General features: G+C 40.4%; 28 protein-coding genes, 4 long non-coding RNA genes and 1 pseudogene across 78 annotated transcripts; 14 read left to right on the plus strand and 19 right to left on the minus strand.

Moving 5' to 3' along the window:
• The first annotated feature begins 2,046 nt into the window (after positions 1-2,046).
• Positions 2,047-9,190, plus strand: LOC122975128 (NXPE family member 3-like). Its single transcript, XM_044343363.1, has 6 exons — positions 2,047-2,563; positions 3,484-3,915; positions 5,957-6,252; positions 7,429-7,499; positions 7,841-8,047; positions 8,141-9,190. The coding sequence occupies exons 1-6, from the start codon at positions 2,441-2,443 to the stop codon at positions 8,692-8,694; spliced, it is 1,683 nt and encodes a 560-aa protein (XP_044199298.1). The 5' UTR covers positions 2,047-2,440; the 3' UTR covers positions 8,695-9,190.
• Positions 9,191-16,886: 7,696 nt separating this feature from the next.
• LOC122975374 lies at positions 16,887-18,399 on the minus strand. Its single transcript, XR_006400641.1, has 3 exons — positions 18,362-18,399; positions 18,199-18,275; positions 16,887-17,509 (listed from the first exon to the last, which is right to left on the minus strand). It is a non-coding gene; the product is annotated as an uncharacterized LOC122975374 (long non-coding RNA).
• A 16,129-nt stretch (positions 18,400-34,528) lies between these two features.
• On the minus strand, positions 34,529-44,356 carry LOC122974850 (putative nuclease HARBI1). Of its 11 annotated transcripts, none has more exons than XR_006400462.1 (7): positions 44,219-44,356; positions 41,103-41,145; positions 38,058-38,086; positions 37,746-37,947; positions 37,078-37,620; positions 35,761-35,800; positions 35,376-35,487 (listed from the first exon to the last, which is right to left on the minus strand). XR_006400462.1 is itself a non-coding variant. In XM_044342862.1 (3 exons), the coding sequence occupies exons 1-3, from the start codon at positions 37,800-37,802 to the stop codon at positions 34,769-34,771; spliced, it is 504 nt and encodes a 167-aa protein (XP_044198797.1). In that variant the 5' UTR covers positions 37,803-38,049; the 3' UTR covers positions 34,529-34,768. The 11 variants fall into 11 exon arrangements, 1 of the variants encoding a protein (XP_044198797.1); XR_006400456.1 differs by lacking the exons at positions 38,058-38,086; positions 44,219-44,356 and adding an exon at positions 43,637-44,206 and having other exon boundaries at positions 37,078-37,168; positions 37,497-37,620; XR_006400464.1 differs by lacking the exons at positions 38,058-38,086; positions 44,219-44,356 and adding an exon at positions 43,637-44,206 and having other exon boundaries at positions 37,078-37,168; positions 37,456-37,620.
• On the plus strand, positions 43,480-65,056 carry LOC122974849 (NXPE family member 3-like). 6 transcript variants are annotated; one of them, XM_044342860.1, is made up of 10 exons: positions 43,480-43,651; positions 51,976-53,249; positions 53,305-53,431; positions 57,919-58,008; positions 58,721-58,869; positions 60,586-61,017; positions 62,178-62,473; positions 63,628-63,698; positions 64,028-64,234; positions 64,317-65,056. In XM_044342860.1, the coding sequence occupies exons 5-10, from the start codon at positions 58,747-58,749 to the stop codon at positions 64,868-64,870; spliced, it is 1,683 nt and encodes a 560-aa protein (XP_044198795.1). In that variant the 5' UTR covers positions 43,480-43,651; positions 51,976-53,249; positions 53,305-53,431; positions 57,919-58,008; positions 58,721-58,746; the 3' UTR covers positions 64,871-65,056. The 6 variants fall into 6 exon arrangements, with proteins under 6 accessions (XP_044198795.1, XP_044198791.1, XP_044198796.1 ...); XM_044342856.1 differs by lacking the exons at positions 43,480-43,651; positions 51,976-53,249 and having other exon boundaries at positions 53,268-53,431; XM_044342859.1 differs by lacking the exons at positions 43,480-43,651; positions 51,976-53,249; positions 53,305-53,431 and adding an exon at positions 53,438-57,513.
• On the plus strand, positions 45,775-47,722 carry LOC122974709 (annotated as a pseudogene).
• Positions 65,057-66,564: 1,508 nt separating the features above from the next.
• LOC122974851 (angiopoietin-related protein 5-like) lies at positions 66,565-71,181 on the minus strand. The gene is made up of 7 exons (XM_044342864.1): positions 70,710-71,181; positions 70,421-70,495; positions 70,211-70,238; positions 69,970-70,061; positions 68,357-68,474; positions 67,662-67,847; positions 66,565-67,036 (listed from the first exon to the last, which is right to left on the minus strand). Exons 1-7 carry the CDS (start codon positions 70,713-70,715, stop codon positions 66,738-66,740), a joined length of 804 nt encoding a protein of 267 aa, XP_044198799.1. The 5' UTR covers positions 70,716-71,181; the 3' UTR covers positions 66,565-66,737.
• A 2,534-nt stretch (positions 71,182-73,715) lies between these two features.
• Positions 73,716-81,779, minus strand: LOC122974710 (NACHT, LRR and PYD domains-containing protein 12-like). The gene is made up of 11 exons (XM_044342596.1): positions 81,509-81,779; positions 81,381-81,404; positions 79,466-81,233; positions 79,126-79,299; positions 78,743-78,916; positions 78,432-78,605; positions 77,191-77,364; positions 76,925-77,092; positions 76,456-76,629; positions 75,770-75,816; positions 73,716-75,094 (listed from the first exon to the last, which is right to left on the minus strand). Exons 1-11 carry the CDS (start codon positions 81,777-81,779, stop codon positions 74,502-74,504), a joined length of 3,741 nt encoding a protein of 1,246 aa, XP_044198531.1. The 3' UTR covers positions 73,716-74,501.
• Positions 81,780-82,807: 1,028 nt separating this feature from the next.
• Positions 82,808-90,048, minus strand: selenoo2 (selenoprotein O2). The gene is made up of 9 exons (XM_044342640.1): positions 89,017-90,048; positions 87,764-87,967; positions 87,388-87,565; positions 87,108-87,238; positions 86,552-86,829; positions 86,308-86,470; positions 85,765-85,950; positions 84,835-84,991; positions 82,808-83,763 (listed from the first exon to the last, which is right to left on the minus strand). The coding sequence occupies exons 1-9, from the start codon at positions 89,448-89,450 to the stop codon at positions 83,596-83,598; spliced, it is 1,899 nt and encodes a 632-aa protein (XP_044198575.1). The 5' UTR covers positions 89,451-90,048; the 3' UTR covers positions 82,808-83,595.
• Positions 90,049-90,245: 197 nt separating this feature from the next.
• LOC122974768 (zinc finger protein 132-like) lies at positions 90,246-98,606 on the plus strand. Its single transcript, XM_044342694.1, has 9 exons — positions 90,246-90,570; positions 91,802-92,004; positions 92,196-92,294; positions 92,454-92,549; positions 92,748-92,858; positions 94,542-94,665; positions 94,751-95,849; positions 96,368-96,420; positions 96,658-98,606. The coding sequence occupies exons 1-9, from the start codon at positions 90,537-90,539 to the stop codon at positions 97,923-97,925; spliced, it is 3,087 nt and encodes a 1,028-aa protein (XP_044198629.1). The 5' UTR covers positions 90,246-90,536; the 3' UTR covers positions 97,926-98,606.
• Positions 98,219-102,416, minus strand: apex1 (APEX nuclease (multifunctional DNA repair enzyme) 1). 2 transcript variants are annotated; one of them, XM_044342697.1, is made up of 5 exons: positions 102,335-102,416; positions 100,662-100,793; positions 100,374-100,537; positions 100,091-100,283; positions 98,219-99,282 (listed from the first exon to the last, which is right to left on the minus strand). In XM_044342697.1, exons 2-5 carry the CDS (start codon positions 100,720-100,722, stop codon positions 98,768-98,770), a joined length of 933 nt encoding a protein of 310 aa, XP_044198632.1. In that variant the 5' UTR covers positions 100,723-100,793; positions 102,335-102,416; the 3' UTR covers positions 98,219-98,767. The 2 variants fall into 2 exon arrangements, with proteins under 2 accessions (XP_044198632.1, XP_044198631.1); XM_044342696.1 differs by lacking the exon at positions 102,335-102,416 and adding an exon at positions 102,181-102,288.
• Positions 102,417-102,731: 315 nt separating this feature from the next.
• Positions 102,732-113,949, plus strand: LOC122974769 (O-sialoglycoprotein endopeptidase). Its single transcript, XM_044342695.1, has 12 exons — positions 102,732-102,883; positions 104,620-104,739; positions 104,849-104,968; positions 107,821-107,996; positions 108,171-108,266; positions 108,345-108,394; positions 108,533-108,611; positions 108,817-108,882; positions 109,171-109,261; positions 110,537-110,612; positions 111,442-111,540; positions 112,909-113,949. Exons 2-12 carry the CDS (start codon positions 104,625-104,627, stop codon positions 112,946-112,948), a joined length of 1,008 nt encoding a protein of 335 aa, XP_044198630.1. The 5' UTR covers positions 102,732-102,883; positions 104,620-104,624; the 3' UTR covers positions 112,949-113,949.
• si:ch211-214j24.10 (uncharacterized protein LOC558894 homolog) lies at positions 113,429-118,708 on the minus strand. Its single transcript, XM_044342698.1, has 4 exons — positions 118,564-118,708; positions 114,892-115,689; positions 114,734-114,766; positions 113,429-114,314 (listed from the first exon to the last, which is right to left on the minus strand). Exons 1-4 carry the CDS (start codon positions 118,577-118,579, stop codon positions 114,265-114,267), a joined length of 897 nt encoding a protein of 298 aa, XP_044198633.1. The 5' UTR covers positions 118,580-118,708; the 3' UTR covers positions 113,429-114,264.
• A 1,796-nt stretch (positions 118,709-120,504) lies between these two features.
• On the minus strand, positions 120,505-126,427 carry LOC122975211 (zinc finger protein 2 homolog). Its single transcript, XM_044343525.1, has 7 exons — positions 126,120-126,427; positions 124,562-124,764; positions 124,349-124,441; positions 124,078-124,173; positions 123,799-123,909; positions 123,308-123,431; positions 120,505-122,067 (listed from the first exon to the last, which is right to left on the minus strand). The coding sequence occupies exons 1-7, from the start codon at positions 126,160-126,162 to the stop codon at positions 120,581-120,583; spliced, it is 2,157 nt and encodes a 718-aa protein (XP_044199460.1). The 5' UTR covers positions 126,163-126,427; the 3' UTR covers positions 120,505-120,580.
• Positions 126,428-126,947: 520 nt separating this feature from the next.
• On the minus strand, positions 126,948-129,138 carry LOC122975212. Its single transcript, XR_006400596.1, has 2 exons — positions 128,854-129,138; positions 126,948-127,926 (listed from the first exon to the last, which is right to left on the minus strand). It is a non-coding gene; the product is annotated as an uncharacterized LOC122975212 (long non-coding RNA).
• A 4,465-nt stretch (positions 129,139-133,603) lies between these two features.
• Positions 133,604-553,948, minus strand: nav3 (neuron navigator 3). Of its 13 annotated transcripts, XM_044342745.1 has the most exons (46): positions 553,639-553,948; positions 544,713-544,769; positions 505,715-505,783; positions 503,929-503,991; positions 475,190-475,249; positions 468,518-468,597; positions 447,888-448,352; positions 269,918-270,035; positions 267,335-267,387; positions 250,788-250,860; positions 243,636-243,810; positions 233,924-233,992; positions 226,855-226,997; positions 218,968-220,108; positions 215,253-215,368; positions 205,346-205,454; positions 193,930-194,337; positions 192,138-192,257; positions 171,901-172,024; positions 169,707-170,016; positions 167,797-168,526; positions 166,060-166,485; positions 165,120-165,161; positions 163,259-163,416; positions 162,430-162,624; positions 161,871-161,923; positions 160,661-160,684; positions 158,972-158,995; positions 158,677-158,754; positions 153,533-153,616; positions 152,374-152,485; positions 151,852-151,976; positions 149,075-149,098; positions 148,432-148,598; positions 146,971-147,124; positions 143,797-143,983; positions 140,789-140,886; positions 140,600-140,695; positions 139,491-139,659; positions 138,980-139,215; positions 138,148-138,302; positions 137,914-137,985; positions 137,081-137,277; positions 136,507-136,625; positions 135,602-135,805; positions 133,604-134,187 (listed from the first exon to the last, which is right to left on the minus strand). In XM_044342745.1, exons 7-46 carry the CDS (start codon positions 447,954-447,956, stop codon positions 134,068-134,070), a joined length of 7,077 nt encoding a protein of 2,358 aa, XP_044198680.1. In that variant the 5' UTR covers positions 447,957-448,352; positions 468,518-468,597; positions 475,190-475,249; positions 503,929-503,991; positions 505,715-505,783; positions 544,713-544,769; positions 553,639-553,948; the 3' UTR covers positions 133,604-134,067. The 13 variants fall into 13 exon arrangements, with proteins under 13 accessions (XP_044198680.1, XP_044198675.1, XP_044198677.1 ...); XM_044342740.1 differs by lacking the exon at positions 544,713-544,769; XM_044342742.1 differs by lacking the exons at positions 503,929-503,991; positions 544,713-544,769.
• A 15,106-nt stretch (positions 553,949-569,054) lies between these two features.
• On the minus strand, positions 569,055-580,870 carry LOC122975520 (fish-egg lectin-like). 5 transcript variants are annotated; one of them, XM_044343993.1, is made up of 8 exons: positions 580,756-580,842; positions 575,789-575,868; positions 573,352-573,550; positions 571,207-572,877; positions 570,889-571,125; positions 570,419-570,639; positions 570,169-570,296; positions 569,055-569,658 (listed from the first exon to the last, which is right to left on the minus strand). In XM_044343993.1, exons 4-8 carry the CDS (start codon positions 571,259-571,261, stop codon positions 569,517-569,519), a joined length of 783 nt encoding a protein of 260 aa, XP_044199928.1. In that variant the 5' UTR covers positions 571,262-572,877; positions 573,352-573,550; positions 575,789-575,868; positions 580,756-580,842; the 3' UTR covers positions 569,055-569,516. The 5 variants fall into 5 exon arrangements, with proteins under 5 accessions (XP_044199928.1, XP_044199930.1, XP_044199926.1 ...); XM_044343995.1 differs by lacking the exon at positions 573,352-573,550 and having other exon boundaries at positions 572,741-572,877; XM_044343991.1 differs by lacking the exon at positions 573,352-573,550.
• On the plus strand, positions 577,703-585,914 carry LOC122975521. Its single transcript, XR_006400695.1, has 3 exons — positions 577,703-580,505; positions 585,442-585,648; positions 585,833-585,914. It is a non-coding gene; the product is annotated as an uncharacterized LOC122975521 (long non-coding RNA).
• A 16,446-nt stretch (positions 585,915-602,360) lies between these two features.
• On the minus strand, positions 602,361-604,739 carry LOC122974751 (fish-egg lectin-like). Its single transcript, XM_044342662.1, has 5 exons — positions 604,600-604,739; positions 604,228-604,464; positions 603,916-604,136; positions 603,691-603,818; positions 602,361-602,811 (listed from the first exon to the last, which is right to left on the minus strand). The coding sequence occupies exons 1-5, from the start codon at positions 604,652-604,654 to the stop codon at positions 602,670-602,672; spliced, it is 783 nt and encodes a 260-aa protein (XP_044198597.1). The 5' UTR covers positions 604,655-604,739; the 3' UTR covers positions 602,361-602,669.
• Positions 604,740-614,281: 9,542 nt separating this feature from the next.
• On the minus strand, positions 614,282-649,426 carry LOC122975392 (fish-egg lectin-like). Of its 3 annotated transcripts, none has more exons than XM_044343814.1 (7): positions 649,198-649,426; positions 634,069-634,175; positions 617,118-617,331; positions 616,744-616,980; positions 616,435-616,652; positions 616,211-616,338; positions 614,282-614,733 (listed from the first exon to the last, which is right to left on the minus strand). In XM_044343814.1, exons 3-7 carry the CDS (start codon positions 617,170-617,172, stop codon positions 614,592-614,594), a joined length of 780 nt encoding a protein of 259 aa, XP_044199749.1. In that variant the 5' UTR covers positions 617,173-617,331; positions 634,069-634,175; positions 649,198-649,426; the 3' UTR covers positions 614,282-614,591. The 3 variants fall into 3 exon arrangements, 2 of the variants coding, with proteins under 2 accessions (XP_044199749.1, XP_044199748.1); XM_044343813.1 differs by lacking the exon at positions 649,198-649,426 and adding an exon at positions 639,024-639,262; XR_006400654.1 differs by lacking the exons at positions 614,282-614,733; positions 616,211-616,338; positions 616,435-616,652; ... (1 more) ...; positions 617,118-617,331; positions 649,198-649,426 and adding exons at positions 621,127-621,870; positions 639,024-639,257.
• On the plus strand, positions 641,261-652,267 carry e2f7 (E2F transcription factor 7). The gene is made up of 13 exons (XM_044343812.1): positions 641,261-641,511; positions 642,056-642,160; positions 642,736-643,044; positions 643,422-643,581; positions 643,899-644,138; positions 644,934-645,089; positions 645,293-645,427; positions 645,559-645,735; positions 645,868-645,952; positions 647,417-647,720; positions 648,296-648,473; positions 649,461-649,825; positions 650,384-652,267. The coding sequence occupies exons 2-13, from the start codon at positions 642,065-642,067 to the stop codon at positions 650,537-650,539; spliced, it is 2,361 nt and encodes a 786-aa protein (XP_044199747.1). The 5' UTR covers positions 641,261-641,511; positions 642,056-642,064; the 3' UTR covers positions 650,540-652,267.
• Positions 652,268-660,975: 8,708 nt separating this feature from the next.
• csrp2 (cysteine and glycine-rich protein 2) lies at positions 660,976-675,234 on the plus strand. Its single transcript, XM_044343349.1, has 6 exons — positions 660,976-661,109; positions 663,346-663,468; positions 666,255-666,423; positions 667,668-667,797; positions 669,222-669,315; positions 673,447-675,234. Exons 2-6 carry the CDS (start codon positions 663,357-663,359, stop codon positions 673,521-673,523), a joined length of 582 nt encoding a protein of 193 aa, XP_044199284.1. The 5' UTR covers positions 660,976-661,109; positions 663,346-663,356; the 3' UTR covers positions 673,524-675,234.
• Positions 675,235-675,468: 234 nt separating this feature from the next.
• zdhhc17 (zinc finger DHHC-type palmitoyltransferase 17) lies at positions 675,469-708,980 on the minus strand. The gene is made up of 17 exons (XM_044343348.1): positions 708,863-708,980; positions 696,661-696,764; positions 695,917-696,039; positions 693,922-693,999; positions 691,942-692,086; positions 691,468-691,532; positions 689,796-689,958; positions 689,498-689,623; positions 688,114-688,256; positions 686,584-686,684; positions 679,868-679,992; positions 678,974-679,036; positions 678,777-678,870; positions 677,949-678,032; positions 677,699-677,856; positions 677,423-677,517; positions 675,469-676,801 (listed from the first exon to the last, which is right to left on the minus strand). Exons 1-17 carry the CDS (start codon positions 708,923-708,925, stop codon positions 676,663-676,665), a joined length of 1,869 nt encoding a protein of 622 aa, XP_044199283.1. The 5' UTR covers positions 708,926-708,980; the 3' UTR covers positions 675,469-676,662.
• Positions 708,981-718,440: 9,460 nt separating this feature from the next.
• Positions 718,441-818,209, plus strand: osbpl8 (oxysterol binding protein-like 8). Of its 6 annotated transcripts, XM_044342869.1 has the most exons (25): positions 718,441-718,768; positions 733,838-733,882; positions 744,496-744,593; positions 772,434-772,470; positions 775,528-775,698; positions 797,965-798,038; positions 799,267-799,347; positions 799,732-799,833; positions 800,045-800,248; positions 801,806-801,890; positions 803,438-803,603; positions 803,707-803,932; positions 804,562-804,746; positions 806,151-806,232; positions 806,362-806,460; positions 806,633-806,729; positions 806,893-806,991; positions 807,497-807,594; positions 808,648-808,737; positions 809,295-809,431; positions 809,597-809,782; positions 811,220-811,373; positions 813,436-813,538; positions 814,028-814,133; positions 814,222-818,209. In XM_044342869.1, the coding sequence occupies exons 3-25, from the start codon at positions 744,549-744,551 to the stop codon at positions 814,349-814,351; spliced, it is 2,757 nt and encodes a 918-aa protein (XP_044198804.1). In that variant the 5' UTR covers positions 718,441-718,768; positions 733,838-733,882; positions 744,496-744,548; the 3' UTR covers positions 814,352-818,209. The 6 variants fall into 6 exon arrangements, with proteins under 6 accessions (XP_044198804.1, XP_044198806.1, XP_044198803.1 ...); XM_044342871.1 differs by lacking the exon at positions 772,434-772,470; XM_044342868.1 differs by lacking the exon at positions 733,838-733,882.
• Positions 818,210-824,684: 6,475 nt separating this feature from the next.
• LOC122975197 (E3 ubiquitin-protein ligase TRIM39-like) lies at positions 824,685-828,271 on the minus strand. The gene is made up of 2 exons (XM_044343491.1): positions 826,958-828,271; positions 824,685-826,836 (listed from the first exon to the last, which is right to left on the minus strand). The coding sequence occupies exon 2, from the start codon at positions 826,825-826,827 to the stop codon at positions 825,181-825,183; it is 1,647 nt and encodes a 548-aa protein (XP_044199426.1). The 5' UTR covers positions 826,828-826,836; positions 826,958-828,271; the 3' UTR covers positions 824,685-825,180.
• A 37,642-nt stretch (positions 828,272-865,913) lies between these two features.
• Positions 865,914-890,315, plus strand: nap1l1 (nucleosome assembly protein 1-like 1). Of its 3 annotated transcripts, XM_044342708.1 has the most exons (16): positions 865,914-866,039; positions 870,699-870,737; positions 871,670-871,758; positions 875,196-875,298; positions 878,542-878,683; positions 880,100-880,192; positions 880,628-880,756; positions 880,979-881,050; positions 881,142-881,281; positions 882,054-882,199; positions 882,331-882,350; positions 883,105-883,227; positions 883,608-883,640; positions 883,798-883,848; positions 885,211-885,247; positions 888,399-890,315. In XM_044342708.1, exons 2-15 carry the CDS (start codon positions 870,721-870,723, stop codon positions 885,214-885,216), a joined length of 1,164 nt encoding a protein of 387 aa, XP_044198643.1. In that variant the 5' UTR covers positions 865,914-866,039; positions 870,699-870,720; the 3' UTR covers positions 885,217-885,247; positions 888,399-890,315. The 3 variants fall into 3 exon arrangements, with proteins under 3 accessions (XP_044198643.1, XP_044198640.1, XP_044198641.1); XM_044342705.1 differs by lacking the exon at positions 885,211-885,247; XM_044342706.1 differs by lacking the exon at positions 885,211-885,247 and having other exon boundaries at positions 880,100-880,180.
• Positions 890,316-891,290: 975 nt separating this feature from the next.
• On the plus strand, positions 891,291-896,854 carry phlda1 (pleckstrin homology-like domain, family A, member 1). Its single transcript, XM_044342709.1, has 2 exons — positions 891,291-892,346; positions 894,363-896,854. Exon 1 carries the CDS (start codon positions 891,846-891,848, stop codon positions 892,305-892,307), a length of 462 nt encoding a protein of 153 aa, XP_044198644.1. The 5' UTR covers positions 891,291-891,845; the 3' UTR covers positions 892,308-892,346; positions 894,363-896,854.
• Positions 896,855-900,748: 3,894 nt separating this feature from the next.
• Positions 900,749-931,724, plus strand: LOC122975203. The gene is made up of 3 exons (XR_006400595.1): positions 900,749-900,923; positions 930,442-930,525; positions 931,565-931,724. It is a non-coding gene; the product is annotated as an uncharacterized LOC122975203 (long non-coding RNA).
• LOC122975202 (protein NYNRIN-like) lies at positions 909,635-914,158 on the minus strand. 4 transcript variants are annotated; one of them, XM_044343502.1, is made up of 3 exons: positions 910,452-914,158; positions 910,128-910,362; positions 909,635-909,937 (listed from the first exon to the last, which is right to left on the minus strand). In XM_044343502.1, exons 1-3 carry the CDS (start codon positions 914,033-914,035, stop codon positions 909,746-909,748), a joined length of 4,011 nt encoding a protein of 1,336 aa, XP_044199437.1. In that variant the 5' UTR covers positions 914,036-914,158; the 3' UTR covers positions 909,635-909,745. The 4 variants fall into 4 exon arrangements, with proteins under 4 accessions (XP_044199437.1, XP_044199436.1, XP_044199435.1 ...); XM_044343503.1 differs by having other exon boundaries at positions 909,810-909,918; XM_044343501.1 differs by having other exon boundaries at positions 909,635-910,359.
• Positions 931,725-1,026,219: 94,495 nt separating the features above from the next.
• On the minus strand, positions 1,026,220-1,044,543 carry LOC122975500 (cAMP-regulated D2 protein). Its single transcript, XM_044343954.1, has 8 exons — positions 1,043,548-1,044,543; positions 1,039,233-1,039,434; positions 1,038,666-1,038,799; positions 1,037,119-1,037,246; positions 1,036,772-1,036,890; positions 1,036,088-1,036,228; positions 1,034,208-1,034,380; positions 1,026,220-1,027,159 (listed from the first exon to the last, which is right to left on the minus strand). Exons 1-8 carry the CDS (start codon positions 1,044,031-1,044,033, stop codon positions 1,026,707-1,026,709), a joined length of 1,836 nt encoding a protein of 611 aa, XP_044199889.1. The 5' UTR covers positions 1,044,034-1,044,543; the 3' UTR covers positions 1,026,220-1,026,706.
• A 941-nt stretch (positions 1,044,544-1,045,484) lies between these two features.
• Positions 1,045,485-1,058,778, plus strand: LOC122975499. 2 transcript variants are annotated; one of them, XM_044343951.1, is made up of 19 exons: positions 1,045,485-1,045,721; positions 1,045,918-1,045,976; positions 1,046,079-1,046,139; positions 1,046,763-1,046,917; positions 1,047,012-1,047,076; positions 1,047,189-1,047,282; positions 1,048,083-1,048,346; positions 1,048,663-1,048,956; positions 1,050,459-1,050,710; positions 1,051,748-1,052,062; positions 1,052,613-1,052,734; positions 1,053,235-1,053,454; positions 1,053,611-1,053,766; positions 1,054,819-1,055,009; positions 1,055,778-1,055,929; positions 1,056,078-1,056,335; positions 1,056,747-1,056,900; positions 1,058,151-1,058,280; positions 1,058,638-1,058,778. In XM_044343951.1, the coding sequence occupies exons 1-19, from the start codon at positions 1,045,651-1,045,653 to the stop codon at positions 1,058,760-1,058,762; spliced, it is 3,138 nt and encodes a 1,045-aa protein (XP_044199886.1). In that variant the 5' UTR covers positions 1,045,485-1,045,650; the 3' UTR covers positions 1,058,763-1,058,778. The 2 variants fall into 2 exon arrangements, with proteins under 2 accessions (XP_044199886.1, XP_044199888.1); XM_044343953.1 differs by lacking the exon at positions 1,045,485-1,045,721 and adding an exon at positions 1,045,728-1,045,831.
• A 1,689-nt stretch (positions 1,058,779-1,060,467) lies between these two features.
• On the plus strand, positions 1,060,468-1,066,703 carry krr1 (KRR1 small subunit processome component homolog). The gene is made up of 10 exons (XM_044343187.1): positions 1,060,468-1,060,575; positions 1,062,012-1,062,187; positions 1,062,640-1,062,774; positions 1,063,010-1,063,135; positions 1,063,492-1,063,575; positions 1,064,108-1,064,164; positions 1,065,608-1,065,778; positions 1,066,047-1,066,124; positions 1,066,358-1,066,454; positions 1,066,540-1,066,703. The coding sequence occupies exons 1-10, from the start codon at positions 1,060,500-1,060,502 to the stop codon at positions 1,066,692-1,066,694; spliced, it is 1,155 nt and encodes a 384-aa protein (XP_044199122.1). The 5' UTR covers positions 1,060,468-1,060,499; the 3' UTR covers positions 1,066,695-1,066,703.
• Positions 1,066,704-1,067,163: 460 nt separating this feature from the next.
• Positions 1,067,164-1,071,233, minus strand: glipr1a (GLI pathogenesis-related 1a). Its single transcript, XM_044343188.1, has 6 exons — positions 1,070,859-1,071,233; positions 1,069,467-1,069,715; positions 1,069,200-1,069,318; positions 1,068,743-1,068,828; positions 1,068,276-1,068,302; positions 1,067,164-1,068,080 (listed from the first exon to the last, which is right to left on the minus strand). Exons 1-6 carry the CDS (start codon positions 1,071,027-1,071,029, stop codon positions 1,067,935-1,067,937), a joined length of 798 nt encoding a protein of 265 aa, XP_044199123.1. The 5' UTR covers positions 1,071,030-1,071,233; the 3' UTR covers positions 1,067,164-1,067,934.
• Positions 1,071,234-1,077,118: 5,885 nt separating this feature from the next.
• cmah (cytidine monophospho-N-acetylneuraminic acid hydroxylase) lies at positions 1,077,119-1,095,231 on the minus strand. 2 transcript variants are annotated; one of them, XM_044343185.1, is made up of 15 exons: positions 1,094,991-1,095,231; positions 1,092,709-1,092,920; positions 1,092,532-1,092,623; positions 1,090,961-1,091,070; positions 1,090,214-1,090,404; positions 1,087,835-1,087,915; positions 1,087,651-1,087,717; positions 1,085,022-1,085,103; positions 1,084,796-1,084,933; positions 1,084,180-1,084,315; positions 1,083,693-1,083,863; positions 1,081,706-1,081,880; positions 1,079,317-1,079,433; positions 1,078,452-1,078,567; positions 1,077,119-1,078,117 (listed from the first exon to the last, which is right to left on the minus strand). In XM_044343185.1, the coding sequence occupies exons 2-15, from the start codon at positions 1,092,912-1,092,914 to the stop codon at positions 1,077,979-1,077,981; spliced, it is 1,821 nt and encodes a 606-aa protein (XP_044199120.1). In that variant the 5' UTR covers positions 1,092,915-1,092,920; positions 1,094,991-1,095,231; the 3' UTR covers positions 1,077,119-1,077,978. The 2 variants fall into 2 exon arrangements, with proteins under 2 accessions (XP_044199120.1, XP_044199121.1); XM_044343186.1 differs by having other exon boundaries at positions 1,077,120-1,078,117; positions 1,083,720-1,083,863; positions 1,094,991-1,095,230.
• Positions 1,095,232-1,120,972: the final 25,741 nt, after the last annotated feature.

Here is a 1,120,972-nt window from a genome sequence, read left to right on the forward strand (position 1 = left end):
CACTGTTGTATTGTTAAATATTCCTGCTCTTTCACTGCAGTGGGAAAGAAATGAATAAATCCCTGTTTTTGTTACAACAAAATGTTCTAAATAAATAACAATGTTTAAATTGAGAAGTTTGTATGGAGCCCCTAAAGTCCCAAAAGGTGATATTTTTTTATCTTGTGCCCACAATATATTATCTTGTGCATACAAGATAATTATCTTGTAGGAACGGGTTAATATCTGTACAGTAAAGGCATGCTAGGCCTATGCTTTGAAGACCACAGGGGTAAGTTGCATTGATAGCTTTTAATAGTTTGTTGATTTCTCAAGTATGTTTGAAACATGGTGGCATTCATTGCTTTATTTGAATAATCAATTTGCTGTAACGGAGTCCCTTAAGTCCCAAAAGGTGGTTGTTTTTTTTATCCTGTGCACACAAGTTAATATGATGTGGGAACAAGTTTTTATCTTGTGTGCACAAGATGATTATCTAATTAAGTTTATACAGTGTGAACATTGTGTACCCTGCAATTCCTGTTCCCAAGCCACATACTCCCAGACACACCTGGCAGAAATCTGCATTCTATTGAGTGCTCTCTTCTACAACAATTACTACTACAAACAGGCGTTTCTACAGGCAGGCTGACAAACACAAAAATAGAGACATTGTAAAGGAGAACAGGAACAGGTAAAACAGGATTCAATGTATGTATATTTGCATACTTAGCATTTCACAGGCAGATAAGCGAGAACAACTGAGTGGAGGACATTTGGCGAGCAGGTGAAGATCGACAGAATACTCATACTGGGCCATGAATGGGCCAGGGGGAAGTAAACAGTGGCTGGATATAAGGACAAAAGGGGCAGATTTATGAAAATCAAAACCACTAAGGCAACTGTTGCGACAAAAAGAAGAATCAGATTTCCTGCAAACCAGCAAAATACACTCCTAGACCAACACTGGCTTTACTGTGTTCCTTAAAAATGAATCTCTGCTGAGGTAAGACACATGATATGCTTAAATGTTGATTATTAAATGTTTGTATGCTTAGATTGAATTTGATGACATTTGAAGCTTTAATCCATACACATTGTGAAAACTAAATATGGCTGCTAACCATTTTCATAGTTTTAACAAGTTTAACCACTGTAACTTGCAGCAGAAACCCTTTGTTCCTGGCATATTTCTGTACTTTCATGTTATTTACATATTTCAGATTCAACTCAGAACTGTGCATAAAAAGATGCAGAAGCATACAGCACATTAGATCAAATATATTATCAGATCTCTCTCTCATCATGGCTGTACTCTTTCAGATAAGTAAAAAAAAGTAAAAAACCTGAAACCTGAAACTCAGACTTTGAATTTGACTGTTTACTATATTTGTTTACAGCTGGCAAACGTTCGGCATGCAGTATCAGTCCAAAAGACAAACGTATTTAAAGCCTCCCAACAGGCTCAGTACCCAACCAATCAATTATATAATAAAGTCTAAAGATGTTCACAGACAACTAAAAATTCTGGTGATTTTGATACGGCTGACACATCCTGATTCACAGATCTTCTCTGCTGATAAGATAACTTATGTGTAAATTTAGACTACAACTGCAGTCATTTAGTAGTAATTTATTATGTATTTATTTATCATTTATTTGTTATTTATTAGTGATACAAAAGCTGAAAATAAAATTAACAAAATATTTTTGTCTGTTTAATACTCTACATGTGGGCTGCCACGTCAGGCCAAAGATTTTTTCCCACACCACACCTAATGTGCAATTATTTTCTGGTTAAACCTGTATAACAATAAACATTTGAGTGACAGATACAACCTGGGCATGTATCTGCAGTGGCATTATAACAGTTTAAGTCTATGACCTAAATGTCACTGCAACTTTTGATTGAATGTTTACATTAGACGTTGTAGATGTTCAAATTGTAGATTGACTGCAGCAGTATTTACTTGATAAGTGTTTACATTATAGTGCAACGGGTAAATGACTTGGCCACTTGGGGATGAATCCTCATGTTAAACTGCAAAGGGAGTAATGCTGCTGACTTTGATTGTGGCCTTGTCCTGGGTGACTGGATTAAGTTAGTAGAAATGATTGAAAGGCAAACATACCACACTATTTGCATAGAGATCATGTCAAGTATATGCTTTTACGGTCCACCGGCACAAAAACAGACAGCTAGCGCGGGAATGGCGCCCTGGACATGAGATGTAAAAACTCTACACTGTGACATACAGACAGATTAATCTGGTGGTGATAGGTTTAATCAGCATTGTGTGAACTCGTTTGGCAAGGGCTTGAATGTAATGAGCGTTCATTTAAAGTTCCGCACTGTGGGTTTAAGTTTTTGCAAGTTATCATTACAAAAATACAGCTAAACAAAGTGTCACTTAACACTGTTTGTCATACTGTGGTCACAGATCAGGACTGATCACCAATCATGAAGATCAGAGGTCATAGAGAAACGGTGGTCAGCTTTTGCTGTCCGAAGTTTGCTGCCATCTTCCTTTTCCTGGCTGTGTTTGTCTTCATCTTTTTGCTTTTTAACATGGACGTCCTGGAGGTGAGAATTTGGTCTTGAGTGGGATTGCTTGAAGGGTGGACCCTGTTTGAAATAGTCTCATTTCAGGATATTATTTTCATATGCAGTGTGGCTTTGGATAACAGTAATGTTCTTCATCAGTATTTGCAAACAATGCCCATGATAATGGTAATAAAAAAACATGTCACTCAGTGCAACAGTTTGGCCACTGATTTTTTTTTTCGGGCCACAGTTGAGCTCTATTGCACAGAGCAACGATCCACATATAACAGACCTTTGCTACAAAGATAATACTTGTTAGTAGGATCAATTCATTGTTGGCTTTTCATGGGTTCAGTGCAGAAATGTTTTTTTTTTTGTTTTGCACCATTCTGGAATGGAAACAAATAATTCCACAATGAAAACCCAATGCATAGAAAGAGTATTGTACCAGTATTAGACCAATTTAACATTATATTTGTACCTTCACTTTTAAGATTTATATGAAGAGGAAAATTAACTACATTAGTCTTTCACCAGAATAACTAGTATGAACACTTCAGTTGTGTTAAATATTAACATCATAATTGAACTGTAACATTGTCCGCATCTAAAAATTCATTAAGAAGGATTTTTTTTTTAAAAAAAGGAGGAAAAATGAACCTTAAATTCATCAACCTGTGTAACTGTCGACAGCAATATGAAAAGTAATATTTAAATTATTGCTACAGTTGTTACTGAAATGGAATGTAAGGATATTCTGACTGCAGTTTTCCTCCCTTTAGCTTTTACATCTTTTTTCAGTCTTTGATCAGCTTCTCTCATCAAACCCTTCAAATATTCAGATATTTTCTGGTGTGGGGCAGGAAAAAAAATCCTTTTGTTTCATTTAGTTCATTTGTCTTACATTATAAAGTTTTTTATATATCTTTGTCACATCACTCTCTTGGCCTCCCTGCCAGTTTCAGCATAAGGTGATCACCACCTTCCCTGCTCCAAGACCTCACCTGCAACGCCGCTTCTGCAGCTTCCAGCCGCGGTCCCCTGAAGATGCTCTGGAGGAACGCCTCCTATTAGACTCCATTGCTTGGCCTGAAACTCCATCCTTGCCAGTTCCTCTTTCCCTGGAGCAGACCACTGATCCTGGCCACAGCACCTTTACTATTCTCCCTGAGAAGGGTGGACGACAGTGGCATGTAGGGGATCAGCTGGAAGTTCTGATCAAAACGTATGACTTCAAGGGCCGTCCGAAGAAGTCTGGGGGAGATGTCTTACTTGCCCGTCTGCACAACCGAGCACTTGGTGCAGGTGTGGCTGGGAAAGTGCTGGATCATCTCAATGGCTCCTACTCTGCTGTATTTTCTTTACTCTGGGAGGGAAGCGCACAGGTTGAGGTGATGCTAAAACTATTGTATTAAATGTGATTGTGACATTAGTCTATCTTCTCATTGATCGTTAGCTAAGCCCCACCCCCCTCAGTTACTGTTGCTAAGCCTGTCAACTTTTGGCTCTTGCATGACACATATGCAGCAATTTTCAAAACAGTGGGTCCTTTATTTTCATACAGTGGTTGGATTATTCTGTATGCTGTCAATAATTCTTATCAAAATCAAGATAACTACTCTACCATGGTCCAGATTCGATTGCTAGCACAGGATTGAGAAGTGCTAAACCAATTCAGCAATCAAAGATTTGATCTGGTCTCTAGCACTATCTAGAAAAGAAATATTATCTTGTTTAACATCATTTAATATGGCAGTGGAACTTTTGAAATTCAGTATATCCAAGAGTGTTGAGTTACACTGACATATTGAGACATCCGTCTCTTCCATCGAGTGTCAACCAATTTATTGACAGCATATAAACTAACTAACATAATACAGCAAAGAGAAACAGATGCATCTAAACCTGTACCATCATTTAAAAAAAAGCAGAGCAGGAGAAAAGGACATTTTTATTGACAAGGATTGTTAGGGCAGATGCCATTGAGTACTAAAAGGTGTAGACTTCTTAGAACTCCTTGCACTGCCACATCATATCTGTGTTCCTGGAGTTCCCTCAGGGCAATTTGAGCAATTTGGGCAAAAGTATGCCAGCTTTTGTGCCATACTCTGGATCAACTGATATGAAATAGATTCTAGTCTTTGATAAATATTACACATAGTAAAATTTGGAAACAAGTTCATCATTCATTTTAGAGCCCTGGGTACTCCATAAGCATTACATGAGGATCTCAGTTGAAGGTAAAAGAGAAAGGCAGAACCGAGCAGACCATAAGCATCTTTTATGTCCTGGTATGCTTGGAGTCTGTTTCATGTATAATGTTGTTGAGAACATGAGTACCTCTCTCTGACCAGTGGGGAAAGGTTAAAGTCTTACCACCCCACAGTGATGGCATAACTGTTAAAAAGAGGAATACTTAGGTGACATTTACAAGGATATTCTGATATTCTGTCAACATCACAAGGAACAATCAGGATTTCTCAGGATTAAGCCATGAGTTCAAAGCTCTTGTGAAAGCCCAGAAATAAAATTTGAGATTAGTTCAGATTAGTTCTGACCACCTGCATTCCTTGTAGTATTTGATTCTGGATAATTTCTTTCCCAAACAAGGTTATTGATAGTGTTGTGTAATCTATTCCAATACCCAGCTGGTGGTAAGAGATATAGAGCAGCATTATGTGTCTAGATTTTAAGATATCTCTCTCTGAGATTTCTGCAAATTTGATCCTAGTCAAGATTTTCTTTTTAAGAGTCAATTCCCGCCTAGTTATATCTGCTAGTATGTTATTAAGTCTAGTGCCATAATTGTCTGTGGTGAATATGGAATTTGCAGGCAAAATATTCAAACTAAGATATTGAAATTACTAAATATCAGTGGGAGGCTTTGCTACAGCCAGCATCTCATTCAGTGGACTTTTTTAATGTAACCTGTAATCCCCAAAAATAATGTAGTATGAAATGCTCCTTGTCCTTGGAGGTAACATTGGATTACTTCTGTAGGTAGTAGCCAGACATGCTAACATTTGCAGATTATGTTAGAGCACACAAACACACTAAAACTTACACTTTTGCTCTTCATATTTTTGTGTTTGGAGAGGCTAAAAAAGAGAACACCCTGCAAACTCTTTAAATGTCAAGTATTGATCTTACTTCAACCCTATGCACACCACTTCACGATGTGGAGAAAACTAAAGATTGACAGACCTGCTGTGCCTAGTTATGGTTACTAAACTATAATTGGACAATCGCTGCTCAGGGAGGGGTTTAGTTAATGATCAGTTCTCTAAACATGAGTATCTGGAGATCAATCTGGTTTACACCTGAAACAAAGTGTGCAAATTTTAGTGGTGTTCACTCTTTTTGTTTTTATTGCTTTGACAAAGGCCAAGTAATGGGGGTTGAACTTTGAACTCTGGTTTTCTGTCCTATCAGGTGACGCTGGTTCACCCCAGTGAGGCTGTCACAGTGTTGCACAGGCTGACCAGAGAACAGCCAGATAGGATTTATTTCGGGAGTGTCTTTCGCTCAGGCTCAGTCTCTGAAACTACCACCTGCAATGTCTGCCTGCGTCCGACCCAGCAGCCACTGTGCAACTACACTGACCTCATTACAGGTGAGCCGTGGTTCTGCTACAAGCCAAAGAAGCTGAGCTGTGACGCCAGGATCACCAACTACAATGGTGGGTTTCATAAACAGCTCAAGGCTCAGGAGGAGAAGCTCTTTCGAGGGTGAGTGGGCAGAAAGACAAGACTGGCTTTTTTTTTTTTTTTTCAAAGTGTTACTTATGTATCTCCTTGGTGGAAAATTGTGTAACTAGAAGCTGTAAAGATTGAATCTAGAGATGTTTACAGTCTAAGATAACACAAAGTGAAATAGAATGGATGTGTTTTTCCCCATTCTGTATTTCAGTATTTACATTGGTCACTGCCAGATAAATGAAGGATCCTATAGGTTTAAGTTATGGCCACCAATTTTAGTTTCTGAGAAATAATGTTTTGTCCATCATTTCTGCATAGTGGACGACTCAGAATAGTACAATACCCATGACCCACTATTGCAGCTGCTATGGAGAAGAAGCCAGTCAGAAGTGTAAATCAGAGTGATAGCCAATTTGAAACACTTTGTCATTGCACTTGAAATAACATAGTGGCACAGTTCCTGAATTTATCAACAATTGACCCAAAATTTAAAGCTGAACTGATTTAAGCTGCAGATTGTCTTTTCAGGTTTCTGAACCTTGCAATCATTTGATTCCATCCACTTTTAGCCCCGTACATAATAGAATCGGTGACTGGATGTTTCTTGCTGAAATGCACCTTAGAAGTTGTAGTTAGGGCTTGTGCCTTTGACTTTTTATCAAAGGACCAGATATTTTCTAACTCTGTTTTTTACTGATTATTTAACCAGGAGAGTTTCATTCCAATCCAAGCTGTAGAAGTGCTCCAACTGTGAATCACATAATGTTGTCTTTGGGAAAAATTAATGGGACTTCTACTTCCAAACCAGTTCAGACTGGATCACATTAGTTGACTTTCTTTTTTTTTAATGGATAGCATTTGTAATGATTCATTTGTTTTTTGTAAATGTATACATTTTATTTTGGGTGTGGTCTTTTCAGAAAAAAGTGCAAAGTGAAATACATTTTCACTTTGGACCCATTGTTCGTATGATGACATGAATTACAACAGCTTTAACTCACTTCTAAAAAAATGGATTTTTATGGGCTAGGTTTTATGTAATGTTGAATATTTACTTCCAAGTAATTGTTTCCCATATTAGTGCTTGATTGTTCTAGTTGTAACTTCATGAAATGATTTTAAAATGGTGTATTCTTTTCTTGTGTTTTATGTTGTTAGTGTTATAATGTGTGCAAGAGATATTTTATTCTGCATGCTTTTCTTCAGTGGTGTCAACATGAAAGTCTACATTCGAGCTTCAGGATCTGCTAGTGTCACCGTGTTGCCAAAAAATAAAGGTAATGCACAATTCTTACTTCTACCACCACCACAGCCTATATTATTAGTAATAATAATTCAAAATTGAATGTTGTACAGATTATTAGAAGTAAACCAGTCAGAGAAATGAACATTTGTAAAAACAAAAAACAAAAAAAACAACAACTTACCACTCTGTTCTAGATCGCATTCTCCTATAGAGATGTATTCAGACCAGTTTTTGAAGAGCGATGGGAGCACAAAGTACTAGGCCAAAAGTGTTAGCTGATAGCAGTACATCTAGTCATTATGGAAAGAAGATAATCCATAAGTGTTTTCTTATACCACATATTTCCCCCCTTATCCTCTAACTTCTTCTCAGATCAACCAGAGGTGAAGAGCAGCATTGTGCATTCTGGACCTGTTGGCTATTACTACCAGGGTGCATGGCAAGCATTAAGTGGCACCAAAGTCCACCATTTCAACACATCGTCTGCCATCAGTCAGTGTCTGAAAGGCAAGGTCGTCCACCTGTATGGAGACTCTACCATCAGGCAGTGGTTTGAACATCTCAATGCAGTACTGCCAGGTAGTTCATCAACAGAAATCTCTAGCAAAGGTTTGATTTTGTTCATACTGCAGCTTAATGTGTCCTAATTCTTTCCTTTTGTAATACTTTTAGATCTCAAGCAGTTTAATCTGCACAGTTCAGTTCGAGTTGGACCTTTCATGGCTTTAGACTACGCAAACAACATTTTGGTGAATTTCCGATTCCACGGTCCCCCTGTCCGTTCTATTAGTGTCCCAGCCATCGAGCTGCACTACATTGCCAATGAACTAGACCATTTAGTTGGAGGCACCAACACCATTGTAGTTTTTGGCATCTGGGCACACTTCAGCACTTTCCCCATCGAGCTCTACATCCAGCGGCTGCAGAGCATCCGCAGGGCGGTAGTGCGGCTGCTGGACAGGGCTCCAGGCACATTGGTTTTAATCCGGACTGCAAACCCCAAAACTATGACGCTTGATGCAGCACTGACCAATAGCGACTGGTACTCGCTGCAGCGTGACAAGGTGCTCAGAGCCATGTTCAAAGGACTGAATGTTCATCTGCTGGACGTCTGGGAGATGGTCTTGGCCCACCACCTGCCACACAACCTCCATCCACAACCTCCCATTATTAAGAATATCATTGATGTTGTTTTGTCCTACATCTGCCCTCAAAAGGGCAGCTAGATGTGTATTTGTTGGGGGAAAGGAATGTGAATTCACATACTTGTGCTGAGTCTACATGTTTCTGTGTTTCTGCCAGGTGCTCAAATTCACCTACTATTTTCTACCATTTTTCTATTTTTCACCAATATTGATACAGAGGTCTGGTTCTAAATTAGTTTGTCTATGATAAATGGTATAGTTTAGTTGTAATAGTTTAATAGTAAAAGTTTAGCTTAGCAGAAATAATGGAAACACTTGGAAACACAGCTAGCTTGGCTCTGTCCAAAGGTAACTAAAGCCGCCTATAAGCACCTCTAAAGCTTACTAACACACATTGTATATTGTTTATTTCCGTACAAAAACAAAAGTATAAAAATGACAGTTTGTATTTCTTGGCCCATCACAGAGACTTTCTGGAGTCTCTGCTGGTTGCCTGGCAACCCCAAATTGTCATTAAGTGTACCTTGATTTCTGTACAGATGAGATATAACATGTTAATAAATTAACGTTAGAGGTTCTGGTTGGCCAATTTTGTTACCTTTTGTAGGAGCCAAGCTAGCTGTTTCAAGTCTTAATGCTGAGCAAAGCTAATTGGCTGCTGGCTCCCATAATGTATATATACAAATACAATGTATATATACAATACATTTTCATTAAATAATAATAGTACTGCAAAAAGCAGTAAAAATTAGTAATTGAAAAATGCAGATCAAAACTTGTTAAGACAGGAGAATAAATTAATATAAGTTAAAATAAAATACATACATAAAATGCAATAATCATTCATTGAATGGCAGCTCAATTTTTAAAACTCAAATATGTTCATGGTATGATGAGGAAAAAATTAATAGACATGAATATTCAAGAATCATCCTATGTTTACAACACGATCTTAATTGAATAGATTTGTTAGACACAATAACATTTCAGTAAAAGTTAATAACACATTATCCCAATAACAAATGAATATTTGTCCCCCTTTGTTATAGCCATAATACTCTCCTAACCTTTGCCTAAGCTTCTACATACATGGTTCCTTAAGAGCTGAGGAGTATTGATATTTGCAAACAAGGGCCAAAAGGTCAAAGTAGGCTGTATCCTATTTCAGCACAAGCAGACATAGTCTAGCCTGCACTATTTCAGCTAATTGTAGCTTAGTGAGCAGCTACGCAGCTAAGGGTTCGTTCTTTCTGACAGAAAGTTTAACAAAACAAGTAAATTTGACTCAAAATGACTCATGGGATGGTTTATACACCATAAACTGATGTTAACCAGCAGGGTGAGATACTTCTTTCACTTGACAGTCACTCAAGTAAGAATAAAACTGCAAGTGGATGAATTTTTTAGGAATGTATAATAACAGCCTTGATATTAAACAACATCTACTTTTATCTCAATAGCAGAAACAAAGACATTTTTTTATGTAGTTTATGAGTGTTGATGCTATACTGATAAATTAAATCTCATTTAAACAAGATGTTATTGCTGACATAATTATGGATATCATATGAAATGTTTCCTGGGATATCTTACTGGTTGTGGGTTCATGGAATGTGAGGAAATGTAATTTCTTAGTTGTTGCACTTTTCTTTATTTTTTGTTATATATACAAACTACAACTGGAACAACCATATGGAATGTGGTGTATTTTGCTTAAGTTATATTTATGTAATAGTAGATCAAATGAATTGTCAGATCTCTCGAACATCATGGCTGTACTCTTTCAGATAAAAGTAGCCAACCTGTGACCTGAAACTCAGTAGACTTAATAGGACTCATTTTACTTTAACAATAGACAAACCAGACTAACCACTACTGCATGTCTGTTTACATCTCGCAAACACTCAGCATCCACTATTATTAAAAGGCAAACATATTTACAGCCTCATAAGGGCTGATTACCCAACCAAGCTTATGAATCAATTTTACAAACATGTCCACAGAAAACTAAAAATCCTGGTTATTTTGATACGGCTGACACATCCTCATTCAGTTTGTGAATTTCTCTCTGTTATTTGAATACATAAGATACATTAAGCGTAAATTTAGGAGAGAATTAAGGGGGAAACAAGGTACTCTCCAAAACCAAAGCCAGAAGCTAAGTATTTATCCAGACCTAACTGCTGACCAACGACAGCAACATGCCACCTTCAATGAAATCAAAGACCTGCTACGGAAGACCAAGCTGAAGTATGGGGTGAGGCATCCAGTGAAGATGCTGATTACTTTAATAATGAAGCACAGTCTGTTACGCGCCCATCTGAAGACATGGACTTCTATATGAAAGTCAATAGGGGTATGGACGTTATTAACAGACTGCACCTGATTCACCAAGATGAGACAATTTGGACACAGAAAATGAAGTTTCTTTTCCTTTTTCAACTGGATGGACAATGACTACACTCATTAAAGAAGAACCTATTGGGATTTATAAGATCTACATTCAGTTCAGCTTATAAAATCTACATTCAAGGAAATTTTCCCCATGGCTTTATTGAGAATATGGCATAAGTATGTACAATTATCATATGTATAATGGGGAGCACAAGGAAGGATAAAGAGGGGGAAAGAAAGAAAGACAAGGAAGGAAAAGAGATGAAAAATGGGAGAAAGAAAGAAAAGAAAAACATATTTATAATCATGGTAATGTTGTGATCCCTTAATTTATTTGAAAAAGTTACTAAGTATAGTCATTTAAATAGTTTACACTGGTTTAACACCTCTATTATTAACACTAAGGGGTATAATAGAAACTATAAAAGGGGGACGCTGACAAAGCTGTCATGTCACTGCTTTGTAAACAGAAGCCAGATATGGGGAAGCAGAAAGGAAGAGTCTTAGAATTAAGAAAAATGTTTTGAATAATTGTGAACAGTTGACTCTTCCTGGTGAGCTCAGGGGAAAGCTGGGGGGAATGATATGGGGACGTGGCCTAGGGGTGGGTTTCATTTCTCTTTTTTTAAACTGGGTGGCTTCAGGTTATTGGCAGAAAAGGTGCTCATTTTGCATTACCTCAAAAAATCCAAATAATGCATCAAGATATTCACAAAATAGGAAATAATATGTATGAAGTAGTTGCTTCCTCTTCTGCCAATAACAAAACAAAGCAATAATAGTATTGGTGCATAACAATCTTAAACTACATATTATTGATAAAGGGAAAGATGGAGAAGGGAAAAGAATAGCATTTCTGTAAGTACACGCACCAAATATGTACAAACCGACATTCTTTGCCAAATTATCTAGAATCTTGGATGGTATGACAGATTATCAATTAATTATTGGAGGTGATATGAATACCGTATTTGACCCATTAATGAATAGATGAAAAATCAGTAGTAGCGGCTCAGCCTCTACTTTAGCATTTTCTAATGTGGCAAGTAATTATGCTATGGTGGATATCTAGAGAGTGTATCATCCAAACAGGAAGCACTTTACCTCTTTCTCAGCTAGACACCAAACATACTACCGAATGATTATGTCCTGATATCATCTAAGAGTACTTATCTGGTGCAGATGACAAAAACTATCTACATGTCTATGTCCCACCATCATGCAAGTCTATGTACATTAGGATTTCCTAATACTCCAAACCAGGCTCCAAGATGAAGATTCAATTTAACACTCTTACAGAATGGAAGGTATTGTGAGCAATTTTGATCAGCTTTACAGGAATTATTGCATTTCCATGAGAATTCTGTAAAGGATATGACGTTAAGGTATTTATGGGATGCTATCAAAGAGTTCATTTGAAATAACACTATAGCATTTTCTTAATTTGGTTTTAATAAGACTTACCTCAAATACATAACAAATCTAGAGCATACTTAGGCTAGATTAATTGCAGAACAACAGTCATTTTGATCCTGAAAATGAAAATGAATGAAGTCGAAGTTAAGTTAAATACCTTACTTTCACAAATAGAGTACCTGGATGGTAATTTATCCAGTTTTCTGCGGGACATTGTGGTCGGAGATGGGATTACATCCACAGTGTTAATGACTTGGAAACGTTTAAGAGACTTAAGCTGTACTATTGAACTGTGCACTGTGAACAAAACTTGGCATGTACATTCAAGACTTAGTGCTGGATGTCTCAGGCACGTTCAGAAATATATAAAAATACCTCATAAAAAACATTGTTTCTGCTTCTTCTTCTGAACATGGATTCAACAAGCTGAAAGACGGACAGCCACTCTGTCATTGCAACCCACATTGGTTGGAGGTGGGATTACATCTGTAATAATACAAACTACCATAGAGAATGAACTGAAAAAAAAAGTTAAGAATTAAACTCTATTCCCATTCCTAACAGATGGGAACTTTGTATTTATGTTCAAGACATAGTGCAGGATGTCTCAGGCATGTTTTGAATGGGCACTACAGTTCATCTGATCAACTTCAGCTCAACTCAAAATTGTAGTCTCCAGATATTCTGTGTGTGAGGTGTTTAGGGAGCATCAGTAAATTGTAGTGTCTACCAATAGCCTGCATGTGAGGTGTTTGTTGAACATGGGTAAATTATAGCATTTACAGATAGCCTGCATTTTAGGCATTTACACTGTTAAAAAAAATCATAATTTTTTTTTTTTAACTTAATTTTTACAGTGGTTTTCTGTTTTTCTTTTAATTGTATACAACTCTAAAATTACAGACATTATCTGTAAATTAACAACCCAACGTTATTTTAAGAATTATGCCAATAATGACAAATGACATTTATTTCTCATTTTTATACAGAAAAAATACTATATTTATTTATACTGTATTTTTTCTGCTTTCTTAAATTACATACAAATTTATGTAAAATGACAATAATTATCTGTAATTAGGGCCTAAGCACCGAAGGGCGCCACCTATGTAACTAAAATGACCGCCACAGGCCATAGGAATGTCGTAAAGAGATCAAAACAACTCAATTATTCGTCTCAACGAGACCTATGAATCATACACTGACACCCCTAACCAAAATCCAACAGGAAGTCCACAATTAGCCTTTCAAAACAGACTTGCCATTTTGGCCCCCGAACAGACGCTATCTCCTCCGAGGGCATTAATGGTATCGGCTTCAAACTTTAATAGACGACTTATGACGAAAAAAAGTTGACAAAAGTTGTAAAACTTTGTAATAACTCGAACGGTTTGGATTTTATAAGCCCTCAAAGTTGCAGTGCCACATCACACCTTACAATGTAAAACAATGGGGGGGCATGACCTTTGTGTCAAACAGAGGCTTCTGATGTCTAAACTATAAGTCTGACCACTTTTAAACCTGTATCAATGGATTCGCCACAAAATGTCCTACTAAAATATGATTTTTAATGTAAGATTTGGCAAAAGTCATGGGATTTATGAGGAGATTTCACAAGAAGCGTAATCTAAAATCCTCCTCTCCAACTGCTCCTGGTGATGTCACTCCCTCAGTGCTGTGAAACATTCTGCAATACACACTCATTATAAAATCACAGGAGAAGCAAGAAAAGACTTAAAAACTCATACTCTAATATCTCAAAAACAGTAAAAGATAGAAAAAACATGTAAATTCAAGATTTGTAGGTCAAAGTCTCGTGACACATTTAAAGTTCAAATGAAGTCTGTATCTAAAACTATGTGGAAGCAGTAAATGTTCAAAAAGGTGTGGGTTCACTCACACTCTCCATTCAAATATATGAGTATTTTTCTGTGTCCAGCTGCAGTTACTTATTGTCTCTACACACCTGACAGTACACATTTCAATCAAACTTTGACCAGGTCATGTGGGTTAAAAGTCTTCACTTTTCTCAAAATAGACTTGATGAAAATTAGGAAATTAGTTTGTTTTACACACAAACTCATCAAGAGTTTTCAATTTACTGATTGAAATTCAAGTGAATGGGCCCAAAACTTGCATAATTTTGATGACACAGGTGTGAGCAAGACAGACATGTCTCGCCCTGCAGAAAATTCTCATCCTCACACCGTTGAGATTTGATGTTTCGCCATGACAGATGAAGTTGCTGTAACTTTATTGTAAATGCTCCAGTCTGCACCAAACTTTACATGTTTGATAAGACTCCCAGCCTGAACACATGTACATGACAATATTCCATCAGTGATGCAAACTGGCTGAATAGCGCCCCCTTCAAAATTTCAGCAAAGCAGCCCCAGCAGCAGGCAAAATAGTGGACAAAGGAAGTGATGTTTATCTCCTTCTTGCACTGTCTGAAAACATCAGCCCTTCAACTGCGCCGCAGCCTGACGTCCGCCGAGGTGCGAGGGCTGGTTCAATGCTGCTTGCAGCTTCATTAAATATGTAGCTCTTCATATAAAGGTTTATGTCCATACTAACAACTTAATGTTTTTCTTTGTAATTTTAAAAGGTTAATCTTATTAGTTTTATATGTATGTGTACTTTTACATTCAAACTGTAATTCTGGACACAAATTTAACAAACTTTTCTTTTTTTAAAGAGTGTCTACACAAAGCTGCACTGCGCTCATGGTTGAAACTTTCAGGCATGTTGCACCTCTGGCCACAATAAATAAGTGATATCACAGTGAGTAAAAGCACTTACAAGCCAATGAATCTGACAAAAGTAAGTAAAGGCAAAGTCAGGAAAACAATGCGTTGCAATAGTCCAGGCAGGACGAAGCAAGAACGATAAGCTTTAAGTCCTTTAGAGCAGCAACATGCTTCAGAGTTTCAGCCTCAGAATTTTTTTTTCCATATGTGATTTAGTGTGGACTTACTATTAAAAGTGTTTACAATAGGCAAGGCTTCAGAACAGAGAATAACACAAAACACCCTTTATTTTTTGTGAAAACCTTTATTTTAAGTCCAAGTCTTGGTGTTAAGACTCCTGGACAAACCAGGGAAAATTCAAAGAACATGGACAAACAGAAATAGCTCTCGTGCCGTTAATACTCCTGGCTAAACTTGGGAGGACGTCAAGGAGCATCAAAAAACAAAAACAGCTCTCATGTTTAATACTGAAACGATGGAATGGCTCAAAGTTATGCCCTATGCATGGAGGAAGGCCTGGCTGACATACATTTAAATATTTCAGAGAATTAAAGACAGAGTCACAATATATGCCTTTTACATCATCCACATCACTCTCCTGCAATAACTGCACTGCTTCTTTGTAGGTATCAACTGTTCGTACTATGTCAGGACACAGTGTTTCCTAGAATGCTGTAAGACCTGAGACAGCTTGAACAACATGGACTTGTGACCACTTCTGGTCATGTGGTTCAAGCAACAATAACATCTATTGTAGGTGACAATTTGGGGTCACACTGCATTGGTAGCTACACACAGAATTTCAGCACTCCCAAGTACTTGCAGTACTGCAGGCACTAACTGCATACTGTCAATACTAATAATGGAATGGCTCAAAGTCAGCAAGTGTGAAGACTGCAAACTGAATCACTCTCGGTATCTGACATTTTAGTAGGGCTGTAGTCTGCTGGTCGACTTGTCGATTAGTTGGTTGATATGCTCTCATCCGACTAAATTCTCATTGGTCGAATAATCTCCTTGTTATTTTCATAAGGAGAAAAGTGCTACATCAATAGCTTTCCAGGAGTAATCCATTATTTCCTGCGGCGGGAGGGACAGACTAACAAATTACCTGTGAAAACGGGTGTATTCAAAACACCCCCGTTGTTTTCACAACTTTGAACTTGCCCAACCTAATGGAGACTGCTGGGTCTAACCATACTCAACGTTTACTGAACATACTGAATGTTTACTGAATCTGTATTTCTCCTATAATGATAACCAGAACCCCAGCCAGGCCAAAAATTTTTCTTTTTAATATTTGATAGCATTTGGGAGTCTCTGTGCAGCGCTGTTCCGGTACGTGAGTCAACCTCTGTGTCATTGCCTGGGAAACCACTGGTAGCGTGGCTCCATTAAGGAGTATGTTTGCGTAGTGAGTGGGAAAGAGCGAGGGGCAGAGAAGTAACGGTGGATGCAAGCAGGGCAGAGGAAAAGGTCAGTAGTAAGTTGTCAGTCTGGCAGTAAATGTACAGTACAGACTACAGTGTGTCAGTTAATAAATGCTAAAAAGTCACGTCTGTTATTTCCCTAAATGCTGGAAAAGTAAAGGGGGTTAACTCCAAAGTTAGCAACAATTTGTTAGCCTAACCTGAAGACACAGAACAGAGAAATGTGTGTCTGCCGAGTTTACTGTTCACTCTGTCCCGGTACCCCACCCCACCCCCCCGACTAATCAATTAGTTGAAGATTATGTACGATTTTAATCGACCAAGATTTTCTTTGGTTGACTACAGCCCTACATTTTAGTATTATGTAACCCTGGTTACAATGTAATAACAGAGCACAGGTACATAATAGTCAATAGTAATAACTGGACCAGTAACAGAGGACACTAAGCTTTTAGAAGCCAGTATTTTGAACATCAATGCTGACACAGACAGCAATGGTTTGAATGTTTGTGGCCACTTGTTATTTCAAGCTGAAAGGTCAACATGTAATACAACAGCTTTTTGGAAAGAACAATGTATGAAAAATAATAAACTAAAATAATAAAGCCGCAAAATAAAAATAAAAGATACCCTTTGTTCTCAAAGTTGGTCCTTATTGCGTTGGGGCCCTTTCCTGACCAAATGTCAGTGTATCGCTGTTTATTTTAGTTCTACCGCACAGTCCGTGTGAAAGGAGAAACCAAGGAACCCTGCACGCATCTCAGGTTCAAAACCAGTGGTTCGGTTCACTCACCACCGAGTTCACACTGGGAATCTCTGGGTCTAGGGATCTGAAGCCTTGCAGGAGTCTGGCAGGAAGTACTGGCTGCGTCCCCTTTTTCTTTATGGTATCACCAAAAGCCTGACCTAGAGACAGGCCAGAAGAGATCCAAATATCTCATTACATTCATACTGTCTGCATAAATCATGTTCATGTTCTAATCTCCCATGAATTATTACCAATTAATAATAATATTTTGTATTGATTAGTTCAAATCATGTTCTCAAAAAGGTTTAATTGTACAACAGAAATATATCTTTAGTTTCAAGTGTTCATTTGTAGTTGTGTAACTACAAAAACATTCAAAGTGCTTCTTGTAATCATATTCAAATACACATTAATAACCATTTACAAATACTCAAAATTATGTGGTTACATAAGTAACTGACAAAAGTACATTTTACAAAAATAAAATAAAATACCATGGAGTACCCCTTTAATTTGGTCAAAATTGCATCAAATGCAGTAAACATTAATAGTAATGTGAGGCATTAAGGCTCAGTAATTGTCTCTCCTTGCACCGGTAACAGTGAGAAATTGCACTAAATATTAACCTCTTTAATTACCATAAACATAAAAGAAACATAAATTGCACATAACACCAAATAATCATGCCAGCTAAGTGGCTAGGCTCAAGTTAACACACTATTAGCATAACAAAACACAGTCTCAGATAGAGCACTATTAGCACCTTTTAATGGCTATCAGCGCCAATTAACATAAATATCAGCTGCCTTACAATCATCTTAACAGGTTTTATAGTGTTTTCACTCACCGCTGAGTCAAAGTATGAATGAGCTTTATAGCATTTCACCTCGGCAAATCATCTGGTCTCTCACGCTGCTTTACAATCTTAAATGTAACAGTATAGCAGTCAGCAACTGTTTAACATCATCGAGAATTAATATTACTTCGTTCAGAAGATCAGAAGTTCTTACCCAACGGATGACAAAAGATTTTATTTTCTCTATGTCCCAACAGCGCTCAAAAGTACCTTGAGGTGTGCAAGAAGATCTCTCAGATCTATGCATTGCTTCTTACAATGATCATCATCATCACATACAAATGACCTTTGCGTGTCATCCAACTGTGAAACAGGACTGTTGTGGGAATGATAAACATTAGCTTTTAAGGCGGGTTACTTAGTGAATTTTTGTTTGCAGTCTGAAAAACAACATGGATAGTGACTATATGCCTCATGTCTGTGCAGAATCTGATGATCAACATAGCTTTTAATTCTTTTCAGGGACATACCACATGAGCGGCATGTAAACTTCGGCATAACATATGCCATTGTAGCCCACTGTTGGAAAATCTCTCGACTACTCTACCCAGCACAAAGGAAAATAACAACTAGAACAAGCCTAAGAACTCTGTAAGTAATAATATAACTCTGTAAATAATAACTGAACTCTGTGAGTAAAAGCTCTACAGACCAACAGTGCACACACTCACAAACAGCCTCAAACTGAGGTTGCAAGTGTGAGATGTGACATACCAAAGGCTGTGGTCGACCAACTGTCTTGGTGGTCGAAGGCAAGACGTGTTCTGAAGAGTGGCCCACTGAGTAGTTTGTCACCTGTAGCCAGTGGGGAAAAAATACAGAACATGCAATTGTAGTCATCTGTATGAACTTAAAATGCAGCAAACAACTCGGCAAAACAAGAAATGCCTAATTATTACATTAAAAAAATCATTGATAAGCCATAAACTAAGACGTTTACTTTACACTACTGACACTTGATACTAAGGTTACGTGTGTGAGATGTGACATACCAAGGGCTGTGGTCAACCAGCTCTCTTGGTCGTCTAGGCAAGACGTGTTCTGAAGATTGGCCCACTGTGTAGTTAATATCGTCACCTGCAGCCAGTAAGAAAAAATACAGAACATGCAATTGTATCAGGGATTAAAAAAAAAAAAAAGTATTTTCAGATGTTTTCCAAGAGAGAGGCAGTGTGTGACTGTGCTGCTGCTGAGCGCGCGCCCACACACACACACACACACACACACACACACACACACACACACACACACACACACAGGAACAAGCGAGAGGACGTGCACCGTTTGGTATTTTACAAAGTAGTTTTTTTTACTTGATGAACGTCGGCACTGATACCGAAAATGAACTGAATGGGGTTTACTTCTATAAAAAAAGCAAAATTACGGTGAGGGTGGTGGGCGAGTAATGTAATCAGTGTATGTATGCCTGAACACCGTGTAACACCCTTACATATGTAATCACATTTCGTGTGCGCCCCCCCTGAAAAAAACACACCTTAACATGTTTTGCTCAGCCAAGCCCCACCCATCACCACACCCTGCAGCCTTCTGCAGATTTCTGACGGAAACCCTGTGTAATCATCTGTGTGAACTCGAAATGCAGCAAACTCGCCTAATGCCTAATTATTACGTAAAAAAATCGTTGATAAACTTAGACATTTACTTTAAACTAAGTTACAACACTTGGCGCAAATGGTCAAAATGTGCTGATGACGAGCTAACAAGCTAAAACAAGCTAACTTAGCTAGCGAGCTAGCTTTATGAAGCCACTGTCGATAAACATTTCCAGTCTTATATGCCTATTTCTTACCTTCTTCTCCACTTCGGGAAGTACCAAAGAATGTGAAAACAGCAAAAAAAAAAAGTTCAGGCTGTAGAAGAAGGAAGGGGGGGGGGCAGCGCAGCGACAGATTCAATTCCTATTGGTCAGCTTGTTGATGGGTAAAACATTATTACCAGTGAACCAATTTGGATGATGCTGAAAAACAATGACCATTGCACAATAAAAAGTTATGAGTGGGTTCACATTTATAAATTCCAATGTAGATAGAAAAAAATTCTATTCATTGTGTTACATTAAACTGGAATGGGCCTTTATCTGCTGTTCAGAAAATTGAAAATGACAATGCTTTCAAAAACCATATGATTTCCACATTCTGTGCATTTAAAAAATATTGATACTTTTGATATTTTGTTAAGTCAATTACACTTTATTTGTATAGTGCTTTAAACACAACACAGTTGATCCAAAGTGTTTTACAGAGAAAATGGTGAACAGAGATGAGAAAAGCACATATCCTTACACACTCAAACTCTCCACAAACCACTCATCCACATTCACAAACACACTCATATGGCATTGAACTAGCTTAAAGTGTTTGTTATTATGTTAACTGATCAGAATGTGAATTTGTTATGCTGTGATGCTTTGCGGTGTTGTTAGTTTCAACAACTTCACCTCAGGCCTTCATTCAGCCTTGCAGGTAGCACCCTTTTCCTCTTCTCACACACATCCAAACACAAATATTGACACATGATGGAAAATACAAGCTAAAAAAATAACAAACCACAACCCCTCAATTCAACAGCACAATATGATGCTTTCTCCAACTGTTTCAACAGGCAAGATAGACACATGGAGAAATGCCATTTTTACTTTTTCAATTCCTCCTGGGGGACTTTGAAGAACTGTTGTAAATTTATATCTGAATACATTAAATAAAAGTGTTTTACAATCAAAAGTGGTGTGTACTTTATTTATGATTAAGTTTCCAACCCCACTTTAATTGAAACAGTGAAAATGTTATAGAAGTACCAATTTACTGTGAAATATCCTCAACTGAGGAAATACAAAATAATCTTAAAGCTTACATTATGAGAATTTGAAGAAACTTTTCTACTGTTCATCAGTAAAGTAGTTTAAATATTAAATGTTGTATTAATTTTAAGGTTTTTACTGTAATTCTACAAAACCTGAATTGTTTAATATTGTATTTGATCATAATAATTTAGGATAAACAGTATTTCTCTGCAGAACTATTAGTGCTATCACTTTACTGAAGGTAGTTGGTCATAATAATTTAGGAAAAGTCTGTAAAATAACAGTTTTTATCTACGAAACCTTTACTGAAAATTTCTGTAAACGTATTGTTTTTGTGCTTTATTTGAATTAGGATATTTTACTTTAATTTTACAGTTTTTGTTTGGCAGCCCCTGCTGCCAGTCATTTAACCTTTTTTTTTACGATTTTTTTTTACAGTGTAGGGAGAATCAGTAAATTGTAGCATCTACCAATAGTCTGCATGAGAGGTGTTTAGGGGAGGGGCACATCTCTCTTAAGGTATTGAGAAATCGGCTGTTCCAAACAGGCATGTTTGGAAAGGGCACTGCACTGGTATGATACAAACAGCCATACAAAAAAATTCACAGAGACGGTAACTTGCAATTATATGAATTGTGATATTAATTAGTATGCAAAGGTTTATCCCTTTTCACAGGTAGGATACTCCCAGCACTCTACCAGTGGGTGATTGGTTCCCCGACTGTGATATACCTGTCTGTCCTCTCCTCTTCTTCCCTTGTTAGAGGTATTAATTCCTGTTTTTAATAAACAGCCACTTATGGCAGCTAACCCACACTGACTGTTGTGGGCTCTTCACTAAAGCCCGTGTGTCTCAGTCCAGTTGAAAGTTCCATTTACATTAAGATGCTTTTCAGACAGCGAGCCTCTATTGTTTTCAATATAAACACAATGGGGGCCGTACTGCAGAGGTCAATAGCTTTGCAGTAATATGGTCATAAACAAAAGTATTAAATAAAATTCAATTTTGACCAGATGGTCCTAGATGAAAAGTCAGTGATTACAGTTCAGCCTGAAAGGTATATGATATACCAAATGTCATAGCAATCTGTCCAATATTCATCAATATATTTCACGCTGCTAGCATGGCTAATATGTAAGGAAAAGCAGAAATCATTAAAAGTTCAGTTGTGATCATTACATCACTGCATTTGCAGTTTGACAGAAATATGAGCAATGAAAAACTGTGATTAGCAGAAGGAAACAGATGTCTCTGATTTGTGTAATGAGAATGAAAACAGATTTGTGGAGTTTCTAGTGAGGGTAATTTTGCAGAGCGTGGTGGCAATCACAGAGACAGTGGTTATGGTCTTGGTTGATGGTTGATCAATCTGAAGAATTTCCTGCATGACTGGATTAAGTTTAGTAGAAATGATTGAAAGGCAAATGTGTCACACAGATGAATGAGAATGTGGCACAGAGATAATTTCACAGCTCAGGTTAAGATTTTGCAAGTTATAACTAACATAAAGCTAAAAAGGGTATCAGTTAACCCTGTTACTTTTGTTTGTGTCATGCTATAGCCACAGGGGAAGAGTGACTGTCGATCATGAAGGTCAGAGCTTGTAGAGAAACAGTGGTCAACTGGTCCAGATGCAGTCTTTATGCAACTTTCCTGAGGCACAAGTCTACTTTTTGTGTGTCTGTGCCTGTTTCCGGGGACTAAAGGTGCGCACTTGCGCTGACGTGGGAGGAGAGGTGCAGCTGAGGCTGTGTTTATGCAGATTAAGCTGCGCAGTGCAATTTTGGTGCTTATTGTGGTACAAAACTGTGTTTGTGATAAAACCTGCCCAGACCACCACTTATCACACATGTAGAAGCAGGACAATTTTTGTGGCTTCAGTTGACAGAGAAGCATGCCTCTGACATCTGACACGGATGTCTTCAAAATCACAAAACACCTTTCATTTACATTAAGTTTTTCCCCTTTAAGTTTACTACATGTTTATTCATTTACTGCAGATTGACATGAGTATCAAAACACAATTTTTAGAAAGATTCTTACCAATAATATCATCCACAGGAGTCTAGTCCAATTGTAACAGGGTAAACCCCCTAGTTTGTTTCTTTTTCCTGATCTACTGGGGAGCACTCTGTCAAAACAGCACACAGGTTTGAGTCTTTGCAAAAATAAACTTCATCAAAAACAATTGATAAAGAAAATGATTAAAATAGTCCAGGCCCAGAGTTGTGCGCAGAGCTGAGCTGTGCTATCAATCTATCTGTCTGTCTGTCTGTCTGTCTGTCTGTCTGTCTGTTCGTTCATCTATCCATCCATCCATCCATCTAACCACGCTACAGCAAGCATTGCCAATGACAATGTTTTTGTAGAGATGCAGTAGTGGCAGATAATATAGATATAACAAAAGCGAAAAACAAGTTGTTTTCTGGTTTTGGTTTAATTTCTATTCCAACTGCCGATTTGGAGATGAAAATAGGAAAACCATATGGACTTCATTTTTTTAATTCACATGACAAACAGAAAAGCAAAATAGTGCATTGTATATTTGTTTATCCTGTTATCAAACAGGTTGAATACAGCTTTGGACGGAGGGTATATGGACCAATGTGTAATATTAAACCACATGTAATCAACTACTCTTGCTAACATTCTTCCATAAGTCCAGGTTTATTTATTTATTTTTCATTATGTGTTTGCATAACGTTATACAATGGGAATTCTGTCCTCTTGGCTTTTATTTTCATACATTTACTTTTAGTTCTGGGTCACCTGTCTTGCTTTTCTAACACTGTGTCCTAACAGCAAGCACGCATCTGACTATCACGTGGCATCACATGACATTGGCCGCTTCCTGATCACATTGAATCCGTTAAATATGTAGTTCTGTTACATAATGTAAACAAACCACGTAGGCCTATCTATCAGCTGTGTACTCAAGATCAGACTGGAGATGTAACCTCCGAGGTTGAATGAGTACTTGCTATCTTCCTACATTTGTACTTTTCAAACAGAAAACACACGTTTTATATTGTGATATGTTTCTTTACTGGAAATGACATAGAATATAGCCAACAGCAACCTAACCGGAAACTTCCAGCTCCCTGGCAATCTCCCTCCAGCCAGCTCCTACCTTATTTAAGTTTTTGTAGTGAAATGAGTATGTATCTCTACAATACCTCCTCATTTCAACTAAATGAATCAGCTGTTCCTCGACCATGACACTGTCCTACAGCGATTTCAACGCGAGTGACAAGAAGTAAATTCAAACAGAACGCCTAACAAAAGTTCAGCTCAAAACAGCACACCACACCACACTGCATTGCTTGCAGCCAGTTAGGACATTCCAATAGAAAACACCCACACACACTTCACCCTGTTCCACAATGACAGAAATAAAATAAAACAAATAAATGTGACATGAGTTCAGAAATATGTTCAGCTGGATGAGTGAGATTCCCACAACAACTTGTAGAATGTCGGATCTTTACCATGTTTATTAAACAGCTGTAGCTATCCTCAGGCTGAAGAGCAACACCAGTTTACCAAGATATTTGTAAATTTTTAAATAAACAAAGACTAAATGCTGTTCTTGCCTGTTTACTTTTGAACAAATCAAGCAGCACACAAGTATCAGACACAGCACAGACTTTGCTCTTTTAATTTAGAAAATGTTCGGCAACAGTTCATTCATCCATTAAACTTAAAATAAAGACTGTATAGTTGTCACGGGTATTTGCATGGGGCAAATGGGAGGAGGACCCAAATTCAGGCACCGAAGACAAAGGCCTCATTTACACCTGGTATTAACATGTGATCTGTATCTGGATACATTATCTTGATAGTGATAACAATAGGTCTCAGTTATTTACACCCAGAATTAAAATACATTGTCATTTTCTCAGCTGTGCCTGCATTTCAATTGGATCTCAATATGTAAATTAGCTAGATGGAGCTGGCTGGACTTGTCAACAAACATGTCGCATCCCAGGTCAAGGAAACTGCTGCCACAAACACCTTGCATTGACATGTGTTTTTCCTTATCCAGATACTATATCCTAATACAGATCGCATTTTCATGGCAGGTGTAAATGGGGTAATAAGGACAGGTAAGGAGAAAAGTAGCTTTAATAATCAGAATCTGAAAAAATAGTCTTACAGGTCGGTAACTGGAAGGCAGTCCAAAACAGGCAAATGAGTCCAAAAGGGCAAGACAGGCAGGTCACAAACGGGCAGAGGGTCAAAACCACAGGTAACAACACGGACAGGTAATAGATACCTGGGCATCTGGTGGACAGGTGGAGAATGGCAAAGCCAAGAGAAGAGAGTACGGGGCTGATGGCAGGGACAGAGGAAAAGTAAACGCAAACAGGACTGAGGCAGGAATCGTAATAACAGTAAACCAAGGACGTAAAATCACAATTACTAATCATGTCAAGGTAATTTCTTAAGCAATTCTTTCACTTTATTGTTTTAGGTCACTATACCAGCTTCAAAAACACAAAAGGCCTAAACCAGCTCCTGCTATGGAATATAGCGAGCTGGGAACATGTGTACCACAAAAGCATTTGTGAGAAGCTCATGGTAACTTCCCCCTCCACACAGAGAGGTAACATGGAATCCTGTGATTTTGATTACAAGTTCTGTAAATGTTCTGGTTTGTTCCCTTTGGCCTCCTTCAATTACACTCTGAAGGGTGGGGGATCTCAGACCATCATGGATGGAGGTATTTATATCAGTCATAAAAAAGGAGGTAAAAGATAAAATGGACTGCAAAGGATATAGACCAATCAGTGTAATGGGTATAGGATGGACCCAATAGCAGCACAAATGACACTGGTATAAACTTTGCAGTTTTTATTTCACACGATGTCAAGGCAATATTAGCACGGTCGGAGAAACACAGTTCTAATGAGTATGACTCCACCGGAAATTGAACCCCGATCTTCCACTCCCACAGCGGACAAAGACCAGGGAACAGGCAGGCAGAACTCAGAGTCAGGGACAGAAGGCTGGTGAGTTTACCGGGGCAGAGACGAGGAGCGATGGTCGAAGACAAGCTGATCAGAAACCAGGAAGGCAGTCCAGTGAAGAAAGCAAGATGACTTAGCATAGTAGCGTAGACAATCTGACAAGGAGGGAGTGGGCCGAGGCAGCTTATATACTGGCTTGATTGCAGATGATGAGCAGGTGGGAGCGCCAGGTGAAGGTGGTTGAACTAATGAGGGGTGTGGCAGAGCAGAGAGTGAGACTGAATGATTGGATAATTCCCACAGCAACAGGTGAGGGGGAGAGCAGACTCTGACAAATCAGTGTCTTGAACAGAGATTATAAACAGTATGCTGGCATAAACCAGGGGACTACTCTATGCTAAATGAGGCCTGCTCTCTTGGCTATAGTTATATGGAAAAAGCCTGCGGCTGTGGCCATGGTGGTGGTTTAGCAATCATTCACCGCACTGAACTGAAATTTCCTTCCCTGCCAATGCCTGATCTTTCTTCTATTGAATGCCTTGCTCTAAAATGTAAACCTCCATACTCCATGATGGTGCTGGGAGTGTCCGACCACAAGGTGGCTGTGGTGGAGACAGATGTCCCCAACAATCAGTTATGCTAGTAACTGTGCAACATGTTAGTAACTGTGCAAAGATAACATTTACGTCAATAAGAGACAGTTCCCTGGGGAATTGGGAAGGGGATGATCAGTAATGTCACATTTTGATTCTCTGTGTGCAATGGTTAAAGGCTGCTAGGCCATTTGTATTGTGAGAAGTGTGGAAAATGCGGAGACAGTATTACTTCTAGGCCAGGTGCAACTGATACATATTAGAGAAGTCTGAGACACTTTTTTTTTCTTAGATGAATCATGTCTGGATTATTATCAAAGTGTCAAGGTCAAGCGAGGTGGAGTTTAGAAAATAAGCTCTGCATTAGGAAGGGTTATGAGAGGTATATAATTTAATGTTTTATGATTTTGCATTAGGTTCATAACCCCGGGATCAAGGCCTCGGTTCGCTTTGTATTGTTCTTTATGCACAGTAAACCTATTCACATTGAACTCTACCAGCTTCCAGTAAATTTCTTTGAGTCTTTCTCTTATAAGTTTTGAGTTTAATGCTAAGTTGTGGGTGACCTGAAGATTTATTGGCCCATCTGAAGATTTCCCATGACAGATGGCGAGCTGTGCCAGGAGAGTGTCAGAGGCGACTGAGGTTCAGGTGGGGCATCTGTTGACCAGAACCAACAGTGGCCACCAATAGAGGTAAGCAGATCCTTTTACCAAACCTGCTAAATTGTTGTTTCTGGCTTCAGATTGTGTCTGCCAGGCCTGCAGGTAACTAACGCCTCTCCTCTAAAGAATCTAATATTATGAAGTTGTGTTTTAAGCAGGGTTATTAATAAAATACCAATAAAATTGACAGAAGTAATCAATTGAAGGACTGATTAATCAGAATCACACATCCTGGACCATTCATTGAGTTGAATCTGGTAGATTGGAATACTGTGGGATTTAACTGATTTAACAGTCTAAGTGTCAATTGCACAGTGTCTTCATCCTGGACCATTCATTAAGTTGAATCTGGAAGACTGAAACATTGTGTGATTTTTTACATAATAGTGGAAAAGAGTTCAATGTGGAGTATGTATGATGTGTGAGTGGAGCTTTACTAACACTTTTGTACATGCAGAATGAGGCTATGTTATGACTAGGTAATAATAGCGAGTTATAAGGTTTTCTTGAGGTATAATAGGAAATGTGTTGTCTTTGTCGAATTGTGTTGTGTAAAAAGTAAGCAAAGTACACTATGAGTATTTAACTGCAACACTGTTTGGTATAAGTTGCAGACCAGTTGGACACAGCTAAATTAAAGTGGAGAAAAATGGCTAGGGAGCCCAGGGGGACGGCAATTTTAGTGTACATTCTGAGGTACCGCTATTTATGGGGCTGCTTCCAGTAAAAAGAGAAAACTGAGATACTGCCATTTATAGGGCTGCACTCAGAAGTCTAAGATACCGCTGATTTCAGGGCCGAATTTGGTAATGAGTCCGCAATACCACTGTTATCAGGGCCGCATCTAGACAAAAGTATATGTGTTGTCAGTGTCTTGTGATGTCAGTAGTAAAGTGCACTATTGTATGGTTTTGTAAATAATATGTTGAGCTCAGTGTAAATAATGTTTGTTGTTGCAATTGTGCATAGAATAAAAGTGATCAAATGCTTATTCATTTATTTGGTGATATTGGTTGTATGCATTATCAATGGCTTGGTGAAAATATTCCAGATCAAAGTGCCTATACCATAACCATACCATGGGCGTGTAGAGGCGGGGTGATAACATTGCTGAGATAGAGGATACACAGACACAAGGTATTAGAACCCATTTTTCTTTTTGCAAGAAATAATATAAATAGACAATAGAAGAATGGAGTGTCACCAAGGGGCTTTATTTAAAATTTAATAAATTTAAAATTGTGATAAATTATTAAGTGGACTAATTTGAGACAGGTTAAGACTGATTCTCCTAATATTTCATGGGGATAATTTGTGTGTGTCAGAGTCAGATGGGAGCTAGGTAAGTGGGGAGATATTATTATTATATATATCAGGGCTTTAAAGGAGGCTCTCAGCGATCGCAGCTACAGGTTGATTCACCAAGAAAATATAAAGCTTCTATAACTGTTGGCAAAATAATTGTTTTAATTCGGACAAGAGCCAGAAATTAGTAGATCAGAACCAAGGAGTGCAAGGCAAGGATATATGGGAGAGAGTGTGGGAAAAATGAGGAGTAGGATATTTTTGTGTGTGTTTGGAGTGGTTTTTGTGATATTATGGACATTAATCATATGAAGGATACTTTTAAGTGAGTGACACAGTAACACATTACTAGTCAAAAGAATAAAGATAAGTTTAAAGAACTAATCTTTGGGGGCTGCCACTGACAATGCCAAAGGTTAATTGGCAACAAAGACAAAATTAAAACAAATATTGTAAGCAAAAAAGTGTAATGGATATTTTTTACTCTTGTGTTATGTAAGCAACTTTTGTTTCTCATTAGACAGAGGCAGAGAAGGAAAGTCCAGGGAGAAGAGGCAGATATGGACTCGGCCTTCAACTAAAATAAACTCCCTAGAGATATGGTGAATGAATTAAAAATAACAGCTAGGATGATTAATATGGGATGATTGCGACACATGCGACTGTATGTACAAGCACCAACATTAAACTTCATACAGTATTTCTTCAGTCTGACAAACTGGAAGATCCACATTTGCAAATAGGGACACTGGGGCTTTAACATGATTATGACAGCAAACAATTACAGAGTGGTACTCCTGGAATGCTGTTTGGCCTTTGCATACTGTTCAGAGTCACATCTGACCCACTTTTACATTTGAGAGATGTGAAACATTGAGAATGCTGTGTTCTTTTAGCCGGATAATTTGCACAGCTGATACACACTCTTTGGGTGTTCTGAGCTAAATTTGACCCATATTATTCAAAGGCACCATTTAAAATTGTTCTTGCTTTTTTCACAGTCAATGAAATTTCTGTGGCTGTTGTAGGTGACCGCGGACTACAGTGATATAGTATGTTCTGAAATAGATAGAAGTGAGAGTTGGTGTGTGTAGCATGTGTGAAAGAGGAAAAAAGGAGAGGGAAAGGGCAGGATGGCTTGGATCAACAATTCAATAAGAAAACATTCAAAATTTAATGAATATCAATGGATTTGATTTTATACAACACTACTCTACTCATTCTTTTAATAAAAGGGAAGGGGTGCTCATAGCAGACTGTTCTCTTGTACATGTTCTCTTGTAGACTGTTCTGTGTGTGTGTGTGTGTGTGTGTGTGTGTGTGTGTGTGTGTGTGTGTGTGTGTGTGTGCCCCCGCCCTCTGCGGCGCACACATGCAGGAGCTGTAGCAGAGTTTTTCTCTTTTCATTCCTCCTCCTCTTCCCACTCGCAGACACAGGCACTGCTACAAGCAGCAGAGTTTTTTTTCTCTCTTCTCTGTTCATTTAGCTTGGGTGCTGTAAACCAAAGCTTTATTAAGGATTAAATCACCTGGTTATTAATAACTGATCTTCCCTGTGGAGACAGGCTGCAGTGACTATGCTAACAATGAAACTGAGAAAAATGGCCTCAAAGTTCTGGCTCTCCAGCCAAATGTGTTATAGGTAGAATAGCGGTTATGTGCTTATTCGACATTTATTCTTAAAGTAATTTTCATGGCTTAAAAATCATGACCAGTTATTTGACCTATGACCCCAATTACCATAAATAGATATGTGGGTGGTGCAGAGTGCAGTAACTACAATCTCAGTGTCTTCTTCCTGAGAGAATCTAAATCCTAATTTGATTTCTCATTACATTATATCTGTATTTAATTATTTACTGTTTGCATGTTTAAAAAAAGTTGAAATAGATGAGTAATTAAGAAAAATTCAAGCAATCCTCAACTAGTATTTGGTGAGGATTAACCTATAAAGATGGTTTGACATATTTAATTGTAAAATTTATGTAAACCCATTTTTAGAATTAGATATATGCTCTCATAGAATATAATCAAGTTCCTGTCTTAATAGAAATAAATTATACCAGTCAAATCGAGGTTAATAAACGTCAAACTTGTTGTAATGCTGTATAGATTACAAGCAGAGGTTATATAAATTATGATTTATGATTTAACTGCAACACCGTTTGGCATAAGTTGCAGACTACTTGGACACAGCTAAATTAAAGTGGAGAAAAATTACTAGGGAGCCCAGGGGGACTGCAATTTTAGTGTACATTCTGAGGTACCGCTATTTATGGGGCTGCTTCCAGTAAAAAGAGAAAACTGAGATACCGCCATTTATAGGGCTGCACCCAGAAGTCTAAGATACCGCTGATTTCAGGACCGAATTTGGTAATGAGTCCTCAATACCGCTGTTATCAGGGCGGAATCTAGACAAAAGTATATGTGTTGTCAGTGTCTTGTGATGTCGGTAGTAAAGTGCACTATTGTATGGTTTTGTAAATAACATGTTGAGCTCAGTGTAAATAATGTTTGTTGTTGCAATTGTGCGTAGAATAAAAGTGATCAAATGCTTATTCATTTATTTGGTGATATTAATTGTATGCATTATCAATGGCTTGGTGAAAATATTCCAGATCAACATGCCTATACCATAACCATACCATGGGAGAAGAATAGTGAAAAGAAGAGAAAAAAGTCGAGTGAAGTATGGTAAGAGTTGTTTAATCTGTTATTGTATGAATGAATGCTGTAACTGTGAAACACTGCAGCAGAGAGAGCTACACAGAAAGAGGGAGTTGGATTTTTTTCATCAACTTGCTGCAGCCTCTGTGTGAGTGTAGAGGCAGGGTGATAACATTGTTGAGATAGAGGATACACAGACACAAGGTATTAGAACCCATTTTTCTTTTTGCAAGAAATAATATAAATAGACAATAGAGGAGTGGAGTGTCACTAAGGGGCTTTATTTAAAATTAAATAAATTTAAAATTCTGATAAATTATTAAGTGGACTAATTTGAGACAGGTTAAGACTGATTCTCCTAATATTTCATGGGGATAATTTTTGCAATGATTGTGGACAGCTGACACACTAGAGTTGATGTTGGGGCAACTCTGCTATGACCCAGAGGGAATAGCAACTCTACCACTTAATCCATCTTTTTGGGGTGCCAGATGATTTTGCAATAGAGGGTGAAAATAAACTACTAGTTAATCCTAGATTGGCAATTTCTATAGATCCCAGGAAAGTCAGATGGGAGCTAGGTAAGTGGGGAGATATTATTATTATATATATCAGGGCTTTAAAGGAGGCCCTAGACACGGATAGTACGCAGAGTCTCCGTGGAGAATTCTGACAAGACAAAGGAAAGTCACTAGTATATATTGACGGCCTTGATGCTCTGGGGAGGCACCTCTAGTTGTTTACAGATTCCTTCTAACAGACCTAGACAAAGCTTTACAGAGCTCTCACTTTAACATGATGACCATGATGTCCATATGTCTATTATAGTGTTCCCCTCAAGGCCCTGCCGCCAAATATATACATACATATGACCATACCTACTTAACTAATACATGGATTTTTCTATCACCTGACATGCACAAAGAACTGATTGAAGCTGAGTTTATTTTGGCAGAAGAACAGAGCCCAACATCTAACTCATCCTCTCTAATCCTCAACCTCAAGAAGCAGCCAGCATTTATAAAAAGTGTTTGGTTAAAAAGGGGGGAAATTAAGACTCAAGAAGGGCTCCACACAGGCCTCTGGTGAGGTCCTGTTGCTCGTTTTCTGACTCCAACCTCTACAGAAGATCCAGGGAGTTAGGAGACAAGGGAATTAGTAGTCACCATATTTGACAGCTATAGTTTGATTTTTGGCAGTTTGTCCAATATGTGCTGTGCATAATTGAAGAAAAGCGTTTTCTAATGCTGTTTGTTTTGTTTGTTTTACCAAGTGTCCACATCAACCAAAAATGTAATAATAATCCATGATGACAAGTCGACTGGCCTTGTATTACATTGGCTTTAATGTTGTTACTGTACATTACATTCGAACAATTAGATGTGTAATACAACTTTTCACATTAATACTGAGAAAAAGAGAGAGCCAGGTCTGCTCAGGTAACAAGTATATTAATAAAATATGAATGATTTCTGTGAATGTTCAAACTTCTGTCTCTACATTTCTTTCGAAGACTGAAAGAGTGGACATGAGTAATATAGGGTCTGCTTTCCAGGCTGGAGGTGTCTTCATATCCTGCACTGTACTGTGACACAGACTGCTTCTGTAAATACAATACAATCATATGTGTAAATTAATTGTATGTAGATCAGTTTGAGCTCAATGTAAGTATATGTGACCACCAAAATACAAAAGATACCTACCTTTCCTCTTTTGTTCAGTATGATTATTATTGTCATTTCACAATAAGTTTAACTAAAGTTCAGATAATTATTGTTCTTCACGCTGAACAGAAGCTTCATTGCTGTCTTTTGACTGTGTAGTAAGTTTTGTATTTTGTTTCATGTCATAGATGTTTCCCTGCTCCAAACACCTGATTGAAATGAATGGGTCATTATCAGGCTTCTGCAGAGCTTGATGATGAGATGATCATTTGAATCAGGTGTGCTGGAAGAGGGAAACATTTAAAACATGTGGGGCATGGGTGCCCCAGGACCAGAGGGGTATTCCATTAACACAGCTAAAGTGAGCTGTGTCTACGTGATATAGCCTGGCTTGTATTAGCGTCAACTTTCACTTAAGCCTCAACCCATTCGATTCACACGAGCTGCGTCTAGTCAACGATAATTCTAGCCACGCTTGAACAAGCGTCATGTGTGCGTGTGCATGGGGTACATAAGCAGCCCAGAACAGTCAATTGTCGAAAAGAAGACACTATGTCGCAAAAAGAGGGGAAAAGGAGAGCAGTGTCCTTTACAGTAGACGCTGCTGATGGAATTATATAAGGAATGCAAAGGCATCATCACTAAAAAGGCAATACTGTTGCAATCAATAAAGCCAGGGAGATGGCTTGGCAAAAGATTGCAGACAGATTAAATGCATAAGTTATACATGCCTAAATATTGTTTTATTTCTATTTTTTTATAATTGAACATTCAGATCACTAGATACTGCAAGACTGTGGCTATATTATCAGTAGGCTAGATAATATCAGATGTATGTTTAAAATAATGATATAGGCTATCTTAGGAGAACCGACATAACTACAATGCATTCACTTCTACATCTCAATGGAAGCAATCTTAATAGCGAAAAAAGAACCGGCCATCAAGTGAAAATAATATACAAAAATATTTTGAGCTGTAAATACGTACCATTGTAGTCACCAGAAAAAAATTGGAAGCCACCTCTACTGGTGGGGGTCCTCCACCTAAGGACCTCACACCTGCAGAGGAGCTGGGACGGAGCTGCAATCAGGGGCGCCTACTGATAGAGGGAATGGGGGAGGCGTCCTCAGATGTCATTCCCCAAGGAGCACAGGAGCCAAGGTATTGTCTGCTACCTTCCCTCCACAGGTATCAGTCTCTCAATGATAATAGCTAACAGTTGGCCTATATCTTTCAGTGAGTGGTGACACAATTTGGCTGTTGGATCCCCCACTTAACATGCTGAAGGCATACCTGACCCATGTGTGATTATTATTTTGTCAAAACACTGCATCTTATGTAAGTCTGTCTCCTTTCACATTAACAACTGCAATGTTCATCTATCTGCAGGTAGATGGCACCAGTACATTGAGGACCCTTGATGAGGACGCAATATCTGCAGATACAGAAATGTCAGAGGTAGGTACTTTTTCTCTTTCACAGGATATCTGTTCAATTTACAAGCACCATCTGATTAACAATGGTGAGGGGCACCACTGAAAATCAGAAACTCGACACACAATACAAAAAGCTCAAAATAAAGAAGTTGAAGCTGGAAATTAAAACTGGAGAAGGAACTAAATATAAATTTAAACACAGCAGAAAGCCATGGTTTGGACTGCAATGCTTTTATTCTTTATTGTTTTCACAGCTTGAACAAAATATAATGAATATTAATTGAATGATTAACATATGACTTCAATACAACTTAGGCACACTCTTCTTTCTGAAATTATACATGCAACGCTTCCAAATAAAAGGGATCATTCCAAAACAGGGGTGACCATGATTAAAATGGGGATCAACTGAATCAGGTGTTCTAGTAAAGGTCCCTCACTGTTCTTCCATCCATGTGTTCCTGAAGGGCTGGGACAATGTCCTCCCATTGCTCCTCCAGCAACATTGTGGACAGCCTCTCGTGACGCAGAGTGGCAATGTTGTGAGAGACTGCACAGGCAATAATAATGTCACAGGCCCTGTCAGGAGTAACCCTGAGCACTGAAACCTTGATTTCAGCTGGCCAAACACCATCTCTATCCGTGTCCTCGTTCTTGTGTGGGTACCGTTGACAGCCCTCTCTGCGTCTGTTGCTGGTTCATGGTAAAGTGTCAGCAGGTACAGCATGCAAGCATATCCTCTGTCCCCAAGAAGGACTCCATTTAACTCCCCTGCAGAATACAATACATTTGTTCAGTATACATGACATTCTTATGGTAAACAGATTAATGATCCCCTCCACACATGTATTTATGACTTATAATAATTGGAACAATGATGTGTACCTGATACAGTTTTCCAGAAAAGAACTATAATTACCACTTTGAATTCCTAAAAATGACTACACCTTCTCCCTCATTTCAAAGTCCCACATTTATGAGTGTGCAACATATATATTACTCCAAAAGTAAAAACCCTTTGGGCAGTAACAACATTCTCTTGCCTTGTGCAAACCTCTGGGACAGTGATGATGTACGAAAGATCCTGGAATCATGGACAGAACCTGGCCATTTTGCCTCAATGTTTGATATCAGGCAACTTCCATCGCAGACCATCTGACAGCATAGAGGGTGACCGTCAATAATGTTGCACACTTTGCTTTTGCAGAGCATTGATTTAAGATTACTCAGCATGACTAAGAAAGGTTGATGCAGTGGTGTCATTCATAATGTAAAATCCAGTTTAGAATCATCTGAACATTTGTCTCACATTCCAGAATAATATTTTGGACATTGGGTCTGACATTGTGTATGAGTTCATATCAGGTCTTGCATAAGCCTGCTGCAGCAGTCAGTGCTATGACATATTTAGATAGGAAAGGAAAATACCTGATTTGTTCTCTGTACTCATGAGATTCATTGATCTGTGCTGATAAGGAAAAGTGAAACAATATCTCTGTACAGTACAGGTGCTTCTTTGTGTAAGGCTGACATTGATTTACATAATTGATTGATGTCTTCTTCAAAAATAGCACTATGGGTACTGTGAGTTTGGTCTGGTGTAAATAAAAATAAATAAAATATTACATACAAAATTTCAAAATAATGATATATCTTAATTATGTATGTTAGTGAATGTAAAAGAGTATGTAAGCACATGTTAATTAGTTTTAGACAGAGAGAGAATGTAACTTTCCATTTACTTCAAGTACAATTTTGGGGTACTTGTACTTTACTTAAATATTTTCACTTTATGGTACTTCTACTTAACTACATTTCAGAGAGAAATATTGTACTTTTTACTCAACTACTACATTTGTTTAACAGCTATAGCTACCAGGTCCTTTACTAATCACTGCTATTCTGCACTAATTGATTTTTTTCACTTATTTTAAGAAAGCATTCGTTTTGATGTCTCACTGTAGCCCCCCTTGTGTAGTCACAGAAGCACTAGTCTGTCAAAATCTGCTCCTCACTCCCTCCCTTCAGCCATATTCACATCCCAAGCCCTCTGCAGTGCTTTCTGTCTCTGTCTACAGCCCCTGCTCACTTCTCAAAGGCCTTGTACTTTCCTCCAACTTCCCAGACCTGCCATCCTTGAGCTGTCCACCAGATGCCCTCTGACTTTCCCTCCTTTCCCCATCACCTGACTAACCCACCCATCTACACACCTGCACCCCTCTCATCAGCCCTGCAGTATTTAACCGGCCCTTTCCCACTCACTCCTTGCCAGATTGTTGGCTTTTCTTTCTAGCCTCTATCTTCTGTTTATCTGTATTCTGTTCACCTGAAACCTGGAACGCTGTGTTAGTCATATATATAAAGGCGCATTGCCCTGACACAGACGTCATGATTTCCAGCCACTCAGGGCTGCTGTAATGGTATACTGTGAGTACTTCTGTGAATATGCGAGGGGGTGTATCCCTATAGTGAGACATCTCACTCATGCTACAGACAACTACTTACAACTGAGCTATCTCCACCTCAACACAACATTCACAATAGTTGTAAACAGTAAAAGGCTGCTTACACATTGATGTTATAGTAATAACAATCGAATAATATAATGTAATTTTGAATGCAGGACTTTAACTTGTTATTTGTTTTTACATTGTTGTATTATTACTTTTACTTAAGTAAAGGATCTGAGTACTTCCTCGACCAGTGTTTGCTTTAAATAATCAATGCGAAAACAAAGAAACTCACTGATTATACTTCCCAGCATGCTGTCACTTTCATAATTGAGATGAGAAGTTGTCTAGCCTTTTTGGCTTTCATCTGGTGTTCTCATAATCCACTGTAGAAGAAGGAAAATATGCACAGTTTCAGGGTTGCTTTGATTGGCAAATCAAACATGATGAACTGAACTTTTATTTTCACGTTTTTACAAATGAAAAATTCTTCAGGTAGTCTTAGATACTTTAAGGTAGAGCAAGGTGAAACTGCATTTTAAAAGATAACAAATGGTTAGAATAGGTCATACAACACATCTATCATTGATGAACTATAGTAAATAGATGTCTGTGGACCCCATGACTGTGTACCCTAACAGCTGCTCTGTAGTTTGGCACATATAACACTCACAATGTATGATCAGAGGCCTCTGTTGTGAGTTAAACAAACACCTGTTTTGTGCAGGCTCTGGCCTCTATCGAGCTACAGGTTAATCCCATAGTGCTCCACCTCAGCACCCTGACACAACTTCATGCACCTGTTGTCGTCACCAATCAGATGGGAGCATGTCCATACCTAATTTAACAAATGGTAGGGGTAAAAATTGAGTTTGCAAGACATGGCACAGGCACTACTTCAAAATGGTACAGCTGCAGTGAGTGCACCCCGAATGTAACAGCAACATTTTCTAAATGACTTACGTGTTTTGTAGCGTGAGTGCACATTGCATGTTTCCCAGTCAGCTCCTGGGTTCTCATGCTACAGCTGAGCTCACTTTATATCATTGGGGAATTTATACTGATGTTAAGAGCAGGCATCCTCTCCAGCCATCCACATAGTGCTGACCACTTCCACCTCTCCCCGTCCCATGAAATCCACAACATGGAAGAAAGATGAGGTCATCTTATTTATTGAAGAAAAAAGATAAGACATTGTTAATTAGAATGATTATTTAATAATATACATTAAAAAAAAAGAATTTAAAAGTAGAATAACTTCTGATAAATACTAACTTGAGTTTTAAACCAGCATAGTTTGGCATCTTGTGTGGATAGATGAGTTGAGTCATCGAGATTTATGTGAGTAGATGGTTTGTTAAGTCAGAAGTAGGGGAGATCAGTCAGGATTTAGCTGAGTGAAGTGTAGGCTACATGTTTTTAAAACAAAATAATGTAAAATGAATTAATTTAAATATTTATTACGCATTTATATAGAATCTGTGTAGTCATTTCTGTTTCTCAGTCTATTTAATAATTTTATCTTTTTATTTATTTATTTGCACATAATCAGGTGAGGTCTAATGTACAGTTTAATTGAAAATTGAATTACATGGCATTTGGTTGTGATTCAAACAAAGATCAGACACACAACTAACAAAAGCATAAGCTTTAGTGCTTATTAACAAAACGGCTGTACCCTGACCACCTGCCAAGTTGCTGACACTCATCATGACAGCTTAAGCCAGCTACTGTCTCCCTTTACCCCTTACAATAATACAAAGCAGTTAACTACCACCTAGGAGATTTGATAGCAGGCTATGGGTGATGAGCAAACCCCAGTTCCTCACAGGATACTGCCTTAATCTTGACTGTCTTCTTTGAGGCGTGCCAGGCTCGAGGCAATTTTAAACACAGCACAGCACCATCAGCCTGAGACTGGGCCAAAGGCACTGAACAGTGTACCCCCAACAAAGACTGTAATCTCCAACCAGGATTCACTTGGCGCCTACCTTACCCTTACCAGGATTTACTCCTAACCCCTAAAATAACAATTTACTGTAAATAGCTACTGTTGAAAAAAACAAAAGAAGCAAAATGCTACTTAAACACACCACTGAGAGAACCAAACAAACTCTTCCTAGGGGAATAACCAAAACAATCATTAAGGAGGGCTCAAAAGTAAATACTCCATATTTATTATTGAAAGTAAAAGGAGGGAAAAGTGCATAAGACTGTTGTGAGGAGACAATACTCATGCAGGCTGGGAAAAATTGGGCGAGGCAGCATATGGGCTTTTAAAGGCTCTAATCTAGTGTCAATCATAGGGTTGATTGGAATAATTGTACTCCAGCAATTTAGAATTGCACTTCCACATTGTTGGGGGACTCAAAAGAGACATATTAAAAGAGACAGACTAAAAAGAATGGTTAAAATCGGCGCAACAGAGGCCAAGATATCCTGACTTTGGATCAAGCTCCAAAAATGCTGGATCCTACATTCCCCATAATGCAACTGGATGGCATATTTAAACAGAAATCCCTTGCCTCCTAAATTGTCACCTCTTAAAAACCCCACTTCTCCAGTTTGTAACACAGATTGTTACAAATCTTTTCTCAAGCCCAAACTGAGATGATATAATCAGGGTTGTTTTTTCAAACTTTGGAAAGCTTCCTTCCTCCAGAGCCACAGATGATACTGAACAACTGTTTTACAGGCTGAGTGGTACTCCTCCTAATGAGTAAACTGAACTTTTTGTGTACAATAGGTTAAATGAAGTCGTCTTGGTTGGCAGATGATTGTACTGCAACTTCCTGAAGAAGGGATCAAAAACAGGCAGGCACACAGACACATATAATACATTCTAATACAAATAAAGCAAAGGAGTTGTTGCCCATCCAATCCAAGTGGCAGCAGAACACATTTTGTCTCGATATCAGAAAGCTTGTACACTTTGACCTCTGCATCAAGCTCACAAGCTGTGTGGATGCCAGCGTCTTGTGAGTTAATTGGTTCTGTGTACAGTGGGACCAGACCTAAAAATCGTCTCAACAGAATGAAAGTTTCCTCTGTGGTGGTGTCATACAAGATGTTCTTAACCAAGCCAAACTGTCCACCAATCATCACACAGTTGTCTCCTGTACTACATTTTGTTACAGCATTTTCAAGTGTGGTCCTCTTGTATTGTGTGGCTTAAGCAACATTTGGCACTGTTGGTCCATTTGAGTTTTTTCCACCAAGTTTAGCTGGGCAGTAAGATGATTTCTTCTGTGTGGACTACCTCTCTACAACATTTGGTATCTGCTGGAGAATGTGTTGTGACTTACTAACCTTTCTCTTAAAGCGGCCTAGGAAGTTTTCAAAAGGAAATGTAGACACACAATCTAATGGACCAAACCTTCTCACATCTGCCAGATAACACAGACAGTAAACATTGTACACCATCTCCTCAACCCCACAGGAAAAACCTCATCAGAAGCCAAAGTCATGCAGGTATTGATTGGGATTGTGTGGTTTGCTGCTGTTTCCACAGAAAATACCTATCACAAATGGATCCTTTTCAAAAGGGAATTTACTCAAAATTGCTTTGGAGAACTTTTAAATATAGGCAGTCCATCTATGTTCACCTGTAACATGACTGTGTCAGTTTGTGACAGTAGTCCTTCTTTGTTTTGGAGCAAATGTTCCAATATGCCAAAGTGGACATACTCCCCACTGTCAGTTGTTTTAACTTCATGTGAATGTAATGTTTTCTTCTTGAGCATTTTTGAAGTATGGGGATGTGTTTATTTAAAATTTTAAGTAGGCTATCAACTGCATTTTGTGTCACTCCAGACTGTTACACCCACTGGCACAGTTTATCAGGCACGTTATCAAAGTTGCAACTGTCATGAGCGTCACAGAAAAAATCTTCCTCCTCCCTAAAGCTGCTGAGACATTCACCAAATCTGTCATTGCCATTGTCATCAATGTCATTGCATTTGTTGCCTTCAGTTACTGAGATGGTATCACAAGTCATTTCTTCATCATGCGTTTCTTCATAATTTGCCCCACGAGATTAATTGGGAATGGCGACATTGGGGTCAGGGTCGCATTTTTGTGGAGTTTCGAACTCACAAAGAACATTCTGGACACGCCTCTGTTTGGTAACTGAACTCAAACCTTCAAATTGTGCAATGTTCTCTACAAGAATTGAAGCAAAAAAACAGGAAGCATAAAGCCAAACTTTGCACACTCAAAACCGCAAAGGGGAGAGGTAATGTGTGGCTATCTTTCATTGTAAGAGGATGTGTTTTACATCACTTAATAAATATAGACAGACTAATATTGAGTAATACTTACTCTTTAACCGATGGCACACAACAGAACACACCAAGAAAATGATCTGGGGAAAAAAAGACAACTATAATAATATTATAACACAGTTACTTGTAACTTGTAATAGAAATATTATGTAAATCCATAAAATTAAACTATAGATAGAGCAGATACTAAGACCTGCAACACCTGACCATGGCGTTTTCATCACTTTATGAAGTGATCTAAAATCAGTTTGATACCACTTACTGTGATATATTGATATTATAAATACATATAGGAGCCGTCACATTTATTCTATTAGAAATAAACCTTCATTGTACAAAATGGATTTAAATCAAGATATAACTCATTATAATTAACATAATGTTTATGATCACACATCTGAGCCAATACACTGTTAGATCAAGGGAGAGTCAGGCATTTATTTCGATTAATCAAGACTGGTGATGAGTCTGTGTCTGTTGGGAAAAGGGAGGTTCTGTTTGCTTATGGCTTCAGAGACCTAGGTGCCGATTTACATATTGTGTACACATGGTGAAATACTTTCTGAGTTTTCGCTTATTAAGTCTCAAATTACCATCACTGAAGTACACATTCTATGTATAGTATTTTCACTTTATTTTATCTTATTTTGATTTAATGTTATCAAGTGGGTTTTATTTTCCACGATGGAGTAAGTATTCAGGCCTTTTACTGAAGTAGAAGTAGCAATACCTTTAGGTACAATTACTCCACTACAAGTTAAGTCTGGTGTTCAAAATCTTACCTAGGTTAAAGTACAGAAGTATAGCAGCAAAATATACTTAAAATATCTAAAGTAAAATTAGTCAACTGGCAGCAGAATGACCCCTGTTAGTGTCACATTATATTACTAGATAATTGTTACAAATGCATTATGTAACATTTTATGTTGTGGCTGTGAAGAAAAGCTATATTTAACTACTTTATATACTGTTAGGTAATTTAATCTTTTAAAATTGCATCGTACTCTGTAAACTGAAAATATCTTTTGTATATAAAACCTTGATCTCTGAAGTACAATATTTACAGTGGATAAACAAGTGGATTCTTTTTACTGTCCGTTGAGTAACTTACTGTAAAGGACAAGCTGTAAGCTCCAAGTTTTGAACTGTAAGTAATGGATTATTAATGTTTCTTAGTAAACTATAAGGCCATGATTGTTGTAGGGTACAGCATTAAAACGTCATGGCACCATGGCACCACAGCGGAAACCTGCAATCACACAATATTAAATACACTAAACAAGAGCCCAGTAATAAAAGGGAGCCTTATAAAATGCAAATGAGTTGTGCTTGCACTGAAAAAAGCTGTTTGCCTAAAATACATGCCTGTGCTATAAAAAAAAAAATGCTGTTTGTAAAGCCTGCTTATAACATTACAGACCCAGTGTAGAAATCTGACAGCTGAAACAAGAGGGTGTCATCCTGTAGTTGAAAATAACCTTAAATGTACAGGTTTTCCAGGAAGCACAGGAAAACAAGGTATTTTTACAACTTTAAAACTTTAAAACAGCTACACAGTTTATTAAGCTGCCCACAGAAACCAACTTCAACCAGTAACTATCTGGACACAGCATTCAGCTGCTGGATGTTGGAGTATTTCTGTTTGGACACCCTGCAAACTGCAAGAAATATAGCAGAAACAGCAGCAGCCTGGATAATAATACAGAGGCAGAAAATCACAGGTTTAACTCCTCCAACTGGCCTGAAATTATGTGTGAAAAAAACAGTAAATGCACTGCACACACACGGCAAGTGACAGACAGAGAGATGGTATGTGACTTGTAAAAAGGGAAGCGAGACGAAACGAGAATGGTGAGCTTTCAAGTTTCATCAGGGGTCACCATTATCACCATCAAGCACATCGTGTTTAATTAGGGAGGTGGTTTTAAAACAGGCAGTTATAAAGTGAGAACAATCAGCCACCGTCAGTAATCAATACAAACGCACATTATTAGACTGTAACCCATTAATCAAACCAATAACTTACAGCAGTCGACGTCAGCCAACCGTATCATAATGTAGGAGTTACCTGATGTTTCTGTAGTGGTGGCAAAGCGTTTAAAAATACACATATTAGCAGCTTGAATTAAACGGAAGCTCCCTGCGCTTTCCGGGGTAATATTACGCCAAACTCCCTTTAAGAAATGACATATTAACAATTCCTTACATGTCCACAAAAACACATAACTCTAGAAACACAAGATAGAAGACGTCATATGTCGATAGTCTTCTTGCCAATCCGGCATCAATATAATCCATACAGACCAAATGTATTTCAGTACAGACTTAACATTTTGAATTTTGTCGTCTCAACTTGCTACCAGCCTTTTTCGTGGGAGATGACCGTAGGAATGCGAGGCGAACCGTTTCAAAAGTTACGATTTCTCACTTAAATAAGTGCTGGTTGGTGGATCAGATACACGCCGAATTAATCTCCGACTCATAACACTGTTAATTTACTGTCTATCGTGTGTGTGTGTGTGTGTGTGTGTGTGTGTGTGTCGGTATTTGAGGAGTTTTTTCGGCCGTTACCTTAGTAACTACCAGGTTTGCTGATCCCATTTGGTGCTGGAGAGAGTCAAAAAACTTCTGATATTTAACATGTTTGATTTTATCAGAACGTCGAGACGAGAAAAAGACTGACTTAAGACAGCTCAGACTGAGATTTATGACCACCTTAAATCAAACGATCGAGATGACAGGAGCTCGCCACAACTCTAGCAAAACTCTCATTTTATTTCGACATTGGAAATTTGCAATCTAAAATACATGCCTGTGCTATAAAAAAAAAACATGCTGTTTGTAAAGCCTGCTTACAACATTACAGACCCAATGTAGAAATCTGACAGCTGAAACAAGAGGGTGTCATCCTGTAGTTGAAAATAACCTTAAATGTACAGGTTTTCCAGGAAGCACAGGAAAACAAGGTATTTTTACAACTTATGAAGTTTATAGATTTATAAACAAAGTTCGGGAACCAAAGACCACGCCTTGTACGCAACCCATTTCCGCACCACAGGGTATTTAGACACACCATATCCGCTCCTCTCCCCTTTGTCTCAGCTTGCAAGCACCCTGTGACACACCAGCATAAACTTAAAACTTCTTTCTCACATCATGGACCTCGAACTGCTCCTCAACGCTTCGGACGAGGACTCGTTCGAAGTCCCGGAGTCCCCCGGCGTCCGATCTTTCCGGCAGCCTCGCCTGCGCTCCTCGGTTTCCCTCATCCCGGCCTCTCGGCCCTCATCCTCCGTCCCCAGCGGCTCCAGGGGAAGGAAGCTACTTATTCCCGACGCTCACTCCAGCCTCGCTCGAGATCCCGGAGCCCGCCCAAGAGGAGCAGCCACCGCGCGCAGCGCTCTCCTCGCCACCGATGTACGGACCGCTCCTCGGCCCCAAACACGTCCGAGCGGACCGTCGCTCGCTTAAAGCATTTCCTCAGCCAAAATAACATTCCCTTCCACCGCACCGACAACAAGGCAAGACTGTTTCAATTATACACAAACTCCCTGCAGGACAGCACTCTCTCCCGTCCATCTTCCCACGATCTTCCGGGTTCCCGACGTCGCGTGTGCGACGACGTCCGTGACGTCATGGCACGTCGCTCCGCCACACGCACACCTTCCTCCTCAGCAACCTCAGCCTCCCCAGTACAGTCTGCTTCTAACCCTATGCAGGCTCTCTCTGCTCCACAGCCATTTCCTCCTCCTACTTTCTCTTCAGCCGCACTTACATCCCATGCATATACATTCCATCACCCCAGCATCCCTTCCTCCTCTCTGGCTCCTATCTCTGCTGCTCCTTCCCTCCCGGCCGTCTCAGCTGCTCCTCCACCCGCACCAACCACGGCAGCCGCTCAGACAGCACAAACAACAGCGGGCCCCAGCAGCTCCACGAGTTACACCCAACCTGTTCCTCCTCTTTCTTCTTTTCACCCTCCCTGTCTCCTCCCCTACCCCCCGGCTCCCCACGACCCGCACTCTAGCATTACCCGTACTACAGCACCTGCACCTCCTTATCCTACAGCCTTACACACGGCCAGCCTCAGCCTTTTCCTGGCTCCCACATCTCCATCCAGCAGCTACACCCTGGCCGCCGCCCAGCCACCAGTGCGCCCCCTAGCATCCGCCCGGCCCTCCCCCGTGTCTCCCACCCTCAGGCAGCAGATCCTAACCGGTAATTACATTGATCTCGCTCAACTCATTCACCCTACATCAATTAATCCTCACATCCCCAGGGAACTGCTCACCTCATCCGGCCCCTCGGAACTTAAACAGCCACTTCCTGCTCGCTCCAAGGACCTCACAGTCGCCGAGTTCGCTTTTGCGTTCTCATTGTATAGAGACATAATTTGTTCAGCCTTCCCCGACCGCAGGTCCGAGCTCGATGATTACTTGTCATTAATTCTTGACCTGGCCTTGCGTTTCGGCGGCAACGGTTTCTATACCTATCATATCCTCTTCGCCTCCCAAGCCGCCGGTCGCCTCCAACAGTTCAACCAGAGCACGTACTGGTGAACATTGGACCACGAGCTATACTGCCAAGTTTTCGCAGCTCGCGCTTCTCTGCACTGCGAAACGTGCGGCGCCCCTTCCCATCCCGCTGCAGCATGCACCCTCTCCGCCCCCCTGCCCCGCGCCTCGGTAACAGACAAGCGAAGCCCAGCCATGCCACACTACTTGCCATCGGTGGCTCCCCCACCATCTATCACCCCCAAACCTGCCTTAGATCACCCGTCCATCCTCGGCCCCCTCCCCAAAGGCACGGACAGGAGAGGGAGACCTGTCCTCTACCAGGGAGGACGGATGATCTGCAATAACTTCAACGACCTCAGTTGCAGCTCCTCCAGCTGCAAATTCCTCCACACTTGTTCATTCTGCGGGGGAGCCCACGCCAGAGCCGCATGCCCACACAACCCGACAAAGCAACAGCTGTGTAAGCATCTCAATACCCCCGTTAACATCAACGCCCTAGCCACCGCCCTACAAAACCATCCAGACACCCAGTTCGTCAACTTCCTCATTCAGGGCTTCACTTACGGTTTCCATCCGGGTCTGCAGGCTACGCCTGAGTCCACTCACATATGCAACAACTTGCAATCAGCCCTGTCTGAACCCACCACAGTTGACAGACTACTGCAAAAAGAAGTTGATGACGCCTTCATGATTGGCCCTTTCTCCAGCCCCCCTTTCCCGTCTTTCAGAGTCAGCCCAATCGGAGTGGCAACCAGGAAGTACTCTGGGAAAAAGAGGCTCATCATCGACCTCTTGTCCCCCCACGGTTCCACTGTTCCAAGCATTAACAGCCTGATTCCCAGCCTGGACTTTTCCATGCAATACGCCACCATAGACCACGCCATTTCCCTCATCCGACTCGCGGGCCAGGGAGCATGGTTGTCCAAGGCGGATATCACAAGTGCTTTCAAAGTCCTCCCCATCCACCCCGACTACTGGCACCTCTTCGGGGTCTCCTGGAAGAGCGCATACTATTTTGCCGTGCGTCTAACCTTCGGCTGCAAGAGCAGCCCAAAAATTTTCGACTCATTGTCCGAAGCCCTCTGCTGGATTCTTTCCAACAATTATAAACTCCCATACGTCATCCACCTACTTGACGACTTCCTCACGGTCACGCCACCGTCCTCGCCCCCGTCATACGGTCTCACCACAACGATTTCCGCATTCACTGATCTCGGCGTTCCCGTCTCCAGAGAAAACAGAAGGCCCAAGCACATCCTTGGAATTCCTCGGCATCACCCTCAACTCCATTACACTCCAAGCATCTCTGCCTACTGAGAAACTCCACCGCATTTCTCTACTCATTCAAAACTTTCTCATGGCCAACACATGCACCAAACGTCAATTACTCTCTCTGCTGGGCCATTTCAACTACACCACCCGCATCATCCCTCAGGGCCGATCTTTCTTGTCACACCTTCTCTCCATAGCCACCGCCGTCCCATCCATCCACGACCACGTCACGCTAGACAGCGCGTGCAAGATGGAACTAAAAATGTGGCACCAGTTCCTCTCTTCCTGGAACGGCATCTCCTTCTTTTACGACGTCCACGTTACAGATGCCAATGACATCCAGCTATACACCGACGCCGCCCCTTCAGTCGGCTTTGGTGGTTACTACGGCGGCAGATGGTTCTCTGCCGAATGGCCACCCGACTTCTCTTCCCTGGCCCCTTCCTCCACCATTTCAGAAATGTACCCGATTGTCATCGCTGCCATTCTTTGGGGGCATGAATGGTCCAAAAAGACCATCACCATCCACTCTGACAACAGCGCCGTCGTCGACATCCTCAACAAAGGCCGGTCACACAATCTGGACATCATGCAGTTTGTGCGCAAGCTCACATTGGTTTCAGCCCAGCACCAGTTCATCATCCGAGAACTCCACATTCCAGGCCACAAAAACGCAATCGCCGATTCACTCTCTCGTTTCATGTTTCAGAAATTCAGACAACTAGCTCCAGCCTCCAACCCTCTTCCAACTCCAGTCCCACCGTTTTCAGCCACAATCTACAACTGAACCCGCAACTGGAACAACTGGTCACCACTTCACGGGACAACATCATCAACAGCGTCACCCCTCGAACACTATCTCCATACTTCACCGACTGGAATTCCTTTAAAACCTTTCACGTCTCCCACGGACTCCCATTCCCTTCACCGGACATTCTTACTCTCTCCTGCTTCATTACATTCTCCCACACTCAACTCAAGATCAAGTCTTCCACCATACAGACCTACCTCAGCGGAATCAATTTCCCGGATTCCCGGAGCACCATGCCCAGCCTCGTCCCACTCTCATACCTACATCCATCACGACCCGGATAACATTAAGAAATCCCATTCTCGCCTCTCTGGTTGAAGTCTCTTTGGGGGCCTCGTACAGATGCCAGATCATCGAGACAGCACCCCCACCCTGAGTTTCAACCCCTGTTCCCACTTACCTCCCCGACGTCGACGCATCTCCTCCTTTCGTCTATCACTCTCCTATCCACGCCCTCCTTCCCCTCTTTCCCGCCTGCTCTTCTTTCTCCCCATCCCTCGACCCTCATCCCTTCGACCCCTACCCCCTCATCCCGCATCCCACGACCTCGACCCTCACCCCCGCATCCTCACACCCCCGACCCTCTCCCTTCCCCCATCCATCCTTCCCTCTTCAACCATCCCTCTAACTATCCTTCCTCCTTTTCACCCTGCTCTTCCATCACACTCCCAATAAACCATTAAATCCATATTCTAGAAGGAGTGGTCTTGGTTAGTGAATAAAACTTTAAAACAGCTACACAGTTTATTAAGCTGCCCACAGAAACCAATTTCAACCAGTAACTATCTGGACACAGCATTCAGCTGCTGGATGTTGGAGTATTTCTGTTTGGACACCCTGCAAACTGCAAGAAATATAGCAGAAACAGCAGCAGCCTGGATAATAATACAGAGGCAGAAAATCACAGGTTTAACTCCTCCAACTGGCCTGAAATTATGTGTGAAAAAAACAGTAAATGCACTGCACACACACGACAAGTGACAGACAGAGAGATGGTAGCTTTTTCTAGATGAATAAATTATGATGTGACTTGTAAAAGGGGAAGCGAGACGAAACGAGAATGGTGAGCTCTCGAGTTTCATCAGGGGTCACCATTATCACCATCAAGCACATCATGTTTAATTAGGGAGGTGGTTTTAAAACAGGCAGTTGTAAAGTGAGAACAATCAGCCACCGTCAGTAATCAATACAAACGCACATTATTAGACTGTAACCCATTAATCAAACCAATAACTTACAGCAGTCGACGTCAGCCAACCGTATCATAATGTAGGAGTTACCTGGTGTTTCTGTAGTGGTGGCAAAGCGTTTAAAAATACACATATTAGCAGCTTGATTTAAACGGAAGCTCCCTGCACTTTCCGGGGTAATCCCAGATAGCAACTGACTCTGGACCGGATCCGCCTCCAAACCGGCAGATCCGTGTTACAGTCTCACAGGTTTTACATCCCCGTGCCAGATACGGACCGCATACAGGCTGACGAGTGGGTGTGTCAGTTAGACTCGCAATCAGTCAGCAGAGTCAAAGTAGTTACGGGCCAGATCCGTGGAAACGAGCGCGCGATTTTTTTTCTTTTTCCTTTTGTTCAGTTGTATCAGAACAGACCAAGGAAAAGCAGGAGACCGTTGGCGGCTTTTCTTCCAGCGTTGGAAAAATTTTTATTACGGTAAGGCGAACAATGTTGTGACAAAACAGTATTTAAAGTGGTTTTATGCCTCTTAACATAATTTCAGAAGGTTTTGACTTCCCATTTAAGCTTGCTAATAATATTATATCGGCAACGGCTAGCTTTTTAGCCGGGCTAGCTTACTTAACTAGCTAAGTTAGTTAGAATTAATAATGAATAAACAACTCTGTGTTTGTTATTAGTGATGTTACAACCAATGTCGCCCACAACTTGCTTTTCATCCGCATCTTACTGTCTGTTAACGTTACGTTAGCTGCTCATATAGCCAGTAGCATATAGGCTAACAGCTAACCTTAAGGCTAACTGCTAACATCCCTAGCTGTTGCATAATCTGTTTATCACTTAATTGACCCATTGGCCACTTTTTTCACCCCTCTAAAGCAGCTATCAAAACAGTGGGTTATTAGAATGGCTAAGTGGAAAATGGAGAATTTCGGTCGCTAACAGCTTATCTGTCTTACAAAGTGATGGACATTCTCTCTCAACAGGGGCTGTAAGGAAGAACCAATCTGCGAGCAGCGCTCCAGATAGTGAGATAGACTCACATACCATCAGGGGGTTTACCCTGATGGTATGTGAGTCTATCTCACTATCTTGGCATCTGACCGGGGAGGTGGCCGCAAAGACCGTGCCAAGACTAAAGAAGCATTAACCACGGTAAATTTCAGATAAAGCATTGTGCTAGTCTTTTGCAGCAGCACTTATGTTTTGTGTTTTTAACTTCACAATTGGTTGTTTATAGGCATCACAACATTCCACTTAGCAGCAGTGGCTGACTTCATAAAGGTACTGTATATTTTACATATATTTTGCATTCTTGATTACTGTGGTAGCCGCACTAAACACCGATACTGAGTGTCAGTTTTTTTCTTTTTAGCACCGTTAACATACAAACATTTTAAGTGGTGACAGTACACATAGCCTTTTGTTTTTCCTACAGCACACACTTTATTTTTTGACAGTTTGCTAATTTGTATGCACACATTTTAGTTAACATTCTGTCATTTCTTGCTTGCTTTAAATTATGTTCTAACTTTTTGTTTTTCATGGATCCAACAAAAGAAGTGGCACGAAGAAGTGGAAGGGACAGCAGGCAGTGGGAGAGGTCAAACTTAATTATTTGAAGTTTTGTTGGGTTTTTTTTTGGGGGGGGGGGGGGGGGGGGGGGTGTCACAGTTTGGTTGTGAATAATGTTGGTATTGTTGCTATTAAGGTTAAGGTTGTTAGTTAATTGTTTATTCCTGTTAATTGTTCATTATGCTGTTTTACTTTTCTCTTGTGATCTTTGTATTTTGAATTTGAATTTTAAGATTAAATTAATTTGTAAATAAATAACAACGTTTTATGCTACACACCTGGTGTTCTTGAGCCTTACTGCTTGGTCCCTGACAATTACATTAATTATGCTTCTGTTACACTCTAAATTACGGGTTTAAAAGGACTTCGTCTCTTCTTCATATGCCATATGCTATTGTCATATGACATAATTACACTATTTTATATTTACTCAGTTTACACTCAACATGCACAGGTAAACCCAAGTGATGTCATGTCACGCTTCATTCACTTTTTTCTGGAGTTAATCCACCATGAGTAGAGTACACTTCATTACAGATTTTGACTGATGAGTGTACAGTGAACGACCAACAAAGCAGCATCTCCTGTCATAACTTATGATTTCTGTTTTTTTTTTTTTTTTAAACAACCAGTTATGATGATGCAACCATAGTTCTAGAAATTTATATCCAGAGATACTTTTTTTAGTTTGAATTTAGTTATGGAAAAGATAAAGGTTAGCCCAGAACTAATTCAGATACAGCAAATATTTGAACAAAATGGCTAGAAAGTGATCCGATCTGGAGCTGGCCGAGTGCCGGCCCAGATAAGAAAGGACGCCGGCCCGGGTCCATTTTACAGATCTGGCCCAGAACTTATGGAAGCTCTGGGCCGGATCCAGTACAGAACTGAACCGGATCTGGCCCACCTTCGGACAAATGACTACAAAATAATCTCATCCGTTCTGGAGCTGGCCCGGTGCCGGCCCAGAAGTGAAAAAACGGATCCGCACCGTTATTGGCCCGTTGTGCCAAAGGACACCGGCCCGGGTCCGTTTTACATATCTGGCCCACAACTTATGGAGGCTCTGGGCCGGATCTGGGCCATATCATTTTTGCTATCTGGGATATTACGCCAAACTCCCTTTAAGAAATGACATATTAACAATTCCTTACATGTCCACAAAAACACATAACTCTAGAAACACAAGATAGAAGACGTCATATGTCGATAGTCTTCTTGCCAATCCGATATCAATATAATCCATACAGACCAAATGTATTTCAGTACAGACTTAACATTTTGAATTTTGTCGTCTCAACTTGCTACCAGCCTTTTTCGTGGGAGATGACCGTAGGAATGAGAGGCGAACCGTTTCAAAAGTTACGATTTCTCACTTAAATAAGTGCTGGTTGGTGGATCAGATACACGCCGAATTAATCTCCGACTCATAACACTGTTAATTTACCGTCTATCGTGTGTGTGTGTGTGTGTGTGTGTGTGTGTGTGTGTGTGTGTGTGTGTGTGTGTCGGTATTTGAGGAGTTTTTTCGGCCGTTACTACCAGGTTTGCTGATCCCGTTTGGTGCTGGAGAGAGTCAAAAAACTTCCGATATTAAACATGTTTGATCTTATCGGAACGTCGAGACGAGAAAAAGACTGACTTAAGACAGCTCAGACTGAGATTTATGACCACCTTTAATCAAACGATCGAGATGACAGGAGCTCGCCACAACTCTAGCAAAACTCTCATTTTATTTCGACATTGGAAATTTGTCAGCGACAGTGATATCACTTCAGAGTCGTTTGGTGTAAGCATCAACGTCGCCAGGCAATTTTGCCGACTTCAGCCCCGAACGTTTTGAGTGTAGCAGGATATAATTTTACATGTAAGCCTATGTGAAGCTCGAAAAAAAATGTCTAATGTGTGTGACGTCGTTTAGCCACCTCCCTAATAGAGAAATACCGCAGACTTACTTTATTTGCCGAGACTGGCTTCCCACCGCAGTTTCTTTTGTATGTTTTTGTCGCGTTCGTTTTGTTTTCTGTCTAGACACCTGTGTCCTTGTATGAGACACAGGGACAGCTCAATCTTTGGGGAAACGCAACCCGACGTCACTGCGGCCGAAGGCTGCGGTGGCCAGCTGGAGATCAGACTGATCAGAGCTGTAAACTCTGGGATTAAGAGAGTGAACGAGCGAGCTAAAGAGTGAATGAAGAGAGGGAGCGCTGGTAGTGAGAAAGCCGGTGAATGAGATCAATAAAACGTGATTTTCTGATTGTTTCACATCAGTTATATGCCCAAATGCCCGCACTGCCTGGTTTGGTCTGAATACGGTCTTAAAAGTATACTCTCTTACTAACAAACCACCACCGGCTCCTGGTACGCTGCTGTTTAAAATAAACAAACCCTCCGTGCTGAAGCTAGCAGGCAGATTGAAGATGTTTTCATGGAACAGACAAATGAGTTCAAACGTGTGCGGCATCAAATAATAATATTACACAAAATACAACGAAGTAAGTAGCTAGGAAAACTCTTCAGTGGAGCTTAAGTTTGTTAAATTGACATTAGTGTTGTTTTAACCGTCCAGTTTATCTGCTGCTGCTTTACATTACAGTTATGTTAATGTAACTTAATAGTTTAGATAACTTGACTGCTGATTTCAACACCATAGGCTACAAGTTACAGTTCTGCCTCATGCTTTGTCAGAATTTGAAAGGGGGGGCGTTTTACATTTCCGCAGCGTGTGAGACACAAAAGCCAGTAGTGAGGAAAGAGGGTGTAACGATACTGGTGTTCACAGGGAAGCCAAGTAGAAAAGTATTTCAGGAAGGAAGAAGGTACGTACAACTTGTTCACAGGGAAGCCAAGTAGAAAAGTATTTCAGGAAGGAAGAAGGTACGTACAACTTATTCAGGATCGAAAGAAAAAAGTTTAAGGAGGAAAGAGAAAAACACAGGGACAGCCCAGGCGTCGGGTGATGGAAAGACATCAAATTCAAAGCAAGTGGCTGAAAAAACTGGTAAGGTCTGACTTCCACCTGTTTCTAGATGACTTACTGTTCTGTAAACATTTTTAAAGATGCAATCTGTTATCCAAACTACAGGACATCCTAACAAACAAAAGTCAAAGCACAAGATTGAAACCTGCTACAAAAGGACTTACAGATCTTTAAATACATGCACTAACAATACACAATAACTCTATTAACATGATGTTTTCTTAAGCTAAAAGGTTGTCAACCTCAGTAACTGTTGTAAACAGCACTGACAGTTAGTTTCAGTTATTAGGAAACAATATGCTATTTCATCATTCATCTGACTGATTCAAAGTCAAACTTTTGTCTTGATGTAGCGTTAGGTTTGAGCAAATTAATTCCCCATTAATCAATGTTTAGTTATATTACAAGCACTGATCTATATTAAGGACCATATAGACGGTGTGAGAATCAAGATTTGTTTTAAGACTGAAATGAACAAGTGTGTGTGTGTGTGTGTGTGTGTGTGTTTCTCTCTAGACTGGTGCTGTAGCTTGTCAATATATGTTTGATAGCAGTTGTGAAGTATTCTGCTTCTACTCAATACTAATACTAATTACTAGCATCTACTAATATTTTTACCATCACCATTCATAATTAATCCGGAAAGTAACAGTGAGGTACACATTTGAATTTTTCAGTGATTAAGACATGTACTTTGAATGTAAACGAAATGAGTGCACAAAAAAGCATCAAAATAGAGATGTCCTAACATCATGTTTTGTTTTGCTTTGTTTTGTTTTGTTTGTAGCTATGATGCATCATACTGAGCCACAGCCATGGATGCATGGCCACAGTATATTGCCTGGGTTTATTATATTAATTAATTAATTGCTCATACGAATCAATTCATTAAAATTTTAATTGATTCATATTTCTTGAATAAATAGAATTTAAAGAAAAAAGAAAAACAGGTTCATAGGACATTATGAAATCACACAGTTATCTAAAATGAATAAATTATAATGATAATAATAATAATGAAATAGATAAATAATGAACAGGAAATTGACAGGGGAGAAAGTTTAAAATTAGATCTTCTCAAAGTAGTTTTTAATAAAAGATCATTAAATTTAAATTAAAAATCTGTTTCATTTTTGTCTTGAAAAATATTAAGAATTGACTTAAAACAGTCATTTTTTATTTTTAAAAATCGATTTTCTTAATTTATATTCATTCTTCTATATTAAATCTTTTAAGGAGTAAGGAAATACAACTATTACTGTAAAAGTCTATGATTTTAAAAGTCTATAATTATTCCAGTGGCATAAGGACATTTTGCTGTTGTAGTCGTTCATCCTTGATATTTAATGAGTTTTATGTTCTGAGATGCTTTTGTGCACCCAACTGTGTGACTATTTGAGTTGCTGTCACCTTCCTGCCAGTTTAAATCAGCCTGGCCACTCTGCTCTCACCTCTTGTGCTTCTGCCCCACAGAACTGCTGTTTACTGGACTTTTTTGTTTGTTTTTCGCAATATTCTCTGTGTGCTCTAGAAACTGTTATGCATCACAATACTAGGAGAGCAGCTGTTTCCAAAAACTCGAATCATTCTCTCTGACACCAGCAAAGAGTCCACAGTAGATAATATTTCTTCCCAATTCTGATGTATGATCTGAACATTAACTGAGGCTCTACACCATTGTCTGCATATTGACTTGCTGCCTCATGACTGATGAGATATTCGGATTAGTGTTCAGGTAAACTAGGGCTCCTAATAGTGTCCACTGGGTGTTATTTAAGTAGGCTACACTCCAACCTTGTCCACTCTGCCACTGAAAAGAAAAGTCTGCACTGTAAAAATAAACCTGAACACAAAACACAATATGCTAAAAGAATGAAATTGCACTTTATTATTCTGTACTCCTGTATTTTATCGTTAATATACAAATATGCTGCACAGTACCCATAGCAGCAATATAAACCTGTAATAATAATGCCCTAAAAATTAATGTAAAGTAATAGAAACAAAAAATATTTGTTTATATGCTTCAAACACATTTATAACATATAATAATAACTGAAAATTCCACCTCCTGCACCAACAATAAAACCTTCTGTAGCCAATTGGGTGAGAGATTGACAAAAGGCAATGTTCTAACCTATTTACTCTTTATTTTATTGAATATAAATTAATAATAAATGTAATATGTGAATCTAATTCCAAAGATCCAAAATTCATTTAACAGCATAAATCTTGTAGACAACTGATTTTTCTAAAATAACTTCAGCTTGTCAGAACTTTTTTTCTTCTTTGTTTGTTTGTAGCTTATGCACCGGTTTGTTTTACCTCTTTGTTCTCCTTTTTCTTCAACTTGTTCTTCGCAGTGATACACAGTTTACATTCTCCACTTCCTCAAAACACACCGTTTTCCCCCATGGTGATTGTGACGTACCACATGATCACAGTTGATACCACATACACTCAGGTGCAATCGGATCCACTTGGGTATTGAACATATTGATATTCAGACGTTAGACCCGTGGCAGTAAAAGGAGACCTGACCTGATCCAAATAGACTGATCCTAATAGACTTTAGTCAAACTGGAGGGAAGCTGTGTTCAAAAATGGCTGTGGCCTGCAACAAGAGGTGTATTCATCCAAGAGTCTGGCTTCTATCTTAATTTTGATCAAAATGTAAAATTGGCTGTTCAGAGTGCCACCATGCGGTTACGTTTTTGTTATCTGAACATGTGATACTTTGAATGTCTGATGTGTGTACGTGTTTGGCTTCTGAGCTCGAGGCTCTTTTAAAGGCAGAAGCGTAATAACTACAACAACTATTCAAAGACGGGTGCCTGCAGGCAGGCAGGCTGAAAAACAAGCTGAACAAGGAAACAGAAAAAAAACAAACATGGTATTTAAGACAGGGGCACGTATAGAAGGACTCCACATAGGTTGTTAGGCAAATAGCATTTGACAGGCAGAGTGAGAACAGGTGAGTAGGTGTGTGTGGGAGTCAAGACAGCATTTGGTGGGCAATCGACAGAATACATGAATGGGCCGGGGGGAGAGTAGTAAGGGCAGATTGAGGAAAATCAAAACCACTGAGACAACTGTTGTGACAAAAAGAAAAGCACCATGTCGGGGCGGTGCGATGTGGGAGTGGTTAAGAAGAACAGGCTTCAACAAGAATCATTTCCCAATGTAAAGCAAAGAAAACCAGCAAACCAGCAAGATACACTCCACGATCAATCTGAGTTTACTGTGTTCCTTAAAAATGAATCTCTGCTGAGGTAAGACACATGATATGCTTAAATGTTGATTATTAAATGTTTGTATGCTTAGATTGAATTTGATGACATTTGAAGCTTTAATCCATACACATTGTGAAAACTAAATGTGGCTTCTAACCATTTTCATAGTTTTAACAAGTTTAACTACTGTAACTTGCAGCAGAAACCCTTTGTTCCTGGCATATTTCTGTACTTTCATGTTATTTACATATTTCAGATTCAACCCAGATCTGTGCATAAAAAGATGCAGAAGCATACAGCACATTAGATCAAATATATTATCAGATCTCTCTCTCATCATGGCTGTACTCTTTCAGATAAGTAAAAAAAATTTAAAAACCTGAAACCTGAAACTCAGACTTTGAATTTGACTGTTTACTATATTTTTTTACACCTGGCAAACGTTCGGCATGCAGTATCAGTCCAAAAGACAAACGTATTAAAGCCTCCCAACAGGCTCAGTACCCAACCAAGTTTATGAATCAATTATGTTATAAAGTCTGAAGATGTTCACAGACAACTAAAAATTCTGGTGATTTTGATACAGATGACACATCCTGATTCACAGATCTTCTCTGTTGTTAAGATAAATTAAGTGTAAATTTAGCCTACAACTGCAGTCATTTATTAGTGATACAAAAACTGAAAATAAAATTAAAAGATATTTTTGTCTGTTTAATACTCCACATATGGGCTGCCAACTCAGGCCAAAGATTTTCACCCACACAACACCTACTGAGTAATTATTTTCTTGTTAGTAAACCTTGAAAACAAATAACATTTGAGTTACAGACACAACCTGGACGTGTATCTGCAGTGACATCATAAGAGGTTAAGTCTATGATCTGAATATAACTGCAACTGTTGATTGAATGTTTAGATTAGACGTTGTAGATGTTCACACCTCACACTCACACACCATTTCCTATTGTAGCAAGGGGGCACTATGACCTATGCAGTGGTGATGTAAGGGTAATGGTAGGGGTTCAAACACAGTGAGATAAAAGATACCTGGTACAAGGTATATAATGTAAATGTAAATATCGCAATTTAATCTTTACGCTGCACCTAATTTGTAACAGTGCTCTAGTGGTTATTTTAGTATTGTTTTGCTATGACTCATAGCAGTTTTTCACAGGTGTAGTCTGTATACTGGGAGTCCTGTCACTGTTGTTAGTAGTATGGTTTGTTAGCATTGTGTTTTTATTTGAATTTTTTTTTTATCCCTTTTCACAGTTAGGATACTCCCAGCACTCTACCAGTGGGTGCTTGGTATCTCGGCCGTGGTCCACCTGTCTGTCCTCTCCTCTTCCTCCCTTTTTTGAGGTATTAGCTCCTGTTTTTAATAAATAGCCATTTAAGGCAGCTTACCCACAGACACGGTGTCAGATTGCAAAAGACTGTAGTAGTATTTACTTTATAAGTATTTACATTATGGTGCAATGGGTAAATGACTTGGCCACTTGGGGATGAATCCTCATGTTAAACTGCAAGGGGAGTGACTCTGCTTACTTTGGTTATAGCCTTGGTTGATGGTCAGTCAATCAGAGGAATGTCCTGGGTGACTGGATTAAGTTAGTAGAAATGATTTAAAGGCAAACATACCACACTATTTGCATAGAGATAATATCATTGCTCAGGTTAAAGCTGGAGTGCGGGACTTTTGTCTTCCCCCTCTGGCAGTGAGAGTGAAGGGAGGCACTCGGCTGTGATTGCCTGACACAGGCATGCAGCACACTTTCATGCACACCCTGAATGACAGGCACACAGAGAGGGCCAATAAAAACGTATATGCTTTTACGGTCCACTGGCACAAAAACAGACAGCTAGCACGAGAATGTCGCCACGGACATGAGATGTAAAAACTCTACACTGTGACATACAGACAGATTAATCTGGTGGTGATAGGTTTAATCAGCATTGTGTGAACTCGTTTGGCAAGGGCTTGAATGTAATGAGCGTTTTTGCAAGTAATCACTAACATAAATAAAACTAAACTAGGTGTCAATTAACACTGTTTGTTTGTGTCATTTTATAGCCACAGATGAAGACTGATCCTCAATCATGAAGGCCAGAGCTTGTAGAGAAACAGTGGTCAGCTTTTGCCGTCCAAAGTTTGCCGCCATCTTCCTTTTCCTGGCTCTGTTTATCTTCATCTTTGTGTATTTTAACATGGACATCCTGGAGGTGAGAATTAGGTCTTGAGTGGGACTGCTTGAAGGGTGGACCCTGTTTGAAATAGTCAGATTTCAGGATATTGTTTTCATATGCAGTGTGGCTTTGGATGGCAGTAATGTTCTTCATCAATATTTGTAAACAAATGACATTTTAGGAAAATAGTTCTTTTGCTAACAATCATGCATTTGAGTGTCAGCAGAAACTCCTAATTCAAATATTTATATTTTTATATATTTTCATTTTATTATTTTCATTTTATTATTTTCTTATCGTCAATAAATCCCTTGAAAAGACCAAAACCAACAATGTGTTAGTCCATCTCTCAATACATTCCCTACCCTGTCTGTGGATCTCAGCCCTAAGCCCATTAGTACTGAAGATGTACCTGTAAATCTTTAAAAACAGGTCAAAAATATGTACAACTTTTACCTTACCTGTTTGGAGGGTGTATGGAGTCGCGTTGAGCTAAGGCTGATACTGTGACTCTTAAATGCCCTTCTCTATCGAACCTGGCATATAACAACATATTTTTAAGCCAGTCAGGTGCTGATGACATGGCTCTGTTGGTGGGAGTTGCTGCCCTGGTAGAATGCAGGACCAAAGTGGCACAGCTAGCCCCTGCTGTGAGGGTGTAGTGGAAATGTGTATCATCCTGGTGCAGCTAAAGTGTAGCAACCTGGGCCCACTGAAATACTGCTTTAGCTTCCTTTTCTTTAAAAGCCAAGTAATTTATTGAAACAGTTGGCTACTGTAGTTTTTAGTCAACATTAGTCAACCAGTTGAAAATAGTGAATTTGTTGGGGACTTTTCCCAACCACAGATAAATATGCATTTGCTGAATGTTTATGGCAGTGGAACAATGTATGTGGGCTTACCTCAACATAAACTACAATGACCATGTTAATAGTAATAAAAGAACATGTCACCCAGTGCAACAGTGTGGATCACTGATGTGTTTTTAATCATTTTTGGGCAACATTAGAGCTCTATGGCACAGAGGAATAATCCACATATATCAGGCTTGGGCTACACAGACAATACTTGTTAGTAGGATCAATTCATTGTTGGGTTTGGTCTTTTCATGAGTTCAGTGCAGAAATGTTTTTTGCTACATTCTTTAGCGGAAACAAATACAGTACTTCCACAATGAAAACGCAATGCATAGAAAGAGTACTGTTACAAACAGACATTTTAGACCGATTTAACATTATATTTGTACCTTCACTTTTGAGATGTATATGAAGAGGAAAATCAAAACTACATTAGATTTCCACCAGAATAACTAGTATGAACACTTAAGTTGTGTAAAATATTAACATCATAATCAAATTGTAAGATTGTCCTCATTTGAAAATTCATTAAGAAGGATTTAGAAAAAGGAGAAAAATTGCTCTCTGATAAATAGTGCACCTTAAATTCATCAACCTGTATAATTGTAGACACACAATATGAAAAGCAACATTTAAATTATTACAACAGTTGTTACTGAACAGTAAGGACTGTAAGGATATTCTGACTGTAGTTTTCCTCCCTTTCTCTTTTTCATGTTGCTGTTATCACTGAGACTTTGATCAGCTACTTTCATCAACCCCTACAAATATTCAGTGATTTTCTGATGTGGGGCAGGAAGATTCTTCCTTTTGTGTCATTTAGTTCATCTGTCTTACATTATAAAGTTTTTTTATATATATATCTTTGTCACATCACTCTCTTGACCCCTGCCAGCTTCCGCATGAAGTGATCTCCACCTTCCCTGCTCCAAGACCTCACCTGCAACACCACTTCTGCAGCTTCCAGCCACGGTCCCCTGAAGATGCTCTGGAGGAACGCCTCCTATTAGACTCCATTGCTTGGCCTGAAACTCCATCCTTGCCAGATCCTCTTTCCCTGGAGCAGACCACCGATCCTGCCCACAGCACCTTCACTATTCTCCCAGAGAAGGGTGGACGACAGTGGCATGTAGGGGATCAGCTGGAAGTTATGATCAAAATGTATGACTTCCAGGGGCGTCCTAAGAAGTCTGGCGGAGACGTCTTACTTGCCCGTCTGCACAACCAAGCACTTAGTGCAGGTGTGTCTGGACAAGTGCTGGATCATCTCAATGGCTCCTACTCTGCTGTATTTTCTTTACTCTGGGAGGGAAGCGCACAGGTTGAGGTGATGCTAAAAACTATGATGTAAAATGTGATTGTGTCAATCTTCTAACAGACTGTTAGCTAAGCCCCAACCCCCTCAGTTACTGTTGCTAGGCCTGTCAACTTTTCGTTTTCACACGGCACATATGCAGTTTACAATGATAACGGGGGCAGATTTACTACTTAAAATCCTTTGTAATTTAACAGTGGATCCTTTATTTCATACAGTGGTTGGATTATTCTGTATGCTGTCATCACTCTTACCAAAATCAAAATCCACTCTACCATAATCCAGATTTGATTGCTAGAGTCAGATTGAGAAGTGCTAAACTAATTCAGCAATCAAAGATTTAGTATAATTTGATGTGGCAGTGGAACTTTTGAAATTCAGTATGTCCAAGAGTGACAAATTCCACTGACATATTGAGACATTGTTTTTTTCCATCAAGTGGCAACTTATTTCCTGACATCATATAAAGCTGGTAACATAATGCAACCAATTTATTGACATATAAAACAACTAACATAATACAGCAAAGAGAAACAGATGTATCTAAACCTGTACCATCATTTCAAAAAAGCAGAGCAGGAGAAAAGGACATTTTTATTGACAATAATTGTTTTGGCAGATGCCACTGAGTACTAAAAGGTGTAGACCTCCTAGCACTGCCTAGCACTGCCACATCATATCTGTGTTCCTGGAGTTCCCTCATTGCAATTTGAGCCTTTACAAGAATATGTCAGCTTGATGTTGTGCCATGCTCTGGACCAACAATATTAACAAGATTCAAGTCTTTTTGACAAATATTACACACTACACATTGAGTTATATTACAAAGCAGCAACATTTGGAAACAAGGTTGTCATTTATCTTAGAGCCCTGGGCACTCGATAAGTATTGCATGAGCCATGCACACAACTTCACCATGTGGAGAAATCCAAAGATTGACAGGTCTGCTGTGTCTAGTTATGGTTGCTAAATTATAATTGGACAATCGTTGCTCGGGGGAGGGTTTTAGTGAATGATCAGTTCTCTAGACATGAGTATCTGGAAATCAATCTGGTTTACACCTGAAATGAAGTGTGCAACTTTTAGTAGTGTTCACTTTATTTGTTTTTACTGCTATGACAGAGGCCAAGTAATGGGGTTGAACTTTGAACTCTGGTTTTCTGTCCTATCAGGTGACACTGGTTCACCCCAGTGAGGCTGTCACGGTGCTGCACAGGCTGACCAGAGAACAGCCAGATAGGATTTATTTCGGGAGTGTCTTCCACTCAGGCTCAGTCTCTGAAGATACCACTTGTAATGTCTGCCTGCGTCCGACCCAGCAGCCACTGTGCAACTACACTGACCTCATTACAGGCGAGCCGTGGTTCTGCTACAAGCCGAAGACACTGAGCTGTGATACCAGGGTCAGCAACTACAATGCTGGGTTTAATAAACAGCTCAAGGCTGAGGAGGAGAAGCTTTTTCAAAAGTGAGTGAGCAAAAAGACAAGTCTGGCTTTTAATAAAAACATAGTGTTACTTATATATCTCCTTGGTGGGAAATTGTGTAACTTGAGACTGTAATGATTGAATCTAGAGATGTTTACAGTCTAAGATAACACAAAGTGAAAAAGATTTGCCAAGTGGCAGGAACTGCTGATTCTGAAGGTGTTTTTTCCCCATTCTATATTCCCATTTCAATTTTTTTTTAGCGATATCCTCAAAATTACTTAACATAGAATCATGGGACACTGCTGGATAAAGGAAGAATCCTATAGGTTTAAGTTGTGGCCATCAATTTTCTGCAAGGTGGACAACTCAAAATACTACATTACCCATCAGCCTCTATTGCAGCTGCTATGGAGAAAGAGCCAGTCAGAGGTGTAAATCAGACTGACAGCCAACTCAAAACACTTTGTTGTTGCAGTTGAAATAACACAGCGACACAGTTTCTGAATGACAGTTGACATGACAGTTGACCCAAAATTTAAAGCTGAATTGATTTAAGCTATAGATTGTCTTTTCAAGTTTCTCAACATCATAATCGTTAGCTTCCACATTATTTATATATATTTATATATATTTTTTATATATTTTCTAACACAATTTTTTTCTATGTTTTGTACTGATGATTCAACTAGGAGAGTTTCATGCCAATCCAAGTCATAGAAGTGCTCACACTTTGAATCACATAATGTTGTCTTTGGGAAAAATTAATGGGAATTTTACTTCCAAAACCAGTCCAGACTGGATCATGTTAGTTGACTTTTTTTCAATGGATAGTGTTTGCAATGATTCATTTATGTTTTTTTGTAAATGTATACGTTTTATTTTGGGTGTGGTCTTTTCAGAAAGAAGTGAAATGAAGTGAAGTGAAGTGAAGTGAAATAAATTTTCACTTTGGACCCCATCGCTTTAACTCACTTCTAAAAAAATTGATTTTTATGGGCTAGGTTTTATGTAATGTTGAATATTTTCTTCAAAGCAGTTGTACCCCATATTAATGCTTATTATTCTAATTTTAACTTCATGAAATTATTTTAAAATGTAGACTGCCTTTCTTGTGTTTTATGTTGTTAAGAGTTGTAAGAGTATGTGTATTTTAGTGTAGTAAGTGTATTTTATTCTGCATGCTTTTCTTCAGTGGTGTCAACATGAAAGTCTACATTCAAGCTTCAGGATCTGCTAGTGTCACCGTGTTGCCAAAACATAAAGGTAATGCACAATTCTTACTTCTACCACCACCACAGCCTATATTATTAGTAATAATAATTCAAAATTGAATGTTGTACAGATTATTAGAAGTAAACCAGTCAGAGAAATGAACATTTGTATAAAATTTACCACTACGTTCTAGACAGCGTTCTCCTGTAGAGATGTAGTCAGACCAGTTTTTGAAGAGCGATTAGAGCATGAAATACCAGACTAAAAGTGTTAACTGTTAGCAGTATATCTAGTCATTACAGAATGAAGATAAGACATAAGTGGCTTTTAAATGACTTTATACCAGATGTTTCCTCCCTTATCATTTAACTCCTCCTCAGATCAAGCAGAGGTGAAGAGCAGCATTGTGCATTCTGGACCTGTTGGCTATTACTACCAGGGTGCGTGGCGAGCACTAAGTGGCACCACAGTCCGCCAGTTCAACACTCCTTCTGTCATCAACCAATGTCTGAAAGGCAAGGTGGTCCACCTGTATGGCGACTCTACCATCAGGCAGTGGTTTGAACATCTCAACACAGTACTACCAGGTAGTTAATCAACAGAAATTCTTTAGCAAAGGTTTGATTTTGTTTATACTGTCCTAATTCTTTCCTTCTGTAACACTTTTAGATCTCAAGCAGTTTGACCTGCACAGTTCAGTTCGAGTTGGACCTTTCATGGCTTTAGACTACGCAAACAACATTTTGGTGAATTTCCGATTCCACGGTCCCCCTGTCCGTTCTATTAGTGTCCCAGCCATCGAGCTGCACTACATTGCCAATGAACTAGACCGTTTAGTTGGAGGCACCAACACCATTGTAGTTTTTGGCATCTGGGCACACTTCAGCACTTTCCCCATCGAGGTCTACATCCGGCGGCTGCAGAGCATCCGCAGGGCGGTGGTGCGGCTGCTGGACAGGGCTCCAGGCACGCTGGTTTTAATCCGGACTGCAAACCCCAAAACTATGACGCTTGATGCAGCGCTAACCAACAGCGACTGGTACTCACTGCAGCGTGACAAGGTACTCAGGGCCATGTTCAAAGGACTGAATGTTCATCTGCTGGACATCTGGGAGATGGTCTTGGCCCACCACCTGCCACACGACCTCCATCCACCACCTCCCATTATTACTAATATCATTAATGTTGTTTTGTCCTACATATGCCCTCAAAAGGGCAGCTAGATGAGTATTTGTTGGGTATCTGCTAGTTGCTGAAATACACCTACTATTTTTCTATTTTTAACCAGGGAAGTTGACAGAGCATAATATACCTCAAAAAAAAAGAAACAGATCAGGATGAAAAGCTGCTGCAGGTTGGATCTTGAGTAGTTGTTGAGACTCCTTACATGAAACTACTGCTGAATGAAATAGCTTAACATATACAACATCATGCTTTGTGACTTGGGATTGTAAAGCACCATCCTGGGAGATGCAGGATCACTTAACTGTAGAGGCTCAGTCCGTAATTAGCTTGTCTATGATAAATAGTATAGTTTAGTTATAATATAGTTTAGCTTAGCAGAATGAATGGAAACACTGGGAAAAGCAGCTAGCTTGGCTCTGTCCAAAGGTAATAAAAGGTACAAGCACCATAAGCACCTCTAAAGCTCACTAACACACATACAATATGTTGTTTGTTTCCGTACAAAAACAAAAGTATAAAAATGACAGTTTGTGCTAGTGTATTTCTTGGCCCATCACAGAGACTTCCTGGAGTCTCTACTGGTTGCCTGGCAACCCCAAAGTCATTAAGAGCACCTTGATTTTTGTACATATGAGATATAACATTAGTAAACAAAACAAGTAAATTTGACTCAAAATGACTCCTGGGATGGTTTATGCACCATAAACTGATGTTAACCAGCAGTGTGAGATTTTTCTCTCAGTTGACAGTCACTCAAGTAAGAATATAACTGCAAGTCAATCAATTTTTCAGGAATGTATAATAACAGCCTTAGTATTAAATAATATCAAACTTTATCTCAACAGCAGAAACAAAGACTATTTTCATGTAGTTTATCAGAGTTTTGATGCAATATTAATAAATTAAATCTAATTTAAATAAGATGCTGTGAAATGTTTGCTGGGTTATGTTGATGGAACGTGGAAAAATGTAATTTCTTAGGTGTCATACATTTCTTTACTTTTATTTTATATATACAAAACCTATGTAAAAACCAACTCGAACAACCGTATTGAATGTGGTGTATTTTTGTTGTATTTATGTAATAACAGTTTTCAGATTAAATCACTGAAGTGAAATCACTATTAATCACATGGTATATTCTCTTAACAGAAATTTAAAAAAAAAAAACATTTGCAAAAAATATTTGTTCTGCAAAAAAATTAATTAATGAATATTTATTTTTTTTCATACTGAAATAAATGCCCTTTGTATATTATTAGTGTTAGCAGTGCAAACTCCATACATACTGTTTCATTAAATGTACCAAAATTCTTACAAAAGTTACTTAGTACAAGTAAAATAATATATTAAAATTTTAAAAAACAAATTATCCCAAAAAAGTGTTTTACCCTCCAGCAACAACTGGCCTCCAGACCATCAAGAATTAACTCCAAATGCAATAATATCCTGCAAGTGTGAAATATACAGCAAAACCAATGTCTTCTTAAATTTAAGAATCCTCTTCAGACATCTTATATGTCTATATTATTATTTGTGTCTGCTATGGTTTTTCCACAACCAAGTTTCACTACCTAATTATTATTATTATAATAATTATTATTCCAATAGTTAAGCTGCTGGACAGAAGACATGGCCTACTGTACTTTACTGTGAAGTCCATTTTCAGTGTATTTGGTTTCAAGCTTTCACGTCACATATTTTGACATATTGGAACATGATTGGAACAGAGAAACTTTCCCCTCTCAGCAGACAAATGTGAAAACAGCCTTCTAGTGTGAAACTGTACATACATTCACACATTTTTTGAAGGGGACCTTAAAAAAGCATGTAAATATAATTTCACATATGCAGTAAATGCCTAAATGTTGTGCTGCTAGAAGAGAACACATGGTTGGGGTCCTCTCACAGAGACTTGATCATCATCCTTGTGGCCTTGGCGGAGTAAGGGGCATGTGTTTTCCAGGTTTGCCAGTGGAGGCCTGACGCCCAACCAATGTGGTCACCAGCAGGATGCCAGTCGCCATTCAGACTGGCAGAGCCACAACGACTGTACCACCAACCTCCACCTTCTGAAGAGGTACATTCCCTTTGAGCAATGTCGCCAAAGATGCATGGGGAGCAGCCATCATTGTCCCGATCGATGGTGCTGAAACCATAGCCGTTCTGGTCAATGCCTGGATAGGCACCACGGATGGCATCACCTTTGAACAGAGTTGTAAATCATTAAAGGAAGTCTGGGGTTTAAAGCTGCCATGTGTAGGATTTCATCATGAATAAATTAACACCTCATTCATTTAGACACATTACAAATGAGCTTTACACTTCATTATCAAGTCAAGTCAAGTTCAGCTGCTGGATGGCTTTACACCACAAAACAAGAAAGAGGGCACTGTTGTTTCAGAACAAACAGAGCTACATGTGAAACTTTCAGAGTTTGTGCTGACAGCAGATAGTGGAAGAAGTGAAAGTTACTTTCAAAGTGACTGAAAGATCAAAGATCTTTATGGGAAATGTCTGTTTTTGAGAAACATGTACTGAGGTTCCCTAAAAGCAACAAGACACTGTTGAATATGTAGCAACAATAAACAGTAAAACTTCTGTCATAGTCTTATGTTTTGCATTAATAAGGCTTCACAGTTATTTTATAATGATGTTCTGATGTTTAAAATTGCTGCACTGAGCAGCTTTAATTTACATTTATTAAAATAATAAAGCACAGAAGTGGAAAAAGTCAACAAGTAAGGCAAAAAGATTATTTTTGTGTCTATAAAAAGCGAAGGAAAGTGATTAAAGCTAAAAAGCAGCTGTCAGAAGGGCCTGCAATACCTGCGTTTCCGCTGTATGTCCCAACATGCAGTCTGAAAGCTGTTTTCTCATTGCCTAATCTGAAGTTTCTGTACTCTGCGAAAGCAGTGCCACTTTCATGGTCCCACAGGTCCACCCTCATACTCCATCTTTTGGTTTTGTTCTTGGTCAAACAGAAAACCTTTTGCAGACCAAGCCAGTGGTCCTCTGAGGGAATCAGCAGAGCACAAAGAAAGAATTTATGTTTTTCTGACAAATTTTAACCACTTGGCTGATGCTTTTATTCAAAACATGTTTCAAAGCCATTAAATCACATTAGGTTTGCATTGCCCCAAGTGTGGCTCTTTACAACAGCAACTGTCTGCTTGCTGCAAGATGCAGGTATTTTAGGCTGCCTGCAGGTAAGTTAGTCAATGATTCAAGCTCAGCTAAAAGTTAAAAGTCACATTTTGTGCTTGTATATGGAAATGAAGTATCTATTTGTCTGCACAGTTCTCTCCTTGGCACCACAACCTTATTTGCATAGATTTTTATTAAACAAAAACCTTGGGATATTTATAATCACCCTGTGTTTAGTAAGGTCTGTCAGTCATCTAAACTTAGACTGAACCTCACAAGCCTCAACAAACCCAACCAGTTTTAAACAGTCATAGGATTCATAATGACTAACAATGACACACACAGCAGTTAACACAAGAGTTGAGTACTTAACTTACGTGTCAGGCATCCAAAACCATTTTTATATGCTGCCCATTTCCTGTTAAAGGAAACCAATCCACCACTGCGTTTCTGAAACACTGTCCAGCCTCCATCTGACCGCATCTCACAGTACACCTAAGCAGGAAGTCAAGAAAACACATGTTAAGATGACAAGCTGCCGGGCTTTTTTATACATTTTCTAAAGACTGAGACATGTCCTACAAAGCTATGGAAAAGATTACATTATGGGTTCAATTTGAAAAAGTGAGATACAACTCCAAAAAAAATAAAACATTTTTTTACAAATTCTGTCCTAGCTGACAGTTTGACTTTATTTATTTTAGTGGATAATAATCACGCATATGATTTAAGTAAACCTGAGTAAAATTAGGGACACGTACACAGAAGTACAACATTTTAAGCTTAAATGTACTCAGATTTTTAAATCTATGATAACATATCTTTTTTTATTTGGTATTATCTACCTTTACCAAGTGGATTTTAGATCTATAATGTTACTTTTATTCAATGAAAATAAAGACACTCTTTGATTTTCTTTAGTGTACAACAGTGCCTAAATCCAAAATTTCCCAACTGTTGATGTTCTAAATTGTTTGTGTTTGTGATTGTTTATTCATAGCTTAGCAACCATGCTGTAGCTAGGCTCAGCAGGTCTGTAAAGCTTTCTTGTAGCAGTGTGTATGTGGCTGTAGTAAGAGCAATATTCTGTATTTAAAGTGTTTGGGGGTTGGTCTGGCTTTTTAGCCTTTTCCAAAACCAGACACACAAGAGCAAAGTAAGGAATGGATTAAACAGTGTGTTTGTTGGCTCTAATGTAAACTAAGATATTAAGGGTTACTTCCAAGCCCAGAGTTTAAAAAAAAAATTGTTCACGAATAGTACATCCACTGTGTAGTATTTCCCCAGCGTGGGAATCAGTCCTGGATGCTTCTTATCAGAATCTGGGTGTGTTGTCACATAAAATGTGTTATCGTAATAGAAAGATCAGGTCTATGCCACTCAGCTCATTGTATAAGCAGTAGTCATCTCTCCCCTTGACTACTGGCAGGGCTGCCAGCATGTACAGTAAAATCTCAGCAGATGGGCCAAAATGTGGAGGCATTTCTGGTCTGCAACCAGCTAAAAACAGCTCATGTCACCCCACTTTGCACTACTCTCCACCGGCTCCCTGTTGTCTTTCGCATTAAGTTGAAGTTGCTAATATTCGCCAAAGGAGTGGCCACTAGCATAGCACCCACCTACCTGAACTAAATCATTCAGGTTAAGAACCTTCACATCCACAAAGATCTGTAAATGAACATTGACTACTCCTGCTTTCACTGCGAGGCTGGAACTCTCAATCCAAACTTCTCTTCCATCTCTGTGTAAGAAAATGTCATTTGCTATGCACTTATATGTTACTACATGAACTGAAAATTGAGGCACTATTCTCAAGTCTTCTTCCTTGTCTATTGTGGCAAGGATTGTACCTCATTTTGAAGTCACTTTGGATAAAAGCCTCTGCCAATGGAATGAATGTATACTAAGGGATGCGGGTTTAGCAAACAGTCAGTTACAAGCAAGAATTGCTTTGCACATTACATACCATGTTTAATGCATATTGTCATACCTTGAAGGGAGTCTTCACTCCGGCAGGCTGGATTACATAAACCCCACTGGATGCTTGTGGTAAGAGAGCCTTAATCTGTGTGCAGTCTGTTCCTGAGGTTTACATGACAAGAGACAGAGAAGAACAACAAGAATAGGATGAACAAAAGTTATATTTAAATAAATGGTGCCTTGTACCTCCATAACTTGTTCATTATATGAAATGGTTGGCATACTGGAAGCAATAATAACATGCTCCGTACCTTGAGGAGAAACTGCCCTCTGCTGGTTCTAGCAATACCACAGAAACAGTTTTAAGTGAGACTTGAGGTAGTTTAAATGTGCAATGTAAAAAATACAGACATAACAGCCTGAGCTGAGAATAAACTTGTTGTTGTCTAAAACATATTAGAGAAAGTAGGCGAAAGATATTAGAGAGAAGTAGTGTGGTAGTGTAGTTTTATATTCTTTACCTCAGCCTGCACTGGGCAGCTCAAGAGAAAGGCCAAGATCAGCCCATAGCCCCCAACCCTACTCTTCATTTTGTTCTGATATTCAGAGGTCAAAAGTGACATGTTAGCCATAATATAGCCATAACATTTTCTAAATAATTAAACAGCCATGACAGGTAAGGCACAGCTGTACTTAAATGAATGTTAAATGAAAACTGAAGCTTTCAATTCATAGGTGACAGACTTTCAGAAGACTAAAGAGTAAAATACTACCAGTAATAATCAATCATTTCTTTCTCCACACACTTACCTGCATGTTGGATGAACCTTGTATCCCAGCTCAAATTCCACAACAGAAGGAGCACTTTTTCCCACTCACTAAACTACCACACCTTCTTGTCTGCAATAAATGCAGTCACTTCTTGTAATGCAGACAAGTTTGTTTGACTAACAGAGCCAGTCATCTAACTTCACCTATTCCTCTGAAGTAACATACTCTTTTTGCAAAGTATGTCACATAACTTTGACATTTTAACACTGCTGCAGTAAAATATGACCAGAGGTGTTTACAGTCCAGTTTCTCTGACTTTTCCCATCTGGCCCCACCCCTCAAGGCAAACAACAGTCCAAGACTGACTCAGACAAGAAATGCCTGCTGTGGGTTGTTGAAGCCAATATTCCATTTCTGCCACGTCCGTTCTGCTAGATGCCGCTAAATTCTACAAACTTCACCTTTAAGTCAGTGACAGGAGATGTTTTGTGTATTTTGCATGCCTCTTAAAGGCATTCTCTGTTTCCTTGTGCCTGTGCAACAGCATGGAATACAAACATTTTTAAATCCGCAGCTATGAAATGAGCAGCTCCTTCAGGACTCAATGAATTGTGACACTACGGAGCCCCTAAAATCTGGAAAGATGATCATTTTTTACCTTATTATATTGTGCGCACAAGATAGCTTACTATAAATTCATATTTATAGTTAATATGAAAAACCACATAGAGCCTGCCAACAGATGCACATATAGCCACCATGTAATAGAGAGAATGCAGCTAATCACATTTTATTTTCACCTCGGAATGACATACACTGAAATTTTGCAGTGTAGAAAGAAAGGGCTGCAGAGCATCAAGACAAAAATCTGTTTATTAACTATTTATTAACATTTATAACTATAGACTTTATTCATTCTCATTAATTACTTATTAAATATAACTGCAGACCTGATGACTTAGAACATGTGAAACACTAACCCATGGACTTATAATAATTTATAACTGGAGTCAGACCTGATGACTTATCAGAAAGTGCGAAGCACTTAACCCTTTACTAATGATTCATAATCATTAAAGCTTTGGAATGGTCGGTCTGGCTTTGCTCTAAACATCCCTATAGTCTACTTGGTCATTTGTTCAGGGGTATACACAAAGTCTGTGTAGCGTGAATCCTGTCCCAGAAAAGTTTAAAAAAAGATTTATAATTGTTGTGGTAATACAGATACAGATACAGATGTTTTATTTTATCCTGCTGAAACATTTGATGTGCTATTTTGCCTTTTTGTCCTCTAGCTTCACCTAAAAGAAGATTTTATAATAAGCTCTTTGGTGTTGTAAGTAGTAAATAATGGCTTAATAGCCGCAGTCACTGATAAGTCATCAGGCCTGCAGTTATAAATGTTTATGAATTATTAATAAAGGGTTAAATGTTTCACACATTAATTCATTGTAAATAATCTTGTGTGCACAAGATAATAACTTGTTCGCACAAGATAAAAAAGTATCACCTTTCGGGACTTTAGGGGCTCTGGCTGACAGTGTTTGCTTCTTGCACCTTTTAATGATGCTCCAGGACCATTGTGCCTGTTTTCAGCCATGCTACAGATGTGGACCTCAGGGATGGCATGTCGGTCTGTTGTTCAGTTCACCACTATAGTCCAGATTGAAGAACTATTTGATGGATTGCCATGAAATTTTGAACAGATATCCATGGTCCCCAGAGCATGAATCTTAAAGTCTTTGGTGATTCCCTGACTTTGACTCTTTAGTGGGTCAAAATTTTCAGTCATCCAGTGAAATATGTTTATCTCTACAGACATATTTCACTCTCCAATATGTCTATATCTACCAGATGGATTGGCACAAACTTTTGTGCTGACATTCACGGTTCATTGACAATGAGTCCAAATGACTTTAGTGATCCCTTGACCTCTAGCTGCACCATGAGGTTGACATTCATGGTTTCGTGTGAAATAGCTATTAATTTGATTCAGTTAATAACTATTGAATGGATTGTTCAATTAGGTGCATACATTTGTGTCCCATCAGCCTTAGTTGTACTTAGTTGTAGTTGTTAGTTGTACTTTCTGTTTAGTGCTAATTATCAAATTATTACATTATCAAAATGATCATTGTGAGCATGTCAGCATACTGACATTAGCCTTCAGCTCAAAGTACTGCTGTACCTATACAGCCTCCAGGAACCACTAGCATGGCTGGAGACTCTTCGTCTTGTTGGATGATTTTGCCCTTGCTCATTATCAACAATTGATTGGAGAAGTATGTCAGTATGTTGTAATGCGGTGTATTTATGTGCAGGCTTGAAGACATCACAGTCACAGTTTGGCATTTGTGTTTTTTGATTGGCTGCCAGCTGTCAAGAGGGCAGGTCTTACTTAATATGAGCCAGACAGAGGAGTTAGAGACTTGAGGTGAAAATCACTAAGCTGATTCAAATCACTTTGTTTAGTTCAGTTCAAAGATTCATAGTCACTGACTATGTAGGCCTAGTTTGGTCAGTTTTTTTCTGAGCTAAGCAGTCGCATCCCATGCACCTCAGTACATACAACAGTGACATTGAGTGATCACATCATCGTTCATATGGCCCAACGCCCAGTGCTGATTCTGAATATCTTCAGTTCAGTAGTACATTCAGTCTGTTGCTAGTCCAAGTCATGTTCAGTTCAGTACAAAAATAGCCCATAAAAGCACTGCACATATGTTTAATAGCTCAGCAGATGACCATTTACAGAGTTTTCAGATTATGGTTATTTCTGTAGCTTTGGTGGTATTTTAATGTGCTTTAACTAGGAAGTAATGCACTATGTGAATCATGGCTGAGCTGACAACAGTGCTCTCAGTCACCAGTGGGGAGCTCCACTGCTAAAAGCTACTAATTCAGTCAGTGAATGGGGTTTCATTATAGTCACTACACTTTGAATATTCGTTGATGAAGATTTGATCATAGATGTACTGAACACCTCTAACAGAGATAGAGTAGAGATATAAATGCATTAAAGTGGCGTGCTGCTGCTAGCTAGCAATTTTTGTGGAGACTGTGCTAATAATAAAGTTTATTTATATAGCACATATTACAATCAGCAATTACAAAGTATTTTACAAAGGCCAGATATAAAATGAAAAAAGGATAAAATACAATATTCCAAATACACATACATTCCCACATACATAACACTACAAACACATGAATGGATTTATTTATATATGAAGTGGAGAATGAATGATAATCCTCATCCCCTGAAGAATTTCAGTTTTGTGTCTGCCTGCATCTATTTGTTAACCTAAATCAAATGAAATCAGTGGTGAGCTCAGTACACAGTTGGTGACACGAGAAGCAGACCAGAGCACGCTGACCCCAGTGATATAGTGAGTGTGACCGGCACTGCGAAGGATGAGTGGAGTAACTGTGGACTGCAAGTAGAGGTCACCGGAGTTCAGGCAGGGCCTGTATCCTTTTTTTGCTCTTTGCAACCAAGTCTTTCATTCTGTGTTTAGGCCTTACAGTAAGGCGTAGTGGTATTAAATGTCCTAGATAAAACAACAGATCATTTGCCAGTACTACCTGGGCCATGACAGACAATGATAGATTAAAGTTTACAGTTGGCTGTTTAACACACCTTTGTTTAACACACCATGTTTTCATGGTAATATTTTGTCTTCCAAGTTTGACAACTGCAAAACAAGTTTTAAACCCATAAGTGTAACCCTAACCCTGTATGAAAATTTAGGATGCTTTTTCTTCCAGTTTGACTCTTCAGCATTATCACCACCCTCTGTGAGCAGGAACAACACCATTTAATCTCCTCACTCAAAACTCCTCAATTCTTTCAGCACTATCTGACCGAGAAATGAGTTCTTGCACACCCTCCACTGTACAAATAGTTACAGAGCAGTCATCCTTTTCCATCCCAAATCCAGCAAAGAGGGGCTGAGTGAAAGTGCTGTTGAATGTTTGAAGGTGGCTGAGGGTCCCAGAGGAGATGCTGTAAAAGGACAGGGTGCCACCAGGCCAGTCCAAATACACTCCAACCCTGCGGGATCGAGACAGAGGCACTGGTATTTCCACAGACTGGTGGTCATGCTGAGCGCTGTAATGGTCCTCAGAGCAGTACAGACTCCAGGATTGGTCTGTGTAACCAAACCCACAGAGATTATAGCCCGCCCTCCGACGGATCCCCCTCATTGTCACAGCGATATCCACCCATTGTCCTCGCCACTCAACCTCCCAGTAGTGGCGCTGGGTGAGGCTTTGGTGACACAGCACCTGAGACACACTCTCGAACCTCTCGGGGTGGTCTGGGTACTGCTGTTGCTCCCTGATCCACGTTACCTGCTTTCCACCGTCGTACAGGAAGAGAGACTTGGCAGCTGTGTTTGTGTCCAATGTCAGGGTACATGCATCTATACAGGACAAAAATGTTTTCTCATGAAATCATTCTAATACTTTTTCAAATGAAGGCAAAAGCTCTGTGTCTAATAAAAAAAATCACCATACAAAACAGTCATAGCCCTTAACCAATGAGGGTAGAATGAAAGAAGGAAACGCAAGAGGGAAACACTCCAAAATGGTATAGATAATGAAAAGGTGTGTGGGAGTTTAATTGCTTTGTGGTTCCTACATTTGTATCAGACTTGCACAGATTGTCTAACCCCCATTTTTACTATCTTGGATCAGCTTCATTGTGCTGATTTTAAGTGTGACTGGATTATTTTGTTCCACATAACATCAGCTCAAAATCACAGAATCCACACTGCCAGACTGTAGAATACAGCTGGACAAATGACACAACAACATGTTGTTAGGCCAGAAACAACTGAAAAGGCGGAAGAAAAGCAAGTGCATATAGTGTATGTCACATCTACACACAAACAAAACTAAACTCAGATGGCAGGTGAAAGAAATAATTAAAAACAAAACTTAACCTTTCTGGTCAAAAAGTTTTGCTTTGTTAATTCAGGAATCCTTTTGTTATAAAAAAAAAAGTCCTTTATTCAAAAGGTGCAACTGTTTTTGACACATCAAATACATATATTAAAAGTATATGAAAATGATACAAATTGTAGAAGATCACTTACATTTCTTAAGTGTTGATTTCAAGTAGCACTCCGCATTATGGTCCGTACTGCAGTGTTGGGGGATATATCAATGATATTAATCATTAACTGACACACTGAAATTAAGTGGAGTTTTACAGTCATTTATTTATGGCTTTTGTAAAGATATTTTTTATATCTGCCTTTGAATTAATATAGTTTATAACTGACTTTTGAAACCAATATCTTATATATTATGCATGTATATAAAATGTGATTATATGTACTCTAGTGCACGTGACCTTGTTCCACATTGATTCCTTTGTTTATTGTGCTTACTATTTACTGTAATTTATCATGTGTGGTCAGTGTCAGCTCATGTGCTTCTGCTCTGAATTGCCAGATAAGTGTGTGAAAATAAAACAACTCAATAAAGGGAACTTGAACATTTAATGAACCTTTGAACCACAAGACATGTTGCATGTTCTAAGAAATACCCATCTTAACAAGCCATGTGGTATAATGATGTTTTTAACTTTTTTCTTTTCCAAAAATATTCTTGAATCTATTTTCATGGCATTTTTGCTCTTTGTATTGTTGATATTAAAGAACTGATGGTACCATAAGAGATTCAAACCTAGGAAACATACAGTGGTGGATGGTGGTGGGGGTGGGGCCACAACAACATCCCAGAAAGATTTCAAAATCTGTATGATAAATTGTTTTACCTGAGTTCTTCTAGTTTACAGAGAGGATTGTCCCGATGAACAGAGATCAGCTTCACTCCAGAGTCCTGCAGGTAGTTGTAGCTGAGATCCAGCTGCCTCAGGTGGGAAGGGTTGGAGTTCAAGGCTGAAGCCAAATAAGTGCAGCCTTTCTCTGTGACTCCGCAGAATGAAAGCCTGGGTGGAGGCAGGGTATTCACATTTCATCCAAAAACATATTATTCACCTCTTTGAGAGATACAGTCTACATGTTTTATAAAAAGTTTACACAAATAATATTAAAATCAACAACTCTGTTTCTTTTCTAACTTTCTACCTTTACTTTTTGGGTGTTTCTTTACCTTTCTTACAGAGATTGTTTTTATTTTCTTATGATTATACTGTGTTATTAAAATTCTGATTATTCTAATTCTTTATTCTGTTTATTCTATTCTAATTATTATTAAACTGGCAAAATACAACACAGGCTAACCTTAATGTCTCCAGTGTACAGTCTGGACTTGCCAGTCCAACAGAGAGCTGCTTCACCTCTGAGTCCTGCAGGTCATTTCCACTCAGTTCAAGCTCTTTCAGAGAGGTGTCAGAGCTGAGAACTGAGGCCAAATCGGCACAGCATTTCCGGAGATTGCATTCATTTAACCTGCAGGTGAGAATATGTTTGTTCCAATAAGGTGAATGCTATATTACTGGTGATACTCGAAAAAGTTTAAAGTGATAGGCTGAACTGAGTGACCTGACCTTAATGTCTTCAGTTCACAGTTTGGATGTCTCAATCTCATAGAGAGCAGCTGTATGCCTGGTCCTTGCAGGTTGTTTCCACTAAGGTCCAGCTCTCTGAGGTGAGCAGAGTCAGAGCTGAGAGCTGCGCCAATCTGGTCACAGCATTTCTGTGTGAGGCCACAACAGCTGAGCCTGACAGGAGAAGGAAAATTTCAAATAAAGTTACAGCACACTACATGTGACATAGTGATAGTGAACACATGATTAGTTCTCATTAAAAGACTCCACAAACATTATGTAATAATATAATGTTGTAATAATTTTGTCAAATATTCCAGATTAGGTTGTTAAACCAAAATCAATTGACTGATTTTTCACTAATTGAGGGCAAGCTGTAAACACAATGAGATATTATCATGTTTTAAAGTTGATATAACAAAGTGTTAGCAAACAGTTGCCTATTTATACATTTAGCACATAACATTAGCATTAATTTGGAGTGGTGTTTCTGTACATGGTGAACGGAAGTACAACATTAATTATCTTTTTGGTGCTTTTTGGTCTCCAGCAACTCTTAAGTGAAATATCTATCTTTTTAGCCACTGAATGCTCCATTATGTTCATCAGCTAATTGTTAACTTCAACTGTCTGCTCTTTGGTGCTGGTCAGGTAGTGTATAGTGAGTTTATCAAAGGATTTTTACGAAAATAGCTGCCTGCGGAGTTTGGAAATGAGGTTGATAAAAGTAGTCGGTGTAAACCAAAACAGTAAAGTTGTGGGCTGACACTATAAAGTTTGCTAGAGCCTCTGTCACTATGAGCAGCCCCTGAACTGAATGCAGAACGGCAGACACGCAAATTGACGACTAGCTGGAGAATAAAATCAATCATCTAGCAAGCTAAACAGCCAGATAGTCCTCTCAGGAGTTAGTAGCAAGGCCAGTGAATATTGGCCAGAAACATGACTCCAGTAGGATCATAATGTTGCTTTATTTATGTCTACTACATGTTTAACTTAATAAGGTGATGATATATCAGACTGTGTGTCAGCTAGTGTTGAAATTTGTCTGCCTCACAGAAGTCAAAAAGTGATGATTGCAGCAATTATTACATATGGACTTTAGTACAGTATGTCTTTGAGTGGCAGTTATCTATTAACCTTTAAACCATGAGATTGCCAGAATTGGCAGGCACTATACACTCTAGCTTTAATGGTGTAGACAGGACCACCACAGTCATTGTTTCAGAGGACGCACTGACCTGAGCATTTCCAGTCTACAGTGTGTACTGCTCAGTCCAGCAGCCAGCAGAGAAACACCAGAATCCTTCAGGTTATTGTTGCTCAGCTCAAGATTTTTTATGTGAGATGAGCCTGAGCTTAAAACTGAAGCCAAATCTGCACAGCAAGTCTCTTTCAGCTTGCAATGATTCAACCTGCATAAGAATAGATAATTAAGTCATACTTTTCCACCCAATATCCATTAAAAGTGCATGAAGAAATTGGACTTTTCCTCCATGTCTAAAGGAATTATGAAATAGAATAAGTGAAGAAAGCAAGAAACAGGCCCAACCTCAGTGTTTCCAGTTTGCAGAGTTGGCTGCACAGTCCCACACACAGAGCCTTCACTCCTGCTTCCTGGAAGTCATTAGCACTCAGGTCCAGTTCTCTGAGTTGAGTACACTCTGAGCTGAGAGCACCAGCCAGTGCTTCACAGCAGTGTCCTTCCAGTTTACACTTCTGTAATCTAAACAAAAGGGAAACGTGTGCATTTATTTCATGACAATACAAAAAAAATTTAAATACTTTTCCTACAACTAGTTTTTATTACAGTAAACAGCAGAAAACCTAAACCACAAGTCTTTCAGCTACAAGAAGTAGGCTTAGCTGCTGTTTGCAGGGGTGTATTGCTCAATAGTTCGGATGCTAAAGAATGGCTAACAAATTGTTACAGACCTTAAACTCTTCAGTTTGCAATAAGGGCTCCATAATCCAACAGAAAGCAGCTTCACCCCTGAATCTTTCAGGTTGTTGTCACTCAAGTCCAGCTCTGTCAGGTGAGAAGAGGTTGAGCTTAGCGCAGAGGCCAAAACTTCACAGCAGTTCTCAGTGAGGTTGCAGCGATTTAGCCTTGAAAAAACGACACATACAAATGTCCTGTTCATCAAGGGATGAAAAAGTGAACAATAAATCCAAGAACAGCTGCAATAACACACAGAAACTGAATTAGCATTTGGCTTGAGGGCAATGTCAATCAACCAAGCAGAACATTGTGTTATCATGTGGGTAAACTCACAGAGCACGTGTGGCGGAAGTGATGACGGTCAGCAGCTTCACTACCCCTTGTTCTGATCTTATGTACTTCTTCAGGTCAAACTCCTCCTCTGTTGCCTCTGATGTCATCAGTTCAAAAGTGAGTGCAGACCACTGGACTGGTGACAGATTTTTGTTTGCAAGCCTCCCAGAGCTCACAAGGTTCTGGATCTCAAGCACCAAAGACTCCTCTTTGAGCTCACTCAGGCAGTGGAACAGGTTGAGCTTGGCCTCTGGTTCCTCTTTGATCTTCTCCTTGATAAACCGAATGGTTTTCAATAAATCTTCTTCTCCTTTCTTCTCTGCTCCATCTGTTTCCAAGTGCAGTAGTCTACCAAGGAGCTCCTGGTTTGATTTCAGCGACAGTCCCAGGAGAAAACGAAGAAAGACATCCCAGTGGCCATCCTGACTCTCCAAGGCTTTTTCAATTGCAGTCTTGTGAAAACTGAACATAGATTTGGGGAGAAATCTTGTAGATATCCTTTTCAGGTATCCAAGAAGGACATTTTCTTTCCTTTGCGTGTAGGAGTGGTGGGCGTACACAGCTGCCAGAAACTCTTGGATGGTCAAATGTACAAAGCTGAAAACTTCCCTCCTTCTTCTGCCCTCCATCATGAAGACCTCTGTGCAAACACCTGAGTAGATGGTCGCCTCCTTCACATCCATACCACACTCTTTCAGGTCAGCCTCATAGAAGATCAGGTTGCCTTTCTCTAGCTGATGGAACGCCAGCTTTGCTAGCTTCAAAACAACATTGCCACTTTCCATTGGATTGTGCCCTTCTACCATCCTGTCTGTCTGGCAGAGAAGGAGATATGCATACATCTCAGTCAAGGTGTTGGGCATGGCTCCTGTCACATTGTCACGTAACATTTTCTTCATCACCCTGACTGTGATCCAGCAGAAAACTGGTATTTGACACATGATGTAGAGGCTTCTTGATGACTTGACATGATTGATGATCCTGATGGCGAGGTTATCATCACACAAGTGCCTCTTGAAGTATTCCTCCCTTTGTTCATTAACAAACCCCTTTACCTCCGTCCACTGGTGGATGTACTTTCGAGGGATTCGGCTGGCCGCTACAGGTCGAGAAGTGATCCAAATGAGAGCGTTTCCCAGCAGATCCCCTGTTATTAGGTTTGTGATCAGCACATCAAGTGAGGCTGGCTCTGTTTCATCTCTCAATACCTTGTTGTGTTTGAAGTTCAAGGGGAGGAGAGTCTCATCTAGGCCATCAAAGATGAACACGACTTTGCATTCTGTTCCCAGTATCTCAAGAGGTTTCATCTCAGGAAAAAACTGATGGAGCAGTTGCATAAGACTGCAGTCCTTCTCGCCTATGTTAGGATTCAGTTCACGGAAAGGAAATGGGAAGAGAAAGGTGATGTCCTTATTTTCCTCCCCTTCTGCCCAGCTCAGGGTATACTTCTGTGCACAAACAGTTTTACCCATTCCAGGTATACCCAGGGTTAGCACAGTTCTGATGTGCTTCTCTTGGTTAGGGCAGGGTTTGAAAATGTCACTAGCTTTAATGGAGATTTCCTCTGTTGTCACATGCTTGGACCTTTGTTGTCTGACCTCATGTTCCTCACTGAAGCCTCCCCATGCTCCTTTGATCACATGCAGCTCAGTGTAGATTTTCTTCAGATAGATGGTGTCCCCTTCATCTGCATTCCCCTCATAAATGTTTTGGTATTTTTCCCTCAAAGTGGATTTCAGTTTTTCTCGGATTGTATGGTGGTCAATCTCTGTTCAAACAATAAATTAAAAACCTTAATTCAATTTCAGTTTTGTACAGTTCAACCTTCAATCTTGTCCATATACATGGCTATGAGTTTGAACTTAACATGACTCTGCATTTCTATTTGTGTCAGTATCTTTTTTTTACAACTTACCTTTGCCTACTTGAGTGCTTGGAACTGATAAAGAAACAAAGAGGAGAGATAGCTGTTATGTGACAAGACTATTTTGCCTAACAAACTGACTAAACAGTCAAATTCTGTACTTTTAAAACATGTTTTACCTTCATCATATTTGCTCTTAAGTGTTTCAGCCCAGAGTTTAAGTTTCATCTTGTTCAGTATGTCCACTGTGACAGCAACAGCACCCTCATACCCATATGTCTGCACCAAAAGATCCACTGTGCCTGGTCTGTCAACGCCATCAATCCGAGACTTTGGAATATGAGGGAATGCTTCGAGAACATTACTATAAAGAAACCACTGGAAAGTCCTCAGCTCTTTATCAACCAGCTCCTCCAAAGTGGCCAAGAGAAGCTCTGGGACACAAGCCATACCTGTTCTCCGAGCTAGTCATGCGTTCATCCTCTCCTTTTGTTGTATGTCCATCTCCCAGCAGAAGCAAGCGTCAAATGTAGCAACAGTTTCAGTTTTGAGCTGATTGTTGCTGTTTTCATCTCACCCGTCACTTCCTGTTGAGCTCATTAAAGATTTACAACTACATAATGAGCACAGGTAGCACTGTCACTGTGCATGCTGAACAACCCTACTTTACAGTAAGTGCGTTTGTTTACATGCCATACATGGTAAAACAAGTTGAGCCAGTCCAGTCAAGTTGGTGATAAGTGGGAATGGGGGCAGCTTATGAAAGGCATAATAGTGAAGTAAAACTTCTCTCAAATAACTGTGATGCTGAAAGAGGAGACTCTGGGCAGTTCATTAGGCAGTATTATTAGTTTCATTCTGTGTCACATCCACATTAAGGTTCTTGTTTTGGCAACCAGATAAACCAGCAGTAAAGGGAACCCACATGTCCTCCCATCCCTGAAGTGAAGCATGCAGGAGGAATATGACACTTCAGGAATGTTAACATGTATTTCGACAGGTTGCTACTGTTGTAATGTAGTATGCAGAATCTGTCACCAGCGCAAAGTCATTAGTTTTCAATAAGCATATTTACTTCCTGAAATGTCTTTGAAGTGGTTTCACTGTTAGCAAATAGTTTATTGCACACTAAAATGTAGTTGTAAGCAGATATGTGTTTATTAATGTATTTGTCCATAACTATAACTGTAATATATAAACATATAATGAATGACAATATAACAAAACACAGTTAGTAATAAATATGTCTACATAAGAGATGTTGTAATTGCTGATGACGACTGTACAGTGATAAACACTTTAAGATGTCCTTATATCTGCTCATGACTACATTATAATGTGCAATAAGGTTTTACCATTTATCAACAGGTGTTAATGAGTGTATACTACCATATATAGACAGCCGTTGTGAAGTTGATGTAGGTTTTCAGTGGATAAATAGTGACAGAAAATAAAAATAAGGGATATTATCGATGTAGTAAGATATTGGAAAATCATTTATTCCGATATTGAGAAAATGCTGGAATGTACATATGTCTTCTTATAGGTTTAAACAAACATCTACAGTTATTTAACAGACTTTATTGAGAAACTGTTACAAAGATATATGACCAATCATATCATATTCCTACAGTAGGTTTCAGTTACTAACAGTAGCATGTTTGAGCTCATTTGTGATACAGCTATGTTAAACTAACTGAATTTAATTTGACATAATTCTGCTTCTATACAATTGAAGATGCTGACCTTATATATTCATTAAGTACATGAGTGTTCTATGAGTGTGTTCTTGGTGTTTCAGACCCAGACAGGTCATTATGTGACTGGTCATCTGAGCCATCATACTTCATCACCTAAATGCATTGACTTCTTGTCGGTGTGACAAAACTTGCCTGCTTTTTACTATCACCAATCTTTTTAATTGTTCTTTGTTGATTGCACCAATTGTTTTGAAATTTGATGCTGTTGTATTATTAGTTACAGGATGAAATGACCACACAAATCAAAATCTATGCCAATCCTGATGAACACTGGAACACACTGGTTTACAAACTGTAACATCCTCCTTCAGCTAGGAGAGAAACCAAGTCAGACGTGGGAACAATGGGAGTGGAGAGAAAAACTGACATGTTAGTGCCAAATCATTAATTTCCCTTCACACCGACAACCCAGATCTTGTTTGCGCTGACAACTGTGGTCTACTGTATGTGGTCCAACAGTGAAAGCAGACCTCTCTCCTTCTGCCACCTGGGAGGCTCTATGAGGATCAAGTGACGCAATTTTTTTGTGCCCAGGAAGGAGACTTCCTGTTGTAGCCAACAGTCAGTTCCCTGCCTTTCTGCTCGTTTTCACTACATGCATTAGATCCATCCAAAGGCTCCAGCCCAAATGCATCAGAATATGGTTTCTCCAGAACTCTGAGGACCCTGTTGACCTGCAAACCAAGGTACAGATAAGATGACTACTACCAATTCTTAGGAAAGAAAATAAGAAGAAATACTACTAAATAAAAAAAGAAATTGGGTTTAAACTGCATAAAACAAAAATCAAAGTACATAAAAATACAAACTTCATTAAGACAACTAAGTCTATTACAGGAGCTGCTGGTCTCACAGCAACATGGAGTTTACTGATGTCTGTGTATCTGTACCAATGATGGCCATTTGTTTCCACCTACTGGTGGATTCATTGACTCAACTCATTGACTCAAGACAACAATACAATAAACTGATAAACACTGTATGTTTCTAAAGGAATATTAGAGAACTATCATGAAATATTATATGATACCGTAATTAATAGAGGTGGTGCTCTGCATTGCTTGAAATAAAGAAAGCCTCCACTAATGTCAGAAGAAATTATTACATTTTGAGGAAATACAAAATTAGACTTAAATAAGATTTGGCTACATTGATACGCAACCACAGATCTGACCTAAATTCTGCATGAAATTTGGAAATATCTATATGTATGGCTGTCAAAAACCAATCTCTCCAAAGACAACACAACAATCTTTCCAAATAACACAAGACATGTAACACTAGCATTAGCACTTCCAACTGGCCCTAAGCTCCTCCTGGTTACTGAAGCCATGTGCTGTTTTATTCACAGGGACACCCATGTACAGCGTTATTGAAAATACTAACTTTAGAAGGATGACACTGACACAGGAACTGAGGTTAACAATACCCAGTGAGCAGCGTTTTAGTGTAAAATTCATCCTCTTTAGGTACTAGCTTAAAAGTTATCCAGTGTATCACTGCCTGTGTTTTCTATTGATTGTGTGACTGAAGACACCATTTGGTGGGATGTTTTTAATTTAGTATTTGAAATAAAAATTGAGGACATTGGGGGGAGGTAAGAGTGCTTAAACCTCTGCTTAACCAGTTTCCCAAGGGAACCCTGTGATACACTAGTGAACTAGTGCAGACCAGCAGCTGCTTAGGCCTGTGTGGCAATAGTGATTTTGAAAAGGAAAGAAAAGAATTTTCAATGGTCTCTTGACCTCAGAGAAGTCTCCCTTTTCAGCAGCCTGAATTGCATTCTGGGCGATGTAGTTGCGTAAGACGACACGGGGGTTGGTGCTGTTCATCACATTGAGTCTCTCCTTTATGATGAGGGACAAGTCACTTGTGCCGTCACACTCCCTGGTTAAACGCCTCCTGGTATTGCAGCAAAAGAAAAATTACAAAAAGAGTCTTCGCTCTTTGTTCAATGATACCAGCAGATACTATGTTTAAAGCAGCAACAATTTATTTTTGTCAGCCTCATGGGGCAGTGCAACAAGCTGTAAACACAACACTGATATATTATCACCTGATAAAGTGGGCATTGCGAACGTGTTAGCAAACAGTTGCCTAGTTACACATATTAGCACATATGGAGCAACATTAACATTAAATTGTAGATTAAATCACAAATGTAACTGCAAATCTAAGTGATTCTCCTTTTAGCTCTGTTTTGGCTTTTTTGCTCAAAAATCAGCCTGTTGCTGCTTGAAATTAGTTTGATGCAAGCAGTGAGACTGTACTAATACATTTAAGTTGCAGGCCGTAAAACTAAAACAAGTAAGCTAGGGGAACTGCAGAGTTGGGTAATCATTTTCTGTGGGTTCACCACTATGAGTGACGTTTAAGAAGTAGCCATTTAATCCATTATTAATGTAAAAAATGTAATTAGTGCAACTTTAAATTGCAGCCAGCAACAGGAAGTAAGCGTGTTCCATCCTTTGAAACTGGACTGACAAATGTAGGAATAAGGTCAAATCTTAAACATTATGTAAATATAATCATTATCATTATAATCATTACATAAAGGTCATTTTCAGCCTTAACCCAAGAAACAAGCCAAATACTGCCTGTTATTTATCAATCACATTATATGAATATGCAACTTTTTAGTGCACCTCTTTGTACCCGTGTTTTTCTTTTCTTACCTGTATCGGCTAACCCAGCGAATCCAGTCATCATGATGCTTTTCCTTGAGCTCATCCTGATCCGTCTCAAGCAGCTCCTTTAGTCGGCACATTAGGTCCAGCTGGTGGGACACACCTGGCCTGTCTGCCACCATGCCAAACATGACTGGGTTGGTTTGTGCCATGGACAAAATCATCGCCAACTCACTAAAAACAAGGCAGATGCTAAAGATGATTGGGGAAAAGGAAAAATGCTTGATGTTGTCCATAAATCTAGCTCTAGTTCTACATGCTGTTCCATGTATGTCTGCCTCACTTGTATGGATAAGTCTTTCCAAATACCACAAAACACATTTAACTTACATATTTTCTTGGTAAGATTTTTTCCCAAAATGCTTGCATATAAAAGGAAAAACAGATTAGATGGTGAAAGATATTTGCTCAGGTAGGACTAAATGTATGTTCATTGGGAGTATATGGTGGGGTAGCTAGAGACTTTATGTTCTCATTATAGCTGCTCTATAAAAAAGCATACATATACCCAACCACCATACACCCCCTCACCGGTTCTCCATAGTTGGCTTATTAGCCACCTTTAGCTCCTCAATAGAGGCACACTGCTCTAGGATGAGGTCCACTACTGGCCCGACTGTCGCCCTCTCACTCTCACCCTCCTCAGGCCAGGGCACACGGCTCAGCAGGTGGAAGGTGTTGGTATAATCTGCACCTGAAAAAAAACCCAAAATAACTATACTGTTGTATATATTGTTCCCTGACATCTCCATCTATCTTACATAACTCCTTGTACCAGTATTGTGCATGAGATGCAGCAGGTCTGATATGAGCTCTCTGTCCTCTGCCTCTTCTTTCCTCACAAGGCCCAATTTCTTCCTCATGATAGACAGGTAGAAGGTTTCATATGTGGGCATAAATTCATCCAGGATAGCTCTGGCCTTGGCTGCATCCAGCTCAGAGCCCAATGCCTCCACCAGGCGAGCCAGGTTCCAGCAGCACATGGACGGCTGGGCTTGGTATGAGTATCGCCCTCTTTTGTCTGAGGCGTTGCAAACAAAATCTGGATCAAATCTGACACAAGGTGGGAGAGTTTTCATGTAGAATATGACGCAACACATTGCATTAAATATTGTTTTTATGTAAATTCTTATCTTCTTTTTAGACACTGAATGGAACAGATTATAATCTCACTTTTAGAGCAATGTTACTGAGGCAGAGCTGAAATATATATTTATTTTTAACCTCACTTATAGCTGAAGAACCAGTTTTTCAGATTACAAGTAATCTAACTGGCAAACTTAAATGTAAAGATGTGCACATGACACTTATTTGTGCTTTCAGCAGCCTACCTGTCCATGAAACCAAAGGGGCCATAATCCAGAGTCAGACCCAGGATGCTCATATTGTCTGTGTTTAGCACGCCATGGCAAAACCCAACACACTGCCACTGGGCCACTAGTTTAGCAGTTCGCACCATCACCTGGGCAAAAACAAGTCCAATTTAATGATCAAAATGCTAAAACACCAGCATGAATTAAATCCTATACCATGTTTGCCATGTTCAGCACTCAGTTCATTATTGTATCCTACATCCTTACATCCTCTGAGAGAAACATTTAAGCTTTTCACCTCTCTGAAAAAAGCCAAATTCCTGTTTTTCCTGTTGCTATAAGCCTGTTGAATAGAAGGAAAGAAAGTCTCGATGACATAATCCAGCAGCTGAGCGCGAATGTCATGCCGCCCTGTGCTGGGACCCTGCAGGCCTGAGAATCCATCTCGGCCCAGAAATATCTCAAAAGATCCAAACCTAAACAAAGGAAAGAGAGATGTCTGTTTCTGGAATGGTTTCATATGATTTTTCACAAAGTACAAATCATTACTCATGGGTTTTTCTGTATGAGGTCAGATTTTCATCTTAGTTGCATTTTAGTTCAATTTTACACTTTGATCCATATTTTTTACAGACATCACTATGGCAAAAGTGATAAACTCAAGAAAAACTTGCCTGATGAAGGAAGGGGCGAGACGCAGGACAACTGAGCAGCGCTCATCAATGCGCTGGCCACTGTTCAGAGGATCCCTGCTGACATAGAGGTCAGAGGTCACAAGGGAGGCTGCACGGGTGCTGGGTATCCCCAGGGCGGCCATGGCCTCGCTGCACAAGAACTCTCTGATGCTGGAGCGAAGCACCTTCCTGCCATCACCATCTCTGAGAAAATTGCAATGTGTCCAGCTCTGATTAACCAGTGCATAAGTTGAAAATATTGAAAATTGCTGGTACTGGAAATATGTTGAATGTTGTTCAACAAATCTTCAAAATATAACAGTGTTGTTTTTGTGAGCCACGTAAACTAAATCAGTTATTCCATCAATATATATGGTATTGTATTACATTTATAGTAGTTTTTCTTTAATTGACTGTCTCCCACAAGAAGTCTAGGCAAAAAAGCACAAATTATAAACAATATAAAACTTAACATAACTTAGGACAGAGATCCAACACATTATGTAAATTCAATGCATATGAATTCACACATCAGTGGATGAGTGTGAAATTTAATGTAAAAAAAAATTTTTCTAGAGCTTTAAGTTTGACAGCTGTACAAACTCCATCCACTGGGAGGACTATGAAAAGTGGTTGACAGGTCGGGAAAAATCTAGTAAGGGGACCTTTTTTTGTCAAACTGCTAGGTCTGGGATGAACATGCTCGATGCCAGTGATGTTTCATGTTACAAATTTCCCAAGTGTTTATGGAAAAACATACAGTACAGTAGCAAAATGTTGACTCAAATGTGTTTTGCCATTACTGGGATTGTGAAGAGAGGTGATACTGGTCAGATATGCTGTATGTCATGAATTAGAAAATGTCTCTAACATTCCTTATACTACATGTGTTCAAACGAATAAATCGGCTGGGGAAATTGGTTTTATGGAGCGCTATTGTGAGTTAAGCAAAGGGATGCATTTGATGTGTGCCAAGCAGTTAAGCTCATAAGCAGCTCTCCCTGGGATAAGTGCATTCACATGCCTCTAGTGAGGAAGACTTATGGAGGATCTGCTGTGTCACTTGCTCAAAGTGTCTCATTTACATTTGATGAGAGAAAAATGCATCAAACATTATAGATATTTTGTCCCAGACCAGATTGTTGTGATGGTTAAACTGCACCAAATATGTGGTCTTCAAGATGAGATGGTAAATACATGAAAGAAAACAACAAATACCTGAGCTGTCAGCACATCAGAATAGCAAAAATTACCTGGAGTAAGGTGTGATTCCTGCACCTTTCACCTGAATCTCCCATCGCCCATGGGTGACGGACTCTACCTCCCCCAGGTACATCACCGCTCCATCTCCCAGCTGACCCGCAAACAGCCCAAACTGGTGACCGCTGTAACAGTGCGCAGCCGGCTGGGAGCCCGGCAGCAGCCGGGAGCCACTCAAATACTCCGGGCCCAGAGGATCACTCAGCACATCCTGCACTCCCAGGCCGAGCAGAGCCAGCGCTGACTGGGATAGAGCCACGAAGGTCGGGCGCGCTAGCGGCTGAAGAGCTCGAATTCGGGAGAAACACGCCGCCGGGACGGTCCGGGAACCGGGCTCCTCCGAGTCATCCACCGGCAGCCTGTTCAGTGCGGTGTTGTTGAAAGGTAAGCGCTCCAGAGCCGAGGACTCGCACTGAGAGGGCTCCATGAATCCTGGAGCTTATGCGACCCAGTCCTGATGAACAAGACTATGTGGTGGCGTCAGTGTGTGGCACTTTTCAGTAGCCTACGAGAGACAGTGCTCAGTGGTGAAAAAAGTATTCAGACCCTTTACTCAATTATAAGTGTCAATACCACAATGTAAAAGTGCTCAACAGAAATATAAGTCCCGCATTCAAAATGTTACTTATCAGCTAAATGTAGGTCAAAGCAATATTCTCCTCTGGAATGTAGTGGGGTGGAAGTAAAAGTAGCAGAAAATGGAAATACTCAAGTAAAGCCTACAAAACCATCAAATTTGTACTAGCTGAATCAGATATATTGCCATGTAAGTTTGCACATATAAGAAATTTACCTTGTTGTTGTGGTGCATGACAATAAAAAAACAGAAGACAAGAGAAAAAACAAGTATCAAAGTAAGAAAAATACAACTACTGCAAAAGACAGGCGGTACAAATATATAAATAACATTTTACAGACAATAACATTTTACAGAAGAGAGCAGTTGAGTTCAGAAATAATGTGCAAGATATTGACTGGGAATGTGAAAATGTATAAACAGTATATGTAATGTGCGTATATGTAATGTGCATGTACTTAGTTGTGAAATAAGCAATATTCACATATCTGTGTTTTTATGTATTTTGCTTCTGATCACACCAAGGATCAAGAGTGAAAACTACTCTGTATTACAGGGTAATACATAATAGGGTATAGTGTAATACAGAGAGGGATATAGGGTAAGCAGTGCTCGGGGTGATGCAAAGAATCTCCAGCAGGTGGCAGTAACGCAACAAGAAGAACGCCATGTGTCGGATAATCTAAATAGTGAAGAAGTCTCCGACAACAAATCAATTCACCATGTAACAGTTTGTTTTGACAGTGCTCGCGGTTATTTGGAGTTCGTCTCCTAAGTTAGAGGGGAGGTTTTGCACTTAAAGTCGAATAGCTGCCCCAGTCTGTGTCATCCATTAACTGCCAATATCAGTAAACCGTGCCTGGGTAAAGTAGCTAGCTAGCCGGCTAAAAGCAGCTAACCGCAGTCAAACTTTCATCAGCACCGGTGTGAGAGAAGATGGACTCAAATGTTTTCGCGACCGTTTCTAAAGGTTGGTTTGTTGGGAAAGCAAGAACGAATATAAGCCAATTTGTTGGAAAACTTGGAGTTGGCGATAGTTCAGCTAACTTTAACTTTTCTCAGTGCTTCGACTCAAGCTAAATTAGCTTATTAAGCTAGTTTGTTGGCTTATTTTCAGGTTGTATCTTGACAGGTTTTAGTTTGCGTCACAAATCACTTTGCATGCATATCGTCTTATGAATGCTGCATTTCCATGAATAATTCGTACAAGCATGGCAAAAGTGTAGCTGACTTGGTTTTAGGAACATTGTCGTTATTGAACATGCACTCAGTGTTTTCAGCAAGGTTGCATTCAAAACAGATCTCTGTTCTTGTGTCGCTATAAATATAGGTAACAGACAAAAGCAAAGGAGAGGAAAGATCCTCCTTCTGAGCTAGAATTAGAGACGGGAAATATAGCAATTTTAAAGATCCCCTCCAGACATGTTTTAAGATGTATTAAATACTCTACTTTGAATAATGATTTCTGTCTGATATGGTTTTTCCATAAAATAGATCAATTATCTTGCTAAAATTCTAAAAATTGCATCTCCTCCTTCTCCCTCATTAAAAATTTCACAATCTATGAATATACAAATATTCTTCAATTCAAAAGTTTAACTGCTGGACACAAAATGTCCACTTCACTTCATCAAAAAGTCAATTTTCAGTGTTTGTGCACTTGAGGCTTCAAGTTGGGTAAATTGAATATTGCACCAGGATTGGCTCCAAACTAGTTGTGAAGTCACAAATCATTTTCATGGGCCCACCCCTTAAAATCAGATTTTCAGTGATCACAGAGAAACTTTCCACTTTCAGCAGATGAATGTGAAAACACACTCTGCACGTACATCATTCTGCTCAGTGAAGCTCAAACATCCAACTGAAGGAACAAGAAGAAAAAATATTTGTGAGTGGAGGAGAACTTTAATATTTTATGTCTATATGCAAATGGTGTTTTTGTAAATATAAGAATCATTGTACATAATTGTATTGTGTGATTGAAAAACATTAAAAATCAAGTGTTAGAAAAATGTCAAATCAGCTGAAAATAACTGCCCCAGTTTGACTTCCCATCATCACACAGTCCAGTGTTCTGATAATAGGGTTGACAACTTATAGACAGATATCGTGTCTGACAAGGAAAATGTTAGTGATTAAATTAGGATAATAAGTGGGACAGACAGGTCTGCTTCATTCACCTGTGCATTTCTGTTTTTCAGGCAACCCTTTACCTCTGGCGTCACTGCGCCTCCTGGTCCCACCTTTTCAGCTCATGACCGCTTCTATGTGGCAGGTGCTGAAGAAACAAGATGTCATGAACTACTGGAAAGTGGCAGAGTTTGTCTCTTTGGTGAATGACATGGTCCCAGAGCTGCTGATGTACAAGCACAGGACACAACTTAACCTGGGGTTAAGAGCTAGGGTGGGTGTCAGTGGAGGACATGAGAGGTTATCCTCATTTATCAGCTGATTCAAAGCTAATGTTAAATGTTGTTATGTAAGATGGAGGCTAGGATATAGTATATAGTTACATTTACAGACAACTAATGATGTATGTACTGTATTGTGAACACAGTAGTATTTTGATGCAGTGTTTGTTTTTCTCCTCTACAGTATATTCTTGAGTTGTGCCGAAGTGAACAGCATGTGGAACCTGACTTCATATTGTGTCACTTGGACAAGATTAAATCACAACACCCTTCCCTGGTAGATGTAAGTGTCTACAGTATAGATTAATTGATTTTTCAAAATCCAACTGCTCTGTTAAGCTCACTTTTTGTTAATGTAAACATATTCCGTTGCTGGCCGGGCAACAAATTGATCAACACCACTCCAGCGACTATCCAGTAGTGAACTTCTGTGATATTGCAGATAAAAGAATCAGAAGAGGAGGAAGTAGTGGTTCACTTTCTGGGGTTAATTCAGACTCTGCTCAAAGATCCTGAAGAGAGACAAGACTTTTTCATGGTAAGTCACTTATCATTTAGACCTCTGTTGAGCCAAACACACCTGTAAATTTTACCTGTCTTTATAGCTTATTGTTAATGGTTGTAGTTTGTATGAAGATGGGTTCTGTTAGTTGCACACATTCAGTTAGTTGTTGAATCGCTTTAGTATTTATGATGCAGTGAAAGAGTTATGACAGTCTTTTATTGTCTTTTAAAGGAGGTCTTCCCTGCTGAGTATGGACCACAGTATGACCGTGATTTGCAGACTCTGTTTTGGGAGTTCCTCTGTCGACTTGCTCAGCTGTTGCCGGTTCCTGACCTTGAGCAGGTGAGCGGTGTCGTTATGTCATTTGGATAAAAAGGTAACAATGAGTATCACATGTAAAAACAAAGAAAGACTAACTGAAATAGTCAACTACTTTACTACTACTACTACTACAGACTTATATAACAGGGGAAATGTTATATTACAGTTAGAGGCTTACCACAGCATTACCAAGACCACTAGAGGGAGTATGTAGCACGTAAATGAGCTCCAGCCATATTACAGGTTAATCATATATGCTTGCCAGTACATCACACTGTACTGTATGTATTAACTATGAATGATAACAATTATCCCATAAGAAGTGAATGATGGAACTGAAGTTGTGTCAACATCTCCCCTCTGGTAGGCGCTACAGAACACTGTACATCTATACAACAGCTTCTTTCCCCACAACATCACACTCACTAAACAGTTCAATCAGACATGTGAGGTCCAAAAGCAATTGTGAGATAGCTGCAATGTTAAGTCACCTCACTACTTACAGTGGTCTAGCACAAAAATCTGAGCATATGAAGCTTCAGTGGGGCCCCCTCCCCTTTTAGTACTTCCATCTTCTCATCTGAACAAATAACTGAAGGACCAAGTGTACACATGCATATAAGTAATATGCATGTAATCAGTAATCAAGTGTTTAATACATTTTTAGTCATCTTTTCTCACTATACTGTAATTGCTGTGTGAAGCTTTCACTATGAGGTTTTAGAACATTATATTTCCATCACATTTTTAAAAGATGTTCATTATACCCTGAGACAAAGGTGGAAAACCATCTTACTCTGGGCCCCTACACCGAGTAATTATTAATGTGTGACTGTATTCCATAATAAGACAACAGAAGAAGAGTTCACTGGAATCATGTTTTATATGCCGAACTAAGATGAAGAAGTGCTAGCCCAGTCTGCTGCAACATAAAAGTATAATAAAACTTTAGAGACTTTAAAGGCACATTCTTAATATACACAGAAAGGTAGACCCAGTATTAAGACTGAATACACAGGATTGGAAGCTGCTGTTGCTCTCAAACTGATTGACCTGTCTTAATACAGGAAGTGATGTTAAATAATAATACCTCAGTTTAAATTACTTTACTAGTAAAGTAAGTGCTGCAAATGACTACTTGATATAAGTCTAATTTAAAAACCTGCAGGGAAAAAAATGCTTTTTGTCAGCCCTTCCCATGTTGGGGCCATGGGTAGTTGCTCTCTCTGCTTTATCCTGTGTGTATATACTATATCTCATGCATAGACTATGTACAGTGTAATAGAAACAAGGTACAATAACACACTAACAGCTTTCATTGGAAGCCCTTAAAAATTATGATCTTTTAATGGCTACTGTGATCATTAGGAATGATTACAGTAAGCAAAATCTGTTTTAGTGTTTACATGGGCACCTGGCTATTGTTTTAAGACAAACGTTAAAAACTGTGAACCTATCCTTCAATGATGTGCAGCGCTACTCTCGTCTCATCAAAAGTAGTAACACTTTAAATCCGAGATAACCAGACAAAATAAATTCTAAATATTATTAACCAGTAATTTGTCCTACAGGTGTTCAATCTGCAATTCTGGTGTCTCAGTGTCCTGCTTTAGAAATTTAAATCTTTGTTTATTTCATTAAGGCTTTATCATTTTTGATGATATTGGATCTGTGGTGATGTGTGCTGTCATACATTACTCGCAGACTGTTTCCTGGCTTGGAGCTGAAGGTTCTGTGTTGGAGGATTGTGTGTGTTCAGTCTCTGAACCTACAGACCTGAAGACTTTGCTCCAGCACCACAAACACCTCCAGCATTTAGAGCAACATGGTAAGTAACTTCCCATAACCACTGCTATTGCATTTCAAGTTTGAGGACAAGATAATAACTTTAGTTTCACTCGTTTTTTGCGCAGTTCCACCCTCGAGTATGGGCGACAGCATCCTCTCCTCCCTCTCTGCAGTTCCCACCAGCAGAATGGCAAAGCCAAAAGAACAAGCCAACCAGTCAGATCCGCTGCAAGACCTCAACGATGACACACACACCACTGTTTCATTCGTGGATGACGTAGCAGTTGAAATCATCACAGTGACAGATTATGCAGAGGTTGAACTAGGCGCGAGCACCGACGTAGAGGTGGTGCTGGGAGAAAACTGCTTTGAAGGAACAGACAGTAGCACAGCGGCTGAAGATTCACTGGTAGTGCTCACAGAAGAGACGGCCAGGGAGGAGGAAGTAGGAGAAGCAGGGCAGGAAACAACACAAGAAAAGCCTGCAAGTGGTTTGATAAACATCGGTCATGCAAAAGTTAACTATGACTCAGCATCCTCTCAGCATCAGATCTCTTTGGGACCTCATGACTGCCCAGACTGTGAGAAGAAATTTAAGTTTGCTTCTTCGCTAACCGCACACAGGGTCATCCACACTGGTGAACGCCCCCACCGATGCAACGAGTGCGGCCGCTGCTTCTCTTTCAGACAGTCCCTCGACAGGCACAGAAACACTCACAAAACCGGACGCAAGTACAACTGCGTTGTCTGCGGGGAGACCTTCCACTCCTTGTTGGCCCGCACGGAGCACAAGCAAACACACATGGAAGAAGGTGTTTACACATGCCAGCAGTGCAGCAAAAAATTCAACTGGGAGCTGGCACTTGCGAGGCACCTGAAAACTCACACTGATGACCACAACGCAAACAAGACTCCAGGGAGCCGTGAAGAAGGAAAAGAGGTTGTTGCACTCACTGAACCTGACTGCCAGGTGCAAGCAGATGATAACTCTGATCATGATCCAGAGAATGCAGAGGTTCAGAGCAGCAAGTGTCCCACCTCGGAGCCTGGAGGCATGCTCCCTGAACAAGTCATTTCCCTGATCAAAGTGCGCACAAGTGGGCGCAAACGCAAACCCACCATGAAGATCCAGGTGATAAATTTGCAGAAGCGCATGACCACTAAGAGAAAGAAGGAGATCACCAGGGCGAATCCTCCAGCGCTGAAGCCTTTGCCTTTCAATTGGTAAAATCATCTGGCCTCATTAACCACTTCTTATTTGTTTCTGTCTCACAAATGGTTTCCTTCAGTAATGTTTTTGTTGTTCTTGCACAATGATACAGAGTTGCAGTTTTGTGTGTCATTATGATGACATATGTCTGTGTCAATATGTTGTTTTAAACTTGGTAAATTTGAGAACAGCCCATGATTAAAACTTAATAGTTCAGTTTTTATAACAGACTTAGTACATAGACTTAAATACTTTATTATCAAAATTGCACCAGGCCAATATACACTTGTGCATTTTACTACCTATAGTACAAATATTTTATCTTTCATTTTAATTCTTTATAATTCTTATTTTTACTTATATTCGGTTTCTTAATTTTTATTTGCACACTGACCTGTTAGCACAGCCTAGTGTGCCACCATGCATTTCACTGCACATATCGAATGACAAATTAAATCTTGAAATTGTTATGTATGGTGAGACATCCAACAACTCGTGTGCCTCTTGGTGACTTTTCCTTTCTTTTTAACAGTGCAGAACACTCCTATGGGTCAACCGCGGTCTCATCAAAGGACGGCGATGAAAGTGAGTGTTCATTTTTAGAAATATAATCTTTTGATCTTCCTCACCAAAATTACATATTTAGAGAGATAAGAGAACTGACACTATTTAAAATTGTGTTAACCTGTAAATTACAAGCAGAATGTGAATCCATGTGTCCATAAGTAAATTAAGTTATAAGCAATAAATTTCAAAAAAGTTGAACATTTTCCTTCTTTAATTTCTTGCTGTAGTCTTAAAATAGCTTTGTTTCTCCATAAGGTTCTGTTGCAAATGGACCATCGGAGGCTTTCTCCTGTCCTAACTGCTCCTTCCACCATTCAGAAGAAGCGCAGGTCCAGCAGCACATTGACAATGTTCACTCTGTTGAGGTTGAGGATGACAAGCTGTCCCTTCAGTCCCTCACAGAGGAGGAGGGACGTTTTAGTTGTCCAGACTGTGAGAAGAGCTTCAAGTTCCAGTCCTTACTAAAAGCCCACCAGCGAATCCACACAGGCGAGCAGCCCTTCCTTTGTTCTCAGTGTGGACGGCGTTTCTCCTTCAAACAATCACTGGAGAGGCACAAGCAGACGCACAAGTCCGGACGCAAGTACGAGTGCCTGATCTGCGGGGAGTTCTTCAAGTCCTTGGTGGCTCAGAGGGAGCATAAGAGCACCCACATGGAGAATGGCGAGTACCTGTGTTCGGAGTGTGGCCGGGCGTTTGCCTGGAAGTCTGCACTGGTGAGGCACCTGAAGACCCATGGCGAAGATGCCAACAAGGTGGAGCGTTCTCACAAATGCCCTCGCTGTGACCTGGGCTTCAGCTGTGTCAGCTACCTCAACAGGCACCTCCAGACTCATCATGAAGAGAGAGTGCACACCTGCAACTGCGGGAAGAGCTTCGCCTACCGAGCAGCTCTCACAGCGCACCAACGCATCCATCAAAAAGAGCGGCCACACACATGTACACAGTGTGGCAAAGGATTCCTCTACAAGGGCGGTTTGGTGAGCCACATGAAGATCCACTCAGAGGAAATGCCCTTCATGTGTTCCTACTGTGGCAAGTGCTTCAAAAGGGAACGCAACATGAAGAAACACGAGCGCTGCCACACCAGGGAAAATGTTTTCAGCTGCTCACAGTGCGACAAGAGTTTTGTCTATAAGGCAACTTTAATCAGACACGAGCTGACGCATTCAGGCGAGAGGCCGTACCTGTGCTCCGACTGCGGGAAGGGTTTCTTTTCCCATGCAGAGCTTCTGAAGCACGAGCGTTTCCACACAGGCCACAAGCCCTTTCAGTGTCCCCACTGTGGCAAGAAATTCACACAGTCTTGCTACCTGACCATTCACCTGCGCTACCACACTGGAGTCCGCCCGTATTCCTGTGCCGAGTGTGACAAGAGCTTCCTCAGTGCCAATCGGCTGAAAAGACACCAGCAAACACATACGGGGGAAAAACCGTACCTATGTGTAGAATGTGGGAAAGGCTTTAGGCAATCATATCATCTTAAAATGCATCAACGAACACATATCATGAAGTTAACATAGACAGTCAAGACTTAAACTTCTCTGAAAATGTATATTTGGAAATTAAAATGGTATAATTCCATATAGTTTAGACTGGGACAAAGACAACTCTAGATGCATTACTGTGGCTTTATCTCCAATGAACTGCTGTAAATCTACTTCTAGCAAGAACAGGTTCATGTTGAATATCCCCTATTTTCATAGACTGAATGCATTTGATTTCATGGTTGTGTTGTAATTAAACCACACTGAGCAGAGGAATATGTAAAGTTAACATCTTGGCTCTATGTCTTCAAATAACGAACACAAGAAAGTTCTACAGAAATCCAGTCTTTATTCAGAAGTGTGGGCATGTTTTACAACAGAAAATTTAACACTGGTTTGGAATAAAAGCGTTAACCTTTTTGTGCCAGAACAAGTTACAAGAGCAGTGGTTTCATTTCAAACAGTAACAAAAAACATCCCGCAGGTTGTGTGGCAGAGACTTTTGTTTCTGGTCAGCAGTAGTACAGACAGGAGCCACTTTGTGAGAGTTCTACAACTGGTCTTAAATCATTGTTGAATATGAGCTTACATATCTTTGAGTATTTAGTGTTGGATCATCAGACAGGACAGCCAAGAGGAATTTAGTTTTGCATTGTTGTGTTTTACTGACAAACATCAATTACAGAAAGGACAAATGGGCATTATGTTGATTAAAGTTTCATGTGAAAAAAGATAAAGGTAATAGACAATGAAGCTACTGCTGAATTTACTGAGAACTTCACCTTTGAGAAATTTCAACAGATGCAAGACTTCCCAAGTAGGTGATGCTTCACTCTAACAGAGCTCTGCAAAGCAGTAGGCTTGCTGACCAGAGTAACCTACACTGTTATGTGCAGAGTGATGGGGCAGTGGTCGCTTCCCATCACCTTGTTGCGGATCTTACTGTCGCAAAGGCCTGGCAGCAGAGCGGACGACAGCACAAAGTAATCAAGTCGCCAGCCCACGTTCTTTGAGCGGGCGTTCATCATGTAGGTCCAGAAGGTGTAGGCGTTGGTCTGCTCAGGGTAGAGCTCACGAAAGCTGTCGGTGAAACCGGCCGCCAGCAGCTGGCTGAAGCCCTCACGCTCCTCAGGGGTGAAGCCTGCGTTTTTCTTGTTCCCCTTCGGGTTCTTCAGGTCGATCTCCTGGTGTGCCACATTGAGGTCGCCGCACAACACCAGGGGTTTCTGCTTGTCCAGGTTGCACAGGTATGCCCGGAAGTCTACATCCCAGGTTTTGCGGTAATCTAGGCGCACAAGACCTCTGCTAGCATTTGGTATATATGCTGTCACCAGGAAGAAGCTGGGGAACTCTGCAGTAATGACACGGCCCTCCTTGTCATGCTCCTCTTTGCCTGGGGGGGATTGGTAGAGGAGGTTCAGTTAAAAATTGAATGTAGATACTTAATCATCACTTAAACACAGGTTCAGTTTTAAAATTACTTTGCTTTAGTACTTTAATTTCAAGTGTAGTGTGTTCACAATTAATATGAAGATAAAGACTGTCAAGCAAGGCCAAATCACTGTTCAGCCTGACAGTCTACTTAACAACTAGTACCATAATATGTAAATGTTAACCACATCAAAAAGGTGTACAAACATGCTCACAATGACGATGCTAATATTTAGCAGGTATATACCATGTTGACCATAGCAGAAGCTAATGGGAATGTCAATAGGTTTGAAGGTGTGTTGTTGTAAGTCAAAGTGCCGGTGCTACCAAATTACATTTTTGACTTGATGATGGCACTATATGGACGGAGAAAGAATCACCAAAGATTAGTTATCCTGAGAGAAACTTCAATGCCTGTAAAAGAAAAATTTATGACAATCCAATAGAGACATTAAACTCAAAACCACAAATGTCAACTTCATGGTGGTGCTAAAGGAAACATCATGGGATCACCAAAGTTATTAGGATTCATCCTCTGGGGATAATGAATGTCTATACAAAATTTCACAGCAGTCAGCCCAATAGTTGTGGAGATATTTTAGTCTAGTGGTGGACCAACCAACTGACATTACCGTCCCTTGAGTCCAACTGCTAGCATAAAAAGGTGATCAACTTAGAACCTACTACTAAGACTTATTTTTGCCATTTCCAGGCACCAGTGAAGGTTTAGACCTCCAATGAATGATTGGACAGCATAAGACACCACTCACCAATGCCATAGGTCACTTTGAGGGGTTCAGTCTTGCAGAGCATGGCCACACCACTGTAACCGTCCTTTTCATCTGACGTGGCCCAGTACTTGTGCGGGTACTCGGGCATTGAGGTAATGTCAGCGGGCAGGTCTTTCTCAGCACACTTGGTCTCCTGCAGGCACAAAACATCCGGAGCCTCCTCACGCACCCACTGGAACAGAGGGACACAAGCATTAAAACCAGCCACAGCTTGGCAAATAATTGGTGTTGCTTATGTTTCTTAAGTTAACTGCAAACTCACATCCAGGCCCTTCTTTTTCACCCAGGCCCTCAGCCCATCAACGTTCCAGGAAGTGATCTTCATGTTGGCGTTGCGTCCATCTTTGCTGGTCATCTTGTCAGGAGGATCATCATACAGTACTGGGGCCTCTGGCTCCTTAGCCTTCTTTGCTTTCTTTGCAGAAGCTATAAGGCCATGATGTAAGCAGCAAATCAGATATGTGTTGTTAGGGAAAGAAGGTATTGGAATATGTAAAGAATGTAGGGAACTGCATGTATGTGAAAAGTGCATTAATGCCTGCTGTAGTACCGGAGCCTGTGTCATTTTCCCCGTCTGCAGCCGCCTCCTCTGCCTTCTTGCCTCTCTTCATGCTTGAACTCGCTCTGACTGCAAACACACTTCTCAGACACACAACACGCACACACAACAGCACACACGCCGCTGGAAAAACAGAAAAAGAAATTTTAGTGTTCATCAGAAATGGAGACTTTTACCACAGTGGTTCTCAACTGTGTGCTATTACACCTGGAGAATCTACAGATTTTTATTCAAGTTTTTACATTTTTTTTATCTGACTAGACTGTTTAGCATAATAAAGCTCTGTGATGTTACCACCAGATTTTATGTTTCTTTTTACTCTTTGGTTGCTTTATCCGATCACTGGTTTTTATATGACACTGTCTTTTAATACTGTTGTTTTTTCAATGTGTGATTGTCTTTTTTCTTCTGTCCATCTACAGCATAAAAAAAGACACACGGACAATTGAAAAGTACTATACAAATCAAATTATTATTATTGTCCAAAACACTGGTTAATGACTTGTGTCTGAAATGAAAATTAGTATCTGAATCAATATTTTTTTTTTCATCTACTAGATACAAATACTGGATTACTGGAAGTATGAAAGATATCAATAAAAACCATGGATGATATGGCCAGTATTTAACATTCATTCCCAATAATACAACTAATAACTCATGAATCATGACCTGGACGTGGATAAGCATCAGATAAAGAATGGATGATATTTATATACAGCCAATGGGATAAACCAACAAAAATAACTCATTCATTTAAGGTCAGGGGACTAGAACAATAGAATTTGGGATTTTCCAGACAAGTTTTGCTTAAATTCCATTAAGAAACATTTTATAATAAACGTTACTACTGATGGCAGGCTTGAACAATGTTTAAGACCTTAGTGAATGAAACTTAAGACCTCCTAAGGCCTTTTTTCCCCAAAGAAAACCTTTTAAGACTTTAAGACCCGCAGATAGACTGAACGGATGTCTGTATTCCCCAAAGACTACATCCTGTTACCAAACGCCTCAGTTTAAAACATATGCATGTGTTTTACAAATGGTGCTTGTTAGCTTGGCAAAAGTAAAGTGAGTTTTGGGATGTTTAAAAAAGGAACTTTCTGACAAAAGGGGGAAAACACGCTGAGCGTTAAGTTGGATGCGAGTCCTTCATGTGGATGAGCACATAGCTAAACACACCAACTGCAAGATATTTAATGAGATCCACTGGGTGCAAAATTGACAGCCTGCATACAGAAGACGAAGAAAAAAACTACTACGACAGAAGCTTTTGAAGGTTTTACGAAGCAGGATTAGAGGCTAGCGTTAGCATAGCTAGCATCTCCTGTGTGACAAAGAGCACACATGCAGCAGCAGCAGCAGGAGGCCTCCTCGGAGGATGTTATGGGGAAAAGCAGCTAACTTAGCTTCTTTCACGGTTTATAGGATTCACTTACGAATGCAAATGCTGTTAAATAACGTTAAACTAGCTACACATTTCAGGGAAAAGACATGCAAATAACCTTACTTGTACTTTCACAACAGGATGCAACGAGCAGACAAGTGTTCCTCCACAGTCACTCCCCCCAAACACACATACACACATTTACACACACACTGAATTTACTTAGGTTAGTTTTGGGGACATTAAATAGATTTACATTAATTTTCTGGAGACTTACCCAAACCCTAACCATAACCACTGACCCAAATATCAGCGTTTATCAACTGGGGACTTGTCCACTTGGGGATTTTGTCTCCAAGTGGACAAGCTGCCCCCAATTAATTGATCTTTAGTCTAAAATGTGTCCCCGAAAGTAGGCTAAGTCGGACACAAACACACACACACACACACACACACACACAAAGCACAGCAAAGATTTCTGGCCACGTGCTGGCTGCACTAAGTGACTGCCTGACTAAAATGACGTTATAAACATAACGTCTCATGTTTTTACTCACTTAAAAAAGGTTTTACTGAAAAGACTGAAAGTCTAATTAAGTGAAATATCAGTTAGCGTTAGATTAGCGTTAGCGTTAGACACGACTTTTTTTATGTTTGTTTTGTTTTGTAAGGCGAACTCTACAGGTCCCAGTGTTTGGGTCCTCAGAGCTGCATATGGAGTAGTTGGGTTGGAGAAGTTAGCTGAGACAGTAAAATAATTACGTTTAACTCATATCTGGCATGAATTTGGATTAATGTGAGCCAAGAAAGGAAAGTAACAAGCAAGGTAGTCTTATCTTATTGTTTATTGCAGCGTCACAACCATGGGTTGTTTCTGGAAATCTGTCTGCTTTCACTGCTAGCATAACAGCTGCACGTTACAGATGGCTATGTTTAGGTTTAGATTAATATGGACAACATGCACGCAGTATTTTCTGTTTGAAATTTTAAATATATATATATATATATATATATATATATATATTTGAAGTTTCAAACTAAATTGACCATGCAGGATGACCACTGCTCCACCCGGCTAAATCTTTGTAAGGTGCTGGAAGCATCAAAGAGTCCAAACTTGATAAAAGACATTTCTGTACACATATATTTATGCAGTATTTCACTTTATTTTGAGCTTTCGGTCTATCAGACCTTCATGTATGCTCTGTTGAAGGTCTGATACTAATACTAAACAGAATTGACCAAAAAGCGCCGCCTTAGGGAAAATCACATTCTAAGGTGACCGTCCTCTACTGGAATGGAACTTTATTTTCGCTAGACTTTAAAAAAAAAAAGAAAAAAGGCTTAAAGGTGCAGTGTGTAGAATTTAGTGGCATCTAGCAGAACAGACTTGGCAGAAATGGAATAAAATGTTCAGAAGTATGTTTTAATTAGTGTATAATACCATGAAAACAAGAATAATGGTTTTTGTTGGCTTAAAATGAGCCCTCTATATCTACATAGGGAGCAGGTCCTCTTCCACGGAGCCTGTCATGTTGCACCGCCATGTTTCTGCAGTAGCCCAGAACGGACAAACCAAACACTGGCTCTAGAGAGGGTCTTTTATGCTTTTCTCGGCCACTGTAGGATCTCCTACACGCTTGGAAGGGGGTGAGGAGGGGGGTATTCAGTTGGTTGCAATCTGCAGCCTCATCGCTAGATGTCACTAAATCTTACACACTGGACCTTTAAATTGATGCTTAGACATTAAAATTAAAATAATTAAAAAACATTAAAATATTCATGGTAAATTTAAATCATGGGACACTAAATAAGATTATGAGTCAATAAGTCAAAATTAAGATTTAATTTAAATCAAAATCATGAAATATGATGACTCATAATTTTGACTTAGCCCATCATCATTTTGAATTGGTATCAGTTTGGATTTAGTATGGAAAAAATTTGACTTGGCATCTCATGATTTTAACTTAGTGTTAGTATGTCAACTCTCTCATACTTTTGACTTAGTAATTCGATACATCACGATAGGGCTGAAACTAATGATTGTTTCATTATCAATTATCCAGAAAATGTCAGAAAATGTTGATCACCGTCTTCCCAAAGCTCAAGATGTCATCTTTTGCCCTGACCAGCAGTCCGCAATCCAAAGATATTCAGTTTACTGTCATAGAAACCAGGAAATATTCACATTTGAGAAGCTGGAATCAGAGAATTTGGACATTTTTTCTTAAAGAATGACTCCAAATGATTAATTGAGTATCAAAATAGTTGCCGATTATTTAATAGTTGGTAATTAATCAACTAATCGTTGCAGTTCTATACATTGAGTATCTATTTATTTATCTGTACCATACTTAATTCTTCATGTATTCTTTTTTTCTTGGCAGAAATGGGCTTCCATACACAACGGTTCATTTTGATTGAAACAATTTATTGAAAAATACACCTTATACAGATTATACTGTCTTGTTTTTGAAATGAGCTTCTCGTCTTTCACACTGAGAGAAGTCATCACTCCTAACTTCACATTGCTTTTCTTTTTCCTGATTGTTTTTTTAGTTGCCATGACTGTAGTAATTGGGTTTGAGGGCAGTGCCAATAAGATCGGCATAGGAATAATCAGGGATGGTGAAGTGCTGTCCAACCCTAGGCGGACCTACATTACCCCTCCTGGTCAAGGCAAGTCAGACTTTTGATAAAACACTAATGTTAGCTTCTCTAAACAAGTGATGTGTTAATGTTTAATAAACTAAAACTAATGTTGACACCATGTTATTTTACCCATCAGGCTTTCTGCCAAGTGACACAGCCAGACACCATCGTGCTGTCATACTGACTGTCTTGAAGGAGGCTCTGGAGCAAGCAGGGCTGAAGCCTGCAGACATTGACTGCGTGGCTTACACCAAAGGTAACATAAGCTCCTGCGAGTTCATCATGCAGTAAAATAAGAGTTAGATTAGATATGTTGTGCATCACATTTTACTGTAAATTTTCTTCAAATTAAGCTCAGTATGTTTGATATCTATGAAGAACCTTCTGATCTTAATCTTGACCAGAATGTTTTAAAAAGTAGGCTGAGTTTGAACAATGCTTGTCCTCACGACATTAGTCTGTAATGATGGACCGAGGACATTATGTTAAAGAGGCTGTCCTGTTTTCCTCTAAAGCCCCTTTCACACATGCAGTCAATCCCTGAAATGTTCAGGAACATTTTCTGCATGCGGTCATGTGTGAATGGGAGCAAGGATGAACATTTTGGAAAATCTGTACCGCCAATTTCCCACCTCAAGACCTCGTAACATTTCAGGGAAAATGCTGGTACGGCTGTGTTGTGAATGAAAGCAGTAATAGTGCAGGGACAAGCACATAAAAGTTCCGTCTGACGAAAGACACTTTCACGTGGAGTTAGCGAACCAAACACAAGACTTGACTTGTGGCTGATGTACTGCAAGTTGGTTGGTGCTTGGTTTTGGCTTTGTTTTCAACATGGCGGCTGCATCACAAACTTTGTCATATTACGGATAAACAGTACACTAAAATATGTTTCTGGAAACATTTGATATGAGAAATAGGCAATGCAGTAACATAATCTTGATTCACATTTGATTAGGATTGCCTAGATTGAAAGTTTGATCTGATGAAAGATGCTGTCACATGGCGTGAGCAAACCAATCACAAGACTCCGCTGATGACATGTTTGAATCCACGGCTTTTTTACGGTATGCCAATGCTTTCGTGGGTGATTTGTCTTGCAAATTTGTTGAATATTAAATACATTATAAGAACATTGGCACTGGACAAAAACAGCTCCTTGCCCGCCATGATCCTGAAAATAATAAGAGATGTCTTTCATTGCATATATTCGAGTATCTTCTTCTTCTGTGGAGTTTTATGGCAGTTGGCATCCATAAGTGTTGCATTACCACCATCTGCTGGACGGTCCCTTGTCCCATCTATTCCAGCACTGCCATGGCATTTGTGAAAAGGGGCAAGATGGAAATGTTCCTGACTGTAGTTGCATGTGTGAATAGTGAAAATCACTAGCCTGAAATGTTATCCCAGTAATTTACCGGGAACTATGTGTGAAAGAGGCTGAAGTTTAGTTTTTGTTATTTGCATGGGTAGAGAATTGCATTTTAAACTTCATGGTTGGGACTTTACTTTTGCTGCACATGATAATTTTGGTAGCAGCATGGCTTAATGGATGGCAATGCCATTCTGCTGATTGGTTGGTCCACCTCTTTGGTCTAGACAAAAATATCACAACAACTATTGAATGAATTGCCATGAAATTTTGTACAGATATTAATGGTTCCTAGAGGATGAATCTTACTGACTTCAGTGAACCCTTGACCTTACTTCTAGTGCCACCAGCAGACATTTTTGGCTTATACGACATTCATGTCCCCCTCAGGGTGCATTGTAATCAGTTTAGTGATCCCCTAAATTTTCATCTAGCATCTCCATCAGGTCAGAATTTATATTTGTCCAATGCTTTGGTTTATAACCAAATAACGGCCAAACGAATGACTTTCCCATCAACCTCAGCTGTACAGATTATTGAAAATAATTTGCAAATGCTAGAATGCTAACACCATGATAGTGAATGCAGGCATGGCGCCAGGATTTCAATTTTGGATGGGCCAAAGTAATTTTGGCTGGGCCTTTTAATTATAGAGGTTAATATTGTTTGCCTTCCTTTGACAATTTCCAACTGGTAGTCTCGCTAAAACAGAAATGACTGATATGCTGTGAATGGCGACTAGTTTTCTAAAACATTTTCAATGCCAAGATTGCTTATTATTTACCCACGACACTTTGTATTTATTACAAGTGGCACACACAGGTATATTGCTCAAATTGTGCAAAAATGAAACATAGTATCATATCTATCATGTTTTTGTTGCTGTGGATTGTGTAGGCCAATACATCCATTCATTTAGAACACTGACATTTTAATGCTATTGAAGGAAATACCATCTTGTTTAGATGATCTGGCTGGATTATTATTTGTTTAAGTTGATTGCAAAAAGAGAGAGAGATCGACTGCTGGGTGAGCTAGATTGACTTTTAACAAGAGAGAGCAGTGCACTGTGCTGTCAATTCATAAGCTTGTGTCAACAAGCTATGCTTCCAAGGCAATATAGAGACAATCAAGTCAGGCAGGAATTTCCAGCTCTACATCCCGTTTTGCCCACATTGTTTTCTAGGTTCTTCAGGTCTCAATAGGAAATGCATTTGCAAATATGAATTAGACACTGACTGCATCTGCATTGTAAACCGCTGATACACTCATTCTACACAGCTGGAAACTGATGTTTTACTATAATTGTTGATTGTATAATTGTAATAAATGTTGTGTTTCCCTTTTAGAAAGGGCTACGTTTTTTGTCTTTATTGTGTATTTAAATGTTAATTTTAATAATTAAAAATAAAAGTTAAGAAAATATATGTTTTTCGAGTCATTTAGGATGGGTCAGTTGTACTAGTGGCCAGGCCAGTTAGGCCCACCCACAATGTGCCTGTTTGAATGTGGTAAACATACTTGCTAAACATGAGCATGTTGCCATGCTAGCGTTTGCATGTCACTCAAAGCACCACTGTGCTAAGCCTCAAAGAGCAGTTAGCATAGCAAAAAAAAAAAAAACTACCAGCTGCTAACAATTTGTGCTGCTTTAAATGACATATTCTTTCTCAAACAAAGAGATAAATATATTTTAACTTTTAACACTCCATCATGACAAATTCCTCCTCTTGCAGGTCCTGGAATGGGTGCACCCTTGGTGACAGTGGCCCTTGTGGCTCGTACAGTCGCTCAGCTTTGGGGGAAGCCACTCCTCGGTGTCAACCACTGTATTGGACACATTGAGATGGGTCGACTTATCACCAAAGCTAACAACCCCACTGTGCTTTATGTTAGTGGAGGGAACACACAGGTTAGTTTCTGTATATAAGCCTCATTCTTGCAGAAAAACTACTTGATTTGTTGATTGATTTTTGCTTTTAGTCATTTAGAACAGAGCTTCTGGAGTTGGTGAATCTGTAACGTACAGTGAGTTACGTTTTATTTGGTGCAAATGTCATTAGACCATTGTCCATTTCTTGTGAAGGTTATCGCGTACTCTGAGCGGCGGTACAGAATATTTGGGGAGACCATTGACATCGCAGTAGGCAACTGTTTGGACAGGTTCGCCAGGGTTATTAAGGTTTGTCCCATTATTATAGTTATTATAGCAAATATTTGCCTTTTATTGTGTGTTAATATGTTGTGTTTCTCCACTCAGATTTCCAATGACCCCAGTCCAGGCTACAACATAGAGCAGATGGCCAAGAAGTGAGTTATGCCACATTAATAAATACATGCACACTTGCAGTCACTGCTGACCATCAAGCAGCTTCACTGGACTGGTGGTGTGTGCTTAAAGTTTGTAATTTGATTCTGCTTAACATTGCTTCTTGTACGTGCTGCCAGGGGGCGTGAGTATGTGGAGCTGCCATATACAGTAAAAGGAATGGATGTCTCATTTTCTGGGATTTTATCCTACATTGAGGTGAGTGGTTGCAAAAAGCTGTAATATATAAATAATGATTAAATAATGATTTGATTCTCTCTATTATATTCTCATGTGATGTAGATGTTGATGAGGAAAATCCAGAAACTTATACTGAAGGCCAAAGTTTGATTTCTACCATTTCATCATTTTTCTGCTTTTTACTGCAGGCCTGCTTCATGTGTTTTTTGTTTTTCTTTCATAGGAAGCTGCTCATAAGATGCTGAGCTCTGGTCAGTGTACAGCAGAGGACCTGTGTTTCTCACTGCAGGTCAGAATAACGCTACTAGACTGCACAGTTAAAGGCTTTAATTGGGCCCAGTCATGAAAATAAACAGTTTCCACCAGCACTCCAGATTAAAGCTTCATTCACAAGTTGCATCTTAGGATTAGCTGATATCAACGCTTAAAAATAAATATCAGTGTCTTGCAGCAAAACAAAAAATGTTAAGATTGGCATTTCTGGAAATCTTGTTCCTCCTTTGATGTTGAGATATTTGGTCAAAAAAATATTTATCTTTGACCGCATTGCCCAGCTCTAATGTCTCCCTTCCTGCAGGAGACTGTGTTCTCTATGCTGGTGGAGATCACAGAGAGAGCCATGGCTCACTGCGGCTCCCAAGAGGTCCTCATTGTTGGGGGAGTTGGCTGTAAGTACATCAAGAACCCTTTGGATGTTGAAAGGAAGAATCCAATCTAAAATACTTTAACCCAGTTCAAAACACCTATTGTTGATGTACTTTTATTGTTGATGTACTTTTGTGCATTATGTTCTGTCTTTTTTAGTGTGTTCTACATCGTCCAGTGGCCAGTGATATATTCTGTAGATACAATGATACAGCGAAAATGTCTCAATAACTTAAAATATCAACAGTAAATGTTCAGAGGTACCAAAGAGGGAGTTTCTAGAACTGCCATTTAGCTAGTTCACTGATCGCATGTTGTGGAACCTTATTCTGCGAAACATTAGAAATCATTTATACTCTGAATTATAAGTAGATGAGGCAGGTTGAACACAGTGTAACAATAAAAGGTGAATTAACACTGGAACATATAACATCAAATATTCATATGTGTAACAGAAAGTTGTAGAATGCACTAAAATCAACAATAAAAGTAAAAGGTTGTTTTTCCTTTTAAAGTCTGAAAACTTGGTTTCAGATTTTGAATATTTCACTATAACATTAAATATTTATGAAATACTATGTATAGTGAGCAACAATCAAAGTTAAATGAAAAAAACATGATTAGTTATTATTTATGAAGGTTTAACACTGAAAACATTCAGCTAATCAGCTTCATCAGGACAGTGTGGGTGTGGTTTGATCAGATTTGATTGGCGGTGACCTTTTTAACATAAACAACAACTACTGTCAGGTTTTGATAAAAATATTGGAAAATCCTGATTGGTGCATTGAAGTATGTGTGTGAACTCACCTTTTGCTAACTGAGCCCCGTCTACAGAGTAAAACACAAATACAGAAAGTTGTGTGTTCATGTAGGACCACATCACCTCATATTAAGAAGCTGATGAAGATTTTCAGGGTCTTTAAATGAACAGCTTACCCATTTTTGTTCTGTACAAGACCATTTGGGAAAAATACTTCCCACAAGAACAAAAGTATCTACGTTCCTGGTAATCACCAAACTGTGCAGAGATTCTGCAACAACCCAAAAAATAAAAGAAAATGTCCATGCAGTGCCAGTGGAACAGTTTTTATAGTGTTCTCTAAATGTGAAAAAAAGATAATCTAATGGTATTCAAGGGCTTTTTTTTTCTCTGATAATTTGGTCTCCTGAGCTCAGACAGCCTCTTCACTATAAAGAACCTTATATTTATAGCTTCAAATACATTGGTTCAGCTTGAAAACATATTTCAGGAGTTCCTGTCTTACTAGAATCTGATCTTTGCATTTCCTCTGCAGGTAATCTGCGTCTGCAGGAGATGATGGGGGTTATGTGTAAGGAGAGAGGAGCCAAACTGTTTGCCACAGATGAACGGTAAACCTGTTTGTTCACTCAGACTTACATTAAAATAACATCAAGTGTTGCTTGATGAGCAGTGGGTTGGAGTCCCAGGGCGGAGACTTCAATGGCTCCCCTTTTTGTATATGTGTATCTTTAATGTATTGATATGGGGGTTGGTTGGGTGTTAATATACGTTTCTACAGTCAGGTGTTACTTAGTATAATTCTCTTAGTTTGAGAGATAACCATGCTAAATGTAATTGTATTTATAATCCCATTTAGTACAAACCACAAATAGTGTTGACCATATTTCATTGCTTGCCATGTGTTAGATTTTTGTTTTTCTTTAACTCAATGCTCATTATTTACATTCACTTCACTAAAATACTTTGAAGTTAAATAATTTATTGAAACATGTCTGTTAAGATATTGCTGGATAGTAATGTAGTTTTTAAGTAGAGAGTCATCCAAAAAGGTTGCCTGTGTTGAATTACCTGTCAGGCAGGTTTCAGCTCTTTACATGATAATTTTCAAACACTTTCATCTAAAAAACAATGGCATGCCTTGCAAAATGCTTAGCAGTAATGTAAGTGATTTGTAGTAAATGGACTGAACATGGAAAAGCACTGACATAGTACTAAAATGTTAGCGTTCAGGGCAACAGGTCTTCTATGAAAAGCTTGAATACAACAATGTCCATATCAATCTCTTGTATGAATATGTGAAAAGAGCAAACTGTCGTCTTTTCTTTCCATCACATGCTTTCACTGCTGAGTTCCTAAAATAAACTGGGATTTCAGTCTGCCAGGAACATTGTGTTCCTGGTCCAGTCCAGATAACACTCTGTTCACTTTGTGCCATAGATTCTGCATAGACAACGGAGCAATGATTGCTCAAGCCGGCTGGGAGATGTTTAGGTCTGGTCATTTGACTGAGCTGGAAGACTCATGGATTACTCAAAGGTAAACTTCAGTTTTTGTCTTTACACTTTCCTCATCTGTCTGTATTGAGAATCTCCATCTGTGCCTTTGTGGCAAATGATGGCCATTCTTATAAATGGTTGCTTGTGATGTTGATGATCCAACATATTGATACACAAAATTGGATCCAAGGTGCTTTCAGGGCCGCCCCAGCTAAAGATGCCAGTACTATAGACTTTACTATCACCCTTAAAAGGGAACTCCACTGATTTTACACATCAGTGTGTTTCCAGGTGTTGGGGAATACTACTGCGTATGTGAAATTTGGAGTCAGAAAGTCAGAAGTGACGTCACCAGACCTCTGTAGCCTGATCCTCATCTCTGCTTGAGGCTACATTAGCCGCTACAAGCATGTCAACCAGATCTCCAATTAAGTTGAGAAGTAAAAGGGGCTGCTGGTTCTGAAATTGTATTTGCCCCATTCTGTATTCCCATTTCAAAATCTTTTTTAAATGATCTTCTCAATGTTACTAAGCATAGAAACTCAGGACTCTCCTGGATAATGTAACGATCCTATAGGTTTATATTATGACCACCAGTTTCAATTGTCAACTTAGTTTCTGAGAAATCACATTTTGGCGGACAATTAAGAAAAACAGTACCCATGAGCCTCGGCCGCTGTTGCAATGGAGGAAAAAAACTTCACCATTGAAGTTGTAAACAATAGACGTAGTTGCTGAATTCACTCAAGAGACCCAGAAATTAAAAATTGACTTTGTAGATTGTAAAATTTCTCAACACTGTAGTCTTTAGCTTCTACCCACAACCACATTTTAAGCCCAGTGATTGGCTAGGTGTAGTTAATTTGTACCCCGAAATGTTTAGGTAGTCTTGTACCTTCAACTTTTTACAAAGGAACCAGATATTTTTGAAACACAGTTCATCTTTTGTATTGATGATTTAACCGAGAGTTTCATGTTGATCCAAGCCATGGAAGAATTTGAACTATGAGTAACATATCATTGACTTTGGGGAAAAATTAATGAGATTTTAACTTCCGGAACCAGAAGTGCCTGTAAAAGGTCCTACCACTTTGAAACTCTATTGAACTGTTGGCAGACAAGTTGCATCGTGGATTTAAAAAGATGATTCTGTTGCATCAATTTGATCCTTTTTTAAAAACTGGCCATTGTGTAGGAGTGCAAGATTAAATCGGTGTACTTTTTAAAATTGTTGGTAAATAGGTTTTACTTGATACTGAAACACTATCAAAAAGTCTTCACCAATGCTATGAAAAAAATGTTGGGAATCCTGGATCTAAGTACTCCCAAAATTAAAGGGAATTTTTGGGATCACAACTTTGCTCTCATTCCCTGTCCATGTCAGCCATGAACTTTTCTCCTGTTGTAGGTACAGAACAGATGAAGTGGAAGTGACATGGAGAGACTGATTGATGGACTAAGCATCACCTCAGTGCTAAACATGTTGTTGCAGCAGGTCTGTTATGGGGTAAATGTACAGATGAACTACAGTCCTTTCTTGTGGTCTGTCGAGGTGGGGGAGAAATTCCTGTTAAGAGCACATTTTGTCCCTTCCTGCGCATTAAGAGTTCTCTGGTGTTTAACACCAGAAACAAAGTTGAATAAGGAGGTCAGATTATGCAAGATTAGGACACTTTCAGTGTCATTTTTAAATTCAGATGTCTGTACTACATTAAAGTCTCCCAGTATGATTTGGTGTTACAGATTTACATTGTATCCTGTTTTATGTTCAGTTACAAATTGCTAATCCTAAATTATCATGCACTTGTATTTGCCAAGGAGAGAAACACTGACAAATGTGATTTCTTTTTTTGTACTTTTTGTCTCCGGTTTGTCACGCAATAATTCTGAATTTATGTTGAAATAAAAAGAACTAATATGGGAACAGGTCAAGTTTATTCATTTTTATTAAGCAATACTGTTCACTTACATTCCTCCTCCAGTGTAATTTTTTTTTTTAAATTCAATAAATTTTCCTTTTCAAAAAAAAAAACAAAACAAAACATACTGAACACGGTGAGATCCCTTATGGATTCATGAGCAACATTCACCCGATTAGGGGACCAAATAAAAACAAAGAAAGGAAAACAGCATTAAGATCCGACAGGGGTAAAGGGTGAACTCTACTGTGCCTTTGACTACACCCTTCTGTAAACTGAAGACACGGATACAGAGGTCCTCTGCAAACATTAACAGTTAAACTCAAGCAGATTACAAGACATTCTTCTGTTTATAATTGAGAAGGGGGAAAAAAATAAATCACTCTGGTGAGGGTTTCTCGCACACAGGGATTGGTCACAACAGATTTTTTTTTTTAACAAAGTGCTTGATTGACCACTCGCTTTACAGAGGACAAAAAAAAAAAAAAAAAAAAAAAAAAAGATAAAACTGCAGCTTTCAAAAAAAAGGGGAAAAAAAACTGAATTACAGCTCCTCAGATTGTTTTAAAAAAGACCAGCTCTACACATAGAAGCTAAAAATCGTAATGAGGTGATGAAAACAGGTCTGATTAATTAAGGCAGGCTTTCTGTAAGGCGTTAAAAAAGTCCATTGCTGTAAGATCTCAAAGGAGTTAGTCCAAAGTGTCTCAGTGTGGCTTTGCGTGAAGACATCATCCTGAGTGCAGTGTGTGAAGGGGACTCAAAAAACTGTCCATCTTTATGTGTTTTAATGTGCATGTAGGTGTTGTGTATGTGTTTATATATGCTTTGGGTTTCTCACACTGCTAGGCTGGGTGCTCCTGGGTGTCCTTGTACCAGACAACCCTTTTTGGATCTGAAACACAGAAAAATAACACAATGATGTCAAACAAACATTTCTAATGGCTGTAATATATAATATTTGTGTCAGATACATTAATAAGAATTGCCCGTCACACTACATGATCATAAGCTGATCAAATTGAAGTGCCTCATTGTATACAATCTTGGCCTGTTCTTCAGTGTTGTCTGTGTCAACCACCACACATTCTGAGCAATTAAAGCAATAAGCAGGTAATTACTAAATCAGCCTCCTGGTTGGCTTCATGTACTGTTAACTGGAAAAACACTATGTCTTATTTTACATTATTAAAATGTTTTTTCATATGGTTAGAGTAAAACCCTGCCACAACTTGTTTTTAAAACTGGTGGAAGCCAATTTCACAACATTTCAAAACATCACTGTGTCAGAGGTAACGTGGGGAGTCAACTTACCTTTTTTCTGTTTGTTACAGATAGCGTTCCATTCTATGGAGAGAAAAAAAAGAAAAAAAAAAGTCAGTTTGAACACATGCACTGAAATGACAGTTTTCAGAATTAAAAAAAAAAAAACATATACACAATGCGTCTTCAGTGCTTCTTGCAGCTCTCACCTCTACTGTGATAGTTTAGAGCCTCCATTAGATGGCGACAACTAAGCAGCAGCTTCCCGTTGCTCTCGTCTACCTCAGGGCGTGTGGTGGGGGTGACGGAGGTAGCGACTGGAACAGGCGTTTCTTCGGGGGGCTGGACTGTGAGAACTGTCTCGAGCTGTGGGTCTGCTGACTGTTGTGTGTCTGTGGGCTGAGATGCGAGGGCGTTGGCAGCGGGGCGAAGGCCGGAGCCCTCTGTGGCTGGTCTCGCCTCGCTGATGAAACTGAGACCCCACTGGTTCTGTAGCAGCACACCAATGGCGGGGCGGTCCTCCTCCAGCGCTCCACTTGCTGCGCCCGCCTTCACCTTGGAGGCGTAACTGACGGCAGGCTGCAGCTTGGCGGGGCTGTCCTGCACTGGGAAGGCAGGCGGGGGCTTGAGCAGTGACAGACTGTCCTCCACCCACCTCTCCTTTTGGTTAACCTTTTGGGGCCGGTCGCTCACTCGGCTGACCCCCTTTTGGCTTTCCCTACGGAGGCTGCGGCCTTTGTGTTGCTGGCCCTTGCGTTCTTTCTCCCTGCGAAAGCTGAAGGGGTGTGTGTGGCTGGGTCCGATCAGTTCGCCCTCGGGTGAAAGCTGTCGGGGCTGCTGGTTTCCTCCAGAGATACAACCTCCACCCCCACCTCCTCCACAGTTGCCTGAGCCAGGTGACAGGCGTCGGTTGCGAATGTGTGGCTCGGAGTTGGTGGCTGAAACGAGGACTGCTGGATCACACAAGGTATCTGACTCACATACAGTGTTGTTGGCTTCCCATGTACCTGAAACAAAGCGTTGACATGTAGGTCAAATATGTGGTATTGTCATTTGCAGTTAATTTTTCTAAACATGCTGAGCTAAAATAAACACTGATATGCAAGCATCACGTCAACCAAAAACAAGTTCCAGTTTTTGATGACTAGTCTAGCATGTGAAACAGTCAACTGGAGAACATGAAACTTTGGTCATAGCCTTAGGAAACTTAAAGAAACTAAAAGTCTGTGTACTGCTCTCAATAAACAACCTTCTTGTCTGGTGTTGAGTCTTAACTAGCACACTAAATGTGTCCATGTGGGAGTTCCACACTACAAGACTCTTCCCTTGGCATTGGTTCACAAAGGATCTTTACACTTGGCTGTTTTATATAAAGAAACATCAGGGGTGCATGACACATAAAGTCATGTGACTTTACTGTGCTAGTTGAGTTTTGGCAGAACAACAGTTCCCTGTATTGTTGCCTATTTGCCAAGTTGTGTAGAAAAGAACAAGTGGACCATATTCTGAATTAAGTGGCATCTTTTATGTCTTGAGCGTTGTACAGAGTGTACTGAAATTAAATTTTAAAATTGTCCAGAGAGTGAGAGTGAAAGAAAGTTTTGATAATTGCAATGTGTCCATTAATAAAGTTGTTATTCCATTTATCATCAAACACATCTGAGAAATCATTGGTTCCAACTACAGCTGGGCGATAAGACCGAAATCTCATATCCTGATATAGGTAATTTCATTTCAACGATACCTATCCCCATATATCCGCACATTTTCATTCAATGAATAAATAGTTGGTCTGTGCCAAATGATGAAAAATATTGCAGTAAAGAGTGTGATTTGTGTCACAATGAAATAAATGATAGAGCATAATATGAAATGGTAGACTTTTTTTATATCGTCACATGATATATAGTCATATTGCACAGCTCTAGTTCCAACTTCTCAGATTGTGGGTATTTGCTTATTTTCCATTGTTTAGATCACTGTAAATATGTTTAGGTTGGACAGAACAAGCAACAAGAAGACTCCACCTCAGGTTTTCCCACACAACTTAGTAACGGACAAATTGATCCGTTAGGGGGAAAAAAATAGAATTTATCAATGATGAAAATCATCATTAGTTGCAACCCTACAAGTCACTTGTTTGTGTATATATATTATATATACATACACACACACACACACACACACACATACATATAAATAAATAAACAGCACCAGAAAATGCCAATCTAAGCAATCATTTTATAAGAAACACCTGTTTGACATCTTCCTAGTCTTCAACTGGCTACAGTCTATTGCAGCTCTCAGCACCTGTCACCATACTCCTCACTGCTTGTTGGGAATCTTACCATTACGACAGACCGAGCCATAATGCAGTGGTGGAAGAAGTATTCAGAACCCTTACTTACTAAGTACAAGTACCAACACAGCAATGTAAATATACAAGTAAAAGTCAAGTACGTAAGCATTATGAGCTTGATGTAGTTAAAGTATTGCAGTAAAAGTAGTGGTTTGGTCCCTCTCATTAATATATTATTATATATGACATCATTAGATTATTAATAGTGACGCATCAGTGTTAGAGCAGCATGTTACTGTTGTAGCTGCTGGAGGTGGAGCTAGTTTACACTACTTTATATACAGTTAGCTAGTTTAGTCCAGTGGTTCCCAAATTAGGGGTTGGGCGCCTCCAAAGGGTCATCAAATAAATCTGAGGGGTCGTGAGATGATTAATGGGAGAGGAAAGAAGAAAAAACAAGTTCACTCTGTATAGTTTTGGTGAAATATTGGATCATTTATTGAAAGGAAGCCATGTGAGAAGTTTAGAGGGAAAAAAAAAATCACTATTTGGTGGAGCTATTAACAACTCAGACATCTGAAATGTGACCCCGACTACACACTGCTTTGATAAAACGTCAAAAGCCAAAAAGGTTGAAAACCACTGGTTTCATCTTTAATGTGTTGTATTTTAAAAGCTTGTTATATTATCCATTGAGTCAAATCTTCAACTGAAGAGTAACTAAAGCTGTCAAATGTAGTTGAGTAGAAAGTACAATATTTCCCTCTTAAATGTAGTGGAGTGGAGGTATAACGTAGCATCAAATTAAAAACTAAAGTAAAACACAGGTACCTAAAAACTGAACTTCAGTAATCGTACTTAGTTACTTTCCACCACTGTTGTAACGTTTCATTGCTTGTAATTGTTTTCAGTATCAACTGACAAAGTATGTCAGCGGGATATATTTTCCGCGGCAGCAAAATAAAGGACGAAACTCCCCACAGGAGCTCTGCATGGTTACAGACCCTGAGTCACATAACGCTCAGTACGGAGCACACCCGGCCGGAGCAGCGTGTCCGCTCCTCAGCGCCACATCTCAAAGAAACTGGTACCAATTCACCAACCCAATAAGCCCGCCTCGAACATTGTGACAAATGTCCAGAAACTGACTGACTGAAAAAACTCTCCAGTCGCTGATTTAAAGAGTAACAGCTTCATCAGAAGCTCACTGAATACATGTTATGTTTCTACGGTGCTTGAGGCTAAAAAGAGCCCGCACCGGTGTTAGCAGACTTTAATTAGCAGTGTCATGGTACAGTGAGGTCACTCGACGGTTTTTATATGTCTTACGTTACAGGACGGTGGATCAAGTTCAACAGTGTGTCGACAACAACTGTCGTCGAGGAAATGGCTTCACTTTTCACCATTTTTGAGTAATGCCTTGCTAGCTAACTAAGTTTCGTAACCCTCCATTCAAAGCGGCGAGCAGGCTGCTATCGATACCGCTAGCACCCCTGCTAACACCGTCGGCAAGACAACAAAGTAACACCGCTTAAAAGTGAGGAATTTCGGTCAGATATGTCGAAAAGTTGGACAAACTTACCTGTTTTGATATGCATGTCTTGTTGCTGAATGTGTCGTCGGGTCTAAACCGTTGAGTAACTTTTGTTTACAGCGGAAAGAAAACGTCGGCTCGCTGGAGGAGTCTTGTGCTGCCACCCGGAAGCGACACGAGAATGTGGGTGGGACAGGAAGTCCTCGCAGATAAGCGGTCCGGCGGGAAACTTGGGAGGGAAATTTTAATATTCATCCCGTTTTATAATAACCACGTGGCAACAACGATCTATCTAGTTTGACAACGTGTAAATGTCATTTCAGATGCTTTAAAAGTCAATTTAAGTTTTGCTATTTTAATACTGCAAATACAGCCAAATATGGTGTTACTCTTGTAAAACACTTAACAGTCAAGATTTTCAGTTGCTATGGAGGGCCAAAAGGAGACTGATCAGACTTTTAGACAGACCACATGAAGCCTACATTTGTCATAAACTGTACAGCAAATGTTCTGTTACACTGATTACATGGCCACGTAAAGAAAAAATATGCTAAAAATTTAAAAAGCAAACAAACAATAGATGGGCTGGGGATTTAAAATAAGCTCTACCAAAATTACTTTTTTGCAGAATGAAATAAAATATGTGTAATATGAGTCTAAGATACAATTTTATTGGAAATCTTGATCATCTTAAAAACATCCCGAGTGATGCATCACTGTGACTGTATACTACAGTAGTTCCTTGTGCCAAGAGTAGCAGAAATGGCCATAAATGGCTCACAAAACTGGTCCAAGGGGGGTAAATACTTCTGGTATTTGTATTGGCAAAATGAGACTGTAGACAGCACAAACGTTTCAGCCTCAAGCCTTCTTCACTCTGCTGTGTCTTAACTCTGGCAATCTTTATTTACTATACAGTATGACTGAGCCTAGCCTGACTGAGAATACAACAGAGCAGTAATTTATTCTACAAGATCAGACGAAGTAATCATCAAGTCATCATGGATAGAACTAGAGATAGTATGTCAGTCTTGAGTGGATTACAGACATCCTGCCCTTTTACCCCCCTTCATTGTTTTCATGCTTTGATCATTTACATCCAAGTCCTTACTATGACCCTAAATGTTATCTATCATCTGTCCTTTGCCCCTTGTTTCATTTCATCAGCTGCATATCCCTGCTGTCCTGCTCAGATAGCTTTTCTTTGTTGTCGTTGTTGTTGTTATAAAGTGTGGAATTACTGGAATATTTCTGTCTTCACCTCCTAAAAATGACCTAAATCATGAATTTTTGGTTGATTAGGTTATAATCCATAGACATATGCAACCTTTGACAATGGGTCTTAAGTAGACATTGCTTTATTTTGGGGGGTCACAAGCGAATAAGGCTGGGAAATACTGACATACAGCATCTCGTCACTTTGGTTATAGAAAATGGATGGATGGCTAGACTAACATTTTCCACTAGACAACCACAAGTGCTAGAAAGGGTCCCTTTTGACCCTTTAAACACTTGAACTGTAGCTCTAAACACGCTCTTATTTGCTTGTTTGGGAGAGATGCACTTATAATTTTTGACAACATCTAGCTCTTCTCCCTATGGGGGTTGAATACACCTATTGTAAGTTACTTTGGAAAACAGCATCTGTTAAATAAATGTCATGTATCTGTCTGTCTGACTCATATTTGGATTATATTCATCAGTTAACACCCAAAATACTTTACATTTCCATGTTAAGAAAACCAAACAACTATATTTTTCCAAACATGATTTCCATATAACAGAGCATGACCACACATCAGAAAATGCCTGGGTGGTTGTCAGTTACTCCTTAGATTTCTAAACAGAGCGTTCATCATTTGAAGGGGACAATATATTGACTTGACAACTGTTTTCACCTAAAAAATATGTAATAAGGTACAATTATATCCTCCTGTATTGTAAGGAAATTCGCAAGCAAGCGTATTTGAAAAAAAAAAAACTCTTAAACTGATTGAACAGTTTTTATTTCTAATGTCAAAGTAACAATTATCTACAAGAAAATACATTATTAGCTTCTGTCAGGTCAAAGACTTAATGACTGAACAACTATGCTCTTCTCCATGTGTGTGCGTAAGTGTCTCTTCAGCCTCGTAGACGTGGAGAAGCTCTTTTTACAAAGCAGGCAGCTGTGCGGCTTCTCCCCGGTATGCGTTCGGATATGCATGTTGAGGTCGGAGGAGCACCTGAACCTCCTCTCACAGTGGGAGCAGGGATAAGGCCTTTCCCCTGTGTGGATCCGTCTGTGGAGAAGGAGCTCACCAGACGTGAGGAATGTCTTCCCGCACTGAGAGCACTGGTGGGGCCGTTCCCCTGTGTGAGTCAGGTTATGCCGGACGAGCGAGGTCGACTTGGCAAACTTCTTTCCACAACGGGTGCATGCAAAGGGACGCTCTCCTGTGTGGGTATTGAGGTGTTCACTTTGAGCACGCTTGGTTTTAAAGCTCTTTGGGCACTGGGGGCAACTGAATGGCCGAAAGTTGCTGTGGCTGCGCTGGTGCCTGACCAGCTCTCCATGTGTGAGGAACGTCTTATCACAAGTGGTGCAGAGGTACGGCCTCTCGCCTGTGTGGATTCTTTCATGTCGCGTAAGGCTCGCCATCTGGGTGAAGCTCTTCTCACAGTAAGAGCACTGGAAAGGTCGCTGGCCATTGTGAGTCAGCAGGTGCCGGTTAAGAATCTGGAGCTGTGTGAAGCTCTTTCTGCACTCTGTACAGGGGTACGGACGCTCCTTGGTGTGGATCTGCTGGTGCTTATTCAGGAGCCACACGTGCGTGAAGCTTTTACCGCACTCACAGGCAAATGGCCGCTCACCGGTGTGTTTCATCTGATGTCTCTTAAGGTCTGACGCTCGGCTGTAGATCTTCTCACACAGGGAGCATTTGTACTGACGCCTCACCACATGCCTCTGCCTGTGCTTCAGCCGCTCCAGGATGCTACTGAAGCTCTCGCCACACTTCTGGCATTTGTACTGACCACTCGCGTTCTCTGATGCATCTTCTGCCGCCACCACCACCTCTGTCGTTATGTCGAGGGGAGGGTCGCAAGTCTGGCCGCAAGTGGTTCGTTCAAAATGCAGCTTTAGCAACCCCATCTGAGTGAAACGTTTGCCGCACTGGGAGCAGAGGAAGGGTCGTTCTCCAGTGTGAATGCGCTGATGTCTGGTTAGATCCCAAGAGTTCTTGAAGCCCTTTTTACATTCCTCGCAGGTGTAGGGGCGCTCACCTGTGTGGGTCCGCTGGTGACGGGTCACGTCTGAGGCACGCGTGAAGGTTTTGCCACACTCTTGGCACATGTGAGGGTCCGGCCGGTCATGGATGGGGAAAGGCTTTGGGAACACCGGGCGCTGGATCGTCTTCTTGGGGGCCACAGCTGTCTCTGTAGCTCTCTGGAGTTTGCTGTACTGCTCAGGATGACTGTGCTCAATGTGCTGCAGCAGGTAGGACTCCTGCATGTGGAAGAATGGACACTCAGAGCAGGCAAAGACCTGAGTGGACATCTCCACAGTGGTACCTACGCAGAATAAAGAAAAAAATACGATTGATGATTGTTGTTTCCCTTCAATATGAGAACTGTTTGTTGCCTTTAAATTTAAAGCCACTTTCACCTGTAACATTTCTGGGTTCAAATACGTGGTTGAGGTTGTGGTTTCTGATGCTCACATCTAGGTTCCCTTTATGCCTTCTGCTGACTAGTATGACCACAATAAGTTGGCTGAATATGAAGACACACATTTGCACTATAATTATCAGGTCATTTTTGTAAGGATGGCCAACAACACTAGAACACGGGGGGAAAAAAACACAAGAGCAAAAATGTCTTCTTCTATTTCGGTTGCCAAAGAACAAAACAGGGACAGTCTTGTGTCTCTGCTGAGTCTCCGCTGGTTAAACCATGTTCTGTATCGTCCTGCTGCTCACCATCATCACCCACACTGAGTTTTAATACATCCAAACATACAAATTAGAGTATTAAACAGTATTTGATTTCAGTTTCCTATTAACTAGGCAAACAGTATTTCCTACACTGCTACACTGAGACATTTATCAAACCACTATTTCAAGATTTCAAAGTCGTTTGACAAAATAAACAGAAATACTGGTGAATGGCAACAGCTGTACTGTGTGATTAGCTTAACTGTCTGGGCAGGCTGAAGACGTCATTTTCCAAAAGCTACATCTTCACTCTCTACACTGTAAAACAACTGCAGCATTTTCACATTCATCCACTCTTGAGAATGTTTTCGAAAGTGTACGTTTTAAAGTGAGAACACTGTACAAAGTGTGAACAAAGGGACACAACTGAGAGAAAAAGAAATGTTTTTGAATTTTGCTGGCTTGGAGTGGATATACTCTGGGAAACATTTTGTCTGAAACCTCATTGCCATTTCCAGAATGTTATTTACATGTAGCAGTTCTTTTCTGATTGCAGTTAAGGAGAAGATGAATTCAGTAGCACTCTGGTGGTGACAGACACCACTGCAATGTCATTGACCATTCTCACCCATCTGGCAAAGCTTTGCAAATATCAAACATATTGGATTCAGATAGGAATCCCGAGAGACCACAGGGCCATCCTCACAGCAGTTTAGTGATGCAAAATGTCTATTCCAAACATTTAACTTCAACCACCACATTAAGAGATGGACAATATGTTATAAAGTTAGATTCTGGCTCTTATTTTATCTATATTTTGCTCACATACTGTTGATTTTGAAGCTTTAACTCTTCAACATGACCAACATCCGGTTTACCTTGGGTGCCAAGGTGCTCAAGGCATTTGTGGTGTTGCAGGAGAGATCTCAGGTCATCAGGACTGGAGAGCGCTTGCAAGCAGTCCGTTAGTACAGAGGGGGCAGAGGTCAGCCACGAAACAGCCTGTTTATGAACAAAAGCAAACCAGTCAGCATGAATGATGATATATGGTCCAAAGTGTGATCATACAGTCTGTTAAGAGAGTGAACAAAATAAAGTGTATTTGACTTTCACAGTTGGGACTTTTATAATCAGTGAATGATTAAAAAAACCAAACACATCCACTCATCCACCACCGCTCTTACTTATTGCATATTTCTACACTTGCCTGTTTAACTTCACTATAACCCTTCTATATTGAACAGACATAGCAAGATGAACTCTCAACTAAAATCATTTTAGTTAAAAAGTTTGCATCTCAGCCCACCAGAGTCTCCAAATATACATCCTTGAACTTATATTCCGTAGCAGCTGTGATGTGTTGTCCTACCTGACCCAGGTCTGGTACTGGCAGGAGTTTCTCCAGTTTGGAAAGAAACTCCCAAACAAGGAGCTGCATGTCTGTGTCATAGCTGATACCGTATTCTGTTGGAAAAACCTCCTGAGCAGGACAAAGGGTAACAGTTACTCAAAGTCCAATTGTAAGGGGTCATAATTCCCCAAAAACAAAAGAAAAAAAAAAGAAAAAAAAAAAAAAAAACACAACAAAAACTGAATGCATGAATAATTCTCTCATTAGCCAGTTGGGCTACATGTGAAGCTGCCTTGCCTGGTAAAAATGCTCCCTCTCTGCTGGGTCTTTCAGGAGCGTTTGGACAAGTTCCAGGAAAATTGCCTCCTCTGCATCCACCTCTGCATCTCCACTCTGGAAGAAACTATCATTGTTACTGGGACCATCTTAAACAATGCCCCATCAGACCAGTAATTACAAGGGGAAGGCCACTGTTCTGTACATGTGACAATGACAGAAACATGTTGTAAGTTTTTTTTTTTTTTGGTGAACTGTAATGAGACAATGGTGAAAACACGCTCTCACTTACTCCTGTGTATCCTGGTGGGCGGATTCGTTCTAGGTGAGGCTGTATAGACGAAACGTTGGCTGTTTCCTCATTTCTGCACAACTCAAGAATGATCTGGAGAGAAATGTTTGGTAAAGACAAATTGCAAGATGCTCTAAAATGTAGAAATGTGTCACATGTGGATGACAGTGTTAATTTTTGTAACCTGATTTTATCTGAAACACACTGACTCACTTTGGCTCTCAGTCGCAGCAGCAGTTTGCCCCGTTGCTTTGGACTGAGCAGGTCTGGAACTGTTGCTGTCACCAGCGTCACAAACTCATCCAGCTTTTCATAATCAAGAACATCTCTCCGCTGAGCCACTTGCCACAACGCTGCAGAAAGCAGCCGCAGAGGAGGAATCAGCAGCCTTAATGATGTCAATGGCAGGAATATATCTGTTCAAATAGACATGAGGTGGACAGGGTCATTACTGTATGCCTTTCTGAAGTGTCTTCTTGACACAGCATTTACAGGCCAGTGTACCATAATTATTTATCTTTGTTCTATAGCAAACACACAAATTAGTGGAGCCTGGCTCCAATGTCTGTACATTTGCCAATAACCATTCACAAGTGCTGAGGGTCTGGTGTGACTATTTAGAACAGTAGATTAAAGATCCTCTTTCAGACATGTTTTAATATATATATAAAATACTCTACATTGAATAATAATTTCTCTCTGATGTGCTTTATCCTCAAAAAGTTCAATGATCTTGTTAAAATCCATACAATGTACAACTCCTCCTTCTCTCTTATTAAAAAGTTCAGAATAAATATACAAATATATTTAATTTCAAAAGTTTAACTGCAGGACACAAGATGTCTTCTACTTCACTGAGAAGTCCATTTTCAGTGTTTGTGCACTGGAGGCTTCAAGATTCCACATCATACTTGTGTAAATTGCATACTTGACCATGATTGGCTCCAAACTAGTTTTGATGTCACAAATCATGCTTGTAGGCCCGCCCCTTAAAATAAGATTTTCAATGATCACAGAGAAACTTTAAACTTTCAGCAGATAAATGTGAAAACAAACTGCACATACATCATTCTGCACAGTGAAGCTCAAACATCCAACTGTAGGAACAAGAAGGAAAACATATTCTTGAGCAGAGGAGGACTCCTAAGTATCGAAAAAATGAGGGTCTATGAGCAAGTAATTGATTGGCCATTGGGGGAACCTCCTCAATCAAATAAAATAGACCCACCACACTTCCAACAGTGCTCATCAGTAAGTGTGCAGATTAGGAAGCTAAATGAAGAGTAAAAACATGCAAATTACACAACAGGTGACAGGCAGAGCTTGTTGGCTGAAAGCTGTTATATTAAAAAGACTATACAGGCTCCTACTATAGCTGCAACTGACAACACAACATAAACACATTAAAATATGATGCTATCTTGTGCCAGTGTATTTTAAATGAATGCTGAAAACTGTAGTGAGGATTTCCACCACCTCTCCTCACAGTTTTGTGTTTAGCTTGATGTTTTCTACTCGTTGTTCAAACCCCTTAATGTGTCATATTGCAACAGGACAAAGACATAAACCCTCTCTGTGGCACATCATGAGCTCATTTTTTATAGAGCAAATCAGCAAACCAGGCAAAATGCGCCGTTAAAACTTTTATCAAGCACAGCTAACAACAAAACTGTAAGAAACCAAACGCTATCACCGCAAGCTAAAGGCACTATGCGAGTAGGTTAGCTCACTGTTAGCTGTGACACTTGTTCGACAGTGTAGAAAAACGGACCTGTGTTTTCCAACTGACATGAACTGGCAGTCGTTTCCATCATGAAGACGATGTGAAGTCACTTTTAGGTCACTAACTTTAGCAACACACTAGCATAAGGTGGAAAGTCAGATTTCAGTTTCCTAGGATGGTGACGGAAGACCCGCCCTATTCTGCCTCTGATTGGCTTATCCTGGAATTCTTACCCTAACCCCAACCAATCTTACTCCTCGTGCCTAAATTTTACCAACCCAACCAACGAAGATAACGAGTACTGGCCAATGAGAGGCAGAGTACAGCGGGTCATGACCTCGCCATCCTAGAAAAGAATAATGTCTCCCGGTGGAAAGCCATTTGTTGTTACTTCCCAATAAAGCGGAAATACGTATGGTAACTTGCTTTCAAAATAAAAGTATGGGTTTCAAAAATACATATCTAAATGGCACCAACTGATAAATACAGGAGAGGTTCAACATTTCAGTCCAGTTACTAAATGAAATACACTAACTAGTTGTAAACTTACTTTAGGATATGAAACAATACAGTGCAGAAATAACTTTACAAGGCAAAGTTACACAGCATTCATAAAATAGACAGATTTTATGAATGCTGTGTAACTGCTGTGATGAGCAAATTCACAACTTTATCCCACACACTGTAAATCCATTTATATTTTCCTACCGAGTCAGACTGAACACAATCAAGACTTTGCGGGAACATAGTATTTTCTGACTCTGAAAAACTAAGACTAATGTTGTACTAAGTTATAATAACAGACATAATAGAGACAGATAGAGATTTGACATGTGTGTAAATGAAGACTGCCAAACCACAAACAAATAGTAACCATTTAGAAGGTAGGCAAAACACTTTATTTGCAGTATTTTTCATGTGCAAACTCACAAAGTTTTAGTGTGCTGACATCAGACTCCAGACCACGTCACATTCTTCTTCATAGGGTTGAAGTAAAGTCTTGTTTCTCTGGTGTCTTCACTCTCCACTGACCCACTCAAATGATCAAATGGCTTCAATATGATAAAACACTCAAACCTGCTCTGCTGGGTAACACTTACAATGACAACACTTGAAGGACCAGTGTGTAGGATTTAGTGGCATCCAGTGATGAGGTTGCAGATTACAATCAACTCTATACCCCTCCCCCTCCCCTTCCCCTTCCAAGTGTGTAGGAGAACCTACAGTGGCCACAAACTTGCGAAAAATGCAACAGGCCATTCTTAGAGCGTTTGGTTCGTCTGTTTTGGGCTACTATAGAGACATGTGGTGACACATAGCTGGCTCCGTGGAAGAGGACTTACTCCCAATGTAGATATAAAGGGCTCATTCTCAGGTAACGAAAACACAACAGTTCTTATTTTCAGTGATTATGCACTAATTAAAAAATACTTACGAGTATAATATTCAATTTCTGCCAATAGATGCCCCTATATCTTACACACTGGTCCTTTAAAATAGTTTCTTAGTGACATTAGGTACAAAATCCTGATGGCAACGTTGTCACTTTTCAATGATACAATTAATTACTTGAAAATGTTCCTCTTCCACATGGCAACAAGATGAATCCATCCATGTAGAAACACAGCAGCAGCTGGCAACAGGTCACCATGAGGAGTTCTGTTGTTCAAATCTTTGATATGAAAGCAGGACGCCAGTGTATAAGACTTGCAGTCACATGGTCTGAGTCCTGGAAACTTGGGATGAGACATCCAATAAAGCTGCGTTAAATTCAGCCGAAGCTGGGTTAGCGTTCCTGACAGCTGGGCAGGACCAGCACTCCATGTCTTCTCGCTCCAGAGTCCAGAGGACAAACCTTTAACACAAACAATCATATTTCAGACGAAGCAAAACGCAAGACGATCAATTTAGAGAAAAAGGTTGTTGCCTGGTTTAAGTGTAAGGTGTATCAAAGTGCGGTCAGTGGTTATAAGGGCTCACTCAATGCATTCAAAGAAAGCAGTTTATACAAATGTCAGCACCCATATTACTGATATATACTGTAAAAACACACTATGACTACAAAAAGTATTCACCTCAGCCCTCCTTGGAAGTGTTTATAATTTATGTACAGTCACTGTTTGGTCAATTTCCTGATAAAAACCCATCATGAAGACAAAGAAACACTCCAAACTAATCTGCAACAAGGTCTTTAAAAAGTCCCAATCAGGCAAACGCTGCATAAAAATGTCCAAGGCACTGAATAGGAGTGTGCATTATGACACTATTTATCATGAGACGATATAAATGATCAACTGTTAGAGATTTTGCTCTACTGTTTATCTGTAGTTGATATCCACATCTCTGTATGAGCAGTGGTGGAAGTATTAAGCTCTGACCATTTCATTCTATGATTTATTCTCATTTCATCTTCCCCCTGTTTGATACGTTTTGCAGTTCATGAATTAGCTTGTAAATGACTGAACAGCGTCATCTACAGACATTATGCCACTTTTAACGTGGACCGGAAATTTCCAATCAGAAGCTGTGAGGCGTCGTCAGGATGTCAAATATTTGAACAGGTGAACTCAGAGAACAGGCGACACTAGTTAGTGGTTAGGATGTGTCATTAATGGATAAAAGCTTCCATATATAGTAAAGTTCTATTGCTGACACACAGAAAACTGACATATTAAACTCTCTAACATCTATCATATGGCGGTAACAAGACGTGCTCATTAGTTTAGCATCTTCCGTAGCCGCCTTCTGAGTTACAAGACGTTAGTTAGCAGAAACTTCTCACCTTTTACGGGACCAGGAGATAAATGACGAGAAAAAACGCAATGTCAAAGACAACGAACACCCAAAAGTCAAACCAATATGAGTGTTTCGGTAAAGAAACTTGAGTTCCTTTAGATTTGAACATTTTAAGATCTTCTTGTTTAGACTCCGTCACGGGAGTTGCAGCAGGTCCCATGATTGCTGTGTCCGGAAGTGATGACGAAACGACGACGTCTTCTTCTTCTTCTTCTTCTTGAGGTTTATTGACAAACAACGAATTGCTGCATTATTGCCACCAACTGGTATGGAGTATGGATCAAAATGTCTAGTATTTACAATATTGATTAAAAAAAAAACCTCATATCCTCTCATCAAGTCAGGTAGTCTAAGACACTGAAATAGGATTCGTTAACACTCATTTCTTGAGGTATTTTGTTGAATATCTATTAGATCAAAGTGTACTTTTATTTTTCTGAGGTTTTGAATCAGATGTCCTCTTTCTGCCTCATATTTCTGACAGTAACATTAACATGTTCTACTGTTTCTTCATGAGGAAATTTCAAGTAAAATCACCTGACACTTGCTTCATGTTCATGTGTCTTAAAAGCTGTATATTCTTTGTACTTTATTTCCATTGAATACAGGACTTTGGACATTAAACAATACATTTCAGTTTATTTCAGACAATATATGGGTTGTTAATATTCTTTCATTGGGTTTGCATTTAAATAAATACTAGATGTCAGAAAGACATCACAAAAAGCCAGGTGGCCTTTGGGATCTAGCAGTCAGTGTCTATATATGACTACACACGACAAAGTTACCCCATCTCTTACTGTACTGCAGGTAAACTTAGCTATTTTTCTACAGAAACATGACTAATTTAGCTCACATTTGAGATACAGTATTACATGTTTGCTTCTGTTGACAGTCCTATAATTCAGTAGTTTGAGCTTCATTTTGAAAGATCAAGCTCCAGATTCAGTGAGAAGCAAGTTTTTCTGCTGATACTGAAGAATCAAATGTCATCAGCAGCACATAAACTGGCTAAACAGAGTGAATTTAAAACATTTAAAACTCACTTTGGCAGAAATATCACTTGGGACCATCTCTATTGCACTCAGATATGTTCAGTGTCATGTTTACTTAAACTCTTCTAGATATTAAACATTTAAGACTTGATTTGTCATTAAATTGTTTTTGGGGTTTTCTCAAAGTACAAGAACACTAACATTTTGACTCTCTATTTTCACTACTATTTTTAAATAGATTTTTTTCTTACAAAGTTACACACTTCTGGTTTTCAATAGATCTTGTATACTGTGACTCAAGCTGCTTTTAATTCTCCTTATAAAGCAACAGTACTTTAAATTGAGAAAACTTCCAAAAAATACATCCGTCCTCAAGATGGCCACAGAGCACAAAAACATTACAAAAGGACAAAGACAAAAACTCAGCATGTTGTTTGCTTGTGTGACACCAAATACCATTTATTAGGGCTTTACAAAGACTACAAAATCCTCCAGATGAGTTAAATCACTGTCTCTGTCTATTTACATGATATGTTACATACAAATGTACAAAATATAAAACATTTAAGGACAAATGTTTCACCCAAAAAGAAGAAAACTTTCTCTCAAACCAGAGTAAATGCTATGGTTTTCAACTGAGATGTAACTGCAGGTGTACGTGGAAAAATTACCAGTTGATCATCAACACTATGGTGTACACTGTTAACGGTGTCAAAGTTCTGCTAGCTCGGGAACTAATGGCCTACAGCAGGAGTGTAGTGTAGCTGAGAGGGTGAAACGGGGTGTGTTTGCGCTCTGAATTGTGGGAGATCTAAGCTCAGGTTTGATACATGGGTATAAGTCTGTAACCATGGTGACTACCCCCTTAGCATGCAACCACACACCCTTGCAGACAGAAAGCTGGCCAAGTTGGCCAGAAATATGTGCAAACCATCAGAAGCTTGGCTGCAGAGACACGTGTGAAGCCGAACACAGGTAGGATTGTAGAGGATAGGATTGTCCTGAGGTTGTGACAACGTGACGTCTTGGTCTCTGATGGGCTTTGACTGACCAGTAGCACCTGTTGGTTGTGGGTAAATGTATACAGTACGGTGTCAGGTCAGCTTCGGTGCCTCTGGCAAGCCTAACGTGGCGTTAAGTTTGGGTTTAAATGTCCAGAGAAGAAGTGCTTCTAAGGAATAACTGGCATTCCTAAGGACGGAGAGGATCCAGAGAGTATTATGGCAGAATGGGAGAATACTGGAAAAGTGCCTATTTTTTGTTCTGTGATTTTAGTGAGTTAAAAAACTGTTTCTTACTGTACACCGTATGCCTCCTGCATAGGCAAAACATCCAATCACCACAAGACACACACCTGTTTCTGACAGCGTGTTGAGTTTTTGCATTTCTTTTTTTTTTTTCTCTCTGTCTTCAAAGTACAATAATTTACTCAGCGGGTTAAGCATATTGTAACATCAACAGGGCAGAATGCATCTTTGATTCACTGTGCAAGACTTAAGTATTTACAACCCACCCCGACCTCAAGTGTGCAAAACCAACCCACTCGTTAAACAAAGAGAGGACAATCAAAATTCAAAATGGCTTCCGTCCAATACACGCATACATAAAGGTAAAGGTCTCTTCTCAATGCATCCCCTTTAAAAAAACTCAAAACATGCTCGTCAGGCTAGAAAACCCAAACAGTTTGGTTGTGCTCCTGTCAGTTCAAGTGAGCCCAGCTCAACTGGGCGAAAAAACTAAAACTAAAAAATACCCCACCCCTTTTTAAATGTTTGTACAATATTGGTCAGTTTTAAATTCAAATACAGCATCAACTCTTGTGTACTTTTAACTGTCAGAAACAAGAAAGGGCGGTTTGGAGGAAGAGGGAGCGACGACAAACAGAACAGGCTGTTTTTCCAACTGCAAGCAGCGTCTTTGACATAGCAGGAAGCAGGTCATCATCATCATCATCATCCAACGTTAACATCTCTTCTCACTATAGCCAATGGGAGCAGGGGATGCCTCCCGAACTTTTGCACATTTAAGGCAGTGAGAAAGCACCAGTATCATTGTTCCCTGGTAATGTGTACTTAAAAATACTTTAGGTTCTTTTTTGGTACCTTATGGATGCCAGATGGGTGCGGATGCTGACTTTCTAATGAGTGCTAGAAAGTCCTGTAAGCTTGCATCATTCAATTTATTATTACTGATATTTTGTTAATTGATCAAACAGTGTCAAGGTTGTCTTTTCTGTCAGTGTCTGAATTTCCTCGCTACAGGAAACTCTACTGAAATTGTTCTCCATGCAGGTTAAAGCAAAATGCTGAAGTAATCAGGCAACTTGCAACATTTGCAAAGCTAAAGGGTGGCAACAAGCTTCAAGGGAATTCCAAGAACAACTTAATCTAAGTTTATAACCATGGTCAGCTGTAAAGTCTGTGTGTGTGTGTGTGTGTGTGTGTGTGTATGTGTGTGCACATTTGGCAGTAAATCAAAGGGAAACATTGGCACTTGTCCATTTTCTTCACAGTAGCAATGTGGCTAGATGACACACAGACAATGCGCTTTCGTTGTGCTTGTTGTTGGCATACAGGGCAGCGAGGAGCGGCTTGGCAGTGCCTGACACTGAGGAGGTTCAGGGCGGGAGACCAGCACCACAAGGCTCAACTGAGGGGCAGGAGGGGTGTGTGCTGTGTGTGTGTGTGTGTGTGTGTCTGTCTCAGTTTGCTATGAAAATGTAATTCTTTAGTGATCCCAGTTAGGCTGTAGAGGTTTTGCAAATGTGTCAACCGCGTCTGGTGCCGTCATGGAGGTGCAGCATTGTCTGCAGACAATTTATGCTCAGAAAAAGTACAGACACCCAAAAAAGGTGATATAGATATACAGTAGATACAGAGACAAAAAAGGTGTCCTTTAGCCCTGGACTCTACTTTAGAACAGTAACTTGTGAGGAGCAGTTTAGTTAACCAGAACAAACAGCTGTTTTTTTTTTAACTTTATCAGACATTATTAAAACACAGAATCAATCAGATGGATCTGCAATGAATCTCATTTGTATGTAAGGAAACAATCAGCTGTTCAGAGCAACTCTTTTAAGAGTTAAGAGCCTCCAATATGGCCACCAGAGAGCACTACATCACCTAAAACATTCTACAGCAGTGGTTCTCATCCATAAGTAACACAATGACAGAATGTGTGACTATCTCGGTCATGTGTTTCATACACTTTCTCTAATAAAACATCTAAAAGCAAAAATCTTATCAGATGAGGGACCCTGGGACAAAATCTTATCAAATGAGGGTCTGTGGTCTAATTTGTGTCAGTTTAGGGGTCCTTGATGTGAAAAAGTTTGAGAACCACTGTTCTACAGTATTCTCCTCTTACTTGCCTCCCTCAGTGGGGGAGGGGGAGGGGTCAGAGGTGGTAGAGATACGGTGCCTTGCTCAAGGACACTTTGGCAGGCTGGATTGTTGGTCACGTGGGGGCTTGAACCAATTAAAGCCTCTGATTAAAGGAGTGTCTCCTCCTGCTGCCTGTGTATAAGTGCATTTGTGTACATGAGTATATGTGTGTCTGTGAGAAGCACCTCTGTAAACAAGGAAAGACATAAACAACAGAACCTGCCCCCCTATTGTAAACATCTGAAGATATAACTGGGATTGAACAAAAAAAAATCCAGTTTTGTCAAACCCTCTGCTTTCTCTCGTTTCTCTGACACTTTGGAGATTGACGCCCAAAGTTAGAAATAATAGAGTGAACTGTAGCTCATCATGGCTGAGCACAAATATGATTTACTCCTTACAAGTCAACTTCAGAGAGACTACTGTCCCTTATCAGACACGCCCAGCCTACACATATATGAAAAGTTGTATCCTAAAATGTTATACACCAATTAAAAATGAGCTAATTTCACTATTTCAGGTCTGTAAAATATAAATGAGCTAACTTGTATGATTGTTTATCATTTGACCACTGAAGATGCTTGATGGCTACTGCCCTTTAAAACATATGATAATTTGATTTAATATTGCACCATTGTTATGTAAAAATATGTGGGGGTTTTTTCAAATGGTGGGTATATCATTTTGGATAATAAAACTTTTCATATATCATACATCTGTGCGCTATAGGGGTGTCTGGTAATGAAGGAGGTCCAAAGGTTCCCGTGGTCCAGGGGTCCAGGGATTCCAAGGATCCGATGTCTCCCAGCAAAGCTCTTGGTCTCATAGCGCCGACTCCAGCGAGGAGTCCAGCTGGTCGTCATGGTGACTGGTGCTGTCGCTGTCGCAGCTCTGTGTGCTGGAGTAGTTAGCAGCCTCCTGCAGCCTTAGGAGCATGTTCATCTGCAAACGCAACAGAAAAGACATGTAAGCATGAGGACTAGTTAAGTTGTTAAGGAGGCGATCTCTTTCCTTGGTGTAAAACTGAGTGAAAATTGTAGTATGTTGCATTTTTGTATGTGGTTTGCTTAGACTGGAAAAACTTCACATCCTCAGGCTTGTTCAAGTGAAACACGTGAGAGGTTTAGAGGGAGAAAAAACACTTTAATTGAACTTCTCACAACTCAGACGCTGCCAAAAAGGTTGTAAACCACTGGTTGAGGCTAATGTCATACAATTAAAACTAAAACATTAGCCTCATGTGTGATGATGTCTGTACTCTTTAGTGTAATTTCCTTTTTCTAAGGAAGAACTAATGTTCAGCTTTTAAAGTATGAGGAAGTGCCGTAGCTCTTCCTCTGAACTTAAATCCTGTTTGCACAGAAAGAAAAGCCATGGGGAGCAGACCGACCAGACCATCATACTTAAAAACACCTAAGTCTAATGACTCACAAACTTTGTTTTTTATATTTTACATGTGATAAAATACACTTTGAAAACATTGCTGTAAATCACCACAATAAAACTGCAAACTTCTCATCTCTGCAACAGAGCTAATGGTCTAAATAATGCAGAAGTGCTGCTGCAATCTGGCACATTGCTTCAAGTGTTCCTACAATGAGCCTTGGCACACCTGCACTAAAACTGGTCGCACCTGGGGACACACACGCACACGCACACGCACACACACACACACAAACACACACACACACACTTGCTAAATCAAGCCAGTCATTTTTGGATGACTACCCTTTAATTCCTCCTGGGCTGCAATAACCCAACAAATGGAAATTAATTCTCTCTCTCTATTCTGCCTCACTTTGCCTCATTCTCTCTCTACCCTCCCTGAGTAGTTCATCCTCCACTCTGTGTATTTGTGTGTGTGTGGCAAGATTATGTTTAGGAGCTTGTTCCACCTCGCTACTTTCTTCTTCTACCTACTGCTTTCCTAATTTGTTGCATTTTTCACTTGGCGAAAGCCGACGTAACACACGAGAAGTTTCTATGGAAACCAGCAACCTTGAATTGAGTAACTATGAAAATTGCATGACATATATAGATACATATTTGAATGACTCAATTAAAACATTCAGCTCAGGTGTTCACATGTGGAGGTCAGGTATTGATCTTTAAATCATGTTCTTTCCTGTTGATGTTTTTTGAGTATTTGTGTAATCATCTGCTTGAACATGCACTCCTCATATTCTTCCTCTGCTGATTCATTTCTTGCATTGGGGCTATTTTAATGAATTGGTTTAAATTCCATTTTGTTTTTAAAAATCTTTTATCCACTTTTGTCGCATCTTTCCTAGTCTTAAATGCTCTAAATACACAAATATCATCTCTGTAATTTCTATGTGTTTTACGTCTTCCTTACCAGTGGGTCTCCCTCTGTGTCACTCTGAGACACCTGCTTGGATGAAGCTCCCTCCTTGGACGAGCTGTAGCCGTCGTATCCCACGTCCTCCGGCCTCAGCTGGAGCAGCGATTGGCCGTCCTGCTGCAGTGAGGCGGCGTTCCACGGATACGTGTCGTTCACCCACTTGGATGGATCCTCCCACGCAGCTCTTTTGCCGTACAGCTGCAGGAGTGTCAAAAAGGAAGAAGACACGAGTAAAGAAGAAACCCTACGTAAGTGCCTTTACGTATAGGGAGACATTTAAGGTTGAAAGATTTCTCTTCATTTTCATGGAAACCTGTTTGTTTGTCAGAGAATGTGTCCGGCGGCTTTCTGAATCGAATTCTGATGATCTAATCTAGTTTTAATCACATACTGTATGTGCATCTTGTGACTTGCAGTGAGTCGTGTGCGGTGAAATAAAAATCAGAGGGTGTGGTGATTATCATTATCTTCTCAGTTTCATTACTTGTCTCATAATATTTAAACACCTGTGACAGACACAGTGGTGCATGGCAAGAATGTCTAAGTGAAAGGAGAGCAGAGTGCCAACCAACTATAGTAGTTTTTCACCTGAAGGTGGCCTTTTATACTTAAGAGATTCATAAAGTTTTGTTTTAGATTATGTTACATTGACATGCTACATTTCTGCTATTATTTAAAAATTTGAAAAATCTACAATAAGTCATTTCAAGATTTATGTTCCTTCTCTCTCACAGTGATACTGTACACACAGTATATTTATTGATTGAACAGTAGAGATTTAACACCATGTTTTGCCTTTTTTTTTATTAATCATGGTGAAATGGATTATCGATTCAATTAAAACTTGTGATTACTTTGGCTGGTGATCTAGAAATTCAATTTAAGGCTGTGTCACTTACCTGAAGTCCTTCCCTGACAGCCTCCAGCAGGTAGGGCACCAAGGAGTAGTTCCACAGGTCAGTGAACCAAACCCGGGAGCCTTCTACATCCATGGGACAGGACAGGAAGAGGCGAGGGCCTGTAGGGATGAAGAGCCCAGATGATGAGTGTTTGGTGGATGGAAGATGGATGGTAGACTTTAAGCATCAGACACTCACTTAGACTTTTAATTAAAGGAACATTCAATGACTCTGAATGTTTTATTCACTAATATTCAAAGACTAATAGACAGTGGCTACACCACACAGGTTGCAGTATTGGATGTACAGAACAGAATTTAGAGAGTGTGTGTGTGTGTGTGTGTGTATGTGTGTGTGGACCAGGTATTCCTCATTTTGTGGGCACGCCTCCCGCCTTATGGGGACAAAAAGCAAGTCCTCTTAGTGTAAATCATTCATTTTAGGGTGAAGACTTGGTTTAAAGTTTAGGTTTATGTTAAGGTTAGGGCAAGTCTCCAGGAAATGGATGTAAATCAATGTACTGTCCTCTGAAGTGATGGAAACATGACTGTGTGTGTGTGTGTGTGTGACTGACCTATGGTGACATCAGATGAGCTGTGTGCCTCCAGGAAGCTGTTGAGGTGCTGCCAGGTCTTGGGGATCCAGTCAATGATCTTAATCAGGTCATTGCTGCGCATGTTCTTATTGATCTCCGTCTCTATCAGCTTCCGCCGCAGGAAACGACCCAGGAAACCTTTGACCGGTTCGGTGTGGTTGGTGCACAGCACCCACCTACGACAGGACAGATGATCAATGGTGTAACTAAAGCAGCAGGAGCTAATAAAACAACTCACCGTTCCATCAGATTTCTCATCACAGCAGCTCATATTACACATGATGTGACTTGTGCCATTTCAGTATAAAGAGTTTTTGGCTTATTTCACTTCACTATGATGATTCACATTAAATTAATGTCTGGCCCATGATAAGCTTTCACTAATGACTTTGTATTTGCCAAATCATCAGCTAGTCAAACAAGCCAAGCAGAAATGATCCTCACTTATTGTCTATTCATTTTCATTTAACAAGGCTAATTATCCAAGAGATGTAATTACAGCACTCCCTCTGGAAAAAAGGCTTTTGGTTTATAATCTGTGAGATATTACATGCAGGCAGAGAGCTAAAATCAAACACATTATCATACAGGTGAGATGATGCAAAGCAAATAAAACTAAATGTGCTTTCTCTGCGGAACAGATAACATTTGTAAATATTACAAACAATATAATATCATAACATGAAGAGTATTTTAAACTCAGTATGAAGAGTAACTTACAGAAAATAACAATATTTTGAGATAAATTATAAGGGTTCAAAGAGAGACATTCCAATATAAGTCAAGGTTGTGGTTAAAGTGTCGTCACAAACCTGAAGTTGTGGTGTAGCTCAAGGTTAGGAGAGGAGGAGACTCCCTGGTTCATGGTCCCGATAACGTAAGGGCTAATGAAGACAAAGACGACAAGATCAATGAGTACTCAGTCACATCATTTACTTTTAGTCTAATGCATTTCTGCCCCAGTTCTAAGTACTAGTCATCAATAGTAAGAATAAACTTCCAAATGCGAGTACTAATTTGCCAGCTTGGAAGAGAGGAAGACTCACCATTTGTGGTACTTGCAGTTGAGGAAGCCGTTGAATATGTCACTGAGGGAGCCAATATGGTGGAGGTTGTCCAGGATGACCACAGTGGGGAGCTCTGTGTCCGTCTCCTCTGAGTTACACTGTTCTGCCAGGTTAGACAGGTACTGACGCAGGTCCTGGACAAGGAAGCATTAACAGGTTATAATGTGGATGATTTGGATGCGACATTTTAAGCGTAAAGGGTTTTAAATGTAAGTTTGATAAATAATATATGATCTGAGACCCTACTACTTTTTTATGTTTAACTCCAATTATTAAAATTGAAGCTAAAAGCAAATGAAAAAGCAGCTATTGGCGATGCATCTCACATGCTGGGGCCCTAATGCCAGTATATTTTTCCTCATGCTCAAGGATGATCAAAAACATCAGAGGCAAATCTGAGGTTGTAGAGTCAGTCCCTCAGAATCAACGCCTTTTTTCTAGAGCTGCAATTTTGTACTGAACACTGCACAGCTGAAGAGGGAGAGAGCCCAGTCTCTACACACACAGTAGCAGAAAACAGACCAAAATGCAACCTGCTATCTTTGAAGATCTCTAAATATCTGCATGTGATATACATAAATCTGTACGGTAGAATGTGATGCAAGACTGGTTTTCCCTTCATTTGTCACAAGGAAAGAAAGAGAAATGGCTATGTCCAGCTACATGCATACGTCATGAGAAGTAGATGAGGCAGGCTGAGTAAGAGTGAACATATCAAACTGTAGAATGAAAGCAAATCTCTCCCACACTGCAATGAAAATCCTGCCAATGTTTGAATTCCTGTTCAGCGACATTAAACATCTCTTCCTACCTTGCTGGAATTCTGGTCCACGTTGAAGCTGGCCAGGTTGTGCTCAGTCACCTTCTGCCCCATTTGGGTAATGATGAACTCGGCCAGCTTGGCGGCCATGAAGGACTTGCCGGTGCCGCTGGGTCCTGAGAGGATGATACGACGGTGCTCCATCAACAGGTTGAGGTACCGCTGGATGATGGGCTTTGGAATGAGCGTGTCAAACACCAGGCTGTCTATACTGTTCTCCTTCAAGCCTAGGAAGATGTAGGAAGGGGTTTAAGAAGAGCACGACAAGAAAGGACAGAATGAAAATCAAATGTAAAAATTAAAATGTGAATATTTCAAATTAGATGGTCAAATGAGGTTTAGGGTCAGACCAGTTAGTGTCCTTACAGATAAGCAATAAACCACTCACTATATATACACACTCATATATTCCCCTTGTCCCAGACACTTTCCTTGAAAATCTAAACCAGGTTTCTACATCAGCTCTAATCCTGAAATAGAAACTGTGTCCTTGCTACCATACCTTTGAGGTTGACCTTGATGACGTTGTTGTCGCCTACCAGGTAGCCGCATGGCAACAGCTCAGGCACTTCAGAGGCGTGGGAGCGAACCACCTCGCCCATCTTGTAGCAGACTATGCTGTCTGAGCTCAGACCCAGGCTGGTCAAGGGGTCCACCCGAAACACATACTCCTGCAGGTGCGGGAGGGAGGGGTTATACTTAGATATAAGCTGTGATTCTATTTTGTTGTCCAACATACATTTAAATTGACTGTGGATGGAGGAGTGATGCAGCTTTGCACACTGTTAGAGTGACACTGTACCAACAAAGTAGCTGAATATGGTGCAAAACTGAAATGCTCTGTTCTTGTTTTACAATTTCAGAACTGGTAGGTTTATAATACCCTTAAGTTTAACTTCAGAATACTCTGTGTGGTTAATTTTAAAGAGGAAAAAAGATGCCCTCATTCATGGGTAGGGAGTGACTTACAAAATACAATGCAAGGACTCAAGTGGATAGTTAGGCCTTTAATAAATATTTTTTACAGTTTTGTGGCTGTATGCATGCAGCATTTGTAATAAGAGTGCATGCATTGCTCCTATTTTTTCATATTTTTCATCTTTAAAAAAATCTGTTGTAGCAGACAAGACAAATCTGAAGCATGAACACATGTCAAATCATCTACAGCACATAGAGATTTGCTGGATAAGACTGCTGATTATTCAGTTGTTATGTGGGCACAAAATGCTACACCATTTGCAAAATGACTCATAACTGATTAACCGGTCACCTATCACGCCATCTTGCATGTTTGATGCTTGTACTCACGATTCAACTACCATAACATATTTGGACATTTCTCATGGCAGACGTTTTAAGTAGTTAAACACAGATGTAGTAAAACATTAACAGTTCCATTCTATTTAGATGAGCCAGTTCCACAGCCGTGGTGTTGTACATGCTGGCTCACTCGCATGGCTTATTGACAAACCTAAATGGAACGGAGCCATTGTTAATGTTAATGGTTGCACCTGTGATGTTCCTGCTAAGACAAGTCAAAACATCTACTGTGGAAAAAATCTGTTTTGTGCCTAAATGACTGACCTGCACCTACAACCATAGTCTGTTTACCTTGAAGAGGCGTCGGATGACCCCATCCAGGACGTCCCACTTGGTTTTCCCACTCACACCTATAGAGCCAATCAGGTACTGCTGGCTTTGTGTACCCTGAAGAGTAGTAAAATCAATCAAAATACAGGAGTCAGGATAAATAAGATTACTGTGGAAGAAGACAAAATAATGTGAAATTCATCCACTAACCTTAGTGGTATTTGGCCCGCTGTTGATGGTAACCACTATTCGCACACTCCGGCCTTCTTTGCGCAGATTGCCCTCGTAGCTATCATCTAGCAGAATATCTAAAAACAGAAACAAAACCAACTTTAATCATTCAGAGACTTGATTCATTATAAACAAACTCTCACTCTGCCTGCTGGCAAATAATCATAGCTGGAAATGGACAAACAGTCCACAGTAAAAGACAGCTAATGGTTTTCTTTCATGTGATAATTACCTCCACATTTAATCAATGTTCTCATACAGAGCGAGTGAGTGCACAGAACGATAATGTAAGAATAACTGTGTGAGGAAATGAAAGAGCCTTCAGTATGAAGAGAGACAGAACTTTTAGACATAGAAAAAAAGTAAAGATGGGAAATCATTCAACAGCAAGAGATTCATTTGAGGTATTTGGTGAAGAGTTGAATGTTCAGTCATTCATGCTATCATGGGATAAAATCTCTACGTAATCAAAAGATGTCTGATATTAGCTCAGAAATCTCCCCAAAACAAATACCTTGGTGGTTACTGCAAAGTGAGGAGTGCAGTTATTGCTTTTAGGAATCAGGCAAAAGAACCACCCAAAGCCTCCTATTGGATGTTTACTAGCAAGAAATATTGCTCAATTAAAAACAAAAAATATCAATAAAGAAGTTATAAAAAAAATATCAGATTTTCCAGCACTGAAAAGGGCTTGGGTCAGGGATCTAAGATGTGATATAACAAATGATGAATGGAATGAGGTCTGGAGAACAGCTTGGTCTATCTCCACGAATGTCTCACTGAAACTAACTCAGCTCAGAACATTACACTGGTATCACTGGACTTCCAGTAGGTTTTGGAGGGTGGGGTTAATGCCAGACAGCACTTGCTGGAGCCGCTTGTCTAATAAAGGGTCATGTCTTCATATGTTATGGGAATCAAAAAGTTTTGGATTGAAGTTTTCCAGAAAATCTGTGCTGTGACAAAAGTTTGTATTCAGCCTGATCCCGTACTCCGTACGTTCTATCAAGACTGCCTGATCATCAACATTATAAGTGTCTGTCTGTAGCTTTTGCTGTTGCCAAAACATTGATTTTTTTGTAAATGGAGAGACAGCAGTGGTCCACACATTCAAGACTGGACTGATGCACTATTGAAAATAGCCAAACTTGAAAAAGTAATTTACATGAATACAGGCTCTGTAGATAAGTGTAACTCCATATGGTCACCCTGCTTAGCAACCATGTCCTGAAGACTACAGATGGAATAGTTACTAAATTAATGTGATGCATTTTAATAAAACATGTAGTTAGACTAATGCACATCTATCCACTTGCTACAGTAAGGCAGTCATTTTATGACCTGCAGAGACTATTTATTGTCTTTTCCTAAATTAATTAGATACTTATTTTATCATTGATTTTTTTTATTTGTTTTTCTGTTGTTTTTCTGTTTTTTTTATTACCACTTTTATTTGTCTGCCAGTTCATTTGCTGGCTCTTTGGAATTGTCTGACTGGTTGTCTGTATAAGATACAAACTATTGCTGTACTGTCTGATTTTCATTCATATTAGTTAATAAAATAAAAGAAGTAAGTAACCAAGAGAAAAGTCAGAACAATTTTCTAAAGAAATAAATGACAACAAGTGTAAAGACGTAGAAAACACTAACATCACCTTAAAGCAGCATGACACCATATATTTTAACCATCAGACCCAACACATTTTATATCAAGCCATTCTTCACAATTTTAGGAAACCCAAGTGTTGAGTGGGCACAAGAAAGCAACCAGAGAGAGTCTAAGGTCCACTGCTTTCTTGCCACAAAAACAAATACAGGAAGTGTCACATGGGCATCAAACTCTTCTGTGTATACAATACAAATTGTCACAACAAGCAACATCTTTCACATAAAAGTAGTCATGTAATCTATTTCCTTTAATTATTAGGGACAACTAATACCACAAAAATAAACAAAAAAAAAATAGCGAACAGCAGCAAATACAGTACACTTCAATTTTATGCAGCTGTGTTTCTACTTTGGGCAAGTTTGATGCCACCTTTAACCTTTGGCAACAAGTCCCTGACACACCACTAACAATTCCCATCCTAAGTCTCTCCTCGTTCTCTTTTTCCCATTCTCCATTTTGGAAAGGAAAGGGGGTACTTTGTATTCGTCTGGCTTCCCTTTGCTGCGGGCTCTGTGTTGGGGTGATAACGGCCCGTTGGCCCACTTGTCTTCCCACGCGTCACTGCTCTCGGCTCATCCCTCCATCAATTAACGAGGGCCCATGTCCTCGGAGAGAGCAGCGCCTTCTATGTTAATTACAGGACAAGTGAGAGGGACAAACTCTTTCACTTCTCAAACGGAGCAGCCCTGGAGAGATTTTCGGCATGTCCGTATGTGTGTGTGTGTGTGTGTGGGCTTGCAACACAGCAGGCTACTGCTGTGTTGCAAGCCCTCGCAGTAGAGAGAGCAGCTATTTCATCATGTCATGCAGCTCCTCTGGATCATTTCTCTCTGCAAACACTATTCTCTCACATTTATTGAGGCAAATATGGAGGGAGCTAATCCAACTTGATGCCACAGAAAAAAAAAACTTCTGCCCTGAGAGTTACTGCAGACCATAAACTGTGTCCTACGGCTTAACAAAACATAAGAACATGGCACTTACAATGCCATGGTTGGAAGTTTAATTCTCAATGGCTGAATATACCTTTCTGAAAGAAAAAAAAGAAACAACTTGTCCTCCTAAAAACCCTAAAATGCCTATGGGGGGTTGTTACACAGTTTTGTTGAATACCCGGTCCTGATTGGCCAGTGAAGGCATTCTGAGCTGTATTATATTTGGTTTGTGGGGACATAAAGTCCATTTCACTCACCTCCACCACGCTCACAGTTACTGCTCTTACTGCTCAGAACAGACTGCAGGCCGTTAACACTGATTTACACTGATTTGACACTTCAGATCGACACACTGCAGACACCAGCTCTGACACTGAACTGACCTGACATGATGGTGTCGGTGATGTTGAGGTTATTGAGCGACAGCCCCAAGGACTGACGCGAGGAGGATGAGGACGTGCTGGAGGTCTCGGAGGGCGGCCGGGCTGTCTTGACGGGTGTGGCTGTCGGCGTGGCGTTACCGCTGGACTTGAGACGATCGTTCTCCGCTTTCAGTGTCTCGATCTCGTTCTGTTCAGTGAGAAAAAGATTAGAAATTAAAGTTGAAGAAATTTAAAGGATACAGGGGAACTCTGTGAGTGCTTTCTGTTGTTAAGTAGTGGAGTGGAGAATGCTTTCATTTTACAACCACAGATGAATATAATGGACCCAAATTCTCAGTGTACTTGAGATTTCCCTTAAAATTTCCAAATCTGCCCTTAAACAGAGTGTTAGGAGCAGGGTCAAAATGACGAGATTCAAAGTAAAAGCAGCCTAAGAAATTGCCCTTACAAAAGCTTTACATTAGTGCAGTTATCATTCTGTGTAATATAATATATATGCCTTTATTGATTAACATTTTATATTGAGCACAGCAGCAGAAAAATATGCCAAAACAACACAAACCACCACATAAAAATGATTAAAGTAACCAGTTATGTAATTTAGATACTCGACTAAACAGCATTATCTTCATTCACTAAGTACATCTAGTGTAATAAAAGACCCTAGGTGATATTTGTGCAGTAAAACTGCTCCTATAGTTGAGATCGATTCAGCATAAGATAAATAATGCATAATTGTGCACAATCACACCACGCTGGAATCAACAGATTCTAATAGAAACAACATTCAAAGTCTCTGATAGCACAGAGTAGTTCAAACAGAGTTCAAACAGCAAACGGTCATTTTCCTGCGTTCAGACTGGCCACTGGTGTTATTCTCAATCAGTATTATTGGAATTATGGGCTGTAAGCAGCTGTTTGATCTCTAAGGCTCTCTTTGTAGTGAAGGTTAAGTCCAGATAAGGAGCCTTACATGATCCCAAGATCTGAGGGGAGACTATAGGCTTCTACAGACGAGGCAGTCCACATCCACAAAAATCCACTTAACTGAGGCATTTATGGTGATAAATGATATTCTTTGAACATGTGTTTCTTTTAAGAATGAAATGACGCAGCATCTCTGAACATTATACTCTGAACTGAGGGGTGGCTTTTCATTACACTACATCAATAGGAATAAAATAATGAAATAAAAACCATTTATTTGCAGGGAGAAAACTTCTCTTTGTATATTTTTATTCAGCTTCATGGACAATTAAACAATTTCACTCCACCTACTTGGAGTGTGCTCTCCCTTGGAGGATATTCCAAACTGAGAATAAAAACTCAGTTATTAATTGCCAATTTTGCAGTTGACACAGCATGCTGGTTCAGTGTGCTTTGTAATAGGTGGAAATCTAGTGAGCAAGCTACACAATCCTACTTTCTCATGATTTTTTTGTGTTTATTATCATGTATTGCCCAAAAGTTTTCCAACTGTGGGACCTAAAGGTGTCCTGTGGAATGTTCTTTAAAACGAGCCTGCCCTCCTGAGAAAAACAACACTATAGGTTGTAAATGCAATCACTAAAAACAACCTATAGTTACATTTGAGTGACAGACACCATCTAACGGCAGTGGTAATTATGACCAGGAGAAGTGACGCAGTTCAGATGACGTCTGTATAAGGTGACAAATTTCCACATTCAGAGGTGGCAGATTAGATCCTAATTTGCATAAAGTGGAGTTAGTGGACTTTGCTGCAGGAGACTGCTGTTAGCTTCCCATTTCCAACTGCGAGTGTCATGTTTCCAACTGTGACTAAGGATAGTTTTTTAAAAACCTTAACTACGATTATCATGGTGTTTACTGTTACCATGATGATAGAGGTTGCCCAATTTTAAGGAAGTAGTAACCATGTTACAAGTGATCATTTTAACCAAAACAATGATCTTTCCCTAACCATTACCAAGTGGTTTTGTGTCTAAACCTAACCAGACCTGAACCACAGTGCTGCCACACCATAAAACATCATTATTCTTTAACAGTGATTTATAACAGTTTTGGAAAGCACAGACAAATTATGTTGTCCTGCCAATTACTGATGATAGAGGCGCCATATTAGAAAACACCCCTATGGGTTGTTCTAGAGTGCATGGTACAAATGACCTATGTGGCCGTTTAATTTGGAGGACTTGTTTAAAACAAATATGTTAAGTTTCTGTTAACATTCATAATAATAATAATACTATAGGAAAGGGTTTTAAAACAAAGTAAATTACTGTGGCAGCAATTGTTTCGTGAGGTAAATAATAGAAATACAGTGTTCACAGGATTCTACCAGGAATGTCTGCCTGCACTTATTTGAATGGCCAACGTAGCATCTTGCCAAATGTCATTGTGTTTTGGTCTGGGAAAAGTTGAGCCAGGTTCAACTTGTTTGCCAGGCATTCCTGGAATTTTTTTCACTTTCTCCGTTGGCACCATCACTTTCTTCTGCTTAAAACATTTACAAAGCTGAATTTCTGAGTATTTTAAGTTGCGCAATGTTTGCTAGCTTGCAGTCTTCTTCCCTGCCTTTGATGGAGTATTATTACTGCATTTGTTTGTGTGTTACTGGGGACATCCTTGTAAAAACATTGCTCTATGGTACCACTAGTGGTTAAAAACTCCCTAGTGTACCTTTAATATTATCAGTAACACTGATTTCTCTACTGCTATGACATGTTAAATCTCAATTCTTGAGTGTGGAAATGAAATATCTTTAGTGTGATTAGAGGTGACTGGGAACATCATATACTGTAATTAACCACCAACGGAGAATGAAGGCCTGCAACAATTTCTTAAACTACAATTTAATAGCTAACCTGCAAGAGTGCTAGGCTGTGTATAGATATAGCATCAGAGTGCTCTGTCTGCCATCCACTCAATGCATTGTTATCTTTCTAACTGGTAGCTGACACACTATAAAGTGGACACACAGAATGAAGTTTTGCCTGTCTGAGCCTTGGCTAAAAACAAAACCAGCTGTAGTGATATTTAGATTTGAGGTCTTCACCACATGTTCACCTGACAAATGGGCAATCCTACATGCTGCTCTATTTATGTTTGACCTAAAATGTCAAACATAAATAGACGCCCGCAGGTCAGTCAGCACAAGCTTGACCTGCGTTTAGCCAGTGACCGTAACCTCACCTGCATGCGGTTCATGGCCTCTCGGATCTGGTCTAGGTGGTGGGCGGAGCTAAGCGCCTCCAGGCGGATGTCTGTCAACTTGAGCTCCTTCTCCCTCAGCTCGTTCTTCAGCTGGAGGATGATTTCAGCCTCGGCCTCGGTGCATTCACACAGCCTGCAACCGGGATTACACACAGGGAGGAGGAGGAGGAGGAGGAGGGTCATCTCGAGGGTTATAACAAACACATACACACACACGTAATCTGGAGCAAAAAGTACACACTTAGAGGAAACAAGAGAGCTGAAGTTCAGAGGGAAGCTGGAGTCAGTGAAGAAAACTGCAGAGGCACGTACAATATTGAAGTGAATGGGGAAGTGGGGCATTTGGGACAGCGAATCCTTCCCATTTACAATACTCCTTCAGGTGGAAAATATTTTTCGGCAAATCTGATACTGTAGGTCAAAGATATGTTCCTCTTGTGGTTGCATTTGCATAACTGAAGACCATGTGTAATATGGGATCTTCAGTAGGTGCTGTGGTAGCATCATTACAATAGAGATTCAGTTATTTCCATAATAAGCAGGCAGATATTTAAAACAATAACTTGAATGAGATGCAATTTTTGTCAAGTCATGTAGTTCATTGTGTCATCTCAAATTCAAAAAATCCACATGCTTTGCCCCTGAGAAAACCACAGACTCCTTAAAACAGTATTCATCTCACCAGCTGCCACACAGCACAGCAGATGTGCACAGAACATACTTGCATGCTTCAAATAGCTACTTCCTGTCCCTTCTGCAGTGCCATACAGCCAATTTGCTCTGGCATGAGTGAGAAAATGATTACTGCTTGTCCTTTTCATACTTTGTTTAGCCTAGCGTTACTTTTCATAAAACTGAGAACTGGGCACTTTTGAGGTCCTGGTTCAGTTTATGTGCTAGGGACGATCCATCACCTCTGACATGCCAGGGTTTTAAAGGCATTAAGATGCAGAATAACGTCACACCAACACACCCCACACCCCTACACACACACTCCCTCGGAGCATGCCAGGTGCCACCACACAGTGCCTGTTACCGAGATCTGTGCTTGTAGACCACATGACCGTTTTGCTTTTTCTTTGGCGTCCAAATGGGGGAGGACTTGCTATCGCAAACGCACTTGCTACAGCAGGTGGAGAGACGTTAAAGAAAAGGATGAACAGGGAGGTCGGAAGAGAGATTAAAGAAAAGTGAGGTGAGGATTTAAAGACATTTGTGAAAACAAAATAAAAGAATAACAGTGAAAAGAATTTAGACTTACAGAAGGAAAATGAACAAAACAGCAAACTGTGCACAGTATGTGTATTTCTATGCGTGCATGTGTGTGTGTGTTAAGGATTCACAGGGGGATGAGAATTACCTGTCTTTATATGTATGTACGTGTGTGTGGGAGTGGATGCATGCGTATATATATATATATTTGTGTGTGTAGAAACTCACTCTGTGGTGGAGGGCGATGAGCGCAGCGTGGCGATGCTGCCTTGCCTGTTGTCGTGCTGCAGTTTTGGCGAGGACGGCAGCGAGTCGGTCATCTCCTCCATCTCATCATGTGCTGATTGAGATTTGGTTTTCTTCTTGCTGAAGGCCTGTTTGAAGGAGCTGCGTAACTGCAAGACAGATAACACAGATACACAGAGGCAAAGACATCAATATCGCCACCAATCAACCTTCCCAATTTACATCAGAGACAATATCTGGTGACATCACATCCTGCCAGATCAGGAAGTCACTCCTTGCTGTTTCCAAGCAATGGTCACTGTCTGGTTTAGGTAAAGAGGAAGGCAAAAAGCAAGGCCGTAAGTACAGATGGATATGACAGAGGGAGATTTGAAGATCAGGCTTTTTAATGGCCCTAAAAATTAGGGGTTGAACAGGCAGTCAAAATGAGCAAGGGAGGAGGAGGAGGAGGGAGGAATGAAGGGGCAGGGGGGAGGGTTGCTGTATCCATGCCGACGTTTCCAGAAAAGGTAAAGGAGAGGTTGCTCTGAGAGGGGAAAAAGGAGGAATACAGAAGGGGGCGAAAGAAGGGAGGATGGGGAATAACCACTGCACACATACAGAAGACACTCTGGGAGCCACTGACCTGAGCCGGGATGGAATCAGCCACCTGAAGATGCAGAACACACCCAGCGTTAAGCCACACCAACACACACTCCTGCTCGCTTCACCCATCTACAGCAAACTCTCTGCTGATTAAAGCTAATGACTGCTAAAGTGTTTTAATGAGCACTTTGCTTTAAGCAAATACAGTTATTGCTGGTGCAAGAATGATGATAACAACTGTGATTGGTATTATGATTACATTCAGAGCATCCTGATGATGTTTATCTTCCTGTTATGTGATAGATGATTGCTCGAATGATAGGGAAGTACATTAAGAGTTATTAAACTTACTGTATGAGACATCCAAAAACTCTAATCAATGTTAAATGACAGTGGTTCCAAATGGCAAGGACAAACTTTAACAACAATAAGTGATTGATTGAGATGAATTGCAGCATGAGGGAGCTAGATATTTGGAGTAAGGGCATTTTTGCACAGTAAGAAAAGTTTGGTTGTAACTCACAGTTGTAATTTACTGCCTCTAAAATTGAAATTAGATTAACTTAAGTAAAAATATGATTTAGACAAACATTTTTCATATTGTTTGTTTACAAGATGTAAAGCATAGTTATACAGTATGTGGTACCAAACAAGCATATATATATATATATATATGTAACACACAGCATGTAGTGAATGATGCTGCATGAAGCCATTATGAAAAGGAGCATAATCATGTTTGACAGAATACACAAATACAGTACATTTATTCAATGTAAGTTCAAGTAAATATATGAAACATTCTATAGCAGGATAGAAAAAGGATGGATAGACAGATTTTCTCATATATGACTTGGCATGTAATGTTAGTTGGTGGACATTTCTCACAGTTTTATAACAAAAAAATGTGAGGATTAGTTATACAAATGTGTGTTATGTATTCATACTCTAACATGCATGAGGAGCACACTTTGGATTACAGGTGTGTGTGTGGAATAATAACACTTTATCAATCTCTGTGTGGAATTTTTTCTCCACAGGGAGGACAGAGGTTACATATCAATTACATAGAAACGAACTGGAGTCAGAGTCATAACCAGGACACTTCAGCAGGGCGGATGCATGCTGGGAGAAAGTCGTTGCCTTATTGAAGGGCGATCTACCTATTTATACAACCATCCTTCTGCTTTTCTGCTCACTCCTCACTTACATCTCAGTAACCTCACTTCAACTCCATCCTTGTCTCTACCTGTACATGCGGCGAGGCAGAATTTATGCAAATGAATAATTAATTGCTGCTTAAATAAGGCATTGATTTGCATTCATGAGCCTGACTTGAATTTTTTGGGAGGGATTTCACTTAACATGGCGGGATAGGTTGTCACACTCAGTGATGAACTTTTGGGCTGTTAGCATGCATTTCATTTCAAGGGCAGGAGTTTTGCATTGCAGTATGAGACTGAAAACTGGCTTTGGCTGTGTGCTCTTTGGCTCAGAGAGAACTTCTAATATGTCATCTGTCTGACTCAGGGGGCTGCAGCAAATAACAGCTCTCAGCCAAGGACACTGAGCGTGAAGCAAAGAACAGAAAAATCACAGAGAAGGGCAGAGGGAGAGGAGAGAGCTTTATGGTTGTGGATGTGCGTTTTTAGATTATTTAATTTCCTTTAGGATAGATTTCAACCCTAATCCATGTACATCTTGGACACTTGGTGAACTGAACCACCAAGTAAATATATTTATTTTCTGTTTTCTCTTAATGAGACACCAGTCAAATAAAAATCTGTTGTTTCAGACCTCTAAACTTGACCAAGTGCATTCAAGTACCTGGGGAATTAAGAGGCTATTCAAAAGCACTCTGACAGTACATTTTGAGAGTGTTTCTCTTTCACCACTTCTGCTCAAACTTTCCCACTTGTAACAGGGATTCAGGCAGCACTTCTCTAACCTCTGAGCAGCCATTGCCCTGTTTTCAAGTTGAACTTCAGTATCTGTGACGTAAGTGGCCACTTTGTGGCTGCATATGGAAATTCCAAGTGCATCTCAAACAGTAATTGCAGGGTGGTTGACTCCTCTGCTTGACCCTCTGTTAGCCCTCACCACTGAATGGTACCTCAGCCACTCAGGTGAAACCATCTCAGCATTGTAACCTAGCAACGGTGATGGAGAGGTGAATGTGGCTTAAGGATTTCGCAGATGACCTACGGGACTCTGAACACGCTGTGCCAGTCTTCCTGATGATTTTGAAGCTCTTACAACAGGTGCAACAGCACAAAAAAAGCTTTCCAGGATTTCATGGATCCACAAAATCCTTTCTTCTATGCAAAGAAGACATTTAATCTTTTAATGCAGGCATACAGAATACATTTGATCTCGCTTAACCGCCACTGAATAATGCACATGTTTATGAATTAGGAGTCTTTCACTGCCAAATGCACCTCTTAAACAATGATTAGATAAATCAATGCAAAAACCTTAAGCTTCTGATGTCTTATGCAGCTGAATGAATGTGCTGGAGGTGAAGACACTTGTGTTGCGTCACCTTGAGGTACCTTGAAATCCAATTCAATCCTGATAGCCTTTTATACTTTCTGGCATTTCGTATAGAGGAGCAAATACTAGTTGAGCAGGTCATGTCTGAGATGTACAGTAAGATGTGAATCTTGAGTATGAAAGTGAGCATGAAGTTGAGCCTTGCATATGTTCTTCTACTATATTAAGTTGACCAGATGTGTTGTATATTGTTTTTTTAGACTTAACATCGCTTTCCAGTTTTAGTCTCACAGTGATGCCTGGGTGTCTGTTTTTTCCACCTACCCAACTCTTCTTCTTCTTCTTCTTGTCTTCTGTGTCCTTGCCCAGGCTGCCCATGCTGGAGTGACTGGCCGCGCTGTTGATACTAGACATACTCTCAGATGAGTGCTGTCGTCTAATCCGCAGGTCTGGAAATAACAGACAAAGTCCTCCTTAGTGCACTGAAAAGATGAGAGACTACCTGTATATAGTACCTACAGTGCTGATCAGCGTACCAATTTGTTGGTTGGTATGATTTTTTCTTTAATATTCAGCTATGCTACTCAGCTCGGCCTGAATAAGCAGCTATGAGGAGGTTGGATTGAAAAAGGTCATTTCTGATTCAGGTTGCTTTCATGACTAGTCAAGGCTTTCCAAGACTGACCTATACAGCACAAACACTTCCACCATTAGGGCTTCAATTCCCTCTGGGGCAAATCAGGCTCCAGTCATGGCGCAGTGAGGTATTTTGGGTAAAAGCCACCTCAAAATGTCAGATTATTTGTGAGAAGTTTGGTCCAGTGCTCCTGCTGGTTTCTTCATTACCTTTGTGTAGGTGGTCCGGGCCGTTGAGCGCCACCTGGATGGCCGTCTGGGCATCGGTGTTCTGGGTCTTCAGCGTCTCTATTGTCTCTCTCAGCTCAGCCAACTCAGACTCCTGAGAGAGAGAGAGAGAGTTTTTTTTTAAGTAAGGATGACACACCAAAAACAACAACACAACAACACACAAGCTTTGTTACAAATTTCATGTGGCTTTCAGTGGAAGGGAATGAGAGGCAAAAAGTGGGGGAGGGCATTTTACAGAAGATAAGAGTCTCACAGTGGATTTGCCTCGACCCCAACACCACCTGCTTAGAATAAAAAAAAGCTCTACTCTCTGTTGAACCAACACAATCAGATAGAGGGAGTCTCCTATTTTGCCTTTCCCGAAAACCCACTGAGGGCTGCAGATAGGATTTCTGCTTTAATTAAAAGTTGGGATGGCCTTGTTTGACAAAGACATCCCACCAGATCCCAGTCTGCTTTAATTTATAGAGGATTAAAAAGCTGCCAGGGCTCGTCAGCCCTCTGAGTGTGTGTGGATGTTTGAACAGAGGGAAGCATTCATAATTTGTGTTAGGGATATATCTTTGAACATATTGCTGCTGCTGTGTGATCAGTGTTTTGGTGTCATTCGAGCTTCTGAAATCGCTAAAGAAGTTGACTTGTAGGAAAACAGAGAGAGAAATAGACCTGGAAGCAGATAAATGATGGAGTTTTTTTTGAAGGATGCACTACTTTTAAATGGATTGTTGGGCCATAAGTTCACTGACTGTGCTGAACCTTTGCATGTCTGTGCAGGTCTGTACACTTATATCTGCCTGTAATGCAAAAAAGGTTTGCAATTTAAGCAAGTCAACCATCTTTGGTTAAGGTTAGGAGTGAAGTGAGAGAAATATTCAGACAATAACTGAAACTTTAATAAGAAAAAGCTCCAATGAAAATGAAAACTTCAGTAAGAAACCTTTCACATGAGTCAGGAAGTGAAGCTTAAAAGATAAAAATATCCATTAATTCACACCTGTCGACCTCCACATTGTTACTTTCCACTGCACTATTTCAATGTCAAACCACTGCCTGTCTCTAATCATTTCTCCTCCCTGTAATCCCTTTGCCATGGAGTTCACATACAGTATATTTCAAATTCAGGACTAAGCTCTTGTACCTTTTGTTCAGCAGTCATGGTGAGGCTCTGCAGGCGGCAGGTCATGTTACTCAGGCTCTTCTCGAAAGCCGCCACCAGGTGAGACTGCAGACACAGAAAGACACACAAATACAAAGTTCAGTGTTTGCAAAAGTCTATTATAACTTTTCATTTGGTTTTTGTTCAGGTAAACAAGAGTATACTATAGGATGTAAATTACTATGCTTTATTCTCTTTGGAATATGAAAGCTTAAACATAAAAGTGACCACAAGGTTGATTTGGACTTTCCACAGAAAAATAAGGTCCAACACAAATTATGTACGAGTCAATATTCATGTTAAAAGTTTTGAAGAAAGAGCCCACACAGGTCGGTGATAGCTTTGAAATGAGTTTTCGCTTGAGCCAAAGAGGATGAAGGACTGAACAATACTCGGATAACGTTGCCCTTCACTTTTAGTCGGTCCCAGATTTCAAGGGAAACTTTACACCAAGTATCTTCAGAGCAATTCTGCTTTGTGAGGAGCATTTTGTATGACTTTACTGTTGCATCCACTATGCATTTGAGCATGCTCCAAAAGTTAAATACCACCAAGTCCTGTCATCTGTCCTGTCCATCTACGGAAAATGTGATTATCCTTTGGAAAAATACAAATGACACATATAAACGCACGGACAGCCGAGAGAAAGCTGTGGATATCACAGATCAGAGAGGGCTGCCCTCCCTGACTTCATCTGTCACTTGAAGATACAGTGGCGACACGCTGAAGGATGGCAAATGTTTAGCGACGTCACGCCATCTGCTCTGCTGAACCTGTGGTTTGTGTATGTGTGTGTCTCTGGATATATCTGTGCATGTGTTTTTTTGTATGTATGTTTATGTCCGGATGTCTGCTGAAGCCTCATGTTCATGACTGTGTGTGAGTCTGTAAAATCTGTGTATGTGTGTGTGTGTGTGTGTGTGTGTGCACTGCCAGCTTATCCTCCCATCCTAAGCTAGAGACCCTGAGACACCTGTCAGGCCTGGTGGATCACAGAGAGGTGGGCAGCATGCCCAGACAGATCAGACACATGCGCACACACACACACACACATACACACACACATACATCATCATGTATGATTATATTTCTGAAGACTTACTGAATCTAATTCAAGTATTTGTTCCCAAAATGAGCAATCTAGCTGTAAAAAAGCAAAGACAAAATGAGCATATTCTTCATCTGGCTATGCTTGTAAGGAAACCTGAGCCTCACAAATCTAGAAATAAACTCACACACACCCACACACACATGCACACATACACACACACAGTAGCACCCCGTGCTGCCTCTCCTCCTCTGTGTCTCTGGCTGAATCAGCAAAGGTCTTGACCTTTAGAAATGCCAACTGTTCCAACTCATCTCTCCAACTCCACCATCTCTTTCCAACTCCACCTGTGAGTTCCAACTCAACACCCCCTGCCCACCTGTCCGCCCTGAAGGAGGCGCTCATCAGACTCTAACACGTCCCATGGCTGAACCATCTGTCTTGCTCCCGGGACCCGGCCCCGGTGGCCACGATTGGCCCCTGAACCCCCATTTTTCAGACCATCGTCCTGATCCTGGTGTCTGGGGTAGAGGTTGACGGTAGGCCAAACCAGTGAACTGGACGAGGAGAAGCTGTCTGTGTTTATGCTGCCCGACGCTACCGCTAAAGACGTAGACGACATCTCAAGGGCGATGTGTGTCGGGGGGGAAGACAGGCGACGCACCGTCACGACTACTGTACGGAGCCAGACCTACTACTGGGCTGAATTCTTTTAACTCTACCGCAAGAAGGGGAGGGGACGAAAGTAGGAAGGGAAGGGGATGATAATGAAGAAAACGACCAAAAGTGAGAGGGAGGGGCTCAGCAGGGGAGGGAGAAAAGGAAAGGCGACAAGGTCAGGTTGGCAAAGTGAAGGGTGAGTAGAAAGAGGAAGGAGACTGAGAGGGGAGGAGGGGTGCCTGTATGAACTCTTAAACCCAATTTAATTTAACGTCAGCCAAGACAGAACAACTTATCCCCTTCACAGGCTGAAAACATACTGAGTGGTACAATACATCACCAGCTTGGCAGCATTTGTTGATCTTAATCCTTTCAACAGGATGTTGGTTTTACTAATTCTGCTCTATTTTGATCAAATAAAACCTAAAACAAATGTGCTGTTAATTAAAATGACGCCCATGGAGTGTACTTAATCCAACATGACAATGCAGCAGCAAATATGTTTATAATGTGGGAGTCATTTCTACGAGAGCACGCATAGTGACCGAGGGTAACGACACACCCATAAAGACCCAAATTCAATTTCCTGAACAAAACAAACCCAGATAAAGATAATAATAATTATGTATGCAGTGGCACAGTGAAAGAGGGGAGATCAAGATCAGATGACCTCAATCACTGCACATTTCCTCTGTGGCTCTCTCATGAGATGACAGGAGATGAAACGGAAATGCAACCAGTCACTGGAGGTTAATATGACTGTTGAGCAAGTGTTTTTCCTAAATATACTTTTTGTCATCATTACAGCTCCAATTTTGGTGATTCTCGTGGGTTAAGGATTATATTGTTTTTTTGTAAATTGAGAAAATTCTTCAACATGTGGATGCTTTGGATCTTTTCTAAACATCCAGGATAATGTCAAAGTTTAAGTCACAACCAAATAGAAATTACCTTTTATTATATGAACCATAACATATATCTATTAAAGAAGAAATTAGTGTTACATAACATCATTAAGGAAGCAAGATGTCCTCAAAATGCTGTTTCAAAGTAACCTTAAAGACAAGTCAGCGCTGTCTTTCTACCAAGAAGCTGACATTTTGAAAATTCCAGTTTTCACTCATTGGTAACAACATGCAGCGTTGATTTGCACATCACAACCTGTAGGTGTGCGAGAAGTATTTACATGTGCTATGAAAGTATTTGTTACATTATGTGCTTACATGTTTAAGTGTCTCTGACTATAAATTTGCATCTGCACATGTGTGGGTTTGTGCAGGAGTGGAGATGATGAAGTGATGTCTCTGACAGGTCTTGTGCATGGCGCAGCGAGCGTCTGGTTTTAGACTGTGGGTGGAGAACATGTGAGGGGCTGCTGAGGCTGACATTTCCATAGAGTCACACTCCCCACTGGGAGGATAAGATAGCTTACAGCACCAACAGCCCACCACGCTGTCATGTAGACAGAGTGTGATGCAGCCCCAGTACAACACGGCCAGAGATTCAAATCCCAAGGAAGGCTCAGACAGTAGAGTGGGAGTTGAAAAGGACATATGGGTTTCTGTTGTACAAGTGTTTGCATATGGCTTGGCACAGTAAGACATAAGACTGGTAGCCTTTTCCATTGCTGTTTTGATGTTCAGTGACCATGTTGAGGGTCAGGAAATATCAACTACAGATATGGCGAGACACTAAAGTCTCAGATTGTGTCTTGGGTTAAGCTATGGCAACATTAGATGTAAAACATATGTCACAAATGTAAAAGAGATGCATTTTCTCATCTATCTATACTGCTCTTGAATGTTTTTTCTTTGTCCAGTTGTTGCAGTGTCACAGCGTCTCTTTCTCGTTTCTGTTGACTTTCCCTGTCAGCTGCTTGTTGCGTGATGATAACAATCCTGCCAGTAGCTTTCGAAAGCAGCTAGCATCAAATCCTGCCCATGAGGATGCTGCATCAGCAGGTTTTTACTTTACTTCAACAAAAGTGAACTGTGAAGAAAATGCAAGGATTCTCTGTGTTCTTGAAAAACTCAAGTCAATCAGAGGTGGGTGTGCTGAGAGACACTCACTCCAAATATTGACTTCATACTAAAAGCTGCACAATGGTCAAAGTTTGTGCATTAATTTGAATAATTACAGACATGACACCAATGACAGTGACTCATCTTTGGTTCAAGGCTCTTAAGTGGCTTCATTGCCAGTGTCCTGGGGTGGTTACACATCATAAAGCCTGTAACTGTACCTCACTGTGAAGTACAGCCAAAGCTGAGTGTCTAAGGTTTGAGTCATGGCCAGCTACACTGGCAGCCTCTGTACCACAAACACACACTTGTGCACTTCTAAATTAAAAGTAAAATCCACCCTAAATCACCTCAACATTGCTGCAAATGTACTTTGTTTTTCTGAGATTTTCTATTCTGTTATTTGCTGTACTTTTCCAGTTCCAATGGATGCCAGACCCAACATACTGTAGTTAGTGTGATTTCATGTCCATAGGTTATGTTTTAGTGTTCTGACACAGCAACAGCATCCAAACCATAACCATGGAGAACACGCAGGAGACATGACAGACCTCATAGATATATCTAATTGTGGCTGATTCCTTTGAGACTATTCTGTAAATGCAAGGCTGTACACAGTTTAAATGAAGCTCTCTTTGTACAACCAAAACATAAAATGAAAGTGGTTTGACTGTCCCTAACTCATCTATAAAGTCATCTCCTCCTCTTCCATTCGTCAAGTTTGCTAGTAGTTTAGCCTTCAGTTTCAGCTCCGCACAACTTTGTGATCAAAGCGTCGGACCGAAGCGGAGACCCTGTCTGCCTCCACGCTTGATCAGGCGCTTGGCATTGAGGGTTGAGGGGGGCTGAGCCGAGTCAGACGCTGGAGTTTGTCGATCTATCTGCATCTCAGCACAAAGACAGCTTCCTCTGGGGGGTTGGAGGTCTCTGTATCTCTCCACGTTTCACCCACGCATGACGCGCTTGAGTCTAGATTCACTCATCCTCATCTCCCTGCTCTCTTTCCTCGTGCGTCTATCTCTATTTGATTCTCTCTGCTTGGTTGAATTCGGGAGAGGCTCCTGTTCTTGTTGAAACCCCACCGGCTGAGACAAAAGCAAAGAGACAATCCTTCCTGTACGGCAGACACACAAACACACGCGAGAAAACATCCCATCTGAGGACAAGCACTCAAACACGCACGCAAACACGCACCATAAAAAATCAAACAAGCAAAAGCCTAAATACACGCACAGCAGCTTCAAACACAGAGAAGAGGAATTAGTGGGTGTCTTAAAGATTTATATTCCTTCCAGAGCTCCGATAGGAAACGCTCCTTATAAAAGCTTTCTGACAGCGGGTTATCATGCAAATGAGCCGCCTGTTTTGACGGCGTCTTTTGAAGTAAACAAACTCACATTGGCAGCCAGCTGAGACGTCAGGGTCGCCACCTTCTCCTGAGAGGCGTCCAGCTCCCGACGCAGCTTTCTGATTTGCTGGTTTGGGAAGAAAGCACAGAGGTAAATTTACGGATAATGCTCCCGCTTAAAAAAGCCATTAACAAAATAAGAGTGATTGTACTGCAAAGAGGCGTTGAACTTGCAACTCCCATTTTGATAGCTTTGATGTAAAAAAACTGTGCACACTGTTACATGGTAGCACTGTGTGAAAAAAGACTGGGGTGAAGTGTGAACATAAAGTGAGGGGGATTACCGTGGAATTTTGGACTGTTTGGCCCTTGATTGAAAAGAGAAGAGTAAAAATTAACACTATGTTGCATGCCTCCATCAAACAGCATCTACTGATGTGGCTGGAGAGACAGAGGTTATCACAACCCACAGCACTGGTTCTCTCATGGTTAGACTTTGAGCAACAAAACAAAATATACAGGTAAGTATCACACAGGTCATATAGTATTTGCAAATACCTGATAGGATTTACTGTGCAAAGATATGGAAGTTTACCAGACTTTGCAACACAAGTGCACACTGAATATCTTAATACTTAGTTCCAAATCTGACTAATATCTGACTTGGACTGATGATCATGTCTGCTTTTGGATATAATCCATATCTGATACCAGGATGAACTGACAGTGATGTTGACAAGACATTTGCATAGATATTGACAAAGCTTTGATGTTTTAATTTGAACTCAGGTGAGAATTCTCCAAAAGCAAACATCAAGACTTGTTTTGCTTTCTTGTGATTGCTGTATCTCATCCTCCATGCCAATGCCGCTTTGCCAAGTTGCTGTTGTGCCAATAATACAACAAATGTCTCATTTAGATGATGACATATTCAAGACATGTGTAGGTCGCCTGCCTTACAATCTGAATTTGCAGCACATATCAACATGGTTCATATTGGGCACTTTTTTTTAATGCCACTCTGTGGAGGTTTTTGCTTTTGCATGCTAAGTAGTAAACATCAAATGTGTGTCAGTTATGAGAATGAAAGGATCAGAATTGGGTCACTTGTTTTACTTCACAGTGACTGTAATCCATGATTGTCAGTTTGAACTGAATTAGCAGCTCTAAAATCCTTGACTCTACCCACCTGGCATGGGTTAAAATAAACATCACAATGTATTTGCCACTACTGTTTGATCCAAACTTGAATATTTTAGAGCTTACAACACAAATAAAATAGGGACAGAGAAAAGAAAGATTAGAACAGAAATCAGAAAATCAAAACTTAAAATTGGAAAATCAAAGAAGAATCAGTGATAAACTGAACAGGATTGTTGAATGAAGCCAAACAAAAAGAGCCAAAAGGCAGGGCATGCATTACACTTGTGTAGTGAGATTTTTTTGTAATGAGTAAAGTATATAAGTTACGTATCACAATAAGTATGTGTGGTTGTTTATGATCCAGATTAAATAAATGCAAAAGACTTTTTCATAATAAAAAGCAATGCAACATAGAGTTAAACTGCTTAATCATAGGACGTGGTTTTTTTGGTTCAAATGGATCATCTATAAGCGTCCAAGTGGCTTTAAATTGAGATGAACAAATATCACTGTTTTGCTTTGATTGACTCAGACACACAGTCTCTGAATACAGATGCAGTGCAAAAAGACTGAAAGACACACAAACATACACACTCAGAAAAAGAGCCAGCAGTCTCCTAAAGAGCGATGAAACATGCAAGGAGTTTGTTGGATTGAATCTCACATTAAGCAAAAGACATATCCAGTAAGTGAAAAGCTATCTTTGAGATGCCCATGAGCAAGGCACTTAACCCCCGCATGCAGAGCTGCTCAGTGGCCAGCGGTGCAGCGCTGTGGCTGCACTGCTTCAGGGTGTGAACGTCTGTAACTGTATGAATGTGAAGCATGGAGGCGCCAAAGAGAAAAATGCATGCAGACAAACAGACGGACTCGATGTTTCCCCTCCTTACCTCTGAGTGCGCTTTCTCCTCAGTCTGTAAGGAAGAAGCAAACAGAGTTAGCAAAAATTTAAATCATCTGCTGTGTGTGTGTGTGTTGTGTTTAGTCAAGTAACTTTTACAAACTGAATTAGAATATCAAGCATGAGATGCATTCTAATGCCAAAGATTAAAAGAAATGATGAAATGGCCAAACCAAACTTTAATTAAAATGAGATTAAAGTGAGAGAGAATATTACTAGCATTGAAGTGGATAAAATCAGACAGGAAACTTAATGGGACATGGTTTATGATAACCACGAAACAAACAAATTATTTTGACCTGAAGGAAAACTTTGCAAACAAAATGATCTCCATCATTCATCCAGGCCTCTCCTCTGCAAGTGCAATTGGAAACAGGCGGAGGTGGGTAGTAATCGATTCGCCTCCCTAAAACTAATCTGCTGCCTCACTGAACGTGACGACTGGAGCGCTGCCTGTGCTATTAGAGACCAAACACTTGTCCAAAGTCTTATCTGCCAAAGTTACTTTGGAAGCATGCAACTATGGAAAGTTATTTTTTGTCCCTACAAAAACAGAAGGGAGAAGACAGAAAAAGAAGGACAGTGTTCAAGTAAGATTTTATGCTACACTGCATCACTGAGAAGAGCTGAAGGCTTTAAATTTAAGAGTTTTCCAACTTTAAAAATCAGGATGATATCAGCCTAAAAGTGTTTGTCTTTAGTATGGAAATGTTTTCGACTGGGAAAGAAATGTGCACCAGCAATCACTGTTTTGTTTTTTTCAAATGATAAAAAAAATCTAATTACATTTGGAAAAAAGGATTAGAAAGCCAACTTGATTGCTTCATCAGTCTGGAACTCTCAAAAGTGAAGGGGAAAGAAATTTATAAAGTTTATAAAGATACTGATTTCTGTTATAGTGTCTAATATTTGATATTTATATTCATATTCAAATTTCCTCCCAGTCCTCTCAGTTTCAAAACTGAGTGCTATGTGAGAGGATATTTGAGGATTTGGGGGTGTTGGATGCTACAACAAAATAAGGCTATGCAGCTTTAAGGACCATGATGCACTAGTTTTAAATTTATACATTGACTATAACTCTAATTCTGAAAAGGAGTAAATATTACAGAAATATCTGGTGCTTTCCCATTTATCCCTAACAACCAACATGCTACTGTTTCTGTAAGTTTAGGAGGAAAAACTGGCCAGCTACTTACCGCAGAGTACAGTGAAGACGTGCTGGAGACCAGAGACAGTGAAGAGCCATGGACTGTAAGCACAGAGAGAGAGTAATGAGTGATTAATAACTGGCAGGAAAGCAACAGATAAGGTTAGAATTAATGTGAACATACAATACAATAATAATTTTGTAATGTATTTGATCTTTGAACTTAATTTCAATTGTTTTACTATTTATTCTTCATTACTCTGCTACCTAAAAGCACTTGTTAGCAGTGCTAACACAGATGATGTAAGCTGTGCACAGCTATAAGAAGGCAGTGAAAAACTTGATTTGCCTTTTAAAAAGCTGACCTCTATGTGGATACAATACAAAACCCACACAAAAAGCAGAACAGAGCCAAGTCGCTCCCAGCATGAACACACAGTGAGGGGTCATTAAATCTGGTATTAAAGAACTTGATGACTGATGGAACATTGCTTTGGTGAATGCGGCCCTTATATTATTTCTAATGGCTTAAAAAAGTTGGATAATTTTTGGAACACAGTTCATTGAAGGAGTGTGTTAAAGAGCTCAGGTTTGTGAGTGTGTCCTACCTTCGTCAGTGCTGTCCCTGAAGGAGCCGGAGCGGCTAATGGCCCGTGGGCGATCCTCTAGGGAGGTTGCACTGCCACCCAGTGGGTGACCCTCTCCATACAGGTCAAAGGAGTCCTGGGCAGGGATGCTGTTGGAGCGGCTCATGCTGCTGCTGCCTGGTGGCAGGTTATACTGGCTGATGTTAGTGGGGCTCACTGCACAGAGGAAAAAAAATGACACAGTGATCAAGATCAGTGTTGATATTTTGATCCAGTAACATTTACATAGAAAGTTTGCTTTAATGCATGTGTAAAATGCATCATGATGACGTTGCAAATGTAGTAAGTTATTTCTTTATTTCCACATAAAAGAATGTTTTATGAAATTATACAGCACAGTATCATACATATTACTTTCAAGTCCATTTGTGCACTGTGTGTTATATCTTGTTTCATTTTTTTATACACATTTTAGGCACATACAAAAATGTGACAGTTATATTATTCCTAATAAGTCATTGTGGCATCATGAAGAATGACAATGTAAAAATAGTGTAATATGCATGTACAGTATATATCATGAAAGAGAAACACAATAATATTTTAATAATTTTAATGCACACAAATTGTACAAATATAAACAGACTACAAAATAAGTGAGTTATTTTGCACTGATTTTTTTATTTTGTACAGAAACTGCACAAATCCATTTGGCTTTAGATGACTGTATCTACACATTCTGGGCCCTTGTTGGTGTTTTGTGCCCGTAAATTGAGACCCTTGATTCTGAATTATTTCAACCATCCTACAAGTAGCATTCATTCCTTCAGTTAGAGTTGTATAGACTTACACAGGTTGGAGTAGTGGTATTTTCCCGTGGTGGTGCAGGAGGCTCCTGGAGGAGACAGCGGGGATTGGCTGCCGGTGTCCTGAAGCCCTCCTGTTGAATGGGACCTCAACCACTCCTTCCCTTCCTCATGGGATGTCTGCCGTGAGGACGGAGGGTACCTGAAGCCCACAGAGACACTGTAAACTCAATGCTAAGATGCTTTCTGACAGGCAACAATTTTAACAACACATATTTGGGAATCCAGGTAATGACTTTCTGTAGTGATGAAATGAGTGTGGAGCTACACAGCAGAAGCATTTGAGCAGATGGCAAAAAAAACAAAAAAAAAAACATGCAGCCTCATCACACAGACGTTCACATGCATACACACACTCAGTCATATACACACACACACACACACACACACACGCTGCTCAGGCTCAAAGCTTCCAAACACACTGCCACCGCCGTTCATCTCTTCTCCTCCCAGCTCCAAAGTGGCTCAGCAGCAGAAGGCCCCCTTATCGCATGCGTGACAATCGGCCATATTTAATCCTCTGAGGATGATAATTGAGTTTGCACTCATCCCTTTTCAGCACCGTCTTCCTTCCAACGCCCCCATTACTACGCTTGTCACATCTGACCTCGCTCTAGTCCCCCATGCCTGGGCTTCATATTCTCTGCGCCAGGGATTGGGTGTCTAAAGAGTGTGTTGAATGGTGTGACACAGCAGCATTTGCCTCTCACTGGAGTTGAAAGGGAACAACTGAAATATCCAAGGGTCAGTGTTTGACTCAGTGTACTTAGTGCTTACAAAATGCACATGAGCAGGACCAGCACGCTTATTTATATGACTAGAGGGGGTAATTATCAGTCTAAGCTCCTCATGTAGGAAATGTAAAGATCAGGCAAACGAAATGCTGTCTGGTTTGAGATGTGATCAGACGGGCATAAAATCTGTGGTCAGTAAAAAACTGCATATTTCACTGAACATCACATCCAGCAGGCATGAAGTGTAAAGTGCTTTTTAGGCCTGAAAAGAGCTTGAGCTCCAAAAGCCAATGAAATGAAAGAATGGTTTGAAACCAGCATCCAACCTCTCAGCTTCTCACCAGCAGTACTGTATAATTGCCTAGAGAGGCTGTTCCCTGCAGAGGTTGTGCCACTGTGATGAATGGGTTATGGTATTTCTGTCTCTCTCCCAGTAGCCCCAGCTACATTCAAAATATCTATTTTTTAAAATACCCCCCACCCCCAGTCATTTCAGGGAGCTGAAGAAGAACTGCTCTGTCATTGCCGCATTTACTAACGGTGCATGAGATGAGATTCGGATGAGGATGCACACAGAGAGGCAGACATGCAAACAGACAAACACACTCCTGCCCGATCATCTGAGGCTGCATTCATACTGCTTCTGATGCTTTGTCTCATGAAGAGACTCTGAAGAGTAAGAATCTGATCTGGGCTTCAGGATCTCTACAAAATCAGATCCTCACTGTTGTGCAACAGCAGTTTGGTTGAGGGAAAAAAACACTGACAAAGAACTGGAAAGAATTGAAAAAAGTGACTTATTGGGGTTTGGGAAGACAGCTCAGTTCAAAAAGGACAAACAAGGTACCAAACTTTATCTGATATGTCTTACAACAAAGGTGTCTGCATCTGATAGCGACAATTTGGAGCTGAGCACTGAATGCTGCGTAAGATAATCACAAAATTTGGTAATCTACAGATGGTGCCACACCATGCCACACATCCACCAACATGAAAAGAAAACATGGTAGACTCTGAGCGATTATTTCCATGCAAATGTATAATTATGATCGATGCGCATGAATAAAAGAAAAACAGCTGAGAATGAGATCTGGCTGCAGATGTGTTGTACCTCAGTCTCTTTTTGGGAAGCGTGTTTCTGTCAAGAGGCATGCTGTTAAAACACAGAGGATGAGTGAATTAGATGAACACCAGAGAACATTTGTTTTTGTGACATATGAGAAAGAGACTTTCTTCACATTTTACAAACTCGACCTTTGACACATATACACGTATGCGGACACACACACACACACATTCAATGAAGAAAACATTAAAGACATTCACTAATGCATCACAGCACAACAAACAACAGACAACAAATATAAAACACAGGCAACATTTAAATCAATTGTTTCATTTTTGAGACATACAGCTACACTAGGAAGGGGCGATAAACTGGTGCCCTGTTTATTCTTTGTTCTGTGGTATATGGCATGCACGGTGTGTGGACAAAACAATGGACACACCCTAATAAAGACTTCTCATGGGAATGAGCATCTGAAATGATCTGAACCTAATGTGGTACTTTTTCTGGCATGGCAGTGGGTCCGTGAGTAACACTGTCTCTCATTAAGCTCCCATAAACACCAAGATAAGCTAAGTGAAGTCAGTGCAATGACTATCTGGTAAAACATTAGCAGGTTAAATGGGTTGAAGGATAGTGAAAGGGTTAGACTCTGGAAAACTGCTTGTCATTAGCTGAATGTTGTGATATTATATGGGGAAACTTCCATTAAGACAGCTGCACATCTGTTTGGCTACACCCAATATGTGCATTTTTAAACAGGATTATATTTTTGATAATACCAAAACCATGCCAGGAAAAGAAACTTAAATTCAAAAAACTGTGTGCTGGATGACTTTGTTTATAATCATTATGATTATTATAATTTAGGCTTCCTCTGCATTGTGTGTCTATGTCTTAGGGTAGGGAGGTGCATTCTTTTTGTCTGTGTTCTCAAATGAAACAATGAATACGATTCTGCCCAATCGTATTCCCTGTTACTCACCCCTCAGACAGGGTGGACTTGACACTGCCGGTTCGTGTAACCTTGGGCCCATGGTGGCCCAGCGGCAGATCAATGGACTCAGAGCTGGTGTGCAGACTGGTCATGCTTTGGCAGCTCAGTGTGTCCTTGCTGCCAGCTGATGAGCTACAGGCAGGCCAGGGCCGAGCGTTGGAGGGCAAGGAGAGGCCAGAGGCCGGGCTGGAGGCCAGGGAGTCAGTGCACAGGTCTGGGGTTTTACCGTACAGTGGGCTGCTGCCACCGCTCAGGCCGCCAGCGCTGCCCAGGCTCCCCGTGCCAGAGGAGGGCGAGTCCAGACTGGCCTGCCTCGCCAGCGTGCCGTGGGGGCTGCCCAGTAATGAGGGGCACTTGCCAGAGTCGGGCGTGCCCGGAGAGCTGGCCTTGCTGCTGGCTTTGGTGCCAAACAATCTGAGGGTAGAGAGGTGGGTGCAGTCATTTAGAAATGCTCAAAGAACATGTGCTGAGCATCTGCAGGATCCATACTGAAAAATGAAGGGCTTTGCTATACTTTGGGGTTGAGAAAGTAGATTAAATTGTGGTTATCTCACAGACCTGCTGTATAGTACATATAAAATGTTACTGGATTGGTCACAAGCATCAAGAAGTAAATGCTCAAGGATCAGTCAAGTGAAAAACAGCTACTAAAACATCCACACATCTTATTGTAACACCAACTTCTCACTGCAGATGAAAATACTGAGTGCACTTCCCAACACATTCATCCCTTGCAGCAAACTCCACCTCATTTCAGCTGCGGACTCTCAGTAATTTACATCGACACATCTGCTTTCACAGCTTTGGCGTTGCAACCCCGTGACTTTAAATAACCCAATCTGTTAGGCCACTCAACCCTGTTTGCCTCCCACATATGCTCAAACAGCCTGCTACTCAGCTTGCGCCTGTCCCAGTCTGTCATCGCAATCACACAAAATATATAGGTGACGCTCTCTTGAGGAGAAAAAAAAAAAAAAGCTTGAAGACATGCAGATGAAACAGGTCAGCTTGACTGATCGGATGGGACGGATGTTTGGACACGCCTGCCGAACGCATGCTTCTAATGAGCCAGGACTGGCGTGCAGAGAAACTCCTGTCTCCTGCCTGTTCTGATCAAGACTGCTCAACTAGATTTGTCTGACCTGAATGAATGAAAAGCCATCAGATGTTCATCTTCAGGGAAAAGATATGTTTCGTCTGCAGTGGCTTATCACCTACACCAGGGAACAATCTTTGCAGCCGAGTAAACTCACTCAATCAATTTTCCTATGAAGGTGTTGAAATATGATTTATTGTGTCTTATATTCATTTTGCGCATCCAGAGGTATCTAAAGTTGATAGAGGTGACAGACTGTTTTTTAAGCCATGGTGAAAGTTTGTGGATGACAACTTCAATAAATGCCCCTATCTGTTACAGGAGTCTGGGAAACAGCCTGCATCAGAAAAACATTGCAGAGTATCACAAACATCAGTTTATCATCATAAATAAATAAAAAAACAACTCAAATTATGGTTCTGAACTACTTGTTTCGATGACATTGGATGAATCTCTTTAAAATATAACCTAAAGTTCCATTTGCATGCTTGCTGTACTGTAAAGACATCACTTTTGGCTAATAGTCAAGGGACTGAAAATAAATGTGGTGAAATGCTTGATTCACGTCATCATGTATGATGAAGGACAAAGACAGAATGAAAGCAATAGGCATGTTTTGTGTGTCTGACCTGCGGAAGGTAGGAGAAGCAATATCAGGGTACTTGGAGCCCGGCTGCCTGAGGCCTGACTGGCCTGCTGAAGTGGAGGTGGGGCTGGACTTGGGGGAGGTGGATAGTCCTGCTGCTGGGTCCTGGTCTGACACTGCCACTTTCTCCTTGTCTGTCTGGTTGATGGTGATGGGACTGGAGCGGTCTGAGCCCACTTTTCCTGCGTCCCTGCGTTTGGCGCCCGCTGGCGTCGCTGCCCCTCCAGCTGACTTGCCACTGACGTTTGAGTCGATGCTGCTGGAGCTGGAGCGGTGCCCGCTGCGCCCTGCCGCCACCCCACTGGAGGATTTGGCTGGTCTGGGGAGAGAGCGATACTGCAGGGGCACTTTGGAGCCTCCGCAGCTGAGCAAAATGCCATCATCCTGGGGCTGTGAGCCATCCAGGCTGGTCTTACGCACACCACCAATGCCTGCACCTTTGCCGAGGGCAGCTGAGGATTTGGGTGCCTTGCCCAGGGTGGCTGAGCCACTGGTGAGTGTTGCACCACTGGAGGTGATTAGGGTGCCACTGGGACCAGGGATCTTCTTGTATCCAAAAGAACCTGTGGTGGGTGGGCGTCCAATGCCAGAGGGGGGTTTCTTGCCTTCATCTCCACTACTCTTCCCAGCATCTGAGGGTGAGCGCTGGATGCCAGCTGAACTCTTGGAAGGCGCCTTGCCCTTCTCTGAGGCTTTAGCATCATCAGTTTTGCCTGTCAATTTGCATAAACACTTATTAGCACAAATACAAAAACATTACCCTCAGCAGATTCTTGGCCCAGCACTTGTTTTTATCATCTGTGATGCCACAGAGCAGGAAAAGCCAAATTACTGTAAATACTGGCCAACAGCCAGAACCCTGTTTATCACAGCTCAGCTACATTGAAAACCAATACTTATCTGCAACAAAGCTGCTAAACCTGCTGAATGGACTGAAAACTTAAGTTTCTAAGTATACGTATCAGTGAAAAGAATCATTAAATATCTTTTGGGCAGAGGCAACAAATCTGTTGCAGCTTATAACTTTCCATTCCAATCATGTTCTTTCAAAATCCTTATTGTTATGAAGGTGAAGCAAATTATTGCTAGGTCACTTTAATGAATTGTAAGTGAATTTTACTGTGTTAAAGCATTTTAGCGATTACAGAGCTTATGAAAAAAGGTCTAAAGCATAATTTGAGATGCATCTGTTGGTGTCAATGTAGATAGTCCAGGTTTCTTTAAAGTCCCACTGAAATGAAAAATACATTTTTCCCAGTTTTAATCTCATGTCCCTGTGTTGATTGATCAATTATCTCTTGTTATATGCCAAATGTGTGTCAAAAAAAACAGTATCTGAGAATTTCACATCAAAATCCCTGTCTTTTCTCTTCCTGTGAAACAGTTTCAAATGTTTGATGACTCATCCTGCACTCAGGGTTTACAAAAGTTCATCCACTCAAATGTGACTTTGGGCGAGTAGCTAGCCACACCGGTCACATAAAGCACACACGGATTGTGGGTCAATATGGACAAATAGGAAGAGATGTCTGTTTGGATATCAGTGGGCAAATACTTTGTTTTCATTTCCAAAACAATGTGGCTGAGGTCTAATTCACCCATCTCTCCCTCTTCCTCCTAATCTAACAACAGGTGAGGAGGTGTGTGTGTGGAGCCAACAGTCCTCTGTAGCTCCGTTTCTCTCTGCAGCTACGTATCGCACTTAACTCTAAACCCCACCCACTTTTTAAAGCAGTCCAATCAAATGCGAAGGATTTGACTGAAATCCCTCTTGTAACTGTACACAAATCAAATATTCAGTTCCACTGGGAAATACATAATGCACTTCATTTCCACTGACAAATAAAGATTAAAAATTGGTCAAGGATGAAGACAATGTGTTGAGTCTCCTACCAGGTGTTTTGAGGGAGGCAGAGGTACTCTTTGTCCTGGGTGGCGTGATGCCCACCTGGGCCGTCATGCCCCTCCTCAACGAGCCAGTCTGGGACATCTGGGCCAGTGCAGCGGCCTTCTGACCAGCATCCTCATACTGGCCCTGGGCTTGGGAGGAAGATGAGGATGAGGAAGGCTTCCAGCGGGAGGAGCCGCTGCTGGGGTCCATGCTTGCATCCAGCTCCTCCTCCACCTTCTTCAAGTCCTCGGCTCCGGCCCAGCTGCTGCTCACCTCCTGCTCTGCATGCTTGGACCTGCTTCCTCTCTGGGACTGGGGGGTGGGGGTGGGTGTCAGAGGAAGAATATGAAGAGATGAATAGATAGTTCAGTAAAATAATGACACTATGATATCCTGAGTTTGAATCTGTCCTGGCAGCCAACTCTTAAAACCCGAATGTTGTAGTTTGCTTGATTGTACTGGTGGTCAGAGTTTTAAAATAGTACCTGCTCACCACTGCAGTACCATGTAATGAAAGTGCAATATCTGCAATAAATAAGGAGGTAAAGGCAACACACTTGCACAGTAATTACCAGTTTCAAGCATTCAGTTATTCTCACAGTACACTGAAAATAACTAAGGCATATCTGGTAGGTAGGAAGTCAATCTAAAAGTTATAGTATTCCTTAGAAAATGGTCAGAAATGATTTAAAGTACTATTAATAGTTAATAGTCAAAAACATTGTGAAACTCTGGTATGGTCCTTTAAGAAGTGTTATTTAATATCACATAGCCAGCACAAAGAAATGTAAGTCTATAGATAAACAGAGCAGCGGGGTGTGTGTCTGTGTGTGAAGTCGTAGCTATCTTTGGAATCACCCATGTCCAGATCTCCTCTTTTGGGATGCACACAAACACACCCACCCACACAAACACACACCCACGGCAGTGATAACCAGCCTACCTTGACAGATGGCCAGTCTCCCTAGCAACGCCAGAGTCTCTTAAGAGCCCAGTCTGTTGAGTATTTCATGAGGGGCCAAAGATACTTGGCAGAATACAGCAAAAGCCTCTGAGGAGAGCTGAGCAGTGGCCGTCAGTCCGCGGCTAATTCTCTCAGCTGTGATTTCAGAGCTTGCACACAGACCGCTCTTGGTTTCATGCTAAACCAGCTGGCTTGTAACTCAGCATTTGAATGGGGAGTTAAGTTAAATCTGTTTTTTCAAAAAAACTTTTTTTTTTTAATCTTTCAATGAAACTTTTATATAATTGTTTCTATCAGTGTTTTATGCTATCCCTTGTTATTTAAATTAGTCATAAGTGTTTTTATATCATGTTTTTATTAAAGTGCTTAAGATTTTCATCAAATCAACCCCAGTTTTTGATGCTATTAACCACTCAATGTATTTACACTCTATGATTACCTCTCTATATAGTTAGTTTTTATTGTTAGTGGCAGAGTGCGCCATTCCCTACAAGAGATTCCCACGTACTGTAAAGATGTGTGTCATCCAGCATTATCATTTGTAATTTTGTCTCAGTGATATTAGTCTTACCGGTTATTGTTCACTTTCCTAATACCATATCACAGCTGTACTGAGTTTCTGCTAATGCTGAGTGAACATTTCCTACTGCTGCTAGTTCATACTAAAAGCATTCAATGTTGAAACCAAGGAGAGCTTTTACTGTGAAGCAATCTACTATATTTGTCACTGAGTTTAGTATTAACAGCTATAATGCGTCTTCAAAACAATGGTCATTCTCAGCACATTTTAACAGTGAATCATCATTAATTTTTTAGGGGGGTAATGGAACACGAAGGAGCAGCCACAGCGAGCTGTTAGATGATGCAGAGTGAAATCATATTGCAGTTGCTCACAGGATCAAAGGGGAAAAAAAAGAATATTATCGACTGAGTTCTTTAATAAAACAATTGTTTGGCTGCACTGTAAACAGGTACACCAGTTGCTCCTCTGTTGTATTTCTGACACATTAATTGCTCAATGAGTGTTTGCTGTAGTATTAAACCACAGGTGTCCCCAAATCAACCAGGACTAAAATCTTAAGGATTATAACTTTAAAATGTAAAGTTAACTAAACAAGCCAAAAAATAAGTTCCCATCATCTTGTAAAAAGACTAACTAATCCTGCGTAACATCAGCTGCAGATTCTAGGTGCCAAGGACGGATACTAAACAATCGGCGCTCGTGTCCTTACCTGTGCTCCCTTGCTTTTGCGTGACGAGCTGACGGCGGAGTAGGCTGGTGTGTTCAGATCATCAGTGCTGATGTTGTCCAGCGTGTCGCTCAGCCCGCTGCTCACTGAGCTGCTGTCGTCCCAGCTGCGTGAGGAGAGGAACGGAAGAGAAGGAAGAGTAGATCGGGTGAGACTGAGATTGACAGAGGAAGAGAATAACAGCAGGCGGATCAAAGTTCATTTTTGTTTTGAAGCCTCTTGGTATTAATAGTAGAATTCTGAACACACACACAGCAGTTCTCTGTGCTTTACTAACAAGCACACTGGCTGCATGCTCATCATCTCTCGACACTATTTAAATCTTTATTTAAAATGTCACTGAAGGATTGCAGCCAAAAAAAATTGTGCTGTAATGAAGTCATATTCACTTTCTCACTGTCCAATCACCAGCTACACCATCAGACTCGCAGATGCTCAATTTGTCTCATCAAACAGCTGTGCTCCTTTTTGGGCACCATTGACTTGTGGGTATTTGAGTTCTTTTTTTTTTTGTTTAAAAAAAAAAGGATTTGGCTCATTAATTGTTAAGCTCCTCATTAACTCTGAGAGTGAGGAGGAATAAAAGGATATTCATTAACACCGTAATTATTTAAGGCTGACAGACACCCAGACCTCCCCAAGTGAGGAGTGTATGGATCAAACAACAATCATTTCCACACACTCTGTTTAATTACAACACAATTACATGTCTGAAAACTCCTGAAATGTGTTTCTGTAATTTGCAAACCCATTTTCTGCTATCAGCATCAATAAATCACCTTTAATAATAATATATTAACTCTACTTCACTTTCATTGTGCCATTTCTCTCTCTCTCTGTCTCTCTCTCTCTCTCTTTCTCACACACACACACACACACACACACACACACACATACACAGACACACACAAAGAATGACAGTCAGCCAGCACCACAGCTGTTACAGCACACATTCACATGTAGAGTAGACACACAGAGTCCTTGCTCATACAAGTTGGTTTCCATGCCAACCTGCCAAGTCTCATCTGCATGTGTGTTTGCTTTTGTTTGTGTGCATGTGTATGTGTGTATGTGTGTGTGTGTGTGTGTGTATGAGACCCCACCCTAACTAATAGGACCAAATATCCTGAAGAGTTTAATTTAAATCTGGAAGGAAAAATGAATGGATCCACCATAGTGTAGCAGACACACACACACACACACACACACACACACACACACACACACACACACACACACACACAGATGACAATCAATACAAACAAAATGACTGTTCACACAACCACGCACTGTGATCCCCATCAGTGGCAGATAACAACAAAGAGTTTTATTCATACAGCCCACAATTTACTTTACCAACAGATCCAAAAGCACTTTCATCTGACGTGAATTTTCAGTCTGACTGATCCCAAACACACCCTGTATTCAAAATGATTTTTTAAATAAAAAATGAAAACAACTTCCAGAAGGTAATTACACTTTTTCGACAAGTCAATTCAGACTCGCCATCTATAATTCATCAGAGATGAGGATGAAACCCGAAGGCAGGCTGAAAATGAGAGAATAATGACTCAATTTTAAAAGGATCACAAAGAGGGAAGGGAGGGAAGAAAAATGTGGGCGAGCTGGTGATGTGCGGATGTGTAGCTGTCTGGGGAAGATAATGGCGTTATTGATTTTTTTGAAGTTTGTTCAGAAAATCAATAACCATAAAAGTTATGCATAAAACACGCATGCCATTCATTATCTACAAAGCATCCTTTTAATAAATACTTAGTGTTAATAGGCATGAAAATAAAGAAACAAATGTCTTAACATTAAACAATCTCGCTACCTGTAGCAACCTGTAAAAGGCTGTTGCCTTGGTGCCTGCCCATGGTGGCATTATTTTCCCGCTCATCTGCCGACAAGTGCAGCATTACAGCGGTAGTGAAAAGGTAGGATAGCTAGCCAGTGTTCTTTTTTGCTTTATTTCAAGAACAACTGACAATGGCAGAAGCGAAAAACGTAGGTTGTCTTGTATTCGCCTCTTTCAGCCATCTTCGACAAACAAATTTGGTTTTTTTCTTCAAAAAAGAACCAAGCAGTGTGCACTCACTGCTTCCAAAATGTTGTGTTCCGAACTTCAAGTGTAAAACATAATTTTGAAACAAGGCACGAGAAAAACTTCAAAGATAAGGCTGATAAAGTTGAATCAATCAAGAGGGCAGGAGTGTGTTTACAACCCTATGTACCGCCAAAAACTGAGAGCAGCTATAAAGTCATGCAGTGCATTGCTAAACGTGGGAAGCCATTCTCCGATGGAGAGTATATAAACAAGGCTTCATCAACAGGATCAAAGAAATGCCAGTTTCTGCAAGAACTGTAGAGGAACATTACCAACATGGCTGAAAACATAAGGCACCAGCAAACTCTTGCATTGAAAGATGCTTCAGTATTCAACATAGCTCTTGACAAGAGTGTGGATGTAAACGACAGTCCACTTCTAGCAATGGTTACCAGATATTGCGACAGAGTTATTGGACAGTATTCACATGGATTTACCACTCCATGGCAGTGTCAGGTGGCTGAGTGGCTGTAAGGTTAGCGACCCTCTGGTCCATGCATATTCACCTGACACCTGTAAAAGATTTGTAATGAATGTAGCGCAGAGCTGACACCTTGCGACCCAGTTGTCCACTGATGCAGTGGGAAATTGATTTGAGCTTATGACAGCTAGAATGAGCAGCATTTATCTTCACAGCCAAAATCTGACCAGGTCTATGACTCATAACTGCAGGTTTTGTTTTAGAAACATTATAGCCATATATAATATGTTCGAACGATGCAGAATTTTAGCCTGAGAAAATAAAACATCCCATTTCTCTAAGTTTTTTGTGTTGTCATGAGGATAAATTTAAAAAAAAAACTCGATTGGATTCTGTTTACACCAGCACAAACCATAAAAAAGAAAACAGGCAAAATAAAACAGGTAATGGGCCTTTCTGTTATTGAATGTCAATGCCACTTTCTCATTTTGCCATCCTTAATCTATCATTTTGAGGTTTCATTTTTCTTCAATTCAAATCCATTATCGGAGAAGCATCTCAGAGATGGATGTTTAAACCACAGAGTAGCTGGTCATACAAAAAAATAAATTGCATCGCGCCTGTCAATCTGAGCTTTGGGGCTATGTGTCTACAGCTTAACCACAGTTCCTCAATAAAAAAAGAGGTGCGGAGCAGCGTGAGCGGAGCTCTGATATCAAACAGAAGTCGAACCCTGTCTTTGCTGAGTGGGTTTCTGCACACACTAGGCTTTTGCAAACAAAGCCTGTGGAAGTCGATGGCTTTGAAACATGCCTGGCTTGTTTCCCTTTAATCATTTCCTCTCATCTGCACTTAAGCCTGCCTTCGCTGATACTGTGGCTTTGTTTTGAGTTGTAGGCAGCATCATTTGACAGCAGCTGAGACTCCCTCAAAGAAGACAACAGCATCAAGGTTAAATGGGCAGTTGGTGCAGGGCGGGGCTTTTAAGTTTTGGCAGCGACAGGGCCTGCCAGGTCACCTTGACAATCTGATTTAAAGTTACCCCTCTGCTCGGCACTGCTTGTCAAAGCCTCAGAAGTGTCAGGAGAGTTGCAGTGTACTGCTGCTTCCTCTGAGACCAGCCTTCAGTGCGTGACAGATAGCAGGGGCAGACAAATTTAATGCTCTCAACAAAATGAGCCAGTCCAAAGTCACTTGGCTACACTCCAAAAGTCAGCGTTTGCCAGCAGATATACAAAAAGCTCCATTCTATGTTATTATATTTATTTGGTCTAAAAATACTGGTCCAAAGAGCATATATGCATCACATTCTCAGAGAAACACTCTTTAAGCAGAGATCAAAGACACAGATGGTCTTTTACCAGTGCTGATTGCTCCTCATGCCTAATTGCACACCTCAAATATCATTCAAGCTTTCTTAAAGTGAGAAAAGGTTCATTTTGTCCACATCACTATTCATTTCCTCCAAACCGAGACAAATTAAACTTGATAACATGAAGTGCTGCACATTTACTTGGGTAATACAAAAAGGGGAATGTTAAAGCAGCAGTGAGAAGACGCTTACTGTTGGAGTCTATCATCATAATGTGCAAAGCGGAGGCAGATGGCTGCAGAGGAGCTCACTGACTTCCAATTCTTATCTAAACATGAGAATAATTTTGCGCTGGCTGCAGCATATCACTCTTTCCTCCTGGGGTGGTCTCTCTGATACAGTGCTGAAAATCTTCTTTCTAGAGAATGAGTATGAACTGTGGGCAATACAATTAAAACTATTTCTCAGTTCATTTTTGATTAATTAACATAATGAGTTGTAGTGAATGGCCTTTGTAAAGATGTCCTTTGGCTTTCGGACTTACACCTGTAAATGTAATTCTTGAAGCTAATTTAAGCTCAATAATTGAAGCTAATTTAGTTAATTACCAATCTGAGTTACTATAATGGGACACAAAAAAGCAGAACCAAGTTGCTGAATGGGAATGCAAACAATGGACAGATTCTCTAGAATTAATCAGGTGACATATCCTCAATGTTCACAACTTTTTGTGAAGATTTCTTCCAGGCTGCCTGGAAAGTCTGATAATGCTGTAGCAATAATTACAGGACTAGAAGGCAAAATACATGTGGATTGGCTGGTGCTCTCTCCCACAGCAACCATTGAGGTCCTCTTGAACAGGGCAATTTAAGAAGCCTCAAGTATACTATCTTTGATTTTGATTTACTGACAACATCCTAATATATTCATAAAAACACAACATATTGGACTTTGTCAGGGATAAAAAGATAAAGTCCTGGACTTATTTCCATCATTGTCCCTGGTGTTTACACAGTCCACCAACCTTTATAAAGATGGAAACATTCAGCATTCAGTGTCTGTCTTTAAGATACAGAATATTAGATAATAAATACTAGAAGACTAACTATTGATATAATCCTTGTGTAAAGCAGGCAAGGTAAAAAAAAGTTCCAGACACCACAAAAATAAATCATATCATAAAAGAAAACGGCTGTAAAACAAGTTCAAGTTGCAAATATAAATGATGTATAATGTAGATTATAAATATGATATAGTATAAAATCATATTATTGTTTAGCCTTTGCTTTAAAGGCAGGAGGATCTGACTCCTCATTAATTAAAGGAAGTAGCTTATTCCATTCCATAATTGCACATAATCCATAATTCAATAATCTCCCTTCAAGTATAGGGAGCATCTTGAAACTCCAATCCCAAATGAGAGAAAGCTACAGAAATTGATTTCTAAAAGTCAGATAACTCATCACACAGTGAGGTAATAGTTGAGTCATCAGTACTGATCAACATCACTATAAACCCTGTAGATAGAGAAGGGAAAACCTTTATTATTACTGCGGCTTCAATGCCCCAGCTGCTCCTCTGAAGCTGCTGAATGAACACTAATAGATGACTGTTTTGTCTGTGTGAATGGGAAGCTGGGGACTGCTGAAGAAGAGCACGCTCAGTGGACTTTCCTGGGATAAAGGGTTGACAAAACAAAAAGAAAACAAAAATAAATAGCACTCCTCCTCCTGAGAGCCCGCCTGACTGTAATGGGCTGAATATTTTATATTTCCGCTCCCTGGATCAGCTACGATTGCTCTGACAGAACCGTGGCTAATGAAAGCTCCTCCCCTCAGACCTGCACGCTTTCAGATGCACGTCACCACATCTCCTACAGGGAGGAGGAGGGGGGGGGCGGCATCCTCAAAAATGGCACAGCTGAACTCAATAACCCTTCGGTGAGGGCGGGCGAGTCGGACTTTTGTGTCATAACTTCTTAAATTAACAATGAGCAACAATGTACAGAGAGGAATGCTTGAGAGGATATAGACTTCTCTCCCATGTTTCATAAGCGAGGCAGTGAAATGGGCAGATGGCGCGAAACAAGTCATATTCTCCCCCTAAAATCCATCTGAAAACACACTGTATTCCCCTTGTGGAGATTCTGTTCATTAGACAAACACAACTGCAAAGCCTTGTACTGTAACACCCTACATAGTGCAATGTTTTACCAGTCTGTTTGTAGCAGGATTGGTACGGAATTGTATGCTAACTGGCACTATAAAGGCATGAAAGGTAAATCTCAGTGGCGAAAGTCTGTAAGAAAGACTCTCCTCTTCCTTATCAGCTGCCAACATGCCTTTAGCAAGGCACCCAAAAACCTTGAGCAAAGCCGCTCTGGAGCCGACTGATGTTGTACAGGGCTGCTCTCGGGTGGGAGGATGTGACCCCCAGCACAGGAAAGACTAAAACAAATGAGGATGGATCCATATGTTTTTATTTTGTTGCAGATTCAGTCACAGATCCTTGATTTTTGCCTGCTGCGTTACAACACATAGCTGCACCAATGCATGCATCACTGTGACTCCACTCAACCATGCAAACATTACCTCATGCAATATTCAATACACTAAGTCTTGTTCTTTCAACGGCCCAAGAGGAGGAAATGCTATTAGCCGCATGAACAAAGGATAACGCCGGTGATTACACTATATCATCAAGATTCTGTAAATGAGATTCTGATGATGGGATTTGTAAATATTTGGGGGGAAATACTGTTAAGGGTGTAAAGGTGGGATGTCTACAGATGGGAGAAGGCATCACTTCCTCAGAGGACCTCTTACATAACAAAGGCAAGAAAAATCTCACATGTAATGGCATTGGAAGACGTGCTGTGGGACCAGTTTGGATTCATGAATGATTTCCCTCACACTGAATCGAGGATGCATCTGACATATTGTCTTATGAAACTGATTCAAATAAGTATTTTTTTTCCTTTAACATTCAGGAAAGATATAGCTCTGATCTGACAGAGATTAAAAGTAAAAAGCACCTTGTGATTGAATTCCTATTTCCTCATCGCTTGATCAGCTACACTTTTATTTGAATTTGCCTACAAAAAAATAACTCTTTCTCCAAGCTGGAGTGCAGAGACGGTTTTGCTGCTGCTTGATTGACAGTAAATGGAAGGCTGAATGTGTGGGCTGAGATTGTTTATACAGTATAAACAAATAAGTTTGATTTACAACAAAGATATAACCTCTGAACTAAAAGACACAGTGAGGTCCAATGAAAAGCCCCTCAACACATTCATTGTGTTATATCAATTACGAGACCAAAGAAATAAATGTCACTCTGTTCATACTTAAACATGCAGTTATTTCTTTAGAAGTATTTCTATTGGCTGATTACTGGGCATCACTGGCCCTCCCGTTGCTTGTTTGTGATGGTCCACTTGAGCGCATTCATTTTCAATAGCCCTTAATCACTGATGCAGTCTACAAAGACTTCATTGCACCCACATCATAATAAATAGAGCCACAGATGATCAAAGAGTACAATAAAAATTTTCCAAGACAAAAATCAAAGCTTGTTCAACAGCGTGTGAGTTGGTTTGAATTAAAGCAACAGATAAAACACCTACAATCATTGACAATTTTTTTGTTGTGTGGATGCTTGCTTCAAGTACAATAGTAAATCACCAACTGCACACGCAGCCAGCTCAAGTGTTCAGAGGAGACAACAGCAAAGCCACAACAAAGATGTCCTCTTTCAAACCACCGTAACAACTATCTGTTGCACACAAAACTTTGAAATGCATGAGTATTTCTGAATTTACACTCCCTCCCACACATATATATAGACACACATAGAAAACAGGGCTCTGTATTGTAAATGGAGAGCACTCATCCTCATTTGCCTGTGCCATAATCCGAGTTAATGCCACTGAGCTCCTACAATTACACTTTAGAAAACACCAACACCACAAACTTGACTTTACTCTTCTTCTCCTGCTTTTTAGTCAGCTGCCAACCTGCTGTTAGGCTCACTTTCTCCTTGAAGAAGAAAAGAGTAAAACTATAAGCTGTCCTATCAGAACAAACTAGACAGTGACTCAACTCAAACACACAGCACAAAGGAGCGTCAATCAGCTGTTCAGAGGTTCCAAACAGGAGTTATGTGTGTAGTAGTAGTTTCTAGCTTTTCTGTCAACTCACCTCTAATGGGATGGACGTTGCCTGTCGTGTTGTCACAGAAGTGTTTTTGCTTTGGTCTGTCTGTTTCCCTGCCGCGCCTACTACCACAGGAGGCAAAGCCCCACCTAGCAGAGAAGCTAGAAGCTGTGAGTCGACTGGGAGTCCAGAGAGGAAATGGGAACGAGAGAGAAAGGAGGAAAGGACTACCTCACTCTTTCACTTTCACCCCCTGCTGCTGCTGCTGCTGCTGCTGCTGGCTCCCCCTCCTCTCTCTTCATCTCCCCTCCCCTCCCTATCAGGATGGGCCTGTCAGCCCTTGGAGAGGCAATCAGACATGCCGTCATGAGCGGGTTACCAAGGGTTAATTAAAGGAGGATGACAATGCAGAATCGAGCCAAATCAAGGAGGAAGCTGGATGGGAGCAGTACTCCGACTGTGCCCCGTCTTTGCCGAATGTCTCTGACTGGAAGTGATCTCATGCATAATACGTGAGACGGCTCTGAAAAGTCTGTCCGTACAGCCTCGTGTTGGGACATTATTCATGACTCTCCTCTCTCAAGCACTGAAAGAGCCTAATGGCGGGCAGTTCATCGAGGAGAAAAGGATGATGAGCTTTACTGAGGACTAAATTGAGAATCCTCATCAGATCCTAATTTACTGTCACACAAAGCTTCCCAGTATTACATGTTCTTTTGTTGGAGTCCGGTGTCAGAGGACTGTACACGCCACCTGGATATCCAGAGATCTCTTTCCAGAGACGCCAAAGATAAATCAAACAGTGTAAGCCATCCTGCTTCATCCTGCTTGTGTTCACTGCTAACACTATTATATCTATTACAATCAAACTTTTGTCTCTGATGCTGGTAATGTAAAATAAAATATATAATAATATTTTTTTTCCCTCGGAATAGAGCTACTGTATATTAAAAGGTTTACATGAACTGGATACAAGTTCTGTGTAATAAGACAGGGTGATAGGGAAAAGCAAAGCAGGCATTTGTACACATGAAAAAGCCTTGGATTCTTATTTCAAGATGTTGTGTCACAGGAAGAGAAATGTTGGCAAAAAAAACTACGAATCGGACTCGTCATTGACTGTGGAATTCAATTCAGCCCGGCACAATTCAATTAAAGAAAGGAACAGAGTGACCTTGGAGGGACGGCCTGGAAATGTATCTGTTGCCAAGCAGTGACAGACAGCAGGACGTCAGCGCTGCCTGGCAGGGCTGGTAAAGACGTCTCGGCTTCCTACTGCAGTGCAGTTAAAGATGACAACAAAATCTTTAGCCGCTCAGCAGCGAAGGGGTTTCCAGCAGGCTAATACAAGCCGGCAGGGGTTTGTTCAAGTCTATGGCAAAGTGCTGGCAAATGTGCAAACAAACAGCCCACATAAGTGCTCGCAGCCCACCGCCAGCCCAACCACCAACCTCCCTCCTCCTCCTCTGGCCTGGAAGGAGGTACACTGACTAAACCATATTCTCAACCTCAAGACAAATACCTTGTACTAAGAGGGGGTTGATCAGGATTTCTTTATTTTCTTCAGAAGTAAGGAACAAACACTACAATGAAGTCTTATCTATAAAGTCCAAATACCAGAAAACATGAATAGGACATAAGCTTGAAAGATTCGTTGAACAATCGATTAGTTGAAAGATCTAAAGAAGAGTCTGTAAGAATTTTTATTAATAGTTTAAGTCATTTATAAAGCTAAATGCCAAAAATTCAGTGTTTTCAATGTCTAAAATGTGTATATTTGTTAATATTCTTACTCTTGTGTGATAGTAAATTGAATATCTTTGGGTTTTGGACTGATGGTCGGACAAAACAAGCCATTTGAACACGTCATCTTGGGGTCAGGGAAAATGTGATCAGCATGTGATCAACCCTGGCATGGGGGTGGGGAGTTGGAGGGGACGGGTGAGTTAGCGGGCGTCAGTGGGTCACTTGGCCATTTGCCTTTGCTTTGTGCGGCAGATGACTTGGCAAACTGTTCACCACCAAACCTTGCATCATCTACTGCTCTGGCACAGGAGAGACCTAAATCCTTTATCTTTCTAGGATTATGGCATTACTACTTGATGGACAGTGGCAGCACAGTGGCAGATCTCCAAAGCCCCTCAGCCAAGGTTTGAATCCGACCACCAGTGATCTTGGCGTGTGTCCAGAGTCGATGATGAGCAACCAACATCCGACTGTATCTCTATGGGAGACTGACTTAACAGGTTTGCTACAATTGACTACTGTATGTCTGTCCTGACACTAGAAACTTTACAGCTAAATCAGAGAGTTGTCTAGTACAATAAAGACTCAAATGAAGCTAAATCGTATTAACAAATGTCTTTATGGAGCAACAAATACTGTCAATGCTTTTAGAAACACTGCACTGTACAGACATTGCAAAGTCCTGGATTATATTAATGTTTTGTTTGGGTCATTACTGATCAAAAAGAGGAACATAAACATTGATAAGTTCCTTATAGCTTCATAAAATGCTGTAATTATACCACAACACTCGTCATTTAACAAGATTACATTTTCATAATCCACAACAGAGTTGGGCTCCATGGCAGTTAAGTGAATTAGTAACGATAGGAGCTTTGTCGATTATTATCTTCACAAACTCATTAGGCCTGTCAGATGATGAATGGAGTCATATCCTCAGAAATCTTCACCCAAATGAATTGATGAGGCTGTAGCAGGAGCCCTTTGGTTCATTTATCCTAAAAATCTATCCTACATCAGAACCATATGACTACTCCGGTGTCTCAGTCCATCAGGAGTACTACAAACAAATCTTTTTTATTTCATATTTCTAAACAGAATGATAACGAGCTGCACTATAAGCCTTAAATGACAGGAAGACTACTAACAACCCACTCTCTTACCCAATGCAGGCACTAGATGCCCTTAAAATGATAAGAGCTAAATGTGATGCTTTGATTCCAAGGTTGTTTTTTCTTTTTATCACAATCTGCTGCCAACTGAATAACAAAGAAGACGATTCTCCCTGCAGTGATTCTGAACTTTAATAAAAACAAGCAGACAATTCAATCTTTTAAATGAATCCCTGATCATAGTAAACTCTCAAGGGCACAAGCTCTGCATCAACAATCAAATCTTTCTCCTCTGTAAACACTCGGCCTTTTAACTAGACAAACTTATTCGATTAAAAGTTTTAAATCACCGGAGCTTTAAGACTGGAGATATATTGGAATCATTGCTGCTAATGGAGGGAATCACTCTCTTTCTAATACAGCACTACATCACTGCACAGTTAATATCCATAGGTCACCTTCCTGTTCTCTTACATCACGTTACTTGTAATGTAGCTTTGTGGTACAACACGGACATTTAGCTATTTCATGTTTTATTTATGGAGAACAGTTCATCTTGAGTGCATTTACATTTGGATTATAAACCTTATAAGGAGACCCAAATATAATCCTTATACTCATAATGCCAGGTAGAATGTCTTTGAATGCCATACTAGTGTGAGTCACCAACATGCCATCTCTGTTTCCCTTTAGAAAAATATATTACCGAGAATAAATCTGACTACTATATGGTCTGGACAATACACATTAATTCACATGGGGTGTCACATTCTTCACGTATAACCTCTTTAGCACATGCATTATGCACTGGGGAGGGATGATAAATATCTTATTAGCATCTTATGTCATCTATATGTCACTTTAAGGTGACTCATCATTAATGCATCACTGTTTCCCATACATCACGTGCAGTCAGACCTGAGACCTTTGAATGGGAAATTCGCATAAACGGAGGGGACAATGTATATTTTTCAAAGATTTTGATGCCTAAAATTTGTGTCACATTTCTATCATGGAGAAGTTAGCTTCTGAGAGATTTCTTATTAATGTGATATTTCCACTATTCTTTAAAAAGCTGGAAAAAAAAGTTGGAACTGATATTTAATATGCTAACAGTTGGCTATAGAAAGTTAACTCCCATACAAAGAAAAGAGGGCAGGTATGGACACTGAGATGACCCGTGTGAGCTGATCTAGAGCTTGACCATATGGGACTTGTCATCAATCAGAGAGACAGACAGGCAGGTCTGACCTCACCCAGCACTATCCCTTCAGCCTCACCCCTGAGTCCAACATGATGAGTCCAGGTGGATAAATCACCTATGAGAGTTGAGGGCATCTCCAGTGTGTGTCTGCTGCCATCAGCGTGTGTGTTTCTGTTTTATGTGGTCATACCTTGCCAGAGGATGACCCTGTCTGCACATGAATGTCTTTAATCAAGTTGAATCTCTTCTATATTTTAATAACTTGTGAATTATTATTCATAGCAGTGGCTGCTGCTGGTTCTTCATAATTCACAAAGTGGTTTTTAATGGTGTTCTCTTCTATAGGGTTTCTATATTTTTAAAATTAAGTTTCATATATGAAGTGGAAAATCTTTGTTAGTGTAACAAAAAACTGCATTTTCAACTGCATGAAAGTCAATGAGGACATGTTACATAAAAGACATGTTGCTCAGAAGAAACCAATTTGTAATTCTTAAGGCTGCTAGGGGGATTTGCCATTTGAATGTAAACACATGTTGTTTTGGGGCATTCGCTGAAATGACTGATGCTGTTGTTTTTTTGTAGGGGGACAGTCTCCACTCACAACAAAATATAGAGGGTATAGAACTATATCAGATGTACTGTCTTGTGAATCTTGTAAATGCTATGTGTAGCTTTGGTGCAACAATGGTATTAAATTGGATTTATATTGTGAAATTTAAAAGTTCTACATACTACATTGGAACATAAAGTAGTTCTTTACTTGTTATTCCTTGTGTTATTACATCCTTCCCTCATGGCTTACATTGTAAAATAAAGTAAAGTAGTGTCATTGTTTGCAGTATTTGTGCTAATGTCTCAAAATTAAAGTGGTAACAATCTTCCACAGAGACACTGATGGCAATGCTGTCTTTCACCTCTCAGTCTGAGCGGATGAATAACCTGTCCCTGACTGAAAGAGCTGTGCTTCACAGTCACAGAGGCATATGGCCAAAATATCATGCTGAGAGCTGCTTCAGGCAGGCTCAGTGCAGGAAAAGGGACTGTAACAGAATACACTTACTGCACTCAGTCAACACAGAAAGTCAGACCTTATCCACTAAGAGTGATGTAAATATACAGCTATTAAAAAGACCAATATACTAGACATCCTGATATCTATGCAGTATGCCAAGTTTTGGTTGACAGTGGAAATTGAGGTTTTTTTGGACTCAAAATCTCACATTCAGTAAAATGAAGTAGGGCAGGATGTCCGTTCTGTAACTACTTGACTTCACTCATTAATTCAGTGAGTATGGTTATTAATGAGAATACCAAGCTTCCCCTGGAGGAAATTATGACAAATATTCAGATGAATGATAAATAGAGAGTGCAGCATCCAGAATGGAAGACACAGTTAAATCAATGCAAGAGAATAAGAAATGAGGGGAAAACTCGGCTTCCAAATAATGGAAACTTTTCCTTGAGCTTCTCTGAATGAATAGATGGTTAATAAGTGTGTTTGTGTGGGCCACAGTTTTCCTGTTTTTGAGAAAATATACACTATGCAAGAACCTGCACAAGTGAGGACACATATTTGCATGAACACACACACACACAAGAACCAGACACAGCTGGGTACTCAGATCGGCAATAAAACTTCTTCCAATTATCATCACAGTTTGCTAAGTTTAGTCTGTGTGCCTGTGTGCTTTTCATTAAGGTGGAAAGGCTGAAAAAAGACAAACGTCTGAGAAACAGAAAGAGACTGACAAGTGCCAGAAAAATTCAGAAAACTAGAAAGAAGAAATGTTGAAGCACTGCAGTTTCAGGTGTGATGTGAAAGAGGATATTTTCCTCCTAAGTGGCGCCTCCGGCAGAGAGGAACTACACAGGAACTTATATAACGACCGGCGTTGTCATTGATGGCAAAAACCTTCTCCTCCAAATCTTCTCGCTGCTTACGGCAGCACTGATGAGCCATGCAGCCTCCCCACGACTGTCACAGCTCTGCAGAGTGACAGCCGTGATCCTGCTGCTCAGCAACACACATACATACGCAGAAGTCTGCACACACACACACACACTTTAAATATAATACAGGACAAGCGCACAAAAAAGCTCTCTTTTTGTCAAGCATGGACAACACAACACACATTCACACACACAAACATGTCTCCAATCCCCCGAAGCTTACTTTTCAAGCAGCAGAAAGAGAAAAAAAATGCAGAGCCAGCTGCCATGGTCCAGCCTTCAAACAAGAGGGCGATAGAGAGAGAGAGAGAGAGAGAGAGAGACAGTACCACACACACAAGGCACCGGGATGCTAAAAGCGAGGCCCTTTTACTTATTCATCACTCTGCTGAGAACGGGGAGCCTGTTGGTGTCAAAACACTTTCCTTGGGCATCTTTTCTTGACAGTGGAGCCACGAGCATGCGCTCATCTATGTTGCATGACAGAAGAGTATTTTTAGAGCGGGGCTTTTACCCAAGGCTGAATTCACTATTGTTTTCAAATGAACTGATGAGAAGAGGAATCTGAGCTCTTGGTGTTCAGCTGCTCCGGAGTAGATGGTCAGTTCCAGGAAATTCTATTCTTAGCACAAACAAAAAAATCATTTTGATGCTCAGTACTTTTGTATCTTGTCACAAATCACTTTTGGTTTTGTGCACACTGGTGGTGTGTCACAAAGACACTATGTAAACCTGAGTCACCCACGTATCTGATTTCACCAGCAAATGTGCGCAACATCTAACACCACCTATAGTCACATCAAGCACACATATGCGGTTTACTGCAGCAGACATAAGCCCACACTGTTCTCGCTCCAGATGGTCTTAGTCACCTGCTGGCCATGAGTCTCGATCTGATGAGTCATTAAATGAATTTCCTCAGGGGCTCTGTTGGTTTGGGATAAAGCTGCCATGGGAAGCAGCTAGAGGAGTCGTTATGGACGGAGAAAACCATGAAGCATAATGAGCCTCATGGGAGAACAGTTTATGTACACAGACTGACTCCCTCTTTCTGCCTCCCAGGAACTCTCTCTACTACTGCCAGTGTACCGGGAGAACTGGGAAGTAAGTGCTGTGTATTTGCGTAATGCTTGATTGAGGTAAAGCATAAGAAAGTGTCTGCATGTGTGTATCTTCCCATTTATTGTTCATAACTGAGAGAAAATCCAAGTGAAAGAGGGGTAGAGAGGGGAGATAGGAGTGAAAACATTTTAACACTCAGTAATATTCTCTTTACTGATAAAACAACAATGATTATACAGCTGTACTTGGTGAACAAACGTTTTGTTTCAAACTACATTTCATAGTCAGATATCACTAAAAAACAGCTTGAATCCCCTGCTCTGCCTTCATAATTTCACACTTACTGTAGGTACCAGAGCCAAAATAGAAAAGTAGATTTGTTGTCTGAAAAACACAACTACTAAGAGGGTGTTGTAAAGTATGTATCTACAGTGATAGCAATTGCAGATGTTCCTGTTCAGCACAGTTGAGGAAGTCAATACCAATACTTATGTTATACAGTACAATCAAGCATTGTATGTGTAACACAAACACTAACTTCTTCATCCACAGAGATAACCTTAAATCTCAAGTTTAATTAAGGAAAATAGTTTAAGAACATCAACAGTAAAAGTTAGGTTTAGGTTTTAGAGGGAGAGATTTTGTCTTAGCCATTTCTTAGTCACCAGCACATTAGCATGCTAACATGCTCACAATAATGCAAGTATATTGATGCTAAACAGGTGTAATGTTTACCACATTTACCGTGTTGGTTTAGTGTGTCAGCAAGCAAACATTTGCTAATTAGCTCTAAACACAAAGCGCGGCTGAGGCTGATGGGAATGAAAGAATGTCTGCAACAAATTTCACAACAATCCATCCATCAGTGGTTGAGATGTTTCAGTAACAACCAAGAATGTCAACCTCATGGTGGCGCTAAAGAGGAAAAGTCAGGGGATCACCAAAGTCATTAGGAATCTTCTTGTCTGAATCGTCTTGGAACAATGAATGTCTGTACAAAATCTCACAGCGATCCATCAAACAAACACTGAGCTATATGAAACCTTCGACCTGCTGGTGGCACTAGAGGAAAAGTCAGAGGATCACAAAACTTAGAATGTATCTTCTAGAGACCCTGACTATCTGTTGTAAATTTCATGGCAATCCCTCAAATAGTTGTTGAGATATTTCACTCTAAAACACAAATGTCAACCTGCTGTTCATCAAAGTCAGTAGTTCAGTCTGTACTTTACCAACCAATCGACCAACGCTGCCGTCCCAGGAGCCACACTGCTAGGATGGATAAAAATCTCTAACTCTGATAATCCTCAGCTGAATGCAACAAGTTTATTTTCCTTTTCTAGGGATTGGTAAAAGATTGATTGGGGATATTTTCCCTTCAGTCAACTCCTTACTGCTCTATTTCTTGTATCTTCCAAAGGCAGAAAGGTTTCCTGGATAAAGAAATCGAAATGAGGCAGGAATTGAGCAGCCGTGCAAGAAAAAAAAAAAAAAAAAAACTACGTGCCAGTCACTGAGGCATAGAAAATGTGTGAAAATTTATTGTTTCCTACTGTGGTTTGTTTACAGTAACTATAAAGAAATGGGTGATTGTATTTGTTGTTCCTAGAATGCCAGTATGTGCATTGGTGGGGATGAAATGTTCTTCAAAGTCAGGGAACAGATTGTTTGAACTTGAGCCTTATCCGCTACTTATTTCAGTTAAAGCCAGGGGGTTATGAGGAAAAGAAGAAGAATGCTTTGGGGTAGAAGAAGGAACCAATCCTGGAAGGTATATCCTGTACTACAGAGGGAGGTAAAGCCGGGCTAAGGTGTGAAGCCCGGTGAGCAATTGCTTCGGAAATGAATTTCCCCCCTGAGCTTTGTCATATGTCAGCGGGAAGTGACAGCTCAGCTTCTGACAATCACATGTCAGAGGGAGGCTGGGGGAGGCATTAAAGCTATGTGAGTTTTAGTGGGTGTGTCCATGGTTTTGTGAAGGAAAAGGGAAGAAGGAAGGAAGGAAAACAAGGTTACAGAGTTCAGATTCTGATCCTATCAGGAGTCTCTTGCCTGCAGGTTTCTTAAGGGGAAGAAGGCATCAATATTTCCTCATCACCCCTGAGGCCCAAAGCACTAACACAGACTTTAGCTGAGAAAAGCTGCAATTTTCTGGATTTATGTCAAGGCCAGGTGAGAGATACTTTAGGCAAATTATTCAAATGCAGAGATAAAACATATGTAGGGTGATGCTGAGACTTGGCAAATGGAAGAGACAGTTCACAGGGTTCATATATATTTTCATCCTATCAGTGTCTTTGCCTGAGTGTCAAATCTGACAGGCAGATCAGTTTGAGACTGACAGGGGGCAGGTTAATCGCCTATTCTGAACCTCCGGTCAGGTCTAGCATGTTTTGACGCTCGGCCGGTCAGAGATATGATCAGACTCGCCCTCGGCTGACTAGCTTGACTGGCGGTTGTGACGCTTGTGAGACCGAGCACGTAACCCCCAGAAACAGCAGGATCATCTGGACTGTGAAAGAATTGGATTTATCTATAGAAATGTAGCAAACACAAAGACACAGACACAGCAGTACTTCACCCTGTTTATATTCGACTAATGCAACCATGCACATTTAGCACATTTCCATCTCCTTGAATAGAATCCCTAAACCCACTTAAGTCCCAGACATCCACACAACAATCTGAATATCTAGCTGAAATAATGTTGCTTTATATCCGTTTTTTTGTTACTTTAATTTAATTACTTGCTTTCGGGTTGGCTTAGAGTGTCTTTAACATAACTTTACTCATTTAAAGCACTAAAACAAAAGCCAACTGAGTCTTGAGAGCCATATCTGATTGCTTTTCAAGCCTCCCACTCCTCTAAACACTGCCACTCATTAAAATCTTGGCAGAAGACGAAGTTGCGACGCTGGGAAATGTCACAGCATCAGTCGATTCCCAGCAACCTCTCTGAAGGCATGTCATCACAATCTTAGCTTGACAGCTTTAAATCGATAGCACGTCTCTCCTTTTCACCTCGGTTAGTCTCGGATGTCCCTGCAGTACGGGGGTGCCCTGACTATCACCTCTGAAGGACATGAACTTATTTTTTACTTTATGCTAGAGGCTTGCTTTTTGTTTTTGGTTTCATTATTCTTTTATTGGGTAAACAAACATCCATGATAAGCAAGCCAGACATGTTTGGTGCAAAGCAGTTTGCTTCCTATCAGTCGCTGAATGAAAGCTCTCAACCCATGCCATTTTTTCAGCGCTGAATCATTTCCTCTTGGCCATATCTTCATATACCCTCGGCTTGTATCTTGAAGTAAAAAAAATCCCATTTCTTCTCCTAATACCATGTAAATAAAGTCTCTGGTACTGACCCCTGTTCACCTTAAGATAAGAAGAGGTTTTGTGTAATGTCAGTGCTTTAAAGCTACTTCCAGAGAGCAAATATGAATATAATACACTAATCTATGCAATATGCAGTTTTCACAGGGTGGTAGGCAGACAATATTTTCAAGTGGATAAATGTGGGTTTTTGTAACAATATAAACACAAAACCATGCAGTGTCCGTCACAAAAAACATGTACAGTGATTGATTATTCTTCTACTGTGTTACCGTAGCAAATGTACCGACTCGTTTACATTGATTGCTAAAGCTTCTTCTGCTTGTTTGCATGCTAAGTTGTAAGGTAGGTAGCGGGCAGTTACATCACCTCAACTCATCTGGCTCTAAGAAGATGTGTCTGCAGTTTCTGCTTGGCAAAGTTGATACGCTTTTAACCTTTCTGCCATTCTCACCATAGCGATTCACTTTTCTCACGCACACGCATCACTGGCTGCAAAACACAATCTGGTGGATTTGCCATTGCAAACATCCACCTGGCTGCAGCTGGAAGTGAATGGCAACGAGCAAAGCCACGGAGGCTTATGCTGCTGAACTCACAGCCAAATGCCAATGATGATAAGTGAAATGTAAAATGTCATCTATCTATCCAGTGTGTCTTTGGATTGATCTCAACTTCAATGAGACCTAGGACCTATACCATGGGGCAAGATTAGTGGGTTAGCTAGCTTTTTTGGAGCTTAACTCAGGTTTTCTGGTATCACAAAGCTGGCTCACTTTTAACCAGGATAGATCACCTCAGTAACCTAAGCTGCACGACTATCCTGCTCAACAGCCCGACTACAGACCAATGATATATCTGCAAAAATTGAGACGTCATTCCAACAGGATCTCGATAGGAACAATAGAGCAACAGATATTTTTTATAGGTCTATAGAATAACGCTGCTGTTCCAATCTTTCCATACCAACTCAGAATTTGAAATAGAACTTCTAACAAAAAACAGCAGTAAAGAAATACTTTACCACACTAAATACTGTGCAAAATATAGTGATAACAGCTACACTACATTTGCAGTATATAGAGTTTCTTTCATGCCCAACAGGATTCCTCACAGTGTCGATACTTTGACACTCTTATTTCATCACTGCAGGTCAGAATAACATAACTGAAAATAAAAACTATACTCTCTGTTGTCTTTTATTAGAAAAATAATCCACACAATGTAATTAGCTCCCAGTGAATTATAAATGCAACATTTTGGTCGGGTAGAAACTTTTTCTCTTCTTCTCTCTGCTTTGGCGGCAGAAACTTACATAACTTTTAACTTTTTTTGTGTATCACATATAACAGTTTGTATATCATTAGCTAAAAAGCAAAAATACTCTTTAAGATAATATATTTAATAATAAATCCAATACTTATTTATAGTGTTAGCTTTAACTTTAATATTTGGAGATTATTTCTAGTGTTTCTCCTGCAACTACATTTCACCTCACTGAATATCCCTTTGTGCTGCTGCAATAATCAGATTTCCTTGCAAGATGAATCACTGTTTCATCTTATATCACATTAACTACTCCATTCATGGTTCTGACAGTGTCTTATAATTAACTGTCTGAGCACTTTCTTTTGAACATGCTCAGAGCAGGATAGTGAAACCCAGAGTTAAGTGGGCAAGTTGATAACTAGCTTTGTGTTACCAGTTTTCCAGCTGAACTTGCTTCATGATATAGTCCCCTGAGTGCGGTCCAAATCAAACACACATCAGCAAAACAAGCAGCACCATTTGACTGACGGACTCCATCCTTACCTGTCTATGTCGCCCTGCATCTCTTTGCCTCCTCTCTGAGATATTTCTCGAGAAGAAGCCACGTCTGAGGCTCGGCCTGTGTTCCGTGCATACAGATGGAGGCCGCCGTCTGTAAGGTATCTGTGAGAGAAGAAATCATTAGAGGAAGCAGACATCCCACCTCGGGTTGGCACAAAAATTTGAACTTTTTAAAAATTCATAAACAGCCATAGGTTAAGTAGAAAATAAAGCAGAGAAAGTGCATTGGCTTATTAATGAGCTTTGGTTACAACGTGTATTTGTGAGATGCAGCAGAAGTACGTATGAGCACATTTATGAACATGCAACTGTATATTCGAATGCACGATTAAGTAAATGTTCACACTCTGTAAATCTGTGGATGTGCATGTGGCAGTGAATAATTGGTTAGGATTCGAGGCTACTGCCAGATAGCTATCAGACACGGCTGATAGGACATAGGGATCATTAGTGTTGAGCTAATTAGGCTAATAATTCAGCTAATCACCTTTCCCTCCTGACGTGTTGTTACATTTTCTGATCAGACACGTCTTTAATCCTACGCGTGTTTTACTCCATCACTCCTCGCTTAACTTCCCTCACAGTTTTCCCTGCCCCCGAATGCTTTTAGGGAAATCTTAAGTGCACGGATGCCGAGTGGGAGTGTGTGTTCGTGTGGGTGCATGTGTGGAATGTGAACTGCTTTTCTAAAACACCTCCCGCTTGCTCAAGGCGTTTATTTCTATAGAGTGAATGAAGGTCGGAAGCCCAGACACACATGTTGCTGTGCTGTATTGTGGAAGACACTGACTTATTTTTTCTCATTCAAGCAATCTGTCAGTGTATCGAGTGCCCACAGAAATGTATTATTTGAGCCTTCCCTTTCAATGCATGACAAACCTTTGATAGCCTTGGTGGATGTCTGCAGGCTGTTTATATTAATCCACTCAGAGAGATTGGTGAGGCCTTGGTGACTGTATGAATACACAGCTAACTGTGAATTTCAGTGATTTTTGGACTACTATGCACAGTGACATTGAATGTGTCACTTGTATTCATAATCATACAAAAAAGAAATGGCCTTCGAAGCAGATTGTAGTATGAATGATGTAGAGAGTGAATCTACTGTATCTTAAAGCTGGTATATACTACAGCAAAGCATATTGACCTCACAAAATGTCATGAACATGAGCGTGTTTTAATATAAATATACAATAAGTTATGTGTTTAATGCATTAAAAGGCGAAGACACTCAAGGATTATGATTATTAAGTCATAACTAGAAACATTGACTTGTATTACATTATAGCACAATAACAGTATCATGAGCAAATACTTACCCAAACTTCAACCAAACCAAATTGTTTGCAAAATGTTTTCAGTCATATAAATCTAATTTTAAAAAAAGGGTTCACATGATATGTGAATTGGTAGGTTCATTTCGAGTTCATGGCTATTTGACTCAAATATCAACAAGAGACTCCACCACCAAACTGAAAAACATATGTATGAAACCTGCTATAACTCCCAAATTGATTGATGTTTTAATAATTTAATTTCTACAGTGCACAATGAGCTTACATGTTTGCTACAATGTTGTTAAATGTCTGTTTAAATCAGTTAACATGAGGTAAAACTGACTATATTTTCAGGTACAATCAATTGAGAAACACACAAAATGCTCAAAAGTCAAACTCTTATTATGGTCAAAACATTATTGATTGGGCCTTTAAAGCAGGAAATTAGAATTAGTCAGTGTGTTAGAAGAAGCTAACATGCTTGGCGCTAGTCATACCCGCTGGTGATCTCATCCATCCGGCCGTTCTTTCCTAGGATGTCCCCATCACTCATGTACCCTGCCACCTCCATCTGCTTCCCTCCTTCCAGCCCTCCTCCTCCCTTCTCCCCCTGCTCCGCCCCCCTCGCCCCTGCTGCTGCTCCTCGCCTCAGGGGGGCGCTGTACACAAACCTGGAGGGGTCCGAGTGCCCACTGTAGCGGCCTGTGGTGGTGCCAGCGCCTGTCGTGCTCGCCCTGGGCGCAGCATAGCTGCTGGGCATTGAGGGGGCGTCGCCTGCCTGGAGACGTGGGGTTTGGGATTGGCCCAGACGCCAGGCCATGGGGGAGGAGCGTGCGGTGAGGGCTGGGAGACTCCGCCCGTTGACCTCAGTGGTTACCGTGGTATCAAAGGTTGTCTCTAGTGTACTGTGGAGACAGAGGAGTAGAGAGAGAGATGTATGGAAATTTATTCTGGCTTTCAACATGATACAGCAAAAACTCACTAAGCTTGGTATTTGTCAAACATTTGCTCAACATTCTTTAAGGCTCACTAAAGAGGGTCTTTGCAAAAGTGCCTCAAATGGACTGAAACCACCAGTCCAAGACATTGTAGCTATCATATCAAGAGCACTCTTGTGCGAAGGGCAAATCATTCAGGTGAAAAGATCAGTCATACAGAGCTGTCTACATCAGTTGAGTGTCACTTCCTTCAAATCACATGCTGCTTCTTCTTCTAACATTGTGTATGTGTGTGTTTGTGTGTGTGTGTGTGTGTCTGTGTGTGTGTGTGTTTGTGTGCTGGTGAGTGTGTGACCTTCCTAAAGTGCTGTTTCTTCCAGTGTGTTAACTTAAAGGGGGAAGAGAGAAGCGAGTGTCTCACATGAGAACATATGTCAGACCATCACAGTACATCACATTGGAGGAAGACATCTATGTTTCCATCCAACTATCAAGTAAATTTTACAAAACACTTTTGAAATGTCACAAAAAGTAAAATCTGGATTAGGTGCATTTGCATCAGCAGAGTAAATAACCCCCCTGAACAGCAGAACCCAAAGTTGTCAATGCATTTTTGAAAAACAGTTGGCAAGTGTTGTTGTTCTTTATGGAGTTATACAAGAACAAAAACTATGAAATAATGCAAAACAATGGTCACACAAGGACAATGGACATTACAGTATATCACATTAAAGGACCAGTGTGTAGGATTTAGTGGCATCTAGTGGTGACGTTGCAGATTGCAACCAAATGAATACACCTCCCCTCACCCTCACCCTCACCGTTCAAGCGTGTAGGAGAACCTATGGTGGCTGTTAAACTTGTGAAAAAAACGTGAAAGGCCCTCTCTAGAGCCAGTGTTTGGTTTGTCTGTTCTGGGCTACTGTAGAAACACGGCGGTGCAACATGACAGGCTCGGTGGAAGAGGACCTGCTCCCTATGTAGATTTAAAGGGCTCATTCTAAGTAATGAAAACACAATGATTCTTATTTTCAGGTGATTATACGCTAATTAAAACATACTTATGAATATTATATTCCATTTCTGCCAAGTCTGCTCTGTTAGATGCCACTAAATTCTACATACTGGTCCTTCAGTACCACGTTCTACTACAGAATATTCTCTCAGGGAAATTATACAAAGCCTACATAATGACACACAAGTTGTAGCCTTTGTTAAAAAGCTTGGAAGCTTTATAGAGACACTGAGGAATCTTAATTGACTTGTGTCATTTTTGTCATTTTTTTGTCATTTTAGTTGAAAATGCATCTAAAGAGAGAAAGAGATCTTGTGGAAGACATAAAAGAGAAAGAAAAAGAGGCAGTGTAAACAAAAGCAGCCAAGACAAGGAATGAAACCTGATGGATGGAGACAAAAAGAACTGACTCACTATCCTGACTATCCTCTATTAGCCCTGCAACAGCTACTGCTGTCAATTTTTCCCTTAATGCTGTAGAGGGCTTTGAATATGTCAACTGCAACACACTACTTTTATCTTTCAATGAATGCCTTGCAGGGACATTTTTTGAAACAAAAGGGATCAAAACCCAAATTGACTGTGACAACGACATAATAAAGATGCAGCAGGTGAGATAAAGACAACATCTGTAGACTGTGAACACAAATATAACATACTCATGGCCACTCACACACCAAGCCCTGCAACATGATGCGTCTGGACACGTAAAGCCAAGCATGGCAGCAGTGGTACCTAGCTTGAGCTCTCTCTGCTGGGAAAAACAGTGCACTGCATTCACATAGTGAGGCAAAGAAGAAACCTGACATTAAACCAGGCAAGCTGCTCTGCTTTGTGTTTTTAAGGATAAGTTGCTAATATACATACATTCTAGCCACAAATATCCCTGTGTAAACACGTGTGTTGTATTATATCTATTACCATAGAAACAGGACTCACACATGTAGCAAAAACCAACAGTGGAAACAGGATTAAGCTTTACATGTATGTCATATTTGATTTTCAAAATATCAGGATATGATGTTTGTACGCTCATACATAAAAATGTATCATTATCAGTATATGTACTGTATATAAGAATTCTTTACATGTTTGCTGCACAAATGCTGCAGTGTTGTTTTACCTTTGCTGAATTCTATTTAGATTAAAAAGATTATAATTTTAAGCAGAAAAAATGACTGTAGCAGAAGATGCAGTTGAGGTGAGGACAGCAGCTGGATAGGTGGGATGAGATACCTATTTGGATGCCTACCTCTGTGTGTGAGCCTTCATTAGGTGACAGAAGCAATGACATCTTAAAGCAATGTCTCACACATAGCAGTGAGAGAGGTGTGAGAACATCCTTGTGAGTGTGTGTGTGTGTGTGCTTGGTGAGAAAAGGCAGGGAAGACTGCACCCCTGTGATGCCAAGTGCCAAAATGAGAAGGGCAGCGATGCCAGCCATATTCACAACGCATCTCTATCAACACCTCTCCTGAGATCAACACACACACACACACAAGAGAAATGACACACGCAATGCCAAATGAAAAAAAGAAAAAAGAAACAACTGCTTATCTGACAAGAGATCACAGCCGAATATGGATAAACAGAAATCAATTTGCCACAGTATAGAAATCAAAATCATTTAAACATTCGTACACAATGTAGCTTGCTAAATCAGCTTATCTTTATCTCCATGCAGCAGAGAGGAAAAAGGAGAGAGACTGATAAACCGAGTGAGGCTGTACAGCGTGTGTGTGTAGGTGTTGAGATAAAGGGGCGTGGAATCGAAGAATATGGCTGAGCAGCAAACAGAGGAAAGATGACGTGATATTTTTTTAAAAACCTAACCTACCACATGCAGACATACAATATATGTTAAGTTATTATATTACATTCTCTTTTTTTTTCCACTTTATTGTCAATAGGTCACACCTCATCTTTCACATGTCAAGTGGCACAAAATCAATACACTCTAAAATGTATGATAGGCTACAGAGAGAATTTTTAAAAATATATATATCGCATTTTTAATGTCAACATATTGTTGCTGACATTTCAGATACTGAATAATTATTATCAAGGACCAGAAGTCTCTAACTATAACCAGCAGTACTCTGTATGTTGTTTTTTAAAATTAAAACCACATTTCCCATAAACCCCGTTTGTTTTAAGGAGGATCTTTGCTTCCTCAGTTTAAAATGGATGAAATTCAAGTACAAAAAGAGACACTTTAAACCAATAACATAATGTTACTGAGGATATGTGAAATCAAAAACCAACTTGGAGCTAATTTCAGAGGTGATTGATCAAGTAGATGCCTCCAAAGGTGTCAATATCCAGATATTTTTTAACCTCTGTGAACTTGGTGACACTTTCATCTGGGTATGTAAGATTATAAAATAAAATAAGCACACGGTATATGACTTTTCCAACAGTTCTTCAACCTCAACATTTTAAAAAGTTTTGGTGTTTTAAGTGCTACAAGCATCCTGTTGTTTGGCCATGAGATAATCCAGTGGGACATGACAACTAAATCTTTTTGGACATATGTTCATCTAAAGCTTGGAGGTGAAGAGAAAGCTGGCTAGAAATCAAACGATGAAAAAAAGGACAGACGTGGAGGCCATCACTGTCGTCATTGTGTTGTGTTTTGAAACAATTTTTTGTTCATCACTTCAACAGTATTCAACTCTCTGTCTGCTATTCAATGTCTGGAATAAAACTGAGCTACATCCAAAATAAATCCTAATACAAGGAGATTATTTTATGTTTAGCCAAGAGCTCAGTGGGAGAAGAATTCCATGCTGACAGCAGGGAACTGCTTATTGCTGAGTAATGCTAGATATAAATACACTGTAACTTTCTCTTACTGCTGAGAGTTTAACAGTTAAACATCTCTTTCTTATGGAGGTTAATTCACTGATCTTGGTAAAAATGTAATTGTGCAGAATCTCCTCAAAGGCACTCCACAAATGTCATGTTTAGTATTAGCCACATTTTTTTTTTTAAATAAAAGCTGTTCCATCCAATTTGGAGTCATATAGTCAAGTTTCTAATATACACGCAATAGCAGCAATTGGGATTCTCTGTAAGCTTGCAAGAAAATTTAAAGTGGAGATCAAATCTACCCTGTGAAGGAAAACAGTGGAATCAGTCATTGTGAGTCAAAGGCCACAACAGGAGCAAAACATTTTAAGCCTCCAGTCTACTTTTGGATTAATAATTATTTTAGTTTTTATGCCAGGGTCGAGTTTTCTTTTTAATTTTCAAGCAGTTATTTGCTGTCTAGAAAGTAATGATCCAAATTAGATCACCACCACCACCTTTGTTGAGATGAATATATATTGCAAGAATATTCTAAGTTTTGGTTTTCCAGTTAAAGGGGTTCAGATGCTCTGAGCACCTGGTGGTTTTCTTCAGACTGAACTAGTGTTGCTCAAGTCACCATCATCCCTTTAAAGGAGCTGGTATGAACTTGATTTGGCTCTGCAACATAAGCTGAAAAACTAAGGCTGTGTCTGAAATGACTCCCATGTTCACTCACTTACAACTCCTCATGTTCTAGACACTCAATACTTAACTCTATAGTGAGCAGTAAATCAATATTTCAGGCTCTTATGAATCATTTTGCATCATTACTGACAGGTGTGGTGTTGCACAACTGTAATTCTAACATCCATTAAATGTGACATTGGGGCAATGTGGGATTGCTAGCAGAGTTATATACGAAATACTATATAATGGTCTATATTTACTGTCTGCCATTAGGGAGTGATTTCTAACACAGGATTGTATTCTATTGAGTTGCATTAGTTCAAATGTAAAGACTCCAGTTTTTCTTTTGCTGGGCTCAACATCAACACAAACCTTGTACTTACAACAACAGCTTGAAACTAATAAGTATGCAAATTCTTATTGGCCCACATTAGTGGACAGACTTAAACTGGCATATTTGGCATGTTGTAAATCTATCTGTAACTTATCATTTTTTTATTGAAAATTTTTACCTATTCAACCAGCTATGATTTATCAGTTGTAGTCAGTGGTCTAGTTTCATGAGATATATTTATGTAAAAACACTGAAGTTACATTATTAGGATGGTGCCATCACTGGGTATTTCACTACTGAAGATATTCCAACCTCCTTGCAGAACTAGATATCAAACTGATACACTTTGTAACTCAGCAACTCTTGTGTAGTGGGTACACAGTTACTGCTCACTGGCTTTTAAGGACAGAAAATGATGTCATCTAACATTTCCATGTGATGTGCATGTGTGTGTGAATCTGCGTGTATATGCTGTGTGTAGGAGTGAGGTTAGCTTTAGTACTGGCAGATGTTAAACCCTCTTAGGATGCGAGCAATTCAGAGCAATTGCTCACTGTCATCACAGGTCTGATCTTCAATCTGGACCCTGAGAAAGGGGCCCCGCCCCACTGATAACACAACCATCTTTCACACACATGCACACACACACTCCAGTCACTTTCCATCTCCCATTACAGACTGAAAACTCATTTTGCCAAGAAAAGCCTTGTATTACCTTCCTCCAGCTGAATCATGTCATTTCTCTACTCAGTTGGACTGCTCTCAAGAACACTGTCAGGGATTGAAAACTGTCTCTGGCTTTGATTCCTCATTAATGTTAAGTATTTGTAATTTGGGTAGTTCAGGAATTCACTTTTATCGTACTGTTGCAATCATAGCAAATAGCCTGGTATTGGTGTGTCAGCTAAAAGCCTAAAATGCACATTTAACAAGAAAAAGCGTGCTTGCCTCTGAATCCTGGACATGCACTCAAATAGGACCAACGGCTATCTCCTCAATTCCAAAGCAATGAATAATTTAGCCGGCCCCCGTTGTCTCCATACTCCAAGTGTAAACACAAACTAAACAAACCCGACCGGGTGAGGCTATTATGTACCAAATGTCATCTGGCCGTTGCTGAATCCCCAAAGGACTAGACAGGGATCCCTCAGGCCCAAGCAGACGGGTAGACAAGAGGAGGGGAGATTTCCCTTTCCTGGATGCTCTGCCAGGTTTGTCCTTGAAGATCACAGCATTTCTTCACACATGGAGCTGTTTCTTATCCTTTCAAATGCCAATCAATAGCACATGTCATTGACTGGGTTGAACAAAAAAAACAATAGGGGGAAATTAAACGTGTTTTTTGATCAATCCTCATTGTCCCGTGGAGGCCCCAAACACATCTTGATCTCTGATGAATGCTGTGGATGTGACCTGAGCTGCCATGATGGCTGCAGCATCAAAACGGCAAGGTCAGTTCAATGAGAAAGGGAGAAGGTTGCAGGATCTCTGAAACTGTAGCTCAACCCCACAAAATATTTGTAGAAGAGCTTTTTCTAGTGGGTCAATAATTATAGGTAACATTAGCTGTCTGACTTCCAGGCAAGCTGCACCTCTCTGTGGTTGGGTCACATTTTCTATCTGAATTTTCGTGATGTGAAGTCTAGAGCAGGGAAATGGATCAGAGAGCTGCAACACATTACGATGAACACTAATGGTGAGAAGAGCAGATATTCAGTATACTACTTCAGTCAGTAGTATATTTTTTACTCTTAGTATATCTAATGTGGCTGCAGACTGTATGATCACAGGTGTGCTGCCATCAAACCAACCCAGTAAACTTGTTTTTTAGCCCACAGTAATGTGGTTAAATGTAGTTACAACATTTGTGTTCGGGGGTGCACTCAGATTGAGCTAGTTTTCAGTGCAGTTGTAGGACAGATGGGTAAAACATCTGTCTTGAATGTATGCCATAACAGAAGTTGCCAAAATGCATACAGCGGCAATGCCATACACATTTTGTTCACACTTGTTATGTGACAAGTAATGGCATCTAGATGTAACAGCAGGCCCACATTTCACTGAAATCTTGCTGCAGTACCACTGCTCCACCCCTGAGAGGAAATGTTTAATACATTCCTTTTTTTTTTTTTAGCCAGCTGATGAAGCTACTGTATTCTGCTCCACCGGTTTTAAAAGAATAAGCACACCTGTCCAGCATATGAAAAGAAAAAAGCTCTACATGGCTATGTGTGTGTGTGACACGATGATGGAGTTGTGGGGGGATGTGGGGATAAGACGGACAAAGCACAGCAAAGACGGCAAAGAAACAAAAGCCACTCAAAATTGCAAAATAATGAATGTAAAACACCACTCTTTACATAAACTTTAACAACCGTAACTTACTGATCAATTCTATGCTTTAATGCTGGCTTATAACTTTCTTTTAATAAAACTTTGACGAAGAATCGACTTGGATCAAAGCGTCTATTTGAAGAAATTTTGTGGCTTGGAGTAACTGTGCGGGCGCTCCTTTTTTTTATTGATGATATTTTTTTGAATAGCCTTGCACCAACGTGATGTATGTATACTTACATCACTTCAAATTTAACTTTCTCCCTTTAAGACATAGCTCACTACAATTGTAACTGTATGAACAAGCATCTTGAAATGAATGCCTTCTGCTACTTTTATCCATTGTATGGTACACTGAGCCAGATATTTTGAGGCAAATACTTTCACAGGCACATGCTGACGTAATGACTATTGTTTTATTTCATCCGTGACAAGTAGTGTGTTAATCAAAAGAAGACGTTTCCTGTAGTTATGTGTAATAAAGAAGAAATTCTGTTGGCTGTGGCAGTGCTGGTGGATGAAACTTTTACGTTTTGATGTTTCCTGCTGTGCGTCTGAACACCCGGGCGTCAGGGCTGGAGTATGAACATTTATGGAGAGAGAATCCCAAAGTGGGAGCAAGAGAGGAAGACTGAGTGATGAGTATGACAGTCATGTCCAGCCGAGCGTAACAGTGATTAATTACTAAAGGTGCTTCAAAGCTTCATGGTGATTACAGCCATTTCTTATCCAGGAGAGAGATTAGGATGGTCTGGCCAGGCTTTTGTCATGGACAGAATTCTCACTCCAAGGCTGTTGTCACATTCAGAATATTAACATGTAGAGAATATACACACACACTGGCAAACGCTCATGAACTGACTTCATTTTTTCCATTAAACCTAATGGCTAAAAACTGCGTAGTAGTAGCCCATACACTATTTCACAGTGGCTGCTGCCATCTTAGACCGGTGTTTACTGCTTTGCTGTTCCGCTGCTCCGACACACACAAACACACACATGCAGACACGCCGTATATGATGCTAATGTGGAGGTACGACGATGCATTTTCCATGTATTTCATGCTGACTGTCCTTGCGCGTCTGATGAATGTGAATGAGACTTGTGTTCTAATCAAATATACCTCAGACCCCAACCCTGTGAGTCCCATTGGATTAAATGTGGTGGTAAGACAATGCCACTGTATTGATTGTGCCTGGCTGAGACTCCTCTGAGGAAAAAAAAAAAAAAAAGTAGAAAACAAACACACCCATGCGCGCACACACACACATACAGACAGACTGCCATCTGTCATGGCTGTCGGCAGCCTGGCCACCATCTTCCTCTGTAAATGGGGCAAAACACACAAAATAATAGACTGAGAGAGAAGCACGGAGACGAGTGGGGAGCCGTTGCCCGGAGAGCTGACATAAACCAATGGTTATCATTTTGTCTTCGCCTGAGCCGCAGTCTCTTCACTGTGTGTTGTTAGATTCTCAATGTTGCCCATGGCTCACAGATGGGACAGTCTTTTAAGGTGCTGGTTGTCCATCAACTCCTGAATGTCATTACATGTGTGCCAGCTGGTGAGGAAGGTGACGCTGCTTTTTTAATTAAATCCAGGAAATGTGGAGGAGAAGATGGCGTGGAAATAGAGGGAACGTCATTAATAGTTGGTGACATATCTCCCTGTTGGATCGGTGTGATAAACTGCGTAGGGTGAGCCTGAGATACAGTATCAAAATCAGAACTGCTTTTATTTGCCAAGGACACCGGATGCACAAGGAAAGTGACTTGGATAATTGGTGCTAAGACATGAAGCTGTGATCACAAAGGAAGCCTTTTTCCTTCTCTTTGGTTATTTTCAGTGGTTTTGTCGCGACATGTGTGGGTCTTCGCAGTGTGTGTCTTTTGTTTTGGCTGTGACGCATTTTGCGGGAGTTGAAGCTTCAGACTCGCCACGCATTACGTCAGTGTGAAAATAGCAGTTGAGGGGGGGGCTCTGTATAAACTGCAGCTCTCAGATGAGACGATAAAACTCTGGTTGCTCTGTTGTTCCTGCAAGGAAAATGAAACCTCCACACAGGAAGGACCAGGGCTTGAATAAAAACTCGGGACATTACTGCAGAGAGGTGACAGTACGTACTGCCCTCAATTGTTTATATTTGTTTTCAACATTGTTCCTTAAAGCTGCTATGACCAATATTTTTATATTAACAATGGATCAAATAACTACCTGTATCTGAATCTACCTACAATCATGTGTCGATTGTAGCGATGGATATAAAAGAGAATTATCACTAATTCTGCAGTTCTCCTCAGCTCTTCGTAGCGTTTTCACATCTTTTGACTCACTGTTTTGGTTTCATTGCCAGAAACGTATCGCTTTGTTCTCATGAACATTGTTTCTAGATGCAGCAGGCAGCCATTTTGACCAAAAAAGCTCCAAAAACCCACTGTACATAACTTGCTGAGCATCAAATGGCGCACAGACAAAGTTGGCTACTAGCTGGATTTAACAGCAAAAAAGGTTTCTTACAAGTTGGTGGAGACCAAAACAGAGTTAGAAGGAGAGTGAAGATTGGACTTTCATTCATCATGTGTCTGCATCTGCTTGATGTGTAATTAAGTCGCTGTTTACTGACACATATTAACTTTATAAGGCAATAACATGTCAGCACTGTGTTTATAGCTTGTTGTTCTGACCCCAAGTGGCCAAAAAAATGAATCAATGCAGGTTTAAGGTTAACCAGCTATTAATTAATTACATAGCTGGTGAGAGCTTGACTTGTTTATGACTTTCAGTGACCTTAATATGAAGCCCTCATATGTTTGTAATTGAGCATAATCAACCCAAACAAACCAAATACGATCAACTCTTCTAATTTTCTTCAGGCAAAAAAAAAGGCGAACTGTAGATGTGAATCATGAGTCTCTCAAACCTGGCTGGGTGCTAGAGCCACTGAAGGTGTGGGTGTCTTAAAATAACCACTGGCAAACCAAGCCAGCTTTCTCTGCATTTGATTTATTTCGAAAACAGTGTATGATTGAAACTGGATGATACCTGCAGAGAGCCAGGTGGGGGGTCGAATCTTTAAAGCTTTGAAACTAAGCTAATGTTGCAGTAGTGGTCAGGCTGGGCGGACTAACACTAATCTAATGCCAGTGAAAGTAGAAATAATTAAGTCAACCATCTCAGGAGCAGATGGGAACATTTTTATATTCTTATGTTTGAGTGATGAGATATAAATGATCTTATTTGAGGTGTTACATTACACTTTAGTCTTAGTTAAATAATATGGCAGCTTAAAGTTAAACTGTGCAGAATAATTCACTTCAACCCTGAAACAAGTCATTTGAGTTATATTCTAAAATTGTTTTAAAAATGTACTTTGATTGGAGGAGCTCATGTACAGTAAGACCCCTGACTTCACACTTAAAGTGACATCAGGCTATGTTTTAGGAGTGAATTACAGGGGCTGTTCAATTTTGCATGTGCTGTAGCTGCAGCCTTGACAGTACAGCAAGGTTTATATGACTGGAGGGTTGGTAGACTGAATCTAGGACTGTTTGGGAAAATTTGGACTGGGGATATGGATGGGAAATGACCATACTGTTGTATCTCTAAGACCAGAATCAGTTGTCCCTTTTAATATATGTATATGGGTTTTACACACACACACACACACTCCCATTTCAATACTCACTGTTCAACAAAGTCATTTTCTGCATTTTTTTAATAATTTTTCTTAACTTAAACTAAACCGTACAAAAGAAATCAGAGTCATTCGCCATTACCAGTAACTGATGGGCAGTACCATCTGTATGCCTACCTGTGGCTGATCTGTGTCCCCCGTAAACTGGACATGGTTTCTTCCAGGTTCTGCCGCAGGTCAGCGATGTTCTTCACCGTCCTCATGCGTCTTGTCTCAGGGTCCTCTCCTGGGGACACACATTTTATATGATTTACTAAGATGTCTGGACCTGTACCCACACACACACACACACACACACACAAAACCACAGAGCACTCCTCCAAGTGATGAGGACATCTGACATACAGTTTTTCATTAGATGTCACTGAACGTCTCAGTAGGAAAACAGAATGATTACCAATCACGATGACAGCAACATGGATGAACATCCCTAAACCCCATGCTGACAAGTTGGAAGCCATACAATAAATGAGCCTGTCAGCCAAACAGGCTGCACCGCATACAGTTCTTTTACTCTAAAAAAGGGATACATTAAAAAAAAGGGATACATTAAAATGTCAATACGCAGTATTGACATTTTTCCTTCAGGCCAACGTAGACATGTCATGCCATGACACGGTACGCTCTGTCAGTTAGTTTGGGACACAATCATGCCAGCGAAAGCAAACTCTGTCATATCTCCTCTCCTTTTCTGTCAGGCACGTCGGAAAAACGCTGCCACTTCAGTCCACTGTCTTCCTAGCCCGCCCTCCAGCACCTTGAAGCATACATCTATGAAAGCATTTCAAGTGTTTTATGCACTTCTCAGTGCCTCCTGTACAGATGAAAAACTTGTTTCACTGAGGCATTAGGCCTATTCTGAAGGAGTGCTGCTAATAAGCAAAGGGTGGGCAACATTTCAGAACTGTGAGCTGTGGGTGCACACCAAAGTATCTGCTTGTCTGCTCCAATTAAGCCTCTCTGTTAGCTCGTCAAGCTAGCCTAAATCTGCAGGCGGGTACCAAAGAATGGGTAATTAACAAGTGGCAGAGACACAGAATAGATGGTGGTCACACTGCTTTCAAGTTTTAAGGTGCTTTCAGAAGAAAACAGTCTCCACGGTGGAAATGAATGAGCCAGCAGATCTCGTACAACAAGGCGACAATGCAGCATGATGGTAAGATGAGTGGGAGAAGCTGTGTTCTGTCAGTGTACACTGATTTCAGTGCTCCGAGCAAACATACTGACAGCAAGCTACTGTGATTACAGTGACTCGGGTAAATGAGGGCAGATGGGAGCAGTAGTAGGTTGGCGGTTTGAAAAGGCCCCCAGCGATTCCTGTGGCGCAGCTCAGCACCAGCAGGAGAAAAACAGTTGAGGTGTTTATATGAAGGAATATGAAGCAGGTCAGTATTAAAAACAAGCAGAAACCCTAAAACAGGTTCCTTGGATAACTATATATTTATAAAAATCAATTTATAGTTGACTTCAGGGCATTTGGTTTCTGCTCCTTTCAAAAAGAAATGCACACTGTGCAGGAAGAGCTCCATATGTTTCTTTTTTGCCACATTGCAAAAAATGATTTCAACAGACTATCACAACATTAATAGTACATAGCTGATCTTGTACACTGGCACTGATCTTCTTGTTTTGGTGTATGCTGTGTGACAATACACATTGTTATGGCCAGTTTAGATCAAAGATTCATGAGGAGATGAGTTGAAACTTGCAACCACTTGCAATGCGCCGGTGTGCAACGTTCTGAAACCTGCCAGTTTACACCAACATGACTAGACGACAGGGTGTATCATTTCCATAGCAACAACTCTCTGTACCTCTGTTCTAACTGCCGGCTTTTCAGGCTTTTTTGTGGCTGGATACTTTGTAGCGTCTTAAACTATGAATAAGGATAGTGATAGTGAGTTACTTGCTGCAGTTGCAGTTCTAGCATTGATGAAATGGTGAAAACATAAAAAAACAAGAGGGTCGAGAATTTGTATTGCACGTTTATTGCAAATTTGTCATACAGACACGGCTGTTCCTCAAACAAACTGATGAGATGATCCTCTCTTTCCTCCGTCCAAAATTCTGCCATTTCTACTAGCTGACAGTTTGTAACTGTTGACCGGCTAACCAGCTGACTCCGCTATGAGCTGACTGGCTGTTGAAACAGGTCACTCGCTAAAACCAGCCAGTGGCGACTTGACAAACTGAGTCGCAGGCGACGCCACCAGGCAGCTTGAGCTGAGTTGAGATGAGCTAGTTTACAAGTAGCAACTTTTCCCTGCAACTTTCTAAAACGGTTTCGTCTTGTTGTGAATCTTTGGTCTAAACTGTCTTTTAGAGTCACTTGGTTCACCAGTTAGAATATTGACTTGGTGATACTGACACTGGATTTATCAAAGTCTTTTTAATAGAAAAGGAATCTCTTCTTCTGAGTTAAACAGACATGATTCATTATTGTTGTATATATTCTATATGGTCTGTTTAAGAATGTTTTACATACTGTGATTGTTATAGTTGGTGCAGCTATCTCGGCAATATAGAGAAACTTTGTTAAATAAAGATTAAATCAATGACTCACAATAGCACACAGCACAGGGACAACTGATTCTCATTTTCATTCATTACAGTTCTCTTGGTGAAAATGTTCTGGTACCCTTGGACTGAAAACTCCAGTGAATAAGCTGAAAAATGAATGCACGGACATCAAAACTGTTGAAAAGAGAATGAGTCATAGGTTTTACCCTGCCGCCAATTACAGGATTCAGTACAGGCTAACGTCAATCTCATTGTCCAACTGCAAGACCTCCAGAAAAACTCAAATATATTCATATTCAAAAAATATTTTTCTGAATGAAGTCGACATTTGACCTCAATTATACTGTACTATCACCTCACAGGGTAAAGAGCAGTCTGGTATAATTGAGATCATGTTTTGTCTTAGCAGAGCAAACAGACTGAAAGTTGTGTGAGGTTGAGGTGGTGCTACATGTTTCTGACCTCTGACCCCTTATCAGATGTCCACTCTGTGGCTAATAATTAGAAATCTGTGAGATACGTATGATCTTACACTAACCCTCAATAGAAAAAGGAAAACATGCTGTCACACTGACAAAATGTGTTCATAGCTGATGCACAGAAGCTTCTGTGCCCTGAGTTTATTCCTGTCTCTCTCTTTTGAAGACCAGCTTGGTATGCGTTAGTCATTTTTTCAGTAGGGTGCAGCTCCTTATGGAAGGCAGATCCAGCTCACCTCAAAGCATCACCGTTATCAGAGTTTCTCTCTCCCTGTAATAATTCTTCTTCTTCTCTTTCTCATGTCCTCCCTGTTCCTCTCCTCTCCTCCTCTCACCAGGGCCCCTTGGAGAAAGATCCAATTACAATCCCATTATAAAGTGACATGAGGAGATCTGGCCCTGGAGTCTCCATCGTGAACGGACACTTCATGCAACACTGAGAAGCAGCCCGAGGTTTGTGTGCGCATTTAGTTTTTTTTTTGTGCGTGTGTGTGTGTGTGTTTGAGCAATTCACTGCAGTAGAGGAGCAGAGGGCTCACCTGCACACAGTAGATGCAAGCTGCAACACAGCAGGCAAACCAACAAAGTACACACACACACACACACATGCATACACTCATTGGAGCCTCTCTGAATTAGAAAAGTAATATTGATTCCACAGCACAATACCTAAAAGCAGACTTTCAGGTATTTAGGTAACTCAGCACCCGTTTGTGGATCAAAAAGAATAGCAGAGTAAATCCCTTTCTCCTAGCTGCTTATACGCATGTATAGCTGGTCTTTTCACTTCAGTGTCTAACACTGCAGAGAGGTGAGAGGCCAGAGGCAGAGAAACCCACAAAACATTCATTTGGATTCAAGCTGCTGTCCAGCTCTTGGCCCGGTGAGGCTGTGAAGCAGCCAAACTGATACCAGGCCAGAGGGGGGGAGTCGAAAAGGGCACAGAAGAAATGAAGGTATACACACACACTCACACACACACACACACACACACGCACAAAACCACACACTTAAAGGGTGCAGAACAAACGCTGCTCCAGATAGAGTTGACACAACATAATGCAAATGACTACCGTTTGGGACTGACACATTTATACACACACTCCAGCACACATACACACACTGTACCAGTGGGTGCTCCAGTGCCAGTTCACTCTCTCTCCCCCTCTCCTTCAATAATGCATGTTAGCTTGGTACTGATGCCCCTCGCTCCAGCTGAATACTATTAGGGTACCATCCCAAGCATCTAATTATAATACACACACGGACGCCAACCCACTTTCACACAGAGAGACACACACACACAACTAGACATAACTGTATCCTAGTTTTACCCTTGTTGCAGCATTTTGTCAGCTTTAATGAAGCTTTGGCTGTCAGTCACTGGTGCACCAGTGTGGCAGCTCTCACAAGCGCACACAGATAGACGTATCCACGTGCAATTTTATGGCCCTGTTGCTGAATGTGTTTCCTAACAGGCGTTGCAGCACATTGAGAGCTTGTTAATATGTATCAACGACAACTGCTCCCCGAGGCTAAAAGCGCAAACTGCCACGACAGCAGCTGGATATTTTGAAAGCCAAATTCGACAGGGTGAAAGAGTTCTTTAAAGATGGTTATGGTTTCTCAACTATCTGGATTGATCTGGCTCACACACACATGTGCATGAGCGTACGCGCCGAGGCAAGCGTGTGCACGAAAAGAAAAAAAAAGCACCTGTGTAGTACTCACACACAGTGTAGATAGGCATGCATGCGGCACGCACACACGGTGAAAGGTGTAATAATAAGCTATTGATCTTATTGTGATTCTCAGGCAGTGAAGGGGGTGTGAGTAATAAGATCCGTGCTTTTTCAGTGGAGGATGTGTTGATTTTCCATCATCTGTATCTCAAGGTAAGTCTGCTTTATGCTGTATCATTCCTCGACCTGCTTAAAGGAAATCTGTGAGAATCAGCAATAAGCTGCTCATTGCTAAAGCTCACCCTGCTGTGCTGTACGTTTTACTTTGCTTTCACCGTAGAGTCACAATAATCGTCTCTGCTGTCACAACTACGTGAAAAAAAAAACGGTCCGTCTTATCGGCTGAACCTCCCACTCCCACTTGTCTTTCCTCTGACATCAAAGCAAGGTTTGGAGATAGGTGCTCATTCCAAAAACACAAAGCCCATCGTACCGTACAAGGGGAAATTTCACATCAAGCATACTGCATGGCGAACTCTCCCTAACTACACATTATTAGAGCTACTGACGAGGTACAGTGTGGTACTTTAACAATGCTGCGCTCACTGCACACAGAGCGCCTCATTTGCAGACTGTGACAGTGCGTGTGTGCAAGTGTCAAAAATGGATGTGTATGTGTTGGAGAGTTCTTTTTATCTGTCTGTGTCCAAGAATTCAAACTACTGCTGCTTGTGTAAACCTTTTGTGGATGTGGATGCATGAAAAACATCTGTGGGTGAGCGTGTGACTTGCATGAGGGAGGGTGTGTGCGCTCATACAGCCCGGCCTCACAAATTTCTTTTTAATGATGTCTTAAAATGCTAATAGTATGCTCTGAAAAATGTGCTTCCCCACCATGAGGATTAAGAAAATAACCAGCTTATTGAGGGCATTTTCTGCTATGATATTCTCATATTCTGTTAAATTTTGCTTCTTTAAATCTAACCAAAACGTTAGTCGCGTGAACACAACATACATTCTTTTACTTCCTGTTTAAAGTTTCCAGTTTGTGGTGATGTCATAGTAATCCTTTCATGTTAAAGAAATTTAATCCTGAAATAATTTGTGTCTAATCCACAGTTCATGCTAATTTCCTGGAATTTGCTGAGACTATGTTGACTTACGTGGGCGAGGTTGAGTGTGCAGCACCTGCTCCAGGTCGCCCAGCATGGTGAGGATCACCTCTTTATCCAGCTGAGCCGTTCCCTCGCGAGGACCTCCCCCTGAAACCTCCTCCTCTGCCCAATACCCGCCGTCCTTCTCCCTGCCTCCCCGCTTCCCGCTGCCCCTGCTTGCTGCCGACTCCTCGTCCGAACGCTCGCTGCTGCCCTCTTCATCTGTTCCCGCCTCTTCCCTGGACTTCTGCAATGGCTCGGTCCGTGGGTGGCCGCTGTATGATGCCCGCTGTGGCCGCCCACCTGCCGCTGTGCATCGCCAAGGGACAGGGATGAGGGAGTGCTCTGACTGAGACAGCACCTTGGTGAGGGAGAGCGACAAGGATCGAGCCCTGGTGCCCCGCACGCCTCCGCCCCTCGTGACCACCTCCTTCCTAGGGCTTCCTTGCAGGCTGCCTCCTGCCCGCTGCGCGGAAGATGAGTACGACGAAGAGTTCTGAGGTTGAGAGAGGCGAGGCGGCGGCTCGTCGAGCTCAAAAGAGTAGACCCGTTGCTCGCCGTCGCTGAGGAGGGTCAGGTTTGTGAGCGAGCGCTGTTTGATCCGCAGGTTGAGGTTGTCAGGAAGAGGCTGGGGAGGCCGTCGAGCTGGGCTGCCGCCCTGATACACCGAAAACTCTGCACCTCTCTTCATGTCTGCTCACTGCTCCCCTCCCTTGTTTTTGGCTTACCTCTTCGCCTCCTGTGGCTCAGTGAGTAAAACTATGCGTGCAAGTGGATCTACCTGTGCGTCCCTCTCTGTTTCTCATCTTGGTTGCGCTGTCACTGATGGAGCGGATGGAGGGAAGGGGGAACCGGAGGACGGAGGAGGCAGAGAGATGTGTCCCCACGTCCCACGCCTCCCGACTGAGGACCCGGCTTCAGAGGGCTGGAGGGAAAGCAAGCACAGGGCGAAGAGCGGAGAGAAAACCTCCCTCTCAGGCATATAGGTGGAATCCAGATCCATCCTTGAGCCAGCCCATACTCTTGGTCAAACGCTGAGCCAGACACAAACACTTATTTCTTCCACTCGTTCTCCTGTCCTCATGCTGTCTTTCTGTCTTCTCGGCTCCTCTCTCTTCCTTCACCACAGTCAGGGGCGTGGATGAATGAGTCGCTACATCTCCCTTTCCTCACTAACACGTTCTCTTTTGCTTCCTCCCTCTTGCGCTCGCACTCTCTTTATCTTTTACCCTATGAAACGACAGTCTCTTTTCATTCACTCTTATCTCTCTCCCTCCACCTTCTGTCTCTCCTTTAATTACCACTCCTCACCGCCACATTTCTCCTGCCTCCCCTCTGACTCTCTGACAGTCCCTCTCTCCTCACAGCGCAGAATGAACGAGTGGTGAAGCCGGCGAGCGGGCTCACATAGCTCTCAGTCTGCCTGTTCATTCCAGCATGCAGCCTGCAGTCCTCTCTCTCTCTCTCTCTCCCTCTCTCTGTTTCTCTCTCTTAGCCCTCCTTCTCGCTGTTCATCATCCTTTCTTTCTCTTAATCCCTCTCATTCTCTCACTTTCTGTTCAGTCCCCTCCTATTACCAAACCTTATCTTTTCTCCCTCACTCTCTCTCTCTCTCTGTCTCTCCATCTCTCTCCCTCACAGTGTGACAGTGAGTTGTTTGGACAGTGCACCTGTAAGCCTGCAGCCCCTGCTGCACCGCGCTGGCCGCCTGACTTAATTAAATGCTATCTTAAGGAGCTAAACAGCGAGACGCAGCTTATCGTAGATCAACAATGAGCCCATAGAACCAACATATTCCCATCAATCAGTGCAAGCTTTATTAGCCCTGTCGCAATTAGTCACAGCTGTCCTCCACACATGTTCTAATCCTCGTTACCAGTGGCAAGTACACACTGGAAGCTGTTGCCTCAGAAACCATAATCAAGGTAATCATATGTTTACACTGCCAGTGACTTGGGTTGCTATGTTCTGAGTGAGTGAGTGAGTGGTTCTGATGTTATCTACATATTTGTCTACAGCTACACAGTTGAGAACAGAAGAATCAGGTGTTTCTGTGCTGTTATCAAAGCCTAAATGGCTCAAAATCCATCAATAATTTCCCAGTTTGCAATCAGCGTTAACACTAATGTAACAGTTTTTATATTGCTTATCTATAAACCATTTAATGAACGGATAAATCAACACAAAAACAAAGATTTTATATATGTCCGTGCAGCTTCGATGTTCAGATATCATAACTACTGACACTGGCTCAGCTGCTATATGTGAAATGAGCAGGTCTTGTCATGTGGTATTCGTGGGTTCGCATACACTTGAATTTCCTTCTCAAAGACACATTTCTGTCCCTCTATGGAGAAAGAGTAATTAAGGATGAGAAACGACCATCAAACGTGTGACAACAAAAAGCAAGTGTTTGAAATGGACACCAAACAAAGGGGACGGTCAGTGCTGCAGTCTAATTTTATCTTTTAAATGACGGCCTTCGGAAAAGCCGCGACCGAAGCAAGACGTCTGGAATGTTGCTACTGACCTGACATCCCCAAACCTGTAATCACACGCTGTTGTTTGTGCATGCTGCGCTTTGTCGAGGCTTTCAGTTCCTCTGGATTCAGTCTGAACTTGACATCTTATTTTTCACTGAGTTAGTGTTTTGTTTGACCTCGATTATTCATATTATTATAACAAGGGAGTTTCATTCCAGGTTAAGATATCCACCGTTTGAAACCTAATTTACAATCTGAATCAGTTAAATCATTGATAAAAAAAAAAAGCACTAAAAGACTACTATATACACTGTGTATATACACGGTAGATGTGGACTAATGAATGTCAAGCAATGCAAAGATCTTCTATGTAAAACAGAATGCATGGTGTTGTGACACTGAAGGCTTCATTTGCAAAAAAGGCAAGATGCAATTGAAGCCATGTCAGTTCTCTGTGCCAGTGGAGTGTGTTTTGATGGTGCGGTGGCTGGTTTAACCTCTCATGCTGCTCCTTGTCAGGAATTTAACTTTGTGGTTAGCAGCTCCTTCAAACTAGACAAATGTCCCTCCATCCTAAACCCTCAGCTGCAGGAGCTCCAGTGCACAGATGTACACTGTCTGTAATTAAAGGACAATGAAGACATTTGCGGTCTTTTCCTTCTTGCAAACAAACACTATGTTTTGATTTTAATCAGTTGTTTTCAGCCATATGGGTTTCATGACAATAATACTTCAATAGGATTGTAAACTTAAATATACTGAGCAGGAACATATTCCTGTTGGTAAGTGATTTCAGCCTCTTATCCTGAGGACCATTCCCTTTCCGAGGCTTAAAACCCTTCTTTTACCCAGTTTTCATGCTCCTGTGCAGCTCACTGTGTGAAGTCCAGCACTCATACATGCTCTCCACCGTGGATGTGACTCAAATATCTGAAGTAATGGAACTGTCTCCAACAAACGCCACATACGAAATAACACTTTGCAAGAGCCATCCTCTTATGAGACTGAAAATGATTAATGACATATATGTTCTGATGATTACGTGTCAAATAACCGGTCGTAGTGTAGAGCAGGGATTGTAAGAGACGATGGTAGCCTGCAGGGATGTAAACAAAGGGCCACAGATGCTCCCTGTGTCCGGCTGTCAGCACTGACCTTTTCCCTTCGCTACATGAAACCAGCGCAGAGCAGGGATCTCCCAGTAAACAAAAATAGACACCCGTTAGCACATACACACCCATCGCAAACACACTCTCGTACCAACTGCACAACAGTAGAGTACATTGTGCTAGCCACAGCAGTAGCCATCCTGCAGCTACCCTTTAACCATCCTCCTTTAATGCTGCAGCAGACCCTGCATCCCGCTCTTAATCAAATGTTACAAAGAACAGCTAATCCATAATGTAATACAACGGTTTTAATCTGGGTTCGATTTTTTCCATTTCCTAAAGAAGGAGAATGCATTACCTAAACAGCTGCTTTCATATGTAGAGCAGCATTGCAGCAGCAGTGAGGTCAACATTAAATAAATATAGATGCCGAACAGCAGATGAGGGTTACGACCGATATTACAAGGGACAAATATTAATGCACAGAAGCACACACACACACGCGCTCTCTCTCTCTCTCTCACACACACACACACACACAGAGATAGAGAAATATCATATCCGCAGAGCTGCAGCGTGTGTGTTGACCTGCTATACCTGATATCTCCTCCAGGCACTGTTTGGCTGTCTTGCTGTAAACCAGCTCTCCCTTGGTGGGGCTGAGGCAGGGGTCGGCTGGGGCCACCATGGTGCAGTCATTTTCTGAGAATGTCCTAAAGGCACAGAGAACAAATAATACACAGCTGTTATAAAGACAGAGAGAAAGTAGCGAAATCTGAAAGCTATTTCTGTCCACTTCAGAGGAGACGGTTTGAAACGCTCATCATTTTTTCAACTGAAGGACGAGAGTTATCACCATTTGGTTTCAGTTTAGTACGGCATTAAAAGAAATTACTATCACATTAAATTCAGTATCACATAAATATATTATGATCTGTGGAGTGGTTGGTTGTTGGTTGTGTTTAAGGGTGATGAACCCCAGTCACGGAATGAGTTTAGAATTTGATTCTATCCTAGTATCTTTCAGTCTGTTGTCTGTGTTTCTGTGATGTTTAAACAAGAAAAGAATTTGAATTTCTGAGTTTATGTTTTAGTCTCAGTCAGATATTCAACAGATGGACACCTCAAAAGGGAGGAGAGCATGGTCTGGGATGAAACGTTTTCTGTGAGTGCCTCTCTGAGTATGTGCGGGAGCGTGCAGGAAATATGTGTTTGTGTATATCTGTCTCTCTTCCTCAATCCAGAGCTGCATCACGCTCCACTGTTTGTTTGCTGATCTGAAGAAACAAGGATAGAGTCCAACACCCTTTAAGAGATAACAGCACTACACACACACACACACGCGTAGACGTGCACAGCGAACAGCAAGAAAACACAAAACCACGCATGTACAAACTGTCAAAGAAAAGAGTAACAGCGACACAAACAAACGCAGTTAAACACAGTGGAAGATGACGCACATATAAACACAGTGAAATATGCACATACACATGATATGCAAACTAACACTTTTAACCAAACGCACCTGAAAATACTGAAACGCACACAGCAAAACTTGCATACACAAACACAGCTAAAACAAGCATGCACACGCACACACACACAAACACGAGACAAATCTGAGCACAAGCTAGTGTATAGCATTCATGCCCTCTCATATACACAGCACACACAGTAGGGAGAACCACCACCTGCAGAGCTGCAGATAAAAATTGGCTCCCAATTGCGGCAGCAGCATCAGCTTGTGACTTCAGCTCATGAGAAAAAGCTTTTTTTTTTTTTTTTGATGCAAGCTTCCCTCACCTCAGTGGATTTACAGAGACGGATATATTCTCTACCACTGATACACAGAACAATTTGGACCCCAAATATAGATCAGATATTTGGGGAAAAAAGGTGCTGCAGTAACAAATTATTAATATTTTGTTGATGTTGATTCTGCTACTTTTAAAAGGAGAAAGACTTCAGTCTTGGGCTCAAATGTCTGTATTTATGATTAAATAAACTTCAGGTGAGGCATTTTTCAAGATGATAGATAGATAAACTGTGACATTTTACTTGAACCAGTGTTTTTGTTATTTATTCCTGACTGATATAACAAAGAGTGATTCAGATTGTAGCTTGTTCTTGTGCTATCTACTAAATATTACTCACCACCTTCAGAGGTCATTACAGCACAGGTGATCTCAGGAAAAAGAATCAGCTTTGAGCCCAAAGCAAACCTTGTGTATATCTATCACTGTATTTCTATAATTCCTGATTTTTTTTTCCTGAACTGCTCAGGTCATCTTAGGTCAGGGGAGCAGGGCAGGATGCAGAAGAGTCAGTTACTGACACAGCAAAGCAGCCTCCTGTGTCAGTGTGGGTGGGGCATGAATCAATCCTGCACACCAACTGCAGCCAAGTCCTATACAACCACTCTGGTCTGTTAAGCTTGGCAGAGACAAGGACTTCAAGTGGGCGGAGAAAGAGAACCCAAACAAGAGATGATGGCTAATTGGACTGAAAATGATGGAAAATTGTGGTACAGCAGGAGGCCTTTACGCTACGTCAGCCTGCTGATGGCTGCTGGTGAGGGGGAACATTTATAGCAAGAGGAGAAGAAGATGGAGACTACAGGAACCCGAATATCTTGGCACAGGGGAAAAAGATAAAGGGGTGGCATGTGAGTCTGCACTGTACCTAAAAAACATACCCTGTTTGATTCAGCAGTGCACCACAGATGATTAGTTCAAATGTATTACAATTTCATGTGTGGAACTGATCAGCATTCACAATGACAACATTTTGTGACAGAACAGTGGATTTGCTTTGCATTTGCAATTTGCGTCGTTCGCATATACATCAATTTTGGAAAACGTTAACATGCGGCTGGAAGTTAGCAAGTTTGCTAACTCTCACAGATTCTTTTCCCCCTTCAATAAAACTCTTTATTGAATGATATGATACACAATACAATCCTGAGAAGCAAATGCCAAGTGGGAGTAAATGGAATACCACAGACAAAATAGAAAGAAGTTCAGAGAGCTATTGTCTCTTACAAGCTGTGGAATGTTCCTGGCTCGCTAGTGTATCAGCTGTTAGCTCGCCAGCTACTGTACTTCACCAGCTAACACTGCAAGCAATCTCTCTGTCACCAAGTCTCACACTTTTTGATTCTGATGGCCCCTAGAAACACAAACTTTACTGAAATCAATAAGAAAAATTCAAGCTTCTCTCACCAAATGCAGTCAGTAAATTGGTTTTCCAAGAAGTGGTAATAATACTCATATAATAATAATAGTAATAATAATGTACTAATGATCTTAATAGCTAATGTGTTTCTTTTAGTGATGATTTTAGAAAAAAAACAAAAGAGAAAAAAGTATGTTTGAGAGCAGCTCTAGTGGTTATAACTTGCATGTTCCACATCAACTTCGCTCACTGTGGCCAAATTTGGAATTTCTAGTGGTAAACTCAAAATGTTCTGTCAGAAACCTGCAAGTGACATCACACATGATGCATCCACCCACTTCCACACACATTACATTTTGCTCATTGAGTGGGCTGTCTGTGTTTTTACAGTTTCAGTTTTGGAACCCTCCCTCGTAACTGACTATCACTCACTATCTGCCCAGGAACAACAGCTGCAGCATTTTTAACTTGTTAAATGTGTGGGATTAAAATAACGCTCGAAAGAGGAACCACTGAATATGGCAAAGCTGACTCTGCACGACGGAGGAGGTAGACGAGAGAGGGAGTGAAGGGGTGAGGGATTAAGCCTTGTTTAATGGGATTCCTAACTCTCTTTCTCTCTGCGCACAAAGGCATCCCAGAGACTTTGGCGGCTCCTCCATTTTTTTCCCCTGGATTACCTCTGCTGTCGTAAGAGAAAATCAGCCCTGCTGGGCAGATTTACCCACTTCCTGCACCTCTGACGGCTGGAACGTCAAGGAACTACGCGCCAGCTGCATGCATCACAACAACACTGGTTGAATGAAGAGAAGGGGAAAGGGTTCCTGAATGCTGCCAATGTCTGGTTTCTCACATCAAAGATGAAACCCAGACAGTTAAATAATAGGCTTTGGAAAGCAAGCAGTGGATGTTAATTTGTTCCATAATGACTGTGAAGCGATGTGGAGGTGAGCAAGATGCACAATGGGGAACGCCAGCTGATCACTGGGAGTGCTCCAAGGTTTCATGGAGCGTGTGCAAGTGAATGATTCTGAATGTGTGCAGGTACGACTTTGAGAAACAGTGTCAATGTTTTGACCTTCCTGGAAAGAAAAAAAAAAACATTATATACACACAAACTCACAAACACTAATCTCACCTGTACATGAAGGGAGCCACAGTGGCAGTATTGGGGTGGTTGTGCTGCTGTTGCTGAGGAAGCTGAACAACTCCATTCCCTCCAAGAGCTCCTCCTCCTCCTCCTCCTCCTCCTCCTCCACCTCCTCCTACCAGCACCCCACTGGACCCGGACAGGGCTGAGGTGCTGGTGGAGGAGGTCATGCTGGTCCGTTTGGCCTCTGGGCCCCCAATGGAGCGCTGTATGTAGAAACTCCCGCCCTGTCCACTTTTTGTCAGCTTGGCTCTCTCTCCCTCTCCTCCCCGCAGGTTGCCACTGCTGTTTAAGGTAGCCTGGCTTTGAGTCTGGGACTGACTCTGAGGCTTGGCCGTCGTGGTGGAGGGAGTTTTAAGTCCTGGCTTAGGGATGCCGCTGGAAGCATCTTTCTTTCCCGATGACGGCTTCCCTCCCTTGGGGATGAGGCTGGCGATTTTGGAGGTCTTCTTTGTGGAGTCAGCAAACGACTCACGCTCCTCTTTGGGTGGAGAACTGTCCTTAGAAGATTTCCCAGACTTGCTTTTGTCCTCCTTGTCTTTGGACGAGGCCATGGACCTGCTACCATTAGCAGAACCCTTTGAAAATGAAGAGGAAGGGGAGGAAGAGGAGGAGGTCTTGCTTGATGCATTGAGGGAGGATGTGGGTGTCTTTGTAGGCATTTGTTTGGCTGTAGCACTGCTACTGCTGCTGCTGCACACGGACCCCATGGGCGTCAATCCATCCTCTCCGTACTCTGACAGATCATCCTCTTCCTGCAGCGCCATCTCCGCCACAGACGGTGACGTTCGCGAAGCTGATCGAGGGTTGATAAGACGGAACTTCTCCAGCATGGACCTCTGGGGTCCCCCGCCGACAGCTGACCCTACTTTTGACCCGTCGCTTCCATGTGGCTGGAGGCCTTCCGGGGTCTGGGGTGAAGGGGTGGACGAGGGCGAGTGCGTGGGACTGGCCAGCATGGACGAGGTGGCGCTGTGCTTGAGATTCATAGACTTGCTTCGCCATGACTTGCCAGAGGAGGGGGAGGGGATAGCAGAGGCCAGCTGCTGCCCACTGAGGCTGGTGGGAACCGTCCCACCGATACCGCTCCCGTTCATCCCGCCGGGTACTGGGATGCCCCTCACCGCCTCTGAACCAGGGAAGAAGAGAGAAAGACATAAACAAAGATTAATTTGATTTATTTATCGTCTGTATCCATATACTACATATCCACTTTGGTTCATTAAACTATGGAGGATCCAACATGTGCATTTTTAAAATTCATTCACATAATATTGGGGACTTCTCCTTTTTGAACCTTTTATTTTCCATTGTAGTATTCAGTGTAGTGACTAAGAAACACTGGATTCTCCTAGCAAACCTAATAATTAATACTCAAGTTTCGATTATGGCAAATTTTCAGTCTTCCTGGATTTATCTGACATGAGAAACAGCATATTCAGAAGTCACAGCTGCGTGCTGTGCTCTCTCCTTTATGGTTTTACACATATTCAGCTCAAAAGCCAAGCAAAGAGTGGGAAATTTTTTAGAGGATTTCAGTGTTGTGTAATGTAAAAATTTGAGCGCTTATTCCCAAATCACAGAGTATCAACAGCAGGTTGGATCGAGAGAAAAGATTTCACCGTTATTATTACTTTCATGTCTCGAAGGAGTGTGCGCTCAAGTCTGCTGTACCTTCCTCCTCAGGCTTCCACCCCCTGATTTACACTTCTATAGAGGCCTGTCACAGCATGTTTGCAGGTGGATAATAGCTGTTATAAGGTACAAACCACCAAGTTGTAGCCGTGACAACAAAAGAGATCAGACCGCCTGTGTTAACATGGACGGAGAATTTCAATCTGAGGGGGAAACCATCCACTCTCTGATTCACTGTTCAACGTCATCAGTCTGTGATGCTCAATAAGTTCTCAGAGTTATTTTTAATTTACTGTTTTGGTGCAACTTTCCCTGAACCTACCTACTTTAATGTTGGTAATTTTATGCCTTTCCTTGAATAATTCTCAACAACCCTCAAAGAAGATTGTATTGCATTCCTCCATGTTACACATGCAGATAAGGGTTGCACTAGCAAGAGCAGAGTGAGCTTTTCCAGTTGGGAAAATGTGAGCAGTGCAAACTCAACTCAAAAAATGACTGAAGCCAAATATATTGAGGCTTCAGCTGGTGTAGAAATTGGTGTCTATGCCTCTGATCCAGGGATTTCTTCCTGTATGATTGTTCAACATTGGTAGAAAATGGCAGCTCTAGAAGAAAGCCCTTGCTTTCTCAGGGACGTGCATGAAAACCAAAATCGCTGGAATATTTCCTGCTGTCAAATTCATAGCTGCTGAGAATATCTGGATATCACATTGACTACATTTAGCCACTTATATACACGTATAAGAAGATCTGCACACATTACAGTGGGTGGATCTTTGGTTAAATTTGACACCCTAACACTTCTGTTTGTTTATCAGAAAACTCAACAGGGCGCCTTTAACTCAAGTGTCATAATTGTGTGAAGAGCAGACATTCACCCATATTAAGTATAAATATATGGATGAATTTAAGTCAGCAGTAGCAGCACTCACTGTGAAATGTATATGTAAAGATTTATGAAAACTACAATGATACACACTGGTAATATTTCAAGCCCTTACAGACTTTATATAAAGTAGTCAATGCTGCATTATGTAAGAGCCGTTCAAGTATTAATTATGTGTTATTTTTTTCAGATTGATTTTGTAATATGTCTGTGTCTTAATACCAGGAGGCAGATGTTTTTTTCTTCATCATATTTTCAAACAATCTCTAGAGACATTATTTTATATTTTATACACTTATTACATTCACTGGTGTTTATTCCATTACAGGCCTGAATGCTGAGCTATGATGCATTAGTGCTTACTTATAGCATGTTTTCAGTAAAATGGTGCTGGGCCAAACCACACACACACACACAAACACACAGAGCACCTAAACATCCATCATGTGTGTAAAATAAATGTTCTAGCGTCTGCCACTGAGCGTTGACCTTTACACACTCCTCACTTTATTGCTGGTTGATACTCAGACCATCAGCACTTCTTTACCTCACTCCCCTCTCTCTCTCTTCTCCTCAAACACACACATACACACAGTAACTGACAGATAAACATAGTCCTTGCTTCAAATTGAGAGAGGAAGACAGACACAACAGAAAAATTGCATCTCCCTCCGGATATGAGTTGGAGGCTACTTCAGAAACAAAGAGAGGCAGACAAATAGAAAAAAAAAAAAGAAAAGGCAGAACGAGATGGGGTGAGAAAAAAAGAAGATGAAGAAGGAGACGCAGTGACAGCATGAAGTTATGTGCCATTAGAGTGTCTGGCTGTCAGTCAGCTCAGTGAGCAGGGTTCAGCTGGTTGTGAGTCACCTCCAGTTTGCAGTTTAAAACCCCTTCAGGCAGGCGCAAGAGTGGTTCGGCTTTAACTGTGGTCAGAGCCGAGACACTTCAACCGGCTTATGCATCTGACAACATCCTGTAAAAACATGCCTGAAAAGGCCTCAGTTCACTGTTGAAGCTCCGGAGTGAAAAGTGCAATTTGTCAGGCTTTAACATGTTTTTTTTTTTTTTTTACATGGTACTTTATAAAATGGAATTTGGCACCCAACAGTAAAATGTCCAATATTGGCCGGGGCATATATTTACCTCCACATCCACATTTACCTCCTCGTTCAAGACAAGCTGATGTATCGATTTATATGCCTGCCTTTAGGTCTGTGGTCACTGCTGGTAGTCAACATGTTTGAGATAAAACTGCTGCTGCTAATGCTCATGATAATCATGACTATGTTGCAGAAATCATTCCAGACAACAAAACCAGCTGGCTAGTGGAACATACTGGTCGTCACTTTTGCAAACAAGGCATCGAATCAACTGACTTCTGATAAATATGATGTTAAATATGATAAATATGATGTTTTGCAACCAACATTTACATACCACTCCTCGGCTATCTGTAAAAATGTGTATTGTGTTTGATAAGATCTTACTTGGTAAACAATCTGCCAACTCAAAACTCTTGGCCCAAGAAAACTTATTATGGTCTTCTAATTGTGAAGACTGGTTCTAAAGAGTAGGTGTGTGCACCATATGTTTGTGTTTAAGAGTACGTATCTGAAATGTTGGACTGTTGGTGCGTGCATGTGTGGGTACTGTATATGTGGGTGTGTATTTGCATATCTGTACCTGTACATGTTTAATATGCAGGTGAGTGGGGGTTAGTCTTGACCAGTACACCTTCACCAGGTAAACTCACAAATCAATTGGTGTCAAGAAATGACAGCCTTATTTTGTATTTCTTTGTGTGTGTGTGTGTGTGTGTGTGTGTGTGTCCAGGCATCCATCTGATGATGATTTAAACGTGCATGAGAGAGCAAACAGTACATTCTTGTGTTTATGTGTGTGTGAGTGTGTGTGTATGTGTGTCCTCTGTATTACCCCTCATCTTTAGAGACAGTGGCCCTCAAGGCACTTTATGAATGTGAACGAAAGAGGTTACAAGCAGTTGTGTAATTCTGTGTGTGTCTGTGTGTGTTTCTGTTTGTGTGTCCAGTCAATTAACCCCGTCTTTAGAGAATCCCCCCCCCTCTCCCACCCCTCACCCCCCAACCCCACACCCCCCCGCCACCTCCTCCCTGTTCCTACTTCCCCTCCCGAGGGCTGTTTCGCAGCGTCACCACACTTTTCACCGTGCAGTGACTTTGCCGTTGCCATGGCAACAGACTTTTCTTTTTTGCCTCAGCGGCCAAGGAATGAAATGTCACTTCTTGTGGGCGGTGGTGGACCCACAAATACACACATACATGCTGTTTGCAACTACATGACAAATGATACACTGAAACTGAAAGGCTGGAAGTGAGTATTATGCATGTTTGAAATGACACATCAACACACACATGGACATAAACTTAAGGTCTACTGGTCAGTTCAAGCCTGCAGCTACTTATGCAGTAGTGACCTTTATATGTTTCTCTTCCTAACTCTGTAGCTCTTGTTCTGGATGCATTTCACCACACTGTAGATTGAATGCTTTTTAACTTTAGCTGCTCTCCACATTACATCACTGTCAGACAGATTATAAATTATCGCCTTGCTAGATGAAGTCAGCAGCTTTCCCACTCAGCTGTGACTGCATCTCCTGTTTCTCAATCGCCTCCTCATCCTCATCTTTAACAACAAGCAGAGCAATCAGCAACTTTCCTCAGTCCAATTTTACTCACAACAGAGAACTCATGCCCTTTAATGCTTCAATTTAGTTGGCTGAAGCTAATTAGATAGTTGCATGGCAACAGGAATGATGCAATGCTCCTTGTGCCCTTTGAGCTCTTGTTCTGTCTGGTCAGAGCTTCGCTGTGCGTGAGCAGAGACACAAAACAACACTCTAATGGGTTCACTTCATCCCCGTGAGGCCAAACACGCATTTATATAAAAAAAAAGTTATAGAAACAAACAAAAAAAACAAAACAAAAACATGACTTTCATCCATGTGCAGACCAGTTAATGTTTAAATGGCTTCAGAAACTCCCTCTTATATCTCTCTGATGTCGGTGTTTAGGGGGTGCTGGTTACTTTATCCTAGTCTACAATATTTACATAAGAACATATAATAATTTCAATAGTGATAATGCATGATGAAAGTAAAACAAGAAAAAAAAAATACATGTAATGCCTGGAAAACAAAAAGCAAAAAAAAAAAAAGATAAAAGGGTGTAAGATGAAACGAGAGGGTATGTGACATGAAAGGAGCAAATGAAACTTGCTGTAAGAGGAAGAATGAAGTTAAGAAGATGTATGGAATGACTTGTGGCAGAGACTTCCTGTATCTGTTTCTCTGTCTTCAGCTCTCTCTCTCTCTACCTGCTTTCGCCCAGAAGGTTCTGGCTGCAGTACTGACATTTCCTGACAATTGATTTTTTCTTTTTTCTCTTTTACTTGAGACCAAAATACTATTTCATCACCCCCTGCAGTGAAGCTCCAATGCCTGGTGTCTTATCTCTGCAAAGTGAAGGTTTGTCTTCTAGCAGGGCTCAGCAGCGGCATGTGACTCATGGATGTATAAAGAAAACTGGATACAGTATCAGAGGCGGGGCCCCGTTCATGTCTATTAAAGTTGCTCATGAAGCAAACAAAGTTCTGACTTCTGGGTATAAAATCACTTGGATCTTCTGGGATTGTGTGGCCCATACAGCAGGTGCGCCAGACACTTCCGCTGACCAAGCCGACTAACTTCCAGTTCAGCCCTCCACTAACTTGAACGGGGTTAAAATAATTCAATCGTATGGCTCTTCTAGACTTTCTAAATGTTATCAGACCAAATGAATCAAATTCTGATAGTGTAAAGAGTCATTTTGTAGTGGGTTGTAATGCTCAAAAACATGTATCCACTGATTTACAGACGTCTCTTTGCAATGTAATTCTGTGGGGAAAAGGGTTTTTGGGTGTGCATCATGTGACGGATGCAGACGTTGTAATTAAATGGTTTGGCCAATATGTCAAATTGGCTTCAAAGCCTGGCGCAGTTCCTGGGGGCCGGAAATGGGCTGGAATGAGCCGGAAAAGAACATATCAGCCCTTTTAAAAAACAGTACCAGCCATTTTCACAGAATAATAAAAAGAAACATTGATTGACTGAATCCTTTATAAACCTAAACAAATGATTGATATTTAAATGAAAGCACAATGTTATTACAATACACCGATTTCTCCGTCATTGCTCTGTTTTCAGCTACACGCTACACTTGGTCACACGCTGCCCGTCCACCCTCCCGCTACTGTCCGCTCGCCATCTCTCGCCATGTCTTCCTTCTTCCTCTCGTTAAAGAGTTTGAACTTTTTAAGATTGGAAGCCAGAGAAAAAGACAGATTCAAAAAGAAGAAGAATTTACTGGAGGCTTTTCCCTGCTCTGTATCTGACACCACTCGCTGCATCTCTCCTCCACCCCCGACACCTCCTACTGATCCTCTCTCAACTCTACAGACTTGATCCTGTAGTGTTTTTTTCCTCAGCGACTGGGAAAGGCTTTAAGATTTAAAGCATGATCTCATTAGTTAGGAAACATTTTTATGATTACATATATTGTGAGCCAAAGCAAAAGGTTTGTCATTATAACGTCATATAAACATGTCAATAATCCTTAATTATTAAAATGACTATGACCCTTGGGAAAGGTTTTAATTATTATCACTGTGTCAGCCAATAAGGCATAAATCTCCTGAACGAGCCAAAGGAAAATCTTAAAGCCATTACAAACACTGTCAGCGAGCCAAATTCAAAGATTTTCAGTAATCAAAAACATTGTGAGCTGATATATTTACTTCCCACGACAGAATTAGGATCTTAAAACAACTATTAACTTGTGAATAATCAATGTTGTGTTAAATAAAAAGATCTCTAACTCTCAGCTACTGAGAGACCTTATATTTCAAAAACATGATCACTCTCATTAGCTTCATCATGCTTGACAGAGCGACTGCCTGAATTTCCCTCTTTGGTCATCTCTCGAACGGCTTTTGCCATGCTGTGAAAATGTGTCACCGCCTCCACCTAATGGCATCCATTATAACTCGCATGGAATAAAGAGCCGGGGATGATTCAGCAGACTGGTTACGACTGGTAAAGTGAGCGACTGTTTCAGCTCCTCTGCGGCTCCTCTGCTTGTCTGTCTTGAGTCAGTGGTGCCATCATGTGGCTGGGATGGAGAATGTAAAAAAAAAAAAAAAAGTCTGCCCCCACCTACCGTAAAAACCTCTACCCTCTCAATCTCTTTAACATCATCAGAAGAATGTCAGCCTCTGTAAACAGCTTTGTGTGTTGCGTTCCCACTGTCAATAACGCTTCGAGCCGTTCTTACCTCTGTCGTTGCCGCTTGCATACTGGAGAGGTTTGCTCTTGTCGATGCTGTTGAAGCTCTGGCTGCGACGGTTAAGGTTGGAAGAGCCCAGGTTCCTGGAGGCCCCGCTGCCTGCAGCAGGTACCCTGGAGGGTCCCGGTAACCTGCAGGGGTTGGTGCAGAGAGAGAGAGAGAGAGAGGAAGGTTTAGATGTTAAGATGATGTGCTGGAGTTTGATCCTTATATAAAAATTTCCTTGAGGATAGAAATATATCAATTGACAAGTTGGGTGGTTTTCATTCATGATCATTACATGATAATGTAGCCAGAAACATTGTGGTTTCTTTGTCTCCGCCCACCTAAGATTGAACTTATTTCTGGTTTTAGAGCAGCTTTTCTTGGACAAGGTTTTGAATAACTAAAGACACATTTTTTTTTTCTGCACTAAAGTTGTAGAAAAATCTGTGCTGAATTATGCCCATGCTTTAAATTTGAACCCTGGATTGTGGGAAACCCTGGCAATAAAAGTGTGGATTCAAGAAGACAGATAGAAGACCACAAGTTAGGCCTGGGGCTGAACTGTATGGACTCTATACAGCACAGACAGTGAGGCAAAGAAAGCTTGGCTCGCTATAAAGAGTCCTGTCATTAACTCATGAATTCTGATCCTGGACTGAGATGAAGAGAGATCAAGAAGAGTGCTGTAAGACAGACCGTGTGTGTTCTCTTGTGGGATGAGGAGGAAGGGTGAGGATGAGGTGAACTTAAGAATTTTGATGAAAGCGCATGATAGAGATGTGCCAATATACAGTTTTTACTATACGCCGTGTTGAAACATCCTGACAGCATAAATACCGCAAACCATTTCCATTACAGTCATTACCCTGATAACCACTGCTCTCAGAGGACGGTGTGAACACAGAGAGCCCAGTAACTGTTATTATTTCCTACTAATTTCTCTTCCTTTTAGACATTAATTTAACTGTTAACATCCAGCAGATAACACTTATTACTCAAGAAATCAATCAATCAATTTCATCAGGAAATGTGTGTGTGTGGAATCTAAGAGACGCAGACACTGAGCTGCATTTAAAGTGATTTCCGGTCAACTGTCTTCAACGTTGAACCTACTTTTGTTTACATTGGTCAAACTGTTTTTGATGGTATTTCTTATGCAGAGTACAACTAAACTGAGACATACAGATTTCTGTTCAGTGAATGAAATCTAAAGCAATCATGGTGTGAAGTAATTTAACCATATTTTAGCAGTAATAGCAGGATTTCAGGAAACTTTGATGACTGTCATGATAACACTGTTTACTGTGATATTTTACTTACGATAATGTGAACATTTGACACCAGCACATCCCTGGTACGTGACAGAAAGAGAGATACAGAAGTTTGCCTCATGACAGCATGACTGAGATGTGTCAGCACCTGTTACTGGAGGATAAATAAAGCTGATGTAAAGAGAAGTTGGAGGCTCTTTATTGTGACCTCGCTCTCTTTTATCCTCCTACATGTACAGTACAGTCATATACTGCAACTTCTGCCTCTACTGACACCATATAGAGGAACAAATGCTCACATAAACATACCCACCGGGAGGTTTGCTTTTTCAGTCAGTCTCTCTACCCTCTTATATACACACACACACACACACACATAATCTTTTTCTCTTGACACAGTCAAAGCTGCGAGTGTCAAATGTTGATTTGCCATGCTGCAGCTGGGGGATTTTAACGGCTCCCAGGAGGCAGCTAAAATAATTATCTCATCAAAAACCTGTTGTTATTGTAAAACAACTTTACATTGCATCTTTTATGCACTTTGACAGATGCGTTCACACATCTGTTAGTTGGTATGATATTTCAAAAACAGATTTGGCGAGGAACCGTTGATCCATTTTCATGGTAATCTGGTCTTAATCTGGACTATAACGCTGTGGTTATACACTGGTGAGCTCACACATTCACGCTTCTAAACCGGCTGCTAATTATTACACACTTCTATCGGTGAATGAATCGCAGCAGACGGCATTTTAGTGTGATTGAATCTAATCACATCAGTACCTGGTTTGAAAATGCATATGATTTACACCCTGCTACTTTAATTCTTCAAATCTGTCATCACATTTACATCGCTCCTTTATTGTTACTAGACTGCATCCAGCATGTCTGACGAGGGATAAAAAGATAACCAACACATTCACACATACAGTACATTACAAACTCTCAGAGCTGACACAGCAGGGAAGTCAAAAGAACAAAAAAAAAAAAGCAGGCGAGGTGGGTGTTAAGGTTGGTTATGCTGAAAAAAAAAAAAAAGTCATTGAATGAAGACCTCGCTCCACAGCACTGTGGGTGTTTCCATTCATAGCCTGATCTTTGTCAATTTAAAAGCAAGAAAGAAGAAGAAAAAAAAAAAAAACCTTGAAGAGATTCTAACAACTTGGTGTCTTTCTGTCTCCCTGCCCGAAAGCTGTCGTGATGTCCTCTAACAAAGATAATCGATTTGCTACGCTGAATATGTCACTCGGGTCTGTATCGCAGATGGAGCCGAGATGTCGGAAGGGAAAGTTTTTCTACTGGTGGAATCCTGAAGTGGTCAAAACCCCCAGTAGGAAAAAAACTTCTCATATGTTCCATTTTGTCGTTAAAGCCTTAACTTAATAAAAAAATAAACAAACAGAGGGACAGACCGACATGTAGCGCGGATAAAAAACATCTTGATTATTAATATTCATCTCCCTACACCGCCTGCAGTACTGTTTTATTCCTTTGGTAAACGAGAACATAAAAAGATGAACCACATCTGCAAAAACTTCACTTCTCCCGTTCTGTACTTACAATCAAACATACCAGAAAGGTCAACTTTATTTCTATTTGTTAATTTGTGAGATGTGTGAGAGGTTTATAGTAGCATCAGTCAAAAACTGATAAGAAGGACCACTGAGAAACCAAAACAACAGCAGAATAGTATTTGGACAGGGAGCGAGCAACACTTGGTCTTTTATTTCCCCTGCAGAAATTGCTTTAACACTGTTTAAAATGTGAGCAACGTAGCAGAATTAAAAGCTGGTGATAGACCCTTTGGCTGAGCAATCATCATTGGATCTGGAATCTATTTTATACTGGTGACAAGCCCAAAAAAAAAAAAAAAAAAAAAAAAAAAAAAGAGCTGGCTAAGGATGGTTGTTTAAAAAAAAATGCTGTGCTGCAACTACTCTGCATGTTCCCTACATGCACTCTGACATGCATTAGATTCATCTCATCTATGAAAAGTGTTTCCTCTTTTGAATATTCTGTTAATAATCATAATGACTTGATTAGATTTGCTTCTAAACACAACAACACAGTGTTCAATCCCCTAAAACAAAAAAAAACCCAATAAGAACCTGTTACTGAAAACACTTGTTTACTCTGTTGTCACATGGCACACAAAACTGAATAAAAACAATTATGTCCCTGCTAAACGAATTCTCCCGGTTCACCTTTTAACATCACTTGAGTAGGACAGCTTGTGATTTGCAGGGGATGGCAGCTCCACAGTTTAATACCAGTGAAGCAAATTAGGCTTTGAGCTGCAGGGCTTTTTAGACTCACTAACCATCCGCTGCGTTTTCTGACGCAACAAGCAACACAAAAAAGCATTTCAAAAATCAGCCCTTCTACTATTGCACCAAACTTGAACTGTATCCAGTTGCAAAAAAAGTGAAGTTTACTTTGGGTGCCGCTCTTGAAAAATAGAACAAGTCTCAGTGATTAGGGAATCTGCACAGCATGAAGTCAGAGCAAAAGTGCCTAATAAGTCAGTCCATGTGCTGAGCAATGCAAACATTGTTTTACACAGACAATTGTGCAAAAATAAGCTAGTGCAAAAGAACTGACATCAAGATGCAGTAAATGTGCCATTCCTTTACACTCAGTTCTTTTGAATTTTTCAGATCCTGCCTTCACATCCTCCTCCTGTGTGTCTAAAGTGGCAACGCCGACTGTTTAGAGATGCTGATCCAGGCCTGAGAGCAAAGAACTGGTGCTCTGCCTGAGTGATTGTACTGAGCTGCAGCCAGAGGTGGTCCTTAGCCCGCAGCTGAGGCAGTCACTCACTGGGCTGAAACAGACGGACTAGCTCTGTAGCAACTACACAAGGCGGAGAAAAAACAGAGGGAGCATAGAAAATGACAGGGAGGAAGACAGAGACTTTGAATTTTGATGTTTGAATGAAATATCTCACAATAAAACAAAATTAAAAGCACACCAATGACCCCTAAACATACACACACACAATGAGAGCGATAGTGCCTGGAGTTCTACCAACAAGGGAATGAATGAAAGGTAATAAAAACTGAAAGAAAAAAGAACTGAGAGGAATGAAAAACGAACAAAACAAAGAAGTGAGAGAACGGGGAGTGAAAGAGAAAAAGATGCACAGAGGGAGAGAAAACACAGAAAGGATATTGTTGCTGCAAACCCCAGACAAGAGAAAATGAGAGATAAACAACACGGAAATGAGCGAGAGAGAGAGATTGAGGCAATTCAGATGGAAATCAGACTCCCTTTTATCATGAGATTCTTTCATCTTCCAAAATACATATTTGTTAATGCATCAGCAGAATGGAGCTCGAGAGGGAAATGTGATGTCAATTCTGGACAGTGAAGTTGTATATACTGTATGACACTGAAAGGATGAGGTGAAGAGGAGAACATTATGCAGCCTGTCAGTCACCGGCTAAAGGAAAAGGCCTTCGATTACACGGGTAGATACATATACATACAGTCTGATTCATGTCAAATGTAGAGTATTCAGTGTATAAATGGCATGAAACTACATTAAGATTTCTTTTGGAGCTCTTCAGTGCGACCACATTTTTCTACTGTTGGCCACTGACTTCTAACTCCTAGTAGGTGCCTTGCCCAAGAGCACCTTGACAATGTTTCATGTTTATATCTTAGCTATCCATCTATGTTTTTAAATGTATTTTCTGTACTGTTACAGGGAACTACAGATGTGCATTCGTTTCCATATTTTATGAAAATCAATTAGCAATCTCAGAAATGAATGCAGACTTTCATTGTGATGAATTACACAACAAGTCTATTTAGTGATTTTGTACAGGAATGAGTGGAAATCAGTTACTGGAAATGTAGGAAAAATACAATCACAAATCTGACATTGAATAGCATGCACTAAAAATGGTCAGCAAAAATGTAAAGCACAGAATATTTGTAGAAAAAAACTTGCTATAACACTGATGATCAACCAACAAAATGACAAAATGCATAAGTACTAGTAGTATCTTGGACCTATGCTCATATTTAGCTATTTCTTTCCATATTCTTAACTTTTTTTTAATAACAGGAGAAAGGCAGGTATATAAAAATGAAAGGGAACGGTGAGTCTGTAAAAAGAAAGAGACAGGCCATAGAATTGAGTAGATGTGAAAAGTGCAGTGGTTGTAAAGAGGTAGTTCCTTTAGGACCAGCCAACAAGCAGAATGTCGCATAAAGAGCAAGAAAAATACTAAAACCTAGCGCCTTGAGGGAAACACTTTTCAACACATTCAGCAGAGTATCTGAGAGAGACATCTATTGTTTTCCCATTTTAGAATTGCTAAAGCTTTCTTGCTTTAGGGATAGGAGAGGAGACAACCCGTGGTGATTAAAAATAACTTCTCAGATGGCAAGAGAGCAATTAAATGTGGTAATCATACTTGTATGAATGAGAATCAGATGGCAGCAGAGGAAAACCTATACTGTCACTGCTCACTAACCTCGAATTAAGGGTTTTGTATGTATTGTGTGACTGTAGTTTTCGTGTGTGTGTGAAGCATGTGCGGGAATTAAAGTGCTATTTCTGAAAAGCAGCAGTGGTGAGGTTTGTTGTCAGTGATGTGAGAGGGTAGGTTACCACCCATAGGGCTGGAGCTGCTGGCTGCAGCATTTTTGCCATTGCTCAGTGGCGGATGGAGAGGAATTATTTGCCAACACGCTGGTTCCCACTGCCTCTGGGCTGGAACAAATGCTGCAAGCATCAGACAACTGGACTCTAGGGTGTGTATATACAGTATGCGTGTGTAGATTTGTGGGTGCATATGTATATAAGCGTATAGCAAGTTTTTGTGATACTGCACATACTGTACTCATATCTCTGCGCACGAGTGTGAGTGCCTAAACGCTAATGTTTATGGAACAGTAGGAGGGTCAACGGTTTGCCAGCTTACGCATGACACCTTAAGAGTGGTTGAAGCCTGTGGTTCCCTGACTGCTAGCTACAGTCTACAGCTTGGCAACACAAAGAGTGTCATTATATCGTCTGGTAGATTATTTAGCAGCAGCTTCTTTGCCAAGATGTGTAAAAGGGCTATTCCCAAAGGACATATCACATTGAATAGCACTTCTCAAGTAGTAAAAGTGCTGGACTGAGGACAGAGGTTATAGACTTTTACTGTAAAGAAATGACTTGTGTAAAAAAACTTGCTGTGGTGGTTTAAAGTTTCTTATTTTGTGCTTCTGGCGACCTTTCTGTGGCACTACTGTGTTTATGTACTGAACTCTACACGTTACTACTCAGTCAGTTTTGGTGTGATTCATTTCAAATAAGACATCCCCTCTCATTATCAACTGAATATTTACTTACTTGAACATTACTCAAACGAACTACACAAACCTAGCATTTTCATACACTACAGGTGTTCTGAACTGAAGCGGCATGTTTTAATTAGGCTGAATCAACAGTGGTAAGAGGGAATATAATGAACATTTAGCACATTAAGAAAGACTATCCTTTAGCTGTGAGGCACATCGCCACCCTACTGAAGCATCCTGGAGTAAAACACTGAATCCCTACCAGCTGTTCTCAAGCTGACCCTGACCTGTCAGGTTAGAGGTCAACTCTAACCTCCATATGGTGGTATCAGAGTATCACAAAAACTCAAGAACACTAACCAAAATGAATGTGAAGGCACGGGTGCAGCCAAAAAACACTACAGCACTTTGTGAAATATGAATGCTCTGTATGTTGAACTTTAAAGAAGAATCAGCTAACCCAATAACACAATAAAGTGATCTTAAGTATTTGCTATATTTACCTTGTGTTTTTCTTCTGTGGTGACCCTATTCCACTGTGGCCCGGAGGACTTGCATATCGTGCTGTGAGACTGAGGAGAGAGCAGAGCAGATGATGGACAGACTGTTAACAGTTAAATGAGGAATGAGACCGGCGTCTTACTGGAATTTTCTTAATCCATGTCTTAATGCAATAATGTGAGTGAGAAGAGCCATTCATATAGAGGCAGAGAGAAAAAGGAAGAGAGATGACCAGAGAGAGAGAGAGAGAGAGAGAGAGAGAGAAAAAGAAGCACATGGTAGATAATGTAGCATGCCAGTGCACATTTCTTTGATTTTTCACATGATGGCTCACATATGTTTATTACCACATTCGAATGACTAAACCAATAACATCTCGGTCCGTTTATTGGGCTGCTGACCTAAAACGGCCAAAAACCTTTCACAATCACTTCTGCGGTGGCATCGTATGAAAGGAAACCTCAAAACACACAACACACGAGGCAGAGGCGAAGGAAATGCCCACAGCACCAGTCACAGTTTATAACCCAACACTCACTGTTAGTCATTCGCGGAGATGGGAATCAACACTGGCTGTTACAGTCGGGCCTCTCCATTCATGTTTGACAGGAAGTAGTTAAGCTACTTGTAGAGCGCTTTATGAACAAAGAGGTGCCTTTAATCATCATACGTGCACCCTGTAAACAATGAAAAGTCAAACACCAGGTGGTGGGGCTGTTGTTTATTCCTGTGTGTAATGTCCTGTGTGTACTGTATCACTGCATACCATGTAAATGTTTCCCACTGGTTTTCATAAACTGGATGAACAGAGTCTTTATTGAAAGTTAGCCCTGCTATCCACTGGACATATCTACTTTTTTTAAATGGTATCGCTAACTGCCTGGGGAAATTATTATTTGTGGCTGTTGTATTGTTAAACAAGCAGGTGAAAACCCACTCAAAGCAACAGGTATCATTTTAACATCTGCCATTGAGAAAAGAGAGGTTCTTATAGCTCCTTAGCTAGCTGTAACATACAAATGGCCACTTCTTCTTCTTTTTCACTCTGTTTACAAGGAAAATGTATTTTTAATGAGTTAGTTATGGACAAAACTACATTAAAATACTGAAAAAAGCAACAAATGAAGCTACATATAGGATAAGTGTTACAAATTTAACCAATATTATATTGTATTGTAGGCAGTGTTGGGGCAGGCTTGGCTAATCTCTGCTAACGTTATTAGCTCAATGGAGTTCCAGTTTAAAATATAGCTAGCTGTCACCTATTTTTGAATCTCAGTTATTTACAGAAATATGAACCATTTGACTGTGTACATCTGACATTTGACATATATGAAATAAAATGATACAAATGGGAAAGGACTAATGGTTGCTAACAAAGACTGTAGTAGTGGATGCTGTAAACTTACCAGACAGTTCAATTACAATGGCAATGTCTGTTTGGTCCCAGTAGCCTCACATGTCAGTTTTTAAATTAAAGAAACTATTCTGAACAAGATGATGACTGCACATCAAAACAAATAAAGTAACTTTACTAAAGCATACTAGCAACTAACAAAGCCCCTGTTCAAGTAGTTACAAATACTACAAACAACTCTTTCTTGACTATTACACATTACAAATGAAACAGCATGAAATTCCAGCCTTTACTCACACCTTCCACAGGCTGAACAGAGATCAGAACTTGAGTTATCCTAACAGTTCCTCTTGAGGAGGGGGCTACAGAGCAGCAGCAGTTCCACAAGAAGTTTAACAAAACTGTCTTCTACAATGACCAGAGCTGCTGAGCTCCACTTCAGCTGGAGGACAGAGGAAGCAACAACACCAGCAGTCTGTTTAGACGGCCTTCTCTTCTGACAACGGGGAACAACTTGTTCTCTGTTTTGTGTTTGTGGGCTGCTGGTTTGGCGTTGGTGAGTGAAAGTGGACAGAGACAATAAAGTACCTATATACTGGGTGGCTGAATGACGCACGGCAGTCATCACTTCTCTTTCTGCCTTTAGTGTGCAGCTCTCAACTTTGCATAAAACTGAATATACAACCAATGCCAACAGCTTCGAAATTAGACTTTTACATTTTAACATTTCATGCAGTTAGATGACACCCTGAACCAAACTGAATAAAAATGAGTTCAGTTCAACTACAGAACCAGCACTGAAATTATTGCTGTGACTATAAAATGATATTGCAAGAGAAACGTACTAGAACAAGAGATGAGAAACTTCATCAATTATTATATTAAGGTAATTATACACTCCAAATTAAACCATAAACCACCAAGACCATTAAAAACGGTTTTACAAGGAATAAGGTTCAGTACAAGACCATAACTTTTAAAATTTGTTGCTGATGAATATTGTGGCAGCCTCTTATTCATGGATCATTTCCTCTCAAACTGGGCTCAGACAACTGGAGTTTTGAAATCCTAACAAAATTTGAAATCGGGTTGCATCACGCACATAAGGAGAAACTTCACAGATGTTCTTCTTTCTAATCTCAAACATGCACATACTACAAGATTTGAGGGAGCAGTACACCACCATATGTGATCTCAGGTGATCTCATGGGGAGGCAGATGTAAACAAAATGGAGATTGACATGGTGCAACAACTTGCTATTTAGTAAAGCTCTTCTCTTCGTCCGTATAGTTATAATATGTCTTGGAAGATATATATATAGGCAGTTATATAGGCAGTCTTGCAGTTCTTGGCACATAACGACAAGCCTTTTCTTCATCTCAGCTGTCCAACGCACCTGTACACCAGCTTGTTATTGTTTCTTTGCTGCCGCTGTTTCAAAAGTCCTCTCATTCACTTCCGTCTCCTTGTAGACTTGTCTCTCTCATTGGCTTTTGTGGTCCTGCTCAGACTGGGAATCGGTCCCACACAGCATCGGTAGTAAAGCCGGGCTCAGACTATAGGTGTTAGGGGTCGATTTATCCCAAGTTCACCTCTCCTGACAATGGGAGGAGAAATCTGGTCTTGGACCTTGGTTGGTATCGATGTTCAGCCCAGATTATCTGGTAATGTGAGGTGTTTACAGATCCAATCTTAAACCTCCAGAGCTGCTCCCAGACTCAGTGGGGCCGCCCCGATAATTTCAAACATGTTTGATATCTAGGATTTAAAATTAGGATGATTATGTCACCATTTTCCAAGCAGGACCACAATAGCCGTTGAGAGAGAGCTGACGGTGTTGTCAAGCAATGTGAAACATTCTAGCCCTTGTGGCTAACATTAGCTAGCATATTACTGTTGACAGATATTAAAATCTCACCTCCAGTTCTGGCTGAAGAACAGACAACCTGTGTTGACTGCGTCTCCCCAATTTTTCATCCAGACTAGTTTAACCTTCTGCTTTTGTTTTTTTTTCTCATTGCAAAGCATTTTGTTTACATCTGCTTCCCCATGAGATCACATGAGATCACGTGAGGTGCTGCATTGCTCCCTCTGGCATGATAATCTTAATAATATCCTGTCGTGTGTGATGCGCCATCACTTTCAAATCTTGTAGTGTGTGCATGTTTGAGATTAGAGAGAAGAACAGGCTTTATGCTGGTGTACAGCAGAAGGAGGAATGGTACAGAAGTTTCAGGCCTTGCTGCTGTGATTTTCAGTCTATGTCCTGAATAAATTCGATCATTTTATCATTTTATCAAGTGACAAAGATGTGATATTTAATGCTTTGTTGGGTGAGGTTGAACTGTGAAAGACGAGGATCTTTTAAGGTGGTGTGCAGAATTCTAATTAGCTGTCTAACTTTCTAACAGTGTGTCTCCAGGTTCCCTCTCTGACTCACACACACGCATTCACATTTCTCATCTGCCTCTCGCACATATTATAGATCCACACTCTCTCACACACACACACACAGTCTTTCTCTATTTACACTTCCCCCTGTGGACAATTAACCTCACTCCTGAACCACCTGTGATGAAGTGCCGAGTCACTGTACATTTCTAATTGACCTTGCAGGTTTTCATGATGCGGTGTTATGCTAACGAGTTCTGGAGCAGACAGTAGCTCGCAGGGGAAGCGAGTTCAGGCCTGTGTTCCATTACAGTGGCTAGCACCTTTGTATCATGTTATTAATAAACTATATGATACGTGACACGTCGAGTAAGGATGTCTAGTTACTAAATATGTTCCCCTTTACTCCCCCAACTCTCATACCACATTTTGTCTTCCATTAGTATGTTTTGTGCTCTACTGAATACCCTAAATGGCACTTAGCACACACAAAAGATAAGCTGAGACAGAGATTAATGGAGGCTGTCGCATTCTGAAATGCTTTTTCAGTGTTTGGATGGAAAAAAAAGGGCTGAGCTTGAATTTGTCACATTCCTCTCAAAGTAAGTAAGTAAGTAAAGCTTTTGCCCTTTGCGTTCCTTCTGTATTTTCTGTCTTTTTGTTAACATTCGCAGTGGGAGTGCAGAGCAGGGAAGAACAGAGGTTATCTATAAAGGCAACAGAGACTACAGAAGTCTGACAAGAGGCAATGTAAGTGCAGCTCATGAACTATAGGAGCAGCCCACAGTTGTATGACAGTAAAATATAAGGGGTGCTGTGGTGCACATTTTTCCACCACAAGACCCATCCTGAGCTCCCCCCCCCCCCCACGTCCAACTTTATAAAATGCCATGAAACATAATGGCAATGGTATAGAATCCCCAGCCTGGATTGCTTATCCAACCCACAACATCTAAGATCTTTCCAGTGTGGAAAAAGAGACACCAGAGAATATGAGGGTAGGATCTAGGAGCGGGGGGGAAAGGCGACGGGGTGCTGGTGGTGAAGAGATGGAGAGAGGAGTTACAGTCTGTCACTCTTGATCGAATACAACATACATCAGCGAGGCCTCCGTCTAATAGTCCACGACACTGCGGTGCGCATACAAGCAATTTTGGATGCCATCGCCGTCGTATTAAATGCGAGGAATATCACTTTCAGCTTAATTGTAGCTGCAGCTCTGAGGTCAGACACACGCTGGTGGGTTTCGGATCAAAATGGCGGGCGCTGGGGCACGCGGGTCAGTGTGGTGACAGACGGACTGAGATGTCACACGACCTTCGCGGGAGAGAGGAATCCTTCAAACGTGGCCCTTTCAAAACCCAATCAACACTCACGTCACCTTCTAGTATTGCTGCTCTAATGTAGATGCACACAAAGTCTTGTATGCTAACTCTGTCTGGCAACATGTAACCTCAATGGAAATCAGTCACTAGTCCCACTTCTTTTTTCTGCTATCTCTTGGTATATGTCAAACACTTGAAAAAAAAATCTTTCAGTGTTCATATAATCCCTGTCTTTTCTCTTCTTGTAAAATATTAAAATATTTTCTCATCCTGCGCTCTATGGAATCAACATAAATGTATTCAATAAAATGCAAATTGAATGATCAGCTAATCCCTCCCATCGTATACACACACTTGACTTTGTTGTAGTAGCAAACGGAGCAATATCAGAGGTATATGTTTGAATGTATCCTGCTTCATAGAGCTATCGTTCTCCAGAGACTCCACGCTTGCAAAATCATGCCCGTTTCAAGCAAAGAAATCTCTGAACTATTTTATCAAATTATAACATCTCACATATTTTGTTTCACTCTGACATACGTCATGTTACTGAGGCTAAAGATGCTCCAATTGCCATTTCACTGGGACTTGGTGTACACAGAAGAATCCACAACACACTGTTAAACTCTTGCATTGATCACCTATCATGTATTGCACAATGGAGCAAATTAGTGTAACATAAAGGCAATACTAAATGGTGCTTTTTACTTTTTAGCACTCTGCTATTCATTCATTCATATCCATGTCTATCCAATAACAACCTCTTGCAAACACCTACATCATTAACACCAATCCATGATATATGACAGGACAACAAAATCATTTACCAGTTCATGATGCTACTGACACTAATCCATCTTCCTCATGTCACTGTGTCTTGTACAGAAAGATCCAAACCCTGTCGCCTGGACACTAACACACACACACACACACACCGAGCGTACAAGCTGAAACTGTACCTAGGAGACGAGTCAGGCTTGGCCAGGCTGTTGGCTCTCCCATATGGCAAACGGCTCTTCCTGTCGCGAGACACGGCAGTAGGCAGGCGAGAGGAGCGCCAGACCAGGGGGTCAACTTGTTCGCCCCGGGACATGGTGAGTTAAAGAGGGAGGGTTTGCTGTGCCCTGCCAGGCCTGGGCCCCCCTGCCTTCTAGAGCACAGTAAACCTCCCGTGGCTCCGGGCTGTCGCACTTTGTCCAATGGGGAGTTCCCCTCAGACACACACACACACACACACACACAGTGTCACACACATCCCATCCCCTGCCCCAGAGACACCAGTTAGGCCAGCAGGTGCTGTCTATAGAAAGCACCACCATACCACAACTGTAGATGTGCAGTAGGCCAAATGTGTGAGAATGTGAGAGCGTGTGTGTGTCAGTCTGTGTAAATCTGCGAGACAGATAATTTGATAATTCAAAAAGCTTAACATTTTTAATTTAAAACACTCACTCTTCTGGTTGATCTTATATTTTTATGACGTTACTCAGACATGCTAAATCTTCAGGGTCGGCTGGAGCTTACAGCTATTCATCACTGCGGAAAATTAGAATTAGAAAAGATCTTTATGAATAGATAAATGAATTATATTTCAGTGTTTTGAATTGTGAGCGAAAAGGAACCGGCACACCAGCCAGACATATGAAGCCTCAAACAAAAGAACATTTGAAGTTGAGATGGTATAAGATGAAAAAGGGCAGAGAAAGCAAACTCAAATATCAGATTATCACCAGTGTGTGCTCTGGTGAATTATTCAAATAAATTCATGCTGTCAAGATGCGACAAGCAAGACACATCCATAAATGTGATGCAGTTTGAGTGAAGTGTCAGTTCTTTGAGGTAAAAAACAAATCTACCTTCAGATAGATATCATTCATTTGTGAATGGAATTTCAGATGTATTTGTAACTTTCTGGTGTACTTTAAGTGTAGAATTTAGCCTCTCTCTGCGTTGAACAGACTTCTCCCTTTATGATTACTGAACGTTGGTGGAGAAAAACTCCTTGGTTCTGAGGGATCGACATTAAATTTGACATTTTCTGGTATCAAACTATATTTCAGTTGCCTTGGAAATATCTTGGCATGACATATCATCACATTATCATCCAGTTTCCTCTAGGCAGTCCACCACTGAACAACAAAAAAGGGTAAAAAAAATCTTTTCTTTTCAAATGAAAAGAGCACAGAAATAACATTGTATGAAAATGGCTTCCAATATAAAAATTATTTAAAAAACCAAGTGGACATTGTTTTTTTGTTTTGTTTTTGTTGTTGTTGTTGTTGTTGTGTTAAAGGAGAGCACGGGATGCTACACTCTGATACTCAGTGGAATTTGGTTCAGCAGCAACACATGGTGGCAAATCATCTGTGTGTGACGTTTGACTCACACACTCATGATCATCTGGCTCATTTGCACTCCGTGTTTCCCTCCACTACTCACTCTGCACAACTTCAGCTCACACACACACACACAATCCACCAGCAAATTCTCTCTTTATAACCTTTTTACACTTCACGTTTACAGGCTCGTCAGCGTCAACTTGGCCAAATTACTTTCTTGTTCATCATACAATATGTGTGATAATCGAGTGTGTGAGCGACTTTTTTCCAATTTCTCTCCGCTTAGAAATGATCAAATTCATTCTCCACACCTTTCTAGACTCTCTTGAGCTACAGAGGGAAGCTGAATAGTCCAGATTAATGGCTTACTTTATCACTGACAGACATGGATTGATCCTCTGACCTCCACTTTGGCCTTCAGCATTCAAACGTGATTAAATTATCAGCCCAAGGGAGTGAGACGTTACTGGGGCTGTGAACAGTGAGGGCAGAGGGTCTGTTTGCTAATTAACTGTGTCTTCATGAAATCATATGTTCTCTTTCTTGTTGGTGGAGAAACCTCAGGTATACTGTATGTGTGTGGGGGTTGGCATGGTTGCCCGGATGGACTGATGCAGCGGTGTGTTTCGAACTTTGCTGTTCGGTGTGTAAGTCTGTGAGAGCGTTTTCCACCTGTTGTAAGGGGGAGGCAGTAGGGTGGGAATGGGAGGCAGCTGTGCCCCTAATAACCCCCACACACATACACACACACACACACACACACACACACACAATACACTGATCCCACCACTACCGCCTCCTAACTCTTCCAAAGTGAGTGTGGCTAAAGCTCTTGACAATATCGTCTTACTCACATGCCCTCTCCTCAAGTGCTGAGACTAACTGCTCTCATTGCACTGATTTTACGCACATACGGTGCCACGGGCTCTCACACACACACACACACACACACACAGACACACACAGAGCACAGCCAAACAGAGCAGCGATGCAGTAACTTGATCTGGTCGAGGGGAATGCTGCTCATGTGTGGCATGTCAGGCCTGCCTTTAGATGCTCTTCTAAAGCCTGCTCTGTCTATTTACATCACACAGGGCCAAGCCTTCTTTGCTTTTACTGCCTTTTACTGCCTGTATGCCAACACGTCTACTGTACACTGCCTGTCGTCATATTATTTTGTGCCTCCACATAAACATGAGCATATTTCTATTAAAAACATATAACTGCTTAACTGTGGAAAACTCACCATCCCTTAAATTGTGTAAAATGTCCAATATTAGCCTATGTAATGTGTACACTCTGTTATACCACTGTTTCTTAACTCTTTCATGAACCAGTCACTTCTCTATCCAGTACCTGTCAGCTTCTGTACTGAAAAGCTATGTATTTTTTGTAAAGTAAGCATACTTGCTTTTTAGGCTGCTATTTTTTAGATGATAATTACATCTACATGGCCAATTTTAAAGCAAAAGTTTGCCATTTTGGGAAATACATTTACAATTAGATGAGGGGATCGATACCACTCTCTTAGCTTAGCTTAGCATGAAGACTGGAACAAAGGAAAACAGCTAGCTTGGCTCTAACAGTATCCCTCTACCAGCACCTCTAAAGCTTATTAATTAAAACAATATATATTGTTTGTTTAGTTCATACAGAAACCAGATGTAAAAATGACATTTCCTAATGTGTGCCAGACTATCTATTTTAGTTCATTAATAAGCTTTACAGGTGATGGTAGGCAGATTTTGTTACCTTTGCACAGAGCCAGGCTAGCTGTTTCCCTTGTTCCTGTCTGTATGCTATGAGGTTGGTATCAGTCTTCTTATATGACTCTCCAAATGTATTTAACAAAATGTCAAACTATTCCTTTAATGCGTATTGATACAGTCTGAGGCTAGGATTTCCTTAAAAATGTAAATCTAATGTAACTACTCTCCTCTGCTGTCAGCCAAACGACACATCCCTGTCAAAACTTGCTTGTGGAGCTGACACAGCAAAACTTCTCTCAGTATTTAATGAGAAACATCTTCTATGAAGGCTGCTATTAATTTTCAACACCACTTAAAGGCGGCCATATCCATTAATTTCCTGTTTACAAAACTTCTAACTGGACCTAATTAAGCATCCAAAAGCGAAAAACCCGTTGTCCTCTTTTCCAACATGCTTCCTAAAAAAATAATTGGTCCACTAATTCAAACCAGTGGCATTAGCTTGCTCCTCTGACCTCTGGGTGACCTCCTCTGCCACAAAGGAAACCACTGCAATACGACCATGTGAAGCATCTATACCAGTATAACGTACCTGGACTGCATCTCCTGCGTCTTGAGGCTGCTGGCGGACGATGCGGTGCTGCTGGTCTGCTGGCTGAGCTCCACCAGGGACTGGTAATACTGCTGCTGTTGCTGCTGCTGCTGCTTGTAGCGTGACAGGATGAAGAAGAGGCCCAGGATGCTCTTTAAGTTGCCATTCCTGATCTCTGGAGGGACAAAACGAAGGGCAGGGAATAAGTCTATACAGTTTGAGAATCTAGTTATTGTGCAAATCCCCCATCATATAAATTCATCCTACATCCATCATGTCTTACTGCACACATCCAACTTTCCCTGCATCTGCCCTCCAGTAGAACCAATGTATTTTCTTGGAAGTCATTTCTGCAAATGAAAGTAGTTCAGAGCTTGTTTTTCATTTGTCTTGAATCAAAGCAATGTCCTGTGACGCTACAAATGAATATTTTCCAGACCATTTATTGTATCTTTCAAACACTGAAAAGTGAACATATGTTGACTAAAAAAACACACACACTTGGGGATAGAGCTCAAGTGCTGTTGTGCAGCAAGCATAAGAGTTTTATAAGGGTAATTATAAACTGGCTTTACCTGCATTTATTGATATACTGCATACAGTAGAGTTATAGCCATTATAGTTCAGTCAGAAAATTGTATTTTGCATGAACTAAAACTTTGTATAGGAATAATTTAAGCCATTGCTCAAACGAAGATCCAGTTGTCATAGATCCAGACTAAAGCATCTGCACACATACATGAGCTAATACACAGCTGCTTAATTTAGGATCAAAGCTCAGCATGGGTCTGGTGATAGGGAAAGTCCGGGTAAGGGCGTCCAAACAGCAAAAAATATATGAAATAACATTTACAGTTCTGCTTTTGCCTTAATATAAGGAACTGATTTTATAGTTGCTGTTGTTGTTAGGATACTGACAGAAGTGACACATTTCTGCTGTGTATAGATAATATAGTGAAATTATTCAAATGGATGAGATAAAAATGAAAACAACAAAGTTTATCTAAATGACAAGCGAAACACTGCAGCACTGATAAGAACACACAAAAGATAAAACAAAATCATCCAAAACAAATTGATATTGAAAATTAACTCAAAGGACGTAAAACATATGAGAATGAAAAAGAGATTATATTCGTGTTTGGGGTATCAGATCTCCTAGAGAGTGCAGCCCTGCAAACAAAGCTACTCCTTAAATATGCTGAGCTGGCGAAAGCAAAAAAAAAAAAAAGCTCCTAATCAATGAGTAACTTTGTCTGGAGTGTTAATCTTATCCTGAACACGTCCTGAGCAAAACTTAAACAGACTCCTACACACAGCCAGGATGGGATTCAGCAGTCACAGAGGAGGAAGAATTGATCACTGTGGCTAACGCACCCATTTGTGAAATGGACTTTTCATATCAAACCCTCAGTGAGAGCTGGCACACAGAGGCACAGGAAGGATAGCATTGGCTGACGCAGAGGTTTTTACTCGATTTTTCAATCTGGTGAGGCTCAAACAGTCTCCCCAGCCATCCATGGCTACGCTGTTTGGAGACAGTGAAAGTTGTAGAAGATTAATCTCTTGGGGGTGTTTTCCATTTTCTAATACCCTGAGGCGGTAATTTATACTGGGCCTTTGAGATAGCCTGAACAGTGTTTTCTGTGCTTTAGGGAGAGACAATGTTGCAGATTCAGCCAACCAAGGAGCTGCTGTGGACCGAAACTTTTGGCGACTGCTAAAAGTAATTGAAATGATAATGGTGAGGACAAGAGGAAGAACATTTCATTGATTCCAAAGGGAGACTGTTTGTTTTGTTTTGTTGTCCGTTTTTGCTGGCCTTGTCATCGAGGTCAGGTCAGGTCAGGGTCAGATATACAGTAGAACAGGCCATTTGTATATTTCATATATTACTCAAGGAAACTTTAGCAAGGTGGAAGCTTGACCCAAGGCTTCCAATCAGCTCTCTGGGCGACTGTCCTTGGGTCCTAGGGTTCCAGGATTACTGTGTGTCCACTGCTTTGAGCTTATTTATTTGAAAATTTGTTTGAGATTATGCACCACTGAAGCACAGTATCAAGTGACATTATAAGGATCTTAAGGTGCTTGTTCAATTTAGAAATTTTGCTCAATTTCTGTCCCAATGGCCAGGTCACTTCCAGTCATAGATACATATAAAGAGCTTGAACCAAGGTCCAGTGATTAAACCATGGGCTCCATTATGGCATGAATTTGGTGTAGCATCATGTGGAAAGTGTGTATTTATTTACATTTATTATATACTGATATAATATATATTTTATTCATCAACCAAGATCTCTTTTTTATGCTGTAAAATCATTACAGGGAGCAAAAGAACAGGTTAGGTTGTCTTGATGCGCCTTGTCTTATAAACTACACTAAAATTCATAGATTCAGCTCTCCAGAGGCCTTCCAGCAATAGTACAAATGTATTTTCATGAATGGGTCATTTGACCATATGCATATCTGCTCAATATTAAATACTGAATACAATTATTGTGAGTGACTTATCATTAGAAAAAGGTAAAAGAGCAAGAACACCTTTCTACAACAAGTAAAAGTAAGGAGATTTTGGTCTTGACAACCAGCTCATGGGAGACAGCTCAACCATGATATAACCTCTTCTAACATCAGTTTTTCCATTAGGTTGGCTTGGATCAAGAAATCTCAATTTCACTGGACACAGTGTTGAACAAATGTTGCACTTTGGCTCCATCCAAAAGAGGAACTGTTGGGAATTTGAGCATTGTCCTCTTCTCAGGTGTTGGAGATGACAAGGTAACGGATATCTCTTGACAACTCTGTCTCCTACGAATATCTTTTAAACTAATCTGCAATGACAAAAATGTTTTGGAGCACATGTAACTGCCACGTTTATTATGTTCACTAGCAACATTTTATTGCCGTGCAGTGTGCAGTTATTATAAAAGTCAGTCAAGAACGCCAAGTGTGGTTAGTCTTAAGCAACAAAAACATTTGGTTAAAGTTAGGGAAAGAGCTTGGTCTTGGTTAAATTTGGAAAAAGTCAACCCAATGATACAGTAAAATCGCAATGTGTCCTGAATTTTGCAGATACGTTCTATATAAATGTTTTGTCATTTGGGCAGCGTTATATGGCCTCCAAAATGCATCAGGTGATGCAAATTAGTTATATATGAAGATCAATTTAAGAAACGGGGTTGTTCTGACCCAACGGCTGTTTTGTCTTGTGATTACTTTGGTGTTGCTGTATAATTTTCAAGACAGCATCATCTGCAAGTAGGACAGGATTTATGCATGAAAGGGACTTTCAGCAGTTGCCACTGAGCAGCATAAAGTGACTTTCTGCACAAACTCCTAGCGCTCTCTCTGGCACCAGAGACAAAGGAGCGCTTTCTTCCAAAATGATGTCGGAGAGATATGAGCACTTCAGAGCTTTTCTGCTTGATCATAAATTGTCTGCAGCTCAGCTTGTCATCTGGCCAAAGCGCAGTGTGTCTGCTACAAATTTATTGTAAAACTCTCACAAGGTGTCAGCTTTTACTTGTTTTTTTGTGGCACCTTTTTCAAGTTTCTGAAAGTTTTTGAAGAAATTGTGATAGAGGAACGGATAGCTGGATTCTATGAGACAGTGACAGGACATTAGACGTTTTTGTCAGCAACACATAGCTTTTTCATCTACTGTACTAGCAGGAGGGCTCTTGCTGCTCTGGCGCAGTGCAGGAGAGAAGTGTTGCAGCCTGGCCCACGCTCAATGAAAATGTGCCTTTGCTTCTGGAGGCCTTTTAAGTGGGTGATGCGGTTTCATTCAATCTTTTTTTCTTCGTTATTTAATAAGTCACAGAAGACTTTGGAGGAGGTGAAGGAAAGGTTCTACCACAGCTGGGTAATAGCAAAAAGAAGACAAATACAGTCTGAGCTCTATATATTCTGTCTTTACCTACTTAATCAATCTTTCATTGGTTTAATACCCAGACAATATATCCAGTTAGGATCCCTCCTCACAACTCCACAGCTGGTTATGTCTTTGCTTCAGTGAGTGACCTCCTTTGTCCTTGTGCAATCTTGTTTTTACTTCCTTTGTTTGACTTCCATTTATTTGTAAGATCCTGATTTAGTTGTGGAATAAAAAATGTTCCACTGTTTTCTTCTATAGCCAAGTTATAATTACATACTATAAAGAGTTGACATGACCTTAAACTTTAACTTAAAACCATATCCTCGCCTGAGGCCTCACCTTCTGGTCAGAGAACAAGTGTTTACCCCTTACTGACCCAACTCAGAGGAGTGTTTAAGTAGACTAATGAAAACTGCCTTTCTTTAAAAATCTGCGCCCACTGAGATCAAGGGGGAGGGATTTTACTGTGGTGAGCAGGTCATAGCACTACAACCAATAAGAGCCAGTTCTGCGTAGGTTTCAGTTGCACAGCCTCCGCAATGGAAAGAGGCTTTAATGACCTGTTGTAAGGACCCCTCACTGTAACCCATTATCAACTGCAGGAAATGTGTATTTCGGAGGCTTTACACCTGCTTTTTATGGCTGGAAATGGTGGACTGAACTTCCTGTAGATAATTATCACATTTCAAGCAGTAAAAGACTTTTTTGCTTTTGATAGTTTTGTTTGAGCTGAGGGGTCAAGTGTGAGTTTGAGTTTGAGGAGGTGGAACCTTTTTTCTTTGTAAAAAATGTGGTGAAAAGTAAGAACATGTTCTGGATTGTCCAGGATTTAGGGTCAGTAGAGTCTCTTAAACTTTCCCCTATTAGTTTCTGATGATAGGGATTTTGATCTGTATACGTACTGGCCTCACTAGCCCCTTGTCACTGTTGTACTACTCTGCAGCATTATTTTCTTTTCTTGCATGGAAAAAAAAGTCTCCAGACTTGTTTTCATTATGGCCAAAACATCTCTTAGCAGAAACGTCTAAGGGGGAACCAGAACACTCAGCAAGATGAGTTTTTCTGGAACTTTGGTTTACAGCCTTCCACCAGAGAGATGCAGGGGGATTTCTAGAGAGGTTATTACAATAAGTACATTTTCTCAAACTGCAGTGCCTGTATACACATCAAACATCCCACTTTATTTTACTCCCATGCTTGTAAAAAGATGATAAAGACTGCCTATGCCCGCCAACAAACCCTGGAAAGCACTTGGCTGATTCAATTAGACTGGAGAGGGCAGACATGGCCACCTAATTCAACTCACAAACACACAAACCACATGCCCAGCAAGCCTTGAGAACAGGGTTGACAATTGAGAGATTGAGAGAGAGAAAGATGGACTGTGGTGAAGGAAATGATGAAACACAGCAGCAACAGCAATGGGCAGGGTAACCCAATAGCCCATATATTTACAGACCCACTTTGAAATTCCAGGCCTAGCGAGTCACTTTGCTGTTTTTAGTGTTGAGGGTGGGCACAGAATTTAGAGCTGTCGGTCAGTGTGTCAGGCTGTCAGACTATTTCTGCTGCTGCAGAGGTCAAGGGCACGCTCACCTCTTTAATGTTTAAAGAGGAGCAGACACAACATGGGGTCTAGGCAAGCACAGGTCCTAAATAACAGCTGGAGACACATTCTGCTGGAATAATTGAGATGAGATGGTACCTGTTTCTATGGGACTCCACAGAAAACCCCAATCAGAAAGAATTAGTACTGGTTTTCTTTCATGTATATACTCTGCACCTACCCTGGAATAACACTGTACTGTACAGTGTATGAACATATCTTTACAGATAATGCAGGTATTTTCTTCAACACTGCAAACAGGAGTCACACCAAAAAGTTTGGGTAAATCTCTTCTGTTAGTGTTGTCACTGTTGGGTGCAAACTTTTAAGAAAGTGACATTGATTTTCATTTTAAATCAAGACTAGAGAATTTATGGTGTGAAGCAGATCTTTTTTCCTGTTTTCACATTTTGTCGCTGTCCAGTAAAGACCATGCATCTCCAATTTTGATTTTTCTGATTTTTTCAGACAAACCATCAAATTATGAGCTGAGAAGAATCTCCCTTCTCTGATGAATAAATTGCTACAAAGTTGTAAACAAAGCTGTTTTTCTTAGCTCATGAAAAGTCAAAGTGTTTTGAGCTACATGCTGGACAGCAACAATTTGCTCCCCAGATTGGGACATGTTACCATAGCTACTGTATCTTGACTACTTCTGAATGTACAGCATGTCCAGAAGGCCCCTGTGAGTGTTATATTATTATTTATTATATTATAGTTCATTATCAATGAATTAGCCAATTATATTCTTGATTAATCAATTCATTGTTTGGTCTACAAAATGTCCAAAATTAGTGGGGAATATTCATCACACATTTCCAGAGCTCATGCTGACGTCTTTATGTTGCTTGTTTTGTGCAAACAACAGTCCAAAAAACAAAAGGAAGCCACAGTATACCCACTTATCATTACACCTCTAAACCACTGAGCATGGCAGGCGTGAGCCCGGGCATCAAGTGTCTTCTACATCATTCTTCTGCATTCTGCGGCACCAACACACCTGGGGTCTTCTACCCTTAAAACTTAATACAAGCTCTTTGCATGCAGTGACAAAAAGTGAATCCATTTACAAACTTTGAAGGAAGTTTGGGCTCCTCCTGCTGCCTCATAATCAAGTGCAAAACACAATCACAACACATAGTTTGGAACTGAACTGTAATTTCAACCCTGGCCTTGTGAGACAATTTTAGCTTATCGTTCAAATTGGCAAGCAGTCATGCAGCGCAGAGTGCCGCTGTAGTCATGACTGTCATATAAGCCATGTACTGTATACCCTGATAGTCAGGAGCTGAATCCCTCTCTGCAGTTTTTATCCTCCCACAATCCACTTTGATGCCCTAATGATTGCCTACATTGCCATAGTGAGAGCTTGAGATGGAGAAACTGCACCCTGCCATGATACCGACGTGGTAAATTCCATTGCTGTGAAGTATAATAGTATGTCTTGGAAATACGTTTTAACTCCCTTTTTGAAGATTTTTGGTACTGTGGAGAAATGGAAAGCTACCCGCAGGAGGTTGGGTGCTGCTGGAGCCAAATTAATTTTCCACGTCTAGAAATTAGAAATACAACAGGGAGATCCGTCTTCTGCTGGTCGACTGATTCAATTAAGAGGTTAATCAGTCCAGATCCCGGCCTTGAATTGTGTATTGTTTATTCTTCTTACCTTCTGCTGAGAGCCCTTGTACATTCACTCCTCTGGCGTCCAGGAAACTGAGGCAGGCGTCCACATTCTCGATCTGCCGGCAAAAAAAAAAGACGACGAGGAGACGTCAGACAGTCAGCACAAAGGACAGACACAGCAAGAATGTGACAATACTTAACATTCAATGAGCCTAAATGTCTCGGGGCAGAGGGCTCAGAGGACGGGGACGATCAGCGTTATTACCCATAAAGCACGTCATTGTGTGGTTATTACCCGACCCCTGCTCAACCCTGGGACCCGCCTGTGTGACATACTGACCGCAGTGTATCGCCACCTACACAGCCCGGGGTGCAGCCTGCCCTGGCATGTCACACACACGCATTCAGTAAACACACATTGGCACCAGGCGATAGACACACATACCCGCTCATGAACAGGCAGTAACAAGCAAATATGTAGTAAACGCACACACACACACACACAGGGACACACAGACATGCACACACACACACAAAAATGTACACATACAAATGTTCACACACATACACACATATATTGGCACATAAACACAGGATGTGTGGGTCACTGTGGCCCACTTGAGGCTTTTAACAACAGCCGACAACCGTCACCTCTGCACGCTGGTTTCAGTTTCACAAAGGCTCACTGCGGTTGTAGTTATTGGGGGGATTTTTGCATTCCTTGACAGCGGCTAATGGGTGGCTTCATTAACATAGTGGCCGGCCGCCAACGCCCCTCAGGAGAGCTTTTATGACGAGGTCAGAGGTCAGAGCGCACAGCTTCAGCGCAGTGTGCCAAGGCCACACAAAGGGCAGGCTGGGCTACTCAGCCTGACGTCCAGCGGGCGATGATGATTCATGAGCTGTAACTCCCCTCAGCTCTCTCTCTCTCTTTTTCTGTTTAATGCTCTCTCAACCAGTCTCCCTTTTCTCTCTTGATTAGTTAGATGGAGACTTTGTAGGACCAGGATAATGAGTCATATCTGCACACAGGCCACTTGGATACTTACTCAGCTGAACTCCATTGTGCTCCACTGGCTTAGTAATGTGTATTTCTGTGATATTTCATTCAGCTGAGAAAATCAGCCCTGTCATTGTGGCATGGAAGGCCAGACACGACTTTCAACTTCTTGATTGAGGTCAAAAATTATATGATTTTTTTTCATGTCTGCACTACAGACTGAAATTTGAACGTCTACTTTTTCATGGTAAGTGGGGAAACTCCATGCAAAGTCACTTTTGTTTATTATGTTTTTATAAGTAATTCACAGAGAAAGATGACTGACCTTGCATGCTCTCTTTCATCACATTTACACTGAGCTGCCCAGTACAACTACATCCTATACTACTCCCCTATAGCTGCACTACGGGTCAAGAGCTTTCCTCAGGGGCACCTCAAAAGCAGTCGTTGAAGTAGTACATCTCCCTCCCAGTCACTTTCTCTCCGCAGACTGAGATGTTTACACTGGATATATCCATAGGGAGCCCTGCGGGACAACAAGACACACAGAGCTTCTCCATCTGCCCGACACAACTTACAACCTCCCACTTCCCAACACCACACACATTCTCCCAGCAGGCACGAAACCCCCTTACATGTGGGCTTCCATATTTTTTTCCGCACATGCTGCACACGCAGACAGACACATGTGTGCCCGGGTGCTAGTTTGTTTGATTATCCCACACACGCACACACACACACACTCAGACGTTTGTATGTGGAGAGACATGTGCGGAGCAGCGTTTGTGAAGGCTCATTACTAGTACAGTCTTAATTAGACTGAGCACCAGGACGGCGTGAGTTGTAGGACTTCTAAAAGTGTAATTTTCTGCCAGAATAAATGGCGTATAGGCACAGATGATACGTAATCAACAATAATTGCATGATAACAGCCGTTTTTAAGGAACTTCTAAATCATTCTCCAGTCTTTCAGCTTCAGATATTTTACGGGGACAAAAAGCTTGGAAGGCCTTGGTGCGCTGCTTTCCATCTGTTCAACAGGCAATGTGTGTGTTTGAAGGCTGGTTTAATAGCTGATAAAGACAAAAAGGAGTGAACTAATAAACACACAGTAAATCTCTTTAGGTGGAGACAGATCTCTGTCTTTTATAACGGTTTCGAAAGGAGGACAGGAATCAACGATGAGACCCGTGCCTTCTTCCTGTGAGCCTTCGACACTGCACCCAGAAAATTCTGAGGCTTTTAGATGAAACCGCTGTTTGTTTTTAGTCGGCCTTAACTCTAAAATGACGTAAACAAGCGGAATAATGATTGAAGGCGTTGATGACGGCTGGGGCATTCTGGCGATGTTTAACTGCTAGTTTGGTGGGCGGTTTGGCTTTGTGGCATCCTGTAACAGCTTCTCAAGGAACCAACATCATTTATTTTTCCGACGCAGGCTGGCATCAGACGGATCCGCATAAGCCATTAAAAGCAATTTGGAAAAGGGCATTTTGATGAGGCACACCTCGCCCAATCATGCAGTGCTTAAAGCAGGAAAAAAGGGAGCACATTTTGCGGAGTGACAGGAGGGCACATGTGCAACACGCACTGCGGGAAGGAAACTTGCCACTAAGCCTGGAAGAATAATGAGGGGGAGCTGTTAAGTTTGTGAGATAATCAGTTTCAATTAAGCTATGTTTCATTTACAGAGCCACACTACAAATCAAAATATCACGTTCCAGTTGATGCAGGCAGGCCGGGCAGAGAGAAGCTTGTACCATGGCTGGATGACACGAGGCTTGCTCAGTATGAAACCGCAAGGCCTGGTTCAAACTGCCCTCAGCAGTGACCTCTGAAGTCACTGGACGCTGACGAGTGAGCTCTAATATTAGTAAGACACAGAGAACAACAGGGAAAGATTGAGGAGGACACTCATCTTGTGTCCTTTATCATCCTGTACATCGCATAGTTCTTGAAAGATAGATTAAAATGACCTCACGTTGTTGAAATGACTAGAAAACCTGAATTTTGGCACAGTTCTGGTCATGTGATAACTCATATATGAGGTTCCAAGAAACCATTTTTATTAATTAGCAAAGAATCAATACTTGCTTCAGCTGTGTATCACAGTAAAAACCAAGTCTGTACTGTATTCATTTTTGTCATACTTATTTTACTTGTGTGTGTTAATGCAGTGCTGATACTTCAAATCAATCTGCACTTACACTGTATTTAGGTGACAGTATTTTTAACAGATATGACTATGGACTTGACGTTCACTTGATTACACACAAGTTTCACTAGTGTGTTCAGGGATTTTCATACCATACAGAAATGAATGGAAATCAATGGCTGCCTAGAAAAGACAGCATTGTTTGTAAAATGTTTAACTTGTATACATCTTAGTATTTTCAACATGCAATTTCACATGTACTTAAATATATTGACTTTAATTTGTTTATGAACTTAACTTTAAGTCTTTTTCTTCCATTAAAAGACAGGTGTGAACTACATTTTGTATTAAAACTGCACTGAAAAGATGACATGGAATTGAGTTCTTTGTAAAAAAAAAAAAAAAAGAAAAAAAGAAAAAAAAAGTGACTCATCTTTTTCTCTGCATGCACTTTAATTTACTTTTACTTCAGTGAATCTTTACAGCTGCAATTACTTCCACTAAAGCTACATTTCAGGAAGATTATAGCATTTATACAGTACTTCGGTATATTTTCTGACTCTTTCCACTCCAATGAGACTCGGTGAGTGAGATACAAAATGAGACACTGCTACATCTGCATGTTTACAGCTTAATTTCCTCGTGGCCTTTCTTGCCTACATAATGTGTGGGCACGTTGGGCCTCTCTAAAGGTATCAAGTGACTGATGTATGATGGCTGGAATTGGAAAGTGTTATCCCTTCGATGCAACTGTCAAATACAAATGGGCCAACACCTCAATTACCACTTCCTACGGGACAGAAAACAACCTCCTTCAAGACCGGACTGGAAAACCAGGCGTTAGCGCTTTATAGCACATGAGCACAGCTCAATAATTGAGGGGTTTTACTCCAAAATGCTACATATCCACTGGAAAATACATGCCACCTAAAATCCCTAAGTCAGTATTTCAAAAACACAGATGACTCAAGCTCATGAGTAAGTCTCAGGATGACTCAGATGACCTCTGGTTTTTCTTTACATTTGGTTTTACTTTGTGAATATTTTCTGAATGTTGTCAGTGTTTATTAATTTTTTACATCCTCATCAAAATAGAGTTAAAAAATCTTATCCTGGGGGTTGGAACCTGATTCACCAGAGTGTTCAGGGGGCATGGAAACCCAGTAGAGGATGTGACTTCTTTGTACTCTTTTCAACAAACAGCTGATTGGCTTTTGTAGCATCTTCTTTAGTCTAGTGATGACTCAGGTGAATCCAAAGAAATCTGATCAAATCGATGTACAAACCGCTGTGTCATCATTTAAAGCCTTTCTCTCAGCAGCTCAAAATCGATATCAGCTAAAGCTTACGAAATTACTTTTGCCTCAGAGTCCACTGTGTCAAAGTTTGCATTTCTCTTCTATTCAGATGTTGAGAAGATGAATACATGCTTTTTGTACCTATTAATTCCTCTTGGCACTTGAAACCTATTGAGGCAGAGCACATCATTCACACTCAAGTGACACATTACTGGGATGCTTTTCACAGCCAGAATATACTTTATTAATCATTGCGTTGAGCTGAGCTGTTTTGAAATCCAAACGTTCAGATGCAGTCGGAGCCAAACCCTTCTGCTTTCTGCAGCTGAGTTGTAGCCCAAAGGGAAGAATTATTTGTGTGTTTTTTTCCCCATGAGTAGCCAATTACAGCAGACCTGAAGCTGCTCCGAGTACCTCACTGTCAGAATGTGGAGCCACTCAGCCCTCCCTCTACCCAAACAAACCACTTCTCTCTGTTTATCACTTCTACATCAGCTCTTCTCTCCAGATCAGCGGTCTGACACTTGTGCTTCCACTGGTCTCGTCCCAAACAGTCCATTGATTCCTCTTTCACCCTGCCCTATCACTCTGAGTGTGTCCAAAGCAGACAGCTGCTGACAGACGAAGAATCAAAATGGGACAGAGCTTAGAGCAGCTGATGGGCAGAAGGGAGGCTGGGTTAAAGGATCCTGTCTCATAATCCAGGGATCATTGCTCATCATGTCAAAATCCGAAGTAAAGAAACTTTTTTCTCATCTGCCATCAGCTGAAAAACTGATGGCAGATCAAGTTTTATTCAATATTGATCATGGTGGCAGTTCCCATAATCCCTTACCCTGACTGAAATCTTTCACACAGATCCTCAGACAGCTGAGGATCTGTCTTTCCTAAAATCTTTTTCAAAAGGGGGTTACTGCTCATTTTTAGAAACTCCATCAGTTTGAACCTCATGTTGAACTGACACATTCAGATTAATTCTGCCTACTCAGGCTTACAGTCCATGTTTGCATTCATAGCAGCCTAAATGTTATGAAACTGTATGTCATAAAACTATTTCTAACACAAGAAAACCAAACTAAAATGATTCAACTTAAGTAGCTGAGGCTTCAGAGACAAAACAAGCTCCTAGCTGATTTTTATCACATCATACCTCATATTCTTATAAATAAAACAATAATTTCCTTTGAGGATTTTACTGGCTGTGACGTTTCTGGTTCTTTAAAAAACTACTGTTCCAGCCCAGTCAGCACATAAACACACATGATGTATAATCAACAGGATCTGCATGGCAACACAAGACTATATCCATGGATGTCTCAATTATATATGGTGGTTCATTTTCAAATGTTTACAGCATCAAATAACTTGGAGGGCCTCCATGTGGCTTTGCGCATCTGCTGCACAGACAGGGTGTGTGTCCACATGTGTGTGTACGCCGTGTGTGAGCGAGCGGCAGAAACAGAGGGAGACAGAGACAGACAGTCAAACAGAGATGTTTCATGGATGACAAAGACGAGCAAGTCACCACATCCATCTCTGGGTTCATCTCTTTAGAAACCCTTCTTCGCTGCTGGAGTCAGATCTCATTAACACTTCAGTTGATGATGCATTCTCAAAAAGTTGTGATGCAATGCATGTGCAAAGACCGCATATGTTGTCATCTTCTTCAGTCTCTGTTCTCAGTTTTGTTTTCTTTCTTAGATGCATTTCAGTCTGAGCTACAGCAACATCAGCAACAGAAGCCATGCAGTGTCACTGCAAATATCCTAGCAACCATGAGTAATCACGAAGGTCACTTTCAGAAGCGGCTGTGTAAATAAGAGTAGTCCAGCACTTCTTTAAAGTTGGACCATTTACAGGAGAAAGATTTTTACAAGAAATGGTCAAAACCGATCCAGAGGATGAAATATCCTGACTTTTAGACTTTTCCTTGCGTGGGTCAAGTTTCAAAACCACTTGATCCTACACTTCCCATAATGCAACTCAATCTTGTCTTTCGTAAGAACCTCCTTGCCTTGTAAATGCCCGCAAAAGCCCCAAAAGTTTGTACTTCCTCAAACCCAAAACTAGATTACTTTGGTGATGTCACTTGAGTCATTTTCTCTGACTCAACAAAGCTCCTCCAGAGCCACAGAAGACATCATGCAAGCGTTTTCACAGAGTGGATCGTACTCCCTGTGACTAGTAAATGGACTAAAATTAACAACCACCACCCTGGTTCCAGACCTCTGGGTCACTGTCCACATCTCAATTCAAAAAGGTCTGGTGTTTTGTTTTCATTGACAGCTATTCCTCCTGATTGGAAAGATGACAAAACAACAAACAAAAAAAAATATTAGACAGGATTAAGAATAAGTATATCATCTTCTAAATAGCTAGTTGCCTACCTTGCCGAATTCTTTAAAAAGTAGTGACCAAAAACATGAATGAGATTGACGCAGCTTTACAAGTTGTTCAATCGACTTATAGAAATGATATCTCTTAAACCACTACTGACTGATTAGGACAAAACAAAGTACCCCCCAACATGAAATTAAAATAAAAATAGAACATAAAACTGTAAACCAGGCTGGTAAAGAGGCTAAAAGGCTGGAAAACTCCAAAAAGGCTTAAGCGTTAGTTTCTAGTCTAAAACACTAAAAACTAATCTTGGTTAACCTAATCTCAGTTAATGGCTTTGCAGGTAAATATATAATAAAACATATGAAAGAAGATGAAGAGGCGTAATTATTAATCTTTACACCAGAGCACATTAAAGTAAGTAGCAGAGGAGGATAAATGAGCGGAGGATGCTTTTCAGGGACGAGAACGACGACGTTAAGTATTTCTTGATGGCTTTTAAGCTCTCACCAGCCGGTGGGGAATGACTCCACCGTCTCCTGCCTCTTTCTCACGTATACGCTGTTACAGTGCTGTTCTGCGTAGGTAAACATCTGCACACATGATGGATAGTATTACTGTTTGCTGTTGACAGCCAACAAATTCAGCTGTCAGTCCTGTCTGAGGCTGTTTCTCCTAAAAGGGTCAATGAGGTTAAGCCGCTGGCTCTTCAAGCATCTGTTTGCATAACCTGCTGACCGGTAATGATACAAGGTGAGAAATACCTTCACGGTTCTGCTGCTGCCTGTCGATTCTCAGCCTTTTTGTCTTACTAATCTGGATAAAAACAAACCTTCTTATGATGTTTTTCTATGGTGTAGACTGTAAAGTATTGAGAACGCTGATGAAACGTGACTTTCATTTTCTATTTTCTGGCTCTAGGGGCTGCAAAAACGTGACTAGAGAAAAAAAAAGTACATTTTGTTGTATGTCATTGGAGGTCATCTCCTACATGGCCAGAAATACAGATCATAACTCCTGACTAACAGCAATGGCCAACAATGTTAAGCAGTGAGACTTAAAGCAAACATTTTACTAGTTTATCTTCACCATTAAAAGTAGTAATGATCAGAAAGTTAAATGTATACATTTTAAGGACGATTCAGCCCAAATCACAATGCATATTCATCTTATTTATCTAAATCAGGTATGGTTAGCTGTAGGAAACGAAGACTCGAAACAAACTCTCTTCTAAAGGGCCATGAGCGAGCGCTGTATCCAGAAATAGCAGCACTCACACAAGATCTTCTGCTTCTTTTGTCCCTTTGGTTTAGAATACGACTGGGATCATAAACAAGAGCGTTCTGTGTGCATTTACTGTCTAACGTCTGGAGAGTGAAGTTCTGTTTTCAAAAGAGGCGACGTCGCTTAGCGCAACTAAGCAGCTTCATCTACATTTTTTGGGAGTAAGTGTCAAAAACAAATCAAAGCTACAACCATGAACTTTGCCTTTTAGAACACACAAAACACAGTTGTAGCTTTTCTTTCATTTGTAAAGCAGAGCAAACGACAAGCCTCTTTTTGTTTTCGGGCAGAGAGGAATGAGAGTGACACTCAGCGATCGCTTGAAGCCGTGACACTTGCCATGTCACGCCGCGGGTGGCTGAGGAGAGTGCCAGGCGGGGTCGAGTTCACTAAGCGCGGGGAGGCGGGAGAGGGAAGCTAACAGCATGATTCAAGGTGGCCTGGTTGTAAATAAGCTAATGAGTCCTTGAGCTGAGCAATATCTTGGGCGGGAGACGGACAGAGGCTAAAAAAGATAAATGAACTTAAGAAAAAGGGGGCAGGAAGCTGGATCCTGATTTCTGTTCTGGGAAGACAATTAAATGTTCCTCGCTTAATTTAGGAGCAAAGGATGGAGGGAATTAATGGAAAGACTGATTGATTTATACTTCATTACTCCTAAATTGCAACATTCACATTGAATACGAGAAGGTGCGGAGTATGCTGGAGAGGCTGCAGCTGGTGCATTGCAGTCAAGAGAACTGAACTAGATCAAAGGTTACTAGTCCTTCACTGCAGCCTTAGCAAGCCAGCTCTTTGCTCCCTTAACAGAACATCTGCCCATGTCGTTCAGTTATAATGAGTGATTAAAAGCTTCCAATTGAGCTACAAGCAAGCCTGTAACGAGCCCCTGGGTGCTCTGTTCATTCTGCTAAACTGACTAACATAAGAGAGGGTCAACCTCTGCACCAGAACACCTTTTACAGTAATAAACAGGCTCTTGCAGAGGAGCAAAGAAAAAAGGAGACGACCCCCGAAGAATCTTCTCAAGAGTTCGAGAATGAAGGTAACGATGTTCACGCCGCGCAACAGCTGCTGAGGCATTTGAGGAAGCATACGTTACAAACAGGATCACACTCTCACTCCTTGGTACCGCATCTAGGTTTTCATCACTCCAACGTCCCAATTTGAGACATCACACATTCATCACGCACTCCTCTCAGTACTTCTGGCAGTAGTAGTGAAAAGAACTGACACAAGATATCTTGTTCTTTGACATAATGTGTTCTGAGCTGAAAGCAAGATAAACGCGTGTTGGCACCAGACGTAACACATGAATGCACTGAAAATAATCTCCATTTCAAAATGTGGATGAAATATGAAGATTGATTAACACCAAATGTTCCCTTTGAAATTACACGCCTGCGGTGTACAAACTCACTCCAGGATCCTGCCTTAAAACGCGGTTTTGAAAGGTTTCAAGTGAACTTATTTGTGGAAGACAGCAGCTAATGCTGTTCACCATTAACCCTATCTCATCGTGAAAAAAAAAAAAAAAGCATCAAAACATCCATGGAAAGTTGTGTAACTCACTCCTGCAGCATATTCCATTTCTCTGATGTCCGTAAATGACGTTGTAAAAAGTGTGTGTGCGTAAAATGTTCCAAACACACAGCTTGCATCTGTGGCTTTATTTAGCCACTTGGAGGTTAGTGGAAACAAGCTGTAGACACACTGTTGACATATTATTACCTTTTAAGATGATAGGAAAAACTTGTTAGTAAAGCTGTCTATTTACACATCCAGCAGGTATGGAGGAATATTAGTAGTCATTCACTGGAGTCATGTTTCCGCCCACCCAACGAATATGTCCAATATTCACTCTCCTTAACGCTCTGCTCTTTAGCCGCTAAATGCTTCATGCGTTCAATAGCTAGTTGTTAGCTTTGTCTGTCTGAAAACAGCTGCTGCGTATGGAAACAACACTGATGAGAGTGAACTAAAAGAAAACAGTGTGCTTCTTTGTGCCTTCACTTTTTTTCTCCGTCATGGCAATAAATGTTTTGGACAAATGTTTATCACAGCTTAAAACCTGCCATAAAAGCATAAAAGGAAGATGTTTCTTGCCTCAACCTTTAACAGAGAGGACAACATCTCTCACTCTTTTCTTTGCCAGATTTTCTAGATAACACAGGATTTGACTTACAACCTTCTGGTCACAAGCTCACCTCTCTACCATGAAGGCATCCAGACTGTGAACAAGAAAAGAGAATGAATTACACCCCCTGAATAGCTATCGTTTCAGCAGTCTAAACCGGCCATCTGTCTCTGCCCTCTTTAGACCACTCGCTGCCAATCGCCAGGCATGCAAAATGACATCAGGGATGTTTCAGAAGCCCTGAGTTCCCATCATCCATTTGTCAGTGTATTTCCAGACCGACTGATTCTCATAATAGGTAAGTTGCCCGACAGCCAGGCTGGTGTAATCAAATTAACGGCCTGAGGAATAGTGTCACATAGATGCCAGTTGGTTTGGCCTTGCAGGAACTCGAGCCTAGGACTCAAATTAGTAACATGATCAATTAGCGCCAAAGATTAATAGCGAGCTGTGCTGGTGACGAAGCATCAGGCCAGTCAGGATGACACCACTGAATGGCTCGTGCCGTTTGTCCCGTTGTCTGGCTGGAGCGCAGGCTGCCAACAGATGGGGCCCAGATGAGACTGAGTGGGCTTTTATAGTCTCCAAGAAACACTAGACTCAATTAGGCCTCAAAGGCAGCACACCAAGCCCAAACCTGCTGCTCGGACCACAATACGCATTATGACTTTTCCAGTAGAAGTGGAAATTACAAATCACTTTGCAGCGTCAGTAAGCAGTCACTTTACCGTACATGATGCCTGACCTTACGCTGTACTTTTGACCGTATTTAACCGTAAGTCTGTTTCTGATTTGAGCTGTTTCGTTCAGTTAAGTACAATACTGAGCCAACATAAGCATTGTTTATAAGGTTAGCTTAGCAACAGCTTGACTGCAACACAGTTATCGCATCATGATTGTCTCTGTGGATTTTGCAGTCTTCAATAAACTTTTAAACAGGAAGTAATATACTGTAGATCCTGGCTGAACTGACAATTGTCCTTTCAGTTTGCAGTGAGGGAAACTCCAATGCTGATTTGATCAGTGAAACTGATGATTCAGTACACTCACTGAAACAAAGCATTCTGTGTTAAACATTTGTTCATCAAAGGTCTGAACAATATTTTCTACCCACACAGAATCACTCATCATTAATTGTTTTTTTTATATATTTCTGTCATAACACCTATTTAGATTTTTTTACTTAACTTGAAAAAATCTTACTACTAAAACCACTACAGTTAATTAAAAACAAATGCAGAAATGATCTTTTATGTGCTGAAAGTCACATATGATTTTCTGTTCCTCCAACAGAACATGAAGATGTAAACTTAATCTTGAAAGCCAGGCATAGTGCATCTCCTAGAATGGGTCCAATAACCTAAAATTTGACAAACTATATCACAATTTAACACAAACATTTCATCAAATAATCACCAGCCAAAGAAATTACATTGTCAGATCAAACTAAATTGGATGACAGCTAAGCCTGAGGGTAGCTGATCTAAATATGATCCATGACACTTTAAAATCCAATACTCCAAATTGTAAGCAACAAGAAAGGCTTGACTTTAAAGCAGCGAGTTGTTTGATGTAAATCTTTCCTACCCCGACCTGTACAGCCTTCTGCTGACAAATGTTGCATCTTTGCATCTACATGCTCAGATTTTGACAAGTGTTTGTTTTTTTTTTCTTCACACCCTTTGCTGAGGTCGCTAGAAACTATAAAACACACGCATACACACACACACCGAGAAAGTCAAACTGCACAGTCATCCGTATTCTAGGGAAGCGCTCTGTGGTTTGCTAATGATGTCTGTCTATAATGAGGAGGATTAGTGTTGTGAGGCTGTAATATTTTCTGCTGAATGGACCTCTTCTGCCGTCCCCTGCCTGCCGTTCTTGTGTTTGAGCGTGATTCTTCTGAGAAATGAAAAAAAAAAAAAAAAATTCTCTTTTCAAAAATCTGCGTGTGCATTTAATTCCATTGGATGCCTGCACAATTGTGAGAAACTGCACTCAGAGGGCATGAGGTTTTACATGGGAGAGGGATTGCAGAGTGTGCCGTGAAGTGAGTGAAGCGTATGAAAAGCTGCGGTTTGGAGGCTTCATACAAACGCTGGGTGAGATTCTTAATCCGCAGAATGCATTTATAGTTGTATATCACATGCATTTAGATGAAGCTTTTATCCACAATCACACATTACTAAAAAAATTCAAATCAAATACAAGAAATCCAGCAGACACCCAAAAACATGAACAATGATTTGAGGAGAGAAAAAGCACAGGAAAAAAGTTTTTGGGTGTAGTATTATCACAAAGCTGAAAAACTGTGAAAAGAAATGTATTCCCAGTGGGGGGAAAAAAATGAATCAGACTACATCTCCATGAGTTGAAAGCCCCTTTTGTACCATGCTCCTGTCGTTCCTCCTCCTCCTCATCATCATCTTCACTGGCTCGCTCAGTGGTTGCAGATGATTCCTTCCGGAACCAAATGTGTGGTCAAGGGTATGGTGCCGTACAATCCCAAATTCAGGAAGAAATTCCCAGCAATCATTAGTTCCTACACCAATAAATCCAACCAAAACTATTTCCCCGACTACACAAGCAGCGAGCTCTACCGGGAAAAACAAGCATGTTCGCAAATTTTGACCAATCTGACCACTGAAAACGCCAGGCCTCAGATGTCAGGAATGCCATTTGCGTTTACAATGTCGATGTTTCACTGGCCTACAGGAAATACAAAAGAAAAATATGCCTTCATTACTGCGAGCAACAACCGTACAGCACAGATATGGCCACAGTAGATGTCTGAGAAGCCTGAAAAGGGGGGAAAAGGAAATAACTGCTGTATTAAACGATCAGGGATTTGTGGGATCTATGAGAGGATCAACAAGCTTTTAGTTAAAGGCTCTAAGTGTAACAACTATTACTGCATCATCTTGAAAATCTGTCAGAGCTGAGAGCTTCCACAGCAAATATGTCTACGTGAAGTTATGGGAGAGAATTTTAAAAGCTGTGACAATCCAATCGTTAATTTCACATTATCAATCAAGTGACCAAAATTTGACCTTTTAGTATTAATGCAGGGTGGCTGCATGATATAAATGCATGCTTTTATTATACACTGTGACAGGCAGGAGATCAAAGGTCAGACTCATTTACATATTGTTCTTGATGAGAGCAAATTAGAGTAAGTAGAGGGGGGAGAACTAGAAACAGGGCTATTAATTCATAATTCCACTGTTCTTCACTGTGCTATCCCATAAGCCCTCTGGGCAGTCAGAGGTGAGACCCTTTCAGCCTTGTAATCATGAGGAATAAGAATTTAGAGGCCAATTGAAGACATTGCAGTAGCTGGCAGGCTGAGTTTGAATACATTTACCAGCAAATGTAGAGATTAAGTAACGTGATCTGATTAGATATCAAAAATAAATAGAATATACTTTAAATTTAACCATTCACTCCTTTGATGGCAGCGGCTTGAGTATCTCCTCTTACAACTAAATAACTTTGTAAGAAAAAAAAAAGGAGTGAAAGGGAATGGCTTTCTTGGCCGTGTTTTTTACTGACCGGCCAAGTTTTTCAGTTGGATAATCTCTACAGGAAATGATGAGACTTCAGCTGACTTGTGGATCTACTCGCAGCGTGAACACGGCTTAGAGAAAAAGAGTGTATTATGTACAGTATGTAGATTAGCTGAGAAGCTTGCAGATGCTGATGCCGTGCTGGTCTCCGCTTGTGAGTTTCCAGCAGCTGCTCAGTTGGCCTCGGTCCATTCCCCCGGACCGGCAGCGACCTACCAGTTAGAGAAACAGGCTTGTGACTTGAGGATCACTGTTTCAAGTCCCAAATGGGGGGAAAAAAAAAAAAAAAATCCGTGCAGAGGAAGTAAATCAGACTCATCCGCACCTCCACTGACAGCAGCTGCTGCTACTGTGATGTCTCTGGCCAAGGCGTTTAAGCTCCAGGTGCTAGGTGGCCAGTGGCAGTTTTCCAAAATTCACAGCTCTGGTTGTCAATATGCAGCCAAAAGTTAAAAAATAGCTCTAGTTTTTCTCTGGATGGGGGGGGAGGGAAGGTTGTCAGTAAATAACTTAAGTTTCAGATTGATATCAAGTGTTCAAGCTCATGGGATAAACAAGCCAAAGCAAATACTTTCGCATTTGAACAGCCGTATGTTCACGTGTCATCACTTCCATTTCTCAGTCTTCCTCCTTCTACATTATGCGGATAGCTCAGATGTTTAAAATTGCATTAAAATGGTTTACTAAATGTATTTATAGTACAGTAGGAATTAGTCGCGCATCTGTTTTAGAAGCCAACTTTATGCTGTTGATTTTTCGTCTCCAATATCCTGATGCAAACTCAGCATAAGTCTCCAAATCGGCCAGTTAGAAAACAGTTCTTTTTCCCTGCTGTGGTGTAAAACTTGATAATTCCACACAGTAGTTCTGCAAGATGGCTGAATCTTTGTGGATGTTATTGTCTGTGTTTGAGTGAGTGTGTGTGTGTGTCTGTGTCAGTTGTTTCCTTCCCTTTGCACCCACACTTTAAGCAACCGTGCTTCCTTAAAGTTGAGTTTCCCAAGCTGGCTGGACCCTCTGTAGTCAGAGCAGGTGCGGGATCAATAGGCTTAGTAAGTGACTGAGACAAAGAGCTAACTGCACACACACACACACACACACACACACACACACACACACACACAAACATGGACAGAGGTTGCTGCCATATCGAGCCACATGCTTGTGCGCTGCAGCAGCTCGCCCTTAGTGACCAGTGTGTCACAGTCTGGACTCAGCTGTTTCTAGCTGTGACCGGAATCGCCTCATGTGACAAGAGAAATAAACCTACAAGAGTTATTCTTTCCAGAACTGGTTTTGACAGATTTAACTCACACGGTCACATTAAGGGGTTACTAGAGTTCATGTTAAAATGTTCTTCCTTCCTGGTTCTTTAATGTTGTTTTTCTAACAAAGTGCACTGTCTGCTTCCACTACAGCTGGCCTCACCATGGAGGAAAAAATAAAAACAGCTGAAAACTGCGCTGAACGTTGTGAAACCAGTTGTAAAACACGTTCTGACACATTCCAATGTTGATTGTTTTAGAAAGATTCTCTGATTTTCCTCAACACCCTCAGAGAACGTATCAAATCCATTGACTTCTCACGTCCAGAGGTCCTGCGTTAAAACTAACCAACGCAAATATCGAAATACTGGAACGTGTTGGGAAAATGTACATGGAGGAGAGACAGACTGGTACAATAAATACAAAGCTTTACAGTAAACTATACATATTAAAACAAACAGCTCAAATCACAAAGACACACAATGACCGACACACACACACACACACACACAAAAAAAACCCTCACTGCCAGGACCAAACTCACTCTTCACCCACACTGTCTTACTAAGAAAGCGCGCCGAAGCGGCTAAACAGCTTTAGTCACTTTTAATGGCAGGAGCGCAGATGCCAGGGCAAACCGACACTGCATAAACACTTAGTCAACTCTAGTTAAAGTGAGGGGTAATTATCTCACAGTGACGACAATCAGCGGTTATACAGCCCGTCATCTCATTAACAGAGGGAAAAACGACACCGCCAGCATCGCTCAGCCGCATGGCAGCCAGAAATACAGATTATTGAAAATGGCACAGTAAGTCAAATATGTGAAGGTTTGAACTTTTCAGGGCTCTACTACGTGTTTGGGCAAGTGGCGATGTGGTTACTCCAGGCATCTCCTTGTTCCTGAATAGTAAAGATGGTTATGGTTTGTGAATGGCTCTGATCAGAATAATTACTATTGGCTGCTTGAAATCACTTTCTGACATTAAAAATTCAAGTGACAGGTAAACTTTGTCTTTGGCGGATGATCAGTTGCGACTATGACACTCCATGTGAGGGTGCGTGGTGAGTGTAGAACCACCAAAAAGATGAGAACAGGTGAGAAAGAATTGTATCTAAATGATTTTGGCTGGTAAAAATGGAATTTCCTCAACGGATTCCTTTTTACTTCCCAGCTCTTAGCAGGTGATTGAGAAATGCTACTTCAATCACAGCTTTGTAATTTTGGCGGTCAAGCGATGTCGTGCTGTTGTCAGTAGCTGCGGAGGAGAGCATCACTTGAGAAACCGTCGAATGTAATGTGATCTTTATTTTTCTTAACATGATCCAACTGGCTGCTTGCAATCCCCCAAAGTTCACATAACAGTTGCTTCGTGTTAGCTTCAGTGAAAAAGTACAAAATTGGGGATATGAAAACTTGATTTCAGTCTAGTAGCAGAGACGTGAAAAGTGAGCACATATTTTTCTGTCTTTCCTATAAAACAACAAGGCATTAAAGGATGGATGCAGTTCAATATAAAAGCGAGGAGGATAAAACGGACTCACCATTTGCGACTGACTCCTGGGGCTGCCATTGATATCCTCCACCTTCTCATTCGCTGCGTGAGAAAGGAAATGAAGAAATAAGATTTTTTTTTTTTTTTACTGTCGTCCCATACTGAACTTTAACATCCCGATGTCCAATGACTTTTGAGTTCAGGTGTATAAATCCAGCAGGAAACCTCTGGTGAGGTTAGCATAGAACTGTGTGTGTGTGTGTGTGTGTGTGTGTATGTGCATGTGTGTATGTGCATGTGTGTGTGTGTGTGTTTGTATTGAGGTGCAGAGCGACGCAGGAGAGGTCTGGGAAGCAAAGCTGCCTAATTCGTCAGCTGCCGCCAGAGAATTACTGACAGGCCGACTTGGCCTCATTGTCTGTTTGGGCGAACAGGGAGGGTAAAGTTTCAATCCAGCAGTGAGAGAGAGAGAGAGAGAGAGAGAGAGAGAGAGAGAGAGAAGTCGGAGAGAGTGAGAGAGTGAGGAAGTAAGGCAGACAGCATCAGTGAGAAAGGCAGCATATGTACGGTAATATGTAATAGAGAGGAAAATGTGTTTGTGTGTGTGTGTGTGTGGTTAACAGAGAGAGAGAGACAGAAAAAGAAAAGTTGAGAACAGTGATAGAGACATAAAGAAAGAGAAAGAGAGCAAAAACAGTAGATGTAAGAAGAAGAAAAAGAATGAGGGATAGAAATATGTCTCAAAGTGTAAAAAAAAAAAAAAGAGACTGAATTGCATAACAGTGTTGGATAAGTTACTTGAAAAATCAATTACCTATCACCATGAACAAAGTCATTTATACTCCATAGCAGTTAGATTACTCATAGGCTACATTACTCTCTGATGCACAGCCCAGCTCTGTCGAAGGCTCCAACTCCAAATCCTCCACACCCACACATCACATCAGCTGTATTTAACATGTGTAGAAGTAGAAAACAAGACACTGAGGTAAGAAGAGCAACAAGTCTCCTGTGTGGATGTATTTACTGATCGTTAACAGCTAGATTACTCACAGTGAAGCCGCGGGGTCCACGCACCTTTCAATTGTGAACAAAGCCAGGTGATTCTTGCAGCATAGAGCATACAGCTGTCACAAAAACGACTAATCTGACACCTCTCTTTAGGCACAAAAACTACTTAGAACCTAAGTTAGGGAAAGACTGTGGTCAGGATTGAAAGAAACCATCAGTAAGAGCTAACAGGTTCTACGCAGCTAAAACATCACATTACTTCCACTTTTGCTATCTGAGACACTCTGTTAGAATTTGCACAACCACAAGAAGTCTTGGTCAGGTAAACGTAACCATCTGAACAAATGACTAAATGATATTTCCCTGCATAGCTGAGAGTCAGCATGACAAACTTTTTTAATCTGCTCATGTCTGCGATGGTCTGCGTAGAGGCATGCAGCTCGAAATTTATGACCACGTGGACCCTATGTGCGGATCATATATGCCAATAAACATGTCATCACTCCTGTCCACGCAGACACTCAACGTAGAATAAACTGCGTGCGTTTCCGGCCTTTAATTCTGTTGTTTTTCTGCCGGGACGTTCTCATGCTTTCCAGTGGCTAGCCACCTAAGATGTAACATGCAAATACGACAACTCTTGAGTCAGTGAAAGGCATATTCTTCTCTTTTGGCAGAAGCTAGCCTTGACCAGTGTGTCCAATGAACTCACAGGGACAAACTCTTCAAACAACAAACATCCCATCCAACTCCTGGTGAGATAGCAAACAAGCGGATCCCCAGAATGCCAAGGTAAAGGAGCACTACTGAGATTAGTAACTGTAGCGTAATACTATTGAATTTTGCCTGTAATCCCTTACTCTTTGCTGAAAAAAAGGAATCACATTACAAGCTCAATACACAGAAAGATGAGGAGAGGAAAAGAAAAAGGGAAAGTGAGATCACAGAGGGAAATGAAAGAGAGAGACCTAGAAAAAGTGCAGATGCGATGGAGACAGAGACTAGAGACATGATAAGTAGAGCGCCAGAGAGGAAGAGACACATAGACATAAAACCAGATAGAGAGAAAGGCAGACAGAGAGAGAGAGAGAGAGAGAGAGAGATGTAAAGACTCTCTGGGCTCCGAGGGGTGACACATGCCTCTGCACCCCTGGGTGCCAGAGTCATAGATCTCTTCTACTGCAGCTCACCCAACACCCAAAACAAGGGAGAGCTGTTACGATTTGGCCCAAATATCAGACTGAGGCACAGCTTCCCTCCAACTCACCACAACAAAGACCAAACACACTGTGTATGTGTGTGACTGCGTGTGTGTGTGTGTGTGTGTGTGTGTGTGTGAGTGTGTGAGTGGGTGGTCGCTTCATCTGCCAGACAGAATGAATTATAGACACACGCAGTGTTTTAATACTGCTGATGATACGTGGATTTATTCTTCTTTGTTTTATTATTTTTTAAATATCAAAAGTTATTTCTGAAGTGAGACAATAAAATGCTTTTGTAATAAAATGTTCTATCCTGTCATTAACATTATAATTAAGCAGAGAATTGAGAATAGATATAATTCATGCACAGGGAGTGTGTGTGTGTTTGTGTGTGTGTGTGTGTGTGTATGGATGCCTACCTATGATCTGGATGATCTGTGCCAGCAGGACTCCATCAGTGACGTCCTGGCTCAGGTCCTTGATGAGGCGCGGACAGCCAGACTTGGCCAGGTAGTGATTGGCCCAGTCTGTGTAAATCTGCAACAACAGAACAAACACTCTGTCAGTGTGTGTGTGTGTGAAGGAGAAGCGAAGGAGTGTGTGTGTGTGAGATTGTACAGTTTTTGGTAGGGTAGATGAAGATAGTATCTCATGTATTCGCAGCAGATCACTGACTAAAGAGGTCATGAAACCATGTCAGTGACATGTTGCCACAAGCATTATTCAAAGTTGAATGTCAAATACTTGGATGATCTGATCATGAATGCACTGAGACAATAGTCCATTAAGTAGTACTTCTGAGTGCATTAAATAGTATCACATTAAAAAGCTGTATGGAAATTTGCTAAATCTGATAAAACGTTAATTATTGCAATGCAGCAACTTGAGTGGTTTGTGCTTTTATCAGTTTCTGCATTATAGGAGTGATGGAAGCCAGTTTGTAAACCAAATTATGAGCTAGTTAAGAGTAAACTCACAGTCAGCATCTGACAAAGACCTACGACAATTTAGTAATTTGCAAACAATGCTGTTTTATGACATTCTTTCCTTTCTGACAGAATGTCACTTCTTCTGTCCAACTTAACATAGCATTTATTAAGCTGGTGCTACATTGGCTGCCAAAAAGCACCGCCTTGTTAGAAGCTTTCAGGACATTAAACTTCAAACATGGATGACGGCAATGTTCTCATCACTTTAGGGGCCAAGTACCCTTATTTAACAAACGGTATTGTCACACAGCACATTACAGAAGACATCAAGATGCATAGAAACCAAAAGAACACCAGACAACATACTGTACAAGGAAGGAAAGCTATGCTTGGGCCATAAGGCTACTTCAGCCCTATGGTCATAGCTAACCTTCCACCAGACGTTCTCACCATGCCGCCTATCTCAACAGCACACTGACTGCTCTGCCTCCCAGTCTTCTGTACAGTGGAGTGGTAAATGTCCTGCCAGGCAGTGCTGTCCAAACACTCGGGCTCACTGCACATCTCCGCTACTCAAACACAAATATTTCATCAAGCTTTGGCACTCGGGAGCGCGAGGAGAACTCAACACTGTTTATGATCTTTCACCACGAGATTTGTAAATGATCCCAGCAAACAATCTGACATTAAATAGACATTAATATGAGGATGGCCTGGACGGACAATGTGCAATCCATCAGGTGTTTGGTTGACGTTTAGTCTAACAAAATTATATAGAAATTAAAATGCCATTATCTCCATTATGGAATACTTGAGAAGACTCAAATACGGATAAAAAACTAAACAAAAGAGTGAATATTCAAGCACAAGGCCATCTTCACACAAAGCACCACCGGATAACAAAAGCTAAGACTTGACAGGAAAACATAAATCCCTTTAAATGATTTTAAATGAATCCTGTTATGAATAAGGTCCTGATTAAGATATTTTGCTGTAACATATAGATATGTTTCTCAACAGGAACAAGAGCAGCATGTTGGTTAATCTTTCGTATTGTCACCTAAACCTCTTAACAGCCGCTTTGTCTTTCAACGGAGCCCATAAGCCGACTGATAAGCGATGCTTTGTCCGGCGATCGACAGACTGATCTCGACAGCTGCTGCGGTTTCACCGGGCACCGAAGACGAAAGATGTGAATCACATTTGGCCTCCAAGTGCTTGGCTCCACAATCCCTCACATACACTGAAAGTTTCTTTTGTGTACAAATGGTTAGGTTTTCCATACAGTAAGTAGAGGACAGAAGTCGCTATAGGGGAGAAGAACTGTCCTTTATCACAGAAATGCTGCTTCAAGCGCCCAATCGGTTTTATACACCAAAGCAAAAATTCACCAAACTTTCTAACATTTCCTCCTGGACGCCTCTGATTGAGAGGCAGAAAGCACCTGAGAAGTTACAACAACTTGTAAGTGAAAAAGAGGTAAGGATCTTCCCACTGTGCCAGGGGTGCGTTTGATACAAACTTCCACAGACAGCTATGGAGGAACATCTTTCTTACCGCCAGACTTGAATTGAGAAAAAAAAAAACCTGTAGCTGCCCACATATAGACACTGACTGCTGCACTGCTACCTAAAACTTTTCTTGTTATCCCCAGATTTAAAAAAAAACCCCAATAATACAGGCCTGAACAGCATGAGGAACTTTTAAAAATCCCCTTAGAAATGTAAGATCTTCCATGAGGGTGGGGAGTCTACCACCTAAAGAGATCTTTAATGTCAAAAAGTAGAATGAAGTCAGATATAAAGTGGTGTAACTGTATTTTTACATGTTTTTTTTCTGCGCTGCACTTCCTGTCAGTCAAACAGTGTGTCAGATCCCCAACGTCTTCGCCTTTTCATTTTCTGCTGATGATGTTTGAGCTTCTATAAGTAGAACGAGCCTCTCAGCGTCTCGAATGGTAGACATTTCCCAAGGAATTCCCTCATAAAGTACAATGTTTCTCATGATGAAATCATCCTTTTTTCCCCTCATTTACCTCACACACCGCTCTCAATTACAAGCGTTTCTCTCCTGCTCTTTTCTTTTTCTTGGAAATGAGACATTTGCTCCTTTTAAAGACGCCGCCTCTCAGAAGTGTGTATCGGTTGTGGTTTCCTTCAGCGACTTTCTTCATGATGAGAAGTCGTAAAAGCGCAAACCCAAAGAACCGAGAGCCGTCATAGGGACACACGTTTAAATGCACGCGCGGGCATACACACATCCACTACAAGACTTGCTCGTAGCGTGTATGCACACAAACACACGTAAGCGCTCACTTAGACACACACACACACACAAAAACACGCACTACACATGCAAGCCACATCTCATCGGGGGGCAAGTAAACAAACAGGAGAGCAGGAAGATGGAGAAAGTGCGAGTGAAAAGAGAGAAATTAAGAGTGTATGTGCTGCTTGTGCCGCCAACACATCAGGCTGCAGGAACTTTCACCAAGGCTTGAACACAAGCTGCTGGACATCTACCTTCATCTGAGCTATAAGCTTAAAGTGGAGACCTGGTTACATTGTGTTTCTCTCCTCTCTTTACCCTTGAAAGGGAGCTGGGACAGAGAGATTAACACTTCTGCAGAGAAACACCAGGAGAGAGACAGGCAGAGTAAAGACTCAACTCTGCTGCCAACAATATTTCTGGGAAAAATCAAGAGCCCTTCAATCATTTCCTTGACACTGACCTTGCATTTGATTTTGAAAGTTTGTTTTATGCTGCATAGAGTAGTGGAGCTCTGTTTACCACAGCAGGACAATTCAGCTTCACAAGAATACAGGGACTTTCAGATCCTGCTCTGTGCAAACACTCTTTTCTGTCTGCAAAGACTTGTCTTGCTGAACGGGATAAAAAAACTCCATATATGAATCTACAAGAGATCAAACAAGCCACTGAAGGTATCCATAAATAAAAATTTTGACTCATGCTTGGACTAAAACCAGTCAAATCCTCTTGAAATGTATCAAACAAGTATATGGCTTTAGAATCAGCATCGATTTGTGACTTTATTAGAGCAGGCTGACGGCCTGCAGTTTAAACTTAAATCCCATGATGAAATAAACGAGTTGTAAACTGGAGTGAAAGTGATTATAAAGCACTCTGGATATATGATCTAATAAAAATGGTTAGGATGTCCCCTCAAGGTTAAACAGGTTTATTTTTTTGCTTTTTTTTTTTACTTGAGTGCTACTAGATCTGCTTGTATGACAGTTTCACTGGAACTTACAAAAACAACAGTAAGCTGCTTATCCTTGGAAAATAGCCTATTTTTATTCCAGCAGAACATTAAAATTCCATCACTGATTTTTAAAGTTATTCAATCACATAAAAAAACCCACAAATTTTAAGGCTTGTACACTTTTCCTAAGAAGCCATGGTTATCAGAATATATTCATTTTGATGAAGCTAGAGTCTTTGTGACAGCTCACAATAATGCAGGGTCACTTTCTATGTTTGTATTGGTCCAAGCGGCCCTCTTTGGAACAGTGTGTGCTCGAAAATTCAGATTTAAACTGAAATATGTCAACTCGTGGAAGCAAAAGCCGTCACTTTTTTTAGCACTTCCACAGGGACATAATTAAGTTTCTCGCCAAAACCTTTTTTTGGTTACTTTACTGCTATATAAATTGAGTGTGTAAAAATGATTGATTCACATTTTCTCTGGTAAACACAGAAAGTGAAAAGGGATCAAAAGATGACTGACTGATTGACTGGCTGACTTGCTGCTCAACAAAAGCTGAAATCAAGATCTTTACATTTTTCTGAAGAACCTCCTTCAATGCAGTTGACATTTCAGGCATTTGTCACAAACAAAACTGGCTCAGACTCAGCAACAAAAAAGTGAATCACACATGAATAAAGTTTCTAAAATGACATTTATTGTCAACTTAAAATGGAATATAATAACATGTTAGTCAGCTAGGTCAGTAATGAATGCAGTGTGTGGATGAGTGAAGCGTGTGTGATGCGTGCAAGCAAAATACAAAAGCCTAACCTATCTGGCTGGTGGAGGTCTGAGAGGAAGAGAAGAGAAAGAGGTTAACAAGGAAGCCACCCAAATAGGCTGAAGCCTAAACAAACCAGAAGCAGGTAGTTTCCTGACGCCATCTCCAACCCCAACTGGCTCCTGAGCCAGGAAGCCAGGGACGTCACACCGTGACCTTTAAAAAACTTCTAGGTTCACCATCCAACTTAGACCACCATCTCAGCCAAGTACTTATGACATTAAGAACAGCCATCTTAAAAACACTAATGGATTTTTGCAGGAAACATGGGAACAGTGAGAATTTCTGGTCAGTGATAATATTAACTCCTTGACCCAAAGTATGCTTGAGTGTCCAACAAGGTTGTCTGCAACTAGACAATGCCTTTCCCTTACAAATCCCAGCTATTAAAACCACAAAACTGGAATTGAAGACACCAAACCAACATAGCAGTACAAAAGATTCCTCTAACCAAAAGCACCAAGGCTTACAAACCACCACAAACAAAGCCAAACAAAAGCATGGACTATAGCATCTTCTACCAAAGCTGTCAGACTTAAAGTTGTGACACTCAACTTTCCAAAACTATCTCACTGCAATACAACGTCCAGTTCCCCACTTCCAAACCAAATAGGGTACCTGATCATCCTGAGGCACACCTGACTCATTTAACACCAAACCATGTTCAGTGGGCCAGTTCCTTCAATTTACCACTTTACAATATGAAACATATATCATTGTCTTTTCATTGATTTTGGAAAGCAGCACCCCAACCACGGCATTGTGATTCACGTGGCCCAACACTTACCTGATTTAAAGCACCTCAACTAAAACAGGCAAAATAAAGTTAGGTAAATAAAACCAAAAAAACAATTCTTACCCCAAATTCTGAATCCAGGGAAAATAACATACAATTTCATGCATGAAACCCCTCCACATTGGCAACAAAAGGCATGCTACTAAGGCTTATGCAAATTCCATGTGGATCCCACAACATACCCAAGGTTTTAAACAAGACAAGCTAACAAATAATCCTACAAAAATCCAATTTGACTCAAATTTACAAAAGATTAAGTTTATCAAAGAAAAAGCCCTCATTTGTCACACTCAGCCTAGGCTTTAACCTTACCAAAAAGTTTGGATGAGCTCATATAACCACACTAAAACTAGATTAGACTTTACCAAATGGATTTAGATATCCTGGACAAGCCCCCATTTGTCACAGACTGGCTCAGAGTCAGTGACAAACAAGGGAATCACACATGAATAAAGTTTCTAAAATGACATTTATTGTCAACTTAAGATAAAATATGATAATAATGTTAGTCAGCTAAGTCAGTAATGAATGCAGTGTGTGGATGAGTGAAGTGTGTGTGATGCGGGCAAACAAAACGCAAAACCCTAACCTATCTGGCTGGTGGAGGGCTGGGAGGAAGAGAAGAGAAAGAGGTTAACAAGGAAGCCACCCAAAAGACATGCTTCCACTACATGGTACCGGCTCGGCTTGACTCTGCTCGCTTTTGGCACCAGGTACTTTTCTGGATTTTGTTTTCCACTGCAGATAGTACCCCCTCAATGCAGCTGGTCGTCATAGCGATGCCGCGTGAAACTGCCGTGACATCATCTTTAATGCTCGCTTGAAACCTCGACGGAGGTGATATTTAAAAAAAAAAAAAAGTACCAGATACCAGGTACTATCCACAACTTTTGTCCATGGAAAACCAAAAAAAAGAGCTGGGACCTCTGTCACCTGTCACCTCCCTCTCTCGTTCCCTCCTCTCTTCTCTCCTCTCCGAGCTGTTTGACAAAGCACAAACATCAAAGAAAGACTTTTTAAGAAGCCTGCCTCCTGTCTCCGCGTGAGCGCCGACTCACTGATCCGCTCACTTCATGACTCCTCAGTAGCACTCAGAGTTCAGTCTGTTAGGCTCCTGCACTCATTAGCCTCTCCTCTCTGAATCCCAATCGTTTTGGGAAGCAGAGCCGGTGCTACGACAGAGGCAAAGCATCAGCAATAACGCCACCTTCAATGGTGCTGACTGAGACTACTGACATCATAGAGACACACATGCTGGATGAGACAACACACACACACACACACACACACACACACACATATATATATATACATGCACATACAACCTGCTAATTCCCCAGTTACTCATACACAAGCACATACACACACTGAATCCCCGTCCCCTTGCCCACCCTCCTTCCTCTTTCTTTCTTTCGGCAGCCAGCATCAATCAGCAGAAGTCCAGTCTCTCTGGTGATCTTATCCTTATTGATGGCACATGAAGTATCTTTCTTCTCTCTCTCTCTTCTCTTCCTCTCTACCTGCTCTGCATATCGGTCCCCTCAGCGCCAGGGATCCTGCACACCGCTAACAAACAGCCGGCTCTTACCCTGGAGCAGATAAACTGCCTTCAACAGTCCTGATCACAATGCAGTGACTACAGCTACGCAGGTATTATTGGCAGAGGCTGCAGTGGTGCCTAATGGCCTCAGGGGGGAGCTAGGTAAAAGGAGAAAGGACATGGAGCCGGAGTGAGAAGGGATGCAAGTATATCCAGCTGCAGCCGCAGCACGGACGTGCAGTATCTACATGACACACCCACTTTGCTACATTACACACACCCACTTAGGTTAGGTTTAGGCATGAGGAGGATAGTTAGGGTTAGGGGTCAGGGGGTGTGTCCTGTAACATGCCCTTAGGGTGACAACATGGGGGGTAGGGGGGTGTGTCATATAGTAAAGTGGGTGTGTCATATAGGGTAAGGGTGAGTCTGCAAGACTGCTCTAGAACCTTCTCAGGGGAAGGGGCAGAGAGGAAATCAAACTATGCAGGACTCACTATAGTTTCCCTGTTTATTAACATGCTTCATTATATGACTGTTAACGTATGAGCTCTTTAATCAGGGCATCATTCCAAAGCTGTCTAATAAATTAAGAGTTTAATTGCATTCAAGAGGTTTGAGTATATATACAATTACTGGGAAGACATTTAGCTGTGTAATGCTGTTTGAAACAGGCTAGCCAGGAGAGATGTCTCCTCTGTGGCTACACTGGCTTGAAAACCTCAACTTGGCACCGGCGCCGTTCCTGCATGGTTCCTAAATGTAATTAAACACAATATAAAGCCGCATTAACTAAACGAGCGATGAGTCAGTGAAATCGATAGCGCTCTGATGTGATGAAGCTTTCTCCGTGATTCTCTGCCTCGTCCCCGTCTCTGGTTTATGACAAACCAAGGAGGGACGGAGGGATGGAAACAGCACAGATCAGATGGTTACTTCGCCGTCAAGTAAGTTTATGGAACGTGTGAGAAAGAAAGAAAAAAAAAAGCCACCCGCAGAAACCCAAAATCAACAGAAAGTCTGCTCAGTTGACAGGTGACCTCTGGGAAGAGCAGTGTGCTGCTGATACACCACAGAACCAAAAATGTCAAAGTGGCTACTTTTTCCCTCTGGATGTGTGAAAGAACAGCTAGAGGAGAGTACATGTAGACATATATACATACAGTATGATGTCTGACTGCAAAATATTTTCAAGTTTCCAGCTAATTTCATTTGTAATGTGGTTAAAGTCCCCTTCCACTCAAAGATGTGTTTTTCTTCCTGTTACTTCAGTTGAATATTTGAGCTTCACTGTGCAGAATGATGCATGTGCAGAGTTTTTTTTTTTTAATACATTCATCTGCTAAAGGAGGAAAGTTTCTCTGTTCTCACTGAAAATCTGAGTTTAAGGAGTCAACCTACAATGATTTGTGACATCACAAATAGTTTGGGGCCGGTTGTGGGCCAGTATACAACTTACACAAATGTGATGTGGAAACTTGAAGCCTCCAGTGCACAAACACTGAGACTGGACTTTACAGTAAAGTAAGACACATCTTGTGCCAAGCAGTTAAACTTTTGAGATTAAATATACGCATATTTATAGATTCTGGAATTTGTAATGAGGGAGAAGGATGAGATGTAATTTTAAGGATTTTAATTAAATCCTAAATATTAGGCACAACTTATTATTGAAAGAAGAGTATTTTATATACATCATGAAACATGTCTGGAGGGGATCTTTAAACGAAATTTGCAAGGCAGAAAGTTGGGTAAATCAGTGATATTCAAGCTCAAGTCTCAATGGAAGACTGTCTTAATATGGTCATAAATTCTGGCTCAGTCAGGCTCCTGAGTTTCAAATAAGTTGGACTTAAAAGTAAAATGAGGACAGCAGGACAGCTGTGTATTCAATAGCAAATTCTCCAGGAAGTAAATGCATGCATACCTTTTTCTAGGGTCAGTAAAAGAGATGAATTGCCTAATTGAAGAATGAGAGATAACCATTGGAGGATTCAGATAGAATCCTTTGGTGCAGATGGCCGCAGTCGGTGTCCAACTACATTATCAAAGCACCTGGAAGTCATTTCCACTGTATAAACCTTTTTTGGGGTTTCCTGGGATAAGTCTGACGCATCTCCATTCCTTCTGAAACCATCATTATCTTGTCCTGAGAGCAGAATAGAGAGGCCTCCTTCAGACCCACCTAATCCTGAGGTAATGGCAGGAGGCAGCTTTCCAACGTGACTTTACTCCAATCTCGCAAACACCCGAGGGGGGAGTTTACGCCGGCAATATACAAATTGTAGACTCAAAGTTTCCTTGCGGCTTGCCACTAGTGATGAGGGATCAAAAATAATGACTTTATTTACGTGACAGTGTTCTCCACAACAATTTTTAGAAGCAGAAATGGACAGTAATCTGGAGGCTATAAATGGGATGAGCGGGGAGCACCTTTGTTGCCGAGCCAAACTGTCGATCACAACGCAGTCAGGGCGTGTTCGCTGAGATATGTGGCTGAGAAAAGGGTCTGTCCAGCTGTGTTTACAAGACTGATAAGGCAGCTTATCGCCCAGTGATGATACTAACCAAATGCTATAAAAGTGAAAAAAATTGTTGATCAGGTTGATGCATGAGCCATTTCCTGAGAGCCTCTAAAACCTACATAGACAAAGAATCGCCTGGACATGGTTTTATACTTTTGCCAATTCTGAGCTTATTCTTTCAGTGAGTATCAAGTGTTATACATCATATGATTCAGGGGAACCTGCCCTTTCTTCACCGTCATGCATTACCTTTGTGTGAGCGTAGCATATTTGACAAAAAAGTTAAAGTTATTTAACGTTTTGCAGAACCTGTAGCGTAGTGCCGATGCTACACTCGGTTTCAGAGGGTTAAATGTGCAACACTGTTTCTTTTGCTTTATTTTTCCAAGGAAAACCAAATAAGTATGCAAAGTCCTGCTTCATATTCATCCAACTGCATACAGTTATAACATTGATAAAGCCATTGAGCAGCTCCTTCAAAAAGTTGGGCATATCTTGCTCAAGAGGTGACTTCAGCAGCTGCTGAAGTGGATTTTATTTATTTTTCCAAGCTAGTGTGGAAGATTCGAACTTCCAGGCAGCCACCAACCGAGTGACTTCACTATGATCAGCAGATAACAGAATAGAAGTGAAGAGCGTGCTGCCAAAAACTGAAACATTCAGTCATCTTTTTTGTCATGCCACGATCTGCCAAGCCACTTTGTCATATCAGAGGAAATCCTGAGCAGAAAATGACATAATTGCACGGCTGGGAGAAGTTTGGACACAGAATCCATGTTGGATGCGTTCGCACGCGTCAGTCAACTCTGATCTCTTGTAGCGCAGCGGGGACTGAGGGCCAAAGAGTGAAGAGAGGGAGGGAAGATGGTCAGAGAAAAAGGAAAAGAAATGACAGCTCCAAAACAGCTTGAAGACAGATGAGCACAAACACAATTTAGAGACAGACAGCGGCAGGCAGACAGGGATAAAAAGCAGACTGATGCAACAGAAAAAAAGAACCAGTATCAATCCGTTTCATCAAGCCAGTCTGACACATAACAGATGCTTCAAATCATTGATCTCCATTAATAATGATTGTCGATATCCAATAAACACTGACCTTTAACCTGCACAAAGGAACGTATGAAACTGTTTGCTTGGGGAGAACTTTTTTGTTACTGTACCAAGAACAAACCAACACGACTTGCAGCTGATTCATGTTGATTGGAGCAATTTTATACAACTTTATCACACACAACCTCAAACACAAACACACTTCCTCTCTACTGCCAGCAGCCTTGACCCCAAAACAGCAGACAGAGGAGTAGATTTACACTGTGTCTCTCTTCCCCTCGCAGCCCAGGCAGTTCATTACGTTTGCACATCTATAAAACACAGAGGAGAAGTGGTGAAAAGAAAAAAAAAAAAAAATCTATGTTGTAAAATACAAAAATAATTCAGGAGAATATGAGAGATGTTTTTTCTTAATCTTACAGTCGTGTTATAAAATCCACAGCTCTCGTTCCATGCAGAAATGCAAAGCTGAGGCTAATATGTGGCTTCGGCGATGGGGGAAGACTATTTCATGATTACTCTATTTAGAGTTTTTCCTTTCCTGCTTCCAACTCAATCCACTGACTGAGGGCGTTCACCCTTTTCACTTTGACCAATCGCATTTTAGCCATTCATCTCATTTGAAGCTGTTCCTTTCTCTTCTGCTGTCAGCTGTCATTTCAGGGTCGAATCGACGCGACCCGTCCTCCAGCTGTCCAGTGGGTCCTTCCAGCGAGCACATATCATTCATTTCTTCATAAATCTTTAAGATCTTCTTTCAATTCTTTAGTCTCTCATTTCATTTCACATTGTCCTGGTAATCACATGTAGCTTCAGCAGAACTTTGGGATGAGTTTTTGCACAGACAGAGAGCTGTGGATCCCGTCATTTTCTACAGTGTAATTAGCTGAGTTGGGAAGGGATAGCTTGGTCAGTATGGACAGGAGGGATGATAACTTTATTATCATATATTAAGTCTGAATGAATGAAACAAGACACAACAAAACAGTCCTCACTGAGGCAGAATAAAAGGGTGAAAGCCCTTATTACATATATATATTACATCACACTAAAGAGAGTAAAAACTGAGTACTTCACTGTCAGTATGGGACACATAATGCAATACATTATATTGAAGTTGTGTGACTGATGTCTATTATCTTTAGAGACAGAATTTAAATATTAGATACTACTTGAGAAATATGGTTATTTCATAAGGAAAGTTCTTGTGATGATTGATGACCTCAGTGTTACTCAAACACTGCTTCGCTGGCATGCCAGCAATAGTTTTATTGGCCCGATTACAACATAAAATATCAATCATGAAGTGATATTTACAATGTAAAGTTCAAGTTCAAGCATGACTAACTCTTTGAAATTCCTTCATTTTGGAGAAATGAAGGAATTTGGTTATGTGCTGTCCACATGACATGGATGGTTTTAATCTTCCTGTGTTCTTTAAATAAAGACACTTCATATATATTTTATTATGGGTATAAACTTGAGTCATATAATTGTAAGTTTTTAAAATAATTTTATCACCGTTATTTAAAGTTCTCCCATCCATGTTTTATTACTGAGATAAAAATAATAGAAATCTCATAAATAAACTCAACCAAAGCAGTGTGTTCAAACCATCATCTCTGCCCTTAATGTACAGACACGTAGTGGACTGCAACAGATGCTGAAGTGGTCAGAAACCCACACACACACACACACACACACACACAGAGTGCATCCTCAAAGCAAGCTTTATTGCACACGCAGACACAAGCAGTATCTGACCTTACTTTGGTAACCATGTGAGGCAGCGTCTGGCTCATATGCCACAGAACCAGCAAGCCAGACGCTGCCACCATCGTGTAGCTGAAGGACACACACACACACACACACACACACACAGGCAGCCACACGCAACCTCTGTAACATTTTGGGCTCTCCACGCCTCTCATCTCCCTCTCACACCCATTCCGTGCTTTACAAAAATGGCTATCGAAAAACAAAGAAACAATTAAAACCGACACTTATCACCTGTGATCCAGGTCGGCTCTGGCCGGTTGAGATAATGCATGAGAACCCCTGACATGTGGCTGCAGCCAGCTATTATAAATAGCTGGCAGATTTGTGTGACATTCAAACTCTCAGAGGAGCCTGTGGAGAGCCCTGTGTTAATTAGCTGTTTAGCTGCTAGCTCACAAGATGAGCGTCTTCTGAAGCTTATGTCACTGCGTCTCCTCACTGTAGTGGTAACAACCCTAATTAAGGGCCTGTTTTAAACGGCGGGTAAACTTTTCCTGCTCGGAGGCGGCGGATGGAGGCCTTAACAAGTGTCCCGGGGCTTCCGGCTGACACTCGTCTATTCCGGGATGCCGCGGGGCTCTGTGATCATTCCTTCAGACCTCCGCATGCTCCGCCCACTCCAAAACACACAAATAAATCAGGAGAGGCTACTGTGTCATTAGTTACCCTTGCAGCGAGAAGCTCTGCCAGAAATATACAGTTACACACACACACACACACACACACACACACACACACACACGAACAGATCCGTATCATGATAACCAGACTGCCATGATCCCGTCACATTGTTCCCCCAGAGGGTTCGAATTATCTTCCAAAGTGATTCCAACAAAAACCAAATCATGAGGACATGATCTGTGTTGGTGTGACTCACCGCTGGCCTGCGTAGATTAGTCACGCTTCCTCACTGCATGTGATTGGCTTACTGTTCATTAAATCAAGATGAGTCATCTGCTGAGTTTGACTAGTTGTGGGTTGGTTGACAGCACTGAGCCGGCTCCAATCGGGCTCTGTTTAGAAGCGGTTTCACTTACAGCAACTGTTACTTTTACCACTATAAGCAGTGTCATTCTCTTGAACAATGATGGCGATAAAATAGATTTTATTTGCAGTAAAACAGGCTTTTTTTTTTATGAAAGGCAAATGACAAGGAAACACAGAAATAAGAACACAAGGGGCTTATTATCAGGCCTGTGCAGACGGGAGGTCAAAAGGTTGAGGAGTTTTGTAGACAAATACTCATATTTAAAGCCCTAAGCTCACTGTAAACATGGTTTTCTAAGCCTACAAAGCTATCAGCAGCCCACCAACTGCTAAAATCTTGTTCAGGTATCAGCCTCATTGGATGTATCTGGCCTTTGTTTGTTTAAAAAGCCCATTTATATGCAGTACACAACACATGTCTGTTTGCTTTCAATCGGGACTGCCGTCTGCTTGTTGAGAAACAAATTAATGTAGATGGCTAGATTAATGGGTTTTTGATTGGGTGCCGGTCAGACTGCCAGGAGCCCAGGCCGGATTTTATTAGGCTCTCAGAGGATGAGGACAGAACAGCGACACTACGCCCGGCCATTTAGCAAACTGTTCAGACCACTGAACAGACCACTGATTGTGTTGTACACTGTTAACTCTGAGAATATGAGCAAAGTCTTCAGACGTGTCATCACTTTCATAATAACCCACAACGCTGCTTCAATAGAAGTGGCTATCTTTTCTTTCTAATGCTTGGTTTTACTTTTGATAGAGCTTGTTTTTTTTAAAGAGAGAGTGGAAACAATCTGGGTTTTTTTTGCCATATTAAGACATTTTTCTTGCTTTACCAATGACCAGCAAGAGAAGTTTCTGGTATTAAGACTTTTTTTTCAATTCTACTCTATATTTTTAAAAGATAGTAAAAGATGGTTTCAATAAAACATGAGTTGATTGATGTTAAAGAGTCATTCCAGTTTATTACAACTTATTTTAAATAGGTTTGGCAATTATTTCTATCAGTTATGACAACATACTCACAAAAGTAATTGCTGAGATCTGGGGATACAAACTACTATAGGGCAAGAAAATCGGTCAGAAAAGTTGTAAACAAGTAAACAATTAAGGCGTATTATCTAAACAACTATAATTGGAGCTAAAACTTTAAGTGAGTGCACGCAAAATGCCAATAACACCTAATTGCACAAGAAAACCATCTGTAAACCCTGATAAAAGTTTACAACTTTTACTGTTCGCCTTTGTCCGCAATTACTTTGATTGCCGTTGATTACTTTAATGAATATATATTAAAGTATATATTCTCATTTGTCAAGTTCAACTTGTCGAGAACAACGTCAGCTGATAAACAGAATAACTGTAAAGCTAATTTTCCAGAAATGCCCCGGGCTGCATGTTCAAAGGCATCCTAAAAGTCACATTGGACAGTGCCTCATTATCATCTGATGCTATTTTAATGATACAGAATTGAAAATGGATTTTATGTCAGTTTAGACAAATGTGCAGAACTCTTCCCTGAAATAATTTGTTCACAAGTCAGTTGAAATATCCAATGAAATCTACTTCAGTCATAAGAGAAAGGCTGAGGCAGAATAAAGCATCACTACATGTTCATCCTCTCTGAATAACGTGTGATACGCAGATACACCAGCAGAGGGCTCCACCGCACTAATCCTCTACATCCAGCAGTAGAGTCAACCCCGATCTGCCTGTTTGTGGAGCTGCTGCTGCTGTTGTTGCTGAAACGCAGTCGGGGGTCGGGTACGAATGAACTTAATGAGTCATTCAAGGCTCATCTGAATCACTGTTACAGATCGAAAGCCAGAATGGCCGGCCACTTCAAAAGCAGAGTGGCTTTGGCTCTTTGGTTAGTAATGAGGCATATTTCCCTGTGTTCTATGCAGCCATAACCTATAAACCAGATTCCCCTTGTCCAGACCTTAGAGGAGCAGATCAGCGAGCACTGACTACATGGAATGTCCCTTTAAAACTCTTTTTTTATGACTATTGCAGGCAGGATACAAGTGAAATAAGTTACTGTAGATGATGGTTTCATTTTCAGAATAAAATCCCTAAACATACATGTTGTAACTTATTACGAGTGGTGGTTTGTCTTATGATGATCTCAGATTGAGGTTTATTTATCACTTAATCAATCTCTGGTGAAGGCAAATTGTTCCTGAACAGACATAATACAGCAGAACAGAGCTGAATACAGCTGTATAGAAAATTCAACTAAAGTCAAAAGTTAAAGGGTCAGTCCACTGATTTAACACATCAAGATCATCTGACTAATAAGTAATAATGAGTGTCAACTTTGCATCACAAACTTGGGTCATGTGGTTTGGAAGATGTGGCAAAGAGGATATAACAAAGACACAATATTGAGTTGCATTGTGGGAAATGTAGGATCTAGCCATTGTGGAGCATGACTGGTATCTTGATTTTGACCTTTTTTAAGAAAAATCCATCTCTCACAAATCCCCCAACTTCATGTTAGTACAGCAGTAAATCACTGGAGCGCCTCTTTGCTCTATTAGCTCAGCTAATGAATTTCAACAGTGACAGTGAAGGGCAGAGAGAGGTTGGACAGTTTTGCTCTACTTCATGGAGTGAATTTCAAGCAACAATTGTTATACATACTTAATGATGTTGCTAATCAATGGAAATTGTATTATGGACCAACAGGAAAAGTAATACAGCATTTAACCATTATTATATTGAAGTAAAAATAAAAAAATCTTTAATCGACTGAGGCACACAATTATTCTGAGTTTATGACGACACCTGATACATTTAAATCTTCAAACCCAATAAAGCCTAAAAAACACCAACTTACTTTTAGCAATACAGTGTTTAAGCATCATATTTCTTCCACATATTGAGGTCAATGAATGATTCTCCCAATATCAGCGACCAAATCATTTATTTTGCTAATCACTTCATAGAAGCATCACACTCTTGTGTCCTCTACAGTTCATTTCACTGTGTGAAACAGACACTTGACACCGTCTGCACTCTAAAGACTTCTACGACCTCTACGCCCTCCTCACACCCATCTATAGTCATTAATTAATGTTCAAGCATATAGCCGAACAAGGGTGGTGTGTTGCTGCGTATTGGGAGATTGGGGTCATGACCCTCAGGCGCTGAGGGACTGAATGAACCTCATTGGCCGTCTAATAGTGCTGTCAGCAGGGACAAGTAGGCCGGATGACTTCACTTGACTGCAGCTCCTCCTTCATTGTCCTGTGTGTACAGAACTTTCCTACACTTTTTTGTACTATTAAGTAACTTTAAAAAGGTTTTAGACACGTAAACTTGAGGGTGGATTGAGAATGCAACAACACATCATTAAGTATGCAGCACAAAGTAAAGCCTCTGCAATCACTTTCTAGTGCAGCATGGTTTGCCAGTTCAGTGCTGGCACCAGTAGAGGGACCTGCAGACCAGAAAAAAACACTCTTGATCATTAATTGCCTCATTCCAGTGATAGTGCTACTAATCCCCATGGTGTTTAGTGTCCATCCACCAGTCAGACCTGAGCCCTGTCTCTTCCTGAACAGAATCCCTCATGAATCTGATGTCACTGTGCATGACAGCAGCACAATCAGCGGCTAATTGTAGGTTTATAATGAGCAGGATAAATGCAAAATCCTCATCTGCGTTATGTCCTGTCTGTGGTATTCTTATTTATATGCTTTTTCTTTGTTGTTGCAGCAACCGAGTTTTTATGATGGAAATAATTAAAGTTTCCTCTAATCTCCTATTTTATGCGATTAACCTTAGTTTGAACATAAGTAAAGGGAAAATTAAAAGTTGGATTTCTTCAAGGGAGATTTGGCAAGAAAACACCACAATAAAGAAACATTTAAATGCAACTTCTAGTGGCAGAAAACAGACTAAAACTTGATTTTTTCCAAATAATGTCATCCTGGAGATCATGCATCAGGTCATCAACCAGAACATATGGCCTCACTCTTTACACTGACTCGTCATCGCCTACAAATAAGAAAAACCATCCCAGAACATGATGCCCCAGACTTAACTTCACTAGCAGACAGGGAGTTCCAGTAACAGACCGGCTTATGCAACCTGCAGCCATCAAAGACTCACACCGACACACCGCAAAAACACCGGTTAAACAGCGGTGCGGTTAGCTGAGCTGATTGAACCCCTCAGCCCTGACATTTACTGTAAATGCAGCGTGGATGTTCTAAACATCTGGGACCGGGGGTCTGTGACTCGGCCCTGAATCACAGGTGACTGCTGCTGAGTCAGAGTCCGGAGAGTGTGTTTTTTTCACTCACCCCTGCTGGATGCGTCTTCTCCTTTCACTCGCTAACAGACTGTGAGTCGTTCATTCTTGCCTCGTGTGTCACTGTTGCCATTAGCCTTCTGTTGTTTTTTTTTTCCCCTCCTATCGTTTCCTCTCTTGCCTCTTGACTGATCGCGCATATGTGATGGTTGTTTTTTGTGTTTTGATGACAAAGAGACTTCTGACTGAGGATATCAATCAAGGACTACTACTGTTTCTGCTACTATGACTACTATTGCTTCTCTTTTTTTTTGATCAATCAATCATTTTTTGGTCAATAAAAATGAAAAATTGTGAAAAATACTGTATTATTGCTTCATTAAACACAAATTCAGCTTTCTTTTTTTTCTAGACTATCTGGGCCATAATAAGCAGCTGTTACAACAGAGGTTAGAGTTCACCCAGTCTGCACTCTGTCAGGATTTCCTCCTTTTGCTTTTCTAAAAGAAACGACCTGAGAAGCTGCCTCAGCCAAGTGGGAAATAGCTCGGTCTTGACAGACACACGGAGACTGGACACAGCCAGAACCACGCACGCACTTCCACCAACACTGTGTTTAGGATTTCCTCACTGTCTTCCCCGTCAGTGTTTCTTCACCGATGGCCGGTGACACGAAGCAACAAGAGGTGTCCCGTTCTCTCGTGTGCCTCTCTGTCTCTGTCACAATCTCTCTCACACACACACATGTGCACAAACAGCCTTCCACTCTTTTCCCCGCACAGCTACGAAAACAAAAGTCCAGACAAGGGAGAGGGAGTGTGCGTGCATATGTGTGTTCAAGAGAGAGAAAATGAGGCAAGAGGTAAGCAAAGAAGAGCCAGCGAGAATGCTTAAAAAAGAGAACGGTCAAAGAGATCGTTAAAAAGTCTCCCTTCATGGTCATATTCTTCTTGCATTTATGTTTTGTTAGCCCTGCAGTCAAAGTTTTATAGACTGTTATACAATAAAAAATGCATTCATATTTGATCTTAAACTTCAAAGTTCAATCTCAAAGTTCAAACTATACTGCTGGAGATTCAGGAGCCAAGGTGCAGCAGCAGAAAGGAAAAAGTTGGGATTTTGGAAACGTCTGTAGGAACGTCACTCGGGACAAACACCTGCTGTCACACTCTGACCGTTGTGTCGTGCTGAGGAGGGAACAAAATGAGAGAAAACAAAGGGAAACATGTTTTTTTTTTTTTTTTTTTTTTTATGAGGGAACCTGCAGGACTTCCAGCCAGGGCGAAAAGAAAACATGAACAGCTATTTTTGACCTGAGACAAGTTGACTAATGGCCCGGACTTTCCAATTCCCCGTGATTTTGTTCCTTACGCTCCTGAGTTCTATTGTTTGGCACTGACATGAGGCAGAAAAAAAAAAACATAACAACACAGCCATTGCTTCAGGACACTGGGGCTCACCAGTCGCTGCGAGGTCGAGGAGAACCCTGCCAATTTGCTCTCATGCAACTTCCAGCGCGATTCAAAGGAGCTCAGTGTGCGAGCGACGTACCCCGAAGACAAGTCAAGATCAGTGAAGGGATGGAACCCTTTTTTTTCCCTCTCTTTCCTCTTCAGACTTGTTGGGAGGGGAATTTGAGATGCTGTGTTGAAGGAGAGGCTGGAGGAACTTTTTTTTAAAGATCATATACTGCTTTCAAATCAGGGGTCTTCTTCAAAACACTTTTAAAAAAGCTGAGCGTTAACAGCATCCCTCTTCTCTGCCGTTTCCCTGTTTAAGCTAGGCACCTATTAGCTTCCCTAATTACCGCAGATCTTCCAGGGAGGTGGGAGGTGGGGGGGGGGGGGTCTGTAGATGAGACTCCAGGGAAAGGGACGGTGTGATCGGGTTACAAGAACCCAGCGGCTGACAACATTATTTATGACCCATTCCTAATGGATTTAGAGTGACAGCAGTTTCAGGCCGCTGGCAAGGTCAAAGGCAGAGACAACAGAGCGCTAATGCCCATGAGGGTGACGGACAGCTTTGTAACTGACCCCCTCTTGGGAGAGGGCGGGTGGAGGGTGAGCTCCGAAAACTGGGAAAGAAGCGAACACGGAGAAGGAAGGGTCAGGGGAAGCGGCGCAGGGAAACTTTTCTTCTCTCAGAGGAGTGAGAGTGATGGAGAGAGATGTGTCTGGGACCAGACAGCGAGCGTTTTTCCAGTCTATTTGCCCCGCGTCTAGACCCAGAGTCAACGGGACAGGCCCAATAAAAAGGGTGGATATTGCAGTGCAGAGACTGGGTTAGACAGAGTCCAAAAATACTGATGAAAGGCTGCACTGTGGAGTAGCTGAGGACACTGAACTCTAGTGATAGTCATCAAAAAAAAAACTCCCCCATCCTCAATCTATCTTCAGATGACTCTCCACCAGCACTGCATCCGATACTTCCACCAATTCTGCAGATAAAGCTGAATAGGCTTATTGTAAAATGGGATACTTCTGGCCAGAGCTTTCTTTGTACCTTAAGAAAAGGAAACAGGAATTTGAATTTTGGCAGGATGCACCATTGGAGTTGGATTTGAGTATTGAGAGCTAATGCTAGCTACAGTACAGTAAACAATCTCCCTCTTTTCTATTAGCTTCCATTAAATAGGGCAATTAGAAGTCTTGAGCAGTAGAGAGAAGAAACTTGACAGTTTCCTGAATCCTTTCCAAGGGATAAATACATAAATTAAACATCAAATTTGGGGGCTGAGGATCAAAGTATACAGTAGGAGTGTTTGATGTAGGCACGGATTGAAATGTGCATATTTAAAAGGAAGTACAGTCTGTGTATTCTGACGCTGATTAACGCATATTAAGTCTCGGCCCGGTGTTTGATTCTCAGTGTCCAGTGATCAAAGGCATGGCTGGACTAGAGCTTTCTGCACTACCAAAAAGCATGACCACGGGCGTCCTGTTCACTGACTTTACCTCCCCCCCCCCCCCCCCCCGGAGATCAGGGAGCTGAGCAAGGCACAGACGCTACCAGAGTGAAGGGTTCAGTTCCCTCTGGGGCCGCTCATGTATGCCTTCAATATATCACATACGTTTCAACTTGGTAAATAACCTTGCAAGAACCAACCAACTGATTTTCATGACACGTCAAAAGAAGTGTGTCCCTCAGGGTTGAGAAATTACCCAAACCTCCTGAGCTATTATAAAAAAGCTCTTTCCACTGGTTAAACTTAAAAAAAAAAAAAAAGCATTGTCATCAAGGCTCTGAAAGGTGAACGGTGTAATGAAGAGAAAAGTTACAAGCGCACACCTGCCAGGTCACCGTTCTTCTGACTTGCAGTCAGCACAGTTGGAATGAGTCCCTGCGTTTAACACTGATTGATTTGTTTTCCCTTATTTAGCTGAAAAAAAGCCCCAAGAGGTGCGGCGATCCGACCAGAATCCGACTAAGCAATCTCGCTTCACGCTCACAGAATGCACCGCGGCGCACGCCAGCGCACACCGTCTGGAGAGCCCAGGGGTTTGGCATTGTTGTAGATCGATTGTTTGCCTTGCAGAAAGAACAAATTATAAAAAATGACTGTGTGTGTGTGTGACTGTGTGTGTGTAAATGGCAATGTGATGTGGCAACTGTGTGTGCTGCATTTTTTTTACTGTTTTTAAGATTTTTTTCTTTAACAACTACAGACCATTCTTACATTTTAAAACGTTTTTTACATTCACAACGTGCAGCAGCAGCTTGTCTACAATAGCTTCATCTGTGTTTCCACACAGACAAACACACACACACACTTAACGTGCCTGCCAAAGCCACTGTGGAGGTTTTTCAACATCAATATGCAGCGTAAAGCCTTAACAAACATAAGACCTTGGGGGGAGAAACAAAATCCATCCCTGAAAAGACAAGACCTTGGAAGGCGTGTGGGTAAAATCAACTTTTCCAGCATAGTGTATGACTGTGCTGTTAGCAGAGCCTTTAGCAGAGCATTCTGCCCAGCACTTTTCCACTCAAAAACAGGCTTTTTTTGTTTATCAGACATTAGAGGAAGTCATGAAAACGAGAAGGGTTCAGTTTTCCAATGTGGGCGGCAGATGGAGATGAGAGATGAAGAGGCAAGAGTAGTAAAGCAAAGAAAATATGTGACAGCCTTTGCTGTCTACAACAGGTTTATGTGACTGGTTTTTAGTTTTTATGTGCACAGTGCATCATTTCAGCATCTCCAGAGCTGAAGGAATTCAAACTGACTCCAGACCCGCTATAACAAGAGATGAGACTTGACTTGGACTTGCCCTAAAAGACCCAGGGGAGTATTCAAAGTATGCGCACACATACATGCTGTAACAGTCCAGAAACAATGGAAAATGAAATGTAGAGAAAAGCGGAGGGATGAGAGGAGAACAGGCAGAAGCAGAGATAAGGACAGGAAGCAATGAATCCTTTATCGTCACGCTCATCTTATCGGCCAGAGCAGAGGAGAGCTGGTGATAGCGAGTGTTAAGTATCTAGTCAAGTGATGCTACCTACGGTGAATAACAAGCAGGTGATGCAGCCACATCTGCAGCCCACTGGAGGAGGAATAATGCAGAGACAACCAATAAGTGTCTGTTCTGAGGTAATAACCTACCTCTTTAAGTAGCCTGCGGTTTAGCAGATGAAGTGTGCTATTCACAAGTGCTTCAAGAGTAAAAAAAAAAAAAAATCATTATCTCAAGTTTATTATTCATTGAAGTGAAAAATATCCAGCTGGTGCAAGTGATGTGGTTTTGTCTACTTTGAAGTAAAGAGTGTTTTAATCCAACAGAAGGCTTCAAACAAATGCTGTGTGAAAAAGACAGGAGTAAATGAGTTTATCAAGCAAACAAGTTGATACATAATCTCCTTCTCATAAACGGCCTGTCCTCCGTGGCTGCTTTGAATTCGAGGACTGACCTTTTCACGGCAGAGTCTCAACAGCAGAGTCAATCACCGCTGTTCTGTCGTCAGCTGAAAGCTCAGGGTCGGGAGCCTTTTTGACGGGAGTAAATGAAAATGACTTGCAGGAGGACTGGATTAGCCTTTCACCGCTTCTCATTTTGTTTTGATGGATGTCATTGGTTTAGATTTTTAAGTTCGCTGGGAAAATAATGGGTGGAATTGGTTTCTTATTGGTTTTAGATTCTATTCAGATAAAGATTTCACGCTTCAACTGCGGTCAACTGTGTGTCGGTTGGTTTGTTGTAATTTGACGAGTGAAAACGTGTCTGGAATGCGTGAATACATGTCTGTTAAATAAAATGTATTTGATATGAAAGTGTTGTGCACCAAAGATGCAGTTAAAGTATAAAAGAAGGTTTTTGAGTATAACCACCTATTAGAAAATACAATGATTTTTGTATTCTGGTGTCACATAGTGAGAGATGTTCCAAAAATATATTGCAGCTTCATAGGCTGTTGAAAAATGCTGCAGAACTCCGCTTTGATCTTGTACCATTACAAGAGCAACTCCATCTCTTCCTCTCTGCTTTCAACAGCCACTGCTGGCTGGCTGTTAATATTCACCCTCTCTCTTTCCTTATCTCACACGCCTCCCACTCATTCTTCTGCCTCCACCTCTCCTCACTTTTCTCTCCCCATTTTCGCCCTTACTCCTCATATTTTCTCGCCCATTCATCTTGCCTTACTATTACATCTTCCTCTGTCTTCTCTTTATCCCCTCCTTTTCCTCCCATTTCTCATCTTTCTCCAGACAAGTGATCACAAAGCCATTCGTGTACCCTGGTGGGATATACTGTAGAGGGATGGAGGGAGGGGAGAGAAGTCTAGTCTCGCCTCTGAGACGGAGGGAGATGATGAGAGAATCAGGTGCTTTGTCTGGATGACATAATGTGACTGAATAAGCAAAGGTTCACAGTCGGGTTCTGGTCTTAAAACTCGTAATATACAATTCTCTGCCTCTATTTCTTCATGTCAAAGTCTCTTTTCCTTTTTTTTCCCCCCACCCGATCTTCTTCTTTTCTTTATCTTCTCTTTAGCTCTACACTTTTTCCCCTCGTCTCTCCGCTCAGGCGAACGTAAATGAAAAGCAAATTGCGCTCAGGAGTTTTCGGTTTCGACGACTCGAGAAAAATAAGAACCCAACGAGAAGCAACAGGGGAGATCCCAGGGTGTGTTTCTGATTTACCTCCTCAATATAACCTGGCCGCCCCCAGAGGCCAGCCAGCCGACGCTTATGGGAAGAGATAGCAATTCATTTCATTCACGGATGGATTCTCAATCGAGACCCTGAGCTCCCCTCGCTGCAGCTGTAGATTTGACATATTAATATACAGTAAAACTTATGCCATTTCTTGGAGGCTATAATCTTAAGTGCTTTTCAGTATGGAGGGTGGGGATTCCAGTGGGAATCAAACCTCTAACACTGTAAATCAGCGAGCAGTTTGGATTTCTCAAAATGAAAACCACCTTTCCTATAAACTCTTCGCTATGCTCGGTTTGTTTTAAAGAGCAAAAAAGAAACAGTGGGGATGAGCAGCGTATGCATTCTGATCAGGTCAGCTGATCAGAAGTTGACAGCGTGCGGTTAGAAAAGTGCCATACAAGCAATAAAGAAGCCTGTGGCTCACAGAGTAAAATGCTAATTAGATGCTTCACAGAGTACATACACCTGTTTCAATAGGCTGAGTGGTACTCTTCATAGCTTGTGTTCATGATGTGTAAAATGAGTTAAGCTTAAGCAGCTTTCCATCTCTTGAGGGGAAACTTTGCTGAGAAATAACTTGTAGCTTGTAAAACTAAACTTTCAAAGTATTCTAGCAGTGTCATGCTCAACACGCTGAGCTGCACCAGACACCTTGTGGTTTTCCTGCAGCTGATCGGATCCCACGTCACACACTCACCGCTTTTTGGACGCGAGCGCGCTCTCCGCGTCTGTTAAGGTACCTCGCCACTTTCGGGTCACTGTACGAACAGCAGCCCAATGTGTCTGCGGCTACGCCGATGTGGGTGGAAATGGGACTTTGAGTGTGAGACTGAGTTCCCGCAGTGTCTGGCTCTGCAGCAGTTAATTCTAACAGCCATGGTGTGTGTGCCAGTCACTTGCAATTTGCAGTGAGTGGCTTCATGCAGTATAGTAGCAGAGTGTGCTATTCTTGTGTTGTTAAAAAAGGTTTTTCATGTGCAAAATGTTTAATAGAAGAATATTTATGCCAAGGTTTTTAGAGATTCGTAACCTCATTTCATTCTGAGATAGTAACTGAATTAGTGCAGAAACTGATTTAATATTATCTAATTAAGAAATTCTGAGACAAAATCAAGACTATTTACAAAGCTATTCTTGTCCTGACTGACATGTAGACGACATGTGTATGCTATTTTTTAGGAATATTTCCATGTCTCTGCCGTCTCCAAACTGAATTACTTTTTATGAAGTGGATGTTTTTCTATAAGCACTTCTTCGTCCTTGTCCTTCTCTTTCTCTCTGTGCCTTTTCCATGCCATCCATCATCCGCTGAGGTCACCGCAACCTTTTAGCTGAAGTATTCTTGGCATGATGGAAAAAAAACAAAACAAAAAAAAACATTCATCAGAGCAAAAATTGAACTAGCTTTGATGGGGATATGAAGGAGGGAAAAAATATGTGCGTTTGCAAAACTGTGATGACTTTCTTTTTTTTTTTTCTCTCTCTTTAAGAAAGTGGGCAACCCCCTAATTATCACTAAAACCCAAAATGTTCCACACGGCTTTGAGGCCACGTGACATTGAGACGTCTCTCTCTTCAAAATGAGACTAAATCACGAAAAAACAGTGAGTCATTTGCGCCGATAAAAACTGCTATCCCAGTAGAAGGCTTTGTAAACGATACACTCCTCGTGAATGGAGGGTTTTGAATCTGCGGGCCCCTGAAACCTTAGACCAGGGGCCACTTGGTTTTGTGGTGCGTGTCAGTAATTCCTCCCCCCCAACAGGGAGAAAGTGATATTTTTCAGCCATGGGGGAATTGCCCTCTTCACCACAAACCTCATCTTACTACCCCTAATATACAGAGGATTTTCCAAGAGAGGAGGGTGAGGGGGGCATAAAAAAGGGAGATGAAGTGAGTTATATCAAATGAAGCAACTCAATATACAGTCAAAGAGCTTCAAAAGCAGCTCACAGATGAGTTTGTAAGGACAGAGGGAGTGTGTGTGTGTGTGTGCGCAGCCAGCTGGTGCACGCACACTATAGGGTACGGAGATTTCTAATTTCTCCCTCCCCCCCCTGTGCTTTTTCTCCAGGGTGAGTGACTCTGATTGAAGTGGAATTGGAGCCACGCTGCTCTGTCTGGTGACCAGTGCCCCCGCTGGAAGCAACATCTGGCAGGATTGCTTTTAACCTTCAATGCCCTTTGCCTTTCTGTCCTGCTACAGTGAGAAACAACACTTCTGGAATAACTGCTATTACAAATGTTGTACTACTTTGTGCTACTGCTATTGCCACCATGTCTACTACCACTACTACCACACTTTCTCTACTGCAAATATTGTAGTAACTCACTCTAAGCAGCTGCTGCTACTCCCTCTACTACTACAGGGACAACACTACTAATACTAGTACACATTCACAGCAGCCCTGATGTTACCCTGCTTTCACAGCACACTCACAAAAGTGTGACATTTTGCAGAGCAAGGCTGCTATTCTCAAAGGAGAGTGTGACTCAAAGCACTCAAAGCAAGGTACTTGACACTTAACTGTTCAAATATGCACCAGTAGTTAGTGTCTTGCATTTGCAAAACATTCAATGTTAAGTGGATAAAAATGTAACTTACAGCAAACCAGCTCATGCATCACATTTACACTGTAATTTTTCATATAAGGTTCACAGCATCGGTGCACTGAGTGCCAGCTTACCTTTGTGTCAACATTAGTCTACATTACATCAGGTACATCACACCCCTATGAAAAAACTCTGCAGTGCTTCAACATGTCACATTGTACAATGTTAATCCAGAGGCCTGGTAAACATGTCCGCTCACACTGCGCTACATGCCTCCAAACGCGGACACTGCCAGGAATGTGTGTCACCTCTAGTTCCTACAATACCTAACTATTGGTGGAGGTGGTTCCCACAGACAGAGTGACCTCAGACTGGTCAGGTAAACACACACTGACCTTCGGTTAACAAAGCCAGCTATTTGGTAAACACAAGGCTTGTCAGTGCCGTCCTTATCTCGAAAAACTGCCCCATTTGAAAAGCCCATGGAAATGCTCTTCTCATAGTTGGTAGTACAAATGCATGAGTACACTCCTCAAATTGAACCTTTGGCAGTAATCAATATGGCTTTCTAATTGAAGCTAATGATATCCAGAGTCTCCTGTGAAATGTGTTTCCAGAAGGTTAAGGAAGCATTTGAAACAGCAATTGGATCACCAAAGAATGCTAAAGCTTCTTTGAAAGCTGATACAATACAAGTAAGAGTCTGGTTCAAGTTTTATCACCTAAAATCAATAAACTAAGAAAGTTGGGGAAAGCTTCAGTCTCCATTCTAATCTTTCTAATCTTATCTAATCTAGTCTTTTTATTTAGTTTTGTAAAGACTGGTGTACCAGAGGACCTTGTCTCTAATATAAAAACGTAACTGGAATGATTTATCAATTCAGTCATCTGAAAAGAAAGTAAAACTTTTGTCTCCATTGTATCAGAAATCATAAAAAATGTGTTTGTTACTTTTTAAAAAGTCCAATTTCTCGCCAGTATATGAAACCATTCTATGTTGCACCATCCCACACACCTCTACATTGAAATCAGCTGTCAGTTTTGTGTGGATCAAACTCACAGTCCACTGCTACAACACAGACAATCTGTCAGTCAAGGGTTTGTCTAAAAGTGTTGTCTGGAAGCTTCTTCAAGCCCTGCCAGCATGAAGTCCTCAGGGGTCGACCTTTCGCCCCCCGACCATTTGTCAAACAAACTAGCAGTAATGCATATCTGGGACTGGAAAGGTGCCTCACCTTACCCTGAGCCTCAGAGGAATGTGGCATTTAGCATGTTGGAAGGTTGTGCAACAGTGAAGCACATCAAAAGCTGATATGGTCAATTACTTCTGTAAAGCCCTAAAGACTGCGGGAGAATGAGAGTGCTGGTTGTTGCAACAGGGGCTTGGTGGCATTTTGGAGGATAATAGTGAGAATTCGAAAACAGACAGTCATTGTCCAAGTGCTAATATCAGTCACATGAACGGAACTGTGCAACAAAAGCCGTTTGATGATCATCATATCAATCACAAATAAGGAAGAATGAGGAAAAGAGATGGAGAAAAAAAAAGACTTTTTTCTATAAATTGCTTGATAGCCTACCATCTCTTACAGAGTCATTGCTTTGCATTTATTTTTCTTTCTTACAGTGATTTGGCCACTTTTGAAAGGCAATTTACTTCCAGTGGCACAAAATGACCACAATATATCTGCAGGGAGTTAAAGGGACTGTTGATCGATACCAATGACCCAGTGATTGAGAAGCAAAGAAAGAGGCAGGAAGAGAGTCTCTGAACAACAGCGCATCCTTTTAAATCCACACTGCCAGTCAGATTCATTCAGTGTTCAATCCCAAACTACGTTCAGTCACAGAGGGTTCATACCTTTCCTTGCTCACTCCCAACTTTACACTTTCCAAGGCATTTAAGGTAACAGAGGACAAGGGAGAGGGGAGTTCAGGAGGAAGAAAGGAAAGGGCATTACATGAGGATTTATTTTGCCTTTGGGGAGATGCACAGCAGGGGTCTGTTGGCTCTTCAGAGAGTACCGTGTGTTGAAGTCCACTTGAGGTTTAACCTTAATCAGACTTACTAAACTAGACTTACTAAAGGTGACATTGTCTTTGCTGGTGTCGGTACGAAAACATTTAGAATGTAATTTTGTAGGAGAAAATGGTTGAAATTCGATTCAAGCTATCCCAGTTTTCATCTGATAGAACCTTCTGATCTGTGAACTACATTCCCAACAGCACCTGTTGTCTGTTTGCTGCCAACGGCCATTTCTGGTACCAAGCATCACTCCCAGATCTTTGGCTCTTTTCTATCTTGTACTTGCGTTTGATGATGTAGTTTGATGGCAAAAAATTTTTGGCAGTGTGAGGACTGCTCCCTGCGTTTAGCTCTTTTTCAGGGATTGAAACGGAGATCATACCACCAGCTGGCCTGTGTGTGCAGTGACAGGAGGACAAAAGCTGAGCGCATGTCTTGTGTTCGAGTGACGATAGCCAACAAACAAGCCTCCGTGACCGCCGGTAAACACAATTAGCATGCCATAAAAGATGAATGCTGTGTCTGTGTAATTGTCAAAAGAAATTATGCGCTGAGAACAAGCTGGAGAAATCTCATCTTTGCAGAGGCAACGCTGTCAAGCAAATTGAGGTTTAACAATATTCATGCCTTGCATATTGAACAAAGCAGAAGCAAGGGTAAGCACGTTTGTTTCACATCATTAACCACTGTATCATGTTACATTGCCACTAATGCTCTGAGACTAATCTCCTTCCCTCCAATGTCACTGATAAGCTCCCTCTATCTCTTATCTCTTATCTCGACTCCTAAACAGAATCAAACATATGCCTCCGATCCCTTCTCATTAGGATATCAAAGTCTTAATAAAGGCTGTTTATCTCTTCCCAACCAGACCCAGCTAATTGAATCCAGAGCTAGATAGTGATCTAGCAAGTGTGTCAGTGGATTAGTAGGGCCTGTCACCACGGTAACCCAGGAGGAGGGCTGAGAGTAGCTTCCTGGGTTTTGTTGCTTCCAAATGACTCTGCAGAGCATCCTCGCTCAATATCCGCTGATAACGCTTCCTTCCTGAGGCGAGCGACTCCGTGCCGCGATCCTTCATCTCTCTCAATCTGTGTCAAGCAGGAAATGAGACCAGATGTAAAACATGACATTCACTGACTTGAGACCTCCTTGTTGCCAGGCCATTGTCAGCTTGTATATCTGATGAAAGCAAGAAACTTTTTAATTAGAAAAAAAGATAAGGCCACAGGGGTCTCCTTATTTCTTTGTGAAGCTTTCATATCCTTTTTTTTATTTTGTTTGGTTTCCTCCTCTAATTTGCCGATCTCAACTCCCTCTCCTTTTGTTTATATGTCTTACATTCTTGTTTTCCTTCCTCTTATTTGCTCCTCTGTCCTGCATTGGATGATGTGAAAGCAAAGCATCCGCCTCTCTGCAGCGGTTGCTGGCAGCCTCAGCTTGCCAAAGACCTTGAAATGTGGGGAGAGTAACTTTGACACAAAGTCATGTGGCCTGCCAAGATCAGGACCTTGAAAATCAGGCTGTTGCGGTGAGACGCAACACGACCGCTCTCGAAGGTTCCTGATCCGAGGCGGTGCGGCGGTCTTGTCTGGGGTGTCGCTCTAAACTGACCACAACACCACTGGCCTTGTCAGGAAGATTGTCATCCCAAACTGCCCTATGGAAGGCAAACAGCAGTGTCTGCAATCTCATTCTTTATACATTAGTGACGTACAGTATGAACCCAATGCTATGGTTTTTGAGCCATGCATTTCCTATACATCACCTGTCAATCAGTAAGTAAAACACTCTCTTAACCTGCACTCTCTGTTTTTGAGTTTCCATTGGTGGTTCTCCTTTTCTGTTATGCTAACAACCCAAAACTTTTCCTAAAAGTTTCTTGGACAACACAGGATTGTTCTACCTAGTGGACACTTTACGGCTTTTAAAAACTAAAGGCACATATTGACCTTTTATTGTGTTGTAGTAAAATTTAAGCACATGGCCAAGAAGATCCATGTATGAGAATATCACTAACCGACTGGGAGAAATATATATTTTGAACATATGTATATTTTTGTGCTTTTACTTTTCATGGTGCTTTGATTCTGGAGTTCTGATTGGCTAGACAAAAACCACGGATCACAAAAAGGACCCCATGGATCATTAACACTCTGATCTTTGCCAGTCCTCTCTCTTCCCAGCGTTTCCGTTCTCATGAACTCCAACAGTGTCAACTGCTGCTTCTCCCTGGAGCATCTTCCTCCTCTTCCTCCTCCTCCTTTCTCTTGTGAGAAATGGGCTTTGCATACTCAGAGAAAGTTGCAACACAGGAACTCCTGCTGGCCGAGGCAATCCCTCCTGGATTTCGTCTCAGTGCTAGCGAGAGCCCGACGGTGGAAGTGCATCTTGGGAATGTGCTTAACGGCCGAAGCTTGAGGCCCAGAGAGGGTGTGCAAGGTAACGGGGGCGAGATGAAGGCTGATTTGCAGTCTTTAGGCTAAGAAGAGGATTTAATGCAACACACTGAAAGCATGTTTCAAAGATACCCAATTAGTGCTCATTTCCTCTTTTGAAACATGCTAAAGAGAGCTGAATTCAACAAAACGCAAACTGTTGGATTGCATATTCAGCCGAAACAAGTGTGCAGTGAGTGCCTTCAAATTCAAGTGCCTTATCTTCAAATACTATCTACCCTCAGCTGCTGTGTTGAGCCGCCGGGTGTAAAACCTGTCTTAACCGGGATAAGCACACAACAACAAGCCTGGTTTGCTCAGCACTGAACTGGATACAAGGCTGTAAAATACATGAAAAGGCTACAGTGAGGAGGTGATTTGAAATGAGGCGGGTGGAGCTGGAGCATTTCCAAACAGGTGCTGCTGTGTCGCTGTCCCAACAGGAGGCTGTAGGCAAGGCAGACAGTGTGTGTGTGTGTGTGTGTGTGTGTGTGTGTGTGTGTGTGGGAAGCGGGGGTTGATGGGGGGTTTTTATGGTTATTGTATTATCTTATCCTCTTGGGAACTGGTCCTGATCTGCAGCTTCCTGCTTGGGGGGAAAAGATGGGACAGAGTTGGAGAGATAAATGAAGGCTATAGTCTAAACGAGTGTGTGCACGTGTGTGTGTATGTAGATGAGAGAGAGAGAAATGGACAACAAGAGAAATAGAACTCTTGTTTCCATGCAGTTGTTGTGTAAGTTTTAAGGGTGAATCCGTGTGTGTTTCCATCAGCTACATTTATGGGGTGAAGAGAATGTGACAAAATGACATAATTGATCGAATATTATAATGAAGAACTCTGAGACATCATGGCATTTCACTGCTGTTTCCTACCTAAGACGACATTTGTGTTTCCTCACTGATTTTGTTTTTTTCAAGCGACCCACATGCATCCTGTCGTGTTTTGGTCAGCCGCTGTGGTGACAGAGAGGTGAGTGATATTCAACAAGGGTTGGAAATTAAACAGGGGACGTTGCATTTAAAGTATATGCAGCCCTGATAACCCCAATCTTTTTACTGAAAAAATTACAGTAAAAATGAAATTACAGGTGTGAATCCTCCCTTGGACCGAGGTACTGGGGGAGGTTTCACACCTTTAACAAAAAGAGGTGGTCTCAGTCCATGATCAATTTGAACCATGGTTCGGTTCATTTCGGACTTTCGGACCAATTATAGGAAGTTCCAGCAGGCTATCGTCAGAACCGGAAAAAGGAAAAATGAGCTGCAATAGGGAGAGGAGGAGACCAAGTTTTTAATTGAAATATGGTCCAACGATGAAGTCAACTGGAAAAAACTAAAAAAGCCGACACTTTCGAGGTATTTTTGGAGAGGATGAGAGAGAGAGGATATGAGAGGATGGGAGAGCAATGCAACCTGGAGATAAAGTAATACCATAATAATATAGCGGCAACAAAATGAATCTGTTTATTCATTTTTCTCCATCAACTGACAACATGCCAACGCACGCCCGTCTACAGACCAATCAATGTCAAGTATAGGGGGACACAGCCCCCCTATACTTGACATTGGTGACATTGGTTAGGTGATGACAACAGGACATAAGTATGTCATGTAAAGTTCTTTAGTGCGCTTGCATAATTGCAATGTGAAACCAAAACTAACGGGATCAAATGTATACAATGTAACAAAAACATGAACCTTGGTTCGGACTTTCAGGTGTGAATCATTTGAATCTTTGGGGCTTTTTTGTGAGGCATGTGAGAGGCAGCATTACACAAATATAAAATAAGCAGACGTCAAGTTCCATTTAAAACAACTCTTCCCCTCAGGCTTTATTGCATCTTCTTTCTTTCAGTATGCTAATTTTTCCACCTCAGCCAAGTGTAAAAACTTTTTTTTTTTTGCTATATTTTGTCGTTTTTCCATATTTCTGGTGATTTCACTCACTATTTTAGGCACAAATTGAAAATAAGAATTAAAAAAGCAGATGAAAACTCAACCAAGTGCACAGAAGACCACTTTTGTTGCCAGATTGGAATCTGGTCAAGAAACACACACTTGGAGAAACACACACTTCAAAGCTAGGAGGCAGGTCGAGCGGTACAGAAGTTTGAGGCATCTGAAGCCAACTGACAGGTATGGATGGGTCAGTTATTGTCGGAGGGTTTTGCCTCTAGAGCGCAGGTGGGATTCTGAGGAATCCAAGCCGACCGCTGGAGGAGACTTCAGAGGAGAAGGCTGCGAGGAGAATGTCAACATCGACAGCTTCCCAGGAACACACACACAAGCGATAACCACAAATGTTACGCTCGCCTTTGAGGTTTAACAGGTTTCTTTGGCTGCCAGCACACTCACACACCGACAATAACTCCAAGTGCCGGGATTGTCTTTGAGGTGGATCTTATTTTGTCTGCTAGCGCATAGACACACACACACACACACACACACACACACACACACACACACACACACACACACACACACACACACGATAAATCCAAGTGACACGGTTGTCTTTGTGGAATATCTTATTTCACCTGTTAGCGCACACACAGCTTCCACCGCTATGTTTGCCTTTGTGGCATATCTTATTTCGTCTGCTAGCTCACACACACCTAGATGTCTTAGAGGTATACGATTGTATTTCATCTGCGAGCATACAGGCGCGCACACACACACACACACACACACACATGCACACACACTCCAGAGGCTACGGCTGTTTTTAAGATACACCTCCAGACTCTTCTCAGAAAAAGACAAAAAAGTCTTTTCTGAGAGTTTTGGGTTGAGAACGGCGGCCTGTAAACTCGGGTAGCATCACAGTGTCACTTCAAACAGAGACGTTAGACAGCTCTCTGTCTGTCAGAGCGCGCCGTGTTCAGACTGAAGCTCCAGAGGAAAGATTCTCCGTGACACCGCGTCGGCTCACACGCACGCACGCACACCTACACACACAGATGATAACCACAAATGATATAGCTGTCTCAGTTTTCTTTCAAGCTTTGAGACTTTTCCTTTTTTCAGCTTCCAGCCACACTTCCGGCTTCTTTTTTGTTTCTGAATTGTGCAAAAAAGTATCACGAATATGTGAATACTAGGAAAACAATTCTAACTGAAAACCTTCTGCAATCATGTAAATTCGTCCTCTACATTTATTTGAATGTCTGCTGTACAGCAATAGCGGTTGACTTTTCCTCCTTCCTCTCTCCCTCCTCTGATAACAGAGCCAGTTAGAAGGTTATCTTCCCGCTGAATCTGACTTGAAAAGATAATGCAGGTGAACATTGCTCACTTCTAGTTGTGTCTGTGTTCTCTGTGAGTTCAGACAGACGTCGGGCCGGCCAGACGAGGTCCTCTTGACAGGCGAGTTATTCCTGTCGCTTCCTGCTGGGACGGGCCTCGACCCTCGCGACATCAAAGCAGAGCCGAGCTCCTGTACGGCTGGGGCAAAACCCACTGAGGCGAATCCGCCAGCTCCCAGACACACACGATAAAAGTCTAGATAGAGACTGATACTACAACACACACACACATAAGCAGCTTTATTTTGCCAGCATACTGTATCTTTATTGTTCAGTGGTGTTGGTAGCAGATGAAGGCAGTGGGAGTCATGCTCCTTTTCACAGGATGATGGAGTAAGCAAAGGGCCGAGAAGTTCTACTTTTACATGGCAACAGTTATGAGACTTTGTTCAAAAGTGCAGCTGCTTGATCGCACTGAAGTAATCTTTGATGCTCAGCTGGCCACTTCTCATTGACTCTGTGCTGTTTGTTTATAAGTGAGATTTCCTCTCCCCAGCTGCTCAAGGAATCGTCTGATAACTGATTAGTTGAGATTTTTTTTAGACAAATTTATGTTTAAAAGCACAAATTCGGTCCAGATGTATGAAATTTATCATACATTGGCGTTTGCATTTAAAAAGTCTGATGAAACGCATGAAGGGATGTTTACACTGGTGGTTGCTCTCACTCGAAAACCCTGCGATACATAAAGTAAGAGTGAGAAACGCTTCTCTAATCACTGAAAAGGGGAGAATTGATCAGAAAAGTAATAGAAAGACAGAAACAAAGTAATAAAATCTAATAAGAGAGAAGCAGAAAATACTTTTCTCATTAGAGCAACCAGTGGAGGGAGATATGGAAAAATAGAATGCAATTTCACAGAAAGAAAAACATGAAAACACTACATTAAACAGGAGCCTTCTCTGGCTGCGCGGTAGAACAAAATAGGCTGCTATTATCATGATGAAATGCTGAGCTTGTGAATCTCATAAGCATGTGCAAATATCAAACCACCAAACAGCACAGATATTGAGACTGGGGAAAAACTACCTTAATTATACATTTTTTATTCCTCACTGAGACAGGATTAGGGAATGTTTTGTTGCCAGGGTGACACGAGCCACAGAACAGCCTGGGTCTTGGTGATTGTCCAGTGTCTCCCCATTGGTCTGTTTACACCTTTTATCAACAAGCTTAGAGTGATAAGTAATAGTCATGAAAATCTGCATGTGAGATGTTAACTACAAAGACACAAAATACTTCATAAGCAAGCAGTATCAATAAACATGAGCCTTAATGAACCCATTAACTTTTTTTGTTATTTTCCAGTAAGCACAATCGCACGCGCCTCCATTTTTTCTGTCCTTTCTCTCGTCACCATTCCAACTTGCACTTCCAGGTTATTTTCCTTCTATTTACTTAAAGTAGTAGTTTGACATTTTGGGAAATATGCTTATCTGCTTTATCGCTGAGAATCAGCTTAGCATAAAGACTGTAAACAAAGGGAAACAGCTAGCTAGTATGCTAAGCTAAGCTAACCAGCTGCTGGCTCCAGCTACATGTTTACTATACAAACATGAGAGCGGTTACCAATCTCCTCATCTAACAATCAATCTTCTAAATAAATGTGCAGAATTCCCCAAATGTCAAACTATTCCTTTAATGTGATGGGGACATCTGTTGCTGTGAGGCAGACAGAGGTTTCCCCCCCCCCCTACATAGTCTGCCCCACCATGGAGAACAGCTGGAACAAATGCGTACACTCAACAGTAAAACTATTTTTCACGTTAAAGTTTGCTTAATTTGCATAGAAAACCATGCAGGCCATGTGTGTGCATATTAACTCAATACTGCGCAAGGGAGAGTAATGCTTTACTGCTGTAATGTTTGTGTGGTATGTTGTGATTTGCTGCATGTTTTTATTGAGATTTTTACTGCATTCTTTTATTAAATCATATTTACTAACTAATGTTCCTCATTCTGCGCTCAAGTGAACTGTGAAGGGGATCAGACCTGGTCAGACAGCCAAGTTTAAAAAGTTGATTTCTCTCCATGTAAAATATCTGCTAACTGGCAACCAAAGTCATCATACATTCCCACTATAAAAACTGACCACTGAAACAATTATGACCACATCTAAATTAGCCCCACTGCACTCTTCCTAAAAACACAATCCATCAAGAATTGTGAGGGAGAGTTGTGGTTTGCATTTCCTCACTGCTTAAAATGAAATGCCTGGATACAGTTTGAAGTGGCTCCAGGCTCTGAGAGGAAAACGAGAAAAGGCTATCAAACAGAGGTCACTTAGCCTTGCGAAATCTCCCCACATCAGTGACATCTCCTCATTGATGCCAAGATGTCTTTCCCAAATATTCCAATTAAAATCACACAAATCAATGTCCTTGTCTTCATCTTATTATACAACAGGCCTGTGAGAAACTCCTTCCACATTCTTGGATGGTCTGCAAAGTCACAGAACATGTGAATACGTGTCATATGCTTTATGAACTCAGAAGTTGTTACTGTTTATTAGGATGTTATGAAAGTGTTTCCAAGTAAGTGCTGTGTGAAATCTGCCTCTGCCTCTGTGATAACAGTCCTTTGAGGTGTCGGATTTTATTAGCTTAAGTGCATAATAAGGATATAACCAATGTCAGCTAACGTCCTCCTCGCTGATGTGTCCTTGAAAGTGACAGTAAATCCCACTCAGGGAGGCGTTCGGGGAGGCTGCAGTTGACCTTACCCTGATCCAGGATCTCTTTCCTATGCATCACAGCCCTGGATGGCTAACAGATGGAACCTGAACATTTCAGTTGCTTAAAATACAAACTCACTAGATAGTAGACAACCTTCTTAGCAACTAATAAGGCAGGACAAATAATAAATCAATGTCAGGCCAGTGTAAAGGAACCAAAAATACAATTTACTCCAACAGAGACAGTGACTTCTGTTAAAGTCAATGCAAATGCTGCCGCTGGTAGCCATAAACTATATAAATGAGACTACTGTTGTAATGTGTATAGCTGTGATGTAGCTTCTGTTCTGAATGTTAAGGTTCTAACTTCTACCAGACCCTTGGTATGCAGTATGACGGTCATGGATCAAAGCTACGGGTGACCTTGACCTTGAACTTCACTTTGAGAGAGTCAAGCAAAATAAGAAAACGGGAGCTGTGAACATTTTAAAGTTTAATAATCTATCAATTCTAGCATCTAGCCTTCATAGCTTCTACTGAGAACTGTATACAATCCTCTCCTATACTTGTTTGAGTTGCTTCATCGGCCCCTTTAAGTTCACAGCATCCTTTGATGGATGTGAGTTTTCAGTTTAGTACCCAAAGTAGACATTTCAGAAGTCCTACTGTCTTCTCTAAGGGTGTTTTCAAACCGATAGTTGGTTTGCTCTGGTTTGAATCAGTAGATGAGTTGGTAAACTTGGTTTTGCTTCTTTTCACACAGAGAAAAATCCGAGCGAACCAAAATGCATCACTACAAGCCACATGAGAAGGTTCATTCTGCTCATTGGTCAGAAGTATCTGGGGCAGGAGGGAGAACATGAACACTGGCAAAAGGTCCTCTGGCCAAATACAACCATTCTACGTTGCATTAGTCAAGGTCAGACCTCAATTAATTCTCCAGCTATTGCAAAGTGCACCTGACTACAGGAGCCGTGTGGCTCAAACTCACAGTGTATGCCTAGTTGGGTCAGATCAAGATTGGATCACTTTCCCACCACAAACAAACTGCTCCAGAGTTCATTCAGGACCAGACCTAGACCACATCCTCTAAAGGGTGTTGGTACGGTTGTTATGGTCCGCACCCGGGTATGACTGCTGTGTTCAGATCTGCCCAAACGAATCGTACCAAGAAGGAAAATAAACCAGAGTCTGATTCAACCGGAATAAAAAGTGCAGGTCTAAAAACTCTCTGATTCATTTCTAATGACTCTTAACCTACTTGTTTCCAGATTGTCCCTTTTGACATTTAAAAGGAGAGCTAATTTCCTCCAATTCCTCTGGTGAATGGAGCAAAAGAGCAGCATGTGTTTTAATGTAGAAAAATAGGGATTTCATCAACATCTACATTTTGAGCATGTGTGTTTACAACATGTGTGGAGTGTGAGGTCGTGAAGCTAATCCATAGCAGACCACCCCTGCATGTGCCTGTCTCTCTCTTTCCGATTGTCTCTCATGCTCTCTCACTCATTCTTTCAGCACTTCATTGTCTCAGTTCCACGCTTAACAGCTTCAATTCTGTGTTTAGCTCACTGAATTGAGCGTGACCTAAAGGCTGCAAATGTTTCATATAACTATCTGCCCTTTCCAAACTCATAGTGTCTCGTCTGTGTGAGTTTGTGTTTTTCTATGAATCACTAGGTCAGAATGTTGGAAATTCTGACTTCCTAAAATGAATAATACAATGGTCTGAGAGAAGGGAAGATTCCAGGTAGGAAAATTAAAACCTTGCCCTGACGTTTCCTGAAATCTCACTTCAACACCTGTAAAGGAAACACAGCATTATTAATACCATGTTTATATTCCTAAAAGTAACTGTATTATACACTGTGCGGTGCAATTAAGCTAGCCAGTGTTCCCAGATATCATTGGCATAATGTGAGCGATGGCGTCAGTTGAAGAAATTACGTTTCCCCACTTGTTTTTCTGAACTGGTCTAATAGAAAATACAGGGGTTGCAATTATGAGCTACTTGCTGAAAATTTCCAGCTTCTGTCTCAAAATGGAAAGCAACAAGACACAAAACAGAGGCTTCTCTAATAACTGAAGCAAACTCAGGATGAGGCAGCAGCGGCTGGCGGTCACTGTGGTGGGCAGACAGCAGGAGAGATCAATTCCAGATAACTTGTGCAGTGTTTACATGGCTGAACGCAGGGGTCTGAAGCTCCCAGCAGCTGACCGGTGTAAACAATCCCCATCAGCTGGCCCTGGCCTGTTAGTGCACAGAGCAGGCGACCACCTCTGAGTATTTTATGATCCTCTGACCATTCTAAATTCCAGAAGTTTGGAAAAGCCCAACGCTTTGTGTTTGTGTCTCTGAGCGTGAGATAAATTCAAAAAACATTACTGAAAAAGACAGGGCTTTTGAATTTTTGTGATTTACAACAAAAATACTTTGCACCATAAAAAGTGTGTCTTGGGTCTTGATGTGTTTGCAGTGGGTCGTGAGGAAGACTGGACCTAAAATCTCTTTTTTTCTTTTAGTTTTTATTTATCCAGGGAAGGTTGACTGACTGACTTTGCATGCATTTGCAACAGTGCCTTACTTCATACTCACAGTGTTCCACACTTTCGTGTCTGGAAGTCTTCATCTGTTGGCTGCTGAGCAGCTGCAGCAGAAGACTTAGAGGCCTGCTGCCTTGCTCAAGGGCACTTCTACAGACTAAAGAGCTTTTTTATTCAAATTCTCCATCCCAGATTGAAACCACAGTACTTCTATGACCTCTGGACTGCCTTTTTCTCAAAGCTTCAGTTGCTGAATATAGAGACTAGCTGTGGAAACTGTGTGTGTGAGTGTGATGATGGCTGTGTGGTGGAAACTGTAGGTGGAAAGGAGGACAAACAGAGACAGATATAGTGGAAAAAAGAAAGAAAGCCGCTCTTTCACTGTAAACTCTTTAAGTTTAAAGCAAAAGACAAAGGTGTTGACTGATGCCGCTGAACAAAAACAGAAGAAACGCCAACTTCTGACTGCCTCCGGATGAGTGCGACTTATCGAAACCTGCAAAGAGTATTGATACAGGAACACGTGCAGTCGGCTTTGCTGACAGAGTTAATGCGATTTTTCCAGTGGGGACAGATGGAGGCTCGCCGCTAAATAGAACTTACTGGGAAGCCTGTGCGGTCCTGACGCAAGAGGGGCATAATTCCACATGTCACACAGCATCAATAAATATGTTAAAATATTTAAACAGATTTCCCCTAATTACACCCCTCCTGACCTCTGGATGCGATACTGCCTCTGGGCCCACCACTTCAGGCTTGTGTTGAAACAACCACAGATGTAATTCCTCACTTTAGGCATCCAACTTCGCCCGGCACGGTATAATACGGTGTACCACTTGACATGGATGGCAGTGCTCACCGGCCCTGCTGCCACTTCCAAGGCAAACATACTTTTACCCAATGCGGCTAATGCTCCAGCCCAAAACATTAGCTAAAGTGTCTTATGCTGAGGACAGACAGAGTGCAGCCACTAAGTAAGCTGGCTCGGTGCTTGGGTTTGGCAGGTTTGAGGACAGCGGTGGAAAATGTACCCATAATTCCCTAATGTTCCTCCCACCTCTTAATACACCGACTGTCTGCTGACAAAATGACTCATTTAGACTAAAGTGCCCCTCTTTCCTCTTACTACCTTGACTCCTCAGAGGGTGACGACTAATGCTAACACTTATATAACACTTACATAATAATGTTAAACATTACTTATTTAGTTATTATAGATTAAAATGTATTCATTTTGACATAATGATCTCTTACGCTGTTTCCGATAAGGATAAATGGAAAAACTCAGCTTGGATGCATATTCAGTAGAGGCAACACCTTGAGATGGTGAAATGCAATTTTACATCCCTGCTTTTAACCCTAATCTGATTTTTTTTTTTTTTTAATCAAACTACAGGGAAACACTACAAGGCTAACAAAATTACACTTCCATGCAAACTAAGAAGTGGTTTTAATAAATTATCTTTGATTGTCCAAGATTCTTCACAGTAAAACAAAAAAGGACCAACAACTTCAGAAAAACTGCAGTTGTAAATATTATGCTACAACACACACACATATACACACAACCCCCATCAAACTGATCAGTTTATTCCTCCCATCACAGACCTGAGTCATTTTCCCACTGCTCCATTTGGAACCGTTACTCCTTCACAAGATGAAAAGTGTGCGTGCAATGCGAGGCCTGCCGCTGCAGCCAAATATTGAAAATGTCAACTTCCTGGCAAGCACTGATCACCTTTAATCATCATATTGTAACGGCAACCCCCACCCCTCCCCACAGGCTGGAGCAGAATAATTGTAGTGTTGGTTATGCCTTCATGGCTGTTTGCAGCTGTGATATTAATACAATGCATGTAGTAATACCTTGTGGGTAAACCCTTCACGTGCTGCTCTCCAGATAAGCTAACAAATTCACTGTGTTACTCACTGCTAGGGTCTGGGGACCTATTCCCAATGGGGCCATCCATGCAAACACTACAGTATGCTCCCACAGTGCTACAAGGTGCTGCTTTGACATTTTCACTGGAACATCTGTGAAAATGTCAGATGTTAAATGGGATAATCTCCAAATCCTCTGGAATGTTTGCACCTACTCTTTTGAAGGTTAATGGTGGTTCCAGTGATGACTTTGTGGGGTTGTTTGCAGCAGTATATATGTGGGCTAATACACAGCAGGAATGGTCATTATATACTGACCACTTGGAGCTTATTTGCAATAATAACTGGCTTACTGGACATTGTCCGGCTTATACACAGCTACTGACTAAAGACATCTGGTAAGAAACTCTTCTTTATTGATGATTTTCTTATATGATAAAGTAATGCCAAAAAATTGCTTAGTAGAACTGCAAAATCTGGAGCTAGCACCCATAGGTAACACTATAAAATAAGTTAAGCATAGGAAAATAAGCACATATACATATACTCACTGTATATACACACTGTCAGCAACCTGTTGAGTTTACAGAAGACACTTCGTACTACAATCAAGCATTTGGCTGTTCAAGCATTCTTAAATTTTGATTGCATAACCTGCAGTTATTATAAAAACATACATACACACACACACGCACACACACACACACACACACTCAAAGCATTGGGTCATAAAATCCTTTAGCAAGATGGTGTTGAGCATACTAAACTGTAAAAATGTCTACATGCTGCTATGCCAAAGGCAGAGGAACCCTCCTGAAATGGGGGTGAAGTGGGTTGGTATAAAGAGTAAACAACTCAGCTATTAAAGTGTTACAGCCCGGGACTTCAGTGCCAAGTGCTACTCTGGAGTGGAGACCGGGGAAAACGAGGCTAACACACACCCACGCATAAAGGCTCACACTCATTCCTCTCTCTTTCACATGCTCGCAATTTACTCAGTCTCTGCACTTGCACACACGCATATGTACACATAACATGTGTTTGTGTGTTTGCACACATTCAAACACACATGTACAGTACATGAATGTATGCATGCTAATTGGTAGCACTGTATAAAAGCTAAAAGCTGCAGTCCAAGTTCCCTCTTACAGGGCAGAAAACCTGCAGTAACCACAAAGTGTAAGATTCCTGCTCATGTTGAAACACATGTAAATATTGAAACTATAGTGTGTTTGCTTCATACATATTGAGGCCTTGCCTGAATTCTATGAAAACTGAGTCACCGAAAGAGGCCCTCCAAAAAGAGACCAACAATGAGAAGCAGCAGAATAACTCCACTGTGGAATGGGATGCCACTTGTTTCTTGCACCCATTAGCTTGCATCTGGTATAAACTTGAGCTACTAAGAAGGTGTTGGAGGTAGTCCTCCATGCCAAGTGTGGTAGTGAAAAAAAATCTGCTTAGGGGCAAAGGGGTAGGACTCACCAACTCTGTTTGGGTCCAGTCAGAGCAACACGCATCCTGTTAAATTTAGCCCTGCACCTTTATGTTAAGCTTGTCACACAGTTTGTCAATATCAAGTCAATCCTGCTAAACACCATTTTTACTCTGTGTATTCCTGCAACCTTCATTATAAGAGAGAGAGAGGAAGTGACTGCCGGGTGGGAGTGTAACTGCTGCTGGACTAATCCAGATATCAGTCATCGAGTAGGGGTTTGTTGGATGTGGGAGAGGACATTACCTTTCAACCCCAAGGCTCTCTCTTCCTCTCATTCGCTCTTGTGTACCGGGGGAAACTCTGAATGGGATTGACCAGCAGAAGGCCAGAAGGCCCCCTGAGACCAACCCTTCCTCCTCCTTCTCATTCAACACATCTGGGGAGCAGCACAGCAATCACAAGGTGAACTCAAACATCCTGGTGAACAGCACATTCAGCATAAAGGAGGGACCCTACAACTTTAGTCAGTGTAGATTCAGTCAGTCTTGGGTCTGCTGGTACACAATACCTAGGTTTTCCTCCTGGTGTCTCATCCAAACAGCCTCAGGTATATGGACAAATAAAACCACGGTTACTTAGGACTATCTTAGCTTTTATAAAGCATCAAGTCCTCTACAATATTCAACACTGGAGACAGATGCAGTGCTCCACAGTGGACATCTATATATGTCTAAATCCAACATGATAACATGCTTAGCTAATAGAAGATGAGAAATATTCACATTTAAAGCCACTGAAAAACTCCTCTACTCTAAAAGGGAATGACCGGAAGCAGGTCACTACATTACAGTATCCGCCAGTATTCAGGGTGGACTGACTGTGAAAGACATTTCATCTTTCCCACACTTCTAATACTATCCAACGGCTTCTCCCTCTCTCCCTGTCCTCCTCTCTGTGGTCTGGGCTATTGTATAACACATACTGTATATACTGCTGCCTGCACCAGAGGATCCTTACCCCCTAAACGCTGTAACTCAAGCCTCCTCCCCAAGACTAATGGCCCCTGTCAAGCTCACGGAAATTAATATCAGCCAGGGCCGATCTGGTGACATCTAGGGAAGAAGGGGAGATGTTTGCTGGTCTCCATACTTCCATGAACCTTCTCATGCTCGTCCTGAGACTTCTGTGTGATTCAGCCTACATATATAGATGGATGAATCGAGGGGAATGAGAGGGTTTTATCAAATGATGGACAAAAAGGAAAATGTGCCAAGTCAGTGGCGCCCATGGACCCTTAAGAAAGTTTCACCTTTGGCAGATAACGTGGAGGTGATTTTTTGACAGAGGAAGAAAAATTTCATTAGATTGGATTTTGTTGGGTATTCCTTGACATGACGCACCTGGCCCACAGTGCACCCACCTCCCAATCCCATTGGATCAGCCTGGCATATGGTTTAAGACCTCCACCCTAAATCCACTTCCTCTCCTTCTTCTTCTGCTCTCACGCCCTTTCACAGCTTAATTCAAATGGCCTGACTCCAACTGTAACCTACAAAGTAATATTTAGTTCCTTAAATCATGGCACGAGGCAATGTCCCTGACACAGCTAACACTATTTCTCCACTCCCTTCAGACTCACACTTTGCCTTCCCACCCTCCTGATTTCCTTCCCCCACATCCTCAACCCCCGCCCTCTAGGTATCTTACCTTCAGCTGTTCCCTCCACAAGGCCAAAAAGAGGGAGCCAGATGCAAAGACCGATTAAGGTTTTAAACCTGAATGAGGTGCCTGCATCTGCTTCCAATCCAGCAGCAAGTTAACTCCTACCATCCACATCTTCTTTGAATAAGGACTGAATGATAAAAGAAACAGTGCTGCCACTACTACCTCCTTTACTCTGACAGGTTGTCCCTTGTACTTCCTTGGGTGGAATGACCTTCCCTCTCAAGTCAAGATAGCAGAGTCACACGCCAGGGTCAACTCATCTTTTTGTGGAGTACCTCACTTTAGCCTCCTCACATAAATCATGTCCTCTCGACTCACTCTAATTGCACTCAAATTAAAAAAAAAATGTCTTCAAATTATCATTCAGTGTGGACAATCAACTGAAGCTCCAAACACTGCACTGATTAGTATTGTTTGTAATGTTGTTGAGTTTGGGATTCAATCATATTTTGCTTTTCATTTAAAATGGAAAGAGGCTGACCTGTTGATAGTGTTGCCCAATGTCTTCAAATCTCCAAACTACACATTTACAGATGCAATATAGAAAAAATACAAAGGAAATAAATCAAGCATCCTCTGCCTTTGTCGTACAATGGATAGAAAGGCTTCAGGCTACACTTTGTGGATCCTTGAAGGCGACTGCATTGGAAAGTAGTATGGGCGATACAAAAGTCTCTTGTCCTTTATCTCTGAAGGGGCAGCTGACTTTGGTTGGGCAAGCTATTGGAAAGTGGCCCGCAAACACGTGAACCCTGGTAGCTGCTACAAGGAACCTCTTGTCCTCTCATTACTCCAATAATGAGTCTCTTCAGTCCAAGATGGCCGACGGCCCTTCCTCATCATTAAGGGATTATGAGGGAAAATGTTTGCTCGTTTGCCTAAGCTTTCTAGAACCACCACACATCTCCCTCATGGTCTAATGTATGACCTGAACTCTCAACCTATGAACCCATCATTAAGACAATGACCTTCCAATGTTAACAGAGACAAAGATTCCCTGTGTATGCAATTCACCTCTCCTTTAGTATGTGAGGAGGGCTATTACGCCATTAAGAAGATTATGCTGAAAAATATGAGTGTTAAGAGTGAGTGCTATTCATCAACAAGAATAAAGAAGAAATTGTTCCTTGTTTGGGAAAGGATAAATGATCGCAGATTAACAGACTCCCATTAGGTGTAAGCTTTGGCAAAGCCACTGTCCTCACTACAGATGCACTGCATCAAAAGCTTGCTTAAGTGACAACAATCAAGGCCGTTAGGGTTGGGAGAGGAAATGAGCAGAGCTCCAAAAAAGCCTCAGAGGATGCATCAACAAAAAACCCAGGGTTGTTAAAAGCCAGTATGAGCTTTCACGTAGGAGTAACAACAACAGCAGCCAGTAAATAAAACCAAACTCCAATGTGTGTCAGGAGACTTATCCTGTGAGAAAACTCACTCCGGCCCAAACAGCAGAGCTTTGTTGGCCATGTGGGGAGGCCAATGTAGGGAGGAGGAGAGAGGGAAAAGAGAAAGCGAAAGGGGAGGGTGGAATTAGAATTCAGCTCCCCATCTCTGGAGACACTGTAAGGGCCGGCAGTTCATGTTTAACATTCATTAATGGCAGAGTTAACACACTTTATGGGCAAACTTAATACACTGGTATGGCGGAGGTAATAATGCTGTGATGTTGAGGTGGAAATGGCTTTTTTAAATAGAAAGGTGCTTTGCACTTTGGTGGAAAAGAAGCCGACCTGGAGTCCAGAGTAAGAGCGATATCAGAACAGCAGAAGGCCAATAGAGCAGCCCTGACAGTGAAGTATAGTGGGATAGATGTAGATCATTAAGAGCTGGCTTCCCAACACATGGACTCAAGACCTCACATATGGTCAACTAATATTCTAAAGGAGTGCATTAAAAATCAAACATTCATTTCATCTGTCCAGACCCATCATAGATTGCCATTAAGTGTGATGTATAGTCAGTGATTAAGGCCTCATTTGGTTATCTCCACTTACAGTAACCATGGACTGCAGGAGGCAACACACATGTGAACATACAAACCACATACAACAAGAACTCAGGCCAAATACTGAGTCAAAGTTCTTTTTGCTGTGAGACAGCAGCATTAAAAACTGAACCACCGAGCCTCCCACTACTGAAAAACTGCTTTATAATTTATATTACTGTAAAAGACCTCATTTCATTTCATTTCATTTTTTATTGACGCAGACGCACAGACATAGACACGCACCCACAAGGCTCCAGTTGCAGCTTCGCAACATGCAGTTTCACACTCCATTTACTGTTACCAAAAGGCCATGGACACATCAAATGCTGCCACAGTGCTCTACAGACTGGCCAGAGGCTTGAGGGGTCATGCACCACTGAGTCAGCCCATGACCTCATGACTGCTTGGGGATCACAGAGTCTGCCTCAACCTGCATTATCTGTCTGTAACTGTAAACCTCAGAGAACTGCATGTGTATCTCAGTTTGTCTAGCATCGCACCAACACTGCCAGGATGACACTAAAATGACAGCTGTTTTGAATTTCAAAATGGAAATTCCCCCATGTTTTAAATACATACAAGGGAATAGTTCTTATAATTAATTTCGTTGTGAAGAGCCAAAAATCTGACATTAATATGATAAATATAATCTCAGTCTGTTTCTCAAGTTGTTTTTATGTCTTTCTGAGCTGGTTTAGTTGTTATTTTAGTGTTAGTTACTTCTTTTTTTTTTGATTCGGACCTGATAATGACCTGATTACCTTTTCTTAGACAACTAAAATTCACTGTGAGGGTCAGATGTTTGATTCTATCAAGGCCACCCATGTTAAACAGGCATGCACACATTATTGTGACGCAATATGAATAAAAAAACCACCAAAAGCATGTAAGAAAATCCCTCATATTAAACATACAGAAATATATGAGAAAGAGTAATGATTTCCATTTGGCATTTTATTGGTCCTTCCATAAGCCTTGCACAGACACAAATGTAGAAAATAAGAAAAAATGACATGTCTGGATTGAAAAAAGTGGAAAAATAATGAGAACATAGATGCTGGTTGTGGGTAATGATGAGTCTAAATGTGAGGGCTAACCGCTTAAAAAAAACATGTGTGCTTGCTCTGTTAAGCGCCCTGTAAAAGCTCGTGCCAAGGGAGGGTACGGCAATGAACCACCACCCACTATCCGACCAGAGCAAGCTTTTCATCCAAACATCTGCATCTGAGTTGGTTTGTGTTTTCTATTTATTTGAAGAAAACATCCAATAGTCGAACCATAAATGTAACTCTGGGACGGATGATTGATGCTCTTTCAGTGACATTCTGTTTCACATTAATACTGTTATAAACATTCACACCTGGGAGCTGCCAAGTGTAAACGCAGTAGTTTACTGAGGAGCTTAACTGGAGCAACTGGAGATGAGGTTTACTAGAATGTATCCATGCAGTGGGAGATCAATGTTTCTCATTCACTTTCACCTGTCTGGTTGTTCCCACATGGCCTGAGGTTCAAAGTAGAAAACATCTGAACATGTCCAAGCTGTTGCCATCCCCTGAAATGCAAAATATCCCCTATTTTTTGTCCAGATAGGTAAACCATGGTGCTTAAGTTCTGAAATACTTAATACTTGACAGACTACTCTACATGACTTGAATATATGACAAACAGAAAGTACAGCTGAGGCTGATGGGAAGGCCATTAGTTCTGCAGGTATTTGTTCATAAACCAAAGTAGTGGACATAATTAGATTTTGACCTGATGGTGGCACCAGAGCAAAAGTCAGAGGATCACCAAAGTGATTAAATGCATTCTGAGGGGAACATGAATGTGTGCATCAAATTTCATGCCAATCTATCCAACAGTTAAGACATTTCACTAAAAAGCACAAATGTGAACCTCATGGTGGCCTGATGTCTGGAGATCACCAGAGTTATTATGTTTAATCCTCTGTGGACGATGAATGTCTATATGTCTGACCAACACTGACACTCTACTAGCATGGCTAAAAATCAATATTTAGTCATCTGAGGAGGGAATCTGATTGAAAATTTGCAGAGCAAAAGTTGTATATTATCTTCTCTTTTTGCTGTTGTTGTTTTTGCTTTGAGGGACAGTGGTGCATAATCAGCAGCTCATTTGTGTTTTGCCTCCATTTCTCTCTTCATTTTTTATTACCAGAAGCACATTTTGCTGTGCTTGCAGCATGAGGACCTTGTTTACTCTAAACTGCGGTAAACAACGTTTTCTTACAGCAGGGACACACAGGGACATAACATTCGGTTAACAAGCAGTTTAACACAATCAGCTCTTTTAAAATAATCTAGGTACTTACCAACCGTATACCTATACCCCCCCCCCACCACCACCCCCACCCACAAGTACCTCGGAAGTGCCAAGTAAGCCAGTAATTGTGTTGATAGTTTGTGATCTACTGCTGCTGCTGCGTAAGCTGTGAGTCAACACCACAGAGACTGCTAGCTTGACTCATAATATCAGCAATCATTCTCCCTGCATACTTAAAAACACCACACACACACACACACACACACACACACACACACACACACACACGTACACACAGAGCGCTAGCCCTTGTTAGCATGTGTTATGACATGTGTTAGGATGTTTGCTCCTTGTCCATGCTTGGTCGGACACTTTTGACACCGGTTGTTGTGGCTTTCCCAGATGTTTCCCTGCAGCTGGCCAGGTCACAGTTAGACACGCTGCAGTGATAAAGATAAAAAGGTACTGAAAAACTGGAGAAGGTGAGGAGAGGAGAGAAGAGAAGAGAAGAGAAGAGAAGAGAAGAGAAGAGAAGAGAAGAGAAGAGAAGAGAAGAGAAGAGAAGAGAAGAGAAAGAGAAAGAGAAAGAGAAAGAGAAAGAGAAAGAGAAAGAGAAGAGAGAGTGACCGATTCGTTCGGCAGAGGAAAGGTTATCTGTGACAGCTGGAGAGACAGAACTGGGCCAGGTGTGTGTTAACTCTCTCTTGCTGCTTTTCTCATTATAAATATCACAGAGGAAAAGATTGACAGAGGAAGAAGAGAGAGAAAGAAAGAAAGGTAGATGGGAAACTAGTATGGAAAAAAAATATGACAAAAAGAGGAGTGGGGGGAGGGGGGGGGGGGGAGGGGGGTAAAGGTCAAAGGAAAATACCAGTAAGTGAGTTTGAGGGAGTGGAATAAAGAAAGGCTCCAGTCGGGAGAGACAGAAAAAAGACGCCAGGGAAGGACTCAGAGAGGAATGCTGGGAATGGGAAAGAGCAGAAAGACAGTGACAGGAGACGGAGTGGAAAAAAAGAAGTGCTGGGAAGATGTGAAAAGGAGGGATTGAGGGAGAATAAAGGAAGGGCTGAAGAGGACGCTAAGAAAACAGAGCAGACAGAGAGACCGCTGACAGACAGCTGAAGAGAGACAAATGGAGGAAATCTGAGGTGGAGGTAAAAATGATCTACCACCACTACACACTAAAACCTCCTCTCTCTCTCTCTGTGTGTGTGTGTGTGTGTGTGTGAGTTTCTCTCTACTGACCTTACAGTAACCTGAGTATGGAGGGGAGGAGAATCCTGTGTCAGGACAGTTCAGACACAATTGTTTTAAGGAAGGCTGACACAAGGCAATATATATATGTATTTTCATATGGCACGAGGGGTCACTGAATGGTTTGATGAGTGTGAAAATGATGTGAATCATATTTCCACCACCATCATAAAAACACCAAATGAGGGAATATCTTTTTGAAGAATGGTGTTCATCCCTCCGGTAGAGTTCATCCATCTGCGTATATATGACTATATTTATTTTAAGTCATTATGTTATGTTTTGGTTTCTCTTTAGCTTTCTTTTTGTCCACTCTCTCTCTCTCTCTCGCACAATCCCTTTTCACCCTCTCTCTGTCATTTTCTAACTCATATCAAGGCTTATGTGTGTGTAGGAACCAAAAGTTATTTTCCTGTCTGCAAGTTTGCAATATACTGCACAGTAAAAACTGTATGAGGTGTGTTGGGAACCCCTGTTTTAACACATATACAATAATTTATAGTTGTGTATGACTGTGAACATGCTGGTTTTTGTATTAGAATGGCTAGTGAGCAATGTTGTTTGGAGACAAAGTCCTGGAACAGCTTTCCACCTGTAGTCGAATATTCCGCTTGAGGATTCTTCATCATAAATAATAGCATCAGATACTATAAATGCATATAATAATATGTAAAAACGTGTCTTTCTTTTTATATGGCAATAAACGACTGTTCCTCTCTTGGATCATTCAGCAAGCCTACTGTGGAACTAGCAGAAAGGGCCTGTTGGTTGTGTGCATTAGCGTGTGTGTGCGTTATTGCTGTACCAGCCTTCGCATGAGAGCGGGGAAACTTTCTTCCACGCACGCACACGTACACATTTCCCTGCATCCAATCAGTGCCGCGATGCCTCACACAGAAAAAAGAAACATCAGAGAGAAACCTCAGAATATGATGAGACAATAACAGGGCAGGGGGAGGCTTTGTTTGCTTTAATCTCAGTTATTTGTTGAATTATGGAGCCTAAGGCCTGAGAGAGTGTGCGGAGACCCACAAACTCAGGTGCAAGTTTCTGTGACAGCAACTGTCCAGCCTGCTTAAGTGTCCTTGAACAAGGCACTTTCAATATATTACTGCAATATGTTAAAATATAAAAAAATAAACTGGTAAGAAAAAAAGTTGCATGTTCTCTTCAAATCCATAGCCCTGATAAGCAAAAAATGAACCCTCGTACATCATGTGCTTCATGGATTTTTTTAGCTAAAAACGCTCCGCTGCCCTACTCACATACTTTAACTTGCTTTGCAGTGAGTCTTATTTTTCTGAGTGTTTGGGAGTGAACACTCTGACTGTACTTCCAGGGGAGGGTATTTTTAACTGGTGTGGCTGTACTGTAAACACCAGCCGCTCTGTGTGTTCTCACTCCAAGATTTAAACACCACGGCCGACAGCAGACTCCCCGCTGCATGAAAGGCAATGAAATACAGTGTGTAAGACTGAAAGAGCAGGGGAGAAGGAGGGAGAAACAGCACCGGAGAGGATAATATAGTCTAAAATATTTTCCCTATTTCGACCCGGGGGTCAGGAGGAACCTCTGCGGTGGAGGGACGCCGCAGGAGTGGACAGACCAATGCAAAAGTTGTGAGAGAATCACATTAGAGGTGGTTATTAATCTTAAACATGTGTTAACCTAGTCTGACTTTTCACATTTATTGGTTTACTTTGATAATCTTGTGGTTCAAAATCGTGTGTGAGACCAAAAATCATTCCAACTTGGATCAGGAGCTGAGAGGGACTCCGCTGTTCACACATTATTTCTGATTGGCTGACCTTCATACTGTAAAATGCTGCTAAAGTTGCAGGGACAAACTACAGCCCAACATCTGTAAGAACATGGAGATCATAACAAACACGGCCTGCATCCTTTTCCTATGCGTGTCGGTGGTTTCAATCGAGGCAATTTTCATGCCATCTCTCATGTCATTCTGCGCTGACACTGAAGGAGTTGCGGGTTTTCTTTTTCAAGAACGCCGACTTGTTTTGATGAGGGAACAACCATCCCGGCCTCATGGCAGTGTGTGTGTGTGTGTTTGAAAAGATCCACTCCCCGACCTTGTTGGCTGCAAGAAAAGTGCAAATATAGCAGTGCTGCTCTTCCCGCTCGTTAGCGTTCACACCTCCCTCACGACGACAACTTCTCTTCCAGATATGGAGTCCGGCGCACGGCGAGTCAGACCACCCATGACTAGGACACGTTCAGATATCCCCCCCCCCACCCTCCTCTCTCAGCCCATCTCTCTCTCTCTCCCCCCCCCCCAACCTCCCTCTGCTGGAACAAGCTGGCCCCCTCTCACTCCCTCTGTTCTGTCTGTTGTTTCAGCAGTGTCTAACGTTTTTAATAGGTTAAGTAGGCCAGTGCACAGCTGCTAAATCTTTAAATTGGGGAAAAACAATGATTCAGATGTTTCAACTACAACTGCACATCTTATATCCTACAGGTCTCCTAATTCTCCTTCATGTCACTACATATGCAAATACCACTGTCATGAGGCAAACTGATGTACATGACTTGATCATAAGTAACTGTGATGGCAGTGCTAAGTGCAAATCATTTTGTTATCTCTATTACAGTTAAATACCTATTATACGTACATGTATAAACTGGATCACTGGGGAGATATCACTCTATGAAAGCATGCAAACAGCTTGATCGCCCTATGGAGTATTAGCGATGATTCCAACATTGTGTGCATGCAAATGAAGCCACCGCAGAGTAAAAGCCTCGCAGACAAACACAAGCAGGAAAACAGAAGACGAGTGAGAATGATACAAAACACAAACAGAGAGAGAGAGAGAGAGAGAGAGAGAGAGAGAGAGAGAGAGCAAGAGGACAGCATCAGGCCCACCCAGAGAAAGACGGAGGCAGGGAGATGTTTGTTTACATTCTACTCACTCACTCAAACTCACTGGACCCTGACATTATTCCCTGAGGCACTCCACCTCACTTTCTTACTTTGAACCCACCCATACTCTTGCCTGGAGGTTTATCAGGCCGGAGCAGGAGATGCACCAAACAAGAAAAATATGCGACAACAGACCCTGATTATTTTTCCTCCATCCTCAGTGTGTACACAACACACAGAAAGAGAGAGAGGGAGAGAAAGAGAAAGAGAGAGAAAATCAACAGGATGTTTTTTGTTCTGTAAGTGGGTGAGTGTGTCTGGCACTCGTCCGCACTTCCGCCAAACACTTGTGTACTCATTCGCGAGGAGCAACATTCCAGGATAACACTTCACCGACATCGGAGGCCAACGAAAATAGCAGCCTGCAACGGTCGTGCCTCATGTATACAATGAGCTGCTTCTCTGAGATAAAGACGCATTATCATATACAGTTTGACTCTATTCTGTTGACACAAGAGAGAGGGCATATCAGGGTAGACGAGCAGAGAGATATAACTTTAGAATCAGTTTACAGTAGGTACTTGTGGTGTTGTAAATATTCACCATCATGCATTTATCCTCTCCCGAATGTTTCTTTAAGGTTATATACAGTTGAGTATATAACTTTCAAGCCTCTATGTCTGGGATATTTAAGACCTTTCAGAGTCACTGGTTTTTGTTTAAATGGAGGGATAATTTGAGTTTTGCTCTTTGGGATGGAGCAAAATTGCAGTAAGTACCCAATAAAAAAAAGTGGGATTTCTGTGGTGACTGTAAATGCTAAACTGTTTGGAAGCAGACCTGACCAAGGCTTCATCATAGTGGTGAGCTTGATTCAGTAATTGCTGGTATTCTCAGGGTCACACCGACAGCCTAGAGGCCTACAGGTTAGAGAAGCTGGTGTGTCACTGAACCCGTATAACCTTGCAAAGCAGGCTGCTACTAAACTATTCATCTCAAATAAAAGGGACACTTAAGACGTTATTTTTTAAGCAGCCTCGAGGAGTGAATAGACACAAATCTCATAAGCACTCCGGCAATTCTTCAAGGATGAATAACAATGAATCCAATCAACATCATTTGTTCATTTGTCATACTATTGATTTAATAAAAAAAAAGGTGTGATGGCAATTTTCAGTTCCACCTCAAAAGAAAAACTGCAAATTACCCACTAAATAAGTCCCTGGGCGTTGTGATTTGGACAGCTGCCAAAAAATCTTGATGCACAAGATAATTTCCTATCAGTGGTGGCGCTGACACTTCATTAAAGCCCAGCCGACTCAGATAAGAGCTTCATTCCGGCTCGTCATCCTGCGGCGCCGGAGGCAGTGACTGATGTGAGCTGTCAGAGGAGACGGTACGACAGGAAGGGCCAACGTCCCGCCTTGTTCTCGACTCCGTCGCGGCGAAGAAACGGGAGCCCTTGACAGTCAAAAATCCTACATGGGTTGAGATGGGAACCCTCGGCGGAGCGCAGGTGTAGCACAATACTACTGAAAAAAACAGACATGACTTGAGGACACTCCTATGAAACTAGCTGTAGTGTATTGTGTGGTAGATCCGTGAGGGATTATCTATACACAATACATACAGATTGTATTAATACTGCTGAGATTAGCCACGATTAACGCTGAATGGTGTCCAAAACGAACCTTGTCTGGGCGGCTTAACCGCGCCCTTTGCACACCGTCAGACGCCCCCGATAGCGTCCGCCCATCAGCTCTGTGCAGATCCGCAGATAAACCCAAAAGTGCAGCAGACGTTTAGTGAGAAATGGCGTTTCTACAGCAGTAACATCTGTGAAATGTGGAACTTCTGAATCCAAACTCGGTGGCTGAGCTGCAGATCAGATTTGTTACAGCAGTACTCGTCTTAAGATTCACTTGGACTTCCTCCTTGGCTTTGTGCGAAACAACATCAGGCCTGCCGTCTTCTGCAAACACCACACCAAAGAAAAAACAAATCCCTTCTTCCTCTCTGCTTAGCACTTAACCCTCTTATTTATATTTCTAGCACTCGTGTCATAAGCATTCTGCAGGCACAGGAATATTGTCAAGGCACCGTGATGCTGATTCTTGCACTTCTGGCTGCTATAATGTTGGTGATCTAGAAATTTCAATCTTTTTTCCACTGTTGTGCTGACTCCATGTTGTTCTGCATAACAGCAAAAATAAAATAACACAGTATAAATGCGTCAAATGCTCTTTTTTTTATTAATTTCTTTATTAACCTGACAGGTGGAATTTTCCACCGTGAGTTAATTCAGTCTCACACTTAAAATAAAGGCTCCAACTCGGGCAAACAGCATCCAGCTGAGGATGTGTTTAACTTCAGGCAAACAAGACAATACATGCTGGCACCACTACTGTATATACGGGAGGTTGCGTGTGCACAAACAAGCATACAGTCATGCACTGCACACACACACACACACACACACACACACAGTCCGACGCTTGATCCTGCTTGATAATAGGACTCCAAACTAAACAAGGAGTTAATGTGAAGGCGTAATGACAACGTTCACTCCATCTTCTCTCCCTTTTTTCCTCCAAAAGCCTGGAGAGTGAAGCTCTTAAGGGACTGCACAACACAATTAGACAGACTAATTACCCCCTCCATACCACCCATTCCTTACCCACACTGACAGGCTGGGGCAGGCAAGAGATTTCTGCCTGCCTCCAAGCTTCCAAAGGACAGGGACTTTGGGGGAATTTAACTGGTGCTCTATCTTAGAACACTTAAACAAGGCTCAAGTCTAACAAACTGCCAACAACAAGAAGAGCAATGCTCAGAGTCACAGCGCAGGCAGAGTTCCTGTTATAGAAGAGCTTGAAGAGCTTGAGCGCTAAATAAATTAAGCAAGCAAACAAACAGTGTGAGGGCAAAAGATGCGGGGAAGCCAGCATGAAGGGTTGAATTTTCAGAATATGATGGGAAATAAATGCTGGCGTAATGCAGCCTTCAGCTTCATCTTTTTTCAAACTGAGACCAAAAACAAACTCTAATAGCTGCCTTTAAGGGTTTTTAGGAACCCAGTTGTGTTAACAAGCTGAAAGTCAAGCTGAAGTTGCCAGTTCAGCAGCAGGTTAATGATGAAACATCCCCCCCCCCCCTCTCCTCCTCTAAAACTACCCCCCCCTTGCAGTGGCCCTGCAGGCTCAGACTCAGTCACGGACACGCTGTGAGGATTTAGAGGCAGGGGAGCGCTGACCCACGCTTTGATGTCTCCTGCCCACGTTTCCTCTAGGTCACGAGGAAAATCAGCAGCTTTGTTCAGTATCACAAGTCTGAGAGCCAGAAAAAGAATCAGGGTCAGGGAGTCTTTTCATTTTCTTTTTTTTTTTTTTTTTTTTTTTTTGGGTCTCTGTCGGGAAGTCGTGTAACGGTAGAAAGAGGCTGCGGAGGGGAGGAGGAGGACAGTTCAACTGGCCAAACAGGAAAGTTTCAGTTTGTGCTCTGACAGCTCTGGATGTGGGACGGGACGAGGTGCTGCTGAAACTATTTGGCGGGGAGTTTTGAAAATCCTCTTCCTCCTCAGCGCAGACTGATCCCGCCTTCTCTGTCGCAGCCTGAGAAACTGAGCCAAACATTTCTGCAAAAAGGAAAGAACTTGGCACTGCCTGAGTTCAGTATGGTGAAGCACTTAGCAGTGATTTCTGTGCGTCTATTAAAGCATCTGCTACATTTTGACGCTGTTGGGGGTACAGAGAATATGCTCTGGGTCGAGGGGGCAGCACCGGTAATCTACCTAAAATATTACTCTGCACGGGGAGACAGAACAGGGAGGGAAAAAAAAAAGTATTCAGACCATGTTCCTCTCATCTCGGGCGCTTCTCAAGTAGCACCCATTACCCATGTATTAGTTTTCCGCCCCATAGAGAAGCAGACATGGTTCACTTCACTATGGATCTTAATAGTCTTGGCTAAATATATAACCACACACAATCAAATCCCTAAACTCCTCTGTTCTACCACTATCACACACACACACACACACACACACACTGATTTATAGTACGTGCAGGCAGAATGGGCAGCAGGATGAGGTAATACAGATCTAGTGAAACATTACTCATCTAGTTTCCCCTCATCGCTGCTGACCAAAACCAGCGACATCATCCTACCATAGCATACATGACTCATCACCATGTGCTCAAAACTGTTTAAGTGCTAGACAGGCACCTGCTGGAGCCAAGATGGAAAAGAGAGCATGACAGATACTGTGAGAGAGAGAGTTGACTCTTTCATCCCTGACACCTGTGGAGCTTCACCACGCCGCTTGCAGGCACAGACACATCAGAGCAACACACAGCGAGAGTCTGTCCACTAACCTTGCAGATCTTGCTCTCCTCAGTCTCCGCTCTGGACTTTCCTTCAGGCGTCCTCGCCTGCTGGTACTCGGATTTGATTGACAGCTGGCAGGAGAGCCCCGGGGCGCCCTCACCTGCTTTGAGCTCCTGCTGCCGGGCCATGTAGCCCTGCGAGGTGGCTGCCCTGACCGCGTTGGGGATGGGGAGAGCTGTGTGCACCGGCTTGGTGCCCACTGTGGAGGGTTGCCTGAGCTTGGAGGCTACGCCAACCACCGGCATGGTACTTCCCAGGCACAAAAATAACAACACGGGAGCGGGAGAGAGGTCCAAAAAGTCCCGTGAGGACAGGGAAGCAAGACTAGTGTCTCCTACTGATGTCTGGCACGGGACAGGAAGGGAAAAAATTTAAAAAAAAAAAAAAAAAAAGAAAAGAAAAATAAAAAAAAAAACAGCAGTTGCCTCTCAGACTGAGAGGAAAGCAACTGCGCTCATTCTGTAGCCTACAGCAAGCAGGACTCACAGAAACTGAGAAGACTTCTCCTTCCTCCAGTTCACTCCCTCCTCCTTCTCCTCCCACAAGCAACACTCCTCCCTCCCCTTCCCTCTCTCTCCTTTTCCCTCTCTCTCTCTCTCTCTCACTCTCGCTGTCAGAAGTGTACCACAAAGTCAGCCAAAACAGTTCAAGGGGGCGTGAACTCCTCTGGAAGGTACAACCACCAGTCGGCGAAATCGTGATTACAGAGACCTGGTTGAGTGCGTGTGTGTGTGTGTGTGTGTATGTGTTCAGCGCTCCCCAACACAACTGTCAAAACAGCTCTCTCTCTGTCCCTCTCTCTCTCGCTCTCTCTCCTCACGCTAACACTGAACACTGGAAATAGACGCGCACTCGCTCCGTCTACATCTGGAGCTGTCCCTCCCTTTGATGAGAGAAATAGTAAAAATGTGAGACGGGGAAAAAAGACCTTAGAGTTTATACGTAATAAGGAAATCTAAAATAAGACCATTTGAGGCTTGCAATAAGAAAAGGAGAATTCCACTATTAACAGCTGCTGAAAGCTGTTAAAGATGTCTTTGTGAGAAAAACCTTCTTTTTTTCATGTAGTTTTGATTGAGTACCTCTCTGAAGTATTGTTGCTCAACTGGTTTCCACTGCTAAGCTGGTTGCTCTTTGCCTTAGATTTCAGTGTACTCTCTCACACACAAACCCATTCTTGGACACTCCTTTCTCTTTTATTCTACCAGAATAGAAACAATGAAATATATAAAAAAAATAGCCTCATACGTGAGGATTTAGTGCATATTGTAAAAATGAACTGTATTTAAACGGTCATTTTTAGTCTTCTTTTTTTTATAGTGCTTGTGAGTAAACACGTCGTGTATACAGCTATTCTTCAGCGTGATATTGAGTCACCACCACTTCAGCTGGTGCCAGAAGGTTTCAAACATTAACAGGAACACATACTGAAACATTTGGTCAAATCCAGACACATACTTTGATGTTTAAAATGGGATTTTTAGCCTTTTCTTACCGTTCCCTACATTATATCTATGTAATATAACAGTGTATAGCTGGACTGATGTTAGATTTTTGAGGCAAACACTGATATCAATATTTGAGATCAGCACATAACATTAACAAACATATTTGGTGAGGATTTATCAATTATTATTATTTTTTAATATTGTGACTATCATAGTGATATATTTTACTTTTGAACATAAACTTTTAAGCAATGTCTGGTGGATAAACTCCATAATGGAAACATATCTTTAGTAAATCTGTATTACAGTTTCTTCTACTTTTACTTGATACCTCTGCAATAGGCTATTAATGGTCAATATATTGATACAGGCTATTTATTGGTGCAGCTCTACTACAGTATTTAAATTTGGTGATGCCAAAATATTGTGATAAAGGGTTGAGAACAGCATCAAATTATATTGGGGACTGTTTACCACCATGGTAATGTGAGGTTTCACATGCTGATTGGTGGATTTCTTTGCACAGTTAAATGAGTTTAATCCTTTGTTGATTGTTAAATGTTGGCACAGAAAGCTATGATTAGTGTATTTTTAATCCCTCTTCAGGATTAAGTCTTGACTTAACAGATTAATAATGATTAGTGGAGTGTCTACAAGATATTGATTTGAACAACCAACTTTCTAACAGTATAGCAGGGAAAAAACTGCAACAGAGCAGCTGAGAGAAGGAGCCACGAAAATTTGTCTCAAGCTGCTTTTCTGTAACAAGAAACAGAGGCTGCATCACAGTCCAGTGTATATCACTGGTGTGGACAGCAGGAGGCTGACAGCCTGTCTGACATATATGACAAGCACTGGAAAAAAAATGACTCCAACATTTAGACCTCTTGAATATTAAATCAATGCAAGTGTTTCTTTTGATCAGTGAAGTTTAAAGCGCTGTTCTCTAACCAGTTGCCTATAGCAAGAGTTTTGTGTTCCAGTGTATTAATTGGGTATACTGTATAACATTACAATAAGGACTGACAGGAAGGTTAATGCAGGACAACTATAAATATGTGAGAGAGGAATTCTTCAAAGAATTTTACACAGCATTAGGGACTGTGTGTATTCTATCAAACGCTTTGTTGGTTGGTGAAAGACAGATGAGCCATCTGCACTTGGATTGTATTAACTGGACACAATATGACATGTAGCTGTTTTTTTCCCCCCCCATTTCTAAGGGCTCCCTGCTCTGTGCGAGACATAAAAGGGAGTGAAAGTTTTATATGGAAAGGCTCCATCTGGTTCAGTTTAGAGAGGCGAGGAGATGTGCTGGAGTCAAGGGGGGGGCACGCTGCAGTGTCACGGCAAACCGGAACTTTTTAACATAGCATCATCCAATAAAAAGAGCACGAGAAGCGAGAAAAAAAAAATCAAACACAGCGCTTGTCTCACAAATGTGACCCTACCACAAATCTAATTACAACATCTAAAATCGGTCTTCTTTTTTGGATTGTAAGGCATGGACTATTAAATTTGCACGTGTAAAGTTTGAATGTGCTGTTTTGTTGTTTTGTAGCTGAGCTTAGCCTCTGACCTTTATGAAAAGAAAGGTCACGTGTCAGGGTTAAAAATTCTGTTTGAGTTTGACATGGTTATTTTACACACCGCTGCTTCCTCTTCTCACTTTCATACGGCCTTCAGTGCCTTTGACAGTCAATTGCCTTAATAGGGACACTGCTTCCCCCAGCCCAGAATAGCACCAGCTACTCCAACATGTTTTCAATCATGCACCAGGGGCTATCATGACAAGCCTAAAACAACAGGATACCACGTGAATGAATGGCGGGAGTCCAACACCGACTCCCGACTGCTGCTGCCCGCCGAGCTGCATGAATTGGAGCGCACTTGGCGAGCGTTCAACTTCCCAGGAACGCCTGGAACTGTCGGGAAACCCGTCTCTGATGAGGTCCCGTCCCAGGGGTGCTAAGACGAAACACCTAACGTCGGAGAGATCTTAAGAAAACCTCCACTGTCCCCTAGTTTTTCGTCAGTTTCTGGAGATAATCACCTTATGCAGCAACATAACTGACCAGTCAGAATGAGATGGTCTCCGCTACCTGCACGGTAAAAAGACCGGTGTTGTAATACGGAGCTGAAAGTTCTTCGTTTAACAGCAGCGAAGCGTTCCAAAGTCAACATCAGCAAAGCACATCTCAGGTTCACTTCCATCCACACAAACCGAGCAGAGCAGGTCAGCACCCTTGTGTTTGGCTACCAGGGCCGACCACTTCTCTAAAAATAGTGTAATGGCCAACTGTGTCATGGTTGAAATGTTGAGAGAACAGGGTGAGGTGAAAAATGGAATAGTGTTCAATGGGAGAGAGATGTTGACAAAAGGAGATTAAATGCTCATACTGTATGCTGAATTGCTCAACTTTTGCTATCATCTTTGAGTAATATTTCAAAATATGTGGCAGCCAGACTGCAAAACCATCAGTAGAGCTGTAGTCAAGACCACCTTAGTTGAGCCGGAGTCCATTTGGAGACCTGATCCAGTCGAAGTTCAGGAAAAATGAGTCTGAACAAGGGCTCGACCAAGTTCAGAAAAACACGAGAGGAAATCAAATTATACACTGTTCAAGACCGCAACTAAAAGAGGAAGTAGACAAAGAACATACTTTCCTCTACAAATGTAAAGTTAATTATAATGAACAAAGACGCAGCTCACATATTTGAAGAAACGACACTAATCCCTCAATATCCATCTTCTCCATATGTAGGATTCAATTCCTTGACGGCCCGAGCGTGTGCCTCCACAGGTTTTTATGAGCAAATTGCCTCAAACTGTGATGATGCCAGATGCCAGAAAATAAGCCAAATCTAAAAACAAATAACACAAAAGCACATTTGTGTATTGGTAAATAGACTGCATTTATATCATGCTTTTATCCAAAGCGCCTTACAAGGATATTTGGACATGTGGACACAAGGATCAGGGTACCAAATTGCCAAGCATTGTTAGGTGCACAATCCAAAGTCCAAATCCATCTTAGGATAAAAATAACAATCAGCCTGAGACTAAAACAACTAAAAGCTGTTGAAAAAAGGTCTGAAGACTTCACTCAAAATGAAGGGTCTCTATGAATGATCAGCAGCTGAATTGCTTTGCCCCAGCTTGAGTCATCGTTTTCCTGTGAAGAGAAAAATGATGCTGAAACTTGCTACAGCACTACCTTTGCCATTGTGTGGCTTTGTTGTGATCTTTCACTGCACAACCTACAAGGTGACAGTGATCTGTCTGTGTCATAACCCAAGAGGGTTGAATGGTTGAAAAGGACAAAAAAAGGTTTCAAATCCCTTTTCCATTGCTGGAATCGTACCCATCTACTTCTCTGGATTATTGCCAGTTCTTTTGTGTTAAACTCAAATACACAATTCACAAAAGGTATTTGCTAGACTCACTGTTTCATCTTTCTTTGCCACTCTGATCTGTGCGCCATGCTGTGAGCACAACTCGTACCATTGATCATGTCTAAAGAGCCGAAAACTGGACCAAAGAGTTAAAGTCACCTTCATCTGTGTGCATCTGAAAGATGGAGACAAAGGACTTTCCACATGAACTATAGATAGTCTGTTGTTAAAATACCTTCATCTTATTTGGCAGACACATAAAAAAGACTTAACTGCAAACTAAATTAAGCTTCTGTGACTATTCCTGTGTAGGCTGCTGAGCGAAGCTTCTCTATTCGTGGTTTCCACCAAAAGTACCACTAAATATCTGGTGGAGAGGGAACGCATTCCAGCTGAAGAGAGGCGGAAGGTGGAGGTGGCGGTTATGAAGGGAGTGATAAAAGCTGGGAGGTTGACTGTACTTACTGTCTCCGCACACCATGAGATGCAGCTGAGAGCAGCATCATGTTATTAACCCACACTCAGTAGGTGCTGCTCTCCAAAGGCAGCTCCTGATGCAAATAATTCAGCGCTGTGTATAATTATGTACACTCAGTCCAACTTCAAAATAGCTTTATCTGTGCCTCAACTTACAGCTTTAGTTTGCAGGTTTACAGTTTCCTCCTGATTCAAACCTGTAGAGCCTGATTTTGACGTTCACTTATACGTTCTGTGATTGAGCTGCTGCTGCTGGAAAACAAAACACGTCTAATATTCCAGTCAGTAAGAACAGCGCTGATATTTTGAGGTTATGGAATCAATAATATCATGTGTTTATTATCTGTTCCAGGCAGTGGGTGGATGGTTGGTAACCAGCAGTGGTGAATGTGTGTGTGGTTCATATGAAAGACACCGCCCAGGGTCACATGACGTCAGCACTGAGGTTGTGCTGTAGCTGTGAAAACAAACACACCGGGGTGCTGGAGATAAGAGGGGTCAAACACCTTCCACCCTCCCGGCACACACACACATGTACAAACACACACATAATCACACACAGAGCCTAAACACATCCCCCCAGGGAGGCTAGATAGATAGTCACGCACCTGGCCCTGTCGGGACTCTGAATGCTATCAGTCAACCGCACGTCAGACAACATGGAAAATAAAACAAACACACGCTCTCGCCGGCGCATACACAACAAAGAGGTGCCTGAGCGTACGGAGGCATGTAGAGCGGCTGGGTGAACACAGGCATGTGTCGTTACCGTACGTCAAGCGTGACGCGGGAGGACGTAAACATACCTTCACTTTCATCCTCTCTCTCTGTCTTCCAGGTTCAGGATTCACAGATAGATTCCTGCTCCTCAGTCAACCTTCGGCTTTCTCCGTGGTCAACCGCCCACGCAAATAACACGCACTCAAGCAAAAACAGCGGAGCATCATGGGAAATCTCTCCTTATTCCATATAGCAGACTTTTATGTTATTTCTGAATCGCTGCCCATATTAAATGTGTTTGATGACTTATTATTTCTATCCTGGCATGTAAAGAATGTAATATTCATATGAAGATCTATCAGGATGTCAACATAAAATATATCACATGCACTACTCAGAGAATAAGGATTATATTAGTAAAGTTATGGTACATGACTTTAAATTGCTCATTATTTAATCATTTATATTTCTGAGTCGAGCAAATCTTGTTTTCTGAGTTAAGTAAACAGTTAAATAATACACCAAAACACTTAAATATGGTACTTCAGTATAGTGATTGAGTAACTGTCCCACTCTGTCATCTACACACTCTCAGTTGAAGTTCTCCTGCGTCCTCAGTCGCTCATGTGTAAAACATAAAGCTTGTGAGGTTTTCGGGCAGGGAGTGGGCATGTTTGAGGGATGGTGGAATTTGAAAAATGCCCTGTTCCAGGGCTCCAGTTATAAACACAACATTAAGTGCGAGTTTGATTAATTTAGAGTAATTAAGGCTTCCTGAATTCCTCTCTCAGTCGCGCTGTTTGAAATGCCATGTGGTGGGCTAACAGCTCCTCTACAATGAATCAAAGGAGGTATTTGGATCGACTCTGGCAGCAGGATTTCCCCAGCGCTCTGGTCGGGACAATTCTGCCTCTTCCTGTTCTTCCAGTCCTCCCCTCGGATGGAGGCTTAGCTTATAGCAACTACATAATCCATTCATTCATTCCCTCCTTTATTTGCTCGCTCACTCTATTAATATTGACTGATATGCTATAGCTGGTTTATCTAAGCCAAAGATCTTTATTGCACAGTTGAGAGCTGGTGTTCTTCCTCTGGATATTGAGGTTGGTAGATTAAAAAATATTCAGGAGGGAAAACTGATGACTGATGAAAAACTGGATTGTTTGGGTTTAGTCCTGCCTTATATGAGCTTATAGTGTCTTGTAAGCCTTTGCAGAATGGGCATGGTTATATACATGACACGTTTCATTCATTCATTCATTCATTCTCTCACCCTTTCACTCAGATATTTTCTCCATTGTTTCCTCTTTTCTTCAAAGCCTCCTTGCTCATGTTACATAGCCTGTAGGGGTCAAGTAAAACACCACCGCTAGGGTCAGGACTTGGATCCAGAATTATGACCGGAATGTTGTGGGATATATAGAGTCGTGGACACGAGTTTGGATTTCCATTCCATTGTGTTGGAGGAGTGAAAGCAAAACAAAACACATCATTCCTGTGCGATGACACAGTATTGAAATAATACTACAAAAGGGATGAGGGAGGAAAAGACGATAACACTACATCATTGTATTCTAGTGTCTCCAACATGCTGGGATGCTTTGCAGTGGTAACTGCTCTCCTCTATGTCAATGACAGACTTTTATTATATAAGGAGAAGATCTACAATATAGAAAAGACCTTTGGGTGACATTTTAAGCAGCAGAGTACCTCAGAGTCAGCAGTATCAGCATCCCTCTGTTCCTCATCCTGTCAAACACAAACACCAAGCTCACCCCTCCATCACTAAACCATCACCTTCTAGGCTCCACTGTCAAAACTTTCCTCACATCCCCTCAGTTCAAAAAAACAAAAAAAAAAAACAAAACAAAAACTGCACTTTTACACTTGACAAATTGCAAAGACTTTCATTCCTTGTGACCGAGTCAGAGTAAATCAATCCCATTTACGACCATCACATTCTTTTCCCTTGTGTTTCGTTACGGTCTTCCCCACATCCACCCCGCATCTCGATGTTTCCCTGCTTGTGAAAGAGTTGTGTCCTCGGCGAATCTTGGATTTCACAGCTGGAGTTGATAAAGCCCTGAAGTGCTGAATGGGACTCTTCCCTCAAAAACAACAAGCGGGAGGGGAGGGGATGCGGAGTCGTACCAAAGTTTGGGTAACACGGACACTGTGCTGGGGGGGTGTAGGAGGAACGTGCTGCCCAATGAAGGGCAATACCCCACACAGACTAATTGAAAAGAAGAATCTACAATTAATAATTAATGTTTAATGCAATTTAATATAAGGAGTGGAGCAGTTACTCCATTCAGTCATGTTCTGACTCAACGGAGAGGACCTCGGTGATGCAACCCTCCCAGCTGCTCCTGAACTTGAAACTTGAACTTGAAAACATATATTGAAATGACAATGAACATCAATATCTCATTAAATTACAAAGCTTTTCTGTCTAAATAGATTGGAATGGAAAAAGGAAAATGCAGTTAAATGACTAAAACAAACCCCACTGAGACCATCTGGCATCATCCTTCATTGTTGTAAAAATTGTTGCCAAACACAACAGCAAACTGATATGACATGGTTAACCATATCCAGGTTTCTGATTGTTTGGATGCAGGTGTGTCTCCATTATTTATGCATCGATTATTACCTCAACACTGAGGGTGAACTCGCTTTGGGTTCTGGTTGCCTGGACACTGTTTTACAAACAGAACCAAGATATTCCGAAAACCTGATCATAACTTAAACACACTCATTGTTTCATTGATAATCATAGCACGAAGAGTGTCACAACTTTTCTGAGTCTTTCCATCCAATGCTTCCTGTATTATGGCATTTATCTAGGTGGCTAAGCAGAAATAAGTTTACCGTGCCCGAAATGATTTTTTTTCTGGCCTTTTAAAAGTCAGCAGAGATGCAGTTCAAATGTGGATTGATTGTACAGTCAGCTGGAAAAGTGCCTTTATCTGCAATAATACACGCTAGCTTATTCCTAAATGCCGAAGCCTCCCAACGAAACAAAAGAAAACTTCACATGCTCCCCCTACTGTGTCATTGACCACAAACAAATACTTCTCCTGTGGGAAACACACCTGGTTGTTATGCCAGACTTCAAGTCTACAAACTCTCTGTATATCAACTGATCAAAGACTTTTCCCTTCAACCTGCCCCACAGGTGTCTGCACAGACGGTACCAGTCACAGTTTGAACATACTTTCCTTTTCCCTTGAATGAGAAAGTGTGTCCAAACTTTTGACTAGTACTTTATGTGATATTCTTTCCAGAAGAAGAAACACTACTGAAAAGGAGACCAATTACAAATCTGATGTTTTTATAACTTCAAGTTGAGCTGAACATCAGCCACTGTAAGGAGATGAACTCAACTCCAGGGTCACGACCATTCTGCTTCTCAAGACACAGACTGCACTTATCAACAGTCCTCTCGCCCTTCTAGTATCTTGGCACAAATGTATCACGCTGCATTCATACAGTGGTAGCAAGTTTTATCAAGCATGACAACAAAAGCATGTGTGCAAAGTCTAGACTGAATGCAGTCATTTAATTAAAACCTTCCAACCATTGCTTCTACCACTTCACTTCTACCAGTCTGTTGTGGCCAGTTCACCGTACTTCGCTCTAGTCTGCTGGGGGAACAGCATTGACGTCGATGACACCAACAGACTTAATGAACTGATTAAGAAGGCCGGCTACGTAACTGAACAAACTGTTATCCATTAAGTATAATTCTGACCACCCTCTCCACCACCTACTGGACAGACAGCGGAGCACTTTCTCTAACAGACTGGTTCAGCTTCGCTGTCACAAGGACCAACACAGGAAATCTTTCCTGCCCAAAGCAATAACTCTCTACAACACCTCACCTCTGTCTACCAGAGAACTCTCCGAACTCTCAGCTTTATAGTTTCTGTTTTTCTCCTTCAGTAACTTTGCTCATGGTGAATTTGCACATCTTTATACTCCTACTCTACCTTATTGCATTTTTAAAACTTCAACAACTCTGCACACTTGTCTAACGTATAGAATATGTTATCCTATGATAATGTTTCATATTTTCTTACAGTTTTACTCCACTCACAACACTCTAAACACAAATGCATAACTGCACGCTCACGTAAATGTAATGTAAAAACATGCAACTGATAAAGAACGCAGAATCAATACTGTAAAATAATTTCTATGTATTTACCAATATAAACCAATGAAAACAAAAGAAACAGTTTGTACGTAAAGAAATAAATCACATTTATTCTGCCTCCGGTCTTTGTGGATCCACTGTTCCGAAACAAGTGAACTGACCCATGGCCTTGTTATCTATCCTGATACTCTGATTGGTGTGTGAACAATTTGGACTCTTAGTGTTTCCACCTGGGGAATGGTGTGTTAATTGGGTTCCAGCTGTGATGACTTGAGTTAATGATTGAATGCCGGTGCTTTCTAAACGAGCACATGAGTGAAAACAGGAGAATAGTGTTTATAGTTTTGGGAAATGAGTCTGTCTTTTGGTAGATGGCGTCATGGTTTGGGATTTTTAGTTAATAGGCCCAGTTACAGTGTCCAAGCAACTGAGAAAAACTGAATATTTATAGTGTATGCTCAGGTTTTATTCTTATATTCTTGTATTGAGTTCTTTTATTTGGGATCAGTGAAGTACATCTATCTATCTATCTATCTATCCATCCATCCATATAATGGTTTATTTTGACTGGGATGCAGGTGAAACCTCTTCACATCACTCAGGGAGATCTAATGAAACACATGTGCTACTGAAGAATGTTGCTCCTATGATCACAGCAAAGGACTCCCACTAATATATTATCACTACAGTCAACACCTTCATAACATCAACAAAGCCGGTCTGTTTGAACCTCATAAGCTCTTACCAAACAGCAGACAAGTGTACTACATCCCTTGAGTAACTATAGCTTAAGCCTCATTACTTTCAAATGTGTTGCTGCAGCACACAGCGCTTTTAACCTCCATCTCCTGGGCTGTAAATAGGGAAAGCTTGTTGTTTGCTCATCTGATAAACACATATTGGTGTCATCTGTGTTTGGCCTGGGGTTGCTTTGACTCGCCCTCATTAGCACTGAGGCTCATATAACGGCTGTTTTAACACTGTCTGAGAGCACCGTCTGATTAAAGAAGAGGGTTAAAAGCTGCTGCCTTCAGACATACCCCTGGAAGCTGGCATGGTGTCAACAGGCCCCAGATGTGAGTACAGGCCCTCACATATACAGTGCATACAGTAATGTGTCCGCTAACATGAAAAAAAAAAACACCAACATCGCATGAAAACACACATATATACAGACCACAAAAAAGCAGACTGAACCAGCCTGCATTCACTGTACAACATCCCATTATGTTTAATGTCTACTCAACAGCACTAGCTTGTTAAAGATACCTTTAAACACGGCCCACAGCGCTGTACTGTACACGCTCACTGTCTTGTAAACTACACACACGGTCTTTACATACGTTTCTAAGAAAAAGCAGCTGGCAGGCGTTTCTGCTTCGTGTTGATTTATGATGCACTGAGGAAGGGGGGGGGGGGAGGGTAGAGCGAGGACAGTCATCTAATTGGTACACTCTGACCCACGAAGCAACAATTCAGGGGTTTTCTGAAAGATTCAGGTCCACCTCCACAGCTGATGTGGAATAAGCAGGAAGCGTGTTTACCTATGACTGTGTATGAGCGTGACAAGACAATGTCGGCGGTGGGAGTTCCTCTCCTCTGACACAAATGTGTCGGCTGTACATCCTGTTGACTGGAGCAGCCCCCCCTGCCTCAGACTGCTGTTCTTGCTGCACAATCATTTGTATAAACATATTCTTCATTTAGAAATCTAACCTAACAGTGTCTCCTGACATGATAACAATGGGTTTCACTGGAGAGTTTTAGGACTAAGTGTTGTTTCAGAGAATAAACTCCTGTTGCAAACACTCAATGTTTGTATGAAATGCAGTTTTAATGTAATGTTTGGATATTTTAGGGTTCTTATCCATTTTCTGCGGGTATGTTTTGCAAGTGTGGCCGGTGTTGAGCCACTTGTAACTACTAGTATGAAGTCTGAACAACACCAGTAGTGGAAATCAGTAAGAAACAAAAAGAAACAAAGCCAGCAGATGAGGATGGAACAACTTCCATACTGTGCAACTCAATAAAAAATACATTTCAGAATTACTTCTAGACGGTTACATACGTTGTTTTCTTCTGCGGGTAATCATGAACTTGTTAGTATCAAATCGTTGAGTGGAATCATTGCAGACACCAACCATCTCTGCATTAACAGAGAGCTTAAATCTCTGCTGTTCCTCTTTGCCGCTTATCTTCCTTCCCCTGCTGTCTCCATCAATCAGTGAAATGCTACCAAAGCCCTGTAGGCAATTCAGTGTGAAGTGTGTGTGTGTGTGTGTGTGTGTCTGACAGAACAGGGAATAGAAAAAGTAAGAGGCTGTTTGTCTCTGCATTTGTGTGGATTTGTATAAGTAGTAGTAAAAGAGGAGCCAGCATCCATCACTCTGTGTGTGTGTTTGCGTGAGTGAGTGTGTGTATCTAAGGGTGGTCCAGTGTGTTTAAACTTGAGGCTCTTGTCTATGTTTCCAGTGTTTGATGACAGCTGCTGAAAGCTTGATGACGTCTGTCTTGCATGGACCCTGATTATTACAGGATTCTCTTACAGTTTAACAGCAAGACACACACACACACACACATACACACACACTCACACATACACACACTGAAAACACACCATCTGATCTTTTGGACCAAATTTGTGACTAACCGGTATGGCCAGAGGTTATATGAAGTCATATTCTTTGGATTGTCAATTGAAAGCATAGATTAGACTTGTATTCATGTCTTGTTAGGATTAATGTCAGTTTAATTGAGCGGATGGAGCAGCAAGTAGTAACAAGGTGTATTAACAAAGAAAACTGGAAGTTAAAGCACATTGACATGTTAAAAGAAAAGTGTACCCTTTAACATGATTAGACTTTTAATATGCTGGCATGTGTTTTTGTCCATTTCCTGCGAACTAACTAATTATTGTTAATGTTACTGACAAGAAAAGAATAGTTTAATAAATCAAATTCCAAATATTGAGAAAAATATGAGTATAACATGAATATGATAAATATAAGAAAGACTAGAATGCAACACTGGTCTGCTGGAAGTTGCAAGAAGTCTTTGCAGATACAGAGAGGGCACACAGGCTAAGTGAGTTGACCATTGGGGGTGAATAAGGTCTGAAACGCAACCAAATTTCTGTAGGGTTCAGAAATCATGACATAGCGTCTGTCAAACCTTCAGATGAGTCACTTCTAAGCTGTTATATTTGGCGATATGCAGCAATCTGAGACAAGAATGGATTGAAAACCATTGAAGTTAATTGTTTCTCCTGTTGCCGAGAGGTTAAAGAGGTGAGGATTTGACTGGAAGCTGCTGCTATGAATGCATTTGGAAAAGTTTTGAATTGGATGGAGCATGTAAATGATGAGGTGCTCGTGCTATACTCTTGTGGAAAGCACATAAACTTCTGTTCCAGAGGAGTTTTGGAATGCCTTATAGTGAGACAAACATGAACTGATTGCAGTTGCAGAAGTCCAACCACCTGCATCTGTGCTGTATTGAGTGGTTAATGGTTTTATTATGCATTATTTCTGCAGAAACTACTTCCTGGTATGTTTTACAGAAAAACTTAATTAGTGTATTGTTACATCATCAGGTTCAAAGCACCATCTGGATGCTTAAAGTTCTTTATGAGTGCTGGATGTGGTATTAATAGGCAGCTGTTGACAAGCTCTAAGACTTACTGTCAGCTGTCAGATATCTGTTGCTCAGGCAACAGGTAAGACATGCTAATTTCACTCATCGGTCTATCTCTCTGCTGATTAATTAGGTTCTTTTTAGCTGCATAATCACAACTACAAAACCAGGCACATGCATGCACATGCAATCACCTGTTACACACGTGGCATAAAGCCTGCCTGTGTATCTGGGCCAACAGGCAGGTGGTCTCAAGGTTAGAGAAGCAGGAGGTTGGGATAAAGCAGGGAGACCTTGGATGGGAAAAATGAATAAGTAGTGATTTCCCCTCCCTGATGAACCACCGCTGAGTTGCCCTTCAGCAAAACATTTGACCCCACATTGTATGAATGGAGCTCTACAAGTGTCAACAAGTATGACTGTGTCGCATCTGTGCGAGAATGAATCTGCTGCTGGATAATAGCATCCGTGCTCAGAATACACTTGATTAATAATGGTCAAATGTAATATACCGTACAGTGTGCAAGAAATTATATTATATTACCTCTTACATATTTTACATCTTATATTGATGACCTAATGAGAAAACTAATTCCCTAAAGATTAACTAAAGATTAAACTAAGTCAGGATCAGCTTCTGTTTTTACTGCTAATATCAGTATTATGACGTAACTACATAATTATCACTATTTTCATTGCAGTGCCTGGTTGGTGGAATTTGGATTACACATTATTTGATCCCTAAACGGGGTACTAAAGCTGTCCTCACACCCAAATTTTTGTTTAACTAAATAGTATCACACATTGGCCAACCAATCGGGGAAACTTGCAACCACAAAGAGGAATGTTCAACTTCTCTCCCAGTTTTGGTACCTTAACAGGAGACAGTTGTGCTGCTTTCTATCTGTCATCCATCTCCAGATATTTCTTACTTTTTATGATATTAAAAAAGTGCTTATTATTTTTATTTTTATTCTTTACTGAGTCCTACAGTTTTGCTACCAAACATGAATGCAATGTGTCCTGACAGAGTATTTGGGTTTTGAGTTGGATATGAGCCTTTTTGTTGCATAACGCTTCAGGCTTAAGTCCAGTTCTGGTTTGTTTTTGTTTTTTTTTAAAACATTATTTATCAAGAATGTCTCTATTTCTGTCTGACTATGCCAGTTGTCTGTATCCATACTGTATTTGTCACATGTTGCAAAGAGACAGGCAGTGCCCAGTGAGACAAGGAAAAGAGACGTGATTTAGCCTGTGTTACATTAACCTGGTGAATTAATGGTCTCAGATGGGGTTCAGTTTTCAAATTTGGAAGAACCAGTTGGGTTGGGTGCTAAAGACATGGTACAGGCAGGCTTTTTGTCTCAGTTTCAGGCCTGCATAATCTCTAATGAGCCCCTGTTCATTTATGAAACTGGTGTGTTGACACCTCAGGTCCTGCAGCTCAAAAGGTGGCGCATGAAATCAAAGGCTTAAACATCCAATGTGTAAGAATTTGCCAGAGCTTTAGTTTAAAACATTCCAAAATTAACTAAAGTTATCAAAAGAATGTGAAGAAATAACAGTTGTGACGTTATGTCAAATAACTTGATATGTTTGGATCAGGTGGCCAATTCACACCAGAAACTTCCGCCGGCTGAGCGGCTAACTTGCAGTTAGCTTTCTGCTAACTTGAATTGGGATAAAACAACTGATTCATGCGGCTCTTCTAGACTTTTCAAATGTTATTGGACTGAATGGATCAAATTCTGATAGTGAAATGAGTCATTTTGTGGGGGTTGTGTGGCGCTCAAAACAATTTATCCACCATTTTACAGCCATAACAATAGTAACAGAGTAGACTATGGCGTAGCCTATGATGTAAGCACATGTTGACAGTGTTTTTGTAATGACTCTCACTGCCAGAGGGGGGAGACAAAAGTCCTGCACTCCAGCTTTAATGCATTTTTCCATTTATGTCACCATAGAAATAAAGCTTCTGAAGAAACACTTGAAACTTGCCAGGAGAGCAAGTTATAATAACACCTGGGAGGAACAGGATTATACACTAGTCACATCATTCATGCAATAGGTTGAACTGTCTGAGAACTTAGTGAAAAAAAAACAAAAGCAAGCAAAACACTACCTATAACTGACATGACTGAATGTGTTCTTGACGCAGTTCAGATGGTGATGACCTCTTGTAGCAGCATGTACAGATGTCAAGTGATCTGCGCATGCTGCATGTCGAGGCCAGTAATCAGTCATAAGAAACTGAGTTTCTTGAAATCCTGCTCTCAACATTGCGGTGGGCTAGCTGAGGAGCAGTAGCAGTGGAGAAGTCATTTAGTCAAAGTGATATTGCAGTGGGGAAGCGGTGATTTAGCAGTAGAGTAGCAGTTGGCGCTACAATGTCCCAACACTCACGTCCTGAACACTACTGTGGATAACCATTGGCAAGAATCTGTATCGACACTTTTCCTTTACACAGATCCGGCAGCCACTTATATGTAAAAGTCATTTGCAGTACTGTTACTGGTACCACAATGTGATTAAAGGGCTAAATTGACTTTGAAATCATACCCCAGAGTAACGCAGACTTTATTTTTTTCTTGTAGCAGTGAAAGTAAATCAAATTGAGGAGGAAAGAGCGAATTGCGCAGCTGCCAAAAACTCCTAATTCCTTCCTACTTCCCTTTATTGGCTCCTTGCCTCCAGACAAACAGTCGAAACAGAAATCGCCATGTGCAGATCTGTCGGTTTGGCTCTGACAGAGTTTAGACCTTGATTATACAGGGAGTTAAGTATTTCTTTTCAGGGAGGACATATCTGAGTGTGCAGTCAGCTGGCTCGCGTCCAATCTCAGGTTGTGATTGGCAAGAAAGTACCAATGCAACAAAATGAATACAAACAGACTTTAGTCCGTTTCCAGTCATCCATATACAAATACACTGACAGACACACTCATCTTTATCACAGCTTCAGAGAAGAGACATGCGATGTACTGTGATTCACTCACAAGACTTTACTGTAAGTTAACACAACAGTGACTCAGGAATTGCGGGTTCTTTTAGTCAGTTTTTTTATTCAAGCGCTTCCTTTAGAACAGAGAAAAGATGAAAGGAAGGAAGGTTTTGCTGAAACAAACCTCTGCTTTCCAGAGGTGATGGTGGTTACTGGTCAATCACTTCCAGATGATTATACAGCTAACAACATTCAAAGGGCTAGTCGGACTGTTGCAACGTAATGAAATTGGGATATTGTTCCCAGTTGATCTGAATTAATAGACTTGTGTTGTAGGATAATACCAGTAACCACTAATTCACTTATTTCCTGCTGACAATGTAATCTGTAATAACTACCTCTTAACTCAACAATAGGCCTAAGTGAAAGTAAGGAGCAGCATTTCCCTCTTTTATCTATGCTTGTGAGGAATTTTGGATACAAATAAAAGAAAATGCATACATTAGCACATACATAAATCACTGTAACTGGACACTTTATGTGATCAGTGCAATGAGGATGAGGCTTTAGTCTCTCTGTGGCTGCATTCAGGCTTTATTAAAAAGCTGAACATGTGGCTAAGTGCTGAGAGCCTCTAGCATGAAGCCCATTTCTCTTGCTCAAATCGCTCTGATGAAAACCAAACGGGGGCTGAGAGAGGCCAACGGCCAGTCAGCTAGTCAGTACACCCCCCCTCACCCACTACTACCCACCCTTCACCACCACATGCGCATTGTCCAATTAAGGTCTTCTACTCCCTGCTCTGTGCCCAGGCAGACTGCCACAGGCTGCCAAGCCCCAAACAGTCTGGTCAGGGGAGTTAATCTGGCTTTCTGGGCCTGACAGGCCATGGTGTGTGATGCTGCCCGCCTGACACTTCATCATCAGTGGGTGGGCACTGGCGCGTGCGCACAGGGCTATAAAAGGCCTGGAGGAGTCAGATGTATGCCCCCCTACCCCTCCTACAACCGTGTTTGGACCAACTGCCAGTCTGAGGAGAGTGAGTGTGTGTATGTGTTTGTGTGTGTGTGCCCTGGAGCGAGGTGGCTAGACTTTACACTTGCTGCAGGACTGTGAGCAGTGTTATAACATATAGGTCCTGCCAGAGACCCATAACATTGGGCTGTAACTTCACTTTAAATGAAATGTCACTCTGCTGTGAAAATGGCTGTGCTATAGCTAACAGGCTGGTATGTTCACTGCTGCATAATGACATGACTGCTACTCAAACCTTTTCTGTAAAAACAGTTGTATATTGTCCCAAAAGTGTTGAGTTAAGGTGTAGAGTTTACCAGACACGGAGGCTCCAATGAGAAGGTGCTATCAAGTTGCATTGTGGGAAGTGTAGGATCCAATGTTTTTGGAGCTTGACCCATACTAGGGACAAAAACATCAGGATATCTCAGCCTGTGCTTCTTGAAATCCAGCTATTCTTTTTTTAAAATCGGTCACTTGTGATTTCCCCAACTTCATTAGAGTACGATACAAAATCTCTGAAGTTGCCCTTTAATGCTTTGGCTTAGTTATGCTAGATAGAAAATAGCCTCTGGTATGAAGACATTCACAAAAATGTGCATGTTTGAGTTCTCATGTACTGCCTGATGTTTGAGCCAAGCCCTGAACTGCCACTATGCGGTGCTTTGGACCTCTCCAGTCTAAAGAGTCTGCAATGTGATCAACATTCAAAAAGAAAGAAATAATTCCAGCACCCCAGTGATACTCCCAATGTTTTTTGAATGTTTCAATTATTCTAACCTTTCCATAATTAGATGCAGGGCTTTCAGAACTACCAGTTAACTTTCATAAATGTTATACATGTTCTTGTGCTTTATTGCCCTGCCAATAAACTCCATGCTGACAGCAGTGAAAACAGCACCGCAGCATTTTAGGAGGAAAAGTGTTGCTCCATTGCAGAGTGATTGATACTGCTCAAGGGCTGACCTGATGGAACAAATCACTCTTCCATTCTTCCAACAGACCAGATGCACGTGCTATCTCCACATCAGTGGCCGAGGGCCCAGTCAAAGTGCACAATTTGCAGATCACTTTGCAACCTTATAGAAAATTAGGCTGTCTGAAGAGCTAGATGATGATGATTGAGTGACCTAACAAGGAGTCACGTTAACCTGCGTGCCATTGCACATATAGATGAACTACTTTGCTCTCTTAAACCTACGATCTCAACTTGATTTTATAGCTAAAACACATATTAAAAAAAAGTCTTCAAACTCTTGCAAGTTCAGTCAGAAAGACACAAGCTCCTACCCTGACCTGTTTGGGATGGAATGGAAAGGAACCACATTCTCAGGTTTGGTTTGACCACAACACTGGCTCCAAGCTAATGAGAATAAAAGAAGCTGGCCTCAAGCCTGACAAACATAGTCAGCATCACTGTGTTCTATCTCATCTCGCTGCTGCAAATCGTTGAGATGCTGTCAGATACAACATCGATCTCTGAGAACAGACTGAGGACATCTTCTGTCCCCCAGGCCATATGGCTATTCAACTCCTCCCAGCGATGGCATAGTGAAATTGACTATTAGGCATGATGCTGCCTCTCTGTTGTTACCCCATGCTCACCTGCATTCTGTCATTAGGCAGCTGGACTGGCGGTTACTGACCATCTCCATCCATCCATCCATCCATCTATATCTGCCTTATTGGTTTGCAGAGTTCCCTTAAACCCTCGGAGAAACCAAAAACGAGCTAGAGCCGCCAAGACCAGCCTGGAGCAGAAATACAGGATGAAAGCCAGCCACAGGCTTGCTTCCTATAACTTCTCAGCTACTGCTGTCTTTTCATATTCATCAAGGGAAACGGCGGTGTGCTGCAGGAAAGAGCTTTCCAGAAGTGACAGTGGTTACTGGTAAGTCACAGTTGGGTGCTACAGTTTCCTATAGTCACTGTAATTTGATTAACAGCAGAGATGACAGGTATTCGCATGTGTATGGATGCACACACAGATATTAGTATTACAATATCTTCCATCAACGTTAATGCCCTAACCGTAACTATAGGTCTGGATTCCACAAGGCCTGAGGAAGTCATTACTGGACTGCTTGCTGTCTCTAACCATAGCATGCTGGTGATTTTGTCTTTTTATATGGAAAGAGATGGTGGAACAGGTTCTCCTATCAGGGTTTTCTGTAAATCTGTAGTTAAAAGGGGACATTAGCGGTGGTGGTGGTGGTGGTGTAGGGTTTGAGGAAGCGACTTTGTCAAGAAGACGAGAAGCAATGGAACTAACTGGTGGTTGAGCCCAGTGTCTGCTCTGCTCTAGTGCTGAGCTCCTTTTTTCCACCCAAACAAATAACGTCACAGCACCTGTCAGAACAAATAGCACAGAGCTGAGAGAGAGAGCGGTGTAGCCTAATAAAGTACATACACTTTATACGTCTACTCTGCACACTCAATAAAGCTGAAATGGAGAGAGTCAATGGGGCTGAAAGAGGACAGTTACTCAAGAAAAGGAGAGGAAATAAGATGCAAATTATCTATGTGTTTCTATCAGATTGACTGACACAAATAAGCCTCCTCAATGGCATACAACACATGAATGTAAGTAATTGTATCAATAGTATCAAACCACCACTGTCATACTTTCACCCAAAGAGGAAAACAAAGAGTACTGGATGATATACAAAGCCACTTTTGAATAGTTGGACAATAAAACTGAACTATTTTTCTATTCAGGCAAATGTAGTAGAGCCAAAATCATCCTTGATCCATCAACTGCTTCTTCAGCTCAGAGTAAGAGGGAAGAGAATTAAATTTTGCTTCTGACATGAGGAATAAACACTTGTAATAAAAGAAATGGAAATGCAGCTATTGAACCAGCCAGACTGTAAGGAGATGAATCGAAGCCCGAGTCTGAGTTGGTGATGAGCTGCTCTGTAGATTATTGAGCCTCCTGGAGTGGAATTAAGTGCTTCACATGGTAGTTTATGAAATTGAACATCCTCGCAGCTGAGTCATGGTAAGGCCTGAGTGACGGTTCAGTGACTTGTAAAGAATGTGTGTTTGTGAGTGAGTGCAGGCATTTCTGAGGGGAGGTTTTGTGTGTGTTTGTGTTAAGGCCTTTATGTGTTTATGTCTATATTTGTGCAAGTGTAAGGACTTTTTTTTTTTTTTTTTTGTCTCCTGTGGGGTTACTTACCAGTTCATAACCTTTAATGGATCTGTAATGACTCTGTGCACCGCCGCGGAAAGGAAAAGTCGAGCTGAATCCAAACAGTGGTGGAGAGAGGGAGTCACATCCTCCCATAATTCATAAAAAAACATTTGTTGTATTACCCGCTTTGAGAACCAGGATAAACATTCATCGCAAGATCTTTGTCAAATTTAATACAATCAGACTTTAGCATTAAGAGCAGATTGGAGTTTTACCTCAGAGGCAGAGCTGCTGTAGGAGGGGAAATAATCTCATTGGCTAAGTTTAACCTCAGTGGGTGGAGCAAAACAGTGATTAAGTGTAGTTTGCCTCTTTTCTCATTAGATATATGGGGTTTAATGAGTTCTGCCTCCAGTAGAAACGTGATTGGCTGAAAAAGGACAAGAGAAACATCCCAGTAGCAGGGGCCGCAGCATCCCGCCCGCCGAGCTGGAGTGTGCTCCCACGACTACTGGACTGTGAAATTACCACAAACACGAAAACAGAAAAAAAAAAAAGAAAAAGCATATTTCATCGCTTCTATATCGAGGGCCAGGAATGTTAATTTCATAAACAAATGCCCCCTCCGGATTCTGCAGCGGAGAGATTGGGGCATTAGCCTTTCTGTGGTTTGTGAGCAGGGACAGAAAACAAATAAATAAACTCCCCCGCCCTTGAAAAAATGAATTAGAGAGGGCAATTAGCAAACACAACTGGAGCCTGATGGAGATACCAGAGGAGAGAGAGAGAGAGAGGTGGGAAGGTGTGAGAGAATATCAGCCAGTCACCAGGAGCTAGGAGCTGTCAATCAGAATCAAAAAAAAAAGAAAATAGAAGGCAATGAATAAATACACAAGCTAGATAATGCAGTTTGTCAGTAAGCAGAGCTTTGTGGAATAAACTGTGGACAACTGGAAGTTTTAAACTAACACACCAGCTGTAATTAAATACACATACAGATTTTTATTCCCCCTTCTGGGGGTTTTTAACGCTGTTGTTTTTTCTTCGTGCTCCAAGACATATTCTTTGCACGCCCACTTGAGCGTGAGGTCAGGCGGTGAAAGAGGCCAGGTTTGGCTGAGTGTTTGCTGTGGGGATGGTGGGAAACCATCTCTCCTCCTCATGGCTAATACCCACTGGAGCCACTGTGCACAGCCACTGTGAAATGGGCCTAATAGCCCAGATGAGGTTTGGGGGGGGGGGGGGGGGGGGGGGGGGGGTGGAGGGGGGTGGGGGTGGGGGTTTGCGGGATACAAAAAAACGGATGCTATTGGCCTGAAGCAGCGGGCGATAGGCTGCCGAATATTTGCAAAAGTGGGTCTGGAGCACACCTACTCATTATGGTAATAGCCAGCTCTTAAAGGCTGACGTATGGACAAATGGCTGTGGTGAAAGAGCGCCGGGACGGGCGAAGGTCACAGAGTACGTCCGCAGGATCAAGGAATCTTCTGCGTGTCCTGGTATGACTTCTTTATTCCATAGCAGTCATTTTGGTTTCCTTCTAATAATTTTACAAATCACCTGATTTACAGGGATTACATTTCCACTAATTTTGTTTACCTAAGCGGGTTGAGTCTGGCAGCATGTCTTGGGTCATAAATAAAAATCGAATCAGCGCTCTCTCTTCTTTTATTCAATCTTTCGTCATCATTGCAGCAAAAGAGGGTGATCCCCTAAAGACATGATGGGTATCACAGCTGAAGCAAAGGCACAGCTGAGCACCCCAATCCTCTTAATCACTGTTTAGAATGCACATTTTCTCAAAAGCACTACATATACATATGAATAAAAAAGGCAAGAATGATCTCTAATCAGCTCCCTGGTTACCACACAAACCAACATGGAGACCTATAAAGCACTGCTCAATGTAGATGTAATCAAGACTGCTATCAACCATTTCCTTTACAACTTATTCATTTTAATCTTTACTTTGCATTGTTTAGTTTTTAAAATGTAAAAATCCTCATCACCAGATCCAAGAGCCCAAGGTGACATCTTTGAATTACTTGTTTTGTCAGACCAACAGTCCAAAACTCCAAAATATTCTATTTCCAGTGACATGAAACATACATTTAAGAAGCTGGAAGCAGCAAATGATTGGCATTTTACCATCATTTATAGTAGTTAAATCAATTAATGTTCTCTCAGTTGCTTAAAAATCCATTTTTTAAGCACAACTTGCAGTACCTCTGAAGCAATAGCTGCAAAATCATCCTTTCAAATCCATAAGAAAAAGTTGAGTACAAGTGAAATAAATAAAGGCTACTAATCATTTTAACCATGATCTCATATTGTTAATATACCTAAACCTATGTAATTAATGTGGCAATAGTAATGAAAAATGCTCCACCTAGCGCCTCTGAATGTGACACGTGGGGGCTAAAGTAGAAAATTCTCTCACACAAGCTGAAAATCTACACCATCTGGGACTCTCCCAGAAGTTACAAGTCAGGCACAAGCTCAGCAGACTTGAAATAACTGTCAGTGCTGCAGAGCTCTGGGCCTGAAGCGCAGCCTGCATGGAAAAACACAACTCTCTCGGGTCCATGTTAGCGGCTCTCAGTGGCCTGCCGAGGTGTCGCAGATTTGTGAGAGCTGCTGCTCGCGGGGGCGGGAGGGGGTGGGGGGGGGGGGTGGGCTGGAAGAAGCCGGGGGCTGTCCACAGTGGGACCAGCAGTGGAGTTCGCACATCAAAGTAGTGCTGCTGTAACCTGCCTTTTTTTTTTTTTTTTTTTTAAAGTCACTCTCTGCACACACTGTCCCTCTGCTCCCTGGACTGTGTGGTTTTTGTTCTTCATGCTGCCTTTCTTCCTCTCTCACTTCTATTCCCTCTCTTCTTATTTAAGACGAGAGGAGAGAAAAGAGGGAGGGGGGGGGGCGTAAGGCGAGAAAAAGAAGCTTCAGCGGGGCACAGCAGCAGATCAATGAAAAACCTGCAGAAGAGAAAGCTACAAAGGCAGCCCCCAAAGGAAAGTGAAATTCTGTCAGTGCGTGTGGTATTCATCTTTAGAAGTCAATAGGCCTTTTGGTAGCTTCTGACAACAGTTTGCTTGCATTTCTTTTTAAATTGCCATTATCCATAATGGCAAAGAAAAGACAAGGATGCCCACTTTGTCCCTCAGAGTTTTCCCTGTCAGGTTGGAAAAGTCTTTGAAATAGCATTCAGACCATCGTGGGACACTTCAACTCTTTGTTAAAACCAGACCAAGGTCAGCAGCTCAAGTCACCAAACATGATTTATTCACACAAGTAAAAGCTTTATTATGCGTAGGAGGAAAAAAATGAAATTGATATGAGATTTGACTGAGCTGGTTATCAAACTTTAATATTTTTTTGTGTTTAAATCATAATTTGGACAATATTTGGCAGCATTTGAACTCTTTACGACTGCTTATATTAAGACAGCATTTAACATTTTTTCTAATAATACCCAGGCTTTGATTTGACTATTCTTGACCCCATGGTGAGGTCAGAACCTCCTTCATACTGTCAAAGGATCACATTTAATATGGGCCTGTCTGCTACTAGCATGGTTTGGTGCAAGTGAAGGAGAGTCTGATGCCATCTAGAGAACTGTATCTGTTCTATGGAGTGTCACAGCGTAGACACAGCACCAGTGGGACCAATAACCGGAGGGCTGAAAGCCAAAAAGACCACAGAGGAGAAGGGAAGTTCCACATAAAAAAAAAAGTGCATTCATTTGTGACTTCCTCTATGTTTATTATACACAAAAGATAGAGAGACGTTTGGACAAGCGAAATCCATGTGGTTTAAGCATCTAGAAATGTGAAATCATGTCTGTAACTCAGGGACAGAAATACTAACCTAGCTGATTCTGCTGCTTTTTTTTTTTTTTTTTTTTTTCTTAACACGCACATATTTGAACTGAAAAGGCCTGAGCTGAGATGAAATACCAAGAAAAGGAAAATTAAATAAATTCAATGAAACTTGAAGAAATAAAACGCACATGTTGATGTTTCCCTACTTGGCCCAGACGGGGGCAGCTGTAGCAGACAGACTCAGATTTAGTGATGAGGAGGGAGTAAATGGATTAGTCTCAACTGGATGCTTTTGGATCAGCATGGAATTATTATTATGGAAGCTATTCTCATGGAGAAGAAAAAAAAAAAAAAAAGACATCATACATGTCATTTATCCTTCAGCATGTCTAACAGTGATTATAGCCTATGTTGTGCTTCAATGGTTACGCAACTTATTTATAATCTAGTTGTGGGACTGTGTGTGTGTGTGTGTGTGTGTGTGTTGGGGAGGATCTACAGTAATGAGCCAAAAACAAATTAGGATGCAAGTTCGATGCCTTGCTGCATTTTCCTTCATTTACATTTCTATCACATACAGACAAAAATGTATTTTTTTTTTTTTCTCACACGAGCAAAGTAATTACCATCGACTGAGAGGAGATGAGGCAAATGACCTTTCTGTAGTGACGCCGAGTCAGGCTGAGTTTCACCGTCTCCGTCTGTCGGGCAGATGATGTGTTTTCTGTTATCTCATTGTGGACGGTTAAAGGACAACGTGGCCGCATTTTAAATGCATAAATCACTCAGCCATAAAACTCATTACTGCATGCATGAGGAGGGTGTGTGTGTGTGTGTGTCTGAATGTGAGCAGGCTGGAAGTGTGTGTGTGTGTGTGGACGTTGTGGTGGTTTGGGCCCTGACTCCTGATTCTTCCCTAAGATTGGAATATGTTCTTTGACAGGAAAATTATTAGCCTGGTCACCAGAAATAACTGATGGAAACAATTTAGAAATTCAAATCTATTGGACGTTAAAATCTGTGAATTGATTTCCAAAGAGGTGATATGTGTTAATTTATCTTACACGTGTAAAGTATATTTTGACTCAAACATACAGTCAAATAGATCTCTCTGCACACACATGCATATAATATAGAACAAAGTTTTCTTGTAGCTCCTCCTCGGGTGTGTTCGAAATGCTACCGACCGACATCTTAAAGCTCTATCCCCATTTTCTTAGGTCAAAGGTCATGAGCAGGGTTCAGGTTTGTCATCAACAAAAATATACTCGTAGTTGCCTTTAAATGACAGACGGTCTACTTCTGCCCTTCAGCAAATCTGTCAGAGCAGGAGACAAAGCTTTAAGTGATTTTTCTTGTTCTTTGGCTTCGTCCGGGACACTCCGCTCCAAGTATCTTATAATGACCGGTTGGCCAACTTGTATATGATTCTGATTATGGTGCTTGGACGCCGCTCTGTGTTTTGCTGTTTATCCTGGCCAACCCTGTGTGTACCAGCTCAAATAATGTCCACTCTGGTTGAGCATGAGAAAGTCCAGCGTTTCAGCTCGGCAATGACTGATGTGTCTCCTGCTGCTCTTTTTTTTTTTTTCCCTCTTCCTTTTGGCCCTCGTCCTTCTAAATGTAAATGTACATTTTTACATTTTAAGGATTGAGCTGACAGGCTTTCCTCAGAGTGCTTTGCAATAATTATATACCGCTACTGTTATTTAAAGGTTAATTCAGGTCTCTTACAACTTGGGTCTTATTTCTGTAGTTTTAGCCATCGTTTATATTGGTTATGATAACACTGAAGTCACTGAAGTAATGGCTGAGATCTGGAAATTGCTAGAAAGAAGTAAGGCAGGGCGAGAGACAAACAGTCAGACCATCATACATGTTCTGAATGTTATTTAACCACTTTATTTAGAGGAAAAATGAAAGTCATCACACCCAAAACTTGCTCATATCAATTGTAATTGACCTCAGAAATCCAGTATGGTTCAGGTTATAGTGCAAGCACAACTATAGTAAGTTAATGGAAGTTAGTTTGGGTAATAATTTACTGCAAATAACTGCAGGTTTATTTAGAACCTGTCTGACCATCTAACTGTCTGTTTCTAGCCTTGTGTTCCTGTGACTTATCATTGATGAATAAAATAAAAAAATATATAAATATATAATATAAATTCTAAAGACATAGCCACATACAGAGGAGTAAAAAGTCTCAGCCTTCAGCTGACTTCTGCTCTTCAAGACCAATGCGGAAAAAATGAGAGTTAACAGAGAGGAAAGGTTTTTCAAGGTAAGGAGCAAATTAGAGCGAGCACAGGAGGAGAATATGGAGGAGAGAGATATGATTCAGCAGTAAGACGGTGATGTGAGGAACTGCATAGAGTTCTCTCTGACACACACACACACATACACACACACATACACACACACACACACACACATATACACACCAACGCCAGTTTACCAATCAAGTAAGGGTGGGAGATACTGCACGTATACGGCTCTCTCACAGGCTCCCAGCATTGTATTAACACATGAGTGAGGCAATTTTTTTCAGCAATCCCAAAAATAACACATTGCGTAACACTCCACCTCCCCCCCCCCTCCCTCCCTCCCCCCTCCTCTCTCTCTCTCTCTCTCTCTCCCGCTACTTTTCTCTGATATTTTGCTATGAGTCTCCCTCATTCTGTCTCTTAATCCGTTTCTCCTTGAAGCGGATACAGTAGGTGGGATACGCTGTTTCCCAGCTTTTGATGAAATTTGGGAGCGCTACTTTTTTGCTCTTGGCCAAGTTTGAGAAGGAGAGGTTATTGAGGCCAGAGTGTTGGCTAGACCGGCTGTAACGAATGAAGGGAGGAACAAAGAAAGAGAGAACACTGGACACAAACAGTAAACTCTAATTTTACTCAGCTCTGAGAGTGTTATCTGGGGCGTATCCAGTACTAGAGGGACACCTGAGAAAGACGTACAACCTGGCCGTCGAGACCGGCGGACACAGTCGACCTGGTGTCCTTGAGAAAACAGACTGTGACAGAGGAACACATCCTGCTAGGCCGAAGCCAAAGAATCCAGTTCTTTACTGAAAATAAAACTCAAACCCAGACTTCTACACACTCTCAGCAAGACAAACATTAAACATTTACATTGAGAATAAACCTGCGCCGCCACTGAAGCAGCCACATGTGTCAGAGGATGTCTTTGCTTTCTACTGTTTGTTATTGTGCTGTTATATGTTTTAATTGGGACCTGCCAAAGAGACTGAAAAATAAGCTTTAAGCTAACTGTGGTACAGTACATCAAACGCTAACATTTATGTTTAACACTGTACATGATCCCAACAAACAGGCTCCTTCAAAAAAGGACTCATACTTGATTTTTCGTGAATTTGAATTGGGAAAAAAAAAAGCTTCCACAGTATCTTCAAGGCCAAAGTAACAGGAAATGAGACCGCGTGTGTGTGTGTCAGTGAGTGTTTATTCATGCGAGCTCATGTGTCTGAGTGACTGAGCACCAGCGTGTGGCTTTCGACTGCGTGTGTTCAACGTGCGGAGCGGTCACACCGGCGGCTCTGATACGGCCGCCGAGGAAGCCGGACTGATAGGCGCGGAGAGGAGGCTCAGAGAGCGATCGGCACCACGCAGCTGTGAGGAGACGAAGAGTTGTCGGACTTGACACGCAGAGGAAGGGAGGGAGGGGAAAGTGGTGGAGAAATAAAAAAAAGAGGAGCCAATAAAAGGGGAAGGGGGGGGGGGGGGGGGGGGGACGTGATGATTGAAATAACGAGAGAAAGAAATAGGTTAATGGACATGTCAGTGAGGCTTTACAGCGCCAGAGCAGTCACTTCAGAAAGAGGGCGAGAGCCAGAGTGGGATATATATCAGCGGAACACTTGAGGGAGAGTGAGAAAAACTGAGAGAGAGATTAAGATAGAAAGAGTGACAGTCAATGAGCTGTTGGCATTGCAGGACTTCAGGAAGTGAGTGAGAGGGTGAGAGTGAGGAGTCACATAAGGGAGATATAGAAAGAGAGAGAGAATAGGAATATATATATAGAAAGAGTATACAGAGGATAAACTTCCTCCTGTCACAATCAGTTTGGTATTTTTTTTTTTTAGGAGAAATACGTCTTGATATCACATTCGGCTTTTTACAAAATCATTTCATTAGTAAAAGAAGGAGACAGGGTGGCAGAAACAGCTCCAGTTAATGAAGTGAGAGAGACAGAGTAAGCACAAGAGCAATGGAGGTCGTAAGCCTTTTGAGAAAGTGGAAACATTAGTTCAGGGTGATTTGAGCAATTACTATAAGAGGCAGGGCGTGCCTCTGAACAGTGGAAGATAAGTCATCCTTCCATTGGTTGGCTTCACACGTCCATCACATGACCGAATGACCTTCAAATATGTTATAAGTTAATGGTATTTTAATAACGGCGTTTAAGGGAGATTGAGAAATGTTTTCATACTTATCAGCGGTCAGACAAACACATAAATGCCTTTTGAATGTCACTAAAGGCAGTTTGGAGTAAGATAACGTGGTGGTTAGTTGAGCTGGATTCCTGGAAAAACAAAATGGAATCACATTCTCCAAAAAAATAAACGAAACAAAAAAAAACTGCAGGGTTTCTAAACTTCTCCAGAGACTACATGTTGCAAATTATATATCTGTAAAGACGACAATTTCACTATTAATAAAAGTCAGATTCTAACAACAACAACTTGATTGACTCTTCTTGTGTGCACGGTTGCAGTGGCAGAAACTGCTTCTAAGCTAACTGAGTGAAACAGGCTAATCTATACATTTCATCAGACTGCACAGACATCCAAAAGGTATCTATGAATTTGTCTCACCCTGGGTTCATAAGATCAACCCAGCCCCCCCACCCATAATGCTACCAAGGTCACCATCGCATATCATATTAGCCATAAACTAAAGTTGGAAAAATTCAAATTCTGACCTGATAATGGTGCCAGACCTTATCATGAGGGGGCAGTTGATGGAGACATTTGTGTTTGAACTACAGCTGGATAGACCAACACACTGATGTCGCCATCTCTAGAGCCACATGTCTCTCAGCAACACCACACAGGCACACAATAAACCGTAAGAAGCTTCCCACTCCAATCATACCGGGGTGTTTCTATATACATCTGAGAGGTCTAAAGAGAAGGCTGAGAAGAGGATTAAGCAAAGGTAGGTCTATCACTGGAAAAGGCTGATAGCAGTAAGTGATTCATAGCACATGTATCCACTGATAAAACAAAAGCTGCTCTCTCTCTAACCGGCACACAGCTGTTGGAAACACTTCCCTTCTTATCTGCCAGTGACCTGATAAAGAAATCAAAGGGGCAACTCAAGGTCGAACAGTTGTTAACTCTCTTCCCTTCTGAAGCCTGTTTCTCCTTTTTCCCTTCTCTCCCTCTCCCTCTCTCTCCCTCTCTCTCTCTGAGAGATGAGTGTTTAATTTTTAACTGCGAGATAGTTTTACCCCTTTGCCTGCTGGGTGGTTTCAATTTGTTTCCATCTGCTTTATGTGGTTCCTATTGAAATTACAAAGATCCCCCAGAAATCACATTCCTCTCTTTGAGCCAACTAAAGTCCTGCACTCTCCAGTCTCTGCTTTTCACTTATTGTTTTCACTGTTCACCTTCTTCATTTTGCCATCTACTCTAGAAGAAGTCATCCCAGTTCCTATTTTAGGGGCACTGACTCTGACTCTTTGACTCCTAACTGCTTGTAATCTTGAGTGCTTCAACGTAAACGCCTAAAACATGAGCAGAACATGTTTCTACCTGGCGCCCCCCCCTCCTCTTCATCTCCTCGGCTTGTTTTATCTGTCACCGTCTGCGGTTGTTTGAGAAAAGACACAACATCGCAACCCGACTCACTGGCTCTCTGTGATTTCGTAAAGACTGGATGATTGGGGCGCAACCCGCTCATCAATCACCAAGCCTCAGTCAGAGACATTCCTGCTGGAAATATTAGGTGATTCAATATTACTCTGCCCTCATTATCTGCTATTAGGCTGGAGGAAAGGAACACACAAATTCTGACTCTGTGGCCCCAAATCCCGTCTGGGCCCTAGATGAGGAAGTAATCGCTCCTCTACATCGTCTGAACATTTTCAATACGAGTGAGGGCAGCTAACCGCCAAAGCCCAAACAGAATGAAAAGGAACAAGTAATGGGCAAAGTCATTTGAGTTTGATAGTTGCTTTCAGCTGTTCCTATGCTTTTGTACCACCCAAAGGCTCTGGAACCATTATAGATGAGGAGACATGCTCCCTCCACATTTCAAAAATCTACGATTTGTATGAGTGTCAATTTGCACTCAAATGTACCTCCTGTTCCTTTTGATAAGCTCAACTTTCCAAGCGTAAGTAACTGATGGATACCATGTAAACATCGTTAAACACACAAACTCCTGCACTTTCCCTGATCTTTTCCTGTAATCGCTTTTTTATTCTCCTAACAAGCTGCACCGCAGTTCCCTTTGAAGAGGACTGAGCGGTTTGCATTTTTCAGGCGTCTCAAGTTATTCGGTGCCGCTTGAGATTCACGTGACATCGTTCTAATGTGACAAAATCGGAACAAACTAAAGGTGTGAATGCTCCAGAGGTGAATAAATACACTAAGTATGAAACACAGTCCCGGTCTGCTCTGAAGATTGTTCAGTCGACATCAGTTTACTGGAGTTCAGATCGAATGAGTCCAAATGGTCTGAACGGCAACAGAAGCAGATGTGAAATAGAAAGCAGAGAAATGCTACATATACAGATAAGCAAACCCACACGGTTGTACTTGGGTGGTGGTGCAGAAGGAATGACTTGCAATACATTTTGATAAAGACTAGTGCAACATGATCTAGCCTGCAGCCGCCACCACACACACACACACACACACACACACACACACACACGCACCAATGAAGACATGTCTAGGGGTCATTCATCGGTGTGTAATGAGTTTGCTGCCCCCCGGTGCTTTCTGAATGGAGCAGTCCTCACTCATTAATATTCATGACAAATTGAAGCTAGTAGCATCCCCAACTGTGTGTGTATGTATGTGTGTGTGTGTGTGTGTGTGGTTGAAAGAAGGCTAAAGGCACCCTCAGATGTAGCAATTATTTCTTGTGCACCTCTGCTAAACTGCTGCTCCGCCTCTTTAGATTTTTTTTTTTTTTTAGCTTGAAGTGCGTTATATTCAGTATCCAACAATATTCAGTTTGAGTGTCATTGTCAGAGAGGGATCAGGCAGCAGGAGCTTGTAGTGTTATTGGAGGATAGTTGTAGGATCAGTGCAGCATGGGGTCAGGGTGAGGGATTAATACCACTACTGTTGTTTCTCACACAAACACAAACACACATGACCTATTATTCTCCCAAGTTGCCGTGCACTTCCTTTCCAACTATACATCCGCAAGTTTATGAGGAGACCTTGAGAACATGTAGTTGATTGTATTTTTATTATGTTTGGACATAATGGGAGCTTTCTTGTTTTTTTTTTACAGGAAGGAGTGTATAGCTTTTTCCATACAATAGCGCGGCAGACCACTGAATCAGACTCCCTGCGAGCAAAGGGAAGCAGGAGATCCAAGCAAAACAAACTCATTTGTGGCTTCTTGTATGCATTCCTGGACATTGATTTTGTGCAGGTCGGATACAGAGACACACAATACCGTCTTGTCTAAACAGCCCAAGACTCACTTTCATCTGATTACAATCCAAGTGCAATTAGACCGATTGTAAAAAAAAAAAAATCACTAAACATGAGCTCGAACAGCCGATCCAGAAAAAGCTAGAAAAAGCCTTCTGAGATGCATAGAAACAGTATTCAGCTCACAGGATAGATTGTGAAACCCTCAAGCAAGCAGAGAAACTAAGTCAACAGTGAAGTTACAGTTAAAATAACCTACATCAACTCTCTCCTCATGAGTTTTTAACCATTACCCTTGAATACTTTGCTTTCTCAGGTCCCCGTTCAGATTTTGCAGCTTACCTGTTTGGCGTGCAGATCTGCCTTGGAGGGCATGTTAGGGCTGGCAGCAGGGGTCACGGGAGCACTACGGCTGCCCCCGGGCAACATCGCACGTACAGATGCCAACCACTTCATGGTGAGGCGTGGGAATTTCACTCTGACGTGCCCCAGAAAGTGTCCGGAAGTGTCAAACGGAGCCCCTGAGGTGTAAGGGAGCTAAGAAGAGACTATACACTACGACTGGTGTGTGTGTGTGTGTGCTGCAGCGTTTTTTGTTTAACCGCAACGTTTCTGTCATCGGAGCATCACAGAGGCTCTGGCGAGGGGTGTGTCCGCTCGGCTTCCACCTCACGCAGCCCATTCAGTCTCACTGATCCCCCCCTAACACACATACATACCGTTACGCGCTGACACAGATCCAAGCGTGCACGCTTACAGTACATGCAGCAGGCATACGAATACACACTAATCCGACATGCGTGCACACACACTTGGATACAAGCACACTGCCCCCAACCTCCTACTACCCTACTGACACAAAATCCCCTCTTCCCCCCCCCCATTGCTCCGTCACCATCTGTCACTTTCCCAGTTTCTCTGCTATTCAGCCCCATTACTTTACCCTACACATAAACACACACACACATGCACACACACAAACCTCCCGCTGTGTCACATGGCTATCAGACGGACCAGAGATAGATGGCTGGCATTAGTCCATCGTTAGTGCTTGATATGAAGGTCTGTGATGGAATGAGAGATGGACAGATGGAGGGATTGATGGAAGCACACACAGAATTACTGCTGATCAATTTATGGATGGATGGAGGGATTTACACTGATGCCTTTAGATGTACAGTAGATTTATTGTTATATTGGGATGACTTGGATGCATACATGCGTATGTACAGTAGAATTAGTACAGTACACAGTTGACCTCTGAATAACCAGTGAAATGCCAGCAGAAGCCTTGAGCCAATTAAACCATGAGCAGCTGATTGGTTGAGTGACTAACAGACAAATTAATCTCCATGGTTTGCTAATACGCATTATCGGTGTTTTCAAGGGGAAAACACATCAACGGAAGCTGGGAATTTTCAAATTCTCCATGTAGCGGCTTTAATGTTCACCAGGAAAGTGCTACCTGGAGTAACTGGGTTAAATCTCTCAAAATTAAAGGCTCAAAAACTACTTTGCAAGCAAAATCGCATAGGAGTAAAACTTTAAAATGTTAAACAAACTTTTTAATAATACAGCAAGAAAACAATAGTAGTCAGATTTCACTTCTTTTTCTCATTCTAGACTGGAAATATGAACTTCTCAAATACATCTGTACATGCTCAAGCACAAATTAGATCCAGAATATGCAAGTGGACGACATGAACAACCCCTGGAACAACCTTAGCAAAAAGACTATGGAACCGACGGCCGTTTATGGACATTTGCGGTGAGCTGACATCAGCTCGTTGGGAAAGTAGAAAAACTGTTGCAAATTAATCATTCAGGGCAGGTTGGAGCCTGGGCTTTTGTCTTACAGGGAGCTTTTTTTTTTTTTCTTTTGGAACTTTGACCATGTTTAACATAGACATCCAACATCGTAACAGTATGTAAATCACAAAAAGCATAATATGTCGCTTTAAAAAAATGTTTCTACTTAATACCAAGATGGAACTGACTGGTGGTCAACATCCATACAGTAAAAAAGTGTACACCTTGCTTTTCCTGGTCCTACACAGACTGTTACTGTCAAGATGCTGTTCTGTTCTATTATAACAGTAACACCAGAGAGGGTGTTTCTCATGACACTGACTATGACCGTGATGTGGCTGCATCAAACTAGCCACAACAATGTAAAAAATGTCCTCACTGATATCATCGCTTTTATACAGCGCTGTCCAATGCATGTGTACAGAATAAATTGATCCCTTGCCAAGGAGCACAAATATACAAGAATAGAAACAGGAGGAAATAGCGGTCTGGTTTACATAAGAATTGCTTTTGAAAGCAGTGGGAATAATCAGTACAAATGGAATGCGTGTTTGTTTGGAGTTAACTGTGTGCTTACTTACTGTATTTCCGCAAATAAAAGACGGTAGTCCATTAAAAGCCGGAGGCGTGGTCAATACAAACAAATAAAGGCTGGCCCCGAAAACAGGCAGGGGAAAAAACAAGGGTGGATTAACTCCTGCTGTCTGTTGTATGTGCATGACAGTTATAGTAGTCACCTGGATGTAACTCCAGTCCTATGAGTATAGGCGTAGGCTTCTAGCCAACCGTCAAAGAGAAAGGAGGGGAATGGAGGAGATGCAACATCGTTTAAACACAGGGATAGCATGGGTAACCAGGGTAATCAGGTTAATTGGCTAAGGCGGCGAGCATATATCATGGATGTATGAAGGGAACTGGATACAGCGTTGGTGGCCGGGCCCTGTTCATTCCTATGAAAGTTACTCAGTTGCTCAATTCAATCGTACGGCTCTTCTAGACTTTCGAAATGTGATCCGCCCAAATGGATCATATTCTGATAGTGAAACGAGGGGGGTTGTGGGGGTTGTGACTCTCAAAAAAATGTATCCAACATTTTATAGCTGCTCCTTTTCCCATGATTGTGTGCAGAAAAAATGCTTTTTGGGCCCCTGTTGGACCGGGATGTTCCACAGATTGACCACTACGTCAAATTAGCTTCAAAGCTTCAAATCCATGTGCATGCTACCCACATGCTACAGCTAAGTGGTGCACTGCCAAAACTTTCCAGGTGGGACTCAAAACACTAGAATTATTGTCCCACATGTTGGAGTAAATGGATTACCGGTAATGCATTAACAAAAATATAACAGAGCAAACAGAAGCAGATAAGAAAACAAGGAGGCTTTGTACTAAAATATGAGCAAATATACTTATCAAACAGAGGGAATTAGAAATAAAAGTCTTCTCTCTAATATAAGCCTGTTTGTAATAAAAGCCGGGTACCCTATTCACTTGCGGTAAATAAAGACCCCAGCCACTATATGAGGAAATACGGTATTTAAATCCATATGGCTGGGCCTTTATGAAAACCACACTCTGATCCCATAAGACAGTGCTGCATGTTTTTGAAGTAACAATCCTATAGATCATAGCAGCACATGAACAAATGTCACAGTGTTGTACATTTTGAAAGAGGATAATCCCCTGCAGGGCTTTACAAGAGGTTGGGCGGTATTATTGCTGGCTGGAAGACACCCTCCAGACGAAACATAGAGGGGGGAAAGTGTGTGGCTGTGTGTAACCGGTTGTAGATGTGTGTGTTAGTGTGTGTCCGGCTCGGCCTAATGCCCTGGCTGAGAGGGACATGGCCATATGCGGAGGCCAGGCGACCGTCTCTGCTGGTGTCTGTGTGATACTGGTGAGGATGTGGCCAAAGCTTCGACTTAATTCATCTCTTAATCCCTAGTCTCAGTGTGGCACCGCATATGGCACGGTGCGGATGGGGTGTGACGGAAACGATGCAATTGACCGCGCCTTCAGTCTCGACTGTCAAGAAGACAAAAGCGAGGTTTGTGAAAGAGGAGGAGGGAGAATGAATACATCGAAGCGGATACTGATATCCGAAGTGACAAGCACAGCCTACTTTTGACGGTTGGTGAATCATGGGTACGTGTGTATGCATCTCTGTGTGTGTATAAGAGTGTGTGTGCATGTATCTATCTCCAAACAAGGAACTTTGCCTTCAGGGAGGCATCATCTCTGTCTAATCTCCGACTGCGAGACATTTCCAGTAACAAACACTGAATCATGAGCCAGGGTACAGCCTCATCTGCAATGCACTCTGCTTTCATGCCTTGATTCGTAATGAAAGTTCCCTGTCGCTGTAATGACTTCAATATTACACTGGGAAGGATGCAATTAAAGCTCAGATGAAGCAAAAACCCAACAATGGCGGTGACATGAACACAGCCGGAGGGAGAGCGGGATACGACAAGTGGGTAGCCTGTTTCAGTGGATGGCAAAATGGGAAATAAAAGTAGTGTCAGTTGTGGTTTGTGAATAAAGATATTATTTAAGTATATGGAGACTAAAGAGAAACAGAAAAAGCACACATGTTCAAGATTAAGAACCCCCCCCCCAAAACAGCAAATAATATAATTTAAAGACATTGTCAACTACATTTCAAAATATGCAGTAAATTAGATGATTTTTACTGTTTGCAGCTTTAGGTCAGCCTGTATGTAGCCTGAGAGGCGAAATCCAGGGCAACAAACCGAAGCTAAAACTTGATACATACCGAGAGACAATGTTGCATTTGTATCTATACTAAACACATGTCTTAGCTTTGATTGATTTTCAATTCTACATTTTATGCAGGAAAATATTATCATTACACGTCAACTGTAAGTCAAAACGTAGATTAAATTATTTTGTCCTCAAAAGACATGCACATGTTTCTATTTCAGCTCTGAGTAGTGTCTGCAGGGTTGTATGTAGCCTGAGAGGCAAAACCCAGGGAAAAATACTTCTAAACCACTTGTTCCTGCTTGTAAAGCTTATTGCTGGGAGCACACTGTAATAAGCCAAGGCGACCTGTACGAGTGTATTAACATTTTTATCAACTCAGAGCTTCTCTTATCTGGATTATGTCAGCTGGACCTTTAAGACACTTCTTTGGGAGATTTAGTGAGTAAATCAAACTGAAACTGTAGAGGGGGCCTGCAAATATAGGATTTAGAAGACTGAAGGGGACATATTTGACATGTTTCCCAGTGGAAACTGTGTGTTTGACAGAGTGGCTGGGGTGAATGGCTCTGCAGGGTTGCTGCAATTCAAAATTTAAATCAAATGGTACTTGGACTAATCTTAAAGGACCAGTGTGTAGGATTTAGGGGGATATATCGGCAGAAATGAAATATCATATTCATAAGTATGTTTTAATTAGTGTATAATCACCTGAAACTAAGAATCACTGTGTTTTCGTTAGCTTAGAATGAGCCCTTTATATCTACATAGAGAGCGGGTCCTCTTCCATGGAGCCTGCCATGTTGCACCGCCATGTTTCTACAGTAGCCCAGAAAAGACAAACCAAACACTGGCTCTAGAGAGGGTCTTTCATGTTTTACATAGAAGTGGCAGCCACTGTAGGTTCTCCTACATGTTTGGAAAGGGAGAGGTGAGGGGAGGGGTATTCAGTTGGTCGCAATCTGCAACCTCACCACTAGATGCCACTAAATCCTACACACAGGTCCTTAAAGAGTTGATTGTATACGCCTTCCAAATCAAAGCTCTACCTCTCTATATAGCCTGCAGCTAAATTCTGTCTAAGACAGGCTGACTGAAAGCCGCATTTCATCTTTTACAAAAACACTTAATCAGCCACCACAGTGCTGGACTACAGAATGGAGAGCTGCAACTTTGTTCCAAACTTATAAACATCACGCTTCAGTGTAAACCACAACCCACCCCCCTCCCTACCACAACGGGGGGTGAGGAAGATGATGGAAGGGGAGAGGATGCAGGCAACGAACGGGTTTCAAATATAGCCTTTTATCTTGATGTCTAGCTATGGCTATAGTGGTATTTAATGTCATGCCACTAACTTTTACTTCCTTATTCTCTTCATCCCGGCTGTAACATAAGGCCCCAATCATATGCCGCCACTGAACCCTGTCTCATGCTTTGGCCTGTGCTTCATCCCATGAGAGACCCATCTCTTCCAGTTCCGTCATCGCTGTCCTTCACCAGGTGGTTTTTGGTCTACCTCGCTTTCTCCTCCCAGTCAGGTTCCATCTCAAGGAAACTTTAGGTATACTTTCATTGGGCAGCCTCAGGACATGACCGAGCCAATCAAGCTGCGTTTCTTCATCTCAAGTGACATATTCATGCTGGTCTGTCTTCCTATACAGTTCCTCATTTGAGATCTTGTTAGGCCGATAGATATTGCAGATTTTACATAAGCAGGTATTGTGGGCCCGACTTTTCTCCTGTCATTTTTCATTACTCTTCAGCACTCAGAGCCATACAGTAGAACAGCCTTAACACTGCTGTTTTAAAGCCTGATCTTAGTTTTGAGGCTGTATTGCTTGGATTTTGCAGATGTTACAAAGTCGACTAAAAGCATCTTTGTTCAGACAGGACTTGATGTCTTTTTGGGTGCTGCTTTCACTGTTTATGAGACTTCCGAGGTATGTGAAATCTTCAACGCATTCTAGTGCCTCTCCATCGATGATGATTGGGAGTACTGTTGGGGCATCGATGCACATCACCTGGGTCTTTTTCTAGTTGATGTGCAGACCAGTTTGCTTTGCATATTTGCTTAGCCAGTCAGACTTTTCCTGGAGATGAATACCAGCGGATGACATGATTGCCAGATCGTTGGCAAAGTCAAGGTCTTCCGAATATGTGAATAAGGTCCATTGGATTCCATGCGGACGGGCTGATGTTGTTTGACGCATCACCCAGTCTATGGTGATTAGAAACAGAATTGGGGAGAGAATGTAGCCTTGTCTTACTCCAGACTTCACGGAGAATGACTGTCAGCGTGTGCCAATACAGCACAGCGAATTTAATTGAAATTGAGAGAGAATAATGCAGAAAGAGGCGGAGGGAGGGGAATAAGGCGGAGTTATGACTGTTTGAACGGCAAGTGTTGGAACTCCTCCGCATTCCTTCCTGCTCCCACAACCCTCCCACGTTTTCAGCGCTCGCTCTGTGCTGAAATACCCCAGTGAAGACGGCTGCTTTCATCCAGCTCCAAGCAGCCCAGGAGAAAATTAAGAGGGCTGTAAATGTCTCGGCGTGAGAGAGGCATTAAAACAAATTCCCTGAAGACAGAAAAGGGCTTTTCCAAAGCAGGCGGGACAGAGCCCGAACTCCACCCTTAGACACAGCATGGCTGCATATGGAGAAAGTTGTCAAAGAGATGGTTGCATCTCAGCGTCAGTCGTGCTATAGCTGTGTTTCAAAGACCTTAATCGAACACAAAACATTGCATACTTGAACAGTGAACAGTGAATTTAATGCCAAGGACTTTCAATTGTTTTAAAACCAACCTTTGCAGAATTGCCCATACTTCTGTCATCTGTCCATCCTCTCCTTCACCAACTATCAAAAAGCACAAATCCAAAAATCTAAAAATAACATCAAGACTCTCAGACTGGGAGCTGTTTTCGTCTGAGCTGACATGTGTGAAGTGGAGCCTGCTGCAGACTGTTGTCATTAGTACCTGTCAGGCTGTGAAGCAACCACACTACAACTCTGAGAAGCTGAAAAGAAACAAAAAAGAACAAAGTCAAGAAAACCCAGAGGGGGCTAAGATACACAGAGTTGTTAGTGGGCCTCGATGCCCAGTTTCCCTTCTTGTGAGGTCTCTGAACTTGTTTCCTTTTGCTGAGAATCTTGTCACCATTACTGAAATGTGGTATGGCTATGCTGGCCATGTTGGTATGATATACATATTTTAAAATTATGCCATGATATTATTAGTAGTTATTGCAGGGTGCTTTACAAAGTTGGACTACATAAACATAGAAATAATTAAGATAAGACATTGCTGTGTGCCGTTTCTCACTAGAGCTGACATTCTCATAACAGAGTAAACTCATCTTGTGTCTGTCTGTGTTTTCAGGGAGACATTCATCACCTGTGTACCACACTTTGCATTGCAAGAGTAAACAGCGTCTTCTTCTAACAAAACTAATTTCCCGGTTCCTTTAATAGACAATAAATCAACCGTGTCACCTAAAGTAAAATGCAACCAGTCATATCCTCCACATGTTCATACAAACACCTTCTGTATATTTATGGCTGAAGAGCAGTGATAAACAACCCTTGGCTCCCCATGCAGCATGACTGGTTGAAAACTAATTGGAGGATGACATATAGCAGGGTTGGGACAGGCCACTGTTGCACATAAATGTCAATACGGTGAAATAGAAGGCTTCAACAGAACTTTCGAAAATAACTGGTGACCTTGATGAGACAACTTCATTTAGAGGGAGAGGACTGGTGTTGCTGCAGTGCAGTGCAGCTTGGCTAGAGTTTTGGACGGCCTCTCTTATCCTCTGCCAAAGGATCCAGGGGCCAGCGGGGACTTGAGACGTTTTTGGAGGGCTTTTTTTTTTCCCAGCAACAGCTTTTTTGGAATGGGGCAGATGTAAACAATTACTGAGCAAAACGCTCATGACGGGGAGGAAACAGAGGGGGATTAGCTGAGTTTCATCTCTAGAGTTATGGCATTAATTGACACAAATGCAAAAGCAGGGGCATATTTTTTTATACATAAGAGGGTAAGGACCCCCTTCACACCCTTGCTTCAACTTTGTAACCCACAGGTTTTGGCTTGGTCACAGTAGCAGTGCTGTGTTTTGAGACCTCCCCCAGTGAAAACGGAATCAGCGGTTTCTCCTCACATGGGGAACTGTGTCAATCAAAGTGTTAAAAAAAAAGTGAGATCTTCAGTTGAGAATGTCATGGATGGAAAATTCAGCATTTGTGGAAAAACACTGGGGATCCAGTAGCACAGGTCCAACTGTAAACCCTTCTCCATGCTTTTACACTTGATGAGAGGGATTGAGTGTGTGGGCAGGAAGAGAGAGAGAGAGACAGAATGAGAGACAACGAGAGAAGTGAGAAGGAAGGAGTGTAAAAGGAGAAGTAAGAAAAAAGAGAAAAAACGACACACGTGTGATGTGTGACCTCCAGTGATACAAGCCCACCTTAAAATTTCCCTTAATCAGGATATCAAATTCAGTTAAGCCTATCATACATACTATAACATTCATACAATGATACACCTTTGGGATCAGTGGAGAGGTTAGAGAAACAGGCAGGTTGCCAGCAGGTTGCCAGTTAAACCAGCAAAACACTGTGGTTGTACTGAGCAAGTCGCTGTAGCTGTGAAATAGAAGAAGAGTGCCTTTCCTGATTTATACATACTTGGTCAACATTCCCTGAATACACAGAAGTTATGAAAATACAGAAAAAAAAAAACACAGATTTCTTTCATCTCCTTAAGTGGTTGCTGAGCACAACACACTCCCAGAATAGATTTGGGTAACGACTCCCCACGCTGACTGAATAATTTATCCCTACTTTTCCCTAGAATAAGGCTGGGAAGTTTCTGCCAAAAATAAAATCTCTAGTAAACAGCTCTTTCATATGTGTGTGTTAAAAAACAGAATAAGTAGGCATTACAGGGTAGAAATGCTGCCTGGCATTTTGGCAACTAGATGTCGGGTTTATGACACGATAGCGAGAGGGAGGCGAGGCAGGAGGTCACGAGGTACGTCGGCGGACAACGGGCAGCATTAGAACTGACACAGTATGTTTTGTACTGTAGGCATGTTGGCAGGGTTCACATTCACAGAGAGACACATACAGAAGAAGGTGTGTGTATCAACCTACAAAACCACACAAACATACTGTAGGAGTTGTAGGCGACTCTGTGAGTGGCAACAGAAGGTGTTGTGTCAAAACAGAAGATGAAAAAACACTATTGCATTGTTTGGCTGCCAAATTGGACCGAAGCCACGTGTCTTTTTATAACTCATAATGCTCTGATTGTAAATCTTGCCTGATTGCGAAGGCTACGTCTTGTCAAACAGGTCTTCCCTTTTGTTGCGCTGCGGAAATTGCAAAAAAATGCACTGTGGGATTCAGTTGGAATCTGACTGTCACAACATACAATCATGAAACTGCTTCCTGTGTGATTGAAACGTAATAAGACTGAGAAACAAAATGAGTTTCGGGTTCAAAAGTTCAGAAACTACGATGATGAACCAATCTGCTTTGTTTTGCCTGTAATCTTAGTACTCAAATCCCCTCCATTGTCTCCTTCAGGACACATTTAATTTGAAAAATCCACTGAGTAAGTTCTTCTGTCATTTAAATTTTGTTATCCAATTAAGTTGTGTCTCTACTTGTCGTCTTGTTTTTTTTGGTTCTTACATGTTGTTCTGTGACATCTCCGTTATTCTCTGTTTTCAGAAACACTCTGTCTCCTCTGCATTAACTGTGGAAGTATCACAGTCAGTGTTTCAAATATTCAGATTCTGGTCAGAGACAGTCTCAAGGTGGACTGGGACGTCTGAGCAGGCACTGAATGTTTGACTAGTGTTTCTATATAGTACAGCACAGGGATTAGACTGTCTATCTCTGTGCTGTGCATTACAGTCTAATTAGTCATCATGCAGCCTGACGATTCAATTATTGTTCAGCTTGTCTCTTCATCTTCTTATTTGTTCCAGAAGACTCAGTGTCATTGTTTAGTGAAAAGGTGTTTTGAAGTTACCATACATACTCTTTTCAGTAATGCCCTGATTCACATTCAAACATCAAGGTCGGAAAACAGGGGAAACACTTACTTTTAAGGTCCATTACTTCCTGTCAAATTATAAATGAATGCAACTCTTCTCACCACACAAACCACTGTATGTGATTTGTGGGAGCATGTGACCCAGGGCTCTTTCCATTGTATTGTGGGTGAGAAAAAACTGAGTGGTTTTTTGATCAGATAACCACTGAATATGCAGCCTCAAGCACTAGTAACTGGCACCATGCGACAGAACCGAAAAATGCCAACATAATACAAACCACTGCATCAAAAAAACATTGAAGCAACCAATGTCAAAAATGATATTTACCAATAACTGATGAGTGAATGATGAAGTGTTTGGGGGCAGAGGGAGGAAAACAGAACCATCTTCCTTTGTAAGGCCCGCTGCCAGTTTCCAGAAGTGGGAGAAAAGAAGCATGAATTGATTTAAAATAAATCTGCAGTTGTTCTTTGTGCTTTATTTGCTCAAATGCAATGCAACTGTATTATTTCATTGCCCCTGAACGTGTCAAAAACTGTACAAAAATACAAAAGAAAGGTCATTTCTATACTTAAATGTGTGAAAATGAAGAACTTTGCTCAAAAATACTTCCCAAACAAGTTCTTTTCAAACACTGTTATAAGCCACAGGCTACCACCCCTCTTTGAAATTTTGAGGATGGACATATTACTGTATCTTTCACTTTTACTTCTTTACTTCTGGGGCCCACAAAGCAGCTGCAGAGAACCAGTCAGGTGCCTTGCTCAATGGTTCAAACTCTTAACTATTAACAGATTGAAGGACATTCAAAACCTTCCAACCAGTCTGAGGGATTTACCAGGAATCTTTTGTAGCATCTCACCACAGAGACACACAGGTCTTGTACTGGCAGGCGTAATACGTTTTCCATGGCACGCTCACAAACAGACACCAATATAGCCTCATACACAAACATGTGTGGTCCTCAGTTGACTTCCTTTGTGTGTTGCTTTTTTCCTTCGAGGTAAAGCGGGCATCTGTAGAAGTGAATGAGTTTTTAAGTGGCTCTGGTGACTTTGTGGGACAAACAAGCAGCGAGGTCCCATCCCAGCACCCAAAACCTCAGACTGAGCTCCACACACGGCAGGAATTTGAGTGAATGAGAGTGTCTAAGTCAGCGTGTGCATTTTGTTTTGCGTGTGACTCTTTGGTATGTGTGTGTGTGTCCTTTTCTTTCGTGTGGGTTTGTGTGTGAGCGCACCAAAGACTTAATCAAGCCATTGTTCCTGGATCGACCATTGAGGTTTTCTACTGTTGATATCACCAGAACAGCAGAAATATATTACTTTTATTCAAAACATAATTTTTCTGTTTCCCCTGCTGACATGAGGAACAAAATCCTCACCATTTACTTAATTAGAGGGGTGAGCTTTCACTCACGCATTGTGTCTCTGAAACGTTCAGGCAGCCCTGTGCGCCGGGCAGCTGCCAATCGGTAATGAAGAACAAAAGCGGCACATCTGCTGTGGCTTTGGCGAGAGAGCACCAAGAGGGCCTCAAAGCAAACTCCAACCTTTTATAGTAACCATAAAAAGACCGCACTCAGTGCTGGGATAGAAAACAAGAGGGAAAAAATCATAATAATAATCTGGGTAAACAAAATCTGCTGGCTGTACAGAAACATGTTCAGATGGAAAGTCGATGGTTCTCCGAGGCAACTAGAGGACAACTATCAACGGGGCTAATCCACGGGAACCTAGAACTCATAATTCTTCCAACTGAGGAAACTGGACACCATCATTATATCTGCCATATCTGCAGTTTTGGAGAGCAGAGAAACACGCAAACTAGACAAAAGTCTTAGCATTTGAAAGCTCCAACATGTCAAACTGATATCGAGGGATGAGCCGGTCCAAGGCATAGCAGCACATGAGGTATTTTCTTAGAGATGTGGGTTTGGCTTGTGATTAGAGTTGGAAGGTCATGACATGATGCTACCCTTATTGTTAGAGAGAAATTGAGGAATTGAGAAAGTTTCTTTATAAAACTGTTCAATGGTTAGGTTAGGTATGGAGAAAAAGGATTGGAACAGACAGAGCAACAGTTTGGCTCTTTACAGATTAAAGAAATCAGGGTCAAATAAGTGGGAACACAGGAAAAGTCAAGTCAAAAGTCTTGAAGTTGATCCCAGTCTGCTTAAACCGGTTGACAAACTGGTGTCATAAGGTCACAGACTCAACAAGGACGAACAAATAACATCCAAACCACTGAGCTAAAATTACTAAAACATGTCCAAATGTGGTAGCTAGGAAAAGCATCTGTTGTTTTGCGATACTGCTTGGTGGTTTGTCTTATTTGTATTGCGATAGTATCAACTTTTAGATGCTGAGTGAAGCTCTGAGGTCAAACTCTGAATTTTGGTATCACAGCAAAGCTGTTGGGGAAGTTTCCAAGCTGTGAGCTGGAGCCGTCAGCTCAACACTACAGTTTGGGGCTGCTGATTGGAACACCATTAAAGCACCGTTTCCAGGGTCACGTCTGGGAAACAGGCGAGCTCCATCCATCACGTTCCGATGAAGACATTCACAGGAAACACGTGATCAATATGCATTTTTCACTGTCAGCACTCATCTGCTCACACAATATGTACTCGCCTCCTTCAATATTCTGTCCTCTCATGCTTCTAAGTTGTGATAAAGACTTTGCTACCTGCTTTTCTGAGTCCCTGAATAGGTTGGTAAGAGGTCAGGATCTGGTCAGGATCTGCCACAGAGCACCATCACCAACCATGGAGGTAATTTGCAAGCCGTTGTCATGGTTAAAGACAACAGCAACAGTATAAAAGTGAAAATATTTCAACACCAAATATAGCTACATTTGGTATTGAAACCTTTATACATTTATAGCTACATTTTGTTTACAACTTGATGGTTAGACACAATGTTCTGAAAGCTAAAGGTTTTAAGTTTGAACCCCAAAATACCCACTGTGGTCATTGAGCCCTTAAGCACTCACTTATATGCAAGTCACTTAGTTTTTAGTAGATTTAGTTAAATGACTGAAATGTTATCCTGAATATGCTGAAGTTCCACATCAAAACGCACATTTATGTTTCTAGTCATGATTATGGGTATGTTGGTAATGTGACGGGTGGAAAGTATAAAGCAGCGCACCCATACTGGTAATCACTGTCGAAAATATCCTCAATGGCATTAAGGCTTTCCTTCAAAGGTTACAACAGCATGAAATGTTTTCTTCTTAGTAGTGTGCATACATGAGAACAAAAACAATATAAAAGCATGACTAATTGGGCTTAATGGGATTTATCAACACAGTTGGAACTAATCTCTGCCCAGACTGTTTGGTTGAGAATAACTAGTGTATAAAATACATTAGAACATGCCATAACAAGTCAGTTCTGGCAATTATGCGCAACCAAAGAATTTGCTGCGTCATATAAAAGTTAGGCCTAAGTAATTTGCCAAACAATCGTGTTTGGCAGTTGAAAGAAGCATACAGCCTCTCTGGGAACACTACCACCCCCCAAACACCCCGTCTTGTTAAGGCAGGGCACCACGTGAAAGTTTTTGGTTTGGCAGTGCAGCAGGCGAAGCCAAGAGCTGGAAAAGCAGAGCTGAATCCGGGCACGCCGCTGCCTCCATCCCATGCTGCATTAGGGGAACAACAGGCCTGCAACAACAAATCCTATCCCCAAGCGGGAGCAGCTCTCCATTCCTCATCCCTGCTTCAAATGGGATACCACAGTCCTTTCCCTCCTAGAATGACATGCTAATGCTGCAGAAGGCTGAGCTGCTGTTGTTGTTATCTGGTGTCACTAACGCTAGGTCACGCTTCTGCAGGCTATATGCTAGGTTAGTCTCTTCTCCAGCACAACACTAAACTCTAACTTGCAAGGGCTGCAGAGAAACAGCAGTGGGTGGTGAGTTAGTTACATGGCACCCCAGTTCATAACACTCAACGAATGAGTTTCTTCTCCAGACATCCCAAATAACCACAAAGTGTATTCAAATGTACTGTAAATACTGTACATGTCTATGCTTAGTGTTGTTTAAAAAAGAGACAAAAAAAGTTGTAAAAACCAAATTTTACTCCAAACCTATTCAAGGAGGTTCTATATTACAGTGTTTTCCCTATAATCATACAAACCTGGCATAGCAGCACTGAAGAGTGAATCAACCCATGTGTCGTTGCCTGGGAAACTCTTGGTAGAGTAGCACCTTTTAAGGTATAGGGCAGTAAGGTGTCAATCTGGCAGTAAATGTACAGTACAGGCTACAGTGTGTGAGTTCATAAATGCTGCAGCTTCTCAAGATCAAGAAAAGTTGTTTCCTCAACTGCTAGAAAAGTGAAAGGGGTTAGCAATAATGGGTTAGCCTAACCGGATGATGCTAAACGGAGAAATAGAGAAAGTGAAAATGTGTGCTGCTGAGTCTCCCGAGTTTTGCTCAGTGCAGCTGCTGAGGTGGGTGAGCTGTGGAAACTGCAAGCTAACAATGCTTTGCTATCTCCTTGTAGCCTTCCACTGCATTGTGGGCATCAATAACTCATTTCATCAGAGACTTACACAGCTGCTTAGAGGAACCAATGGTTGCTGAGTGTTTGCACAAGGTTTGAAGAGTCAGAGTATTTGTAAAGCTTTAATATTGGCGCCTGCTGACATTTCCTAACACCAATTGTTGACATGCCTCAGGTCTAACGAGCTGATTAAGGTCTGAGACTTAGAAACTCTTAGGGTGCCCAAACCTTTGCACATGCCCTAATGATTTTATTTATTTATTCATTTATTGATCAATTTATGGCATAAATGGTAACTATGCATTAATGTTTGCTGAAAATATTGTGTTTAATGTTCCGTACACTAGAGAGGCTGTGTTTACATCTTTTAAATTAGAAAATCATCAAATATGTTATTTGTCAAGGGGTGGCCAAAGTTTTGCATTCAACTGTAATTTGAAAATCCCAAGCCAACTGTTTGGTTGGCCGTGAGTTCGGAAATGGCTGGCTCAGGAGACAGCACCTCTTTGGTTTTTGGATGAATACAAACTAGTTCTTTGTACCATAATTTTATTGGCCTTAAATCACAACAGCCCACTGTGTCCAACCAAATGTGTGTTTTGAGACCAATGAGCCTGATGAAACAAAATTGGCTGAACTTAACGAAAGCTTTTGATTTCCCAAAAGCAACCTTTACAAATTTGTTTTACTCATGATTATAAGGTATTGATACAAATCTGACAAAAGTAAATTATAGATATTGAATATCTGAGTAAGGGTTAGGTGAGGTTAGGGTTGCATTCACTCTAGAGATACGGCGAATTTGGCAAGAGACACTTCTGCTATTGTCTATTCACAGTGTTCTCACATAATACTTTCACAATTTGATTCATGTCCAAAGAATGCAATCTGCTTGAGAGTTCACACTTGGTTGTGACTGCACTGGGGTATTACTGTCTGCAGGACTGCAATGGCTACTAATGTATCACTAAACACAGGCCAGCGGTAATCACTGGTATCAACTGTGTCTGACAGCAGCACTGTGTGACTGACCGCTGTATGATACACTCTGAGACACATCTATGGATTAGTTGCCAACCCACAGATCAATTAGTTTGAATTAATGGGAATCTCCAACTGAGAGGAGACTTTATCTGGGGCATGGAGGGAGTTCTTGGTCATGACTGTCGATACTCCATGACCCAGAGAGCCACACTGTGCTTGTCTGTAAATATAGTGTGTATTTCCTAGAGGGTTAAATTTCCTTAACAGGGCCAAGAAGTCGATTTTCTTTCCGAATACTGAGCAACCATGGAAGTCCATGTTATAAACGACAGTTCAATCACTGTTCTACCATTTGTTCCTGTTAAAACTACACTCATTTAACTCCTCATCACAGCCCCATGTCTGTCTGTTAAATCTAAACATTTTAGGTTTATAGACTGTGTTTGTAATATGGACACAAACACATGTACTTAAATGTATTAATACAGGGAAAGAATTTCTAGGAAGTATTGAATAGCGATGCACACAGATGCTTATATTTAGTCTCAAAAACACAAAAATATGGTGTTTTTGAAAATGCCAAAACTGTCTTGGTCTACCAGAGAGGCAGATTACAACCCTCCACCTCTGTCTGTCTTTTTTTTTACTACCTCCAGTAAACAAGTTCAATAATTCATCAGCTTCAGCTGATACCTGCTGAGTCCCAGGACAAACATTCATCTTGTGGTGTGCAGCAGGAAAAAGGAATAACAAGCACATTATTGATGCTGTAATGTTTGCAGGGACCACCTGAGATGCGAGCTGGCTGGCCAAGAGACCTTCTACTGAGAAACAGCCAAACTCATGTGTTCGGCATTTAGATTTGGGCTGTTTTCATGACTGCACCTTAGTGTTCAGTGGATAGACACCTGTGATGAGAGACAGCGTTCTGGGTGACAGTTAAGCCCTCTGATCACAGATGTGATATGGAGGGAGTCAAATAGAAGACAGGCAGACAGTGAGGTGTTTGGCCTCTGAGGCAACAGTCTATTTCTCTCTGTATTTACTCTTGTTCTGTTTGTATCACTCTGCTGCCGCATTGCACACGTTAAAACATCAACATCTACAGTCACTTGTTGCTTTCGTGGTGATGTATAATGGGAGTCACGTGAAGAGAAGGAGAGTCGATGGTGACCCTGAGGTGCCTTGGAAATGGGCCATCTGGGATTCTTTTATGCCAAAAATCACACACGTATTTCCTTTAAAAATACTTAACCTGTACACCCAAACACTACCTCAGCAACACACAAACAAATGGAAAAGCCATCAGGGGTCCTAAATGTTTACAATTCTATTTTGGCTGCCGGCGGTCTGACACACGTCGGGGAGACTCCGTCCAGTGAAGAATAATCTACATCGGCCTGCTTCCCCTCTGGCTTCCTCCGCTTTTTTCATCAGCGCTTCCAAGAGTACAGGCCTTCCACTTGTTATCTGTGGTTTGTTACTTGCTCATTTTGCGGCTGTCCTTCACTTGGCTGCTTTGCTAATCTGGTGTTTGGACCCGGCTGGCTTTGGTCTTAATGAAGGGCTGTGAAAATGTCTACAAAACGCTGTCCAGAGGCCTTCCTGTTGGGGCTGAGGAAAGAGGCTGAGCATTGAAAAATAATTGTCTTCTGAGAAATGAAGCGAAAGAAGTTATTTTTGTTTAGTTTTTCTTTGAATTCGAGTATGACGGTTTTTCATTAGTCCCTTGGGCTTTTTCAGACCTAGAGCTTAGAAAAAAAATCCTTAATTGAACCACTATAAATTTTTTACAAGCGTGGGAATTATGTTCAGATGTCGGCTACTTCACATTCAGGCAAAACACTGCAACTGTCCTATTTTCGAAGCTAAGTGTCACTCCCTGTCTACCTGCGGCCCTCTCAGGGTACCACAGTTACACAACAACAACGCTTCTGAGTAATTATGTTAAATAGTGTATTTGTACTAACAAGCAAAGAGTCTTCTCCACCTCATCATTAAATCAATTACCAAAGCACTATTTGGCAGCAAAGCCAGACACCATGATTAGAAAAATTAAAGACATTTAGGAGGTTATTAAGAGAGTGGGAGGGGGAATTAGTGAGAAGAGAACGGAGCATATTCTTTCATTATATTTTCTCATTACTGTCTTCATTGCTTTTGTTTTCTCTTTGCCTCCTATAAATCAAACAAATGTGTTTGAACGGAACTAATCTTTTTAGCTGTCATCCCTTACAAAGAGATTTGCATACCCAGAAAACAGAAGAAATTACAGAAAAGCCAACCAGCCCAGGACCCATGGAATCCACTGAATATAAATGTTTATTAATCTTTTGCAAACTTTCAAACAGTGAGTTCAATGTCGAGGCAAATCCTAAAAGTCTATTTCTTTTTTTTAATATTTACAACATAAAGTTCCTCATTATTCCTCGATATTTTAATGTGAGATGGGTCACTCAGAGACAAACCCACATAATTATCACCCAACTCTGCAGTTCCCCTCAGCTCCTTGGAGCGTTTTAGTGTCTTTCAGCTCATTGTCTTGGTTTTAGGGCCTGTTCAGGTCCTGTAACGTTACTGTTTCAGTTCAGTCTCTCCACTTCCAGCTGTTTTCAGTGAAAAAGCTCTGATGAATGCACTGTACACTACCTCATCAGCAGCAAACAGCAGACAGACAAAGTTAGAAAATTCCACAGAGCTGAAAGACTTCTATTCATTGAATTGCTAGAAATATAACAGCAAATGAATTATAATTTTGCACTGCTTGCTGAATGTGTAAATGAGCAACTGTTTACTGACAACATTCACCATAACTACATAAGGTGATAATATGTCAGTGTTGTGTTTACAGCTTGTTCTGCTGCCCCCAGGTCACCCAAAAAAATCAATGAATGCAGCTTTAAGTTTTGGTGTCGGGTACAGTGACTGATGAGAAAATCAGTCTGCATGAGCTTTCCTTACAGAGAGGCCTGAACTCAGCAAAATTTAATGTTACGCTTCTTAAGTCAATTTGGTTCAATGCAAACATGAGCTTGCTGTCAAAGTGTTAACTTTGACTGATGGCCTCGTTCTTTATTCTCAAGTTCAAACAAGTGTTTTGAAAGCTCACACATGTCCACTTAGCTTCCTTTTGAAGGACAGGACAGTTGCAGGACAGATGTAGTGTGGGAGACGGGCTGCTTTGATAGCCGCTGCTAAGTGATACACTTCTCACAGACTCTGTGGTTAGTCTGTTGATACGAAGACGCTCACTGTTGTCATCTCCTCTGATAGTCTCCGTGGCACCATCATTAGGCAGCGACGTAACTCAAACCAACACAGGAGGAGCCTGTGATTCTGCTGTCTGCTCCTGAGCTCAGAGAGAAAACTCACAGTTTAGCAGGATCAGGGAGACGAGCGAGAACTGAGAGCTGCCTGGATGAAGCGGTTTGATGAGGAAGGGCAGAGCATACAAACTGCTGCAAATGGATGATGACTGATTTAAACATGTGCTCCACACATTTGACACCACATTTCAAAGCAAGACTGCATGAATATAGCTGGTTTTGGCAATTTTCAGTTGTAAAAACTACATTATTTTGTGCACTTTAGGGATCTAATATGTGGATTTTTACATGCCAATTCATTTCACATTTTACCAGTCCCACATTGGAGTCAGAGGCAGCTGTAATATGTCAGTAAGCTGTGCACACAGATATCTTCTTGGTTTCTGGCGGTGGTGAAGTTGTCCTTGAGACACGCAGGACTAAGTACAGTAAAACTCTCAACTTCTAAAGCCTTACAAAATGCTTGTGTAGTGTGTCTGGACACACTCAGTACCAGTCCCTGAAGCATAACGGGATCCAAAGCCATGTCTGCTGCAGAAAAAGGTTTGTGCAGAAATGCGTGTGTACTGTAAGTGTAGCTTCACATGCAAAGTGGTGTGGAGATCCTCAGCACATCATCGCTTAGGACAGCTGTTTGTTGCCGCAAGCTGCCTGAATCTCAAAGAAAAACAAATCAGAGTAACAAGGTATTGGTTTAGGGCCTGCAAACACACTATGATGTATAAACACTAACGGATATCTTGCAAAAGAACAAGAGTTTGACCTGCTCTGTGCTCACACAGGCAGATGATTAACACTAGGGGTGGGAATATTTGGGAATCTCACGATTCTATTCGATTCTGATTCTTGGGTGTCTAATTTAATTCAGAATTGATTCTCTGTTCAAAACCAATTCTCCATTAAATGACTAGAAAAGGGAGCACTATTTTCAGTCTCTTGCTCCAGTATACTGTGTGCCAAACCATTTACTGGTGTCCTTATTCCACTGAAATACAATATGAAACATAACTGGCAATTAAGATAAATGGGCCACAACCTATTTATTTTAAAAAGTTAACTGCATGAATTAATTGATTAATTAGACAGCACCGTACAGTATCCTGTCTGTATGAGAATAACAAACTGAGGAGGAGGAGGAGGAGTGCTCCGCTGTGTTGTTATTAACGTCATGTCTCCAGCAGTGGAGAGCAGCCTCTCTGCTGCACCGTTAGCTCCGGGGAAAGCCATCGCTGTCCAACACGCTGAGTGGGTGCAGGGTTTCTGAGGTGAAACAGACTGAGCACTGAGCTATTTTCTTCACCTCAGAGTTGGTTTTAAAGCTGCAGTGTGTGTGTGTTGGTCAGCCGGTCTGGTTTATTACTGCTGGAGTTTGCTGCTCCGCTCCGCTAACGTTAGTCTAGCGTAGAAAGTTCACAATATACTTCACATTCGTCTCGCAAAGGTAATTATTTAGTCAACCGCTGCCTTTTTTGAAGCTGAACTACAAGATAACTCGTGTGTGTGCGCTGTAGACCGCCCTCGCAGTTGAGTTCCGCCTTTTTCGTTCTGTCAACATCACGTTATTAACATTTAGAAGATCGATTTTTTTACATTTGTGAATCAATTCAGAATTGTAGAAGATAAGAATTGATATTCTCATGTAAATCAATTTTTTCTAATAAACACAGTCATAAAGAAAATGAAAAATAAATCTACCGGTAAAGACAGGTAAATAAAGAGAAACTCTGTCTCTGTCGTTCTCTCTCTCTCTCTCACACACACACACACACACATGTCCTGACCCTGTTTTACATGCAGGGCTCAACCAGTTGTTTGCACTGAGCCTGCTGTAAGTGAGCCAGAGCCAGACTGCCACACGCTTCCAGGATAACAATGTGCTGTCAGCCTGGGGGGGTTAAGGGGGAGATGTGAGAAGTCCCTCACCAGCATGCAGCTGCCCCGAGGTCTCTGGTATTATGTAATAAGTTGGCATCAAGACCCACATGTGTATTTATTGATAGCCGAGGCCTTTTGAACTGATCCCATCTGGACTCTGGAATCAGCCAGCGACTTCTCTAAGAAGATGGTACAATAATATGCAGTGAGAGGCGTTTGGCCCCGCAGTCTGGGTTTCATTAAAAAGAGGAAAGCCTGTTCCATTATCGTACAAGCATACAAGCATTCTCTCTGACTCTAACCGATGCTGGAAGAAAAAAAAAAAAATGGCTGCTGGGAGCTTAACTCATTCACAGTGTTCAAAGTCAGTGAGGGATGGGAAACGGCACAAAGGGGAGGGACACGAGTTTGCTGAAGGCAGAAGAAACGGAGGCAAAGACAGAAACATAAGCACAGCTCAATTTCTTCCATCACATACACACATCTTACTTACATGTAGATAAATACTAATTATCTGTAAGTAGACTCATATCTTGACTGAAAACAATTGAGCATAAATCAAAAAAGTCCACTGAAAACTGGACTTAACATCCTTTGTTTTGACTGTAGTTGGTATAAGGCATCACAGACGGGCGAGGTGGTAAACATGACTGTGCTGTGTGAAGTTGACCAGTGAGTTTAAGTCAAACACACTTACATTATACGGAAAGATGCTTCATGCAGCTTAAAGTGACTACAAGTGATATTCTTTGATTGAGTGACCATGTGTGAAGAGGATTGTTTGTACTGATGAACCAACAGATAAATATCTCTGGACTGTGACACTTCTCTTCAGCTCTACAGAGCTTTAAAAATTCTTTCAGCTCGTTGTTTCGTGGGCAGCTTTATTCCAGATGAATGCTAAAGGTTTGCTCCATCGGTCGTCAGTTCACCGTATCAATTTACAAGCTGATAATGTGTCAGTGTTGTTTTTACAGCTTGTTTCCTCTACCCACAAGTGGCTAAAAAAAAAAATCAGTTCATGCAAATTTGAGTCAGGATGACAATCAATACCAGTACAATGGCTGTGACAACTGCCTGAGTTGCATTATAGTGTCATTTTCTCTCAGAATTAACAAAGCAGTCGGATTAAAACTCAATACTGCACCTGTAGTAAGAAAAGGTGGTCTGACTGTTTGAATCAAACTTGAATGGGAGAAACTTAAAGGTGTTTTGAGTTATTATTCCCTTGGTTTTGCATTTCATTAAAAGAACTTTAAGAGTTAAAGTCTCTCTCGCTCACACACTGCAGCTACACATACACACACACACGCATGTCCTGACCTACATACTGCACTGGCCACTCTTTGTTCTTCATGGCCGGCAGCAAACTGTGAAGCTCCAAATCAACTCGCGCTGCAGCAGTCTGGCTTGTCTCATTCACAAAAATTATCACCGTGCTCTACCTGAAAAACACTCGCATGAGAAGCTCATAAATCACCCGCACCTGTCACACACACACAACACCCTTCAGCCACGACCGGCTTCACAACACCTCCCCATCCATATGTTTCTAGCTGTGGAAGCTCGAGTCTGCCTCCCTGGAACGGTCACACAGGAGAAGCTGTTGCTGATTTTTTTTCTCTCATAGAGATCCAGCGGACGGTGTTATGACCCAATTTGGCTTCCGAGCCGCGATTTTTACAACTGTCACATTCTTTTGCTGTAGCTTCGAGAAAAACTTTTGGAAACATGAATTCTTGAGTGAAGGGTTTTTAGAGCGAACCGTTAAACGCTGTCAAGGATTCAGTATCGGTAGGATGGGTCCTGACTCTGCTAGTGTTCTCAATGCTTTTTCAACCGCTGACCCAATTGGATATTTACTGTCTCACTTTGTAGTGTGTGTCTCCAGAAATGCAGCTGTGACTTTTGTCGCATGTGCACCACATGGAGGAGGCCTGCAACTCATTTACATCTTGACCCATATTTTCACAAGACTTTCATTTGTTTCTACTTTTTTTTTGAGGGGGGGGGGTTTGGAACGATTCTTGGTGATGGCAGATGAGGGATTTTGTTCCAAAGTGCAGTATTAATTTATTATACGTAAACAATGAAAGTGATTGTCGAAATTCCAAATACACAGATGGATTTTATCATCAAGAATCTGACTATTAGTGTTACTATTACTCATTACCTCAAAATTACTCCTACAACTTTGTTTTTACTACCAGCTGTTATTTTTTCAGTGGTCACATTTCAAAAGGGTAATAATCTCCTCTTAGATAAATAAACTTTTTTTTTAATACATGGAATAGATGATCATCCTCCTGTATTTCAACCGTTTAACAAGCTCCTTGAGGGCTGACATTTTTCACCATTAACCTACTGACAGAAAACAAGATTTACTTAGAGGATTCTGCCTCTTCATATCTTGCTGATCATTCGCTCAAATTCAGTCTTCAAACTCACTGAAAATCCAACCGAAGAAGATATAAAGACACACAGAAAAGTGGAGACACACCGCTCTCTGATCCCTCCGCTGTCGTAGCTTTGTTCGACAAGGTTAACTGAAATCACAGCATCTGTCAAACATCAGTAATCCCTTTGATCTAATACAGGCAGAGTGTAGCTGTCTTCCACCCAGACTGACCGGTGCCCCTCTCTCTACGTCCCCCTCTTGTGGTTACATGATGTTTGAGGTCAGGTTGTCAGTGCGTGCTGGGAGGAGATAAGCTTACACTCCACAGTGAAACCTGAATTATTAAAGTGATCCATGTGCTTTCTGTGTAGCCTGGTCCTGAAGCTCACAGAGCAGGTTGTGACACCGCTGCTGCCGGGGGTTCAGGGTTTAATCCACGCTGGAGCCACACATACACACACACACACACACACACACACACACACACACACACACACACACTCCAGCTATTGTAAGTCATCTGTCATATGTCATCTTCCTGCTGTGACCCTCAGTTTCAGTCTTGAGACATCACATTTGTCTCGTTTTGGCAGCTGCAAATTGTAAAATTAAGGATTAAAGTTTGCAAAGTTTTTTTTTTCTTGAGTTTCAAGAATTAGCAAGATTTGTTCATTTTGTCCAATATTCAAGAAAAAAGTATCTGCACTAGAAATGACGGATTAATTCAAAGAGGGGGGGGAACACACTTGTGAGCAGACACACACCATTATAAAAAGATTACAGAGCTTGGGGAGCTCTGTCCCCGAGAAAATAGCTTCTAGGCTGCTAGTCCGCTCCGGCTCAGCTTCTTCTTCCACAGCCACAGATAGCAGAGTCAAATAAAAAAAAAAAAAAAAAAAAAGAAAGAAGAGGAAACGAAAAAAGTAGCAGCCAGAAGTGCAGAGGAAGAGTAGTTGTTTGATGGAGGGGAACGGTCGGGGAAATTAAGTTGAGGCAGGTGAAGAAGAAGTGTCAGAACAGAATTAATGTTGCACCCCAAAGCTTAAAGGAGAGATAATAGAAGATACAAGCTGCAGCCTTAAAGTTTGACCTCAAACTTCACACAGGAGAGAAAAAAAAAAAAAAAAAAAATGTTCGGTCTTCAGCTGCTGGCTGTGATTCTGTACAGATGTAGCAGTTGGTAATCTAACTTTCATATTACATGGTTGGTGAGCCGCTGCTGCATTTTAGCTTCATGAGAAAGATACTGTAGGTCTGTGGGATGTGACTGAAATCAATATCATAATATATTTAGGTTTCGCTTTAATTTGTCACCTATATATCAATATGTCAAAAGGGTATACAAGATCCATATGTAAAATAATGATGTTCAATGCAGTGTTATTCTTTACCTCACACAAACCCTAACCCTAACACTAGAATTAGTTTTTAATTGCCTTTTACTTGGAATCATTGATTAAGACAACATAACAATGATATGATACCAATATTTAATTACTGTGCAGCCCTGCAGCCATTTATCAAAAGTTCAAATGGATTGCAGCAGGTATTGGAGCACCTTGTAGTGGATGATATCACATCCAACGTATCAGCAGCTTATCGAATCTAAAGCCTGGACAGAATTAGACTCTTCTCATTTTCTCGACAGGCTCAATCCAGGATCATCTGGATTACGCTATAAAAACCTATTCCAAATCAAAATCAGATCTTGTATTTCTTCCCATCTTACATTGCCAATATCAGTGTGAATAACAACTGCGGGTGAGGAGATAATCCTTCATTCTCCGGGGTCCCGGACAGGCTGACGGCGTAGGAGACGTGGATCGCTGCTCGCTGAGTGACATGCGTGTGATGAGAGTGGGAGGAAATCTGATAGGGAAAGGGTTGTGACCTGTGCCAGGCCTCCACACACACACACACACACACACACACACACACACACACACACACACGCACTGTAAACAGTTGAAGTTTTATCTCCTAGCGACTTCATTCTGGCACACCTCACTGAATTAGCTTACAGTTCAAGGCTCATCCCATCCCACTGGAGATAATAAACCTGAATCTCAAATTTAATTTCCTACCTATCTCTGTTTTTTTTGTACCGTGTTCCCTCGTGCATCTCCCCCTCGTTTTGTCCTGCTTCCAATCCAATTAACTAACCCAAAGTTCAAGCATTTAAAAGCTGATAAATGCAGCTAAAAGAATGACTCATTTGATTTTGATCAAAAACAAACAAGCTCTTGCTGAAGCATAATTTTTCACTCCGTTCATTCCGACCAGATCAGATCGGGATCGGAGCTCACACACCACGGCGGGGTGGGGGAGACTAAGAGGTGTGTGTTTGTCGTGTAGCTCATGTGTTATCACATCACTTCACACACACACACACACATGAAGCCCCGTGTCTCATTTCAACATGAGGCTGATAAAAATCAGCACACTGATGGCGTGTTGGTCCTCCCCGATCTGACCGTATGGACCGATTCCAAAATGTACACACACGCAGCACAAGGAGCAGCGGTATGCACACGCACACACACACGCCTGCACGCACCCTGAGGCAGCGTCTTTTGACAGAGGGCACCTTGAATGAAAACCTCAATGAGTCACCGTCGAAAAAAAAAAGAAACACAAACAACTCGTAAAATACACCATCAATTTTCTTTGTTATTCACCTGAACGCGAATAAAAGTGTCATCACGACAGTAGCGCCTGCCCCCTAATGCTATGTTTCACTCCACTAATACATGTGTTTAGCAGAGCGACAGATTGACCTCGCCTCACCATTCGAAAATGGTAGCAATTATGCATGACAAAAAAAAAAAAAAAACTGAAGTGAGGGCCTGCTTTCCAAGCCACTTTGATAAATAGCATCCGTGTCTGGCGTGGTACAGTGCCGATTGGATTTACAACGGCGTAATTGATGGGTGAACTCCTACTGTGAGACAAACGTCAAGACAGGATTTCCTCCGAGCTGCGAGCGTGAAAATTCCCAGCGTGTGAGGACGGGGAGAAGTCATACGGAATGAGAGCCAAACCATCTGCTGGTAAAATGAGCGGAAGATTTGTGGAGATTTGTGAGAGGTGAATCTCAGGTCCCCCCTTTTTTCCTCTGAGCGGCTCTCAGATTGGAATACAGATTGTAGACGGAGCTGAGTGAGAGAAGAAGGAAGTGAGAGCGTTTAATGGGGAGGACAATGGCTCCATAGAGTGTGAACAAAGAGTCTTTCACACACCTGAATGTGTGCGTTGAGTTGAGATGAGATCATAAATGAGGAGATAGAGGGGAACATAGGTGAGGATTGAAGGACAAGGGGTTGGCATGATGGGGGAAAGGGGGTCTTATAGGGTGGGGGGTGGGGGGGGTTGGGGGGGGTTGATGGAGAGAATGGAGAAACGGTTGTGTTTGCCTTCGGGGGTGTTGTTGACACCATCCGATAGCAGCAAGCGGAGTAACTTGTGTGGACAGGAAATACCCTGAGGGTCGGACATGTGTTCCTGCTGAGAACACGGAGTTCAGGTGAAAGAAATGCAGTGGGGGGAGAAAAATGAACAGAGATGCACAGATAGTACCTGATGTACTGTGCCATCACCTTCCTGGAAGGTGTTAGCCACATGCTAAGTGTTAAAGAAATGAACGTTCTGCCCTGTTGATTTTGATTTTTACAGATATTTCAATCCTGGGGGCTGCAATGGTTTCATTTTTTTTTTTATTATTATGGATGAAGAAATTCTCAATTTGACACTGTAGCCTGCTGCTGTGGAGTTGTAAATTATAGTGTTAACTTCAAATAGAACTGATTCAACCGACTGACGCAATGACTGCACCGCCGGACTGTCCAATTTCATGCTTAAACTGTACAGAACACACTGGAAAGAGTCGTCTGCTTATAGATTCCCATAATTTACCTACAGTAGCCTGCAGTCATGGACGTTTAACAACTCAATGAAGACAGCACGACCGGAGAGAAAAGCAAAAAAAAAGAAGTGGCATGCCTAATAAATCACATTATATGAACGTTAAACAGTTTTGCTTAAGGCACGTCGTGTTTATTTCTAACCAAGAATGCTGGTCCTCTACTACCGAGAGCTGTGCATTGTTGGCACCAGTGGGGACTAAGCTCCTACTCCTGGCAGTGTTGTGCCATATTTAAATCACAATGGACCACAGACACATTTTGTGATTCCTGCTCTTCTTGAACCAAGTCCAACAGTGATGCATTCTGTGTTTTGTAGAGGTTCCACTTTTCACTGTCAGTTGTTTGCTTGTAAAGTTCCCATCGACAGTCCAAAGTCACATGACCGTGACATCCAAGGTTTGATTCTAGCCAGGGACCTTTCTTGCATGTCATACTCCTTTATCCTTATTTCCTGTCTGCTTCCTAACTATTGATTGTCAAATAAAGGCAAGCCAAAACAATACATTTTTAAAAAACGCAAAAAACAGTCCAAATCTCCAAGGAATCTATTCTGGTCTACTGGCTTCTTAAAAGACAGCAGTTCTGCTATATTATACTAATTTGGTTCTAAAGGAAAGCATTAAAAACAAAATGTCAACAGTATTAAAATGAATTATAAGCAAGTGAAATGCATGAAGGGGGACTTGTAAAACTGCTACTACTTTATGAATGAAGCTTTCTTGGACATTTCCTCCATTACGGGAATACCTGTCAGGATATGTTTCTGGGAGAGCTGCTGTTTTTCTTTTTTTTTTTTTGTTGAGAGCAGCAGACAGATTCTTTCTGACAAGCTTTGGTCTACTGGGACGTCTCTTTCTCTCTCAGATGGCAAACAGCCGATTTAGGCCTATCCAGGACTGTTTGTAGAGTCGTTACCAATGGTTACGAGATGCCAACCCCTCGGGAGAGTGACGAGAATTGGGGACGTTATTTTCTTTCCATCTTTGATTCATAACCCCTGACTAATTCGTCAAAATGTTCCTGCCAAAAAAGGAAAAGATCAGGGGTGAGTGTGATAACGCTGCAGTCGATTCTTAACATGGTGCTGTGTCCTTTGTAACTCGTGCTCACCTCTTTTAAAACACTCCCAGTTTGGTTAAAGACATTCTAATTGTGTGAGGCCCTGGTAATCCAACCATTTATTTGAAACGGAGGTTTTTCCAGACCTGCATTTGACCCCGACTCTGGAGGTAAACATTAAGCTAGACTGCTGTCTGCTGACATGCCTCACTAACCTTTACCTGTGTACCTTAGTGAAGTACAGCCTTCCTAAAGCAGAGGCTTACACACTTTTTCCAAATCTAAGAGCCCCACCTGGAAGACCATACACCAGTTTGATAAATGCTTAGTCACAGAAGCCTCAATATGAAAGATTTTCTGTTTATAAAGCACAATTTTGCTGATTTTTGAACGTATCAATGTACTGTTGTAGTATGGCACGCCTATAAACCATCACACTTTTCAATACTCTCTATATTCATAACAAGGCTCTGTTTATTCTCACTTAATCCTACACCTGATGCTGCGTGATTGGCCAAGCAGACTTATTTCGGACTATTAGGACCAAAAGATAAAATTGAGAAACCATGATGCCACTATTTAAAAAAACAAAGTTACACCAGGTTTAGGTTCTCACATCTACAGTGAGTAGATTTGGTTCAAGGTTGTCTGTTTTCAAGTTTACTTTGTAACAAAATGAGCTTGAAAACTCACAAGGCAACACAATACAAAGCAATGATTGTCTGTGAAGGTGACAGCAAATAAATGCTGGTCTCAGGCGGTTGTGACACGACGCTCACTGCATGATAAATACATATTAGAACATTGCCGCTAATTATACCAAAGTCGGAGCAGGTGGGATCAAAGAGCACAGAAATCACATCAATCCTCAGATGGCCACAGATTACTAAAGCCTCTTTGCCCTTTTTCTAAATACAGCCACTCTCTGCCACTGTAACCTGGAATAAAATAACACCAGAGACTGAAATGACAGAACAAAGGAGAGCAACACACAGAGGGAAGGAGAGAGTATTATCAAGCACGCGTTTTGTTCTGTGTGGAGAGTGACAGGATAACAGAGAACAAAGCGTGAGGAGGAGCATGAGGAGAGGAGAGGCAGGGAGGAACACAGTCAGACTAAGACAGAAGCTATGTTTCCATACAACTGTCAGACACATTTTACTCAAACTTTTCACTTGTCACAAAAAATAAAATCCAAACTTTTCCCAATTATCCAGATACACAGCGTACGGGAGTCTGAGGGAAATAAATTGGCTTCCAAATGTCTTTAAACTAACCGAATCTACCTGAAAGCTCGGAATAACTAATGGCCTGATATGTCAGACTTAAAGACGGGAAAATGCATTTAGCAATTTGCTAAAGCTTCAACTAACTGCTGTACGGCTCATATGCAGAGACAGACAGAAATTCAGTTTTTTGGAGGTTTTCCTGAAGTTCAAAAGGTACAGCCTACTGTACCATGGATGACCCCAACCCGACCCTGAACACAGCTAGGGCCAGCATGGGGCCACTGTCAGGGCTGGGAGGGCTGGAGAGGTAGGGAGGTAATCAGAAGGAGACCACGAGGGGCCACAGTAAGGGCAGAAGAGAGGAGAAGGAGGAGGGAGTGCAGGGTGGTAGAGCGGGGTGGAAAGAGAGTGGATGGCAGTCACGTCCAACGAAAGAGAAGTAAAGCAGAGTAGAAGTTTAGGTAAAAGCCAAAACGGGCAAGCGAATCTTCTGTCTGTGTGAACATACAGCACTTTACATACTGATCCTCACGGTCAGTCGGAGGGAGAAAACACACACACACAACTACGCCTGCATGCAAACCCACAAGCTGGGAGGTCACGGCCGCTGAATAAAAAGACTGGATTGTATGCCACTGCTGGCATCGTTCTAAAGCTACAACTTTAAAAAATTGAAGTGGAATAATAAAACTTGGGAGTCAAGCCTCTCTCCGGACCATTATTCCTCTAGCCGTGGCATGAAAAATACCCAGAATATGCTTGCGCTGCGGTGCGGGCTGAGTGAAACCGGATCGGGAGCTGAAGCAGCAGCACGGCGGGGGGACGATGTGTGGGTTCGGAAGCCGGGGTCTTTAACGAGGTGTCGGAGTGATCGGCTCAGGACCGGCCAAACTGATACACCCACCCACCCTCCCGCCCAAACTCTGTGTGGCCCGAACGGCACCCAGGACAAACCACTAGGGACCATCAAACAAGAGGCCGCAGCCCTGCCAGAGCTGCTCACAGCCCATTATCGGCCTGGAATTAGAACATTTGTCTCGTGCCAAAGCCTTTTAATATCAACAGCCCATGTTTTACACGAAAGGATTTCGCTGACGTGCTTATTCACAGTGACTTGCAACGATTCTTTGAGCAGAGGAAGTTAGACTAAGAGGAGTAGGAGTCATGAATCACGCTGCCTGGAAAACATATGCAACAACTATTCCCAAGTGTTTTAGAAGAGAGAAACAAAAAGTACTGTGTAATCTCAAAGATAAAGAGCTTATCAGGAAGAGTGGAACAGAAAGGGCTCTGATCCACTGGGGAGACGATGGTCTAACATCTCTTGAAAAAAAAAAAAAAAAAAAAAATGTTTTAAGCCTACATTGGAGTGTCACCATATTCAAAACACAAGTCAAAATTTGCATTCCTTACTCATTAAGTTATCTGCTGAGCTGTAGCTGGTTGCTACTGTAATTTACTGTACTGAAAACAGCTTTCAAGAGTCTGTGAAAACAGACTCTTACAGCATTACTGTAGGAGTCTGTTTTCACAGCAGGCAGTGACATTATTCCCATTATTTTCTCAGAGACTCGTTTAACACATTTGTTTGAAAATTGAATTTAAAGATTGGGTCACTTTTTTTACGACTGACAGCTTCCTCAGATAGCTAAGTGCTTTCGTTTTTCGTGCAAATCAGACTCGGGTGGTTATTCCAGTGACTCATTATCCCGCCTCCATAAAGTTGAAGGACTACAGATTATATCTTGACTTTGAGGCCAAAGTGTGGGTCAAACTCCAAAAACACTGAATCCTACAATTCTCTTAATGCAACATAATGATGGCTTTCATTAGACCCTCTTTGCCTGGTTAACAGCCACATCTTTCCAACTCCATGCCCTCAGTTTGAAATGCTGGCTTTCTGTTATTAATTTGAAATAAACTTTTTACAGACTGGGTGGTAGTACTGCTCAGGACGAATAAACTGAACATGTAAAAATGTTGCAGCGGTGGCCTAAAGGTTAGAGAAGTGAGGACTGACAGGATAAATCTGTGTGGGGAAAGTGAAATGACTCTTCCTCATTACCACCACTGAGGTGCCCTTGAGCAAGGCCCTTAACCCCAACTGCTCCAGTGGAGCCGCTCAGTGGCCGGCACATCAGACTGTGGTTGTACTGGGCAGCTTCCAGGTGTGAATGCACTGTCCAATGTAACATTTTTTCCTCACTGGCCCACTTCGCCAGTAGATCAGAGTTTTACTGGCCCCTTGTATATTTTCACTGGCCCGGCAGCCAAAAAATCAAAATAACTCTTTTTCTACATAATTTTGGTGATTTATTCATTGTATACATAACATGTACAACAGTCAAGTTTTAGATTTGATTTGGTTGTTTTCCTTTAGTTATTGATATGTAATGCTGATATATTACACAAATATGCAGAATATTATACTAGGCTTATACTGGATCAGTAAATGACTGGTGTATAAATGTAAGTTTCTCTATATTTTGTCCTCCTCCCTCTGCTGCTCAAGATACTTAGCTAATTCGACTCATTACATACAATGAATGTCTGTTTTGAGCTTGTTCATAACAGTTCACTATTAGCATAAGGAGCTCCTGTGGCTGTAAAATATACTGGCTGTGGATAAGAGGGGACCCAGCAAACATTGTTCAGGCGGTGATGTTGTGTCCCTGGCCAAAAATGGCTCCAATCAGACGGAACGCAAATCAAGAAACTGCAGTCAAATTGCTTTTTGGGGTCATGTGCATATATCTGGAATACAGATATGTGTGTAAGTGTCAGTTTCTCTTTTTAATGAATATTTGGTTCAGACCATTTTTGGTTTAACAACGGCTGTAGGCAGACAGTTACAGGGTGTCGTTCTTTCCACATTCAATAAAGGTCCACCTGGACCTGACTTCAAAGACACTCCGAATACTTCTCAAAGTTTCGCTGTGCAACAAATCTTTGGGTGTTTTGTTCTGTATTTTTCATGCAAAAACTTTTATTATTATTCATTAATTGGTTGAGAGCAGATTGTCCAAGAGGGACGTCCTCTGCCCACACAATGAACATCACTGAGCATTCAACATTTTTAATATTTTAGTAATGATGTTGGCTTTTCTGGGTTAATAAAAGTTACAAAGGGTTTATTATTGAGTCACACATCTTCATACTTTTGGTCATTCATGTTTAATATGAAGCGACTATCATCAAGTTCAGCACGAGAGTTGAAAGCTGAGTTTGAAAAGCAACAGTAACAAGAGGACAGAAACGATGCAGAAATAACGTTGTTGGGAAAGTTTGCTTTTAAAGTTTGCTTTTCTGTTGGTGTGTATATTCTATAATGCTCATGTTGATGAAGGGATTTAGAGCTTCCGTTTCCCTCACAGAGTTCCGACAAGGACTTTAGGCAGCTGTTTACATCCTGGAGCATTAGCATTATCCTGCAATGCCTCAGTGGAAACTAGAGAAAAGTGCATCAGATGGAATCAAAAGAGTTAAGAATTCAAACTGTTAGACTATCTACAAGAAGCTGTACTTTTGATACGCATATTTTCTGCGTTGTTTATCCAAACAAAATACTGTTGCACGTTAATATTGGCTAAGTTCATTTCTGTAAAAATGATGCATATGTCTTGTATTAACTAAGATACTGTGTTTGCTTATATATTATTTATTATCAGGATTATCTTGAAAGTGACACATTGTTAAGATGTATAACAGATGTTCTGGTCAGACAGGATGTTGGTTAGACCATTCAGAATGTAAAGCATATTAAGGATGTATAAAGCTGCAGAATGCACACTGATATAAACTTTAGCAGAATAGCTGAACAGGCCTGTTGATGATGGTAACGGCATATTTCGATGTTGCTAGAATGCCCATGAAGGACGCCCAGCAGACGGCCAGGTAACGTCCTGTACGTCGGCACAACTTCCTCTTTAGAACTATTTTTGAACCATAACAGGACGTCTTCAATCAGCTGCCTGAAGTGGAAAAAGTGCACCTGGTTTGTGTTTGTTGTGATTATTATGTATAATGTGAATTTTCAGCAGTGGCGGCAGTGTTGTGCCACACAGTGATGTTAACCTGGCCCTCCGCTGTCATTCCAAATTATTTATCAGCTGCCTGGCCGGTGACCCCAATTTATTTGTCCGCCATGACTCTGATTGGCCTGCCAATCAACTTACCCTGCATAAACTTTTACTGGCCCCGGGCCGTCGGTTATGTCAAACCCTGTGAATGTATGTAACTGTGTGAATGTGATCAGTGTGTTCTTGCAAAAGACGCTTCATCTCAGTTAAACTTCACTGAATAAATAAAGGGAAAACAAAAAAAACAAACAACAAGAAAAACCCTACTGACCCGCAACTCAAGCTGTGCAGCCAAACATTGTTCAAACCTACAGAACATTAATTAACATTCCAGCGGAGATCCCAAAGTTTCCAAAGATACTACATGTCAGATTGAATTATGGGGAATGGTACAGCAAATACATATTTCAGCCAGTATGAACTTTATATAGCTTCAATAAAGAGATACAACAAGCAGAAACAGAATATATACTGTATGATATTGTCAGACACTGACATGAAATAAGATGATTTTCAGAAATCAGAAGTTTTACATCACTGGGAATAAATGAGAAAATGTGATTTTTTTGTGATTTTAGTGAATTGGCCCTTTAAAAACAGTTCTTAACTCTTTAAGGACCCTGTGTTTCAGCTTATATCTCCTACATCAGCCTAACTGCAGTGACCCCAGACGTGTAATTGCCCCACCCATCAACAGATGGCAGTGTTCTGTCTGTGATGGTGAGGGGAGGAGAGGCAGGAGCAGCACAGCAGACCCCTGCAAAGAGAGAGGCTGCTGTAATGATGGATCTAACCTTGGGAGACGATTGTTAGGCTGCAAATGAGCTGCTGTTGACAGCGGGATGTACAGATTGGGTGGAGCTGAGCTTTCTCCCCACAGAACCGAAGATTAACATCATTTTACATTTATATTACAGCCGTTTAGCAGATGCTTTCATCCTCTGTCACAAGTGTAGCGGGATAAGCTTCAGCTGGTAGTTCACCAACTAATGGAAAAGAGGAAAAAATGTAAAAAACGATCACACACAGATTTAACAGGCGATGTTCTCCACTAATGTTGTAATTTTTGTCCATTTCTCTTATTTCGATTCATGAGGCAGAAGGAAAAAAAAAAAAAACAACCTTGTTAACTTCTCTGCATGCTGCCACTGGAGAGACAAATGAGAGAGTAGAGTGGAACAGAAGGGGCTCGGGAAAAGAGGAAAGAGATGGGAGTGAATAAGACAGGGTGAAGAGATAGGGGAGAGAAGAAAAAAAAAAAAGAAGGAGGATGAGAAAATGGGAGCAGAAGAAAAAAGAAAGAGACAGAGCGGGAAGCAAAGAGGGAGGATGGCGTGGATTGGGAACGCCGGGGAAAAGGTCAGCTGCCTCTTCGGCACTTCTCCTTGATAAACCGAGGGAAACGGTGGCCTGGATAAATCCTCTTGTCTTTATTTACTGAGATGTCGAGCATTTCATCGCCAGGTCTATAAACGGGCTCCTGTGGGGCAGAGGCTGTCGGGCTGAAGTGGAGATGGCCGAGTAACTCAGCAGCAAGAGTTGATGTGCAGAGAGTGTAGAGAGCAAGTGCAAGGCAAAGGTTATCTACAGGCATGAAATGTAAGACTTCCTTTTTTGGATTTAATTTAGTTTAAAGCATCTAAACATGAACAAGAATACATTTTCCCGAGAAGGAAACAGTTACTGAACCACCACTTTGTCCCTGATGATTTATTTTAATTGTCTTATGGATGCATCGATCAATTAAAACAAGATTATACCATCTTTTTATAGGACATGTTAATTGTTTAGGGGACATTATACACACACAACAGCAGGCTGTGTAGCACGACTTAAAAAGCAAGACGTTTATTGGTATCCATGGTGACAGCTGTTTCCCAGCTAAGGCGGAGAGTGATGATTGCATCTCGGCAATATTTTTAACTTTTTCCACAATGCCCGTTGTGTCTGCCCCACAGGAACAATAAAATGTTCGGTACGCTTGACCGGCCTTCGGAATAAAAGCAGAGCTGGAATTTAAAACATCATGCCTTACCTTTTTAGAGCCAACATAGCAACTGCAGTATGTCATGCATAAATGCTATAATATAGGGCTGAAAGGAATAGCTGATAAATCAATTGATTTGATTGACAGATAAATAATTAATCGTTGTGTTTTTCCCACTCGAAAATGGTAAACACTTAGGGTTTCCAGGTTTTCCAGTGTGGGGATTTACTGGTTTTCTCTGTTTTATATCACTGTATACTGGATAGTATTTTTGGGTTTTGGACAGTTAGTCAAACAAAACAAGCAATTTGAAGATGACAACGTGAGCTCTGGGAAATTGTGCATCAATCACTCTTTTCTGACATTTTATCGGCTGCACAATAAATCCATTGTTATTTATTGCAGCCCTACGACAATATGCATCATTTTTAACAGCAGAGGCTCCACATGACAGGCTGTTGATAAAGCTGAGTGACAGTATTTATTATTACACAGCAACAGTGATAATGTGAACAAGTCCGGATCATGAGGAGTACTTAGATAAAAAAAAAAAAAATTCTGAGAGGTTGATTTTTGATGCTTTTTCCCTGAAGGATTGATAAAGTCTCACTGTTGCTGCTGCTGGTGGGACACAAGCAAATCATTTCTAGAGCTAATACAATAGTTCTCTCAGGATAACACAAAAGATATAAAACGTATTTTACTTCGTGTCCCTTCTTCCGCTCCAAAGTAATTCACCGATCATGAAGAAACAGTGAGATAAACAACGACTACATCTTTGTCTTTTCTGTGAAATGATTTGAATCAATTACTGACCGGACTTTATCTCTCTGCACTCCCTGATCCTCCTTCACAACTGGCTACCTCCTTCCTCCTGCTGCTGCTGTTCAGACTCAACAGTACCCTCCACTATCAGCAGCACCCACTCACCACATACTGAAAGCTGATAGTAAATATTTGGGTTATTCCAGCAGTAACCGCAGTCCAATCCCCCCCAGTACGATAACATAATGCTGAAAAATGCTTATGATAGGGTCTCCTAGTGGCTCAGACGCCCACTGCCAAAACCACATACTCAAACCTTGGCACAAAAAGATACAGCTTACACTTAAGCTTTCGAAGAGCTTTTCTGCTGACTTTCCGTTTCACGACAAATTCATAAATATCGGCTGTCGTGAAAGGTGACAACGGGTCTGAGAGGGTTGACGCTTCCTGCTCATCTCTGCTGTGACTGCATGGTAATGAGGATGGAAGTTGGCTTAGCTCAGGAATAACAAATCGTCAATCAAAAGTCACAATAAACCAAACAAGCTGGGATCAGTGCATCAGTATGTGCGGAGTGTTGAAAGAATTGACAGGCGTTCAAATGGAAAAATGTTTGATGACTGAAGCTACGCCATTCATCATGTCAGTTGGTGAAAAATTGTTGTACCGCATACCAAAACAAACAAACTTAATATGTATTTATATGAGCACGACTACTGACAACAGGTTTTACGAGTGGGTGCCTGTTTTGTTTATCATGTGCACGCACGCACACTACCTACAGGTGGTTGTAATGTGCCAGGGAACGCAGCGATGCACTATCAAAAGCAGAGAAGAAGAAGACTGCAAGCTAGTACACATCAATGAAAACAATGCAGGATTTTAGATACTCCATATAAATCAACTTTGGAAATGTTTATGAGGGAGGGAATGTATTTAATATTTAATATTTTTTTATATTAGACCTCAAGGACAAACACAATGTGTTTTATTGAGTAGCAATCAATGTAAACATACCTTTTGTTTGTTTACAAGAAAACTCCACAGAGCCCCTTAATCTGTATGTTATCTGAAGATTTGTGATTTTATGAAAGCTTCCTTTTAAGAAAAAAATGTTTTGTACTGGAAAAGATCACATAGTCTTTTCCAATTCTGCGCCTGACTAGGTTTGACGCATTGAGTGACACATCTCATTATTATGATTGCAGTTACTGTTGAAGGATGACAACAAAATCTAACATAAACACCTTCTTTCAAAAGCGAAGGAAATGCTTCATTTATTTTCTGCAGAGCTGAAATTCTTCTGGGAAAGCAAAACCAGGGCAATCGTCGACTCATTGCCACCTACGCTAACCAGAAGCTTCTTGTCTAAAGATAGATATCTTTTTAGAGTTCAAGGAAAACACTTCCTGAATGGTTTTAATTGGAGGTGCACTGAGCACAGACCTGCTGCATTAAGCCCTGCTGAGCCCCTCGAGCCAGAAGCCCCTCTCAGGGGGCTCAGTGACCTCACTTATTCCCAGTTCATGCTGTCTGAAATGGGCTTAACGCCACCACACAGCCAGGATAATGCCTGGAAGACTCCACTATATATATATATGAGTGTGTGTGTGTGTGTGTGTGGTGCAGCAGCTAGAGGTTATTTTACCCAGACGTGATGTGTGAGGATGTATGCCTGATTGACTCAGTGTCACAGCAGTGCACACACAGACATACACACACATTACATACTCACACATTGCTGATGAAAAGGATTGGAAGGGGTTTTACGTAATTAACCCTGAGAGGTGAGCTGGTAATGGCCTAATGTGACTCATGTCGCTTATGAGACTTTTAACTGCAATGTAACAATGGGGTTACAACCGCCTGATCTCACTGTCGCCAAGGAGACACACAAGACTATGGATGAATTATGAAATATGAAAAACGCCTTCTGCCAAAAACACACACACACACACACACACAGAGTTGCAGCACACTTCCCCTCCCTGCAGCCGAGCGTCTTGCTCCATGCTGGGTCAGGGGTCAGAGGTTACAATAGCCAAGCAATCGCTCCATTTCAGACCGCCTCGAGACTGATGGCGAAATCCTCATACGCTACATTTGCCCTGAAGGTATTACAGAGAGGAGTGTGTGAGGAGGAAAAGTACAGATAGAGTTAGAAGGAATAAAGAGTTTTCCAGTCCAGTCAGATGTGAGCCTGCGGCTGCACCGCTGCTGCTCCTCCTCTGGCGGTGTGGTCAGATGCTATTAAGGACACATAAGAGAGACGGATGGCCGCTGACAGGCTGAAGAAAGACCCGAGCGTATTTCTCTTGGTTTCTTTGACGTCTTGGTGTTTTAGGAAGGTGGTGGAGAGAACGGGAGGGGGGGGGTTTACACGGGTAGAATTTACGCTGTGGTCTGAGTCCGGATCCTGAGTTCATGACCCCCCTCCCTCCTTTCTCAACAAGCGCGTCTTTGTGTTGCCTTTAAATTGACAGGTTTTCCCCCTACTGTTTGGCCACGCTTTCAGCTTTTCTTTCTGCTGTTATTTCAGTAGTACTATTACAACAGAGAGCCAACAAAACACATACTTAACTTGTCAGGATTATTAGGCTTTCACAGCTACAATCAAGCAAAAAAAAAAAAAAAAAAAAGCCTGAAAATCGTGAAAAGCGCAGTTTGATTAAGATTGCAGAGAGCTGCCTGGTAAGAGAGAAGAGAAATTCAGTATGTATAATTTATAGCAGCTCCATGCCATTGGAAAAAAAAAACTCAAATAGCATACCAATTAAGTTATTTTCTCTGGTTTTTGGAGGCCCAGTGATTATTTGGGATGGAGGAGGTGCAGGGAGGCATAGAGATCCTCTCCTTTGGTCCTCGTGACCGCTGACATCTCGGGTTACGTAGTGTAGAGCTGCCTCCCTTCCTGCGTCGCTTATTCTGAGACCCACTTTACCGTCTGTTTGTTTGTGTTTCTGGGTGTGTGTGACTCTTGAGTTTGCTTGTGTATCTTCTAATGAGTACGTTCAAAGTGCTGAGACGGACCAACGTTTTTTCTGTCCAAACACAGTTTTGCGACCAGTCTCCATCAATTAGTATAGCGAGTCCGTTCCATTATCTGTTCAGCTTCTGACTGACGGTGATTGACAGGCGCTTACATATTACCTGACACATCTGGACTATCCAGATGTGGTAAAAACCTCACCCGTATGGCTACCACAAGTGAATCAAGGGCTTAGGAAGATCAACAGCAAGTATTCCATCGTGTTCTGGTGGGATTCAATACAATCATCATTTTCATTTTAGTCATTCCTGCTCTGGAGCAGTGTCATAAACACCATTCTTGTGAACTCAACATGATTGTGAAAGAAAGCAAACTAACAGCCAGTGTAGATGGGATTCAGCTGTGTCACAAGCATTATCTTTTCCATCTTTTTAAAGATCTATTGAATTTCACAATACAAAATTACAAATAAAGTATACAGTATATAATACAGTATATTAAGCAATACTGTAAAGAGCAACCAAAGTGCAAAGATCCATTAAGTGCATAGAGTTCAGTGATCCTGTATTAAGAGCTGTCAGTTCATAAGTCCAGTATGTTCCATGGAAGGCGCTGAGATTGGTCCAGTCTCCTCCTCTGGAAGTCAGCGCGTGTCTGTTTGATTACTGTGTCCCTGTCGATTACACTCTGCTGTATTATCATGGCACTTCTTGTTGTTCTTGCTGGCGATGTATCTTCTATAATGCAATGCATGACAGATTTATAACATAGATCAAATTGTATATCAAATGCTTTTAATTCATCCCAGACGTCTGAGCTCTGTAACTGTCCATTAGAAGATGCTGCTGTGTCTCATCATCACTGCAGTGAATCACTGGACATTCTTTTGTTGTTACATAACGACTCCGCGACACAAAATCTCTAACAGGAAGACTTCCCACAAACATCAGCCACCGAACATCCCTAATGCTCCGGCACATTCTTATTTTTTATATATTTTTTTATCACTTCTATGCCTTCATTATAAGTGCTTATAATTAATTAAACCCCCATATTTAAAATCATTTATTTCATTATAAATAATTTTGCAGGGTAAACCACAGTCTATTTGTAAATGTTATAATCATTTATAATAAGAGCCATGTCTTGTTTTGCCTCTTCTTTTTTTCCACTTTGAAACATCTCCAACCCAGAGAGAACTTCTGGTGATGGCAGCAAATACGTTTTTTACAAATGCAACTTTTATTGTGTCACTGAGCTCTATAGCACCCAAATCACCATATTCTGTTTTTGTACATTAATTCCCTTTTAGTGACTTCCCTGGTTGTTCCTCAAGATTACGTTGACACACTGTTTGTTTAGTTGGATTATTATGTAGTTGGGTGGAGGAAAAATATTTGCTAGAAAAAGGAGCTTGGATAGGATGAAGGTTTTGACAATATTTACTCTTGTTATGTAATTAGTATCTTTGTTTTCCCATTTCTGTATTTCTTCTTCAATTTCACAGCTGAATTAACATATTGTTGCTCTTATTTAAATATTTTTTCTGTTTCCGTTGTCAGATAATGGAACGAGTATAAAATGTGATAATGGCTCATAAATACCCTGTTGACCAATCATTTTTTTTATTGATAAAACAAAACACTACAATACAGATTAAAGACAACAGCTGCTGCAAGATCTAAAATGAAAGATCACAGATAAAGTCAGTAGCAGCAAAAAAGGTTGCCATACTCAAGTACAGCCACAAAGCATCTGTATATGCACTGCAGACTTTTTTTAAGCTTTTAAATGACCTCTACACAATATTAGAAATGTGGCTGCTGAAGAATAGATTCTCACAAAGTCACTTCAGGGTGCCACAGGAAAGATGAGCTAAGTGGCTGACGGTGAAAGAACACAAAGGACAGTCTAGCATTTAGATCCAGACCATGGTCTAAAGGCATAGCAGCACAGCTACCTTAGCAGCTGTGTGTACCAGCACACGCATTTTGAATTCGACATGAGCAGAGGGACAGATATACGTTTTTTGTTTCTACTCCAATCTGCTCGCTTCCGTTTTCCTGGAAAAAGAATGCCGGAGGGGAAAGCGACAGACTGCCGCCCCACGTGACGCTTGGCGCCATCGTTTGGCGACTAGCACTACCAATCTGGGCCCCGTCACGAGACCCACCTTGAGAAAGAAGCCACCCCGCTGGGCGGCACAGATGGGATGCCATTCAGTTGGCATGCTCCTTTAGTTCATTGATTCATGTTGACCTCATGATATTTTTACAACAGGAGGGGAATGAAACTATAATTCATTCACAAGAAACCTTTCATATTGACAGCACATAAAACTGAAGTTGTAAAGTTCTTTTCTGCAGCCAGAAGTGAGAATGAATGGCCTGTTGAGACTCTGTAACAGTACTCGAGCTTGGTTCTAATATGAACTGCATGCAGAATAAATGCTCTATAGCTTAGGACAGATGCATCAGAAGGAAATACTGTGGCTGCAACTACTCCTTATGCTGAAGGGAGAATCGATTCCAGATCTGCATTATGTCACGTACAGGAAGGAGGTTGTTTATTCCCCTCCAACGTGGTTATTTTTGGTACATGGACGTTTCACACACAAGGTGCCTGAGTTCATGTTGCACAAAGCTGCAGGGAACCAAAACAGGATGAAACTTCTCCTTTTTCCCAAAAAACAAAAAATTCCAAAAAAGAAACAGATGACTGAAGTGATACAAGGGGCAGATTCTGACAAAGAGATGAGCTCTATAAATCAGACTCAGCTTGAAATGAAAACACAATGGCACACAAGGTGGAAAAGCTTGAAAACAAGCATTTCCAATTTTACCCCAAACAAAGCATTTTTTAAACAAGACATAATCACCCTGATGTAACAGGATGATGGCGATTGATACAGAGAGAACGTCAGGCTTCGGAGCTTCCCCTCAGACAAATGTGGATGATGTTGTAGAGGCTTGTGGTTAGTATCCTGAGCCAATCAGCAGTCCTACTAGGCAGCTAATTGGTATGAGAGAGCATAACAGCAGTGTTGCCGAAAAAAGCATCAATGCTCAGTAAAAATCCTCGTGAATAAATTGGTGTTAAAATACATCAGTATGTTCAGGAACAAGGAGCCTGCCAAACCTCTGTACAGCAGCATCTGAACCTCTGTTAATAGTTAGCAAGCATCCAAAATGCATTTGGATACAATTTGCACAGCACCTTCTGTTTAAACAGCACTGAAAGTTCATTTTTTTCAAGGGAAGAGGTGAATAATGAATCAAAGTGAAATTTTAATTCAGGATGAGCATCAGGGTTTTTTTTTTTTTTTTTTTGCGCTGGCAAAAATACACACATTCGTTCTCAGCTCTGAGAAGAGAGGCTGTATGGAAATAGACACTGAAATCTAGTTTGTTAAATGGGAGCTTTAAATAAATCTATACTGTATAATCAGTGGGATTATACAGCATACATTCATTTAAAGCTCCCTTACATACTCCTCAGCACCATCTCTCAGTCCCTCAGTGGACGACTGCAGCTTCATTCCTGCACAAGAGTCTGGAAAAAAGTCAAGGTTTTCACAGGTATTCCAGGATGAATGATGGTGTATCAGGATTTTATTTTGCTCTGGTTGCTTTTGCTGTTTAATATTTTCCTATATAGCTACTGCAGGGCGAAGTGCATTGAGGGTCAGTGGGTATATTATGGCTACCAATCTTTACAGTGCTCCCAAACCTGAAAACATAAAAAAAAGAAAGCTCACATCAAGGTCTTTCAGCTGAGGTTGGGATACTAACTCATGTGATGGGAACATAGAACTTTCCAATGTCAGGTTTGCTAAAAAGACAACAAAAAAAGCAGCGGGTTCAACTGGTCACCGACAGAATTTATCCATTATATACGAACACTTTGCCCGGCGAGACAGAAAATGAGGAACGACTGATCGTTTTACGCAGCGTTTCCGAGGGGAAAGGGGGCAAAAAAAAGTGGGAGGACAGGCGGAGTGAGCTGCAGGAAATGCCCGACCGCAATCCTGTCCTCCTCCTGATTTATCCTCCTCTCCCTTCTGCAGGACTATTAAGGGTAAGACAATATTTTCATATTGTTTTATTAAACACTATGTGGCCTTATTTATTGCTGTCTCCCCAGACAGCTATAGCATACCTGCAGTGGCAGTTTGCACAGCCCCTGACCGGACTGAAAAGGCCCATTGAAGTTCCATTAGATGAAATATGGAGCTGTCAGAGAGTGTGACCCCCACTGAGAGACACCGCACGCAACTGTGTGTGTGTTAGTGTGTGTGTGTGTGTGTGTTAGATAAATGACCAAATGTGATTCTTAGCGATGTATTATATCGTCTGTGTTTCCATGAGTGTGTTGTGTCAGGTTACAACAAGTGTGTTTTTGTACCTACAGTGCCTCAGACTTTTTATGTGTCAGTACTTTCACATTGTTGTCTTTCTATAGAGTGTGTGTTTGTGTCATTTGGCCACTAGACTCCTCTGTGAATTGATCGTTTCCAGTAGCAGCGCTGTCCTGACTTCTTTTAACATATGGCAATCTGTGGCCAAGAAGGACTTTTATTTTCAGCAACATCTAGTGTGCATGCTCCACGGCCGGTTAAGATCATTTTGACCTTGATGGTTCAGGTGGAACACAGACTCAAAGTGGCACTGATCATGGCACTTTAAAGATTAGAGATTCACCGACTGGATCCACCGGACCGGTATTGGCGCCGTTAGTGACCTGACTAAACGGATTGGGTATTGGCCAGATGTCACTGATCACATTAACTGTATTATAAAATGAAGTTTGTCCACCATCAAGAACATTCATTTAGTCATGGCGGTCCACCAACTCTGTTTGTGCCAGCAATCCCTGGTGTTATGTTACCTTCTAGAAAAATGATTCCAAAGTTCCTTCATGCAGTGAGGTATACAAAATTTAAGTTCAAAAAGAATAACCTGTATTGGTTGATAAAGGGGAGTTTTTCCTTGCCGCTGTTGCCAAGTTCTGCTCAAGGGGGGATGTTGTGTCTCTGTAAATTTAAGAGTACAGTCTAGACCTGCTCTATGTGAAAAGTGCCCTTAGATAACTTCTGTTATGATTAGGCGCTATATAAATAAAATTGACTTGACTTGATTTGACATGATTGTCCCTCATCTGGTGTTTTGATGATACGTAGTGACGGAGAGTGCTAACACATCACTCCAAAACCTCTAATAGGTGTTCAGTTGGGTTGAGATCTGGAGACTGAAGACCACAGCATGTGATTCACATCATTGTCATGCTCATCAACTCATTGGATGAGCCCTCATGCCCTGTATGTTTCTCCACTCTTTATTTAGATTTGTTCTTTCATTTGTATCTTGTCTGGACCCAGCAGCAAAGCTCAGCATGCAGAGTGAAAAAGTGGGCGATCAAGAGTTCAAAAAATAAAGAGAATTTTAAAAAAATAAGACTTGCTCAAAAACTGAGACGATGATTGATACTTTTTGGCCTTTCACTTATTTACCTTTTGATACTTGTGATTTCTTCTGCAGCTAAAATAATCAGATATTCATGAGGACAAACAGTCGATAACATTTTATTTCTGCTCTGTTATCCCCTCAGGCCTGGATATGCTGTTGATGACTGGGCCCTTGCATGTGGACTTAAGTCAGCCTTGAGGCCATGGATTGAGTCCCAATGGAGATTTTGCAGAGAAATGAGACCAAAACAAGATGAGTGATTGGGAATAAAAATTACAACCCATAAAGACTTAAGTGATATCACATAACATATGTTTGGATGGTTGACATCTGGATCTTTAAAAATGAAATAATAGATTCCTCCATCGAGGCTTAAAATGCCATGAGAACACACATTGGAAACATGTGTGGTCCCAGTGGGAATCAAACCTCCAACCCTGGCGGAGTATAAGCACCATTCAATAGAGTTTTATAGTCGGAGAACCAATCCACCGACTTTTAAAGCAACAAATGGTACGAGAGTGAGAGCTGCAGTGTGCAGACAATGTTCCCTGTGTGAAAGGACTTCTGTCACCAGCTGAATCAACATTGTTTACTACAGTGAGAGAAGACAAAATGATAACTTTGTGTTTGTGTGTGTGTGTGTGTGTCGCAAATGGCGAATCTACCATTCACAGCAGCAGTGTGTGAGGCTTTAGAGAGCTTATATCAGATCAAAGAAGAGTGAGTCGGTAGGGGTTGTTGATACTTACTCATTAGATAGCTGGAGAGCAGGAGATGAAAAGGAAGGATGGAGGCAAAAAGAGAAGATGGGAGAAAATGGAAGAAGTAGCTAAAGTTTGAGGGACAGATAATGCCGGACAGTCGCTAATGTCTGAAAAAATGTGCGTGCGTGTGTGTGTGTGTAAATAACAGACAGACAGTAAGACAGAGGGAGGGAGGCAGCTTTCTACACATATCTAGAGACTAGAGAGTGAAAGTTGAAGCTTTGTAAGAAAAAATACAGAAAACACTGAATCTACAAAACAATAAAAAACATTCTCTGCATGCTCACACATTCAAAAACACACAAACATGTTTTAACATTGACTTGACTTACACTGATTCCCCGGAGACTTACTCTAACATTAACATGGCGAACAACATCCTTTAAAGTAACCACAACGTAACCTAAAACAACTTTTAACCCCAACATGAAGTGGTGGTCAGCAGCTTTTTATGCTGAGTTCCCCACAATGTAAGGTGAAAAAGGTATTGTAAAACTGATACAAGAGTCATAGATTGGGCTACATCAATATAGAACCATAGATCTCACCTAAATTCTACATTCAAATGAGTAAAAATGTCCAATGGCTGTATTCTAGACATTTCTTTCATTGCATTTAGTCTGCAAAACGCACAGCGGTATCATAAAGTCTGCCGGTGGCACCACACAGCTCACTACTCATTTAATAAGCCGATGTGTGCAACGCTGACGGTAAAGTAAGTGAGACACACCGCAGGGTGAGTAAGTGTAGCATTAGTAGCTAATGCTGCGTCCAGCTGACCCCAGCTCCTCCCGTGGTTACTGAAACCATGAGCTGTTTTATTTTCGGGGACATGAACAGACAGAACGTTGAAAATTCCAAACTCAGAGTTACAACAGCAACACAAGAACTGAGGAACGGACTGGCTAAAATATTATCCAGTGTTAAACTTCTAGTGCTTACTACTGTTTGGAGAGCAGAGGACATTTACTTCTGGGGTATCTGTGAATAAGTTTTCAAAAAAAAAAGTTAAATTGAGGAAATACATTTATTTTAGTCACATTATTGTTAAAAATGTAAAGAAATAATCCTAATCATATAAAATACGCTTTGAATCACAGCATATTGTATTGTTATGAATTTAGCTGCATTGTTTCTGTGTCAGATTGTGGATTGTAAATCTAGATACATATCAAATCGTCTAAAAGGTATGGACACACACCCCTGCCACGATGTAATTAACAGAGGCACACACACACACACACACACTAAGAAGAATGTCCTGTACTGTAGTTGAACATATTAGGTAGATTAGGTGTGATGTGATGGAAAAGATGAGTGAGACAAAATGAGAGAGAGTGAGAGAGACTAGTGAGAAGCACAGGGAGCTAAGGAGGAGGAGGAGAGGGGGAGGCTTGTCTCACTTTGGCTCTGTCTCTACAGATCAAGAGATGCAGACAGCAGGGCAACCAGGGGAAGCAATAACCCTGTCAGAACCACTAACTCTCATCTGGTCAAAGGATGGAGAGAGGGGGGAAAAAAGAAACACTTGTACATGGAAAATGAACTCCTCTGTGACATGGGGTATATTCAAGTTACAGAATGCAACGTTTAAGCCATACGAATACTTTTTAATGCCACAAGTAATTGAAGTTAAGGCCAATTTAACAGCCAAAATATGAAACTGAGCTTGCCAGTGCTAATGAAAGTTGTGATTCTTGTCATTACATGCTGAAGAAATAAGCTCTATTATGAGTGTATTTATTTCATTTCACAAGCTGTCTTTAACATTAAAAGTACAACTTTTTTTTTTTTCAATGTTTTAGACCCTAAAAACACTCTGTGACAGAATGAGGGATGAGGTTAGGGGTTAGGTAGCTGCAGCTGTGATTGAAGGAAACTGACTTTGTGCCTGGTAGCCCTAAAAGACAAGAATTGGTTTCTGTTCTCATCCATCAGCTCGCCTATATGTCTGATCTTCTGTATGTTTATCTTTCTGTCTTCGCTGCTGTCTTCTCTGTCTGCTTGTCTTTTTCTTTCACGCATTCTAACACACATGCCCTACACTGCACACGCGACTACACACGCACGCGCACAAAAATAAATGCCAAGGCGGCTCACCTTCATGCTGCCCACAGGTGATGTGTGCATGGCATTTTGTCAAAATGACAGCTGAAGAAAGCCATCATAAACTCTTTCTGACAGCGGCAGCCAGTCCTACGGCTCACCATTGGACACACTACGCTGAATCACACTGCAATTTTCTATACTCTGTCAGTCTGCCCAGCACTCCGCTGTGATTGCAGCGAAGGCTGTAAAGTGTTGGTTGTCAGCTGGCATGTTGTATGCGGTCATGCTAAATCATGCAGGTTTATGTATATTGCTGTCTGGTTCCGTGTCGCTCACGAGGAACAGAACGTACTAACACTGTCAGATTTAGTGGTTTCATTTTATTCCATATGTGGTGTTGCAATCTGGTCTGCTGAGGCTGGTATTTCTTCTTCTATGATGCATTTCTCCTTGATGATTGTAAGCAGCCCTTCCTTTTTCAGTGTTGATGTTTTGAATCTAACCCCGCATGCGAGCTGGATCACCAGTAACTGTGAATATTTACTTTGAGAGCAAACCTAACTATCTATTAAACAAGAAGTCCAATGCTCCAGTCGTCTCTAGAGGCTGCAATGTTCATTTATTTTCATAGTGAGAAAGTGTTAGACAGAACCAACAAGCTCTGAGGCTAAAAAAAGAAAGTTTGTCTTGCGGGCGGCCCTAGAGGAAGGCCTTGGGTCATCAAAATCAAAAGAGACACAAGTGTGCCTAGCAATTTCATGGCATCATTAGTTTGCTCTGCTCAATATGTTATTAGAGATTTTGTGTCTGATGTTGACATATTGAGCTTTGGGTCATGATGAACCAATAAAATTGAAACTATTCATTCTCTGGGGAGCTTGAATAGGAATTTACCCATTCGATTTTCAATTCATAGGTGCAAATGGAAATTTGGCAGAATGGTGGCACTGGAGGACACATTAGCAGTGACCAAAATAATCAAAAATCATCCTGTGGGGAACTTGAATATCATACCTACATTATCTTGCTGTAAACCGAGGTGCTTACTAGGAATGCAACTTTTTCTGCCTCCCGATACCAATTCCAATTCTTCAATTAATCCAATCTGATATCAGTTTTGATGTATTCGCAAATGTAGAACTAAAGAATAATCTTCATGTGAGGTAACATGAGGCCAGGTCTTGCTGTGGCACTGAGTCAGTGGCCTGCTGTGACTGAATTATTGTAAGTGATAGCAGAAACACTGAATTCTTATAATGACATTTGCAAAGAAACCTTATTGTGGATTGGTCTTGCCATGACCAATTCCCCATCTGCTTAATGACACCAATCCAGCGTATCTGTATCAGTGCATCCCCAGTGGTGACAGAACAACTGACCAACAGACATAATGACCAACCAACCCAACGTACAGGCCATAGTACTTACCAGGACTTAATTTGCTCCATAAACCCTTAAATCGACCTCAATCATTTCACTTTTGAGGACATTACTTTAATCATTCTGTCTTTTATTGACTCATTTGGACACTTGGACTTCATAAGCACCTGAGCACAAGAGACATATACACACATGCAGTGGACTTGCTGATGGACTACCATAGCACTAATCCTATGTCTCACAGAGGAGTAACTACTCCTATGGATTTACTAATATATGTGACAAAGTAATTAACAGCAGGGGCGGGAGTCTATTCACTACCACAGCATGCTTTAACCTTGACAGGCTCCTCTGCTAATGAACTGCACTGAGAAGAAGACTAACGACTTCTTACTACCAGTCTTGGGATCACTCCAAAAACCCTTTTTCAAACGACACCGCTTACCCAAGGTCTGGTCTCTAAACCTGCAAAATCTGGGATTGAGTTTTTCAAACAGCTGACTCCCAGGACAGAGAGAAGAGAGGGATTCTTTGAAGGACACAATGGAATGAGGACTGTCCCAGGATAATGAATGAGATTTGACTTGTAAGGGATGAAGTTAGGGCTGGTGAAGATGGGACAGTCAAGACAGGGGAGGGATTTACGCTTATTGATTGGTGGAAGGTTCAGCTACAGGTCAGCGTGTGGTACTTGGGGAAAATCTGATAAAGAGTAGATAGGATATAACTACATGCCCCTCTGAGGCCCCCAAATCTACTTGGAGCAACACTCATATGAACTACAGCCTGACAGAGGTGTTTCATCATAGTGCTTTTAAGAGGTAAGTTAGATTGGCTCAGTCATGGTTCAGAAGTGATTTCTCAAAGCCATTATTGCTGCAATGTGGATGCCAATGAGGGGATTGACAAGCAAATGAGACGAGGAGAATTCTTAAGCTTTAAAAGCGCTTTGATACCTTTGATATTGCTACTTACAGTGAGTATAATTAATCCGAGATTTATCCAGTGTCTTACAATACCATGAGTATTTATCTTTTTTTTGTGGGAATCTGTCCGTTTAATATGGTGTTCACTTTCTGTTGTGCATGGTGAGCTGCACCATAGGTAAACTCCTAATTCTGGTGGACTATTACTTTAATTCACACTGACCAGAAATAACCAGGACAAGGTAATAGTTTGATTAAAGCATGACTACAGTTGGCAGCAACCTGAGTTTACTTTTTATATTTGATAGTTGGGTAACCACCTTTTTGTTGTCATTTTACTTACTCTATTTCATACCACTGACAGTGGACGGTGCATACCTAAATACGATACACTGAGTGAATGATGGCAGTTCAGGGCCTTAGTGGTCGCCTTGAAGTAGGAAGGTCCTGTGATCGAGTGACTGGGGTTGTTTGTCTCTTCTGTGTCAGTCCTGTGATAGACTTACAACCTTGGTGTAACTTGCCTCTCACGCAAAGTGTGTTGGAATAAGCTCCTATCCCCCACAACCCTGCTCAGGATAAGCGGGTTAAAAAATTTTTTTTAAAAAAATTGATGGATCTATGAAAGAAATTAGGCTTTGCATTTACATGCCCTAATAATATTGCATGAATGCGCAAAACTCTGGGTGTGTTAATTGGGTTATGCACATACTGATTAAGAGCTTAATTTAATAATTGAGTCAGACTACACTTTACATGACAGTTTTCATAGCTGGAAAATTATCTTAATCCAATTATAATCAAATTATTACTCTGCATTAAAATGCAAATTACTGCAATGGCTTTAATTCACTCAAAGAACACCTGTTTTCAGATAAGCAGATATTAATGGACATGGGTGGTCACGATAGCAACAACAACCAATACAATGCACTGCAATAAATAACACCTAAACTGAATAGGACTGCATTTCAAGAATTCCCCCTTATTTCAAAATGAATTCTTCTAAGGAATATATCACTCCCAGAGATTTCTTGCCACAAATGAAATTTTGATCATAACCACAGATCTGCAGGAAATTCATTATATAATGTTTGCTCAGATTTTCAGATGTTTTTCCTCCATATTCATTAGTTTATGTTGTAGTAGAACATCAATTCCTTTCAAAAGTAGACCACATCTCTAAGATGGAAAAAAAAACACTGTTTGCATGATTTTCTGCTGAAAATAAAAATGCCCAGACAGCTCTGACAGAGCTCAAGACTCATCTCAAGCTGCATGTTACATATAATTTCAGTGTTAAACTTGGAATCTGCATCATACCCATCTGGCATTAATTAGATCCTCGGTAATACTGTCACTTTGTCAGAAGACTTAAGTAATTGATGTAATAATAATTGACATATATAAAAATGTGCACAGAACATCTTTCAGTTTGGAGACACACATATCTATGGTTCCGTGTGATGACTGCAAGTATTTAACAAACTCTAGGGAAACAATGCTACATACAAATAGTCGTGGGCAACAAAAGGAACATTGGTACTGACGTTTCTGCAAAACCCCGGATTACATTGCAGTTGATCTGGACTACATTACACGCTTCTGTGTGTTCATTGGCGGTACATATGAGATCAAATAGTCATTACATTTGCCACAGAATTGACTGCTCAGCTACAGGCATGTAATTTTTCCCCAAGTGCCAAAGTAGGCCCATTTTCAAAGTGAGCTCCACTGAACAGCATGAAAGGTCTCCTGATTACTCACATGGGTGACTTTCTGCCTCCAGCGTGCTGCTGTGCTAAACATGACCCCTTCACCTCCCATTCAGCATCAACATGTTTCACCTGCCAGCGCTGCTTACAACCAGAAAATACCTACTTGTGAATCTTTGCTGCTTGACTTGAAATCTCTTGAGTGTTATCTGCGTTTCTGTTGTTCAGTTGTAGCAGGAAGCAGTGAAAGCACCTGAGGATAAGCAGCTGTGGGACTGTGACCCCCCACATGTACACCCCATTCCCCAACCTTCCCCTTCCCTCCCAACCACTCATGAATTTTAATCATCTTACAAGCATGACGTTAACCTTTTCGTACAGCGAACAGCCGTCACATCCTCTCATGTGTGACCTGTGATCTATCCTGCTGGTGGTTAATCTGGGGTGGCAGAGGGTGGTCCCCTCCCGGAGGGGGGGTGAAGGGGGGGGGGGGGGGTGAGGGTGAACAACCAGGCGTGAGACAGGTCCCTTGGCACACACCTGGAGATTAAACGCTGAAGTGAAATGCAGACGGAAAGCAGAAGGTTAGCCTTGACATGCTTGAAATAACACGACCTGCGCTACGCTCCAAATACCTCGCTGGAATAGACCGCGTCACCAGTGGCATGCTAACAACCGTAGCATCCTGCTCAGGCACAGCTGCACAGCTTAACTGTGTAATCTGTAATGCCTCAAAAGCATTGAGTAAATTATTCAAATGAGCTTATCTGGAGCGACTTATTTATTGTAATGCCAAGCAATAGAATAAGCTCCAATTCCAAGATCACAACAGCAGAGAGGAGTGCTAAGGTTCGGATCTATAATCCCCTCACAATATTCACACAAAACTACAACTATTACGTGAGAGAGCAAAGTCAGGAAAACAATGAGGAGCATGTAGAAGTCAACAAAATTTAAGGCGGGAATGTAACTCAGCTGAGAGAGGATGAAGTGAGGTATTCTTTAGAGTCTTTGATGAAAAACTGGGATTGATTCTGTTGTTCTGGAGCAACAAGGTCAGTCCCTTCAGGGTTTAAACAATCAAACCCTCATAGGAATACAAGCCAGGAAGCCCATTCATTGCCTCTGTATTAAAACTCATCTAAACTTTCCATGCTATGCAACAGAGGTCAGAAGCAGCTGCTGCTCAGAGAGCCCAGGGGAAACAAATACTGACTGGTGGGTGATGATGAGCCCAATTGAATGCAGATTATATTAACTGCGCTGCAGAGGGTTGGATTAATCACTGTTTCAGATACTTGAGGTAAAAAGGTGAAAGCTGAATAGTTTGCAGGTGATAATGAGCTCCAGCAAACAGCTCTGCCATTTCAATTTCATCAGAATAACAATAAGATCTTCCACTACAGTACGTGTAATAAATGAATAGGAGACCGCCTCTATGACACTGGAGTATGAACTCGCTATGAAAGCAACTCAAACATGCACAAGGTGTCGGATGCAGTGCGAGAGTTGATTTGTTTATCTGAGTTCTTGAAAATACTGCCAATGAATTAATGGTATCAAACCCTGCCATACACATTCTCATACAGTAGCCTCACTGTGGGAGAAGTTTGAATATGGATCACAAACTGTGTGAGTAATGACCATCTGGTGCACACAGTGTGTTAAACTTCCTCCCACCTGCTTGTCAATCTTCATTTTTCTTGAATATCTGCAGTGCAAGGTGTCTCACCAATCTTACATTCTGTTACTGGCCCTTAATTAGTGATACTTGCATGAGTGATGTTTAATCTGGTTACTCTGCATGGACTAACGTGATTCTTCTTCAATTTTAAGCTGTTTGCATCTGTCTAAAAAGTGGCAGATAGGGAGGAGAGTATGATCAGAAATCCTGGTGTGATACAGCTGCACTGTATTTAGGGCTTTGAGGCAAGAAAAAAAAAAAATCCATAAAAGTATATAAATTTAAAAGTGAAGAGGTTTAAAAGGCTCCCGATAATTGGAACGCACTTTGTTCATTCACCCTGTTCTCTTTTTTCTTCACCGATGAGTCAGATAATCACAGGTGAATGTCAGTAGTTTGCCGGGAGGAATGTATGTGCATCAGTGGATTTTTTCTTCTGTCCAAACAGTGTTTGATCGGGAAACAACCGTACAAAGCCTGAAAGGGCAGAAGAAAATGTTGACCCACAAAAACCGTGCATCAACAAAAACATAAAAAAACCAATATACAATGCTTGAAGTGTAAAAAAATAAGTGCCAGTACTCCCCTTGTTCACATGGTGACGTGTGTATCGGCCAGTATTCAGTATTACATTCTGAATTTCTACAGTGAATAAAGGAAACTTGGATATATTGCTGATGTTCACAACATAAATGTATTTAATCAAGGGGACAACCATCTCAATTATTAGAGTAAAAAATAATTGTGAACACCAGATGTGTGCTGACAGAAAAGCAGGCAGGCAGGAACAGGTGAGCATCCCTGAGTGATGCAGTTTATTTAGGGCCATTATGAATCGCCCAAAGAAACTGATATGGAGAAAGCAGAAAATAGTAGCAGCCAGTAGCGTATGTAGAAATCACAGTGTGGGTGGGCACAGAGAAAGTCAGGTGGGCCTAGTCTGTTCAAGACCAATCACAGGCTACTATTAGGTTCTGAAACACATATGTTAACTTAAATAGACCATTACAACTACATTTACCTGAATGAACCACAGTTTAATCATACAAGCCTTATACATCAGAGGCAATGTTACCGGCACCAAGACGAACACTTACAGCATCGCATAGCCTGGCACTGCAGCTACATATTCACACACACACACACACACACACACACACACACACACACACACACACACACAGCTGACAGACGCAATAGAAGCATTAATCAAGCCTATGGATGGAAGTACACCAGCACCAACATGCTTAGTAACATTGAAAACAACACTTGAACATATCCTGGCATGGCAGCCACATAAACCACATGCACACACGCATGCACACTTAGGTCACTTTTGGGGGCATTACATAGACTTACATTCATTTCCTGGAGACCTGCCCTAACCCTTACCCTTACCTTAACCACTGACCCAAAAATCAGCTTTTTCCCTATTGGGGACACGGCTTTTGTCCGAAATTGGACGAGCCCTCCCCAATTATTTGAAACACTAAAATTATTTTGTTACAGTCCAACACTTCATTCAGTTATCTTTCAAAGAGAGATGACTGATGCCAGTTTTTATCTGACTGACAGTGGAAAAGACTCTTGGAGAATCACATGCAGCTGCTGAAATGGCTGAATAAGCAGTATGTACGTGTCATTACTTGGCACTTGTTGAGGAGAAACCTGGTGCAGGAATAGTCTCTTAACAACGTCTTTTTTTGAGAAACTTAAGCAGGCTGCTTTGTTTCGCCGTGATTTTTATCTCAACCTACATTAAATTTGAAGCAGCTAGCTAGCTACAGTAGACTTCTGTTCCTCTGTGCAATGTGCAGGCTGTACACTGAGTGAAAGAGGAGAGGCTGCTTGCAATCTGTTGGTGAAATGCACTGCCACTCAAAAAATCAACATCATATGGTAAACAAGAAGCAAGAAACAAGAATTGTTTTATTTGTATTGGTTGCTTAGTCACATATGAAACTGTATTCATTGACTGCTGTTCACAGGATGATCCAGCAAAAAAAGGAAGCTTTCACCCGCAGGTACGCGCCAGGTACTGGCAGCTTGTGAGAAGTGCCAGTCTGCAAAAAGTCACAGTATACTAAAGAGTAAAATGTAGTACAGTAGTGCTGGTACTGCATACTAGTGAGTACAGGCCCACTTTGAGCACTGCTGAAGTCAACAACCTAGTCATGGTTGGGGACAGAAAGTTCTCCTCTATAAAGCCTAACACCAGAATCCAAACAAATACGGAACATGTGATAATTGCATAAACAAACAAAAAGTAGTGGACCAGATTGCACTTGAAAGGTGCCAAAATACCCCTCAAAAATCAAACTGCCTAGAAATCACACAGGAAAAAAAATCTGGCTTCACTGGTTTGGACTAATGGTTTTCCAACAGCGGAGACAAAAGCTCATTCAAGTTCATCTGTGTTCACAGCTGTGGTTCAACGGAGATAAAAGTGAATAAGCTATACCTATAACTGATAGGCTGCGCCTCCTGAGAGGATGCATCACTTCCAACCTCAAGCCGCCGCATGAGAACAGACTGAAGATTCCTACTGACCTTGCAGACATGACTTCATTAATACCCTCCACCTTTGATCAAACTGACAAAGTTTGAGTGTCAGATCCGTGCTCTCATGCTGAGGAACAGGAAAGGCCGTAATATATCACTAGCTATTATGTCACTGTGGTCTTTTATGAGGTGCACATGAACCTTTTTTGCAGTCTTTCGGAAAATATGTTGCTACTTCCATTTTGCAAGGTCACTTACCCACAAGTAGCTCAACATGTGCATCATTCATTGCGGTTGCCTAAAACTGGATAATTAGGCATCATCATGCATTATTAATCAATAGTAGTCCATCAAACCTAACAGGCTCCCCTGGGCAACTTCCTGACGTGTCCTAAGGAAACTATAAAAGAAGAAAGGGTCATGACATCACTCTGCAGAGCGTGACCTCCTTCATCTCTCCTCTCTCAGTTTCACAGGTTATCAGTCTGGGTGATGGAGGCACCGCTGTTTTGGTGTGTTGTTATTTAGCTGATGTTTCATGTGTTTTCAAGGTACATTTCCTTTGATTTGTATGTTAATTCAAAAATTTATTTGCATGCAAGTTATATTAATGTTACGCTGGATTTATGCGTGATTGAGGTTAGTAACAGACTAACGTTAGTAAGTTAGCTAAACTGTGATAATGTCATAACTACATTAACTCTGAGCCTGTTAGCTAACGTTATGTAATGTAATCTTCATGTATGTATAGTTGACTCACCATGAGCCCTGTGAAATAGGCCAGTACTCTCTGAAATGTGTTCTTTCATTTGTTAGAGGCATTTCTCCATTAAAGGTCAGATGATGTAGACATGTTGGGTTTTAGTGTGCTTCTCTGTGCATCTTCCATAGACTTCAATAGACCTGGCACCAAGCAGATCTATGACGTAATGACCCTTCCTTCCTTCCTTTTATAGTTTCTTTGACTTGTCCTACATGTAACGGAGACGCAGGTAAGTGTTCATTAAGAGGAGGGAAGATAGGCGGCTGAGAGAGGGAGATTTTCTTTATCTCTTCTTCTGTCTCTAAGGATCAGCAGGGTAGCGCTGTGCTTCACAGAGAGTGTCGGCAGTATTAGCAGGAGAAGAGATGTGTGATCAAAACAGCTGTCACTCGGAAGCCTGAGCCGGGTCCCAGAGTGACCACCACCTGCCCAGCTTGTTTTTGAAATCTGAAATTCACTTCATGCTGGTCTTCGTCTCGCCCTTGCAGAATGTGTAATGCACATGGAAGACGGCCAAAAAGAGCATTTGCCATCTAACTGATTCATCGGGAGCCGTGTTTGGAGTGCAGGCGATAGGGTATGACTACAGGTGAGCGGCTGCATTATGAAATTATGGTTTGGTTCTGTACCCTGCAGGGATGGAAATGCATTAGGAGAAGTGGAGGGGGTGTGTCTGTCCGGCTCTTAAGGACTGAGAGAAAATGAGCAGAGATGAAGATTGAAATTTCCCTGAAATCTTTGAATACAAAGTGTCTAGCTCATATACATATCCAATATTAATTGAAACAAAACTTTCACTCAGTTAGAGCCGGGATGATACGTTTAAAAACATTGTTTATTTCATATTTCTGTCCTCTGAGACCTTTCATGAACACCATTTTCTACAAAACTTCACTGGAGCTGTAGTATCTTTAAATGCTAACAAGCGGATTTTCGTTGAGCTTTGTGAAAAAAACCACAAAGAGTTCAGATTCTTATATCAAATGGTACTTGGTAGATGCTTGGTTATTTTAGAATAGGGATTGTAAACCCCAGAACATGTTTCTCTGAGCCAGAGGACAATAAAATCCTAACGGAAACAAAATAACACTGAAAGGTCAGTGCCCATTGCCATGAGGCGATAGCACGCAAGCGACAGATTGCAAAAAGATCTAATCACCAGATGCCCTTTCAGGAGCAAAACAAAGCAGCACAGACAGCAGAGATGTGTTGACTGACTCAGTTAATATAAACTGCACAAGATAAATAGCTGGTTGACACTCTGGCATTTGAAACCCCGCTGGCACTCGCTTTAACTCCCATATGAACACACAGCGGCCTAGATGATGGTTCGTGTCCAGGAGCACTCTGACAGTCATGGAAAAAGTGAAGAAAGTGAATAAGGAAAAACTCAGGTCTAACTTTAACAGCTGACCAGTAAGATGTCCTCCAGCGAGGCAGTTTCAGTCTTCTTCAGTGGAAGACAAAGCAATGGAAGAAACCATTAGATGTATTAATGTTAGGAATATAAAATCCATTCATCAGCAAAATAAAATAGCAAAAAAATAAAATCAGTATTGCATTTTATTTTCTGTTGGACTTATTGTAGTTTAGAGAACTTCTTCTACTCTAATCTCTTCAAATGAACTATTTCATATTTTTCCCTACAGATTGAAACACACAGCAGGATTCATGTCAGTGTGTCAGATGATGAGAAAGAGGTCAAACTAATATAAACAAAAACAGCAGCAGTATTAACAGCTGAGCCACACCTCAGTTGATTTTCAATAAAACATTAATGTCAGACTTTTCCTTAAAAGGTAAAATCACCTGGTTTCAGGTAAACTGAGTGGAAACATCTGAATACGTCCCAGTGTGTAAACTCTGTCATATATAGGATATTTTGGGCTGGATCAACTCACCATCCCATCTTGAGCAGACCCTGGATGGTCCATGTGGTAGTGATGACAGTGTGCGACATGTTGCCGGTAAATAAAACAGGTAAATGAATGTTTAAACAAGTTCAAAACTGCAACAGACGGGGGAGTTAGGTTAGTTTCTACCTGTCCTGTTAGATCAGATCTTATATAGGTTTCCTCATTGTACCACTACACTCTCTTCCTTCTGGAGGAAACTGCAAACAGAATCTATGTCAAGCTTGGAGATTATCAATTTCCAACAAACAAAAGGGCAGATGAGTGAGTATGCCATGACTCCGCCAAGCCTTACTGTCATGACAAAATGATCATTGGAGCCATTAGAAGTTATGACCTTCTTAGTTCAATACAGGTTAACTTAAAATGAGAGAAAAATATTCAACGAACATTCAAACAGCAGCCTATTTCTCTACAGACTAGCTGCCCTTAACTATCATTGACTGTCTATCTCCCTGTAATGAGCTTCTTTGGCCCACTCTGCAGTCTGTTTATCAGGGCTACACTGGCCTTTGTGTGGGCCCTTATCGTGCCAGTCAGCTCTGCATTAGATATCTACTCTAATTAAATTGAAGCCAGCTTGGCAGGTGTCTGTATAATGAAAGACAAGGGGCTCACACTCATTTCCACCATGCTGGGGAAAGCAATGACTCATGAGGTTTGACTGTTTGCATAATGAGCGCTGTTTCGTGGACAGGCAAAGTGAGGGAGGCCCCAGAGAGAGGCCAGAACAATGTAGCTGAAGAGTGCAGGTGAGAAAAGCTTACAGAGTGATACAGTAGGAGAGGTGAACGCAGCAGTGCACCGCTGCTGACTACCAGCGGTAGATGATAATTGGACTGAACAAGTGCCAAGCGCAATTTTAGCGGGAGAGGAAGACGGGCATGGTGAAGCCCTACTTAGGGGCTGCGGGACTGTTGGAACAACCTGACTGACAAGCCATTCGCAGATCCATTTCCCTGCCTGTCAGTCTATGAATGAGGCGCGATGTTACTGCAGCACCTCCGTGACCTACAGTGGTCCAGTCCTACTGTCAGAGCTGGTTGGTTGATTGTCATGTTGGAGCAACCCTTACTGTGAACTGCGAGACGGTGGTGGAAAGGGTCTTCAAATATTTTTTTCTGTAAGTAAAACCACTGTTACCATAAAGAAATATAAGGTACAGTGGTCAAAAGTGTTTCTTTTTCTAGCTATTCTCAAATCTTGTACAACTTTTAATTCTGCAACTTGTGTTCCACATCCTTCCAGTCTTTATGTGTATGTTTCACTGCTGCCCATTTAATTAAACTCTCGGTCACAAACAAGTTTAAAGCTCCAAATCACTGCACAAATAACTTGAGATCAAAGTTGGAAATAAAAAGAAAGAAAATACTGTAAAGGAAGAATTATTCTCTTTTATTTTGGAAGTCAACTGATTTGAACTTATATTACAATGAAGTGTCCTCGTCGTGTGGAGTACTACTCAACCAGTGAAACAGGGGCGTCCTAATGATCTAAGGGTTTAAGGTGCTGATCATGAGCTTCATCTTCCTCACTTCAAGTCTGGCTGGGAACCTGTGTTACATGTCATTCCCCACCTCTTTCACCCTTATTGCCTGTCATCCCTCTACTGCTTCCCTCACATACTCCCAATACTTCCCCTAAAATACTTCCTTTTATTACAAAAGGGTTGAAAACAACTCTGAAAATCTAGAAAATAACCCTGATTATTGCTGGGATTAAGGGTTTTTGGAGCTTGAACCATAAATGGGACTAGCGGTCCAAAGATTGTTGTCTATTTTTAAAGTCCTTTTGGAAGTGCAACACTATACCTCGACTACCACTCTGACTATAAAGATTCCATTCTCCTAAACCCTCCGATCCTCTTGGAGATCGTAGAACTGTAACTAGATCGTAAAATTGCTCTTGGTATTGTGTAGGGCAGAGGTGGCCAACCAGTCTGCAGGTTTTTATTCCAACTGATCACCTCACACAATATCACTGATGAGTTATTCCCCTCAGTGAGTGCTTATTATGTGGGGTTGGTTAGATTGGAATCAAAACCTGCAGACTGTTGGCTCTCCAGAACACATTGCTGCGCCCCTGGTTTGGGGTTTACTCTGCTAAGGCCTGGAACTTATCTCCCCATGTACACATCCAGTGCAGCATGGTGAATTTGTTCTCCGTGGCCACAATAGCTTAACCATCACATTAGTGACAGGAGCAACTTTTCGGTTTATCTATTATGCTGTAGTACGGTGGCTGTGGTTGAATGAGAAGACGAAGAGAAAATTAAGAAATCTGTCCAATTTATTTTGTGTGAGAGTTAATTGTGTGCTTGTTTAGAAATCATTAATGGCAGAGCCTCAGAGTACCGAACCAGGCCGGCTCAACAGAAGACCACAGAGACCCAGAGTGTCTCCAGAATAATGAGGGGGGGAAACCAACACTAACACAGCTTGTTCCCTCTTGTTCATCTTGATGATGTATGTCATTAATCAATATTGACTGGCTAACAAGGCAACTAATTTATCTTCATGTGAAATTCGGCGCTTATCTCATTTTTTATCTATTAAGTTTTTTTTTAAAAAGTGTTAACTTTGCCATCACGGGAAGCTTGACTAATTCTCTAAATGCTTGAATAGCTGAGTTAGCTCGCTCTATTTTTGGCAGAGAAACAAAGCCACAGAGCATAACAGCATAACAAAGAAAGTGGGAGTTAGATTCCCTCTCCAGACAAAAACACTTGCAGACTGTGTGTGGGTGTAAACACACACACATACACACAAAGCCGCAACTACACAGAACAACACACATTAACAGTGTATACGCTTGTTATTCCCCATGTCATTTCAGAGTGTTAGAAAGTAACATATAAACATTTCTTGTAGTTTGGCCTTTCATGGTGGTAGCTGTGGACACTAATGTAGGCCTGTCTCCACTGCCTGTTGAAATGGAATAAATACAGTATATGATGTTGCAAGACTTTGTAATGGGAAGTAGTTCTCTATACTGCGGGTAATGACTGAAATCATATTACGAATTTCCATATTTGACTGGGAGTTAGAGTTAGCTTTGTTTTAGCTTTGTTTTAAATGAATAAATTCAGAACAGGATTAGAACTGTTTTTATATTTTAAATATAACTAAATATTGTTTCTAGAGCAGCAACAGTGATGTCACTATAGAAACTCAATAATATCTCACTGGAAACAAATCGAACATGTCCATAAAATAAATAATATTCCTGACATCAAAATACTGAGTGAAGTTAAGAAAGGATGAAGAACACAGACATCAGTCGGTATCAGTCATTCCTTCTATCCTCCTCCTCCTCCTCCTCCCTCTGCTGCTGATGTGATTCACTGCCTGCAGGTACCGCTGCTTAAGAGGAGGGGCTGGTTTGGAAGGAGGGCTGCCGTCTCAGCCAGTAGCTACGTTTACAAGAGTTTGACAGGTTTAATATAAACTAAGCTAAATAGTTAGGCTACATACAGACAGCTTTTGTTTTATTAGACGAACCAGCGTGCTGTGGTTGTGTTAAACATGCCGGCAGTGGATGAGACACTGCAGGCAAAGCAGGTCTGTTGAACAAGTGATTTAATAAATTACTCTTATTTATTGCACTTACAGTAAAGAGTGTTGAGTTGTCATCAACTCGAGTAAAACTTTATCTTTCACTTCATCGCTCTGCTGTCTGCTCTGTGTGTGTGTGTGTGTGTGTGTGTGTGTGTGTGTGTGTGTGTGGAGGAGCTGAGCCCCGCCCTCAGTCGAACACTGACACAGTAAGCAGAGGACAGAGAAGCTAGCGTGACCATAAATCAGAGGAAAACGCAGTAGAGACTCTCAGCATAGTTTTTTTCTGTTCTTTGGGCTAACGCGCTGAGAAAAAACACTTGGGCGCTGCACCCAAGTGTTATAACGGTAGTGAAATCCCTGCTTACATTCAGTGCCATGTTTAAAATTAGTTGCATCAAGGCAGCCTGGTCACTGAAAATGAAGAGCTTTCTCCCAATTTTTGACACTGAGCAGAAAACAAACTGAACCAAACATGTCTACACTGTCGATAGTCAAGGGTGCCACATGGTAAACAGGTTCAGGTGATAGCTAATCAGAGCTTTTGTTATTTCCTTGGTAGATTAGTGAGGTTTTGCCACAGCAAGGTCCCAGAGGGTCTCATATTGTTAAAACCAAATGGGAAATTAACTGAAAAAACAATTGAAAAATTAATGCAAAAATGTTATTGTTACATTTTATTTATGGATCCATTGTGAATATTTTGTTTTATTGAGTTCGCCATTTTAATCTGATCTTTGTACTGAAGGAAAAATCCATTTTAAAGGCTTTTATTATTATTTATATCTAATGCCAGCAACGTTTCAATTCAATCACTGCTTTATAAAACGTCTGAGGCTCTTCTGGTCGTCTATAGATGCAACAAAATGAGCAGAGAAAGAGAATGAACGGAACAATTTTAGAATCAAGCCGCTCAACTATACATCTTCTACATTAACTTCATGTGTGCTGAGGCCATCTGTTCACATCGGTGTTTCAGCTCTGATGAAGCATGTCTACAGCTGTGATTCTGCGTTTGAATATTCGTCAGCTTTTAGAACACATCTCTTGCAAACAAACCCGCACGCACGGCAGCGGAGATCGGCGGAAAGAAAGTTCTGCTTCTGTCTCCTTTTCTTTCTCCGTCTTTGTCCTCACTTCAGGCTCATCTCCTCTGCACTCAGTGGGTGGGAAGCAGAGATGCTCTTAGTCACACTGTAAATTGATTGTAAACGGAGAGGAATTAAGGGAAATTGAAATTATATCATTACGGCACTTATCTGAGAGGCATTTCTTTAGCTCACAAAGCCCGATAGGAAATATTCATTTTGGGAAACCTCCATGATACAGAGTAAGAGGCTACACCAGGACGTATAGAGAAAAATGGAGCTAACCCTCGTTTTTGTGAGTTGTTTTATCACAAAGATGACAAAGACAATAAAAAGACAATCTTGCAAAACTACAATGTGATTAATGGCTTAAAATGTCTGCTTATTGAGCAGGCTGTAGTCTACCAACGGCTTTTTAAAGGTGTAAGGCTTTTTACAGTCTGCAGGCATTTCATTGCACAGCAGTGAAATACCTGCAGGGGTCATGCAAAAGACTTATGTCTAATAAGATTGCTATAAACAGAAAGTGATGTGATATGTCAGGAAAATAAACATGAAAAATGCATTGAATGTAGTTTGTTTCAATGAGAAGAAGTCAGATGGGTCAAGAAACAGAAGCAATAAGAGAGGTTTTAAACCTCCGAGTTTACCAAACATATTTAGATCAAATTCGGATAAAATGTTTATTGTTTACAACCCGTCTGAACATCTGCCTCTGCGGCTGTTGCTGCAGCCATGTTGTTCCCAGATCTCCACAATTATTCTGTTAAGTAGAATGTTGTCATAACTGAGAGGAAACAATGTCCAAAACTAGACCAATAATAATACTAATAAACTAGAGGTTTCCTTCAAGAGGCATTTTAATAGACAGCCAGTCAAGACAACAGAGAATTACTTCTGTGTAAACACAAATACTACTCGACAAGAGTCAGTGAAAAAAACAGCTCAACATCCTAGTAAACAACAGTTTCATCACACACCAAAATCATGTCCATGGACACGAAGTTGTTGTACAAAACCAAAATCTAACAATTACATACAGCATATATTGTCAGGTCAAACCAGGTTACTTATCCCAATATGAAATCTAAAGTACTTTTCCTGACCTCAGACCTTTCTACCGCACATACTATAGCTGTTGTTTGCTATTGTAGGGCAACATCTGTCCCAGATAATAGAAAGTGGCATTTCAGAGCCATTTTCTAGACAGTGGCTTTAGCACAGGCCTCGCTGAACCCTAACAATCATTCTGCAAACAGCAGGGCAGGAGGGTGGGGGGGTAGGGGGGGGGGTTGCAGCTTTTTGCCTGACAAATGAGAACAAACTGCAGAAGGACATGAAAAAGATCAAGAATCGCTTCTCATATGGTGAACAGGATGACAGCGTGTGGAGCAAATTGGATGCTCATTAAAGACAAAATCAATGGGAAAGGTCAAGGGCAGTGCAGTGGAAGTATTCTCTTAAAGATGACTTGGCTAGCTTTTTAATCTCTGTCTGACTGTGTGTGTGTGTGTGTGTGTGTGTGTGTGTGTGTCTGTGTGTGTGTGGGTGTGTTTGGAATTGCTCTACAGACATGATCTCACATAAAAACCTAAGATCAAGAAGGCTGCAGTTCTTCCAGTGATATTAATAACCTCTAGGTGGCTTGTACTGCAGTTTGGATGAGAGGAAGTAAAGGACGAATGTACAAAGAGGAAGAAGCAGCGCTTGCTGAGATGACTGCACAAACAACAATGAACCCTGCTGCCAAGGTGACACTGCAATCTCTCACCGGCTCTTTGTCCTACCGCGCCTTCTAACCTGTTGACAACATGCCAAAACCCAGCGCCGGGGCTCACTCCTCACACTGACTGATGTTGAAGAGCTGCTCGACATGTCAAATCCCTCATTTTTCATCTGTTGTTTCATTGCCGTAGCAGTCACACGGACAGACAGAGAGAGCTGTCTCATACCAGCATGTCATAAAAATAATCTCTCTTAGCAACCAATCCCAAAAGCAAACAAGAGCTTTTTTTTTTTTTTCCAGTGATGGTCTGAGTTGCTGGAAGGCTATTTTTCTTTTGTTCTTGCACAGAGGATGCCATCAAAATCAACAATCGTCATTGCGTAGCTTTGTAAGAATGTACTTATGTTAGGATTGCGGTTACCTAGGAGCTACACATTTCTTATGTTTTCTACTACCAGGCAGGTGGGATCCATACAGAGAGACTCTCCAGGACTTTTCTAGCCTTTCAATAATTACTCACACATTCCCGGAGAATTGACTTAAAACAGGGCAAAGATAACACCACCGGTGGAGAGAGGAGCACAGAGCTGCGGGGAGATTGATGATAAACAGTAAAATACACTCGGCTTCTTGATGAAATTTGTCCTGACTAAGCCTCGGGAGAAGTCGAGATAACACCGTGACTGACACAAAAGCTAAAGTTTTCCTCGACTTAGTTTTCTCAGCTTTTGTACCCCCCACGAAGTCAAGAAATTTCAACTCTGACAAGCTTGGATTCGAGCTCTTGTCGATTCACGCCCTCTGAAAAATTCATGATCCAGCACAGTGGGAGCGGTCGGATGTGTGTAAAGGATAAGGAGGCTAATGAGGCAACACAAACTTCACAATGTTTTGTGTATTTAAGCCTAAAGTCTATGCGGTGTAATCTCTTCAAGCGTATGAGCTATTTGCATACATTACTAAGAGACCCCACACGTTAACTACGGTCTGAAAGTAATCTAGTGTACGGATAGACAACCCTGAGACTTTTAATATGAACACAGTCTAAAACCTCATGACCCGGAATACATTAACCAATCACCACGGAAGTCTGAGCGCTGACATTACTGACATGAAAGTCAGGTGGAACATTCAATGAACTTGAGCATGACCGACTTGTTTTAATAGTCTGAACACACACGCTTCCTGTGCACCTCAGTTACCTTTTTAAATGTAATTAAGTTCCAAATTTATTCATTGGCTTGAAGTGTGAAGACATGCAAAGGACATAGAAGGTTGAAGGTAAGAGAGAGAGCAAGGAGGGGATACTTCTCAAAAAGAACCTGAGACAGGGTTCAAATGAGATGAGAGCTGAAACAGACAGAGGTATGTGTGTGTGAGCATGTGTGTGTATGTGTGTCTCTATTAGGAGTATGGGCTTGGATTATATAGAGCTAGATTAATATCTCTCCACAGTCAAGGGATCAGTGTGAAATTGCAAAGGTGTGCCGTGCTATAATTTTCACTGCTGTCCGCCCGCCTCCTCTGGGGTGTGAAATTTTCACCAGATACCAGAGGGAGATTTCTGCAGCGGAGGGCCAGTTTGTCTACTTTACTGTCTGGATCTCGGGAACATTTGGAGCTGTTTATTGAAATTGAAGCTTTTAGGTCTTACGGAGAATATTGATGAGAGTCAGGCGACCGATGAAGCGAGTTGAAACATCAACCACATTCTGCGCATTAACAGTATTTATTTATGCGCGATTTCTATACCAAAAGATCCATTCTTTTGGAAATCTTGAAGCCATCTGTGTTTATTTTTTTAGTTGGCAACCGTGTGATGCTTGTTTGCTAGCTTGGAATAAGCATCTTGTTGAGACACCTGTTGAGGATGTGTGTCTGCTGGAGCTGCAATAAAACTGATGATGTTGAAGCGGTTCTATCATTTATATTGTCACATTGAAGAGATGCTAGTTTATGAGTTGAGAGTTGGAAATTTTGGCAGCACAAATATTTTCTTAATGGAATAAATCAAATTCTATTCAGAACCATTTGGGTAAACATTTATATTCTTACTGGGATCCTGGAACTTAATCAGCAACATGTTTCAATGTAGCTCAGAGCAAGTTAAAGATATAACCTTGATATGCAACGCTAGCATTTCTCCCAGGCCTCTAAAGTGTTACAGTATGAACACTGGAAAAATTACAGCTAAGTTATGACCAACAAGCAACATGTGTCCATCACATGGACACACACATTCTTCAACTCTCATGAGTACAGAAGTTCTTTGTTCACAGGCTGTGGTTTACTTGTAATTGGCCAGTTTGTGTCTAAACAAATCAAAAACAAAAATGCACATCAAAAGTAAACTTTTCCAGCCTCTTTTGTTCAGACCGAATGAAACTATTGCAGGTGAGTGTGAGCTCAAAAATGTATTCACTTGTGAAAGAACAACTAGTTGGATTGAACTTTGTAACCCGGCGTACACCGCAGCTGGTGCTCTTCAAAGTTTATTTACTTCCAGTCTGTATTTTTCCTTCAGGTTGTCTCTCTTGTGTTCTTCCTGCTATTGTTCGCTTTCTCTTTCTCTCAGCTGCCTTTGTCCTTGCAGGAGTCAAGTGGCTCCTTGTGCCTGCCTGCCAAAACACAGGTGACACAGCGGATGCCTGCAGGAGAAGGCTAATGAGGTGCCCTGCCAGTCCAAAAACCTGGCTCCTCATCTGGCCCCTGCAGCAGGGGACTGCAGAGGAAGAAGACGACCCATGCACCTGTCGCCAACTGCTGACATATGAACATTCGACAGCATGCTAGTGATACAAAAGCCCTTGTGGAAGTGACTTTTTTTATTGTAGACTGTGTTGTTAAGGTACTGCTGTACATATGTGATATCTCCAGACAATTGAAACTGTTTTAACTTTACTCTTGTAGAACCTGATACATCTCTATACCCTAAGTAGCTGTCAATGCCTACTGGCAAATAAAAAGACAAACAGAAAATGAAAAAGATAAAATATGCCTTTATGGGCCATAAAATGTCACAACATTAAGATTTGTTTCTTTAGTTCAGCCGTGTTTGTCTTGGCGTGTGTCAGTCACCACGCTCTCTGACAGCAGGTGACCATTATTCACTCTTCCAGCTGACTGCAGGTCTGTCACCCACCACAGGAAAGCACACTGGGAAGTGGGTCACTATCAACACCGTCTGTCTCCCGCACATATGCTCCACCAGCACCCTATCCACCCCCAGGAAATGCAGTACTCCTCCACAAAGAACTGAGGACAGTGTCAAAATGTGCAATGTCGCTACAGAAATCAACCGGGTTTATTTTTGCTGAGTCGAGGTGCAGCGGGACGACACGTGTGCCACTTCTTCATTGTCATGTGTCCCGCATGATAAACCGCTCGAGCAGCGAGTGGAAACATTCCCGGTGATCCGGAGGACGGCGGGGGGTCGGCCGGATGATGGTTCTCCGGCAAAGTCGATACCCGGGTGATGAAGCGAGACTGAGGTGCAATTTCCAAGATGAAAAAACTACTCACAAGATCAATGTGTGTGCTCTCTCTGCTGGAAGGCCTGGTTTACCCACATGGCTGCATAGAGAACGTGCTGGATTAAAGGTGACAGTGTGGTCTTGCCTGAGCACAACAGTTGGATCTGAGCAAAGGGCTGGTAAATCGATGGTAATCAGCAAGCTGGCAACATTTTTGAGCGGTATTGGCTAAGACACTGCTGTAATGGTGTTTGACACTTTAACCTTGTGCCCTCAGATAATAACACTTACCTCCTGGGCATCTGGCTAACGCTCAACATATGAAGAGAGAGCCAGTGTGGGTTAAGCATCCTGCTAAAGGGCACGCAGGCTGTTGTACAGATGTAACCGGTGTTCTTTTAGGGAAAAGAAGGTCCTCTGTGAGCATGTGTCTGCCCTGGAATCTGAATGTTAAGAAGCACTGCCTTCTCCTCTAACAGGGGTCATTTCATGGCTTATTGCCTCACTTTTGTTTTTTCTTGCAACCAGGAACACGGCTCGTTTACACGGCTGATATAACCCGACAACAAACAGCAGTAATGGTGCAGCAAATGAAATGAATTTGAAAACATCCTCGTTATCAGTCCGGCAGTCTTTGCATTCCGACGCAGACATTATGTTTGCATTACTGTGCTCGACGACTGCGCTATAAAAGACATTTGCAATTTGATGGATAGTTTTATGTAAAGTGCATATATTTTTTGCATAGGTAGGCCTCATGAGAATGAAACAGGAATGTAAAAATACATTGTTTTGTTTAATGAAAGGCTTGCGTTCAGAGATGTGGTGAACTGGACAATTCAGCACATATTTTGTTGGGGATCTGTTGAATAATGCAGTGCTGTGGTTGTTGAGCTGTGATTATTCTGTTGTTATTGTCACCACATGTGGTTGGTTTTGTTATACTGCCAAGCATTGTGTTTTATGTTGTGTACTGTATACTGCTGAGAAACCAGTCAACTTTATCGAGTGTTCTCGGGTAAGAGTTGGTACTGTTCACCATACAAGCTACGGCGTAGAGGCTAAATGCTTTTGTGATTCATTAGAGTTGACCCTCTGTAAGTGCTGTGAAAGGTATATATCCGTTAAATTCAAGAGGGCAGTCATAATTCTGTTAAACTCGTTCCCTGCTGAGCTCCGTCTCATGTGGCTGTGCTCAAGTGTTCCACCTTTATAGGAAAAGTAATCCATTAAATTCCATCAAACAAGGCATCAAAAAAAAAAAAAAAAAAAACGGAAACTATTTCCAGAATGTTTCTCACAGCAGGTTGCCTACAGTATGTATCCTCTGCAGCTCTCCTCCACTGTTGGAAAGAGCACCTGAAATATGCTCTTCCTCCTGCGTTTCCCATTTCATCGTCTCTCAGGCATTGTGGTCTGGTATCTACATAGAGGTTATTGACCTGGGAAGGGTACAAAGAAAACTGACAGAGGATCTCAGCTGTTTTCCACACAACTGCTGCCCATTGTCATTTTCAAGATGGATACTCTACATCTCCTAAGGCACATCTGTTGTGGAAACCATTCGATATTAAAGTTAGTGTGCCATTTTATTTCAGTTTCAATTTCTTCTTTGCCAAAAATCACGACAGAGTTTATTAGGCTCTGTTAGCCTGGCGGGACAGGAAAGACATTTTTGGGATAGACTTCCAACTCCTGCCGCCATCTTCGGTCAAAGACAAACAAAAAAAAAGGGATCCACGTCGTTTCCAAAAGTTTTCCTCCTTTGTTTTCATCTCAAAAAACACATTTCACCTTTTCTTCTCTTCTCTCACGTCTCATCTTCTACTTTCTCTTTTGGTTTTACAAGGCGCTGTCTCCATGCTCTGGTCATTTTTCAAAATATTCTCCAAGGAACATTCATCTTCCGCTTCTCCCCTGGAGTCTGCCTTATGAAAAGTCACTATACTCTGTTGAACTCTCAATGACACTTTATCATGCTCACTTATTAATCTCACCCTGTCTGTGTTGTCAGCATAATGCAGTGGCGGTTTCCTTTAAAAATTGCAGCTCATGCTTTTCTCCTCTCCTTGCTTTCCTCTCCCATCACTTCGAGAAATGAGCGATTACTAAAATGCAGCCAGATGTTGGAAGTGTCTGAGGGACCATTCTTGCTTGACTGAGGCAAATTCTCCTCCAAGCCAACTGGCACTGCCTGTTCGAGGGAAGTGGTTCAATTCAATCTGAATAACCACCATCTACTAGTGGTAGATGAGCAGTGGCCGAGCAATCTCCGGGGTTGCCAATACACAGAGCAATTACTGTACACACATCTGTTGCTGTGGACAACCTGTCAGAATGCTGGATTTGTTAACCGGTAGATGAGCGGTTCTCCGTCCTGGTCGTCAGGACGCGGAGCTGGGGTTCAGTAGGTTCCACATTAACACATCATCTCCCTTTGACGTCTTCCCTAGCGGGCCCCTCGCTGATGAAAGTTGTGACATAAAAGAAGTGAGCCCCTGGTCCTCAGCAACAGAGAGAGGGCAGGAGATCAACCCAAGCTGTAGACAAATGGCCCCAAATGACCAATAGAGGGATGCGTTGCCATAACAAACTTTGAGTGAATTAAAGCGCTCACCCTTGAAAAACCAACAGTGCAGGGTCACCAAAAAATTAGACCAAATCATTCTTTGAGCGTTTTCATTTTCTTTGACATAATTATGGTTGATGTCTTTCAGACTGCATTTAAATGATGCATTTTAAATGATCAGAGTAAAAAAAACCTCATAGTTTTGCCTACAGCATGTCCACAAAGCAGAATTCTAAATAAAGAAATAAATGAAAGCTTTTACTATCAACTGCAGTGTAGTCAGGATTCCTGTGTGTGTACCAAAGCCTACAAATTTACATTGTACTGAAATGTGGGCTATTGTGGGATTTGATGTTGAAAGCAAAAACTTTACACTGTGCTCAGGCTGGAAGAGAGGAAAAGCGCGGGAATGAGGGAGGATATAACTGGTAGGACATAATCCCAGGAGGTCTCAAGGTCAAGGACTAAGACTACGTCCGCACTAATTCAGATAAGTCTGAAACACTGAAAACGGCGTGCATCCACACGGGTGTTTTTAAGTCATTTTCTTTTAGAGCTTAATCCACAGTGAAACAGAAATGAGAGGAAAACAGCTAAATCTCTTTGTCTCTGGTTTGGTCAGCACACAACAAAATTGTGCAATGTTTGGTCGGCAACGGGACAGACACAGCCCTGTTTCATATGGTTAAGCCTCTGTTCTGCCCTCTCTTGCTCTTATTCTGTGTTTCAATATGGCCAAACTCATAATTTTGTGGTTCTCATTTGCATGTTTTTAGTTTCTGCTGTCAGACTATTGACAGAGTATAAAATAGTGATTTGACAGCAGCTTATGAATGCCACAAATGATAACAAGGAAAATAACTCTTGTGCTGCTCCACTGAGATGCCAATTACATCACTATTTTGAGATCATGAAGTCCGCTGACAAATAAAGATTACTACAGGTTAATAGCATTGCTGTGTGATGACATTTGAAATGACCATTCACAAACAGTTGGAGGCAAGAAAGTTGTCTTCTTAACTAAAGCTTCCCGCGTCCGTACTAACACATGAGGCTGGCATTTTCATTCACTTCATTCATACTGGCTCAGTGTGGATGAGAAGCCAAAAATATGACCTTTTAGATTCAGCTGATTTAGTTTGGACAAGGTCTGACAGTGCTGCAGTAAAACTTGAACAGTGGAAGAAGCTTAAGTTCAAAATGTAAAAGTCACAGTTTTATTACCTACTGTTGCAACTGAAGAGATTTCTTTCACAACATCGCTGTGTCTACAGTATGCAAGACGAACGCTGGGTTCAAACAGTTACCGCTGTCAGGATTAATATTTAATCATATGAAGAACAGTGAAAGTGATAACGGTCCACCTCATTAAGTGATTCTGAAGTTGAGGTCATGGGGACAGTTCACAGGACATCCACACACTATGAAAATAATAACGCCGCTAAGAGGCAGCCAACATGGCGCAGGGGCTAAATTAGAAAATCACATCCAATTAACACTTCCAACTGAGGCGTTAGGTTCCCCTGGGTAACAGAACAATGAGATTCAAATGACAATATCACAGAGTAAAGAATAAACAGAAAGCAGCATGGTGGATCTGATTACATGGGCTATGAAAAACAAAGGGAGCGTCTTTAATTTTCCATGGTTTTCATATGATCACAGTTCCCCTCCGGTCAAGCTGATTATCTACTGGATTTGTTGTTCTATTGTCAGTTGGTTCCGTCTGCTTCAGTCTCTTCTTTATCAAAGACCTTTCTCTGATATTCAATATTCACTCTGGCCTGTGATCAATTTGCCTTATTGTGTTTCATTCTCCTCACTAACACGTAAGCTAACCTTTCACACCCTCATTTCCATGATTTTACAGGAGCATTAAACAATTCTAATTTTTCAATTACTCTGCACTTCATCTCCCGCAGCCTGGACCGTCTTAAAAGGGAGTAAACAGAGCTGAATCCATAATTCATGCAACATTTAGAAATGCTAATAGCAGATAGAAGACTACAACTTCTCACTGAAATGAAACAACTATGCAGCTGCTTTGCAGGCGAGCCAGCAGGTGATGAATGTTGGCGTTGCCTTTACTGTATGTGTTGAACGTAAAAGTTCTTTATCTAGTTGTAAATGTTTCAGGTGATAATGTTCCACATCACAGCATAAACCTAGGACAAAGAGAGTCAAACGGGTCATGGAGTTGATTTCTATGAGAACCATGAACCAGAGCAATTTTCAAATTGCAAGCCTGAGCTCTCTCAAAAAGGTCCTCAGGGTTGCCTCCTAAATAAGCAGGTATAGAAACCCAGGCTGGCAAAGAAAATTACACACTGGAAAAGGTTTTTCATTACATTCAAAGCTAATTCTATACCAGCACAGACCTTTGTTTTCATCTTGTTCCCCACTGGAATTACATCTAAAACATAGCCTACATGGACTCAATTCTTATGCTTACCACTATTATGTACAATAAATAAATCACCATACTCATGTGGAGACATTAGGATGATTACCATAATTAAACAAAACCATTGCCATCAAAGAAACTGGCAGCCTTTGGCAGCTTTTACGCTACATTTTACATTATGAGCCATCAGGTCAACCTGCTGATTATTTTATAGCACAATAAAGGAAGTGTTTGTCTCTCCTTCCAGAGTAAAATAAGCCGAGGCTTACAGAGATTCTTGCAACGGCAAATAGTCCAAGATGCATGTCCAAAAGTGTTTTATGTACAGATTAAACAAAGACATGATGTGTTAATTAGTGAGCTTTAGAGGTGCTGGTTGTGGGATTTGCTTAGCTTTAGACAAAGCTAGGCTAACTATTTCCCCTTGTTTCCACTCTTTATGCTAAGCTAAGATAACTGGGTGCTGGCAGTCGATTCATATTTAGCCTACAGGAGAGGTATCAATCTTTTCATCTAACTCTTGGCAAGAAAGCAAATAAGGGCTTCTGAAAATGTCCAACTATTCCTGTCAGCGCTGCTGAACACATTCCTCTTGTTATCATGAATGAGTTTATGGAAAATGTGGTCTCAATTTTGATAAGATATGGCAATGTCAAAGCTACTGTCATATAATAGAGGCTACAAGTAATGACTAGATACATAGAACCTATTAGTGTTTAATATGGCTGGATGTTACATGTAAAAGTATCTTCATGTATCTAAGACTCTGCACATTGACCCTGATCTGTCCTGACAAAACTACAATATGAAGAGTTAAAAAAATGCAAAAAAAGGTTCAGAGAGGCTTATGCTTAATAGTCAGCCTGCAAAAAAATTTCACTCCTTATCAAGAGAAGCAGATAAGATAAGAGTTTATGTTCTTTACTCAACCAGGCTGCAGCAGAGCAACAAGATCTGGACAAGGGTTCTCTAACTGTTGTTGAGCTGTTTTCAGAAGAACCGTTTCTTGCATTCCCTGGTTAACACACCCACCTCAGGTCCCACACATGTCCCTGAGGTAGCTGAAGATTAAATCAAAAACTAATACTACTGTATGTCTTTCATGCTCTGTATCCCTCTCAGCTTTATTCATGTCTCAGTGAAATGAACAAGGAAAGACTGAGGGGAGTGAGGTATCTGCTTTCTCCACCCTAATCTGTCTAAATCCATACAGGAACTCCCCAAGACCAGCTTAAGCTGATTCAATGAAAATCAGGCTATAAATCACTTCTGAAAACTCACTTTCTCCTCTCTAATGATCTTATATTCATTACTGAATAAATTATTATAACACTAAATGCTTTGCTTTGGCTCTTTCCAAAGCAATCCACAGCATCATCTTGTCAAAGTGACTGAACACAACCACAGTATCCCCTGGCCAAGAGGCCCACAAATAACACCGGAATTGGAGATGAGAAACATCGTTTTCCTTCAGACAGCATGTTTATCTGAAGGGGCAGAAAGAGCGTTTTCATCCAAGGCCAAGCTCTGGTCTCTGTGATCAGTTGGCCATGTTGCGGAGGAAATGCTTATTATGTGGTTGTGCGCGGGCCTTGTTTGTTGTGACCTTGAGGGCTCTTCCCATGGCGCAGTGGGGTTCTGCAAAATGAGAGGAGTGACCACAGGAACCGCCCTGGGAAAGAAAGACACAGTGACCCAAACACTGTCAAACTGTGCATTTTCTCCCATCTTCTGGTCGAGACTACACAAACACTTTTCCCAATGTCACAGGATTTTGACACATAACTTTATGTCTTAATCTTCTCTCCATTTTATCCCTTCCTGGCCATCTTAACTGCCACTAAACCACATAATAAGATTTCCGTTTGCTTTCTTTGGGGACTTATGCAAGATATACTGTTGACGAGTTGAGTCACACACGTGTACTGTACACGTATGTGCACGTAGTCAACTCTGTTAGATCTATACACGAATGCATCACAACAACCCACGCACTTCCTTCTTGAAAGCTAACTGGCCGTCGTGGTTTTGAATAGAGCAGATGCTTCACTGCAATCAGAAAACAGAGCAGAAATACCCCATCAATCAGAGGGCAAGAGGAGCTCTTCACACTGCTGCTGTGTGAAGTGTGTGAAGGGAGGCTCAGAGCTTCAGATGTGCTGCTTATTATAGCCAAGACACCCTGCAGCAGGTAGTCATGGACCAAGAGCTGTGCTGTTTGTGCAAACATGTTGAATCCATCCAGCTGAAGCCAACCTGATAATAGAAAACCTTCCAGTGGTGGAAGACGTGTTCGGTTCCAAAAGAAGCAATACCAGAATGTTAAATTACTTAGTTAGAAATAAAAGTACAAGTACAGAGGTATAAGAAGCCAAATGCATCTAAAGTAAGAGTAAACGCAGAGTGACCACAGTGTCTTATTATCATATTGTTTTACCAAATTGTCATAACTGATGCACTAATATGTAAGCTGAATTTTATTATAGTAGTTGGTTGGGATGTATCTTATTTAAGTGTAACCTAGCCCAAATTTAAATACTCAAGTACAATTACCCTAAAACTGGACATAACCGCAATAATGTAAATGTATTTATACTTTCAGCCAACCTATCTGATAATAAGTAAATATGATGTTGGAGTATCCTGATTGCTCAGTTGTTGTAAAAAGATACATGATGTGCTATGCTAGATAAAAAAAAATGCCCAAAAAAATGCTCTCAAACAAGAAATAGTGACAATAGTTGAGCCCTTCTGTGCCTTATAACAGGTTCAAGTGAGTCTCATTTTGCAAAAAAGAAATGCCATCACCCAAAATGTCACAACACAAAGCAGGTAGTAGAAAAAAAGGTTGTGCTTTTGTAACATCAGGACCAATCTGTTGCCTTCACTTTCACACAATGAGCCACTCAAAGTCAATATCGGAGCCATTCTTCAGCTGTCAGACTGTCAATGGGAGCCGGTGTATTTCTTTACCTTCCTGTCACTTCTCCCATGTGTTTATTTCATGTGCAGGTACATGTTTTGGCAGATGGCATGTAAAAGCACCATACAGCGATTCAGTGTCACAACAGACGACGACAATGGAGATCTTGTGCCTTTCTTATAATTGTGTTTTCATCAGAATGTTGACACAGGAATGACAAGTTTCAAAGTACACAGCAAGGACAGAAAAAAATTTAATTAGTGGTTATTCCAGTGTTTTCTAGAGCATACACAGACTGTGATTGTAGCAATGTCCTGTATGCTTTTAGGTTCCATCATGGGGAGAAACTTTGAAAGTAGAAGGACTAGCAGGATAGAAGACAGTAAACTTTCTACAGTTCACCTATTTGCTTCTAGTGTAGTGCATTCAAGGTTAACACATTCATCTAACAGCAGGATGGTCCTGATTCTGAACCTGACCCTGCCAGCTAGGGCCTTTCAGTGAATAGTTGCTATGTTGGTTTCCTCCCAGAGGATGTTCTCATCTAACCACATTTTTTCTAAGGTTTCCAATTCACCTAAGGTCTCTGGGAAGAAAATGTCTTTCTCTAAGTGTGTTCCCCCTGTCTGTGTGTACTCTACTTCTAGTACAGTGCATGCTGGGATAGGTTCCCGCCCCTGTGACCCTGCACAGGATGAGTGGATATTGAGAATGGATGGAGGTATAGCATTCAGGACAGTGTCTTCTGAGGTGTTGCAGAATGCAGGATGAGATCAGGTTTCATGTTTAGCTACAGTAAAGTACACGTCACATGATACAACAACAGACTGCAGTAATGATAAGGTAAGAAACATACATAAAAGGAAGGTCAGAAACAACTAAGAAGCATCATAACAACTCTATTAAGATGTCTTTCAAAGGATGATTTACAAGCTAACAGTTATTTAAAGGTCAGCGTCAGCTAATTTTACCAGGTTACGTGTACTTAATCATCACTGTTTAAAGATGACTCAGTGTGGAAGGGAGTGTGAGGATGTTTGGCACAGTAATCTTTATCCGGCTAATTTTATAGAGTTATACTAGCCACCTTCCTCCTCCAGACATAATAAATCTACAGCATGAGCTCTCTGCGGCTCGTCAGGACTCTCTTTGCTGAGGACTGGCCAAAGCCTATGAGTCATATTCAATTACTGCCATGGACTAAAGCCTGAGGTGTACAAGGACAGTAGAACTACTACAGTACACACCAGCAACAATGCAAACACCATCCCTTTGTATGATGACCACATCTGTCGCTGGAGAGAAGGCACCAGGGGAAATCCTGACTGAATCAGCTGTACTCCTCATCCCAATCCTCCCTTTTCTCTTGAGTCATACCGTAGTGGCATGACTGATACAGCGAAGATGCAACAAGATTGTCTAAATACCAAAATACTGTTGTGTTGTTTGCTTTATTTGGCTTGAAAATAGGTTTCTTGTCCTCTGCGTATGAATTGTGTGATGGCAAAATACCATATTTTTCCACAAATTTACAGATCTAACCGACAGATAGGGCAACAACTCTCTCTGTATTAATGTATTCATGATTATGAAGTAAAATTTGGAGTGCAGAATAACTTATGAATGTGCAGGAATTAAGTATGTGTGAACATAATCATGAGGCTCTGTGCAGCACCTGTAAATATAATGCCGACACGAACCGCACAAGTGAAGATAATCTAAATCATTTTTGTTTATTGTTTGATCTTTTTGGAGCCCAATATGTGATCCCCTTGACAACATCACAGCACATTTATTACATTGTCTAATCAAATCCTGTTGATACGGAAATGAAACATCAGTAACATGACGCTCCTCTTGCCAGACCCAACAAGTTAAAAGGCGTAAGAATGAAAGACTGACAGTTTGTATATATTTCTACAGATGAATCTTAGATGAGATGAAATTAACAGATGAGGAACATGTGTCATCCTCGCTTTATTGGAAATCTATCAGGATGATCCCATTTGGAAGACAAGCGACCGGCTCAGTAACTTCAGTTCAATTCTTACTGACGGCAATCACCAAATTATATATCACACAGACAAACAGTGTTTAATAAAACCAGAGTAAGAGCCAAAAGCTTGATGCAGTGCAGAATACAAAGCCGCTACATACTTCCTCATTCCAACTGCAATTTAAACAATCTAACCGCACTCGAGATAAATCATTCTTGAATTTTAGCACTTACAAGTAGCACCCACAGGATATGGACATGGACCTGTATGATTTGATGCACCGAAGGAATAAACCTGAGACTGATCCTGCGTTCTGTCATGTGGCTGGTGTACAAGCCTGCATCAGTCATGAGTGTGCGGCTGTGTCTCACAACCTCCCCGGCACTGTGGCCTCTCTTAGGAACCCAGCTGTTGTGATAATCCTGTTATCTGCCATTAAAAGGTGCAGGGGGGCATCATACAAGCTGAATGTTGATGCAGACACACTAGTGCAACAGAATAATACAGCACACCTCATGCGCTCCAGGTTAACCCTCGCAGCTACAGACGAGATCTAAGAAAATCTGTTTGGATACAATCCAGATGCACTCGCATGTATACAGGTGCGCTCGCACAGGCATTGTTATGGCTTACAGCTTGTTTCTTCATAAGATCCTACAACACCACTCAAGGGGTACATCATTACATGCCAACATGCTGTGAATTGAGCATGCATAATGTATGAAACATCGAGCGTCAACATATGCATGCAAAAACTCAGCCGTGCGCACAGGCTGAGAACAACACCACCTCCATACAAATCAAATCATCAGTCAGAATAGTAGAGAAGAGCACTATGCAAAGATGCTTAAAGACCTAATTCGCTGTGATGTCAAGTGTTTCCCTTTGTAGCTCCGACACTATTACTAGTTAGGGTTCAGTTCCTGCTGGTGCTGAATATAGGTACTGGACATCAAGGATACTCTTAAAGGCATCAACCAACTGCTGTAGTTAATATTCAATTCATTTTTATAGTTCAGCTGAGCCGTTTCAAGCTGTCACATCGCCTTTGTTTCCTGATAGCTCTATGAATCCATTTCTGTGTGTCACGAGACACATTCTACACTTTGACTGCGGTCGGAGACTCAGCGCGGGTCTCAACTTATGAGACGATTACCATTTATATAGCTTACACTATCCGCTACGACGTAGATCCCTTATTCACAGCATGTTGCTCCCCGTGCAGGGATAATGGGATTCCATTTGAACACCTTGCACCCTGTTTGTGGCCCCCGTCGCCTTTTACGACAAGGTGATATTTCAGGATACTGGACTGTGAAAGACCCTCACATCATGTAGAAAGGATTTCAGCAGTGGTTTACAGCAGACATACACATGCATGCGCTCGAACGCACCGCAATCCATCTGAATTCCCAACCTGACTGTAACCACGTCCAAAAAGCTGTGTGATTTAAGACAGGGTCCTAATAGATTTAATGCAGCTCGATCTTGGTGGCTGTACGATCAATGTGGAAACTTGAGCCAACAGTGGTAGCAATCTCATCTCAGAAACATGAAGCGTACAATAAGGAGAGCATGCCATTACCTCTGCCAGGGGGAGTCACGCTCTCCTGATAGTACCCCAGGATTTAGCAGGTGGTTGCCGCTTGGTTTGACACATTTCAGAGTTGTGTAAGTCACCTGGGTAGTGTAGGCTAAGTTTTGACAAAATGGGCCAGAGCCAACATACATGAATTTTGATCTTAGAACAAACGTGGGAGGAAATCAGTTGCTTACAAAAACAAAAAAAACTGTTATTTGTGATGTTTTGAGTATAAAAAATTGATTCCATATGGGGTTTTAAATTTCATTGTTTCAAGTGAATAATGTCAGGGTTTAAAATTAAGACAGTAGCCCATGATTTACCACTGCACCGAGATTTTGATTTGAACTAGATATGCCAATGAAATTCCTTCTGATACAAGATTCATGGTAGGTTTAAACACACTATATTTCTAGTTTGCTGAACTGAAAACAGACCCTTCAACTAAACCCCAAATGCCACTAATGAGGAAGGAACAAGGCACATTCCATGCACGAGTGACAAAATAGCTCCAGGCTGTGCTTTGGGAATGAACACCAGATTCAGCATCTTTTACTAATGTGTATTAATGTTCTAAACTCTAAAATATGCACGCTTTCTTGCAGTTAATGTCTAATTTATGTACGGTTAAATAACTTTTGGTGACTTTGGGAAAATTTTGATGTAGATCTAGCAGTCTTAAGATAAATGATGGAGTCTTTGTTTTGTATTTTTTTTAGAAATATTTGTCTCTAATTCCCAGTCTGTTTATTCATATGTCAGTATGAAGGCGACTTGGCAATTATAGCAAAAGCCACCAAGAAATTTGAGGTCAAGACCAGTTTATTTAAGTCCAAGTAATTTGCACCAGAGTATATACATGTCATTTTTGAAACCCAAATCAAAAGTAAGCAGTGTACATTTTCTTTTCAACTGTAGAAATATTAGGCTAAACTGAGATGTACTGGAAATGTATCTGTGGGCGCTCGACAATCCGTAACCATCAATCAAAGCGTGCACATTTTCAGAACCTTCATGTATACAAACCGACATCAGACAGAGACATGTTAAAGATATGGTGTGGAGACTGGAATTTAGTATTAAAGTCTCAGAGCATCACAAAGATGAGCTGATGACCTCACACGTCTACAGCTTGAAAAACTGTGTCTTTGTGCTTTGACGGGAAAGTGAACATCAGAAACTCTTCGAGAACGTCAGCGTTGGGATTCAGTGCCTCAGAGGCCGTCAAACAACTGCTTGCAAGGACAGATGAGGACGTGTGGCTTCCCCGCTCGGCTGTGATTCTGTTTCAAGATAGCATCGCCCTGTGAACAGGCTGTATGTGTGAGGCTGTACTGATGCTGGGCGCGCGTTGAGCGGCTCGCCGGCTTCCCAGCAGTGTCACGGGGTTCACTTCTCTCTCTGCCTGGACTCTTATTCTTCTCCCTGACTCAGTTTTTCCATTCTTGCCCATCTTGTTCCTTTCTGTCTCCCGCAGTCTTTAGTTGGTGTCATTTTGTTCTCCTCTCTCTGGCATCTCTCTCTCTCTCTCTCTCTCTCTCTCTCTTGCTCCCTTTTCTCTTTATCTTACTCTCCCTCGTTCGCTCTCTGACCTGGACATCACCGCTCTCATCACTTGCCTCTGAGGCTTGTTTCCGTGAATGCCACGCTTGTGACGCTGTCCTGTTTTGACATGTTTTCCCTCCGACTTTATTCAGTGGTCTCAACCCACTAATTCCTCATGGAATGAGCTGCTGACATATCATCTCGAGCCAAGTGTGTGTGTGTGTGTGTGTGTGAAGGGTTGGGGTGGGGGAGTTCTCTGAGGATGTCACCACACCATTACCAAGACTACTGACATGTAGGAAGATTTGTATGAAGACGTGTCAATCTAGCGAGACACCTTTCTGGCTTCTATCGTCTATGTAAAGCATGGTAGGGATGTTCTGCCAAAATAAGCAAGATTTTATCGAACAAGTCTGAAAGTTTGAAGCCCCGCCAGCAGACCCAAGAGGCTGCTAACTTGATTACACCCCACAATATGAAAGTATTGCTCCATCCAATACAATATAGTGACAGTTTTGTAGTAGAACAAGGGTTAGGCTGTTCTATGGTTGTGCTGAAGTGAAGAGATCATCGGTGTGCTCAGTAAATGGCAATGTGAGACCCATTGAATACAGTGCTGACATTTTGGCCTGAAGGTGGCACTTGAGGAGAGCTCATAGAGTGTATGTTCACTTGAATTTCATGACAATGTCCCCAAAACATTTTGGATTATTTCCTGTGTATCAGTTGAAAATTAGTGATCTTTATAAAACGTCCTTGAAAGACAGCCATTATTTGAGAGTTAGCATTCTGACAAACTTCAAAGCAATCTGGTCAGCAGCTATTTAGTAGTTTTAACCACCAAAGTGCAAAGTAACATTGTACTTTAATCTTTAATATTTTTAAAACTCAACTAAGAAATACTAGTAAATGTTGGCATTTACACTGACTCCAATTTGTCAGAGGTTATGGAGGTCAATATGAATCACAGTCCTGACTCAGACTCATGAGGAAATAATTTGACTTGTCTGTTGCTATTTGGATCTTGAGATCTAAAGATTTAAAGAGGATGTCATGCGTATGAGTCAGGTTATCCCCTATTATCAAGGTTTTATTCTCAATTATCCTTCGACTTGTCTTTTACATGATCCTTCTGTGGCCACAGATTACAGCCTGCATCTTGGTCTACTTAATATTACACTGGATAACAGTGTTTGTAATGTTTCAAAACCAGCTGCGCCATAGATGTGTACGGTGTATGAGCTAGTTTATAGTTCAGCGTATATAGAATTCAACCTGCTGATTGTCATTGCGTCACCACAAAACTCACCTTGTGTGATGGACAGTGATGATCATGGTGTTCATAGCAAGGAGGAGATATACACTTGAAATAGTTTTAGAGTCACAAAACGCCTGATGTTCACTAATTAACACTGCCGGCATCAGAAATCACGTGGGAAGAAAATATAACAATGACAAAACTGATGAATCATAGTTCTTGTAGTCGTCACATGGCCACCCTGATGTGTGTAGACACTTATGAAGAATATGCATGTCAACTACGACAGGACTTGCAACGTGGCTGCCTCCATATCCACTGTACACAAGTACTGCAACACCAAATAGAAAAACCTAAATCCTGCTTTACTCAAAAACAGACAGAAAATTACACTTTTTTAAGGACAGAAATATATATGTATAAAATATATAAATATATATATGTAGATATCTACAGCACCAAGATAATGATTTATGTTGAACAAATTTCAAATCTTTATGACTGGCTTCATGCTGCTGTCTCAGATGAACACTGATTTTTGTCAAAGTCCATTACCAAGAGTACTGACATATGGGAATATTTATTCCATATGAATATGTGTCAATCTAGCAAGAATAGAATCTTATCCTACTGTGTTTCCAGCACTTTTGTTAAAACTAAATTGAGTCCTACAGATTTATTTAGCGATTCAACTTTCTTTACATACTTTCATAGTTCTGCACACTGTGAGACACATCTGCATATGAACATATCAGGTTAATTATTTAATCAACATATGCTGCCTGTTCTCACCAACTGCCATTGCATCCTCTGTTCTGACATCAGTGATGTGGTGGTATGCATCAAATCCCACGAATACAAACCAGTCCGGTATTAAATTATTCACCAGCCAGCCCCCCCGGAGCTTGAAAACAGTCCATCGCATATGAGAGTCCACGGGGGGGCGAGCCTGTTAATTCTTACAGAATTCAGTGATAGCTCTCTCCCGACGGGCCGGCTTTAATGCATGGTTAAAGCATGAAAACGATGCATATGCAAAACAAAAGCTCTGGAGGGATGCGCTGGTTGAAATAGTTAAGATAAACTCCATTAACAGGTTTACCAGAGACACTCAGAAAAAGCTCACAGGTGATTGGTTAATGAAAAGACTAAACAGAGAGGCCTTAGCAACACAGCTGCTGCCCTTGTCTGACCATCCGCAGCCAATCGCTGTGTGCAGATTTTCCCTTGGGTTCAGGTGAGCGGTTCGGTTGTAATCACTGCTTGCTTGAATGTGATGATGATGAATGTGGAAATGAGAAGCGCCATCCACCTGGGAAAAAAGACGGTGAATAGGAAAATAGAGAAAAGCGTGGGCGGGAAAGAAGAGGAGCGAGTTTGAGGGAGGCAAAGACGGAGATAAAGATTCCCAAGGTGATGGAGGGAAGCATCACTGGCCAAGTATAGCTCTCTACTCCTTTGGTTTACAGCTTCTGGATTTGCAACTTTTGACAAAAAGACACTACAGAAAGTCTCCCCATGAGGAATCACAAAGATCACTCCATACAGATCAGATTTTTACAGCGTTTCTGTGATGCTAAAGCCATGACGTATTCACATGTGGACATCCATCAGTCCTGCCCAGTTGGTCAGCTGTGGTTATGACAAATTGTGAAACAAAACCAAATGGAAATCCAACAAGAGCCTGGAGAACAAATCTAATCTTAACTGCCCAAACAAATAGCTAATCATTCTGACTGCTTAATAACTTAAACGTCACTGACATTCTACTTTTGTCTCACCGTTTTTTCCTCATCAACAAACTTGTATTCAAACTTCTCCTCTGTGGAGAACAAATATCAAGGCTGACTCAGGATGAGACTTTAGGGAGGAGACATAACCCATCAAGTCCGGCAATTACTGCCCATATCCCAGTGTAACCACAGAAACATCGCCAGGAATATTAAAAACCTTCCAAGAATCTGTTTTTGCTCAGAAACATTTGTCTCCTAGCTGAAGGCAACAGTCAAGACAGGGACAGGGAGGGAGAGCTTATCTTTTGGCATGACACACATCTTCAAACCAAAATTGTAGCCAAAGTGAGCCAAATCAGTTCCCCTACCAGATGAATATTTGATGTCACTCTTTGCTCAGTTCCAATCTGAGCTTCAAGGGTAAAGGGACACTCCTTTAAATCAGCTTCCATTTTATAGCCTCTCCTCGACAAAGAGTTGAAAATGTCTGGAATATGCTGCTCAATACATGGCCTTGTTGTCTTTATGTGAAAGCTCCAGGAGAGGAGTACTACAAGTGTTTCGAAAAATAGACTAAACCCAGACATGGAGCAAAGAGTGAGCATAATGTACTGTAGCTGAGCAACAGTGTGTGACTGTACCCTCTGAGTTTTTGGAGTGGTTACGTGGATATTTGTTTCCTTTAGCTCTACTGCGGGGCTTTGCAATCATCCTGAATTCATCTCAAATCCAAGTGCAGGAGCACACCTTCCTTCCTGTGCCTTCTTTAAAAGGGTATAAAATGTTGTTGCCTGGCAGCGCAAGCAGCAACACGTGTCTGGCTTTAGAGAGTAAAGAAATGAGCACTCCCAGATGGCACTTAGGTCTGAAAGGAGGAAAAAAAAAAAGTACAGTCATCTTTTTTATGAGTTCCTAACAGTGCTACAAATGTCAGACCTGATGTATTACTACACGCTTGCTGCGCTCAGATGTTCCCTTGGCTTTGCCTGGACAATCATTACACTTATCAAAAGCACTTCATTACAGCAATCGGGTCAGAGGCAGAGAGAGTGTGTGCGTGTGTTTCTATATTTGTGTTTCAGTCTGTACATGCATTTAAATCAACACGTCCTTATACCGAAACAACAGGTCTCTTTCCAATGACTCCCAAAACAACAGTGTTTTCAGCACCCTCTATAGGACGGATGGCATTTTCATAACAATCTATCGGAGCATACAAGCGGGTAGCTCCGGGTCTGATAAGTGAAGCCGCGGCAGCGCCTTAAACCTGCATTATTTCTAATGGTCACCAGGGGGCGACTCCACTGGTTGCAAAAAGAAGTCCGATTGTATGGAAGTCTATGAGAAAATGACCCTACTTCTCACTTAATTTATCACCTCAGTAAACACCTTCCCATTTGAAGTTATATAGAAGATAAAGCAGCGTATGCTTTAGGGCGTGGCTACGTTGTGATTGACAAGTCGCTACACTGTTGATTATGTAACGTTACCATGGCGTGACCCCAGATTCACAGAGTGTAGATGAAGCTGCCGCTATTTCACAGTGTGTTTTCAGTTAATGAAAGTTAATTGTGACATTTTGGTCGTCTAAAAAACATCTTGCTCAGCATATGGTTGTACTAAAAGACCCTTTAAGGAGTTGGATGTTCATTTTTTGCATAAGTACATTAAGTTTTAATGGTTTTAGGCCTTTTTTTTTGCTAGTGAAAATTAGCATTCGCTTTAGCATTATCACAGTTAACCATAGACTGTAAATGCGCCATGTTGATCAAGCTAGTAACTAGCACTAGGGTCAGCTCCACCCTCTCGTCCAAATATAGTCACTTCTGGCTCCAAAAATCAAAGATGGTGATGGTCAAATTGCTAAACTTTAGGCTTTAAAAACGGTAGTCTACAATCCAGTGAGTGACGTTATGGTGACTAGGTCCACATTTTTTTTTTACAGCTTATGGGAGTGTAACATTAATATGCCACATTCCAAAACCGTTACAAATCACTGTTAAATTTTTTTTTTATGGCGTGACAATGCTGTGGTTAAGTTCTGGTTAGACTTAGGTTCAAAAACCACTTGGTTAGGGTTAGGGAAAGATCATGGCTTGGATTAAAATGATCACTTGAAATGTGGTTTATTCTTCCTTAAAGATAGGCAACCTTTCTGCAGATGGAAACACCTTTTGCCTTTCTGCCATCCATCTGACTTAACTATCTAGCCACCCCCCCACAAAGACACCTTGTATTGAAGTCATCTGAACTGTGTCACTTCCCTGGGCCATAATTACTATGGCTGCTAGATGGTGTATATGTAACTATCGGTCGTTAACTACCGGCTGAATTTTAGACCTATAATGTCATTTTTCTTCTGAGGGCGGGTTGGTTTAAATAGCCTAAGTGTGTACATCTCTATGTCTATATGCAGGTGGCTATAAAAGAATATAAACAGTTCTATGTGTCTATTCTTGTTCTTCTAGTGCTGTGAATATCAAGCCTAGGCCTCTATGGACATTTTGTAATTGTGTGCATCTCTGTGTCTGTACAGCATGTGTATGTGTGTAGTTCTGTACACTCAGTGAGCACTTTATTAGAAACACCTTGCAATCTAATACAACAGCTCTGCCATCGATTCTTTTACAAAGCTTATACATTCACAGAAAGCTGATAATTCTACTTTATGTTTATTATTGAAGTCATAGTTGGTAGTAGTATACTGGAATGCATTACATTGAAATGTGTTCCTAATATGTTACATATGTATAATATGTCCACCCTATTAACATACATGAGGGGGTCAAAATATTAGGGACACTTCAATATATTGCACTCCAGTACACAACCACCACCCACTACAATCTCAATAATAAACATAAAGTGGAATTATCACCTTTCTGACAATGTCAACAAAAACCGCACATGTATAAGCTTTGTAAAAGTAGAATTTATGGCAGAGCTGTTGTATTGGATTGCATTAGATTGCACAGGAGTTCCTAATGAAGTGCTTGGTGCATGGTATATGTGTGTGTGCTCTGTCAAATGGACCTTAGACTGAAGTCATTGTTTTATTGATCAGGAAGACAGAGGTTGGTGTTTTCCTCAAATCTCACACTTTATAGACAGTGTAAACTCCACCTGATGCCTGAGATCTCTCCATCGATCCTTCCACAGATGAATCTGACCCGGTGGAGGTCACAGCGCTGTGTTCAGAGTCAGAGTCAAAACTAGCCTCCGCTGAGCTCATCATTATCTATCCAAGCTCGGCCTTCCAGAGCAGAACGGCAGACCATTAGCGTACATGATATCGCTTTACAGACAAACTATTTGTCTAATTTTTACGGGTATTATTCCTTTCCTATTCCCAGAGGGGTTACCATAAAAAGCGTCTCAAACAGAGAGTAAATATGTATTCCCAGGGGGGGCTGGGGCGGGCCCTGCCCACCGCCACGCCACATGAGCCGAGATGAAAGACTGGAGGCGCTGAGGGGGAGCAAAAACTCCACCTTTCCCCCCCCTCGTCTTTATAAATAGCTATTAGGAGATATGGAGCAAAAGAGCTACTGGGAATTCAGACAACAGCAGCAATTGGACCAACATGTTCTCCTTTTTGTAAAGAGAACAACAAACCAGGCAATAAACAAACTTTCATCTCTTGGCTTCCACATACATACAGCTGGAAAACAGCAAAACCAAAGTTGATTTGTTTCTAAAAAGCAGCACACACACAGCAGGAGATGATGAAAGAAGACCATTCCGAAGCAGAAAAAGAAAAAAAAAAAAACACAGGAAATTTTTGCCTACCTTTTTCTGATCCTCCAGCTTTTGACTTGTAGACTTCTTGCCATGCTTGCTGGCTTCCGGTACATCCATCCCTGGTCCAAAGAAAGATTAACTCCAAAATAAAATCACTGGAAATAAGCTGAAGACAATCCAGGAGGCTACAGTTTGCCGACGAGGGCCTGCGTCCGGCTCACGCCTTCACCCGGACACAGGCGATCCATGGCAGGTGGCGGTCTGTACAGTTAAAGTAAAACGTGGCACTGAGTGTTATCAGCAGTGAGGGAGCTTTGGGGAAAAGGATGAATGTCAAACTGGTAGCGGGAGGCTACCGAGAGAGCGTCATTATGATAACTGGAGCGGCACAACCTGATGAGGACTTTCAGCCTGCAGGTTGAGCAGTTTTACAATACGGTAATAGTTATGCTGTAGCGTCTTTCCTCAGAGTGCAATCCACATCCCTGGCTCCAACACAGAGTTCCTCCACATCTGGAGAAAGAGGAAAGAGGGAAAGACACAATATGATTCAGATGCACAAAAAGCCAAAAGAAGAAACAGTTTTAGCTTCACAATTAATGCAAAAGCTCTCTGCCTCTCTGAAAAGTCAATATTCCCCTCAGTGCTGCACTGTACAAATGGTGGGGGTATCTGCATATCAAAGTGAATGTTGCCATGGTGCTCGAGAGAGAGAGAGAGAGAGAGGCAGAAACCTCTATTACATGCTGTTTGTTCTACACTGAGTGATTGTTTTTGATTGTTGTCTTTTTACTCCAAACTTATTTTCCACCAAAAGTAGCGGTGGGAGGATTGAGTCATGCTGAGGTCGGGTAAACGCGCACCCTGGGAAGGGTCCAAGCATGGAAAGATAACCACAGGATCAGTGGCTGGCCCCTCCGTGGACTCTACTAGAGTTCAACTGGTCCGTTCGGTTTACTTGCGTCCCTGCATTACACAACATCTGCCATTCACATGATCTTACACAATGATTTGTGAATTAAACCCCAAACCTTTTACCAGTTGTGCTATGCAGGACTAATCCTAGATGGACAGATTGAAATATTAAATTCACATTTTAAACTCTTGTCACTGACCTAGACAGTAATAACAGCTGTTGGTGGATGGCTTCATTTCACTTCAGTAAAATATAGCCTGCTTTATACTGTGTATCATTTGTCAATTATTGATTAAAGTAATATTATCACTGAAAGATTAACAACCTTTACCGGCAACTAAACTTCATTTTAAATGAATGGTTTGACATTTTAGAAAAGAAGCTTGTTCACTTTCTTTCCTCATATCTGTCTGTTAAATATGAAGCTACTGCCAGCAGCCTGTTAGCTTAGCTTCGCACTGTGACTGGAAACAAGGGGAAACAGCAAGCCTGGCTCTGTCTAAAGGTAAAAATAAATCAATCCTGGAGTCTTGTCGACAAGTTGAGGTTGCCAGGCAACCGGCAAAGACTCCAGGAAGTCAATGTGCCCGGCCCAGAAATAATGTGGCACATAACCCTTGCAAAATTGAAACTTCTTGTTTTTACACTTTGGTTTTTCTATGTATAAAACAAACAAAGTATAGCATGTTAATTAGTGAGCTTTACTTGTGCGGGTAGGTAGATATTTTTATCTTTGGATAAACTCAGGCTAGTCATTTCCCCCATCTTTCAGTCTTACGGCTAAGCTAAGCTAACCATCTCCTAGCTTTAGCTTCATATTTAACAGACAGACATGAGAGTGGTATCAATCTTCCCATTTAACTCTTTGCAAGAAAGCAAATATGCTTATTTCTCAAAATGTGGAACTACTCCTTTAAACTGTACACCATAAGGTCAGTGTTGGTTTTTGGTGTTCACTTCTTTGCACTAGCACATAGCAAAGGGAAATAAAAGGTTTATAAGAGGAAAAACACTCCCAACATGTCGATTCAAGCTCCAAAAAAACTTTGAGAAAAACTAAGCGATTTGAGACATCAGGCAGTGAGGTTTATGAGAAATGTAGTTTAATTTTGAGAAAAGCTAGAGGCTTTGGATCATCTTAGGTATAATTTGCTTACACCACCTGATTCTGAAGGCCCAACAATTAATAGGCAGATGACAAATTGGTGCACGAAATGCCACATATGCCTGCTGCAAACTGATATAGCAACAGACAGAGACAGAACAATCAGCCCGCGCTCCACACACAAATACAGTACAGTCCCATATATAGTTTCCCCACACACAGAAACACGATTGGACTGTCACAGAAATCAATACTCACTGCACTGCAATTCAGCTACCAGCCATCCACACAAGTTGGCCAATCAAACTCTAGTAATCAATCATGGCACCGTGAGACAAGTCATCATAGAAAACAGCCTCCCTGGGCGACTACCTCCAGGCCATTAGGGAACCTGACTTGTGTTCGCCTTAGTCTCTTCTCTTCACACCAGCTAGATCTTAACAGTTTTCTTTACCACTAAACACTTACCCAGCTCTAGAGTGCCATGTAACACCGCAACCCTGTCAGTTACTTAAGGGCAATCATGTCAAGTGCTGCCAACTCAGAATTGGTTCTTAGGGGACATCGTGTATCGAGCGATGTAGCCCAATGAGATTTTTCAATGAAAAACAGAGTGTTAGCTGCTAGCAATAAGCTGTGAAAAGCACTCCTTTCAAGTACCATGGGGATGTCGCTCTATTACATTATGTACAGTAGTAGCCTCAAACAACGAACAATGTATAGGGGATATTTGCAGCAATAAGTGATGAGGAAAATTAAGCCAGTTCTCTCTTGAAAGAAGCAACACCACAAATTTTGGTGTAGGCAATAACACTGCATCCCAGAAACACTAAATTTGCTGAGAGCACAGCTGTATTGCTCCTAGACTTCCCCCTTTCCCTCAGCAGTGGAATTATATGGGGGGCTTTCTAAACTCATGCATACTGCATGAGTGCTAATTTGCCCATTTTTCTTCTTGAATATTACAAAAGAAACAATGGAAACTCACAGGCAATAGATTGGCATACTTTCTGTTTGCTACAAGGAAGAGGCTGGCTGGAACTTGCTGTCACAGGGTGACAAGATGGCCTCCAATGTAGGCCACTGGGGTCAGAGGTTATTCTCCATCTGCTTTTCCTGACAAGCAACAGCAGGTACAGTACAGAGCACCCTTAACGTGAAGGCAAGGACAGACTGCCCAGAGTGGGGGAAAAAAAGCTATGCTTGCTACACTGCATCTTGTACTGCAATGGAAAAACTAGATTTAAACTGGATCTCATCACAAAACCAAAATTTGTAAACAATGCTTAGGTTTCCAAACCCCTTACTATTCCCAAAAGTATGTAACAAGGTAATGACAAGCTCCTACTACTAGTGCTTGTCAAAAAAAGTATAATAAAAACCATGAAGCACAATCAGGCAGTTGACTATCAAAACTTCCATGAATGACTGACAGACTGTTGGAAATCTATGGAAATACCATGACAACCAATGTGTTCAAGAATTTGAAATTTTCCAAGGGTCTTTTCTGAGGGTCCTTCTATCTCAGTAACCCACCCACCCACTTCCTTGAGGTCATGTTTCCCCAAACAACTTCTAAGTAGACTTAGCTAGGTTGTTACAGACAAAAAAATACCAAATTTAGTACATTATTAAGATATTATATTAGTGGTACATGTGACCATACTCAACAATATTCAAATATAATCATACCATTCAAAAGTGGTGTTATATTTATTAATATTTGGTGTTATATTTATTATTATTTATTGAATGTTAACTGACTTTCAACTAATGACAAAGTTCCCAGCTCCGTACTGTAGCTGCTACAGCTAACGCTAGCTTCCAAGACTAACAGACTGCTTCATAGCTCCAGAACATGGAGGTCCTGCTTCAAAGCTTTAAAAATAAACTTACAACTATGAAGTGATGTGTTTAAAAGTTTAAGTGAAACTCCAACAACTCTCTCCCACAGGTTTTTTGGCGTTCACTCGTCAGTTAGCGAGCTAGCTTGCTAGCTGCTTCTCTGAGATTGACGTCAAGCAATCACCTATATCATCTATCAAGAAAATGACTCACCACTCTGTCGGTCTTATTGAATAACAAGGGAAAAAAAGACGCAGCCCGCTCAACCAATTTATGAAGAGTGATGTTTCTTCCTCAACAAAACTGTCTTTGACCTAGCATAAATATTACAAACACCAGCATGCTATTAACCAGCCAAGAGTTTTCCTTTTGTTTGGCCAACTCACAGAATTAGTGTTGATTAGCTACAGCTGTGCACATTTTCCAGTGACAGTTGTTGTAATAGCTGGTGAAATTAACAGTTGCCACCTATATCTTAAGCGTGTTAAGACATAACTTATGTAGGTTATAGCTGAATTAAAAAATCTGAAAATTGTACTCTTTCAAATTGTGATATAGATGTAAAAACATTCAATTTTTCAGGACTTAAAGTAAAAGAAATAATTCAAACAGAGTCAATCAATTTAATCAATTTCCCTGTCTGTCTTTTTCTCTCTTTTTTCAGCCATTGTGCATTGATTTAAAGATAAACATTGAGGTTTTCAATCTTGATTCTTGACATCCGTTCTGCCATGACATGTGTTTTACATGTGACTAAACAGATGTTTTTACAGATGCATAATTCAATCTGAAGTTTTAAGAGAAACATTCTGGCCACAATTAACCTTTTTACGTTTAATTGCAATTAACATGATTGCTACATGTCTCGCAACAAAGTGTTCTACAGTATGATCATTGTTCCGGCAGTATGTAATAACTTTGTAATTGGATATGTAAAGGAATCTCAGTGCCAGCTATTATCTGTATGGGTACCAGAAACACTTTAGTAGAATTGGATCCAGGTCAAGTGTTTTCCTCTGATGATTAGAACTCACCATCTGATGATCATAAACAGAATACTGTAAGATGCTTTCAGTATCTTTGGCAAACGTGTTCCTGTATTTATTGTTTAAGAGAACATTGATGTTTGCTTCAGTTGTAAAGAATCTTATTGGAAGTGAAATCTCCATATTTATGAGCAGCGCTGTCACAGTTTCATCACAGCCTGGTGCGTTGTATTGGTGATCCCACCTTCAATCTTTACAGCTGGTCGACACTCCCCCTCCCCACCCCCCACCCAGTGGCCTTTCACCAGCACTTGGTATTCAACTGATGTCTGTAACTCTCCATGTGGTCAATAAAGTTTGATTCATGAGGCCTGGGGCGGTAACACACTGCTGCTTTAATTTGAGGAGATGTAAATGATGACCATAGATCCAGCCTGATTTCCTCGGGGAGAGCAGGAGGGCTGGGAGAGAATACGCCATAAATTATCACCTCTATAGGTCGGGGGTCAAACATGAAGAACGTCTTGCCATCACATTAAAATACTATCAGGCCCTAATGACCTTCCTTCCACATAAACCTCATTTTATCAGCCTCAGTGAGAATCACAGCAAATCAAAACACATTAGATATGGCTGATAACACAAATTTATATCTCAAAAAAATCTATGCCAGGTTTAAATCACAACTAAACACTTATTTAAATGTAGAATTATATTTGTACATACATTTGTTATAAGGTGCAGCTTCATTTCTACAACCACTATTAACACATATACAATGCTTTTAAACATTTCTATTATTTTTACAACACAGATAGTGAAAAACCATATTCTCATATCTTCATGGTAGCACTGAGACAATGTCCACTGGATGGCGACAGCTGGAGAGAAACAGAGTACTGGGAATATTCTCAGCGATTAGGACATTTGTAATAGCCTGGTCATAGTTCACTTGGCTCCACAATGGGCCATTAATAATACTTGATAAATCTAATAAAAGCAATAGGGATCCATTGCTACACATTATAGCACTTAGGGGACTACACTGGCGGCTCTGCAGTTCTCTGGGAGAAACCTCAGGGCAGTTAAAACATATTTTCACAAATTCCAAGTGGACGCAAGGGTTTTATTTTTACAGTAATGCACTATCTGAACTTCTAATGTAAGATAGGATGTAATCACATTAAATAAACATACACTACATAACAGCAAAATGCACTGAAAATGAATATAATATCTGAAAATGCACCCAAAGTTCTACACATATGCATCATGGAATAACTGGAAGCTTTATAGAATACCAGTTACTATACTACAGTATATTAACAGCATAGCATAGCAATGGGAACCATATGAGAAAACAAAGAAACCAGATGCTACAGTAAATATAATATAATAATATAATAAGCTGGGGAAGGCAGTTTTCTGGAAAAGGCAAAACAAACAAAAAACAAAAAAAAGCTACCTCCATCCCCTCTCTGCCCTAAGCCCCTCCCACCACACGAGCACAGGCATATGCACACGCTTCATACGCACACGCAACACGTTTTCCTACTGCACTCACACAACAGGAAGTTTGGAGGCCAGGCTAGCAGTGGGATACCCACGGATAGGATGTAACCGGACTGCACGAGAAAAGAGAAAGACGGGAATATCAACAGAGAGCAGAATAAAAAGCAATATGCGATCATCGGACTACTGCCTGTAGTGTGGGGGAAACTGACCATAATCTTATCAACAACGCCAGAGCAAGAGACTTTCAATGGAAGTGAACTCAGCTCCCAGAAGTGAAAAGCAGTGATAGATTTTTACGCATCGCTGCGGCTTCAGGTCGGATACTGAGCCGTCTCTGTGCCCTGGTGCTGCTCATCGGAGTCCAGAGTCCGTGCAGATAGGCACCGAATTAAATGATTGGACGGGCTTATTACAGGCTTGCGACAGCCACAGATACTGGATTTTTTCGTTGTTTTTTTGTCAGAGCATTTGATTTATTGATTGCTGTCTGGATGTAAAGAGATTTCCAACAAATAGAATAAAAAAAATGCTTCTAAAATAAATTGCCTACCCTAGCTTTAGCTATGTGTATGTATAGAATGTGTGTAGGTGTGTACGTGATCCTATAATGCAGGATAAATGCATGATGGGGGTCCTCTACAATACCAACCACTGTCAATCTTCCCAGGCTCTGGACAGTTAGGCTCCAAATGAGAACAATGTACTTTTCAGCTTGCTGCATCAGCCAAACTGAACATCAACATACTGAACTGACTGTTGTGGTCGGTCCACAAAATGCTTCTTCCTGTGATATTACTTTCAGCAGTCCCTCTAAAGCTGGGAAAGGCCATTACATGAAAGGACGGAAACTATTACTAGCCATTAAGAACAGAAACATAACAGCATGCCCGTTTTTAAACCCACAAGATGCAATAATACATAACTGAGTTCCAAAACTATTCTCTTAGTTGGGTTTTACATATTTCCCTTTGTTAACAAAACTCAAGTTCAACACTAGGTGTTCTCTGATGCTCATTGAGCTTTAATGGTGCAGCTCAAGAAGCAATCACACCACTCCCCACAGAATCGAATTAGCAAATAAAGTGCAGAAAAGCTCCTGAAGTTGACTGAGTATAACATTCACACAGCTGAACACCAGCAACACCTTTGATCCATCATCAGCCTCATATTATAGAAATAGAACGAGACTTAAAGAGGAAAATTCAGACTAGTAAGAGGCAGTAGGTGACAGATTGAGAACAGAGGAGAGCGAGAGAGGGGACAGAGAGAGTAATGCAGGTGAGGAAATGTGGAAGGCTTGGGAGCTAAACTGCCAGAGCGTAAAACCCAAGTGACAACAGCAGTCGAGTAACAAAAATTCATCATAAAAGAAACTCCTTGGCAGACTGCTGCAGTTAAAATATATGAAAAGCTAAACGGAAGCGATGCAAATGAAAAATCCTTACCGTGCCCATGAAAATGTCTCCCAGATGATTTTACATACAAAGAATCACTGGAGTGATGGAAGATGGGCTGCAGGTAGCAATATGTTTAATTGGTATTGAGCAACAATCTGCACCAAATGTGACCCTGGCTTTTTTCTGTTGTCATGGTAACCAAGGAGAGAAGGAGGCAGTAAAAGCATGTGTGTATGTGTGTGTGCTGCTGTAGGTATCTTGGCTCTCTTTAACAGGGTAATCACTATTGTGAAGGTGAAGACTGACACGAGAAGCAGCAGCTCATTAGCTTGAGGAATGCATGTTGCACTGTCAATTTAGCACTGTTTGTTTTGTTCCACACACACTTGCCCATGCCTGACATTTTGTTGGCACCTTTCTGTTTATTGTTTTCAAGGATGACACAGTGTCTGGTGGTGACAGCAAAATGAATCAGGAATGATATCAGGACCCTCACAGGTAAAACGCTACCTGCCAAATGCTCCTTATCGCTTGAGATTTTGCCTCTCACACTGGTAGCAATAAAACAAAACAAAGTATTAAAGCGTTTAACAAATGTACCTGTCATATAAAAGGGAAGCTATTGTGAGTTTTTCAGCTGCAGGAAAATTGGCTTATCACCACAGGATTACAAAGAGGGATGCACCAATCTGACTTTTTCAGTCCTGATATCAATACCTGGGCTTTGGGTATTGACTGATACCGAGTACTGATCCAATACAAGTGTTTAATTAGTAAGCTGTATGCCTCACTGTGTGGAAGAGACTGGGATCATTCTTTTATATGAAAGGCAACATCAGGCTGAACTTAAACATTGCTTTCATAACTTTGTAAAACAAAATGTAACAAATAAATACATAGATATACATTTACTGAATTGTTAAATATATGAAAATAATAAATAACTGTGCACCAGCCAACTTGGTAAAAAAATCTTGACAATTAACAGGAACAAAATGTAAACATTAAATCACAATTAAGTCACAAACTAGTGCTAACAAACTTGATAAATTGAATCACTATTCGCACAAGTAGTATAAACAAGTAACTAAAGGTAAAAACAAAACATTCAAAATATGCAGAATAAGCCTAAATTACTGAAATAACTCTGACTTAAAGGACCAGTGTGAGATTTAGTGGCATCTAGTGGTGAGGATGCAGATTGCAACCAACTGAATACCCCTCTCCTCATCCTCCCCTTCCAAGCATGTAAGAGAATCAACAGTGGCCGTGAAACTCGTGAAAAACACGAAAGGCCCTCTAGAGCCAGTGTTTGGTTTGTCTGTTCTGGGCTACTGTGGCGGTGCAACATGGAAGAGGACCCGCTCCCTATGTAGATATAAAGGGCTCATTCTAAGGTAACGAAAACAATTTCAATATTTTCAGCTGATTATATACTAATTAAAACATACTTATGAATATTATATTACATTTCTGCCAAGTTTGTTCTACTAGATGCCACTAAATCTGTTCCTTTAACTGGTAATCTTGCTTTATGAAACACCCTTAAAAAAACACACATTCAGTCCAGATATTAAGTATTTGCACAGTTTTTGTTCTGCTTCAGCGCATTCAATGTGGAATAAAATAATGGAAACTACATTAAAGTGCCAAGTCTCAGCTTTAATATGAGCAGGTTTACAGCAATAAAGAAAGAACTGTAGGGGAGATTAAACCCTTTTTAACACACTGTGCCCAAACTTCTCTCCCTCCATCATGAAGTGATTCCCCTCAGCTCAGACACTCTTTGGTTAACTGTCACAGTGGATGGATGAGTGACAGACAGCTGCAGGGTGAACTGCTCTAAACTTATTTAGTGAAAATCAAGGTATGTTAGTCTGATTATGTGTCAGCCGAACGGAGCAGCTGATTCTCGCCTTTAGCCAGTTCCCTGTTCTATTTAACCCTTTTCATTTACCATGACACTAACAAAAAGAATACAGCTTGGCAGAGGATGGCAGCTACTGCAGGAGTGCCAAGATTGTAATGTACATTTTTAAACACACAATGGCTAGCTGTGGTAGTGTGCTATTCAATAATACTAAAGCATGTTTGCTAGCTATTAAAGAATCTGTAAATTAATATGGCACACAAGCCCATGACAACATAACCACATCAACGAGCGCTTGAGCAACACTTCAACAGCAGCTCGGTGACAATGTAGCTGGCCATGCTTAGCCGCTTTGTAGCTTTGCCACTGGTAGTGTGAACACCACATTACAGATGACACTCCAAGTGATACAAGATGCCAGTTGGCTAATAAATTGAACAGTTGTGGCTTTCTGTGCTTGTCATCAGGTTGGTACTTGTGGTTGTTCCTGGTTTCTTTATATTGTGTCCATCAATTAGTCACGACATTACAAAGGTATCCAAACTAACATTATAATCAGTCTTTTCAAAAATAATTTACAGAATACAATTTACTCTCAAGACTTTTTTGAACTGTAGATGTCCATTAACACAGAATCGAACAGATTTAAAAGTTTCAAAATACAAATATTTCATCTTAACCTATATACAGAAACAGACCGAATCTTAATTTTTCATCTACAAGATCTTTATGCATTCAACCTAGTTTTTCAGAACTCATACTCAACAAAAATAAACATAACTCATTTTAAGACAACCTACAGTTAACTTCAAGTTCCTCTATTAATTTAAATTCATTAAAAAAAAATTAAAGAACAAATGTAATCAACTAAAATCCCCCTCAGACTTGAAGTACCTAAATCCAAAGTGCTTCCATTGTCTCTTTTGTCAACCCTCCTCTCCAGTCTCTTTTCATTAATCTCATTCTCTACCCCAACCCACTCTAACTACAAGAATTTGACATCAGTTTAGAGATGAATAACTTCTCTCTCTCTCTCTGTCTCTGTCTCCCGCCCTTCACCCTCTCCAGGCAGTGTCTGGTCCTCACTCTATCAGTCTCCTCCTCTGTCTAGCTGAGGCACCTCCAGCGTCTCTCTCTCTCTCCTGGCGCTATGTTGTCTCTGCTCTTCCTTCCTGGGCTCATCTGACAGGGAGGATGACACAGAAGGGGAGGGAAAAAAAAAAAAAAAAAAACATGCCTTCCCAGCTCCTCCATTCATCTACATACAAGCTGCATTACCACCCAATTACACTTAGATTACATTAATGTGCTTTCAGCCAGCCAAGCCTCCTCTGCACGCGCCAAACCCGTCGGCACCGTCGGCAGTGCCTATGTGGAGCATTATGGAGGCGCGTAATCTTGTGATATTGTGTCGGGATTAACATCAAATCTCATTATGGCTGTGGTGGATCATGGGAGAGGAGAGGATGAAGGAGGCAAGGTTGGAAGGAGGTGCGGAGGGGGGGAGTTTATGTCTTTTTTTTTTTTTTTTTTGCATTTTAAAGCTGAGTTGGAAGTAAAAAAAAGAGCAAAAGAAGCAGAAGAGAGATGAGATCAGGGCTGTGAAATCTCAATTACACATGATGGCATTTGGGAGGTTGATTTATTTTACACAAGAGTCTGTTGACTAATTTGCCATGTGGGTCTGCTGAACGCACACATGCACACACGTCCTACCTCGCCCCACCACACCAAACCACGTCTACTCTGTTAGCATTCCCCCCCCCCCGCCCCAGCCTGGCATGCTCTCGCTTCATAAACCACTCTTTTATTACCAATAGATCGGTGAAGGTTGTAATTGCCTAAGTGATATACAGCCAGCAACGGGACACGGCTCAATTTCACTCCATTTAAAACGCCGCCACACCAATGTTGTGATGTTGAGGGGAGTGCCTCGCCCTGTTAAATAAAACAGATTGTCAGGCTAAATAATGTGGGCCAAAATCACATTTTGATGCATGCACCCCTATTCCCAGAGTGGTGGATGGATGGATGGTGGATAGGGCTGGTGGGGTAGAGGAGGCACTGTGCAAACACATGCAAGCATGGAGATACACACTGTTAAATCCCTTTCATATGCTCCCCATACGAACACGCTGTAAGCACACACACAGTATGGCAACATTCAAACACACGCACAAAACAAATGCATACACACACATTCCTCCTCCCCCACTGGTGCACTGGGCTGGTTATCGAGCCTCGAGAGCCTCACTAAATCTCACTGAGGCCCCAGCAGAAATAAAGGATAACAGCACAGCGGTGTTACAACCATTGATTGCTGAATGCATCATCTTTTTATATCCACTTCAGGGTGGAGAGTGTTGGGGGAGGGACACCTCAACAGGGAAGGGCGGTGCGCTTGCTGTACATGCATGCAATGTTTGGGGAAAATCTGTTTTTGTAGCGGAAATCAAATTTCACTAACATCACCACGGGTGTTTTCATAGCCCAGCAGCAATAATGAGGTGACCTAAATGAATTCAGTGAAGTGATTGATTGATTTTATTTATGGATTATCAGACACAAGACAAACAAAAATTCAAGGGATAACATGTTAAAGTGAAAACACTTCGTTGCAACATGGTCCCGAGGTGTTAAAACACAAAGAAACATAAAGAAGTACAAGACGTTCAGCATAAAAACTAAACTATACAATCCTGAAATCCAGAAACACATCACCACAATTTAAGAAATAAAAAATAACTCCCACATCAAAAAAGCAAGGAGAGCTAAAGTAACAATGATTTCATTATAAATCTGTTCCCTAACTTCTACAAACACCTCTCATTTTTAAACAGGTGGCGTATTGAGGAGCCTACCCATTGATAATATTGTACATGTGATGCAGCTTCTGTTGTTCTATGCTGAGCTGAATAATATTATTTTGCATCACCTACAGTTTGTTCCTAAGCTTAGCTGTCAAACCACTGTACCAAGCAGAACATGCATAATGGAAATGACACTGTATCGATGATGAAACAAGAAGTTTCTTAACAAGAAACGTTGAAAAGACTTGTTCTGCCAACCAGGAACTTGAGTTCTCTGGCATACTTAGATAATATTTTAGCAGCAATAGATTCAGAGAAGAGTGACTGTTTCAATATTACTCCTAAATATGAGAAAAGCACTCAGATTGAGGTATTCTGGATGGTTCTAGAGCAACACCGACATTTCCAGGCTTCATGTGGCTCCTGAATAAAGACGGCAATGAGAATATCTCTAAGTTATTGTGTATATATATGACTTCTGTGAGTGATTGTGTCATCTGTGTGAATGTTTCTATATACTCTATTACTCATAGTCTACAAGTAAGATGAGTGATTGACTCATAGCCAGAAAATCATGTGATATGTTGGATTTAGCGTGCATTTGTCCTCAGGTGGTCATATCCAATGTATCCCTTTACCATCAATGTCATTTTCACAGATGACACTGGTAAACTGATATACATTGTCTACATGTTAAGAACATATTAATTATGTCTATAAAGATCAGTCGACACCCCTTGTTTCACTTTAAAATAACTTCATAAAAGCAATACTGTATTCTGCCTGTATATTCCTCGAGGAGCCTGTGTGGCTTGATGGATGATTAAGTAGTGCTTAAGTGCCACCGACATGTTGCCTCTGGTGTGAATTTCAAGGAATCAGTGGTATGCTGTTGTCATATATAGAGTACGTGGCTTGTTTTAATATTCGATATTATCATTTTTCTATCTCTCTAAACAATATCTGACAAAACTCTAATGTCCAAACATTGTATCTCCTAGTTATAAATGGTGATGATAAGTTAAATAATCATATTAGCAGTATAAATTGCAGGCATATTCACATTTATATTTAAAGAGTTTGAGTAATAGATGTAAAAACAGTCATTCTGTCATTCTCTCTGTGTAGAGTACTCGGTATACAAAAAAAGAAAAAGGGAACACAGCTGATAATAATTGAGAATATATCAGCCTGGGAAGATTAAGGGATTTCATAACATATTAATCAAAAGCTGTGTTTCCTCTAAAGAGCCTTTGTTAAGGGTTTGGGAAAAAAGACCCTGGCACAGAATTTAATGACGAAATGTGGTTAAGTATTTGTAACAGGGTTCATTTCCAATTCACTAGCAACAACATTAAAGACGCAAATTTCAAATTCATTCATAAATACTATCTCACATCAGCAACAAGTTCCCTATAGAAAACTCCCGAAAATGTCTGAGATATGAGACAGCAGATGTCACTTAGGTACATCTTTTCTGAGAGTGTGAAAATTTGGAAATCAATATATAACTTCACAAAGTCAATGCTAGATACTGAAATTCATTTCAATCCTTGTTTATTTTTAATAAACTCCATGCCAAATCAGACTTTAGATAATATAAATGTAGAATACTTATCAACATTACTTACTTTGTGTTGCACAGACAAGACTGCTCCAACTTTTTCTTGATCACATATCTTAGTTTCTTCCCTTAGTGAAGTTGTCATTGGAAAACAAAAATTATGGACAAACTTTCTATGATTCTTGGTCACCTTTTATCCTGTATTTGGAAAATCCAAAAAAGAGTAGATGCTCTGTTATAAAAAAAATATAGATTGGACTGTTCTTAAAGACATAATTTTGGCTTAATCAAGAGGTTGGGGGGATACACAAGAAATTTAAGGACTGAGAAGCCAGCAAAACAATGTCCTGCAGCAGAAGCTTCAGGACCTCAGGCGGAAAATATACAATCAAGATGGACTCAAAGAGAAATACAAGTCTGACGAAGAAGACAGACAAAACATGGTCCGAGACAATTACAATCTCAAGCAAGAAACTGTGGGTATACACAATAAACTTAAGGACCACGAAGCATTGGAGCATGAATATAGGCTGATAGAAACAGAGAACAAAACATTGAGCCAGCAAAACAATGTCCTGCAGCAGAAAGTCCAGGACCTCCTCTACAAAATCAACAATCACGATCGACTCAAAGAGAAATTTAAAATAAAGCAGGAGTAAAACCAAGCCTTAAGCAAACACCTTCTCCACCTGCAACAAGAAGTTCAGCAGTTGACTGAGAAACTTAAGGATGAAGGTTAAATGAGGGCTCTATATCAGATGTTGGAAAAAAACTCTTGGCCTGACAAGTTTTATGCCATGAAAGCCACTTGCCACAAGAGGGACGCCCTTATGCCAGAACACCAGGTACTTCACAATAAGCTCACTTAAGACATTTTAGGCAGCAAGTATAATTAAATCCCATCAGCTCAGGAGGCCCTTAGCCAGGAGAATTCTGATCTCTGCAACTACATTCAGGAGCTACAAAAAGAGCTTCAGAATTTTAAAGATGTGGATACAAAGCTGTCAAAGCGGAGGAAGAGGCAATGTGTCAAGAAAGGGGTGCCCTGAGACAAACAATTCCAGAACTGTACCACAAGATCAAAAATGAGTATGTGAGGAACGGTGTGCAACAACACATTGAGGAGATGGAGAACCAGGGGTCCCACTACTCAGCCAGAGAGGACTCTTGACTGACCGGCGAGGTTCTAGGGGTGACAACAAGTGTGCTAGAAGTGCGGCTGCAAAGAAGTGTGCAAACTAAACAGCATCTGAGTTGATGAGAGGAACACTGGGGTTGCATTGTAACTTAACTATAAGAAAGTCAGGCCTCGAACTCTCTTATAGTGAAGCCTCTTCCTGCCTCTCGATCCCTGCCTAGTCCTTCATGCATTTTTATGGTTTTACTCTGGGGGACTCTGGGAGTTTTTTCCCATAAAACTAAATACTTGCTAACAAATAAACATACTCAAATCATGTTGTTTTTTTGCTGTAAGTGATGTAGATCTGCAAACATTTCACTCAAATGAAAGTAGTGCTACTTAAATCTATTCATGTAAGAGAGCGCTTTTATAGAAAATACAACATGTCAGTTGAAGGTAAAGAACATAAAAACAAAACTCACAAATTAGAGTAAGAATATTATGGGCCATTAACATGTTTTGACTTTGCTGATCCCTTGATTTTTCCTCTAGTGCCACAAGCAGGTCCACATTTCTGATTTTGGGTGAAATCTCTCCACAACTACTGGATGGTGTGAAATCTGGTGCACACCCCCATCCGTCTGGGGGTGTGGTGCACACCCTCAGGCAGATCCAGTCTATATAACACAGCTTGCTATCCAGTTTAGACCCTGACCTGTCTGGTGCACATGTAGACACTGACAGAAAGCACAGAATGCCCTCTGGTGTGTCACACTCCAGCCAGTCCTCTTTGGAGGGAGGGGTGAGGTGTGGTGATGGAGGAGAGGCAGGAGAGGACCCTTCAAGTCTCCAGTATTCCATTAGCCAGTCTGTGATGTACAGCCACCACCTGGATTCACACACACACACACACACACACACACACAGATGGGAAGCCAGTTTCCCCTTTGCATCCCGACACCCTCCCCCATCCCACTGCCTCTCCTCTTCATCCTCCTTCACACACCTCACACCCTCTGTCAGTCACCATCCATCACACAAGACCTCCACAGATGGGCCTACGAATAACACACACATACACAAACCCGAGTCACTCCCACAGCAACGCACACAAACGTAGTCACCAACAACACACAAAGGCTCTAGACTCTCTCTCACTCCTACACACGCTCACAAGGTTGGCCATACCCTGGCATACACACACTCCCGACAGCTCTCAGCTTAACACTCTCTCTCTCTGTCTTTCTCACTCGTACACACACTCCACCCTACTTTCACACACACACACACACACACACACCCTCCACCCCACAAACTCTTTCATCTGTGCCTCTAAGCGGCTCAGAAACCAAAAACCCTCCACGGCTGAGGGGAAACCCAATTAGGACACAATTAGCGCCATCAGATCTACCTGAGAGACGGCGCCTCGCACTCATGCTTGCAAAACAAAGCGACATACGGGACTGGGCGGTGGTGGTGATGGTGGTGGTGCTGCTGGTGGTGGTGGTGGTGGCGGTGGGGGGGGGTTTGTGGATGAAAACCACCTCTCGCTCACTTCCCGCTGTCTTTAAAGGCGGCTGGTAATTTCCACACGTTTCTGATCAATGTAGAAAAAAAAGAGTAGCGCTAATGAGCCTCGTTCCTTTAACAAGAAACACCGGCACTACCAGCCGGATCGGTCTAATTGAAGAAAGGAGGCGGAAAGGATCGAAAACATAAAACTCTGAAAAAGTTGGTTACAAAGAAAACACGTCAAGCCTGTTGTTTCTCTCCGTGCTAATCAACAAGTTAGCCAGACTCACCAAAGATTGAAGCGGTAACGGGGGAATCAAACACATGGCTCACCTTTAAATTTCCAGCACACACCAGTTTAAAGAAGGATTCCACTTTGATATTCCACTGAGGATCCAGCTCTTAATTTTGTGAATGCTGATCCATCCAGCGCTCCGTACGTCACGTATCCAAAAAGCCTGCAGTTAACTCTAATGTCCTCTCCCTCCTGTAGCCTGAGGAAAGCCTCCTCCGGTGCCTCTGTGTGTGTGAGAGAGGAGATGTAGTAGTAGTAGTAGTGGTAGGAGTAGTAGAAGAACGAGGTGGGATGGATAGAGAGACTGGGGGGTCGGGGGTGGGGGAGCTGGCAGCTCACATCATGAGAGAAGTAGTAATCTGCGCATCGGTGTGCTCTCAGCGAGGGAATCGAGCCACCAGAGAAGAAGTAGAAGATGATGAAGAAGAAAAGGAGGAGGAGAGAGGCATGAAGGCAGGCAGCGGTGAATGAGTGGAGGATGCAAGCTCCCTCCCCTCACACTGCTGAGTCTCTCTCTCTCTCTCTCTCTCTCTCTCTCTCCTACACACACACACAGTCATGCATACACTCCTACCCCCCGCCCTGCTACAGATTGCATTGCACTGATGAAATTTTAATGGTTCTTTTAGGAAGAATAATGAACATGCTAGTCCCTGGAGTTGGGTGTATGTGTATGTAAGGGAGGGGGGTTTCTACACTACGCACACCTACAGAGGCATGCAACAAACGTGTACGCGTGTGTTTTTTCTCCCGATTCTTGTTCTCTCTTTTACACACGTTCACCAGAGCATACTCCCACACACACACACACAACACAATCCTGCACAGATTCACTTCCACACTCTCCCTTTCTTCATTTGCACACATACACAGAAACACACACAGACATACACATGCCATGCAGACTTACACTCAACAACATCAAACGCTGCTACTGACAGACACACACACACACACACACACACACTCCCACCCGTCGCACGGGGGAAGACGGGGTGGGGGAGTAGACAGAGAGATCCAACCCATCCTCAAAATGCTCTCTTGGTGCACACTCGAATCCACACACACACACACACACACACATACAGAGAGACACAGGAGCGCACACAGGGACACATAAGAACACACCCCAGTGAAGTGGAACAAAGAGTGCAGAGGCAGCATGTGGAGGCACCAGTAGGACACCATGATGGGAGGAGAGGAGTGAAGTGTGCCAGATAACACAGCATCTTCAAACTACCTCCAGTCTACTACATTATAGTAGTGTAACAGAGTAAAAATAAACAAAACCAATCAATAAAAACAAGATTAAGAAAAAAATAGCAATTCAAATCCTATTTACGCCTCATTTATCACGGCTAATCAAAATTTTATATTTTAAGAAAAATGACTTAAAACACATTTTAATAGGACATTAAAGCAGCAAAATTAACACTAGAGAGAAAATACCAAATTCAATTCTTGCCAACTTCAATTAGTTTCTTGTTCATATAAATGGTCACAAATGGCCATGAATTAAGGTTTATTCAGCAACACAAATAAATCATTAGGAAATATAGGCCTGCTTTACCACTTCTCACAAATATTATGGATGTGGACAGCATTGGCAAGAATGTTGACATGTTGTCTATTAGTCTGTGTCGTGCAGTACAAGACCTTTCTGTTATTTTGAGAGTGACAGCAGCACCGTGCTTGTTACAAATATATAATGAATGATAACTGTCACTGTCTTTGATTTGTCCAAAGAGCGATCAGGAAACTATCACGTTTTTCTAAATAAGATCATCAAATCAAACAAACTTAAAGTCTGAAAAAACAGTCTTAGATATTATCAATAAAGAGTTAAAACACTGTAAAACTCAGTTATTCAGCTTCTTCAAGACTGTGTGGGTGTGGTTTGATCACATTTGTTTGAAGTGGTAGTACTGGTTAGCTTATTAAGTAGTACCTGTCCTATGACGATAAAATCTGTTCAAAACAGATTCCACTAAAATGGAAGCAACACCTTTCACATCATAATATAATAAATCCAGCTTTCTTCTAGTTCTGCAGTATCTTATTGAAAGACGCAGCATGTTTCTGCAAACAATCAATGTGCCACACCTTCACTGTAGACCTCTCACCACTGCAGACAGCAACAAAGCAAAAAAGTAGATTTCAACTTAAGGTTTTTAAAACCATAATTCATCTCTCCATGCACAATCAAGTTAAGAGACCTCCTACAATACACTGTGGAAAGCAGCATTTGAAACAGCAACTTTTTGTGGTGAAAACAATTAATTCCAGTGGAATCACTGCAATTATTCATTCATGGGGCTGAAATAAGTTCAACTTCAGTGAACTTTGATCCATGAAATTTGTACTTTTAACCAATAGTGAGCTGTCTTGACAGTGCTGACCTTTGCAGAAAGATGGCTGAGAAAATGGAGGATGCTATTGTAGCTTTTTGGCTGCACCAACCAGTTTTATTTGACATCCTCTGCTGGAGAATAAACTGCTCCACAACAGAGGTTTGCAGACACTTAGGAGACAGGAGTTGATGGTAAAAATACATCTTTTGAACAAATGGTGTGAACTTATTATTCCGTTAGCAACTGAGCTAACAGACTTGTTAACCGCAAGCTTATTAGTGTGGAGCTTATTTTCCCCTCAATGAAGCTGTTTTTATGCCTCCGCACCAGTGACAGCCATGGCCAGAGTCATCCATCCGTCCGTCCCATTCTCATGAACGTGATATCTCAGGAACACCTTGAAGGAATTTCTTCAGATTTGGCACAAACATCCACTTGGACTCAAGAATGAACTGATTAGATTTTGGTTGCCAAAGGTCAAGGTCACTATGACCTCACAAAACTCGTTTTTGGCCATAACTCATAAGAATTCATATGCCAATTATGACAAAGTTTCACACAAATGTCTAATAGGATAAAATGATGAAGTGATGACATTTTATGTCCAAAATGTCAAAGGTCAATTTCACTGTGACATGATATTTTCGGGCCATTATTCAACACCATAACTCAGGAACAGAAGCGGAGATTGTGACCATATTTCACATTCGGTCAGATACTTAATTGGTGACACTAATCTTGGGTGTCCACCTTGAAACTGTGGTGATTGTTTAGACCTTCTGTGCTGCCAGGATGAAGACGTGTGTGAAGCATCCATGTTTTAGAATTTGAAGCTTCTTTGCTGCAACATCCATATCTGAAGCTTTGTCTACTGTCATGGCTTCAACTTTGTGTTCTAACAGAATCAGCTTTATTGGCCAACACATACAGAGAAAATACACTGAATACTCTTATTAAATTCCTTCAAAGTCTTCACTACAAATATTATATAACTCTGGACAGCCATGGATGTAAACTGCAGCTTGACTGGTTGGCAGAGGTATACAACTGCGAGGCGGTATTTGAATAAAATTTTGAAAGTGAGTGAAGGGCAGTGAATGACCCAGGACAGACAATAAAAACAACTTTGCAGAACTATTGTTAGTGACTAGTACAAGCATTTCCCGGCTGCCTAACATGGTAGTCAAACAAATTTATTTTCGCTTCGCCTGGGGTCTACTTGCATCTTGGCACTGACTTTTTATGTAACCGTGCTGTGTGAAAAATTCAATTCACACATGAACTTATGCACACTTGTGCCTGAGAACCTCCTGGCATATTATGGGACACAGAGTCAAGGCACAAAATCAAGTAAATACAAGTGAGATAGATAACGGATGACAGGGAACTTACTCTCATGGAATCTCCTTCACTGTTCCTCAGCTGGCCACATATCAGCATTCATCACAGCAGACAGCCGTGTTAAAGAGATCCTAAAAAGAGACAAAATAGGATTTGTTACACTTTAACATGTTTGGCAGCTCAGTGACACAAATGTTATAATCATCGTTGTTTGGTTACAGTTGAGTTTTTTCTTCAACTTGAAAGTTTTTTGTCCAGTCTCTTTCTCATCATCTCTTATCCTGGATAGAAAAAAAACACACAGAGTGGCTACCGGGGAACAGTGGTCTGAATTCCTCATACATGGACAGCTTAAGATGTCTTATCCTGCAGATCCTAGAAGTGATTTGTTCAGCCACATCCACTTTCATGCTGACTACCTCCTGCAGCTCACAGCCACCCCCCCAGAAAATACCAACGGAACTGTAACATGTTGTGACCGAAAGTTTACCCGATACAGCAGGACATTAAAGTAACTTTGAGCATAAAAAAACTGTTTTGTGGAAAGTTTCTGCCATGTGAAAAAAAAAAAACACAATAAACTCTGAGTCAACTCTCTTTGGCTGTAGAAATTGTGCTCATCCCTCATATTCCCCACCAAGGTAGAGCATCCTACCTCTGTACCTTTCCCGAAAAAATCAATTACCTGTGAGGATTATACAGCTCTATTCCCCAAAAACAGTGGGGGGTGGAGGAGGGGAGGGGAGGGGGGAATCATAATTTAAATCTCCAATTCTCAAGCCACTTTCTTTCTCTTCCATCACAGTAATTCCCAAGAGCCAAACCAAGTTTACACACAATGTCAGGGAGACAAACTGTTCAGAATGCGCCTCTTGGTCTCACAGACACGCAGAGCCACTTTAAAGTTGTCGTTTTTTTTTTTTTTCATGAAACAACACTTGAGAATCAAGGAGAAAACAAGCCAGTCGAAGCTGTTTGAGGTCTGTCAATAATGATGGGAATACCAGGGAGAGAAGGCTTAAAAGGCACTTAAGAGCCAAGCAGGGGTTTGATGGGAAGAGTCGTGATGTGTGACATGCGAGTCGTCCTCTATCCTGGGATACAAAAACAACAGCTTACAAGGTTAAAGCCGTCTGGAGACTAGATATGTCTCACCGGAAGAGCTTCGTTCCGAGATTTACGGTATTTGAAAAAGAAACGACACCTACTCATGCACATGCTATAGCACAGTATTAAAAATAAGATGATACATTAAAGGCTGGGGGAAAGTTAGGCAGAGGATTGATGGGAACGTTCATGATGTGGGGATGCAAAAACAAAAACAGTCGCTAAAAAAGGTGACGGCTGTCTAGACGGCTGCGTTAACGGATGCTTGGCTCCAATGTCAGAAAGTATCGCATTCAAGAAATATGTTGCCACAAAATCAAAGCAAACATTGTGAAAGTTATCATGCAAATTGGGTCATTTCTTGCGTTAAACAATTTGCTGTTTGGCAGCCGACTGAGAAACTAAACTAAATGTTCACTGTGCTCTTTAAAAAGTTATTTTCATAGCATACTGAAATGAATAGCCTCCTAGAAGCTGGGAAATAAATCTAAAAACTAATGGTATGCTTTAAAAATGATTGGCATTGATGCAAAGTGTGTGCAAGTTAATGAGCTTTAAAATGCAAAATCACATAAATGGTTCCTTTTAAAAAATAGTGATTCATTTCTTGACAGGAACAGCTACCAGCGGCTACCTCACAACATCCCTGACGGACAACGTTTGATTGGTGAGAAAAAAGCCAAATCCAATTAAAAGGTTGTTGCTGGGAGTGACCTTTTCCTTCATTATCCCCCGGCTTCCTGCTTTAGTGGCCATGATGGAGGACATTTGAAGAGAAGCCAAATTGAAAACGGTCATGGGTGAGTTGAGGTGTGTGTTAAAAGATAAGAGTTTCCATAACTGAAAGAAATATGTGGGGTCCTTACTGCAGGGCGGTTAATGACATTAGCAGCTGAGCACCTCTTTCTCTCTCACTCTGTCTCTCTCACTCTCTCTCTGGATGCTCAGGTGCAGTTTGGTTTTATACAACCACATTTATGAGAGATCGTAATGGGTGGGTGCAGCTCAAAACAAACGGGAGGCCAATTAAATGTAAGGGCTTCCCGGGCAAGCCGCCAATATGAGGGCCAACGACTCGTTTTGTATACAGCTCTCACCAGATCAACACTGGACGTTGTTTCCTGAGTGCAAAAAAGGGCTAATTTTCCATTTCAGTTCATCTGATTTTGCAATTGGGGTGGGTGATCAGGAAAAGCATACTCTATTAAGGTATATGTCATTTTATAATTTGATATTGATATACCATAATATAATAAAAATATAATAAAGGGATAATCGATAGAAGCTACTCCAGCAAATCAAGATGCTTCATTACAATGATGCAAAAATCATTCAAAATTGATTTCCAACAAACCCACAATAGCCTAATACACTCGTTATGTTAAAGGGATAACAAGCACGCTATAAACAGTATGGTAAAATCTGTGAGAGCTGACAAATTTCATAATATAATATTAATATATTGTGGTATTTTAAAAACCAAATTAGCTAATTGATAACAAAAAAGATCAATAATCTAATGTGTAAACTACACTAGGCTAATCAATTTTATATTTATAATAAATAAAAGGACAATCTAAATGTGAAAGAAATCACTCGCAGAGACAAACCCACAAAGAATTATCACACTTAATGCTAACTGAGCTAAAAAAAACAAACCCTAATTTTAACGAACCTTACCTCAGAACAATTAATAGAACAAGAAATCTGACAAGCAAAGCAACCACACATTACAATAATAGCATTTAACCAACACCAGAACAAGTGTAAAAAGGCTTAAAAATCCTGCTCTACAAACTTTTCCCTATGAAACTTTATTTCTGTGAGTGAAGCCATGGTGCCCCATATGGCTAGGGCATAAAACAGGTAGCATAATAACTCCAGGCAATTTAACACAGCATCCTAGATAAACAGAGTACAGTATACTGCCTGGAAAACGACAGATACTGGCATCTTCACAGCTTTCCATTAACACTCATTTAGGTGTAAAAGCTGCCGAGGACAGATTTCATCCTCCAACAATCGCCAGGTTAACGTCGGTAATAGATTTCACAGATGAAACAGATGCCATGCAAACCTGAATGTGCGTGCCAGTGTGTGTGCTTTTGTGATTTAGTATACAAACACACACACACCACAGGCTTGTCACAGGGATCTCTCTGGAGTATGGGAGGATTGAAACAAGAGCAACTCGAGAAATGACAAAAGAATCCTTTGAAATTAGGCGTTTATCCGTTCAATCTGACATGAAATTGCACCCACTGTTTTATTCACAACACGTTTTTCTTCTTTTAAGAAAGACACGCACATTGTTTATTAATTTATGTCACAAGTGTTTGATCCTCAACAATATACAACATGTATACCCTCAATAACTGAAGGTCTTCTGTCTTTGTCATCTTCATAATGACAGTACAAAATGCCCTCTTGGGAGTTATCGCTGCAGAACATAGGGCCCAAGAGAAAGTCATCACCCGCCTCTGTCCATTCATCCTTTTTGAATGAGAACATGGCCGGGACATGACTAACCTCTGGCGTTGTTAATTAACCGCCATTAACATGCTTCACCCGGGCTCCAGCTGTTTCTGGGCAAGCATGAACATCCAGAAAGGCTCTCTGGGGGAGCTGGAGCTGAGACCAGCAGCCTCTCTCAACATCCTGGCTGCATGAACGCATCTCTTCTGTGTCATTGATAGAACTCAAGGCTCAGGGCAGAATTGAAATTTCATTTTTTTAAATTCTCATTTGTTAGTGTATCAGGTGTATACTCACTTTTTCTACTAACTTTCCAGATCAAGAATGATCCCAACATGCAAATCTTCAAATTCAATTCCACACTCTTGCATCCTGACTTTCCTGTGAAGGAAATCAGGGATTCACGGCTCTGCTGCCATAATGAAGACAGGCTCCTGACGGGCGGAATGGCAACCAAGCACATTAATAACCACATCATGTAGAGATGGCTCGCATGATGAAGGCCAGCCACCCTGATAATGGGAAGACATGAGCAGCAAGCCAGGAGGGAGAGATTGACGACTAAGCCCGAACCCCACCCCCCAAAACACCCCCTCCCAACCCACTGCCCCCCTTCCCATCACCCCTCATTTCTCCCTGTTGTACTGTTACATCTCATTTTCTCTCGATCCATCTTGGTGACATTGGTGAGCATACGCTCAGGTCGAGGTCAGGGGCGCGTGTTAGAATTAGCGTCTTGAGGACGATGGATTATCCCTCCCAGTGTCAACAGTGTGGGGGCTGAGGGTTGCTTAGCAGGTTACTGACTCACTTAGAGGGGCCCTACTGAACAATCAAGTATGTTGAGTTTTGGCTAAATCTACAATATACAATAATATTTTTTAACATTAACAAAGAATTCTGTCTGAGACCTTGTTTGTTGAGGCCAAAATCACCATGTTGGTCTGAAACTGTTTTTTCAGTGAAGGGTTTTGGATTCTTATTTTGTGACATGAGTGTGGGCATAGATTAGTTTTGGTTGGACAGTTGGTAGTAGTTGGTTGGTTGGTCAAGGTGAACGCAGTGTAGACACATTCTGAAGGACAATGGCAGGAGAGCTGCTAATAGCCTCTATGTCTTCCTGCAAGGAAGGTTTGAGATAAGATACTGCAAACCTCCCACAGAAAGGCCCCAGCTGTCTCTGGTGAGGTTTAAACCTGGGACCCTTCTTGCTTTGAGGCAGCACCGCTAACTATTAAGGGTCTATGCTAGCCGTGGATCTAAACAAAAAATATATATATAAGCAAAGCAGACAAGATCTGTTCAGACATTGAGCTTTTTTTGCTGCTTAATGCTGATTGATTGTGTTCACCATCTGCTTTTCTACAGTTGCGGCGGTGTTACAGATGTCTGTTACTGCACCATCACGGTAGATGCCATTTTGAAAGTAGGCAGCCTGTCAAGACAAGTGTGAAGTGTTAGTGATGTGTGTGAAGTGGTTATTTAATGGGAACAAAGATGGCGGTGAAAATAGACTTTGCTGACTGCAGATAAAAATTTGCATGCTGTAGCTTTACCATACCATTCTTTACAATAATGACTTATCCCACCATCCCCAAACAGTGCATCAGTGATTCTATTGGCCAATAGCGCAAACTAGCACTGTCAAAGTTGAACCGAAATGAACTCTGGCCTGCGGGAGCCACCTGGAAATCATACTGAAACTGCAAATACTTTTGCTTGAATTCCTCAGTCGCACAGGCTTCAATTGAAGTGAATGGAAGACAGAGCGATTACTCACGGGACAGAAATGAAATTTGACATTCCTTCAGTCCAGGTAATGCCTCACAAAATGGTTCTCCTGACAAAGGAATACCTGAAATCAATCAAATCGGTTCAATTTTGCAGCATTTGAACAGGATCTACTTCACTCAAGGGGCTCATCTCATTTGAATTGCAGGAGACAGAGTTGTCGACAGTGTTGAGTTTAGTTTTCGATCCTGTTGCTGAGCTACAGTATATTTGAAAATCAAACCACTGACTCTGCATAATACATGGCCCTTAAAGCACATTTACACCTGTGCCTGGCAACGAAGTGACTGCTCAGGGTTGCGGCTGTTTGTAGATGCAGTGTGAGCTGGAGCTGCTAGGCGACGGAGTTGGAATGGTTTCTCCTATGTGCCTCTGTGTTGAAGATGGACCAAAATAGGATTAAAGAGGAAAGGATGAAGAACCACAAGAATGCAAAGAAATGGGATTCACAGATACTGCCCAATGAGGTAAATGGGGTGATTTGTCTTCTCTGATTCTTTTCAAACATAATAGCATAATAGAGCAAAATGTGGGATGTGATTCATGGGGGAAGGGGGCTGTTCAGTAACTGAGGGCCACTAGAACATAATAAATGGTTGACTGGCCAGTGTGTGAGCAACAGGAAGACCAATTCCCAAAGAGACCTGCAGTCTATACCTCCACTCTCCAAAGTCCTTGATGCCACCATTATGCAGGGGGAATATTGGCAAGTATCCCTATGCATAAATGCATACACATGAGGTAAATTGGCTCCCTTGGTGAGCAATTGTTCAGTGGAATGCAAGGATGACGCGACACTGAAGCAGAGGAAATCATATTACTTGTGTTGATTTCTTTCATCCTGGTGTAAAACATTAGCAAAGACATTAAATTATGACCCAGATTATGCACTCCCTTTAGTTAATGAAGAGGAAAATGGGAAACTGCCTGTGCGTTGAAGAGATCGTTTTTACAGTTAAGTGGTAATGAAAGCTGGGTTGGGTTACAGAGTTCCTTTGCTGAATGCATCAGAACGCAATTGGGGGGTGGTGTCAGGTGGGGGGGAAGCAATTTCCTGTAAGACCAAATTAAGCCATGTATATGAAAACCTGCAGCAGAAGCCTTTAACGACAGGGCGGAATGAAACTGCTAGTTAATTAGCCCGCTATTGGAACATGGAATACAGTCAGAAAAGACAAAATGTTGACGAAAAAACAATTACACACGACCTCTCATACACATAATACAGACAGGCCTTTTCGATTTCTCCCCTGGAGTCACAGGGAAACAACAATAAATAAGACAAGCTAATAAAAGCTACATCAAGAGGATTAGCGCTATTATGAATAATTTAAGACACAGCTTAAATACCTTCTGGAGGAGGGGATCTTATTGGCCTCTCTCTGAGCTGTTCAAGCTTCTGTGGCTCTTCTGCAGAACAAACAGCATCATTAAACCTTAATTTACTTATGTGTATTTGCTAAGTCACTGTGATTCAATAGCGTCTAGGGTCTGATTTTGACCTCTGGCCTTAAATTACCCTCTATTTAGGCATGTCTTGAAATCAACCTGTTTTGTAAGCTTGTGATTTGCTCGCTTGCTTGTAATAAAACAATTTCAAATCAATATTTCAATATTTCAATATTATCCATTTCAATTTAGGCCCCAAAGCCCTTTGACAACCTCAATCATCAACACAGAGAGCCACTTGTTTTGGGAGACTGTGCAGCATTACCATGTTGGCTATCACTCAAGACACCTCAGCCAATCAATAGAGGGCAGCCAGGCAGTGTGGAGGCTGTATGATATCTTTCATGACAACCAGGCTGGACAGGGGAAAATTAGATGGAGGCTCCTCCTTGTCTTTAAAGTGAACTCTTTAAGGGGCAGTCCACCAATTTAAAAAATGAAGGAATTGGCTGTATGATATCTTGTTTTTCATGTTTTTAATTTTTCAAATGAATTGAGTGACTTGAGTGATGGCCAATGTGGTAATGCTGCACAATTTCCCAAAACAAGTGGTACCATAATTTGGACGCAATTCCGTTACGATTTTCAAGGAGGAATTTCACTACAAAAATGGATAACTGGCTACCTATAACTCCTTCAGTTATAAAATAATAATGCCAGAAGGCCTACACTGCTGACATGCAGCAATACAGATTCTGATGTTTTCCATGTGGCATCAACCCCCATAATAAAGCAGCAGGAGCTGGAGCCTGACCTACTGGAGAGAAATCAATATTCCAAAGCACAACATCTTTGGCTCCCATGGGATAGTCTGACAAATGAGCCAAAAATATCTATAGGTGAAACTAAATAGGCAGCTGTTGTATGTTGCATTAAAGCTCATTAAAGACGGCTTTAGCCCTTCTTAATATCATGAAACTGTGAGCTGACAGAACTCACAACAGATTGTGATAGAAATTTTTGGAGACTGTAAACAATAACCACAAAAAAAACAGCACTTGGTGAAGGCTAAGAAAATGGGAATTTTATGCTTTTGTTAAAAAAAAAGGAAACTCAAGTATAGTGCGGCAGTAAATAGAATCAGGATGCCACTGCAACATGGGTAATGCCAGACGTGCATCTCAGCATTACATGGAACTGTACCTAATGTGTGTCAGTCTGCCTGTCACGCAAAATGAACAGCCCAGGGGTTACTTGGTGCAAATTAAATTCCAACGAGGGGTGAAGTCACGTTAAAAAAAAAAAGCAATCTAATTAAATTGCCATGCATGGTCATGTAACTTAAATTACATGCCAACACCATGCAAATGTGGAAAAACTAACACCAGATGACTTCATGCACATGGCTGCTGGGGTGTTTGAAAGAGACGAAAATATGATGAGCAAACACCCCATGAACATGTTTATACGGGATGAGATTAAAGCAAAAATCCAGGAAAAGTAATTTCTATTTCACGGCTTTGCCTTTGATTGAAACTAGTTTATTTTTCTGCGTATTGTATTGTAACATCCTACACCCTACCTGCCCAGATGACACAACACTAAATCTAATTTCTCTGGCAATTTCCACATCCAACATCGTGGGTCTTTTCAACACAGAGCAAGAGATCAAAATCCCCTTAACCCTGGGAAGAAAGGGGAAGGAAGGAGGGAAAAGAGAAGCGTGTCAAGAGCTGAACCAGTGACATTCAGAAGCTGTGAACTTGTTGATGTGCTGGATCAGGACTGATATTGAATTGAATTATGAGAGGCCACCCTGTGCTCATGCTTTGATGTTGGGGGTGGAGGCGGGGCGGTGGCGGGGTGAAGGTGAGGAGTGACAAAAGAGGGGGAGAACCATCATGTTCAGGTCAGAGGGGGGAGGATGAGCGCTCCCATCCAGTGCAGCGGCTCAGCCTTTTAAATCCGACTCACGGAGGGGATGGAAAAAGACAACAAAGGCATGCAGACAGAAGGCTGAAAATCGAGAGTCGAGAGATGAGTTTTCAGCAAGGTGCGCAGACATGGACAGGAAGACGAGATAATCACAGTCTGGAAAAGCTATAGGCATAGAACACGGCTCTGGCAGCAAAATCACAGCTGTAGCTTTTTTATTTGCTCTTAACTACAATGGAGACATGACCTTTAGTATCTGGTTCACTTAGATTCAAAATGTAGTATGAGCAAACCAGAAGTTGTAAAATATGTCCCATTTAATGTCATTTCCTGTATTTGGTTCTGATCACATTTGCAACAAACTGTACCTCAGTTCTTTTAAAAGGAGAATATGACACATCTACAACGGAATTTCAATGGTAAACTCACACCAAAGATCCAAGCTAAAGGAAAAACCACTCCAAACTCGAAATTGGTATGTTCAAACAACTCGTACACAGTCGCCTAGCCAAAACGCCAGTCAACACTACCGTGCTAAAAAACTAAATTCTCCATCCACAGGCCAAAAATATACAAAATTAAAAGCAAAATTTCTCAGAGTTTCAAGAGACAAACTAACAAGGATGTATGGTACTAGCATGGCCAGGTTCTATTGGGGCAAGCAAACACATTACTAATACTGTAAATACACTAACAGTTCTCTGAAGCAGTGGTTTCCAACCTTCTTGACTTGTGTGAAATGAAGCACTTGTGACCCCTTGACTAAGGGGTTGTGAACAGATCAACAGCAGAATGATTTATTTTTTAGATCATTTTATTATAGAGGCCCAAAGAGGTAAAAGTATCCTCTATTTCACAAGAAAACGCTAACATTTCAGAAAAGTCAGGAAAAAAATCATCCTTGGGTTACCGCTCAGGTTACATGTCCTGGTTGGGATCCAAGGCTCTAAAGCATTTTGGATGGAAGTGTCATGAAATTTTACTCACAGTTTCAAGTGCAGAACAAACTCACTCCAATCATCTTCAGTTGTGGTTATCGTGAAAAATGTGTTTTCCTAGTCTTAACGGAACACTTAAACATTTTGGGAAATACGCTATTCGCTTTCTTGGAAATTTTCTGGTGAGAGCCAGGAGACGATTAGCATAGCTTAAGGTGAAGACTGGAAGCAAAGAGAAACAGCTAGCCTGGCTCTCTCCATAGTTCAGAAATATGCCGACCAGCAGCTTTCTGAACTTCTAAAATAACACCTTGTATCTTGGTTGTTTAATCCGTAGTCCATACTTCCAGTCTTAATGTTAAGCTAGGCTAATAGCTTCATGGCTCTTGCTACATAATTAGCACACAGACATGATTGATCTGTCATCCAAGTCTCGGCAAGCAAACTAATAAGCATATTCCCAATTGTCAAACTATTCGTGTTAAGCATATATTAGATTTGCAACGATGTTATTATGCTGCTTTAGCACATGAAATGAGCAGTGAATATCTGCCTGCTTGGCCATCACATCTGTATTAAGATTTCTTTGATTCTATATCACGCACCCCTGGCTTAATTTAAATCTAAGTGTCAGCGCATCATTAGGTTATTGATATTAAAGTCAGCCTACTACATCAAAAGTATCAGAGTGATGGATTTTGTGAATATCTCCCAGTTGGTCAGTGGTGACTGAAAAAGTAGCCCTGTGCAAATTTTCCATCTGCTTGAAAACCGTCACATTTTGCAACATCCAGTTCTCATCTTGTGTGGTGTACGAGGGCTACAGTTCACCTGTGGACCAGCTGTGGCAGGTCTATTAGATGGTGCGAGAGGAAGGAAAAGAATCACTGAGTGTGAATTAATAAGGTCCAGTCTGAAACAGGTGTGATGCCTGGCTCGGTGCATGCTCTGTGCCAGGGTTCACTCGTAAAACCAGCCCGCTTCCCAGGGCATCATTACAAGCTCCCACACACCTGCTGCAGAGGGAACACCGTCTAAAATAAAGTGTGTGAGTATCAGTGTCAGAGCTGCAGGGCACAGAGGTGATTTTACATTGGCTGATTTTACAAGGTGTGCTTCAGGAATTTCATGACTTGTCTTCCAATTTTGATTAAATTGTTTCAAGTTTTAATGACTTTGAATAAACAAGTAATTGAAGAAAATTGTCAGAAACCGCTTGCATGGGCCACCAAGTTATTTATTTTTTTGCAATACCTCAGCAAATACCTCTTGTGGTTTACACAGTTTGGTTACTAAAAGGGATTTCAAAGCGGACACAGATGTCCTCAGGCACTGCAACTGAATGAATTAAGTGACAAAAAACACAAACAGCAGCTCTGAGATGAGCAACTTCTGAGGCTCAACAGGCAAAACATGAAACAGTTGCTTTAAGACCAACAACTATCTGACTGGAAGCCTTAATTCTGTAATAAAGCGAAGTTAATACTACACCAGGAGGCAGATTGCTTCTCTGCAGTTGCAACTTTTCTCCTTTTCCCACTTGTATTACCCTCGGAAATGACAACACAATCCTCTCCATGGCTCTGCTGAGGCATGAGGTTCATTATAGGCTGTATCAGAAAAGTTTAATGTGTTTCTGAAAGCTTTAATGTCAGCAGTGTCCAGTGAGTTGAGCAATGGACATAATGTTTTACCTTTTTACCAAAGAGCGGCATGCTACATGCATTCAGTGCTTTCAAGTATCAGTTTGACATTTTCATTACTTGTGGTAAATTGACCCACTACACTCCAGATATTAAACATATTCTTCTTCACATAAGATAAGAAAGATCTATGCTCCTCACCAAGTCACTCCCATCATCCAACACTCCCCACTTTCGTCTTTTTATTCTATCCAAATAGAGGTAATGTCTGAATAAATTATCAGCTCCACTAGAATGCACATTGCAATGATTTCTTGTTGCACGCTTTCGGTTCAAACAGATGATGATCAGTGCATTTACACACAATCTGTGAAAAGTTCTGCCTTAACATTGCTACGCTAAAGTTAATAAAGTTAGTATAAGAAAAGGCATGTGTGACGTGAGATTGTGAGATCTGTGTCAATTGCATGACTCTCACAGTCAAAGTGTGAGACTTGCCAGCACTGTCAGTATCTCTCACATGTCTGTGTGTTATTTTGAGCTCGAGCAAGCAAGCGATTAGCTTAGCTTAGCATACAAACTGGAAGCAGAGGGAAACAGCTGACCTGGCTCTGTCCAGAGTTACAAAAATAACACCTAACAACACCTCTAAAGCTCAATAATTAACATGTTGTATCTCAACTGTTTAATCTGTACAGATGAAATGTAAAATCAACAAAACCTATTCTATTAACTATTTAACTATCTAACTATTTCACCCTGCTTCCAGTCTTTATGCTACACTAAGCTTCCTGGTTTTAGCTCGACAAATTAGCACACAGAGAATCAGTTTTCTCATGTACCACTCAGCAAGCAAGCGAATAAGCAAATTTCCCAAAATGTCAAACTATTTCTTTAAGTGTTTTGCATACTAAAAAGCAGCCAGAACAAGGACTAAAAGCTTTGCAGACAACACGCTAGCATGTTGGCCTTTGGTATTAGTTTTAATGCGCCAAAATATAGCAAGAATCTGTGAAGTATTGGGCTCTGACAAAACAGTTTTTTGTTTTGTCTGTGAAAATCCAAGATCAAATATTAACTTTTGAGAATTGGAGCTGCCATTACAATGGCTGTGGATCTTCTGTCATAGAACAAAATGTTAAACTTAAGCCAACTTGAACCATGCATTTCTTTTTCTACATAAATGCAAACAGCACTGGAACCCAACACACAAATACTTAAAAGTTATAGGACTACAAACTGTAAAAGTGCCCTAACTGCTTAAAAACATGTCTTTGCATATTATTTAAAGCTATTGGCAGAATCAACCAGACAAATCTGTTTATCCATCATTGGCAGAGCTTGTTAGCTTGAGCGATTATTGTTGTTTCTCTTACAGATAAGGGCTTTGGGATTGGAAGGGAGAAGAAAGCAGAATACAATCGGCCAATCAAAGATGATCCACATCTGTTGAGCCAGACAAAACAAATAGAAAAATGGTTGTTTACTGGCCACAGTATACAAGCAAACTTTCTGCCACAGCACGACTTTATTTGCATTTAGGATAACAGCTGGTCTTCTCTTTTTAATCCTGGATTACACATCTGAACCATTGCATGAGATGCCCTCAGAGCATTCATCCTGCAAATAGGCATTAGTAATCAGACCATTTCATTTGAATTTCAACAGTTGAAACACTGAAAGAGCGAGCATTGATGTTTCTGAATAAGTTCTCTTGTACATTTAGCAAATATGAAGCATATCGAGACTTCTACAGTAGCTTCATCTGAATGAGTGTTGACAGCTATGATGGGTGACTCGTGGGACATAACACTGTGAGAGCAGGAAGTCAAAGCATGGGAATCTGTATTAACACACTTTCAGATGTAATTGTTTCATGTTCATTCACAACATTCCACAAACACATTCCACACAGCTGTCTGACACATACACATATGTCAATGCCTCGAGGTGAGCCAGACATGCAACACTAACTCATTTCCTTTCACCTCTGTATAATGTTCCACAGCACCTTATAGATTTTGCAGTTTAAGCAGCCAGTCAGGTGGATGTTGCTGTCTAACTGCTCTACCAGCAGAATGGAGGCCCGTTTCTCCTGCTCTAAATCTCTAGACAACCCTGGCAACACACACTCACACTGCATGCTAACAACCCTCTTCAATATTCATGGAGAGCTGGTTTTTCCGATGCGAGCTACGCAGACACCCCGCTGAGTTTAGTGGGGTGGGGCTGGGATTCACAGCACCGGTGGCTGAGAGAGGGGGGGGTCGCATGCACATGAGTAATCCCGATGATGGCATGGATAAAAATAGTGGCATGCCGTCATGCGGGGTAGGTCTCGGGAGGATGGGAGGGGGTGTATTGAGCACTTGGCATGCACTTCTCTCTCATGTTGTGGATCAAGGTGCCAGTGCTCCCAGTAAAGAGTGAGATCACTGACTGGAGGCAGGCTCTCAAAGTTCCGCATCGACTGTCACGTCTTCACTACTTTGGTGGTCCGTCTGAACCGAGGCCACAGGGAAGTTGAGGACAATCATGTTGCAATTTGTGTTTTTGACCAGTTATTCAGAGATGCAGAGGTTTACATGAGAGAAGAGAGTAATTTAGTTATTTATAAAAATGAGATTTGCAAAACACATTTAAGGCTACAAAAAAAGCTATTATGTCATAGATGATAGCTATACTTAAAATATAATTCTGGTTTATTACAATTTGGTTACAATTTTCCAACTGTAAATTTGGACATACTTCTGAAAAAATAAATTATGTGAAATAAAATAATTTAAAGGTGCGTTTACCAGCTTTTGTAGTTTTTAACATTATCTAAAGGCTAAGGTGAGATAAAAAATGATTACCACAGCTACAAAAAAGACCCAAGTTGTAAAGAAACATTTATCCTTTCACTTCTTTTTTAATTGGGAGTTTTGTATCTTACTTGGCTGTATTTTGGATCTGATTCTGATTCACTTAAGCTCGTAATGCTCAATTATGAGTGAACCAGGAGTAAAAAAAATAATATTTTGCCTCTGTAAATCTGTAATAACAGTTTTTTTGGGGGGGAGGGGGGGGTTGGCCACTAGGGGGCAGCAAAATATGACATGACATATTATCACCTTTTAAGTTGATATGTAAACCTTGTCAGTAAACAAGTGCCTATTTACACATCCTATGAGTGACACCATTCACATACAAGTAGTCATTTAATCCATTGTTAATATAAAATATATCGTTCATATAAAAAACACTAATTATAGTTCAGTAAATTCCTGCCAGTTTAGAGGATGTTGGCAACAAAAGGGAGTCAATGTAAATTTTTTTTTGAAGAAATAAGATTTTAACTATACTGGAATTAGCTGTATCAGTGTCAACACCAAACCCTTGCATTTTGTTGTTGTTTCATACTGTTCATTCAGATTACACTGTCACTCTTATAACTGTACTGCAGTCTCCGTGCAAAAGGAACATTTTCAGGCTTTCGTTTGCTCTTATTGGTGCCACATAATAAATCTCAGCAAGCCTATAATCAGCTAGAATTGGTAGAATTTAAACTTAAATTAGGGAGAAAAAAAAAAAAATCAACACTCTGTGTTCGTTGAGCTCTGATGACAACACTAATTTAATGCCAGGAAACTAACACCACCATCCACGGGCCACAGTGGCTGCTGTGTTTATGTGTCACCCCCTGCCTTCCAAGTATAGAACACAATCTATCAGCTATATGCAGTATCAGCTCTTCAAAAAAATGCAGTACCAATGTTAGAATACAGGCAATGGAAATAAAATGTTTTAGGTATTTGGCTTCAATTTTATTACAGAACCAAAAAGTAAATCACAGATCCATCTCCAAAAACCTTGCAGACTCTCACTGACTGGGAATACAGTAATCAATATTGCAGGTCTCATTCCAAAATAACATCTACTGTTTGAAAAATGTGACTATTCAAAGAGAAAATGATTGCTGGCCTGAAAACTAAACCCACTATTGAATATTTAAGTTATCAGATATCTAAACCTTCTTCTCAGAATATATAAAAATTTCAAAGGATGCCATCATCTGTCTTATTCTTTAAATACTGAGCAAAGAACATCAAGTTAAAAAAAAGACGTTTTCCAGAATGGATACATTGCATTTTGGCAAGAAAGCCTTCATTTGTCAACACTTTTCTGGAAATCCATGTGCAACAGAGCGTGGAATTGAGAACAGTGCCAGTGGGAACGGGCGGCCAGTGCTGACCAGAAATGTAAATTGACGGTCTGAAAGCACGGGCCAGGAGCCTTGTCAGCTGCACTCCTGCTAACGGTAATAACTCTCTACAATCACACCATAATGATATGCTTGGGGTCCTGTTAACTCTGCATGTAATAATGGTTTGCTTTTCTGTGTCTGTTAACAGAAAAGCATGGCGCTGAAGAGCACTGGCGTGTGGTGGGGCCCTTCGGTGACAACAGGGGTCGCGCTGGATCATTATCCTCTCCATTAACATCCCAATTACACACATTCACTCCCATTAAGAGCGGGCAGATATGGCTGTGACCTTTGTTTGAGGCATTACTCTAACCGCTGTCCAGCCCCTCCTCTGTAATCCAGAACCACAACCTTGAACTCCAGAGCTCTTACTCTCCCTCTACTGACCACTTTCCATCCCTCCTCCGTCTCTCACGCTCCCCCTACCCTCACTACCTCGTCATCAACATTACAAACAATCTGGATTAAGAGACATTGAACTGGAACATTGGGTAGTATCATATCCTGGCCATCATACAAGTCAAACATAATCATCAGCTGTACCTGGTGCTCTGTTCGTGTAACAAAAATAAGCACTAGCATTGTATTTCTCTCTGGTCTCAAAATCAGACTGTACTGTTAACTAACGTTATGTCTACAGCAGTGGAGAACATCCTCCTCGCTGCAGCAGTAGTGCAAGGGAAATCCATCGTTACCCACAACACTGTATGGGCGCAGGTCTTTTCAAATGAAAGCCTGTGGTCAGAGTTGTTTTCTCCACCTGATCAGAATTGGATGGAAGTTTTATAAAGTGGTGTAAAACTTTGTGTGCATTAGATGGCTGGCTTGTCTGCTTGTCCTATAGAGTCCAGTGCTCCTCTCCACTAACATTAGTCAAGGGGTGAAGGTGAAGTATTTTGTTACGTTACCTCGTCTTCACCTTGTCCTGAAAAACTTACCATTAAGTGATTAAATCAAAAATGCATGCCAACGCTTGCCTTCATTTAAGATGATTTACCCCGTCCGAGCACTGTACTCTTGACACAATTTCACCTTTTCCATCTCACCAACATAATGTTATGCAAAATCAATTTTTGGAATCTGCAAATCCATTTAGAACTGTAGAAGATATAAATAGGGACAGACTTTCACCCACCTGTAATAAGCAAGGCTTTAAAGCTTTAAAAGTCTTTTGATCATCTTTTGCAGCCCCTGGTACTTCAATTAAGATGTCTCTGGTTCTGTTGAAAGACCGTTTTCACATGGTCCTTGTGCCACCAAATTCTAATGGTGCTGATGTTCTCAATTGGCCAATGATTTAAAGCCAGTTTAGTACTTTTGGTCTGATTCCACAGGTTGTAAACACACCACCGGTTTTTCCACTTATTTTACTGAGAGAACAAAGGGAGGAAAAAAAAAAATCACATCTAGCCAAATCACTCTGTTGTGAACATATATTAGATTTTGACCTTGTTCCGTGGCAGTTTGCACAGTTTTTGAATGCAAAATGGATTACAACATTTTTGGGCGTGCTCACTTCCAATTTCAACTCAAACTATGCACTTAAGGAGCGCCCTGGTAGCCGAGTGGTTACAGCACATGCCACATAACCACAATGTCACTGGTTTGACTCCAGCTAGGGACCCTTGTTGCATGTCATGCCCCTGTCTCTTCCCTTGTTTCCTGTCAACTATCAGCTATCCAAGGCAAAATATATCTTAAAAAAATACACATTTAAGATTATATGTTTAAATTAGAGGTTTATTGCTATAGCAATGGAAACATGATGAGTAAACTGTTACATGACCAAAATTATGAAAATAAAATCCAGGTTATAAAAAAAGATTATTAAAACATTCCAGAGGTCAAATGAATTGCTCCCATTATGCTTGAGTTCCAACTCCTGAGGTGGCAGTACTCTACAGTGAGGACAAGCTGTTTTGTGACATAGAAAGTACTGTGGAAAATGTGGGCAATGTGAATGAATAATAAACTACTCCATGCCTTAATTACTTTTGTCAAGGTGCCCCTGTGCAAAACACTTAACCCCTAGGTGCTCCAGTGAGCAGTTCATTGGCCAAACAGTCAAAAACTGGTTGAACTGGGCAGCTCCCAGGAGTAAATGGGCGCAAATGTGAATACAAAACAGGATGTTACAGAGCATGTGCACTCAGTCAACGTTCTCTGAATAAATAAAGATTAATGAAAACAATATTTCCATTTCACTGCCCTCTTCCTACCTCCACTCATCTTCCCTTCTGACATTCTTCTTCCACTTTGCCCCCCCTCTCCATCAAAAAGCTGCTTTACATGTATGAGGTGCACACAGTTGAGCTGTGATGAAAGAGGCAGAAATATATAGCAGAGGGACATGAGCCTTGAGCACACCAATGTTACCACAGCATCACTCCCATAATTCAACAGCCCACCCCATTACCCATCAACACCCCCCCCCCCCCATCCCCTCCTGTGCTCTGCAACGTGGTGCTTCAGCTGTAATGTGGTGACAATAGAAGGAGATGGTTTATTTCATGTGCCATTTCCAACGGCACAGCAGTAATGAGGAACAACATTAACATTTTGCTGACACGTGTTTCTTCCCCCTCCCTCGATGGGCATTAGTTTGCAGCGTGGTGCTGTTGGTGTGCTGTATTTCACATTACTACAAGTCAAGCATTACGCTTGATTGCCAAATGGCAGGAGAATATCCCGCAGTAGGGATTAGGAAAGAATATCCTGATATGTAATATTTTCCCATCATATTTCCATTTAGGGCTGCAACAAGTTATTTTCATCATGTTTAACCTGTAAATGATTTTTTTCAATTAATTGGATTAATCGTTTAGCCTAACAAATGACAGAAAATAATGAAATTGACTATCACAGCTCAGCTCTCAGAACCTAGGGTGGTCTTCAATTTTTTGTTTTGTCTGAAAAACAGTCCCGAACCCAAACACTGCCTCAAACAGCCAAAAGCAGCAATTCCTCACATTTGAGAAACTGGGACTAAAGAATGTTTGGCATATTTTCCTTGATAAATGACAAAAAATAAAATATCAGAACTGTCATCATTACTTTCCTCTATCAGTTAAAAAAGCAACCCACTGCAGTTACACTTCAAGATCAGTTTACTTGTCATTGAGAGCACTACTCAGACTGTCAACACAGTTACATAATACCTTCTGTGGTCCTGGGAGCTTTGTTATGTCTGAGAAGATAACCCTGGTGATGTTATGAGGATTAAAGGTACCCTGTGGAGTTTTTTGTTTGTTTCGTTTAGTTTTCTGGTAAACAAAATTCTGTGTATATTCTCTTTACTTCTTACAAACATTGCTCCATAGAGCTACTTCTGGTTAAATATTTCACAGGGTACCTTTAACTCAGATTGAGTTTGCAGACTACAAATTGAAAATGACACATTTTTAACATAAAGCACGCATTAAAACTGGGGGATTTGACCTTTTAAAGAAATGGGTGTTTACCAGGCTGAGAGAGTCTGTTGAAAGAGGAATTACAGGAAGGGTCAGACCCGATGTCATGAGCCTCACCCATACAAGGATAAACTAAGCATATCTCAGCATTTGCTGCATCAATTTTACTATTATTTTAAAATCTTGCAAGTTTCCCAACTTTATGAAGGTGCAACTATAAACTACTGATGTGTCCCTTTAATCAACTAATCATTTCAGCACTACTTGGATTTACCATACATTTTAGGGAGTTTGTCTATGCTTTTTCTTAAAATATTAAGAGCAACAGCACACAAAGATTCAATTGCTAGACAACCGCAATTGCACAAAATGCGCCATTATATGAAAAGTCAAATGATGAGATGATCATACAGTAATGTAAGTAGAAAAGAGGAAGGAAATGTTAGATATAGTACCAGAAGGTCTTTTGGTATCTGATAGATTCTTGAGCCCTGATAATGTCAGCACCATACTATAAAAGACCACAGTAGTTTTATTATCAGCAGTGTCATGAAGAGTGGTACTCTTGATACTGAGCACTGCCTGCCTTTGAATAGATGGTCTGGGAGAACAAGAGGGGGAGTTTGGTATGAGAAAGCCCCTCCATGCCGCACCTCCTATAAAAAAAAGATGAAACCAGGCAATCTTTGAAATAGTAATTGGTTCCCTGGTGACTGCCTTGCACTGCTTCAAATTCTACCAAAAATGAAGCCAGACAGACACCATGGAAATCTTGTGGGATATAGAAAGAAAGGATGGTGGACGTGTGCATGCTTAAGTGTTATCATGAATACACTGCTGAAGTTGCCGTGATGAGCCTTTTTAAGATGCTGGTCAGTGGCAAAGCTTTCTAGCTTTTCAATTCTTTCACATATTTGAGTAGATTTTTTTTCTCTTTGTCTGAGATTTCAACAATCCATTAAACTCAAGAGCTACTAATGGCTTGACAGTGTGACAGCCTCCTGTCTGGTCAGAGAGCAGCCAGTTTGTGTGTGTGTGTGTATGTGTTGACCGGCCACATGCCAGCAATACTGATGTCACATTGGATTCCATTTGAGCCATTTTCTACACAAAGGGGGTTAAAGAAATCAATCAGTTGCTCCACCTCTCGTTGTGGTTTAATTACTCTGACAGACAGCAGTGCAAATCAGCAGCGCGCTCGCTAAAATGCACACGCCTGCATTCTGACAAATGGCATCAGCCGTAATTGCCTCCAAATGAGCAAATTAATGGACACGAGCATCAATATCGGCGACGGAGAATGTCACGGCTCACAGGCAAAATATGGAAGATGCATTTGCAGTGCACAGCGTCAGTGAGAAGGTGAGATAATATTACCAAACAAATAAGTGTTTATTAAACTATTTCAAGGTCACTGCTGCTGACCAACTAACAAAAACGCAATAATCTTTCATTAGATGGTGATTTATGAAAAGACTGACATTACTTTCATGATCCTTTATACCATCACTCCCTCCTTTACAGCCTGACAACACATTAAGCTCCTTATTTGATGCCTGTTATTACTATATGTGGACATTAAGACCTGCTGGCCCTTCTATCGGGTCTTTCATTATGAGGCCCAGGTGGCTTTGTCCTAATGGACATCCCCTCAGGCTGCATTATTTGACAAATCTATAAACACATATCCTGTAGGCAGGAAATAAAAACTGTCAAGGATGATGGTAAAAGGTGAAGATGGCCCGGTCATTAGGGGATGCATCCCTTAACACTGTGTTGACTGTGTACAGTGTTGACTGTAGCAACAGCAGCTGTGGACATTAATGTGGATACCTACTGTGCAAGTATAGGGCAAGTCATCTGTGTTTTAAGGGTTGGTTCACCCAAACTACAAAAACACTTACCCCCACTTACCTCTTTCTCACTTACTGAACCTCTGGTGGAATCTATTCATGCAGATTGTTTTGCTTTTATTTGCCCCCGGTTTAGAGACTTAAAACTTTGTGATTGATGTCACCCAACCAGTGCAATTGAGGTCAATGAAATGTTGTTTGTGTGGCTCACAGCATTAAACAATGACATAAAAATTCAACAGCAGCATCTGTTTCCAGACACAATATCCTGGGACACACGCTCAACAGCTTTCTTTGGAACTACTTTCTACAGAAGAAATAGTTGTGATGAAAACAGCTGACAGCATATTTTATTGCAGTAATCTCAGAGACATATCGCAAAACAGATAAAATGTTGGATAACATTAGCGCACCAAATTCCTTTAGCCAACATCAAGGGGAAGATTCAGATGGTTGACAACCTACATTAATCAGGCACTCATTCCTACAGTTAGTAGGCCAACTGAAAATAATGTTAACATTACCTCCACTAGCATTAGCTTACCTTTCTTTAACTACTGGTGTGCTGGCCAGCGTGTAACTTTAACTTTGTTGTTGCGTATTGTAAATTAGGATTCTTGCAGGATTATACATTAATTTTATGAATGTTCACTCTTTTTCCCAAGAACCTGTAACATTAGCAAAAAGCACTGGCAGAGTTGTAACATTATTGAAATGCAAGCTGCTGCTTATTAGTGCAACAGGTAAAGCAGCTCAATAAACTTCTGAAGAAGAGATAGTCCTAAACCGTAGAGCATAAGTTTTACCAGTCAGGTGTAAACAGTAGTTCAGTAATTCTGCAGATGCATGCAGGTTACTGAGTAAGTCTGCATTAAAACAGACTTATTGTATTTATGTCCATTTGTCGGTCTTCCATGTTATATAGTTTTCAATCATTCAACCAAAGAACATTGCAACATATTAGTTTTTGTTTATGTTATTTTTTGTGTAGTTTTAGTCTTGTAATGGAAAAAGGTCGTCAAACATTTCGTCAGTTATTTCATTATCATTATTATTATTATTTTAGTTATTGTACAAAATTAACACTAATTTGGACTCTTCCATTTTTGGTCTTCCCAAAAAGACAGGTCACATTGATTTACTTAGTTGACTGAATTCCTCCTCAAAGTAAAACATTGAGATTTTTTACATCATGCTTTGACCTGTTCAAATGGCAGCATGTCTACTTTCTCTTTCAGTTGTTGATGTAAACATCATGGACTATAAGTGGAGGATTTGCAGCACTCTCTAGAATTCTACCAATACATATCAACTGGCTCTGGAGATCTTTGATGGTAACTTGCAGCTTGTGCAGCTCCTTGGTTCCAGTGCACCTTACACATCATGGATGTTTACCTACTGTACTGTACAAATATCTCAATGCTCTTTTCTGAGGCTGGGGCAGGGACAGAGCATGGCAGAACCCGTCAAATGCAGGAACACCCTTTGTATTCCTGCTGAGGGAGCTCACATCATCATTGGAGTAGTGACGGCCAGAGTGACAGCCATTGATCGCAGCACCAGCTTGAAGGTGACAGAGGAGAAGGGCGTCTCTATACCGTTCAGTACATTTTGTCCTTGAGAGGATAGTCAGAGAGTACAACTGGAAATGGGAGTGAAAGTACAGTGTAATGATTCTGTCCATTCTCATTGGCATCCAGGCCAACTACCTGCCTACATGCACCCCACATAGCCCCCCCACAGACAATGCAGCCACTGGACCCTGTTCTGAAGGGGGCTGCAGGACGACAACTTGCACTGAATAAACTAGATTCCTGTTTTGCCAACATAAATATCGACCATCATTCAGAGGTCAGTGGTGTTAGATCCTGCGTGTCTCAGAAGGAAGTGGGATAAAGGGAGACAGCAGAGCCTGTTCAGCACGAGAGTCTGCAGTGTAAGCTAAAGCACGAAGACAGCTGTACTATTACTGGCTGCAGCGGAAAAACATGTCAGGTCATTAGGGCAGTTTCATGCTTAATCAGGAATAATACAAGAAATGCAACGGCAGTAATGCGTCACACCATATAGGGCACAATGTGAAAGATGGAACATCTTCTGCACGCCCTCAAAGAACAGTACTTTGCATTTTTATTGGGCATCTTATTCCTTTGCCTAGCTCTCCCAGTTTAGATATGATAACTGTAAAAACAGATGTGCTATCAGCGGTCTTGTGGTTGTTTGTGATGTACAGTAAATTTAGTTGGACTTTATGCAAGACTTCTTCATGTGGGACAATGATTTCACAAAGATTTGGCCTTGCCTTCCCATGCACAACAATAAAATCATTTTTAAACAGTTAATGTTGACATCGGTAATATGAGACTTATAAACATATATATACAAAATAAACTTTGCTACTCCACAATCTGTATCCAGTTCATTAAATCAGTCTTCTGTTATACAAATTCATTATGAAGTAAAGAGAGAAATGAAAAGTCTCTTTGCAGTCAGAAAATGATGAATTTTACTTTTACAGCAGCAGCTATACAAAGAAAGAAAAGTGTGCCACCTACCAAATGTGGCACAAAAGATATCTGAAAGTTTCTAGCTAAAAAAATATTTTTTGTAAAACCTTTGGGCAAAAAGTGAATATATAATAATGCAAATTTAAAAATATATATCAATAAATATGTTATTTCATACAATATTTTAACACAAAGCTCACATTTAAGAGAAATAGTTGTACAGTGTGTTAGCACATACGGTTAAGTTATATGAAATTTACATTCATTCAGATGGATGTTGGGGTTTTAAAATGGATCAGTCTGTTGTGCCACACTTTGCTATAGTGACTCTTAATTATCAGCAGCAGAACATAGTACTGTTATTCAGCCATAGTACAGTTATGATCATGTATGTGCATTATATCATCATATATGGTTTATAATGTTAGCTTTTGTGTGACTGTTATGTTTACTTATTTTATCAGAAAAATGGTGTACCACCTGCTGTTACTTAACTACGTACAGAAACTCTTCAACAGAAAAACCAAGGAAAAAGACATCACAATTCAACCTACACTGTTTGACTGGCAAGTGATCTATAGGAAGTGCAGTGCAGAAATGCCAATGTTGTAAATAAGGTCAACATATAAAGAAAGAATTTCTACAAAATCTGAATTCAGTCACTAAAAGATTTGATTTGAATCCCATCCAGCTCTTCAAGAAACCAAAGGGTGTTTCATATGTTCATGATTCTATCAATGATGTTTAATGATATTCTCAAAGACGCTCCCCTGGATTGGGTGTTTGAGCTTTACCTCTGAGAGCTTCTCTATTGACTGACAGCATATTGCTGGTAATGATTAGATCATGATGGATACCATGACGTATCCAACAGCCACCGGACTGCTATCAGACGCTGCACTCTAGGGGGAGTGGGGAGATCAAATATAGGAGCTCCGGAGGAACGAGAAATCCGTACCCTTCATCTACTTGAATGACCTCCCCAAAGAATTTTTGGACTTCATTCCATATAATCTGATGGTAAATCCATTTTGACTTGACTCTGCTGAACAGACGAAAAGATCAATAACCACAGCAAAATGGGAAAATAATTGTTCCGCTCAGCATTGGTTGGATCAGTTCACCTTGACATAATATGACTAGCTGGCAAAGATGTGCTGGCCAAGAGAAACAATGCAGCAAGCAATGGAAGTGACATCTATAATCAACAAAAGTTTCCTCTCAGGACTAAGTGCTTTGAGCTAAATGCTAACATGCTTACTATGACAATGCCAATGTGCTGATATTGAGTAAGTATAATGTTTTACCATGTCACCATCTTAGTTTAGTATGTTAGCATACTACCATTTTTAGCCATGGGTGTATAAAGAGAACTGGATACAGAATTGGACACAGGGTCCCATTCATTCCTATGAAAGCTGCTCAGTGGCGCATGAAACCAATAAAGCCATGAAATGCGATCAGAATGAATGGATCAAATTCTGATAGTGAAAGGAGTCATTTCGTGGAGGTTGTGACGCTCAAAAAAATGTATCTGCTGATTTGTAAACGTCTCTTTCACAATGTAAGTCTATGGGAAAAATCTTTTGGGGCCCAGTAGCATCACATGATGTAATTACACGGTTTTGCCACTATGTCAACTTGGCTTCAATGCCTGGCACTCTTCCTGGGGGCTTGTTTTTAGCACTAAACACAAAGCACAGCTGAGGCTGATGGGAAATTAGTTTTGTAAGTATTCAATCATTAAACAAAAGTATCAGAGAAGTTGAAATTTTGACCTTCTACAATTAATCCTGAGGTGGACATGAATGTCTGTCCCAAATTCCATAGCAATCCATCCAATAGTTGTTGATATATTTCAGATTTGACCAAAGTGCTGGACTAACAGACCAGCCGACAGACAGACCCACTAGGTTGTACTGAGCAGCTCTCAGATATTGTGTAACTGTGTCAAAGCACCAGGAAACACCACTTAGTAGCGGGAGAATACATCTTTATCCAGCCATTCACTCTGACCTTATTGCCATGCAGGTTATTTATATATGATTAACTGTATTGTGCCTCCTTGAATACAAGGTTGCTGTAGCAGTGACATGAATGAGAATAGTACTGCAGACAGGTATCAGGAACAGGGAGACAGGCTGTAATAGCGTGATACACTGGGCAGGAAAGGGCAGGGTGAAGTGAGAGATAACAGCTGTGACAGTCAAGAGAAGATAGGGAAAAGTTACAAATCAGAAGACTTGAGTCTATGCTATTTTTGGAATTTTTAATAGGTCATTTGCAGTCCTCCACTTTCACAATTACTTGAACATTTAGATAAAAACGGAAAGTACAAATTAGCCATTTAACATATTAAGACAAAAGTCAAGTTGATAAAAGTTAAACAAACACAAACACGACGAAGCCTACAGCAGCTAGCAGCTCTGTAGAGCTGTACTTGGGGGCAGCGGTACTTTGAGCTAAACACTTAGGTCAGCTTGCTAACATGCTTACACTGACAATGTTAACATGCTGATGTTTAGCAGATTTCTTTACCATGTTTGCCATCTTAAGCTGGATTTATGGATTTATGGTTCTCTTTATGGTTAGTAAAAAAATGAATGGCCACACGAGAACCATTATTCCAGCTTTAGTTTAGCATGTAAGCATGCATACAATTGCTAATTAGTGCTAAACACAAAGTACAGTTAAGGCTGATGGGTGTGTCAGTTTTGCTGGTATTTAGTCATAAACCAAAGTATTGGACAAATTAAAATGGACAATTCATCCTGAGGTGGGTTTGAATGTGTGTACCAAATTTCATGGCAATCCATGCAATATTTGCTTTTTGTTTCACTATGAACTACTGATGTCAACCTGTTGGTCAGGGGATCACCAAGGTCAGCATGATTTATTGACTGGGGACCATGAATATCTGTACTAAGTTTAATGGCAATGTATCCAATAGCTGTTGAGATGTTTCAGTCTGGACCAAAGTGATGGACTGACCGACATTGCTGTCCCTAGAGTCACACTGCTATAAAAAAGAAAGTTCTCATCACTTTCACTCAAATGCACTGAAGTGCTTTTTCTTCACCTACTCATCACATTTTTCTCTCTCTGTCCCCTTGTCCCTCTCTAACACAGAGACACACACTGAAGGACATAAGCATGATTTCCTCTACACCCCCTCCATGCCCTCTGTCTGCCCCTCTCTCGTACTCTCTTGTGTAATCAGCGATGAGCCCATAAACTCATCCATCCGCAGCAACACACCTGCTGCAATCTGTTGACTGTGAGCAGGATCTTTCACCTGTCGCTCGCAGCTAAAAGGAAGGTGTGAGCCAGTCCGTTTGGAAATCTACCATTTTTGCCTGATTAGGATTCACTGTGCCCGAATGTGACCCATCAGGATTCGCTGACAGCTTTGAGAGCCATCAAGGCAGACGTGATAAATGTTCAGATGTAGCAGTGATTGTAAATGTCATTTTTTGTCTGGGGATGGTTATTGAACTCCTGCTGCACTTGTGCCCCTCCTTCAAAGGATCAGTTTGGGAAAATGCAGCTTTATACTCATTTTAGTTGTCAGGGGGCTGATATTTAGGTTTACATTTTTACTTATTCATTTTTACTTTATAAATCTTTCCTTAATACTGAATAATAAGGCTGCCACTACTGTACCCTGTATATTTTTCTTGTTCTCAACCAATCCCATGAAAAGACTAATACCAACAAGGGGTTAGTCTCAAGTACTCAAGTACTCAAGCAATGATCAGCTCAGGTAACAATTAGCTTGGGCCTAATTCCTACTTAAGATGTAAATCTTTAAAAATTAATCCCAAACATATAGTTAATTTGTTTAATGGCTCAGTTATTTACTAAAACAGCTGGGCCCTGTAGGTTTAATAAGCGTTACATTCACAACAGTAAACAGTGCATTTGTTGAGGACTACTTTCAGCTGTATATTAAAGAAATTACAGTATAGGGAAATAAGCTTATTTGCTTTCTTGCCAAGAGTTAGATAAGACTGATACCACTCTCATGTCTTTAAACCAAATACGAAGCTACAGCAAGCAGCTGCTTAACTTAGCATAGAGACTAGAAACAGAGGGCTTTGGATAAACAGGCAATTTCGTCAATTTATTGTTGGTTTTGGCCTTTTCATGGGTTTTGCCGACAAGAAAAATACAGAATATCAACAGTTTTATATCCAAATCTCACAAAAAACACATAGCAGCTGTAGATGAGTACAAACACTATTGAAATTTTGGTGTAATTTCTATAGTTTTTTGGCACTGGCACATTAACCTTTAATTCAAGTCATAGTGTTTGCTTTCCTTTCTTGCTTAACAGTTTTGTTTTAATATATATGTAATATTTTATAATTTAAGATGGAAAAATAACTTTGTTTGAGTCTTGTATTAAACAAAAATGTCAAACATTTGCTGGTGGCAACTTACAAATATCCAGTTCTCCAAATTGAACATTTTCAGATTTGGAGTCAGTTAGTCAGTTGGGTAAACCAAGCTAGTTACATATGCCCAGAGCCCATTATGTATACACAAAGTGTATGTGTGTGTGTGTCCAGTAAAAATACAAAGTATTATATATATATATATATATATATATATATATATATATATATATATATATATATATATATATATATATATATATATATATACACATATATACATATATATATATATACATATATATATAAAGTAACTAAAAGTATGTGATTATTCAATTATTTGAAAAGAGATAATCGGCAGCAAGAATGACTTCTCCAATGGCTACGGCAAGTCCGTGTTGGGTCAACACAAAACTGGTAATGCACACACTACAGAGAACAGCAAATCACTGTACATCAGTACCTTCAAACTGCTGGGTGAACACCTAGATGTACCTGCTGCAGTGATGCTGAAATCAGTAGCAATCTCCGTGTAATATTGTCATTTTTCCTCCATAATTGGTAATTACAGCAAACAGATGCAATCCTGTGAACAAACACCATCAGACGCCAGTGATCAGATTTTAAACCTGCTACAGTGTGGCGCTCCATTGGTAATCAATGGAGGCTTAGAGGCTTCTACTGATCGGCATGCAGATGTCCTCATCACATGCCGACGATAATCTAAAGCCGGTAGACATGCAAACACCACAGTGTTCAATGATGCTCATCAACAACACAGGGGTGACCCACTGTGATCAATAGCATGTTGGGCTGCCCCTCGGCTCAGTGGGTTTTACAAAAGCAAAAACAAGAAGAATCCACTTCACAAAAAAAAGAAAAAAACATACAAATTGTATAAGACATACAAAAGTGAAAAACATTCAGAGAAGTCAAAAAATGAACACTAAAACGCAAACAAAATTTTAAAATGAAAGCACAAACATTAAAGTCCCCCACCAGTCAAAATGTGTTTAGTCTCATTGTTACCTCATGTATGTGCAGTTTGACACTAAAGGCTTTTTTCAAGTGAATCTGATGAAGGGGGAAAGTTTCTCTATACTCACTGAAAATCTGAGTTTAAAATATGCACCTATGAGCATAATTGGTGACATCACAACTCATTTGTAAGCCAGTCGTGGACCAGTATGCAAATCACACAAGTGTGATGTGGAAACTGGAAGCCTCCAGTGCACATACACTGACGGAAGTACTTTCACTGAAGTAGGAGACACTTTTTGTGTTAGGCAATTAAGCTTTTCAAAGGAAAAATAATTGTATATTCACAGATTGTGGATTTTTAATGAGGATTTTTTCTGCAGAAAACCCCTTTAAGACAATTATTCCAAGCATCTGAGTATTTTTAAGGGCTTTGCTCGATGTCATCACTCCTCCTTCATACTGACCATTACTAGATCCCCTCCTAATGCACTTACAATGTTAGTGATGTGGGACAAAATCCACAGTCCTTGTTTGAACAAAAATGTAGCATTTCACCTTTCTTGTGCATTTTACCATATGCAGCTGTTTCTTGTTTTGGTACTTGTAGCATTATGGAATTTGAAATATATTTGTGTGCATTCATTTTTGTATGAGTATTTATCTTAAGATTTTTTTTCACTTTTGTACTTTATCGTTAAGGGCCACTGTAGGATTTGGTTTAAACTGAATAAAGCTTTGGATGCCATTACTTAAAGCTGATTTGTCTTACTATGAGCAATTTAGTCCTTGATTAACACACATTTTACTGATTAAGTACATTTTTGGTTATTTCACATGAGAGATTTCAGCCCTTTCTGTTAATTCTACCCAGAGTCCTCTGTGGAGGCATGAGGAGCGGTGATAGACGGGACAGGGCTGAGGACCCTTCAGGAGTGTAGTGTTCCATTAGTCAGGCTGTGATGTACTGCTGGTCCTCCTCGACATGCTCACACTCCATTTAAGCTTGTAGAGGAGCATGATGTACCTCTTTATTCAGCTTGTATGTGCGTGTTCATTTGTTCAAACAGTGACAATTGCAAACCAAGCCAAGTAAGAAAATGTGCATTTTACCTTACTTTCACCAGATTTCAAATTTCTTAAAATCTTGGCTTAATTTTCATTTTACTTTACATTTTTTATCCTCAAACTTCAAGTCATTTTTTATACGTTGTGCATACTTATTTTAAAACGAGGTCTTTATTCTATTGTATGAACAAGCACTGTTGATTGTTTTTTTTTCCTTAATAAAAATGTTTTCAGTCCCCACTGCTGCTAGCAGCTGGAGTCCAGAATCGTCCTTGAACACGACTGACCTCGCACATCTTCATTCTTCACAGGCAGCAAATCACCGAGGACGATCTCCGGCTCAACTGCCCTCCATATAGGAGAGGAAAATGAAAAATTCTCCTGGGCAAAATATAAACGTCTATTCACTTATTCTCCAAGGGCGGCTTAAGAAGCAGACTTTGTTGGTGCGAGGTGGCTGTTGGCTGCAGTTGGGGATGCAGCACACGCTTTTGTCTTCATGCACACAGCTACCAACATGGTTTTGGGCCTGAGGGAGCGAGTCAGAGAATGAATGAGAGAAGAGAGAGAAAAGAGAGAGTGTGTCAGAGACAGTGAAAGGATTAAAAGAGATGATGAAAGTGTGACAGAAGAGATGGATGCTAACTTGGAGGCATGGAGGGAAAGAGAAGGAGACAGAAAAACCAGAGTGAGGATGTTGGAGTCCATGAGAAAAAAAAAAAACATGGTTACAGTCTATGTTACTGCATCTCATGATCTCCTATGACATATAAAACCAACACTTCTCAGAGTAATTGTCTTCCACTCACAAGAGCAGCTCACATTGAAGGAACCACAACTAAATTCAGTGAATAAATGAACAGATTTGGTTAGCAGCCAAGCACAGCCAAAGCAGAACAGCAGTGAGGTTTTGTTTACTATTCACCAACATGAGCCACCGCCTCAATTAATTAAGAGCAGTCTGCTAAAAGCAGATCAGATCTGTCTGTTTGGTCGGAGTTCATTCAGCCACTAATCGACTGAGCGTATGCTCTTTTTTACCAGTCTGCTTTACATTCACACAGTTACTCTCATTCACAACTCAGAGCTGCCCAATACAATCTAGTTCCACTTACATGTTTGCAGCCATTACTGAGATGCCCTTAAGCAAGACACTGCACCCAGCTAGGGGCCACTGTCAGCCACTGACTTTCTTGTCATAAGTCTCCTAACATGTTGCTACAAGGCTAGTTAGCTAATGCAGTTCATGCCTACTTATTTCCATACTGTATGTGTTTTTATATCAAAATCACAATTTGAAAGAGACTGTAGCTGATTACAGCCAAGTCTGTTTAAATTATTGGCTATGATGTTTTTTGCAGTCAAAGAATACTTTCACAAGAAAAAAAAACACCACTCCTTTATTTTGATACTGTTCAAAATGATCAACATCACTACCAATCACAACACATCATTCTCAGACAGGTAACGTCTAGCAAGCTAGTTGTCGAGCAAACAGTAAACATTCTTACAATCTCTCAGTAAAACCTCTAAGTATATCATGTCATCATTTTATCACTTTAAATTCTCTTCATACCCTATCTAAAGCTAACACGACCTTAAGCAGCTAGGTGACCCCATGTAACATTTGCTGAGCCTGTGGCTACTAGTAGTAATTACAGGTTAATGATTAATGCTAAAAAGTAGTGAAACAGCAGGGAGGAGTCCTGAAGTCAATGAACTGAGTAACAACTACACAGCAGTATTTATGAAGTTTGTTAGCATTAGCTAACATTAGCAACTATAAGCTACCAGTCAAATTAAACCAAGTAAGGCTAGCAGCAAAAACCCTAATTTTATGGAATTAAGCAATTGTTTCATCATTTATCTTTTCTTTTTAACACCATTACAGACACAAGATTTATGTCTAATAATCACAATTTAATTTGTGAAAAATTGCACTTAGATGTTTTGCTCTAAACGTTCTGCCCTAAGTATGTGTGTACTTACTTTGAAGAAACCATTCATTTATAGAACTGTATGAACCACATCGCTGTCATAATCACTGTAAAGCTCATCATCCTGGGTTGTAATGCTTTAATGATGCTCTTCAATCCAGGATCAAGGAGAGGGGAAGCTTCTTCCTTTGTAGTGTTCTGGTAGATGGCCAGCAGATGAGCACAGAAGGATAACATGGTTTAAAAGGAGGTATCTGTCTCTGCCTGGCAGACTTGCAGAGAGAAACAGAGACTGAGGCAGCGAGGAAAACCCAGACACACAGAAAAGGGGACAGAGAAAGCCAGACAGTCCAAAAGGAAAAACAAACCCAATTAAAAAAGAAGGTTTTAGAGACCAAAAAGCTAGGCGATAGAAGAGAGGGTTATCGAGACTGACAGAGCAAGAGGAATATGGGGATAAACTAGGCAGACGAAAAGAGAAAATGAGACAAAAAAAAGGGAAAAATAGGACAGACAGATGCAATGAGAGAAAGATGGAAAGGTGAAAAACAAAAAGACAGAAGTCAAATACTGATTGAACAGCAAAACTTAGAACGCAGATGTAGGAATCTGATTTAGAAGACAGAAGGGAGAGAGATGATCGGACCCTCAAAGGTGACAGTGGCCTTGTAACTAGAAGGTCCCTGGTTTAAGGCAGTGACACCCCAACTGGTCTGTACTGGGCAGCTCCCAGTGGCCAGCTGTAAAAGACTAATAATACTGGGCAGCTCTCAGTGTGAACATGTGATACGATGTGAATGTGAAGTAGGGCACTGCTGTATAAAAAAGCAGGAGTGCTGAGCACAACTTTCCTAAAGAATGCTATAGATGTTGAATAACTCCAGCAAACATAGAAATTGGAAAAAGGGACATTTACACAGAAAAGGATGCAAACTGAAAGAGGGATAAGACTATAAAGATGGAGGGAAGGTGTTAAAGCAGAGAGCACCAGATGCAGCCGGAGAGGTGAAAGCTGACTGTTTCCAGCTTGCATCCAGACAAATTAAACTGGCTCCAGTTTGGAAACGATCCAGGAGGAAGCTGAGGTGATAATGAGACAGTCCTCATCTCCTCTGTCCAGACTGCTGCCACTGACCAGCCAGAGGAGGATGGGGGGGGGGAGATGAGGACAGGAAGGAAGGCTTCAGGGTCAGAATTGTCCAGCCAACATTCAAACAAGCAGGAGGGGAAGCGTCTGGGCAACCAGCTGTGATGGAAAACGCCTGGAGCAAGGAAACCGAGGAGTGCAGCGACATATTGTATTATCTCCTGCGAAATGACCATCCAGGCTTTCCTAGACAGAAGGAGAAGGCGGTTCAAGCCTGTGGCTGTTTCAGTGCTTTTCTCTGGACAATATTCATACTTAAACAGCCTGCTCAGGTTAATTAACAGCCACCCGAGTAAGGTATTGTTTTACATTAGCTCTGGTGCGGAGCTGCATTAAAAGGTGTTCGGATCTGGTGTCTCACATTGTTGTGGAGAGGCAGCAAAGAATATGTGCTGTTAAGAATTAAAAGCATGTTAATGGACCATCCATGGTACATACAACACAGTCTATAGTATTAGATAGAAGTCACATTCAATTGTGCCATCCCTAACCTAATACAACAATGGGCAATGCTGGAGAAATGATGTTCAAGATCTGATGCAATGAGTGAGCAGATGCAATAATCAGCTTTAAGAAGTAGAAATGTGTAATAGATGATATTGCAGCATATGGGAAAGTTGCACCACATGGTAAACCAGTTAGAAAAGATCAAGGAAACAAAACACATTATTTTTTTACTGCTGCATGAGTGGACATTCAGACCAAAAACAACCATGCTTAAAAGTATTTTTATGCAGGGATGATGTAGGTGTTACTTCAGTTTTATTGAACCCTTGTACTAAAATGCATGTACAACCAAACTTCAATGTTCACCCTATTTATTTCTCTCTTTCTTTCTCTCTGGTGGTTTTTGGTTGATGTCAGTGATTATCTTGGAATAGTACATGATGTTGGACTACAGTCAATATCAAGTTCAATTGGTCTAGCCTAATCCGGGATCAGATGATATAAATACTGTAGATACCATGAATAAATTTTTTTTTAAACATTATAATGATGGATATAATGATGGTACGGATGAGTTAACAGACTGATTTGTTTTCATGGCTAAAGTTTCAGGTCAGCATTCAATACCCCACTTTTTTTTTCCATGCCAAAAATGTACAACTATAGTGTTTCCCGAAAATGCGATGTGGTAAAATATTAGAAACAGAGCTGAAATTCCTACGTTTTTATCATTACGGCTGCAGGCTTCTGCGGTGGCGAGAGGTCAACAGTGAAGATGGTGGAATTTGAATCAACCCCTGCAAAACTTGGCAAGCAAGCCAAGTTTGATACTACCGTGCTTATGCTCGATTCTGATGCAACAAAACACAAATTTGAACTGAGCTGCTTTCAGTGCCATGGCTTTGTAGTCTAAATTTTAAATAAAAAGAAAGAATAAAAGAATTTACAAAAACTTTACAGGACAATAGAAAAAATGTTGATTGGCTCACCTCAGAAATTCAGTAGAAGGCAAATATCTGCAATCTGACATGGTAATAAACCCCAAATATGACAATACTGAAACTGATGCAACAACCAACAAGACAAAGTTAGAGATACCCAGGAGAGAAACAGCACTGATTTGTCCACCATGCTCATTGTTATCAGACACTGTTATGTTGCAGAGGAGGCGGGGGACTGAGGAGGGGGGCTCAGTTGGTGCACTGCATCTGCAGGCAAGCAGTGTTCATGCTTCACTGGAGAAGCTGGATGACTTCACCATTTCCTCACGTTTTCTTCACTAGGTGCACGCACACCACCACCTACACACATACTCACGCACAGGCATCTAACTCATCTTCCATGTGAGGAAGGTGACTTCACTTTCACATCCATAGTGAGGTAGGATGACTTCATTCCTCTCTCTCTTAACTCTTAATTTCCTCAACTGATTTCTGTATTTGTGCATGAAATTTGTCTTTTTAACAAGTCAAAATACAATTACAATTGATAAATGTTGGTTTTAAATTGGTTTTTAATGTTGTATTGATCTCCTAATCTTTGAGGTAAAATGTGTTCCTCTTTTCACCTCATCAGGGTTAGATAAAGAATAGTGTCAAAGGAGCATTCAGAGATTCAGTGTCTTGCTTAGAGACCCTTAAGGAGGGTCACCTCCCAGCTCCTCCATATACAGTATTTTATCCAAGCTACTGTCTCTCAGTCACTGGTGGTATTGCAGTTTTCCTGAAGTATGCATCATCATTTGTGAAACTCTTTCCACATGATATCAATTTGCAATATTTGCAACCAATGCCACAGGCAGGGACTAATATACTGTAAGTCACAGAAAAGGGTCATGTTAAGTCAAATATCACAGTACAGTATATATCAGCCTGACATAAACATTTCTGTAAGTCAGTTGTCAAGGCAACAGCCTACAGATGTAGGGAGTTACAGCATGAAATACCCACAAACACTGCCAAATTCTGAATGCTAGTGTGTTTTATTGTAAGACATTTTCTATTTTTCTCATAATAACTGTACAGTATTGTGTGATAATATGTATACCTGTACGTGGCAAGATACAACACATAAGGTGAATTAGTGAATTATTGTTCTGTGCTCTGACTGTTCCTAAAATAGTTTGGCCCTCATGAGAATGAAGACAATAGTGGACAGAGCTGAGAGAGAATTGGCTGCTGAGTTATTAACTCACCGCTCAGATAAGCAGAGATCATTGTGCTGCTGCCAGCTGCGCTGAGAGGCACATCCCCAACACCTAGCCCACAAGATAAGGGAATTAGAGGGGACAAAGGCGACAGTTTTTGCCCCGTTTGCCAACGTGAGCATATTGGAGCTGTGTTTGTCCCATTCAGGCTGAACTGTTCCACCATTGCACCACCATCACCACCACCAGGCGTAACACACAAAGAGGCACAGCAAGGCATGAATGTAGGAAGCAGTAGGGAAGAGAGGGAGGACAGACAGAACACAGAGAGCTCCCGCCACAATAAGACCTGTCTGTTTCTCTAAGGAGGTGACATTTCAGCCAGCAGTCCCCCGTGAAGCCGAAGCCGTGCACTCACGCGGCGTTTCAGTATCATCAGGGCTGGATTTCACGTTCACCTCACTGTGTATGAGTAAACACAGGAGGATGGGCTCACTCAATTAGACACAAGAACACAAAGTTGAGGGGTAACACTACAAAAGTATTGACAGATCATCAGTAGTTATTTAAAATACACAAATAAAAAAGATCTACAATGTATAATATGCTTTGTACATAAACTGTGGTAATTCTGAATGAATTTTGTGCCACCCAACTTAAATACATGTCTTATAATACAAAGAAACCTGAATATTACCATCACAATACACATATTTTCCAACAATGGGTTCATTAATGTAATAACATTTGTACTGTATATGTTGCACTAGTGGAGACCTCTAATATCTGGCCATTTATAGCTGATTACACCAGGACAAACATGTCATTTTTCATTTAAGCATCTGACTATTGTTTAAATACATTAAATATAATTGTCAACCTATCCTTTAAACACTATGTAGAGCTGATGGTAACTGCAGAGTTGAATTATGCTCTGCATGTTCGTCACTACGAGCGGCTCTTTTCACATTTCACAGAGTCGTTTGATCCATTGTTAATATAAAAATAGTGATTGGAGCAGCTTTAGAGCACACAAAACCTGTTAGCCTTCTCATTAGCCATCTTTAGTGAACACTTTTGAGGTAGTAAAATAATACTAACTTCTTTCTCCCTCATGCGAGAGTGACTATTGAATGTTGTAAGGGGTAGTCTACCTTTGAGAACAGAATCCATGAAATTCCTTTCAACCTATTTGTGGAATGTCTGAATTTCTAAAAATTTGCTTTTACATTTGTCATTACCCTTCGACTCTGGTTTCCAGCCCACATTGCATTTGCTGCCGAAATGACCCAGTTTCCCCTCAAGGATCAATAAAGTTCATCTTATCACATCGTGTGAAATTTCTCATCTTGCAAGTATTGCTCTACAATGTCAAATAGCTGGAGGCATTTCGGCAGACGTGATCACATCCCAGTCACTTATACAGTGTCAGTGCGCCCGGTGTTCCTCTACCTCCCTCATAAAAAAACATGAAGCTCTGCATTATTTGACCTCTGCTCCTGCCTGGAGGGGGGACGCCTGCTTGATTTGTTGGACGGTGGGCCGGCCAAGATTCTCCCCAGGCAGACAAAGCAATAAATCGAAGGGGTGACTACGGCTGCGGTGGTGGTGGCGGCGGTATGGGAGACGAGTGAGGAAAAAAAGGGGGGAAAAAAGACAGTCCCTGAAGAATATCAGGGTCGGAGCATCGGAAGAGTGGAGGCACCGTGGAAATGGAAAGAAATCTAGACACTGCAACCTTTCGCTTAGAACATACATATAAATATATCTGTCAAACGGTCCCTTTTGGTTCTGGGTCATGTCTCTGTCTGGGTGTTACTTGCTTCACACTCACCCTGGAGGCCTGATGTCCAATTAGATCCAACAGTGCAGCAGTAAGCAAGCTGCCACTGATGAACTGGAGCTATGGAGAAAAACACAAAGGTCTCATTCTTCCGAGAAAACTGTGAGGCAGTTTGTGAATGAAATCTGAACCAAGAGCTGAAAAATTATTTATTGGTTCTGACAAATGTACCACTAAGATTAAATCTTTATTTTTGAGCCTTTATTCATAACAATATCTGTGTTAAATACAAGAATCTGTTATCAATTCAAGCTCAAATTCTATTACAATTAAAACAGAAAATCATTCATAGAGTAGACAGTCACATCATTGACAGGTCATTGTGTACACAACACCTCTGTAGTCCAAAATTCTGCAGTCTCCGACAGCCCACAGGCACAATGCAAGGCTGTGTTCAGTCCTTTAGTGCCTGTGGACTTTTGCAGACGAGGAAATGAGCAGAGATTTTATATGGAGCAGAGGGGTCGAGAGATATACTCGGCAATGTTTCACGAGGGAAAATATCAAGACAGGAACACAGGCTAATTAAAAGGAGGCTTCTGACCCACATCACTGTCGATAATGTCTTGCTGCTTTCAAGTGAGTAACAGGGATGCCTCACAGTAAGAGGCACAAATTTACTTTTATTTCAATTATTTGAAATTAGTGGAATGATCCAGGGATGTCCCTGTAAATCTACCATTTTTCACTGGTATCTCTCTACCCATAGAGCTAAAAGGTTTCAGTTCTACCTAATCACATTCAACAGCAAGTGTGTTTCAATGGAAGTCAGACAGCTACTGTAGATCCACTACTGTGTCACACTGGTAAACATTTGTGTACTTATTGTGGATTTATGGCTGTCACTAGTACCATTCGAACCATTGCCATCAGTAATGTGTTCAAATTCAAAATTCATAGTGTTTACATGCAATTGGCAATATCACTCTGACACATTGTATGCCTTTGCCCTATCAGTAAACCAGGCTGTTGGTGTCCAGTTTAATCATAACATGACACCACCTGAGAAGTATGTGAGAATTTTGGACTCAACACTATAGATGGGAAATTCATTAATGAAGGTGAAATTGAGTACTGATGTTGTCAAATGGAACTATGTTACAGTACTGTACTATACTACAATACACCACAAATGAATGGAACCTTGTTAATTCTGTAGTGTAGTTTATGATTCAGCTACGTGGGTTGCATTTGAATTAAGTAGAACAAATTACGTGTTGGGTCTAATTTGTTTGAAGTTCATTTTGAAGTGACAGCGCTACCAAGAGATTTTGGAAATATTTAACTCCTACTTTAAGGGTGTCATGTGTACATAATAAGTAATCATCAGTTTTGCTACCAAAACTAAAGCTATACTACCTCACTTTGAGCAATATAACAATGTTTTTCAGCAAAACCTTTATCCCCATTTAACAACAGCCAAAGTTAACTGTTGCCAGCCAGTCAAAAACTTTGCCTAAATAAAGTAATATAAAATATAAACACAACACAAATTAAGATGCATCTGCAAAAGCATTTGATGCCAGGTTGCCAAGATATAACTTAACACATGTAACCACAATCTAGATAACTTCTATACCTCACAGTAAGGTAAATGCTGATGTTAAACCATAAGTTCCCATAAAACCGTATTTCTTATAGAATTTCCATCCACAAAACCATTTTTGCCTTTTTAGTCAATAGTTTTTGCTTTCTTTTCACCTAGGATAATAAACTTTTAGGAAGCCATTTCTCTGCCTTTCATTCCAACAATCTGCCACTGAAAAAGCTTTAAAACTACAAAGGAATATCAGCTCATTTTCTCTTTTTTTATGCCGTATAGAAATCCAGGTGTTTTCTTGTCAAAGCTGACCATACGGACACAAGGTAAAAACGAATTTCAGCAGCTGTGCTCTTGTTGGAGGTCTTCATTACTTAAACTAATTTTATAGTGTCTCTACATTATTCCACTGATGAATTAAGCAATTCATTCCTAGACTAATGCAGACACACATACTGTAGAGCACGTTTAACTGAGCAAAGGGCCTTTGTGTAATTGAAATTGACATATCTCCATTTAAAAAGGTCCACACTTTTATTCCAGCAGATATCATTCATTCACTATTAGCACTGCTGGTGCTCAGAATCATAGCGAGTCATTTAGTAGAATCAGCTGGTCACCAGGAAACAAGAGCCTTGGGTGGTCAACTAAGTGCTCCACATTCAGCCGATACTCTCCCTAAGCATTTGTATTCAAAATGCAGTACGCGTGTTCACTTCCTTCTCCACTGTCCAATAGCTTCATGCATATTGCATGTGCCGGCGTCAGCCCTTTGCTGCAAGGGGGCTCATCCTCTGCCAACAACAAAAGGACCATCAGAACCATCCAGAGAGCAACATGCCCGTAAAGTACATCAAGTGAATACAATGCCTGATGCTGCGCCAGTCACAGAGCAAGGTGCCACTTATTGATTCCAACACAGACCTGCGGTGAGAACATCTCAATTTGTGAACGCTGCTTTAAAAAAAGGACAATGCTGCCTGTCTGGAGAGCTGACCTGGGAATATCTGAAATGAATAGGAATGTTGGAAATGAGGTGCGAAGTACACATGTTAATTTTGTTCATGCATGAGACTTGATTTTATACTGATCTGACCACACAGTGCACATTTTCCAAAATAGAGATATAAATGTATAGTTTTAGTCATATTTTAAGTCATTTATTTACTGCTTTAATTTAGTTTTAGTTATCAAAAACAATCAGTCAGTGAAATCATTGAAATTTTTGTCTCATTTTTGTCATGAATTTCTACTTTTCTTGTTTGTCTTGTAAGTATTCTGATTCTGGTTTAACCTGAGATGAAAGCTAAAACATTGAATAACATTGACGCAGTAATCCTGTAGCGAATATCAACTGGGAGAGTTAAATGGCAGACAGCATAGTAATCCTGGACTTAATTCCTACTGATGCAACACGAAAGACAGCAGACTAAAATATTGTTACATCCACATCCCTTGATAATGTTACTTTAGCTTACAATATCTTTTTCTAAATTTTGGTGTGTTAGCCTGCATGTTTGTTTGTGAATTTAGTCTATGAATCTTACTTTCTCTCCTTTCAAGAACCTGTAACATTAGCTAACGTTTCTAGCAAAGACATAATTTTACTGAAATACAAGATGCTGCTTATAGGTGCAACAGGTGAAGTAGCTGAACCAACTTCTGAGGAAGATATTTTGGAGTATCAGAGATTACATTTTTATCAAATGGGCTCTACCAATGTATGACTCATGCAGAATGAATATGACTTAAAAACAGTAATTTAGCTCATTTGTCATTTCACATCTTTAAAATATTTTTTGTTGACAGAAATGAATACATTTTGTCATAGTTTTCATTTGACATTACTTTTTATCATTTTACATTTTCATCCCAAATAAAAGGTTGTAAATTTCTCATCAATGTTTTCTTCGACATTAACACTGGTGGGACATAACACAAGATCTGTAACCACACATACAGTCCGATGCACCAATGTAAAGAGCATGCATATCTGTACACACATGCACACAATTTAAAGCATACACTTGATTTTTTATTATATGTGTTTTCATTAAATTGCATGCAATAATGACCTAAGCTGTTTGTCAGTATCATCCCCATGATTCCCACCCCATCAAAGCTGCCAAGACATCTCAGGTTTACAAGCTGATTATTGCTACAATCACAGCTGCTCCTAATAAACTCACGTGGTGTAGTAAAAGGAGGCCACGAACAGAGCTTTCACTCAAAGTAAATTCAAATGGAAGCCTCAGACGCAGTACATCTAAACATCGCCTTGTAATCAGTGACAATGAAACTGGCAGAGAAGTGAAACAATTCCTTCCTGACAATTCTAGCATAATGTCAACAGCATGTAAAATGGCAGGAACTAGTCATTTCCAGCTTCATCTCTGAAGTGTTTGTTCTGAAGAAAAAGGTACAGGAAGAAATATAGCACCTAGTAAACTTTCTCACAAAGTAAATCAAAAGGTGGGAAGGGCTGCGGCCTGCTCTGAAGGTGCAAACTCTTCTGCACAGGGCACAGTGTTGAGACAATGATTCAAATAGTGACCTTCCTTCCATTTGTCCCGAACAAACTTGCACATACTCAGTGCAAAGCAATTTTTGGTACTTTTTAGTAAAAAAATTACAAATGTAGCGCTAAAAGATTAGCTCAAGACTTAAAATTTGCTAGACTTTCCTTTACTCAGAATCAACATGACAAAAGGTTGTCCTCTTTCTGTACCAGGTTAGCACTCAAACTTTGACGTGCTGTCAGAGTCATTCTGCCCTTGAAGCATTTACAAGCTCTTTGAACTGCTTTCTGGTCTCATTTTCAAGCACAGTCTTTGCATCGGTGGGAAAAAAACAACAACAAAAATGTAGAAAATAAAGATCAAAGTTGCAGAGATGTGGTTGGTCTCAGAACTGACCACAAGTGGAATACGAGAAGTCACATCGAGGCATGCCAAGTGCTGAAGTCAACCATTCCGGGATGTTGGCAGGAAAATGACCAATTAGAAGGCGAGGAGCCGTCATCGCTCTTCCCGACAACGAATCACACGGAAGAGAGGGGAGGAAGTGAGCGGCTTTGATGGGCAGGTGACGAGAGATTGTTGCTGTTACTGGTCAGGAGACTAAACTAGTCGAGGCAGGTCGGACGCAATGTGAACTCTTGACTTCACACACTAAAAACCACTGTAGTCCCAGATGGAAACAACTCCTATGAAGAGCATCTTAAGGCAGTGGTTCTCAAAGTGGGGTCCAGTGACCCCCATGGGTCCTTTAGGAGGTTTGCAATTTTTCAAGTCTGTCTTAAAACAATGGTCAGACCATAAATTATTGTTCTGGACCATCCTTTTTTAATTGTGTTTTGTGTGTGTGTGTGTGTGTGTGTGTGTGTGTGTGTGTGTGTGTGTGTGTGTGTGTGTGTGTGTGTGTGTGTTAGCATGAGAAAAATTAAGCCAAAGTAAGTTTAACTTTCACAGTGCCCAATAGCGGAGCATGGATAGTGTCTCTGATCATGGTTGCTATTCACTCACTGGGATGCTAGCATATTGCGACAGGCTCCATCATCCCCATCACCCTCAATTAGAGGTCTTCACAGGTCCACTCGGTTCCCAGTAACCTACACCCCAGCATCCAAACTGCGATGGGTCCTGGGTCAAGTGTCGGTTATATATATTTGAGGCAATATATCAAATATTGCCTCATGCAATATTTTAAGTGTGTGTCATACTGCTGTCAGTGTTGGCGTTCTCTCTCTATTTGACTTTGTTAAAGTTGACCCATTTGGGATCGGGTCTAATGAGTCTATTTAGGAGTTGGTCTGAGTATTTTCAGGTCACTGGTGGTTGAAGTTTCTTTTTTGAAAATTTCTTTATGTACATTGGGTTGGGTAAGAAATTCTGAAGACTTTTACCATTAAAAATATAAGAGTTTTAGAAAATGGATGGATGAATAGATTAAAAAGACAATTACATCTGATTGACAAGAGCCGTGACACTGTTTACATAAAAGTTGGTGAACTCTTCAAGTAAAGGCGTGGACTGCCCGTCCACCTCAAGGTGTAATCCACCTCAAGGTGAATAGATGAATAGATTTTACCTCTTAAAAAGTATAAATAATTACATACTAACCAAGTAGCAAGTAGTAGTAGTCGTTGGTAGCATTCCAACAATCCAGTCTGTAGCCATGTAGTCTTTGGTGTTCAATCATGCAATTATTTGTCTCATCCAGTCGTGCTGCCTGTAATTCTCATTTTAATGATTTTAACATTTTAAGTAATGATTTTTACTGAATCATCTGGAAGCATCTATGTAGCAGGATAAATACATTTTAATAACTGCCCAAAAATGGCAAACAAATTGAAAAACCATGCAGCGTGCCATGAGTGACAATTTTTCCAAGTTAATCCAGGGTTCAGTGCACAGCCACAATTCAGAATAAGTTTGCTTCACTCTTATGAAGTTCACTCACCTCCAGCTCTCTAAACAATACTTGTGGTTGTCTCTCCAGGATTCAAGATTCAATACTTTATTGTCATCAATAGAGCTTACAGGAATTCGCTTTCAAAATTTCTCCTTTTTTGCATTTTTTCCACAAATTACAGCAGAAATTTGCAGAGAAAACTATTTTAAGTGCATGTCCATGTCTGTTTTGAGACTGTCAAGACTAATTTAAAATCTGTTGTTGTAAACAGTCATAGTGTGGGGTATCTTTCTCAATCTTTGTAGGTTTCCTAACATCTGCTCCCAGTAGTAGCAGTCATAACAATATAAGTTGTTGCAATAAAAACAGTTTTAGCAGAAGTGGTACAAGTAACAGCACTAGTAGTGTTTGTAAGAAAGTCGTAGCAGGAGTAGTACTGTATCCTTCAGTTTCATTGAGGATGAGCATAAGAAAAGAGGCCAGTCCATCAATTACAGAGAAAGCTGGCCTACTTCAGAGAGCCTAAAATACTCAACATACTCTACTATCATTCTGTGCAACCACCTGTCAGAATAGAACCAACCACAACAACATTGTTAACTCTTTCGGAAGCCTTCCCTTTTTACAAAAGGTTACTTAGATGAAGAGAGACACAAAAGAGGTCCATGATGAATGACTGTGGTGCAGTGAGAGTGCAAGCAGCCGAGGTTCCCCATACAGGATGTAGAGAGCCACAATAATAAACAGGCAGTGACAGACATGGCAGACAAGATGAATGGATATCCATGAGCAAAATCTCTCAGCACCTCCTAAAGGCAGCACATGAACTTTAAATACATGGCCTGGGATCATACTGTTAGCAACATAGGGGTAAAGATGAGTCCTACTTTATACTGGCTGCTTACTGAAAAATTTCATCCTCCAGAGGAAACATCTTATTTAGCTTTCTTCTCTGCTGTCTGACAGTGTAAAGGATGGTCTAGGAAGTAGCTGGCTAAGGGAAACTGCTAGCTTTGATTCACAATGTATATTTATTTAGTTTTACTGGCTGGATTTTGAGAAGAGTTCTCTCCAAGAGTAATATAAAACAAATAGAAGATAAATGCAAGAGACCTTTAAATGTGCAACAGTAGAGTTACTTGAGCTACATCTTACATGTTAAGGAAATTCAATTTATTGCTGTTTTTTGGGACACGGGTTGGACATTGTACAACATAAAGTCACCCAATACAACAGCCCTGCAAGAAATATTAATTTGTGTCGCTTATCATTTGTAGCCACCATAACTGTGTGGCACTAGGGATGGTAATGTTGGTGCACCACTTTGCTCCATAATGACATGTCTTAACAACTATCAAATGGATTACCTGAAATTTTGCACAGACATCCATAGTCCCCAGAGGATGACTCCCAATTATTTTAATGACCCCTGACTTTTCAAATAGTTCCACCATGATGTTCACATTTTTAGTTTTAAGTGAAATCTCTTGACAGCTATTGGATTGCTTGAGATTACTGTGAAATTTAGTACATATCTTTATTGAATGTCCCCAGAGGATGAACCCAAATGATTTTGTTGATCCCCTAACTTTTCATCTAGTGCCAACAGCAGTTTGAAGTACGTCCACATCTACTACATCGACTGGCACAAAATTTGGTACAGGCATTCATGGATTCTAGACAATGTATCCTAGCAACTTTGAATGACCCTAGCACCACCAGCAAGTTGACATTGTCAGTGTCTTGAAAACCATTAAATGTATTACTACATTTGGTACAGACACTAATTTTTCCCCTTAAAATGAAATGTAATAACTTTGGTGGTTGAGGCAACATCTCACTTTGTCCAATACTGGGGAAAAAAACACCCAGTCTACCAATCAAATATACATTTGGAAACATGCTAAGATGGTGACCAGGGTAAACATTACCTGCTAAACATCAGCATGTTAATGTTAGCATGACAAATACCAATCACTGCCATTTTTACCTTTGCTTCACCATGGCTGCTAGAGATAAAAAAAATGAGTCTTTACAATTAGTATTGCAGTATCTCAAAGAATGGTTGCAGACTCTTAGTATCAACAGGTGCTTACTCAACTCTATGGTCATTTTGGAGGCCACAGTTTGTCTTGTTATACTGGACTGCATTATGTTATGCTCTTTTTTAGTTTTCCATCCTATGCATGTAGCATTTAAATCTTTAAATGACTGTTAGTCCAAATGGTCAGTAGAGTCCAAAACTGTTTGTACTAAAATATGCACCATTTATTGTTAAGTATATTTGTAAGAATGTATGTAAGGATATATGTATATTTTAGTCACTGGATTTCTGTATGGTGAGAAGTGGAATCTCTAAGTGGGAATTACCCCCCCAATGTGCTTATCTATAGCCTATAGGTCTCATTTAGCACTTCCAGGTTGCGGCTCATATGCCTGTTTGGATTAAACCCAGAGAGGTGAGACGTCCAGTGAGATGACGGAAATGTATTCATTCCTGCTGGCAATCCCACTGGCCTGCAATCAGAGACTGGGCCAATCTACAGTGTTGTTTACTAGGGGCCAGAGCCAATCATTCAGCTGTTCGTGACAGCAATTGGCAGTCTAATAACTACACGCTGTGTTGAGTATTTCAGGTGTTTTGTACACTTCCTCCAATCAAGTCCAAAACTGGTCCTTTAACCGTCCTTGTTTGAGAGTAATTTATCTGCTGTGGCTCTGAGCCACAGTATATTGAATACACTAATCCATAGACACGCTTCTTCCCTCTATCAGGTCAATAAAAACAAAGAAGTTGTCCCTATGGTGCAGGAAAAGGTGAATTCCACCTTCAGCACTGTACTGCACTGCACTGATGTCAGGACAGCCTATGATCACACACTGCGATTAATTTTTAAGCTAAAAATCTTTTAAAATGTTTTGTTCCCGCTGGAACTGCAGTAGAATTTAATATTCAATCATCTGTTACAGAGTATAAAAGTTTAATGAAAGCGCCAAAACCCTAGCCTGGCCCTACATGTTTAAATACTGCTCTTTGTCTCTTTACCCCATATGCTTGTATTTAATTCTTTAAATTTGCTACTTTTATATTGTCTGGTTCTTTTTTTAGCACTTTTACAGCTCTATATTTCATTCTTATTGTCTTGTTTTTATTTGCTTAATACAGTATGTATTATCTCTGTTTTTATTGCTCTGTGTAAACGAGAGTTGCTAAGTCTCACCAGACCACCCTGTATAAACAAAGGTTAATGGAAGAATGAACGACTAAAGACAACCTCAACCCCCTCCTAAACCCCCCCACCACAGGTAGGTTGTGGCCGGGTGGACCACCACCACAGAATAATCACCTGCAGTGAGGAGAAAATTTCTGTTACTATGGAAACACCATTTAGAAATCCCATGATCCCAAGCACACATGCTGCCTTCAGCCTAATTTGCCCAAATTCATACAGGTCCATCCTCAGGTTTGGTTATGAGTGCTGAAAAACAAACACACACTGACAAACACTCAGCATGCTGCCATTTGTATTACTTATTAGATTATACTGAAATGGGCTGCACTATCACTCAAAATAGCCTGTATGATAATTGTAGTTAGAACAAATGACTGCATCTGATGAACCAAAACCGCAATGAGGCCAAAAAAATCAAATCAAAGGAATTATGTGTTGCAATCACAGCTTCACTTTTGTTTACCAAAAAAGCTGTGTTCCATTTGCATACTATATGCGATATCTAAGCAGGTTTTTAATATGTTATATGTTTAAACTGGAAAAGTGACAAAATAAAGTATACTCAGAAAAATCACTGTGCATACTGATGTACACTGTTGATGTACACATTTTCCCACAATTCAATGCACAAAAGAAATGGAGTTGCTATTCACATCTACAAATACATAAATTATAGGCGGTGGGTACAACTACAGAAAGATGAAGGAAAATAAAAATCATGTATGTAAATCACCAAAGAAGCATTTTGCTTTCATTTTTTTAAGTTTAATCAGCAGTGGTATTCTAAAGTTACAATTTCCAAAGAAACACAACATATTATACAATTTCCTGTTCAAATACCCAATAGTTAGATGTGCTGATTTGTTGTAGTCTAACTGCAAAAAGTATATAGCACATACAATTAATGTGAGGTATGGAATTGGGACACAGCTATATGTTCCTTCTCCCTGTAGTTTGACTTGCAAAGGGAGGATGGGCAATAGGTCATGCTATTAATCCTGCTCTCAAACTGCCTGCAAAATTTTCAATAAATTACCCACAGCCTCCTTATTTAGTTTAACTCAACAGCCAAATTGATTTGAAAAAATTATATTACCAGACTAGTTAAAAATCACGCAAGACTTCCACACACTGTACATGCAATCTGTGAATCTCAAACTGCCCACAGTCTAGTCAGAGCACAGATCCATCACACAGAATGCTTTATCCTTTCCTATTCAGCAAGACATAAGATCTTTGACACACAGCAGACATGACAAACTCCTGTTACACAAACAGAACGGCATCATGCCGCTGTGCCAATTTGTTCAGAAAGCAAACCTTATAACTTTGCCTTTGTTGTCTGGGGCTGCCAGTGTTACATAAACCCTGAGTGCAAGCCGAAAGAGAAAAAAAGATCACATGCTGCAGTCATTAATGCATCATCTGTCATCAATCCAATAAGCTGTGCAGCCCCATGAACTCTTTGCTTTCCTCTAAAGGTCGCCTGAGGACCTGGCTTCCACAAGAAAAAGACTTTTTCCCCCCGTGACACAGGCTCCAAGCCCTGCTATATTGTCAGTTCATGTGTCCTTCAGTATGTAAACAATTATCTCCCTCTACAATTATCATAGTGCTGGCAGTGACATGGAAATGTGGATTACAGAGAGGGAAAAAAGCACAAAGGCAGATTTAATGAACTGGAATTGCTGAGTATACCAGTCAGAGTTGCATGGGGTTAAACAATTAGCTAATTAGCCTACTGGATAAACAATGCGGTTTTATCTATTTATACAGGGGGATGTTTGGAAGCAAATACATTTAAAAGCAGTGTGCTGATGCTGTGCTGAGTCAGTGTTAAGTCTGTTTGCAGTGATGCTAAAACAAGTGCAGCAGCTGGAAGACAGCACTGACGTAAGTGTCAAAACAGCCGAAGAGCTTGTTTCGAGAAATTGAACACAGAGGCTCATACTCCGGGCTCATGGCTTCCGAGGACAGCCGCGGTGACGGAAAACGAAGATACTGCTATATGAACACAAACTCCTCTTGCACCAAGCACAGCATGACAGTTCCAATAACTCTGTGAGGAATAAAAATTACATCCGCTACCCAAAGTATCACGATGTATGAAAAAATTAGGCCTTGGCGCATCAGGAGGGGAGAGAGAGTTGGGTGCGCAAGGGGTGGAGCAAATTCGTTTATATCAAAACTCACGCAATATGGAGGAGGTAATCATCACTATGGAAATTTCAAAGTGGGTGCTTTTGAAAACAGCGGGAGAGGAGCGCATTATCTGTTCATTAGCCTGCAGGGAGGGAGCCATGAGTACATTGATTAGGTCTGTGTGCAGCACCAGGGCTCATGTCTGTGGCCTGTAGACATCAGACAACCACTGTCTCTCTCACGCTGAACTGCCGATTCTGCATGTTCACCTGATTTATCACTGAAGAAACACGAGCCACATTCACATACACACACACACACACACACACATATATATACACACATATCATGCATATATTAAACAAGAATATTAAATTGAACTGTTTCTCATTCAGCAAGACTAAAGGTATGCATAAAGCAGAAAGGTTCTTGAGGGGATATTTTACTGTGGCTTTTCCAACAAATCATACAGAAAAACAACCTCTGTACAGGTCTGTTGCTACAACACCAACCCCTTAGGAGTGTCCGATATATTGTTTCATTCAGCGACCATGGTCAGAGTGAGGTCTCCCTTTCCACTGCTCCAAAGTGTGCCCTAAACCTAAATTTGTGCCTGCTGAAATTAGTTTCCATAATTTGCACATGTAAAAAACGTATAAAATCTAAATCTATTTTGAAAATTTTGAAAATGTTTGACAGGTTTTAAGTGAGAATTCATTAACAATCAACTATACAATTACTTCCACCAGGGAGATTATATGTTTTCTTCTGTCTCTGGATTTGTTGTCAGTTAGCAGGATCTCTTACCAATTGCTTAGCCATGGACCAAGGAAAAACCCATTAGTTCTTGGCACACATTGCATCATCATGTGGTCATTACTATTATGCTGTTGTGAAGACTGAAGCATAGAAGCATTTTTTCCTGAATTCCTTGGTTCAAGATGGATCCACTGTTCCTGTACAGAGGCAGCCCATTTCACAAATTTCAACTATTGCGATCTTAGTTGAGTCCAAAAAAGGATATGCCCTACCTAGGTTTCCACCAGGGAATTTGGTTAGCAGAGGTTTTGTGTTCTCACCACCACTAAATTTATTTGCAGCCAAATGTGCTGACACTATAGCAACAGGATATACTTAAATAGCCATGACTCAGTGGTCAAAAGTGCGACTGAAATTTCTGCTCCATACATACTCAGAGATGATATAGGCATTTCTCTGACACTCAGCTTGACTCTCCATCACAACAAATTAAGGGGATTGTGCAGCTGTTACGGAGGTGAGCACTCCATGTGTTCTTTCTACCTGATACATTTCCTGTTGATCAACTACTTGCATCATTCTCTATCGGGGTCAGAGGTCAGGGTCAAAACAAGAGACGGACACCAATACTGAAAAGCATTTGGTATTGTGCTGAAGGACACTTCAGCTGAGCAGATTGCTTCTGCCCCAAGCAGTGGCCCTGTTCACTTATGTGGCCTAATCTTAATCTCCCAAGGCAGCTATGTTCCTGTCTGATAACAGCCCCTGTGGAGAGGCAGACCTCGTAATCTCGCCGTTCTCATGCGCCCACCCCCCATGAACCTCTTCTGGCAGTCACTGTCAAGTCTAGCTTACCAGGACTCCTTTCGCTGACACAGGATGAGGTTCACCCCAGCTATCTACCCTGTAATGCCGTGTCCTTCCACCACACTCCCACCTGCAGTGCTACTCCTGGGAAGGGATACGTAATAATCCTCAAGTCGTAAAAGACACATTATGTGGTGAGGGCTTTCTCAGTGAGCAGAAATGTAGCCACAAACATGCCCTCCACCCACTCATCATGTTGGTCATCCTCCAACTCCACATGACCTGAAAAGTGTACTCTTCAGACAAAAAAAATGTACCCCTTTTCCTGAAGAGCTTATTTTCAAAAAAGGTACCACCAATGAACCTTGATGGGGAACATGAGTCCTAACTATCCGCTGTTTCCATCTCCTAAAGAGCAAAAATACAGACAAGACCCAGAACAGTTCTGCTGTATTGCCAGAGGGAGCATTTTATATTCAGTATAATATCTCTGTACACACAGGAGTTTTATTTCTATAACACAGAATAAAAGAACACTCCAATAATGTCTTATCAAACTACTGACTCAGGCTGTCAACGTTAGGCTTGATCAAATGTGATTTCAATTTGCAAGACCACAATTTAATATTTGTCTGTATTTTTACTACGATTCCTTTTCAGTAAAAATAAATGGGCTGCATTTATATAGCACCTTTCTAGTCTTCCGACCACTCAAAACTCTTTACACTACACACCAACATTCACCCATTAACATATACATTTATACACTGACGGCAGAGGCTGCCATGCAAGGTGCCAACCTGTTCATCAGCAGTTCTAATGCTCATTCATTCACACACACACACACACACACACACACACACAGACACACCAATTGCACAGCCTTCAGGAGAAATTTGGGGTTCAGTATCTTGCCCAAGGACATTTCAACATGCAGACTGGAGGAGCCGGGGATCTAACCGCCAATCTTCCAATTAGTGGACAACCCGCTCTACCTCCTGAGCCACAGCCGCCCCAAAATACATTAAATTAAGCATTTAGGTTTGCTACCTCCTGACAACTGAGCAAATGAGCAATCACAAACTACTTGGCCAATAAAAATACTTGAGGTTTGAGGTTCATAATGTATACTGGACCAGTATAGCATTGTTTCATCAATGTATTATGACACCTTTCTTCTTGGGACAATGCATGCACCTCTTAAAGTCAGCTAACTTCCATGTTGTTCAGGAGGTGCCCCCATTACTACAAAAGAATGTTATGGAGATACATAAATTAAACCAAAGATAGTGAAGTCTTAGTGTCCAACTTCTTCTACTGCTTCAAAACTCTCTCACCTTACTCAAAAGCACAACCTGGTGGAAGCCATACAACACATCCACAAACATTAATACTGCATGAAGAACACTGGATCCCAGAAAACATGTTAGATCAGCGCATCTTGGAGTGAATTAAACTGAATTATACTAAAAAATAAATTGTGGGGTCCCTGAAAACCAATACAAAACAGTTAACAGAAGGAAATACCCCAATATTAAACATAAACAATCTTGTAAATATCAATTGACTTCTCACACATTTAATAAAATATCTGGCATGATGGCTCAGAGGATATTACTCATGTTTGTCCCTATACAGTGTGGACGCGCACAGCATTTGTGTCTTTTACACACGTCTAAACAGTGCCACGAAACTGTAGGAGCACTTAAGACTGAGTCAAATTACACTCCTGCCTACTTTTCAATATAATGTTGATATAGGGCAAAGGCAATTTATTATTTTGGCTGGTAATAAATATGCTTGGCTGCTGGATTTTTTCATCTACCAGTCCCTTTGGCAGTCGAGTCAAAAAGTTAATTTCGGACACTGCATGCATCACTACAGTTTTTGACCATTGCTGCTTGTTAATTGGTGGCACATTATGCTTCTGCCAATGTTCTTTCCATTCTGTTCTCTGTGGGTTGACCGCATTTCAGATCCTTGGGTTTATTTGGAATGACTGACTGTCCTCGAGTTAATTTTGGGTTCCACTAGTTTTCGTTTAGAGAATTAATTTATGCACATCAGGCCCAGGTAGGTTTTCCACGAATGTTCCCAGATCTGGTCCAAAATTTCTCACGACAGTTAAAGTTAAAGTAACTACTCAGTCTGGGCAGCCACTTTCATCATCTCTCTTGCCTCTTCCTGTCCCTTTAACAGAGCATTTACACCAGTACTGGCCTGTGTCCCAAAGGACTTGATGTTTGTTATCATGGCAGCACCCCCCTTCTCCTTTTTGCTCTTGCTTTGCTGACCTGACCTTCCACTGTCCATTTGTCTATGTGTGTGTGTGTGTGTTTGTGTGAGAAGGGCGGTGGCGGGTATTATATGGCCCTCCAGGCAGCTGTAAAAGATGACTTATGGCACCGTGTCATTCCAGATGCAACAGTAGCTTCTCCCGAAAGCGTAGAGTGGAGGGGGTTTGGTGTTAGGAGGGAGCAAATTGATCTGCTAGGAATTGGAGGGGGAAGAAAACCAAAGCAGCGATAGCCGGTTTCTTTTCATGTACTGCAGAGGAGATTAGGGCTTAAGCTCTGGCTAGTCGCATAGCAAGAAAAAAAAATCTAATTGGGCTAAGAAGGGGATTGAGGAGGAGAAAAAAGGAGTCAAACAAGGCCACTGCGTGAAGCGCTTTTCTTGCTCACTTGTATTCCCCTGTGTGAAAATATGACAATCCAATTAGCACTCCATTTCAGACAATCTGTGGCTGTTCACCAAGTATCAAACCTGAGAGGGGAAATAGAGGAAGGGCAAGGATAAAGCCTTGACATTTCCGTTCTAGGCATGTAGGCTGGCGTCAGCTACAGCTGACAATTTAAATGCATGGTGGAGATACATCACTGTTATAGGTCCGATAAAATGGTCTTTTTCTAAAAGACCTGTGTCTGTGCAGTTAAGGGAACATGAAGGGCACAATAGAGGAATAGAGAAAATATTCTATTTTTATGTGATTGAAATCGAGGGAATTCTGACAATCTCACTTTAATCAATTGCAGGTGTGAAGATAGGAATCATCTGGCAGAGAATGTTGCAAGTAACTTTGTCCACACCAAGGTGGACTAAACCAGTTTCAGTACTTTCAATGAACCCAATAAAATATGTCACCCAAGTGTAACAGCTATTTTTGGTTAGATCTCCTAGGAGCTTTAATGGAGTAAAAGACAAATGATCAAGACAAAGGACAACACTATCGCCAGGCAAGAACATCAATAATGGATGATTCTGCAAAATGCAAGCCAATGCAAGGTGACTACAGTATGGTTAAAGCAAGGGGAAAATCACAGTTATGGCAAATAAATTATGGTTAAGGTATAGTTAGGGTAAGTACAGAGATGTGACACAACTTCTCCTTCTTCAAAGGTGCATGCAGAAAGAAAAAAAATCTTGAGGTCTAAACTCCAGTTTCACTCAATGTGAGACCAACATGTTTTTGCCTACAGCCTTTATCAGGGTCATCGATGACCCCACTTTGGCTGGATGAGCAATGGCAGGATTTTTGTTTTAGGGTTAGGCAACTATACACAGTTGGTTTATAGTGGGACTCAACCCCCCCAAACCTTCAAACCCAAAAGGAACACGTTTCCTCCTATATTGGCACGGAGCATTGTCACCGGACGTAAATTGTCAATGTTATCAATGTTTATTCCCCAATAGCCCTGTGTCCTGGAGAGAGATACCAAACCTTCATTCACACAGGCACAGTGAGTAAAATCCACAGCTTCATGCATAAAATTGTAAATGTAATCTCCGAAAAGTCTGTGCTCATCTGCAAACACTTTGTCTCGCCCTGGGCTCCAGCATAATCTGTTTAAACTGACATGCACACACAGAGAAACGGGCCAAACTTAAGAACCTATTTGACAGACTTTACCCTTTACCCTTCTTCGGCTGCTCCCATTATTTTTATATTTTGACAGTCATCTGTGCACAGATGCAGGAGTGTGTCGGCTGTGAATCTACTGTAATCAACAGTTTTCCATAGAGTTCCAGTGCAATGGGACCAATCTATGAAAGCGCCAGTGTAGTATTGATGTTTCTTGGCAAGACTCCAGCTCTGCTCACAGAGATCTGAAAGGGACTCCAACTAAAATACTGTGTGGGATAGAGCCAAGCCTCGACAGCACATACAGGGCTGGACGAGCCAAGAAAGGATTTTGCCGCTTAATCGAACAATCAACTGTTCAGACTGCGTTTAATCACAAGAAAAACCCAGGAAGTTTGACAAACAGCCAATGGTTTTCTTGTTCATAAAGGAGCTTTTCTGGGTGCAAATGGGCATCAATCAGTAACAAACAATACATCTTCCCAAGCTGATGCTGTGTGCCAGATAAGGAAATGTCCCTCATTTACTGTACTGTTATATAAAGGAGTTCAGATACTGCTGAAAATCAGAAAAACTTGAAACAATGCCTTCTCTCTCTCTCTTATCACTTCCATCACTATTGTTTATCCCACATTTCTTCAACCATGAACAAACTGAGTCTATCTGTCGAGGGAAGCATTTCAGGACCTCTGTCTTATCTGAGCTGTTTGTTTGGAGAAGAATCCAATCTGAGTCTGAGCTAGCGGGACATCAGGCTCAACACGAGGTTGACTTAACGGGAGGGAGGCACTGAGGCAGATAAAATCCTCCAGCACAGACCACTCATTCATGGAACAAACAGTTAAAGTAAGGCTTGTCTATCCTCCTAACTCTCTTATCTCTACTTCATCTATCCACTGTAACCCTTTTTGACCTCTTTGTGAACACTTGCAAGAGCATTTTTACACTCAAATCAGCAGCTACCACCAAATTCTGGTAAAGTGGAGCCACTCATTACTATGCCAGAGCGAAGACAATCCCCACAATCCTCTGCTCCACTAGCAGTGCAATTTAAAAAAGTAAAGCTGAACAAAGGACAAAGTAGAAGCCTGTCTTGTCACAAAGTCTTGTGCGATTGGCCACTGAGCAACATTTTGCTTTGTATTTTCTGCCAAATTATCTGTTTATGCTCAAAAGCCCTCATCATTTGTCCTCCATCTGCCTTCCAACTTTACTCCCCCTCCCAATCCGATCTATCAGGCCATGCTGAGACTAATATGAACCACACTCATGTCCATAAATACATGCAAGCACATGAGCGAGTCAGATCAATGCTAATTCCAGCCACACTCTCAGCAGGAGTCCCTCTGATGATCCTGCACTGAAGGGGGGTGAGACCTTTACCTCCCCCCTCACCCCCACCCCCAGCACACATCTGATTAATGACCTCTGACCTTGCAAGTGGTGACCTCACAGGTGTATCTGAGACGAACATCCAACCGTGCGATAGGAGCCGTGTGTTCAGGGGTCAGAGGTCACACAGACACCAGAGGAGCTGCGTGTGGTATCTAGCGGGAAGCTTCTGGTGATTTTTAAGTCGAAACTGAAGGCAGCAGGGTGCTGCTGCAATTACTGTTAATTCCCTTCAAGTGAAAGTGCAAGTTCAAGCCCCCCGTGACAGCAAATGTCAGCCCTGCCGACGACTCCAAGAGCAAGACACCGTTTTCCCTGTTTGCTGCTCTGTAGCTGAACTCAGTCCCTATGGTGAGGGCAGGAGCAAAGTCTAATTTCTGCACACAGTAATCAATGGAGTAGCACAAAAAAACGGCAATTCTCGGCAGCGCTTATTTGCATTTCAGTTACTCAGTTTAATGACCTTCTCGGGATAAACACTGACAAATTAGCATAGTGTTGTGATCCAGTGCAGGGGACTGTTTCTAATTCAGTTTGTGAACACTTCAGCTGTGATTTAATTTCCCAAATTCAAATAGGCAATTGAGTGGCTGAGGTTGTTTGAGCCAATATTACACTTTATCAAATCACATACCTAATGCTCTAATTAGATGGTTGTGGCATTAATTTTCAGGTGATAAAATACAAATTCTTTTGCTAGCAGATGAATGATTGTGCACATTCATCATATAAAGATTGATGGTCCTGGGGGGGTGGGGGGAAGGGGTGGGGGGGATTTCTGGTGATGTAAACTCTCTGTGACAAGAGAGGGTTAAAGCCACCATCTAAGCAGGTTATTTCAACATGCTCCAATGACTGCGTCATCAACAAATTCTGCCTGCCTGCAGTGTGACATGACATCTCCCCTGCTGTTTTCAAATCTAATCACTGATATTAAAAAAGCCTAACCAGTGCTGAACTGGATTACGCTGTGGAAGAGATGACAGGTCTCCTTCCCAATTTATCCCCTATTTTTTTGCACCAGCTGCAACACCCTCACCACAGACACAACCTCCAACCATGGCACACATCCTACCCATCCTCTCAGAAAGACAACTCCCCACCTCTCCACACCCCTATCCATTTACTGCCACCATCGCCATTTGTCTTGCGTGACACGTCTGGCAGTAATGCGGCTATCCGTCAGCGCCACCGTGTCACGGCGTAAATCACTGGCAACGCTCGATGAGCTCCAGACGTCACACCCGCCGAGCATGGGGAGAAGGAATCAGACGCAAGGGTGGAGGGACAGACAACGAGAAAGAGGGAAAGACAGAATTGGAGGTAGAGAGAGAAACAAAAAGATTATGGAGATTGGCAGTAACCATGGTGATTCTGCTTGCTATTTTCTGTCCAAACTCCACTCCTTCAATCCTTTGTCTTCCCTCCTAAGAAACAGTTTTAGCATCAGACAAGGACAGTGTTTGAGATATGAGAGGAAAGATGCAGGACCCTGCCTCAACTACAGGACACTTCTGACACTATTCTATACTGCTTTAGGTCTATGTCAGAAATATCTTCCAAACTTCATGATTACTCAACTGAAATTCAGATTCGATTGCATGTACCTGGCCTTTCGGGTATGACCTTTTTCATAAGTCCCGTCATACAGCGCAGAGGCGTGTCCAAAAGCTAATTTCAAGCTCTGACATTTATTAGTGCAACCTACAGTCTTGGTGATTGGCTCAGTAGTGTGCATAATAAAGGGCAAAACCATACTGAAGATGTTTTTTACTACCGCAAAAATCAGTAAATCTTGCCAGCATGGTAAGGGAGCTCTTGGTCTGCACACATCAATCTCCAGAGGGAAACAGGATCAGAGAATGTTCTCCGAGCCTCAGCCGGCAGATTTAATAATCGGTTGCTTTCCTGTATGTTTTCCAAGCCTCGCAGATACGTATGAGGACAAAACCATTTGCTTTCCAAAGGAGGACATTGGGATGTTGAAAGTGGTCTGTCACATTTCTGCATCCCGTCTTCGTTTCACTGTCCATGCATGACTGGCTTGTTTTAATGGCTTCAAAGGAAAAATGAGGTTTCTTCCCTTCTCTGAAAAAGCATGTCTTTCCTTGAGCTTTCTTTAAAAAAAAAATAATCCAAACTCTATGCTTAAATCTAATCTCTTACTACATCTAAAGAAACCAAACCCCAAGATCAAATTTGTCCCAACACAGTGGAAAAACAGCATCTCCTGGCGCATTTAAGGAACAGAACAATTATCTTATTTGCATCTAAACTTGCCAGCATGCGAGGCTGTGTCTGGCCTAATTCTCCAGTCAATTGTTCTCATGTTGAGTGGATAAATGTGTGTCATTTTAAGGACAGCTCTCCAGTGGGGGCCTGTAGCTCTGGGACAACATGTACATGTCAGCTCCACAAATAGGCAGATCCAGCGACTGCAGGCATGACATGTCTTCCTCATCAGCTCATGCTCGTCTCTCTGTCTGTCTGTCTATCTGCTGTCGTACAGCCTGCATTATGATGAATGAGCTTCCTTCGATGGCAAGGGAGGCGCCCTTGTTCAAAGTCACTGCTTTGGGCGAGTTATTACACTTTGGAGAGCTGCCCTCTGATCCCTCTAGGAGGACAGGGCACACTTGTGCATGCACTGGCACTCACAGTATTCCTAACACTGTCTTGCACGTATGTGGACATGCTTGCACAGATAAGCTACCAGTCATCTCAGATCACATTTACATTTACAGACAATTGTGCTCACATACACACAGCAGACTGGCATTATTAGCAGGCGCTGGCCAGCCTTCAGGACTCTTGGCAGGCTGACAACACATGGAGTTTCGTATGAGTGTGTGTCATGGCTCCAGCCTCCCATTGGCGTAAAGCCTGTATGGATTTTCAGTGGCAATGCAAGCATGAAGGCTGGTACAGCTTGATCCTGCACTGCTCTTTTGTAAGGAAATCTGAGTATATGGGTAGGAGGATTTCTTACATATTCAATATGTATCATCTATGTATATGTAAGAAATCTAAAAGTGTACTTAACATAATGGAATGTACTTAAGATAATGGAACAATCAATGTAGAGCTCACTTATGAATCCCTAAAAGCTAACATGAGGAGTCAGACTTACTGTATAGACACCTTCAGGTCACAGTTAAAATATGATATATTATAAGTTTATAACCAATGTTTCACTTTGATCACTGGATTTGATTTCAGCGTCCAGGCTCCTGCAGAGCATTACGAGCGACACAAGCTTTCCAATCTCAGCAGAGGCGTGCTGAGAAATCCATTAAAAGCTCCTCTGTGGCTGCGGACATTAGTAATATGTTTAGTGGAAAGCCCACAAAGGACTGTAAACGTCCTTGGGAAACGAAGAAAATAGCAGGCTTCTGATGGCAGCCGTGCAGTGTGTCACATTTCTGGATTGGCACGGGTGCAAAGAAGCGGTAGTAAGGCTGTAGACTGAATAAAGAAAAAGGTGCTGCTAACTTTGACTTGATATTTGCAGAGGCAGCCCACTAAAGTGGTGCTGATGAGACCAGACAAGAACACGTTAAGAATAAAAGGCTTCAAACAGTCTGTGGATTTGTCAATTATGGAGAAAGAGTCTGTCGGTTGTCAGAGAAACAGAAACTGCACCTCCGCTGATTTCTTCGCAATCACAATCACCGAGCACTTGACACAAATTGCTTCAGTATGTTAAATTAGCAATGACATCATTGTTAACATGTAAAAATCAATCAAATTTAATATTTAATCCTACATAGTGAAGAAAACTGGTTTGCAGCTGCAAATACCAATACTATTAAAGTCATGAATATGTGATATGAATCATACTATATAGTACATAAAGTAATGTATCATTGCAAAATAATTCCATTCTTTTTTTGTTATGCAAATTACACTTAATGCAATTACAGTGTATTAATATTTGCTGCTGGAGCACTGCCACACAATATCATTGCTAAATGATTCACATTACTCATAATCCCATGACATGTCTGGAGCATGACGGCGTAACGAGCTCTGCTGCCGTGATGTCATCCTCTGCAATGATGCTCCACAGTCTGCAGATGATGATACCACCAGGCAGAAAACATCTTAGTCAACCATGAGAAAAAAAAAAGAGATACAGCTGCAAGATTATGGCTAATGATCATAATTATGCTTCTAGTCACAGCTAATCACGTATTAATCGTAATTATTTTGGAATGATTTGAAGCAAAAAATTCACCACTCAACATCTTGGCTATTCCACTGGATAGTGGCCGTTCTAAATGAGATGGCATCATTTCATAATCATATGTAAAAATCGAAATTACAACACATTATGCACAGTCACATGTGCTTTCCTAGGGAAAAATGGATATTCAGTGCATTTACTTGAGCTAAATTGGAGGAATTATGTAATGCCTCCAAACAAAGTAAACGATTGCATAGCAAAGTAAGTGTATTGACCTTGTGGTGAGGTGACTTCATGGTTTGGAAAAGTATCCTATGACCAGAGGACCACATGTTTAATACAGTCACTGGTGATGGTCATGTGTTTGCTTCAAAGGACCCTTGAAAAAGACAAATCTTAAAGGTATAGTAGACATTTTTGTAAATAAACTGTTAGTTTTTTTGCTCATAGATGAGATAGACATTTAGCCTACATATCGCTATGCTAAATACAAAGCTACAACCAGGAGGATTCCAACACTAATTTATAACATCAGCCTTACTTTTAATTTGAAATTTCTAGTGTTTCTACGGCCTCTTTTATTCCAGCTATGTGATTGTATTGTATACATTTAACTTCACTGAATCCCTTTCAATTGTCCCTGTAACCAAATTTTTTCACTGGTATCATTGTTTCATCTCATTTCATATTAAGTACTTCATTCATGGTTCTGATGATGTTGCATGTAATTAACACCTCTGCCTCTTTCCAATAAATGTGCTCATAACCAGACTAGACACCGGTGTTAGGCTCAGTGAATTCAGGTAACCCAAAGGAACTTGCTTCTTGGTGCAGGCACCTGGAGTCCTGTCATCACTGTAAGGCTGTAGAGGCTCCATGGCCCTTTTCCACCTTTGGATAGAGCCAGACTAGTCATTTCCTGCAGCTTCCAGTCTTTATGCTAAGCTAAGCTAAGCTAACCAGTTGCTGGCTGTATCTTTATAATTAGCATACCGGTATGAAAGTGGTATCAATCTTCTCATCTAACTCTTGCTCCAGGATGCTTTGAGGGAAGCACACGACACTGGTGACTGTTAATTATGTGGTCGTCTGGTAGCGGGAAGCCCTCCCAAACCATGAAGTCACCCCATTACAAGATTACTTCCTTTGCTTAGCAACTGTGTTTACTTCAGTCTGAAGCAAATTAAAAACATCAGCACAACATGTAATACCTCTGTCTAGCTCATGTAAAAAAACTCCACTTTCATCTAGAAAATATAAGTGATTGTGCAGATAGGCTTATTTCCCAAAATGCCAAACTATTTCTTTAACCTCCCCATTAACTGAGTCTTCTAGATAAACATCAGGAAAATACTGTATATAATTAAATATGCAGAAACCTAAAATGAGTGTAACCATTTTTTCTTTGGCTCAAAAAGTTGAGTAAAATCACCAGCTGTACTTTTTGGAGCGTCAGCCATATTCAAAGACACCAGCAATATTTTTCTCTCTGTGCCACCAGTGGTAGCAGCCAAATCTTACAAACTCATCCAAAAAGATAGACATGAAGTCATTCTTATTGCAAATTACTCACTTGTAGCGATTACATCACTGTGTCTCATAGCAACCTTCAGACTCTAGAAAAGCTTACCTTAGGGCACTACAGCGCCAAGCTCTCCCTATATAACACACACACACACACACCATGTCTTTTCCTTATTACCATTTCATGACTCAGTAAATCCACACACACCTTCCCCTCTGCCAGGTGTGAAAAACTACTTGAATGTAAAACCTGTTGCAGTCTCAAGGTTGCAGTTAGCAGATGCTGGAAATGAATGCAGAACAATGCACTAAGACAGACATAATAAATCAAGGGAGGGGGCGGAAGATAACGCCCTGCCATGTGGCCTTGGATTTGCTGATGGACTTTTTTCTCTTCTGTCAACAGTCTTATATTAATGAGCTGCAAAAAACAAGACCTGTAGCAGGACTGATCAGAGACTGGTCACATACAGCTCCCCCATGCCATGTGGTGGATGCCTTTATCCAGAGTCCCTTACTGTGCTGTGAATTGTTTCCTTATGGGACGAATGGAAAGATAATTAGATAGTGGTGGTTAGAGCCACCAGACCCACTGAGCTATCCAAGGCATGTTACCTTGTAGCGCTACAATATACAAAATGTAAACATTGACAAAAATGTGTTCAATCTCTTTCACTTGAAATTATACCGTAGAGCATACGCAACAAGCTGCACAAAAAAATATTTATCATATTTCATATAGCTTACATGTTAGCCAACAGTTGTACGGAGGAATATTAGCATTCATTTAAAGTTGTATTTATGGCCACCTGATAAATGTCCAATATTCACTCTTCTTTTAGCTCTCAACACACTCCCAAAGGAAATTTGTAGCTCTCTAGCTGCTAAATGCTCCACTATGTTCACTAGCTAGCTGCTAACTTTGACGGTCTGCTAGTTGGTGCTATACATGTAGCGCATGGTGAGTTTGTCAGAGCTTTATTGCTGAAAACTGCTGTCTGTTGCAGTTGGAAACAAGTTGATGAGAGCGGAGAGACTGAATCAAAAAAGTAAATAACTGGGCCTTAAAAACCAAAACAATGAGCTGAAAGACATTAAGATGCTGTTGAAAAATATGAAAATATGAGTACCATTGATAAACAAAAGATAAACTGATTATTTAAAAAACCAAAACTGAGTTTAAATATCAGTGTATTTCTTCTTCTTATACTGAAAACCTGAACTGCCTCATGAAGGTTTAAAGGGTGACTTGTTGAACTATAGAAGTAGGTTACTTGCTAGAGACAGATTTAAAAAGAATGGCCAGAATAAAAGCAGCTGAGGTTGAGATATCCTGACTTTTGTCACAACCTGGCTGATAATGCCATGACAAAGACGGAGACACCATTTTCAAAAAGTTTAATTTATCAGGAAAAATTAGATATCAGTAATAACAAAACTACGATAAGATATGAGGTGTGGAAATCAGTGGTGTCAGTAGCGAAGGGTGTGCATGAAGGTGAAGATGGTGTGTGGATGTTGTAAGGTGCATGAGGGCAAAGTAAAGCAGTGAGTTAAGTCATACGAGCACTGCTGAACAGGCAACAGCAGGGCTTGCCACACTTCATCCATAGTAAGTGTCCCAAATCACTGGACCCTACACTTCCCATAATACTATTTAAAAATGTCTTCCATCAGTACCTCACTGCCGGGTATGTGCTATGCTCTGTCAAAATCCTTGCCTCCAGTTTGTAATGCAGACTTGCTGTGATAAATTCCCCAAGCCCAAGATAAGAACCATGATAACATCGCTAGGGTTATTTTGTCTGACGTTAGAAGGCTCATCCAGAGCCACTGAAGACACTATGCACAGACTGGTTTTACAAGCTGAGTAGTACCAAACATAACTGGTAAAGTGAGTAGCTTTTTAACAGCAAATTACACAATAATGAGCAACTATAGTCATTAAAAGAATGAAACAGATGAGTGCACATAAATAAGCCATAGGTAACCGTATTTCCAGTTCTTGATATTACTTGAGTGACTAAAAACATACTACCCACATGGGCACACATCCAATACACATCCAACAAACTTAATTCCTTGAAAAAATTATTTTGTTGTTCCCAGGCTTCATTTAAAAAGTCTTACAAACACATTGCAATAAAGCACATGTTTCCTTTGTGTTCGTTTTACCATGTTGACCAATGTTCATACCAACAGCTCACAAATTGACGGTAAAAATATACTCTTGATGTGGCAGGTGTTTCCAGCACTATAATAGAGTGAAAGTTCAACCATTCCGCAAAACACAGAGCTGTGAAAACCACAGTATGAGCCACAGTTTTGGTGTTACTGACAGGTGATAATGTCATCATTACTTGTGTTTCATTGGAAAATCAGTGCACATTAGCTGTGGAAGCTTTACGACGTTTCCTACAGCTTTGACGCACTTAAGGGGGAGAGAGCACATATTGAACCAGTCAGCTCCAATACACAAGGGGGCCACTTTTAAGCAGCAGAAACACATGTAGCCAATAATGCCATGCTCTCTTACTGTAGGTATGTTAACATTAAAAAAAAAAGCTCTCAAGCCTCTGTTGGTGGAACAGTACCTGTTTGAATCCTACTTTGGCACTGCAATGATGCCACTACAGAGGAGTGAACTTGGACATGAAAGTTAAAAGCAAAGCTGCCACTTTGGACCACTCTGATCCCTAGGCCTTAGGTTGGACCGGCTGTTAAGAAGATGGCTGCCGTCCACGTTTTTCCAATATGGAAAAAAAAGAGGGATGAGTGAACGGAAACAGGACAAATTGCCTTCATCCCTCCACCCTTTGATGCCAACTATCCCTGCATGTGTCCAAATGACAGGGCTGCCTTAAAAATAGTGTTCAGAGATGGTTGACGGGTGCTTTGCGGCCACCATTACAAACATCCTGTCACATATGGTGCTCAGCTGAACATGCCAACACACACTGTGGCTGGGCAAATATGGCTGCAGCCCCGAGGTCAGGACAAATTGCCTTGCTGGGTGTCTTTGCCAGATGAGAGCTGTGGATAATCAGCAAGGCTGTACAAATGCGTGGGTGGTTGGGGTCTCCCAATAAAAAATAAAATAAGTTTAGACTCTTGCATTTAATATGGACAAATTGGGTAACAAGTGAAGATATATAGTATGTTGTGTACTGCTGAGGGCAGTAAATTCTCTGATTTGTAGGAAGAGGGCAGGTGGTCTGTCATCACGTTTCTGCAGTTTTAAGAGGGCAAAAGGAAACAAACTTTCCTCTCAGTTTTTGGTAACTAAATGTTTCCTGTTTCTATTAACAGTTGTAGACATACTACTATCAGCAAAAGTACTCCAACAGATAAATCAGATGTTAAGATGTTAGTGTTGTGTAACCTATCACAAGTAAATCTAGGGTCAGTGTCATGTTTACGGGCACTTTCACGGGAACTTTGACCTGTTGGGTAATGCTAAAGGAAAGGTTGGGGGATTACCAAAGTCATTTAGGAGTCATCCTCTGGGGACCATGAATGTTTGTACAAAATGTCATAGCAATCCATCCAATCGTTAAAGATATCTCAGTCTGGAGCAAAGAGACTTAGCTTATTTATTTACAGCTGCCATGATCTGCCACCTGTGAAAGTGATGGTCAGTTCCAGATAAAAATGAAAAGCCTGCCAACGTTACCCAAATACAACACAATTCTTTCTGAAAAAGAGAGAAAGTTTGAAAAAAGATTTTTTGGTGTCAAGAGTTTAGCAAATGTCTGCACAAACCTAAATCTAGTTTTTGCTGTCTTATCAAAGACTGTAAAGAGATTTCTTTTGCAAAACACTACACTTTCTAATCAGCTCCCTCCGATTACACAATATAGCGACATAGCGGCAAGTTTAAAGGAAAGGCCCCTTGAGTGGAAGATCACTGGTTCAGATTCCCTTCTGAATGAGCATCAGGATAGCGTAAAGGATATAGAGAGATCCTATGACTATAAAGGTCACAGATCTAATAGCTGCAACAGCCTGTATCCATGAGCAGCCTTATTAATTAAATGAACCCCCGCTAGCTCACTCAGTCTCCCCTGATAAGAGCATCAGTTAAATGCCAAAAATGAAATGAACATGAAATGTGGACAAGAAGGCTACTGCTAACCTGACTGACATTTGGTCTGACTTTAATACATTATGCATCAAAGAAGTGCAAATACTAGGGGTATGTGAATTCATCCTATACCGTCCGGTACAGGATGTTCGGTATATGACTTTCCTCAGTTCAGTATGCTCCATGACCCAAACAATTACTGTCAAAACAGTTTAATAATCCACTTACTATGACATGTGGAACAATAATTCTAGAGCGTGAGTTCCACCTGGAATGTTTTGGCAGTGCACCACTTAGCTGTAGCATGGCTGCACCTGGATATACTTGTGCTCATGGATGTATGCTAGCCAGCTTAGCCAAGGTAGCCTGGTTACCCTGGTTACCCTGTAGCGCCGCTACTGTCAGAATGACAAACTGGAGTCCTAACACTGGCCAAGTACACTATTATTAAAATATGCTCCATTATCTTTGTTGTGAAACAATACTGCGTCTCTCCATCCTCCTCCCCTCTCTGTGACGGTCGGTTTCGAGTGAAGATGTTCAGAACAACGATAAAAACTTTTGATTTATGACATGGTCAAACAGCACGTCATAAGAACCAGATCTGAGAGAAAAATGTAGTTAAAGTATTAAAGTAAAAGTAGTGGTTTGGTCCCAGTGACTGATATACTATTTTATATATGACGTCATTAGATTAGAGATTAAGTAGCATGTTAGTGTTGTAGTCGCTGGAGGTGGAGCTAGTTTCAACTACTTTATATACAGTTAGACCATAAATCATAATACAACAGCTGTCAGCAGGTGTCCTGACTCCTTACAGGGAACAGAAAGGTTGTTTTCCTTTTCCACTGCAGCACAACTAAACTGTTTCAGTAACAGTTTTGGCCAATGAGCCATTGTTGGATGTTTACATTTTTCAAAATAAAAGACCAAAATGTTATTTTCTACCTTTCTTTTTTTTCTGCTGTACTGAACTGTGAATTTTGTGTACCATTACACCCCTTGCAAATATGCTGTTGTTCTACTGTCTTCAATAAGAGGTTGAAGAATAAGTGATCTCATCACTATTATGGAGCACCTATCATCCACAACCAGCCATTATATTTTCTAACAATTATGTATTGTATGTTATGTAATTAATAATCCATGATGTGTATATTTGTATAGTTTGTTTGTTTTATTGTGTTTTTTCTTAACTTGTTTTTATTATTGTTATCTTCTACTCAGTAACGGTATAATCACATATTAGTGGTAGTAGTGGTGATAGTAGTTGTGATTGTAGTAGTAGTATTAATTCAATCAAAGACAAAGACTTCATCCCGTCTCTAACCAACAGAGCCCCTTTTTGTTTTTGTGGGTTTTTGCTTGATTCTTCCTTCTTTCTTTATTTCCCTCTCTTCTCTCTCTTCCTTTGAATCTGACTTAATGACAATTAACGACTATTAATAATGCATACTAAATATGGGTACAATGTAAACAGTAATATTATAATGAGTGAGTGAATGAGGGGGATGATGGTGGTAGTAATAAATGATATTATAATTAATAATACCGTAATTAATAATACACGCCAGTCCGTGAGCTGAGTCGGCACAGAGGGTGGTGGGACAGGGAGGCATGACCCTTCCACCCAGAAGTGGAAGAAAGGAAAAATAAAGAATAAATAAATAAAACATCAAGGACAAATATCAGGCTGGTCAGATGAAGAAACAAACAAACAAACAAAAAAAGAAAGTAAAACCAACCAACAGTGAATCAGCCTACGGGTCTGGGGGCACCAGGGTGGGAAGGTTAGCAGTGGACTGGCCCCCTCCGACAGGTCTGGGAGCGGTCCACTGCACTTTATCCCACAAACTCCCAAGTCCTTCTAGTAACAACAACAAACAACAACAACAACAAAAACGTATATTATAATTATACTATCGGGGTGAACCAAGTTGACCTGTCCCCTGCTGCTCCCCAGCCAGTTCTCATTCCCAGGGTGTCAAATACCGACACTTTGTCATCCCCCTCAATGTCTGATACCGAGGCACCCTTTAGCGTCTGTATGAGACACATCGTGCTTTCAACTAACTCTAATGTAAACCCATCTGCGTCCTTTATTAGACGCCATGAGACGTCTATATAAAGGTGACATTTTCCTTCTTAGGAGGAGGCAGGTTGGGTGGATGGCTAGATAGCTAGATGGCAAAAAGTGCAAGAAGTGGACTTTGCTGCAGGAGACCACTATTCACCTCTAACTTCCAACCACAAGTTTAATATTTACTGTTGCCATGACAACGTTTCAAGTGATCATTTTAACCCAAACCACATCTTTCCCTAAAACATAGCCAAGTGTTTTTTGTGCCTAAACCTAACCAAACGGTTTTTGTGCCTAAACCTAATCAAGTGGTTCTTGTGCTCAAACCTAACCAGACCACACTAGTTGCTCTGAGCGTGTAATATTGCCACGGATGGGTCTACATTGGATTTAGTTGAAAGCCCAGTGTGTCGATATACAGATGCCAAAGGGTGCCTTGTGCATCTGCATGAGACGCCAGAGGGGCGAGACAAAGTGTCGGTATTTGACAATCTGGGATGAGAACGTGTTGGCCTCCCTGTGAGCCTGCCCTCTGATGCAGGCGGACCCACCACTGGGTTGCTGGCCACGGGTAACTTCATCCCCACAAGAAATGATATTTGCAATCGCCTCCACTTCCCATTGTCACTGTTATTATTATTGTTATTACTATTCATTTCTTTACTACTCTCTCCCCTGTTCGGCTCTTTTTTCTAAATTCTCTGGTTTTCCCTCCTACAAACATACTCAACCTAACCACACACACGACACCTCACAAACATCACCACAGCTTAATAACTCACCCCCCCACCTTCACTATAACCACATTGTTTAATGTCCTAAACTGCTTTGCTGTTTTGTCTTAATGTCTGTATGTTCGAACACCGTCTTGTCTTATGTTATTATGTCTTTTGTTATGTTATATTGCACCAATAAAAAATGTTTAAAAAACTAATTTGATTATCTGGCTATGAAAAAATAAATAAATAAAAAGCGAAGAAGTGATGTCTTTGACAAGGCCTGCAGAGTCAGTGATCAAAATCACTGCTTCGCCTGCTGCACAATCCCTCCATCTTTTTCCAAAATAACATGAGCTCCTGGGGTGCACATGGAGCTCGATACTAATGAATATAATAACCAGCATGGTTGCAGGCTGAATAAGAGTAAGTAGTTAAAAAGAGTGAACATAAAAGGATAGAGGGTTGAAATCAAGGAGAGCTGAGGGTAAAATAGTGAATCAGGCAATGGGTTTAAAGAGTGGAACATTACAGATAACACAAGACACCACAGACCCATGTGATGATGATTCACGACGAGGAAAGTCCAGGCAAATGTCTGGTCAGATATTCTACACCTCTGGCCAAACCTGACATTAGTAAACTGCAGAAACACTGCAATTACATGGTTACTGCAAATGCAGTTTTCCAGGATAATTAGTGACCCTCCATTTCAAAATGAGGGGGTTTCCTAAAGGATGATCCACGTACGGTATGTCATTTCTGCAACATTTAGTAACTCCAAAATGATTCTGGAGCTCAAGTGCTTTAAGATGGTACAACCCATGACTGCATATTCCCAGGCTGTTAGTATAGATTACATCCTGGTTTCTAAGACCATTACAATTTTGTTGGCGACTGGAAGGGAAATTATCTCTAAAGTCTTCTTTTTCTTGATTCTTGTACTGGTGGAGTTGCTGATGCTAAGATACTGACTGAGATGCCCAAAATGATCAAACAACCAGGTGTGAACAAATTCTCCTTTAGGTAAACTTAACATTTCAAATGGATCAGTTCAAATCACCGAAAACGAAAATGATCTCACAGCTGGTTTGATTTGTCCAGGTTTTATAGAAATCCACACAATACAATAGAGGCCAATGGCATCTAATTACTACAGTATCACAAAAAGCAGTGAAAGTCTCCTGATAACTCTGGATGTTCCAAAGACCTCACCATGCAGTTTTTAGTGCCACCATTTCTTCAGTAAAAAAAAATAGCTCTAATAAAAAGTAACTGTGTCACTGTTTCTGGAATGACACTGCTGTTCTTTTAAAATGTAAATTGTCAGTGCTGAGCACCACAAATTGGATTCAAATTACCTCCATTCTATTGGATTGGAGACGGAAGATTTCTCAAAACCTAAGAAAATAAGACCAAACCTAACTGCATGGCAAGATAACACTATGTGTGTTATAAAAAAGAAAAGAAAAGACACAAACAACAAAGAAGGTGCTTTTGTTTGTGAAGAAATATTATGTTTATAGAAATAGACTATTCCGTTGGCTGATTTATGGGTTCACTGGCGATGCTGCCATTACTGCTGTGCCACAGTCAAACTGAACACATTTACACTGACAATGAAAGCAGAAATGTTTAGATGAATCAAAGAGTAGCCTGTGTTCATGTGGAAGTTATTCACCCTAACACAAGTTTGAAACTAGTTATACATATATAACTGGTATAACAGGCAAACTACCTCATGTAGGTAAGTTACTGTCTTTAGTACTCCTTGGTAGGTCCTTTGTCAAACAAGAGGATTTAATGGAGATTAATTTGTCACATTGATTTTGTCACATTGGCTTGTTGGCTTTTTGCTTTTGAGTGACTGATAACACCAGTTATTACAACTTTACTAAATTACGTTGATAAGTTTAAGCTTTTCTTATAACTTTTATTTCAATAGCATTCAATTGTATTTTCAACAGGTAACAGATTCTACAGGATATACTGGACAGATGTCTGAGCAAAGGCACTCATAAGGTGAATTCCTTTACATACATTAGTGTTATACAAGGGTCTATAAGTGAGATGCCAATGCAGTAATGACGGCTTATCATCTACCGTCTACATATAGTATAATGGGTATGTATAAGACATTGCATCTTTGTTGGCATTTGTTGGTTCTTACTGGTTCATTGCGTGATTTACAGTGTGGGGAAAAAAATCTGCCTGGCATCAAAAATGTGTGTGTGGTGACAGCATACGGTAATGGAAAGCGTCTCACTCAACCATTCGGCCTCAACAGCACAAAAAAAAGAAGAGAGAAGTAAAAGGCAAGTGAGTGATTTCCAAAACCCACTAAAGACAGAACCACGGAGGCCTGTGGGGGCAAGAGCAGCTAAATGACATAAGTAACCACCAGCACAAGAGCTTTCCATGTTACATTTACATTTTTATATTTACACCATGTGCATGACTCACAGCTTGAGACGATTCAGCAGTCACCTGATTTTCAAGCACATTCCTCTCAGTTTCGTGCATAAAATGTCATCACTGAAATATCTAATATTAGGCTCCAGCCACCATGTCTAACCAGTGCTTGCCGCGGCAATGGATTGATCTGCGCATTCGCTTCAACCATCCGTGCAAGTGTGTTTGGTCATGCACCAGAAAAACTGGAGAGACAGAGGAAGACAGATTGAAAGAGAGAACATTTACAGGAGTCAGTTTATATTAGTATATTCTGGGTTAGTGTTTTGGATGCCCATAAAAGCATATATAGAAAACCTCAAGACAGAGAAGTCTTATTTTCACTGTGGTCCTCTGTGGAATTTCAGCAGAAATTCTTAAGAATGAAAGCACTCTGACAGACTTTTAGTTGTCAGTTAATGAGTCACAGGCAAAAAAAAAAAAAGAAAAAAGAAAAAAGTCAACCATAGGCTTCCAGAGAAGTAGAGACATTTAAATGAATAGTTCAACATTTTGGGAAATACACTTTGCTTTCTTGCTGAGAGTTAGATGAGAAGATCAATACCACTCTTTATCTGAGTGTGGTATCTCTATCTATCTATAATCTTCTCATCTACCTCTTGGTGAGAAAGAGAAATAGCGTATTTCCCAAATGTCTAACTATTTCTTCAAATTGCTTGTTGACCAACAGTCTAAACCCCACATTCAACTTACAATAATCAAAAGAAAGCAACAAATCCCCTGTGTGCAAGTGTGCAACCAGAGAATGTTTATCATTTGTTGTTTATCAAGCAAACATTTTAAATAGATTATCAAAATAGTTTTTTGCCAGATTTTTGTTAATCTAATCTTTTTTTCGACTCATTTCCAACATCAACATTATTAGAAGAAACCAACTGAGTGCAACAGCGAGGGTTCAGTCAACCTGAATTGAAGCTGTTGACACCCAAAATTCAATATCTGATTTCATTGTATGTTTTACACACTGATGCCTTTGAAGCTGCTGAACAAGTCTTGCTTTCATTTCTATCCCATCAGCAGGGGACCACACTATCTAAAAAGCAAACTTCGATCCGAAATGGATCAATGATCAATGAATAGAACACAAGTTAAGGAAAGATGGACACCGTGAGAGAGAAAAGGGGGTTAGTAAGAAAGGATTTTATCACCGTTGGAGGTCTGTACCATTGTTTATTAACTCCCTGACCAAAGAAACGTATCAGCAGGCCAGATTGTTAAGTGCTGGCATGTTCCCACTTGGCAGAGGCTTCCTCTACATCAACCCCCCCCATCACCATCTCCCTCCCTCTGTTCTTTCTCTGCTGTCTTTAGTTAACGTGTGGTCTAATATGGTGGTTTACAGTCAAGCCATGGTGTGTTAAGAAACCAAACAGCTCATAATTGCTTCATTATGTATTGTTAGAGGCAATTACAATAAAGGAATCAATCCAAGGACTTTTGAAAAGGAAGTAGAGCAAAGCACTAATGTTAGTGGTTCTATTGCCTTTGTAACCAAATAGCTAGAGTAAGGAATTCACTTCTGAGGCCACATAAGTTCATGCTCATGTTCTTTATAGAGAACTTTCACATATGTAACACCCCCCAGCGTATTGGACGTTCTCAACTCTTGAGCAACAGTGTCTGAGGACAGCTGACTGCTTTTTCTCCCAATTTCTACTCAGGCTTCAACAGAATTCAGCAGATGTGATTCTTTTATGTTTCTGCTTGGTAAGTAGGCTAATAGTCACTGCTCAACTAACATCACTGCCTTTCTGTAATTAAACTTGTCACAAATCTATTCAGCAAAAACTAGTCATGATAGTTATGTTATTTGCTTTGCTGAAAATCTGTTCTTGACAAGCTGACTAAAAAAAAGGTTAAAAATGTTAACTAATTCACTGCTTACAAACAAATCAGTCAATTTACATGTAAAGCAAAATATCTATCTAATCACAAAACCGGAGTCAACAAACTACATGTATAACTAATAATGGAAAACTGTGACTTACATACTTTCAACAAAAATTTAGGGCAGCAAAAAAATGAAGTTGTGCAGCTTATTAGGTCAAAAAATATGTAGTTGGGGGAATATAAGCAACTGCTTTGCTGCTTCTTCCATGTGTCTTATAATACATGTTAAGGAAGTGTTATGCCTTTAGTGTGAAATCAGCAGTGCTGATAATGACTTTCACTGTTAGCTAACATTGCCAGAGTTTATACCAGGAAGTTTTTCTAACCATATAGATTTTGACATTTCTGCACTTTTTGTCAAGTCATTTTGAAAACTCTATACACTCTATACTGTATCAGACTGGTAAGAAATCACATCCGGAGCTTCAAGGCTTCAATAATGTGTGGGAATGATTAAAGGCTGTGTATATAAAATATAAATTGCCTCTTTAACAGCATTCCTCTTTTTGTCACATTACTAACACTCATGCAGTTAGTCAGTGTTCCCATGTGGTGAAGTATTCAAAGAGGAGCACAGTCTTTCATGCCGTGTTCATTTATATAGAACTAATTTCCTTAGAGAAATTCCGATGTATTTCATAAGATTGTTTTATTATTTGCTGTTTATTTAAAAAAATCTGGCTAAGTAGATTTGTCTTGTTTGTTACAGCAAACTAAATTAGACACCAACTAAGAGCTTCTATTAACTGTCCTTGAAAAGCAAAGTAAGCCTAGAGTACATCTAACATCCCAGGAATCAAATAGTGCACATAAATTAGATCTCATTGCAACTTCTGAACGTATTACACACAGATCAACGACTGACCACCAGTCTATTAGGTCACAACACGCTCAAGTCACGGTGCACGCATGGCAATTTCAACATAATAATCTCAAACCCCATCAGACAGCGAGCGCGTGCAAAATCTGTCTGTCCTGTATCCATAGTGATTGCACATACAGGCTGTCAATTCGATCACTAACAAAGCAGGGGAGACTAATTGCAATGAGTATCTTCTGACAAGCACAGTGCCTGGGAAAATAATTGATGCCGAATCGGTAATTGGACGAGATTCTTTGCTGTGTGATGTGTGAATGAGCGTGCGTGTGTGCAGATGTGTGTGTAACAGTCGGTGATTAAAGGGTTTGCAGTGTCATCTGGACCCAGAGGACATTAGCAGCAATACCATTGAAATGAGAGGGGAAATGATAAACAAACTAGAGTTCATTCTGTATGCATGAGTTGCTGCCCCTGGGCATCATGGAAATGCTGTATTTGTGCCATTTTCACATCTTTAAAGCAAATACAGCCACATTACCCGAGTGGACTGTTATATATAACTTGATAGACACTGCAATATGAATTGTTCCAAAACATCACCAAAACCTGTAGTTTTATAGCTCCCTGAATTAAGTGATTCTGATAATGATTTTGCTATGGATGGGTTGACTACGTTTTTCACATTTTTTAAAAGAGCAAATATCTGGAATTGTATTAGTATTTATATAATTAACAGTGTCCAAACAAGTTTTAACAAGTTGAAGCTGGCAACTGTTGATTTCATAGGTGACAATGACTGTAACTATAACTGTCACTGGCAAATTACTTCAGTTTAACATTAATTCTGTGAGTTGGTTAAACATAAAGGAAGCCTTTGGCTGTTATCTGGTTAATATGCTCTACAGCCAGTGTCTGTATCATTTACATTCAGTCAAAGACAGTGAAGTTGGAGGAACATCGCTATATAATTCTGATATTCAGAATAAGACTAGAGTGGACAGTTTTTTTCTACATGTAGATGATTGCCTCTATCTATTTTAAACAGCAAGCAGGTAGTTTGGTAGTTGTCAAGTGTCAACGACAGACAGCTGGTAAGTTGTCTGAATCTCTCAATGAAACATTTAAGAAATCATAGCACATTCATATCATTCTTTTATGCTTGTCACTGTGACGGTTCAGCATCAAGTCCATCAGGTGTGTCCCACTGTGAAGCTCACATTGAAGTTAGCTTTAGCAGTGCAGAGCAGTCAATGGCATCATTGGTCATCAGATATCAAAACGTTATCACACATTACTCACAAGAAAGTCCTGTAAACTATATCTCTAATGCTTTAACCTAAAAAATGGGTTACATTGATAAGTATTCTGAAGAAACCAAGAAGATTACATGAGTTGGCTTTTCTGACTGGTTTGAACCCTAACTGAACCCTGGGAGGAACCTCAACAAGAAGCAGCTGCCTTATTTTTTAAGATTCTCTTAATGCAGAAATATGATACAATTGTGATAATACTTGGCACAAACTTATTTTGTTTAATACTGTGTTGACCACAAATACAGGCCTGGAGTTTAATTCATAGAAAATTATTGGTCATAAAATCATAATTATAATTTCCCCAAATCGTTGAACCCTATCAGAGGGTTTATTAGTGGAGAATGCTGTATGCATTCTGAACATGTTGCTTCTTTCAGAGAGTGCCTCACAAAAATAAGGTCATTATCCCACCAATCTTTGTCCCATGTGTGAGCTACTTCAATTTACTCTACACTGAAAAATTGTGGCTTTCCATACTGTCATTGTAGAAAACAATATTACAGATGGAGTGTGCGCTACCATACAGCAGTGAGACTTATATAACATCTGAGACTTTGAGCAAGCAGATCAGTGATTTTCCATGTAGCCTTGAGATGTTCAACTCTTAACACAGATCGAGAGGTTTTGCATCCACCTACAGCACAGCTCACGTTTCGAAATCTACATTGAAACATCAACATGTGGCGTTGCTAAACTAAAGTGAACTCATATAACCCCCAAACCTCATGATTCATGCGAGCCCTGTTCGGTTTACCCGCGGCTAACCCCTAGCACTAACTCACCACCACTTTGATGGTACGATTGATGCCATGCTGATTGTTGTACGAGGACAAAAAGCGGTTGCCTTCTCTTTGTGTCAGCAACATTCTCTGGCCGGGGATGCGGCCAAATCTTCCCCGAGACACGCATGCACACATACACCACTACCAGTTATATGAGAAGAATCACACACACACACACACACACACACATACACAGCTAGTTGCCTGAGCAGAAGTAAATCCAAACACTAATTTCATATACAAACTTGCACGTACAAACAATACCGAACACAATCCAGAGCTCTGAGGTCTCCTCAGGGGCACGGAGAGAATTTAATTCTTTCATAATGACATGTTACATTGTGCAACAGACAAATGCAGTGGGAGCAGATTAGGGTTTCCCAAAGTCTTTGGGTTTTGCTACCTTAACATACTGAGAAAGACAGAAGGCACAAGGAGAAGAAACTAGGTTAATGAAATGTGTTCATGGGCCTTTGAACATCACCAACAACCAAGTTCAAGATCCAAATAAAGATGTCATCCTAATTGGGAATGAAGCTCTCAGCTGACGTGATAAAAACCTGTGATGTGGAGTAGTTGTGCCATGAGAGAGCAGCACAGTGCTTCATGTAGAAGATGTGGGGATTACATAAACGAAAAGAGTGCTGTAAAATGTAAATTAGGACCGTTAATTTCCTAGAATACTGTAGGTGTTTGGATGAGTGTGTTGGGGCACGACATGAGTGTGACAAACCCTAACGCGAATGTGCCAAATTCTGCTACTGGTACGTGTTCATAATACAAAAAAAGAAGGCAGATGTAGTTACCAGGGGAGGGTTGATTTGTATGGATGGGTGTGGGCAGTAGTGCATTAATACATGGGCTTACCAGGGCTTAAGACCTGGGCCTTGGGCCTCCAGGGGCCTCTCGAGACGTGCGCTTAAAAAAAACCAAGAAAAACCCCACAGTAAACACAATGTAGGAGAGTAAGCTACCTGTGATCCGGGGGCAGACGTGATGAGGAGTAAATCCTCTTGCTGTGCTTCAACACTCTGTAAAAACATGATTTATGTCATTATGTTGTATTTGAACTTGGCAGCACGGTGCAGCAGCAAAAGTTTTCATCCACTTCAATGGCTAGTTGTGTTTGCTTGTCATGGTAAAGACATAGAAAAGGACACAAATATCACATGGACTTGGAGGAGAGCTTTATGGCAAAAGTGATTCAATTTTGGGAGTTTGTGCACAATGAGATGAACACATCAGCGGTTGAACTGACCGTGTTAACTGGCGACTTTCAGCCGAGTGTGACATGGTTGCCCGTAATGATGGCAGCTGTTGAAAACGCCAAGAGAACACATAGGTGTCCTTGCTAATTCCTTATTAATTTTACTTTAATTACAATTTTATTAAATATTCAGATTTTTTTTTGTCTTATTAAGTTTGTAAATGAAACTGTGTCGCCAGCATGAAGCTGTCACCTTTCTTAAAGTTAGGCTGAATGTGTTTCATGACGGATTTGTCATACTGTCAGTAGAAAATGTGGCCCAACCACTAATGCACTTTGATTATGGATGTATTATACGTTCTTCTAATACATCCAGCACCACCATGCTGCCCCAATCAGTCAGAAAGCCTGTATTTAATACACAATTTGTCAAACTGCATTACTGTGTTATCAACGTCGTTTATATTTTGCATCAAGGCAACATCACTTGTTTTTTTCTGAAATTAATATCTTCAAATGTTTGCTTCTTTGAGAGGAAACGCTGCATCTCATTGCAGTATTCCACACTGATGGTCACAGGTTAAACAGACGAGACTGGTCAAATCTGGTGGCTACTGAAAGTGCAACCATCACACAATTTGTACACAATATACATTCCTGCCTACTTGGCTGATAACCTATTGTTGACGTACTCTTTTATTTTGGTGAGTTTCATATTCTGTTTTCTAATTAGGAGGGCACTACACACTAGAAGGGCACAGTGACTATTTGTCATTGTCCATTGACACAGTGTGCTGAATTAATGTTGCCTTGGCATACTGTGAGGGGTAGCATGCACTTGTGTGTGTGTTTGGGGGGGAGGAGGGGGACAGTGAAGAAACAAATAAAGAAACAGTCATTTGTTTCCAAAAAGCCCCATAGCCTATAGTAATGTTACTATAGCGGGGCAGCCCCATAAGTATCAGACCCCTTTTACTCCTTTAAATGAGGTAGAGGCTTTTCATGTGACTGCTGCAGGGTTCTGGAAAAAGCCTATCTTCATCTTCCTGCCGTTAGCATGTAATGTGCCTACTTCAGCACTTGCCTTTCTGCTACAAGATCATTAAACCGCAATGCCATTCATCATTTCTGAATCCCCCCTAAAAAAGGGAGAGAAAAAACGGTACGACACTTATCCAAGTCTCCTTTCTCTGTGTTTAAAACACACACATTTCAATGTCAAACTCAGCTTAGATGAGAGGCGAGATGAATGAGCCTGATGTAAATAAGAACCAAGTGAGAATATTTCTCCTTACCTTGCACTCAGCCTGCCACATTCAAACTGATGGGTGATCAATCTTGTGGCAAATGACATAGAAATGCAGATTCATGCTATTTGTGTGGTGCACAGTGGGGATGTTTCATATTAACACATTAGCAGGAGTCAGGACTGAAAAAAAGATCCACTTGGCCCACTGATACACTTACTACACACGGATAGATAGATGCAGGTTCTTATCTCTTCCTATGCAGCTTCAAGCTTCAAGTCCGCTTTCATCTTTTATTTTCTTGTAGCCGCTCAATTGTAACTTGTTCCTGCCACATCGCTGACATTTTGGGCAGCAAAGTAATCAGAAGTAATGTAACGCAAAACGGCAGTTTGCCTGAGAGTGATGGAAGCATTTAGAGCATTTAATTGATACAATGACACTTTAACTGTGAAAGTTACAGCTGAGGCTGCCAGTCACAGTGGACCAAATTCCATATTTTATGTGTTTTATCTCAATTACAAGACCAACTTTGCACTGTAAAGAAATTAGCCTATCAGAAAAAAAAATAGTAAATGTAATGGTAGTCAAAAGGTTCACAGTGAATATCCCCAGATTGGCTGAGAAAATTTAGTTTGAGAAAGAAACAAACCACTGAGGCCTCCCCCCCTCGGCTACCCTGGTGGTGCGGTCAAACAGTCGAAGAACATGTTCCCACTCAACAGCTCCATATTCAGCATATTGTGTGAATATGAAGTGGGATGTTTGCTGGGAAAGAAAATGAATGCTGTGTTGGACTAGTAAAGGTTAAAAGAGACACTGGCCAATGGTGGTAAGCAAAACTCGGGAGAGACACAGTAGTCAGGCTGAGCTTGACAGTAAAATGAGAATAACTGGTCTACCTTAAAGATCAGTCCACCTTAAGTTAGTCTGGTCAGGTTAGGCTAACCTATTGTCACCAACTTTGGGACCAACTCCCTTTACCTTTCCAGCAATTGGGGAAGCAACACACAAGGCTTTTCTTGGTCTCGAGAAGCTGCAGCATTTATTAACTGACACACTGTAGTGTGTACTGTACATTTACTGACAGACTGACAACTTACTGCTAACCTTTTCCTCTGCTCCGCTTGAAATCACCGTCACTTTTCCGCTGTTCGCTCTACTTGCTCAACCACCATAAATCTGCAGCAACACACAGCTGAAATGAATATAGGGGAAACACTGATATACCATTACCAGGAAGGGGTGGTTATGATGGCATGATTGTTGTATTTATATACAATTTTTATCCCTGTCCTTTTCCCTTATAGTGATGAGATTGTAGCATAGAATTGTAATAGCCCTTGCTTTGGGTCACCTCCATAGCCTCAGGGGGAAGTTGGTCCACTGTGAGTCCATTCTCTTCAGCCTTGCAAAACGGCTCACAGACCTAGACTCCTCATGCCCCAAAATGATTATCATTACCACCATCAGAGTATTACCCTACAGTACATATACATATCTGTATGTGCACATACATACTCACATGCAAACTCCTGCTTACACAGGTATGTTGACATCGGCATACATGTCAGCTGACAAATGAAACGAAACTGAAGCACAGAGATGACAACCATATGTACTGACACAGTGCCACCACTGTCTGGGTAGTGGCGAGCCTACTCTTCAACTGCAAAACATCCTGCCCAGTACTTTTTGTTGGTCACAATTTTTTTTTAAAAAAGGCAAATAAAATAGCCAATGTCATCAGTCAATATATCACAATCGGATCTTTCAAACTCAATCACCAAAAGTCCTGCATCGGTAAGGTGCACGTGTGCAGTATAACCAACCCCATATAACAGAAAGCAAGAGGAGATGATGATAGGAAAACAATACAAACAATCACTGTACATATCAATATTAATGCTGTATTTTCTAGACTGAAATATCCAGCTGAAGAAATAACTACCGCATGGATGGATTGATTGCCACAAACTTTGGTATACATAATTATGCAGCCTAGAGGATGAATCCTAGTAACTTCTGTATTCTGGCAAGTCAAATTTTTCACTAATTCATGTCACTGGATAAGTGAAAAATGTGACCCGCCAGAAGTCACTAGGATCTTGCCATCTCCTTGTTTAAAAATCAACACAAAATTTTATGCAGACATTCATAGATCCTAGAGGTTGAATCTTAATGACTTTGATGAATCGCAGACTTTTGAGTCAAATGTTTCAACATCAGCTAAATGGACTGTCAATTTAGAGTTATAATAACTCTGGTGATCCTCTGACTTTTAATCTACCGCCATCATCACGTCAAAATTTCACTTTGTTCGACATTTTGGTTTTATTACCAAATAACTGCAAAACTAATGACATTCCAATCAGCCTCAACTGTACTTTGTATGTAGTGTTAATTAGCAAATGGTGGCATTATAACACACTGAACTAAGATGGTGAACATGGTAACCATGTTCATCATAAGTGTAAGCATGTTAATATAGTCATTGTGAACATGTCAGCATGCTGACATTAGCATTTAGCTGCCTACATACAGTCTCACAGAGCTGCTAGCTTAGCTGTATACCATTGGTGTTGTTTCACTATGTAGAGAAAGTATCACATTACTCAGAAACTGCAAAAAACAAAAAAACAAAGTGCCTGAGAAGTTTAATTTGACTCAACCTTACTTATTCCCTTCCGATACTGCTTCGCCTGAGGGAGGATTTCAGGGAGTCTAAATCTTCATTTTCACCAGCAACCTGACACTCACTCACCGTACTGGAGAATCTACCCACAAGCTCCGGGCTGCTCAGGTACACAGTGCGCTATCTGTCATGACAAGTTCATTCAGCTTCCTCTAAGAGCACCTTCACAGGCCATCAATGTCATGAAGCTCTCTGTCCTGAACACTCAATAGTGACAAATAATCTCCCCTCCTACCCTCCCTTGTGTCTCATTATTCCCTATTCTCTCTGTCTGGAGACACAAGCAAGTTTTTCCCCACTCCTGTAAAAAGAAGAAAGTCATTTGTTTCCTCATCTCTCTGGTTTGATTACAGTGCTTTTGTCCTCTACCCTCCTTTTTGTAACAGCTTTTAATTGAGTCTTTGCTGTCAAAAATGCTTTGCAGACAAGTCTTTGAGCATCCACAAGTAGTTTGCAAACAGCAGACTTTAATGGGTTAGCCCAGATTCACTCCAAGTCAGAACAATGTATGACATAGCATAACAATGCTCATAAATTGATTAGTCAGTTTTGAAAAAAACAAATTATTAATCCATGAGAGCATCAGATGGAATCCCTCCAGGTACTACTTAGGGTCCAATTAATCAAACAAGTCTCCCCCTTAAAATGACAATGGAGCTAATCGATGCTGATGGGAGAGCCTGTCGCTGCTCTCCATCAAGGCCGTTAAACCCTCATCTGCAGAGGTTCGTCCTAATTTAATCTGACACTTTATATGCAATATCTTCAGCCGTCATTGATCTCAGTGAAACGCTACCCTTGTGATCCAACACAGACACGACCCCAAGGGCACAAAAAGAAGTTGTAAAATGAAAGCAGTGACATGAAAGAGAAGGGAGGAAACAAAGACAGAGAATGTATGAAATTAAACTTTGATACTAGTGCCAGCACAATAGAGTTTTCAACCCTTTTTTCTACACTTTACTTTGAGAGATGAGACATCTCAAATGTCTAAACTCAAGCAGCGTACAAGAAATTTGCTTAAGTTATCATGATTGCTAATCTGACCAGGCATTTTAATACAGCTTTTGGTACTGGGCCATTTTTTAAACTCAAACCTACAGACATATTTCAGCCAGTAGTAAAAGAGTTCAATACAAAGCCTGAGTGCTTGGACAGAAATACTTAAAAGCAACTTAGTGAAAGTTGAATCATTACAAAGAGAAAGCAGAAAACTGACAAAAATGTCAGATTCAAAGCCAGTAGAGCCAGAGCTCTAGAGAAGAGGACCCTAGTCTAAGCCAAGTCAAATCAAAGAGCAGCTCTGCTCGAATTCAAAGCCAAGACCACATCTAAACAGCGTTGAGATGATGTCAAGACAGAAACCAGAGCACATCAAATTTGATACAAAACGGACAATGCCAATAAAAAGTATTTGTCTTTCCAAATGTAAAAGATGGGCATGGTTAAGCCAGATCATAGACCAAAACATAATTCATTAAAAACCATTTAGTCTAGAAAAGAGGTATCACTTTTTATTTGAAATTGAAACTACCACTCAAATGTAGGAAAAAAATGCCTTGTACTCCAGTGTAGGGGTGTTCCTAAAATGTAATGTCCAGCAGATTCACTGCACGCACTGTTGCCCAATCAGTAATGGGCTATTTTCATTGTTGTTCCTCTTTGCTAACGTAAAACCGAAAAAAGGGTTAGGGTTAAAGCTGTATAAACTAGCAAGCTGTGGTAAACAGATAATCATATAGTAACGTTAGCTTGGGAGTCAAGAAAAGAGCTGTCGTAAATGAATGGAATATCATTTCTGCAATGTAGTTTAGGGTTAGGCTACTTTCAAAATAGTCTGAAGATATTTCATGTTAATTTTTGTTCATTCAAACTTGATTGTTTGAAAAACAAACAGCCTTTGTTTAGAAGTAGTTTTGATCCTTCTCTGGAAAATGGAGTGTTTTAAGGGCTTTGAAAAAAAAGGACTAGATGTATCTGCAGGATAAGACATGAGATTTGACTGATAATTGAACATATGAGGGGGGAGACTAAAATTCCTGGAACCCATCGATAGCATGGTTTTAGGGTGTAGTCAATATCGGAACCCATCGCCTATCTGTCTGGTAACGATTTGGCCTCTGGGGGCAACGGCCAATATTTCGGGGTTCCATTGTAGCAAGCAGATATCTGGATAACAGATATCTGGGCCAAGACTTCCTCTTCTTAGCAACTTGAGACAGTCCAGATAACATTTTGGCTGATGTCTATAAACAGATAGATGCATATGAATACAGATGAATGTAAAAAAAAAGCTAATAAAAAGCTAAATTGTCATCAGATGATAGCCGATGGGTTCCAACATTGCATTTTGGCCAATGCGTTCCACCTCTTTTGCTCTCCGCATGGACTGTTTACCTGCATGCAATCAAAGCCCACTCAAATGTGATTGGTCAATACTACTCAGACTACAAACAGAAACCAGAAACCTCTATGTTGTTGCCTGTGAAAAGCCTGGTAGCGTATCTCCTTTTAAGGAATAGGGCAGTGCGTAAGCAAGTGAGTAGTTAAGTGAGAGTGAGCGGCAGAAAAGTGACGGTGAATGCAAGCAGAGCAGAGGAAAAGGTTAGCAGTGAGTTGTCAGTCTGGCAGTAAATGTACAGCACTAAAATCTTGTTCCATTGCCTACAGATTCTGCATTCATATGCAGATATCTGTTTATTTGGATTAGGGTGTAGCTATCACATGTGTTGCTAGGTAGCGTATGCTTAAAGCTTGGTGAAACTAAAATTAGGACAGAAAGGGAGAAGATTTGCCACAGTGGAAGAAATCCAGGAAGCAGCGCAGGAGGCTCTGGACACTGACATTAGATGACTGCTCTACTAAATGTTTCCAGGAATGGGAGAAGCGCTGGGACACGTGTTTTTTGAAGGGGATTAGAAAGGTACTACTTAAAGAACAAAAAGGAAGAAGGGGTAGGGGAAAATGTATCATCAAAAATGTTTAAAGGCTGAAAAAACTTAAGTCAGCATCTGTTAGAAGCAAAGACCAAATCAGACCCAAACACTAAAGTCCTGTTAAAAGCATAGTGAAAAAAAGCCTGACTTGGCAATCACAGTCTACCTACTGGTCTTTAGAGCAACATTCACCAGAGTTAATGACTTCTCTTGGGCTAATCAAAGTGCTTACTTAGGCAGCCCTATTCACCCTAGCAGACTACATCTACCCCCAACACGACTGCAGAGTCCTGGCATGCCATCATGCCTGCCTACTGGGTTGATGGTGAGAAAGGCTTAGACAAATCACTCTGGTAAGGTTATTAGTATTCCCTGGGGATGAAATCCTGAGCCCTCTCAATTCTGCAGCTTCTGGTTGAATGAATGAGGGGGTTAATGCCATCAATGGGCCCACAGCCAGCTCTGGCCTTACACTGGTCCTGTGGGATGGGGACACCAGATGCCGCAGCATCTCACTTGTTACACAATCAAGGAAATAATTGGTGAGCCTGACTTGGGCGTGTAATTCAATTAGGGCAATAAAGAAGCCTTTATTATTCTCTGGAACAAATATAAAGAGTGGGACATGACAAGAGCTACATCTTCTTTTCATAAAATCAAAAGAAGCTTAAGGAATATGCTTTTATGTATTCTATTCCAACCAAGATTAAAAATGACTAAAATTTTCCAAGAGTTTAATTAGTTCCTCTTTCCTAGGGACTTAGTTTTGCTATAACATTTATATGCAATCCATTTGAGAATTTACTGTATGATTGATATGGATTTTTTTGATAATAGAAAATATGCCCCGATTGGTTTCTTATCAGACAACTCTTTACAGCCTCATACAGACAAAAATCGATGCCGCAGCCAGTGAATCTATTCAGCCATCTATTATTAAAAATGTTCCAGTCGTTCATGAGAGCAGGCTGTGAGTGATACTAAATAGATCAGGAAGAGCTCTAATCCATGTCTGCATCTCATAAAAAACAGACCTCAGACAATGGTTTCCCTAAGGTAATATTTCAACATAAATGTAAAACCTCGGAGCATCCTCAGCCTAGAGGCAGCCTCCAGATGTCATAAAGGGAGCAGAGGGGCATTGTGATGGATGGAGCTGGCTGTGATGTCTGAAAGTCCAGGAGTGCATGTCTACTGCAGTTTCACATAAACTTTGTCATTATCAGGAATGGCAGGACACCAAAAAAAAACAGGTTGACACAAGAGATGTAGCCTTGTGGAGGGTACAATCCTCCTTAGCTCAGTTTGCACCAGCTTTACTTTAGATAACAGTAAGTTTAGCCATTGTAATGGTGGTATAACATGCATGCAGATCTGTAAGTAGCATCAAATTGATCTGAGTTATATGAAGATGAGTTTTTTAAAATGGAAAAATATGGGACTGATTCCTGTCGTTTGCCTTACAATGATCCCCAACTGTAAGCCCCAGTTAGTCTGCGTTTTTACTCACTTACAGTTGTCAATTTGTGCGGACACATTTAAGCATTGCTTCATAAATAACAACCACTTTCTCGCCCATTACCAAACCGCCTTGTTGATCTGACAGTACCTTGCAGAAGTGGTTTGTATATTTACACCCAACAACCAGACACACTCAATTAGAGCAGGTGCAGTCTATCTGGAACAATCCATGTTGTGCATCATCTGTTGTTCATTCTCCCCCAAGCCTTTCTGAGCGCTTAACAAACCAGCAACACATTACTTAGTGGCAAAATCACACATTTCTCATGGCAAATTAATGGTAAATTGTCTTACCTGGTATCTAGCAGCTGAAGGAGGGAGGCTCTCTCTTTACCGCAGCTCTTTATTCACACAAGCAGACCACGGCGGCTTTGAGGGGAAGCACAGCGTCGGAAAAAGGTGTTTAAGGTGTCCTAAAAGATGTTCCTTGAGAGCGGAGGGGACGGCACGGCGGCTGTCAGCCCGGGTATGTGCGGGAGAAAAAAGCTCCGTTCAGGCTGAGAGGAAGCAGCAGCAGCCTGCAGACCACGGAGCGCCAAGCCCGTCTGAGCGCTCAGCGGGAGAGTGCAGCTGCTCGGCCGGACACGGGGTGGCAGTGTTGCACGACAAATCCCGGATAGTGGTGGTTTGTGGGGAGGGTTCTTCATGACGGGGACGGTCACAGAGGTCCTTCAGTGTTGGGCTGCAATGCAAAACAACTGTTATTGATGTGATTAAAAGGGCAAAAATATCGAAAAGAGCAGAATAGGATCCTCTGACGTGGTCATAGTGGATTCCAAATAAAATGGCTTGTAGTTCTAAAACGTAGCAACATTTTAAATAAATAATCTTGGAGAATTAATTACTATATTCATACTGTTTTAAATCCCCACATACAAGTTTAATTCTACATTAAATGCCCAAAGTATTAGAGACTTAGAATTCAGGTTAAAGCCTTATCCCTGATCGATTTTTCTTTTTAAAAATCTTTGTTTATCACAAAAGGAGATTAAGCAGAGGAATATACAAATGGGTTTTTGGGGTTTTTTTTTTTTTTTAGCTCTGAGAGTGAGATGTATATTGGCAAAAGTTTGAAAGTCAGTCACATGAAGCTCTTAACATTTTGTAGAATCAGTGGAAATCAACATTTGGAATTTGAACCATTTGGGTGACATTGCCGGTCTAAATCACATATTTTCATCATTTGCCTTTGTCCTTTTTAATTTTAAGTAGAAGTAGAGATGCTTCAGACTGATTCTTTGGTTCAAGGTCTCGTTATAGAAAACTTGATTATACCAGTAAAGATTTTTTTTTTCATTGTGGTCTGTGTAGGGTTGAGATGACTGCAGACTAATCAAGACCATTTCATTATTAGACCATTAATGACAGAAATCATAATAAAACTAAACTGCTCTTTAATTTACTTTCAGTGATACCCTCTTTATAGGGTCTCTGTACCTCAATTTGAGAATCAACAAGGTTAATTTATTTTTGTAGTTTAACTTTGTTTGCATTTTACATTCTTTATTGTTTTTTCTTCATCATCATCATCATAAATACATTTATGTGTGCAGTTGATTAAAGGTGCAATATGTGAGATGAGGCCAGTATTAAAACATTCAAAAATTACCTAAAATTATCAAAAGAATGTGAAGAAATAACAGTTTTGACATAATGTCAAAGACATATGTATTGTGCTGCAGAGATATCTGCTGAAATTAGCATGCTAGACAGCAAGCCCCAGCCCGTCCTGTCTCGTAATACCACTTTGTACCTCAAGGGCGTTATTGAGTCACTGTAGTGTCCAGTCTGCCCTCAGACCAACATGAGAGGAAGAAAAAGTTTCTTTTCTAAAGCGAGAAAATAACCATTTAGATTCCCAATATGCGGTCAGTTTATCCAAACTGTTTATCCTATTTGGAGATTTGGATGTTTTAGTCGGAGATGCCACTGCTGCAGCCACTGGCTGGGTGAGACAACTGGTCATCTCAGCTGCATGATCTGATGAACTGATCGGTGCGGCTCTTTGATAATTTACCGCTGGCTCTAATGTCTCCATAGCATTTTGATATCTTGATGACACCATAGCACAGATTCACTGTTAGCAGTAAGCTTTACCTTATATTCAGTGGGTGATAATTATGGGGTGATGCACTGAGGGGGCTGCCCCCTATTTGTTTGGTGCAGGGGGTCAAATCTTACATATTGCACCTATAACTGTTTATATCATCTCTTGTATCTGCCACCTCAACCTATTGTCATTGCTTCACAAACCCAATTAAAGAAATACATATCTTGCATTAGCTGCTGTTGTTTTTCAGCAAGACATTTCAATTTCTGTACTTCTTTACATTACTTCTGGCTAAGAGAAAACCAACAAAAAAGTGGGTATAAAAAAATAATCTAACAAAGATGTCCAAGGATCAAACTCATCAGAATGACTCAACACACTACAAATCTACAAGATAAATTGTGTTAAGCAGGGAATTGGAATTATTGACCTGGCTTTATATATCAGGCTGACCAGCCAGCAGCCAATCAGCAGTCAAACTGAGTCAATCAGAATTCTGGGCACTCGTAGTCGTTTATTTAGTCCAATCCCAGTTTGGCACTAACAAAAACACAGAAAAATGGAACAGCCCCATCTTTACAAATGACTAAAAAAAAATGGGTTTCCGTCTTATGTTCTGTAGGGAACACATTTGTTTTGTATTAAAGCAAATTTGACAGTAAAACATGACACTGTGAAACATTTGTCAAGAGAATGGACTTGTGTCCTTTTATACTTTCTCAGCATTAAACCAAGGCGATTTTGCCGATCCTTGCTGTGAGTGGCTCAACATAACCCATAAAGATGTTATCATGCTTTAGTTGCTACAACGAGATACTGTATTGCTTGCAAGAGTGGATACTTTATCATTGAATATTTTGATAATATGTTTGAGTATCATTTTGCAACTTGTCAACAATTCTTCCTAATTATATTAATAAAAAACATAATCTGAGTGGCATTAGGTTTCTTTCAAAACATATTTGGGTACTGTGGAACACATTGGCAAGATTACTGACCGACGGCCTGTACAGGTCCAGAACAATATTCTTGCAGGGATCCTCACAAACTCTGGTAGGATGGCAGGCAAGGAAATAGATGAAGATAGCAACAACAAGGAGTTTAATGAGGACGAGGGAAACTGCAGTGATGACAGGAGGGGAAAAAGAGTGGGAAGAGGTGGTCAGAGGGAAGAGAAACATGAAGGCAAGTAGTCATAGAAAGAAAAAAACACATCTTAGCTTAGGTGGTTTGGAAAGCGAGGGAAGGCAAGGTGAAGAGAAGGACCCGATGACAGGATTGCTTAATGTTGTGGGTAAGATTCAAAGGAGAAGGAGGAGTAAAGAAAGTCAATCCACTAAAGTTAACAAAAATCATTGGAGGGCAAGTTGGGGAAGTGAAACATGCGAGAGTTATAGCAGATGGAGACTTGCTAATACGGTTTAATACTGAAGTGCAGGTGGAGAGGGCAAAGAAGATAAGTAGTGTGGGAAAAGTTAAAGTGTCCAGGGTTGTAAGAGTTGGGGAACAGAAGTTCAATGGTTGCAGTGGTTGCAAAGGGGTGATTTCTGGAGTTCCCATCAGTGTTAGTATTAGGGAAGTAGTGGAGAACCTAAGGCTGAGGAATAGCTCAGTTAAGAGTGTGAAAAGAATGACAAGGGGAGTAGAGAAAAAGGAGATAGAAACCGTCTTGGTAGAGTTTGTGGAAAAGGTGCTTCCAAAGGAGTTATATTTTGGATTTCTAAGATATAATGTAGGAGAATATGTACCAAAACCTCTGCAGTGTTTCAATTGTCAGGAGTTTAGGCACTTGGCCAAAGTGTGTTAAGGAAAGAGAAGATGCACTAAGTGTGGTGGGGAACATGAATATGGAAAATGTGGAAAGGGAGTGAAACCAAAGTGCTGTAACTGTGGAGGTAATCACAGTGTTGCTTATTGGGATGGTGAAGCGTTGAAACAAGAGGTGGAGGTGCAACAGATAAGGTTGAAGGAAAAAGTCTCATGGCAGTTAAGATGGTAGGATAGAAAAAGCAGAATAAGGAGGGAGGATGTAACAAAGAATAATTGGCAGCGAAACAACAGCAAGATAAGAGAAACGCATGGCTAGAGAAGAAGAAATTGGTGACCTTTATAGCAGGAGTGACAAATGCAACGTCTGAGATCAAATCTAAAATTGAAAGGATTCTGGTTATTGTGATAGCTGTATTGCACCACTTAGATATGATAGGTTTAAAATGTGAAGATGTAAGGGATGAACTCAGTGTACAGTCAAGTCAAGAGACAGCATGTGTGGGTTGATACTACTAATAATTTTAATTCTTCAATGGAATGTGAGAAGCCTGATCGCCAATGGGCAAAATATCAAACAGTTTATGGTTAATAGGAGAGGAAAACCAGACATTGTGTGTATTCAATGGTCCTGGTTAAAGCCTAATTTGGATTTTGTTTTATATGGTTATGTGGCAGTGAGGCAAGATAGGAGAGAAGGGGGAGGAGGAGGAGGATGTGTCATTTTTGTAAAGCAAGGCATTCCTTACAGAGTTCTAGGTATAGGAAAGGAACAAGAGTATGTGGTAGTGAAAGTGTGGGCTGAAAGGAAAGAGTTAGTGATTGTGAATTATTATAATCCATACAAAAGACTAGAGTTAAGCAAGCTTGAGGAGATAGAAGGGAAGAATGGTAGTAACATGGTTTGGTGCCATGATGGATACAACACATTATGGGGGAGTGACAGAACAGACACTAATGGTCAGGTAAGAAAAGAGTTGCTAGATGAAAAGAATATAGTATGCTTAAATGATGGCAGTAACACAAGAATAGATATTAATACAAGAAAAGAATATGTGCCTGATCTTACATTTGTAACAGCATTGCATCAGTATGTGATTGGACAGTGTACTAAGAGGGAAATATGGAGAGTGATTATTACCCAGTCTGATGCAAGATAAATATTGTAACCTCATTGATCACAGAGAGCACGAGTGGGAAATAGATCTTTGAGAAAGCTAATTGGGAGAAATTTCTGGAAGAAAGTGATAGATATCTAAGTCGGGTTAATGATGGAATGAACATAGAAACACTTGACAGCAAAATAAATCAAGACATAATACCGGCTGCATTAGAGTCCATTCCTAAAAAGGAAAAGTGAATGGCAAACACTTTTGTTATGGTGCATAACCCCAATAATTTGTCTGAAGAAGAGGCAGAGAGAAAATAAAATCTGAAAACATGGAGGATGTAGAAAAGGTAGTATTGATGGTGGGCAAAATGACTCTTTCAGCATGGGAGAGGCATTAAGAAAGGCATTAGATAAAACTGTACCTGGTAAAGATGAAATAGACCTATGTCATAGCATGTTAAAACATATAAGTGTAGGAAGTCTGGAGAAATTATTGCTGCTGTATAACAAAGTGTGGGAAGAGGGAAGAATGCCAGGGAGCTGGAAGGAGGCGATAATTATTCCAATAAGGAAACCTGGAAAAGATGACAGCAGGCCTGGAAACTACAGACCAATTGCCTTGACATCACACATCTATAAATTAATGGAACACATGATAAATGAGAGGTTAATGCACTTCTTGGAAAAAAGAGGTATGGTGGCTACATACCAAAGCGGATTCAGGAAGGAAGGAGTATTATGGATCCAGTGTTGTGTCTAGAGGATGGAATAAGGAAAGCTCAAGCAAATAGAGAGAGTGGTTGCAGTGTTTTTTGATGTTGAGAAAGTCTTTGATATGTTATGGAGAGAGGGGCTTCTAATCAAACTGCACTTAATGGGAATCAGAGGGAAAATGTTCAGTTGGGTTACAAACTTTTTAGATGGAAGAACTATTGAGGTGATCATAGGGTTAGAGTTATCAAGCCAATATGTTGTAGAAAACAGGACACCTCAGGGGAGTGTAGTAAGTTCAGCTTTATTTTTCATTATGATAAATGATATATTTGTACATATTCCAGTGGATATGGGGATCACTGTTTGCAGATGACAGGGCTTTGTGGAAAGAGGGAGAAATATTGAACACATACTTAAGGAAATGCAAGATGGAATTAATCAAGTTAAAAAGTAGGGAACAAAATGGGGATTTAAATTTTCAGTGAAAAAAAGCAAAAGCTATGTTCTTCACAAGAGAGAAACTCAGGGAAGGTAATTTGAAACTGTATGGAAATAATTTAGAGAGAGTTGAGAGTTTTCATTTTTTGGGAGGGTGTATTTCGATCTGAGATTAACATGGAGAGAGCATATTAGATATGTAGTTCATAAAACCCAAAGTGATAAATGTCATGAGGTGTCTGGCAGGATTGAGGGGGAGCTGATATTGCATCTCTGGAATTTTTATGTAGCATTAATAAGATCAAGATTAGACTATGAAAGTACTGTATATGGATCAGCAGCAAAATCTATGCTAACAGACCTGAGGCCGTATTCATAAAGCTTCCTTGTACAAAGAATTGCTCCTAGTAACGAAATTCTAAGAAAATTCTTAGAATTATGATGTTTTCTAATAAATTCCCCTTACAGTTAAGTCTATATCCTGATAAAGATAAAAGTTATTCATAAAGCATCTTAGCCCTTAAGAGAGCTCTTAAGGTGAAAAACAGTTAGGAGTAGGGAGGAGGACTTTTGAGAGGCTTAGGAGTTTCTTAAGCAGAGGAGAAAATGGTGGAGAGACAAAGAGGTAGGAGAAATATTCTCCAAACGCTGAATGACAGCAAGTTAATGAAACGCTACAGATTAGATTGTGCAGGGATAATGTTTGTGGTTGATCTCATTAGAGATGCGCTCATATCTCTCACCCAACGCAATAATGCCAGAAATGAAAGTGATCACAACACTAAGATATTTGACAACTGGAAAAAATTGGAATTTGCTGGCATCAGGAAAAAAAAGATATACATGTTAACCAGCTGCTACTTATATAGAGTGACCAGCAATCACAGAAATTGATAAAAGCTGAGCCACTTTTCCCTCATTAATATCAAATAGGTTAAGTATTGAAATGATCAGTATAGTAAATAAACATAAGCAAATAAATATAACAACTATCAGCATGTGAATATGCTACTGCACAAGTAGGCCTGTGTTTTCAAACGTTTCATTGGCTACTTTTAAAGTATGACTTACAATTTATTCAACAGAGATGTTCATTACATAAAATAGTATTTATAATGACACCATGTCTTAATAGACTAAATTCTACGGTTAGTCCATTCTATGCCTATTATCATTAAAAGTGCATTTTTCTTTCTTTTTTTTTTGTTTTGATCAATCAATCACGCATTTAAAAAAATGAGTCATACCTAGCAACAGGGTCAACCACACCTCCTCACCAAGGTAAAAGCGTCTGTCCCTTCCTTGCTCAGAGTTGCTCTGAGAATTTTCCTACATCACTCTTAAACTAGGACTCCTTGCTGCAAATGTTTAAACTAAGTTAGGAGCTCTCTGTGAGTATTCTCAGAATGTGAATACAGCCCCTGGATATTATACAAGATCAGGCTCTAAGAGTGTGTTTAGGAGCAGTTAGAACTTCCCCAGTTTATGCACTCCAAGTTGAAGCAGGTGAATTGCCACTGTGGTTGCATGGGAAACAACTAGGCCAATTATTGGATCAATCTAAGAGAGCATGGAGATAGCCACATGCTGCACACATGCTGGGAGAAGGAGAGGACACAAATGGTAAAACATATGGAGGTCTATGTTAAAGAGTTTGGCACAACTGTGGAGTGGTCTGTTAGATCTGTCTGGGTTTTAGAAATACCCAGACAGATCTGGAATTACTTAAGATTAAGCACAGTAATAAGACTGCCGACTTTAAAGCTGCAGTAGGCAACATGTAGTAGGTTGAACATACACAATGCAAAACCTTTCACCTCTCTCTCTGCTGCCTTGTATCACTCTGTCAGTAGCCTTCCCCTCCAGGCTCCCTCTGCCTCCTCCCACAGCCTGTTCCCCAGTGCATGGTCCTACCAGCCCGGCAGCAGCGGTATGAAGCTTGAGGTGGTCATGGAGAACCTGCAGCAGCAACAGGCAGCACGGCTGGCCCTGAAGGAGAAGCTCCGGCAGGCAGAGATGTGTAGGCGGTTGTTGCCGATGCTAGAATAGCAACTTTTTCTCCAGGATTTTCCACCATTAAATCAGACTTTCACCATCTGAAGGGATGTACATTTGTAGAACACCGAATAGGAACACCCTCTCCATGCAATGACTCGTAATTGGCCTAAAGTCTCCCATCACAGGCTAGATTTTCTAAAGCCTGAATACAGAGCCAAGAGAATGTTCTCTCAGACCACTTGAATTACAATATGCGGAAAGGTTATTATGGAATTTTTGCCCAATGACACCAAAAAGAAAAAAGCTGCTTACCCCAGCTTTAACTAGTGAATACTACAGTTTTAGGGACTGTAAGTATAAAGACAGTGTGTTCAGATTTTTACAGAGGGATCAAAGGATCTGCAAACAGATGCAAGAGGGTCTACAGATGCTGTTCCTAGTTACCAAGTGGAATTTAACAAGACATCTGATTGTTTGAACGTGTATACTGTTGAATTATTTGCCATGTTGATGGCATTAGAATGGATTGAACAGGTTAGTTGCAGCAAAATACTAGTACGTAATGATTCTGTGTCAGCCCTCGTGAGCACTAACAGGTACAGCCAGAAGTCATCAGGATGTGCTCTATAATGCACTTATATTCCTGGTTTGTTTGCACTTAGCATATGTCACCATCAACATTTCCTGATTGAATGAAAATGCAGACAGGCACTGTTTTAAATTGTTTTTTTTTAAAATCAATTTAGTCTGTTTTCTTGAGTTTAGCGTTAGCTTTCTTTGTTCTTACTCACTCATTCTTCTTTATTTTCTTCTTTTTGATGTTTTTTTAGTTTACCCATTCTTACCATGCTCTCCAGGAGGTATAGGAGGAGGCGGCCAAACATTTCCTGCTTTTATAGTCATGCTATGTCATCAATGATGTCACGGATTATACCTAGTACTGGGGAGGGGTTTGTATTAGGTTGAATATACAACATTGATTAGTATTTGTTTGATTTGTAATGGTTATATACGCAAACCAAGAAGGAATACTTTAATGTTGTTTGAACTCTCTATGTTTACTACTAAAAGTCATCTTATGTCACCTGTTTTAGGTGAGAGACTAAGACACTGACTGAAGAATGGTTCTGGCTAGGCTAATTGTTGAATTCAGCCCTCGGGTATCTTTGTCAGACTGCAAGGCATACTGGCTATGCATGGTTAAAAGCTGTTGTAATTTTCACTGTAGGACTGTTAATATGTCACTTAACTAAGTTTTAATATTTTTTCAGATGAGAAACTAACCATTTAGATTCCCAATCTGTGGTCAGTTTATCCAAATATGTCAACAGAAATTACTCTCACTGCCAGAAGGGGGAGACAAAAGTTCCACACTACAGGTTTAAGTTACTTCAGTCTCACATATTTGCAATAAAAGTCCAAAAAATGTACGTTACCTATTATATCTGTAACACTATTCAGAATTTCTGCAGTAAATGCATTAATAAAATAAATATATTAATAAGTTAATATATTATTGTGCAATATGCTGCAGTGAAACAATTAATAATTGTGTTGTCCATAGAGCCTACTTATGAAATATTTTTGTTGACACAAATGTGCCCATACCTACGACTACATACAGTACCAGTCAAAAAATTGGACTCACTTTGTCATACAAGTGAATGGGAAAGTATGTCCAATATTTTTCAGTTATTCTACTCTCTTCTCATTATGTGCATATCACTCAAGCATCATATTGTTTATCAGCAAAGTCTTCCAGACGGTCAAACTGAAGCATCTCTGAAGCACAAGTGACCTTATCAGTCATGTGCTGTTTTTCACTGATGCAAGCTCTGACAGGACATATTGAAACAGCATAATTCACAGGAGTGAAACAAGCTTCGGAGCTTCAGTGTGGTTGCACTGTGTGAATAAATCATTTTTGTAGACTTTGACAAAGTTTCTTGAATCTGCTTCCTATCACCTTCATCTTCTGGCCAGGCTTCCCCACAGTAATATATAAACTGAACCAAAAAATGCATGCAATTTTAGTGATGTTAACTTCCCCTTTGGTTAACATTTTGTTGGAACAAAAATGTACAATAACTGAATGAAGCTCTGCTTTAGATGTCTACGCTTCTTCTGTGACTTTTTTCTTGACCAATGTTGTCATCATAGCTTTGCAGCGTCAGTTGTAGGCTTGCAACACACTTCACATTCCAACTGACTGTCAAAATCACTGAGAAACTGCACTGTGGAGATTGAGCGTCAGGATTCAAACTCTTGATCTCAGCCTAGATGCCATCTTGAGCTAATTAAAAATGGACATCTAATCTGTAAAAATCTGCTATTTGTATTGTTCAGATATGAAATGTGTAAAGATTATTTTTTTCTCTTGTGCTTTTCAAGGTTGGATGAAAAGGTAGAAAAGGCAGTGAGTTGTAAATATGCTACTGGAGATGTATGAGTGTAAAGCAAGGTGCTGAAAAGATCTGATTTTCCCTTAATAAATGAAAATAATGTTAAAATGGAAGAAACCCATGTTGACTCACAGAGTGGTTTTGTTTTAACATCAATGTATGACACAAAATAGCAGTTGAATGAGGAATTCATTCATCTTCTTTGAGTGCATGTGGTTTCCATGGAAACCACCGTGATATATACAAAGATGTGGAGTTGTGGTTTTCAATGAGATTGGATTTTCCCCAATCTAAAGCTGAATGTGGAGGTCACACACATACACAAACACAAACACTTCTATATCTCTTTCTCTCCACAAACACACACACACACACACCTGTCTGACCTCCTCTAGCTTGCCAGTCTTTGTTGCCCTAACGAAATCACACCACTAGAGCAAAGCAGGCTAGAGCAGGTCAAACAGGTGTGTGTGGAGGAGAGAAAGAAATGTAGAAGTGTTTGTGTTTTTGTATGTGTGTGTGACCTCCACGTTCAACTGTAGATTGGGGAAAATCCAATCTCACTGAAAACATGTTCGCCTCTTTACTTTACTGATAAGGTTTCTGCCATGAGTAACCAGTTCTCTGAGCCTGACAAACTCAGTCTGCAGCTGCCAGCTAACAGGGCCGCACTCCCCCTCATTCTCCCTTCTGACCAAGGAGGAAGTCTCCAAGCTTCTGCTGGACTCTTGTCCCACTCCCTATCTGCTGGATCCGATACCATCAAGCCTCCTACAGACCATTTCCCCTGTACTTAACCCCGCAGTCACACACATCATCAACTCATCACTTACATTGGGTGTGTTCGCCAATGCATTTAAGCAAGCTCAGGTCACCCTGCTGCTCAAAAAACCTACACTCAACCCAGCACAGGTTGAAAACTACAGACCAAACTACAGTTTCATTCCTACCCCACCTATCAAAAATACTTGAGTGCACAGTTTTTAACCAAGTCTCTGAATAACTCTTTGAGAACAACCTGTTTGATCTGAATCAATCTGGCTTTAAGTGGGGTCACTCTACCAAGACTGCAATCCTGTTGGTAATGGAATCACTGTGTTTGGTTAGAGCTGCAGGTTAGTCCTCAGCTCTATTGCTGCTAGATCTGTCAGCTGCCTTTGACACCAACAAATCCTCCTCTCTCACTGAGCTTGGTATCTCAGGATCTGTAATCCGCTGGTTCATGTCCTACCTATCAGGGAGTATCTTGGAGGGTAGATATGTCCAAACCACACGGCCTATCCACAGGGGTTCCTCAAGGCTTAGTGCTTGGTCCCCTTCTCTTTTCAGTATACACCATCTCACTTGGTGCAATCATCAGCTCCCATGGTTTCCCATATCACTGCTATGCTGATGATACCCAGCTCTTCCTATTGTTCCCGCCCGAAGACCTCACAGTCTCGGTATGGGTGTTGTCATGCCTTACTGATGTCTTGGCATGGAGTTTAACCTCTCTAAGAGGTCTATACAACAACAGATAAATATCCAGCTTGAATCAACCCAACTCATTTGTCCTCTCCTGACTAGATCTTTGCTTATGTTGTATTAACTCTCAGATGTACATTGCTTTGGATAAAAGCATCTGCTAAATTAAATTATAACATTGTAACACTGAAGGTAACAGAAAAAGTTCTCACTAATTGTTTTTGTCTCTCCACACAGGCTGATGGCTCTAATCCAGGGATGATAATAGGTGCTAAAAATGTGTGTGTGTGTGTGTGTTTGTGGGGGGTGGGGGGGGGGGTGGGGGGGTGTAATTAGCACATTCTCATCAAGTATGTGTTTGTGTGATTCCAGTACATCTTGTAATTGGGAACTTTACTGATTGCCTGGCAACTGGCCCTGTCATCTCCTCCTGTTTACCCGAAAAGAAACCAATCACAACTGTCTTTGTCTCTCTGTCAGCTAATCACAGATGTGCATATACACAAACACTGGAACATACTGTATACTCTTATGCATACAGACGCTGTCTTGTGTCAGATTATATTTTATGGGCATGTTTACCTTTTAAAAAGCACTAATTTAAAAATGATCCCTCTATAACTCCAATAACTGTCCTATATGTGACATAAATGTATGGCATATTATATTGTGTTTATGAAGAGTTTTTGAAGACTGTTTTTGATTTTCTAGACACATTATCTTCAAGGCTGACAATATTTTAGGCCAATATTACTAGAACTTGTGCCTGGAAGAATTGTGTATTCTTCAAGGCATGAAGTTCTGGACGGAAGAATGAGGCTGGCAATAATCAATATTTTTCTCGTTAACAAATACCATGAATCACCAAAATCTACAATGAATTGATCCTGCAAACTTCTACAAAGTACTGTTTATGACTCCAAATCCATATCAGTGTGACCTGCCATTCGTTAACCCATACACCAACCAGAATTTCACTTACGCTCGGGCCACACTGCCTACCTGAGCTGTGCGTCTGCATCATGGAATCTCTTGCTTTTCATTTCAGTGCCCATGTTAACAGTTTAGAGCAGCCACACAGCCTGCGTGAGTCACGTGCGGCTGCAGCGACACATCATCTAGAGATTCGGCGTATTGCCTATTTTTTGCGTGATGCATGCAGTTCTCATCAAAAATGGACAGTGAAAATGATCTGTTGATAGTCATATTGATATCATATAGCAACATTACCCCTTTCACTATAGTATCTGTAGAATATGTCACAGACATGAAGTGTCACCACTGCGGGTCAGCCTGCATGTTGCATGCTGGGGCAGGGAGCCTCTCTGGCAGGGAACTCTGGCACGGAGCGTCGGTGACACATGGAGCTTCTTTTCTTGACTCCTGCTCATTTTCTGATATTAGTTCAAACCAGGACTTCTGCCTGTTGTATTACCTGCTTCCAGTGGGAGATTTGGTGTTGTTATTTTCCTTATTTGTTGTCAGTTTCCCTCCTGACAGTTAGTTTGGAGGTTTGTTTGTCAGAGTGTGTTTGGTTCATTTGGGGAACTTGTCATCTGGAGGGATTTTCTTCACTCGGAGTGGTGACAGCAGGAGTTTAACTGGTGTCAGGAAGAAAGCTGCTTTCCCTTCACATATTATTATTTATTTTTCACAATGGAGCACACGCTTCTTAACCTTTTTCTGTCTAAACTAGATATAAAGTACATTTATAATTAAATGATATGAAACAGTCTATCATTGATGACCATTGTCATAGTGAAACTCTATGTAGAAAGATAGGGCTGGCAGTAGCAGCACTGCAGCAGCAACGCTGTCTGTGTGAACACCACACATGTGCGAGCTGCGGCAGTTCAGCGATGCACACATGCTACTCAGGTAGAGGTAGGCTGAGTGTCCTGGGCATTAGAATGGGGCAGGATGGGGCAGAGAATATGCATGCCTTACCAGTCAGGCCATTACTGTAACTAATTAAACCCACATTGTGCTAATTGTTAAGCTCATTAAGTCTGATTTCCTATGACAATCTATGACAATCATTTAAGGCAAATACAGACAGCCGTCTGTTGTCTGTGTACTCTGGCTGTGGTCCATCAATCATAGTAAAGATTTGGCACAGATCTGGGCAAGAACATTAGACGGTGTGCTGGCTGAGAGAGTTACGAACAGTGAGACTGGGACTGGACTGGAGAGGACTGGGATTAGTTTTGCTTTGTGAGGCATCTTGCTCTCACTATTGTTTCCTGACTAGCTATGTGATATATTACTCCCAGTGCTTGGCAGCGATTACTCAGTGTAGACATGATGCAGTGAACCAGAAAGACAAGCCAGTCCTGACAAAAATGAGTGATCATTGTTGAGCTAGTTTAAAAGGGTCAGATATAGGATGCATTTCATTCTCATTGAGTGGTTTGCTTATTTGAAACATATGTGACCACATGACAGTCAAATCCTGATTATTAGACATCTTTTCTGATGAATGCAGCTGCAGTGCAATGCTTTGTTTAAGCTGGGTGTGAATACACAAGCAGGGCCAGACTTCCACCCAAAAGGTATGCAGAATATGTATAATTGATTAGTTGCTTTAGCTGGGTCATGATAATTAATGATGAATGAAAGAACAAGTTCAGCTAACCTATTAAAACAATGAACCTAGAAAAAAATAAAAACCTGTCATATATGTGAAGGGGTTTGGCCAAAGAGCACAATTGTAAACTTAACAGGAACAGGGGGAAATATGTCAAAGTAAAATAGTAGAGTATATGCAGTTTGGCTCACCATAAAACATACATGAACTCAAACATAAAAGCAGAACAAAAACCTGGGACATATAAAACAAATGTAGTAATAAGATACCCTTGACGCAAAAAATAGTACTCAGTATATAGAGTACACTACAGGACACAAATAAAACTATACGGATCACATACCTAAAACAAAGCATGAAACACTAAAACATAACATATAACACAATAGAGCAAGATGTTAATTGCACTTGGAATGAGACCTCTTAAAAATATTTTTTGTGGCCAAAGGCACCTTACAGTATAGCTCCTCCCAGAGCACTTCCCAATTATTTTGCTCATAATGCCAGCTATTTTGATGAGCTTAGACCTAAGCCTGCAGTTGAGGTGACTAAACCATAATGTGAAGTGGAATGTTAAAACACTTTCAATCAGGATTTTGTAAACAATTTAACTTACTCACAATGACTGTTAAGTGTCCTCTGAGGGTGAAGCCATTGTGTGCATTTCTTTAAAATTTACTGTAGTTAGGATTTTCATTTTAAACTTTAAACAGTGTCAACAAGTTCCTTGTCAAATACAACAGGCTTTGTTATAAAATCCTACTTACACACAAATAATCATTTTTGCCTTTGAGCCAAATACTCAGCTTCCTTTAAGTGATCAGATTTTCTGAAAAAGGAAACTAATACCATGTCATCTGCATCTTTAATCATACAATAATACATTTATTTGGTTCGTCCTGTATAAGCCTCTTTGAAATTACTCTTTTTTCCAATTGTGTCTTATGTTTAGTGTTGCTGGAAACTCCACATCAAGTCTAGGTTTTCAGCAATGTTACAATTCTGTACTAAAATACAGTAGAACCACATTCAAAAAAGCATAAATATTTATATCCAGCATGACAAACTCTGAATGAATGAATTTGCTTCCATTATCATTTAATAAAATAATAGAAAGTATTCCAGCTGGCAGGTGGAGGTTATACATTCCTGAAATTATTAAAAAAGGATCCATTGCTGTCAAGGTATATTGTATCTTTATTGCATTAGCTGACTATTACGCATGCACATTTATTATTTTGATTTATTTTTGCTTCACAGTCCAATGGGTTCGAATAAAAAAACCCAGAACAATTCAATGATTTGCAGCTATTGCATTCATTTACAATATTTTCTCTAACATTGTAGTTACTCCTCTGCAATGTGCATACATCTGTGATAAAAGATTAATTCATAAAGCGCTATTTTTATTCTGATTAAAAAGTTTTGCTGAATCAATAAGACAGAATCACATGGCATCTAAGAATCAGTTATTTGTTCTAAGCTTCATTTTTTACTGTTGCCAAAATCTGTGGCAGTTTAATAACAAGGAAATCACTGAATAGTTACTATTACTAACACATACTATAGTAATATAAAATCCAGAAAAATCCATGACAAACAGACATTCATGCACACAAAGCACCTGCCATACAGGTAGCATTAGTGTGAGCACTGCAGAAGCATACCAGAGTTGGTCACCACCCAGAGTTGGCCCAGATCGTAGCTCAGGTGGCTGATGGGCATGCACATTGAGACAGAGACCCATGCTGTACCTTGTGGACGAGCATGGGAGATGCCTACTCTGTTGAGAGAGAAGACAACATCTGTAAAAACCGCCATCTCAACAATGCCGCTTCCATTTGCAGTACTTTTCATATACCTAATAAACATTTGCCTTTGAAATTATTTTAGCTTTTTTTTTTCTTTTACAAAGAAGTAGGTTTTGGTGCACATTTTGTACAAGCAAGTGCATGTCTTTATGGATATACATTAACTATGTGCTGTAATTAAAGGCCACATTTTTAAACTCATCCTTCTGAGATCCATCCAGTAAAGTGTGATGGATCTTAGAAGGATGCATTTTAGCATTACACTGATTGATGGAGGTCAAAATTTTAAATATAGGTAAAACCTTAAGACATTTTTTAGGAATATTAAAGTGTAACTGACATGATAAGGATGATTAAAATATGTATTATTAGAAGGATTTTTGTCTTGCTGTATGTATTATACATACTAGAATGTATCTATAAACACAGTACAATACATCCGCTCAAATGTTTTTCCCGGGCTGTATAGAGTACAGGCTTACCTTTGGTAGACACTGCCGTTTGCGGTCACTCCAAAAACATTTCCATCAGTCCCAACTTCAACCATTCTCATAGTTAGCCCTGGCACTTGTGTCCAGCCGGTAGCACCACAGCTAGTTGGTGTGATTCTCTGTAATAAAAAGCATACATGGGGTCATAATCATGATCCCTGAGTGAATGGGGTCAATATGTCTGAACAATAACACCACCACTAAGAGTTAAAAAACATATGAGATTTCACTGGTGTCTAACCTGTGTGACGTAAACCTGAGAACGTGAGTCTACTCCCCAGCATCCATACAGTGGGCCGCAGCTGTAGTACCTCATAGTCCTTGAAAGGGAACTCCAGCTGAGGGAGCCCGCCCTGTAGGCCAAAGCCAAGCTACTTCTCAGACAGTAGGTGCTGTAGGAGCTGGGGGTTATTCCGACAATCTGGCCATCACCTCCAGCATCCACCTGCTGCATAGACAGACCTGAAAACAAACATAGTTAGGGGTCAATTGTAACTGTGCACAGGGTGTGCTGTAAATGTGTAAAATGCATATTGCAAACATTGTGAATCTGTCACTCTGGGATCTCTTTATGTAGGAGCAGTGTACTGTAAGAGCACTATTATATTATATGGTAAATTTGGCAAAATGAATGATGATGACCAGGTAAACTCATACAGGAAAAACTTGTATTTCTTCATATGAAAATAATGATAAAAAAATAATAGTTACCAGAAGATTGAACAAAGTTGCCAGCTACGTATTTGTGGACCCTGTTTGAGGTGTCAACTCCCCAGATTCCTGCAGGTCCCACTGAGACATGCTTGAGTGTAGTTGAACCCAGTCTGTACCAAGATGATCCACTCAGGAAATACACATAATTGCTGCTGGTTCTGGCAACCACTTTCCCCTGCCCAGCATCAATCTGTCTAACATGATACAGCTGTGGAGCCTCCCTGCAGGTCCAGGCTGTGAAGACAAAATCATTACTGAAGTGAGTGGAAACTTTACATACATTTTAATTGTACATTTTAATTGACAGTGACCTACCATGACCAACGGCCAGGTAACACAGCACAAGCAAGAAGACTGCAACAGCTTTCATGATGTCTCTGTTTTTGAGAGTCTGTACCCTGCAGTGCACCTCTGGATGTACCTCTGTATCTCTTTGGAGCTGCTGTCCTACATCCCATCAGGTTTGTCTGGCTTATATAGTCTAGATCCACTGGTCTGAACCTTGTGTTTAACTACAGCCAAAACTGGTTCTGCAGGCACTTCAGGAAGGTATGAGGAAATTTTTATTTTCATTTATTTACTTTAGTCATTTCTTGAACAAATTCACCAGGTTGCATTGCTTTTGTCATGTAGAGCCTCCCATTTTGGACTAGCTAAAGATAAAAAAAGATTGGTGGTGACCTCTGAGGAGGAAAGCACTGATGAGGTGAGAGGATGTGTTTATGCTGACTAGAACGCTGATTTGTGAGGCCATCGATCTTGTTTGCCTGCTCAAAAATTGTTAAGCGCTTTCAATCTGCTCACTCAAGCTCATGTAAATCATCACAATGTTTAGATTAACTCGAAACCAATAACATCACTAATCTAATATCTAATAAATTACACTTGTTTTAAATTTTATTTAGCAGGAGTGATTGGCAGTTAACAATTTAGCACAAACAGCTGAACAAAACCGGAACAATACCAAACCATGAAAGTGTCATTGCTTTGTTCTCACACACTAAGAAATCAAGGGACAGGAATGGACCTGAAAGGGTACAAATGCTTTGTTGCTCCAGCTGTACCCTAGCAGAGTACAAGCACTGTACCTTTGAACAATGTACACTTTTGCACCTTCTTGTCTGTACCTCTAAAAGAACATTTCTGCCTCCCTAGAGACAAAAATGTACCTTTATGTCCTGGTACAAAAATGTACCCATTGGAGAGGTACAGAATTGGTACCTAATGAGGTACAGCTGGAGTGACATGTCATTTTGTACCTTTATGAGGCAAAAACGTACTCTTAAATTCACAGACAGAAATATTTAAAATTATTCACCAAAATTTATTTGAAGAACAATAAGTTTACATCTTTTAACAAAATCAACATTTTACATGTAAACCAATTCCTTTTCAATGCATTTCAATCAATGCTGATTTGTCCTTAATATGGCAAAAAGCAGTCCTTTTCAACATTAAGCTGAAGCATAGGGTCTAAGGAGCCATTCACTAATCACTGAGTGAATTAAAACTCCATTTCACAACTTGGTTTCACACATAATGTAACAAAGTCAAGTAAAAGGTACAAAAACAAACAAAAACTGGAGGCATTGTGAGCTGTTCATTAACCAGTTTTAAATACAAAACACACAAGCAGTGCATGTTTCACAAATTTAAACATAAAATGTAACAAAATTCTGAGTATAACATTCAGAACATCAAAAAAATCAACTTTATAACTATACTATAACTATAATTAATCAGTTTTAAATGCAAAACACTCTTTCAGATACTGACAATCACCTCTGAAGGAAGGTCAGTGTGTTTTTCAGGTGTGGTGGGTATGCAATGTTGAAAGCAAAATACATACTGAAGACTTCATCAAGGCCTGTGCACTGACACGCCTTCTCCATCTACTTTCACCACACTGAACCCTCTTCCACTGATCGCCATTTTCCAGTCATTATCCATCAGTTGTATGGTTAGATAGGGTGTAGCAGGGTCCCCCTACATAAAAGAAAAATATGCAAAAAGAAGAGATTACAACTTTTGACCAATAAGTAAATTAGTTACTTAATTGGCATTTTTATTGCAAGTGAGTCAGATTTGTCAATGTTATGTTAGAGCCTCTTATGTACAGTACAAGCACTTCCTGATGATCAGTCCTGAAGTTTGACAATATTTTTGATTTTTTTCATGTATTTATGTATTTTATAGCAAAGTTATATTGAACATTTTCTGTGAACAGATAAGTGGGCTTTACACTTACCCTATATTTTTCATACCTCACTCATTAAAAGAACAAGCTGAAAAATTAATTTTAAGAATTTTGATATACGATATAATTCCTTTTGGAAGAAAAATGTTGGTCTCAGATGAAATCTAATAATTGCAGCTGCCACATTAGTTTGTCTGAATGTAAAGTAAAGCTTCATGTTTTTACTTATTTCATTTTATTTTAGGTGTTTTCACCATACTTACTCCAGTATGCGTCCTTAAGTACATGGGTATTTGTTGAGTATGTCCTTCACGGAAGGGAAGGGATTTCCATGATTTCACAACAACTCCAGGAGTAAGTTTGTGCCATGTGGTCTTTGACAGTCAGGATGTCTGGATGTGTCTTCCAATACTCACTTACTCACTTTGCAACATGTTCACATGCCTCCCCAACATACATTTCCTTTGGCAAAAGGACAGAAACAGATCCATACTAAAAGTCTGCACACTCATTGTACACTAAGGTGCTTTGGATAAAAAATATCCACTGAGCTGCATGAACAATTTGAGACCTAGCGTACAGTTGGAGTATATGCAAAAAAAGATTAAATGTCTATTATATCTGCATCATAATGTCTTGCATTAAGTGAAAAAGTAAAAGTGATTAAAAACATGAGAATAAATTACTGTAACGTCCCTCGATAAGCAGGCGATGAGACATTAGCCGATTTTCACTGCAACTTTATTGTGCACAACACCACAGGTTCCTGTGGGCCGTAGCCAACGCCAAAATAACAAAAAGACCTGCCGTGAACTCTACACTAGACTCTCACTTAGCCTCTAACATCGACCACCTGCCGAGCGCCCAAAACAGGAAAAATAAAGAACAACCCCTCCTAACTCTCAGCCAATTACAGGTGTGTTGTCTCCTGTTGATCACTGTTACAGGTGGCTCACATGACGGACATGTTCACTAACAGTCTGGAAATATCAGTACTACAACTCAACAGGCTTTAGGTCTGAACTAAACTAGAGTCTCCACGCTGAGAAAGAGAGCTGGCAGCAAAAAGTCAGCCAGCTTGAAGAGCTCCTCAGTGACAAAGAGAGAGAAATCAGCAGGGCCAATAAAAAAAGAAGAGCATGAACCATCGCTCATATTGACACCTTGGCCCTGCTGAATGAAACACAGTCAGCTCTCAAACAGAGTCAACTGGTCTGTGATTCACTGGAGGAACAACTCAGACAGCAGCTGACTGAAAAAGAGGAGAAAGACCAGAGAGAGCTCTCAGAGAGAGTAGAGAGCCTCCAGAAGGAGCTCTCTGAGACAGCAAGCAAGGCCAGAGAGGAGCTCTCTACAGTGTGCGGAAGTTGGGAGAGGAGGTCACAGCAGTGGTAGGAGATGCTGCGGGCCAAAGATGAGATTTGGATCCACGAGGAGGCGCAGAGGAAAGAGGAGATCCGGTGCCTCACAGACGACAACCTCCAGCTTCAGGTTTGCTGCCTCAGCTCATTTTTTAAAATCTAACAACTGATTTCAGATTGTTTCAGAGCTTTGAAACTGAACTCAAAATATGCTGTTTTTCTCTTTTCAGGAGCTCCTGATGAAAAAGGAGAAGAAGAAGAGCTTCTGGAGCTGGAGTCACAGCAAATAACAACAGTGACAGCTCCCTCTTTCCCCAAACCCCTCTCCCACCTCACCTACCCCTCTACCCTTCCTACTCCTACACTCACCCTCACTCTATCCTCACCCTCACTCTACCCTCACCCTTCCCCTTTCCTCACCTTTATCCTTACCCTTCCCTCACCCTTAGCTCACCCTTACTCTTACCACTCCCTCCCTACATTTCTCCCTCCCTGCATGTATTTTCTGTAAACTGGTCATTAAAATTCAGTGACCGTGACAGTTATGAAGTTCTGTTTTTTAATTCCTCTGTTTTAAACTGTGACTTTTCTCTCTCACACGCTGTCTCACATCAAGCAAACAAAGCAGCTGCTTGGGGCCTCCAAATAAATGATGATATGTGACATTATTAGATTGTTACTGATGCATCAGTGTGTAAGCAGCATCTTATTGTTGAAGAGGGTCCAGGTAGGAGCCAGTCTGAGCTACTTTGTAGTTGTGGCTCTGAAGCTGGAGTCAGGCCTCACCCAAAGTGGTGTTGAATGTCCTCCATTTGTACACAATCTGCCTGACAGTCGACTGGTGGGGTTCAGACTCTTTAGAAATGTTTTTGTAACTCTTTCCAGCCTGGTTAGTATCAGCAACTCTTCTTCTAAGATCCTAAGAGATCTCCTTTGTTTGAGCCACGACACACATCCTCAGACTTTGATAGTGAAGACTCAGATTTCCCATCTTTAAATAAGGCAGGGGTTCCCAAACTCACACCTGATTGTCATCTCATTGACAACATCCAACTCTAATGTCCCCTTCAAAGGTCCACATACTTTTGCCACACACAAAAATGTAACACTGGATCATTTTCCTCAATAAGCAGCAGTGGGTTGCAAATTATACAGGTAACATTTTTATCAGTGCTTGACAATGCAGATGTAATTTAAATGCATGCCGCTGCCCATACCCTCAAACCACTTGATGCTGTGTATCACAGTTCTCTTAGATTTATTACAGATGACAGTTTTTCTTTGCTTGTATTTACATGAGGTCTACCAGTCAGAATTGTAGGACAATACAGATGCCTACCTCTCCCAGAATTATGTAGTATTCAATCTTTTCTCTGAAGATGAACAGCAAGAGGATAAGTCTGGCCCTTAGGTCAATTCCTGCAATGCAGAAAAATATCCTGCTTTCACAATCACATACATTTTCAAGTGTGCAATGTGGTAATTACAGCAGATCTATAGTCAGGTTCATTAGCAAAGTGAAACACTAGCAAAGCCCTCCCTGAAGCAATGACAGAAGCTGCTTGTTGAAGGATGGATTTGGTCAACTTTGTCAAAAAACTAAGAAATATACATAAAGACGTTATTATTGACATTCAGTATATCACTGAAAATAAAAAGCCTCAAAGCCTGTGGAATTTACAGACAATATTAAAATCAACTTTTAGAAATTTTTATTTTACTTGTTTTCAGTGACAGCAATTGACATGCCTTCAATTTCACAATATCCAAAGTTTTTACACAGATTGATAATGCTCCCCTGTATGGGGCTAAAACAGTGGCAGTTAAATTTTGGCACTGAAAATAAAATTTGGCATTGAAAACAAAACCTGAACTGAAAAGGGAACACTTTTATTGGAAAAGGTTGAATTGGCCCTGAAAAAACATCCACTGAAAAATTAATTTTAAGAATTTTGATATATGATATAATTCCTTTTGGAAGATAAATGTTGGTCTCAGATGACAGGAAGAAGAAAGAACAACCCCCCCTGACTCTCAGCCAATTACATGTGCGTTACCTCATGTTGATCACTGTTACAGGTAGCTCACATGACGGACAACATGTTCACTGACTGAGTCTGGAAATATTAGTACTGCAACTCAACGGACTTTATGTCTGAACTAACGTTTCTTACAGTAACAATCATAACAGTTAAACACTAACATGAACACAGTCTGTTACATTATGCATATGGCAGTGGACTGACAAATGTTAGATTAGCTGGCTGGAATGGGTTGCACTACTCAAGTCTGCATGGGCTCCATGAGGGAGCGCCGATGCATAAAATCAATAAATTCAGAAGAACAAGTCCCCCATGGAGAATTGCAAAGAATGTTGAATGAAACGGTAAAAATACTTTGTAAAAATAAAATGAAATAAAATGAGAAATAATGGTGATGGAAAGTGGAGGCATTTCAACTCTGCTACACTGCAGTTAGCAACTTGATTAAATGAACAAAATCACTGAAATAAAGAGTATCACAAAGTCAAAAAGTTTACTTGATTAAAAGACCAAATTGTTCTGAAATAGCTTATAAGAGTGTAGCCTATCTAGCAACAAGCTGTAAATGTAGCTAGCTAATGTTAAGTTACAGTATCCTGAGTTAGGCTTGTATAAGTTAGCTAGCTAGCTAACAATAGCATGAAAAGAAACATTAAAGTCAGGTTACTTACCCCTGAATTTTCTTGTCTCTTCTTTGTTATTTTTGTTGATAATCGAATCTTCAATTGTTTTTTTAGTTCATCCGTGGACACGCTTGACAAAGCAGGAAAACTAACCAACATTTTCACTGTCTTGTGCCATTTCATGTCTAGGAACACAATGGGGATGAACCAGTTTGAATCAGTTTAAGCTTGTTAAAAGTACGATTATGTATCCTTTTCTGTCAGGAATGATTTTGTACCTTTAAAATAAAACAAAGGTCCAGGTTATCACCATTTCTGTATCTTACAGGGTACTTTTCTGACAAATGTACCTTTAGGTACAGAAATGATACCCCTATTTCTCTGTGTGCACCAGGATACACAGATAAAACATGTCAGTGTTACTGTTTTTAATAAGATGTTTTAGTGTGTAAAACCTTTCAGGGGAACTCACTATGTCACCAGGACGGAAGGTAATGCCAGCAGCCAGGTAGCTTAGCTTAGCACAAAGACTGGAAACAGGAGGAAACAGTTAGCCTGACTCACTAATCACTAATCTCACTAATTAAGATGTTATATCTTGTTTTTTTTAACCCATACAAAGCACAAAGTGTAAAAACATCACATTGTGGTTTTACAAGGTTTTATGTCCTCACCACTAGACAACTAGCAGAGACTTCAAGCAGCCATAATCAATATTTTTCATAATAATGTCATCTTAGCAGACTCGCACTGTGTGTGTGTTTCTGTGTCAGTATGTACATATACCTGCCCACTTACCATTGTGCTCTGTCAGATCATCAGTGTTACTGTGTGTTGTTGTACCTGTTATACCTGTCTGCATTGCCCCTTTGGATTTGTTTGCTTGTCTGGATTGCCTGAATGTTTAACAGAACATTGATTTAGTATAATCCCTTCTCATCAACCTGTCCTGCATCAGCGTCTGCATGACAAGAGCACAAGTGTTCCTTTGTATGGTATGTTATGAAGAGGATTAACACTGTCAGTGATGGTTTGAAAAGCCACCACCCTTGTACACATGAACCTGTACTCTAAGTATTTGCAGACTGGTAGCTCAACTTTATACCAGTTCTGCACAACACTGAACACATTTCATCCATTGGACTCTCTGTAAACCTCTTATTGTAAGTACTGTTTGCCAACAATTAACATAATGCATCACTTTTCCTAGAACAATTGTCACCAGTTATCTAAACATCTCAGTTGGTTCAACTATCAGCACACTAACAGCTCAGTGATCCTAATATGCCATCTCAGGGTCATACTTTAATTGTGCAAGTGCAGCAACATGCGCAAAACAGTAAGTCTTGGGTACACTATGTGGAAATCTCCAAGCACATCTGCTATTTTGTGTCATGTATGTGCAATAGCACAAAGTGCAAAAGGACTGGGTGAAGTGGAATATAAAAATGGTGGACAACATCCTCTAAAGTTTGAAATTCAGTGTGTTGTGAAATTGGGTTTCACAACACACTGTCTCCTTGCTGAGCTATGGTGGAGGGATATGTCCCCGTAGACACCTCGATTGTTTGTGGGACAAAACGATGGCAGTAAACCTACACGTGACTGCCAGGACGTGTTTCTGAACAAAACACATTGTGTGTATCAAGACCTGAGTTGTTGAATGTACGTCCTTACATTCAAAACACTTGCAAAGCCATTTTTTAAAAACTGTGTACTGTTTACATTCTTGTTTGCTAGCTGCAATCTTCAACGCCTTTGCATGCACATTGTGACGCTTCTTTGCACATTACCACCGTCAACTGTTAATCAGTGAAATAGCGTGCGGAAACTATAACGTGCCTCATGTGCACAATACAAACAGAAGGGGGTCTCAAGTAGTCAAAAACTCTGCAAGTCACTTTCTAGGTCCCATCTTTTCAGTGCATTCACATCATGAAGGGATCTCTGAATCGACAAGAGGAATGATTACAACATGGGTGTCAATCTCTGATATTTTGTGGCCCCCACCTTGATATGAAAGTTTAATGTTAGTGCGGCCCGCGAGTTTTATATGAATGGCACTTTACTGTGTTGTGTGTGGAAGGTCCCTTTATTGCACAAGCTGGAGCTGAACGAACCTGCCAATCGCAGGGGTATATGGCTGTTTCACAATAACTATGCTATTTATACAGTAAAAATGTGCGCTGAGAATGTGCGCACCTCACGCTAGATTGTGTCGTTATTTTTGCTACACAGCTTTCAGTAAAATTCAAAGGTGAATTATTAAACCTTATTGAAGCATCATTCTGTTTATTTCAGCATCATCTCTCTGTTAACGATCACTTCATTTTGTTTTGAAGCACTTTGTAAAGTCCGTTTCAACACGAGCTCTATCAATAATTCATTTATCATTCTTCTGATGTTTAAAAATGATGACTGACACTTTACAGTGGTGACGGTTTGCAGAAAAATGTGATGAATTAGGGGTAAAGTCGTTTCAAATATCCACAGCAGCCGTGCGTAATGATCAGCTGTTGGAGAGCCTGTGCGTAATTCTCACTGAGGTCTGATGAGCGGAACGGACACAACTGTTGACGCACAAACGGAGGTTTAAAGACCTTTACACCCATTTTTGGCTCACTGTCACAGTAAATGAGGCTCGTGCATGTGATTCCACAGTGTGTGACATTAAAAAAACAGAACCAGGTGTATCTGCGTCTTTATAAGGCTGGCAGATAATATTGTATGTGCATATTTCTGTCACATAATGCCATGTTGTGAAGTAAATTAAAAGTTAATATATACGTTTTCATGAACACACTTATGTTTATCCGACAGAGATAATAAATACAGAGTGTAACAAAACACCTTACAGCTGATGCTGCTGTGCCATACGTCATATTTGATTTGACAACGCCGCTAGCTTCGCAGCGCCCGCTGCATCCATGGAGTTATTATAGAAAATAAAAGCCAATAAATAACGCCTCCATGGCTGCATCCCATGGTTTGCAGCCATGGAGGTGCAAACCATGGGATAATGGTGTCCCACTGTCCCGGCTTCATGTTCTCCACGTTTGCTCTGCAATGATGTGACATTCACGGACAAATTATTCGAAAAAGTCTTTTGGGTGAATGGAATGTACTGAATCATTTGCGGAAAGAGACTTATTGCTCAAAACATTTTACTCCATGGTAAATGCCTTGCACAATAAACATTATAAAGATATTTCTTTATGATGCCATTTGTTTTACTTGTTTCTATGACGACGTTTACAACAACAAAAGCATGGCGGGTAATGAACAACCCGGTAGTAGTCGCCTTTTTTGCGTCTGCTACCCTAACCTGCGCCTGCTAGGAATACCTGATGCGGCCCAGCCTCACCCACACTCTGCCTCCAGCAGCCCCCAGGTAATTTGAGTTTGAGACCCCTGATATACAGTACTGTGCAAAAGTTTTACATTTTAAATTGGGTTATTATTATAACAAAGGTTCAGGAACAAGACCACGCTCCTCTCTCTCACTAAATTCGATCACCTGCGCCTCACTAATTCAATCATCCGTGCATAACGTAACCTATATAAACGTGTCTAACCCCTTTCTCTCCCGTTCGTCTCAGTTCTCACGCGACCTACAACACGCTTGCATCGCAAACACTTACCTCCCGACCGTGCTCCGTGATCCACGTTCCTCAGAAACATACCGCACACGACTAGATCCAGCAGTACCAACCAGATATCTCCCTCACCACCACATCCACATGGAACCCTTCTCATCCAGACGCCACGCTTCTGATCAGCTGGGATCCAGACACTCCACACACATCCACGCAATGGCCCACTCCGACGCGGCTCTTTTCCAAGCGATTAACATCTTCAACCGGATGTTTGCTCACCTCCAGCGAGCTCTCAAGAAGACGGTCTTCCCACTCCTACGAAACGATGATAAGGACAAACTTTCCAACTCTGTGCAGACTCTACTTCCATCAACTCTCTCACCGGCAGCTCAAATCCTCCCGCTCTTCCGGGGTTCATTGTTCGCCGCCGGGCCGACGCGCGTCGCACACTGATGACGTCACAACGCCGCCTACTACAACAGAGCCCAGATTTCTTCAGCCCCGGTTGAAGGCCAGGCTTAACTCTAAATACAAATCCCGTTTCGCCGAACCGACAACAAAGCTAGGTTCTTCCTGCTCCTCTCTGCCTCCACCACCACCTGTCCGGATGGCCGCTCACTTCCGGGTTCCCCGCCCAGAGCCACCCGTAGGCTGCACGTCAATGACGTCACGACACAGCCAACTGCTTCAGCCCTCTGGCAGGGCCAGGTTGTATCTTCCCTTGGGCCTGCTACCTCCCTGTCTGATCTGTCTCGTGTTTTTCGTCATCTCTCTCATCCCTGTGTCCACAGGCTGCACAATCAACCCCCGCACATACATCCTCTCAGCCTCTCCTCTTCCCTTTCTTCAGCTGCAGCTACCTCTACGCTTTCAGCTCCACCTGCTCCAGCAGCTCCTTTTATGTTTCTTCCCTCAGCCACCTCTGGTCCTGCCGTTACCACAGCAACTGTTGCACTGAGCCGTGATGCTCCCTCTGATGGACCCACTCAATTTCCTACTGTTCTATCCCTGTTCCCCTCCCTTCCTCAACACCCAAATGTTTTCTCTGTGTCTTCAGCACCCCCCGTCGCCAATCCCCTCGCTCCAGCCGTCGTTAACACTGTGCCCGTGAGCACTTTCACTCTGGCCTCTGCCCCTCCACGGCCTACAAAGCCAGGCTATCCAGTTCTGCAGAGCCTCCAGTTCCACCACTGCTCCAGCCGACCACTCGCTTGCGGTTTCCTTCCCAGCGCCCCCCGCACTGCCACACCGATAATTCTATCCTGCCACCACTACGGTGCGGCAACAGACTGCCTCAGCCCTAGTTAGGGCCAGGTCGTATTACCCCACATGCCTGCTCCCTACATCTTAATTGCCTCGTGTTTTTGTTTCATCTCTGCGTCTATGAGCCGCACATCTTACCACTTCACACGCATCCCTTCATCCCTCACCCCCCAACCCTCATCCCTTCACCCCTCGACACTCATCCTTCACCCCTCGAACCTCATTCCCTCATCCCTCGCCCCTCATCCCTTCATCCCTCACCCCTCGATCCTTCGTCCCTTCATCCCTTCATCCCTCACCCCTCGACACTCATCCTTCACCCCTCGACCCTCATTCCTTCATCCCTCATCCCTCGATCCTTCGTCCCTTCATCCCTCACACCTTGACCTTCATCCCTTCATCCCTCACCCCTCGACCCTCATCCCGTCGACCCTCATCCCTTCATCCCTCACCCCTAGACCCTCATCCCTTCATCCCTCACCCTTCGACCCTCAACCCTCATCCCTTCATCCCTCCCTTGATCCAACTTTTATGAATCATCCTGGCTCTCCTCCGTCGATATTAATTTGTTTACAGCACCCCTTTTCGTTTCCTCCTGCCACAGCTACTATAGCTCCCTCGATTCGCCTGCTTCTTCTTATTCATTCAACCTTTATTTACATCTCAAGGAATCATTGAGGGTATGCCCTCATTTTCAGTGACATTGACTCACTATATCAACTGCTTTGCCCCAGTGAACAATTTTCATTGCAATCGCTCCTCTTCCGCTTTGTATTTGTTGTCGTTTTCGTCTCATCCCTGTGTCCGCAGGCTGCACAATCAACCCCTGCACATACATCCCCTCATCCCGGCATCCTTCACTCTTCCCTTCCTTCAGCTGCAGCTACCTCAGAGCTTTCGGCTCCACCCGCCCCGCAGCTCTTTTCTCGTCTTTCTTCCCATAGCCACTACTGGTCCTGCTGTTACCTCAGCCAGTCGCATCGAGTCATGGTGCTCCCTCTACTGGACCCACTCCATTTCCTCCTGTTCTATCCCTGTTCGTCAACCCTCATTCATCCCTCTGTATCCGACCTTCATCCTTTATGAACCTCTCAGTTCTCATCCTACCCCCTCATCCTCCGGCACTCCCAAGTGCTTTCCGAGACAACTGCACTACCCAATCCCACGACATCCTGCCGTGCTCAGACGCAGCAGTTGGTGGTTTGCCTCCCCCCGCTCTCTATGAACCGTATCACGTCATCTTCGCAGACCTTCTTTGGGGGCATAAGCGGTCTTCCAGTCATCCTCGTTCATACAGCCTACTACATCGTCGTCAACCATAATAAACTATAAATTTAAATCCTTGGCACCAGCCTCCGATTCCCACCTGAAAGCTGATCCCTCCATTTTCAGCTTCCATGCCTCCCACGGTCTTTCGTTCCCTTCACTCAAAGTCCTGACCCTCTCCTGCTTCACCACCTTCGACCAATCCATTCTCAAGATTAAATCTTCCACCATACACGTCTACGTCTCAGCGACATTCAGAGAGCCCGTTCTCACTTAGTCCAATGACGTTAACAAGTAATGTAAGTAATTCTTCTTGTCCTATTCTAGGAACCACAGGGGGATGACGACGTAGAAAGCTCATCGAGACATGTCCCCCACCCTGAGTCTCGACCCCCGGTTGCCTAGATGCTCCAGCCTCTTTGTGATTCCATTTGGTCCCCGGTCATCCCCATGCCATCGACCCCCTTCATCCCTCTTCTATCTATCACTATCTATCCTATCACTATCCTCATCCAATCCTGAACCCTCTCAACAATCCAAATAAAACTACTTTTTGTACCATTCAAATGGCGTGGTCTTTGTTAGTAATCTCTAACAATACTCTCCTTATTTTCAGAAAATACATCTTCACAACAAATGCACACTGCAGACAGAGCCGCCATCAGGCTGACATGTCATAGTTACACATTTAAAATGTTTAGGAAACAAAAAACAACAACATTAAATGATGACCTTATCTGTTATAGCTGAGCTGTCGCACCATCTGTAAACCATAAAGCATCACGGAAAGGTACTGAAGGTCAGGGTAATGGACTGAAACAAATCCTCTCTAAATAAATAAATAAATAAAAACTAGCAGAAAAACAGGCGCAGAGCACGCACACACTGTTAGGGTGTGATTTGAAACACTGCCAGTGAAGAAGAGTGAAGTTTAGCTGGCATTTGGGTGTTAAATTCTGGATTGATTTGTGGCTCCATTTGTGGCTGTGTCACTGAGCTGGAATAGTAATAAGTGAGTTATGATGCAATATTAATGAGGAAGTTATGTTTTCACTTTTCAGCAAACAGATGTTTGCATCATAATGCACAATCAAGAAGAAAACATCTATTGAGTTATAGGACTCTCTCCTCCATTTTTCCATCCTTTCTTCTCTCTTATTTTAAGTAGGTCTAACTGACATTTAAATGGCATCACTGCGTCGTCTGCTTGGGAATTTGGCAGTCATGTGTGAGTTGATACAGCCTGTGTCGGACTTTAATCATGTGGCCTCCCACTGGCTCACCAGAGAGACAGGCATGCTGAGTCCTTCACCTCCTCCTCTTCTCCTTTTCCTCCCACTCTGCTTCTCCTGGCACTTCCACAGCATGGAGCATCAAGAAGACTCGTGTGGCAGGATGTAAACACCGACACATACACCACATCATACTCTCTTGGGAGAAGTGCAACATTACTGTGAGTCAGCAAAGTTTGGTCGTGGATTCATGGCAGGACCGATTACTTTCAGTTTGTTTTATGATTCATTTATATGTGTATTCTCCTAATATGAGTCAAATGTCTGCTTTTAAAGGTGAAGGTATTTTATCACTCGTCACTTCTCACTTCAAGGATCTACAAAGAATATTCTTCCCCCCTCTTTTACTGTCTCTCTGACTCGAAATTTATCACCACCTCCCCCTGCCCCTCCCTGTCCTTTGTCTCTATAACTGGGTGCTGTTTTACTTCTGTCTCTCTACCTTGACCCTAAATAGCACCAGACAGGGCTACATCCTGTTCATTGGTAAACAGACACACTTTTCACAGACCGCTGAGCAGGTATGAGGCGTTAGGTGTAAACTCATAAATCTAAGACGCTGTGGTGCATTTTAATCCATAAGTTACTTGCGAGTGCTGTACACTTTTTACTTTTTTTCCCTTGTTTTTCTCAGTCTCTGTTTTGAAGTTCAATTCAGTTAGTTTGTCATACAACTTTGTTCTATTAATTGAATAAGAGGAGCTGTAAATCCACACAAAATAAATGACATGCAAAATTTAGCATATTTCTAGCAGGAAAATTCTGATTATCAGTGAACTTTTCACACACGTGTAGTAACATTTGAAAGAATTTCAATATTGGTATAAGATGCAGAAGTATCAGCCTTCAAAAACCCGTATCAGCTGAGCCTTTCTCTCCTCCATGAAGCTGAATCGTACCTCTTTGACAGCTCAGCCCAAGACTGATGGTGGAAGGTCGCAGGCACCTCTGGCACTTTTAAGCCTCCAAGGATGCCACTGTCCTGGGGGACAGAGGACGACAGAGTTACTATAGGCTGCACAAAGCCTGACAGACCCAACCTGATCCATGACTGATGACCATATCTGCTCTCCGACGTTGGAGGCCATCCATCACAGGAACAAAGGTTAAGCTGTTTGTAAGTATGCCTACAATCAGTTTTACATTCACAACAATGTGTGGCCTTTATCGCTGTGTCTAACCTGTTCCCTCACCATATATGCCTAATTTTTAGAGTCAAAATAAGTCATGACATTTAGACATGGTATATGGTAAGCAATGTATTACATTAATCACAATTTCTTACATATTTGTCCTCTTAGTTCTGTAGATGGAAGAGAAGACCTCACTCAACTGAATGGTTCTCTGGCCTTGTATACTCAGGGTTTACCAGGCCCAGGTGCATCCTATGTTGCTGATGGTGCTGCCTTAATGGGTCCACCCCAGCAGACAGAAAAACAAGCAAGGCAAGCAAAACAGAGGAGTCCTCACAGCTGGCCCTTGCAAAAGTTACATTTCCCAAAACACTATGTAAGCACTGTGGACAAAAAAAAAAATCACAAAAAGATGATATAATGATATAATGATGGCATTTTGTCAGATTAGTTAAGGTGTGGTGACATTTTTCTTTCATAGTTAAGTCAACATAGAGTAAAAAGTCTTCCAAAGGACTAGAACCATTCCATTTCAAACAAAAATGTTCTTCAAATACCAAATGTTTTTGGTAGTGGAAGAGTTCTGGTAAGATGATTCAACCTGAAGAGTTTCATGTCCATCCAAGCCTTGAAAGTGCTTCAACTGCTAGTCCCAAACTTGGTCTATGCAGAAAATAAATGGGACTTTTACCTCCAGAGACCTGAACAGGCATATCAGTAGAAAAGATGAGTAACTGAGTCAGAAAATATTTGTTTATATGAAAAAAAGGCAAAAGATACAAGCTTATGCACTTAAAAATGCATTTAGGTAAGAAACATCCAATCACATAGCTTAACATTCTGTTGCTTGTGCTGCTAATGTCAAGTAGAAGCTAAAGATAATCATTTGTAGATGCCTGATAAAAGATTCAGCAGCTTGAATCAGTTCACTTTGGACTCTGAGTGTGGCATAGTGTTTTGTACCCAATTGTAAGAATGAAATGTTTCAGTTTTCTACAGCTCTTGTTCACGCTTCTGACTGGCTTTCTCTCCACAGCAGCCGCTGAGGCTCATGGTTATTGCAGTAATTAGCCACCTGCCATTCCAAATGAAAGACTTGGTACAGACTGCCGGGCCACATAATATTTATGAGCCACAATCAAATTTTGTACTTGTTCTGTTATCTGACAACAGAAACAAAAAATATGTAAATGAGATTATTGTGAATTTGGCCACATTAAAGTGACTTCTCAGAGGCTGAACATAATGAAAACTGATGGTCAGAACATAAAGCTATAGTTTTGTTAAATCATCCAGGAGAATGATGTTTCTGGTGACAAGCACTGAGAAAATCACTAAAGGAAAAGTCAGTTGGTGTAGGCTACTATAATTTAGAGAACTTAAAGTTTCCTCTGCACATTAAAATGCAGGAAATAAACTGGAATAATCACTGTTAGACTCTCAAATCTAGTTACATTGATAGTACCTATTATCATTTAATAGGCTGCTTCTTTAAGCCTTTAGCTTTATCACCTCTGGTCTCTCTGAGATAAATCACAGAGTCTGAGTTTGTAGCACCTATAGAATACAGAAAGGTCACCTGGAAGCACAGTCCTCATGTATGGAATGGAGTGTTATAGATGCTAGGGTGTTTCTCCAGGATGGAAATATGAGAGGGATTCAACTATGTGTGTCTGTATGGATGGGAAAATTCAATCTCATGTAAAAGACAGAGTAAGCAGGGCAAAATGTTTTTTACTTGTGCATTTGGTCAAAGCTGTACTTACCAAAAAGAAGAAAAATTTGTTTTATTTATTTTCCTGCTGTGATAGAGCATCCTAAATTTGTGTTCTCCAGGGAGCGAGAATGTTTGCGTCCAGCTGACAATGTCAGTAAGCCAAAGAGACATATATTTACAGTACATAAAAAACTTAAAAATACTTTAAAATAATGCAAAAAAAAACCACAATTCAGTGTCTGAGAGAAAGAGTGGGCTGCTTTGAGCTATCATTTGTGCCTAATGTTGTTTATTAAATGTTCCAGGATGCCAGAACATTGTGTCTCTAAAGGGCAGTGCCCATTATCAATGATACACCCACGCTGACATTTACACACAACCAGCAAACATTATTGTATTTTGACAGGTGACAATTTACTTTATTCATCATTAGTACCACTATAATTACCATTCAAAATAGACCTGAGGGCAGTACAATTCCTTAATTGACACTTTTCTAAAGGTTGTGACCATGTGAGTTAATCAGTAGCAAGTGAATTTATGTTGTGTTCCACATTACAGCAAGCTGTGTACACTTGCGTACTAAGTGTCAGTGGACTTACTAGACTTAGAACAACAAGTACCAATTAGTATCATCCAATTGTTATTATGCTCAATGACAGTGTCATAATGCAAAAGTGGGTCCAAAATCCGGCCTGCATGCACCAGTGTTGACACTGAGGGGCTTCACAGACATCACAGTATTTGACTTTGTACACATCTGCGGACATGTTACTCTAATATCAATCTACATTAAACGTTGAGTAAAGAAGGCACCTTAGAAGCAGCAGCTGACAAAACCACTCATGGTCCTATTTCTGAAGTTTGCATGGTCTTCATCAACAGATAGTCTGTCATGAAACATTGCTGAAACTTCAATCATTCTCACTTTTTAGGGCATCTTATCCATGTTGGCTTAAAAGTTGACCTTCATCTATAATTTCTGACCTTGGAAACAGCAGAGATCTCATGAAAGATCACCTACATGGTTTAAGTCCAACCATCCAGCCAAATCCCTTACTACTACTTACGTTTTGCAGCAACATTATGCTATTTACAGTTTTGCTACTAAGAGAGGTCATATGTCAGGACAACATAAACATAGGTAGTTTTCAGCATTTGAACAAATGACCAAACAAAAGCCATCATACACATAAACCTCCAAATATGTGAAATTGTGGCCAGTTTGTTACAGGTAGTGGTCAGTGGTAGTGTCTTTAATGTGAATTCCTGGACATTAAATGTTCATCTGCAATTTTCTGTAGTGGTTCCAATAATATTTGCTGGTAAAGTGTACTGAAGTAGCATGTCACATGACATGGTTAAGCTACATTTGAGTTAAAGAAAATGCGTGCAAGAACAATACTTTCCACTTATACTCTGGGATTTTGGTTTGAAAGATAACAGATTTTACTTCTAATTATAACTATTCTAATTATTATTATCGCCCCCTGCTCTTTCATTTGTTTCACTTGGCGGATGTCTCGTTTTTCACTCCGTATTGAGTGTTTTGTCAGAGTGATGGTTATTTGAGGTGCTTTAACTGTGCGCTCTCTCTCATGCCTATATGTGCCTTTTTTTGCCTCTTTCCTGGTTAAGGAGGCTGCTGTGGAAATTATTAATTAAAATTTTGACAGTATTTTGGATGCAAATTCAGGAGGCTTATCTCTGCCTGGTTACTGCAGTTACAGTCAAATCAAGCGCACCTTCAGAGCAGCTGCCTGAAGGTTACATACTACATGAGTCTCATGTTTCACCTTCAAGACTCGTGTTTTAATGCTGTTGTTCATCATTTGTGATGGGAAAATGTTGGAGAAATAAAAAGCTTGTGCCCTGGTATTAGTTCAGTTATAAAATCAAAACGCACCATGGAGTGCGGTTGTGGTCCAGTTAAAAAAATAATTTTAACCATTTGGCATACCATTGCCTCTGTGGCCCACTAGATGGCACTCTGGTTGAGAATGGCTGGTTTAAATGATAAAAAGTAACAGAATTGCTGGATGGTCAATATTATAATACCTTTCAGGCTTAAAAGTGTTAGCTTATTTGTGATCATGGCTAAACGTTGTTTTAACATCAACTAATTTTATTATTATAACGTTGTGTAGTGGAGGACATGTGCTGTAATCAGTCCAAACAAAACTTTTAACACCAGTGACATGTGTATGGGTCATTACTGTACAGCATTAACCTTCTTCATAAGGTAAACTAGCTAAAGCTTGCCCTACTAATATGTTTGTTTGTGAATGCCATTCATTGTTTTATGTGGAGAATTCCTCCAGCAGTGGCAACTTGATCACCACAGAGACATACAGACAGGTGGAGCTGCAGGGTCTCTGGTGAGCTGTGATGTCAGAGTCAAACTGCTGGCTTGAAGCACCATTTTATTTGCTGCAGGCACATCTTGAATTGTGTAGCCCAACAACAGAATACAAGAGACGACAGAGCCACAGAATATCAGGTGAGGTTTCAAAATGGTTTACAGTTGGTTCACACAGGGTAGCATATTATCCACTGCTTTTATTTCCTTGTAACATTTATTTAAAATTAATTTAACTGTCAGATGTGTGTGTAGCAAAATGTAATGTATCTGTTTAAAATGTGAGAAAAATTCATATAAAAGTTAAATTTTAAGAAAGTTATATAATACATATTAAATACATTTTGCAGAGTCAAGCTCTTTTTGTGTGTGTGTGCACTTGCATATGATAGAGAAAAAAGATATATAGAGCTATTATTATTAGTTATAATTCTATTATTATTATTACTGTTGTGTTTCTCTGTGTCTCTCTCTCCCCTCTCCCCCCTCCTTCTCTCTCTCTTTCAACCCAACTGGTCAAGGCAGATGGCCGCCCATCTAGAGCCTGGTTCTGCTTGAGGTTTCCTCCCATTAAAGGGGAGTTTTTCCTTGCTGCTGTCACCAAGTGCTTGCTCATAGGGGAATTGTTGGGTCTCTGTAAATTAAAGAATATGGTCTAGACCTGCTCTATGTGAAAAGTACCCTGAGATAACTTCTGTTGTGATTTGGCACTATATAAATAAAATTGACTTGAAGTGCACACAATACACAAGTTGCACACTTATTAGCTGTCTGACAACAATGTCACTACCAAAGTTAAAACCGAACTCTTGTTTTAAACATTTGACCAAACAACAAAGTAAAACTATGAAATGTCATGAGAAACCATGTGCATTTTCTACCTCTACAGTCTCACTTTGCATAAACATTGTCTGCAAAGCAGGAATGAAGCGCTCCACTTTCACATCTAGCAGTGGAGTGTTTGACCTGAAGTTGACATGGATTATTCTGCAGGTTTGACTGGTCTGTCATGTGACTCATTTATTTCCTGGGTCATTAATTAAATATATTTATGAGTACAGTTTGTTCAGTCACGTAGGGGGTGGTTTGCTCGAACCACATAACAAATCTATTTAAATCATGCAGTGAAACAGAGCTGCACAGAGAGGACTAAAATGTAAATTTCAGTCTTTTCCAAACAAACTGTGGTGAGAAGGCAATGCAAGCCAGCAACAGGAAATGGTCCCAAAATCCCAAATTTTATAGGTATTGCAGACATGTTGACATCCGGCAGCCAGCATTTACTCATGCTTGAAAAGCCATACATAATATATGCACCACGGGGCAACTGATTAGAGGACTGCTGGAATTTCTGATCTTAACTCTGAGTTGTCACCAAAATTTTAAATGTTCTGCTTGTGAGTCCATGTGACTTGTTTATAAGGCACGATGCACTCAGTTACAAGGCCTGATACCCTTTTTTTTTACACAATTTGGTAAACTAAGTTTTCCATCAAAATCTTCCCCCCCAAAAACTGTTGGTGTGACTTCCCTCAAAGATCATAGATTTCTTTTTAGCACATACATACATGCTCATTTTAACAAGCACAGGGGGCACTTAGTACTGCTTATTTATACAATTGGTGTTGCTGAGCTGTAATAATGGGACAATTACTGCTGGGTTTAGTTGTGGTGAATATAGCAAAGCCTTTCCTGTCTCCCTCTATCTAGTGCTGCCCTCTCCTCAGTGTCACTCCATCTTTCTTTGTCCTCTTTCTTTTCCCCCCAGCAATGTCTCTCAGAGACATTGGATTCAAGTTCTTTTTCCTCATCGTCTTCCTGCACCCCCACCTCCCCATGAACACACACACCACAGCTGCGGGCTCTTCTCCATTGAAATTTGAAGCATCATTTCATCATAACCTCCCATCTCCCCTGAGGTCTTCATGCTAGTGCTCGTCTCCGTGATCAATACAGCCAGAGGAGTTTCGATAAGAAGCTTTACTACTTCTCCTGACTCCTTCTCGCCTCTCCTATACACACACACACACAACAACCTCTCTGCCTCCCTGCTCTAGTTTGGTTTTTGTGCCCTCAGGGTGAGACTGAATGCCATGTGTGACACCTGCCAGAAGCTACTAAGTACACAACAATAGTCTCTTTATGATATCATCATGACTGATGATCATCTATTTTCTTTAAGCTACTCAATGCAGACAAAGAGCCCGCTGTGCTCTGGCCAGAATACATTACATGTGAATCTGTTTACTCATTGTATGTTTTACTTCACCTACATTAAAAATCTTTGTTACATGTGTAAGTCTCACAGAGGTATTTCTCCTATTCATCTGTTTTAGTCCTCGGACTATGTCCAAAAATACTGGAGAGACATGCACACTATTACTTAGCATGTTATTAGTTTGCAATGACTTTCTTTCATTTTACTACTGAGGATATTTTGATGCAGATTCATTATGTTGTGAACCATTCTTTTTGATTTAGCTAAGACATGTATTTTACTACGTGACCTGGACCCAGATAAGTGGTGGTGGATAAGGGATGGATGTATTTTATTGCTATTTTTGACTTCACAGATCCCCTCTCCTGAAATGTGGATGGCAAAGATTGCTTCCTTTATGGCACTGGAGAAACTGACTTATGATTTCAATCAAAAGCTGGATCTGGGAAACATTATGATTGTTTTTTCCTTCTCTCTTCCCCATTTTGTTACTGCGCAGCGTCTTTGGGTGGGTTGGATGTACGTTCTGTTCTGTATGCTGTTCTGTTTAATGCTTGTTATTGTATTATAAAATACTATAAAAAAAAAAAAAAATCCTTCACGTGGCATCCATAAACACTACCAATACTCCAAACGATAGCAAAGGTGTAATTAATGAGATCGATGATGGGTCTGTTCCATAAAGTGTCTCAGCAAGCGATAGGTAGATACAATGTGTGTCATTGGACATCAATCAAACTGTGACTTTGAAATGCCACTGCCAATCATACTTCAAAGTCCACAAAATGTCCTCATCTATAAAATGCAACACATTGCATTGTCCATCTCCTCTCTAGGAGTTTGGTTCCAGAGTTGGTGCTGTGTGTAGAGGTCAGCCCAACTATATCTAGTTGGTACCGCTCCACCTCCCGCACTACCTCTGGCTCCTTCCCCACCAGGGAGATGATGTTCCACATCCCTAGAACTAGTTTATGATGCCTGGGATCAGCACGTCCAGGTCTCTCTATCCCTGCAGGTCAACTGCTCACTCTGGGTTGGTAGTGAGTTGCTGCCCCTATCTCGGGGTCTTATTCATGAGTGAGGGTAAAATGGAGCATGAGATTGACAGGCGGATTGGTGCAGCATCAGCAGTAATGCAGGTGTTGTACCAGACCATTATGGTGAAGAAAGACCTGGACCAGAGGGCAAAGCTCTCAATTTACCAGTCAGTCTGCATTCCAACCCTCCCCTATGGTCATGAGCTTTGGGTAGTGACTGAAAGAATGAGATCGCGCTTACAAGCAGCCGAAATAAGGTTCCTCTGGAGAGTGTCTGGGCTCAGCCTTGAAGATAAGGTGAGGAGCTCAGACATCCGGGGGGAGCTCAGAGTAGAGCTGCTGCTCCTTCGCATCGAAAGGAACCAGCTGAGGTGGTTTTGGAACCTGGTTACGATGCCTCCTGGATGCCTCCCTCTGGAGTTGTTCCAGGCATGTCCAACTGCTAGGAGACCCTGGGACAGACCCAGAACATGCTGGAGGGATTACATATCTCTACTGGTCTGGGAATGACTTGGGATCCTCCAGGAGGAGCTGGAGGGCATTGCAGGGGAGAAGGATGTCTGGATTTCCTTACTCAGTCTGATGCCACTGCGACCCGATCCCAGATAAGCGGCGGAAAATGAATGCATGGATTGATGGATGGATGGACATGGCATTGTGGAACTGTGAGAAGAAAGTAGAGTATATGCCATGGACATTTTTTGTTCCAGGAATTGTTGATACATGACTATAGTGCATGAATTTTACTTAAATGTAAATATAGTACACTATATAGTAAACAGGAAGTGATGCCAGACATAGCCCAGGATTCTAGGATGTGCACACCTTAAGATGTATATGCAGTTGTTAACTTGTACTTTTCCTGCAAAGACATGTCAAAATGTCTGCTGTGAAGAAGGCCTTTTTGGGTCAGTGTGGCCAATTTATAGTTTGAGGTCAGCAATTTGAAGTTTTCATGTGAACAAAAGAAATTTTATAATTATGAAAGACACAAAATATTTGTATTATTTTCTATAATGTATGATCAAGAATTAAAGTTTAAAAAGCAGGATATTCCCAATTCTGCTAAGGTGCAGAAATATATTAAATTTTGGTCCACAGTCCCTCATGTTCTACATCCAATAAATAAATAACTGAATGAGTAATGATGTCCATTTTCAGACCAACCAATGTCTTTATATTGTGTGCAGATAAGGTCAAACGGAGATTTTCAGAAACAAGGTCTGCATCAGGTAAGGCAAACAAGTCCAAAAAGGGAGAGGATAGAGCAGGAAAAAAAGAACAGGCGGAGGTCATATACTGACATGCAGGCAATAAAGAATAAAGACTGGACCACTACAGTTGAAGTGTTACAATGGACTAACTGTCAGATGACTAGAAATATTTGGCAGGTACTACACATATACCTGCAGGTAGATGATTGAGGGGAACGAGGGACAAGTTAGCTGGCAGGTGATGATCAGGTGAGGAATGGCAGGAAAAGCTGAAAAATACACTGCTGGATAGAGAGAGAAGGGCAGGGTCTGAAATCCAGGACAGAACTGTCTGTCTGTAATAGACTTCTTTTTAACATTTTATTTTTAAGTATATTATGAAGATGTACATCGACCAGAGTAAATAATAAGTGGAACTGTTCAATTTTAAGACAAAATCTGAGACAAATCTAATATCTAATCTAATATGCTTACAATGTAATCAGGTACAACAGCAGATATACTGTAAATGTATGCATCCACCATCCTGAGACATGCATGTCTCATAATTGCAGCTTGTCAATACTGTATTTGCACCTTAATGACTGCATGTTAAGCCAGTAGGCAGGGGCCAGGGTAGTGAAAGAAAGACAGTTTACTGTATATTGTTCTGGTAGCCTTTAGAAGAATTTAACTGGCCTCAAGACTTGAGAACTGAGAGCAAATATAGGTTTGTTTCTATATTCTTTGATGTAGGAGAAATTATGCCATTAAGTCTTATTGAACAACATTTAAGAAAATGAATATATGGCTGAATGAAATATGCACATACATAAATAAAAGCTTACTTACGCATGGATGAGCAGACTGACTGCAGAAGAAAAAAATCATGCACACTCAGTAGAAGAGATATTTCATTTTAAAAGAATAAAATAGACCTATTTCACATTAAATTCAGTCTCTCGTCTTATTTGTCTATTTCCACTTAACCATATTACACTCTCCTTAATCTAGAAAACAGCACATTATTGTGCATAGCCTGTACTTGATTAACTTCCCTCGCTCTCCTGTTAGTTTAGTTGCACCTATCATGGTAGGACAACTTCTACCTTTATCATTCTTGAGGGATTACACTTCCATTCAACAAACTTTACCTGTACTCTAACCCGAAAAAGAAAATGACATCAGGTCTCTGATGCGGGTAACAAACAAATATTGATCAGAGTGACACTACAGTTTTGTAGTGGTGTTCTCTTGGCCATCTGAACACATCTTCCTGGTCAAAGGTGAACAAAGGTGAACTCTGACCTGTGAATGTTTGCAGGATGAAGCCCAGCTTCATGCTGAGCAGGGGTCTAATTACTCAAAATAGAAAAAACCTGTCTGCAGGGCCTTTTAAGAAAATCTGTTTCCACTTGACACAAATGTACCAAATCAATGTACATTGCAAACAAAATTGGAAAACAAAAACTAATCAATGCTACTAGCTAGACTGTCTAGAGAAGAAGATGAAAAATAAAAACATTCTTTGTCTAACCAAAACATTTCAGAGCTGTCACTTTTATGTTGAAACCAACAAAAAATGTACCTGAGCTCTCGGGATAAAAAAGTATAGGATTAAGATTAAGCAGATTAACTGACTAATTGTTACATCTATAAAATGAAAATATTGAAAACACCCATCACAATTTCCTAAAACCGTTGTTACGACCCGGCTCTGAGGCCATGACAAAAACAGGAGAATACAAACGGTTGTATGAAAAAATCAATCAATTAAAGTGGTCAATCAGTAGATCAGTAGCGTTGATGTGTGGACGTGTAGGGTGTAAACCAAAGAGAAATGCAACAAAAAACAAACAAAAGAAACATGTGGTGCCAGGGGGAGAGCCAGCAATGAAGTCAGAGAGCAAGGAATGGAATGGCTGATCCTAAATGCCTTCTGGATGGACTGGCCAGGTGCATCCAGTTGCATTAATTGAATCTCCGCCTACCTGCACCTAAAGGGAGAAACAAACACAGCAGCCCAAGGCAAGACACAAACCTAAGGGCCATGGCAAGCCAGAGGGCCGTCACACCATTCAATAATTTGTTCAGTCCAACCGATACACCAGAGACCAAGATACTCAGTTCATTACCACATAAGACAGAAAAGCATTATGGGAAATGTAGGATCTAGTGTTTCTGGAGTGTGACCTATATTAGGGACTGAAAATCAGGGTATCTCAGCTTCTGCTGCTTCAATTTTTACCATTAATTTAAAAAATCTGTCTCTTGCAAGTCCCCCAACTTTATGGAAGTGCAATCCTAAATCGGTGAAGTACCCCTTTAAATTCCCAGATACCCAATATCGTTGTAATATGGTCTAGTTATTGATCTGACATCAGTTAACCCCAATAAACTCCATTACTGATTTAGCTCTATCAGAGAGATGGTTTTATAATTAACTCATTTAATCCAGCTTACTGTTGATTTGTGCTGTGCACATTTGTGAAGCAATTTGTGTTCCCGTTGTTGCTGCCGCTGAACAGAAACGATCATCTGATTAAACCTCCAATAAATATTAAAAGTTTTATTTGTAGTGCACTTCACTGAAATCAAATACTACAGGAGTAACTTTTAATCGCTTTAAATTAACCTCAGAGACTTTTGATGACTTGTGAGTTTCTCCACTTCAATGTACATCAATATCACTGAGCTAGGATTAAAGTTCAGCCATGTTTAATGAAGTCTGCGTCAGATCTTATGTATGATGCCTGCAAAACCAATGTAGAGTCATGCACCCTGGTGACTGTTACATGTAGAGCCATGCCAACATGAAAGAGAGACTTCACTAGTTATTAGCACCCATTTTCAATTTTCTGCACATTAAAAGTCAAGTCCGCATTTTCCAATTAACCTCTGCAGAGCACTTCATATTATGGCTGCAGTGTTCATGTACATACATGCACACACACACACACACACACACACACACACACACACACACACACACACCTCTGGCAATAACATGAGATGAAAGTATTACCATTTTTGCCAGAGGTAAAGGATTCTGGATGAATTTTTTCTCTGTGGTGCACATAAAAGATATTTTATGTGCACCACAGTTGAGTGTGAGCAGTGAGTGTTTTCCTGCACAGACACTCACCTGTTTAGTATCAAATCAACCTCAATTCAGTTTTACCAGAGGCTGTAGGAAAAGTTAAAGCCTACATTTAATATTAACATTTTGGCAACTTAGATCAGGGCTGCTGTTGGCCATTTGGATGCCCTGAGCGTAATTGCTTTTGTGGTAGTATAACCAACAATGCCAGAGGGGGCACTGCATAATAAGATGGCAGGACAAAAATGTGACCACTGTGTCACTTTGTTCACATGCTGCAAGTTGAGAAACACAGTTTACTGTTCAATTTCAACTTTACATACAACATTTTATATGGTCTACTCTTGCAGTTCTTTGCACTTCTCCTAATCTGTTTCATACCTCATTATATTTTACTATAATATAATGTAAACACACATTTAAAAGTGTAAAACATCAGGGAGCTCCTTGTACACGCTCATCAGTGGTTTTAGTTTTCCTTAACGTGGTCTCATATGTCATCAGCTTTGCCCTTAATAATAGTTTAAAAATGCTCAGCTTTCAAGCTGTTATCAGTGCGTTATTTTTAAGCGTGCTAGTCCATTAAGTTGTGGGACTAAATTTAGCCTTTAGCCTCAGTTTACAGATAACATTAGCATCCTTCAGCCTCAGTTGACGGGTAATGTTAGCATCCTTTAGCCTTATTTTACAGACAGCATTAGCAAGTCTGTTTTGCCCCTTGAGGCGATGTGATATTGGGCTATATAAATAAAATTGACTTGACTAGAATCCTTCAGCCAAAGTTTGCAGGTAGCATAAGAAGCTTATAGCAACCCCATCCACCTCAATCACAGCACCTGTTGCGCTGCTTGCTGCACTGCCTCCGATATTATCTGAAGTTCCTGCACTGTTGATGTTATCCAGCACTTTTTTGGGGATTTTTGTGTATGAATCCATCAATAAGTAACACTTTAGAGCTGTTAAAAAAAAGGTGAACAAGCCCGAACAGATCATGCAGCGACCCCACTTACCCTGCATCATGGCAACCCTATTGTAATTGGCTGCCAGACCCTGCCCCTCCAAGCGTGTAAGAGAACCTACGGTGGCCACGAAACTCTGAAAAATGCAAAAGTGCCTCTCTAGAGCCAGTGTTTGGTTTGCCCATTCTGGGCTACTATAGAAACATGGTGGTGCAACATAGAAGGCTCTGTGGAAGGGGACCTGCTCCTTATGAAGATATAAAAGGCTCATTCTAAGGTAACAAAAGCACAACAGTTCTTATTTTCATGGGATTATACACTAAGTAAAATATACTGAATATTATATTCTATTTTTGGCAAGCTTGTTCCTCTAGATGCCACTAAATTCTACACACTGGACCTTTCTACATACTGTACCAGATGATAGGTCAAAGCTAGAATGTGACTGGCTAAAATGATGTTGGTCTGTCCAACAAAGCAGATTGTCAAAGTGTTTTAACACGATGAACCAACTTGCACATCATGACCACCCATTCAGTGCATGAACCACACATAACAACACTAATGTTCTCTGTCTATTGTGTTGTACTGCAGTAAATTTGCACCTTGGACACACTGCCTGCGAGAGCAGCGCGTGTGCATCGCGAAACCTCTTGCTTTTCATTTCTGTGCCATGTTAACAGGTTAGAGCAGCCACACAGCTGCACGACATCTAGAGATTCTGTGTCTTGCCTATTTTTTCTGTGTGACGTGTGTGGTTCTCAGCAAAAATAGACAGTGAAAATGATCTGTTGATAGTCATATTGACATTTCACTATAGTTTCAATGTCTACAGTTTCAGTGTCTATATTTGTAGAATATGTCACAGACATGAAAAAAAGTGTCACCACTGCAGTCAGCCTGCGCGGTGCACGCTGGGACAGAGAATCTCTCTGGTGGGGAACTGCCATGCAGAGAGTCAGTGAAAGTAAAATTGTCAGCACATTACATAAGCTCTAATGTTCATGTTCTATGTGCCCCAAAACACAGAAGCCTGAGGAACTTTTTCAATGTATGCACCCTGTGAGCAACTTTCATTAAAACAAGTGGGATGCCATCTTGAAGCACAATATCCACTTCTTTTAATACATTCATGATCTTCATATGGCTTAATGCAACTGCTGTTGTGCCTACCACTGGTCGGCCAGATTAGGTGTTGAAATCTCTACCACATGTAGTGATTTTTTTTCAGTTTGCAAGTGTACACAGTCATCACAGACAATGGTTTTGGGCACAAGATCTTGTCAAGAAGACATTTTGACAGTCCAAGATGTACTTTCACTCTAGTACTTCAGAAACATAGATTGACAGAAAACATATACAATATAAAACCACCAAAGCAAGGCCAGGCTACATGCAGCAAATATAAGGTATTTGGGATTCGGTATGAGACCCTGTTGAGTAAATGTGTTGAGAAATGGGGCCTCTGGCTGCACTTTCACTGCAATGTTGGGCTGAATTCACTGAGCTCGGCCTCCTGCAGGCTTCCAACTCTCTCCATTACCCATACATCTCACATGTGAACCCTAACAAGCAGCTGGCTGGCCGGCTCGACGCCAAATTGCACCAAATTGTTTTCTTCTGATATTGTTTGCGTCCTTGCTTGCCAGGTGGAATCAAATCACATCACGCTGCGGAAGAGAATATGAGGCAGCATCATTCCCATTCGAAATGAGGGGGGCATTTGATAGAGAACACCTCTCAGATATAAACAGGTTTATTTTCCATCTGCACTATTTATCTGTGATGATTCAGATTGTGTAATGCATCATCTCTTAGTAATCCAGTCTCTGACCTCCTTGTGTTTTCATTTATACAGAGAAAAATGGATTTGAAAATGCGTCTTGTGCCAAGGTGGTAATAACTAACATTTGTGGGCTCTGTTGATTTGTATTGTGGATATTTATGTGTAACAGGATTTGTACAGTATGTGCTTCCACATGCCATAGGGACTCGTAGTTTTGACTCAAGGGCGCCTCTCTCAGTAGATAATTGCAACTGTTTGTTGTTAAACTTTTGCAGGTCATGACAGACGTGTCCAAGTTAGGATGTAGCTTAGCACTCAGCACAAATACAGGGTCTTGACATGACTAAACACATGAAGATGTTAGCAGTGCAACTAGTGAAATGAATCTAAATGTTTTTTACTGTCACAGACTTTCACTTGTTTCAGGGGGATCAATGACAACACAGAAGAGAAATCAGGACACTGTGTAGCCATATTAATATAATTTAATAAATAGCACAATAAAACATCAATAGTCTGCAACACAACCATATATAGTATTTTTTACATCTCTTTGTGTTATTAGTTATTAGTCAGATTTTTAAAAACATGGACAGAGCCAGGCTGGCTGTTTCCATCTGCCTCCAGTCTTTATGCTAAGCTAGGCTAATCACAACCCATCTCTCCATACATAGTGCACAGACATGTTTATCTTCTTATCTCATACTCGGAGAGATAGCAAATAAGCATATTTCCCAAAATGCTAAACTATTCCTTTAATAGTTCTACATCAGGACTTGAAAAGGTGTGCCGAAGGAAGTAGATTACATTTGTTTCAATGTGTCAAGTACATATTTAATCCACATTTCATATGTTATGCTGCTCATCTTATTTTCAGGTTGTAATACATTCATGTTTTTAAAAATTAACTTTAACTATGCCACTTAAAAAAGTGCAATTGTATAGATGTTAAAAGTGTAAATTCACCTTTATGGAGCATGTGGGAGAATGTGGATACAATCGATTCTAACTCTGATTTTAAGAATCGATTTCCAGGAGTTTTTGGAGACCTGGACAAAATATGGCTTTTGTATATCTTTTGTTCCTTTCTTTTATCTATGAGATCAGTAAATCCCTTTAAGGACTTAAAGTTTTGTTGTAATATTTATATACAATCTGTCTCAAAATTCAATTAGTATAGATTCTTTGGTATGGGAAATATACCGTCATTAGTTTCTTATCAGGCAGAAGGAGGTGAGAAGGCTGTCAGCCCGGATAGAAGAAAAAGCTCTGTTCAGGCTGAGAGCAGCAGCAGCCCTCAGAACGCTTATAAGCAAGAACACAGGAGACACAGGAACACTAATGAGGAACATCGCACAAAACTGACAAAACACACAATTTATAGTCCTATAATGTTATTTCTTAATTCTTTCTTTCTCAGCAGTTAGTAAAATGGTTGACTGAACTGTACAATCAGAAATCTGAGACCAATTTTATGTATTACCATCTTCTGAGTCACTGCTGTGCAACTTTATAAGGTCACTTAATCACAATTCTTATCAATTTGTAATTTAGCTGCAGTTCATCAGAACCTTTGCAGGTTCAACTGAACACAGAGCTGTATTTTAATCCCCTGAAAATTCTAGTTTAGCTGAACCTGCACTAAACCACAGCTATGCAGATGCTAACTGACACAGCAACAGAGTCTAGAAAGAAGTTTTCGACTCTAAAAAACTGACATCAAACTCAACTTTACCCTTCAAGGACAAAGTCACTGATTTTCTGTTAACTTCACAGTATTTCCCTCAAAAATTTGTTTTTCTTCTTGTTTTAACAGTTGGATGTTGGAGCGTCATTGTGCAGAATGATGTATGTGCAGATTTTTACACTAGAAGGCTGTTTTCACATTTTTCTGCTGAAAGTGGAACGTTTCTCTGTGCTCATTAAAAATCTGATCTTTGAGGGGAGGGAGAAGGTGTAGATGCCATTTTAAGGATTTAAAAGTCGTAATAATACTTTCTTGTGGAAAAACATATTAGACAAACATTATTGTTCCAACCAGAGTATTTTTATATGTCTTGATGCCTGTCTGGAGGATATCTTTAAATATGAATAACACAGCAAACAATTAAAGGAAAAGCTTTATAATGACCAGCAGGACTCAAAGGGGGTTAAAATGCTTCAGTGCTGGTCAGTCAAATGTACAAGTCAGTTGCAGCTGCAGTTGCAACTTTATGAGATGAAGGTTTTTCTGTGCGTCAACTAGCTTCAAAACCAAAATGTCCATTTTCTTAATATATGAACACACAATAGCAAAATCATTAAATTCATCAAGAAAAAGCCAGAAATTAGTTTGCTGATTATTTTTATTATAATTTTGAAGACAGCAGAAAGTATACCAGGTAGATGTTACATGTGTGAATTGTTAACAACATGCTCCATTACCCTCAAGGTAGTGACTAAGTTTCAGTTAGAGTTTTGAGCATAATTTCTAAATCATTAGAGAGAGAATCACACTACATTAAAGAATCACTTATTTTCCCTACACCAATTTCTCAATTTGCCAAGAAAAAGATTAAATCAGAGCCTTAGATTGGCATAATTCAAATGCTGATCATTTTTTTCATTGTATTAAGGAATCAAGGACAGTCAACACATTAGTGTGAGCACTGCATAAGAAGACCACCACTGGTCACAACCCAAAGTTGGCCCAGATCATAGCTCAGGTGGTTCATGGCCATGCACATAGGGATGCGGCTCCAACTTGAGCCATATGGACGACTACTGGAGATGCCGTTTCTGTTGAGAGAGGAGATAGACAGAGATCTGTGAAACCATCAACTTAAACGACTGTTTCCTCCTGCAGAAGCTTTTAATGAGCGTTATGAAGACTCTCCACCTTTGATATTACTTATCTTACAACAGGATTTGTATAGAACACATACTTTAAAACTATTAAAATTCTTCAGTCAAACACAGGTGATTGTGTTCTTACATGTACAAGTGGGACTTTTATTCCTCTTAAAAGTAATTGTCGCTGAAAACTGCTGATGTAACTTTACTGAAACCCAGTGATGCATTATGTTATTTAAGGAGTAATTATTTCTATTTTAATTTTTCATTTAGTAAGCATGCATGCTGGAAATTCATGAATGGATTAAGTTGCCAGTCTTCACGAACCTTTAATTTATGTGTAAAAGGTTATTTGATGAGCCAAACTACTTGAATTTAATGTATTGTGGCCTTCATTCTCTTAGCATCTTTCCTGGCAGTTGTATGCAATGCTTGTTAATAACAACTGGTATATGTATGCATCTTCTGCTTATTTTTATTGTCATCACAAATCATTAAATAATTTCTTTTTCTTCACTATGTTTCGCTAACATGTTCCATAATTGTTTTTTTTTTAATTTCTTTTTGGATTAGATGTTTTAATAAGGTTTTTTTTTTTTACCTCCACTGTGTAATATGTTTTACTCCTTTAATGCATTATTTACAGTTTTTGTCTTGTGTCACCTGTGCAACTTTTTATGATGACTTTTGTAATAGTGTTATTGTTGCTCTTGCTGTATTTATTGTACTCACTAGAAAGTTGTTGATGCTTTAATGTGGTTTCAACCACATTGTTCCCATGCACACAATAAAAATGCCCTTAGATTGCATAGATGAAAGGCTTACCTTTGGTAGACTTGGCCGGTTGTAGTCACTGCAAAGACGCTTCCGTCAGTTCCCACCTCAATCATTTTCGCAGATATCCCTGACACAGATGTCCAGCTATAGGTACTACAGCTGGTTGGTGTGATTCTCTGTCGTATGAAGCACAAGTTTTCGTCATGATCAATGAGTGAATGGGGTTAAAGTTAAAAAGGAATATGAGATTACACTGGCACTGCAATGTCTAACCTGTGTGACGTAAACCCGATGACTTGAGTCCACTCCCCAGCATCCGTACAGTGGACCGCAGCTGTAGTACTTCATAGTCCTTGACAGGGAACTCCAGCTGAGGGAGCCCGCCTTGTAGGTCGAAGCTGAGCTACTTCTCAGACAGTAGGTGCTGTGGGAGCTAGGGGTTACTCCGACAACTTGGCCATCACCTCCAGCATCCACCTGCTGCATAGACAGACCTGAAGACAAGTTCAACACAGAGGTACGGATAATTTAATCAGCGGGCAAATGTGAATGTGTAAAAATCTGGCTGACTGTGATAATAGTTACCAGAAGATTGAACAAAGTTGCCAGCTACGTATTTGTGGACCCTGTTTGAGGAGTCAACTCCCCACATTCCTGCAGGTCCCACTGAGACATGCTTGAGTCTTGCTGAGCCCAGCCTGTACCAATATGATCCAATCAGGAAATACGCATAATTGCTGCTGGTGCTGGCAACCACTTTCCCCTGCCCAGCATCAATCTGTCTAACATTAGACAGCCGTGGAGCCTCCCTGCAGGTCCAGGCTGTGAAGAGAAAACCATCAGTGATGTGAGTGGATACATAACATCCCTTTAAGAAAAAAAATACACTTATTTCAAATTTAATGGCTACAACAAAAATCATTAGGATTTAAAAATGTTGTAAACAACTGGACCTACCATGACTGACGGCCAGGTAACACAGCACAAGCAAGAAGACTGCAACAGCTTTCATGATGTCTCTTTGTTTGAGAGTCTGTACCCTGCAGTGCACCTCTGGATGTACCTCTGTCTCTCTGTGAAGCTGCTGTCCTACATCCCATCAGGTTTGTCTGGCTTATATAGTCAAGATCCACTGGTCTGTACCACATGCTTAATTACAGTCATACTGGTTCTGCAGGCACTTCAGAGAAGTTATGAGGAAATTTTGAGTACCTGCCTGGAAAGTACTGATGTAATTATGAACAATAACACATGACAAAAGACAAACAGCACAGGTGATGTGTTTGTGTTATGTCCAATAACAATGAAACCACAATACATGCCAGAAACTCATCTAAAGTTTCTTATAAAACATGGGGTAATTCCTTATTTCTTCAGTGAGCATCTGTACACTGTGTTCGTATGGTGTTACTGACTGACTGGTAATACAATATGAAGACAAATCTCTGTTTGTGTCAATGTTGCATCTCTGTGTGTTATGATATGACACATGACAGGTGCATCATTCATAAACCTTTTCATGTATTTCTGATGGAATGTTATTATTCCCGAACAATCACAAGATGATTGAAGGAAAAAACATCTTAGACTCTTTTCTGCAACTGAAAAAAACATCAAATTTCTGTGCCAGTGAATTATGAACAAAAGTCAGTTCTTTATCTCATCACTGATTACACAAATAATGTATCAATTATGGCATTTAATACTTACTGTTGCACTGTCTCACTGCCCCAACAGCACTTTCTGACCCAAATGGAAACAATGGAAAACTACCTCATACAACCTCACTTCACAAAATCCATACTAACCCTTTAACCCCTTAATATTCCTTTAAATTCCTGTGAAAATGCCTATCCAAGGCACACCAAAAGTAAATTGAAAGCTGTTCTTGAACCATTAGGAGTACATGCATGGTTTTGGTCACTTTTGAAAGGTAACACTCCCCCCAACAGTCAGAATCACTGCAAGTGTTATTGGCATTGAGTAGCAGAAGTTTGAACACACTGTAGCACAAAGTTTTTATTTCCGCCTATAAATTTTTTTGCAAACAGATGTCTGTAGATGACCTATAGCTGGGACTTACTATCTGGAAAACACAATGGGACCACAGCATGGAGCCTTAATCCAAGTTAAAATTTAATGACAATACCACAGAAATCAATATTTTACAATATTTTTTTTCTGAGGGTATTTATAAATGTCTTCCAAAAAAAGACCATTTAGAGACACCATATAACCCCTGCTTCAGAGTAACTGAAGCATAAACACATTATAGCGCTTGTTCCCCTGTTGAAACTTAACTTTGTGCATATAAAAGAGTCAAAACCAGTGCTATGGTGGAAAAGCAGTCCATATAGAAAGGAACACACAGCAAACTATTTATATTTACATAATTTCCATGTTGTGACTTCATATTATCCATTAAAACTACATATGGTCATTTTTGGAATCATTAGCTATGTCATCTACTGATGTGATCTCTGTTTCAGTGTGGACTCTCGTTGGCTATTGTAGGCTGTGGACAGGACATGGAAGCTCCTATTGGGTCAAGTGAGATTTCAGTCGAAACGTCAGCCGACATTTTGATACCAAGATGTGGCTAATGTTTACATGTAAATGCGAGTTATGATGAAAAATACATGGGAAGATTAAGACATCTGTAGGATCATTTGAAATAAAGCAACAGCTGTTTGTGGATATTTATTGATGTAATAATGTGTTCTGAACTAAATATTTTACTGGATTGGATCGACTGGACCTTTGTCAATGTATCAAGACCATTTTGTCAGAGTTGTATCATCATAGGTGTACCTTCATAAGTGAGTTACCTGAATTTTGTAATTGTTTGTTGGTTGGTTGTCTGACAGAGGCGTTGATTGAGTACCCACTTAAAGACAGGAGTTGTGGACATAATAAAGCTGTGTACATAACAGTGTGGCATCCTGTGGTTGGGCTGTCGGAACATTACCTTTGTTAAAGTCGCCAAGGACAACAACCAAGGAGTCTGGGTTTGTCTGCTCCACACAAAGTATCTGATCAGTGAGTTTGCGCTGTGCCTCCTTCACATGGGCCTGCACCGACTACTGTGAAGGATGCAACCTCATGGGGGGATTTAATATCAGGAGAATAGTGCTGTGAAATCACTGTCACGTCATTATACCAGCCATCATTCATGTAAAAGCAGATACCTCCACCCTTCGTTGTGCGGTGTGTGAAGCCCATGGTATCGGAGTCCCAGAGCCATGCAGTTAGCTTAACGCTACAGATACACATTTGTTGTTGTCATTTATTTTATGTTTCACAGATCTACTGGTTTTACCAACTCTCAAAATAATTATTTGTTCATTATTTATTCTCAACATTTTATGATGAATCCAATAGTTAAAACTACAGTCTTTAGACTGGCAAAAGTCAATGCTGATCAATCAATGATCAGTCAATCTGACTCAAACAGTATAGCTATGGGTCTTATAACAGGTACTACTGGTTCTGCAGGGAGTTATGGGAAGCCTGGAGAAAGTTTTCAGTATTTACTGGTACTGCTCATTTCAAATAATTACCAGTTTGACAGCATCTGTCAAGTGACTTGCATATTTTACATACTTTGTAGGGGAATGTCTTTGTGTTAACTACATGTTGTTTGGGAGGTTCATCGAAAGAAAAACATATCTGGCTGTAAAGATGTGCCAATGACCCAATAACTTTCTAACCCTGAGAGCACTGTTTGACTTGTTTCCTTTTGCATCATACAGAGTTCATGCGCAATCAATTCTGGCTTGCACATTTTATCTCTGTGATACCAAACCTATTGTGTGTAACAAACAGATTAGGTCAAACTTATTCCCCATTAAAAGCTTTTGTTAATGGCTATTTTGATCATATAAATGTTAATGACCATTGCATAATCTGTTTTAATGAAAATTATTTTGTGTCTGTTAAAATGGTACACTTATTTTCTTCCTTGCTGAAAGTTAGATGAGAGGATCAATACCAATCTTTTAATCTACTAATTACAAATAGTGAAGCAGAGGAAACAGCTATCCTACAAACAATAATACACCTACCGACACCTCTATGTGGGAGCAACTGATATGGCCTACAGCAGCAAATGACTGCAACCCATGGATGTATTAAGGAAAACTGGATACAGTGTTGGAGGTGGGGTCCTGTTCATTCCTATGAAAGTTGCTGAGTGGCGCATGAAGCCAAAAAAGCGACTTCGCATTGTAAAGAAATTACCTGTATGCATGCACACTCCCCCCAAGTTTTTAGCAGTCAGGCTACTAAGGGTGCTGGGATGCTGCAACCTAGGGGCTGCAGCATCCCAGCACCCTCCACTTACCTATTCCTGGCTATGAACTGAGTATTTCTGTGAAGTCATGTCACATTGCCATACCTTGGTTTTTGCTGAAACAATGCCCTTAATCTGACGGTGATATGATGAGGTGGAGATGAAATATAAGGTGAGAGACTGAATCTTTTAGTAAAACATTGTTTGTTTATGTTGATAACCAGATGCACTGATTCTGTGATTGTTTTTTGTGTTTACACAGAGATTTGTAAAATGCCAATCAAAGGTGCATTTGTTAAGGTAACTGATTAATTACTTTGTGTGGTTAATATTATCATTATTTTAATTTACATAGGAGTCAACATTTTATTTTGCTGTTAATATTCTTTTTATTTTATCCTTAGTTGTGTCACACCTTGAAAAGCCGGTTTAGATATGAGCGCTGCAAACTAATCATTGATTACATTTCTAAGATATCACTGCTGATGACGGTTTACAGTCCATGTGATGAATTAATGATATGGACGCTATAAAGAGCCGCACAGCTGTGTGTAATGGTCGTGCATAATGACAGCTGTTCTGCTGTTGGAGAACCTCATCGGTGCAACGCAATCGGTGAAACTGCACTTTTTATTTCCTGTTTGTTTCACTGACATTTGTACAGACTGGTGGAGCAGGCATCATGTTGATATGAAAACAGCTGGTTCAGGGTGTGTCTTCATCCATTTATGGCTCATTGTTGGAATGAAAATGAGGCTCATGAATGTGAGCTCAGTTTCACAATGACTGAGATGTATAAAACAGAACCATGCATAGCACAGCTTTAGAAATTTGATGAAAAGAATGCGTATGCATATTTCTTGCTTTGTGCATACACAGTTGTAGTCATGAATCTACACAGAGTTTTATGCATCTGGCCCCAGAAGTTTCAGATCAAACCAGCTCATCCTACATTTTGGAATTTCTTTTAGTAATTTCTTCATGAAGTTTGCCACTGCAACTTGTGCATACTGTAATTTCAATGTTAAAAAAGTGAGTGATGCATTCATGTTTTTAAAAATTAACTTTGACTATGCCTCTTTAAAAAGTGTAATTTGGGAGGAGGGTCACGTGATCTGGAGCAAGAAGGCCACTTAAGATCTTGCTCTGCTCCATGCTTTAAACAAATTCCTAACTTTCTCAGTGTAAACTTGAAATTGCCAGTTAAATCCCACTGCAAAGATGCCTAAACAGCAGGACGACAAAGACTTTCCTATTTTTTCTTTGACTGGCTCACATACCAGTTAGAAGAAGCTGGCTCAACAGGTGACCATATCACATGTACTGCTAATGAGAGCTAGCATGATGAAGCTAGCACTTGAGAGCGAACTAGTTTAGCAATTATGGAGCAGATTTTAGCAGATGTAAAATCTGTGGCCTCCCTTTCGAAAAACATAAATATTACCATTTGATGTACTGTACTGAGTTAGCTTATAGCTAATTTTCATCTGCATGCCCTACAGATGATGGCTATGACAAATAGCCTACAGCACTCAACTAACTGCCACCAAATTCTTTTATTTCTGGCCAAAATATGCATTTTGCTGCAGTGGCCTTCCTCGCATGTTCCTATGTGCAACATGTGTATACCACAGATAACGGCTCTTCTCCCACTGGAGAAACTGAGACATGATGTTAATCATAAATCGGACAAATTGTGGAGACTCTGGAAACCTTTGCAGTTTTTCCTACAGAGACTCTGGCTGCAGTCAAATAGTCTTTTTTGCTTCAGAAGGTTCCTAACTGAGTGAAATGACCTGGAAGTGACAGCCATGATAAGAGCTGGTCGATTTTCTCCAAATACTAAGAAGAGGTGCTTTAGTGCTTCCTTTCTAATCTCCTTTAGCATAAGGTACAACTGGACATCCTTTACCGAAGGAAAGGAGATGATTTCGTCCCACAATTGCTTGCGGCAGCAAGCGACGCACCATTCACAAACTCAAGCGATTAAACTCACATTACACACCCACGGCGGTCCATGAATCCAAAGATGTGTTCAGCTTGTTTGATAACAGGATAAACAAATACAGAATGGATTATACGTTTTTCATATGAATTAAAAACAGAAATTCACGTGCTTTTCCGGTTTTCGTCTTCAAATCGCCGTTGGAATAGAAATTAACCCAAATCCCGGGAAACAACTTGTTTTTCACTTTTATTGTTATATCTACATTATCTGCCCCTACTGCATCTCTACAAAAACAGTCATTGACTATGCTTGCTATTAGATAGATAGATAATCAATCATTGCAGGTATTTAATAATCCTTCCACTATAGCTCAACCAGGAAACATTGTCAATTAACATGAATTAATATTAGATCCTAACCGGTCCTGTCGACGCATCTGGAGATTAGAATAATCAATGATGTTACGCTGCTTTCCACTTTTTCTTTCTTTTGCACTAAAACGACTGTAACGTTGAAAGATATCTACTTGAGTTTATTAAATACTTACAGGGATCACTCCCATTAAGAGAGACGCTGTGCGCATTTACGCACCAGGCACAGCGGCTTTCTTCACACGAAAAGCGGCAACAATACTTTGTATATTTGTTTATCCTGTTATCAAACCAGTTGAATTCAGCTTTGGACGGAGGGAACACGGACCCACAGCCTGTATCAACCAGATCAAGTTTAAAGCACAAACACGTCAATAGGCTATTTCAAAGTGTTTGGGTTGTGTGTGGTGGTTCTTAAGTTTATTATATGGATTATAGACTAATAACAGATAATAATCGGCATATTAACCATAACACAGAAGTCTGTCTTTCAAGTTAGATGATGTTTTTAATTCAACATGTTTGAAACTTCAGAATGATGATATGTACCGTAGTATATTTGTGGGCCTAACATGTGATGTCTATCTTGATATTTAACATTTATTTTCATGCAATAATTGGGATTCAGGAGGGCGAGCGTGAGCAAACATTCTCAATGTGACAATTTCGTTTCAGTTTGGTGACTGGCAGCCTATATTCCTTTTTAAAATTCAATTCTGACCATTGTAATGAAGTTATTTTTCACCGTGTTGTGCATGTTTCTATACCCTGCATAAAACAACACGGTAAGAACGCACGGGGCGAAGTATCTAAGATGCTCTTTTTGTAGTCCATTTTCAGAAAATTGTAGTTTCACTACGGCAGACCCACATCAGTAACATCTGCCGTGGCATAATGACGTTGCCCAGTGTGAGTGGAGTCGGATTCTCTCAGCACCGCGGTTGTCTTTTCTTAAGTCCTTATGACTTCTCCTTCACATCTTTCCTTGACCTCGTGACGTTTTCCATCGAGGTCAAGGAAAAGTGGTTAGGAAAAGACAATAGGAGGGACTTTTCGACCGCAGCCTCTGATTTGTTTGCTTATCCCTGGAAGGCAATGGCTGATTGTTACATCTGTATGTTATCTATTTATTCTCCTATAATATTCAATATTCAAAAAAGTGTAGCTGTAGAGATGTTACATTTAACAAACAATATAATCTGTTCCGACTTTCAAAATCAATACAGTTTTCCAGGAGTTTTTTCAGAGACCTGAACAAAAAATGTGGCGTTTGTATATTTTGTTTTCTGAAGGAGTGAGGGATTTTCTTATTTTCCATATGATCATTACATCCTTTTAGGGACTTACAGTTTTGTTTATATATATATATATATTATATATATATAGTCTGTCTCAAAATTCAGTTACTATAGATTCTGTGGTAATGGAAAATGTACCTTTACTGGTTTCTTATCAGGCATTGACAATCAATCTACAATTAAAAGTGTTTTAGACATTTATAAAAGTGGGTTGTGAGTGATACTAAATAGATTGGAGTGAGCCTTAATCCACATCTGTGTCTCATAAAAACAGACCTCAGGTGATGTCTTCCTGTAGGTAATATTATAACATGAATGTAAAACCCAGGTGCATCTTGGGCCTAGAGGCATGCTCAAGACAAGAGAAAGAATAATTTGGACATTATACAGGAGGCAGTGGGCAGGATGTCAGGTGGAGCTGGCTGTGTTTGGTGGAGATTCAAATTTACAGTAGGAGGTTTTATACTTACTATTCTAGGGATGTTTTCAGGATCCTCTTCCATATAGGTCAGAAATCCATCTGTTGAATGATAAAATACTTTTAAAGTAGCCAGAAGTGCCTTCAAGACAAACGTGTTTTTGTTGCTTTTTTCCAGATTATATAAATAAAGAAAGGAGTCCCACCCCACAAAGGTGGCACACAGAAATTAAAAGATGTGAAAAAAGATCACACCTCAAGGTTAATGGATATAAAATTGCCTTGCCTGGTATTGAGCAGAACTTTATTAAGAACAGCATATTGACATTCAGGAAAAGCTAAGTGTCAGAAAGTGATCCTAGAGGGAGGAGGGGGCAGCCAGACTGTTCAGGCTGAGAGCGAGCAGCTGCAGCCCTCAGACCGGGAGAGTGCAGCTACTCAACTGGACATGGGGTGGCAGTGTTGCACACCAAATCCGTGAAAGTTTTGGCCTTTGAAAAGAATTCTTCATGTATTGTACAGGACAACAGCATCTGGAAGGGGCCTTAGAGGTCCTTGAGAGGACAGTTTTCCCCCATGTCACTAACTTTCAAGAAGAAATGCATCTTACTGCTATTTGTTAGAGCTTTAAAGGAAACTGATGATTTTCATTCTAGTAGATGTGAAGATGCAAACTAAGATGCATGGAACCTCATGCAGTGAACAATTCATTTAAAGGTTGAATTAGATAACCATATAATCTAATTCCTATTTAGATTGCGATATAATGTTAAAAGAGTACTCCGCCAATTTATTGTTAGACTGTTTAAAAAAGAAGGATCAAAATAGATGCAGGAGATCCAGAGATATCTTTTTTATTCCATCCATCCTTCTTCCCTGTCAATTTTTTTTTCTTGTAGTCTTGTAGTCTTCAGCCCCAACAGACACTGACTCAAGTGACATCACTAGAGGCAAATTTACCAGATTTCAAACAGCTCCCTCTGGAGGCTTTATTCTACTTCTGTCACATCTGCAGTAGTGCTCCCCAACAATTGGAAACACACTTTGATGTGTGAAATCAGTGTTAAGAATTCCCCTTTAGTAATCAAAGTAGTTTTTCCCTTCAGTATAAATATGTAGACCCCAGTATTGGTGTCCATGCTCTATAAATCCATGAGTAATAATGAGACCAAATAAATAAACTGTTACTGGAAATGATCATATAGCTAAGCGTTCTAATTGTCTATGCCACAGATAAACAAACAGGGAGAAATGAAAGATTCCGGCCCTTAGAGGCAACCCCCACCCCCCCTCCAAGTGAAACAGGTGAACTTCCCCTAGCGTCCTCTAAGCAACTTAGGGCTTTAATAAGAATTGGTATAATGCCTTTTAGTGGTTTGAATATTCAGTATTCTGCTTTTCCTGTCACTGTTTAGGACAAAGCAAAACAATGCAATTAATAATCTGGAGTCAGTCAGAGAACACGAAAAAAAAGTGCTTTGTGTAGGGTCACCATTATATGTTGGAAAAGTTACAAAATCCCTCCAACACAGATGTTTTTGAACAACTTCAAACTGCCAGTTTGGTGAATTAACAAAGAAATGTGAATATTTTTGCAGCATTATAGCAGTAAGTAGTTTTGTAGATAGAAGTCTAAAGCATGGGAACTTCATTCAGTGCATGAAACATCTGAAACAATTCGATCCATTCCTGCAATATAACAGTGTTTCATCCAATTAAACCTACCTGTCTGATTCTTCAAGAAATCAAATAATTGTATGCTGTTCTCAAAAGGTCTCTCAAAGAAATCATTATTGGAATGAAAAGTGTCAGAAATGTATCCTCTGGTTTCCTTGCATTTAGGAGATAAGTTACTGATTCAAAGAGTCTGATGTTTGCTGCACAAGCCTATGAAGGAGCATCAGTCATCAGCATAGCGGTACCTCACACAGCAATAGAGTCTAGAAAGAAGTGTTCCTCTCAAACCCAACTTTACCCTTCACTGATGTTTTACTGTAAATTTCACAACATTTCACAGTTTTATACGTTTAAATATGCAAACATATAAAAGAGCCCAAAAATGTAAAGAAAAAGCTTCATAATGACCAGCAGGACTCAAAGGGGGTTAAAATGCTTCAGTGCTGGTCAGTCAAATGTACAAGTCAGTTGCAGCCATAACATGTAACTTTATGAGATGAAGGTTTTTCTGTGCGTCAACTAGCTTCAAAACCATTCTCAATACATACTGTTACATCTCAATTTTTCCTGTCCATTTTCTTAATATATGAACACACAGTAGCAAAATCATTAAATTAATTAAGAACAAGCCAGAAATTAGTTTGCATATTATTTTTATTATAATTTTGAAGACAACAGAAAGTATACCAGGTAGATGTTACATGCGTGAATTGTTAACAACATGATCCATTACCCTCAAGGTAGTGACCTTACGTTTCAGTTAGAGTTTTGAGCATAATTTCTAAATCATTAGAGAGAGAATCACACTACATTAAAGAATCACTTATTTTCCCTACACCAATTTTTCACTTTGTCAAGAAAAAGATTGAATCAGAGCCTTAGATTGGCATAATTCAAATGCTGATGATTTTTTCATTGTATTAAGGAATCAAGGACAGTCAACACATTAGTGTGTGCACCTCAAAATAATACCACCTTGGCTCACAATCCAAAGTTGGCCCAGGTCGTAGCTCAGGTGGCTGACGTGCAAGCACATAGGGATGCGGCTCCAACTTGAGCCCAGTCGACGACCACTGTAGATGCCGTTTCTGTTGAGAGAGGAGATGGACAGAAATCTGTGAAACCATCAACTTAAACGACTGTTTCCTCCTGCAGAAGCTTTTAATGAGCGTTATGAAGACTCTCCACCTTTGATATTACTGATCTTTAAAACAGGATTTGTATAGAACACATACTTTAAAACTATTAAAATTCTTCAGTCAAACACAGGTGATTGTGTTCTTACATGTACAAGTGGGACTTTTATTCCTCTTGAGGGTAATTGTAGCTGAAAAGGGCAGCACTGCTGATGTAACTTTACTGAAACCCTGTGATGCATTATGTTACTTAAGGAGTAATTATTTCTATTTTAAATTTTCATTTAGTAAGCATGCATGCTGGAAATTCATGCATGGATTAAGTTGCCAGTACTCTCACAAACTTTTAAAATTTATGCGTAAAGTCTGTGTAAAGGAAAATGAGAGATTTCTTTTCAAACACATATCATATTCATACATAGATGTTAGAAAATAATTGCTTGAAAATGTGAAAAGACTCTGAACTATGTAGTACTGAATTGTGGAGTTAAAGTGTTAAACTGTTTTTCACCATTTCTGTGTTCAGGATTTTTTGGACGGGCCTGAAATGGTGGCTCTATGACGTAGAGGGGTGACTAGCATGACCCCCCCGACTATATAAACACGACACCTGCCGCCACCAGCGGCTTCAGCTTCGAGCACCAGCTGTGCAGCTGGGAGGTCCCTGGCCAGAGGAAGAGCATTTTTAGGGCAGCACTTCACCAGAAAGCACAGTGTGAGACGCAATTGCTCCAAGGGTAATGGCCACAATGAAGTTGCTTCTCAGCAGAGAAGTGAGTCACGTTAAGTGCACCAAACACCGAATAAATGATAATTTAACATAACGATGACTGATGATGAATCGCTTGTTAACTAGTCATTCAAGTTACATTTTACCGAAACAAGTCCACATTTACCTACAAGATATGTGACAATCAAACAGTGGTTTATACCGTTGTTAACTCAGCACCTTCAGTGGACACAGTCTCAGCGTTTCAGAGCACAGAATACTGCTTATTTTTCCACAATTTTGAAACCTAATTTTATATACTTGGTAACTTTTTTTAATCATTCAGATTTGGCTGGGTGGTTAATTAGACATTTTTCTGTGGTTTGACAAACTCAGAACACATATTTATTATTGCTTTACATGACTTTAAAGGTTATTTGGTGAACCAAACTACTTGAATTTAATGCATTGTAGCCTTCTTTCTCTTAGTATCTTTTCTGGCAGTTGCATAGCTTGTTAATAACAGTTTGTATATGTATGCATCTTCTACTTATTTTTATTGTCGACACAAATAATTAAATATTTCTTTTTATGATGACTTATGATGATCTTTGTAGTAGTGTTATTGTTGCGCTTGCCATATTTATTGTACTAACTAGAATGTTGTTGATGCTTTCCACAATAAAGAATGCCCTCAGATTGCATAGATGAAAGGCTTACCTTTGGTAGACTTGGCCGCTTGTAGTCAGTGCAAAGACGCTTCCATCAGTCGACACCTCAATCATTTTCGCAGATATCCCAGACACATATGACCAGCTAGAGATGCCACAGGTGGTTGGTGTGATGGTCTGTCGTAAGAAGCATAAGTTGTTGTCATGATCAATGAGTGAATGGGGTTAAGGTTAAAAGGAATATGAGATTACACTGGTGCTGCAGTGTCTAACCTGTGTGACGTAAACCCGATGACTTGTGTCCACTCCCCAGCATCCGTACAGTGGACCGCAGCTGTAGTACTTCATAGTCCTTGATAGGGAATTCCAGTTGGTGGTGCCCACTCCCTTAAAGGCCGAAGCATAGGTACGTCTCAGACAGAAGGTCTGTGAGCCAGAGTTTACTCCGACAACCTGGCCATCACCTCCAGCATCAATCTGCTTCAGTAGACCTGAAGACAAGTTCAGCACAGAGGTACGGATAATTTAATCAGCGGGCAAATGTGAATGTGTAAAAATCTGGCTGTCTGTGATAATAGTTACCAGAAGATTGAACAAAGTTGCCAGCTATGTATTTGTACACCTTGTCTGAGGTGTCAACTCCCCAAATTCCTGCAGGTCCCACTGAGACATGCTTGAGTTTGGTTGAGCCCAGCCTGTACCAAGATGATGCACTCAGGAAATACGCATAATTGTTGCTGTCTCTCGCGACCACTTTCCCCTGCCCAGCATCAATCTGCCTAGCATGATACAGCTGCGGAGCCTCCCTGCAGGTCCAGGCTGTGAAGCGAAAACCATCAGTGATGTGAGTGGATACTATATATCCATTTAAAGAAAAAAAAATACACTAATTTCACCTTTAATGGCTACGACAAACAACTTTGGGATTTAAAAATGTTTTAAACAACTGGACCTACCATGACTGACAGCCGGGTAACACAGCACAAGCAAGAAGGCTGCGACAGCTTTCATGATGTCTCTTTGTTTGAGAGTCTGTAACCTGCAGTGCACCTCTGGATGTACCTCTATCTCTCTGTGGAGCTGCTGTCCTACATCCCATCAGGGTTGTCTGGCTTATATAGTCCAGATCCACTGGTCTGAACCTTGTGTTTAACTACAGCCAAACTGGTTCTGCAGGCATTTCAGGGAAGGTATGAGGAAATTTTGAGTACCAGCCTGGAAAGTACTGATGTGATTATAGACAATCATGATAAAAGTAAAAAAAAAAAAAAAAGACATGCTACATGACAGGTGCATGATTCATAAACCTTTTAATCTGTTTCTAATGTAAAATTATTATTGTCCCAACGATCACAAGATGATTGAAGAAAAAAAAATATTTTCTGGAACTATAAAATTTATGTTTTAATGAATTTTGTACAAAAAACAGCTCTTTATCCAAAATGAGGTGCCTCAGCCTTTGGAACTAGTTGGAGACAAGAATGACATTTTTCATGACGGAGTGTAATCTCTATATACAGCATTTTTGGGATTTGATTTTGATTCTTTTGTTTGTCTTACTTTTTCTTGCTGTAGGAACAGATTCACAATAGCATAATCATCAAATTCACCAAAATTACCGATATTTTATTAACGCAATAGAAAGTACAACAACTTGATGTGACTTGTATACAGTTGTTAACAACAGGCTCCATTGCCCTTAAGGTGGCTTGCCTACATCAGCTTTACAGATACACATTTGTTACAGTAATTTATTTATGTTTCACAATCCTACTTTAACAACCCCCAAAAGAATGAATCTATTTTCCCCACATTATTTATATTTGTTCTCTTCAACATTTTATCTTCTCTTTAATAGAAGAGATGAATCCAGTATTTAAAACCACAGCCTTTAGACTGGTTAAAGTCAAACGCTAATCATTCATTATGTGCATTGCATCATCTATCTGCAATGCAGTTATATTGTTGATTTATAGCACTGTAGTAGTATAGCTCTATAGGGCCTACAGTGAAACTAAAGGGCCACTGCACCGATTTTCAAGTTTATCCCCATGGTTCTAATATGCTAATCCTACAGCTCATTTCAAATATTCACCTGGTTTGACATCTTCTTTCATGTGACCTGCATACTGAACGTACTTTACAGGGGAATGTCTGTGTTAGTTACATGTTCATTGGAAGTCTGATCTAAAAAGATACATATCTTGCCATAAAGATATGGCAACAACCCAGTAACTTCCAAACCCTGAGTCTGACAGCACTGTCTGACTGTACCCATGGGAAAAAATATCGTATTTTTTCCCCTTCTATCATACAGAATTCATGTCCAGTGAAGTCTGGCTTGCACATTTTTATCTCTGTGATACCGAACACACTGTATGTAACAAACAGATTAGGAGGTCAAACTTATCAATCAAAAACAATCTTTTAACCTACAAATTACGAATGAGGAAGCAGAGAAAACAGCTAGCCTACAAACAATAATACACCTACCAACACCTCTAGAGCTGACTAACATGTTGTGTCTTCTTGTTTTATCCAGATAAGCACGAAAAATATAAAAACAACAGTTTGTGGATTTGAATTTTTGCAAATTTGGTGAGTCTCATGACTTTTCATCCAGGGCCATGATCAAGTCAATGTTTCAGTTACAGTTTGGTTTTCTTTACAATGAGCATTACAGCCTCATGCACTAGCATGACTGTTGGTTCAAAGCCTTGCTAAAGTTTGGAGAGAATCAGGCTATCTGTTTCACCCTGCTTCCAGTCTTTATGCTATGCTAAACTATCACCTCCTGGTTCTAGCTCCATACTACGACAGCATGATAGAAAAATGTATATTTCCAAAAATACTCTCTTAAAATTCAATAAAATATGTGTGTGCATGTTGCATGCCTATGTGTTTATGCACATTACAGTAACCTCATACTGTTGTGAACAAATGATTACAAGATAATGAAAAAACAGGTTTGACTCCGTTTCTCTGTAGCTTTCTGTACCAAACAAATAGAATTCCAAAGCCACTCTGGTTTGAAGCCCAGAGTTGCTGCTTATGTTAATCCCTCTTGCTACATTTGTACCTCTACGGACAGTTGGATTGGGGATATGATGTGGCAGATTGATGTCACAGCATTGCCAGTCTCTCTCCTCAAATCTTGGCATTATTTTTTACTCCAGCATGGATCATCTCAAAGCTTTACATATTATCTGCAACATATAGATCATTAGGTCGTCACACATCCCGATATGGTTTAATCTGTTGCCATCTACATTTGATAAACCCATGTCATGTGTGAACTGTGCTTATTTTGAGGCTTTGAGAGGCAGTAGTAGTGGAATTTGCTGGAGAGGAGTGGTGAGTTTAGAAGTTCAGATATCAAGGAAGAAGAGTGTTTTCTGTTCTGTCACAGGTTGACTCAGTGAATTCATATTTGCTCACACACTGTATGTTATGTGTTTGTCTGGATATTAATTTACTTATCCATGTAGTTGGCACAAATTAAATTTGAAAATACTGGGAGATTCAAAAAATCTGACATAAAACAAGATTCTTCTCAACAACTTCAAAATTGTCTCATTCAGTGTTTCCTGATTTATTAAATGGATTTGATTTAATTTGAGTATAAGAGGTAAGTAGAGTGATATATTTAGTGATGCACATTTAATCTCTCTCTCTGCATGTTTTTCCTTACAAGTTGTCAACACATCTCTTCTCTCAGGTTTCTTCCCCCTTGCCCTGAAAACTGCCATCATCAAGCCACTCTTAAAGAACAATCTAGACACCTCACTAATGAACATTTATAGGCCCATATCGAACCTCCCATTTTTAAGTAAAATCATTGAAAAGGCAGTTTTTAAAACAGCTGAAAAACTTATTGGCACTAAAAAACTGTTTTGATGTCTTCCAGTCAGGATTTCTACCACACCACAACACTGAGACTACTCTTCTTAGGTCTTCAATGACGTTCACTTAAACACAGACAGACAGAATTTCAGTATTAGTATTATTGGATATCAGTGCTGCATTCAACACAGTCAACCACAACATATTACTAGACCGACTGGATAACTGGGTGGGACTTTCTGGCACAGTACTAAACTGTTTTGAATCCTACCACTACTTTCATTTGAGTGGACAAAAATGACCTGTGGAGTTCCCCAAGGCTCCATTCTGGGGCCTCTTCTGTTTGACATCTTCATGAATTTGTTCAAGACAGATTTTTACACACACCGAAAAGATTCAGCATATGCCATCTTTAATTTAAAAATAACATTTTTCTCCAATCTTACAAATTTAATCCAGTGCTTAACTTGTTTTTGATATTACATCCTGCTTTTCTTCATGTTGCCAAATTCTTGTAGTTATGGTTTATTTGATATAAAATGTCATGAGCAATCCTGCAAAGTTTGATGTCATTTCACATGATAAATGGCCCCAGCTCAATGGCTGAACTCTGACTCTGAATTTTGCCTAATTTGTCCATGTACAAGTACTTGTGGACTTAGGTTTTCTCAAAAAAATCAAGGCTACAATCATCCAATCAGCATAAAGCACCATGATGGTTCCCAGTCTTTGTGTTGAATGCCAATTCAAATGGCATATGATTAGTCAATAGGATTTGGTACGGCAGGATTTGTCTCAGGACAAATTTGTTTTATGAGGAATTTATGTACACTGTGCATAAATATAAAAAACCAAATGACAAAAAAGGACAGAGAGATTACAGAATTTTTATGGAGATAGTTCCCATGGGTGTTAGAACTGCCAAGGGATCTCAAGATAAATCTATGGAGTCTAAGGACAGGATAGGAGAGCAGACATAGCCCTTACACATAATGATGTCTTTTTGTTCAGACTTTTTTGCTAATCTTTGTTTCCTTATGAATGACTGGATGGTTTTACATCTTTAAACCACAAAATGATTCAAATAACACAAATCCGGAAGGAGAAAAAAAACGTCTGTAGTTGAAGTGGTCACAAATACTCACAGCTTTATTTTAAAGGGATCACAAGGCAAAAAGTTGGAACCACTAAATTGTCAATCTGTTCAAAACATAGTTCATATTAACAATAATTGTTCACTAGAAACTACAAATGTCAAGCAATGTCTCTTTTAGGTTGGTTGCAAAGCATGTCCTGTAACCCTCTTTCTACTGCTGATTTATTCTCTTCTCCCCTCCCAGTCCTTTGTCTCTATAACTCAGTGCTCTGTTTCCCTTCTGTCACTCTACCTTGACCCTAAATAGCACAAGGCAGAAGTAAACAGCCTCATTTTTTTACAGACTGCTGAGCAGGTAAAAGGTATCAGGTGTAAACTCATAAATCCTCTGTTATTCAGAATTTTAATGAGACCAATACATTAATGGAATGTGTGAAACTGTGCTGTGGAGCCTCAGTGTAGATATATAAGTGTCCCAAACATCTAAATCAGCCAGCCTCTGTTGCCTCCTCTCTCCATGAAGCTAGCATTAAATCATCGCTCTTTGACAGCCCACCTCAAGACTGATGGTTGAAGGTCGCAGGCATCTGCAGTACTACCAAGCCCCAAAGGATTCAACTATCCTGGAGGACAGACTCTGATGGAGGTGCCTCTGTGAATTGAGGCTCCACAAAGCCTCGGGACCCAGTATATTTCTGTATACACAAGAGGCTCTTCATCCATGAGTCATGAGACTGATGATCCACCTTCCCTCTGATGTCAGAGGCCATCTATCACAGCAACAGAGGTCAGTCAGAACAGTGCTAAGTACATAAGTATGCCCACACAACATCTCTGTTCTCTACAGTGGTCTTTTATTACTTTTCAATTCACCATATATACCTTATAACACACATACTGTGGACTTAATTGCTTCACTGTAGCTGTGTGGGCCTCCATCTGTTCCAAGAGCAATTAACCATGTCCCTTTAGCATACATCTCTAACCTTTACATCCACACTTAATAATTTTATGTTAACAATGGATCAAATAATTGTAATGTGAAAGGGGTCGCTTGAGACAAACCCACAGAGAATGATCACCAACTCTGCAGTTCCCCTCAGTTCTACAGGGTGTTTTAAGCATCTTTCAGCTCAACATTTTATTTTTACAGCTGATAAACCCTACCCTACCTGTCCAGCGCCGAATGGCAGACTGGCAATGTTGGCAACTAGCTGGTGAACATAGTGAAGCAGCTAAAGAGACAGATATTTCCATAAAAGGTTGGTGAAGGCATAAAAGGAGAGTGAGTATTTGACTTACATTTCTCGGGTGGCTAGAAACAGGACTCCAAATGTTGCTTTGTGTTTGCTGAATGTGTAAAAGGGATTTTTGTTTTTGCACATTAGCAAAGCCCCTTGTAAGCCAGTTACACTTTTGTCAGAACTGGGACTCATTTTTTGAGGAATGTAATTGTTTTCAGTGTATTATGTCAAATCAAACTGTCATATTACACTGCTACAAAAATAGTGTATGGAACAGAGGTAACCATATGTTCGATCATTGTTAGGAAAAGAGTTCTGAACTGAGGAGTTCACTTGTATAGCAGCACTAGATGAAGTATTAATAGATATAAACCTCATCTGTCTCTTAATCACTGAAGAAAATTCTTTTTTTTTGCTTGAATAGGGAGAGGTCACTAAAGGCCAGGTTATGCTTGAAAAGAACTGGTTTCCTGTGACCACATCAAGAGGCAAAAGTGTTTTTAACTGTTATGAACAGTCACATTGGCTATGGAGTGAGAAGCCATTTGGTTTCAGAAAATTCCAGGAATTGTCTGAGACATTCAGGGGAGAGCTGAAGCTGTTCGACCATCTGACAAGCCCTTTTGATAAAACATATTGGCAGCTTAACTAGTGACTGTACATGACAGGTACAGTTGCCTTTTGGGTATACTGTATATTTATAAGACCCTCTTGACAGCATCCAGCCATTTATCTGTTTTGAACAGCCAAGTGCACATCTGCCATCTGCTCCTTTTCAGAAGAACTTCAAGTTTCCTCTGATCATGAAAATTCAGGAGACAAACAATTTCTGTTAGACTCCCAATTCTAGTTTCCTTGATACTACCTATTATCATTCAATAAACTGTTCCCAAACTGCTTCTTCAAGCCTTTAGCTTTATCTCCTCTGCTCTCTCTGAGATAAATCACAGAGTCACTCTGTGTTCTGCTTTGAAGCACCTATGGAATACAAACAGGTCACCAAGAAGCACAGTTGCGATTCACATTGAGTCTTAGCCATTTTCAGGATGTTGCAGGACAGAAATTTAGAGGGTTACAACTATAAGACATGTGCTTTGGTGTTTTGATTTCAATTGTCAATGTTAGCCAAATATAAGGTGATATAGGGACATCTAAATAGTAGCTTCTTGGATTCATTCTGTCTCTCAATATGATTTTAATTGCTGTCATTAGACTTGGACTCACATGAGTGATTTATAATCTGCCATTTCTATGGTTAAGGAAGACTGCCTTAATATGGGTAGTTTAAAAACACACACATGATGACTGTTGGCAGGAGACAGCATGTGAACCAAGGAAACTGCATACTTTCCATGCCCAAAACATCTACCCTTACCACCTCCCCAAGACTTTTAGCAGCAATTTAATAATGCCATGCTAGTTCTGCGGGTGCCACTAACAGTCTACACAGACACAACCACAAGAGGTTGCTGCTTGCCAGTCCAGTAAAAAGCACAGGGTTTTAAGTTTAACCAATAACCAATGCTATTGTTTTTTTCCCCGACAATTTGTACAAAGTGTTGTCTGAACCCATCTAAACTTAATGATTCCTCTCACATTCTTCATTTGGAATATGAGCGTTTACCTTCTGGCTGATGGTTTAGAGTTCCAAATTGCAGACCGAACCATTATAAAAAAGACTCATTTGTCCCATCATCCATTAAGATTTTAAACAGCAACAATTAAATGCTGTGTTGGTGGAACAATACATGGTCACAGAGCATTTTACTTCAGTTGTTGGGCATATGTTGAATGTGCAATATCCTGCTACAATGTGCAATACTGGTGCAATATAATTTTCCTGGTTATATAAGCTGTAGTGGTTTTATTGATGCCATTGGTCGTACTGCTTTTTTTTTTTTGTTTTGTTTTTCTCTTGTATGAATGATGTGAGGTATGTATGTTAGTATGTTTGGGAGATAAATGTTTTGTGATGCTGCAATGCTGAGCCCAAGAAAAATTTCCCTAAGGAGACAATAAAGTAATCCAAAGGCAGAACAAATAGCCTGCCATCATAGAGAGCAGCGAGATTTGACACTTGTGGTGAAATTTAAATAACAGTGCATTCATGGTGTTGCCCTCACTCGTATAGACAAAAAGTGATGGAGGTAGTTACGCGAAGAAAATATAGCTTGAGAGAGGTTCAAACTCTGCATAAAGTGGGTGTGCTTGTAGGATGTCAGTTTCAGAATGTTAAAAAATTGCCAGACTCAGCTTCCACAATTCCAACATCGGAAAGATGTGGATCAAGTGGTTACAGACACTGATGATCCGACAAGCGCTTTGTTTGAAGCATACTGAGCATTTGATGAGTGAAGTGTCACCAGAACTGTTCCACTCTTTTGAGTTGATGTGGGTCCTTTTTTAAACAACCTGATACACTTTTAATTTCCCATTTTTAATATGAGGTGAACGCAAAAATCTACATTTCTTCTCTGCCTCTTTCTCCTTCCTTGCTGCCCTCTGCTCAAACATCTGATTTCATTCTTAAGTTCTTTTTCCTCATCTTTGTCTTGTGCCATCTCCAACACACACACCATTGCCTGTTCTTGAATTTCAGAGCATCATTTCATCACAACCTCTCATCTCATGCTTGACTTCATGATCAATATAGCCAGAGGGGATACGATAAGAAGCTTTACTACTTCTGACACCTTCGCCACTCTGTCCTCCCATACACACATACACCAAACAACCTCTTTGCCTTCCTGCTCCAGTATTGTGCCCTCAGGTTACGAGGCTTGTGCGACACTTGCCAGAAGCTATTAAATTCACAACAACAGTCTCTGTATGACATCACAATGACTAATTGGTGTATTTTTCACACATTTTCCTTTACCTACATTGAAATGTGCCTCCACATGAAACCCATAAACACTAGCAAATACTCTTTGCACACTGGTGACATGGATAATTTAAAAATATTTATTATTATATTATAAAATAGTGTAATAACATTACAGATAATGAATAATGAATTTCCTGAAATTGAACCTCATGGCCACTGATGAAAAAATACACAATTCCACTATTGAGGTTCAAGAGAAGTGCAGTATAAATGTAGTGCAGCATCATATTGTAACATCTATGTGGATACTTTTGCAGATGAGACACAGAGGAACGAACAGTGAACTCCACGCCTCAACCCACTGTGTTGGAAACAAGAGGGACAAAGCTTAGGTAGAAAAGTGGACTTGAATTCTGCAAAAAAAAAAAAGTTGTTTAATATTTGGAAATGCTCATGTTGTCAAAGTTTATATCTGAAGTATAATCTGTGTCAGGTAGGTGTCACATCTCAATAAGTGTCAAACAAACCGGACTGACAGCCTGCAGCTAAAGCAAACAGAGAGAGATAAGATTTAGAGGAATTCACTGAAAGATAGAGTGAAAAAAAAATAGCAAAGAGAAGAAAAATCTGAGACAAGTAAAAGAGATAAAGTGAGTTTCTGTTTTGGTATAGTAAGTATAAAAATACATTTACACTTAAGAATGCTCCAAAGAGCCAATAAGGAGTAAAAAGCCCCTTTCACACATGCAGTCTATCCCTCAAATGTTCGGGAACATTTCCTAAATGGGGTCATGTGTGAATGGGAGCAGCGATCAATATTCAGGGAAATCTTTACTGCAAATTTCCCACCTCAAGACCTAGTAACACTTCAGGGAAAATGCTGGAGCGGCTGTGTTGTGAATAAAAGCAGTAACATTGCAGGGACAAGCACATAAAGGGTCTGTCTGATGAGAGACTTTCATGTGGAGCAAGCGAACCAATCACAAGGCTCCATTAATGACGTATTTGAATCCATGACTTGTATTGTCTTGCCAATGCTTTCACTGGTGATTTGCTTACTGGGAACTATGTGTGAAAAAGGCTTAAGTTATTTGCTGAAGACGAATCATAAGACACATTTATTGAACAACTTACTCCCACTAACAGCGAAGTGTAGGAGTAACTTAAGAGCGACTCAAGTGATCACATGATTAATCACATGTTCAGAGAGAAATCTTTACATTTTCGCAGTGATTGGCTAGTCTGCAAACATATACAGTATATGTTTTTGTTTTTCTTAAACCTAATTAAACTGCATTTATGCTTAAGAGTGCTTTATCACTACAAGTTCCCAAAATTGGGACTTCCCACATTTTATCTTTTGGACCTGTGCCAGGCAAGACATAGGGTAGAAACAGTGATCACGTCCTCCTGTCTACTTAAACACAATACGGGTGATATCAGCTGCTGTCATCTTTAGCTGGAATGAAACCATGCATCCACTCAATCCTCCAGTGTCATGTTTCCATTTCCTGTTGCACTGATGCTGCTAATATGTTATCTGGGGATTTTGCTAAAACATATTGACACACAGATTGTGAAATTTACAGTAACCATTTCATTGAGTCTGTGCAAAATTACTACCAGTTTCAAATAGATTGGGGAGCTTGTATCTGCTCCAGCACACCATCTCTTGTCTTTGCAGAGATTAAGTGTGTTGACAGTGGAGGGTAAGAGAGCCCTCCAGTGGTGCTTCAGCTCCACATAGAGAGACCTCACAAGGGTGACAGAAGCAGTGTCCCACAGCATAGCATTTCTAAGCAGGTTTTGAGTTTGTAGTTCACACTGGAAAAGTGACAAAATTAAGTGTAATCTGGTATGCGTACTAAAAAAACACTTGATTTGTCAGTATGCTGTGATGTTCACCTTTGTCAAAGCATTTCATAAAGGAAATGGAGGCACCCTGACATCTTCAAAATAATAAAATAAATTGCAGGGGGTGGTAAGAGAGTTACAGAAAGATCTTGCAAGTCAAAAAATAACTAACATCCCAAGAAAATTATTTTGCCTTTTCTTTGTGAAGTCCCTTAAATTGTCATTATCAGGTCAAAATATCAATTTGTCCAATACTTTGATAAATTTCCAAATAACACTCACATCAGCCTCAGCTGTACTTTGTCTTTAATGCTAATTGCATGATAACGCACTAGCTACGATCGTGACAAAAGGTAAACATTATACCTGCTAAACATCAGCATGTTAGTGTTGTCAATGTGAGCACGCTAGCTTGCTGACATTAGTAATTAGCTCAAAGCACACAGAACAACTAGCATGGCCGCAGAGTCTTGCTTTGTACACTGCTTGCAAAAATAGTATATTTTAAAAACTAGTATACAATACATAGTGTACACAGTTAGTAGCTGTGTTTCACTTCCATACTACCTAAAAAAATCTCTGCAATCCATCTCTGAAAACTGCAATCCATCCGGATTAGCATCAAGTAATCAGTACACAGAAAATGCCCACTTGATTTGATATGTAGTACCTTGTACGACAGCATTACCTGTATTATAAATTTGTACCGTGCAAACTTGTGAGGGACTTTATGTTCCTACAAAATTTGGGGTGCGAGAATCAAACCTTCACTTTGCTTAGGGCTTATATGAAAAGATCATCTTTTATACCTCACAGGCTGTTGCTGTCTCTGCTGCTGAGCAGTTGGAAGCAGTGTGTGATTAAACCTCCAATAAGTATGAGAAGTTCATTTTATTTTCAGGGCATCTCATTGAAAGCAAACCTCTAAGTGCTAAGGGAGCAACTTCTAATCCGTTTAATCAACCAGAGAGTTATTTGAGGATTTGGTGAGAAGTTCCTTCTCTGCAGCTGCTCCACCATCACCTGTGGTTAAATGACTGCTTCAATTTACATAAATAACAGACGGGAGCTAGGATTAAAGTTCAGCCATGTTTAATGAAATCTGCCTCAGATCTTATTTATGATACCTGCAAAACTGATGTAGAGTCATGCACCCTGGTGACTGTCACACATAGAGTCATGCCAACATGAAAGAGAGACAGCCACTGAACTATGCTAGTTATTCATTTTCACTTCTACACATCAAAAGTCAGGCCCGCATTTTTCAATTCAACTCTGCAGGATACCTTTCATTGTAGCTGCAGTGCTCCTGTACATACGTGCACACACTTCTGGCAACAACATGAGATAAAAGTATTACCATTTTTGTGGTGAACAATTCTGGATGAATTTCTTCTCTGTGTTGCATGTGTCAATGTTTCCTGCACATATTCTCCCATCCCTACAAAACCAACCTTAAATCAGCCTTAAAAAAAAAAAAAAGATTAAGTTTAATATTTATATTGCCATCTTCAAGATCAATGTACATGGAGGGCAATTCTTTGATAACAATATTAAATATAACAGTGACATTTACAGTTTGAAAGGAGTCTCTGGACAATGAGAAAACAAACTGAGGAGGAATGACAGACAGTGTGATAACATAAAAGATTAAAATTCCCTCCTATCAGATTTACTCACAGACTCCTTATGCTACATCTTATCAATATACTGTACAACATAAAATAATGGGGGACTGGAATCATGGCAATTTATACGTCAAGTCTGCTACAGTATATCCTCTGCTGATTATGGAGACAAATTCAATACACCAGAGGGCAGAATGACACCAGTATTTTCACCATGAGAGTGAGATGTAGTCTGATAGTCAGTTATATCTTTGTAACACCAGAGAAGATAAATAAACAGGTTCAATAAAATGCAGAATGACCGGCTGTCAGTCACCAGAGTTAGATTTCCTCACTTGGATCCATGTTGTGCTGATGATGCAAGATGACATCACCAAAATTGTCCAATCACTGAATCCAAATTATTTAAATTTTTTGAGCTCTTAGTTTGTAAAAAAGCCATTGTGAACATGAACCAGATCAGAACTTAAAGGGAACAAGGTGTCATGTCTTTCTTTAGTTCAGACCAAATGAACCGAACTGCAGATGTGAAGGCACCTTTTAGTTCCTTACACTATGTAAATAGTAATGCTCAACTTATTTAGGAAGTGGTTGAGGCCAATGAAACAGTTTTTACCTCTATATGTTATTTTAAGGATTTCAGTATTATTTTCAATAAAAACGTTCCCCAGTAAAATTAAAAAATGTAATTTAAAAAAAAAAATCTGATGTTGAGTGCATTTTGTTCCTCATAAAACATTTAGAAAGCCACTTTTTTAAAGATTTCAAATCATGCACTGTTTACATTCATGTTTGTTGGCTGGCAGTCTTCTCTACTGCCTTTGTTGTCACATTGTTAAGTAGAATCTGCAGCAGAGTGTGAGAGAAGTGACAAAATGTTAATTGTGCCACTCACACACACACATCTGCAAAAAAAAAAACTAACAGGAGTGTGACTAAGATGTTAATCAAGTGCAGGGCCTTTAACTTTGATCACAAAGGTGTTTGCAGGAGAGCATGGAGAAAATACCTTCACATTTTTCTTTTGTTTTGTAGTTTTTTGTAGTTTGACAAAACACACCAGAAATACAAATGAGGATAAACATATATAATATAAAACCACCTGACCATACAGCAGCAGCTGCTAGTATTTGGGATTCAGCATGAGACCCTGTTGAGTAAATGTGTTGAGAAATGGGGCCCCTGGCTGATGATCCATTTCAATTCTCTCCATTACCCATACATCTCACATGTGAACCCTAACAAGCAGCTGGCTGGCCGGCTCGACGCCAAATTGCACCAAATTGTTTTCTTCTGATATTGTTTGCATCCTTGCTTGCCAGGGGGAATCAAATCACATCACGCTGCGGATGATAATATGAAGCATTATCATTCCCATTCAAAATGAGGGGGGGCATTTGATAGAGAACACCTCTCAGATATAAACAGGTTTATTTTCCCTCCATACTATTTATCAGTGATGATTGAGATTGTGTGATGCATCATCTCTCAGTAATCCACCCTGTGGCCTCCTAAAGTTTTCATTTTTACACAGAAATGTGTTTGAAAATGCATCTAATTCCAAGGTGGTAATAACTGTAACATGTGTGACCTCTATTGATTTGTATTGTGAGCATGTTTATGTGAATTTCCAAGATTTTCAACATACCTGTGAATATGAATATTTTCATACATCACTGGCTCTAGACCAGGACTGTGGCCAAAGAAATTAGAATAGATAGTCACACACACAACTCTAAAAATAAAGTGGTGGTGTGATTTAGTCATTTTAAGCTTGTTGTTGCCATGGTCAGTGTGGATGGAAAAAAAAAAAAATCACCTCTGTCACTTAATTCACAATCATACATTCTTCTTGTACAGCCACTAAATTAACTGATGTGCTTGTTTACTCTGTACACCTGATGTAAGGAGAACCGACAGTGTGTATTTGATGAAATGATCCATTGGTGAGTTTGTGTAGAGGTCTCTTTATGATGGAATGACAGAATATTCACTGAAAACAGATGAAATTACACTGGTTGAAAATTGCATCCCTGTTTTATCAGCACTTAGTGGTTGTTTTCTTCTCTTTCTCTCTCTCCACATCTACAGCATCTTTTCCCATTTCACTCTCCAGTAAGGAGACAGTGCAATACTGACACTGCAGGGCTAATCATTTCACCTTCTTTGAATCAACAGTAATCTCTGTGTTTGGAAAATGTTTGTTTACCAATCACATCAACTGGACTGATCAATACATTTACATTTGGGGTCACTGGAATGCTCAGGTTGTCAATTTTCATTTAAGGTTGAAATCAATTGACTTTGGTGATCCCCTGACCTTTGCTCTAGTGCTACCATTAGGTTGACATTTGTGGTTTTGAGTGAAATATCTCTACAACAATTTTATGGATTACCAAGAAATTTGGTGCAGCCATTCATGGTGACCAGAGGATGAATCCTATTAACTTTGGTGATTTTTCATCTAGCACCAATAGTCAAAATTTTCCCTTATTCAGTGAACTATCTCAACATCTATAGATGGCTTGGTACAAGATTTGGTACTCTGACACTCATGACACCCTCTGGGTGAATTTGAACAACTATGGTCAGTGCAGGTCAAAATGTTCATTTGTACTTGTAATACATGACAAATGACATTCCCATCAGCCTCAGCTGTACTTCATGTTTAGTGCCAATTAGAAAATGTTAGTGTGCTCACGTACTAAATTAAGATGGTGAATGTGGTGAACATTATACCTGCTAAACATCAGCAATGTTAGCATTGTCATTGTGAGCATGTTAGCATGTTGATGTTAGCATTTAGCTCAAAGCACCAATATGCGTGGCAGAAGAGTCTTAGTTTTGTTCAATTGTCGATAGATGGTTTTCAGGTGACGTAAGGCAACCTGTGTCGGCCATGTTGGAGGTCATTATCATGTGGGCAGCAAAGGTAGAGAAACAATAAAGGTAAAACTTGGCAGTTTCAACAGTATTTATAAAACATGATTTATTTGTCAGCATTTCAGGGATTCGATAAGTTCATTGTTGGCTAGCTCACAGTTATTGGTTGGCCAACCTTCTCACATGAAGTAAGCTGAGTGTTCTCAAGCTCTACCTCAGAATATTTGGAATAGTTTGTAGTTTATCACAATAATCTTCATGAAGAAAGAATTTACATTGTCTGTTCATAAAGCATTCACAGATGGCACTCAGCTTGTTCAGCTATTGTGGCGGTCACTGCTCATGTTAACAGCCCAGACTTTCTCCTATTAGCTAACTGTTGCTAGACATCAACAACTTGATGTCTGCAAGAGTACTTTTTCGGGAAAGAATGTGCTTTCATGACTTCACCAGCCATCAATAGAAAATAGAATGACATAATGAATGAATAGAGAACGTCTCTCCTCATTCCGATTACTACAACAATATAACATTATGAAGTGATTTCATCAAATGTCCATCTTCATGTAATCTTTATGTAATCTAAATAGGAGACATCAAAACACTCCTAAAAGCTATTGATTTTCTGCCTGCTTTATGAGAAAATGCTTTCAAGAAGAAGAGAGTGCAAAGGGGCAGAGGGGGCAGGAGAGCCGTGCTGTTAAGTGTGCTATTAATCAAGAGGAGACAAGGGAGGGGGGTAATCAGAGATTCACTTCAATGGCATTACAGCATTCAACAAATTGACTCAACTCCCTGACCTCCTGTTGGATGATTACCAATCTTATTTAGTAAAATTGAAGTAAAAAGCTCAAGTGAATACAGGTTGTTTTTAGAGACACATCAAAATATAGAAAGGAAAGCTGCAGCACATCATATCACATGAAAGAAAGCATCCAACTTTTTAATGTGTTCTTTAGTGAGTCCAAATCCATACCAGCTGTCAGGCCCATTCCTGACTCTATCCCCAACATCAACTGTAACTATCACCACAATTGATCAGCCAATTAAAAGTGTCACAAAGCAGTGAAAAATGCCTGTCACAATTTACCAAAGCACACGCTTATATCACCAAGCCACCAGTCTTGTCCGACCAACAGAAAAAACCCAAAAGGTATTCAGTTTAACTTCACACAAGACAGAGAAAAGCCAGAACCTAAGAATGCCTGATACTTTTACAAGAAAAGTTGAGGAAAATGATGAATTGATTAAAAAAAAGAGTTGCAATAGATTACTTTCCTGTCGATTGACCAATTGATGCCCCGGCGCTATATAACACATACATGCACTCATGTATGTGTTATATACACCCCCCCAAGTCTTCAATCCATCCCGATGGCTAATTTCAATTTCATGATACTAAATGTCAGTGGCCTAAATTCCTTTAACAAAGAGGCACTGCTTGACCCCAAGACTTTGAAGAGAAAGTGGAGTTACTGGTGTTCATCTTCGTGGGGCAGCGTTGTGTTTACTGTTTGCTTTTGTAATATACTTGCTCTGTTTGATGCCCTTATAGGGACAATAAAGTCATAAAGTATAATCCGTGACATGAAATTTTCTGTTGCACTTTAAGTTGCGCATGACTGCATAAAAGCTAAATGTATGTGAGGAATGAATATGGAAGGAGCTTGATTTTTCATCACAGAGATGGGATAAATCTAAGATTCTTAGATCCATTAAGTATCAATTCCACATTAATCCTCAATTGCAATTTTTTATTAGATAATAAATGTTCAATCTTTTGCCAAAGCTGTTTTAGCATCCATGGTTAAACAGTGGAATACAACTAAGTACATTTTCTCAAATATGGTACTTAGGTACAATCTTGAGGCCATCTGTAGCCTACTTTACTTGAGTATTTAAATTTTACACTTCACTACATCTCAGTGAGAAATATTGTATTTTGTACAACACTACATTTATCTGACACTAGTTACTTTGCAGATTTTATTTGATGTACTGCCATTGATTAAAATAGCCATAAAATTGTTAAAATTAGCTCTACCACAAGCAGCTTCAATATTAAAATGTTGCTTAAACCTTAAAGCATCAGTAATAATAATGCAATAATGTATGATATAACACTACAGTGAGCATTCTGCCTGCCTACTTTTACTTTTGATATTTTAAGTACATTTTGCTGATAAAACTTCCATGCTTAACATTTTGATTGCATGAGTTTTACTTTTTTATACCCCATTTGATTGCTATTCATCCTCTGAACTGCTATGAAAGTTTTTGTGATCTCTGAATACACTACAGAATACTTCCAGTCTTTGCAAAGATCAAACCATTCGTGGAACTATGTTTGTATTAGACATGAAATTAATATAAAATATTCTTGTCAAACTTAATATCCCTGAAAACAAAATACTGTGAATATTTTCATCCTTGATTAGTGTTTGACTACACAGGCAAAGTAGCACTGTCACAACTTATTTTACTAGAAATCAACTAAATGGTAAATGGATCAGATGGTATCTTAGGACTCACCAAGCCTTCACTGACCAATCAGAGCTGAGAATTCAATAAAGCTGTGACATTCAAGGAGGGGGATGTCATATTTGGCTGCTGGGCCCCAAACAGCTTCAGCTGGCTCCCTGACAACCAGCAGAGGTACACAAGTCACAACCTGCCCGGCTGAACACACACACAAATGCTACAACAATTACTTGATTAGTTTATCAAAGACTAAGTAAAAGACCTTTTCACAAATCAACCATCACAGGCATGTCATTTTTCATGCAACAATGCCCACATTTCGCTGATTCCAGCTTCTCAAATGTGAATATTTGCTGGTTTTCTTTGTCTTCTATGATCGTAAACTGAATACCTTTGGGGACTGATCCTTTCCAAATGTGCTTTTGTAGGCCAAAATCCACAGACCTTGTTTTGAGCAAAAATGTGCTAAAAGGTTTATCTGGAGCATACGTGAGGCTTAGGCCATCCAAATGAATAAAATCAAGTGAATATCTGAAGTTTAAGTCTTTTTATTACAAAATTCCCTCCTTGTGTTTCCCTGGACAGTGTTTCCTTGTTGATCTACAATGGAAGGATAGTAACAAAAAAAAAGGGAAATTTGAACTAAAAAGGCTGTAACTTTGGAAGATATTCACTTGATTTGTCTAACTGGGATGACTTACAGCTTCATTCAGACATGATAAGACATCTACCAAATGTAGTAATTGCATTTCCTGAAATATCGATCAGTTTTGTTAACAACGGTGTTTAATGCTACAGTGAACAATGATAACAGGTAATAGCTAGGTATCTGTCTGTATAATGCATGTTTTACACTCCAAACAATTTATCCCTGAACAAGACTGATCCCGACTTGTGAGTCACTCTGGATAACAACACCTGCTGGCTGCTTTGAGGTTTGACTGTTTACTAAAACTACAGTCTTGAGAGATCATTACAGCGCACACTGAGCCAACATCCAAAATACCTTTTTGTGGAATTTGCTGAACAACTCAAATCAGAATCTAAAGGAAGGCAGCATGTCTGTCAGCACTCATTTGTTTTCTTGTCAGTTTTATGTTATTCATCAATACAAATGAAAGCACAGCCAACAGAGGTAGATTTCTACCCTTTGTGTTACATATTGTGCTCATTTTAACTTCTACATATTTTTTACTCTCGATGTGATCAGTGTTATACTGTCTAAGAATTGCAGACTAGTCTCTCCTCCCAGGCCTGAGCCAACTGACATTTAATATCATCCAACTTGAAGCATGTAGTGGCTGTTAGTAAAGAGTGCAGGAGTCAACTTGGCCTGACAGCAGATTCAACAAAATATTGATGTGACTTTTGAAAGATCAGATAAAAGCAGAACATTCAGAGAAATTCCAATAAGAATATCTGACAAGTAAGTGCACAGATGGAAGGCTGACTTAAGATTGTGCCTTTACTAAAGGCTTTACTAAATGCCAGTGTCAGATGGAAGACATTTTGGATGTTGTAAAATGTCTGCACCAAGCTCAGTGTGAGTTGTAACAACTTACCAGGGGACCCACTGGAGAAAAGGTCAATTTTCAAAAGCAAGCAGTGAAACAGAGACAAGTAGTAGTACAACAATTCAGTTGATGTCATAAAAGTACAGAAGTCTAGCAATCTGTGTGAATCAATGCATTCTCAAAGCTAGTTTGTATACACTCAATAGATTTTGCCCATAGGCAGTTTCAGTTAGTGATTTTCAACATTTCCCACAATGCCTTACATCAACAACCCCCAGGGAACATTCACCTGTAGGTCTCCTCAAGCATCACCATCAACAGCTCGGAGTCAGTGCAGGAGAAAAGTTAAGCATTGCTGGGTATATATCAAATATACGGTTGTATGTTTGTACAGTATTTTACATTGTGACTTGGCTCACTTTTGTAACAATTTTAATTTGCTAAATGCAACGAATTTTGTCTCCAAAATCTCAAAAAGCAGACATGTAACATCTGTATGAAATGAGGCAAGACATCACACAGTAGCAGAACAACACAACATCTGTGTCACTGAATTTTAATCATCGCTGCATTTTAAAATAAAAAGTAACTCTCTAAAGTACTGTAACTAACTTTCCATAGAACAAGTCTGCAGTGGTCATTTCCTCAACATTGAGCAATTAGCAATGACAGAAAAGAGCAATTTGTGCAGAGGTCTGCATCAAAATCACAGAGTAAGACTGAGACAGTCTCTTTATTAAATATACTGTATTGCTGTATCTATATGATGAAGTCTATAGTCTGACATAATTGTAATTATATTTTATTGCATCTGTTTACGTTTTCCTGCATCTGACACAGTTTGTTTCTATTCAAGACACCAGAACAAAGGATATTTACATCCCATGTAATTGTAATCATCCAACATACAGTAAGCTACAGTAATACTGTATTGCTGGAAAGTACAATTTACACAATTGATACAGACACTCAATACAATGCAACATTTTAACAGTAATCACAAGGAAAAAAGTGCTTTTCTTAAATTATGTTGCAATGCTGCCTATAGGTAAAGTGGGAGAAATGCTTGGAAACACATTGATTCAATGATGCTGCATGCTTCATAATAAGCCTTCAAAGTTGTGCTAATATGCAGCGTCTGCATTCTGAGCAATGACGTGTGATTTTGTGTTTTACATTTTGAATTTTAGGATAACATTTTGTGTTTAAACGTAAGATTTTAACGGGTCAGTTTGTCTCTATGAAGTAAGGGTTTTACACATTGAAACTGTGTTGCCAAAACCGAGCCTGTACAACAGTACTGTTGCATTGTCCCTTGTCCTTTCCATGTACGGAGGACTCTTTAAAGTTATAATCCTTAAGATTTTCATGAAATCAGTTTTGGCTCTGTTTATGGAAGACATGTATTTGTATTCTGTAATATCTCTCATACAGTAAGCTACAGTAATACTGTATTGCTGGAAAGTACAATTTACACAATTGATACAGACACTCAATACAATGCAACATTTTAACAGTAATCACAAGGAAAAAAGTGCTTTTCTTAAATTATGTGGCAATGCTGCCTATAGGTAAAGTGGGAGAAATGCTTGGAAACACATTGATTCAATGATGCTGCATGCTTCATAATAAGCCTTCAAAGTTGTGCTAATATGCAGCGTCTGCATTCTGAGCAATGACGTGTGATTTTGTGTTTTACATTTTGAATTTTAGGATAACATTTTGTGTTTAAACGTAAGATTTTAACGGGTCAGTTTGTCTCTATGAAGTAAGGGTTTTACACATTGAAACTGTGTTGCCAAAACCGAGCCAGAGAAATCTTAAAATAATGCAAATGAGTCCCATTTTGTGGGGGTCAAACTTAAGCCCATTAAAATCAGGAAAGACTGAGCTATGGAGGAAGGAGCAAAGAGCTAAAATAGTGGAATAAGATGAGCTTTACCAGGTCAAATAAAAGATTAAGTGCAATACTGTTTGAAATGTAAAACATTATACTGCTGGAATAGAGCATCTGTGCCAAGTCAATTACTCTGGACAAAACAAATCTGTTAACACTTCATTCAGTTAAGAGTTTTCTTTTGCTTTTGGTTGTGAAACCACTTAATGTGGTTAGTTTTGGGCCCCAGTTCAAACAAAGAATGTCATTTAAGTGGGTAATGGAGAGTGTAATGATTTAATGAGTCGAAATGCAGGAAAGCAAAGAAAAATGCAAAACATTAGATGTAACAACTAAAATTTAAAGAGCCCTCCCAGACATGTTTTAAGATATATATAAAATACGTTGAGTAATAATTTGTCTGATGAGTTTTCCACGAAAATCCTTAAAATGTCATCTACCCCTTCTTCCTAACCTATAATTCCAGAATCTATGAATATGTAAATATTGACGTTTCAGTAGTTTAACTGTGGGACACAAGATGTCTCCTACACCACTGTGAAGTTCATTCTCAGTGTTTGTGCACTGCAGGCTTCAAGTTTCCACATCATACTTGTATAAGTTTCATACTGGATCAGGATTGGCTCCTAAACAATACGTGATTATCATGCTCATAGACCCGCCTGATTTTCAGTGAGCTCAGAGAAACTTTCCACTTTCAGCAGATGAATGTGAAAACAAACTCTGCACATACATCATTCTGCACAGTGAAGCTCAAACATTCAGCTGTACAAACAAGGCAAAAAACACATTTGAGTGGAGGGGGACTTTAACCAAATTTGTGTTGCATGTAAATATGCATTCTATCTCTTTGTCCCTCTCTCTCCATCATAATTATACTCATACAAAGCTCATCAGCAGCTATTAATGTAGCCCTAATCAGTGCTTCACAAGTGCTGACAGCCACCTGCACATGATGTTCAGATTAATTATAACAAAGAACTGTACAGCGAGCAGTGTAAAGAGAATATTGGTGCTGAATGACAACATAATAATGATGAAAGCACTGGAGAGTCACTTCTCTGAACTTTCTTTAACTTCCTTTCTCAGGTATCCAGCCAAGTCAGGCCAAAGTGTGGCACACTTGGCTGCATTCTGGCAACAGAGGACCAAACATGTTACTGTCACTGCTCTGTATATGGATGCCAGATCCGGCTTTGGGGCTTCTGACCTTGGAATCAGCTCCAGTTAGCAGCACTTTGGGTCAGTGTTGGTGCTTGCAATTCTGGCATGTTATTTATCACAAGCCTGGCTTGAGTCTGGGAACCCAGCATGTCAAATTTGGCTTCTGTTGTCATTTTTTGGTCACAACTTGGACTTTAGTATGAAGATCTTTACATTTGTTTTACAAACGCAATTACATTAACTAAAAAACAATTACCACATAGTTCAAATGTTGAAATACTGCTGTTTCACAAGTGTTTTTATATATTATACAGTAGTTTGTAACTTTTTCAGCTTGTGAACTTTTTCCTTCTCAGATTGTTTAAAATGAAGGGAATTGTGAGGAGGAAAGTGTGAAGAGTGAAAGCATTCAATATTTCACGAGTAAATACCTGCTGCCGCCATCGTGGGAACCACTGTTAAAGTCATTTATATGACTATTTTATAAACTATAACTTAACTAGCAGTGAGAAAGAGATGGTCCATACAGATTAGTCATAGTTTCCCCCCTCTGCACCGCCCAGATCTGAATCTCGTTTGGCGGCAGATTGTGTATTCAGGGCTATTATGTAAACTTGTCCTCGAGCAGCCCGTTTGCATGCGGGGCGGGACCCTGTCTGCCCAAAAGTGAGTTCTCTCCCACTACAATCTTTTCGCGCTGTGGCCCAGGTACTGTTAGCGCCACTCCTGCCGTCCCCCTCCTCCCCCCGGCCTCCCATCTGTCTGTTACAGCCGCAAAGCTAATTACAGCCTGCCAGAGACAAAGGCCTGGGTGATTAGGTTAAAGATATTAATAGCGGGTTTCTAGGTGCGGGGATTTACTTCTTGATGCTGGTGTCACTGAAGCCAAACTTCTCAGCTGAAAGTCAAAGATCGTCTAGAGAGACGACGAGTCACTCGAATCCCATCCTCCGGTCATAAAGAACCTTATACATATACTTCTCTAGTACTCAGAATATATGGTTTGTATTCACTTGTCAAAAATGATCAGGACTTGCAGCCATTACTATTAGTTGTACTTAAAATTAAGTAATGACAAAGTTACAGTTATAACATTTTATCATGTTACTGATTTGTTAAGTACTGTTGCGTTGTCCTTTGTCCTTTCCATGTACGGAGGAATCTTTAAAGTTATAATCCTTAAGATTTTCATGAAATCAGTTTTGGCTCTGTTTATGGAAGACATGTATTTGTATTCTGTAATATCTCTATGTACTAGTTTTCATCATTAGTGGCAGAGTCCGCCATTCCTGTGTTTAATTCCAATTGCTTATCAGATATTGACAGAAAACAACGCATGTGTGTAATCATTCTGAGCCTCACTGGCCACTCTCCCATAGCTGTATCAATATTAACTTACTATTTCACACCTATTAATGTTCACAATAGCCTGGAAGGGGAGAGATCATAGAATTCTACTTTGAAGTTTTAGCACGTCTGCCTGATATAGCCCTCTATACCTGCTGCTTACCCTGTTGTAATATGCTCTCTCTCATTTAAAACAGTGCTTCCATGTGTTAATTTCCCCCCTTTATTACTGTATATAAAACATCACGGTCATGGGTTTTGAGAAAAATTATATATTACCATAACTATTAAAAAGATTGAATAGTAGAATACATAAACTACATAAATACTACAATAATAATGTGTTTTACAATCTGTCTTGTTATTAGAGTGGAAAATAGTTTTAATGTACTGCTAAAAGTATGTGACTGGAAAAATGAGATGTGTTTGCTCACAAATACATGAAATGAATGTAGTACTCATTGGCTTTAGCAGAAGAATAATTGGTAAACCCCAAAAGAACATGTTCATAAAGAAAGGAAAACGTCATGTATTGAAACTAGAAATATTTATTTTAGTCTAAATACAAAATGTGCAATACATTTGACTCACTACTGTATATCTGAACAGGCTGTATATACTGTATATTACCACCTACTATATGTATATAAAGTAATGTCTTTTTACCATTTAATATTTATCTCAGCACTCTTCACTTCTTTGCACCATTTGTCTCCTGTTTACAGTTCACAGAACTGTTTCACCTGTATATAGTCATTCTTCATGTATATTTCTGATGACTGTTGTGTTGCTATTCTGTGTAAGTACGTTGAGAGCCACTAAACCAGAGTCAAATTCCTTGTATGTGTAAACACACTTGGCCAATAAAGATGAATCCAATTCTGATATTACAATATTTAATAGGTAAATTACAGATTATCTTCCAGTTCAGCTCAGACTGTCCCAGTAAGTATCGAACAGAGACCAGGTCTTTCTGGAATAAAGAATGAATATTATGGTTATCAGTGCACTATTTTTGTGTTAGTTGTTCCAAATAAAGTACCCACATAAAGTAGTCACATCACACAGCTTTCCCCGCCATCATATCTGATGCTGTATCCTGAAACAGCTGCAGAGTGAGACCTCATATAGTTTTAACCTCCCCCCCAGGCATGGACACAGCGCGCCGGTTGCCCCGCCAACACAACTCTGTAGGCGTGGTAGAGCGATCACGCCCATTGGTACAAGCTGAGGCGCGTAACCGAGCACAGCAACGCTGACTGGCTGGGACGGGATGACGCAGCCGATCATCTGAGCGCTGATTGGCTGAAGTATGCCAGACGCCAGAGAGCGCCAGAAAACAAGCTTGAGCGGGTGAAGCCAGAGTCTCGCCGGGACAGTACAGAGTGTCTGCTATCGGGTAGGTGCCTTAGAGAACCGGAGCTACAGGCTGAGGAGGGCTGCCCGCTTATTTTAAAAGAGGGAAACTAGCTGCTATGGTGGTCTGAAGAGAACTTGGCGCTGACACAGCTGTATAACCACCGGACACAGGGCCACAGTGGGATATTTAATCCAGAGAAGCGGTAGAGAAAGGTGAGTAACGTTAATGGTGGTTTCCTGCCTGGTATTACAAAGTTATGCTGGTCAGCTGAGCTGCTAATGTTAGCTAACTAGCTAATTAAAACTAAATTAGCTCTACTGGCTGCAGATAAGTCATAGCTTTATATTTATTGCCTCTCACAGGCTCAACTACAGCTAGATATATAGACTAACTTGTGTGAATTACCCCTTTACTGAGCTAATAACGCGACATCCCATAACGTTACAACCTCCAATTACCGTTATTTATCAAAGTCATGCAATAATACATTCAGCTCTTGATTTGTCACATCAGCTGCAATTCAGGACGTTATGTTAACAACACACTAAACCTTTTTCAAGTGTGATAGGTGGTTAGATTAAGCTACAGCAGCGCAGTTAGCTTGCTAAGGGCTAGTTAGCTGATGTTCTTTGCGCCAAATTCAGCTGACCACTAGTCAGGGTTTTTTAACTTCTCCACTCACCCCGTTAAGATCGGGGTGGTCCAATTATATGTTCCGGATTTGATATATACATATTTTCTTTTTTGGGACTGCAGTTTTTCCAGATGGAAGTTGAATGTCTAGCACTGAAAGACCTCACAAGTCCAAGGAAAAGTTTCCCCATGGACCCGGAGGAGGATGGGAGCCAAAGTGAACAAAAGGTGAGATGGACTTTCAGCTGGATCTCAGGTCTGGTCTGAGCAGTGTGGCAGGTTTGATATGATACAACAGAAGGAGAAGCAGGTATCAAACACATCAGAGAGAGAGAGTGAGCTTAGAGTAATGTGTGGTTGAGATAAGGGTAGCAGATGTGGATTAGGCAAGGACAGAGAGTATTTTGGCTTTAAGAAGCTATGAAATTGAGAAATTAGTTTAATGGATTAGAGAAAAAAAAGTCAAACAGGGCCATGAAGTGTTTGCAATAAGTGGATTTGGCTGAAAGTACATTATTTCTTATTTAATATCGCCCCAAAATTAATCAGCTCTCTCAGTCATAGCACTGACATTTGACTCCCTCGGGGAAAAGATTTGTCACAAAGATTTGAGTGACAGCTCAGGGTTTAAAATTATGAATTTCACCAGTTTTGCATGTCTTAATAAATGCCATGTCTTCATTTAAAAGATATGCTGATTTCGTGGCCTGATAATCACTTAACAAATGCAATGTTAACACAGCAGAATCACACAGACTGTACTACACAAGTAATACAACTAACGCAACCTGTCTCCATCACAGGAAAACATATGCACAGGAAGGAGGAGATCCACACCAATGAAGTCTGCTGAATCCGCCGTCCCCAGTTTGCTGATAAACAGGAAAGGTGCCACACCTGACCTGGCCCACATCACCCCCATCAAACACACGGCCTTGGCTGAGCCCTGGACGCCCACGTCCAACCTGAAGATGCTGATCAGTGCGGCCAGTCCGGACATGCGGGACAGAGAGATGAAGAAAGTGCTGTTTAGGCCCATAGAGAACGAGAAGGACAAACCCGCAAGTCCAGATACTGTGGCAGAAGATACGGAGGTGGAAGACTCTTGTCAGGTATAAGAAGTGGAGACATTTATTTCTCAGCACCTGCTAAAGAACTAAACTATATTATTAAAAAAACAGAAGACTTCTCGAGGTCTCTGAAACCACTACATGAGCATTTTAAGCTCTCATCTCAGTTCTTGAAGTCTAAAAACATCTAATTTTTTATTTAGTCAACTGGGAGGAAATCAGTCAGAATGCAGTTATGGTTCATTACTTTAATTAGGAAAAAGGGAATTTGTAGTCCATGGAGTAAATGCTTTCCCCCCCCTCACTTTTACTCACATTAGCAGCTGAACTCCCTTTAGCATATGTAAATTTCTATACATTATTACTATAATGCGAAATGTTTATCATTTATCTTTTTATGCATTTATCCGTCTGTCCAGTTTGAAGCTGTGGAGGAAGAGGATGACGCAGAGAAAAAGCCGAGCAGGAAACAGAAGAGTCTGGGTCTGCTGTGCCAGAAGTTCCTGGCCCTCTACCCGGATTACCCACCGCCACACGACACCATTTGGATCTCACTGGACGAGGTGGCGACCAGTCTGGGTAAGAGCCAGTAGTGGGAGGGGAAACAAGAGAGAGAGTTATTGATGACTGTGCTCACGGGAGGGAGACGATAATAGAAGCAGCTAATGTCCGTTTCATGAGTATTATAAAGTTTTTATGCTGTTAGATTAAGGGGAAGTTGCCATGGAGACCTCTTTCATATAAACCCAGTATATCTATATTTAATCAGAGGTTACTGAGCTTCAATTTGGAGCTTCAGTTTAAGAACTTTTAATTTATGTTAATCAAAACATATCTATGATTATCTTTCAAGAACATGGTTAATAATTTCTCCACTCTCATACTCAAATTGTCAGGAGTGGAGCGCCGGCGCATCTACGATATCGTCAACGTGCTGGAGTCTCTCATGATCGTTGGCCGGATAGCCAAGAACAGCTACACCTGGCACGGTCGTCAGCGGCTGGAGGTCACGCTGGAGGACCTGCAGCGGAGGGGCCGTCAGCAGGGTTACCACCTCCAGATGGAGCTCGCCGCAGAGGCCAGGGAGGCCGGGCCGGGCCGCGAGGACGACGGAGGGGAAGGAGACGCCGGCCATGGTAATGAACGGATATATAAAAACTTGGAATTTAGAGTTCACACTGTTAGAAGTTAGGTTCCTCCAACATTTAGACTTCCAGGACATTTTTCCCCTCATTTAATCCTCCTAGCACCTCTACAGTCTTTATCACCTGCCTCAAAGCAGCCAATGGTATAGCAGCTGAGGTTTATTGTTGCAGTTATTTGATAAGAGCAGCAGTTAAATGCCGCATATGTAAAATACAAGTGTAGGTTTCATCACAAGAGCAGCTGCCATCAAATTAACACTACAGCTAAATGATCATTCCCCCTCAGACTTAAACCTGCCGGAATGAATACAAGCCTGGTTTCCATAGTGATCCTACCTCCTCATGCACACACTTAAAGCTTTTCATGAAGAGGGTGTGTGTGTGTTGACTTGGTGGTGTGGTTGGATGATAATGGCATTCATGACAAAGAAGTAACTTACAAAGTGTCAGGCTTTGATGTATATTAACTCTTTGTGTGCTGGTATTGTTGTGGCCAGTTGAGTGTGATGGCCTCAGGGAATATTACAACACATTTAATATCACTGCAGGGCAACAAACAACCTCAACAGAAAAGGTGTTACTCTGGTATCAGCTACTCATTTAAGTGTTTATAATGTTATATTTTATGATCATTAACAAGAGGAAAAACATTTCACTTCAGCCCACTAGATGAACACCGAGATGTTGTTACTGGTACTACAAATGCAGTATTTTTGATGTCTAGCAGATTCCTGTGATTGTATTAGTCTGACATACTGCATGTACCTTTGTTGTTGTTGTTTGCAGCTGCAGGAAACAGAAAAGACAAGTCTCTGCGTATCATGAGCCAGAAGTTTGTCATGCTGTTCCTGGTGTCCAAAACTCAGACTGTTACTCTGGACACAGCAGCAAAGATCCTCATCGAGGAGAGTCAGGACTCATCAAGTCACAGCAAGTACAAAAGTAAGAAATCCGACAGAAACACAAACGTCTGATGTGGTATCACTATCAGTTTGACTTTGTGTTGTTAGTCCAAGAAGATATTCAAAGCTCATGTGCAGAATCATGTTAAAACGTACACTTCCTTGTTTATATACACGTGTGTCTTATAATACAAATCTCAGCTCTGATGTGTCATCAAAACTAAGCATCATCTGTATCTTCAGCTAAGGTACGGCGTCTGTACGATATTGCCAACGTGCTGACCAGCCTGGGCCTCATAAAGAAGGTCCACGTCAGAGAGGAGAGAGGCAGGAAGCCGGCCTTCAAGTGGCTCGGTCCGGTCGAATTCAACAACTCCGGTGAGAATTTAAGAAACACTGTCATTTTAACCTTAAAGAATCCATGAAATGGTGAAGACACTCCCTGAACCGCTTCAAAGACCCTTGTATTTAATTCAGCTCTTAACCCTCACTATCATCATCATCTGTAGGAAATACTGTGAACGTAGCGGTCATCACTCCGCCTGAAGCCACGCAGCCGATAGCAGGCCAGGACCTCAGGAAAGCCAAGATGGCACGCCACGCCTCTTTTAACATCACACCAACTTCTATGGCCGTCCAACGGCAGATCAACTCAGCCCCCAGCAGCCCACGAAGGGAACTAACCGGTAAGAGACGTCTTATAGCGTCTTTAGTAATCACACAAGACAAGTATGCAACATCTTTGTAAGAAAAGTTTATCACGGTAGAACATTTTCCTCTTCTGGTCTGATAAACTGTTTTCTCTCCTCATACCACAGGTCTGCCAAATCAGCCTGTGGATTATTCCAGAAAGACTACAAGCAACAGTGCAGTGTGTCGACTGCAGTTTGGAAACAGCACAGAGTGAGTATATACACACACACACACACACACACACAGAAACACACTCATTCTCTTGGTTTAGATTGATCTGCCCAAATAATTGACTGCACACAACAGCTCTTTATGAACAAATATAATTGAGAGATGGTTCTTTTCCTGCTTTTAGACTATTTCAGCCAAATGGACCGACTCATTTTCCATACATTAGGCATTAAAACTAGAGATGATATGCCAGGCCCCCTCTCCTCACCAAAGGGCTTTTTAATCTCAGTCTCTCATACATAATATTTCACGCTCGCTGCCAGTGCTTGCATTGGCTGCTCTGTCTTGCTCCAGGCTACATGTAACAAGAGCCGGTTGCTGCGGATTTGACTTGTTTTTTTGTCTCTTATAGATGTATGCATTGGCTCCACACACTCAGTACACAGTAGTTTCATGTTATTTCTATGGTTTGCTTTCTTGTGTCCAAACCACAGCTGCCTCAAGGCTGCGGCTGTTAAGTGTTTTTGGAGGGAGCAAGATAAGACAGGGAAGTATGTGTGGCTGTTCAACAGGGATAATTTACATGTGACGCTGGGTAAAAGTGCACCAGGGGCACCAGTAGCCCACAGGATAGGAGTCGGTTAACTATCTGCATATAAGCAAGGAGGGACATTGAGAGGCAATATAAGTAGCAGGGCTCTAGTGTCAGGGTTGTCCAAATGCTCAAGGAGGGGAAGTGATCATAGCTGTGGTTGGAGAAGCGAGTTTGAGCAGAACGTAGCAGTTCAAATCCCCAAACTCAAGATTAGTAAAAGAATAGGTTGATACTTTGGGAAATATGCATGTTCACAATCTTACCAACAGATGAGGAGATCAATATCACTCATGTCTGTCTGTTAAATATGAAGCTACAGCCAGAAGCTGTTTGGCTGGTTAGCTTAGCTTAGCATAAAGTATGGAAACTCCAGGAAGTTATTGCGCCTGGCCAAGAAATAGTCAGACACATAACCCCTGTAAAACAAAAAACACTTTAGTTTTTATACAGATTAAACAAACAAGATATATTGTGTTTATTAGTGACCTTTATAGGAGCAAGTAGGTGGATTTTGTTACCTTTGGACAGAGCCAGGCTAGCTGTTTCCAGTCTTTATGCTAAGCTAAGCTAACCAGCTTCATAGTCAGTGGATAGCAAGAAAACAAATAAGTCCAAAATGTGATGAAATGACTGTTCCTTTAAGAATAACTTACATTAGATGTCACTTTGTAAGTCCTCCTATCTCTGTGGAGCTCTTTCGTTTTTAATTTGTGTTTTGACCGGGTCAAAGAAAAAAGAAAAGTATGCAAAGCTCACATCACTGCAGCAATGAATGTAAATGAATCTTGACCTTGCTCAGATTGGGAGAAATTTAAGGCAGACCCAGCCATCAGGCTGTGAATTAAAGCTTTAATGGTAATGAAACTAAACTGAGAAAACTGACTGTCTTGCTGCTTGTTTCTCTGCAGTAACCAGACCAGCCAGCTGCCTCCGTCCTCCACACAGCCCACCCTGCTGGCTCCCACCCTCTACCCAGAGCACCTCTTCCAATCTTCCTCCTCTCCCCACTGCCTGGCCTACCTGCCCAGCTTGTCCCAGCCCTCTGTGGTCATGCTGTACAGGGCGCCAGACAAGCCCGACAAGATCCCTGAAGGTCAGAGGTCGCCTTCGTTGGAGTCTGAAGAAGGGAGGAAGAGAAGGAGGGAGGAAAGGGAAGAGGAGGAGACGGTGGCGAAAAAGAAGGGAACTTTTGGTTTAGAAGAATGTGACAAGGTGAGGTGGTGTCAATGTACCAGTGCATTAAAATGCAAATGAACACTCTACAGAGAAAAATAAATGTGATTAGGGTTTAATATCGTTCATCACCGCTCTCATTTAAGTTAAGTAAAAGACTGACTGGGAACAACATAATTATTTTGGCCCAATCACATAATATGATTGGAAAACTGATGTCATGGTGCTGATTCTGTTTCTACAATCAGAGGATGCTGTTAGTGATTCTGCACAGTGGAGCGTTAAATTGAAAATATGAAATATTACACACTTCCTGAACGAAGATAACTCATTCCTGGTGTAATTAAAGACCTATCTTGTCAGTGATGTATAGGGTATTTGATAATTGGAAAATCCTGTGCAATCAATCAGGCCACACAGTCCCAGTAACCACAAGAAACTCAAGTTAAGTCTAACATTATTGGAAGGGGAGTGTTATTCTACTCGTCTGTAAATTATCATCTGTGTTCATGTGAATCTGTTTGTGGAATAGTCTTAAGCAATAAAATGCTTTGTTGCGCGTCATCCAGTCCAGTTCATTTATCCTAAATGTTACGTCTTTGTCTGCTTTCCAGATGAGAGCTGAACCTCACAGGGAGCCAGCAGAGTGTTTACAGACCAGTACCACCAGGACTTCACCCAGTCACCACACAGGCCTCTCCAGAGAGGCGTTAGATGAGAGTCAAGCTGGCGGCAGCAGCAGCAGCGAACCTGCTCAGCCATCACACTACCTCTATGTACCCAACAATGCAGGTACGTACATAAATAAGTCTGACCTGTTTACTTTAATCTAATTAAGAAGTAGACAGAATCAAATGTTAAATATGCCATGGATTATTTGTAGAAATAATATAATGTTAGGATAACAAAGTTAGTAAGAGTGTGCATGTCTCAGGGTCTATCAAATATAAAATCTCCAATCTAAATTAAAAAACAGGAAAAACATCAAACAGTCTTATCTACACCCTTTAACATAATCTTACGGTTTGAGCACAACAAATTTATTCAGAACGTAGAAGGAGTGGACACTGAAATAGTGTGTCCTTGTGAAATATTATATTATTAAGAAAGACACAATATTACAAAAGAATGTCAATAAAATCCTATTTGGAAATTGTAAAATACATCATGAATTACCTTTGGGGGGGAAATCTTGAAATGTTAAATAACAGTACCAAATTCGTACACTTTGAATTTTTCAAACTTGAAAATGCAGGAGTAGTTTAGATATAATTATGTTTCAATCCCCTATAGGATTATATAACCAAGGCAAACTGCCAATTCTTTGGAGAAAGCACAGTGCACAATGATTTCCAGACCACACAAAACAAATCAATCAGGCTTAAGTAGAGAAATACACTGGCCTGTGTTTGAAGTTTCTATGCGTTGCATTTAAAAGAAAATGCCAATTTAACAACAATAAGACAGTGTTACACACATTGATATATATAAAATATAGACAAAAGTAAACACTCACCTGAATGCATTCAGATAAGAACAAATGAATCACTTCATGGGAGACAAACAAAGAAGGAGGAGGCGGTTCATTAAGACAGCTGTGTGTAATTCTGACAATGTGCGCTTGATTTCTGTCATCCTGTCTCATCACGGGTCATGTGACTTCTACTTCTTCACAGTCACAATATCTAGCAAAGTGTTCATTTTACTGTAAGTGTAGTTTACGAATAAAATAAAACACACAACACCTCTGACTGCTTTCTCCTTCTCTGTCTTCTCCAGGTCTGAACAGCCTCAACTTCCTCCTCTCTGCCGGCCAGCCAGCAGCCGGTCTTGCACTTCCCCCCAGCAGCGTTCCCACCCTGGCGCTGCCCTACGTCCTGTTGCCCCATTACCCCCTGGTGGCCAACAATCTGCAACAGCAAGGCTCTGACACCAAACTGAGCTTCAGCCTGCCTACCATGATGCCACCAGCCCACTTCATGGTGGGGGCTGCGCCGTACGGCCTGGCAGCAGAGATCAACAGGTCACCCGTTACAACTCCGTCCACACCAGAACAGAGCAAGCTGTACGTGTCAGCGGCAGGCACTCCACACTCTCCCTCAAGACCACGACACACCGTCAGCATCGCCACACCGGAACCACTGGTAAGAATGATATATGACCTTTCTGGTATCAGGCACTTGCAAAATGCCACAACACAGCTTGACATGAGAGAAAGTGTTCCATCTGTTCTGTGGAAGGTTTCTCTATCATCCATCCACTTTTTGGTGTCACAGCAGTTCAAGTTGATTAATCTCCCAAATCATTAAATAGGGATTAATGTTCTTGTCTGCAGAGCCCAACATACAGTAGCTCTGTCAGCATTGCTCTTCTCAAAGAGAGAAGATTTTAGTCAATCTGCTACATGGTAAATTAATGCAGCATTACAGACAATGGGACAAGTCGAGGCATAAATCAGGGGGTGTCCTCTCTTTCCCCTTTCCTCTCATGTGTGCAATGCAAATTGCTTTTGGTTTGCTTTTATCTGAGTTACAGTAACGTTATCTTGTCCAAAGTGAACTAACTTTAGCTTTGATTGGCCCAGTAGAAAAAAGTAAATTGTTCATTTTTGACGTCTGTATGTTGATTTTCACATCACAATGAGATGAAATAGGATGCTGTATATATGTGCTCCAACCTGACATCACTCTCTTCCTTCACAGACTCCGCACACTCCGAACGAGACCACAGTGTCTGCTTCTAAGGCTTTCTTCCAGACCCCAGGCACACTGGGAAATGTAGTCAGTGCCGCACCTGTCGCCCGAAAGAGAGGGTCTGCACAGAGGAGACTGGACATCGGCCACCCACCGGCCAGTTAGACATCTGTGGAGATGGGATGTGTGGCTAACATGCTGTCGTGGCACAGGCTGGTTAGAATGAGCTCTGATGCAATAACGCTCAGGTGTTAGCCCTAAAACTGACGAATATGGTGCTCTGTTAGTTATTAATTAAGTTTTTATAAGTTTTAAATTAAGGGTTTCTTTTCAAAATGCAAGAATATCCATTTTAGCAAGACCATTTGCTAAGATTTCAATTCTTTCCTACAAGATAAAAAAAACAGATGTAAGCAGAGGTCTAAAGGTGTCTCATAATTTTGTACAAATGACTGATTTTCCCCAAATGGTGGATATTTCATTTTGAAATGGAACTCTTGTTACTTCTTGTTATGTTAACAGTTCAAATGTGCCTCATGGTTAAATTATGGGACACTAGATTTCATAATGAATGAGTGAAACAGTATTGCCAATATAACAGCGCCCTCCTATGGTGGGAGTTGGCCACTGTGGTATTTCAGCCTGAATTTGCCCTCCCAGACATGATCAAGCTACCTAATTCCCCATCAATGTGTATTATAGCCCAATTGCTATTTATATTTTAGCTAATATATGTTGATTACAGGGACTGTAATGGAACGTTACATTTTTTTTTTAGCACTAAGTATTTGATGAACTTGCATCTAATTTTTAAAGTGATTGTCTTTAGTTGGCCCCTGCAGGTTTTGTTGCATGATCAAGGTATCATAGGAACTCTGACAGTAGCAGACAATCTTCTTTTAGCTTATTTCAGACTTTACTGTGAGGAGAAAATCACTAAAGCCTTAAAATGTTTACAGCCAACCAACCGTTCAGCAGCACCACGACGGTGTGAATAACTCAAGGACTTCTTGAAGCACAACAGAGGATGGATGTTACTAGTGATGTGTGTGTGTGTGTGAGAGCGTGTGTGTGTGCGTGTGTGTGTGTGTGTGTGCTCACTGAGTATCTGCAACCATAGTGCTTTATGGTTAAACACCAAACCCTTTAGCTCTGTTACTGGTGATATTGGTGAAGGACCATGTGATATGTGATGATGCTCTCAGGTACTTGAATACTTGTGACTTCTGGAGAAATATCAGAGTACTGTAAAGAACGTTTTATCCATTATTTATCCAGAAAAAGAAGACTGAGCTTACCATTAATGCTGTTGTCTACTTTTTTTTTTTTTTTTTTAATTCACATTCATACAGTCCGACACATTTAAGATGCCCAGTATGACTACAATCAACTGTTGGCTGGTGCAGTTTGGGGTTAAGTGCCTTGCTTAAAGGCACCTTGCTGAGTGAAGATAACTATTTTTGTCTTTTATTGCCTCAGTACACATTTTTCTCAGGTTGTTCAGGGATTTGATTCCAGACAACCCAACCAAAATATAGGTGCTCTGTACAGACAAGCCACTGGGAATCATTCAGGAGCACTTAGCTATGTCACACCAAAGGGTGCTCAGATAATCCACTCTGACCAGTGGATCTGTAGGCATTAATGTCAGTCGTATGTCAGTCATTATTTTTGTACATTGTATCCATAGTGTCATTTAATACTTTCATATGCAGAATGTTAAAGGCTGCTTTACTGTTTTTAAAATAATGATTATTGCACTGCTAGTTTTAGTAGTTGTGTCTGCTGAGCTGTTCCTTCACTGTAGCTCTGCTCTCTCTGTAGTTATGGGCCAAACTGGTTTTCTTCTATATGACTTTCACAAACTTGAAATAAAATGTATGTATGAACACTTGTAATGTGTGCTCTTTAATTCGAAGACTGAGTTTTTAAATAGTGTAATTAGCACAATTACATATAGTTTTATAATTAATGTTATTGTTACATTACCTAGGCTAGCAATGCAAATGTCAACAGATTTATAGATGGCTTCAGTTCACAGATTTACAAATTTACAGATGCCACCAATAATTCTGAATCCAACAGCAGCAGATGGAAGCAAACCATGCTAATGTGGTCAGATGACATATTTGCTGCAGATTGCTCTGTGCCATTGCCATCACTGTGCAGAGGATTCACTGCTCAAATCATACAGTAAATGAAACAATAGAGAGATGGACAATCTGTAAACAAAGGCTTGATTCTGTGCAAAACACAAACATCAAGTGTGATTTCTGGCTTACATCAGGCTGATTTAGTCACTTAAAAACACACCATCTGTCACAGGACATAAACATCTAATCAGAGCTTTTATATCAGCACTAAAAGTGATCTGTGGGACCCTGCAAGGCATTTATGACACTAAACCACAGCAAATGGGACAATTAACTTTAAATTAGATAGATAGTTTAGCCAAGTATTTGTTGTGCCACGCCAATGAAAACACACTGGTGTTCCTAAGGCAAAACAGATTTCAAATAACCACCACTAACACTACTACTATAACTACTGAAACTATTATGATATACTATTGCCACAGTATGCTATCTCACTACTGCTGCTGCTCTACTTCTGCTATTACTATACTACTAGTAGTATAAGTATTGCTAGCAGTCTTAGTAAGATTACTATTAACACTACAGCTGTTAAGGCTGCTACTAGCACTTAATATTACTATTACTGATACAACTACCAACTACTACCAACATATTATTACTACTAACCAGTAATTAGACCAACTACGTCTTTAGATTATGTTGAACGGTGCCTGTGCTAAATTAATATTGGATTGGAAAGTGGATAATATTAAAGGATTAAAAATATATACATATGAATGTTAGGAGCCTTGTACCAAAAACTGATTTACTCAGAGCATGGGTTGCCTTTCACAAACCAGATAGCCTATTTTTACACTCTGAAATGTGGCTGAGGAGCAAAATTGCAGACACTGAAATCAAACTACCATAATTATGTGTTATATAGTGCTGACAGATGCACCAGAGGCGGTGGTGTAGCTACATATGGTTCATCAAATTGGGGCTCTAAACTAATAGTACCTCATGTAGATTCAAAATACTTTGAGTGTGTTTTTGTTAAAGTAATTCTGCATGAGAATAAATATGTCACTATGGAAATGTAGACAGACCCCAGCCACACCTGTTGAGTCTTCTAGTTGTTTGAATTTAACCATTTATTTCATTGACTGTAGTAATGAAATTATTATTTTGGGTTACTTCACTCTCACCTCTTAGTCTTTGCTTGACTGGATACTTCTCTCAAATCCAAATAGATTCTTAAAAGCTGTTCTGTCAGATTGCTTCAGTGACCATTCAGTAGTTTACTGTAAATAAGACAGTATAAGAAAATCGACCCAGACATGTTTATTCATGATTTAATTGCCATTAATTGGGAAAGCTTCCAATTAATACTTGTAATAATTAATAATAACAAATTTCTGCCTTTTGCACTCAAAAAGTAGACAATCAAGTATTTTCTATTTCTATACCCGATGTTCAAAATGTCTAAGGTGATTGATAAACATGCTCTCTGGAAACTGTTAAAAGTTAAGGGCAGACATTTACCCTGGATCAGTTCAGAAATCATATCTCTTTTTAGGAAGAGGGATAAAGCATGGACAAAATTTCGTCAGACAAAGAAACATGTTGACTGTGAAATATACAGACTATTAAGAAATATCAGCAAGGCTCAAGTCCAAAATGCTAAATCTAATTGTTATAAAGAATGAGTGATAATTTCAAAAATCCTAAACAATTCTGGAGCAAAATAAAAAACATATTTCATACATCAGATAAATGTTCTGCTAGTAAGAGTTAAGAGTTGCTGATACAATACTGAATGATCCCTCACTTATTGCATGCGGGTTCAATCAGCATTTTTCCTCTGTTCTAATTTAATTCCTAACCGTTTACACATGACCTCTAATTTCATTTCAGCTTGTCAAAGTTCTTTTTACTTTCATACAATAACTCCTATTGATGCAATGCCATTTGTGATTTGAAAGAAAGCAGTGGTCCTGGACTTGATGGGACTGATACTAAATTCATTAAATTAGCATCTGATATTCTCATTTTTCCATTGGCTGATCTGCAGCTCTGTTTTAAAATACCAGATATTTGGAAATCTGCACCTATTACTCTTCTCTACAAGAGTGGTGACACACTTGACCCCAATAATTACAGACTTATTTCAGTTATCTGTTCCATTGCCAAAATATTTGAAAAGAATATTTATAATCAATATTCACAGTACCTTAATAATAATAATAATAATAATAATAATATTCTTTCTCAATATCAATTTGGTTTCAGATCTAACTACTAACAACAACTAACAATAGCTCTATTAAAATTCACTGACAATGTTTTCTCTACATCTGATCATCTCACAGGAGCAATATTTATTAATCTCACCAAAGCTTTTGATCTGGTGGATCACTGGTGAATATCTTCTTTTGGACAAGCTTTATGCTATTGGTCTTTCCCAATATGCATTGCTATGGTTTAATTTGTATCTTCACAACAGAAAGCAATGTGTTGTTTTGAGAGGGTGTAAATTAGATTTGCTTACTCAGTAGAGAGGTGTGCCTCAAGGTTCTACTTTAGGACCACTTCTTTCCTCTATTTTTATTAATGATCTCCCACTCTTTTTTCTAATTGTTGTGTACAATTATATGCAGATGATACTTTATATACACACACATCAAAAGCTTCTATATCACAAATTCAAAAGGCCCTGCAATCTGATTTTAATATTCTACAGACTTAGTTACTTAGTAACAAATTACTGCTCAATAAAACAAAAACCTCTTCAGTGCTTCTTGGTGTGAGACAAAACCTCAACTCCAAATCCATCTCTTTGGTTTTAACTTGTAATTGTCATAAGGAGTAGCAGGAATGGACCCAAATGCAGGGTTGAAGAAAACCATCTTTATTCTTGAGACTGGACAGGCAAAAATAGAAGCTGAGCAGAACTGACTACAAAACACAACTAAACAGGCTGAACAGAGAGAGGCAGACTCAACAGAACAGAACAGAGACTTCCTCCCAAACCAAGGCTTAAATACTAACTGAACTAATAAGGGAATGGGGAACAGGTGACTAGACACATGGGCAAGCTGGGAGTGATTGGCTGGGAAAGACACCGGGAGCAAGGCAGGGCTGACGAAGGATAATGCCGGGCAGGTGTGAAGGGAGAGCAGACTGGGGAAGAACACTGAGACAAGGGCAGTGCTAACGAGGGTGAATGCAGGGCAGGTGTGAGGAGGAATACATGAACACAGGAGAAGAAAACACAGGGAAACCAGAAAACCAAAAACACAATAAGCACAGTCCGACCAATAAAGGCAACCCAAATTACAGAAAATCCCTCAAAAAGTCCAACTCAAAACAGAAAAAGTCTGAGGGCATCTGATGGATGATGACAACCTAGAAATTCAAAGAGACTCACAAGAGTCTCCAGAGTCAATGACAGAACCATGACAGTAATGATGGTTAATCTCTTCAGAAAGTATATAAAATAGATATCTAGCTGTGTGGATTGACTCTGAATTTACCTTTAATCTACATGTTGATCATGTCATGAAAAAGGTACATTTTGGTGTTGGTGTTCTGTATCATTCCAGAGTCAGACATTGTTTTACATTTAATGTTAGAAAGAGACTTGTTTCACAACTTATACTGCCAATAATGGACTACGCTGACATTGTTTACCGGAATGCTTCTAAAACTGATCTTCGTCCCCTCATTGTTATATGTAATGGACTGTGCAGATTTATACTAGGTTGTGTTGTTTTTTTTTTACACACCATTGCACAATGTTAGACACACTCAGATGGCTCCCTTGAAATATAAGACGTCAATTTCACTGATATCAATTTAGTATTAAATGCTTTAACTTTAACTATCTTTATTGTCTAAAAAAAAAGTTTTTGGTCTTTATATGTCACATTATTCACTAAGTGTGTTCTGGTCAGATCACGGTCAGATTATGGTCCCCTTTGTATCTAAGGAAGTTGGTAAAAAAGGATATCCGTTCTGTCTTCATTTGGCTTATTTAAAAATGTTTTGTTTTCTCATCTTAAAACAAATTGCCTATGTTTTCAGTCACGCCATTACTGTTCCTTTATTTATAGATTGATCATTTTTCTTTTGGTCGTGTCTAGTCTAAGGTTGTAACTCAAATTTTTTTTTTTTTTTATGGATCAAACAACTAATTGATTAATCAAGAAAATAATTGACAGATTAATTGACAATGAAAGTAATTGTTAGTTGCAGCCCTAGGCAATAGGGTTAGTTTAACTTAGCATAAAGGCTCGATGGAGGAGGGAAACAGCTAGCCTAGCTTTGTCCAAATGTAAAAGAATATGTAATTTTAAAAAAAACGGACGGGTTATGTGCTAACTTTCTTAGCTGGACACAGACCTCCCAAAATGTCAAAATATTCCTTTAAATGCTGTTAAAACAGATGGGTGAAGAGGTCGAAACTCCAGCAGCACTTATAAAGAACAACCTTATTGTTCGGCCTGTGCGTTTCGTTTCTTCTAAAAGGTATTCCCACATTCTCTGAATCAATAGTGTCTTAATTCATGCTGCTTGCCTAGCCCTATACCTCAGTGAGCTCGTTGAAATTTACATGTGTCAGGCCTTTAGATGATATCTGACTGCCAATAGTGTGTAAGTTTACTACTGAAAACATATGTGGTCATAAAATTCTGAATGTTGTCAGCAGATGTTTCTTTAGTACCCGGAAGGATTTAGAAGATGGTTCATTCCATTCAAGAGGCTCGAGTGACCATTGTCTCCCAAGACAGTGAATGAGTGATGATTTATTGGAGCAGTAGTGGATGTAAGCAGGAAACATCCTAAGGTTTTACAGAATTCGTCATGTCTTTCACAGTGTTTGAGTTATGAAAACATCCTAATGTCATGCATATGTAATGTGATGAATTATTGATGAAGAGCACTATATGGTTTGATTATATCCAAGGAGTAATCAGAAAAGATTGTGAATGGGGAATGAGTCATTGTATTCACACCCAGGTAGATATTTAAGCTATTTTCAGTGTATTCAAGTAAACTTTAGGGTGAGAATCAAGTTGAAGCCAAAAATCAAATCAAGTTTATAAGTTGAAGAGCAAGTAAAAGGTTGCACCTTCAAAAATCTATCAACATGTTTCTTAATATTGATAAATTATTCTGTTTTTCATTTATTTTGTGTTTTAAAATGCTTGCTTGGAGTAGTGTAATGTAACTAAAATACAGATTATTACATCTAAAAAAACGTGCAATTTTGTGTACCTATTATCCTTTAAATGTACTATTATCCATCCCATTAGCATTTTATAAGAGCAAGCATCTCTGTTTTTCCTCTAAATGCTCAAAATCTCATTTCCAGTGAAAAACATGTTTATTTGCATTCGTTCAGCAGTGATTCTACTTTGGGAATCCTCACCTCAAGCCTTTCTGGCCTAATAAAGGCCAGAGGACCCAGAGCTCTACCTGCTGCAATCTGTTTTTCATTAATCCTGCTTAGTTTCTGCTCCCAGAAATTCTTCCTGAATGACACCATTAGGTCTATTAAACCCAGGTGTGTTGCCAGATTTGTAAATGAAACTGCTTCATTTCAGGTCAACTGGGTTCAAGTCAGGACTATGTCCAGGCCACTATAAAACTTTCTTTTTTCACCAATGCTGTTGATCAGCAATTGGTTGGTTGGCTGTCGGCTTGTTGGTCATCCACCATTTCAGTCTAGACTGAATTATCTTAATAACTTTTGGAGGATTGCCATTAAATGTTTACAGACATTCATGACTCCCTTTGAAGACTTTGGTGATCTCCTGACTTTTCCTCTAGCATAACCAGGAGGTTGACATCTTTGTTTTTTAGTGGAATGTCTCAACAACTGTTAAATGGATTACCATGAACTTTGGTACATATGTTCATGGTGCCCATGATGACTTTGGATATCTTCTGACTTTTTATCTAGTGCCACCACTTGATAAAGATCTAATACTTTGGTTTATGACCAAATACCCACAAAATTCACAACATTCATATCATCTGCAGCTGTGTTTAGTGCTAATTAGCAAGTGTTATAATGCTATCATGCTAAACTAAGATGGTGAACATGGTAAATATGATACCTGCTAAACATCAACATGTTAGCATTGTCATTGTGAGTGTGTTAGCATGCTGACATTAGCATTTAGCTCTAAGCACCACTCTGTCTAAGCCCTGTCTCTTTAAAGTTGTGGAGTCATGAACATTGACTTTAGCAGATGGCTGAGAGGCCTTTCTGGACTCTTCTGAGACTTGTGTGAGTTGTCATAGCGCCCCTGGAGAAATTCTGGAAGCTGGCCACCCCTGGAAAGACCTGCCAGCTCTCCAAGATTTCTCATTTTGCAGATAACAGCTCTCACTTTGATTCAGCACATATACAACTACTTTTTTTCTCATTTCATCTGGAAGTTTCTTTGATCGAGGCATAGCTGGGTTGTAAGACCTGTGTGGTGACTGCTTCACTCTGGTCATAAGGTTTAATATGAGGGAGGTTTGCATGCACAGCAGAGCACAGCTGTGTTCAATCACCTGAATGTAATAATCAATCAAATTAAGCTGATTGGTTGATGGAATAACTAAAGGGGCGAATACTTGTACAAATGAGCACTGTGGGTCTTGGATAACTGTGTTAATCAAATAAATGAAATAGTAATTTAAAAATGTGTAATGTACTGTATGTCACATTTTTGTCAATGTATCCAATACTATTCATTGTGACAAATATGCAATAATAGAGGAAACATGCTTTTCACCGCACTGTAGTTGTGTATCTAGTATATACAGTATTTTTCAGCTATTGTAATAATGGTCTGACCTTTATACATAATAACTGTCCATATCATTATCCTTTTTTTATAGTACAATGCTGAAACCAACTCAGTCTTCAGTCTGAATAAGCTATGCCAAAGATTATTGATTATACCATTTAGCTAATTTAATATTCCTCTGTCAAGTGCTCTATTGTTAGCATACAGTAAATAGCATAATTGGAAAATAATGAAGCCGAGGTTTGTTGGCGACAGTCAAAGCACAGTCTGTTTTTCCTCTGCAATCCACTCACTGCAAATAATACACTAACAGTAGGAGACTTGACATTGGTTTACAGCAAAACTAGATTTACTGCACGTCTGTGTACATTTAAGTCTTTAATTAGGCATAATTCAAGCCTACACTCCTTAATCTTAATTAAATTGAATTAATAATGCCAGTCTGCTCCCAGTGCTGCCATGAAGTTTCACTGTGGTGAGACTTGATCTGATACGAGAAAAGTCATGAAACTAAAGGTCATACAGGTTTCATACCTAGCAGAGTATATGTAATCTGTGTCCTGTTTAACTGTGCTGAATCCATGCTTGCTTATTCAGTGACCCTGTAACAGTTAAAGCTTTTAAAATGTAAAATATAGCTTCTTTCATTCACCTATAATAATACAAAAAAACTTATTATAAATTTATAAACTCTTGTAACTATCACTGTTAAAGTGTTTAGTAATCTCTAATATAAAGTACTGCCCAGGCAGCTGGGTCCAATTTGGCATAAAAAACAGGAGGAGAGTCTGTTTTTTTCATTTGGCTCATAGACATCAGCCATGCTGTATATTCTAAGTTATTATCAGGATGTGGTCTGCGGAGGCTTTGAACATTGCTGGACCGGTGAACATTGCCTCAGTGAAACAATATATTCTGTTATAGCATAACTGTAATGTCAACATTAACCTTCCTTTTTTGGCATTTCTCTGTGCTGCAAACATCTCTCTCTGCTTGCAAGGCAGGACATTCATGAACAAGCTGTCATTTATTACAGTCTGTGTCCAGCAGGAGGCAGGATAACTGCAGGTTTGGGCAATCTTGACACAGCAGGTGTGTTACAAGCATTTATAGTATTTCTCATGCAAATTATTTCACTATAGATAGATAGATAGATAGATAGATAGATAGATAGATAGATAGATACATACATACATACATACATACATACATACATACATACATACATCATACATACATACATACATACATACATACTGCTGCCCCAGTGTAAACCCAGGTGAGCTTTTTGTATGTAGTCGACTTATTCTAAAGGCAATCCTCTCAAAAATCTTCATTACATCTGAGGCCAGAGCCACTGGTCTAACATCATTTAAAACAACAGGGCATGTATTTTTGGTACAGGAGTAATACAAAATATCTTCATCATAGGCCTCCACAATTATTATGCTTCCCACGCACAAAATGTGGACAGAAGACTAATTCAACACTCCTTCCTTTATGGATCATTGAAGGTATCTCATAATCAAAAATGCCAGGTCTGCCATCAGTACAGAGCCTTTTTTTTTTTTTTTGGTTTTCTCATGTGTGCACCACTAAAGCATCAATAATTCCGCTTCTTTTAACATTAATTGTAATTTCTGAATGCACATGAAGGCAGCATGGTGAGTTCACGCCCCCTGGTAGCGCCTCCTCCCTGTGCAGTACTGTAAATATGTGGAGTATGTGGCAGCGCAGCGGCAGTATAGTAAAGTCTGCTGCTGGCACAGGAGAGCCGTCTGGATACACAGGCAGCTGCAACTGAAGCATTTTCACACCTGGACATTACCTGCTTTTTAAATCTACTTAAAGGTAACTAAAACACATTGTACTGAAACCAAAGGTAGACTTCAGACTGATTTACAGACAGGCTGAACATGCTGGATACTTTTAATTAGAGAATATGTAAAATGTATCATGTCGGTGTCTAATAAAGTCAGTGTACTGAAGGGCAAATGTGGTGTTTTTACACATTTATAAGCTAGCTTTGGGCAACGTTTTAGTATTAACATTAGCCAGGTTGGAAATGAATGTTTACATTGTAGCACTGCCTAATTGTTTCAGTAATTAATTCGGATATAAAGTTGTTTTCTTCGGAAATGAAGTTATAAAGGGCAGCTGGTTGGCGAATTGTCTGAACTTGGACAATTTAAATAGCTTTTCATTAGCTAAGCTAATTAAAAACGCCCAAAGCCAAATGATCATGCACACATTGTCCAAGAGCAGGTAGCACAGAAAACATGCCAGCCTACATACATTTACAACATTTACTGTTATAAATGAATAGTTAAACCAGGTTAATGCTGCTTTGTGTTATAATGTAGCAAATAGAAATGTAACTAACCTCGTACCATTTTGTAAAATCGACAAAAAAAAAACTATTAAAGAGCACAAAATCATTGTGCCCACTGACATACAGTTCACAGCTTGGTAAGTGACAAATAGAATTCAACCTCTAGCTTACTCTTTTTCAGCAATGTAGTCAACTTCCATGACAATTTGAGACAATGGCAATATTTAATTGATTACCATGTTAAGTTGAAGCATGAGGTCCAGCAGGCTCTGTTGTCAAGGTTGGCAAGGGTCAGAGAGGTCACAATGTTCTGACAGCAGTCCTCTGAAAACATTATGTAACAAGTGCCAGGGAAAATAAGAGAGAAAGGAAAAAAAAACTTTTTTTATTGGACTTTAATTAAGTATAACACGTGAGTTCATTTAAAGACAGTAATGTGTTCCAGAGATCCTACCAGCATTAAAATGGTGCATTGAATCACCCTGAATGAAAGAGCTCAATAATAAAACAATTTCATTAGTCTTGATTCAGTGGAATGTTTTCATGTCCAGCAAATATCATCCAGAAAATATTAGTGATGTATCAAAGACATTATCTGAGATATTTGGACCCTGAATCTTACTGCTGAGAACTTTAAAACAGCATTCAGCTACAAGTATGATATTGTCTGTGCAGGCAAATGAAAGACATTTATTTCATCAAGGTACACATCAGCTTACTTGGTGTGTAAACTTCAGCACAGTCATTCCCATCACACTCCAGCCCTGAGGGTAAAGTTAGTGGTCTTTTGATCCCCTCTCATGTTCGGGCCTGTTGTTCAGTCTGTAATCCAGCTGGGAGGAGGACTGGCAGGATAAATAGTTTCTAGCTGCTTGCGTTTTCTTTTCATTTAATTAAGAATACTGCCACTATTTAATTTTTATCTCCAAATTACGTTTTCACAGCAGGTTTGCTTTGCGGTAGGAAAAGTCTTAAAAAATTTAAATCCGTCCCTTATGGAAGCTCATCAACGCCCTCTTGACACATTTTTAAACGGGAGTGAGTCTGTAATTACAGACAGATGCACGTGTGAGTCAGGGAGTGACTGGGCTCTGCGCTGTAATAACAGTGATTTACTTCACATGTGTTCTTTGCAGCTCGTATTTGTATCCTGCAGCCACAGCCCATCATCAGACAACAAAAGCCTTAAAGCACAGCACCCTGAAACATTCCTCTGGGTATTAGTCCGCGCTGTTGTTTAGGCCGACCTCGTTTGCATTGTTGTCGCGGTTGTTGTTTTTTTTTTCAGCGTTGTGGCCTGGAGCAGTGTTTTTTAATTCAATCATTTCTCATTGTGATTTGGGATCCATTAATACGGCTCATAAAAGGCAGATTACAGTATTGGGGCAACTGTAATGTGCTTCAAATATTATGATCTTCCCGGGAAACATGCACGAAACGGCAAATAAACAATTATGGTAATGAATAACATGACCATCTCCTCTAAAATCTAGAGCTAACCCTATTTTGAGGTTATCAGATGCTATGGTTGTGGTTATAGTGAATATCCTCCAGGTGAAAATGTGAATCAAGGGTGTTGCTGAAAAACATTCATGCTCACTTGGCCTTAGGGAATAAGCCTGAAAAAATCTTTTGTTTCCAAAGTGCAGATGAGGACGTATCCGAACAAGTAGAGGAGGAACAGAGCAAAAACAAAACAAACTAATCCTGGCTCAGATGCTTCACCTTCTCGTGCCTTCTCTGTCTCCTCTTTAGAAGCTCACACAATGCCAAACTGGGGAGGAGGCAACAAGTGCACAGCATGCCGCGGGACAGTTTACCACGCTGAGGAGGTGCAGTGTGACGGCAAGAGTTTTCACAAATGCTGTTTTCTCTGCAGTAAGTACAGTTGACCTTAACTTCTAGATTAAGATTAAATTTAAAGGACCATAGGAGTGTTTTTATAGTTTTTAGCCCATGAAGATAGGATATATTTTTTATCATTGCTCACAATTTCTTTTATTGATTTTCTGCCTCCAGGCAGCCACTGAATTTATAACTTTTATTTTGCTTTGTGTTAAAAAGAGACACTCACCTGGTTTTATATACAGTATCAAGATCAGTTTATTCATCATCCCTGTGAAAACAGCTGCATCATTTCTTGCAGGAGCTTCCTAGCATCTGAAAAAAATAACCCTGGTGATGTCATCAGGATAGGCAAACTGGGGACATGGAGTTTGAAAGATATGGGTTTGAACATTGTACTATTGGAAGTTTAGGACTCTGTAATTATGGAGCTTTCCTCATATGGACTAAAAGTCAAGATATGTCTACCTGTGCTGCATTGATTTTAATTATTCTTTTTTTTTTTTTTTAAACAAAAACAATTCTGCATAACTGAATATATGACAGGTGCGTTGGAGGAAGGTACAACTTGAAAACAATGAGAAGAACTCCCACACACTGTCTTGATTACTGCTGGAATCCATCCTGTCCTAAGTGGATGAAAGTACAACATTAAATCGCTGGAGTGCCCCGTGTAAATGATCATCTTGTCATGTGTTACTGCAGTGCGAACAAAAAGTACTTTGAAAACTCTGGTTGAAAGGAAGCGATGTCATCTGACGGATCAAAAGCATCTCATTCACTAGCTATGTCATCATAAAGCCTGTGGGAGGAACATTCTGAAAAACGTTGTGAAAAGAGTGATGTTAACGTACCGCATTGAAAAAAAATCACTGAAGATTACTGCATGACAGCCAACTCTCATCGTCTCACATATCAAGATTTTCCCCACTTGCTTGTATATAAACAGATTAGCCATGAAAGGTCAGCGATAGAAACCCATCCAGGGATGAGTCAGGTGAACTCTGTCTAACCCCTGCACAGCTCATAAAAGACAGCTTGTACTGTCTCTGGTCGTCCATCAGTTGTTGAGTTCACGCCTCATTGTCAGTCCGCTAGATGAGTGGGCGGCTTGATCCCGCTCCTCAACCGCCTGTGAAATGTCAGTGAAGATGTTCCAGCGAAGACCTCGGCACGCAAACAGACCAGGATTATACAGCCGCTTTCATTTAGCCGTTATCAAGTGAGGAGCAAAGCAATATAAGCCACAAAAGATGAGTTTATTCTTTTTCCAGCGGTTTCCTTACAAAAGCAGCCTTGTCTCATCCACTGAAGAGATGCGGAGCAAGTCCATGACTCTCCTTTTGCCCTTTTTCCTCCAGTTTCTCAGTTTGACATTCTCTGACATTCACCGCGTTTCATTTCTGTACATGAAAGGCTGCTGTATAAAGACAGAAAGGTCACACAGTTGCAAACAGATCCTCATATGACTTTACACTTCCTTCAGATTTGTGATCTTTATTTGTTACACTCAATGCCAGCTGTGACAAATGAGCATTAATGATGCGACTGTAACTAAAGGGAACTGTGAACGCTTGTGACAACAACTCAGAGACTCAGAAAATGGAAATATGAGGACTTAGGATTGGAAATACAGATATCTTACAATAAGCTCCTTAAGTATTCATTTCAGAGGTGTTGGCATGAGATCAGAGTTGAGACGTTTTTCCGTCCAGTAGAATGAAATCTTAAACCGGTCTCAGACGCTCACATAATGCAGGCCACTGTGTGAAGAATGCAGTTAATCCCAACAGACAGCAAGTGTACAGTATTAAGTCACTGTGATGCTTCTGTTTTCTCAGTCAATACATTATTTGGTTTGTATCCTGCCAAAGTCAACTTTTTTTCCACTGCTACTGTATAGCCTACTGTTGGAGTTTATACTCCAATATCCAGAAATCCTGTGCTGATGCTAGAAAATCTAGTTATGGTGATGAAAATATAAAATTTAGTACCATTGCTGAATGCTTATTTCCTCTCTGCATATTCATATTTTTCTTTATAGGCTGAAATGACTTGCACATGCAGTTGGAACAAAGAAGTGGAAAAAAAAAGAGAGTGTAACAAAGAAAAGTCTCACAAAAAAGGAAAAAGATGTAGATGAAACAAAGACAATACTTGTTTTGTCTGAGATGAAAAATGAAGCATGGCAACTTCTCAAATATCTTTCCACTAATATGACCGAATATCTTGCCTGACATTAGCGAGACAGTTCACTTCAACCAGATGTACGTCCTCTAAAGCAAAACGACTGGAAATGTGTGTGTTTAGTTTACATACTGAAAGAAGTTCAAATGGAAGTTGAAAAGTGAAGGATTGAAGGAAGTTGAAGGTTCAGTTTAAGTGTAAGCACTGAACAAGGGTGTAACTCTTACTTTATTGTGGCCACTTTCTTTCAAGACTTACACTTCCACTGACCCTTCCAGCTGAGTTCATCACTGCTGACATTTCAAATCCCTTTAGTGCTTAAAGTTCAGCTGATCTCCATTTAGCACTTACACTTCAATTCACACTTCATCTTCATTCACTGCTAACATTTAAACTGAGACTTCTTTCAGCCCTTCCATTCTAATTACCACTTCAACTTCTTTTAGGATTTCAGCTATTTCAAATGTTTCCCATGCAAAATCCTCCTATTTCTTGCTAATACTAAGAGCAGACACTCATTTTTTTCTCTGAGAACATTTCAGCAACATTATGAGGATGAGATGATACCTGTTAGGTGCAGGATGACAACATTTCACTTATATGTGTCCTTCTCTCTCTCTGTGTGTCCTCAGTGGTCTGCAGGAAGGGTTTAGACAGCACCACACTGGCTATTCATGACCAGGAGATCTACTGCAAGTCGTGCTACGGGAAGAAGTACGGCCCCAAAGGTTACGGCTATGGGCAGGGTGCAGGAACACTCAACATGGACCGAGGAGAGCGGCTGGGAATCAAACCTGAACAGTAAGCTGAGCTGGTGCATGACTGCTGAGTGTTACGTAATGTATTTAAAGGCCGCAAGATGGTATATATATATATATATATATATATATATATGGTAATTTTGCCTTTGCCTTTACCCAGCATGCTTTTGTGTTCCACGCTGCCTGAACAAAGCTTTTAGGGAGGAAAGAAACCTTGACAGGACTATTGGCACACAGTCCGCCTCTTTATAGAATCCAGCTTGCCTGCAGCAGTTCCCATCTGCTTTGGTTGATCTGAGTTGAAACTGAAGTCCAAAATTGAGAGTAATGATCTAATGGTTTAACAGATCATTAACAGATCAGGATCATTGCTTTCCAACAGTTTTTCAGCCTGCAGTATTAAGTCTTGGAATGGGCACTTGAAAAAAAATAATTACACCCACTTCTTAGACCTGAAGAGAAGGTTTTGACTGCTTACGTGTAACCTTGTGAGCATGATGTGAAAGCACTAGAAACAAACAGGAATACACAGCCCCACACACACCTACGCAGAATGTTTATCCAGTCCCAGACATCAGATGATTATTATGAAAGAGTTTATTATGTAACTAGCTCACTCTCCTCTCTGTCCTCCACCACAAAGAGTTTCATTCAGGGGCCACTTGGGCTGGCAGTCACCCTTTGATAAGCACTGCTCCAGGGCCCCAGTGTGCCCCGCTTGCTTTCCCACCACTAGGTGAGGAGAGAGAGAGAGAGAGAGAGAGAGAGGAGTGGGGTGTGCCAGTTTTATTTCTGGACTGTTTTGTCTTATATATTAAATAATAAATATTGAAATAATTTAGAAAGTTGTCACAACTGATATTAGTTAAAACATGAATTATTTAACTGACACATACAGCAACTAAGACATTTATCAAGGTAGTTATCAATGCAGATGTTGAAGTTTTGGGCCATTATTTAGCAGATTCTGGCACATTAATGTAAGCATTCTCAATGTGTTCAAAGTTCATTTCATATGTCAAAATTTAGACTTCTTTTGTGTGAGAATTTAAAGGTACAATTAGTTTAATTCCTTTGGGTAAAAAGCCTAAACATAATTCAGCATACTGTTTATTTTAGATGCAGGTGTCCTTCCAAAATGAGTTATATTATCTGTTTTAGATGACAAAACGATACAGTATATTTCAGAGATTTGGTCATTGAGAGTTTTCAGATGCTGACTGATGAACCCTCATTTTTTTACTTATATATTTATTTTGTTTTATTTTTTTATTTGTCCTTTAGGACACATTCTCACAGACCCACCACCAACCCTAACCCATCCAAATTTGCGCAGAAGTTTGGAGGTTCAGAGAAGTGCGCCCGGTGTGGAGACTCTGTGTACGCAGCTGAGAAGATCATGGGGGCAGGCAAGGTGAGAGCAGGGTTCCCTCAAGGACTCATCCTAAAGGGCTGCAATTAGCAATTATTTTCATAATCAGATAGTTGTTTAAATAATCAGATAGTTGTTCATAAAATAGTAAAAATTGCACATCACAGTTTCTCAGAGCCTAATTTGATGTCTTAACGTTGCTTGTTTAGTCCAACTAGTCCAGCCTAAAGTCCAAAACCAACACACATTCATCAATTCATTTGATTAATTGAGCTATCCAGGATACAGCTCCAGGATATAATAAATATCAGCATGAATTGAAAGTAAAGCCAGCTAAGCAACACACTTTTGATACAATATACACAAGTTGACTCTTTGGCTTTCACTAGTTGAGCCAAGTTGCATAAATGATGACACTTGGCTAAGGTGAGAAATTGTGGATTGTCTTGACAACACTGAAGGAGAGTCCACAGGGAGGCTGTGTGGCTGGGAATCTGATCTTATACCACAGATTTAAAGAATGTGCCCCTGCAACTCTGTGATAGTTTTTCCTGCTCACACTAAAGAGAAAAGTTACACAGAAGTGAACTTAACAGGGTTATAACTGACCTCTCTAACATTTAGTGTGTATTCAACTTTACAGAACTATCATTATATACAGTTTTAGCCGGAGCGGACAGTCCCAACAGAAATCAAACCTTGAACTGCAAAGGACCACAGTGTACATCACAAATGTACCACAGGGGTGAAACTTGTTTGACTGGAGCGAAGGCATGTGATTTTTACAGTGCTGAAGCACATGCAGGAGGTTTGGTGCGGTCTCTCCTAATGAGAGAATACAAATCCTGTTTTTCTGACTGAAGCTATTCCATTAAGTTTGGATCAGAGCCTTTTAACAGCTGGCGTTAATTGTGTGAGGCTGTGCGGACATTGGGGGTTCTGGCAGACTCATGTTGACACACAGATTTACAGTGAAGTTATGAGCTTCGGGTCTTGAGATTCATCTGCAGGATGTTTTGTTGAAGAAGAAGAAGAACCTGTCCATAGAGGAGCAAAGATTTGAGCTCTTAGGATTTGTGTTTCCTCTGAAAATGGGAGTGGACCGTTTCCTGTCGCTGGGCACATGAACTGATTTATAGCAGGTGATGTCATCGGGTGGAGAGCTGTTGATGTGTTTCCTAATGGAGAAAATCTATGAGGATGAACTCATTGGCTAAAGCAAAATCTGTAATTTTCTGTACTGATATAAGACTTTATAGAAATCCCATTTCTTAATACACTTTTACTGAATTTCTACTTCATTTTTCCAAAGATTACACACATTTTGTCCAGAAAATAAGAGTTTTGATCTCTGCTTGAATACAGTTGTGTCTTAATACTGACTGGTTAAAGAAAAACAAGAAAAACTTGACAATTTATGGTAGATAGACTCAGCATGAAAGGTAATTCTTTCTTTCTTGTCACAGCCGTGGCATAAGAACTGCTTCCGCTGCGCGAAATGTGGCAAGAGCCTGGAGTCGACCACCCAGACTGAGAAAGATGGAGAAATCTACTGCAAAGGTGAGATGAAACGTCCAAAATGAAACTAAAGGCGTGTCATTTTTCATTACAGTATTGCATGGAGTCTCTGTGATTCCCTGATGGATTTAGCTGACACATGCTCTGGCAGAGCAGGAAAAAAAGAAATCCACCATGCAACACTGCTACAGAGTGATTCAGCAGCAAGACAACAACATCCAGTAATGAGTAAAACATTCAGCATGCTGTCTAATCACATAAAATCCCTCGTACGTGAGTTTCACAACAGAGAGGTCACCACTAGATTTTAAAAGACTAGTGTATAAGATTTAGCGGCATCTAGCTAAGGTAACAAAAGCACAATAATTCATATTTTCGTGGGATTATACACTAATTAAAACATACTTATGAATATTATATTCCATTTCTGCCAAGTCTGTTCTGCTAGATGCCACTAAATTCTACACACTGCACCTTAAATGACACCTAAAATATCTGCATGATATAAAGGCACTTGGTGCAGCTCATTTGGTGGGAAGGGGAGTGTAACCAGAACCAACATTACAAAGGAACCCCAAATTGTATTATGGTTACATCTGACAGGATCAGGATAAGGTTTGTTGGACTCCTGACATTCCCAAAGATTGACTGGTTTCCAAATCTTTAGTAAGAGCTCACAGGCAACTTTTTACAGCTTTTTTTCACTTACGGTTGAGAGGACCTTAAAGAACCAAATAAGACTGGTTCACACAGACAAATCCATGGAAACTCACATTCCTAGTAGATTACTTTGTAACATATCTGTATTTCTACTGTTAACCTGCTCATTTTCGTGACAAAAGATAAAATAATTGCCATTGTGAAAACTTTCCAGAGCTGTTTAAGCCAAGTTTTATAAACCGCTGTGCAGCGATTGGGCGTCTGATAAGCCTTCTAAATCTCAGATCTATTACTACAACTAGACTTCCTGCATCGTATTTCATCTCTCACCAGTACCTGAAACAACACGCCTCCACCAACGCAGCCTCCTGCATTGTATGAACGCAGGGCTGATTTCAGTCTGAACTCCTGCTAAAGTAAACAAACCAGGTACAGTACATTCACAGTGTGAGTAGTACTGATCAAAATCATCATGATGCAAAACAACCAGCAGACCAGGAAGGAGACATGACTCTTAAAACATTATGAATTCACAAATATCCATATGTAAATAACTAACAAAGGCTCCACAGCAGGGGACCTATTATGCGCAGTTCCAGCTCTATGTTTTTATTCTGGCACTCCACTAGTAGTAGTTTTGCATGATTCACAGTACAAAAAACTCACTTATTTATCTTATTCTGGCCCTTTATGTAGCCCCACAGTTCAGCCTCTGTCTCTAACAGGCAGGCTCCCCTCCCAATGAGCCCACTCTGTTCTGATTGGCCAGCTTTCCAGAAGCCTGCCAAGGGGCAGCTGTATCAGAGTCGTGTTAAGTTACTGCTGATGCAAACCCAATGTTTCCTGCTTCATATTAAAAGCTTTTAAATTACTAAATAATGGGAGACTTTTATTGGGAGGAATTTACAGGAAATTAAACATGTTCCTCACAGAATTAGCAGATCTTTGTTAGTGGCACTAAAAAACGGTCAACACAACAACATATGGAGAAATTTGGAGCTATTTGTTGAGTGGATCAGTTATAAATAATGCAGGGAGGAATAGTAAACTCACAGCATGCCAGCTCAACTCCAGTCATGACTCGGCATGACCACCCTCAAAACAATGGAAAAATGCCATAATGTTAACAGAGCAGAGCAGTGAACTTGCATGCTGTGCATGGAGCAGATGACCATGTAAAGAAATCTGTCACAAGCTGACGTCAGCTTGGGTTCAAGGTAGAAAAAGCGTTGGAAACCGAGTGTTCAGAGCAGTCTGAAGCTGGAGCTTTTTGCTCAAAGAGATTACTGCTACAGACATTTACCTCAGTATTTGACACATTGGTCACATTTAATAAGAACATCTGACATTGTAACATAAGGAAAAGCATAATAGGTCCCCTTTAAAAGTGAACAGCTCTTACAGCTCAGTCACTACCGGCAGCTGATGTGATCATATCAGCAACAGCAGAACTGGATGAACAGGCTCTTATGTAACAACCCTATGAAACAACACACATAAACAGGGTCTTGTGTTCAGCTGTCCCTGATGAGTGTTATTTCACAATTGGTGTGTTGGTTTGGCCTTGTCATGGTAACAGAAACAGCTGCAGTCTGACCTCCACAGTGATTTCTCTTTCCTCATCAGCACAATGAGACAAGACGGTATGGCTAAACAGAGGACGTACGCACACTGATGCACACTGGCAGACATAGAAACACACATAAACACAGATGTCAGAAAATGGATGTTTGCTGAATGTCATAATGAAACCTTGTACTGATGAGCAGGAATGTTGCATCTCGGCTCTAAACCTAAGCCGTGCTGCTGCTTTCAATCAGTGGTTTTGTCTCACTGTCCTCTAGCAGAGAGATGGTGACTATGTGAGCAACAGTTGGGTATTGTTACTCAGTCTCCACATAAACATTTTGAAGACAGATGTGGACAGCTGACCTGAGGCGTCACATTTGCACAAGAAAACTGAAGCGATTTCCAAACACTTTGTTGATATTGTGTTTTCTTAAAATCCCAGAGAATCAAAAGAAGTCAGAAATTTTGCACTTGGTTGTTTTACCACAACGTGAGTACTGAGCTTATTTTAAACATCGCACATTAATGTGAGATAAACAGCCCTGAGTGTTGGAGCTGGGAAAGTTCCTGTTAAAGTTCATGTGAAATTAAACTACAACAGCATTCATATCTACTCTGTCAATCACTTGTCCTGTGTTATACTTTGAGCAAATGCTAGAAACCCGAGGGGAGAAATTACATTTTTTAATTCTTTCATTTTTGGAGTGCCCCAGTAGCTGAATGGCTGCGCATGCTATGGAAATATGTTCCTGATTCAGTTTCAGCTAGGGACCTTTGTTGCATGTCATACCCATCTCTCTCCCTGTTTCCTGTCTGCCTCTTTGTTGACCACTGTCCAATAAAGGCAAAAATGCCAAAAAACTTCTTTGATGAAATACCCTTCCATCATCCACTTTATTTCCATACAGCAAATCAAATCTTACATAAAGGGGATGTATCATTCTATCATAGGCAGAGCAGATGGTCACACTAAGCCCGATAGCATCCTGCTATACAACGCACATTAGCTTTCCAACTGAAGTCTCCTTTTTATCTAACTTGCAAACATAAACAAATATCTTTTCCAGTATGAAATATATCATTCAAAAAAGTGTGCTTGAAAATAGGGTTTGTTCCTGTAACCTTAGTTTTGTGAGCTTGTACATTTACAGTACCCGTCAAAAGTTTGGACAGACCTTCCCATTCCCTTTAATGAAAAAGTGTGTCCAAACTTTTGACTAGTACTGTATGTTTGTATGAATATTGTGTACAAGTTTTACAAAACCAGGTTACAGATACAAAACCGTATTTTCAAGCACACCTTTTTGAATGATACAATATTCTGTAGTCCTACACCTTACCCTGTTGGAACGAGCCACCCAGGAAAAGTGCACTGCTAACATCAGTTAGCAGGCTAGTCAGCTAATTAGCTGTTTAGGTGCAGCTCATTAAACAGCATAGCTATGTAAACATACCTGCAAATGTCACTTTGGTCCCATTAGATGCTGGTGTCGTCATTGCTCTTCAAAATTGTTGTTGACATTATTTTTGAAGAAAGAGGGATGATTAAATGTGATTTCAGTTGGATTTTAAATTAGCTAGTTACCTGGGGGAAAACAGCTATATATCACAATAAACTGGAGGTTTTTGCCCACTTTCCTCTCCTATTTGGAAATTTATCAAATATTATTAACAATTTATTTGAAATTACATGATGTATGTATATATATGTGTGTATAACTTGTTTTGCTTTTTTACTTGTAAAAAGTAAAAACTTGCATAATTCACACATTGGTGAGGTTTCTGGACTCACCAACATAGTATATTACTGTGCTGTGCCACCATCACCTTAAAGCTGTTATTAAGTTTTCAAATAAGGTTTCATGCCCCTAATGTAAGAATGCACTTTAGGAACAAAATCTGCAGCTTATTAATGTTTATTCTTTCTTCTCCTTGTCTCTACAGCGTGTTACGCCAAGAACTTTGGACCCAAAGGGTTTGGGTACGGCCAGGGAGCCGGTGCTCTGGTTCACGCTCAGTGATGGCAGAGCAGGACCACACAATCTCACCTTCATACATTCCTCTGTCCGACATCATCATCATCATCATCGACTTTTCAGGCCTTTTGCTTATGTTTTCTCCCTCAAATGCTTTTATGTTGAAATAGGTGCTCATGATACTTTTTACAGTTTACAAATAAAAAAAATTAAAAAACCAAACCAACGTTCACATTTGACTGTATTTTATTATTAAAGCCATTAAAACTGAACCATGCCCATATGTTTACATCTGAAGCGGAGTTACAGTGATGTCTGAAGGTGGGCAGAGAGGCACTGGAGATGATTATGTGCTTTATCTTTTTTTTGTTTTTTTTTTTTTTAAATGTTCCCACATGGTGAGGTGAGAGGGGAGACAGAACAGACTTTTTAGGCTGCTGGAAGAACTAGAGAGGGACTGAAATGGCTTTGAATTCATGTCCTGGATGAGCTGGGAGTGCTGAACTCTGCCCTACAAAAACAAAAGTCCACCTTGTGTTACTTAAAAGGCAATTATTAGAACACAAATGGCTAGTTATTGGTAGCATGTTTTTTGCTGATATGAAATCTACAACCAAGTCATGACCTTTAAAGTAGCTACTGTGTGTTGTCTTTGCAGGGCAGTAGTGACATCAGTGGGTAGCAGGGTGGGGTGGGGGGGGGGGGGAGTAAAACGTAGAATGACGACATGACCGTCCCCTTCTGATGATGCAAACATGAGGCCCAAAAGTTTCGGAGGCTCCCTCTATCCTTAAAACTATTGCATGATCACATTTCAGCTTTTAGAAAACCAAAAAAAAAAAATTAAAAAAAAAAAAAAATTGGCGTCTGCCTTAGAGTCTAGTGTCTTTGCTTTACAATTTGTACATCCAGTGGTATAACAAACCCAGCGATATATGACAGAAAAAACCCCTTTAGGATGACTACAGAGTCCACAAGCATGGAACATTCAAATATATTACACACTTGCACAGGAGGGCCTGACTGGAGATCTGGCCACCTGAAGACGACTTTCACTAAAAGATACACACACTGGATTTGAGAGAGAGAGAGAAAAAAAAAAAACTAATAAAAAAAAACAAACGGACAAATGAACATAATGCAGAAAAATACTTGCAAATACTTAACATTCACTATATACAGACACGTGGCTCGCCGGGCTGTCACCATGGTGATGGCGATGGGGTTGGATCGACGGGGACGGCGAAAGCCCAGCAGTCCCAAGCATCGTACATGCAGTGGAGTTTCTTGGCAGGGAAATGAAGGGGAAGAGGGGGGGTTATTTCGGGGTTAAAATGCCTATAGACAGCAGTGTCGGACATCACTAAAAGCTACAGTCATACACTTGGAATATAGTCACTTCATTTTCTTCGTTACGTTTGGTAAGAAGAAATCCCCCAAACTGGAAAAAAAAACAAAAAAACAAACAAAAAAAACACATACGAAAAGAAAAAACAAGTTACGGAGAATGATTTCTAGATTGTTTATGTACAGATACACATTCTTTACACTTCAGTCCATCCTGTTGCTGCTGCTGCGGAGCTGACTGCGCGGGGATCCAGACAGGAAGTGATAGGAGGCGGCCATGTCTGATGGGCCCCTCCTCTTCCTCTCTGTAAACAATGGAAGCGTCAGTCTGGGCCCTTCTGTTCAGTAACGGCCAAAAAAAAAAAAAAAAAAAAAAAGACTAAAAAAATAATCAGTGCAATGTTGTAGGCAGACAAAAGACACACAAAACACATAAGACTTTACAGCTTCTTGAGAAAAACACATGGAATGAACCTTTTTTTGTAAACTCGTCTGTCCTTCTGCGGCGTTAGATTGTTCTCTTTTTCTTAAACTCAACTCTGTTGTTAATAAATACACTCGCTGCACGTCTCTATAGAGTTTTATGAAATTCTCGGGCTTCCATGTCAAACAGCTACAGGTACTCTTTAATAATTTTTTTTTCTCATAAAAACCTACTCAGCTAAAATGATGTGAAATGTAAAAATGATGGCGCTAGAACATAGTTACTTTATAAATAGTTTTAAAATAAATATACCTGTATCACATTGTCTGTAGGATATTTCCTGTCACGTCTACATTGGTCGCCGCTGAACAAGTCCCCGTTCATGCACTTAACTCTGTTCATACTGCACACTAACTTTGACTTTACTAGAAAAAAAAAAAAAAGAATCAGCTGACTATGTGTAGATGTGGATGGCTGTATGGAAGGAAAAAGTTAAATTTCATATTCAGTGGATGCAGTATTATCTCAGGAAGTGTCAGAAGTGGGACTCCTCCAGCGGTTCGACCTGTAACTCAACGTTTTCCTCTGATAAGTTGGCAAATCCTTATCAGGTTGACTAAATTCATCATGGTGCAAAATCATGACCTTAAAATGACATTCCCTTATCTCTAATCATACTCAAACAAATTCATGGTTTAAAAAACAAAAAAATTTCCTTCAGCTTCGCTGGTAACCAACAGTTCGTTATCGCAGGAACAGCAGAGTTCCTGAACCAATCAAAAACAAAAAATACATACAGGGCACATCAACAGGGACACCATAAATAAGATATAAAGTGGGGAAAGGGAAGAACGATACTGCCATGTAATGGTGCTGCGTGTGTGCAGCGTCACGTCTCCAGTACAAACAGAAGAGCTATTATTTAGTAATCAGACTTCCTCCTGTCTGTCAGCCTCCCTCCTCTCCGTTCGTGCCTGGCAGCAACGCACCGTCCCAAGGGCTCAGGAGAAGAGACGAGGTGGAGGGGGTGAACAGCTGTGAAGGTACAGTAATGAAGTCTGATGTTGCAGAGTAATAGTAGTAGTAGTAGTAATAGTGATGAAGATGGAGGGAGGGAGAGGGGGGGTGTAGGTGTGGTGTTGCCCCGTAACAGCATGCTAGTCCTGGCTGATTTTTTTTTTCTGTTTTTTTTTTTTTTTTTTTTTTGAAGTCTTTTGATCGGTGAGGGAGAAGATGGTCCAAAAAAAGCAAGCGCTCCCGAGAACTGCATCGCTCCGATATGAACGCCAAGGAGGGGCGGGGAGGGAAATCCTTCCAAACTTCCTTCCACCTGGTGATGCTCGACTCCCCCTCCCCCCCCTGCTCCCCACCCCCCTTCCTCTTCGTCATCATCCTCCTCCTCCTCCTCCTCCTCTACACCAGCTGGTAGCCCGAGCCAGACGTCTGGTCGTAGTCTATTGTGTACTGAGTGGTCCAGTCCACCGTCACAGGCCGGATCAGACCGCAGCAGCGGATCTCGAAGAAATCTATGAGGTTTCGGATACAGCCGTGGCTGGAGAGAGACACAGAGAGAGAAACAAATATGTAATGTAAATATGTATCTGCCTGCCACAGTATGAGGGACTCACAACCACTACACCATCCCAAAAATTAGGTTTTAATAATTGTATTAAATTGTATTGTGCTGTATTGTATAGAACTCAGAGAATTGACTGCATCAGTATAATATAGAACCTACATATTTGACACCTGTGTATTTAATATGTATACAGTACTGCTTGAGAGTTTGTGAACCCTGATGAGCATGCTAGCACGCTGATGAGCTAAATGCACATTAGCATGCTAACGTGCTCACAATGATGATGCCAGCATGTTGATGTTTAGCAGGTTTAATGTTTGCCATGTTCACTGTGTAACATTTGCTAATTAGCGCTAAACGCAACTGAGCTTGAGGTTGATGGGAATGTCATGAGTTTGTCATGTATTTTGTCATAAACCAAAACGGTGTGGATTATCCAGAGAGAACTGGGAAAATAAAACCAAAACCCATCTGGCTGAGAGGTGAGTGAAAACATAGATGTTTTCCCCTAATTTGGACCCTTGAACGGCATTAACCCTGCTGAGATGATGATCAGTTGTCTAACAAGACCGGGATCAACAAAAGATGACTTACTTGAAAGGGCTTTCGATGGATGTGGCTGTGACTTTAAAGTGCTTATATCTCCGAGCGTTCATCCTCTCGTTGGTGGTGATTCCTAGAGCGGCGATCTACGAGACGTCAAAGCAAAGAGGTCAGCTAACAGACATACAGCTGGTGATATTAATACATCAGGGTACAAGAGTCTGCTAATAGCTCAACTATACATCCCAGTTCTAAATAATGAGCTTCTTGTATAAATCAAACTGGTTTAAGGTCTTTAAAGCTGGCGGATAAAAAGTAAAGGCAGACCTGGTAGAGCTGACACATGATGAGCACGGCCACCCACATGAAGTGGAAGACGCTGTTGAGGAACATCCAGAACATCCAGGGGGAGCAAGAGGCGATCTGGGTCAGATAGAGCCAGAAACCATCCTTGGCGTAACTGGTGGCACAGTGGATCCTCCAGTCTGAGGAGAAAGAGAGGGAAGTAAGGGAGTTAGAGGAAGAACGGAAAGAGAGTGAAGTGTGGAAATAGAGGGGAGTAAACAAAACAACTCACAGGAGATGCAGCCGTACATCATCCAGCAGATCATGCAGAGCAAGAAGAACAGGTATCCCATGAAGTAGCGGTGATTCCCGCTTCCTGTGGAGGAGAAACAAACATGTCATGTCCTGTTCTCGTCTTTTTGGTTCCTCGCCGCGGCTCAGGTTCATTCACAGGAAAGAGAACAGTGGGAGTCTTTATTTTATTTATATATATTTATAACAGGAGTTGAATTTAAGACCAGATTAAACTACTAACCCTGCAACAAAGCAGATATGCAGCAACTACAAAAACTGCAAAAACAACTACTGTGTTGAGGAGAAACTTTTTTACAACTTCTTGCGGCCCAGCGGTCATCACCCTGCCCCCAAACATGTCCCAACAGGCTGGAGGAGAGACCTGTTGTTTGTTCAGTCAGTTTCCTCACATTTAAAGCTTCATCCTGACCACCTGCTTTCAAAATGGAAGTTCTACGAGCCCCTTGCACTCCTCCCCCTCCCCCCACTGTCTCCAGTCTGCTTCACAGACACCTCCTGACACACACAAAATTCTCCTTCTTCTTTCCCTGCAGCTCATCATTAAAGCCTTTTCTGCTGCGTCATGTTTCTGTTGTCATTCAGCTTCTCATTTGAAATCTTGATTTTCTTTTCTGCCTTGTTTGCTTTGGGATGTTCTGTGTAAGCTTTTTATGTTATAAAGGACACACTACTTACCGCATTTTAGATTATGATATTTTGTCACAGGTTAAATTAAATGTATCTCAATCTGAGGATGAAAACTATGAGCAGCTGCTTGTTGGGAAGTGTGTGTGTGTGTGTGTGTGTGTGTGTCTTGTTGACATACCGACACAGTTCCCCACCCAGGGACAGTGGTGGTCGAACTTGGCGATGCAGCGGTTGCACACGGCGCAGTGTTTGGACCTAATGGGCTTCCGTATCTGTGAGGAAACACATGTATTGTTTGAATCTTATTGTTGCTATTATCCTCTTTTCATCCATCATCTGCATCTATTTCCATGGAAGAAAGGAGTCTGAACTTACCAAGCAGGTACTGCAGAATATACTCAGGTCCAGGCTGCCTGTCTCTGCCAACTCCACAATTGTCTGGAGGAGGGAAACAAGAAACAAAAGCAGGATTGTAAAACATAAACGAGATAAATGGCCAAAAAAAAAAAAAAAAAGACAAAGAATGAGCGAACGAGAAATTAGTCTTGCCAAGGTTTATTTGGCACTGCAACAAAAGGCCTACTGACAGTGTGAGGCTGTGATTTCCAGCTGAACGATCACACCGGAGGCTCTGATAGTGTGGGATTTGCTTTTTAATTCAATCACGAGTTTGTTTTCTGTTATGAAGGCAAAATGTTTTTTTCATAAGGGCCTTGGCTTTAATCCTATCTGCACAAATAAATGTTTCTCTTTTGTGTTTTTACAGTTTTATCTACGACTACCTCACAGGAAAGCTAGAGGTGGAAGGGGGATCCTCGTGCGGGGAAGGGAAAGCTTTGAAGCCTTTGATCTGACGTAGCCGACTAGCCTTTACCGTGCCGAGTCCTAACAATGCGGGGTAAATTTAGCTCGTCATCAAAGGCAGGATGGGGAATCGGGGCCCGGTGAGAAGCGGAGTCCCTGTTGTCCTCCATTAGAGTGTGATAATGAAGGATGGAGAGGCCAGGGAGGTGAGACGGGCCATGACCCTGGGCAGCGCGCCAGGAGTCAGCCGCTAACCATTCATAATCTCTGGTGAATTCAAAGCGGCTCTTTGCGCGTCTTGCTCTGAATGGGAGCTTTGACAGCTGAGGTAACGTCTCACGTGATGTCAGAATACTATGTGGGAAAAAAAAACGCTCATATATCAAAACAAGCATGTCTAAAAAAGCATGTGCTCAGGATGCTTCAAACTCAAACATGTTGTTGCTGAATTTCCAGTAACTTTACCTTTTTCTTCTGCTCCTCTGAGGCTTTGATGATTCCCGGATCAGACTTCCAGGATTTGCCGAAGTTGTAGAACAGAGCCAGGGTGTTTATCAGGAAGGGAACGTGGACAGTGGCGAAGGGGAGATGTGCAGCGAGGTTAAGGAAAATGGTTAACACAAAGCTTTTTCTGCTTACTTTTTGTTTCCTATTTTTATAAACTGGTGGGAAAAACACTTGTCATACCACTCTTGAACAATAAAACACTTTCCTGTACATTTACTTCAATGATGTGACTCTGAGTCAGCGCTGGTCTTCATGGTGACTCAACAGACAGACAGAAATGATTGTCTCCTGGGACGCAGACAGCAGCTTTGTCTCATCTCAACTCACCCGGTCAAGTCTGTATCAACAGTTTGTCATGAATCCATTTAGGAGGGACCATAAGTCTGTTCATACATGATGTTCATTAGCTACACAGTTAACACACACGGCACAAAAAGAGTAGTTGTAGTGAGAGGAGAGGGTTGAAAGAGTGCTCATACATTTACAGAAAAACTAGGTTAGAAAAACATTAGTTTGTCCTCAGTACAAAAGGAAAAGTACAAGTGATTTTTGTTATTTTGTGAGAAGGGAGTCAGAGGGAAGAGAGGGTCATATCTACACCCACAGACCATTGGTTATTCTATTTCATCACATGACACAGACATGCTATTCCTGACTGAATAAACAAATAAGCTGTATGTTCTACAGCCTTGTGTAAAACCGTGGAGAGATAAAAGTGAATGTTGTGACAGCTGCGGGCTGGTCAAGTGAAGAATGTAACTGATTAGTAGCAGAGTCAGTCATGCAGGTGTGCATGAGTCAGCTGAATCCCAGAGGAACTCAGCCAAGTGACACTGAGAGGCCCAAACTTAAAGCCTCAACACTCTAAGTGCTTATATATGACTGACACGTTTGGAGTAACATCCAAGATTGAATATAAAACGATGACAGTATCATCATGGTGGCTCGGCAACTGAAACAACACAAATTAACTTTTTTTTTTCTTTGTAAAATTTAGTCCTCGCAATGTCTGTATCATAAAACTACTGCATGTTGCAAAGTCACAAGTCTCAGTGGGAGACATTAAATGACACCCATACATGAAGTAGTCATTCTTCTCTATAAGTGTTTACAATAGTCCTCTTAACATAGACTAGCAAAACTGGCTTTGCTACCTCGTCAATCCAAAGGTTACTAACTTCAGAGGAAATTCAAGAGAAATTCAAGAGAACCTTCTCCGCACGAATGGATGCTGGCAGACCGCAAAGCTTTCATTTGTTGCAAACTTGCTATAAACATGTATGGAATATATTCTGTGGAAAAGAGATAAAAGCTAGCTGTGTCTTAGGTTTTCACAATGTGAGAAAACATTTGCTACAACGTGCATTCAGAAAAAAGCAAGAGTCTACAGCCTTGCTAGCGGCTCTAAATGCTAACGCCAGCATGCTAACATGCTCACAAAAACAATGTTAACAAAAGGTAATATTTGTTAACATTTGCCAATGTTAACAATTTAAAATTTGCCAATATTATACTTGCCAACAATCTTTAGCAGTCATAATATCTGCTATGTTTATCATCTTAGTTTAGTGTGTTAGCATGCTAACATTCCCATTTTTTGCACTCAACACAAACTATTGCTGTGGCTAATGGGAATGTCATTAGTTTTAATGACAGGTATTGAGTCATAAATCAGTCATCAAGTATTGGACAAACTGAAATATATGAATATCTGTATCAACTTTCATAGCAATCCATCTTGTACTTGTCAAGATATTTGAATCTGGACCAAAGTAGTGGACCAACCAAGAGACCAACATTGGCATCCCTAGATCCATGCTGCTAGCATGGCAAAAAAAGTTGCCTGTCCCAGCTGCCTAACTGGACATCAAAACCTTGATTATCTCCAACCAAATTCTATCATCCTCCTCTAACCAAGTCGGTATAGCTGCACAAATAAGCTTCTTCTACTCAATTATAAGGACTATTTATTTCAAACTATATTCTGGGATCTGTATTGTCGAAATGCACTTGATGTGAACACCAGACACAAAAGGTTTCACCAAATGTAGACACAACATCTACTGCTTGTCTTTCCATCTGGGAGGAGGTCTTTCCACTGTTCCTCCTCCAAGTTTCTCCCTTTTTATTTCTGTTAAAGGAGTTTTTCCATACCCGAATAGAGGTGCTAAGGATAGAGGGCGTCATAAAACACAAAGTACAATAGCTACTAGTGACCATGATGGACAAACCATGATGCTGCAGGAATCATATCACATCTTGTTCCTCCAAACATAGAAATAACACACCCAACCAACAACTTTCATTTGTTGGTGAGGATGGGCCGACAGCCTCTGAAGTCATTCCTCCACAACATTTTCCCAGCATTGACAGAGTGAGAGAGGCCTCTATATGTCCCTAAAGACCACATGAAGCCATTGATCTTCATAATTATCTCCATAAAGAACTGGGTGTTCACATTATCCCTTTCTGAAATTGACCAGATAAGTAAAACACTCTCACTGGTTTAACTCAATGATGGGTGGAGATGCAGAGATGGTCCCGGTGATGATTACAGCTCCTAAGACAAATGGGGTTATAATGGTTCCTGGGGCAGAGATGCTCAGCACCTCCTGTAAGCCCCCATTTATCTTTTGAAAGGTTGAGTGGTGAGGTGTCTTTGACAAGGCTTCCCTAATAGCTAACAGCAGAGGTCAAGCAAGAGGGTCACCGGCAGATTTATCAATGTGGCTGTTTGAAGATTGCAATGGTGCGCAGATACAATGAAATGAATGCTGGACAACTGGGTCAGAATATATACAAATTGAATATTTTCTTGACACAATCAAGGATGAAAACAGAATTTCTCTTGAAATAGTCAAAGCGGTCTTCTATCGATTTCATTCTCATACCAGCATCACCTTTCCTGCTGGAAATGCATTTAAGAGCAAAGTCTTTCATGCTTCGAGTTCTTGAAGAAAATACGATCCGGGCCTGGGAAAGACAAAAAAGTACTGTCATACAGCTCCACTCATGTCATTTGATCTGATTTCAACCACAGGCCTGAGGAGGATGATGAGCTCACAATGGCAGAATGTGGGTCAGAACTGGCAGATAGCATTTTTTAGTCTGGAAGGCGGAACGGAGGTGTGCAAAATACTGAGGTGCATTACTGGACAGCCTAGCAGAGACATCAAAAATGCTGAAAAACAAAGAAACAGAATGGCTCCTGCGTTATCTGTTGTATATTATAAGTCATTCAATGACAAGGTCAGCCTAACAGCAAAAAGTAAGATGAAATGTCTCCTTTCACAGTTGATCATATGATCAGTCCAGCATACTTTGAACCAGATGTTGGAATCTTTCGGCCCATGACACAAATGAAAAGTTTATATTCTTGTTTTAAGATCCAAGTTCAACAGAAGTTAACTGGGACTGCAGGCACATAGAAACTGGGGGGACTAAACCAGTAACCCATACTGGGCCTCAGTCCACAGTTTATGTAAGCAGGATCTGAAGGGTTGGACAGAGTAAAGTGATGCCTCCCTCGACACCGCTGACAGAAGAATACAAAGGATGACGTTTTTGGAGGTTAAAGGCGCCAGTAAGCCTCAAATAAAGTGCTTGTCGAATGGACAAATTGTGGGGCTTTGTCTGACAATTTTTGTCACTTTCTGAAAGCTGACAGCGTCTGGCTAGGAGTGCGAAGGTGTGAAAGCGGGCAAGGTTTGATCTTCTCTCTGGAGCTTTCTTTTCTCATTTTTCACATAGCTGTGTCTGTCACTTTTCATTTGTACAAATGAGTGCAACACTATGAATGCCTTGGAGGGCAGATTTTCTACAAGGGTGTGCTGTTATTCCCATATATGAACAATAATCAGATGTCACTCCATTTCGGTGACTACAGGCTTTTCATCCCGCCTTAGAGTGTAGTCACACCAACTAGTTTTGCCAGTGTGTAGCAGTATCAAAGAAAATGCTTGTGGGAATACCTGATTGTGAACAGTGCCACTTTAAATGTATCACTTACTTCTTTCGTACTTCTAGTTAAAAGTTCTGATTTGCCTATCACTTGATTTACATAAATAAATGTGGTTAGAAAAAGTGCCACCAGTCATTTGTGTGCAAGTAACAACTGGACAAGAACCAACTGTCCACGTAGATTCCCTGAGTGACCATAATTTACACCCACCTGCGCAGCATTGCAAGACAAGAGCTAAACCCCCTTGTTGTCAGGAACATGCAACAACACGCCTTTCAATTGAAAAGAAAGAAGAAAAACACAGTTACTGGAAAGACATTCATTGCAGACACAAAGGACTAATGACCTTACAGCTGGAAGGCAAAAGAGAAGCCTGAAAAAACAAAAAAAACAAACTCATTTTCACAAGCAAATGTCTTTAAACATGAAAGAACCTGCCTGCAGTCAAAGGGCCAACTTTCCACATGTGAAATGATCCGTGTACGAACAAACGTTTAGCAGCGCACATGATGTCACGTCAACCGAGCCTTCGCTCTTAGAAGCTGAATGCATATGTAAAGCCCTGGCTTGAGAGTGCCTCACGATCTTGTATGTCACTAAGTTTGCCATGGACACTCCTTTAAATCAGTTTAATGTTGAGTAGACACACGATACACCCAAAAAGAAATGCATGACAAATCCCAGCATCACACCCCTTCCAGTCTATACTCAGTCATCTCTAATAGCACACAAGAATTCTGCTCAAAACAGGTCTTAAAACAACTGAAAAGATCCTTGGAGCACAGTTTTCTTTTTCAATCCGCTCAGGTCAAAGACATCTTACTCTCCCTCCCCATTAGTGCAGCAGTGAAGCGTAAAATTAAATGCTTTCCGCAAACGAGAACTCCCCTCTCACCTCCTGCAATTAGCAGCTTCCCGAACAGAAAGGCAATTCTTCCATGAACCAAAAAAAAACACTACTGTCAACAGAAAGTTGCTCTGTTGGGTTTCAACAACCAGCAGCTGCTACACACTCAACTCTCTGTCCTCAACTGTAACACACAGCGAGAGACAATAGAAACTAATCAGCATCAATTTAGAGGCATAACTTACTCCACATTTTACTCACATTTGTTTCACCGACTCCTTCTGTTCTTTACGTTAACCTCCCTCCTTCCCGACTCCTTTAATCCACTGAAACGGGTCTGTAACTCAATCTTACTGATGTGAGATGACAGTCTGCCAACATTTCAAGTACTTTTCCTGGTAATCTTAAGTCTTCTACCAAAATGCAACAAAGGCAGCAGAAAGCCGTAAAATCGATTTTTACGAGCCAATATTTTATGGAGATCACATGCATGCTAAATTTACTGGCCGGTCAAACAGATTTATAAAAAGCTCCTGGAATGCATTCTACAGGATGTGTCCGATATCTAAAAAGCCAAGAATAAATAGACCATTTCAACTGGTAAGTGACAGAACTGGAGGGATTTGAATTGATGCATTTTCTCCAGTAAACAGACAGAAAGCCCTTTTCACACATGCACTGCAACCCTGAAGTTATCTAGACATTACTCAGAGGAGCTGTATGTGAGAGCACAAATGTCTGAATCAGTTGGACGGGACATTAAACTGAATTTACCCTGCCAGCTCCTTAGTGCAAAGTCTGTGTAATGTCTGATTGAGGCCATGTGTGAATACAGCAGGTCATTTTCCAGAGAATTAAGAGCGAGCGTCTGGGCGTGTCGATGACGTTTTTATCGTGCGATTAGCGCGAAACGGGAGGGATTCAAACATCGGAGGGGGAAGACGCCAACAAAAATATCTGACTGGAGAGACAACAAGATTCAGAAACTTTGTTGGTAAAGGCCGACGCTAAATCGTCAGATAAATTCAAGGAACGGCAAGAGACTCAGTTGTTTATGATCAAACTGCTAACCAGTTACTTGACTGCACATACTTTTCTCATGTCCTGCCTCCTACACGCTCTACCCAGGCGCCACACCTCGCCTAAACAAAACGTAAACAAGTCTTTCCAGTAGATGAGAACACGTCTGACACGGACAATCTCCTGGTTCCTGGTGTGTGCTACATGTGTGAAAAGGCAACTCCTTGACAATGTCCGGACCTGATTCTCCAGACACTGTCTGGAGTTCATATGAGAAAAACAGCTAGAGTTTGCCAGGTCTCACAGCTCTGGCACTCTACTTCACAAATTAGTGGATTATGGGTGAATAAAGACTAGAGTGTGCCTTTTGGTGGACGGAGGAGCCCATCTGTCACTGTGAGGGGCTGGAAAGAGGAGCGCACTACAACTTGGCTGACAACATAATCTGTATTTAATGCAGTGGAATGGGTCAACAGTCATTCTTTGCTGAAATTGTGAGAAAACACTGAGCTCTTACTTTCTGGCTCACTGCACGTCCCTCTAGATAAGATTGTCAGCTAAGTGCCAAAACTGAACACTGATTCAGTGTTGTTGCTTTCTCAAACAGACTGAGGTGTATTTGCAAATATGGGATTTAGGAAAACAATTTGACCGGAAAATGTATAAATGTATACCATCAACTATAGTGTGATCTTAGCTCCCCGAGAGCTGCAGCTGACAGGCGGCTGCTTCTGTCGACAGAGATGCTAAATACAGGTCGGAGTCAGTGTGGGTTGAAAGAACGCACTTACACGCCGCTCACGTTTCGCTTTCTATGTGGATTCCCATTAAGACAGAAAAGGATATCATTCCAGAACCAGTAGAACCAGGTGGTGTACATCCAGAACTTGGTGGCTAGGTAGATTCCCAGAGGGAGAGCGCTGTGCATGGAGTGGTCGAAGAAAGCCCTACGAGGAGAGAGAAGAGAGAAGAGAGGAGAGTTATCAGCACAATTTATCAAAAATAATCATCTGTTTAATTCTGAGGTTTTTGTTCATTGAAATTTACCAGCGTGTTTGGTGCTTTGCTGTGTCATATCTGCACTGCACTCTCTGAGCTCAACAGTCAGTCAGCTAACAGTGTGGGCAGCACAATAACATCTGCTTTACACTGACTCTCTGTCATAGTAAGTGGGCACAGCCTGCCAACAACACTCTCACTATTACTGTTGATTGAGTGTGTTTCTCACAAGAGAAACCATGATTATGATGTAAACACGGTACTTACACTCTACGATACTTTATGTGTTTTACACATTACAATCCACCAGAAGGCTGGTGGTATACACACAACAGTGTAGTATCAGGGTTTCCCAAAGCAAATTGATCGCAATGCTGACCCTACTGGGTAAAATGTGTCCAGCTGTGTTCACCAACTTCAATTTATATCACATTTTCATCAGTAATTCCCAGCTGTATATAACAAGAACTCCTAGTTACCTATAAATTAAGATGACTTGGGCTCAGATAGGTGGCAGAAAATTAAAGAATGGCTTAAACAATTACAAAATAATTAATTGATTGTAGTCAAGTTTTTGCTAAAATGTACACATGTAAATTACATGTCCATGGCGGGTAAGAGAAAACATTCAAGACCTGAAATTTAAAGATTTTGAAGACTATTCAAGACCTGCAGATAACTTGAGTAACCTGTCTGGGGTTTTTTTTCTCTCACACATCTCTGTCTCTAATTTTTCCAACAAAAACAGAACATTTTCTTTTCCACAATATTGTGACGTGCTGCTCTGATTGATTACTGCAAAATAAACACAAGACGTGATCAATCGCCTGCTGAGCTGAATCAGATTCATCTCATCTTGTTATGAACGTAGTTACCAGATGACAGTTTAAACACTCTCCTCACAATATGTCTCTTTTGAATTAGCACATTTTTATTTCAGCTATTATTTGAAACAGACTCAATATACACACTGTGCATATCAAGGCATTCTTCCTGCAGATGTGAAACCTGCTCACTATTGCACGTATAAACAAAGACAAACCATCATGTAGTCAGACAGCAGCAAAAATAAACCGAACCGTGACCTGATGACAGTACAGCACAACTCCACAGCACTAATGTTCACAGTAAGTATTTAAAGAATGTCAGTAAACATAAAGCTAACACACTGCTTAATGTGTGTTATTGTAGTCGCAAAGCTAACAGTAGTGAGAAGGACAACAAACTACAGCAGCAGGAGCAGATGGCAGAGCTAATGGGGTTACAATCTGTCACTGCAGGGTGTGGAATGTTACCAAATTATGAGTGTTTGTTTGCACGTGAGAATATGCGTATGTACAGTTTATGTGTCTGTGTGTTTATGTGACTGAGACGTACTTGGAGAGGAACTGCACAGCGACCCAGACGCCAGCGTACATGACGCCCTTGATGAGCCAGGAGTCGATGTCCAGATCAGCGATGAAACCCACGAGCCAGATGACCACGAAGGGCGTTCCCAGCATCACCTTCTGCCTGAACTCCTGCAGGAGGAAGAAGGAGAGGAAGGTGGAGTGATGAGTAGAGGGAGGATACAGGTGACGTATTTGCGAGGATTGTAAAGTCAAACTGTACGTCGGGGCAGTTTCCATCTTTTTAAATTATAGTGCTGATAACAGTTTGTTCTGATTACGGGAAGAGTGAGAAGTCACAGCTAAAATAAAACCACAGATATGTTGTAAACTGATATTTATAGATACTCATGTTTTTTATGAAGTTTATATAGTGCCTGGGTGGATACAGAGAGTTCAGTGTTACAACCTGATGTATTGTGACTTTTTTATTAGATATGTATATTTTTTATTTGGTAGACATGGACACAGCAGTGAAAGCAGGTTAGCTGTAGTTCACTAATCTATAAAGTCTCTACTGACAGCAACAGGACATGACACTGGGGAAGTGCACTAAACTATAGTGATTTATCATCTACTTACAGTATCTATAAACCAACTGTTACTATCTCTCCCCAGCAATGTGCATTCAGTCTAGTAGCACTGTACAGAAAATGACTAACTCTACTCTTTACCTTTATTAACTAACAACATCCCGGCAGACAGACAGGTGGAAAGACAAAACATTCATGTGAGTTAAAAGAGAGGAAACAGAGGATGAAGGTCTTGCAAGCATTGTCTTTGAAAATTATAATACAAAATCAGCACATGAACACTTAAACCCTTAATTTACTAAACCTTCTACCAGGATGGAAAAATGACCGACCACAGATGTTGGTATTGGTGTGTTTTTGGCTCATACGTTCGTTTGCTGTATCACACACTCCAAGTTCAAAGCATGGATAGAAAAACATACATACATGTAAATTACCACCTGCGATGGTCAGACTAGACAGTAAAAATGTAACCTTCCTGCTTCTTTCCTGTATTTTCTGGGTAAGCGTATTGTTAAATGTAACCCGTTATTTAAGAGTCGTCTCCTTCCTGTCAGACTGGGACCGCGACAGCTTTTAGACACAAAGGTAATCACTATCCTAGACGTGCTGTGACAATGCAGCGGTGCGGAGGTTCAGCCCGGACATGCTGGTCTGAATGTGTCTGTTTGAGCTGAGACAAAGAAAAGGAGGTCAAATGGGGAGTCATAAAGGTTTGTGTGTGTCTTTACAGGGAGGTTTAGACGGATAGACTTGATCTCTTATTTCTACTCTATCGCTCTCTGTCCTTTTCTTTTGGTTCTGCCTGATGTGTTTGACAGCGTGTGTGTGTTTGCGTACCTTGTCCATCTTCAGTCTCTTCAGGTAGGACGGGCTGTCGTAGCCTTTGGCCTGTCGTGCTTCCTGTAAATGATTTATCATCCAAACGTTCTTCCTTTGCTTGGCGAGGTCCAGCGGTGTTTCACCCTAACAAAAAAACGACAAAAGACGAGTCTGACACATCTAGCTTTCACAACGAAAACACTAAAGACATTGTTGATTGTCATTTGTTTAAAGCAACACACTCCTATCAACATATTGATGACAGACAGTGGTGGTAAACTAAGACAAGTTAATCCAGCTGTGAGGAGAGCGTTACCTTGATGTTCTGAGCATCAACGTTAGCGTTGGCGTCCAGCAGCAGGCTGATGACAGTGGTGTTGCCAGCCAGCACGGCCCAGTGCAGCGCTGTGTTCTTGTGATATTTGTCGCCCAGGTTGACAGACACGTTGAAGGTCAGTAGCAGCCGGGTGGGGTCCACGCTGTCATACAGAGGCACGAATCAAATCAGGCTGAGTCACATTAGTTTGAAACTACCTGACAGACAGGCTTGTCACAACACGTTAGAGAAAGTTATGATGCAACATTTGGAAATGATATTCCAAATGTTCATATTTAACACTTTCTATCCCATCACTTTTGACTTTACACTTCTCTTGTGGTGATCAGCAAGCTACTTGGTGATTTTTCCTTCGACATTCTGCCTCTTTAACCTATTCTCACATTCATTGGTTGTGATTCAATCAGAGTAAAGCACCACATTTTCACTGCAGGAAAGCCATCAAAGTTGTAAGAAAACTATCCATCATTTTTGCTTATGTGGTTTAATTTTTTATTGATTTACATAAACTAGTTAATCATTACCTCTTAGTTAAAGGTAGAGTCAGTGATTCTGGAGAAAGATTGTTTAATGCACTTTTTGTCAAATTCAGCAAATATCTCCTCACGGTCCGCTAGCTGTCCGCTCTGTGTGTGCAATGAAAAAAAATCTGGTGTTTAAACAAAGCACTGGCTCTGTATATGGGAAACAAAGAAAGTGGCTCAGACTGAGCCACACAACAACACTATTCCAGCCAATCAGCAGCAGGGGGTGTTTGTGCTCACGCACAGGAAAGGGGGAAATTATCAATGCAGCTGTCTGTGTGAGGACATGACAGTCTCCTGTCTCCAGCAACTGTTGAATGGTGAGTGAGGGCTGGGAGAGGCTGTGGCCAATTCTCATAGGAAGTGTTTTCTCACAGAACAGATACTATTTTATTAAATGTATCAATCCACACTGAATCCAAGACAGTCTCATGGAGACCCTCAATGTTTTTTTATGCTCCGAGTCTGTTTCTGTCACATTTAGTGAAGCGTAATCTGAGCAGGCAGCCCTTTAAATCACACAAATATCCCACTGTATATGTGTTTTCAACTTATTCACTGTATCAATCAATTAATAAATACAAACTCTGTCCACAGAAGCAGACGCTCATGATAATGTTTAAGAGGAGCAGAAGTGACTCTACAGCTGACACATCGCTTTGAATTCCGCCATATTTCTCTTTTGGTTGTTGCCTTGGCAACGTGTGTCCATGAACTTGGGGGCGTGGAGCCTCTAAGGGGCACAAAGGGAGGGGTGTATTTGTTCGGGTGTTAAGTTCAAATATCAATAATCTTTCTCCAGAATGACTGACTCCACCTTTAATTACGCTACAACTCTATTTTCAGCTGCAGTGTCATAATTACCCCTCATGGATCGATAAATTAAATGACTAAATTGTAAATAGAATTAATCCTCCAGAAAACTGCTAATCTGAGAATATCATGATGAAGCTGAGCAGCAATACTGGGAGTTGTTTCCCTGTGTTTGATAAATGACGACTCATTTATACATGAGAAAGCTACGTATGTGCATGGCTGCAGTCAGCAGAGACCTGCTCTAGCTTGTATATGAGCTTCAGTGAACTTCTGCGCAATATTCCAGTTTTTTCCACTGTAATCGTACACACCTGTGTGTCCTGTAAGCCGCCCACATCAGAGGAGTCATGCCATTCTGATCCATCATGTCCACATCCTGCCATTCAGGAAAGATACAGTTTAAAAAAAAAAAACAACTGAAGGAGCACTAGAGAAGAGGGGGAAAGAGGAAAAGAAGCAATATGGCTCCCCCTGATGGAGAGAACTGGTACAAAATGATTTCAAAACAGATGTGAGCCCAAGTGGTTTACAAAGCCCAAGTGACACAGACACAAACAGGAACAAGAGGTCATAAAACATTGGAAGGAAATGCTTGTTTTGAGTGAAGAACTTGGTCAAAACTATTTCAGCAATTACCACCACTTAAAATATCTCTGTGGACCACAGGAATTCAGCACATTTGCCGGTGTGAAAATGAACATTTAATCCGTTTTAAAATTATTTTCTCCTGTTCTTGACAAATAAAATGAAGCACCGACACGCCCTGCAGTCTCAGTCTTTCCTACCTGTCCTTTGGCAATAAGGTAGGCCACGATGGAGGTGTGGCCGAACTGGGCGGCCAGGTGGACGCAGCTGCAGCCCTCGCCGTCGATCAAAGACGGGTCTGCGCCGTATTTCATGAGCTGCACCACCATGGATAGATGGCCTTGTCTGGCAGAAACACAAAGACAAACAGATCAAACATCAGTTTACTAGAGTTATGGGAACTTGCCTTGACTTCTTACTCTGACGTTTTATCTCCTCACTGCTCCGCCTCAAAAACTGAATAATGTTTCTTTTGCTTCAGTTTCATTAATTCTGTTCCAGAAAATAGCAAGTAACATGAAAGGATAAATAACTACAGTCTTTAAGAGGTTTGGGGTGAAGAAGGCCAAAGCTATTCTTGTTTGATCACCCACTTAAGAAGCTGAGTGGGTGACCGAAGTCAATAGTCCAAAGAGTTCAGAGTCTCATATATTCCCACCGCTGTTAAACTGCTATATTTGCACATGAAATGATGTATGCTGGTGTAACTCCCTGCCAGCGCTCATCATTTGATATTTGTCTCCATGGTGAAGCTGGTGATTTGTTACATACTTTTATTGCATACAGTATATTGGGTTTATGAAATTTATGTTTATTACAAAGCTTGTCTGCAATGCAAACTTCCCCCTACAGAACAATAAGGATGTGAAACGAAATCCGTCAAAATGATAGAAATCCCTTTTTTTTTTTAATGGTTTTATTTCGTTGCCTAAATACTTTCACTGCACAAAAACGTGACCAAGCCTGTAACACCCTGCACTCAGCTTCACCGCTCTGTGTGAATGGCTGAGGTCATACAGTAAGAGGCCGGGGGTTTTTAAAGGTCACTGGCAGGTGGAGGTTGGGTAAGACTGAGCGCCTGTGTAGCGGCAATGGTGTGCATGCCTGTTGTCAAACCTATCAATAATTCAGGAACAGAGAGCTTTATTCCCCCCCCCCCCCACTGTCTGCTTAGGAGAAGGGGGTGGGTGGGTGGATCTCATATGACCTGTCCCTTCCCACCACTTTATAGCATAACTGAGTGATCGAGCAAACGGGAAGGAGGCGATAAAAAGGTCTTCAAACAATCAAATCATGTCGAGATGGAGGGTCAACTCATAAAACAAGAGTGTTTGCAAGCAGAATAGTAAAATAGCAATAAAAGCCGTCTGGTAATAAGTTCATAAATGTATGTTTGTAGGAGTGATTTAAAACGAGACACTGAGGATGCCGGGCTGATCCTCTCGGGCAGCTTGTTTGGTGCTTCAATGACCAGGTGGACATTTCATTTTTCAGCCTGGATTTTGGCACAACTGAGCTTGCCCTGCTTGATAAATCTCATGGCTAAAATCGGTGTCAGTTAAAAGCCTTGCTGCTACTTTCTGTAATAACTACAGAAAGACGTTTGGAAGAAGAATAAAAAGAAACATTGAAATGTAGTAGTCTGAGCAAGATGTGACACAACGACATATAGATACATTTGGAGCCATTTGTTGAGCGGATCATTTAGAAATAATGCAGGGAGGAACAGTACAAGCAGAAAGAGCCACAGTGATGATGATGTTTGATGAAGAGCAGCAGAGGACCAACACACACACTTCCGACAGGTAAACTACTTTGCCATGCTGTGCGATGGAAAAAAACTCGCAGCGTGCCAGCTCGACTCGAAGCATGGCTCAGCTCGACTACCTCCAAAACAATGTGAAAATGCTATAGTGTTAGCAGAGCAGTGACATCAGCGCGGGCTTAAAGTAGAAAAAAAACATTGGAAACCGAGCGTTCAGAGCTGGCGCTTTTTGCTCACAGGGATTACATCATACATATGTTACATACATATGTTTACCTCATTATTTGACGCTTAACATGGACATCCAACATTGTGACATTATATACAGTATATGACTGAAAATAAGGAAAAACATAATAGGTCCCCTTTAAGGCTCTGTGGATGAAATGTGTGGCAGATATGTTATCTGAGTTACCTGGTGGCCCAATGCAGAGGTGTAGAGTTGAGGTCTCCTCCCAGTTGGTCAACTATGGCTCCCTTTGATATGTAGTACCTGTACATACAAAACACAAGAATCAGGTGAAAGTTAATACTGCATCTACCCAATAATTTGACCTCTTCCTGGGGGCGGCTGTGGCTCAGAGGTAGAGCGGGTCGTCCACTAATCGGAGGATCAGCAGTTCGATGTCCGGCTCCTCTGGTCCACGTGTCAGAGTGTCTTTGAGCAAGATGCTAAACCTCAAATTGCTCCTGAATGTCGTGCAATCAGTGTGTGAGTGTGTGTGTGTATAAGGATTATAAACTGCTCCTGAGAAGCAGGTTGGCACCTTGCATGGCAGCGTCTGCTATCAGTGTGTGAATGGGTGAATGTTGGCATGTAGCGTAAAGAGCTTTGAGTTGTCAGAAGACTAGAAAGGCGCTATATTAATGCAGGCCATTCACCATTTTTGTTAGTCTAATCTAGGTATGGGCAGTATTACTGATACAAACTACAATGGAGACACTGTTGGCTGTTCTTATGATAAGAAAAAGAAAGCAGTAAAAGTATGTTACATATGTCATGATGTTGAGACCGAGCTTGTTGGGTACACATTAAGTATGTAACACCAAGCCACAAACATTTTCCACAAAGCAACATCCCCAATTTGGACTGCAGCTGTCGATAAAAGTGGAGCAACACACACACACACACACACACACACACACACACACACACACACACACACACGGTCAACTGTGCAGTATTCATAGTAAATGATTCATATCCAGGAGTCTTGTACTGCATTTAAATCTCATTCTTTAAAATAAATATATAAAGATTTGAATTTTTGAACAGTTTTCTTTGAAATGTATCTGTTGGCTTTACTTTAGTTGTCAATGTTACTCATTTCAAATACAGTATGTATTGGATCTTATTTGGATCTTAGCTAAAACAGTACCTCCTATTTAGCATGTAGAAGCAGTATATAAACATTTAAACGGTTTATAACACACTATCATGTTGTTGTCAGTAGATATAAAGACATTTTAAGTGTTTCTTAATATGCAGAATTTGTCAGGAATTATAACACATTATAAAACACATTTTATATGATGTGTTTTAATTTATTGTCATTCATTATCTGTTTATACACCAGCCTCCACTTATGGAGTCATTATACTGCTCATAACACTCCCTTATATAAAAAAAACAAAACAAACGTTGCTCACTTCTCTGCTGAAAAGTACTTGGCAGCTTCATTATGGCCGTCACCCTCGGAGCAAAAGCCTCTCACGCTGCTTTTTGTTGAAGTGCTGCCCGACAAAATGCTCTCCCTCTGCCTGGGGACCTCCCAGCCCCGCAGCCGGTAGTGAAGCTGAAGCCGGAGGCGTTGGCCGGCGCCACTTTAACACCGACTCTACCCGCCAACGGACACTTCAGCCGGGTTTGAAATAACTCATTTTGCGCTAACAGCAAATTATCCATGAGTCCCGTTTGTGTGGGGAAAAAAACATCTCTCAGTATATAACCGAAAACAATTCAAACGCACAACAATCTACAGCCTCCAAAATAACTGTTGACTTGAATTATGACTCATCGACTTGTCTCGCAGGAAACAACTTTACCAACTTCACGCAGTAATTAAAGAAAAGTACAAGAGGTGCTAGAGAGGGTCAGATACGGAGGAGAATGTTTCTGTTGTCTTTTTCTGTATACATCTGTGCCATCAGACAGTTAATTGCTCCATCTATGTTAAACCTTTATTCCATCATGTAAGTGGGTGCTTAGATGCAGGGCAACTGTTTTTCTCTAACGAGGGTAACGAGCTCATGGAAAAGGGTTACTTGGCAGCAGTGATGTGAAGCAGAAAGGCTCCTGCTTCACATTTCACAATCTCACACCTCAGAGCAACCAGTCATACAATTCAAACTTGCAACCGTGCGACCACGAGTCCCTGCTTCGTATAAAACATAATCAGAGGTGACTCACTTGACCAAGTCTATCCTGTTGTTGATGGCGGCCCAGTGGAGAAGCGTTACGTTTTCTTTGTCTGGCTGCCGAACATCGAAGCCCGCCTCCACCAGCTCCCTGCAGCGCTCGAAGATGCCGTACCTGAGGAGGAGAGAGGTGGAGAGAGAGAGCTTAAAAAGTCTGCTCACACACAAATACGTGTGCAAACATACAGGAAACCACAGGGTTAACACACACACACAGAAAGCAACACAACACATAAACAGATACTCCGTCCAAACACGACGCCTACACTGTGGCAAAACTCGACAATCTTTACGCGGATATTCCCAACATCAAATCAAAAAAAATGTGAATAAAAATCTGTTTTTGTCTGATATAACAGCTCAGAAACAGCTTCGGTTGTCTTATCAGGAGGACATGTCTCCTCTTACCTCCTGTAAATTCTCTCATCACTTTCTGAGCTTGTGAATTACTGGTTTGGCATGTGCCGAATCAGAAAACCACAGCTGAAAACATGTTGGCGTAAGTTGCGGATTTAAAATTTGTGGTGTGTTGATAACACATAAACAAACAAGTAGACCCCCCCCTCCCCCCCTCCAGTAATGATGCAGGCCAATCAGTAACCAGTAAAGCATGTCCACCTCCCCATGACCAAACAGTGTGATGAAGCGAATACGTGCATTGTTTCCTGATGTTTGGTTCAAATGTCAGCACACACACACACACACACACACACACACACACACATTATCCACTCACTGTGTGGCTTTGACAATGTCCCAGGTGCTGTAGTCGTCCACATGGTTTTTACGGCTGACATTCTCGCTGTAGCCGTGGTTGTAATGACTCTGGGGTTTGATTTCCTGAAAAGAAAGAGAGACAGAGACACAAAGAGAAATAAGTGTAGTCATAATACTTTATTAAATCTCCAGCATTATCTTGAAACATACTGTAGTAACATGTCACAGGCAGGTGGGATTGACAGTGATTTCTAAACTTAATTTATAATACATGATAAAGATGGGAACAAGCTTCTATTGCAGTATATGTCATTTTCTATCATAGTATTGATCACAATATAGTGAATTTTAGATGTTTACTATCTGACATTTAGCACTTAAATCAAGGCAGTAGGTACCATGGTATAAACAGTATGACAAAATCTATGAGTAGACTCAGTTAGGCTGTAACTAAAGGTTATTTTCATTATCAATTAATCTGTCGATTATTTTCTCGATTATAAAATGTCAAAAATGCTGAAAAAAAATCAGCTGACCAAAGCCCAAGATGCAACCTCAAACATCTTGTTTTGTTGCAACAAACAATCCACAAGACTCAAATGATTAATTGGTTATCAAAATAGTTGGCGATTCATTTTCTGATTACTAACTTATCAATTGACTAATTCTTGCAGCTCTAGACTAATTTATATCACCTCATGAGGTAAAAGGACAAAAGGTATTTTCTGCATGTGACTGACATCAAACTTCCAATATCAAGAAGAGCAAGAGGTGCAACTGTCAAGTGCATCAAGGGTATGATGGGAAACGAAGTTCTATGCAATCCCTGCAATATGTCAACACCTGCTGCTCTAATCGATATTGTTTATTAATAATGGATCAAACCACAATGTGTATGTGAAAGGTGTCACTTGCATCATCATTAGCATCCTTCCAGCTGCATCAGTCAGCAGCTTTCAGCAGAAAAGCTTTGATAAAGCATGTTAGCAACTAGCTGGTGAACATAGTGCAGCATTTAGCAGATAAAGAACAGATTCTTTCCTCAGGAGTTGATGGAGAGTGAATATTAAACTTGCATACACTCATCAGGTGGACACAAACACAACCCCAAATGAATGTGAGTGTTGCTCCGTGTCTGCTTGATACATAAATGGGAAATTGTTTACCAATACGTTGCCTGTGATGATGGAACTGAGCCATCATTACTTGTGCCTTCCCTGCTATGACAAGTCAAAATGTGAAAAAGGCCTATAAATCAGATTCACCGCAGAGAAACTGTGCTCTGATGCTCAAAAGATTTATGTCAGAAAGTAAAATAATGACATGTTTAATACAAGATAGACGGCCTTTGATTGGGGTAGAAACTGAAGACTGGTGATGGGTGGCGTGATATTTTTTCAGCTTCCATGAAAAAACTTTGGAAATCACTGAACTATAGGATAGAGCTCCTGGTGACGGCAGACACACAGCGCCTCGCTCAAGGACACTTAAGCGTTCACCTCAATAAGTGATCACAGTGATAAAAGAGAGGGAAATAAAGGCAGCAGGAGACATACAAAGACAGGCTTGTTGGGTCCTGCAGCTGAAGATCTAATCTGTCACACAGATGTGGCTGTTGTGCTACTTCTCACATTCAATTAGCCTCCATGGTAACGCCGCGGAAACCACAATTAGCCTCCATCGCCTGGAAACAAGGGCTGCGTCTGGTAAACACAGAGCATCCACATTGCCCTCCGCCACTGATGTTCAACCAGGTTATGTCTCTTCTTATTTACATGCACAAACAAAACAACAACCGTATTTCTTTCTATTTATTAAAACACACCAAAATTTACAGGTACACACAAAAATCACAATTTTTCTATCACATTTAGAGCCACAACTATGCTCAAACTGACATCAACCTTGACATTAAAAAATAAGGTATCTCAACAACATTACCACTTTAAAAACTCTTTTGTTTTGTTGAATTTGCAGGCAGGCATTCAAGCCTGTTTGGCTGAGCTGCTGCTTGCATGCATACAGTGATGAGGAATAATGAGGCAGCCCCTGGGGGAGGGGGGGGGGGGGGCATGGCAGGATTGTGCAGAGCTGGTGGGTAGCCTGGGGCGAGAGCTCAGGGCAACAGACACCTCGAGCTGTTACCATCTCGCCATTGAGTTTAGCTCTGGCTTCCCTACAGAGCCAGGGGAGGGGGGGGGGGGGGGGGGGGGGGGTGCTGAGCCAGCGTTTCTGCCACTGTGGGGAATGGTGGCAGTGAAATGAGATGGAGATGGTGCATGGGAGAATTAATACAGCTTTTGTTTTACAATTGAATACAAAATGAATTGTTAGGGCTCAACGACCAATTGAGCTCATATTTATTAAGAAATTACATTAGTGGAATACTCAGGGATGGAAATAATGAATAATGTTCATTCTCTTTGCTGTAACAAAGTCATTTTTTGTGTACTATTTTTACCATGTTTTAGCCATGCTAGCAGCAGCATAGCAGCAGCATGCTAGTTTTAGCCATGCTAGCAGCATGGCTCTAAGAATGACAACGTTGGTCTGTCAGTCTTGTCTGTCAATCCAACACTTTGGTTCAGAGTTAAAGATCTCAACAACCACTGGACGGATTGCCATGGAATTTTTGTACACACACACATATATAACTGGTCTCTGGAGGATAATTCCTATTGATTTTGGTGACTTTTTCTCCAGTGCCACCATGAGGTTAACATTTGTGGTTCAGAATGAAATATCTTGACAACTATTTGATGGGTTGCCATGAAACAGCAGGGTTCGACACAACTCACAACCTGACGGCCTGCCTGGGACCAGTAAACCTTTAAGAGTCTACGAAAAAGAAAGAGGGGCTTTCAACTTAAGTGGAAGCAACAATACTCCTGGGTGGAAAACGGCGACTGTGGTATGTTTTGTACGGTTTGCCAGCTAACTCGCTAGCCGGTAAGCATCCTCACTGCATAGTTATGTGCATATCTTCTGCGTGACTATGACAGCAGCAGACACACAGCTTCCTGTGTAAGTATTCATCACCAAGAGTTTAAACCTGAAGTAACTAACCTGAGGTTTAACCCAGAGTGAACACAAACAAATGCCATTATGTTCATTTCTGTAGATCTCTCAGCATTTGTTAATGTTGATGACTTCAGTTTTTTGGATGGATTGCCATGAAATTTGGTAAAAAAAAGCTTAATTTTACTGAAAAGATGAGTTTGCATGTGATTGGAAACAGAGAATACTAACATATCTGTGGAAGATGCTGTTATAACAGTGCAAACATATCAATGCAACTGTGACATGACCACGATAATACAAAAGATAAGGAGAGCAGGATGTGAAGACCAGCAAAGAAGGGGTTTGATTTTAGAGAGTAAACTACACTGAGGGGGAGGGTGTGATAGAGGACATATGAAGGTGAGCAGCTCTTATTTTTATTCCTGTATATTTCATGTGTGGAAGCTACTACCAGGAGGTGTTTGTACTCTTCAGTGCCAAGTTTTAGTCATTTACAAAACCGTACGATCCCGTTTCAACTACCCCATGTGCTATTCTGGCTAATTTAGCTGCCAGAGAGAGAAAAAAAAAAAAAAAAAGAGGGGGGTGGGTGAGAGTCCCTCAGTTATGATCGTGACTGTGCTGAGTTTTTCCCTACAACAGGCAGACAAACAGAAGCCAAGGAATATTCTAACTCAAAACCTCTTCCCTCATATGGATATTCAATCGAGGCAAATTCTGGGAAAGAGGGGAAACTGCTTTCCTGTCAGTCGAGGAACGGAGGGGGGGAAAAGAGGGCTCGGCTGTAAAAACCTCAGACACCAGATGTTAAATCACTTTCTCCGTCTCAGCCTTCCATGGAGATAACCTCTGACCTCAGCCTTGCTCTCTCTCTCTCTCTATCTTCACTCCTTCCTACCATCTAAAAAGCTGATGATGATGATGAAGCATTTGTAACTATAATGATAATTGCAGCTTGTGCATTCTTCTCCTTGTAATTATGTACCCGCTGCTGATGCTTACAACAACGAAGGAGGCGGCAGTGAAGATATTATTCCTTAAACATATGATCTGGTTTACACCAGCCATTGATTTTAGGTTGGGATGTGTTCAGTGAAGCAGCAGGCTTGGCTTTTGTCAATGGAGCTGGTCAGTGGGACATATGGCAGCCAGTCCTCAGGGGGCGTTGAGTACACATGCCTTGAGCTAGAAATGTTAGGCAGCACCACTTGTGAAAATGTTTATTAGGTTAATGTAGCACCAACAGAAGTAATAATAGTAGCAGCAACAGTACAATAAGGTTTGCCAGACATTAGATTAGAAAAAAAAACAAATCTAAATGATTCTCTCTGCTGCATCTACACCAGCGCTTTTACACTGTCATTGTGTTATTCCTCTCGCTAGCTGGAGCCACAGCTCACAGCCTGATTCAATCTGATATGAGATCCATTCGGAGGGACTAATTCAATACTGGAACCGCAGTTTGCATCCGTGGATGAGAGATGGACACAGAGGCTAACACACTTTTCTTAAATAAAGGGAGGTAATAGGAATGCTCAGAGGAAAAAGATGATGCCTTTTCCATATCGTGCTACAAGTTGAAGGATCAAATGGAAGTCACTGAGCGGGTCTCATACCTTTATGTTCCTGTTATGTAAGAACATTCATTTGCATTTTCAAATGAGACTGGAAGACATTTATTACCTTTCTAGGCTCGTCACGATTCTTCAAATCCACAATTTGTATTGACTTTCGGTTTTAAGGTCACAATTGGATTCGATTTAAACATTTTTTTCCAGCACTGACGGCTATACCATTGTTAGACTACTGAGTCTTGATTTGTAAATATCAACAGATCATTGGTTTCACGCCCTGACAACCATCATTTACATTTTCAAGTTCTTTTTTAAAAGGGATACATGGTATCAAGTGTGATATAACCGCCATATTTTTTTGGGAATGCACCACACTACAGCCATATGGTCAAATTTAAATAATTATTTTATGTAATAATAACTTATTTCACCAGTCGATTGGGAACAAAACACAAAAACAAAAAGAAGAGCCACTAGATGGCAGAGAGATACTTTACAACAACGCCTGCAAGAAGCTTTCTAAAAGTCAGGAAACTAAGTTGAAGTTCAAGTGTTGCAATTTCAACACTCACTTTTTTGTCCTCCAAGGAGTACATGTGCTCCTTAATGAAAAAAAATTTAGGAGCACACAAAGAAATTTAGGAGCAGAGTGAAAAATGTTCAAGTAACACAGAGTTTATAAACTCAGAAATGGGTCAACTTCTCTGCGGTTTATCTTTCACACTAATGTAAGTCATTTCTGTGTCTTACTGTCTTTCGCCCACCGCCAGCCATCACCTGCTGCTGTTCCTGCTGTGTGTGGGAGTGCTCGGGTCTTTGTCGAACAGACTCAAATTTAAATACACTGAGAGCGGAATGATGCAAGATCTGTATTCTGAATGAACAGCATTTCTCCGAGGGGAGTGTCTATGAGAGGACAGGAACTGAACTATCATTCACCTTTTTGTGTTGGACCGCAGTCAAGAAGTGAATTCATTAATCAGGAACGGTCTTAATTGTGTGTTTTAAACTACACACAACTAGATAGACCACTCAGAATTGGTTCTGCTACTTTGGCTTACCACTACCAGAGCACTACTAACCCCCCCCCACCCCCCCGCCTCCTTACTGAGGCGTAGAACAGCCTGGTGATGGTCAGATGGACGGCGATTGTAGATGCTGTCAGACTGTGTGTCCGCGCTGGAAATACAGACAGTCCGCTGGAGCTTTGTCAGTCACTAGAAGCACATTCATGTCCCTTTGTAAACGTTTCTGTGTGGTAGCCGTGTTGTAGCTGAGCTAGCAGCTCTACTATGAGAGGCTCTTCAGTGTGTCTGTGGGGGGAGTGTCAGTAGCCGTAGCCCTGCTGTTCATCATGTCGACGTTATCGTCGTCAGCCCTAAATATCTTGTTACGCTCTGAATATATCACGGTTAGTTATCGGCGGGTCATGTGCTGTGTTTACTGCCACACACAATGTACAGAGTGGCCTCTCTGTTGTCTCTTATCTGGCTTGCTAAAGCTAGCAGCAGCTCTGTGTGAGAGGAATAAACTGAAGCTACAGTTAGTGTGCTGATATTTATACCTGGCGCCATTTCTTTTCTGTGAAACAAATGTAGGGTTAATAAAGAATATCTGACTATTAAATACTAGCTTTGGAATGATTGGCAGGAAGGGGGGAAAAGATTACGGTAGGTTGTAATCTTTACTCGCACACTGTGCTTGTAAGTTATTTTTCTGGTTCACATGTCTGTTTTCAGGGGCAAATGCAAGTGAAATACTTGCACTGTAGAGCCCTGGTCCAGCCTGGAGGACAGCTCATTTTGGTGAAAAGTAGGTTGTAGCTCATTGTCTACGTTTCTACGGTAGCAAAAAGGCCTTGTTTGTGTTTTAATAATGTTTCACCTATAAGTTATTGATCCAGGAAGTCTGAATCTGTCAATATATTTCCAACTTTACCAAAGTGTGTAGCATAGCCTATAAACTGTAGTTTTTCTATCAATGATGCGTTCATTGTTTACATAACTCACAGGGAAGCAAAACGTTGCCACGTTAGTGACTTCCGGGGAAGCAGGAGGATTATCCAGTCCTGTTGTTTCTCAATCATCTCTGGTCCTGTTTACACCTGGTATGAACATCTGTCTCGGGACAGCTCTAAATACAGATGTAAACACACTCAAGACACAGTGAGGCTGGATTGAGATCCGATCAGTCAGATCACATTCGGAGGTAGCCACATTCATTTAGAAGTGTAAACGCAATGCATCCTGGGCCACACTGAAGGACCGCCTACTCAGCTCACGTCTTCTATTTTCCAGCAGACTTGGCAGTGAATTGCATTGCTGCCTCATTGTCCAAAGCTATTCAACTTGTTTGATAACAGGATAAACACGTTAACTTGTTTTTCATGTGAATTAAAAACGTAATCCACCTCCCGTTTTTTCCTGTATTTCCTGTTCCCCTAACCGGTTTCCCTCTTCAAATCAACAATTAGAATAGTAACTAAGCCAAAACCAGACACCAACTTGTTTGTCGCTTGTCTGTCTTAAAAAAATATTTCAGAAGAACGACGAGTTTTTAGTTTTGCTGTGTTGCTCGACATGATGAGCTCAGGATTTATCAGGAGGACGACTGCTTTACTCCAAACAGTATGAACCTGGACTGTGTGTGTATGTAACAGCTGACCTATTGGATGTGTAGAAGAAAACAGAACATTATTAACATTAGATCCTGACCGATCCTGTCGGCCTGTCGGAGATTTAAATAATCAATGAAGTTATGCTGCTGTGTCTGGTGCGTAAATGCGCACAGCTTCTCTCAATGGAGAGATGCAGCTGCGGGGAGATCGCTGCATATAACTCTCTCTCTCTCTCTCGCGGACACCCGGTTCTCTCGCCGGTTAATAATGAATGAATTTGGTCTTTGCGAATGGAAATGATGTCTGTGTTTATTTGCATTGTTAGAGCGGGGAAGTGAGATCCGATCACAAGTGGTCACTCAAGACGCGTGTTAATACAAGGTGTAAACAGACGTACTTAAAAGCTGTCCGCTTGTGATCGGATCACCCGACACGGATGTTAATACCAGGTGTAAACATGGCCTCTGACTCCGGCAGTGGTCATGGTGTCTTGAAAAGTAATACAGATGCAGGCTACTAGTAAGCTGCGTCATCTTTGAAGTGATTTGTTTTTTGGGGTTTTTTTTTGGATGTGCACCAGACCTGCGAGAGGCTGGGTGGAAAGAAAAAAAAATACTGGGGAGAATCGCAGATGCTGCTTTTGATTTTGAAGGTCAAAATGGAATGCTCATTCTGATCAATTTTTGATTTAGAATCCAAATCCTGACACCCCTATCCCTTACATTCCTCGAGAGAGAGGAAAACATTTGCATTAGATAAGTGCACGGCCTGTCTGACTGTGCAACTGAAGTTTAGATGCTCTAATTCAGGTGCCTCATGCACTCGGCCTCTCTCTGCTCTCACTACAGTCTACGAGATGACCCAGATTCCGAGCAGCACCCTGCCCAAACGACAGGCAACTTTGAGCCAAGCCTGTATTGACATACAGAAAAATAAAGTAAATTCAGGATGAAGCTACTACTGTCAGACGGATTCCTTCGATATGACAGGTAGATGTGCAGCCAAAAGGTCGGCTATGAACGTTCCTGTGCGATGATTTGAAAAAGCTGGAGGCTTCGGCACTTTTGAATCCATTGCAAACAGTTTATCTGCAAGAATGGAGGTGAAACGACCGTTGGGCGAAGCACGATTCACAAATATGGTCTTGTTTATAAAGGTGCCAACAAAATGTATTGTAATATATTGCTTCTGTGATGCACAATTTAAGTTTTAATAGATTGCAATAGATGAGAGTATTGACTGCCACTCCTGCACATCAGAGGTCAGTGCAGTGCCAGTAAGAACGCTGCCTCTCTGAATCTCTGCCACCAGTGTCTGTGTGTGTGTGTGTGTGTGTGTGTATTAAAATTCAGCTGACAATGACCAGTCATCTGTCTGCTCCTCCTGTTTTTGTATATCTGTATATAACGTCAGGCACTGGCACAGCACTGAATCCAGACTGACAAAACTAAACTAAGTGGGTCTCTCTAAGCAGTGACATGTAGACAAACAAAGGAAAGAATCGCTAACAATTCATTGTGTCGAGGGAACAAAGAACAGGTGGGTTAAGACATTTCCGTTAATTAGGAGAACCCTCCCTCTTCTAAGCCTGAGCTTTCCCAAGTGTCAAAAGAGGAAATATCCTCTATCAGCCAGCTGATTGTGCCAGTCTAGGCCTGAGTGTTACAGCACCACAGAGAGGAAGTGTTTTATAAAGGATACAACAGGACAAGATAAGAGTAAAACAATGCTCTATTTAAATGTGTATACTGCTTGTGCATGTATGTCATTGTAACGACGCAGAAAGACTAATTACCTTGTGTCACAAAAGAACTGCAGATTTGCATTTCATCCATTTAGCAGAGGCTGTTTAGCTGTTAAGATGTGTATATATATGACAGATGTCTACTACACGTTATGCATGTTAAACTCACGTCGGCCCCCGTAGTATGAGACAGCTGTCACGGTTTGGAGCTGTAATTCCATACACTCTACTGCCACACCACAAAATTATAGAGAATTACACTGCTTCAGCTCTCTCAACACCATCGCTCTCACTTGCTGGTCTCTCATTACTTTTAGACAAGTCAGGTTGCAGGTTAAATAACATTTGTGTGTCAATAATAACATTAAAATTGAATGATCACTCTTATCATTGGTTTACCTAAACCTTCATTCAACCTAGGTTGGGAGGGGTTGTTAGTTGACACGTGCTGACCACCAACTGTGTCGCTTGTGAATGGTATTAAGTTTCACTACAGCAACTACAGCAGAAAAGGTGCCCATACTCCTAGAAAAGGGCTTCATCTCTTGTCATGATCAACAGACTTGATCAATAATGGGTTGGAAGATAACGTCACAATCAACTGTCTTCCTTTGTGCAAAACAAAACTGACAAGATTACAGGATTAACATACTGGATGTGCTTTCACAGATGCATAGTTCATTTGACAGCATTTTCCCACTGTGGGGTCATGTATGAACAGGAAGTCAATACAATAATGGAAGCGGATCTATTTGTGGCTATTTGACTGTAACATAACAAGATGTAGCAACATTACTGCTGATGTGGGATTAGGACCATTACGTTCGGCGCTTCCACTTTTTTGACCGTCAGCCAATGTGGCTTGTAGATTCAGATTAAGATTTCTTTACTGTCATTTCTCAACGCTCGCATCCACTGAAACGAAATGCACCCTCAGCATTTGACCAGTCCTATACACACACACACACACACTAGGAGCAGAGGGCAGAGACAGTGCAACGCCTGGGGACTGACTCTGGTTCATTTTGCTAGTGTAAGTGGCACTGACAGGAGTATTAACCCTAACATACATGTCTTGGATGGTGGGAGGAAAACCGGAGCAGAAACCCACGCAAACACGGGGAGAACATGCAAACTCCACACAGAAAGGGACAACCGGGACTCGAACCCAGGACCTTCTTGCAGTGAGGCGACCACTAATCCACCGTCCACCATGTAGATTTGAAAGTTATTAACCACTCTGACCATACACTAGCCAAAACCAGATCATACATCACCACATCCATTTCACCAGGTACATTAACTCATCCGCCAGAATCTTAAGGACTGAATGAACAACAAAGATATTAATCATATGAACTGTAAATTGCCAAACCAAAAACAGCCTCGAGTTAAAACAAAGCAAGAAGCTGCATTGGTGCGGGCGTGTTGTTTAAGGTACCAGTGAGAAAATGACATACGATCCAGGAAGTCCAGTTGGAGCAACAGATTAAAACAAGGCTTATCAGACGACAAAACACTGCACAGTGGTTTGCATGCTTGTGATTGGCCACAAAGTTGAATCTGACTCAACTTTAGCTGCAACGCAACGTGATGTTATCCAGCGAGGCACTGCGTTGGCATGCAATACATGCAAGCACACATTCCTGATGGGTTACTTTGTATTGTGAACGCTGTATTCAACTGTTTGCCTTGTGACCGGTGTGACAAAAAGTGAAATTGTTGTTATCGTGATAACTTTCCAGAATGATTAAATCCTGTCTGTGAGTATTACAAACCATTATGCAGTGTTTTGCTGTCTGATAAACGCATTAATATGTTACTCCAACTAAATGACACGCACCCAACCATGCAGCCGCCTGCGCTGTTTGAACGCAGGGTTGTTTTGGGTCTGGACACAGCCTTACTGACCGAGCCTGCAGATGAGTTAGGCCATTTGGCAGGCTGGCTACAAACAAACAAGCAAAACAGTAAGGACACCTTGAGAGGAAAGCAAGCAAACTATCAATGAAACAACTACTGTACACATTAAATAGAGATCTACCTGATGATTAGGTAACCTACCAGGGAGAGATAATATCAACTAATTATCTGCTGTGTTGAATATGCAAAACCTACCTAAATATACCACTACCCACAGCCATGGACAGACAATTCACTGGTGTAAACATGCAGGTACAGGTAGAGCCCTGCTTGAATGTTATGAGGATTAAAGAAAGAGGTAAATGTACAACGTCCGGTTTGTGATCAGCAAGACTCAGAATCACCTGTATAAACTTCATCCCCATTTAAGTTTTGTCTGATAATGGTAGCTATGATGTTTACTATGACTTGGAAAAATATAGAGTGATCTGGGTTTAGAAGGGTTAAGAGCCTCAAGCTAGCAAAGCAAAGAGACGAATATTACATAAACAAGTGCGTGCCTGCCAGGTTACCTTGTACGATGTTGAAAACATACCGAATAGAAGTCGAAGTGGAGCTGTCATTTACTTCTGCAATTTCTATCATTTCGTACATCAGTATAGGACAGATATGATTTACATACAATTTGTGTCTATCAATCTTGACAGTATTTGTAATTCCAACATAACGACACATTCCCAAGATACAAGATAACCAAATGACTAATTGATATATCTTGACAAGCCCAACTAAGAGGAATGAGATTGATATAGCTAGCTGTGTACAACTTGAGTACTAGCTATATACAAAGAACCAAATGTTTTCCAGAGACAACGTGGATTTTTAAAATTACATTCATGGCTGATAACATTAACTTATTGATACCTCTGATTAGGCACCACGGTATTCATTTATTATACCTCTTTTGCACTTGACATCAATTTACATCACCGCAGCTACACCAGGCAGCACAGCCACTTTAGCTACAGGGCTAACGTCGTATGACTGTGAGGATTAACCATTAACGTTACTTTACCCCGGTTACAGACTTAACCACACTTATGTTACGATCTTGTTTACTAGCTGCACGTCGTCCCTGCCACGGAAAACAGCAGCTAGCTTCACATTAATACGAACATCTGGCTATGCAGCAGCAGGAGGAGGAGGAGGAGGAGGGCTAGCGTTAGCAGCTTTAGCATCGTTAGCTGCCTGCCACCCCCACCACCGGTGGTGTTGCAGGGGGCATCGGAGTTTCCAGAAAAAAGCACGGCGAAACCGCACGGCCATCCACAGACGGACGGGTGTGCCGCGTTTTGTGTGTGTTCGTGTGTCCGCCCGAAGGCGAGGAGTCCACGGAACATACCTCGGGATGGAGAATAGGGACGCAGCCAGCTTCTTTCTCATATTCCTCCATCGCGTCAGCCATCTTGGTGGTGGTGATGTTCGCTGAGCATTGTGGGAAACAGGAGGCTGTGCAGGGGGGGATAAAAACAGAGGAGGAGGAGAGCTGTCAGAACATCATCATCACCACTATGATCTTCTTCATCATCACCATCATCATCATATCCAGTGACTAGGGGGCTAATAATGCACAGCAAAAGAAATATAAAAACATGTTCAAATTGCAAATATTTCCTCTAAGGTTTTATGTAAGTGTAGCCTACTATGTATGACTATCTTGTTAGTTAAACTGGCTAAAGGAGTGCTTTCAAATCTTTATCAGGATTTCTTCTTCTTTCTATGTCATCAGTTCTGTTTTGTTTCCCCCATGACATCTTGTGAGTTAAAGGATAGGTTCACTGTTTTCCAAGTGTGTCTTAAAATAACAGGCAGGTATTCACATGAACACTGAAAGAGGTTTTTCTTGCTGTGATCATTCCTCCTGTTTATGCTGGCTGTTAAAAGGTCCCTTTCAAAAGTTGATCTCAAGCTTATATGAGGCTTTGGCAGTCTGAGTTAGTTGTATCAATTGGATATCTGCCACATTCTTTTCACGGTCATCTTTTTAGCATCAAATTACCTCTGTGTTTCCTCGGACAGTGTTTCCTTGTTGAGCTGCGGTGGAAGCATAGCAACAAAAAGAGCACTTTGGCACTAAAAAGACTGTAATGTTGAAACATATCTACTTGATTTAACTCATTGGGACACTGAAGATTCATAGTAGCTTCAGATAAATGTTTGAATATATTTTTGCAGGAAGGAGGACTGTGGATTTTGGCCCTCGTCACTTAAATTGTAAGTGCATTATGAAGAGATCTTCTAATGGTCAGTAGTACAGGAGGAATGATTATGGCAATGTTCATTTGGGCTCCAGACTCTTGTTTTAAGAGAGATTTGAAAAACTGTGAATGTGTCATTTAACCTCGTAAAATAACAGGTTGCCCAAAAGCCTGTGTTATTATGTCTATTACAATCTATAGAGTCAGATAGATGCTTCTTTTTCATATTAAATGCCTTTTGTATCCTAAGCACAGGACTTGAGTGAGGTTTGCCAATACAACACTATCGAGTCATTATAAAAGATTACAACAAGACATGGATATCAGCATCCACCATGCCTTGATTAGCGGGGCCAGCCACTCATCATCAAGGGTCCAAGACCATCACAATCAGAGCTTCAAATCCCAATGAGAACATGAGTCCTCCCAGGTAAAATAGAAATTTTAATTAAAAAAGGATCACATCAGAGCAGACAGTTGTAGTTGTTCATTTAACATAGGGTGTGCACTGCATTCAGGATAATTGTAGGAGACAGAGTGCATGGCTGACTGCAGGGGGAGGGGAGAAGGGGTCAACAGGGGCCTATAGAACAGTTTTGCCTCAGGGTTAGATTGTAAATTTGCTCAGAGCTAACTCAACCAGACAGGTTCTGCAGCAAACGGTAAATGTGTTGTCTTAAATCATCTGTTTGGAACATCACCAATTTTCATTTCATTCTGCCACAGCTCAAATTGTATTGGGTGCTTTTTATGAAAATGTGAGGAAGTGTGGTCACATTACCCTAACATATTAGTGTGGTGTGGCTGTGAGTGTGCCATTACATGTGTGGTCTGGTCTGGTACATGTGTTTCCTGTCTTGTGGGTTTGTAACCTCAAGCATAGACTGGCTACTATTGTAAAATTGTCTGGTTGTGATATGTTGTATTGTTAACTAGCCTTGATTCTGGTATGTCTTAACATACTCAGGTAAATGGTAGACTTTGGTTTTGTAGGTGAAGAAATTCCACCACTTTAACCGTTGTTGCATTTACAACTTTGGAGCTTTGTCCAGCAGCTTTGGTAATAAGTGTTTATTCTCTACACACCATCTTTTGATATCCATCTCAAAGGTACAATATCATATCTTATCCATGCACCTATTACAGTATGTACCAGCTTTGTAATGCAGGTATTTTCTTGCAATTCACTTCACGCCTCTCCTGTTGGTTCAGTTGTCCTCAAGTGCAAAGGTTGCTGGGTGTGGGACTGGAGGTGGTAAGACGGATGGTAGTAATGGTATATGGCCATTTCGGTGTTATGGGGAAGATTTTGTGAAAAGTCAAAGGTTAAACTAAATTGTGAAATGTAACTTTCACTTTCTATACAAGGTATTGTTTTTGACTAACTTTGGTTTTAATAAATTATATTTCTTAACCTTTATTTGTTCAGGGAATCTCATCGAGATCAAGATCTCTTTTGCAAGAGAGACCTGAAACAAGTTACACATACGCAGGAGCACAATAATACGCTTCATTCACATCACAATCACAGACACACTACTTAAAACAACATTTTGAAGAGTATCAGCCAGTAAAATTTTAAAGTCCCTCAGGGGAACAAGTGTCTCTAACTTCAAGCTGTGTTGCAGTTCACTCCAGTAGTGCTTGAAGTTTCATAGTACCTGAAACAAGTCTGTCCCAGTTCAGAGTTAAAAGCAAACCTGCTCTGTGATCTGGTGTCATGGTTATTAGCTCTGAGCTCAACTGAAGATGTTAAATAACTTGGCAACTTAGATAGCTAGGCCTTATAAATGAAGATACAGGTCTGCTGGACCTTTTCCTATAACTCACAGTGGTGAGTGTGATAACTGTCTGCTGTAATGAATCAATGGCTCTGTGGTAGATGGTGTCCAGGAATTTAAGGGTGGCGGCAGCAGCATAAGCATACAGGTTATCTCCATAATGTGGACAGTATGGTAAACTGTGTCATTTCTGTTTTGAAAAGAGACACAAGCTCTGTTCCAGTACAAAAATCCAATTTGAATTTTTAGTTTTTGAGCAACATGAGTTTTGTATGACAATGTGCAGTCTAACCAAAGTCCTAAGTATTTATAATGCTATATTGTGTCAATTGGTTCTCCATTTAGAGCATGGAGAATTAAAAAGAGATACAAGAGATCTTTATGTAGATCTCTTGTATGGACTCCTTTCCTTGAGCCAGTCTGTAAAAATTTGCAGACTAATAGATTTACATCAGAGAAGCTATCAAATTCTAATTTTCTTCTAATTCTAATTTCAGTAATTCGATTTTTCATCAACCCACCATTCATCAAACATCAGATGTATGCAGGCCTTATTGTCTCTTTCAAATCTGGAGTTGATTATACTATGTAGACTATATTAATACTCCTAGTATATACATATGTACATAGTGTGAGTGTCCTATGCACTGTATACTTGTACTGTATGCATAGCACAAATGGTGTACTATGTATGTGTTGGAGTTCAACCATTAACGGTTTTCAAAGGCCATTACTGATCATTTTTGACTGAAGCTGTCGGTAGCCATTATTTTGGGATAAAATTATCTTACATTTCTTTACATAAGATTTTCTTAAGTCAAGAAATCACAAAACATTGAAGATGACAAAAAAACACTGAGATGATCACAGGACAACAAAACCCTCCCTAGAAATCCGGGCTGATAAAATTATCTTTGGTGAGACGGACGCTTCACAAGACAGGGCCAGGTCTAAGGTACAGTGGGTTTTTTTGAATGGAAAATTCATGCATTAAGAACAAAAATAAAAAGTAACAATTAAATGAACAAGAAATATGAAATAATTATGATCAGTTTGTTTATTTTTCTGGTTATTTGTGATTTTTCTTAACATTAGCACAAACAGACACGAAAAACTTATAATAGAATAAATTCAAAAGAAAAAAGAAGGAAAAAAGAAAATAATGAATAAAAAACAAAATAAAATGATGCCAGGTTCTCCTGTGGTCATGATGAAACCTCCATGATTTCAGACATGGATGCCTGACTGGATATTTGACATTTAATAAGGCCCAAAACACCCAGTGCTGTTACTCCTTTGTGCCTCCAGATGTCCTCCATGTCCAGTCACATGTTTCTACAAAACCTAAAGCACCCACTGGGTGTCACCCTTTACACAAACATGCATGCAGCCTCCTCTCCTTCCAAACTGTAGTGATCCTTCACAGTTCATGACCCGCAGATTTCACATGCTTCCAAACTTATCACAGAATAAAAGATCTTCAGTAAATATTCAACATTATTATAATAAATGCACATCAGGATCCATTATAATAACTCTATAATGACACCAGAAACATGTAAGGGGTGGTATTCTTGTGATGTTATCTCATGGTTCATGACAATGACATCATAACTAATTTATCACGTGACACGTATGACTCCATCACCTCTATCAAAGATTTGAAGTGTTCAGTTGGACTGTGGTTAAAGTGAAAGTACACTGGACTGATCACATGTTTGTGAGCTCCTGTCCAACCTGCTGTTGAAGAATCAAGTTACTCAAATATAAGCCACAGACAGGATATTGGGTGCTTGACCTTCAAAATGAAGTCAGGGCCAGAGCATTTTTTTATAAAAATGGCACCATATTACAAAATTACTACTAATACTACTATTATTACTACTAAGAAGAATAAGAAGAGTAAGAATAACAATGATAATTTAAAAAAAATGATAAGAATATAAACTGGCCTGAGGTTGGGGGATGGGAAGGGAAAGGTGAAAAAGAAAGTGTTAAAAGTGTTTCAATCCAATAACAAAAAAGTAAACAGAAGACCTTTATTCTGTCTTTCTTTGTAAATTACATGAAACTAAAATAACTCAAAAACTATAAAACTTTGGCACTTCCTGAAACCAGACAACTTCCACTTTGAGATAAATGAAATAACATCCTTTTCCCTATTTCCTTTTCTTGCAGTTTTCCTATTTCATGTGCACACAAGACAATGAAAAATCACATTTTCATATAATTTTCAAATAATTAATTCTTTTTCATTAAAGAAAAGTTTCTAAAATTGATCTTTACTAAAACATACAGAGACCTAAATAAATACTAAATATTAACTGTCTTGATTGTAAAAGAAATTCAAGATGATAAAAATGTGTTGGCACAGTAGTTTTGTCTTTAATGATCTTCCATAAAACATGAAGCGCGTCGAAGAGACAAAGAGAGTGAGTTCTCTCTCTCCAGAGTTTGTAGATTGAAGAGCTGTCGAGTCTCTGAGTCACCACACAGATGTCCTAAAGAGGAAAACAATCAATACAGAAAACCAGACAGAGATGTACACACCATGACTTCATCACACACACACAAAAACACACAAACACATACACAGTTAGGATATGATGTCATACTTAAGATTAGTAATCAAGTCATTGATGAGTTTCCCTGGCAGTCACATCTGTGTGTGTGTGTGCGTGATATTCTCCCATCTGCAGTCTGAAGCAAATTATTTTGTCTTTAGACATTTTAATTGTTACACTGAAGCTCTGTGACACTTTCTGCATCCCTTTGTGTAGATTTTCCTCTTCACATCGAGGTCAACTACAGAGCAGTGACCTCTGAACTTCATTATATTGTTCAAAGACACTAAAGCTGAGCAGACAGTCAATGCCTGGTCATCATGTCTGACTCTATACACATTACAGTTCCACATTTTCAAAACTCTTCACAGTGGACACAACAGTAACAATTATGGAATGTGACACATTTGCATTGTTTTCACACTGAAAGCATTCAAATGTCCTAAATACTTTTTTTACTCAAACACAAACAAACAACAAAACTGTTGATCTGTGGATCTACAGCACTTTTTACACGTTTACATCCTCACTTCCAAACTCTTCAGTTTATGTTCAAACACTAACATGTATTCAAACGGACAGCAATCTGCCAAATCATAACCACGCTGAAATACAACTATATTCAACCGCAAAACAAGACAAACTGTCAGAAATAAAGTCCACTGATAGCTTCCTACAGCATTTCTATGCCTCGTTCCTGTAGAATACACTGTAGTATGTTCTATAGAGAGCTACACATCTGACTGTATTACACAATATACACTATCAACCACTGAAAAACAACATATTCACAATAAAAAAGTGATTTAACTTCACAGACTGCTATATAAAGATGTGCTGCCTGTTGTTGGTGTTTATTTCAGTGTGTCCGATTGACACATGAGTTGTTGTGTTCATGTTTGCTGGAAGGATTTGCTTTTGTGTGTAAAATGAGCTGCTGTGAAGATGTGAACTCAGTAATGAACCATGCATCTAACCACTCGTAAAAATAACTGCAATGAAGATGTTTTCATTTTGTGACAATTTGAAAACTGAAACTTGTGAAAATTGAGCCGAGGAAATTGTAAAACACTTAAGGAGAAATAAATTGTTTCTTTGCTATGTTTTATCATTTTCACTGCGGCATATTTCAAGTTTAGTAAATAATCAGCAAAAGACAACAGCTAAAATAATCCAGCAGTTTATTGAAGAGGATCTGAATGGCATCTTAGACTCAGACTATGAGCTGCTGTGGTCTGAATTTTTTTTTGACAATAAGATTTTGGCAAGCGACATTGCATTAATCATTGCCAGGGAGTTCAAAGAATGGGCAGCAAGACCAGAGTCCAAACACAAGCACAAAGTGTGTTGGAAAGGATGGAACAGCGTGATAAGGATCTTGTTGAAGCTGCTGCGGTCTGACTTGTTTTTAGAGGCTGAGCTTTTGGCAAATGACATCCTGCAAACCATCGCCAGTGCGGTTAAGGAATAGGTAACACGCCCAGAGTGCATACACATGCGCAAAGTGTCTCTGAAAGGAGTCGGCAACATGATAATAAACTTTTTGAAGCACATGGCCAAAGTGTTTATCCATTAAATCGTGGCCCAAGTGAAAGCAAAATTCCACCAAAGTCTGAAGCTGAAAGCAGCCAGTCAATGGAGTCGCTCATCGATGGTGTCAACTCTCTGTTGGCATCTCTGTTTGAGGATGAGGACAAACAGAAAGATGTTGTGGTGGTCATCAAAGAACTCACCGAAATGATATACTGCTACTCCTTCAGATGTAGAACTAGTTGTTGGGGTTATTTAGGGGGCGAGTAGCCTTCATCTTGAAGGGAAAAAGTGAACTGGGATTAACTTTTTTCCTTCAACATGAACGCAGTAAAGAGCTTCAGCCCTGCCTCACATTCAGGTTACCTCCATGTGGGGCAGGACTTGGGGGTCTCAGGGTCACTTCAGTAGTCAACAGTGTTTCTTCACATCTAGAAGGCAAGGGTTCAAGTCCCGGTTGTGAGCCTTTCTGAGTCTGTGTGTTGTCTACTGAGGTGGTGTGGGTTTACCCCGAGTTCTCTGGTTTCCTCCCACTTCTCTTCAAAACTATACATTGCCCCCAAAAAGCTTGGTTTCATGAAAAGAAAAGTGTTTCAATTGTAATATCTGCTCCGAAATCTTTTTTTTTCTTATCGTTTGCAGTCAAAGCTCTAAATATTTAAATCAGATGGAAGTTATGCTGATTCAGTTTCATTCGGGCCAAACTTGTGTGGAAAAAACTTTTGTGTTCTTTTGAAATAGTGTCACAACCCAAAATAGGTGGTGAGCAAGTTAAGGTTAGAGGTATGTTTGAAATACTCAGTTTTATCACACAATTCATTTTACCTACCTTCAAAAGCTCCCTTGCTCCAGTATTATGACTTTATTGTTAGAAAGTGGTGGACAGTAACTACGTAGGCCTACATTTACTCAAGTACTGTGCTTAAGTACAATTTTACGTACTTGTACTTTACTTGAGTATTTCCACTTGATGCTACTTTATACTTCCATTCCACTACCACAAAGCGGTACTTTCTACTCCACTACATTTATTTGACAGCTTTAGTTACTTTTCAGATGAAGATTTGACACAATGGATAATATAACAAGGTTTTAAAATACAACACATTGTTAAGAATGAACATTGATGACTTTACTGTTTGTTACAGCATTCCACCAGCAGGTGGAGTCCTGCATTTTCGAAAAAGAATACATCTCAAACTGCAGAGCCTGTTACTGAGGCAGGAGGTCAAACATGAAGTGACATGCAGGATGCTGCATCAGTGATCCAGACTGGTTGTATGAGAAAGCAGTCAGTTCACACTCCCTTAAGTTCAGTTGCTAAGGGCATCAGTGATGGTGATGCCCAGAGCAACCGCACTTAAGGGAGAGCGAACAGGCTGGATGTATAAAATAAGAATTAAGAAAGCAAAACAGGGAGATATATTTTAGGATTTCTCTGTTGCAATAGAATACAATGAGTTGAGGTCATCGGTGAATGAGGGGGGAGGAAGTTCATGCTTTCTCCAGATTAGTCCTTACAACTGTGCAAACCTTGTACGGCTGGTTTTGTTCAAGAATTATTTTTCTGTTTTGCTTTTCTTGTGTATCTGCTCCCCAGACATAGCAGGATATATCAGTCACATCTCTACAAGTTATGCTGCAAGAATTTCAGCAATTATGTTCACTGTAACCAATTCATTGATAAGTTCAAATACTTATATGGACAATAATTTGTATAAATTGTAAAATAATTTGATAAAGAAGAAAAAAGAAGAGGATGTATGTAGAAGGACAGGTTTGAAATGTCTCAGTAATCTTGCATGTATGCCCGTTTTGAGTTTTGGCTTTTTGGTTCACCTGTTGATTTGACACTGAAACAAAGAGATGAAGATTTACTGTAAAACTAAATCCAATAAAATCTCAATAGTACCTGTTCTCCCCTGATGGTATGTAGCTGCACATAGCAAGTACAGGAAGGGGAATTTCTAGAAAAATAAAAGTCTAAGTTAAATAAAAAGTGCTGTCAGGGCTTTGAGATGCAGACAGATGAAGTATGAAGGAAATCTAATATACTCATACAACTTTAAAACCTCAAATAGAATATTTGATTTATGGTCATAATATTGACATTATTATCATAGCACTGAAGTTGCATTACTGATGCACTGTGAATTTTTGTAGTTAAACAGCAAAATCGTCTTACTAATCTACACTGCAAGCGGTTCATATGTAGTGTTGTAGATAGAGTATTTGAAACATTTTGTGGAGAGAAAAACAAACATTGATCTGTTGATAACGCTTGTCTCTGTAAACACTGGTGTAACACCAATACATACCTGAACACTGATGCGTAACAGGTGACTCATCAGTCAGAACTATCATGAGCACAGAAAATGCAGGGAGAAATACCAAAGCCAAATACCAAAATGGACCTACAAAGATATCAGGCTCATGATGAAGTCTGAGGTCCAGCAGAGAATTTAGAGCCATAATGTCACATTGCAGCACAGTATTTCTCTGTGTGTTTTCTAACTTTGACATCATGTTACATAACGCACGAAAAACACTGCTCCTACCATACAGCAATATACGAAGCTAGCCTATAGATTTACCATGACATAATACAGCTGCTGGGACTCAGTAGGAGCAGGTTTGGTTATTAGCAATGAGTAATAATTATCGAAGATAATTATTTAAAATCAATAAAATTATTAATATGAATTAATAATTACGGGGCACCACCCTGAGGTCAGGAATCAATAACCAAACAGTGAACAACAGTCTCAGAAAGGGTGTTCATCCACATACATTTTGATATTTCTGTGGCTGTTATTTTGAAATCTGTAACTGGCAGTACTGTTCCGTTTCAGTTAACGTTTGCCCGATGACTCAAACCCACTACAGAGCCGTGCAGGCGGGCTAGTAGCTAACAAGTTGACTGAATATCGGTGGCTAATAGTCAGTACAAAATCCACCAGTGTTACTGGAGTCTATTTGAACTTTGTAAACATTAATATTGGACCTACATGACGCCGCTGGGTTGAGGAGGACGCGAGCCACTAACGTTAATGCTCAGAATTAAACATTTCCAGCTCGTTAGCTAACAGCTAACGGACAGTCGTCCCTGAATATTCACAGCCAGTGTTTTCCTTCCTTTCTGTGGGCCAGCCAGACAACCCGAAGCGAAGCAAAGGTGAGTACCACACAGACAAAATAACAAAAACTGACCATTTAACGCCGCCTTCCACCACCTTCTAACAATGTTGACTAAACACAGCTAGCTTCCTTGCTAATTCGCTGCGTGTGTATATGGCGAGTTGACAGCCGTGACTGCAGCAGAGCAAGACTATTATGTAATAAACTACGGTTAGAGAGAGCCGAGGCGTTGAGTTAAAGAGCTTCTCCATCTCCACACGTCTCTGCGTATGTCCCATCTCCTGCTCCAGGGTGAACATTTTTGAGGACTAGGTTAGCCAACATTTAGTTAGCGGTGTGTATTTGCAGCCGTGTAGTCAGGATTCGGTGTGCTCTGCATCAAAGCGGTGAGTATGACATACTGTATCTGCCTCATTATGGAAGCAGCTGTAAACCTACAACTAGTGTCACTTTGTTTAGACCTCAAGGTTTGTTCACTTAAGGGTAAGGTGTTGCCTCTTTTCTTAACTGACCCCACTCCCACTTGACTAGATATTACCCCCCTGCATCAGCCTTTAACATATGATCCTGCTGCAGTGTTGCATGTCTGCACCCACCTCAGCCTTGGTGCTCTGTTACCACTTTCACTTGACAGGAGTCAGGAGCAGAAACAGGAGACTAGAGAACTGTTCCTAATTGTGTCAGACAGCTGATGCATCCGGCAGATCCTGGACTGTTCGGATATCTGATATGAGCCTGTAACGTTATCAGCCTTTCGATTTCACTGAGGCTCTTCCCTCCAACTTGTATTCTTTTGCTTGATGTGTGTATGTTATAAAGAACCTCATTTAGGTTTTATAGTTGGAAGCTAATTTTACATTTATAGGCCTCAAATATCAGTTTATAGGTGTAATGAGAAGCATGAAAGTCTGCTGGATGCATCAAGTATGATTTCATATTTTACAGCAGGAAATGGTCAGATTTAGATGTTTGAAACTTGTAGTTTGAGGTGATTTGAGTCCATGATGAAAACACCGGTCAGTCCATTCTGTGTACTTGTGCCAACTTGGGTTCAGTCGGTGATGTATTTCCATATTTTCCATCCTCTCTGCATTTGCATGTGAATGAAGGGTAATCCCAGACTTTCCATGCCAAACTTTTGTTGAGGTGAGGCTCGCAATCCAGGGTCACAAGAGCAACTAGCTCATTTCCCAGGCAAATGGAGTTTCCATTCAGCCCTTCTCAAACCACAGCTCGTGTCCTGCACACTGCTCTGGTAGACACACATAGCTCTACATTTGAATGCATGATCTACTTTGGTAGCACCAGCAATATATTAATACTGATATGCAAAAGGAAAATGGCAATAAATATGCAGATTATTTTGTCTTCAAATTTCTTGTTTTATCTGACAAACAGTCCAAAACCCGTTAAGTTAACAATGATATAAAATAGAGAAACGCTGAATATCCTCATAAAAAAAAACCAGGGAACCAGAGCATGTCTGGTGTCTTCGCTTGAAAAATATCAGTTAATCGTTGCAGATTGAATTTCTGTTGATTTACTAACTGATGAATCGTTTAAACTCTAGCCTAGTTATTTGTAAAAAGTGGAAAAATTGCATTATAAATAAATACATTAGTTTCCAAATGCTTAGCATGGATCCTAAATGTGTTATTCTGGTGCTGAGACTGTATTCTGATGCATTATGTAACTGACACTCTACAAAAACAGCTTTTAAACAAGGTGAATCATGAGCAAAAGTTTGCTCATGCTGAGTTAAAATGTTTTTTTTGGAGAAAAAAAATCACATATGACTGCAATTTCTAGTTATTGCTACTTGTTTAAAAGTCTTTAGGCCATGGAAAATAGGGCTTCAGTAGAACATTTACCTGGAGATGCTCAGTTTTGTTAATGAAGCTGATTAATTATGTCAAGTGCTGGTCCAGACTAGAGGACTAAAGTGTTGGACTGACACAAGGAGAGAGACTCTTCTTTGGATGCTAACCGTATAACAAGGCTCTGTGTGCAGAGAGTGCTTTGAGCGGCTGCTGGGTGTTGCTGCTACATTCCTGCTTTATACAGTAATCATTATTTCTAGTCATACATTATGTAGATGAGGTGCATGCATGAGGCACTAAGCATATTACAAATCAACCCTGCGGTTGTAAGGTGTGCTGTTCATCCACATTAGCCTCTATGCTTGTTTTTACAGAGCTGTGGGGTTGTTGTGTCCACACTAGGTTTTCATGTGCTTGCACATGCATGCAGGTAATGTGGGTAAAATGGGTAGGACCAAATTTGATGAGCAGGTTTGACAGAATTTTTTTAGACTCTTATTTGACCAGTAATGGCTTGCTGAGCTAAAAGCTCTTTGTCTTGACCACTTTGTTCTTCCAATACAAACACAATTCTTATTGTCCTCCTATAATGAAAAATAACAGTGCTGGTAAAATCTGTAAAGGGAGGATTGTGTTGTTCCAATTTCCTATGTTTCATTTCAGCTGATACAGAAAGAATTCCTAAGTATCTGAAAATTGCTATTGTGTTTCTCAGTGGGTTATTGCTTTCCAGTAAAACATGAATCACTCAGTTACACAAAGATGGTCAGCCAGAAGCCTATGACTGTCATTTACAACAGCTTATCTGGTCTCTGCTGCTGTAAAATGTCATATACTGGAGGCTGAATTTGTTCTGTTATAAAGCCTGTTGTCCTACCATGTAAACACTTAGTCACCAGAGTGATGAATTTCATATTGTGTTGAAATGCCATATGGTACTATCACAGCCAGAAGCTATTGGGAGTGGGGACTGTTTTTTTTTAACATCTTTGGGAAGTTGCATTTTGATCTGGGTGTGGTGCTTTCCTGTAGTATTTGTCATTCAGCAGTGGTGATGTATTGAGTTTTATACACAAATGTATATATATTTTAATCAGAACATGCTTTGGAAATGGCAGAAACTGAAACAATTAAAACACACACAGTTAGTGCTTATCTCCACTGTCTCAGCCCTGGGAATTAAAGGGTGCATTTAATCAGTTACTCTCTTTTAAAGGGCTTCACAGTGACAACATTATGAAAGAACTCATCTTCAGTCTCTCACTGAGCAAATATTGACCTGTCAGCAAGGCTGTAGTCTCACAACAGCCTTTTCTTTCTACCCCCATACTGTAGGACTATTAAGAGCCATAATAAATGCTGTGTTGCTCATGAAGTTATTGAAATGCCAAGGCCAGTGCATCACTGCAGCGTAATCTTCCCAGCTGGGACACTCAGGCCACTGGCTGTGGGTTGGCTGATTGGATGCATTCGCTCCGACAAATGCCAGATGTGCTCAAAGTGAGATAGTTGCCTCTCACTTCTTGTCAGTGTGGATTTATCCAGCAGCGACACACAAATCAGGTTATGTTTTGGCCTGCTTTTCTTTAACGTTTAATTCAATGGCTTTTATTACAATCTGTGAGAGGGTGAGCTGAGGCTTACCAATGAAAACAGCTGTTTTTATTCCAATAAAACCATATTATCCTGTACCTTTTTAATTTCATTGTCTCAGGCTTCATTATACTGACGAGCTTACTGCCGTTGGCTCCCATACATCAAACAACACTGAACAAACATGCCTTTAATTTGCACCTGTCTCCAGTGATGAAAGGCTTTTGTTAAGTGTGGTTTCTTGTGTGCGCACCAGGTCCACTGCTGAGCAGGATTTGTTATTTGATAAAGGAGCGTGGGCGCATCTAGCCCTTTACGAGTGTCCCAGCCCATTAACTTCAGTGTCCACCCTCGTCAAGCCCCCAAAGGATAGCTTCAGAGGAAGGAGATGTTTATGACTGCCCACCTGGACCGCAGCATCTTCCTGCATCACGGAGAGATCCGCTGCTTTCAAACCTACACATAATCTGTAACATTCAAATAAGAAGCGACTTTGAGTACAGCTCTGTGCTGTGGATATAAAGTGTCACCTCTGCAGTTATGTATGTTTCAAACACTGATCACATATTGAGAGTGACATCAATACAGAGATACAGGAGCAAAGCCTTTCATCTGCTGCTTAGCGAGCCACTTATTAATTCCTCCAAAGCTCTAACTTGTGATTGGAGATCACAGTTCTAGCATAACAAGAAATGATGTGTGGAGACACTGAGCCTCAGTTTAAAACTTTAAATTAATTTAGAAAGGATGGGGTTGACTATGAATTGATTAATTTATCCAGTGTTTTAGCATCCAGAACAGCGATGAGTAGCTCTTTAAAGATAGAGAACAAGCAAGATGATTATTTGCAAATGGCCTTACCCATCTTTGACACCAAACATGTGCGTGTCGTGCGTATTTTAAAGGTTAAGTGTTGTATAAAAGGATTATATGTCCTATTAAACAGCTAAGTTGGATGCTATGGACTACATCAGAATGGTAACAATCACAATATTAATTTTCCTAATCTCCTCCTGTCTGCAATGCTTGCTTTTTTTAACGCCTAGTCCTGGTAGATTAGAGCACAATTGCATAACTCTGGGAATTCAGATATACACAAAATTAAAGATACCCTGTGGAGTGTTCATGTATATAAATAGAGCGTTTGCGCTGCACGAACTTTCCCGGGAGACCAAGAACCTTTTGAATTCAAGGACCAAACCTGCGTTTCGACCGGAGGAACCAAGGACCAAATTTAGTTCCTGTAGGATAGTCCAAGGTGCTAAAAAACTCCCTCGTCCAGGGGTAGAACTTTCCAAAATGCAGGAACTGTAGGGGCGAGGGTTTGCAGGCATGATCGTTGCTGATTGGTCAAACACATATACTGGCAGCTCTAGCTTCATTCACCAAACAAGGAAGTATCAATATGAGGTGGACATTTCTCATCGTTAAAGTTAAAACAGCTGACTCACTTTAAAAAAGAGTGCGAACGAGCTGAGAGCACAAATGAGTGAATGAGGAACAGAGAGTGGCGGTACAGAGAATAAAGACGGCGAATGAAAGAAATAAAACTTTATTTTCTGATTGTTTGTTTGATGGGGGTTATGTTATAAAGCAGAAATGAAAAACCATCAAACACAAATCATTAACTGTGGAGGCCATCACAGTTTTCAGTCTCCTTTTCCTCCTCTGTATTTCACCTTTTCATTCATTCATCACATCTAACTCAAATGTCAGGCATCAACAGTAAATACAAACAGTATGACTGTGGTAACACTGTGTTTCAAATGCTGCTGTTTTTTAATTTCATCATGGATCTAATTTGCATAATGTACCTAGTTCTTCAGATGTAGTGGAAACGCAGACAGGATTACACAACAGGGACTTTTAATTCCTAGTTTGTTCCTGAGATTAGTTCCTCTGGTTCCATTGTTCCTGGAACTTTTTGGTCAAAACAGGGCTAAAGTTATGTAAAAGAGAGCGCTGGTGGTGTCCCTCAAACCACCGGTGCTCATGGAAGGGAATCATTTTTAAGAGGAGTGGAAGAATCATGACCAAAAAATGGCATAAAAAATCCATGCACACCGATCTAAGGCACCTTTGCCTTTTTTGTGAATGAAAGATATAACTGCAGTGTGCATGGATTGTGCCCACACGCGTTGGTGTGTTTTTTAATGCCCACTGAAACAAAGGCCTTTTATGTTTCCAACCCACCTTGAGTGCCTGGATTTAGATTTTTTTATGCCATTTTTTCATAATTCATTTTGTCATAATTCTTCCGCTCTTCTTCAGAGCTAAAGTTGTATTTACATTCAGCGTTTTTAACCAAAACACAAAGTGTATCAATGCAGTCTAACAATCATTTTACATGCATTTCCATCTATGTTTGCTTCTTTACCTTTGTAGGCACATTGCTATGTTTTTTGGTGTTTTACTGCCACCAGCTTTCAATTAGTGAAGTAGTGTGAAACCATCAGCAGGAATGTGTATAAGGTCAGCATGCTCATGCCTTAGGTGTGAAGGTGTTGTAAGGGTGATGTTTGCCTTTTTTTTGTAATGAACATTTTATTGAAAACTTAAACACAAAAATAAGACAGACAGATCAAATCACTTAATCAGATAACTATCAAAACTAAATACCTACTCGCTCATAAAATAGAGAGATAATATCAAATTTTAAAAAACAAATCACAGACCACCACGGTGGCATTTTCTCCAATGATGAGCACAACAGTCCATTGATAACACTGGATTACCAAGTTGACTGCAAGGTTAGGGCCCCATGTAAACATGATCAAGCTTATTCAGTAGAGAGTATGTTACTCTCTCATAAGAAGCTAACTGTGCCATTGTAGACCATTCTTCGTAATGGGGCGGGTTTTCTTCCTCCAGTGTCTCATTAGTATCTGTTTGCCAGAAGCCAGAATAATCCATCTCTTTTTGAAGGAGGAGAAGTCTTGGAGCTTGGTGTTTGAGCCCAAGAAAGACAGTTTTGCAGAGATTTTGAATTTTTTCTTAAGGACTTCAAACATAATCTCTTGGATATTATTCCACCAGTCTTTAAGTGTTGGACATGTCCAATGTATATGTAACATAGAATCACTGTTTCCTTCACATCTCCAGCAAGCATCTACCAGCATTAGGTTCTATTTATATAGTTGTGGTGGTGTCCGATGTCATCTGTGTATTATTTTCAGTTGAATAAACCTATTGCCCATTTCCTTGTGAATTGTATTAATGTTATTTAAACATGACTTCCTCAGGAGATATTTCCACAGCCAGGTCTCCTGTCCCATGTTTTTTGATCTTGAGCAAGGGGTCACATAGTTGTTGATAGATCTTGGGAGCGATGCCCCTACATGATAATGATCTAATCAGCAGTTCTTCAATCAGGCTGCCTGTGGGGCGGGTAAGAGGGCTTCCTAACCATTTAGGTACTTTGCATTTGGACATACCTCCAAATTGATTATGTGATAATTTATATCTATCTACAATTTGGTTGAAGGTTAGTGTGGCTGTTAAATAAATGCAAAACGTAGGTTATCCCAGCTTTTCACCATGGTGTCTAATTAACTGTCTCCAATTAAAATTTGCTTATTATTCCATAAATGTGCTCAAAGGGGCTTGAAAAAGTCCCAATGGCCAGCTCTATGCAGTTTGTACCACATTGATTTAGTATTAGTGATAATTAGATGATCCTTCTGTTGTAGCAATTTTGTGCCAAATTGTTCGGACCAGGGAGCTAGCCCACCACTAACGTCAGTCTCTATCTGGAACCAGCTTGGTTTATCTCTTTCCTCACTACTTGGTAACCATGTTCCAATATACTTTGTATTGATAGCCAAGTAGTACCCTTTAGGATGGCAAGAGAAAATCCCCCTTTCTTTGTATGAGCTTGTAGTTTCTTTATTCCTAAACGGTGCTATGAATTGCCCTAAAGGAAATCTAAAATAAGAGTATCAAAATCTCTGAAGTAGGAGTTGGGAATATTCAGAAGAATGTGGGATAGTATGTAATAAATCACAGGTGCAGTCATCATTTTAACAGTGTATTTTCCCCCAAAGCAAAAGATGAATTTTAGTCCATCTACCAAAATCAGATTTCATCTTCTGAAGTAATGGATTGAAAGACCATATCTTTATAATCAGGAGTTACTTGAATGCCCAGGTATTTGATACCTTTCAAGGACCAACAAAACTTCCTCTGATGGAACAGGGTAGATGGGCAATTGCAGTTTAGTAGAGAATTAGGCTGATAGCCACTAGGATCTAAGGCATCTTTGCCTTTTTTGTGAATGAAAGATATAACCGTGGTGTACATGGATTTTGGCAAGGTGCCAGCTTTAAATGTATCGTTATAAACCTCAAGCAAGACTTATAATATCTTCAAAGGCTCTGTAAAAATCGGCAGGAAGTCCATCTAGCCTGGGGGATTTGTTTAGTGACATGCTTTTAATCGCCTGAGAGATCTCTTCTATTTTTAGTGGTGCCTCCAAGAAGTCTCTGTCACTGTCAGAGAGTTGTGGAAGATTAAGATCAGCAAGAAAGCTGTCAAACTTTTGTTTATGTAAGTCACTATGTGATGAATGAAGATCTAAATCTATCATTTATCTGCTTAGAGGAGGTAGAGATATTTCCATCTGGCTGCTGTATACTGGTATATGGTTCATACTTTTGTTGTTTTAAGTGGCAGGCCAGAAGCCGACCAGGCTTTTCACCCATTTTCCAGTATGTCTGGTTGGTTCTTATGATGTAATTTGTTTAATTGATATTTAGTGGAAATTATCTTTAGTGTGGACCTGTCCTTGGTTTGAGAGTTCCAAGTATTTTAAGTTTGCTCTCTAATTCAGTGAATTTCTCATTAGCTGACATCTTCTTAAAGGAAGCATAGGAAATGATTCTTCCTCTCCAATAGGCTTTCAGAGTGTCCCACCAGATGGCAAGGGCACTGCTTTATATTTAGTTTCCTCTAAAAGCAAAGAATCATTTCTAATCATTTAAGGGAATGGACTGTCTTTCAGCAAGGATACATTAAAATGCCATCACCAGCTTTTAGGTGTCTGGAAAACTGGAGCATGGTCTGAAATGACTATATTGCCTGTATTAGAGCTAACAGAATAGTCCCCTAATGACTGAGAGATTAGAGAAAATAATCAATTCTGGTGTAGATATTATGGGGGGGAAGAGAAAAACGAGTAATCTCTTCTATTTGGATGCATTAATCTCCAGATGTCTTTTAGACCCAAATCAGAGGCTAACTGTCTAATAGCAACAGCTGATCTTCTCTCTGTGTTACATCTAGGCAGGGATCTATCAAGATCCTGATCCAGTATTTGATTAAAATCAACACCTAATATTATCTGAATAATCCCTAGTTCCAAGAGAAGTTGTGATAGGTTATGAAAAACTCCTAACCAAATTAGGTGCATAAATATTAGAGAACAACTGGTGTGTACATAGCAGCCATCTGAGTCAGTTAACACTTCTGTTTCATCAAAAATAATTCTTATCAATCAAAATGGAGACCCCTCTTCTTTTGCCATTTCCTGGGCTTGAAAAAACCTTCCCCACCCAACAGCACCTCAGCTTTAAGGAATTCTTTCTCATTTAAATGTGTTTCCTGAACAAAGGCTATGTCCACTTTAGATATATCCATTTTTTTTGTAACAACATTTCTAAGTCCCTTAAAGTAGCCATTTTTAGGTCAGTTATATTGGCCTTTTGAAAGACCTTGTAGAATAAAACATCCCTTCAAAATTGTCTGTTTTGTCATAATAGGACATGAGTCTTCTTACTATGTCAAATGGTAATATGAGTCCCTCTCAGAGGAATCTTGCTTTGCTGCATAACTTTCATTACCAGGCATCAGACTGGCAGACGATAACACTGCCAGTCCACCCCAAAAACCATTGTGTCAAGAGTTGACTCATGAATGCCAGACAGAAATAAAGCTTTGCTCAGCATAAGGTGTGGGACTGTAGGTGCAGCTATTGACCACACCTAACGTTGTACTGAGCATGTCGGCTTGCACCACAGAAAAGCCACAAAAGGAAAAAATGTAAGGAAAAAAAAAAACCCCTCCATCCTGAATAAAACATTTGACAGGTGGTGCAAATGATTGACTACAATCCTCTGGTGCAGCTTTCTGAAAAGATTAGTGGAATATGTCCCTGTGTTGTTTGGATACGATGGAAACAAAGGCACTGGAGTCTGCCTTTTCTGTTGCTGTATTGTTCCACTTACGTGCCTTAGGCATCTGTTTTTTAAGGTGTTGAAGCTGAGTATAAACATTTCTTGCAGGAACAAAGGAATACACTTGTAGTAAACAAAAGAATGGAAAAATGATCTCATACGAGTGTTTGATGAGAAGCACAGGACCTGCACTTTTGTTGTGTGAGTAACTTGCTGGTTCCCGCTGCTCATGATGTTCTAGTTACACTCTCAGTGGGGGGATACATTTCTCATTTTTTCCCAGCCTGGCTTCTTTCACCCCTTATTTTAAAACAAGGGATCAGTTATGCAGATCAGACGACCCTGAGAGCTTAGCACGCTTTAGGTTTTCGAAATGAAAAGTGAACAAGACGGCCTTGTTTTTAAACAGGTTTACCACAATCTGACCTAGCAAAAAGTCATGACTGCTATTTTCCTCCAAACACTCAGATGGTTGCTTAAAATGCAGGCGTGAATGACATACATCTATACCACTGAAAACCGCAGCATTAAAGCTTACAGCCTTGCCCTTAGCGGGTGTTAAAGGGTGTCAGCTTGCACACCAAGCCTCTTTGCCCAGCTCAGTAGACATTGATCTTAGTATGGGTGGGTAGTTGTGTTTTACTGCCGCGGAAGTAGGTGGGTGTGTGTATAAGATAAAGCGAGAGAAAGACAAAGCTATCGTTTTACACTGCATCAGTGTGAATGTATCTTTGATATTGAAAGTAGTACTTATAAGTAACTTTAATGTTTAATGTTGCGATCATTTAAGCTAAAAATGACAGAATATGCATCTGTTTGCAATAAAACTTTAATTTATGAGTCTTGGCATGATTTAATTAAGGATAAAGTTACAAGTATCTACTCAGCTCAGACCTGCATGCTCTGTTTTCTAGTGTCCTAATTCACTCATGCCAACTCCAGTATCCTGTGTGCAGCTGCATCTCTTTGAGGGACTCACAACTCATTGCTTTTGATGAGCCTGTTTGATACAGGCGGATGGTGATGCTTTGCTTCGCTCAGTGTTGAGCAATGATACATTTTCATATCATACTAGAAAGCTAGCACCCAGTGTTGTGGCATGTGCCATCTTTGAGCTTTTGAAAGGACATTTCAGACGCTGTCTCTTCTGAACTGGCAAAAAATCACCACAAGGTCCGGCTATGATAATCCCTTTGGGCTAAGCCGTAGCTTGAGGGGAAAGAGACGGTGGCTGTGATGCAAACTCACATACCTATGTCACTTGCATAATTCACACAGAACTTCCTCTGCAATGGAAACTTGCAGACCTAAGTAACTTCTTAAGCCACACATGACTCAGGCCAATCACGACAGGCCGACAAGGAAGGCTGAATAACTAGATGGCGTTTAGCTGATACGACTATTCACAGCGAATTATTATGAGTCATAACGCGTCCTCCTGAAATGTCAGGATAGCACATAAAAAAGAAACTTTAAAGACAGACGATAACAAAATGTTTCTATGTATCCTCAATCTCCGTTAAACATAAATCAAAATAGAATTTCCTCTGAGATGAGATGTTTTGAATATTACTTTCTTATTTCCCAACTGTGCAGTTCTTATCACCATTTTTGTTTTCTCAGAATTCCTCTGGCCTGTGTTTTTATCACTGTTGAGATAAGTTATCTTTGCAGGCCCATCTCTCCACCTTCTATTCAGGTTGGGCAGGCTTTGCAGAGTCTCTTGACAAGGATTTGGGCTGATAATAGCAGTTATTTGTGGTGTGACCTGCCTTCTCCTTCAACAAAGAGATTTTTAACTTTGAGGTATTGTTGGAGAATAGAGCCTTTGGCTGGGCTCTGTCCTCCACCCGACTCGAAACTCTAGCAGAACTTGTACTAAGTGTGTGCAAATTAGCTCCACATTACTCACTTTTGTTCTCATGAATCCTCTTGAAGATGACATTTCATCTCAATGCTGCAGTCTCCTTCCGTGGCCAGGAAGTGTGCACCATCTAGCAAGGTCAGACAGGCTCCCCCAGCCTCATTCGAAAGCTCATTTGTTGGATGTAGGAAAGTACTGAGGGAGATGGTTCAAGAGGGACTCGATGCTGAGCCAACAATAACACTCTATTCATGTCAGTAGGAAATCATTATTCATCCATTTCATTATCTTCATAATCTAGAGAATCACCCACAGTCAGTGTATCTCTCCCTCAGTTACACTGGCCTGTACTTGACACAATCCAGCAAAGTCACCTTTGCTCAGGAGGGACTTATAATTAAATCCAATAAAAAGAAATATAATTATGAGGAAGTATATTATTTTAAAGATTAGAATCATAGTCCATTTTCATCATTTGTATTTTTTCAGCCAGAATTATATATATTTTTTTATTAACACATGCTTAGCACTATCTTCAAGCATTAGAAAAGTGAGTTTTAATTCCAAGACAGAAAGCTGGTTGACAAATAGGTTTCTGCAGCCAGAAATCTTAGAAGCAGACATAGTAATCAAGCCACTCATCAACAGTCCTCATACCTCACACATTCTGCTTATTCTATTTCATTTTTGAGTAATAATCCCTTATTTAACTACGCACTTTTTGATAAAAGTAGTCATTTCTTTGAAGAGGTTACAGGCCTATATAATGTATGTGTTCTTTGATCATCTGCTGCTGGCTTAGATCATCTGTGTTGCTGCACTTTTCCTCACAGTCTATCTACCATAGGCAGGCAAATGAGACGGTTCACAGTGGTGCTTCAAGCTCCATGCAACTGTGTAATACAGTTTAATGCATTGCATCTAGCCAATGGAGGGTGAACAGGGGAGGGTGAGATAGAATGTTTTGGGGATTTCTTCTACAGAGGGGACTATATTTATATATTTAGGTGATTTCTTTCCCATCAGTCAGTAAATATCTCAAATGTTTTATAGAGTTTTGAGGTAAAATTCAAAAAGGGCATTAGATTTTCTAGGGAAGTTGAATTAGTTTTGGGGAATTTACAAAATATTACTTAATACTGAAATATAGAAAAAAAAACTTGATAGGTTTTTGTGAACCCCATAAGTCAAAAAAGTAAAGTTATGGTAGTTCATGAAAGTTGTCTGACTTAATCACAGAGATTTATTGAAAATACATGAAAGTGTTTAGAGCATGATGTTGAGAAGGCCCCTCAGTGATGCACCACAGTAATATGGAAGCTCGGTGTAGAAAGAGGACGTTTTGGAAAAGATAGGAAGAAAAGCTTCATTTGGACGTTACGAGACACAAGATCCTATTATGTGGGTTTTATTTGTGAGTTTAGAAAGAGCAGCTTCCTGGTGACACATCGAACCTTAATGTGGTGAGCGAGCAGATGTGAAGACAAATTGCGAATTTAAAGACATTAGTGTGGGCTCCATTTGGGCATTTGTCATAATTATAAAAATTACCTTTTATTAAATATAAATCCTTTCCTCCACTCCTTCCTGTCCAAATCAGGACAAACTAAACATGCCCATAAAGAAGAAGCCTTGTTCTGCCTTATGAATTATAACAGAGATAATGTTGAAACTGAAGTTCATCTGAAAGAGAGATTTTCTTACTGGTTATTAAATTTAGCCATTATTCCTCCTAAAGGGCTGCTTGTGTATAATAAAAACTGCTACTTGCTTAAATAAAAACAGGATTATGTAGAAGTATAGCAGTAGCATAGGGTTTACAAAGGGCCAAAAGGCACTGAATCAATACATAGTTAAGCATAAAGCAACTGGTGAGTCATGACAAAATATCACCAAAGATAAACTCCAACTCATAAAGTATTCTTTGAGTGTCCTTGGACAAGCAATAAAAGAGACAGAGAAAGCAAAAGCCTTTCAGTGGCTGAATATGTTTGCCCGTTAAGATGCAGTGCAGTCTGTGCTGGCCGCTGTTTCTTATTGTATTGTAGCACTTTTGGTTGTTTGTTGATGTGGTACTCAGGTTTGATTCCCTCCTGAAATGAAAAATAGCATCTGAAGCAGCAGCAGCAGCAGCAGCAGCAGCAGCCTTCTGGCTTTGCCTGTCACTGCATTCTCAGTCATCTACGTAGGTTCAACTGTATGTGAGCGTCTTTGCATTGAATATATTTGAAGTGGTTTCTCTTCAAATTCACCTGTTCTTGCTTTCATAGGAGAGTGTGGAGAGTTTTTCTGAGTAGAATAATATCCAGGGCTCTACAGTGGGAGCATTTTGCTTTCCTAAGAGAGGGAAAATGTGAACAATTACTTGGTTGCATACACCTGGATTGTCAAAACACACAAATTCACTCTTAACAAATCTGTTACTGAATCTCTCTCATAATAGCAAAGAGCAGCAGTGCACAAAACATTCAGCTAGCAGCTCTTCATTTTTAGCCTGTGCTGACTGACTCCTTTGCCAGTCAAAATGACATACGTAGCTGGCGGCAGATTATGATATCAGCTGTCACCAATTAACGTCAATTCTGTGAGTAACTTGATGACAGGCCAAAATGAAACTTAACTGTTGTTGGGTTTGTGTGCTCGCTGGACTAAGAGAGATTGTTTGTGAGGGAGTGACAAGTGAACTGAGCTTTTTTGTAGTTTCAACATTTCCAACAGAGTGATACCTCTTCTTTAGTCAAGGAATCTAGCTCATCGCTTCATGTTCATTCATACTATAGTATTAATTTAAACTTTAATTACATAATCACACATTTGATATCTTCTGTTGCTTCTGTTGTTGTTCAATATTTATTTCACTATGTATACTGAGCATCTTTGGCACTAAAGTGTATTTGGATCAGTTGGAGTGAACATTAAAACACTCAAATCTGTTTCTGACCTCTCAGCTTAGAGATTTCAACTGAATCTTTTCAGTTTTAGTTATTTATAAGCTTAGTTACTTTCAAAAGTTGAACTTTAAACCTAAATAGATTCAATAAAGAGCTTGAATTGATTCAGATTTGATAAGCAGATTCAATACTGAAAATAGATTCAGTACGAGGATTCGTTACTGGATTCAAATTGGACAAAATGCAATCCGACCCCAAGCCTAATTGCAAAGCCTCTGGCACTCTGTATGCTGTTTCAAAGTAGATCTATTCATGACACACAATGCATTCCTGTCCTTTTGTCAGGTCTCAAGTACATCCTATTTTTAGAAATTCTCTAGTACTCTTAAATTACTGCCTGTGCATCTTCTGCATGTATGTTTAAGATAAAAAGAGATGCGTTAAAGTTATTTCTGTAAATAAAAATACTTTATGTTAGGTGTTTTAGCACTGTGTGTGTGTGTATGTGTGTGTGTTTGGGGCCTCTGTTGGCGTAGCACACACTACATCGAGGTCACATCAGTATTGACCGGCAGCGAAGGCTTATACAGTATGTAGAGCACACTCTTCTTCTCTGTCGTCGCACACACACAGAGGGAGCTCTCACTGCTGCTCCGCCGCAGACACCGGCAGCCCTGCAGCACTAGCCTACATTTCAGAGGAGGAGGGAGAAAAAAATATGGTGATGTCATCTCTATGTCTCTCTCCCTCCCTCTCTTTCCCTCTCAGTGGCTGTGAAGGTAATGGTGCTTTCTGCTGCCCGAGCTGCATGAGGTAGGTCCTTCATTCACCCCCGTCCTCGATCTCTCTCTCACACACACACACACACACACATGCGTGCTGCATTAGTCCGGCTGCCTCTCACGCTTCTTGTGTTTAAATTTACCTGCACTTGATCTGGACAGATGTTGTCTGTTTACGTACCTGTGTGTGGAATAGTCTCACTCTTGTTGCTTGTTTTGGGTGTGTGTAGGGAGGGCTGCTCACTGATGCTAATACATTGAGGACACATCAGATGTTAGATGCGACCCGATACCGGGTTAGCTGCTCAGAATGTGTCCGGTGTTAAGATTGCAGATAGCCGTCAAAATCTCAGGCTGAGATGAGGAGGTGAATCATGTTTGTCCAGCTGCTGACAGCTCCAATCGTATTCAGTACAGACCATCTATATGATCCTGTCCTCCAGCTTTCCCCGTGCGCTCTTTTACGAAAAGGTCGCTCTCGGGTCACAGGAATATCACCTGCCATTCTGACCTTTGCACTTCTTTTCGCTTCCTCGTGAATGTCCACAGATCTTTTTTTAAAACATATGAACGGTTGCATCTTTAGGCCTAATGTGCCAGTATCTCAGCCTCACATCTTTTCTCCTTTTTTCTGTTGTGCGAGAGGTATCACACATACACATGTATTTATTCAACTCGGGCTGCGTGCGTCACACATTTTCAGCTCTGTAGCGTAGCTGTGGCTCTGCTCTCACCCTGTGATTTCGCCACTCGGTCTCCGGTGGTTTCGTGCTATTCCGTGTGCCACCAGTCAATTAAAAAGCAACCGCAGTGTTTCAACTATGAGGGGATTGAACACTCTGAGGTCACCACAGTCTCCTTGACACCACAGGAGTTCAGTCCTCCTCCTCCTCCTCCTCCTCCTCCTCCTCCTCCTCATCAGCATTCTCATCCACATGTCGCTCCGGTAGATCAGATAAATGGATGTTAGTGAACGCTGAGTCACCTTGTTGCGTTTCTAAAGCGTAATATGATTTTAATTTTACAAGGTGACACGCTTGATGCCGGTGCTACAGACATCATTCTTCTACATCAAAGTAGAGATATTATAGAGAGAAAATAGGTTCTGTGTGATGTAGCAAATTTTGCTGTCAGAGATGATGCGAAAGAAACACAGGAACACTGTTTCAACATTTGGACGATGTTCATTATGTAATTCTGAATCAGGTTTATTTACATGATAATAGTGTTGTCTTTAGTTGACGAGCTATTGTCTGTGATCCATTTGGCTTATCTGGTGTGCAGAATGTTACGTAGTGGCAAGGTAACCAGCTGTAATACTGTCAGCTGATGTTGTAACAGGTAAGAACTGAGGATGAGCTGTACCAGTGTGAACTAGAAATTCATAAATATCAGGCAGAGCACCATTGTAAACATGTTAAAAGAAGTCTGGTGATATTTTAATTTTTCCTCATTGTTATCAATTCTCATAAAAAGACCAAAACCAACAATGAAATGATCCTGTTTAACAAATATTACCTGATATCATGTTATTGCTGTGTGTAATAGAACTACACAAACTATAGCTCCTCAGTGAGCCTCACTGTTGCACTAGGTGACATGTTACAGTGAACATGGCTGTTTAAAGTGCTTCAACTTTATCACACACTACTGAAGTTTGAGGAACTACTAAACCAATAGAATAAGAAAACACAAGAGTAAGCTGGGTGTATATATATATGCGCAACTTATAGTCAGGGTCGTCACAATGTAGTTAATTTTAACTCAGTCCCACACTCACCGTCCTGCTGCCATAAATCCCCACCAGCTCTTTTAAGTGATTATGTAGCCTTTTAAAACCAATTCAATGAATCGTGTGTTGACTTTTTAAAGATTTATGTCCTCAGTTGGAACAAACAGGCTCGGGGCTGAGAGCCATAGACAGGCTGAGGAAATGGGGAAGTATTGAGAAACAGTCTTAGGGTGTGTTCAGAAAGACTTGTTGTGCATAATAAAACTCAGTCCCCTCATCATTTCAGTGTGGTCACTCATCGATGCAGCAGGGGTGCCGGTGCAGAGGGCGTCTGGCAAAAAACAATTTACTTGCCTCAACTTTTGCTACAGTCCAACATCATCGGGCAATCCAATCAAATATGTGCAAGTGCACATACTCTGTGCAGTGTTTTGGCATGTGAAAAGCCCTCAAACTTGTGAATCTATTACTCAAACTGGACTTCCTGGATTGTATTTCATTGTCTCATTGACTCCCACTAATGCAGCTCCTTGTAATTTTTAACAGTGGGCTGTTTTTGGTCAGAACACCACTAAAGGATTGTTGACTTTGGTCATGTCACAGGGAAATATAGCAAAATGATAGCTTTAACCTTTAAACTTCTGCCTGTTGGTGTGTATGCAACCTTCACTCCTATCATTCAGGCCTCACTATTGTTGTGACAGTTGTTAAAGTTGGCCACAGCTATAAACCAATTTGGCATAAGCAACACGTGTCATTTCATGTACGGAATTTGAATGGATTAGAAGTCAAGTCCCATCCAGCACAAACCAAAACCGTACCGGGCAGGTTTTGGAGGGCACCCAACATCTCTCCTCAAGGACGGGGCGGGCCAACAGTGCTTAAACATAAAGAGGGGAAATAACCAAGGCTATTTTCAACAGTGCTGTTAGCTATTTCTGGTCACTGCGATTTGGTGTAACTCAAGCCAAAGCAAGGCTCCCGAGTGAGTCAACCCGCTTTATAAAAACAGTTTCTGCTTTATTGGATAGTTATATACACCCCGTCCACATGTAAAAGACTTCATCTGTGCATCAGGAATGGTTGCCAGATCATATTTACTTGTGTTGCAATGCTCTTAGATCTGCAAGTTCTTCTTTCTCAATCATAGAATGAGTTCGTAACTGTTATGTCTTGCATCATCTTCTCACATTAAAACTGGTTCTACTGTTTCTACATGTAGATTTACAGATTGCTACACACTTCCTTTGACATTGCTACATTTCTCTACTTGTGGGATAAAAAGTGATTCTTCATCTGGTAAAACAGCGTTTGATACTCTGTGGTCTGCCATGGCAGTCCTCTGCCTCTGCTTGTATGGTTGATTAATATTCCTCACTCCCTGACCTACATGGATTAATTCTGTTTAAAGATGTCTTCCCCCCCAAGCACAGCACCAAACTGGGACAGGCAGAAGAAGCATCAGACCAAGCAACATACATTTCCCATTTAAACTATCTTGTTGTCTTGGTGTCTTTTTCTTTGCCTTGTTTTTTTTTTTTTTCATTTACATTTTTTCATATTACACAGAGTATTTCTGAAAACATAGTTTGACCATCAGCCTGACAAGAAGACATTTTAGTCTAGCCTCATGTTTGATTTGTCTCCACAGGAAATTGCACCTAGCTTGCTTGAGCTATGGGGTCATTCCGTGTCAAATCAGACAGAATCCAGGAAAGTGGTTGCAGCGCTGTCTCAGATTGTGTTCAAAGTCTGCTTGTCTGCATAATGTTTGGGTCCCAAAACCATTCCCATCTCAAATGCCCTCTATTCCAATGAACATACTCTTTATCCTTTATCTCTTACAATTCCTATTACACAGGAATTCAATCATCATGGAGATACTGAGGGGAAAAAATATGTAATCCTGAAATGGATGTTTTCTGCCATAGGTAAAATATCTCTCAAATCTGTGTCTATTTTTGTATGAAGGAGAAAGGGAAGGACATTGGCACTTTGTACCCTTAATAACCATACATCAAACAATTTCCATGTACGTTTTTATGTTCCCACTAGTTCCCCACATACCGTTTTGGTCCCATGAAAATGACCAAAATATGCCACCACACCTTGTTTTATTCATAGTGTCTTCACGTCCATTAGTGGTAGACATCTCAAATATTGGCACAAAGTTAATAAAAGATTGTATTTGCAGAATGGTTTTGCTTATGCTTAATAATGGTTTTGGCATACAGAACACATGGTTGTCTTCCATCCTACAAAGTCTGGTGAGGCTAGGAACAACACTTTTTAATATTAATGCCCAAACATGGCTTCCCAGATAAGATGTTTTTGAGGATTTATAAATGAAATAATATCAAGGGCTGACAAAATATGAAAACATAGGATTTGAACAGAAAAATTGTACATGCCTTGGTTTTGGGACCCATTCCTGATAATGGACAAGGTTCCAACAGAATCTGAGAAGGTGCTGCAACAACATTATCTGGTTCGATATGGAATGACCCTGTTTTAACTTTTAAAAACTGATGCTCAGTACATTTCAGAGCTCTGTTGTTTGAATATGTGTGTAAATGAGCTTGAAGCAATGAAGTAAAAATGGTGCTTTATCTACATACAGTACAATAGGGAATAGAAAGCTTTATTCACACTTGAGTTCATTTCAGAACAAGATTTATTAACTGTCTGCATGAGGGTTCAATTTTTGTAATTTAGCTAAAATTCCTATTCTGCAGAGAGACTTACTTTGATGCATCAGTTAGTGCGCATTCTTGTATTCCTGTTCTCCTTGTACTCGTTTCCTGATCCAGATCGTCCAGTCTAGGGTAATAGATCATGGGTTTGAAGGCTTATCAGATGCCGAAACACTGAACAGGGGTTTATAACACTCTGAGACAGGATTTTACAACTCTGCAACATATGCACACCAGGCACAGATGTGGCGCAACACGTCCGCAGCATGGCCGCAGCAGAGCACATCCATTACAATCAACTGAAGCACCAGCTCTAGATTCTTGGTGTTGAGCCATTCCCCTCCAGGCAGGGTAGATGTATGTGGTTAGTCCTGCCCTTCCTCCGCATAGTTGATCATGTTCATGCTCCATCACTTGTCAGTCATCTTGATGTGACTTGATGAAACTCGGGCGGCTTTCACACCTGTAGTTCAGTTCATTTGGTCCAGACCGAGGGAGAAAATGATCAGTTGTTTTCCCTCTAGCTCTGGCCCAGTTCATGTTGGCTTTATACAAATGAACGAAGAGCTGTAAACATGTCATACAGACTGACTGGTAACTCATTGATTGGACAATTTGATGGCTGTCATCCTGCATCATCAGCGCTAGATGCACAAGGGAAAATCAAATACTGGCAACTGACAGCAGGTAATGCAGCACTTTAATGCTTCTTATGGGTTTATGTTCTCTGGTGTCACAATGAAATAACTGATTGTGGGCATTATTAGGATTATTAGACTGCAAATCGGTGTGCACATGGAAAAATGACAAATGGCAGACACAGGCAGAAAAAGGCGCGTCTAGTACAGGAACATAATAAGGGATTACTGTGGGATTGCTATGTCACGCACTTTTTAAAAGATTTAATAAACAGCCAATGTACACAGAGTAGGATACAAGAACAGCACAGTGCAGTTTAAACTGCTTCTGACTTGCTGAATGATCAGGTAAAATACTTGCTCTGTGCTGATGTGCATGGTCATCAAATGATTTGCATAAATATATACATTGTTGATACAGATACCCTCAGAAGTTAGCTTGAGTGTGTTTAGCATGAGATGAGCCAGCACAGGTGTCAAAACAGCAGACAGTCAGCAAAGCACTGCTGATATTTAATGTGTTTTTTTTAATAAAGGTCTTATCTACAGCACATTTACTGTAGCTTCACATTCAGCTGCACTGTGATAGCCCTTAATTAACTAATCACTGGCCAATGAAATGACGCTTTCAGGCTGATAACATATGTCATATTGTATGGAAAAAAATATTAACCAAGAAGAACTTTTAGCTGTTAATATTGCAACAAATGTCCATTGCTCTCTGGAGAAAACAGTGCTTATCAGCACATGTTTTTAAAAATATTGAAAGAGGCTTTGCTGTGAGATATTCTCGATGGAGATTATCCTAAAATCTTTATCGTCACTGAGCAGACAATCAAGGCCTTGTTCAGAAATATTAGAGTGGCTGGCAGTTGCCTCAAGGATTGATGATGAAGGAGAGACTGAATCATCAGACAGAAACAAAGAAATAACTGTCTGTTCAGTAGTCTGATGTAGGAAATCTATTACTGAAGTGGGGAAAAGATCAGGGACCAAAAGGCGATATTGTTGCTGTCTTTGCCTGCCCTTCAGCAGATCTCCTCTGTTAATCTAAAAACAATCAGCATCATGATATTCACTGCAGAACATTGAAAAAAAAAAATAGCGACCAGCAGGCCAAACAAACTTTCTAATCTGCTTTAATCCTCTTTCTGTAATGCGCGTTTTTGGTAAAGATCCTGCTTTTTAAAAACAAACTTTATATGCTTCATATTTTGTGATATTTGTAATATTTGACAGACTAACAGAGTATTTGTGCAGCCTGAATTAGAGGGAAATTATCATCATAATTAGACCATTACTATAACTGGAATTAGACACAAGCAATCAACTCTATTCAAAACTGTTGACAGTAAAAAATATATGGTTTACATATTTATTACTCTGAAAGTATACAAAAGGTAGTCAGCAGTTGGCCTAAATAACCTGTAATGGAGGTCAGTTGTATTTAATGCTGGTGATTTTGTTTCAGAACAGAAACTTTTTTTGCATTTATTATACTGGTATTGTCTCACAAAACAACCATTTAGCCATTAGCCTTAATCTTGGGTGGCCATCAGTAATAGCTTGTAGTGAGAGAATGAGGTCCACACATTTGTTTCAGTATGTGTTTAGCAACACTGGGATCAAGGTAGACCATTCTTGTCTGACATTCACTGTCAGGAGAAATACAGCTGCTGTGTCTATCTAAACCTCTTAATACTATTTTTAACTTCTACCTCCAGAGGTGCAAGTAAATATAGCATCACATACAGTGAAACTATGAATCCTACTGAACATAAAAATTGGTAACAGCATCGATAGCGGTCTTAAAACTTTGGATGAAAACATCACCTGATGCATCAAAGATGTGCTAATATATGCCTTGCTTGGCACAACATGATGTGGTCATTTGCTTATCTAAAAATCCAATAATGGGTGGAAAGTAGATAGTGATACATTTTCATAATCCCACACTTACACTGGACTATAAATAGGAAAATCTGTCAACTGAAAACATACTTTGTGAGTTTTATGAAATTATCTTCAGGTTGTTAAACTTGTACACTGAACAGAATTTTATTGTAGCAGTTTTGGGAACAAATACGTTCTGTGTTTTTCTTTTCCATTCGACAAATAAGTTGACCTTGTGCTGGGCGACTAGCACGACTTATTGCATGATGCAAACAGTGTGTGAGGTTCCCTGCTCTGTTTTGGCTCTGTGGAGAAACCCCTCAGCCAGTGTTTCCTGCTTCGTTTTGGGGCCACTGCCAAGCCACAAGTTTAGGATTCCCTGCGCATTTGCCCTCTTATCTTTGGCAGTGATTCATAGCTCTTAGCTCACAGACTGCTGTGGTACGACTGAGACAGATGTGTCAACTTGTGTGAAGGGGCAGTGTCAGTAAAGTGTGGGAGAAAATGAAGATAATACAAACATAGCAGCGTGGATTGTCTGTCATTGGCTTACCCATTGTTTAAATACTTAAGACTCCTACACACCTGTAATTAGAGTTTGGCACAATGGACGTAATTATACACAGTAACAATTGGGTATCAAATGCTAATATTGCTCACAGACAAAGGGAAAAATACTTTTCACCATTGTGCTACTTTGTGCCATACATCACCTTTTTAAACAATGGTTTAAGCTAAAATCAATTAAACTTATATAGAAATACCTCAATGGCACTTTCATGTAGATGGCAAGGCCAGTGGTAGCCTTGCAGTGAGATGGGCGTCATCATGTCCCACACTGGAAAACAATAGCTTGGTCTGTAATGCAGGGTTTTCTTTGACCAGGCCGACAGCACTTCAGATCAACACATATTTTCAAACATTCTGCCCACCCACTTTAAAAAAAAAAAAAGGGTTTATCATACATTCCCTGTAGTCACAGGTCTTGATTTCTGTTATTTTCCCACCTCGGCTGTGTGGCCACTGATCCCGGCTGAGTCATGGACTGATTGCTAAAGCTGGTTTTGAGAAAGAGTGGAAAGCATCTGTCTCAGTATGACGGGTCCTTGAGAGTGGAGGCCATATGAAGTGTGTGTGTGCTGGCTGAAGCCAAGAGGGTATTGGAGCACCGGAGCGTTACATTACTAGGATGACTGGTGGAGGGTTTTTTTGAGACTGTCTCGTCATCTGTCTCCTGTCTGCTGTCTGAGGAATTATTTGACTCCTAAGAGTATCCTAAAGCTGCTTCCTTCCTGCTACCTTCCTTCTGCTCTTTTTTTGGCATCTTCCTAAGGAAGCTCATGAACTAATATTGACAAGAGCTGTCTACCTGTTCCCTAAATGCTGCTATAAACAAAAGCCCATAAGTGCAAATATACCACAAATGATTTTTGGGGGAAATATACTGGATTATAGTTTCTCCCTCGAATGGTCTGTGAGTATTAAAACAATTTTATAAGGTCTGGTGTTGTGTGGATGAGGGAAAATTTCATAGAAACGCTATATTGATTTGAAACTCAATAAAATGGAGAGCAGCTTGTAGGAAACCTGCACTGTATTTTCATTAATCTTGTCTGCACAAGATCACGCTTTCTTAGTACTGGTTCTCAGTACAATACAACCTCAGCCTGTTCTTATTTCCTAGAATTATCTGAATCCCTACACTCCATTTTCTTTTATCGCTAGTCTGTGGCTGTCATGATTTGAACTTGAGAGAGCCCTGCCACGTCCCCATAAAGCATCCAAGGCACTGTTTCAGAGCTCCGATTGGTCTGGATGAGATTACCCTTCTAATGATCAAATTACTGGTCTAAAGTAATAAAGGCATAAAGGCAAGCAGGGGCAAATCAAATTATGTATTTTAAACCTTTATTTATGCAGGGAAACAGCGTACACCACACCACAGCTTTGTTTTCATAAATTGCCCATTAAATCCAAAGTCATGCAGCGGTGCAACTGAAGTATCTGGGTTGGGTGGTTTTTGATTGGTACTAAAGAAAAATAATGTGCATGTTAAGCTATATTGATTCTCACCCAGAGAGCTGCATCACCTTCAATTACACTGATTTCCACAGCTCTAATCCCAGTTCAGATAATATTGTAGAGGTCGTCACGATATGCTTGTTTAAGGAGAGAACGGTATGTTTTTTTCTTCATATGATCCTTGGATCTACATTGTCAACATGTGGGTCATAATACTGATCCTTTCTGAAGTAGCCTCTTGGCCTCTGCATCACCATGTAGGTGCATCAGGTGTAATCTCAGGTGGGGCCACAGAGTTCATGCAATCCAAAATACCCACACAAAACAGCAATCAGCATAAGTGGCTGGCTCCTATCATGTTGAAAGCATTTTTAGGACAACCACGTGTTGGCAGGCAGCTGCTCCACCCAAAATAATCTCCCCGAAAGCATAGTGTAATTAACAGATGGTGCCACTTTTTTTTCTGATAGGGGCAACCAGTATAGACGTGCCAGGGACCAACTTCATTGTTCCACCTGACAGCACTTTCAATGAAACTTAACATATGTAAATCTGGTTTTATGAAAAATGAACCTGGAGCCATTCGTGGCCACTTGGCGGACTTTCTTTTTCTTTCCCATCTGGGTCTGGAGTGTGGCTGAGCAGCCTACGAATCATGTGTGTGCAGAGTGTGATGTCACATCCACTTCATCCATTTGGTGACATGCTCCTGAATAATGTGATGTTAGATATTGCATCATATATTCCTCACCATGTTTACAGTTGTGTATGGAAGGGCACTCTGAGCTCCTGTGAGTCAGTCACAGAACATGTTGTACAGTTTGTTCATGTTTAATTATTGTATCCTTTTTTTTTTCTCACACTCACATACCACACTTTGACTTTGTGATACTGTTTTGTTAGAAGAACTTTCTTTTGATCTACACAGTCTAGTACAGAAAACACAGTCTGGCCAAATTTCAGTGGATTCATAAAGCAACCTACACCAGGGGACCGTCTCTGACGTACCCTTGAGTAACTCCTCGTCTGGTCTAGTGGAGCGACTAAGTGGCAACCATCTGAAACTTTCCCTGGGTGGATAAAGGTTAAAAACAGTGTCATGCTCCAGCACTTCTATAGGGAAAACAAGCTGAGGGCGGACAGATAGATAGATTGAAAGAATGAATTTTTCAGCACTCTCTGGGGAAGGGAACTGACAGGCTGGCTGATCCTCCATCCTCTCCTCTGCTTGAACTAGAAACAGTCTGTTTATTGAAGGCCTGAAGCTACAGCTTCCACCTTTGTTTGGGTGGAAAAAGGTAGAGAGGGGATGGTGAGCAGGTTTCTGCAGCATTTAGTATACCATGACGCCCTGCTTCTGCACTGTAAATAGCCAATACAGTTTTTCTGAAATTCGACAGATGAGTAGGCATGATGTTGCACATAACTAATCTTGCAAACTGGGCATCCCACATTAGGTTAAAGGGTACTTTGAAAAATGCGGTGCTATTCCAAGCCAAAAAGTAACTGCTTACAAACCAACTCCAAGGTTTAGAGGACTGAATTTTGAACACTTAAAACCTGCAAATGATGAAGAGAAAGCCATTTTATACATCATTTTACGCACATTGAAAGTTATGGTACATTATTGTTGTGCTGTGGTAACACATTACCTTTCTCCTGACAGATATGCAGTCGTCAGAGTGGCGCTGACAGGCCAGACTCTGGTTTAACACTATCATGGAGTCCTCCTCTGAGTCCCAGCAGGAGCCTGAGAAAACTTTGGTGAGTCAACACACACATATGTACTATAGGCACAGTTTTCAATTCCAAAACAGTCTCACCCACACTTCCAAAATAAAGGATGTGAATACATTTTTAAAAGTTATGGGGTTTTTAAAGGGAAAAAGTAGAAAAAATTGGGACTTAAGAATTTAAAGTAAATTTTTTTTGTCTTTTGGAATGATCTTCTACATATTCTGTCTATACATACAAACATACATGTACAAGTAAATCATATGTAATATATATTCTGTAGGCTCCAGCTAAGGGCAAGCAAGTATTCTTAAACCCACCCAACCACCCTGTCTCCTTAACTGTTAGGCACTGATAATTGCCCCTAATTATCGGTGGTCTTTAATCAGCAACTGTGTATAGCTATAAGTCGGAAAGGGTTCCTGTTTCCCGTTGGCATTAGTGACACGACGTCCGCTCCAGAAGCACACTATCTGAACCTTAATGATTACCCTAAGGTGCTAATATTGCTAACCTGCCACAGGCTTGTCAGGCTCACAGAGGCAGACACTGCACTTTGTTGCATGTAATTAAACTTCTGTGTTTGTGTGTGTTTGTGTGTGTGTGTGTGAGGCATCTTCTATCATCTTCTATCAGGCATCATCATCTTCTCTTTTTTTTTTTTTTCAAGTCAAAATTCTCTAACTCCGGTTTCTCAAATGTGAATATTTTCGGGGTTCTTTAGTCTATGACAGTAAACTGAATATCTTTGGGTTGTGGACTGTTGGTCGGGATAAAACAAGACCTGTGAGGACATCACCTTGGGCTTTGGGAGACGGTGATTGATGTTTTTCACCATTTTATAGACCAAACAACTGATCGATTAATCAAGAAAATAATCAGAGATTAATTGATAATGAAAATAACCATTAGTTGCAGCCCTAATGTTTATCTACGATCTGCCAGTTCCACATGAGGTTTAAAAGTAAGACTGCTATCTAACTAAATTCCCAGGTATTTGTACGATTGAACAACTTCAATTTCAGTACCATTAAGTGTGTGAATGGAAAGAGGACGTACAATGGAATTATGCATTCTTGTGAACACAACACATTTTGTCTTCTTGGCATTCAGTACAAGATTAAGGTAATGCAGAGATGTCGTGAGAATGTTAAAGGCAGACTGTAATCTAGACACATCTTGAGTGGGAGAAGTCACATGCATACAAGATTGCATCATCTGCATAAAAAATGGATATTATAAGTTTTGATTGTAAATAATAATGGACCAAGCACAGAACCTTGTGGTACCCCTCAGTTTTTGCAGGGGAATTTGATCTGAGACAGGCGGTACAGATCGCCTGTGTTCTATCAGATAAATATGTGGAACCAGTTCTGAGCAAAAGCACCCCATATCCTCACCTATAATCTCATTCAAGAACCTCAACATATTCAAATATAACAGAGCAAGGATGGGAAGCAGTGGCAAGTCCAGTCAGCACACCCACACACACCCACACACATAAAATACCACTTCCCTCCTCTCAACTCCCACAATTCTGATTCATTTCACCGTAATCATAGTCCTCAGTAGCCATTTTTGCAGTGAGCAGGAGGGCAATTATAATTGCAGATACTTAAGGTGATAACAGCATTGGCCATCTCTCCCACAGGCCTCCACACATAATGACACACAATGGGATTGTATGGGAGCAGAGCTGAAAGTCCTTTCCTATTTCTTTGAGTCTTGCTTAGAGTGGGAGTGAATTTTAATAACACTCAATCTCTGTTATTAGTGCAAGCTAATTTCTCACCCCGCCTTCTCCAGAGCCTACTTCAGTGGCTGCATAATTAAACTGCTGATGCATAAATTGGTTTGAAAGCCATGTCATTGTATTTACAGTTTCTTTTGAATGCTTTCTTTCGGATTGAATTGAATTTGATGAATGTGTACTTCTCTGCGATTTAGCAATAAACCTCCTTTGTGGATGCTCTAGGGCAGCATGTTATCACTTGGATCACACATTATGAGCGATCGCTGTGCCAGGATGGTGTGAGACATAGACTGTGGGACGTATTGTGTTGCTGGCATATCCTGCTGTTTGCTGAAAGGGCCCGTCGGTAGGGAGGATGGCTACCAACATGAGATGAAAGCCTCTGGGAAGCATGCCAGGTGTCTGCCGCTTCTCCCCTCGCTCTGACATCCTCACAGTCAGGAGACTCTTCAGGAAGGTTGATGGCAGCCAGCCCCCTTCCTGATTCAAACATCCACCACCATTCAGTCTGCTGTCATTTGCATTGTACATACTTTAATGAAAGTGCTGGTGACCTGCTGTTCAGAATAGGCAGCAATGAAAAGGCACATAGGCAACCATTATGCACTTGGACAATGGATGTGAGGTAGCTTAGAGGTAAGAGAAGAGGATCTGTGACTAGGACTTGAAATGCCCTTTGGCAAGGCACTTCAACCCCATTTGTTCCAGAGGAGCTTTACAGTTGCCAACAGTACAAGGCTGGTTGTGCTGGGAAGCTTCCAGGTGTGAATGAAAGGCAGGATATTGCTGGGAAAAGAGATAAGCTCAATTCTTTTTTTATGAAAAAAAAAAAAAGTCGATGCAGTCTCAAGAACAAGATATCTACAATTTCCTTCTGGTGCAACTACACCCTGTGCCATCAATAGGTATGCATAAAACATAGTTAGGCCCATAATGCCTCTGGATGGCTCATGATCGAGTCTTCATATCCCAGAATCATCCCCATGCCCCCAACTCTTCTTTCAACACCAGTCAGTCCTATACAATACAATACACTACCCCTGAAGCTACAGGAAAGTAGTACAGAACTTGAGTTTGAAAGTCTGCTATTAAAAGGAATGAGATAAAGGATTCTGACCGAAGTGTGCATTTTTCTTGTTTATTGCAGAAAAATACCTATAACGACAGTCCGTGGAGGCCAAGATTGCTTTCATAATAAAAATCGACAAATGGTGTAAACCCTGTTAATGGACTCTTTTCATGCATGTCTGGAGGCCCTTTGCTATTCAATGAATCATAAATATGAAAATCTAAATCAATATGATATTTGCTGAGTTGTAAGTTTCCCAATATGCATGGAGTCAGGTGTATTCAGAGAGCACTTTCAAGCTACACTAGTGGTGTGGCTCGCAGAATAGCAATATGGTCTGCCTGTCCACCACTTTGGTCCAGACTAAAATATCTCAAGAACTGTTGGATGAATTGCCATTAAATTTGAGTTAATTTGAGGATTTGAGGTTAACATTTGTGGCTTTTAGTGAAATGTCCTGACAACTATATGATGGATTGCCATGACATTTGGTAGAGATTCATGGTCCCCTCAGGATGAATTGTAATAACTTTGGTTTCAGTGGGTTGGTGAATACCCACATAAACATCTTGAAAGTGATAATTTTGCTGTGGTTAGGCTATATGTGATGCTCATCACACGCCTTGTGTCTGCATTGCATTATAGTTAATTGAAGCTAATGTGGCGAAGAAGCTGATATCTTTGCCGCGTCAGTCATGGATTTGTCCTTGTCGTGCAGAACATGAAAGAACTAATTTACTTTGTTAGTGACATTAAAGGTGCAGTGTGTAGAATTTAGTGGCATCTAGCAGAACAGACTTGGCAGAAACCTCACCACTAGATGCCACTAAATCCTACACACTGCACCTTTAAGACTTGATGTTTCCCAATGATGTTACAGATAAGATATAAAACACGCAAGCTATGCTAGAAATAGCTGTAATATGACATCCTATTGTCTACTTGAGCCCAGTTATTAACAAAATTCAAAGAGGCACAATTAAACAAAACCAAAATGCCACCAAATTGCAAGACACAGTGCCAGTCATCCAAATATACAGTAACATTTAATATTACAGTACCGAGAAAGAGTCAAGTCAATTTTAACATGTGTACTCACATGTTTTGGTTGCTCCACAAGAAGTGACAAACTTCTACCTTTGACTTCCTCACGGCTCAGTGGGGAAAATGCAAAACCCAAGGGGAATTTCACACTAAAAATAATTTTTACAAAGTGACCAAAATACTTTAAGATACAACATGTAAGAATTGGCCAGAATTTTAGTTTAAAACATTCCCAAATTAACTTAAATTATCAACAGAAATAACAGTTTTGATGTTATGTCAAACATGTATCTACATGTATTTTGTTGTACAGATATCTAATTAAGTTAGCATGCTAACCAGCTAGCTCCTGCCCCCGTCCAGCCCGTCTTGTCTCTTGTCAGGCTGAATGCTGTTGAAATTTTCACTGTAGGACTGTTAATATGTCACTTTATTAAGTTTTAATATTTTTTCAGGTGAGAAAGTAACCATGTAGACTCCCAATATGTGGTCAGTTTATCCAAATAATATCTGGTGATATGCTGCCCCCTATTTGTTTGGATCAGGAGGCCAATTCTTACACATTATACCCTGTGAAGCCCAAATATAGAAAAAAATGAGCAAAATTTTTTTTCACCTTTCAGATGTTGTTTTAAGAGGCCTCTGATGCAGAAATCAAAGAGTTTTCAATTTTTTTACGTTTTAGTAAGTTTTTAGGGAAATGTTGTAATATTCCAACGTTGGGCTTAGCTGGGAGCAGAATTTCTGTATTCGTACTCACATCCTCTGAACAAATACACAGAACAATTAAGGGTTAATTTGCGGGGTTGACTTCTTATATAGCCCCATAATAGTATATACCATGAATAATAATCACACAACAGTCATATTTTTTATGAACAGTCATTTATTAATTAAAAAAAACAGAACAAAATTGTATTTGCAAAACTGAATTTCGTCTCTGTCCCAGTATTCAGCCATGTTCATTTGCAGTGATGGTCCCAAAGACACTTCTTTTCTTCTGAAAAGTAAAGATGAACATCCCACTTGCTGCATAGCGTGTTGGTTTATCCTTTATTGCAGTGTCTGCAGCATCCTCTTCGTCTTCACTGGAAAATGTGCGATTTTTCAGCGAGAGATACCTTGTCACAGGGCACGGTGTGTTTGTTTGATTGGGGCTCGATGTCCACATAATCACCGGCTGGGAAGTCAGTGGGTTGTTGGTTTTTTCGTCCACTTCACTGGCATCTTCATCTGCCTCTTCATCACTCGCGTCAGTGTTGTCTGATTCCATTTCAAAATCACTCTCTCCATTTTGGATGGCAACAATCACATCCTGCACACTGTATAGAAGACCTGCCTTTGCTGGTTGCGTTCAGAAATGGAAAAAGTAAAAACAAATAATAATAAATATATGTATTAATGATACATATAAGTATTATATTGTATTAGATAACCTGAAGGAATAGATAGGGTGGTGGACCAAGTGTTCAGGATTGAGAGCCAAGTATTTTCCAGGCTAAATAATATCACTGCAAATTAATCCTAATCCTATTTACACATTCCACTAAATTCTCACAACACTGTCTGACTAGCCTATTATGCTCTCTACCTATCATACCTAAAGGAGTAAAGGAGTACCCAGAACATTTACATCCTCACACATGTCCCTGAACAATGCAACAACTATCCCCCAAAACATTCAGAACAGTCAGAACCTGTTTCTAACTAATGTAACAGGCAACTATTTGGGCAAACAAACAAAGCCCAGAAAAAAGCCCAGGATCAGTTAAATCTATTTTTAACTGATAAGTTACAGATACCAGTTTCTGGTTCATGTTATGAACATGTGAGAAGTGCAGTGTCCCCATGTCATGTGTAAGGTGCACATGCTATTTTGGCTACCACTCTAACCCAGCATTGTAGAATTACAACATAGACATAACAAGCTCAAAATCAAGTTTGATGAATGTATTCCACAATAACTAAGTATCTACACGTTCTAGACATTGTAATCATCACAACAAAAAATATTCAAGGCATGTTACTTACTTCTTTCTTGACAAATCCGGTCCAATAAAACAAGAAGATGAGCTTGATGGAAAGTTTGTAGGTAGTGAGAGTTCATGGCCAGATGGCCGGACCTATAAATACATTTACTATAAAATAGCATTGCAAGGATAAACAATAGGACCCATTGACTATGTAAATGTGGTCTTTAAAAAAAAAAAAAAACATTAACAGATTTTTTTAGGATAGCTAAAAGTGATTGCTTAATCCTGTAAAGTCCACTGTTGCAATATTACAACAACCAGTGTACATCTGGCATGGGAGTATTTTATGAAGATAGACTTGAAAAATGTAAACACATCCTTTTTATTTTTGGTTCTGCTGTTTAAAAGATATTTCTAACCATCAGAGCTAGGTACACTCTCTGTTTCACCACATAATGTGACAGGAATGAGCCACAGGAGGCTGCAAGAAGCCAGAGGTGAAAATTGGCTCCAGGCTGCTCTTAGGGAGTGAGAAACTGAGGCTGCATCAACTTCTGTACATCAGTGGACTCAGGGTGCTGTTGACAGAGCCGAGCTGACAGCCTGGGCTCATGAGACACATTCCCACCACTAAAGTAAATGGGTTAAGATAAACAGGAAAAGCAAGCTTATCCTCCACGGTTTTTAGCTTGGCTCCAGACTTGGAAAAACTGCAAATGAAAGTGAAAATGTGCACTAACTTTGAAAAGACTTGACAAAGTGTACTTTAGATGATGTGGGGGCAGTTGCAAATTGTAGCATTCAGGTTTTGAGCTCGTGCAGTATAGAAATGGAGTGTCTCCTGCCAAGATTAGTCCAGTTCTTCTCCCTGATGGAGAAATCAGTCTCTTTGCTGGGCCAAGGTAGTGGGTGGGCTGTTGATTTGAGGGCAGTAATCAGGACTGTATGGATTTATTGACACTGAGAAGGAAAAAGGCAGGGACACGTAGCATCACGTAGATTGGATAATTTGTGGGAAAGATGTGTGTGTGTTCCCCTTAAAGATACAGCCATTAAAGTATTGTTTTTTACTATAGGGCTCTATACGAATTGTCACAAAGCTCTCTGTGAATCAGTGAGCGCATATTGATGTCCATGGATGACATTGATGAAGGTCGTATAGCCAAAAATGTTTTGTCTTCTTGTCCTCTGTAAATAAAGTGACCTCTGGTTAAAGAATGCGCCTGTCCTCTCATCTTCCAGTCCATATAATTACAATGCACCCATTTTTCTGACCGCAGTGGAAGCTCTACATGTAAATCAGTGAGTGCATACATGAACCATGAACTGACACACATCCCAGCTCAGAGTATTCAGTTCCTTTGGTTGGAGGACGGTGATTTATATGGTGTGTCAGCCCATGGGCTGCAATGATGATAAAAGTATGTTTTCTGCTTGCTTCAGCACTGAGAAGTGAGAGGAGTGGCGACCATCTTCACAATAATACAGCGGCAACCATTATGTATGTCCCCTTTTACAAATGTATCCTGTAGCTGACATACACTGGCACTGTATACCGCCCCTATATACAGTCGTTCTCATAGTTGAGAGCCATTCAAGCATGCATACATTTATCCTCCACTGAGTGCAAAGTATACAGAATGTCATATACTACAGGAGCTATAGAATAATATACTCTTTGTGATGTTTATCTCTTAGAGATGGAGACAGTGTGGCAATGGTTGAGAAAGAACAATAGAACTTGTACAACCCTTGTTCTATGAGTATGAGTGAGATATAGCAGATATTGAAATGAATGCTATGAAATAAGGCTGAGTGATTTGGCAAAAAATGTAATCACAACAATTTTTATCAGTTTGTTGATGATATATACACAAGTCACAATTTCCGTTGAGCTTAAAGGTATAGGATACTCAAAATTGTGAATTTGTATTTGCTTAACTGCTGTTAATTATGTATTATCTTACCAATTTCTGTAAATTGGTACGTTGTTTATTTCCTGGTTCAAATACTAGGTTTTAAACCTGTTTGGCAGTGTTTTGTCAGAGGTTTGTTTGGTCGATTAACAGCATTAAAAGCAGATAATGTTAGTTGTTAGTTTCTCTTAGTGCTGTGCTGTTTGTTTCAGGGGATGTGACAAATTGCTTGTGTAATTGCTATAACTATCCTTGTTGGCAGAGGTTTTCAGCTTACTTACCAATATACACAACTTGTTTGTTTCATTTCAGACTTTAAGTAGCCCCATTTTCATCTTTAAGTAACTCAAGTATCTTGTTACCTGCTTTATCCACAGCAGCTCTTTGTGTTTAAAGTTGAGATGTTTTCTGTGCTGAACGAGCTTCCTCATATAGAGCATATAGAGCCACATACAAACAAAACAGTTAAAAGTCCAAGCAGTGTTTGACACAAATGTAGAGGCTGAAAATAATCTGAAATTTGTTTTTTTTTCTTGTGATGTCTAAATTAGGTTACCCTGTTAATACTGTTGTAGAAGGTTCTGCTTTTCTCCAAATGACTGAGTTGCAACATTTTCTCAAGAAAAAATAACAGAAAACCTAATTCTCTGCACTTCGGACTACTGTTACTAGTCTTGTGCTGTCCCCACAGTTACTACCATAAATGGGCGCTTTGTTGTTCCTTCTTCTTCATGAAAACATTGTCAAAGTCAGACTGAATCACGCTCAGCAGGAGTTTCCTGCCTGCAGCTGAGCTCTTTGGTCTAATTAAAATAACCAATGTTCCATTGCAAATGAACTTTACACTTCTGGATGTGGTGGATGTTGTTCATTTGGTTGATTCTCTTACTTTCAGTCTCACTGAAGGATGTTTTGGTTTGTTTGACTTAGTCTGCAACCACAGTACAGTGCGAGAAACAGGTCTGTTTTTTCCCAGAAGCGAATCATTTCTCTCATCTAACCCCATGATGTGAATCATGGTCATCTCTCTCAGCAGACTAGATGTAGACTTCTCCATTACAATTGCTCTTTTGTAGGCCTGTTAAGAAACATTTAGCCCATTTCCTCAATTAGAACAGAACAGTCAACTTTTTCAATGTGCACCACTACTCTAAACATCTGTGAAAGACGGTTTCCAAAACATGAAACAGCAAGTATCTTCAAAATACAAGATCTGCACGCTCTTACGCTTGACTCATTTGCATCTAGTAGCTGCTTAATCCAACCACAGTCTCTAACGGTTGATGCCTTGTTAACACTGGTAATATGTGTTTTGAGGAATTGTTAAATGTAGAAGTGTGCCAATAAACAGGAAAAAGAAGATGAAGAAGAAGCCAATGTAAATGATGTAAAATGTTGACTAATGGTTTTATCTTCAAATCAAGTGGTTTAGATCATTTACTTAAACTGTTTGCTTGCTTACAACCTGTATGATTGTCTGACTGCTCATGCCCTGATGGTCAAAGCTGTTATAAAAGGCCATCATTTTAAAACTGGGTTTGTTTTTATTGCCCCTTTTTAAAGCTGCACTAATCAATATTTTTATATTAATAGTAGATTAAATGACTAGGTGTAGTGTGAAAGTTGTTTCTTATAGTAACAAATCCACTGAGAATTATCACCCAACTCTGCAGTTCCTCTCAGGTCAACAGAGAATTTTAGCGTCTTTCAGCTCATTGTTTTGCTTTTACCAGCAATTTCCTGTTTTGTTTTACTCTCAGCACACTCATCAATCTTGTTTGCAGCCAGAGCAGGCATTGGACTTTTGGACTTACATTCTTTGAGTTCCCAGCAGTGTTTGTTTTGACAGTAAATTTTGATTTGGTTTTAGTCATAGTCTTCTGACTAAAATGCCATGCAGTTTTAGTCATATTTTAGTCATCTGAATTGTTTTAGGTTCAGTCTAGTTTTAGTTGACTAAACATCATAAGATTTTAGTGACTAAATCTACAGTAGATTTGACTAAAATCCAACAGGTTTAGTTAAAGTGTAATGCATTATTTAAATGTTTCTCTAGAATTTCCAGTTAATTTTATGTATATACACAGATTGCTCTACAAACTCATTATAGACTCCTGGAGGAAACATCTATTTACCTGTTACTATGGAATGTTATGAAGGTTTGAATGTGCAATACAGACACATATTGAACTGTTGTGATATGAAACATGTCTTACAAATACAAATAAAACCAAGTCTCATATCAAACAAACAAGAATATGGCGTTGCTTTTTTGCAAAAGACCATCTCAGACAATAACAAAATAACACCAATGAGCATTAGGCCTGTTCTCCCTGAATAATTAGATAACCTCTACTGTCTCCATCATTAGAACAAAGTCCTCATCTTCACTTGTTGTGACCAGTAATCCTATGCGCCCAATCCTTTTAGCTTTACCCTCCTCCTTGTTGTTCTGTAGAGTCACTTTTGTACTTAGAAGAGCTGTTAAAATATTCTGCTGAGATACATTAGCTTTATTTGCACTCTGCGGCCCTTCGCTGTCATCCGAGTATCCGTGAGGTTGACTAAGGGGAAAAAAATCCAGTTGTGATTTTTCTCTCTCACCCCCTCCCCTCCCCTCTCTCACACAGCATACTACATTTCTGCTCCTTTCTCCCATCATAGGTCTAACATTAAGTTAACAATAACATTAAGTTTAACATTATTATTATATTTTTGACATGTTGGTGTGGTACTGAAAGCTCAATGTAAACATTTCTTCAGACATGCATTCTTCTGTTTGTTCTATTTGTTTCAATTTGAGGACAGTGAAACTTTACACTTATTATCTTTAATGTGTCAATCAATCTTTTAATTTACAATCTAAGATTAGCAACTCTGGGTCATTCACCTCTCTAATCAGTACAGGACAACGGTGCTTTCAGGATGACTCTTCTCCAAATGTCACTTCAAGATCGTTGTGTTTTTACCAGTGATTGTCGGTCCACACGGTCTACAAAGGGTCTTACAGGGTCTTGTTTTGTTTGACATCAAATGTGAATTTATGCATATGTCTGATATCTTCACATCTCATCTCTCCCCCAACATTTTTGTCTAATTTTTATTCATTGACAAAAGTGTCAATAGATAGTTTTTGTCATCATAAATTAGTTTTCATTTACTTATTGTCTTGTTTTCGTCAGTGAAAAAATATCGTTGACGAAAACTATGACGAAAATTACTCATCAACGAAATTAACACTGGTTTCCAGACACAAGAGTGGCCAGAAACACGACGAATCCAAACGAATGCTAATGTTGCTCCATGGCTGCAGGGTGTTCACTTCACAACTGTTAGCTAACTTTCACCTTAACAACTTTAAAAGGAGATGATATGTCAATGTAGTCTTTACAGCTTGTTCCATTGCCCCCAAGTGGCTAAAAGTCAATTAATGCTGCCTTTAACATCACAGCTGAGGACAAGACGAGAAACTCTCATTCCTTGAGATTTTTCCTAGTTTGAACTTTTGCCCTTTTAGTCATAAACTCAGTTTGCTTCGTTAATCAGTGATGTCGGGTCCCAGAATGAATGACTCCACTTAAAAATTCACCTGGAAACAGACACAATATCTCTGCAAAAAAACAAAATCTGTCAGAGCAGACTGTGCCTTTTGAAGTGTCTTGCCAAGGAGATTAGAAAACAAAGATGTGAAACATTGAATTTTCACACGGTCATGTGTTCAGAATACTTTATACTGCTGCCAACTGTTATCAAGCTCTAAATCATATCTTAAGCTAGCTGGTGATTTGGTGAGCACGACTATGGGCTGCAGTCTAATAGTACTGCTTGCTGAGAACAGCCACTGTTGACTATTGAACTGCTTGTGCTCTGTGTTTTCCCCATTTCCCATCCTCCTCATCCTAATTGCAGTACAGAATACTCCCAAAAATGTGAAAGTGTTGTGAAATGTAAACACAGCAGACCTCCGTTTCACCTTGCCCGGGGAGTCTAAATGTGTTTGTTGTCGAGGCGCGCATCGAGTCTTCTTTTACTTTTATTGAACGAAATTCAATTTAGCGTGTTGCCGCAACTACAAAACACTGTGTTGTATCTTAAAGTGGCCCCAGTCGTGTGGTGTGTGGGGAAAACAGTTGAGTTAATGGAAACGGTAGCAGAGGAGAGAGTGCATTAAAGCTTGCGATATTGGGCCCATAATAAGGTAGTGGGGTGGCTGTGTGTCGTGAGCACGTCGTCCTCTGGGGTGATTTTCCATGATGGCTGGGGAGATTGGCTCGCTCGCTTTGGTGTATTGGTGCAGAAGGGCCTCAGTCAACAAGAGCATGAGGAAGAGCCGTGTGGTTACAGTAGCTGTCCTCCAGGGCGTACACAGAGCTATAGCTTGCTCTAATAACTGCTTCAGTACACTCAAAATCTGATTGTGGCTTTCAGTTCAGCCCCTTTTACAAACAGCGACAGCCTACTTCCTTGTTTTTGTGGTCATGGGGTGTTTTGCTAGTTTGTGTTTCAGATGATGTTTGTCTGAAAAGTATGCTTGTATTTAAATGCCTGATTGGTGGTTCCTTAATGTAGAGGGAGAATAGCGGATGGAATATGGATGGATGGATTGTTTGGTGCTTTGAAAAGCACAGCCAGCTTTGAGGCCTGAGAAAGAGCTGAGGAAGAGTAAACAAATGCTGGTGATGTAACAAATTTTACAGAGTAGGAAAAAGAAGAAAATTAAAGAAGGCTGCGAGTGATGAGAGAAGAAGTAAAAGAGAGGGAAGAGCACTCATCAGAGAGAGAGAGAGAGAGAGAGAGAGAGAGAGAGAGAGAGAGAAAGGGAGGGAGGCTCAAATTCTCTTGCATGCTTGTTCCCTCTGCCTTGTCTCCTCCCTTCAGTGTTTCTGTGTGTGTGTGTATGTGTGTGTGTGTGTGTGTGTGTGGGGGAGAGAGACAGGGCTGAGCTCAGTGGCTTGTCGTACCAGGTTTAGTCCGACCAAGACGGAGTAGCAGCGACAAGCTCACCTCCCTCGACTGACACACGGCGCGCATTTCCTCCGTCTCTGTAAGTCAACCTTAACGCTGTCTGCTCTTAAAACGGGAAACAGGAGTGGGTGGATTAGACTGTATGTCAGTCTGAGTGGCTGGCTGGCTGATGCAAGTCTGAAGTAGATCATACTGTGTAGAGTTGCATTTGAAGAATTGTTTTCAGCTCTAATATGTAGACATCTTTAAAAGTCTGACATCTGATCGTAGAAAATAAATATGTGGTCATGTGGTGTTGTCAGAAAAAGTTTTTTTTCAAGCTTGACACTTGAACACAGTCTACTGCGTTTCCACTCTAACAGCTTGTTGTTTGCTCAGTATGTTACCGCTGAATGAAGAAGGGCTACGTGTACAGCTAACGCAGATCATGCTCTTTCTATTAGCATAGGAGAGAGAGTCGCATGGCTCAGTATTTGATGCTTCAAGTGACTTCACAGTGCTTCTTGTATTTATCTGAACTGGGAAGGCTGCTGCAGGCTGATAGTCAAAGCATGGATCTAATCAGGGCTAATGACAGAGGGGGAGGTCTGTTTCTGGTTGCTTGCAACAGAAGAAGGACCCACGTCAGACAGCTACAGGCAGGGAGACATAGAAACATGATAGCTCCTTAATGCAGCTCTCCCAATTAAAAAAACCCAATGAGGCTTTCAAGTTAAAACACAATGAAAAGCTTTTATTTTCTATCTGGCAGTCACATACATCAACTGCAAGAATCAAGATTCTTAATTGTTACCTAAATGTTTTACTATGTGTGGCTCATTTGAATGAGGGCAAATTAACCAATTATCTATTGTTAGGACTAGTTCAGTGGCCGTTCAAAATGTGCCTGTTTGAAACGGGCTGATTGCTTGGCCTCTGGTATTGCTGCTTCAACGCATATAAAAATGAATATAGTGATGTGTGGATGAGTATATACACCAACAACATGAAAGAAACTTTCTATAATACACAGATGTTAAGTACTCTGATAGAGATTCTTTTCTCGTTTCAAGTATAAAGAGGGCTGCATTTAAAAATAAAATACATAACAGAGAGCTTTTGAAAAAATTGGCATCCTAAAATAAAGTGGATTGATCGTATTGGGCTGTTAGATTGTTTATTTTCAGTGGCTTCAGTTAGGATTATTTGAGTGCTGAAACCAGTTGTGCTTATATAGAGATGGGACTCGAGAAGATCTAGTTGAAAACCGGTTCCAAATTGTCCAATCCATCAGAATCGTATACCTCCAAGCTTATCAGTTCCTCTTACCGATGCCCGGGCATGTGATGTTATCAGAACGAAAAAGGCGGAACTCAATTGCGATGGCAGTGCAGCCTCCGGACTGTCTACAGCGCACACATGCTAGAGTTACATTCGGCTATCTTGTAATTCATCTTCAAAAAAGGCAGCGGTTGCAAGCATTAGAGTAAATAATTACCTTTGAGAGACAAATGTGAAGTATTCTGTGAACTTTCTATGCCGTCACTCAGAGTCTAACGTTAGCGGAGAGGAGCAGCGATCCCAACACACACTGCAGCATTAAACATCTTGAGCCAACTCTGAGGTGAAGAACATAACTCTGTGCTCAGTCTGTTTCACCTCAGAAACCCTGCGTCCGTTCAGCGTGTTGGACAGCGATGGCTTTTCCCCGGAGCTAACGGCGCAGCAGAGAGGCTGCTCTCCACTGCTGGAGACATGACGTTAATAACAACACAGCGGAGCACTCCTCCTCCTCCCCCTCAGTTTGTTATTCTCATACAGACAGGAGACTGTACGGTCCTGTCTAATTAATTAAATAATTAATTAATTAATGCAGTTAACTTGTGGTTGCGGACCATTTATTTCACCTACCAGTTATGTTATCAGATTTGTCCTGTTGTTCTTTGTATTCACTGCTGCATTTGTTGGATGTAATGAATGAATGAAAAGGAGAAATACGGAGGAGGAAAATGAGACATAAACTAGTCATCTGTCTCCACAGTAAATCACTTGTTGAGTGTTCGATGGTTGTTTATTTGTGAACATACAACGAAAGAACGTAATCGTTGTGAAACAATCAGAAAATGACGCATTTTTGTCATTCTCTCTCTCAGAGAAAGCTTGCTCATGCTCTCCGCTGGCCTGCCCTCTCTCTCTCTCTTTCTTTTGGTCTTTTTTAAAACGGGTCGGGAAACCCACAACAAAGGTTTACTCTTAATGTTATCAAACAAAGAGAGATGTCGTCCCGTCCTCTCTATCATGGCAGGGTTGTAGAGCTCTGATCATGACATGCAGTCGCAGAGCCCAGAAGCACCGCCCAGCTGCTGCAGAGCGGAGCAGGTCGCTGATCACTTGTTTATTCAAAGTTTATTGATATTGAACCTGTCGTGTGTCCAAATTGCACCAAAATGAAACACTCATCTTGGGTCCTCTGCAATACACCTGCCAAGTGTGAAGTCGATCAGATGAACGGTAGTCGAGATACACAAAGGACACACATACATACATGCTAGGGGTGCAACGGATCACAGAACTCACGGTTCGGATCGTATCACGGATTTGAGTCACGGATCAGATCTTTTTTCGGAAAAAAAAAAAGAGGGAGACAAATAAAATTTTGTTTTCCATGTATTCTGTAAAACACTTGCAGCATGGAACTTTTACCTATGGTCTTAAATGAAAACAACATTCAAGATGTCCAATGTTTAAATAAAATCTTAAAATATATAAAATATTCAATGCTCAATTGTTAAATAAAAATGCAATATAAGGCGTGATACCTTCCTCTTTTAAACATAGTAGTGAATGAAACAACAGCCTGTGCTCACATCACCAAAACTTGATGATAATTTACAAGTATGAACACACGTCTTTTCCCGCAGCTCAGCTTGTTGAACGAGCCACCAAACAAACATTCACCAGGGAAAAGTGCACCGTTAACATCAGTTAGCAGCTAGATAGCTAATTAGCTGCTCAGCAGCAGCACATTAAACATCACGTAAACATACCTGCAAATGTCACTTTGGACCCATTAGATGCTGGTTTGGTCGTTGCTCTTCAAAATCTCTGTTAGCGACGTGCTGTCTGTCTATGACTTGTACTTACAGCAGTTTGTTTACTTTGTCTTAAATGAGACATTAAATTTTGTAATTAATCTGTGGTTCACATGCATGCAGAACCGTGGGGGGTGATCCGTACGGATCACAGATCAACTATGATCCGTTACACCACTTATACATACATACATACAGACATACATACATACATACATACATACATACATACAGACATACATACATACAGACATACAGACAGAGATTCCTTCCTTTATAGTTAGATGCAGTTATGTAACAGCAGTTTTCCAGGGATGATTGTGTTTTTCTTTTTTTCCCACAAAAGAGGCTCTGCAGTAGTATTTGCTAAAGCTCAGAGTTGCAGACAGCTGGGTTGGAGTGTAATCAGATTAATAGTAGTAGCCTAGGCCTGTTTTAATTCATTGTGAACAGCTGCTGGAGGCCGGAGATTGGCTTGATGCCCCTTCCCACAAGAGGAGTAATTTTAAACAGCTTTAGAATAGTATTAACTGATTTTTAAATTCAAGTTGCCGAAAGACTTTTGTGTGATAATATAAAGTCATCATACATTCTTCATTTAATATAGTAGTTTCATAATATAGACACGTCAGCTGTATTGAAATATTTTATTTAGTGACAGATTTTTGAGTCATAGTCATGATGTTTATATTAAATGCCACATAAAATTTGATTTATAATCCGTAGGATATGAACTCTGGTTGATTTTGGTGACACCTGTGCTTCCTCGTGGTAATGCTAAGAAGTTCCAGAGTTTCCTTCGAAATGACACGTTTATCAATCACTGGGGACAGGAAATGTACCGATAACTCATGACCTTCAGATGGTAATTTTTTTCTTTTCTGTTGTCGTTCGGCCATGATGAAAATTCGATGTCTTCTTTACAAAATTCTGTAGCAATGTTTGTAGTAATGCAAATGTCTCCTCCTCATAACATCTGGGACTGGCTTTTCTGCTGTTACAGATAACGTTATTTGAATTCAGTGCGGGAATGGCAGCCTCCTCCACTAACAATGCAGACTACTTTGTAGAGAGGAAACAGATGAGTGTAAATACATTTAATGGCTACAGCAGGATAAATAAACAGCTGTAAATGGTAAAAAAATAAGTAAGAACAACCACTGTAGTCTTTTTACCAGACTCCAGTGTATATGTTACAACAAGCATTTGAATATAAGAAGGGATAACATATGTAGTTCTTGGTATTTCAGCACTTATCAAGAAGTTCTACCAAGGAAAGAGCACCCTATATGAGTTAACACCTACTATTTGTGTTAAGAGTCTCATGTGAAACCACAACTCAAAATACTAAAAAGTGTAAACATATTTGCCAGACACTCCAGCTATTTGAGTCGTCAAACAGCGGTCTAGCTCACAACTGAGTCAAGTTGACACCGGGCCAAATTACGTACGGCATTGCCTTTGATGAAGGCTATGATGAGGACTAGCTCATTCCCACTTCAGTTGTTTGTACTAAAATGTATTCGCTCACACTATTCCAAGGTCCTTTGAATGATAACAATCACAAAATGCCATTTGACCTCATTTAGTTGAAGTATAGCACCTGATTCCTATCTTATCACCATTTTAGATCTTCAATATCGCAACCACTCTTCCTTTTAAGAACAACTATGCTGTCACCTCCACACCGTCCCTGAGACTTGAGCCCCCCTGCAGGGATGAAATCGAGACTCCGCTCTGCGTGAGGCCCATGGACCCGACCCGCTACCCCCCCCCCCCACCTCCACCATATGAAGACAGATACGCTGAGATGTCTAATGAAATGCTGTCTGCAGCCTGTGTGAGGTTGAGTGTCGCGTATAAGTCCCCCTCCACAGCTCCCTCATGAAAAATAAAACATCAGCTAGCTATGTATGCCCTAAAACCAACATTTCTTAATCTACTTTCTCCCTGGTCGCCTGTGAGGTGACATCATTAGGTTTTATGTTAGCAATGGAGACGATGAAAAACAAAAAAATCCATCGGGATTGCTCCTGTTTGCTTTACTGTGCTGCTGAGAATTATCTTTTTATGGATTTCCTGTCGGGCCATACAAGGCCTCCGATTTCCTTTCTGTCCTCCTCCACCCTCAACTGTAGCAGAAGTTATGTACTCGACATTTAACTGTAGTTCAGCATCCACATTTTGGCATTTATCTTTATATTTATTGTTATTTCCTTAAGTACTTAACTGTAATTGTCTCCAGAAAGCTGTTCTGTACCAGAAAATGTACCGTTCCTAGAGTCTAGACTGTAAAGACTGCATTGACTGTCATGCAGGGACAATGAATCACTAAAGTACTGCTTTTTGGTAGTTTCATAAAGCCTCATTAACACTTGGGGCAACATACTCTTTTTTCTTCATTTAGAAAGCACTACTTTAAAAAAAACCCTTTAAAGCCATTTACTGAAAAATATTTGAATTAAAAAAGGATGGACTGGTACATGTTGCTCTCAGTGGACAGTATTTTTCATTAGTAATGAACAAAAGAGTCAGGTCATGACCTTATGTAAGCAAATGATGAGGTGTAGTAGAAAAAAAGCTCTTCAATGATGGTGCCAAGTTCTCCACACCTGATCCCTAGCAGAGTGGGTAAAAAAGCTGCACTGACTTAACCAATTTTGGATTGTAGTAGTGAGGCCGTTGCCACTTTGTCCCAGCAGTCATTACACATCCATCACTTCCTGCTCACACCTTCATTTCTGTGGATACACTAAAAACTGCTCAAGTGATGACGAACTGTTGACAAGTCTGGCTATAACTTTTTTTTTTAACACCAACCAGGAAGGAAATGTGAACTCTGTGAACTGTGCTCACCTGCTCCGCATGTACCCGTCTTTCTATGCAGTAGACACACAAACTTGAACACTGTTAAGACAGCTCATGCCGATAGACTGCAAGATTGTAACTCCAATTTAGAAATTTATGAATACATTTGGCACAGCTGTCTCGAAGTGATCAGTATTGACAATCTTGGCTCAGGTCTTAACTTTGTACAGTATCTCAGCCGATGGAGCTGACTCTGGCCATTCTCCCTGCACCCTTATGATTAGACGTTTTATTTATGGTGCTTGTTACAGCTCCACTCGAGATGTAAATCAGCCAACATAAGGGTAGCACCCACCTGCACCTAATAACTCCCTGCCCGCCCACACTGAGGGTTTGCCAGTGCACCTACGTCCTGCTGACAGATGTGTCAGATGTGGCACTCTGTCTTCACACCCAACCATCACTGCATGGTGAGGTTGGTTCAGGATTTGGTGGAAGTAGCGCCATGCTAGTCTGGCAAAATGAATGTGGTGAAACCAAATTGAATAAGTTTCTCTCTGACTGGGTTGTTTGCCCATAGGAGATCTATAGCTATTATTTTATCCGCACAACTTTTTCTTCCTGGTTTATCATTTATCATCAGTTTTTCGTCACTTCGCTCCCATGTTTCATCACTGCGAATAAACTTAACCACAGTAGAATAATTAGCCCAACCTTTCAGCATGAGTACTTTGTATTCCCTGGTGTACTATAAATGGTTGATGCTATGGTGTCGCATGTAGCAGGGTTGACTTTAGAGAGAGGCTGCGAAGTCTTGAACTACATGAAGCCATTTGTCTGGCAGAATAAAACTTTTGGTTTTTCTTTCTATCCATGAGTGCAGCCACAAGAGAAAGTCTGAATAAGCTAGATTGATCACTTTTACACCGTCTCTTTCTGTCTTGCACAGCAATTAATATATCCTGTTTGACATATTTTGATTGAACAAAGCGATCATTTAGGCTGGGTTTGATATTTTCTGAAACTGGTGCCTATACAAAACACTTGTACACTTTGTGATATCAGTAAGTACTGATATCACAAAATTATAGCATTTCTGATTAACTTGCAAGTAGTTTATTTGTTTATCTTCAAAACCTATTTTTGTGCTACAGAAACAATTTATTCAGCAATCAGAAAGTGCTTTCTCATAAACTTGATTATGAATGCTTCTTCTTTGTTGAGCTGTTTTGACGTCAGTAGCTTTTAGTTAGTGATTATTTTACTGCAGGAAATAAGACCGAATTGAATTCACATTGCAGTTGTTTTTGAGTCAATGTTGATCACCAGTAATAAGATTAGAATCAGGCTGAAACACTCTTGATCACGACACCCTTACAAGATGTAGCTTCTATCAGGTTGCTTAATTAAGACGAGCACAGGAGGATGAAACAAAGTGTTATCATGTGTGCTGTGGTTTCCTGGAAACTACAAAATGAGTTGTTTATTTGCAAACCGTGCGTTTCAGTAGTGAGTTCAAGTGTCAGGTGTTGTGGATAGACGGGTCCTTGAAATTTTGTAAAGAACATGAAGTGTTTTTATCAGGGAAACCGTTCAGAAGAAACGCCAAAGCTCTTGGAAATGTTTAAACATACAGTACATGGAACCACTACAAGAGATAAATCCCATTACATATGAACCATTCATTAGCTCTTAGTCATTGTGAGCAAACACTGCTGATTAATCCTGTGTCACAACAGCAGCTGTGAGAAACTTCATTATAGTGTGTGGTAGGCGGGTGACTTTCCTTTTAACGAAAGTGCCGGTTCATTTACTCGTAGGGCCCAACCCCAATAAGAACACAATAGCAAGTCACCATTCTACATTAACATGGTGAGCAGGTAGTCAAGACTGCTATCCAACAATTGAACTTTGAGAAGTTCAATGGCATTTTTGTGACCCTGTAAAATGATTGATTGATCTCCAGTTGGAATACATGGAAACACTTTCAATAATACAAACACCTGATTCCGAACTGCACTTTAATAAAGTTTGGTGACAAAATCGAAGCAGCAGAGGCCGAGATATCTTGTCTTTCCTGGCACGGGTCAAGCTGAAAAAACACCCAATCTTGCGTTTCCCAAAGTACAACTGGATAGTGTCTCGTTAGCTCCTCGCCTCCTACATTCCTACCTCTTTCAAACCCCAAATCTCAGTTTTGTAATGCAGGCTTTGAATTTTTTAAGTCTCTAGCCCAAGCCAAGATAACCATGAAACCATGAAAGATAACCATTGTTTTCACAAACTGAGCGGTGAGTACTCTTCATGACAAGTCAACTGAACATCATGAACCTATTGGCTAACCTTAACCGGGGATGAATCTTCAAGTTAACGCTGCACTAACCAACATGTTTATATAAAAATAACTTCACATTAAAGATTTTTTTTTGTGCAGCGACGTGTTAAGACAGCGCTCCCCACCACCATCACCAAAACACCAAATGTGGGAATATCTTTTGGAAGAATGGTGTTCATCCCTCTGGTAGAGTTGTGAGGTTTGGAGGATCTATGATAAGGGAGAAGTGAAGCTGTTCTGGAGGCTCATGGTGGACCAACACCTTACTAAGACACTTTATGTTGGTTTGTCCTTGAATTTTTTCCACCATCTGTATTTACAGGGACCATATGAACCACAGAGAGGAGCAATGAAAACACTATTCACACTTTCAGACATATATAAAACAAGCTAATATACTTAACAAACCAATAAAGTGATAAAGTTTGTAACCACACAGTCGCCGTATTTCCAAGAATGTAGTGTTAACTGAACTAATAGCTGCCAGTGATGACTCAGCTGTTCAGCAGCAGTCTAGCACCTAGAAATATGTTTCTCTCTCACTCTCTCTCTCCAAGTCTCTTTCTTTATCTTTTCTTTTATCTTTTCTTTTTCTCCTTAATCTCTGATCTTTTTCTATTCCGTAATGTATTCACGCTCTAGCATCAACTTACACACACTAGACTGGAGAATTTAGTTAGAATGTACATTCTTAAGAAATTAGTATCTTTGAATACACAGAACAGTTCATTTAGTGTCAGGCTTGTTTTAGCTTTTGCCTTCATAACAGTGTTTTGCTGAATAAATGGCAAAAGGTGCCCTTCAGATACATGGAAAAAAAGGAAAAAAAAAAAAAAGCTGTTGTTGTTATCTCCTACTTCCCTGCTACTAAAAAGGAACTAGGTCAGAGATATGCTGGGAGTGATGTTTAAACATTATGTAATATGTCATGGCATTTTATCCTGCATAAGCACTCTTCATCTTTTCAGAGGCAGAGAGCGTGCTGTGTTTATGGCAGTGTTTCCTGTAGAGCTTTTGAAGCTTTGGAGAAGATGAGGGTCATTTCTGTTCCAGCATGTCTTCTTAGTAGAACAATGTGATGTAGTATTAAATATTTATATCATGATCATGGATATTTCAGCTGTCATTTTTGTAGTAATAGCTTAATATAGTTTTGTTGTGGGATGATAAATGAGACAAGATGGTGAATTGTTAAAATACGGTACTAAACTTGTGTAGATGGGAGTTGGGATGCAATGAGAATGTGCAGGTGAGGACATTAAATAGCAGTTCATGCAAAGCAACTGAACTATTGGAAATCGTAGTTTACTCATGAGCTTCATATATTTGTATACAGTGTTATCATTTTAATTTTTTTTATTTGGCCACACCAGCATTGAAAACGGCAAGATTATGCATCAAAATCAATTGTTTCCAGTTTTGGTGTGGTCTCCCTCTGTTGGTCAAAAGCTGATCTAACTGAGTAATTTGGAGCCTTTGCCACAAAGGCACTGCCACCTGAAATATACTGCATATTAAAAAAAAATACACTTTAAGAATAAAATGGACTATGTGCTTTTTAAATGATTTACAAGGTGTCAAACAGAAGCAAAGTAGCAACAACATAGCTTTAAAATATGATGATAAAAGCCCAGATATCGGAGACGAAATTAATGAAAAAAAAAAAAAAAAAAAAACCACCCAAGTGACCCACAAAATCAATGTCTCTCCAAACTGTAAAAAAAAAATCGTATCTCCTCCTTTGTCCTTGAGTGTCCCCTCATCAACACAGCAGGCTGCTGGCTTTGGTTTGATAAACGTCAGACAAAAAGCCCCCAAAAATCAGATAGCAAAATGTCACCTTGCCATGTTAACATGCAACCCTCTTGGTTTCATCCCTTTAGAAAGACACTACACCTAGAAATAACTTTGGTCCGCTTTGCTAAATGTTTTACCTTTGTTAATCCAGAGAAGATTAACTGACAGTCATACAATGATTCAGTGATTCATTTGATTCATTCACACCTCAAAGTTGCGAGTGATGTGATGCAATAAATGCAAACTTCAGACTTAAATCATCTTTTGGTTTTCATGGTAGAACAGACTTCTCAGGAATTCACAGGAATTTAATCTAATCAAACACATCAAGCTGTGGTTTGCTTGCGGTCTTGTATTGCAACAACACCTGCTATGCCCAGCCTTGTTTTCAGTTTGTTTTTTTTAGCTGATGATATCACCTTTGAGTCTCATAATCATACATGTACATCTGTGATATTATTCACTAACATCCTGGTGTCACTGATAACTCAACTCCTCGAGTTTATCTAAGATTAGCTGTTTAGTCGACCCTTAAATTGAAACTGGCAAACATTTTAGTAAAAGGATACTTAAGCTGTTATAGTATAACCAGTATGTCTGGAGAGTCTTACAACATAACCCAGGATTGCATCACCAGCTATATGAACTTCTCTACAGCTTCATTTTGAACAGTACTCTTCTTTACTGCGACTACTATTATCACCAGCAACATAATTCTATGTTACAGTGACACAAACAAAGACTTTAAATGTCTTCATGAACATCTTGAGTCCCCAGTATTCATTCCTACTGATTCCAGCACAGAATTATTATAAATATGCTCACATCTCTTGTTAGTGAGATACAGAAAAAGGCTTGTAACTGCAAGGAAAGTGAATGATAAAGATTGTCTTTGTGTTTCTGTCAAGGTGGCCTTGATATAAAAGTACTCAGCTGTGAGCTCACTGTCTAATTAAAGTATCTGGTGGTAATGGGAAGCTCACATGTAGATATGCGAGACTGTATGAAAAGTTCATCCGGAACAAACAATGTGATTGTCAGCTGTCATCTTTTCCACTGTCCGTAATCAGATCTGGGGTGTGTGTGTGTGTGTGTGTGTGTGTGTGTGTGTGTGTGTGTGTGTGTGTGTGTGTGTGCGCACACTACCTCTAAGCTGAGCATGAACTGTACTAGAGCATCAACAATTACAGTCGATTATTTGATTGTTGATTGTCATAAAATTAACCGCCAACTATTTTTATATTCAAATGGTTGTTTTGTCATTTTTTAAAGAAAAAATAGTAAAATTCTCTCATTTACACTTCTGGATGTTGTTTTATTTCCATTACAACACCGTCTCAGTTACAACATGTTAAATACTACTCCAGTAATACCGAAACAAGCTCACTAAAATTTACAAGATCTTCTGACAGCAGGCTTGTGGGAAATCAACCGTGGAACCTCAAACACCTAAAAACCATTAAAGGCCTTTGAGTAGTTGTTGGATTAGAAATGCAGAAACTCAATACATAGAATTTTGTGAACTACTTTTAATACTTCCAGGTTCTGCAAAACATCAAACTAATTACCCTGTGAGTCAAACTGTAGCCAGCTGTTTGAAGCCCTTGGATTGATCTGTCATGTTTTTAGATCTACCTCCCACCCCTCTGCAGTCGAGTCATCTACTAGCCTCCACTGCTTGATCATCAATTTATGGTCGAGAAAGCTTTTCAGATGCTAATGTAGGCTTGCCACATGGAGTGATCCAACTGTGTGCTCCATTACACTGTACCAACCAAGTTCTCCTCAGGCTGCCTGTCACAGTTTATATGTTTTCCTTAGTGACACTTTCAGATTATTCCTAGCCCTTCACTTTGTCTCTCTGTCAGTCTCTCTGCATAGTTAATCAGCACTAGTCATCAGTTGAGGCTGGCAGGCTTTTTTAAGAGCATCCACCCCGGGTTCACCTGTCAGTCTGTCAGTTTGACAGATGATCTGTCGTTGAAACAAACAGAGAATATGATTGAGGCTTGTTTTGGGATTAGACAGCTTTATCGCACAGTTTGGAGAAGCGAGCATGTAAACAGGAGATTGTTGGTGTGATTCTCCAGACTTCCTAGGAAGAACTCTCTAGGAATCCTCCCAGCCTTCCGATCACAAACTCCTCTAACCTCCAAGCACCCCCCCCCAGTGACTGTAGGTCAGTGTTTCGCAACACTAAAGGGAGTGGTCAAAGTGTAACTGCGCTGTCTCTTGGAGACAATGAGCTCAGCTGGGATTAAATTAGAAAACCACTCTGTTGATGCCTCCCTACAAAGCCTCTGACGTTCAGTGACAGTTTCTTAATCCTTGCCTTATTGTTGTAAGCAGCTCTTAGAGTCGTCTATCCTCTCAGCCAGCGGCTCTATGGGTTCTAACCAATCAGAACTTAGTGACTTTATTTCCTTTTCCTGATTAACTGAGCAATATCCAATCAGTAGCATTGTTTTCTTTGTCTTTCTTCTTACTGAGAAACCCTGTGGTCGTGTTTCATCTGACCGAGGATTAGGGAATCCCGATTTACGTCAGTTTTCCCTGCTACCTGCTGCGGCCGTACGGATCGCCATCGTATGTTTATTGGGATTTTGTTAAATGAGCAGTTCATACTAAACCTTTATGAGAGCTAAATGTTGTGCTTTTGCTGGAGAGATTGGGAAAATTCTGCTATGTGTTGTATTTAGTGAGTCTGAGAGATGACTGTAAATGTGTGTGAAGGTGTCACTTGCAGGGGGTAGGGGATATTTTTTGGTCAGCTGTGTGTGTGTGTTGTACAGTGCTGCTGTCTGCTGTTGTGAACAGGAACAGGTGGAAGGAGGTATTTGTGGGGCCAGAGTTCAATATCTGGCCAATCAGACCTCCAGTTGCTGCTCTGTGGGTTGGACTTGGAAATGTTGAAATGGACTCATACAAGCCTTATAATAATGAACTCTAATCTCAACAAACTGGGTTTGTTGAGATTGGAGAACAATTAATTATGAGATGTGTTTAGATTGACAGTAAATGGAATAACAAAGTATTTTAAAGATTAATTTAGAAATTCCCTGATCAGTGTTTCCCCTATAATTGTACAGTACAATTGTAAACAAAAATGCCAAAAATACTGCTGATGATATTGAATTATTAATTCATCATTTAAAGACACAAGAAAAAAGAATTTATTAAAAACAAATCTAATATTCTTTTTACATTTTCTAACTTTTTAAAATTCTATTTTAATGAATTTTCTAAAACTGAAATGATCTATTAAATTAATTCATGAATTGACAGAAAATTAACGGGTAATTAATGGAAACTATTTTGATAGAGTATAGGGCAAAAAGTTGTTTTCATCATTGACTCATTTTTCTTTTTTTTTTTCACAACCACAATTTCCTTAAACCCAAGACGACATCTTCAAATCGCTTTGTTTGTCCGACAGCAGTTCAAAATACAAAGATATTCATTTTCTGATCACATAAGACAAAGAAATGTAGGAAATCTACATTTTCAGTTGGACAATGACTTGAATGATTAGTTGATTATGAAAATAGTTGCTGATAAATAGTTAATGTTTCATTTTCTGTCTATTAACTAATTGTTACAGCTCTCACCAATGAATAATTTTAATCATTTTTCAAGTAAAACTACTGAACATTCACTGGTTATATTTTTAACATGTGACGATTTGATGCTTTTCTTTAGCACGTATGAGAATAAATGGAATTTTGGGGGGTTTTAGACAAGTGAAACAAGCAATTTGAATATGCCACGCTGGGCTCTGGGAAATTGTCAGTGGTATTTTTCCACTACTCTGACATTTCATAGACGAAACGCTTCACTGGAAAAGTCTAATTATTCCAATAGCAGCTTCCATCTAGTAATTAGAGACTAGATTAGCAGTTAGAGCAAAGAAATGGCTGCATTCTGTTCCACAGTGAACATAAACAGTTACTCCCTGCTCCCTGTTCAGGGAATGTCTGGTAAGAGAACTTCCCTTGACAAAATTCCTCCATTCGGAACACCCTGCTCACTTCCTCTGTGCGTTACCACGGTAACATAAACACCACCGATACCTGTTGCTGCCACTGTAGAAATTTTACACTGCTATATTAAATATATACTGTATTGAAACAAAAACTGATACCATTACAAAACCTATTCTATTGAAATATATGTAAGTGTGAATAAATGTGATATGATTAATGTAGAAGATTTATTCCTAAAGAGAGAGTATTTACAGATTGTTATGTATTATTATATGTTGATTATTTACAGATTATTATTATGTAATGATAATATTATGTCGTCCTTGATAATTATGAATGGTGCATGAAATCAATGCCAGATCTCATGCGTCCTGTTGTTGTCACTATGTTCAACCTGACACTTCTAAGGTAAAACTCCTCACTGCTTTTCCCCTGGCATACTTCGCCGCTCCAGTGAGGTGCAATGACTGATGGGTAATCTTGCTTGTCAACTTTCAGCGAACTGATAGACCGCTGTTCAGTTCTTCCCTACACAGTTCTCAGCTCCCTTTTTGAAGTGAGCATTTTTTGCTCCCTGCGGTCTGGAATCTTACTGAACACGGCTGAATTCCCTGTGCAGTCCACTTCACAGGGAACTACCAGACGATCGGAAAGCACCCTAAGTGTTGCTTTAGTTGTTATGGATGGATGTAACAGTAATTAGTGTTGTGTCAGCTTATTCATTCATCTTTTATTACCCAATCCCCTGTCTTCTGTCCCTCCCGTTACCCCCGGTCTGTTGTGTCCTCTGTTAACATTTTGGTTAAACTAATGTCTGTTTTTTCTTTTGTTTTCTGTCTCTTGTCTCCTCTTTTTTTTTTTGCATTATTTTTTTTTTGGTTGTCGTCCTGTGTGGCTGCGGCTTCTCCTGCTGTCGCTGATGCTGCCTACTATGGCCAACCCCCGCTGCACGCAAACCCACCTCTGCCAACATCTGGTCAACAACACATGGTCGACACCCCCTCTTCCCCTTCCCTCCTTTAATCTTTTCCAAAACCTCTGACACACTCTTTCAATCTCTCACTCTCTTTCATGTTCTCTCTGTTTTCCCCCTTACAATTACTTTTTTTTTCTTCCTCTTGTACTTTTTCCATCTCCATTCTTCTCCCCCTGTTAGCACCATGCAGAGTTGAGAGAGCATCATGCCACCTCCGGTAAGCCAGTGACCTTTTAGAGGAAGGGCTAAGGGCAGTTAACACAGGCAGGGGAAGGGCCAGGGCTGGTATTTATGGGTAGATGGGACATAGTGATGTAATTATATGACATATGTTCTTTTATGTGTTAACTTTTCATTTTGCCATGGTATAATGTATGTAAAGTGTTCTCAGACTGCTAACTACACAAACTTAAGTTATTTTAATTGCCCTGCCAGCACCTTGATTTCTCCAGCAGAGGTTCACCCTCATTAATAAACCATTAGCTGCACTCTGTCATGGAGCTGGATTTGCATACAGTTTCTTTGCTCTGGGCTGTCTCTGTACTTGCAGGTGTTTTGAGTTGTTTAGGCTCACTGTCTGAAACATCATTGCCTCCTTAAAAATGCATTGCATGCATGCGCCCCTGGTAGCCGATAACCTGACGCGCCAGATGGTTTGATAGACAGAACCATCCTGTCTTCCAAGTCGTCCTTGGAAACTGTTTGGGAAAAGGGCAGGCACTGTCAAAAAAATACTTGGCAGGTGATCGGATGAATCATCTATCAGCGTCTTACCTTGAGAAGCAGCTGGATTCGTGAGATCACACGGGAATCTTCATAGGACACTGATTGGTCTGAACCACCGTCGGATCAGACACAAGCGCATAACTTAAAATTTGATAAAGTGGATTCTCGTCTGATCTTGTGATCTCACGAATCCAGCTGCCTCGCAAGGTATGGTAGCCAGATGGTTACAGTGCATGCCACATAACTGCAACATCCCTGGTTCGACTCCAGCTGTGGAACCTTGTTGCACGTCATGCCCCTCTCTCTCCCCTTATTTCCTGTCTCCACCATCAGCTGTCCATTAAAGACAAAAATGCTCAAAAATAACAAAATAAACCGTATCTTTAAAAAAAATGCATTTTAGCTTCTATTATGTGGTTTTGCCACCTGGTTTTTCACTTAAGTACAGCCTTTAAACTCTGTTATAAATTAGTGGTGTCTGTGTGGAAAGAGTGTCAGCACGTATATGTGGTGTACACGTACACACACGAGAGCACAAATACTTTACATGTATGCAGCCGCATGTCCACAATGACTCACTAGCTGCACACACACTGTGCAATGTTTTTGTGCACCTGTGTGCATAACCTTCATTCATATGTTGTTTGTGCCCTAAGGATGCATTGCAACAACAGAGGGTTTAAAAGCATTCACTTATTTTGTTAGTTAATTGTTTTTATATTAAAATCGTGATTTGAAAATTTAACATCGCAGGAGCTGGAATTCACATCATGACTTGCCTAATAAATAGTGTCTTAAAGGACCAGTGTGTAAGATTTAGTAGCATCTATTGGTAAGGTTGCAGATTGAAACCAACTGAATACCCCTTCACTCACCCTCCCCTCCCAAGCGTGTAGGAGAAACTACGGTGGCTGTGAAACTCACAAAAAATGCAAAAGGACCCTCTCTAGAGCCAGTGTTTGGTTTGTCCATTCTGGGCTACTGTAGAAACATGGCAGTGCAACATGGCGGCCTCCGTGGAAGAGGACCCGCTCCCTATGTAGATATAAAGGGCTCATTCTAAGATAACGAAAACACAACGATTCTTATTTTCAGTGATTATACACTAATTAAAACATACTTATGAATATGATATTCCATTGCTGCCAAGTCCATTCTGCTAGATGCTACATACTGGTCCTTTAACAAGCTACAGCAAGCAACAGTAAAAGCAATACATTTTTGTCTGCTTGATATGCTTTCTGCATGCTGGTGGCAAAACAATGGTTTTATGGAAGGAGAAACACCACTCTGTATCTCTTCTGAAGTTTGAATAGGGAGTAAGCTATATTTTGTTACGGCTAATAGAGTGGTGATACTTCATCTATGTAAATGATGAAGGTGGTTGCCCACGTCAATTTCCGACAGGAAACATGTAGGTTGGTAGTTTCCAAGTGTAACTGACAGACAGGTGGTTGACAGATGTGTCTCCTGCTTAAGCGTTTAAACTCATCATATCATCATTTAGTTTAACACATTAAAAGCTCTGAATAGACATCTTTAGGATTTGGGGTTGTGAAACATCTCGTCCTCCCAGCCTGTGAAGCTAACATTAGCTGAAGCTGCTACAGTGCAGAGCTATCATCGGCAGACTTACCAGCGGTTTGTCATTATTACCATAACAATTATGCAGCTGTTGTAATGCCACTTTTGAATGTCATGATTATGTTTGAATGATACTGAGTAATGTCAAGTATACCACTAATGTGATAAGATATCTGTACTCATATCTGGGCGAAATTGGTCAATCTTTCTATACAACAGTAGACAAGTTTATGTAGAAGGTGTCTTTCCTCTGGTTTAAAGAGTACCTCAACAATAAACAACTGCATTATTGTACACAATTATATTAATGAAGAAAAGCTGCTAGGACAATATAGTGACAGAAATGTTCAGGACAGCATACAACATTTGAGGAATGCATCGATGATATTAGTTCATTCTTTTCCCTAAGAGGGACTCCAAACGTACACTGTTTGTTCCCTAGGAAAAAAAAAGTCAATAGGTGTGGAGAAAAAACAATAAAAAAATCAATAGAGGCCCTATTGTGGCTTTTAAGCAAAATCTCATCTCAGCTCACTGTGGTCATATGTAACTGACTTTTACTGTATATGTGGGGCTGTCAGGCACTTTAAAAAAAAATCAAAGAGTATCTCTTTGAACAAAGATAAATGTTTAAAATTCAAACATTTATTTTAGCTCTCAGTCAGCCAAAATGAGCTCCCATTGCTAAGCAATAAGCACCAGGTAAACAAGGTGGAGTGATAAGGAGAACAAGTGCACATATTGAGGTTATCAGCACTTCTTTTTCCAATCGCAACACGTCGATAAAAACGAATGTTATATAAGATATCAAAATGTGTTATGAAACAGAAGGGCTGCACCTAGCAGATGCTCCACAAGAGGGCTGTCTGTAGATGCTCTCTGACAACATGTCTGATCTCTCTCATGTCATTTTCATCTCTCACCTCCCGTGTAATTTTTTCTCCGTGTCTCTCTGTGTTCGTAGCTGCTGTAGTGTGCGGGGATGACACCGTCCTTCTGACCCCAGGCAGGATGAGCCAGCGCCAGGTGAAGGAGCGAGACAAAGAGAGGGAGAAGGAGGCAGGCCTCCTAACGCCCAACAGGGAGCACGTAGCCACCCCCTCTACCCTCAGCCCAGGGGTCAGCTACACCCACGGTAAGATCGAGACTCCTTTCGCAAACCACAGTTTACAGCAAGTGCAAAAGCTGTACAATTTCTGAGTTAAACTTATTGTTCAGCTTTGTTTGTATAGCATTGAATTACTTACAGATGAAAAAAACAGGACTTAAACCACATATGATTAACTACTCATGAAACTCAGTGTTTTATGACATGCACTCACCACATTCAGAGTCTTGTATATCCCATATTTCTCAATTGTGGAAGTTGGAGATTAAATATTTAGATTGGAGAATGATGTATTGTGGCAAAAACATACAAATTCACAAATAGCGGCTGGGGATTTTATTTACCTCGATTGCAGTGAGAACCAGGTCTTTATTTCAGACAGGCCATTACTGGAGACAGGCCTGCATTTCTCATTTTAATGTTTTATAAGTACAATTAATCATATTTCATAATGACGAATGCTTCCATTTGCCCTTTTAATTAGCTGTAGTTTGCAGATTATGCAAACTCACTCCATGTTTTCTCGTTGTCACAGTAAAATACAGCATAATGTACATTTCCACAGCATCTTTTACATCAGAAATAAAACTTAGTTATACCATACTTAGTACTACTTATTATAATTAATATAATTATAATTATAATCTCTACTTTGCTGTTCTTTCTCTCAGTGAAACTAAACACTTCCTGCCAATGTTTCACATTAAAAGTCAACCAGCAGTTTCAGAGATATAGAAATTGCATACATGGCAGATTGATATTAGGTTCAATTTGTCAATGAATTCTGATGATTTCAGATTTTTATGAACCCTCCACACTTCACATTCTCTAGTAATTGTAGTTCTATGTGATGAGGTTGAAGGCAGGATTCCAGTTCTTGTGCAGACGTTGTACTGGGGGAAACACATGAATATTAATTGGTTGCTGAACGATCAGAACAGCTGTCTCATAACAGAAAGGTCACAGACTGGATCCATGCAGCAGTTTTATATCTGACTGGGAATGAGCAAGCCCCCTCCTCACTTAATGTACAGGATGATAGCACCAGCTACATGCCTTTTTGTTTATGCATTAGAAGGTTTACGATAACTCTCGGAGACAGCCGGTGACATGGGACTGTCGGTGTTACGCTGTAGTCTTTACCTTTCCCAGACACTTCTGGTGGAGAAACAGTGACTCATACACTCTTGAGTGCTTGTCATCCTGCCTGTCTTTACTTCCTGATACATTGTTACAGCCAGGATCCTGTAGGATGATCACATTTATATTTTCCCTTATTGTGCTGTTTCTGTCATTTATTTTTAAAGGGACAAAAAATAAAAATCAGGTAAAAATGATGTATTCCAGTTATTAGAGAAGGAAAATAAAAAAATCAAAGTAGCTTGTAAACCAGCAGGTGTACTTTGTGATACATCATAAATACCAGATACCACAGATTCTTTTCACTTTTATATGTAAATATTAACAGGGGCATCATTCCACTGATGGTGCTCTATAAAAGCCCTTTACCCTGTCACTGCTAAAGACCGTCAGAGTCCGGCTGTAGGGTTGGAAATCCTATTTTGTATTATTGACTCTTATTATGGATTACTAATAGTCATAATGCTGGAGGTCTCCAGCCCATCAAACAGAGGATGTGTATCTGTGGAGAACTAAGCTCAAGGGTAGATTTGATCAGGGTCTTACATCACCCCTCACACTGCTGCACCCTGCTCTTGTATTGCAGTGCCCTCTTGTGGATTCTCTGGTGTTGTTAGTGAACTGCTTGTCAGAGAAAGATTTTGATGTGCATCTCCTCAGCATCTGTCTTTTTCAACAATTCACGCAGTTAGGTCTTGTTTTATCACAGCATGGTGAGAGTGGGGAGTTTAAATAAAAAATAGATTTTGTTTAATTTTACTTTTTGATCAGGTAGATTAAATTTGAGATTAGAAAACATCTGAATTGTGGTTTATTAGTTACCTACAAAGTACAGCATGTCCATATTGAAAATAAATAATGAACAGAACATTTCTCACTGCTGGCTGCTATTATACTACTTGAGATATTGAACATCTCATAATGATTCTTTACATTACTTGCATAGTCTGTCCAATCCACAAGACAGGTTAAGGATTGATTTAAAGCTGGGAAGGAACACCGAGGGCACGTCTTCTGTTCTTTGATTAATTGTGAGAATGTTGCAGCCTTGACTGGATATTAAATACATTAACTAGTTATCTTTGGATGATTCAAATGCTTCAATGTAAGATTTTAGATGTGATTGCAGCTTATGTTTCTGGTAGATCTGGTAATCCATGCTTTATTGCCCCAAGAAAAGTTGAATCTATTTGTGTTAATACATGTTCAACAGTTCAGTTCAGTGTGTTTTTATATTTGTTTTATAGGGGTGTAAGCCTGCTTCTGCCACAAGAGGGTGTAAGCATCATAGAGAACTATCCACCATCATTGGCTTACACACGATATACTGTATAGCATAACACATAATAAACTGATCCTGATAAGGTTCATTCAAGTTTTTGCACACGTTTTGTAAATGTGATACGTGTGTGTGTGTGTGTGTGTGCACTCATGCAAACTCACTTCATCTACAATCACTTGTGATAGCTTCAATAAAAGCTTGATCGGCTTCACTGCCTCAGGTCTCAGGACAAATAAGTGGACCAGACTGCTGCCTGAATGTGTAGTTATGTCTGTTTATCAAAAATAAAACCCATCTTGAGGCATTGTACATCATAGCTAAAGACCCCCTTTGAGCAGTTTTTCTGCATCCATCCTGCGGAATATTCTATACAACATGATAATACAAGTATAAATGTCTGTCATCTGTCCAGCAACCTCACTCTTTTAGCATAACTGCATCTGTGAAACAAGGGTCAATAAGAGAGCATTAACGCATTGTGTGATCCACGACTCCCCAGAGCCCAAAATGGGTATCCATGGCAACACAATTTACTTCAGCTAGCCCTTGGTCTTGCGTCAAAGTGATGCCTGTGTATGCTTTGATTTGTTTTTCTTGACCAATGTTTTAAAAAAAAACCTGTGATTATTGTCCCTTTCTCTGAATGTTAGAGTCATAAATGAGTGAAATGTTTAATGTGGGGTTCTGCTGCATCGCTCTGAGATGTACACAGTCACATGGTGATGACTGGAGTGGTGTGAAAATTCACAGCTTAGGTGTGAAGATGGTTAGCTATCTTTTTTTTCACAACTCATTTTAGTAACTTGATGTTGCTCAGTAGACATGATTTCTAGGGGATGACTCTCACAAGTTCTGTCGAAACATAATTATGTTTGATTGAACCCAAGGAGTGAAGGGCCTCACCTCTGACTTATCACTTTGCTTGTCTGTGCGAATGAAACAATCATTCTCAAGATGCCATTGATCTATAACTCTTTTTTACATGGGTGCTGGTCAATGATCAAACTTCCCCTCTACTCATTCAAAAGCATCATTAGTATCAGTCTATAAATGTTACTGTAAAGATAAATGGACTGCATAAAACAAATAGTGAAGACTGTGTTCTCCCCACTGTTCTTAAATCACAGTTAGCTATTACCTGAGCATAGCAGTTTATTTTTGTTACTTACACACTTATATGGGGGTTTTCCATGTACGTATTCCCAATGTAAACAAATGGAAGGCTGCTATCTATATTTACTATGGACTGCAGTTCCCCCTCAGCCCTTCAGAGAGATTTAGCCCTTTAGCCCCAGCTCATTGTTTTGGTTTTCCGGCTTGCAGCTGCTCGTAAAATAATCATTCTTGAGGTGTTGCTTTTTGTTTTGCTTTTTGAGATTTTTTGTTGAAGTTGCAGTAGTGGCAAAATTGTTTATTTATAGTAAAATGTTGTGTATTATTAATTCATGATTCAGACTCCATTCATAATGTAATCGGTGTTTATGGATTATTTAGTTGAATCAGAGTTTTGTTGTATCATCACATACGCACAGACAAACCAGGGTGTCTATGGTCTCCAAGCGAGACTTATTTTCTTTATGACTCACTGAGAACAAAAATAAACCCAGGAGGTTGTTTGACAAGGCTTCTTAAGTTGTCTTTGAAGCTGCTCTCGCTTTAACCGCCTTTCACTGACTTGCTGTCCTCTCTCCAGGTAAACAGAGAGTCTACCTGTGCTAGAGAGTCAGACAGAGACGGAGAACGAGAATGAAACATGGCGAGGTCATGGTGTTATGAGGATAAGATGAGAGAGAGCTGAGACAGACAGTAGAAATAAAGAAATGGAGGGCAGATGTGGAAATGAAGAAAACATACGGAAGGGAAGTGAGTTGAATTGAAGAGAGAGATGGCAAGCAAGCAAGCAAGGAGTGTAAGAGCGGGAGAGCAGGTAGGGTCAGCATGGATTTAAGCTCAGCTTCAGGGATTATGCCCTGTCAGACGGGGTTAACAACATGGGAGGGGGCCGGTCTTATCTGCACCTTCAGCCACTTGCAATCCAGTGTTCCTTCTTCCGCTTATGCTCCCATCCAATGAGTGACTGAGCCCTGGGAGGCCTGATTGCTAAGAGGGACAAGGCTTGACAGTGTAGATATGTACTATAGATGACCAAGGGCCTGTGGAAGTAACCTCAGACGGGACGACATGATGGAGAATATCCTGGCCTCAGGGCCATGGAGTCTGCTCGGATGGCCGAAGGCTTGTCTGGACTGACGCAGTCAAGATCTAAAGCAGGAGTGGTGTGAGCATGATTCAGAAGATTAGACCGCTGATAGCACTTGACCTTGGGGCACTTTTCCTTAAGTTTTAGCCTGAAGTAAATCAAGGTACAGTATGAAGTAATACCAATGACAAGGTAGCGCTTAGCGTTTCGGCTAGAGCAACAGCTTGACATCTCATTTGTCTTAGTTGTATCTACTCACATGAAATCAACCCTTTGACGATATCTGACTTGGTGACTTTCTTCATTGCTGCTTTCCTCAGTGTGCGTTTTGTGTGTGTGTGAGGGGGCTTTTATGAGGATAGAAAGAATATCACACCAATGTAAAATGGCTTTTACTGGCCAAAGTGTCATGCGGACAGAAGCGCTTCTTCAAAGTGCCTGACTGTTCTTCCAGTCAGAGAAAGAGAGGAATACAGCAGAAGATGCCTGTAGGACAGCGTTCAAAAAGCCTCTTTGTTAGAAAGCTAATCCCAGGCTTACAGGGTCTCCTTGTAGCCTTTATGTAAGACTAGAGATGTTTGTCTGCATGTGACCTACAGTCTGCAGTGTATATATTACTCGCACCGCATGGTATCAGATGAATTTTAGCTCGTGGGCTTGTGTGTCAGTTTGAGATTTTTTTGCCTGACATGTGACCCTCAAGGAAGTTTCTTTGAACTTCAGTGTTCTTAAAACAATATTTTATTCATTATAAATCTCATGATAACTATGAAGCAAGATTATAATTCTCAAGTGGTGACTTTTATGTTCCCATCAGTGCTGTCAAGATGAAAAAGTATCTTTTTGATACCAAAGATCAAGACCAACTATGAGATAATACATCCTACAAAAGTTCCTGACTTACACCCAGCACCCAGGCACTCAGCCTAATGTCAATCTTTACATACCAGTCACACAGGAAATTGTGAATGTTGGGGGACAATTTTCAGCCACAGAGTTGGTGCACCACTGAGTGTTATGGCACCAGCATGGTCTATGTTGGCTATGTTGAGGCAAAATAAACTTAAGTGCCCATATTTATGAAGGAATGAAGGAACGTGTCAGTGTAACCGTGTCGCTCATTGACATGTTTTTAATAATTTAAGGACAACAACAGAGCTCTATAGCACAGAGGAATAAGCTAAATCAGGCATTAGCTACACAGACAATTCTTGTTAATTAAATCAATTCATTGTTGGTCAATATATGGAATTAGTTGACAATAAGAAAAAAGTAATTTCACCAGACTTACCCTTTAAAGCACACAAGAATAACCAGAGTATCATCTCACAGAACTTTGTTGTTTTTTCAAAGATCACATACTGCAGCTGTTTTTTCTGTAGAGAATCCAAATTTCAGAGTGAACAAACAAAGAAAACAATACATACAGTACAGTTTCTGAGATTGGATACTGAGTAAGTATAAAGTAAAGATGGGTAGATGTAGTCTACCTCTAGGAACACAAATCTAGCAATAACTCTGGCCCCTCCAGTGAGAATCAATATCTGTGTTGGGTTACTGCTCCACAGGGCAGCAATAGATTCTCACTGGCTTGACTCACCCCTGTACTGGCCTGTTTGGATTAGCAGCACACTCTATACCTGACACCAACCCACCTGATAAACATGAGACACAGAGTATTGGAGGAGGCAGACACAGTGCACGAGTAACATCATCCAGCCTGATACTCCAACAATGCTGGCATCTGTAGGCGTAACTGATGGTGCTGCACGTCTCTGTGACAGGAATGCTTTTAGAGAAGGAGAGATAAATCTCTTGGCTGTTTGTGAGTGATTAAAATGTTTTATTTGCATCTGGTCACATCTGAAAATCTTTTAAGTGCATATTTCTCACAGTCAGTACTTTATTAATGGGAGTTAGTCCTAAATTTACTAGAAATAACTTGAAAAATGACCCAGATGGTGACTATACTTAGCAAATGTTTCTCAAGCACCTCTCAAATGCCATTGGACTAGCAGAAATCGACTTTTCCTCTGCAAGCAGGTTAATTAGGTCTGGGATCTGAATGATACAGACAGAACATCCTAATTACCTGTGTTAATTAAAGCACATTGGATTGCAGATTTATCTGTTGTAGATTCATCAGTTAGCGGAATATTTGGAGGGGCTGAATTGAAAGAGTAAAAAGGGCAGGTCAGCAGGAAGACAGATGAAGATGCCAGTGGACCGTGGAAGGATCAGCAGCAGACAATGTGCCTCACAGATTGGGTTTTAAAGATAAAACCCAATGCCAAGCCTATTCATCCCTGCACAGATACAGTAACCATGGGTGCCCTTGCACAATCCTTTTTCAAGGCTCGCTATCTTGGCACTTGGTGTGAACCCCCCCTGATGACTTTTATTTATTATCTTTCACAGCCCTCAGCACAGAAGCTAAACAAGTTTTTATTTGGATAAATCTGGACAAACCAAAAACAGCATAGCATAGATATTTAACAGCGTGAAGAAACTCATTTTCTCTAATGAATTTAAACAGCAATCAGCTTTTTGCCTGATCTGAGCCACATTTGATCATAAAATCTAGCTGCATTTTCACTGTTCATATAATGTTTATAGGAAACCGTGTCACAAATGTCTGCCAACAGCATTTGGTTTTAACTGTATTCAGGAGAAGCACACGTTTCAATGCCTTATTCATCTGATATTTTATGTAAATCATAATTCTTAAGCTCCAGCTGTAAAAGCTGAATGCAGTAAATAGGAAATATGCTTATATGAACATGGATTTATTGCTTTTTTAAACAAAAAAAATTGATACATGAAGGATGCAACTGCTAATTCATATTTCATGATTTTGTTCATTTAAACAAATATTGTCAGAAGAAAAAAACACTGCATTGTGCAGTTGTTATATTTTGTTTATATTTTCCGGAATATTGTAGGATCATCTAAACACTGGTGTGATAAAGATCTTCCTTCTGTCCTCAGTAGAGCTCGTCTTTGGTGATTGTATGTGCTCTAGTGTGTATGTGTGTGTACACTGATGAATGAGGTCTACATAGCAGTCACAGTTACAAATGTATTGAAGACAAGGGACAAGAGTGGTTAAAACAGGGAGAAGATGTACATTAAGTTGTCTTAAAGGGACATTTCACTGCTATTATTGTGGATATTCATTACAATAACTACTGGTAGTTTATGTAGGCCAATAACACTACAACCTCTTAAGAGTCATTCATTATGACAAAGCAATCTGTTCCTCTGTACAAAGAGCCTACACGTGCAGTACTTGAATGTATTGCATGTGAGTCAGACGGTGGTAAACACTGACTTGTTTGTCTGACTGTATGCTTAACTTCTTATCCAGAAAGCAAGCATTGCTGCTGCTTGTCTGATAAATTTGCAAACACAGGTGTGTTGCCTGTGCCTCTATAAAGAAACAACAGTGGGACACTATCTGTGTGTACCTGCTGTGCATTAGCTGTCACGTTATCAGAAATTATAATGCTGAACACATAGAGTACCTGTTAGCTGGTTCCAGTTTATATCTGGTTCCAAAAACAGTGTAAAAATAATCTCTCATTGGCCTCATGGTACAAAATATTCATGTATTCATTTACTGTGGCTCAATGGCAAATATTTAATTTAAGTAGTTTTCATTATCAAATAAGGTACGTTTTCAGTTAATTAATTATCCTTCAGTCCAGTAGAAGTAAAAAAAAAAAAAAAAAAAAAAAAGTTCTTAGAGCCCTTCTTTTGTCCATCCAACAGTCCATAACTCAAAGATTTAAAATGATAGAAAAGCAGTAAATCCTCACATTTGACAAGCTGGACTCAGCAAATATTTGGCATTTTTCCCCGAATAAACAACTTAAACGATTGATCGTTTATCAAAAATGTTGCTAAAGGGTGCCAATGTTAATTTTCTCTTGTGAATCAACTAAGTGTTTTAGCTCTATTGAGTATTTGAATGCAAATCTTTTAGCTCTTAAATATTATTCTACAGTATTTTGTATCTTAGGGTTTGTTACTTGTTGAAAGGGAAACTTCAATAGATTAAATAAGGGATTCATAAGGATTTGAATTTGGAAAGTAAATTTAATACTGGATTCAGATTCAATGCTATTAAATCGTGACTATGGGATTCCGCAAGTGTTAAAGTTACTAAAACTAAAGCAGTTCCTTTTGTAAATTTTTATTTTTCAAACCATGCAGCATCCAGCAAAGTAGAAAAATTAGTAGAAAATTGTTCAGCATGGTGACTAGGCAACTTCACTCCCATTGGCTTCACTGTTATGCTTGCTTAGCAGCACCAGTGCTGCCGGTTTGGCCGTCCACTTAACGATCACAAACTTTGAAAGCAGCTTTATCGACAGCAGCTTGAGCCTCTGCATCTGCTTGTTGCAGTTTGTTATCTGCAATCTGTAGCTTATACAAATCTGTTTTGACTCTGAAACATGCTAAAATATGTGGAGGACATCCTCTGTGATCTCTCTATGTGAAAATTTGGAATTTGTTTTTGTCCAAAATGTAGTTTTGAGCTCTCACGGCAGATTGAGCTGTGGTGTGCAACCATCAGAGAGAAGATGACACTTATCATAGCTAAATTCTCCCTGTGGTTTTTCCATAAAGCACTGATGTCATACGTGCAACTAAATTCAGCTGGAGCAATATTTACAAAGTGTTATCAAGTACTGTGGACGTCATAGAGCTGCCACCTCTATGACTAACCTATTGAAATTAGGTTGAAAAGCGGTGAAGTGTCCCTTTTTTAATGTAAAATGATGAATTAAAAATGCAGCGAGAGATTGGTTGAGCAGAGAAGAGAAAGATGAGATGTGGAACATTAGAGCTATTTTCAAGCTAAGATGCAGCTCTCCTACCCATCCGGAGGAGAGGGAGGTAGGAGGGGCTCGGCTTATTCGTTATTAAGTACTTACAGGCTGCTGCTTTCATACACACTCACAGAGAGAGAGAGAGAGAGAGAGGGTGTGTGAGGGAGAAAGGGAGCAGTCGACTGGTGGAAGCGTAGAGGAAAGCAGCATACTGCACTGGTTTAATGCCTGGTGTTTGAGCTACTCTGCTCTGTGTGTGTGTTGGTGTATTCGCTTGGCTCACTAGCTGCGTGGGACGGATCGAACTGTTTCCTGACCCCCCCCCTTCGACCCTCCACCCTTGAGTTTCTTTACCACTCCCCGACCCCCTCCTTCCAACCCACCGGCCCCATGATGAAAGAGGAGGGCCTGCTGAGTCGCCGCCGTTTCTCCACGTGCGGCGGGACAGCGTCGCTTCGACCTCCACACCCGGACGGACGCAAACTCATCCGTAATGCCTCCTTCGGGGGCTATAATGAGCTGTCACCCATCTCGCTGCCAGGTGGGTGTATGATGATGTGGAGACTCTTTGTTGGAGCTGAAATTGTTGCTGGATTATTAGTAGATCCTGTAGTTTTACCTGTGATTGACTAGTGTCTCTGCTGTAGTAGTAGTAGTAGTAGTGAGAAAAATTACTTCTGTTACTCATTTCAAGTGTTCAGACTGACGTGAAGTGGATCACAAATAAATCTCTACTGTGGCCAAGTTTCGTTTCAGATGACCTGTTGACTGTCAGTGCCTTCCGTTATATCACTCCTTCAAACTGAACATTGACAGTTATGTGATCAGTGTCTGCTGGTTTGGACTGATGTGGGTCTGCTCAATCTTGGTTTTCAGAGAATGGAGTTTGCCAGTATGACTGTCTTACTTCACTGCTCTTAAGTTTCTGCAACAAAAAACGATTGTTCATGTTGGCACGGGAACCTAAAAATCTGCACAATTGAATGCAGTACCTCAGTAGAGAGGCTACTTTTTCTTACTGTATGTATTTTAAATTTAGAATTACAGTGTAATAATTCATTATATACACAAATGTAGTAACTGCAGATTAATATGTATTTGTAGGATTTTTTAGAGCTCTGTTAAGATTTTGATCATGGAAACAGCATCTAAGTGTTTAATCCTCTGGGTGGGCTTCTCCCATGACAGCAGTTGACTGACATATGAGAACTGCTGTTGCATGGATAAGCGCTGTCAACTTCTATGATGGTGCTACTGACTGAAGAATGTCAAATCATATCCTGTGAACGCTGATGCAAGACATTCTTCCGTCTTTTTCAACAAGCCCACATAGCATTATCTATAAAATGTTTTACAACATTCAACACAAAGAGGACATGTTCAGTTTGTATTCCACTTAGAAAGTGGAAACTTGTTAGCCTAGCTTGTTAATGTTATCAGTGATTCTTACTAGACTTTACTTTTTGTTCACGTTATATCAACACCTGCTGAATCATCAGCAGCTCCCGCACACTCAGTGCTGTGTTTGATACACATTACTGAAAAGAGGGTGCCTAGCTATTATTTGGGCATTTTCAAGCCAATAGTTGATTTTCTCTGGACTGAATCAGTGGATCAGTTGGTGAACTTGTTGAATTTTCCCCTTGGTTCATTTCTTTTCACACAGAGTGAACCAAAATGCCTCTTTAAAATCCATTTGAGAACATTCACTCCTCTCATTGATCAGATGAGTGTCTGGGGCAGGAGCAAGAACGTAAATACAAGAAGAAGGTCCTGAAGAGGCTCCTATCTGCCCAAATATCAAGAATCTAATGTATTTTGTTGCTAGTTCAGGTTGGACTTTGATTCATTTTCCAGCTAGCTGCCAGCAACTGTTGATATGCTCATCTGTATTTCAGAATGCAAAGTGCACCTGGCTACAGGAGCTGTTTAGTTCAGACTTGCAGAATGCATCTTGTAGTTGGCTGAGATCAAGGTTGGAACCATTCCATAATTCATTTGGGACAGGAACAAGAACACTTCATCTGAAGGGTCTATGTGCGGTTGTTTTGGTCTGAACCAGAGTACAATTACTGTGTTAAGATCTGCCCAAATGAATCGTACCAAGCAGAGAAAACCGGACTAAACAACAGAGGTTTGAAAACACCCTTATATAAACTGATTTCTTAGCAAACATGAATTTCAATTTCAGTTCTGGTCAAGCAACTGAATATTTTTCTTAGTCAGCACCCAGCAGCGGCTCCATTCATCCTAATATTGGTTGAGTTTGAAATGCTTTGAATCAGACAGCAAACACACAATATCTGCCTTTTTTTCTTTTAAGAATTTTACTTGGTCATAGCTGTGAGATGGTTGTAGCTTCTTAACTCAAGAACTCTCTGTCCTCTCTCCCCACAATTGCAGAACAAAACAGATAACCATTGATGGACTGTTGTAGTTTAAACAGGCTGGTGCAACCTGTTTGATGAATGAAGCAGAGCTCAGGCCTTAGCTCAACTGGCTTATTTTACTCAGGTTCGAGTGATACCTCTATGAGAGTGCAGTGATAATCCTCTAGAAGTACACCTAATCCCACAGAACATTTAGGATTAAATCAGTTTAGTGTTCATTCGTAAAATCACTGCCCCTGTGTTCTTCCCCTTTGTTTGTCCTGCCCAAAAGGACACAGACCTGGAGGCAGACAGCTGGCAGCCACTGAAGCTTTGAAAGAATAGATGTTCTCTGTTCCACCTTTGCTGACTGATGACTGGTTTTTAACTTTTATTAATCCAGGAATGGCTGACCGTGCACAAATGCTCACACTCAGTACAACCCCAGTTCTTTGCTCTTTTTCCACTGAGTAGCTCTGTTAGTTCGGTGCCTTGCTCAAGGACATTTCAGCAGCAGTTGTTGAGGTTGGGGGAGTACGTTTGTCATCGTCTTTCTTTGCTCAGACCTTTCCGTGTCCAGGGATTTGGGCTGGTGACCTTTTGGCCACAAGCCCTGCCCATTTCTTTCCCCTTTAAACCAGCACGTCTTCCAGCAGTACAAATAATTCGAGCTGCGAGACGTTGTCTGAGTCATGGTGTTTTTCTCTCTCAGCTCCCAGCCTTAGCTCCATTCATCATTATTTTAGACTCTCTGCTAACAGGCACCGGCTTTAAGAGACACTGCAGGAGACAGCTGATGCAGACGGGTTACACTTACTCACTTTGTTTTTGGGATTTTTTTATTTATTTATTTTTTTACCTTCTCTTTCTATGTCTATCTCTGCTTTTTACACCCACATAGGCTCCACAGTGGAGTCTGCTGACATGATTGTGCCTACTCTTGTGTAGCTTTAACATATTCAGGATTTGTAGTCTTTGAGACTGTGTCTCATGGAAAATTGCTCACCGATGCTTGAGTCCTTTTTATTTGTATGCTGGCAATGTGTGTGGTGCTGTCAAAGGCTCTTCTTTTTAGTTATGTTCGCCAGTCCACTGACAGTCTCTAAACATTTTATTTACTGTTGTGACTTGTGCTGGTTATCTTTTTAAAAATGTGCTTACAGCTGCAGCATGATGCCTTAGTGTCAGTACCAAAATAAAAATATACTTATATTTTTCTACAAAACCCTTTAGGGCTAAAATAGAATTAACTGACAATTTCATCAGCGATCAAGCGAGCAATCAAACAAAAATAATATTTGATGGTTCCAACTTCTCAACTATGGTAATACGCTGCTTTACTTTGTCATACCTTTATAATAAATACTATAATAAATAATATTTGGGTTTTAACTATATGTAAGACAAAAAAAAGCTATTTGAAGTTGGACTGTAACTACCAATTATTTTGTCAAATAGTGAAAAAATAGTGAAAAATATTTGCTATACATCCCCATAGTCCAAGGTGACGTCTTCAAGCATCTTGTTTTGTCCAGTTAACAGTACAAAACTCAGATACTCGGTTTTACCATTATGTTAGATAAAGAAAAGTATTAAATCATCACATTTGAGAACGTGAAACCAGCTCATTTGAAGATATCACCATTAGCACCAGGTAATTGTGATGGGCGTTTTTCTCTATTTTCTGACGTTTTATATACCTAATGGTTAAAGAATGGAGAAAATAATTGGTAAAATAATTGGCAAATCGAACTCTGTAATGTTCGATGTTAGTTGCACCCTAAAAAACATTTTTAAGATAAACTGACTATATCTCACTTGACAGTTTTTTAAGACTTGGTGCTACAGACTCTTTACATTGGGGTTAATTTCAAAGCCATTTAATATAAATTCCACTTAAAGTGCTTTGATGGTCAAAAGTTCAATAAATGTGACAGCTCATTTTTTCTGGTACCCTTTTCGTGGAATACATAGCAGTTTGACCCTCCTAAACTTCCATCTAAAATATCAAAAGACAAGACAATAGGTCATTGCCTGCAGTCTTTACTACGGACCAAGGAAGAGGCCAGTAACTGACAGTGCACATGAACTCGAGCCCAATGGACTATAAATAGAACACCAACACAAAACAGAGGCCACCGTAATACAACCAGCCTAATGCCCCCGCTCTCATCCAGACACATCCTGTTTGAAATATCACCCTTTTTCCAAGAGATGATGGTCTTTAGTCTCATCGGGCTGACTGTGTGCAGACAGAATAAAAGTACAACCCTTTTAATGGGGATTGGGCCACTTCATATCATTTGTTATTGGGGATGTCAGTTTCAGTTCATTTTGCTTGCTACCCATTAAGCGGTAACTAACAGGTTCATTTTTAGTTGTGATGTAGCTTTCGTTCATGAGAGTCGTCCAGCAATCGGCAAGCTTGACTTTAAGCTCATACTTTTTCTCCTCATAGTGTTTTTTAGTGTATTTAATCACAGCAGCTCATGATGGCATAACCCCCCCCCCCTTCTCCAACAGATGTTTTTGGAAAAATGTTACTTTTTGAATGCAACTTACATCATAGTATAGTTACATACTCACACACTCTCCTGCCAGGCTCTTGGAAGCAGTCAAAAATGATTTTCTCCAGCAGTTAGCATTTATACGACTGCCTGTTTGTCTTTTTGAGCTCCTTATCATCTTGTCTTGTCTTGACAGTGGTACTTGGCAGCTTGACATATTCTGTTTCTGCAGTAGAGACGTCAGAAGACGCTTTGGACTCATTTTCACGTGTCATGAATTTATTTCCTCTGTGGCAGAAAACACATTACAAGAGCCTTCAGAAACTCCAGCAGGTTAAACTGGACTATTGAAACATTTTTAGGGCTGACTGCCTGTAACACACTCACCATGAACAGACTTTAAGACCCTTGCTAGCCTAGCAACATTAATGCTACAAACAATCCATAATGTAACACTCTGTGTAGAAGTCAGTTTTACACTGGTACTTTATCCATTCAAAAAGAATATCTGATGTTGTGAACATGTAGTTGTCCAGCCATTAAAGGAGTGTGTATGCAAATTAACCTATAGACTGACATGTGTAACTGGTCAAAAATATTCTCCCTTGTTGTTATGTGCAATGCTCTGACAGGCAGCATAATAAACAGCTTTGAAGGCCAGAAATGAGGACAGGAACCCTTGAACACAAAGAAGCTTGATCCCAGATTAATAAAAAAAATTAATAAAATGTCATTTGTGAAATTGCTGCCCATTATCTCCCATTAAGCTAGTGGATGTACCCTTTTATGTAGACTGGTCTCTTTTAGCTGTGTTGTTTACTGTTGTTTATTCCGTAGCTAGGGACTAACTGCAAGGGAAATGGATTTGGAGGTTGCAATTAGGTCCTTTATGCAGCTATAAGAGAGTGGAAAAAGCTGTATCCTTGTGGTCAATGATTAGATGAAATCGTGGCTCATCCTGAGGTCAGCATGACTTGGCGTACTGCATGTTGGAACATTCAGTGGAGTCTTGGACCATAAAGATTGTCTTAGACAAGATGGGTTTTTGATTCCCAAGAGGAAATGGTGCTCTACAGTAATAAAGAAGAGAAGTGCTGTGAATTGGAAAAGAGATCTAAAGGGGTATTAAAGTGTCTGTTCTCTTTGTAACCTGTTTCTCACAAGTCCCCAAACTTAATTAAAGTACAATACTGATTTTGATGTGTTTTAAATTTTCTTTGTCTCAAAAGTTTGGAAAAATATGCAGCATTCTGGATCTGGCTTTTATGAATTTGTGGTGTCTTGTACATCCATGCGGGCTGGACATAGTTTTATGCATGACACAAGAAGGAAAACTACTTCATTCTTTCACCTAATTGCTACACTATCCCTAAAATGTGACAAGTTTACTGTCCAAAATGTAGTCTGGCAAATTCGACCTTGTAGCATTACAGCAAGCTGTTTCTTTTCTGTAAATGCCAAAAGGATACCTCTCCACTCCCTGTGATCCCATGTTGCCATGCTGACTTGAATCCCAACTATCCAAGCTCCCTTCAGATGTTGCAGTCAGATATTTTGTATGCGAAAATGATTCCTTTCCACCATTTTACATCAAAATATGTAGCAGCGCATAGGTAAATATGACAGGATTTTCATTTGATGGTTTGGAGCAACTTACCCAACATTCATTCTGAGCAACAACAAGGATGAATTGTGCTTATACGATATGTCCTACTCAGTAGACACATATCCAAGAATGTATATAGCTTGTAGTTGTTACATTTTAGTTTGTAAGTTAACTAAATCTAATATATCCTTGGATAAATGTCATCCTGACAACTGATTGTACTCTCACTAAAACTAACAGTTTTGTACAGATATTACTGTACTCCTTCTCCCTTCAGTGGGTCTGCCATCTTTCATTTTTCATAAATCTAGAACCAAAATAGTAGAGACGCTGTTGCTATGGCAAGTTTCCCACACTAGTAGACACACAGGCAATTTGCTCTCTAAAATTGATGTATTCTGAAGAGTAACAGGGCTGACAGCTTTTCCCACCATTTGTTCTTCTTAAGTCACCTGTTGCCATGGCAGCCTTTAGATTTCCTATAAAACCCAGCTTCATTTAAGGTTCTGTACATTGATTTTTGGCGTGTTTTTAAAGAAGAGTAGAGGTGTAGCATTCTACCCACCTGCACTGTTTCTTTCTTTTAATCAATCTGGTTTAGCACCAGTATAAGCATGAAATAAACTGGACTGGTTTGATGTGTGTTGTGTAAGGACCCAAAGTACCAGCAGCACCTCCACAGGAATAGAGCAGTAAATTATTAATCAATAACACAAGCAGCGTTTCTAGCTGAAGCAAACCTATATCAGCCTCCAATGACAATATACACTGGCCAGCCTTGCTAGCTCCTCACAGCAACTGCCTCACAATAGATCAGTCTGTTTATTTTGTGACATTACAAAGTTATAAGAATTTTATTGACTTGATAGAGGACACAGTCAATCATGAAAATTGTTCAATTAAATAAAAAACAGACAGTTTGATTAGGAGTGAAGTGTGTTTATCATGATTTTTCTCTTACCTCTGTCTTTGCGTCTGCAGTTGGTGGGATGTAGGTGTTTGGTGACTCAGACTCTATTCATTTTGTGAGGCAGAACATTAATGTGGAAAGACATTGAATGTAGCAGCATACAGCTCTTCCTCTCTCTCTCTTTCTCTTTTCTCTGTCTTTACTGTTATGCCTCTCTTTCTGTCTATGATCTTTGATGCAGAGTGAGATCACTGCAGCTCCATTTTTTTTTTCTCAAAGGAAAAAGCCCTAGTCAGCCTGCAGTGGGGCGTGATCCGCCTACTACTTCAGCCATACACACAGACACACTCACATGTACTCCCTGACATTAATTCTCATACAGCAAGGGTTAGATTTAGCACATTTCCACACAGAATGTCATGAAAATACGTACAATGTATATTGTGCAGTGCAGACTAAAAGACCTATGTGAAGTTAAGACATTTCAGATACAAATAAGAAAGTTATATATGGAATGAGGAAACAAATAACATAAAAACTGAAGTAGAGTGGTTGGGATTTTGGCTGCAAATGATGGTTGTAGTATATTAAATTTGGGCATAAAACTGCTACTATGGGTCACCTCATTTATGGGGAGTAATTGCGGATAGGAATGTCAGATAAATGCGGAAAAAAATGTAAAATTTTACTGTAGATCAAAGATCAGTCTTGAATTCCTAAGTTACAAAAATTACAAGTAGTTGGCTGCCAAAATGCCATAATGATCTGATAACACTGCATCAGAAGATACTGATTTTAGATTAGCTCATTAGCACACGTCCACCTCTTGTCTCTACCAGGCCACAAAATAAAGCAGATGTGAAAAGTCTCGGTTTGGTAGACTGGGCTCTGACTTTAGCCGGCCCCTGCGGCATCTGTCAACAGTGTCACCATGATCTTTGACATAGGATCAAAAAACAAAAACAAAAAAAATCTTGCCAGCTGATCTTTGCTCTTGTAGGTCTAAAAAAACGTTTAATTTTAATATCAGTATAAAACACAGAATGCTTCTTGTAACACTGCTTTGATAAGTACTGTGTAAATACATATTAATATACTAGAGCAGACTTCACTGGACACATTCAACAGCTAAAAGATATTCACAGTCTATTTATCAGCCTCTTACAGTAAGTCAAACAGCGTCAGCGCCGAAAATGGTGTGAAGAAAAATCCATAATTTTGTGAAAAACAATGTACTATGCCTGCCTTTTTGAAAATCACAACCCGCTCACACACTTTTCTGTGAAATGCACACCACTAAAACCCTCTGTACCTTAAATCCTCTGGTGGTTTCACACGACGATTTGCCTCCCTCGTCTGCCATTGTCCTTAGGAGGAAGAGGGCTTATCAAAATCTTTCTGTGGTACAAAGCCCGCTTCTAAGTCTAAGTATTGAAGTTGACATATTGCATAATCCAAAAATGGTTCATGTGGGCTAATTAGGATTAACATTACTCATGAACGATACCTTATAACCTGCTGGACCATTTTAGAAGTGTTTTCTAGTAATGAAAGAAACTTCAGTTTAAGTGTGTGCTTCCAAAATAAGGTACATGTTGATAAAACTGACACTTGAAAACACTGACTGCACATGATTTTCAAATTTTTGGATAGCAATGACCACTTTTGTACATAATGTTTCCTTCCTTATTTTAGACACATAGACAAATTAAATTTGAGTGATTTTGTTTTTCCATCTAAAGCTCAACTTCAGCTGTAATGAGTTAATAAGCCGCCTCAAGCCTTATCTGTCTAGCTCCTTCTACCATAATGAAATGATTCTGTCACATGTGTATGTGTGTGTGTGTGTGTGTTCAGGTCTCTGAACATAGGTTTTAACAGGGCATAGGAGTGACACCAATAAGGTGTCTCAAATTGAAATGGGACACTTCATCACAGACCACATTAATTTAGTCAGACTGCTTGATTGTAAATAATAAGTTCATTCTTTAAGTTGGGCTTTTATCAATAGATTTGATTCAGTTTCAGGTTTGATGGTGCTTTGCCTCTCTTAAATAATATATATATGTACATATTTTAATTATATATATATATTTTAATTAACTTAATTCTATTATGATCTTCAGTTTCCTCCCTATAAATTGAAATTGAGGGAAGGAGATTATGACTCATGTATCCTCTTGTGGCTTGCTATAGTGGGTGAATTGCCCTTGAGTTGTTTTCCTGCTGAAGTTGACATGGAGATGCGTCTGTCAAGTGGGCGCAGATGGTCCGATGGGATCACTGAAACTGGATCTGTATTAAACAGAAGGCAGCACTGATAAGGCAACAAAAAACAATTACATGGCATGATTTCTGGCTGTATATCACTGTTTTATTATTGGAACTTAAGCAAATTCAGGCTAATATTGTGTAGCTCTGGCATTGGATGCAATCAGCTGGATGGAAAGATACAAGAAAGACACATAGATAGTATGCTTTCACTGCAACAATCATTCAACCTGCTGAAGTGTTCTCAAACAAAAATGCATGTATACATTTAACTCTTGCTCAAGTAGCACTTGTACAGCATGGTTGTTGACCTTCTGCACTCTTTGTTCCATTCCCGAGAGCTATTGCTTGTAGAAAAAAAGAGGAATGATATGTTTCAAGCCATGAAAAGTTCCTGTTAACAAGCTAGAAAATACTACTTATGAAGCACAAAGACACTATTGTACCTTCCATTTCTACTTGCAAAATGTTTGCACTTGTCTTCTTTTCACATATAAATAGCCAAACATAGACAGTCCTTCAACGTAGTTAAATGGCAGAACAGTGTTGAAAAATCTAAGTGTTTTTTAGTATGCTGACTTAATTTGGGTAATATATTGTGTCTAGTGTCACCATTTTGTCCAGACTTTCAATGATCAAGACAGAACTGTGTTTCACTGGAAGCTCTTTACTGTCGCTATCACAAATATTGCTTTCTCTATGTATACATAAAACACCTGCAGCAACACAGGAAGGGTTGTTGAAATGCATAACAGAAAATTGAAGAAGCAGGGTAGATGAAGACGGGTTAATAATAAGTGAATAAAACAAGTCATTCCAGGAATTCACTGAACATCATATTGTTGTTATTAGAAGTATCCAAATGTGGAGTTTGAAACTTGAGTTTTCTTTAACAATAGTCATTTAAGAATTTATGATCCATGATGATTTGTCTGCAGCAGAAAATGAAACTCTAAAGCAAATTGTCAGTGAAATATGGTGTCATCCTTTTTGCAATGATAAATATCTCTTTTGGTAATGAACCTCAGAAGCAATTCCTTCCCTCTCATGGCTGAAAACTGATGGCCTGTGGATAGGAGACGGAAACTATCAAATATTTACTGCCTCTCACTTTGAGACCACCGGTGTCACCAGCCGCCAGGATCCCAGCGGGGAATCTGTTGCTGAGGTTAGACTAATTGGTAGGCAACTAGTAACCTGACGCACCAGATGGTTTGTTACACAGAACCATCTGAGAAGTCGTCCATGGAAACTGTTTGGAAAAGGGCCAACTCTTCAAAAAAAAATACTCGGCACGTGATTGGATGAACCATCTGTCTATCACTGATTTACCTTGCGAGGCAGCTGGATTCGCAACACTGATTGGTCTGAAATAAGCTCACTAATAAAGATTAGAAATGGAGAGGTGGAGCTCAAATGAAGAACAGTGAATCTCTTCCTTCTTAGGTTGGAACTGACTCTGTGTTAATGCACATTTTCAGCATTATCCTGTTTCACATATTCAGAAATACACAGTCCCTTCAGCCACCAGAGCACTTAAGGTTAAGTGTCTCACTAAATGATGTTTTTGATGATGTTCTTTATTTCCAAATTACCTTCCACACCCACTCTGTCCCTGCCAAACTGTGGATTTAAGCCAGGTATCTCCTTTCACCAGCCCACTTATCTAACTTTTGAGCTCAGGCGCCAGCTTGTTGCCATCAAGATTCTGTGGCTGGTTTTCAATTGCTTAGGAGGACAGTCTGCTCCCGTGACTGACATTACATAATGAGATTCTAGTTGCCTACTCAGACATTTGCATGTCCCTGCAACTGTTTTCAAACACATCTGATATCCATTTGCTACGGATCTCATCAATCAGCATATTTCTCATTTAATCTATTTATTGTTTTATTAATTAATTGATTAATCCCTAATTATATATCATGTTAAAAGACTGTGGAAAATACCTATAAGTTCCCAGAGCCCAATCTAACAATTTATGATTTTCAATTCACAATGATGTATAACAGAGAAAAGCAGCAAATCTTCAGTGGAGAAGCTGGAACAAGAGAATGTTTGGTATTTTTGGCTGATAAATGACCTTTAGTCGATTATCAAAATTGCTGTCTTTCTGTCACTTTCTGTCTTAGCACTAGAGCAAACTGTAAAATATAAAGTAAGCAACATATATTTGGTTTAGAACTTCTGAACATACACCCTGACCTGTTGGTAGAGCAAGGATTTGAAGGCAAACCCGGTGGAGCTGTAAAGAGAGAAGAGCAAAGACAGGGCACGTTCTGAGTTTTATACATTTAATTTCTTATTGTAAACTATAAGGTGACTGAGCTGTCTCACCTTGAACCAAGTCATTTTTTCTGCTCCTTCTCCTCAAAAGCATCCACCACTTAATTAAAACCTATTCATTTTCCATATTACAGACCTGGGTCTTGGTTTTCCGTTCCATTCTTCACACATATCAACTTGGAAAAATGAGCACTGTATCACAATTTAAGTGTGCCTATTTGGTTTTAAAAAGAAAAGATGTGCACTAATCCAACTTCTTGAGGCCTGGTGATTCATTCTCTTCTCCGTGCTGCCTGTTCATACTGTCTTTGGGGGCGGCTGTGGCTAAGAGGTAGAGCAGGTCGTCCACTAATCGATTTGCGGTTCAATCCCCAGCTCCTCCAATCCACCTGTCAAAGTGTCCTTGGGAAACATACTGAACTCCAAATTGCTCCTGTAGGCTGTGTCATCAGAGTGTGTGCGTGTGTTTGTGTAAATGTACATTATAAACTCCTCCTGATGAGCAGGTAGCCTCTTCCATCAGTGTATGAATGTGTGTGTGTGTGAATGAGTGAAGGTTGGCATGCAGTGTAAAATGCTTTGAGTGTTCTGAAGACTAGAAAAGCCCATTTACCACTTACCATTATTTTTGTGAAAAACACTTTCTTTTTTTTTTTCTTTTTTTTTAACTGGAGGCCTGATAGAAACTTGTAATGAAGTCCTGTTTTGTTTTGGCCCCTTGGCAGCCGCCCATGGCACCGGGTCTGTCTGAATCCACAGCAGCTTGGTAACCGACTGGAATGAGATCGGTTGCCTGGAGAATAAAAAAAAAAAACATAATTTCCTGATATGGAGAGACACATTGATGGACCGAGCATTTCCTTAAACGGTTGTGTTTTTTGTTGCAGGTTTCGAGAGAGGGAAGGAGGACCTCTTGCCTCTGCCTTTGAAAGAGGACTCACATTCCATATCTAAGAGCAAGGTAAAAAAACACAACAAAAAAAAACAACACTCCCATCAGTTTATGTGCTGTGATTGGTGGGTAGAACTGACTGGGTGCTTTGGTGTCTGTGTTGTAATGAGACCAGAGAATATGGGAATTACTGCATGTCTTCTCTCTCTTTCCCAGTCTGGCCTCAGGCGTCAGATAGCCTACATTGAGATGACTCACATATCATATACACTGTACACATCAAACATTTAACAAGAAAAAATCAAACTCAGCCCCTCTTTCAAGTGAGTGAGTGTGGAGGAGGCCCAGCTAGTTATCTGTCCACATCAAACACGTCTGTCAGTGCAAACGTGGGCGTCTGAGTCACAGCGGAAACGCTTGCATCGGACAGGAATCCTATTAAATATTTTGTTATGATTGTGTAGTAGTATGAAGGCATATGATTCTCTCTCACCAAGGCTTCCCAAAAGCAAGATTTGGATGAATCCTTATCTGTGGACTTTAATTAATCTGACTCGATGCGGTCTCAGCCATAGGACACGGAAGAGAAGATTTTAGCTTCAATGGAAACGGAGAAAGACTGAAGGTACATGATAATGAGTATCATGTACCTTCAGTCTTTCTCCGTCCCTGCCTGTGGGTGTTTAAGGCCTTAAGTAGCCCTGCTTTAGGTTCCCTATACATCCCTCCAATTGGCTTGTGCAGAAAGCTGGCAGAGACACAACTGCACTGGCATTTATAGGCTTCATTCGGCTAAACGAGCTAAGTTTGGGTTACCGTAGAAGCAATTGAGTTTCAGAGGAAAAGGAAAGGCATGGAAACAATGACAATCTGCTAATGTTATTATAAAACATCTAATGTTATGTGTCATATTTCTTCCTGTTGACTCAGTTAATTGCACTATTAGTGGAAGTGGATTTGTCATTAAGAGGGAACACTTTGTAGCCTAGATTGCACTTAGTCATTTAGTGGATGTTCTTATCCAGAACAGCTTGCACAGAGTGCAGCAGGAAAACAAGCCACAATTCCTGAATCACCAACAATAAAGACAACTATTAGTACGGATTATTGTTAAATAGACCGGGCACAAATCCACACAGGATATTTATGGCTATAATGAACAGACATGTATTGTCTGAGAGTCAAGAGTTGTGTTTTTCAGATAAATATTCAGATTTTTCAGATTTGTCTCAAGTTGAGGGATATTGATGTCTTCAACGTTTTTGCAATTAAACCCCTGCTTATCGTGCATTCACAGTCTGAAACCAAGCTGTACAATGGCTCAGACAAGGATGTGTCGGCGTCTGGAGGAAAGCTCACCAAAAAAGAGTCCCTCAAGGTAAGTGATCTTAAGTCTGTTTAAGTCTTATGTATCCAGATACTAATTATCAAGGCAGGAATAATAAGTTAAAATACCCTTAAATGGAGAGTGTTATGTATGGCGTAATCGCTGATGCTTGTCAGGGACTGACATTTTACACTGTGTTAACTTTGTGAGTCATAATTTTACTGTCGTGCATCAGTGTCACCAGGATATATTAAATATCAGGGTGGTGAGATACAGTGAGAAGGCACCAGGTGCTGCTTTAACAAAGACACTAAGGAGTGTGATCCCAGTCTTATTATTTGCTGCCATATGTAATTCAGTCACGAACCAAGTGTGGAATATTAATATTCACAGTTGTTCTAAGGCATAGTCCGTCTCTCTGTGCTCTCCCTGTAGGTGCAGAAGAAAAACTACAGGGAAGAAAAGAAGAGGGCAACCAAGGAGCTGCTCAGCACCATCACTGATCCTTCTGTCATCGTCATGGCCGACTGGCTAAAGGTGGGAACGTCAACCACACGTTTTAAGCTTGTGTGCTTATATAATGCACATGTTTAAATTGTTTTCCACCTGGCCAAAAGAAACAAACCAATACACTTTGAATATTATACCCCAAAATCCTCAAACTCCTCACACAATATAATACAGAAGGTAATTTTAGTAATACGAAGCCTTCAGCTCTCTGACATGAATCTGTAATTGGTGTCTCCAGATCCGTGGCACTCTGAAGAGCTGGACCAAGCTGTGGTGCGTGCTGAAACCAGGTGTCCTGCTCATCTACAAAACTCACAAAAACGGTCAGTGGGTGGGAACCGTGCTGCTCAACGCCTGCGAGCTGATCGAGAGGCCCTCCAAGAAGGACGGCTTCTGCTTCAAGCTCTTTCACCCGCTGGAGCAGTCCATCTGGGCCGTCAAGGTCAGAATATACCTTAAGATACAGGAATACAATATTATCAATAATACCATGGAGCGTTGAGTTGGTGTATCCTACACTGGGGGACATAAAAGAATAGAGGAATTTCTTAGACAAATAATTATTGTCACAGATTCTGTTTCTCAACTTTTTTTCTGGTATTTATTTAATTAGTTAATAAGACTGTTCACCTGTTAACATTAACAAACAAGTAAGGACAAACATTTACAGGCAATGGAAGTGGGCTGACTTACAGAAAGGAATAGAAACGTCATGGAAACTTGAAACTGCTCAGGACTGAGCAGTTGAAGAGGACCTGTAGTTGGTTACAGAAGCAAAGAACAGAGGGTTAAGCCATCAGAGTAAAAGGTACCAATGTGAATACATCAAAGGCTTGAAAAAGATGAAATAGAATAGTAAATGCAGACAGAAAGACTTCAGTTTTTTTCTTTTCTCACAGAAAATTCCATAAAGTAATAACTCCAGCAATGTAGTATTGCACTTTAAAGTAAAGTTGACTTGCTGGATCCTACATCTCCCATAATGAAACTAGGTATCTGCCTCTTAAATGCAAAAAATACATATTATTTTTTAAACTTTAGAAAGCTCACTTTGGGGCCACACGAGACATCTGTTCACAGACAGAGTAGCACTCCTTGTGATTAGTAAACTGAACTTCATGTGTTACATCAAGTGACCCTTTAATAATGGTGTTAAATCTGCCACCCATGACCTCAGTTGTCTTATATTAATCACGTCCCAGATTTAATCATAATGGATTGTTAAGTGGATAGCAGTGGTTTGTTAAGCAGATGAGTGTATTGAATGCAGCCTGTTTTGCTCTCCGGTGATGAACAAAAACAAAACGAACAAAAACAGACACTTAATGGAAGAGGATCTTCCACGAAAAACCAAATCCTTTGTGCCCAGCAGTTAAATTAAAAGGTGAAACTGATGTGGATGTTAAACTGTATAATTAAGAGCTCATCCTTGTTTCATTTAGGACACACAGAAAACAATGCGTCCAGCCAGCCATTTTCGTATTTGGCAGCACACATTGTCCATTTGTTCCTGTTTTTTAGCTTTGTTCATAAGTCCACTCCAACTGTGATTTGGTATTCATCACTGACCTCGCATTTCAAGTGTTTTCCCTTTTGTTAGCGTTATGAAAAGACTCAAATCACAATTAGTTGTCAGTGTTTTCAATCACAGCGTTCTTACTCTCTCCATCGTGCTCTTCACTATCAAAACAAACACTTCACTCATTTAGTTTCCGTCCCCTCTGTCCTCTCTCATAGCTCATCTGCATAATAACATACTGGGGAGTCTATACTTCCTCTACTTGCAAATAAAAATGATTAAAAAATGAAAAAAAGAATACAACCTCTGCGGGTGGAATGAAGAAATCACAAAGGAGCTCATAAAACCATCTCAAAAGAAAAGAGACAAAGATCAAAATGACTAATGCGCAATCCAGACACTGACTGGGAAATAACACCCACCTGAGCCTTTAACACTGAGCCTGTTGTGTAACATCTGTCTCCTCCCTTTCGTCTACAGGGTCCTAAAGGAGAAGCAGTGGGCTCCATCACACAGCCGTTACCCAGCAGCCACCTCATCTTCCGTGCTGCTTCTGAGTCTGATGGTAAGAGACAAGCTGTCATTCACGCTTAAACTATTTGTTTTGTCAGCAGCAGATTGCATTGAGTGGGAGATATAAACCCATAAATTGGCATAACACTGGTATAAGTTTTATTATTATATTTCTATTTATAGTTTTAGATGAGAAAATCGACCACTCATGTCTGTATGGTGATAAATGGTGCATAAACATGAACAGTTAGGGTTAGGGGTATAAAAGAAAGTTAGTACCCACTGCAGACACCTTGTTTGAATATACAGTACAATCCTTCAACAGACAGTCTCTTTCTCTCTCTTTCTTCAACCCTTAAACACTCCAGCACACAAAATAATGGCGATCCACAGCCCTACGCACACACGGTCACACACACACACTTGTTCATACTGCAAATAGAATTTTGCTGCAACTAACGATTATTTTCATTATCCATTAATCTGTTGAATATTTTCTCAATCTCATTGTGTTTATAAAATTTCAGAAAACAGTGAATGTCATGATGGCATGGCATGTCATGATCAAATGTCTGATTTTGTCTGGTCATCAGTCCAAAATTCAAAGATATTCAGTCTACTGTCATGTGTGACACAGAAAAACCTCAAATCTTCACATTTGAGAAGCTGCAACCAGCAAATGTTCATATTTTCATTTCATTGCAGCTCTAAAGTAGAACATCCAACTGCCCAACTTATACCCAGAACCACTTGTTACTTCACTTAAGTGTACTGATGTTTTTTCTTTTTCTTATTTCTCACCAGTGTTGGCACTGATAATTTAATCATTTGTGCAATAATACATTCCTGTACACTGATTTCTTGTTATCTTGTCAGTCATTTGTCTTTTTTTAGTCATAATAATATTGTATTACTGTCTTGTACTAATTGAAATGAAATACAGCCCACAACCAGAGCTAGCAAAAAAATCTATAATAATAATATAATAACATAATATATTATTCAAAATGGTTTAATAGTTGTCCTCTACATTGAATTCTCGATAGTGAGTAAGTGAAAAGTGAACTAATGAGCGGATGGTTTATGACACAGCCATCTGTCCTTGTTTCTCTGTCCATGGTGCTGAAACATCCAATCCAGTCTCTCCCACTCTGAGTCTCTGTCCGTGGTGCTGGAACAGTCAAACAGAAGCCATGTCCAAAAAGCCATTTCCTATTCTCTACATATTGTAATGCACAATAATTACTGTCTGCTCATTTTTTCCACTATCTTCATTTGATATGTACATTTTAAGTACTTTATATTGCCTTTAAAAGCCCAATAAAAACCCCCCCTGAATATTTTGCTCCTGCACCAAGCATGCTAAAGACTTTTCAAGACTTCATTGTAATTGTCAAAATTAAAGGATCATTCAGAACTAGTCCAGGAATAGTACCAGGATCATAGGGCCCAGAACCAAAATCACTTTCAAAAAACACTTAAACAACCTGAACAGTTTTTGTTCATTATGAAAGAATGATTAATAAACTAATGGTCAATATGAATTTCCAGCCCTTTAGCTGTCTTTAGCCAAGTGTTAAATCTAAATCTCCTCTCCAGGCCGATGCTGGATGGATGCCTTAGAGCTGGCCCTGAAGTGCTCCAGCCTATTGAAGAGGACCATGATCCGTGAGGGGAAGGAGGACATGAGCACCGTAGCCACTGGAGGAGAACACTCCATTAATTTCTACAGCCTCCTCCGAGCCCACAACATACACGGTTTCCAGTGAGTAGCAAATATGCTCCATCTTTGTTAAAGTCAAGCTTCTTGCTCTTTGTCATTATTTGGTGTAGTAAACATCTTACCAGCCAATCCTCCCTTCCTCCAGGTTCAATGACAGTGACCATTTGAAAGACCCGGACCTGTACTCTGACAAGTCAGACAGAGAGGGAGAGCAGGACCACGAGGAGTCAGACCCAGAAGGCCTGGAGAAGAGTGAGGAGAGCGACAGCGACACATCAGAGCGTCAAGACGACTCATACATCGACCTGGACCCTAACGAACATCTGCGGGAAACCCCGTACCTGGAACAGTCCCACGAGGAACTGGGAGAGGTAGGGAACAAAGACCTTTTAATAAAAAAACATTGTAGATGAAGTGTGATTGCAGCAGTATGTCATAATTTCATGGGTTTTCTTGCAACCATTTTCATCTTTGGCTTGAATAAAAACTTCTCAGCTTAAGGTTTTCTGCATAATGAGGACAAATTAGCATGTTCCTCTGCTGGGGCTATTAAGAAAACTGTAATGTGGACAGGCTTTGATCACTTTCTGTGTGGGTTGGTGTGCATGGGTATCTGCAAGGGACTGCAACGGTGTGATGACTAGTGTTAAAGTGCTAATGTGCTTTTCCATACTGATGAAATCTGAGTTTGACAGCTCACTAATTAAACACTCAGCGCTGCGACATCACTCGTAGTATATCTGGACAATTTTTCATGGTCTTACAGCAAGTGAGTATGTTAGGAAGACACTGCAAACTACTTGTGTGTGTAAGTTGTGGGGGCATCAGCACTCTAACTGGACGTTTCCATTTGAACAACACAGGAAAAAATGCAAATGGAGTCGTCCTTTAAAACGTCCTTTTGCACAAACAGCCACCTTAAATTTGAGCATGTGGACACTGGTACATGAATAAGAAAAAGATATAACCTCTCTACCATTGTACATGTCTCCTTCTCCAGGCTGGTGAGGCTGCCCAGACAGAGACGGTGTCAGAGGAGAATAAATCTCTGATATGGACTCTGCTGAAGCAGGTGCGGCCCGGCATGGATCTGTCCAAGGTGGTGCTGCCCACATTCATCCTGGAGCCAAGGTCCTTTCTGGACAAACTCTCTGACTACTACTACCATGCAGACTTCCTATCAGAGTAAGAACCTTCCATTTCCTGTTTGTCCTTTTTAGATTGAACTCACTGTCATTTAACAGACTTCCCAAACTAAGGTCATTTTTACCCTCCGAAGGGGTGCTACATCAGTATGAAATTGCTTGAAAGTCCTTGAAAACTGAATAAAGAGTCTCTAAACTGCTGACTTAAGGCACCAGGCTCTTGATAGTAAGGACATGATGTTGCAGTGCTTAGATAGCACCTTATATATATATATATAAAAGACAAATATATTTCTATTTTGAGACTGTCTGACTTGAAAATGAGAAAAAAATAGGTAAGTGCAAAAATGTTGCAACTTAAGGGTTTTTTTTTTTAGAAACTGTCATGTTAAAGAAACATTGTATTTATTTATGTGATAATGCACACCAGTGCATATTTATATTTTTACAACATCAATGTAAATGTGCTGGGATTAGCTCATTTGGACAACATTATAAAACAGATAATAACTTTATATACAGTGCAGTTGCAACAGCAAAAACTGGAGCAAATGTATCAAAACTTTGTTAATAAGTTAGAGTCACTCTTTAAAAACGGAATTCATGAATTCATATCTGAGTAGATTTTAGACATATTTAAAGTTTGATTTTGTGTATGTTGTGTAATGTTGTATGCAGCACAGCTCCTAATTACCGTATTGCGGCTCTCACAGAAAAAGCTGATTGTTCAAGTTTGCTGCATCTACTGTATATGGGACAATACAGTCACCTCCGGCAACTACTGTCCATGAGTTTAATGAAGTGGTTTAAAGGAGGAGGTGCCGTTCATGCAGACTCTTAAATATGAGACACAAGTCCATATAACGTCTAAAACATACTGCATAAATTGTATCTCAATAATATGACAATGGTGATAATAATTGGGCTTTCAAGTCAAATTTAAAACAATTTTTAGTTTTTCTCCAGGTTGACAAGAGTCAGTCTTCTTAGAGAAATCCATGCAGACAGTTTTAGTAATGTTTAAGTGGTCATGATGTAGTCTTATTCTTTTTTCAGCAATAAGATATATGTGTTTTCCCATTTGTTCTCACCACTTTTTTACTCTGTATTCAACCTCCATATTCATATTTTATTTTATTTCACAAGTGAATCAGTGATTTCTTGTGTGTGCAGTCGGTATTTATACTTTTAAGTTCAATGACTGACTGTCCTATATATAATGTGACATATGGATGCTTTCACTGAAGAATGTAAGACACATTCAGGATGTCTTTACTGTAAAGATGTTCTGTGGATACTTTACCGCAGGATGAAAACTATAGAAAAGCTGGTAAAATAATCAAGATAATGCTGTAATAGCAGATGGTACTATCATCTACCCGCTGAGTTAAACAGCTTGTGTTACACAGCAGCACCAGTCTAAATTTGTATATTTCACTCTCAGGGCTGCAGTTGAAGAGAACGCTTACAACCGGATGAAGAAAGTGGTGAAGTGGTACATCTCCGGGTTTTACAAAAAGCCAAAGGTCAGGATGCTGAACATGATCTTCAACGCCACGACAGACCTAATGTTATAGTACACAAGCACAGAATACACATGCTTTACATGTACAATCTCACTAAAACCATGTTTAATGTTGCTTTTTATACCACAGGGGTTGAAGAAGCCTTACAACCCCATTATTGGAGAGACGTACCGCTGCATGTGGCTCCACCAAAAGACCAACAGTAAGACCTTCTACATCGCAGAACAGGTAATAATTTTGATTTCAGCAAAAGCAATCTGAACAGCTCTTTCCAAAAGTATCAGATACATCTCATAAAGCATATTGTATTGGGTTGGAGCCATAGGACAAGTACAGGGTGAAAGGATCTGACATTTCTGCCAAATTCAAGCTGACTCATTCACTGTGCGTTTTCCTTTAGGTATCCCATCATCCTCCAGTATCAGCCTTTTATGTCAGCAACAGGAAGGATGGTTTCTGCCTCAGTGGCAGCATCCTTGCCAAGTCCAAGTTCTATGGTACGGACACACACACACTCACACACGCACACAAATTATTAAAATCCAATTAATGTCACCCCCAGGCACCTTAAAACTCTAATAAAAAATTAATTAAAAAGTACCCAGCTGAGGGTTTTTATTATTTCTGTCCACTGACTACTAATGATCCTCCACATTGTAGGAAACTCACTGTCAGCCATATTAGACGGAGAGGCTCGGCTCACTTTCCTCAACCGAGGAGAAGACTACGTGATGAACATGCCCTACGCTCACTGCAAAGGTCAGGATGCTTTGTGTTTATGTTGCTGTAAAATCTGTACAATATGTGAACTGCGTGTTGTTGCTCAGATTCACCGAGATGAAACCGATTGCACCACTATGTCGGCATTAGTGCCGCATCATCAATTTCCATTGCAAGTTTGATCCGCTGCTGAGATGTTTTCATCCTGACAGCCTCACAGAGAACTTAAAAGCGGAGTAGAGGAATGCAGAGTTAAAACAACAACTGCATTGCAGCAGTGAAATAATAGATGATATAGATTTTACATTAATGCTGCTTACTTGGAAAGTTTTGTGTCCACTTAGTCCAATACTTGACTTTTTCTGAGTACTTCAGAGTCCGCATTTTGATTTACTTTTAATCTAGTTGATACTTTTTTCTTTGGAGTGTCAGCTCTGTTGGAAAAAGACAGAATATCATACAACCCAGTCATAAATTTTGAGTATGTGTTGGAGTTTCCAGTTGTTTGTGTTGACTGGCGTTTCTCTTTTTTCCACTCTGCTAGGGATCCTGTACGGCACCATGACCCTGGAGCTGGGTGGTCAGATCACCATTGCATGTGAGAAAACAGGCTACAGCGCTCAGCTCGAGTTTAAACTCAAGGTATGACTGTGTTTTGTAGTTTAAAATAAGTGTGTTTATTTAATTAATAGAGATAACTTCACTCCTTTGTTGGCTTTACACTTCTTAGACGTGAGCTCCTCAAATCCTTTAGAGATACAATACTGTTAAGACTATTTCTTTTAAATTAAAAAAAAACAGTTTCTCACGTGACTTTTCTGAATGTCTCACTCCCCCGCGCCATCACCACCAATCCACTCCCTCACCCTGCCCTGAAAAACATCCCATCCTCCATACCATGATTCACATGCTGCGCTATCCCATCATGACCTAGCGACAGGTACATGTCAGAGAGAACGAGCAGTGCAATCAGTACATTTCCATTTAAAATACTAATCTGGATATGTTTGGGTCCTTAACTAGTCTGAAGTAGTGATGGGTGAATCATAATCTCAATAATTCAAAACAATAAATCCAGTTCTTACAGTTATTGTTATTTTCAGCCTACAGTGACACATCTTTTTGCTGCAGTACTGCAGTATTTACCTGTTTGAAACATTTAGATTAAGAACTTTAATTATCTAAGCTAAATTGGAAGTTGATGGTAGTAGCTTTCTTTTGTTGTTAAAATGTTCGTAAATTAAAATATGGTGGCATTAGAAAGATCTTTTAAAAGTTGGAAACTACAGTTGAAATCTTGTCCTTATGACACATTTATTCTGCTGCATCAGCAGAAGAAAGCTTTCCCTGTTTGAAAGGGAAAGATTGTGCTGTCTCCATAAATGGAGACAGAATGACACGTAATAAAGCTCAGTGCTTTTTTTTTGTGCAGCAGTAATTGGAGCAAGTAAAGTTCATGAACGTGTATCTCTCCTTGCCTTCCCCTCCTTTAAATCCTTCACTTGCTTTGTCCATTCCCTCTCTCTCCCTTCCTTCGCTTCTCTACTTCTACGCTTTTCTTTGTTTTTCGCTCGCTGTCATATCCTTCTTCTCTTGCTCCTCTTTATTTCCTTTCCTACCATATCCTACTCTTTCCTCTCCTGTTCCTCCTGTCTCTCCTCTCCCTCTCTCTCTCTCTCTCTCTCTCTCCTCCAGCCATTCCTGGGCAGCAGTGACAGTGTCAATCAGATCTCTGGAAAGATCAAACTGGGAAAGGAGGTGTTGGCTACACTGGAAGGACACTGGGTAAGGTCCTCTACTGACTGACTGTCTGCAGCCATGCTGACAGAAAAAAGTCTAATATTTTGAAAATAAAGTTGTAATATTTTGAGGGAAAAAGTACAATCACAATTTCTTGGCACCTGTGATGGTGGTTTAGTCTGATGAATAGTCCAGAACCCAAAGATATACAGTTTATGGTCATATGACAAAGAAAAGAAGTAAACCCCGTCATTTTAAAAGCTGAAACGAGAGAATATTTGGCATTTTTACTCGAAAAATAAGTGAAATGATCAATTGACTATCAAAAAAATTTCAATTAATGCCAATTAATTTTCTGTTGATCGATTTATCATTGCTCTTTATAGTTACTCTACAGTCTTAAGTAAAAAAATGTTATTAAAATAGAAGACAAGGGGATGTAGAGTGAAAATGAGGTACGTCTGTGTCTCAAAGACACTGTGAAAAATGTTATTTTCACCCTGGTGCTCACTTTCAGGTTCAGCCTCACTTTCATCTGTTTCCTTAGTTACTTCATGGCTGATGTAGAATCAATAGGAACATTTTGACTTTCTGATACACAGGACAGCGAGATCTTCATCAACGACAAGAAGACAGGGACGATGGACACGTTCTGGGACCCGACACCGGAGCTGAGGCAGAGCCGTCTGACCCGCTGCACTGTCCCCCCAGAGGAGCAGGGAGAGTTTGAATCAGAAAGGTGACTAGACTGTGATCACAGTATCTGCTGTAACTTCTGATTTACCGTCTGCCACTTTTTGGCATATTGATTCATTTTCAGATTTCTCTTTTTTGTTGCACCCATTCATCGTCTCTCCTTCTGATAAACTAAACTTATTGGCCCTGTTCTCTCTCCATCTGTCAGACTGTGGCAGCATGTGACCCGCGCCATCAACAACAAGGACCAGACTGAGGCCACCAACGAGAAGTTCATGCTGGAGGAAGTTCAGAGGAAATCAGCCCGCGAGCGGAAAGCCAAATGTGAGGAGTGGATCCCCGCCCTGTTCGAGCAGGACCCCGTCACTGGAGAGTGGCATTACAGATATGCCGAGTGAGTGATTGTTCTCCTGCTGCCTGTGAGCTCATGAGGTTTGGAGTCAGAATAGAGTAAAGTACAGGCAATAAAAGGTGACTACTTCATATCTGGTGAAACAAACAGAATTTTAACAGGTGAAACGGGTTCAGCAGCAGTTATTAGTCAATGAGTGTTGCAAATCAAAGAGTTATAATGAAAAATCAAGTCATACTTAGTACCAAATCGTTTTAATTATGAATACATTTGATAGGTTTTCTATGCTAAAGCAGAATGTCCTACAGTATACCTGATTAATAGAACCAACTGCATTTTTGGCCTGTAATAGTTTTTTAAACACATTTTTGAAAAAGATCTCTTAAATAAAGTTATTAAAGAATTGTGACCAATATTCAATTTGTACTGAGTAGGACATTTTACAGTGTAAAAATCAACTTGTCACTCTTCTGTGGTGGACAAACTGTGTCATTGACACACTGTCTCTAAATACCACAAACATATCTTTGGCATTAATGTGCTGTAACTTCTTGCTCTTCTTGGCAGACATACAGTATGTGCCAATACAACATATCTACCAGGAGGTAATGTCGGCCAACAATATCAGTATAATGTGCTCTGCTTACAAATAAGAAACTCATAAACATTTGACAATGAAATTACCATAAAAAGGTCAAGCTGATATTACATGAAGACACTTGGGTACTCAATATAAAAATCCTGGATATCTTGTAACACACAGAAACTGAAACAACATATTCAGTTCACCAAACCTATAGAGAGACATCCATGCTCAGCTTTCTGTCAAACACTGGATTGAAAACATTGTACTTCTTTTAAAGAAAACAAAAAGCAAAACTTGCAATACAAAAATGTTGCAGTTGTAATTTTAATATAAGCTGCGGTCGCTATAATTAGAATTATAGAACTTGCATTAAATTCAGTGACATCCAAGACCACCTCAGGACTCAAAAACAAAGTCTTATAACAAAGCTCTAACATAAGATGCTTTAGTTCAAAGCAAAGCTGCTACCCCAGTCTTCCATGTTGGATTGACCAGTGTGACAGGGCGCCATCTGGTGGTGATTTATTATAACAGCAGGAGAGTCAATGGATTCTGTAAATAGTTATTATTGTATGTTGGATAAGACAACCACATTTTTTAATAGCATCAATGTTATGCAGTCATATCAGATGAAATAATGTGATCCCTGTGATATTTTTATTTACTGTCAATCTACTGCCTTTCTTTACTCTCATTCTTTCTGTTTCTTTATCTCTTTCTTTATTTCATATTTTCTCTTTCTCTCTTCCTGCATTCGATACTTGCATTAATGTATATGTTCGTCTCTGTCATCTTTCCTATACTTCACCTATGTCTGTCTCACTATTTTCACCATTTTGTTCTTTCTGTCTTGTCTTCTCATCTCTGTCTCTGTGTCTCTCCTCCCTCCACAGCACGAGGCCATGGGATCCACTCAATGACCTGATCCAGTTTGAGAAAGACGGCTGCATCCAGACCAAGGTCCGACACCGCACCCCTATGGTACGTTCTGGCAGTCTTATTAGTCTGAGTAACCAGGGGCCACGGAGGGACAATTGCAAGTGCCAGGTAGGTCGTCCCGATCAAAACATTTTTTAAAAAGCATCTCGCCGCCTCAGCCACCTTCTGCGCAGCACCCGGTGCACCGTCTTCATTGTCGCTTCTTCTCTGTGTGTCCACATCTCTGTGCTGCCACCGCCGTCGTCGCCTCCGCTCCGTGTTTCTTTGTCTCTCTGCTTCTGTTTTGCTCTTTTCTTGCCTGCCGTTCTCTCTGTATGGGAGGGAAGGTTATGTCCAACTGCATGCTGAAGTAAGCGGATAACAAGATAATACACTTCTCCCTCTGATAATTCATCACGAAGGACTACATGTGCCACACCAGCAGTATTTTGAGACAGTCTGTCCCTGGAGGCTCCGGACAAGTCAGTTTCTGAGTAATTAAGGCTGCAGCAAATATCCGTACTGCTACACAATGTTGTCAGGCACTTTCCCAGTACTTGGTAGAGTGTCTGCAAAGGATGTTAAACTCAATTTACTGTCATTTACCACTTATTTACACCTTTTAGAAAACGGATTGGAACAATCTTGATTTTTAAACACACATTATTTAACCCAGCAGACACTTTTTTTTGTCATGTTACTCAATAAAAAGTTGCCTTTTTTAAACTGTGTTCCAACAATCTCCTTACAGTAAAAGTGGAGGTAGCATCTCTAGCTGCAAATGAAATGCCCAATGTGAAATGAAATGATACTGTAATAAACCCTTGTGAGTGTTTAATTGGTATTCTTCTAAGACTGATATCAGTATGGAGTGAGCTTCGCATTTTTGATATGTATATATATATATACACACAGTATACATATATATATATTTTTTGCACCTCAGTTTTCTCCCATACAAAGTACAAAACAGAGAACAGCTCCATCCATTACATCAACAGACCAACCACCAGCCATCAACACCTGGTCGCTTCACCCTTCACCTGTGTCTGTTCTCATCTCCATTTGATTTGTTTCTATGTGTCTTGTGTTCACTCACTGAGTCTAAACTTCTACTGAGCTGCTCCTGGTTCATGTAATGTTGAGTAGCTGAAGGCTGCTGTGGTGCAGTCCATGTAATGGTCTGTCGATGTATTTTTTTTTTTGTTTTGTTTTTTTGGAGTGTGTGTGTTCAAAGTAACCACCTGCCAAGAGCCCCAGGCCTCTTCTTCTTCATATCAGTAACTGTCACCGTCAAAAATGTTTGGTTTAGCTATTGTAAAACTTTATCCTACAAATATGATGCACTGAGAAGTAAAACAGTGCCTCTGTATCAGTTTCTGATCAGCTGCTGGTTACATGACTCTACACAGCATTAACATCTATTCCTGCTTAAACACAATCAACTCTTGAATTTGCAAGAAATTGAAGCAGTGGAGTTATTACAGTAGACAAAGGAAAAATCATTCTTGGGAGGAATATTCTTTTAAAACATCACCCAGAGTGATAAAAATAGTTGAAAAGGACATTTTCATTCTGTGGTCTTTGTCAGGCCAAACTTGAAATATTCACACGCTACCAACATTAAATCAACCGTTTAACCTCTTTTGGCCGACTAAGACCTCACTGCTGCAAAACCGCATCACATTAAATGAAGCTTTTAGAAAAAGAGCTGCAATCCAGTCAGAATTTAATCCCTTTCAACTAAATCAGAAGTAAACTAAAGGGTCTTGGCAGGTTTGGTTCATGTCAGGCGCAGCTTGTGTCATTTGCCTGAGTGCTTTAAATGGATGTGACTCACTGATGCACCAGCATGCCTTGTACTGCTACTGCTGTCATTACTGCACCAACACTGACTACCATGTTTGTGAGGGAATGTGTGTGTGTGTGTGTGTGTGTGTGTGTGTGTGTGTGTGTGTGTGTGTGTGTGTGTGTGTGTGTGTGTGTGTGCGAAGGTAGAGTGCGTGTGCATCAAGCACCATTTTGTTCTGGCCGTGTGTGTTTGAACACTTGTATGTATTTCTGTTTTGTATCCTTTGTATATACAGTAAGTATGTAATTTTAATTTTGTTGTAGCTGGTGTTTGCGGCATATTTGTTGACCTGTTTCTCTCTGTGTGTTTGTGTGTGACTGTTTGTGTGGGCGTGTGTAGGTAACGGTGCCAAAGAGGAAACACAAGAGCGACAAGCCCAAGAGCCCAGAGAGTGGCTGCTCGTCACCCGAACCCGACCGCCAAGACTCATCTGGCAGCGAACGTGAGTCACAAACCACACACACATGACAAACTGGTAAAATCTGAAAATTGAAGGTTTTCTTTTACACTAACATCAGTTAGTTCTTTAACTCACTATGTTTCAGTGTGAAGTAGGTCCTGACTACATATTGAAATATTATAAAACGACAATTATATGTTATCTAGATATTTAAAAATCGTTAACTTTTCAACCAAATATAACCGTGTTATAACCTACAAGTCTTTAACCTGCAAAAACACCAAATCATTGCTCAGTGGGAGTTTTCAATGGACAACTTCTGATGTTAGAGGCTATGAAAGTGAATAAACAGCACACTCTGGTGGTCATTAGTGATTTCTTCTAGAGGTGTTGGTGAAGGGACTCGACTCTGCTTATACGCTTCAGTTCAAGTGTCCAACAACCTTAGAGTCTGTGTGATCCCCAAGTTTCTATAGCATTTTTTGTCATAAAAACCTTCTTTCACATCCACTCAAACATACTTTGTTACAGGACACAAAAGCAAGCATAACAGTCGGCTGAGGAAAAAAGGAGCAGACCTCAGTGAACTTCAAAGTGCCATTGAATCTATAAAGCAGACGCAGGAGGACATTAACAGGTGAGAAGAACATCATTCACACTATATCTTTAGCGTGATGTGATGTACATCTGTAGAGCAGCTGCTCATAACTCCTGTGTGTTTGTAGGAGCATCAGCGTGCTGCGGAGTCGTGCGGCAGGCCGGGTGGAGGGCGGCTCCTTCCTCCAGCAGCGCGACTACGTCATCATCATTTTCCTCATCCTCCTTCAGGTCCTGATCAACTATGTCTTCAAGTAGCAGCCATAACCCCCACAGAGAGAGTGATGCACTCACACACACACACACACACACACACACAGACACACTCTCTGAACATTGGGTGTTAAAGCGGAGGACAGCGATGACGGGCTCCCGCAGTTCTCGTCTTCTCTGTCTTTATTAAATCCGATTACACACGTCCAAAAAAGCAAAGACTTCCACAGAAAAAGAGACTTTAAAAAAAAACAAACTCTTATTTATTTTTAACCAGTCCATTCCAAAACTTTGGAGAGATCCACAGATTTCAAAGCGGAGAGCGAGCTGATGAGGAGAAGTTGTTGGAGTTTGGTGTGATGAAGTCTCGACTGCCACTCTGGAGGTTATCGACTTGCCTTGACGTAAGAGGCAAAGGAAACAGCAGCCGTTTCAGCTGCTGTTTGTGTTCTTTTCTGATGGAGTGAAACCACTCTGTTGATTCACATTTCACCTCAAACAACAGGGAACCTTTTAACACGGATACGAGAACCACGACTCAGATGGTAACACAGGTTTTAAAAAAAAAGAAATCTTTAATGTTTTAATGTTTTGTTTTTAAATTGTTTTGTTTCTTTGCTTGGTGTGTCCTTTGTGAATAGAGGTCTGCCCGGGACAAAAAGCGTTGATAAGGGAGAGAAAAACAAAGTGGTCCAATCTGTGTGACTTTTATTTTTTATTTTATTTTTTTATCAGACACCTTCATATCAGCTGGGGTTCCCACAAGTGGAAATGGATGAGGAAGACAAACAACACGTGATATTGTCAAAAGGAACAGAAGCTATAATTTCTGCTGTATATTATAACTCCATCTTTTTCATACAAAGTCAATGTTTTAAAAAAAAAAAAAGTCAGATATTTGACACAATGTCATTGTATAGGTAGCATGTACAGCTAGAGGAGCGTGGTTAGGACATTAGCCCTATGTACAGTATTCTGTTTTAAGGCACAAACGCACTGGAAATGTCCAATGTTTTTACTAACATTGTGCGCTTACAGTGGACGTCACACTGATTCAACATTTCTGCTCTGAGGAAGTTTGAAGGGTCAACAGATGGCCAAAGAAGATGATTTTTATGATATTTCATCAGCTAGTGACCACTGCCGTAGATTCAGGTAAAGGGACTTGATGAATCATTTTAATTAAAGTGTTCTTAGTGAGAAGATGGCAAAACATGGATTCTGAGTGACGCAGTCAGAAAACTGCCCTCTTGGAGGTAATGACAAGTTGAAGGAGTAGTTTGAGATTTGGGAAATACCCTCATTCAATTTCTTGCCGCATTATTAGATGAGAAGATCAATACCACTCTATTATCCCAGAGTGGTATCAATCCTCTCATCTCACTCTCAGCAAGAAAACTAAAAGTGCATTTAGAGGTAAGTTAGCTGCTATATGGACATAATACGAAAGGTGTTTAGACTAGCTGGTCTACAGGATGGTCTCCAAATTTCAAAACAGACACCAGACCAAGCATGAGAGGAGAAACTCTTCTTCTTGGCAAAGATAATTCAGAGCATCGATCATAGCTTCCAGTGCTTTTGCGCCTCAGATGTAAACCAGGAAATGTAGAGTAGACACTTTAGTAAGCTACTAGTGAGAGGAGGCGATAGACTTTTTCTAATTAACTACTATCACCATAGTAAATCATTCCAAATGTACGCAAGTACCAGCCAAACTCAGTGTGTAGAGTAGTAGTCGCTCCTGTTCACTGTGTATATATCCAACGGGACGACTCGTTCCTCGCAAGAAGCGCGTGGCGTTTCAACACCAAGGTTGGCAATATAGACACTCCCGCGCTCTGTGCACAAGCCAGTCTCTTGAACCCAGTGTGTCCTTCTGTCCACTGCTCTGTAGATACACATGGATGAAAAACAGATTAATGGGGTGCACACTTAGACTCCCATCAGAAATGTGTCCACATGGCCTCAAGATAAAGAAGTTGCAGTTATTTAGCAGTATTTATTCATTTCGCAGCTTTAGTCCAAACCTAATTGGGACTTTTTTGAAATTTGTTAGCGTACATTGTGGTTCCTATCTGTCGCCTTCCTCTTTGGAAATATGGTACTAAATGGCAGACATAATAGCTTGAATAATTGACAGGCTTATGAGAACCATGGCTTATGAGGACCATGGCTTATGAGGACCATGACTTATGAGGACCATGGCTTATGAGGACCATGGCTTATGAGGACCATGGCTTATGAGGACCATGGCTTATGAGGACCATGACTTATGAGGACCATGACTTATGAGGACCATGGCTTATGAGGACCATGGCTTATGAGGACCATGGCTTATGAGGACCATGGCTTATGAGGACCATGGCTTATGAGGACCATGACTTATGAGGACCATGGCTTATGAGGACCATGGCTTATGAGAACCATGGCTTATGAGAACCATGACTTATGAGGACCATGACTTATGAGGACCATGGCTTATGAGGACCATGGCTTATGAGAACCATGGCTTATGAGGACCATGACTTATGAGGACAGAGTAACTTTAGCACTATTACATAGAAAAACAAACTCTGGTCCCAGCAGTCTCATTTGTATATTAAAAAGTTAGTTTGGAAAGTGAAACTGAGCTGAAGGTGTATCCATTTTCAAGGATGAAGGCAACATATTAGACCCTGACCCTTCTTCCACACAGTCTGTCAGGATTTTTCCCCAAGATGCAAGTAAGTGAAACAATTTGAGGCCATTTAAAAAGTTACAAACCACTTATGGACAATATCTGAACATTGATTTTGTATCTCTCTTCGCCTGTCATGATGTTAGCCTTGTCGATGTTTACATATCCGGTTGCCTCCGCCGTCAGCAGACTGTTAAGCGATGAAAACTCTAACACAGTTATAAAGAAAGACTGGTAGCATTGTCGGGAGCCAGCTGCACCCCCATAAGTTACCCGGCTGGCCCGTGTGTATCTGTACGTGTATTTTCGTGTATCCTCATTGCCTCGATCGCTCATCTTAATATAGAATCCAGATGTTAGAATGTGGAGAAATAAGTATATACCAGTGCCTTCTAGAGTTGGACTGGGGATGGGGTGTAGATTAGGGGTTATGGGGAGGTGATAGGAGGGTGGCAGGGATGTGGGGGGATGTGGTGTGGAGCATACAGATGTAGCCTGAGTCCCAGTCTTAAGGCGAGGGGAATGATCTGGATGAAAGGCGTTGTTGGGACTGGCTGCAGCTGTAGTCACTGTAGTGTTTTAGAGCGGACGTGCCATACGAAGCCTTAGAAAAGAATCTGACTCCAGCTCCACAGCTCGCAGCCCCACCCAGCTCCTGCCTCCCCACCCAAAAGCGTCGCCATAGTAACGCACCCGTAGATTTCCGGATGCTGATTCCTGCCACAGGAGAGAGAGGGAACGAGAGATAACTCCACTGTCCGTTGTCGTCTTTGTCTCTCTCTCACTCTCTCTCACACCAAATTCAGAGGGAAATAAACATCTCTGCTGTCTGTTGTTGCTGTTTCTGTAAGATAATACATTTTATTTATTCCTCTTTTGTATGTGGGTTGTTTTTTTCTGCTTGTAGCATTAGACCACTTTTTTCTTTTCTTGTTTGTTTTTCAAAACTGATTGAAAATTTTTTAAAACAGTTGGTTTTATTCCACTCCTCGTCACTCGACGGCACACACAAGCGACTGTCCTCAACTCGTGCACTCTTGCCACTGCCCCCTCCTACCCTAACACACACACACACACACACACACACACATATACACAAACACAAAATACACTTTTTCCTATCAGAGTACATGAATATATTTACTGTATCCCCATGGCAACTATAACTTCCTGGAAGTTTATGGTCACATGTAACATAACACAGAATAAAAACAAATGACATCCTGCGTCTTTTGTCTGTGTTTGGTGTATGGACACATCATTGTCCAAAGCAACTGTATATTGCATTTAGTACTTCTTCTGTGCTTATTGATTTTATATGAAGGGGTGTTGGTTATCGCTAGTGTTTAGTTTATCTGTCAAAAAAATAGTCCGTTACAATTTTAAGTTTCATTTTGTAACTGCAGCGAGGTGCAACAGTGATACAATTAAAACACATAAACATCATTTATATCATTATGCAGATGACTAAGAAGTTTAAGTGAAGTCATGCTTATGGAGACATTTCACCCTAACAAATAAAACAGAAGTCCAAATGCAGAGCAAGACTTGGCTGGATTGGAGAGAAGAATCTAAATAACATCAGCAAAACAAAATGGAAATAAGGAATAAATGAATACCAATAAGATCCATAAAATGAAAATGGATGCATGGAATGAGTGTGTGTGTGTGTGTGTGTGTGTGTGTGTGTGTGTGTGTGTGTGTGTGTGTGTGTGTGTGTGTGTGTGTGGCAGATAGAGAAAAATGAATTTCATAGATTTAAATCAGATTTACTTCAGATGGATTAGTAATTGTTTACTAGGTTGCCATCTTATTAAATAAAAAGCCCCTTCCAATTTCAAAAATTCCCTTTATTAATACCCAGTAATAATAGTAATTATGATATTTCACATTTATGACAATTATAACAGGAAAAATAAAGAATCTCTCTTCTCTCCTCTCATGCAAGTGCATTTGGTATCTTTATGCAGCAAGCTTTTAAATCTGAAATATAAGCTTTTAGACTATCAGTAAATGAGTCCCACGTTTGTATTTAAATTTTAAAACACCAAATGAACTTGTGATAATAGGCAAGAAAGATAAAAGCTTCCTCATCCTTGTTTGAAAGCATTCAGTTGATCGTAGGAGAGGTTGGTCACCATTAGATGGGGATGTAGAGTCTTTCCAGGATTAGCAACAAAACACATGTATTGACAAAAGTACTCATTAGACAGCAGAATGGCCTCTGTCACTGCAATGTGACCACGTCATATATTATCAGATTACTATTGCTATTAACATGTAAGCAGCATTTTAATGTAGCTGGTTGAGGTTGGGCCCATTTTAACTAAAGCACTTTATATTAGTTACTGTTTGGTAGTTTAACACTTAACAGTATATCACTTTGTAAACTCACCATAGGTTTTTTGTTTGTCAAATACATGTAGTGACGTAAAAAGTACAATATTTCCCTCTTAAACGTAGTACATTAGAAGTATAAACATAAAAAGAACACAAGTACAACTACCTTAAAATTGTACATACAGTAGCTAACCCCCAGTTTTTTTTCCAGCAACCAGAGGTAAAAGACTGGGACTGCAGCACTGAAAGGTGAGCATGTAAAACAAGACTTTACCAGAAAACTTATGAAATATTTTCACCTCTCTTAATTCATTGATTCATTATCGGTTAGTTTAAAGGACAAGAAACAATAAAAATGCACTGATGAGACAATTACAGGAGGCAGAATAGTAGGGATACAACATCTGTCACATGTTCCTACACACTTCAAATCTTCACATGAGGGATATAAGAGTGTTAACATTAAACCTTAAAAGTACTGGTAAAGAAATATATTCATTTCAAAGTACCTCCTGGGGAGAAACCAACTTCTGAAATCCTTAATTCTTAAATTTAAAAAAAAAAATTTAAAAAACACCCAACCAGTGTCCTTGAATTTCGCCAAAACTGCACCTAGAAAGTCTTTGAAAGTGATGTCCAAGTAAGCTTGAGAAGCATGGATCTGTCCAAACAGTTGTTTGATTTTGTTGGCTTGGTGTCATTTCCTGAGCCAAGGACATTGACGAAGGTCGAGCGAGCAGAACAGTCCTCCCTGTCCCTCTCAGATAACAAAACATCTGATATCAATCCCCACTCTGTCCCTTTCCTACTTGGCTTTGCATCAATGCCCTGGTACTGCTAGGTCTGCCCATGCAGGGATGGAGAAAGAAGGAATGTGGGAAGAGAGGAAAATCTGGAAGGAGGAATGAAGAGTTTGGCAGGGAAAGAAGGTGACTGATAAGGAAGGAAAAAAGGCAGAGTAGGCAAAAGAAGCAGATGTGGGACTGGGAATGGAGGATGGAGTGAGGGGGAGAGGAAGGAGGAAGGAAGACATTTTGGGAGATAGAGCAGGAGGGAGGGCAGGAAAGGAGGCAGGGAGAGAAAAAGGGTATATAGTATGGAATACGGGGGTGGATGAGATTTTGTGGCAGTGAAAGGAGTAGTTAGAGGTAAAGAGAAGGATGGAAGGCAAAAAAGCAGGAAGAGACAAAAATTGGAAGCAGGGTAGAAGGGGAAAAAGGGAACAAACAGGATTACAAGCAGGAAAGGAGAGTAGGGAGGCAGAGGAGGAGATAAGTGAGGGAGAGCTGGATTCATGGCTGTTTGAAACTGGCCCTGATATGAAAAGAAAACACTACCTCAGGCAGTTTTCCTGAATGGACATAATTTTTTACATTTTCTGCATCACACTAACTTGAAAGTAATATATCTCAATGTTTTCTTTATCAATCAACCAAATTATTTAAACATAAAAAAAATAGCTGACATGCTCATTCTAATCCTGTGTGGTTGTGTCATTCTTTTATTTATCTGCTGTTACATGCTAAATAAGTGTTTAAAAAACTAATTTTGTATATTTTTTAATATCAAAACCCCTCTTTTCTTCATGAGAAACATAAGATTATGACTCATCTTGAACTCAGGGGCGGTTACAGAGAAGCAATCAAATGTGGTTTGGTGTAACTAGCTAACTCAATATATCATAGTAGGAGGTGTGTTTGGTTTCCAGCTGGCAAAAACTTTGTATACATCGCCAAAGAATGTGGTTGAGGTATAATTGATTTGTTTAACCCCCATCCTCGCCCTCCTGATCTTACAACATGGATGAGGGAAGTGTGGGTGGAGTTGAACAGTCCTACAGCTCCATGTTGCGCTCTATTCACTAAGCCATGCTCTCGTTTGAGCGACCCAATCATATCTGAGGATCTGTTTCACTCAGAAATACATCGTTACTGAGGCTAAAGATGATCTAACTTCCATTTTACTGTCTTAAACTACCAGTTTGGCTTGTATTTACACTGTAGAAATGAAAGGTAAGTTCACTTCCAAGCAGTGTCCCAATTAAGGGGCCAGTTCCTTTAACGCCCACAAATTGTACTTCAGAGAGCTCAACACTGGTGGTAAACATTGAGCCTTTACCTCCTTCCCAATCCTCCTCCCCAAATTAGATGGTTCGCCTCTCCAAATAATGCCGCAACTTGGTTTTGTGGAACACCAGTTCTAAGTTGCCCTATCTCACGGGCCCTATCCAGATCAGTCGAACGTGACATGCCAATTCTTGGAGCAGACACCTGCTGACCACTGTAGCAGAACCCATGCTCCCAGGTGCTGCCAATTAGGTGTCAATCAGGCACCTGATTAGCAGCACCTGGGGGTACCAGAAGCTCAAAACAAGAGTCAATAACAACAGCAAAATAAGCTGTTTGGCATTGGCAGAGAAGATTTGGCAAATTTTTCATGGGTGCAACCCACATACTCAGCTCTGCTGCTCATCCCACAAATGCATGTTCCTTACAAATGTGGCACCATTTAAAAGGGAAATAAACAGGCTTTCCAACGGTATAAGATTTATTGCCAAGAAGCATTGTAACAACAAAGAAATAATCTACCAAACACAAATTTCCTTACTTTTTGTGCTAAGTTTATGTTACAATTTTACTGGTGAAATATTAGCAAAGCTCTTTTTGTAGTATTCAGTTATTTTAATCTTTAAAATCTTCATTATAGAATTGTTGGTGCAAAATACACACATAGAGGGGAATTTCAACACATTGTTAAACATGAAACTTTGACATCTTACATAAAGCAGTGTGTAGTCGGGGTCACATTTCACATGTCTATGAGTTGTTAACAGCTCCACCAAATAGTGATTTTTCCCTCTAAACTTCTCACATGTTTTCATTTCAATAAATGTTCAAATGATCCAATATTTCACCAAAAATCAAAGATTAGAGAAAAAGTGCAAAAACTGAAAACAGATTTGTGTATCATAACTTTGTTTTTTCTTCTTTCCTCTCCCATTAATCATCTCACGACCCCTCAGATTTATCTGGTGACCCTTTGGAGGGGCCCGACCCCTAGGTTGGGAACCACTGAACTAAACTAGCCAACTGTATATAAAGTAGTTGAAACTAGCTCCACCTCCAGCAGCTACAACAGTAACATGCTGCTCTAACACTGATGCTCCAGTATTAATAATCTAATGATGAGGGACCTGTGACGTCGTGGGACCAAACCACTACTTTTACTGCAATACTTTAACTACATCAAGCTCATAATACTTATGTAGAATTTTTCATGCAGGACTTTTACTTGTAATGGAGTATTTTTACATTGCTGTATTGATACTTTTAGTTCAGTAAAGGATCTGAGTAGTTCTTCCACCACTGAGTACACATCATAAATATCCAATCATCTGTGTGCTGTCAGGAGGATAATATCTGTGGTCCGGTAGATAACACTGCACAGACCGGTACTGAGCCCGGTCGGTGGCAATCACTTATTTAATTTGACACCAAATCCACTCATAATTACGCTCAGACACATAGAACAGCAAGAAAGCAGCTCACAGCTATATGGAAACATCCTGCCAGATCAATCATAATATGATAGATCAATCATGTTATGATTGATCAATCATATTATAGCATATGGCTGCTGGGCTACCATGTCTTTGATTATAACAACAAACCAATCATGTAAAACAAGAAAAGTTTCTTGTTTAAGTAAGATAAGTGATTATGTCATCATAATGAAGTAAGTACATTTTGTGAAATAATGACAACACTGTGTGATGACATACAGTGATATGTTGTTATAACAAGAGTTTCTTATAAAAAAAAAAAACAGAACAATTTGATAGGTCTATTTAGTAGCCTAATAACAGAATATCTTACCTTGCTTACCTTGTTCATTGAAGATGATTATAACCATACCTGTGGCATAGTATGAATTCATCTAATTGGAGTAACAAAAAACATACATGAAATAGTGAATTCCTGTGTTCAAATTGTTATTGGAATAAAATAAAAACTATGAAGTGCTTCATAAAAAGCCACACAGTGGTTCTCTTTGTACCAAACACTAAAGAGCCTAAAGTTCCACCCGATGTCACTGAATTCTGTTAAATGTCACTGAATTCTGAATTCTGTTAGTTTTTGAGATGTCTCACTAACGGGACCAAAAACATACCTGAGACACAGATGATTCGCCCAAACTTTAACTTCAATTTAATTTAATTCTTTAACATAAATAAACAATAATCAATTCTTTCTTACTCAGCACTTACTCAAAATGTGTCCACTTACTGTACATAACCATTAAACCTCAACATTTGTCATCTGTTTAAATGTTATAATAAAAGACAAGCAGTCATATAGACAGATCTGTTCAGTTAAACAGACAATGCTATCATGCTGTGCTATAACTGTACAGCACTATAAGATGAGTTTCCATATCCACTACCTTCCTATTCTTGCTTTCAGGGCTAGTGAAGTCTGGCACCTCATTGACAGTGTAAACTGTCCTGTAACTGTGTTTAGCTCATTTTGGACTATGACATTTCAGGAAGGATTAACAGTGTATTGCAGAATCCTGGTTAAGCCCCCCATGTCCAATTTAAAGAGACCCAGCCAAACTGCAGCACAGTCTGAACAAATCCTGCTACTGTTCAAGCATGCTCCCCAGCTAAAGCTAACAGAAGGCTTATTCTTAAAACAAAAGGCTGCTGCAAAATATGTTACTGCAAACCTACTTCATTCATTCCTGGGACACTGTCTTTATCACACCTGACCACCTCCTCTTTTTGATGCACCTGCCACCATTTCACTCCTCCCATATAAAAGTTTCCTCACTCCGTGACGGTTGCTCTGTTTCACTTGCATTTCCATGTCTTAGTCCACACTGTACCTGCTGGTTTGTCTCTATTAAGTTACACTTTGCTCTGCTTACACAACAGCTGCTGCACATTTGACAGTTTGATCCTTATATTCTGTTTGTGTCGTCTCTAATCTTACTGTTGCACATATACTCGAGTTCTAGGATAGATGCAGGTGGTCCCAGCAGTCCTTTTCCACGTCAGGGGACACTGCTAAGATAAGATTTGACCCCAAACCATTTCCTAACCCTCAGCTTTATTTCTTTCTTTATTTCTTTCTCTAACTTTTGCACATTTGATCATGGAATATTGCATACTATCAAACCACATTACACAGCATTGTCGTCCAAACAGAGAGTACCTGAGCATTGAATTACCTGGAAACCCTGAGGTCTACATATCATTCATTTCTATAAATGTCTTTAGCTAATGGTTCATTTATCTTATAAACTTCCTTTTTGACATTTACATTCATATCATACCACTTTAGGATTGAAACACAAAGACATGTTTTAAATACATTTTTATTACAGCCCTCTGTTAAAGTTGCATTAGTGGACATTCGGCCACCAGGAGCCAGAAGAACTTCAAAAGAAGCTGACAGACATACAACCGTGACATATCATCACCTTTTAAAGTTGTCATGGCTATTGTGTTAGCAAACGATAGCCTTCTTACACATACAGCAAATATGAAACATTATCATCCTGTTGGAATCGTAATGCTTGTCACCTGATGAATGTAAGTCCGATATTTACTCTCCTTTAGCTCTGATTTGGTAACTTGTAAAGCCAAAACAATGAGCTAAAAGAGACTAAAATGCTCTATTAAGCATTCATTCAATGCTGATTAATTAAGCTGTGGATATGGAATTGGTCTGAGGTTTACTTGGTTTTACTTTCATCCAAGTCCAGTTTAAATTAGTTTGGTGGCCTTTTCATACATGGAGCTGAATTTGTTTTCGTGTTCACATCATCCAAATAAATCCTTTATTTAAAAAATCTAAACATTGGTCAAATATGTGTTATTGACAGGAGAGATAATCAGAGGGGCAGAGTTTCTACCACCATCATTAGAACAGGGACTAAAGTACGGATAGAGTTTCTCTTTGAACTTACAGCCAGTAAAGGAGTAGATAAGAGCTGCAGCATCTACATCATAAAAGGAGACCAGACCTTCCTCATAATCCACAAACACCCCCACCTTCTGAGGCTTTAACTTCGGCAAGAGACGGACAGGAGGGCTAGTATTAGCATGATATACATCTCCTTTTCTCAACCATACAGTCCAGTAGCCATTCCTGGGGCAAACCTTAATTTCCCCCTTCCTATTTATTGACTCTCTGGCGACTCCTAAAGTCCAGTCAGTCTTCTCTTTAACCTGAACCTCATAGTAAAATCTGCCTGAAGTGAAGCTCTGCTTTCCTAACACACCACAACATGAAGAAAATCTCTCTGGGTTGTCTGGAAGATTCTGTTTTACATCACCGTGACTGACTTGTTTCCCATGGTCTGATAGGATGAGTTTAGGATGCGCTGTTTCCTGATTGAAAGTCACATTCACTGCATACTGCTGGACCGTCTTCAGTTCAGCCTCAAGCAGCCTCTTTATCTCTTGACTGAGTGTCTCCTCCAGCTGAGCCACAGCTCTCCTCACAGTTCCCTCATTTGATGAGTGAACTCTGACCTCTGACCAGTCTTTGCAGGGTGGAGCAGAGTTCAGGGATGGACAGCTTTGGAGGAACTGGAGGTGGTCTTCAGTGCATGAGAGATACTCCAGCTCAGCACTTCTCTTCATCAGCTTTGAGATTTCCTCTTCCAGCTCTTTGATGAGACCTTCAGCCTGTTTCTCTGTTGTTTTGTGCTTCTCTTCAATCATCTCAATCAGTTTAGCAAGACCTTCCTCAACAGACTGAATCATATTAGCAAAGACCTGCACACTGTCAGCTAGCTCTCTGTCTGCCTCCTCTTTGCTGAACTCCACTGAGTGTTGGAGCTCCCAAATCTTCAGTTGTCTCTCCTGGATCATCTGCTGAATTTTAGCCTCTGTCTCCCCGAGTTTTGCTTTCTTTCCTTCATATTCATCTTTCAAAGGAACAATAAGATGTCTCATGTGAGTTGACTCATTGCAGAACCGACAAACACATATCTGGTCAGTCTTGCAGAACAGCTCTAGAGGTCTTTCATGTTTCTTGCACATCCTGCCTTCCAAGTTCTTCACAGGATCAATCAGCTTATGTCTTTTCAGACCAGGGACTCTATGATGAAGCTCCAGGTGAGTCTCACAGTAGGAGGTCAGACACACCAGGCAGGACTTCAAGGCCTTCAGTTTGGTTTCGGTGCAGACGTCACAGAGAACTTCTGGTTTGGCTTGTTGTTGCTCTGAGCAGCTATTGGTTTCCTCTAAGCCTGACTGTCTGAACTGAGCAGCCATCTCAGATATGAAAGTGTTGACATGCACTTCTGGTCTTATGTCAAAATGCTTATTACACAGTGGACACTGACACTGAACACTAATATTCCAGTGTTTTGTGATGCAGTTTTTGCAGAAGTTGTGTCCACATGGTATGGAGACTGGATCATTGAACACATCCAGACAGATGGAACACAGAAACTGATCTTCGGAGAGGAGACTGCCGGCTGTTGCCATGTCTACAGACTAAAAACAAAAGTAAAAGTGTGAAAAACACTGAAATTATGTGCTTAGTATTTTGTTTTTATATAGCTGCATTAAGTGTTAATGCTCCTAGTTTAAAAAGAGAAAATATTACTGTACTCACAAGTGTTTGTTAACGACTTTCTTGTTGAAGTTCAGATGAATGTTTTTTTTTCTTTCAAGAGGAACAGACAGACTTCCTGACTGCTGCAATGAGCTCAATCTGAATTGCTTTCAATTTCACTTGAGAAAATTGATGATGAAAGCGCTCCTCTCCTTCCTGTGTTGCTTCATGTCTTTTGCAACTTCCTCTTGTTGTATTTTGTGATCTTCCCCGGGTTTGGACATGATTATACGTACGTACTTTTGAAACAAGTCAATATTTCACAGTTAAATTACAATGTTGAGCTGACTTTCGGCGAAAATGTCTCTTTCATGGCAGCAGTGTTACAGCGGTGGCAGTTGTGTTATCTAGATTCTTCAAGGTTCAAGCCCCTCTGATGGCAAACATCCACTCTGGTAAAGTGTCTGTCACCATGACACTGAATCGAGACCAGATCCAGAAGGTTCGTTGCTGACCTCAACAGAAAAAAAAAAGATTTTTGCCTTTTCTGGTGAATTTGTTCAGGTCAGACAGAGATGGGAACTAACACTGTTTTCAGTCAATATTTATTGACATAACTTTCCTGTACTTTTTCCCACCATAAACTAAATATCAACTCCACCAAGCCTCTGGAGAATGTTCTTTTCTTTCTGTGACAGATATAAACATGATGAATTGTTCTGATGAATCTTAGAGCCTCCTGTTCGTAGTCAAAGAAAATCTAATGCATCACTGGTGAGTAAACTTCAGAGGTCTTCATCCCTTTGCCTTCCTCACATTTTTGGAATCATGAATTAGTGGTTTCTGACAATGAAAAATGCTTTACCAACGATATATAGTTTCCAAGAGGTTTAGGAGGAGACAGAGTGAACTTCAATATGTGCAGTTAGTGTTTGATTTTTAAAATGAACACTGTGTGATTAACATTTGGTCCAGAATTATACAATAAAAAAAAAAATGTGTGTGTGATATCAAGTGATGGGTATTACCCTCCCTCGCCCCTCCTCCCCCTTCCACTCCCTCCAATCACAGTCTCTACTCTTCTCCCGCTCCTCCTCTTCATCCAAAAATTAAATTTGGTTCATCCTGATACTGAATGGGCGGGATGTCACTGTTGCTAGGATACATCATCCTGATGACTGGCTAGTTTTCCTTCAAGGCTAGAGAGGAACGAGGGAGGAGGGAATGAGGAAGGACGCAGGGAGGGGCAGATGGAGGGTATAAAGCAGAAAGGAGGGAGTAGGAAGAGAAAGCAAGGACGGGAGCAAGTATGATGGAGGGAAAGTAGGGGAGAAGTAGATAGAGGGACGGCAAGCAAGAAAAAGAGGAGAGGAGAGAGGGTGGTAGAGAAAAAAGAAGGGGAGGGAAGGAAAAGAGGGGAAAGAAAGGAGGGCATAAGGGAGGTAGGAAACAAAAAGGATGAAGGGAGGGAAGGAGGGAACGAAGAGAGGAAAGAAGGCAGGGGGTAGTTAAGGAGAGAGGGAGGAACATAATAAAGGGAGGGAGGGTATGAGTAAAGGTAAAAGAAGAGAGGCACAATTGAGTGAAAGGAGGAAGAAAGGGACAATAAAAGAGAGAAAGGGCATGGAGACAGTAAGAAGAAAAAGATGGAGAGCATATAATAGAGAGGAAAGGAAAGAAGGAAGCAGGTAAGAATAGGAGATGACCACACTGGATGATAAGGAAAACACCTCATGTTTTTATTAGGCCATGTAATCTACTTTCCTCTGTGTGATCATCCCTCTTCCTCAGGCCTCTGCACAGACTCCGCCCCGTTGGCATCGTCCTGGCAACGGGCTGTCAGACTGATGTTGCCGGGCGTGACTCGACGGTAATGCTTTGCATCAGTGGACATGGAGCGCTGTGTTACACTGTATAAAAGGGGTCAGACAAAAATGCTGGCATGGTACTTTTAGATAAGCATACGCTGTCTCTGAACAGTAGCTACACACACACACACACACAGACACACACAGACACACACACATACCATTTACTCGGACACATACAATTTTGTTCCAGTTGACAAAGTTGTGCATTTATTCACCCATGGTTTTTATTTATTTATTAGATAATGCTTATTAATAATTACAGCAGCTGCACTGTGGTTGCTGGCAGAAGTGCATGAATTGTTAGCAATCTTAACAGGATGTTAAATTAGATGTTACTAGGGTGTTAACGAAGGTAATGTACTGAAATTATCTGCTTTTAATGACATTTTATGTTCAGAACCCCATTGATAGTGTGACAAAGCACAGTTATTATGGAGTTTTTGAGACCCAAATACTAGACATGACATACAGTAGAAATGTGTTTTGAGTGGGTGGTTCTGGAAACTTGATGTATTGAGTTTATACAGGATGCATCAATTGGATTTGCCATTGTCAGGCTTTTAGGTAATCAGGAAGCTGATAGTGTCATAACAACCCTGAAGAGGTTTATCTTCAATTAACATATAAAGTAACATCTTACACCTGTCTGAGTTTATATTCATTACTGTTTACAGACGTCCACAAATGCTCATACTGTCGTGCTAGCCCCTAGTGGGAGGTCCAGCTAACGGTAAATGGCTAAGTTAGACCCCAGTAACAATAACCTCTTTTTTCATGAAGCTGATAAGCATCCTAATAAATGAAATAAACTGAAAAATGTTATTTTAAAGTTAGTTTTAATGTTAACATGCTAGCTATCAATAATGCTAGTGGCGGACTAAGTAAAGTCAGTGTATTGCAAATTAGATGGGTTAACAATACTGTGATAGCTGGCTAGCAGCTACTACTTGCTAACTAACTAAGCTAAGCAAACAACATGCAGGAACTTATATGAAAAGTAAGCAAAAAAAATTCCCATTGTAATCTACTGACAGTGAAATTTGGTTGTAAAACTGCTTTAAAGTGATAAAAACATTTCAGGTTTCAAAGGTAGTAGCCACAAAAGTTGATTTGTGTGTCATATACTGAGTAACTTTAATTTAGTGCAATATCACTATTATTCAAAAGCTAAACATGTGCCATGTATCTCAGCTCATGATTCATCATCTATTTCTCAGTTTAAAGTCAACAATGCCTTTTTTCCAAACCTTTACAGAGTTTGAAAGTCTGTCCTCTACATGAGAGAGAGGAGGACCCCCATTATGGCCGCCAGAGGGTGCGTTACGTCACCTGAAAACCCTCTGCCCACTCTGGCTGCCGTGGTTGCCGGTAGGCTTAAATGGGTTAACTGACATAAAATGAGGTAATCCGCAGTGCTTGCAGTGCAGCGGGGTTGGTGAGGTTGCGCTGGGTGCTGGCTCAGCGTTGTGTTTATCCCCCTGTGGAATCGACAGAGCATAAAAGAACTGCTGCAGCGAGCCGCTCTCATTCACAGCCGGATTAGTGGAGCATTTAGTCGTCTTTTTATTATGATTTTCTTTTTTTCTTTTTCTTTTTTTCCCTGCCTGCTTCTGTTAACGCAGACATGAACACACTATCGAGCGACCTAGCTGACACTCAGGGCAGCGCTGTCCGTATAACCAGCTCTTCTCTTCTTCTTCCTAACATCTGGGTCATAGATGAGAAAAGTGTGATGTGTAATTTAGGCAGTGCATACATAGTGCGATCACCACCATGTTCTGTATCTTCTTTGCTCTAGGTTATTTTACCAGTTTGCAGTATGTCAGTGATTTTTTGCTGCCTGGAGCTTTAATGACCATCAAATGTGTGAGCTTTAGTTCAGTTAGGTGAATGTCACGATATGCTAACAAGGCAGAGATAAGTCTTTTCCTGTCTGTCTCTCCCTTATCCTCTGCCTTTCATTTGAATGCATGCCTTGGATGGCAATGTTTTTTTCCTCCTGTCCAGGTTGGCAGAGCTGCAGCTATTTTTAGAAAGAGGAATTGCTTTGGGGAACCCCTATAAGTACAGCTGCTTGCTTCTCTGTCTCTCCCCTCTTTCCGAACACAGCACACAAACTATCATACACTCCTTAAATGCATATGTACGACTGCTCAGGGCAATCCCTTCCTAGGTTTTATTTTTTGGTTTGTTCCATGCTTATGATATTTTAAATTTGCAATAAGCAGCCAGGATCCTTGAAGCCTGAAAAATAGAACCAAGAATGGCTGCTGAGAGCAGGCAATATGGCTAGTACAAGGTAATGCAAGCAGATTCTGTATATCTGTTTGGGGAAACATATGCATTGCCTAAGGACTATCTGTTCACAAGCACAGATGATGTTTATCCTTTAAAAGTGACATTTTGAGCTGACATTAGCTGAAACAGCTGATGAGGTAGAGAATCAGCGTGTCAGACGTTTGCACTCGGCGCGAGGCTGCTGATGGACATCCCGGAGCTGTTGTGCTGTGACATTCATGTCAGCTGCTCCCTCAAATAGAATATGAGAGCAAAATAGCCTGTGATGGAAATGAAATGCACCTAAATTTCATTCACATGCCGGTTTCTTGGAAAATCAAACACAGATGCCAAACGACTGACATACATTAAAGCCTGGGAAAGGGTGATGGTGTTTCTGCAAATTTGTGATGAGGTATTCATGTGATATTTTCTTCTTTTTTTTTTTTTTTACCACTGACTGTGTCAAAACTCAACAACTCATGTAGCTGCTTTTTCAGCACTTTTTGTGACAGGATGTCCTTGTTTTTTGGCATGTCAAAGAGCCCATGAACCCTGATCTTTCATTTTGGATATGTCTGTCCAACTATAACACGTCCTGTCAAACACAAGGTGTTTTAGGGTTTTTTCAGAATATTTGCTTTATTAGACAATTGGCAGTACAGAGAGTTGACTAGTTCTTCTCATTTTGGATTGAGGCTACAGTATATTCATTGGTTTGTTCTGTGTGACTTGAGTCTGTATGTTGTGAACTACATCTGCCAGTCTCCTCCTGATCCAGAAACATGAACAAAGACAAATTCTTTGCATACATCGTCCCTCTCTGTTTCATTAATAGACTCCCTGGTCGTGTCTCAGGTTTCCCTCATTTAGCCTAGCATCGCCATAAAAACAAAAGCTGATCTAACGATGCCGTAACGGGCGAGACCATCAACACAGCACAGTTTGTTCAGATAGAGTTTCACCACTGCAGCATTTTTTTAAAAGAGGCCTTCAGGTTCAATGTGCCGGACAGCGGAATGCTGTGGGTTTGCATGTCCACAGCCAGGATGCTGTTTGTCTGACTTGATGACCATTGACCTCTGCACAATGACTGTCACTGACTGACAATTACTGTCTCTCACTGTTTATTGTGTACAAGTAAGTGCGAAAATCATCCAGTCAATCAAATTTTGTTTTCTGTGACTCTTCTCTTATGTTTTCTTGCTCTGTCTTCCTCACCTGTCATCTCAGTGTTTTTTTGAGTCAGTTGACATTAACGTATACCAATTGCATCATATTGGAGCTAGAGGCAGAGATTGTTTTCTGTGAAAGATGCTCCAGCTATTTGCCAGCCCAGGACCCAATTAGAGCTCCTGAAATCTACCACTATAAGCTGTGGTTGGAACAAACCATTCCCAAGGTATGGCACTCAAAAATATCCTCAATATTCTCATTAGAGATCAGGATTATCTCTTAGTGCTTATGAAAATCCCTGGGGCAACATTGTATCATCTGCTGGATGTAAAGTACTGTATCTTCCCTTAAACAATAAAAGGAAAAAAACAAAGTAAAGTGTCTGTTAAATATTGCTCCACCACAAGCCTCCAGAACAGCTTCAATGTTCCTTGTCATAGATTCTCAAAGACTCTGGACTCGACTGAAGGGATGAATGCGAAGATATTCCCTCATTCATTTTTTGATCATATCATATCTTTGATACTAAAACAATAAAGGGAGATAAAAAGCTATTGTAGGCAGCCTGTGTGAAAATTCATACTAGTCATCCTTTGTTGTATCCATATTTTTCAATATACCAATATTCTCTTATGGGGCTGAATTTTTTGTGTAGGTGATATATGTATTAAAGCCAAATAGTGCCACTTGACCCAGATAATTGAGAACAAGAGTCTACAGCCATGCTAGCAGCTTTGTGAGGCTATACTTAGCCACAGAGATTCTCAAGCTAAATGCCAGCGTGTTAGCATGCTTACCCATTGTTAACATGCTGATGTCTAGTAGGTATAATGTTTAACATGTTCATCATCTTGGTTTAGCATGTTAGCATTCTAACATTTGTTAATTAGCACTGAACACAAAGTAGCTGAAGCTTCGATGTCAATACACAATGATTTTTCATGTATTAGGTCATAGACCAAAGTATTGAACAAAATGTTGACTTGATAATGGTGCTAGATGAAAAGTTAAAGGATCCCAAAAGTTGACATGACAAGGACATGAATGTGTGTACCAAATTTCATTGCAAGACATCCGATACTCCTGACATTTCACTTGAAAGCTCAAATGTCAACCTCACAGCGGTATTAGAAGAAAAGTCAGGGAATCACCAAAGTCATTAAGATTCATCCTCTGGACAACATGGATATTTGTATCAAATTTCATGACAATCCATCTGATAGTTATAGAAATTAAAAAAAGAAAGAAGAAATTAAAATAAAAACCAAAAATGTCAACTTCATGGTGGCACTCGCATAACAAGTCAGGGAATCGTCAAAGTCAGATTTATCTTCTGAGGACCTTGCATGTATCCATCAGTAGTTGGGATATTTCATTGGACCAAAATGTACCAAAATGGTGGACTGACCAACCAACAGACTGACGTTGCCATCCCTAGAGCCACACCACTAGCATGGCTAATAGCCAATGTGGAAAGAGCTTTGAACTATTTGTAGGTTTATTCTAAGACATCATGGTCCTTATATTAATAATAATTCCTGTTTGTTACCATGTTTTGTGTATAAAGTTTACACATAATGTACACATTTGAGTTTCTAGACCCTAAAAGTTCCTCTACCACAATGTGTTCACCAGGGAGTAAATCAAGCTTCTTGCTAAAGTAACGCTAACCTGGTTGATCATGTTTACATACGCTGCCCTAAAATATTACTGCAGGTAAACAACCTCTTTGTCTCTCTCCCTTTATCGCCTGTCTTCTTGCTGGCAATCATCTGGCAGGCTGCATTAGTGGAGCAAGCTGCTATAAATAGAGGAATAACTTCCACATCACTGCAGAAAACTGATTCCCTTTGTCTTTGAGTTGCTGACATCTTTTTATCAGTTTGTGATTCTTTTTCCCTTTTTTTGTGAGGAAGATTTTTTTTTGTCTAACCAGCACACATTTCATCTCCTGTATCATGTCTTATTATTCAACAAATAATCTAAACCTGTCAAAAAAAAAACAAAAAACCTGCTTGATGACAGAGAGGTCAGCATGCACCGTTCTGATTCATATTCAGCTCCAAGGATTTCAGGTTTTTTGGACTGTCTCCACCACAGGAGAAGCCTACCGTTCTGTCTTATGACCACAGATTTCAAGATCAAGTACTTGCCATACTTACATCCCTGCTCCAGCCTACTTTCTACACACTAATGAACTCCCTGAATTGTCTGTCCTGTCCTCATAGTGGCCAAAGGTTTCTCCCAGTTAGCTTCTGTACTGCTGTTGCCTGACTCCTAACAGCTCTATTTGCATGTGCTGTCACTGAGACTGATGGCTGAAACAACAGAGGAGGAGAGGTGCTGGTGGTGCTGGTGGGGCGGGTGGGGGTGGGGGGAGCAATCAAAGGAAGCTAGGCGATGACTCAGAGATTTTGAAGCGCTGCCTCCTCTGGTTGCCAGCCTGCCTGTCTGTGCGGCCGACAATCTGCTGACTCCTCACCGCCTTATCAGACACCTCTATTGGTCTCTGCTCGGATTGGTTACACTCTGTCCTAACCCAGACAAAGACGTGCTCTGAGGATTGGCATTTGAGCACTAACTGAATCTCTAACCATACAGGAATATACTGTGTACGTGTTTATCATACATAGAAAATTTACAGTCCAGTCTGTCCTAGAAAAACGTCTTAAGCTGATGCATCTTAAGATGAAGAGGGGCTGAAAAAGAAAAAAGCACTTCAACCACAAGCAGTAACAACTTAAAATTTAAGAGTGCACTGATGTGTGAAGTTCCCAAGAGCTACATTTAAAGGAATAGTAAGATATTTTCAGAAATGTTCTTATTTGTGTTCTTGCTGAGAGTTAGATGAGAAGATTTATACTACTCGCAGGTCTCTGTGTGGAGACTGAAGCCAGTGGGTTGTTAGCTTAGCTCTGCTTAAAGGTTGGGAGCAAAGGAAACAACTAGCCTGGCTATTCCAAAAGTTAAAGAAATCCACCTTCCAGCACCTCAAAAGCTCACTAATGAACACGTTATATCTTTTTTGTTTCATCCATGCACAGACAGAAAAGTAGAAAGAACAATTTGTGATAGAGATACTCCTCCATCTCATATTGTTGAATGTCATGCTATGTGTGTATTAATGTTTGTGCTTGTGGAACATAGAAGGATTCGTTGGTCTGCTGTTCTTGGCAGCTAGGAAAGTCAGTCCAACACAAAGCATGAAACATAAATCAGCAGTAGGGCCAGTACCACAAACAGGGATGCCAGCTGTCTATTGTTCAATGGTACACTAAGCACTGCTAACACATTTGCAATGTGAATTGTCTTACCTGAGTTACTTACCTGTTTCCTGTAGCAAAAGGGTGTGTTGCAGTGATGGTAGTGGTTGCGAACGAGTCAGCTCTATGAGCCATTTTCTTTAAGTGAACGACTCCGTCTGAGAGCTGATTTCTTTTTTCTGTCTTTTTTTGTGTAAATGAATACAAGACAGAATAATCGGATGAACTTTTTCTCACACTGCTCAACCATGCGCACTCCATGCATTGACTGAATGTTGTGTTCATATGTATGTGAATGCGACCAATCACTTGTGATGACAGACAGAGATCCTACCATCAGGTTAAAAGCAGGCAGGGGGGCTGACGGTCACAGTTCCTGTGTTGTTTTCTCTTTGATTTTCCCATTTCATTTAGCATTTTTAACACCTGCCTGACGTTGTTTTGCATAGTTCAATATAAATAAAACATTCAATACATGTGTAATAGTGCTTGATGTTTTTATATTATTTAAGGTTGTTATACCAAACATAATGTAAAATTATGCTATTCTGGAAATTTTAAGGTTTAGTGTAATTACATTGAATAAGTTAAGTGATATATGTGCACACATATCAATCATAGGTCAAACATTGCTAAATTTGGCTGAATTATAAAAGCCAGAGGTAGTATTAAATGAAAAGCAGAAAGAGCTGGCTCTTACTGCTGAGCCGAGCCAAATGATCTGGCTCACTAATGAGCTGGGATTCCCATCACTAGTGTGCTGTGGAACTCAAAGCTATTTATTTTTCCAGGTTGTACCATGTGTGAGTAACAGAGCGGGGGGGTAGATTATGGATCTTGTCTATAAAATGTGTTACTGGAAGCCACATAGATTGCAGATATTGACTAGTTTATTTGTTTATGGAGTTATGAGGGGAATTGTATAATATGTAAACACCAGGTTGACTAAATAATGTATATATGTATAGTAAACCCCCCTTGATGATGGTTAAGTCCACCATAATTACTCAGTGGGATGGTATATAAAAGGTTGGGCTAGGTGTTGAGGGTTGTTGTTCCTTTGTCACTGTGCTGCACATGGTGTTTGAATAAATGCCCACCCAAGGGTTAAACTGATCTTTGTCTGAGCCTCCTCACTCATCCACATTTAAAGGCCGTGACATTGTCAGTTTACGGGATGAGAAGTTACGTGTTGTGACCATAGACTGTAAAAAATATGGACGTAGTCACTGTGAGGTCACCCATTGGTTTGCGAACTGCCGTTTTGAAGCCTCGAGAGTGGCAATTTGACCATCGCCATCTTGGATTTGACCGTCGCCATGTTTGATTTTTGGAGTCAGAAGTGACCATATTTTGATGAGAGGGTGGAGCTGACCATAGTGCTAGTTGCTAGCTTGGTTAGCACGGTTAATTTACAATCTATGGATAAAAGTGATAATACTAATGCTAATGCTAATTTTTGCTAGCGAAAAACAGGCCTAAAACCGTTAAAACAAAATGTACTTCCTGGAAAAACTGATCATCCGACTTATTGATGGGTCTTTTATTACAATCAAACGCTGAACAAGACTGTTTTTAGGCAACCACAATGTTACAATTAACTTTAGTGAACTGAAAACACAATAGCAGCAGCCACGCCTATATGCAATGGTTACATTTCGTAAGCAACATTGTTGCCATGGCAGTGACTTGTCCATCACAACATAGCCACGCCCTAAAGCATACGTTGCTTTATCATCTATTTTACTCTAAATGGGGCCATAATTTACAAAATGAACATCATGCTGTATTGAAGAAGACATGAAACTAGCAATTGAGACCATAAACTCTGACTAAACTGTTTACTGAGGTAATAAATCAAGAGAGAAGTAGGGTCATTTTCTCATACACTTCCATACAATCTGACTTCTTTTTGCAGCCGGTGGAGTCGCCCCCTGATGGCCATATGATAGAATGCAGGTTTTTGGCACTTCCGCATTGGCTTCATTTTTCAGCCCTGGAGGTTGCCGCTTGATTGTAACCATTTCTTGGTGAACAACAGCTGTTTGAAGTGATTGCCTTTTTCTTTTAATGATATCCTCAACATTTCTCAACAGAAAAACACAAAAGTATCCTTGGTAATTCAACAATACAATAGGTTAATGTTATGTGAATGTTGTAACACTGCTTCCCGTGACGCTGCTTCTGACTTCTATGAGATCGATAACCGCTGTTTACTCTCTCTCCACCTTTATATCCTGCTCTAACCTCTTCATTTATCTTACTGACTACATTATTTTCTGTGCTTAGTTCACATATCATTAGATTAATTTCTCTCTGAAACAACACTTAGTGTTAGTGTTAGTGGGTAGCCTTTCGTCGCTACTCTGTTTACAAGCTTTGAGTTTAGCTTAACTTAGCAGTTAGTTTTGTGAATCCACAGTCAAAGCAGCCCCATTAAAACGATGGTGTGTGTTCTGCAGTTTCAGACAGGATGTCTCTACTAGAGAGATGTGTCAGTGAGTTAGAGCAGCTTTTTTCAGCTAGAGATGTGGGCACTCCAGATAGCCATCGGTAGATGCGGCAGAGTTTGTCTCTGTTCGGCAGTGTGGGAAGGCTCACAAGAGCAAGCTACTGGTTGTGTGGCCTGGCCTGTGGTCACCTCTCCTGACTGCAAACCGGTTTACGACCCTCGCCAGTGCTGTTGGTAGTTTTGCAAGCCAGTATACCTCTCCCGCTCTCACCAACAGGGTGAAACAATGCACGCTAGTGACTGACTATTCAGTCCCCCCATCACTATTACACGCTATATCAGAATAGCTTTGCCAGCCTGGGTTGTCTGTTCACCCTGGGCCAGAGTCACCAACATAAAGGCAAATCTAAGGGTGCTGGCATCACAGAGGGAGAATCAGGGAACCCAGGCACACAACACCACTATTTTCAGCAAAATTGTCATTCATGTCAGCACCAATAATGCTAGGATGAAGCAGTCCAAGATCACAAAAGTTAGTCAGGATGTTTCAGTTAGCCAGAAAGATGTGTCTGCATCGATTAATTGTCTCTGGGCCTTTACCCGTGAGGTGTAATGATGAGATGTACAGTAGGCTCACCTCTATGAACTGCTGGCTGGCTCATTACTGTGAGGAGCAGGGATTTGGGTTTGTTATTAACTGCCCTTCTTTCTGGGGCTGCCCTTACCTGCTGAGAGCGGATGGCCTTCAACCTACTGGGAACGGTGCTGCTCTTTCATCTAGAAATATAGAGAGGTGTCTACGTTTAGTTTGACATTAGGGACTTATCATCCGGCAGGTCGCGTGTGATTAGAGAGCCTGCTATGTTTAAAGCTAGTGCAGATGTTGCTCAACTAGTTTAGTTAATGTGTCTTGCCAGGGAATTTCTCACAGTATAGATTATCAGACTTATAGCTTGGTGTATAATAATGAGACTGCCTTCCTTCCTAGCTGTATTACTCACAAGCTCTCCTTCCCTAAATTTGTGAATCACAATAATCTACTCATCATCCCTACTACTGGTGGTGGTGAAATGTGCAACAAAGCACCTATAATCTACAGAACCAAATATCTAACGTTATCAAAAGTGTGACAACAGGTCTCCAAAACTGTCAACTTATAATACAAGATGTGTAATTCCAATCAATATTTTATCTAGTGGTAGCTTTACAGTTCTGTCTACTACTGATCACTGCAACAAGATGCTTACATTTGATTTTATAAATATCAGATCACTGACTACTAAATTATCTGATTCTTGAACATAGTGTTGATGTGATTGGGTTATGTGAAAAAAGGCTTAAACCAAATGTTTTCCTTCCCTTAAATGAAGCTTCCTCATCTGACTATACTTATGCCCATGTAGCTCAGGTAAATAAACAAGGTGGGAGTGTCACCTTAACATATCAGTTTATTTTATTAACTTGACACTACATACAACTCATTTGAGTTTCTTATTCTAAATCCATCTTCGTCAGACACGAACAGACTCATTCCACATTGTGATACTCTATCAGCTACCTGGCCCTTATTCACAATTTTTAGAAGAATTTGGCTGGTGATGCTCTAAGTAAAGCCTTTCTGGCACTTGTTGATACTTTTGGGGTCACTCAGTTTGTTCATGAGTTGACTCATTGCCATGGTAACACCCTTGATTTGGTTTTATCTAAAGGGATAGCTGTTTCTGATCTGACTATCTCGCCAGCCACATCCACTGTGTCAGATCATTTTCTCATTAAATCTGAAGCATCATTGGCCTGTTCTGTTAATGTCGGCACAGATGTATTTACCGCTCGCCACATTGGTTCATCTACTATAGCCGCATGTTTCATATTTTTGTTCAGTCAATTTTTCATTGTCCCACTTTAGAAATGTGGTTTGAAATGTGGGACAGCATGGTTGTACTAATGTGGGTCAGTCATGTTGTTAAACTGGTGAAATAAACAATATGTAATACCAATAGTTATTCACAATCTTAGTCTTTTAATGCTTAATTTTAACTTATTTTTAGGCAGGTTGCAAATTATATTATTACTAATATTAATACATAATATAATACATTAATATACTATCTGTAACAGCAAAAACATTGTAATTACTGAAATGACCAAACATGGGCATGCGCTTTGGCCTTGAGTGTTATTAACTAGAGATGTTTTTTATTGTATGAATTAAGGTGAGCTTCCTGGATTTCAGCCTGAACAGTTACAGCTCATGAGTTTCTAGACTTTTTCTGCAATAAGATTGATGAGATAAGAAACAAAATTAGTTCTTCAACTCCAGCTACTCCTGAAGATCATGTCTTACCAAATTCATATTTATACAAAGAGTCACAGATGGTCCCTGTTATTACAGTTTTTGAGACTATCTCTCTTGAAAAAAAGATGGCTGTGGTGAAACCTCTACTTAAGAAACTGCACCTTGATCCAGAGTCTCTCAATAACTATCAACCAGTCTCAAATCTTCCATTCTTTTCTATAGTACTAGAGAGAGTTGTGTCTCAACAACTTTTTCCTCATAAGAAAAAATGATATACATGAATTTCTTCAATTTACTTTCAGGGCCTGTCACTCCGCTGAAACTGCTCTAACCAGAGTGGTAAATGATCTTCTACTTGCTATGGATTTAGATTCCACCTCTGTGCTTCTATCACTGGATCTCAGTGCAGCCTTTGACACCATTGATGGTAAATGGTAAATGGACTGTACTTGTATAGCGCCTTTCTGGTCTTCCGACCACTCAAAGCGCTTTTTACACTACGAATCACATTCACCCATTCACACACATTCATACGCTGAATGGGTACAGGGGCTACCATGCAAGGTCCCAACCTGCCCATCAGAGGAAACTAACCATTCACACACATTCATACACTGATGGCACAGCCATTTTACATTAGGATAAACCTGAGATGCTGGTTGTGGGCCCTGCTAGACACAGATACCAGTTTAATAAAATAACAGTAAAACTTGACAACTCTGTGATTTCACTAAGTGTGGCAGCCAAGAATCTTGGTGTTAAGTTTGATCCCAGTCTCTTTTGATAAGCACATTAAAGAAATCACCAAGACTGCCTTTTTCCACTTACGTAACATAGCTACAATTCAGTGTTCCCTGTCCATGGCTGACGCAGAGACTCTAATAAATGCATTTGTTTCCTCCAGACTTGATGACTATAATGTTCTGTTTCAGGTCTGCCATATGCCAGTACCAAAAGTCTTCAGATGGTTCAAAATGCTGCAGCTAGAATCTTAACTAGAACGAGAAAATTTGACCATATTACACCAATTCTAACCTCCCTTCATTGGCTTCCCATCCATGTTAGATCAGACTTTAAGGTGTTTCTGCTGACTTATAAAATCCTAAATGGGCATGCTCCATCATATCTATCTGATCTTCTTAAACCTTATATTCCATCTAGAGCTCTCTGCTCTCAAAATGCAGGGCTCATGTGTGTACCCAAAATTAAAAAGAAGTCAGCAGACAGCAGGGCCTTTTCCTATCGGGCCCCGTTCTTATGGAATAACCTCCCTGCTGATGTCAGACAATCCAGTCTGTTGAGTCTTATAAATCTAAACTTAAAACTCCTCTTTTTGCCTTAACCTACAATTAGTTGCTTTTAATTGAGGTATAATGACCTTGTATTGCACAGTGGGTCGGCTTCTGTCTCAATGAATTTACTAAGCACTGTCCTGCCAACGAGATTATTGATTATTGCAACTGTTCTGAAAACCATTGTATCTCTCTAACCTTTTGTTTGTTTGTTCCACAAGCACATGAGCGTCAGAGCTGTGTGCCCCTCTCTCTTCTCTCCCTATTTTCTCCTCCTGTCCTCTCTTGTCTGTCAGGCATCTCTTGCTGGACCAGCACCCATCCTGGAACCGCTCTGCTTCCCTGGCTGTCGGTGCCATTTCCTGAGGTTTTGGATCTGGTTTCCCATCCTGCAGGAGTTCAGCCTCACCTCATGTCTCTCTCTCTCTGAATGATGTCTTTATCCTTCTCTCTCTCCTGTGTGAATAATGTCTTTTCTTGTCTCTTCTCCCATGTACAGTATGTGAATGGTGTGATGTGAGTGTCCCCTGTGTGCATATGTAGTCTGTCCTCCTGCCAGGTTTCCATGGTGATGGAGGTTGCATGGCTCAGGTCCTATTATGTTCTGGTGGCACCTGGAAGCTGCTTGGTGTCCTCTTAATCACATTCTTCATATATATTATAAATCCATTTCAATTTTGTTATCCTGTTCAATGCTGTAATGTGTGTTATATTCTGTACACACAACATCTATCACACATCTGTCTTTCCTGGGAGAGGGATCACTCCTCTGTTGCTCTTCCTGAGGTTTCTCCCATTTTTTTTTCCAGGTTAAGGGTTTTTTTTTAGGGTTTATTTCCTTATTTGAATTGAGGATCTAAGGACAGAGGATGTTGTATTAGTATACAGACTGTAAAGCACCCTTAGGCAAATTTGTGATTTGTGATATTGGACTATACAAATAAAATTGATGACCTGGAGTCTTGTCTTCACTGTGAGGTTGCCAGACAACCAGCAGAGATGCTGCACAAAAGTGGTGAGCAGACGAGTAAATTGTTCTTCATCATGGAATAATTACACTATGAATCTTCCTTCTAAAACCACACCACCATTTGTTCCTTTTTTGTTTGTATAAAGATAAATACAAGATACATTGTGATCTTAAGAGGTGTTGATAGGTGTATTTATGAACTTTGGACAGAGCCAGGCTAACCACCTCCTGGCTATAGCTCCTCATTTAAAGCAGGAGATTGGTATCTTCTGTGTCAAGTGCCAGCTCTGAAGTGTCCCCCTGGAAACCTGTGGGTGATTGGTATCAATCTTTTCTTCAAATTTGTAATCATATTTCTACAATGTCAAACTATTCTTTTAATTTTAACTTTTTTATTGTGCAAGCCACCTTGCCTGAAGGCTTTTAGGAAGGTGTAGTTCTTCTAATGGCCTCTAGATGCTGGCACCAATTAACTGAGCAACAACAAACAAATGTATTTAAGTGAAATGGTAAATTCCTAGCCTGTCTCTTGAAAAATAAAAATAAAAAATCAGTATATTATTTTCTTTCAGGGTGTTTGGGTTTTAAGTAGCTCAGTGTCTCTTGGTGGTGACTACTCTGAAAATAATTAGTTTCTTAAAGGACTACTTGTGTGATTTAGGGGTACTCTTCCATAAACACTTTTTATTTAAACGGTCACAATCAGAGCAGCAGAGCCCGCAATATCCTGACTTTTAGTCCTTAGTATGGGTTAAGCTCCAAAAATGGTGGACTGATGAGGACTGATGACATCATCACTTATTTTCTTAGCATTGACAAAGCTCTCCCACAGCCACAGAAGGCATCATACAACTACTTTCCAAAACGGTGTAGTACTCTACATGATGAGTAAACTGGCCTTTATGTGTAAAACAATGAAAAGAAACAACAGTGTAGGTGGACATGCAAATGAATTTTCTGAAACATGAATCTTCTAGCTTCAAATAAAGCTTTTCTGCTTGTGACCCTTTACAAAGAAGCAGTGTCTTCCTGGGCCCCCATGTCACACGTTTCACAAGGCCATGGGTTGTTAGCAGATCCCCTTTAAACTTCTCAGATAGTTTCATTTAACTAACTGTTCAAGGCCCAAAGAGATGGGATCAAAATGAACATCATGCTGTATTGAAGAAGACTTGAAACTAGCAATTGAGACCATAAACTCATTAGGAAAGTGTTTACTGGGGTAATAAGTCAAGTGAGAAGTAGGGTCATTTTCTCATAGACTTCCATGCAATTGGACTTCTTTTTGCAACCAGTGGACTCGCCCCCAGCTGGCCATTAGAAAGAATGCAGGTTTAGGGCACTTCCACATTGACTTCACTTTTCAGACTAGGAGCTACCCGCTTGGTTGGGAACCACTGGACTAAAGTACCAAACTGTATATAAATTAAAACTAGCTCCACCTCTACCAGCTACAACAGTAAGATGCTGCTTATGCATCGATGTATCAGTATTATCAATCTAGTTATGTAATACATAAAAATACATCACTCATAGGGACTACTTTTCAGCAGAATGAGTACTTTTGCTTTGGATATTTTAAGTACATTTTGCTGATAATACTTCTGTACTTTTATGTAAGATTTTGAATGCAGGATGTTTACAGTACATGACGCATTATTTTTACACTGTTGTACTGGTACTTGAATACTTCCTCCACTACTGCAGTAAATGTAGGAGGAGTAAATCTCAAGCAGGCTGTTACTGAAGAAGAGAAAAGTGCTCAGTTAACTTTCCTTTGATTAAAATTTGTATTCCTGTTAGAAGTGGCTTGAAAGAATCCAATTTTTGATATTGCACTCTCTGCCATCAGGTTAGTTCTGTGGCACAAATGATAAAAACACTTGAAAAGTGAGAGAAGACAAGAAATTCAAGCTGTGCATGTGAGAATAAAGACCTTAAAACTAAAAACAGTCCATAAATGAAAGCAAGAAAAAGCAATCAAGATGACAATGACACAAAGGACGATGAAATCACAAAAGGATGAAATAATTTTCACATTCACTGATGTATCATCCCTCTATTTATAGCAGCAGGCAGCATTTATAGCCTGTTTGTTAACGGACTAAATTACAGGTTATACAGCAGGTTTAGAATTAGCATATTCCTACATATGAGTGAATACATGTAATAAAGGAGAATGAACACCCTCATAGCCCTCTCTTTTTATATCAAAAATAACTAGATAAGGACAGAAATGTGTTTTATTTCACCAACAGATAAACAGACATGATGTAGGATGTCAGAGTCTCCGTCATTGTCAGAGGAAGACTGTAAACTAACAATCAATGGCAGGATGACTCAGTGAGAGTGGCTAAGTCCATGTGGGAGGAAAGGTTACGAGGAGACGCTGCTGAGAGCTTTTGGACCGGGGAAGCTTTTCATTACTAAAGCTCCAGATGCTTCTGCAGTCCTGTAGAGCACAGTGGATAGATACAGCAGTACCAATGTCAGGATTAAAGGAATTGAAGATTATTTTGATTGAATTTTGCCTTTGTTAGACAGCTAATGGTGGAGAGTATCAGAAAATATGAGTAGATAGAGAAATGTTCCAGCTTGCATTAAACTGCAGGAAATTGGCACCTCATGAAAAAACTGATTAAAGGAAAGCTCAGCTTCCCCTGTGATGAGAGCATAGACCCCAAAACCATGCATGTCTCCCCATTGGATGGTTGGTTCTACTTCTATGTTAAACACAGCATCTATGTTGAATATATGCTGCAAGGTGACTACTAACCTATTTATCTTGAAAGTGGGAGAAAAGGCAGCAGCAGCTCTTCGCGGAAAGGATACAAAAATGACATTGTTTTGGAATAGCAAGGACTATTTTTAAGATAGTGGGCGATGTGTGCACAGCTAAAAATCCCTGTGTGGCAAATAAATGCGTGGGTGATCAGCTGAAAGAGTTCTGAAAACCTGGATACTTCCATTATATTGATTTAATGGTGTTGGATTCTTAAAATGTACAGCCAATGTGCATGTACAAAACAAAAATGTTCCACCACAGACAGATTTTTATTACTAAAATATCTGTTTTAAAGTCGACTACATGTTGTGTGTATGCAGTGTATGATTTAGGTGTAGTTGGTGTTTACTCTTCAGAGGGTAAGTTGCCCCATTTAGCCTATTTCTTCCAAAAAGAAGGTTTTTAGGCATATTTCATACAGTCGTTATTTTGTTTCAGTTGCAATTATCAAGCTCGTTAATTGAATTTTCTCTCATTTATAGCCACACTTGCAGTGTAAATCTAGGCATGGCAATGTCTGTCAGTTGGTCAAACACCTGGTTGGTCCACCTCTTAGGTCCAGAGTTAGATATCTTGACACCTACTGCATTCACGTTCCGAACAGGATGAATTGTAATAACTTGACCATCTGACTGTTTATCCAGCACATTCATTGAGTCAAAATTTCAATTTGTCCAATATTTGTGATTATGACCAAACACCTGCTAAATTGATGACTTCCCCATTAGCCTCAGTTGTACTTTGTGTTTAGTGTTGAATTGCATGATAGCAAATGTTAGCATGCTAACATGCCAAACTAAGAGAGAACATGGTGAACGTTATCTGCTACTGTATGTGTATGAACATTGTCATTGTGAGCATATTAGCATGAAACACTGCCATGTACTTTAACACAGAAAAACAAACTTTGGAGCCTAACGTTTATCCATCTGACAATTTGGTTTTCCTGAAATCTGCATTACAGCCTCAGAGCCTTGAGTGTGACTTGATGTAGCTTAGCTCAACCATTGAAGCAGGCTAGCTAGTTTTTCTGGGTCAAGAAGTGATGGGCAGGAGACCTGTGACTATTTCTGTGCCACTGTTTATTCTCTGCATAGGAACATGTACTGGTCAGTCATACAGCTGTCTCACCAGTCGGCCCAGATACAGCACACTATAAAAGATCAAGAAGTTATTTTAGCAGAGTGCTGGATCATTTGTGGGTACACTATTTCAAGTTATATGAGTAGTTTAGTGCTGTAAAATGCATTACATCCATGCTGTACACTTCCTCTTATCTTTCTCTTACTCCTGGGAAACGTCGCTGTGAGCCTGTTAAACTAGCATGGCTGTTGACTCTTGTCTTACATGTGTCCTTTTTTGGAGTGCACATGTGTCAGTCAGTGCACATGTTGCTAGCTGCTTAATTAAATCCTCAAAATTTTCTATTCATACCAATCATAACAGTGATGAATGTCCTCTCAGGTGTTATTACTGAAATGATAAGTGATGTTTTTCATAAAAGAAAAGGCCTTGGTGGGCAGCTGGGTGAAAATAGTGACTAATTTTTCCCACTTTGACACTGGACTGAGATCTGCATCACTGTCTGTGTTACATAACTTTATTGTGTATTATGTGCTTTATTTAGTTTTTACTGATTCAAAAACTGTACCTGCACTCATCTATTTGATGTTTTTCAGAGGCATTTTCATATACTTTACCCAGCTTGATGAACTATCAGACTGCCTGCAGGTTTGCAGTATTCAGCAGAGAGGCTGTCTGTAGCGTGAGAGTGCTCTGAAGGCCAGCGCCAGCCAAATGCATGCCTGCCACCGGCTACTGACAATGACCTCGCTTGGCCCAAACCAGCCGATGTAGCGCTTTTCATTGAACCTGAGGATTAGAAGCCAGTTGTCCCTCTCAGAGGCCTTCTCAGAGGCCCAGCCTGCTCTCCCTGTGGGTTACTACTCACACAGTGACATTCACACAATCAATGGAAAAGTCAGACACAGGTACAATATTGCATGCTCAGTTAATTTCAGTTCAGCGCTGTACTGTAATTGTCCTGTGAGGGGAAAAGTTTTCACAAGACTTAGAGTCTACAGCCATGCTAGCTGCTCTGTGAGGCTAAAGGCCACCTTCACGTCATACTATTCAAACTACAAGCTGCTGAATGGGAAAACCATTCATGTCAGTCTCCAAGCTGTAATTCCAAGTTGTAGATACTGGGAATGTCTGATGTCACCAGTATCTCCCACTTGGTGAAATGAACTTCAGAAGTGTCAACAAACTTCCAGCAAAATATTAACACTAATTGAATAAATTCAGCTACTGTAATTTAAAAGGAGCTGTACACTGTTTGTTAAATGAACCACTAAAAATATGTAACACTACAAAGGTAGCTAATTTAGGCTATTTAAATGATGTGACTACAAGGCTAAGAGGTAACCATCTTGGAATAATGCGTGAACAATCCCAAACTGGAAATTTTCCCATTCTTCCCTGTTAATGCTTTGAGCTAAATGCTACATCAGTATGCTAATATGCTCACATGCTGATGTTAAGCAAGTATAATGTTGCTTATGTTTAGCAGCCAGGTATAATGTTTACCATGTTCACCATCTTAGTTTAGCGAATTAGTATGCTAACATTCGCTAATTAGCACTAAACACAAAGTACAGCTGAGGCTAATGGAAATGTCATTAGCTTTTCAGGTATTTAATCATGAACCAAAGTTTTGGACAAATTGAAATTTTGACTTTATGATGCAGCTAGCGGAAAAGTTTAGGGATCACCAAAATTATTAGGATTCATCCTTTGGGGCTCGTGAATGTCTATGGATGTGGTGCTAGCATGGCTAAAAGAAAATGTAGTCTGTAATTTTCCTAATTTTCTAAGCTTTGTGTCAGTTTTTTGTATGTTTCCTCATATTATCATCAACCACATGATGACATAATCCATGTATTAGCCACATCCAGGTTAAAAAGCCCAGCTGTTGTTGTTATTGTCTAAAAGGTTATGAATGGATTCATGTGCCTGTGAAGCTGCTTATAGATGAGCCTTGGCACTCCACCGTTCACGGCTAATGGATTCACGAGTGGCTCGGTAAATAGGCCATGGCACATGAGCAGGCCAACGGCGGCAGCCAGTCTATGAATAATGCATGAGGTAAATTCAAAAATGACTTCTGGCTTCAAGGAGGCTTCACTGAAACTCTGCTTTTGGAGAAATTCAGAGGCAGACCCTTCAAGGTTTTTACAAGAGCTGAAATATTTTTGTTCAGAATGTTCTTCAAAGCACTTCTGTCCTAAAAGCAGGTTGTGCAACTTGCCTTCCTGCTTTATGTCATCAACAAATTATTCTTGGCTTTATTTTACTCTTGTTCTTTATTTACACTGATGTGTGAGTGTGCTTTAGGGACTGACAGTCGTCTAGAGACTGAACCTCCAGAGCTTTTTAAATCCTCTCTGAACATTTGTGACTCAACAGTTCTGTTATGTCTACACACCACCGATCCATTTTGTGCATAACATTTAATTCAATTTATTTTCACTTCCCTTGTCATTTTAGGGATCTAAAGTAGTTGTGTAATGTTTTCATCATGTTCTGTTCTTAATGTCCTGTATCCTGTGTTCACACTGCAGCTGCAAATATCCCAACTCCCAAATCCCAACAATTTCATCCCCCACATGTGACACAGATCTGTGTGTCTAATCAGTGTGAACTGCAAACAGCTGCACAGATTTTCAATTCCTAATTTTCGACTTGCATAGCATGCAAAAACTGAGTTTTCAATCACTGTTTGACATTTCAAATACTCTTCTTTTTTCAACTGCTCTTGTTATAGTAAGGGTTACCACAGGTGACAGGGTCTCTTCCTGTCCTCTGCATCTTCATCTGTCGCGCCAACCATCTTCATGTCTTCCTTTACCATATCCATAAACCTCCTCTTTGGCCATCCTTCTCCCAATATAACCAGCATCTCTCCTCCACACACAAACCCACAAACCATCTCAATCTCTCCTGTCTCGCTGTCTCCAAACTGTCCAACCTGATCTGTCCCTATAACATATTCAGTCCTAATCCTGTCCATCAAAGAAAATCTTCAGCATCTTCAACTCTACCACATCCAGCCCCGCTTCCTGTTTTTTCATCAGTGCCACCGCCTCAAAACCATACAACATAGCCGGTCTCACTACCCTCTTGTAAACCTTTGTAAATATTTCAGCAAATATTAACTTTCTAAATAGCTTTTTAATATTTTCATCGTCATCAACACAGATTTATGTCAGTGGAGTAGGGTTTACAGAAGTGATGCTGGGTAGCGGGCGAGGGGGCCTGTGATTCCACTGCCCAGCGAGTGTGGCGACACATTGTAGTGACAGTGGTGAATAGGATTACAGAGCAGCTTGACGGCACAAACCAGAGCTCTGGAAGAGAGGTTTTTTCATTTCACTGTAGAGCTATTTTTAAGCACTGTCAAACCTGCCTGCAGAGAGAGAGAGAAAGAGAGGAGATTTTTAATGATAATGGAAATGCCATCATTTTGTAGTGATGACAGTAACAGATTGAAACCTCTGTTTTTTCTCTCACTTAGTTCTTTTCTGTCCATGTGATTTCTCTATATGCACCATAAACCTGTTTGTCCTTCTCATTAAGTCAGATAGTGCCTGTGTTCATCCCTCCAAAGCTCTGCTAATGTATCACTGTTCCTATGGCATCCAGTGGAGTGATATCCTTTTACGCCATTTTACCATGTTTTTAAGGTTGTATACTCCATTGCACGTTGGAACAGGATGTTTTTTTACATTCTTTTTGAAAGTGATCCCAATGACAGAGAAGTTTCCAATCCATCAATATTCAGTATACTGTATAGTACATGTTCATATAGTACATATGCTAGGTCTTCAATAAACCAGTATACTGAGGGAAATATCTGGCTCTTTAGCTGCTAAATTCTCCGCTATATTCATCAGCTAGTCGCTAACTTTGTTTGCCATTTGGTGCTGAGCAGGTAGTGAACAGTGATTTTTTTTAGAGCTTTTTGACTGAAAACAGCTGCCTGCTGTGGGTGGAAATGATGTTGAGAGCACTGAGACAGAACCAGAACATTAAAGTTACAACCCGTGAAACCAAAATTATGAGCTGAAAGACACCGAAACACTCTATAGAGCTGTAAAACTAGGTGATAATTTTCGGTGGGTTCATCACAGCCAGCGACACTTTCCCTACTACACATAGTCATTTAATCCATTGATGTAAAATTGTTGATGAGTGTGGCTTTAAGATCCACATGCCAGTTTTTCCTAGACCTTTAAAATGCATCTCATGGTCTTCATCTATGGATGAAGTTTCCTCAGTTCATTTTTGACTGCTATAGACCACAAAATGACCACAATATTTATATCTACCATATTTGATTATTTTGTTAATAAGCCACCAATTATTCTACAATTACTTCAATAAATTGAATAATGTCAGAGGATTATGCTGTCAATTGCAGAAATAAAGGCATTTATTAACTGTAGTCGTCCTTTATACCCCATGATGACTTGCATGTTGAAAATAACTAGCTGCAACACCAAGCTTGTGCTCTGTTTCCTTCCCTCTGAACACATGTTTTATTGGCATTTCTACATTTACATTTACAACATACATTTATATTTTATTACACTCTGCTGTCTTGTAAAAACCTTACTTTTCCAATTTTGGTGCAATTTTAATTTAGCAAGAATGAATATTTTTCCTCTGTGGTATCATTTTATAGGCAAACTCAGTGTAATTTGAGGTTTCCATCTGACAGCCATGATGCGTGTAGTGCTAGAGAGGACAGGATGTGCAATTGCCACATCATCCAGGAACGAAAATGAGGCTGTGACGCAACATCAGAATAATATCCAAAAGATCATCGCTGCAGGAGGAGGAGGTAGTGGATGTGTCTAACAGTGGCTGTATCCCCTGGATACCATTACCCCTTCTTCCTCCCCTCTGACCTGCACCCCACTGTCAGCCTCCCAAGCCTTATTCACTGCTTGTTACGCAACAGGGGTTTGTGCCATGTGCTACCAGGCTAGTTAAGTATTTATCAAGCTTCTTGTGTAAGCCGGGGATGGCAGGCGGCTGCCAGTTGCCTCTCCCTCTTTCTCTCCTGCCAAGCTTGATCTATTTTTCCTCCCATTTAGTGTGTGTGTGTGCTCGCGGGATACCCAGACCCATCCTTCCACTTCAGCAGTTGTCAGCCTCCCTGTGTGTGCGTGCGTGTATGAAGCTTCAAACGTAATATTTTGCGATAATGCTCAGCTCTGATGCAGCATCGTAACTTAACCTGCTGTTCTCCCCTGAGTGATGTGGCACGCTCCTCCTTTTTTGGAAAAGAGAACAGGAATGCAAGCCCAGCTGTGCATCACACTGGGACAAACAGGGCCCGAGACAGAAAATCAAACATCCAGTGATTGAGCTCCTCCACCGCCACAAGTCACTGTCACATGCTTTTCAGTGGTGGTTTGTGACTAAAATCCTATCTGGCAGATCAAACTGAAATTCCCATTGTGCTTTGTGGTGGCAGACAGAGAGTGCGGGACGGGATCCAGTCTGTCAGGAGACCGGCGGATTACACCCATCACAGTCTTGTCAGCAGGGCCATTTGCAGGAGGGCAGAGCAGTGAGTGAAAAGGTACAGCTCGAGAATTCTCCTGTTTGTTGCTGCAGCAGCACAGACTGAGTATGAGCTGTCAAGATGTGAGAGGACAAATGTTGTCTTGGAGGACAAAATCTGGAAGGAAATAATTATATTCTCAAGATGTTGGTTACAGTGGAGTATCCTGGTATCCCTGGTTGGCTAATGATGCATGCAAATGTTCCTGTAATATCCAAGGTCGGACTTTGACCTGGACCTTCTGTAAACTATCCAATAAAACAGAACAAAATACCATAATATGTCCTTAATTACACTTATGTTAAAGCCCCTATACAGGTGTTTTTGTTTATTTCACTCAGTGTAAAATCATGTAGTGTCAATGAAGAAATTAGAACAAGATGAGTGATCTCCAGAATATTAGATGTATCTTTTAGAGGTAAATTTTTAGTTCTGCCTTTCGTGCCCTCATTAGTTCGAGTTCACGCTCAGACACTTGTCGCTCATCCTAATGAGCTGGGATAATTTAGCAATGTGAGTCCACAAAGTAGTATTCAAGCTAGCTCTGTGTTACTTTTCAAACCCTCGCTGTCACTTTACAAGAATTATGCAGCAAACAGACATTAAATTAAATGATCATTCGCAGAACAATGCATGAAATAGAAACCCCTTATACAATGTTATATAATAAGAATGTCTATTTATATCATTTTGTAATCGGATTTACACTGTCAGATCAGAATCTATGGTGATTTTATAGTTATAACTGTAGTTTATGAAAAAGTGATGTGGACAAAATACTGTATCAAAAACACCTTTTCACATTACAGTCCACAACTACCTCAACATACTACACATTTCTAAAAAACTACCATATAACTGAGTTGATACACAAACAATTAAAATAGTATCAACAAAAACGGAACATTAATCAATAAGATAACTGGTATTTATTGCAGTTCCATTTGCATTGTATTATGTTGTACAGGTATTAGTATTTTTCATGTTCCACTCTCTCTGCTAACTATAAGTGTGAAATTAGAATTCAAACTGGACAGTACAACAGTAAATGCAGCATCATATACGTTTTCATTTTAGTGGCTTTTCCTCCATCATTGAATCCTACTGTAGTAAAGTTCTTTGACAAAATAGTTTGAGTACTTAAGTCAGCAAATTAGAATTTTTGATGAAACCAGAACAGAAAACAAAGCTAAATAACATAATCCTGCTCACTAAACCTAGACTAGTTGTTGTCTTCTGCCTATCACTCAGCTGTAAACCTTGACTGGTGTTTTCACTGGACTCTGCCTCTGCTTTCTGGCTGTTGTGCTACATGCAGAACTATTTGAAGCATTTGAATACTTCTGTTTTCCTGTATTTCGATCTTTTCTCTGAGCTTTTCCGCCTCACCAATTTTTTGTTGTTATTCATGTAGAGAGAGATATTCAGAATTGAATGTTAAACACACTGACACACACTGATTGTTAATATTTAATATAACCTACTTATATTTTTTCAATATGATTGCATTTTATTGCACCTCTAATCAAATGGAACCTCTATGTTCATAGATCAGTAAGTTCGCTAATAATTTCTCCAGAAATGAAAAAGAACACCTTTCTTTTTTTCAGTTCTTTTAGAGGTTGTTTGTCTTCTTTTAAAAGCATTCCTTCACCTACAGGGCTGCTGCTGAGCTAACATCAGCACTGCAGCTACCATTGGTTGTGAAACTGACTTACTAAGACAAGACATTGCTCTCCTTCCTCATCACCTCCTGCTGTGCTCACTCAGCCAGCGGAGGTTTGCTGTCACCCTTGTAATAATCCATTTTTTCCGGGGGAAGGAGAGGAGGGAGAGAACCACAGAGTCTTTATCATCCAGGGAAGAGTTAAAGGAAGCTGCCATTAATATTTAAATTTGGCACCTCTGTTGGCCATCTCTCCTTACAGCTGCTAAGAAGATGTCGAGTCACATCTTTGCAGTTGTTGACAGTGTTGTCATCAGGTTCATCCTGCAGAGCCAAAGAGCAGGACCTACTGAAACTGAGCATTATGACCTCAAAATGTTGCTTCTGTTTCTGCTTCTGCAGGAGTTGGTTGCATACAATCCTTAGTCACATCTTTCATTTTAAAGGTCATATTTTCTTAATCAGTTTCTTACCATGAGCGAAGGGGTCCTACATTAACACACTATTTTTTTACTGGAGTTGGAACAGTTTTGGTTATTTCACAGGAGAGATTTCTGTATTTTTGTTCTTGCTTTTCTCATGGGTTTAAAGTGGGTGGGGCTCAATTGGAAAAAGATCACATTCACATTCCAAGCACCAATGAGTTTAGCCATTTTTTCAGTCATCCTAGAAGCATGGCTATACACATGTCCACCACTCTGGTTAACACTAAAATATCTCAGAATGGATTGCCATGAAATTTCATACAGACATCCATGTTCCCCAGAGGACACTCCTACTAACTTTGGTAATCTCTTGACTTTTCCTCCAGGGCCACCATGAGGTTGACATTTGTGGTTTTGAGTGAAATGTCTTAGCAACTATTGGATCGATTGCCATGAAATTTGGTGCTCACATTCATGTTCCCCTCAGGATGGATTATAATAACATTTATGATCCCCTGACTTTCCATCTAGTGCCATCGTCAAGTCAAAGTTCAATTTGTCTAGACCTACCCATAAAACTATTGACATTTCCATCAGCCAGTTGTACTTTGTGTTTGGTGCTACTTAGCAAATGTTAGCATGCTAACATACTAAACTAAGATGGTGAACACGGTAAACACTCTCTCCTAAACATCAACATATTAACATTGTCATTGTGAGTATCTTAGCATGTTAACGTTAGCATTTAGCTCAAAGCACCACTGTCCCTGTAAGTACAGCCTCACAAAGCCGCTAGCATTGCTGTAAATTCTTAATCTGGTAGAGCATTAAACTCTCAATAAATAATACTAGAGTGTTGCTTTTTCAGTCATAATATTTAATGTTATTGAGATCAACTTAAGGTTTGAAATGACATTTTTAGGAACTTTAAAAATATACAGAATGCGTCATTTGTGCTTCATAGAGAGAACAAAGGAGGAATATTTTCTCAGGTAAGGGAAATCAGAGAGCTGGATCTGTTAGCAGATTGTGAACAGATGGTGTCAAGAATTAGCACAGCTAAATATTACAAATGAGAAACAACACACACACTTGAAGGATGCTAGCTATTGATCGGCTAAACCATGAGTCTTCAATTATAATAGGTGTGACAGCAGTGCTTATCAGTGCACAATAATATCACTCTGTGCTTACCACACTAAATCTGCAACCAATTGTTATGTCTACTCGTGAACAGAAAATTGCCGAGGTGGAATATTCACCCCCACACGCTCTGAAGCCGAATACTGTGCCTGGGTGCTCAAGAGTCACAACTAAGGTCCCATTTGCATTTGATGGTCTCATTAAACAGCCCATTAGGGAGCCTGGCTGTGTGGACGGGTGGCTCTGTGTGGCAATTTGCAGTTTGATGGCCATGGGATGCGTTTCTGCGTTGCTCTGCCAGGTGTCCTTGAGAAGTATGTGGCATTTCTCCTCCTAATGGAGGCTCCACAGTTAGGTTTTTGAAACATTATTTAATCTAAGGTGCAGCACTGTTATTATTGACACAATGGCAAATTCTATCTCTGATAATGATACCATCCAATCCATATAAATAAATATTTTACTACTTTGTAGGCCTATCTATGATCCATTCTATTCCAGATTTGTTTTCTATAGCAGTTTCTGTATACTAATACACTACTGTCATCCTCCAGGCTCTGGATTATTACTATACTATATTGGTGCCGAGAAAGAGAAATTGACCTCCTGATTTACCACTTCCATAGAGATCAGAAGTCGATGTAGGCTAAATCAAACCAATAGGTACAGGTGGCTGATAGATCCTTGTAATGCTTGTATACAGAGAAACAGGCCTCACTGAATGGTTTGATGAGTAAGAAAATTATGTGAATCATACGCTATGGCCTTCACTGGCATCAGATCTCGACCCAACTGAACACCTATGTGAGAGTTTGGAGCGACATGTTAGGCAATGTTTCCACCTCCATCATCAAAGCAGCAAATGAGGAAATATCTTTTGGAGGAATGCTGTTCATCCCTCCACAGACTTGTAGAAATCAATGACAAGAGGCAGTGAAGCTGTTTAGGTGGCTCATGGTGGAACAACACCTGAAGACAGTGTCGTTGATAGGCCCATGACACCTTATGGTCATCTTTCCACCCATCATTTTTGTTTCTTTTCAGCCAGAGCCATTTGCTGCTTCACTTGCCGACCTTTGCCAGTGACTTGATAGCCTGTCAGAGGGTCTGTCCCCAGACTGCCATCCCTTTCAGCAGCCTGGTGGTTGACATACCACCAAACCCCTGCACCTCCACAGGGAGCACCTGTGTCCTCCAGCCCTTTTGTTCTGCTTCAGTTGCTAGAATGGAATACTTCAGCTTTTTGTGTTTGTACGTTTCATCAAGTGCATCCCATGGCACAATCAGTTATATGATGAACAGGGCCTTTTGTGAGGCTGACCACAGGATCAGATCTGGCCTGAGACTGGATGTAACGATTTCCAATGGGAAGGTGAGCTTCCCAGGCTGTATCCAGTAGGCTTGATACTTTTCTTGAAGTTGACCTCTGGTACCTTTCCTGCTGGTACAAAGGCCATGGTGTTTGAGAGGCCAGGGGTTGGGGGAGAGAGGGCATTATTGTTATTCCTCTTTCCCCCAGCACTAGTGTCAGTTGCTGAAGGACCTGGTTGTGCCTCCAGGTGTAGTGTCCTTGGGTGAGGCTGGTCTTGCAGCCAGTGAGTATGTGCTGTGGGGTTGTTGATGTTTGGCAAAGAGGACATGATGACATGTCTTCCCCAAGCCACTGGTTCAGGTTCTTGGGACTGGGAAGAACATTGTAAATGGCCCTGATGATGAAGCTAAGTTTGCCTCCTCCCATTTCCCAAAGATCCTTCCAGGCAAGTTTTCAGTGTTCAAGGTTTTCCCATCTTGTCCACTGGCCCAGTTTGTCTGTAAGACTGCCTTTGCACATTGTTTTGCCTACTCCTACTGCCGTATCTCTTTTACCAATAGCCTTCTCTTCTGGGCAGGTGTTGCTCTGTGCCATGTGGGTCTATTTGTGCCTAGCCCAAAGCCACCACTTCCATGCTCCACTTGGCCCACAACATCTCCATGCCTGAGAGCGGATTTTGCCTGCTGCACTGCCTTGGATGTGTTCCACTTTCTGCCTGCTGCTACTCTGGGAGCTGCCGCCCATATTGTGGCATCCTGAGTTTCTGTCAGGGTCAGCCTTACCTTGGACCATTTGTATTCTTTAGTAAGGCTAGTGATAGGCAGTTCCAGAACCCTGTTCCCATACAAGCCGATATAGCTGAGGCATTGTGGAAGTCCGAGGCATTTCTTGATTAATGTACTAACCTCTCTCCAGCTTCTCAACTTTGGTGATGGGAGCCTCATATATTGTCAGAGGCCACATCAAATGGGGGAGCAATCCAAACTGCAGGCACCAAATTTCCAATTTGAAAGTCTGTCATTAAGGCCTTTGATGGTTTCTTCCTTCAATCGCTTACTCCGGGCATTGTATGACTGTCCTAAGCTCTTGAATAACATCTCTGATACCATTGGTATGGGTGTTCCGTCAGTGTAGAATCTCTGGTCTGTGAGCTTTCCTTTGACAATGGAGATGGTCCTGGACTTGCTGGGCTTAAACTTCATCCATGCCTATGTTACGTTGGAATAAATTTTTCCACGAGTTGCTTTGTACATGCGATGGTTGTGTTTAGAGTGGTCATGTCATCCACATAGTCGTTGTCTGGACTCATTTGGATCCTCTGACGATCAGTTCCATGGCCATGGTAAAGGCTCGTGGGGAGATTTGCATCCTGCCATTATTCCTATTTCCAGGGATTGTCAAAAAGTGACATTATGAAATAGTATCAACAAAAACAGAACATTATTTCATAATGTCACAAAAATGACATTATGAAATAAAACTTGACATGAAATAAAAGTGCTAATGGGGAAGATCATTATGAAATTATCACAGGCATTTTGAAATAAAAATGTATATTATGTAATAAATATGAAGTCCTATATATATATATATGAATGTAATATGAATAGAGACTTCACAAACCACTCCTGCAACATATTCATCATCATAAATCACTTTATTATGAGTATATTCCAACCAGTTGTTGACTCACCTAAATACACGTCCTTCATTTCAACTGTAATTCATGACCCCATCATGTGTGTGCTCTTCCATGAATGAAGCTTATTATTACCATCATGTTGTCACCAAATGTCCAATATTTGTATGTTTTTGCAAATCTCATAACATAGTGTTTGTGTAAAAACATTGTTTTGTGTTTTTGATAACAGGCTCAGGCTTTTTAGTCTGTAAAGTGTTCTATATTTCAGAGTTTGATACAAAGGGTGTACAAAAATGTTAATTAGTTCATGTGTACATAATCTGTGCAGAGGCAGAGAAATAACTAATGTATGCAACGCTTCAAATGTAACATACTGTAAGAAACATGGAACATAATGAATTCTCTTGTGTAAAATTAATGAACTTAGTGCCAAGAACTCATTATGTGTTACTGTGGTGTTTGTGCTGAACACCAGTGAGATGGGGGGAGGTGTGAGAAAATGTATTCAAACATAGAAAGACCTTTCCAGTGTGGGTCACCATGTCAGATGCCCTGCATTCAGTGAAGAGAGCTTGTCTGATAACAAAGTGGCACCCCCTTTTCTGGGTCAGTGATTTCCACTGGATTCGTGGCTGCTGATTCATCGGCAGGGGGCAAAGTTCAAAAAAGAGTCAAAGTGCATATCACAAGCTGACTTTTTTTTCAGACTAACTAAATACTCTTTCCCTCAGACTTAAACGAACAGAACTTATAGAATTTCAGTGATGTTCCTGAAATCTGAAAGTCATTATATCCTGCTTTATGGACAGGAATAATGTCACAATTTTTTCACATTGTCAACATGTTATTCTTTATTTGATGCCTAATTAGCTGCAGAAACTTTTAGGCGTGTCTCCCCTCAGTGTTCCTCCTCTGTTAATAATGCAGAGGGATGGTGAAACTTTAATTTTCAACTTGAATGCATTTGCAGTAACTATCTGGTGTGCATTTCCCCTCCTCACACAATCAGGTCACTGTCACTGTGTACAAACAAAGCAGAACTATTTATACACTTAAAACTTGATAGCTCTTGTGAATTGCCATGAACAATGTGATAGTGGATCCTAGACTGAGACGCCCCAACTGAAATACTATGCTCAGCGAGAGCTGTGACATTTCAGATAACATTTAGAGGCCTGCCTAATTAATATGAGCAAGGGTGTGTTTCCAAACCCAGTCCACTTAGCAAATTCAAATTTATTTCCCAATTACATCAAAACAAATGCTCTCTTAATATGCCTGACTTGCTCTTTTGTCAGCTAACTCACTGCTTTGCTTCCCAGCATGGCTCCTGTCACACATGCAGGCCCACACAGTCGCTTTGATGTTAAAATGCTGCTTGGTTACTATGGGTTTGATACATCACTTTGTAGGTCCATAGAGAGCTGCTCAGTTCTGTTTTATAGATATTCTATTGATGTTGCCCTGTTTTCTCATGACATTTTGCTGCATTGCATGGCATGATCACAGTGCCCAACAGACTGTATATAGACTGTTCGATTTTTTTTTTGCAGTGCTAGCAACACGAACATGGTAAACATTATAATGAATACTCATAATAATAGATTTTACTTATACAGCACCTTTCGTACAGCAAATGCAGCTCAAAATGCTTTACAGGAGAAAGCAGAATCAAAGACAGTTATTAAAAAGAAGACAAGAGGGGCAATTCTATGAATAAAAAATAGCAATAAAACAAATTTAAAAAACTATTTTAAAAAAGCATAAAATGGGTGTAAAGGTATAAAAGAAGTATCAAACAAAAACACTGATGTTAAAAAATAAATAAAAGCAAGATCATAAAAATGAACTGTTTCTTAAAACTATCAACGGAAGTAACTTGTCTAATTTGTGGTGGGAGTATGATCCAAACCATTGGTGCATAAAAACAGAAGTCTGCTTCAACATACTTTTTGTAGTTCATTTTTGGAACATTAGCAAGTCTGCCCTACATGACCTAAGGAGATGGTTGGGAACATACTTGGATAAGCAGTCAGAAATGTATGAAGGTGCTAAACCATTAAGAACCTTATAAACAAGTAAAAGAATTTTAAAATCAATCCTCAGAGACACAGGCAGCCATTGTAATGATGCTAAAACTGGAGTAATGTGATCTCTTTTCCTGGTTCTTGTTAAAACCCTGGCTGCTGTATTCTGTACGAGCTGCAGCCTATCAATGGTTTTTTTTCGGTAATCCTGAATAAAGTGCATTACAATAATCCAGGCGAGAAAATACAAAGGCATGAGTCATCTCTTTGGCATCTTCCAGTGTAAGGTAGGGTCAAACTCTTGCAATATTTCTTAGGTAATAAAAGGCAATCTTTGTAACATTGTTTATGTGTGGATTAAAATCTAACTCAAAATCATGAATTATTCATTCATTAATCATTACAGCCGTTTAACATCAGCATGTTAACATGTTGACAGAAAAGCACTACTCTGCCTAAGTACAGCCTCACATGTCAACTTAGTCGTGTTTAAAACCTTAATTATTAAAAGGAATAGTGTCTTTTGCATTGCAGAACAAAAGTCAGATGGTAACATTATTACAATTCATCCTTAGGGGGGCAGGAATACATGTGCCAAATTTCATGGTAGTCCAATCCAATCCAATAGACGTTTAGACATTTCATTCAAAACCATAAATGTGAACCTCAGTGTGGCACTAGAGAAAAAGTCAGATCTTCCAAATCAGTAGGATTCATCCTCTGGGGACTGTGAATGTCTGTACAACATTTCATGGCAATCCATCCAATGGCTGCTGAGGTACTTCAGTCTGGACCAAAGTGGTGGACCCACTGACAGATCAACATTGCCATCCCTAGAACCATGCAGGCTAAAAATATATATTTTTATCCTAAATGTGTTTTGTCAGTGTAATTTTAGCTTTCCAAAGAACTCAAACGTCACAAAAATGCCATCCTCTAAAGAAAAAAAAGAGGCAGCAGCCGTCTGTGGACAGAAACATTTCTGCTCACATTAACTGTGTAATTAGAGCAGCTCTGTTGGAGCAGTGCAGAATAAGGCAGCATCTCAAACAGCACACTCAAACCACTGCAAATGGTTTGAAGCACCATATAGAGAAATCAGTCGATTGTTGCTTTTTATGTACATGGCCAAAAGCTTGGATCCAAAAATAATATAGCATTTGAGTGTTTCAGTTAATTTCCAGATCCTGTAATATCACTGCAGAATCTATTTTTCAATTCTATTCTCAATATGTGTTAGTCTCTTGTTACATAATTTTATAGTTTACATCTCAGAGCAGGATCAGCACCTAAATCAGATCAGTTATACTTTGGTGTGAGGTCGATTTGTCTGACAGATGTCATGAAAAATCCATTGTAGGTTTGTCAATATCCTGCTGACAAGCACGCTAAGCAACGGGGACGACACAAAACCTCTGACAGAAGTTAAAACATATACAATACATACCAAGGTTTTCCTGCAGTTTTATTGGCCACAAACACCTGTAGCACTCACTTAACTATGCTGCTCACTGACAGTAGTGTTCAGCCTGAGGAGAGGGTTTCTCATTTACTTTTCCCCAGCTGGAGGATTCAGACCAAAGAATAGTTCTCAACAGCAGCACAAAACACAAACCAACCTTGACATTTTAAGGGTTGGCATGTACTGTGTTTCAGCATGCACCTGCTTCACATTCAAGACTCTTTTGTCTCTTATCTTTTGACACTGCCCTGTTCTTCTGTTTGGTGCACACGTTGCATCACCTAGACTAGATGCTCACAGGATCCAGTTCCTTTTAAAATTCTGTCAGATATCCTGCTGAGAGACATGCTGAGCAGCCCAGGCTCCATTAATGCAAAGTCAGTGGTGAGGATTTTGTTTAGAGAAGGAGCTCCTCATTATTTGAAACATTGGACTCCGAAATGAGTCCAGAACTTGAAAAATGAACTGACGTCTGCTCTCACAAAATGATTGCTGGTGTAAAAATAAGTGGATACTGCAAAAAGTTAGTTTTGCTCACAAAATCTATTTTTTTCTTCTGCTTTGTATTCAACAATTCTCCATGGTTTATATGGTGTGTATTGTTTTGGAATAAAACATAGCATATAAGATACAAGTTCTCACATGGGATTCATTGACAGAGATTGATACAGGGACTGATCAGGGTGATGATTTAGTTATAACCTGATATCAGTGATAATAAGTCTCTAGATTAAGAGGAAATTATTGTATGGGGTTCCTATGCTTGCTAAAAATGTGAGTAAAATGAGTTAATAAGACTGTACAGGGCTTGAGTTGTAGTGAAGAAAAGTTCCTTTAAAAGGTAGAGAAGTGAAAATGTGGGAAATCACTCATCATCAGAAAGCAGAAAAAAACATTTTCTATCCATCTACATTTTAATAACTGGTTATAAGTTTCAGGTCTGTTTAAACTCTGACTGGCATGGTCGGTAATGTGCTCTATCGCACATGTAACCACACCCAGCAGGGATGTCACGGTGTACTGACACACCCTGGAGTACGCTTCTACATCACTGCAGTAAGGTGTGAAGTTAAACCACTGGAGGTCAGCAGATGCAGAGTTACTCTGTAATTACTGGAGATTATCTGTCACTAAAACAATGTCCACATTATTGTGAAATCTTTTGTCTTGTATTTTCTGTTGACAGTGTTAAGAGTGCTGCTTTTTCTGTTCTTCTATGGTGGATGTCACTGCTCATGCTGACTGTCCTTCATATATTTACTTCCTCTTTGATACAGTATTTGTCCCACAGCAAACTATTGACTGTTTACATCGACCAGTGGAAAATATTTCTTGAAACGACTGCAGGTCAATTCACTATTGCCACTTCAAGTGTATTTGTATAACTAAAATGTATAAGGCTACAGACTAATAGCAGCAATTGCTCTCAACCCACATCAGACTCTGAAAGAAAGGGAAAAACTCCCTCAAAACTCAGTGAAAAAGTAGAGGAAGAAACCTTGTTATAGGAAATCCAAAGAGATATCCCCTCCTCCATCGGATGGTTGGAACGTAGAAGCTATAGAGAAAAGAAAAGAAATATAAAATGCTACAATATCGTGTCTTGCCAGCTGATGAAAAACAACACACTAAACATTTATTAACTGTATATGTCAGAGAAAATGTCAGATTTTTAATTTGTCTGGTGCAAATTCCCAGATGAACAGTTAAAAATGGTGTGACATTATTCCTGTTTAGTAAAAGCCATTGTGAACACTAACTTCATTTTATGCTTTATTGATATGACATCGAGGGTCTTCTGTTTTTAATGACTATTCAATGTAAATGTCATGTCTTTTTAAAGCAGGGAAATTAAAAACGTTAATTTATGTAAGCAAACTTTAAAAAAGGGCCTTTCAAGCTTCTTTAGCAACTCCTCTCAAGGTGCCCTTGACCAACCTCCCAGTTTTCCCAGTGAATTTCCTCACCAGCCACCAGTTTCACACTGATTATACTGTACCTGGCAGCTCTCAGGTGAGACTGTATTGTGAAACCTTGCAGGGCTAGAAAAACCATCCCTGAACACCTCCAGTAATCTGGTGCACTGTCTATTCCTGTGCTACTGGCCGGCATGACTCAGGGAAATATTCACTTATGAGTTTCTGACATGGAAGCCACACGTGGGAAGGCTTCCTCTTGTGGGAAAGTGTTGGATGACAGTTCTGACCTTTGGGCCTGTGCCAGATATCGCTCAGAGAGAGTTGACGCTGAGCAGTGTGCCTGGTGTTAGTAACGCTCAGGCTGGTGCTGCCTGATGGATGAATCACACTGAAATCCACAGTTTTGGCCTCTGGCATCCAAAGCAAAAGATTGTCTATGAGTCTATCTGTACTTTGAGATACCCCAACATTGAGAACTTTATCTGTCATGTATATGATGGAGTCTTCTACATTTATTAACAAATTCCTGTAGAATATTTCTCTCATATAATCTTGGTGGGATGCTGAACACAGATGATTACTCTTGATCAGTAGGACCATGTTCTAAGGGTGCAATCACATCTGAGTATGTTCAGAGCAGTTTATTCACTCACTGGAGCATTTACTTCTTTAGATTTGTCAGTTTTGACAGGTGAGAAAAATGCTATTTTAACTCCGGTGGCACCATGTGACGGCTGTGACACAGCTGAAAATGATTTTTGGAGAGAATTTCATCTTCAACAACTATAGGTCATGACTTCAAAACACAAGTGTTCATGGGTGTCAGGAGAAGGATGTTGACGACTGATAGCCAGCAGGTGCTCATGCTGTGAAGTCTAGACTGGAGCTTTAACTGTATCTGTTTCTTAGCTGATATGAACACCATAGAAGGAAGAATACAGCACAAATTGCACACATGTCTATACTTGGATTAAATTATAGGGCTCTATCACAATAAAATGACTTCTGTAATGAGGCTACATATGTGGTTTTAAAATATATAAAAGCCTTAGTTCTGGTGTAATTGTGCTAACAAACAGAATAAAACACAACAAATGAAAGAAGACAGTGAGCTGTAGGTGTGATCACACCACCAGGTATTAAAGCAAGTGCCAATTCAATAATTCTAGTGTCTATCATCAGCATGAGAGGTAAAGCAGCTTCTCTCAGTCTGCCAGGACATTCATCCTTGCTAACACTGCATATACAAAATGCAAAATACACCCTGGTTGACCTTTAACTTCTTAAATCCCATGAACCCTTTGGCAGGTCAGCTATTACAATCTCATGTTGCATAAACAAGCTCTGTTTATTATGATTAATGTCAGGCTGAATTACAGGGAAATGAAATCAAATGTTGCACAAGACATCTTGAATATTTAGATGCAGTTGTGCAGCTACAAAAATGGCATTTTGGATTTGAATATTTAATTTATTGTCATTGTGATATCCATCTGTAGATGAAGGCTACAGGATGTGACTGAAAGCTCTGAAAAATTAATGGACGTTGCGCTATTTTTGTTCAGACTGCTTTTTCCAACGTCAGTAATTGTGATAACGCTTCAGTGAAGTACTGTGAGAGTCTTCAGATTGTGTAGGTAAAGGCTGTATCTGATTTTCAAATGACTTAAACTGAAGTTTAAAGGGAGTTTCTTCTAATGACCAATAAATTGTCCTTGATGATGATGGTGACAATGATGAAGATGGTAATGATGTCATTTTAATGACGTTTTCTGATGAATATTGTGAGGATTGTGATGTAAATGACGCAGCTGTTGCAGATAAAGGTGAAGATGAGGATGATGGCTATACCCAGGAGGGTCACGATGATGATGATGATGATGATGATGAGCTCCTCTTCCAGCTGGTGATGATGATGAAGATGTAGAAGACTATACTGCTTGAGGAAGATTCTGCTGTTGTTGTAGTTGCAATGGTGAGATGATCATGATGCTGAGGAAGATGATTATGAATGAAAATGATGAGGAAAAGGCTGATTAATAAAAAAATATAATGAGGAGGAAGGGGAGGAAGAGGAAGAACATGATACAGATAAGATACAGATATTTTTCATCTTAAGTCTTGTTATCTTTATGTTGTGTGTTCTATGTTATTAATACTGTAGCACTTTGAGTTTCACTAGGAATGAAAAGTGTGGTACAAATTAAACGTATTATTTTATGATCATTGAGTAGGAATGAGGTGGTGAAGAGGAGTGCCACACAGATGAGAAGGAGAAGATGAAGATGATGGTGATGATGATAATCCCTCATCCCCTGCTCCCCCTAGGGGGACCCTCGCCGCCGCCCCTCCCATGAGCAGCGTTGCCCCGGTGACTGCCGGTTTACGTGATGACGTCGGATGTATATGAGCGCAAGCGGCGGGATCTCTCTCCCTTTTACCGCCATCGGAGCGGAGTCTCTTTCTTCCCCGGGACCGCGACACTGCGCAGCGCCGCCTAACCAGCCCAGCCTCCGGCCAGAGAGCGAAGGTAAGGGACAGGACTTGGGAACGGCTTCGTCGGCACCAACGTCCCTGAACTTGTGCGTCGTCTCCTGAACTTAAATATCATTTCTGCTGATATAATAAACCGCGGCAGAGGAAGACGACTCTGCTTTGCTAATGCTAGTCAAGTCAGACAGCGGCAGCAGCCATTGAGACAGGCTCCACCATGATGTGTGTGTGTTAACGGTACACGCGATTTAAAAAAAATAACAAAACAGCGATTATATATGTATTCCCGTTTGCCTTGGTAAGCTTTGACAACCACTGCATTGACAGAAACAACAAACTGTCGGATAATTCCTGTAATTGTCGGCGTTTTCGTCATTTGTTGACACGTGTCTTGTATCTTGTATTTTTTGGACTTGACCTTATTTTTTGGAGGATGTTACCAGGGTGGGGAACTGTGGACGCAACTGTAGGCTTAAAGGATACAACACACGGTGGTTGGTTTAGCTGCACAGCCAGTAATATTATGTGATGGAGGCTGGTTTAAACATGGTACCGGAGCGTTGGCACCACTTCCTAACTGGCCCACATTTTGTATCCACGGCCCCGTGTCTGCCGGAGCTGTTCCTCCCACTTGCTCAGCCGAAGTAGTGCGCATGAAGCTAGCAGCACATAAGCTAGTGCACTGTCAAGACCGGGCAGGCCGGCTAAAGTTAGCCAGTTTACTAGCAGGGGTCGGCTTGTTTGTGAGGGAAGTTGTCGGTTAACGTTTCAACAGGTTGGCTGTCTTGCTTGGTCCTCATGATGTGGAAAATGTGGCTTCAGAGTGAACAGGCAGACAGGCTTTTTGTCAGTCATTGATGGTTTGCTATACTGGAGCATGCAACACGTGGTCGCTGGGCAGGATTAGGAGGAAAAAGCTTGTCCCCAGGAAGGACTTTGGTCAGTCTGCTGGACCACTTCTACATGTGTAGTTGATGATGTTAAAATCTGAGAAAACACGTGTTGTCCACTGGCTTTTTTGGTATTTGATGTTTTTTTTTGTGACAGAGATTAGTTGTTTAGTTTAAGCCTTTTGTGTATGCACATGGCAGCTACATTCCAAACTCTGCATGACCTATTAAGGCTGTTGTGGTTGCCAAATTTGTCAGATGTCTCATATCATGAGTCATCACTTGGAACAGATGAGATGTGGATGTTTTCTTCAGGAGATGGTGCTTAAGATTTCTATTGTTGAAATTCAATTCAAGTTTGTCATCACACATTGTGCAGGCACATATGCAGGGGGAGAGGAGAGGAGAGGAGGAGGAGGAGGAGGAGGAGGAGGAGGAGGAGAGGAGGGGGGTACATAGGACATACATGGCATACAGTTACACAGTATATACACATAGTAAGGCAAGGATATGGAAATGACAAGGATAAAATATTCCATAGTTATTTAACTATGTACAGGCATCCCAGGAACTTATGCAGTGCTACACCACACAAATGCATTGGAAATGCTGGAGCCTGCTCTCCCAGTAGAGCAGTTTGTCCACATTGCATTGTCTACCTGCAACTATTTCGGTCCACTAGAAAGCAGGTATTGAGCCCAACTTGAAAGGCCCTGTCATCACATTTTGCAGAGTATATTTGAAAAATATGTACCGCTGCTAAGAGCTTTTCCACAGTACTTTGCCATCAATAATTTGGTATTAGAACAAATGCAAGATGTCTGGGGTGGTGGGTGTCATCTTACTCCACATGTAGAGACATTTTAATTTAGGTATGTTATTATTGCATCAACTCTGTAGTTGAATCATCTTGCAGTATTAGCTGAATGTAGGCCAGCGAATGTATAGAGTAGGGTTGCTAAAAGCTTGGCCTAACTGAAAGAATTTCCTTCCTGCTCTTTATCTTAAACAACCTTAAGGCTGCCTCATGGTTTAGGTACAAACTATTATCCCTCTGTGAAAACGTTTGAATGTCAGTGGCTGATTTTTTTCCAATCATCTGAGACCCCAAGCTGTAGCTGTCTAATAAGGGACTGAATTACCCCTGGGATGGCAGGTGAATGCAGTTAACTACTTGACAGGATGGAAAACCAGCAGGAGGGTGGCCGTCAAAGACCAGGATTAGGAACTTTTGCAGTAGTCTGTACTCGCATTCAGGTTTTCAGCCGGTGATTTTGGACAGACCAGGCTTTCAGGCGGTGCCAGGTTTCAGACGACCAAATGAGGAAAAAAATGTAAAACAGACGTAAGATATGTGGTATGGCAACATTCAATTCCCTGTGGTGTTTGCATTTGTGTCCCCATCAAATAGTACAATAAGTCTTGCCTTAGGCAGTCAGTTGCTAGCTTGGAAGATTGTCTAATACTGGCTAATTAGTTGTCCCATCCTTCAGTGTTCCACCCATAAAACACATGGGTGTGAACAAGACGGTTGGCTGAGCTGTGATTTGTTCCCAATTCTGAAAAGCTATAGGACTTCGTGACTAAAGGTGGAAAGTCAAAAACTTAAATTAGACTAAGTCTGCACAATTATCAAGGTTTAGATAATTATAAGAAATATGTAGTTTTAAATGTTAAATATTGAATGCACATTCCAGTACAAGATGGGCAAGGTGGTGTTTTTATATTTTGGTACCAGGCAATATGTGCTTAATTAGTCTTTAATTGTGCTGCTGCCTGCAAGAGGTCAAGTGGGTACAGAGGGACAGATGCTCTTTCAGCACAGTGTGTTGCTATGTTTTCTTCATGGCTGCAATCGTCTTCCTTGTACTCAGTCCAGGGTTTGATTTAGTCTTTGGTCAGTGCTCTGTTGCTGGGCCAGTGTGGAGAGAGTGATTCACAGGGTGGTTTGCTGAGGCAGCAAGAGACTGGTGGGGCAGAAGGAACCCAAACATTTAACAGTTTCTTAAAAAGTATGATGAGCCTTTTCATAATGAGCCTGTCCATAACTTCAACATCAATCAACAGTGACCTAATGTCTAAGAGATAGAGGCTACTGATATTTGAAAAAGGTTGCCTTACAGGCGATCTGTCACAGCCACAGATCCTCAGTGGGTCTGTTCTGATCCGGCATCAGTATTGAAAATCTCCTCCACCTCAAATGAACTGCACACATGGCTCTGTTACATATGACAAGCAGATTTCTCCCCTGTCCATAATACACCACCACTAGGCTTTGGGCTTGAGTTACAGCCACCTTAGCGATTGTGAATTTTGACACTGGTGTCACTTCCAGGTCGTGATCTGTTGCCTCACTGTCTTATGGATACTAACTGTCAATGCAGGTCTCCCCTGTCTGCCCCTCTGGAAATAACACTGTGGTAATCCATCTCTCTCAAGGGACGACGAATCTGAAAGGGGGTGAGGTGTGGCCTCACTTTTCCAAATCCTGGATGATTGTTTCATAAAAATGCTCTTTGTCCACTGAAAACAGGAAGTTTGTGTCAAAGCATGTCAAACTGAGAACAATGAAGTCACCATGATTCAAAACCTAATAATTCATTCAGGGTACACCTTTTTATTTGGGGGAGTTATTAGATTGTAGAGTTTAAAGACTCAAATCAAAACTAAATATATGGTTATATACATATGGCTCACTGTGTGCTTGTTGTGGAGAAAACTGATGTGATTCTGCTTGCCCCATGTAGCTTAATCTTGGTTTTGGCAAGTAATGTTGGCCAGAACTTTAGTTTTTGGGTCACCTGCAAAGGATTGGCAAACACCAACATTAAATGGTTAGTCACTTCTGCAGTTGATTTACTTGGTTAGTCAAAGATTGTTCAAAAAGGAACAATGACACTGAACCATTTTCTACTGTAACACCATTGTTCATGTCTCCAAAATAGTGAAAAATATATACACTTAAATGCAGAAATGAGGGGAGACATCTGCATGGTAACTGAGTTAGGCTTCATTGTGGCAAAACTGAGCGTATACTACTTAATAGCTAGTAGTAACTTGTAGTATAGTAGTACTACTAGCTACTTTATAGTGCTAGGTGGACTGTTTTTTTTCTTCAGGTGCAGCATACATAAAAAATGTTTCATTACTGATATGCCAATATTTTGCCAATATAACAGCACTGGGTGTTGAAACAATGTCAGTGAGTATCTTGTACAGCTGTGAGTTGGGGTTTTAAAGAAGAAAAGGTTCAGCTTTGATCTTACATTGGATTCAGGCTGTCAGTGAAGTGTTGTTGACTGGTGCATAGCAGGGCCCCTTTTTTATATGCATTTTTTATGCATTTCCTCTTGGATGGGGGTAGTGCACACACAGCAGTATTTTGCAGGAGTGGGATTACTTGTAATGCTCATTTTAATTTTATTTCCATCAAAATGATCGAGAGAGAGATTTTTAAGCCTATATGTAAAATCTAGGTTATGTAATAGAAATCATGTAAAGTATTTGTTCTGTTGTGGTAAAGCTGGGGATGTGCTGGCACAGAATGGGAATGTATCACCTCATATCCTACTATCAGCTGTTGTAGTAGGCTACAGCTCTGGCTGTTTTTAAATGAAGTTTACTATGTGTTTCCAACTCAAACATCATCCCTGTAGTACTTTTAAGTAGCTTGAAATTAGCATCCAGAGTTATTCGCAAATGTTGTTTTGACCCAGATCTGATGACTTTCAAATGTCAGTTAAAAATGTATGAGTTTGTGTCCTCCAGTATTTCTAAACTGATTACTTTCTCTCTTCTCTTTTTAGCGTCACTTGAGACTCAGCTAAGATGGCAGACATTGACAAGTAAGTATATCTCTGCGACCGGTGACCAAACATTTGGCCTCTAAAAGACTTGTCCCTTCTCCTCTTTGGTGATATGTCTGTGGTCCTTGAAGGTCTTTGACAGTTAAAGGGCAAACACCTGCTTTGACATCACTGATAGGGGCGTGGCCAGAAGTACAGCATGATTTAAAGTTTGGGACCATAGAGGCAAAGCAGCAGGCTCTCCTCTATGATCCTTAATGGAAACAGTTGTTTACTAAGGTCAGGGCTGTCTGGGATGCCACACCCAAGATCATGTTGCAACATCGCTTTGACCAAACACACACATACCCCTCACAACATTTGACTGATGGAACTTAACATCAGTCCAATGGGAGTGGCGCTTCAGTGGTCACACAACAGAGAGATGGATGCTGTCCACCTCACACACATACTCTTCCATTGTTGGCCATTGATTTTCACCTCATGCTGCAGACTGACAGGAGGATGAGATGCCGTGCTGGTGAAGCTCTGTTGTATTCAGTACTGAGCCTCTCCTGCACTGCATCTTAAAACAGGGTGTCATGTTTCAGTGCTTGGAACAGCGTCATGGGGAAAAAAAGACTTCAGTTTTGATTGCTGCTGTTTTTTAGAGCTACAGTTACATCCTATTGTTTAAGTAGCAGAGAATTGTATATTGTCTGGGCAGGGAATATGATGGAACTAAACTCCTCATACCCTCAGTTACCATCAAATGTGCTCTTGAGCAAGGTGCTGAAGTAGAGCTGCAGCTGTCACTCGTTTTCATTATTGTACTCAACGGCACTGACAGATACACTTTCCATTATATAACTTCAGGTGTCAGGGCTGTCCATAAGTGCTGGCTGCCGGCCAAACAGCTGACTACTCATTTAAGTCCAGCTGGCTACTTTATTGTATTAATTTTTTTCCTAATAAAATGTCTCCTTGAGCAGCAAAGACCAGGCTGAGATGGACCCGGCAGATATGGAGGATGTGGAGGAAGTGGAAGAGGAGGAGACGGGAGAAGATGAAAACAGCAAAGGTAGGCCTGTCTGCAAAAAATTCTACAGTACAGGTTTTGACAGTGTAATTGGTAGCAATATGAGTATAGTTATCAGAATGTTTTTGTTCATTCAGGTGTATAAAAATGTAATTTCCGTAGCAGAACAGTCTGTGTGCCTCTGCTTGGTATTTAAACTGAGCAGAGTTATTTGCATGACATGATTTTGAATTGTAGTTAAGAGCTTGGAGGCACTAATCCATTTTATTTTGGGATGTTGATGTTGTTTATGCATCCTTTGATGCTCAATAAATGATTCAGACAGTCTCCTCATGTATTAGTCTACTCCCGGCTCATTGTGGATAGATATAGATGTCTGTTTGGCCCCTTCTATTTATAGCAAGTTTGAATAGACTTTTTAAAGCCAGACTTGATAGAGGGCTCATTCTGAGACAAAACGAAGAGCTTGTACCTAAAATTCGGGGCTACTTTTGCCATATGGACGCGGTTTGGGTATGGAAAGTCTGACACGGACCAGAAACTATTTATTCATTGAATTCACAGAAAATGTGCTATATCACATGCGAGTGGGTGCACACTCAGCTGTGCCTGACTCAGCCACAATTCTATATCATTGCAGCTAATGTTAGGCTAACCTGCAGAGGTTATTAACCTAGTTCTCTACACTGTATTATGACTGGCAGCTGCTGTAGCAGTGATTATAACTATAGCCACAGGATGGCTATAGTCATATATTCTTGAACTCCTGAGGTGTATGAGAACATACCTGCTGTGTCTGATGGATGCACCAGCTACAAATCAGGAGTGACTGCCTTTACAGTGCTTTCTCGGCTGATGTTAACAGCAGTAAAGAGTAGCCACAGTACAGCTACTTTAGCCATTTCTGTACCACCATAGAAATGTAGCAGTAACCATGTCCACATCAACAGCTTTAACCATCACAGCCAAGCAGAGCAGCTACAGCTGTGGTCACAGTCGAGTGGAGCTTGGCGTTTCAAAAGTATGAGCAATAAATGCATAATGTACAGTGTCACATCAGCTCTCCCCTCTAACTGGAGAGCACTACCCTAAACTGGCAGTGCATTATAACTCCAGAGGACTGGCTGTACACAAACTCCAGTGGATAAAGGGGAATGCAAAAAGTATTGCGAGGTAATGCAAAAGCAGATCAGGAAAAATGCCACCGTGACCTTTCAGGGGCTCTGAATGTTTTGTGTGTTAACATGATTGCTTTGTCACGGGAATTGCAAGGCTGTCTATGCAGTGGACGAAAGTTGAGATACAACTGGCTTGTATAGAGCAGTACATCAGGTGCGTAAAGTGATATTCCACCTAAAATGTGGACCCTCAGTGTCTGTAGGCTTAAAAGGTCACTGATATAAAGTTTGATGTGTCCTGATTTAAGGAGAACAGAGGCAGTCATAGCAGGAAAATCACAGGTGGACCTGATAACATTTACAGTGGCTCTGTTCCATTCTAGTGTCCAGGGTTTCCGCTAGTGGCCCACTGGGCCTAAGTGGACTCCCTGCCAGGCCTAAGCATTGAGGAATTTTTCTTTGAAATGTATTTTTAAGATGTTTTTAGACTAAATTGTGTTATACATGTAGCGTAGTTCCTTTTTTAAGGAATAGCTCAGTGTGTAGGTTGTGTGCATAGCGAGTGTGCAGTAGAGGGAGAGAGAGCATGTGTGTGATGGCGAGTTTGAAGTTAGCGGTAACGTTGTAGCTGTGAATGTAGCGGTGCAGTGTGTGTACAGATCAGGCTATTTGTTGGTGAATAAATAAATGCTACTACTCCTCAAGACCCAAGTCAAGTTCCCATGTCTTGTTTCTTGCCACCCAGCTGAAGTGAAGGGGATTATCACTGAAGTTAGTGACAACTTTGGCCCAGGCTCACTTAAGGTAGACAGAACTTTTAAGGTGGATCAGCTATTCTCATATTCTCAGTTTCTCTGAGAATGGGTGTGTAGCCCCGAGTCAATAACGGTGAGCAGGATGTGAGGTCGGGACTCATTGTGTAGCCACAAGGTTACATCGCTGTCTCGGTCTCTCTCCTCTCCTCTCCTCTGCTCTGCTCTCTATCTCTGTGTCAAAGATATATGAAGAGCTGCAGGTCTGTGTGTCTATTTGACTGAGGGCGGGGCCGAGCTATACAGACGCAGAGCAGAGAGGCCACAGCGGACAGGATGAAGTTCTGCATTCACACAAAACCTGGCAACACTGCACCTTGTGCGGAGGTGTGGGTGTATTTATTTGTGCTTTAGAACGTTACCGCCGTGAAAAAAATCAGAAAATAACGTTATATTTATCTGATTCACGGCTTTGTTCTGACCAGTGCTGCTCTCTCTCTCTAAATTCATTCTCTAGCTTGCTCGACCGCTTCTCTCTCTTGCGCTCCCTCTCTCCCTCTGCTCTCAGCTCGCTCCCTGTCGAGCAGGAGAGGAGGGGCCATCTTTGAATGGTGTGTTTACAAACGCCAACTAACAAATCCTGCATAGTATACCTTTAAGTCATGTTTAGTTTGGACAAAGTGAGAAAGGTTGTAATAGTCAGCAGGTACAGTGCTTGGTTGGGAAAAAAGCGGTTAGAGACAGTTTGGGTAGATCACAGATTCATATTATCACCTCAAAAAGGTACCTGTCCCGGTGGTGTCTGACCTCATTGATTTATCTACCAAACAAAGCGTTCTGTATCAAAGCAACCAGAAACTGGCTTGTGTTGTGTGAACTCAGACAAGCATAGCTGTATTTATTCGACTTGATGCAGAGTCTCGGACGGCTGATCTATTTTAGCTGGTAACACATTACAAGCAAAATGCCCAGGATGTGCCAACAGAGAAAAGTGACTTCCAATCTCTTTAATCTTCTCACCCGCCAGCAGCGATCTGACTGAGCTTTGATAGGTGCAAGCAATGTGTCGGACACTTGGATTGTACCATCTGTCACCTGTCTGGTTGCACAAAGGCAGAGCACCTTTTTTTTTTATGCTGATGGCCACCTCTTGTGTCTATGGAGCGTTGGCAATATGCACACTACTAACTAGATGTTATTTATAGTTTACCCGCAGGAAACAATCATATTAAATAAAGGCAAATAAAACATTAGGTGGTGGACAATGCTGTGAACAGGGAGCTGCTCTTATGCTCGGCTCCACCCTGCTCATATACTCTGCTAAACAAACAATGCTTAGATGTGCAGTATACCCCTCAGAATGCCTTAGATACTGCAGGGAGAATCAAGTAACATTTGACTATAACAAATAAAAAGGGTATTCTTACGCAGTCAGTGATTCCTGTCCCAAACATGAATTTGTTTATTTGAGCTTTAATTTAATCAAATCTCCAATTTAGGATCAATTCTCATCAAATTATGAGCAAAAAATCCCTTTCATGCTCCTGAATTGATTTTTGTCTGCCTTCATATTACACTCTTGACCATATATGTGTGTTTGTGTCCTCAGCTCGTCAGCTGACTGTGCAGATGATGCAGAATCCACAGATCCTGGCTGCGCTGCAGGAGAGGCTTGATGGGCTGAACGGTTCACCATCAGGGTACATGGAGAGGTGAGAGAACTTATTTTTGGTGATAATTTAATCTTAGAAGGCATGAATTTTGCCTGCACCTTGTACAGTTGTCATAGAGTAGAATCAGCAGCAGTATCGAGCTTAAAGCAGGGAAGATGCTTTCACAGCAGGTAGCTAACTGCATCTTTATAAACTTGTTCATTAAAGGCTGGTTATTTTTTTCAATTACAATTTCCATAAGAATATTATGTTTTTGTATAATCAGATATAGTGTAAATATTAAAGATAATTGATATGTTTGTAATCTGAAATGTGCTCAGTAACATTTTTAAAACCATGTTGTTGAATACTGTCGCTGCAGTCGTTGCGTACTTGCATGCAAATTAGTTTTCTAAGTGGTGACTCCTTGTTGAGTTGTGATGCTTTTATGTAAATCAAGTTCACATGAAGGTTAGCGACGCTCTTGTTTAGCAGCAGTATCCCAGTAAACCACAAACCACTGAATCTGGAGGTGAGGGCACACAAATGAAGCCCCACACAGAGGCTATAGTCACCATTCACTATGGTACTGCTTGTTCAGTCTCAGCCCACATGAGGTTAATAATTAACCATCTCAAAGAGAAAGAATTGGCGCAGCTTCACAGGCCTCAGTTTGTTTAGAGCAGCCTGTTTTGATACACAGCCATTGTTGAGCTTGAATTTGATTGGCTCGCGTTTGACATGCAGCTGGTAGAAATTTGTTTTCCCCATTCACTATTAATACCCGGATGATAACAAGCAAGTGACAAAAATTCCTGTGCTAAGTATTTACGTAGATGGATGAATACTTGAGCTATTATTCTTTTTATATCTGTGTTTAATTTGATTTCAAAAAATATTTACATTAAATTGAGGGAAGGCACTCAACCAAAGCATGAAAAAGTCCAACAGGCACTGTAAGTTTTTTGTTTTTTTTTAAAAAAAACATTTAGCTAAGTGCTTATCCAAAATGTTAAAATGACCTCAGAGCGGAGGTACATCAGTGATTGTAGTTTCTGAGATGCTGTGCGAGTGTCGTCGTGTGTCTTGGCTGCAGGGTTTTGCCACCCACTGCTCCTCTTCTCAGCAAAACCATCAGCAAGCAGCTCTTTGATCAACTTGTCAAGTATTTGGCAGCCAACAAACTCACCACTTACAGCATCCAAGCACTGGGGGACCAAACATGTATTCCCTTGCCAGGATAGTGCAGGCGTTTTAATTTACCATACTGCAGAGGAACTTGACACTGTGCAGCCTCTCTACAGCCCTCAGTTCCTGGGGACAGCACTTAAACATCTCAAAATTACCGCTCAAGAATTAGTCGGTTGATGTTCAAGGCCTCGACCCCATTAAGACAGTTTGAGGCCTCAGACAAGTCATTTATAAATATCTTTTTACAAAATGTGCATTGTTGAAACTGGCTGGTTGTTGATTTTTGTTTAAAACTGAATTATAGCCAGAAACTAACTAAAATATATTAATTCGTTCATTTAATCTTTACTTTGCAACTCCATTTTGCATGGGTACCCCGTGTAGACTGGACCTCAGGACAGGAGAACTGACATCAAAACATTCAAAGCAGCAACTGCAAGAACAGATTAGGGTTAAAGGATTAAAGACATCAGACCAGTAATAAGTACATGCATAGGTAGGGGATAAAATATGAACAATAGTATCTATGGAGGACACTACTTCAAAGTCAGCAAAATAAATCGGGTGTCCCAGTTTCAGATCTGCTGTGTATTGATTCCAAGTCTTGTGGAGGAAAATATGATGTTTGTGAAATTAGGATTGTCCTAAACAACACAATCTTGTGAATCAGTTTGAAGGATTATGCTGTATAATGTATACATCATCTAACTAACTGATGGTTAAACTACATTCTGCTACAAGTCACATTGATGCATCACAAATCAAAAACATGGTCCAAGATTGACGAGACTGTCTGAACAGAGACTGAACTAATTGTTGCCTTTTTTTTGTTGGTACAGAAGGTTAAGCTTTTGTTTTAGGAATGTATATCTAAATGACAAAATGTCTGATGGGGCATTATTGAATGTTATGTTTATGCACCCACTGTATCATTCACACCAGCAGTCAGTCCATGAATCTCTCAAGCATAAACCAATAAATCTGTGTACAAAAAAGACAGCATTTCTTCCCTATGCAGTTAAATGAAGCAAATCTCAGTAAAGCCTGTTCTTCGCATAGTTTCAGTTAGTTTAAAGTGTGCACTTGGAAGGCCACCCTGACTTATTGGAGATCCTCTGGGGAGAGTACTGCTCTGCAGTAGGGGCATCACGATTTCGATTCTAAATCAAAAATCGATCGAAATGGGCGTTTGATTTCAACCTTCAAAATCAAAAGCAGGGTAGACAACGAGCTACAACCTCATTTTCACCAAAACAAGCCATCCTCCCAGCTGCTGGCTTTTTGCAGGGGTTGTTTGTAAAGTAACCTTCTGCTGTCTAGTGACGACTTCTTTTTGTTTTTGTGTTTAACACTTTGTTCCCAATTGACTGGTGAAATAAGTTATTCATTTTAAATTTGACCATATGACCTTAGTGCAGTACATTTCAATAAATATGGCGGTTATATCATACTTGATACCATATAGTCTTTTTAAAGAAGAATTTGAAAATGTAAATGATACATGTCAGGGCATAAAAACAATGATTTTATTATTTACTAATCAAGAAAGTCTAATAATGACATAGCTGTCAAGTGCTGGGAAAAAAGTTTAAATCAAGACTCAATTGGAATCATGACACCCCTGCTGCAGTGTGTTGCTCTGAAGCAGGGTCCTCTCTGCTACAACTGTCACCCCAGTCAGTGCAGGCTGTCCTGTGTTTTAGAGGCAAATTGAAACACATGATCAGAAATAAGAAAATGATCTTTGTTTGAATCTCACATTGTTTGAAAAGTCTGCAAAAGTCTGTCAAGTTAAGGGAAAGGGGGGGAAAAAGATCTTTTTGGTGTTGGTTTGTATCTCTGGTATGAGAACTAACTGCAGTTTTTTTTCATTTTACTGCTTTAATATCCTTATTTTTGAAAGAAATGTGTAGAATTTTATCAGTACAAATACAATGAGCTCTGATTGTATTAACCAATCAGTATGTCTGGTTCCTTTTGCAGACGTGTTTTCAGCTTTTCACAGAAATGCTGCTTAATATGTCTTTAAATGTGGAAATAGTTGTTTGAGCTCCGGTAGGATTTATTAGGCTTGTTGTAACATGTTGTCTCTCGATGTCTGTCATCCTACAGTTTACCAAAGGTTGTAAAGAGACGTGTAAACGCCCTGAAGAACCTGCAGGTCAAATGTGCTCACATTGAGGCCAAATTCTACGAAGAAGTACATGAACTGGAGAGAAAGTACGCAGCCCTCTACCAGCCCCTCTTCGACAAAGTACGTCATTCATATATGTTCTTTATTATGACTTTTGGCACTGATAAGTGTGTTTCTGGAGCTGTGCTGTTTTCTTTTACCTTACTTTGCTAAATGGAAGCACATTTCTGTGTTGCGTAAGTCTGAAGACATTTTCTGTGTACATTTTGTACACCTGGTTTTTCTTTTCACAAATCCAACTGTATTAAAAAAAAAATCATAAACTTAAAGAAAAACATGAACAAGAATCATGAAGCTTTATGATAGTTGTATATTTTAAATAATATGCATCGTCTGTGTTCAGTGTTAGGAGGAGTGTGTCCGTGAGGCAGATGATACATTGTCAAATCTGTAAGGTGGCTGATGCATTCAACCATGTAACCCTCAGCATCGGTAGCCTTGAGCAGGCTGCTGTGTTTATGCTTATATATGCCGCCGTTTGTCCAGTCAAAACAACCACACACACACACAAACACACACCATCCTGTCTTTGATCTTGATCTTTGAAGCAAACTTGAGATTTAAGGCGTTATGATCCATTTTTTTTATGGCTGATAAATGTTAACATAAAGACTGCCAGCACTTGAGCTATTTTAAAAAAAAAAATCTTATTCATACATGAATGAAGGGTATCTTTGGTTCTTTAATGGATGGTTCTTTACATGTTTTTTTCAGGAGCCCCAGTGCTCGACTCCAGAGAGGCTTTTAGCCAGATTGATATGAGGGATTCTATAAGTATTTCTAGTGAAGGAGGATCCTTATCAGTGGATAAAATGACACTAATTATCACAAATTATGTTTAAATATTTCTTTTTTTTTTCAAAATAAAGCCCTCTGAAGGTTTAACCATTAGATTCACTGCATTTAGATGTTGTCTTAATCCAAAGGCCTATTTAATAATACAAACTGAAGCAAATGGCTGGTCCTTGATCTGATTATAATGCAGAGTCTCTAATTTATAATACATGGTAAAACCTTGCAGTTCTGTTAGTCACAGCGGTTACATTGTTCTTCCACTTTCAGACTCATGATGCAGCAGAATTGACAATGTTTTTCAGCGGAGTGCGCGATGAAAAGCTGCTCCTGTCTCGTCAAGCACGTTAACCAGACTTTTAACCTTGATCCTGATCAGATTTGTTGCGAGGAGTCAACATAGCGGCTGTTTCACATCAGCGGTCGACCCGCATGTGTCCCAGGTCACTAATGCAGCATTAAAGCCTCGTTTGTTTGCATGTAAACAGGCTCAGGACGGAAACAGCAACTTCACCATGAATAGCCAATGTTCCCACTTCATGTCCTTTCAATGAAAATCACAGGGCAGACACATTGAAACAACTCGCACTTGATTTAACAAATTAGCGTTTATAGTGTGGGTTTAATTGTGTCTCATTACTTGGGTGCCAAAGGTATAAACTTGATGTATTCTCTTGTTTACAGAGAAGTGACATAGTGAAAGCAGCTTATGAGCCCACAGATGAGGAATGTGAATGGAAGGCAGATGAGGAGGAAGAGCTGACAGTAAGTAAGCAGGTACAGGTGACGTATACACCTGCATGCCTCCTGTTCGACCGAACACTTTCAGTTTTCTTCTGCTTTCATATTTTTCATGCATGTAGCTTTTATTGTCACGTCCAGAAAAAAAATAAAGCTTCAGTTCCCAAAATGGCAACACTGCATGCAGCTCATAATCAAGAGCAAAGGATTAAAGTTTATCACTACCATTGATATCAGTTGTCTGGATTGCAGAGCAGCAAATCATTGTAGTGATCTAAAGTATTGTTTCCCCTGCGGCATTACATATAGCTTATACTTGTGCTATTTTCCTTCTTTTATTGCCCAATCCTTGGTTCTGTAATTAAGTGTGGGTGGTGAAAAGCTTTTTATTTCATATGGTGTGATATATGAAAATAAAAAAATATATATTTGAGCAAGCCTTATTTTAAAGAGAAAACGTCTGTCAAACAGGATGAAATGAAAGAGAAGGCCAAGTTAGAGGAAGAGAAGAAGGACGAGGAGAAGGAAGACCCCAAAGGCATCCCCGAGTTCTGGTTAACGGTTTTCAAAAACGTGGACCTGCTCAGTGACATGTTGCAGGTACGTTCATCCACACAGCTGCTGGAGAGGCAGAGAAAATAGGTCACAGACAGTAGCTGATCCCAGCAACGACAAATCAGACTTTGCTTCCACCTGCTGGCCAAGTTATGCATAGATGGGGATCAGCAAATATGTTGTATACTTCCAGTCATAAGTGAAAATGCATGCCATCTCTTGGTATTCTGGGTAATCTCACACTGTGTTGCTTTCTCTCCTCCTCAGGAACACGATGAACCCATCCTTAAACATTTACAAGATATCAAAGTGAAATTCTCAGATCCAGGACAGCCCATGGTGAGTCAGCTTGACACTCATGTTATATGGTAGAGACCCATCTGTTAACTTTAAACAGTGCATAATCATCATCTCTTTTGGTCTCCTCCAGAGCTTCACGTTAGAGTTCCACTTTGAGCCCAACGACTTCTTCACAAACACAGTGTTGACAAAAACCTACAAGATGAGGTCGGAGCCGGATGAGACTGACCCCTTCTCCTTTGATGGACCAGAGATCATGTGCTGCACAGGGTGAGTACAGCACCTGATTTTTAGAAATGACCACAAGCGGTACAAACTCTTGAACTGCAACTGGATATCAGTGACAGGGGGCCAATCTGGTATGGGGTACCATTATTTTCCGCCACTAACAATGAAAACTAAACATATAGATGGATCATTATTGAATGTAAATACATGGAATGACTTGCAATCAAAGCAATTAGCAAGTAAATGCTATCAAAAATAGAATTGGATTTTCATGAAATCAAAACTTGTTTGTTTTAAAATGAGTTTCTCATTTTCACACTCATTTGCTCTTTAGTGGTCTTAGTTTATATCTAAGTAGAAGAGAATTTTCAGGTGCATTCAGTGTTTCCCACAGGTTGAGAATTAACTTGTGGTGGTGGGTGGTGTGTGACCAGTGTCCATGCAGAGACTCATGCAGTTTAGAGGGGGAGAGTGTAAGCCAGGTTATTTTATGTAGATAAAATTTGCAGATATCCCCTAAAGGCTTCACATGCAGAATATCGGTAGATGCTACAATTTGCTGATGTTCCTTAAACGCTTCACATGCAGGCTATCGGTAGATGCCCTCCAGTTCCCACTCAGTTACTGCAGCACACAACTCAGACAGATTTTATCTACCTGGGCAGGGTGCCTAAGTAGAGCCTGTGTATGGGAGACGCTGGCATAGTTCATCTTGTGTCCAAGATCCAAGCTGTCATTAAGATTTGAAATGTGAAATGCTGGATACTGACCTTGGTTTCTCCTTCCGCTGCCTCCTCCTTGTGTTTCACCACAGCTGCCCGATTGAGTGGACGAAGGGCAAGAACGTCACGTTGAAAACAATCAAGAAGAAACAGAAGCACAAGGGCCGCGGCACAGTCAGGACGGTCACCAAAACAGTCCCCAACGACTCCTTCTTCAATTTCTTCACGCCACCAGAGGGTAAGGACAAAGGCAAAATGATAACGCCTGTACAAGGTTTTAGTTTTATGTAGCCAGTTGAGTTTCCATTGTAATAAATGATCAATTGTACATGTGCATGATTCAACTATCTGTTCTCCTCTCCTTTACAGTCCCAGAAAATGGAGAGTTGGTGAGTCATACTTGACATTTTGTTCATTCATTTGTTGTCTTATCAAACAATGAATCAGCTAAATCATCAAATCTGTTTTGCATGATTTGTTTTTTGTCCCTCTCCATGTTTAGAGTAATACAGGATGAGAGCTTAGGCTATTAAGTTTTATTAATCTAATTAGATCTCAAACACAAGCTGTGACATAACTTTTAGTCGTCTCTGTGGGCATTTATAAGACTGCTCAAAGTGTCCATTTTCCAAAGCAGCCAACCACATTTTCCCTTCCACCCAGGAATAGCTGGTCACTTTCCAGTGTGAGAACCAACCTGCAGAATTAAAACTTGGTTGAGATTTACATTAGGTGTCGTTAATGTTTATGTCGCATAACTGTGCATTTAAAAAAAAAAAAAAAAACCTAAAAAATATGGCTTCAGATCTGAGGTGTTTCTCTCTCTAAACATTAAGTACACATGACTAAGCAAGCAACATTGAAGCTAAAAAAAAAAAAAAAAAAAAAATTTTTTTAGGTATTAAGAGCTTAACCCTCATAATCCAATCCTTTCCACTGCATCTTTGAATGTAGAGACATGCGTTTATCAATCAGAACACTAAGCTACACTTTAGTAGATAAATCCACACCATTTTAACAGTCAGACTGACTACCAGTACTTAATGCAAGAAATCACAGCTAAAGATGGAATAAAAACCTAAAAAGTTTCATCTTGATAGGACAGTAAAGACTTGCTCGAATAAACTGACTGTTTGTCTTCAGGATGAGGACTCAGAGGCGGTCCTGGCTGCTGACTTTGAAATCGGTCACTTCATCCGTGAGCGTATCGTACCTCGGGCTGTGCTCTACTTCACAGGAGAGGCTATTGAGGACGACGATGACGATGTGAGTAACAGCATCTCAACTCTTTATCTTCACCTTTTTGAAGGATCGGCTGTAAACTACCCTATACTGAACCGTACAGGGTTATATACACCATCATGGAAGTGTTCTGCTTAGTTTATTTTCTACTATCAAGGCAAATCAAAGAAATATCAAGTCTACACAAGGTGTAATGAGGAATGATCTAGTGATGAGTTAGGAGAGACACTTGTGTAACCATAGTACAAACTGGCTTTATTTTATAAAAAGATGTGACTGTTGCCTTTGCAGTTACATATTTTTAACTTGAGACATCTTACAGCTTTAAATCTATTTTGGTGGAATCACACTGAGCTGGGTCGACCTCTGTCCTCATAGCTAATGCTCATGTTTGTGTTTTGCAGTACGATGAAGAGGGAGAGGAGGCGGACGACGAGGTAAGACTGTTTAGACTACAGTTCATGTTTTAAAAGCAGATATTTCAGGAGATAACTGACTACAATTTAAAAGAAGCTTCAGGTTGTAGTGCTGTATGTCATCAAGAGGGTAGTTGAGGAAACTCTGTAGGCTGAAGTTTGCCGTCTATGTGTTCAGGAAGGTGAGGAGGAGGCTGACGAGGAAAACGACCCCGACTATGATCCCAAGGTGAGATCACCCCTCCCAACACACGCACACACACACACACACACCTCCCTTTCCTCTCTAAAGATCTCTGGTGTCCTAAGATAGACCTTGCTCAGCAGTTCTCAACTTTGTTGGCTCACAACTCTCTTTGCAAAAGGTTGAGCAGCTCTTACTGGAGGCTGTCAATAGCCGCAGTTCATGAGTGACTTTTTATCGCTATTTGATATATTACAGCAAGCAACATTTGCATAAAACCTCAACATGCCCTCTGGGGGTCCTGAGCTGCAGGTAGAGAACCGCTGTCTTGAATGATTTGTCAGATTTCAACATACAGAATACATACTGTCAAATGCATCTCATTCTACACCAGCTTTTGGTTTGCTTCAGCTTTTATTTTGTCGTCGTGATCTTGATTTGGCTTCTAGACTAAAACGGAACAAACACTCCCAGTAGATTCTCTCTTCTTTTCACCATTGTCTTCAGCAGTTCTTGAACCTGAACAATACTTCACACCAGTCAATAAAATCTGACTGCTGCATGTTGTGACTAAAACCTCAACATTAACCTTAAAGCATCACAGATTCAGTATGTCTTAAACACCAGGATGAGGACACCAGTGAGATGTAGATATTGACATACAATATAGATATTGATACTTTGGTCTTTATTCAGATGATTTTCTGTTTTTATTTGTCATATGACAGTTAATTGAATACTCTCAACTGTCAGACAAAATAAGCAAATTGAAGATGTCATATGCTCTGACAAATTGTGAATGCCATTTTGTCACTATTTAACATATAATCGATTAAACAGTTAATTGTGAAAATTATCATCAGATTAATCGATAGTGAAAATAAGTATTATTTGCAGCCCTAGTGCAAACTGCAGAGACTTAGTGTAATTCCACTGAAATAAATGAATAACAGAACCTACAGAGTTGTAGGCTCTTTTGATTCACTTTTCTGCTTCACTGCCGTCCTGATGGAGGTAATGTAGCTGAAAAACTATGAATAAAGTCAGCGTACAGGGGGAAATCTGTAAGCACCAATAAGACAAATGAAGATCCACACTTAAGTCTACATTGTTTGTGTACATCATATTTTGAGATTTTCACAGTGCACAGACACTGGTTTAGGGCTTCTGCTAAATGTTACTTGATGAATTTGACTCTAGTGGCTTATTTTTTTCTAGCAGACTGGAGCAGCTTGTAAATGTGACACAACAGCATGACCTCTGCTTCTTCTTTGCTGAACAAAAACGTCTTTGACATTCTGTATTCTGCTAGTTTTGCTTTTTGTTTTCTCCTATTCATTAATGTTTCTTCATCTCGGGTCACTTTGGCATCTTTTGTCAGCTACTCTTTAAATTTTTCCTCACTAGGTTTAAGTGGTGACAGTAGAAAAATAACCCTATCCTGGTAGGTACAGCTTGTGAATTGTCAGCTTACTACCATCACACCACCACCCTTCACCCCCCACCCTTTCACTTTTGGTTTTTGGCTTTCCTCCTCCCGTTTTTCTTTCCCCATCCTCCATCCGTCTCTCTGCACCCCCCCACCCCACACATGAGCCCACCTTCCTCTGCCGCCGTGCTGCACCCTCCCGATTTTTACTAACCCACTGGTTTGTCGTTGGTTTTTTGAAGTTTAACCCATAGTGAGCTCTGCATTTGCACATGTATCATTTCTGTATGTTGAAGCCAGTCCAGCCCTCCCTTTTCTTTTGTCTCCACCATGTTGGAGCTAGTTTTGAGTTTGTGTCAGGATGAAGATTTGTCTGCCATAAATGTTGAGTTCTGTGCTTTGTTTATGGATGTTTGTTTTTTGAATACCCATTTAAACATCATTAGTCCATTCGTCCATGGTTTTTCTCCTCCTTCCTGTTCACATTAGTTCTGTTCAGCTGCCTTCTCTCTAGGGATGCACGATAATATCGGCATGTCATCGGTATCGGCCGATGAAAGGCTTTAAAATGAAATATCTGCATCGGCCTGAAATGAACATTTCTGCTGATATGACAGGCCGATTTTTCGCCTTCTCCACTGCCTGGCTGTGCTTCCCTCCATGGACTCTTTCACCCTGGTGGTCCCGGTGCTGCCTTCGCAGGCTCCACCTCACTCAGCTGCCCGGCAGACTAGCTGGGAGGCTAGCCGGCTGTGCTTCCCTCCGGCCATGCTGCAGCTTACGCTCCGCTAGCCTCCTAGCTAGCCCCGGCTCTCTATGTGGATCCCAGCGGAGCACTGAGCCCTGATTTGTTATTGCGGTTAAAGTGGGAAGAAGCAGCGGGTCTGTCGGGCAGCTGAGTGAAGTGGATCCTGCGGAGGAAGCACCGGGACCGTCAGGGTGAAACTCTGTGGAGGAGCTGCTGTGTTCGGCTGCACAGATAGGAAACACCTCGGCTGACAGGATGAACCACTCCGTTTGAAAAAAACTTCTTCTTTTTGGTTTATAATGGCGGTTGGCAATCAGCATATTAGGTGCATTACCACCACCGTCTGCTCCGTAGCGTGGACCAGAGACTAAATCCTACACATTAACCCTGTCTGTCTAATAAACTCAAAACTCTACTACTCCTCCCACTTGGCAGGTTCATTAAAGTTTTAATGCTGAACTCCAGTCTTCACTTATACATATATTGTCTTTCTTGATCATACTTAGTACAATCTGTGATTGCATGTGTAATAGTCTCCTCAGCCAGGTGGAAAAATGTGCATATATCGGTATTGGCAATCAGCCAGAATGAGTTGGAAAATATCGGCATATCAGATATCGGCAAAAAATCTAGTATCGTGCATCCCTACATTTCTCTGTAGATCTGCTTTTAATGCCGGAATAATGGCCTTGGATAACTGTTTCTGTTTGAAAAAAGGCCCAACCAGTAGTTGGCAGATTGCCAAAAAACAACAAATGCCAACAAAGGGTTCCACCTCTCTGAAGGTGCCATCATTGTCAGCAATAAGGGCCTGTCCTCTGCTGTTTCCATTTAAAACTTGATCGCTTGGGGCAGATAAAACAAGAAAAACTTGATTGCTTGCTGCAGATAAAACAGGAAAACTGTCAAAAGTCTAGCCTTTTTTTCAACAGATGCAGTAGCAGAGCTGTTATTTCTGGCATTTTGAAAAGTCTTAAGTCATGTCACACAAAGACAGGAAAAAAAAAAATGCTTAAATTATTTCTGACTTTGAAATGTTCAAGAGTTCAGCAGCAGTCAAATGTACCGCACAATGGCAAAAATGACCTTAGTCACAGTTAGATGGCAGCAGGCCACAGAGCAGGCTGAACAGCTGCAGGGTGTCATCACCTCTGTAAGTGTCTAATGTCTGCTGGAAGGATGCCCTATCCACACTGTGGCGGGCTCTTAATTATCTTTCTGTACATTTTCATCTCTTATTTACTCAAGTGTTTCCTTTCTATTTGGCAGCTAATTGATTTGAGCCGAGTGGCTTGAGGCTCAGTTGAAAGTGTTTATGTTCATTATTATGTAGCAGCAAATCAAAAAAAATAGCAGCTTTGGCAGCTGCCTCGATGTTGAAAGGTCCTTTCCAAATATGTAGGTTTATCATCTTTAAGTGTTATACAGTACAAATAAATCAGCATTTTTAAATCTCATTAATTTCTATACCAGTATTACGTTTCTGTATAAACAAACCAAAAAAGTTTGGATTTGAGCTTATCTCAGCCAGTCAATAAGAAATAAGCAGCACAAAAATGTTGTTTGAGGTTAGATGTACAAACATCTACCCACTATTACTGTTTGTCCTCCAGAGAACCCTGACAAGTTTGTTTTTCAGCCACAAAATGTTTAAGTTTGTATTTGTTAGAGAATATTGGATTGAGGACACTTCAAGGTATTGCCATCGGCCCCAAAAATCCAGAATTGGTGTTGCTTTATTGTAGATGACTGAGCCTGTGTGTGCACCTGAGTGTTAATACCGCTTGTACACCTTAAAACTTCAAACCGCTTTTCTTTTCTTTCTTTTCGAGGCAGGTCCTGTGATGTCTGTACTATTTCACCTCACTTGACACCAAAGTGCCCACTAGCTTCATCCTGAATGCACTGATTTGACTACTTAAAGGAATACGTCATTTGGGAAAATCCACATTTTTAATATAAAGCTACAGCTATCAGCTGGTTAGCATAGAGTGGAAACGGCTAGCCTGGCTCTTTCCAGCCGTAACAAAATCTGCCCACCAGCACCTCTAAAGATCACTGGTAAACACGTTGTATCTTGTTATTTCATCTGTACAAAAACTGAAGTCTTAATCACAGCATTCATAAGGATGCTGCTACGACAAACCATAGTTGTCGTAGTGTGTATAATCTGAATGTGTCATAGTCGCCACATTCGTGTCTGTCAATGACTGTTTAAACGTGTTCAAAATAGTCAGGAGGTGAGAAACTTTTCAGACTTTACTTCTTAAGCTTGTTCAGTGTTTGGGTTTTGTTGAGGTGGCTTGGCTGTGTGTAGCTCAGATTTTGGTATGATTTAGGTGTAGGTGTGTGTGAGAGTGATTTGGAGTGTTGTTTGTTTTAACAACTGTCCTCCCCATCCCTGTGATTTTCTTGCAGAAGGATGCAGCCCCCCCAGCTGAGTGCAAGCAGCAGTGAAGCCTGGCCTGGCTGCCTTGAGGATCAACTGCACTGTTAACAGCTTCTAAATTTAAAAAAACAAAAATGAAGAAAATTTAAAAAAAAGATTAAAAAAAAAAAATAGTTACTTACCGCCTTATAATGTTTTGTATTTTTCTTGGTAGAGAATTTGAAGAAAAAAAAGGTTTCAAGATTTTTGTTACAAAAACTCATGGTAATATACTGGGAGCTGTGTGGCTCAATATACATAGTATTTTACTAGACCTGTTTTTCCTTCTCTTCCTCCTTCTCTGTACAATAGATAGAATACAGGAAAAAAAACCTCCCTCGAAAAGCATGAACTTGTTTCTTCACTGCTAAACTAGTTTGGGTTCTTGTGAAGTCTTTTGTTGTTATTTGCTCTTAGACAACAGCTGTGGTTTAGACTGTATCGCGGCGGCGTCAATTAATAATACCCCCCCCTTCCTTCCTCTTCCTCCTACCAAAGTTCCAGGTTGGTCAGTTCTGGTTGTCCGGGGTGAATATTTTTTTTTATTCTTAGCAGGGCCTTCAGCACTTGTAAAAGCACTGTAGCATTTCCAGCTCTAGCGACGGAGAACAGATGGGTGAACTGCAGCCGGGTGTCCATTCCAGTTTATCTAATCTTGCTGAGCGTGGGATCCGGAGTTGGTGTTTTTGGCCACTTCCTGCACCACTTGTGCTCAACTACTTTCCACTCTTGATACATTCCAGTAAGCAGACTGGCTGGCACCATTGGTGAACCTCTCTAATAAGGGAATCCGCCACTCTTTAACTGGACAGACTCGTCTAAATTGAACACAGGTCACTCCCGAGCCTCCGCGCGGCCTGGTCGAGTCTCTTGAACATTCCAGAGAATTCCTTTAGATGAGGAAGGGGGTTAGATAGTTTGGCGGGAGGGCCAGTTCAGGGTCCACCTCGTGCTTCAGGCTCCTCGTAGGCTGGCAGTGGCGTGGCTGTCGTCTTTTCTATAGCACTTTGTACTAGTGTGTGGTGTACCAGTGGCGTCCTGTCATCGGTTAGCTGTCTGAGTATTCCTTGTGAGCAGCACTTAGTTTGATGCCCCCTGCCTTAAGGGGTATGGGGGTGGTGCTGTAACCCTGCTCTGTGGAGAGTTCAACTTGTGCTATCTGGTTTTTAAGTGCATTACTTTTCTTACCGGGGGAGGCACACTTGGCCTGTTCAGAGAGGCTTTGTAGGGACAGGGTTGGGCAGAGTGTAGCACAGCGGATGATGAGGAACAATGAGTCCAAGCCAGGTTTTGAAGTATGTTATTTGGTTCAGGTTCACCAAGACCACCAACCCCCGCCCCCCCCCTCCTCCCCTTCCCCCCCCTCATCAGTTTGACATTTACCTCTTGTGTCGCCAATTTGTGACTGGTCAGGTGACTGGCGTGGACCTCAGCCAAGCTGCTGAGGTCTTGGTTCATTATCACTGTGAAAGAAGGAGGGGAAGCGTGATAAGGCCATTGTGTGGCCAATGACCCACCACCCTCCCCACCCTAACCTCCTTCCTTTGTACCCAGAAGGCCACAGAGAAGCATGTCAGAGCAATACCTAAAGCCAGGAGGGGGACCGAGAAGAAAACGTAGCTTGCCTCCCTCCCAGTCCATTCTTAAAGCCTTTTTTAAAGTTGTGAAAACAGCCAAGTGTTGGTTGTGTTGGGCAGCATCGTGTCCACTGTGGAGAGCCAGGGTACTTCTCATTCTGCAGGTAGTGTTCAGATCATGTTCATCGGAGAAGGACGTGACAGGGTTTCTGTTGGGTCCTTTTGAGCAGCTGTTGTCAAGGCAAAATGCTATGCTACAAAAATACTAATGTACTCAATAACTGTATGTGTATGTTCATGAATAAATTGGTTAAACATGTCTAATATTGACTCATTTTGTTTTGGGGTTTTTTTGTATCAAGTTTGTCTCTTCATATGTACTAAGACTAACACTATCGACACTTAGCTGAACAATTTTCTTTTTTTTTTTTTTTTACTCCTGAATTACAATTGTAAACATTTCCATTTTTCCAAAAAGTCTATAAATCAAACCTATTTATTGCAAGCTGTCAATCCTTCAACCAGCAGCTTGGACAATCAGTTTTATGGACAGCCATGTGCCAGCAGAGGGCGCCATTGCTGTGAGATTGTACATTATTTGACACTTGCTGACCTGCATACAGAATATAGTTTACAATATTAGAAATGACCACATTAAATACCACACCACCACCACCACCAGAGAGCCATTAGATAGGCTAAAATCTAGAAATGACAGATGATAAAATAAATAGACTGGATTTATCAGTTACATTGCAGATCATATTTAAGACTACACCAAAGCCTTAGTGTGAAAAGACTGTTGATTGGTTTGCCCTATTATTTTCACACACATTAGCCACAGTAATACCAAAGCTGTTGACACATGCTTGAGGAAGCCAAAACAAAAACATTGGATAATACAGTGTAATCTGATAGGACCATGGTGGATGACGTATTTAGATCCTAAAGTGAAAATAGCAACACCACATTGTAAAAGTACCTCATTACAACAAAGTCCTGTTCATCCAAGAAGTGATTTTGTTTTGTCAGGTTATTTCATATGAAGGATTCTTAGAGGCCTGAAGCCGTGAATTTTGGGACCAGTCAGATTAATCTTGAGAGCCACTTGATGGGTACCAACCCCCATGTTGAGAACCATAAATAAAGTAGCATAAAATGGAAAAACTCAAGCACAAGTAGCTCCAAATTCTGTGGATATATACTTGGTTACTCTCCATAGCTGAACACAACAAACCCCTCTAACAAACAGGACCAGAGTCAATGAACAACCCTGACAAAGTGTAGAAAAGTGAATAGATATTTCTTGACGTATACAGAATTTGTTGCAGTTATTGTATTGGATAGCATTACTGTCAGGTGTTACCTTGGTCCACAAGCTGTTTATTTCCTATAAAGCTGAAATGGGAATGAACCACCCAAACACGACCTATAGTGCACTGTGCATTTTCTATTGAGGATTTTAGTAATATTTGCTATCGCAATGATTATAATAATTATAAATTATAATGTATTTAAAATCCAAAATTAAAAAAAAAGTTTTTTATAATGACAAATTAGGAATTATTAATAGTCTGTAATTGTTTCAGTGTCTCAAGAGGCTGGGTGCCACTCAGGGGGGCGGTGCACCTCTCCAGACCCCTCCCGCCCCCAAACCCCCCCTCACACACACACTGTGACCAGCAGCCAGGCAGGCAGCCTCCCCACACTTACAACCAATACTACACACCGCCGCAGTCAAAGCAGCATCCCATGCCTTCACCTGCTCCGGGATAGACAGCCGTCCATCCAACCATTTCTCCATCTGTCCGTCCGTCCAGTCAGACAGCCAGCCAAGGTGGAAGCCACGTTCAGGTGAGGATGCTGGAAAACGGCAGGAAGGTGTTCAAAGAAGGTCTGCTGGAGAAGCGGAGCGACGGTCTGCTGCAGCTGTGGAAGAAGAAGCACTGCGTCCTGACCGAAGACGGCGTGCTGCTGCTGCCGCCCAAGCAGCACGACCACCCGCAGCACCACCCGTCTCACCACGGCGGCGGGGACACGGGCAAAGTCAAGGAGCTGCACTTCGCCAACATGAAGACGGTGGACTGCGTGGAGCGGAAGGGCAAGTACGTCTACTTCACGGTGGTCATGATGGAAGGGAAGGAGATCGACTTCAGGTGCCCGCAGGACGAGGGCTGGAACGCGGAGATCACCTTGCAGATGGTCCAGTACAAGAACCGGCAGGCGATCCTGGCCGTCAAGTCTACCCGGCAGAAGCAGCAGCTGCTCGTCGTGCAGATGCCCGGCCAGAAGACGGTCCGCAGCTCCCCAAACGTTGCGTGACCTGCGGCGAGCCCCGCGGACACTGGTGCGCCATTTGCGGTAAGACAGCTAAAACAGAGAGGGAGAAACAGGGGGGCTTCCCAGGTCCGGGGACCACCTGGGGATCCCCTTCCAAATTAAGGACCCGTTTGATACTTTTGTTTTATTCCCTGGATATCAGTGCCATGAGTGAGGACGTCTATCTTCATCATAGGTTACAGTCCTCACCTACAGATGAAAGCCAGAGCGAATGCTCTTCTAGAAGGGGACAAAATCGAACAAAATGTGGATTTATTTTTGCGTAGAGAAAAGTTTGGGAGCGCTGCTGTAGGCCTGCCTATATGAAATCCTCCGCAGGAAAATGTGCTGGATATACATTCCCAGGCAGGTCTAATATTTTACACAAAGAGGGCATCTCCTTACCCAGAACATACGGCTTTACGCATGCGATAAGTAGAATAAATTACGCACGTCGTGTAATTATTTCAATCAGTGCTGGAAAGGTATTTATTTGCTTTTTGAATCCGTTTAAAACTAGAGTTAAGTGACAGAATCAATGTTTGAACCTGTCTCAAGATTCTTATATAAAAATGAACATTTCATAACTAGTAAAATATGCGGCAGCTACTCCAAATTAGGCGTCAATGCGTACAGATTGCGCGCAAAAAATCAGGTGAATCCCTTATATTGTTCACTTTATGTACACGCTTCTAAATTGACTTAGACACTCAAACCGTGTTGTAGTGAGGTGTTTTCAGCTATATGTTCCACACCAGAGCTGTTTGAGCAGCTATAGTCCAACTGAACACTCCAGCAGCTCATCTCACTCTTTCATTTCTGGCTAAAGTTGTGTTTAGTCAAACAAGCTGCTCTGGTGTTTGGTTGGACAGCAAATTTCCATGCACGTGGCTCTACCGCGGCACATGGTGATTTGTTGTCACATTGACGTTTCAACTCAGCAAAACATCAGTGGACTAAACATGTGTAAACAAAGTGGTTGCATGTGATTATTCGCTCATTATGATAAATTGTAGGCAGAAGTCACCAAACACAAACAGTGGTCCTGAACGCCCCCCTGAAGTAAAGTAAAGTGCCTCACAATATATATCCAGTCCCTGCAAGGTGTTGATTGTAAGGGAGATACTGTAACACAACCCCCCTCACCACTTTCAGGATTTTCACAGTTTTTCAAAGAAGCAGATTGTTTTTAAGTATTCCGTGGTCAAAAACTCTTTTCCTTTTGATCAAAACTAATTTTAGTGAATGAATTTAAAGTCATTTTGACACTAAATTAACTTGCCATGATGGATATTTAAATGAAATTTGTCCCTGAGATCAGGACTTAAGTTTAGTGGAGTCTTAGTGTGCAGCAGGACTGTCTACCGTTGAGGAGGAGACTGAGGTCATGTCTTCGGTATTTTTCCAGGAAGCAATGTTAACATTTAATAATTTTGAAAATAAAAAAAACATGGTGGATATTTTCTGGCTGATTCCAGTATTTTTAAGACTTAGTATTTTTTTAATTAGACCATTTTTAGTCCAGAAGAAAAATAAGTTAAATGAATAAATAAAGGATGAAGTCTTTGCCCACTAAAACTGGATTCCTTGCAGTGTGGAGAAGGCCTTAAAAAGGATTTAATTTAATTTAATTTGCATAAAATATAGCTGAATAGATAAAATATGACTAAACCAAATAATTAAAACATTTCAGAGATGATTTCTGATGTCCGGTTAAAATTTTCTGAGGGGTGGCCGAGGGGTAATTAGACTCATGACTTCAATACTTCTAAAATCCTGGCTACGGCCTGCTGAGCAGTGATCCTCACTCTCTCTTTCATACCTGCATATTTATATAATAGAATAAGTAAATATCTTTAGTTCAATATTGCAGATAAAGTTAGTGAAAAAGGTGCTTTTCCATAACGTCTGGGTGATACACCATCCAGACTGTTGAAATGAAATGAACAGCCTCAGGTCTACTTGTATTGAGTTCATGTTTCAAGTGACTTTAGATTTCTTTGCCTCACAGGTCAGACACCATCAGTCTACAGTCTGTCTAATTGATTGCATCCGCAGGTTAATTGGACACTCAGCTGGAGGATGAATATCGACCCGGGCTGCATTTCCCCCGCCGCTTCACCACCCAACTGAATTCTCCAGGACAACCCCTCTTCCATGTCGTGGTTTCCACAGAGCAGCTCCCCGTCCCCTTTTCAATACAGAGACTTCTTTCACTAAAGACTGATGGACAAAAAGCATGTGAGAAAACAACTGTATTCTACCGTGCGATGGGTTTATCCCTTATTTATTAGATGTGTATATATATTTTCTATAAAAAATGTTATGTTGTTGATGAATGTTCAGTGCGGTTGTTGCTAGAGTAGAACAGGAAATACTTGTTTGGAGGTTCATAGCCTACATGTTACACAGGAACTCAATTGGGAATAAGAGTTTCTATGTAGTTAGGATGGTTGCTGTAGGTTAATCAGATCAATTCATTATTGATAAAATGTGTCATTGTTCATATTTTCAGTTTTCAACTGAACCAAAGACTCATAGATTTTTGCCCTCTTGTGCAGTGTTGAAGCTCAGAATATATGATAGATATGATGAGATACCTGCTCGACCTACATTTGTTTAATTGCTTCATTTATTAATAGCTACAGTACATCTTAGTATTTTCATTGTGTACATCAACCATTTTCCACTCTACAGTTAGTCATTTTATTTGGCAGCAAACAGATACAAAGGTTATCTTTTGCTTGCCTGCAAGTCTTAAATCTAAGTAAGATGCTAGGTTATTGTCCTCAGTTTGTTTTCAGTGGTTACAGAAAGGAGCTAAGTAATATAGTAAGTATGTAACATGCACTGTGGAGTTTTTATTATATTGACAATTTTCAGGAGCTGAACTGTTCTAAAGACAGTTTCACTGGTTGCATTAAATCTCAGTGGGTGGAGATAAAGAGTGTAATAACATCAGAGTAAAACCCAGGAATACGGAAACCAAAACTGCTACAAATTGATATCCAAAAGCAAAGACACAAAATAGAGATACCTTTACATTTTTAAAACATTTCTGGGAATTCAGAGATACTTTCTACATGTTTAAGCTTCTTGGTCAGCTTTAATCTGGATTGGTTACATTTTAAAAGGTCAGGAACAAACAGGGTTTAATGTCAAATAATTTGAACTATAAAGGTGAAATTTTGTGGCAAAATCAATTAATTGGCTTGGCTTATGTAGATCTGTACATGTCTGTCAAGTTAAACTTTGGTGAACTTTGGCAAACAAATTTGCAATAACCAACCGTCTTGACAGTGCTAATGTTTAACTTTGAGGGAACGGAGAGGCAGAGAGTCTAGAGCAGGAGAAGCTATCAAAGCTTATTAGCTGTGTGCACCACCCACTTAACCCTCAATATAAAGTGCTCCACAAAAGAGGAATGGTTTTTAGACAGTTATGAGACAAGAGAAGGTATAAATTTGTCTCTTGAATAAAGCGTTTGAACTTATTGTCCTTTTAGGTAACAAGTTAATAGCTAACTAACAGTTATCAAGCTAGCTAGCTAGTGTGCCTCACAGGGCTAGCATGTTTCCGGCTGGCTCATGTTAGTATATGCGTTTAGCTTTCCAGTTAAAGCCCCGCGAGTAGTCAATCAAGCTTCTAAAATTGCATATTTTGTGAAGGCGCACAGATTTTTTTTGCCGTGCCACTTTCTTGTGTGACAGTCTTTAGTAGAGCTGGATAGTATGCTCCCCAGCATTACTCTCCATTCATTCCAGAAAGTTGCTCACTGGGGGAATACACTGACATTTTTTTTCTGGCTTCAGCAATTTTTTTTGACTACGGCATAGAGAATTCTCATCCTTGTCTGGCTTCTTGTTGGTGCTTGGAGTTTTTATAATGCTGAGAAAAATGTATTCATCGTGTTGCAGAAGTTTTTTTTTGTTGTTGTTGTTGTAATGACTGTTTAAGGTAAAAATTTTGGCCACAGTCGCTGCTTTGCAAATCAAGCTTGCCAGTTAGCTAAGTTGAGCTAAAATGGACTCTTTGGCTCCACCTACTGACGTGTACCTAAACCAATCTACAACAGTTCTTCTTCAGATAAATGTTCTCAAGATTACAGCTCTCATCTGCAAGTTATTTACTGTAAAACCTTTCGTAACAAAAAGTACAGACTAAATTGTGAGTATGGGCAACGTTTATTGAAATGTGACAGGTTTTTTCATAATACAGGGATGTCTCGCTGTTATTTCACTCTGGCTCATGTTGTTTCCTGTCTGGTGGGAGTGTTTTCCACTGCTTCCCCTCTTCTCTTGCCAGTGTATCACCGCCGAAACCAACACATGCCTCTGTGTTGTTGTCATCTCCCACACAGGGTAATAGCTGTGCCCTTTATCTAATGCGACTGGTGTGATGCTTCTCTGACATGCCTTCCTGTTGCCATCATTACACACACAGTTATAGCTGTGCCCTTTGTAGCCACTGTCCAATTTCTTATTTCCACGTGAGATCTATTTTCATACCTCGAAAAGATACATTCCATTAAAAAAAACAACTAAAATCAACAGTGTCTTGTGTGATTTCTTTTCTTCTTCTAACAGATGAACATTGGGGCCCTGTGGTTCAGCGGGGTTGTTGAAATGACCTGTTTAACTAGCTGCTGCTCTGTCGGTCTCTAGCCTTTCATGCTTTACAACGGCTGAACCTTTCACCTCCTGTTTCCTGGTCTAAAAGTAGAAGCCGTGTTGAGAATTGGGTTTCACTGCCAGTTGTTGCCGCTCAGATAAACTGCCAGCGCGTAATGTGAAATGCACACGCGGCTCCGGCTACTCTCCTGTCTAAAGCCGAGCTAATTCAATTAAATGCGGTGCACATGACAGCATCCTTTCTGACACATGAAGGGTTCGCTGCTGCTGGAGAGGAGCAATTCTTTGTGAGGAAGCAGCCTGTCTCTCTGAATATTAAAATCTTGACCTTAGAGTCCCCTGCTACCCCAATCCTTGCATACTTTTATGGTTTTTCTCTTTTCTGTACTTCAGTGACATCGAAGAGTAAGAATAGTCACACTGGTGCAATCAGGAACATGATGGAAATTCAATTAGATTGCAGACATTTAGAAGATGCTCTTATCTAGAGTGACAACTCAAAACTTAATTACCATCAACACAAAAAAGAAATGATGGATTTTTTAGTTCTTATTATGTATTTTTGGCCAGTTTAGCAGTATCTATATACTGTACATGCATTATGCTAACTACTTCTGATTTGAAATCCATGGTAACACTTTATTTGCTAGTTGATAAACGCCTTATCATTTTCTAGGAAGTCTTGTGTAAAGAACCATGTAATTTTGCACAAGTTATAGTTAATACAGAAACAGTGTTCAATTGGTGCATTTCCAGTAACTGCCAAGCTAGTGTAACCTACAAAATGTGTAATTTTTATATACGTATATAAAGAATACACTTTCCTATAATAAATTAATGATGAGTAAATTTTTACTTGGGTTTAAATGGAACTGTACCTTTAAGGGAATCCAGACAGCTATTTAAACTCAACACTACAAACTAACTAAAGTAAAAGTCTCACAACTTTTTTTCCATTTTCTGTAAAATTAGCACCAAATAACACAGTTCCTTCTGGGAAACTTTCAGGGAATCATTAGGACATAATGGCTACCTAAAATAGTGTTACCAAATGTTTTTCCTCTTCAACACAACAAAGAAAATGGTTAATTTCCATGTGGTGGTGCTGTGTTCAAATTGTCCTACAAATTAGGGAAAAGATCAGTAGAGGACGTGATAAAGTTACAGTCTTAGCTGTTGTTGACATCCCTCCTACACAGCAGTGTTTCCCTTTGAACCAGCCGCCAGCAGCTGCTCTTCAAACATTACACAACAAGCCTCTGTAGTCCCGTCTTAGCAAGCAAGCCGACCACCAACTTATCCCTCACCATCACCATGGCTCTGTGACCTGCAGGAAGAGAAGATGAACTTGTGACAGCAGGTGCATCTGACTGTAATCAATAATTAGGAAGAGCTTATAATTAAGGTTTGTGTAAATCCTCACCACCTTTGTTTCACCCCAAAGTCTCATGTTAAGTTTCTTCCCAATATCCCAATCTTACCTGTTGATCTTGATTTTAAAGATTATTTATCTTTAAAAGGAGGTTTTTGCACAATGCTGTTGCATTCAAAGTAGTTACACTGAAGGCAAGGACTGCATTGAGTATGTTAACATGCTTGCTATAGATTTTTTGGAGTATCCAGATGATCTGTTTGTGCATGTAAACAACATATCCTGGTTTCAGAAACTGGGATAAACTCTTGCTTTGTTTATCTGTAGTACTAAAATACATTTCAGTAGTTTGTCAGTATAACAAAATATATGATGTAAAGTGATGTAATGAAAATCTACACTTTGACTTTGGTCATGCAAAGCATAAATTGTATTGTATTGTCATTCTTGTTGTCAATTACCAGTGATCAGATGGAGAAGCCAAATTCAGCAGAGTTCATACCAACTACTCATCCTCAACTGCAGAGTGAACTCACTTCAGTGGCCGCGATGTTTGAGATTCAAACACACCTGCACACAGACGATCAGAAACCTGAATGGATAACCAGATTTGTCTGTGATTCATGTAAACATCAAATCCTAAATAAGATCAAAATCAGGATAAGACTCAAAACTGCAATACAAACATGTACGTATGATAAAAAGTAATCTATCCAAATAACAAACATTATTTCCTCATCAACGTTTCTCAAAATGGGCTGCTAGTCAACAGAAATCTGCATAAAAAACTACTCAACACATCAACTGATATTTAAAGTATCACAAATACAATTACATCTCAAATCAAATTAATCTAAAGTACAGATGAAATGATCAAACTGCTAGAGATGGTTTATTTATTGGACACTCAAAATTGGAGAGCAACAGTGGTTAAGGGTGGGTAGAGGTTTTGAGGTGCCATTGACATGTTACAGTGGTTCCTGCTGGCTGGATTCAAATTTAGGACATTGTACCTCCAAATGTTGCCTGATGCATTTCAGGTGGCAAGATGTGTTCAGAATTGAAACACAGAGTAATTTAAGAAGGGCCAAAATCCTTTAAATGTTAAATAAGTCTGAAACTGTAGCAGCTTTAAGATGATCTTTGGGACAGATGGAAGTTAAAGGCCATATTGACCATATTGGCTTGATAGCAGCCTTTCTGGATGGATGGATGGCAGACACTGGCGAGCTTATGTCATTTGGTAGCTATGACCAGTCATGATGGACTTATGTTGACATACAGGACCTTCTCTTTCTTCCTTTCTCAACCTCACATAGACATGTTTCCCTTGCTCATCTTGTCTAAAAAGTCAGATGAGTAACTGTTGAAGTCTGTGAACAGAGTGAATCTTCAAGCCCAAGAATGACATTCAGTAATACAAAACTCTTGTCACATATTTGGTTTTGCACTGTGTCACATCTTTGCTATCACTTTTTCAAACATTCCCTTCAGGACTTCAGTCTGTTGATACAGAGCTGCGAAACTCTCCTACTGCATGCAGGGGAGATGTGTCCTGGATACTTGGCTCCATGGTGAGAAAACCCAGTCCAGCTCTTAAACAGGCCATTTGTATGTATGCCATAATGCTGACTCTCAAACAGCACATGAAAGTTGTCATGCCTCGTTGATTTTACAGTCCTGCATTTATGCGTTTATAAATCCCAGGATATTCCTAGTAATCAATAACCTTCCAAGGACCCATTGTGTCTGATTAAACTGAATGACATTATGGGCACCACAGTACAAGAGTGCCTCAGAGGGTTATCGATCCATAAACTGCATATCACTAAAAGCTGTGAAGTGGTTTTTTAGTTTACACACTCACTGGTAACATCACTCAGTCCCTCCAGGTAACTTTTGCGATTGCAATAATTAATGCAATTTCAAGAAAATGCAACATTTGCGAGAGCTTGCAATTTTGCTAAATACAGCAACTTTTCTGTATGAAATCACCAAATCAACATACCGCTTGTGATGTGGCCCGATTGCCCAAATTTTATTTAATAAGTTTATTTAATAAAGGCTTATAAATGGAACTCAAGTACAGTACTTTCTTATATAACTTCTAGTCCATGGTTCTCATCATCAGAAAATAACTACAAAAATTATCACTGAAATATAGTTGTTTATGTGATATGCAATGTGCTTTTTATCAAAAGAAGTGATTACATATGACTTTTTATTGGTAGTAGTTTTTTAAAAATCAAATTATTTTCCTTTGCTTGTAATTTTTCCCAATTCCCATAATTTTACCTCAATAAGATCACATAAAACATTACGAATTGCATGGCAATTTTTGAGAAAAGCCACTGCAAAATCAAGGATTTGTGGCTGCAATAATCACAAAAAAACTGGATGGGACTGATTACTGTGATGTAAGGACTACCAATGAATGACTTCAGAGCCCTGAAGTCACATTGTAATTGGCTGACAGGGTTCAGCTCTTTTCAATATGCCTGTCAGCTGTCAGTTCTGAAGGCTGGACAAAAGTCAAGTTTTCCAGTGTTTGTTGTTAGACTGTGACTACTCAGTCAGAGGCCTGTTCACCGGATTTCAACTCGCCATCATGCCGGGGTATAAGCTAAGTAGGCGATGTGCTGCTATGCTGTTACTGTTCAGATTCAAAGTGTGAATTCCTGGCATAATGGCTGTCAGTTTGCCATATGCTGTTGAATCTCTGTGCATTCATTTGAAGTGTATGTGTACTGATTTGTGTTGTATTAATCAAAAATTACATGCACATATAGCAGTTGAGCTAATTGTCCTGCAATGCTTGTCTTGTTTCTAATGTCCAGGTGATAAATGCGAATACTCTGCATGGACTGAATGGACCATTTTCACAGCAGACATTTTGACTTGTCAAAGCAGGAGAAGCACAGGTGTAAATAATAACACTAACGATGGCTAATTGTCCCGGTAAGCCATGTGAGTGAGTGAGCACAGCCCTGGAACTGGCTCATCTAAATGTAATTCAGTCTTCATTAATGTTATTATTTACACCTGTGCTTTTCCTGCTATGACAAGTCAAAATGTCTGTCGTGATAAGAGTCTGCTGGTTAGGGCATGTTTTCCTCTGGTGGTTTAGAATTGTTTTGCAGCTTTTCTATTAGCTCATGTGTGTTATTTAGAACACTAGAAAATACTTTACTCAACTTGGTTTATGGTTGTGTATATCATAATAGAATATATGGCTGAACTCCTGCTTATTGCTAATTTGGTTAACTTTAAAAGAGAAGAAGAGGCCTCGTGCATAAGAGTAACATGTTTCTTTACAGTCTAGGTACATGTTAGTTGTGGAATATTTCCCTTATATCAAGATACTATTAGTATCTTGCAGAATGTATTTGTTAGCGACCATGTAGAGATTTGGTTACTAGCTAATTCCCATCAGCAGGTAGACATACATACAAGGTAGGACATATTTTAAAATTCAGTTTCCATTATGTTTTGATGCTAGCAATCAATCCACTATGTTCACCAGCTAGTTGCAAGTTGCCAGCTTGTCTGGCTGCTGTTTGGTGCTTGGCAGGTTGTGTTCAGTATGTTTATAGAGCTTTTTGCTGAAAACAGCTGCCTGCTGCTGCTGAAAACAATGCTGGTGAGAGTGAACCAAACAGTAACGTTGAGGGCATATTAAAGATGGTATAAAGCTCTGTAGAGCTGAGGGAAAGTGAAGACAATTCTCTGTGGGTTCACTACTAGCAAGCCCTTTCACATTATGCATAGTTATTTGACCCATTGTTAGTTATAAAATATCAAATAGAGCAGCTTTAACTATGCATAAAACATGTTTAGGGATGTTCCAGTGCTATACACAACACATATGGACATGCTTGTGTGAAATGAGTATTTGTATTAGGCAGACTTGACTGCTCCATTTTTGTTTGGAGTAACTACAGTATGTAAATTTCTATTTATTAAATAGAACACTTGATTAGGCAAAACATCCGATAAACCATTTTGATCAGCAGTGGACTACAGTTTACTAAAGCAATGGCCAAATTAACCTGTTAAGGGGTTCTGGGGCGAAAATGAGTTGTTTAGTTCCTATGGAATGAAGGTAAGCAGTTTCCTCCAAGTTCCCATTAAGTACAGTGCACACAGGCTCATAATAAAGTTGCCACAGAGACCAAACAGTACTCCTCTGCTCGATACTACCTGGCCTCAGGTTTTCTGTTAGTGTGTGGTGAGACTAATTGTTTTTGGGCCCCAAGGCAGTTGCTTGGTTGGTAATCCAGCCTTGATTACAGCCTTTGCATGATGTACTGAACTCGTACTGTTTGCTAATGTTTTGAAATGATGCATGAAACACATCATTGTGCTAAAGTATAAACCTCATCCATTAAACAAAGATCATGTAGCATAGAGAATGATCCACTGTCCATAATGTGCTGAAAGTCAGCATGGTGTGTGATGTGTTAAATGCTTTTATTGTGTTGTTTTTCTATGATCATTTTAACTTATGTAGTGTCTTTGAGTACCTTGCAAAATGTTCTGTGCATAAAATGTATTACAATTATTATTATTATGATCAGTAAACATACAGGTACACTTCAGTACATCATGCTAAAGTGTCAGCTGGCTCCATGAAGTTGTGACATTTATTTGTTGTTTTCTGTATTTTTCATAGAGATAATCATTCCAGCCAAGCAATCTGATGGTCAAATATGCCCTCCAGCAGTATCGGTGTATCTCTTTTAGTGTGCTTGATAGGTTGCCATGCCAACCTTTGCAGGAATGAGTGGCCATTAGCCTGCTTTGTCATGGTTTTATTCTTTATATTTACTCTGTTTTCGAACACTTTTCAGACGGCACACGAGCGTTGTTAACTGCTATGGATATAAAAGCCATAATCTTCAGGATATTCATTACTTGGATTATAGGGACTGAGTTGCCAACCTTATCAAGCCACATCACTATCATATCCATAATCACAGATCACTCAGACATGTGGATGTAGCAGGTTTTTTTCTCCCTGCCAGATCACTTTGTTATTCAAAGTGCCTGGAAAAGAGATAACAGGTACAGAAAGAAAAGCCCACTATTCTGGGACATCTGGCATCAGCCAGACTCCATGGGTTTCGTCAGACTGTGAAACAGCTCATCAGCACAGAGAACGAAGAGCAGATTGTTCACACACTCGCTTTTTTGTTTTCTCCCAACTGTGTGGGCGGAAGATAGATAGGTGTGAGATTGTTTTATGGTGCTTTATTCGGGCTTTGCGTCAGAATCAGAGCCAACTTGTTTCTGCCTTTCTGTAGATTTCTGATAAAGTTTGAATACTAGTGAAAGTTCCACTATTCTAAGTCTCATCATTCTGCAGTAGAGGATAATGTGGAACATAAAATGAATAATCCCATATTTCAGATCTGCATTCTAACTATTCAGCATTATTAAACCATTATACTTTATATAATTAGCCATTAGCAAGCTGCGTATGTAGTGTGGTACAGGGAAATAAAAATCCAGGAACACTTAACCATCTGCTCAGTAGCACATAAACTTAATGTTTTATATTCTAAATGACCCAAATAGTAAGAAAGAATGGAAAAAGGCAAGCTGTCTTTTTGAGAAAGTAGTTCAGCTTGTCATGTTGCCCATTCTACTGTTTTTATACGTGTGTGGTTGCAGATTGGAGTTTCAGTTATGCAAACATGTCTTAGAGGCAAGGTCATGATTGGTCATCTCTGTGATTCATGGTGGTTTATGTTGGACTCACATGGATGTGTATCACATATAATCTCATTGCTTACAGTTTTTCTGGCCAGATAATGTCAGACTGAGAAAAAAGGGAGATGCAGGGGAGGAGGAAGGTAATCTTAATGAGAGACACCCGGTGCCTTTGCTGCTTGCTGGTGGTGATTTATTGCATTGGCGATTAATTTGATAGTTGGCAACTAATCAACTAATCGTTGCAGCTCTAGTATATCTGTCAGCTAAGTTATCTTAATTGTGTAAAAGCATATTAGCATAATGTTGCTGCTCTTCCACTTGCCCATGCTTGCCTTTACTCAAATTGTATTTTAGTAGGAAAGCCTTTCATGACATCTCTCATGACTCACTATCATATAAAAAATAAATCATTGACATTTTTTGATTTGAACCAAAATGACCTCCAAAAAAGTGTGAATTTGTGCTCCGCAAATTAAACAAGGTTATTTCTGCTTCATCAGAAGTCCTGGGCAGTGTTTATATAACTCAAACTAGAGTTTATGGAGTTTGTGTGTGCGTGTGTGTGTGTGTGTGTGTGTGTGTAAGAGACAGACACAGTGTTTGTGGACTGTCTGTAGATTTGGCGCTCCTACATCCTCTTGCCCTTTGACCCTGTCTGTGCTTTTTGGCTTTAGTCCTAGACCACCTTCCTCTCTTTCTTTCTACACACACACACACACACACACACACACACACACACACACACACACAGAGCAGCACCTGTTGCCAAACCACCCGGCAGAGGCAATGCTGGTCAGCTGGCTCAGCTCAGCCTCTCTGTGTGATTAGAGCAGGAAGTTGGTGATAAGAGCAGAAAAGTCACCTTGGTCTCTGCTGCTTCTGAAAACTCCATAAAACCTTGACTGAGAGTTCTCACACACACACACACACACACACACACACACACACACACACACACACACACACACACACACACACACACACACACACACAGGTGTCGATTGTAAAACTTATCATAATACATTTTATGACTAACCTCTCTGTGAGTTACATACACACAACCAAGAGCTGAAAAATCCTTCCACACTGAATGATTACATTTACTGAGATCACCTCAGCACTTTGAATCGAATGGTTGAGATCTCACAATTTGTTGTCACCTGAATTGACCCTTCGCTAAGCCCCACCCCCTTATGTTTAGCTTGACACACGAAGTTTACATCGATAAAAGTTTGCAGATTTACCACTCGAAATTCTGACATTTTTGAAACAATTGGTCCTTGATTTCAATGGTAGATGTCAAGTTTTGTCAGTTTTGCCGGCTGAAATGACAACTGTCACAAGCAAATTATATGTGACGTAGCAGGCCAGGTAATGGGTTAATTAGCTATCTCTATTAGTTGGTTGATAACATGGTCTCCAGCAGACTCATTTTAAAAGAGAAGCCTGCAAAGGGGTCATAAATATGCTCTTAATGGCTCACATGATAACACGCTAAAGGACTGAGGCTATAAAGCTGTTTGTCTAAGGAAAATGTCAGCATCCTGACTGCTGATGATCCACACAGATAATTATAGTACAGTGAGATTATAAAACAGTATTATAAGAAAATGTCTTTGTGTAGTTTTTCTTTTAGGCTTTTAATAGAAAAACATACTTAGACAATCAACATAGAAGTTAGATTCATGCTTCATTATTCATTTTTTCAAACTATGTATTTTACTTTTACAAAAAAAAGTTATGAGGATGAAGACTAACAGATGAGTTTGGCAAACGTAACACTATATCGGGTAACACTGGCTGGGACTGCTCAAGCATGAACTTCCTCAAATTTAATAAAGAGCAGGACAGAAGCTGAACTCTGATGTAGCATATACACACATCCATGGCTCCCACGCAGCGGATGTGTCAGTCCTGAACAAGGTTTTTTGTGACCTGTAATCCCACGAAATCACATAGTAAGCTAATGATATGCTCCTTTGCCTTTGAAGTAATGCTAGATCTGTTCCTTGCACTTTTTGCCTTTGACTTTGGCTCTTGTGTTTTTGGTTTTGGAAAAGTGATCAAAAAAAAAAAAAAAAAGACAGTCTTTCAAAAAATCTTTAAATGCACAAATCATGCACACTGCTTCAGCATGTCGAGTAATCCAAAGACTGACATTACGGTTGCTAAGCTATGACTAGACATCACACATCTGGAAAACAAATTCAAAAAGCAATCGAAATGGCAGAATACACTATAATAGTAGACAGAAATCAGATTTTGAAAGAAGTTTGCCAAAATAAAAATATTTGCTTAATTCTCTGAACGGGTTCAAGGGGATGAGCTGAAAAATCCAAGGTTAGAGCCATTGAAATAAATCCATAAATGTGTGTTCAGCTTGAGGATAACTTACATAAAAGAATCCATTAACCACCATATAACTGCATATAAAACATCTCAATACATTTGCTGAGTGGGTGTGGATTTGCATGCAGTCCTCAGGCTGTTTGTGAGACTTTAAGTAAGCACAGCAGGTACATGAAACACCGTAGACGTTGCCTTTCTGCTTATTTTCCTGAGAAGTGTTCTCATTGTCAGCAGTTAGGAAAACATGAGGTCAGCAACCAAATGTGTATGTATGTGTACCGATGTGTCCTCTCATTCAACCAGAAGGGAAATTTAGCTGTTTTTTTGTTACAAACACACACACACACATACACACAGAGTAAATCCTCTCCCCTATCAGTATGAATATGCAGGTGGTGTAAGCTGTAGACTGAATACAAATATGCGCAGACAGATGCACTCAGACAGCGAAACACACACACACACACATGCAGCCTCCCCCCACACACAGGTGATACGGTGTCTGCCAGTGATAACAGCAGTCGAACTCAACCTCCTCCTTGCTCCCTCAAGGTCACCGATAGGCCGACAGCAGCAGGGACAGCTGTCTCTCAGCCAATCGCCAGCCTCCTTTTGTTTGTGTGAAAAGCTCAGTTCCTCTTTTGCATGAGATAACGCTGTTGTTACACTGGGATTATCTTCTCCCAGGAGCCAAACAGCAGTTAAAAACAATGCAAATGGAGATGGCACACCACTCTGCAGGCAAATTGATCTGGAAAATAGAGAGTTGGCCAGGACTGGTTTGGCAACTGAATGATATGCCTTTTTTGTTCATTTTTTTCCCCTTTTCAACAGCTGTAGATTTTATTTTCCTGGAAAGGGCCAGTTGTTGTTGGTGAGAGCAAAACATCATTTCTCTGACATCTCCAAACTAAATTAAGGGATTTTCTCTCTTTTTTTTTGTTGTTGTACATTTCATCTTTTTGAGTTTGCTCTGGCTACGACTCTTTTCAAGGCTGCCTTCAACAAGATGGCTCACATTCAAACCCCTTCTGTCAAAAAACATCTCTGCTGAAGAGCCCATGAGCTAAACACTCGAGGCTGTTAGTTCTGTGCTGGGCAAGAGATTGGACAAATATCTGATTCAGCCAATACAGCATAACATAAAAAAAAGACTGCAGGAACAACAAAAGGTCCCATCTTCACAAAAACCTTTCTCAGACAAAGAATCTTATCCTAGCACAGGGCCATTGTCACTGTTTCCTAATATTACTGTCGTATCTGTCTCCACGTGGGTTCAAGAGTAATGGTGAGGTCTGAGGAGAGGACTGTTTACTTCAGTGTGAAAAATTGCCTGATTGGAGGCAGGAACTGTGCTCGAGATGTGATCGTTCAGCCACAGACTGTTTCTGTTTGTCTGTATGGCTGCCACAGAATACCAAGAAGGAAAATAGTTGCAACAGTCTAGTGAACGTTATAAATTTTCACCAGAATCCGTGGGTGCATAAACATGGGCTTTTTAGGACAATCAAGACAAATGCTTATAAAGACAATTAAATATGGCAATACATTTTTCAATGCCTATTTTTTAACAAGGTGGTTGGTTAGTTTAGTGGTACTTTTTGATTTGTTTATTGTTGAATTTATACTTTGCATTAACATATCTGAATATGAGAGCGTATCTGAAGAAAGAAAAACTCATTAATGCAAGATGTAAATGCACTCAACACATTGCGATCAGATGAGCCAGACCACATCTGGAGGTGGTCAGGCTCACAGTATGAATGTGAGCTCAAGTGTAAATGTAATCTGTACAGCGTGACCACGTTCTGAAGAAAAACATCCACCCAGCAGGTTGAAAGGTCACCTAACACCTCCTCTTCCTGCTAGCAAGTAGCAGCAGCAGTTACAGTAGAAAGTCTTCCCTCGTGAAAAAAATGAATGACACCCATCCACAGCATTGCTTCCCCTGACCTGGGAAGTCCCCTAACCCCGCCCAGCTAATTTGCATATCAAGATCCAATCACTATGTGGATAGAAGATAACAAGCACTTATTAATCCAAGGTGTAAATGCAAAGGCTCGTGGATCGGATATAATTATTCAGATTCTGTATCCAGATACAGATCACATGTTAATTCCAGGTGTAAATGGGGCCGTATATGACGCATATACGGAAACTCTGGATAGGCTTGATGTGTCCCGCACTGTTTTAGGTGCTGATTGTGAGAGAATCCCTTGTTTAAGTGCTCCCTTTAGGATCTCACAATCTGCACTTCAATTGATGACAATTTTGGGACTGTTTTGTGCAGTTATGCCATCTTTAAAAATTTCTACACAGAAAAACATGACACACACACTTCCTAATTACTGTAATATGCAACATTTTTCATTTGTAAAACTTTAAGAATAAGATTCTGCTACTTTTTTTGCCCTAAATTAATTCTAAAAAGCTTAGTGTTTCCTACTGTTGTGGATTTTCGGAGCTGATGCACTGGCAGTTGTCAGTTTGAAGAAGAGAAGACCAAACCAAACTTCGTATGATGATTCTGGGAAAACTTTAATGAAGAACCTTGCAAGGGAGAGCGACTCAAGGGACACCTCCTGTTCGTACGGTGTCCCCAAACTCGTCTGACCCTCACAGTCCAAAACCAGCCTTTAAGCCAATCATAGAAACTAGTTCGTCAGTTCCGAATCATAAACCTATGACCTAAATCTGTATCTTTGGTTTGTCTTGTTGCGTCTGATGATGACCTGCATTCTGGCCTTGGTTCGCCTGTGAGGCTCCTGGTTTATTAAACAACATGTGTTATCTTCTGTTTGAGAGAACAGAAGAGTACAGCTTGACATTCTGTTGTCCTGGTCAGTTATGGAATATCCATAACAATCCCCTCTTATTGATCAAAAGATCAATACAAATTACCAATTTATGACTGGACTGGTGGACTGTAAGGGCACAAACAGAGTAGAAACAACATCCGCACAACAGATAACAATTCTCACACAAAAGTAATACAAGAATCAACAATTGCATTGAACAAAATCAAAAGTAAAATCATCAAAACACATAATCATTTAAACACATAATGCAATAACAATAAAAGCAAACAATCAGTAAATTAGATAAAAAAACCCCTCTTATGTACCCCTTTAAAACAACTGTCATGTGACCCATGAGTTCTGTCTTCCAACCACCAGGGGCAGTAGTGAGGCAAATCCTCAAAGAAGATCTCCTAGAACACCAAAGCGTTAAAGGAGGTCATTGACAGAGGTCACCAGTCAATGCGCAAACAACCTAAGACAAGACACTTCCTGCCTCTTACTAGATGAAATCCTAGCAACTTAAAGGGGAGTCATACAAACATTTGATTACATCATAACAATAAAACAAATCAATCACAAAGTGAAGTCTTCAACCCATGCACTTTGCGTACAGTAGAGGGCCATCACCATGGAGAGGTTACTAGCACATACGATGCATGGTGATGTGGAATCCATCCTCCTTCGTCGACGTGGATGAACTCTGCTTCGTCTCAAACAGTGTTTTATCATATGTAGACCACCGCCATCTACCTCGAGAAAAAGTAACTGGATATGCAATATTACAATCATTCATTTTACATCTGTCAATAGGACATTTAAAAACAATAGAATTCACAATTCGTTTAACTCGGGAGAGAGCTGGTAAAATATGTCCATCAGTCTTTTCTGACTCTTTTTCTTCAGACTCTCTCATTGCAGCATTGTCAATGTATCTCACTGTTTTGTCAGGACTTACAGTGTTGTAGAGTCCCAATGGGCTCATTGATTTGTCCGTATGTCCAAGATCTGGCTCTTGGTCTGCATTTTCTGGATCATTCTGCAAAGGGCGCCCCTGTCCATGGGGCACTGGGTTCATGGCACCGACTGTGTCATGAGAAGGAAAGCCTTTCCGCTCTCCTTCGCCTGGAATCAGAGAGACTCCTGTCTCTCTCTCATTTGGACCGACTTGACCTGTCCCCTGCCCGAACCTACTAAACAGGAGAGAGAAAAGGAGTAACCATCCGGTTACCTGCCAGGGCTCTGCTCTCCTCCGCCAGTGGTTGGGGGGGCCAGTCTGCACCTTGTGGCGTGGATCCATTCTGCTCTGCCTTCGACCTTCAGGGCCGTCCTAGTAGTCAGCAGCACCTGGTATGGACCTTTCCACCTAGGAGACAAAGACACTTTTTCCAGAGATTTGATTAATACCAGGTCACCTTCTCGAAAGGAATGAATTGGTTCTTCCGATGGTTTGGGGAGTCTGTCAGCCACCTGTAAATGATACTTTCTCAAAATCTCTGTTAGTCTTTTCACATACTCAGTCATGAACTCATCCGTCCAAAGCAGAGTAGCTTTGTGTGGTGTCAGTGGGGGACTTGTCCCTGTGGACATTGGTCTTCCCATCAGCACCTCGTGAGGACTCAGTCCTGTAGTTGCACTTGGTGCACTCCGAATGGAGTACAGCACAATCGGCAGTGCATCAGGCCATTTCAGGCCTGTGGCTAGGACTGTTTTGGTCAATCTGTCTTTGATAGTTGCATTCATTCTCTCAACTTGACCTGAACTCTGTGGATGATAAGGAACATGTAACTGCCACTTAAATCCTAAGATTTCTGACAGTCCCTGAGTGATTTTTGACACAAAAGCTGGACCTCTGTCGCTATCTATTCCCTGCGGCACTCCGTACCTAGGGATTACCTCTTTTAGCAGACACTTTACAACTGTTCTTGCATCTTCTTTTTTCGTTGCAAAAGCTTCTACCCACTTCGAGAACCTGTCGGTTATGACTAGCAAGTATTTGAAGCCTTGTGAGCTTGGCATATGTACAAAATCTATTTGCATATTTACAAAAGGACCTGATGGGGGTTCTAAGTGGTCATGTTTCACTGTGCTATTCTTTTTTCTGGTCTGTTGACATATCATACAACTATCCACAAGTGTTTGTGAAACTTGAGTAATGCCTGGAGCAAACCACTGTGAGCGAATAACATCATTCATCACCCCTCTTCCAACATGCGCTGGACCATGCGTCACACGTGCCAGTACATGAAGGAGAGCTCGAGGGCAAACCGGTCGACCATCAGGGTGGAGCCACAAGCCAGACTCCGCGTCAACTTTACAACCTTTACGCAACCAAAGACTTCGCTCCCTGTCATCAGCGTGATTTTGCATTGTCACGACATCATTAGCGGAAGGAACTGGAATTGGATTGGTAGGTTGTGTGGAGGCACATTGAAGTACCAAAGAGGGAGAGGAAAGTGCCGCTTGTTTGGCTGCAGTGTCAGCCATTGCATTTCCTCGTGAAACAGGATCAGTTCCATTCGTGTGAGCAGCACATTTGATGATTGCAAGCTGAGATGGGCGCAAAATAGCATCTAACAGGTCATTAACCAAAGTGTGATGCTGTAGTGGTTTTCCAGAAGATGACACAAAACCTCTCATCTTCCATAACTGGCCAAAATCATGAGCAGCACCAAATGCATATCTTGAGTCAGTGTAAATAGTAGCCACCTTACCAGAAGCAAGAATACACGCTCTAGTTAGAGCATACAGTTCTGCTGCTTGAGCAGAGGTACCTGGAGGCAGTGCTTTTGCCTCTACTACCCCCCAATCGTTAACTACTGCATAGCCAGCTAGATGTGTGCTATCAGATGGTCTGCTAGCTGAACCATCAGTGTAAAAAATCAAATCAGAATTGGGTATTGGTGTCTGCAACAAGTCTGGCCTTGGGGATGTACACAGGTCAATAGTTGTGATGCAATCATGCTCATCATCTGTGTCAATCAATGGAAGGAGAGTAGCTGGATTCAATGGAGGTGAGCGTTTTAAAGTGATGTGTGGACTATGAAGAATGATTGCTTCATAGCCTGAACGACGTGCAGCTGTCATGTGTTGGGTAGCAGATGTGTTCAAGATGTGAAGTACTGCATGTGGAACGTGCACAACACAGTCATGAGCCAGTACAATTGGAGAAGATTTCTCAATCATGATGGCAACGGCGGCCACCGCTCTTAAGCAACCTGGCATGCCAAGAACCACAGGGGTTAGTCGAGAGGAGTAGTACGCAACTGGACGGTAATGAGACCCATGTTTTTGCACGAGAATGCCTGTAGCAAAGCCATCTCGTTCATGTACATGCAGATGGAACGGCTGATGATAGTCCGGCAGCCCCAATGCCGGAGCCAAGGTGAGAGCATGTTTCAAGTCCTGAAAAGCTTTGTTCATGTCCTCAGTCCACTGCACCTTGGGAGGAGCTGATTGCAGTGTGGCGTTTCGCAAAACAGAGTCCATAGCAGCATACTCAAAGATCCAATGTCTGCAATAATTCGCCATCCCCAAGAACGAGAGCATTTGTTTCTTGGTTGTGGGAGGAGGCATGTTAACCAGCAGTTTCAACCTCTCCGGTGACAACAGGCGCTGTCCATTTTTCAAAACATGACCCAAGTATGTCACCTCAGGCCGACAAAATTGCAGTTTGGCAAGTGATGCTCTATGACCACACTCAGCTAGTCTCTGTAGGAGCAAGATGGAGTCCGTTCGACAAGCTTCCTGTGATGATGAAGCTATCAGGAGGTCATCTGCATACTGTAGGAGAGTGGAGCCCCCTGGAAAGTGGAGGTCATCCAAGTCCCGTTTCACTGCTGCTGCGTAAACTGTAGGACTCTCGACAAAACCCTGAGGCAAACGCTGCCAGGTGTACTGTTTTCCTTTGAATGTGAATGCAAACAGATACTGGCTATCTGGATGCAACGGGATTGAGAAAAAAGCTGAACTCAAATCAATGACTGTGTAGTGTGTTGAGTTGGATGGTAGTGAAGCTAAAATCGAATTTGTGTCTGGCACAATTGGAGCTGTTGGCACTACAATGCTATTAATAGCTTGCAAATCTTGTACAAAACGCCATTCATCTGGGCGGTTTGCTTTTGGAATGGGTAAAATGGGTGTGTTACATGGGCTTGTTGTTTGAACCAACACACCTTGATCCAGTAAAGACTGAATTACACCTTCAATACCAGCAATTGACTTGTGTGGCAAATTGTATTGCCTGACCATTGGTAGTTTAGCACCAGGTTTGAGTGTGACTTCGTGAGGTGGAGCCGAATTCACAAAACCCACATGGTTTTTATGTTTAGCCCATAAAATAGATGGAACCTCTGAAAGCTCTGATGGAGGCCCATACTGTGTGGGGAGGGGTGGTTGTTGCAAAACAAACCTACTCTGAGGTAGCTGGATGTGCTCAGTTAAAGATAACATGTACAGCTCAAGGCCCAAGTGTGTTATTGTTTGAGTTTGAGGAGTCTGCGCAGCTCCTCTCAATGCCTGGCACTGTGCCACCATGCTTTCAAGCTGTTGTGGGTCACAGCCAGGAGAGACAGCTACAGTGATGTATGGAAATGAATCTTTATCATTAACCAATTTGCGCTGTGCGTCAGATAACCGAATTGGAATTGCACATCCCTGTGGACCAACAAACAAACATTGTTCACACTCCAACCCCTCTTGTGTATTCAAAAACACATCAGCTAATTGTTTGTACACCTCTGGGGGGTTAAATGCTGCTGTACAGTGACACTGTAGTACAGGCCTCATGGCAGACATCTGTGTTGCACATGCTGGTGAAATTTGAGCAATTTTTTGAATGCTAGATACTGTGAAACTGGAAGCCATGTTAAAATCAGTCAATGACCAACAATACAAACAATCAGCAATAGTTTTCAAAAACTGAAATGCATGAGCAGCCTTCACATCAGGTAGGCTTAAAAACAATCCATCAGGTGTGCATTGAATGGTGGCATGTAACTTGCAAAGTAAATCTCGTCCCATGAGATTAATTGGACTTTTCTCAGAAATCAGGAAAGTATGTTGCACATCTGAACCTTCAACAGTTATTTTAGCTCTCTGTGATAGTGGCTCGACAACAGGAACGCCGGAAACACCCACGGTGGTGACAAAATTAGGTGTTGGTGTACATACATGCTCATCAGCTTTAACAGTGGAAATTGTGGCCCCACTATCTACCATAATGTCAACTCTACTACCATTTACTTCAACAGGCATTATTGGATCTTCTGAAGGATCTTTTGAAAGTCGAATTACAGCTGCTTGAATGGGAAATGTTTTTTCTGATCCTGCCCCTCTATGGCCTCTCTATGCTTGATTGTAATATTGTCCATGATTCACATTATCAACATGTGGAGGAGGTGGTAGTGGTTGTTGTTGTTGTTGTTGTAAAGCAAGGGGGGCTGTTTGTTGGAAATTCCTTGTTTGGTGATCCTGGAATGGGTAATTTTGCTTGTTCTGACGACCACCACTTCTACACTCATTAGCCCAATGTCCCGCTTTCCCACATTTGTGACACTTTCCCGGTTTTCGCTTGTTATTGTTTTTGAAATGCTGTTGTCCACCCCCCTGTCGCGCATGCTGTAACATTTGTTTTGGGAAGGAGGCAGATTTGTCTTCAGCAAAAACTTCACACCTATCTAGCGCCATCATTTTGTTTACCGTTGCTTTCCAGTCTTTGGTTTGCCAATCGGTGACAGACAATTTGTATGCAGCTGCAACATTTGGTTTTAGATTTTGCACAAAGGTTGTAACAACAAAATATTCATTTCCTTCTCGTCCTATTCCTGCATTGCTATCCCAAGTACGTGTAAATCTGTTAACAAACTCAGGTACAGTTTCATATGCATCTTGGACACAGTGAATTACTTTATTAAAGTCAGTGCGCTGTCGTGCACATTTTCTTATTGCTGTTTTTGCTTCTTCATTTAACCAGTCAATCATGGTTCTATGAGGAGGCCACTGGCCATCCTCTGTCCGAGCAGGGAAAAGAAATTCACCTTTGCACAAATCCCACTCCGTTCTGTATGAGCCAGCAAGTAATTGTTCAACATCAGGTATCAGACAGTTATACACAGAGCATACATATCTTAACCATCCCCAGTATTCATCTGGGTTTGTGGTCGGATTGGGGGCATTTTGTGTCATTCCAACTATCTCAGCAGGAGTCCATGGTTTGCAGACAGCTGTGTTGCCAACCATGATTTTTGGAGCATTTATTGAGGTGGATGTAATGTTTAGAGGGGGCTCTAAAATGTTAGTTTTCGATCTTGTATGTCTTTCCAGATGTGAATGTGTCATTCTAGTTGTACCTCGTCTCTGTGTCATCTTTGGCCTGACTGCAGGTTCTGTGTCGTCACTATGGTCTGTGTCAGACTCCTCCCCCTTACCTCTGGCTCCTTGTAACTCAAGTTCTACCTCACTTTCTCCTGAGCTGTCCTGAGTGTCTATCTCTGTTTCTTCAGCAACGGCAGCTAAATGTCTTTTCTTTTCCTTTCTTTTCTGGCTTTTTTCCTGTTTGAATGACAAATTAGCTTTCTTTTCTTTTTCTGCAGCTTTCCTAGCTTTTTCTTCGTCGGTTCTATCTTTCTTTTCCTGTTTAACTCTTTCCCTTTCTCTAACTGCTATCTGCTCTTCTCTATTTTCTACTTCAGTCTGTAGTCTTTGTCCCTCAACAGCTGCGGCTAGTAAGAGAAATTCATCGTCAGTCTTTGCTTGTTGTGAAATGGTTTGATCAGTCATGTTAGCAGCTGAAAAGGGGTTTGAAGGTGAAAGTTGTGGAAAAATTGAAATCATTGTTTTGTTTGTGTGTGACTCTTGCAAAGGCACTCCAGCTTTGGATACAATGGTCAACAAAGTTTGTGGAGAGGGAGCATCAGTTTGCCGTTTTGCCCAACCGTATATGATAGCTTTGGAAATGGCCTTCACATTCTCACCATGCCTCTGTTTAATTTTCATCATTTCTGTAGCTCTGGTTTGCAACTCTGCTTCCAACATAGGCAAGTGACATGCTGTCACACATTTAACACATTTCTCCACTGCTGCTCTGAACTCATCAGAAAAACGATCAACTCTTTTTTCATCCAGACTCACTCCACACCTCTGACGAGCAACAGTTAACCACACATTTACACAATCTTTCATATACGCACTATCCCAAGATGGATTTCCAAAATCTGGGTTAACATTGTACTCAGCAATCTGAAGCTTATCTCTATCAAACGCTCCTTCGTATGGCCATTCGCCATCTGTCCACTGATTCATAAGGGAAGAAAATGGAAACACAAAAGCCCATCCTTTCAATCTACCAACAACTCCCGCCGGAGATTGTGGAGAAAACATTGCTCTATATTGTGCATCTGTGAGTGTGTGGGGGTTTGCTTCGGGAAGCTTATCAATGGCAGATTGACCTTTTACTTCTGAATTGGTGCGTTTGTTTCCTACTGAAACAGATTTGTTCTTTCTCTTGTGTTTTGGTGAATGAATTAATTTTGTAGTAGATTGTGTTCTACTCACTGCTTTAGACGTGTTGTTGCCCATTTTAACACATTTACATTAAAAACATCACACAAACAAACACATCAAACACAAAACAGACACATCAAAACTTTCCCAGCATCACCGAAGTTCTTTTTTTTTTTTACACCTCTCTTCCTGGTGCAATAGCAGTGATCTGAAGCCAAACCGACGAAGCAACTCTTCGTCTTGTGTACACTGTTTATTGTTTGAAAAAATTTTTACCGGCGCCCGACTCTAGGACTTAGAATCCCAAGTCTGAAAACATTTCTCACAGGACACAGAGTGGATGATCCCCGGTCTTGGCTTAAACGAAATAGGCCAAATCCTACCCCGAAAACGTCTTTTCTATAGTTTAAACCTCAGGTGGGTCCCCCTGTGCCGGACGTAGCCCGAAGCTAGCCCAGAAATCCCAGCCACTTTTGTGGCACTGCAGGAGTTAAGACTCACTCAACTCTGCCTTTTTTTACCTCTTCACAACCACATGCTTTGCACCTGCTTATCACTGCACAGTTTCAACACATTTTCATGTGTTTAGATTCTTTAACCATCAGCTTTTTGCTTTTTTTTTTTTGTTCACTTTGTGACCACCTTTAAAGTGAAAGTGATGCACAGTTTCTTTGTGATTTCGTCAAACGCAGACATGGTAAGGCACAATAATAAAATAAAATTATGCACTTACCACATCTTTGTTGTGTTGAAATCCTGTTCGTGACGCCAAATTGTTGTGGATTTTCGGAGCTGATGCACTGGCAGTTGTCAGTTTGAAGAAGAGAAGACCAAACCAAACTTCGTATGATGATTCTGGGAAAACTTTAATGAAGAACCTTGCAAGGGAGAGCGACTCAAGGGACACCTCCTGTTCGTACGGTGTCCCCAAACTCGTCTGACCCTCACAGTCCAAAACCAGCCTTTAAGCCAATCATAGAAACTAGTTCGTCAGTTCCGAATCATAAACCTATGACCTAAATCTGTATCTTTGGTTTGTCTTGTTGCGTCTGATGATGACCTGCATTCTGGCCTTGGTTCGCCTGTGAGGCTCCTGGTTTATTAAACAACATGTGTTATCTTCTGTTTGAGAGAACAGAAGAGTACAGCTTGACATTCTGTTGTCCTGGTCAGTTATGGAATATCCATAACACCTACATGCAGTGTAGCTCTGCTCATTAACATGTTTGCAGTGATACATAGCCTGTGGGTAAGTGGTCCTTGAGAAGACAACTTCTAGGGAAGCAAAGTTCTTTATATTGCAGTCTGGAAGTTTGTGTCTTGATGTTGCCACTAGATCAATGGTTCTGTACTAGATCATTTTCATGAAATAAACTGAGGTGATTGGTAAAATTGGCAAGCATTCTTCCAGTTTTCATGGAAAAATTGTAACATTGATAACACATTGAAAGAATTCTGTATCATGTTTTTCAGAGCAGACAGTAGCTTCTGTCATGTATGTCTCATCTTGGTGACAGATTGGTAGCTTCTATAATGTTTTTATAGTGTCTCCAACTTTTGCTGGAGAAACAAATGTTTTCTGGTGTGTATTCCATTTTCAGTCTAGAGAGCTCACAGCTGTTAAGGCAGAAGGTTTGGACTGTCCTTTGGGCGTAGCTTTAATGTCACAATATTTGACTAGTTTTCATCCAGTTTACCATCTACAGTATCTGTGCATGGTGGAAGCTAATGAGATGCACATCAACAGACATGTTTTAAAAGGAAGAAGGTTGATTAGCTAGAGTGATGTCTACAGGTAACAGAAGAGATAGGAATGTGTGCCAGGCCAACTAAACCATAACCACAGCAGTGTAAGATCAGAAAACATTACTATTGAAATGGCAATATCATCCTGTCCATAGTGGCGTCATATCAAAAAACTCTTAAATGTGTCATTTTGGAAGGCACGGACCAACAGCATGTCTTGTCTTGTTTGGAGGACTGTTGAAAATGTTGGGTAGTAGGATCAGTCAATCAATGGCCTAGTGGGGCATTGATTGTGGGTGGGGTGGCAGGGTTCAGCCAACCAGCGCCTTTGTTTTTAGTTTGCCTGCAAACACTTGAATGTGCTGGCAGTTATGTTTAGTCATAGTTTGCGGTGGAAAATGGATGAGAGAGAAATGCATCTGGATATACTATAAATAGTTTTCCATTCATAAGCCATCCATGCATGTGTGTGTTCAGAAACATGTAAGTAGAATTGTGTAACGTATCTTTCTGTGCCATGAGTTTATATTATATTTATATGTTCAGTTGAGATCAAATATATCAACATAAAGTCTGCTGGCCGCATGCTAACATCCCAGCATCCCTGCATTCTTGCCGATGCACCGCAGTGGTCACCTACTCCCAACCAGCTACAGTTACAGTCCAAGCTATCAATCCTCAACTACATTGAGAAAATGAGTTTTATTTATTCATGTTCCTACTGTCTGCTCTGCTGACCTGGTTCAGTTTATGAAACTGAGCTGAGGCTACTGAGAAGATAATATTTATGTGACAACCGAGAATCAAAATAGTCAAGCTGCGTGTGTGTGTGTGTGCGTGCGTGCCTGCGTGTTCGATAATAGTCAGACATGAAGAGATCATGTGGTGATGTGTCCTTTAGGCTGTGCCGACTCAGTGACAACAGTAGCTGACCTGACATTTGCCAAATCTGTATGAATACATAACCTTTGTCCTTGAAAGGCAAAAACAGACCTGACATTTTTCCACTCAGTCCTCTCCAATTACAGCTAATCTTTATTGCCTTTCCTGGCAGGAGGCTCCTCTCCGTTTTGCGTATCCCCAGGATAAACGCAGACATTGTTCAGTCTTCTGGAATGTGAATGAGCCACGACACACCGTGAGTCAGCACCCGGGCCGATGTAACAGTAGTAAAGCTGCGGCTTTTCACTGCACACAGGTAGGCCTGTAATATGGGTGTGTTCGGTTTTTTTGTGTGTGTGCATTGAAAGTGAGACGCTTCATTTTGACATTGCTGCGTGCCTTTTTCAAGGCTTAACAATGTGGAGACAGAAAACAGCCCCAGGACAGATTTTTCTTTTCTTGTCCTTGGCTACCTTTGTTTTTCATGGCCTCTCTCATGATGACAATAATCACAGACATTTTCATATGAATAAATGCCAGTTGAAACAGCACAAAAGTCACTTTGTGCCTGTTTAAATCTTACAGTGTAAGGTTCTATTCAACAACAAAAAAACAGAGTTGATATGGACATTCATGATCTTTTAACCTTTACATTTTTTTTTAAGGGCCTGAACTATGAAGGCCCATCACACCAACATTTAAAGCGGTGTGATCTGTGGATTCGTTCATGGGGGCGAACTAAATCCTTTTGTGTCAAGTCCAATTTTGAACTTTAAAACATTAATTTGCAACGTTGACCTGTAGAGACAGAGTGCAATTAAGTCCCACCCACCCCGAAGGGTTAAACAAATCATCGCTCTCCGCTGACTTTGCATTGAGTGAAGGTGCCTCCTTGTCACTTCTGTCTGCTAGCAAACAACAGAAAAATGCCTAAAAGCTGCTTTGTGGTGGGATGCACAACCAACAGGGTAATGAACCCAGAACTCAGTTTTTATAAGCTGCCAAACCATAAAACCGAGCTGTTAAGAAGACTAAAGTGGATAACGTTACATGGCTGCATACTATGCAGTACCTGACCTGCACGGACAACCTGCAGCTCAAAAACCTCCATAAAACTGAGACATATACCTGGACACGCTGCTAGTCACAGAGAATACGCAGGTTGAAAGTAAAAACAGAACAGCTGTTTAAGTGAAAGCTATGCAGTGTTAATAATAGACTTAAAATCACAGTTCACTAACAAAGACCACGCCATTTGAACGGTATAAAAAGCAGTTTTATTTGGATTGTTGAGAGGGTTCAGGATTGGATGAGGATAGTGTATGGTGGGCTGGATGGGGGTCGAGGAGAGGGATGAAGGGGGTCGATGGCATGGGGATGACCAGGGACCAAATGGAATCACAAAGAGGCTGGAGTGTTTAGGAACCCAGGGGTTGAGACTCAGGGTGGGGGACATGTCTCAATGAGCTTTCTACTTCGTCATCCCCCTGTGGTTCCTAGAATAGGACAAGAAGAATTACTTACATTACTTACTCATCCCCCAAAGTTAACTTCATTGGACTAAGTAAGAATGGGCTCTTTAAATGTCGCTGAGGTAAGTATGGAATCTTGGGAAGACTAGTGGTCGAGAATTTTATTTATTTAATTTTAACAGGTGGTCTGGGATTTCTTATTTGGAAGCGGTTGAAGCGGCTCCAGTGCGGAAGAATTGGCCAGAGTACGGTTAGGAATGTGGACTGACTTTGTCGATGTGGGAAGACAGGTTGCCTGTGTGGAGAGTTTGGTAGTGGGCCAGGAAGTCTGAAGTGAGAGGTGAACGTTTCGCATAAAATGTTGTTCGGACATACAGATAACATGCCGAAGTGTGCGTGAAACAAGGCAGGAGGAAGCGAAAAGGGGTGCTGTAAACAAATAATATCGACGGAGGAGAGCCAGGATGATTCATAAAGGACGGATCGAGGGAGGGATCAGGGGATGAGGGTTGAGGTTCGAAGGGTGAGGGATGAAGAGATGAGGGATGAGGGTTGAGGGGTGAGGGGTGAAGGGATGAAGGTCGAGGGGTGAGGGATGAGGGTCGAGGGGTGAGGGATGAGGGTCGAGGGGTGAGGGGTGCGGGATGAGGGTTGAGGGGTGAGGGATGAGGGTCGAGAGGTGAAGGATGAAGGACTGAGGGTTGAGGGGTGAGGGATGAAGGTCGAGAGTTGAAAGTATGAGGGTCGAGGGGTGAGGGATAAAGGAATGAGGGTCGAGGGGTGAGGGATAAAGGAATGAGGGTCGAGGGGTGAGGGTCGAGGGATGAAGGTCGAGGGGTGAAGGATGAGTGTCGAGGGGTGAGGGGTGAAGGGATGAGGGTTGGGGGGTGAGGGATGAAGGGATGCAGTGGTAAGATGTGCGGCTCATAGACGCAGGGATGAAACAAAAACACGAGGCAATTAAGACGTAGGGAGCAGGCATGTGGGGTAATACGAACTGGCCCTAGCTAGGGCTGAGGCAGTCTGTTGCCGCACTGTAGTGGTGGCAGGATAGAATTATCGGTGTGGCAGTGCGGGGGGCGCTGGGTAGGGAACCCGCAAGCGAGTGGTCAGCTGGAGCAGTGGTGGAACTGGAGGCTGTGCAGAACTGGATAGCCTGGCTTTATAGGCCGTGGAGGGGCGGAGGCCAGAGTGAAAGTGCTCACGGGCACAGTGTTAATGACGGCTGGAGCGAGGGGATCGGTGACGGAGGGTGCTGAAGACACAGAAAAAACATTTGGGTGTTGAGGAAGGGAGGGGAACAGGGATAGAACAGTAGGAAATTGAGTGGGTCCATCAGAGGGAGCACTATGGCTCGGTGGAGGAAAGGATAAGGGGATCTATGTGCGGGGGTTGATTGTGCAGCCTGCGGACACAGGGATGAGAGAAAAGACGAAAAACACAAGACAGATCAGAGAGGGAGGTAGCAGGCCCAGGGGAAGATACAACCTGGCCCTGCTAGAGGGCTGAAGCAGTGGCGCTGGGCGAGGAACCCGGAAGTGAGCGGCCGTCTGGACCGGTGGTGGAGGTGGAGGCAGAGAGGAGCAAGAAGAACCTAGCTTTGTTGTCGGTTCGGCGAAACGGGATTTGTATTTGGAGTTCAGCCTGGCCTTCAGCCGGGGCTGAAGAAGTCTGGGCTCTGTTATAGTTCTGACGTCATCAGTGTGCGGCGTGCGGCGGCCCGGCGGGAGACAATGAACCCAGAAGAGCGGGAAGATTTGAGCTGCCGGCGGGAGAGTTGATGGAAGTAGAGTCTGCATAGAGTTGGAAAGTTTGTCTTTATCATCGTTTCATAGGAGTGGGAAGACCGTCTCCTCAAGAGCTCGCCAGAGGTGAGCAAACATCTGGTTGAAGATGTTAATCGCTTGGAAAAGAGCCGCGTCGGAGTGGGCCATTGCGTGGATGTGTGTGGAGTGTCTGGATCCCAGCTGATCAAAAGCGTGGCGTCTGGATGAGAAGGGTTCCATGTGGATGTGGTGGTGAAGGAGATATCTCGTTGGTACTGCTGGATCTAGTCGTGTGCGGTATGTTGCTGAGGAATGTGGATCACTGAGCACGGGCGGGAGGTAAGTGTTTGCGATGCAAGCGTGTCGTAGGTCGCGTGAGAACTGAGACGAACGGGAGAGAAAGGGGTTAGACACGTTTATATAGGTTACGTTATGCACTTATGATTGAATTAGTGAGGCGCAGGTGATTGAATTTAGTGTGAGAGAGGAGTGTGGTCTTGTTCCTGAACCTTTGTTATAATAATAACTCCATAATAGCTAACCTGCATTCAGCTGAAATGCTAATTTCCCCGCCTAAGTTTACAAATTGTAGTCGCCATATCAGCTGTGGAAAGTGTCCTGCCAGCCTGTTATATAGCAGAGTTTGCTATACGGCTGTTCTATCTCTACTGTAAATGTGATGTCAGTCCTTGTATTCATGTATTATATCTTAGCATATACAATGTAATGGGTTTCAGTGTATGCTGTAAACTACTTTTTTTTCCTCTCTGGTAGACATATGGTGCTAAAATAATCCTTTGACATGCTGAAATCTAATGTTTTTAGCTAGCCACAGCACTTTGGTAGCGTTGCAGCCCTTGGTTGTATATTGTGTTTTCCCCTCCAGTGGTGTGTGGTGTGTTGCACTATTAAGTTTATTTAACCTTCCTCTGGTGGAGAGTAAACTGCTCCATAAAAGAGGAAGGGTTTTAGGCAGTTATGAGACAGAAATCAAAGTACAAAATTGTGTCTTTTAATAAACTGTGTGAGCTTATTGTCCCATTAGTGACTGAGAGTTGTTTCCCTCTCTTCAATAACTTTTTATTGAATTAAATGTGCAATTATGAAAACAAAATGGCAGGGGGACACTACAAAGAAAATAGAAATCAGTTCAGAGAGCTGTTGTGACTAGCATATTCTTGATTTTAAAATATCTTAATCGTGCATCAGGCAGAATATTTTTCTGTCTGGTCTGTCTGTTTGAGTCTTTGAATATACCTTTAGAACAGCAGTAAGTGATGTTAAATGGCCTTCTTGGCATTTCAGTGCTTGCCAGTTATTTTTCAAAAAAAGGCTTTGTAACTTTGTGACTCATGTAACCACACTATATGAGGGGCACACACTGGTTTCCGGCTTGCTAGCGTGTTTAGCTGTTAGTTTGCCGGCCATAGTAGTTAACCACTGTGAGTAGTTCCTGTGTCACCAAAACTCTAGAAATGCCTATTTCATGAAGACATACGGATGAACTTACGGATGCCACTTTCTAATGTGACCAGACCTTTACTCTGTGTCTGGTAGGCCTTTCCTGGGAGAAATCATCAGTGCACAGGAAGTTATGCATCTTATGCAAATAAGAGCTGATTAGAAACACAGTGTTTAATAATAGACACTCAATGACACGTATAAAGGGAAAATGGGAAAAGGAACTCATTATTGTAATATCAAATGGGGATTGGCCAAATATGTGGAAGAATCACCAAACCACTAGTTTGCAAAGATGGAGGGAAGTTTCCTGGAAGAATTTAATCAGATTCTTTATTATGTCTACGGTAAAGAGCAAACACTTGAATAAAATATTCTGTGTTGGAGTGAATGTGGATCTGTAAATGTTGATCATGTATTGGTTGGTCATGTATTCAGGAAATGCTCCAAAATAACCAAATTCTGGGAAACAGTATGTACAGCAATAGAAAGAATATTAAGGTAGAATATTCCTATGGACATCTCTCTGCTTTACTTTTGTAATTTTTCAAATGGTCCTACAGCAAAAAGATGAATATCTGGTTTAAATATTAATAATGGCTTGTAAAAAGGCTATTACATGGAAATGGGGTAAAGCTGACCCTCCAACTCTGGGTCAGTGGACACATATATTTGAAGAAATCTATTTGATGGGAAAAGTGACACACATTGTGAGACTGCAAGAAACCCAAATGGAGAAAAAGTGGGAGAAATGGACATTATCCCAAAGGATGGAAGCAACACTGTAGACTACATGGAAATTGACAAAGATGATGATCTCTTATTATTTTGCATATAAAAACAATAAAAAATTAAGTAAAAAAACAAACAAACAAGAAACACAGTGTTCAAGCCTGGACCCAGAAAGAAAGGTATACTGTGGTAATTTATCACCCAGGCATACTAGAATATTCTTATGAGTAAACAATGACAAAAACCTCACTCCTAAGTTAATGATGTTCATACATCGGTCTACCTCCATATTGAAAATATCCTTTTACCCAAACTTACAATTTCATTTAGAAACAACACAAGAGAAATTGCAAAGGGTGCTGGGATATTATGCCAAATTCTCTGCTGTACTCTCTCCAGGTAGAAAACTGATGAAGACTACAGAAACTCTTAAGTGCATTAACAGAAAATCCAACGAAGATGATGTCACCATATACCCACACTGTTTGACAGACAGATGATTTCTGGAAAGTCCAGAGTGGCTCAGTAGTGGGGATCAGTAACATCTCATTACGACACAAATTAAATTAAGAGTCATGCGGTCTGAAGTTAAAATTCGCTCGAGGAAGAAGCGGATTATTTAGGGGAGGAGCTTAATTGTATCACTCAACATTGGCACCATCTCAAAGCATTTCAAAGTGAACAAGTCATGTGTTTGACTTTCAGTCAGTCATCTGATAATTTGGAAACAATGAGTGTTTCACTGGCAGAGACTCACAGAAGGTCAGGGAAGTAGACTCAGCTCTTTATTGTTTACCGCTACATCTAATGTGTGGGATGTAATGTAGATGGTGGTTGTGTTTTCTCAGCCTAGCTATTAGGTCATAAACCAAAGTACTAGACAAAATGAGAGTTTGATCTGATAATGGCGCTATATAAAAAGTCAGGAGATCAAAGTTATTATAATTCATCCTCTGGGAACCATCAACGTGTATTTTTCACAGCAATCCATCCAACAGTTGTCAAGATGTTTCCATAAAGAACTGAAAGGTCAACCTCATGCTGACGTAGAGCCCAGTGTTTGTTGGGGCAGCAAAATTATTTGTATTTGAATAAAAGTGGAAATAGCTGTAACAATGCTGTTTTTGTCATAGTATAATTATTCTAATTTTAGGATATTAAGGTGTTAAAATAAATAATAAAAAATAATTTGCAAACTGTTTTGCAGGGAGGGCTCCCACATAGGGTCTCAAACCCCGGCCTCCTAGACCACAGACAACTGTACTGACCACTCAACCAAAGCTCAGCTCTGTCAGACCCATAGACCTGCAGCTGTTTATACATCCTTCATACAGGGTTAGACAGCAGAGTGGAACAGAGTCCCGACCTGCTTGCTGTTATTTGACATCTTTTTTTTTCTTCCCAAAAACAAATCATTTTTAAAGTATTTGTAGGAAATAAATATTCGTAAAAACTCACTATTTTTGCTTTTTTTCCAAATACCGTATTTGGATTCGGCTCCACCCCTAGATGAGACGCTATGACGCTGACCAAAGATTGACGGGTACTACTTTGAGCTGCATGTACTGGAATAAATTATAATATCATTTGTGTATATTTCTCACTTTCCAGCTGTGGTCTGCGGTCAAACACCAACACAGAGAGCAGAGGAGAGGCTGCAGCACCACTAGATCCACCCAGCTGCTCGGAGTGGAGAAAGTGCACGTGCGTTCATCGTGGTCATTATGTACAATGTGAAATTTCAGCAGAGGTGTTCATCATTTAGCAGTGCTGCTGCATATAGGGGAAACACTGCTGGAGAGATAAATATAATCCAGAAAGAGTCAATCAGGTCGCTTGTAAAAATGTGATCTGTATATAGTTGCATTATCCAGATAATGACATCCAATCATGTCCTTTGCATTTATATCTGTTAGTTTGTTTTATCTGCAGTCTGTCCGCACTGTGATCAGATCTTGTCTAAGTCGGACCAATGACACCAGATGTCAAAAGTAACTGGTGATCTATTGACATTCTCCAACTTGTGGGAAGATACCTTCTCACAAGTATGCGCTAGCTGTTCAAACTGTATACACACCTGGCTGAGTGTGACTGACAGTTCAGTCAGTGAGGTAGATCCGGTCACATTGCACTGCCTGCATTTACACTTTACTCCCTCGAGCCATAATCTAAAAGCTGCACATGAATTGCCAGTCACAAAACGGTGAGGATAATCAGATTCAGAACAGGGGCTGCAGGTTTGGTTAAACATGTGATGGCTCTTTTATTCTTTGCGGAAAACTGGTGTTCCAAATAAGTTGGCCAGTTAAATGTGTTTATAGTGCTGAGTGGCACAGATGGCACTGTTGTTGTTTTTGTCTACAACATGCACATTTTTTGGCCTCCTATGAAATTTGGAAAGCAAAATGTTGCCACACCAGTGATTTTAAGGAAGGAGGACAGATCTCTAACTAGATTCCACTTGGCTTCCTTTTTTTATTCAATACTGATATTGTTACACTCAGACTATTCTATTATACTGCTAACACATAATCTCTACTTCCTTTTATTTCTCTCTTTTTTTCTTGCTTTCTTAGGATGAATAAATACCTCCAGCAGGCTGAGGTGGAAGATGACCATCAGTGCTCCTCTTAGGCATTTCTCATTCTGGCATGACAGGCTTTGGGGCAAAGCACACTGCTTGGGGCAGTTGATGTGTGTTTCGAGGCATTTTATATCTTTGACATTAACTACCCCAAGCACTGTGCTCCTGCATGGAAGTTTATCCAGAAAGCGGTCTATGAAATGGTAGGAAGTGAATCCACACCTGTGAAATTTCTACATAAAGCAATACTTGCAAGTAGAGACTAGAGGACTTGATCCTTTTTCTTTTGCTGCCCATTGGCTCAGACTAGTTCAATGTATCTCTGGTTATTGGCATTTTGTAACGGCAGCTTAAAAGTCAAGAACAGGTTGTTTTTTTGCCCCAGACTGCTTGTGGGGTTACTCATTTCAATCAGTGGCCTTTGTTGATTAGCTGCTTGTAATGTGCTTCAGTGCACTTTATATGTCTGACATCAGCTACCAGCAGTGTGCTCCTGCATGGGAAGTAACAGATTATTTTTATAGAATAGAATAGTTACATTACCTGACACTGATGGTTATGGGCATGTTATCATGTAGCAATCATGCTGTTGCTGTTGTTGATTCAAATGTTAGTGTTTATCAATTGAAATACTGAAATATTTTTCTAAAATACCAACATTGTTTAAAAGTGTGTTGTTTATTGCATATATGTATGACTTACATTACCAAATCTCGGATGTATTTTGTAACAGGCCAGTATATCAAAGTAATTTAACTGTAATTGTAATCTTCTAATTGTAAGGATAATAACTTATTAATGAGGTAGAATGAACTCGACATTGCAGTTAATATGAACTAACATTTGGATAGAATATTCAACACATATTATTCACATAATACTCTCGCTGGGTTAAATGAGCAACCCATTTAACTGTGTTAGATTAACCCAGCATGTGGTTGGTCCATTAGTTACCCAGCGGTGTAGTTGAAAACTACCCAGATTGGGTTGTTTTCAGCCCTGCATGTTTAAGGGTGTAAACATTACAGACTGAAAGATGAATGAAAATCCATGTGAAATCCACTGTTTGATTGGAACATGTGAACGGAGCTCAAGGTCTTTAAGTTTGCATCCTGAACCAAACAATGGTTTGGTTCTGATTTTCTTTCATTTTTTCCCCTGGGATCTAAGTTCTTTTTCTCTTTTACTTTTTTTTTCCCTTCCTGGCCTTCATCATCTTTTCGTTTCATCCTGTTTCACCTCCTCCTCACTCTAATTCTCTCCTAATCTCTAGTCTTTCCTTCCTTCTTGCTATTTCCCTCTCTGTCCTTTAACCTTCACTCTCGCTCTCACTCCCCTCCTTTGCTTTTCTTTCCACCTCAAGATAACGTGTTTTCATTTTTCATCTCTTCATTTCTTGTCTCTCCTTTTGTCTCCTCGTCTTTCATCACCTCCTTATCTTCTCCCACAATTGCATCCTTTTGTTTTCTCACCTGTAATCTCTTTGATTTCTCTCCTTTCCTCTGTTTTCCTTTCCCCTCCTATCTTCCACTTTTACCTTTTTTTTTTCGTTCCTCACTTCCTTTCATTTCCTCTTTTTATTTCTCATTTCCTTTCCTTAATTCTACTTCTCTCCTCCCCCCTCCTCATCTCTCTTCTTGTTTCATTTCCTCACCTTCTATCCTTCTCTCCCGTCCTTCATTTTCCTCTTTATTCCACCCCTCTCTACTTTCACCCCTTATTCCTCTATTTATCTCCCTCCCTGCACTCTTATCCCTTCTGTCAACCATGTAATTTTTCTCCCTTTACCCTCTTTCTCTCCTCTCTGATTTTCTCATTTCCTCCCCTCTCCTGGTCTCTCCTCTCCTTTCATTTCCTCTCCTTTCTTCTCTTTTCCTCCTCTCTCCTTGTCTTCTGTCAGCTCTCTTCTCATTTCATTTCACCTTCTCTTTTCCTCCCCTCCCCCCACTCACTTTCACTCCCCCCCCCCCCTTCCGCCGTGGATCCTGCCGCGCAGTGTTGTGGCAAAGGACAATGATCTCATTCACGTCGCCTTGGGAAAATGTTTGTGACACTCCGGAGTGCTGATGGGCACTCGTGCGATGCCACCAGGCGGCCGGGACCCGGGTGGGGGGAGGTTGGCTGAGAGTGGGAAGATGAGTGGGAAGAGCACAGTGTGGGCGACTAGTGGAAGAAAGGGATGAAGTAAAAAGGGACAGAGAGGCTTCTTTCAATGTCACCCTGTAATCCAACACACTTCATCACTTCCTCTTTCTGTCATCCCGTGCCCCCGCCCCTCTGGTATTTCCCTCGCTCTCCTCATCTCTCCCTTTTGCTCGCTTACCCCGTACCTCTTAATATCCTGTCGTTCGGTCTCTCGTAGACAGGTACAGGCATTTTTTTTTTTTATCTCAGGAACGTTACTGTCACATTTATGAATGTTCTGAAGACTGCACAGTGGGAGTGAAAATCAGACTGTGTAAATTTAAATGTTGTGGTTGTCACTATGAGGACTGCTGCCACTGTAGATTGAGTTGTAGCTGAAAAGAAAGAGAAATCAGCTTAGTAAACGCTGAATAATTTGATTTTGCCTCTTTTTTTTATGTAGCTCTCCACCAAGCTAACTGGTTAGTTATAGCAATAAATTGTACCTCAGAGTCATTAAGTCTTTAATTGGACTTAATGGTCGGATGGCAAGCTGAAGCTGTCTGTCCAGCGTGAAGAGAAACAAGGATGACAGTGAAAATTAAAGCCACCTGTGCAGAACATCGGCAGTGATTATAAAACGGGGAAAAATACAGAGGCAGTGAACGCAACTTAAAGCTGCACTAATAAATATTCTTATGAGAACAATGGATAAAATGACTTTGTGGCTTTGTCACCTTCCACATTGCACAGAGACTCTGCAGCAGGCACCGAACAGCAGACAGACACAGATAGCAGCTAGCCGGTGAACATAGTGGAGCATTTAGCAGCTAAAGAGTCAGATATTTCCCTCAGGAGTTGAAGACCAAAATAGAGATAAAAGCATCAGGTAGCCAAAAACACGACTCTAAATGAATGTTAATGTTGCTCCGTGTTCCGTTAGATGTGTAAATAAGAAACTGTTTTCTTTTAAAGGATATTCTTTGGTATTTTTGCTTTTAGTGGAGTTGAGTGGCAGACAGGAAACAAGCGGAGAGAGAGATGGCTCCCTGGCTGGAATCGAACAAGAGACATCGCAGTTATGTGGTAGGTGCAGTCACCATTCGGCCAATGGGGTGCTCCAGAAACAGTTTTCTAACGAATTTGCCATATTGACTTTTTAAGATGATAATATGTCATTTTTACAGCGTGTTCAGGTGTGAAATTCAAACTGCCGTGTGGGAAACAATTACATTTTCAATCTGGCTGGGCGTTGTCCTCCAGTGGGACATAATTGTAAAATGCAATGTCTCCCTCTATTATATGCAATAGATATCTATACTATATCTATTGCATGCTCGATTTACTGTTCATGCAAAATGGAGGAAACTAGTGAGCTGTGCTGAACAGATTATAATGACACCAACCCACGATGAGATGCGTTGTAGATTCAAGACCAAAGGTAGGAAAATGGATAAAGGCAACACTGATGCCTGCCAAAGTCATTTCAAGTGAGTCAACACAGGCACTGTGAATGAATGGAGCCAAGTCAGTTCACTAGCTTGGTTTACATCCAAATGTAGCACAAAAATGTAAATGAATGCATGCATTTGTTTTCTTTAGTTGCAATGTTTTGACTTCTCTTGGTCGACATAGACTGACTAACCAAACTACTGCCTTGAATGCCAAAGCAAAATATGAAAATGTCTACTTATGTACAACTGATATCTGTCCTTATGTGGACAATATGACATGATGTTTAGGGTCTTAGTGGGGAAACAGTGACATTTGTTAAAATGTTTCAGCTAACATGAAAAACCTATGAAAGCTCAGTTCAGCTCCTCAGACCCTACAATGTTCAACAATGACACAGGGACTGAAAATCTAAATTGTGAGAAAATGAAGCCCTTTCACTGCTCACCACTCATCATTTTTTTTTTGGCTTTAATGAAAATGTCATGAGGACAGATGGAGGGAAAATATGAAGGAGAAAATTAGAAAAAAAACTAACTTACACTTGCCATGTAACATCTGTTGTAACAAATACTCAATTTGTGTATCATCTGTTAAATATTGTGGGAGCAATGAACTGTGGGACAGCAGTATCTCCTTACCTTAACATAAAGGATGTTCTTGTGTGTTTCAGGATAAAACAGTGATGAAAGGAAGAGGCTCTTTCCCCGAGCAGATTTCAAACATCACTTATCACAGCTGACATTTCAAGACAATCCCCTTTCCTTCCTAATCAACATTTTTGAATGCATGCTGGGAGTAATCCATGATAAAACACCAATTTATCCACCCTCGACCAGGCTGAAGCAGTCATTTGTATATTCATGCGTCCAAAATCTTTCAACAAAAGCACTTAAGTTCCTTAGCAAAACACAGAACTCCAGCTCACAATTTACATCCTTAAATCACAAACCCTCTGGCCTCATGCTGATAGATCTTCTTTTTTTTCCATATCCTGTAACCTTTTGCAACAGTGATGACTCTAAATGGTAAGGGCATTTTCTCACAAAATATGAAACATTTGGGAGTATGAGACACACTGAGATGTAGTCTGCAGCGCAGTCAGCGCACACATCCTGTATGCATAATTCATCGTCTCCTCTGAAGTCTTTTCTGCATGTATATCAATGCAAAATGTCTGACTACACATACGGTAAGGTCTGGAAGCTCATTCATAAAAGATGTTAGACTGTTAACAAGTTTCTCAAAACATTCACCTGCTGCAGTGTATTCATTGTATATAGATTTTTTAAAATTTAAATATTATCATCTTTACCTTCATTAAGATATTATTGATCATTATTGATTGATTCATCATTTAGAGCATCATAGTTGGCGTTTTTTGGCATTAGTTGATGTTCTTCAAAAGTCTACTTTAAGTGATTTTTACACTCTTCTGTATCCTTCGCCTGTGACATTAAATGCATTCCATTACACTACATTAAATGCAAGAGTTATTTCATCATGAAAAGATGCAATTTCTTATTTCTTTTTTTGTGTAACTACAGTCTTCACCTCAGTTTTCAATAACTATCAGGACCAGATAAATGTGCTAAGGTGTAACAGGGAAAAACATTCCTCCCACTCTCTGTACATCAAGGACAGTGCAAACTTCAGACTACAAATAGTAGCTTCATCATGTTTTGGCCATTGGTGTCAGTTAGTATGTGTTAATTTGATTAAAACTGCACTAATACATATTCTTATATTAACAATGGATCAAATGATGTCATTTTAAAGGGATCACTTTAGAGTGACAAAACCACAGAGAATGATCACTCAATTCTGCAGTTCGCTCAGCTCTATGGAGCATTTTAGCGTCTTGTCCATGGTTTTGGTTTTAAGGCTTGCACCTTTACTGTTTTTGTTCAGCAGGCAGCTGTTTTCAGATAAAAAGCTCTGATAAAATCAACTGTACACTACCTGCCCAGCACCAAGCGGAAGCAAGACAACGTTAGCAACTAGCTGCTGAACATAGTGGAGCATGTAGCGGCTAAGGAGCCAAGATATTTCCCTCAGGAGACCAAAACTAAGCTAAAGGAGAATGAATATCTGATTCACACTTGTCAGATGGACACAAACATGACTGTAAATGAATGCTAATGTTACTGTCAGGTCTTGATCTACCTGGGTGTGCTGCCCAAGTAAGAGCCTATGTATGGGAAATGCTGTAAATTGAAGCGTTATTGACATTACGCCAGAGCTGCCTTGGTCACTGTCCGCCGCTGTCTTTTAAGATGTTGTTGTTGTCATCACTACTGCATTGCATTGTGGGATATTTATGCTGGAGTAGTGTTCAGCGCTTGCATACTGTAATATTTCCCCATAAATAGTATGCAATTCACATGCTGTTGGTATCATGGTAAGGTTTCGGACATACGTATAAAATTTCGGGCACAGCATGTTTTTTTTAGGGTGACACTTATATTCCACTCAGGAGCGGCTGAGTCACATGTGACATCTAGAGGTAAAATTCAGTATTACTGGTCTGGTCCTGTATTTGGCTTAATATTAAACCGGTTTAAAATTTTTTTACATTGGCCCAACCCTACTGCTCAATGTTGAGGCAATTAGCAAATATTAACTAACAATTACACCACATTACTTTAAAAGGTGATAATATGTCAATGTTGTGTTTACAGCTTGCTCTGCTCACCTGTAGTGGCCCAAAAAATCTAAAGTAAACACACATTATATTTAGGAAGGTGCACAATATCAACAATATCAAATGCTTTATTTTTACTTTACTGCTTTTCCAATTAATACTATTTATTGCACTCTAGCCTTTTTAGCACAGTATGCTACTTGACATTTCCCTGTACATATTGTATGACAAATAAAACCTTTTAAATCTTGAATATTTACACCCCAGAAAAAAACTTACAGTAGTGTTGGTTATGCAATATGTTAAAATGGGGAGTGATAGTGAGGCGTCCACCCAAAAATTAATTAACCAACCGCATATCCCCCTTCCACGCTGGTTCCAGGACACCAAAACCTGGCATTTATTTTAGCAGAAGACATAAAACATCACTTATGCTGCTGGAAATATTTGGACGTGATGTCTATTGTTTATGATTGGTTCCTTTAGCTGGAGAGACTTAAAGGTCAGAACAAGCTTCGGTTCCGGCATCAACACCGTTTTCTTTATTTCTGTGATCATGTAGGAGAGATGTGTAAAAGGAAGGCGCTCATTATAAAAAAAAATAGGACAACTGACAGTTACATCACAGCTTCACACACTCGTAAATACAGCTCCACAGAGGATTGCTGTTTGTGTGCGCTCTGGGCAATACTACAGTATATATGGTGCTGTTAGTGTTTGGTAAATTAGCTTTCAGACTACCGCCGCACTCCTTACTGCGAACGTGTGATCAAGATTAAACCAGCCAACTCTGAAACAGGGGCAAGCCATTTATTATTGATGATCAAATCGCTCTGAAGATGCCCTAAATAGACTTGTGTGGTGTGCATAACAAATGTGTAGCTTGTGAGCCACTGATGAGACTTTTCTGTCATTATCTATATGCTTTTATAAATCAAAAGAACTTGTAACACCTAGCTCCAGTCTGGTACCTGCTGTAAAACTTAAAAAAGGAGCTGATTTACTTATTATCAATAATTAGATTGAGCTTAGCAGTAATCATAAATAGTCATAACAGTCATTTGGATAATGTGTTTTTATATAATTTGAATTAACTGCTTTACTAATGCTCAGAAACAACATGATGTAAACATGAAAATCCACTTTAGGCTACATGCTTGCTTCACTAATGCTGCACTTTCACTTCACTCCTGTGAAGAAAAAAAAAAAACCTTTGCTTTCTTTTCAGCAAGACCTCAGCTCATTGAGATCACTGACAGGTTGCTTAAGGTTTGATTAGACTGAGTATCTTCCAAAAATCAGCAGCCTGCAGTGCAAGGACACATGTATGAAAGTGGGACTACTGTGATGGCTACTGCTGTGTTACAAAAGTTTTCATGGCTGAGTTTGAAACCTTTGTATAAGCTGTGAAGGTTGACATGACAGGTTGACACTTCTCAAGCAACACCCTGGGTGTGTATTAAACTGCGCCCCATGTTAAAATAGTAGTTGGACATTTTGGGAAACAATTATTCTCTTTCCGGTGGAGAGTTAGATGAGATCATGGCTGGCCAAAAAATGTCATCTTTTTTTTTTTTTTTTTTTCAAGCTCAGCGTGATTCACAACTGTAATATTTTTCTCTCCCTGCAACATACACAGAAATTGAAACATGACTGAAACATCATGATCAATTTCAAGACTCAAGGCCAATTCATGCTTTCTGCGGTCAGCTGTGGACTTGCACGCAGACACATGCACTGTTCCATACATATTTCAAGGGTCTGCGGACACAGATGCATTCCAGTGCGCACTGGTACACAGGGTTGCAGTGTGATAACTTACCAGAGTTGTAAAATCCAGTCTGTGAATATGACATACCGCTGTGCAGTGTTTTTCTGAACCGCCTTTAAAAGTGGATTTTACTCCAACTGCACTTGCTGCATCATATTTCATTGTCTCACTGGCACTTTAAACAACACATCCACACCAGCACAGCACCTTGTATTGTTTTACACAGTGCTGTTTTTAGTCTGAATGCAGCTGAAGAGTTCCTGTATGTTGCTGAACAACAACAAAAAGTGGGAAAAAGAAAAGCGACAGCTTAATGAGAAAAGGAATACAGTGAATACATACAGTAGACCAGACAGGAATTTCTGTTTGCTTTTCTAGTATGTGTACAGTTGGCGTGCTTGCTATGCATACACAAATTTTAGGCTGCACGGGGACATGGATGGATGACGAAATTTATGTCACGCGGACTCTCCCGGCCACGTGGACCCGGGAAGCATGAATTGTATGTACATGCCAGTTGAGCAAGAATAATAAAAGTCCTGCACCACCTGCAAGGCTGCATATTCAAAATGTACAGGTTATCCCATACAGCTTTTGACTGATTAAACTAAACAGAGCATCCATCCACATTAATAATCAGTTTCAGCACATATAGAGCAGAAAACCTGCTGTTTGTGTTTGTTGCCTGGACATCAGCCTTATATCTGCAGACAACTGGCTAGCTAGCGTCAGCTACAGAGCAGGTACGGACAGACTGAAAGAAGTAGAATTCACACACTGCTTAACGAGAGCTCAGATAGCAGTCTTTCTTTCAGTCTGTCCCTGTCTGTCTTAGATGCAACAGTTAAATTCACCACAAGAGAGCCAGAGCAGCTAGCCACCTGGAGTCACGACTGTCCTGTGAACTGTGACAGTTGGGCATATAGTGTAACTATACTATAAATTTATATGTTGCTTTTTACAGGACTGTCGTGACTGTCGATGTAGCAGCTATCATCTACTGTACTTTTTGACTAAAACTAATGTTTCTGTGCATGTTGTAATAACTACAGTATTTTCAGTGTTGAAATTTTATACAAAAACAAACATTTTAATCAATCAAATTAATTTGATATATTGCCCAGCCATAGATAAGAAGACCAATACCACTTAACTATCTGTTTAATATACAGTTGCAATCAGATAGCATAGCTGAGCACAAGCAGGGAACAGCTAGCCTGGCTCTGTCTGAAAAATAGCAAACTGACATTTTTACACTTTTGTTTGTGTATGAAACGAGAGAAAACAAGTTTATCACTGAGCTTTAGAGGTGCCAGTAGATGGATCTTCAGACAACCCATTTTCAGTCTTCATGCTAAGCTAAACTAACTGGCTGCTGGCTGTAGCCTTATGGTGCATTCACACATACAGATACAGAATAGTAGGCAGTCTCTGGCCTCTCATGAATTTGTAGCTTTATGGGTATGTTAATGTTGAGCATGTAATTGGTGCCACGTACTTTGGCAACCACTCAAGGAATTTTGGAAATCATTGACTCGTGACACAATCCAATGCAGTGATTGATGATAACTTCACATCACCAACATGTTTCTCCAGATTTATACCCCAGTGAGGTTCCCATTGTATAAAAGCCATATAAATAAACCATACAATCTGCTTAATTCTATCAATTCTTACATTTCCTTCTCCAGGGAGTCATTTCACAGAGGTGGCACAGCATGAAAACACAGCTGTGGCTAATATAATTAATTATGGATAAGGTACAAGTTAATTAGCAAGCATGGCAAGTACTATTGTCTGGGCTTGTTAATTGGCACACTTGATACAAACTTACCTATAATTCTTTTATTAGCTGCAGCTGTGTCCATCCTGCTGTGACATGTTGGAAGTGTCGTGTTGTCATTTTCAGTAAGTGAATATAGTGATCAGAGTTGTTGCTGCTTTTTAATGTATTCTTGGTAGCTAAACATCCAGTGCACAATACATTTAATTTTGTCCAAGTAAACCAAACAATTTAAGCAACCAAAACCATTCTCATAACCAAGCATGACAACATTTATATTAATTACGTTAATAACATAATATATAATAACATAATAATTTAATTCATAATATAACACAGGGGGCATTCAGCTGTATAATGACAACTTTTACTTTTGATACTTTAAGTACATTTTGATGACAATACTTCTGTCCATTTTCTAGAGCAAATTTTGAATGCAAGACTTTTACTCGTAATGGAGTAATTTTACAGTGTCCTATTGATACTTAATTATTTAAGTGGTTAAAGGATCTGAATATGCCTTCCACTACTGTCTTCTGGCAAGTAAGTTAAGACATCTGGGGTAAGTTGTTGTTAGTGAATGCTAGCTAAAACGCAAGCCCTAACCCTAACCCTAACGTAACCCTAACCCTAACCGTGGGAAGTGATTTGAGTTAATTGTGATGGACAATATCAGCAAGTTTAATCTTTTCCTGCAATACCTTACATGGATTATTAATTTGTATTAATTTTTCTATTTTTTCTTCACATTGTTTTTCAAAGAACATGGTATGAGTCGGCGGCTGCCTTAAATTAAACAATAAAACTCCATCTACACAGGTGTTTCTGGTTACTTTTGCTGATTAGACCCCTTATCACATTAACACTGGACACAGCTACACACAAGATTAGTCTCAGAACTCCAGAGGACAAGTTGCACTTACCCACCCAAAGAGTTGTGAGAATCTAAAGAGATCTAATTAGCTGAAATAACTGAAAGCACCTGTGTTGGTGTACAAAGCTTTGATACTTTTAATAGGACTATTTCATAGGAGACAGTTTGATTTGTCACAGGAGTAAAACCATAGGTGGAACTAATAACATTAATGATGACTCACTTGCAGTGTCTTAATAAGTCACACCAGTGAATCAGTATCCATTATAGCAGCATCATTAAGATTATTATTAATTACACCTGTGATTTTCCTCCTATGACATTTCAAAATGCTGCTGTGAAAACAACTAAATTCTGTTTTAATATTTTAGCAGACAGAAGTGTCTTGCTTTGGTTTGCTGAATGCTTTATGAAAATGTGGACATTTACAACAATAGTCAGACATGTTATAGTCTGGAAGATGCATTTTAATGAGGACAACGTGAAAATTAGTCACAGTGACCCAGGAAAAAGTGTATTTTCTCATACATACAGTCTCATCTGGAGTCTTTTTTCTAAATTCACACATGAAACACTGACTGGAACATTCAACTGGTAGGTTTTTAGGTTTTCCAATGACAGATTTTGTTATAATGCTAATCATAGCTTGCTCTGTTCAGACTTTATGCTGAAAAGCGGCATTGGGAAAAGCCACTTAAAAAACATCGTTAACTGTTATGATGAGCTGAGTTATAAAAATGTATTGGATTATTTCACAGTTTGATGGTTACATAAAATTATGATGTCATTTCTAAATAATGTGAATTGTTTTATGTGATTATTTCATAGTGTCTGGGTGGCTTTATGTTCACAGTGACCACTATCTTCTGCATAAGAATTAAAATCTCTAATCATGGTGCATCAAAAAATACTGTCAGAATAACAAAGGAATATTCATTTCTTTTTTCTTTTTCTTTATTGCCTTTTTTCAGTAAAATCCATTAGCAGAATTAGTGAGTCCTTTTGCTGTGTCTCTCTCACCTACAAGTGAACTTGCACTGTCTGTGCCACTGAGCTACTCTGATTGGCAGTCATACTGGTGGAAGGTGACTGATCTGAATAAGTCCAGCGTCTATGTCTCCATTTTCTACCACAGTTGAACTGAATTTTTTTCTAAACTTCTTCCAAGATTTTTTTCCCTCTCTGGACCACCAGCTCTGATTTTGGTTCCTTCCTCCCCCTAAAACTGATTAATATTAGCAGTTTTATTTTTCATAAACCATTGAGAGGAAATTTAAGACGCGGAACCTTCAAGTTTTCAAGAATCAAGAGCTGGCATCCTCTTAGTTCGACTTACTTTTGTAGTTCCTGAACATGTCATTGCTGCCCTTCAGTTCCTGGATCTTTTTGTGAGAAAAGGCAAATAGTCATGGGTGTTTTTCTTTTTTTTATTGTTTGTGACTTAAGGGAAGTTGCGTGACTAATGAATCTACATTTCACTGTTATTACTTCACGCCTCAATGTGCTAAAACCACCAGAAATATTGGGGTCTGACACCATCTCATAAACCAAATCTCAGAAGCGTAAAACAACATTTGCTTTGGTCTCTCAGATAACACAAACCATCCTCAAACACATTTCTTTTTCTCTTTTTTGGCAGCTGTCTCGTAGTGCAGCGTGGCCGACTATCCTTTTCCCAGACAATCCACTCGCTTGTACTTTTCCATGGCCGCCGGTTTCTATGGCAACAAAGGGGAGGAAGACGAGGCTGGGGCTTGACAGAGTACTGTCAAGCAGACAGCACAGGGGCTGGGATCCTCTTGAGGTAGGCGAATACCCACAGAGAAGAGGGAGGGGAGAGTTCAGCAGAAACAAAGCAGTACTGTTAAATGATTCAGGCTTATTCTTAGCTCTGTGGTGTGCAACTTTGTGAAGCTTATGCAATATCGGTTAAATCTGGTTGGTTTTTGAGTTTATACTCCAAAGGAAAAAATCATATGAAACTTCAGTGTGGCAGCTAGTGTTTTGCACTATTCACTGAGAAATATAAATTCTATAGATTCACCACACAGCTGAGGCACAAACCCACCAACAAATCTGTCAGGAAATCAATTAAAGCACCGTGGCTCTAACACTGACTTTGTAAGACTCTTTCATTTGGTTTTTGTTTGATTAATTATCAAAGGAGGCGGAGAGGCTGAAAAGTACAGAGCCCACCTAGTAACAAGGGTACAATTTTTGATAATTAGTGTGCATAAAGTAGCAATTTGTTCCCTCAGATTAATAATTTCTGCTCTCAAGTTATTAGGTTCACTCAACTCCTTCAAATGGATCGCATCAAGTTACTGTAGCAGTAGGAACCGAATTTCCGGGTTGTTGTGGCTAGTCTGATAGCGATCACCCAGAGTGTTAACAGCAGGCCAATAGCTGTATTTTAATGTAGCTGTGTCTGTCCTTCAAATGAATGGCGTTAATGTATCCCATCATTGTATTTGTCCTTGTCCCTCATCACTCTCTCTCTCATACAATTTTGATGCTTGTTTCAACACCCCTTATTTACTCTCTGCAAGCTTGGCTCATTAGCTTCATGAGTTTTCAGACTCTAGCTAGAGCTAGTGTTTACTGCAGCAGGTGCAGCTAGTTGTCTCATAGCCAGAGCTGTATTGATGCATGTACAAAGATATACGCCCTTCACCTGCTGTTGTTCTGTAACCTGTGAGCTTCGTGGAGGAGTATGATATGAATCAGTATACTTAAAGCAGCATTGATTGTTTTTATGGGGAGGGTGGGGAGCTGTTTGGGGGAAGCAGAAACAAACTGTAAACACAAAATTGACATATCACCATAAAGTTTATATGGTGAGCTTATTAGCCAACTACCTTCAACTGACATGAAGCAACATTAGCATCGATATGGAATGGTGCCTCTGCCCACCTGGTGAATAGTCCAGTATTCACACTCCTTCTAGCTCTGTTTGGTCTCCACCAACTCCAGCTGAAAACAACTATGTGCTGCTACTGCTGGAAATAATGAGAGCATTGAAAACAGTAAATTGAAACAATAAGCTGAAAGTTGCTTAAAGGCTACAGAGAGCTGAGGGGAACTGCTGAGTTAGGTGACAATTCTCTGCAGGCAAACTTCTTTCTTTCTGCCACCGGTCAACTGCACTTGATCAAGCAACTAAAACTACCAACACTGCTTTGTTACTGTAAGTCATGGGGCAGACACACACTTCAAACCCCCTGCAGGCTCCCAGACCTGTGTCAAGCTCTGAAGAGCTTTTACATGAACAGGAAATGAAGGCAACATGTGACAACCAATGGCCAGCGGGCAGCTGTCAGAGAGCAGTGCTGGGCACTTTAGAATTAGATCAGAGAAAGCCGACACACACACACACACAAACACGCTCACATACGCATGTGGATGGCAAACACAAAGAAGAAAAGAAGCAGAAGGCCAGTTAGAGCCATTTCCTCTCCTGCTGAGTGGGCTAATTGGGAAGTAAAGTCGTTAATCTGCTCCCCTAGCTCTGGTTGCACCCTCTATAAACAGTCCGCGTGTGTGTGTGTATGCTCAAACACTTTGTATTTCCACTACAGCTGTCTCTATCCATCAATACCAACCAGGCGTTTGTGTTGGCTGGGAGTGCAGGAGCTCGCAGAGTTTGACAGGTAGAGGAAGGAGGAGAGAGGAAGTAGAGGAGGGAGGAAAAAGGCAGATCTGAGGAACCCATCTGCAGCCTGAACACTCAGCAAGAATATAATCCTGGGGAGCTGGAACACAGGCTATAGCACTTTGCTCGCAGTCACAGATACAGCTTGATACATCACAGATAAGAGTTAACATCCCCGAGGCCGTTGCTGGCACTTAGTTCTGGCTGGAAGACAGCAGAGATCTGTTGTTAAAGGTCCTCTTCAGGGATCCTATTGAAAGATCCATCATATAGTTACCGTTATCTGTGCAGCGGTCAGCTGAGGCCTCGCTCCGATCGATATTTCACCACAGTTCTCGATGAAGCAAAAGGGACTGAGTGGAGCCGAGCCGGGTAATGTAATAAAGAAGCCGCTTGTCCACTCTTTCGTCTTTGCTTTTGTCAAACGTGAATCAGGCCGGTGCACACTGAGAGGATGAAGAGCTGGAGATAGAAGGGGAGTACAGCAGTATAACTTTCACTTGGATTAAATAGAATGATGTACTGGTGGTATGCCTAGTTTTTTGGTTTATTTTTTAATGACCTACCTGCCTGCTATATTAATGCAGACCTTTATCCCCATTCAAATGAGATTAACATTCCAGGGTGAGCTGGGGAATGAAATATTCACTTTGCTCCTCTGTAACTGAACTTGTTCTGGACAGTGTTTTAATCATCAGGGGAAATGAGAAATAATCATGGACAAAGCCAAAAATTGTACTCCTTTTCATAGTCATGACTCAGTCAAATCTAAATACAGTCACCAAACACATGTTTATATGATTCAGTGTGACTGACACTTCCTGAAGATATCATTATCTTATCTATGTCCACTGCAAATAAATGTTATGCAGTATAAAAGTAATCCAGTGATAGTTGTCTGTAAATTCATGCCTACATTGCAAACAGGAACTTCTACTAGCTAATTCACAATACTTGTAATGGCACCAATCTGCCAAAATGTAAACTAATATAGGCTAAAAACTGGGTCAGAAGAGAACCGGTATGTACATGTAGCTGAAATGAAAACTGAGGAAAACCCAGAGTTTCCCTCAACTCAAACGCATTCTGGAACAATCACACACATGTCTGAAATTCACCTTGCATTATCGTCCGCACACACCTTAACAAATATTTGGTGGGTATCCAAAGCCTGAAACGTATTCATCTTAGCCATAGAGCTCCATTGTTGTCTAAAAACTATTAAAAACACATCAGTGAGTCACACTGTTACCATGAACACACACACGCTGTAGTTTACTTTGACTCAATCACACACACACACACACACACCATCCTGCTGTGGAAAATACTCACCACAGCACTGAATGTGGATCAATCTGCAGCTGAAAATAGCATGTTTTTGTAACATTTTTGTTTAAACATTTTTTGAGAGTGGAGTCTAGCATGCACAAATCATTAGTGAATATACTAATAAGAATTATTGATGAATATACAAATTCAATATAAAGATAATTAGTGAATATACAACTCTAATACAGACACCATTCTCTTTTTAAGACTTGTAGAAAATAACACAGTAGAAAAAAAGAAAGAAAGGAGGAAAAAAAACCCCAACCACCCGACCTAGACGCCCAAAACAAAACCAGAGCATCCTGCATTATGTTGGTAATGTTTTTGTAACATTTAATAAAAACCATAGTGCCCTGCTGTGTTAGGAAATTACTGAGCCTTTAAAAAAAACAAAAAACTATTGAAGATAAGCATTTTTAAAGATTTACGACTTCAGTAGGAAGGAATGGACTGCCACAGTCTTCAAGTACTGAGAAACATATAATCCCATTGTTGATTTTTGAATCTATTCATGGGATTTGTTGACAATAAGAAAACTATGGAACAACACCAATCTTACTCTTATATGACTTGTTACTCATTATTTTCTATTTTTTCCTTTTTAATGCTATATTTCAGACTTGTAACATTAAACTCTGTTACCGGCCAACATTATAGGAACTGTCACAAAACTTAAAGCTAATCTCACCTGACAGTGTAATGTGTGAGTATTGCCATAGAAAGAGCTCACTTGTGTACTGGCATATGAACTTTTCGATATCATTATCAGCTAGCGAAACATTTATCTTCTCAGCAGTGCAAACTGGAAGACAGTTTCAAGATAAGACAAACGAGAAAGTCATGAGAGGTTAGACTGGAACTAAACAAGTTTGCTTTTACCTCAGCCGGTATCAATCTGTTCGTATGTCTCAACCTCCATAACAACATTACAACAGTATGTGTTTACACTTACTGTCAGCTAGACTCATAAAACATGTGGACAGTAGGCGTCCACACCCACCACCAACACTGTGCGACACATCACAGGACGCAGAGGACTGGTTGCCATATTGTTGAAAACATGTGTGTACTGTGTGTGTGTGTGCTTGAGCCTCAAATGTAAAAGGTGTACAGAAATTTCTGTCAATGGTCAAATTGATGGTGTGAAGTGAACCAGACAGGTTTTTGTTTTACATTAAGCAAATTTAAATCATGATTAACACCTTATCTTAAATTAGAACAGAAGTGACATTAGTTTTCCCTCAGGGCTGAGAGGAACTGAATACATATAGACAAGAGATTCTCATAAAGTTATAGCATGTACAAGAGCATGTGTGTGTGATTCCTTTGTTATCAGCACAGACTCTTCCACAGCACTATTTAATGAGACAAATCTACCCAAAAAGGAAAAGCACGGCTGACAGATACATGGAAACGCTGAGTGTGCTGCTTGGTGAGGATGAAGGCGTCCTCTGACTCATCAGAGCAGTCATCTTCTGCTCCTTTGATCACTCAGGAAGTATGGGGGCCTGCAGTTGCTTTTTCACCCTCGTTAATTTCTTATCAGACGCATGGCGGCAATAAATCCCTCCTATCCTCGTGCAACAGAATTACAGGGAAGTCGATGACTTATGAGGATGTGGTCAATGCTTTATTTGTGTGGCAAATTCCCCAGAAGTGAGCGCCACTAACGGTTTCTGATTGACTGCAGTGGACAGCGATTTGTCTGGCTATCAGTTTAGTGTCAGTGGAGAGCGGGGATCTTGGGGAGCCATATTTCCTGCTCGGGGTCAAAGGGCAGCTTGAGAGAATGAGGAGGTGACAAGGACAGATGGTGGTGGACGGTCATATGTGACGTGCTGCTGTGCACTGTGCTAAACACACGCTGACTGCACATACATTCTAATGCTTTATACTGGGACTTATACAAAGAGAGGCCATATTTCTGATACAGGGATTTACAAGAAAACTTAGTTTCATTGTTTTTTCCATTGTCTGAATTGATTATGATGATATTGCAAGTATCAAGGCAATTACTATTGCAAATTGACATCCCAAAGTCAATTTGCTAATAACTGGGTCACAAGTATAATCAGGTGTGACTTTAGAGGAGCTGTGTCAAGCCTGAGAAAAGTCCAGTAACTGAAGGGATGATGTCATATGTCCTGGTCAATACCAGGGAATAAAAATCAGGATATCACTAATGGCTTTCCCATCCACCTCAGCTTTGTGTTTACTGTTAGCATGCTAACATGCTAAACTAAGATGGACAACATAGTAAATAGTACAGTCTATCCAAATATCAGCATCTTAGCATGGTCACTGTAAGCATGTTAGCATGCTGACATTAGCATTTAGATAAGCACTGTGCCTATGTTGTGCCACTTATAACATATTGGAAAAGTTACATGTAAGCTATATGTGTTAACACTGAACAATAAGAATTTAACCTCTTCAACTTCAGACCAGTTTGGATGTTTGTGTATGTATACAGGCTGCAGTAATTTCCTAAATATGTCGTGTACAGTGCTAGTATAGTAGTGCTAATATAAGGTACATTGTGTATGATATTTCAAGCAGTATGGGAAATTGGGAAGCCACATAATGGGCAATTTAAGTAGAATATTGTGAGCTTTCAAGTGCTGATAGTTGCTAATGTACCTCATTAGTCTTTTACCACATTACCTGACTGTATACTATGTGCTAATGAGCTGTGAGCTTCACACAGGCAAAGCAGTGGCTTTGTATGTGAAGTTCTTGTAGGCAAACAGGAGCAAACAATTAACCTGTAGGTTAATATTCATAACACTCATTCTGTGAGAAAAGTAGAAGGCTGCATTTAGGGCATACAGACACATACAAAAACTATGTGCAATATGCCCCAGAGTTTCTATTAAGAAGAGGTGGAGGGTCATTCTGTCCTACAACAGACGCCAACTTTAAAAGAAATTCATCTGCTTGGTTTCAGTGTAAAATGATGTCACATCCCTTCAATGTCAGCCTTTAAAGTCTGTTTACTTCATGTGTTTTTTTCTCTCATTCTCTGCCAGCCTTCAATTTTGCTGTCATATTTTAGGCTCGTGTGTTGATGGGGACTTGAGTCCTTTGCTCGCAGCAGAGAGCAGGAAACAAGAGCCATCATTGTGCTCCTTACCACTGTGCAGCACAGCTTTGATCCGGAGTTGATGGTGTTCAGAGCGACAGCTGCTGTTCTGTTTTCAATTTTTAGAGGGTTCAGTTCTCTCCTAAATGACCATTTGACAACTTCAGCTGGTTCAGTTTTGTGGTTCTGGGGATAGTTTTGGTCAAAATGGGCATGTTAAGTGTTAAGTGGTGTTTACCCTTGCACTCTTCACTATGGCCACTGTCTCATTGCAAATCAAACACAATGTCTTCCCTCGGGCAAGATGACCATCTCAGTCCACTCATCCTTAAATGCAGAGTTTTTTTTTTTGTATCTGCTAGATAAGCAGGGTTCGAATTACACAGTGGCTTTCAGGGGAGCCCTATTCTCCACTATTAAACATGTCACATGCACTCGCATAAATGGATGTGCGTGGCCAATTGCAGGGTTTCTGCAAAAAAGTACTGTTACTATATACAGTTAATACTGTCAGTAACATTTCACTTCATACAGAGAAAATCTAGCCATGAAGGTACCACAAAAAAACAGAAAAACAGTTCATGTTGCAATGTTTTATACCACTTGAGCAACAACAACAAAAAAACTCCACACAGCCAATGGTTTGTGCTACACTTCTAAACAGACTAGGTTATATCACATAACATCAGAACATGCTCACAGCCGCAACTGTTGGTCTTATATAAAACATAGGCTGACAAGACAACAGACACACTCTAAAGACAACACACAAATGCCTACTGCATAGCAAAACATCCTGGAGTCAACGTCACTATGATAATACACCATCATAAAGTACCCATCACACTTTTGTTCGACACTTTGCAAAAACTACTTGAATTTGGCGATGGAAACGTAGTGATTTGAGTGTGCCGCCACACATGGGTGGCCACAGCAGGAATAGACACAGCATAGTGTTTATTATAGTGGAGACAAATGTCTGGAAATTGGAATGTAACGAGTGAATAACCTGTGACACAAAAAAAGACAATGTTTTAGAGCTCCCCCTAAATTTCTCAAAGTAGGATTTCAGTAGAGCTGATGTCCTTTTCTCATGTAATTCAAACCCTGGCCATAAGGTGGCTTTATACTCGGATGCTTGTTGGACAAACCTTTCCGACAGCGGATAGGGTCTTTAAGGATTTGTTAATCGAGATGCTCAGACAAAGGGACAGGCTTCATCAAGGATGTGGTATACCTACAGATGTGGCAGGATAACTGCTTTCAAATTTGGTGCTGTTTATAAAGAATAATGATAATCAGCCCTCCGAATCACTTGTGAAAGCCATATGCTGCCCAGAGTCAGCAAAGTTTACAACTGCAGTAACAAGGTATTATTTAACTCTGTGTTTTATTAAATATTTCCGGGTGGAGCATTCAGCAGGAGACCAAGGCAAAGGATGTATACATCAAGACCATGTCATCAAAACACCTCAATTTTGATGCAACCCCCACTGGACTCTACATTTCTCCGCAGTACACTCATCTTGGTGCATCACCTGATGGAAAGGTGTCTTGCGACTGTTGTGGCTCTGGGTGCTTGGAGATCAAATGTCTCTACTTGACAAAAGACTAGAAACTGTTAGAACTGTCAAAATAAAAAGACTTTGGCTTGGCCTTTGACACTAGAACTTAATAACACAACTATTACTTTCAAGCACAGCCAGTTGCATGTTACAAAATCACCATTTTGTGACTTTTGTGTATGGACACCTTCAGAATTCTATATTGATTTAATAACCCCAGACTCAAATTTTGAAAGACATGTTATGAAGGCAACAAAGTTTTTCAAGTATGGAGATTTGCCTGAATTGCTAGGGAAATGGTTTACAAGAAATGCAGGGCTGAATCTTGGTGTAACATCTGATCTGTAGGCCTGTTTCCTAGAAAGGAAAACAAAACCAAGAAAACAATTTTCGTAATTTCAAATGGGAGATAAATCCCACTCTGCCCACAGTGGAGATTTGAAGCTCAAGTTGCACAGAGAAAAAGTCCCACAATTGAGTTACTGTAAGACTGTGGGACAACAGTACTCTGGGGGAACTACTGGACATTTTGAAAAGCAGCAAGTTACTGGCTGCTGCTCGTTGTTCCTGTTACCTGGTATGTTTCTAACTTACATTTAATGGAGCAAGTTGGGACCTATTTAATAGAAGTAAACATCTTTTTTAGTAGAAAATAAAACACAATTAGTGATTCAATCTATTCCCAGTTTGCGAAAGCTTTACACTGCCATTCTAAACCAAGGTTTTTACAGTCTTTTCTGTGTCGATTCTTCTTCTTCTTGTCGTCTATCAGTCTTTATAGTTCATATGGAATATATATGTTTAGAATGTTGGGCTTAATTTGGGCGCTATATATATTTTTAAAAATCATTCTAACTCAAGTGGATGGTAGAGTCCACACCACATCTATAACAACAATGACCGTGGCGAACTATGTTGCTGGGATCACTTTCAGAGCGATTTGATGAAGGATACAAACACTGACAGCCAATCAAAATCCAGCCCCTAAACCAAACAGCATGGCAAAATCTCCATCTAGCCTGATATTTCCAGTAAAATATCAAAACCTGCATATATCATTTTAATTCTGGAAACTGACTGATGACTTTATATATTGATATAAATTTATTTTAATGCGGTTTCCTCCTTTCTCACCACAAACTGATGCACTGTAAATTGGAGCAGAATGACACCCAGAGGTGATTTCTTTAGATAGGTTTGTCTTTCATCATCATACAATGATGCTGGAACTTTGTTCTTCATTATAATGTAAAAAAAACAACAAAATTAGCGACCCTTTTAGGCTTTATTTCTGTGCTCATACTGTGTGTCCCTGCCACAGCACAATAAAAGCTAGTCATCTGCACACTTATGCATTTGGTCTGTAAATACTGGAACATCACAGCAACTAGTGTCCCAAAATACTTCTGAGCAACACTGTGAACCCATACCTTTCAGATTTTCTTTTCCTTTCTGTGTGCAACGTACAGCAGTAACAAGTCATCAATATCTGTTTTCCTAAGCTGCCGACACAGCTGGAGCATGCAGTGCGTGCTTGGCGCCACTGTTTACAGAGCGTTATTGTTCGTAAGTGTGAATGCTCACATTGTTATTGTTATAGTTAAAGTTATAGTTCTTGGTGTGGAGAGCCCTTTACAGCCAGAGTTGAGCCCAGAATTTGTATATTTCTGCTTCAACATTCCAATCACTCTTTCAACATCAAGCAGATTCAATCTCTGTGGCTAAGCTGTTTCTTCCCTCGTGTGAATGGAGGTGTTACTAATTCTGCATAAAATAAGCCAACACTATCCTCTACCGTGAAACCATTAACAAGTCCCCTGACAGGAGCTTGTCAAGGAACCCACTGTGTTCAGTAAGGTGTTCGTCTGTGACACGTCCACCCCAGGCCTTTATCACAGGAGGAGATGCTTCCTTGTGGGGTGACTGTAATAAGATACTCTGTAGTGTTATTTGTAGTTGCTCCACGTTTGAGCTTGAGCTTTTAAATCTGAAAGATGTTCTATGCTCTATAAACACCTCAAAGCAGTCAATTATGCTTACACAGTTCTTAAAAAATGTCTGAAAACACATTGGTAAGCTGCATCTTAAGTCTTCTCTTTCCGGCCACAATATTAGGGGAAGAAGCCTGCTTGCCATGACATGTATCCAGCGACGAAAGCTTCTTGATACTGTTGACTGATGAATCTGATAAAGAGGCAGCCTAAAAATTCCTCAGACAGATTGAGGCACAGCTTCGTCAGTGTCAGAAGAAGTTCCTGAGTAGGCTTGATGGACTGTTTTGAAGTAGCAGGAGGTACTGATGACACATAACTGAACAATAATATGAAAGTCTGTAAACTGGGTATTCCTGGGTAATTTCACTTTGCTGTCATCAAATTGTGAAGTGTTAAGAGTACGATATTTCAACTCACTTTCTATTTTGTGAACTTTATCCTTCAGTGATGGATATTCAATGTTTAAAGATTTAATCTGTTCATGTAATGTCATTGTGTGTCTCCTCTGTTTGGACCTCAGTGCCTTAGACTTCAACAGTTTGTACCTGTGCGTCTGATGCAGGACTTTGATGCAGGTTCAGAAGAGCTGTGGCAGCTAGCCTTTTTACTTGTGTTGACAAGTCTTTTCTCAGAAACTTCTTGAGAACTTAGATGTCTTTCCAGGTTGTTGACAGCCTGAGTTTGATCAGTGGTGGAGGTGAAACTGAATAAACTTGGCACGTATTCAGGGTGTGGGGGACCATCGCTCTTTTTTTACTAGTAATGTAATATTCATTTATTTACACCTCTGCACAGGGAATATACATGGTTTCATCATTACTTACATTTGACTCATGTACCTGGGGGGTATTCCACAAAGCTACATTTGTGGTAGCCTAGGAGTGTGATTCAGCATCCCATAAGGATGCTAATAATAGATTAAATTTCAACATATTTTGTAGAAACTTTTAAAGTTATCTGGCTGTCTAAACCTGTTTTTTTGGAGTACCCCCTTATAAGGAAAACTGGGTTTGTCTATGCTAGCTAACACTATCTAACCTGTCTGTTCAACCTCTATAGTGCAAGGAAGCCATCTTGTTGAACTTTTGCTGGAATACTTTGTGTCAGAAAAAAGGAAGAACACATAGTGGAATGAAAGCTGGAGGGTAAAGTTATAAGTATAAAGCCAGTACAGAACATAAAGCAGTTATAGGCACATGGTTTTAGTCATCAAACAATAGTAACAAGTTCCCACATCTACCAGAAAATGCTCATGCTAATGCTAGCTAAGGGCTATTTTAAAATAATAGCGTGGCATCTTTTACAGAATAGACTAACATCCCAAAACAATACAATTTATGTATCCATTACTGTACCATCTGCAACACTCCACTAATAGAAGCCAGGCTGTGGAAGTTTCCGGAACATTTTGTGCTTCTGGGATGAGCCATGCTGTCTCGGGTTGGTAGCTATGTCAACCCCCCCTACCCCAAATCCACAGTCAGAGCAGGAAAGAGGAGGCATAGAAGCATAGACTCCAGCCCTGTATGTGTGTGTGGAGTGTCTGAATGTTGAATGTGGCTGGCAAAGTAATTAACATTTCCCTAGCATCAGCGGCTAGTGCTCAGGGCTAAAATGATCTGCGGAGACCTCGCCAAAGCTGTAATGAAGTCCAAACACTTCTTCTTCACTGACAAGTAGTAGAGAAGAAAAAAATTCAACTTAAAGGGGATGAACAGACATCTCTGCTGAAAACCATCTAGTGTGTGCTAATTAGTGCAGCAAAAAAATGTGAAACTTTTCCACAAAGTGGTTAAAGTGTTATCCTGGAAAAAGAATGAAAGTTTATTTATTTTTTTCACATGGCACACTGCTTAGGTGAACTATTGTATGAACAGTTTAAAAGATCAGTCCGCAATTTTTCAAGTGTGTCCTAAAACAATAGTCAGATGCCCAAATGAACACTCATTCCTCCTGTTCACACTGACCATTAAGAGATTCCTTCATAACTTCAATGTAAGTGATGGAGGACAAAACCCACAGGCCTCATTTTAAGCGAAAATGTAGTTTACTTGAAGATAATATGAGGCTTTGGCAGTCCAAATTAGTCAAATTACGTCAATATCTTTCAACATTACAGTCTTTTTAGAGCCAAAATCCTCTACTTCCCCTGCAGCTGAACAGGGAAACACTGTCTGGCAAGACACAAAGAGGGAATTTTTTACTAAAAAGACTTTAACTGTGGAAGATATCCACTTTATTTGACTAACTCATACATATATAATGCTCATAAATAAATCAATGAAGTCGAGCAAATGATTGACTTGTGGACATGTTTAATTTAAGTTAATATGAGTTAGCAGAATGTTGAATGTGGGGGAACAATTGAACCATAACAATGCATGCATATGTACCTTTTTCCCTCAAATCAAACAAAATAAAGCGTGTCAGTCTGTGCACATAGTTCTGTTCTGTACCCTCATAATGTAAATCCAGGCTTTGACATACGTATTTCATTCACTTGCAGCCTGTGCAGTGAATGCACAAGGAGAAAAATAGCAAAATCTATCCTTTTTTTCCAAAGAGCGAAGGCTTCTTCATTCATTCTCTTCTTGGACGATTCTTATTTGTTTTCTTGATTCTGCATCTCATGTCCCTCTGGGTTAATAACTGGTGACCCACAAATGAATGCATCATGAAAAATAATCAAAATCTATGTCACTCACCTCACCCCAGTTTGATCTGTCATCTGACATTTCAGCTTCACTCCAGGCTGTTTTGTTTGGCCGAGAGCTCCAGCAGCGTTAGAACACTCATCTGTTTTCACAGTCGTGTCCCATGATTCCTGACGTCGAGGTCTCACTTTCCCATCTATCATATTCTGTGATGAATGATTTAGCAGAGCTTAGTTTATCTGAAGGTGACCTCGCCGCACAGTTTCGGCTCATATCAGCCTGTCAGCTGAAGGGAGTCGTTTTTCAGTCTCCATGTTGGCAGTAAAAGTGATTTTATTCTTCCTGTGTTGTTTTTGTACAGTTTTCCAATTCAAACCGAATTGCCAAATAAGGTTTGATGGGATTATTTCAGCTTTTTGCTAAGTATAAGACTCAACAGGGCCCCTGTAGTTACTGATGAGTTCATTCACATTGTTCCAAAGGGGATTTTAGCCATGATCAAAGATGAAGTCCAGTGTCACAACAGAACCCATAATGCACTCCACTGCTTGATTGATCACTTGTGGATGGAAATGTGGTATATAACTAGTGACCTTTTTTGCTTCCTCTTTATTTGTTTATTTATTGTTACGTCTCCCCCCTGGAACATCGTCTGCCAGACCCTCTACATCTAATTCAGTGCCTCCCTAACCTGCTGCCACTCCCTGAATGGCAGCAGCAATCACACATCCACACACACCCTCTGTGTGTGATGGTCTGCAGGTGTACCGGAGTCAGAGCAGAGCCACACCAGCTGCACCTCATCTCAATAATCAAGACCCCTACAAATACTCAGCCCTGCCACTCCCACTCCGACAGATCGTAGATGCGGTTATCTGTTTGTTTGCTGTGCCTTAAGTCAACTTATTACCAGTTTTACTATTCAGCATTTAGTTCTAGTTGTCTGTTTCTCAAGTACTCCTCCTGCTCTCCGTTTACTTTGTAGTCCTGCCTGCACTGATTACGGTCCCTGTTCCCTGCCCCTCGTCTGCTCAGCCCTGCTGCTCTGTCCTGGAACCCTGCACTACTCAGCCTCTTCAGAGTCCACTCTGGACCTGCCTCCAAACTGCCCCTGTCCCAGCTTCAGTTCCTGGCTCTCAGCTACCAGCTTAAGCTTCCCCTAGCCTGCAGCCCATCTTCCCCATTCTCAGCAATAAATATATATCTACCTTATTCCTTCCTTATTCAATAACTTCACTCTTACATCGTGTAGTGTCCCCGGAATCCCTTCACAAATCAATGGTCTGCTGTTGGTTATACAACTACACTTAATTTGGGGACAAAAGGGTTAGTAGTTATTGAAAATTGTTTAAAGTATCTCTTTTTGGTGTTGCACTTTGTAGATGGTCCCTGTCTACTCGTCTCACAGCCGGCTGTACAAAGAGAACAATCTCATTAGTCGAGCTCAGAGGATGGCTCATTTTGGTGAAATTAAGGTTGTAGCTCATTGTCTACCTTACTACGGTAGGAAAGAGGCCTGGTCTGTGTTTTAACAACAGTTTGCTTTGGGGTTATTGATATGTTCATCACTCTCAAGTGTCCTCTAGAAACCCTAAATCCTAAATGCTCCGAAAATGTTGTTAAATTAATGAAGATATCTTCTTAATTTGCTTTTGTTTTGTCTATTTGCATGTTTTTTCTTAAGTTGCAGTGCGTTTGCCCTTGTCGGCCACCGTGCCTTTCTGGAATTATGCAAGGCTGATACTTTATGGTCACATCACACTGTAATGGCATGTCATTAATGGTAAATCATAGTGATGTTTTATCTGTATGTGGGCACAGCATATTCTTGAACAGGTCTGTGGTTCTGTTTTGAAGGATGAAGTGCTTTCTATGCAGTGTGATGATGGCATACAACACTTGGGGGGGGGGGGGGGGGGGGGGGGGCACAGTGAATTATGCAGTCAACCGAGTAGGCAACACAAAAAAGAAATCTTAGTAGTGGATAGAGACTGACAGAGACAGGTGGAGCTCCAGGCGGTGGCCTAGCAATTATCCATCTAAGATATAACATCAAATGGCATTTCAAATGCAATGTTAGTATCTCACCACTGTGTTTGCACGATTTCTACATCACACCGATCAGCTCATGTATCACACACATCTCAGATACTCCTAAATTCTGCAAAATCAGAATTGCAGTTCAATTTTTAGAAAATTTTGTGTCTAATGGATACTGAGATCATTTATTTCCTGTATATTCCAGAATTCATACATGCGCTGACTGGGACACAGAGAAGCACAAAGCAAGGTGACTTATTTGTTACTGGCCAGCCCCAATGGGGAATTCAGGATTCCTTTGGGAAAACATGTTTACTGCTGCTTTATTCCCCAAAGCAGTGTGCATCGTAAAGATACAAAAGAAATGAGGGAAGAAAAAAGCTGGGCCGTATGGGAAGATAGACATAAATAGATATAAATTGTTACTGAAAACTCAAATACTGCATGAAGCTAGATATCCACCAGACTTAAAGTTTCAAGTCTGCTCTGCCTGCACTCTGCATATCATACACCTCTGAGCTTTTTAATTAACTGCATCCACTACACTGCCTCATCCAGAAATGCAAAACAGCACGCCTCTCTGCTGCTGCTGTGTTTGACAGCGACTCTGCTGCAGATACTGGACTCCATCCGTCTCCCCTGAGGCCTCGCTGCTGCGATATCGCACATCATCGATTGGGGCGCAGGGATGAAGCCGTCGAGGGACCACCCATTTGTTTCCCTGCTGCTGTTGTTTACGATCAGTGCAATCTCTCTCTCTCTCTCTCTCTCTCTCTCTCTCTCTCTCTCTCTCTCTCTCTCTCTCTCTCTCTCTCTCTCTCTCTCTCTCTCTCTCTCTCTCTCTCTCTCTCTCTCTCTCTCTCTCTCCTCTAGAGAGTGAGAGAGCCTTACTCCGGGATAAATGACACTGAACACTGAGCTGTGGTGTGTGAGTGTGCAGTAGTGTGCATATACCTGTATGTTTGTGTTATACTGGATGTGCATTTCTATCTCCTAAAGTTGAAATAAATTTTGCTAATAAATCAGTATATATATATATTCTTGGTGTTTGTTTTTACTTGTTCACTTTTTACTCAACAGTTTAGTTGCTTTTATTTTTCAGTGACAGCATCCCTTCATTACTGCTCTCCATGGGGGCATGAATTTCTGCTTTCAATGGAAACTGTCAGTGCCAGTGATTTGATTGGTGCAATATCTATGTGGGTGGGCACTAAAAACAGTTCATAATATCATAAATTCCAACAGAAACACATTCAGTTAGCTAGCTGTGCAGCCAACGTTGCTTATCCCATCTGTGATTTGAGCACTCTATAGGTTAAGTCCGTATGTGACCCTGCACAACATACAGTGTGAAGGTCTGACAGACCTGAAAGAACACAAGAGACTTTATTCTGCAGTAGTCTGACAAACATCGACTGTTTTTTTTCATAGCGGCACTAATTAGATCATTTCTCCCACATAGCATCGGGATCATCTGCTCATGTTACTGTTAGAATAGTCATGCTGTTGGCTTTTGTGTTTTATGTGTTTATGATAATATGATATCATAAAAGAAGTTGTGTGTGGTAATTTAAAATGCGTGTTAATACAATATTTCTTGATCCAAATCAGTGCTTGCACAGTGGAAACTCATTAGGTTAGTTACACTATTACACACAGACCAGTTTTTCATGGAATACACATATTATTATTTAACAAGTTAATAGCTCTTTTTTTTTCTTAAACATATGTTTTTTGGTCATTTTTTGCATGTAATGGAGAGCTGACAGTGGAGAAGCAGACAGGAAACAAGGGGAGAGAGAGAGAGTATGATATACAACAAAGGTCCCAAGCCGGAGATGAATCAGGGATGTTGCAGTTATATGGCATGTGCTGTAACCATTCAGCTACCAGGGCGCTCTGAAGCTAATCATTCCTAATTATACTATTAATAAAATATGCTATATTAGTTGGGTGAAAATATGTGTTTTAATTTGTGTTAATAAATCAGATTCCAGACAGACAAAATAAAAACCATCTTTAGTGATTGTTTGCTAAGAATGCAAATAATTACATGTTAACCTGCATCATCGCACTGAAACTTTGCACCGAATATCATCTTTTTTAATCCCTTATCTGTGGTGGATGTGGTCGTGTCGATCCGTATGACCTCCTCAAATACATGTATGTGGACGTGTGTTTTCAACTTTAAGAAATGTATAGCAGGCTGCGCTAAATGACCACAACCGTGACTTCTTACTTATATTTACTATTGTCAGCAATAGCAGCGGGAAGATCCGTGGCCATGGCAGGCCCCATAAGATCAATAATGCAGGACAAACATAGCAAACGTGCAGGAGCACATACAATGTATATTGTATGTGCTCCTGCACATAAATGTATACATGCAGGTTATATGTGTGTCTGTGTGTGTGTGTGTAGGTGTGTTAATGTACATTTTTGGAAATCTTAAGCCTGTGTACATGTTTGTGTATGCATGCATGTTTCTTCACCATACGGAGATGCGTTTAAGGGTCTGTGTATGCCTGTGTGTGTGAGTACCTGTGACTATTCATATAGATTCAGTATGTGCAGTATGTATGAGTTTGAAGTGTGTGTGTGTGTGTGTGTGTGTGTGTGTCTCAGAGGACTGACAGGAGAGCCAGGACTGAATTTAAATGCAGGTCATCGTGTAGTTTTTAAATTCAGGTTCTGTCTCTCTCCGCCGCTCTGTGCTCAGGATGGAAATCCCTCCAACATGGCACGCATACTGATAAAATCTAATAACCACCTCCCTCCCACTGCGATCGAAGCCCGTCAGCTCCGAGAGGACTTGGCAGGTGATTCTGCCAAGCGCCAGTTCCCACACTTTGATGTGTTTCAAAAGGTTGCAGACTCGAAATTGTTTTGTCCATTCGCACAGGGACAAAACTGACAAGGGCACCGGGATAATTGGATTGATGTGGGAATCTGTGTGGCCATCAGCTTCTTATTTAATTCCTCTGACTCTCTCATTAGACTTGGATGCAGGGCTTTAATTATTTTCAGTGCCGGCTAATTAAGGATGGAAGTATGGTGTGAATGAAAATAAATGAAAGGTGTGCATCAGCTTGTGCTTGTTGATGACACCATAAATTTTTAAATTTCAAAAGAATGACCTGGGTGTAACTTTTGTAATTGCAAAGTTAAAATATGTAATATTTGTTGCCAGAGTATTTAACACAGGTTGAGACTGAGGTACTCCAGAGATTTAGTATCCCACTTCCATAACGTTGGGGGACTTGTGAGAGACAGATTTAAAAAAAGAGTGATCAAAATCAGTCATCAAAGTCAGACATCCTGAGTTTTATTCATTAGTGAATGGGTCAAGCTCTAAAACAGCTGGATCCTACATTTCCCATAATGCAACCAATAGCTCCTGCGAACTTCCACAGTATGTAAAGGAGGCTTTTTGTTCAAAATTTGTAGTCTGCAAGCCCAAACAGGAAATACAAGGAAATTGATGAGATGCAAAAATACATGTAAGTAAGGCTGCAACTAGCTATTATTTTCATTATTGATTAATTGGCAGATTAACTGCTTAAATTACTAACATGATTATTCAATCATGAAAATAGTTGCTGGTTTTCTGTTGATCAACTAATCGATTAATTGACTAATCATTGCAGCACTACACAGAAACAGTACAAAAATACATGAAGTAAAACAAAGACAATCCATAAAGAAACAATACAGTACTGTACGTTCTCGTTCCCTGACTGCTCATCTTCCCTACATAAAATGATTCCCTTCTAATCCACTTACACTTACACACACAAGGACGGCTGGAAAGGGATGGCAATTTTTCAAATAACGAGTTCTGTTAAGTGGCCTCTAACGAAAACCATTTCCCATAAACCCTGGATCATGACGTGTTAAATCATGGCTCTACTAAGCCATTTTGTTCTCAAAGTTGGGTCCTTGAGGGGTCTCCAGGGTGTCCCCAGCAAAAAGGGGAATAATTTATTGTCATTATAATTCCATTTACAAGTAACACAATGACAGAATGTATGACTATTTTGGTCCTGGATTTCATAAAAAAAGCAAAAATCTTATCAGACGGGGACCCTGGGACAAAGTCTTATCAAATGGGGGTCCATGGTCTAATTTGTGTTAGTTTAGGGGTTCTTGATGTGAAAAAGATTGAGAACCACTGTACTAAGTGAACTGGATACCGCATTCCAAGATGGTACCCCAACTTTTAATCATTCCAATCGAAAGTTGCTCACTGGGAGCACACATGGAAAAAAAGTTTCATAGACTTTCCCTGGCGTCGTATTTTTCAGTCCATAGAGCATGTGCACTTAAATGGCATGAAATCATTTACTAGTATGGATCCTCTATACTCAAATTTAATTGGACCTCATGGATTAAGTGATTTCAGGGTGTTTGTGATGCTCAGATGAATGTAGTCCATGGACAATTCAAAGTGGATTTTATGGATATGAAAGAAACAAAGTTATTCATGGGAGTTTTTTGTATGCAACAAATGCATCATTACTTTGTTCAGATCATGATCATTCAAATCATTTAATCTCAGGATATAAATAGTAAAACCCAGGAGTACATTTTACCTTTTTAGAAAGACAGATATAGAAAGTCCTCCATGAGAGACTACATTTAGCTGCAGAAGAAGAGGAAGAACAGCAGCAGCTAGCCATTTTGTGATATCATGACCTCCACTTTCTCTATACAACAGTTTTCATGCTCTGAATAGTACTCCTCATGTCTAAACTGATCTATATGTGTGTAAATGTAATCAGCATTTCACTTAAATGATTTGCTGATGTTTGGCTTAATTTAAAAAAAAAATCATAAAGGGGCTGGCTCATTTTCACACTGCCAGTATGATGTGGTTACTGCTGTACTTCACCACAAGCAGTTACCGTATAACACATTCTACTTTGCATCATCGCTGCTGCCGTCCTTTAGTTTAGCGGGTCATTGCACAATTTCCTATATGATATTCTTGCTCATGTTTCACGGTGACATTGTGATCTCAGATTTAAGGGAGAGCTCCACTGCTCCTTTTCTTACAAACACAAAGAAACCCGGCTGCAGATACCCCCCCACTCCCACAGTGCATAAATCCACCACCGACTGACACTTTCAAATCCCTTTTTTGATGTGATATTCACATCTGCTAAGTGTAATCCTCTGAACACTATCTTTAGAATCTCTTCTCCACAGCTATGCCTTAATCCAATCTGCTGTTTATAACAAAACCCTTTCGCTTTGGGCCCCCCAATTAGGCAGCTTAGCTGGCTTGTGGTGAACAAATTACCTTCCATGTTCTGAATGGGATTTTGATTTCTGACTGTGCCGGGGTGCAGGGGTATCACTGGTGCAGATGCCTTCTCAGACTGAGTTTTGCTGCATTACACCAATAAATAATTGAGGTTGTTTACCAATCAGTTTGTTTACTTTCACCTCCAATCACCTCAGCACATTTATCTCTGTGTGTGTTTTGACCCAGGAGTCAGCTCAGCTGCCTGATTTTACATTTTCTACAAATAACAGTAGAAGTGTAATTTGTCTGAGGTCAGAAAGGCAACACTGGAACAAGCACTCACAAGTGCAAGGTCAAACCTGATGCGGCTCACCACAGGTGTATGTACATGGGCGGAGGTTAAAAAGCCAGGGACGCCGTCGCATTTTTCTCTGAGGTTAGTGAATTACTGGCTCATTGGTCAGACCTGTAATCATTTGAGCAGATGGCAGTTGTACTTTCTATAAATGTATCCAAAAGCCTGCTTGTGTCTGAAGCGCAGCGCCCGAGTGCAGCTCACCATTTACCCCATCTGCTAGTGCTGCTGATCAAGCTGCAAATAAGAGTCTCATTGTCCTCTCAGCTCAGTGTATCTGAGCTGTTTCATGAGGCTGAGGCTGCTTTTGGGAGACAACTGGTCAGCAAGGGCTTTTTATTGCTCCGACATGATGTGTTATACTTTTGAGTTAAATCATTCTTGGAGGTACAAATAATGTCTTAGTTGGGGCCAGTAAAACAGGAGGAGGAAGCCATCAACCATAGAGCACTCTTGCTAACAGAGAAATGTGTTCTAGCCTTATTAGCAGGGTTTTCTGATTCAAAGATTATTTCCATCATATAGCACAAAATAGAACACTATCAGTAACTTTGAATTAGAACATCTTTAAAAGTGCTTTTTAAAGTTGTGTAGTTTTTTTTCCTCCTCGGATCCATCATGCCCCCATCTACCATTGTGCAACTTTTTTCCAGCTGTGGGTAGCTCCTCCATATTCTTTGTGCATTCAATTCTGAGACTATGGTTTCCATCAACATGATGCTCAAATATCACTCTACTGTACTTCAGCTCAGACTGCAATTTCAAGTATGCTTAAGTATGCATTTTCCTGCATAAACATAATCTACATAAAGTTTGAATCAGTAGCCTTAAAAGCTACCCTGCAAAGTTTTTTTTTTTTAACAAGGTTACATTCACTGTTTCTCTCCAAAACTCCCTGTATGTATCCTTGAGGTCCAACAAACGTGTTGAATGCATTCCTCACTCATAAAACCACAGCTTGAAACTAAAGCCAATATGGAAGTACCATAAAGTGCAATACCACTGACAGTCGCTAGATGCTAGCTCCAACAGACTCCCATTCCAAAATTGTCAACTTCTCTTTAGAAATACTTATGGCCCTACTTCGGGCCCTCTAATAAGTGTGCTTGAGGTCATTTTTGAAATTACTGCTCCGTTGACAGCTGTTATTGACAGTTGGCTCACCTGCTGCTCTCCCTGGCTCCGGGACTCACAAAGTTGGACTATTTCGGTTGGGCTATTGTCATGTTACTTGATAATGATACCTGCTGTGTTAGGCCATATTCTGACCAAATTAGGCGGTGTGGCCAACCGCCGCAGGGTTGAGCAGAGGTGTGTGGGGCTGTGGGTGTGTTTAAACAATCAGAAAATAACGTTTTACTGATCTGATTCACCAGCTTTCTCGTTACCAGCACTCACTCTCTTCATTCATTCTCCAGCTTGCTCAACCAGCTGCCCCCCTCCCTTTCTCTTGACTTTTTTAAAATGAGTCGGGAAGCCGACAGCAAAGTCTAACTTTACTTACTTACTTACTTTACTTTTAACATTATCAAACGAAGAGAAATGTCCTCCCCTCATCCCAGTAACATCTTTATACTCCCTCATGGCAGAGTTTACAGCTCTGATCAGTCTGATCTCCGGCTGTGATCTCCGGGCGTTTTCTGAGAGCGTGAAAGGCAATAACCCACAAATCTTATTTGGAAAGCCCTGTCTCCAAACGGAAAAGATGGCGCCGACCATAAACTGCAACTCTGGGCTTCAAACCGGCTCCAATGCAAACCAACGAGTGATGTCACACCTCGCACAGTCAGTCCAGTCAACCGCTGTGGATGTGTGACTGATCAGTCCACAAGGATTATCTATCTATCTATAATCATGTTTTCCTGGCTTTTATGTGATGTTTCAGGTGGTTGTACTAGTTTGTAGCGTAGTACTTTTTCTTGCAAAGTAACATATGTGCTTTCAACTGTCATCATCATCTCTGAATGAATTATACTGAGTACAGCGTTTTTGTCAGAACTTGGGTTGATAAATGTATCTGTTAGTCTTCACTATCACAGGGTTTCTGCCATTCTGACACATTTCGGTTGTTCCTAAAAAGCTTTTTCTGTCAAAAATTTTTACTCTGCTGTCTCTCAGACTTGGTAGATTTCCTCACCTTGATGTTCTCCCCTCCTCTTCCTGTGCTCAGTTTGCCACATGTCACATACACACTAGTGATCTGTAGATGCAGCTTGGGGAAAAAATGGGAGTGTTTGTTTTGATGCAACGGATCTCCCCGCCAATGCAAACACAGCAGCAATAAAATGAGGATCCACTCCTATAAACATTGCTCCATATGTCTACTGGTGGTCAAAAACTACACGGTGTACCTTTTGTGTAGAGTCTGTTATTAGCTGTTGTGCATAATTTTTGAAAGGGGTCCAATTGATAAACTAATACATTTTAACGACTAGAGTAACAGCTCAAAGTTTCTCTCTTTAGATCTGCTCTTTGAAAATGGTTTGTGTAATACATTCTTTCTTGTGCATATGCAATGATGATGTAGATTTAATAATGGATCATTATATTGCTGTTATGAAGGCTGAATATGTGTGATTCACTTTATGTTTATTTTAATTGTTTTAAAAGTTCTCTTCCAACTTCAAAGACCAGAACCAGATGATTCATATTGTTGTTCCGTTGAAATTTTCAGTATTTCTCAGGAACAAAGAGGGTCAGAGCCTGCAGGTTGTCTATTGCACTGGTTGTCTCATGCCAGCATCTTGTGTAAGCAGCTTGACATGAGGGTATTGCTGGTCATCAGTTTTGGTGTAAAAGAGTGAAAGAAGGCCATGATATGAAGAAGTTACTGCCATGTAAATTATTTATGTATTGATTTTTTTTTTTTGCTGCCCAAGTTCAAAGAAACTAACAAGCTGTTGGCTAGTTTCTACTCAAATATTGTTGTTCTTTAGCTGTGCCCTCTGAGGTTTACTACAAACAGTAAGATGATTTCTATCTCTACACCAGCTGTAGTTCAGAAAAACACACGTCTACATCTCCAATCTAAAGTGAGAGGTGAAATAAAGGCAGGTTGAAATTTGCAAAGCAATTCATCAGCTCAAGTAGCTCGGACAATAGTTCTCCCTCCAGTGGGCACAGAGGTCACACTGTCACCCGTGGGTGTTAAGAGTGACTCTGCCCTGTCCTTTAGTGATGTTTTCCCGGCCAGAGGAGGATTTTCTGCTGATACCTCCTCCAGTGTACCATAGCTGTGGGCTCTGACGTCACACTGACTGTGCGACCCCTGGGATACACGTTTATGGAAACACTCTCCCTCAATGCGCTCTTGTTGTAAAATAGCCTGAAGGTAGCCATGATACAGTAGCTTTATCCAGGCTTTTTTTTTTTTTTCTTCTCCATGCCGTGACACAAACACAAGCCTGCTTTCAAGTCCAAATTTGATTTAGTGGAGCTGTTAACACTGCTGCGAAATGGCATTCTGCCAGAATGGGGAATAAATTTGATATAATTAAAGCAATATGAGCATCCATCAAATATTGACTGGAGAACTGACAGATTGCTCATCGTCTTTGTTTGTGTATGTGTGTGTGTGTATACTTCAGATATGCGGCAATAATTATCTTTGATACATTATGGATTATTTATTAGATTTTTTTCTTTCCCTGCTGACTTGGCACAGTTTAACAACCAATGAGGATTTGGCATTTGGACAGAAGAATGGATACTGAAAGCTAAATATAGATATTGTTAATAAAAACACAGGGAAGAAGTGTTGCATTTGGCTGTTTTTCATGTGTCAAAAGGGCCTCATATCCATAAAAATCATGGACGAATCCAGAGAAAGTTTTATTCTTGCCTAGGAGTGAAATAGTTAGTCACTCAGAAAAACCATCATAAAGGAAAAAAGCGTTTATATCTTTTCTGAATGGCCACGCTTGAAGATGGGGTGAAAAGCCTGCAGTAAAGCCTCCTCCTGTCTTTGTAGTCTTGAATTGTTCAGTATAAATGGCTAGAGGGGGTACACTTTTGGACAGTCTCTGTTGTATATGCAAGGAGTGAGGGATGTACTGTAGTTGAAAGAAAAATGAAGAAAGGGAGCTTCAGAAAGAAGTCAATCCCTACTTATGTTCACATCTCTGCACACCTGCGTTGGAGCTGTTGTGCCATTGAGCTGTGTCGTCTTCATCATTTGATATTTCTCCAGAGAGACATTCTGAACAGGGTGGAAGTCTTTTACTTGGTGACAGAACTACACACAACGAATATGGGGGAAAATCTTTGTTAATAGAACCACCACTTAACTTGTTTACACCTCTTGTCCAATCTATAAGAGTAGCTATTTTAAAAGTAAACAAGACCAGGTCAAAACCTAGTATATGACTGGAGTGGGTGTGCAAAATTATAGCCAATTTGTTGCAGGGATAGTCAGTGGTAGTGCCTTTAATGTGAATTCCTGATTATTACAGCAAATGTTCCTCTGGAGGCTGCAGTGGAAATTATAAATGAAAGTTTTGACAGCACCGGGTGCAAATTCAGGAGGCTCATCTCCTCCCAGTTACAACAATTACAGCAAGTGCAACTACACTAAACTGATAAAACAGCCTACATGAGTCTCATGTTTTACCTGCATTAATCATTTTTTTTATGTTGTTGTTCATCATTCATGATGTGAAAAATGTCAAAAGAAATAAAAAGTTTGAGTCCTGGTTTTTAGTTCAGTTATAAAATCCAAACGCACCACAGAACGTCTCTCCTGCTGGCTTGCTGACAGCGCTGTCAGCCGGAGAGTCAATCACATGGACGGTAGAGGAGGAGACCCAGAGATGCTGGTACGCGTCTGTTTAAACAGAAGTTGAGCAAACTTCGCTGAGAGCTCTGTGCAGGAAACACAGTCACTCCGTGCTGTCCTCTGTTTCCATCAGTTATGTATTTAGGTCATTTAGAGACAAGATTGTAAAAGTTTGCAGCCTGTCATGTTGTCATGCATATCCAGGGGGGTAATGTCAGTACATTTGAGTAAAATACAGACTTCACTTATCCTGTGTGAATGTGCTGCATGAGACCAGACAGGGGATTTCTAAATCACATGAGGTCCTCAGGTAATACTATTCCCATGCCAACAGGGCTATGAGTGGAAGCTTGGTAAATATCTCTCTGATGACGTAATAGAAAATTGTTTGCGCTGATTCATTTTTGAAAAAGCAATGGCCAATGCGGAAACGCCAACACTCCCCCGCCTGACCAATGGCGTAACTTCATCACTCACTCACTTACTCACTCACAGACAACCGCATGTGTGGGGTGTCCAGCCAAAACTCATAAAATCAAACTAGATTATTGACATTAACAAATCAACAGATGTCTGTCACTTAGTGTTTGATGTACATCACTGATTATATAGAATTAACTGATGGCTCACCAGTTTACAGAATATGGAGGAGCTCCATTAGAAAAGGCGAGGCTGCTTGTATCAGTCAGAAGGCCATGTTGCCTTCCCACAAAAGCTTTTGTGCATTATGGTTAATTTGTTGCTGCTTGTCAAAAGTGTCCCTACTGTATCCATTCAGCTCTGCTCAATCACGGCACTGTGTTCTCTTCCAAAAGACCGACAGCTTGTTTGTTGATCCTTCCAAGACGTCTCTTAGGACGTAGCTTAATTATAACCTCTTTTGATCCGTAAAGTCTGGCAGTTTTTTTTTTCACATTTGACTGTGATTGTACCTTATATGATTACATGTGACAAATAAACTTGAGTGACTTGATTGATTGATAGAGTCTGGCTCTCCGCGGAGAGAGAGTCATCCATCTCCCCTGCCCACGGTTTGACACTCATTTGCAATGCAGATTTTTCTTCTACTGGTGTAGTATTTTAAATGTATAAATGGTGTACAAGAGGTCCAGGGCAGGGTTACTGTAGTAAGTTGTTACAGAGACTGGCATATAGAGGGGATGGACAAAATAATGTAGACACCACATGAAAGAGGACCTAGGGGACAGAGCTTTTGAAGTAAGAGCCCTGAGGCTCTGGAACACCCGGAAATAAGGCAGGCTGAGTCAGTAGCTCCTTTTAAACCTTCCCTTATTCACCTGATTCTAGTTTTTATTCTGTTTGATGGGTTTTACTATTTCAATTTTTATCTTGCTCTTTGTAACTTTGTTTTGATAAGTGCTATATAAATAAAGATTATTAACAGCTTTAAATGTGGGTCATGGTTGAAAGTTAAGTACATACATGTGTGATGTGTGTCCACTTTAGTTTAGTTAACATTAGCTTTCAAAGCAGAGAAAACAACAAATGTGGAGGAACAGACAAATTACACTGACAAACAGCAGTCACAAGTTGAGAATAAGCAATGGGTTTATGACAGACGTGCAAATTACTGTACACAGAGGACTGACATATAACCTAATATGACCCAGAACTGTACTGTAGCAGTTGCTTTTCCATTAGTTTGAATAGTTAAAGGATAATTCCAGTTTATGACAATTTGGGTCTTATTTTTAGTAGTTTGGGTCATCTTTTCTGCTCGTTAGGATGACATTGTACTTACAAGGTTATCTGCTGTGTTCTGGGAACACAGTGACATTGCTAAAGGAAAACCTTAAAAGAGTACTCCACTGATTAGTATTCCATTCCTATACAAAAAAAGGATAAAAATCAATGCAGAAGAAAAGATATTATAGGTTTTATTCCACGCATTCTTCTTCCTTTTTAAAACCTGGCACCTACATTACCCACAATGCAACTGAAATTCAGGTGTGTTATGTTATTAGTGCCTAATGTAGCCTCCAGCAGAGATGAGGAGCAGCTACAGAGGTCCGGTAACTTCTTTCTAACTTCACACCCTCAAGAGTTTTTTCATTTTCAAACTTGTAATCTTCAGCCCTAACCAACGCTGATTCAAGTGACATCACTTGAGGAAATTTATCAGATCTCACACAGCTCCCTCTAGAGACACAAAAGGCTTTATTCTGCTTTTTTCACATATGCAGCAGTATTCCCTAACACCTGGAAACAAACTGTGATGTTTAAAATCACTTGAGATCCCCAAATGTCAAGTAGACATTGCTATGTTTTAATTGATCACCAGCCAAAGAGGTTTTAAATCTGTTTTTGTATTTGTATTTGAAAGTAAGCACACCTGAAATGTCTGTGATAATTCCTCATCCCACAGGAAAACATGCCGGTACAGAACTATAGCATGAACAGCAGATTGTAGCAGGAGGTTGGTCTGTAAACTGCAATGCATTCTTACTGTCCAACATGAGCATAAAGGCTGTGTTTATTTAGACTTCTGTTTGGGATTTATAAAAAACAAAAAAAACCTGATCAGACTCTGTCTCTCTAGCTCAGACAGTTGGAGGCACCAGTCTGAGTAATGCGCAGCACTAATGGAAGGGAGGCCGGTCTACTGCAGAGAATTCACTTTCCTCCATCTCAGTCACGGGTTTGCTTTCAGAGTTTGGGGCCCTTACCTTTCGCCCGCCTGCTGTCTTCCAGAGACATGTTAGCGGCACCGATGCGTGAAATTGTAAAATCGCTAATGACATTTTCCTTGCATAATGGCGTCCTCTGAAATGGTGCTTACAGCTGCCGGTGCTTTGATTGAGGAGTGTAGTGTTAGTGAGTGTGTATGTGTGTGTGTTGGGGGGGCATGCCTGAGGACACAGGTCTACCATTTTTCAATCTCTGCAGCCGAGACTGCCAAATGTGCTTAATGCAGAGTATAAATTTAATTGGATGGATAACTGTGCCCTTTTTTAATGCCACCTTTTGCCATGTCCTTGACTTTTCCCTTCACTCAGACATTCTATTTATCCATATCTCTGTCTGTCGGTCCACAGTATCTGTCTGTTTTGTCCTTCTGTGCTTATACAGCTTATAATTTGGTTCACAAAATGTCTTCATATTCATTGATAGACTTTATAGAGTCATTTCAGGCACCCCTGACTCCGGATGTAAAAAACCTGCTCATTTTCTGCATAGACAGGGGTAGGTGACAGATGGAGCAGTTGAAGGTTCTTTGATCCAAAAAAAAAAAGAAAGGTACAAGCTTGTGCACATTAAAACACACAGAAACAAGTTAACTAAGACTTTCTTACTTACTTACATTCAGTAGTAAAATCCAATCACAGAGCTTAAAATTCTGTTATGTGCACCACTAATGAACAAGTTTACACTGCAGTCTGCAGGAATATTTTGGGAAGTACACTTATTTTCTCTCTTGCTGAGAGTTAGATAAAAAGATTGATACCACTTTCATATTTGTGCATTACTCAAAACTTTAGAATTCTCCCTTTTTCAATTTTTTTTTCTTTACAGCATTTAGAAAAACTACGTTTCAAGCCCACATTGGCTCCTCATCAGTTACTGATTGATTGAAAATTCTATTACCATACCAGAGAAGTCCTTATTAACGATATAATGACACTCATTGCAAATATATTGAACAATTTTACATTTTTAAAAGCTGTATCAAAAAAGAATAAACCATCCACTGTGGCAAAAGAAAAAACTATAGAGTTGATAGAGATGATAGATAGGATTTAATAGAGACTTCTTCATTTAGTCTCAGGAGGGCTGGTTTGAAGATGATAAATCCAATATAGTCTTTGGAGGAGGTCTTTCTCAATGTGACCTTTTCGTCTGTGGGGGTGGACATGTTCGATTCCTAGATATATCTGAAGGTGGCCACAGAATGCGTGTTTCACTGAGGTGCTCTGCAATTCGAATTTTCAAAGCTCTGTTCGTCTCTCCCACATTAAACTAGTCCGCAGGGGAACTGCATGGTTAAAATGAGTGCTCTTTCTTGTAAAATTGGCTACAAGCATTACATTTGACGTTGCCTTGAATTTCATCCAGGAAAGTGTTTTTTTAGGTGCCAGGTCTGATTGAACTTCTTTGTCCTCTGTATTCTGGCCATGTCTATGAACTATCCTGGGAGGAAATTTTCTTTAAATTGAGCGTCCAAGCCCAAGATGTGCCAATGTTTTCTGATTATGCAGCTGGACTGATTGGCTTGTGAAGAATAACGCAGAGCACAATGGACATTTTTGTCTTTGTCTTTGTTAGGAACGGATGCCACAGAATCCCATTGAGTTTTTTCTGAAGAAATTGTTTTAGGGAGGCCTTGTGTGTTCTGTCCAGTGATAATTCTACTGTGATTAAAAAATGCAGATAAAGGAGCAGCGACTTTTTACAGAAAACTAAAACATTTTGACAATGATGAATAACATGATTTCTCAGAGACAAATTTGAAATGGGAATTCAAAGTAGGGCAAAATAAAAAAATTGAGCGAGCTAAAAGACAAGTGACATGCTGATATGTCACTAAAATAAAGTCAACATGAGGAAAAATGGAAAGTGTCAAAAAATAGTCATTATTCAGTACTATAGCTTACTTTGCGTATACAGCCTTAAGTTGGTTTAGTTTCAGTCAGTATGGGTTTTCTACTCTGTTTTAAAATTGAGAAGAAAGCAGCACATAAGAACACACTGTACAGTGTGCATGTATGACAGCTTACACAGTGTGTTCATTGTAGGCTGAACTGTGTTTTGCGTAGTGTACATGAACAAAGGCACTAAAGAGCAGTGCAGTCAACACCATAAAAAGACAGTGGACTATAAAAGTGTCATTCACTGACATAATTAACCGCTGCTATTTCAGTCACAGCATGCGACTCTGTGTGTGTGTGTATGTACGTAGGAGGTTGGTGTGTCTGTGTGTCTATCAGTCCATATGTTTCTGTCTGTTAGGTGTGTTAACCTTTTGTGCATTGGTTTGTAAGTGTGTGTGTGTATGTGCGCATATGTTTATATTGAGGCACCTTTAGACTGAAGTCAGCACTGCTGATATTCCATCTATTTAAATTTAACTTAACTATCAGGCCAGAGAAAGTGTGTGTGTGTGTGTATCACCGGCATGGAGAATAGCACTGTTGTTTTGCAGTGTTTTCGGGGTCAGTCTTGGCCTTGCCTCGGGCCATGTCAGCCAATGCTATCGGACTCAAAGAGGAGCCTCTCTTCACACGAATAATAATTAGGATACTCAGTGCCAGTTCACAAAGAAATGGACCATCTGGGTTCAATCCTTCCAGCTTTGCACAGTCCCTGCTGTCCAGTGTGTCCGTCTGATGTGCCGCAGACTTCGACCATGTGGCAAAATCACGCTTTTTATAGACGCAGAACTACTGCCACAGCGCATCGTAGTCTGTAAAGAGCCATGCAGTAGAAGAGCTGTGCAGAGGGGGGTTGTTTGTCTCTGAATAGAAAAGATCACCATCCAAAATTATTTCAGCTCCAATGCTACGAGTTAGTTTTACTGTCTGTCATTAAGGATTTCATTTTCAGTTAAGTGTTGGTGTATTTTTCTGAGCTACAGCACTGACCGTGTCTAGATTTCAGACTTACTATAATTACTTTTTTATTCTAGTTTGATGTGTAAAAAGTCATGAACCACACTTGACATTTTGATTTTTGGATGAGGTAGACCTCAGCACTTTCTTAATGCAGGTGTAATTTACATAACATCATGCTGTCTAGCAAAGAGCACTGAGCCTTTGCTTATCTGCGTATTTCAGCTACTCACAGCACCTTCTTCTGTCTTTTTCACATCCAAAACAGCCATCCATCCATTTTCTCCCACCTATCCATGTTGTGGTGGTAGTAGGCTAAGCAACCCCTCCTCCTAGCTACTCCCTCAATCTCCTGGGCAGTCTTGAAGCCTTCCCAGCCCAGATGGGATATTTAATCCCTCTAGCGTATTCAGGGTTTCCCTCAGGGTCTCCTCCCAATTGGACGTGCCTAGAAAACCTCCACAGGGAGACACCCAAGGGGCATTCTAAGCAGATGTCGAGACATCTTGGTGGGTTCAACCAACAAGCTGTCCTTTTTTAATAGGTAGCGGTGTTCTACTCCAAGCTCCTCAACCCAGGTCTAATGTCGCATCTCCACAGGAGGCATAGTGTAAGCAGCAACTTAGCAGAAGCAGATAGTGCTCCATCTGTGTATGTACATAGTATGTACTCAGGCAGTGTTGAGGTAGGTCATCCATGTATTCGCAACAGTCAGAGCCCAACACCTACTTTAGTTATGCAAAGAGAAATGGAGGAAAATGGTATTGAAGCATAAATACATGCTTCAGTTCGTAGTCATGTGCATATACATTAGTGCGAATGAAATGAAAGCTCTTCCATGTCCTGTGTAGACAGTTGTATGGATTAAAATAGAAGCATATCTGTTCCATCAGACAAGTGTGACACGCACGACTGAAAAACACAGCTGGAGTGATTTCTGTGTAGACATGGTGTAATGGTGAGCCCAGCCACATTATGCCATAATCAGCCATAAATGAAACTCAATCACCACCCAAGGATCATGATCATAGATGAGGGTGGGAATGTATATTGACTGCTCTCCAACAAATCCTTAGGGAAATATCTGACTAAATGTTCCACTGTGTTCACCAGCTATTTGCTAACTTTGTCTTCCTGCTGTGTGGTGCTGGACATGTAGTGTAGGCCTACAGTTGGTTTTTAAAGCTTTTTCACTGAAATAGCTGCCTGCTGCTGCTGGACACTAAGCTGAGGAGAGTGGTGAGAGAGAACCAAAACCACAAACTTGTGGGTTTTAAATCCAAAACAATGAGCTGAGGGTTGCTAACACACAGGGAAACAGCAGAGTCATACAACCTAATTATCTATCAATACGAGTGACCCCTTTCACATACACATAGTCAATGATTCATTGTTAAAGGACAGGTTCACAGTTTTTCAAGTTTGTCTGAAAACAACAGTGCCTAAAGGTCCCTAAATGAACACTGAAACAGGTTTTTCTTGCCGTAATCGTTCCCCCTGTTCATACTAACCATTAGAGGATCCCTTCATAATGCACTTACAATGTGAGTGATGGTTCATTTGGACACCTGACTATTGTTTTTGGGAGACTTGAAAAATGTAACCTATCCTTTAATATAACAACACTGAGTCCACAGCCAAGCTAGTGGTTCTGTGAGGCTTTACTATGACGTTGGCATGTGTTTTTGAGTGTCTTGACAACTATTGGATGGATTGCCATGACATTTGGCGCACACATTCATGCCCCCCTCAGCATACATTCTTACTCTGGTGATCTTCTGACTTTTCATCTAGCGCCACCATCAGGTCAATTTTTCAATTTGGCTTTGGTTTGTGACCAAATAACTGCAAAACTAATGACATTCCCATCAGCCTCAGCTATAGTTGAGACTGATGGGAATGTGTTTAGTGATAATTAGCAAATATAAGCATGTTAACATGCTAAATTAAGATGATGAACGGTAAATATTATACCTGCTTAACATCAACATGTTAGCATTGTCATTGTTAGCATGTTAGCAGCCTAAGTACATCCTTACAGATAGGGTTGGGAGCTGAGAACCGGTTCCAAATTAGAATTAAATCCAAAATGCCAAAAGGTTTACCCTTTATTACCCTTTATAACCCTTTATTATTGCAGACAAAGGCTACATATCTGCAAGAACATGGCTATCTGCCAGGACCTGTCTACATCATGTATCAATGCAACATCGTGCCGATTTGTTTAGACACGAGTATGTATGGCATTTGACCAGACGCTTAAGGCATCACGGCATCGATCTAAAAGAATGTCAGTGTTTGATGTCTTGCTGTCTCCTAGCTTGAGTGTGTCATCAGCCAGTGATAGCACCTCACTAGCACCTCCAGTAGAACCAGGGATACCTAGCCGCACCACACCGTTCTCTGACACTGAGAAAACAGTATCAATGGTGAGAAACTGAGGAGTGTCACAGAGTAGTAACAACATTTATGGTGACCCTCTGTTTTTTACCATGTTGGAATTGAAATTGGGAATAAATAAGGTCCAGATTCGATAAGCAGAATCAGAATCGATAAAATTCAAAGGATACCCAACCCTACTTACAGAGTCACTAGCATGGCTGTAGACTCCTGGTCTTGTCTTAATTTATTCTAAGGATTTTACAACTCAATGATCAAGTTGCAAACTGTTTTATCCTTCATCATGACAATCGCAGAGCAAACAGTAGAAATTTGGTGTTCACATTACAAAGTAATCCACCAGGAATGTGCACTTGCACTTTTCTGATTGACCCACACAGTGCCTTGCTGGATGACATCATGTTGCAGCAAAAGTAGAGCCCAGTTCAACGTTTTACCTGGACGATGCTGTATTGTTTTGCCGGAGTCCCCTGCATTGTTGACTTAATTCATTCTTCTTTCTGTGAAGTACAATAACTGTGTGAGCAAAACCTCCTTCTCTCTTTTTGAACAATGTTCTTCAGAAGGACAGAAATCGATTTGTGAAACATTTTGTCAATTTTCTGACTGGTCTCTAGCCGCATGGCATGGCAATGCTGATAATCAGTCTATTTGTGTCCCTACATACAGTATGAATATGATCCAAATGACAAATGTAAGACCAGATTGTGTTTCTTTCTTTCAAGTATGCAGAAGACATTAAAATTTAATCAGAAGAAAGACGGTTTTAAGTTACTTATTAGAAAGCACTGGATATCCACAAAGGAGTTGGAGCTCATCTTCTCCAGTTAAATAAATTCTCCATGCTTTCTCTCACCTTGTCAAGCTGCCTTCTGGCACAAGAATCAGTAAATTAACAGATTCTAAGCTTGTCTTCTGTATTCCTGCCATGTGTCTTCTCATTTAGCTCCCGTAAAGAGTATTCCCTGTTGAAAATCTCGACCTACCCTCTTCAAGAGGTCTCAACTGCAGGGGCTGGTTCGGAAATATTATACAGCATCTCAGCTTCATCCATATTCATATGTGGACTTAAATTATTCCTCCGGTTTTAGGCCTACCCTATATTCCTGCCACACTGTCTTTCTACTGTTAGAAAAGTAGGTTATGGAACCCCCAGAATGACAAAATGCAGTAAAAGGTTATCAGACAAATAAAACTATAACTGGATACATAAATAAATAATACTGTTAGTTAAGTAATTTAAATGCCACATAAAAAGAAACAGACAACTATTCACATCCTGCAGGCAATATAGAGTCTCCAATTAACCTAAGCTGCATGTTTTTGGTCTGTGGGAGAAAGCTGGAGTTGCCTCACAGCAGGAGGGTGCTTTGCTAACCACTGCACCACCGTGCAGTCGTGCAAATATACCACATACATACCACATGCATGAATTGTTACATTGCTGGCAAGCAGGACTTGGCCACCTGGGGATTCCAACCCTGGGCCTTTGTATCTGCAGAGGCGACTTACTGACTGTCACTGAGGACAGTACTATACCTATGTGAGCCCTGTGATTGAATGGCAACCAGGGTCTTGCCCCAATGTCAGTTGAGATTGGCTCCAGCTCCCCCACGACCCTCTAGAGGATAAGCGATGAAGAAAATGAATGAATAAATAAAAAGAAACACACATTTTTATACTTTTCACCTAACCTCTTAACCTTCCTTTAAACTTCTGTTCATTTTTCAAAAGCTCATTTTATTTTTCAGTTCTTTTAACTTGCTGGCTAAAATGCTTCAGCAACTGTTACAGTGATGATACAGCAGTATGCAGTAAAGGATGTAGATGATTAAAATGATGAGTGCTGGCTTTATCACAAAAGATAGCTTCAGTTAGGTAGCTAGCTGGTTGCTCAGTGTCTGTAAGTCATGTTTTTACACTTTATTTATTTGTCCTCTCTAAGCACACTCCTTTGCCTTCCTCTGTCGTCATTAGTCAACATAACAAGGATAACGTGCCAATTCGTGTCAGTGTGTTTAGCTATAAACAGCCAGCCTGACACCACCTGCTGCTAGAGTTAACAGGTATCTAGGAACTGGGCCACCTGGGATCCCCAGAACTTGCAAAAAGTTAAAGAGCCCACAAACATGGAGAAAAACCAACAAAGTGCTGGATTTACTAAAAGAAGATGGCCAAAAGAAGGACAAGAGAGGAAAGGAGGAAGAAAGAGAATGCCAAAGTCCTGAAAGAATTGCCCAGCAGATTGATATGTTGCTGAATGTTTTCTCAAAAATGGTAGACAAAATGTAACCTAAATAGTGCTTGCCAAGTTTAATCAAGCTATTAAAATCATTCATCTTCATTTATTTATTTTTATTTTTTACTGAGAAGTAAATATATTAAAATAAATAACCTCAGTTATCTGCTGTTGTTTTTCTCAGTGTTCATTTTTATTCACCATGTGTTTATTAGTGCTTAAAGTGACAAAACTGAGTAAAGCTCAAGTACCCACTTTGTTCATATTCACATTTTGACAGGATTTGCCAACAACATTCATCTTAGTTTTAAGTAAATGTGAAGTTGGTTATGCCGGTATTTTAAGGTGAGGTACTAAGGAAGGCTTCTTATAAGTGTGCATTATCCATTGGAATCCAAAAGCTCTGCAGTCTCACCCGTATTTCAATCATACAAACTTTAATTGGGCATAAAATTAGAAAATATTTCTTTTATTCTCACAAAGCGCAGTGTTATTTCCATCAGATGTACAGCCTGATGTTCAGGGCAGATACATGGGCACAAATCCTATTTACAAATCCATTTTACACCCACTCCTTTCTGGGTTTCCATCACATGGTGGCTCTGGTGGATCAAGGTCATCCACTTAAAGAGGGCAGACCACCTTGTCTTCAGAACGCCAAAGGCACAATCAATGAAAGAACGGACCTTTGAGTGATGCTGATTGAAACGATGTACCCTTCCTTGTTGCATCCTATAGGGTGTGATGATCACAATCAGTGTTTCAAGACAGGAGTAGCCCCTGTCTCCAAGAAGATAGTAGCCTTAAGCTGGATACTTAACATTCAGGTAGATGGGACTCTTCTTGAGAATGCGTGTGTCATGAACTGATCCCGGATAACCTACAAAGATGTTAATCAATCGTCCAGTTTGATCACATATGACTTGCATTTGAATGGAATAAAACAGCTTGTAACAGAAATAATTCTTCTGTGAGATTTAACCCAAATATGGCACCCATTGATTGCACCAGCAGCTTTGCTGAATGCAACATTTGCTGAAGGCGGGTAAAGCTCCGTCCAAGGTCGTCCAGCTGATCATTTCATGAGTTGAGGATGACCTGCCCCTATCTTACCATTTGTTTGATTTGTATAACTATTTTGTGGACAAGGCGACAAGCAGTGAATATAGGAACAGTAAATGTCCATGTGTTACCCTATAAGACAAACCATGGACCAGCCAATACAAAAATATGAATACTTCACTTGTAGGTCCCCAGCGATGGTCTTCCCTGGGCAGTGGCATCAGAAAGGACAAAATCAGGCTGAAGATCTCTGTGATCATCAAATACGTTTGCAAATGTAAATTTAAAACCCAGCCTTTATATTTTCTTCAATTATTTTACCCTTTCACTCACTCAACAACGCATTTTCTAAATTCTACCCAAAATGTCACAGCCTATTTCATGTATACGTATATAAATTAGCCTTTACTGACTTATAGTACTGCTCCACCTGTGATCTGCCATTGGATTATGTGAGATTTATAATAACTGACGAACTGAGCGAAGTCAGCTTTTTGTTGGACTAGATTGCATAAATGTTGTTTGTGTCATTATTTGTCTTTTATGCATGGATGACTAATTTCTCCCATGAGTTTACACCCACTATCTGCCCACGTACTTGCTTATGGCCTTAATTAGCCTAACGTTATCTCAAACTTCCTCAGCATTGGTTGTGTCAACATTAAGTCTTCAGTTGTTCATCTTCGTTTTTAGCATCTTTGAAGATCTTGGTTTTCATTAGCAACCTGAGAAGAATGCTGCCACGGTAATTGGGAGAAACATGTTGGATGCTGCTTGTAAAGTGTCCCAATTAGCAGCAGCTGAGTGTAGTCAGGTTGAGTATGCAGGTTTGTAGTACTGAACTATCAGCAGCGAGCGGATGCAGCTACGGTAAGCCCTGAGGGACAAACATGTCAATCACCACCTGCACTGCTTAAAGGCTGGTGGTTACTTTGTTAACATACAAAAACTGTGTAGGTGGTAGATAGCGAGAGCTTTTTTCAGTGTCAGATTAGAGTGCAAGCTTTGCTATTTCCTGGAGGCAGTATGTAACAGTACAGATGAACTTGCAAAAGTATTAGTAGGAAAGAATAGTTCATTCATTTTTTACCAGCACTAGCTAGCTTTTTACCAACTCATTGGAGGTTAAAGAAAAAGAATAAAGCTTTTTACTTCCCATTTTAATTATTTAATTAACAGTATTATTTATTGATGTATTCTCATATTTTTGGCTCGTCTGATAACCTTTCACTACATTTGGTCAGTTTAGGGACTCCATACATCAAAAAGCAAAGATGCTTTCTGTTGAAATGCTCTGGAGCAAGACAGTAAAACTGAGCTGTAGAGGACTGTGCATGCAGCCTCCCAGCTGAAAAAGAGCATACATTATCAGTTAACCTTCACTTTGATAAATAAATATCAGAAAACATAATTCTCTGTGAACATATGCTGCCAAAAGCGCCAGGCTGTTAACTTGGCAAATGGAGATGAAAACAGTTGAATGTGCCTTCTCTGGGGCGGTGACGACCTCTCTGAAGCCCCTCATCTCTGATTGATAGAAGCTGCTGGTGCCCAGACCAGTCAGCCAGTGGATAAAACTGGATCAATGTGACAGTGATGGTGTTTTATGATGCCAATAAGATGCTCTCTGTGATAAACATAGACACTCAGAGACTCGGTAATGGACTGGGCTGGTACTTGTAAAGCCAGAACATTTTGCTGCTTTTTGTGATTCCACATGGTGAGAAAGGATTCCACAATCTGACCTAAAAATATAGCTCTTTTCTCTCCCTGCCACATCTCTCAGATACATTATGAATAATGGATCGCATTTATATCTTACTTGAATATTTCCATCTCCCAAGGGCTTCAAGTGTGCGTACCAGTGTGTAGTATGCTGGCGTGTGTATTTGTGTGAAGTGCTTTTCGTGATGCACAGTTACAAAGATATCCAGCTTAACATTGTACTTCCATTCTGTGATGCACGAGCACATTAGCAACCTCTTGTGAAGTGGACCATTGAACTACCGCGCCCAAATCTTCAACTGTTCAGCCAGCCTGCTCTGTGATAAACACAGAATGATCGCTATCATTGGCAAAGATTTAACACATTTATTTAATACAGTAATTGTGTTTAATTGGGTGAATGGAATAAACAATAAGGGGCCATAAAGGGAAATTTCAATCATATTATTGAAAGAGGACTTTGAAGGATTAAACACATTAGATCTTTTGTGAAACTGCTTTGTTAAACAAAGACCTAAATTATAATCTAAAAATTTGCCAATCTGAACAAATACTTTGCTTTGCCACTCTGCCACTAATAATCCAGTTCACAAAAGCTTTGACCCCTTCTGAGTCGATAATGTGAGTCAACTGATGTCTGTTTCTGGTGTTCATTCAGTCTCTTGTCCTTGCTATTTCACCAACATTGTGTTTCCCACTGCTGTCACTTGTGATGTCATGATGATGTCATACACCACTGCAATCTTTAGTGTCATGTGGTTTGGGTGTACCAGTAGACATCCTGAAGTATTGAATGGTTTGTGGTAAGTGCTGACTCCTTGTGACTTGAAGACTCTGTCGAGATGTTCCAACAACCCAGCCACACAAAGCAGTCCCACTGGGACGCTGCTGGTGGTTCCCATTGATTTAGCAGCATCAGTTCTAGTCTTAAATTGAGGTAAGATTCTCATCATCCACTCCTTGTTGGCCAGGAGTGCCCCCAGACAGACTGCACCTTCTTTTCTCTATCCTCATCCTCACTGACAAGATGTTCTACTCAGTGTGGTAAAGTTTTCACCACTAATGACCATGTTACTTGTTGATTTGAGTCGAGTGTGATACACTCATGAGAAGATCTGTATTGTATCTGGTGACCAGTATCGTATGCAAAATAAAAAAAACAGCTGAAAAAGGGAAAAAAAGATGACACATGCTGTTTATATCCACATGGCTGCGTGTATGTGTGGTACATTGATGTCATAGTGTGAATGGTTGGACATATAAAACCTTGGTGTTTGTCGACTGCATTAAGATGTCATTTTGTCAGAAAATTGGGCCAACCAGGATCACACAACTGAAACAAACATGGGCATTGTTAAAAAAAAAAAATGTTAGGATTCATCCATTGGGGACCTCAGTAGCTATTTTATTTAAATAAACTGATTGTTGCTTGAGATGTTTTATGCTAAATATAGTAAATTGGACAAAGTGTGCAAAACACTTGGAGGACATTTGAACAGCATTCTGAGAAACTGGAGAATGACGAACAAGAATCTGCGAATTAAACCTAAGTCAGTTGCTTACTTATCAAATAAGATAATCCATACTGTGTATTTTCTTTATGGTTGGCACTAGCTTTTGTGCTGTGGTGTGTTAATGTGCTGTGCTAATGAGCAGCATTAGTTGAACTGAGCAGGGAAAAAAAATCACAGTAGCTGAACAGTTCTGGCCATATCTTCATTTCCTGATGATCTCTCCTCTATTAATACTGTAAGCCCGGTTTTATTTAATTTGATTCAAATCCATTTCAGTTGTGTGTTGCTGTGTGAAGTAACATTTCCTTTTTCTGTTCAACTGATAATACATCAGGGCCCAAAAAGGAAAACTCAGTGCTGTAAAACTGTGAGATTGTTAACTTGTGAACAGTATTTTGGTAAAAACTTCCTAATATTTTGCCTCCTTGTAAGAGAAAGCTCTTGTTACCCCAAGAGCAGCAGCGGACTATTCCCCCATTACCAGCTGACAGTGTTTGCAAATCAAATATTCTCTTTGCATGAAAGAGCAAACTTCAAATGTTTAGAACTTTAAACAGTGCTGTGGTACATTATAGCTTTCCAGCTTGCTTTTCATGCAGGAGTTTTGATTAAAGATGTAAAAAAAAAAAAAAAAAAAAATCAGCTGAGAGAACACACACACACACACACACACACACACACACACACACACACACACACACACACACACACACACAAGTTGGCACAGCTATCCTTGTTAGGACATTGCATTGACTTTCATTCATTGTGGACAGCCTAACCCAAACCCTAACCCTAACCTTAACCCTAACCAATTCATACCTAACCCTAACCTTAACCTAATCTCAATTCACACCTTACCCCTAACCTTAACCAAGACCTTAGAAAGGACCTTTTGCCTCATTAGGACCAGGCTTTGGTGCCCATGAGGACTACTGGTCCTGACAAGGTCGGTGTTCATACCAGAAAAGGTCCCAGAGGTAATAAACACACACACATACCCATAAACGCACACCGTTGTTGAGTTGATCCAAGATGGCGCCAGTGTATACAACGAGCCATCTGTCACGTCTGCTCGGCTTATTGTTTGCTGTTGCTTTGTTTTTCTGTGTACGTTGTCGAGATGTCTTTGCTTTACTCGTTTATGATCGCACTTCTTATCATCCGAGCTTCTCAAGACATGTTGTCAAAACACGATTTGGGAGACCAGACTACAAGCCTTCTTCCCTTTTTATCAGATATACCTGCATGCCTGCACCGCCTACATTGTGCCATTCACTGTAAGAAACGTTTTGGAAGACTGAAAGCGGGGAGGTGAGGTGTGCTGGTGAGATTTAAGGCTTATCTGACATCCTCATGTGTGACTGATCCTTGCGTCTTTTGCAGTGGCTGTTACTACTTTCTTGTTGTCTGGTGGTCACTGTAATTTAGAAATTGGTCGATCTGGCCTGTTGTTCCTGGCCTGCCTGCTGTTCCTGACCGCCAAAGGAGCCTCCTCTACCTTGGTGTATGCAGGTCTGCAGAAGCGGTGTGAACCATGGAAACCTTCACCTGCTGGGTCGTGCTTCAACATCGGCCAGCGAGGAGCTTACTCTTCATATGGCTCTGATTAATGTTAGATCGCTGGCAAACAAGACTTTCTTGCTTAATGACTTCTTCACCTCTCACAAGCTGGATGTTATGTTTCTGATGGAAACCACTGGCAAGGGTGGAGGGCCACTGTCTGTATTCAAAACCATCTTCCACTGTCAGTAGACTTTATTTGACACTTTGAGCTTTGACACCAGCTTTGAGCTGCAGCTATTTGTGATACATTTCCCTTTTCCTGTGCTGTGCGCGGTGGTGTACTGTCCACCAAAGTTCAAAAAGGATTTTGTACAGGACTTCTTGGCAGGGATTATGTTAAAATATGATTGTTTTTTTTAACTGTTGGTGATTTTAACATACATGTTTGCTGTGACACCAGATTTCTGGTCAAAGACTTTCTGAATCTTATTGACTCTCTTAATCTCACTCAGTTGGTGACTGGCCCGACACACAAAAAGGGACACACACTGGACCTTGTGTAATCTCATGGTTTATATGTATGTATCAGTGAAATTTGGGACACTTGTACATCGGATCATCTGCCTGTCTTATTTACTGCTACAGTCCCTTGTTCTAGGGTTACAACTTCTGCTCCTGCATGCCACCTGCATGTGATTAACCCTCTAACTACGTTGCAGTTTTCTATTGCTTTTGAAGACTCTATGCTTTATACCCCGGATAGCTGTTGTGATCTTGGTGCTGAGGAACTTACCGCCCTTTTTGACTCTATGTGCACTGATATCTTGGACTCTGTTGCTCCTTTTAAGACCTAACGCACTACACCACTTTCAGAGTCGTGGCTGAATGATACTACCCATGCTCTCAGATGCGCATGTAGATTAGCTGAGAGAAAGTGGAAGAAGGATAAACTTCAAGTCTCCTTAGGAATTTTATGGGACTGCTTATCAAAATACCAGAGAGTTGTTAAAACTGTTAAAACAGAGTCTATATCTAACCTTTTCTCCAATAACAGTCATAAACCTCAGGTTCTCTTCAATGCTTTCAATTCTCTTATAAATACTTGTATCACAATATGAGTGATACAGCTCATATTGTGCCAATGCCTACACTTTGTGAAAACTTTCTTAAATTTCTGCTCTTAGGTCTTCACCCACTTCCTTTGCCCTAGACCCTTCTGTTCTTCCTGTGTGCCCAGCTGTCTTTGATAGTTTGAGCCTGTATCATTTTCCTTACTATCAGAGGTAGTTCAGCATCTGCAGCCTACAAATTGCCCCCTAGACGGTATTCCCTCTCATCTACTAAAAGAAGTTTTTAATACTGTTGGGTCAAGTATTCTTGTTCTGATAAACACCTCTCTTATTTCAGGGTTTGTTCCAGCTACTTTTAAATATGCTGTAGTGCAGCCTCCTATCAAAAAGAAAAATCTGGGACCCTTCTGTTCTCTTTCACTTCAGGCCAATTTCTAAGCTGCCCTTTCTGTCTAAAGTTTTGGAAAGAGTAGTTTTTATTTAATTGCAACCATTTTCAGATAACCATGGCATTTATGAAAAGTTTCAGTATGGTTTTAAACCACGGCATAGTACTAAAACAGCTTGTTTAACAGTTTTTAATGATCTTCTCTTAATTGTTGATTCGAGAACTCTGCTATTTTGGTGCTTTTAGACATAACTGCTGCCTTTGACACTGTGCATCATAGGATCCTTTTATCATGTCTCGAATGGTGCGTAAGCATCAAAGGCACTGCCATAAGATGGTTTTAGTCATACCTGACACATAGGAGTTTCTCAGTTCACCTAGGCTAATATTCTTTGACTCCCTCAGGGCTCCATTTTGGGCCCTGTCCTATTTTCATTGTATATACTGCTTTTGGGATCCATTTTTAAGAAACATAATATTCCCTTTCATTGTTTTGCTGATGATATACAAATCTATCTGCCTTTAAAAACAAAAAGTAAAGATTCAGTGCAGCCTTTGCTGAAAAGATATCAAAACTTGGATGGATTTAAATGTTCTCAATCTCAATGAAAAGAAGACTGAGATCGTTATGTTTGGACGACCTGACCTGTTGGATGACTCTGCTCATACTCTTGACCCTGTAGCTTCTCACAATAGAGCTTTTGTTAAGAACCTTGGTGTGATATTTGACAGCTCCTTCAAATTTTGTAAACAGATTGGTTCAGTTGTCAAAACTAGCTTCATCTTCAGTTAAGATTTTCAGCCAATCTCTCCTGAAGATTTTGTGAGAGTTATCCATGCTTTTATTACCTGTCGGTTAGACTATTGTGATTCTTTGTATGTGGGTGTGGATCAGATGTATCTTTGTCCTCTGCAGTTAGTAGAAAATTCAGGTGCTTGTCTTCTAACTGGTAAAAGAAAGTGTGATAACATAACACCAGTATTTGCATCTCTTTACTGGCTCCCTGTCTGTTTTAGGATGGATATTAAGATTTAAGATTTTATTGCTGGCTTTTAAGGTTTAAATGGGCTGGCACCATCTTATCTAGCAGAACTCCAGCATCATTATACTCCAGTTAGAGCACTCAGGTTGACCAACCAGATGCTCTTGGATGTTCTGGGACCCAGGCACAAAAATAGAGGCGATCAAGCCTTTGCGGTGGCTGCCCCAAATCTCTGGAACAGTTTATCTATCCATATAAAGACTGCTCAGACCCTTTTAAATCGCTGCTGAAGACCCACCTCTTCTCATTGGCTTTCAATTTGTGTTGAGCTTGAAACCTTGACTTCATCTTCTATTGTGCCACAATTCTTTTACTATTATTATTTCTACTGTTTTCTTTTATTCCTATTTGTTATTTACTTTTATATATATTTTGGTATTTTAAGCTTGTTCAGCACTTTGATTAACAGTGGTTCTTTTAAATCTGCTATACAAATAAAGTTTGAATTGACTTGATATGACTTGACAGTGTCTTCATCATTGCATTCCTATCTCTCCCTCACAGTCTTTTGCTCAATATTGTACATTTTCTCTCTTTCTTGCTCCCCATTTCTCCTGACTATACACAAACACACTCACATACACACACACACACACACACACACACACACACACACACACACACACACACACACACACACACTCTCCATCTTCCAAGGCTAAGGACCAGTCTATGAATTGGCAGAGCGTGCCCAGTACGTGTCAGGAGGTATTGGTGATGTCAAAAGACCTTCAATCACAGAGCTTGTGTTTGCTGCAGAGAAACAGAGCGGATGCCTTGGGGGAAATAACACACTATCTACAAATCCCACGTAATGTCAATAGTTCCACACCACTACATTCATTCATGTGCCAGCTCCAGAGCTTGCTACAATGCTGTGAAGCAAGCACCTGTCAAAACATCCTGATAAGGTAATGGAAAGATCCAGTATGTTAACTTGCACAGCAATAATTAGATCCTAAACTGATGTAGGCAATAAGCAGGCTGTCAGGTGTTGTAACAGGCCTTTTGGTAGCCATATTGGATGTCCACAGGTCAGGCCAATGGCTGGTTTTGTTTGTAAATGTACAGCTTGGACATTTCAACAGCTACACTAGTTGAAATGTAATGACGCTGCCCAAAGTGCATCTGGCATTCGTTAGCAGGAATGTGCTACGTCCTTCATTCAATCTTGAAGCAGATGTGGATGACAGATGTTGCTGTCAAACATCAATCTATACCCTGATTCATTGGAATTATTAGTCTGATTAAATCTGCATTTTCTAGGCATCAACATAGTGATTGAAGAATGTATTGCAAGTTAAAAGGTTGGTTCATCCGAATTACAACCCCCCCCCACCAACCCCCCACACACACAAACACACACACACATTTTCTCATTTACACTTTAGTAGTGTTTCACCATTTGTTTAGTTTTGATTTAATTTGGCGAGGTTTTTAACATCTGTAACTGAGATCTCTACCCTAATACAGTGTAGGTGAATGGAAGTTTGTCTGCTGTGCTTTAAAAAAATGAAAGGAATAATATGACATTCCTGGAAATGCACTTATTCCCCTCATGAAAGCTCAACTTGTTTTCACATTATGTTTTTTTATATGGATTAAAAAAAACAGGACCTTAATTAGCGAGATTTAGAAGTGCTGCTTGTTTTAAACTTTGGATTGAGCCAGGCTAGCTGTTTCCCCCTGCTTCATGCATCTATGCTAAGCTAAGGTAATTCTATTTAGTGTACAGACTTGAGAGTCTTGTCATCTAACTCTCGGCAGGAAAGTGAAAAAGCGTATTTCCTAAAATGTCAAACTAATCGTCTAAAAAAAAAATAATTAACTGCAACATGCTTCTCCGGCCTGCATGTAAGCTAATGTACACAGGTATCCTTCAGATATGTTTGCTTGGTTGTTTTCTTTTCCATTTTGTACCTACCTTTTTTTAATCAGTTGGATCAATCAGCTTGTTTGATGCTGAAGGTTGCACACATTGTTGAGATCCAGAAGGTTATTCATTAGCTTTTCTACAAACCTCTGTTGCCTATGCTTACCCATAATACAATTCTCCACGTAGAGTAGAGAGGCTTATCGTAAGTGTGTCTTCAATTTCAGCCTTACTCTCAAAATATGTACAGCATTGATATTTGTGGACGTGGCTCTGATCTCATCTTTACCAACAAGGAGGCACCAAAATCAATCAGCACTGGGCAGGCAGTGGCTGCCTGAACCAGCTTGCAACCTTCGCCTCATTTTGTGTGATTGCAGGGAAGTCTGTGTGGGTACGTCTTTTACCAGATAAATCGACAAAAATAGCCCAAAACATGAGGGAGTACTCTGTCATGTGGTGTTGTCCTGGTTCAAGTAGGCAGGTGTCAGAAGGCAGAAGATGTTGTCATCTCTGTCACTAAAATTGCAGGTTGTTGCTGGATTGTCTGCAACTTTTAGGTAACATATAACATTACGTTTAAAACAAGGTCTGTCGTCACTCATTCCTTTTAAACAGGATTTCTGTGGCTGATGAAGTGTTTGAAAGGATTGCACTGCTCAGCACACGATTAAAATAACTTGTCATTTGTCAGTATGAAATAAAATAAACTATTAAAGCTTTTGGGAAAACATGTGATCAACAGTAAACTGGATGGAAGAAAATTAGTAAAACAAGTCATTCCCTCTCTCTCCCTGTATGTGTGTCTGATTGTGTGAGTGGAGACAGGTGTGCTGCAGTCAGAGCAGAGCCACACCAGCTGCATCTCATCTCAGTAATCAAGCCCTCTACAAATACTCAGCCCTGCCACTTCCACTCTGCCGGATCGTAGTTTCTGCTTCACTCAGTGTTACCATGCATCAAGCCACTTCACTTGCATTTATCTAGTTTTCTTATTGTTGCCTGTTTTCCTGTGCCTGACCCTGTTTCTTGTCTCCTTCAGTTCTGTTTGCTCTGTCTCTGTCCCCTCATGTCATCCTGTCAGCCCTGCTTCCCTGCTCTTCCCAGCTTCCAAGCCTCAGCTCCAGGATCCTAGCTTGCAGCCCAAGCTCCAGCCCCAGTTCCTAATTACCAACCCAAGCTTAACCAGGCCTGCCTTCCCTTTCCCCAGCCTTTATAATAAATACCTTTTTATAGCCTTTACAATGTTTCTATCATATCCCTGTCTCCTTGCTGTTGAGTTTCTGCCCTTGGGTTCACCTGCTCTGTTCCACATAACACTAATGATCATCCCAACTGTTCTGTCAGCCTCTGGAGTAAAAAGTCAGTAGATTTGTTTACTCCAAAAGTTGTCCATCCTGTTAATGTTTTAAACCCTCCTGTCCATCAAGTTCGCAAACTAAAGACCTGCTTGCCCCAAATTGCTGTGAGTGCCTGAAACAAAAAATAATCACATTACTGTAACATATGACAGTACTTCTATTGTTTTTGTAAAAGTCGTCTTCAGTCATGAATATAAAATATCAGACGAAGAAATTGTAAATGGAAGTCTTACTGTCTAACCATGTATACCTTTGCACAGTTAGTTGATACAGAAATACACATTTACTTCCCCTTCCCTTCCTTTCCATTCCCTTCCCTCATTCATTTATTCATTCATGTGTCTGGCTACTACAGCCTTGTTTACTGTTTGTCTCCACTTCAGCAATTTTTCTTAATATTAATTTTTCCCTCAATCACAATCAACTACTTGAACTTAGCTACTTCACCTCCCACTATACAAGTTTACATGCACAGGTTAATCTCTTTTGCACTGCTAAATATGGAATAGCTCCTCCGGCAGAACTCTCAGACTACATGCATTATTCAACCCCTGCCGGCCTCTGGTCAGGCATTGCTGGAGTGCACTCTGCAGTTTGGAGTGAAACTCTTTACTTCCTGGTTATTATGGGTGGATACTACCAGCTGTCGATGCTCGATACTTGCTGCTCCTCTCTGTGGAGTACAAACCCATAGACCAAACAGACTGAATATGTGGCTGTACATCTCATCAAGGAAGTGAAATTAGACTTTGAAAAGAATCAGATATCCAATGCTGTTTGTTTATTCACTTTAACTAATGATACAGGGGCCGTGGGCCCGGACTTCTATACCAACTGCTCCCAGAGAGCATTTGGCCGCACTTCACAGCACACTTCAGAGACTGCCTCATATTATCAAAGAAACTCTGAACCATGGCAGATTATTCCCTATTATTTCCTCAAAGAGAATACAGAATCAGTTCTGTGCGTCTTGCAAAGGCTAAAGTCATCTTTGTTAGTGGAAGCTCTCACTGCTCAGTCTAATTCATGTGCGACAGGTCCTTTTCTGTCCTCTCTTAATTGTGTCCTTGGGCCCTGACTCTGCTCCACTGGGTAATGAGAAGTAAAACATGGGCTTGATGTTTTTATTTCATGACATAAGATAGCTTTATTATATGCAGATATTGCTTTTATGGTAATTCAAAGGTAACATCAGGGCCTTTCTCAGTGTGTCAGCTTCCCTTTCAATCAAGCCCCTCTGTCCCATATCAAGCTTCCTATGTTCACTCCAAAATGAATATTAGAGCTGTTGTTATGAAGTGTAACAGATACCTTCTACTTTAGTTGTTATTTCAGTATGTAGTAACAATAGTATCACATTTGAACTTTAAAGAGAGAACAATGAAAGAAACCTTCCTGCAAAAAAATACATTGTGGATAGAAGGCTGGTGGAACACAGTGTTGTGTTGCCTGTAAATATTTTTTGAACTTCAGTTAACTTTAGTTTTCTATAGTTTATGTCACATATAATTACTTAACTGGTGTCTTATATTGTTTATTATAACATTTTGCCAAGTTTAATTGGCTTTAATGTTATACATTTGTTGCTATTGAGTGCTGCTTGTTTCATATTGAGCTTTATTTCCATTCCTGGCGACTGTAACAATACAGTACAATAAAACATCTTCATAGCTTTAGCTGTCTATCAGTTAACAACTGAGATAACTTTACACAGAAACTGTCTATATACTGCAACTGAAGCCCATGGTTGAGTCTTGTAGACCAGATTGTCTGTATTCGACATTGAAAGATGAAGTAATGCTTTTTGTTTCTAAATACCATTTTGGAGCTCATGTCTTAATTTTATTTCAACTGTGGTAAAAGTGAATCCTGTGTCTTCAGTGACTGACAGGTATAATCAGATTACAGAGAGATCTTTACCCCCGCACTCCTCCTCTCTGTGGGTTCTGTTGGATATAATCAATTTAGAAAAGCATTTCTATTCCCTGAATATTGATTTCAGCTGCCACATTGGGACTACATTCATGTTTGCTTAAATACAGCAATCTACTAATCCATATTGAATCTAGCTGTGTTACAGATTTTCTTCACACAGGTTCATTGTGTTTTTATCTGACAGGGTTTTTTGACTTGCAGATAAATATGGTAATGATGCTGCTGGTAAAATCACTCACGCATGAGACATTTGCTTTGGGAAATGACTTGTGGGCCAAGATAGTCGCTGGGCCGCTTAACAGTCAAGTCTGTATCCATGTTTGTCATGACGCAGTCTTATATGGAGGCATTGGAGGTAATCTGAAGATCTTTAAAATCTATCTAATTAAGTTTTGAAATGTTATAAATGCAGAATCATTCAGTAAGACGTGCAATAAGTGCATATACACATGCATATGAAGTGGCATTATTTAGAGCATTAGGTTTAGGATTTACCTCTAATATATGTGCTGTTAAAAGACTGAAAAGCATTTGTCAGGCTATTATAAAATAACTAAATCTCAGGACTGTAAGCAGATAAATCATTAAAGAGTAGAATAATAAAGCTTTCTTCGCTTTGCTCTCATGCTACAGTATTTCCTTAAAATTCAGCTAATCTTCCTTTTGAAATATAAAACATGTTTTGTTTTTTTTTGCGTTTGCCCTACTCAGCTATAATTCACTGTGACCCTCGATGAAATCTGAGCTGCATTCAGAAACCTTATGGCCACTGTACATGTGGTTGCCATGGAAATGGCAAGACTCAAAAGGTTGCAGAGAAGCCTTTGTTTTATTAAATGGCTGCAAGGAATGACAAAATGCACGTGGGCGTCTGGCATGAAGGATGTTCGATCAGGTTTTGATTTATTCACCGAGCCTCCTGTTGAGGTGATTTTTAATGGAGACAAATTGCTCAGAACAAGGTTGTTGTGTATTCCTACCCAAGAGTCTGTCCTTTTCACGGACACAGCTGAGGCTTTCATTACCTCTGAATGCTGCAGCATTAGATAAATTCATGAAAAAGCAGATGGCTGCCAGAGGCTTCCTGCCTGCAATGAGCAGTTTGTACACAGTCTGGAAGTTTGCCTTCCTCTTTGGTTGAAAACACAGACCCCTGCGTTACAGCAAAACCCCAGCCGTTTGTCTGTGCCTGTCAATAACTCTTTTGTCTTCCTCTGTGAATAAAAAGAGACCAATTGCTTTTGTTCGGCAGCTTTGCGTTTGTTTTCTCGTTATCTGTACTGTGACAGAAAAAGACTTTGAGAACGCTGTTCTGGGGAGAAAATAACAGCCTGTCATGAAGTCTTTGTTAATTGTCAATTCATGTTCACTATAGACTGCGATGAGGTACGACAGCTAAATTAGCTACTGGCCATAAAGCATAAAGCTGGGATAGATCATGAAGTGCACATAAATGATGATAAGCAGCTCTGCTGTCCTCGGTACAAGAACTGTCGCTATACAGGATTCAGTTCAGCCCCTATAGGCAGGAAATGGCAGGAAATGTGTCCATTAAGAAGTGGGACCGTTAGTTTTGACTTGTTTCAGGGTATCTAAATTATATTTGGTAAATGTGAAGGAGAGTCAAGAAAATGCAGGTTGCTTCTCTTTGTTTATCTTGTATAAAACAATGAGAAAAAAAACACATTTCAGTTGATTATATTCTATATATTTATTTTAATATTCATCAACATTAGACGTAAACACACAGAATACACATAAAGACAGAAGACATGATCCATCCCTATTTCCTCCATAAGTTACAAGATAAGGTCTGCACTACGGTGCCTACACTACATGCTTACATACACCTGCACAGACATATAAATATGTACATATATACAAAATTACATATCCACACATTCTATAAAGGATAGAAATCCAACTTATCCATGTTTTCTGGCTGCCCCTTGTTCTGAATAAATAATTTCCAACCATTACAATCAGTGTCTTTTTAGATAATATGCAGTTTTTGTGCTGCTGTCAGACATGCCAGATACACTCCATAACCATGATAAATGAAGCCAAGAATCATTTAGGAGTAAAACAGTTGGGAAATAAGGAATATCCTCACCAGTTAAATTAAATATATCCATATTTACCACTTTCCAAAACACACAGCCTTCTAGGCATTCCCAAACCATGCCATAATTCGAACCAATACAACTGCAATACTGGAGCATCTGCCATGGGACACCATATACATGGAGAAAAGATTTTAACCCTTTGAGGCAGAGGCATGCAATTTGTATCAGGATTCCTACCCCTTAATCTCAGGCATATTTCAGTCAAAGCAGAACACAAGAGACATAATAACCATACACACTGTAAAAATCAGTGGAATCTTAACTTTACAAAGATGAGCATCTCTCCTTGACGTGTTAAGGAAAATCTGCTTTGAAATCATAGAAAAAAGACACTCCTTGTAACTACTTATAATAATATAATCTTATGCAAATATCTGAATATTTTCATTTTTGCATTCTGCTGTGCATGTGTCCTTTTGCATATACTAGAATGACACCTGATACAAACAATACGTCAACCCACAAAACCTCTTCTGCAAAATCTAACTGTACAGTTATTTTCTCTAAATGATCGGTTGTCTTTCTAACAACTTTATGATTCTAAAGATACCAAATAAATCCGGCAGGATTTAGGGGAACTGTCTTTGAAATGATGCACAAGACATGCAGAATATTTGCATCTGATGGAATGGAGCAGCAATAAAATGTGAACATCACATAACTTCAGTGAAGAGCTGGAACAAGATGATGCACACAATACCTATTTATGAATAAGACTGTTACAACCTCAGGGCTATTTACGAGGGAAAAGAGAAATGTATTAACATTTTAATAATCATTTCATTTTGTGGGAAAAGCCAGAGAGAAACACGTCCAACAGGCTGTATTAAGCACAATAGGAAAATATGTTGTCACAGCACAGGTACTGGTAAGATTTGTTTTAAGCCCAGGGGAGGCAATTACCATTCAGTATTGCAGCTGTACCAGCTACTAACAGGCCATATCGTATACTGAATGATACAAACTGAACCAAATATGAAGGTTTTTATTCAATTTCTATCAAAGTTGCTCTTTATCCAGACTACACCACTCTCAAGCGTTCCTCGTTACTCTTTGTTCCCTGGCGTCAGCCCCCTGACAGGCTTATATTAGATAAGACCTGCCCTCTTGAAGCTTGGCAACCAATCAAAAGTGACAAATGACACCCTGTGATCTTGACAAAACTGTTATCGGACAAGTAGATAAATTACTGGACAAGTAAGCATTACATGACAGCTAAATTGGATCCAGTTAAAACTGCACAAAGCAAAGTGCAGCTGTCATGTCCAACAACATTACTTTTCCTCTGACATATATTTTCTTAAAACTTGGGAATATAAAAAATAATTACATCACAGTTCTTAACTTTTCACTCGCTGTCCTCCTCTATGAAAGTGAATATTGTATAAACAGACAGATTCTCTCTGTGTAGAGTGATAGCAGTCCTAATTTTGCTGAAGCACAATACACATCTGATTGTGCAGGCAGAGAGACAAACAACTGGAGGGAGCTCTTTCTCTGACCTCTCCTTTCAGTTCATGTCTGTAACACTAAAGTACCCATAATCACACTAAAGAACATCCTCGAGGATAATAGGCATTTTATACAATCATTAATCATAATCACTTTGTTCCACATACACACATAAGAATAAAGGGAAAAAATAAAGGCCAGGAAGCATTTTCTAATTGAGAATCGTCATAGCAACCATTTAAACATGACGTGGTACATTTAATTGACTGGTGCAACCTGTTATATAAAATTCAAATTCAAAATATTTATCTACTTTCTGTGTCTTCCTGCTTACTTTTAAATATGAATGTACTGTATATGTGTTTATCACATAACTGAAGTGTAAGTAATGTGAATACAAAGCTGCTTCTGCTTTCTGTCCATGTGTATTAAATCATACTTAATAACCATATAGCTTCCATACAGTTAACAGAGCCTTGTCCTCTTTCTCCTCTTATAGTTCAGCTTTGAATAAAACATGCAAAGCATGCTGGGTATAAAGGTTGACAGCAGCATGGGATAAAGAGAAACTGAAGAACTTTTAAACCTCCTGTACTGTATGTTCATACTGTTACACTGCATTTTCACTGCACAATCAACAAGTTATCAGATGTCATTAGTTTCCTATGGATCTGATGTAATAGGGAAACTGAACTTCGCTCAGTCATTGACCAGTCATTGACCAGCAGTTAAACATTGTATTTGTGTGGTTACTTGCTTCCCTGTTGTTGAGAACTTGTTTTGTGAATAATACTGTAGTTCCTTCTTGCAAGTGGAGGATGGATTAGTTGATTACAGTCATCAAAGGTGCCCAATTTTCTATTGAGTGGAGGACCACCGATTAGAGTATTAAGGAATAAGGCTGGTAATGTTCTATAACTTTGTCAATGTCAAGAAATCCTGGGAAATGGTTTCTCAAATCACAGCTCAGGGGATCATATCCCATATCATCAACAAATCCCATGAAAACACCAAAAGCAATACTTACCCAATACCCCCACCCTGTCTGATGCTCTCAACACCAACCCCTTAATTCCTACTGAAGGTATAAAGTCCACACTAGATTTTGGCCTCTCCGAGAATCATCACCTTACTGTGGTGGCGGGGTTCTGGAATGTCACCTCCCAGATATGTAAGGAGCCAGAGCCTTGTGTGAGACGTGGAGTGGTACCAACTAGATATAGTTGTGCTCACCTCTACTCACAGCACTGACTCTGGAATGAAACTGCTGGAGAGGGGCTGGACTCTCTTCTTTTCCGGAGAACACCTTAGGCCAAAGTTCGATGATCGACTTTGCAGTTGTGTCATCAGATCTGCGGCCGCATGTCTTGGACACTCAGGTGAAGAGAGGGGCAGGACTGTCAACTGGTCACCTGGTGGTGAGTTGGATCAGGTGGTGGAGGAGCCTGACAGATCTGATAAACGTGTAGTGAGGATGAACTGTGAACATCTGATGGAGGACCCTGTCCGTGAGATTTTCAACTCTCACCTCAGGAGGAATTTCTCTGTCATCCTGGGGGAGGTTTCTGACATGGAATCTAAGCTGGACATGATCAGGACTGCAACTGTGGAGGTGGCTTTTTGCTGAAAGGTGTCCTGTTTTTTTTTTTAAAGAAGCATTTCCTATACATGATCTAATGACTTGTATACTGTAGATGCAAAAAGGAAGGTGTGAACCAGTCAGTCATAGTGGGAAGAACCTATAAGATTAGAGGACAATCCTAATATCACACACTCACAAGGAGTCATCAGCTAAAATCAAAGATGACTGAGGTGGCTGCAGCAGGTTGTGAGTACGGATGTTTAGTCCTGCATGTAAAAATCACTGATATGGATCTGAACAGTGGATATTCCTTGATCAATGCAAGGATCAATATTCTGTTCATAGTCCATTCTGTGTGTGGTCATTTTACTGAGAACACATTCCTAATGGTGCATCTTTGATGAGATTTTTCTTTTTCTTGAAAAATGTAATTGGATTGTGGGTCAAGGTAAACTGCTGCATTGGCTTTCTAAACATACCGTACATAGAGATGAGCCGCTCTCTCTCCAAGGATACACTTGCACTGGACAAAATGATTCTGCATTGTAAACATCCATGTGTGTCCACCATATTTACACAGATGAGGGCGCTGGCAATTAATAGAGTCTCTGGGCGTGGGTTGGAGGTGATATCGCAGGGAAAAGTAAATAGCCCCATGAAACTCCTCATGCGGTAGACTTTCGGTTAAGGCCGGCGCTGAGGTGACGCATTGCTATGCACGCAGTGCCCCTTGGTTTTTAATTAACTGAAACTGCATTGGAACGCGGCGTGCATTCAAACCCAGGCCGAACCGCATCCCCTCGCCTCCTCCCCTGTCATCAGGGCAAGAATGATGCAATCCATGCAATTTTATGATCCACTGAATGCAATTACTGGACCTGTCAGTGTTTTGGGTATCTTTTGTCTGTGATGTATGCACAGTGCAGACTCAGCCCCTGACTGTTTATATGTTTTGTCTTTGTGAGCAGATACCAGAACATTCAGGCATATGGTGATGCATACATTGTAGGTGATTAAGAGTATAGTAAATATTAGCTATGCATGGAAATATAATCCATGTATCATGCAAGCTTGCATTGTTTATGTGTGACTTCACTGCACACATCTTCAATCTTCATGATTAGTGACAGATGAGGGTGTTTATTGTTCATATTAGCAGTGATGGGGCTGAATTTTAAAATGTTTTTGCAGAGAATGAGGAGAGTTTGACCCCCATTCCTTGCCCTTTTCACAGCAAGTAAGGACAGAAGGAAAAATTACAGCGCTCGGTAACTCTTTCCATGTACACATGGGCATGACGGTAATGTTTTAAGATACGCCTGAAAAGCATTTGATAAAAATTTACACACAATATGCTGTAATCACTATACAGTGAACATGGGGCCCCAGTGGAAGTTACCTTGCCTGGTTGGTAATCTTCAAAGCAACAGAGATGTACTGTACAGTAAGTGCAGTACAATGCATCATATGTAATATGTGTAAGCTGATGTATTTTGAAGGGTAACAAAAAAACATAGTTGGAAAGAAGTTGAAGTTTTAGCTCTGACTTCTGTGTGTGGGAATGCTTGCACATCATCCACAAACAATCTCACATATATCACTTTTACCTGAGTTTAGATTTACTGGGAAATACAGGACAGGTGACACTGTCCTGGCAGTGATTATACCCCATGATTATCATTAATAATAATGAATAACTACCCAGGCCTTATTTAAATCATACATACAAGGTCAATTATGAAGAACATTTTGAAGGCCATTTATCACTCTTTCTTTTTTTCTGTCACTCTAACATTCTGGTGTGTCCCTAGAGGAACCACTCTGCTAACACTCCATGACAGGCTTCCATCAAACCTCCACCTCGTCTCATTAAAGTCAGCAAGCATTGGACGGTTTACTCCGAGGCCACAGGGTAGCGGCTCCTCTGAGCCTTAGCGTCCCCATACCTGCTAAACTTTCCTTAGGCGTTGCTATGGAAACTGTTAGATAGGAGGGAGTGTTGGAGGCTGCCCCCCTAACACACACACTCCCACACACACGGCACGTCACTCAATCCCAGGAGGGGTGCGACAGGGTCAAATGTGGGAGCAAACTTTCCGAGCTGAATCCAATATCTGCTGGCAGAGTGGATGGATGAGGAGGAGGGGGAGGGTGGGAGTACGTGGGTGTGTGTTCTGTCTCTCCTTTTTTTTCTCGCTTTCACACAATCTGAGGTGTGAATGCACTTGGAAACAGAGTGGGCCAAGGCAACTGCCAAGGGCTCCCGCCATTTTATACCAACACATCCCCCTCTCTCTCTCTCTGTCTGGGAAAATGGAAACAAGCCAAGGTGAGAGAGAAGATGGGATAATGAGTAGGTGGGAAGTGGAAATAGCCTGTTACTGTCCATTTAGGAAACTGAGAAATAAAGAAAGGAAGAGATGAGCAGAGGGAGATTGGTAGTCAGAGTGAGGAGGGCCCTTTTTGCACATCACTTCCTCTCTATATTTTTGCTTCCCATATGATAGACAGTGAACACCTTGCTTGCTCTCTATTAACCAGCATACTGACAAATATGTCACTATCTCAGCTGTCTGTTTGATTTGTGTTTCCTCGAGGCTACAACATGCAACATCGTGCCCTATGATTGGAAAACTGACAAATGACTATCCACCTGCTGAACCACCTTTTTATTATAAAGAGGAGTGCTATCCATCTGTGTGTGTATGTTAGGCCAACCTTACCTACATAGATTTTCCTGGTATGTCCTCAGATAGTTTCACAGTCACATGAAATTGTAGTATTTGTTTTCCCATGGACCCCAGGGAGAGCAGTTGTTGCACTAGTAACAGCTAATGGGGATCCAAATAAACAAGAAAAACAACATGGTGGTTTGTTAAATTATTTCAATGTTTTCTTGACAAGGGGCCTCTTGTGACCATGCGAGTAATGATTCTTGAGAAGCAAAGGTATAAGTAACATGAAGTTATATCTTTTAAAGACATTCATGGTCCACCAAGGATAAATTTTACTGACTTTTGTGATTCCCTGATGTTTCCTCTTGCGCCGCCAGTCAAAAATTTCACTCACTGTATCCACCGACATATCTTAAAGGTACCCTGTGGTGTTTTTGACCACTAGTAGCTCTATGAAGCAATGTTTTTACAAGTTGGACCCTGTTTTGTATGTATGCATGAGGATGCAGGAGGTGTGATTTACATCCTGTTGTTGGTCTAAAGCTACTATTTTACTGATCGACAGTTGAGGAGTTAAACATGTAAAGAAGCAATGTGCCAACAAAGGCATTGAAGAAGAAAACTGCCAGCAAGTAAACATCTATGTAAACAACGCATGATTTCAAATATTTTTTTAAAAATTGGCTTTGCAAATGTTGAATGAGGATGGAAATACATTCAACATGTTTATTAGAGAATAATACATTTCGGTGACAAAGTGTAAATTTTGCTTCGTTTGTTTGGACACTCCTGTTGTTGACATTCATGGTTCCCAAATGATGTATCTTTATGACTTTGGTGATCCTCTGACTGTTGGTCCAGCACCTCTAACTGCTTTTGGATGGATTTCCAAGAAATATAGTAAACATGTTGATGTTCCCTTCCGGATGAATTGTAATAGCTTAAGTGATCCTCTGACTTTTCATCTAAAGTCACCATCAAGTCACATCTTCATTTTATCTAATACTGTGGTTTATTCTGAATTCCTGACACATTAATGACATTCCCGTCAGCCTCAGCTGTACTTTGTGTTTAGTCCTAATTAGCAAAGGTTAGCATACTAACACACTAACCCCCCTGGGAGACTGGCAACTGCATCAGTGGAAGCTAATAGGGTTCCTCTTAGCAATAAACAATAAACTGACATAGTGAATGTTAGCATTGTTATTGTAAAGATGTTAGCATGCTGACATTAGTATTTAGCTCAAAACCCTGCTGTGCCTAAATACAGCCTTACAGCACAGCTAGTGTGACTGTAGACTGTCATATTGTTAATCTTGCAAGTGGTGTTCACACTACATGTTTTAGTCTGCATTGATGCATGGCCAACACAGACAATTTCTGTGCTGACACTGTACAATGCAATCAACCAGTCCCATGGGTGCTCACACTGAACATAAACACAGAACCACAATTGGTTTGGTCGATTGATAATACCATTAAAGTGTTTTTTTTTCCCCAAACAAAATATGAAATGCAATACTTTTTGGATGGCTCATTAGAAGCACAAAAGTAGTCAGTAGTATGTCATACATTATAAAACTACCATTTTTCAAAAATATCAAAAATGATAACTGTTGTAATGATAAATAGATTGTATTTCTTTTTAATCAGCTTTATATATGACAGTTTTTAATTAAGGCAATTATGTTACATCATTTGATTTGATGGGTATTAATAGTGTATAACCGTCACAAAATATACCACAGGGTTGTGTAGGTTCCACTTGTGTCTTAATGGTTTCCCACCAGTATAATATCTCAGTTTCCAGCAATGTGCGTGTGTGTGTGTTGGGGGTTGGAGGTATTGAGTAACAAGGTAATGGAGTGGGTGGTGGATACAGAAAAGCCAGTCTTTACTTGAAATCATTATCCTCTGCACTGTGTCTGTGTGTCATGAGTAGTTTCACATGTATTTAGATCACACAGCTTTTTGAAGCACTTTGTAGGTTGGCCTCTGGCATTCGAATTAGACTTCATATGTGAGAAGGTAATGGTCATCTAACATCATATTTTCAATCAGAGCAGCAGCTCCTTCTGGTTGCTTAAATCACTCTCCTAAATGGCCTCCAGCTCTTAAGAAGCGAGAGGGGAACAAGGGAATAAATGCATGCAAAGTCTAAGAAATGATTTTAATTTGAAAAAGCCTCACAGGTACATTTTATAGACTCAAGAAAATGATATAAAACGTAAGAAAAAACAAGAGTATCAACATACTTTTCTGTGTGGGTGTTCATTCATGCGAGTCATCCACAGAGAAGAAAGGTCTTAGTTACATTAATGGATGTTTTCTGAAGAGCTTTAAATTAAGGGATGATCAGGTAGCAGGGACGTAAGCAGGATGTAAAGATGGCAGAGCGCAGCTGGCGGCTTCCTGTTTCCCCCGGGGGACGCTCCTCTGTGAGTCAGGAGACATAGGCAGGAGATACAGGGCACTGAGAGAGAGGAGAGACTATTGTTGACATGAAAGGCGACTGTTTGCACAGGAAACTTGATACTTTCTCTGCCGCAGCTTTTCGACCTTTATTGAACTTGACTGAGTTGAGCTCTTTTTCAGCAACATCCTGCTTCACTGTCATGCTGATACACTCTCTCTTACCTGCAGATACAGTTGGCAACTGAACACCTGTATGAAGTAATACATTTCAAGTATATGGCTCATGAGCACTTAGACAGTAAATGTTGAGGCTCTTATTCACCTTCCTCAGATTTTTTCATTCACTCAGACACAATCAGGGTTGTGATGGTTAATTTTACAAGTATATACATGAGCCAAGGTTGTCATATGTATGTCTTCCGTTAGATTATTCAAGGTCATTAATGGAATCTAAATACTCTGGATTATTCAACAATTTCTCCAAATTAAATGACAGAATATGTTTGTAACTCCCCTTTATAACAACACATAGAAGCATTTCTGATCTGACGCCCCTATTGTCTGTGCAGACATACGACTAGGTAAGGGAAAGATCCTGGTTTGGGTTGAAACCATACCAGTGATTTAGCATTTTTGAGCCTTCTCTTAGTGCCAGTCATTTCCTAAAACATGCAGCCATATTTTAGCTTTTGAAATATTTTGCACAATTCTCTAAACTTTCAAAATGACAGTTTAGAGAATACACCCAGCTTTTTTCAGCAAAAAACCCACCAAAACATGTCTGCATTAATAACACACGGTAATGACGATTTTGCTCGTAAAACAATCTTTTATTCAGGGATTAATTTCCATGGCAGTGATATAAATTCCTTCTGTGTAGCTCAGTGTTGGATGGGTTAGCAGGACAGATGTACTGCCTATGAGTAGTTCTGATTGGGCAGACTTTGCTCCCAGAAGCACACCATGTTTCTGATTAAATCATTCTAGCAAGGAGGGACGCACAGTTCATTCACAGCATCACTTCCTTGCTCCAACTCCTTCAACAGTCCAACTCCTCTAAAACGTCCCATTCATGAGTCTGGTTGATCCGAAGATGTAGCGGCAGTGTCCTCTCTTCTTGCCCTTCCTCTGTCTTGCTCTGCTCACCTCAGTGCTATTTCCTCCTCAGCATACTCTGGTTCAAACTGATGCATGTTGTGCAGTAGAAAGTGTAATCGTCTTCTCAGCGGAGCTCCTCATCATAGTTGCTGCCTGACATTTTTATGTGAATGAGTCATTACTTTGCAGAGTTACGTCTTTGACAACTACTGTTTGTTTACCAACTACTATGCAGAATTTCCATCCCTTATCATCCAATGAGAGCGCATGTCTGAATTCAATGAATGGTGCGTTTATGTGTTGTGTTAAAACTGTCTTCCACTCTGAGGTCAACAAAATAACTTTCATAGACCATTCAATACAACTAACAACTAACAAAATTATGTTTGTTTTTACAGTATTCATGTCTAATTATTCATATTCCAGTGAGCAGCTCCAGGCTATATTAGCCTAGTCAATCGAACTGAAGGTTGGCATAGGAATAAAGCAGACAATTTCACTGGTTCTACTGCATTGATTATGATCCCTTTTTTTCTGTTGATCTTGAGTCCAACAATGTTAATGTAAATTGATGGAATACTCTTCATAGTTGGTCTTTAATAAAACAAAGAATTAGCACCGAGAGAGTGAGAGCACTCGCACGAGCGTGAGCAACAGGATGCCGACTGCAGCTCACTTAACAGACACCGGTGTAACTAATGAGAAGGAATTTCTGATTCTTACATATTGCACATTTAAAGGAATTTCCCTTTCATGATTATTCATCCATTATAATTACCAATCATTGATCAAAGTAATAATTTAAAATGTACATCCCTTAATGATGTGTTAAAATTAATGAGGTAGTCATTTATGGATGATAAAATGTAACATGTAGCTGCTTTAAGGGATAACCTGAAATTATTAGGAAGTGGAGAAAATCACATTTGAGATATTCTAAAAAAGAGAAGTTCAATTAAGGTTTAAAACCTGAAATAGAAACGAGGAAAATGTTGAAAAGGTTTGCTGGTGAATTCCCTCATCAGCTCACCGCTTTACAGTTTAGATTATTACAGACATGAGGTGTAAAAATGCAGCAGACTTTACTGTGTGCTTCTACGGCTGACTTCGACAATAAAAGCAAAACATGCCTGTCGTAAACTGGAGACAATATGCTTACACATGAGTGTGTGTGTATGTATGTATATGTGAGTGAGAGAGAGAAAGAGAGGGACCAAACTTCAATGGCTGAACTTGAATTATATGCTAGCCAACAGCCACGGCCTGTCAGCTTTGTCATGTTTGCTCAGTGGCTCAGTGGAAGATTATGGAATGGGGGAGGGATTTTGAGAGACTACCATCCTTAAAAAATGTGTGTGTGTGTGTGTGTGCGCGCGTGTGTTTGTGTGTGTGTCTTGTATTAAAGAGTGTGTGTGTGTGTGGTGTCATGTCACAGACTTGAGATCTGTTGGTCGCGGCCATCGCCAGCCAGAGAGTGGGAATAAACTAAGACTCACCCTGAGGACACACACACACCCCCCCTCACATACATACACACACAAACACAGTGGCCGGTCCACATGATGCTCAGGGTGAGGGCACCACAACAAACAACGGCAGACTCTGGAGACTCGACAAAGGCAGGCTGCGGCGGTGCTGACACAGGAGAATGTAATGTGTTTTGATAGACGCTCAGGGCTAAACAGGAAAGAAAGGAAAGCAGTGGGTGGGAAACACAGCAAGCACATTGTGTTTGTTGCCTAGTTTCAGGAGAACAGTTGTCTGTTTGGCTCTCTGTCAGTTGGCTAAGCTTACATGATCCCCAGCAGTCTGATTTCAGGGAGTAAACAGCTGAAAGGCACCATAAGTAAGATTTTTACTAACCCATGGCTCAGAAGGGCCATAAGAGGCACACTTCACCACCGGGAGGCAGATAATTAATGTGTGCTGGTAGGAAACTTCTAAATCCGATGCTTGAGAGTCGGCTGCTAAACAGAGACCTTTCAAAAGAGAGAGACATTCAACTTCACACCCCTCTATAGCATTAATGTTTGAATTTAACTTATCTTATGAATTGAGTGCTGGTCATTGGACCATAAATACATCACAGAGCATATCTATGTTTTCAATTAATTAATTAATTCAATTAATGAAATAAGTTAAGAATGATGTTCACTGATGTACGACGAAGTGTGAAAGCACAGACATCAGGGGATACACACTCCAAATTAAACCTGTCATCTGTTTACAGTAATACATCTAACAATGTATCACTAACCTCTGTAACATATATATTGCATTTCAGTTGCTTCAGAATAACAGCACCTCAGTACTCCACTGGTGAAAAAGTTTTGATTGGAAGCAGCAGACTTGTGTCAGTTAGATAAAAGTAAGAACAGAAACATATAGGAACATGACTCCAAATCACACAGTTTCAATTTACATGCTACAGAAGCACTGAAAGCTGATCAAAGGCGACTTTGTCTCAAGTCACCTACATGTCAGCAGATGAGGTGAGCCAATCAGTTTAGTATAAGATACGACTTGGTTGAAGGAGGATATTGCCATGCATTTAACCAGGCAGGTCTACAATGTCACGGGTTACTTCCACTTTTAGGATGCTAGATTCTATACCAAGCTTGTAGGATAAGGGTCTGGTTATGCTCGAAAAGAAGTAGTTAGTAAGGCGTGTTGTCAGACCTCTTTGGAAATCAAATGTGTTTATGGTTGTTCCGAATGGCCACGCTCAAAAAGCCGACCGTCATGGAGAGGAGGAAGCTGCGATTATGGAAAGTCACAGAAATAGTTGCACACAACCCCCTAATCTGACATCATAAAAGGTGTGGAGGGGAGGGGCTTTCTGAACAGCTCGACAAGCAGTTCTGACATTGTATACTGGCGCCTTAAGGCCAGTGAAATCTTCTCCCTCCCTCTCTTTCTCTTTTTCCTTCTCTCTCACTCGCACACATAAACAGTCATATTTCCTCCTGAGAGTGATGACAGAATCTTTCAGCTCCCAGCAGCTCTCCTCCTGCTGTGATGCAAGTAATTAGATGACCTTCCCCAAGGTCAAGGCTGTTAAAGTAAAACATGACAAATAACTGCCTGTGTTAAAACAGCTGTCACTGGATGGAGTTTTCATGGATTAGAGTATTAGAGTGGGCTCTGCACCATAATATTGCTCCAGCAGAAAAATGTATACAACTTCATTATTCTAAAAACCTAGAATCAGACACATCCTCCCTCCCTCCCTTCCTCAGTGCAATTGACAATGTCTGACTGACTGGTGCTCTGCTTGTATGCACACATCAGTCACTTCATTATGTGCTGGAGAGGTGGTGAGTGGGTGGGGAGTGGTGGTCAATCATTTCAAGCTACAAAACAATCTTGTAGCTAGGATTAGTAGCTGTGCATTTGTAATTAATGAATACTTTTTTTTGCACAATAAACTCTATAAGACTATACTGGTGTTTTTGCATGCATTAACCCAGTGGTTCTTAAAGTTTCATTATAATTCCATTCATAAGTAACACAATGACAGAATGTATGACTAATGTATGAATGTATGACATCTTTTCAGATGGGGGATGCTTGGACAAAATCTTATCAAATGGGGATCTATGTTCTAATTTGTGTCAGTATAGGGGTCTCTGATGTGACAAAGTTTGAGAACCACTGCATTAGCCCATGTGCTACAAACTACAATTACTGACCATTTACTTACTAGATACCAGAAATGTAGATTGATTTCCGATTTTTCAGACAGTATTTTTCTCAGTTCATTTCTATACTGCATGAAAATCATAACCTTGCAAAGCTTGCCACAGTGTGTGCTTTGCTTGTTGTGTGCTAGCGTAGTTATGGATGAACTATCTTGAGACAGACAGTTCAAATACGCTGTGTAATAGATGATTGGCAGTTCTTTCCTTCACTCAAACATCAACAATGAACTCTTGCTACAACTGACTGGATGAAAACACTACATTGGTGTTCGCTTCGAATTTTTAAGCTGGAAAAACATTCCTGCTCTGGAAAAGTCACAATCTCCAAGACCATCCAACAAAATCAGCTTCTGAATACATTTGAAGAGAGAAATTGGTCATGCAGTTGCTGAATAATGCTTCATTTTATATCAACAACATCTAGTTTTACTAGTTATTAACAAGTTTGGTAGTGAGTTATGTTATTTAAATGTTCGCCTATTGATCTGAACATATCTGATCACTGTGAATCAACTTGAATGGATGTTTTCTAGACTTAAAGCTGCGCTAATCAATATTTTTGTATTAACAATGGATCAAATGACAATGTGTAATGTGAAAAGAGTGGCTTGTAGTGACAAACCTACAGAGAATTATCACCAACTCTACAGTTCCCCACAGCTTTACAGCATACAACATTGTTTTGGGTTCATGACCTGCAACTTAAAGATTCCCTCCAGAAATGTTGTCAGATGTATAAAAATACTCCACAAAAAATGTTAATTTACCTTATTAAAGATCCTTAAAATAACATCTACCCCGCCTCCCTCATAAAAAAACTCAGACTCTATAGATATGGAAATATGTTTCATTTCAAAAGTTTAACTTTTCTCAACTTCACTGAAAAATCAATTCTCAGTGTTTGTGCCCTGGAGGCTTCAAGTTTCCACATAACACCTATGTAAGTTGTGTACTGGCCCTCAACTGCCTCCAAACTAGTTGATGTCACAAATCATGCTTGTCAGTCCACCCCTTAAACTAAGATTTAAGGTGACCACAGAGAAACTTTCCACTTTCAGTAGATGAATGTGAAAACAGCCTTCAAGTGTCAAACTCTGCACATACATCATTCCGCACAGTGAAGCTCAAACATCCAACTGAACGAACAAGAAGAGAAACATATTTTTGAGTGGAGGGGTACTTTAACTGTTTTGACACCAACCAAGCATCCATTTATCCATCTATCTGACCAGGACACAAGACACACTTGTTTTTGGAAAAATGCTTTTTGAAAATGAGAAACAATTTATCAGGCCACTTCTGTTGGGAAAGATATTACTAGTTCAAGGATATGACAGTCCTTATCACTGAGGCCTTTTCTCTTGTAAAAGTGAACCACAAAATATGTACTTCCATTAAAGCACAACATCAATCCCACATATCTGTAGTTTGTCCATTTTCAAATGCAGCTAATTCTTCATTCTACTTGTCAGTCACATACTCTGTCATTCTCCTGTCAGGCTTTGGAAGTGGTCACAGTAGGTTTCTTTGCTGTTAACATATTTCAGACTGTCTTTTTTAGGTCCTTATCATTTAGTGACACCGGTAATTCTTGGCTGCTGGACAGATTTTGGTTTTGGATTTGGTTCACTGTCTATTTCTGCTATAAAGTTGTCAAGAGATGTTTTTGACTCATCGTCACTCATTGGGAATTCAGTTCCTCTGTGGCAGCAAACACATTACACGAACTGTCAGAAACTCCTGTAGGTTGAACTAGTAAATTAGCACTTTTACAGTTCAGTTACTCTAAAGACACACTATAAACTGACTTAAAGAACTCACTAACCTAGCAACACAAACTACACATAATGGATTGTAATATATAGACTAGTTCTGTCTAGTCCTCTGAATATGATAAAACCCTTACTCTACCTATCTCGAGTAGTCTTATATCTGGCAAAGAGGAGTAGGTTTCATTGGGGAAACACTCTCTTAGTTGAGCCTAATGTTCTCACTACAACCTTTCCACACACTGATTAATGACCTGGAGTCCATCAGTGGGACTGGTAATTACTTAATTGTCCCTGAACTAGACGTTAAGTATACACTAATTGCAGTGTGTATGAACTGCATTTCAGTCATTATTTCAGTCAGTATTTCTTATTTTAAGATCAAATCAAATCAAATCAAATGTGCATACTCCTGAGTTTGGTGATATGGACCTGCTCTCAGGATATTTAGACATTACAAAGAATCAGCTGTTGCAGGAGGAGGCTGGCATCATGGTGACTAATGCATTTATCCAGTCTGAACCAACTGTAACACCCAGTGCAATAGGTAGAATACAAATTTGAGTATTCAGTTGGATGCTGGACCAAATGCCAAGGTTCAACTGCCGGAGCAGGATGGATGATTAATGAGACCAACTCAGTAGATTTAGTTTGATGACATATATTGAAAATATAGCAGGTGCAGTACAACCTGTCACTTCTAACCTGGGGTCTCATTTATAACCGTTACATACACACAAAACAAGGTCTGAAGGGGGCGAATGCCACTTCCCACGCAAAAGTTTGAATCTATATAAACAAACTTGATGAGAGAATGTGTGCACCTGTACATAAACTCTTACCCATGTGTAGGAACGTTTTGGAGACAGTGGAAATTGGCGACGCAGATGGTGAGGTGGGGAGGTATAATAATCCTCTCACATATTTAATTTCACTTAATATCAAATGTTAATTATAGATCCACGTTATCTTAAGCATTCACACCAGCAGTGTTATCTGTACTTGTGCTTGTAGTGAGCCATAACTATTCCATACGCACCTTTCAATTTAACTCTAATCTTAAATCAATCCGCTCAACATTTCATCAGCACTGAGAGGATCAGCAGCACAGCAGCTGCTGACATGAATGATGTCAGGATGTGGCAGGTGCAGGGTTCAGGAAAGTCTGGCTTGCCTTTCCCTGATATGAACCCTGAATATACTGATTCCTTTTCACCTCAACCATTAACTAACTGATTAAATTATCATCATTGGTTGTAGAAATCCAAGATGACCTCAAATAACTTAAACTTAAAATAAAGTAACTTAAAAATAAATGTAGAACAGAGCGCTAATAGATTTTATAATAATATCTTTTAATACTGTGCATATATCACCAGGTATGATTTTAGTTTCCATTTCATTTATGTGTGTAAAATCGTTGCAGTGAACAGGACTGTGTTGTCAGGTGCACAGAGCATACTGGAGACACCACAGTGTCTGCCACAAACACTTCTCCAGTCACCTCCCCGGCACATCTTCACCACTTGCACTCATACATGGACTGTGTAAATTAGAGAAACACCTGTATGCTGGATTTTGGAGTAAATCTAAATTACAGTGTTTATTGTATTGTAGATATTGAGTGTGTGGTGTAAAAACTACTTAAAACTGGTTAACCGGGAACTGGCCTGCTGCAGACTGATAAGTGCGGCGAAAGAAACACATGTACATCAATATTCATGAATACTTTTGCATTGACCATTTATGGTTGAATGTGATGTGTAGAGGGCGGGATATGAGGCTGATCCACATGCGCATATTTCCAGGTGGACTGTGATTTATGAAGAGAAATATACGTGCATTTGTGCGTATGAATGGTTTTATAAATCTGATTATTTTGCCACTTCTGTGCGCACGTACACCTTTAGTATGGATGCTATGCACTTTTTTATAAGTGAGACCCCAGGTTACTAAACACTTACACACACAATAAAAGAGTGAAACAAAATTACATCAAAAAGAATGGGACCAAAATACCGAAATAAACAAACAAAATTACACCCCTGGGGGATTTGACTTGGTCTGTATAGTGCCAGCATACACCATTAAATTGTGAGATTTCAGTGTTAAAATCGTTTATTCTCTTACCACTCAAGCAGAATCAGCAAAGTTCACAGTCCAGCCAAAGAATATCAAATTCTCTTAACACCAGTCATTATCACAGTGGATCCTGGTACACCGGCTCACCATCTTTGAAGTGAATCATCATTGAATCATACATCAAAAACCTGACCTGTACAACACAGTCACATTGATATTCAAAAATCTACACCCAACTTCCTTATCTTTTGTTGAACAGTGTACACAAACAAACCAAAAACATTGGTAAAGATTGTTTCTTACCAAAGGGTACAAGAAAGAGGGCTCTGAAGCCTCAAAATGGCGACTGTGAAGCGTCACGGAGCAACTGCAGGAAACACTTTTATGCGTGCACTGCATTGCACAGAATATACAGCTACGTTCGGTGCACGAAAACACACACACTTTCTACAATGTGCACATAACTTGTATTACATATATACAATGTTAAAACCAGCTAACTACATCTTGTAGAAGATCCAGCCTTTACAATTTCACATGTAAAACTTGCTTAGTCAGCAGCGCTAACTGTTAGCATATCATGGCTGTGAGTTTAGTTAACAGTTTCTCATTCAGAAACAGTTCAACTCAAGTCCATCTCAAGAGAATAACTTTCATTTGGCTGTTTAACAAGTTTTTTTTCTGACAACCTTCTACCAAAGGAAAGCATCCTCTCTTTCTAGCTTGGAGGATGAAAGTTTTTTTTTTTTTTTCCACCTTGTCTCTCTCTCTCAGTACCTCACAGCACACACACAGATCGGAGCCCACTCTCTTTTCACTTCACTTTCAGAACAACATTCACCTGCCTATTAGTTTAATGAACATCAAATTAATTTCTCTCAGACACATAATAGACAGATTTCTTTTCTGCAGCATTCTGAGTAAATAAGACTCTACCCTCAGTAGCCCTCTATGCTAACAGGGTTACACAACACCCAGCTTTATGTGTTCAAGGTTTAGTTTGCACATTAGATGTGTGCTGTTGTTGAAAGGGTGATTCATGTGGATGCTACAAACAAATTTTAGGGACAAAGATGCTCTGGAAACAGACATTATTTTATTTTACTTTTTTAAAATTGTGTCAGATCTTAGCGGTTGGAGCTAAAGAACAACAGATACTCTAGCAAAGTTACATTAGAGTGAAGCTCCAGTGTAAGGCAAAGGCCTTATAATGTCTAATTCTATTGGAACCAACAACAACATGGATACAATTATTAGCTAGTGTGTCAAACTGACCTCTTTTTTTTTTTTTCGCATTTTCCATTTAGCTAACTTATTCTCTCAAAAACAACAGTTCTTTAGCTCAGTGTAAGTTTTATCTAATCTTTATTTGTCTATGTCGGCTGATCATGCAAGCATGCTGAGCAAGCACTTCAACCAGCAACTGGCCAGTTTACAGAGATGAGAGGGTAAGCAGGGTTGGAACTTCTCTCTCTCTCTGGCTCTTTTTTAAAATTCTTCTCACAATTACTTCTGTCACTTTTCGTATACAAGTGCAACACCACAAATGCCTTCCAGGAAAGCCCCACTTCAAAAATAATCATGTCTCGCCCCCTCACTATGGTGGGAAGCTTTTCAATCCGCCTTTAACCGTTCTGAACAGCTATAAACATTTTTGCTTTCAGGCGTGGTTGGACAAGACATTGTACGAACATGTTAATTTAAAGCACAGTCAAACCAGAACAGCATCCAACAAGTTTTGTAACTTTTTGAAGCAATCCGAAAATCACATCTACTCCATGCAGCGATTGGCCAGTTGTGTGGATTTGTGAAAGTAAGGCAGAGTTTAAAGCTTTTTTCATTCTTTACATATCTACTTGCATCACTTTTTTAATGCACTAACAAGTGCAACATCATGGATGCCTTCAACGAAAGACTGTCCAACAGTGTCCAACAGTGTGCACCATTATCCCCATTTGTACCATTCATAGTATCAAGACTACAAGACACACAAAACAGTTCTTGGATATAGATCTAGGAGGCAGTGTGATGCAGCCAAGAGGAGACTATGACTGCAGCCTTTTAACTCCATCTTCAATTGTGGCCATTCCGAACACAAATATACCATTTTCCTTTAGATGTTGTCATACATGTCATATAGGTTCTTTTCAAGCATACTAAACCCTTTACATTCACAGCACGCCACTTGATGAGGGAGGAGAGAAAGCACATCATGTATTGTCAAATTAATTTAAAATAAATCATATATTGTAGTGAATGAATATATAAGTGATCCACCTGATTCCACCTGTTCTGTAACCATCACTGGATGAAAATTTGACCAGTCTACTCTGCAGCTGATCATCATGATGATTTACTCCTCTGTCCTGGGAGGAATACTTGGAGTACCCAGAAGGATGATAAGCTAATGCTTGTTGACAGATTGGAGCATTTGCAGGTCATTTTCAAAGGAGCCCATATATTAAAATTCTGTGCTGCTCTGACTGCTTACTGACACGATTATTCCACATAAAGAGGAAATGGCCTCATAAACTAACTTTATTTCATGGTCCATAAAACTGCTGGCCTGTGGGACTGTGTCTGATGAGTGGCACAGTTAACTTAAGAAGCAGCCAGGTGCACCTTGAACTGTCTCGGTCATCAGTAGAGCAGCCCTGGGCTCATGGACGGACCGATAAATTTACCCAACAGAGATGAACTTGAACCGCTGCATCGATCCCTCCGTCCATCACCTGGTGGCTGCAGCTCTGTTCTCTTAGCCCCAGTGCTGTGGTTTAATTAGCTGCTAATGACTTTTTTTGAAACAGTGCTAATGTCTTGGCCAGGTTAAAGGTCTGGACCCTGGATACCTTGTCCTTGTAGCCCTCGGTTTCTTTTACTGTAATCCAACCATTTTCACAGGTTTTCGCTCTTCCTTAGTCAGTTGTTGCACTGTATATAGCCATTTTCCATTCCACTTCTAAGAAGCCAATAAAATAATTTACATACAAAGCTACATGTAGCTAGTTAGCAGGTTTATGAGCATGAATGAATGTACTCTGATTAATCCGAGTTGTACAATTGGTTCAACTGGTATTTTTTAGTGGGTCCTTCTCATTATTGATACAATGCGTAAGTACTTTAAATATTAAAATTCTTCTATTGACCAAAAAATGCTGGCTCCAACAAAACTCCAACTCCTGCAAGTAAATGTAAAATCCCCAAATACTCTCTAGAAATGCAAAATAATAAATCCTTTCCTTCCTTGGATCCCAAAAGCTAATTTCATTTGTGTGACAAGACAGTCTCAAATCAAAGGTCCACTTACAAGCACTTTTCGTAGCTTTCACCATGTTCCAGTCATCTTTAGTGAGTGGCTTTGACTTAAGTGGCTCAGGTGTAACATGATCTACCTGTATCTAATAACAAGTTGGCCTCTGCAGTTGGATGTAAATGGCGTCCATGATCTTTCTTTGTTCATCAATGCTCTAATTTATGGCTACATTTCTGCCAGTCCCATGCACGTATTTGGAACTGGTGGTGACCCCCATTGAGTGATTTCAAAATAGTCTTACACATATGGTTCAACATTGTTATGAAACATGTCGAGTTTTGTATTGATTGGACGAACAATTTCTGATTCATGGTCTAATTTGTGTTAGGTCATGCCAATTTTTTGCATTTGTAGCACCCCCTAGTGTTCGATTTAAATGAAACTTTCAGGGTATGTTTCAGGTATTTACATGGAATTATTAGTTTTTTGAAGATTGGTCAAACAGTTGTTGACTTGTCTATTTATGTGCTGAGCCAAGCCCTTTTGAAGTTCATTGGTCAATATCTTGAAAACTAAGTAAGATATCAACAAACTTCATGGAACTTTTGATAAGCTTGGTCAAATAATGATCCACTGAAAATTTGGTAGCAATCGGACCAACGGTCTAGGAAGAGATGTCAAAAATGTGTTTTTCAAAAAATTCTAAATGGTGAGAAATCTATCTAGGTGCAAATGGGTGTGGATTATATGGATAGATTTGTCTAGACCCACAGAATCCAGGAAAATAATTTCGTTTGTGGCCAGCACTTGCACACAACTTCTAATCAATGGGCATTTCATGGGAATTTGCGAAAACATTTCTTAAGAAACATAATAATAATAAGACAGCACAAAAACAATAGGGTTTCAGACCTTTGGGCTTGAACCCCTAATTATCACTCAAGTCTGCAGTTCCCTACAACTTTAGCATCAATCCCTTTTACCATCAGCAGCAGGAAGCTGTTTTCTGATCTGATAAATCCATTGTATGCTACCTGCCAAGCACCAAACCTACCAAGCAGACAAGCAAAGTTAGCAATTAGCTGGTTGACATAGTGGAGCATTTAGCTGCTAAAGTGCCAGATATTTCCCTCAGTAGGTAATGGACACCAAAACAGAGCCAATATTGAATTTACAACCCTCAGGTGGCCAGAAACACAACTCTAAATGAATGCTAATGTTGCTGTGTGTCTGCTGGATGTGTAAATAGGCACCTGTTTGCTAAAATGTTCACCATATCTGTGAAGGAATTTTCCATATATCAGTGTGTCAGCCAGCTGTCCCCTCTTGGGTCAAGCTGTACCTCTCTTCAGGGTATTATGTTTTATCTTGAGACAAGGCTGTCTGAGAAACTAATCCTTATCTGAAAGTTTAACTAGGCATGCAGAGTCAGATATTTTCAGTCAGACTTTTGGAGTAGCATTCATTGTGTCTGGACTACACTTTGACTGTAACCAGATGTCTCCTAAATCAAATAAATCTTCTTGCATAAGACATCCAAGGCTCCTAATGCTTATGAATTGACAAGCTCAAGATTTCCATAACAAATTGGTGTTGTCAGCAGGATCTCAACAGAACTAAGACATAGTAAGTGCAAACTTTATTTTCTTTTGCCTTGCCCTGTCTGTGTTTGATTGTAAGGAAACTGTGTATAATTTCTGCAATTTGGCTGTGAACATCTGATATCTGAATAAAATTGGATTTCAGTGTCTGGGGAGCAGAGCTGGGCAGAACATTTCTTTTCACAGGATCTTTTCCTTCAAGTTGATACACGTAAATTTATCGAACCTTTTGAGTTTTGATACTTTTTGCAAATTATGGCGTCAATTTCTCTGTGATACTCTGTTATAGTACATGCACATTTGACAGCAAGTGCTGCCTGCCTTATAAAACTTCTCTTCAATACATTACCAGTCATCATGTATAAATTTACATTAATAAACAGTGTTTCCCACAGGATTTTGTAAGACTGTGGTGGGGGCACTTCAGACCCTCTAGGGGGCTCCAGGGGCATGCTCCCCCGGAAGAAAATTTTGTCAAATTTAAAGTTAAATGCATCAATCTGGTGTGTTTTGAGAGCAAAATTAGGAGGCTGGATCTATGAAGAACTTTGTGCCCTTGTAAAAAATTTAATCATAAACAAATATAATCAACTATTCTAACTATTTTTTGACATATTTTTTGTGTTAACCACTTATTTCTGTTGAAAACAGGACAAAAAATTAGAGCTGCAATGATTAATCGATTAGTTGATTGACAAAAAATCAATCGGCAACTATTTTGATAAACAAATTTTTTTTTTAAGGAAAAATACCAATGATGTATTTATTGCAGCTTCTCAAATATGAGGATTTTAAGCTTTTTGTGTCATACATGATAGTAAACTGAATATATTTGGATTCTGACTAAATGTGACATTTGAAGACATCACATATCATAACCAACTATAACTATTTTCTGACATTGAGTTGTGTTACTTGTTTCAGCTTGTTTCACAGGAGGACAAAACATCAGTTAATGCAGGTTTAATGATTTGTGCCACTGTGCTCAGAGATATCAGTTGAGCTAAAATTAAAAAAGGACTGTTTAATTGCATTTACTTAGACTTCCAGGGTGTCACTGAACATGGTGTCAGCTCAGAGGCAGCAAAGCCTGTCAGTCACTCTGGATACCCAGTGTGAGTGGCAGAAGAACCAACGATACCGGGCGGCGGGAGAGGAGGCTGCACCTCTGTGTGGTTCAAAATGAGTCCAGCCGACTTCACTGCACTCAGCACTGGAGCATGGAAACAGAAATGAGCTGTTTGTTTCCAATACAGCTAGTTTTGCTCGTAGATAACATTAAGACAAGACATTAATGTTTATAGTCGCTCATGTTGTTGCAAACCGACACTTGAAAAAAGACAATGAAATACACTTGTAATGCCAGCACTGAGATAAACTTGTTGCTGTATCTTTCAGTAATTCCTCTCCTTATTGGTGAAATATGACAAAATGAAGTTGCAGCTTTGTGTTAACTTGGAGCCGTGATGGTTGGCTTAGCATGTCTATAGGTAGTAGCAGCTGCTAATAGCTAAAGCTACCCATATTTACCCTGCATGCAGCAGGGCTCCGGTGTTGGCAGCTGAGTGAAAACATACCTGAATCATTTCACACAAACAACTCACCTTCAGACAAACCCAACAACAAAATCGCGAGCACAACAAGCTTTAGCATTGCTAAAGCAACAATGTTGAAATATCTGTTATTGTGATAAGTGTAAAAATATTTTCGGTTCAGCCACAGTCAAGGTAATTAATGGGAAACACTGCTAAAAGACAAAGATAAAATATTAATTTTAATGCACTGATTCAGCATCCCACTTGTATGTAGGTAGGCTATGTAAACTCAATACAGAGTTACAGAAATGTCACTGACCAACGAGCTGTCATTTCTTTTAGAGGGGCAAGCAGCAGATGTCCTAGTTCAAGAGAGCAGTTTGTTCAATTTCGTTCACTTAAACCTACTGTCTGTCTTAACTTGAGTCTGTTTCAGTCGCTTCTCTTTCACTCATACACCCCAGTTCGAAAGAACAGTTCCTTTGATCTCGTTCAGTGAGTAGCTGCCAGGCTGTCTCGACTCAAGTCACTCATTGACGTCCTCATTTGACACAATGATTCCTGCTCATTCATTGGTTGTCCCGCTTCCTATGTTTTGAGCGACTGCACCACCATAGCAGGCAGCGTGAGCACTACCCTGGGATAACAGCGAGTGGACATGGGTAGTATGAGTGGGAAAAGTCTGGGATTCATGACATTCAGTACGTTCGACAGGCTGACCCAGTACATACTGGACACTAAAAAGAGTTGATGAAAGAGATTTGTTTGTTCATTTTTGCTCATCACTGCTGGGGAGTGATGACTGTGCATTACATATGTGTGCAGACATCAAAACTGATAAAGTTGTAATATGCAGAAAAGAAATCAAGTGAGATGAGAAATGGTTTAACTCAATATGTTGTCTGAAATAGGTTAAATTAAAAGCTGGTGTCTGTGGTCAGTTAGTAAATTTGAGGCTCCTCCCTGGGGGGTGGAGTGTTTTTTCTGGACCAGCTTCAGGTTGCAGTCTGACATAGATAAAATTGATCAAATTCACGAGTGGAATTACACCCTCAGGAAGACATTCTGATAGATAAGCGGGAGGCTTATTCCGGTGTAATTGATATCAGTGAGTCTATGTCCACAGGGAAAGGAGATTCTGGAAATGCTTCTGGCTTCAGAGATATAGACGCCGATAAAGTGTACATGGGTTCATTTAATATGAATAAATAAATGGTTATTGTCAAATTGCTGCCACTGACATAAAAAACATAAAAAATAAAAATTGGACTAGAAGAGAGCAGAGATTTTTGGATGCTGGAACAGGATTTATTGATATTGTCTGCGTGTTGTGTGTCTAATGCTGTACTGTGAATGTTGCAAGTGTGGGTAGTGGTCAGTCCACAGCAGAGGTTAACCCTGAAACAGTGAATCACTCACCAAATGACGCTAAAACTCCAAATTCACCAAAAGACGCTGAACCTCCAAAGATGAAGCAAAAAGATCCTGCTGCTAATAGTCCAGCAGAGACAAAATCATACTATGAGGCACTGTTTTCCCCTTGAATGCCTGCAGGAATAGTAGGGAGGCAGAGAAAACGGGGTTATGTGTTAGCGTTCACAGCGCTTATGTGTGACTGGTCAAATAGTGAGTGGTCGTATGAGGGATCGTTTGAGGAAACTGCGACTGGCAGAGGCGATGACTGACCCCAACAAAGGAAATCCAACCTGGGATTTCAAATAATGAGAGAGTGTGTGCGAGTGTGGGCTGGAGCTGTGGGAAAGATGAGAGAGCGTACACACAGCAGCAAGACACAGCGGTTGAAAAGGAAAAAGGAAAAAAAAAAACGGGTGCCGGTTTCAGGAAAGCAGCAACTTTATGACTAGCAAAGTTGGGGACTAACCAGTTACATATAATGGCGTTGCATAATCATATTACAATATAAATGTAATTCTAATTATAAATGTAAAATCAAAACATTCCAGTCTTAATTCTAGTTATATTGGAGAACTTTTAATATTTTTCTGACAGTAATCAGTACTGTTGTGAGGTTTATACTACCTGGTTTAAATGCATGCTTTTAGGCAGGGACTACAAGATCAACTGTAGTGAAGGACAAAAAAACAAAGATGAATGTGTGAGAGAAAGGCAATTCAAAGATCGGTTTATAATAAAAGCTTTGAATAAAACATTAAAAGCATCAAGACAAGGTGTAAACAATTAAAAAGAGCTAGAGGGTACAAAGGAGCAAATGTCCAGTCTAGTTTTATATAAATAATGCAATATATATATAGACCTTTTTTGATTTAACATGATTGATGTGTGTGACAATTACCAAACACAATTTTTCACTCTTATTTTATCTTTATCTAATCCTCATCCTCATTGAGATTAAAATCTCTTTTCCAAGAAGAGATCTGAGAACAAGAAACATTCATAAAACAAATCACAATCAGGCTTAGGGAGGCCGTGGGGAGACAGGATCAGAGCAGCAACCTAAATTACAAGCAGCAGTAAGATCAAACTATGCCAACTGAAGTTGATATTTTGGTTGATAGTGGAACTACCATTTCAGCAGTAAAAGCTAATGAACATGTGTTACCACAATAGGAGTTGCCGGTATTCCTATCGCAGAGCCCATGTCAAAAAAAAAAATGTATTGTAACTGTTGAAGGTTCAGATGTACAGTATTCTTTCCTTATCTCTGATAAAATTACAATACAATACAATTCATTTAAGGGGGTGAAATATGTTATTTAAACTGAATGCTAACATTCATTGTATAGGTGGAGTGTTTCTAACCATTCCTGATGACATGCAATCATTTCAATTCTTACAATCCACCATTGACTGTTTATATTGATGGACCTCGACAGATTTTGATATTTAACACATTTTCAAGGTGTCAAACATTCAACGAGTTGCTAAAACATCACCAGCATTTGCATCATTGATGTCTGCTATGAGACCTGTCCTGCATTATCATTGTACAGCAGCATTTACCTTCAGACGAATACAAGCAAGTGGCTAACAAATACACAAGAGTGGTTGAAGAGTGAGCAAATCTTGTATGTGGGTCCCCATGGGTGTACTTTACCAGTCCAATTACCTGACAAATCCAGTACATTGTTTAAAACCAATAAATCATGTTCATTCATGTTACTGTAACAGTAACACCAGGATACAAATGAAAAAAACATGTTGGAGAGATGATGGCCTGATGCCAATCATTGAGAAAGGCTGTACCAGCTTTTCAATCCCAGACTGTAACATACCTAGGTGATAACTTGCACGTTACACCTGAGTGAACAAATTGTTCTGGTGTGTTGGTTCAAACCACCAGTCCATGCAACCCTCTTATTTTGCATATTTGAAAACCAGGCTGTCCAGATGAATGGAGATGTGTACAAGATTTGCAAGCCATCAATAACACTGTAGTATCTACAGCTCCAATTGTGCCAGACACTAATTCAATTCTTGCATCACTGCCTTCTAACTTAACTCACTACACAGCAGCATTCTTTTTGATTCCTTTGCATCCAGATAGCCAGTATCTGTTTGCATTCACTTTTAAAGGTAAATAATACTGTTGGACCAGGTTAGTCCAGGGATTTGTAGAGAGTCCAACGGTGTACGCAACAGTTGTAAAACGAGATCTGGAAGATTTCCAGTTACCAGGGGGAAGCACCCTTCTCGAATATGTTGATGACCTGCTGATAGCTTCTCCATCAAAGGAAGCTTGTCGTTCTGACTCCATCTTGCTCCTGCGAAGACTGAGCTGAGCACGGTCACAGAGCCTCTTCGGCTAAGCTGCAGTTTTGTCTGCCTGAAGTGGCATACTTGGGATATGTTCTAAAGACTGAATATCGCCTCCTATAACTAGAGAGAGTGAAACCTTTGAACAAAATGCCTCCTCCCAAAACTAAGAGAGAGATGCCCTTGGTTTTGGGGATTGAAAGCACTTGATTTATGAGTACGCTGCTATGGAAATGCACAAAGCTTTCCATCAACTGAAACATGCACTCTACGGAGCCCCTTGGCCCTTCTAGATTATCTTCAACCACTTCACATGCATGTGCATGAGAGGGATGGCTGTGCTACAGGCATCGTGGAGCAGAAACATGGGTCTCATTACCGGCTTGTTGCGTATTACTCGTCTCGACTTTCGCCTGTGGTCCTTGGCATGCCAGGGTGCCTTAGATAAGTGGCTTCAGTTGCTGCCATAATTGAGAAATCTTCTCCCATCGTACTAGGTCAGGACTGTAGTGCATGTTCCTCATTCAGTATTAAAATTTTGTGGGTTTTTTGTTTTTAACAGGTGAAATGATGAAGGCACTTACAAATGACAGGGTAGTAAAAAATGTGAACCATACTTTGGGGTTTCATTTAACTTCTTTAAGATGCTCTGCTACTCAGCATATGACGGCAGCACGTTGCTCAGGATAGGAGGTGATCATTCTTTCCAGTTCCCACATATGTTTGAAATGCTTACCTCTTTAAATCTAGTCACTCTCCTTCCTTTGATTGAGGCAGAAAATGAGCATGATTGCCTCACTATTATTGAGATGAGCACGTCTGCAAGACCAGATTTGTTGCAGACACCAGTACCTAATTCTGATCTGATTCTCTACACTGACAGTTTAGCATGTAGACCATCTGGTGATAAATACCTTGCTGTAGTGAATCACTGGGTACTGATAGAAGCTTGAGAATTACCTAATGATACCTAGACACAAGTAGCTGAACTGGATGCATTTACAAGAGCATGTATTCTAGCCAAAAATAAAGTTGCAATCCAGGGATCCTGTGACACATGGAAATGCATTGGCTGATTCTGCAGCCAAACAAGCTGCCATTTCCTCTTTCTCCATTGTAAATCAATGTACTTTCTCACAACCTGCAAATCCAATTTGTGTACATTTGCGTCTTTCCTCAGTCTATCCCCCATGTGCTGGTACATGATGCTCATGGGCCCACACATATAGAGCAAGGGGGGATAAAGCAATGGTTTGGACATAAAATAACAATAAAAGTTGCTCCAAAGAAATATAGGTAAATGAATAACTCTATAATAATATACTGTAGTGGACAGTCTATTAAAGGAATAAGCTTTCACTTTTTCTAAAGATGATTGAAGCATGACCATTAGGAGGGAATAAACTTTGCAGGAGTTAAACAGTGGCAGCCTTAGTGGCGAAGATAACTCAGAGTCTTGTAACTGTGATAGGATTTCAGTGTACTATAAAAGAGAGATTGCCCAAAACAATGATGACAAAAGGTCTAAAATGGCAACTTTAAACTGATGCAATTGAGCCTTTGATGCTCTGAAAGTAAGTAAAGTGTGACAATATTGTAGAGATTTTTGTCTTGTTCCTCGTCAGAGTGGCATTGCAAAATTGCCATAACAGTCTGGGTTCATTTCTGGGATCCTAACTCATACCATCCTCCGCCACCTGCGCGCACTGGCGAGGGTTCAAAATCGCCCAAGATCCAGAAGTCTACCACCCCCTGGGACGACTCGTAATTGACTCCTGGGGTGAGAAGAGACACTGCGTGTGGAATTGTGGGAGGGGGGGGATGGTGTGATATGGCATTCCCATCAGATGAGGATACAATATTGAAGACCACAAATGGCGTAGTAAACAAAGGAAAAAAAATAAATTGATAAATTAACTAATGAATAATATCAATAAATGTCATGTCTAGGAGACTGGAGAGTCTCAAAGTAATTGCAGTATAACAAAATGGGAAGAATTCATAGCAAACCTTTAACTAACAAGTCTGATTTAAGGAGATATACTGTATAAATCGTATCCTCATGAAGTGCTACTGGGGAGAACCTTTGACACCCCATAAAACAACTCTGCTTTAGACTGATGAATACCTGACAGAGTATGTTAACTAACTGACTAACTGAACTAATACTAACAGAAATGTTGATCAAGTTGATGATTTGATGATTTTTGATGAGGTTGGTGATTTTGTATTAATCAAATCTCTGGGCAAAGTGCCTCTGTCTCCTAGGTGGAAAAGGACTATTCCAGGTGTTGCTGACAACAGCATCAGCAGCTAAGGTCAGAGAGAGAGACACGTGTCCAGCCATCTGGTCCATGCCAGCCGATGCAAGTGGTTTCTAGAAACAGAAGAGGGATTTCCACACACCACAACAGACCGTAGCTGAGTAAATATAGCTGAGTAGTTTCACCTGGCCAAGCCCCTGACTAGGTGAGACTCCATCGTTTCCCAAATAATGAGGGAATCTGCTGAGGTGGCCACACTCAGGAGTGAGCAGGGTTCTTCCCAGACTGCACTGCCCTCTCATGTATTATTGTTACAGTAAACTGTAGCAAACCAGCTCTGCTATCTCTTCCCACCCACCTCCACATTCTTCCAGCCTCCGCTCAGAATTACAGCACTTTTTGTGATTTATGAGCAAATTGCACTGTAGTCTACCTTCTGAATTTACGCTGATAGCTCTTGGGACCAATTCAATTCAGGTTGGGGAGTGAAAAAAAAAAGCCCTGGCTGCTGCTTTCCCATTACGTGGTAAATCTCCAGAGAATGAGACAGAGGCGTGCGAGTCAGCAGAAACTGAAATCTTCTGAAAGCAGCAATTTATATGCACATGGTTTCTGTATCATAGAGTAATAAAAAAGCTGATTAAGTGACTTTTTCCAGTTTTAATTGCCCTTTCAATGGGCCTATATGCCTAAAGGACCTACTGTGCATGTGCCAGTGTTTTTCAGACCACATGGAGGGGCATGACATTCATAATAACGATACATATAGGATCTGGGTTTCCCTGTAGAGTGAAAATGTGACAGGGAGGCTGTGGCTAAAAGCAGAATAACCATGTCTTTACGTAGTATAAACTGAAGAAAAGTTTATTTTTCTAGATATAATTCTTAGTGGAGACACAAGACACAAGAGGAATCGTTTGGAATAATCCAATTTTGTTTTGTTTGTTAATTCTTCCTCTGACCAGGTACTTGGTTCAAACATTAGCAGTACCCCATTGATTGTTTGGTCCCACGGTGCTGTAATCCATAGGCTCAGTCACTCACTCATCAAGCTGAATGTTAAGCACCACTGCACTGAACCCAAGAGCTTAACTGGAAGGAATACTTAATCAAAAAGGATCTTTTTTGCATTACCGACTCAATCTATCATGCAAAGTGCTAGATATTTATAAACAGCAAAGCAAATAGAGAAATATATGTAAAAACTTACCAGTGAACAGTATTTGTGTTGCTTTCCATTCAATACTTAGGTGATTGCTGGTGTAAGCTCACTCTCTTTGGTTCTCCTGACACTATAAGCCACAGGGTAATCAGCAAATGACCACCAGTGAGCAAATTACAGCACTTTGTAACTGGTAGTTGGCAGGAGCAGTCTGTGCACAGCAAACATATGGAACTTGCATAAATATTGATATGACGCCCTGAAGCTATGTTAAAAAAAAACATTCATAGTGCCCACAGCTACAACCTGCATTAAAGGAATAGTTTGGAAAGTAGATATTTTGGAAAAAGTGAAAATATACACCTACCACCACCTCCAAAGCTGTTTTACACAGAGTATCTTATTTGTTTAACCTGCACACTAAACACAACATTTTGTAATTAGCTGTTAAACATTGGAGCTATTTCTTGATGTATAACAGTTCATCCATCCATCTGGTGCTTCTGTACAGTGTCTCAAGCTGTAGGGCGGGTTGCCAAAAGGGGACACTGAGCACAGGTTTTGGTCTGTGTGAAATTATGACGGTATTAAACTCTGCAACCTCCCTATGATGACAAGATGTCCTGATGCTGCACACAGTCACTGCTCCCAGCTGTTGCTCGCCAGCAAATAATTCCAACGACCAATGCCAACTAAAATTGAAACAAATTGTCATTTTAACATTTCTGTTTACAGGTTATTTTAGTCAGCGTTAGAGATGTTTTAAAAATTTTGACAGAGTCAGGCTAGCTTTTTTCCCCGCCGACAGTCTTTATGCTAAGCTAGGCTAAATGCATCAGTATGCTTCATACAAAGTACTTGCTGAATGGTCAGACAGTGTCTTAAACCCCCTACCCCTACACCTCTCAGACTTTGGAGTTGAGGGGGTTGTGTTCAACAATTTCTGTAACTCTTTGTAACTGAAAATTTAACAAGTATGCCCATTTTATACAGGGATTAGCCAGGTGTATGGAAGTGAGAAAGTAAGCAGAGTCTGAATTTCTCCCTCAAGCTTTTTTGATTCTTCATGTCCTCTGCCATCACTTGGACATCATCCCCATTTGTAGTATTCTTGGCGTCTTACTTAGTATTCTTGGAGTCTCAATGACAGCGGGCTACAAGTGTGGCTGCTCAGAACCATTATAATCATTTTCACCTTTAGATGTGTTTGGATGACACTTTGTAGGAACTAGTTTGTTTGAAACATTCTGAACCCTTTAACTCAGGCCGAGTCCAACTCCTGGCTCCATTAGATTGATTGATTGTCATATCACACACACACACACACACACACACACACACACACACACACACACACACACACACACACACACACACACACACACACAAACAAGTTGGCTTTTTCCCCAAAATATTAAATTATTCTATGGGTCATTCAATCAAATGAAAATAGTTCATTGTATCACAAGGTGAAAAGTTTGTACTTGTTTGGGTTGACTTGGTTTGTTTCCTTCTGTAAAGTGTTTGCTGAGTCTGCAGTACCACAGTATGGAAAATTATACAGCAAAACAAAAGATCAGGCTGCTTTTTTCAGAACACAATAAATGGCATGTCTTTAAGAAGGAGTTTGTTCTCAATATTTGCCTGCAGCACTAAAATGTAATAAGAGAGTATCCCACTTTGGGCATATTCAAAGGAAAAGTGTAACTGAAGATATAATGTGATATTTCTGCCAAAGGCCTTTCTTTTCTGTTTTTAAGCTTCGAAATAAACAACAGCCATCCTAATTTCATCTCGCCTCTCATATCTGCCCTTGAGCCTTCACTGTGTTGAGACAAATCTCGAGTATATGTGCTCGCTTCTGTTGCTTTTCATTCATGTCCCCTAGCCGAGAGCAAAACCAAGGAGGAGAACAGGCAGAAAAAAAACAAAAAATGCTTCATTATAAAAGCACTGCCTCATTTGTATTTAATGTCTCATCTGTCTGCAGTGTTATTCCAGTTTCTTTTCCAAAAACAAAATTGGCAAACAAAATTGTCATATAGCTTTTTCTAGTTTAAAGGCTCAGCATCATTTCAAAGACATTATGAATTCAGACATTACTATTGACATCTACACTGTTTCTTGTGCCTCTTTTAATCTATTTTCAGGCCTTAAAGGAGTAGTTTGACATTTTGGGAAACACATATTTGCTTTCTTGGTTAGCTTGGCTTAGGTTAAAGAACAGTGGGAAACAGCCACTCTAAAGCTAACTTACATGTTATATCTCGTTTGCTAGTAGTGTGCATGTTATGGACACTTCTTAAAGTGTATAAACTTCATAAAGTGCATAAACTTATACAGTCAGAATTCAGACACTCAAATAAAATGGTGAACAGGGGAGTGATATCTGACACAGCCCATTTCTTGGCTGGAACTAGCAACTTTTTGGAGTCTCTGCTGGTTGCCTGGCAACTGTTCCTGGCCAAGAAATAGTCTTTTTTTGTATAGATTGAACAAATGAGATATAACATGTTAATCAGTGAGCTTTAGAAGTACTGATTGGTGGATAGGTGGACTGCTGCCCCCTGGCTCCTGTCTTCATACTAAGCTGAGCTAACCAGCTGCTGGCTCCAGCTACATATTTACTGTAAAGACGTAGGAATAGCATCTATCTTTTCTTCTTTAACTCTGAATGAAAAGGAAGCGTATTTCCCAAAGTGTCAAAGTACTCATTTAAGTTGAATGAGGCCCACTTATATGAGAAAGCTGCTGGTGAACACTGTGCGGCAGACAACAGCAGCCCCCCTGCTGCAATATACTGCCTCGGCTGAGTGGCATGCCAGGCGCAGAGAGCTGTCATCTGATTTTTAATTGCGGCCGCAGTGCCTATAATCAGATCTTATTGGAATGCACCCAGGCAAAGCCAGCAGCCGTGATTTAGAGCCCGCGAGTGACGGCCAGACATTGATTCCATAACCTTTCCTAAATTATCCAGGCAACAGAGAGGATTGTGTCTCTCTTTTCTCTCGCTCTCACTCTGTCTCCCTCTTATCAGTTGTCACTATAATGAGCAGCAGGATTTTGGGGGGGTGGGGGGAAGAAAGGGACACCCTGTGAGAGTCCAGCCGTGGGCACGGAGCTGAGATGAACTGCAATTGATTAGCTGTGCGGCCATCTCAGACAGCTCAGTCACAGCCCGGGCCATGCTTTGATAGTGGATGACAGCAAAGTAAATGTCTGCCGAGATAATGAGGTGGCCTCGACACGCCCTACGTGTCAGCACTCTACCAATCAATGCGCATGTGTAAACAGCCAATAAAACTGAGCTTTTATGTGTGTGTATGCATGTGTGTGTGGCATATTTTAAACTGATGCCAAAAGAAACAGGACAATTCACAGTGGCCGGCAGCGAGAGGCCTCTTCAGATGGTCTGGAAAGACTGGCAAGGCTGCTGGGCGCCTGAAGGTTAGAGGAACAGGGTTGTGACAGGACGCGTGCCAGTTTAGCTTCTAGATGAACTGGGAAAATCTGGATGGTATCTTTACAGCTACTGTTGAGTCATCCTCAAAGCAATAATCTGCATAATCGTTTCATAAATATCACTGTCTGCTTTGCTCCCTGATGATAGCACAACTTCAACCCTGTGTGTGAAATCTTTTATATTTCAGTTGGAAAAGTCTTCTGCCACGCAGGAAATTATGTGGTTTGTAATGAATAAATGAATAAAAGAAAGCACACCGGTGCTTTGAGCTAAATGCTAATATTACCGTGCTAGTATGCTCACTAAGAATCTGATATTTAGCAGGTATAACGTTCACCATCTTAGTTTAGCATGTTAGCATGCTAAAATTTGCTTAATTAACACAAAGTAGAGCTGAGGCTGATGGGGATGTCATTGTTTTCTAGGTATTTAGCCATACACCAAAGTATTGGAAATACTGAATGACATTTTGAACTGATGGTGGCATTAACAGAAAAGTTAATTATGAGAGATAAATTGATATCGGTACAAAATGTTGTGGTAATCCAACCAATAGTTGTTGAGCCATTTCATTAATAGCTAAAGGAGAAAGTTGTTAGGATTCATCCAGTAGGCAAAATGAAAGTCTGCTTGCCCCAGATGATATAGCACAACTCCAGCCCTGATTAAAAAAGCTTTAATATTTGCATTCAGTTGGAAAAATCTCAGGAAATGATGTGGTTTCTTTGTAATAAATAAAATAAAAAGCAAGCAGTTGGCATGAACAGCATGGCACATACTGAAACTCAAACTTCAATACAAGATCCAAGGAAAACAAACCAGCTCAATCACTCAGAGGGAGATCCTAAAACTGTACATGATGGTCTCCAGGGCTAAACTGAAACAGACCCCTATGTCTCCTTTTCGTAATTAAAAAACACTTCAAGATAAGATACAACTCTAGAGCAGAGCAGTTGTAGCTGGTTTTCTTTCGCATTGAAAGGTCTTGCTATCATTTATCCTAGGGCTACACTTTAAGGAAAACACTTCTTCAGCCTGAGTACTCCAGAAGGGCCAGCTGTAACAAACAACAAATATTCATATTTGTCCTCCTTACAAAACAGAATTTTTCCTAGTCTCTTTATTCAAAGCCAGGGAGAAAATACAAAGGCTGAATGTTCTGCATTAATTACCATGGCTGCAGAAATGAAAAGATATTAAAGTTTGATTACAAAAGACTTACCCTCTCTTTTTGGGGGGTTAATAATTCAATGTTACACTATTTTATTTATTTATTTTTCCTTTCTATCTATATATTGCTGGAAGGTAACAACATAAAAAGACCTTTGAAGACTCATGTTTTGTACCGTTTAAACCTGGACCTTCAAAAAAAGGAAGCATTAAGTTACTTTATATCTATATGATGCAAGCTGCCTGGAGCTTCAGATTATTGTCAACCATATTGAACTGAGCCTTCAACTGACAAATCAATACAATGTATTGTTTTTGTAAATGATAAGATATACCTACCTGGAGAGAAAGAGAGAGAGGGAGACAGAAATAGAGAAGAAACACAATTTGATTTTATCCATTATGGTTAGCTTAGCTTAGCATGTATTTTCATTCACTAGTTTGGCTCAGTGATTTGCGCCAAACACCACAGAGATCCTCAATTGTTTCAAGCTTGTATAAATGCTAACAACTCTACATTACAAAGTCATTTTTCCTTTCTTTACTAAAGTTCTTTCAAACATTTACAATGTAGTCCAACAAAGGTTGTGATATGTAGCACAACAAGCTAGTGAAGGACTGTAAACGGAAAAGGGTTCCTGCACATGCTCAGTGGCGTCTGCCGTACACGGAACTACTCTACTGAGACTGAAAACATGATTGCTGTTATATGTCTTAGGAGCTGTTTCTAAACAAATAATGTGCACAAACTCTTCATAATGAAGGAACATATTCTCCAGTGCAGCGGTGTTGCTCATTGACGAGTTTTTAATAGTTTTTGGACAACAATGGAGGTCTACAGCACATATACGGTATATCAGGCTTGAGATACACACACAATACTTAGTACAGTAGTATCAGGTCATTGTTGGTTTGGCTCTGCACGTGAGACTTGTTGATAATAAGTAAAATACAAAAAAATCACCAGCCTTATCCTTTAAGTAGGTTTAAAACATTGATATGTAACTCTTGCTTCTGTCTTCCAAAGTATGAGAAAGATTAAAGCAAAGACATATATACAATTTAATAAAAGGAGACTTACTATTGCTATAAATGCTGCTTGGTAGTGAGTAAATATTTTAATACTCACAAATGTATATTTTACGAGTAACAGCAACTTCAAACTGCAAGATTTTGTGATTGAACTAAACAAACCAAAATAACTGTTGGAAAAAGAAACAGCATATTGTGAGGCTACTTCAATGCAAAACAGCCCAGCACCTCTCTGTAAAGCCTGTCCTCCCACTAGTAGATGCCCAGCTGGTCCCAGAAGTCACATATATGGTTCCTGGTTCCCACTTGTGCATGTGAACGCACCGTTAGGTTCATGACCAGCCAGCCACTGGTGTCAGAGTAGCGCGGCCAAACGGGCAGACGCTGCTCCCGGCAAAAAGTGGTCTGTTGGGCCCGCGAGGAAGGGTCGCCAGTATGGGAGAACGCACCCCAGTAGCACAGCATCCGATTGGACAGCAGCTTCTCTGGCAGCGACAGTGTGAAGTTAGCCACCGAGGCTGAGTTGAAGAGGAAGGGCAGCTCGGCACCGTGGCAGGTGTGCTGGTAGCAGAACGTCAGACCTGACCAGACGTGGTGGTCTGATGCCACATGGTCGAACACGTACATCCACACCTTGCTGCCTGCTGCTGTGCCGGCACGTGCTGACCTCCTGGATGGACAGAGGAAGACGTAGTCGGTGACGATCTGAAGAGATGGGAGAACAAGAGAGGGATGGTCAGGCTGAGATAACTCACAACACAAATGTGTTTCTGAACTGATTTGAATGATTTTCCTACTTGTTAAAAGTCAAATTTAAATAGGTCCCATATGCAGCATCTGTGTTCCTGTCATTTTATCTGTGCACTTCATGGACAGATGTGACTCACAGCACAGAAACATCGATAATAACTTTACATAAGATGTACCTTTTGCTGTTCCTCTTGAAAAAACATCTCTTCTTCCTCTGATGTCACACACACACTTTCCCTTTTCCAATCTCTCTTGGAATAAAAGTACACAAAACCGCCCACTCATGACCATCATGACTCATTGTGTATCATTCTCTCCCATATTGTGTATTAAATATAATTTCTGTTTTATGCCTTTCCTACCTTTATAAATATCTTTTCTTTTTAAATTTCCTTTGTTAAATTAAGTTACATCTTCCAACGTGTCTGTTGTTGGCTAATAAAGACAGAAAGGAGTTGGTTCAAAAAGCAGCAAACCAATTTGACAGAAATTTGTTGGGCCCTTGGCTTTAGGATCAGTTGATTAGATTTTAGCGATGATCGAGATCTGGCATTCTCAACATGGCTGCTGCATGTGTTGGTTACAGCAACTGCTATTTTTAGGACAATGAAACATGGCAGATAAACCAACAACAAACTGTTATTGCCAGTTACAGTGTTCAGCATTGTTGAAGATTTATGCTTTCCAGTGTATCTTCTAGTTTCAGCAGTATTTTTTTTTTTTATGAAACAAAATGAATAAAACTAATTAGCGTGCCATCTACAAAGAGACAGGCTGAGGGCAGAGCAGCAAAAACTATTGTTCCCTCTCGGCTAAAAAGAAAGCGAAAGAAAATGAAGGTAGACCGTCTTCTTCTGTCTGTTACCTGGAAACCAGTATGCCTTTTTCAGCAGCACACAACCTACTCCCACACAACCGCACATCTGACACCTGAAAACAAAAAAGGCTGACTGTAGGAAGCTGACAGACAGACATGCAGACACACACACACACACACACACACACACACACACACACAGATTCACTTCTTATACTCACGCACCCATTCATGTGTTTCAAGCAGGCACATGCATAAACATATTCGTGTCATGTCACGCTTTGAGTTGGGTACAAGCACAGGTAGACATAAGTTATGTAATGTGCACCATGTATTCAAATATGGTGTTCTTCATTTCCTGTGCTCTCTCCCTTTTGCCCCACCACTATATTTTTCTCCACCTCTGCCTACTTTCTCACGCCAGAGTCTGAAAGAAGTAACCAACTAAAATAACTGCCCATTCCTGCTTGATGACTGGTGTTGCACTTCTATAACAAAGGCCTTTGTTTCTGGTGGGAAATACGAACACGTCTCAGTCATGACCTTTATCAGCTTATGATGTCTATGGTCAGGAGCGGTCAGGAGTGATGTACGTACATGGGTATTTTTGAAATCCCCAAAATACCCATGTTCTCAAAAAAAAAATCCCGTCCACACAAGCACAGTTTTAAAAAAAAAACCTGTGTCCAAGTGAAAACGAAAAAACACAATTTAAACACTGTCAACAGCATGCCAAACCAAACAGGCAGAAATATAACCCTAACCCTAAAGCCATGTTGGCTAATCAGAAGCCTGTAAAAAAGCTATTTCCGGTAGGCTACCTGCAATGGCACATCAAGAAAGGGGGGAATCATATGTGTGGAATTATTCCAAAGTGGAGTTATTCCTAAATATGCAGTTGGAAAAACAAGTAACTGTGCATTTATGTGTAAACATATAAAAAAGTGAGCTGAGGGGAACCGCAGATTTAGGTGATAATTTTGTTTGTCACCATGAGTGACCCCTTTCACACTCATTTGGCCATATTAAAATATTCATTAGTGCAGCTTTAAACATGTTAAAATGTTAACCATACTGGTTACCATTACAGTTGGTTGCCAGTTTATAAGGTAGCTAAAATTAATGCAGTCTTGTTTGTGTGCATAAATTACCTCTAGTCTTGTGCAATTTGATAATAATAAATAAATGATGTATCTGAGTATTTTGAAAATAAATAAATAAATAAAATGTATTATTAAAAATCAGCCAATTCATTTGCTGTTTTCTGTGAGATACTTAAACCAGTTTGGATATTCTCAATCAGAAACCCTTCTGTAGCTCTCTTCTGTAGCTCCATATGCGAGGAGCCTGGTAGTTAATGCTCCCTCTAAAGTGGAATTACTCAATGCATCCCAGACTGCTGGCAGCTTCTCATGGATGAGCTTGTCAGTGATTGAGCTGAAATTCCCTTGATAACAAAAGAAAGTTTAGAGTATCGTTCTCTTTAGTCTGAATCTTTTATAACAGCAGAAGTGTTTTTGATTCTGAAAAAGATATTTCGTGGAGACACTCTTCATAGAGCCGATCTCATACAGTTGCATGGTATGTATGTGTTCAGCTGGATAGAGGATGATCGTGATGGCTGTGCTGTGTTAAGGTAAATTCAGAGATATGGGGTGTGTGTTATTACAGAAAACACACACACACATGGGCAGACCTATAAATGCTACAAAAGGAATAACGCTGATCTCTCCACATCAGCCTGCTCTGTGATGGACTGGTTGACATTTGTGCTGACCCCCCGGTCCTCTGGAGAAGTGCCCTTTATGAAGAGATGCAGGAGGTGTGTGTGTGTGTGTGTGTGTGTGTAGGGGCAAGTTACGGTTGTGATTCCACCGTCTCCCTACTGCACCATGAACTGTGACTGAATACTAAATATGTCCGGGACTGTCACCTCCTGACCCCCTGTCGCTCCCTGAGTCCGCCACCTTGCACTTTGCATCTGAAATGCTGAGAGAAAACTGCTGGAGGCTCTCTTTCTCTTCTATGTCGTCATGCGCCATTCCACCTCTGTATTTACACAGTAATAAAAACTTGAAAGAGGGACATAAACATACCGTAATAAAGCCAAATGATAGAAAAAACTGTAAAAGATGAGTAGAACGACGGAGCCAAGGTGTCATTAATGTCTGATCACAAATTATTGATTTGCTGTCAAATTAATGCAGAGTTACTGTTTCATTAGGAACTGAAATTTCAGATTGTTGTGGCTACTGTTAGGCAGGGCTACAATGCTACAGTGTTAAGAATGGTGTGTGCTTGAAACTAACTAGTTCATACAATATGTTGTCCAACCACATGAAGACAAAAGTGTTTCTAGCTGTTCTGAAACAGCAACAATCAGTGGCCAGAAGAAAAACCTACAAATACAAAGGGGCAAGACGCCATGAATTGCATACAGCTGGGGCGGCTGTGGCTCAGGAGGTAGAGCGGGTCGTCCACTAATCGGAAGATCAGCGGTTCGATTCCCAGCTCCTCCAGTCTGCATGTCGATGCTCCTGATGGCTGTGCCATCAGTGTGTGAATGTGTATGAATGATTAGATTTCCTCTAATGGGCAGGTTGGGACCTTGCATGGTAGCCCCTGTACCCATTCAGCGTATGAATGTGTGTGAATGGGTGAATGTGATTCGTAGTGTAAAAGCGTTTGAGTGGTTGGAAGAATAGAAAGGCGCTATACAAGTACAGTCCATTTACCATTTACATCAGGATAACAGCATGCACTTTCGGATGCTCTAAGAGTTTGGGTTTTGCACTCAGTTGTACAAAACTGAAGAAAGTGAGAGAAGTATTTGATATGAAGAATAAAAAAGAGCATGACAGAGGAGCATATTTTCCCTCACCTCCACATTTTTGACCAATCGCTGTGTGAAAAGGGGGTGGTTGTAGGTTTGAGAAAGATACAAAACTTGTCTCATACAACGCCCCCACTAAGTCCAACATTGGCGAGGTGCAGAGGTAGGAGGTTTAAGACACTTGCAAACTGATCTGGCAAGCACTTCACTTCCTTTAGCAGTTGGCTAGCAGCTGTATTTGGGTATGTTGTTCATTACATTTCTTTCATTTGAAGATGGGCACAAACTAGGGCTAGATGCACATAGTAGGTGTTAGGCTATGAACAATCTAACCTAAAAGGGCCACCTGTAATTAATTTAGACTGATGTACTTTGAATATTGCCCTTTAAACATCATTGTGTTATCCTTGACATCCCTTAAAGCTGCATTACTCTTTTTTTGTTTTGTTTTGTGGCCACATGGAGCCAGAACTTCACGAGCTCAACCTTACACACACATTTGAGATACCATATTTATGATATCTCATAAAGTACTTACAGCTAAGGTGTTAGTGAACAGTTGCCTATTTATAAATTCAGCACACACAGAGCAACATTACCATTAACTTGGAGTCAGTGTCTCTGGCCAACTTCTAAATGTTAATCCAATAATCTCTACTTTTAGCTCTATTTGGTCTCCACCAGCTCCTGGGGTAAATATCTGGATCTATAGCCTCTAAATGGTCAAATATGTTCACCAGCTAGTTGCTAACTTTGTCTGTTTGCTGTTTAGTGCTGAGCAGGTCATGTACAGTTGATTTCTTTAGATCTTTTTGCTGAGAACAGCTGACTGCTGTGGCTTAAATGAGGTACTGAGAGGAACTTCAGAGTCGGGTGAAAATTATCTGTAGGTTTGTCACCACAAGCAATTTCACATTACACATTGTCATTTGATCCATTGTTCATATAATAACACTGATTAATGCAGCTTTAAAGATGTTAAAATAATGTTTGCCATTACAGTTAGTAGCTTGTTTAATCCTGCCTTCGGTTTTTCTTGACACTGTTTTGATACAACTTTGTCATTTGGACTGTAGATTGTCTAGTTGAATTGTATTATATTATGTTATAATGAGGTATGTTTCTAATATTTAGTCTACTATCATTAATACAAATGTCACCCAGTCAGTGTTTCTTCCTCATCCAGTTCTTAGTTCATCTGTGATTCCAGGGCTGATCCCTCCTGTCACTGTAGATGTTCATGAGAGACGAGTCACTTCTTAGCGCGAGCAGTCAGGCTGCATCTCAGCCCTCAGCAACTCCCTGTCTGCAGGTGGTCCTCATGCTTCTCCCATACAAATGATGGAGGAGGAGGAGGAGGGGGGAAATCGGTCTGCCTTGAAGTCAGACTTTGAGAGAAGCTGGAGTTGTAGCTCCCTCTGTAGGCAAAACATAGGATGTGTTTGTGGACTGAAGGCTGCAAAGTCTGTTGAATGGTGCAAAACTTTTGTTCAAGCTCGAGTTGGACAGCAGCAAATATACTGCAAGTGATTCCTTAATGTTCTTGAAGAAATGTGGCATTTTTCAACTAACAAATCACAGCAGAAAAGAACAACTGTTTCAATTCCCCATCAGCCTTGATAGGTGCAGAGAGGCTGGAGAGAGCACAGGAGACAGCTGGGTCCTTGTTACACACCAAGCTCCTGCTGGGTGGGATATTGATCATGCATGACCACCTGTATTTTACTTATTCTATTTTCTCTACACTTAAATTAGAGTGTCCTGCAGCAGAGAAAATACAGGCTTATAAGTGACTTTTTCATAATTAGCCTTTAGTCTCTAAACCCTGTAAAAAGATGACAGGCCTGCATATTTAGTGCCATATTTTCAATCACTGAATTTCATTATTCTTGCTCGTGTCTGGTGTATTTATGTGTGCGTTGACGAAGATGTGAAAAAAAATATAATAGGTGTGGGAGAAAGTTTTGGGATGTTCTCTTAATGAGGGAATATTCTGCACATTTCCAGATCTGTATTTTTAATCCCAGGCTCTACTGGAAAATCTTTGAATGTTTACATTACATTTACATTTTTAAAACACTCCTTATTTATCTTATACTGGGTCTTTATACAGCCCCTCAGTTCAGCCTCTTTCTGAAACAGGCTGTTTAAGCTCCTCTCTCTTTAAGACACCCCTCCAGATGAGCCCGCTCTGCTCTGATTGGCCAGCTCTTGGATGCTGCTCCTCGGCAGACATCTGTCGGCTCTGGAGGCTACATCATGGATGTACAAAGAGAACTGGATACTGGAACAGTGCTGGGCTTTGAAGCAAATTTGACATAGCGGCCAAACCATGTAATTACAATGTCACATGATGCACACTGGCCCAAAACGACTTTTTCCCATAGACTTACACTGTGAAAGAGACGTCTATAATTCAGCGGATGAATCTTTTTGAGCATCACAACCCCCACAAAATGACTTGTTTCACTATTAGAATTTGATCCATTCGGTCTGATCACATTTCGAAAGTCTAGAAAAGCTGCACGTTGGCACATGTGGCCCATGGAGCATGTGCAGTATGTTTTCATCCGGCTAATTTCTTTACAGTGGGAAGTGGCTTTTTTGGCTTCATGTGCCACTGAGGAACTTTCATAACAGGGCCCCGCCTCCAAAGCTTTTTCTCGTTCTTTACTCAAAATGTCAACTTTTCAAATACATGTTTAAGCCGACATCTGATCCGAAATATGAGAGTGGACAACACAAATAAGACATGTAAAAACCTTTGCAACAACCTTAGCAACCAAGGCTACAGAAACAACCGCGGTTTACAGTGTTTAATCCAATAGTTATTGAGTTATTGAGATATTTCATTCTTACAAAGTGGATCATCCTTATACCCAAAATGTTAGCAAGGCTGCTGTTTGGCATAGTATATATATATATATATATATATAAGCTACAAAGAGTCATACTGAGATAATATTTGTGTCATTCATGTGTGCAAGCTGTCATCAATTGAAATGCTGAAATTGAATGAAAGCAGGAGAAACTTTTTCACTAGAAATCCTAAGTGAGCAGCAGCTTACAATGTAATGAACGGGATTCCTTGTTCATTGCTATAATTGTAAATGGGATGTGGAGTCACATGAGTGTAATTTGTCCAACAAACAGCAAAAAGCATTAGCATCTTGTTTTTAATTCTATATGATAAAAGCTGTTTAGACATGATTTCTGTTCCATGACTTCACCCACTGAGGTCTAAGTCAACAAATGAGATTATTTTCCCTTCAGTTTTCTGCACCTGTAGTTTGGACTCTGCAGTTTTAGACATAGCATCAGCTGAATTGTTAATCAAAAGCTCCAGCTCTTACCTGAGCTAGCATATCCCTGCGGTCAGCGTCCTTGTACAGGGGCAGGTACTTGTGCAGGATCCGCAGTGCATGATGTTTGAAAATGGCTGTTATGTACACAGTGGACTCCACAGCAGAGACAGGCTTGCTGAAGACGCCATACACAAAGATCACACCCTCTTCTGAGGTCGTACCTGCAGAACAGAAACAAAGTCTCAGTCAGAATTAACAAGTAGACTGTTGTGTTGCCTGAAGCCTTCCTGCTACTCACTTGCACAATCTTTCTGTTGTCTGATTGTCACTGGGTTTAAAAATCCATCTGTAAAATGTATTATTATGACTGTAGGCAATTTTAGACTAACAAGTAATTATGCTTCAACTATCACCTTGATTCATGTTCTTAACACCTTACGAACATATTACAGCACTCACACTTTTTAAGAGTGAACATTGCCTTAAGCCTTGTTGTGATCTTGGGAATTTCTGCATCGCATCTTGTTATAACGAGAACCAGGGGGAGTTTAGCACAGAGGAAACAGTGTGAGATTTGCCAGACTGGCAAGAGGTTGCTCTTAGGGCATAGCAAGCCCACAATGATTTAATCAAACTAATTGCTGAAATATCTAGTAGAAAAAATGTCACTTTTTTCCCCACATCTAATCGTTTACATTGGAGTATGCCATAGGCCACGTGGTGCATCTGTATTCTAGATCTTTGTGGTATGTCATTAGAGCAGTGGTCAGTGTGTTGGACTAAGTGAAATTTCAACCTGATGATGGCACCAGAGGAAAAGTCAGGGAATCATCAAGCTGAATACAATTCATCCTGTTAGAAACATATGACCATCTGTACCAAATTGTATGGTGATTCATCCAATAGTTATTGAATTGTTGATATATTTCACTCTGTGTGTGCAACTGCACCAGTAATGCGCAATTCAGTCTAAAATGAAAGGGCCTTAAAGTGGCTCCTGCATTAATCCTGAAGCCCTGGTTTGAACAGAGCCCTATAGTTTTTAAGTTAAAATTTTTAATATTTCAGTTGATATGTGTTCATGGTGCATATTTTTAAATAATTTTGCATTCATCATGATATATTGGTGGTTATGAACACAGAATGGACACAACTAATGATTTTTAATACCTACATATAATTTGGAGGAAAGCATTTTATGCCTATTGTATTTAAAGTGCAGTGTGTAGAATTTAGTGGCATCTAGTGGAACAGACTTGGCAGAAATGGGATATAATATTCATAAGTATGTATAATCACATGAAAATAAGAATCACTGTGTTTTTGTAACCTTAGAATGAGCTCTTTATATCTACATAGAGAGTGGGCAGCTTCCAAAGAGCCCACCATGTTGCGCCGCCATGTTTCTACAGTAGCCCTGGACAGATAAACCAAACACTGGCTCTAAAGAGGGCCTTTTACGTCTTTCGTGAGTTTCGCAGCCACCGTAGGTTCTCCTACATGCTTGGAAGGGGAGGGTGAGGGGAGGGGTATTCAGTTGGTTGCAATCTGCAACCTCACCACTAGAGGCTACTAAATCCTACACACTGCACCTTTAATGACAGTAAAGAGGTTACAAGAAATGAGGAAGGTCTGCTGCAGGAATCAGATCATGGACATTGTAGTTATGTGGCAAGCATCTTAACCAGTAGGCTATCGGAGCACACCATAATTAATCAATTGTATTAATGACAATGAAATATATGAAGTATGAAGTAAAAATATGCATTCAATCAAATTATAACACATAAAATGGAGTGGGATGTAGGGCTAATTAGGGGCCCACAATTCACTTTTGCCCTGGGCCCCACAAGCAGCTTAATCCGGCCCTGACTGTTGGGTGGTTTGATCTATAGCAATGTGTGATGGCCTCTTGTTCTGTGTCTTACCCAGCAGCACTGGCTTTTCTTTCTGCCAGTGGCCCTTCTGGAAGGCAGTGACAGCCTGCTCTTTTATTAACTCCCCATCGATATATGGACCCCACGTCTCAAAAACCTCCAGGAACCTGAACGGGTTCACAATCTTGGAACCTGAGATCAAAAACACATCAGTTAGATAAAAAAAGAGCAGGGAGCTTGATAACTAAAATATAAAGAGGTCTGACAGAAAGAACTGTGGAGTTAAACATCACTATGCTAAACACTGTAATAATAATCCTGCTTCTCCTTAGATTCTTTAAAAGTCATCATAGATGAAAAGTCTTATCATGGTCTTTTTGTTCCACATTTTTGGGCCTGAAAGTGAATTCAGACAGGCAGATAACTGCAGCAGATGACATCATCACAGAGTCACTGATATTGATCAATAACTCTGTCGAGCCTGCAGATATATTACAGTCATTTTGTGCTGTGAGGCAGTAAAATCCCTCTAATTTCCCCTTCAGAGGCCCACTACTCCTCAGATTTCATGATTTTGTTTTCCCAATATGTCACAGCAAAAGATATAAATGTTTTTAATCAACTTTTGCAGATAAGCACACTCCAGTATATCCTGTCGTCTTATGTAAGTGTGTGGGCAGCCCTTGGCGTTGTTCTAAAATTGGTGTGTGTGGGCTGGTGTTTGTTGCGTCCTACTTGTTTTCATCTGGGCAGCCAGGACGGCCTGCGGAGTGAGAGACAGCAGGCAGACGATGTCACTGACAGAGCAGTTGGTCTGTTTAGCGAAGTTCTTCCCCAGCCTCAGGGCGTCGTGTCTAGGAGAGAAAAACAAAATTACAGCTCAGCTTGAAGTTTTCTCTAAGCATTCTGGGAATATCCCTGCAGGAGCTCAATGTGTACCACTCTCATTTTATTTAGAAAAAAAAAAAGGAAAACTCCTCCTTTTGACAGATCAATGTGTTTTGATTCAATAATGTTTTGTAACCCACAGCCAGGGACAGATCAGACACGTCAGTATCATCCCAAGCTCGATGCTTCTTTACCTGGTCTTCAGAGGGATGGAGAAGGGCAGACTCTGCAGGACGGCTTGTTTAAACAGAGGCTTGCTGCTCTGGATCATCAGGTGAAGACTCACCGACTGAGCGCCAGCACTCTCTCCAAATATTGTTACCTGGCACAAAACACAACACACAGAGACTTAGTATTAAAAGCCACACTGGGCACCCTTGGATTTTGGCAATTAGAGGTATAAACTCTTTAAAAATGTGTGCAAGCTTCACTTCTCAGCAACCCCATAAAGTGACATCAGTAAACTGCACACAGTATGCTGCTATTTTTTCAGTCTAGCTTGTTTGTCATATTTTATAATAAAATAAATAAATGAGAGAAGAAAAAAATAATGGTAAGTCCAATTTTCTTTAGTTCTGTTGAGAAATCCTTCCTATTATGACTGTGACTGAGTTTAGACCAACATGAAATTACAGTTGTGCTGCACTTTTCAGTTTGTGCTTTGCATTTTTTTTATCATTCCCTGTCAACAATATACTGATTTTAAATTAATTAGGTCATCAGTACTCAAGGTACCCTGTCAATCATTAGCACTTTTCAGCATTCAGCAGAACAGGAAATCAATGTCAGGACACTAGCTGAAAGTTGCTGAAAGATCTGTTAAGAATTAAGTAAGTAACCATTAGATGATATATACAGTATACTATAATCAAGTTGAGTTACAGCTAAAGATTATTTTCATTATTGATTAATCTGCCCATTATTTTCTTGATTAAGGGTTTAGTCTACAGAGTGTCAAAAAAGTGTGAGATGCCAATGCGATGTCATCAATTATCTTGATTTGTCTGACCAACAGTCCAAAACCTAAAGATATTCTATTTCATATCACATAAAACAAAGAAAAACAGCAAATTCTCATGCTGGAACTGGGAAATGTTTGGCAATTTTTGCTTGCAAAATGACTTAAAACGATTAATTGATCGTCAACATAGTTGTTTTTCTGTCCATCAACTAATCATTTCAGCTCTAAAGTAGAGATGAAATGAGAGAAGTCGTGTTATCACATTTTTATACAACTTTCTAATTTTCACAACAGTAGCAAATATTGAATGAAGATAAATGTTTTGGAATTAAGCATATTCTTCAGAATCAACATGATTTTTGATATAGCAATCTGCAAAGCTATGCCAGCTTTACTATTTCCTGTGTCAATGCTTGTGGTCATTTTCCATATTTTTTCCTTGTGTTTCTCCTTTTATTTATGCATATTGGTTTGAAGAAATTAAAAAAAAAGAGTGCATGTCTTTGTAACCATTGTAAAACCCAACACACTGTTTTGTTATTGTAGAAAAATAAGTGGAATCATTACTGGAGATTTTTAAAAGAACACAATGCAAAATAAAAAGATGTTTCTTTGAAGTTAGAAAATTAAATACAGAGCTCCAAAAAATACACTGAATGACTGTCATATTTCTAGATAATTACTGTGTGTGTGTGTGTGTGTGTGTGTGTGTGTGTGTGTGTGTGTGTGTGTGTGTGTGTGTGTGTGTGTGTGCATGCGTGTGTGTGTAAACTTGCTTGCCTTGCTGGGGTCACCTCCAAACATTGCAATGTTCTGTTGGATCCAAAGTAGAGCTGCCTGCTGGTCCAAGACCCCATAATTCCCTGCAGCTGAAGTGTGAGGGTCTTTGCCCGACACGAGGAATCCAAATGCACCTTAAATCATGCATCAGTTCACATGATCAGCAACACATAATTGACTCCAGCAAGACATTCATTTCCTGAGTTCCAAATTACCGTTCACATATCACTGCTCCTGTTTTGTGTCTTGCAGGAAAGCAGAGCAATTACCAACAGACTCAGTCATTTAAAATAATGACACGCACACATTATCCAGCATCATACTGTCTCATGCACACAGACACCCACACACCCACACTCCACCATAAACACACCATTATTTTAACTAAGTGATTAATGTCTTCCACGAGATGCCTGTTTGTTGCCTTTACCAAGCCAACTCCAGTGCTAAAGTTCATCCTTCCTTTATCTCTGCACATACAGGACAATTTAGAAAAGGGTCATTAAATGACATAATACACAGATAACCAATAGATTTATAACGTAAAATACCACCAGACTTCCTCACCCAGTCGGTACTCCACGCTTACAACAACAGTGTGGGTGAAGTTACTGAGGAAACGTCCATCATACAGTGGCTTGGAGGCAGAGCCTGCAATGAAATCCCCACCATGGATCCACACCATGACAGGCAGCAGACTCCGCAGAGGGGAGCTAAAGTTCACATCCAGAGGGACGAAGATGTTGAGGTAGAGACAGTCTTCGCTGACCTTTTTGGGGCATGAGAAGACATAATGTTCGTTCAGTTCTGTTCACTTAGAATCAATAATTTGTGGAGTTCTAGCCTTAAGTTGCTTATCTGTTCATCAGGTAAGCTTTCAAATAAAAATAAAGTATAAGCACATATTTTTATGACTAAGTAAAGTTAATTTAAAGCTCAATGAAAAGTGCAATTTGAAAGAGGAGGTGGCTAATATAATGAGGCCTAGCATTCTCGCCAACTAAAAAAATGTAATCTCAGCCTTCCAGGTTCAAACTTCCTAGTTAGCAACTATTAGCAATCATATATTCTTTGGGCTTAAGTTTTTCAGTTAGCTAGCTTATATGCAGCAGCAAGTTGGCCTTAGAATGCATTCATGCTATGTTGGTAAAATGGGACCAAGACCAAGAAAAGCTTCCATTATTCCAACTTGGTGGTGTTACCTCCTGCTGCTAGCCATGTACACCATTTAAAAGGTGCAGTGTGTAGGATTTAGTGGCATTTAGTGATAAGGTTGCAGATTGCAACCAACTGAGTACCCCTCCCCTTCCCCTTCTAAGCATGTAGGAGAACCTGTGGTGGCCATGAAACTTGCGAAAAATGCAAAAAACGCAAAAGGCCCTCTCTAGAGCCAGTGTTTGGTTTGTCCATTCTGGGCTACTGTAGAGACATGGCAGTGCAATGTGGTGGCCTCCGTGGAAGGCATGGATGTATTATAAGATCTAGATACTGGACCAGAAATGGCACCCATTCAGTCCTATAATAATTGCTCAGCTGGCACATACACCAAAAAAAAGGCTTCCGGGTTTGCTTACATGTTGTGCAGCCCACTGGATATGTCCAGTGGTGTTTTCCCCCCATCGGCCCTGCCCGCAAGCTCCTGCTCGGCCCATAGACTTTACATTGTCATGACGTCACAGATTTTAAAATTGCTTTTCTCAGCTTGAGGAAAGTTTGATGAATATAAATGTAAATACTTTTTGGGCCACAGGGGTATTTTTCGCTGCAATACAACAAGTGGGCACTGGGAAAAATTGGCTGCAAGGCTGAGCTGCAGAGCCCTGTACAGCTCTTAAAATAGATATAAAAAGGGATATAAAGGGCTCATTCTAAGGCAAGGAAAACACAGCAATTCAGTTGATTATGCACTAATGAAAACGTACTTATGAATATCATATTCCATTTCTGCCAAGTCCATTCTACTAGATACCAGTTCTACACACCGCACCTTTACACACCTTTAAGTTACTTGCATTGACCATTTGCTCAACTCCTCCCCAAAATAACAATTGTCCAATCATAGTTTAGAAACTAGGCACAGCTGAACTGTCATGATAGGAATTTATCAGCATCTTAAAGCCGGTGTGCATGAAGTTTTAGTAAGAACAACGCTCCATATATAAAGAGTTTATGATGGTTTGGTCTTTGTTTCTTTTATAATCTCTCCAAATCAAAAAGCACAATATAAAGAGTGTAAGGAATGAATTTTTTGTCCGTTCCTCTGTAAGCTGTAAGCTACAGTAATAACCTGACCCAGCTTCCAAGACCATTCTACATTAGCCTACATTATAATGTGGAGTAATGTTTAAAAAGAGGCCCCTAAATCTAACCTTTGTCTTGTTTGTCCAAGTATGTAAGCTAGCAGCTAAACAGGGTCATGTAAAGATGAAATAACAGTAAAAATGCAATAGGACTATCTGTACACAATACAATAATTCTGTCTTTTTCTATATCTTCTTCATCAACTGGTAAGGATATTGAGTTTTTGCCTGGGACATGTACCTTTAGCTTAAGCACAACATGATGTAGGAAACCATCAAAGTGCATATTTCACATCCATTTACAGGGTTCTGCTTTTAAGTGAGTCAGCTTGAAACATAAGTCAGCCAGAGACAGCGCTCTCAACCAACTCATGAAGCTATCGTTAGCTTAATTAGCTAATTATCTACGGCTGATAAAATCTGTCAGTAACAGTTTGCCTACCACTGTCAAGGCCCAATTGTTTCAAAAATGACAAAGATTTTCGGGGGGCCCGTTATCATGGTAAACTGTGTATGTAATGTACTAAAAAAGGAAAACCTGGCAGTAATTAAGTAGGGGTGGGCTTAGTAAATGGTCAGTTAACTTTTAGCTTTTTTTGTTACATATTTGTAGCAGTGACACCACGTACAAACAGTGTACATAAATACAAACTCCTTTTAAACTCCCTTTAAATCAACCACATTGATTGTATTAGTGTTAATATAGTGATGATGTATTTGCTTTGTGGCTTGCAATGGTTTGTTGACACTGTACAACTGTTGACAAGACACCTCAAACTAGATAGATAGATAGATGACAGAGGTGAGGTGTTGTAGTGTGTTACTGCTTTGGGCAGGAAATATTTCCTGTGTTGGTGCTTGTGACAGCGAAGCTGAACCAGTCTGTTAGAGAAAGAGCTCTGCTGTCTGTCCAGTAGGTGGTGGAGAGGGTCGTCAGAATTATTCATAAAAGGAAAACAGTTTGTTCAGTGTACTCCTCTCCACCATAACTTCAAAGGTGTCTGGTTTGCAACAAGTTACAAAGCCGGCCTTCTTAATCAGTTTATTAAGTCTGTTGGTGTCATCAGCTCCAGTACTGTTCCACCAGAATACTACAGCAAAGTACGGTGAAAGGGCCACAACAGACTGGTAGAAGATTTCCAATATCTCGCTGCACATGTTGAAGGATCTCAACTTCCTCAGGAAATAGAGTCTGTTCATCCCCTTCTTATATACAGCCTCGGTGTTGGTCTTTCAGACGATGTGGAAGCCCAAATACTTGTAGTCCTCTACCACACCAACATCCTCTCCCAGAATACACAGGGGTTGTGTAGCCGCCCTCTTCCTTCTGAAGTCGATCACCATCTCCCTGGTCTTGGCCATGTTCAGAAGCAGATGATTTCTTCCAGACCACTCCACAAAATCATCCACCAGTATTCTGTACTCCTTTTCCCACCCATCACTTATACACCCAACCACTGCAGAGTCGTCAGAGCACTTCTGCAAGTGGCATAACACAATTGTACTGAAAGTCTGAGGTGTACAAGGTGAAAAAGGAAGGGAGACAGCACATTCCCGATGTGGAGCTCCTGTACTACTCTCCACCATTTCAGACACAGCACTGCCCAGTCGGACAAACCACAGTCTGCCTGTCAGGTAGTCAGCAATCCAGGAGATGGCGGACGTGTCTACCCTCATTGCTTGCAGATTGCTCACTTGTGGCATTATCAATTTTTAAATCACGAAATTTTTATATTTGTAAAACTTTCCCAGAGCCTGTAAAAGCTATTTTTATGTGTGTAATGTCATTAAATAGTGTCGTAACTACCATTGAAGACACTGAGGTCCTATATTTTATTCATCAGAAAATGGGGGTTATAGTAACCTGGGGGACGTTATATTCTTTTTTATTTTTTAAAAATATTTTATGTACTGATTACTGTAATTATAGACTCCGCATATTTAAATTAATACACTTTTAAGAAAATATGAAGTCTTTTCCCACAGTCTAACAGGGAACTGAACAAATAAAATATGAAAAATCCAAATACTTGAGAGCATTTTATAAATGCTTTCTTTTGGTGCATTGAGGAAACTTGGGGAACTTGGACTCTTGGCCTCAGTGTTTCTAAAATCCTGGCTCCGGCCCTGCAGGGAGAGGCTGTGCATGTGACATGGGCCACACAACATGGAAGCAAACCAGAAAGAGAGAAAACACCTTTTTGGTATAGACTGGATGTTCAGCTTTCACTGGAATGAATGGACGCCATTTCTGAGTCCAGAATCCAATTTTTGTAATACATCCATGGGTTAGCTCACACGCCCAAAAATATTGCTGGTTCTTTAGCTCTGTGCACTATCAACCAGATTTATGTGTCCACAGTATCTTTGACTTTGAGAAAGGTTATCTGAAACTCTAATCTGTTTTCAGGGCAATAGGGCCCTTTTCTGTCACTGTAGTACAACTGTCATCTTGAATTTGTTGGTGATCTATGAGGTGAAACTGCAGCCAAAATACCCTATAATGCAAACATGCTAATTATACCCTGAAGTCAAATATCACAACAGCATGCAAATAAGTGAGAAATTGTGATGTTGCTTACTTTTTGAGGACACTCTGCAATGATGGGTCCTCTGCAGGCCTGCATGCATGCCGCCCTGGGGAAGGTGGCATCATAAACTCCCGGCCAAGGACTCACAGGTCTGGGGGCCTTCCAGCGGTAGGCTCCAACAGGGGGGTCTGCAAATGGTATCCCATAGAATATATAAGCCTTATCCACTGTAATCCCCTTGATCTGGCCATCTTTGGTTAACACCACAGGTCCAGGAGCCCCATTATTATCCTGATTGACTGATTTGTCCTTGGTTTCCTCTGTGATCGAGAGGACCTCTGGGCGTCCCGGCTCCTTGAGGGAGTTTATCTCAAAGTCTTGGTTGATGATGAACGGCTCATCTCTCAACAGCAGCCCGGGGTAGATTCTTCTCAGAAAGCTGACAAGGTCGATGTCATCATCATTTTTCGTTGCCTCTCCAGAGGCCAAAACTAAACTTAGTGTGCACAGCAGCAGCAAACAGTGCCAGCTCTCCATATTGTGCTAGAATACTCTTATACTTCCCCAGACCCTGCTGCTCAGATCATAATTTGACTTGAATTATGTCCCAGCTGAGGTAGAAAAGTCGCAGCCCCTACAAGCCTGCAGCCCGAAACTCTCCACAGACTGTGCATACTTGTGACTCCAATTTGGCTGGCTGCTTGTTAAGATTTATCAGACAAAAGTTGCTCTGTCTGTCTGTGTTCAGTGCCGTTAAGTAGTCCCTGGACAGCTGGACATGGACACTGTAATGCGGGACCACTAATAGAGGACAAGTCGTCTTTGCTTTGCTTAATGTAATCACAAAGTCACACAGAGTACATTGGGATAAATTATACAGCAGGCTTCATGGAGGAAAACTTATTTTTTTACATTTTCTTTCTCATTTGCCATTCAAGTTTGCATGTTACTGATGTTTAATTAAAGCAAGAAAATACTATATTTGTGTGCCTCTTGACTGCAGATAGTAGACTGTAATTTTGCATTAAGGTGTACACTGCCACCCACAGGCCTTCTGTACCACAACATGCAGTAGTGATTCCCATTCTTGGGGTCTGGTCTGATATTTTTGCTTTTTCTTATGAAATACTGAATATTCAGAAACCTGAAGCTTTCAGAAACCTTTAAATCAAATAATCTGAGAGGGAAAAACTAACAACTCATGTCGACACTAAAATTATAATATGTGATGAGGTACCGCTACCTTTAGGTAAGAGGTCAAAGGTTTTAAGAGGTAAAAAGGTTGTGGACATTGGCATACAGTCTCTTCACACTATGAAAGCATCTATTTCTTTTCAGATTGTTTAGGTTTTTTTCCTGTCCTAAAATATGCCCAAAACTCTCCCCTCACTCTGAAAAATGTTATCCTCCAGAGTTCTCCTCACTCTACATTATAGACCTAATGACCATCAGACTACAATACTGTTGTAACAGGTACAGCAAACCACAAATCTCTGCATCACATTTGCCAGTAAATCAGGTAAAACTTAGGGCCAGTGTGATTCATCCTTGACAGGATGTGAGATGCTACGATTTAACACTCTAGACCTGCTCTATGTGAAAAGTGCCCTGAGATGACTTTTGTTGTGATTTGGCGCTATATAAATAAAAATTGATTGACTGATTGATAGATTTTCAGTGCACTTCCATACCCACGACAAGAAATGTGTAACCTATATACAAGTAAAGGGGCAATCCACAAATTTTATGAGTTTTCACTTGTTATGGGAAGTACAACTCAGCCTATGAAATCAGTTGTATCACATCTTCTCAGACTTTGGAGGAAGTTTTCTAAAGTTTGAGAAAATAATCCTAGTTATTGAATTATGGGAACTGTAGTATTCAGGATATCTTGGCCTCTACTGCATCACTTCCTTTTTAAATGTGTCTTTCACAAGTCACCTAACTTTATTTAGGTGGACAACTAAATTGCCTGAATGCCCCTTTAATCTCCAGCATTCAAGTATAAATAGTCTGCTAACATACCTTACTTCTAGGGCCATAGTAGTGAGGTCATGTCCTCTTGTTTCTAATTGGAAGATTCAATAACCTAAAGATGAGTTAACATTCTCCAATTACATGTAAATCGGTTTTAATGTTGTATTAGACACTAAAATGCAGTTACTGTCATCCACAACTCTTTTCTTTGTTTTCTTACCTTCGGGAGTTTTGGTGAATCTGAGCAGGTGAGTGACAGAAGCGCACACCTGTCACTCATTAGGAGTCTGTCGTTTCCAGCCAAGCCTTGTTTAATAAACACAACCATGCTTTCCTTTGCTAGAATTACAAGGAAAATGTAAGAAAAACGAGTATCCGCACTCAGTTTTATATTATACATCTCACTCGAGTGTAGTGGATTAATAAGCTTTTTAATATTTACAGGAACTCCTTGCAGTTTTCGTGCATCTTTTTCATACTGGTGCCTCATACCATATCGTTTGGTGAGTAGCACATTGCATTCGACGTATTATTGATGTGAGATCAAACTATCTGGGAGACACAGTTAGTTACATTTGGAAAGATTCCCACTGATTTTCCTCCAGGACGCTGCGATGATATTTCCTTCTCCATATGCTGGATGAGCAGGGACGGTGCTTGGGAAAGGTAAACACAAGAGAGACACGTTTTTGACCATGTAGTATTTCAGTCAATGCTTAATCGACTTGTTAAAGAACATTATTTGCTCTATGAAGAGAATCTCACGCCATAATTAATTCACGAAAACACAATTTTATTCATTTCTCTACTAATCGGCAACATTATATTATGTAATATTAATATTTTACTCTGTTATCAACCCTACCATTTACATCGCTATGAAAAAAGTATAAAAAAAAATATAACAGCTGTAATTTGGTTTAGGCTATATGCTTTCAAATGCAGGACAGGACAAACATTCTTGGGGGGACCAAAGCAAATTTTAGCAAAGGGACCCAGCTGAGAACCATGACAAACAGCCCCAGATCATAACTACACGAAATTAAATGGGTTGTCCATATACTTTTGACCACCTTTTGGCTTACTTATTGTACCAGTTGGATATTGAATTGATGAGTGGCTGGTAAAATAAAAAAATTTGTAAATCGAACTCAAGTCTTAGAGTGCAAATGTGCCAATATGCATGGTAACATTAAACAGGCTTATTTTAAGAAATTATTTGGAATTAACCTCTTACACAAGGAGGAAAATGCTATGTACCATGATTTTATTGTTTTCCATCACTGTAGGCAAAATGGAAACATATGGCTCAATGGCACAGCACTCAGATCCATCAGAACGGCAGGTAAATTGACATCCCTGACTGTGTCCCCAGCTGTGGAAAACAAGCTAACACTTCAGCATGGAGGCTCTGTTCTGGCATGGACTTTAACAATTACTCCACGTAAGCATGCTAACTTTTTCTTAATTTGATATTTTTACCTTCAAAGAACCAGTAGCTATTAAATGTAACCAATGTGTTTATTACTCGCTCCAAGGTACAAAGTTCACTAAAATCAGAGGCCTGCAGAAACCCCTAAAACATCCAACAAATTCCACTCAGGTACCCCTGACTTAACATATATCAAACTACAGTTTCATACAAAGAGATGGGTAGATATTCATACAGTCCATCTCTTCTTTAACTACTTCCATGATTCCTCCTCTGTGTATAGGCCATCCTGGAGTTGTTGAGTCCCACTGAGGTGTTTGCATGTGAAAATGGTACACTGTTCTTCCACCAGGATGAAAACTTCTTCCTTGCTTTTGGTGAGATTATCTGTTTGTGTTTACTTGTATTCTCATCTTGTACCCTACATGTTGGCCTGCCCTCAGTTTTTTAAGGGGATAATTTGGTTTGAATTTGGGTTTTGGATTAAGCTTGGACAGAGGTAAGGTGGCGAGCTTTGAATCACCTCTTAAAGGAGTGATTCAACATTTTGGGATATACACCTTTTTTTGCTTTCTTGCTGGAAGTTAGACAAGAAAATTAATACCACTCATGTCTGTATGTTAAATATGGAGCTACAGCCAGCAACCGGTTAGCTTAGCTTAGCATAAAGACTGGAGACATGGGGGAAATAGCTAGCCTGGCTCTCCAAAGGTAATACAATCTGCGTACCAGCACCTCTATAGCTCACTGATCATATCTTGTTTAATCTGCACAAAAACTGAAGTTTAAGAATGACAGAAGTTAGAGTTGTACAGGGAGTTATTTATGATACTATTTCTTGGCAGGGAGTAGTGACTTTCTAGGGTCTCAGCTGGATGCCTGGCAACCTCACAATAACAACAACACTACAGGATTGATTCCAGGATTGATCTCCTCATCTAACTCTTGGCAAGAAAGCAAATACGCATATTTCCCAAAATGTCAAACAATCCTTTTGAATTTGCTGTGGATATCCATGGTTCCCATAGGATGAGTCCTAATGTTTTTGGTGAACCCCCTTGACCTCTTGTCTAATGCCTACCTCAGGCCAAAATGTCAAGAAAGTGCTATGAAGTTTGCCAAGTACATTCATTCAAGCATAAAAAAATTTGACTACGATTTCCTTAATCTATCCCAGGCTATTCTATGCGCCTCCCTGTCAAGCTGGAGTCCAGGACTCCTTCCATGTTTCTGGTCTCCTGGGTGGAGAGCCGCCCAGCTGCCAGCGACAGCCACTCCGTGACACTCTACCACACTGAACTGGGCTCCTATAACACACTCAGCATGGACACCACCACCCGCAGCCACTACCGCTTCACAGCTCTGGACTCCTGCAGCCCCTATGTGGCGTGTGTGGACATCGCAGGCACTCACTCCTTCACCTGCCTCTCTACTATAACTGGTGGGTAGATGGGTTAGAAGTGATCCACAATCAACCACACTGTTCACCCAAATTACTAAAAATAAGTACTTTTTCACTTACCTTTAATGGTATCCAACCATGCTGTTAGTTTTGGCTTTATCCAAGTTATACTGTTTAGTGTAACTTGGATAAAGATTTTATTTCACATCTAGAAAATATGTACTGTACATGGCATTATCATTGTTATGTATAATTTCAGCCACTGTTGCCATCTTGGGTAATGTTGTCAAATTACAGAAAGTTTCCAGCATATAAAAAACCTTTTCCAATTTTGTTATCTTTTATTTTCTGTCAGACCCAGATGTTCCCAAGGACTTTGAGGTAAGTTCCTGGAACAGCAGCAGCATATCGTTGGCCTGGGACTGCCCTGAGAACCGCAAAGTCTCCCTCTTCCTCCTCACCGCCTTCTACCTCAACGGTACAGACCACATCATAGAGGAGGTGCCCTTGTGGCACAAGAAGGACAGCTTGGAGTTCATATTGTCTGACCTACAGCCCTGCAGCAGGGTTAAGTTTGGCCTGCAGACTGTTTGCCAGGCAGGGATGGAGTTGCGCTACAGCAAGATGGTTCTGAACGATGGAAACTCAGGTAAACTCTGCATAGGTTGAGAAACTGACTAACCGTCTCAGTTTATCCATATGAACCCATTATACACCACTGTATTAAGTTGATACTGAACTTAGATATTTCACATTCACTGATTTACAGCAAATGATATTTAGCTGCTAATACTGACCACAGCTAACAGTTACTATACAATCTGTGGAATCTGAAATAATGTAATTTTCTTTGCACATTTTATTTTGCTATTCATTTACAGGCAATAACACATGCCAGTGCTTTCCTACTGTTGATTAGTTTGGTGATTCAACCCTGTTTAAGAGCTACTAACCCTGAAAGGATGTCATGGCTTATGTGGTTTTAGTGCAGAGATTAGGTGTCACTGTGGTGGTAATCATAGTAAGACTTTTCACACTAACAAGAAAATCTTTGTTCATGAACTTTCACAGTATTAAATCACTTCACAATATTCTAAGTATCAGCAGCTTCTCAGCATCCAGTGGCGGGGGACGGTTCTTGGCTGGTGTCAGCAGTTGTGGCTGTGGACTGAGCTGACAGAGCTGAACAGTGTCTGTCTCCCATACTAACACACTCATGCACTCCATTAATGGCCAAACCAAGTCTACAGGAATAAATGAGTGCCTTCTTTCAAATTAGTACATTCCTGCCTTGACCTGAAGTCTGGATTGTCTAGCTAAGTTCAGCAATATTCCCCTCACTGTGTTTAAAGATGGAAAGAAAAGAAAATGGTGGTGGTGGGGTTAAAATACTACTTATCTTTTTTTACACCAACCAGCATTGCACTCCTGTAACACTGTCAGACTTACGATAAGCATCCTCATTGTCTTTTTTTGTTTGGTGCATTCTTCCTCCTTGTCAAAACACTTTCTACAACTTTTATTACATATGTACTCTCAACATAGTGCTCCCCAACACCTAGAAACACACTTTAATGTGTAAATCAGTGCATTTCCACTTTAACAGTCTCATAATTTGTCACGTTTTACAAAAAAACTGATAATTACATAGAACTGTAATAAATATATACTGTATGTAAATTAATAATGATAAAGTAAAGCTTTGTGCATGGGGGCCCCTCAGGCAGTTGCCTAGCTGGCCCCTATCAATAGCAGCCTCCTGACTGCCCTATATCAGTGGGCCCCTCTACATTGTTACATATCTCGGGCAAAAAATGAGTTCCTTCTGTCCCTGTCAGTATCAGCCTTCAAACTATAAGTCAGATTTCTGTCATTCACTCTATGAAAAGTGACGGGTTAACTGAGCACAAGCTACATTTTATTGCAATTATGAATACAATTTCAACTATCAGAAAAAAAGATCCTTACATTTAAAGAAAGCATGTGAAAGATATTTTTGGGAGATTATAACAAGCAACTGTAAAAAGACAATATAATATATGCACCAGTTGGAAAGTAGATTGAGAAAACAGACAGCATTCATCAGTTCAAAGAAAAATGGCAATGTGAAAAAAGACTAACAGTTAACGTAACCCCCTCTCTGCTCCACAGTTCACTCCAGCATCGAGGCCTTGCGTCAGACATCATTTGGCCCCGACAACTACACCCTGAGCTGGGAGGTGAAGAACACCTCGTCAATTTCCATGTTCAGAATCCACCACGGGGGGGTGCTGCAGGGCACCACGCTTATCAACAACTACACAGTAGAGGGGCTGCAGCCATGCCACCAGTACCAGGCCAAGGTGGAGGCGCTGTGTGGAGACAGTGTGCTGATGAGTGCCAGGACAGTCAAAGCGCATACAGGTACTGTAAAGCCTGATGAGAAGACAGGGCTGTTACAATGCAGTTTAATTACTGCTATGTTGAGATTAGAAGGTGACTTTGGGAAATAGGAAAAAAGGGCTGAAAAACTGTTTGTCAGGTTGAGATACCAACAAGAGGGATTAAACATCCAATCTGAAAGCAGTCTGAAAGTCCCTGGAGTGACAAATGTTAGGCTATCTGATGAGTCAAAAGTATAACTGAATACAGAAATAAATGACACAATGAGTTAAAACCCTGTTTATCTTTAACTGGCTGTTTAATAGGAAAAAGGAGGCACTAGGAAAGTTAGAAGAGCCAGTAAACTCAATTGATTTGTAATAGTGTTTTATCAAATTCTCAGACAGATTAATGATGATATATATATATATATATATATATATGGCTATATATATATATATATATATATATATATATATATACACACACACACACACACACACAGTGCTGTGCAAAAGTTTTAGGCACCCTAGATGTTTAGATTCTTATGCATTATGCAATACCATCAGGGAGGTGTCTGATTGTTCCCAAATTTATTCATGACATGACAATGACCCCAAGCATACAGCTAGAGTCATAAAGAACTATTTTAAGCAACAAGAAGAATGATGAGTCCTGCAACAGATGGTATGGTATGGCCCCCACAGAGCCCTGATCTCAACATCATGGAGTCAATCTGGGATTACATGAAGAAGCACCTGAGACGGCCTAAATAATAAATCCACAGAAGAACATTCTTTCTACAGGATGGTTACAACAACCTACCTGCGAGTTACCATGAAAAACTGTTGCTGTTTTAAAGGCAAAGCTGCTCACAGCAAATATTGATTTCTTTTAGGTTTCTGCTCTTTACTCAACTTTGTAAGAAGTTAATTGATAAATTAAAACAATTTATAGCAATATTTTTGTAAGCATTCTCACTTTACTTTTAGTGCCTAAAACTTTCGCACAGCACTGTGTATATATAATCTGTCTTTGCCTGAACTATCTGTATGGATGCTGTTTGTGTGTGTATCCAGGACCTCGTGGTGTGTCTGAGCTCAGGTACCGCTCCAATAATTCCACTGCCTTGTGGACTACCGGCACCACACACCAGTCAGCTATGGCCTTTTTTTATGAACTCTCCCTGGAGAACGGCCCCCCTCTTCAGAGCAGCCATCTGACTGAGACGGAGCTACATCTCCCGGGGCTGGAAGAAGGGAAAACCTACGTCCTTGATGTGTGGGAAGAATGTGACAGACAGTGGGAGTCGGAACCATCTCGTTTATTTTTTCAGGGGGCTAATTCAACTTCAAAGCTCCTTGTGAGGGCTGCTGGACCTGGTCAAGACCTAGGTCAGTTTCATTTTTAAAAAAGGTTCAGTCATTTCCCAACACAGCTGTGCACTGTAGTCTTTAGGGAATGTTACTCAAACAGGAGGGAATGGTGCATTTGTTGGGGACTATTTTCAGCAGAGGACTGATACACCTGAGGTGTGCTTGTTAGTATTTACGGCACATGGGATTAAGACAAAATAAACTACAGTGCCCATGTTCTTTGTAATGAAGGAACATGTCACCGAGTGCAACAGCGTGGCTCATTGATGTGTTGGTAATAGTTTTTGGACAACAATTAATAAGCTCCATGGCACACAGGAATAATTTGGCTTTTCAGGAAATTCTCAGATGGATCAATTCATCATTCATTTGATCTTTTGGCCTTGAAAATAAGAAACACAGAATATTGCCAGCTTCATTCTTTAACTGTTTCTTTAACTAAAAGAAACAAAAGGAAACTGTCAAAATAACCAGAGTTGTATTTTTTCTGCCAGCGTCAATCTGATGATAATGTACATCATTCATTTATGTTAATTATCATTAATGCTAAACCTTGTTGCTGCCATAGAACTGCAGTTAGATATTTCCAACATGGTTCTCACAATGGTCGTGCCCTGGTCACTGCCTGAAGATCTACAAGACGACATATCCGAACCAAGAGCTAAAATGGGGAACATTGTCAAAAATAAGGTGAGAGAAAACATAAAGCTTATACCAGTGATCACAGACTGTTGATCCAATGTGCATCTTACTTTTCTAGACAGTTGTGAAAAGTACACCCCTTTAGTTTTTTCCACAATTTATCATACTATTTTTAAATTAAATCATTTATTTACTTGTATGAGATATAGGCAATTTTGTAATTGTTATTTGCATAAGGTTAATGCAATTTGAACTAATGAAAAATATTTTTGAATACCAGTTACCATTCAAAATTTAGCCAATTTAGTCAACAAAAGTTAATAATCAGTAAATGGATAATTGCTTTGAAATGATTTTAGGGTGTAGGATTGATTGAGATTCAGGAAACATGAGCTGGCAGAATGTCATGTTGACATGCGTACAGGGGTTCTATCACATGAATTAATTTTCCAGATACTGGATGAGACAGACACATAGCAATGCAGATAGCAATTTTTTCAGAACCCATTCCTATTCTTAAAACATATCTTTGTGTGTGTGTCCTCCAGCTGCAGGAGCTGTTAAATGGTTTTGATCAGCCAGCCCGCGTTGAGGTGGCCGCCTTAGAACCTGCAGACGATCCAGACAAAACAGAGGTTCTGTTTATGTCTTTTGATGCATCCAAAACAGAGGAGGACATGCCCCTGCCCATTGAAGATCAGCTGGATTACATTCGCTCCCTGAATACAACCAACATCACAGTTACAGATGGGGTCATTTACTGGGATGGTAGGTGATGGTGGAAATTGGCTTAACTTGTTAAATTCGTTACCAAACACATACACCAATGCTTGTTTAGTCAAACCATATCCAAAAATTCATTTTGTCAATTCATCAATTCATCATCTTCTGTTTTTGTGGGATTCTATTTGTTTGTTCTTTCAGGTCCAGATCTGTGTGCCTCCTCTACCCAAACCTTGTGTCCCCATAATTCTCTGTGCGTCAACACTCTGGGTTCCTACACCTGTGTGTGTCAACATGGCTACTATGATGTGAGCTCTGAGATTGAGCCTCCTGTGTCTTCACATCCAGTTTGCAATGGTACAGTGACATCCCATTAAATTCTCAAATGATAAACTGTATATCGAATAGCAAGTTGGCTTTTCAGGTTGGAGGTCGATATTGTTTTTTTCATTTATGCATTAAGTGTTGCTGCTAAACATCAGAAGTTTCAACTGAGGAGATTTGTCAAACTAGGAATATTTAGTATGTGTGGCTATACATTGCCTCAGGAATTTAATACAGAAACATCTTCATCAGAAACACAAACAGACAGCAACCATGTGGTATCTTTGAAAACATGACCTACTATTTGGGTTTTTAGCTTGTTACTACTTGTTATTTTTGTATTTATGTCCTGAATATCTGACTGTGATTGGTTGGAACACCTTTCAGTCAAGCAAATATACAAAGAAAGCATTTACATGCAATCCCCTTGGTAACATAATAATTAACCACAATGTATTGTTTCATTTTTATACAGATGTTACACAATTATATCTTCCTGTCAACCTCCTGATTGTTGTAGTTTGATTTCCCTAAAAGACCACTTTGATGATATTAAGTTCAGCTTAATGAGGTTAACACTAACAGTACAAATTCATGGAAAACTTTGCTTCATGCCAACCAATACCAAGCTGTCTGCCATAAATTTGGGAGTAATTTTTGGCCAAGTAAAAGTCTTTCTTTGCTTGTTTTTATTAGTTGAGTCACAATCTCTACAGTCTCTACAATCAAACAATATCTGCCAGCCATTGACCTAGAGGAAATTATTTATGCCTTTATTTTTATTCTGGATTATTGTAACTGACTATATTTAGCACCTCAGTAAAAAATAGCACAAAATCATCTGCAGTTGGTCCAAATTGCAGCTGCTTGACTTCTAACTAGAATCATGGTACATTTTCCAATACAGTTCAACCTTCTATTAATAATTTAAAAAGCATTAAATGGATTAGCTCCATGATATATCTATATATTGCTTTTCTAGATTGGTAACCAAGGGTGAATAGAAAAAGTAGAATAATGTGTCCAGTACCTTTGCAGTAACAAATGGTGCAATGATTGTGGTCCTGACCCCTGTTTTCAAACAGAGAAAGGCCTTTTCAGCCAGTGTCTGGATAAACTGATGACTGGTGGGATAGCAAAGCCCTACCTGACTTCTTACATCGGGGGAAAGGTTGATGTGAAGCTGAACGATGGGCGATGCACTGCAAATGAGAGCGAGATCTTGTACTACTTCCGCACTTCAAGAAAAACCTCTGAATGTGGAACAGAGAGGCGGGTGAGTGACTGCACCTACTGTACATCAGTGGCAGGCAAATCTGACCTGCCAACAAAAATATTTGGCCCCCTAACAAACCTCTTTTATAGGTTATATGACATCTTTTACACAACTTTTCATAAATCTACACTAGATTCTTGAAAAACAAGGCTCATGTTAATCCCAATAAATACAGCTTTGTAACATCTTACACATTTACGAGATGAATAACACAGGTACATAACATAATTTGGCCGATCTGACCACAACAGATTTATGTCAATAACAGTACTTTGCTATAAAGTCAGTGTAAAGGAAAATCAGAAATTTCTTTTGAAACACATTATACATGTTAGAAAATAATTGCTGAAAACATGTGAAAAGACTGTGAACTATGTAGCACTAAATTGTGGAGTTAGACCGTTGTTTTTCACGATTTCTGTGTTCAGAATTTGTTGGGTGGGCCTAAAACGGCTACACCATGATGTAGAGGTGTTACTAGCATGACCCTTCCAACACTATATAGGAACTAGAGCGCCTTGGCATCAGCTGGGTGTGTAGTCTGTTGTTTGCTAATGGCAGCCTGCAATATACTTTATACTTACATACATACTTGCAAGCTTAGCATTAGCATCCTGATGTATGCTGCAGTCACAACAGTAGATGTAAACTCTCTGGGCAGGTAGAAAGGTCAACACTTAACTATGAGATACTCTAGGTTAGCAGAGCAGTGCCTGTGTTGCAATGTATGAGTTGAGCATAACAAGATGTGTGTTTGTGTTTGTCCAGGTGAACAAAACGCACATCGAGTTTCAGAACACTCTGACTGTAACTTTGACCAAAGAGCAAACCATCAGCCGGCGGGATCTAAAGGTTGTCTGGAAGTGCGTCTACCCACGGCATTATGTTCGCAATGCTCAAGTCAGCATGGATACGGAGTGGTGAGACAAATCAGATTCCAGGATTTCCAAGATTTAAACATTTCATTATAAATTAGTTATAGAAGAAAATCTAAAGTGATGATATGATTTTAGCAATATCTCCTGCATACATACAGGATACACAGATTCTTTGTTTCTTTCGTTGCAGGCTCTCCTCTCTATCCCTGGTGGAGTTCAACTCATCACTGCAGCTGCTCCTGACCATGACCCTGTACAGTGACGAGTCCTACACCCACAGCTACAGGGATGCCATAGCCTTGGGGCTTGAAGACACCCTGTTCTTCCAGGTGGCCCTGCAGACCAACAACTCTTTTGCTTCAGACATCCTCCTGCAGGTGGAGTCATGCTGGGCCACTGAGAGCACCGACCCACAGGATATGGTCCAGGGCCTGTTTCTTCAGGATGGGTAGGTGAAAATGTAACATTTTCAACCTCAGAACCAGATGTGACCCTGCTGCCCCTGCTGGTGCACTGCAGCAATATGGGAACTATTCCAAATCTGAACTAGATATACATGCAAAACTGCTAAGCCTTAATTTAACCTGTTTCTTTTGACTGTATCACTGTGCTCAGACTCTTTTGTAAAGCTCCATATGATCAGCAGTGAAGCATGTCTAGTTTCAAAAATTAGTGCTTATAATGTCATGGAAAGAAGCTGGTAACATGTATAGGCAGCTTTGACCCCTACATTATAAACTTTCTATCTTACTAAGATAAAGAGGGAATGTATAAAGTTGTAAGGTGATAACCCAAAGCTCAAGTAAGTTACTTTAAGGTATTTCAATGATAAATGAGTTTTTTCCTCTCTTGCCCTCAGCTGTCCTGTTGACAACACCTTCCAGTGGCTCTCTGTTAACGGCCTGGCACAGAAGAGCAGGTTTTCCATTCAGATGTTCACCATGCCCAAAGGGCTGCCCCTCTACTTTCACTGTCTGGCTAACATATGTGGACATGAAGAGGACTGTACAAAGGTAAAGTGAAGGGCTGTGTTAGGGCTGCACTACACCTGCCAATGTTCTGGGCAATGAAGCTGCTAGCTGAATTACTTTCATTAATTCCAGCTAATGACCAAGAAGCTGAGGGCACAATTTCATTATCATATCAAAACTATTTCTTGTGACTCCGATCATTACCTCTAATAAATTATAGTTTTATAGTAGTTATATCATTTTTTTAAACCTGGTATCCCAAGATAACTGCTTCATTGTAATGTTAAATTATCACTTTAGTTTTATCTTTGGTACAATGAGAACATTTTCCTAGAAAGTTGTATTTTTCATTGTTATGAGTTAATTAGATTGTGGCTGCAGTTATAGTTACATTCATGCCCTCTATTGACATGTGTCCTCAGATAAAACTAGCCAAAAACAATACGGAGTGGTTGACAATTAACTGAGTATATTTACTCAAGTGCTATATTTAAGTACAATCTTGAAGTACTTGTAGATTGTATGTACAAAACATAAGATTACTTTATAAAATATGGCACATTGTTAAAGATTAAACTGCCCGACAGTATATGAAACAGTTAAGAGTTGCTTCACTCCCACTCCCATTACAAGTACATGTAACATGTAACATAATGTTATAACACTGACAGATACCATTCTCCAGTGTAATATTCACTTTTGATACTTTAAGTACATTTTGTTGCAGATACTTTTACTTAAGTCACATTTTAAGTTACATTTTGCAGGACTTTAATTTGTGATGGAGTAGTTTGAATGTGTTTTATTACTACTTTTACTTAAAGCTGCTAAGTAATAATAATAATATATTTTATATTGATAATAGATGAAAGAGCTTTTTAACATCGTTTAACTCAATGTCTTGGTTTAATGGTTGAAAAAGCTCTACAAACCCAGTGTGTGGGGAACAAAGCATAACATTTAGAGGCTAAAGAGCTAGAAATTTCCCTCAAGAATTGGTGGAGACAAAAACAGAACTAAAAGGAGGATGTTGCTCTGTGTCTGCTGAATATATATATACTGTATGTCAGTGTCAACCCCAACTGGCCAAAAGCAAAATTATTTCAGGTTCTGAATACTTCAAGTACTCAAATCAAGGTGAAGGAGTTTTTAAAGATGTTTTACAAGGCTGACTCCATTTAGTGTTTTAAAACTCTGTTTTTAAGACACTGCTGAATTTAAATGTCCTAATTTCTTCTTCCTTTTCTGTCTGGATTATGTACATGAGTCACCAGCTTCTGTTAAACTTGCAGGTTTGCAGCAGTCAGCAGCGCACCAAGAGAGCAGTCAGCCAGATGCACACAAAGAGGGAACGAGCTGCTGTGGTGTCGGCTGGACCTCTGGTGGTCAACAGGGTGAAGTCAGGAGTCCAGCCGGCTTACTGTGAGTTTGTGTGAAGGAAACTGAGCAGATGCTCAGGCCAGCACATGTGATTCAATCAGATGGTAACAATCTGTGTCAAATCTACGATGAGAATTCTGATTAAAAGTATGTTTGAACAGAGGTTTAAATTACTTTTTGTTCATTTTTCTTGTTAATGTTGGGTTAAGGTGGTGAAGAGAGTTTGAAATGAAATGTGTGAAGCACTGTATCCTGATGAAAATCTCAATGTCATACAGTGTCATTTGAACTTTTGTGGATTTTTATTATTCTAAGTTTTAACATACAGTTCAATATCAGGTGAACACATGCACTCTGAATACAGAGTTGATGAAATGACCTGTGTCCATCTCTTTGCAGGGTCAGAGCACATGACGATGATCTCCATTGTGGCCGGATCAATTGGCATTTTGGGAGTAACGGTACTCTCAGTGAGTGCATCCAAAGCAATCATGACTTACTACGAGCGGCTACGGCTGCAATAAAGTGTTTGGAACACCACCGGTGTGTTTGTTATATCTGTCTTTTTTTCACATAAAATCATTTTCCATGGGTGGATGCAGCAGTGACATTCCTCCTGTAACAGTGAAGTTTAACAGGAAAACAGTCACAAGTTGAGAACAATGTGAATACAAAACAGGATTGTGAGGATTTCATAACATTAATTTGATTGAGACAATTCTTTTTGCTGGGACTTTTATTTGTATAATCATCAGTAATAATCATTAGTAATGAGGTGAAATGTATAAATAGAGAAAAAGGATCATTTCTCAGGCATAGTGTAGCAGAACCATGAAGTTATACATTACAGGTCCATATAGCTCTCTGTAGCACTGTAGGCTCAGACAATTTAAACATCTCAAATGTATATTTTCACTGGAGTTACAATGTTTGTGCTGAAGTGTTCTTTAAAAGTTGGTTGTTCCCCTTTTAGCTATAGAGCTCCCATAACACAGCAGGAAAAGCACAGCACAATTATAAATACTAAACTGAATGATGGCTGAATTCCATTAGCTGCTTTAGTTTCAGGTGCTGGTATTGTGCATGCTGGCACTTAATAGAATAACATTACTGTTAGTAGTAACACTTGTGCTTTTCCTGCTATAACAAGATAAAATGTTGGTAATGCTTTATTTTACAGGTCGCCAAATTTAGAACTGATTTCCTGGAAGTGTTTTGAGTAATTTGCAGGTATTTAAGATAATTTTAGGACATTTGGTACAAATTATAAGAAAAAAATGAAATAAAGTGTTAGGTTGGTAAGAGCCTGCTCATTGTAGGCTATGTGAGTTCATACGTAGATGTTCTTTTTCAAAATTTCTTAATAAAGTAGACTTTTGACAGTTTTTTAACTGACAGAAAATACTTCATTTCCAGTGTGTTGTTTTCGGTTTGGTTTTTTTTCATAGTATGGAGTTTCCTTTAGAAACAGTTGTGTCATCTACCAGCAATGGAGATACCCTGCAAATTACTAGACTTAATATATCCACATAGAAATTGGGCAGCAAGTAAAAAGGACATCCCTGCTGAATTCCATGTTTCACTAAATCTGTATGATGATCCATATTTAAGCTTAATTGAAAAAAATGGCATTACTGTAAAGAGATTTAATTGCATTACAAAGGAAATCTCTAAAGCTGAACTCCCTTAGCGAATGATAAAGAAATTTATGCTCAACAGTATTAAAAGCCTTTAAGAAGTCTAAGAGGATTAAAAAACTGTTTTCTGAAATTAAGTATTAATAATCAAGTAAATCTAAAACTAGTTTAATGTTTATAAAATTTGGCATCAGTTGCCACTGTAAAGTGGATCTTTGTGTGGTCTGAGTCTGAGTTGAGGAATGTTCTGTAATAAATTAAGGAATAGTAGAGCAGTTCTCAAAGTGAGGTCTGGGGACCCCCAGGGGTTCTTGAGAGGGTTCTGGGGGTCCCCAGCGAAAAAGGCAATAATTTATTTTCACTCTAATTCTATCCATAAGTAACACAATGACAGAATGTATGAATATTGTGGTCATGGGTTTCATACACTTTCTGTGCTGAAACATCTAAAAGCAGAGTATTCTGACGCATACAATGTCCTATAAAAGTTGGATCAAAAGTTGGATATAAGCTTTGGGTCATCGAAATAATGCTTAGTATGAAGAGAAACTGGGCAAATATTGTTATGGTGGCAGCATCACACGAAGAAGAAAGTGTGTGCGTCACTTCCGCTTATGGTCAAAAATGGCGTCCTCCACGACGGGAGACGGCGTGAGTGAAGCTCAATCTGGGAAAAAGTCGAAAAAGACTAAAAACCAGGGTAAGTTGTGGATTCTGCAGAGTTTAATCATGTTAACAGACATTCAGGGGCTCACTGAGTGTGAAGCAGAGCTGAGTTTTGTCGGCTTGTTTACATGTCAGCTGCCAGGCACGCATGGATTAGCATGAAGCTGCGTTAGCCAGTGTGCTGTGTTGTGTTGTAAACATGTTCTGTTTTGCTAAATAAATTTTCCTTCGCTGGTTTCTCTTCAAACTGGCTCTGTTTCGAGTGTGAGTTAGTGTTGCCTTGCTGTGTTAGACAAAGAAAACATACAGGTTTTTGCAGATTACCTTCATGTCAACATTTCTTGACAACTTCTAAATAAAACGAAGTTTTTCTTCATTTAGTTCCTACTGTTTGTTACCGTCCTTCACTGTTTCTTTGGAAGCCTTCGTCTTTAAATATTTCACTGCACAGCTTTGTCAGACAGCTGTAGTGCGTTGTACTCAAAAGTAGCTTCTCAATTGATTGTGAGAAAGGTACCAATACAGCAATGTGAAAATACTCCATTACAAGTAAAAGTCCTGCATTAAAAATCCTCCCACAGTAAGAGTACATAAGTATTATCTGCTTGGCGTAGTAGTTAAAGTATTGCAGTAAAAGTAGTGGTTTGGTCCCTCTGACTGATATATTATTATATATGACATCATTAGATTATTAATAGTGAAGCATCAGTGTTAGAGCAGCATGTTAATGTAGCTGCTGGAGGTGGAGCTAGTTTCAACTACTTTATATACAGTTGGCTAGTTTAGTCCAGTGGGGGTCACCAGATAAATCTGAAGGGTCGTGAGATGATTAATGGGAGAGAAAAGAAGATAAAACAAAGTTCTGATACACAAATCTGTTTTCAGTATTTGGACTTTTTGTCTAATCTTTTATTTTGGTGAAATATTAGATCATTTGAACAGTTAATGAAATGAAACCATGTGAGAATTTTAGAGGCAAAAATCACTATTTGGTGGAGCTGTTAACAACTCATAGACATGTGAAATGTGACCCCGGTTACACACTGCTATATGTAAGATGTCAAAAACCAAAAAGGTTGGAAAACACTGGTTTCATCTTTAACAATGTGTAGTAGTTTAAAAGCTTGTTATATTATCCATTGTGTCAAATCTTCATCTGAAAAGTAATTAAAGCTGTCAAATAAATGTAGTGGAGTAGAAAGTACAATATTTCCCTCTCAAGTAGCATCAAATGGAAACACGCAGGTAAATTACAAATACCTGAAAATTCTACTTGAGTAAATGTACTTAGTTACTTTCCACCACTTTCCCATCTAAACAATCTCTTGTGTCAGACAAGTGAGACATATTAGTGAACTCAGTATTCCCTCTTTGTTACTGTATCTAATATTAACGGTGGAAAACAGTCTCAACAACACAAAAAAATGAAGCTGTCAAACCATCCATGATTATGATGTTTGTGTCATGCAGTGAATGAAGCTGAACTCCTGACCGTACCTGATGGATGGAAAGAGCCAGAGTTCACCAGAGACGACAACCCCCGTGGTCTGCTGGAGGAAAGCAGCTTCGCCACCCTCTTCCCAAAATACAGAGAAGCTTACCTGAAAGAGTGCTGGCCGCTGGTGGAGAAGGCTTTGGGAGAGGCAGTAAGTTCACTGAGACAGGAGGGAAAAAACAACTGAAAATAGACCATAAACTCCGTTGTCGTAGATGTGTTTTGCATGCACAAAGTAAACAGGTTTGTTTATTTATGTAGATCAGCATACCTGACACCGAGCTTGTAGAAAAAATGTAAAAATGAGTTAGATTATGCAGCTCAGGCAGCTTGGGGGAGGGGGTGGGGGGTGGGGGCAACAGTATTGATTTTGTTAATTGATTTTGATTTAGTTTTAGTCTTTGGACATAAATGTAGGTGTTAGTCATGCAGTTATTTTTAGTTCTAGTCATTTGAAGTCTAGCTTTAGCAGTAATGATATTGTTGCTGCAGGGCGATGCATGTGAGCTGAGGGAAGATGGGGACAGGTAGTAGACCTGTACTGTGCAGTTCAGGTATTGATGATGTTACCATCCTGTATAAAGTGGATTATCTCTCTCTCAGCACATCAAAGCCTCTCTGGACCTGATAGAGGGAAGCATTAGTGTTTGCACCACTAAGAAAACGTTTGACCCTTATGCCATCATGAGAGCCAGAGATCTCATCAAGCTGCTCGCCAGGAGTGTCCCATTCGAACAGGTAATGATGTCTGCGCTCACATCCAGGAAGCTGCTGTCAGTGTACGGTTACAGTCTGTGTATTACTGTATGTATTTTGCAGTACATGCCACATGTAGATTTTGCTTCTTGAAGGTCATGTTCATTTTGTTTTGAAATACTCTAGATGCTTGATAACAGCAATAACAAACACAAGAGTGATGCTGATTTCTGATCAGGCGTTTTGCTTCCTTTTTCACGTTGCTTTTTGCTTCCAGGCTGTGCGGATATTACAGGACGACATGGCCTGTGACATCATCAAGATCGGAACCCTGGTGAGGAACAGAGAGCGGTTTGTGAAGCGAAGGCAGCGGCTGATCGGTCCGAAGGGCTCCACCCTAAAAGTGAGTCCTGCTATCTTTATTTTCATTGTCACTGATGGTTAAAAAGTCTAGGATCAAATAGAAGAATATTAAACTCTTTTGAGGTTTTAGCATGTTGTTTTCCAATCATAATGATCTCAGAAAATAGTAAACCTGTGTCATATGAGGAGTGAAATTCAGATTTAAGAGACAGTGAGCTACAGTTTGAACATGTCCTCAGAAGGATTTGTGTCTGTAATCTGAATGCTGCAGTTTGGGATAAATGTCACTAGGTGGCAGCATAGTTTCTAATATGACTGTGCTGATCGATGCAAAGACGCTGTTAACAGTTCCTCTTAGGCCATGAATTGAATATTTTACTTTGCTCTCCTGTCCAGGCATTAGAATTGTTGACCAACTGCTATGTGATGGTGCAGGGCAACACAGTGTCGGCCCTGGGGCCCTACGGCGGCCTGAAGGAGGTAAGAACTTCAGAGCTTCAGCTTGTTCTTGTAGACCCCTGTGGTCACAGGGGTTTAGCAGTGTATTTAAAGAGCTGGGAAAGTGACCTTGTTATAAAACAGCAAATGGAAAATTAACTTTTATTCAGATGAAATGTTGCAGATTATTCCCCTAAAATATCTGATCCTCACAAAACTTGAAAGATCCTCTCATCTGAAATGTGAGCTCTCTTTTGTTCGTGCATTTTGTGTGAGTGTGAGTGGTGTGAGAGTGAGAGATGTCTGCTTCCTGTATTGAGGTGCAACCAAACTCCCCTCATGTTTAATTAGGCTCTGCTTAGCCAAGATAATGATCCCTCTCGGGAAATCTTTGCAGTTGCAGTAAGTAGTAACAGGACCCAGCAAAGAAAAATAGAATAAAGACTTTTCTTTTTTTTCACTAAATATTGAATCTGAATTCAACCTGAATACTTAAACCGGAAAAATATTTTACGCAAAGTACAGAGGATGTAGAAGTATTTTAGTTATTTATGTCTCTGTCACTGTTGTCCAGGTGCGTAAAGTGGTCATGGACACGATGAAAAACATCCACCCCATCTACAACATCAAGGTACGTTCAGGAACCTGACCTGTTCTCCACAGCAGTAGCACTTGTTTGATTGATACAGTTAAAATATTGACACTGCATTCATGCCTGATGAAGAAGTTTTCCATCCTTGTTCTTGATCTCCTGACTGAAGCAAATCTCTCTGGGTTTGTAAGCCGAGGTTGGCTCAACCTGGAGCTGAGGGCATGAAGAGTCCCAGGTGATCTGTAATTAAAGATAAGATCTGGTCTATTTAGAGTAGGGCTTTGAAACTACCAATATGAATAAAAATAGAACCTTGTGACCAGTACACTCTATTTTAATTTGATCAGATTGTCTAACTGGTTTAACACATTCCACGTTCTTTGGAACACACACCTTACAAACAGCACTGAGCCGCTGAGATCAGAGCTTTACTGCTGGCACGCTGCTCTCCGTATTGAGGCATTATACACCTTTCAAACAGCAGACACATGTATGACTTGAGTCTACTCAATGGATGATGGACCCTCATTGGACCCACTAAGACAGCTGCTTGGCACTCTTATGCTGAAATGATACTTTCTGCATCTGTGACGGTCCGCTAGGGTCAACGTGACGTAAATTTTGTTATCAGAGGGTATCTGCATAGGCTCTGTGCAGACATCCGCGTACCCGCAACGCTGTCTTCCTGTAGATGCCGATCTACTGCGCATGTGAGGAATGCGCCCTCCAAGCGGACTCCAGGAGTTAGTATAAACAGAACACCTTTGCATCCGTGGTGTCCGCAGCTGTGCTGATACACGTCCACTCGGGAGTATAAATGAAGCTTTAGAGAGTCTCCAGTCTGCAGTGTAGTTCATAACCTTCACTGATAAACCAGGGAATTACAGTGAATTACATAGAATAATCACCAGATAAGTTTGTTTCATCTCTCGGTGTCAAGCTTTATTCGCATTAATGTTAAAGTTACATGAATGGTAAAGCAAAATTGCATATTGAACACTCATGTGTTGCAAAAAAACTAAAATAGATAGTTACAAACTAACAAATACAGTTTAAACGGTGAAGTCCATTAGAAGATATGTACATAAGGACAAATTTAACCACATACAAAGTTTTAAATGTGCACTGGTCAGTACTGATTTATAATATGCATGAGGGATTGTTGTGGGACCAGTGGTGTTTTACACTTGAACTACTGTCAATCTAGTGATGTTGGCTAAAACCATATTATCCATGATTGAGTGGTTTTAGTAGTTGAGTAGTTGGTGAAACCCCGAGTGATCAGTAATATATACATCAGGCTGCCCAGGTGCCCTGCAGAGCTTTATAGCAACCTGCTGATTGTCAATCAAAGAGTTCCAAATGTCTCCTGGCACCAGTTTTGTCAATTAAAGCTAAATCACCACCAAAGTTATACATGTTTTTTTTTATCATTTTTTCATTCTGCCCTTATCCGAATTCTCTGACTGCTGGAACCGTCAGACACTAATGATCAAACGGGAGCTTTCCAAAGACCCTGACCTGCGGGTGCAAAGCTGGGAACGCTTCCTGCCTAAGTTCCGCCACAAGAACCTGGCCAAGCGCAAGGAGCCCAAGAAGAAGAGTGTGAAGAAGGAGTACACACCGTTCCCCCCACAACAGCCAGAGAGCAAGGTCAGGAGAAGTTTTTTGAAAATCTGTGCGGTCTATGAGAACTCAGTAAAGTTAACATGCTTTAGTAGTAAAAGATAACATGCAACATATCATGTGTATGTAGGTTTGCTCAGACATTGTGCTTTATTATGAAATGCTACAGCAGATATTTTAAAGGTTATTATGATAAAAACATTGAGCTTCATGTAAACTAACAGAAAAACCTACACAGAAGGTCTGCCGATGTTTGGACCTTGTTTTTTAAATTAAATTTGAACATTGATTTCAGGTTGACAAAGAGCTGGCCACAGGAGAGTTCTTCCTACGTGAAAGTGTGAAAAAGAGGAAGAGGATGGAAGAGATCAAGGTGAGCTCTTTGTGTAGATTAATCTCGTACTGGGCTGCAGTACTTGTTCACATGAGTGTAATGTCAGGATGTGATTCCAGGCAGCATCATGAAAGTGTAAGACTTCCTAAACCAGTAGAGTCTCTGAAATACTGCAGACACACACACACACACAAAAATGGTAAAGGAATAGTTGCATCATTGTATGTATGTAATATATTTAGAATGTATGACTTATTGTTCCTCTTTCTCAGGTGAAACAAGCAGAAGCACTGACCAAAAAGCAAGAAGAGCGGAACAAAGCTTTCATTCCTCCTAAAGAGAAGCCGTTAATGAAGAAGACCGCTAAAGGTAGAAATCGATGAACAAGCATTTATCTGAGAACAAAACATATACAGTATATCTGAGACTTTTTTTTCCTTTTTTTTTTTTTCAGCTCCTGTGGAAGGTAAGCTGGACATCGAAGCCATCAAGGACAAAGTGAAAAAAGCCAAAACCAAGAAACTGGGCGCTCCACCAGTGAACCCAGCTCCTCCCACCAGCAGCACCACCGACAAAAAGAAAAAGAGCAAAACAAAAAACAAAGGCTAACCACCGACACTGCTGTTGTCACGTGTACCATGTGATATGGTATTTGTTGGACAGTCATATGAGACAGAGTAAGGACTCTGTAAGCACACAGGAAGATGGATCAAGATGAACTTTTTACTGAACTACTTTTGCTGTTGTGAGGATTTCCTGATTATATTCTCCTGTGTATCATCATCTCTCTGGAGACTAACAGACCGCCACTTAGTGATGTGATACATTTTCCTCTTGTCTGCCTCATTTGTTCTCTTCTAACCATTGTCCAGATTTTGTATGGTCAATATTTATATTTTTCCAGATATATTTTTCTCCTCCGTTAAGACTGACGTGTGTTCAGGAGGGGGCAGACTCAGGCAGATGGGATTGTGAAATTAAATGAAAATTGAATTTTTAAACAACCTGGACCTTATTTTTGTACTCATGACCTTCATCTTTTTTGGTTATGATCACATTTTGACCTGCAGCTTTATTGTAGAGGCACAGTATGATGACTGCATAGAGCTAGGGGATCATTTCTGTTCGTCACCATGAGCGACACCTTTCATATCATGTATGGTCATGTGACCCATTGGTTTATATAGTTAGGAAGAATTGTATGGTGAATAAACACCAAAATCTAGGTGCTGGTCATAGCAATGGCATGTATCCAAGTGAAGACAACTAAGCTCCAATGATTCTATTATATGATTAATGTATTGACCACACATTGAGAAAAACAAAGTGTGGTTGAAACATTGGTCATATAGTAAAGTCATTGGAGCTTAAGTGTGCCATTCGTTTATATAAAAATATTGATTGCTGCAAATTTAATCCCTTGCAGTCACTGTAGATGTACACTCCAGTAAAGTAAATGATCACGGTTTGGGTATGTTAGCTTCTCTTTCAACCCTGTGGTTTCCTGTTTAGTGGCTAGTGGTGTAGCGTGTGTCTCTTCTAGCAAACTGCAGGGTAAAATGTTAATATAACAGACAGGAATAATGTAGAAGTTAATATAACGCATATATGCCAGTTGTTACTCAGTGATAGGAGAAGGAGAACAATCAGATTCCTCTGTGGCTTAGGAAAAGCAATTTTGGAGCCTTTTTTTTCACGTATATGTACTTTTTGGCGATTTTATGTACAGCTCTGTTGGGACCTAACAGCTGTGCATAGACAAAAAATAAAAAGATTTAACTTTGATGTTTATAAATCATCATCCTCGTCTTAGCCCTGGCTGAATGTTCATCAGGTCATCACAGGAGGTCTATTCATAGCAGAAGACATCGGGGTAAAAGTAGTGGACTGCATATGCGGCGATGAAGGTGCAGATCAGAGCAATGGGCCGGGCGACCAGAACAGCCACATAGTTTGAGCCCTTGACAGGGTCCCAGTCTGGGGTCCAGTTGTAGCCTGGCAACACAAAGCAAGGCAGACCGAGTGGGTTTCCATATTAGTAGTTATACAGTACTTACTTTAACTATGATTTATCCAGTGGAATATATTGCTCATTTCTTCACTAAAAAGTTGCTTCACACTAGTACTACTTTTTAAGAAAAAGCATCTCTGCAGCACAAATCATCATCATGCTTGAGTGCTGACACTTACTTTTCTGTGAATCCCGTTCTTGGTTACCTGTAAGGATATTAAAACACAGTTTGTAGTTCTTTACTGAAATGTCTGTTGGATGGATTGTTGTAAAATTTGGATCACACAAATGAATTATAATAACTTTGATGGTACTCCTGACTTCATCTAGTGCTATTATCTATTTAAAATCAGTCAACTTTCATTTTGCCTAATACTTTGGTTTCTCTAAACATTCTCATCAGCCTCTGTTGTACTTTATGCTTAGCGCTAGTTAGCAAATGTTTGCATGCTAACACGGTGAACATCAACATGCTAGCATTATTATTGTGAGTATGTTAGCATGCCATTGTGAGCCTTTAGCTCAATTACTATCTCACAGAGCTGCTAGCATGACTGTAGACTCTTAGTGAAGACTTGAATTTAATTTGAAATCAGGATATAATTTTTTTTTTTTTGGCTTCACCAAAGGGGGACTGAATACTCACGGCAGAGAGGCTCCTTACAGGTGCCTTCACATCCAGAGCAGGCTGTCCCTTTAGATTGATATGGTTGCATTCCATTCATATTACCCCTGAACAAGGAACCATCATCTGAGTTAAATCACATTTTGTAGGTAGCAAATGTTTGTTACTGAAGATGTACATCTTTAAAAATGCGTCACAAATATATACAGTAGTTTGTTTTTTAGTGAATGGTCAATAATTTCCTAAAACAGTAGGTTACTATAGTTTGTAGAAAACTTTACTCAAACAGGAGGAAATGGCACATTTGTTGGGGACTATTTTCAGCCGTGGATTAATACAGATTTGGTGGGCAAGTGAGTATTTACATCACCTCTCACCAGGATGGTGCATGTGAGATTGAGTTAATGTTTGGAGCCTTTTTAAATTAAACACGTTTCTGTCTTAAAATCAGACTTAGATATAGATGTGATCAACTTACGCTGTAGCATAGTTGCACACAAACATGTAACTCTCTCTAGTACCAAAGTTGGTTTTTTTGACACCATTCGGGCACAGGTGGATGGCACAACCAACCTTGTAGCTCGTTGCCCATACAACCTGGAGACAACAGAAAAGGATAAATTGTGCGATGCAGAATAAATGTTATACATACTTAGCAGTTTTACTTTTTATTGGTTATAAGACATTATTTGAACTAGCACAACCACATAATCATAGTATATTTAGAGTAAAAAGTAGCACACACCTGTGTATAGTGGCCGCAGACATCTGAGCATGTGTTCGCTTCGTAGTCGTAGAATTGGTTTTCATCCACCCAACTTTTTATTGCTGTGTTCACTTTAAAATTTGATGGTGGGTAGCCTGTCCCTATGTTCTCTCCCACAGAAGAGAAGGTAGGGTGCACACGACGGACATCTTTGAGGTAGATGTTGTGTTCAAATACGCAGTGCCTTGCCCATGCTCTTGCAGTAATGGCCAAGCCCTCATCCCATGTCTGAATGAGCAGAGGCAGAAAATATGAAACAACTATGCTTTAAAGTGACCCACTCTATTATGTATAATTATGGTTTCTTTTCATAAATGGTCAAGATAGTTTTGGTTTTGTTTGTCCATGTTTTGAGATGTCTCTGACGTTTAATATATGTAAACAGAGGTTTGTGGCATTCATAGTATTGAATGATTGCATCAAAAAATGGCAGCGTATTTCCAAAAAGTATGTCCTGGTTACTGAGGATAAGTTGGTGTTGAATTTTAAAAAATCCTTTCACCACCATTCACCACTATCGTCTCTGTGACCTAATAGTCACAGAGACCTTACAGTGACATTGTGTTTACTAGCTACAGTAGCTGGCGAGCTAATGTGATTAGCAGTACAATACATGAAAGCTGGGAACATGCTAGCACTAGCCACAGTAGCAAGCTTGTTACTTATGGGACAAGTTCATGCAGTTTATTCAAGAGATGTATTTGTACTGTTGACTGTTTAAAAACCATGCTTCTTATGTAGGGTAATTTTCAACAGAGGAGGGTTAAATAAAAGAGAATGGTGCAGTACAGCTAATAAAGCTACAATAGCTTCTTCCATTTTAGACTCTAACATAATGCAAAATATTTTGTGGATTGACTTGATAACATGGCAAACTTTTTTTAAAAATTCTGATGTAACCAGGTCTTACGGGTGGAAGCACAGACAGATATATCAAAACCTGGACAAATAAAACCGATTTTGTCTGCACAGCTAGATACCACTCGAAGCATTTCTTCTGTAATTTAGGAGATCTGACCCTTTGATCTTCTTTACGGAGCAGACAAGCTCTTTTTGTTTTAGCATTTATTTCCTAGATGGCTCCTGCTAGATTCAAACCAGCAACATTCCAATCTCAAGGCCTCTAAAACCTTCTAAAATCAACAGAGGGCTGACAAAATAATCACTTCATCAGAGGGGAATTTATTTTTTTACTGTAATCATCACTGCAAACAGTGCTGAAACATTTTGAAAATGTTAGCTGAAATCCTTACTCGTCTGCTGTTTTTTTGTCTACCAACTGTGGTGTTGGTTAGGTCCTTTAACCACTACCTTTCTATCACTTGCTTATCATAGTAAGAAAGTTAGTGAGAGAACGTTAGTTTTGCCTACCATGTACAGCATGTCCCTTGCAGGTGGTTTGACGGATGACCGCGCCCTGTTGTGTTCCCTTACACATTGCTCAATAAACTCCCCATCTGTGATTTCTGGCAGTGAGACTGAATATACCCCAGATTCCAGGACAATACAGGCCCACAGTAAGATCTCCACCATTAACTCCATGCCTCAGAGAATAACACTAAACCGCCACCAACAAAGGCAACGAAGCTGTGGTTTGTGAAATACACCACACTTGCATCTGTCAAACTGACACAGGAAATTACACACTAAAGAGGAACAGAATGTTTGTGCTGTTTTTTTAGAGGTAGTAAGTCAGTTTAAAGAGAAATTCTAAATGCTGAGTGTGCGATGTAGTGAAGTTGAAATGAAAAATAAGGGCAGAAACTCAACCTTATATGCATCATTATTCTTTGTCTTTTTGTCTTTCTGTTTCACACAACAATAAAAGGTGTAATTTTAACTTTTTTTAAAAAAAGTTTTATTCCTTTTAATTAGTTTGCTTTTGGTTTTCAGTTTACCATATTTTTATTACACATTACTCCCAGCAACTGGGAGCCAGTGGGGGGATCTGAACAGTGGGGTGACGTGCTGTTTTGAGCCTGTCCTCCCAAGTAAAATGAAACAATAAGTCGTAATGTCAGTTGGAAAAGACTACCCATAGTTACATTTGAGTTACAGATGCCATCTAGCGGCTGTTATAATTATGACCAGGAGAAGTGGCACAGTTCAGATGACATCTATATAAGGTGACAAATTTCTAGGGTTCTCAAAATCCACAATTCGATTTGACTTTTGATTTTAAAGTCATGATTTGATTCGATATAAAGATCAACAGATTGTTGGTTTCATGCCCTGACAACTGTCATTTACATTTTCAAATTCTGCTTTAAAAAGATAGGCTACATGGTATCAGGTGTGATATAACCAAGAAACCTCCAGGGCTGAAAAATGAAGCTGATGTGGAAGTGCAAAAAACTGCAGTTTAAGAGATTTAACCGTCATATTTTTCACATTCTTTGAACACTAATATCTGAATAATAAATAGTTGAACATGTACAACACTATTAACTATTTAGACATTTTTTTATCACACACCTTTATTACATTTCATTTTTAGACAACTGTCATTTACATTTTCGAATTCTTCTTTAAGAAGATGAGTATGTTCACATTCTCTGGAGAGAGGGCTTGTTACGGTACCTGAAGATTCCCTAGTGTTTCCCTGTTTTTTCCCCCTTCCCTGTGTTTCCAGCTTGCCCGCTCTCCAGCCTACTACCACCTACTCCCTCCTGCCTGCCTTTGCCACTCTCCCTCACTCCTCTCAGCCCTCCAGTCCTTGGCCTCAGCCTGCTTCATCCCCACTGCATCCACCTCAACTTCCCCCCACTTCCCTGGCAATAAAGCCTTACTTCATTTAACATCACTCTAGTCTGTGTCTGCATTTGGGTCCACACTGCAAACCACAACAGGGCTGCTCTTTGAGCTGTCACAATGTGCCCCTGCCGTTGATAACACTCTCTCACTTGCCACACTTGTTGCTTGTACAGCAAGATAACATTTGGAGAGCTTGGACAAATGTGGGTACAGATGCTCATTTTCTTTCCACCATTTCAGTGGATCTGAATCCAGAGGGATGACTTTTGCCATCTTGTAGAGCTGCATTTCCTCTTCAACAGCACCATGCCATGGTTTGGGTATTGATGGTGTAGTTTTAATGTAATGGAAGTGCACATGTGACAATTTAGGTGAATCAACAACAAAGTTATTGTGATGGTGTGCTGTATAATAATTAAATAAAATTAAAATGTTCTGATATTAAAATTAATAACTACCTTTAATAATAATTTATCATTGCTTTTTTAATTATGAAATTTTACAATAATTTGCATTATTATTACTAGTGAAATTTGATTACATCAATTGACCACATAGCTGTGTTGGATGCTCTTGCAAGATTTTCTCAAGCAGAGTATTGAAGATCTCACTCCGAAGGAAGTCATCTGGGTGGGATAGAGACTTGAACCTTGGATCTGCAGTTCTCTCATTCAGGAACTGTTGAAGTCTTGGGTCAGAATACCTCTCCTCAAAGTTATCTGCTATAGCATATTTAACATCCTTCACAATCAGTGAATCTCTCACTGTACCTCATAGATGTCAGGATTGTGTGCTTGAGGGGAAGGACCAGAGACACAGTCGGTTGCTTTTCAGAACTCATCAAAGTTGTGACTGTTTTCAGAGGCTTCAGTACCTGAACCACCTCTTCAAGAACAATCACATCTTGATTGGAGAAGTTAATGAGGTTCTTGGCACGTTTTTTTTCTATGAGGGCAGACTAAACAGCAGCTTGTTGCTCTAAGTACTGTATAAGCATGTCATAGCTGGACTTCCACCTTGTAATGATGTCTTAGACCAGTTTGTGAGGGGGAAGCTGAAGCATGTCTTGTTTGGCCTTTAAGACAGCTGCTACAGTCACGTTCCGGTGGAAAAAAATACCACCTTCCTGACTTTGCCCAAAAGATGGGCCATCTGGTTCACTCCCAACCCCTTCTGGGATGCCAGATTCACTGTGTGCGCAAAACACCCTAAAATATATGCGGTTACAATCCAGCCTCCTTTGTGGCATTGGGTCTATCCAGTTTCCATTCCACTACTGCTTCCTTCAGCACCTCTGCCAAAGTTTAACTTGTGTGAGCATCATAGATGGGGCAACTTTAAAGGACTGGATTTTCAATATCCCAGTCATCATTAATGTAATAATAATAATAATAATAATAATAATAATAATAATAATAATAATAATAACTTTATTTATATAGTACCTTTTAAAAACAAAGTTTACAAAGTGCTTTGACAGACAAAGCAAAAGCAGAACAACGCAAAGCAAAAACATGAAACAGAAGACAACAACAGATCTGACCTTAAAAAGATGGTGGCCAAAGGCAAAGAAAGACAATAAAGAGATGATAAAAAAGTTTAAAAGAAAGATGATCTAAAGACAACATTACATAAAAGCAAGTCTGTAATAATGGGTTTTAAGAAGTGATTTAAAAGAAGTTACTGATTCTGTGAGCCTTATCTCCTCAGGCAAGTTGTTCCAAAGTGGAGGGGCCCTGATGGCAAAAGCACGGTCATCTTTAGATTTAAGCCTTGACTTTGGAACAGCCAGAAGGGCCCCACCTGAGGATCTAAGCCTGCGGTAGTGTGCTGTGATGGTCATGTAGCTTTGTGTTGCTCTGGAGGTCCAGCAATCTGTCATCAAGGCAATTAATTCTGCATTGCTCAGGCCTTCAATAACTTTTGCCTTCACATTTTCATACATCGGGGGCAACATGTTTGTACGACCTGCTTGGTACTTTGTAGCGTGGTACTAGAACACTGATTAAACGCTTAAATCCAGAATTCTCCACCACTGAATAGGGTCACATGTCTGAGGCTACAAACACCCCTATTGCACTTGTTATTTCTTTAGTGTGAGTTGAAATGTGAGTTTGAATTGATTGTGTTGAAGTTTGGCTCTAAATGAGGATGGAAAAGTTGCCAGTGTCAATGTTTTTCCCAGTCAAATCTATTTCTTTATGATGCCTGTGAATATTTCCTGCCATATTTGACGTGTTGCCTGAGGTGGGGTATGGTACACGCATGTGGCATAGCCTGCAAACTGTAGTTTGTTTTGTTTTTTTTTGTCAACGACACGTTCGTTGTTTAGATAATTCAATTCAATTTTATTTTTATAGCACCAAATCATAACAAAAGTTATCTTAGGGCACTTTTCACATAGAGCAGGTCAATACTGTACTCTTTAATTTACAGAGACACAACAATTCTCCCATGAGCAAGCATTTGGCGACAGCGGCAAGGAAAAACTCCCTTTTAACAGGAAGAAACCTCAAGCAGGCAAAGTGTTGTCACACCGGTGACTTGAGGGAAGCAGGAGGATCTTCCAGTTCTGTTTCTCCATCATTTCTGCCTACGGCAGTGGCCATGGTGTCTCGAAAAGTAATGCAGACTACAGGTAGGCTCATTAACTAGCAGCTAGTCTTATTTGAAATGTTGTTTTTTTCTTTTTTTCAGATGTGCCCAAGTAGGCGGGTTGGAGAGAAGAAAAACACTGTGAGAATCTCAAACCTGTTTGTGATTTCGAAGGTTGAAATCGAATGCTTATTTTGATCGATTTTCGATTTAGAAGCATATTTCCATATTCGGAAGTGGCAGGCTTGATGTATTATAAGTGAGTTCCTGGTTAGATCCTAACTTGCAAAAAGAGGACTTAGTGGACTTCTGTGCAGGAGACCACTGTTCGCGTCCCATTTCCAACCATGAGTGTCACATTTCCAACTGCGAGTCAAAACAGTTTTTTAAAAAACATAACTACCATTGTCACAGTGTTTACTGTTGCCATGATAACGAAGGTTGCCTAACTTTAAGGAAGTAGTAACTTTAACCCACACCACGTTTGAAGTGATCATTTTAATTCAAACCATGATCTTTCCCTAACCCTAACCAAGTGGTTTTTGTGCCTAAACCTAACCAGACCTTAATGTCACATCATAAATCAATTATTTTTTAACAGCAATTTGTTACAGTTTTGGAAAGCACAGACAAATGATGTCCTGATGATTACTGCTGATAGAGGCACCAAATTAGAAAACACTCCTATGGGTCGTTCCAGAGTGCATGGTCAAACAACCTATTTGGTCATTTAATTTGAGGACCTGTTCGCTGTTTTGGGCTGGTTGAAGACCAGACGTGCTGCCACACTTTGGATCATCTGCGGAGGTGTGAACCTGCATGCGGGGAGACCTGCCAGTAAGGAGTTACAGTAGTCGACGCGTGATCTTACGAGAGCCTGTGCCAGGAGTTGTGCTGCATGATCAGACAGGTAGGGTCTAATCTTTTTGAAGTTGTACAGGGCAGTTCAACACGACCAAGCAGTCAAGGCCACGTAACCTTAGAGGTTTGTTGGTCATCAGTCATGACGTCCAGGTTTTGGGCAGACTTTGTGGGCATGAGCTGGGCTGATTCGAGCTGGATATTGGTGGATATAAGTGCTGGATATAGGTGTAACAAACATTAGCAAGCACAGGTGTAACTAAAAACATTAAAGGGAAACTTAGGGATTTGATGAATAAAAGTAACGTTAAACACAGGAACTAGCCACCTGTAGCAGCATTATGATTAACTGCAAAGGGATCTATATCCAGGGCAGCTTGCTGGCTAAACTAACTTCACTGCTAGCTCAATGTTATGGCTTACTGGGATGATTAATGGAACAGTGACATCATTGCTGTCATGTCAGTAGTTACACCTGTGCTTTTCTTGCAACGGCAAGTTAGAATATCCGCTATGAAAAAGTTCTATTGTAATGCCCTGTGTATCCTCTGATCAGTGCTATAACTTCAATCCTTTATTACCGTTCTGAAGTTTGATTGTTTTTGTGATATCACTGTTAAACCCCACAAAAAGAGCGTAAAATGTTTCCACAAAGATTTGTTATTTTTAGTTTTCCTAGTATTGCGGGGTGATCGTGTACAACTGTATATCAACAGCATACTCAGAAATGTAGTTATTTAGTCTGCACACTGACTGTTTTGAGTAATTCTGTCATTTTTCCAGTGTGATATACCACATACTCAGTTATTGAGATAGGACACAGCTTTAGGAATATATTTTTGAAACAGAGTCATATTCATTTTTTTTGCTTTTTAAATTCTAATCAAAGATTGCCTTTGAATGTTTCTGCCTCAGTGCAAACAAAGTTTTAGTCTTGGAATGGAATGTCATGGAATCTCAAAACAATCTAAATCTGAAATAAATAAATAACAGGAGCAGTTTACAGTGATGTGATCTGTAAAAGCACTGTACTGACTTTCCATTAGGTCACTGGACCAACACACAAAATTCAGACTTTGGGGTCACACACTCACAAGTTTTCACCAAGCTGCTTGAGAGCATCAAGGGATTTCACGTTAAGTGCTGCTCCACAAGTAACACCACAAATGCCTTTATCACTATGATTTCTATTTAACATCACATTCCTTTAATTTTAATGATAAATGATCAAGTAACAATTAATGCACCATTGATGCAATATAACTGTATTGCTTTAATTAATCCACTTTTGGGGTTTTTCTTCTGTTCCAAACAGCAATTTGTTCTCATTATTACATTACTGTTGTGAGATGATGCAGTGGAGTTGTTTTGAACTAATAAAGGGTGAGTTTTATTGCTATGAATACAACTTTTCATTTGTTGGAGAAAGTTTTTTTATTTATATTTTAAAAATTACATAGTCTTGCTTTAACCCTCATTCTACCAACATATTTAACATACAAGGACTACTAACTGGGGCCCCTGGTGATCCCAAGAATAAACTACTGTAAGAAACAACAATCATAACAAAATCTTAACTTATTTAATCTCAAAACATTATTAGTTATGTAATTAATGTCACCTGAAAAAAAGACTTTCTTTAATACAAATCACTACTTTTATCCCAAGTACAATCTTTCCACAAAGCCTTCAAAATAACTTGACAGAGTACCCTGACCCCCCTGATAGTGTGTGATACTTTAAATTAGGAACCAGGGCAAACATAACCTCAATAAATAGTTCCAGCTAGTAAAACTGCATAGGTGCAATGGGGTGCTTTTGACTGTGGTCCCTCAGGACCCCAATACATTGGTATTTTTTAAAAGCACTAATGAAAACAGAAACAGAAAACAATGATATGAAGTCATTAGGAACAAACTGATACAGACCCGATGTTCAATATGATAGATTACATAACTCAAGCCAGTCTCAAGAGTCTGTAAACTGATTTTTATACCATATAGACATTAATGGAGGCCAGTTTGTAGTTAATTTATAAGCTGAAACATGAAAAATAACTGGCATGGTCCTTTAAAGACAGAGAGTCTTGAGGGACTGGTTTTCTTATCTCATGTGTCTTTCATCTCTTCCATCTGTCACTCTTCACGTGTTTTGTGCAATCTAGTTAAAATAAAGCAGCAAACCAGACAAGTTGGCATGACCTGCTGGTATGATAGTAGATGCAAATTAAAACCATCAATCACAACCAGTTACTTGATCTTCATAAACCAACAATCCAAACTCATGCCACTGTACAGCGGCTCACTTCCTCTGGCTCATCCTGTGGTGTGTCAGGCTCCTGGATGGGAGGCACCTGCTGCAGAAACTGGTCCCAGTCTGGCTTGTGAACTGGTAACTCTATCTGGAAGTGGTTCCAGAACCTGGAGACCGACAGGGCAGATCGAGTTTTAGGACATTGACTCTCATGCATGTTAATAGGGTGGACAAAATATTAGGAACACTTTTCAATGTAATGTCTTCCAATACACCACCACCCACTACGACCTCAGTCAGAAACATAAAGTAGAATTATCACCTTTCTGACAATGTCAAGAAATGCTGAAAATGTATAAGCTTCCTAAAAGTAGAATTTATGGCAGAACTGTTGTATTGGCTTGCATTAGATTGCACGTGTTCCTAGTAAAGTGCTCGCTGAGTGTATATTTCATTACATATGATCTGGTTTTGACATATGAGATGTTAAAGTGTGTGTACTTGTGGTGGTAGATGTCCGGGTCTCGGCTTATGCGGTTCTGGAAGCCGATGTATAGGTCATCCCACAGACGGCCGTGCAGCACCAAGTACCTCATCACTCCAATCCTATTTTTAATCTTAAAGGGGGAAACCAAGAAATATCAGGTTACTGCTTTGTGAAAGAAAGAAGCTAGACGGTGCATGAGATTCTTTACATATCATCATTTTCATTCTTATCCCAGCCAGTGAGTCTTCATTGGAAAGCATGGATGATTGTATGAAAACAAGTTGTGATTCACTGAAACGCCCTGTTTTACAATGCAATCAGTCTTTGATCAGTCTTTGATCAGTCTTTGATACTTGATCCACTGTCAGCTCAGCCACCTGCTTAACTCATCTCAACTATCGGCAAGAAAGCAATATTTTCAAATATAATCAATATTTTTTATAACAATGTATCAAATTACTGCAATATGAGAAGCGTCGCTTGTAGTGATGAACCTATAGATAATTATTGCCTGCATCTCTCTTCAGGTTTACATACGTTTATTGCAAGTCTCAGCTCATTGTTTAGCTGCGTGGCTGCAACTTGTTTTGGTTCCCCTTCAGTGCTCTCATAGTATCATTTTCGCTTGGTAAGGTGTCATCTGATAGATATCTGAGCAGATAGCACAAAATTTTCCAGTAAAAACAGACAGACTTTTAGAGCCAAACCACCACCTGAAACTACAAGTCATGTTTGGAACGTAACAGTTGAACTTCCATTTGTGGTTTGTCGTGTGTTTGTATCTTTTAATACATGATTTCTATGTAGTAAAATCTAAATATTTCAAACAGCTTTATCTGCTGTTGTGTATCATTTGCCAGGTACTCCACAGTGACTCACCTCTACGTAGGAGTGCTCTCTGTCAGGCCTCTTGGTGGGGAACGACAGATCCAAGAAATCCACCAAGTAGTCGCAGCCATCAGTGCGGGGTTCAAAGTTGTCATCTGTCTCAATGACCTTGAATATACATGTTTGGACATTTGCATTTCATCAAAGAATAAATCCACTCAGAACAAGTTGGCAACAGAGAAGAAAAAGTGTCAGCCGACAGACCAGTTCATAGTAAGCTTGATACCCAACGGAGCAGACTGAAGCTTTTGAAAGAAGCAAGGAAGGAGAAGAAAAGGAAAGACAAAGACAAAACAAGAAAACAGAGCAGAGCGCTAGCTTTTAAAATCTCAAGTTTGCATGACATGATCAACATCTATCCTTTCATTTTCTGTTGAGCTGAGTGCAGAAATTCTGCTGTAACATGAGCAAAATAGGCAGCTACTTCCTCCTGGGCCCCCCGATATAGTCAATTGCGTTTTAATCCATTCGAAGTTACTCAGTTGTCTCAAGCTTTAATATCAAAAAAGAACTGGTCCAGAATTGGTTCACTTCATCAAGGGGTGCTTTCAAACCTCCGTTGTTTAGTTTAGTTCTCTCTGCTTGGTACGATTTGTTTGGGCAGATCTGAACACAGTAATCGTACTCTGGTGCGGACTAAAACAACCACACATAGACCCTTTAGAGGAAGTGGTCTCAATCTGGCCACAAACAAATTTTGGAGCAGTTTGTTTGTAGTGGGAATGTGATCCAACCTTGATCTGACTTGACTACAAGATGCACTCTGCAAGTTTGAGCTAAATGACACCCGTAACCAGGTGCATTTTGCATACAGGAATGCAGATGAGCAAAATCAACATCTGCTAGCAGCTGGCCGGAGAATGGATCAAGGTCCAACCTGGACTAACAACAAAACACATTGCCTTCTTGATATTTGGTCGGATAGGAGCTTCCTGCATTTTTTTTTTGCTCCTGCCACTCAGCCACATCTGACCAATGAATGGACTGAACATTCTATTAATGCATTTTGACTATTTGACTATTTTTCTATGTGAAAAGACTCACAAATGCCTTTATCATCTCTGTCACTGAACTGAAGTCATCTAAGGTGTCCTCTGGAGCTCTCTTAAATTTAAGAATAAGACAGATGATGTTTGATATATATATATTGTATATATTGTATATATTTATATATTATATATATTATATATATATATTATATATTTGCAATTGGGTGTAAAGGTGAAAGATTTTTACTTTAATCTTTCACTTAATTCCAAATTTTCACTTTTAGCACTTTGATAAATGTGGGCTCAGATATGTATATTTTACGTATGTGAAGCATTATTTAAACAGAGGATTATATTATTATTATTATCTGTTGTGGTTAACTAACGTTTTACCTAACCTAACGTTTTAAAGTGCCAGTTCACCCAATTCACAAAACAAAACCTAATTTATGACTCAACCCTAGTGGTGTCTGGCCATGCAGATACTCTAGTTTTGGTTTTATGTGTCAAGGTCTTTGAATCTCTTTTCTCAGACGTCTGCCCCCACCCCAATACAGTGGGGTTGAATTAAAATGTGTGTGTGCCCCTTTAAACCTGTCAGAAACTGCTCACATTAAGGTCTGTGGATTATCCACACTAACCAGGACATTGTTTCTTGATAGACAAGTTGTTTTTGAGTTTTTCCATATGTTATTTAATTATTGTAATTTTGATGAAGTGACCCTTTAACCCTTTCATGCATGAATTATGATAACCTCAGTCAGGATTTTTTTCCTAAGTATTTTTATTCCTCTTTAGGCATGAAAAAAAAATTGAACTTCATTTTTTTAAACACGCATTTTTCAAGGAGTTTGTCCAATTTAGTGGACAGATGATTAATTGTCATTTTCTCCCAACATAAAATCAATACTTGGAAATTTGTGTTGCACTTACAAAGGCTGGCCAATGGATGGCAGTGTATGGGATGACACACTAGAGTCCACTGCGTTGGCTGATGTGCAACTCTACCATTAAAACCGATGCATATATAAGAAAATGGCTTTTGAATAGCTGTCCACTGTAGTGACCACTATGCATGAAAGGGTTAAAATTGCATGGTATTGTTACATTTTTTACCAAACTACACTAGGTAACCTATTTTGACAGCAGAAAGAAGAGAGGTGACAGGAAATGAGGGGAGAGAATGATGACATGCAACAAAGGTCTCCAACTGCAATAAAGCTGGGTATGTGGTGATTATAGCACACCTCCATACTACAACTCTTAATTAGAAGAAAGCAGAAGAAGAATGTATTATCATAGCACTTCACTAAGGAAAGTTAATGCAAAGGATGAGCCATAATAGATAATGCAGAAGAATAGATAGGATCCTGCATATTAAGTATATTTACCCGCACAACAAGGTTGTAGTTTTGAAAGCCTGCCCAGTTGTAATAAAACTGGATCCAGCTTTGATGTTTAAATATCTCAGAGTTGATGGCACTGTTCAGTTCATCCACATACAAGTCGAAATCCCAACTGTCCTTGTAGATTTTTGCATGGGCTGGTGGATTGGTAATGGCCTCACTATGTTTGGCAGTGTAGTAAGGAAATAAAATTCACATTAAAATAAGATTTAACTTGGAACTTGCAGGTATTCATAGCAGATAGTAGGCCTTTTTCACAGCAGACATTTTTTAAAATTGTTTTGTGTATTGTTTTTTATATAAACACAACAAGTGTTTGTGTCTGTATGTCCTTCACATATCCGATCAACTCCACACTTGGTGGGTGTATGGTCAGGGATCCAAGGAAGCACAGTGTCGAATTTGTTTCAATTTGGACACGTGATACGTTTGATATTAATAAACTTTGAATAAACCAGCAATCAGCGAGCCGCTCCACCCCTGTGCAGGGGCAGGGTGGAGCTTCAGGGCTCTGCTGACTGCCTCTAGCATGTCAGGCAGACACCAGAGACGAGGTGTGACACAAGTCAGAGAAAAGTGCCCTAAAAAGAGAAAAGTAGACAGCAAAAACAGAGCTTCTAATCAAGAATGGACACTCTTAGCCAGTGTCTAGACAGAAAGCGTAGCATTAACAGCACATTTAGCTGATCAGCAGCAAGTGACTACACAGGAGGTGTTCAGGTACCTGGTTGAGCGTAGGTCATTCACATTTTGGAAGCGCTCAGAGCCCAATTACTGTAGTTATGTGTGTAAAACGCAGGAAATAATTTCCATGGGCAGTTCAAAACCAGTTTGTCTCATATGTTGTGAGACTGTGGTGATTGTGAAGCGCCACTACAGACAACGCTGTAGGGTGAGGTTGTAGCAAGATTGAATGGAGGGGGTGGTTTTTTAGATGAGATGCTGGCGGGGTCATGTATCAGCCCCCTTTTTCCCCTTTGTTGTTGTGGGAATTGTTTCCATTATTATATTTTTTATTTGTCCCTCCCTTTACTGCTGCCACAGATCTGAACTAGCAAATCCGCCTCCCCCTGCCATTGGGAGCCGGCACCAGCAGACATTTTGATTTGTCAAAACAGCGAAAAAACAGATGTTATATATATAACATGAATAACAACTGCATTCCATTTAGATTAGCTAGTTGCAGGCCCCTGCTATTGTGCATGTTGGTTCACTTGAATGACTTACTGGGACACTTCATGGAATGGAGCCATCGTTAATGTTATTAGTTTTCTGTACTTTTCCTACTATGACAAGTTAAAACATCTGCTGTGAAAAAGGTCCATAGTAACATTGTATTCACCAAGTTAATTGGTTAGCTTTTGATATGCCTGTCAAGCTCTCCATTCTAGTACGGCACAGATTTTCAGCTGTAGCTAGTTAGCTACTCAGTGCCAACTCTGTGAGTTGGTTGAAAATGCTGTCCCCAGCTGACTGTCATTTAAAATTAGAACAATGTAAAAGGGTCAATGATGTTGTCCTTGGCCTTGTAAATAACACTATGTGGACATTACTACTGCACTGTAAGTAGTAAGCTAGTTAGCTGGACATGCTAATGTTTGCAGCTTACGATAGAAATAGCAAACACTGGTTAATGCGTTTTCACACTTTTGCTGTTGTGGTTTCGTTTTGGAAAGGTTATATAAAAGATGCCACTCTACAAACTCTTACCAAGACTTGTTTACATTAGAACCCCACGCACATTGCTTCAACACGTGGAAAAAGTTCATAGCTTAACAGGCTTGCCGTTCCGAGTTATGGTTACTGACCTACGATTGGACAATCGTTGTTTGGGGGGAGGGGTTTAGAAAACAGTCAATTGCTAAGATCTGAGAATGCAATGATGATGATGTACTGAATGTGTGAACAGTCTTTTTCCTTTCTCACAGCTAGACCTGGGATAAAACACACATACGCACATGCACACATTCACACACTCAAAGCTTGATGTGTTGTCAACCTGTTGGCAGGGTCTCTCAGAGCAAGGCCGAGATCCAGCACAGCGCCTGGCTTGGGCGTCCATGTCTTGATATCTGGTGCAGTCTTATTGATGAGCGCGTTGAGGCCTTCTGCACTGTTTTTAACATTTGTGTCTTTGATGTATCTTTACACAAAAATACACAAACACACAATAGAGACTCAGACAAAACAGGACCCAAGAATACTATGCAATCAAATAATGGTCATAAATATTTTGAGCTTGTGAAATGGTTTGTGAATGTGTAATTAAGATTAATTTAACAAGATCAATTACAAATTATCTATTAACTAAATCTGAAATAGAGTTTAACACATCAGCTGTGTCAACTGTGAGATAAGGGGAAATAAAGGCCATTCAAACCCATTTTCCCGTGGTTGTAATTTATTAATCAACCACAATATTTCACAAATCCAGACCAACCTTCTCTGTACAACTCTACCTGTCTGATGGATGAGCCTCCACAAAATAGCCAGCAAACGGGCAGTAGATCCTTGGCTGCAAGGATTTCACCAGCAGAGCTTTGTAGTTCAGCAGCTTCTTTCTTTCATTCTTGATAAACTCTGCCTTCCAGGAATCTGGATAAAGATTAACAGTATCATCCTTATGTCAGCAGTGTGATATACACCAAATATACCTGACCATGGAACACACATTTCGCTGGACAATTTTGATTGCATTTCAAGTGCAGTTCAAAGCTTCCCTGTCTACATTAAAACTCAAAAGAGGACATTCATTTTGTATATAAAATTAAATCTATAAAGTAACTAATAACTATAGCTTTCAGATAAGTGCAACGGAGTAGAGGTAGAAGTACAGTATTCAAGTAAGTATAAAAGTGGACAAATTAAAACATTTAAGAGCACGAAATTGGTAAAAGCTCCACAGAGAAAAATTGATGACACTCAAGGACCCTTTTGGACCAAAATGGATACACTAAACCATCTAGTTTAAATCACTGTTTTGTGGTTAAATCATGATGTATCTTGATGATTCAAAAGTAACCACACTGTGGCATGCAATGAGGTGAAAGTGTGAACTACTGAAGTGAGCCTCACCACTGTATTTCCCTCCATAGAAGGTCATGGGGAATCCAGATGCGCCTCCGGCAAAGTCACTCATCATCAAGTCCACATTCTGTGGTAGTCTGCCTCCATTTGGCCTGGTGCAGTCCACAGTATTCAGGATCATGTGACCTGAAATCAAAATCAATCATGCTTATATTTTTACTCTGTAAGTCTAGTGATGATATCTACAGTACGACAATCATTAAAAAGCATGCACCTTTATACTCAACAATGATGCAGGTGTCCATTTCAGGATGTACACCATCCATCAAGATCATGAATCTGAGGTGTTGGTCAATCTGTTGGAGATCAAGAGACAGTGTGTGGCTAATGACTTATTTACAATAGTGTTATTTTCACCATAGTTTTATTCCTTTGTATCCCATTATAGCAGTTTATATTAAAATGCCCTTTGAGAAATAAGTATTTTTATGTGGCTGTCCTTGTTCTGTCAGATTTGAACCCTCCATTTGATCGTGGCATTTTAATCAATAGACTTGAGAAATGGGTAGGTCTCTCTAGTGTAGCTCCTGACTGGTTTCGCTCTTACTTACAACTTACTAGGGATGTGCAGAGAGCCCAGTATTTGTATTTGTATCTGTATTTGTTGAGGCAGCAAAATTATTTGTATCTGTATTTGTATTTGAATAAAAGTGGAAAGAGGCTTAATTTTTTTACTTTTAATTTTAGAAAATTAAAGTGTTACAATAAGTGTTCATGAATAAACTACTTTACAAAGGAGATCACCACATCGGGTCTTGAACTAGAGTCTCCCAGATCATAGATGGATGCGCTGACTACTGAGCTAAAACTTTACTCATTGCCTCAATACAGACAGACCTCTACCTATTTATACACCCATAACACAGAGACAGCACACCATGTAATATGTAGGGAGGAACTTCAAAGGCAATTATTGCTTTGCACTTCTCATTTATTGCCTATTTTTTATAACCTAACTTTGTGGAAAGGAGAAGGGAACAACAGATTATGGAGAGTCTGTTGGGAGCACTTTGCATGTGTCAGTAGCTCAGCTTTATCTCTGGGGAACACTCCCAACAAATAATTCTTTAAATACTTGTATGAAACAAATATTCATATAAAACCCACTATTTGTGCTTTGCTGAATAATCTATTTATATTTGGGCACACCCCTACAACTTACATACATACATATTTACTTACAAGAAATTTTTTTGTTAGTTTTGGTGATTTTGTATCACAGTCATTTGATGATGATTATGGTGTTCCTCAAGGAAGCATAATTCTATTTTCTTTATACAGTACATGTTCCCTCTGGCCAACATTATTAGTCAGCATAATGTCAAATATCATTGTTACAAAGATGACACAAAACTGTATATCTCTGTTTTGCCAGACAACCCCAGTTCTTTTAATGCTCTTTTTACCTGCATGAGATATTAATATTTGGATGAGTAACTTTTTCAATAAGCAGAAAATAGGTAAAAACCGCATTACAGTTGCCCATCTCTAGTAAATTGATTTCTTAACTGTCATGTAAACGAGAAACATGGTTTTTGTAATCGGGGTAGGGGATTTGAGAAATCTAATTTCTTTTGGAGAATGCAGATTTCTCTGTCATGTATATGCATAATATGTTTCTAATCGGCTTTTTATGTGCATGACAAAAAACTGCAGATGGTAACCCACTGTGCTTAGTGTCTGGATAAAAGGAGAGATCATTACATGGCGCGATGGGTTCTTATATTTAAAATAATTTCAGCCAAAGTCTGACTAAAACTGAAACTAAAAAGGTGCCTGTAGAAGTCTAAATAAGTCCTTTTCCACTGCTGAACATCTGAGTATTTGTTAAATTCAGACACAGTTGCACTGTGAGCCTGTCCTCTCCTCTCATTGTGCTGTAAGGCTGCTTCGACACAGACACACAGACCTCCACAATGAGGCATCTTCTATCACTAATAGTTAAAATCAGTAAGCCACACTTCCAAAATAAGGTTGGCGGTAGGAGGTTACTACACTGCATGCAAACTTGTACAACCTGGTTTCTTTGAGTAACCTGGCTACTTAAGTGTACGCAAATATACTGAGTGATCCTAGTTGTAGGATTAAATGTAGAAAGACAGAGATTGCAGTTAAAGTTTAAAGTTAAAGTTAAAGGAAGCGATTTTAGACTGTGACCTCAACTGTATTTGCTTAGATCACGGAACATTGCCAGAATAAGACAATTTTTAACTTAAAAGTATGCTGATAGATGGTTTTATTATTAATCGCCTAGATTACTAGTAATGTGATTCATTAACAACTAAATTGAATTACTGCAACTCTCCTTTTACTGGGCTACCTAAAAACTCTTTTACAGTCAATTCAGAACAATGCAGGCAGGTTTTGACCAATACAAAGAAAAAGATGACATTATTCCACTGCTCACAACATTGCACTGGTGATTTTAAAGTCCTTCTGCTTGTTCATAAAGCCTTACATAATCTTGCACCTTCCTATATCAGGGATTGCCTTTCATTTTATGTTCCAACCAGAGGTCTCAGATCTGTATTCTTCTTTGTTTTATAAGTTCCTAATGTTTCCCACAAGAAATCTTGCTTCCCACAAGTGGTAAACTCCCTTCAGATTTTTAAAAATAAACCAAAGACCTGTCTTTTTATTCTGATTTTTACTTTGGAGTAATCGAACCTTGTCCACTTTAAAATGTAGATCTTTGCTATTTATAGAATTTTTTATAGTTTTATGGTATTTTTATTAAACATTTTATGTATTGCTATTTTCATTTTGGTTTTTTGGCCTCCAATGTCATTTTTTATGTTTTTTCCTGTTTGCCCTTTGACCCATTATAAGCAGCAGTGGCTTACGTTTTGCCAGACACCGAAAGGAACAATGTTGATATTGGTCAGCTTGACTTGGCTTTGCTCCAAATACCTGTTGCATTAAGACAGAGAGAAGGAGATGTGAATAAAGGTTACTTTAAAACATGAACTCTTTCAGTTTTAAGTAATAAGCGTAATGGCCCAAATTGAGCTCCATGACTGGACTAACCAAAAGACTGGTCTGGATGTGTCACCAACATAAATGGGGGCATCTGGCCTCCTCTCGGACAAGACTTTCAGTGTGGGAAAACTGGAAAGGATACAGGACAAGTCAGACCCCTAAATGACATTATACATTCTATTAAAAAGTGTCTAAATGTCAACACCTTTGTCAGTTAATCTTAAATTCAAAATAAATTACATTTCTCCACCATGACCAGAAGAATTAAAAAGGTTGGGTTGGGCAGGTGCATTATCTGGTTACAGATGGGAAATCAGTCATGTTAGAAGCCATAAAGTCACAATAACTGAATGTCTATAAACTTTAATACGTCTTATCACACACAATTACAGGTGTGTCTAAATGTCTGTGTCTCTTAAGTTATAAAAATGCAGGATGAAGACATATAACAGATAAATATAAATATAAAAAAGACATAATAGGTAAAGCATTGTAGACAATATAATATATATATATATATATATAAATATAAAACACTGAGGACAGCTATAAAGGTTTACCACACAAAGACACTGCCAAACTGATGACAGATGCGACAAAACGGTAAACTGTAGGCTTGGATGGGGTGTGGTAGTTCTTAGTGGTGCCTCAGGCAGGTGCCTCTCACATAAGGTTACAGTGCTATCAGTGACAGGTTATTCCTCTTATACTCTGGAGTATAAGGCTTTCATTGTCCCAAAATTGTTAAAGTAAAGAGCTATTTGTCTGTTTGACCTTTTTAATGTCACCCTTTTAGTATATGTAATCTTTGATCTGACCTATTTTCTCAGAGGAAAAGAAATGTACAGCTGTGCTGTTGCCCATCAACATTCTGCTAAACTGGTTTTACTGTATATGGAGGCTAAATGAAACCTTTGAGTTTGCATTTTACACTATATGTGTCTCTTGTGCCTACTTGGCCCATCATGGCCATTAATAGATGTATCCACATATAAATATACACAACACATATGTACTGTTAGTGGGCATATCATGTTTCAAGAGTCACAAAAGAAAAAAACCCCACAGGAATACCATTTTTGTGCATTGTCATTTAATTTATTATGGTGTAAAAATGTAGGCTGATCTACTAGCACTACCTATGTACCTGATGAACCGTTTTGCACAGTTGTCTGCCATAAAGGACTGGATGGCTAACACCATTTCACAACTAAACACAGATAAGACTGAGGTCATTATCATTGCTTCAGATAGCATAACTTCCATGGTTGCTCAGTGTATTGGGTCACTTTCTTCAGCTGTTGTATCACAACCTTGGCTAGAGATGACTATTCATGCCTTTATATTATCCTGGCTAGACTACTGCAATTCCATTTTCACCTGCCTCAGCAAGTCGTCCCTGGACTGTCTACAAATGGTCCAAAACGCTGCTGACCAGGTCCAGCAGGACGACTCACATCACACCCATCTTATCATCTTTACATTGGCTTCCCATCAAGTTTAGGATTCATTTTAAGGTGGGAAGTTACAAATATTGTTGGACACTGCCCCCTACAATTCCACAACCCCGTCTCCTAGAAATTACGTTTATATACTACTAATTTGAACAAATGTTATCATTCCCTGGATTGTGTTCAGAGCCAACTTTCTTTCGCATGAAGCCTTGTATTTACATATCCCATGGAACTCAAAGGAAGGCGGTTGCAACAGGTGGCAAGTGTACAAAGGGAGGACTCCAGGGATTGTGGTTTGCATCCTGAGTACAGTGTGGGGTTCAGATTAGACAACAAAAGCAGCCTTCAGGTTAAGGTAACATTTCGCTGATATGTTCAGTATCAACAACTTTGCAACTTGCCAGATATGTTAATTAACAACTTTTTATATTATGTTGACACAACATTATGTTTCCTATATATTTGCCGTTTCAGTTCAGTTGTATATAAATATAATTTCTAGGAGACAGGGTTGAATTCCGATATCAGAAAGGTGTGGGGGAAAGTGGGTTCCAGACTGTTTGATGATCCAACAAGCACTTCAATTGAAACATACATCACCAAGGGGCTCTCAAGGATGATGCCAGTGTTTTTCTGGCCATGCTGTCAGCAGCTTGGGTTGTGTTATATTGCCTTTTCTCTGCTAAAATGGCAGGAACCTTGCTGCTTCAGTTCACTGAGCTTGGTAGTATTGTCGAGTCTTGGCTCACTTCACTCTGCTTGGCAAACGTCAGTAAGCTATGAGGCTGCAAATGCTGCAGGTTTGTTTTTTAGTCAGGTGTCAACTGTTTTTGCAATACCTGACCACAGTCAGATACGACTCATTATGCTATGATTTGTTGCAGGGATTCTTTGGTGCTGTGATGTGGATGACATGATACTATTAAAGGTGTCAGTATCAATTTAGCCACAGCCTACCATTGACAGAGTTTACCTGAGGTGGTCCGAGTGCATGTGGCTGATGTAGATGAGATCCGCTGCACAGAGCCTGTCCAGGGAGTCTGCTGGAGGCTCATGGAGAAGCCACCAGCCTCTGGCAAATGCAGGACCCTTCAACCACGGGTCGAACATGAACCGCTTCTGTCCGAGCTGCAGCTCCATGCAGGCGTGGGTTAAGTACGTCACCTGGGAGAGAAGTTCACAATTTTACAGTTGCCGGATTTTGTCACAATAGACTGGTCTGACAACATTAATAAGCTGTAAAAACAGGGTGGCCACTGTCTAAGAGAGTCATAGAAGGAGGATGCAGAAAATCATCATTTCTAATGTGGATGTGGATTTGTTATAGAGAAGACCTGCCAAGCAATAACGTTTAGAACACAAAATGTAAAATAGTATAAAGTATAATGTATAACTATTGTGTTGTCACTCTGCAATAGAGACAAATAAACATTTAATTAGTAAGGAAATTATGTAATTTTATACAATTTCTTTATATTTAGAAAAACGTAATGTAATAGCAATGCGTAGTGCACAATTACAATAGATGTTTGTGTATTTAAGTTAAATGTCTCAACAAGACTATTAAAAAGTGTCTATTTAAACTTTAACTTTTTCAAATCCTGTATTCTCATAGATTTTTATTTAAGACTAACTTGATATTAATGCACATTCGTATGGTGCATGCTCTGTTCTTTTTCAGGGTGTAAAGAGTGGACTTTGTGCATAGCAGGATACATACTTTGACTTCGCCTTCCTGCAATTCCAGTGGCTCCCGAGGGTCAGCCAGCCAGGGGTCGATGGGGCTCAACTCGACCAACTGAATCCCCCCATCATTCGTCATCTCTACTTCTGTGTGTGTGACATACAGTAGCATACTCTACATGCTTAACTGGATTGGCACAAGTCAGGTACATTGTTCTGAATGTTTTTGAGTCACAGTCCCACTTTTGTAGAGTTTTACATGCTCACAGAATTTTTGTACAGAATTAATCAACAGTGTGCAATCAATGCACACTCTTCAGTCTGTCAGTGGGAGGGAAATACTCCAAGAAAAAACATTTAAATAAAAATCATATGAAACAGTTTTTAAAAGCTAAAGCTCCACTAGAACATACTTCTCAATCAAAAACACAGTGGTCTAGGTTTTCATTCCAGCTTTCTGACCAACTCTCAAAGTTGGCAGATTAGTTGTGTTTTGGAGTTTTAACTCTTAATAAATAATACTTAAGGATGTTTTTCTGAACTTTACCATTAATTGTTGCTTATTTAGTTATACCTAATTAATTTTATTGAGAAATAAATATGTAAAACCTATTTTCAGTTGAAGTTGAAGTTATTATTGTGGTTGGTTACATCTATCTTGAGTTCTTGATGTTGACACAAGTTAATGGGCAATACGCTATTCCAGCTGCAAACTGGGTAACTGGCTGATAACAGTAGCTTGCTAAATATTATTCTGTATCCATGAATCTTGGTAGCTAAACTGTGATACTGTTTTCAATCATGTAACTGTTAATGTAATGAAGGGGATGGAAATAGAAATCAAGCAATTCTGAGTGAAAGATGAGCAAGAAAAGGAGAGGATGTTTCTAATTAGATTATTTAGAGATTAGCATCCAGGACCAGCTCTCATGTGGTGGGTAAACAGTACACAGCAGATGCTCTACTCCTAAAGGCAGCTTTCTCTATGTAACCAGTAACCCACAAACTTATGTAGTCAGCCAATGATGCTTCTTGGTTTTCAGAGTAAAGCTCTGTTTATGTTACTACTATAGCTAATAATCTAGTTAGCTGAACATGCTAACGCTTGTAGCTTACATTAGAACAGACAATTAAACCAAGACCCTGATTTTTCCGTAACCTTAACCAAGTGCTGCCAGTGTCTAAACATAACCAGGTCCATATCATAACTCATCATTCCAAGGAGAAGTCTACTGATAATGGAAAACATGTGTTGAGGTTATGGCAAGGCATAAAAGATCCCAGCTCAAGTTGGCTTGTTGTTCATTGTACTTGCATGTGACAGAACCCCGGCCCGAAATAAAGCCGTATTCAACTTATGCTTCTTTGTGTGTCTCACTCTATGCGGATCATCAGAAAAACATAGTTACAAATACTGAGGACTAGGGGAGAATATGAGGAGTATTGTCACCTTGTCACAGAACACCTGTTATTGAACATTGTTATTAAGCTGACAAGCGGACAAGTGCTAGTTTAACCTCAGGCTACTAACCATTTAAATTCTTTTGTTCTCCTTTTTCTTACAGTTATTAAACCTCACCTTGGAAAATACTTCAGCGGTCAACTTACCAAGCTCATCCTGCAAGAAGCTGTCTGGTGGGTTCACATATTTCATTGTTGACACATTTAACTTCCAATTGTGTTTAGTGCATTTAACAACACTGTGGGAACAGAATAAATGTCAGCTGTAATAAACACGTCTTGACATGGTATGGTATGCCTGGTATTTGGTTTGTCAGGTCTTACCTGCCATTCAGGTCTTCAATGTCTTTGATGAATAACCCTCCTTGATGTCTGCATTGGTTTTTGCACGCTTTAAGGCCATCATTGCTCTTGTATATGATGTAACATTTACCATCCTCCCCGTTTTTCTTGAAATTCAGGCCCTCTTTGAGTGAGCTGACTGCTTCGGTGTCCAGCGATAGCAGCACTTTTGCTATCTGAGATGTCATTTTCACCTAAACATAAGATCAATAAAAAACTAATTTTAAGTGGAGGTAAAAATTTTAAGTTAGTACATAACCATCCTCTCAGGGATGTTTTTGCTAGTAAAAAAGCAAGATAAATCAATAAATCAATTGATCAATAAAAAAAATTCGTAACTTCGTAACTTCCAGCTTTCGTCAACCAGTCATGCGATTCAGGTTTCTGTTTTTCGGGGGATAGTGTGGTATTGTGGGTTAGGGATTATTTCCTCAGTAGAAAAACTGTCGCTATGAGAGTGAGTGTGTGTCTGTTTATTACCCCTTCACCTCCATTGTACTGGGATCTTTATATAAAAAAAATGGTATAATGTAAGCAGCACAAAAGAAATGAACATCCTATTTTTTAAAAATATACATCCCTATTAATATATGCTGATAATGGCCGCCTACGAAACACTGATTTTCCTGTCCGTGCGTAAATGTGGAAGAAAATAGCAAGTTTCTTGGCGCAGAGAGTTGGCAATCAGCAGAGCGCATGCTTCCAGACCACATCGAAACAAATGTCCGCTTCCCGTTTCAGCCGACAAAACCGGGTATTTTTTTTTTTTTTTTTAAGCGAGACGTCAGGACATTTGCAGCCGTTTTCATTTTATTTTTTATTTAATTTTATCCCAAACCATGATCTTTGTTGCTTTGTAAACTATTAATGTAGTGCATGTTTTAATAAAAAAAAGAACAAATAACTAAAAAATAACCATCTTTAAAGCTTACAGTGTTAACATGGAGGCAAGACCTGTGTAGTTAACAATGACACTACTAGGGAACACTAAGCTAACACTGGTTAGTGTTGAGGAGTGTTAAATTTTAACTACACAAAGAATCAATAATTACGTCAATACAGTGTTAAGAAACCGACACTTCAAATAGAGTTAAATTAACTCTCTGTGGTGTGGACTCATAAGTGTTGACATGAACTCTGACAGTGTTCATTTTTTGCTGATGTTGCTGTGGAGTGTTGCTGTAACTACTTCCAATAAAAATCATGCTTGTAGCTTGAGGAGCTACAGTTTTAGAGAAGCTCCCCCAACATGAACATATACAACATTAGCTGTAATATTCATTCAACTATTCAACGCAAAGTTAGTGATAGACAATATCCAGAAGTAACCAACACAGAATTTAATGTTGTTCGACAATCCAATTTCAAATGCAAAAGCAGGCAAATCATCTGCCGTCTGCAACATAAGGCGTTGGCTGGCGCACGCACGCACGCACACACACACACACACACACACACACACACACACACACACACACACACACACACACACATCCTCATACTCATGCTATTCCGCTTCCTCTTCCCTAAGTGCCTGCGGGGATCAATAAAGTGTTTCTGATTCTGAAAACTTGCAATGAATATAAACATGTAATACATTTATCGATTGATTACATTGACAACTTTCTGATAATCGTGGACGTTTTCAAAAGGAACACCCTGTCTAAATAGTCATCTAAAGGCGAAACTCTAAAATGATGGATAAACTGTTAATCTAAAGCATTTAAAAAAAAGAAAAAAGAATTTAGTATAGAACTTTAGGTGTTTTCATCATCAAAGTATTTGTCAAAACAGTTTCCGTTTAATCTGTTAATTGTTCGGTCTATAAAATATCATAAAATAGTTCCCAGAGACATAGGTGGCGCCTTAGAATTGCTTGTTTTATCGGACCAACAATCCAAAACCCAGATATTCAATTTACAAATGTGTGGCATCTTTGCTTCGTAAAATATGTATCAAAAGACTTCAAATGTCTTTTGTATACATCAAACAGTCCATAACTCAAAGAAAATTCAAATTAAAATGACATACAACACAGAAACGCATGTAGGCTAAATCCTCAGCAAAAATAACCTTAAATAACCTAAATTAAATTAGCTGTATTATACGCGGAAGAACGTGCCTGATACACCCATTGAACTGCCCTGACTGTGCGGTTACACTTATCCTTACATGCACAGTACACAGAGACCAGTATCTATCTATTGGACATATTTTTTATGTTTCTTTTCGAGAGAATTAAAATAATAATACATCAGACTCACCTGCAAAAAGGTGCTGCTTTGTGCCAAGAGAAATGCCGCTCATCCACAGACGTATCAAATGCAGTTCTTGTGATGTCAAGTTACAGGAACCTATGAAAAACTGTTAGGCTCTAAACTGCTCTTGCACCTGCATTATATATTGCCTTGATGAGAGCGTGCACGCTCTCCTCCTTCAGTCACACCCATAGGGAAAACCCATAGCCTACTTAAAACACATTTGTTGACACAGTTATGGAATCGATTTTAATGAGTTTTTATTGTATTTATTTAAGGGATGCTAAGGAAAAGATAAGGGGGACATGAAGTCTGGAGTTAGCTAAACAATATAGGTAACCTATAGAATTGTTGTGCCGAGATTGTGTGAAATGCAAAGGTCAATTTTTCACAATCGTTTATGATGCATTGCTATCGTCTGTCCCACCCGGAGACATCTAAAGAACCAGTTCAGTTATCGTTAAGATGACAAAGGTCAGAAAGTGTGCATGTTGTGACGTGTGTGTGTGTTATGATGTATGTGTGTGCGTGTGGGGGTGGGGAACCTGCGGTTTTCCAACTGCCTTGACACCTCTATGCTTTCTATGTTTGCTTCTAAGGAGAGGGGTTTCCCCTTTTCAACTTTTGCATTCAAGTTTTTGTATTTTACTTTTTGCATTTTGTAACCATCATTTTTGTAAAATAAATAGGCCTAAATGCAGCACAGCCAATGGAAATGCTGGATCAGAGCAGCAGCAGCCTCTATAGGTCCTTGTACCCGACCTTCCAGGTACGATGTGGGGGGGGGGGGGGGGGGGGGGGGGGGGGGCTCAGAGATGAGCAAAAGCCAGGACATTTGGTTAAAGTGATTAAAAATACAAACCAGTTTTATTTATTTATTTATGCATTTAGGCCTATTTATTTTACAAAAATGAGGATTACAAAATGTAAAAAGTAAAATACAAAAACTTGAATGCAAAAGTTGAAAAGGAGAAACCCCTCTCCTTAGAAGCAAGCATAGAAAGCATAGGCAGTTGCAAAACCACAGGTTCCTTCCTGGAATGGTTTTGCAACTGCCTTGACACCTCTGCTGCTCTAATCCAGCATTTCCATTGGCTGTGCTGCCCACTATGCAATTCTTGTACCATCTTTGGTAGAGACTGTAACAGTAGTCGGAAACCACTGCAGTTGTGACAAGATGTTGGCTAAAACTTTACCGAGATAAACATAATATACAGAGTGAAATAGTAAGTAGTTACAGAGTGAAGATACCAAGCTCCAATATGAATTTGTGACAAATGATGGTTAATGTAGCGAGCTATCAAGTTGTTACTTGTTTGTTACCTGCTTAACATTAGCTAACTTTAGGTCTAAGTGAGGAAAAGACAAGATAGGCTATGTAACACTAACTAGCTGACAAGCCAGCCAGCCAAAGTGTGAACAAGCAAAAGAGAACAGAGAGAGATAGAAATAATGTTATTGACAGCTCTTTACATTCTTTGCTTTTATATGCCTATTTCAAAGCAGTCATATCAGTAGACATAGATTGTTGTTTATATATGTCATTACCACAAATGTACACGTTTAATATGTCAAAAGTGCTTGACTGAATTCAAAACCACGTTCTCATACTGTGACTACATGACTCAAAAACTGACAGGCCAATGTAGTTCCTTGGAAAACTACCTACAGCAGTTCTTCACACCAAAATCAGGAAATGAAAATAGCATGTATGAAAGGGGAAAGGTCACATTGTGTCAAAGGTCATAACACAATTTTTATCCCTCAGTTCCTCAACCTGTAGATGGATATACGAAATTTCTTCAAAAAAGGCTGCAGTTCTGCTGAAGGCCAGTCAGGTGAGAAGATCTTGCCAGTTCAGGCAAATACAAATTTAAACTGGTTGATCACTCATTAAGCCTTGAGTTCTTGTAAATGTAGTTTAATAAAATAACATGTTACTAAAAACAGGCGAGGAGAGAGACTGACAGGGCTGAAGGAGCAGGTCTGATGGAGGTTAGTGATCAAGAAGAAAGCAAGTGGGAGTTGTTTAAGCTTTCAGTTTAGTTCAGCTTTCAATTAATACTGAATTTATGACACACATGAAACATCAGTCTGTGTATGAATAACATACTTAGGACCTGCAACTTATTTAAGAGAGAGGAGATAGCAGTCCTTGTCTTCAATACCTTTGCTTTATCTTGCTTTCCCTTTTGTAAATGGATGGATAACATTTAAGTCATATTAGATCCATGCCTAATATAAACTATGAAGAGATAGATCTACTTTGCCAACTAGACCAAATAGACATATTTTTGATTGATTTTACACCTATTGCTTCTAGGGGTGTGCCCGAATACAAATACATTATTTGGCAAAGCACAAATAATGTTGTTTTTTTTAAGAATATTTGTTTCATATCAATATTCACCTTTGAAGTTCTTCCCTCTGTGTTATTGGTGTATAAATAGGTAGAGGTCTGTCTGCAATGAGGTGATAAGGAAAGCTTTAGCTCAATGGTCAGTGCAGTTGTCTATGATCTGGAAGACTACAGTTCAAGACCTGGTGTGGGGACCTTCTGCATTAGGTAGTTTATTCATGAACACTTATTGTAACAGTTTAAGTTTCTAAAATTAAAAGTGTAAAAACAATAACAGGATTTTAAGCCTCTTTCCACTTTTATTTTTTTGCTGCCTCAACAAATGCAGATACAAATACAAATACTGGGCCCTCTGCACATCACTAATTGCTACTCTAAATATTCATGACAAACAGACATTTTGGGGCCATTTAAAAAAAAATCCTTCCCCCAGACCACCCTAGTAAAGGCTTAGCCTTCTATCTCAGAAATGTAATCAATGATTAGTTTGCAGTGCTCAAAAGTGCAGACTTTTCAAGGTGTGACAAAACTATGGATAAAATAAAAAGAATATTAACAGCCAAATAAAAAGTTGACTCCTGTATAAATTAAAAGCATGATAAAATTAACCACACAAAGTAATTACTCAATGTTATCTTAATAAATGCGCCTTTGATTGGCATTTTACAATCACTCATAGACGTGTGAAATGTGACCCCAACTACACACTGCTTTTTGTAAGACGTCAAAAGCATAGACTGTATAAAAATATGGACGTAGTTACCGTAACGTCACCCGTTGGTTTTTGAAGAGCGGTTTTGAAGTTCAAAGTGAGCCGCTCCGGCCGTGTCCATCTTGGCAGTGCATGACTCTGCCTAACTCCAGCCAATCAAAAATGGGCAAAGAGGCGGGCCGAATGGCTGAAACAAGCCACTTAGTGGCTGGCAGACCTGTCCTCAAAGCAGCCATGTCCTTCGTTATGCATAACTTTACGGCTTAATAAAATTTAAACGGGTGAGTTATAAAAAAAACCCCGTACAGTTGTCATGAAAGGGGGAATTAGCTAAAGAGACCAAAACCATTTTTTGTACCAGGCTGTAAACACGTTTATTTCTGCTGTAAAGTTGGGCATTTTAACATGGGGGTCTATGGGGATTGACTCACTTTTGGAGCCAGCCTCAAGTGGCCATTCAAGGAACTGCAGTTTTTGGCACTTCCGCATTGGCTTCATTTTTCAGCCCCAGAGGTTGCCGCTTGGTCAAAAGTCAAAAAGGTTGGAAACCACTGGTTTCATCTTTAACAACGTGTTGTATTTTAAAAGCTTGTTATATTATCCATTGTGTCAAATCTTCATCTGAAAAGTAACTAAAGCTGTCAAATAAATAAAGTGGAGTAGAAAGTACAATATTTCCCTCTGAGATGTAGTGGAGTAGAAGTATAAAGTAGCATCGAATGGAAATACTCAAGTAAAGTACAGTTACCTCAAAACGTACTTAAGTACAGTACTTGAGTAAATGTACCTACCTTCCTCCACTGATCTGGATTAATCCACTGTGTTGTAAAATATCATTAGTCATGATGAAATCCTGGCAGATAAAAGATTTATTCGAGAAGGATCTTCTTGATAAGCTTGGTCCAATAATGATCCAGTGAAAATTTGGTAGCAATTTATGGAGAGCCGTTTCATTCAAAACCCTACCCAAACTGTGCACCTGTGGTGTAATTTTATAAGACTTATGATGTGCTCAGAGAAAGATAAAATGCAATGCAAATGATTTATTACGATACACCACCTATCCAGTGGACAGCGCTGCCAGCCATGATTAGACAGAAATTCAATCGTCTTTAAGGTATTAATGTGCACTCTGGTGAATAGAGGACAATAAACCAGACAACTCAGTCAGTAAGAGAAATCAAATCCAAGTCCAGACCTGATATATTGGCCAAGATGTATCAAACATTATACAAAACAAAAAACAAAAAACAAAATTAAAGCTGCAAGCAGCGTTGAACGGGCCCTCGCGCCTCCGCGTACATCGGGCCGCGGCGCAGTCGAAGGGCTTCTGTCACGGACATGTAGGTGTCTTCAGACCCGGGCTGTTTTCAGACAGTGCAAGAAGGAGATAAACATCACTTCCTTTGTCCACTATTTTGCCACACTGTGTGGAACAAAGTTGTTAAAAACCTTGTAATAACTCGAACGGTTTAGATTTTATAAGCCCTGAAAATTGCAGTGCCACATCATACCTTACAATGTAAACCAATGGGGAGGCAATTTATGGGCATGGACATTGTGCCAAACTGAGGCTCCTGACGTCTAAACTATAAGTCTGACCACTTTTAAACCTGTATCAATGGATTCACGACGAAATTTCCTACATAGAATGTGATTTCTAATGTAAGATTTGGCCAAAGTCATGGGATTTATGAGGAAATCATGCTCTCCAACTGCTCCTGGTGATGTGACACATGATGCAATACACACTCATTATCAAATCACAGGAGGAGCAAGAAAAGACTTTAAAACTCACTCTCTAATATCTCCAAAACAGTAAAAGATAGAAAACACATGTAAATTCAAGATTTGTAGGTCAATGTCTCATGACTCATTTGAAGTTCAAATGAAGTTTGTATCCAAAACTATGTGGAAGCTGATAGAAAAATCCATGTATTAGTTAAGTAGGTATGGTCATATGTATATATTTGGCGGCAGGGCCTTGAAGGGAACACTATGATAGGCATATGGACATCATGGTCATCATGTGGAAGGGAAAGCTCTGTAAAGCTTTGTCTAGGTCTGTTAGAAGGAATCTGTAAACAACTAAAGGTGCCTCCCAAGGGCATCAAGGCCGTCAATATATACTAGTGACTTTCCTTTGTCTTGTCAGAATTCTCCACGGAGACTCTGCGGACTCTCCGTGTCTGCAACATATGTTCTGTTTGAATTAAAGAGACGCTTGACTTCAACCAACCTCAGTCTATTTGGTAATTTTTACCTATCATTTTGGTCCTTTAATCCGGATTCCTGGATGTGCTTCTCGGCCCTCACTCCAAGCCGGAGCGGAGTAGAGTGCACGACAAAGGTTACAAAATCCTTTTCCTGCTACGTTGAGAGATAAAGGCGCTTGCGGGCTGGAGAGGGTCGGGAGCCCCACGGATTCCTTTGTGAGGTGAGAAGTTTGTCTCTTTAATCAACAATTGAGTTGTGTAAAAGGCCTGAATTTGTAAGCCCAGCATCTGGCTATGTGGGAGAGAGTTTAGTGGTGATTTTGAACAGCTGTATAAGACTGGCAACCCTTGGGAGAGAGAAGGGAGAAGAGGTGCGTCTACCTAGGTTAAAAGTGTGAGAAAGGTTAACCTCAAAAGACATTTATATAAAATATAAAATATTAAAAAAAAAAGGGGGGGGAATTAGTAGTAGCTTACATTAAAACAAAACAAAACAAACAACAAAAAACAACAAAAAACAAATAAAAAAAAATAAAATAAAAAATAAAAAAAATAAAATAAAAATTAAAACAAAAAAAAACTACAAAATTTTTCTTAGGTTGGGATCTTGTTATAGAAGGTAGTTATTAACAGTGTCTCAGTGAAATAACCAGACAAGGGTAACCTTACGGTGTCAACAAATTGTCTGGAGACTGGAAACCTAACGGTGACAACAAAAGTCTACATTTCACTGATTGGACCAGTTGCTCGGGTGAATTCCATACAAACTGGTTGTCTGTTAAGGGAAAATAGTGAGATAAAGACACTACAAAAAAGAAAAAAAAAAAGGTGTGAAGTATGGGTACAATTCAAAGCAGAACCCCGGCAAATGGGTTGACGGGGGATGCAAAATTTATGTACATGATAAATGAAGAGAGTGTGCAGTATCTTGACAAATGGAAGAAGAAATATAAGTTCAAAGGAGGACTGTATGTAGAGGACTGTAAAAAGCTGTGTGAATAAATTGTCAATACATGTAAAGGTGATGAAAAACGAGAGAAAAAGGAGGGGCTGTCACAGGCACACTTGTGGCTAGACCAGGCAAAAAAGTGAAGTGTGTGCAGAAGACAAAAGAAACTTTTGTCTATAGCCCAAGTTAAACAACAAGATGATGATGGAACTAATACTGTGGCAAGCTCTGTTGTCTTGCACTCTGTTGTTGTTGAACAGGTACAGGATACCGCTCCGATCCCCGGCCTCACGTCATCCTTGCCTCCGACCCCGCCACCGTACCAGGAAGGAACCGCAGCTTCGGAACAGATAAGTGGAATTACAGATGGCATAAACAGATTGAGCCTGAATAGCCCTGTATCACAAAGATTTCAACTCAATGCGTTTTATGAGTTGCAGTTAACGTCCTGCTTTCTGACGGGTTTGAAACTGGAGATTGCAAATTGGATTAAAGAGCATCTGGTCGGATGGGAAGGAAGGAAATTATTTGCTATCGCTGTGGGAAAAGGGGCCACATCGCCAGAGAATGCTGCGGATAACGGGTGGAAAGGAGGTCAAGGCAGTGGACGGGGCAGGAGAGGACGCGGGGGCCGCGGAGGCGGAAGGAGAGAAAAAGAAGAACATGATAATAGAGAGAAGGACAGAGAGCAGGACTCCTGACTAGCTTCCCCTACAGAATCAGGTCATGCAATCACACACACACACACAATACAGAAAACAAAAATTAAAGATGCTGACTATGATTCTGAGGATTCCATCGCAAGGAGAAGTGCTAAATTTGGAGTCTGTTGAAGTAATGTTAGCCGAGTGGGATGACAAACCTTTTGTGACTCTGCTGGTGAGGGGAGAGAAGTGTATCTTTTTGTGTGATTCAGGAGCTTGCAAAACTGTGTTGAAGAAGAAAGAGTTGCCTGCCAGTATTCGGTTGACAAAACAAGAACTATCAGTAGTGTCAGCTTCAGGACATCATGTGTCGGAGATGGTCTTTACATCTGACCTGCAGGTAAACCAATTTTACCAAAGTCTCTCTATCGCTATGCAGCTATGACGAGCCATGGAGTCACTCATGTCTCGCCAGGGGGGATGGTGAGCTTAGTTGAACAAACGTATACAGTATATGGATTGGGGAATTATTTCAAAAAATATTGCTCACAATGTTTGATTTGTGCAAAAAATAATCCACAGGGAAAATATAAGGTTAAATCAGACTCTTTTCCAGAACCTGGGTATCCTTTCCAGTACATTGGATTTTATCGAGTTGACTAGATGTGAAGGGAAAAAATATGCATTAGTGATTGTGGATGTTTTCAAAATGGGTTGAAATATTTCCTGTAGGAAATCCAGACGCTATAGCAGTTGCAAAGGCTTTGTGTAGACACATTGTACCATCTTTTGGAATACCAGCAAAAATTATTGTGATAATGGGACACATTTTGCAAATGCAGTGATTTCTAAGATGTCCCAAAGTCTTGGGATACAGGTTAACTACCACTGTGCCTATCATCCACAATCAGCAGGCTTAGTGGAGAGGACAAATCAGACTATTAAAAGTAAACTGAGAAAAGCAATGGCAGAGACTGAGAAAAATTGGGTTTACTATTTACCTTTGGTTTTAACAGCAATGCACATTACACCCACCAAAGATGGTTTGTCACCCTTTGAGGTCTTATTTGGTAGAAGTTACCAAAATCCTTAACTACCACACACACTAGCTCAACACTATGATAGTCATATGGACATCATGGTCATCATGTGGAAGGGAAAGCTCTGTAAAGCTTTGTCTAGGTCTGTTAGAAGGAATCTGTAAACAACTAAAGGTGCCTCCCAAGGGCATCAAGGCCGTCAATATATACTAGTGACTTTCCTTTGTCTTGTCAGAATTCTCCACGGAGACTCTGCAGACTCTCCGTGCCTACAACATATGTTCGGTTTGAATTAAAGAGACGCTTGACTTCAACCAACCTCAGTCTATTTGGTAATTTTTACCTATCAGAAGCAGTAAATGATCAAAAAGGTGTGGGTTTGCTCTCTCTCTCCATTCAAATATATGAGTATTTTTCTGTGTCCAGCTGCAGTTACTTATTGTCTCTACACACCTGACAGTACACATTTCAATCAAACTTTGACCAGGTCATGTGGGTTAAAAGTCTGTACTTTTCTAAAAAATAGACTTGATGAAAATTAGGAAATTAATTTCTTTTACACACAAACTCATCAAGAGTTTTCAATTTACTAATTGAAATTCAAGTGAAAGGGCCAAAAACTGTCTCACTCTGCAGAAAATTCTCATCCTCACACCATTGAGATTTGATGTTTCACCACAACAGAGGAAGTTGCTTTAACTTTATTGTAAATGCTCCTTTCTGCACCAAACTTTATGTGTTTGATAAGAGTCCCAGCCTGAACACGTGTACATGACAATGTTCCATCAGTGATGCAAACTGGCTCAATAGCGCCCCCAACAAAACTGCATCAAAGCAGACCCAGCAGCAGGCAAAATAGTGGACAAAGGAAGTGATGTTTATCTCCTTCTTGCACTGCCTAAAAACAGCCCAGGTCTGAGGACATCTACATGTCCGTGAGAGTAATAAAAAGTGAACCTCGCTGGTGCAAAACAATCAATAGAAAAACACTTTTTATTTCGCATGTCTTCACCCATCTATGGCTCATTGTGGGAGTGAAAGTGAGGCTCTTGCACACGCACCCAGTTTCACAATGACTGAGATGTATAAAACACAACCATGCGTATGCACGACTTTATATATCTGACTAAAAGAATGTGTATACATATTTCTGGCTTTGTGTGTACACACAGTTTTATGCATCTGGCCCCAGGCTTCTGCAGAATAACCACACGCACCTCTACACACATCAGACTGGCCAGTTATGACTCAATATTCTACCTTTTTATTTCCAACTTTTCCAACTTTCTTTTCAGCAAAAGTAGCTCTCATGTTGCAGAGCAAACGCCGTTGCATAAAATTAATTACTACACTATGTGACCATTTACGAGATCAGGCTAAATTAGAGTTATACCAAAAGGCTATGGGAGGACTTGAGTAGAATAGCAACCCCATGTGTGTCTACATTGAAATGACATAAACCATAGCCTATGTTCTATTACAGTTTTTTTTGTTTTTTGTTTTATGTTTTGTATAATGTTTGATACATCTCGGCCAATATATCAGGTCTGGACTTGGATTTGATTTCTCTTACTGACTGAGTTGTCTGGTTTATTGTCCTCTGTTCACCAGAGTGCACATTAATATTGCCAACATCTCTGCTGTGAATACTGACATCTGTTTTTAATTCTTAATTCAAGGAATGGTTACTCCAAATGCTACTTTCCCGCTCTCTGGATCCTTTGATCCATCTGTATTCTGTAAATATGAACTCCATCCTTGTTGCAGATGAGACTTAACTTCCTTGACTATTTCTCCTAATTTCTATCTTTTGTTATTATTCAGTGTGCATAGATAGACATCAGGTTCTGAGATTATCCATGATGGTACAACTGACCAACAGACTGGAGGGCACACATGAATATTAATAATACCAATTTCCCCGTCTTAGATCTTCGCTTATTTCCAAAGTTTCTTCTTCCAAACTTACTTCTAATTTAAGAGAGACGATTGAACTTCTGTCTAATCAGCGCTATCAGCTGGGTGGCGCCATTGTCGAATTGGACATCGCGCGCTGTCGACTGGGCAGCAGTGCTGTCCACTGGATAGGTGGGGCATGGTTTGGGTAGGGTTTTGAATTAATCGGCTCTCCATAGCAATTGGACCTATGGTTTAAGAGGAAATGTTAAAAAAAAAAATTTCAAAAAATTCAAAATGGTGGAAAATCTTTCACACAAATGGGAGTGACTTATATGGAATCGAAGGAACCTTTTATAGATTCCTCAACAGAATCCAGGAAAATTTTGTGAGACTTACAGTTAAAAAGTTATGGGCCAAAATGCAAAGTTTGTTGTTACAATGCCACCATCTGGCCGACTGGGGTCATATTAATGAGCAAAATCTCATGTCAATCGCATTTACCTTCTCACAGAAAATTGCAAAAACATTTAATAATGATAATAACAATAATAATAATAATTATTATAATTATAATAGTAATAATAAACCAGCACAAAAACAATAGGATTTCAGCCCTTCAGGCTTGAACCTCTAATAAGCAGCAACAACAAAGTTATTATGAACCCAAAAATGTCTCCCTGGGAAAAAAATGTAAAATGTCAATAAAATGAATGATTTTTCTGACATCAAGTCCTCTTATGGCTAATGTGGACGGACGAGGCTGATCGAGGGAGGAGGGGCTTGTTTGGGAGAGGGGGCTGTCATCTAAGCCATGACTACAAAAATTTGCAAAATTTTAGGATAGTTGGACAACTGGACTAAACACTTATACACACACTCACAATAAATTCAAAATTGTGATAATTTACTGAGTGGACCAATTTGAGACAGGTTAAGACTGATTCTCCTAATATTTCATGGGAATAATTTTTGCAATGATTGTGGACAGCTGACACACTAGAGCTGATATTGGGGCAACTCTGCCCTGACCCAAAGGGAATAGCAACTTTACCACTTAATCTATATTTTTAGGGTGCCAGATGATTTTGCAATAGAGGGTGAAAATAAACTACTAATTAATCCCAGATTGGTAAATTCTATAGTTCCTAGAAAGGCTAGATGGGAGCTAGGTAAGTGGGGAGATATTATTATTATATATATCAGGGCTTTAAAGGAGGCTCACAGCGATCACAGCTAGAGGTTGATTCACCAAGAAAATATAAAGCTGCTATAACTGTTGGCAAAATAATTGTTTTAATCTGGACAAGAGCCAGAAATTAGTAGATCAGAACCAAGGAGTGCAAGGCAAGGATATATGGGAGAGAGTGTGGGCAAAATGAGGAGTAGGATATTTTTGTGTGTGTTTGGAGAGGTTTTTGTGATATTATGGACATAAATGATATGGAGGATACTTTTAAGTGAGTGACACAGTAACTGGCTGCCACTGACAATGCCAAAGGTTAATTGGCAACAAAGACAAAATTACAACAAATATTGTAAGCAAAATGTATGTAAGCAATGTTATGTAAGCAACTTTTGCTTCTCATTGGACAGAGGCAGAGAAGGAAAGTCCAGGGAGGAAAGGCAGACACCGATTCAGCCTTGAACTTGAAAATAAACTCCTTAGAGATACGGTGAGTTAATTTAAAAAAATAACAGTTAGGGTGATGAATATGGGATGATTGTGACACATGCGACTGTATGTATAAACACCAACATTGAACTTCATACAGTATTTCTTCAGCCTAACAAACTGGGACTTTAACATGATTATGACAGCAAACAATTACAGAGTGGTACTCCTGGAATGCTGTTTGGCCTTTGCATACTGTTCAGAGTCACATCTGACCCACTTTTACATTTGAGAGATGTGAAACATTGTGAACGCTGGGTTCTTTGAGCCTGATAATTTGCACAGCTGATACACACTCTTTAAGTGTTCTGAGCTAAATTCGACCCATATTATTCAAAGGCACCATTTAAAATTGTTCTTGCTTTTTTCACAGTCAATGAAATTACTGTGGCTGTTGTAGGTGACAGCGGACTACAGTGATATAGTATGTTCTGAAATAGATAGAAGTGAGAGTTGGTGTGTGTAGCGTGTGTGAAAGAGGAAAAAAGGAGAGGGAAAGCACAGGATGGCTTGGATCAACAATTCAATTTGTGTGTGTGTGTGTGTGTGTGTGTGTGCCCCCGCCCTCTGCGGTGCACACATGGAGGAGCTGCATCAGAGTTTTTCTTTCCTTCTCCTCTTCCCACTCACAGACACAGGCACTGCTACAAGCAGCAGAGTTTTTTTTCTCTCTTCTCTGTCCATTTAGCTTGGGTGCTGTAAACCAAAGCTTTATTAAGGATTAAATCACCTGGTTATTAATAACTGATCTTCCCTGTGACTATGCTAAAAATTGAAACTGAGAAAAATGGCCTCAAAGTTTTTTGACTCTCCAGCCAAATGTGTTATAGGTGTAATAGTGGTTATGTGCTTATTTAATATATATTCTTTAAGTAATTTTCAAAAAAATCATGACCAGTTATTTGACTTATGATCCCAATTACCACAAATAGATATGTGGGTGGTGCAGAGTGCAGTAACTACAATCTCAATGTCTTCTTCCTGAGAAAATCTTAATTTAATTTGATTTCTTATTACATTATATCTTCATTTAATTGTTTTATTGTTTGCATGTTGCAAAAGTTGAAATAGATGAGTAATTAGGACAAATTCATGCAATCCCTAAATATTATTGTGTGAGGATTAACCTATAAAGATGGTTTGACATTTTTATTTTAATTGTAAAATTTATGTAAACCCATTTTTAGAGTGAGATATATGCTCTCATAGAATATAATAAAGTTCCTGTCTTAATAGACATAAATTAAACCAGTCAAATCTAGGTTAATAAACGTCAAATTGTTGTAATGCTGTATAGATTACAAGCTGAGGTTATATAAATTATGATTTAGCGACATAGTGTGTGTTTATAGATGGCACATTTAACATTGCCTATTGTGATGAGGTAAAGACAAGCATCAAATATCCCAAAGCCTATGACACTCGCGACAAGAGAGTAGGAAAAAGGCAGAAAGAGAAAGAAGTGTTGGGATGGTTTGTGCACGAGGGCACCATATATCAACAGACAGTGAAAAAGAAAGGAAAAGAAAGTAGGATTAAGAACAGGCCAAACAGAACACAACACACAAACTAACTAACCCAGCTGCAGTTAGAAGAACTGACTAAACAAAAGACAGCTAAAGGAAACACATAAGCTCTAGTGCAAGCACCAGTGGTAACAACAGACTCGTCTTCTTCTTCTTCAACCAAGAAACACGGACCCAAACTGTTACAGAAGGGAGAAGGAGTGAGATCACAGAGGATCTTCAACAGGTACAACCTGATGACTACGTGTACATCAGGGTCTTCAAGAGAAAACACTGGGACCAGCCCAAGAACGAAGGACCATTCAAGGTGACCTTAGCCACTCCAACTGCCGTGAAAGACTTGCAAAGAGGATGTGCCACTACAAGTAACCCATCCCCTGACTCGGCACTGCAGTTGCCTGGTGTCTTTAGAGTCAGTGTGCGATGTGGGGGTGTTGATAAAAGCTACAGAAGAATGGAGAAAAGAAGGGATTTTTATACCAAAGACTTTTTCATGTTTATTATGTATGTTTCCAATCAATTCACTCTACACTCCATTATTTTTGAAAGTTTATTGTCACATTTAAATTGAACCAAGGCCTGATCCAATTTAATCATGTGTTTTATCTTTTGTTTTTATTGAGGTTATAGTAGTGTGATTAAGCTTGCTATTATCTGGACTTAATCATCTCTAAGGGTCTGAACATTTCTAAGGTTGTGGTGACTGATGTTGCTCTCTTTGATCATTCCTGTGTTTTCTTTGAGAGTGCTATCTTCGTGCACACAAATGTTCAAACAGAGGTAATCAAAAAATGGTAATTCACACCAGTGAAATATTTATTGAGGCCTTCTCTTCCACACCTGACCTCTATTGGGTAAATGAGTTTGTAGATAATTTCAGTTCTAAAATTACAAATGTTATTGATGCCATTGCACCCACTAAGGTGAAGGTTGTCTCTGGTAAGAAAAGATCTCCATGGAGAAATGCCACGCTGGTCAGAATGGAAAAAAGAGGTTGTCGCAAAGCTGAATGCAGGGGGCGAAAAACAAATCTCCAGGTTCATTATCAATCAATCAATCAATTTTTATTTATATAGCGCCATATCACAACAAAAGTCATCTCAAGGCACTTTTCACATAGAGCAGGTCAAGACCGTACTCTTTAATTTACAGAGACCCAACAATTCCCCCATGAGCAAGCACTTGGCGACAGCGGTAAGGAAAAACTCCCCTTTAACGGGTAGAAACCTCAAGCAGAACCCAGCTCTTGGTGGGCGGCCATCTGCTTTGACCGGTTGGGTTGAGAGAGAGAAAGAGAGAGGGAAGGGGGGAGGGGGGACAGAAGAACAACAATCATAACAATTACAATAAGTATAAGCATCAATAGCCAGGGAAGGATGCCATCAGGAATGTGAAGGACCGCGAAGGCTTGGCCCAGAACCCGGGGTTTCCTGTGAGATGAGAAAGCACAAAAACAGGATGTGCCTGATTTTTGCGATATTATGTAAGTGAAAATAAACAGTCCTTGAGATTTGATTTATGTGGGAGTTAAAGGACATATCTTGATCACAGATAACTCCCAGATTCCTTACGGTGGTGTTGGAGGCCAGGGTAATGCCATCCAGAGTAGCTATATCATTAGATAATGTGTTTCTAAGGTGTTTAGGGCCAAGTACAATAACTTCAGTTTTATCTGGGTTTAGTAGTAGAAAATTGCAGGTCATCCAGGTCTTTATGTCCTTAAGGCATGCTTGGAGTTTGTTTAACTGATTGGTTTCATCTGGCTTCATTGATAAATATAATTGGGTGTCATCTAACAATTGGGTGTCATTTAACAATGAAAATTTATGGAGTGTTTCCTAATAATATTACCTAAAGGAAGCATATACAAGATGGTATAGAACCACCTTGTATAGAACCTTATGGAACTCTGTGTCTAACCCTTGCCTTCACGGAGGATTCATCATTAACATGTATAAACTGAAATCGGTCTGATAAATAGGACTTAAACCAGCTTAATGCAGTTTCTTTAATGCCAATTAAATGTTCCAGTCACTGCAAAAGGATTTGATGGTCGATTGTGTCAAATGCGGCACTAAGATCTAACAGGACAAGTATAGAGACAAATCCTTTGTCCAATGCAGTAAGGTCATTTGTGACTTTCACCAGTGCTGTCTCTGTGCTATGATGCGCTCTAAATCCTGACTGAAAATCCTCAAATAAACTATTGTTATGTAGAAAGTCACATAACTGATTAGAGACTGCTTTCTCAAGGATCTTAGAGAGAGATGGAAGGTTAGATATAGGTCTATATTTGGCTAAAACACCTGAATCAAGAGTAGGCTTCTTAAGAAGAGGTTTAATTACAGCTACTTTAAGGGACTGTGGTACATAGCCTGTTACTAAAGACAGATTGATCATATCTAGTAAAGAAGTGCTAACTGAGGGTAAGGCTTCCTTCAGCAACCTAGTTGGGATGGGGTCTAAGAGACAGGTTGATGGTTTAGCTGAACAAATCATTGAAGTTAGTTCAGGAAAGTCGACTGGAGAAAAACAGTCCAAATATATGTCCAAATATATGTTATGACATCTATAAAGAGAGACTTCACATTTATAGTTTGGAACTGAGAAATGCAAGGCGGTCCTTCTTTTCTCACATCATTGTCAAAAACAATAATAATGCACATGCCTTGTTTGCTACTGTCGACAGGCTAACAAATCCTCCTGTGTCAGTAGCCCCTGGACATCAATCCACCAAGGCTTGCAATGAATTTGCCTCCTTCTTCACTAACAAAATTCAGAAAATTAGACAAGCAGTCAGTGCCTCCATATCAGGTGCAGGATATGTGTTGTCCCTGTGTCCACTTAAAGTCAATTTGAGTAGTATGACACAATTCCATCCGATCAACCACAAAAACCTGGAGGACATTATACAACATCTGAAATCCTACTCTTGCTGCTTTGATATTCTGCCTACAGGCTTTTTCAAAATTGTGTCAAATTGCATGGCCTCAGATCTTCTACAGATTGTCAACACATCTCTTCTCTCAGGTGTCTTCCCACAGGCCCTGAAAACTGCCGTCATCAAGCCACTCTTAAAAAAGGACAATCTAGACACTTCACTAATGAGCAACTATAGGCCCATATCAAATCTCACGTTTTTAAGTAAAATCATTGAAAAAGCTGTTTTTCAACAGTTGATTTACTGTGTGGCACTAAACAACCATTTTGATGTCTTCCAGTCAGGATTTTGACCACATCACAGCACTGAGACTGCTCTTGTTAAGGTCTTCAGTGACATACACTTAAACACTGACAGTGGCAAAATTACAGTATTAGTTTTACTGGATCTCAGTGCCACATTTGACATGGTTGACCACTAGTGCATATGCAAAGATAACATTTACGTCAATAAGAGACTGTTCCCAGGGAAGTTGGGAAGGGGGATGATCAGTAATGTCACATTTTGGTTCTCTGTGTGTGATGATTGAAGGCCGCTAGGCCCATTTTTATTGTGAGAAATGTGGAAAATGCTTCTCAGGTCTGCTTTCTGTCCCCAGAGTAAAAACTAAACATGGAGAAGCAGCGTTCAGTTTTTATGCTCCACATATCTGGAACAAACTCCCAGAAAACCACGTCTGCTGCAACTCTCAGTTCTTTTAAATCACAGCTGAAGACTTTTCTGTTTGCCGCTGCCTTTTATTAAACCAAATTTGAGGGTTAATATTTTACACTGCACTGTAACTGTTATTCTCCTGTTTTATCCATCTTGTTCTTTTTTAGCTTCTTTTTATTTCCAAATTTAACACTTTTTAATTGTATTTAAATGTCTTTTTACTTGTTTTGCTTTTATATTCTGTCTTGATGCCTTTTATACTCCATGTAAAGCACTTTGAATTGCATATATTGCCTTGCTGAAATGTACTATACAAATAAACTTGCCTTGCCTATCATAGGTCATTAGACCAGAAACAGCATATTATGCAATATGGTATAACCTTAAGTTACAGTGTATGACATGTTTTAAATGACTGCTATGCTTCACATCATATATTATCACCACATATTGCATAAAGCAATACTGTGAATCATTTGTGGTATGGGTATGTCAAATCATTGGATTAGTTTTTTGTACTGACTTGTGAGAGATTTCCCTTATACAGCTAAACGGAGGTTTGCTCTCACAGCTCAGGGGTGTGAAAGGGGAGCATTGCAGTCGAATACTGCATCTCTTGGTGCCAAAGCCTCATAAGAGAACATTTTCTTCCTGATTGGCCAGGAAGCCTCCAGAAAGTAAGACAACCTGACCACTCGTCTCTGCCATGGATGTATTATAAGAGCTGGATACCGGAGTGACCGGAGTTAAAATGGTGCCCATTCAGTCCTATAGGAATTGCCGGGCTGGCACATATGTCAAAAAAAATTCTAGCTTCCGGGTTTGCTTCTGCGTTGTGCAGCCCACTGAATATGTGCAGTAGTGTTTCCCCCACTGGCCCCGCCCACAAGTTCCCTCTCAACCCATAGACTTTACATTGTGATGACATCACAGATTTATAAATTACTTTTCTCGGCTCAAGGAAAGTTTATATATAACACCTCCGTGGATAAAAAGTTCATAATAGGCGTAATGGTCCGGTGGGTGGACCAGAGGACCCCTGGGGCACCCCATAAAGCAGCGGAGTGGATGAGGACACAAAGTTACCCATGGAGACAGAAAAACTTCTATTTGATAAATATGACATAAACCATTCTAGAGCTTTCCCTGAGATACTAACGCATGTATTTAGTCAATTAATGAGGATGGAGTGATCAATGGTGTCAAAGGCAGCGCTCAAGTCAAGTAAGACCAAGATGGAAAGTTCCCCCTTATCAGCATGCATAAGGATGTCATTCATGACTCGTAACAGAGCAGTTTCAGGACTGTGGTTCTGATGAAAACCAGACTGAAATTGATCAAAGATATTATTCCCTTCAACAACTTGAAGGGGCTGCTCAGCGACAAGATTTTCCAGTATTTTGGAAATGAAAGGTAATTTTGAGATGGGTCTTAAATTGTTCAAAACAACTGGATCAAGGCCGGGTTTTTTTTTAGAAGGGGCTGGACACTGGCTGTCTTAAACTAATCAGGGACATAACCAGAGGTGAGGGAAAAGAATTTGGGGGGTAAGATATCAAGATTGCAGGAAGACAGGCGCAGATGAGAAATTGTCTCTATAAGGTTTTCCATGGTAATGGGGGCAAAATGGGTTAGTAAATCTGAAACACTACTAGGTGGATCAAAAGTGGAGGACGGGAGCACAATGTTGGATCTAATTCTATTGATCTTGTTGACAAAAAATGATAAATGCAATTCACAGTCTTCACTTGAGGTGGCAGAGATAGTAGTGGGAGCAGGTTGTACAAGCTGATTGATTGTACTAAACAGAGCTTGAGGATTGTGTTAATTAGCAGTAATTAAGTCTGAGAAATAAGCTGTTCTTGCATCCTTGATTTTTTGATTGAGCAAAGTTAAAAGTTCTGTTATGTATTGAAAGTGAACATTGAGTTTTGTCTTTTTCCATCTGTGCTCAGCCCTCCCGCATTCCTGCTTACAGCTATGGATAGCGTCATTTATCCATAGTGATGATTTGGTAGCTGCTACTGACCTGGTTGTAATAGGTGCAATGGCATCTAACGTGAAGGAACAAGGGTTATTGAAATTATTGACCAAATCATTAATGTTAGAGGGCTGAATATGGCCATTATATAAATCAGAAAAAATTTGATGAGAAATTTGAAGCAGACTGGTTATTAAAAATGTGGGAACATACTGTTCTCTTCTGACTCGGAGCAGTTGCCCGGATGTAGGAGTCAAATAGAATACGTTTATGATCGGAGACAAGATCAATCAATGAGAGTTTATAGTCAGGCCAAGAGTAAAAACGAGGTCAAGGGTGTGGCCTTGGTTATGTGTTGAACTAGAAACATGCTGCACCAGATTGAATGAATCAGTAATGTTTAAGAATTCAGTGGCAAAATGGTTGGATGTATCATCGACGTTGATATTAAAATCCCCTACAAGAATAATTCTACCATGATTGAGGGCAATGGAGAATGGGAGTTCAGAAAACTGCTAAAAAGCTGTTGTTTGGTTTGGGGGGACGGTAGATCAAGATAGAGCAGATAGGGTTTTGACCTTTGATTTTAAACATGAGCATCTTGAAACTTAATTAAATTAACAACAGTGATATGTTTACAGTTAAAATGGTTGCTGTAGGCTACCGCAAGGCCACCACAACGGCCAATGTGCCTCGGGGAGTTAAACTATATTCGGGAGGGCAAAGTTCAATTAAATGGCAGCAGTCCCCAGTCTTTAGCCATGTCTGTGTCAGAATCAGAAAATCCAAATTATGGGATGTGATCAAATCATTCAGGATAAAGGTTTTGTTTTACAGAGACTTAGCACTGAATAGAGCAAACTTAGCTGGAGTGATGGATTGCACAGACTGTTTATGATTGTAGGTAATATGGATCAAGTTACTACCATTAGCTCTAGTTGTGTGAGCAGGGAGGCATTTCTTTGGCCTAAAGTTTGTGATGATGGGAATCAGTGAGACTGGGTCAATAGATGAGCTACTGTCAGGCGTCCGAACCACAGGCAAGCATTTAACATTCCTGTTCGGAATAGCTTCAGGATTTACACAGTATATTGCATTTACAATCACAGGAGTATCACACTTAAGAGCACAGTCATTACTATAATGGAACAGACTAACCCCCTGTCAGTTGCACAAAGCTTTGCATGATTTTAGCATCAGTGCCATGTTGTTAGCTAGCAGACAAGAGCCAGACCAGTTTAGGTGAAGACCATCATGTCTGAAAAGCATGGGTCTGTCCAGCAATGTAGTTAAATTGTCAATGAAAGGAATTCCCAGTGATCTGCGGTGGCCTTTATACCAGATGTGCAGATTGAGTAAATGGCTGAACTTTACGTCTCCCCAGCAAGGACAAGGCATAGGACCAGAGATAACACATTGAGCCCTTGAGTCCAGAAGAGTGTCGATGAGGTTCATAAAGTCCTTTTTCAGTTTTTCTGACTGTTGTGCTTTGATGTCATTGGAGCCAATGTGGAGAATGACAGTTGAGGCTGAAGGGTATTGATCTAAAAGTGAAGGGAGCTTCACTTTAATATCCACAATGCAAGCACCAGGGAAACATAGGGTTTGGGCTTTAGGGAGGACCACATGTTGCACCATAGATGAGCACACACCGAGCACAGCAGGAGGGACAAGGAGAGAAGAGGATGGAGGGGGGCTCTTAGTCGGAAGCTGTCTCCTCAGTGGATGGTGAACTTCAGGACGTCCCCTGGGCCTCTATGGCAGAGGTCTATAGGAGCAATGAGGTGCATGTACAGTAGTGGGGCTGGGCACTGGAGGGCTAGCTAAGGCATCAAGAGAACCAGCAGGAGGTACATCTTTCCTGGGGGGAGGCTGGACCCCAGCGGTAGCAGGCAAGGTGCAGTCCGCGGTAGCAGAGGGGCCACCAACTGACTTGGGATCGGAGGCCCAGGCAGAAGATGGATGGTCAACCAGCTGTAGCCTTACTGGAGAGCGCGGTCTATCCCCACTGTCCAGGGCTTGGAATTTATTACTCAGTTGCGGAGTATCAAATGCGCATGGTTGGAGGGAGCGCCTAGCCTGACCCTTGCTGCTCCTGACCAGGACCGACAGCTCCGTGTTACAGGGAGTGGAGCAGGTTTGGGATTTAGTATTAGCCCCAAGGATGGGCCAGATGTCAGCATTCAGGGCCAGGGCATTAGTTGAAAGAATTGGCTCACCTCTGGTGGTGACAGAGCCAGAGCAGGGAAGAGTGGCTTCACCGAGCGCAACAGCAACTGAGCACTCTCTGAATGAGCCAGCGCAGCAGGAGGAGTCCACTGCAGAGAGATGTTTGGCCTGAGCAGCAACCACAGAGGAAAAGCCCAGGATTAACTCATCCTTGCTTTTGAGTTCCTGTTTCAGCCATCCGATGTCTCCCTGTAACAGTGAGTAAGCTGGCAGGCAATGTCCACACACAGCCATGATGTATCTGGGACCTGCTAGCAATAGCAAAAAAAACAAACCTTGCTATGCTAATGTAGCCTGTGTAGTCTCTCTCTTAAAAAAACACAAAAAAACCATTACAGGAGCGGCGTCGGATTAAAACCTTCAATCTCAGCAACACTTCCTAATCAGTTAAGAATAATTCCTCACACAAACAGTAAAGTAGTCCGGAGAAGATGCCTCTATTGTCCTCAGTGAATCTGCACTCAAATGTTCTTCCTGCGTAATAGCTTCCTGAGAGACAGATAATTAAACAACATGTCTGAGCAACAATCACAAATTATAAGTTACAATCACAAATAAGTACAAACACTGTTGACTTCTTCCCGTGGAGCCGACATGCAAACTATTTTGGTTCAGTAAATTTCAGCTGTCAGTTAGCCTGGTGAAGGCTGGTTAGTCAGCCGCTGGTCAGCAGCTGCTGCTAACAGACGGCCGGTTCTGTGGACAGAGACACTCAACACCTGTTGGAGGCATTTAGGGAGGAGCGAAAGCGCACTGCTGTAAAGGAAAGGGGTGTGCTAGATTTGCAACACAAGACAAAACGAGAGCATCATTACGAAATGACAATAATAAACGATAACTGTTTTATCTTGATTATCTTGTTTTCATAATCATTGGGAGCCAAAATCGTAATAGAAAATAAAATTCAATTAATCGCACAGCCCCACTAGAACCTCTAGAACGAGGTTCAACACAACACAGGTTCACAACAACCATCTAATTCAATTAGATACTTGTCGTGAGGCCATTTCATTCATCCAAATTGCTTTGACTTTGTTGCAATTGTTAGATTTTGAAGATGGCCTTGTGAGTATTGAGAATAGCAACCCTCAGGTTTAATTATACAAATCATATTGTGATGTGTTGTAAGACTATTTCATTTATATGAATAGTTTGTCCTTGTTTAACCTTGAAGATGACCTAGTAGCTTGCCAGCTACTAATATTTTAGGCTACATAATGCTTTTATGAATATAATTTCAAATATCAAATAGTCATTCTTCTAATAATAATTTCCTGTCCTCATCCACCCAATTATATATTGTTCTTGATGCCTTCCTGGTTTTCATAGCACCCTCAATCTAACTAATCTAGACTAGTGCAGGTGGCCGTTTCTTGACTTCATCCAAGAGGTTCGGTAGTGTAGAAATGCAGGATATGTGTTTTAAATTACAAGACCCCCCCCCACCAATTATGTATCTTGCTCCCCCATGTTAATACATAACCAAGCGCCTATGGGCTACTTTACCCATGATCCTCAGCCACCATTGCTATGGAGACAAAGACAGTTTGCTTTGTAGTACTTTAGTGAATGATGTGGCTCAATATTAATTGAGGTTTTTGTTTTAAGAATGATGATTAAATATCCTCAGCCACATATAATCACAGGCTATAAAATGCCTTTTGTTAACAGAGATAGTGGCGTTTGGAGATTGGAGATTCTAATTTGCATATTAAACACATCCATTATAAAAAATACATTATTAAACTAGCAGGCTGTGAAGTAGAAGAGTTCAGGTGAGTTTAATAGAGCAACAAGGAATAAGAAGCCAGAGAAATGACACATGAGCCTGGCTCTAAATATATAAACTAACTTTTAATGAAATGTTTAATTACAATGTACTTACCATGATGTCATGAGGATGTGACTGTATGCGTAAAAATGTGTCGCTTATTGTGATTTCTAAAAAGATGTTCTGCTTCTTCTAAGGTTTGGACTCTGATTCTTAATCTTATTTCAAAGATAAAACATTTGAAAAAAAAACAATGTGTGCTTTTTTTATTCCACAAAAGATATTTCAGTCAGTTGGTGATATAATATTTAGAGGGAGCTGTGACTACTGTATCTCTGTAAATAGTGTAATTGACAAGTTTCAGCAGCAAGCACCTCTCTCTGGAAGCTTTATGTTTATGATTTCTCATCTCACAAAGAAATTCTTTGAAATAATTGACATATACCAGCCAAGAATCAAATCTTGTAAACACAGAAATGAATGGAAAATGGTATTCTGACTGTTCCTGATATCTGTGATAACTATTTTAATGTCTGACCTCATGAGCTCTTCATGTCAGTCCAGTCAGTTACAGTTTCAATGAGTAAAGCCATTCTGTCTGGTGTGACACAGATCATTAAAACCATTTGTCTTACCAAACAATAAATAATGGAATGAAAATTTTAGTGTTAGAACAACATAATAATAGATCATATTGCTGATAACAGAATTAAAGCCAGAGGACTTTTGCATTTGAACGCTCACATAAAAGGTATTATATTTGTATTGCCAGCAAAGGAAAAGAAATAGTGTTATCCCTGTAACAGTATGATTGGCAAATTACTGATAGTAATAAAAGCTGTACATTTTATTAGAGAGCAGAGTCACTAATACTCTTATTTTATACTTTGTGAACGTTTGCTTAAGTTTTGGAAGAATTTACAGCAATATTTCTGTGATTTAGATGATAGCGTAAAGTTAAGTAACAAAGACCTTTAATCCTCCTACTGCAAAACACAGAATTCATTTGACTATACTGTTAGTATATTCCATATACACTTGTCATCATTTCCAAACTTTAGAGCTCTGTTTTGTTGTTGTTTGAATGAATTCATGACATGGATTTTTTGAAAGCAGTGACCAGTAAAAAGGATCAAGCTTCTTCTCTAATCTACTATTTATCATCCATATATACGCTTCAGCTTCATTTCAGTTGTATTTACTGTATCTATTTTTAGTACATGTCCTGTTTGGACATACAGAGGACAGACTGAATGATTGCTATGCTGTGTATTTATGTGATGTGTGATTAATGTTTGGAAATGTGATCTTTTTCTACTGTGACACATTGTCTGAGATAAAGTCAACTGCGCAGAACTGTTTTACATTGAATTAATGGGATGTCAGTGTCATGTGTCTGCGTGTCCTCCAGCTCTCTGTCAGCTGACTCCTCCAACAGGCTGCTCCTGCTGCTGCTTTCCCTGGCTGCAGTCAGCCACCTGTCAGGTAAGACCACACAAGACTTCATCCCCACGGCAGCCATTTTGAAACTTTACCCAAACCATGAGTTTATAGAGGCATCAGCAGACTTGACAGATATCAGATGACCAACAGTTAGAGCTGGGTGGGTACACGGATGTAGATTCACGGCGGCGTGAGATCGGAACAGTTCAAATATTTGTCTTGGCAAACTGGAGCTTTCACTTGGCTTTGAATAGTGGTTGCAAAATGTATGGATTAAATATCACAGAGTTAAGTAGAAAGAGTAGGCATCTCCTACATGAGATTCACAGCAGGTGTTGGATCGGTTTGTTTAAAATACTTGTCTTGGTAGACTGATACAGATACAAAATATATACTCGTGTCAGTCTTCACTACAGAGCTTGTGGCAGTCTTGTGGGCACTTGGATGGGTGGAGGAAGTTAGGCCAGAAAAAAATAATTATATGCTAAGATTCTACTGCAGCACTGATGGCACTGAAGGGTGGGAAAAGTGGGGCCAGACCATATCTAATAGTAGAGATTTTAACTGTGTTAAATCTAGTAGTTGGGAGACACTGTTGGGTTTTTCTTGGTCCCAGCTCATATAGGAGTACAGGGGAATGAAGAAGCTGATAAGGCAGCAAATAGAGCCATCAACAAGAAGGAATTAGATCTGGAAGTACTGTATGGAAGGGTTGAGTGTGAGAGCTTAATACAATGAGGAATAATAAAAGTTATGGCGAAAAGAATGGGAGGAGGGAAACAAAGGTAGGTTTTATTTTTCAATACAGCCAACACTGAAACACATGACAAATACAAGAATGGGCATGAGGGACAGTGTGAGTGTGTGTGTGTGTGTTGCCAACAATGTAGCAATTCATATATGTGGTGCTTATTGAGGTTATTAAGTCAGAGGTTTCCTATTGTGACCCCGTGAAAATTTCGGTCAGTTGGACAGTAAGGAAACACAGTTTCTGTTGCTTTCCAGAAGAGAACTATAGCGTGATGTCAAACCACAGCGGCTCACATCTGGTCGCTACGTCACACTTCCCTTGCAGCCTGGATGTTCTCCGGAGTCCTGTGGAGTTTGTAGGTAGTAATACAGAGTGTAGAACATGCTTCCTCAATGCTTAACTCCCACAACAGTTTAGACATCAGACCATTTAATGCCGTGTCACTATCCGACCCCAGTAACATTTGACTATGCAAGCTGCCAGGACATTGCATCCTTGTTATTGTTAGACCCTTATTAGACTTTATTACAAGGTTATTTGGGACACATTACAAAAGAGCTGTACTGTAAACTAAAGTGAAATCACATATCTGCCACTTAAGACATACCTACGTCTCCTTCGGCTGGTGCTGTGCTGGGCATCCCAGCAATGTCGAAATATGCTGTTACCATCATCAACAGGCCTATTCAGCTATTCTGCTAAAGTTTATGTACAGTGTGCATTTTGCAGCTTTATACATGCTATATGTCCAGATTAACAACTTAATATGCTTTACATTCTGAAATGGTCTAACCAACGTCCTGTCAGACCTGGTCTTCTGTTATACATTTTAACAACATGTAACTTTCAAGATAATCTTGATAATAAATAATATATAACTGAACACACAACAAACGCATAAAGTACCTTAGTTAATACAAGAAATACAATCATTTTTACAGAAACACACAGTCAATATTAACGTGCAACAGTATGTTATTTGAATAAACAAAACAGAAAAGGATGATCATCAAAAGTACAACCTCTAACAATTTGAATTCTTAACTCTTAATTCCATCTGATGCACTTTTCTTCAGTTTCCATCGGGGTGCTGCAGAAGGCTAATACTAATGCTAACTCAAGGACGTAAAACTCTTCGTCATCATGAGTGTTATACGAATATACGTGCAACCATAAGCCACGCCCTAAAGCATACCCTGTT

The sequence above is a fragment of the Thunnus albacares genome, chromosome 23, assembly GCF_914725855.1.
Source record: "Thunnus albacares chromosome 23, fThuAlb1.1, whole genome shotgun sequence".
Classification (NCBI taxonomy): domain Eukaryota; kingdom Metazoa; phylum Chordata; class Actinopteri; order Scombriformes; family Scombridae; genus Thunnus; species Thunnus albacares.

Coding starts and splice junctions, on each gene's coding strand:
- si:ch211-214j24.10 (XM_044342698.1), bottom strand. Junction 114,767..114,891: donor TCTAAACTATCACAGTAGAG/GTGAGAGCTGCA, acceptor TTCTCTCCATAG/AATGGAACGCTATCTGTAAC. Junction 114,315..114,733: donor CTGTAACAAACAGAAAAAAG/GTAAGTTGACTC, acceptor TCTGTGTTTCAG/ATCCAAAAAGGGTTGTCTGG.
- cmah (XM_044343185.1), bottom strand. CDS start 1,092,914: ATGACATCTCAGATAGCAAAAGTGCTGCTATCGCTGGACACCGAAGCA. Junction 1,087,916..1,090,213: donor ATGCACTCGGACCACCTCAG/GTAAACTCTGTC, acceptor TATCCTTTCCAG/TTTTCCCACACTGAAAGTCT. Junction 1,081,881..1,083,692: donor ACACATCAAGCTTTGAGTGT/GTGAATGTGTGC, acceptor TGCCAAACATAG/TGAGGCCATTACCAATCCAC.
- selenoo2 (XM_044342640.1), bottom strand. CDS start 89,450: ATGGAGCCCTCTCAGTGCGAGTCCTCGGCTCTGGAGCGCTTACCTTTC. Junction 87,968..89,016: donor GGAATCACACCTTACTCCAG/GTAATTTTTGCT, acceptor CAATTTTCTCAG/AGATGGTGATGGCAGGAAGG. Junction 87,566..87,763: donor CTCGCCCCTTCCTTCATCAG/GCAAGTTTTTCT, acceptor TCCTTTGTTTAG/GTTTGGATCTTTTGAGATAT.
- LOC122974710 (XM_044342596.1), bottom strand. CDS start 81,779: ATGGCTTGTGTCCCAGAGCTTCTCTTGGCCACTTTGGAGGAGCTGGTT. Junction 75,817..76,455: donor TGTAAACTAGAAGAACTCAG/GTAAAACAATTT, acceptor CCAACACTGCAG/TACGGACCATAATGCGGAGT. Junction 75,095..75,769: donor GAAATCAACACTTAAGAAAT/GTAAGTGATCTT, acceptor TGTCCTGTATAG/ATGCATGTACCCTGACATTG.
- LOC122975128 (XM_044343363.1), top strand. CDS start 2,441: ATGAAGATCAGAGGTCATAGAGAAACGGTGGTCAGCTTTTGCTGTCCG. Junction 3,916..5,956: donor AGGGAAGCGCACAGGTTGAG/GTGATGCTAAAA, acceptor CTGTCCTATCAG/GTGACGCTGGTTCACCCCAG. Junction 7,500..7,840: donor CGTGTTGCCAAAAAATAAAG/GTAATGCACAAT, acceptor ACTTCTTCTCAG/ATCAACCAGAGGTGAAGAGC.
- LOC122974849 (XM_044342860.1), top strand. CDS start 58,747: ATGAAGGCCAGAGCTTGTAGAGAAACAGTGGTCAGCTTTTGCCGTCCA. Junction 62,474..63,627: donor GAGGAGAAGCTTTTTCAAAA/GTGAGTGAGCAA, acceptor GCTTTTCTTCAG/TGGTGTCAACATGAAAGTCT. Junction 63,699..64,027: donor CGTGTTGCCAAAACATAAAG/GTAATGCACAAT, acceptor ACTCCTCCTCAG/ATCAAGCAGAGGTGAAGAGC.
- nap1l1 (XM_044342705.1), top strand. Junction 875,299..878,541: donor CCATCAGGGTACATGGAGAG/GTGAGAGAACTT, acceptor GTCATCCTACAG/TTTACCAAAGGTTGTAAAGA. Junction 883,849..888,398: donor ACCCCGACTATGATCCCAAG/GTGAGATCACCC, acceptor ATTTTCTTGCAG/AAGGATGCAGCCCCCCCAGC.
- LOC122975202 (XM_044343500.1), bottom strand. CDS start 914,035: ATGGCTTCCAGTTTCACAGTATCTAGCATTCAAAAAATTGCTCAAATT. Junction 910,363..910,451: donor GAATGGATCCACGCCACAAG/GTGCAGACTGGC, acceptor TCTCCTGTTTAG/TAGGTTCGGGCAGGGGACAG.
- glipr1a (XM_044343188.1), bottom strand. CDS start 1,071,029: ATGGAGTTAATGGTGGAGATCTTACTGTGGGCCTGTATTGTCCTGGAA. Junction 1,069,716..1,070,858: donor CAAGGGACATGCTGTACATG/GTAGGCAAAACT, acceptor CTGCTCATTCAG/ACATGGGATGAGGGCTTGGC. Junction 1,068,829..1,069,199: donor GTGTGCAACTATGCTACAGC/GTAAGTTGATCA, acceptor TTCCTTGTTCAG/GGGTAATATGAATGGAATGC.
- e2f7 (XM_044343812.1), top strand. CDS start 642,065: ATGGAAGTTGAATGTCTAGCACTGAAAGACCTCACAAGTCCAAGGAAA. Junction 645,090..645,292: donor AAGTCACAGCAAGTACAAAA/GTAAGAAATCCG, acceptor CTGTATCTTCAG/CTAAGGTACGGCGTCTGTAC. Junction 645,953..647,416: donor CAGTTTGGAAACAGCACAGA/GTGAGTATATAC, acceptor GTTTCTCTGCAG/TAACCAGACCAGCCAGCTGC.
- osbpl8 (XM_044342869.1), top strand. CDS start 744,549: ATGGAGTCCTCCTCTGAGTCCCAGCAGGAGCCTGAGAAAACTTTG. Junction 775,699..797,964: donor AGGGGTCAGCTACACCCACG/GTAAGATCGAGA, acceptor TTTTTGTTGCAG/GTTTCGAGAGAGGGAAGGAG. Junction 801,891..803,437: donor TGCTGCTTCTGAGTCTGATG/GTAAGAGACAAG, acceptor TCTCCTCTCCAG/GCCGATGCTGGATGGATGCC.
- phlda1 (XM_044342709.1), top strand. CDS start 891,846: ATGCTGGAAAACGGCAGGAAGGTGTTCAAAGAAGGTCTGCTGGAGAAG.
- krr1 (XM_044343187.1), top strand. CDS start 1,060,500: ATGGCGTCCTCCACGACGGGAGACGGCGTGAGTGAAGCTCAATCTGGG. Junction 1,064,165..1,065,607: donor ACCCCATCTACAACATCAAG/GTACGTTCAGGA, acceptor TGGAACCGTCAG/ACACTAATGATCAAACGGGA. Junction 1,066,455..1,066,539: donor AATGAAGAAGACCGCTAAAG/GTAGAAATCGAT, acceptor TTTTTTTTTCAG/CTCCTGTGGAAGGTAAGCTG.
- LOC122974769 (XM_044342695.1), top strand. CDS start 104,625: ATGACTGTAGTAATTGGGTTTGAGGGCAGTGCCAATAAGATCGGCATA. Junction 104,740..104,848: donor CATTACCCCTCCTGGTCAAG/GCAAGTCAGACT, acceptor TTTACCCATCAG/GCTTTCTGCCAAGTGACACA. Junction 109,262..110,536: donor CATTGTTGGGGGAGTTGGCT/GTAAGTACATCA, acceptor TTTCCTCTGCAG/GTAATCTGCGTCTGCAGGAG.
- LOC122975520 (XM_044343990.1), bottom strand. CDS start 580,870: ATGAGAAGGGTTCCATGTGGATGTGGTGGTGAGGGAGATATCTGGTTG. Junction 570,640..570,888: donor CAACTTTGTTCAATCTTCTG/GTAACTATTATT, acceptor GTTTGTTTTCAG/GTCTGTCTATGCAGCAGGTG. Junction 569,659..570,168: donor AACGGCAGTGTCTACCAAAG/GTAAGCCTGTAC, acceptor CTCTCTCAACAG/AGTAGGCATCTCCCATGCTC.
- LOC122975211 (XM_044343525.1), bottom strand. CDS start 126,162: ATGATGGAAACGACTGCCAGTTCATGTCAGTTGGAAAACACAG. Junction 124,174..124,348: donor GCCCACCAGGATACACAGGA/GTAAGTGAGAGC, acceptor AGTTTCTTCCAG/AGTGGAGATGCAGAGGTGGA. Junction 123,910..124,077: donor AGAGGGAGCATTTTTACCAG/GCAAGGCAGCTT, acceptor TGTCCTGCTCAG/GAGGTTTTTCCAACAGAATA.
- apex1 (XM_044342697.1), bottom strand. CDS start 100,722: ATGAAGAGAGGCAAGAAGGCAGAGGAGGCGGCTGCAGACGGGGAAAAT. Junction 100,538..100,661: donor GGAAAATGACACAGGCTCCG/GTACTACAGCAG, acceptor ATGGCCTTATAG/CTTCTGCAAAGAAAGCAAAG. Junction 99,283..100,090: donor CAAAGTGACCTATGGCATTG/GTGAGTGGTGTC, acceptor AATCCCCCCCAG/GCAAAGAGGAGCATGACAAG.
- LOC122974850 (XM_044342862.1), bottom strand. CDS start 37,802: ATGAGAACCCAGGAGCTGACTGGGAAACATGCAATGTGCACTCACGCT. Junction 35,488..37,745: donor GCACTCACGCTACAAAACAC/GTAAGTCATTTA, acceptor CTATGCTGTCAG/ATGGTCTGCGATGGAAGTTG. Junction 35,104..35,375: donor GTCCCAGAGGTTTGCACAAG/GCAAGAGAATGT, acceptor TGTATTCTGCAG/GGGAGTTAAATGGAGTCCTT.
- LOC122974768 (XM_044342694.1), top strand. CDS start 90,537: ATGGACTCAAATGTTTTCGCGACCGTTTCTAAAG. Junction 92,295..92,453: donor AACACCCTTCCCTGGTAGAT/GTAAGTGTCTAC, acceptor GTGATATTGCAG/ATAAAAGAATCAGAAGAGGA. Junction 92,859..94,541: donor CGGTTCCTGACCTTGAGCAG/GTGAGCGGTGTC, acceptor CATTACTCGCAG/ACTGTTTCCTGGCTTGGAGC.
- LOC122975197 (XM_044343491.1), bottom strand. CDS start 826,827: ATGGCAACAGCCGGCAGTCTCCTCTCCGAAGATCAGTTTCTGTGTTCC.
- csrp2 (XM_044343349.1), top strand. CDS start 663,357: ATGCCAAACTGGGGAGGAGGCAACAAGTGCACAGCATGCCGCGGGACA. Junction 666,424..667,667: donor CTGGGAATCAAACCTGAACA/GTAAGCTGAGCT, acceptor TTTGTCCTTTAG/GACACATTCTCACAGACCCA. Junction 669,316..673,446: donor TGGAGAAATCTACTGCAAAG/GTGAGATGAAAC, acceptor TTGTCTCTACAG/CGTGTTACGCCAAGAACTTT.
- LOC122975392 (XM_044343814.1), bottom strand. CDS start 617,172: ATGAAAGCTGTCGCAGCCTTCTTGCTTGTGCTGTGTTACCCGGCTGTC. Junction 616,339..616,434: donor ATCGGGTTTACGTCACACAG/GTTAGACACTGC, acceptor TTCTTACGACAG/ACCATCACACCAACCACCTG. Junction 614,734..616,210: donor AGCGGCCAAGTCTACCAAAG/GTAAGCCTTTCA, acceptor CTCTCTCAACAG/AAACGGCATCTACAGTGGTC.
- LOC122974751 (XM_044342662.1), bottom strand. CDS start 604,654: ATGAAAGCTGTTGCAGTCTTCTTGCTTGTGCTGTGTTACCTGGCCGTC. Junction 604,137..604,227: donor CAACTTTGTTCAATCTTCTG/GTAACTATTATC, acceptor ACTTGTCTTCAG/GTCTGTCTATGCAGCAGGTG. Junction 602,812..603,690: donor ACCGGCCAAGTCTACCAAAG/GTAAGCCTTTCA, acceptor CTCTCTCAACAG/AAACGGCATCTCCAGTAGTC.
- LOC122974851 (XM_044342864.1), bottom strand. Junction 70,239..70,420: donor GCTGCCCAGTGCAGGCTGAG/GTAAAGAATATA, acceptor TGGTATTGCTAG/AACCAGCAGAGGGCAGTTTC. Junction 68,475..69,969: donor GAGTGAAGACTCCCTTCAAG/GTATGACAATAT, acceptor CTTCCTGCTTAG/GTGTACTGTGAGATGCGGTC.
- LOC122975499 (XM_044343951.1), top strand. CDS start 1,045,651: ATGCAGTTACTGTCATCCACAACTCTTTTCTTTGTTTTCTTACCTTCG. Junction 1,045,977..1,046,078: donor GCCTCATACCATATCGTTTG/GTGAGTAGCACA, acceptor ATTTTCCTCCAG/GACGCTGCGATGATATTTCC. Junction 1,055,010..1,055,777: donor AATGTGGAACAGAGAGGCGG/GTGAGTGACTGC, acceptor GTGTTTGTCCAG/GTGAACAAAACGCACATCGA.
- LOC122975500 (XM_044343954.1), bottom strand. CDS start 1,044,033: ATGGAGAGCTGGCACTGTTTGCTGCTGCTGTGCACACTAAGTTTAGTT. Junction 1,038,800..1,039,232: donor AAGCGTGGAGTACCGACTGG/GTGAGGAAGTCT, acceptor GCATGATTTAAG/GTGCATTTGGATTCCTCGTG. Junction 1,036,891..1,037,118: donor TCCATCCCTCTGAAGACCAG/GTAAAGAAGCAT, acceptor TTTCTCTCCTAG/ACACGACGCCCTGAGGCTGG.
- zdhhc17 (XM_044343348.1), bottom strand. CDS start 708,925: ATGGCTGACGCGATGGAGGAATATGAGAAAGAAGCTGGCTGCGTCCCT. Junction 679,993..686,583: donor GTTCTACTGGTTCTGGAATG/ATATCCTTTTCT, acceptor ACCTCGCTGCAC/ATCTCCCCTTCGCCACTGTC. Junction 676,802..677,422: donor TCCATCGAAAGCCCTTTCAA/GTAAGTCATCTT, acceptor GTCTCTCTCCAG/CCACGGCTGTATCCGAAACC.
- nav3 (XM_044342733.1), bottom strand. CDS start 327,202: ATGCCGGTGGTTGGCGTAGCCTCCAAGCTCAGGCAACCCTCCACAGTG. Junction 243,811..250,787: donor ACAAGGGCTCTCAGCAGAAG/GTAAGAAGAATA, acceptor TTGTCCCTCCAG/AGATCAGGAATGGCAACTTA. Junction 163,417..165,119: donor CTTCCCAAAAAGAGACTGAG/GTACAACACATC, acceptor TGTGGGCTTCAG/GTACCCTCCGTCCTCACGGC.